The 1153433-nt window shown below is 34.2% G+C and overlaps 1 protein-coding gene, 1 long non-coding RNA gene, 3 other non-coding genes and 4 pseudogenes across 5 annotated transcripts; 5 read left to right on the top strand and 4 right to left on the bottom strand.

The window, feature by feature from the left end:
* Window positions 1-31102: 31102 nt before the first annotated feature.
* TRNAA-UGC (transfer RNA alanine (anticodon UGC)) lies at window positions 31103-31176 on the top strand. Its single transcript has one exon. It is a non-coding gene; the product is annotated as a tRNA-Ala (tRNA).
* A 255843-nt stretch (window positions 31177-287019) lies between these two features.
* Window positions 287020-289371, bottom strand: LOC102530246 (splicing factor U2AF 35 kDa subunit-like; annotated as a pseudogene).
* An 85382-nt stretch (window positions 289372-374753) lies between these two features.
* Window positions 374754-386326, bottom strand: LOC102529981 (DNA excision repair protein ERCC-6-like 2; annotated as a pseudogene).
* A 7533-nt stretch (window positions 386327-393859) lies between these two features.
* Window positions 393860-453651, top strand: LOC140691784 (chromatin target of PRMT1 protein pseudogene; annotated as a pseudogene).
* A 10610-nt stretch (window positions 453652-464261) lies between these two features.
* On the bottom strand, window positions 464262-464334 carry TRNAG-ACC (transfer RNA glycine (anticodon ACC)). The gene has a single exon. It is a non-coding gene; the product is annotated as a tRNA-Gly (tRNA).
* A 45130-nt stretch (window positions 464335-509464) lies between these two features.
* LOC140691951 (uncharacterized) lies at window positions 509465-516979 on the top strand. The gene is made up of 3 exons (XR_012067562.1): window positions 509465-509522; window positions 510185-510247; window positions 516796-516979. It is a non-coding gene; the product is annotated as an uncharacterized lncRNA (long non-coding RNA).
* A 1818-nt stretch (window positions 516980-518797) lies between these two features.
* PCDH11X (protocadherin 11 X-linked) lies at window positions 518798-1064058 on the bottom strand. The gene is made up of 7 exons (XM_031671543.2): window positions 1063478-1064058; window positions 1034349-1036844; window positions 825004-825084; window positions 781185-781214; window positions 686940-687138; window positions 619787-619810; window positions 518798-519408 (listed from the first exon to the last, which is right to left on the bottom strand). Exons 1-7 carry the CDS (start codon window positions 1064015-1064017, stop codon window positions 518798-518800), a joined length of 3981 nt encoding a protein of 1326 aa, XP_031527403.1. The 5' UTR covers window positions 1064018-1064058.
* On the top strand, window positions 795598-795687 carry LOC116277413 (small nucleolar RNA SNORA72). The gene has a single exon (XR_004186879.1). It is a non-coding gene; the product is annotated as a small nucleolar RNA SNORA72 (small nucleolar RNA).
* Window positions 960391-960697, top strand: LOC102527259 (DET1- and DDB1-associated protein 1 pseudogene; annotated as a pseudogene).
* Window positions 1064059-1153433: the final 89375 nt, after the last annotated feature.

Below are 1153433 nucleotides of genomic sequence, written 5' to 3'. Positions count from 1 at the left end.
AGAAGATGCCATTGAAATTTTTATAGGGATTTCATTGAATCTGTAGATCACCTTAGGCAGTATTTTTTATCTCATTTTCTTAATTTCCTTTTTGAATTGTTCATTGTGTATAGAAATGTAACTGGCTTTTACATGTTGATTTTGTATCCTGTAGCTTGTTGAATTTCTTTAGTAGCTTTTTATCATTTTATTGTGGAATCATGGTTTTCTACATATAGAATCATGTGACCTGAAAAAAAGGTAATTTCTTCCTTTCTAATTTGGGTGACCTTATTTCTTTTTCCTGCCCAGTTGCTCTGGCTAGAAGTTCCAGTGTTATACTGAATAGAAATGGCAAAGCAGGCATTCTTGTCTTGTTCCTGATCTCAGGAGAGAAGATTTTAACATTTCACCATTGAGTATTATATTAGCTCTGGATTTTTCTTGCATAACTTTATCATGATAAGGAAGTTTCCTTGTATTCTTAGCTTATTAAGTGTTTTTCCAGAAAGGCTGATGAATTTTGTTAAGTGCATTTTCCACCATCGAGATGATTGTGTAATTTTTCTTCCCTTCATTCTATTAATGTGGTATATTGCGTTGATTGATTTTTATATGTGGAACCATCCTTGCATTTGGGAAATATATCCCACGTGGTCATGATGTATAACCCTTTTAGTATGCTGCTGTATTTGGCTTGCTAATATACTGTTGAGGATATTTACATCAATATTAATAAGAGATATTGTTCTGTACCTTTCTTTTCCTGTAGTGTCTCTCTGGTTTTAGTATCAGGACAATGCTGACCTCATGGAGTGGATTAGGAAGTGTTCTCTTCAAATTTTTTGAAGAGTTTGAGGAAAAATGATGTTAATTCTTCTATAATGTTTAGTAGAGCTCACCAATGAAGCCACCTGGTTCTGGACTTTTCTTCATTGGGAGGTTTTTGAGTACTGATTCTGTCTCCATACTTGTCTATAGTTTTTTCCCTTTTTATGAATCAGTTTTGTAAATTATGTGTTTCAGGAAAGTTTCTATTTCATCTGGACTATCCAATTTGTTGACATATAAATATTCATAATATTCTCTTATAATCCTTTCATTTCTATAAAATCAGTAGTAATGTCTTCACTTTCATTTTAGAGTTTAGTAATTTGAGACTTTTATTTTAGCTTTATTCAGGTATAATTGGTATACAAAAAATTGTATACGTTTAATGTGTACATTTTGTAAGTTTGGGCATATACACACACCCATAATACCATCACTGCAACCAAAATACTAAACATATCCATCATTCCCTAAAACGTCCTTGTATTCTTTGTGGGGTTTTTTTGGGAAGAACACTAACATGAGATCTAATCTCTTAATGTATTTTAAAGTGCACAATGCTGTATAGTTAACCATAGGTTCTAGGTTGTATAGCAGATCTCTGGAACTTACTCATCTTGCATAACAGAAACTTTACACTCATTGTAAAACAGTTACTCATTTCTCCCTTCCTGTAGCCCCTGGCAACCATCATTCTTTTCTCTGCTTCTGTAAGTTTGACAGTTTAGATAACCTCTTATAAGTGGAATCATGCATAACTTGTATTTCTGTGACTGGCTTTTTTTCACTTAGCATAATGTCCTCTAGTATTTCCTTATTTTTAAATGCTGAAAATATGAAAATATTCTATTATGTATATATATATATATATATATGATTCATTTCTCTGTCTATTTATTTGTCAGTGGACATTTAGGTTGTTTCCATATCTTGACTATTGCGTATAGTATTGCAGTGAACATGGTGGTACAGATATCTCTTTGAGATCCTAATTTCAATTCTTTTGGATGTGTACCCAGAAGTGGGATTGATGGATAATATGGGAATTCTATTTTGAATTTTTTAAAGAACCTTCATATTGTTTTCCATAGTGGCTGCATCATTCTACATTCCTGTCAACAGCATATAAGGGTTCCAATTTCTCTACGTCCTAACAGTTACTATCTTTTTTTCCCCCATAATAGGCATCCTAAGAGATGTGAGTTGATACCTCATTGTGGTTTTGACCTACATTTTCACTGATGACTAATAATGTTGAGTCCCCCAAATTTGTCAATTTTGTTGATCTTTTCCAGAAGCCAGTTTTTGGTTTTTTATTTTTCTCTGTTGTTTTCCTCTTCTCTATTCTGTCTTTCTCTGTTCTAATATTTATTATTTCTTTCCATCTGCTAACTTAAGATTTAATTTGCTCTCATTACTCTAGTTCCCTCAGATGTAAAGTTAGATTATTGATTTGAGATCTTCCTACTATTTAAATATGTATTTATAGCTATAAAATTTCCTCTTAACATGCTTTTGGAGCATCTCATAAGTTTGATATGTTGTATTTCATTTTCATTTATCTCAAGGTATTTTCTAATTCCTCTTGTGTTGTCCCTTTTGACCCATTAGTTGTTTAAGAGTGTGTTGTTCAATTTCTACATATTTAAAAAAAATTCCCATTTTCCTTGTTATTGATTTCTAGTTTCATTATATTATGTTCAGAAGGTATACTTTTATGCTTTCAGTCCTTTTAAATTTATTAAGACTAGTTTTATGGCCTAACGCATGGTCTGTTCTGGGGATATTCTACATGGACTTGAGAAAAATATGTATTTTGCAGTTGTTGATTGTTGACTGCAGTTGTTGTTATTTTGTATATGCCTGTTAGGTCCAGTTGATCTGTAGCGTTGAGTTCAAGTCCTCTATCTGCTTACTGATCTTTTGTCTGGTTGTTCTATCCAGAATTGAAAGTGGGGTATTGAAGTCTCCAATCATTATTATGTTGCTGTCTATTTCTCTTTTCATTTCTGTCAGTTTGTTTCATGTTTTGGTGCTCTGGTGTTTGGTACATATGCTGTAATTGTTAGATCTTCTTGGTGAATTAAACCTATATCAATATATAATGTCCTTTGTTTATTGTAACAGTTTTTGGCTTAAACTCTCTTTTTCCTGATATTAATATACCCATTCACCCCTGGTCTCTTTTGGTTATCGTTCACATTAAATATCTTTTTGTCTATGTTTACTTTAATATATTTGTATTTTTAGATCTAAAGTGAATTTCTTGTACATAGCATATAGCTATATCATGTATTTTTATCCATTCTACCAGTTTACCCCCTGTATTATAGCTATTTCCTATTTGTTTTATTTATGTCTTATAGGTTTTTTAATACCTAATTATCTCAATTATGGCCTTTTGTGTTTAGTTGATTCTTTCTATTGCAAAGTTTTAGTTATTTTCTCATTTCCTTTTGTGTATATGTTACAGACATTTTCTTTCTTCTTACAATGAGGATTATCTATAACATACTAATTTGCCCATATACTTACCCTTACTGGATATCTTTATATCTTCATACGGCTTTGAATTTCTATTGAGTGTCACTTCATTTCAACCTTAAGAACTCCCTTTAGCACTTCTTGTAGGGAAGATGTAGTGACAAAGAATACTCTCAGTTTTTATTTTTCTGGGAATATCTCTCTCATGTTTGAAGGACATTTTTGCTGGATGTATAATTCTCATTTAACAGGTTTTTTCCCAATGTTTAAATATATTGCCCTGTTGCTTTCTGGTCTGCAAGGTTTCTGCTGAGAAATCCACTGATAAACTTATTGAGAATTTGTAGTATGTAAATGAGTTGTTTCCCTTGATACTTTCAAGAGTCTTTGTCTTTTAACAGTTTGTAATGTGTCTTGGTATAGATCTCTTCGGATATATCTAATTTGGAGTTCACTGAGGTTTTTGGATTTGTAGATTCATGTCTTTCCTCAAATTTAGGAAGTTTCAACCACTATTTCTTCAAATAATCTTTTCTGTCCTTTCTTTTTCTCTTGTCTCTCTGGAGTTCTTGCTTATATTGATCAGCTTGATGATGTCTCACAAGTCCCTTAGGCTGTCTTCACCTTTCCTTTTTTTCTTTTTTATGTCAGACTTGATGATTTCAACTGGCATATCATTAAGTTCACTGATATTTCTTTTCCATGATTAAATCTGCTGTTGAAACTCTAGTAAATTTTTTATTTCAGTTATTGTACTTTTCAGCTCAAGAATGTCTATTTCATTCCTTTTTATAATTTCTTTCTCTTTGTTGATGTTCTCATTGTTCTTGTATCCTTTTCTTGATTTCCTTTAGTTCTTTGTGTTTTTCTTCAGCTCTTTGAGCATGTTAAGACAGTTGTTTTAAATTCTTAGCCTAGTAAATCTATGTCTAGGCTTTTTCATGAATAATTTCTGTCAGTTTATTTTATTACTTTGAATGAACCATGTTTCTTTTTTTCTTTGTATCCTTTATGATTTCTTGTTGAAAATTGGGTATTTAATTATTATAGTGCAATAACTGTGAAAATTAGATAAATTTCCTTCCCTACGGTTTGCTGTGTTTGTTTTGTTTTGTTGATTGTTGATGGCTGTAGTATGTCTTAAAATTGTTCCAAAACTTTTTTTTGCAAAGGCTATTCCTTGTCATATATATGAAGTCTCCATTTCCTTAGCTCTTATTCAGCTAATGTTTTGACAGATATTTCAAGGAAATATCTTGAATGAAAGGAGCTGAAATTGACAAACAAAAGTTCCAACCCCGTCCCCCCAAAAAAAGAATGAGCAACCTCCTCTCTGTCTTGCTGATTGTGTTTGTGCTGGAGCAGTTCTTTACCATTTAGCTGTATTTGAGCCTAGGAACCAGATGGAAGCTGAAGATCTTCTCAAGCGTTTTCTGAGTATGCATTCTGTTTGGACCATCATTTGGTTTTCAAGGTTTTCCCACATATGTTGCTGCTTTCGAATGTTCTAATTTCCCAGAGTCACACCCCAGATTATATGGACCTTAGATGGTCTGTTGTGTCTTCACTCAGAATCTTATGCCCCAGGCATATGTAGGTATATAGTCTTATTGTAGTTTTTATGAGAAGTGCCTAAGACTTTTCCAGCCTGTGTTCCAAGTTATATGAGACAGAGATGAGTGAGTCAGGCCTTCAGGTATCCCTAGACAGTGTAGAATAAATACACAGTAATTTTCAAATAAGATATGCTATGCTCTTGCTGGTTCAAAATGTGGGCCTAGGAACTGGTTTGCTGCTGCTCAAGACCAGGAACATCTCAGCCACACCATGGAGGGTGAAAATTCCACGAAACTTTCCAACAATTTTGAAGATGGCTTTTTCTTGATTGAATGTTTGCTTAGTTGCCATAAATCTCTGATTGCTTTTTAGAGCTCCTACAAAATTTTTTTTCAGACAGCTTATGGTTGATTTTTTTTGTTATATTTCTGTAGGTGAACAGGAGTTACTTGCTCTGCCATTTTGCTAATCTGTATTTCCCTACAAAGTTTCTTACATGTGTTAATATCCAGTATTGGCTAATGTTTGGTGACAGTTAGGCATTCTGATATACTGTTTGTAAAAATGGAAATTAATATGCTTTCTGGAAGGGAAGTTGGATATATATATTAATTATTTTAAATGCTTATACTCCTTGACTCAGTAAGTATGCTTCTAGGAAATTGAAAGTTGTTGTGATATAATGTTAAATGGAAAATGTGCATATAAAATTGTCTATAGTATATAGTATAATATCAATTCATACATATCTATATATCACTATTTTGATCTATCTGTTATCAATCTGTCTGTCTATGTCTTTACTTTTAGGACCAGGCAAAAAGGTCTGTGGATTGGTTCAAGTTTGAAAACTGGAAAGATTTATGACTTAGATCAGCTTAAGTGGTTTTCATTTTAATTTGATTACTGAAACTGTTAATAATATGTGCAAATGATACAGTAATTAAAGGACAGAAATGGAAGAGTGACTCAGTTGCCTGATGTCTCCCTAGCAACTAATTGAACTGTGTACAAAATTTGGAGATGGAAGAAAAAATGCAGGGGCTGTCTTTCATAAAAATGAGGAGAAAGAAAGATACGTCTGAATATTTAATGGTTTAACTATTTGCAAATAAGGCAAATCATGACTTAGTCCACAGTCACATGTTATCTATTTTCTCTTTCTTATTGCAGCCTTGTGTTTACAGCATGCCTGGCCAATGGCCTATCATAATTACTTCAGAAGCATTAAAAAATTGTGTTAGAAAAAATGTTTTCAATGCTAAATACAGTTTTTTTAACATCATAGTAAGAGGCAAGCCTCTGTCATATAATATTTTAACCAAAGAGTATGAATAGTCTTCTCACTCAGCATTCTACCTAAGTATAGAAAATATATTGATATTCTAACCTAGATAATAGTATAACCTCAGGATAGTGAATGAAAAGGGGTCTTTTTAAGTTGAATTACATCTTTTCTACCTCAAAGGAAAATCAAAGCGTCTGTAATTTCACTTGTTTTGTTCTTCCCTTTAGAAGCATCCCTGGTATGTCATCACATAATAGGAAAATCTCACCAGTAGCATCATGAATAATGGATCTTCTAATGCAGTCATTCTATTTTTCTTTTTTCAAAGTCTGTTGAATGGAAAAATAAATGAAAGAACATGTCTAGAGTATTTTATTTTTCACTTTGCTAAGAATAATTTGGTATTTTAACTCCTGGAAAGAAAAGAGAGATTCTATAGATTCCTGCCAAATTTCTAGACCTTTCTAGTAATAGAGATGAAGATGGTTTTGTGGAGGACTTTTTTTAAAAATTTTTTATTGATTTATAATCATTTTACAATGTTGTGTCAAATTCCACTGCAGAGCACAATTTTTCAGTCATACATGAACATATATATATTCATTGAGACATTTTTTTCTCTGTGAGCTACCATAAAATCTTGTGTATATTTCCCTTTGCTATACAGTATAATCTTGTTTATCTACTCTACAATTTTGAAATCCCATCTATCCCTTCCCATCCTCTGCCCCCTTGGCAACCACAAGTTTGTATTCTATGTCTATGAGTCTATTTCTGTTTTGTATTTATGCTTTGTTTTTATTGGTTTTGTTTTTTGTTTTTTTATTAGATTTCACATATGAGTGATCTCATATGGTATTTTTCTTTCTCTTTCTGGCTTACTTCACTTAGAATGACATTCTCCAGGTGCATCCATGTTGCTGCAAATGGCGTTATGTTGTCAGTTTTTATGGCTGAGTAGTATTCCATGGTATAAATATACCACCTCTTCTTTATCCAGTCATCCGTTGATGGACATTTAGGCTGTTTCCATGTTTTGACTATTGTAAATAGTGCTGCTATGAACATTGGGGTGCAGGTGTCATCCTGAAGTAGGGTTCCTTCTGGATATATGCCCAGGAGTGGGATTCCTGGGTCATATGGTAAGTCTATTCCCAGTCGTTTGAGAAATCTCCATACTGTTTTCCACAGTGGCTACACCAAACTGCATTCCCACCAGCAGTGTAGGAGGGTACCCCTTTCTCCACAGCCTCTCCATCATTTGTCATTTGTGGATTTTTGAATGATAGCCATTCTGACTGGTGTGAGGTGATACCTCATTGTAGTTTTGATTTGCATTTCTCTGATAATTAGTGATATGGAGCATTTTTTCATGTGCCTATTGATCATTTGTATTTCTTCCTTGGAGAATTGCTTGTTTAGGTCTTTTGCCCATTTTTGGATTGGGTTGTTTGGTTGTTTCTTAATGAGTTGTATGAATTGCTTACATATTCTGGAGATCAAGCCTTTCTCGGTTTCATTTGCAAACATTTTCTCCCATTCCATAGGTTGTCTTTTTGTTTTACTTATGGTTTCCTTTGCTGTGCAGAAGCTTGTAAGTTTCATTAGGTCCCATTTGTTTATTCTTGCTTTTATTTCTATTGCTTGAGTAGACTCTTCTAGGAGGACATTTTTAAGATGTATGTCAGATAATGTTTTACCTATATTTTCTTCAAGGAGGTTTATTGTATCTTGTCTTATGTAAGTCTTTGATCCATTTTGAGTTGATTTTTGTGTATGGTGTAAGGGACATAATAAAAGCTATATATGACAAACCTACAGCCAGCATAGTACTCAACGGTGAAAAACTCAAAAGCTTCCCACTAAAATCTAGGACAAGACAAGGATGCCCACTATCACCACTCTTATTCAGCATAGTCTTGGAAGTCCTAGCCACAGCAATCAGGCAAGAGAGAGAAATAAAAGGGATCCAAATTGGAAAAGAAGAGGTAAAAGTGTCACTATATGCCAACGACATGTTACTGTATATATAGAAAACCCTAAAAGGTCCACACAAAAACTGCTAGAGCTGATCGAAGAATTCAGCAAGGTAGCAGGGTACAAGATTAACGTTTAAAAATCGGTCGCATTTCTTTACACTAATGATGAATCAACAGAAAAAGAGAGTAAATAAACAATCCCCTTTAAAAGAGCACCCAAAGTAGTAAAATACCTAGGAATAAATCTAACCAAGGAGGTGAAAGTATTATACACAGAAAACTATAAACCATTGATGAAGGAAATTAAAGAAGACTTTAAAAAATGGAAAGATATCCCATGCTCTTGGATTGGAAGAATCAATATTGTTAAAATGGTCACACTGCCCAAGGCGATCTACAGATTTAATGCAATCCCTATCAAATTACCCAGGACATATTTCACAGAACTAGAACAAATCATAATAAAATTTATATGGAACCATCAAAGACCTAGAATTCCCAAAGCATTACTGAAGAGAAAGAAAGAAGCTGGAGGAATAACTCTCCCAGACGTCAGACAATACTATAGAGCTACAGTCATCAAGACAGAATGGTATTGGTACAAAAACAGACATACAGACCAATGGAACAGAATAGAGAGCCCAGAAATGAACCCACAAACTTTTGGTCAACTCATCTTCGACAAAGGAGGCAAGAATATACAATGGAATAAAGACAGTCTCTTCAGCAAATGGTGTTGGGAAAACTGGACAGCAACATGTAAAGCAATGTGGAGGACTTTTTATTAGAGATGGAGATAATAAAATTATACAGCCTAGTATAACTGTAGTAGATTCCAGTATTGTAAACATTTTGAACCATTTTTGATGAATTGCCTATATAATTAATTAAACTTTGTTCAGGTGAGCATGCTTCAACATACTGAAGTTACATATTTTGTTGTATATAAGTTGAAGACTGAACTTTTATGTAAGAATGAACATTGAAGAGTAAAATTATTTCAACTTAACTCTTCCTATTTGAATCCCACTGAGAACATCAAAAAGAAAATAAAATAGAAAAGAAAACTCATTCTTCAATGACATAAACATGGACAAATCCTAAATTGTCTAAATCATAAGTTTAAGAAAATGAATACAAAATACTGTGAGATTTGGCTGAAAAGGATGGTCACAAAATGATCTTCAAGAACTCAAGAAAGAAGAGGAAGAGGGAACTAAAATATGCTCCTTCAGAACTTAGGCAGTCAACAGATTTCCCTGAAAATAAGTGTCAGTATCCTTAAGAGTTTAGCTAATGATCCTTGATTAGAGTGCCCATATCTATGACTACACCAATCTCCTTAATCCAGCAAATTGAGAGGAGTAATTCTCCTAAGCAAAATATTTAAGGAGGTGCTAAGAGGTAGAAAGCATGATCATAGACCTTCATTGAAACTGCTGACTGCTCCCCTCATTCCCTTCATGCTTTCCAGAGTATTTTTCAGAAAATAGATGACATATAAAACTTCCTTCTTTCAAAGATAACTAATAACCAAGGAGTAATCTCCATATGATTATCTACATATTTCAGTTAAAAGTAAGGAAAAGCAGGTACGCAAAATATAGATACCGACTATAAATTAGAAATGGAAATTTCCCAGAAAACAGGAAATTTTAGGACAAATAAATATCCATAGACTCAAGGAATTTCCTGGAGATATAATTTTGAAACAAGAACAATTTAAAAGAATTCAAAGAAGAGACAAAAGTTGAAAAAAGATAGTAGGACAACAGAAGGAGATGGAAAGTGAGCGAGCATAGCTCAAGGAAAAAAAAATAGAAAGGGATAATTAAACCATTAGAGCAAAGGAAATCACATTAAAAGCTATACTACAATTGTAAATACAATTGAGAACACAATTATGGTAATGAAATTTGGATATGTGAGAGTTGTCAAAGTTAGTTTAGGAAAGAAAAAGATGTTTGTGATTAAAAAGGAAAAAACATTGCTATGAAAGACAAGCGGTAGAGATCCAACATATTCACAGTTGATTTTCCTAAAGGGAGTGCTGAATAAATGAAATAGACAAACCGTTCTAAGGTATTCTAGAATGAAATTATCCTGACTTAGAGATTTCAATCTACAGATCTATGGCTGCATCAGTATATATATGTTTTAAAAAAGGAAATACAAAACCTCAGTGGCATACAAGTGTTCAGTTGCTCATGTACCTGAGTGGTCAGCTAGGCAGTTCTGCTGATATTGGTTAGGTTCACTCATATTTCTGGATTTTGCCTGCTGTTGGTTGATATAGGGTGTCCTTGACTGTGGCAAGTGAAGGACTTGGTTTTGCTCTGTGTCTCTCATCCTACGTGAGGGTTAGATGGCCATGTGCTTTTGGCGATGGCAGAGATGCAAGAGAGAGAAGTTTCCAGAATGCACATTTCAAACCTCTGACTGCATCATGTCAGCTAATATCCCACTGGCCTAGGCAAGTCACATTTGAGACCAAGATCAAGGGTGGGACAGATCAACCTTCCCACATGTAATAACTTCATAGCTACATGGTGAAGGGTTTGCTTACAAGGAGGGGTGAAAAAACAGTGTCATCACTGCATTCTACTATGTACTGTTTTTAAGGAAAATTGATGTATTTCAACGTCAGGACATATCTGAGTGAAGTTATGGAATGTCAGTGATAAAGAAGAAATAATTAAGGCATCCAGAGATGATAATCAAGCCACTTACAAGGGGTTCAGTATATCAGAGAATATGAAGTTCTGAGGTAGTAATTTCCAATAGAAATATAATGCAAGTCATGTAAGTTTTAATTTTCTAATAGCCACATTAAAAAAATAAAAAGTAACAGGTGACATTTATTTTAATAATGTACTTTATTTAAGCCGGTATATCTAAAATATCATTTCAATATGAAATCAATACAAAGATTAATAATGAAATATTTTATACACTAAGTCTGAAATCTGCTGTGTATTTTACACTTATATCACATCTCAGTTGATTTAGTCACATTTCACATGCTCAGTAACCACATATGGTTAGTGGCTACTCTATTGGAAGGCAGAAGACATTCTCAAATATGCAAGAGCTTACAAAATTTAGTGCCCATGGGCTTTAAAAAAAAACAAACCAAAACAGACAGAAAATATACTCTACTTGATGATGAAGTTTATCATGGCTTTTCCATTCCTTGCTTTCCATTCCTTCCTTCCAAGGAATGGAAAACCATGATGAAAGGACAGGTGGCATGCACTGAATCCTTTTCATTTTTTGATAGAATTAGAACAGATCAACCACGGAGATAGTGGTTGCTTGAAATGGCTATACAAATTATACAATCATTTTTATATTATCAAAGTTCATTACTAATGAAACTCAGGAATTGAGGGTACGTACTTTGGGAGAAATGTGGGCTAGTTTTTTATTTCCTAACAGGAAGTTAATAGACACTATGCCTAATAAAAGGCATATGTACCAGGCACTGTTCAAAGTACTTGGTAGGAATGATCTCATGCAATCACCATAATAATGTTAGGAGACAGGTATTACTATTTTTCTAATTTTGAAGATAAGGAAACTGAAACACATATAGGTTGAGTAACTTGCCACCTTGGTAAGTGGTGGAACTAGGTTTCGGACCCAGAAAATTTGATTTTGAGTGTTCATGCTTTTAACCAATTTGCTGTGTTACCTAATGTAGAAGAGTATAGTAAAAAATATATATATATATATCAAAAATGGCTCTTAATAATTTTTAATATTTAAAAAACTTTAGGGAACTCTTTTAACAACTAATACCTCGTTATGATGAAACATTTATCTAAAGTGCAGTAATTCTTTAATTTTTTTCTTTACTCTTCTTCCTGCTAAAAATCAATGAATTAAAATTAAGCTGCCCATAAGTATAAGACCTATTGACCTATCTTTCAAGTGCGAGGGTTTTTCCATCCTTGAAAATGATTATAGTGCACAAAAAAAGTTACTCATAAGTTCCATTAGCTATAAAAGTAATATTGAGTTTATTAAAGTCACAGACTCAAAAAGCCAGTTATTCTTTTAGATTTTCATTTGAGTTTTAAGTATCACTGTATTCATATATATAGCTAATTACAAAAATCAACTTTAAGAGAGCTTTTATAACTTAAATTTGCATAAATATTTTCAGTTATATAGCTTACTTTAATTACTCATATAACTAACTGGAACAGAATAGTCCCAGTAAACCTGAAAGTTTGGTGAGTCTTGAATTTTCTTAGCTAAACCCTACAAATATTTTTCAAGAACTTATTATTGAACAGGTTCTGTTCTTGGCAGTTAGATGGTAGCAGTAGGTGAAACATAAGGAAATCTCTGCCTTCATGGAATTTTCATTCTAAATGTTCCCATTTTGTATATAAGCTTAGAAAGATTTCATTTTAAATTCATAAATTTAAATATATTGTTTAATTGCATATTTTAATTTAAAATGACAAGTTGACACATTTCTCCAATAGAGCAAACCCTCAAACGTATTAACATTTAAAATACCAAAATATAAACAATTTTTAACAACAATTTTAATACTATAGATTTGATTCTCTTAAAAACTTCTGCACTGAATTATAAATCTCAGGATTTTAAATATGCTCAATTACTAAAAAAGAATTTTGTTATCCTAAATGATTTTGGGAGATAATATCACAGATTGTGGTGGTTAGTTTCATGTGTCGACTTGGCTAGGCTATGGTGCCAATTGTTTGGTTAAACACCAATCTAGATACTGCTGTAAAGGTATTTTTTTAGATGTGATTAACATTTAAATCAGTATATTTGAGTATATCATATTACACTCCATAATGTGAGCAGGCCTCATCCAATCAGCTGAAGGCCTGAAGAGCAAAGACTGATGTTCTCTGAAGAATAAGAAATTCTGCCTCAAGACTGCAACATAGGAATCCTGCCTGTATTTCCAGCTTGCTAGCCTGCTCTGAAGATTCTGGACTCAAGACTATAATATTAACTCTTACTTGAATCTCTAGCTTGCCAGCCTATCCCACAGGTTTAGGTCTTTTCAGCCTCCGCAGCCCTATAAGCTAATTCCTTAAAATAAATCATATATGTACTTGAAAGGATGAATATGTTGCATGAATGCACAATTTAGGTGTAATTTTTATTTGCTAGTCAATGAAAATTAGAAAAATAAAAATAGCTAGTCACCATCTTAAGCACTTTACATGCTTTACCTAATTTGATCATCAGTCAAATTACTCCTCCTATAAATTTTAATAAGATTCAGGTTCTTCCATCATCAACATACTGCTCTCTACTTAGCCCAGGACATGATAGATCAATGCAATTATTAGCCACAGACATATGTCAAGATGCCATGAGTATTTTCACATGAACTAAATTGAATGGGATAGAAATCAATAACTGTGTCAAGAAAACCAGACTCAGACCTGAAATACAGCACATTTCAGTGGAAGGTGACAGGTAAGGAGTGACAGAAAAAGAACAACATATTGTGAACAAAGTGCATTCAACCACTAGGAATTGGATCCAGCAGCCAATATATTCAATAGTGAATATAATATGCTTGTACATTCCCCATTGTTACTTATCTTCATGTTCGCTTTAGAATATATGCACAACATTTGCCTCATAGATCACTGTATGTAAGAAGAGGCATCAAATCTGAAATTATAGAATGGAAAAATATTTTTTGCTTTCATTTTTGCTATTATCCTGCCACTTTGGAACCCACTAAAGAATTATTGCATTATCTCAGTGAAAATAACATAGTAATTTATTATGGAAATGTAACTATTAAATGTAACTGATGTGCTATGAGTGTTAACCTAATTACTCAGCTAAACTTGTTGACTAAAAGGCCAACAGATTTTCTGGTGGTATATCTCAAAACAATGCATCAATTGACCTTGTTCATGATATGCTTTTTTCTTAGAAGTCACTTGTATTTGATCTTCTGATGGTGACTATATTTTTCATCCAAGATACTTGTGCATTGCTTACTGAGGCTTTGCAAGCATCTTAGCTGTTCATCCTCTTCTACTGTTAAGAGTACCACCTAACTGGACTTCCTTGGCCATCTAAAGGCACCAAGTATATCCATCTCTATCTTTAATCCCTGTCATCAAAATTAAGTTTGGTTTAGAGGGCAAGGTAGTCTCTATATTTGAACTCCTATAATAAGAGCTGGTAATCAGAATAATTAACACTTGGTTAGGGACTATAGTTGTTTATGGTTGGAAAATATATCTGAGTACTTTACTATAGTCTTAAAGTTGAGAAGAACAATCCTGGACTTAAATTTTTTTTCCCTTAGATACTGTGGTAGGATATCTTTGACATACTAAACAATGTATTTCTAACTCCTAGCTTTGGTACTACCATAGGTATAAAAGCACCAGTATGTAATGATATATGTAATGATGTAACACCAAAACAACCAACATCAAGAACTAGAAAGAAAGGGAAATGATTGAAGAGAAATATGGTTCATTCATATAATGGAATATTATGCAAATATTAAAATACCAAGTTAAATTTATACCAACCAACTTGGAAGACTTTCCACAATGCAGTATTAAGTGAGAAAATGAGATGCAGTGAAGTTTGGATGATTTATTTGCATAAGCCAAAGATTGAAATCCCATATGTATGAATATGCATGTATAGGTTTGTGTATAATTTTATGAAAATGGAGAAGAATATAGAAGAGTATATACCAGGCGATCAGCCTTGATTATCTAGGATTAGGGTGGGATAATAAAGAAAGTTGGAGGAAAGTAGGAGGAGAAAAAGGGGAAAGGATAAAATGAAAACATTATTTACAGGCAGAACTTTGAATACATGGATAAGTATAAGGTGCACAACTCAGCAGTAAAAGAATAAGGAAAGAAGACATCAACTATGTGGAACAAATATAGTGTGAGACACACAAAAGAGGATTTAGAATATTTAGAACTATTCCCTTAAACTCAGTGATTAATAATTATTACCTGTTCTCTAAGCAGAATGAATTGGGGACTGATGTCAAGACTTCTTATGAATGATTTATGCTTAGTTTTGTATATTATAAATTATATAAATTTCTCATTAGAAAAAATAATATGAGAAGAAAAAAATGACTTAGATTCATCCAAATTTGACTAGTTATTTTTCAGATATACTGATACTGTGATAGGAGTGTTAATGTTATTTTTTCATTTTGATGATATTGGATAGCACTAATGATTTTTTCACTTTTAAATATTTATTTTAAACTTTATATACATCAAAATTCACATATTTTATGTACAGTTTTAAGTATATAGATAAATGCATAGTTGTATAATCACCTCCATAATAAACATAAAGAACAGTTCTATCACTTCCCAAAAAAGTCCTCATAATGTTACTTTGTCACACTTTTCCCTCCTATCTCCTGCTCATTGCCACTGATTCATTCTCACAGTTTTGCCTTTTAAAAGAATACTGTGTAAATGGAGTCAAACAGTAGATAGTCTTTTGAGTCTGATTTTTTTCACTTGGTGAAGTGAATTTGAGATTCATCCAAATTGTGACATGTATTAATAATTTGCTGCATTAATAACTGTGATAAAATATAAAGGAATTATTAGTTCAACAAATTGACTTTCCAAGGAAATTCTTTTTTTATATTGAAGTATAATTGATTTGCAATGTTATATTAGTTTCAGGTGTACAATATAGTGATTTGATACTTTTATAGATTATGCTTCATTGAAAATTGTTATAAAATATTGGCTCTATTCCCTATGCTATACATTGCATCCTTGTATCTTATTTATTTTATACCTAGTAGTTTGTACCTCTTAATCTCCTTTCCCTGTTTTGTCTATCCCTCGACCCCTCTCACCACTGGTAACCACTAGTTTGTCCTCTGTATCTATGAGTCTGTTTCTGTTTTGTAATATTTACTGATTCATTTTAATTTTTCAGATTTCACATATAAGTGAAAATATATAGTATTTGTTTTCTCTATCTGACTCATTTCACTAAGCATAGTACCCTCTAGGTATATTCATGTTACAAATGGCAAAAATTCATTCTTTTAATGGCCAAGTAATATTCCATTGCACATATATACCATAGCTTCTTTATTCATACATCTGTTGATGGACATTTTGGTTGTTTCCATATCTTGACTGTTGTGAATAATGCAGCTATAAACATTGGGGCATACCTATCTTTTTGAATTAATGTTTTCATTTTCCTGAGGTACATACTAAGGAGTGGAATTGCTGGATTATATGGTAGTTCCATTTTTAATTTTTGGAGACCCTCCGACTGTTTTCCATAATAGTTGCACCAATTTACAATTCCCACTAACAGTTTACTTGAATTCCCTTTTCTCCATATTCTCACCAATATCGTTTCCTCTCTTTTTGACAATAGCCATTCTGACAAGTGTGAAGTGATAGCTCGTTGTGGATTTGATTAACATTTCCATGATGATTAGTGATGTTGAGCATCTTTTCATATGCCTGTTGGCAATCTGTATGTCTTCTTTGGAAAAATGTCTATTCAGATCTTCTGCCCATTTTTATATTAGATTGTTCTCTTTTTTTGGATATTGAGTTGTATGAGCTTTTTTTTTTAATATGTTGGATATTAACCCTTCATTAGACATATCATTTGAAAATGCCTATTCCTGTTCAGTAGGTTGTGTTTTTATTTTGTTAATAGTTTCCTTCACTGCACAAAAGTTTTTTAAGTTTGATATAGTCCTGCGTGTATATTTTTGCTTTTGTTTCCTTTTCCAGAGAAGATAGAACCTAAAAATACCACTAAGATTTATGTCAAAGAGTGTCTTCTAGAAGCTTATAGTTTTCTTCTGAGAGCTTTATGGTTTCAGATATTGCATTTAGGTCTTTACTGCATTTTGAGTTTATTTTTGTATGTAGTGTAAGAAAATGTTCTAATTTCATTCCTTTCCATGTACCTATCCAGTTTTTCTGGCACCACTTATTTAAAAGACTGTCTTTTTCACATTGTATATTTTTGCCTCCTTTGTTGTAGGTTAATTGGCCATATGTGTGTGGATTTGTTTTTGGACTCTATTCTGTTATATTAATCTATGTGTCTGTTTTTGTGCCAAGACTGTACTGTTTTGATTACTGTAGCTTTGTAGTATACTCTGAAGTTAGGGAGCATGACTCCTCAAGCTCGTTTCTTCTTTCTCAAGATTGTTTTGGCTTGGGGATTTTTTTGTGTTTTCAGACAAATTTTAAAAATATTTGTTCTAATTCTGAGAAAAATGCCCTTGGTATTTTTCTAGGGATTGCATTGAATTTGTAGATTGCCTTATTGATAGTATGGTCATTTTAACAATATTAATTTTTTCAGTCTATGAACACAAGATACCTTCCAATTTATTTGTATTGTCTTCAGTTTCCTTCATCAGTACTTTATAGTTTTCACAATAAAGGGCTTTCACCTCCTTGGATTACTTTATTTCTAGAATTTTATTTTATTTTTTGATGTAATTGTAAATAGGATTGTTTTCTTGCCTTCTCTTTATGACAGTTCATTATTAGTGTATAGAAAGGCAACAGATTTCTGTATATTAATCTTGTACCCTGCTACTGAATCCATTTATTAATTCTAATAGTTTTTTGGTGGAGATTTTAGGGTGTTATATATATAGTATCATATCATCTAGAAATAGTGATAATCTTACTTCTTTCCAATTTGGAAGCCTTTTATTTCTAATTCTTTTCTGATTGTTGTGGCTAGGACTTTTAATACTATGTTAAATAGAAATGATGAAGAGTGAATATCTTTGTCTTGTTCCTGATTTTAGAGGGAAAACCTTCAGCTTTCAACATTGGCTATGATATTAGCTCTGGGCCTGCCATAAATGGCCTTTATTATGTTGAGACATATTCCCTCTATACCCGCTTTGATGAGAGGTTTTTTATCATGAATGGATATTGGATTTTGTCAAATGCTTTTTCTGTGTCCACTGAAGTGATCATATGATTTTTAGCCTTCATTTGTTAATGTGGTATATTACATTGATTGGTTTGAGGCTACTGAACCATGCTTTCATCCCTGTAATAGATCCCACTTGATCATAGTGTATGATCATTTTTATGTATTTTATTGAATTTGGTTTGCTAATATTTTGTTGAGGATTTTTGCATCATTCATCAGAGATATTGGCCTGTAATTTTTTTTTTGGTAATGTCTTAGTCAGGTTTTGGTATTAGGGTAAGGGTGGCTACATAGAATGAGATTGACAGCATTCCCTCTTCTACAATGTTTTAGAATAGTTTGAGAAGAATAATTATTAACTCTCTTTAAATGTTTGGTAGAATTCCCCTTGATGCTGCCAGACCTGGATTTTGTTTGTTGGGAGTTGTTGTTGTTGTTATTGTTGTTGTTGTTATTATTACTGATTCAGTTTCAATAGTAGCATCAGTCTGATCCACTTCTTCTAGGTTGTCCAGTATGTTGTCATATAACTGTTTGTGGTATTCTCTTACGGTTGTTTTTATTTCTGTGAAGTCAGTTGTAATTTCTCCTTTTTCATTTCTTTATTTTGTTAATTTGAGTTCTCTTTCTTTCTTAATCAGCCTGGCTGAAGGATTGTAAATTTTGTTTATCTTTAAAAAAAAACAGCTCTTAGTTTCCTTGATCTTTTCTGTTTTTTTGATCTATATTTTATTTCTGCTATGATCTTTATTTTTTCCTTCATTCTGCTTACTTTGGGCTTTGTTGTTCTTTTTCTAATCAGTTTAGATGGTAGGTTTTTTATTTGAGATTTTTCTTGTTTTCTTGAGGTAGGTTGGTATCACTATAAACTTGCCTCTTAGAATTGCTTTTACTGCATTTCAGATTTTGGAAAGCTATGTTTTTATTTTATTTTGTCTCAATTTTTAAAAAATTTTCTTTGATTTCTTCATTGACCCCTTAGATTTTTTAGTACCATGTTGTTTATTCTCCATGTGCTTGTGTGTTTTTTTTTTTCAATTTTCTTCCTGTAATTGATTTCTAATTTCATACTATTTTGGTCAGAAAAAATGATTCATAATTTGTATCTTCTAAGCTTTGATGAGACTCATTTTGTTGCCTAGTATGTGATCCATACTGGAGAGTATTCCATGTGCACTGGAAAAGAATGTGTATTCTGCTGTTTTGGGATGGAATGTCTTGCAGATATCTATTAATTCCACCTATGTGTCACTTAAGACAAATGTTTCCTGATTGATTTTTATGTCTAGATGATCTGTCCATTCGTGTAAGTCAGGTGCAAAAGTCCTTAACTCTTATTATATTATCTTCAAGTTCTCCTTTTGTGCCTGTTAATATATTGTAGTGAATGTTATATCCTCTTCTTGTTTTGATCCCTTATCATAATAAAATGCCCTTGTTTGTCTTTTGTTACATACTTATTTAAAGTCTCCTTTGTTTGATACAGGTTTTGCTATTCCAGCTTTCTTTTCATTTGTGTTTGCATGAAAAATCTTTTTCCATCCTCTTACTTTCAGTCTGTGTGCATCTTTAATTCTGAAGTGAGTCTCTAAGCAGCATATAGACGGGTCTTGTATTTTTTATCCAGTCAACCACCCTATATCTTTGGATTTGAGCATTTAGTCCATTGACATTTAAAGTGATCATTGAGAGGGATGTACTTATTGCCACTTTAAACTTATTTTTTGGTTGTTCTTGTAGTTATTCTCTGTCCTTTCTTTCTCTGTTTTGCTTTTTCCCTGTGGCTTGATATCTTATTTAGTGATAGGTCTGTGTTCCTTTCTCTCTAGTTTTTGTGTATCTATTGATTTGTGCTTACCAAAGGGTTTATATATGTTGACCTATAGCTATGTCTACTTATTTTAGCCTGGTATTCATTTAAATTCAAACACATTTTAAAAGACATTTTAATTCTCCTCCCCCACATTTTGTGTTTTTGATGTCATATTTTACACCTTCATATTTATCCCTTCACTGTTTATTATAGTTATAGTTGATTTTACAATTTTTGTCTTTTAATCTTCACAATAGCTTATTTGAGTGGTTGATCCTCAACCTTTACTATATGTTTGCATTTACTAGTGGGATTTTTCCTTTCCCATAAATATACTTCTTCTTATAGCCTCTTCTTTTCCACTCAGAGAAGACCCTTTAACATTTATTTTAGGGTAGGTTTAGTATTAATGAAGTCTTTTAGTTTTTGCTTGTCTGAGAAGTTCTTTATCTCTCCTTCAATTCTAAATGATAATCTTGCTAGGCAGAGTATTCTCGGTTGTGGGTTTTTCTTTTTCAGCACTTTGAATATACCATGCCTCTCCCTTCTGGCCTGCAATGTTTCTGCAGCTGATAGCCTTATCAAGGTTCCCTTGTTTTTGACTCTCTGTTTTTCTCTTGCTGCCTGTCAAATTCTCTCTTTAACTTCTGTCATTTTAATTTTGATATGTCTTGTGACTGTGTTTGGGTTCATCCTACTTTGGACTCTCTGTGCTTTCTGTACCTGGATATCTGTTTCCTTCTTCAGGCTTGGGAAATTTTCAGCTATAATTTCTTTAAATATATTTTCAACTCTTTTCTCTCTTTTCCTTCCAGGACCACTATAATGTAAATGTTAGTACACTTGATGTGTGCCAGGAGTCCCTTAAAGTGTTCTCATTTTTTAAAATTTGTTTTTCCCTTTTTTGTTCTGATTGGAAGACTGAACAATGGAAATCATGCATTCTTCTGTATCACCTAGTCTGCTATTGATTCCTTCTAGTGTGTTTTTAAATTTCAGTTATTGTATTCTTTATTTCTGACTAGTTCTTTTTTATATTTCCTAGTTCCTTGTTAAAATTTTCACTGTGTTCGTCTATTCTTTTCCCTAGTTCATTCAGCATTTTACTACTAATACCTTGATCTCTTTATCTGGTAAATTATTTATTTCTGTTTCATTAAATTTTTTTTTCTTATTCTTTTGTTTGAAGTAAATTCCTCTCTCTTCTAAGTTTCTTGTCTCTGTCTCTATGAAGTTAGATAAAAGAGTTACCTGTGTTGGTCTTGAAGGGCTAGACTTGTATGGCAGGTCCCTATGCAGCCTGTGTGCACAGTGGTTTTGGTGGGAGAGATAGACCTGAAGTGAGCACACGTCTTCCCCTGGGGTTGCTGGGAGCTATCACCTTGGTGAGAGGTGAGCAGGAGATGGAGGGGCTGGAGCCATCCCAGATTTAACCTGGGGCTTCTCCTCTACTCAGTGGCTAACATCATCCTGTTGGAGGAGGGGTTGGTTCCCAAGCTGCTAGAACATAAGCCCTGAAGTTTGGATCCAGACTGGCTCTGTTTTCCTCTAAATGTGTGCTCTCCCCTGTCTCAGCACATCACCCTCACCTCAGAGGGGAGCAGTGCTGGAGTAGGAGAGGCTGGTGCGGGCACTCACCATGGGTCAGGGCATGGCCTGTTGTGGTCCCAGCCCTAATCAGAATTTTAGACCACTCTCAAGGCACTGCCTCTGTAAGCACGAGCAATGGCTGCCCCTGCTCTGCTCAGATGCTTTTCTGGGTCTGAGCCACCTATGTTCCTCACAACTCTGCATGCCCCTCAGCTGCAGTAGCCCTCACCCTTTTTTGGAGCTGTGCCAGAGAGCAAGAGGGGCCAGAGCTGGCTCTCAGCTCAGGCTGGAGCACACACCAGGGCAATCGAGGGAAACCAGCCAGGGTCCTGGGCAGTTTCAGTCTGCTTGCTCCACCTTGTTTTGGGAGTATACAGGTGTGTTCATTCCCTTCATGAGCAGAGTCTATATTTCTTACAGCCCCACTGGTTTTCAAACCAGCTAAGGAGATTTGTTCTCCTAGTATTGGATCCTGGGGCTAGGGTACCCAGTATGTGGCTCAAACTGCTTACTCCCCAGGGAGAATCTCCAAACCCATGTAATCCCCTCCTTTTCTGTGTTCCCTCCAAGGGGTGCAAGTCCCAACCTGATTACTTCTCTTCCCTTCCTACTAAACTCCATGTAGATGTTTCTTGCAGCCTTGGTTGTACAGGAGTCTTTCTCCTAGTCTCCAGCTTGTTTTTAGTGATAATTGTTCCACATGTATTTTTGATGTGTTCTTGGTGAGGGAGGTGATTTCCATATTCTCCTACTTCACCATCTTGATTTCTCAAGATTTCAGGTTTTAATCTAAGTGTGATGGTAAGTTCCTGTAAAATTTCAAGTAGAGATCTAATATTATCTGAACCAGCTGTTTAAAGAATAACCTAGCTGGTGTTTGGAGAACCAATTGAAGGGGGAAAAGTGAAAACCAGATGATCAGTCAGGCAACTATTGCAGAAGTCCAGGGGGGAAATCTTGGTAGCTTAAATATGGTGATAGTGATGGAAAAGATTAAAAGTGATACAGTCTTAGATATGTTTTGAAGGTAGAGCCATATGGAATTGAGGATGGACTGGATATGGACTGGAAGAAAAAGAAGTCCAAAGTTTCTGCCCTAAGTAACTGATGAATGGTGGTGTTACATATTGACATAAGAAAGACTGAGAGAGGAGCATTTTGTAGAGTTTGAGTTAGTTCACTTCTGGACAATGAATTGGACCAAAAAAGTGTGCTCCTTCTCAGATTCCCTCAATTGCCTCATTTCTCTCTTCTTATTGGCAACCTTGCTGCATCAGGTTGTTGCTCTTACATGTCTAGATGTAAATGAAATTACCCACCATGTGTGTGGGATCTGTCTTCCTAAATAGGGTGACTAGTTATCATGGTTTGTACATGATTGAGGGGCTTCTAAGTTAGCGGGACTATTAGTGCTAAAACCCAGTCAGTTCCAGGAGAACTGCAATGGTTGGTTACTGTATTCTTGAGTAACTACCAAGGGGCCAGATGATGTGACCCAGAAGTTTGGGAAAGTTAGCTCTTTATCAGATGTAGTTTGACTAACAGGAGATGACACAGATGGAATTGTAGGCTGTATTTTCTAGATATAAATGCTCACATGGTGTTTCATATGTCATAAAGTTATTGTGGGTTAACACAGGTGCATAAAAGGATGCAGAAATAAGATCAGATAGAGGGAGATTTCAAACTGTGAGAAATACTCAACAAAGCTTTGGCTAAGCCTGTGGTTGGAGCATGTAAAGGCCATTAACGTTATCCTAAAGTAGGCCAAAATGGCTTGGCTTTTATATCTCTGTAATCAGTTTTTGATTGTGAGCTGTTCCAGGAATTATGTGCTCTTGGGTGAGATGGCTCTCCGACAGAGCTGACTGCTGGAGTCTGACTCCTGACAGCACTCCCAGAAGCTGGGCAATGAATCCTTTCTGGAAGGCAGTTATGAATAAGCACATGTTCAAGCCCAACACAGAAGGGACTTAGCATATAAATTTCCCCATCTTTATCCCCTTCGTGGACAGCTCTGAGGTATGATTTCTTCCTGCAAACCTTGAGATGTCTGTGTGTTGAGTGAACATGCCTGTTGAGGAATCTAACGTGCATTTCATTTTCCTTTTCCTCCTTGCCCTTACTGACCTGATTTATCCTCCCAAATAATGCCAGGATTTTGATGTTTACCTGAGGCTTTGTTTCAGAGAGGACTTGGACTTAGACATTTGTATTAAATATGAGATGCCCGTTAGACATCTAACTGGAGATATCAAGTAGGTAGCCATAAGGTCAGAGCTGCAATTACACATTTCTGAGTCATAGATGGCATTTAAAACCATGGGAGTGGGTGAAATGACAGAAAAAGAGTGTATAGAGAAGAGAACAACATCAGGCTGAAAGTTAAATTGTCAATAAATAGAAGCTATTCATAATCCAAGTATTATTTCCTTAAACATTAGCATTTGCAAACAAAGGATATATTCCCAGGCACCACTACATTATTGCAGTTTAAATACATTAATTTTGTCATTCATACACTACAGCAGAGATTTAATATTATTTGGAAAAATGGGATAGGCAGAAACATGAAGTGAGGAAAAGGGAACGTTGTCTCTAAAGGATCCGTCTGTTGCAATGTTCTTGAGTCTGAGATCAAGGAACATAAAACTAAATTAGGAAAAATATTCCATCAGTACTTTAATTGCAATATTATGCATCCTATACCCAGGAGGCTTTTTTTTTTTTACTACCTGTATACTGCTTCCTTTGTTGGATAATATTGTCTGAGGTCGCAGAAGACCTCAGAGAACACAGAGTCAAATTCGTGGCCTTGAGTTCCAAAAATAGACTCATAGCACAGGAGAAAAACAATCTTGAAAGCTAAGGCTTTTATTTAATAGGAGCTATCTTTTTGGAATTCAAAGGCTAAACCCTGATGGAAGCTGTTTATAATTCTTATACCATACAATAAATATTTTAAAAATATAGGTAATGAGCCACATGATGCAATCTGGGGAGGGGATTGGAATTGACTGATTTAAAAAGTTAAATGAGAAAAAAATACGATCATTATTGATTTTATTTCAAAGTAATTAAGTTCAAATTTTAGAAATCAAACAGAAGTTGGGGCTTGGGAAATACGTTTAGTTTAGTCACAAGAAAATGATGAAAATTATATTTTTCACAGTCAACACATAAAATTTCATGTTACTTTGTGCCTTCATTGTTTAATTTTCTATTTATGAAAGTCACACAAAGTCATTTTATACATAGCAGAATATTTTTGCTTTGGTAAGGCAAAAATATTTGAATTGGATGATATGTGTCACCTCTACTCCAAATTTCCATGTGCAGTTTGCTTTTGGCACCTGTGAGATGGGGATGATTACCTCCCTCACATGTCTGTAGCTAAATATTTACAAGGGAACAGATGATCCTCCTAGGGAAAAATGAATTAGGACTCCAATTCTTTTCCTTTGAAACTGAGAGTCATTAAAATATATAGGCGAAGGGTGTGAGACCAGAGGGAATAAGATGCGACATGAGAGATAATTCAAAATAAATGAGAAGGGAATCCGGACTTCTGGTCTATGCTTAACGCAAAGGGCTTGGAGGCAGCAGACAGGGGTGACTGAGTCTGGGTGCTCTGTGCAGCTCCTATTGGGTCCTCATTTCTCAGCCACACTGGTTGTGATTATACTTTGTATTACTGATGGATTGAAGTTGATAATATTTCACTTAGATTTTTTAAATTATCCATAGTCATAGTGAAGATTGGTCTTTGGTTTTCTTCCTTTCCCTCTTTCCTTCCTTCCTTTCTTTTCTTCTTTCTTCTGTATTTGTTAGGTTTCAGTATCAGGGTTATGCTACTAAATTCTACATTGCTTTGCATGCTTTGTAACACTTTAAGTAGTATAAAGATAATCTTTTCATTGGCAATGTAATACACCTTACCCTTTAAACATCTAAGTCAGGAAATATTTGCTGGTGATCATTCTTTTTTTCTCCATAACTATCAAACTTCCAGGTTTCTACATATTTGGGGGCCTTTTGGTTTATTTCATTAAAACTTGCTAATATGTTAGCATTATGTTTCACATATCACTCCTCTTTTTGTAGTTGACTTATCCTTTTTCTCAAGTTTTATGATTGTGTTTAATCTTTGCTTTTCTTGATTTCATGTTTTCATTATGTTTTTTAAAGAACAACTTTTTTCTGTTTCCTATTTTAATTCTCTTGTTACTTTATTAACCTCTTCCTTTTACATTCCTGAGGTCTACTTGATGTTCTTCCATTTTCTTAAGCTTTGTGTTCTCTTTAGTTTACACAATCATATTGCATTCCTTAGTGCTCTGTAGAGTGGTAGTTGTTTTATTTTTTTAAATTAGACGACCCATTTCAAAGTTTATTGTGGAGCAGAGACTGAATTTTCATACAGAAGTGCTTATTTGGTGTAGTCCCACCTGGGAAACATTGACAGTGTTCTTCAGTTCCATTCCCTAGTAACAACAGTTTATTCTTTTGACTGCTAGAAAATACTACATCTTGTGATTAATTCCAATTTGTTTTCCCTATATGTTGTCATTTGAGTTGCTCCAGTTTTTTTGGCTATTATTGATATTGTTGCTTTCATATGTCTCATGATATTCATTTGCAAAAATATATTTGTATATGCAATTAATTTAATGCAAAATTATTTTCCAAAGAAAATGTTCTCCCTCCAGGAATATATAAGATAACCAACTGATCCACAATATCTCTAAAACTTAGCATTGTCCTGCTTTTATTTTTATTTTTTTGGCCAATGGTATGAGTATAAGGTGTTTTTCATTGTAGTTTTACTTTGTATTTTCCTGATTACCAGTGAGATTGAAGATCTCTTTCTGTTGGTTATAAATGTTTCCTGTTCTTGAAATACTTTTCTCTCTTTTTTTTTTTTTGCTAATTTTTCTATGAGGGTATTTGTTCTCTTCTGATTTATATGATTTATATGACTTATTTGTATATTTTCAGTTCCTATCCTTTCTTGGTTATGTGTGTTGTAAATACATTTTTCTCCCAGTCTGTGGCTTGTGTTTTCTTTTCTTTCTTTTTTCCTTGTGTGTGTGTGCGGTGTGTGTGTGGCTTGTGTTTTCACTTTCCTAAAAGCATTGCTCCCTGACAGAAATTATTAATTTTAATAGAGTCAACTTTATCATCTCTTAAAAAGCAATGTTTTGTGTCTTAAGAGTTCTTTCTCTACCCCAAGGTCAGGAAGATATTCATCTATATTTCCTATTAAACATTATGCAGTTTTTTTTATATTAAAGATATTTGATCCATTGTCTAAAGTTAATTTTTGAATCATGTGAAGAACAGATTCAATTTCAGTTTTTCCCTATGAATAACCATTTTTCCACCTGCTTTTATTGCATAGTCCTTTGTTTCCTTATTTATCTACTGTGTTATATTTGACTTATATCAAAGTTCTACATGTGTGTGGGCTTGGGGAAATAAAATTTTCTGGATTCCTCAGTTCTTCTGTTAAAAAGTCCTAATGTCCTGAGTCACAAAAATATAAACATAGAAAATATTTGTCTGCATTTCTCCTAGAAACATTTAACTCTTCACATACCATGAGAATGAGATCTGTAGCCATTTTTCTGTTAATTGTTTTGATCCAAAGGGGTAATAAAACATCTCTTATCTCTTCTAGAGAGAGTCAAATAGTTGCAGTCCTGACTAGGTCCGTAGGTTAAGTCTCAAGGATCCAGAAAGACTGGAGCACCATCTCCCTTGGTATTTACATGCCAAAGGGATGAAGCCCAGAACTTGGCAACATCTCTGTGTTATAAAAGCCAGAGTTAACTGGGGTTTATTTAGCCCTTGGAAAGATGCATTTATATTCTAAAAGGTGAGGGTGAGAACCCAGGATACTTTCCATCAAATATCAAATAAGGCAAAGGGGTTTTCCTCCTTTTTTGAGAGGGAAGGGAGTGAGAGGGCAGAGGATGGTCGTCTACCTCCTGTATATAAATGGAGAATATTCATTGTTCACCATCCCTTGTCTGTGGTCCAGGTAACCTGCCATCCTGGTAGAAAGATTCCATAAACTTTCACAATGCCTGTGGATCTAAGTGTGGGTATTGATGCTGCAGTGTTTCTCTGGTTGTTCATCTGGTTGTATCAATAAGGAACTCTATTTATCTGATCTAAGTGCCTCATGTTTCATCATACATATAGAGCCTATATATGAAATATAATTATTAAATATTATATAGTATGTACTATAAATATATATTATATAAAATGTTAATAATTATCTGATATATTAATATAATATATATTTATATGTATATGTATAGTTATTGTGCAAGTGAGATAACATATCAGATCCTTCACAGTTTTTAAAAAAGCAGTAGATCCCTTTCTCAACTCTCTATTCTAGCCATTGGTCAATTTTTCTGTCCTTAATTACTTTAGCTTCATAATAATTCCAGGTAGCTAGTACGACAAATCTGTCTTCTTTAGAAGTATCTTGGCTAATCTTGGAATGTAATTTTCCATAAAATTTTATGACCAGCTTAACCTACATGAAAAACTGTTAAAATCTTGATGGAATCACACTAAGCCTATAGATTCAGGAAAATTGCCACCACTATGATATTGTCTTCTATACTGAACAGGTATATTTCTCCTCCTATTTTAAGTCTTCATTAATACATCAGTATAATTTTATTATTTTCTTTGTAGAGATTTTCAATATCTTTGATTCGATATATATTTAGGGAACTGACAATTTTTGATGCTTTGTAATTAAAAGTGATTCTGGTTGTTTATAGTTTATAAAAATGCATTTGACTTTTGAATATTGATTTCTAGCTACCTAATAAAACCCTTCTATTCATTTTAATGTTTTGTCTGCAGATTCCTTTGGAATTTCTACGTAGATAAGCATTTCATCTGCAAATAATGGCAATTTACCTCCTTTTCAATCCTTGTGACTTTGATTTATTTTTCTTTTCTTATTGTGCTGGCTAGATCTGCATTATAATGTAGAATAAAATTGGTGATATTGGCAATCTTTGTATTGTGTTTGATTCAGTGTTTCTCCATTCTCTCATTTTGATATGTAATACTTTATTATGATTTAGTTTTAGGTATTTTTAAAACTTTTGTTAAGATTTTTCTTTTGACTAATGAATTAGACTTAAATTTTTTCTAATTATATTGAATATTTAAATTTATCTTATTATTATTGGCCTCTACCTTATTTCTGTTAGGGGTCAAAATATTATCTGTATATCATTAGTTCTTTCAAATTTGTATTTCAAATGTGTCTTTATAGACACATCTTAGTTGTAATCCCAGTGAGTCATGCTTTTGTGTAATCAATTCCCCTTGAATGATCATGGATAGTACCTGGGACTTACTTCAAACCAACACTATATGGCCCAAGTGATGGGCTGTTGCTCTCTGATTCATTTATCTTATAAGGCAAAGATGAAGACATTTTTTGAAGATGTAATTTGAGTCCCTAATTACTTGACTTTAAGTTAATCAAAATGGAGAGTATCTTGGGTGGGCCTGACCTAATAAGTTGAGCCCTTTAAAGGAAGATCTAGAGGTTAGAGACTTGAAGCTGCAGAGAATCTCTCTCCTTGCTGGCTTTGAAGATGAAAGCTGTCATGATTTGTACAGCTATTAGGAAATGAATTCTGCCAATTTTCAGGACTTTGGAAGTGACTTCTTCCCAACTTAAGCCACAAGATGAGAATGCAGCCAAGACAACGCCTTGATTTGTTATGAAGCATTGAAAATTAATTCATTTTGTGACCTAGTACATGTTCCACTTTTGAAAATATCCCATATGTGCTTGAGAAGAATATACATTCTCTAATTGTTGGTTGAGAAATTCTTATGTATTCATGAGATCAAATTTATAGTTCTTCACAAGCTTCCTCATTCTCTCTCCAATTCAGCATAGCTTTCTGTGTCTCTAGAATTTTTTCCAGTTTCCCCTGTGTTTCCTATTTTCTAGGATATTCATTTATAAAAGCCATCCATGGTTGAACTTGGTGGATAATGGAGTTTGAGTGACAGATACCTAGCATTGTGTACTAAATTGCCACCTTGTGAACACCAAAATAACCCCTTTTCCACTCAACTGTCAGAATAATCATTTTAAAAAATGTAGATTTTATCAGGTAATGTCTGTTTTAACACATCAGTGGGTTCCCATGGCTCTATTTTCCTCTTCATTCTCTGCACTTCTGAAAATTGCTGGAATTGTTCTTTGAAGTCCTCGATGGTGCCGTACTCCCTCCTGTAACAGGGCTTTTGCACATGTTGTTTCCTCTGTTGGAAATGTTTTCCCCTCCTCTCTTCACCTAGTTAAATCTGATTGATCTTTGAAACTTCAGCTTGAGAATCCTCATGGAATCCGTCTGTTAACTCTTGGACTAGGTCAAATGCTCCTGGTCTCAGAGCACACAGTAGTCCTTTTTCATAGCACTTGCCAAAGTTGCAGTTTTACATTTGAGTATTTAGTAAATGTCTGTCTACTCCTCTATATTACAAGATCCATGAGGCCAAGGATGTTGTTTATCTCTGTACAGAATTTTAGTTCTGTTGCCTGGCACTGTGTCTGTCAGTCATATAGTACTTGCTCAGTTCATGTCAAAATGAGGCAGAATCGTGAAGTAGCAAATACCAGGATTTTGGATTTTTACTTCGAATCCAGCTTAGCCACTTATTGTGAGACCAAAGTACTTAACATCTCTGTGCCTCAGTTTCTGCATCTGTTAAATGGGGATAATAATGGTATCTACCTTAAAGGGTTATTTAAAAAATTAGATAAGTTATTACATGTAAAGCACATGAAATGGTACCTGGCTCATAATAGATGTTGTATTATAGTTCATTATTATTAAGTGAAAAGAAATATACTTTCAGATTTGCAGGCTTATAACTTTATAATCTAAAACATAAATAAGTATATAACTTTTTTATTTGTAATATAGAGTTGATTGACCAAATTATACAAAACTCTGTTGTTCCAGGAGGGTTCTATGTCACTATTATTTTGTCATCCTTTTACCCCTGGCGGATTTACCTGATTGATGATGATGCCAAAGTAGCTCACCTTGGACGCCTCCTTATAAGTTTATAAGTATGTTATCATCATCTGAGTCTCATAACAACCTGGTCAAGGGGGTCTTTTAGTCATCTTCTTTTTTTTTCAGATGGAGAAAATAAGGTTCATAGAGTTTATTTTTTCTTGGAGCAATACAAAAATGAAATTAGTACTTTCAGTATTCATGTTAACTTGTTACAAGGGAAATGTTCTTCACTGTGCTGTGTGGAACACTGAAAAAGGGAGCTTATAAATAAAACTGCAGAAAATATACATGTCAACAAAAGACATTTGACTGGGCAGGTAATATGATAGTTGTTAATTTCTCAAGTCCTTCGATTAATCTGTTCTTTTTATTTTGTCTGGTCATTTACAGGGGCTAAAAGCTGAGTGTACTTCTAAAATTGAATGCAACCCTTCAAGCTGATGTACCTCTGTCTGAAAAATATTTTGTCCATGACTTGTTGTAGTTACAGTCACCGAGTATCTTATTTCACTAAATTCAAAACTCTTGCAGGGGATGGTATGACTCAAGTGGTAGAGTGCATGCTTTGCATGCATGAAGTCCTGGGTTCAATCCCCAGTACCTCCTCTAAGAATAAATAAATAAGTGAACCTAATTACCTCCCCCAACCAAAAGAAAAACTCTTTATGAGATGTTTAAATAAGATAAGCTTGTGCTGGTACATTGTTTGTAAAAATACTTTTCTTATTTGATTAAGATTATTTAAACCTACTTTCTCATTTGCTTTTGTTATCTATTTCCATCTACTCTTTCTAGTATTCTGTTCTCACTTAAGGTTATTCCACGGTGAAGTAGCCAACTGTTTTTAACTGCTGTGTTTCCTTATAATTGCATAATTTATATACACAAAATATGTTTTTCTTGCAAAATGTGAAGCAGTCTGCTCCATTTGGTAATTAGTTGTGTTTCTTTCCTAATCAGCTAGCGATTTTTCACTATCGTCTGTGGTTTCTCCCTAGTGTATGCCAAGAATGAAGAAGGTTAAAACACTATTATCCTCATTAACTTGCTTAGGTCAGGCCCATGGGTGGGAAACTGTTTATTTTTTTCAAACTACCATCTGAGTATTTCATAATTATGATTTCCCAGAAATTCAAGTTAAGTACAAATGGGATAATGGCAGAAACCTGTTCATTACTCTAAATTATAGTAATTTTCTAATCCAATGACCTCTACCACACACTGGCCACCACCTAAAGCGTTTGTCACTGGTTTGCTTTTGGCTTGTTATCTTATTGTTATTATGAATAATTTATTGGTAGAGGACAAAGGGTCATTTACTTTCACAATAATACAAATAAGAGTCATATTGAGCATTACAAGAAGCCAGAGAATAACTGCCCTTTTTTTATTGTTATTACTTTCTACCATTCACCCTTTTGGAAAGATTATTATACTTTTCAATTTCCATCTGCAATGATTGTAGAAGTTTTTTTCTCCCCACCCCCTCCCACCGTGGGATTGCATGATGGCTTATTGCAGTTAGAGGAAGGACTTTCAAAAAATATTTTTCCTCAGTGCTTTCCTCTGTATTGGTTCCCCTCCTACCCTCGCTGACATTCTGTCTCCTCTTTTCCCATTATCAATAATGAATTGCAGGGAAATCATGGTGGATATTGCACACAATCAGCGGAACTTTGGAGTGGACCTTAATGTTGCAAAACACTTTTAGAGTCTGGTAATGAGATGCTATGGAGAAATGAGCAAAGATGGGTAATTTATCTTAATGATGACAGCAAAATAAAAGGTATGAGTCAACGATAAATAGAAAGTATAGAAAGACTGGCAATAAAAGAACAGAGTCTTGGTTTCATAAGCATTAAGAACAGGGGAAAAAAGAAATCCAAGTTCACATACATACTTCTCTACAAAAAGGACCCAGAAGTTAGGAAGCCACTGAAATAGAAGTTGAGACTACATATGAACTTGGACTAAAATAATTGCTTCACTAATTGCGTGGGATGTAGGTGGGGATAGGGAGCAACTAATTTTCACTTGGTCAACATTTATTAAACACTTCTTACATACAAAGCACTGACCTAAATTGTCATAGGGAAACAAATGAAATTAGAGACTTACTATACAATTCTGGGTGAAAAAGGGTTCAAGCATCAATCCCCAGAGTGTAAGAAATGCTAAAGCTTTCCCTATGGGTAATATCAGGAAGTTCAGAAATCCAGTCTATTCTTTTTCAACATTCCATCTATCTCTCTCTTCTCGTCTATTAGCCAGGGCTATCTTAGCGCTTATGAATATATTTTTGTGAGACTGAAGGTGAGAAGAGTTCTTTTTTTATTGGCCCTCTTTGTTATATTATGCTGATTACAATCTAAGGGCTTTGGCTGCTGATGAATCAAGCAAAACAGGAAAACCGAGTGACATCACCTGCTTTCTTAGAGATTCTCCAAAGGGAAATGCTCACTTTTCAGTATTACAATCAATGAAAAGGCTCTCCACCAAACTGCCGAGGGCTCTTTGGAGTAAAGTTATTTTCTTTCACCTGGTCATGTATAAAAGTCTGTCCCAGGGTGATGGGAGTAGGCTAAGCTCTGGTCTCAGCTGCCTCGTAGATATCGGGTAGTAGCAATATAGGATGCTCTGTTCATTCTCAGAATGAGCACGCACAATCTGTTATGAAGAGAGGTGTGGAAGACTGCTAAAGGCATCAACAGTTCAGGGCACTGGGAATAGTTCAGTATGCACCCGCATCTCTAGAGGACAGAGTTCATGTCATAGTCTTTGTAAATAGTACCCCCTGTGTAATCTTATATTGCGACCCTGGCAAAGCTGTTTGTGAAAGTTGGGACTGAGTTATGCAGCAGATTATAGGCTCAGTCTTTTTCACAGGATATTTCCATGGTTTCATGGATTCAGTAATATAGGCTTTTTTGGGGTTGGGGGATGGGTACTTATATGCAAAGCTAGTTTTTTTTTTAATTGAAGTATATAGTTTTTTTACAATGTGTTAATTTTTGGTGTACAGCATAGTGATTCAATCATACATATACATATATATTCCTTTTCATATTCTTTTTCATTATAGGCTATTATAAGATGTTAAATATAGTTTCCTGTGCTATATAGAAGAAATCTGTTTTTTTATCTGTTTTATATATAGTAGTTAGTATCTTCAAATCCTGAACTTCCAATTTATCCTCCCCCTCGCCCCCAGTAACCATAAGTTTGTTTTCTATGTCTGTGAGTCTGTTTCTATTTTGTCAATAAGTTCATTTGTATCTTTTTTTTTTTCTTTTTTAGTTTCCACATATAAGTGATATCATGTGGTATTTGCCTTTCTCTTTCTGGCTTACTTCACTTAGTATGACAGTCTCCAGTTCCATCCATAACATAACATAACATTTTTTCAATAGTTCTTTGTAGGATGGTGATTCCAGTTATTTTCAGCTGAAAAACTTAATGCCTTAATAGGCTAAATTTTGCATCTCTTGGCAATCATCTCCTTCAGTGTAGATGCCTCATGTACCCAGAACTGCTGACCTCCTTTTATTTCTGGAGACCAGCTTCCCACAAGTGGGAAGATAGCCTTTTCCTCAGCAATTCCAAATCTCCTGAAAGTCCCCTCATTTGCTGCTTCTTGGGCAGTGGGATCTACTTATCTCCCACTTACATAAGGAAGACAACACAAATGACTCTTCACAAAACAAACAAAATCTCCTTCAGGGTGGTTTATTGTCTTTGAAGTAGCTAGCAAATTTTCTCACTAAAAAAGTTTTTAAAATATGCATTTTTAGTACTGTTGGGGTGTCCCTCTGGTAGATCCCTTGCTATATAAATAGATACAAACATGACACGGGTGCATGTACGTGTCATAGAAGAAGTAGTATAAGATAGTGTAAGTTGTATGAGAGATACAAAGTGCTGTGACTGCACAGAGGACGGAGAGATGCTCTTTGCCTTAATGAAACCAAAATCTCACTCAGGAAAGACTTTGGAGCTAGGCTTAGTCGGAAATGATCATGTGGATGATATTTCCAGGCAGAAGGAACAGCATGGGTGAGGACATATAAAGAGAGATGCAAAGGCTTTATTTGGGAGATAACAAAGAATCCAGTATTTCTAGAGCATTTGCAAATGAATGAAAATAATTACTAGTTAAGTTTAGAAAAATGTATTGGGGAACACCTTAAAGACATTTCTTATTTTTGATTTAACAAATATTTGTTATGTGCTACTGTGTACCAAATACTGTTCTTGCCCTGGAAATACAGTGGAGACCAAGACAAAAATCCCATCCCTCATGTCATAACTTTCTTATAAGGTAAGACAAGATTGAAAAAAAACTTCGTAAATAAAGTGATTTCAGATAGTGAAGTAAAATGAGAGAGTGTGTTACAGGGACTGGGAGGTGAGGAAGTCAGGATCTACTTTAGAAAGAGGTAAGAACTATTCTCTTGGAGGAAATGACATTTGAACTGACAAGTTTTAACTGTGCGATTTGAACTGCTGAATGATGGCAAGGAGGCGGCCTTGCATAGAGCCAGGACAAGAAACTTTAAGGCAGAAATAACAGCTAGTTCCAAGGCCTGGGATTAGAAATGAGCTTGATGTCCTTCAAAAACCATAAAGGAGCCAATAGAGGTAGAGGGAATTGAGGAGGTATGGGAGTGCTATACCCTCAGGTAGACAGCAGGATATGTTAAGGGGAGTTTGCTTCATTAAATAATGGTGAATACCAATAAAGCCCAGAGAACAAGGCCTGGCACACGGGAATTGCTCAATAAATGTTAGTGATGATGATCGTGGATGTGATGGATGCTTGAGAGTTTAGATCAGGGTGTTGATGGATTTATATTTTAAAGATAACCATTCTGGATGCTGGGTATGTGGAGCGTGGATTTCAGAACAGGGGTAAGTGTGGGTGGCAAAAGTGGAAGCAACAAAACCCATTAGTGGCTATTACAGTGTCTCAGTTGAGAGCTGTGTTGTTTAAGAGTTTGGACATCATCCTGGCTTTAGTAGGGAGCCACCAAAACTTTCTTATAAGGGAAGTGATGTCATCAGACAGTATCTTTATGATTATTAAATGCAGTATTCTTTTTTGTTTTGGCTTTCAAAAACCTGAAGTATAGTCAGTTACAATGTGTCAATTTCTGGTGTACAGCATGTTTCAGTCATACATATACATACATATATTCCTTTTTATATTCTTTTTATTATAGGTGACTACAAGATATTGAACATAGTTCCCTGTGCTATACAGAAGAAATTTGTTTTTTTTATCTATTTTATATGTAGTAGTTAATATTTGTAAGTCTCGAATTTCCAATTTATCCCTTCCCACCTCCTTTTCCCCAGTTACCATAAGTTTGTTTTCTATGTCTCTGAGTCTGTTTTTGTTTTGTAGATGAGTTCATTAGTATCTTCTTTTTTCTTTTTTCTTTTTTTTTAGATTCCACACATGAGTGATATCATATGTTATTTTTCTTTCTCTTTCTGGCTTACTTCACTTACAGTGATGATCTCCAGGTCCATCCATGTTACAAATGCAATATCCTTTAAATCACTTTTTAAATAATAATTTTCCAAAGAAAATTCTGAAGTGGCTCCAGGCTTGCTACTTTGGTTGCCTTTATGAATTCTATATGTACTTTTCTTGGGTTGGACTTAAAGTGCAGTTCATTTAGGTAATGAATTTATTCACTCTTGTAGACCTACCCTATATGCTTGTAGATATTTCATCTAAATTGTACATCAATGTTTTGCTTCATTGGTTATAAACATAGGCTTTCAGGACAATGCTCTGCATAAAAGCAGAGTCATGATAGTCATATATTAAACTTTGTATCCTTGTGGAGAAATCTGGTATAAATAACACGAGATAGCAATAGCCTGCTTATTCTTTGAGACACTTCCTTTAGAAATTTCAACCCACGTTATTATCTTACCATTTTTAATTTTACAAGCTCACATTTGATATACCCACATTAAGAAGCAGATGCTTTAATTGAGAGTAACCTCAGACAACCATCATTCCTTAAGCACGTTCACTTCAAAAATATGGTAGTGGAAGGTTTTTAAAGTAACTATCTTCATGGAAATCATTTAGGGAAGATTTTTATGTAGTCAATTCCTGACTAAATATACATAATTTTATAACATCTTTCCAAGAGTAAATGAATCAGTGAATTAAATTAGTGCATTTATGGGGGATTGGTTAAGAGATTTACGTATGAGATGGTTCTTTAGAGTGTGAAAACTCAGCAACAGTATTGTTACCATAGTAATCATCACTTCCTTTGTAATTGTCTGATCATTTACTATATTTAATACCAACAAGTAGTTAAGACAATATGACGATTTGAAAACTAAACAACATTTAAAAGGAACTTTCAAACCCTCTAGAACACAGACATTAATTTGTGTCATGTTTTTAGCTGATTTGATCTCCAGTTTAGAAAATTCTCCAGATTTTATACAATTGTAGGATTTAAGCACCCTTTATTATCAAGTTTCCACAATGGCCAATAATAAAAACCTATTTTCTGACAAGAAAAAAAAATGCTGTCATTTTATTTTACAACCCAGAAGACAGTTGCTAGGGTCTGATCGAAAGCATGACATATCAACAAGTCACCATCTGGTGTGGTAGTGTAGCTTTGCTCTTCCGTGACCCAACTAGCTGAAAATTGGACTTAAGTCAATCGTTGCCTAGGCTGAGTTCCACAGAGGACCAAAAATATCATCTGCCTTAAAGTGCTAGCTGGTTAAAGAACGCTTGTCACAATGACCTTTAAGCCAGTGTCTTTAGAATACTCTGAAAGGTGTCGAATATCTTTGCTTTCTAGCTGATGGTTGCTTCAGCTTTTGCTAGTCCCCTTGTGAGTAACTGGATTATTCACAGGTGAATTGTCACTAGAGGTGCAATATCAGAGGGCCAGCCAGAGACTGCCAGTGTCATAGAGAACCATCACCTTTATATTTTTTCGAGACAGAACAGTGAGCTTGCTGCCAGTTTTTTTCTTTAACTTTAGTTGATCTACTCCTTCAACAAATTAAAAAAAAAAACTTTCTTCTGGTACGACTGAGTTATGTGCTTGCTTTTCTAACATGTGCTTACTTTTATAATAACACTTGAGCTGCTTATTACAAAGGGAAAAAGTAACTGCCAGGAAGGAAAACGTGGTGTACGTCCGAGTTCACCGTAAGATGATAAACTTTAATGGAGGAAGTATAGCCCGTAGTTTTTGGTGTTAGATTGGGTTCCCATTGTATATCTATCTGCTTAGACTGACAGTTCTGAAAATTAATGATTTTGCTTCAGTCATGATGGATAGATGTCACAGACATACTGGAGTGTGATAGAAAAATATCTTCTTTGGAGACTTGCCATACATTTCCCCTCCCCACCTCCAAAAATTGCATGTGCCTCAGAGACAGATATTTCTATCAATGTGTGGCTGGGATACTGAGGCTCATGAGACAGATTTTAAGACAAAATACTTTGCTCTATTCTTATCTCTTCTCTGCAGATAATGCAAGAGAAGACTGTTTCATGTGCAGAGAATCAGACAAACCTGCTATAAAATCAGAGAGCAGAAATACATTTAGCTTAAAATTCCACTTATCCCTGTCAAGTGTTTTCTTCTACCATTTATCAATTTATTTCTTCTAAACTACCATAGATGCTCCACGTATTGAAACCATTTTTATATAGTACAGTGATGGATTACCAATGGATTCCATTTATAACAGTGACTCATTCAATAAGCATTTGTAAAATCAGGACTTTTAAAAATTTTATTTTAAATCATTGCTCTATTTTTTTCTTAATATTTCTGGAAACAAAATTATACTTCCTTACTTTGAAAGAGAAGCTTAATGCTGTGGGATGCCTATATATTTTTTTGATTATTGCATTTTAATTATCATGAGAGTTTATTATTGTTAGTTTACTTCTCCATGTTTTCTTCCTACATTTCTACTCAATCTTCTCTGCATATTTTGAGAAAAAAATGAAGGCATATGTTTTATCATATAATTCCCATCACCTAAACCCTATGTGTCAGATTAAATTAGTATAAAGCAATAATCACTACTGTCAGGGCTAACAAAGAGCTAAATTAACATAGGACTGGCCTGGTGGCTCCCTTTTCTGAGCTATTATTGCAATTATAGAGGGTAGTGTGGAGTTTGACATTTGCTTGTGCATATTAGTTCTCTCTCTCCACCTAGTTAAATTTGCTTAATTGAGATAATACAATTTATGTAGCGATGGATCATGGGGAACTAGAAACTAAGAGAGAACTAGAAAATGGCACTAATTGCTATTGACTGTCCTGTTTCTCTCCCGTAGCCTGCCTGCCACCCCAGCTCTAGTTTTCCCTCTTTTCTACATCTTCACTTTGCCTTACCTGCTAAAAAGAAATGTCGCTGTCAGCCCTCCAATGCAATTTCATTTTTCTGGATGAGACATAGGCAGGAATTGGATGCTAGAGCTAAGTGTCTGGATTGATCTCTTGCCCTCATATCCCAAAGTGAAAGCTGATAAGGAAAGAGTGCATAGTATATTTTTTCATGATGTTTTGTCTTGTAAACACAACAGTATTCTTGTTTAATCAAGTTATCTTTTATGTGAAGTATTAAGGACAGGATGGATGGATTATAATATGTAGAATCATTATAGAGAACTATGCATTACCAAGACAAAAAATCTTATAAAAGAGGTTACTTGCATTTGCCCATTGTGGATACCTGTGTGTTGAGTTTAAAAGTCAGGAATAATACATTTCTTCAGTTTATCAAAATATGAATACCTTGAGTCATTATTTAACTCTAAACTTTAAGAAGATAAGAGGACTTTAAGTTGAGTAGTAGATATGGTTTTACTACACATATAAATGAACTGTAAAATGTATTTGATGGACTCTGATATTAATCTCTAGTTTGCCTTCATAAGGAAATTGTGATAACTTTTGACCAGTGTGGCCAAGGGAATAGCTTTTGGATAGTTCAGTCTGTTCTCATGTGCCATATCTTGTATCATTTTAGTTTCACATGGTCTAATCTTACTGAGACACTGACTTTGCAATTATTTAATGATTCTTAGTCATTTATGCATGTGCTCAAAGAACAGCCATTAAATACCAAATCTGCAGTCACTGATGTTTATAGAGGGTTTTGCTTCCCTTTAGTTTGCTCAACCCAATGCCATAGGTGTGCTTTCCTACGTTTCCATGGTGAGAACCTACATTCTCTACGGCAACTGTGCTCTATTTCTAAGGTAAAGGATAGCTGTTATTGTTGCCAAATTTAAAACCTTAGTCACTGTGAATATTCGTTTTCCTGCTTAGAGTTTTGATTTTCAGTGGATATTTTACTGTATAGAAAAACAGACTCCAAAGCATTTCTGCAGCTAAACTATTAAAGACCTCTCCTTCTTTTCACCATGGTTTCCCATCAACCCCCTGCCACTGTGAACAGTAGTCACTCAGAATTTGCTCAGAGGAGTGACAGTTTACTTGTTTCATGTTCACTGATACTTGTGGAAATATTAGATCTTGATTCCAGTTTTGTCCTTGAGTCTACACATGTATCATGGAAGTGACCACTGGTGGTACATGCATTTCATGATAAAATGACTTCACATTCAGCTGGGCTGAGATGTACACAGAATATCTGAGAAAATTTAATACATCCTTCACTGCAGGTTCAAGCAATATATTCCAAATATATTCCAAACTACAGAGAGTCTACCAGGGGGCATGTATTTGGAAGTAGCTTCCCTTTTCTCTTACATTTGCTCCTGATCTTCTGTGGCTTCAGTTGAATTCTTTATTGAGGACATTTGGATCATGCCTCCTGTTTGTGTCCCTTCTGTGCCTGTCTTTCCCTTTCAGTTGTAATTCCTCCTCACCCTTCCATTTTGTTGCACTCTTCTCTTCACAGCAAGGTCTACCCTCTTCTCATATTCAGTCTGTGGGAGGGTTTGCTACTACTTTTCTCCATTTCATCTGTTTTTATTGCTGGACAGAGTCCCTCACAATGGTCTGATGCCACTCTGAGGTATCTCAAAATCATTTACTTTTTAAAGATTAACTTCTTACCAGAATACCTCCTGTATTTTATGGTATTAAAATATCTCTTTTCCTAGACTTCATTTATTAAATACTTATTGTTATATTCCAGACGTGGTGTTAAGTAGTTTACAAGTACAGCATCATGAAATTCTCACAGCAGCTTTGTGAAATAGGTAGCTGGAGGTCTTTCTGTCATGAGGAAATGGAGACAATGGCATTAAATAAATTGCCCAAAGTCACACAGCTAGTTAGTGACACACCTGGGCTTTTATCACAGCAATTTGATGTGACAGTCCAGTTTTGTTTTCCATGATCTACAAGCCTTGACATTTACTTCTATTATTAATATAAACTCCAGTATTATCCATATTATTTAGGCTTCTGTTAGGTTCCAGTGAGGGCAGGCGCATTAGGGACAGAGTGAGGGAAGGAATGTGCTCTGCCTCACGCAAGCATCTTGCTATCATTTACTATAAAATTCTTTAGGGGTCAACATCCTTTTTTTAATTTTAATTTTTTATTTTATAATTTTTATTGAAGTACAGTCAGTTACAATGTGTCAATTTCAGCATAACGTACAGCATAATGTCCCAGACATGCATATATATACATAAATTTGTTTTCATATTCTTTTTCATTAAAGGTTATTACAAGATACTGAATATAGTTCCCTGTGAATGAGCCAGCATTCTTTAGTTAATGGGAGTATGCTTCATATTATATTAAAAAAACTATTAAAATATAGAATGATTTAGCAAGTGATTAAGCTAAATATTTTTAACTGGCAAATATTTGAAACAGATTGGAAAAAGTAGCTTTTAGATAAATTTTAACAATAGCAAAGGCAACTTATTTGTACTGGTTGACCCTAGACACTTAATTATACCAATTAACATTATATATAAACTTAAGTCAAAGGACAGTTTAATTTATGGTGGAATTACTAAATGTTCTTTACCACTCCTCAGACATACTCGGCACAATGTCATCTTGAAATAGTACAGTGTTCTCAGATTGTTGCATGAGTATTAGGTTTGATTTCCCAACTAGATTTTTCTCTCTGGGTAACAATTCTTGTTTTACATCATTCTTTTATTGCAGCACAAAATATACTACAGTAATAACAAATTGCAACTTTTCTCTCAAATAGCGTAGTTTAGTTTCCTAGGGCTGACATAACAAAGTGCCACAAACTGGGTGGCTTAAACAACAGAAATGTATTCTCTCAGAGTTCTGGAGGTTAGATTTCCAAAATCAAGGTGTTGGCCGGGCAGGCTTCCTCCAAAGCCTCTTGAGGAGTACCAATCCTTGCCTCTTACAGTTTCTGGCAGCCCTGGGTGTTCCTTGGCTTGTGGCAGTGTAACTCTGATCTTTGTCACTGTCTTCGTGTGACATTCTCCCCTGTGTGTGTGTCTGTGTCTTTCCCCTATTCTTATTAAGACATAAATCACGTTGGGTTAGGACCCATGCTCATGACCACGTCTTAACTTGATTACATTTGCAAAGACTCTATTCCCCAAAGATTCTATTTCCAAATCAGTTCACACTCACAGGTGTCAGGGGTTAGACCTGCAGCATATCTTTTTGAGGGATACAAGTCAGCCAGAAACGTAGTGTTTTGGAAAAGATAAAAATTTTGTTATTCACCTGTCACTTAAATTCTACTCTAGACTGGGTGCAAAACCTACTCTAATTCCATTCCAATTTTCCTCTTATCCTAAACCAGGGGTTCGCAAACTACAGCTCATGGGTCAAATCTTGCCCACCACCTGTTTTTGTAGAGCCCATAAACTAAGAATGAGACCACATAACAAAGTTTACCATCTCTTCCATTTTAAAATGTACAGTACAGTAATAACTGTATGCATATTGTTGTACAACAGATATCTAGAACTTTCTTATCTTGAAAAATTAAACTTAAACCCATTAAACAAAAACTCCCCATTTTCCCCCTCCCTTCCAGCCGCTGGTCACCACATTCTACTTTCTGCGTTATTTATCTTTTGTGACAATCTTATTTCGTTTAGCAGTGTCCTCAAGATTCATCATATGTGTGGCAGGATTTCCTTCTCTTTTAATGCTGAATAATATTTCAGTGTGTTTATATATCATATTTTCTTTCTCCATTTATCCATCGATGAACATTTAGATTGCTTCTATTTCTTGGATATTGTGAATAATACTACAGTGAACATGGGTGTGCAGGTATCTCTTTGAGATTTTGTTTTTAATTCTTTTGGATACATAGTAAGAAGTGAGATTGCTGTATACATGGTAATTCCATTTTTAATTTTTTGAGGAAACCGTCATAATGTATTCCATAGTGGCTGCACTGTTAAAATTCCTACCCATAGTGCACAAGGGTTCCAGTTTCTCCACATACCCTTCAGTATTTATTTCTATTTTTGTGATAGTGGCCATCCTCATGGTGTAAGGTGATATCTCATTGAGGTTTTGATTTGCACTCCCCTGATGATTAGTAATGTTGAGCATCTTTTCATATGCTTGTTGGCCATTTTTATATCTTTGGAGAAATGTGTATTCAAGTCCTCTGCCCATTTTTTAATTGAATTGGTTTTGTTGTTGTTGTTGTTGTTGTTGTTGTTAAGTTGTAGGAGTTTTTATATATTCTGGTTATTAACCTTTTTTCTGATATGTGGCTTACAACTGTCTTCTTCCATTCTGTAGATTTGCTTTTTACTTTTTTAATAGTATTCTTTGCTTTGCAGAAGGTTTTGAGTTTGATGTACAACCACTTATCTAATTTTGCTTTCGCTGCCTCTGCTTTTGATGTCATATCTGACAAATCATTACCAAATTCAGTGTCCTGAGGCTTTCCCCCTGTTTTATTCTAGTCCTATAGTTTTTAGGTCCATAATTCACTGTAAGTTAGTTGTTGTATAGTATGTAAGGTAATGGTTCAGCTTTATTCTTTTGCATGTGAATATCCAGTTTTTCCAGCACAATTTGTTGAAGAGACTGTCCTTTCTCAATGTGTAATCTTGGCACCTTCGTTGAAGATCATTTGGCCATTATACAGGGGTAATCTGGGCTTTTCTGTTCTATTGGTCTACATATCTGTCTTTATGCTAGTATGGCACCACCTTGATCACTGCTTTGTAATATGTTTGAAATTGTGAAATCTGAGGCTTCCAACTTTGTTCTTCTTTTTAAAGATTCTTTTGGCTATTCAGAGTCCCTTGAGATTACATATGAATTTTCAGATTTTTTTCCCTTTATCTCTGTAAGATGCTATTGGTATTTTAATAGAGAATGCATTGAATCTGTAGATTGTTTTTGGTAGTGTGGACAGTTTAGCAATATAAATCTTCTAATCCATACACATGGAATGTCTTTTCATTTATTTGCATCTTCGATTTCTTTTAACAATATTTTGTAAGTTTTCAGTGTACAGATCTTTTGCCTCTTGGTTAAGTTTCTTCCTAACTGTTTATTCTTTTTGATGCTACTATAAATAGGATTGCTTTTTAAATTTCTTTTCAGATTGGTGATTGTTAGTGTATAGAAATGCAACTGAATTTAAAGAGTTGATTTTGTATCTAGCAACTTTGCTCAAGTCATTTATTTGTTTTAACAGTTTTTTTATGTGGAATAATTAGGATTTTGTACATATAAGACTCTGTCATATGTATACAGTGATATTTTACTTCTTTCTTTCCAATTTAGATGCCTTTTATTTCTTTTTCTTGTCTGAGTGCTCTTGTTAAAAGTTCAAGCACTATGTTGAATAGATGTGAGGGTCATCTTTCCCTTGTTTCTGATCTAAAGGAAAACCTTTTAGTCTTTTACAGTTGAAGATGATGTTAGCTATGGGCTTTTCATATATGGCTTTTATCATGTTAAGTTAGTATCCTTCTGTTCCTAGTTTGTAGAAGTTTTGTTGAATTGTTTAGTTTTCAAAGGGTGTTGAATTGTGTCAAATGCTTCTTTGTGTCAGTTGAGATGAACATGTGGTTTTTGGTCTTTATTGTGTTAATGTGGTATATTATATTGATTTTCATATGTTGAACCAACCTTCTTGCATCCCAGTATAAATTCCACTTGGTCATAGTGCAATACTTTTTTCTATGCTGTTGAATTCAGTTTGCTAATATTTTGTTGAGGATATTTGCACCAATATTTATCAAGGATACTGGTCTCTAGTTTTCATTTCTTGTTGTGTCTTTGTCTGGTTTTGGCATCAGGGTATTAACTATCCTCACAGAATGAGTTTAAAAGTTTTGTCTCATCTTGAATGCTTTGGAAGATTTTGAGGAGGATTGGTGTTGGTTCTTCTTTAAATGTTTGGTATAATAATTCAGTGAAATTATCTGGTTCTGGGCTTCTTTTTTGGCAGGTTTTTGATTACTGCTTCAATTTCCTTACTAGTTATGACTCTATTCGGAGTTTTTTTTTTTATTTTTCATGATTCAATTTTTGTGGGTTGTATGTTTCTACGAATTTATCCCTTTCTTTTAGGTTAGTTAATTTGTTGGTGTATTCTTAACATAGTAGTCTCAATCCTTTTTAATTCTGTAATATCCATTGTAATGTCTCCTTCATTTCTAATTTTAGTTATATGAGTTTCCTCTTTTTTCTTTTTAGTCTAGCTAAGAATTTGCAACTTTGTTGATCATAAAAAAAAACCTCTTGGTTTCGGTGATTTTTTTCTATTGTTTTCATGTTCTCCATTTTGTATCTCTGCTATGATCTTTTAAAATTCCTTCCTTCTGCTAACTTTTGGTTTAGACTTTTTCTAGTTCCTTGAAGTGTAAAATTAAGTTGTTTACCTGTGATCTTGTTTAATGTGTTTATCACTGTGTATTTTCCCCTTGGAACTGCTTTTGCTACATACCATACGTTTTGGTGTGTTGTGTTTTCATTTTCATTTTTCTCCAATATTTTCTAAAATACCATATGACTTCTTCTTTGACTCTGGTTGTTGGAGTGAGTTGTTTAATTTCCACATATTGTGGAGTTTCCTGTTTCCTCTCTGCTATTGATTTCTAATTTCATTGTATTGTAGTTGAAGAAGATACTGGTATTATTTCAGTCTCTTTAAATTTGCTAATACTTTCTTTGTGACTCAACTTATGGTTTACCTTGGAGAACATTTGATGTGCACTTGAGAAGAATGCATATTCTGCTGATGTTGGGTGGGGTTTTGTATATGTCTGTTAGGTCCAATTTGCTTGTAGTGTTTCTTAGTTCTTTTATTTCCTTATTTATCTTTAGTCTGGTTGGTCTATTCATGACTGAAAGTTGGGTATTGAAGTCTGCTGCTATTAATGCTTTGCTGCCTACTTCCCTCTTCATTTCTATCAATGTTTGCTTCATATATTTGTGAACTCTAATGTTAGGTACACATACGTTTATAATTGTTATATCTTCCTGCTGAATTTGTCTTTTATCCTTATATAATGTCTTTATTTGTCTCTTGTAATTGCTTTTGTCTTCAAGTCTATTTTGTCTAATATTAAAGTGTGACCACTCCTGCTCTCTTTAGGTTTACATTTTCATAATCTACCCTTTTCCATTCTTTCACTTTTAGTCTATGTGTGTCTTAAATTTAAAGTGAATCTCTTGTACATAGCATATAGTTGGACACTTCTTTTTTTATCAGTTCAACCAGTCACAACATTGGATGAATGTTACACTCTTCTCTGCCTCTCCAGGGAGAAGTCAGAAGTTTGGAGTTTTCTCCCAATCTTAACAATGCTGTGCTGGGGGAGGGGCTCTAGCCAGTGAGTGCCACAAATTTTCCTACGATGTTTTTATTCAGTTAGCTTAATTGTTACCTAAGGTGCAGAAACCTCTTAACTCATCTGGATTTCTCACAAAGGTAATCAGTCCATGTAAGATTGTTAAGTCAATGTCTCCATGGAAGAAGGGTTGAGGGCTTCCTATTCTGCCATTTTGCTAACATTATTCCTTTGGATTTTACGTTTTTAAATGGTTGAATGAATTTAAAAGAAGAATAATATTTTGTGGCATGTGAAACTTATATGAAATTCGAATTTCAGTATCCATAATTAAACTTTTATTAGAACACATCCACACTCATTCATTTACATATTATCTGTGACTGTTTTTGTGCTATATTGGCAGAGCTGAGCAGTTGCACAGAGTAACTGCAACAGGGTTGAGCAATTGTCACAAAGCCTGAAATATTTACTATCTGGCCATTTGCAGAAAATGTTTGCTGACACCTGGTCTAGATTCTTGAAGACCTCCTTTTTCTGATGACCCACATAGGACTAAGAAATGTAAACCCAGGCTGACTTTTAGTAAGCAGTACCTCATAGTGTTCTCTAGCATGGAAATAATAATACTTGGTAACATTTTTGAGCATTTACAGTGGGCTAAATATTTTGTAAGGGCTTTATATATTTTATCACTTAATCCTTACTATAACCGTAAGAAATGTGTATATTATTAGCTCCAATTCAGTGATAAGTAGTCCAAGTTTCATAGAGGTAAATTAACTTATTCAATAATATAAATCTAGGAAGTCAAAGAGACTTCTCAGGTCTTTTGACTCTAAAGTCATTGCACTTTCTACTACTGTGTGGTATTTTAGGACCTGAAATCCCGTCATTCCAACTAAGACTAGAACCAAGGTTGTAGAAAACTGTTCTGAGAAGTGATAATTATAATTGTTCTTTTTTTCCTCTGCCTAGATCCCAAAGGTAGCGAGTTAACTATTATTATGGGTTAAATTTAATCCTCCCAGGAGATATGTTGAAGTCTTAATCTCTGGCACTTTATTTGTTAATGGAGTCGTTACAGATTTAATCAGGTTAAGATGAAGTCATACTCAATTAGGATAGGCTCCAATGCAGTAAGACTGGTGTCCTTATAAGGAGTGAAAACAGAGCACAGGGAGGTGAATGCCATATGAAGACACAGAGGCATCCTGAGAACACAAAAGAACACCATGTGACAACAGAGGCAGAGACTGGATTGATGCAACTGTAAGCCAAAGAACGCCAAGATTGATGGCCACCACCAGAAACTAGGAAGTGGCAAGGAAGAATTCTACTCAGAGTCTCAGAGGATCATGGTCCCACTGACATTTTGATTTTAGACTTCTAGCCTCCAGAAATGTGAAAGAATAAATTTCTGCTTTCAGTCACCCGGTTTTTGGTACTTTGACTTGGCAACCCTAAAAAAATAAAGTAGTTACCTAGAATCTCTTTGTTCTTAAGAAGTTTATGATGCTGTTTTTAGATATACTATTACTGGCTTTTTAATTTTATGTAGTTGTTTCGTTTTCTTGGGTTGTTTTTTCCTTGCATTCAGCTGTTATGCTGTTTAATTAAACTCTTAACCATGCTAAAATTGCTCACACAAGAACATAGGACACACCAGATGAGTGTAGCTCAAATTAATTCTAATATTGAAGCTTGTAAAAGCATGTTTATTCCCTAATACCTTCTAGAAAGTTAATGAAAACAATTAGGTGTAAATTTTTTTTCTTTTAAGTCAATTCCCTGAATTCCATCTATGATTTTTTTCTTTATTGAAAACCAAATGGTTCTGTATTGGCTGTTATTAAACTCTACGTTGAATGCCAGCAAATTGACTAAGATACCACTAAATAACTGGAACCGATTATTTGATGGCAGTTCAGCCCGTGCCATTTTTTGCAGTGTCTTTAGAACCTTAATTTATTTGTGAGGACCTTTAACTGGTTTTTAGGATGCTGCTGCTTCCGGAAGGATGATTTTCCCTCCTCAGGCCCATAATACTCCCAATACAATGAAGAAGAGTGAAGGGGAAGGTGGGATTTTCTATTGATTCAAGAGAAAGGATGCCTTTTGCCTGAAAAGAACCTCTAATGCGACTATTCCTGTCTACTGTTCAGTGTGTTCCTTTTCTAAGCTGCATAAAGATTTTCTCTTGAGGTCTTTTTCTTGATTTCATGTTAAGCAAGTAAATATAATGAAATAAAGGATACATTATATGACTGTATGATTGAGTTTAAAGTTAACCATCAGTGCTACACTTTGTATCAAACCTTAGTGTAGTCATCAAAAAGACCAAATGCTTTGCCTCAAAGGAATACCTCTTTTCAGCAAAGGATCCTAAGAAAAGTGAATATCCACGTGCAAAAGAATGACGTTGGATCCTTATACTTCACCATATATAAAAATTAACTCAAAATGGATCAAAGACTTAAATGTGAGAACTAAAACTATGAAACTATTAGGGGAAAACATAGGGAAAAAGATTCATGACATTGGGTTTGGTAATGATTTCTTGAGTATGTAACCCAAAACACAGGAAACAAAACAAAAATTGATAAATTAGACTTCATCAAAATTAAAAACTTTGTGCATCAAGAAACACTATGAAGAGAGTTTAACTTTAAAAGGCAACCCACAGAATGGGAGAAGATATTTGAAAATTATATATACAATAAGGGATTAATATCCAGAATATGTAAAAACTGCTGTAACTCAGCAACACCAAGAACAAATAACCCAAATAAAAAATGGTCAAAGAACCTGAACAGACATTTCTCTGAACAAAATACACTAGGGACTTGAATAGATATTTATATACCAATGTTCATAGCAGCATTATTCATTATAGCCAAATGCCCACCTACAGATGAATGAATAAACAAAATGTGTTTTATACATGCAGCAAAATATTATTTATATATTCATATAGTTTTATTGAGGTATAATTGACATATAACATCATATTAGTTTCAGGCATACAATGTAATGATTCAGTATTTGTATATATTGCAAAATGATCACCACGATAAATCTAGTTAACATTTATCACCATAATAATAGCCACTGTAATAGTTTTGAGGTGGTAGCTCATTGCGGTTTTCATTTGCACATCCCTGATGATTAGTGATGTTGAGCATATTTCATGTACCTATTGACCATCTATGTAGTCTTTGGAAAAATGTCTATTCAGGTCCTCTGGCCATTTTTTAAATTGGGTTGGTTTTTTTTGCTGTTGAGTTGTGTGAGTTCTTTATATATTTTGAATATTAACCTCTTATCAGATATATCATTTGCAAAAATCTTCTCCCATTTAGTAGGTGGTCTTTTCGTTTTATTGATAGTTTCCTTTGCTGTGCAGAAGCTTTTTGTGTAGTCCTATTTCTTTGTTTTCACTTTTGTTTTTGCTGAGGAGACATGTGCAAAAAAAAAATATTCCCAAGACCAATGTCAAAGACCGGCCGTTGATGTTTTCTTCTACCGCCAGTGTTTTCTTCTAGGTCTTATATGGTTTCAGATCTCCCACTGAAGTCTTTAATCCATTTTAAGTGGGATTTTTTTGTAGATAGTGTGAAAGAGTATTCTAGTTAGCTTCTTTGGCATATAGCTGTCCAGTTTTCCCAGCACCGTTTATTGAAGAGGCTTTGTTATCCCCATTGTATATTCTTCCCACATTTGTCATATATTAATTGACTATTTAAGTGTGGGTTCATTTCTGGGCTCTCCATTCTGTTCTATTGATCTATATGTCTGTTTTTGTACTAGTATCAGCCTGTTTTGATAATATTAGATTTGTAGTATAGTTTCAAATCAGGGAGCATGATATCTCCAACTTTGTTTTTATTTCTAAAGATTGTTTTGGCTATTCGAGGTCTTTATGTTTCCATACAAATTTTAGAATTCTTTGTTATGGTTCTGTGGAAAATGCCATTGGCATTTTGATAGAGATTGCACTGAATCTGGATATTGCCTTGAATAGTATGGTCATTTTAACAATATTAACTCTTTCAATCTATGAACAAGGTATACCTTTCCATTTGTGTCATCTTCCATTTCTTTCAATGCCCTATATTTTTCTGGGTGCAGGTCTTTAGTTCCTAGGTCTTTTTTCTTTCTTTTAAATGCGGTTGCAAATAGGATTGTTTTCTTAGTTTCTCTTTTTGATAATTTGTTATTAGTATAAAGAAACAGAACAGATTTCTGTATATTAATCTTGTATCCTGAAAATGGTTCTCTGAAGTTCAAATGCATCCTAACAATTCTACATATTTACTCCCCTACTCTTGTTTAATGTTTTACACATCATATTTTACATCTCTTTGTTTTGTGTATGTCTTATCTACTGATTGTGGATATAGATGATTTTATCAATCAGTATTTTAACCTTCCAACTAGCTTTCTTACTATTTTTACTGTATATTTGCCTCTACAAATGAGATTTTTTTCTTTCATAATCTTCATACTTCTAGTTGTGGTCTTTTCCACTCAGAGAAGTCCCTTTAACATTTCTAGTAAAGTCAGTTTAGTAGTACTGAACTCTTTTAGCTTTTGCTTGTCTGTAAAACCCGAACTCTCCTTCAAATCTGGATGATAGCCTTACTGGGTAGAGGATTGTTGATTATAGGATTTTTCTTTTAATCACTTTAAATACATTGTGCCACTTCATTCTGGCCTACAACATTTCTGCTGTAAAGTCAGCAGACAGTCTTATGGGAGTTCAGTTATACTTACTTTGTTGTTTTTTCCCTCATTTCTTTTAATATTCTGTATCGTCAATTTTTGCCATTTTAATTACAATGTGTCTTGTCATGGACCTCTTTGGGTTGATCTTGTTGGGACTCTGTGTTCTTCCTGCACGTGGGTGTCTGTTTCTTTTCCCATGTTGGGGATATTTTCAGCTGTCATAGCTTCAAATAACTTTTCTGCCTCTTTCTCTCTCTCTTCTCCTTCTGTGACACCTATAATGCAAATTTTACTATGCTTGCTATCATGTAAAGGTCTCAAAGTGTCCACATGTTTTAAAATTATATTTTCTTTTTTCAGTTCAGCTTGCATGATTTCTACTACTTTGTCTTCCAGTTCACTGATCCATTTCTCTGCATCATCTAATCTACTGTTGATTCCTTCTAGTGTATTTTTTATTTGAGTTACTATATTCTTCAGCTCTTTTGGGTTCTCTTTTTATATTTACAAATTCTTGGTTAAACTTCTCACTGTGCTCATCCATTCTTCTCCTAAGTTTATTGAGCATCCTTATGATCATTACCTCGAGCTTTTTATAAGCTAGATTGCTTATCTCCACTTCCCTTAGTTTTTCTTCTGGCAAAAGACAGCATCTGTATCCTCTAAGGGAGTCCCAGTTACCTTCTGCCTCCCCGGGATGCTTTTCCAAATTCAACAAGTAGGTCTGACCCAGGTTTCTTTCAAATTACTGTCTCTGCACTGGGTCTTGGAGCACATGAGATTTTGCATGTGCCCTTTAAGTTCAGAGTCTCTGTTTCTTACATCCCTATGGCTTTCCCATATCCAAACCCTGCAGGCCTTCAAAGCCAGACATTCTGGGGGCTCTTCTTCCTGGTGCAGGACCCCCCAGGGTGGGGAGCCCAATATGGGGCTGAGTCCCCTTGCTCCTTGGGGAGAACCTCTGCAGTTGTGATTATTCTCCCTTTTGTGCCCCTACCCAGGCATGTGTCTCTATTCTAGTGTCTTTGACCCTCCTGTCCATCTCACTGTGGTTCCTTCTTTATATCTTTAGTTGTGGAAAACATTTTCTGCTAGTCTTTAAGTTGTTCTCATGGGCAGTTGCTTTGTAAATAGTTGTTAATTTTGGTGTACTTATGGAAAGATGTGAGCACAGCGTCTTCCTACTCTGTCATCTTGGTGACTCCTTTAATTTCGTTCTTTTTTATGGCTGAGTAATATATATATATAACCACATCTTCTTTATCCAGCCATCTGTCAGTGGACACTTATGTTGTTTCCATGTCTTGGCTATTGTAAATAATGCTGCAATGAACATTAGGGTTCAAATATTTTTTGAATTACCATTTTCATTTTCTTTGGATAAATACCCAGAAGTAGAATGGCTGTATTGTAAATTAGTTCTATTTTTAATTTTTGATAAACTATAGTAGTTTTCATAGTGGCTGCACTAATTTACATTCCCATCAACAGTGCATGTGGGTTCCTTTTTCTCCACATCACTGCCAGCACTTGTTATTTGTTGTCTTTTTGATAATAGCCATTCTGACATGTGTGAGATGATATCTCACTGTGGTTTTGATTTGCATTTCCCTGATGATTAGTGATATTGATCATCTTTTTGTGTATCTGTTGGCCATATCTGTCTTCTCTGAAAAAATGTTCGGATACCCTGCCTATTTTTGAATAGGCTTGTTTGGGTTTTTTTGCTATTGAGTTGTATATGTTCTTTATATATTTTAGATATTATCAGATACATGATTTGCAAATTTAGTAGGTTAGTAGGTTGCTTTTTATTTTGTTAGTGGTTTACTTCTCTGTGCAAAAGCTTTTTGATTTGATGTAGTCCCACTTGTTTATTTTTACTTTTGTTGCATTTGCTTTTGGTGTCATATCCAAAAAATCACTGCCAAGACTGATGTCAAGGAGCCTAATACCTACGTTTTCTTCTAGGAATTTTGTGGTTTCAGGTCTTACATTCAAGTCTTTGATTCATTTTTGGATTAATTTCTGTGTATGGTGTAAGATAAGGGTCCAGTTTCATTCTTTTATGTGTGGCTGTTCAGTTTTCTAACCACCATTTATTGAAGAGGCTATCCTTTCCCCATTGTATATTTTTGGCTCATTTGTTGTAAATTAATTGACCATATATGCATGGGTTTATTTCTATGCTCTCTATTCTGTTCTACTGATCCATTGTGTCTTTTTTCATGCCACTACCATAATGCTTTTATTACAACAGCTTTGTAATGTAGTTTGAAATCAGGGATGATGATGCCTCTGGCTTTATTTTTCTGTCTCAAGATTGCTTTGGCTATTTGGTGTCTTTTGTGGTTCTATACAAATTTTAGGATTGTTCTCTTTTTGTGGAAAATGACATTATAATTTTGATAGGAATTGCATTGAACCTGTAGGTTGCTTTGGGTAGTAAGGATATTTTAACAATGCTCATTCTTTCAATCCATGAATATGGAATATCTTTCCATTTATTTTTATCTTCTTCAATTTATTGCATTAATGTCTTATAATTTTCATTGTATAGGTCTTTTACCTTTTTGGTTAAACGTATCTGTAGATATTTTTTTCTTTTAGATACAATTGTAAATTAGATTGTTTTCTTAATTTCTCTTTCTGATAGTTCATTATTAGTGTATAGAGATGCAGCAGATTTTTGTTTATTGATTGTTTATCCTGTATTACTGAATCTGTTGATTAGTTTTAAGAAATTTTGGTGGAGTCTTTAGGGTTTCCTAAATGTAATATCATGCCATCTGCATATAGTGACAGTTATATTTCTTCCTTTCCAATTTGAGTGACTTTTCTTTCTTTTTATTGCCTAATTACTCTGGCTAGGATTTCCAATACTATGTTGAAAAAGAAGTGATGAGAGTGGGCATCCTTATTTTTTTCTGATCTCAGAAGAAAAGCTTTCAGCTTTTCATCATAATGGAATATTATTTAAAAAAGAATTTTTAGAAAGGAGCAGAATTCACAAATATAGTACAAAATGGATGAACCTTGCAGTCTTATGGCAAGTAAAATAAGCTAGATACAAAAGGATAAACATGATTTTATTTATATGACTTTCCCAGAATAGTCAGCTTCACAGGGAGGGAGAATACAATGTTAGTTACCAGGGGCTGGAGGGATGGGAGAATCAAGAGTTATTGTTTAATGGGTACAGAGTTTTGGTTTGGGATGGTGAAAAATCTCTGGAGATAGATAGTGGTAATGCTTGCACAACAATATGAATGGACTTAATGACATTGGACTGTACTCTTAAAAATGCTTAAAATTAAAATCTTATGTATATTTTGCCCCTCAAAAAAGAAAGAAAAAAGGAATACCTTCCATTATTCCTTTATTTTTCTGGTCTCTAGTTCATAGAGAAAGAAGCTTTTGAACATGTATTTAGTTTAAAGATTCCATGATTTGACCCTATTTGTAGCTGCTGATTTCAATTAGGAAGTAAACGAAGATGCTAAATTGGCTCAACTATTACATAATTCTTTCACCTGAATATACTTGCATCTAAATTATCTAATTTATCTTGATGTCATTATAATATTGGCCAAAATAGATATTATAGCTCTATTTTATAGATTAACTTCTTCAGTTATTAAATCCTTGCTATGCTTACTATATGCAAAACACTTTGTTTTTGAAGCCACAGACATGGCCCTTGAGCTGCTAAGGTCTAACAAAATCATACCACTAAAGATACAGGAATGACCCAGTGAGGAGGGTGCGCTCAGTGGTAGAGTGCGTGCTTAGCATGCACAAGAGCCTAGGTTCAATCCCCAGTACCTCCATTAATAAATAAATAAACCTAATTACCTCCCCCTCCTAAAATCAAAGATATAAGATGGACCCTAAAGATTGTGTGTTTTAATATTCTCATTTTATAGGCTCAGAGAAGTTAAGCTACTTACCTATGGTCACATAGCTAGTTGCTGGCAATCTGGACAAGAATCTCCTTCTTTCTAACACAAGAACAGTGCTCTTTTGATTTCACCAAGCTTCCAGTCAAATAGGATATGTATACAGACAAGGATGGGTTATAAAATGTCACATGAAAGATTCAAATGGTGGGATAACTTCTCTCCTATAAAAGGATAAAGAGAGAATTAGTCCTGGAAGAGACTATTCTTGAAGGATGGTTAGGACTTATATATATATATATATATATATATATATATATATATATATATATATATATATATATACGATTGAGAGAAAGCATGAAAAGGAACATGAAGCAGAAGGATTAATACGGATAAAAACACGCATAGACTTTAGGAAACATGGTGTGTACACTAGGAATAGGAAGTTTTTCCATTTAGTTCAGTTAAGTGTGTGAAGAGAAGTAGTAGGAGATAGGGCTGAATGGTTTTTTGGGGAGTCAGGTCATGGAGAACCTTGATACTGGATTTGATTAGTTGGACAAATTCAAGGTGGATGACGTGCCTTTTATGGTTGAATGGGGGAAAAATCTAAGTTAACTCAGAATTTGCACAGTAATCTATTAGAACCACATCAAGAATTTAGGCCAACAGGCTCCTAGTAATCTATTTCTTAGTATGCTCCATTGTTTTTAATTTTGGATATTATCATCTAAATTTGTATGTCCTGGCATAATTTTAATGTCTTGCTAGTCTTTTCCCAAACTTGAAAACTAATGATTTCCTGGTGTAGTACAAAGGAGAGTCCACTATTGATGTCTCTAGTGGCAGTTTTAATGCTGACCAGAACTTACATGTTCTGTATTGCTCGTATCAAGATATTTTGCTTTAAATTTCATTAATTGTCTTTGCAAATGAAATGTTTCCCTTGAGTGACATTTTTATGTTAAAATTATACTGTATTTGATTTCAAAAGCAACCTAATTAAGGTAGACATCCTGTAGGAGATTTAAGCCTCACCTCCCGAAGGAATCATGAAACAGTTAGAAAAATAATGAATTGCATCTTATATAATCTTTATTGCTACTTTAAAAATGAGTAATATATTCAGTTTGGGTTGAAATAGCATATCCCTAAGGAGCAATTTGTTTTCACAAATTAGATTGGTTCCTCACATACAAGATTATTAAGCATGAAGGTGGAAGTTATTGGACATTGTATGCCCTATAGGAATAGTTTTTTTTCTCCTTCAGAGCTGAGCTCAATTCACTGATTGAAGGCAAAGATAGTTAATGATGAAAAAAAAGAACAACGTTAACTCTTTTTCTTGATAGCTTCTTGTACTTTTTACCTCCTTTCCCTATTTGTTGGTTGTAGGTCAGGTGAAACTTACAACTTGACCCTCTTTTTTTTAGGGATTCTTAAAATTAGTCGGGTTAGTGGCATAGCTATATGGTTATCTTTAGCAGAAAATCAATTAGAGGAATAGTCACATCTATGACTAATACAGTATGGATAAATTATTCTATTTTTGTTTTGAGATCAAGAAGGCAGAAGTGCCACCTTTAAATCTTTTATTTTTCATCATAAAATAAAGTTTTCAAAATACCAGAGACCTTATCTCCCAAAAGTTTGGACTAACTAAAGTTAATAGAATGTTACTTAGTTGTTAAGAAGTTTGCAATTGTCTAATTGGTTAATTTAAACAAGGTAATTTCAAATGGATCTAATTTTTTTTTTGCCTTTTATCTTTATAATAGCTAAGACAAATAAATAAAATCACAGAATGTTCAAGTAGGAAGTAACATACATACATGGGTAAATAAACTCCTGAAAATTTTCTCGACAGACCCAGGCAACTTCTTTCTCAGAAGTTCCCAGCAAACTTCTTATATTTTACTGGTAGAGCTCTCATATGTTCTTCTTTGGGGCAGTTTCAGTTTATGCCTCATGTTTTGGTATAATTATTAAAAGAATCTACTTTTCTCTCTTAAATGTGTCCTATTTAATTACTTGGATTATTATATAGATAGTATGCTTACCTACTTTTTGCACTGAATTGGGTCATATTCTTATCCCTAAAAATAACTTACCCCTAAAAATAACTGTTGGCAATAAATGATATTATGCTAATTATCTTGGGCCTAATTCATATGATCTGTCCTAGAGGCCAGAGGTGGAGTTATCTTCTTCTAAAGCTTAAGGGCTACATAGGAGAGGTATGGATAGCTGAATAAAAATCAGGATATTTACCAAGAACAGTATTAAATTGATGGGCAGGTGATCACAAAATCTACAATATCTGCCCTTGCTCTCTTTCTAAGCATCCTAATATCTGTTTAATCTTTTATCATTCTAATTCCAAAGCATGACATATTTTCATCTTTCAACATTGTCTCCCTGCTTGAAAGCAATTACTGCAGAAATAAACTCTTTAATTGGTGATAAGTGGAAATATTTGGAAAGTTCAGTTAGAGAAAAATAATCTTGCCTAACTCTAAAGACCAAGATAGAATTTCTAATAAAATGTCTTTTATTCTAAAGAGTAGATATGGTTTCAACCAGATAGGTTTCTAACTGTACCAGAGTATTTATGCTAGAGACCAAACTTAGAATACCACCTCAACCCCCAGTCTAGCAAGCCAGAAATTCACTTCACTGGTTGTTTTCCTTAGAAGTAAAAATTATCTTTTAGCCATGAAATGCATTAGTAATCTTCTGAGAAGGAAGTGTTAAAATTTAAGGAAGCAGATTTCACAAAGGGAGCTTGTAGCCATTATATCTGGAAAACATAACGAACAAAGACTCTTTGTATTTTAAGGGTTATAAAGGAAAAGCTGCCTGATTTCTGGTGTGTATCTACTAGCCTAGAAAAAGGATACTAGTTGCAAGTTCTCAAAGGTTAACAGCCTTAACACATCTAGAAATGGTGCTTCTATGGGTAGTGGTAGTTTTAGAGGGGAATGGTTTGGGTAAGATGAAAGATTAGGTATCTAAACCCTGCAGCCCTGAGAAACCAATGAGAGACATCTTGAGACATTTTTTAGGACAGTGAAAATTGTACCCTTAGAATCATTTTACCTTAAAGGACAACATTGGTTTGTTCTGAGGAGCTGGGGCCAGTGAGACATCCCTTCAATTTAGATCTGCAACCGTGGTCAGTTATGGAAGATCACTGTTGAACAATGATTCTATGTAGTAGCAAAAAGCAAAGGCAGTGGTTTTAACAGAAGCATTAGATATCAGAGCTCTAGCTGTTTAAGTATGGAAGTTAAATAAACCTCCTCATTTAGTCTGTAAACCTTGGAGTTCTTGGCCAATCCAGGGGAAATGAGAGCTCCAGACAAAAGGTGTTTAATCTGTTAATTTACAAATGTGTTCTCAAGCCAGTTTTAATTTAGAGAAATAACCATATCAGCATTCAAAAATTGATGAATGATACATACTAGCTGTGTTAAAAGAAAATGAAACAATTGTAGAATCTCAGAGATGAAAGAATCCTTGAAGGTTATCTCTCTACCCATTCATCTAATGTTCATTTTGCCTTTCCATTATCCTACTGAGTGGATCTTTACTCTGTGCCTAAGGTTAGCTTATCACCTATTTATAGAGCTCTGATTATTAGAGGGGCCTTCCTCAAATGAACCTGAAGTATATTTCTAGGGTAATATCAACTTTTTAGTCTTGATTTTGTCCCTTTCTGTCCTACAGACAAACTCTAATTTCTTTTTGTACAAAATGGCCTTCTAAATATTTGAGGGCAGCTATGATATCTGCTGTGAATATTGTCTTTCTTTCCTTTCCCTTCCTTTCTCACCTTCTCCTGTCCTTTTTTCATATTCAAATTAATATTTTGTTTCTTCAAAATTCCTCCAGTTAAATAATTTTCCTCTCACCATCATTTTAAAAGTTATTATAAAATATTGGCTACAGTTTTTCAAAATGTTTTCCCTTCTCCTTGAAGGAAGCAGGAGGGGATTTTCCCCAATATTTACTGTAGGAACCTGGCCAAACTCCTGGAGATAAATCTCACAATAATGTAAGGAACCCCCCTCATACTGAACCTGGACTGCTTCTTCTTGAAGTTTTTAACTCTCGAAGTTCTCTACATTGAGCCTTAAGCAATTCATCAATTACAGTTCCAGTTTTCCTAACTAGCACTGATTACTGTGGCAGTTTCCCTCTTGAGTCTCCACTGCAGAGGAGATCCAGATGGTGGAGTAGGAGTATGTGGAACTCACCCCCCTACACACACAAACACATCAAAAATATACCTATGAGTGGAACAATTCTCACTGAAAGCTAACTGAAGACTGTAAAAAGACTCCTATACAACTAAGATTGTAAGAAAGATCCACACAGAATTGGGTAGGAAGGGAAGAGAAGCGATCAGGTCAGGACTTGTGTCCCTGGAAGAGGACACTGAAGAGGAGGGCAATTATAGGGGCCATGATCCTCCATGGAGAGTAAGGGGTTTGAGCCATATATTGGGTGCCCCAGCTGTGGGTTCCAACACCAGGAAGAGAGTCCACTTGGCTGGTTGGAGGACCAATGGGACTAACAGGAAGACTGTGGGAAGCCTGGACTCCACTTGTAGGGAGCATGAACACACTTGCTTACTCCTGAAACAGAGTAGAGAGAGCAGATTGAAATGGCTCAGAACACTAGCTGGTTTCCCAGGGCCAGGCTGGCATGTGCCCCAGCCTGAGCCAAGTGCCCACTTCAGCCCCACTTGCTTCATGATGCAGCTCCACACTGGGGTGAGGACTGCCATTGCCAAGGCTGTGAGAGACAAAGGCAGCTCTGACCTATAGCAGCATCCAAGCAGGGTGAGGGCGGTCATTACTGGCGCTTATGCAGACAGTATGGCAGAAGCAGTCCAGTTCTCTGAGTGTGGCCAGAGCCACCACAACATGTACCTAGACTCATGCTGAGCAACTGTACCAGCCCCTCTTACTGTAACACTGCTCCCCTCTGGGGTGAGGGTGCTGCTACTGGGAAGAGGAGAGCATACATTTAATAGTAGCAGAGCTGGCTCAGACTTGACACTTGAGGCTTCCTTTCTAGTAACTTGGAGCCCACCCTTGCCAACAGTAGGCTGGTACTGGCTGGTGAATAGAGGAGAAGCCCTAGCTCATACTTGACTCTGGCCCGAGCCCCTCCTTCTCCAGCTCAACTTCCTAAAAAAGATGATAGCTGCCAGCATACCCTGGGGAAAGACGTGACTCATACCCATGTCAGATCCAACTTTCCCACCAAATCCAGTAGGCACACACAGACTGTATAAGGATACTTCCACACAAGGACACCCCTTCAAGAGAACAATATGTAATTGTTACACTAAATTTCACGAAGACAGTTATAGCAAAACAGGCCCACCACAAGAAACAAGAAAAATATCAAATAACCTAACCTACTATTTAAAGGAATTAGAAAAAAGAACAAAAAACAAAACTCAACATCATAAGAAGAAAGGCAATAATAAAGATCAGAGAGGAAGTAAATAGAGACCAAAAAAAAAAAAAGAAAACAAACTAAACACAGCAGAAAAGATCAATGAACTCAAGAGCCAGTATTTTGAAAGGATAAACAAAATTGGTGAACCTTTAGCCAGGCTTATCAAAAAGAAAAGAGAGAGGACCCAAATAAACAAAATAAGAAATAAAAGAGGAGAAATAACAACTGATATCAGAGATAAGAAAAATCACAAGAGAATACAGTGAATAGTTATATGCCAAAAAATTGGACAACCTACAAGAAATGAGCAAATTTCTAGAAACATAGCAACCTTCCAAGACTGAATCAGAAAGAAAGAGACAATCTGAATAGACTGATCACTGGTATTAAAATTGAATTTGTAATTTAAAAAATATCCCAGCAAGCAGAATTCCAAAACTGAATGTCCTCACAGGCAAATTCTATCAAACATATAAAGAAGAGCTAATACCTGTATGTTCAGACTGTTCCAAAATATTGAAGAGGATGGATCACTCTCAGTTTCATTCTTGAGGCCACAATTACCCTGATAACAAAACCAAACAAAGATGCTACAAGAAAAAAAATTACAGGCCAATATCTCTGATAAATATAGATGCTAAAATTCTCAACAAAATATTAGCAAACCAAATTCAGCAATAAGCAAAAAGGATCGTACACCATAATCAGTTGATATTTATTCCAGAGATGCAAAGATAGTTCAATATTTGCAAATCAATCAGTGTTATATACCACATTAACAGAAGAAAGAATAAAATCACATGATCTGTTCAATAGATGCAGAAAAAATAATTTGATAAATTTCAACATCCATTCATGACAAAAACTCTCATCAAACTGGGTATAGAGGGAATGTATCTCAACTTAATTAAGGCCATTTATCATAAACCCACAGCTAACATACTCAGCAGTGAAAAGCTGAAAGGCTTTCCCCTAAGACCAGGAACAATACGGGGATGCTCAATCTCACCACTTGTACTTAACATAGTATTGGAAGTCCTAGCACAGCTATCAGACAAGAGAAGAAATAAAAGTCATCCAATTTGGAAGGGAAGGATTAAAACTATTGCTATTTGCAGGTGACATGATACAATATATAGAAAACCCTAAAATATCTAGTATCATTAGAACCAATAAATAAATTCAGCAGAGTTGCAGCATTTAAAATTAACATACGGAAATCTGTTACTTACCTATACACTAATAATGAACAAGCAGAAAGAGAAATCAGGAAAACAAAGTCATTTACAATCACATCAAAAAGCATAAAATACCTATGAATAAACTTAAACAAGGAGGTGAAAAACCTGTGTTCTGAAAACTATAAAACATTAATGAAGGAAACTGAAGATGGTATAAAGAAATATAAACACATCTCGTGTTTATGGATTAGAAAAATTGATATTGTTAAAATGTCCATACTACCCAAAATATAGCAATTAGTTTGTAATAAATTGAAATGGAGTATAATCTATAAAAATATTGAATCACTGTGTTGTACACCTGAAACTAGTGTAATATTATAAATCAACTATACTTCCATAAAAACTTTTGGCTATATTCTCTATGGTGTACATCCTTGTATCTTATTTATTTTGTACTTAGTAGTTTGTACCTCTTTTTTACCCTTCCCCTATCTTGCCCTTCCCCTGCCACTCTTCCCACTGGTAACCAACCACTAGTTTTTTCTCTATCAGCCTGTTACTCTTTTGTTATATTCATTCGTTTTATTTTTAGATTCCACATATAAGTGAAAGCATACAGTATTTGTCTTTCTCTGTCTGAGTTACTTCACTAAGCATAATACCCTTCAGATTCACCCATATTGTCGCAGATGGCAAATTTTCATTCTTTTTTATAGCTAAGTAATATTCGATTGTGTATATACCATAGCATCGTTATCCATTCATCTGTTGATGAACACTTGGGTTTCTTCCATATCTTGGCTATTGTAAATTATGCTTCTACTAACATCGGGTTGCATATATCTTTCTGAATCAGTGCTTTTATTTCTTTTTTCAGATACATACCCATAAGTAGAGTTGTTGGATCATATGATAGTTCAATTTTTAGTTTTTTGAGGAACTTCCATACTATTTTTTGTGGTGGCTGTACCAATTTACATTCCCACCAACAGTGTACTAGGGTTCCCTTTTCTCCGCATTCTCACAAGGATTTATTATTTGTTGTCTTTTTGATGATAGCCATTCTGACAGGTGTGAGGTAATATCTTACTGTGGTTTTGATTTGCTTATTTCTAATGATTAGTGATGGTGAAAACTTTTTCATGTGCCTGTTGGCTATACGCATGTCTTTTTGGTATATCTATTCAGATCTTTGCCCATTTTTTAATTGTGTTGTTTGATTTTTTATTGAATTATATGAGCTCTTTATATATTTTGGGTATTAACTCCTTATCAGAAATATCATTTGCAAATATCTTCTTTCATTCAATAGGTTGTCTTTCCATTTTTTGAGGATTTCCTTCACTGTGGAAATTTTAAGTTTAATTAGGTCCCATTTATTTATTTTTGCCTTTGTTTCTTTTTTCTAAAGAAATGATCCAAAAAATATTGCTGAGACTTATGTCAAAGAGTCTATTGCCTATATTTTCTTCTAGCATTTTTAATGGGTTTTGGTCTATATTTAGATTTTTAATCCATTTTGTATTTTTTAATGTAGTATGAGAAAATGTTTTAATTTCATTCTTTTATGTGTAGCTATCCAGTTTTCTCAACACCACTCATTGAAGAGACTGTCTTTTCCCCATTGTATATTTTTTCCTCCTTTGTTTTAGATTAATTGATCATATATATATGGGTTTATTTTTAGACATTCTATCCTGTTCCATTGATCTATGGGTCTGATTTTGTGCCAGTACCAGTGTTTTGATTACTGTAACTTTGTGTATATTCTGAAGTTATGGAGTGTGATACCTCCAGCAATCTTCTTTTTTTCTCAAGATTGTTTTGTCTTTTGGGGGTCTTTTATGGTTCCATACAAATTTTAGGATAATTTCTTCTAGTTCTGTGATAAATGTCATGAGTATTTTGATAAGGATTGCATTAAATTTGTATATTGCTTTGTGTAGTATGGACATTTAAACAATATTATTCCAATCTATGAAAATGGAATGTTTCCACTTTTCTGTATCATCTTCAGTTTCCTTCATTAATCTCTTATTAAATAGGTCTTTCACCTTCTTGTTTAAGTTTATTGCTAGATATTTTATGCTTCTTAATGCATTTATAAATGAGTTTGCTTTCTTGCTTTCTCTTTCTGTTTGTCCATTACTAGTGTATAGGAAAGTAGCAGATTTCTGTATGTTAATCTTGTTTCCTACAGCTTTAGTGATTCATTTATTAGTTTTTAGTGGAGAGTTTAGGGTTTTCTGTATTTTGTAGGGTTTTCTGTTTATTGCAGATAGTGACTTTACTTCTTCCCTTCCAATTTTGATGACTTTTATTTCTTTTTATTGTCTGATTGTTTTTTAAATAAAAATGGTGGGAATGGGCATCCTTGTCCTATTCTTGATTTTAGAGGAAAAGCTTTCAGTTTTTCATCACTGAGTATCATGTTACCTGTGGGTTTGTCATAAATTGCCTTTATTATGTTAAGATATGTTTTATTTATATTTTAAGAGTTTTTATCATGACTAAGTATAAAATTTTGTCAAATGCTTTTTCTGCATCTATTAAAGAGATCATGTGGTTTTATCCTTCATTTTTTCCTCACTTGATCACCTTATTTGAATGTTTTCCTGCTTCCCTATAGTCTACTATTATGTAATACCCAATGGGAACTAAACCTAATTTTCTAGATAGTCTGATGACTCATTGTTTTTTCTTTCTTTCTTTTTATTTATTTTTTTTTAACTTTTATTGAGTAATAGTCATTTTACAATGTTGTGTCAAATTCTAGTGTAGAGCACAATTTTTCAGTTATATATGAACATATATATTTTCAAAATAGTCACTTCTTTTTTGCTATGAGCTACCACAAGATCTTGTTTATATTCCCCTGTGCTATACAGTATAATCTTGTTTATCTATTCTGCATTTTAAAATCACAGTCTGTCCCTTCCCACCCCCAACCCCTGGCAACCACAAGTTTGTATTCTATGTCTATGAGTCTGTTTCTGTTTTATATTTATGTTTTGTTTTGTTTTGTTTTGTTTTGTTTTTAGATTCCTCATATGAGTGATCTCATATGGTATTTTTCTTTCTCTTTCTGGCTGACTTCACTTAGAATGACATTCTCCAGGAACATCCATGTTGCTGCTAATGGTGTTATGTTGTCAGTTTTTATGGCTGAATAGTATTCCATTGTATAAATACACCACTTCTTTACTCAGTCATCTGTTGATGGACATTTAGGCTGTTTCCATGTCTTGGCTATTGTAAATAGTGCTGCTATGAACACTGGGGTGCAGGTGTCATTTTGAAGTAGGGTTCCTTTTGGATATAAGCCCAGGAGTGGGATTCCTGGGTCATAGGATAAGTCTATTCCTAGTCTTTTGAGGAATCTCCATACTGTTTTCCACAGTGGCTTTCATTGCTTCCCTCTCCCACTCTTAATGATTTAAATGTCTTCTTTTACAATTTTGTGTTTGTTCTTTTTGTAATTCATGGCAGTTATCTCCTTTCCAGTTATGAGTTTATCATTTTTGTAGGATCCTGCTTCTTTTCTATTTAGAGTGGACTTGTCAATGGTTCTTTTAGCATGGGTTTAGTGTTGCTAAACTCTTTTAGTTTTTGCTTGTCTGTGAAGTTCTTTATCTCTCCTTCTATTCTAAAGGATAGCCTTGCTGGATAGAGTATCCTAGGCTGCATCTTTTTTTTTTTCATTCAGGACTTTGAATATATCTTGCCACTCCCTTCTGGCCTGTAGTGTTTGTGTAGAGAAATCAGCTGAGAGCCTTATGGGGGTTCCCTTGTAACTGACTCTTTGTTTTTCTCTTGCTACCTTTAGGATCATTTCTTTATCCTTGACTCTGGCCATCTTGATTATGATATGTCTTGGTGTGGGTCTGTTTGGGTTCTTCCTGTTTGGGAACCTCTGAGCCTCCTGTACTTGGATATCTGATTCCTTTAGGTTTGGGAAGTTTTCAGTCATGATTTCTTCCAAGACCTTTTCAATTCCTTTTGTTCTTTCTTCCTCTTCTGGAACCCCTATTATGTGTAGATTGGCACGCTTTTATGTTATCCCATAGGTCCCTTATATTGTTTTCATTGTTTTTTATTTGTTTTTCTCTCAGCTGTTCTGATTGGGTGCTTTCTGTTGTCCTGCCTTCTAGGTCACTTATTCGTTCCTCTGCATGATTTAGCCTGCTTTGTACAGCCTTTAGGTCAGCTCTCATCTCAGCAAATGAGTTTACTAATTCTACTTGGTTCTTCTTTATAGCTTCTATTTCATTTTTGACATATTTTATATCTCTAAACACTATTTCTTTTAGTTCCTTCAGTACTTTGATCACTCCTTTTTTGAAATCTTGATCTAGTAGGCCATCAATGTCTATTTCCTTGATCGTGCTTTCAGGGGATTTCTCTTGATCTTTTAATTGGGAGTGGTTCCTCTGCTTCTTCATCTTGCTCATATCCCTCTGGCACTGTGGCTTAAGGAGTATCAGTTATCTATTTCTCCTGGAGACGGTGTGCTCTTAATGATTTTATTGAGAGGTCTTTGTGTCTTTGCCCTGTTTCGCGAACTCAGCTTGCTGTTTCCAGAGGCCCTCTGTTGGCGCCCTCTTCTGTGCTGCTCCTAGTGTCTGTCAGCTGGCAGATCACGCCCCCTCTCAACACTGGGTCAGGTGCTGGGCTCTTATCTGGTCGGCGGGTGGGTGAATCCCCTTCTCAATGCAGCAGTCAGATGATGCACTTGGGGGAGGCAGGTGGGCGGATTGCGCCCCCTCCCAGCACTGTGGTCAGGTGCTGCATTCCTGCCTGGAAAGCAGGTTGCCGCCTTCCCTTTCCCGTGCCAGTTGCTCTACTGCTCTGTGCAGCTGCCCGCTCTGCCTTGGGTCTGCGTTCCAAAGGCGGGCTTGGGGAAGACTGTGGAACTGCCCCACCTCTGCTCCGTGCCAAATCTCAGCTCCTTGTTTATCTTGGCAGCGGGAGGTCTCTGAGGTGCCAGGGCAGAAAGATCCTATCTGCCTCCAGCTGTAAACAAGTCTCAGTCCTGTCTCGGAGGTTGCAGAGCCCCTGGGTGTGGATTCAGGTCTTGGCCCCACCCCATCCTGGGTGCTTTGCACAGGAGAATATGGCGGTTGTGGCTGAGCCCCTACTCTCTTCTCGCGAGAAGTGCCAGTAATGGCGGCACAGATCTGAGGAGACAAAGGCTATAGCGCCCCTCCCCCCAGGACACACCAGCCATGTTACTTTGCTTTTCGGCGATTTATGTGGGACTGAGGTTGTTCTGTTCCATACCCCCTCCCAGCCATGGCACGCAGCACCCTGCAGTCCCCCGGGGCTGCCTCAGTGCAGCCGCCCCAGTCCTCTGTCTGGCTCCGGCGGCCTGTCCCAGCGCCAGCTGCCGGCTAGCATCTCGAGCCAGGTGTTGCAGGGACCCTTTGTGCCCATTTAACTCAGTTGTCGGTCAAGGGGTGCTCGGGGCAGATCTGAGCCTCGGAGGTTCCCCCTCCGTCCCACTGGCCTCTCTGTTGGAGAGGGGAGACCCAGTGAACGAGCGCCAGTCCTCCTTTGCCGCTCCCTCCCCGTGGGATTGGTCCCGCACTGGTTTGCTTTTCTTTTTTCTTTTTTCCTACCCAATTTTTGGTGTCTTTGTCTTTCAAAGAGGGCGATATTCTATCAGAGTTCGGCAGGTGCTCTGGTTGGCTGAGTGGGTCCATAGATGTGAGTTTTGGTGTATTTGTGGGAGAGGGTGAGCTACAAGCATCCTTCTATTCCTCCATCTTGCTTCTCTCTGATGACTCATTTTAAGTGTATGTTTTACTGTAACAACCAAGAATAAATTAGTTACTTGGCAACCACAACACACTATTGTCTCATGATGGAGATTTCAACTGAATAAAGTTCAAAAAACTTATTTACACATGTTGTCTCTAACGTTTTCTCTCTTCTATGCAAGTGACATTAGGGTTTTTGATGCAGTGCAGGAATTTGTCTGAGGTTCAATTTATTATCTTAGCTCAATAATAAATAACTTTTGTGATCTTGATTTTATCAGCCAGGTTATTTGCTCCCTTTTCTAGCTTCTGTCAGCTGAAAACTTGATAATCATGCCTCCTCAGTCTTTATTCAAGCAATTAGTAAAAGTTTAGGGAAAAAAGTAGTTGTATTTTGACATGCCATATGATACGTCTCTTAACATTTGGTAAACAGCATCTTTTAAAGAAAGTCATTCAACTAGCTACAAATCTATCTATTTTTATTAGCAAGTATCACATATCTTTCCATCCTATACTCAGAAATATCTGAGAGCTTGCCAAGTGTCTCCCTGATATACAGATATACTGTCTACAAAATTTCCTTCATCTATCAATTTAATGACCCTATAAAAAAGGGAAATAAGGTTAAAAGTGATTAAAAGATGAAGTCATTTGAATTATCCTGGATCATTAGGCAAACTTCAAGAAGAACAGCTATAAGTGAAATCAAAGGAAGCAAGTTTTTTTTTTTTTGTCAAAATTGGATAGATATGATTGTAGACTATTAGCAGCTGAAGTCTTTCTTATATAACAGTACAAAGGTGCTACAGCAATTCAAATGGGCCACTTGACCTCTCTGGGTATGCTTTCTCCCCTAATTTCACTAGTAATGCCTTTGGTGATTAACCTTTTTCACTGGTTGCCTTCCATAAACTGAAGGAGTTAAGTGAAGCTACACATTTAAGACAGTTTCCCAAACAACGGTGAATGAATATCATTCTACATAAATAAACATGTTTATTTTCACTGTCTGGTTCCTCTGATATCATACAAAGACAGAAAGCTCATGCAGTTAGAAGAGCTTTAATAAAAATTCATGTTGTAGGGAAAAAAAAAGGATCCATGTGCTTTTCAGTATTTATCTTCTGTTTGTCATCATTCTTGTTAATAACCTCTTCTTGGGCATCAGAACAATGCTTTGGCAATGACCCAGGGTATTCTGTAAAGATGTCATGGTTAATTTAGATAAATATTAGATTTTCCACATCTTCTGGAAGCAGGGGTTATTGTTCAGTATCAATGCTTCCAGCAGTACTAAATATTCTCTCTCTGTGTGTGTTGGCCGGCAGATAACCTGGATAAAATATAACCCATCCAGTTAAGGCTAGCAGGAGAGTGATTGCTTTCCCAAGCCACTTTTTCAAAATGTCTTCTTTTTTCTGTCTTTGACTCTCTCTTTAGGTATTCTCTGTTCATTTCAAACACTATTTGTTGTGGAAAGTAGAAGAAAGTGTCACTTTTTAAATTCAAAGTTCAAAATTTGGATTTTTTTCTTTCATATTTATTTCTCTCCAGATGTCTGCATTCATTTCCTTAGATTTATTTCCCTTGATAATTCTTAAACCTCTCTGTGAGTTCATATGCAATTCCTTATACACATTTCCATTCTGCTGAATATTGATTACTCTTTCATTGTGTTACACTATACCTTTTGATCTGTTTTTCAGTTTCTCATCCCTATATTGTTAGCTATTAATTTTAAATAATGTTTAGTTTTTGTTTTAACTTTTATATCTACAGATATTTGATTCATTAGTTTGAATTACTTGCTTATTACTTCAAGAAATTACAAATTATATTTAATTGTATTGATAAAATAGTGGTGTATGATGTTGCTAAAAAACATCAGGCAATTAGATGCTCCATTGGTGATGGAGAAGATGGAGCATCTAATTGCCTGATTTGTCAGGAAAGGCTTCTCAGAGGAGGAAGCATTTGTGCCAAGACTAGGGAGGATGAATAGGACTTTATAAGTCTAAAAAATGAAGGACATGAGGGCAGAGAAAATGCTATATATAGGAGCATGTAAGCATGAAGCATGATAGTACATATGGGGAAATCTTAATGGTTCAAGATGACTAGTGTATATTAGGAAGGGGAAGTGACTAGTGTATATTAGGAAATGTGGATAGATGAACATACACAATCTAGATCGTGAAAAGCCTTATATTTCAGTGGAGGATGTGGAACACCAAATACATTTTGAGAAAAGAGTAACATGATTAAGGTTGTGTATTGAAAGTATCATTCTACAGATGGTTTGGAGGATATATTGAAGCATGTGAAAACTGTAGGCAAGAAAGGAATTATTGAAATAATTCAAGTGAGAGATGATGAGGGCTTTACCTAAGGCAGCGGCAGTGGAGATAGAAAGAACAGGGTAGGTACAGGAGAAATTCAAAACTTGATGATTGATTGTGTGCCAGGGGACATTGGAGAAAGAAGAATATTGGATCATTCCATAGTTTCTGGCTTAGGTGACAGGATGGATAATGATGTCATTCAGCAGAGTTGGGGATATATATATAAAGGGGGCATAGATGAGGAAGAGATGAAAATTCAGGTTTAGAGATATTTGTTATGAGACAGCATTGGGACAAGCAGGAGGTATTAAGTAGAATTTAAACTTAGGAGAGAAAACTGGGAGTTTTAGATGCAAATATGTGATTTTTTAGCATAAACATGGTAGTTGAAGTAGAAGGATGTATTTGAGATTGCTCAGGCTGAGTGTGTGAGACAAAAAAGCAAAATAACAACAACAATAACAACAAAACGAACAAAAAATGAGGATAGTGCCCTGGAGAATTTCCCAAAGGACACAGTAGAATTATTCTTTATCCTGTGTAATTTCTTGATTATTTAAGTGGATCCCTAATTAACTTATATCTATCATTGCAGCACGATTTCATTAAAATGTTAAAAATAAATGGCTATGTATATTAGTGTTCTGTCAGTTTTGCTCATATTTAAAAACTATTCCTCTTCAGAAAATTATTCTAAATTTATTTATTTATTTTTTTAACATTTTTTATTGATTTATAATCACTTTACAATGTTGTGTCAAATTCCAGTGTTCAGCACAATTTTTCAGTCATTCATGGACATATACACACTCATTGTCACATTTTTTTCTCTGTGATTTATCATAACATTTTGTGTATATTTCCCTGTGCTATACAGTGTAATCTTGTTTATCTATTCTACAATTTTGAAATCCCAGTCTATCCCTTCCCACCCTCTACCCCCCTGGTAACCACAAGTCTGTATTCTCTGTCCATGAGTCTTTAGATTCCACATATGAGCGATCTCATATGGTATTTTTCTTTCTCTTTCTGGCTTACTTCACTTAGAATGACATTCTCTAGGAGCATCCATGTTGCCGCAAATGGCATTATGTTGTCGGTTTTTATTCTAAATTTATTTATTGAATTCTTCTAGTGTTAGCGATTTATTCTTCAGCTTTTTATGATAACCCCTACCTAATACTTAAATTAAAATGGCTCAGGTCTTTATCTCAAAACTAATAGAATACTCAACATTCACCAATATCTAAAGATTCTCATGAGATTTGTTTCTTTTTATCATTTCTTGTCCTCTCTGCTACTGAATTTTCAATACATTTCTTTTTGGCCTCTTACTTCTCTTTCCTTTTCGCTAAGTTTTATGTACCTAAACATAAAGTATTGCCCTTTTCCCCAGTTTCTCCAGAGTCTTTCACATCCATTGTTGTGTATGGACACATTTACTCAAGTTTCAGGAGGATAATGGATAGGGGTTTTTATCACAAAACTACACAGCAGAGAAGTAAATTTACCTGTGGTCTGATTTGGAGAAAATTATCTACTTTCTTTGTGGCTCATTTATCATCAGTAAAATGGAGATGTTACTTTCCTCATAGGATTGAATGAGTTAATATGTGGAAGGTGTTTTGAATAATTCCTGGCAAACACCCAATATAATGTTAGTTATTATTATTACCTTATTCCTTATCTCTGATTCCTACCAGTGCTACCTACAGTCTTCTCCCCATCTACAATTCCAGATCTCTACAAGTTTTTATGAAAAACGACTCCATTCCTTGTTTGTTTTTAAAAAATCCTTAGAGTAACAATAACTTGGCTAAAGTATATATTAGACATAAAAAATTTTTAAAAGATATGTATAAAGTTGTTAGGCACTCCTCCCAGTAGGGAATCTTATAAATGTTTTATAATTTATAAATGGTTTTGTTGTGACAGAAAATAAGTCTAAAGGATAGCTGGTCAAAGAGAAGTCGGTTTTTATCTGAAAACAAAAAATTATCTCTTAAATAACAGAGAATGGGAAAACTAAGAAGAAGAAAATATACTCTTTATTTAAGTAGGTTCATAAAAATATAGTTGCTACTGCTTTTAGCACCTGAGGAAACTTTTATCTCCTCTCTGCATTCTACAATGTCTGACCTGAGTTTCACTTATTAAAAAGGATGCTGCTTGTTTAGGCAAAGTATGAAAGTGGAGGTATCCAGGGATACCTGGCTCCGTGCTGACATTTACTAACGTTTTCTAAAATGTTCACTTTATATGACAGATACGTTTTACTCAAAATGATACACAAATCACATCTCAGAGATTTTTTGTTTGTTTTTTGCTGAAAGAAAGTTTCCAGGGAGAAGAGAAACAGTGTGATAAGAATAGCATTCTTTTTCTTAACCTGTCTCCCTATCATAACCCATTATAATTCAGGTATATTCAACAATAAACTACACTTTTATACTTGGTTTTTGATGACTGAGTAATGTAAACTTCTATTGAACTTCTATTAAGAGAGAAAATGACAGAAGGAAATGCTCAGCTTTGTAGTCAGGCAGATTTGCATTTGAAGTCAAGCTCAACTAGTTGTGTGTTCTTGGGCAAGTTAGTTGATTTTTCTAGGCTTCAGTTTCTCATCTGTGAAGTGGAGATAATAATATTACACAGTACAGAAGTTTTGGCAAGGATTACTGTAATGCATATGAAATACCTAGCATAATTTCTGGCCCATACCAGATGCTGAAAAAGTGCTAGCTGGATTGTAATGAATAATTATTTGTTTGAAAATATTTATTTAGCACCTCCTGTATGCTGAGTACTGAGTTAGCTACTAGGTATAGTGACGAACAAATCAGGCATGGTCCCTACCTTCATAGAAAACCATCATCATTATTACTGCTATTATTATTAACTCCCGCATTCAGATGATCAATTTTCACAGACTAGGAGTAAAAGAACTATAATATTTATAATGAGCATTGCTTATTATTTTTTTATTATAAAGTCAGTACAGTGTGTGAAATGGCTTAGGACTGTTGTTTCAACTATCAATTCTTCTCTTTGATGTTTATGGAAATTTGGAAGCTATAGGAGTTTGGAATGATTCTGTACCAATTTTACGGTATATCCTATAAATGTGTTTATTAAATAACTTTTCACTGATATGTTTCAAAATATAGAATGAAACATTTCAGGATATTTTAACTTAGATATTTTGGATTCTGACAAATTGACACACAGCAATGTTTTGAAGAAAATTATGTACACATATGTGATTAACAATTATTACCTTCCCAAGCAAGAACAACATTAATTTTTTAAATAATTTGATTTTGTTTGAAAATTATTTATGTTTCTCGAAAACCTGTCACTATATACATATACATATATATGTGTGTGTGTGTGTATGTACGTATATAGTAACTGAGCATTTAAAAACATGCTTAAGGACCTCTGAGACATGGAAATTTTTCTAAGTTTGAGATATCAAGTGATATAGTTATTAAGTAAAATAAAATAGCTAAGATTTTTAGTGCCCACTATTTTAAATTACTGTATTAAATGCTTTACATGGATTTAAGTCTTTCATTCAAAGTTCACAGCCAACTATCAAATACTACTTACTATAAATGTCCCAACTTTATAATTGTTTTCTAAACATGTTCTATACCTATAGGGCACTGTTATGGGTATTTATGCTAAGTGATGTCTGATAATCACATGGAAAAAAATGATTTATAAAATAAGTTCTAGATGAGTGGGTAAGATGTAGAAATCACATTCCTGGAGGGTAGAATTGATAAACTCTACATTGTGGGACAGGAATGTGATTTGAGCCTTGAAGGATAGATTTGACTTCTCTTGATAAGGAAAGTGAGGGCAGGCTTTTCAGGTGGAGACATGTCATGAGCAAACCAGTTTGGCTGACATAGTGCAGTGTTTGTATTTTGGAGTTATGGGAGCTTGTCTTTGTTAGACATAAAGACTTGAACCAGAACATAGAAGACCCTGGATACTAGACAAAGAAGTTTAGCTTTAGCCTATAGGATATATTTACTTTTTATTTAAGGATGAGGACAGCATAGTAAAACAAAGTTTGAGGAAATATAATTTCATAGAGGTAAACAGATGGATTGATTCAAAGATCCAACTTAATTGGCTACTACAATAGTTAATCTTAAAGAAATGAAGGCCTAAACTAAGGAGGTGAACATGAAAATGGACAGAAAAGAGAGACAAATCTTATGGTAAGAAGGTAGAGAGCTTCTTCGCTGAGTAAGAGTAGAGAGCAAATCTGAGATGGTACCAACATTTGGTTTCTTAATGATGGAAGGAAATCTTTAACCAAAATAAGAAAGTAAAGTAGATTGATTGAGTGTGGGAGAAAGAAAAGAGTGATGTTTTACACTTGCTGAGTTTGAGGTGACAATCCAGAAATGTCCAATAAATATATGAAACACAAAGATGGAGCTCAGAAAAGAGGATAAGGATGAATGAAATTAATGGCTGAGGAAGGGTTCTCTTAAAGATAACAGAGTATGGGAAGACTCACTAAGAGAAATCACAAGGAAAATCCAGAGTCAAGGTTAAGCCTTTGATTGAATGTCCAGTCTGCCTACTTGAGATAGAAAGCAGTATTAAAAGTGCTTATATACTGAGGATCTAAAATCAAGGAGCCCTTATCTAATTTCTGGCTCTGCCTCTTACCAGCTATGTGAGGAGGAAAGTTACTTAACTTCTCTGTTAGTGGAGAAGTTAATGAAATGGAGACTCCATTTCCTCATCTACAAAATAAAGATCCTGATATGATAATAGAGGTTTGTCGGACTGATCAAATGAAATAATGCATGTAATCGGCATCATGCTTTAAATACAGCAGAAGTTCAGAAACTTGAGTAGGAGGAGTAGTAGTTGTATTCTTAAGATTCAATATCCTTTAAGATTAACTTTAAAAAAGATTTTGTCCCCACTACTTAGCTACAACCGTCCTTGTCAAGGCTATGCCAAATCCAGTGGTCAATTATCAGTCCTCATCTTAGCTTCGTAACTCTATTTAACAGAGTTTATCATTCCCTACTTCTTGAAATACTTTTTTCATTTGGCTTCAGAAATACCTGGGCTCCATCTTACATTAGTAGCTGCTACTTCTCAGTGTCTTTTTTATGGCTCCTTCTCTGCACACCTCTAAATATTAGAGTATCCTAAGACTCAATTCTCAGACCTTGGTCATATGCATTCCCACAGCTTTTAATATCTTTTATATGCTCGACTTCTGAATTTTTATCTCAGGCCAACCTTTCCTTTGAATTACAGACCCATCTGTTCATACATTTATATGACCTTTCCTATCTAGTGAGCAGTTCAAACATAAAATGTCCAAAACCACACGCTTGATTCTCACCCCCCAACCTATTCCTTCCATGGTTTACTCCTTCTCAGTAAATGGCAACCATCTAATTGTTTAAGTTTAAAACTCGGGAATCACTCTTAATTCCTTGCTTTCTCTCACACCCTATACTTAAACCATCAACAAATACCTTCAGCTCCATTTTAGAAGTATATCCCATTTGAGTATTTCTCACCACCTTCACCATTTTTATCCCAGTCCAGGTCACCAGTACTTCTCATCTGGACTACTGCAAGAGTTGCCTAACTGGTTTCCCCTGCTACCTTTCTTGCCTCCTTTAACACGGTTTTCCATTCAACAATCAGAATGATCCTTAGAAAAATTTCAAGTCATGCTACTCAAATTTGCTAATCGCCCCCAGAGTAAAATCCAAACTCCATACTCCAATCACCAAAACTGTCCATGATCTAGCTGTGTACTGTCCATGATCTAGCTGTGTATTTTACCCCGTCTTCTACCGCTCTCCTTTTACCCTGTGCAGGCTGGCCTTCTTATTGTCACTTGAAAGCATCAAGTTCTTTTCCAACCTTAAGAATTTTGTGTTGCTGTTGCCTTTGTCTGAAACATTCGTCACCATCAAAGCTTCCTCATTTCATTCAGATCAGATCTCTGCTTAATTGTCACTTTTTCAGGAAGGTCTTCCTTCAAGATTCCATTTAAAACAGCTCCAGATTTGCTCTCCCCTTATCCTGCCTTGTTTTCCCACATAACATTTGTCACTACTGGATACTATATGTTACATTGTACTTTATTATGTTATATTATATACACTGTGTCTCTTAATTTTATCTCTTTATCTTTACTTTATTTATCTTATTTATGATCTTACTGGTCTTATTATAAGTAATAAGATATATTTATCAGCATCAAAATGTGAGCTCCTTCTTAGTCAAACTATTTTAGTTTATGTTATGAGTCTCAAATTTTTGCTAGAAAATTTTACCACAATTTATTGGAATCAAATATTGAAGCTGGCATGTATTCTGAGTTAATGAGAAGTGATTTTTTTTAAAAATTCTGCTAAAAGAGTCCTAATTCTTCCCTGGTGGTAAAAAATTGTACAAAATAAATGCATCAAAGAATTTAGCATCTGAGCATTTCTAGTTTTTTCTTTTCAAGTGGACTTTTTAATCTTTATTATTTGTTTATTTTTCTTCCAATTTTATTCAAGTGTGACTGACGTAGAGCACTATATAAGTTTAAGGTGCACAGCATTAATGATTTGACTTACATACATCATAAAATGATTGCCACAAGTTTGGGGAACATCCATCCTCTTGTATAGATACAAAGTAAGAGAAAAAGAAAAAAAATTTTTCCTTGTGATGTGAGCTCCTAGGATTTAGTCTCTTAATATTTTTAAATTCCAGTATGGAAACAGAGAACACCTGTTTAGTTCTACACTTTAGACCAATATCTGTTTTATTAATGCAACTGTGACACAAATTCTCCTTTCCCTTTTAGAAATGTTATGGTTTTAAATTACGATTATTTTAATTGTGTAATACATGAATGATTAAAAAACAATTTTCATACGTAACATACAGCAGTGTTAATTATATTAAATCAGGTTGTACATTACATCCCTAGTACTTGTTTATCTTATAACTGGAAATTTGTACCTTTTGACCACCTTCATCCAACTCCTCCTCCTCCCACCCCCCAAATAGGCTCTTTTATTAAAAGATCATCAATATATAATCAAAGAAATGTAGGAAGATGTATACATTAAAAAACCCTAGATTAAGGCTAATCTAACTTTTTTGTTATTTTCTGTTATGAGAGGAAACAATCTTTAGCCCAGTCTCTGTGTCTGAAGAACAGTGTAGCTGCAATTTCCCCATTTTTATTCTTTCTAAAATGGATTCCTTTATCCTAGCTGCTGCTGCTGCTGCTTTTTTTTTCTGAAGCTATTAAAGTCATAGGCTATGGCAATATTTTCTAAGTAAAGCAGACAAATCTGGAAACTGACTGACCACAATATCCTTTGAGTGGAAGATGCATTTTGAAGATATCTGTACGAGGTCTCTGAAATAAAACATTCTGAAGGAGAAACATGTAATTATTAAATGATTTTCCCTGGATCAGCTTCTGCAAGGATTTTCATGATCAACGATCAAATCCTTCCACTTATGACGTTTCTTCCACTATTACTTTTTTGTTTAAAATATAAATGCCTCAAAGAAGACTCACAGTAATAATCGACTTAGATTACCTACCGACAAGTTTCCAAAAGTAAATATTTGAAGGCATAGAGTACTCTTAAAAGGGAGACTACACCACTGAAGAGAGAAGGAAGAGTAAGGAATATGGAGGATAAACTTAGCATCCTTATGTTTTTCTACCTTCTTTTTATTTGTTTCTTTGTTCATTTATTTGTTCCTTCCTTCCTTCCCTCCCTCCTTTCTTCAAGATATTTACTTTTCACTCTACTAGGGCGATAGGAGTACAATGGTAAATAAAGTCCTTGACTTTATGAAACTTACTATTTTGTAAGGGGAGTACAGACATTAAAAAAAGTTAATAATACTAATGAACATATAATTAAAACTGGATGAATATCTTGAAAGAGTGATCTTATCAGAGTCTATAGTGGTTGTTTATCAGTTAGGGTGACATCTAACTGAGAATAAGAGAAATCCATGCATAGTGAATTAAACAAGATAAATGCTCTCTCTCATATAAAAGTCCAAATGAAGACCATCAGGACCGATATGGTGGCTTTGCTCTACAATGTCCTTAGAAACTCAGACTTCTGTCAACTCATTACTCTGTCCTCTCTAGCTAGGGTAATACTCTCATTCTTAGGTTCTAAGATGGTGTCCCTCATACTCAATCTCCAGGTAGCAGGATAAAAGAGGGAAAGAAGAAAGAAACGAATAATATATTTCATGTCACTTGCACTGAGAACTGTTTTATTTCTGTCACTGAAACTAAGAGCTGAGTGATGTAGAAAGAGAACTTAATTTGGGTAAACAGTGAGGAAAGAACATGTCAGACAAAAGGAATAGCAAATACAAAGGTCCTGTGGCAGGATGAAGCTTAGCGAGTAGAAGGGCCTTTGTTTCTGTGTTAGTGCATCTTATAACATATTAGTTTTGAAGCCCAAATTATAAATAACCACATTCATTAAAATCACTCTGTACAAAAAAATCTTGATAAATTGTTCCATTTTTGGAAGCAGTCGGCTTAATTTTTTGAAGGTTGATATACTCCTTTTTTTTTCATATGTAAGATCTTAAATTTTACATGAGATATTTCCTTTGCAACATGATCTTACCATTTCTTATACTGAAAAAAATGAAAACACAGCATTACTATGCATATCTTGAAAATAGTTTTTTCCCTCAAAATCTGGATCAAAAACTTTTTGATTAATGTCAGCAATACTTTGTCATAGAGTTATTTGGAAAATGGTAGTGGTCAGATCAGGCATTATTAAATATAATTTTCCTTTTAATATGGCTCTTTTTGCTATTTGATAGCCTAACTCAAAGTTGAGAATAATTGTTCTGCTTAGTTAATTTGTTAATAGTTATTTCATTACCAGGTAGTCCTTAATGCTGAGACTTTTAATGATGCTAACAAGAAAAGAAAATTTCCAGCATTGTCTCAAGTATGGATGTTTTAGGATACATTCTATTTTTAGTAATTCATTTCCTTTATTACCAACTTTTTAAACTGCATGCTACTTAGCACAGGTCACTATGTTTGTTTTCCCAATTTCAGAACAGTGCCCTGCTTAAGTGGATCACTCTATTAGAAACAATATTAAATGGTTAAGTTCGGGACCCAGATAATGTATCAAATTAATATGGAATATTTTAGAATTTTAGAATTATTGTCTAACTTTCAAGGAAAGTTTATATATATAATATTATTTTTGGAAAGAAATATTTTGGTTTGAAATATTTTTAAAGTAGGGAAAGAGCATGACTGTGGATTAGTCATGAAAGTAAACACCGTAAAGATTTTGAAATGTCTGTGTCTTCCCCAGAATTGTTATTTGTGATGAAGGCCTGATCATAAGTGCAATTTTTATCAAATATATATATTTTTTAATTCCAGGGAAGGTGAAAGAAGTTTATTTAATACACAAGGCATTGATTTATTTTTGTCCTAGTTCACCTTTTAAAAATTATCATGTTAACTCTTACAAGCTTTTTCCTATGACTTTACTATTAAAGACATAAGCAGCCCCATTTTTCTTTATTAAATCTCTTAGAGGGAAAAGAAGAAAGCTAGGCAACAAGGGAATTAGATTAATTATTTTTAACATAATACAAGGTCATATATGTGAAAAGAATATATATTGTTACACCCCTAAGCTTAGAATCAATGGCAATTTGATTTTTTAAGATGTCCATAAGATACAGCTACTGTAATCATCTTGACAAGAATTGATGGGAATAGTCATATAGTTACTGAGCTTAAGCATAGCTAGAGAAAACTGGATGAGAAAGTTCAAAGAAATCTGCCATGTAACAAATATGATGACTGCCAAATTTTCAAAATCTCCAGTTCAGACTTACTGTAAAAATCAGGTGGCACTAGGAAGGTTTAAAAGAATTTAATTATAACATTAACTAGCTCTATGACGTTGGATTAGTGGTTCTCAAACACACTTTTAGAAATAGAACCCAACAAAAATAAACAAATGAAAGTGGTGATGCTTTGGTTGAAGTGAACAGATCTATAGTCCCAGCACTTTTCCTCCTTTTCCTCTGTAGGCTCCCGAGACACCTCTGATGACACTAGGGATGTTTCTGCAATTTGATTCCTGGGTAGCCCTGATGAGAAATAGGGAGATCATATCAATTGCTGGAGAGTGTGTTGTGTCAGCATGAAAATGTAAGAGATAGCATTCTGGTCATTTTGATTTTTTTGTTAAGATTTGTATTCATTAATCTGTTCGTTCGTTCATTCATTACTGAATCATAGAAACTTAGTATTGGGTAATTAAAAAATCTTCCTCACAATCATTCTTCTTTCTACATTATAATGGGAATGGAATGGACAAGTGAGATAAGCTCAGTCACTTGGAATCTCTCTCCCTGAATTTTTTGGATCTTGAATCAAGTCAAACAAGAAAGAAAGGAAATGGAGTTCACTGAACTCAGCAATTGTGCCCTGACAATTGAGGAGTTTATCCCCTTTCCACCGTAATTCCTGTCTTGCTTACAACTCTTTTTTTTTTCAGTTTTCCTATCCACCCTATGAGCTAGCTTACATTTAACAAAATGCCCCTAATGGATATGCATCCTCAGTAGCCACGATTGTGGCTAATATTCAGGGGCCAAGATTTGCATGTCTGAATTCTCAGTGATCTCGGATAGTCTATAAGCATAGTATTTGAGGTATTTACATGTACAGTTTCTTTTAGCTAAATTATCCCAATAAATTTATATTCTGAACACTAGCAAAACTTGTGGTTAGTGGGGCTCTTCCTCTCTATTCTGGAATGGATCCTTGGTTTAGTTAACTAAATGTATCAGTGGAAGAGTCTTTGATTTGGATAGTATGGCATTCAGTCCCACATTGTGGTTATAAGAGCCTCTCTTTCAATAATTACCCCAAGATATATCGTTGTTCTTTTTACAGGCTGCCTACCAACGATCTAGTTATTTTTTAAGTACAAATTTAAGACATTATATTTGATTCTCTTGGAACTCTGAACATCCTTCCTAGTGCTTGCTTTCCACAGTATTCAGAATTCCCTTCCTCAAGGTCATGCTGCTTTGCATATAACCCAAGTCCGTAAGACTTAAAATGGGAGCTTTCAACCACTCCATAGGTAGATAACTTATCACCATTCTCCCAGAAGCATCCCATAGGTTGTTAGAATTAAGTATGATAGTCACCTATAGTCAGAAATCTGTTTTGTCCTGAAACAGGAGATGAACAGTCCATAATGATTAATCTGCAACAGAGCCTTTATTTCTATAAAACTATGGGAAAGAAAAACACAACTAGTAGATAAATCTGAAAATTGGCCTTAGTCTGTTTGATATAGTTACAGGTTGTTAGACAACTCTATCTTTCTTAATATCATGTATCACAGGAATTAGAAGGCACAAGTCTTTTGCAACATAGACCCCTTTCTCTGGTTAAATGAAGTTAAGGAAAATTGTTTCTCTGACTCTCTTGTCTGGATAATTTCTGTAGCTGACTCCTTTTCATAATCAGTTTGGATGGTAAGTTTGGGATACTAACATATTATAAAGACAGAGTAATAAACATTTCGGGATGTTTGCACAAGTAGTAATTGTTGGTTAAAATCAACTTCCACAATTTACTTGAAGTTCAATAATGAAGTAAAGTAAAGGTTATATCATTGAGGCAGTTAAAAATCCTGGGAGTAACATAAGTATTTTATGACAGGGAAAGTGGATGTGAAAATAAAAGATTCATGAAAAATCCAAATTGAAATCTAATAATTGCCTCATTTGTTCAGATAAATGAATAGAACAATAGAATTTCAGATATAGGAGAGATGAAGGAAATTATATACACACAAACATACATACAAATAAGAGGAATTATTATGGAAGAAACATGGTATTTCGTGTGTATCATTGTCTGGTAAAGTGTAGTTAGAGAGGAAACTGTGACTCAAGATAAAAAAGGAAATTTGTTAGGCTGTCAGTATTTCCATTTCTTTTTGATTTGTTGTATCTATCTATTTTTTATTACGAAGATATTGAAGGACTGCCTTCTTCTCATTTATCAAAGAAGAGGAGGATCTTTGTAAGTGAAGAATCCCAAATATTCTTAAAATCACAAATTGGATCATTAAGTAATAGCAGTAGCTCATGCAAACAGGGTTGTGCTGTTATATAATGAATAAATTACACAAATTACAGTTTTTACCTTTCATTGGAGAGATATAATTTCCCTAGTAAAAATTAAGTATCAGTCCTTAAGGTTCTGAAGTTTAAATTGGATCTGAACTGAACCCCTGTGAGCAATTAAACTTTCTATATACTACATGAAATTTATGATCTTTGTGTTGAATACATTTTTTGACCCAGAGTTTCCATTTATTTTCTCAGTTTAAAAGGAATTTTTGAATTAATCAAATCTGTAAAGAATGCACTCTCATTTTTACATGCATTGTATTACTGAAACTTACATCAATGCTTTGTACAGCTGCTCATCTCAGAAACAGGCAGGATATGTAAGCTTCTTGCTCAATATATCATTACTTTCTTTTGACCATTTAGGGTTTGTTGGAAAGCAATTATCATTAGTATGTTTTTGTTTTATCATGTATCACTGAGTCACTGGGAAAGAGAAAATATGCAGATTATCTTTTATGACACTAGTGCTTTCCTTTAGATGTGTAAAAAGACTGAACTCTAAAATCAATTATTGGAAAGGGATAAGAAAAGAAATGTAGAAAACAAAATCCATCAGTATCAGTGAGCAACTCTATCTAGTTGTAGAAACACAACAAACGTGAAAAGGTGCTTGGCCATAATGAGGAAGAATTCTAGGGTAGAGCTACTGAACATCCCTTCAGGTCAGCTGTGCATATTTGCTGAATTCAGGAGCAATATCCCTGTTTCCACAGGTAGTCTGAAAAGAATTCTTACTAAAGGCAGCTTAGTGCTGAAGGGTGAAGTGAATAAGAAAGGATTTTCTTTTCTGTTGGCAAAGAATAATCCCTCACAATCCAAATAAAAATCGATCTAGTGTACCCAATCCAGGGGAAACTAGTCTCTATCCCAGGAACTCTGGTACATTCATGCTTTCCTTATCGATTTCTCCCTGAGCTGTCCTTTGTATCTAGAACACCACTTGGTTCATATGTGATACTTAGATAATGTTATAATTCCTGTCCTTTTTTTTTTTTCTTTTCTACCTGTCTCCCTATCTTCTTTAACTCTCTATTATATCTTCTTTTTATATACTTTATTTTTTGTCTAGTTTCTACTTTAACTTTCCACAATTTTCTCTTTAATTAATTTGAGCATAGTTTTTAATTTATTGAATGGTTAAAGGTACAGACTCTAGAAATGGAATATTTGGATATGAATCCTAGCAACACTACCATTAGCTGTGTGACCTTGGGCAAGTTACTTAATTTCTTTCCTCACTTATAAAATGGAGATAATAATTGCCCAATAAAGTTATGATGGTTGTATGAGTTAATATACATATAACACTGAGAATAGTGCCTGGCACAGAGTAAGCACTATTTGTGTTAATAATAGTAAAAGTAATAGTAGTAGTAGTACTAGTAGTAGTAGTAGTAGTAATAATAATAATAATAATAATAATAACAACAACAACAACTATATTATTTTCATGGTTATGTCCTAGTGTTTTGGTCTTCACTGATTCCTTATAATCTATTTTTAAAATCTCTTAAAAATTCCAACATATGTTATCAGGATTTTAACAAAAAATATTTTTCTTTAACAAAATTTCTATCCTCTCTCTGGACATAAGTTTTCAACTCATTTGGTTAAATGTCAAGGAGGTTGACTCCTGGATAATATGGTAAGAGTATGTTTAGTTTCGTAAGAGACTATCAACCTCTCTTCCAAAATGAATGTATCATTTTGCATTCCCACCTGCAGTGAACAAGAGTTCCTGTTCCCGCACATCCTTCTCACCGTTTGATGTCAGCATTTTGAATTTTAGTCATTCTAATAGATTTGTAGTGACATCTTATTATTGTTTTAATTTGCATTTCCCTAATGAAACATAATGTTCATCTTTTCATATGCTTACTTGTCACATGTATATCTTCTTCAGTGAGTTTCTGTTAAGGTCTTTGGTCCATTTTTCAATCAGGTTGTTCATTTCCTTTTATTTAGTTTTAAGAATTGATTGAAGGTTCTGTTGAGTTCAACTATGTTCTTACAGCTTTTCTGCCAGTTGGATCTTTCCATTTCTGATAGAAAGGTGTTGAAGTCTCCAAATACAGCAGTGGATTAATCTATTTCTCCTTGTAGTTCAATCACTTTTGGATTCGCACATTTTGACTCTCTGTTGTTACCACATACACATTACGAATTTTTATGTCTTCTGGGACAATTGACCTTTTTATCATTATTCAGTGTCTCTCTTTATCCCTGATAATTTCCCTTGCTCTGAGGTTAGCTCTGTCTATAATTAATATACCAACTCCAGCTTTCTTTGGGTTACTGTCAGCATGGTATATCTTTCTCTATCCTTTTACTTTTAATCTATATGTGTATCTTTATATTTGAAGTGAGTTTCTTCTAGATAACATAGTTTTCTCATTTTTTTTTTTGGTCCACTCTAGCAGTCTCTGTCTTTTAACTGGTGTATTTAGGCCATTGACATTTAAAGTGATTCATGATATAGTTGGATTAATATCTATCATATTTATGATTATTTTGTATTCATTGTCCTTATTCTTTGTTCCTATTTTGATCTTCAACTCTTTTTCTGTCTTTTGTAGTTTCAGTTGAACATTTTATATGATTATATTTTTTCTCCTTTCTTAGTATATCAATTATACTTCTTATTTTTGCTTTTTTTAAGTATCCCTAGATTTTGCAATATACATTTAAAAGAAATTCAAGTCCACTTTCAAATGACACTGTATCACTTCACAGAGAGTAAAAATATCTTACAATAACAGTGTTCCTAATTTTTCCCTCCTGTCCCTTTTATCATTGTTATCATTTATTTTACTTATACATGAACTAAAATCAGTTGATATTTTGTTGCTGTTATTATTTTGAAGAAACTGTTGTCTGTTATATTAGTTAATAAGAAAAACAAAAGTTTTTCTTTTACCTTCACTTATTCCTTTTCTAAAGATCTTCCTTTCATTATGAAGATCTGAGTTTCTGACAAACAATTTTCCTCCTCTATGAAGAACTTCTTTTATCATTTCTTGCTAGGCGGGTCTGCTAGCAACAGTTTCTCAGTGTTTGTTTGTCTGAGAAAGTGCTTATTTCTCCTTCACTGTTAAAGGATAATTTCACAGGATACAGAATTCTAAGTTGGTGTTTAATTTCTCTCAACACTTCAAATATTTTACTCTCCTGTCTTCTTGCTTTCATGGATTCATATGAAGAATCAGATGTAATTCTTACTTTTACTGCTCTGTAGGTCAAGTATTTATTTCCTCTGACTTCTTTCAAGATTTTTTTCTTTCCTTGATTTTCTGCAGTTTGAATATGACATACCTAGGCTGAATTGTTTTTGTTTTTGTTTTGACATTTATCCTACTTGCTGTTCTCTGAACTTACTGTATCTGTGCTTTTGTGACTGACATTAATTTGGGGGAAGTTTTCAGTCACTGTTGCTTCAAATATTCCTTTTGTTTCTTCCTCTCATTCTTCTGGTATTCCTGTTACCTGTATGGTACATATTTTATAGTTGTCACACAGTTCTTGGATATTCTGTTCTTTGTTCAGTCTTTTTTCTTTTTGATTTTTAGTGTTGGAAGTTTCTATTGACATATCCTTGAGCTGGTATATTCTTTCCTCTACCTTGACCAGTCTAATTAATAAGCCCATCAAAAGCATTCTCCTTTCTGTTATAGTGTTTTTGATCCTTAGCATTTCTTTTGATTCTTTCTTAGAATTTCTTTTTCTCTCCATATATTGCCCATCTATTCTTGCATGATGTCTACTTTATCTGTAGAACCATTAACATATTAATCCATTGGTTTAAATTGCTCGTCTGATAATTCTAATATTGCCATATCTGACTCTGGTTCTGATGCTTGCTCTCTCTCTCTTCAAACTGTTTTTGCCTTTTAGTATGCTTGGAAACTTTTTGTTGAAAGCCAGACATATTGTGCTGGGTAAAAGACCTACAGCAAATAGACTTTTTAGTAGTATGGTGGTAAGACATGGGGAGAAGAGAAGTATTCTTTAATCCTATGATAGGTCTCAGTCTCATAGTGAGCCTGTGTCCCTAGATGGTGAACGTCACAAGTGCTTCTTGATTCCTCCCCCACCCAGGGAGGGACTAGATGGCTAGAGGGGACTGGAATTGAGTATTTACCTTCCTTCACATGGAAGACTAGAGGGATCTGCATTTGGGTGTTTCCCTTCTCCCAAGTGGCATGATAGAGTGGGGCTAGGTTGAGTATTTCGAGTCCCCCAGGTCATTAGACTATAATAAAACTGCAATGGTTTAGGCTCTGATAAATTAGTTTCTCCTTATTAAGAACAGAATGTCCTGGCATATTTCAAAATAGCTATTTTTCCTCTTCCCTGCAGGAAGAACAAGGAGACTTTTCTCCAGTCTTCACTTTGAGAACCTGGTAGAGCTCCTGGAAGTAAAACTCACAAAAAATGTAAGTACTACCTACCCAAGACTGCCTCCAGCCATAGTTTTTAACTCTTAGAGTTGTCCACACTGAGTCTCCACCAATTTATCAATTATAGTTCAGGTTTTCTACCCCAGTACTGGTTCCTGTGGAGGTTTTTGCTCATGGGTCTCCTTTGTGGTAAGTTGTGATGTTCTGTGTATACCTGTATGTCTCTTTAACTTTGAGGATAGAAATTTGCCCTGTAACCCCAATTCTCTGACAGGTCTAAGAAAGACTATTGATTTTTAGTTTGTTCGGCTTTTTATTTGAGGTTAGGATGGAGTGACAACTTCCAAACTCTTTACGTGCTGGAATGGAAACCCAAAGCAATTTTCTTATTGATTTTTACCATTTTTGTTGTATACAAATCTTTCACTGTGGTTTTTAAGATAATCCTAGGCTTATTTTCTCTTTCTGAACGTGTTTTAATTACTACAATGTGGGGATATATTTCCAAATCTGGTGGAGTCCATTTATTATTTTTCTTCCTTTTGGTATTGCTGTCTTAGCTATCCGTGCTCCTTTATTTTTCCATATATGTTTTAGAATAAAGGCATTTTCCCAAAATTTTGCAGTTTTTAAATTAAACATGTATTGGTTAAGTTTTTAAGAATTAAGATATATAAAATGTTGACATTCCTTCAGTGAACATGGGGTATCTTTTCATTTATTGAAGTCTCTTTTATGTCCATTAATGTTTAAATTTTTTCTTCATAAAGATCATGTTTATTCCCCATTTGTTAATTCCTTGATATTTTGTAGATTTTTTTAAAATATTTTGAATGGTGATGTATTAAATTTTCTACTTAATTTTAATTTTGTTAATGTAGAAGAATGCTATTGATCTCTGAATTTTTAGTTTATATCCAGCAACCCTGCTGACCTCTCTCTCTTGATTTAATATTTCATTTACTATATGTTATATAATAAATACACTACATATTTTCATATAGATTATGTTGGCTTTTTAATCAAATGGCTTTTATGACTACTGAAAAAGAATAATTTTTCTTCACTTCTAATCTTTATACATCTTTCTTTTTATCTTTTCTCATTGTCTTGACCTGGATTTCCACTATATGTTCAACCTATAATTGATGTTGAAATCCATCAGATGAACTTCTGTTGAGCTAGCTGTATGATTTTTACAGTTAAGTTCATTAATGTGGTAAAATATATCAATAAGCTTTCTTCTTGTTGAAGCATTATTTTTTTCCTAAGATAAATCCTAACTCTGATCATGGTTAATCTTTTTCTGTAACTCATTGATGGTTTTAGTTAACTAATACTTTTATTTAGGACTTTCACAAAATGTTTATAAGTAAATCAGACATTTTTAAAATTTTTTGTATTGTCCCTTTCATCAGTAGAAAGACTTCTAAATAATAGAGATTGCCTGAATTTTTTTTTTGATATGTAGTACTTTCTTTATCATTCAGTTCTAATTTTCCTTAAAATTTTCCCTTTTTATTTTATTTTTGGCATTCAAAAATGATATAATTAATGTAAACAACTTGATGAGTTTGGACATAAGTACACACTCATGAAACCATCACCACAATCTATGCCATAATCTTATCCATCACCTTCAGAAATTTCCTCTCACCCTCATTTATTATTAATAGTATTTTTTGTGATAAGAACACTTACTATAAAATCTATCCAAAATTATTGACTTATTCAATTAATCTACAAATTTGCCTGTTTTTAGTCTTTTTGATCTATCAGTTTCTCTAAGAGATGTATTCATATTTTAAACTATGATCATTGGCTATATATATCTACCCAAAGTTCTCTCAGCAGCTGCATGTGTACTCATTATGCTCTGTATATATTCTTAACCACATTCCCTACAGGTATGGAATATCACTTTTTGGCCCTGAATAGTTCTCTAAAATAGATATTTACACTCACTTCCCATATTTCATATTTGTCTTCCTGAATAGTTTGTCTTCTTGCTAGAATAATCTTTCTTAAATTGTCTCCAAAGAGGATATTAATGTTGTAAACATTCTGAGACTGTAGATTTCTGAAAGCATATTTATTTCTCTGCTAACATTTAAGTGATAGTAGAAATGGATAGAAAAGTCTAAATTTAAATTTTCTTTACTTCAGTACCCTTTTGTGTTCTTATACCCAGTGTTACTATTGAGAACACTTAAGAACCTTAGTAAGTGACATCCTTTTTTCTATCCAGGTGCTCCCTTCATTTTGTTTTGATATTCTTAAATTTCATAATTTATGTTATTTATGCAGATTTTTAAAAACCTTTATGTTTGGTCCCTACCAACCCTTCAAGCTGATGACTTTATATCTACTTATAATTTGGGAAAACTCTCAGGCATGACTTTTTTAAAGATTTCTTTGTTCCATTTATCTCTTCTCTTCTTCTAAGGTTAATATACATATGTTGATACTTTTACTCCTATACTTTTAACTCATGTATCTTAAGTGTTCTTTTATGTATATTTTTATCTTCCTTATGCTTCCTAGGAGAGTTCTTAAACCTGATTTTCTGGTTCACTAATTCCTTTTTTGAGAGTATCCTTGGTTAGTCAGCCCATTTTTTCAGTACTGTATTTTAATTTGTGTCTTTCTACTTCATATTTCCTATAAACTCCTTTGTGTTGTTGAGAATTTGTAGTATATTTGTTTAAAATTATTACTGTAATGATCCATTAATTTTACTTACTCTGGCATAGTTTTAGTTTCCTGCATTTCTTTTATAATGTTCTGGCTTCTCAGATATCTTTTAGTGTTTTTTTTCCTGTTAGCTCTTATGTTCTTATGAATATGAGCTGCATTGTCTGCTGATAGTATCTGAGGGATGAAGGAAATCCCAGGCCCTGATTTTGCCCCTTTTTGGCATTTAAGAGTATGTGTATGTACGTGTGTTGAATCTTAAAATATGGGCTCAATACTTTTTCCTTGGGAATACCTACCCCTGAAGAGCAGCATTATAACTTGACTGATAATCAAGCATTGCTTTTGCTAAGAGCTACCTTCCTTGTTTGTTACCATCTAACTTAAAGTGCTCAGAGGCTTAGTTGGTCTGAAATTAGTAGTAGTCACCTTCGTTCTAGCTGGGATCTAGCACTGCTCTGATAATACACAGCCACTTTTCGTTGCTGCTGTGATGGCTCTGCTGTTTTTATCCTCCATATTTGTGACAGGGATAGCAGTGATCCACCCAGGTAAATGTAAAGGAGAGAAAACTATGATGCTTTAGACTGAATTTGGCAGGTTGTCCCCCCAAAATTCATACATTAAATCCTAATGCCAGTTATGATGGTATTAGGAGATGAGGCCTTTGGGATATGATTGGGTCTTGAGGGTAGAGCCTTCATGAATGGTCTTGATGCTCCCAATGAGACTAGTGTTCTTATAAAAGAGACCCTAGAGAGCTCCCTCACCCTCTGCCTAGGGAGGACACAGTGAGAAGACCACATCTATTAACTAAGAAGTGGGCTCTCACCAGAAACTGAATCTGTCACCACCTTGATCATGGACCTCCTAGACTCCAGAACTATGAGAAATTAATGTCTGTTGTTTTTAAGCCACCCAGTCTATGCTGTTCTGCTATAGCAGCCTGAATGGACTAAGACAAACAGGAAGCTTTTTCTGGCTTATCTCCTGCCCATAGTGTCTGGCCCTCTTTGGTGAATGCTGTTTATTTCCCCTCCCACACCAAGTCCCAACCAAATTTTAAATCTCTGGGTGTTTCACATTTTCATATTTGATCCTGGGATCCATCAACTTCTCTCTCACTTTTGTGACATCAACATGGTTTGAATTCAGGGGAATGAATTAGTAGCTACTGTTAGTGCACTGTCTCATCAGAAACAAGACACTTCCAATATATTTTCATTTATTTGTTGAAAGAATATAATTCTTTCAAGGTTTTTTTTGAATTAATTTACAGCTAAAAAGTCACACAATGCAATCCATAGTTTAAAAATAAAAGTATGGATCAGTGGAAAAATAAACAATGAAGCAACAATTCTGCTTTAAGTTATAAGAAGAATATATTAATCATTATATCAATTAAAAAGGCAAATGCTATGAAAATGGATACTCATAAATTGGAATAAGTAAAGGCTTCACTTTATTGTTTACCTTTCACTTTGAAGCAAATGTAGGGATAGACTAAATGGCTTAGTTCAAGTTCAAGTTTTAAACTCATAATACTCAGGGAAGAAGGCAAGGAGCTCTCATCCTCATTTCTTCTTTATGTATCCTTTTCAGAGCCTAGCTTTATTATTACTACAAAATTGTATGCATATGCATTTTAGCTTTTTGCACAACAGAGAAAATTATAGTCATTGCATACTTTGCGTGTCTGAAATTAATTACTTGTATTACTTTGTACTGTCAATGCAAAGCACAATGAGAGATATCATATATAAATAGATGTATATATGTATATACTACTATTTAAAGTATTACAAATTGAAAATAAAATATTTAAAGGGGCTATTTAAAGCTGGGTATCTTTAGATATAGTGAACAAACCAACAAAATTCCTTCAGGTTTTATGTTTTAAATGTATATAGAATCCATACTCCTTTTCTGTTCGTATTTTATTATTGCACTGAAGGTTTTATGGTAAGAAAACTTCATGTTTTGGGGGGAATATAAGCATAATCATGCCTATTTAATTCCACATACCTTGGAAACTGAGTAATAATAAAAAGTCACCCTGGGACCTACAATACTGATTTAAATCAGTCATACTATATCATACTTTAGTTATTGCAACAGTTAAAAGTCTGGATCTAGCAGTAATATAAATTTCTTTTTTTTCCCAGATATTTGTGATAATTTGCTGAAAACTATGCACTTGAGGCTAAAATATAGGAAATAACATTTTATCATGGACATTCTTCACAATTTTCAAAAAGTATACTTTTTAGAATTAGAAAATTGGAAAATTATTCTCTTAAAGTGAGTTAATAATGATAGATTTCATTGATTTATCCATATGGAAGAATTATTATTAACCATATAGTTTAGAATTTGCTTTATTGCTTTGCTTTATTGACTTGTTTCTGATCTTGGTGTAACTGGGTTGAAGATTTATTTGAAGGAAGCAAAGACTATTTTACATGGATATTTTATAAGACTAGAACAGAGAAAGTGTTTTAGGGGGGAATATCCATTATGAATATTACTTTAACAACCACTTTCTTTTAAGATTATATATCCTTGAAACTAGTCAGAAGGTAACAAAAAGACACATACTCTTCCAAATTACGGGACATCCTGTAAAACAGCTGGCTTAGAATCTTCAAAACTGTTGGTCATGGAAGACCAAAAAATAAGGCTCAGGATAACTATACTGGCTATAAACAGTAATAATTAGGTATAATGTGAAATTCTTTTTTGGTTCCTAAATTAAAAATAAAGGTGGTTGTAGAAGATATTATTGGGACCTTTGCGGACATTTGAATACGGCCTCTATATTAGATAAAAATATATACTGAAGCAATGTTAAAATTTTTTAGTATAATCATTGTAGTGTGGTTATGTAGAAAAATATCTTTGTTCTTCAGGGACTCATACTGACATTTTTAGGAGTAAAGTGCCAATTTGTATGCAGCTTGCTTTTGTGTGATTCACCAAAAATATACATAAGTCAAAAAGGAGGAGAGACAGAGAATTAAAGTATCTGTGGCAGCATATAACAATCAGTGTATTTACATAAAGGGTATGTGGATATTAACTGTTCTATTCTTTTAACTTTTATGTCTGCTTGGATGCAGAAAAAGCATTTTATAAAATTCAAGGACCCCACTAAAATCTGGGACAAGACAAGGCTGTCCACTATCACCACCCCTATTCAGCATAGTCTTGGAAGTCCTAGCCACAGCAATCAGGCAAGAGAGAGAAATAAAAGGGATCCAAATTGGAAAAGAAGAGGTAAAAGTGTCACTATATGCAGATGACATGATACTATATATAGAAAATGCTTGGAAATTTTTAAAATAAATTTTAGAAAAAAGTGAAAAGAGCCATAAATTAATGGCTCTTGTTATTAGAATCAGACATATACATGGACAAATAAATGGGATGATTATAGGAGAGTGAAACCAGATTATAATAAATATATGTAACATAAGACTAAAAAAATACTATCAATAGTAGAGATTGATTCAAAACAAGAATATAAGTTGAATTTTAAACCTCTTTATACATCGACAAAATGCAATCAAGCAAAATTGCACTAAAATTAAGTCTTACTAAAAATAAAAGCCTTTACCAGAATAAAATTATAATAAAAAGGGGCATATTACATTTTGCTGTTTATATCATTTAAATGTTTTCTAATTTCTTGAGTAACAACTAAACCCATTGAATTATATCCCAATTTTTCTTAATGAGATTTGGGTATTCTCTTGTCATTTCATTATACTCACTAAATTGATGAGCAAAAATGTCAAGATAAAGACAAAATTATTCATCCCCTCTTTGAGATATTAACTAGAGAAAACTAGATTAGTGAAGCTTATTTAAGTGGTAATAGCAGTGACCTTATACACTAGAACATCTAAACCAATTCACTGTGTTTTTCTGAGAGATCATATCCATCAAAGAAATGGAACGAATACACATTTTTAACGACTGCTTGAGACATTTATTGTTTTATCATATATAATTTAAAAATTGCCAACATCAGTTTTATGATATCTATAAGTTTTAAAAATAATGTAATGTGGGTTTTAATGGAAATTTTTGGCATAATATCTAGTCAAAATATCCTAAGTAAAGATGACCAAAATGAACAAACTAAAATGAAATCAATGATATAAAGATACTTAAAAACTTTATACTGTTGCCATGATGTATGTCAACAAGTGGAAGCCATTAGTCAAGATACAATTATTAGTTTCAAAATCTATTATGACTTATATGACTAAATAAAGGGAATAAAAGGACACTCTCTTAAAATTAAGGAAATTATTTCAAATTATTGGCAGTATGCTTAATGATATACTGAAAGTATTTCAGTTAAAATCTGGAGTAAGAATGACAACCCTGGTATTTAACAATGATCTATAAATAGTATTCAATGCATTTTAGTAAAAATTATAAAATAAAGAGTATGAAATTAGAAAGTGGCAAAATTATCATTACCTCCAAATGACATGATCATGTATCTGTAAATGTTAATGACTTAAGAAGCTAGCTGAAAAACTTTGGAAATAATACAATGGTTTAATAAAGCATTTAGATAAAAATATCAGCAGAACTCCCTAATTTACCAGTGGTAACCAAGTAGAAAGCTTATCAAAGGTGTTTACTTTAATAATAACAACAAAAACATATAGACTACTCTGGAATCTATATATATAAAGATCTAAAACCCTATTAAGGGACACAAATAAAGACCTCAATAAATGGAGAGGCAGATCTTACAGAGAAAGATTAAATATTACAATAATATAAATTTTCCTAAATTAATCTAAAATTTGTAATTATGTCAAACTCATACTAGGATTTAGGAGAAAGAAAACCTGACAAAAGTATTTTCAAATTTATATACAAGAATAATCATGTGAGCCTACTTACTAGAATAGTCACAAAAATATAAGCTCCATGACGACAGGGATGCATATATTTATCCAGTTCCTCTAAGAATTCCTAGCACATAGTAGGTGATCAATAATTTATAGAACCAAGAAAATTGACAATTATTAGAAAGAGTGTAACCAACCAGATGTTAAAACATAGTATAAAGCTACACTACTTAAAATACTGTGATACTAGTGCAGAAATAGACAGACCTTTCAATGAAACTGAATTGAGAGTATTGAGCAAAGGTGACCATCAGATCTCTTATGATCTCCTATGGCAAAGCCAAGGCTATGAAAGGAGCAAAATGGACCTGGAGACGAGAAGGTCATACTTAAGTGGACAAGCCTGAGAATCTTGAATCTTCAGATTTCCCCTAACATCCGGCACCAACATTAGCAGCCTTCTCCCCCTTGTTAGAGATGAGTAGCCTCCCCTAGCTTGAAGACTGCAAAGACCTCATCTTAGCCAGGTATCTTGCAAGATGATGTTTGTCTTCTTTAAGATATAGCCCCTCTTCTCCCCCCTGCCTCCAGGCCAACAACCAGAGTCGGGTTTCAGCATGGCCTGAGCTAAAATTCAATCCCTAGCACAGGAGGGAATAAATTACACACTAAAAGAATTGCAGGACCTGGCAGATTCACCAGAAGAAATAGGAGAAACAAGAATCATGGGGGTATTGGATTGTAGTAGGTGATGGAATATAAATCTCTATAAGGGAAGATGCGTTGCTGTGAGGGCAGTCACATGTGACTCAGGATCCCATGTTCTGGCAGAGGTACCTGGCAGTCTTCATAGAATCCCTTTGGAATGGCTCCTTAAAGCTTGGACAAAGATAATGGTATCGAGTAAATGACATAAAGATGCCAGAAGTCCTTTGAAAAACCATTAGGGAAGAAATTAGAGGCCCAGAGAAGTGGGATTCACTGGTGAGGTGGGTACCTGCATTTTTAAGAAACTCAGTGGTGGTTGTCCTCTATAGGTTAGGGTTGACAGTGGGAGATACTGCCATTGAACTGAGTTCCCTAAGGGGTGCTCTAAAAGAATGATGGGATTATGGAATGTAAGAGGCCAGGTGATAGCATTTAACTTTTTTTTAGTGGAAATACTGGGGATTGAACCCAGGATCTCATGCATGCTAAGCATGCACTCTGCCACTGAGTTATACCCACCCCTGGTAGCATTTGACTCTTAAATGCAAGATGAACAGAATGACTCATCCTATGGATATCAGGCGGACTTTCTCCTTCGTGATTCCAAATGCTGGTCCTAACAGAGTGGACGTGGTAGCAAGAATAAAGATTATGCATAGCTTAAGAACATGGGCTGCCCTCTCTTCAGTTTTCATCTAGCTACTGCTACTGCTGAGTGCCTATTCTACCAGCAGCAGAATTCACTGATAAGCCCTCAATATGGCACCATTTCTTCAAGAGACTAGCCCTCAACTAGAGGGCAGGTTGATTATATTGGAGCCCTTCCACCCTAGATGAAATAATGATTATTTAACTTGACACCTACTCCAGAAACAAATTTGCCTTCCCTCCATCAGCATCACCATCCAAGAGTTTACAGAATGTCTAATCTATCCACACAGCATTCAGCATATTACTGCCTCAGTCCACAAGATCAATTTGATGGCAAAGGAGATGTGACCATGAGCTCATGGGATTCCCTGGATTCACCATATCCCTTATTGCTCAGAAGAAGCTAGCTTGATGTAAAGTTGGGATGGCCTGTTGAAGTTCTGCCACGGTGACTGGCTCAGCTTGAGTCAGGGTGCTGTCTTCCAGGGTACAATATACATATTGAACCGATGGCTGATGTTTGATGCCAGGTCCCCAGGAACCAGGAAGTGGAAACAGGATTATCCATTATCCCCCGACTGACAATGACTTCACCAAAGAAATTTAAAAGTCAATCAATAGATGAAAAAATGCTGAATCTCATAAGGAATCAAGGACTTGCAAATTAAGACTTCAATGAAATCCTCCTTTTTACATGCATTATATTGACAAACATTTTAAAAAGCAGTTAATACTAAGTATTAAAGAAGGAAATATATCAATAGGAACTCCTGCATTACTGGTGGCAAGTGCACTGATACAGTCACTTAATGAAAACATGTTAGTATTATACTATAAACTTGGATAGTCACATACCCTATGGTAGCAATTCCACATTTAGTTAAATACTTCAGGAAAGCTCTTGCCCATGAACAAAAGGAGATATGCACAGAGAGTACTCAGCTGTGTCCATTGAAATTCTAAACTGGAGAAAAAAATCCCTAAAGGTTTATCAAGAAGAGAACTGGCAATTGTAGTATATTTGTATACTGGAATAGTAGACAACATTAAAAATGGACAGATTAAGACTATACTAGGCAACATGTATGTATCTCACAAACATAATATTGAGTGAAAGAAACAAGACACAGTAGAATCTAACTAGTAATATTGCACTTAGAAAATGTTCCTAAAACAGGCAAAGCTAAGCTATATAGTATTGAGGGAAATAAGCATGTAGTCAGGGTAGTGATTACTCTAGAGGAAAGGCTGCGAATTGGGAGGCATTCCTGGGGGTTCTCTGGGGTGCTGGTAATGTTCTGTTCCTTGGCATTGATAGCAGTTTCATTGTATATGCTTTATATATTCCTCTGTATGTAGGATATGGTTCATTAAAACAAGTTTTTAAAAGTTGTTTGGAATAATAGAAGGCCACACAACTAAGCCTTTGATAGGTTAGTTGATGTTGGTAGATTCAGTCAGCAGAAATTCTGTAATTGAGTAATGATTGACAAAATGTTCTTTGTGCAGAATCATTTGTTTCCTCATCTAAAGTTTGAAGTTCTTTAAAATGCTTCCCAAAGAGTTGTCGTGTTTAGAAAATTGCAAAGGAAACTGAGGAGAGAAAAAGAGCTGATATTAGGGAAAATTTTATAAGGCAAGAAGGGAGGTGGGTATGGAGAGGATTTTCAATACATTTTCAGCAAAACTTTGTAACTCAAACTAAATTACCTGTATTCTTAGTGTATGTGACCAATGTAATCTAGTTATAAGGAATGAAAAAATTGTGACATGATAGACAATTCCAAATAAGTTAAAGTGTTATGTTATAGTCAGTACATAAGTTCCTTATTTTTAATATATAGATTAAAGGAAACCATTTTATTAATACTATGTCAATTTCACACCTCTAAATAAATATTTGTTATATTACATTAGAAAGCTGTTTAAAGAATATTAGTTTCAGGGAGGACAAAATTATGAGACTGTGTATTGGATTGGTCCAGCCCTGATAATTTTTTTTCCTGTGTTTATTCATCCCTCCAATATAAGAGAATAAGCTCACCTACATTGACTTAGGTTTAGTTTGATTGCCTGCTTTAATAACTGTATCTTCAAGTATAAAAATACAATTATACTTCAATCTTAAAATGTAAAACTAGCATGTCCAAATAAGGCTTTCTTCCTGAGGCTTCTTATTTAGAATCATAGAATATTATCTTTGGACATAATTTAATTGCATGTTATTAAAAAGAATAGGTGTATATTATAATAACTTCTTTATCATTTTACCTTTGCTTTAAATAATTGATGGGCTTAAGATTTTAGATGAAAAAAACTCTTGACTCTTTACATTCCAAGAGTTCCTCTGCAAATTTAACTGAAAATGCTCGAAGAATTGCACATTGAGAGATGGAGAACCTTCTCTATGCTGATAGTAAATGTACTAGCATGTTAGATATGGGAAATTAACATATTTGATTAAAAATTTTAATGTGGCAATACTATCTGGCATTCTTTTTGCTTTAGCACCTCTCAGTTTTCCAAAGTGCTAGAAAAAACTGTACACATCACTGTTATGGGCTACATTGTATCCCTCAAATTCATATGTTGAAGCCCTAACTCATAGTACAGCAGAAAGTGACTGTATTTGGAGTTAGTACCTTTAAAGAGGTAGTTAAGTTAAAAATAGGACCATATGGGTGGGTCCTAATCCAATATGACAGGTGTACTTATAAAAAAGGAGATTAGGACCCAGCCAACACACAGCGAGGAATGACCCTGTGAGGACACAGCAAGAAGGCAGTTGTCAATTGTAAGGCGAAGAGAGTTGGCCTCAGGATGAAACTAACCCTGCTGACACTTTGATCAAAGAGTTCTAGCCTCCAGAATTGTGAGAAATAAATTTTTATTGTTGAAGCCACCCAGTCTGTGGTATTTTTTTTAATGGCAGCCTGAGCAAACCAATAAAATCACCATATCCTACAACTCCTTTATCCCACAGGAAAAAAGTGAAAAAGCAGTAACTAATATCAAACATTGGTATTACAATAACATATTCATAAGTAGAAAACAGAGGCCCATTGTCTTGATTCTCCACTGAGTTCAGAAAAAAATAATGTAGATAAAACTATCTAAATCTATATCAGCTCCTTTCCATCTGGTACCATGACTGCTTGGATAAGAGGAACTATGAGAATCTCAAACTCAGCAGCATATGTGTGTATGAGGACACAGTAATATTCATGGACAACACATGAAGATTTTCAGATGACACCTACTATTATTGGATTTCCAACCCCTCTAAAATCTGCTTGAGTAATTTCTGGAGATACTTAGGATCATGTCTTGTTTATATCTTGCAGGAAGGCCATTCAAGTTTTTCTGCTCTGTTCTTACTGTCTGCTCTTGCTCTGCTGTTACTGACTTTTTTGAGAATGTTAACACATCTAGGACCATCCATTTTCTGCTAGTTGCCAACTTGAGTACTTAGGGTACTAAAGCTGTACTGTATACAGCTGCAAAGAGGGGATGGGATGGATAGCCCTACTGACAATCCTGTGTTTTAGTTATGTCAGGCCTCAAAGTCCTACATTTCCCAAAGTCTCATAAAATCTTTTTATTTTTATTTATTTTCATTAAAAAAAACTTTTTTAAAATTGAAGTATAGTTGGTTTACAATGTTGTGTTTATGTCTGGTATACAGTGTAGTGATTCATTTATATATATATGTATATATATATTACTTTTCATATTCTTTTTCATTTTAGACTATTACAAGCTATTGAATGTAGTTCCCTGTGCTATACAGTAGGACCTTATTCTTTATCTATTTTATATATAGTACTTAGTATCTGCAAATCCCAAACTCCCAATTTATCCCCTCAACCCTCCTTCCTTCCCTGGTAACCACAAGTTTGTTTTCTATGTCTGTGAGTCTGTTTCTGTTTTGTAAATAAGTTCAGTTGTCTCAATTTTTTAGATTCCACATGTAAGTGATATCATATGATATTTGTCTTTCTCTTTCTGGCTTACTTTACTTAGTATGACACTCTCCAGGTCCATCCATGTTGTTGCAAATAGCATTATTTTATCCTTTATATGGCTGAGTAGTATTCCATTGTAAATCTATACCACATCATCTTTATCCAATCATCTGCTTATGGACATTTAGGCTGCTTCATGCTTGGCTATTGTAAATGGTGCTGCTATGAACACTGGGGTACATGTGTCTTTTCAAATTAGAGTTTCCTCCAGATACATTCATAAAATATTTTTATGAGCACAGCTACTTCATCTTCTAATTCATATTCTTCTGTAGATGGATAAAATGATCCCCTTCATGGTGAGAGAACCAGTACTAGGCAATCACTTATATCTTAAACATCTTTATGGAAAACAATAAAGAGGTCCCTCAAAAAATTAAAAGAGGAATTACCCTAATGACCTAACAATTCCATTTCTGGCTATATAGCCAAAAGAATTCAAAGCAGGATCTTGAAGACATATATGCACACCCATATTCAATTAATATCATTTGCAAAAATCTTCTCCCATTTAGTAGGCGGCCTTTTCATTTTGTTGATAGTTTCCTTTGCTGTGCAAAAGCTTTTTAGTTTGATGTAGTCCCATTTTTTAATTTTTGCTTTTTTTTTCTTTTCCTAGGAGACATATCCAAAAAAAATATTGCTAAACTTATATCAAAGAGCATACTGCTTCTATCTTCTTCTAGGAGTTCTATGGTTTCAGGTCTACACTATTAACTCTTAAACTGTCTTCCCCTATGTAGAATTTCTAGATCAAAGGGCATGCAGATTTCTCTTACATACAAATTAGTTTTCAAAAGTCTTTGCTAAAATATATTCTATGAAACAGTATATGAGTATGCCATTCATTCTTACCAAAAATAGACACTGAAATATATATCTTTTAATTTTGCCCTCAATTTGACAGATGAAAGTAGTATTTCATTGTTACATTAACTTAAAATAATCTGATGATTATTTGTGTAACTCAAAACAGATAGGGTAGGGGGTCCCGAGAGAAAGAGAACCAGGCATGGCTTTCTTGACATAAGAGAAGCCATTTTAGGCCTAAACCTTTTTGTGAGTGAAGCCTGGCCACAATGCTAGCCCTTGAACAGATCTCAGTAATTAATGATCTTAAAGGAAGTAAGGGAATGCAGAAACAAAGGAAAAGCAGTCAGAAAGCAATAGTTCAGTGATAAAACAGAGCCGTACTTCCTCCAAGGGATATACGTAACAATATGGTACATATCTTTGAGTTCTGCAGGAACTAAGGCCCCCTTCAAGTGGAAGATGGAATGATAATATTGACCCTCTTGACTTTGGTTAACTAGAGCTTGGACTCTGTTGACCTTTGCCCCAATTCTATGCTGAATTCCCCGCTGCTCAGGCCCTTTCATGAATATGCATGTATCCATAGCTTAAAACTTCCCCAATTTTGCTGTTCAGGGAGACCCTGCTTTGGAAAAGATCCCTGGTTTTTTCCTTACTTGCTACAAGTAATAAATTCTTCCTTTTCCCAATCTTGTGCTTGATTCTGTCTTTTGGGTTGACACCCACAAAGAGGGGAACCCAGTTTTCAGGTAACATAGGGGAGCATTTTTATGTTTATTGATCATTTTATATAATCTATGAATTTGTAATAAACTAATGAATTGTTTTGCTCTTTCTTATTAATTTATAGGAAGTTTTTATATACTTTTGACATGTCTAATTTTTCTGTTAAATATGCTTTAAATATATTCTCCACATCTTTTCACTGGCCTTTATTTTTTTCGTATAACTTTTTCAGTAATACCCTTTAATTTTGACTGCATTTCTGTATCTAATGAAGATAGATACAGAAATTATGAAAATATTATTTTATGTTGCTTTTAATTCCTTTATTTCTTGGGAGGAGGAAATATAATCTTCCCTCTACTCTTCAAGGTTCTTGGCTGAGATCCCCTGTAATAAAAGACAAATTAACAGGAGAAAAACAAACAGAAATTGAGTAGCATGTGTAAGTCCGGTATACATGGGACCGATCCAGGAAACTTGATTAACTTCCTGAAATGGTGCAAGAAATCACCTGAAATACCATCTTCAGCTAAAGACAAAATATATGTTGGGGATATGGGGGAGCCAGTTATGGGTTGCTGTCAGGAAAAGCACAGTAAACATGGGTAAGGTGGTTGTGCAGATTTATGCCATTAACTGCTCCATTGATAAGAGTTTCTAGAGTTTAGTCATCCTTCTTCTCTTCCTGGTTCAGAAAGGGAGACACCCTTACAAATGGAGATTTCCCTTATAACTATAAATGTATAACTTTCCCTTACTTTTCAGAGTTTCTCCTGTGTCTACATTTTCTTAAAAATAACCACTTTAAAATAATCTGTATGTCAAAGAGGTATATTTTGGGGTAGCATATTCTGCTCCCCTTCATCGTATAGATGGAGATTCAGTTAATTTATAATTAATAGATAGATGTCAATTGTGAGAAAGTACCTGTTTCACCCTTTCCCAAGTAGATATTTTATTATGTTAATCTTATTTATGGCATAGTCATATCTTTCTTTTGATTTGAAATGCTTTTTCATAACCTAAATCTCCATATATAGGAATGTCTATTCCAGATTTACTATTTTATCAAGTCATCCGCAGTTTTTTTCTGCATTAGTACCATGCTCCTTTACTAAAACTTTATATTTTGATAACTGTTAATACAAGTTGTTCTTATGGTTTTTTATAACAATTATATTATTTGTTCTTGTGCATTCTCTTCTCTATTCAAATAAATTATTCCAGAAAAAGCTTATTAAATTCTATTAAAAAACTTTTTATAGGTTAATTTTGGTGAAAATTGACATGTTTATAACATTGAGTTTTCCCATCTGACTGCATAGGGTTTTTTTGCTTTTCCCCTTTGCATTTTAGGTATATTTTATGCCCTTGATAAAGTTTAAAAAGTGTCTTCATAAAGGTGATATACATGCCTTCTTGGGTTTATTGTTAGGCATCTTCATGATTTTCATCACAACTTTAAGTAGATTTTTATTTTCCATTTTATTTTTCAATTGACTATTGCCCTTGTATAGACATGATATAAATTTCTGCATGTTGATCTTAAATTTATATCCTCTTACTACATTTTGTTAGGTGGAATAATTTTTAGATGCATTTCTTAAATTTTAAAGTAGATGATCATATCACATGTAAATAATGACATTGCTACTCTTTCTAATATTTTTAGGTTAAAAAAAAGTTGTCTTATTTGATTCACTTGGACCTAATCTATGAACTTAAGTAGTAAAAGAGATAGTGGCAATTCTTGTCTTACTTTTAACTTCAGTAAAATTGTATCTAGTGATCATTATCAAATTAGATAATCCATACAGTATTTAAAATAGTGCCTAGCACTTAAATATTTAATAAATAATATTAACTAAATCAAGTTTCAAGACTTTTATAATTTCCTATAGGAAACATTCTACTGGAATTTAGCTCTTAATCATTTATTTTATATTATGGAGATTTTGTAATTTTTTTATACAGATTTGGGATTAGACACTTGTTTTATTCATTTTTATTCTTTATTTTTTTCTAATTAAGGAACTTTAAGCTCTGAAATTTCCTCTAGCTCTTACTATAACCCAGTCCTTCAAATTTTAACATGGAGTGTTCTTAATTCCTATAATTTTTAGATAGTGTATAATCTCAATTATGCATTTTCAATCCAAGGGTTATTTCGATTACTGTCTGTCAACTGAAATAAAACTGCACAATGTGCACAAATGTGAGAGATTTGAGTTAAGTTTTATTTGGGGCAAAATGAAGACTAAACCCCAGGAGACAACATTTCACATAGCTTTGAAACTGTTAATCCCATACTCCTAATTTTGTTTGAGACTTTCATATTTACATTTTCCTTTGTGAAATTTTACAATGAAAACTTAATCCTGTATGGAAATAATTTCATGCAAGCATGTAAAGCAATTTTCTTTTTATTACTTTTGTCTGATGTATTATAAATACCTAATGATCCCTTTTATCTGAAGAATCAGATGGTTATTCATACCAGTAGCCTATCTTATTTTTAGAACTGTTTCTCTGTCATTTATCCTATTTTTTACACAGAAGAACACTGGTCAACCATATGTTAAAGCAGACTTTTTTGTCTTTTATCTCTGTTGCCTTTTTCCTAATCACCTTAATTTTTCTTTTTTCTTTCCTCCTGAATCCTAGGTGATCAATTTACGCTTATGTGCTGTGTCCTTGCTTGCTTCCTTTTTCTGTAGTTTTGCTTCTGGGCTGGCTTCCTCAAAATAAATTCAGATTTTATTGTGGCTTTTTTTTTCTCATTAATATTTTTTTTTTGGTCCCTCAGCTAGGACAACTCCATTACCTTAATCCACTTTTAATTTCTTCTTTCATTGTTTTTGTATTAAAATCCATGTTTCTTTACTTTGATAGTTGAAAGCAATTATCTAAATTTGTCTCTATTTCCTCAGACAAATCTCCCAAAGTTTGCTCTTCATCCAAGTTTGCATGCTGTGTACCTTTCCTTCTTTTTTTTTTTTTTTTTTTGCAAAATTGTTATTGATCCTATTTTTTCACTCATCTTTGTTCTAGAGCAGTCCTACCTAGCTTTGGCCCCCAAAGAATCATGATGGTTTCTTTTCGATCTCCTCCCTGCTTATCTACACACCATTTAAATACTTAAACTCGGGAGCTGAGTTGATGGCTTATATTATCTGTTTAGTCATTCAGTTGTCTGGAGTAGTAGGGAATAGCAGCTGACAAGAACTGAGCCTTTTGGAGATATATAATCAGGAAACTCTCTTATTTAGTCTTTCTGGCTTATGGAAACTCTTGCATCACTTTGAGGGATATATATTTTCCCCACTGGAGTTATCCTTCGGTTTGATTTTTAATCCTCCCTTTTAGGCCAACTCTTAAAAAAGTCAAGTTAGATGTATTTACCTTGAATTGTGGGCATTTTGTTTGATTTGGCTACGCATTTGCCACAGAAAAACTTGCCTTTGAGTTGCTGCCATTTATCGTCACCATGAAAAGGTCTCTGATGAAACTATTTTATTTCTCTTCTACCTCTTATCCTCTCTTCTTCATCCCTTCACTTTAGGGATTCTTACCCTATATCAAAGCAAGTCTATAATCCTTTTAGGCATACTTGCCATAAAACATCAGAGAAAGGACAGACGTGGTTGCATTTTCCCTATAGCAGTACCACCATAGCCTTGGAGTGCGATTGCCTTCTGGTTGGAACAAGGACTCTTTGGGGAGACTTCTTCATGGTTCCCGTGATCTACCCAGAATTCCAAAATTTTCTCTAAATGGAATGCTATTAATGTGTGTGTTTTTTCATCAGAATTTCTTCCACTTGCTTTCCACAAAAGGTCTCCTCTGTTTTGGGAATGATGGCTATTTTTGAATTCCCAGATGCTTTTTTTTGTTTAGTTTAAACTGCATTATATTCGGTGAATATTGCTTACAATTTGTTGCTGAGTGGGGAATGATCCCTAATCTCATGATTAACACTGTTCCTTTTATTTGTAACTTATTTTGGTCAGTGTGGTGGCTTAAAAAGATGTCCACAAATTATCTGATACACTTTCCTTCAAAAAGTGGAGCCTAATTTCCCCTCTCCTTGATTGTGAGCTGTATTTTGTGACTCACTTGTAACAAATAGAATGAAGTTGAAGTGTTGGTGTATAACTTCTGAGGCCAGGTAATAAAAGTTAGTGTGCTCCTCCTTTCTCTCTCTCTCTTGAATGACTCACTTTGGGAAAGAGTAGCTGAGATTTTATAAGAACACTTAGTCAGCTTCATGGAGAGATCAACATGGCAAGGAACTGAGGCCTTCTGCCAACAACCAGCAGTAACTTGCTAAGATGTGAGTGAGCCATCTTAGAAGTGGGACCTCCAGTCTTGGTCAAGTCCTCAGTTGAGTGCAGGCTGGTTGGCATCTTGATTACACCCTCAGTAAAGACATTGAGCCATCACTCAATCAGCTAAGCTGTCTCTGAATTCCTTACCCACGAAAATTGTAACTGTAGAGTCAGATGGCTGGTTACCTGCACAAATGCCACCTTTCTCTTACTACTACTCTTACTATTCAGTGTACCACTACTACTACATTTACTATCATAGGCATATGTGTATTTGTGTTTGTGGGTGTGCACATAAGCATGCAGCAAAATGGCAGCAATGATTATTTTTAGGTTGTGGGATTATGAATGTCTTCTTCCTCTTTGCTCTTCTGCATTTTTTCATATTTTCCACAATCATTCATTTATCAAACTAATACATCTTGAGCAGCTATTATATTTTGAATACTGTTCTAGATGCTGGAAATATAGCAATAACATAAACATATCATTTCTGGCCCACATGTACTTCAACATATGACTACCATGCATTCTATTTCATATGATGGTAAATGTTATGGAGAAAAAATATCCAAGAAGGGGAATGGAAAGTGACGGCACTAGAGCAATGACATGGGTATTATAAGTGAGGTGGACGAAGAAGATCTCCTTGAGAAGGTAAGAACTGAAAAGCACCTGAAGGCAACAAGAGAAAGGGCCATGAAGATTTCTTGGGCAAGAAGATTCCAGGCAGAGAGAAAAGCAAATACAAAGTCCTTGAGTTGGATGTATATCTAACATGGTCAGTGAACAGTCAGGAGGCCAGTGTGGCTGGAAGAAATTGAGTCAGGAGGAGGATAGTAGGAGATGAGGTCAGAGAGGTTAATGTGCACAAGATCACACTGTACAATCTGGGTCAGTGAATATTTAGTACTTTTGTCATTAAAAAATACACTATAAAAAAATTTTAATGGTTGAAAAGAAACATCCTAAAACTGTTGAAATAAACATTGCACTGAGAATTATAAATGTATTCATCCAGTAAAGTGAGAGTACCAAAATAATTTTTAAAAAAGACCTTTGTCAAGGTTTATAAGTGTGATATCACAAAGTTGAGGAAATATAAGGAACATTATCAAATTATCTTGGATAAAATTAGTCCATTTTTATTAATATGATTTTTCTCATCTAGTGGCTATTTTAATACAAATTAAATCTAAATTAAAAGCTAAGATTAGGCTCCAGCACTCAGACTGGATATTTCATTACATTACCAATCAACAATATCTCCATCCAAAAAAATCCTATCTCCAACTCTTTCATTAGAAATTCAATTTTCAAAATAAAAGTGATCATTTCCATTTTTAAAAACTCTTGCTGAGCCAAGAGTATATTCCTGATTTCAACTTGAATTAATTTTACCCAGAGAGAGTGGAGACTGAGAGTCAGAAATTAAAAATAAACATTTCTACTGAAGATGTATAAATAAATTCCAAACTGTGAGGATAACACAGATATTATCCTGACAAAGTGTAAAAGCATGTCAGCTGCCTCAGTGACATGACTGTCATTCAGTGTGGGTTCAAACGTGTCCTAAGATTAATGAAACAATACAGAAGCTTTTCTTTCTCCATTCGCTGTCTCTACGTTGGTTTGCAGGGGGAAAGGAAGGAAAGGGGGCAATATAGCAAGAGGCATTTGAGGATTTCTCATAAAAATATACACTCTGCCTTCAGAAATAAACATTGAGGGACACTCTGTAGAGGCCATCAAAAATAATACTTGATAATAACTTTAAATGGAGTATAACCTTTAAAAATTGTGAATCCCTATAGTGTACACTTGTAACATATAATGTTGTACATCAACTACACGTCCATCAAAAATAAATAAATAAAAAGAAAATATAATAATATTTATATTACTGCCTGCTCTGTCCTTAACTCTGCAAAAACAGTAGATTAATAAGAAAATGTCACCTTTGCTTTCCATGATACCCTTTATTTCTGTGTGCAACACAGCTTATTACTGGGGAATAAAATCCCACACCCCGAAAGACAGATACCTCTCCAAATTCATGGCCTCCAGCTTCATCAGCACCCTCAAAGCCTGTTGGCAGTCCTTCTACTCACCCTTTATCAGCTCCCATTCATGTTCCTCTCAGTCAACAATTTTATATCTTCACAACTCTGTGCAAATCCTCTACCCCCTCGCTCTTGGTATTTCAGTTTAGTTCAATTCAGTGTCTGCCCAGTCAGATGTGTGCCAGTCACTGTGTTAGCACTGAGGATACTGAGATGAATGTCACCATTTTACCCTCAGCAGACCTATGGCTTAGTTTGGTAGTTCTCAACCTTTGTTTTTTATCTTCAGAGCCCTTTACACTCTTAGAAATTGTTGAGGAACCCCAGGTGATTTTGTTTATATGGATTAAATCTATTGCTACCTACCACAGGAGAAATGAAAGCTGAGAAACTTTTCAAATGCTAATTTATTAATTGTTTTGAATACCAGTAATGAACTCATTACATAATGACATAATTAATATATTATGGACAATAACCACATTTTCAAAAACAAATAATTAATAAGAAAAGTGGCATTATTTTACATTTTTCAAAATTTCTTTAATATCTGGCTAAATAATGACAGAGCTGGATTGTCATAACTTTTTCTGCATTCAGTCTGTTGCAATATATTATTTATTGAAGTAGATGACGAAATTTGACCTCACAGAGATATGTACATGGGAAAAGGATGACCTTTCAGACCCCCATCAAGGATCTTGGGGGATTCCTACCTGTCCTTGGACTATACTTTAAGACTCTCTGGTTTAGTGGGTGAAAAAGTTACATAAATAATTTCAATTTGTTGTGTGTGGTGCAGTTATAGGTATATGCACAGGGTGTTGTTAGAGCACTTCTGTTCTTCATGAATAAAATATAGGCAACCAAGTGTGAAGTTTTTCAACTTTCAGCCCCAAGCACCTACAAATGTATCCCTACTCATACCCCAAATCATTTTCTTTCTCCAGTTTCAGAAGATAGGTATCTTTAGTATCTTTTCTCCTCTTTAAAACGAATCTTCAGCCTATACTTTCCTTCTTGTTATATACGTGCATTTCTTGTTCCCCTTCAAGTTTTTTTGTTTGTTTGTTTTATTTTTATTTATTTTTGTTTTTGTATGCATTCCTTAAAACAGTTTTGTTGAGGTATAATTTGCATACCATAAAAATTACTAATTTTAATTAAGAGTACAAGTGAATTTAGATTTGTGCAGCTATCATTAAGTTCAGTTTTAGAGCATTTCCACCATCACAAAGAGATGGGAAACCTCTGACTTTTCACTGATATCTGTTATCTAGTGATACTCCAAGCTATGTCTCTATACCTAATGTGCTAGGTATGATCTGTCCTCCTCCTTCTAGGTCCTCCGTTCTTTTCCACTGTGCTCTCCATCCTAAGAGTGTAACTTATGTGAATTAAACCAACAAGTGGGCTTACATGCCCTTTGGCTTTCAGTTAGGTTCAGCCAGTGGAAAGATCCATCAAGAGATTGGATGAAGGAAGGAATGTAGAGTTAGGGTCCCTGATTCCTTATCTGTGAAGTCACCTGTTGTATGTGTCCCTCCACATAAGATCATGGGCATTTGCAAGGTGTTTTGCTTGACCAGACTCTCTCAGCTTCTGAACCATTCCCTACCCTTGTCCCTTCAGACCAAGAGTTGATGACAATTTCATTGCTACTACACTTGATTCCAGCACAATCCCTGGTCATTACCATATGTCTCCCCCATACCTTGTTTTTTCATCCCTCTGTAAATAATTTGTCATTGAATTATCCTAATATTACTGTGACATTGATTTCCTTTTGGGGCACCGATGGATATGCTTGATTCTCCATAACCCCCTCAAGCCAAATACAAGACCAATATTCTAACTGATTTGGGAGCATCTCCATTTCAGGAGGAGAGAGCAGTCGTGTTGGGTTCGAGCTGAGGTTCTTCCTGTACATAAAGTTCTTTATCATTGACAGAAACAATCAGCACTACTCCTGTCCCTTCTGGCTGCTCTTTGGCATGACTTGCTGAAGCTTAAGATGATTTTATTTTCACTATTTTATTCAACCTTACTGCTTCATTTGTAGTTTTATTATTTTCCCACTGGGCTTCTCTTTTGGACATTTTATTTCTGAATATTTTAGAAGGAAATCTCTCTTATGCAAGCACTCAAATCCATAAAAAGGTTAGTTTTTATCCTAGGGTAGACCCTTCTCTCAGCTGGACACTCTCATTTGCCATTCCACCTCCTGAAGTGTTAACACATTTTGACAATTGCTTTTGTTCCAATTTGTTGATAGGAAACAGCATTTCAGTCTGATTGACAGCAAAGAATTGTGCCTTTCATCTCCAACGTGTAAACTAATCTTTCCAATGTGCTTCACGTACATTAAAAAAAAAAACAGAATGAGATTATTGCTGCTAACCAGAGAAGTTTGTGCGTGGGAATATGTTTTCTTTTCAAGTGAACTGTTCCAGCAGGAAGGCATTTGATTAACTGAATGCAGGAGAGAGAGAGAGTTCAACGAATAATGAGGCATCAAAGAGGACCACTTTTGACAGTAGTTAGTGAATAATGCTTAATGAAGGACATAACTGGAAACTGAGAAATCTCAAGTGTATTTAAAAGGCTTAATCCTATATTAGACTATGGTGTTCAAACAGGGTATAAAATCTACAAATAAGATGTGACTTTTAAATTCATCTTTGAACAGAACTAATATAACAGTTAGCTATGTAGTTTGAATAATGCACCACCAGCAACATTGATCAGCGTTGAGGGGAAGGTAGTTTTCATTGAAGCTGCTAGTGTATAGATATTATACTCAATTTTTTTAAATCAACAAATATTGTTGAGTCCCTGACTTTGAGGCACATAAAACCTCATGGATGTATCCACTACATGCCAATTAGGTGGATGGAGGCAGAATCATTTAGTGGAATCATTAGGTGGCATTGGGACTGGTTTTACTTTATGAAAGAATCACACCTTTTGCTGTTGGCTCAAGTCCGCATCCAGAGTGCTGGGGAAATCTCTCTTCTAAAGGTTAACAGTAACAATAATCTTCACCTTACAAGGACTTGGGCTACTTTGAAAAGGATTTCTCAATAAAGCAGAAGAGAGATCAACAGAAAGCTCTTTTTTAGTGCCCCAATCACACTCACCCAAAATTCTGACTGATAATTGCAGCTCTTGGGGTCCATAGTGCTGGAAATAAAAGTATTAGATTAAGGATTACCTTCTCTTCATCAATTTACAATCTGATCATTTATACATACACAGGATCTTACACTGAATCTGGATCTTTTCCTCTCAGAGTGATACCCCATCTGTGGCAGAGAAACTGTTATGTGCTCAAAAAAATCCATTTATTTTTCTTTTCTGGTAGATAAGCTGAATAGCATTTCCTGGGCATTCCAGCAATGAGGTGAAGACAGGTGATTGAGTTCTGGCCAGTGGAATCTGGGCAAAAGAAATATACACGACTTCCGGGCCCAACATCTATAAAACCTCTCTTGAGATCCTTCGTATGGTCTTTCTCTCTTCTTTGTCTGCCAGAAAAGCAGGTGATGTAGTGTCAGGCTTTAAAACCCTGTGGGATTGTCAAGCCACTAGATGGAAGAAACCTGGGCTCCTGATTAAGAGCATAGAGAAAGAGTTCCTACGTCTCGCCAACCCACGTTGAACTGAGGTATGAATGCCAAAACTTTATTGTGCTCATTCGTTGGTGGTTGGGAGTGTCTGTTGCTGCATTTAGTCTACTCTTTGGAGTGCAGCATCTGCCTATACAATAAAGGAGGCCTAGAAGTACTGACAGTTACCCAGTGCCCGGAAACTCACCCCAGCCTGGTGCCTTATTTACATCTTCACTTAGTGTTTGGTCACACCTCCTATAAAAGATTACCTACTATTCTTTCAGGACTAGTCAAGCTTCTTATTACCCTACCCAAATGCATTTTGTCAGTCATTCAACAAGCTATATCGTCTTCAGCTTTCAGTGACAATTATAATTTGCCATCCTCCATTTTCTTCATTTCAGTTGAAGATGTGTTTGCAGCCTGGACACCTGTTTGTAGAATGCTCCTCTGCCCTGCCATCCCTTCACTCTGCCTGTCTAGTGCCTCCTCACCCATTATTACTCAGCTCAGGGGTCAAACCCTCCAAGGAAGACTTCACCTCTCCCCTCCCTTCCATATTACTTGTGTCTGTGTCCTTCCTCTGCACTCACAAGACATCCTGGGCCTACATACTTCTCTCACTGAACATCCTAAAATAGTTTCTTTTAGGCTATGAGCTTTTTGTGGCAAGGATTATAACACCAGAACTCAGAACCATATATGTGCCAAGTAAATGTTTGTTGAATAAATAGAATGACTGAAGCTACTCTGAAAACATCCATTCACTGCCTTCAGTTCTCCCTAGCAATGTTGATAAACATCTCAGGATCTTTGCTATAACCTCAGTATATCTGGAAACTTTATTTATTGGAGCCAACTATTCCAATATTTCCAAAGTTTTATTTAACTGAACTATATTATACTCTACCTATTGTTTTGAAGTTTATGTAAACTCAGACTGCTGTGTGCATCAGGGTTCTTCTTTTATTGGGCACTGTCTAGTAAAGAAGCCATTACCACTGCTCCAAAGCGGCAGTGATATTGGGCTTCCCTTTGTTTTAGCGCTGGAGAGTGAATGGCCCTGACCAAGCGCAGGTCTTAGGTTTGTGGCCCTGCTACCTAACATGGTAGGGAGAAGGAAACGTGTCCACTTCTGCTTCTGTTTGTAATGAGAGAGAGGGGACTTTCATCCATCATTACTGTGTATAATGCAGGATTCCGACTAAGTAGAAATGGGCATTTGGATGCTGGGCAGCATCCCTTACTCCCATGGTAATGAGAAAATATTTGTATCTGTTTTGAATCCTTCCCAAACACTCAGTACAGGACTTCTCCAGGTGGCCTGCCATATTCCAGTGCGTTTATGTGCTCACTGGGCCTCAATCCTTTGGGGCCTGATTTATCATGACACTAGTTAAGTACCATATGTCAACAGAAGGAACTTTAGAAATCATCTCATCAAACTTGATAAGAACTAGGTCTTAAGTCCACGTTCTGTGCAACAGAACACTATTAAATTATACTCTTTTACAGTATTTAAAAGGGAGAGATGTGCCTGGTAAGTAAACAATTGCATAATTTGAAAAACAATTTTGTTCTTCTTGCATATGTTTTCTCAGGTTAAATTGGTAGCATAAAACTTTATTGAACAGTGCATTGTGCTTATTTTCAGAATACATAATTCAAAGTAAAAATGTGACTAAATGCAAGACTATGTATTCAAACCCTTTTCATAAGAACTGAGGTAAAGCAGAGTAGACGTAATTTTATAAAGCTGGTTTATACTACTTATTAATTGCATGGTTTGTTTATATTATCTTTCTTATTTTTCATAGAAAGAATTATATAACAAATAAATTAGAATAATTTTAAATATTATGCCATGCAGTATTGTTCATTATAGTTGAAGGATTTGGTACCATGGTGGATATTACATCATCCTCCCCCTTATCATTATCATCATACCATATGGCTTTTCCAAAGCATTCACTATCATGTTTCTCAAAATTTCTCAGTGAAATCAATAGGGCTGAGCTGACTATTTCCATTTGCTAGATGAGGGGAGTGTGGAAACTTTCAGTGACTTGCCTAGGATCACGAAGTTTATAACAGAGCATATACTAGCACATCAGCCTATTGACTTGAAAGCAATGACCTTTGCATATCAATACAAAGTATATAAGGTGTATATACTGCAAATGGGCAAGACAAAGTAAAACAAAAGTACCTGAAATGTATTGTTGCAAAACTAATACCAGCTTGATTGTTTTAATAGTGAAAAAGACCAAAAGTCGTTTGGACAAAAATTGTTAATTTACAGTTTTCCTGTGTCTTCTTTACTTAGTACTTGAAAAGCCAGGTACATATACAGAAAGTGTCAGTGACTGTGAAATTATGAAATGATCCATAGTTGCCCAGCTCTTTCAAATATTTTAATAAGAACATATTATTAGCTAGCATGAGCATAGAACTTATGTGACAGATACTAATCTTTGCACTCTGTATAAGCTAACGCATTTGATTTGCACTATAATTCTATCAGATAAATACTATTGTTATTCCATTTAAAAATTGAGAAACTGAGACTCAGAGAGTTAACATAATTTTCCCAAAGTCACAGGAGTTACAGAGCCAGTATTCAAACCTGGGCAGTCTGACTCTAGTATCTGCCCTCTTGAAAACTACAATATATTATTATCCACATTTTACAGATAAAGCAGATGAGGCACAGAGGTTAAGTTGCCCAAGGTCAGGAGTCAGTATATTAATTCTAAGAGTCTGGATCTAGAGTCCAGGATCTTACTGTACAGTACTGGAAAAACAGCTGCCTTTAATTCTTTTTTTTTTTTAGCATTTTTTTATTGAGTTACAGTCATTTTACAATGTTGTGTCAAATTCTGGTATAGAGCACAATTTTTCAGTTATACATAAACATACATATATTCATTGTCACATTTTTTTTCGCTGTGAGCTACCACAAAATCTTGTATATATTTCCCTGTGCTATACAGTATAATCTTGTTTTATAATTCTTAAATACACAGAGACTTCTTTATTTCATTGGTTAACAATTAGGGGAAATTTTGCCTCCAGGAGACATTTAGCAATATCTGGAGATATTTTTGGTTGTTACAACATGGCGGTGGGGGACAGGGGTGAAGGTGCAGAGATGGGGGGAGATGCCACTGACATCTAGTAGGGAGAGGCCAGGAATGCTGCTAAACATTGTACAATCTAAAGTGCAGTCAGTCTCCAACAACAAAGAATTATCCAACCCTAAATTTCAGCACTACCAAGGGTGAGAAATTTTGTTTTTACTGCTATTATCTTGTTTGGATATATATACAAGATTAGGCATATTCATAGATACCATTTGGTTTAAAACAGAAAATAATTTTAGAATATTCTAATAACATCAAATGAAGCAGTCGCACAATTTAAAAGTCTAGAATAAGTTTGAAAAACTGTCTCCACAATTTATATTTAAATATTTATTCAATAAATTATATTTAAAAAATTCTAACTTGATGATAGCAATATTCTCCTCTAGGCAAACTTTTAATTATGTGAGGGGGGAGGTGATAAGTTGGAAAATATGTGACTACTTCTCCATGAATTCAAACCCTACAACATAACCATCCTAGAAGATGAGAACTAGATTTGTTTTGTTTTGTTTTCTAGTCACTCATATAATCATGTTCCAGTGCTCTCCATTATATGGAAAAAGTGGTGGAAAGGCAAACCCATCAAGCTAATAATTACTTGAGAATCAATGAGAGGATTAAAGTGAGATTCTCTTTCCTGCACAAATCCAGAGGGTAAATTACTACATGCTCCTGAGCTTAGAAAGCAAAATTTGAGTTGATTTGATTCAGCACCATTTTCAGATAAACTACATTTTAATTATCAAGTTGCTTAGTAGTTGGTCAATATTGCAGGATTAGTAGTTTTTCTGGTATAAGTCACATATACTCAGGAACTCAATAAACATCACTGGGTGATGGCGAAGATGATGACAGTGATGAGGATGATGTCATTGAAGTATCATTAGGAAAATAAATTTGTATATAACCATATTAACTCAAAATGGATCTTGTATTTCCAGCCATGGAAGAAATAAACCCACTTAGACAGCACAGTAGGTGGCTAATTCTCTCTGTACATGGTAGTTAATTTATAACACACATCATAACCTCAGTAATTTGGAACTATAAACATGCAAATGATGCACCAAATGGTTTGCAGGGTATTTTAAACAAAAGAATTTCTTCCTTCAATGCTTCCATAATTAAGACTTTCTTTTTAAAAATATATAGCATTTGGTCAGCAAAGGCCTCAAGGGCTAAACTATTGAATAGTAATATAGCTAGCTCTTCTTTGTTATTATAAAACTATTTACAAAATAACTATAGATAAATAATTGAAGAAGTTAGCAACTGCTAATTAAAATCAGGCTAAATTGCAAAGAATTATAGTTTAATAGATACTGCTTTGTAGGCTTGAGTACACTATTTCAAGAGAAAGAAAATTTTACTGAGGCATTTGATAGCCATAATTTTATTTTCATTGAGTAAACATGAACTTTAAGTATAGGTGCTCTTGGGTTATTTAGTATCAGAGTTCCACGTTATCTTGCAACTATATAATAGAGGGTACTTTATTTTCTCATCTGATCCATTCACGGTAGAAGTTACATTATGATTCTCCATGATGCTGTCATGAGACAATTCAGGGATGAAGAATAAGTGAGTCTTCTTTCCCTGTCTATTTCTTTCCATCTCCCAAGGACTAGCCTTACTACCAACTTTTCTGTACCAAATGATAAGAAATATTTGCAGCTCACTAACTCAAGGACTCTTAAAGTGGTCATAGCAAATAGCTATTATAGAAGGGACTCAGAATGATATATTTCTCAATCATATATATGTCTCTGTGTGTGTGTGTGTGTGTACTTTAAATGCATGAGAATGAACTACTTTCACTTGGACCACATTGAAGGGACAAGGACATGATCATCTCTCCACTTGGAAGAGATACCTAGCCCCCTTCACATAAGTTCAGGAACAAGAACTCACTGATTTCCCTGGTTATTTCTCTTGCTTCATGTTCTTCCCTTGACCTATGGCTCACACACACAAAAAGCCTTTTATGTGCAGAATGTGGGTTTATATCTGTAACAACTCACTTTGCTTGATAGCACAAAAGTACTAAACCTGTTAATGTAAGAAATGTAAGACATGATTTCAAAGGAGGGAGAGAAGAAGGCATAGAGGAGAGAGTAGTGTGTTCAAAACACAAAATGAGGGGAGGATATAGCTCAAGTGGTAGAGTGCATGCTTAGTATACATGAGGTTCTGGGTTCAATCCCCAGTACTTCCTCTAAGAATAAATAGATAAGTAAATCTAATCACCTCCCCCTACCAAAAAAAAAAGGAAACCCCCCCACAAAATTATGAGTCTATGAACAGAAGGAGGAGGTTGTCACTTTTAGGCTAATAATTTTTTTACTACAGACATGGTCTATGAGATTATCGCCAAAGACGTAAAACATATATCTTCTCCTCAATGTCTAATCTTCTTGTTCTCATTCCCTGTCCATTGCAAGAAAGCCAAGATAAGAAAGAATAAGTCCAGTAAACTTTCTTTTCATCCAATTACCGCCTCATAGATTTTCATCCAAACCAACATCCACCATTCGTCCCATGGAAACATGTTTTGTTGGGCAGTAATATTTTCCATACAGTAACAATAGAGAACACAAAATAAGTTGGATAGGGGAGGGAGGGTGTCTAAACTTTTAATACTTTTTTCTGTTTCTGCATCTAGAAATTCCTTACAGTAGCAGGGGAGTGGATGCACATGCCATTCAGAAGTTTATCAAATAAGGTTGAAAGAGTTTATACTCCTTTCCTCATTTAAGAAATATAGTTACACCTGTGCACATGCCAGTACTCTCAACATGCTTTAACTATATTGTAGTATATAAACCAGGGAGCAATTTTGACCATTTGTTCTAAATTTATTTTCCTCCCTTACTGGCAAAAGAAAATGTAACTCTCCTTCTCTCCAAGGCTAAATTTTCTTTCTATGCCTTCTAGGATCTCACCTCTGTTGTTTATCACCTTCTCCTACCTTTAATCTGATGCTCTTTGCTAAATTCTCTTTATTTTTCCACATTGTGCCTGCAACTTCTTTTCCTAACAAAGCAATACAGAACTCTAACTCCAACATAAACTCTCAATTTGACTTAGGGGTTATTTACCTGCAAGGAACAGAAATCTACTAAAAGAAAATTTCAGGTAAAAAGATTTGTTAAAAAATTAGTTGTACTGAAACACTAAAAGAGAGTGCATGTGAACCTTAGAGGAACTGGATACTTGTAAGGAAGCTAGTGTCTCCCACACATGTGCACATGTCCACACATGTGCATACACACACACTAACATACATGTACATAAATGGGGTCATCCTATATGTATTTTCTGTGATTTGGGTTTTTAACCTCAGAGTAGATTATAGAAGATTTTTCAATAAACTGCATACTATAGCTTAAATGTACCATAATTTAGTAAATGATTTCCCCATTGATGAACGTTTCTCTTATTTTTAATTTTTAATCTATTGCAAGTATCACTATAATAATTTGTACTGTATCTTCATGTACAAGTTTCTCAGTGAAATATAATCCCAGAAGTAAAACTGCCTGATCTAAGACACACATAAGAATTTTAATAGATACTGTCAAACTGCTACTTAAAAAGTCTTTATGAACTTATATTCCCAGTAATCTTTGAGAAAACCTATTTCCCAGTATTCTCATCACGGTGAATATTATCAATCTTTTAAAATTTTGCTAATGTAATGAAAGAAAATCAGTAACTCTCTGATGCTTTGTTTTCATTTCTTTGATTTGATTTTATTTTCAATTTTCATTTTAGTGATAACTAGTAATTTAAAATTTATATGTTTATTGGTCCATTTTTATGTTAATAGGTTATTTATTGTTTGTCTATAAGACTTCTGTGTATATATTATATATATATATGTTATCAGTGTCTTTTCCCTTTATTTTTGCTATGTATAATTTACAAATTTTTATGTGGTTGAACTGGTTAATTTATTTCCTCATGGATTCTGGATTTAAGATCATAATCACAGGCCCATTTTTACCCTGAGATTTAAACACACAATGAGTTTCTTCTGATATGATTACGGGGGTTTTTTGCATTTAAATCTTCATTTGGGATTTATTTTGGTGTAAGATGTGAGGCAGATGGTCTAACTTTATTTTTAAGTAGTCAGGTCTCTAAACATTTATTGACTAGTCAACCCCATTTTTTAATTATTTGAAATGTGACTTTTATTGTACCTTGAGCTCTTATACATATACAGGTGTTTGGGGGGATATTTTTTTCTGTTCCACTGATGTATAGTAATTGATACATAGGAACTCTGGCTTCTGCTCAACCATTTCCTCAAATTGTATATAATGGTACTTCAAATATCTCATATTGAACACAATACTCATGATTTTTTTCCTTAAACATGCTCTTCACATAATTCTTGTCACTTTTAATGACATCTTCATACCTCTGTCACCTGGCCAAAAAACTGTTGTCATCTTTGTTAGTTCCTTCTCTCTCTCTTTCCCATGTCTTATCAGCAATTAAATCTTCAGATTTCTATTCTAAAACATCTCTCCAAACTTATGTTATGCTATTTCTATGACCACAGTCATATTTCAAGCCCTCATCTTCTCTCTTTCAGATTATTACAGTATTATTACTCAATATACTCAGTAGCCTCTTAAGTGGTCCTCTAATAAATTTGAATTTCAGAACTGCCTGATAGATTTCTTCCTTCCTTCTTTAATGTACTCAAAATGAAGCTTTGTTAAAGTCAATTGTACAAGTGGCCAATACATTTAGTTTTTAAATGTTAAACATTAAAAATGATTTAAATTATTTAAAATAAAATGAGATAGTACTTTTGTCTGTAAAACTGACAAACAACGAAAAATGTCCAGTGTTTGGAAAGCAATTCAATGAACCAAATTTATGCTGGTGGGTGTAAAATTCATGCAAGCCTTCCAGAAAACACTTCAGTGATGAGTATCTGTAATTCCACTGCTAATACTTTATTCTAAAGGATAAACCTGTTGTGTTCTCCACATGATATGTAAAAGAACATTTGTTGCAGTGTTTTTTGAAAATAAACTGTCCAGCCATAATGAAGTGGTGTAATAAATTATAGTATATCCGTATGATAGAATGTAGCCATTGAAATTACATTGTCAAAGAATATTGAAATAATGTTAAATGAAGAAGACATGAAAGAAACTGTAACATTTTGTTTTTTAAATTTGCAATGCTCAAACACTGGAAGAAAGTATACAAGAAATGCCATTGGATAATGGTTTGGAGGTATTTTTTTTTTCAAAAATTCATCTTTATAATTTTGCTCCAGATTTCAAGTTTTCTAGAAAGAGTATGCAACTACTATTGTAATAAAACCAAACAGCAATACCCATAAAATAAATTTTATTTCATATCAAGAATCACAAAACAGAGTGCAACAAGTCACCAATTTAGAAACGGATTATATTTTAAAAGTCTGTTAGTGGAAACAGACATCAAAAGACACATCACAGAAGAGAAAATAAATTTTTGGAACACATTTATGAAATAATGGTAAAACCTTGTAAACAAATAAATATAAAATAATGTCTTTTCTAACCTATGGAAATAGCAAAACGGGTTGTATGTTTATTTGCTTATTTGTTTTAAACGCTGGCAAAGCTATTGTGAAATTAGTACGTTTCAGGTGACATTATAAATTTGAGCAACACTTCTTGAAAGCAATTTTGCAACATGTATCGAGAGCTATGAAAACTATAATATCCCTTGACTCAGTAATCTCTCTTGTGGGAACCTATCCTAAAGAAATAATAATTAATTTTCAAGAATGTGTTATTTATAAAAATGGAAACAAAAGGAGAAGGAAAAGAAGCAACCTAAGTTTCAAATGAAAGAGGGTTAATTATATTATGCATTATAGATTTAATTGAATATCATGAACATACTATAAATTATAACACTTGTGGAGACTAAGTAGTACATGGGAAAATAGTAATATATCATGATTATGATATATCAATGTCATAAAATATTTAAAATATTTTAAAGTATTATTAAAAGTGATAGGTAAAATACAAAGTTGTGTGTACACTATAATTGCAACCATACAAATACATGAATATGAAAGTGGTAAAAGAGAATTAAAAATAAAAGGTAATATTTTGATATATGTTCTCCAATTTTTTCCATGTACTTTAGCAAATATTGTGTCTACAATTTAAATGAGAGAAACAAATAAATGAATATTTTTCTGAAAGTTAACTGGGTTGTTTGAGATTTAATAAACTTTTCCTTCTAGAAATAAAATAATGAATAGTTAGCATCTCAAGCTGGTCCACAAAAGCCAGACTTGAAAACGGTCTTGGAATTCCTTTTTGAACCAGTGATTACCCAGTTCAATCAACTCTAAGCTTCCAAGATAAAGGACTCATCTTTTACAAAATGTCACGTATTATAGCAGTTCCTATGACCATAGATGTACTAAGCACATTAATAAGTGAGGTAATACTGAAAGAAGAGTTTTGTTTGCATCCAGGTAAAAGAAATTGACCCTCAGTTTTCTAAGAGAACTTTTGTTGGGTTTTGCAGGTAGTGTGACACAAAGCCTCATAATCTGAGTTTCTTCCAAATTATCTAGAAGTTAGGCTATAGAACCCGTCAACAAGGGACTACACCCAAGTTGATCAGGTGTTGAAATACCTTTATCCTTCTGAAGCAGTTACCTCAAGTGATGATTAAACGATTGAGAATAGAGATACTGCTTCTGGAAAAGATAGAGTGATGGGTTGGATTTTCCTTCCTGCCTACAACAATGCCAAAATGCACAAAATATACTGAACAATAGCTTGCAAGACATTGGCCAATAGGTAGTGAAAGACAGTGACCCATGAGAGACTGTAAACAAATGAGGTATGGCCTATTATGATTGTACCTGCCTAATGACGTGAGGAGTTTCCAAGTCCAGTGGACTTGATGAGTTTAGGAGACTGGATTCAGTGATGAGTATGAGGAGACCAAAGTGGCTAGAGTTTACAGGACAAAGTTCTGGAAATGAGATGGGTGTAGAGAGTGAGAACTCCAGGTATCTGCAGAAGCCCCCCTTGAATTTTCAAATCTGTATTAATCAGCACAAGTGTGTGAGGAAGCTACCCAAGCCTGAGGTAATGTATGGTGTTCACATGAGGCTACAAGTTCCATAAATGCCTGTTTCCACCAGCCAGACTGGAAAACCTCAAATTTATCAGGCACTGAGTACTCAAATGTTGTTCCCTCAGTTGTGGAGAATAATTAAGCTTTCCTTTCTAGAAATAAAATAATGAATTTTTATTCTGAGCACTTCTGTTTTCCTACCAAATCTTAAAAGAAAGACCAAAATGAGAAAACTGCTTCTGAGTAGCTAAACTTTATCCTAGAACACAGCTCAAGAATTTTTATAAGACTGCAAAATTATTTAGCACTCAACAAGATGAAATTCACGAATGTCTATTATCCAATAAAAGATTACCAGGCATGCAAAGAAAGAAGATGCAACTTATAATGAGAAAAATAAATCAGTCTTGAAACTGACCCAGATGTTAGAATTAAACAGGGACATTAAAAATGTTATTATATCTGTATTTTGTATGCTCAAAAAGTTAACTGGAGTCATTGGAGATGTGAAAAAGACCCCAATTGAATTCCTAACCATGAAGGATACAATATTTGAGATGAAAACTGAAATGTCTAAGAAGAAAAATATACACTGGAAGGGATAAAAAGCAGATTAGAGACTGGCAAAGAAATTAATGAACTTTAAGACAGAGCAATAGAAATAATTCAAAATGACACAGAGAGAAAAAAATTGCACAGGGCATCAGTGGACTATGGGATAACTTAAAGAGGCCTAATATATGTTTAATTTCATTCTCTGCAGGAGAAGAGAGAGAGTCTGAAAGAGAAAAGTATTTTTTTATTTTTAAAAATATTTTGATTTATTATTGTATTTTTTTTGGTTAGGGGAGTAATTAGGCTTATTTATTTTTAATGGAGGTATTAGGGATTGGACCCCAGACCTCGTGCATGCTAACTAAGCATGTGCTCTACCGCTTGAGCTCTACCCTCCTCGCCGATTGTCCAAAATTTTTAAAAGCTTAATAAAAACTAGAAACCCACTGAGACAAGAAACTCACAGAAACACGACGAACAGGAAATATAAAGAAAAGTAAACCAAGATACATCATAATCAAATTATGCAAAACCACATATCAAGAGAAAATCTTAAAAGCAGCCAGAAAAAAAGAAGAGACTCTATGAGAATACAGTGACATTCTCTGGTCAATCACTTACCAAACCCCAGTCTCAGGGATAGCTGTAATCTAAATAAATTCCTATGTGAGCGAGCCCTTGGGGCTTACTCTCAAATCTGCTAGGTTTTGGGGAACAGTGGAATTGGTGGCAGTGGTGAGGACAATCAGACCTCAGAATTCTATGTATCTGGATAACTGGGTCTCTGGGCTTACATCATATAAAATGTGCAAGTTTTCTTTTACCTGCCGCTACTAATGTTTTCCAAAAGAAATCTGAATTTCAGAGCTAGACACATTGTATTTTCTTTTGAAACCACATAGATACATTTCTACTATTGGAAGGATATGAACGTGAGATGATATGTAACCACTTATTTTGTTAGTTTTCATGACTGTCAACTGCAAATTGTGTAGATACTGAATTTCAAAATACATCAAGATACTGCCTATGTTCGAAAAAATCTAGCAAAAATCTCCCTTAAAGTCTTCTGAATAAATAAACATATACATGGAAAGGATGAAATGTTCATTGACTGTAGATTTCCTGGCATGCCTCTGATGAATTTTAAACTATAGTGAAACAGTAAATAATCAGTGAAGTGGAGTTATTTCTTGTTATTTTCATTTTGATCCTATAATTCCAGAAACTAGCCTGTATTCTAATATGTAATTTCAAAGAAAGTTGTCACTCAGGCTTATTTTCCTACCCCTCCTCCTTGGACATATCTCTGCCATCACTTAGTGGGTCAGGATTTTAAAAGTCACGCTGCTATAACATACCTTGTGGATGGACGAAGGCTATTTTCACTCTTTAGAATGAATCAGTAAAAGGAAGACAACCAAATAGAAATATGAAAGAGCAGTTAATAGAAAACAACAGATGTCTTAAAAACACATGTAAAGATACTCAGCCATACTTCTAATTCAAGAAATACAATGAAAATACAACAAGATAGTAACTTTTACCTTCTAAATAGAAAAAAAAAATGAAATTTGATAATACTCAGTTTTCATGAGTAAGTGGGGAAATAGGCAATTCAATTTTTTTTTTTACTAGGAGTCAAAATCAATGTACTCCTTTTGGAGCACAATTTTATACTATTAATTAAAATACAGAGTGCACAAGACTTTTGACCATCAGTAGGTTTAATAAGGTTATTTAATACGCTTAAATAAATTGTGATACATCTATACAGTGGAAAACTGTTCAGTCACTAAAAGTGAGATGGATCTGTACATGCTGAGTCTGGATATGCTGATAAGGAAAACAAATGGGCAAACACTTATATTTGGAAAGCAAATCTTTATGATTGTTATCATTGGGGAATAAAATGGCAAGAATATACAATGGAATAAAGACAGTCTCTTGAGCAAATGGTGTTGGGAAAACTGGACAGCAGCATGTAAAACAATGAAGCTAGAACACACCCTTACACCATATACAAAAATCAACTCAAAATGGATTAAAGACTTAAACATAAGACAAGATACAATAAACCTCCTAGAGGAAAACATAGGCAAAACATTATCTGACATACATTTCAAAAATTTTCTCCTAGAAGAAATAAAAGCAAGAATAAACAAATGGGACCTAATGAAACTTACAAGCTTCTGCAGAGCAAAGGAAACCAGAAATAAAACAAGAAGGAAACCTACGGAATGGGAGAAAATTTTTGCAAGTGAAACTGACAAAGGCTTGATCTCCAGAATATATAAGCAGCTCATACGACTTAATGAGAAAAAAACAAACAACCCAATCCAAAAATGGGCAGAAGACCTAAACAAGCAATTCTCCAAGGAAGACATACAAATGATCAAAAAGCACATGAAAAAATGCTCAATATCACTAATTATCAGAGAAATGCAAATCAAAACTACAATGAGGTATCACCTCACACCAGTCAGAATGGCCGTCATTCAAAAATCCACAAATGACAAATGCTGGAGAGGCTGTGGAGAAAGGGGAACCCTCCTACACTGCTGGTGGGAATGCAGTTTGGTGCAGCCACTATGGAAAACAGTGTGGAGATTCCTCAAAAGACTAGGAATAGACTTACCATATGACCCAGGAATCCCACTCCTGGGCTTGTATCCAGAAGGAAATCTACTTCAGGATGACACCTGCACTCCAATGTTCATAGCAGCAGTATTTACAATAGCCAAAACATGGAAACAGCCTAAATGTCCATCAACAGGTGACTGGATAAACAAGAGGTGGTATATTTATACAATGGAATACTACTCAGCCATAAAAACCGACAACATAACGCCATTTGCAGCAACATGGATGCTCCTAGAGAATGTCATTCTAAGTGAAGTAAGCCAGAAAGAGAAAGAAAAATACCATATGAGATCGCTCATATGTGGAATCTAAAGACTCATGGACAGAGAATACAGACTTGTGGTTACCAGGGGGTAGAGGGTGGGAAGGGATAGACTGGGATTTCAAAATTGTAGAATAGATAAACAAGATTACACTGTATAGCACAGGGAAATATACACAAAATGTTATGATATATCACAGAGAAAAAAATGTGACAATGAGTGTGTATATGTCCATGAATGACTGAAAAATTGTGCTGAACACTGGAATTTTACACAACATTGTAAAATGATTATAAATCAATAAAAAATGTTAATAAAATGGCAGAGAAGTATGCTTATATTTTCCCACTTCTCTACCATCTTTGAAATCTGCATCATGACCACATACAACTATTATTGTAAAAACAAACATGGTGGAGGGTCAGGAATTATTTTGATGGTGCAAAGATTAGTTTTTCTTTTCATTTTGATGGGAAAAAAAGTGATTTTTACTGTATCGTAGAACAGATATAACCATAATGAACATTTTAAATTTCTTTTATTTGGCCAATTCTATAATTTTTTGTTAAAGTTATAATACTTCCCCTCACAAAATGGAAGATGCTTAAATTTCTCCCTATAATCTAAGTTTCTGCTATGAAACTAGTGACCACCTGTTTCTCTACTCAATAGAAACTCTGGCTTTCTCTCCCCTCACCCCTGCTCTCTTTTCAGTTTTAAATGACTCCCTTCTAACAATTGTGCACACATATGCATTTTTATTGGATTTTAAACTCCACTTGAAAGGCCAGTATTCTCTATCTTTGTGACTCCTGCACCTTGTGATTAGGGAGGGTCACATGTTCTAGAGTTAAGATTTCCTAGGTTTAAATCTGCTACTTACTAGATTGTTGAGGCAAGGAGCTCAGTCTCTTGGAGCTTCTCTGTCTTTGGTTCTTTAAAATAGAGATAACAATAGCATTTATCTTACGAGATTGTTGTAAGGATTAAATAAGATTAATATATGTAAAGTTCTTAGCATGTAACAAGGGCTAAAAGAATGGCAACTACTATTAGTATTCTCACTGATTAATGCATATTAATTAAATAAAATTTATTATCAGATTTTAACTGGCCAATTCATGAAAAGAATTATTTTCTCAAACAGTTGGCAGAAAGAGTTTTACATTTTTGTTTGTATACAGCTGACATCTTTAATCCATGCCTTTAAAAATGGTGCACATAGTAAACTAGAATAAAATTAAATATCATGTATTTGTGCAAAATGCCAAGAAACGTAATGGATCGTTACATCCAACAATTGGATATAGTGTGCTGGTGGGTTAAATTCATTAGCAGAGAACTCTAAATTTTACACTAAGATGATTTTAGAGTGTGAGCATCAAAGTAGGTTCTGGTATAGTATAGGCGGTATGCATTTTCACACGTAATGACAGGTAATTATGTCTTCCTAGAATGTTCTTGTCCCTTTGTGACCTGGCAAAATCTTATTCTTTCTTTCAAACTTAGTTTAAATAATAACTCTTCCCTTGAAATCTTATCCAAATTTCCATGACAGAATTAGTTGTTCTGTTCCTTTCAGTTGCATCTGGTTGTATTAATAATTTTTTTTACTGTAATTAATCTGCTTACATATCTGTTTCTTCCCACTGACTATGAACCTCTCGGAAGAAGGAAAAATGCCTTATTTGTTATTGGTCCCAGATGCCCTATGTCATTAATGTAAGTTGAGATTCCAACACCTTCACCAAAAGATAATGGAAATAATGTTGTCCTCAGAGTAAAGCTAATCAAAGCCACACAACAGGCATGTGACTAGCAATTTGTCAACTTTAACCAATAAATCTGTGAGTAAATAATTAACTAAAGGAACAGAAATGCCCAAAAGTTGATCAAAGAATATCTGGAATTCATAATAATTACTTCCTTGGAGTCTGAGCCAGTTCCACCACTTAACTCACTATACTACTTTGGGCAAGCTTCTTAACCTTTTACAAACTCATCTTGAAGATGGGGATCATGCCAATATTAACCTTTTGATGTTTGGTTTTGGAAGAGTAAATGAGAAAATTATTTGTAAAGTACTTAGCACAGTGTCATATGTTGAATATTTCATAAACGAAGGAACTCTAACCTTTTTGTTCCTCAATGTCCTCATCTGTAAAATGAAGATTTCAATAGTATTTAACTCATGAAAGTGTGACAAATGAATCAAGAATGCAAAATTCTCAATACATTTTCTGGCAAATAACAGTGCTATGTAACTTTTCATTATTATTATGATTATTAATATTATCATCGTTAATAAATAAACAGAAATATCATCAAGTGAATTCTATTAGGAGAAACACAATATGAAGAGAAGAGTCAGCCTAGAAACATGTAGAGGCAAACAAAATGATCATCAAGCATTCTCTATCTTGAAAGGCTGTGTGCTAGACCCCAGACCAGTATTTTGTAAACTGCAGGTGGCAACCCACTTGCAGTCATCATATAAATTGTTTTCTTTTTTTTTCTCAAGAGAAGACAAAATAATGGAGACCTACTCTGAGATAACCCATATGTTGGAATTACCAAATTTGGATTTTTTTTACTTTTTTATTTTAAAGTCTATTTTTTAGAGCACTTCTAGGTTTACATTAAAATTAAGAAGAAGGTACAGAGATTTCCCATGTATCCCCTAGCTTACACACAAGCTTAGCTTCCTCCATTATCAACATCCCTCACCAGAGTGGTACATTTATTTCAGTTGATAAACCTACATTGACACATCATCATCACCCAAAGTCATGGTTTACATTAGAGTTTATTCTTGGTGTTATATGTTCTATGGATTTGGATAAGTGTATGACATGTATCCATCATTGCAGTATCATACAGAGTATTTTCACTGTTTTTCAAATCCTTGTGCCTCACCTATTCATTCCTCCATCCCCATAACCCCTCCAGCATTCTTTTTAATGAAATAGAATGGGATAGGGTAGGATAGGATAGGATAGGACAGAACTGAATCATTCAGAATGTACCATATTTAGGATGACTCTAATGAGTGACTGCGTATGTGTATATACTGGGTCACTACATAACATATGTTTCTTACTGGGAGTTACAATTTTAAAAAGTTTGAAATCTGCTCTTCTGGCTTATAGTGAATTTAAGAAGGTGCTCCCTTGTGAGGAACCTCTGTGAACAACCAGCCAACTTTCCAAAGGTGATTGACAATTCATTGCTGAATCATATGATGTGCTCCTTTCAACCTGAGAGACAAAGGAACTTAAGTAACACATAGTGAGACTAATACATGCTTATCGAATAAATAAATGAATACCCGATATGCTGACTCAGCAGAACAGATCCGGTAGTATGAATAGCAAAGTGAACTGTCTTTGATTAACATTATGACCAGTTTTAAAACCCAAACTAGACCCCAAATTTCCTGGTCTAAAGCAGTACTCTTCCTACTATACCTGGAGCTTTCAAACTTTATCTTCTGAGCACGAGAAGACTCTCAAAATCTGTGAAGGTCTGTCATAGGAAGAGAAAGGACAAAAATGTGGAGCCCTATGCCTTCTAAACGATTTCACAGTCAGAGAGGCTTGTTTATGACTGTATTATATTTTGAGATTTTCAAATCTAAAAAAAAAAAAGCACTATTTTTTTTAAACCACTGCAATAAACCTTGCAGTGTGCTTATACTTGCAGGCCCTAATTGGACAGGACTGATAACTTTAATTAGTATAGCACCTGTCTCACACACTGTTCACCTGCTGGGTTATGCACCTTTGAAACTAAAAGCACCAAACCCTCGTATCATGTGACATTAACTTTTTAATGAATAACAGAAGCATGAAGACATTATCCTCAGGGAGATGAGCTAAAGGAACTTTGACATAATTTATCTTAAAACCAACCTCAGGTGCACATCAAAGACTCAAATTAGTTCTTAAATACAAAGATTTACACTATGAAATAAATATCTAGTAGATTCCTTTTCAATCTGTAGTAGCCTACTCTGCTTGCTTCTTGAACCCCCTTCAGGCTAGTGGAGACTTTTTACTCCTATATCTCTAGCATGATTACATTCTTTCCTTTAAAACTCTCTTCTTATGGCACCCTGTTCTCCCCTGAACACGCATATGTACCCTTGATCGTTTTACATTTCCTCCAGATTTTCCTAATCTCATTATGTCTTTTCTCAGGGGGGCCAGTGACTGAAGGGCCAAATAAAAGTGGACAATCATGATTTTATAGTATTAAGGATAATGTTTCCATTTTGGTGTTCAGCATCCTTTCTGATGCTTCCCTCCATTTTGCTGATCTTTTTGAACTTACACGGCGAGCTTCACTTTTAAAGGACCAACAAATCTACCACAGCAAAGTATCTTCTTCCATTCTAAATTTGCATTGGCTTATCTAGATCCAGTTTTGATAAAACAAATATAAAATTTTCAGCTCATTCTTCTGATCCAAGGATGGAATGACAAAAGCTGTACTCTGTGGACTTTGAAGATGGGAAAAATCACCACTCAACATTAATTGACGATTTTTTAACCATTAAAATGAATGAATGTCATACAATACTTTTGCCAGCTGAGAAGACAGCATCAGATTTAATGTTTGTTAATCAAAATTAACTATATATCCACATATACTTATATGTTACATGTAAGTAACATTCAAGATATACACATGTTAATTTATGAATTAACTATAGTCAAATATATTCAATGAATGTAGTTGAATCCTACTATCTTTCATTTTTATTTAAATTTTTAAAATTTAAGTATAGTTGATTTACAATGTTGTGTTAGTTTCTGGTATATAGCTTAGTGATTCAGTTATATATGTAGAGAGAGACATTCTTTTTCATTATAGGTTATTACAATATATTGAACATAGTTCCCTGTACTATACAGTAGGATCTTGATGTTTATCTATTTTATATATAGTAGTTTATATCTGCTAATCCCAAACTCCTAATTTATCCCCCACCCTTTGGTAACCGTAAGTTTATTATCTATGTCTGAATCTGTTTCTGATTTGTAAATAAGTTCATTTGTAGTTCAATTTTTAGATTCCACATGTAAGTGATATCATATGATATTTGTCTTCATTTGTCTGACTTCACTTAGAATGATGATCTCTAGGTCCATCCATGTTGCTGCAAATAGAAGTATTTCATTCCTTTTTATGACTGAGTAGTGTTTCATTGTGTGTGTGTGTGTTTGTGTGTGTGTGTGTATATATATATATGTATATATATGTATATATATATATATATACATTTTCTTTATCTAGTTATCATTTTATGGACATTTAGGTTGCTTCCATGTCTTGACTATCATAAATAGTGCTGCTATGAACATTGAGGTGCGTGTATCTTTTTTAGAGTTTTCCTATTATCTTTTAAATACTCAGATTTCATAATTCTACATAGCGTTACTTGATATTCTAGACCACAACTCTTAATTGTGCATAGCTGAGGATCTCCAAACATTTTTTACATTCACCTATGTCAGAAAAATGTGTTTTAAACATACCCCTCAATATATAAAATATATTTATACAATGTTGACATATTCTATGGGAAATCATAAGGCATATACAAAAAGAGGACTTAGAGATAAAAAATTATTTCAAGAGTTATGTTTTAGTATTAAAATGTATTGCTGTAATAAGCTATTATTAATAATTGTAAGAATGGGTAAATAGAAGAAAACCCAACAGTATACAGATCACAAGAGACCTACCTTAAATATAAGGTCACAGAAAGATTTAAAGATTACAGCTTTAAAGGAAACAGATACTGTGGGAACACAAATCAACATATAGTCAGTGAAGTAACCCTGAATATAAATGGGCAATGTCCTATTGTCAATCCATTGCAATAGAATGATTATAAATTGTATGCACCTAATAAAATTGCTTCAATATATACAAAGGAATGGAGCTTAAAAAACCCAGCATTCATAGTAGGATATTTTTAACATGCCTTTCTCAGCATCTCAATAACTAATAGAATAGGCTAACAAAAATATCAGTGAGTATATAGAAAATTTAAATGATGTGATTAACAGTTAACCTATTACACACACGGACTACAAATTACTATAACAGAATATGCATTCATTTCAAGTGCACATGGATGTTTTTACAAAATTGAGCGTATCTCTGGGCTGTTAACCATGTATCAACAAATTTCAAAGTATCAAAATCATACAGAACATATTCTCTAAACACAAAAGAACCAAAAAGATGACCAGAAATGATATTAATGTATAAAAATGAAACAACACACCTTTCAGTAAGCTATGGATGGAGGAAAATATGCTAATGGAAATTAGAAAATGCTTTGAAATGACTCAAATGGAAATAGCAGCATCTTAACTTGTGGAGTGCAGCCATAGCCATCCTTGGAGGGAAATTAATAACCTGAACTGCATTTATTAGAAAAGAAGAAATGCTGAATACTTAATGATATGAGCATCTATTCTAAAAAATTTGGGAAACGAAGAACAGATGAGTCCCAATGGAAGTATGAAGGAAGGGAAAATAAGGATAACAACAAAAAATTAAATAGAACACAACTATACAATAGAGAAAGCCAATAAAAATATTGTTTTGAAAAGACCAATAAAATCAATTAACTCTAAGCAAGACCAATCAGTAAAAAAAGAGAGAAGACAAATACATCAAGAATGAAAAAGGAGACATAGCTTATAGGATCTACAGGCATTTAAAAAGTAATGTGAGGATATTATGAACAATCTTATACCAATACACTAAAACATTCAGATGAAATGGCACATTCTCTGCAAAACACTACTTACTGAAACTGAGAAAAGAAGAAAAAATCTGAAGGATAACATATTTATTAAAGAAATAGATTCTATAATAAAAACATTACTATAAGAAAATCAGGGCTGAGGTAGCATCACCAGTGAATCCTCCAACTATTTAAGAAATAATTAAGAACAATTTTACATAAACTCTTGCAGAAAATATAAAAAGGAGAAATTGGCAACTTGATTTAAAAGTCTAGCATAACCTGGATACCAAAACTGGTAAATGACATTACAAGAAACAAAAATACTGGGTCACTTTCTTATAATATAGATGCCAAAAAAGGCAAACCAAAATGTTAGTATAATGAATAGTAATTGTATTAGTTTTCTGCTGCTGTGTAACAAATAATCACAAACCTAATGGCTTAAAACCACAGACTTTATTTCCTATTGGTTTCTTTCTGTTTTGGTGGGCCAGGAGTCCTCTCCAAGATTGCAGTTGCGGTATTGACTATGGCTCAGTTTTCATCTAGAGGCTCCAGTAGGGGTGAATCCACTTCCAAGCTCACTTAGATATTTGGCAGAATTCATATCTGTTTGGTTATAAGATTGAGGGTTTTGGCTCTTGCTGGCTGTCAGCCAGAAGCACTCTCGGCTCTTAGAGGCTACATGGTCCTCTCCGTATTTTCTCTCACAACATGGAAGCTTGCATCTTCAAAGTTGGCAAGGGAGAAAATGAATTGGCTAGCAAGATAGACTCTTACATAACTAATATCATCACAAGAGTGATATCCCATCACCTTTGCCATATTCTGTTGTTTAGCACAAGTCATCAATCCTACCCAAACTCAAGAGGAATTATATAAAGGCATGAACACCAGGAGGTGGAGATCATGGGGCCCACATTAAAGACCATCTGCCATAGTAACAGTATAAATTATAACAATATGTGACTTACTGCAAAGTTGGTTAGTATTTGAAAATAAATCCCAAGGTAATTCATCACAGGAAAAAAAATCCTATAATCACCTCAATATATGCCAAAAATCTTCTGTAAAATTCACCATCCATTCGTGAATTTGAAACAAAACAAACTAAAACAGAAACCTTTTAGCAAGCTAGAATAGACAGGAACTTCTTTAATATTAAAATATATCTATGAAGCAAACAAAAAACCAACTATGACAAGCATGATAATTAATGGTAAAATGTTAAAAAGCCTTTTTCTTGAGATAAGGCAAGAATGCCTGTTACAATTATTTCATTCCACATTTTATTGGTGGTCTATTGCTGCATAAAAAATTACCACAAAACTTAGCTACTTGAAGCAACAAACATTTGTATCTCATTGTTTCTTTGGGTCAAGAATTGGAGAGTATCTTAGTGCGGTGGTTCTGGCTCAGTAGCTCTCATGAGGTTGCCATCAAGCTTTCAGTAGGGGCTGCAATTTTTGAAGCTTCAACTGGAACTAGAGGATCCACTTTTAAACTCATTCACATGGTTGTTGGCAGGCCGCAGGTCCATGCCACGCAGGACTCAGTCTCCTCAGAACATGGCACATGGCTTCCCCCAGAGCAAGTGATCCAGGAGGGAGAGAGAGAGAGGGAGGGAGAGACAGAGAGAGGGAGCTAAAGATGGAGCTGCAGTCTTCTATAAGCTAATCTCAGAAGTGAGATGTCATTGCTTATACTGTATCCATGGGTCACACAGACCAACTTGATACCAAGAGGGGAATATGCAAGGTTGTGAGACCAGGAGAAATGGAATCATTCAGGACCATTCTGCAGGCTGGCTACAGCTAATACTGTTCTGGAGTCCTAGCCAGTGCAATATGGCATGAACAAGAAATAAGTTATAAGTGGGTAGTGGGTATAGCTCTGTGGTAGAGTACATGCTTAGCATGCGCAAGGTGCGGGGTTCAGTCTCCTGTACGTCCATTAAAAAAATAAATAAAGCATACATGTAGTACACCTAAAATTTAAAAAAAAAAAAGAAAGAATGATGGCTCTGATGTATCATTAGTACTCTTAAAAAAAATAAGAACTATTTTATGGCACTAACCTCAGAACAGTGGTTGCCTCTAATAGGGTAGGTTTTCTGCAAAAAGCATGAAAGAACTTTTTGGTAGTGATGGAAATGTTCTATGTTGATTCACGTGTTGGTTAGCCAGGTGTATACATCTGTCAGAATTCATCCATGTGTGCAATAAATGTATTTGTATTTTATCCTTTGTAAATAATATTTCAAGAAAATAAAAAATTTAAGGTATAAAATTGCTTTGTTTGCAAATCATGGTTACTTTCTCCTTTAAAATGGTTAGTTTAAATGTACCTCTTTTCCTAGCTTCTAAACTAATTTGTATACAAAAGTGATTATCTGTTTCTAGGGAATTGATAAACCTTGGGATAAAACCATCTTGACATGGTATGTGCTGGAAAAGGAGATAGTTAACTACTAATTAAAGATCAATATTTCTTGATTTATTCCAGTTCTATGAAATGCCTGTTGAGTTCTTAATGGCAATTTTGGTGATTTAATATAACTCATTATTATCTAATTTTTCAAATTTATAGATACTAGTTTGTTTTAACATTCTCATGAATTAAAGTATCTCTACAGTATAATCATGTTGCCTCTTTTTTGCTGTAATATTTTGAATTTGTGAAATATTTACCTTTCAAGTCTTTTGTAAGATGTATCTTTCCCATTATTTTTTGTTTTATTGATCAGCTCTATTGTTTTCTATTTTTATTACTAATATATGTCCTTAACATTTATTTTTTTCCTTTTATTGTCTTTGAGTTTACTCTCATTTTTTTCCTAGCTTTGAGTTAAAAATTTCTTTTTTTTTTTTTTTAAACCGGAAATCAAACCCAAGCCGTGGCTGAGAAAGCACTGAATCGTAACCACTAGATAACAGGGATATCTCTTTTCATTGAATAACATTTTACTTGTAATAAATTTATTCAGTGCTGAATATTTTTCTCTAAGGAATATTTAACTCCATCCCGCATTGATAAATTGTATTTTAATTGTCATTCAGTTCTAAATATTTAATAATTTCCATTTTGATCTCCTTTTTTTTTTTGTTTTCTTAAATTTTTATTGACTTATAATCATTTTACAATGTTGTGTCAAATTCCAGTGTAGAGCACAATTTTTCAGTTATACATGAACATATATATATTCATTGTCACATTTTTTTTCTCTGTGAACTACCATAAGATCTTGTGTATATTTCCCTGTGCTATACAGTAAAATCTTGTTTATCTATTCTACAATTTTGAAATCCCGTCTATCCCTTCCCACCCTCCGCCCCCTTGGCAACCACAAGTTTGTATTCTATGTCTATGAGTCTATTTCTGTTTTGTATTTATGCTTTGTTTTTGTTGTTTTTATTTTTTGTTTTAGATTCCATATATGAGTGATCTCATATGGTATTTTGATTTCCTTTTTAATGAGCTAATTAGGTATGGGTTTTAAAAATTTTTTAGACTATATTCTTATTTTTTACTTATAATTATTTTTTGTATGGTCAGAGAACTTGTTTTGTGTAAAATTGACATTAAGAAATTGTTAAGAGCATGTCTGTGGCATAATATATAGTCAATTTGTATAAATATTGCATGTGTGATTTTATGGAATGTATGTTCTCTGTTGTATTGTTTCTATTCTTTAGCTATTATAATGTTGCTGTCAATATTCCTGTACTTATATCTTGGTGTACACGTGCAGAAGTTCTGGGATAATAACTAGGAGTGTAATTGCCGAATCCTGAGGCTACCACATGTCCTACTTTACTAGATAATTCTAAAATGCTTAAAAAGGAAATTTAGACTTAACTATTGGTTCACATTCTTGCTAACCTAATTTTTCCTTTGCCTTTTTTTTTGCATATTTAGTGAGAATGAAATGATATTCAATTGTAATTTCATTTTTTATTTTTCAAGATTACGAATAAGGTTGAACATTTCACATTTTGGTCAGTTGTGTCGCCTCTTTTGTGAAATGCCTGTTCATGTCTTTTGTCCAATTTTCTGTTGTTACTTTTCTTCTTTCTATTGATTTGTAGTAACTTTAAAATGTTCTAGATACTGATCTCTTATCAGTTACATGTGTTGTAAATATCTTATCCTAAGTTTGTATGGTATGTTTTCCTCTCTTTTTGATGGAGAGAAGTTTTTAATTTTAATATACACATATTTGTTAGTCTTTCTTTATATTTTGTGCTTTGTTTTGTGTTTATTATTCAGAAATCTCAACTCTTCCCTGAGGTCATAAACATATTCTTCTCTACTGCCTTTCTTTTTATTTAACCTTTATTTTGACATGATTTGAGTTTTACAGAAAAGTTGCCAAAATAGTATCAAAATGTTTTACCCCCATTACATATTCCCCAATATTAACCACTTAATATTTATATTTGCTCTATAATCAATCTGTTCCTCTCTCTGTCTCTGTCTGTCTCTCTCTGTATAATTGTTTTCTGAACTGTTTGAGAGTTGACAATTGACATGTGGCCCCTATACTTCAGTGTTTCCTAAAAACAAGGTTATCCTCTTACATAAACATGGTGCAATTATCAAAACCAGGAACTTTATAATGAGGCTTATCATGGGGGAGGGCAATTTATTCATTTTTTTCCTTCGGAAAGAGTGAAAATTAATTTTAGAATTACTGAGTCAAATCCCAAGAAAAATTTTGCTGGAATCTTTTAGTACCTCACTAAATCTACTGATAAATTTGGGGAGACTTGGCACTTTGAAATATTGAAACTTCCTATCCACTTACTTAGGGTTTCTTAAATGTCTTTCAAAAATACTGTAATTTTCTATGTTGAAAACTCACTTATATTTATTTGTAGGTACTTCATATTTTGGTTTCCATTATAAATTATAGCTTTCTATTTAATTGTACTTTTAATTGATTATTTATGTATTTTTATAGTCAGTTTGCAATGCTGTGTCAATTTCTGGCGTACAGCACAATATAAGTCATACATGAATATACATATATTTGTTTTCATATTCTTTTTCCCCATGAGCTACCACAAGATCTTATATATATTTCGGTGTGCTATACAGTGTAAACTTATTTATCTATTTTATATATACCTGTCAGTATAATTGATTATTTTTGAAATATAGAAATGCAATTGACTGGATTATTGATTATATGCCCTGCAGTCTTTCTTAACTCTCTCATTAATGTATTTACTTATTTATCTACTAACTTGAGTTTTCTATATAACTAAATATATCTTCTATTATTGTTTGAGATATTCTCCTTTAAAATCCATATACATTTAATTTCTTTTACTTCCTTTACTCTTAGGACCATTACCTCCACTATGATGTTGAAAATGTCAGTGATGGCAGGCATCATTTGTTCTTTATTATGAAAGAAATGTTTTTAAAATCTGGCCATTAAATACATATTTGCTATAAGTCAATTACTATAGTGTTTTCAATATTTACCTGTGTCTCAGCACAAATCAGTATTTTATTTTGTTTATTGCCAAATAATATTTCATTGAATGAATATACCATATTGTGTTTACTCATTCATCAATTGATGGACATTTGGGGTTTTTTTCACTTTATGGCTATTATAAATAATGCTGCTATGAACATTCATATACAAATATTTGTGTGGAAGTATGTTCTCAATTCCTTTGGGTATATACTTAGGAGTGGAAATGCTGTTGTTATTAATTCTATGGTTAACATTTTGAGAAATTGCCAGACTTTCCCATAGTAGCTATATCATTTTACATTTTACCAGCAATGTATGAGGGTTATAATTTTTCCACATGCTTGTCAACACTTGTCTTTTTGATGATAGCCATCTAGTGAGTATGAAGGGATAGCTCATTGTGGTTTTGATTTGCATTTCCCTAATGGCTAGTGATACTGAACATCTTTTCATGTGTTTATTGACCATGTGTGTATTTTCCTTGGTGAGATGTCTATTCAAATCATTTGCCCATTCTTTAACTGGATTGACTTTTTAATTTTTGAATTGCAAATGTTCTTTATATATTCTGGACACAGATCCCTTATCTGATATATGATTTGTACATACCTTGTCCCACTCACTGAGTTGTCTTTTCTCTTTCTTGATAATGTTATTTGTGACACAGAAGGTTTTAATTTTGAACAAGTCCAATTTATCTATTTTTCCTTTTGTTTCACCTGTGCTTTGGTGTCATATCTAAGAAACTGTTGTTCAGTCTAAGATGAAGATTTATATCTATGTTTTCTTATAAGAATTTCATAGTTTTAGCTTTTAAGGTTAGGTCTTTGATCAATTTTGAGGTAATTTTTGTATGTGGTATAAAGTAAGTATCCAGCTTCTATCTTTTCATGTGTATATTCAGTTGTCCCAACACCAGTACTTGAAAATCCTGTTCTTTGTCCATTGAATGGTCTTAGCACCCTTGTTGAAAATCAGTTGCCCTTAAATATGAGTTTATTCTGGACTCTTAAATTGTATCCATTGGTCTATATATCTATCCTATGCCAGTACCATACTGTCTTGATTATTGTAGCTTTGTAGTTAGTTTTGAAATGGGGAAGTGGGGGTTCTCCATCTTTGTTTTTCTTTTTCAAGATTGTTTTGATCATTCTGGTTCCCTTGTGTTTCCCTACTAATTGAGGGTCAGCTTCTCAAATTCTGCAAGAAAGCAGCTGAGATTTTGATAGAGATTGCATTGAATATGTACATCATTGCTTGACAATTTTTATTCCTTCTTAATCTCCTTCAATATTTTTAATAGACTTATTTAATTTCCCCTGCCCTCTTAGGCTACTGTTTCAGAACTATGGTTTGTATTCACATCTAAGACTTCTCATCCTGTAGGCATCTAACAGACAGCTTGATCCACTCTGCTTGCTGGTTATTTCTGCTTACACCTTCTACCTTAGGCTAGACTGCATTATTGGCTGAGGCTCCAGCTAACAGTTGAAAACTTCTCATCTCAGTTCATGGGTAGAGACCCCTGCTCAACTCCTCATTGGGGAACTCTTGCTGTTGATATAGGGTGTTACCATGCATGCCATTGCCCTTTTGGAATAAGAATCAAAGCCACCTCTGCCTGATTCTATTCCTAGAGCCTAGTAAGACCCTTGTTCAAGTTGTCATTTACTGCTGATTTCACTGATCCATTCCTGGTTCATGGAGATGGTTTTCTAATTTTGATCATGGAGTAATTTTCCATTACTGAATGATATTTTGTCTGTCATTACTCTGTTGGACGTGATGGAGTGTGAGCTTCCATATAAATTCACAGGTCCATCTTGACTGAATATCTCCTCCATAATATATAGATAAATAAAAACAGATATTTGTATAGTAACCATTATGACTACTTTTGTAAAATTATGCATGCATACTCATAAACACACATGTGAATATGTTATCCAGTTCCAGTCTGTGCTTTCCTTGCCCCCACAGTATTCTTCAAAATGTCTCCAAAATGGTCTTGTAAAAATTATACATTAGATGAATATTACTGGAATTGAATCACCCAAGCTCTCTGTACCATGTCCTTAAACCCTAATACAGGACTCCCAAAGTTTTTTGGTTTTTTTTTTTCCCTAATCAACTTGGATTACAATATCTGGTGTTCCTCTTGAGCACCAGCTCTTCAACTTGGTAATATGTCTTTGATCTAGGCTGGTAAACTGGTTTTGGTGAAGTTTTCACTTTTCAAACTGATCTCCTCTGCAAGCATAATCACCTATTATTTCTCTGTTCATGGTACCTCCGTTCCACATTGCCTGAGTGTCCATTTTATGCTTTGACATTACATTTCCAGCAAATAATTGCAGAGAAACTTCTTAGATTTTCCAGAAATAATTGGAGCTACTACTTATATATTTATTTCTCTCTGATATCAAGGGAGACAGAAGTGTTTGGCTTAATCATTAGACAAGGGGAACACCACATACTTTGTCTTGTTTTCTGGTGCTGTGCATTTTGCCTGTGCTCTGACTTGAAGTCTCTTTTACCTGTAAGGCTTATTTTTCTGATGGCGGTCATTTTAACAAGCACAGTTTTTTGCAGGTATAACCTTTGCTTTCTTATAATCATAATAATTTGGCTTATGATTTAAAGTATTACAATAGTAGCTCATACCATGAGACTTCCTCTTATTTGCCTTTACTGCTCCATTGACACGTTTTACTTTTTTTGCAGTCATTGGCCGCTTCTGCAGTAGCTAAAAAATTTCAGTCTCTGGGAAAAAATAAAATTGACTGCAGACTAATATTGCTATTGAATTACTTCAGTGCACAAAGATCTAGATATACCATTCAATTTAATCAGATATTCACCCAATTACAAAGGAATCAGCATAATCTTTCTTTATTATCAATAGATAATATATTTTACTGGCAAATTTTATTAAAAAAAATCTTACTTCACAAGACCTTCTATCTCATTAGGATCTGAAATTCAGCGGGCATTTTATTATGACTGAAAACTTTTGTAGCCAACTAAGCTAAAATCAATTAAAAGATCAAGCCATAATACTTTATATTGACTTTCTGTTAATTCATTTACCGTATTTTGCATCTGTTACTATAACCAGTGGAGTATTAGTTGAAACACATCAATAATTATACAGTCATACATTATGAATTATAAATTATAATTCCAGGACCTTATGAATTGTACAGTGTAGTCTGACTAAAAATCCATTTTCAAATGTTTTAGTTTAGGCTCTGATATTCTGAGGAGGTCAATATAAAGTTGACTTATGGCTCTGTCAAGACCTTATAAACAGAGTTAAATTGCAGTGTGCCGGCTTGGAAAATTATGGAGCATTTGCAGCACTTAGACTAATGAGAAGATGATATCCAAGTGATGTAACTGTGGACATAGTGCTCTTCTTCTTCTCTTATACTTCATGTTAGTCACCTCTGTTTGCCTCATTTCTATTCATAACTGATCCAGTAACACTTTCTCCAACCTATCACTTTTATCTCTCCCTCCCTCCACTCAAGTTATTACTATTTTTATATATTTTTTCCATCAGGTCAAAGTATATTCCATAGTTCACCTGTTTGCTGATCTGAATTTATAAAATACCTTAATTTCTCATTATCCAAATTCTGATATCTTTTAAAAAATAATTTCTCTACATACAATATACGTCTTGTTACTTCTGCCATCAGTGTCCTTTTTTCTGGACTCAAGATTTAGTTCACTCATCACATTAATTCACACTTCATCTTTACTTTCATTTAAATTATATTGTTTCTCTTACAAAGAAAGGTTTACGTAATTTATTAGCTCTGTTTCTAGTCTTGTAGATTTCCAGTTGAGAGCATGAACTCTAGAACTATTTAGGTTTAAATCATGTGTTTGTTATTTACTGTTTTTGTTCTTGTTGTTGTTTTGTTTTTTTACCTGAGCAAGTTACTCTGTGCTCCTTCAATTTGAAAATGTGGATAAGGAAGGTTGTATTTGTGCCAACATCATAGAGGTGCTATGATTAAATGGGTTTATATTTATACAGCATTTGAAAATACTTAAGTTAAGTATTACATAAGCACCATAACTAGTATTAATAATTCTTTTCTGTTTATTGATCTTTTTCATTTGTTTATAGAAAATGTTGATATAGTATGGATATTAACTTTTATTCTTTGATGTATTTAGTTGCATTTAATGCATTGGCTTTTTGTTTTGTTTTCTCTTTAAATCTTTATTTCTGGTGTTATTCACCAAGCAGAATTTATTTCTTTTTATTTAGTCAAATCTGTCACTTATTTATCTTACGAACTCTAGGTTTTGTGGGGTTTTTATTTTCCTGAAAGATCTCTTTCATTCCAATACTATGAAAATATTCTCTAGTTCTTTAAAACGTTGCATTGTACATTTATATCTTTAATTCAGAAACTGTTTATTTATTTTTTGCATTGTGTGAGTTAGGATTCTAAGTTAATATTTTTTTCCTCTGTGACTGTTCAATTTCCCTAACACTTAAACAGGCCATCCATATATAGTTTCTAGGTTTCTCGGTGCTTCTTGTGTATGGTACTTTCTGTTCCATTCCAACCCATATGCTTTGTCCTATTATGAAAGTAGATTTCCATTCCTAGTTTACTCAATATTTTTACTAGAAGAAAGTCTTGAATTTGATTAAAAGCTTTTTGATCATCAATTGATGTTATAATAATTTGTCTCATTTGATATATTTCTGTCATTTTAAACAATGGTGCTTTGACCACTGTTGCCCCATTTATGGATTTCAAACTAATTCTCTGTAGTTCCGTCTTGGTCAGAGGTGATCCCGTACACTCATATGTGCCAGAAAACCTCAGTTCCCCCTCCTGTGTTTTCCTTTACTCTCACACAACGACCACACTCACAATGCTTCTAACACCTGTTATGAGGGGGGTTCCCCACAGCAAGGAATTCTCTGTGAGATCAGCTGGGTGTCTTGCAATTTAACTAAATTCGGACACTGTTTACCTAGAGATAGTGTCAGGTCTTGCAATTTAAGGGCTCATTCCCACAAGACTGCCCCCACTTCAAATGCCAATAACAAGCAGTAGGTCCCCAGAATCCCCCACAACTTCCACCCAATTTGGCTACAAATCGCAGTTTCCCATTACCTCCTCCCCCTTGGATTCAGTTATTTGCTAGAACAGGTCACAGAACTCAGGGAAACACTTGGGTTTACCAGTTTACTATGTAATAAAGGATATCATAAAGGATACAGATGAACACCCAGATAAAGAGACACAAAGGGTAAGGTCTGGAGAGTTCTGAGCACAGGAACTTTTTTCCCCATCAAGTTGGGGGTGTGTCATCATTCTAGTATGTGGATGTGAGTCTCCAGACCCCATACCATTGGGGTTTTAATGGAGTTCTCATCATATAGGCATGATCAGCCAACTCTATTTCCCACCCGTCTCCCTTCTCTGGAGAATGGGGCATATGGCTGAAAATTCCAAGCTTCTAATGATGGCTTGGTCTTTCTGGCGACCAGCCCCCATCCAGGAACCCACAAAGAGTCCCCTCATTAGAACAAAAGACACCACTATCACCCAGGAAACTCCAAGAGATTTAAGAGCTCAGTGTCAGGAACCAGGATCAAAGACCAATTATTAGAACAGAAGGTGCTTCCAGTGCTCTTATCAATTAGGACATTACAAGGGTTTTAGGAGCTCGGTGACAGGAACAGGGGACAGAGACTGATAAATATTTTTTCTATTACTTCACACCCAAATGTTATCCCTTGCTTACAATATCTGGGACTATTGCCCAGACACCTCTGAGTCAGTGAGGAATCCACACTCAAGGACAATTTAGTCTACAGATTCAAATAGTATTCTTTCCACTCTGCATCCTGAATCATTCCCTAAAACTTCCCAGCACAACTCTACCTTCTCTCTCCCCTTCTCCCAGGCTAGTATTATCTAGTCTAATAGAGCAAACAAGCTAGCTCTGCAAGCTTGCCTGAGAAAAATCTTCATTTGACATTTAGGTGATCTCTTCTCTTTTGATCCTTGTTTCTGCTTCAGTGTAATCCAGGAGATGGAAAGTAGTCCATGATACACTGTTAACAGGAGGGAAAGTCCGAAAAATACACTGAAAACACACAGATTGATACTTTGAGATTTAACACTGTCACAAAATGAATTACAACACTCGGTTTACTAATATTAAATTTCTTTTTAACATGGTGGATTGAACATATGCATTTATATGAGTACCCTTTAAAGCACCATTAAAGTGGCAGCAAAGAAATAAAGCACCATAAACACATGAAATAAAAGAAATAGGCGAGGAGATGATGGAAGTCGTTAGAAATCAACACTTTGGAAAATAGGGGAAAAAATGGAGTTATGACAGATAATCCTGAGGACCAAAGAAAGCTCAAACCTAAACCCGTAGGGGAAAGTCAACAAAAAGCAAGTCATTGGCCCCCCAGAGTTCATAAAAGGCTAAGGAATAGCCTTGTGTGGCTACTGGAGGGCAGGAATGCAAGGCTACTTGGAAGGCATGGTTTCAAGGCAAGATTGAAAACATAAAAATTAGTTGAAAGTCTTAAAAAATAATATCTGGGCCACCACTTTCCTTCTTAACCCTGTGGAGCTAGTTATTCTCCCAGACACACTCATTCTGACAGTGTGCTGGAGGTTTTCTGTCTTTACAGGTTGAGCCACACAAGCTGTGGACTCAATGGACCAGGCAGAGTTCAAGGTGTTAGTGAGATGCTCCACTAAAAGTAGAAGCTGGAAATGGGTTAAGTGAAAGCCTCCACGCTGAACGCTGAGATCCCCCAGCCTTCTTTTCCCATTCAGCTCCGTAACTGCCTATAACCAGGTTTATACCTCAAGCAGGAAAGTGAAGGATCCCAGCCTGGGGAAACTGACCAGTTAAAGAGGAAACATGTACCAATAAAAGACCAGACCCTCTCTGTGAAAGTCCAGGGCTCCTCTTGAACACTTTATGGTGAAGCTAACCAGTTAACAAAATCAATCCTGCCTTAAAAACTTCAAATTATTTATGCGTCCCTATCCTTAAATTTTTATTTTAAAACTGTCAAGCCTATAGAAAAGTTGGAAGAATAATAAAATGAACATCTGGGTTCATGTGTTGTTATCATTTGCCTAATTTGTCTGCCTATCTCTCTGCTTTTGTCTATGTCTCTTTCTTGTCTGAATCTCTCTCTTTATGTGTGTGTGTGTGTGTCTCTATATATGTATGTGTGTGTGTGTGTGTGTGTGTGTGTGTCTTGTTGAATCACTTGAAATTATGTTGCAAATATCATGATATTTCACCCATCTTCTTCTCTTCTTAGAACAAAGAAATTCTCCTGCATGGCCACCCCACCATTATCAAACTGAACAAATTTGCTATTGAGACAATAATACTACCTAATATAATAGTCCAAATTCAAACTTTCCGAGTTGTCCCTGTAATCTTCTTTATGAATGTGCTTTCGTTTGCTAAATCTAGGACACATTCAAACATTATGAATTATATGTAGTTATCAAATCTCTTTAGTCTCCTTTAATGTAGAATCCTTAGCCTCTTTGGTTTGTTGGATTTTTTGGTTTGTTTTGAAGATTCTAGGCCATTGTATTAAGAATGTCTTAGAATCTAGAATTTTATGATTGTTTCCTTGGGTTCAGGTTAAGCATTAGTGGCAAGAATACTACAGAAATTATGTTGTGTATGTACCATGGCATCGTACCAGAAAATGTAAAGTTGTAGTTTACTAGTTACTAGGGATGCTGAGTTTGATCACATGGTATCCTCACATTTCTCCATTGTATAAAAAAATTTTTTCTCTCTGTAAGGCCTTGCATTATTTCTCTGTTCTCTTTCTTTCTGTTATAAATTTGAAATACATTTAGGTTAATCTCTTTCTGGTATTTTAACCAATTTTATAGTTCTTTAGAAAATTATCTTTATCGACTTAGTTTTATTAAACACAAATGCCTTAAAATTTAGGGAAGGCTCCCTTCCTTTGCTATTCCTTCTACTCTTTTCCCACCTGTAGTCCACAGTACACAATCCTCATTAGTTTCTGTTTTATTTTTCATGTGTTTTTTGCTTTGTTTTGTATTTTGTATTTATGGAGAAGTATTCGCAAGGCAAATTCCTAATATAGGCATGGCTGTGTCAAAGGTATATGCAAATGTCAATCTGTTAGACATTGCCAAGTTCTGCTCCTTAGGTTTGTACCGCTTGACACTCCCACCAACAATGTATGAGAGTCTGTATTTAACCACAGCCTCAGTAGCAGAGTGTATCACCATGCTTTTGAAGTATTGTGTCTTTTATTATGAATGAAGTTGAGCAACTTTTTATATGTGCCAGTCCATTTGCATATCTTAATCTTTGAATTGTCTATTTGTCATTTTCCATTTTACTTTTTTTTCTTGACATTAAGATTTGTTTATATATTAGAGATAGGAGCCCTTCATCTATATGTTGCAAATATCTTTTCTTGGTCTATTATCTGTGGCTTGGCTTTTGGTGCTATTTGCCATTTCATATTACTGAAAAACAAATCTCATTTGTTATATCAGCTTTCACTGCCAAAAGAAACACCCCAAAACTTAGTGGCTTAAAATAACAGCCATTTATTGCACTCATAAGTCTGTGAGTGGGTGGTTCTGCAGTCAGCAGGAAGGTTAGCTGGGTACTGGTAGGTCTAGGATGCACTTGCATGTTTGGTAGCCGGTGCTGACTACCAGAGCTAACTGTCAATTGGAACAATGGGGGCGAATATGCCATGTGTCTCACATTATGGTGGGCTAGCCTTGGCTTTTTTACATGGTGATGGTTGCAAGAGTTCCCAAAGCCTCCAAAGTGGGCAAATCCCAGTGCACAAGCTCCTTTAAAACCTTTATTTGCATTGTGCTTACTAAAGTCCCAAGGGAAAAAGACAGTCACATGGCCAAACCTAGATTTAAAGGGAGTGGATTCCACCTTTTGATAGAGGAGTGCCAAAGTCATAACCCAAAGAAGTGTGTAGAGACGGATGAAAGTAGTATGTGGCCATTTTTGTAATCTTTTCCAGTTACCATGTATTCTTATTTTTTTACTGTAGTGTTTCTGCTTGCCAAAAATTTATTAGGGATTTCTGTATTGATATCCATAGATGAGAGTTGTAGTTTTCCTTTTTTTGTGTTACCTATATTGATTTCAGTGTCAATATTATACTTGCTTCATAAAAAGGACTTGGAGGTTGTTCTTTCTCTAAGCTTTCAAAAATGAATGTAGCATTAGTATTATCTAGTCTTTGAAGTTTTGATGGCATTCCCATATGAACTCAACTGAACCTGGTGGACATTTTTTACGGGGGGAGACAAGCAGATTTTTTTTACAACTTTAGTAGCTCTATGGAAACTGAACCGTCTCAAATGTTAAGTTCTACTGGGTTCGGCTTTGGTTAGTTGCATTTTCTTAAGAAAATATCTACTTCACATAGATTTTCAACTTTATTTGTAAAGAGTTATGCCAAAGTCTTTTTGATTTTTAAAATTTCCTATATTTCAATGGTTATCCCCCGTTTCTCATTTTGCATATTTGTGATTTTTCCTTTTTTCTTAAGTTTAGCTATTAGTTTGTATAATTTATTTTTTAACAAAATAGCAGTTTGATTTATGTGTTAGTTTGACTGTTTTCCTGTTTTCCACCCCATTAATTTCTGCTTTTATTTTGATTGTTTCCTTACTGTTCCTTTCTTTTGGTTTACCTTTGCTTTTGCTTTAGCTTTTTGAGTTAATGACTAAAATTCATGGATATTAATTCTTTCATCTTTATTGATATAAACAGTTAAGGCTTTTCTCTTCTTACATTTTAATTTTATCCCACAGATTTTGATATCCTCTAGTCTTTATTGTCAATAGTTTGTTGATATTTTAAATCAAGTTTGTATTTTTCCTTTCACCCAAGAGTTCTTTAATAGGACCTGTAAATTTCCAGTTCAGAGGGCAATATTAAGTTGGTGTTTGTTTGTTTGGATTTTTACTAATTTAGAGTTTTATTGCATTTTGGTTACAGAATATTTTTTCTATTATTGAGGTTTTTCTTTACAAACTAATGTATGGTCAGTTTTTGTGAATGTCCCACATGTGCTTGAGAAGAAGGTGTATTCTCTATTATTGGAGCATAAATGTAGACACTTAGCTATGATATTTACATTATTGATTATGTCACTTGGATCTTCTATATTCTTTGTATTTTTTGTCTACTTAACCTTCTTCAACGAAAGATGGTGATGTGATCACGTTGTATTTTTTATCACAAAATTTCTCACTACCCTGTAATAATAGAATTAAGCATTCACACCATTTTCCTTATAACTATGCAGTACCTGTAGTGTCTTCTCCTGTGAGTGGAGTACATTTCCCTACCACACTGATATCTGGGTTGGCTATGTGCCTTGTTTTGGCCAGTGGGATGTTTATGGATGTGACATCAGCAGTGCCTTTATACATGCTTTTATGTTTTGGCTTGCTCTTTTGTGTTCTCATGCTTTTGATCTGCTCTGAGAAGCATATCCTCTAAGCCGTTATTGTCACTTTATCTTAAGCTCCAAAATGAAAAAAAAATGGAGCAGATCAGAATCCACCCTGTAGCCTATATGGGCTTAGTAGGGATGTTACCTTGCAGTGTTCTACAGTCGCTGTTTTGAAAATGTTAATTTTATCTTTGAATTTATATCTTGAACGTGACATCTGATGAGATCGTGGAGCACACACACGGTCATAGAAAACACTCTAGGTAGCAATGTGCGTATATCAGGGCTCAAGTCCTCAGGCATGACAGGCAGGTTGCATATCAAGAAGTTGGCTTGACCTCTGCTGCAGGCATGACTGAAGCAACCTGAGGGAGCAGCTGGACTAGGATCTAGACCCAGATTAGTGGTGGCAACGGCTGCAGCAGCACCAGTGACCGTTGGAGACCATAGCTATGGGAGAAAGGTGAAACTTTGCAAGGGGATAGCACTGACCTGTGTGGGAGGCTGGTCTGCTTCTCCATTGTAGAGCTGGCTTCTGTGGTGTCTGCACAAATATTAACTCTCTAGTATGAATGCAGGGACAGAAACTCTCAGCTCTCAGGCAGTAAAATTTCTCAGTAAATTATTACAAAATAAAAGCATACACATGGACATTGCCATAAAGCATATCAGATGTACAGCACAGAGAACTATATTCAATAACTTGTAATAACCTATAATGAAAAAGAATATGAAAAAGAATATATATATGTATAACTGAATCACTATGCTGTACACTAGAAACAAACACATTGTAAATCAACTATACCTCAATACAAAAACATATCAGAGAATTATTGGAATTCATCAATGAATGTATAATCCCTGCTTTTGAAAACTGCTGTAACATTGCAAAGCAAATATCCACAGGCTTAGAAATTGAAATGAAATTTAAGGATCATTGCATTAGATGGAAAGTACATTATTTTCATATGAAGCTTAGAATAAACCAATTATTAATGAGGAAGATAATTTTTAAATTATACTTTCCTTATAATTAAATACAGTGATAGAATGTATAAACAGATGGTTTGAATTATATACAAACTGTGAAGCTGCTTTTGATTTTGTGTATGAACTCAAGAAGCTACAGGAAATGTCAGAGGAAACTATAAAATTCCATTGCATGAATTTACATTTAAAATTAAATTCAAGGGGAGGATATAGCTCAGTGGTAGAGTGCATGCTTAGCATGCATGAGGTCCTGGGTTCAATCCCCAGTACCTCCATTAAAATAAACAAATAAATACATAAACCTAATTAGCCCCCAAAAAAAGAAAAATAAATAAAGTTAAATTCATCCTTACATGAAACTGGTTTGTATGTAGAGTTAAGTCTTTTTAGAAAAATAGTTCTGCAGAAATCATAGGCTATAGATACATTAACATTTATATTTTGGAAAAACTGGTCCAAAATCTGTTCTGTATTTACATGTAAAAGAATGAAACTTGATCCCAATCTTACACTACTCACAAAAATTAACTGAAAATGAATTAAAGACATAAATGTAAGACCTGAAACCATGACACTCCTAGTAGAAAACAGCATAAAAGATCACTGACATGGGTCTTGATGATTTTTTGGGAATCACAACTGAAGCACAAGCAAGAAAATAAAAAATAAACAAGTGGGACTACAACCAACTAAATAGCTTCTACACCACAGGAAAAAAAAATCAACAAAGTGAAAAGAGGACCTATGGAATGAGAAAAAAATATAAGGGGTTAATATCCAAAATATATAAAGGGCTCATACCACTCAATAGCAAAAAGCCCCCAAATAATCCAATTAAACAATGGGCCCAAGGCCTGAAGAGACATTTTACCAAAGAAGATATATGAATGGCCAACAGGTACATGAAAAGATACTCAACATCACTAATCGTTTGGTTATGCAAATCAAAACCACGATAAGATATCACCTCTTGCCTATTTGAAAGACCATTATCAAAAAGATAAGAGATAGCAAATGCTGGCAAGGATGTGGAGAAAAGGGAACCCTTGTGCACTGTTGGTGGGATTGTAAATTGGTATAACCACTATGGAAAACAGTATGGAGGTTCCTCAAAAAATTAAATATAGAACTACCTACCATATGATCCAGCAATTCTACTTCTAGGACTATATCCAAACGAAATTAAAACACTCAAAAAATGAAAAAAACTCAGAAAGGTACCTGTGCCCCAGTGTCCTTAGAAGCATTATTTACAATAGACAAGATATGGAAACAATGTAAGTGCCTGTTTATGGATAAATGGATAAAGTTGTGGTATATGTATACCATAGAATATTATTCAGCCATAAAAAAAACTAGGAAATAGGAAATCCTACCATTTGCAACAACATGGATGACCCTGAAGGTATTATGCTAAGTGAAGTAAGTCAGAGAAAGACAAATGCTGTGTGATCTCAGTTATAATGTGGAATCTAATTTAAAATTAAACTCATAGAAAAAAAGATCAGATTTGTGGTTACTAGAGGGGAGGGGGAATTGGAAGAAGGTGGTGAAAAGGTAGAAAATCCCAGTTATAAATAAGTGCTAAAGATACCGTGTACAACACGATGACTATGGTTAAGACTGCTGTATGATAAATAAGAAAGCTAAGAGAGTAGACCCTAAGAGTTCTCATCACAAGAAATTTCTTTTCTTTTCTTTTCTTTTTTATTATATCTATATGAGATAATGGATGTTAACTAAACCTATTGTGGTAATCATTTCACAATATATATAAAATCAAACCATGATGCTATATACCTTAAACTTATACAGTGATGAATGCCAATTATTTCTCAATAAAACTGGAAAAAAGCAAAAATCTATCCTGATGTTTTTGCAGCCTATAAAATATACCCTTAACAGTACCAGTAACAGTTGCATCAGTGGAAATGTCCTTCTCAAAATAAAAAATAAATCAAAATTTATTCACAGAGTTGTATTTGCCAAAAGCAACTGACATTATTGCAAGCTGTATCAATTGAAATATATTTTCTAAAGGTTCATTTTGATGATCAAATAAATAAATTTGCAAAATGGTGAGCCAATTTTATAAGTAGTAGAATATCTTTAAAGGAAAATGCTTTTAAAAGGAAAACTTTATGTTGTAGTACCTTTAATGGCACTTTTTCCCCTGGCTCAAAAGCCAGGGGAAATTTTTTTTTTCATTTTGCAATGGGTTCCACAAATTATGTACCTGGCTCTGTCTAGACCTGTCAAACCAACGTACAGCCTGAGGTACAGTACCTTTAGCCAATGCAGCATGGAAAAAAGTAAAAATCACTGAGAGTTTGAAATTGTTTTATATTATATGCAGCATTGTCTCAGAAATTACTGACTCGATACAGGTGTTTTAAAGGTTTCTGTTGGGCGCATGGCCCCATTTCTCCTGGTGTTGCTTATAGCTTCTACTCTGTGGAGGTGGTTGCTGTGCTTAATGGATTTTGGCTTGAATTATACTTGCTCTGCTATCAGAACCATAATCACTGCTTTCTCATTGCCTAGGATACCTTTGCCATTCTTTTGTTAGCTTTTCTGAATTACTTTGCTAAGTCTGTATCTTATACAGACAGAGTTTCATTTTGTTTTCCTTTGTGGACCAGAGTAAATACGCTTTTAATAGATGAGTTAAGCCAATTTACATTTAGTGATTTGATTGACACAACTGATTTCAACGAACTCATATTATTTCATTGTACATGTATTATCTGTTTACTATGTTTTTTCCCTATGCTGTCTTGTTTCTTTCCTATTTTTCTTTATTTCTTTTATATTTAAAAATTAGCATTTTTTTCTAGAAGTAACCTGTATAAAAAGAATTTTTATAATGCTTTTTGACCTCTTGGCTGGTCAGCTTTAAATTATATCATTTGACTTCCATCTACTACCTAGTAGAAAAACCAGTAAACTTTCAGATTCCTGTTCTCTGTTGTTTATACTTCCATTGTTTCAGTGCATTATTTCTGCTTTGTCAGAACATATATACAGATACTGTTCTTACACACTTACCTGCACTTTCATATCTACAACCTTCACCCATCAGTCTATCTGCTGAAGTTTCCCCAGTCATCTCTTCATTTGATGCATATAGTTGTACGAATTTCCTAGGGCCCCCATAACAAATTACTGCAAGCTGGATAGCGTAAGACATCAGAAGTTTATTCTCCCATGGTTTTGGAGGCTAAAAATCCAAAATCAAGGTTAGGAGGTTTGGTTCCTTGCAGAGTTTCTGGAGAAGAATCTCTTCCATGCATCTCACCTAGCTTCTGATGTTGCCAGCAATTCTTGGCTTAATCTTGGTTTATAGACACATTTCTCCAGTGTCTGCCTCCATTTCACATGGCATGGTTCTCCCCATCTACGTGTCTGTGTCTGTTCTCCTCTTCTAATAAGGACACCAGTCATATTGGATCATGGCCCATCCTAATCAAACATGACCTCATCTTGGTTACATTTGCAATGGCCCTATTTCCAAATAAGGTCACATTCACAGGTACTGGGGTTAGGATTTCAACATATTTTGGTGGAAGATACAATTCAACAACAAGAACCTTTTAGGTTCCTCAGGAAGAGCTAATGAATGTGGTATACTTTGAGTTCTTAAATAATTAAAAGTGTTTTTCTATAGACTTCATACGTGAAACACAGTGTGGTAGGATAAAAATATTTGGCTCATACTTTCTTGGGTTTCTTAAAAATATTGTTCCACTGTTGTCTTGCTTTGTGTATTACTGTATATCAATCTGATGCCAGCACCCTTTTCTTTTGTAAGTGATTTGATGGTTTTGTTTGGAATCTGAATGGATTTTTTTTAACCATTAAATTTTAAAAGGTTACTAGTATACATTTTGGAATTGACCATTCTGGTTTCATTTTCCCTGGTGGGTTGTTTCAATATGTAGATTCAGGTATTCTTTTATTTCTGGAAAGTAGGCACATTACAGTTTTTAAAAATATTAGTTATATTTCATTTTTTTCTTCGGGGAATTCTGTTACATATTTGTTGGCTATTCTTTGCCTGCCTTTGTATCAACCAGTTTCTGATCCTTTCTGCTGATTTATTTATATTGTTTTTGTTTTCTGTAGTTGTTTCCCCTTTCCTTAATTCCTTTTGTGTATATTTCAGCCAAATCTATTCTCTTTGAGCATCTTGTAATTGTCTTCATTTACTCTTTTTTTCTGAAATGATCTTTTTCTTTAACATCTCTCTGAGTTCAGTCGACTCTAGTTTTACATCTTCCCATTTTCTTCTGTTTCTCTTTTGAAGTCTTAAATTTCTGATGTTCAGTGTTCATTTTTTTTATCTGTCTATGATAAAGGATATTTAATTATGATTGGAAGGTTGTGCTACAGTTTTCCTGTATTCTGTGTTCAGTTTTATGGCTAGAATTCTGATCACCTGAAATATTTTGATTCCCATTTCCTGCTCTCTCTCTACACAGTAGCTTTCTATGGATGATGTCTGCTGTATTCAGTTCATTTTGAAATGCGTAATGTTTTCCTGATCCAAAAATAATAGATAATTCAACATGGGTATAGATAAGGAATTTTGGTCAGCTTCTGGATTTAAGAACACTTTGTTCTGCTGTTGGTACAGTGGAGTTTCTCTCATTAATGTCATCGTTGTGTAGAACAGGAGTTGGGACATTATTATTATGTTTTATTTATCATTCTTTTTTCTTTAGAACCTTTAATTTTCACCCTCTTGTTCCACTTCTTTCCTTATGCCACCAAACCTCTCTTATAATTTTATATTTCTGTATCTGTAGTTATATTTTTCTTATACCTGTTAGTTATTATCTGTATTTTATTTCTTTTTGAAAAGGCCCAGTCCCTACTCGAAACTCACTTCCTCTAGTATATATATCCTTTGTGGCCTCTGAAGCAGCTCTTCCATAATCTGCAGACTTTCCAGTATCCTCAGCTATTTTCCAAGATTTTCATCAATTTCCTTGTTTATCTGAAACCTGAATTTGCTCTGGGAGCACTGCATTTCCTACAGCCACATTAAAGGCAGGCTTCTCATTCTCACTCCCCATGTAAATAAAGTCAGTGTCTTCCTAAATCCCCAGTGATCACTGTCATGGGCTGTGGGTGGAGGGTGGTGGTAGCAGATGGTACAGACAAATAGTATAAGCCTCAAATTAGTAGGTATTCTTATAGGAAGATAGAAGAGCAGTGATCTGTTAGTTTTATCAGTGATATGTGTGTCACTGTTTAGTTTCCCCTGGTGTCTTCAACAGACCTCAATCCAAGGGGTAATTTCAGAACTCTCTATATAGGCTTTTCCTAAAGTAATACAGTGGGCTGGCTTAGGGCTTCCCTTGATATTTCATGGACTATGTTACAGGCTAAGATTTTGTGATGATAAGACTTCAGAAATCAGAGTTTAATATAAGTCAGAATTTTATTTTTCTGTCTTAGTCGAGAGGTGAGCTAGAAGTGGTGGTTCTGCCACACTTCAACATCTCTGAGTCCTAAGGAGCTGCTCCAACTGCTGCCATTTCCTAGCTACCAAGAAGGTGAAATGGGCAAGTACCAAGAAGAGGGCAAGTAGTTTCCTTAAAAAAGATGTGACCCAGAAGTCGCACACATCCCTTTTTTCATTGATACCTGGCAGCAAGAGAGACTGGATATGTGATCTCTATGTGGATGGTAATATGCACCGATAAAACTTGGAGACTGTATTATTTAAAAAGAAGAAAGGGACACTGGATATCAGTGGGACAATGAACAGTCTCCCCCACAGGATAGGAAAAGCCCTGTGGTCTGGGACTCTCTTTGTACAGTGTTATATGACTGCAGGTATATGTGTGTGTGGTAAAATCCAATTTCCCTTATTGTTGTTAATTGGCAGAAAATGCAGACGCTAATGATTCCATTTAGCCTGCTCGGCCTCTGCTAGGGCCTTGTCTTCTGGGAGCCTAGACTTGTGTGTGTTTGGTTAGAGCAGTAATTAAGAGTGAAGAAGAGGGAAGATGCTATGGTGACTGAGCTCTGTTATGGAGTTTGCTGCTTGCCTGGCCCTTTTTAAAACGTATCTTTTGTATGGCAGTTCAATCATCTGAGTCTTGGAATCCTTCCTCATGTTATGGGTCTACAGTAAAAATTCTCTATTTTTGTTAGCAAGCAGCTGATAAAAGTAAGTCCTTTAGGTAGCTGCCCTCAGTGTGAGGGAGGAAGACTTTATAAGGTTGGAGCATTGATGCAAACCATTTTTTTGTTACCCTGCTGGTTGCTCTAAGACTTATCCATATAATTATGAGCTTTGGACTTTTGTTTATTTATATTTTTCTTTTAAAGGAAATCATCTTAATTATGTCTCAAGTGGAGGAGCTTGCTTTGCTTTTTGTTGTGGATTTTTCAGTGATGATTGGGTTTTTCCTTAATTTGCTACCTTTTGCTTTACTTACTTTTTATTTGTAAAGTATGTCAAAGTAATGTTTTTTATTTCCTCAAAATGTCCTCAAATTTTCGAGATTTTTGAGAGTATCCTTCTTTGTTTTTCAGTTTTATGGATGTTTTCCCTGATTTGGTTCTTTAAGAGACGGGATGTCTTATCAGTTAGGAATAAGTCTGGCCATGCGTAACAGAAATCCCAAAGAAGAGTGGCTCAACAAGAGGGGAATTTATTTCTTTTTCACATGAACAAAACCCAGAAGTAAAAAATCTGAGATTAACATTGTGGTTCCATGCTCACTGGGGACCTCAGATCCTTCTGTGTCTTTTCTCTAACCTTTTCCATGTATGACTTCTATTTCATGCTTCAAGATGACTGGCTTAGCCCAGCCATCATATCTGAATTCCATCAGCACGAAGGTAGAAGTGGCAAAGAAAGGTACACTCATTGTATTACATTCCACTAGCTAATGTCTTGGCCATTTGGCCACATTGAGTTACAACAGTGATGGAAAATGTACCCAACTCAAAGGTAGAGAGTTTCTATTACCAGAGAAGAAGGGACAATGAATATTGGGAAATGAATATGCCACAAAAGGACAAATACATATTTAGGTTCAATTTACTATCATAACACACAAAAAAAAATTCTTAAAAATAATTGTGTTTATTGTACTCACAGGAAAAATATCCACGTTAGTATACCCTTAGCAATGCTGATTATGACATAATTTGATGTGGACATGATATTCCATCCATGAGTTCCTTTTCAATTTTATTTTTACTTCAAAGAAGGAAAGCATAGGTAACATATAGAAACGTGGTCTGTGAGGGGCTTGGATTGTATTAGCATGTGAAAATCACCTTTATCTAACAGTTTATATCACATGCATATTTTATTACGTGGGGACACTTAGCAAATTCACACATTGCATTAAAAGAGTGAATTTAGCAAAAAGGAAGCAAACAGGTTCTTATTAGAGAAAGCAACGTTATCATTATTACACAGAAAATAGTCCTAAAGTCACCTTTCCCTTCTGGGGGTGGTCTGGATGTGCTGAAAGTTAATAACAAACTGTCCAGGGAGGAGGCTGTGCTAAAGCAACAGTGGTGTACATTCTTTTCAGTGTAAAGCTTAGGGAACAGGAGGCTAAGACATTTTATGCTGATGAACATCGGGTGAGAGATCTTGGCATGAACACTGCAGTTTTCAAATAATAAGCTTTTGAACTAGTGCAGGGCCATTATGGCAGAGCAACAGCCTAGCCCTCTTGTCATCTGTGATAAGGACATCAATATTAGTCATTGTCAACCCTCATTAAGTTCAGATCTTACATTCTTCCATCCCTAAGGGTGTGTTTCATTGATGTTTTTTCTTAGCAAACACCACAAGGACACAGGGACACAAGCTCACATCAAACTGGCATTTACAGCTGGATTTTTTTTCCCCTCTGTTGGGCATTTACTACAAAGGAACAAAAATGGTTTTCAACAATTCTTTCAATGTGATTAAACTTATAATGGATGCTTTGTCTTTCTCAAATAAATGAAATAATGTAAGTAATTTTAACATCCCCATAAATATTATGACTTAAAAATTTATGTTTGGACATTGTTTCTGTATGCATTGTTTATTTTTTAAGTCTTACATATAGAAAGCATGAGTATGTATTTGTATGTTAGAGCTTTTGGGGGTGTTACATTCATTTATTAAATTCAGTTGGGCTTTCATTTTCCACTACCACACATGTATTAATAAACTTTTTATGACTGTATGATCCCTTGCTGAGAATGAAATCAACTTGTGCTTTTAAGCTATATAAAATCCCCACTTCTGTGTGGATAAGATGCCTCATCTACTCATGCCCTGACTATCAATGAGAGATGCCCCAGTGGAATAGCTTCAAAAGCTAAGTCTTGGCCACTACTTCAAGGGACTACCACACAACCACACATCAAGGACCTAGACACATGTACTGCAGGCAGCCCAGCAGGTTACTGAAAAGAATCACACCCAAGGGGAAGTGAGCAAAGGACCAAGGACCTGGGGAGGAAACAAATAAAGTGACTTCCAGACCTTTGCATTTTGAATGCTGCCTTTGATTTAGCTCAACTTCTTACCAATATGCAGACTTCATTCAGCTGTCAGCCGTGAGGCACTTTCCATATCTTTAAAGGAAGTGAAGAGCTTCTGTTCCACTCACGGCTGCTTGCTCAAGTTTTAGACCATGTCCCATTGCAACCATTTCAGTGTTCAGGTTCCAAGGTGAAATAGTCATGAAATTAACTAATGATTAGAAAACTTTAAGTCCCTCTCATCCCAAATGTAGTGGGTGTATCTGGGGAGGAATAAGAAAGAAAAAAGCCTGCTTAAGAGTGAATACCAGTAGTGCCAATACAGAGTGAGTAGAAGGGGAGAATGTAGAACCATGCAGAATAGAACTGAAAACAAACTGTTCAATGAAATCAAATTATTTCTGGTGCTGAATACAGGTATTCCTATTCTTAGACATACACATGTGCTCTGACTGTATATTTACATGGGCTTCATGAATTGCATTGTGATGAGGAGGTTCAGTGTGGTTGTACCTTAGCTTTACCTTCTTTCGGGCACATATCTGCACAAATAATGCATGACAAAATGGAAACTGATCAGAGTTAATTCTGGCTGCTCCTCATTTCATGCAGACTCTCAACTCATTCTCTCCTGCAATAGCCCAGAAGAAAGTGCTTTATATAGAAGGATGGTGCTGCCACTCATTGTTGTCTTCTGTGAAGCTGCTCCCTATTTTATTTCCAAGGGGCCACCTTTTCATAATTCATGGTTCTCTATCTGGATACTAGCATTAAAAAGCTTTATCCTAATTACAGTAAGACAACCAATATGTCTAAGAAAATTCTCTGAGGCACTCAGTTGGTCATACATATTGACTGAACTCCAACTCTATGCCAGGCAGAACACGGGCAGTAGGGCATTTTCTCTTACCACTAAGGAGTAACCAAAATTGTAAGAAGCAACAACTGTGAGGTAGCTTGACTTTCCTGAACTACCAGTCAGATTGAGGCCAATGCCCTCTTCATCCTTCTAACCTTGCTACAAGATCCCAGAGACTTAGCCTGTGTTTTTCCTTCTTTCTGTAGTTACCACTCTGTCCTTTGGGATTCCTCACCCTCAAACTGACAGTAGATGCGTTGTATAATATTCAGCTCCTTTTTTTTTTTGATTGCTACTCTTGAAGAAAAACACACCAGCTCTTTTTATTTCAAGGACTTTAATACTAAGTACCATCAGAATGACAATAGTTAAAATGGAAAATATCAGGAAGAGATTTTAAAAATTAACATATAATTGAAAAGTTCAAATACTTATGGTCTTTGACCTAAGGGCCTGGACAACCTTACAGAGATGGCACCTGGAAATTTCCTTGAATGCTTATTCTCTTTTGTTTTGAACAGAAGAAACTAAGAAAAGACCCTGTTTTCAGGAAGAAGACTCATGATTTGAAATGGACAGAAAAATGGGCACAAATTAGCAACATCAGGCATCTACTTGTTTCATGGGGATAATTTTCACTTCTGGGAAAATACTGACTAAAGAACGATCACTTAAATGGATTTTTTGCTTCAATCTCATATAACAGAGGTTTTCAGTCTTTCTTTTGACAAAGGAACTATTTTACTTTTATTTTTTCCTGAATATATTTTGATGTAACTCAATATATATAATTGATAAAATGAGAACATTTTTGTCTGAAATATAGACGGAGGCCCCAGGTCCCACTCACTTGTCTTTCCCTCACAACCACTCACTCCATAGAATTTGATGGCTTCATGGAACACAGCTGAAAAAACTGCTGCCTTATGGTGTTGTCTCAGAAGTCTTCTTCCTTCAAAATAACATTAGACTTCACTATTTTAAAATACAGTCTTAAAAATAATCTTTTTTTTGTTCATTGTAAAAATTTTAGAAAGTACAGAAAAGCATTTTAAAAATAATGGAGAGAAACAGTCATTATCCTAGCACTCAGCAATATAACCACTATTCACATTTGCTCTCTCTCTGTTTCCAGCTTTTTTTTTAATTGAAGTATAGTTGATTTACAATGTTGTGTTAGCTTCTGGTGTACAGCATAGTGATTCAGTTATACATATGTATATTCTTTTTCATATTCCTTTTCATTATAGGTTATTACAAGATATTGAATATAGTTCCCTGTGCTATCAGCCTTTACTTTTTAATGGTAACTCTTTCTTATCTGTCCTACCTTGGGAATTTATATTATAACCAGGACAAAGCTTAATGCAGTCTAAAGAACATGTGCTTTTGAATCAGATAGTTCTGCCTTCAAATTTTGGTTTCTAGGGTAATGTACTTAAATCCTGTGAGCCTTAATTCTGCACTCCCCACCTTATTATTTAAGTAGATGTATAAAATCTCCATCAAAATGCTGCTGTGAAGATTAAATGGGTAAATATGCAAAGTACCTTGGACCGCCCTGACACAATTATTTATCCATCTCCAGTCTTGTTCTTTTCCTTAAATAAATAAAGCTCTTACATTAAAACAATGGAACATCATATAGTCATGGGGTAGTTGAAAAATTTTTTCAAAAAGAATTTGAGTTGAGAAGCATTCCATTGTATCGTCTGAAATCACATTATGTGGCTCACCCCTGCTAGCTATGCATAAAGATTAACTTGTGCCTCTCAGTGAAAATGACTAAAAGACAACAAGTCAATAGAAGTGTCTATGCTGTTTGTACTCACCAGTGTTTTTACTGTTCATGGGTATGGTTTATACAAAAAGCATAGTGGATAATAGTTCCAATTTTAGCTCTTTCACTTACTAGCTCTGTGACCTTGACAGATCATTTAACTTTCCTAAGCTTTAGTATCCTCTTATAAAATGAAGATAAAATATGATAATATATGCAAAGTATTTGAGATGGTGCCAGGCATATAGAAAGTGCTAAATGAGTATTAGTGATCACTATCAAAATTATTTGAAATTTAATATAAACTCCTATATGGCAAAAGACTGTGTAATGTATGATTAGCACTTAAAGTTGTTCCCTGTTTTCATAAATGCTTTATTTTGTTGGCATTGTTGGTAATAATGATAACATTTCATGACTAAAAAGACATCAAGCAGTAAAAATTAGCCAAAGGAACTACAACTTATATCACAAGGACAACAAAAATCAACTTGGAAACTACAAACTACTTTATCTTGCCCTTGTCCAATAAGAGTCAAGGGCATGCTAAATTGAGAATTGATTAACCAGGTAAGAGAAGAAAATAATCCAAAGAAAAGGACCTTTCCTTAAAGAAAGTGACAAATGGGCTTCCCAAAGTCAAACCTGAGATCTCTTCCACCTAACAATTATTCACTCTTTTTGACTGAGAAATGCTTTTGAGATGAAGTACAAAGTCTCATCATTTTCAGAAAATAAAATGCTACACTGGAAACCTATTAACTCTGGAGTGCAGATCAAGACGTTATTTGAAAATATTCCTTCCACAAACCCCGCAGGGATTTAATCAGTTGCTCCTCTCTCTCTATAGATATGTGAGACGTGGTCAGCAGAAATGCTCTTACTAAGTGGTCCCAAGCTTCTAAAGCTAAGGATAAGGATGAGAATAATACACATACTTTCTAGGGCAGACAGAACTCTGAAACTCTCTGCCTACCTTGACATACTACGCTGAGTTCCCAGGTTTTAGTATATAGAATAATCCTTGAGTTTGTTTCTATCTATACCCTAATGAGAGCAGGGGGCACATTTACTGCAACAATTGTCAACAGGTTTTCTAGTGCATTGGTACAGTTAGAGGTGCTCAACCTCTAGTCTATATATGAATCAACTGAGAAAGCCTGTTAAACGCAGATTCCTGGGCTACATCCCAGAATTTTGTATTTGATTATCTTTTGTGGAACCAGGAGTCAGCACTTGTCACAAGCTCCAGAAGAAATGCAGAGAGTCCATGTATATTCTGAAAAATCGAAAGCAAAAACATTACTTTTTCTTAGTACATGAGGTTGCAAAAGAGTCTGGCTGCCATGGCAGGACAGAAAAATGGAGTGGAGATGAGTTTTAAGGCTACTGACAAGAAACTTGCGCCTGTATATTATGGGGTCAAGGGATAAAAGCATTTACTGAGGAGGCTTCCCTTTCCCAGGATCACAAGAGGAGAAACAGGTGTGTAACCAATCACTAACTTCTAGGGGAGAGCAGTTACATAACAGAGGAGCAGGTAAGGGTGATATTGAGAGCAGAGGGTTGGCATGGACAGGAGAGAGGAGAAGAGCCATGGATACAAGTCTTAAGGAACAAAGCTATGTTTTAAACTCATATATCTCTGACTCCAGTTCCATTGCCCTAACCACTATGCTGGTGGTTCTCAAACTCACAACGTTTTAGGATCATCTAGAAAACTTGTTACAATGAAGATTCTTACTCAGTAGATGTGAAAGGGAGCACAAGGGATCTGATGAAAGTGAACGTTGTATTCAGACCTAGACCCAAAGCTAAGCTGCTGTAATGAAGAACGCTCAACTATGAAAGGTAGAAGTTAATTTTTTCTCTCATAAATAGATGCTGGTCCAAGGGCAGATATGTGTTCTGACCCACAGGCTCACGCAGACACCCACATTCCTTCCATATTGCTGCTCTGTCTTTGTCTACAGGGTTTGAGGCCTTCCTTACCAGCTGCCCAGAGAAAGCAGGGATGAGAGGAAGTTAAGGGGTAAACATTTTCTTTTTAGAAAGTGACATAACCATTGAACATTATCATTTTGGCTTAATAACCCTGATGCAAATGTAGTCACATAGCCACACCAAGCTGCAAGGGAAGCCTAGAAATGTAGTCTCTAGAGGAGGGTGGGTATAGCTCAGTGGTAGAGCACGTGCTTAGCTCAGACAAGGTCCTGGGTTCAATCCTCTGTACCTCCTTTAAAATAAAGAATAAATAAATAAACAGATAAAGCTAATTACTTCCCCCTCCAAAAAAACAAAACAAAACAAAATAGAAATGTAGTCTGTAGATAAACAGTATGTGTGCTACTAAAACTTAAGGGGCTACCTATTACTGAAATGAAGAAGGGGAGAAGAGATATTAGGAGAGCGCTAGCAGTCTCTGCCCATAGTATTCACACTCCGCTTTTTTAAAAGACTGAATGTCTATAGAATACCTTAGACGAAGTTAATCCTGATAGAATGCTGTAACAGATACCAACACAAGGGTGAGTTGTTAGCAGAGGCCCTGAGAAAACCCATAGAAGCAGCTTAATCTCAATTCCAGAATATCTAGATTAATTCTAATAATACCACTGTTTCAGTAAAAACAACGTCCCTGGGACCCTGCACCAAAGAACACAATTCCTTTCCGTAACAGCTTCAAAAACCCACCCCCAGACTTTCTTACCTCATGTGGTCTCATTCCCAAAGCTCAAGGCACTGGAAAAGGGATTAAAATTTTATAGAAATACAAAGAAAAGAGAGATCAGATTCAATTGGAAGTTCAAAAGAAGCTTCCTGAGCGAAGTGACATTTGAGATAGATCTTGAAAGATGGTAGAATTTTGACAAGTTGAGTTGAAGAGGAGAATGTTCCAGTTCCAGTTCAAGAAAACAACATGACAACGTGAGCTGAGCAAGCACAAAAATAAACCAGAGGCATTCTCAGTGAACCTCTAACTCAACTCAAGGATATTTAGGATAACCCCAACAAAAAGTATTGGTGAGGCAAATGGGGAAATTAACTTTAAAATAAAACCCCAGCAAGCTGCAGTGCTTCATCTTCTTTATCTACTTACATATTAATTTAATTTTTTCATGGGTTAGGGATAATATTACAAATTTGACACTAAATTTAGCGTTCCACTGACTTGACACCACTAGGCATACATGCTCTGGCAAATTAAAGAGGGGAAAGGTTAAATACACCAGAGACTCCGCTCTACTAAGCTTCTCTTCTATTATCATTAAATTAGCTCCCTTGTGCTTCTGAATTTGTACAGTGGACAGCAACTCTGATGTCTCTTTCCCAGCTTTTATGCTTTCTAGTCCAAATGGTAACACTTTAATATATTATTTTTGCTGTATGAATATACAATTCATCTTTATTAATATTTCTAGTCACTCAGTAAAGGGGCTGCGTAACAGAAATAGCTGAATTTCATCTGACTGTATTAAGAGCTTGTTTGACAGTAGCTGGGGGCAAAGCTGTAAAGTGTTGCAGAAATTGTCAAATGTCCTTAGTCTTCATTCATATAAGATTCACACACCACCTTTCAAATGTTATTCTCTTTCTTTCTAGTGTATTGATCCTTCCTCCTTTTGATAAAGTACTTTCTCCATATAGCCTTATATTTTTCTTTAAAAGTACTTCAGGAACCATTGTCAGTCACTTACAAGAATAAGAGTAGAAAATACTGGAGAGTCCATGCTAAATTTCCCAGTTGGTGATATCAGAAAAATCCGTACTCACTAATTTGAGATTTCTGAAATAGAAAAATGACATTGACCATCAACTGAAATACACTGTATTTGTTTATGTAACAGAACATTTACTTTGGAGTCACATAAACTGGAGTTCAAAGCCTGTGTCTGTCACCTGCTAAGTACGTGACCCTGGGCAAGTTACATAAACTTAAAGGAAATAATACATATAAAGCAATTTGCACAATACCGGGCACACAGTAAATGCTCAAAAAATAGTGGTTTTTTTCACTATGTATATATTATAAGTGAGAAATAAATGACAATCATTTTATCAGTAAGATGATTTGTAAGTATGTGTCTGTGACTTTATTTTTTTAACACCAACTTTTTAGAAATTCTAAAAGTAGTGAAAGATCTTAATATCCTTTTCAGAATAGTTAATGATGGATTCAGAAATTATTGCCCCAAGGTTGAATCTCATTTGAATCAAACATTTGAAATGATTAAAATTATGTCATTTCTGTTATAGTAGAAATAAAATAAATCATCTGAAGCACTGACTTCTCTTTTTAAAAGCTTCCATATCAAATGTGCCTCCTTGTTTTCTTTTTCAAATGGGCCATTCCATTTTTATTTCTTTGGAGTGAAATTGCTCACTTTGTTTTAGACAGCAGAATATATTACACTACATTGGAATTTCAAGTAATATTAAAGATTTGAGGTAGAACACATTATGCAGAAGTTAGAATAGCTCAGGAAAAATTTTAGAAATGATCGGAGTATCAATTTGTTTGATAGATTTTTTTTAGTTCCAAAATATTTTCATTATAGTATGTAACCTGAATACTCTTTTGATCTGCCTTTGGCAGCTGTAGATACAGAGTAAAATAGTTTTGTTCACATTTTGCCTAATAAAAATCGTGCTCATATTCAATTTACCTTTCTTATCTATATATACATCATTATTTGATTTGTGTGGTAAAATTAATATGCATCCTCATTCAGAACTCCCCCACCCAAAGAGACTACTACTATGAACATTTCTCTATCTTTAATTTTAAAATTATTCTTAAGTCAAATCCATTTGAGAATACAATATGTAGACAACAATATGCTAAATGTTATATGGGAGTGAGAAAGAATAAGGTAGTGTGGTGTAGTAGAAAAGAATTGCCTTTGAAGTCTGACTCTTGGTTTGAATCCTGACTCTTGCCATTTTATATTATTGTGTAACTTTCACCAAGTTAATTAACCTCTCAATTTCTCTGTAATAATACTTATTATTAATAATGGCTACTAAAAGAGAATTTGATCTTAGAAAGTGACATAATGAATGGTAAATGTGGAGTAGATTCTTTACAATTAAGTCTAGGCAATCTCAAAGAAACTGGGACAAGGTAACCTCAAGTTTTGCAACTGTTTCCCACTGGTTCGGAAGCTCAGATGTTCCTAAGGGGCCTGACGGTGCCAGATCAAATATTCTATTATCTGTTGGGCTATTGAATGGGGTTGTCATGGACAAAGCAAATTGCGTAATTCCTCATTTTAACCCACAACATGTTCCCTCAAATAACCAGAATTAATTTTTTTAAATTCTTATTTATTTTTATTTTTGTATGATTTTTCTTCTTTTTTTTTTTTTTTTTGATGGGGGAGGTAATTAGGTTTATTTATTTATTTTAATTTTTTAAAAATAAGAGGTACTGGGGATTGAACCTAGGACTTCATGCATGCTAGGCATGCATTCTACCACTGAGCTATGCCGTCCCCCTAGAATTGTTAAGTGATCCTCAATTGTTTTTCTAATAGAAGTTTTCTGCATCTGCAGTAACATGAGCCCTCAAATAAAGAGATCATGGTCTATCAAAGACATGGCCAATTTGTGTAATATGGCAGAACTGATTAAATATAGAAACTATGTAAATCTCCTATAATTAAAAAATACTTAAAAAAAATTATTGTCTTAGATTAGGTCAAAGAAATTAATTTAGATCCCAGCTATCAGCCCTAAGAAAGAATTAATGTAATTCCTAAAGTAACCGAAATCTATACATGTGTATATCTAGAAAATGTCTAGAAATATATAGAAATACTCTTATGAATGATCGTCTCTGTGCTATATTATTGGGAGTTTAGGGAGCATATGAAAATAAATTTTACTTTAGTATTTTTTTTCTTTTTCTTTCCTTCTTCCTTTTTGTTTTCTATGAGCTTATATTATTCTTATTATTTAAAAAAGTAGTTAATAGAAGTAGCATGTAGAATCAATGGGAAAAGAAGGATGATTCAATGCCTAGTTTGGAGATAATTGACTCTCTATCAGAGAAAATAATTTTAGGTCTCTATATTGCACCAAATAGAGAAAATAAAATTCTACATAGTTTAAAGACCTGAGCATGTAAAACAAAATTCTCAAACTACTTGAAAATAATATGTAAAAAGTATGGTCTCTTGGTAAGGGAGAGTTTAAAAAAAAGGACTCAAAAGGTACAAATTGTAAAGTAGAAGAGTTAAATTTACATAAAACTTGAAAATGTTAGAAAAGCAAAAATGTAACAAAAATATGGCTTAAGATATTTCCACTTCTAGCCATGATGAAGTAATGAGGACCAAACTTACCAGCTCACCATAAACAACTAGAAAACTGGGCTAAATACCTGAAACAATTATTTTCAATTTGGACAAGAAACAGCAAGGGAAAAAAATGACAGCATTATCACTGCCTAGCTTTCTGCTTGGATGTACATTCAAGAACACTGTTCTGGGAGGGAGAACCCAAGCAGAGCCTTGTGGTCATGCTGAGTTGAGGAGACAGGGATCAGAGTTGAGGAGGTTGCAGTGGCTGGACTTTGTGAGTACAGGAGGGAGATATGCAGAGCAGATCACAGGATTTTCATGAGTCTTGCTAAATACTAAGTTGAACATGCGTAGGATGTAATTCCAGGAGACTGAGCAAAGAACAGCTATGTTGCTGAATCTGAACAATTTCCAGAGGTCGTACAGTGATGACGGGAGACATTGAGTTCTAACCATCCAGAGTGTAGAGACCTTGTTAGAAAGCCAGGGCAATAAGTAAATATCCCAGAAGGGCCGTGTCTTAGTAGTAGGGCTAATTTAGATGTAGAATCACCATAGCAAAGTTTAAAATCAGACCTCAAACAGGTCAGACTGTTCTAAAAGTAAATGAACTGCCTGTCAAAACAAAGCTCTACACTCTGAAAATGTAAGGAAAATATAGTACTCCACAGCATAAAACTCCCAGAGTACAGCGTCTAATGAAAAATTTACTACACACGTCTAGAAGCAGAACCCTTTCACAAATGAACAGAAGAAAAAAAAATCAATCAATAGAAAAAGATAGAAAATTAACAATAATGATTGAATCAGCAGAGAATGACTAAAATAACTGCAAGATATATGCTGCAGGATTTAATGGAATATATGAATATAATGAAAAAAGAAATGGGAGATTTAAGAAACAAAAGAATGGAGCCATATTTTGGATAGGTAGCAATTTGTTTATTCAGTCACCTGTTGATGGACATCTGGGAACTTTTTCCCAGTTTTTGGCTATTATGTAGATTTAGTATGAACAATTGTGGATAAGTCTTTATGTGAAAATATGTTGTCATTTCTCTTGGGAAAATTGCTACGAGTAGAATTTCTGAGTCATGTGTAATACGCGTTGAGCTTTATAAGAAAGTGCCAAACTGTTTTTCATTTTGCATTCCTACCAGCAATGCATGAATTGTATAACATAATCAATAAGTTGAAATTATCATTATTTGTAACTTTAGCCATTCTAGTGGATATATAATAATCTTTTTTATTGTTTGAGTTTGCATTGCCTTGATGTTGATCAAATATTTATGTGCTTTTAACCATTTGTAGATTTTCTTTTGTAAAATGTCTATTTAAGTATCTTGCCTGTTTTTAAAATTGAATTTTCCAATTATTGAATTGTCAGCATTGTTAGTATAATCTGTGTATAAGTCCTTTGTCAGATATATGCAGTGCAAATATTTGTTCCAATTCAGTGGCTTGCCTTTTCCTTTCTTTAACTCAAATACTATAATTTTTCAATTTTGAAGAAATTGATTTTATCATATTTTTTCTCTTTTGGTTAATGTTTTCTGTGTTGTATCTAAGAAATCTTTGCCTAAACCATGGTCACAGAGAGTTTTTTTCTTGCTTTTCTCCTAGAGGCTTTATAGTTTAGTGTTCATGTTTAACTATCTGATTTATTTGAAGTTAATTTTTGTGTATACTATTGGATATGGATTGACATTCATTTTTTTCCATATGTGTATCCAGTTGTTTCAGCATCATTTGTTGAAAAGAAAGACCATCCTTTCTTTGTCGAATTATCTTGCCAATATTGCAACATCAATGTGGGTCTATTTTTTTTTTCTTTTGGATCTTTAAAATCAGTTTTTTTGTATGTTTGTTTCTCAGCAGCTTTTTTTTTTTTATTGAAGTACAGTCAGTTTACAATGTTGTATCAATTTCTGGTGTACAGTGTAATGCGTAAGTCATACATGAACATACATATATTCGTTTTCATTTTCTTTTTCATTATAGGTTACTACAAGTTATTGAATATAGTTTTCTGTGCTGTACAAAAGTCTGTTGTTTATCTATTTTATATATAGTAGTTAGTATCTTTAAATCTCAAACTCCCAGTTTATCCCTTGCCACCCACTTCCCCCCTGGTAGGTGTAAGTTTGTTTTCTAGGTCTATGCGTCTCTTTCTTTTTGTAAATAAGTTCATTTGTATCATTTTTTTAAGATTCCACATAAAAGTGATATAATATGTTATTTGTCTTTGTCTGACTTACTTCACCCAGTATGATGATCTCCAGGTCCATCCATGTTGCTGCAAATGGCATTATTTTATTCTTTTTTCTGGCTGAGTGGTATTCCATTGTATATACATAGCTACCACAACTTCTTTATCCAGTCCTCTATTGATAGACATTTAGGTTGCTTCCATGTCCTGGCTATTGTAAACAGTGCTGCTGTAAACATTGGGGTGCATGTATCTTTTCCAATTAGAGCTTTCTCAGGATATATGCCCAAGAGTGGAATTGCTGGATCATAGGGGTCTATTTTTTAATTCTATTCTATTTCATTGATCTATATGTTTGCTCTTACCCCATGACACATTGTGCTTACTGTAGCTTCATAGTAGTTCTTGAAATCAAGTAGTGTAAGTCTTCCAACTTTATTTTTGTTTTTCATGATTGTTTTGGTTGTTCTGGCTCCTTAGTATTTTTAAGTATACATTTGGATGAAGTCATCAATTTCTACAGATCAGCTACTAGAACCATGTTTGATATTGCAATAAATCTGTAGATCAATTTGGGGAGAATTGAGATCTTAACTATATTGAATATTGTGATCCATGAACATAATGTATCTTTCCATTGATTTTTTTAAATTTGTCTCAGCAATGTTGTATAATTTCAGTATGTAAATATCAAACATATTTGGTTAAATTTATGTGTATGCCTTTCATGTCTTTAATGCTGTTATAAATATTTGATGTTTGAATTTCCAATTGTTCATTGAAATTGTACAGAAATACAGTTGATTTTTGTATATTGACTGTGTATACTGCAACCTTGCTAAATTCAATTTTTTTGTAGATTTGTTATTTTTTAACAATCCAATTATATCATCTGTGAATACTTATTCATTTTCAATCACTTTAGTTTTATTTCTTTTTATTTCCTTATAGCACTGGCTGGCACCTTCAGTAGAATATCGAATTTAAATGTCAGAATGAACATTGCCATCTTTTTCCTGACCTTAAGGGGAAGGCATGTGTTGTTTCACCATTAAGTATGATGTTAGCTGTAGGTTTTTCATGGATGTCCTTTATCAGGTTGAGGAACTTCCCTTCTATTGAGCAGTCTTGTTGAATTTTTTCAGATGCTTTTTTGGCATTTAATGAGATGATATATGGTATTTTCTCTTTATTTTGTTAATACAATGAGTTATAGTGACTGTTTTTTTAAAATGCTAAATCAACTTGTATTCCTAGGATAAAATAAACCTCACTCATTCATATTATATTATTACTTTATATTTTTTTCATGTTCATATTTTGTCATGGTTTTTTGTGTCTATAGTCATGAAGATCATTGGTCCGTAATTGTGTTTTTCTTTACAACTTCTAGTTTTGGTCTCTGGGTAATTCTGGAATTGCTTGATGAATTGATTGATTGATCCCTTTATTATTACTAAATGTCCCTCTTTATTCCTGGTGACATTCCTTGTTCTAAGGACAATTTTATTTGCTATTAATACAGCCACTCTAACTCTGTTTGGATTATAATTATCCAGTTGTGTTGGCAACACTTACTGAACAGACTATTCTTTCTCTCATTGAATGGTCTTGGTACCCTTGTCAAAAATCCATTGACCAGGATGTCAGAGAAGATGGCAAAACAGGAAGTACCAAGAATCTGTCTCTTCATCTAGACAACAACTGTACTAACAGAAATTGTCTGAAGTAACTATTTTGGAACTCTGGAGTCTATCTGAGCCTTGCAGCTTTTGGGGGAAAACTTGGCTTGCAGATTGAAGTTCATTTTGATCAATTTCAGCCTTTAATACCCTAGAAACTACCCATCTCTCACTCCTCTAGCCACATGGCCAGCAGCCATGCCCACATTTTGGTATGGCTTGCTTGAGCGAGGGTGGGAAGTAAGAATATCATAGATATAACAGAAACACTTAAAACTTAAGGTCAGATATGAGCATACAAGAACAACTGGATATCCACATATAAAAGAATGAAGTTGGATCCCTTCCTTATACCATATACAAAAATTAGCTTAAAGTGGATCATAGATATAAATATAACAGCTTAAATTATTTAAAGAAAAATCTTAAAAGAAAATATATGTATAAATCTTTGTGACCTTGGGTTAAGCAAAATCTTCTTAGGTATAATACCAAAAGCACAATTGAATTTTATTTGCTGGTTTCAATAAAATGTTTGGTCATCTGGGGGAAAAAAGCACAGTCAACAAAAGAAACAGATGTAAAAAGGATAGATTGGACTTCATCAAAACCAAACACCTTTGTGCTTCAAGGGACACCATCAAAAAAGTGAAAAGACAACCCACAGAATGGGAAAATTTGCATATTATGTATCTGATAAGGGACTTGTATCCAGAATATATAATGAACTCCTGTAACTCAAATATAAAATTACAACCCAATTTAGAAATGAGTGAAGGATTGGAATAGACATTTCTCTAAAGAAGACTTGTAAATGACCAATATGCATGTGAAAAGATGCTCAACAGCGTTAGTCATTAGGGAAATGCAAATCAAAATCACAGTGAGATACCCCTACTGGGACAGCTATTGAGAAGATGAAAAAAAGAAAGAGTGTTGGTGACAGTATGAAGAAACTGGAACCCTCAAGCATTGCTGGTGGGAATGTAGAATGGTACAACCACTGTGGCAAACAATGTGGTGGCTCCTCAGAAGTTAAACATTGAACTATATGTAATAGGATCCAGCAATGGTGCTTCCAAGTATATTTCCAAAATAATTGACAGCAGAGATTAGAACTGATATTTGTGCACCAATATGCATAGCAGCATTATTCACAATAGCCAAAAGTATAAACAACACAAGTGTCCTTCAAAAGATGAATGAATAAAAAAGTGTGGTATATAAATATAATGGGATGTTATTAAGCCATAAGAGAATGAAATTTTGATATATACTTCTACATGGATAGACCTTAACAACAATTTTAACCATATAAAGGTGTACCCCTCAGAGCCATTGCATACATTACTATGCTGTGTGACTATCACCACTAGCTATACCAAACAACTTTCTCATCATCTCAAACATAAACTATACCATTAAACCATTAAAGTCCTCATTTCTCCTCCCTCAACTCCTGATATCCTTTATTCTGCTTTCTGTCTCTATGAATCTGATAAAAAGTATACTTACTTCCTGTGCTTAAGACTTACTTGCTCAAAGACCATTAATATTTGAAGCTAAGGGCAAGTTTATCAGGTTTAAAGATTCCCTAAGCAGTTGTCAATTTCAAAATATCCTCTAGCAGAAGACAATGTAGACATTTACTTTGCTTTCATTTTCAAGCACTTGATGAAAGCTGCTGGCTTTGAAGAAGGATCAGATCAATCTGAGCTGAAGGCTGCAAGGAAAGGAATGAGGTAACACGTCTGGATCATAGATATGTCTCCCAACCCATGTGCTGTCCTTACAGTGTGACTAACGCTGTGTTCCCAACTCTTGAATTTTGGTGGAGACTTATGACTGGTCCAGACAGTAGAGCATGGTGGGAAGTGATTCTAGTAGTCTTCCAAGAAGAGTTCATAAAAATTTATAGCTTCCATCTGGAGCTCGCTCTCTCTCTCTCTGTACTCGCCTTGGAGACCCGTGTGGAGAAGTCAGGCTTGGTATTTCCAACCAACAGCCACAGCTAAGGTTTCAACCCAACAGCCAGCATCTACCACCAGATGTTTAATTGAGAGATCCTTCAGAATATTCCAGTCCCCCAACATCAAGTCAACCCAACTGGATGCCAAGTGGAACACAGATATCTTCCTCATCAATCCCAGTCCAAATTGTAGATTCATGAACAAAACAAATCCTGTCATTGTCCTAAGACATTAAGCTTAAGGGTTAATTTTTATAGAGCCATAGTAATCAGAACAACTCCAGAATTGTATATCTGACTGCCTGCTTGCCAAGTGCAATTTTAATATGGGAAAAGCCAAACTCCTTCTTATCTTTCTCTCACACCTGTTCCCACATCAGTCTTTCTTATCTCAGCAAATGGCTACTCTGTTCTTCCAGTTTCTCAAACTGTAAGCCAGAGTCATCTTTGATTCCTCTCTCCACCTGATTCTCAATATGTCATTGTTGCCTCTACTTTCACACTGTGTCCCAAAGATGACTATCTCCCTCAAATCTACTACTTCCATCTGGTCCAATCCATCAACATTTCTCTTCTGGATTATTTCCATAGCCTCCTAAGTGGTCTTTTTGTTTCATCCCTCAAATGTCTATACAGTAATTTCCATAAAGCTTCCAGGGGGATGCTTTTAGAATATGTCTGATTTTGTCATTTCATTGCTCCCTTGGAATAAATACCAAGGTCTTTAAAACAGGCCCCCAGCTTCCTCTCTATCCTCATGGCCTTACACTCTCCTCCTTGCTCACTCAGGAGCAGTTACATCGGCCTCCTCATTATTCCATGATCACACCAGGTACTTACTTGTCTTTGTTGCTTTTGCTTCCTGGAAACCTTTCATTAGTTATCACATTGCTTAGTTGTTCACTGTTGTCTGCATGAGTATCATCCCTTCAGAGAAGCCTTCCTTGACTGCCTTGTCCTTTTAGCCTGTTTTATTTTCTCTCTGTTACGTACTGATGTCTGACGGTGTCACGCATTATATATTTGTTTAGTCTCTGAACACTCACTAGAAGGTAAGATTCCTAAGGGCAGGGACTTTGTCTATTTTGTTTTCTGATATACCCCAGGACCTAGAACAGTGCTTCATACAGAGTGGTTGCTCAATAAATATTTGTTGAATATAAAGCCAAGGGGCTTCTACAATCTCCTCATGTTGTAGTCTTGGAAAACAAACAGTAGCTCACTTAGGGTCTTTCTTAAAACAAGGAAGAGGATGCTGCTGAATATCTCTGAGAGTCATTAGTTTCACCTTTAATTGAGCAACTGCTGTGTGCTAAGCACTTATGTTCAGATGAAAGATGCACTGAGAAAACACAGTTGATTAAGATGTTTTGAAATCAGGGACTTTAAAAACAAGTACAATGTGATGCAACTGGTCCTATGATAGAAATTGTAAAGGAACACAAACCAGGGAGCACAGAGGAAGGAGTTGTTGATTCTGTCTGGAAAGGGGATTTTTAAGGAAGCTGCATATGGCATCTTGAGAGATAAGCAGTTCACCAGATAAATGGGAGAGGTGGTATCGGGGGTGTAAGTGTGCATTCCAGGGCTGCAGGAGCAACATGAATATAGGAAAGCCCTGGCTGAAACAGTTTGGCATGTTCAAGGCCTGAATACGTCTTATGGATGGAGCTTGTGTAAAATGTAGGGTTATGTGAAAGAGGAGAATGAAGAGATAAGGTAGGCGGGGGACAATTTGTGACAGGCCTTTTTGTGTCATACTTGTTTGTACATTATGGTGTAGTGAATGAAAAGCCTTACAAGGGTTTTAAACATAGCTTTTTTATGTTTTATGATTCTTAGTGACAAAAGATGTGGCTAAAGAAATAGGTCAGCCCATTACCCTGTGTTCTATTCACATAACACAAAGAGTTTCCAGAGACACAAAAATACTGCTCTCAAATCCTACTCTAAGGAAGGAATTAGCCCAGCTGAATACATCAAGTCTAAGCAGGCTATGGTCCTAAGTAACACTGTATTTTTTGTTAAAACAGAATGTACAGTCCTTCTTATGGGCTTAATGTTGTGAAACAACTGCTAAGTGCTTCTATAAAAAAAGAAATGATTAAATGTCAAAAGTATCTATTTTAGAGACTAAATGGCAAGATCGTGTAATTGCTAATTAAATTATGATGGAGTACTACATATTCATTAAAAAGGATGATAATGATGATAACCCAGAGAAATGATTTTATATATAATGTTAATTTTAAAAGTGGAATTGAGAATTGGATTTAACATGGGATTTCAACTAAATAGAACAACAACAAAAAAGCCATTGTGATAGCCAGGCTCCGGAGTGGCTCCCCATGATATTGCCTCTTGGTTTGTAACACTTGTATCATCCTCTCCCACGCTGGATAAGGCTGACTTGTGTAACCAATATGATGTTGCAGAAATGACAGTGGATGAGTTCTAAGGCTCAGTTCATAAAAGATCTTCTAGGTTCTCTTTGGCTTTCTCTGATGATCACTCACTCTGGGAGAAGCCAGCCATCTCATCCAGGCAGATACTCTAGCCCGTCCTATGGAGAGTTGCACATCATGAGGACAATTGAGGCCCCCTGCTGACATCCAGCAAGGACTTTGCCAGCCATAGTCATGAGCCCTTGAATCAGATCCTCCAATCTTAGTCAAGCCTTCAGATGACTACAACCTATGCTGACATTTGGACTGTGTTGGGAGGAAAACTTTTCCTCTGCCAGCGTAGGTCCAAGTGGTAGGGATGGTGTTAGCAGAGCTGTGAATAAATTGATAACAATTAGATTAACAAAACAAAAGTTTATTTCACGTGCATACTAGAGTATGCACTTCTTTACAAGGAGTGGCTCTGCAAACAATCAGAGGTGTTTCTGTATCAGCGTAACAAAAGGGAGGTGGGATTTGGAGCATCAGTGGGAAAGAATGGAAGGTTCTTTTGTGCTTGTTTGCATGGTTTTTTACCCTGGTGCTAAGGCATTCTCCTTTTAGGCTTGAAGCTTCCCTGAACGGGGATTTATGACAGTTTAATTCTCAGAAAGCTCTGCTTTTATCATCAATCAAAGTGATGTTCAGATAAGGCTTTTTCTGGAGCTGTCCATCCAAAAGTTTTCAGTTTATAGCAGTCTTCCTGCCACTCTGGTGGGTTATTGGTCTCTTTCACTGCAACATGATGAGACACCTCGAGTCATTTGTACCCAGTTAAGTCGCTCTAGAAAACTTGATTCACAGAAACTGTGTGAGACAAAATGTTTGCTGCTGCTATTTCGAGCTCTTAAGTTTTGATATTATTTGTTACGTAGCAATTGATATAAGTTGTTGTGTAGCGATTGATAAGTAATTCACCAATGCAATTTATTTCCAAAATTTTCTGTAATGTGATATCAATTTTATAATGAAAAAGCGTAATGAAAGAAAATGAACTATTTGATCTTGGTTGACAAAATATAGTGCTAAGGTCTCCAAAGTGTTGAAGACTTTTTTTAGAAGATTTACAGTTCTGAAATAGAGGTGCAATGAAAAGCTTAAATACTGGACTTCATTAGACCTATCCTTAACAAAAGATTTGCATGAAACAACAGGGAACAATGTAACCTGGAAACCAATACTGTAGGCAGATAAGGTAGGAGGTCCCCAGGGGTAGAAAACCAGGCATACGTAGCTTTCTTTTTTTTTTTTTTCAGATGAACTATTTAATTTTTTAAATTTACATATATGTACTGTCCATTGTTTCTAAGAACAGTTTAGAGCTTTAGCTTTTTAAACTTACAGAGTTATCAAAGGAATAAAGCCAACCACAAAGTAAGAATCAACAGGATGCAGTAATCCAATCATAAAGGACAGCCAAATGAACTACTTATTATTTATAACTTAAATGATTGTGTTCATGAATATGTATAAGCACATACATAGCTTTTGTAACGTAAGAGAAACCATTTTTAGTCCTAAGCCATTTTGTGGTCTAAGCCTGGTCACAATGCTTACTCATACAAAAGAACAAGTCTAAGTAGTTAATAATTTTAAGAGAACAAAAGAATGTAGGAATGAACAGCTATTTCCAGGCCAGAGAAATAATCATATCGGAGACAATAAATCAATGACTAAGACTCCCAGTTCTGACACACATTCTCGAGCTGCTTTACAGGGTCTGAACCCCCTTGAACAATTGGCCACCAGACTAGCTGGAGCCAAAGAATCGATGATGCTGACCTCTGCTGGCCCTAGTGATTTCAATCAACTAGGACCTGGATTCTGCCAACCTTTCCCCCAGTTCTTTGCTAAATTTCACTTTGCATAAGTCCCCTCATGAATATGCATGTTCCCTTAGCTTAAAATTTCCCCAGTGTTGTTGCTGGGGGAGACACTGCTTTGGGAAATATCCCGTGTTCCCCTTACTTGTTACAAGTAATAAATCTTTCCTTCTCCCACTCTCTGACTTGATTGTGTCTTTTGGCTGGACACCCACCAAGAGACGAACCCAGTTTTCAGATAACAATACCTCAGCCAACAGAATAAGATTCACCAAAAAGAGGAATATGTTGAAACACTTGTTACCAAACCAAACTGGGTCTGCTTGCCCGCATGCAGTAAAGCCGGTCTATTGACACCAATTCTGGTGAAGGAAAGAGCAGTGTTTATTGTGGGCACCACACAAGGAGACCAGGGCAGCTAGTGCTTAAAAGGCATGAACTCTCCAAAGGCCTTCAGGGAAAGGTTTTTAAAGACAGGGTGAAGGAGGGGGACTGTGGGGTGTGTGATCAGCTCATGGACATTCGAGCTGATTGGTGGTGGTGAGGTAATCGGGAGTCAACATCATCAACCTTCTGGTTCCAACCTATCTGGGGTCTACGTGTTTGTGGGCAGCATACAATTAATTTCTTCCACCTGGTGTAGTTTCAGTATCTACAAAACAGCTCAAAAGATATGGCTCAGGATATTATCTATAGCCCTTGAGGAGGAACTAAAGGTCCTTGACTTTGTTTAATGGCTAAATTATTATTATTTTGTCCTGCTTGAATGTTGTCCTTTCTTTCTGTATTTTCTCACTTCTCTGATTAAATGTACTCTTTGGACCTCTAGGAAGCCTAGAAGCCTAAAGTTATTCTGCAGACGAGAGACAAGCGGAGGATGTGGCGGTTGGTAGGGGGTGGTTTGTCCCAGGAATGCCCTGTAGGGTCCTGCTTGGTTACACTTTGATGTCAACATTTGTTTAATGTAGAATCAAAAAATATTAATATGAAAATGGAAAGAATAATACCATAAAATGGTTTTACCTGAAATATCAGATCAAAGACTGCAGGAGACTTTTAAAGTATAAAATAATTCTGTTTTTTTCCTCTAAGTTTAGCAAAGAGATTATGCCTAAGCTTCCTCTGACTATAAAAACAATAAAAGAGATTTGATAATATCCTCAAAGAAATCAGTGCTATCTAGAATCAATAAGAAGGCTTTGGTAAACTGTTAAACTGTTGTATAATCATATTCTAAAGCATAAATCACCTCTTTTAGTACCTTGCTTATCTGGGTATGTGTATCTCTGAAAGCAGTCATAACAACCATACAGAAGCAGCCACAGAATGTTAGGGTATTGAAGGTAACTTACGGAATTATATCATTAACAAAGATGGGGGAAGTGGCATAGAAAATCTACGCACTAATTTGAAAAAAAGAAATGAGTTGATTTGCATGGCTTACATTGTCTTGCCCTTTGAAAAAGGAGAGCTTAAACCCTTTGTTGGCATTTTCTTTTCTTCTCTTAAAAACAAGGTATGAAAAAATACAACTTTTTATATTCACCTTGAATCTCCTTAGCTCTTCTTGGCAAATTTGAAGACATGAATTGCATCAGGAGCTTATTGTGGCTCCAGAGGAAAGTTAGAACAAGAAGCATACAAAATTTGAAAAAAAAAAGTTCGACTTTTTTTTTTTCTGGAATCTATTACCATAAACTTAGAAATATTGGACATTTATTGATCATTTGTTCTGTTCCAGATAATGTAATAAGGGCTTCATTTATTGTATTTATTTACCTTTTTAACCCTGGAAGCAATCCTATGAAGTAGGTGGCATTAGTAATCCCATTTTACTGATGATGAAACAGAAAGTTTAGGTATCTTGCCTAAATTGATGCCAGGATTTTAGCTCATTTGTCTTGAGCTTCAAAGCCATGGTTCATAAACACTGTGTAATGTAAGAGGTTAAGCCTTTCTTTAGCTGACACATATTTAAAAGTGCATTGGGACCAACTGCTATGTTAATGACATTTCCAACTTTTCTAGAAGGGAAATCTACTTGAATTTATGATTAATTAATTTACTTATTTTGATAGTGATTATGGTGGCAGATTTAGAAAAACTTCCTTTTCTGTTTTGGGATAAATAGCTTCCCATTTATGTTAATAGGAAACCAAAATTCTGTCCTAGAATGAGGAACTTAACTACTTAAGTGATTAAATACTTAAGTTCCCCATTCTAGTTAGGAGCTTATCTACTGAATATAGTAATGTAAGTAAATCTCTATCTGGCCTGAGTTACCGCTTTAAAAAGGGGGAGTTCTGAATTGTTTACTGAAGGTAGAAAAGAAGTTCCTTTTCTTCTCCAGGTGAGGGTAGGGAGGAAGCTTGAGGATGGGGACTCTAGAAAGAGAAGACAGGGTCAGAGCAGATCCATCCAGTTTCAGTCAGTTATTTAAACTGTTCCTTGCATATGGAAACTGGTGGGGGAGGGCAGACCGAAATAGCCAATTAGGAAGCACCTGTGGTAGGTACTAGCTAATTAACATGAGGTAAAATACGATACCACTTTTTGGTGATTTTTCTCTTCATTGCCATTTTCATTATTTTGTTCCCAAACCTCTATATGAATAATACTCGGAAATATATATACAATTCATATATTATGGTAAGACAAGAAATAATTACACATAGAAAATTTTGTCTGCCCTTTGGCCCCCTCTCTCTGCTCTACTGTGCATTGTGTAGCTGCGTTACGCATTGACCAAACCTCCCCCATTGGCAGAAATACCTGCTCGACCATAAAGAGCAACATTCTCCTATCACCAACAAGACAGCGCCTTAAAAGATGACAATTCTTCTTAATCCTATCAGGGGCCACTATGATGACCTTAGATCTGGATTGTGTAAACTGTCAATAAGACATCATTTAATGTACAGCCTTCTGTCTCAAAAAACTTCAAGAACTGTATTTTGACCTCTAACGGGTGGAATGGTTCTTGAAGCTTTCTGAGATGCTGTTCCCGGGTTCTAATCCTCAATCTGGCTTGAATAAAATTTTCCATTTCTTTCTTAGATCAACTAATTTCTTTGTTGACAATACTTGTACATCATTTACTGTGTGCCAAGCATTGTTTTTAATGCTTACTTGGGATTGGTCCATTTAATCCTCAAAGCAGGCCTATGAGATCAATACTAATATTATCCCTGTTTTACAAGAAGGAAATTAAGGGACAGAGAGTACCCTAAAGTTCCACAGGTCCTAAGTGGCCAGGCTAGGATTAGAACCTAAACAGTCTGGTGTCGGTGCCCATAATTCTTAATCAGAATATTATAGTAATTCTCAGAGGGATTTGTTATCTTCTACAGCTTAGAGTTAGCAAAGATTAAGGACAGTAAGGGAGAGGCATTTGTCCACATTGGAGTGAAGTGGAATTGGAAAAGACGAAGCAATCTGGAAAGGAGAAGCCCAGGGCAGTTGTCTGGTGAAAGAGGTGATAAGTAACAACCAGTGTTACCAGAGACCAGGTTCTTGTCTCATTGCAGAAAGAATTCAGAGAGGACACACGGAGGTTAAGAAAGTAAAATGAGGATTTATTAAGTGATATTATGCTCTCAAGTGGAGAGCAGGCAGTCTCAGGTGAGTAGCTGCTCCAAATTTTTTTGGGAAGCTGGTTATATGGGATGTAAAAATGAAATGGGCAGAATATTTATTGGAGAGGGAAGGGTTTGTGGTCGTATTCCCTGATTTCCATTCCAGCTCCACCTTCCTGAGGGAAGGAGAGATTTTTGTCCTTATTTAGTCTTGATTGGAAGTGTCATGGTGTCAGTGCATGATGGGTGCTTCTAATCTACAAGGCTAATTTTATTGTAATGAAGGCATAATGAGGCTTAAGGTCTCCTGGAAGTTGAATCTTCCACCATCTTGGGCCTAGTTGGTTCTAACCAGTTTATATCCTGTCCTCAATGGCTGTGTCATTCTTTTAATGGCTGTTCCTTGCCACCTTCACTCCTGTCTCACCAGGATGAACTTGCAAAACACGTATTTCCCAGGGATAATCAGAAATGCTAGGGAAGGAGAATGACATAGAAGACAGAACTTCTTACAATCTGGAAAAATAGGGACTCAGATTCATTTAGATATGTACTAAGGGGAATTTCTAGGAGTTTGAGAACTTGGAACTTGGCAGCACTCCAAAAACATAAGTTTAATTTGTCATTTAAAGTTTTCTTACCTCCTGAAGAGAGTGTGGCTGGGCAGTGTCAAGGTTTGCTTCAGTGTGTTGCCAGAGGGTAGATTCTAATTTTGTTGCAGAAAGAATTCAGAGAGGAAACACAGGGGCCAAATAAGCAAAGCAAAAGTTTATTAAGCGACAGTACTCTCTCAAGAGGGAGAGCAGGCAGGCTCAGGTGAGCAGCTGCCCTGAATTGCTTATGGCAGCCTGCTTATATGGGGTGTAAATATGACTGGGTAGAATATTAATTAGGCGAGTGGGACTCAGGAGTTTCTCTTGATCTTATTTCCCTTCTCTACTTCCCCAAGAGACAGGAGAGTTTTGTTCCTTATTTTGGTCTTTTTGGATCTGTCATGGTGTCAGGTGCATGATGGGTACTGCTTTGGTTGCAATGCTGATTCTATTTTAATGAAGACATAATGAGCAAAAGGTTACATTCAGACACTGGAGGTTCCCACCTTCTTTTGCCTCTAGGACCTTTGTCTTCATAAGATGTATGGTTTGCTGTCACATGACCTGTGCCTCTCTTCTCTGTGTATGTCTGGCTAACTGCCTGCTGTAACATGTGCACCTCTATTTTTTTTCAGTAAGTTTTCTGGTTTAAGCCCTCCTCCCCCCCCTCACACACACACACACACACATATTGCACCACCATCCTTCATCACCACCACACAAGCGAAAAAGCACAGCTCTATCTATACATTCCATCTTTAGATACGTTAAAAAATTAAAGCCGGTTATCATTAGGTCTTTCCTGGGAACCATTCATTACATTTCTTGAGTTGTGTAGGGGAGGAAAACTTATTCCTCCCCCTCTTAGGTTCTCTGACTGGGCCTGAAATTTAAACTGACAAAGATTAATAAGAAAAAAGCATATACATTTATTTAATATAAGTTTTGTGTGACACAAGAGCCTTCATAAGAAAATGAAGACCACCCCCAAAAGGGTTAAACCTGAGTATTTTTATGCTAGGTTTGATGAAGAGTGGACAGTTGTGGAGGAATATGATAGGTTAAGGAATATGAGGTAAGTGTAGTAAACTGGGGGAACTTAGCAAGACCATTTTGGATCCTTCTCAGCATTCTTCTGTCTATGGAGATAAGGATGCTCCTTTTCTGCAGGTATACGGAGGGCACCTCTCACATGAGCATTTTATGTGCTGTTTCAGGGGAAAAGGGCAAGCACTGCTCACTTGAAATTAGATCATTTAATCCTCAAGGGAGGTGTACGAGATAGGTAATTTATCAAATTTCTTCAGCTTAACATATTTGATATGCCAAGGTGCCATATTTTGGAGTAGCATGTTCTGAACCTCTTCATTTAACATGTCAGGCCACTGACTTTCTAAGTGTTAATAATAACTAAATTTATTGAGCAGTTTCTACATTGAGATCCTACTGCTGTGTCCCTGTACATCTTGTTTACCATTTCAGTCTTTATCAGCAATGTCTCCAACTTCTATCAATTTGACTTATTAGGATACAGGGTATACGATCTTTTAAAACAGATTTTTTTTTTTTTGAATTATGTTTGTACTATTGTTGAAAAACAAAATTCAACTGAGTAAATTTTAAAGACCTGATTGGTTTTATTCAGCAATTCATGAATCAAACAGTATCCAATCTGGCAGAGAGAAAGAAGCTCTAAGGAGCTGTACGAAATGAAAGATTTTTACAGGGAGCAGGGACAAAGAAGTTACACTAGACAAAAAGACTGGTTGATTATTTCAAGGACACTTTCCTTTAGGGGATGGTGGGGGTCTATCTGGCAGATTACTGCCGGAGTGCTGATTAGGCAATTCCTGATTGATTGGTGTAAGATTCCACTTCTAGGGGAGCTGAGATTGTAATTAAATTGGTTTGATGATGTGGGTCTTAGCATAAATGACTCCATTTGGTGCCTCTTTTCTTGTTTTTAACATTATCTTTTATTCTACCCCAATTCAAATGCATACATTGTTTACTTCTCTACCCGGTGCTCACAGTATCCATTTTGTTGGTCAGACTCCCCTACTCTCCATCTCCTGTAGTTCCTCTATAGGCTAGGGTGAATTCAGATAACTTCTTAAGAGTTGGACCTCTGTGTTGACACTCCTTCTTTTTGTACTACATTCAGATCGTTTATTCAATATGCATCCTTTACTTGCTATGTGATAAATTCCACCTTCTTTCTTTTTGCTTTGTATTTATGATAGTTCCCTATGTTATCATACTTAATGACTTTGCATAGTTTCCCACTCAGTGAAAGAAGTTTCATTTATTTTATTAGATTTTATAATTTATATACAACTGTCTCTTCTTAGGCTTGTCAAGCAAATTAAAAACAAGCAAGTGGACAAAAAATCCACATACATTCCTCTATAAAGAAACTATTTGCAGAAAGAGAACAAAAGTTTTTTTTTTAAGACTTAATTTATTACTTCAGTATTTATTATGTATTACTACATGCAGGCAGTTTGAACCACATGATCCCTAGTTTCATGGAACATATTTTTTAATGTGGGGGTGTCCCAGATCAGAGTCTCATTTATTTATTCACACTTGTAATACATCTAAAACTGTACTACACTGGAGACACAGAGGTGAATAAGATATTTAAAGATCTTATTCTCATGAAATTATACCCTAGTAGGGGGAGACATAATAAATAGGAGGCCAACAAATTAAAAATATTTCACATATTATAAGTGCTATGCAAAGACAAAGCAGAGTAAGCTCTTTTCAAATAAAGAAATGTATGATATAAGCAAACAGTTTTATTGACATTGCAGAAGAGAAAGCACTACATGGGAAATTTTAAAATACCATCTCCTTAAAGAAAGTGCATGCATGATATGTTTACTCATTGTTTGGGCTGGAGAGCTTTTAGGTTGAGCTATGAGAGACCAGGTGAGGCTTTGGATTGGTTGATTTCCTAAGACAAAAGTAGATGCAACAGAGTCAGGTGAAAATGTTATGTAAGTCGCATGACATTCTGTGATTAGATTGTTTAGTGAAAGTGTGGCTGTTCTAATCGCTCATCCCTTTGGCCATCCTGGCCAGACCATAAGGTTAGCCACAAAATTATTCTTAAAACAGTTCTACACCACTCTTGCAATTACTTGATGAGATCACCACCTCAGAAACAATCGTCTGAAATTGGACCAGAGTTTGACCATCATGCTCCTTTTGTCAAATGATGAGTTGTTGGATCACCTGATATGACATTAGTGGCACAGCAGCATATAAGACTCTGGGAGGTACACATCTGCCAATGACAATGCATATAAGGACTAACAGGAAAGTGAGGGTTAAATTATATAGAATGCTCTGAGTAGATGATTCACATGGACAAATCCAGGTAAAGAAAACAAGCTCCCCAATGGTCAGCTCTTTAATTTAGAGACTGGTTGTCATACGTGGCAGTAGTATTTATCTGAATGCAACACTAGACATCATCCTGGCTAATAGGAAACCAAAATTATCCACTTGTCCATTATCTCTTGGACCAAAGGAATTAGACCTGTCTTTTGAGCCTTGAGAGCTGTGAAAGCATCATTTACAACTTCAGCTACAGTTATTGATAATTGTCTGACCATTATAGAAATCACTATTTGAACGGTAGGCATAAAAGTGAAATAGTGAATCTTCTGGGTAATTTTCCATAGAAGCCTTTATTTTTCACGTTACTAGACTCATACCTCACTGAAAAATGGTCCATAGGGTATATCTTGATCTTGAATATATAAAGTCTCTGACAGTTATCCCATATGTATAAGTCAGGTTTATATGTGGTAAACAAGGAAAGAGCTTGGTCCACATAAAATATAGTATTCTTGTGGGATAGAGATTGTATTGGGGGTGTACACATTATTTAACATGGCAGGAGTGCCCCAGTTAACTTCCTGTGCGAAGCTGAATAATTTCTATAAGGCAGGTTGGAACCTTTCTGAGGAAAACAACTGGATTACTATGGAAAAAACAGTGTTAATATTTAATCCTACTCCTGTTGTGTTTCTGGCCCCCATGGACAGTGTTATAATTACTTTTGCAGAAGTATTTTTCTGTTCCATGATCAGAGTCCAATTTTTATATGACTGGATGCTGAAGTTAATAATGTGAGGATATTTCTAATTCCAGAAGTGTCCAGTGGAAGGAACATGACTCTCTGAAGTGTTTATGGGAATACCAATTAGATTGTGTGAGCTCTTTATGGAGTGTAATTTCTATATATAAAAGTGAACATAAGTGAACAGATCAATGCATTTTAAAAAACAGAACACATTCATATAACCAGCACCTAGACATAGAAGCAGAATACACAACAGCATCCCAGAATTCACCCTCCTGTGCTCTTCCAGTCACCATTTCTCCTCAAGGATAACACTACCTTAGATAATTATTATAAAGTGAATAGCCTTATACCCATCACCCAGGTCAAAAAATAGATCTTTGCCACTCACTCCAGAAGCCCTTCTCAGTCATAGTCTTTCCCTCCCACCAAAAGTAACCATTATCCTGACTTGCTAGTAATTCTTTCTTATATTTTTTAATGGTTTTATCACCCAAGGGATGCAGCCCTAGACACTATAGCTTAATCGTCTCCAATTAAAAAACATTTGATATGGCTTTTAAGTCACTTGTAATCAATTACTTCTACATATTTTACTTTCTTACAATTTATTTGTTTAAGAACCTAGGTTTGACTTGCCAGTGTTTCCAGTCTGGGATTTTCTGCCTGTGTAATCGTGATGTAGTTCAGCAAGTTTCTTTGTATTTTCTGCAAATTGGCAGTTGGATTCAGAGGTGTGATCAGAGTCAGATGCAATCCCTGTGGCAAGGCTATTGGTGGTGTTTTGTTGTTTCATCAGGAGGCACATGCCTGTTTTTCACACTTTTTATAAATGTTAGCAGCTTTTGATCTTCAATGCCTAGATCCATTGAGGGTTGCAAAATGGTAACATTCTAATTTCATTGCTTGGTTTGCTTTTACAGTGTGAAATAATTTTATAAGGAAACGCTTCTTCTCATCTAATGTTTGATTATTCAGTGGTACAGTTTCTGTAGGAAAGGCAGGGTAAATGCATGATTTTTTTTCATTTTATTTAGAGTTTTTAGGTAATAAATTTGTGTTCTGTCATTTTTAGAAAGTGAATAATTATTTTTAAACTTCTTATAAAATTATAGATTTAAACATATTTAATGTTTTGATTCTATTTCAATTTTTATCCTTATTGAGACTCAAACTGTATATTGTTTGGCCAGGGATGTCTCTTCAAGTGGGCGCTTGAGTCATTTTGACGTGAACTTCAGAGTCTGTGATAGCTTCCTTGCTCTGTGACATGTCAAGGGGTTCCAGACTTATCTTGTACAATATTCTATGCTCCATACCTTGAATCAACCATTTTTCTAAGATGTTTGGATTGTATTAAATGGTATTTCTGGTATGTGAAATGGTATTTCAACTTCATAGTCTGGGTACTAGGAATGCTCATTGCTGCTAGGTTGGTCATACTTTTTGGACTGATTTAGTTCATGTTAAGGAATCATCTTCTAAGGGTAAAATAAAACCTGCTATAGTATAGTCAGTCTGATAACTTCCTTTTCCTGTTTTTTGTTGTTGTTTGGGGTTTTTTGGTGTGTTTTTCTTTGGTGTTTTTTCGGCCTCCTCAACAAAGAGTCTGGACTGTCTGAAGGATTTTCTAGTAAGTATGCATGAAACACATAAGACATAGATGATTCTTAGGCAGAATCTAGACTATATGTTTTACCGAGGGTGTCAGTAGTCAAAGTGGTATAGTAAAGAATAGTAATATATGAAAGAGGAAATATGAATGTCTTGTAGGATGTAAGCTGGTTTGCCAAGAAAGCATTGCTTTTTGGATTTTTTTTTTTCAGCAAAGAGAGACTGTTAGTTTCAAGGACGAGCCCAAAAGTAAGTCAGCAGAGGCCTCCACAAATTTGTTGGTGGCTGCCATAGTCTTAAGGTAACTAGGGTATCAAGAAAGAAACTATAGTCAGCTATGAGTCCTTGGTGGTTTCTATTTGGTTTAGTTAGAACACCAGGGGCCTGATCAGATCATCCCTGAATAAGATGAAAGTAAGGCAGACCTGGAGCAAGGAGTTGTTGAAGAGCTAACTTTAGTTTGCAGAATTCTGGTTCATGTTTGGGATCCCAATGGAGGACTTGTTCAATGAGAATTTGGTTAAGTTATAAAAAGAAGAGTAATTTTGGAAAAGGTTGGAACCCACTATCTACAGTAGCCAGGAAGACCTAGAGATACCCTGAGCTATCTTTGAATAACTGGCCTAGGAAAGCTTTGAATGGCTTATAGTTGATCACAGGTAAGACACGGACTCCTCTGAAGTAGATAATGCTCCAAATAATGAATCTTTTGCTGAAAAAATTAAATTTTTTCCTCTGGCAACTTCTGTTTTTTATGGACTAAAAGAGTTCAAAAGTACATAGAACTCATTTTAGAGATTTCTTTATTTTTGGAGCTTAGTAAAACATCAGCATATTATATGAGGGGAAAATTACAAAAAAAAAAAAAAGCCTTGTGATCCTTGAGATCCTGATTAAGAACTTGTAAACCTGTAAAATAAGCAAGAATCTCAGTGGATTTCTGTGACATGTGTCCATGTATAATGTTGTTCCTTCCAAGTGAAGGTGAACAAAGATTTACTGTCTACGAATCTGGGGACATTAAAAGGCAGAATACATATCCTCAGCTATAAAATAGATAACCTTAGGTGGGATCATGAGAAGAATAGCATTTGTCGTTAGCACCACTGGAAAGCAGGCTGTGGCCATCCTCTTGATAGTCTTAACACCTTGAACAAATCTGAACTCTTGTTCATTGGGTTTCTTAACAGGCAGGACAGGATGATCACAAGTGCTAGTACAAACTATGAGACTTCATTTCATGTAGTCCATCTACTGTGGGCTAAACATTCTTTTCCTTAGGGTACTTTATGCACATTGAGGTAAAGATATGAATGGGTGAAACTGAACCTTGATGGGCTCAGGATCATCAATTCTGCCAATATAAGTAGAGTTTTTAATCCATACATAATCTGTTTTCCCCAGGAGATCTTCACATTTTTTCTGACTTAAGCACAAGGATACCAAATTAGCTGTAATTGGATCATGACTTGAGAAATCCTTGGGAATTTCAAGTGGCCCACCAAATTAGTTGATTGGTGTGATATCTCAAAAGGGACCTGTTTCTCAAAGGACCAAGGGTAATTGGCTGGAAGATAGAGGGTGGCTGAGATTTTTTTGTGATGGTACCATTTGGTAACATTGACTCTAAGAAAGATGGATGGACATAGTGGTAGGTTTATTGTGTAAAGTGTAGGAACTGTAACTGTAAAAGAACTGTGAACTTAGCTGTCAATAGTTAATGACAAATCTTGCAAGTTTAAGGGAAAATTGGAAGCTTGGTACTATCTTCTCTCTTGCTGGCCCCTCATTTTTATCAGATTTGTCCTTGCCTATTAATTTTTGGCCAACACTGGGAAGTTGTTTAGTATTCATTTTGTTTACAGTAATAGCAAGTGTCCTTATCAGTGGACCCTTTTTTGGGAAGAAAACATGAGGACATGGAGCCATCTTATTGTTTGATTTGTAAAGCTGTTAACTTATTTTGGATTTTTCTCAAAACAAATTTGGTTTTGTTGTAAGAAATTTGTTCTGAAAATTTTCAGAAATTTCCACATGCTATAGGTCTATTAGGTGACCTATTTCCTATTCTAACCTTTGCTCATGACTAAATACCTTATTTTTAGCTTAAGACTTGAAGGGGAACAAAATATACCACCCCAAAACATGTCTTTGACACAAGGTTTATCTTGAGCTGATTATTTTTAAGAAACAGCATACACAGGAGAAGCCAAGAAGGTTTTGAAAACCAAGAAGTTACCCTTTTGTAAGAGACATTTACTGGGGAAATCTCCATTTGTAAGGGCATCTTCCTGTCTGTACCAGGAAGAGGAGATTGACTAAATTTCTATAAACTCTTATCAGTGGAGAAGGCAGTGACTTTGATTTGCATAACAAAACCTTACCTTTGTTTACTGTGCTTTTCCTGGTAATCACCCATAATTGGCCCCCCAGTCCCTCTCCCAACATTTTCTTTTGTCTTTAGTGGAAGATTAATTTAAGGTGATGGCTTTGACCATTTCAAGAATTTACCCAGTTTTCCTGGGTAGCTCCCATTTATATAGGAGATAAACATTTTATTAAAATTCTGTTTACTTTTTCTCCTGTTAATCTTTCTTTTATTACAGAGTGTCTCAGCCAAGAACTTAGAAGGGTAGAGGGAAAATTATTTTTCCTCCCCTATAGACTGTTCTTCTTCATCATCATCATCATCATCATCATCATAACAATAATAATAATACTAATAGTAATAGTAATAACAGTGTGGCATAAGCATCTGCCTCTATATCTACCCTAGAATGTTGTCTGAAGGTATTGAAAAGACATCCATTAAAATCTCCAATGGATTTCTCTTTTATTTGCTTGCAAGACTGGAATATTTCCTACTCTGTCTGTTTTTTTTCCTTTCAATTGAGGTAAAATTTACTTACAGGGAAATGTACAGATCATAAAACATTTTATGACCTTTAACAAATGTATACACTCATGTAACCAACACCCCAATCTAGATATAAATTATTTCCAAAACCACAGAAATTTCCCTTATGCCAGTCAATTCTCATCCCACATTGTTCTGATTTCTGTTGCCACATATTAGTTTTGCCTCTTCTTAAAATTAAAATAAAATGAAATCACATTGTTTGAAAATAAATGAAATCACATAGTTTGCACCCCTTTGTGTCTGGCTTCTTTTACTCAGCATATTTTTGAGATTTATCCACTTTGTTGCTTGAGTCATTAATTCATCTCTTTTATCTGTAAGTAATATTCCATTGTAAGGATAGACCACAATTTGTTTATTCTTTCTTCTGTTGATGAACATTTGGATTGTTTGCACTTTTGAGTTATTATGAATACCACTGCTTTAAACATTCTTATACATGACATTTTTGTATATGTATACTGTCCAGTAAATATTTAGTGGAAATATAAGTACACCTTTCAGAAAGGACTGCCACATATCTTATGTTTTCTCCAGTATCTGTTCTGTTCAGTGAACTTTAGGAATAGCTAAATTCTTTGCAACATCCTTCCAGTTTAATTTCTTGAGCCAAATTTTATTGTCTGAATGTCCTACTAACATATATACTAGCTGTTGAAGGTCAAGGAAGCTGAGGTTTTAGGTTCCCAATATTATTCAAATTCTCCAGTAAATAGCTTTCTTTTTGCTCAGGATTGAAGAAAATCCTTGATGATTGCCGTTAGCTCAGACTGAGGCAAAGGTCTAAAAATCTACCTACCAGAGTTTACCTTTGGGTTTTGGCAATCTTCTTAAAGAAAATTGTGGTTTGAGTACAGAATCAGAGATGGAAGATGATTAGAAATGGGGAAAGTCAGGGGGGAAGGGATGAGAATTTGGAAGAAAGGGAAAAGATTCAGTTGGGAGTGGGGAAGTGTTAAAGGGGAAAGAAATCATATTTGATAAGGCCAGTGGCTAGAAGAGTGTGATTACAATGGAACCAAAAGTCAGATGGTCTTAAGTTTTTCACATTTTCATTAACTGTGGCCAAAGAATCCTTTAATGAAACTGTTTTTCATCAGAATTTCATTTAGAATCCTCTTTATACCAATTTTTAAAAAGTAGACCATTGAATGGAGTAGTATGGCTTGGACTGAGATACTCAAAGTGTGTTGATAATGGTCAGTTGAATGTGTCTCAGGTCCCTTACTGGAAGTTAGCCATCTCTTGCCACAGACCAAACAATGTATATACCATGAAAGATCTAGTGTTTGAAGGTTTTGTCAGAATAAGATCAAGAAAAAAAGAAAGACTTTTTGGCTTTTGGATGGTGACCCAAGGCAGACTTCCTTCACTGAAGGACAATGGCCTGGCAAAATCTTTAACTTGTCCATCTTTAGGACTAGTTTTTGATCATTGATTTATAGGCTTCTGTGGGTTTATCTTTCTATCATTTTTTATAACTTCATAGACTAATAGTGTTCATGACAAGACAAGATAAATTTGAGATTAGATGAAAAACACAATTTCTACAGAATTTTGAGGAGGACAAGTCTGATGAGAACAACAAGAAATTTGATAAGTGACATCTAATTTTTGTTGGATAAAAATAAAGCTCAGTACTCGTGACCTTCAGCAAAATTGTATCTCATAGCCAGCATGGGACTCCTTTATCTGCCTTGAGTTGGGACCTTCATATGGAAGAGATGCAAAAGATTTGAATATATACACACAGTGTTGGTATGGATCAAAGGTTCTAGTCTAAAGCAGGAGTCTTATAGTGGAAACTTGGGTCATAAAAATTATGGAAATTCCCCTTCTCAAAGTAATAATTATGTAATGAAATAAGCAGATTTTTATTGACTTACTTTAGTAAGGGAGAACATCATACCAACAGTTCTAAGATTATCTCTTTATAAAGTGAGCAGTTATTGCTTATGAATTTTCACAGTATTCATTAGTTTTGGCCAGAGAATTTTTAAATAAAGATATTGCATAGAAGTCTTTTGGACATAACACCAGAAGCACAGTGAGTCTTTGGATTGGGTGACTTCATAATGTAAGGTGAAGAACCTAAAAGTGGTGAAGTTCCGGGAGAAGATAGGTCCTGCCCTGGACCTGGACTATGGCACCTGCCTGACTTGATTAGCCCGGGCTATAACCAGGGCATTGCTAAAGACAGTTAGCCTGGGTAGGAGTATCTCATATGTAGCTTGAGCCTTGATGAGCCTGTAAATAGAAAATGGAGTCCCTTGCTTGCTATATAAAGAAGGATCCATGAATACATAAACAAACATGAAACACCCACCTTCAGAAACAAACAAAGCAGACAAAGGTGAGTTTCTGAAAGATGGACAAAGTGGTATGCAAGGCCCAGGACATTTTGCAGTTGTAATTGCATAAATGATGGGAATGGTTATTTGAATTGTCCAGAGTTAGAAATTAAAGAAATCAGGGGAAGCTATGGACTATTTTGGATAGTTGCTTATGGAAGGCCTTTGAGAAAGTGAAATTTGAGCAGAGACCTGAATAACTGTGAAGGAGAGAAACTTTCAAATACCTGTGGTAAGAGTATTCTAGGCATATTAATAACCCAATGAAGATCAATGTGCCTAGAGTATCATGAGCAAGGGAAAGAGTGGTAGCAGATAAGTCAGACAGTTAGAGAGAAGTCGTATCTAGTGGGGTCTTGTGGGCCACAGTAAAGGCTTTCAATTTGACTCTTAGATTAGTGGGGAGGTTTTTAGAAGGTTTTGAGGAGAAGACTGATGTGATCCGCCTTATGTTGTAAACAGATAACTCTGTTGAATCAAGAACAAACATAGGGAATTTGCTAGGAGGTATATCCAGCAGAATGTCAACAGGAAAATAAAGGCACGATCTAAGGGTTTAATTGCAGAAATTACAGGGGTATGGATAAGGTTAGGGAAACCAAAATGAGTTAATGAAGCACCCACTGAACAGAAATAGTAGAAAGACATTACCACTCTGGGCTGGGTATTCTACATTTGTCACTTCAGATCCATCACTGCCCACTCTTCTCCACTCAACTTTGTGTCCTAAGAACCTGATCTATATAAATTGCAGTCAACAGGCTGCTTTGTCATATGGCCTCTGTTTAGGTTTGGCAGATGGGTGACAATCGATAACCTATAACTCATTGTTGTGGAAAGCAGCCATGGCGTGCCCTGCCCTCCTCCACAGGATTGCCCAACTAGTGTCCTGGTCCTAGAACATTCCCCTCTATGGAAGCCAGATGCTGAGCTATCATTTGGCCCCAGATTCTTCTTCCTTATTAGGAGAAACAATTCCCTTATTCTAGGTATTAGTGAACTTCCTTGTATTAGTGTGTCATATGACACCTAGCCAACCCTACCAGTGCATCTGCCCCCTGCAGGAAGGGAACAGGTGTTTGCCTGCTGCACCAGAAGGATGCGTGCAGTCCATTGCCCTGTGTTGGCTATGGGGGGAATCCCACAGGGCATGGGAGACTAGCACATACTATGGACACTCGTCTTGCTGTGTCTCTTCTCCTTTCTATGAGTAAAGTGTTGTTCCAGCTAGCACCGTGTGTATTCAGCCCTCCTTGGCAATTCCAAATATGTAGGAAATGCGGTGGGCTGAGGATGTGGGCCCTGATTTCTGATGGTTAGTATTGTTATGATCTTTGCCATCGTCCTTGGGGTGGGAATTCTCACTTGGAAGTGGTAGCTGGATCATCCTCCTAAACACAAAGGCAGTATTCAATGAATGCACGATCTGTTTGGCAATACATTTTCTCACATGTACAGCTCTGAATCACTCAAGGCAAGATAAATTTTTTAAAATTTTTAAAATTTACTCTTTTCTGGGAGGGGGAGGTAATCAGGTTTATTTACTTATTTATTTTTGGAGGAGGTACTGGGGATTGAACCCAGGACCTTGAGCATCCTAAGCATGTGCTCTAGCCCTTGAGCTATTTTCTCCCCCCTCAAGATAAAAGTTTTTGCATTAATATCAAAAATATCAATAATTAAGAGAATAGAATATTTGTGATTCTGTGTTTGTAATGCATTCTACAAATATTTAAGCGTCTATTACATGCCAGGCTTTGTCCTAGGGATATAGTGGAGAACAAAACAAGGGACTTGCCTTCATGGAGTTGAATTTTCTAATGAGGATGACAGACAATAAACAATAAAGACATTAATATCTAGTAAAAATGTCAGACAATAATGAGTGCTGTGAATAAACGTTAAACAGAGCAAGAGAGTAGAGAGTGACAAAGGTGGGGTTGACTATTTTAGGGTGGTCAGGGATGGCTTTTCTGAAAAGACTACATCTGAACAAATTATAACATTAGGTACAAGTTCAATTAAAATGACCAAAGTAGCCACAGTCATAAATATAGAAATCAGAAACTGTAAAAAAATACAAGCAAAACCTGAAGAATTTGCTGTTAGAAATGCAACTGATCAAAGCTTTTCTTATTACTTCGAAGGAGTTAGAGCAGTGGTTCTCAGTTGGCTGCACATTTGAATCACCTGGGGAGCTTTAAAATTTACTGATGTCTGGGTCTCACCCCTAGAAATTGATTTCATTGGACTGGGGAGCAGCCTGTGAATTAAAGTTTTTAAAAGCTCTGCGGTTGATTATAATGTGCAGCCAAGGCTGAGAACCATTGAATTCTAAAGGATTCAAGAAACTACACCTGAAATTGATATATTTAACTTTAATCACTTCTCCCCATTCCTATCTGCTTTCTGGTGAAGATACTAATCATCAGTAAAGTGAAAAAAAAATGTAGGCAAAGTCTGTAGAAGGATATAAAGATGCTTAGATAATTATCTTGAAAAATTAAGTATTAGCTAACACTGCAAACTTTCTCTTTCTAACAAAGAAGCAATAACGTTGAAGCAGAATCTAACACTGAAGGTTGCTTTACATGTCTGGAATATCCTAAATGATGTCTGCCTCATTTTATTCAGATTCAAAAGATCAAGACAGTCACCTTATTCATCTTACTACTATCATTGTTCTTCATCTTGAGTTTAGCCCAGGGGTTTTAGGGACTTAGTGTTCATTTGGATCTTTGAAAATTTTTGCATCGATTTAAAAATCAAAAAAGTCTATAGTCTAAAAAAAGGTCATTTTTTTCCAAGGAAAATAATGAAGCTGTTCTTATTCACCCAAGATCAAAACTCTACAGTCCAGATGGCTAAAGCATCATTTTAGACAAGTCATCTGCCGCACTTAGAGCATGTGTGGTTTTCGAAATCTGTATTCACATGCATAGAGAAAAGTGACTTGAAGAGAGGCAGCACCTGGTTTAAACTTGCATCATTAGCTCTAACTCTCTGAGTAATCATCTCAATCAGGCATAGGATAGAAACTAAATTAACTCTAATATTCCAGTGGGTGGGAGGAAAAGACAGATAACAGCTGTTTTTTCTATAGTCTTCTTAAACCAATAGATTCATTGAAAGCTTTTTGGTATTTCAGAAACATGTCCAGGGTGTACTACAAAGTAAGGAAATGAAGCAATCTGTTATTAGCATCTCTATTCAACTAAATGTTTGCTGCCAAAAAAGTAACATAAAACTGTATTTTTAAGGTATACCATGAATACATCTTAAAGGCTGTTTTTCAGATAGATCATATGATTATTTTGGATAATAAGAACTCATTTCTACAAATGAGCTTTGAGGTCAAAAGAAGTGAAGTTAAAAATGTGAACATGTAGTCATTCCCAATAGTACCCACTGTGGTCTTGAAAATGTCATGTATGGACTCTCCTTATTTTTAAACCAATTAATAGCCTTTCTTTTTCAACTAGTTAATTTAGAAAAAAAGTCTCTTTTTCTTTTCAAGAATATTTTGAGCTCAGTTAGTAAAATGCTTAAAAGTTCCTTTGCTATTCTGACTGTACGTCTCTCCTGGTGTGCAGACTAGACATGGTGCAGCTGAGCAACTTGATTCTCCAGCTTCTTTCTTCCCATCTCTTTACGTGGTATCTAAGGTTTTTCCAAATTCATTTCCTATAAGACATATCCAAACATTAACTAAAAACTGTAACCATGTTCAAACCAAAATATAATACCTTAGAGATTTTTTTCTTTTACTACTACCTTACACTAACAGCAGCATCTGGAAAAGAACCTACTCATTTCTATTATTTTTATTTTATAGGTGAGGAAACTGACTCAGAAATGTATCTCGTCCCAAGTCCCAAGTGTCCAAAGTGGTGGAAATAATATTCAAACCCAGATCATTCTGACTGTGAAGCCAAGGTTCATGCTCTTTCCACTATACCACATTATCTTTGGATCTATTTTTAATCTCACTGGCAGGGCTGGGCATGCAGTGGGAGGGAAGAGGTGGAGACATAAACACATATCACCTTTGGAATTTTAAAATTGATTCAAATTTTATCCCCCATCAATCCTGTTTTGTCCTCATATATAAGTTAAAGTGTGCTGTAAGAAATATTTGCTTTGAATTCCGGTTTGGACTGTTGCATCTTTAAGATTTTTCTCTCAGTATTTCAACAAAATTGAGGTCTAACTTACTTCAGATACCATTAATGATAGTTCTTTTGTATGTACAGTTATTAGAACAAGAGCTGCAGTATTTGAAGCACACATGCATACACGCACAACTTCCTTCAAATTTGAGTGAAACCAGTAGGATTTTATTAAGAGAAGTAATCATCAGTAAATGAAACTACATTTAGACATTCTTTACTCTGCATTAATGACTGAAACTTTTCTTAGGAAAAAGAATTGTCAATATATTTTCTACGAATTCTAGCAACATAACTGAACATAATTATGTGAATTACTAAAAAAATAGTATTCTTCTTCATATAAATATATGAAAAATGTTGAATTTGTATTAACTAGTAAAATTTTCTAATAATATAAAGGACCAAAGTTTAATATTTCTGTATCAAGTTGCTCCTTTTCAAGTACTTTTTTTGGTATGAATAAGCTAGAGTGAATAAGATTAAACATTGACCTAGATTAATAAAAATCTTTACTTATAAAATATGTTACTGTGTTTTATAAATAAAAATCAAAACACTTCACAATAAAATATTACAGATATTCACACAGCAAGGTTTTAAAGTGTTGCATATGTTGACCTTTCAAACAATTTTATCATAAACAAAGCTGGAACCATATTAACTGGTAGCAGTGGTGACAAGGACACATTCTCATCTGATTCTTTATTTACTATGATCATTTTTTTTCTGTAATTCAATAAAATCACTCTAGGTTTTTAATTTTCCTCTTTCACATTTTCCCAAGTTGCTATGAATTTACTGTCTGTGTAGCTGTAGTAAACCCACACAGTGAATTTTAATTTTTTTATATGAATAGCACATTCACATGTTTCAAAATTCAAAAAAATGAAAAGGGGTATAATGATCATTTTCTGCTTCTGTCCCTAGCTGCCCTCCCTTTTCACATAATACAAATATTATTATTATTTGGTTTATGTCATTCCAGGCATATTTACTTCAAATAAAAGCAAGTTCATGCCTATATATCTTAATCTCACTCCTTATTCTTTTTACACAAACGGTACTATACTAATCACACTCTTCTGTATCTACTTTTTCCACTTAATATATTTTGGAGAGCTTTCTAGATACACATATGAAATACTCCCTCATTCTATTTTATGGATGCACAATGTTCCATTATACAAATATATCCTGTACTTTATTCAACTTCTACTTTTTTAATTTAATTTAATTTTACTTTATTTTATTGAGTTGTAGTCAGTTTACAATGTTGTGTCAATTTCTAGTGTCAAGCACAATTTTTCAATCATACGTGAACATACATATATTCATTATCACATTGTTTTTCACTGTGAGCTATCACAAGATCTTGTATTTCCCTGTGCTATACAGTATAAACTTGTCTTCTATTCTATATATACTTATCAATATCTACAAATTTCGAACTCCCAGTCTGTCCTTTCCCACTCCCCTCCCCCCTGGCAACCACAAGTTTTTATTCTATGTCTATGAGTCTGTTTCTGTTTTATATTTAAGTTCATTTGTCATCATCGTCGTCTTCTTCTTCTTCTTCTTTTAAATTCCACATGTGAGTGATATCATGTGGTATTTTTCTTTCTCTTTCTGGCTTACTTCACTTAGAATGATATTCACTTAGAATGATATCCATGTTTCTGCAAATGGCATTATTTTGTCATTTTTAATAGCTGAATAGTATTCCATTGTATAAATATACTACAACTTCTTTATCCAGTCATTTGTTGACACACATTTAGGCTGTTTCCATGTCTTGGCTGTTGTACATAGTGCTGCTATGAACATTGGGGTGCAGGTATCTTTCTGAAGTAGGGTTCCTTCTGGATACATGCCCAGGAGTGGGATTCCTGGGTCATAGGGTAAGTCTATTCCTAGTCTTTTGAGGAATCTCCATACTGTTTTCCACAATGGCTACATTCTTGATGACTGCAATGTAACTTTTTACATTAGGCATTTCATACATGTGTAACTGTATCTGTAGAATAAATTCCTTGAAGGAAATTGATGGGCATACTGTTAAAAGCAATTGTGACTTGCCAAATTGGTTTCTACAGATGTTGTCTCAACTAATACTCTCTCTAGTAATGTAAGAAAGTCTGTTCCTCACCTTGAATGTAATATGTCTTTGCTAGTCTTATTACTAACTCTTTCAGTTGCTCATCTAAAATTTTGGCATCATCTTTGACAGCTTCTTTTCACTCATACATCACATCAAATTCATCAGGCACTCTTGCTGGCTCTCCCTTCACACTATATAAACAATCTGACCACTTTTTACACCTACACCTTGGTCCAAGGCACCGTTAACTCTCATTTGGATGATTGCAGTTGGCTCATTACTGGCCTCACTATATCAGTCTCCAGCCCCTGTGCACTCCTCTCCTTAGAACATCTGAGGTGATCGTTTCAAAATCTAAGCCTAATCATATAAATTCCTTGCTAAAACCCCTTCACTTGCTTGCAATATCATTCAGAACAATTACCAAAGTCTTTAACATATGCCTCTGTATGATCTGAGTATTTATAAGGAAAAAATCTAGCTATTGTACCTCTTTGGGGCCACCTGATCTTTTATCTCAGTTTATCCTTGACATCTGCTTCTTTCTCCTGTTTCTCTGTGCAGATCTCCCTCCTGCTCTTTAATGCACATGGCCTAAAAATTGATGCCCTTGTTCACTTTTAAGATTCTGCAATTAGCAGTCTACAAATTGATTAGTTTAACTTATAGGGAAAGAATCCTATTGGCTTGCCTATGTTGGGGAAGAGGTGTGGCTTTGGCATAAGCAATCTCTCAGTTAGGAGTATGGGGGCTGCTTCCAAAGGGAGGGACATGGATATGGCAAGTATTCCCCACATGTCCACCACAGCCTGAAACCTGCTAGCAAATAATGATCCCTTCCATCATTCTAACATTTTTCCCGATTAAAACTTTCTCATATCTTTATACAGCTCTCTCAGAAAACCTTTGCATTTTAACACGCCTTTATCTCAAAAGAACAAATGTCACAGAAAAATAAGGCTTTGAAACAATTAGGAAAAAGAGCAATAGCCTTAAGGCTAGAGAAGGTTCATTTAATTTTTTATAACTTCCACTGACCAGATGAATCGATAGCCACTAAAATGACAAAATATGCTGTGTGTCTGGCTTTCACAGAAATGTATAAGAACCTGATGGCTTTTGCAGTGTGGTTTTGGTATGATGTTGCCTAAAGGTAGGGAGAATGAAGGGAGATGATCTTTTCAAGTAATTTTAGATCCCCCTGTTTTAGGTGTAATTTAAAAGATTTATTGTGAAATATTTAAGATATACAAAAAGCATAAAGAATAATTAAATAAACCTCCACTTACTAGCTTAGAAAATAAAATACCACAAATACAGTTGAAAGCCCCTCTGTTCTCCCTTTGCAATTACTTTCCCCTTCAATTCCCTATGCTTGCCCTTATCCTGACATCAGGGTAATCACTGTTCTGAAATTCTTTTTATTATACAATCTTTGGAAAGAAAAGACAATTGTTCATCATTATAGTTTTGTTCTCTCCTGCATCAGTCTATTTTATCAGCATATATTTATCTCCCCCTTCCTTTTAATTATAAAAGCACCTTTTTTTCAAATTAGCTTTATTCACTTCTTACCATTAAAAAAATCTTAAAAAAAAAAACTAAAGATAGGTTTGTTTGGCAAACAAAGATAGGCAGTGCATTTCAATTTAGAAAAATAATTTCATCTATTGGTTATTGTTCCAGCTTGTAGTTTATTGAACTGGCTGAGATTTATCCTTTCTACTTATTGGATGAGATGTGATAACTCTGGAGAGGCAACAAGAAGAGTTGAGAATTGAAATTTTTTATGTCCTGGAGGATAAATGAAATTTGTTATTACAGCACTCCATACAAAATGCCTTTTTTTTTTTCAGCATTGAAGGACTTGGCTCCCATTTGTCTTTACTCTTTTGGTAAAAGCTGTATTTTTTTTTTTTTTGGTTTTGTCTTGTTTTGAGGTATATGCAATCATTTAAGGTTGCGTTGTTTTACATGAATGTCTTTTTGAAATCTTTGATTGCTGGTTTGCAGACTGGTTTAGTTTAGAGAACTTTTTTAGTATTATTCCCTGTATTATGTTTAAAAAAAATCCAAAATCCACTCACTTACTAAACTGTTTCATTCACATTGCCCTTATTTTCTTGGCTTGGGCAAAGAAATCAGATTTCTGTTTTTAAATAGTAACAAAGAGATATAAAAAAATAAAGACAAATATGTGCTTTACAGATATGAAGATTTTTTGTATTATTATTATAGTTATGTCCTGTGAAAGGCTATAACCAAGATATATTGTAGACATTCTAAATTAGGATTTTCACATAAACAAGACCTCATTTACTTTTGCAAGTTTTTTTCAGCTTCCAAGAAAAAAATGTCCCATTTTGCTGCTATTTGGAATGTTTATATTCAACATACAATTTTCATTTTTGATCATATGGATAAACTTTCCCCCTTTAAGCTTGTCAAAGATGAGTTTCCAGTTCAGCACATAAGGAGCTTAGAATTCACCACTCTGATCTAGCAAGTAAAAGGCTGAACAAACTGAAAAATCAACAGTTCTTAGATCTGTCAGAGAAGTGAAGTTACAGGGCAAACTGCTGCCTCCCAAATTGGAGAGCCAAACAGGCAGCTACAGAGAATTACAATTAATTTATAAGAGCAGAAACCCACAAGCACAATCCTCCATCGGAACTATGACCAGAAAAGGAAAATTTGAACTGGAATTGATAAATTGCTGGAGACTCAGTGTGAACAACTTTGAGAATGAAAAGCTCCAGGGGAACCCAGTCATAGATGGAATCTGCACACTTTTGTAAATTTTACCTCTAGGAGCTCCACCAAACCTTCATAGTAAATATTGGAGAAAAATCCCTGTGTGCTTCTGGCAAGGGGAGTAGACAAACAACCACTTTGAAATACACCAGAGCATTCTCTTCTTTGAAAGAAAGCCTGCCCTCAGAAGAAATTATTTTACCACAATCTAATCTGCTGAGGTTTTATCAGAAGCTCACCTAACAAGGGGAAAAGAAATATCCAACTCTAGCTTCCCTAGCCTTTCATGTGGAGAAAGAGAAATACCCAACTTCGGCCCCCTCTAGCTATGCTGTCCCACATAAGAGGGGGAAAAATAAAATGAGGTGCATTGTTGAAGTTTGTAATCCAGGGGTGCAAGCTCAACAAAAGATAGATCTAATCATAGGACTATACAATGTTTCCCCTGTCCACGCACCTTACCACTACATTATTAAAGACATATTTACATCCATTTACACCTTTTACCAAGTACATCATGTCCCCATTTCAAAAAAATTAAAAGACATACAAAAGGCAAAAAACACAGTTTGAAGAGACTAAACAAACCTCAGACCCAGAATCAGATATAGCAGGAATGTTGGAATTATCAGACCAGGAATTAAAAAAACAAAACTATGATCAGTATGTTAAATGCTTTAACGTAAAAAGTAGACAATGTGCAAGAACAGATGAAGAATGTAAACAGAGAGATGGAAATTTTAAGAATCACTGAGAAACATTAGAGATCAAAAACATTGTAACAGAAATGAAGAAGTGTCTTATGGGTTCATGAGTAGACTTGACATGGTTGGGGGAAGAATCTCTGAGCTTGAAAATGTGACAATGGAAACTTACAAATCTGAAAAGCAAAGATAAAAAAAGACGGAAAAAAAAACAATAGAATATTCTGTGAGAACTGTGAGACAACTACAAAATGAGTAATACATGTGTAATTGGAATATAAGAAGAAAGAAAGGAACATAATAAATATTCAAGTGATAATGACTGCAAATTTCTTCAAAATAATGTCAGACACAAGACCACAGCTTCAGAAACTTTAGAGACCACCAAGAAGGATAAATGTAAAAAAATTTAGACGACTGCACCTCAGCATATCATATTAAAACTTCAGAAATTCAAAGATAAAGAAAAATCTTGCAAGAAGCTGGATGGAAAAAACACCTTATTTATAGAGGAGCAAAGATAAGAATTACATCCACCTTTTTACTCAGAAGCCATGCAAACAAGAAGAAAGTGTAGTGAAATATTTAAAGTGCTGAGAGAGGAAAAAACCCCAACAGCTTAGAATCCTGTCTTCTGCAAAATTATCCTTCAAAGTGAAGAAGAAATACTTTCTCAGGGAAACAAACATTGAGGAAATTTGTTGCCAGTGAATATGCCTTGTGGGAAATGTTAAAAGAAGTTCTTCAGAAGGAAGGAAGGAAAATGGTATAGGTCAGGAACTTGAATCTACATAAAGAAATCAAGAACTTTATATAGTATTTCTAAATAAAGAAATGAATAAGTAAAGGTAAAATTTTTAAATGTATTCACATATTACATATATTTATGTAGAAGTAGAATGAATGACAGGAATAACACAAGGGAAAAGAGGGAGTGGTATAGTGTTATTGAAGTGTTATTAAAGTGGACTAATGTTGGATGTAAATGTATGTTAGAAACTCTATGGCAACCACTAAAGAAAGTTTTAGTGTTGGCAATGATTTTTTGAATAAGACACCTAAAACAAAAGCAACAAAGTACAAAATAAACAAGTGGGACTACATCAAACTAAAAAGTATCTGCACAGCAAGAGAAAATCAACAAAGTTAAAAGACAACCTATAGAATAAAAAAATAATATTTGCAAACCATATATCTGATAAGGGGTTCATATCCAAAATATATAAAGAACTTGTATGACTCCATAGCAAAAAAAAGCCCAAATAATTTAATTAAAAAATGAGCATATGACCTGAGTAGACATTTCTTCCAAAGACTACATATGAATGGCCAACAGGTAGATGAAAAGATGCTCAACATCACTAGTAATTAGGGAAATGCCAGTTAAAATCACAATGAAATAACTCCTCACACCTGTTAGAATGGCCATCATGAAAAAAGGCAAGCGATAAATGCTGGCACAGATGTGGAAAAAAGGGAACCCATGTTCACTGTTGGTGGGATTGTAAATTGGTACAGCCACTATGAAAGACAGTATGGAAGATCATTTTAAAAATTAAAAATAGAACTACCATATGATCCAGCAATTCCACTTTCAGAAATATATCCAAAGGAAACAAAAACACTAACTAGAAAAGGTGTCTTCACCCCCATATTCAGAGCAGCATTATTTACAGTAGCCAAGACATGGAAACAACCAAAGTGCCCACTGACAGAAGAATGGATAGAGAAGTTGTGGTATATATATATGGTGTATAAATAAATAAATAAATAAATAAATAAATAAATAAATAAATCAGCCATAAAAAAAACCAAGGAAATGATGCCATTTGCAACAATGTGGAGGGAACCTGAGGGCATTATGCTAAGTCAAGCTGAGAAAGACAAATACTATATGAACTCGTTTATGTGTGGATTCTAAAACAAACATGTGTCTGTTAATCCCCAACCCCTAATTTATCCCTCCCCACCCTTTCCCCTTTGGCAACCATAGTTTGTTTTCTATGTCCATGAGCCTGTTTTTGGTTTGTAAATAGAATTTGTATCAGTTTTTGTTTCTTATATTCCACATATAAGTGATATCATATGATATTTGTCTAAGAGACACACATTACTATCTATGACACAGATAAACAAGGGCCTATTGTATAGCACAGGAAACTATATTCAATTTCTTATAGTAACATATAATGGAAAAGATTCTGAAAAGAAAATATGTATATGTATGTATCTGTTTAACTGAATAACTTTGCTATACACCTAAAACTAACTTTGTAAATCAACTACACTTGAATACAAATTTAAAAAATAAATAAATAAAAAACCACCAAACTCATTGAAAAAGAGATCAGGTTTGTGGTTACCAGAGGTGAGAGCTGGGGAGAGGGAGAACTGGATGAAGGTGGTCAAAAGATATATACTTCCAATTGTAAGATAAAAACATACTAGGAATGTAATATACAACATAATGACTAGCAATGCTGTATAATATATAGGAAAGTTGTTAAGAGAGTAAATCCCTAGAGTTCACATCACAAAGAAAAAGCTTTTTTTTCTTACTTTGCTTCTTCTTCTTATTGTATCTTTATGAAATGCTAACTTAGCATATTGAGGTAGTCATTTCACAATATATTTAAGTCAAACTATTATGCTGTTACACCTTAAACTTATACAGTGATATATGTCAATTATATCTCAGTAAAACTGGAAAAAAGTTTTAAAAAGTAGCATGATTGAAATAGTAAGAAATGAGAGAAGATGGAACCATATAAAATGCTCAGTTAAGACCACAAAAGGCAGAAAAATTGTGGAAGATAAAAATGAAGCAAAAGATAAAGGCAACAAATAGAAAACCGTAAGAAATGTGGTAAATATTAATCCAATTTTAGCACTAATCACCTTAAATATCAATGATTTAAATACACCAATTAAAAGGCAGAGATTGTCAGAGCAGACCAAAAAATAAGGCCTAACTACAAAAAAACTCTTTAAATATAAAGATACATATTGGTTAAAATTAAAGAGATGGAGAAATACATACCATGATAACATTAATGAAAATAATGTGGTATTAGTTACATTAATTTCAGACAGAACAGACTTCTGAGTAAGGACAACTACCAGGGGTAAAGAGGGGCATTGCATAATGACAGAGGGGTCAATACTCCCAAGAAGACATAACAATGTTTAATGTGTATGCACCTAACAACAGAATGTCAAAATACATGAGGCAAAAACTGATAGAACTGCAAGGAGAAATAAATAAATCCATGATCATAGCCGGAAACGTCAACACTCCTCTATCCAAAATGGACAGATCCAGCAAACAGAAAATTAATAAGGACATAGCTGAACTCACCAGCACAATCAACTGGATATAACTGACATCTATAGACCACCTTATCCAACAACAGCAGATTATATATTCTTCTCAAGGTCACATGGAACATTCACTAAGATGGACCATATTCTGGGCCACAAAACAAGCCACACCAAATTTAAAAGAATAGAAATCATACAGTGCATGCTCTCAGATCATAGTGAAGTTAAACTGGAAATTAATAACAGAAAGATAGCTGGAAAATCCCCAAATACTTGGAGATTAAACAACACACTTCTAGATAACACATGGGTCAAAGACAATATCTCAATTTTTGAAATATTTTGAATTTAATGAAAATGAAAATAAAGTCCCAGAAAGTTATTTGGTTCATATTGACAAACTTATGCTAAAGTTTATATGGAGAGGCAAAAGACTCAGAATAGCCAACTCAATACTGAAGGAGAATTACAAAGTCAGAGGACTGACAGTACCTGACTTCAAGACTTCCTGTAAAGCTACATTTATCGAGACAATGTGATGTTGGTGAAAAATAGATAAATATGTTAATGGAATAAAATAGAGAGTTCAGAAATAGATCCACACAAATATAGTCAAATTATTTCTGACAAAGAAACAAAGGCAACACAATGGAGCAAATATAGTATTTTCAACAAATTATGCTAGAACAATTGGACTTCCATATGATACGTATGCCAAAAAAAAAAAAGAATTTAGACACAGTCCTTAACTCTTCACAAAAAGTAACTCAAAATGGTTTACAGACCTACATGTAAAATGCAAAATGCAAAAATATAAAACTCCTAGAAGATATCATAGGAGAAAACCTAGATGACCTTGGGTATGATGATGGCTTTTTAGATATAACACTAAGGATAGATTCATGATATAAATAATTGATAAGCTGGACTTCATTAAAATTAAAAACTTCTGCTCTGTGAAAGACAATGCCAAGAGAATGAGAAGACAAGCCACAGAATAGGGGAAAATTATAGCAAAAGACACATCTGTTAAAGGACTGTTATCCAAAATATAAAAAAGACTGGTAATACTCAATGATAAGAAAATGAACATTCCAATTAAAAAATGGACAAAAGACCTTAACAGACACTTCGCCAAAGGTGGTAACGTATCAGACAAACATGTAAAAAGGTATTCAAACATCATGTGTCATTAGGGAATTGCAAATTTAAACAACAGTGAGATCCCACTATACACCTATTAAAGTGGTTAAAATCTGAAACACTAAAAACACCAATGAAAATTTAAAAAAATGTTAAATGGCAAGACAAAAATTCATATATTTAAAGTGCAGCTTCAAATTACTTACCCAGTGATAGATTACAGGTTTTGGTCCAACTGGCTATTTTTCACTGATTAAAAACATTTTGAACTACACGTAAACCATTTAAACAATTTGTAATGACAAGAAAGGTCAAGACGGAATTTCAATTTCAACCTAAGCTTACTTAGTACTCCAAAAAGAATACTTGTTTCAGAATGAACAGCAAAGCACCTCATCCACTGCTTGGAAACGAAAAATATCACAGATTATATTGCAAACTTTAAATGAACCAGATTTCAGCATGAAAAGACTTGTATAGACATCTTCTCACCTGTGCTTCATTTAATTGTTTTATGTTTGAATTTTCTTTTTTGTTTCCTAGAAACACACTGTTGCTGAGCAAGCCCAAAAACAGTGCTCTGAAGCAAGTATTGGTTATAAGTAATTTTTCAAATCTGCCCAGAGGTTTAAGACATCCTAAAAAGACAGTTAGAAGTGAGATTCTAATTGACCTTTAAAACTTCCAATAACATTTTCCTACAAACTGTTGCAAACTAGGTGCTATTAACACAGCATTTATATAACATGAAGCTCAGAACCATCCCAGACCTCCAGGTCTCCTCATATCTAATAGTGTTAGATGCAGAGATTAAAATGCTCTCAGTGGGAATAAAAGTTTTTATTCAAGTTAAATTTATACATTTCTTGTTTGAAAGAGATATCCAAAAACCTTTCAAGCCCTGAAGGTAACACATACCTCTATAATAAAAGTTATTTTTAAAACACTTCAGTATAAAAAACAGAAAACAAATCCAAAAACAATGAGATCCCACTACACACCTATTAGAATGACTAAAATCCAAAACCCTGACAACACTAGATGTTGGCAAGGACGTGGAGCAACAGGAACTCTCATTCATTTCTGGTGGGAATGCAAAATGATACAGCCGCTTTAGAAGACAGTTTGGCAGATTCTTAACAAAACTAATACTCTTATCATATGATCCAGCAATCATGTTTTTTTGGTATTGACCCACATGAATTGAAAATTGTGTCAACACAAACTGCTTGTGTATATTTATGCAGCTTTATTCATAACTGTAAAAATTTAGAAGCAGTGATGATGTCCTTTGGTAGGTGAGTGGATTAACAAACTATTGCACATCCGGACAATGAAATTATTATTCCTTGCTAAGAGAAATGGGCTATCTAGCCATGAAGAGCCATGGAGGAACCTTAAATGCATTTTACTAATTGAAAGAAGTCAATCTGAAAAGGCCACATCCTGTGCCACTGCAATTATATGACATTCAGGAAAAGGCAAAACTGTGGAGAGATTAAAAATATCAGTGGTTGTCAGGGATTAGAGAGCAGGGAAGGATAAACAGACAGAGCACAGAGCATTTTTAAGGCAATGAAAATACTTTGTATGATAATATAATGATGGGTACATGTCCTTACACATTTCTCAAAACCCATAGGATGTACACCAACAGTGAACCCTATGTAAGCTATGAACTCTGAGTGATAGTAACATATCAATACAGGTTCATTGATTGTAACAAATGCACCACTCTGGTGTGAGATGGTTATAGTGGGGGAGATTGTGCATATGTGGGCACAAGGGAGAAACAGGAACTCTCTGTACTTTCCACTTAATTCTTCTGTGAACCTAAAGCTGCTCTAAAAAAATTTTACTAATTTAAAAAATTGTCAGAGTCAAATGAGCCAGCCTCAATTCCTTGTTTCTAAAACAAGAGGAGATAGAATTATTACATTAACAGAAGATGACATGTTTACAGCAATAAACTTGTTACGTGTGCTGTGATTAAAACTCTGCTTGTCAGCTAGTCTGACCATGATTTATCCACCAACTTTCAGATTCATGATCCATTCTCTAAGATTTGGCCAATCAAAAACTCGGTAATTGAAGCCTAGCCGGTGGGGGATACTTGAATGATAAGTACTTCAGTAATGCGACACCAAAGGAATTTTTATGTCATTTTATTTTTCAGGAAACACTAGTATCTACCAGTCCAAATGGCCACTGTCATTGGAATAAGTGGCATGTGGAGAATCTGCCCCTCTGATTGTTAGCAAGAGATATGATGTAGCAAAATCATCTAATGGTTGGATGTAAGGTGAAGTCAGAAATCAGAAACAAGACAAAAGAATAAGTGGTTTAACCTTACCTCAACCAAAATTATTGCAAACATATAATAAAGATATTGGAGATACACATAAAAACAGTAGCTAGCAAGGAAGTTAGTTTAGACAGAAACATTCCCTTTTGATTTCAGACAGAAATGTTCCCTCACCCCGTGATTTTAGGAAATAGAATAATTTCTCTGGGGTGTCCTGGCTAGGAAAAGGACAATGTATGGATGTAAAAGTATATAGAAACAAAAGGCCGAGATTTATGTGTGTCAATGTGACACTAAGACCTGAAACAACCTGCTTAGATCACTATGTAGAAATGCACTCTGATTACCTTAAAGTATATTGGTGACAGTTCAGTTGCAGAGAATGAAATCAATTTACCCACTTTAGTAGGAAAGGATTTCCTAAACCGCGTGACTTACAGATTTATTGGAAAGGTTGAAGAGCTAGACTCTAGAGTAAGCTTTCAGGAACAATTTCAAGAATCGTATTGCAGAAGTAAACCACCAAGGGGGCTGCTGCCTCTTCTAAGATTGAGAAGCTTCCTGTTAAGCTTTCACTGCCAGCAGCACGGATCTGCTCCCCAGTGAAACTGGTGAAAATTACATATATATATATTAAACAATTTTTTTATCTTGGGAAATGGTCTTAAGGGCAGACAGCAAATGAAGAAACATTATTCAAGGAAACCTACTAAGCACAGTAAGAACAGCAAGTGTCTCTGTCCTTTTAACTGTAACGCACTGCCTCTCAACTCCATAACAAGAGCTCTTCTCAAGACAGATACAACCAAGAACGGCTTGATCTCCCTCTCAGCTACCCGCTGGAGAGCTATGGTACCTTCCCAGGAGGGACAGGACATTAGCATTTCTCCTCCTATTGTCCGGTTACCTGTTGCAGAGACTAAACTCTCGAGTAGTAGCAGCTGAGAAGTGAGGGTTTTCTTCTTCCATCCATCTCCTTTTCATGGGGAAGAAACTCTATAATGAGCACAGTGTGCTAAGAATACTGGGGCCTCAATTGACTTTGCTCACCTCATTCATAAAGTAGAGGTTCTTCACCTGGAGAAGCAAGCTGAGAAGATCAGAGGCTACAGTCAACTGCCTATTCTGAGTACCTGCCTCTAAGAGCAGGAGTGTCCCACCCAAACCATTGTGATCCCAAGGTTACCATGCACAGACCCAAGGTCGCACCTTCTGAAAAGAAACATGAATGGCTTCGCACTAAGGGGAGTGAGGACTTCACTAAAATAATTAAGCCAGTAACTAAACAAATAAATAATCAACTAGCAATAACAAACCCTGGAAGTGGGGAGAGTCTAGTACCCAGAGTTGCCACAATATACTACCTGAAATGTCCCGGTTCCCACAAGAAGTTATGAGACATGCCAAAAACAGGAAAGTCTGACCCAAACATGGAGGGAAATAAGCAAGGATAGAAACTGCCCATCAGAGCATTTGGATTTCAGTTTCACAGAGAGATATTTCAAAGTAGTCATTGTAATATGTTCAGAGAAGTAAAGGAAATCATGCTTAACAAAGTAAAGCAATGCATGATCACAGTGTGTCATCAAATAGAGAATATAAGTAAAGAGACAGAAGTTATTTTTACTTAATTTTTTTTTCTCTTAACTTTGAGGTCTCTGTTCAAATATTACCTTCTTGGCTTGTTTTCACCTGAACACCCAGTACAAAATAACACCGCACTATCTACTCTCTCCTTTATACCTGCTACACAGTGCCTGGAACATGGTCAGCACTCAACATATATTCCTCAAATGTATGAAAGAATTTTTCATTAAAACTGTAGAATACATGACCTCTTGGAGAAAAGGCTGAGTGTGGGACAGGAATTCCTAATCAAGAGAGTTCAAAGGGGATCCTCTAAAGAAGACCAGATTGATACACAAAATATTGAAATTAATTACTTGACCTCAAAACATAATTGTAATGCTTCAACTATGTGAATGAACCAGTTTGGGTGAAAAATAGTCACATCATTTTTGTCTATACTGTGGTCACCTCCACCATATGAATCCAGGGAAACTTACAAGAATTACAAAATTACTTCTGGGAATGTCAGAGGAACCAGAACTGTAGTTCGTATTTGAGCTGTTTCCATGAACCTGATCACTGTGTTTGGGAACCTACTCATCATTGTGGCTACTATCTCTGACTCCCATCTCCACATGCTTCTGTACTTCTTACTCTCCAACTAGTCCTTTGTAGGCATCTGTTTCATCTATACACTATCCCACAGATGCTCCTGAACATCTAAATGCAGAGAAAAGTTCACAACCTATGACCGCTGCGACACCCAGATGTATTTTGTCATACTCTTTGCAGGATTGGATGACTTTCTCTTGACCATGATGGCCTATGATGACTTCATGGCCATCTGCCACCCACTGCACTACATGGTCTTCATGAATCCCCAGCTTTGTGGGATGCTGGTTCTGCATACCTTGTTTTGTTTTTTCTGTTAACTTTATTAACTCACCTCTACCCTTCTACCATAGTTCTGTTTATTGTACATTGCCTAAGTCTGCTTTGACTATACAGAGTACCTATGTTTGACAATATCCTGCCATTAGCAATACTCTTATCCAATTCATAGTTTCCTCATTTATCAGAACCAGCCAGTTCTCTAAGATTGCTTCTACATGAATAAAACAAGAAAATAATAAGCATGTTCTGCCATTGTACCATGCTTTTCAAAGGAAGTTGTGAACATCTTCCCTCTCCATTTTTCTTTCATGCCACAAATCAAAATGGGATAGCTTTCTATCTTACTTAAAAAATTTTCACCTTGTCCAGGAATTGTTTCATCTTCTTAAGCTGAAGCTACTTGTCTCCACCTATAACTTCATAGACCCCTGATCAAGAGCAAATTACCACTGCTTTTGCATAAAATATTTATCTTTTCAAATTTTTGTGATGGGAAGATGATGCTTATATATTTCCTTAGTTAACTGCACAAAATCTTTACTGAGAACTAACGTTTGGGACAAAATTCAGCCCCAAATTTAGCATGTTTTATCAGAAGGTCACAGATAAAAATTCCATGTGTCAATAACTCCAAACCCTGACTTTTTTTTTCTTTTTACCTTTTGACCCCCCTGACCCTACCTTTCACTTCTGGCAACCACCAGTCTGTTATCTATATTTATTCACTTTTTTAAAAAAAAATTTAGGCTCCACATATAAGTGAGATCATACAGTATTTGTCTAACTCTGTCTGATTTATTTCACTTGGCATGATGCCTTCAAGTTCCACCCATGTTGTCCCATTTGGCAAGATGTCCTTATTTTTATGGCTGAATAATATTCCATTGTTTATATATACCAAAATTTCTTTATCCATTTATCCACTGATGGACACTTAGTTTGTTTACATATCTTGACTATTGTAAATAATGTGACAGTGAACATGGGGGTGCATGTATCTTTTTGATTTAATGTCTTCATTTTCTTCAGATAAATGCCCAGAATTGGAATTGCACTATCAGATGGTAGTTCTATTTTTAATTTTTTGAGGGACCTCCATATTGTTTCCTGTAGTGGCTATGCTAACTTAAATTCCCATCAACAGTGCACAAGGATTTCCTTTTCTTCATATTTTTCCCAACTCTTGTTATTTGTTTTCTTTTTGATAATAGTCATTCTAACAGGTGTGAGATGATATTTCACTGTGGCTTTGATTTGCATTTCCCTGATGATTAGTGATCTTGGGCATCTTTTCATATGCCTGTTGGCCATGTGTATGTCTTATTTGGAAAAATGTCTATTCAGATCCTCTGCCCAATTTTTCAATTGGATTGTTTGGATTTTTTATATTAAATTGTATGAGTTCTTTATATATTTTGGGTATTAGCCCCTTATCAGTTATATGATTTTTGAGTATTTTCTCCAGTTTAGTAAGTTCTCTTTTCATTTTGTTGATGGTATCCTTTGCTGTGCAGAAGTTTCTTAGTTTGATGTAGTCCTGCTTGATTATTTTTACTTTTATTGACTTTGCTTTTCATGTCAAATAATCATTGCCAAGACTGATGTCAATGTAAAACAAGGAATGTCACTATTCATCCGATTCTACAAGGATTGAGTCATTAGTCACTGCAGTTGCTGACCTACAATATTCTCAAAAACAAATTCAGGATAAAGGACAGGACAAGGCAATCTGTGCTTTGGGAAAACAAGCAAAACAGGCCCTTAGATAGTAATATTTCAGGAAAAAAAAATATATGAACCCAGAGTCCTTCATCTTCCCACACTTAGAACAGCACTAAAATCATTAACTGAGCTTTCTTTTCCTCGTGACTAGCAAAGCCTTCTACAGAGATATATGCTGGATTACACGTACTCCTTAGCCAAAATCATATATATACTGGTCTCTACTTCTGCCTCTTTGGAGCAGTTTCTAAGAGCTATATGAGAGGCTGTCTCCTGGTCTATAGCCCTCAAATTAGTCCCCAAATAAAACTGAAACTCAGCTCTCACATGGTGGGATTTTCATTTCAGTCAACATCAAAGAGATTACTGCCTATGTTTTCTTCTAAGAGTTTTATGGTTTCAAGTCTTACATGTAAGTCTTTAATCCATTTTCCATTTTGAGTTAATTTTTGTTTGGTGTAGGACAGTGGTTCAGTTTCATTCTTTTGCATGTGGCTGTCCAATTTTCCCATCGCCAATAATTGAAGAGATTGTTAATCTTCCTCAGTTGATCAAGAGAGTTAATACATCTCTACCAGAATCCAAATTGGCTCAATTGTAGAAATTGACACGCTAATCCTGAAATTCCTATGGAGACTGAAGGGACCTGTAATAACCAAAGCTATCCTAAAAATGAAGAATAGAGTTAGAGGACTCATAATTCTCATATTCACAACCTAATGCAAAGCAACAATGATCAGTGTAGTGTAGAAAATAGACACAGATGAACGGAATAGAATTTAGAGTCCAGAGATAAATCCTTACATTGACAGTTAATTGATTTTCAACAAGGGTGCCAAGACAGTCCATTGGGAAAATAATATTCTTTTCAGCAAATGGTACTTCAGCAAAACTGAACAGTCACATGCCAAAAAATGAGGTTGGATCTCCTACCTTACACCATATTGAAAAAAACAAAACCTAAAAATAGGCATTAAAATTATCATATGCAAGTCAGGAATTCTACTACTAGGTATATATCCAATAGAAAATAGGAGCTCAAACAGAAGCTTGTTTACCAATGTTTTTTGCAGCATTATTCACTCAAGCCAAAATGTGGAACAAAGGTAAGTGTCCATCAGCAGATGAATGGAAAAACAAAATGTTGTCTCTATACACAGTGGAATATCATTAAGCCATAGATGTTTGAGTTTATTTACTATATATATATATATATATATATATAAAACCTGGTACCAGTACCACAGTGTCTTGATTACTGTAGCTTTATGATAAGTTTAAATTTTTTTCTTTTTTAATTGAGATATGGCACACATACATAAAATTCAGTTTTAACATGTACTATTCAGTGGTTTTTAGTATACCATAATGTTTAGCAACTATTACCATTACCTAAATCCAGAAGATTTTTAATCACTCCAAAAAGAAACCACAAAACACTAGCAGTCCCTTCTCATTCTCACCTTTCCTCACTCCTGGCAACCAAAACCAACTTTCTGGTTCTATGGATTTACTTATTTTGGGCATTTCATATAAATAACAATCATATAATAGGCAGTTTTCTGTTCCGGTTTTTTTCAAATAGTGTAATCTTTGGAAGTTCATTTTGTACCATGTGTCAGTACTTCATCCCCTATTATGGTTGAATACTATACCATTATATGGATATATTATATTCAGTTTATCCATGATCAGTCCATGTACATTTGGGTTTTTCTGCTTTTTAGCTGTTTTGAATAAGGCTTCTATGACCATTTGTGTACGAAATTTTGCATGAACATTTTTTAAATTTGGGGGAGTTTACCTAGAAGCGGTATTATTGGTTCATTTGATAACACTAAGTTTAAATTTTAGAAGAATTCTTGATTACTTTCACACATGGCCTGTACTATTTTACATTCACACCAGCATATATAATGGTTCCACTTTCTCTAATTCTTGCCAACAGGTTTTGTGGTTTTTCTGATTATAGCCATTTTAGTGTTTGTGAAGTGGCATTTTATTATAGTTTTTATTTGCATTTCCTTCATGACTAATGATATTGAGCCTTATCTTTTGTGCTTATGAGTCATTTGTACATCTTTTTTGATGAAATTTCTATTCAAATATTTGCCAATTTTTAACTTAATTGTTTTTGTTTTGCCTTTCTTGAGTTGTAAGGGTATTTTTAAAATACGTATTCTCAGTACAAGTCCCTTATTCTGTATATGATGATATTCTGTATAAGATGTAGCAGCACAACTTCATTATCATGCACATGAAAATCCAGCTGTCCCAGCACCATTTCTTTGAAAGACTCATCTTTCTCCCTTGAATCATCTTGGTACTCCTGTAGAATAGCAACTGACCATAGTAGTATTGGTTTTCTGGAATCTCAATTTGATATATATGTCTATCCTTATTCCAGTGCACATTATCCTGATTTTTGTAGGTTTGTAATTAGTTTATAAACCAGGAAGTATAAAGTCCTCTAGCTTTGCACTTCTTTTTCAAGATTATTATGCATATCTGGGTCCCATGTGTTTCCATATCAATTTTTAGTATCTGTATATTTCTGTAAAGAAACAAATTAGGATTCTAACTGCACTTGCCTTGAATCTTTAGTTAAGTTTGGGGAGTATTGCCATCTGATCAATATTAAGTGTACTGATCCATGCACATGAGATGTATTTCCATTTATTTAGGTATTTTGGAATTTCTTTAAAAAATTTTGTATTTTTTACTGTAAAACTATCCTACTCCTTTCTTTGAATTTATTCCTGTGTATGTTATTCTTTTTGATGCTTACCAGTGGAATTGCTTTCTTAATTTTATTTTCAGATGATTTATTGCTAGGGTATAGACACAATTGATTTCATATTGATCTTGTATCCTGCAGTGTTGCTGAATTCTTTTATTAGCTCTTACAGTATTTTTTCATATTCCAAGGAATTTTCTGTGTGCAAGATTATATCACCTGAAAATACAGATAGTTTGAATTTTTCCTTTCTAATCTGAATGCTTTTAATTTTGTTTCCTTGCCTTATTGCACTGACTAGAACTTCCAGTACAATGTTAAACAGAAGTGATAAGAGTGAACATCCTCTTGCCTTGTTTTTTAATTTGAGGGAAAGTGTCCTATCTTTCAACATTATATATGATTCCAGATGTAGGTTTTCATAGATCCTCTTTATCAGGTTGAGGAAGTTCCCTTCTTAGTTTGTTGAGTGCTTTTTTAACCACATTACTAACATATGATTGACATGTAAAAAGCTGTTCATATTTAGTGTATACAATGTAATCAGTTTGGAGATAAGTATATTCCCATAAAGCCATCACAACCATCAAAGCCATAGACATACCCCCAAATTTTCTCAAGCTCTTTTTATTATTATTTTTGTGTATGTGATAAGAACATTTAGCATAAGATCTATCCTCAGGAAATTTTAAGTGTACATGCAGTATTGTTGGCTACAGGCACTATGCTATGCTCTATGGCAGATCTCAAGAACTTATTTATCTTGTGCAATTGAAACTTTGTGCCCTTTGATCACCACCTCCCTATTTCCTCCTCCTCTTGGCCCTTGGAAACCACCATTCTACACTCTGATTCTATGAGTTTGACATTTTAGATCTTACATATAAGTGAAACCATGCAATATTTATCTTTCTGTGTCTGGCTTATTTTAACTAGCATAGTGACCTCTAGGTTTATACATGTTATTGCAAGTAGTAGGATTTCCTTCTTTCTAATGGCTGAGTAATATTCCATTGTATAGATATACTGCATTTTCTTTTTCCAGTCATGTGTTGATGGACATTTAGATTGTTCCCATTATTTGGGTATTGTGAATAATGCACCAGTGAACATGGAGTGTAGGCATCTCTTTGAAGTACTGATTTCAATTCCGTTGGATAAATATCTAGAAGTGGGATTGCTGGATCATATGACAGTTCTATTTTTAATTTTTTGAGAAATCTGCATACTGTTTTCTATGGTGGCTGCATCATTTTTCATTCCCACCAATAGTGTATGTGGGCTCCATTTTCTCCATATCCTCACCAACTCTTGTTGTCCCATATATATATATATTATATGTGTGTGTGTGTGTGTATGTATTCAAGCATGTGTGAGGTGATATCTCATTATTGTGATTTTGACTTACATTTTCCTGATGATTAGTAACATTAAACGTTTTTCATATACCTGTGGGTCATTTGTATGTCTCTTTTGGAGAAATATCTATTTAAATTTTTAAACCATTTTTAATCTGGTTATTAGTTGTTTAACCCTTTATCAACTATGTGGTATGTAAATATTTTCTGCTATTCAGTAGGTTGGCTTTTCACTCTGCTGATTGTTTCTTCTGCTGTTCAGAAGGTTTTTAGCTTGATATATTTCCACTTGTTTGTTTTTATTGCCTGTGCTTTTGGTGTCATATCCATGATATCATTGCCAAGATCAATGTCATGAAACTTTCCCCTATGTTTTCTTCAAATAGTTTTACATTTTCAGGTCATACATTTACATCTTTCATCCATTTTGAGTTGATTTTTTTATGGTGTAAGTTAAGGATCCAATAGCTTTCTTTTGCCTGTGAATATCCAGTTTTCCCAGCATCATTTGTTGAAGTCTGTCATTTCCCTATTGTGTATTCTTGGCATCTTTGTCAAAGTTCAGTTGATCATATATGTTTGTATTTATTTCTTGATTCTCAGTTCTGTTCCATTGGTCTAATGTATCTATCTTTATGCCAGTACCATGCTGTTTTTGAGGACTGTAGCTTTGTAATATATTTTGAAATCAAGAGGTGTAATATGTCCAAACTGTGTTCCTTTTCCTCAAGATTGCTTTGGCTATTAATGGTCTTTTGTGTTCCTATATGAATTTTAGATTTTTTTCTATTTCTGTTAAAATGCATTGAAGATTTTTACAAGGATTTTATTGAATCATTGATCACTTTGGGTAGGATGGGCATTTTAACAATATGAAGTCTTGCAATTCATGAACATAGAATGTCTTCCAATGTGTATCTTCTTCAATTTCTTTCATCAATATTTTATAGTTTTCAGTATACAAATCTTTCACCTCCCTAGTTAAGTTTATTCATAAATATTTTATTGTGTTTGGTGCTGTTGTAAATGGGATTGTTTTTATAGTTTTCTTTTCAGATAATTTTTGTCACTATATAGAAACATACCTTGATTTTTTTATATTAATTTTATATCCTACCACTTTTCTGAACTGACTGATTATTTCTAATATTTTTAATGGAGTCTTTATCTAAGATCATATTATCCACAAACAGGGACAGTTTCAATTCTTCCTTTCTTATTTGGATGCCATATATTTCTTTTTCTTGCTTAACACTGTGAGTAGAGCTTCCAGGACTAGGTTGAATAGAAGTGTCAATAGTGGATATCCTTATCTTGTTTCCGGTATTAGAGGAAAAGCCTTCAATTTTCACAAATGAATATGATGTCATCTGTGGATTTGTCATATATGGCCTTTATGATGTTGAGGTAATTTCCTTCTATTGTCAGTTTGTTAAGAAGCTTTATAATGAAAGGATGTTGAATTTATGCAAGGTTGTCTGAGGAATGGTTAGTTCATTAATTCTTCTATATGAGGGGCTGCCAAACTTTTGGGGCAAATCTGGCCCCTGAACTGTTTTTGTATGGCCTAAGAGAAAGGAAAGGTTTTTTACAGTTTTCAAGCGCTATAAAATAAAAATAAAACAAAACAAATAGCAAGGAAGAATATGGGACAGAGACCATATGGCTTTCAATGCTTAAAATATTTACTATCTGCTGGTACTTTACAGAAACAGTTTGCTGATCCCTGTTTGATATGTTTAAGATATATTACTGGATTTAGCCATATTAGAAAATAATGCTTTACAATTGCTGCTGGGGAGTTTAAAACACATTTGTAGCTTATTTCTAGAAAATGTACCAGATAATTTTAGCATGTATCTATATACCAACCTCTTTCCTGAATTTATCTTATTTCTTTCCTATAACCATTTCAACAGTATGTCAATTTCAACATTTATTTATGGCATACTTATGGTTTACTTATTTATGGTATGATAATTCTAGTAAATTTAGCTTGGATCTCATATTCTCTGCCTCTGTAGAGTATACATTAACAGTATTGTAAAATTTCATGACTTATGAAAAGGTATACGTATACTCAAATTAATTGACTCTTTTTGTGGCTTGACAATCTATACAAGATACATTATGTCTGTACCAAATGGAAGTCCAACATGGGGGAAATAAGCAAGGGCTAGTATGTAAGCTTCCTTATGCAGCCCCAAATTCTTGCTCTTCATCAAATACTGAATGTTCTTAACCTGAGTTCCATGGATACATGTGTGTACAGTAATAGATGTTGGGTAATCTGTGACCACCCTGATGTATGCAAAATTTATTGTTATATACGTGTGTATTTTTCTAGGAAAATGTTTCATAACTTATATCAACTTCCCAAAGAAGTCTGAAATTCAGAACTATTGATTTAGAAGTCAGATTAGAATAGAGAGTTGACTATCAAATGCCAAAGATCCTACCTCTCAAGCAGAAATTCAGAGCAAGGGTCTCAGAGTCCTGACAATAAGAAAATCTTTATTTTAGACTTGGAGACAGATTATCAGTGTCTTCAAACTGTGGGGATTTTTTTATCTCCAGATTAGCATGGGAGTATGAAATAATACATTCTTAGGTTATTATTTTTTATTTTCTCCAGTATGAGGTCTTCTACTTGTTACATGTGATAACTTTGTGGTGGTGAAATTTTGAGATATTTCATAAGTTTTGTTCATAAGCTCATCCTCTTGGGATTGATTTTCTTAGTTTCTTTGCTCAGGATTTCCACATCAGTGGATAGTTTCAACCTCAGCCACAAATACTGAAACTAGGGGTATTGATTTTTGCAGATGACTTCTTTAAATTCACGTTCTAGAACAAAAATTTCACTCTCAATCCATTTTGGGGCCAGAAGACAGAATCTTCCTAGTCCACACTTAAGGTAACACATGTGATAGTCCTTTCCAGATTTCTGGATTTATGTAGGGAATCAGTTTCAGCAACCTGATATGCTTAGAAACTGTGGATTTAATTCTCACTCCCAAATGTATGTAAAAAGCCTCTTCCCTTAAGCTGTCATTTCTCAGTTGGAGATGCAACTGCCTTCCTTCTCCAGCATGAGGAAATTTGGAAATGCTTTAGGGCCAAGGCAAGATCCAGACTTTGGAAGATATGAAATTTTATATAATACTGAGGTCCTTTTAGAGAAGAATATAAAATTAATATAACAAAATTAGGTACAGAGCTTTGGAAGGAGCCCATGTAACGAAGAAGCCCTGAAATTTGAGCTTCATTAGCTTCATGGTAAATCTTTTTCCTACTGGGATACTATTACTTGTACAATGACTAGGAGGGGTGTTATTGACATTTAGTGAGAAGAGGTTCAGGAAAATCAAACACCCTGCATATATGAAATAGTTCCTTCCCCCTAAAAATTATACTGTACAAAATATCAATTATCTTAGTGAACCACACAGCTTTATCTCCTTCTATTTCCTTTGACAATGAGTTTCTTGTTAGGGTATGTCACCTGCAGATGGATGGTACTTTCTTGCTTTTAAGCTTACATGTGGATTTTTCAAAACTTTAAAAAGGTCTTTTTGACCCTAAGCTTTTATATGTTTGGACATAGTCTCCACAGTTCACCATCTTGAGTAGGAGTCTAATTTTTCTCCCCGTAAAATAACTGACAAATATCTCCAAAACAACAATAGATATTGAAATTCTGAACTCTGTACAACATGGTTGGACAGTCTTTGGTGCTGACATTTTCTGCTTAATAGTTTTTGCTTTGATGATATCATTCAATTAATATATAGATGTGACAGAGTGTTCTGTCACCCTGGTTTCCACCTTAAAGAGAGGAATATAACATAATGTACTAATAATATAAAAATATAATATAACTATAATGTAATATACAATGATAATAAGTTATAATAATATATAAAATATAATATAATAATAATAAATTGACATAGCATTTACTCTGTGCCATGCATTGTTTTACACACATTAAATCCAGCAATCTTTAATCTTCATAATGATCTCTTGAGGCAGGTGTAATGCGGATGCAGACAAAAAAATGTTGCCTACCATGTCAGTAAACAAAATGTCACCCACCATCAAGCCACCAGCCACTGCAGCTACTGCCCCCAGCAGAGTGTGTGCCCTGAGGGGAATTCAGGATAGCGGGAAAATAGGAAACTGGCCCTAAGGTAATTAAGGTGCATATCTAAGGAATAATTTCAATGAGTCGAGACTCTTGCATCTTCCAATACATAGAAAAGCACTAAAATCATTAACTTGAGATGTCTGGTTTTTTTTTTTTATTTGTAATAATCATTGGATGTTCAACTACATGATTTTTTTTTTCTAAACAAAACCTCCTATATATCCTAGTTCCTCCCTTGCGTCTTTGGAGCAGTTCCTTAGAGCTGTCTGAGAGGCTGTCTCCAGAGATATGGTCCTCAATAAGGTTCACGAATAAAGCAACTCACAACTTTTAGGTTGGGCATTTTGTTTTTAAGTCAACAAGGACATGTTAGCACAGAGAAGTCAAGTAATTTTTCTAAAGTTACATAGCTGGTAGTAACAGAGCTGGTAATCAGAACTAAGTAGTCTGATTTCAGTGTCCATGTTCTTAATCACTATGTTACACTATTTCTCATTTTTATTCATTTAACAATGAGTAGGAAATATAAAGATCATCATCACGGAAATATGCATAGGAAACAGAAAATCCAAAATAGCACTGTGTAGCAAACTTATAATAAAATGATTGTGCGGTTCAATTGACTGAATCCAGTATGATTATTATTGGATCAGAGTGCATTTCTCAGGCACAAAGAAGTAGTCGAACACATCACTACAGAAACCCAGTATTGAGGGATGTGTGAAATGTTACTGCTGAGACTAAGAGAGAATGTAAGAAGCTCCTGTGCATGAGTCCTGGAGAAAGGCCCTGGAAACTCCCTGAGCTCTTCTAGAGGAATCAAACAGCAGCCATTATGAAAAAACACGGAAATACTGTATTCTTACTGTTATTGTGACTGAGACAGGAAGGGGGTAGGGCACAGCCATTCCAGGAATAACACAGCAATTAACACCAGAATGGTGAAAGATTCAACCCCTGGTAGGCCTTGAGGCTCAAGATGGTGGGATATTTGACTTCCAGTAGACTTTGAATTTCATTATAAACCCATTGTAATATATTAACATGGTAAATAACATGCCCACAGGCGCCATGACAGTCCCAAGGCTAGCCACAAAAGGTCAAAGAGTGGGAAATGGCCAAGTTCCTGAGAATCTCACCCCCTTCCCCTGGCTAGTTAGACTGGTCCTTCTACTTATTAGCATATGAAGCTACCAAGCCCATAAAAACTGGCAACATGGTACCTCATGGCCACCCTCCCCCCTCTTCGGAGACGGCCCACACTCTATCTGTGGAATGTGTACCTACTTTTACTCTAATCTGAGCACCCAACCCCCACACCTCATAGCCTTTCTCTTGCCTTTTGATGTATCTCTAAATAAATCTACCTTTACTTAACTGTGGCTCGCTCTTGAATTCTTTCCTGTGCAAAGCCAAGGACCCACACTTGGCAGGGCACGTTCCAGGGGCTCATCCGAAGCCTGGGACACAGCCCTCCTCATGCCCCACACCCATTTTTCCTGCATCATCTCTTTGGTGCCCAACACGCCCCACATCCATTTTTCCTGCATCATGACCACATGATAAGTCTTGGAAAAAGACCATATGTTTTATGGGAGAGGAATTAAAAAGGTAGGAAGTATATGAACTAATATATTAGGCCATGTTTTTGACATGATTATGAAGTTGAGATTTGCATTTGGGCCCAAATGCCAGGAATCGTTTAAAAATAATTACAGTCCTACTTTGATAAAGTGAACAGAGTAGATCCCATTTCAGAAACACAATTTCAGCAGCCCTGGAATGTACAGGGTCATTTTTGGAATGCATATTTTTTTCCCTCTGTGCTTCTAAAATATCTTTATTATAAATACAATCTTTTTAAAACTTAAAAATGGAAAAATATAAAATTTTGTCAGATGTTCCTTTATATAAATCATAAGATATGAACATAATTAGGACACAATTCTCTGAATGCTTTGCTCTGAGATGTGACAAAGAACACTCAAGGCAAAATGCATTTTATAATGTCATTGATCTTCAACTATCTAAAGGTACAAGATATAGACATCAAAACTGATGAACTGCAGAGCTATTCCAAGCAAGGCAACTCTCATTATAACACCATGAAAAACAACTTCATCAAATCTTTCTCCTACATCCTGAAAAATCTTCACAATGACTAGAAATCTGCCGCTTCTCAGGGATTTGAACAAAAGAAGTCTTGAATGATAGCTTCGAGTGCAAACTCCCACTGGAAGCTGGAGAAATTATTGCCTAAGATTAACTCTGCAATTAATTTGGTTAGTTATACACTCATAACACAACCAGGTGAATTGCAGAATGATCCTTTCACTAGAAAATAACCTTAAAAGGAAATCATGAGCCTCCCATGAGAATGTCAATGCAGCATGCACTTAGAGCTCCTGGGCCAGCCCAAGGTGTTTGCTGATAGTGATCAAAGACTAAATTATAGCTTTACTACTCGGTAAATGTGGCTTATCGTCAGTTGAAAGCTGTCATTCAGCGAAGTCTCTCACAGTCACCTCTTAATAAGCATGGGCATTTTTTAAAACTCCAATAAGAACCCACAGCATATTGTGACCTAATCAAGATTGCCACTGGTGAAATATTTCAGCCAGAAATTTTTCCTGGCTGTTAAAGAAAGGAAAAATCAAATAGTATGATAAAGACTGCTTGTAATATAAATTGGTCTTATATGTCTTATCCTATTATCTTAAAACATTGACCTCTATCAGTGTTATTTTTCTGCCTCCATCACCTCCAGTACTTTTCTCTGTCCCCAGTCTAGACCTGCCCTTTGTTCTAATTCCTCAGGGTTCTGTCCTTACATGATTTATCTGATAAAAATAATGTATATTTTAATGTATTTGGTGGATTAATTAATATCGTCCTAAGTAACATGTGTTTCAAAAGAGATCTTCTGGAAATAGTAACTTAGTCACAGAGGACTGGAAAATTTTTATTGAACTCTGGACTGGTCAGAACACAGTTTTCAGCCCCACAAACTAAGAGGAGCCTTAGAAATCTATAAAATACATAAAAGAGGGCAAGGGGGGATAATAAAACTCTAGATTCAATATCTGACTTCACTACAAATTTGTTATGTGAACTTGGGTAATTTACTTCTTTGAGTTTTCTGTCTGTAGAATATTATTAATAATGGTACTTAATCAAGTTGTTGGTAAGGATTGCACAAGAACATTTATTTAGCTATCTCCTGCTACTGTTTCTTGCAAGTAGCAGGTGTTAAATTCTCTTAGTTTCCTTTTCCACATCACTGAAAATGTTCGGGGTAAAATTGAACGGCTATTAAGACTGCAAGTAGACCGAAGGCCATAGGGAGAAATTGGACTTTTTAAATAAATAGGAGAGCCCATTACTAAGAAGAGCTGCTCACAGCTGGCTTAGTTAACAGGGTAGCAATAGCTGGCAAGTCTTTCAGAAGAACTCCACTCTCTAGTACAACTAAGTCTTTGAAGTACTAGACCTGTTTAGTGCTACCCTCACAGATTCTTCAGTTTTTGCAGTGTTGGGTCTCAGCATTCTGACTACTCATTGATTAATTTGTCTGCCACGGTTCACAGCTTTGACCTTTCAAATCACTCCACCAGCTCTCCTAGGTCACTTTGTTCCACCATGACTTCCTGCTTCAGCTGTTGCTCTGCCATTCTTATTCTTTGAAATTTGACTTTTTTCCTGCCAAACTCAACTTAATTTTTGTTGCCCCAGCTCCAATTGTCTTTGGCAACTTGGCCTACTATTGAATTTGTGCATTTATGAAGTATTACTGTCATTGCCCCTTCTCCATTCAAGACCTTGCTCTGAAACCATTAATAAGCTCTTGTCAGGCATTCTGTGGAGTGAGTCCTTGTTAGGGGTCAGATTTCAACAAGATGATTCCTAGAATTGTTGTATACACTTCTCATATTCTATATACATATATTAGTAGGTATTATATACATATATTCCTATGTACTATAGTAGGCGAGTAAGAGGAACACTTGGAGGTAGAGAGAAATTCTTAATGCCTCTCATATCATTCTACATGGGTAATGACTTTCTCTTCCTATAAACATGCACAACACATACTGGGTAGATAGATATTGCTTGCTGCTACTGAATGAAGATAAAAATCTATTGGCCAGGGTAGTGGTTTCTAAAAGATTTTAAGTGAAACAAATTTTTATTCAAGTTAAAAGTTAAGTAAAAAATTAATTTACTAAGCACATATAATTATTCTGTTTTGTTGAAGGGAGAGAGATTGGAAAGCAGGGTAGAATTCAACTCCCAGCCACTTGGCTTCCACTTTACCTTTGTTCCTCAAATCGAATGGCCACTTTCCAGGAACCCTTAGAATGTCGTAGTATTCTGTTTAACTACTGGAAGGTGATAAGTCTGAAAGTTTAGAAGGTAATTTACCTGAAAATAAGGACACACACTAAGCTTCTTTAACACATTTTTTTCCTTCAAAATTGATCTCTGGATAAAACTGTTCTGTAACACAGTGACCACTAACCACATGTATCTATTTAAATATAAACTAACTGAAATCAAATAAAATTTAAAATTCAGTTCCTCAGCCATACCGTCTGCATTTCATTTGCTCAGAACCTATACGTGGCTAGTAGCTACTCTATTGGACAGCACTGTTATATAATATTCCCACCACTGCGGAAAGTTCTGTTGGACAGCATTGCTCTGATCAACACTGTGGTTCTAGAAACAACCCTAAGATTCTCTTGGCTATTACAAGTAAATCATCACATAGATCCTAGGGCAGAGAAAATCAATATTAAATGTGTCACATGGATTAAACATGAAAACAGTTATACAGTTATAGAATCTCTCTGTCTCTCTCTCTCTCAGATATTTGGGGAGAGGGGAAAGAAATAGTCATCAAATAACCACACAAACAAAACTAAAGTAAACTGTGTGAACTGCCATGAAGGAGAAATACATGTTAATTTGAAATCATGTAATAAAGTGGTTTCATCTAGTCAGTAAGGTCAAGGAAGATTTCAATGAGGAACTGATGGTTCAATAGAGTGAGTTGATATGTCAGTGGGGGAGGGATGGTTTGGGAGATTTATAGGCAGAGGGAAAAGCACATGTGAAAGCCTGTGGCAGATAAGAAAAACAGAAAGAAAAAGCAGCATGACTTGAGCAAAAAGAACACGGAAGAATGTGGTGCAAGGAGAGGTAAAGCCTAGACTATGTCGGATCTGCAGGCTGGTATGTTTAGTTTTTTTTGTTTTTTGGGGTTTTGTTTTTTCCTAAGAGAACTAGGAGTCATTACAAGGTTTTCAGCAACTGGGTGACAATAAAATTTGCATTTTGTAACAGTCTTTACAGAGGTAGAGTGGAGAATAGACTGGAGAGGGCAAAGAGTGGGTGCAATTATATACCTGCATCAGGGGACTAAATGCAGTAGTCCAGCAGGGAAAAGATAATATCTTGGAAATATTTTACAGTTGGAGATGGATAAAAGTGGGCCCCTTTGAGATATTTAGAATGTAAAAATCTACAGAATTTGATGGTAGTTTGGAGAGAGAGAATGAGGAAGAGGAAGGATGTCAAGGGTGAGCCCATGTTTTATAATTTTGCCCAATGAAAGGACAGTACATGGAGATAAGAAAAAATATATTTGGATTTCACAAAGATGGATCATAAGTTCATAATGAATTTAGGTGCCTTTGGCACACTTAAGAGGAGATACAGAGTAGGCAGTTTATATCTAATAGTTATTTCTCATCTTGCATAAGTGGACATAAGGCCACTTATAAGATAATAAAAAATAGAGCAAGATGACAAATTCTATGTGTATGACAAAGAAAAAGCTAAACAAAGATAGAAAATAAAATATATTTAGGACTGAGGGTAATATGAAAAATATACGTCATTAGATCCCATACACTTGCTGGGGAAGCCTGATTCATAATGTCTATAAGATAAAAATAAACCAATGACTCAGGAAAACTCACAAATATTCTTGATGTTAAGGATAGGAAGAAATTTGTGCTGAAAATCTTCATGAAGAAGACAATAAATAACTAATGTCTTTAAGAACTTTATCAGAGTAGACACAATACAAGTATATAAAATGGCCTCTTACAGAATTCGTTAATATAGAGCAATGTGTCTTGCAGAATTTATACCAATTTGATGCAATGGTTGATGAAAGTCAAATCTTTCAGTCTAGTGAAACAATTTAAACAATGACAGGGTAATTTGTTCCAAGAATGCAAGATTTGTTCAACATATAAAAATTAATCAAAGCAATATAACATATTAATAGAAAAAAAATAACAATAGATACAGAAAAGGCATTTGAACAATACCAGCCCCCTATTAATTAGGCAAACTCAACAATCTGGGCATAGAAGGGAACTTTCTCACTCTTCATTCTTGCAACTTCTTTTCAAAATTTTGCTGAAGGTGCTAGCCAGGAAAATAAGGCAAGAAAATGAGATAAAAGGCATCCAGACTAGTAAGAGAGAGATAAAACCACCTATATTTACACATGACATGATTTTACATATAGAAAACACTAAAGAATCCACACACAAAAATTAGAACTAATAATAAATGAGTTCAGTGAAGTTGCATGATAGATCACTATACAAAAATCTATTTTATTTCCGTAAAGAAGCAATGTACCATCAGAAGATGAAATTAAGAAACTAATTACATTTACAATATCACCAAAATAATAAATTATTTAGGAATAAGTGTAACCAAAAAAGTACAAGAATTGTAGACAGAAAACTATAAATCATTGCTGAAAGAAATCAAAGACCTAAATAAAGGGGAAGATAGATACTTGGTGTTCGTGGATTGGAAGTTTCAATATTGTAAAAATGGCCGTGCTGGTCTACATATCCAACTGTCTTTTTTTTTTTTTTTTTTTTTTTGCAGAAGTTGACATGCTTTTCTGAAATTTATATGGAACTAGAAACTACTCAAAATATCCAAAATAATCTTTAAGAAAGAATAAAGTTGGAGGATTCACACTTCCCAATTTCAACACTTCATATAAAGCCACAGTAACTAAGACAGTCTGGTACTGGCATAAGGATAGACATATAGATGAATGGAATACAACTGAAAGTACAGAAACAGTCCATACATCTGTGGTAAATTGATTTTTCACAAGGTGCCAAGACAATTCAATAAAAAGGATAGTCTTTTCCAAATCATGGTGCTAAGACAACTGGATTTTCTCAAGAAAAAAATGAATTTGGATGCCTACCTTACACCCTATAAAAAAGTTAACTCAAAGTGTATCAAATACCTAAATGTAAGGGCTAACACTATAAAACTTTCAGAAGAAAGCTAAGGAGTAAATCTTTGTGGCCTTGTATTATGCAATGGTTTCTAAGATATGATGCCTAAAGACTGAGAGAGAAAATGAAAAATAGATAAATTGGACATTATTAAAATTAAAAAAACATTTGTGCTTCACAGGACACTGTCAAGAAAGAGAAAAGACATCCTAGAAAATGGAAATAATATTTGAAATCATTTATCTGGTAAGGGTCTAGTGTCCAGAATATATCTATGATTCTTTCAGCTCAATAATAAAAAGACAACTCAATAAATGGCAAAAGGATTTGAATAGATATTTCTCTAGATATACAAATGGCCCATAAATGCATGCAAATATGACCAACATCATTATCCACTAGGGAAATGCAAAGCAAACCATGATTTAGTATTTCATACCCACTAGGGTAGGTATAATAAAAAAAATGGAAATAATAAGTGTCGAACAAGTGTCGAAAAACAGGTGTGAAGAAAATGGAACCTTCATACATTACTGGTGGGAAAGTAAAATAGTACAAACATTGTGGAAAACAGTTTTTCAGTTTCTTAAATAATCAAACATGAGATTACTACATGGCCCATCAATTCATAAGTGCCCTTTATCTGTCTGTAAAATTTCTTTCTTTCTACATTGTTTCCTATATTATGTTCATATTTTTAATTGAAATGGTTGTGAATTTTGTTCAGTGCTTTTCTGCATATATCAAGATGATCACGTGGTTTTTATCCTTGATCAATTTGATGTAGTATGTTGATTGATTTCAGTTGTGTAACTGTCTTTGTATTCCTGGGATAAATTCCACTTGGTCATTGCATATATTCTATTTTATGGGCTGCTGGATTTGTTTTGCTAGCATTTTCCTCAGGCATTAGGGCAATACTGGCCTCACCGAAAATATTGAAAGCTATTTTCTCTGTCTCTACTTTTCTGGAACAGTTTGGGAAGAATTGGTGTTAATTTTTTTTAATGTTTGATAGAATTCACCAGTGAAGCCATTTGTCCCAGGCTTTTCTTAATGAAACTTTTAAAAATCAATAATTTGATCTTTCTTGCTTGCTATTTCTTGTCCATTCTGTCTTGGCATTTTGTTTGTTTTTAGGACTTTGTCCATTTTATGTTGGCAAACAGTTGTTCATAGTATTCCCATATAACTCTTGTTTAATTTTTATACTGTTGTTATGTTCCCTCTCTCATGCCTGATTTTATTAATTTTATTCACTCTATTTTTCTTGGTCAGTCTAGCTAAAATTTTGTCAGTTTTGTTGATGTTTTCAAAAAACCAACTTTTAATTTCAATGTTTTGTTTTCATTATTTAATTTCTACTCTATTTTTAAAATTTTCTCCCTTCTGCTTGATTTTGGTTTGGTTTACTCTTCTACTTCAGTAAGGCATGAGGCTTGGTTATTGATCTGAGGCCTTTGGTTTTATATTATAGTCACTTATTTAAAAAAAGACTTTACACTATGACCAAGTGGGCTTTATTTTGGGTATACAAGGTTCTCACTGTAATTGATATCAATTGTATCAACCAATATAATCTAAGATATCAGCAGGCTAAAGAAGGAAAATCATACGATCATATCAGTTGATGCAGAAAAAGCATGTTGAAAACTTTCAATAAATAAGGAGAATGGAACAACTTCAACTTAGAACAACTTACAGCTGTATGTATAACTAGCATCATGCTTATAATGATATACTGAATGCTTTCCCCTTGAAGTCAGAAAAAAGAAAGGACACTATGAACTCATCTACAAAACAGAAACAGACTTGCAGACATAGTAAACAATCTTACGGTTACCAGGGAAAGGGGGTGGGAGGGGATAAATTTGGAGGTTTGAAATTTGCAACTGTTAGCCACTATATATAAAAACAGATTAAGAAAACAAGTTTCTTCTGTATAGCACAGGGAACTATATTCAATATCGTGTAATAACTTTTAATGAAAAAGAATATGAAAATGAATATATGTATGTATATGCATGACTGGGACATTGTGCTGTACACCAGAAATTTGACATTGTGACTGTACTTCAAAAAGAAAAAAGAAAAAAAGGAAGTAAAAGTAGGTATACACACACACACACACACACACAAAAGAAAGAAAGAAAAAAGGCAAAGATATCTACCTCATACTCTTATTCAACATAGTACTGGAAGTTCTAGCTACTACAAAAACACAAGAAAAGAGATTGAAAAGAAAGATAAAACTATTGTTAATTGCAAATGAGATGACTGTTTACATAAAAATTCCCAAGGAACCAACAACAAAAATTTGCAAAAAGTCTCCCAGAACTGAGTGAGTTCCTCAAGTTTGCAGGATACAAGATCAACATACAAAAATCAATGGCTTATATGCTAACAATGTGTAAATACTGATACATTAACTTATGTTAAGTAGTTAATACTAACATTGTAAAGATACTTATACACTAAAAATGAACTTGGACAAGTCAAAATTTAAAACATAATACCATTTACAGTCTTTCCCTCAAATTGAAATACTGAAGTATATTCTTAATAAAACATGTAAAGGATCTATATGCTACAAATTATAGAATTCTAAGAAACTCAAATAAGACCTAAATACATGGAAAAACATACTATATTCGTAGATCAGAAGAATCATCATAGTAAAGATATCATTTCTCTTCAAATTGGCCCCAAATTATAGCCATTCCATACATATAAAACTACTTAATTTGTTTTAAGCATTGTATACTATCCCATAGTAGTAGTTAGTATCATTTATTTAGCATTTTTCTTCTTTCCTATTGATCAATATTTTTATTGAAATAAACAATGTTGTTTTGACTCCTTCTTGTATGCAAATGTTTTTACATATGCACCAGTATATCTCTACCAGAAATAACTAGAATTGGAACTTCTTTCCCAGAGAATGTGTGCATTTCAAATTCTGATAGATACTGCCAAATCCTCCATTAAAGCGTGAGTGCTTATTTGTCCACACTATACTGAATTTTAATATTAAAGCTTTTTAATTAAGCTTTGGGCAGGGTGGGGATTAGGTTTGTTTGTTTATTTAAATGGGGATACTGGGGATTGAACCCAGGACCTTGTGCATGCTAAGCATGTGCTCTACCACTGAGCTATACCCTCCCCCTTAAAGCTTTTTAACTCGTTGCTAAATGATGGGTTTGAAATTGTGTTTCATTCTTTTCATTTGCATTCTTTTATTTTTTTTATGGTTGAGCATCTTTCATGTTTACTGGTCATATGTATTTTCTTTTTTCTGAAATGCCTCTTGATGTTTTAAACCTTTTTTTTTCTTTTGCATGTTTTGTCAGAATTCTTTGTGTATTTTGAATACTAATCCGTTATCTCTTATAGATGCTGCAAATTCTTTCTCTCAGTCTGGTAATTTACGTTTTAATTTGAGTATAGGGCATTTTGGCATACAGATTATTTTGTTTTGTTTGTTTTAATTTTCTACAGTTTGTCCTTCATTCTTTTTGATATCATTTGCTTTGTGTTTTTGCTTAATTATACCTTCAATCATAAGATTATAATGATTTTTCCTAAATTTTGTTCTAATAAATTTATAGGCTTTTAAATAAAGTTTAGGTCCTTATTCAATCTGCAATTAATACTTGTGGATTCTGGGAGCTAGGCTCTTGGCAGGGACTGCTAGTTGGGACTACCCAATATCCACTTTTTTTTCCTTCTGAATACACAGAACTCCATTTATATTCCAGAAGAAAATGTGTTGGAGTAAAGAATTATCGTATCCAGTCTCTCTTGCAACCAGGAATCCCGGTGATAAATAAGTGGAAGTTACTGTTTGGGGCTTTCTTTAAAGCTCCTTTAAAGGATGTTGACTTGGCTTGTAAATGCATCTGTTCTCCTTCCTCTACTACTTCCTTCTTCCTGTCTTCAATGCCCATATTTTGGCTGCATCTCCCACGGCCATCTGGGACTCGGAAGCACTCTTGAGGATCACTGCTAGACTGACGGCTTGTAAAGCAGAATGATAGCAGAGTGTGAGTCCTGGAAAACTGTAAAGCCACCATATCAGCCAAGGGCAGCCTATCTGAACTCTTGAGAGAGAATTATTTTATTTAAGCCACTGCTGTTTTATATTTTTGTTTTCTATGAACATGAACAAATTCCATCTGATACAGATTTTGGCATTTGGAAATGGAATGCACCAAGTAACAGAACCTAAATATAGAATTTGGCTCAGTGGAAGAAATATGGAGCTGTATGTTTAAAAAAAAAAAAAAAAAAAAAAAAACCTCAGCTATATCAGGCTTATAAACTGGAAAGCCCTGTAAGCCAGTGACAAAGCATTTGGTTTATCAGTTGCTTGCATTTCCCTGGGAAGTAGACCGTGTGACAACTCAGATTGTAGTATTAGATGGGATAGAAGAAAAATGTGCGGTTTGCATATGCCAGGCTCTTTCTTGCCACTTTTAGCAAAGTCCTTGCCTGATGTAGATGAACTCAGACTAGAGCTCACCACTGTAGCATTTCTGTCAGCTGAGAAACTCTGCTAAAGGAGGAACTCTTGCTGAAGTGTATGCTGTAAGCTGACAGGAGTCTTGTGATTTGAAATTTTGCAGGGTTGAAAAAGCCAATTGTGTTTGTACTACAAACTGAAGGAGCTTGTAATATCCTGTAATGAAAGAGAATCTGAAGAAGAATATATATATATATAAATACACATATAACTGAATCACTATGCTGTACACCAGAAACTAACAAAACATTGTAAATCAACTCTACTTCAGTTAAAAAAGAAAAAAGGTGTCTGCAAAACAGCAGCCTTTGCAGGAGATGAGATTGAGGCACTAAACTTTTTAAGGCACCTTCTCTGGCAGAAAGTAGAAGTGATTCCAACAGCAAATATCAGAATAAGATTTTATTTCTAATGTAAATGGTATCTTTTGTTACAATAAAAATTTTAATTGGTTAATTGCTATTTCCTGTATGTTAACATTGTATCCAGCCAGCCCATTTCTTTCTTTCATTCTTTTTTTTGTTTTCTTGTGATCTTCAATATACTCCTTGGTTACTTACTTATCCAAGATTAATTTAAAGTAACTATTTTTAATTTCTCATGTGTGTGTGAGAGAGAGACAGAGAGAAAGAGAAATGTATTTTGTTGGTCATTCAGATGCTATAGTTTTGTATAACTTTGAGATTTATTGGGTTTTGGTTGGAGAATGTGATCCATAAGATATTTTACTTTCCCGAATTTGCTGAGATATTTTAGTTGCTTTATTCATTCATTTAAAAGAAAGTCTATTTGGATACTGACTTGTGCCAGTTATTGTATAAGATGTTAGGAAAGCAAGGATGAATATTATGTAGTTGCCAGTGCTGTGTCTTCTGCCTCATATAGTCTTGATTTTCACCCCTCCCCTATGTCTGTGTGGGGAACTCCTACTTATTCTTCAAAATTTGTGTAAACTTTAGAGTGCTCTCATTCTTCCAGATGAAAGCCAATAATAATGTTTCAATCTTGGGAGTCTTCATGACACCTTATATATACTTATGCAATATTATATTCTTTTGTTTTCTTTTTTATTAAAGTACAGTTGGTTTACAATATTGTGATAGTTTCTGGTGTACAGCATAGTGATTCAGTTCTACATATATTTTCTTTTTCATTGTAGGTTAATACAAACTATTGACTATAGTTCCCTGTGCTGTACAGTAGAAACTTGTTGCTTATCTAACCTGTATATAGTAGTTTGTATCTGCTGGTCCCAAACTCATAAACCTTTCCACCCTTTCCCCCTGGTAACCATAAGTTTGTTTTCTATGTCTGTGTGTCTGTTTCTATTTTGTAAGTAAGTTCATTTGTGTCATTTTTTTAGATTCCACATATAAGTGATATCGTATGATATTTGTCTTACTCTGTCTGACTTACTTCACTTAGTATGATAATCTCCAGATCCATCCATGTTGCTGCAAATGGCATTATTTCATTCTTTTTTATGGCTGGGTAGTGTTCCATTGTGTAAATGTACCACAGCTTCTTTATCCAGTCATCTGTCGATGGACATTTAGGTTGCTTCCATCTCTTGGCTATTGTATACAGTGCTGCTATGAACTTTGGGGTGCATATATCTTTTCAAATTGGAGTTTTCACTACAGTACTATATTCATTTTTGAATCTTGAGAGTTTAATAAATGCTTGTCGAAAGAGGACAAACTATGATTTCAGATAGATCTGATCACAGTTTTGCAAGAGGAGAAATACATAAACAACCAATTAAAATAAAAATTGTTAAGTCCTAAAACAACGGTAGATATAAAGTGTTCTGGAAATGTAGATGAAAGAGAGATTAAGATTGATTGTTCTTGGGTGGTGAGGACATAGAGCCTCTTTCCAGAGAAGGCAATGTCTAGACTATTAATTCCTAGATGGAGACAGGATATATTCTCTGCCAAGGAAATGGAATGAACAAAAGTAGGGTCATGTTCCAGGTGCTCAGAGGGATAGGATGATGGGGGAAAAAAGGTGAGTTTGACGGATGCTTAAAAGGGAGTCTCAGCCAAGTTTTGAAAGGTCTTGCTAGGGAATTGAGAGTTTATCCTGTAAGCAAAACATAATCATCAAAACTGTTAAAGTCTAGTTATGAAACTAAATAGGCAAAGGAATACTCAAGATTTAAAGTTTACTACATCAGTATACCTGATTTTATAGTGAAACTTTACAAAGTGTAACACTCTTATGTTTTTCTTTCAAAGTGTAGCAGGAGTCTGTTGTTTTTGGCTTAAAGTATTAACGTACTCTTGGGCATAGCAAGTTGAGTTTCAAGCCAGATCGTAGCTTTGGTAATGACAGAAAAGAAGGAGACTTATTAAATTGACGGTTTTCTAAGGACAGTTCAATGTCTTAACAGTATAATTTGAGGAATAGAAAATACCTATGGATTATTACATATCCAGGCAAATACTTCAGGGATTGAGTGGTTTTTATGTTCTCATTTTACTCTAAAATTACAAGCATATCTTGAAGCAGGTCACATGGAAATGTATAGTGACCATACATGGGTTGGTGGTTCAAATCTAACCATCTTTCATCCATCATTAAAGACTCCCATCTCCTGATCCCTCATTTTCCCACCTTTACTCTTTACCCAGTTTCCACATACTTCTAATCTTATAAAGCTCTACAAAAACATAATGCTTAAAGTACCTAGAGAAGTTAAGTCACATAGCAGAGGCAGTCAGTCATGATTAATGATTGCCCAACACAAACTACTCTCCAATCTAGTGTCGCTTGTCACTTTACAACCAATCCAAGAGACTTGAAAATCACTGGCAATAAAGAGCCAGAGGTGACTTAATAAAACAAACTCTGGTAATTTCTTATGAAAAAAGTGTGATATCAATGTTTTTTCTTTTGAATAAGTGGATGTGAAACAATTTATGGAAAACAATGAATCCCAAATTCTTTCCTTGCCTTGAAGACTAATAGGTATGCCTGAGACTAGAAGTACCAGTGTTACTAGGCACTTTAACAACAGAAAAGTCATTTATACAGAACTATTGACATTAGTTTGTGCAAAAGAGCTTAAGTGAGCTCTTCTGCCAGTTTAAATTCTTATCAACTATGTATTTGTGGGATTAGTATTCTTCTGGGTTTTCTTCTCAAAATACAGCCATATATCTAGAAAGAACATGTTGTAATTATACACTTAGGTAATAGAAAATAAGATAATACCACGAATACAGTTTCAAAAGACACAATTAAGTTATACAAACAGTTCCTCTAGGCTTACCCTCCTCCGAATATAATTTGGTACATATCTATTCCTTGCTACTTTCTAAAATCATCTCACGGAATGTGCTATTGTACAGATTTGAATAATTAGGTCACTGGAAGCCCGAAGGAAGGCCAGATATTAAAGACAAGTTTATGTAGTAGAGACGATTGTGTTGCACTCTGGTACATTTAGGGAAAAACAAAGCCCCTCATTTTTCTTTTAATTCAGTAAAACACTTCAGTTTGTGTCACGTGACCACGCTAAAGTGGATTCCAGTGTTGTATGTTCTTTTCCCTAGGGAGCCATCCATAAAATGCATTTTTGGTGCTTCTTTCCTTGTTCCACAGTGTGAGCTAGTGAAGTGCGTTTTTGAAGTCAAAAACATCAGAGGGCAAAGAATAGGTGCTCTGAAACAAATGTGTGTGAGCAAAACAATTTAAAACATTCCTTTTCTGTCATCTGGGCTGACCTCCTGCCAAAGCAGGAAATAGGTGACTTATCCTTAATGCCTTCCTAGCTGAGGATGCCTATTGATATTTCAAAGCTTTCAAAAAAAAAAAAAAATCTTCATGTTCTGGACTTTATCCTAATTTCTCTTCTGTGTTCCATTATCTTTCATAAAAACTCCTTTTCCTATGCTCCATTCTCTTACATTCTGCTATGCAAAAATGAATGGTAGTCTCTGCTGACATGACGCAGAGTGTATAAGGATGCATTGAATTACAAGAACATATGATCCAACCTAAATAATAAGATAACTTTTAATCGTTCATAAGCAGAGGTTCAGAGTTAGGAAGACTTTCAGGGTGTGCTCAGTGTTGCCACCAGGAACCCAGGTTCTAACTCTCGTTTGGCTTTGTTACGTTGTGGATAGCGTTTGTACTGGGGTAGTATTGTGTCAATTTAGCTAAGCTGGAATTATGTTTCCCAGAATTTCCTTCCCTATATAATTCTGGTTAGCAAGACTCCCAAACCATTTTGTGTGAGATTTGGAAGGTGAAAATAAAGTCGCAGCCAAAGTACTTTTATATTCGGAAGATTGATGCAGAGACACCAGGTGCTGTTGCAGTTCACACATGTCTTTGCTTATCCGTAGCCTAATCACTTTGGCAGGGGCAGGAGTGGGTCTTCAGCTGTTTCTCCTCCCCTTGAATCCTCAAGGTTCTATGGCCACTGGGACTGATGAGTTCTCAGCAACTTGATGAAGGGTACCAGCTTCTTTTGCATGATGTGCACATCACTGAAATTGGAAGCTGTTGAGAAATCAACATGAAATCCAGTCCATCTTCATGAGTTTCAGCTTCCCCTTGCTCTCTCTCACTTCACGTTCATCCCCTTCCCAGATGCCTTCCCTACAGATTTCAAGCTCCAGCACCAAATGTAAAATCAACAGATTAAAGAGATTATTTAATAAGCTTCCACAATTGCAAATGTGTCAGGAGTATATATATGCAGATAATGATAGTAGCTCTTCATTGGATTTATATATATATAATCACTTCCTGGAGGTGGTTCTGTTTCTCTGACCAAACCCTGATGAATACAGCTTCACTTTAACTGTAAGATCATTGTAATTATATGTACAAGTGAAACAAGAGTGGATGTTGCACAAGGTTTCCTAAACTGGGAAATATGAGCATCTAAGATACTGATAACCATAAACATTTTTTAAAGTTACAATAAACCTTTAGTTGTTATTGCAAGGGCCTAAAAGATACTGATAGGAAATAAAAATGTTTGAAGTAAACATTGTAGAAGGACTCTATGGTGAAAAAGCGGGTGCAACGGAAGAGAAGCATTCTAGTAGAAGGGTTCACTCATAGGCTCTTGCATCAGATTTCTTGGGTTCAAACTCTGGCTCCAACTCTTCTTTGCTGTGTTACCTTGGACTCATTATTTAACCTCTCTGAGCCTTAGTTTTCTCATTTTTAATACGCAGATGACAGTAGCTCTTCATTGGATTGCTGTGAAGATGAGATAATATGCATGATGCAGAGAAAGCATTCAATAGATGCTAGCTATAAAATTTATAATGATGATAATAACCATAATGACATTTATCCATTATTATGTTAGCTCCAGCAACCTTAAATAGTGAGTGTGAGGAAGGGGAGCATCCCAGTATTAAAAAATATTAAATTTAAGAAAAAAAATAAACCCCACAATTTCACTAGGAAGTGAGCAATAAGAGTATAAATTAACTACTGTGCTTTAAAAAAAAACTCAGTATTTTATTTTAGTCTAGGTCAACACTCTACCTTCTTCCTTAGCAATAATCTTATATAAATCATATATGCCTCAATATAGGCAAAATTGGTATGACATGATATGCACAGAGAAATTCATCTTTTGGAGTCATTTAAAAAATTGACCTTATTGCAATGTCATTTAAAAATTTCTACAGAAAATGTGCATCCTTATTGCCTGTACACAAGATGGACTGTTTCCACAATCCCACCTTGCTGTGCTCCTACTGTCCTCATGGAGCTTACAATCTTGTTGGGGTCTAAAATGTGTGTATAAAGTTACAAAACATTATGAGAGAATATATTATTAGATGCCAACTGAAAAATTAAAATTGCATTTAATCTAAAAATACAAGAGCCCATTGTGAACTTGAGTTGTTAGGGAAGGATATTTAATGAAGATAGAATTGCAGTGGGTCTTCAAGGATAAGTTGCATGCGGCTAGGTTGAGGCGTTATATAAAAGAAAGTTTTGGAAATTGAATGTAAGCGTCAAATAACTGGAAGATCCGTTGTTTAATGTTGAACACAGGGATGACAAAGTTTCATTTTCATGACCTACATTTTCCTGGAATATAAAGCATTTCAAAATAGACACTAGTTTCTTGAATTTTAGAGAGACAAGAAATAGACTCTCTGAATGCTGAAGAAAGGAGCAACAAACTTGATGTTAGCAAATTTGGGCTCAAGACTGGGCTGTGGCTCTTCACTACCAATAGCATTAAGGGAAGTCATTTAGCATTTCCAAGCCACTGTTTGCTCAGCTGTGAAGAAAAGAGCTAACAATAGCTTCTTCACAAGGTGGTTAAGAGGATCATATGAGCAAATATATGTAAACAGCAAGCAGTGTAATTATGCAAACTGCAAAGTTAAATTAATATTGTCTACCTGTATCCCTCCCACAAGCTGTTGTTCCCGAGACAAGCTTCTACACGTAGACTTTTCTGTGCAAGTGACACAAACAAATCAATCCAAGGCATCATTCTGATCAACTGGAAACCCCACCACAAGAAAGGGGCTTTACCCAAACTTAAAACAAGTAAAAATAAACTTGAGCATTTGTTTTCAAAGAGATGATGGGTTTGTGTTAAGCCTTTCCCCCTGCTTTGCTAAGTTGCCCTTGGGATCAATACAACATGCTTGGTGTGGATTAGGAATATGGAATATTTTCATGAAGAGGTTTCCCTGTATAAACCAGCTGGACCTGAAGAGTTCTAAATGCAGCCTTGGTCTTATTAGCACTGTGTCACAACCAGTAGAAGAAAAAGGAAAGTTGGCAGAAAGAATATAGGACAAACATGCTGGATACCTATGGGATGGAAAAAAGATAGCTCTTTATAGACGGGATCTCACTGTAGGAACTTTGAAGCTGGCATCTTCTGTCTGAATTGTAACAAGAGGGAATTAGTAGCTGATACTTTTTTCTGAGCTTCTGAAGATAACAGTCTGTTTCTTATGTATACTTATATTTCAGTCAAGAAAACTGTTCTACCTCTATTGTAAGGAGGAGGGCACCTGGCACATAGAATGAGCCGCTTTTGAGGCTTTGTTTGTTGAATGAATGTACGATTAATCAACGTAACTGGAGGATACTGGATATAAATAAATCAGTTTGGCACTAGGGATGGAGAAAAGTTTGTTGTGTTTTAGAGAGAGGGTATTGGGTTGTTTCCTGAATTAGTCGTCATTTTCTCTTTTAATGTCTTCTTTGAACTGTGGGCTATTTAGTAGTCTGTGGCTTAATACCTAAATACTTAGGGGTCTTCTGTATAAGTTTTTTTATGTATTAGATTGGATAGTTTCTTTTGCCTTATAGTCATATTTCTTCTGTTACATATAATCTGCTATCAAGTTCATCCAGTTCTTTTTTTTCCAGTCAAATATTAAATATTTTAGTCCTGGAAGTTTCATGTTGTACTTTATAGTTTTAATTTCTCTATTGTGATTCCCTATTTGGTTTCATTGTGTTTAAGTTTCCCTTTAAACCCTTGAACAAATTCATAATAGCTATTTTAAAGTCCTCACCTGCTAATTCCATCACCTCTGTCATTTCTGGGTCGCTTTCTTTTGTTTAATTTTCTGTTGTTATAAGTCACATTGTTTTCTGTCCCTTTGCTTGCTTAGCAAGTACTTTTTTTTTTTTGTATGTTGAACATTATGGCTGTTACATAGTTGAGTGTTTGGATTTTATTATCTTCATTAACAGAATGTTAAGTTTGTTTTGGCAGAAAGTTAACTTATTTGCAGGTCAGCTCTATTCTTTTAAGGCTTTTTTTTTTTTCATTAAAAAAAAAAGTTAATGGAAGTTCTGGGGACTGAACCCAGGACCTCGTGCATGCTAAGCATGCGCTCGACCACTGAGCTATCCCCTCCCCCAAGGTTTGTTTTTTAAGCTTTATTAGGGTGAGCCTAAGTTAACCTTTGCTCTAGAACTAGTTAGCTGTATTCATGAAGTGTGGCCTTTTAAGGTCTCTACTGAACAGATCCCAGGGTGTTGAAAAATGTCTCCCCATTCTTAATGGTCAGCAATCACACATTTCCCAGCCTTTTGGAAGGTCTGGTAATCATTCACATCATAGCTCCCCAGTAACTATATATATATATTTTTTCAAATAGTTTCTCTTTCCCCAGTTGGTGTTCTTACTCAGCCTGGAGGATTCTCACTGTTCTCCTTCATATATACAACTTAGTATTTGGCTGAAGTGAAAAAAAAATTGGCCAAAGACTCAACAGGTCTCTTGTGCAGACTTCTTGATCTCTCCTCTCTCTGATTGATGCACTACCCTGGAAATTCCAGTCACTTCAGTAGCCCAGAGTTCCAGTTCCTGTCTCCTCAGATCTCCAAGATAACAGTGCTCTTTTGGGGCTTCCCTTTCCTGCACTAGCATCTAGAGAGTACTTAAAAATAGAAAGCTGGAGAGATCACGGAATTTACCTTGTTTGTTTCCCTCCTTTCAGGGATCACTGTCCTTTGCCACCTGTTGTCCAACATCTGAAAGACAGTTATTTCATATATTTCCTTCTGTTCTGTAGTTTATGGAGGGAGGGAGAATCTTTCAGAACTAGATACTCTATCATAGCCAGAAATGAACGTTTGAATCACTCCTCAAAATAAATGTTTTAAGCTCAGTATTAATGTGAAAATTTAAATCAGCGAGGAAAATATAGATCATACAATAAGTGATGTTGAACCATCTGGAAAAAAGTTAAATAGTGTCCCTACTTCAATAGCCAAGACATGGAAACAGCCTAAATGTCCATCAACAGATGACTGGATAAAGAAGAGGTGGTATATTTATACAATGGAATACTACTCAGCCATAAAAACCGACAACATAATGCCATTTGCAGCAACATGGATGCTCCTGGAGAATGTCATTCTAAGCAAAGTAAGCCAGAAAGAGAAAGAAAAATACCATATGAGATTGCTCATATGTGAAATCTAAAAACAAACAAAAAAAGCATGAATACAGAACAGAAATAGACTCATAGACATAGAATACAGACTTGTGGTTGCCAAGGGGGTAGGGGGTGGGAAGAGATACACTGGGATTTCAAAATTGTAGAATAGATAAACAAGATTATACTGTATAGCACAGGGAAATATATACAAGATCTTATGGTAGCTCACAGAGAAAGGAATGTGACAATGAATATGTATATGTTCATGTATAATTGAAAAATTGTGCTCTACACTGGAATTTGACACAACATTGTAAAATGATTATAAATCAGTAAAAAATGTTAAAAAAAAATTCTTACACCAAACTAAATTCCAAATAGATCAAAGTTGAAATGTAAATAAATGATTTTTTTTTAATTTGCAAAATGGGAGAATTAAAAATACCTCATGTTGGGGAGCACTTTTCTTCTAGAAAATATTTTACTATGGAAAATGTAAATATACACAGAAGTAGAGAGAATAGTATAATGAGCCACTTTGCACCTCTGTCTCAGATTCAACAGTTTGCCACCCATGCGCAATCTCGTATTAGCTGTATCTGGCAACTTCCAGTCCCCTCCATGCCCCCTGCCACACACTGATGGGATTATAGTGAAGCAAATTTAGACACCACATAATTTCATCCATAAATATTTCCGTGTGTATATGTAAGAGTTAAAAATGTAAACTTTGGAACTTACCACACCTGAAAAATTGAGTATTTCTCATTATTATAAAAAATTCTGTCTAATTTAAAGAAATTGGGACCCAAATAATGTCATTTGGTTTACATGTCTCTAGTTTTCCCCTCCCTATTTTTTCTTTTGGAATTTATTTGTTGAAGTGACCAGATAATTTCTGCTAAAGCACTTCCTCCATTCTAGAGTTTATCAATTGCATTCCTATGATGTTACTTAACTGGTGCTTCTGTTCTTTATATTTCCTGCAAACATGTGGTTAATTCTAGAAACAGTCACATTCTGTTTCAAATTTTTGGCAAGAGGTTATAGATGGTGTTGACTTCATCAGAATAAATAAAATGCCCAGCTGTCTTTTGGGAATGTTAAGATTGATTTATAGGTTGAAATGTTGTTTCGATCCACCCAATATGAAGTCCCTTGTCAGCTTCACCCACTGGTTTTTTAACAGTCATTATCATAATTGCCTAGATTTATTTCATTGGAGGCTAAAAACTGGTGATATTCTAATTCTATTATTTCTTCCTTGATTAGCTAGAAAACTTCTATGAAGGAAAATTTCCCTCATCAACCAGAGTTGATAGTACTGCTTATATTGTAGATGGGGACTAAATAGTTGATATTCCCACCTTTGTCAGGTCTCAGAATAAGATTGATTCTCTAGCATCCTCCAGAGGTGATCAATGAGATTGTTACATGATCATGGACTCATGCAGTTTAACATATTTGATGTGCTTCAATTGTTGAAGTCACTTTTCTTTTTGATGCTCAAATTTTACCGTATTTATCCAGGTAGAACCCCTTCAAACTGGATAGGGCACTTGAATCATGTTGACATCACCCCTGTAGTGTTTAACAGTTTCCTTGCTTACTTACAAGGAAATGTTTTAAATTCTTTTTATGTATTTCCTACAGCAGAACTTGGATTAGCCATTTCCCAAGGACCATGCTTCCTTTAAGTGGAAATGGTATTTAGAGACTACAAGTATTGACACTGAGTTGATTAGTGTTTTGGGGTAGTTTGTCAGGGGATAGAGTTAAGAAACGTGCATCATTTAAGAGAAAATATATTATGACATATGTATAGTCATATTGATAACTCTGAATCAAATGTACGATCACAGTTTGTTTTTGTTTTGTTTTGTTTTACTGAGCTTCAGTTCTATTTTTTTATCTCTTTTTTCCCTTAAGCTGAAAACACTGACAACATTAAATAATCACTTATTTGCTTTAAACTTCAAATGCTATGTAATATTTTCAGAATGACAGTCAACCAGTCAACATTATTACTTACTAATACGATTAGTAATATGATTGCTTTAAAAGTTAAGATTTATTTTTAGTTATTTTCTTGTCATTAATACATATCCCACAGTTAAACAGTCAAAATATATTATAAAGTTATTCAGAATATTTCCTTTCAGTGAACTTAAATCAACTCTACACAATTCATTTCATTTTTTTCTTTCAGTTAAAGAAATATCCAGCTTTATTTAGAGCTCATGTTTTTATAAAATTTTGATTGCATTTTGCTGTATAATTATACAAAATATATTCCATTCCCAAATTAAATTTACAGCACAAGATATATTCAGAGAATCCTAGCATCTGTCCTTATCTCCTCTGCCCTATCACTTCCCCTCCTTCTAATGTATGTATTAGTTTTTTTGACTTAGCCTTATATTAAAAATTATTGCTTTTTAATATATGTTTATGAATCCCTACTCTCCTAATAGCACATCATACTCAATTTTCTCTACCCTGCTTTTTCTGCTTTATAATATTTCATAGAAATCACTGCATAACAGTATATAGAGACAACCCCCACTCACTTTTTTTTGAGATGCAATTGACATATAACATTACATTAGTTTCAGGTGTACAACAATGATTTCATATTTGTATATATTGTGAAATAGTCACCACAGTAAGTTTAGTTAACATCCATCACCGTATATAGTTAACAACTTTTTTGTGATGAGAACTTTTTAGATTTATTTTTTTAGCAACTTTCAAATATGCAATACAGTATTAATAAATATAGTTGCCATACTGTACATTACTTTTCCATGACTTATTTAATTTATAACTGGAATTTTGTATCTTTTGATCTCCATAACACATTTCCCCCACCCCCACCTCCACTTCTGGTAACCACCAATCTTTTCTCTGTATCTATGAACTTATTTTGTAATTTTTTTAAGATTCCACATACAAGTGAGATCATACAGTATCTTTTGTCTGTCTGATTTATTTCACCAAGTGTAATGCCCTCAAGTTCCATCCATATTGTCACAAATGGCAATATTTTTCTTTTTTATGTCTCTATAATATTCCATTATGGGGGGTGTGTGTGTGTGTCAACTTCTTCATTCATCCATGGATGCTTAGGTGGTTTCCATGTCTTGGCTATTGTAAATAATGCTCCTGCAATGAAAATGGGAGTACATATGTCTTTTTGAGTTAATATCTTCATTTTCTTTAGATAAGTACCCAAAAGTGAAATTCCTGTATGGTATGGTAATTCTATGTTTAATTTTTTGATGGCTCTCCATACTTTTTCCCATAGTGACTGCACCAATTTACATTCCCATCAACAGTGCAGAAGTATTCCCTTTTCTCCACATCTTTGCCAACACTTGTTATTGCTTGTCTTTTTGATAATGGCCATTCTAACTGGTGTGAGGTGATATCTTACTGTGATTTTGACTTGCATTTTCCTGGTAAGTAAAGATGTTGAGCATCTTTTCATGTACCTATTGGCCATCTGTATGTCTTCTTTGGAAATCTATTCAGATCTTCTGCTCATTTTTAATTGGAATTTTTCCTTATTGAATAATATGAGTTCTTTACATATTTTGAGTATTAACCCATTATTAGATACATGATTTACAAATGTTTCCTCCCACTCAGTAAGTTGCCTTTTTATTTTTTTTTTATTATTTCCTTTGCTGTGCAGAAGCTTTTTAGCTTGATGTAGTCCCAGTTGTTTATTTTTTATTTTGTTGCCTTCGCTTTTTGTGTCAGATCCAAAAAATCATTGCCAAGATCAAGTCAAGTAGCTTACTGCCTATGTTTTCTTCTAAGAGTTTTATGGTTTCCAGTCTTACTTTCAAATGTTAATTCATTTTTAGTTATTTTTTCATGTGTGGTGTAAGATAGTAGTTCAGTTTCATTTTTTTGCATGCAGCTGTCTAGTTTCCCAACACCATTTACTGAAAAGACTGTTCTTTTCCTACTGTATATTGTTGGTTTCCATGTTGTAAATTAATTGTCTATATACATATGGTTATATTTCTGGATTCTCTACTCTGTTTCATTGATTTATGTCTGTTTTTTTCAATACCATACTGTTTTGAGTACTGTAGCTTTAAAACATAGTTTGAAATTAGACAGTGTGATGCCTGCAGGTTTGTTCTTCTTTCTCAAGATTACTTTGGTTATTCAGGGTCTTTTGTGGTTTCATGCAATTTTTAGGATTCCATAACAGTATATAGAGACAATTCTCCTTCATTTTTGCAATGCCATAATAATTCACTATGTGGATAAACTAGTTTATTCAACCAAACTCCTATGAATAAACTTTTGAGTTCTTTATAGTTTTTTATTATTTAAAAATAGCAATATGATGAATAGTCTTGGCATACATCATTTTGGTTTTTTGCAGCAACATCTTTGGAATGCTGGAGTTGAGATTGCTGAGTCAAAGATTAAATGTATGATGGAAGAATCTAAAAATCAAAAAAGAAAGATTGATTACTTCAAGTAAATAAAAATTAAAACAAAAGTTTTATATAGCAAAACCACCATAAAAAACATGAAATATAAACTCAGAAAAGTATGTGGAACTCAAATCACAATCAATGAACAAATATCTATTCCATTAAAAAATATATGAATATGAAAAATCCAGTAGAAAAATGGGCCAAGAAAATGATCACTTTACAAAAAAGGAAATACAAATGACATATAAACCTACGGAAGGATGTGCAACATGACTGATGATGGGAAAATATAATTTAAAAGTTTGATCATATAAATGTAATTAATGCAACCCCATGGACTCCTTGGTCATTCCCCTGTTCATAGCGAGGCTTCCTCATGAGCCCATTGCCTCCCATCCGTCGGTTTGGATACCATTTGTAAGATACTTTGTTCCTTTTTTGAATCATGAGCCCACAGTTTTAAAAGTGGTCCCAAACAAGATCCTCCTAAAACGTTTGTGTTACCTGCGATAAATTGTCTGTAGTTTCCCTTTTTATTGAACCTACTGGGTTTCATTCTAGAACAGGATCTGAGTCTGACTGTAGTTGACCTCTTCCCCATTCACGAATTTAAGGCCTGGATGCCATCACAACTCTGGTTTTGTAAAGGAGAGCCAGATCCTCGCATTGACATTTTGAGCCATTGTAATGCAATCATGTAGCACAAATGGTTCCGTAATTCTCTTGGCGTAACTGGCATTTTCTTCTTTGGGACTGTAGTAAAAAACTCAAGATACCAAAGAGATTTTACCTTAATTCACATTACCCTGATTTTCATTTCTTTTCTGTTTAACCTATGTGGGCTTAATATAGATGGCTGTGTTTATTGGACGTTTTAATTGTCTACTTCTGGAATATTAGCTGCACCATCATTAGGGAACTACTAACTATATTGTACAACCTGTCTCACTAGACAGGTTTGACACCTAGTGCATTGAAATGGTGCCACCAAGTATAAATGGGTTATTAGACAGTTTAAAGCAAACTATAGCCATTCATCCTTCATCTTCCATTCCTACTTTCTAGGGATGACAAGAGTTAGTCATTTGTCTAAGCTTGTATAAGTTTATGTGGAATTTACAAATACATCATTGTTATGGTAAAAAAATAAAAATAAAAGTTTGATCATATTCTGTTAAGGTGTTGGAAAGTAAATAGTCTCATATGTTGTCAGTGAGGACTGAAATTGTTATAGCCTATGTGGACAACAGTTTTGTTTTATCTATCAATGTTAACACTATATATATTCATTGGTATATACACTTTGGTTCAGTCTATGTTCCCTAGAAAACAGAGTCCAAGGCAAGGATAAATTGCTAAAACTTTATTTGGCAGGTCTAATACTAGGACACTGTGAGTTGGGGCACATAAAAGTGAGGCCAGGAAAGATGGAAAGCAGTCCAAGGTGATTAATTCCTATACAGGCCACTACTTTGCAACAGACTATAAAGCAAATTCCCTAACAATTACACCTGATTGGCCACATAGGTCATCTTTTACACAATCTGTACAGAGAAACTTTACCTCTGTAAGTCCATCAGAATGAGGAAGAAAGATGGATTTATTTGCTAGGCTTTTACCAAATTTCTATCTCTCATTAGTAAAAGTCCACCCTTATTAATTTTTCTAGACTCCCAGATTACATCATCTAGCTCCTTCAGAAGCCATTCAGGAAAACAGATCCCATGTCCTGTGGTGTTACATTTCATCTGAATGCAGGCAGAGCAAATAGAACTAGAAACACCAGGCCTTAGGCAATGTATCTGCACAGTCTTTAAAATGAAATAGTTTTCTCTGGTGGGAGCCGAGGCAAAACAAACAGCAAAACTCCAGGAGACACATGAGGCCAAGAGAAATTGAGAATATGAGTACGCCATGTCCAATAGATCCTACCCTTGTGCTATTCAGATCCACTTGCCTTGCCGTTGTATCTGACCCTTATATTACATTTTTAGACCTCCGCTCTGTGTGTCTGTGTGTGTGTGTGAGCACACAGAAAGAAAGAGAGAGAGAGCACGCAATAGTTAGATATTTTTCATTTAGAACATAACTCAGTTGGTGGAGAGATTCCCACCAACCATAAAGCCAATTATGAATTCATCTTGTCACTGTGTGTCAAATATACATGAAATATATATATGAAAATATATATAGATTCTATAAATATGTATACAATTATATATACATATGTAAGTTCCATGTATATAAGAATGTTGATTACTATAGGATTTTATTTGTATTATAGTGGATTATATTAAAATGGATATAATATACCATTATATGTGAAAATACATGTAATTTCACAAAAAACGTTTTAAACTAGTCTTATTTCATTATTTGGCCTTTACTTGTATTTGTTTAGTTTAAGTTACTCCATGTTTACAGCTTTTTTATGATTTTGATTGAAAAATTGATTTTTACCTGATACCTCACATTTCCACCATGGCTTTTTAAAAATTCACCTTTAACTTTATCCATCCTTTCATTTAAAAGTGTATTTACTTCTGCTATAGCATTAGGTTTGAGTTTCCTATTTTGAAAAATTAAACTATAAGAAGTGTTTCTTGTTTGTTTGTTTTTAGTTACTGTCAAGTTCTCTTCCTTTTGGGATAATTGTGTAGCACAGTCAGGTCCTTCCTGAGTTATAAAAATTAAAATAATATATACATTTTATTGTAAACTACACTATAAAGTTCACTGAGAAGCAAACCAGTAACCAATTCAACCTGATAAACTGTCAGTTGTAAATGAGTTTTAAAAAAAAAGACCTCAAGGAATACGCAAAATAAGGGTTATAGTACAACCCTCACAGAGAAACTAATTTAAAATATCATGAAATTGTTTGCTTTTTCATTATCACTTGGCCATTATTCCTTGTAATACGTACTTTGGCCTGTGTGATAGTTGCCTGCCACGTTGTCTGTGCAAGTGATGTGAACTGATTTGACCAGAAGTGTATTTTAATCTTAAGTATTCAGTGAAATGTCTCAAGTTTGGAGAATACATATTTGAGTGTTAACAGAAGCTATCACTGGGAAGTGGGATTATAGGTGAGTTTAGTTTTCTTCATCACATTCTTATGTATTCTCCAGATTTTCTATCAGGTACGTGCATCTCATATGAAATTTTTAGGAAATGCATGCACCAAAATAAATGTTTTATTAAAAAATCTAATGTAATCTGAAGCTTACTTTCTCACTCAGCAGCAGATAACTCAGAAAACTTTGTTATCTGAATGAGGACCTAATTAACTAGGTACCTATTTTGTGCACCCCACCGCTCTCTGACCTGGAATGGATTTCTGCAGTAGTTGAAGCATTTGATGGCGATCTTACATCTACATTGGAAGAATAAATTATCATTTGGTGAAAGGCTCCTATGTGCCAGGCAAGCTGTTACCCAGGTGTGCATGCAAGTTTACCTCCAACTTTGTATCTAAAAGGGGAATTTGCTAGCTAATGTTACCAAATGTCCTATTGAATGAGTGTAAACCATTGATCAGGCAGTCTATTTTTATTTATTTGTGTGATTAGCATCTGCCTTTTAAAACCAGCTTTTAAAAGATGCAAAGACTTATGATAAACTGTACATATTTAAAGTACACAATGTGGCAGTTTGACATATGAATATACCTGTGGAACTATCACCACAATCAACATAGTGAACATATTCATCACCCACAAAAGTTTCCTCAGGCCCCCACAGAATCCTTCCCTCTACCTCTCCCCACCTACATCTATCCCAGGTAGCCACTGGTCTGCTTTCGATCTCTATAGATTAGTTTGCATTTACCAGAATTTTACAGAAGTGTAATCACATACTATGTGTTTTCTTTTGGTCTGGTTTATTTCAATCAGCATAATTGTTTTGAGATTCATCCATATGGTTGTATTTTATTGATCATGATCAGAAAACATATTTTCCATGACTTGAAGCCTTTTGAATTTATTTAGATTTGATCTATGGCTCTTAATATGATGTGTCTTGGTAAATGTTCCATGCTTGTATTTTGTTGTTATTGTATGGAGAATTTGTTAAATGTCAACTATATCAAACTACTTGATTATATTACTGAAGATTATATTACTATCTCCTTTCTGATTTCCTGTCTACTCATTCAATCAATTATTGATTATGACAAAAAGTTATTTAAATCCTTGGCAATAATATATCTATTTCTTCATTTCTATCAGTTTTTACTTCATGTATTTTGAAGCTCTGTTATTATCCACATAAATGTTGAGCTTTGTTATGTCTTCTTACAGAAATGACCTTTTGCCATTTTGTTATGACTGCCTTTGTCCTTGGTAATATTCTTTGGTCTAAAATTTACCTTTTCTGATATTTATATAACTATTCTTGTTTTCTTTTTGACTAGTGTTCATTTATTATATCTTTTTCCATCAATTTCCTTTCAATATAGTTATCTTTTAATATTTAAACTTAGTATTTTGTTGAGGTTTTTATATCTGTGTTTGTTAGTGATATTGGCCTGTAATTTTCTTTTTTTGTGATATCTTTGTCTGGTTTTGGTATCAGGGTGAAGGTGACCTCATAGAATGCATTTGGAAGTGTTCCTTCCTCTGCAATTTTTTGGAATACTTTCAGAAAGATAGATGTTAACTTGTCTCTAAATGGTTGGTATAATTCACCTGTGATGCCATCTGGTCCTGAACTTTTGTTTGTTGGGAGTTTTTAAATTACTGACTTAATTTCAGTACTGGTAATTGGTCTGTTCATATTTTCTATTTCTTCCTGGCTTGGGAGGTTGCACCTTTCTAAGAATGTGTCCATTTCTTCTAGATTGTCCATTTTATTGGCATATAGGTGTTTCTAGTATTCTCTTATGATCTTTTGTATTTCTATGGCATCGATTTTAACTTCTTTTTCATACAGACCAATGTACGTGATGAACATTTATGCAAAATTCTCAACAAAATACAGGTAAATCAAATTCTGCAGTATATTAAAAACACTACACATGATAGCCAAGTGATATTTTTGCCTGGACTGCTAGGATGGTATAGCATACAGAAATTAATCAATGTAATACATCACATTAAGAAAATGAAATTGGAAAAAAATTATCATCTCAAAGGATGCAAAAAATAGCATTTGACAGAGTTCAACACCCTGTAATGATGAAAACACTGAAGAAATTGGGAAAGGAAGGAAACTAGCTCAACATAATTGTAGTCCATATACGAAAACCCTGCAGTTAACATCATACTCAGTAGTGTAAGACTAGAAATTTTTCCTCTAAGATCAGAAACCATACAAAAATGCCTGCATTTACCACATCTATTCAATATAGTATTGCAATTTCTGGCCAAAGCAATTATTCAAGAAAAATAAATAAAAGACATCCAAATTGAAAAGGAAGAAGTAGAATTATTTCTGTTTCCAGATGACATCTTATATGTACTAAACAGTAGAGATTCCATAAAATACTGTTGAATTCAATAATAAATTCAGCAAAGTTTCTGAGTACAAAATCAGTACACAAAAATAAGTTGTGTTTCTATACATTAAAACAATGGACAATATGAAAAGGAAATTAATAAAACAAAATTTACAAAAGCAGCAATAATAATAAAATAGAAATAAATTTAACTAAGGAGGCCAAAGACTTGTACAGTGAAAACTACAAAACACTACTGAAAGAAATTTGAAAATACATAAATATATGGAGAGACATTCCATGTTCACGGGTTGGAAGACTTAATTTTTTAGATATTAGTCCTCTCCAAAGCATTCTATATATGCAGTCCAGTGCAAAGCCTATCAAAATCCTGATTTTTTTTTTTTGGCAGAAATGGAATAAGAATCTATCCAGAAATTCGTAGGGAATCTCAAAGGAGTTAGAAACAAAACTATTAAAACTATCTTGATAAAGAAGGCCAAATTTGCAGGACTCACACTTCCTGATTTCAAAACTTTCTATAAAGCTACGGTAATCAAAACAGTGTTGTAATGGCATAAGTACAGACACATAGACCAATGGAAAGTCCAGAAATAAACCCTCACATATATGGTCAAATGATTTTTGAGAGGATGCCCAAATCATTCAGCAGGGGAAAGAATTGTATTTTCAAGAAATTGTGCTGGGAAAACTGAATATTAACATAAAAAGAATACATTGGACCCTTACCTTGCACCATATGGAAAATGTAACTCAAAATAGATTGAAGACCTAAATGTAAAAGCTTAAAGTATTAAACTCTTGATAAAAATATTGGAGGAATGCTTCATGGCAATCAATTTGGCAAAATTTCTTTGCTATGACCCCAGAAGCTCAAGCAACAGAACAAAAAATGGACTTCATCAAAATTAAAAACTTTTGTACATCAAAGGACAATATCAAGGAAGTGACAAGGTAATCCAGTAATGGTAGAAAATATTTGTAAATAATATATCTGTTAAGGGATTATTAGCCAGAGAATATAAAGACCTTCTACCACTTAACAACAACAAAACAACCTAATTTTAAAATAAGGAATGGATTCAAATAGACATTTCTCCAAAGAAGACACACAAATGCTCAATAAGCACTTGAAAAAATGCTCAGCATCACTTAGTCATTAGGGCAATGCTTATCAGAATGACAATGAGATATCTCTCCACACACATTAGGATGGTTAATATATTAAAAAATAATAAATAACTATTGACAAAGATATGGAGAAATTAGAAAACTTGGCACTGTGGGTGGGAATGTAGAACGATGCAGTAAATTTGGAAAACAGTATGTTGGTTCCTCAAAAACTCAGACAGAATTGCCATATAATCCATAAATTCTGCTTCTTGGTATATATCTCAAAGAACTGACAGCAGAGACTCAAACAAGTATTTGTAAATTGCTGTTCATAGCAGTAATATTCCCGATCTACCACCATTATTCCCAATAGCCAAAAGTGGAAATAGCCAAAATTCCCATCTTCAGATGAATAGATAGTCAATATTTGCTCTGTATATATACACAATGGGATATTTTTCAGAGATAAAAAGGAATGAATTAATGATTCACCCAACAACATGGATAAATCTCAAAAACCTATGGTGAACAAAAGAAGCCAAACACAAAAGGGTACCTTCTGTGAGATTTCATTTATTTGAATTTCAAGAAGAAGAACTAATATTTAGTGGTAGAAATGAAGACAGTGTGGAGTGGGAATTGACTGAGATGGGGCATATGGGAAATTTTGTATACCAATATTCATAGCAGCATTATTCATAATAGTCACATGTGGAAACAACTCGAATGTCCATCTTTGGATGAATGGATAATCAAAACTTGGCATATACATACAATGAAGTATTATTCTGCCTTAAAAAGGAATGAAATTGTGATATACGCTACAATATGAAAGAATATTGAAAGCATGCTAAGTGAAATAATTCATCCATAAAAGGACAAATATTATATGATCCCACTTATATGAGGTACCCAGAAGAGTCAAATTCATAGAGACAGAGAGCAGAATAATGGCTACTAGTGGGAGAGGGAAATGGGGAGTTATTTTTTAATGGGTATGTTGTTTCAGTTTGAGTTGGTGAGAAAGATCTCAAAATGGATAGTGGTAGTCCTTGCACAACAATGTGAATGTACTTAACACTGCTTAACTGTTACACATAAAATGGTTAAAAGGTAAATTATATATCATATATCTTTTACCACATTAGAAAAATTATCAAGCACTTACTATACCCCATATCATATATTGGGCACTGGACCCAAAAAGAGCACAGTCTTTCGGGTAAAATGGAAATATATGCTTCTATTATATTCTCAAATATTCTTTTCATGGTATCTTCTTGACAAGAAATTGATATTAAGAAAGGGATTAAAACAGCATATATCAATTTGATCATTTCCTATTTTTCCTATTCATATATTCTGCCCCAAGGAGAAGTTTTATGATTGACTTGTCATTTGTTTACCATCTGGCTCATAGTTGTGTGTTGCTAAATTGCTTTTTCATAGGAGATATTCTTACACTGCATTATCTATATATATTTCTCTGGGGGAATAGTAGTAGAAGAAAAGTAGAATAAATTTAGGATCAAGCAACAAAAATATTATGTGCCTTTACTGCACACAGACCCAGGATACATGTGCAGGTATATAATATTATATTAAAATAATTCTTTCTGAGGTGTATTTGGGACCAATCAAACTGATGTAAATATGGTATGAAACTAGCATTAAACATTCAAGATAGAGCACTTATAAGCTGACATACTAACACTATCTCAACAATTAAATATTTTAATCAAACATTGCATTTTAACAACTTAAAACAAACAGTACATTAATTAGGACTAAAAATGTTGCCAAATATAGAAAGGATGGGTCTTGGAGAAAGTAATTATATACATAATACATAATTAAGTTGATACATTTTGGTAGTCCTCTAAAGTGTGAACAGATCAAAACCTTAAAGTATGAATTATCTGGTTTGGCCATCCTACAGTGATCAAATTAATCACTATAGTCAGTGTAGACAGACTCAATACCTCCTGCTCCAAGAAGAAAGAACTTAATCTCCAGTTGCTGCCAAATGTTAATAAATCCACCTGAATCCAGCAGATGAAAAGCAGAACGACAGCAGAGATATATTGCCAACCTGTTATATCATCCAAGGAATCGTAGAAGCTTTTCAGGACTTACCTAGGCAGATTTTCAGAACATAAAGTTCTGCCCTCTGATTTGTAACTGCAAGCAGTTTTATAATATTAGGGTAACTTTTTTCCTATAGTCTTATATTTCATGAATTAAATGATGCAGTCTTTCATTTAGCAATTATAAATAAATGATGAATTCGATGAGTGTGAATATGCAGCAGCACATTTTTTATTTTGCAATTCTTAGTGCTGCACATTCATAACTTTTACTTGTGATTTCATAAATATGTATAGCTCCACAGGGATTGAGCTAACAGATGACACTGGGTCCTGGTATATTCATAAACATAAACATGTGACATCACTTCTCCATTGAACATTCAACTTGATTTTTTTATGAGTCGCTGGTTAGAAAGTACTTTGTGATTTATACTCCAAGATTTAAATTATCCTTCAAGTAATAGTATATAAATATTATGATATATGAATGTGTTACAGAAAGTTTTTCCTTGATGAAGTATTTTCCCCAACTTGGTAGTTTTGGAAATTAAAAAAAAAAAATCTCTGGCTCAAATTTCATTCCTAGGTTAAGAAAGTCTTATCTTTAGAAGAGAGTCACTTTGTCATACAATAGGCCTATTTTTTTCCTTAATAAATAAGGGTAAAAAATGCAAGTAAGGCAGAGGTTTTCTAATGGAAATAAAATCTGCCCCATACCCTGACCCTCAGTCTCTTGGCTGCTTGTGTATTTTTTTTAGGTATTCTATGCCTATACAAACATATAGAGTATAGCTCCTTTTATTTTATACAAATTGCTGCATACTGTATACAGTGTTCTACCTCTGGCTTTTAAATTGAACGCAAATTTCTTGAAAGTCATTCCATCAGGAAATATAGGTCTCCTTCATTTCTTTCAATGGCAAATTACAAACCTATTGTATGTGTTTACCATAATTTATTTAACAACTTCTGTACCCCTATTTGCCAATGGTTAGGTGAGTTTGGTGTGTCATATCACAAAGGAGGATATGAAACAAATATAGAGGCATTGGATTTAGTGTCAAACATCTGTGTTCAAATCTTTGATAGACCATCTAATAACTGTGTGACTTTGGGAAGGTCATTTACCATGTAGTTAGAGAGATGAGAAAGTGTTGGACATAATCCCTGCCCTCAAGGACCTCTATAAACAATTCAGGAGAAAAGGTATAGATATATAAAATGGAAAATAATATAATATTGAATAACTAGATAATAAATAAAATATAGTAAATTATCCCTACCCTGTTGATAAAACAATAGAGGTGCTGTGTGTGGTTAAGAAAGATTATCACTGTTACCTAAATTTATTTTTCCTTATGGAGATAAATTTTGAGATGGTACTTAAAATGGACCTCAAGCATGAAGGGCTTTAAATAGACATAGAAGAAGGAAAAGACACTCTGGGAGGGATAATCCATCATTTACTATATTTCATATTATGATAGTTGGGGAATTTTCATTATTAAATGCAGTCTCTCACTTTTTAAAAAAGATTTTCACTTTAAATTTTATTTGCAAGTAGAATATGTTTTCAAACAGTGCTTGACTCAGAAACAGATAGTCTGTTACCAAAATCCTGTCCCTGTTAACCACCACAAATTTCCTTACTTGAGACAGCAACCAGGCAACAATTTTTAAGTCTGACAGGAATATGTTTACAAATTTTCTTTACTGTTACACAAATCACACTGTCTTAAGCATAAATGTCATCATAATGAAAATCTCTTCATAACAAAATATTGAAATAGTCTAAGTAACAGGATACATACATATTGGATTAAAGAAAACAGATGTGATGGATTAATTCTAATGTAGTTGTCTATTAATATTCAACTATTGCTGATACTAGAAATTACATTTTCAGTATTATAGCCTTTTTTTCCAAAAATCACAACCTCTTTCCCTCTTGCAGATTATAGTTGCCTATATAGTGAGTGAGTCAAAAATGAACCTAAGCATGTGCAGATTTGTAGACTTTGTATAGTTATGTTCACAATGGTTTTTGTTTCCTAACATCCTAGGAATTGCATTGTCATCATGCACTTCTGAAGAAGTAAATATGAAGTAGAGCTTTTTCCAACAGTATGAAACACATACCTGAAAAATAAATTTTAGCACAATAAATTTAGAAAATTTGGGCTTAAAGAAAGTTTGAGTAGTTTTTAATTCAACTTTTTATTTTGAGATGATTGTAAGTTATGAGCAGTTGTAAGATATAATATGGAGAGATCCAATGTATGTACCCTTTACCCAGTTTCCCTCAATGATAACATCTTGCAAAACTACAGTAAAATGTCAACCAAAGTATTGACATTAACATGGTCAAGACACAAAATTGTCCATTCACCGAGGCTTCCTCTTATTGACCCTATATAGCCACACCCACTTGCCTCCTTGCTGCCTTCCCCTTTTTTATCTCTGACCCTTGGCAACCACTAATCTGTTCACCATTTCTATAATTTTATCGTGTCAGGAAGGTTATACAAATGAGATCATAGAGCATGTGACCTTGTGGGATTGCCTTTTTAATTTAACTGAGTATAATTCCCTGGAGATTAATCTAAGTTATTGTGTGCATCAATATTTTGTTCCTTTTTATTGCTGAGTAGTGTGCCATCCTATGACTATACCACAATTTGTTAACCATTCACCCATTGAAAGGCAGCTCAATTGTTTTCAAATTGGGGCTACTATGAATAAAACAGTGATAAACGTTCACGTATAAGTTTTTGTGTGAACATAAGAGTCTTCATTTCTCTGGAATAAATGTCCTGGAGGACAATTACTGAGTGATATGGAACTTGCATGTTTAGTTTTTTAAGAAACTAACATATTCTTTGCCAGAGTGACTGTACCATATATATTATTATCAGCCATATATGATTAGTCCAGTTCCTCCTCATCTTCACTAGTATTTAGTGGTGCCATTATTTTTTATTTTAACTTCTCTAATAGATTTATAATGATATTTCATTGTGATTTCAATTTACTTTTTCCTAACAGTTAATGGTGTTGAACATCTTTTCACATGCTGATCTGCAATCTGTATATTCTCTCTGGGAAAATGTATTTTCATGCATTTTGTTAATATTCTAACGCATTGTTTTTCACTGTTGAGTTGTATTACATATTCTAGATACTTGCCTTTTGTTGGGTATATGGATTGCAAATATTTTCTCACAATCTATAGTTTGCCATATCCTCTTCAGGAAACTTGCAAAGCAAAAGTGGGGACAAGTTCATTGTTAACAGAAAGGAATATCATTGATTTTTGTGTGTTGATCTTGAATCCTGCAACCTGATAGAAATTATGTTTTTTTAAATTTCTTGTAGTTTTCTATGTAGACAATTATGTCATCTCCAAAGGGAGACAGTTTATTAGCTCTAATAGGTTTTTTTCCTATATACAAGATCATGTCGTTGTCATATAGAGATAGTTTTTTCTTCCTTTTCAACCTGGGTCTCTTTTATTTCTTTTTCTTTCTTTATTACAGTGGCTGGTACTTCCAGTACTATTTTGAACAAAGGATGTGAGAGTGGACACCTTTGTTTTTTTCCTGATCTTAGAGGAAAAGTGTTAAATATTTCTCCATTATGTCTGATGTTAACTGTGGATGTTTTCTAGATGCTCTTTATCAGATTGAGAAATCTCCCCTTGTAGTCCTAGTTTGCTGAGCATTATGGTTATATTATAAATGGGGATAGGTTTTGTCAAATGATGTTTTTGTGTGTATCAGTTGATGTTATCATATTCTTTTTCTTTTATAGCCTACTGATATGGTAAACTATATAGATGGATTTTCATATGTTGAAATAGCCTCGATTAACTGAAATAAATCCCATTTTGTCATAGTGTATAATTCTTTTTATATATTGTTGAATTCAATTTGGTAAAATTTTGTTGAGGACTTTGAATCTATATTCATAAGAGATATTGATTTTTAGATAGATTTCTTCTTTTTTTTTTTTGGTACTGTCTTTGGTTTTAGTCATATGGTAATACTAGCCTCATAAACTAAGGAAATGTTCCCTCCTTGTCTGTTTTCTAGAAGATATTGTGTACAGTTGGTGTTAATGTTAATTCTTCTTTAAATATTTGGTAGAGTTACACAGTGAAATCATCTGGCCTGGAAATTTCCTTCTGGGGGCCTTTAATTACAAATTTAATTTCTCTAACAGTTATAGGACTATTCAGGTTATCTATCTCATCTCAGTTGAGTTTTGGTAATTTGTGGGTTTTGAGAGATGTATTCATTTCTTCTATGTTCTCTAATTTATGAAATTAAGGTTATTCATAGTATTCTAATATTATCTTTTTAATGGCTGCAGGCTCTGTAGTGATACCCGTATCTCATTCATAATATTTGTGATTTGCAGCTTCTCTTTTTATTTTGTTGTTCTTATTAGAGGTTTATTAAGTCTAATGATTTTATTGAATAATTTATTCAATCATAAAATTGAATGATTTTATTGCATACCTTTAATAATTCATTTCTTCTACTAGATTTCGGTTTATTCTGCTCCTCTTTTTTTTTAGTTTCTTTAGGTCCAAACTTATATTATTCTTTTGAGACCTTTCTTCTTTTCTACTGAAAGCATTTAGCATTATAAATTTTCCTCCCAGCACTGATTTAACTATCACACAAATTTTGATTTGTTGCACTTTCATTGTCATTATGTTCAATCTGTTTTTAATTTCCCTTGAAATTTTCTCTTTGACACATGTATGATTTAAAAATGTGTCCTTAATGTTCAACTTTTCTAGAGATTTTCATCTTGCATGTTTTTGATTTCTGCTTTGATTCCATTATATTTATATAACATACTGTATAATTTCAATTATTTTAAGTTCCATTGAGATTTGTTTTATGGCCAAGGGTATGGTCTTTCCTGGTGAATGTTCTATAGATTCTTGGAAAAAAAATGTGTATTCTGCTCTTGTTGTGTGGAATGTTCTATATATGTCAATTTATTAACTAGTATTTTTACTACAGGATTCCTCAGGGTCATTAATATGCTTGTGGATATTGTACATTTTCTTCTGACAACTTTTTACACCAATTAGATAATGATTACCTCATTTTCTATTATGCTACTCTGTATTATTCATTTTATTTACCAGGTACATGGCTCTCTGTAATTAGAAAATTGTTAAAAGTGAACCTGTGAAAAATTCCAAACTGGATAAAAAAGTACATGGTCGATATTTTAAAATTATTTCCCCTGTTAAACTTTGACATACTTCATTAAGAGGTTGAAGTTTTACCATTTTTGCCCTATTCTTTAAAAAGTCATAGCATCTCAATATCATAAATTTACACATAATGAATTATCTTCTGAAGCAGATAACAATTACCTGAGATAACAATGTAACTATTGAGTTTTATCTCCAAATACATGTCTTACTTTATATTTCCCTTTATTTACAGTTCTCTGCTGAATGCCCCTTTTATTTCTCTCGTGTATTCTGAACAGGGTAACTGTTACTATGAAGCCTTTGCCCATAGCATTCTTTTCACATAGAATTCCTATACTTATCTTCTGGGCCAATCCAAATCACACTCTTTCTTCAAGATCAAGCTAAGATCTCATAACCTCTAGGTTGTGTTTTATCATTTAGCATATACTCACTCTATCCATTAATTTGACTGTGATTTGTACAATATTTGGAATGAAAGTAATATTAACCAAGAACTCTGTTTTCTGCATTTTAGTATATTTCCTCATTTGATGAACTCATCTCCAGTATCTATGTTTTGTCTCACTGACTATATTATAAAATTCTCCAGAAGAACAGTAAATGTTTGTTTTAATGATATCTGCCTCACTTCTCATTTCTCAGTTAATGTTAATGACACCACCATCTACCGTTTCTTCCAAGATACAAAAAAAAAAAAATTCACTTCCCCTTTTACTCACGCTCTCCATATCCAATCAACACAGTCACAATTTATCAATGACTGCAGATAACATATATTTGATTACTACCATTTTCCCAAAACAATCTCTCATCTCTCAGCTTCCGTGACACCACTCTTCTGTTTCTCTTCTTACTTTACTAGTTGTCTTTTCCCAGTCATGTCTGCTGACACCATTTAACCTTCTAGACCTCAGTACAATGCAGTGAAACAAGGTTCGGTTCTCCTACTCTTCTCTTTTCTAGACTTCCTACCTAGTTCAGTGGCTTTAAAACTTTTTACTGTAGCTCATGCTAAAAAGTACATTTTATATCCTGATCAAGCATATACATACACATACTCCTAAAGTATAATTTTCAGTAAACAATACTTCATATAAAGGGCAATGCACTCTATCTTTTCTATCCTATTTTTAAAATTCTATTTTATTTTATTTTTTAAAACACTTGTTATAACTCACTGAATTTTTTCCCAGTGCTGCTACCCATCATGCCCTAGGAGTTAGGTTTTGTGATTTTAAATATACCATAATATACCATCTATATGTCAATGATTCCTGAACTTACAAGTCCTAGTACAACCTATCACTCAGCTCCAGATTTATTTATCTAGTTTCACACTTGATTTTCAACCTGAAATTCTATTGGGATATCTCAAAATTAAAATATCCAAACTATAGTTCTTGATTTCTCTGCTACCTCCACTGACTCATTCATCCTGAATATGCCTCAACTCAAAAAAGAGCATGATTCTTCTACTCACTAGCTCAAATCCAAAATTTAGCGCTATCCTGGATTTTATTATTTTCTTTACAACCCCTTCCCCCAATAAGTTTCTTAAGTAAGTCTTGCCCAAGCTTCCTTCAAGATGTATTATAAAACTATCCACTTCTTCCTATTCCACTATCAAAACCATTTATCAAAATACTACCATCTTTCACATGGACTACTGCAATAAAATTTTAACTAGTCTTCCTACTGACACCAGTGTGCCCCCACAATTCATAGTATCCAAAGAGATCTTTTAAAAATGTATATCAGATTATGTCACTTATCTTTTTAAAATATGTCTCTTTGCATTTAAAGTAAAATTCGATTTGCTTACCAGGTGTGTTAGCTCCAGTTCCCTAGAAAACAGAGCCTGAGACAAAATCTTATTTGTTAACACTTTACTTGGGAGTGCAATCCCAGGGATACACAAGTGAGGGACAAGGGGAATGATATGGGGAGGAAGGAAAAGCAGATATGAGGGTGTCCGTTCCCAAACTGGCCAACGTTTTATAACAAGTGCAACCGATTACTCTGCCAGCAACAGTCTTGCTCAGTCTCCTAAAACACCTTCAGAGAGGTGACATGAACTACTATGTCTCAAAAAAAGTCCATCTTGGGGGAAGAAGGAAGAAGGATTTACTTTCTAATCTTCCAACTTTGCCCAACGGGGCGTGAACGCACTCCACTTTTGGTTTGCATCATCTAAGTTCACTAGAAACCTGCAGGAGAAGCCAAAATCTCCACAGATTAATTCCAGCCAGGGAATAACCAAAACAGTCCTGCTTTACCAGTTAATGTCATGCTTGGTGATGTTTGACCCGCAGCAGTGGAAGCAGTAGCGACTACAGCTTGGCTCTATGACCATGGGAATAATACAAGCCATTGCTAGGGCTGCTCCAATCAGAAAGCAAGATAAATTGACAGATCTGAGATAATCCTTAAACTAAGCCGCTAACACTTGATTTACATAATTTTAAATGATCTGATTTCTGCCTTTTTCTTGACCTTCATCTTTACCACTGTTCCTCTCACACACTATACTTTGGCTTCATTCTTTCTCAAAGTAGCAAAATTTGTAACTGCTTTAGAATATTTTCACTTCCTTTTCCCTCCGTGTAGAATATTTGCCAAGTATTTGCAGGGTTAGCTCTTTCTTATCTCTTATAACTCAGCTCAAATATCACCTCCTCAAAGACCATCCAGGATTCCATAGATAAAAATGGCTTACCAATAACTCCAAAATTTTACCTTGGTTTATTTTCTACAAATCATTTCTCACAATCTTTTTTATTTACGTGTTTCTTTAATTTTGTTCCTTCCTCCCCTAGAACATAATGCCATGCAAATAGTGATATTGTTTTTCCTGTTTACTGCTGCATTCATTGTACTTACCACAGATCTGGCACATTGTTATTATTATTATAAACATCTATATTTCAAAATCGCATTAATGGTGGGTACATGGTGAGACACTTAGAGTCCCTACCAAGACCAAAGCACTCATTGTTTCAACTTCTGGGAATGTTGGCTGCTGATGGCTTATATTAAGTCCCTCCCCAGTAATTGTTCTCTGCTGGAGAAAGATGTCTCACCAAGGTCATTTCCTTCCCTAGAAGTCTCGTGCATCCATCATGGGTCAATGCAGGAGTTAAAAGACCTGGCTCAATTGCCTCATTGCACATTTCTGAGGGGCCATGCCAAGCTCAGCGCTCCTCCTGAGATTGGATGGGGCCTCATCCAGTTGTCCTCCATCACAGTTATCTTTCCCCCTCTACCCAGTCCTGCATCCTTCATTCCGTTCCAAGGTTATTTCCTAGAGCACTTCCCAGAAACCTCGTAAATACGATTCTCCGTCTCAGAGTATGTTCCTAGGATACTTGACATAAGGCAGCTACTTCAGAAATATTTTTTAAATCTAGCCTCTCCATCTCAGCTGCCACTAACCCAGTCTCAGCTTTATCACTTCTCACCTGGATTATTTCAACAGCCTCCCAACTGTTCTTTTGTTATATACACCTTCTTTCCATCAATTTTATAAGTATTAGTCATGAACCTTTAACATAGTGCTTCTTAAACATTATTGGGTCATGGAACACTCTGTACCTATGATAAAGTTTTTGTCTGGTCCTCGCCCCCACCTCATCAAATAAGTATACTTTTGCATCTATATATAAATTGTTGAATATAATTTTCTTGGACTAGGACCTCCTAAAATTCATCTGTGGAACCTAACTTAAGAACTTCTGTTCAAAAGTCTTAAGTAGAGTAACTGAGTAGGCAAAATATGCAGTTATTTAAGCACTCATTTCTAGGAAAAATAGAATAGTAAAATTATTTTGTATCTCTTTAGTTACTCTCTTTTTTTTTTTTTTTTGCTAGTTTTTGTTTAGCCACAGGAGCAACATTGAAAATCATCCAAGGAGAACAACAGGAAGCCATACTAGAAGAAGGAAGAGACCCTCAAAAGGTGGGAAAAAGCAGTGATGGTCTTTGGCTAAAAAACCAGAAGGAAAACTCCTAGAAAAATATTTAATTTTTTATTGAGATATAATTGACATATAACATCATATTATTTGCAGGTGTTCAACATAATGATTTGGTCTATGTATATGTTGCAAAATGATCACCACAAAAAGTCTATGTAACGTCCATCAGCACACATAGTTACAATTCTTTTCCTTATGGTGAGAAATTTTAAGAACTACGCTCTTAGCAATTTCCAAATATACAATACAGTATTATTAACCATAGTCATCATGCTGTATGTTACATCCCCAGCACTTATTTATTTTATAACTGGAAGTTTGTACCTTTTGATCATCTCCATCCATTTCACCCACCCCCTGCCCCAAACCTCCACCTCTGGCAACGAGCAATCTCTTCTCTGTATCTGTGAGTCCAGTTTTCTGTTTTTGTTTCTGTTTCTGTTTTTAAGATTCCACCATAAGTGAAATCATAAGGTATTTGGTATTTGTCTTTCTCTGTCTGATTTATTTCACTTAGCATAATGCCCCCAAGGTCCAACCAAATTGTCACATGGATTTAGTCTTATAAACTCTTCAAAGCTTTTTAAGAGCCTTTTTCTCTCTGAAGGAGATTTGTAGTGCAGTAGTAATCCTAATCTCTTTAAATCAGTAAATGATTTGTCTCCCATCAATTATGAATAATATAAAATCAAGAGAGTTCTCTGAAGGTACCGTTATAAATGGCTAATCAAATTAGTTAAAATCAAGATAGCTACAATAACATAGCAGGTTAGCTTCGCTTACCAGGAATAAGAAAGCAGAACAATTTACTTATTAAAGTTAATACAGTGATATATAGAACACTGAATCTGACTGACTCATAGTCATTAACTCAAAGTCAATGAAAATCTTCTAATTATTGTATAACGATATTAAGGCCCAATTTACTTTTTACTAAGAAGATGAACTCTTTAGGTACCAGATTCCCTACAAAATTTTTCAAGGAAATGGTCTTTTTTTAAATGCTGAGAAATTTTATAAGTAATGTAAGAAATGTTGTCAGTAATCCTAATGATAACTTCATACATTTATTCTGCATTTATTAGGTATTAGGCAGTTCAATACATACTTTAAGTCAGTTAGCCCATTTAATCTTCAAAACTACCCTGAAAAAATAGTTTCATACCCCGTATTACTGATGAAGAAAGACTTAGTGATTATGCAATTAGCCTAAGATCACACAGGTAGTAACCAAAGAGCCAAGAAACAAACTCAAGACTAATGTATCTCTGTCATGTAAAAAGTCCTTTAAAAGGACCTATATCTATACTCACACTCCATTGTATCATAGTATATATTTTTAGGATCCCTATATCAGTTACCCATTGCTGTATAACGAAAGACTTAAAAAGTTAGTGGCTTAAAGTAAAAATCACTTATTTGTTCACAAGTCTATAGGTCAGCAATTTAGACTATGCTTGGTCATGATAGCTCATCTCTGCTCTATGAGGTGTTGGTTGGGCTTACTATTAAGTCTAGGGCCACAGGTGGTACAGCTGGAATGACAGATTTTACTACTCTCTTCCCATGTAGCCTATCATCCAGCAGACTAGCCAGGTCTTGGTCAAATGGTGACAGAATTCCTTGAGGGAGAGAGTGGTAAATTTAAGGCTTCCTGAGGCCTAAGCTTTGGATGTTCCCCATGCCAATTCTGTTTTATTCAATTGATCGAAACAGGTCACAAAGCCAGCCCAGATCCACAGGGTTTAGAACTAGATTCCATCTTTCCGTCTTTTGATGGAAGGAGCTGAAACTGACTTGTGATCATTTGTGATTTATCAAATTCCCTTTAGTAACAATAGGAAAAACCTATTTCTTAATGATTACTTGATTTTTTTAACATTTTTTATTGAGTAATAGTCATTTTACAATGTTGTGTCAAATTCTAGTGTAGAGCACAATTTTTCAGTTATATATGTCACATTTTTTTTCGCTATGAGCTACCACAAGATCTTGTTTATATTTCCCTGTGCTATACGGTATAATCCTGTTTATCTATTCTGCATTTTAAAATCCCAGTCTGTCCCTTCCCACCTCCTGCCCCCTTGGCAACCATAAGTTTGTATTCTATGTCTACGAGTCTGTTTCTGTTTTGTATTTATGTTTTGTTTTGTTTTGTTTTGTTTTTAGATTCCTCATATGAGCGATCTCATATGGTTATTTTTCTTTCTCTTTCTGGCTTACTTCACTTAGAATGACATTCTCCAGGGACATCCATGTTGCTACAAATGGCATTATGTTGTCGGTTTTTGTGGCTGAATAGTATTCCATCGTATAAATATACCACCTCTTCTTTACGCAGTCATCTGTTGATGGACATCTACGCTATTTCCATGTCTTGGCTATTGTAAATAGTGCTGCTATGAACATTGGGGTGCAGGTGTCATTTTGAAGTAGGGTTCCTTCTGGATATATGCCCAGGAGTGGGATTCCTGGGTCATACAGTAAGTCTATTCCTAGTCTTGAGGAATCTCCATACTGTTTTCCACAGTGGCTTTCCTTGCTTCCCTCTCCCACTCTTTATGATTTAGATGTCTTCTTTTACAATTTTGTGTTTATTCCTTTTGTAATTCATGGCAGTTATCTCCTTTCCAGTTATGAGTTTCTCATTTTTGTAGCATCCTGCTTCTTTTCTATTTAGAGTAGACCTGTCAATATTTCTTTTAGCATGGGTTTAGTGTTGCTAAACCCTTTTAGTTTTTGCTTGTCTGTGAAGTTCTTTATCTCTCCTTCTATTCTAAAGGATAGCCTTGCTGGATAGAGTATCCTAGGCTGCATCTTTTTTTCATTCAGTCATTCAGGACTTTGAATATATCTTGCCACTCCCTTCTGGCCTGTAGTGTTTGTGTAGAGAAATCAGCTGAGAGCCTTATGGGGGTTCCCTTGTCACTCACTCTTTGCTTTTCTCTTGCTACCTTTAGGATCATTTCTTTATCCTTGACTCTGGCCATCTTGATTATGATATGTCTTGGTGTGGGTCTATTTGGGTTCTTCCTGTTTGGGATCCTCTGAGCCTCCTGTACTTGGATATCTGATTCCTTTAGGTTTGGGAAGTTTTCAGTCATGATTTCTTCAAATAACTTTTCAATCCCCTTTGTTCTTTCTTCCCCTTCTGGAACCCCTATTTTGCGTAGATTGGCACGCTTTATGTTATCCCATAGGTCCCTTATATTGTTTTAATTGTTTTTTATTTGTTTTTCTCTCAGCTGTTCTGATTGGGTGCTTTCTGTTGTCCTATCTTGTAGGTCACTTATTCATTCCTCTGCATTATGTAGCCTGCTTTGTACAGCCTTTAGGTCAGATCTCATCTCAGCAAATGAGTTTACTAATTCTTCTTGGTTCTTCTTTATAGCTTCTATTTCATTTTTGACATATTTTTTATCTCTAAACACTATTTCTTTTAGTTCCTTCAGTAATTTGATCACTCCTTTTTTGAAATCTTGATCTAGTAGGCCATCAATGTCTATTTCCTTGATAGTGCTTTCAGGGGATTTCTCTTGATCTTTTAATTGGGAGTGGTTCCTCTGCTTCTTCATCTTGCTCATATCTCTCTGGCACTGTGGCTTAAGGAGTATCAGTTATCTAGTTCTCCTGGAGACGTGTGCTCTTAATGATTTTATCGAGAGGTCTTTGTGTCTTCGCCCTGTTTTGCGAACTCAGCTTACTGTTTCCAGAGGCCCTCTGTTGGCTCCCTCTTCTGTGCTGCTCCCAGTGGCTGTTGGCTAGCAGATTGCGCCCCCACCGAACACTGGGTCAGGTGCTGAGCTCTTATCCCGTGGGCGGGCAGGTCACTCCCCCTTCTGATGCCGCAGTCAGATGCTGCACTCCGGGGAGGCAGTTGGGTGGATCACACCCCCTCCCAGCACCATGGTCAGGTGCTGCGTTCCTGCCAGGAAAGTGGGTTGCTGCCCTCCCTTTCCCGGCACTGGTCACTCCGCTGCTCTGTGCAGCTTTGGCGTTCCAAAGGCAGGCTCGGGGAAGACCGCGGAACGGCCCTGCCTCTGCTCCATGCCAAATCTCAGTTCCTTGTTTGTCTTGGCGGTGCAAGTTCTCTGAGGTGCCAGGGCAGAAAGATCCTATCTGCCTCCAGCTGTGAACAAGTCTCAGTCCTGCCTAGGAGGTTTTGGAGCCCCCCCGGTGCAGATTCAGGTCTTGGCCCCACCCCCACCCCTGCGCTTGCACAGGAGAATATGGCGGCTGTGGCTGCGCCCCGCCTCTCTTCTCCCAAGAAGTGCCAGTAAGGCAATGCAGGTCTGAGGAGACAAAGGCTATGGCGCCCCTCCCCCCAGGGCACACCAGGCATGTTGCTTTGCTTTTTTCGCAATTTATAGGGGACCGAGGTTGTTCTGCTCCTTATCCTCTCCCAGCCACGGCGCGCAGCACCCTGCAGTTCCCCGGGGCTGCCTCAGTGCAGCCATCCCTGTCCTCCACCCGGCTCGGGCCACCTGCCCCGGCTCCAGCTGCCAGCTCGCGTCTCGGGCTGGGTGTCATGGGGACCCTTTGTGCCCGTTTAACTCAGTTCTGTCGGTCAAGGGGTGCTTGGGGCAGATCTGAGCCTTGGAGGTTCCCCCTCCGTCCCGCTGGCCTCTCCTTTGGAGAGGGGAGACCCAGTGAACGAGCGCCAGTCCTCCTTTGCCGCTCCCTCCCTGCAGGATCAGTCCCGCACTGTTTTGCTTTTTCTTCTTTCTTTTTTCCTTTTTTTCCTACCAGATTTTTGGCGTCTTTGTCTTTCAAAGAGGGTGATGTTCTGTCAGAGTTCGGCAGGTTCTCTGGTTGGCTGAGTGGGTCCGTAGACGTGAGTTTTGGTATATTTGTGGAAGAGGATGAGCTACAAGTGTCCTTCTACTGTGCCATCTTGCTTCCGCCTTACTTGATATTTAATGTAGCAATCAAAATAAAGATGCTTGAAATGATCAAGATGAAAGATAAAAATATCTAAGAAATGCTACTATTGCTAAATTAATATGATAGACATAAATGTAATTATTTTGTTCAGCAGAAGCAACAGAGGATTCTTTAGAATACACTATCTAGCAGAATATTTTTTTAATTTTAGTGACTTATTTTTGAAGGAACTCAGGAAAATATTTTTTATTACTAGTTTCTAATATTCAAGAAAAAAGTCATAGGATTTTAAATTTATCACTGCTTTCTGAACCATAAATTATTTAAAAACTCTTCATCTTTGGAGTACTCAATTGAATACATTGAGGGAATACATTCAGGGAACAGAAACAAAAAGTTTCAACAACTGATGCAATTTTCTTACCAACACGTAAAAGAAAATCATGCCTTTCTCTAAACACTTTAACCCAAGGAGATTCATTTTTCTTTTTAAATTCTTCAGTAGGTCAAAAAAGAGCATTGGTGTACACATCTATCAAAATTTATCAAATTATACATTTGAAATACATGTAATTTACTGTACCTGAATCATATCATAATGAAGGTGTTTTTTAAAAAAAAGTATTGGAAAGCTTTTGAGATGAAATTCAGATTTTCTATAAGGTGAAAGATTTCTGTGAGAAATAAAAGACTTGTGTATGGTGGGAACCTTTAAAACAAAGAAAGGAGCAGGTGACAAAAAACAGTGTTAAAGGAATGATAATTTATTTTTGTCACAGAATGTATAAAATGGTTAAAATGTTAATGTGGAAATGTTACCAGTCTTTATTTCCCTTTTAGAAATAGTTTTCTACTAAAATAAATGAAAACATTTGGTACCAAGTACTTTAGCAGTTGGCAAGCTAATATTGCTTTGTTTGTTTTCCAATAATTAAGACTAGGCATTCAGATGATTTTTATTAGAATTTGTCTTCCTGGGGTTAAAAAAGAACTTTGCTTATAAAGTCAGATACTGAGCTTTGTTTGCAACCTGAGTATTGACTTCATCTTTTGTGTAACAGAGAGCAGTAGCTTCTACATCACAGGAAAAATACCAAGCATAGGATAATCAAACTGATAAATTGCTGTACTTGTTCTTTATTTATTGACTATCACAGTCTAATCAAGATCCAATTAAAGCCCAAAATAAAAGAAGAGGAAAAATTAACAATAAAGCAGCAAATACACAAAGCTTCTTGTGAGATCTATAGACATTTGCTTGTGGTATCTTGTGCTTAACCATTTGTGAAAAATATATAAGCTACCGTCTCACCCTTTACCTAATGAACAGGTTTTACTTTGTACAATGATTATACCTTAAACTCAATTAATGTGGGTAATTTCTGACTGAACTCTTCCATGCTGACAGTACATGACCTTTCAGGTGGCAAACACTTTGATAATTTACCTTGGTTTTTGTACCCTAGAATAGTTAGTACCAAGGACATAGGAAGGCTTGATGCCAAATTTTTATCTTTTTTAGGGAACATAGTACCCCCCCAAAAAAATCAGACATTTTGCAAACTTGGCCTGGGTAACAATCACTTAATAAGAATAGTAGAATTAATATCCATAGAATACTGGGCCCTGTACTGGGAACTGGGAGCTGGGAGTATATATCATCACATTTTATTTGATCTTCACAATAGTCTGTCATGGAAATTATTATTTCTATTGCCCAAACAAAGCAACTGAGGTTCTGAGAATACAGTAAGTTACGGAGCTAATATTTAACTTAATTCTCTTTCAAGACTTAGGGGTTCTATGTGGCAAATTAGATCAGAGTCTAAGGGATCAGGATTCACATAGGGGCTTTACTCATGGAAAACATCATAAAGCAGGCAATGACTCTATTCATGCCAACCTAAGTCTCAAAAGGAAATGGAGACAAATCTTAGCTCCATATCCCACTGAGTTCTCAGAATTGACCAGCACACCTTCTAATATTTGAATGTGCATTCCTATATATGTGTTTGTGTGTGCATGTGTTGATCTCTTTTGATGGAGGGAAGTACTTCATTAACTATGAGTGAAGCATGCCTAGGGAAAATGAAGTGATTATGATAAGAATCAGATGATATTTCTAAATTTTTAATTCATTTAAGTTAATTAAAGATGTCATATCTTTGTATTACTTGGATTTGATTCTTTAAGGTTAAAGAGAACGAGAGAAAAAAAATATTTCCTGAAGTATCCAGATAATAATGTAGCAAAGGTCTTTTAAAAGTTATAATTAGCTAAATAACCTTCTTTGTCCACTGCTGTTTACACACATTAGAGTAGATTATATTTAAGCATACAATTTCACTTATAAATTATTATTTGTTTATGGCTTTTCTTAGAACACATATAATTCTAAATGCCAACTTTACATATAGAACCTGCTTCAATAGCAGTTACACTTTCATATTTTAAATGTCAGCAGCCCATCTTTGATGAGCAGCTTAACAATTCTAAAATAGCATGTACATTTATAAAAAAAAAAAAAAGGAAAAATCAGCATGCAAACCCATGTCAATATTTTCATTCTACGGCATACAAAGTGGCTATTGTTAAAAATGGTAAATTGAAAAATAGCTAGCCAGTATCCTTTTCAAACCTATAATGTCCTAGTAAATTTAACTAGAATATATTTAAGCTACTGACGACTCACTTATGCCCAAACATGAAAAGAATATTAATGTTAGCACTGGAAAGTTGAATATGAGCATCAGAATGATGTTCTTTTCCTGTAGACATTATATCATATGAACAGATGGTCCGCCTTTTTTTGCAGAAGAGACTTTCTGTTGCCACACAAAATATTCATGGTATAATTGAAAATGGATTGGATTGTGAGTGAGGAGACCTGAGTTGGTGCTTAAGCTTTTTCATCATTCTACATATGTGACCTGAGGTAAGTCAGCTTCAGAAACTGAAGAAATTTGGGAGGTGTGGATAACATCACATTAGAGAATCATTAAATCAATTAAATGGATCATACTGAACACTTTAAAAAAGTAAAAAAGAAGCTAGCAAAGTAGAAAATATTTCAATGCCCCATGGATAATGAGTATACATACTCTATGGAGGTGCTATCTCAGTTATACAGCTGTGTGTGGTTCACTAGAGTGCAGGATCAACCTTTCTCCAAAAATTTTGGTTCAAATGTTGAGTCACCAAGAGGATATGTGAAAAGATTTATTATTCACGTAGGGAGGCTTTCTATGAATAGTAGGGCTGGTACCCAGATGGATCCGAAATAGCTTGAGTGAAGCGGGAGACAAATGGTTTTGTTTTTTGTGTTTTGGGGTGTGGCTGTTGCTGGAGAGGGAGAGTAGGTTCTTCTCTCCTCACAGAAAGAATTCAAAGACCCAGAGGTCAAGAAAGTCAAGTGAGGATTTATTAAGGGATAGATGGTACACTGTCAAGGGGAGAGCAGACAGGCTGGGGTGAGTGGCTGCCCTGAGTTTCTTTGGCAAGTTGGTTACATAGAGTGTACAAATGAATGGGCAGAATATTCATTGAGGAGGGAGAGAAGGGTTTGGGGTCATATTCCCTGATTTTCATCCCAACCTCACCTTCCGTAAGGGAGGAGGGATTTTTGCCCTTATTTAGTCTGGATCAGAATTGTCATAGCGTCGGTGCACGATGGGTACTTCTAATCTGCAAGGCTAATTTTATTGTAATGAGGGCATAATGAGCAAAAGGTTACATCTGGACACTGGAGATTCCTGCCTTCTCCCACCATTCTTTGTCTGCCTCCAGGACATTTGTCACCCCAAAACGTGAGATTTCTTATCAGTCCAGAGGTTCCTGCTTTTCTCTGTCTGCCCAAGGACTCATGTTGTCCACAAGATGTATGTTTTCCTGTCATTTATCCTGTGCCCACCTTTCTCTGCTCACATCTATCTCTCTGCCTGCTCTAACAGGGCTAGAGTGACGGAAGTTTGCACTTCCCTCTGGAACCAAAGGAGAGAATGTGCATACTTTCTTATCAGCCTTCTCATATTTAAGGGAGAAGAAAAAAGGGAGTGATTGGGCTTTAAAGTTCTCATGGTCAAACACCAAAATGGTCAGAATCTTTGTTACATTGGGTATGTATGTGTATACCTGGTCACTTTTTATCAAGAAGTTATATAAAAATATGTATAGAGAGCTTCAATTCTTGTGCAGTCTTCATCATATAATATTCAGGAAAATGAGGCCAATAAAATTTTTAAATATTTGAACTCTGGAAGGGATGTCATGAGAGTAGAGTTCTAGTGCATGTGGTTCCTACCTACTTTTACCCCAGTAAAAGGGAACTTCTGCAAGTAGGAAGAGGCCCTCCTTGCTAATAATTACATGGGTCACACTTGCACAGGACCTATGCTGTGTCTTGGCCATTGCTCATATTAAAATTATTCTTTAGGAACAATTTAGTAGGCATGTGATTCCATCTCAACCATACGTAGCTGAAATGCAGGAATATTGTATCTACAAATATCACAGGAGAGTCGGAAATGCATATATATCAGGTGATAGAGCAAAATTCTCAGCCAGGAATGACACTCCCTTTGGGAAGTGATACTACTGACCCTGATGGACATACTTTTTTCCAGATCTTCCTGATTTGGAGCAGCTCCAATTGTTTGTTATAGTTGCCCCTGCATATGCACTTAGGAGAAATTGCTATGTTGTGGTTTCTTCCTCTTTAATGTCCCTCAAAATAAGTACCTGTGGACACCAAATACTCATAACATTTTGAAGTGCCTCCGTAACATTCACAATAGCATTAATAAGAACAGTATCTCAGACTTTCAGAGTCATTATATAATATGTTTTATTACATAAATTGTGATTTTATTGATAAAAACCATCATGTTCTTTTTTAATTTTTCTATTTAATGAAAGGTATTAAAGAATCTTCTTCCTAATATATACTTAGACCCTAACCATTTGTAACCCAAATATCAACTAAGGTCTCATTGTCCAGTAAGACCAAGTTAGAATGAACTTGAATCCCTATCTATGTCTTAGGGAAGTCCCAAACTATCTCCAAGAGTTCTATGAGTTCCTAGATGATCTAGGTTCTCACAGTTACCATTAGGTCCAGGCTTCTACTCCTGCTGAAACACTTCAGTTTATAAATTATCTCTTAAAGGGCTATTATTATTATTATTATTATTATTATTATTATTATTATTATTAACTAAACTCCATACTTTATTCAGATTTCTTTAGTTTCTTTTTTTTTTTTTTCTTTATGGTCCTTCGTATGTTCCAGAGTCCTATCCGTTATGCCATCTTTATTTAGTTGTCATGGATCCTTAGGTTCCTCTGAGCTGTGACGATTTTTTGGACTTTGTGTTTTGAAGATTACTAATCAAGCATTTTGTAGAATATCCCTCGATATCAGTGCATCTTCTGTTTTGCTGTTAATTAGACTGGGGTTATGGGTTTGAGGAGGTAAAGTATCATTCTCAACACATCATATCAAAAGTACATGCTATCAGAATGACATCACTGATGACACTAACTTTGATCTACTGGCAGAAGTAGATCTTGCCAGGTTTTTCCACTACAAAGTTACTTCTCCCTCCTTCCTTTCCCAATCAGAAAGCCATGCCCACATTTTAAGGATGGGAAGGAGATATGCACCACCTCATTGAGGGAGCAGTATCTGCATACATTATATGGAATTCCACTTTATGGGAAATAAGTCTTTTCTTCCTCATTTATTTATTTATATCAGATATGCTACCTTATTTATTTTATTGCTCAAATCGTTCCAGCTTTGGCCATCAGGATCTCTTTCAGTTGGTTCTTGTGTCCCTTTCATTCTTGTGTCTTTTTATTCTCTAACAGTATCTTTGACAAAGCAGAAGTTTTAATTTTAACAAAGTCCAACTTATCAATTTGTTCTCTTACGTATCATACTTTTGATGTTATATTCAAATACTCATCACTAAAGCCAAGGTCATTCAGATTTTCTCCTATATTTTCACCTTAAAGTTTTATAGTTTTGCATTTTATATTTAGATCTGTGAAAAGGGCATGCTGTGGTGGTATTTCAACACTGCGTAAAACTTTTTAATTAAATATTTGAAAAACCTTATTTTTAAAGTCTTGGCTAGCCAATCACAAGGACTATTGTGTGCATACTTCACTCTGCATATATCACAACCTTGAACCATCTGCCTCGCTCCTCTCTCTTTTTCATGTAGTCAGAGGAAAATAAGAGAAAGCACAAATAATATCAGAAATGAAAAAAAGTATATCACTATAGAATAAACATACATTGAAAAGATCATAAATTGTGGACTTTATACCAATTAATTAGAAAATTAAGCTAAAAATGGGAAATTCCTAGATTGTACAACTTTCCACACTGGATACAAGAAGGAATAGAGAATAAGAATAACCCAATTGAATTGAAGCTATACTTAAAATCTTTCCCATGAAGAAAACTCATAGCCCAAATAGTTCCATTAAATGAAGTATAAAATATCTAAAGAAGAAATAACACCAATCACAAACTAGTCCTGAGAAAAAAAGACCAGAAACACTTCCCAAACCAATCTGCTTTATTAAACTTTGTTGATATCAAAACCCTTTAGGAAATTTACATGATAGGACACCTGAAAGCTAATCTTACTTTTGAGACTAGATGCAAAACTTCACAAATAAGATATATAGCAATGAATATCAGTGTACCAAATAGTACAGCAACCACCTCACATAGCAGAAATTATAGACAATATAAAAAGAAATAAAAGCACACTAATACTAGCAGATTTTAGTGTATTTCTCAAAGTTAAAGACAAATCAGGTTGACAATAATAAGGAAGAATTTAGAAGAATTAGACAGCACTACCAATAAAATAGATTTTATCAATATATATCAAACAGTATGCCCCAGTAATAGCAGATATAGCTTCTTCAATAGTGCACACAGAATATTTGCAAAAATCAACAGTACATTAGGTCAGAAAGAAAGTCTCCATAAATTCCACAAAGGAAAAGCAGTACAAATAATATTCTCTGATCACACTGCAATAATATTAGAAATTTATAACAAAAGTGCCTTTCCAGGGGTATAGCTCAGTGGTAGAGCATTTGACTGCAAAAGTACCTTTCCAGTTGAAAATGCATAAATGTGAAGAATGTAAATAACTTTTGAGTAACATGGGAAACACATTCCAAAACTACCTGTTAAAAGGGACAGTCAGATTGTATTACATGAAATGAGTTATGTATTTTAAAAGGACGCAGAATATTTGAAAGGAAGAAATGGAAAAGAGATACTGAGCAAATATTAACTGAAGGGAAGTTGATGAGTTATATTAATATTGTATTAAATTGAATTGAGACAGAATATTGTATTAGAAAAAATGATGAGAAGAATAATTCACCAGAGTTCAATTTTAATCTTACATGCAGCTGACAAAAAATAGACTAAAAATATGAAGCAAACTACAATATTACAAAGAGAAATTGACAAATCCACAATTATAAAGATTTTAACATATTTCTTTCAGAAATTGATAGGTCAAGCAGATGAAAAATAAGTATGAATTTAAAAGATTTGAACATTATTTTGCATGCTTGATTTAATTGATACATAAAAATCTTTAAACCCACTAATGATGATTCCATCATTGTGGAGGGCCTTTTATTAAATAATCATGACCTCTCTTTACCCCTTTTCTCACTCTTCCCAAGGTGAGATCAATTGACATCTGACTATTGACTTTGTGTAAAGAAGTGGGTAAGCACAGTCTGGACCTTTATTTTATTTGCCTTTTGGAATCCAGCCTGCTCCCAGAGGGCACACATTTTCTGCTCCTCTGCACAGGGTAGGGAGTAGCAGTATTCTATTATTGTTTGATACCAAATGAGTACGCCTCATTCTGAGGTTTAGCATTAGGAAGCTCACTTTGTCCCAGTAATTAGCCATATTCTCCCATATCACCTTAATCAATTAGAGAAGTTAAAATTTATTAACAACCTGGTTTTCTCTTTGTCTTTTAAGGGAAGGATGAATGCTATATATTGAGCCTTCCCAAGACCCCAGTAATAATAATTAGAGAATGCACAATGCTTTCAAACAAATATACATTACTAACATAATTGACCTTGAACAAGATCACAAAGTCTAGAGTTGCTATTATACAAACTTTATCTTCTAATTATAATGGAATTAACTTAGAAACCAAATACAAATGATTTTAAAAACTCCCCTATACATCTGGAAGTAAGACAACACAGATTTCATGTGTCTTATAGGTCATAAAAGAAATCGAAATGCAATTAGAAAAATATGTAGAATAAATGTAAAAATATGCCATTCCTGATGGAATGTAGGTAATGCAACATATAGGAGAGTTTGTAGTTTACATTTTTTACATTATAACAAGAAAGAAAATTTGAAAATTAATGATTTAATTGTCCAACTCAAGAAGTTAGCAATTGGACAATTGAGTAAACCTAAAAAAAAAAATAGAATTAAGAAGATAATATAAGAAAACAAATTAACAAAACAGACAGAAATATAAAGCTATGTGCTGGTGCTTTAGAAAGGCAAAATAGATAAACCCTTGGCAATACTGATTATGAAAAAGATAGAAGTGATATAAATAACAATAATAAATCAAGAGGTGTGTAAATACATATAAATAGGTATTAAAAAAACCCAAGAGAATACTATAAATAACCTTATCAAAGGGTTTTCATAGTTACACAAATGTATAATTTGATTCACACATTTCTAGAGGAATCATATATTTAGAAAGTTAATTTGGCAAGGAATAATTTCCCCCCACTAAATTCGGTTTCCAGATATGAAACTGATTTTCTCAACTTCTCAAATTTGAGTCAAATACTAAATTTCAAAAAGCCTCATTGATTTAAAACATTTTTGAAAATAATGTAACATTGTTCGGTATACCCAAATCAATTGATATTGATAGTATGAATATAAAGCTGTGGGTTCATCACCAGTTGTGGGTTCTGGCCAGCAGAAGTCCCACAGAGATGGAATGAATTACTCAAGACTGTGGAAAAGTCAAGAGAGCCAGAGGGAGTCGGGAGCCAACTCCATGAGCCTCTCAAATCTCCCATATTTACTGAGTACAGTCAAAGGAGGAATGCAGGAATTTAGGGAAGGACAGGGTGGGATCACAATGAGTACAAAGGCTTTGTTTACTGTTGGTGTTTGGCTCAAGGTCAGAAGACCCTTTTGGTGAATCATGTTCACGTTGAGCCTTTCGGCTTATCAGGGCAGAACGTATGAGAATCAGCTGCTTAACAACTTGGATTCAGGCGGCTGTGCCTGTCTTAGGTTGCCTCCCTCAGGGGATCTTACCCGTCATTGGCTAACCAGCCTTCTCACCTCTGAGTCTGCAGCTTTTTATAAGTTGTTTACCATTCCAGCCCAAGGCTGTTTTGGGGATAGAAGACTAACAGCAGGCACGCCCAGCATTTATAGCCAGGGGCCTGGGTCATTGCCAAAACCTCAAGGCAGTTACTAAGCACATCTTCAAGGAGATAAGCGGCTGGGATTGTTACAATTTGTTAACCCAGTCATGGGCTCCCACATAAAGCTGCAAATGGAAGTTATTGAAGTATAGTAGAAAAACTATAAATGATGATATTGTGTTGCCTCAAGTACAAAAATTATGGTGTAAAAGTTTTTTCCGTTGTTATAAATATTTATGTTTATGAGGAGTGGTTTCTGTTGCAAAGTAAAAATAAAATCAAATATTGTTCTGAGATAAATAATTCAATGACTTCCATACTATACATTATGATGCGAAATTTAAAATGTCAGGATTTTAGTTTCAAGTCAAATCAAAATTAATAAATATTCCCACTTTTAAATGTGTATGTCTTTAAATTTTTAATCTTCAGTATCAAGCATTTTTGCATTATGATACATGCTTGTATTTCACATTAGTGTAGAAAGTTTCTGGAACTTGATTAAAAACCAAAATCTATCCAAGTTAGTGTGTTTCTTAGACTTTGTTGTCCTCTTTTCACCTGGAGTTTTAAATCTTGAAAAGCCCCTTTCAATTGAGTTAATAGTCTTCCTGGGCAAATGAGATTTAAAGCAATTAATTGCTAAAATAAAAGAAATATGGCTCTATTTTCACCCTAAGAGTGTAAAAAGAATCCTGTTGATCTGTTTTTCTATGTAAATATTGTATGAAAACAGAACTCCATATTCTTCCAATTCTGGAATAGACAGTAAAAACAAAAAGCAGGAAAAACGTACATTAACATTACCGAACTCAGGTTCATCTGCTCACTGCTCAAAAGCCAATAATTCCATTCTTCTTTTTGTTCTCTTTTCTTATGGTTTGATGACTAGAGAAAGTCCTTTAACATTTGTTGTAAAGCTGGTTTGGCGGTGCTGAAGAAAAACAAGAGTTAAAAAAAAGAGACCTACAAAAGATTGCTTTGGCTGTTCGGGTCTTTTGTGGTTCCTTATAAATTTTGGAATTGTTTGTTCTAATTCTGTGAGGAATGTTGACAGTATTTTGATGGGGATTGCGTTGGATCTGTGGATTGCTTTGGGAAATGTGGCCATTTGGATAGTGTTGATTCTTCCAATCCAAGAGCATAAGAAATCTTTCCATTTCTTTGTGTCATTTCAGTTTTCAGAGTATAGGTTACCTCCTTGGTTAAGTTTATTTCTAGGTATTTTTTTGTTTTTATGTAATGGAAATATCTCTGCCAGTTATAAAATTCTGGTTTTTTGAAGTGAAAAAAAAAAAGTGAATGAAGGGCCACAAATGGCAAAATATCCTTCTTTTTTATGGGTGAGTTGTATTCCATTATATATTTTTATATATATATATATATATAGGAAAATATATATATATATATGGCATCTCCAGTACCTATTCAACTATTGATGTGCACTTAGGATGCTTCCATATCTTTGCAATTTTAAATAATTTGCAATTTTAAATAATGTTACTGTTAATAGCAGGGTGTATGTATCTTTTTGAGTTAATTCTTATTTTGTGGTTGACTTTGATATTCCTTCAATAACTATGTAAGTTTAAAAAGCTAAAGCTCTAAGTGTTCTTAGAAACAATGAACAGTACCTATATGTAAATTAAAAAATATATGTGCAGTTAAAGAAAAATTGATCTATCAAGCCATGAAAGACATAGAAGAAACTTAAAAAACATTACTAAATGAAAGAAGCCAGTCTGAAAAGGCTACAAACTGTAGAATTCCAACTAAATGACATTCTGGAAAAGGCACAGCTACAGAAACAATAAAAAGATCATGTTTTTCAGGGTTTTGGGGAGATGGAGGGAGGGAGCAATGAATAGATGGAACACAAGGGATTTTTAGGGCAATGAAATTATTCTGTATGATACTATAGTGGTGGCTACATGTCATTATGCATTTGTCAAAACCCACAGAATGTACAACATCAAGAGTAAACTCTAATGTAAACTATGGACTTGGTTGATAATAATGTGCCCATTATTCATAGATTGTACCAAATATGCCACACTGATGAGGGATGTTGAGGGTAGGGGAGCATATATGTGTGGATGGGGAGGGCTATGTGAGAACTCTATTTTCTGCTCAATTCTGGTGTGAACCTGAAACTGCCCTAAAAGAATAAAGTTTATTTTAAAAAAAAAAAGCCAATAATTCCAGAAGCAAGTGTCAGTAGAAAGGAAAATTGCTTTAATTAGAAAAGCCGACAATCTCGGGAGAAGGTAAACTCCTGTCCAGAGATGAACTCCGAAGATTCTGCTCAACCATGACAGTTTTTAAAGGAAAAAAATGAAGATAAGAATCTGAGTGCATTGAGGCAGGAGGTTGGGTTCTGCATCAGTCTCCACTGTGTGCAGACTGGCTGACTCTCTTCAGATGTTATCTCGTCCTGTGATCTGCCTGCAGGGTTGCGAAGGGGGCTCGTGGGGGTAGAAAGCTACTCAGTCTTTTAACTACTTAATTCTTCATTCTTACTTCTTTTTATCTAGGAAAAGAATCAACAGTTTAGACAAGGCATAGTGTGCGTTCCGGAGAGCATATAAGTCAGGAGTTAGTTTCAATTGCTTAGTGATCGCATTCCTATAATTAGATTCTTTTAAGGTTGGAGCCGGGGCAGAAAAGGGCAAACAGAAAAGGGACAAAGAGCTGCTTTCATTAAGACCACACAATGTAAATATGAGCAGTGTATTTGTCTTAGGTTGGTTTCCCTAAAGCAGACCCTGAAATGTAAGATTCTCACCTGGGATACTTATAAGGTAGTGAGGGAGGCGGGATAAGGAAAGAAAAGACCTAGGTAAAGACGTCCTTTCAGATGAAGTCTATCCCGTGGGGTGATCTGCAATGCAAATTTCACCTCAGAGTTATGCCACCCTTGCTTGGGGCAAGGGACTGAAGCTTTTGCTGGCCTGTGCCATTAACTAAGGCTCACCTGGGTGGAGGGTAAAACCCAGGCGCTTCTGCTGGAGCTGGCTCCGGTCTTTCAAGGGCAATCTTCCACTTAAGGTTTTAGGTAAGAGTTGTTAGCACAGGCAGCAGATGGTAAAAGAGATTCTCAGGCCATCAACAAAATCTGCTACAAAAACCAACAATAATTCTCTAGAAGGAAAATATATCTTAAAATGTTTAACTTTACAAGAAAAGAGGAAAAAGGGAATTAAAATGATAATGCAGTGTCTCCGCTTTTTACCAATTATATTAGCATACTTTTTAAAATGATAATTTGCATTACTGAGATGTGGCAAAGCGGATGCAGCCATACATTGCTGGCATCATCATAAATTACTAGAAACATTTTGGAACAGTAACTATTGAGAACCTTAAAATTTTGAAACTTTCAACCTAAGAATACCACTTTCAGTATTAGTGACCTTAACGAATAATCTAAAATGGAGAAAAGATAACATGCCTACAGTTGTTCATCTCAGTATTACTTACAGCCATGTAGAATGGAAAGCAATTTAAGTCTGTAGCAACAACAACAAAGTCACTAAACAAATGTTTTGTGCATTTACTCTGTAGACTATTTTTAACCATTGAAAAATGCAGTTGTGTAGATTAGTTTGCAAAATGGAATGGTGCTTATTGGGCAAAGTGAAGTTAAAAAAAGAGAGAGAGAGAGCATATAAAATTACCAGTGCACTCTGTTCTCCAAAATATCAGTGGCTGTGTGTAGGTGAGTTATTTATGAGTGATCTCTTCTTGTTTCTCAAATTCTTTTTTGTGGAATTTTGTTTCAGTTATTCAAGTAAGTGTCTTTAAAAACAAACCAAGGAATTACCTTTTGAAAATGAAACAAGGGTTCTTAGATGTTTACTTCCCTGCACCTTTAGGAGAGAGGTTGAAGAATTGTTCATAAAACCTTCTCAAAATCAGTTGTTTAAGCCAGTTCTTTTGTGAGCACAGTGCTGAGTAATAGTGAGAAACAGGGTCCCTTCCAGAGCCAACCTAGCACTTAGGGAGTTCTCACTCCTCTCAGTATTCCCATTAATCCTTCAGAGTGCTTTCATTCATTTAACCACTGAAAAAACTACAGCTCTACTATATGCAACACATTATGCTCACTGTTAGAAATATGAAGAAAAATAAGAGGGATTTTACCCGTGAGGAACTCATAGATGAGTGGAGGAGGAACAACTAAAATGGGTTGAGTGCCAGAACAGAAATAGGATGAAGTATTACTGGAATGAAGAGAAAAGAGCAACGATACTCAGATATCACGTCTCTGAATATCTGTGATTCTGTTATTCAGTGTCTATCGTTACAAGTTTCCCATGCAGCAATTCTTCAGCGTTAACTCTCGTTGGGCAATTCTGTGAGTGTATGACTCAATAAGTAGGTTTTCTAACCTGAGAATATTCTAATTCTTTCACTTCACAGCGTTTACGTTACGTTGATTCCTTTCTCCAATATTCTGTAACTGCTATAGACGATTCTGGCTCTCTATTTGAGTTTCTTAAAAATATTTGTTCTCTTTCTATTAATATCTCCTAAAGAAACATGAGATGACAGAAGGATTCTGTTAGACTAATAACCAACTGAGAGACTGAGACACAAAAAGGATACCTCTCTGTCAGGGGATTTCATTTATAAGTAATAGGAAACTCAATTCCAAATGACTTTACAAAATAAATGGTAAACATGGGGTTAGAGAAGGTGGGCTGCAGCGTTGGTAAGATCCAGAGATTTGTGATGCCATGAGGACTGCAGCTATGTTTTCCTAGAATTATCTTGGCTCTTCCCTTCTCTTATGTTGGCTTTATTTTCAGGCTGGCTACCCTCAGTGTAGCTGGGTGGCTGACAGCAGCTCCCAGATTTACATGCTTTCTTACTCTCATCAAGGCAGGAAGAAAGGAGCCATGTCTCCTCCAAATTTTGAACAAAAGTCTTGGACATACCTCTGATGCAACTTTCTCAGTCACGTGCCCACACTGAGCAGATAACATTAGCAAAGTAATTGAATATATATATATATATAAATAGTATATATAATTGTATTGTATGTATATATTGTATATATAATATATATATTGACTGTGTGTGTGTGTGTGTGTCCATCCGTTTCTATTGCTGGAACTAGGTGTAGGGTTAATCCCACCTAAATCAAATATCTGTGACAGAATGAAAAGGAATAAAATGCATGTTCAAGTGGTGATCAATCTGCCCCATACAAACTGACATAGTATCTAATACATACCAAGTACTCAACAAATATTTGTTTCACTTTATTTCATTTTCCTTACATATCTAATGCTTTCAACATTAAGGAGGAAAAGAAGACTCATTCATGCATTTTCACTCCAGAGGAAAAAAAAAAAGATCTTCAAAGGGAATGAAATCCTTTATAATTTTGCAATGCTGCACAAGTGCAAAGCATGGGTTAAAATTCTGTGACTTGATTTATACATCTAATGTTCTTCTTGTGCTCTGATGCCAATGCATTTCAAGTGTGGGAGAAAAAGATTCTGAAGACATGTGGAAAAGGGTGGGTGGCATGGTATTTCCCACATGGAACATATTTTTAGTCTCTGCTACCCACCAGTGTCTAGAGTGTTTTTCTGAGTAGGATTTTTCAATTTCCTTTTCAATCTGTGCACTTAACCAATCCTTTTTCTCTTTACTACATCAAGTTGAGGTTTGACATTTGGAAGTTCCTGTGTTAAATAAATATTTTACAATATTATATCATGGTCAATAGAGTCAGGTGCCCCACAACTCTATGTTATATGTAAGAAAGCTTACAAAACCTTATCATTATTCAACATCCATTTCCCTGGACTTTTCTGCTGATTTACTCTGAAAACATAAAGAAAAGAGTAGTCACTAGTTAGATTGTACTTTTGTTTTCTTTATATAATTGCTTAAATGCGTCACTTATGATTTGCTTAAGGGTAAAATCAAATGAAGTAATTTTTTCCACTTTTCCTGATGACCCAAGTCTGCAAACTTCAAGTCTATGCAAATGTAGTACTTGTAACAAATTATTTTAAGCAAGCACCTTCTGAAGAAGATGCAATGAATTTTAGCCTTTAGGAATTCTGAGCTATTAGGAAGTCTGGCATAGCACTAATAAAACACAAACACTTATAGTCAAATCTGATTTCTGATGCTGCTAAATGGGAACTTAAGCTTAACATAAGAGGCAATTTAGCATATAAATGTGTCCCATAAAAGCAAGATGTTGGCAGTTCAAAACAATAAATGTTAACCTTCGGGCAGGCTGTTACTGAGGTGTTAAAGGCCCCTGAAATTTTAATGAACTTGTTTATACTAAGAATTTTCTACACTAAATATCTTGCCTGAATTTATCCACTCCCAATTTCATGCCGTACTACAGGAGACATTCGAGAAGTTACACCTGAAGTAATTGACCTTTTCATTGGATTCTTTCAGCAAAAGTTTTACTTCAACCTTTTCCCTTAACTTTTAATGTTTGCATCTGTCATCTGTTCTGAGAACTCTCTACATACATTCTAGTGGCAGTCTATTCCTCAGGACCAAGAAGAGGAATGAAATATCTTTCTGAACTTGGAGAGTCATTTTCAATGCAAGTACATCACAATGTTTTTAATAATCTAAATAATATGAGTGTTGCTGAAAGATCAGCCCCCAACCCCGATGATCCAAATAACTCAGAGATGAGGTCTTGGAGCTGAGAAGAAACGAGGCAGCTTTGTTACTTTGCTGGGCAAAGGGGACTCACAGCAGGCTAGCGCCTTGAAAACTGTGAACCCCCCTTGGGGATGGGGCAGGGTGATTATATAGCCATAGCTCAAACAGTAAAGCATCGATAACAATCAACAGAATCATTTTCTCATCAGAAGACTTAGAATGGCAAATGGCATCATGATGCCTCCAGGAGACCAATTCTATAGAGGCTAACGGTTGTCCCTCTTTTTATTACTTTATCTTGTAAGTGCCCAAGATGTGGTCTTCTTGGTAATTCAGGCTATTTTGTAAGGTTACAATCCCGTTAACTTCTCCCTGGAGAATGGACTCAGAGACCAAGCATGATTATTGCTTTAGATTACTGGAATAAAGTAGAAACAGTAAAATTAAAAGCTTTATTTTAACAACGGGCCTGCAGCTGTGAGTAGCCACTGGTCAGTCAGGTTAGTTAACCGTTTTAAGAGCAAGCATAAGAATAAGCAATCTGTTAGCCTAAGTGTGGCCATTTTATTAATTCTCCTCCACAAGGATGGCTTTATTTCTTTCTCACTTTTCTAAACAGGTACAGATCATGGTCATATATACCCAAGAGACCTCTGCCAGTTGCTCTAACCCTCAAGAGAAATCAAACTGTCTTGACAGCGGAATTCATTGAAAGGGGAACCCAGTTTAATTTAATTGAATCAGTAGTCCAGAGAAGATTCTTCCATGTGGATAGAAACTCTTAAAAACTCCACAATATCAAGTTTAAAAAGTTCAGACTTTCTGAAGCCATTCATATTGTTGACCAACCATTTCTGGTCAGACTCTTTCTGAGTCTTCATCATCCTATTAGTTCTCATAATAGTCTTTTGGATTTTTTTCTGCATCTTCAGCTGCGTCCTCTTCCATGGTTCCCTACCTCTTCAAGTTAGACGTTCCCCCAATTTTACCCTCATCTCCCTTTGCCTCTCTTTGTTTTTCTTTCTATGTCTATGCTGATTCCATTTATTCCCAGAGAGTTTCAGTTATACCTATGAAGGACCCCAAAATCTCTGTATCAAGTCCTCCTTATCATTTGAGCTTCTGATATAATTTTCAACTTCTGCTGCTTCTTGCTACTTAGATAGGTTATTAATAAACTTAACAATTCCAAAACTTAACATATCATCTTTCTTTTAAAAACAATAGTGTTATATATAAAAAAAAAACCAAAACACAGGCCCCAAATGACATCACCTGAGCTAAAACTCATGATACCAAATCTAGATTTAATACCTGATCTAATTGCAGTCTCAACTTCTCCCAGAAATGTAATCTCAATTGACCAGTCTAGAATTTTCTGTCATGCATCACTAAGGTCATCTGTCACATGGGTCCTCTCCATTCCCCTGAGGAAGAAGAAGAAATCTGCATAATAAAACGCCTGCCTTCCCTTACCTGCCCCCGCCTCCAAAAGATGTCCTAGCCTAAAAATAACCCTTTCTTTTATTTTAATACCTTCATGCCCCACCCTCCTCCTGCCTATGAAATTGTTCCATTTTGTACAACCCCTCAGAACTCCCTTCTAGTTGCTGGATGGGATGCTGCCCCATTCATGAATCATTGAATAAGACAATTAGATCTTCAAACTTACTTAATTGAATTTTGGGGTTTTAACACTAGTAAATAATAATAAAATGTCAGTTGTCATTCTAGGTGCTTTCCATACAATAAGGCATTAAATTCCCAAAACAACCTTTTCAAGTAGGTACTCTTTTTACCATCACTCCCATTTTACTGATAAGGAAACTGAGGCACAGAAAGTTTCATTGACTACCCATTGTCATACAGCTGGTAAATAGTAGAGACAGGATTTGAGCTTGAAAAATCTAGCACTAGGATCGTTGTTCTTAACTACTTCATTTTGCTGTATTGCATAGTTTCCCTTACCATTTTCTTTTGATTTTATCTCCATTCCCCTTACATCAACCCTTGTCATCATTTTTTTCCTTTTTCTTGTCACGCCTCACCTCTTCCCACATCAGATCAGTTGCTAAATTATCAAGTCTTGTATTTCTACCACTTCAGGCTTGTTTTTAATTTTGTGAGAGAGTGGACTCAATTTGTCCTCCTGACTCCAGCCTTTCTCCATTCTAATGCAGGGGTGGGGAGATTAATTTTCCTATAGCACAGCTCTAATGGAGTTTCTAACAAGTTTCTTTCCACTTATAGAAAAACAAAAACAAAATAGACTCTTACTGCTGAAATTCATGGCTCTCCACAATATATAACTCCAACTCACTTTTCTAAGCTTATTTATTGTGTTCCTAATACATGAGATCTGTACCTTAGCCATGTTGGACTGCTCAGTCCTGTCTATGGTAACCTCCTCATCTAATTCTATCCCTAATTTCATAGTTACTCATTTTTTAGTCCTTACACACAGCAAATATAATCTGGCTGTTATTCCCTGCCTTTCCTAATTGCAACTCTGCAACTAGCACTATTGAGCTCCAATATGTAGGCTCAATCTTGCCCATTTTAGGGACCAGAACCAAACAATCCTAATGTTATATGAAGAACGCTGTTTTGTGGTTAAAAAAATAAACAAGCAATAAATAAATAGGAAAAGAAATAGAAGTAGCCATTAACAAATAAAATATTAAATATTGTTTATAATTTAAAAATTAAAATTAAGATAATAGCTAAGGAAATATGAGAGAGTAACCTTCATTAATTTGTGATGGGAATTTTTTTTTTTACTATATCACTATAAATTTTATTCAGAAACCCATCTTTGTTGGTTTTTTGTTGTTGTTTTTAAAAATTCCCATAATGAACTAGTTTGGTCAGTCAACTACACTTTCTAGCAAATATAGGGTAAAAAATGGCTTGGCTCAAAATTGCCCAGATCTTTCATGATCTCTCCACCACCTCCTGTGGCACTCCAGTCCCCAGACCCTGACTTCCATCTATGCTTCTTGCAACAGTGCCGGTATAAATACCACCACAGTTCTCCAGAAATGGGTTTCAAATGCATGAAATTGCAGAAACCTCCTCGTTTACACACTCCCTTTTCATACTGGTGATAGCAGGCTTCTCTGAAGTCTGTCCTATGGGAGAGCTCAGCTTGGATGGGCTGTATGCTAAACCAACAGTTATTCAAATCAATAGCAGCCTTTTCCACATCTTCTTCTGGATGAAACTTGACATACACGTATCCAATTAGGTGATCTCCAAAGTTATCACAGATAGTCTTCTCTTCAACTTAAATATACTTTTCTATTTATGCAAAAACCTCTTCAAAAAAATTCATCATTGTGTACCTGCATTTCGACATTACTCACAGCATAGCACAAACTGTCAGTAGGCAATGAAGAGTATTGAAGTTTAGGACAATAGTCTGCTCAGTTTATTGTGCAACCAAGAGCATCTGTCTCCATGAGGACATGTTCCAATTCTGAAATAAAATGAACAGTTGACTTTGTGTTTCTTGGTGCCGAAAAGGGAGACCAAATAAATTCTCTCCCATTCCCCACCTGCCACTGGCCAACACTGCTGCCCGCGCAGTTTTGACCTGCTATGAAGGGAATTTAAATTGGCACAACCTTTGGGTAAAGCAACTGATCAAAAGCCTACAACAGAAAACAAATAGGAAAAAGAAAACTTTAAATATTCATTACAATAACAATCACTAAGTTAAGTATAGTATATCCATTCTATTGAATTATTTATACTTATATGTATGAGATAGATTTTTAAGATATATTGCCAATTGAACAGGAAAGGTTGCAGAATGTTGAACACCATATTTGTATCAACATATACAGATAAAACATCCAGTACTCTGTATTTCTATGATTACATTTATGGATACATAAATACAGCAAAAAAACACTTATAATATTAAAATTATATTTTAAAATGCTTATATGCTTTGTTGTGGTTGATCATATTCTAGGACAACGTTTTGGATAATCAGAAAATACACAAAGATGTATCTAAATTTATGTGTTAATTATAATGTGGTAACTCTAAGGTCCAATATTAGTGCAATGTTAAATAAATTTTGGTACATACATATGGTGCTTTGAAAATCATATGTAAATGTTTATAACATACTGTTATATAAGTAAAGTAGGTTATAGTTTACATAGTTTACATCTCTGGTGTCAAACACAGGGCCTGACACTGACAAGTGAATGTTGAATGAATACATGTGCCTATATTATAATATTATTTGGAAAAAAAAAGATAGTATGCATGCTCAAAGTTTAGCAGGATGTTGACTGAAAATTCAACAGTGATTACTGATGGGTTATAGGCAGAAGAATATTTTAAATATCACCCCACTCACATATCTCTTTCTCAAACAGCTATTTGCTGTGGTAGAAAGAATAACAGTCCCCCGAATATGTCCATGTCCTAATTCCTGGAACCCATGACTATGCTTTCTTCATGGCAAAAGGACTATACAGACGTGATTAAGGTTAAGGAAATGGAGGGAAGATTATCCCAGATTAACCAGGTGGGCCCTACCTAATCGTATGAGTCTTTAAAAGGAGAAAACCTTTCCCAGCTGTGGTCAAAGAGAGACATGTGACAATGTAACTGTCAAAGATTTGACATTAATGGTTTTAAAGATGGAGGAAGGGGGCCACAAGCCAAGAAATGTGGGTGACCTTTAGAAGCTGGAAGTGAATTCTCTGCTAGAGCCTCCAAAAAGGAATGTAGCTTTGTTGACAGCTTGATTTTAGTTCAGTGAGACCCATGTTAGATTTATGACCCATAAAACTATAATAAATTTGTGTTGTTTTAAGCCAGTAAGTTTGTGGTAATTTGTTATGGCTGCAACAGGAAACAAACACATTTGTTGAATACAAATTCAAAGTATAGACACACAAAAAGAAAAAAAAAATCACCTTTAATCCCACACTCAGATATAAATACCATAACAGTATGATGTATATAACATTTTCCTTCATAAATATAACACATCTCCATAAAAGGCAACTTCATTCTTCCAGTTGCTCAGGTCAAAACTTCTTGGGGTCAGTATTGACTTTTTTTCTTTTCTACGCCACATTCAATTAGTCAGCTTTATATTTGTAACAATCTGACCATTCTCACCATCTCCAAATACTATCTGGTCCAAGCCACCAGGAGCTCTCACTTGGCTTGTATTTTGATAACCTCTAAATCTTCTCCCTGCATCCATACTTTCCCTGCTTGTCTGTTCACCATACAGCAGCCAACATGATCCTTTACAAATATGTATCAATCACCTTCTAAATGTGTCCTCTCTCTTTCAGAATAAAAGCTAAATTCCTCACAGTTGCTTAAAGTCCCTAGAAAGATATGGTCCTCGGCTGCTTCTCTGATCTCATTTCCTGTCACTGTTGCTCTCAGTCACTTCACTCCAGCCATACTACCCTCGATGTTTCCCTCTCCACCCCAAAAACCAATCATGTTAGTAAAAAAAGGACCTTTCCACACTCTGATTCTTTGGCTTAGAATGTTTTCCTAAAGGTGTCTGTATGGCTCAGTTTCATTTCCCTTGGGTTCTGGCTCAAATAGTATCCTATCCCCGTGGCTTTCTAGGACCTCCCTCTATAAAATAACACTATCCTCCTCATATTGTCTATCCCCTTACCTTGCTTTATTTTTCCTCATAATGCTCATCACTTTCTGAAATAAATTATATATATTTCATATCATACATGAAATTGTATATTTATATGCATTTTGTTTTGTTATGTATCTTACAAGCATCTGTATGTCTTTTCTTTTTTTTTCCAGGATATGAAAAACCATAGATAACATACATCTTTTTCTCTTATGTTTTTGAAAGAACGTGTATATAATAGGATCTGTGCCTAACTACTTTTGTAAGTGTACTTCTTTGAGTTTGAGGCTATTATGTGTATTGCCACTGTGAGCACTCTTGTTGGTGTGCCTTGTGTAGGGGTTTTTGTTTGTTTGTTTGTTTGTTTTTGCATTTATCCTTCTTGATGTTCTCTGAGCTTCTTGTATCTATGGTTTTGTGTCTGACATTAATTAGGGGGAAATTCATTACATGTATGTTACATCTTTTGTAGTTGTACCACAGCCCTTAGATATTCTGTTCTGTTTATTTCAGTCTTTGTTTTCTTTGTTGTTCAGTTTTGGAGGATTCTTTTGAAATATTCTCAAGCTCAGCGATTCTTTCCTCAGCCATGTCCAGTCTACTAATACGCCCATCAGAGATATCCTTCATTTCCGTTACAGTGTTTTTAATTGTTAGCATTTCTTTTTTGGTTGTTTCTTAGAATGTTGATCTTTCTGTTTACATTGCCTATCTGTCCTTGCATGTTGTCTACTTTATCTGTTAGAACCCTTACCATCTTAATTATAGTTGTTTTAAATTCCTAGTCTGACGATCCCAATGTCCCTGCTGTGTCTCGTTCTGATGCTTGCTCTGTTTCTTTAAATTGTGTTTTTTGCCTTGTCTGAATCTGTGCCTTGTAATTCTTAATTAATAGCTAGAAATGATGTACTGGGTAAAAGGAACTGCTGTAAATAGGACTTCAGAAATGGTGGTAAGGTCTCGGGGGAGGGGAAGCATTCTGTAGTACTGTGGTTAGGACTCAGTCTTTTAATGAGCCTATGCCTCTGAACTTTGAGCTTCGTGATGTTTCTCAGCCTTTTTCTTTCTCCCTACTTAGGTGAGACAGGATGGGTAGAGTGGGCTAGAGTTGAGTATTTCCCTTCCTGCACATGGAAGGCTAGAGCTGACTGAAGTTGGGTATTTTCCTTTGACCAGGTCAGTTAGGCTGTGATAAAACCCCAGCAGGTTTGGCTCCAGTTAACTTGTTTCTCCGAGGGCAGACTTGTTAAAAAGACAGAGTGCTCTGGCGCATTTCAAAATGATTGCTTTTCCACTTCTCCTACTGGAAGCACAAGGGAATTTCTCTCTAGTATTTACTGTGACAAACTGTTGAAGCTTCTGGAAGTAAATCTCACAAGATTTTGGGCACCCCCTCCTCTGACTGGGTCCCCTGGGATTTTTCACTCTCAGTTATTCACACTGAGCATCTAGCAATTCATCAGTTACAGTACAGGTTTTCCTACCCTACCACTGTTTCCCTTGTTGACTTCTGCTCATGAGCCTCTGCTCTGGTAACCTGTGCCTCCTTGTATTCACTTGTCTGTCTCTCCAGTTTAGGGGGCAGCAGTTTGTCCTGTGTCTTCTCATCTCTTACAGATCCAAGTGGAGTTGTTCATTTTCAGTCTGTTCGGCTTTTTATTTGTTAGCACAGAGTGTCAACTACCAAACTCCTAACATGTAGAATTGGAAACTGAAAGTCATAAAGGTTTTAAGAACTCACTCCAATTGCTTTATATCCCGATATCCTCATCTGTGAGATTTCTTAAATTGCCTTTCAATAACATGAAATATGTCAAGAATTTATGTTTTCACAGAAAGTACATGGGTTAAACAATCTTAAGTCTGTGTTTGCAATAAGTCCTTTTGGATATCTTCACGTATGAATGAAAACTTGATGGAGTATAAAATTCATGGATGATAACTTTCACTCCAAAACTCTATAAACCTTGTTCTATGCATCAAATACCTGTATTATTTTAACATTATCTATTTGTATAATTTTATAACAATACTATACATTTTGATCATAGTGGCTTGATGATACATTTTAATAGCTGCTGAAGTGGGTCTTCGCTTCATTATTTGCATTTTTTATCATTTTATTGGACGTACTCAGGCACATATTATTTTATATAATCTTTGAAATTATTTTAAATCAATTTTAATAATTCCAGCCCCAAACACTTGTATTCTAAATAAAAATGCATTAAATTCATAAATTAATTTTATCAGAATTAATATTTTCATGGTATTTACTTCCATTTTAAAAACATGAAACTGTTTTCTAGTTGTTCTGATATGATTTTATGTTCTTCAATTTGATTTTTTGATAAAGGTTTTATTGAGATATAATTCACAGGCTATACAATGTACCCATTTGAGTGTATTATTTAATGACTTTTAGTATGTTCACAAGAGTTGTGTAACCATCACCATAATCAATTTTAGAATATTTTTATTATCCCCCAAAGAAGCATTATGCACTTTAGCTGTCCTCCTGAAATCGTCCCCATCTACCCAAGCCTCAGGGAACCATTAATACTCTCAGTCTCTATAAATCTGCCTATTCTGAATATTCTGTATAAATAGAATCACATTATATATGACCTTTTGTAGCATGTATCAATATTTCATTTATTTTTATTGCTGAATAATAATTCCATTAAATGGACATGCCACATTTAGATATCCATACATCAGTTGATGGATGTTTAGATTGTTTTCACTTTTTGGCTATTAGGAATATTATGAACATTCATGTACAAGTTTTTATGTGGACATATGTTTTCATCTCTCTTGGATATATAACTAGAAGTAGAAATGCTGGGTCATATGGTAAATCTATGTTTAAAATTTCAAAGAAGTGTCAGATAGTTTTCCAAAGTGCACCATTTTACATTCCACCAGCAATGCATAAGAGTTCCAATTTTTCCACATCCTTGTGAACATTTATCTTTTTATTATAGCAATTCTATTGGTTGAAAAGTAGAATCTCATTGTGGTTTTGATTTGCATTATCTTAAATGATGACTTATGTTGAACATCTTTTCACATACCTATTGCCCATTTGTATATATTCCTTTGAGGAATTTTTTGCTCATTTTAAAATTCCATTATTTTTAATTTTAATATCAAGTTGTAAGAGGTATGATTTTCAAATATCTTCTCCCATATTCTGTCTCATTCTGTGAGTTGTATTTTTTCTTTCTTGATGGACTCATTTGTAGCACAAACATCTGATTTTGATGAAATCAAATCTATTTTTTTTTCTGGACTAGTTCACAGTAGGTGTAGAAGAGTCTCCATTAGTAAAAGAGTGTGAATTGTGTGAATACTTTTCAAACTTCTGCTTGTGTCATATTTAATAATGTTTTATTAGTCAAAGCAATTCACATGATCAAGGTGAAACTGAAAGTGTAGAAAGATAAACTTAGCTTCTTAATGGGAGGAGCTGAAAAATATTGTGGCTTATTTTGGCAACTATCACATTCTTAGTTAAGTGAAACTTCTACTGTGATTTTTCATTCCACAGCTAGCACCCAGAGCTCTGAAACTTGCCTAAGCCCAGTTCACAGTGTGTTTTTGAACACTAAAAATTAGGCTTTTCAATTTAAGAGTCAGCTGTACAATTCTATTGCCTTTGGCTAGTCTCTAACTTGCTTATCCTATTACCTGCTACTAAGAATGCAGAATGCCACCCCAGACCTAACACTTTCCTATCACCATACCTTTTTTAGGAAACCTAACTTACTCTAGCTTGTCTTCTATTTATTTATATACTGTCTTTGCTACTAGATGATAAATGACCTTGAGAGAAAGGATCATATATTACTTCTCTGTCTCTGACAGTCTTGCACAAGACCCTGTCTTTTGTCTTTTCTCTGTATTTGTAGAAACCACTGAACCAGAGCCCAGATTCTCATTGTGTTTTTGTTTCTTTAGCCTTGCCACACTTCCAGGCATAAGATTTGGCTATGTAGGTGTTCCATAAGTCATTTACCACAATTACACTTCAGATTGATCTATGGTAGTTATAGATTTCACATATCTATGGAAACTTAATTGAACAAACTGGTCCAGTAAGAACATCTGATCACTGCATCATTGAATTTTATGCTCTATTGCTCTACACATGTATTTGCAATAATCAGCTTATTGTACTTATTTAGATGAAGGCATGTGAAAAAGCTTTAATGAATAGGTTTCTATTTCCATTTTTCTTACTGGAAATTTGTTCATTATTAGTTGCTAACTATTCTCTCTTTCTCTCTCTCTCTCTTTCTCTCATTGTTATTAGTCCTTTTTAATACACAAATTAACCTATATTTGGCTAGTATGAGCCCCTTCAGGTTGACTTCTGTGAAGTTTTTTTGACATGATCCTAATAGTTTTTGATAGCTTAGTAGCTTTCAGACATAACAAGATGTTCCAAACTCGTTTTGTACATTTCTTAATCCATACTGAAATTAGCTATGTCTCTAATAATCCCTTCTTTTAGTTGAACATGGTATTTATAGACCCCTCTCTTGATGCTAGGAGTGCTCATTGAAGCTAGGTTGGTTGTTGCTCCTTTTTATTCTCTAAGACCTTTATACAATATTAAATAATAGGTCTGAAAAGTGATGAACTTTGTCTTGTGTCTGATTTTAATGAGAATGTTTCCAAAATGGTAGCGTAAAGGATAATGCTTGCTGTATATTTCTAATAAATTATCTTAATCAGGGTAATGAAGTTTCCTTATATACATATTTTGGTAGAGAACCTTTACCAAATTAGATGAAGTCTCTATCTTTATGTTTTGAAAACAAAATTTTAACATGAATATGTCTTGAACTTTAATGAATGCTTATATATATTATTACAATCATATATGTTCTTCTGAAATCACTTTATATGATATACTGGATTAATGTATTTTCTGACCTTAGAAAATCTTTGCTTTTTGGAAATAAACTCTAGTTGGTCATGATAAATATATATTTTAACATGATAGAAAATTATATTCATTTATATCTTGTGTGGAATTTTTATATCTATATTCACAGATGACATTGGTCTATAATTGTCTTTCTTGTACTGGCTTTTTTTCCTTACTAATAAATTAGGGTACATTTTTCTACTCTCTGAAAAAGTTTATATTATGTAAGGATTATCTTTTTTTTTTGTCTGGTAATAATAATCTGGAAATTTTGTGTGTACTCTTTCAATTACTGCTTAAATTCTATTGATTTTCTATTTTATTTTTGGTAAATTTACTAGTTTATTTTTTGAGATATTTGTCTCTTCTACTTCCAAATATTGGATAAATTTGTTCATAGTATTGTCTAATGAATTTTTAATATCTATACTGGCCTTCAGGTTATACTCTCCTTTTGTCCTTAATTTTACTTATTTGTATCTGCATCTTATCTTTCTTAATTATCAGTATTTATTTTTATGTCTTTTCAAAGAACAAGGTTTTGTTTTGTTGATATTCTTTATTTTTAATTAATTATTATTTTTATCTTTATAATTTTCCCTTTCTTTTATATTTAGGTTTAATTTCCATCTTCGTGTCTTTAAGTTGAATGTTTTAATGATGTATTTTCAAAATGTCTTTAAAAAAAATAAATTCATCCATAAATTGCCCTCTAAATAACAATTTAACTGCATCCCCTAGATTTTTTTGTAGTGTTCATTACCACTGAGATCTATATATTGTATAATTTCCCATATAATTTCCTCTTTAACTCATGATTTATTGAGAAGGACATTTTAAAGTTTCTGAGTACTTTTTAACCATCTTCATATTGTGATATTTTATTTACTTGCATTGTGGTCAAAGGACATTATGTGCATTATGTAAGCTTTATGACTCTTTGCACTTCCTTTTGACATCATTCAAGGGCATCGCTTACAAAGTATACTGACAAGACCATTGTTTCAAAACAGACATATTTCAGTTGCCCTTAAATTTTTTTCTTCCTGTACTTGCTTATGGTTGCTTCACATTTGATCACCACGGATTAATTACTTTGTTTTCTTTCCATTATCAGTTCTGTACCCAATATCTATCTTTATGAAACTGTAAAAAAGTAATACATGGGAACCTCAATTAAATAGAATCAGGATATGAGAAGGGGGTATAGCAGTACCCAATAGGAAGAAGAAAGACTCCTCTTCTTTCCTGGCAACAACTCAGCCAATGAAAACCCATAGACTCTTGTCTACTATTGCCCTCCCAATTTCCTTTTCCCCTTTATAAATGTTCTCCTTCCTTTGCCATATGGGGACTTGTACGTGGCTCACCGTGGTTGCTGACCCTGAATTGCAGTTCTTAGCAAATCCTGAAAATTCCATTTTTGCTGGATAAATAACTAGCAGTCTGTTTTAGGCAACAGAACTGAACACGTTTGTTCCAGGGTTAGTGGATAAATATGTATTATAGGTATTCACTATTGATGAGCATGTATTATTACTGTTTGCTCATGGAAGATGCAGAAAAAGCTGTTGAGGAGACTGGGAGTATTAGATGTAGTCTAATTTAGTGTGTACAGGCTTGGGTATTGAAATTAGACAGATCTAGATGAAACCTACAGGCATATCTCAGAGATATTGTGGGTTCAATTCCAAACTACCACAATAAAGGGAATATGGCAATAAAGTGATTCACACAAATTTTTTGGCTTCCTAGTACACATAAAAGTAATGTTTACACTGTAATGTAGTCTACTAAGTGTGCAATAGCATTATGTGTAAAAAGAAGTGTACATCTTAATTTAAAAAATAGTTTGTTGCTAAAAAATGCTAACCATCATCTAAGCCTTCAGCAAACCATAATCTTTTGGCTGGTGGAAGGTCTTGCCTAAATGTCGATGGCTGTTGACTGATCAGGGTGGTGGTTACTGAGGTTGGGGTGGTTGTGGCAATTTTTAAAAATAAAACAACAATGAAGTTTGCTGCATTGATCAATTCTTCCCTTCAGAAATGATTTTTATGTAGCATGCAAATGCTGTTTGATAGATTTTATCCACGAAATCGGAATCAGTCCTGTCAAACCCTGCCACTGCTTTCAACTAGGTTTATGTAATAGTCTAAGTCCTTTGTTGTCATTTCAACAATCTTCATGTCATCTTCTCCACACGTAGATTCCATCTCCAGAAACCCACTTTCTTTGCTCCGTAAGAAGAAACTCATCTGTTAAAGTTTTATAGCAAATATAATAGTTTTTAAAAGTTGGAAACATTGTGAAAATTACTAGAATGTGACACAGAAACATGAATTGAGCAAATGGTATTGGAAAAAATGGTACCAATAGACTTAATCCATCCAGGGTTGCTGCAAAGCTTCAATTTGTAAATATCTTCGAAGCACAGTAAAGTGAAACACAATAAAATGAGGTAAGCCTGTATATCATTTGCTCTTATTAGAGGTATGATGTTGAGCAAATCACTTTAACACACTTATTCTCATAGGAGGGTTAAATAAAAAAATGTATATAAAGTGCTGGGCAAATAGTTAAGGACTCAGTAAGTGTTCACCAAGCTGAAACAAAAACAACCAATGAAAATTTTAGAGTGAACCCAGATTTCACAGCCCTGTTGAGAACGGGATTGGTTATTAATCAGTTGAACTTTACTTTTCATAGCTAAAAATGTATTTGTAAACTATTTATACTTTATAAAATGAAAAATGTAGGTAATGACTACAACAACTCAGACTGGAAAGCAAAATTCCCTTGATTTTATGTGTTTGAATTTTTCTTATCAACTCTGCCAATGTTGAAGTCACATGCTAGCCTTCTTGGGTTGGTTTTGCATTCTTGATCATTCACTCAATAAATAACAATTTATGTATCTACTATGTACCATGATTGTATTGTTTGTGACCAGTAAAATGTTGCATAAGATAGTGCCATTGCTTTCAAAATATGCACGGGTTTAGTAGAGGAAGCAGATATGTAAACAACTAATGATAACAAAAGTTGTGCAAATAACTTGCTATAGAAAGTGCAAGTGACAAATATTAAAAACGTTGTCCTGCGTCATGATAATAATTAGTGTGAAATAGTAAGATTCATAAACTTTATCTTATGTACAATATTAGGAGGATAGAGTAAGACATGGGGAAAATGGTGCCACCTTGATCTCGTATCCACAGTGGGATAGAAGAGACAGTGCTTTGTCTGTGTGATGATGAGCCCTACTTTTCTCTTCTGTAAATTGGGATAATAAAACTGTCATTTCAGTATTTATTTTGAGAACTGATTCTTTCACCCAACAAATATTTATCAAATTCTTCTTCTGCCAGGCAGTGTGGTAGGTGGTGGATTAAATAAGACACTGTAAATAATGCACTTGATGCATGGCAGGCCCTCAATAAAAGATGATGAGATAAATGGGGCTGTGAGTGGCAATAATCAGCTAACTATAATAACAGCTATAACTTATTGAATATTTTCTATGTGATACACATTTTATCACTTTTGAATACTGACAACGACCAATGGAGACAATGAGATGTATTTGAAGTGCTAGTGTAGCACTTTCCTTCATCATTTGGAAATGTTTCCCATAACTCTAATATCAATTTTAATAATATTATTCATTATATTATCATATAAAATCATAGAATAAATAGTGTATTATATTATAACTCTATTCTTACATATTAATATAAAGACATTAATAATATACTCTTTATTTATATTAATACAATATTTATATTATAAATATTAAGATTTCCATTATACAAGTGAGTGAACAGAAAGGTGAACCTTTTTTCCCTAAAGTAATTGGCTAAAAGCACTGGTTTGCTGAAGCTGAACCTAACATTTTTTCTCATGGAATGCACTGCTTTTGATAAAATTTTTAGCCTCTTAACTAAAGACATAAATTCCAGTGGAAAGTTTAGTTTCATTTTTTAGGAGCATAACATTTGGGATAATTGTTAGTGGTTACAAATTCCTATCAATTTTCTGTTAAATTTGCTATTTAAATGGATGATCTAGAGGAAAAGTAACTGGGAAATATAATTCCTATCCAACATTTTCATTGTTTTTAGCCACTATTATCTTGTTTATTGGTTTGTTTGCTTTTCTCCATATTTTTCAAGTACAAAATTTAAAGTAATTTCTAAACAGAATGGAAGCTATTTAACATTGTAGAATGAATTATCTCTTTTTGAAAATCTTTCCCTCAAATATACTGCTACTAATCTTTTCTTTTTGCATGTAGGAAAATCAAAGCCTTTTATACAGCATGTTTAATTTTTTAAAAATACAAATATTAGTCCAAAATATTCACATTTAATTGTGTAAGTTAATTTTAATTAAATTATAATTTCAAGATAAATAAAAGAATATGTAAATGTCAGATATTTGCACAAGCAAAATTAAAGAACTTTCAGGATCTCTGAAGATTTCCCCCATATTATTAAAACACTCTCTGCTAGAAACAAATTATTATCAAAGGTTTTCCGATTTTCTTGTGGTTCCTGAAAAATCCATTGTTATGTGATTATAATATTTAAGGGCTCTAAATTAAATGGTGACACAAGATTAATTTTAAATCCCAATTATTACAAAACAAAAAAGTATCAGCAATCAACTTCCTTCACTAAAATTGAAATGTCATCACAAAATATTCAGAGTTTATTTGATTATGAATAATAAAGTCATTAATTATTTGGAGCATGAGTTGGCTAACATTTTCTGTGAAGAGTCTGATAGTAACTATTTTAGGCTTTGTGGACTTCATGGTCTCTGCCAAGCTACTGCTCACCTCTGCCATTGTAGGGTGAAAGTAACCAGACACAATACATGAACAAGTGGGCATGGATGTGTTCTAGTAAAACTTTATTTATTGATACTGAAATTTGAATTTCGTATAATTTTTATGTGTTCTAAAATACTCTTTTTTTATTTTTTTCAACCACTTCATGTAAAAATTATTGATAGATCAAAGGCTATATACAAACAAAGGAAGGCCAGATTTGGCCTGCAGGCTCTAGTTTTCTGACATCTTATTTGGGTGACTTTCACTCCCCATAGCAGGATACTCTGTATTGAATGGAACGGCAACTGATGGGAATTGATATAAGATCACACAATTAACCATCAATAATTAACCATCAATGATTTCTAAGGATGTCAGCATCTCAAGTTATAATCAAGAATATAGTGGAAATATGTCTAGAGTCCCAAGGCTACCAATATCTCCTTTATCAAGACACAAAAGCCTAATTGTCAACTCCTGTTTTTCTATGGAATGGCAAGGGTAATAGAAACTCCTGTACCATTTATATTTTGAGTACAGCTACAAATTCAAATTTTCTCCTCAAGGTATTTTAAGAATCTGCCAACATACAGAAAAATTAACTGATTAAAATACCCTTTTCCCCCAACTTTCATGAAAATGTTAATAAGTGACATAAGTAATAGATGAACAGTATAGAAGAGAATAAATTACAAGTTTAGAAATATCTGCAAGTAAGTCACTTGATTGAAAAAAAAGCAGAGGGCTAAGTGTGAACATATCTGCATCAAAACAACTGAAAAATAGGAACCTTTATGCAACAGAGATAGAAGGGTCTTTTATGCTATGTACTGATCAAGAAAGTCTAGTTTTGTTTATTATTTCCTTTATTGTGCAGAAGCTTTTAAGTTTAATTAGAAAAACAACCTGTGGAATGGGAGAAAATATTTGCAAACAATAGGACTTGCTAGGGATTAATTTCCAAAATATACAAAGAGCTCATATAGCTCAATATCAACAAAACAAACAACCCAATCAAAAAATGGGCAGAAGATGTAAATAAACATTTCTCCAAAAAAAAGACATACAGATGGCCAACAGGCTCATGAAAAGATGCTCAGCATCGCTAATTATTAGAGAAATGAAAATCAAAACTACAATGAAGTATCACCTCACACCAGTCAGAATGGCTATCATCAGAAAATCTACAAATAATAAATGCTGGAGAGGCTGTGGAGAAAAAGGGACCCTCCTACAGTGCTGGTGGGAATGTAGTTTGGTGAAGCTGTTATGGAAAACAGTATAGAAATTCCTTAAAAAACTAAAAATACATTTACCATATGATCCAGCAATCTTACTCCTGGGCATGTATCTGGAGGAAACTCTAATTTGAAAAGACACATGGACCCAAATGCTTGTAGCAGCACTATTTAGAATAACCAAGACATGGAAACAACATAAATGTACCTTGACAGATGACTGGATAAAGAAGATTTGGGGTGTGTGTGTGTGTGTGTGTGTGTGTGTGTGTGTGTGTGTGTGTGTAATGGAATACTACTCAGCCATAAAAAAGAATGAAATAATGCTATTTGCAGAAACATGGATGCACCTAGAGTTGATCATACTATAAGTGAAGAAAGTCAGACAGAGAAAGACAAATATTATATGATATTGCTTATAAGTGGAATCTAAAAAACATTATACAAATGAACTTATTTACAAAGCAGAAATAAACTCAGACATAGAAATCAAACTTATGGTTCCCAAGAGGGAAAGTGAAGAAGGATAAATTTGGAGTTTGGAATTAACATAAAACAGACTAGTATATATAAAATAGATAAACAACCAGGACATACTGTATAGTACAGGGAACTATATTCAATATCTTATAATAACCTATAATGGAAAAATATCTGAAAAAGACATACATATATGTATAACTTAATCACTTTGCCGTACACCTGAAACTAGCACAACATGGTAAGTCAACTATATTTCAATTTTAAAAAATTTAAGAAGGACTAGTTTTTGTTGCAGTGATAATTCCAAAATCCCATTGACTTAAAGCAACAGAAGTTTACTTCTTGTTCATGCTGCAGGACTACCACAGGTTGGCTGAGAACTGAGGTCCATTTTGTCTTTACTCCAGGATCCAAGCTAAAAGAAAGCTACCATCTAGAATCCTGATGGTCATTGAGATAAAGGTGAGGAGAACATAGAAAAATCATATACTTCGTCTTAAAGCTTCCACTCAGAAATGAAACAGTGTATCTCCTCACATTTCATTGGTTAAAGCTATTCCAGTGGCCATATCTAATTTCATGTGGATGGAGAAGTACAATCTCTTACAACTGGAATGAATGAGGAGAACCTGAAATACATGGTAAAAAACAGTGACTACTATCCTGCCCTTCTGTTCACAAAAGATTCAGCTCATTCCCTTCCTTCACACAGAATATTTTCACCACAACCCCAGGGAGGCCAACACAAAAATCTCATCAAGTGACTGGGTCAACCTCTCTGAATCCCAGATCTCTGAGTTAGGCACAGTTAAGCCCTATATCAGATCCAGACATGACTCTTCCTTATGTGAAGAGAAATTAAAGTATAAAGAAAAATTATCTGTTTCCCACACATACTCAATTTATGACGGTCAAAAAGAGGCAAGATAATACCAGTAAATACCTTCATTTGGAAGGTGGGAAGGGGAAGGATGGGAAAGATACACATGCTGGCTGTTAAAGCTTTCACCTAGACGTTATCAGTTCTGCTCATATTTCATTGGCCAAACCGTCATGCGGCTGTACAAAACTTCAGGAATTGGGGAAAATGCAATTCTAACGTCACCCTGGAAGGACGGGAGTCTGAAATAGGTGGTGTGGAATACTAATGATTACTGTAAATTATTTACAAGGATATCTGAAACCACAATATCAAAGTAAAAAAGGAAGAGTCTCAGTAACTTGTTTTTTTTTCCCTATTTTCTGAAATGCAAACCTCACTTGTCAGACTTTTGATCAGACCACAAGGAGAGATGATAAGTTTACATCATTATGTCAGCCAGTCACAGGTGACTTCTGTGCAGCATTTTTATATCCTACATTAGAAGTAGTATAGACAAAAGAATAGGAATTGTGATAATTACAACAAAGGAAATGTCAAGTTTACAGTGCATCATAAATTTATTTTTCAAGTTTAGAAGAACCTCATATTTTCCTCTCCTTTGCTTTAATGTATTTTGTTTATATTTCTGAATTTTCAAAGTTTATAAAACAACACTACATAAAAATCATTTGAGATCTTTGTTCTGTATGCAGCTTTTAGGCCTTATTCCTTATTAAGGCTGCAGTGGGTCTCAGAAATCTACACTTTTAATAAGCATTCCTGATTATTTTGAAGTAGGTGTTCTATGCAAACCCCATTTATAAATGAATGAAATGGAGTAGCTAGATTAAAAGTAATCCAAGAATTTCTGAATTATTTTGCAGTGAAAATCTATAGTAATAATAAAATTTGTATTTCATATACATAAATAAATAACTTACAGAACATGGCATAGTTCATGGTGAAATAGATAAATCAGTTACAAGTAAAATTAATTACTTACTGGAAAAAATGAATCACGTTTTGAATCTGATATATTAGCTGTTGAATTAAATATATCACCTTCTGTATCAGATACATCATGTAATTGAATAAGTTATATAATCTGCTGAATTAGATGTCCTACTTGAATCTGATACATTGCCTTTTGAACCAGAGACATAACCTTCTAAATTAGACACATAACTTGCTGAATCTAAGATATAATACACTAAATCAAAGTTACCACCCACTAATTCATGAGTATTGAAATAAATCTATTCTCAGGTTGCATATGTCTTTAAAGAACTAGTGCATGTCCTATATCATTCTTATTTTAGATTTTATTTGAGGAAGCCCTTAGAGACTTTCATTTTGTTTTAATGCTTTAAGAGTGTGATCAGTTTTCTTTTACTTGGTGTATTTAGGGCTACCAGTATCCAGAGAAAGAGGAGGTAAATTTCTGCATGAATTATGGAAATACATATTTTTAGCTAAGGAGTCTAAACAAATGCATTATTTAGTGAGTTCCATTTACTGTTGCTCCTCCTGTGCTATGCAAAAACCATATCTAAAGTGTAGAAACTGAGCAGAAACTTACCTGCTAAATGAAGTCTGTGTAAACTAGTGATATTTTGGTGGTCTGTAAAGATCCTCTCGGTAGGGTTGTGGCTGATTTAAAACTCAGACTGAATGAGAATGCTGCTATTATTTGATCAATATATTTAAATATATGGATATGTTTTTCATGTGGTAAAAATCATATTTGAAATAAATATGATTGTAAATTCAGACTTCATGCATTTGGCTAGAATACAACCTATGCCCTGTATCTGTTGGTGTCTGTATATCATGCTTAATGGTCTTCCAGTTATGTAGACGACCTAGGCTTAGCACAAATCTCAATAGAATCCTGTTATTCTTGTGTAATTTTGGTAGTGTAGAAAAATTAATTTAACTTTTTCATTTTTCATTTAAATCAAATGATTTCATTTTCATTTAAATCAAATGATTATAATAAATATTTTCCCAAATATATCACCTGCTATATAATTATTCTGGCATGGTCAATGTTTAATAATTTATTTTTTAAAACATTATTTTAAAGAGGAACCATGAACAACTTTATGATTAAAAACTAATTTTAAAGCAAGTGAAATAATTTCACCTTCGTGTACTCCCTTTTCACTTTTGCTATAAATTATTTTTTCTAGAAAAAATTAAAAACACAAATAAGGCACTTTAAAATTAAATCATGCAAAATCTCATGACTCAGAGATTACCACTGTCATTACTCAGATATTGCCTATGAAAATACATACACTAAAAATATTCCTGAAGTCATTTTAACAGACCTCAGAATCTGAGATTTATTTAAAGCATTAAAACTCTGCATGTTTATATTTAGTAGCTTAGTTACTTCTCATGGCAGTCTTATGAGTTAAGATAGGAAAGTCTGGTATTGTCTCTTCCATTTTACAGATGAAGAAAAAGATAGAGACACATTTTCATGTTGGCATATTGGAAACATCTTAAGTAGGTTGTTTGATCTGTTTAAAAAATATACATGATTAAAGTATAAAAAGTCAAAAATGCATCATTCCTATTTTACAATCAACACGAATACTCTTCTTTCTTCATCAGGTTTTGTGCCTTTAAAAAAATATTCTACTTAGTTTCTCTATAAGTGTGAGAATAATGACTTTCTCCTCATCTTTGCTGAATTAATTCCATAAATCTCCTTAATTTTACCATAACTCTACCTCATTTCTAGAAATTCCCTTCAAGCCTATGGGTTCTCTGAACTCTTATATTCCTTGAGAAATGTATTCCTGGATCTATATCAAGATTAGGGAAGGCCAGAAGCATGAAAGATTAGCATCCAAAGTACTAGTGGAAATATTCATGCACTCTTGTGGGTTGTTTTTTCCAGGAATGACAAGAGAGTAGTACATAATCTACCTAGATTTGAAATAAAGTACAGAAGTGAATCAGTCAAACTTCAGATAAAGGCAACCTTGGATCCATACTGCCAATGCTTTCTCCAGTTAACCTCCCTCTTGGAAGAAACTTGCATGGTTTGATTTAATCAATTACTTTCCTGTCCCATTCTTTATCGCTCAAGGTTAATATTGAAGTTGCACATCAATTAAGTGTTTGAAAAAATCCTTAAATTCCAAAAGACAAAAAACTACAGAATGCTTAAGTATAATGATGGGTCAGCTGGAAAGAATATTCTAGTAAGAGTCAGAAAAACTGGTTCCCAATGTGGAATTTATAACTATACAACCTCAAGGAAGTCACTTCACATTTCCTGCCTTAATTTACTAAATAGAATTAAACATTGAATCCTCCCAAGCATTAGATTGTAGGATATTATGAAGATCAGTTATGTTCCACTATGTAAGGATTCTGAAGTTCTTAGAAGAGAAGGGAGAAAGTACATAAGTACAAGGACTATTTTTAAAAATGACATGGCAGAAATAATAAAACAGTATCACAAAGCTTCAGGTGGAAAGCAGATTTTCATAAATTCTGTTGTTCTGAGTTGTTATAAAATTCCTCATCTTAATTTTTCATGGAAGGAAATATTGATTTAGAGACAGAATAAGCACCTGTGTGACTAGTGCTCAGAGACAAAGGAGGTATATGGTAAAAGACAAGCCCAGAGAAAGAGACCTTGGAAAGGTCTTCGAAGCCATGATAAGGATATTGTTCTTTAGCCTAAGAAGCAATTGAAAGTCATTGAAAGGTTTTAATCAGAAAAATTAAACAATCAGATTTGCATTTTATAAAGCTCACTCTGTGTGCAGTGTGGAAAGTTGGTTTGTGGTGAACAAGAGTAGATACAGTGAAATTAGTTAGGAAACCACTGCAGCAATTTAGGTGAGAGATGATGGGGAATATTGCTGTAAATGACAGAATTTCATTCTTTTTTATGGCTGAGTAATATATGTATATATGTATACATATACACATCTTCTTAATCCAGTTGTCTGTAAATGGGCACTCTGGTTACTTCAATTTCTTGGCTATTATAAATAGTGCTGCTGTGAACAATAGGGTGCTCCTATCTGTTCGAATCAGCGTTTTCATTTCTTTTCAGATATATATCCAGAAGTGGAAGTGCAGGATCATCAGGTAGTTCTATTTTTCATTTTTTGAGGAACATTTATACTGTTTTTCCATAGTGGCTGTACTAACATCCCTACCAACAGTGTACAAGGATTCCCTTTTCTCCATATCCTCTCCAGAATTTATTTGTAGACATTTTGATGACAGCTATTCTGACGGGTGTGAGATATCTCATTGTTTTGAATTGCATTTATCTGATAATTAGCCATGGTGAGCATCTTTTCATGTGCCTGTTAGCCATCTGTAAGTCTTCTTTGGAAAAATGTCTATTCATGTCTTCTGTCCATTTTTGATTGGATTGTTTGTTTGTTTCTTTGTTTTGATATTGAGTTCTATTTGTTGTTTGTATATTTTGAATATTAACCTATTGCTGGTCACAGCATTTGCAAATGTTTTCTAGTTCCCATTTGTTTCTTTTTGTTTTTATTTCTTTTGCCTAAGGAGACTGATCCAAAACAATATTGTGATGACTTAATGGCAAAGTTTTCTGCCTGTGTTCTCTTCAAGGAGTTTTATGGTTTTCATTTTTACATTTAGATGTTAAACCATTTTGAGTTGATTTTTTAATATGGTATGAGGGAATGTCCTAATCCTTTTGTTTTACATGTAGCTGTCCAGTTTCTCCAGCACCAGTTGTTGAAGAGACTACCTTTTTTTCCCATTGTGTATTCTTGCCTCCTTTGTCATAGATTAGTTGACCATAATGTGTGGTTTATTTTGGGCTCTCTATTCTGTTCCATTGAGCTATGTTCCAGTACCATACTGCTTTAATTACTGTAGTTTTGTAGTATACTCTGAAGTCTAAGAGTGTGATACCTCCAGCTTTTTTTTTTTAATCAAGTTTGCTTTGGCAATCCAGGGGCTTTTGTGGTTCCATATGAAATTTAGGATTATTTACTATAGTTCTATGAAAAATGACACGGCTTTTTGATAGTGGTTGCATTAAATCTGTAGATTGCTTTGGGAAGTATAGCCATTTTAACAATATTAATCCTTCCAATCCAAGAGCACTAGATATCTTTCCATTTCTTTGTAACATCCTCAATTTCCTTCATCAGTGTTTTATAGCTTTCATTTACAGACAACTGGATTAAGAAGATGTGTATATGTATACATATATACATATATTACTCAGCCATAAAAAAGAATGAAATTCTGTCATTTACAGCATTTTATAGGTCTTTCACCTCCTTGGTTAAGTTTATTACTAGGTATTTTATTCATTTTGATGAGATTTTTAAAAGAAATTGTTTTTCTACTTTCTCTTTCTGATATTTCATTATTAATGTATAGCTATGCAACAGATCTCTGTATATTAATCTTGTACTCTGAAACCTTACTGAATTCATTTATTAGTTCTAATAGTTTTTGGGTGGAGACGTTGAGGTTCTCTATATAAAATATCAAGTCATCTGCAAATAGTAACAGTTTTACCTCTTCCCTTCCAATTTGGATGCCTTTTATTTCTTTTTCTTATATGATTGTTGTGTCTAGGACTTCCAATACTATATTAAATAAAAGTGATGAGAATGGGCATTCTTGTCTTGTTCCTAAATTTAGAGGAAAGACTTCCAAGTTTTCGTCATTGAGTATGATGTTGGCTAGGGGTTTGTAGGAAATGGCCTTTTTTTATGTTGAGATATCTTCCCCTTATACCAACTTTGATGAGCGTTTTTATCATGAATGGATGTTGAATTTTGTCAAACGCTTTTTCTGTCTATTGAAGTGATCATGTGATTTTTATCCTTTCTTTTGTTAATGTGATGTATCACATTGATTGATTTGTGGATACTGAGTGATCTTTGCATCCCTAGAAAAAAATCTCATTTGATCATGGTATATGATCCTTTTTATGTATTGTTGAATTCAGTTAGCTAATGTTTTGTGGAGGATTTTTGCATGCATATTCATCAAAGTTATTACTCTAATTTTCTTTTTTCGTAGTGTCCTTGTCTGGTTTTGGTATCAGGGTAATTGTGGCCTTGTAGAATAAATTTCAGAGTTTTATCTCCTCTTCAAGTTTTGGAATATTTGAGAAGGACAGGTATTAGTTTTTCTTTATATGTTTGGTAGAGTTTTCCTTTGAAGCCATATGGCCCTTGACTTTTGTTTGCTGGTAGGTTTATTATAATTACTATAATAATAATAATAATAATAATATAATAATATAATATAATAATAATAATAATTATTATTATTATTACATAATAATATTATTATTTTTTTATTAATTAATAATATTATTATTATTATTATTACAAATTCAATTTTATTTCAAGTAGTTGGTCTCCTCAAATTGTTTCCTCTTGGTCTAGTCTTGGCAGGCTGTATGTTTCTAGAAATTTGTCCATTTATTCTAGGTTGTCCAAATTGTTGGCATATAACTGTTCATAGTATTCTCTTATGATTTTTTTTTAATCTCTGTGGTATTTTTTTAATCTCTGTTGTTACTTCTCCTCTTTAATTTCTGATTTTATTTTGGTCCTCTCTTCTTGGTTAGCCTGGCTAAAATTTATCAATTTCGTTTATCTTTTCAAAAAAACAGCTTTTGGTTTCATTGGTCTTTTCTATTGTTTTTTTCAACCTCCATTGTATTTATTTTCTTTCTGATATTTATTATTTCCTTCCTTCTACTGACTTTGGGCTTTGTTTATTCTTCTTTTTCTAATTCTCTTACGTGGTAGTTTAGGCTGTTTAGTTTAATTGAGATTTTTCTTATTTCTTGTGAAGGGCCTGTATCACTATAAACTTCCCTCTTAAAACTGCTTTTGCTGCATCCCATACATTTTGGAAAACTGTTTTCATTTTCATTTGTCTCAAAATATTTTCTGATTTCCTTTTTTATTTCACCATTGGCTCATTGCTTTGTTTTGTTTTTTAGTAACATGCTGTTAGTCTCCATGTGTTTGTGTCTTTCCTGTTTTTCTTTCTGTAGTTGATTTCTAGTTGCATACCACTGTGGTCAAAAAAAATACTTAGTAGACTTGTGGTTGCCAAGGGGGTGTGGGGTGGGAAGAGATACACTGTGATTTCAAAATTGTAGAATAGATAAACAAGATTATACTGTATAGCACTGGTAAATATATACAAGATCTTATGGTAGCTCACAGAGAAAGGAATGTGACAATGAACATATATATATGTTCATGTATAATTGAAAAATTGTGCTCTACACTGGAATTTGACACAATATTGTAAAATGATTATAAATCAATAAAAAATGTTAAAAAAAAGAATGTAAAAAAATGCTTAATATAGTTAGTATCCTTCCCGGAGCATCACTCCAGGGATAATAGGAAGGTCGACCCTAACAGGTGACCTCAAATTGAAGATTTTCAGAACCAATTTTTCAGGCTCCGGAAATAGCCATTGAGAAAATCTCAAAGTAGATTGTTTTTCCCAAGCTCTGGATCAAGAACATCATCTCCACCTATTCTTTTTCCCCTTAAAATCTTTCTCTTCTCTAAGGGAAAAGAAAGCAAAACATTCTTCGACCTTTTAAACAAACTGCACCCCAACTTTTTTTTCCCTTTTATTCTAAGGCTGATGGAAGATTCTTGCCTCAATTTACCCAAGTCTTCCTCTGTTATGGACTCTCTTTCAAACTGTGTCATAGTCCTATTAACCCTTACTATTTTCTCAACAAGTCAAGGACAAATCCAGCACCTCATTGTACCAGTCTTCCAAACCCTGGCCACATTAGTAGAGCTGTCTGATTGCAAGTTATGTCAATATTGTGCTCTGCTTATAAGGCCCTGCCTAAAAGGGAGGAGCTTGTACAATCACTAGTAAAACAAACAAACAAAAAATGCAGTTTTTATGTGAATCAAACAGGAAAAATGGTGTCTAATTTACACCTGTTAAAGTAGATTAATACTCTCCATCAGATAAATGAAGCTCATCAGTTTTATTGGATTACTCTATTCCCAGGATTGGAAGACTGGTTTTAAGAGGATATGGGGAAGTGTACTTAGGTTTCTTTTCTGCACATTCATACTTTTTTCTAATGGATATTCTTCTCTCCCTTTGTGTATCTCTTACCATGCAGCTATTAAACTGAATTTTCTCTTCAAAGCCATCAACATAACTTTTAATATGTAAAAATTCCTGTAAAATTTTTTACAGGGAAAATGGAGGTGATCAGAATATGCCACCCCAAAATATGCTGGATTGGCATAAGATTATTTTGAGCTGAAGACAAGTGAAAAAAGGAAGATACAGGAAAAACTCTCTTCCCACCTCCTATCTGCCTAACAGCAGGCATAAATTTTCTTTATTAAGGTATCTCCCTTTCATAAAAGAACAACTTTGGCACCAGAGGTGGAGATGGCACTGAAATGAGTGACTATAAACAAAATCTTAATAGATAATTCATCTTTCATTAGCTCCCCCATATACTTATCTTCTCACAATTTGCTGCCCATGAAGCCCAAATTACTCTTCCTTTGATCAGTTCTCCACAATTTATCTCCCTTAAAGATGGTGTATAAGTCCACTTCCCATCCCCGCTCCAAGTTTAACTGCTTCATTTGGTCTTCATTTCTTTTTATGATGAAGGCTTCCGTGTATATTAAACAAAATATTAGCATCAAATAAAATTTGTATATATTTTCTTCGATTAATCAGTCTTTTGTCAGTCTAATTTTTAGGCCTCAGGCCAAAAAAATGTAAGTATAGAGGAAAGTTTTTTTCCACTTTTACAGTGGACTAAGCCAAACAATTTTAAAAATGAATGTAGAATATATTCATACTTATACCTGCGCATATAGAGCACATAGAGCAACACATAACAGTTTAGTTCTAAAATAGTCTTAAAACAAATGTAAATTTTTTTCTTGAATATGCATTCCATTTCCAGAGACTCCAATAAAGCTAGATCATGGGTCAACAAACTGTAGTCCAAAGGTCTAATCCAGTTTATCAACCATTTTTGTAATTAAAATTTATTGGAACAGAGCCAAACCCATATTGAACACACCAACACACCATATTCCTTTATGTACTGTCTTTGATGCTTTTCTGTTACAAAAGGAGGGCTGGCAGAGTTGAGTTAGTTGCAGTAAAGCCTCAAATATTTCCTATCTATCTGGCCTTTTGCAGGAAGTTTCCCAATCTCTGTACTAGATCATTAAGATCGCTAAAGAAGAAATCCTATTGATGGGAAAGCTTATATTTTCCTGTAATAATAGTTGTTTGGCCTCTTTCTAGTCACAGGCAGAAAAATAATGTATTCAAACATACAATGGAGTAAAGTAAAAGATAAAATATTAGCATACATCTCCAAAAGTTTCTCATCTGCATTGTGTGTGTGTGTGTGTGTGTGTGTGTGTATATATATATATATATATATATATATATAAAATAAGGCAAATCTGCAAATAAATGTGATCATTCATACATAAAAAATATTTGTATCTAATTAAAAAAAACTTACTTGTGTGAGTTGATAACTAAAAAAGTAACTTAAAGGATATTACAAATTGATGTAAACAGTATCCTTTGTTGCTGTAGTGTCTTTTTAGTCACGAGTTTAGAATGTATATAAGAACTCAATTTTTTGTCAAATTTCATAGCTTTCTCAAGAATCTCCCAAGGAATTCTCTGCACCTTTTGTTGGAAAACTGTGGTTCCATATCAAAGTTTTCTCTAATATCAATTTCTTCCGTTCCTCTTTTCTCATTTTGGCCTTAATTAGATTGCTTGTTTTTAATTATCTCCTCTAAGCCAAACACCAAAATTTACATATTTTCTTTGGTTTTAATAATGCATATTTTGATGCTTTCCCATGCTTGTCTGAAACTTGTTCTGAGGAGCCATGCTTATTTCTTAACACATATTATGTAAAAATTGTGTGAATCAAATTTGCTCCTCAAAATAAACACTACTACTTTTGTTTGCAGGAGTTTTAACCTCCTTATTGAGAATATAAGGCCTAAATCTTAGGGTCCATGTCAACTTTTTTTAGCCTCAGTTCCCACCACTCTCACGTAGAACTTGTTACCAACTCAATGGGTCTTTCTTTCATTTAGGGTGCTTAGCCGATGAACACACCAAGTATTTTCAATTGAAACAGAAGCATGTATCACTTGTAACAGTTAAGGAGACAGGGAGACAGCTATCAAAGCACTGCCTCCCCAAACCGCAAGATCAGGGAAGTTTTAAGCTAAGAGTGCATATGTTGCTGGAGAGTAGGTTTTTGTCTCATTGCAGAAAGAATTCAGAGACGAGACACAGAGGTCAAGAAAGTAAAGTGAGGATTTATTAAGTAATAGTATACTCTTAAGGGGAGAGCAGGCAGACTCAGGTGAGTAGCTGCCCTGAGTTTCTTTGGCAAGCTGGTTACATGGGGTGTAAAAATGAATGGGCAGAATATTCACTGGGGAGGGAGGGATTTGGGGTGGTATTTCCTGATTTTCATCCCAGCTCCACCTTCCCAAAGGGAGGAGGGATTTTTGTCCTTATTTAGTCTGGATTGGAAATGTCATGGAGTTGGTGTGTGATGGGTACTTCTAATCTGCAAGGCTAATTTTATTGTAATGAGGGCATTAATGAGAAAAAGGTTATACTTGGACAGTGTAGATTCCTGCCTTATCCCATGTTTCTTTGTCTGCCTCCAGGGCACTTGTTCATCCCAAAATGTATGATTAAATGTATGATTTCTTATCAGGTAGTTCCTGCTTTTCTCTGTCTGCCTAAGGATTCCTATTGTTCACAAACTGTATGGTTTCCTGCCATATGGCCCTGTCCCCCTTTCTCTGCTCATATTTTGCTCTCTGCCTGCTCTAATATGTGCACATTCATGAAACAGTGAGTGTAATCTTCCATGTAGAGGTGGAGTTCTAGATGCACTTGTGCAGTGCAACAATATGCTCAAACAGACATTGCATGTTCAAAAATGGTGGGAATCCCCACCCTTGGGGCAGAGGTTTTAGCCTTCAAATGAGGCAAAGGTTACTCTTGGTTGAGAAAATCCAGGCACTTACTTGAGTGAAGTCATGAGGGTCAGCAAAAGCCAGCATTGTCATTACTTAGGCTCCAGTTAGTTGGGTGGTTAAGTGCTGGAGGGAGTTTGGATCCTGCAAAACAGCTCAAGATCTTTACCTCTGAAACAGAACTGGGAGTCTTTCTGACTGGTTTATTACCTGTGCTATGGTTTCTTGGCTTGCCTGATAACAGTTGTTTGTTCCTGCATTCTTTGTTCTTTTTAAAATCATTAATCACTGAAACCTAGTCTTTTTCCACATGAAGACCTAGGAGGTCATAGTTCACCTTTCTCCCAGTCATCAGTAAAGAGAACACAAAGGGGTTCTGAAATTCATCCTCCAGTTCTCCACCTAAGCTTGTCTAGTGTGTGTTACAATGTCTCTTATTGCCTGGTATTCTACTTCTGCAAGATATGGCATTCTGTGGTTTAACCCCATCCTTTCATTGTTACTGTCTCACTAACAGCCTTACATTTGAGGCGTTCAAAATTATTTGCAGTTATTACTTTCACCACAACTCTTTCATACTAGTACATTGTTCTTTCTGCCAAGAAAATATTCTCTTTTCCACTTCCCTTCCCCCTTATCAAATTCCTAGTCATCCCTCAAACCAGAATTCTAACCATACATTCTCTCTGAAGCTCCCTTTGACCAGGCCCCCACTACCCACAAATCAGAGTTGGATTGTATCTCTTTGTGATGTTCCCATATTTCATAGCACTAATCAATCCATATTTTAAATGCTAATGATGTCTAATACTTAGTACTAATGCACCGGGCACTACTCTAAATAATTTATACATAGTAATTCATTTATCTTCATAAATCCACAGTGAACCAGATACTTTTTATTATTTCATTTCTTTTTTTTTCTTTTTTTTTTTTTTAGAAAAGGAAACTGCAGCATAGACAATTTAAGTAACTTTTCCAAGATAAGGGAGCTAGTTAGTGGCAGAACTTCAATTGGACCCAAGGAGCCTGCAGTCAGAATCTATGTTTTTAATAACTTTCCTACAGTGCTGTATAATTATCTATCTTCCCCTCCAAAATATAAGGGTAATGGTTTTATCACTTCTATCACCAACACATTATAGATAGTGGTATACAATAAACCATCAATAAATGGTTTTTGAATTAATCAATGAGTGAATGGATATTTGTGAGCTTAAGGACATATCTACCTTGAATCTCCTGATATTATTATAAGAAGAAATTCACATATGCTAAAAAGAAGTTAAATTTGGCATTGCCTTTAGAAGTCATAGACAAGCCTCAGTTGTTTCTGATTTGAACATTACAGAGTCTTTACCGATAATGGTTTTTTAATCTTATGGGAGTGAATCTTAAAATTAAAATTTTTCTTAATGTATCACCAATATATCTTAAATCCAATATAGAAGCAGAAAAATCTCAAGAACTTTGTAAAACCATATAGATTCGTAAGTCATGATACTAAATTTGATCCAATGATTTATTGGATATGACAGCAAAAGCACAGGCAGCAAAAGAAAAAAACAGACAAATTAGACCTGAAAAAAAAAATTGTGCATCCTTTGATCAACAGAGTGGAAAGGCAACCCATACAATGGGAGAAATATTTGCAAATCATATATTTGATGACGGTAATATACAGAGGATATAAAGAATTCCTATAACTCAGCAACAGCAACAGAAAAAGCAAACAAACAACCCAATTCTAAAAGGAGGCAAAGGAGTTGAAAAGACATTTCTCCAAAGAAGACATATAGATAATATTTAAGCCATGAACAGATGCTCAAAATCACAAATAATTAGGAAAGTCAAACTACAAAGAGACTCTATTTTACATTAGAATGACTATGATTAAAAAAACAACAACAGAAAATAGGATTCGTAAGGGTGCAGAAAAATTAGAACCCTCATATACTGTTGGTGGAATGTAAAATGTTGCAGCTACTGTTCCTTATAATACTGAAATTAGAATTACCATATGATCCAGCAAGTCTGCTTTAAGTGTATACTCAAAAGAGTTGAAAGCAGGGACTGTAACAGATATTTGTACACCAATATTCATAGCAGCATTATTCACAATAGCCAAAATGTAGAAACAACCTATTCAACACAGAATATATAAACTAAATGTGGTATATACATACAGTGGAATATTCTTCAGCCTTAAAAAGGAATGAGATTATGATATATGCTACAACATGGATGAATTTTGAACTTTTTGATTTTAAAGCCTAAATTTTGCTAAGTGACATAAGCTAGATGCACAGGACAAATGTATGATTCAGATTATATGGTGCATTTAGAGCATTCGTATTCAGAGACAGAAAATAGAATGGTGATTACCAGGGGCCATGTAGAGGGTAAAAGGAGAAGGTTTGTTTTTTTTTCAAATGGGTACAGAGTTTCAAGTTTGTGAGTGATGAAAATTTCTGGAGATGGAAAGTGATGATGGCTGTCCAACAATGTGTACTTAATGCCACTGGAATGGATATCTGGAAAAGGTTAAAATAGTACATTTTATGTACATTTTAGGATGATTAAAGAAGAGTGAGAGCATAAGAAATGTATAAATGTATCCTTTTGTCCTGTTGAAATTGTCCGGAGATAAAATCTGTAAACTATTGGAATTGACTGATGGATACAAGGGACTTAATAACTATATATTCACTTATTTAATATTTCTTGATTAACATGGTGCCAAAGAAAATATAAAAATTAATATTCAACATACTATACTATACTCATGGCCAATGTTTTATTTCAGGTCATAAACTTGAAGTACTGAAAGCTTATCATGATCCAAGATCAGATTAGATTCTCCAGGATAGCACTTTTTTTTTTCATGTCAGGGAAAATATTCATTTTATTAAATCACCCTGAGAGAGAATGGCTTTAGAATTCACTGATATAAAGGACTATTTTGAATGTCCAGACTTCATATGATCTTAAATTGGTGTCTATTTGGCAATAATTGCCTTTTTTCAATTTTTCTGCAAATATTCTTTAGAAGAGATGGTAATATTTTTTGAGCTTTCCTCTCACCTCTCACCTCCATGGTGTCTATAATCTTGGGAATGTTAAAGTTCTATGCCAGGGCAATAATAATGACCATAGTTTATTTTTCTTCATCATGGCATACATAAAACAGACTTCAAAAATTTATGAATGGGAAGAAACACTTTTATTTCTATTGCAGTTTACAGAGATATGGATGAGTGATTTGTTTAGTTTACAATTAAATATGGAATTTGAAGTTCCAGTTTTAATTTTTTGAATTTCTTTAATTTTTCTTTTTGTTTTTTTGTAGCTCTGATACAATCCACTGGGGCCCAATATACTGAATGTGCACGTAAAGCAATTTAAAAGGATCAAAGTAGTTTCACTCTACCACCAACAGCAGATGAGCAAACAAACAAAATACACATATACCATATATATATATGGTATGCATGCATGTATACATGTATTTCCAAAAAGCTCTTACAGTATACTAGTTGTACCAATTTTTATTTACTTCTATTTTTTTTTTTTTTAATTTGCCCGCTGCTAAAGGCTTGGCCTGAAGCAGTCCCACAGTGGCCAGGGCTCAGGATCCCCCCAGTACTGCTGACAGTTGGGAGGCTCCTCCTCCAGCCAGCGGACCCCTGCACACTGGCTGCCTCAGTCCACATCAGGCAGAGAAACTCTCACTGTTGTCTTCTTTCCCAGCAACAATTTGGAGAAGATTTTGTAGACAGAGGTCCAAAATCACATCACTGCTGACACTCTGTGTGTGTCACTGCTGCTGTCTCCCTGGACGTTCTCCAGACTTTCCCTGGAGGGGGCCCTTGGAGAAGAGCTAGTCAGCCAGAGACCTGGGAGAGCCCCAGAAATGTTTTATTTGCAGGCTCAACAGCTCCTCCAGACTGTGGAAGTGGATGGGGCCCCTGGAATTCCACTCCAGAGGGACCCTGAGCCACTGTGTGAATCATCCAGTGACAAACACAGTGCCCTGTGCTTTTCCTGCAACCATCTCTCCCTACCTCTTACTTCTAATGTTTTAAAAGATTTTTTCCTTTTTCAGTTTTATTAGGTAGAATTATTATAGTTTGACTGCACATATACATTATATTGCATGTAAATACATATATACAATATACTGCACATTTTTTAGTTACAAATATGTAGTGATAATTGTTTCTAAGAACAGATTAGAGCTTTAGCTTTTTTAAACTTACATAGTTATCAAAGGAATAAAGCCAACCGCAAAATAAGAATCAACAGAATTCAGTATCCAATCATAAAGGACAGTCAAATGTACTTACACATATTCAATAAATCAACCATCTAAGTTATAAATAATAAGTAATTCATTTATGTCCTTTTCTATTAGATTCCTCATATAACTGATATCATAAGGCATCTTTCTTTCTCTTACTTCTAATTTTTGAGTGATGGCTTTTCTTCCAAAATTATTATGTACAAGGTGGTCAAAGCCTCAGTACTCTCATACCAAGATAATTTGACTAATTACATTGGAGATGTTAAGTAAACAAGAAAAATTAACTTTCCCACTTGTCCAAAGCAGTAGTAAGCAAACCGATTTGAGTAATGCAATTTATCCAGGAAGCCTAGAGTATAGCATATTCCTTTTCATTTCAGGATCTAAATGCCCAGCAAGTTCAAAATGGAAATATCTGCTTCATTCTTACCAATAACATGAGAAAAATGTTTCAGGGTCTGAATGTCCTACAGTTAAGATATCAGGCTTATAAGTTAATTCATTAACTGATTTTTATGTACATTTCACTGGATGCATGTCTCAGAATTTTCCATGGCTCACATTGGAGTCCTAAGCACATGCTTCCCTGGATTTTCTTGCCTTAAAGGTGCAAATACACAAATTATCCTAGATAAGTAATTATAAAACTACTATTAAGTAATATATGAACTGAAATTTTTGAAAATTAGGCATCTAATGACCCACAAATATTTGAGGTAATATTTTTATTGTAACTTTGACAAAAACTGAAATGAGTTTTTCAGGCAACTATGTTGGTCTGTCCATTTGACAGTAACAATGAAGCAATTTTTAATGGTAGATTATTTACAAGTAAATGTAGATAATCTGTAAAAATTCTCTGGGCAATTTTACATGCAAATTATTACCAGAGAAGGTGGAAACTTTTGCTGAGTCCGACTGAATTGACATATTTGATGGTTTCTAAAGGGTTTTATGATTTCCCAAGTAAGTTGTCAAAATAAATAGGCTGACTGTATTAGCATAATAGAGGTTTCAATTGTAAATTCTGCAACATGTTGCTCGAATTAGCAAACTGTGAGAAAAGAAAGAAGACATGATATTGGAAAGGGATGCATCCTATGACATTTAATAATCATCTTATTGTGAATACCATTATCATCTATAATATCCTTTTGAAGAGGTTTCTTAGATTTCTCTTCATGGTTATCTCCCCTAAACTAATGGGCCCGGTTTTGTTATGAGAGGGGCAGGAGTGGATGTTGTAACCATGAGAGCATGGTAATTTAGACACACAAGAAATACAACAGGTTTCACCATACTCCTGTAGATGAATTATATGAATATAAACTGAAAATCTTCCAAATACTAAACACTCTGTTGATTCAAGTTAAATTATTGTCATGGAAATACATATGTCACACGTGCACATGTGCACACACATACAACACACACACACACACACACACTATCCTTGTTCCTCCAGGGTACATCATACTTTAGACAAGTAGTGGCCTGGCTAGAAGATGGAATTCTACTGAAACCTAGTATGATTCTGGATGCTAAAGTAATTATGTTCCTTGCTTTTTCTGGGCCCTAAGTCATTCACATTTCTCCTCAATTTTTGCTATCATTTTTCATCATTTTATGTAACAGTTGCCTTTGCCACGACTGAAAATATACTGGTGTCCCTCCTGCTGATCGTATTCCACTTCGTCTCTCTTGCCAACATTGTCATTGTGGTTGGATGCCACACAGAGTCTTGCCTCACTATTGCTTTAATGACAGTTCATCACCATTTCTCCTATTACCTATTATACTAACACCACAGAGATTATCCCCATTGTGATTGTCCCCCAAATTGTAATTGTGATTAGAGCTTTTGTGTTCCCTCAAACATGAACATATCCTTTTAGCTTCATAACTACTTCTCTTGAGAGACTTTGAGCAAGAGACCTTGGGATGGGACTTCAGCAAGGGATTCACAAACTGATTTTGGCAAGTAGCCTGTGGACCACACTTTGAGGAACATTTGAATAAAGCTGTGTGTGAAAAGCATCATCTGGCATAAGCTCTCTTCTTTACCGTTTGAGCAAACAGTGACTCAGGATTGGGTACCTAACTCCTGGCTCTTTCCTACGTCCTGGGGAGTTTACTTCCCACCCAAATTACCCACTTTATTATTTGGTAATACTATATGTCTTCTGAATTTATTTAAAAGACTTTGGTATTTGATGTGTCCAATTCAGTCCAACCAGTTCTTAACCCAGTTACCTTTTAAAGATTGGAAGAGATGTTGCAGTGGCTCTGGGGAACCCAGTACCATAAACTCCAGTTCCTCTGCAAAGGTCTTAATGCTGCGTAACAGAACTACATTTGACTTGTGCGCAGTCTGCAGTTTATGAACTTGAAGGACAAAACCAAATCCACATAAACTGTGAAACTCTGTAGTCAAACAAAAGAATTTAGGCAGAGAAAATAGAGGTAACAGGCAATAAGGACCTTACCATTATTTAACTCAGATCACCATTACCATTTGCATTATAGATTATTGTTAAAATATCTCTAATCTATCTTATTTATGACTTCTCCACCAAAGTCGTATTTCTTTTTATTATTGTTCAGTGTTATTTAGATTGATCAGTGTATTTACTTTTTTTGTGGTCAGTGTTCCTTTTCATCTCCCTTCTTCCTTCTGAGTCCAACTTCCCTCTTCCTGAGGTACATTTGTCAGTAGGTCATTAACTGAGTCTGTGAGTAGTAAACTGTCTCACTTTTTGTATTAGCTGATTTGGGGTTTAGGATTAACTTAGGATTCCAAGTTAAACTTATTTTCCCTGAAGGTATTATCTTATTTTTATCTGGACTCTACTGCTGCAGTTGAAGTTTGTTCTCATTTTGGTTTTCCTATGTAGGCAATCTTTTATCTGCTTTTGCTTTTAAGACTTCCCTCTTTAATGTTCTACAGTTTCACTGTGGCATCACATGATGTGATTTTAAAAAATTTTTACTTGCCTAGAAGTTTTATGCTTTTTTTTAACCACAAGATTTATGTCCTTCATCGAATCTTGACAAATTCTCAGCCATTATCTTTATTTAAAAAAAATTTTTTGTGGATATATTTTTTATTGAAGCATAGTCAGTTTACAATGTTGGGTCAGTTTCTGATGTACAGCATAATGCTTCAGTCATACATGAACATACATTATATTTGTTTTCATTATCTTTAAATCTTACTTATTCTCTCTCAAGTTATTATATAAATATTAACTGTTTATTCTATTCTCCTTTAGTAACTGGACTTCTAATTTCTCTGTCCTACATTATGGGTGATTTCTTCGAAGCCATCTTTCAGTGTACGAATTTCTCTTTAACTGTGGCTAATATGCTATCTAAATCACCATTAGTTTTTCCATTTCCACAACTGTCTTGCTTTTTTAAAAGTAATATTTGATTTTAGTCCCTATTTTTGTTTTATTTGTATTTCATTTTACATCTAGTAGAATTCACTTTTTTGGGTCTATAGTTACATGTTTTTAAAAATGCCTAGAGTCATGTAACCACCACACAAAGTATTTAATAGTTCCTTCACTCCAAAATATCTCTTTTACTGCTACTTTGTAATCAAACACTGTCTTCTCCCACCCCTAACCCATGGTAACCACTAACCTGTTCTCCACTTCTCTAGTATTACCTAATCCAGAATATAGTATAGATGAGCTCAAACCATAGGTAACTATAGTTTCCTTCTCTTTGAATAAGGCTTTTGAGATTCATCTATATTGTTTTGTGAATCAGTAGTTCACAATTGTAGTGCATTGAGTTGCTTCTATTTTTTGATGGTTGTGTTATAAAGCTGCTACAGAAATTGTTGTAGCATTTTCTTAAGTGAACATATTTTCATTTCCCTTCTGTAAATACTCTTAAGAGTCAGATTGCTAGGTATTAAGGTAACTGTGTGTTTGCCTTTATAAAAATCTGCCACACTATTTTCTGGAGTGGCTCTATTACTTTGCCTTCTCACCAGAAATATATAAGAGTTATAGCTTTTCTGCATCCTTGTCAACAGTAGGTGTTGTCCGGTCATTTTTCCCCCCCATTCTATTTGGTGTGTTGTGGTACCTCATTGTGGTTTTAAATTGACTTTCCTCAATGAACTACTTTAAAAAAAATCTGTTATTTATTATGTAATATCTGATATATACAAATGAACAAACATAACAAATGTGTTTTATAAAATCCCAATTTAGGACACAAAACATTCTCAATATCATTGCACCTTCTTGTGCTTTTTTCTTCATCTGTCTTTGTATTTTCCTTTCTTCAAAAGAAACTTGCTCTACTGAATTTGGTGCTTACCATTGCCTTCATTTAAAAAAAATTAATAATTTTTCAGTCTTAAAAATATTTTAACATGCTTTTATGTATTATTTGCTTGTGTTTTTCCCAATTATTGTTTTTATTTTTAATTGTGGTAAAAACATGTAACATGAATTTTATCACCTAAATTATTGTTAAGTGCACAATACATTAGTTTTAAATACATTCACGTTGTTGTGCAACCATCACCACCATCCATCTCCCAAACTCTTTATGTGAAACTGAAACTCTGTACCCCTAAACACTAATTCTGTATAATGCCCTCTTCTCAGCTCCTGGCAACTACTTTTCAACTTTCTGTTTCTATAAATTTGACAACTTAGGTACCTCATACAAGTGGAATCATCCAATATTTGTCTTTTTGTGTTTGGCTTATTATATTTGGCCTAGTGTCCTCAAGGTTTGTCTATGTTGCAACATGTGTCAGAATTTCTTTCTTTTTAAGGCTGGATAATGTTCCATCATAATGTATACATGACATTTTCTTCATCCATTTTGGTCGCTTCCATGTTTTGGCTATTGTGAATAATACTGCTCTTTGAGCCACTGCTTTCAATTTTTCTAGGTATATAATCAGAAATGTAATCGCTGAATCACTTAGTTCTACTTACAATTTCTTGAGTAACCTCCATACTGCTTTTCACAGTGACTGCACCATTTAACATTTCTACCAACAGTGCACAAAGGGTTCTAATTTCTTTTCAATAACCCCTGTTATTTTCTGTTTTTCTTTTTTCTTTTTTTTCTTGGCAGTAGCCGTCCTAATGGATGTGAGGTGGGCTCTCATTGTGGTTTTGATTCGCATTTATCTAATGATTACTGATATTGAGCATCTTTTTGTGTGATTATTGCTGATTTGTTTATCTTCTGTGGAGAAACGTCTAATCAAGTTATTTGATCATTTTTAATTGGGTTGTTCGTTTTATTGTTGTTGAGTTGTAGGAGTTCTGAATATACTTTGGATATAAATATCTTATCAGATGTATAATGTGCAAATACTTTTTCTCATTCTGTGGGTTTCCTTTTCACTCTGTTGATGGTGCCCTTTGATGCCTGGAAGGTTTTAATTTTGATATAATCTATTTTTTCTTCTTCTCTTGCCCATGCTTTTGGTGTCATAACCAAAATAAAATCATTGTCAAATCTAGTGTCATGAAGCTTTTCCCCATTTTCTTCTAAAAGATTTATAGTTTTAGGGCTTACATTTAAGTCTGATTCATTTTGAGTTAATTTTTATGTGATGTAAGGTAAGGGTCTAACTTCATTCTTTTGTATATGGCTATCTGGTTTTCCTAGCATCATTTATTGAAAAGACTGCCCTTTTCCCACTGAATGATTTTGATATCTTGTCAAAAATCATTTGAAACTATATGTGAGGGTTTATTTCTGGAATCTCTATTCTATTCCATTGGTTTATGTGTCTATCTTTATGCCCGTATCACGCTAGTTTCATCACTGTAGCTTTGTAGCAAATTTTGAAATCAGGAAGTGTGAGTCCTACAAACTTGTCCTTCTTTATTAAGATTGTTGTGGCTACCTGGGGTCTTTGGAGATTTTCTATGAATTTTATGATGAATTTTTCTATTTCTTAAAAAAATATTATTGGGATTTTCATAGGAATTTTAATGATTTTTCCAGATCACTTTGAGTTGTATTGACATCTTAACAATATTGTCTTCCAATCCATGAATATTGATGTCTTTCCATTTATATGTGTCTACTTAAATACTATTCAGTAATGTTTTGTAGATTTTAGTTTACAAATCTGTCACCTCCTTGGTTAAGTTTATTCCTAAGTGTTTTTTTTTTTTTAATACTAGTGTAAATGTAAATGTAAATGTTTTTCTAATTTCCTTTTGGAGTTTTTCACTTTTAGTTTATAGAAATACAACTGATTTTTGTGTCTTGCTTTTGCATCCCACAAGTTTGATCAACTTATATATCAGTTCTAACAGGTTGGTGACTTTTTGTGGAATCTTTAGGGCTTTCTGTACTTAAGATCATGTAATCTGCAAACAGAGATCATTTTACTTCTTCCTTTCCAGTTCTAATCCCTTTTATTTGTCTTTTCTTTCTAAATTGCCTTCGCTAGGACTTCCAGTACTAAATTGAAGAGAAGTGGTAAAGACAGGCAATTTCTTTTTTGTTGTCGTTGTTCCTGATCTCAGAGGAAAAAATTGAGTCTTTTACCATTCAGTATGGTATTAACTGTGAGTTTTTAATATAAGTCTTTTATTATGTTGAGGTAGGATCCTTCTATTTATAGTTGTTGGGTGTTTTTAGAATGAAAGAGTGTTGAATTTTGTCAAAAGGTATTTCCTGCATCAATTGAGATGATCATGTTTTTTCCCCTTCATTTTGTTAATGTGGTATATTCCACTGATCAACTTTTGTATGTTGAATTATCTTTACATAACCAGAATGGTCATGGTCTATAATCATTTTAACACACTGTTGAATATTTTTTGCTAGTACTTTTTGAATTTTTTGCATCAATATTCATTGAGAATATTGGTCAGTGGTTTCTTTTCTTGAGGTTTCTTTGGCTTTTTTTTATCAGAGCAATGTTGGCCTCATAGAATGAGGTTGGAAATGTACTCTTCTCTTCAATTGTTGGAAGAATTTGAGAAAGATTGGTGTTAATTCATTAAATGTTTGGTAGAATTCATCAATAAAACCATATGGTTCTGGGCTTTTCTTTATTGGGAGGTTTGAATTTTTCTCATTCAATCTCCTCAATAGTTAACAGATCTGTTCAAATTTTCTATTTGTTCATGATTCACTCTTGGTGGGTTGTGTATTTCTAGAAATTTGTCCATTTCTCTAGGTTATCCTATTTGTAATTGTACAGCTGTTCATAGTGCTGAGAATTCTTTTTATTTCTATAAAAGTAGTTGTAATATCCTCTCATGTCTGAGTTTAGTAATTCAATACTTCTCTCTTTTTTGTTAGTATATATTTAGCTATATATTCTTAATATAGCTAAAATTTGTTAATTTTGTTGATCTTTTTGAAGAATCAACTCTGTTTTATTACCTTTTTTTCTATTCTATTTTTCATTTATCTTTGTTTTAATCTTTATCATTTCCTTCCTTCTGTTAGCTTTAGGTTTAATCTTCTTTTTCCAGTTGCTTAAGGTTTAAATTTAGTTTATTCATTTGAGATATTTCTTCTTTTTTAATATAAGCATTCGTAGCTATGAAGTTCCTTCTCAGCACTGCTATTACAGTATCTCATAAGTTTCAATGTTATGTTTTCATTTTCACTTGTCTCAAGGTATTTTCTAATTTCCTTGTGATTTTTTTCTTTGACCAATGGTTATTTACAAGTTCATTACCTAATTTCCACATATTTGTAGATTTTCCAGTTTTTCTTTTAGTATTGATTTCTAATTTCATTCCTTTGTGATCAGAAAGATATTCTACATGATTTCAATCTTTTAAAATTTATTACGACTTGTTTTGTGTACTAACATACTGTCTATCCTAGAGAATGTCCCATATACTCTTGAGAAAAATGTGTATTCTGCTCTTTTGGGGTAGATTGTCCTGTATTTATATGTTAGATTCAATTGATATAGGGTTGTTCAAGCCCTCTGTTTCCTTATTCATATTCTGCTTGGTTCTTCTATTATTGAAAGTAAGGTATTGAAGTCTTCTACTATTATTTTAGTGCTATGTATCTCTTGTTTTAATTCTTTCAATGTTTAGGCTCATATTTTGGTGCTCAGTTGTTTGGTCCATATGTATTTATAAATGATATATCTTCTTAGTGAATTTACCCTTTTATCATTATATAATGTTCTTCACTTAAAGTCTGTTTTATCTGATATTAGTATAACCACTTCTCCTCTTTTGGTTACTACTGACATGAATATCTTTTCCTATACTTCCACTTTCAACTAGAGTTTTATCTGGAGTCTCTTGTGAACAGCATATAGTTAAATCCTGTTTTGTTTTGTTTTTTTTTTTTTTTTTTGGTCTATTCTATCAATCCATATCTTTTGATTGAGGAGTTTAATCCATTATATTTAAAATAATTATTGATAGAGAATAACTTACTAATGCCATTTTGTTAACTGTTTTCTATGTGTCTTACAGTTTTTGCCCCTCATTTTCTTCATTACTGTCTTCCTTTGTGTTGATTTTTTTGCAGTGACACGTTTTGATTCTCTTCTTTTTTTCTTTTGTGTATATTTGTGTAGATATTCTCTTTGTGATTACAGTGGGGACTACATAAAACATTCTAAACTTATAACAATTCAGTAAATTTTAAACTGACATTAACTTCAATTGCTTACAAAATATCTACTCTTTTACAACTTATTCCCTTTTTGTTACTGATTTCACAAAATACATCTTTATATATTGCATTCTTTATATATTGCATAGATTCATAAATATTTTTATGGTCTTGTAATTTAAATTTTGTAAAAGAAATAAAAAGTGGAGTTCTAAACCAAAATTATGACATGTGGGTTTTACTATTTGTCCATATATTTACCTTTTCCAGGTGACTTTATATTTTCATATTGTTTTGAGTTACTATATAGCATCTTCATTTCAACTTTAGCATTTATTTTAGGGCAAGTCTGGTGGTAATAAATCCTTTCTTTTGTTTATCTACCAATGTCTTAATTTCTCCTTCGTTTTTGGAGAACAGTTTTGTCTGATATAGAATTCTTGGATGGCAGTATTTTTATTTCAGCACTTTAAATATACATCTCACTGACTTCTGACTTCCAAAATAACTGCTGAGAAATCTGCTATCTTACTGAGGATCTCTCATATATGACAAGTCACTTTTGTTTTGCTGCTTTCAAGATTCTGTCTTCATCTTCGACTTTAGACTGATTATAAAGTGTCTCAGTGTGGGTCTCTTTGGTTTTTCCTATTTGGAGACTGAGTTTGTATATTCCTGTTTTTCCTCAAACTTGGGAAGCTTTTGGCCAATGTTTCTTCAAATAAGCTCTCTGCCTCTTTGTTTTGCCTTCTTCTGGGACTCCGTTTATATACATATTATTCTGCTTGATGGTTTTCCATAAATCTGTTCATACTGTTCAGTCTTCATTCTTTTTTAAAAATATCTCAGACTCAGTAATTTCAAATGATCTGTCTTCAAGTGTACTAATTCCTTCTGCTGCCTGCTCAAGTCTACTGATGAAATCCTCCAGTGAGTTCTTCAATTCAGTTCTTTAATTTTTTATCTCTAGAACTTATGTATTGTTCTTTCTTTTACGTTGCATATTTTGGTTGATATTCTTATTTTGTTTATGTCTCAGTTTCCTGACTTTGTTTTAGATCTCTGTCCAAGTTCTCTTTTGCCTGTCTGAGCATATCTAAGAAAGTTGTTTTAAAACCTTTGTCGAGTTTAAAGCCCATGTTGCTTATAGTTGGTTTCTGGAGATTTAATTTGTCCCTTGAAATGGCCTCTGATTTTCCGCTTCTGTTTGCTTTCTCATCTTTTATTTAAATTCGGTATTGAGGGGAGGATATAGCTCAGTGATAGAGTGCATTACCTTCACTAAAAACAATAAATAAATAAATGTAATTTCCCCCCTAAAAAAGAAAGTCAAATAAATAAATAAATAAATAAAATAAAAAAATAAAACTGGGCTTTTGAAAAAAATAATCACCTCTCCCGATAGAAGAGCATCTTCACTAATCACCCCTGAATGAAGGTTCAAGATCTCCTATGGTTTTTTTTTTCCTGAGATGCATATTCCCTGTGCCTGTGAATGTGCCCTATTGCCTAATTCCCCATTAATACAGATGCTTTTTAAAGTCATCATTTTGCTAAGAGGCTCATCCCTGTTTTTCTCTGGTTCGCAGATGTTCTATGTAATCTTCCATCTCTAATCTCTTGTCTCCAGGTGCTTACAGGTCTGCAGTCCCTCTGCAGTTCTCATGCATCTGTATGCCAACTACTACTTTCAGTGGCTTCCAACCTAATATTTAAACTATGCCACTGTTCTCATAAATGCTCCATATCAGGTGAAACAGACACCAGTCCTTTGGGCATCTCCAATATAAGGCAGATCTTTGCAGAGAAGCTCCCCTCTTTTTAATCATTCTTGAGGGAGAAAGCAGGAATTGAGGGACTTGCTCCTAATCATGCTACACTATGCCAGGGATGGAGTAGAGGCATGAACAAGTACAAATGCCACAAAATTTCGTTTCATTTTGATTATGGCTTTTTTTTTTTGTTTGCTGGATTGCTTGGTTACTGAAGCTCCTTAATTGATTTCTGGAGTTTCACAAAGCTACTTTAGTCTGTATGTTGTTGACTGCTGTGCTACCACAGGGCAATGAGCATCTGGATCTTCCTAGTCCACCATCTTGCTGATAGCACTTGCTTGTACTTGTTTTTGCATTATTTAATAATGGCATAATAATTGAATTTTTCCTCTGTGTTTTTCTTTTTAAATTAAAATTTCTGTCTCTCAAATTCATCAGTAATTTTGATTGCAGTTATATTTCATTAATTGTTACTATTGGATAATATTCTATAGGGTAAATATATACCAACACCTATATATCCATTATAGTATTACAACACGTATGTTGGTTCTTGTTTTTGCCATTTCAAACATTCCTGCTATCCTGTTATGCATCATGTAGGAAACGTCTCTCAGTGTAACTTGATTTTCTGTGTTACAAATACTTTCTAATATAATTGCTGGGTAAAAAAACAATGTCAATGTTCAACTTTAGAAGATAATGACCAATTACTTTTTCAAAGTAGATTTGCTCATTTAAATTCTTACCAGCAGATTATGAGAGCTTGCATGGATCCACATCTTGGCTAATACTTCTTTATATTTGCCAAATAATGAGTGTAAAATGGTATCATATTGTAATATTAATACAAATTCTTTGGTTAACAATGATGTTTAGCACCTTTTTCTAATGACATTTGCTTCCATGACATTAACTTGGTCATGTTGTTTTATTCTAAGCATATATCATTGATTCTTTTTGCAAAAATAAATATCTCCTTGTTAATATCAGTGAGCTCATCCTGCAAATCAGATGTTCTGTATTAAACTGTTAACTGGGAACCATTCTTTACAATTAGGAATTTTACAATGCATTACAAATCCATCTCAAAACATAAACTGAATACAGTGAAATATCTATTTAAGAGTAAAAATCTGTCATGCTAACATGTAAAATGCTTTATATATCACTTCCTTTTAACCAAATAAGTAATATGATTTTTAGCAACAGTTGCTTTGTTTGTAATAACATGGCCCCACTTATTGCCCAAAACGCTCTCTGGCATTTCACCAACTTCATTTAGAATGCAATTTGACATTTTCACATGTGTGATTCTGTTTAAAATATTGTATTGTAATTGAGGGACATTCATATAAAAATTTTCTTTATATGCTTTGGCCAAAAGTATTATATGGATGCTTATATTTTAGTATTAAAAAACTCTATCTGTTCCATTAGAGAATGTTAACCAGGGAGAAATTCTGCAGAATGTTTATTCAGCATTTGTGAAATCTTTCTTCAGATTCTTACAGGAAGACGATATAATTGTATTTCACTTTTAGTTGATCTCTTTTTTCACTGTGACTGCTTTTAGGGACTGTATCTTTGCACTTTTGTAGTTTCACTGCAATAATTTTAGAAGTGAATTTATTTTTTTTTTCAGTGTACATTTTTTTCTTACTTCTAATGATTTGTTCATTTATTTAACAAGCATTTATTAACATTTATTACATACTTAATTCTTGCCAGGTAGAGTTCTACATGCTGGTGATACAATAATAATCAAAACAGACAAAAACATACTGCTCTTTTGGAGTCTCAATTCTTCATGTGTTTGATCATTTCTGGGAAGTTTTCAATGGTGATATTTTCAAGTATGACCTCTCATCCATTCTCTCAGATCTGCCTTTTTGAGTCTCTGATCAGAAACATTTTAGACCTTCTCATTCTCTTTCACATGTATTATCTTCTCTTTCATATTTTATAGTTCTTTGACTCTCCATATTGCATTTTATGTCTTCAGATCTATTTTAAAATTCACCAATATTCTATTCAGCTGTGCTTAACATACTTTTTAACAGATCTTTTGAGTTTGATATTTTTACTTTAAATTTCTTATTTTCTTATGATTTTATTGAAATAAAATTTACATGCAAAAATACATAGATCTGAATTGTTTGTTTATATAATCTTTGACAATTGAATTCATCTGTGTAATCCCCTCCCAATGTAAATTGTAGAAAATTCCCATGTCTCAGCAAGTTCCTTTATACTCCTTTCTTGTCACTATAGATCCCTGAGAGGCATCACTATAGATTAGTTTTATCTGCTCTTGTACTTTGCATAAATAGAATAATACTGTGTGTATTTGGGAGAGGGTAGTTTGGGAGGAGTGACTGCACTTTGGATGTGGGTGGCACATAAATAATCTGTGACCTGAAGGCAGAATATGGTAATTTAAAATGTCCACAGATACTCTTTCACTTCTTCCATTATGAGATGAAACTAATAAACCTCCACTTCAATATAGCCTGGCTCTGCAACATACTTGGTCAGTACATTACAGCAGAAAAGAAATGGCATATCTTTAGAGGCCAAATGAATAAGGAGCTGTGTTGGCTTTTTTTTTTTTCTTAAGGAATGTATGGCTTTATTTATTTATTTATTTATTTATTTATTTGTTCATTTATTTATTGGTGGAGGGAGGTAACTAGGTTTACTTATTTATTCTTGGAGGAAGTACTGGGGATTGAACCCAGGACCTCATGCATGCTAAACACACACTCACTCTACCACTTGAGTTATACCCTCCCCCTTGTGTTGGTTTTTTGATGTATCAACTTGGCTAAGCTGGACTGCAGTTCCAACAATCCCCATTCTAGTTTGATTTCATTTAGGAAAGACTACAAGGGCTATTCTCTTGTAAGCTTTGAAGAATGGAAGGGAGGACAGTAGCCATTTATTTGCATATACACACCTTTTCCCAGTTATTCCATCCAACATTAGTCTAGGTGTTGCCAAGAAGGAATTTTTCAGATTTGATTCAAACCCTAATCCACTGCCTTTAAAGTAATGAAAAGGGAGACTATTCTGGGTGGAACTGACTTAATCACTTTTAAGATCCTTTAAAGGTGGTCATAGGCCTGCTGTGTGAGGGAGATTCCAGGCACTGAGTCTGCAATTTCTCTCTCTTGCCCTTAGCCCTTCCTTTCTGACTGCCACCTGTGGACAAAAAGCTTCAGCTTATGCCAGTGGACTTTCCTCCTGAGTATGACTTTCTTTTCTTGACCAGATTTTGGACTTGCTTAGTCAGTCTCCACAATTGCATGAGATTCCTCATAACAAATAAATATATGATCTCCTACTGTGAAGGAAAAGCTGGGCTGGGCTAACAAGATAACTCACAAATCTAAGTATTGGAATACTGATCTGAGTTCTGCTAGACTAACTTGTAAATCTAGGTTAATTAGTGTTGGTTTGCTGTTCATGTTTTTTGCTAGCCAGCTGGGTTTTCAAAGATACATATCTGGCTTTGGAATGTTGGTTTGCTGCCTCCCCGCCTCCACTTTTGTGATGATAATGCTGCTAAAGCTGTTCCATGCCTATTGGCCGAGTACTCCAAGCTTGTACTTTACCCTATAAAACCTCATGCTCACGTCTTGGAGGGGCTCAGAGCTTTGGAGCAGAAGCCCCTCTGAGCCCGCCAGCGTAATACATCTGAGTACTCCAACCCTCCGAGTGGTGCTTGTTTCTTAACTGGCCTGTCGTTTCCGTAACACTACCAGTTCTGCTTCTCTGGTTGAATCCTGAGTGATAACAGAATTTAGGCAGCTGCCTGTGAGGACTCAGAAAAAAGGGAAGAACATGTTATTGGAAGGAAAAGGAAAGGAGGGTCATTGTTTTAGAGTAGCAGAGAGTTTAGCAGAATTGTGACTTGCAATTAGATGGAAAGAACTTTTAAGTGATACACTTAGATATTTAGTTAGTGACTGAAAAAAGAGTGTGAGGTATGTTTTATTCAGGGACCTTACTGAGGACTATAACTGGGGAGGGGAGACAGCCTCTCAGATAGCTTTGAAGATACGTAGGAGTTTTTGGGGAAAAAACAAACTACAAATATGTAGTTGAACATGAAAAGATTATAGCTAATCACAAAAAACCAGACATCTTAAATTAATGATTTTAGTGCTTTTCTATGTATGGGAGGATGCAAGAATCTGGGCTCATTGAAATCGTTCCTTTGATATGCATCTTAACTACCTAGGGTCAGAATCCTGTTTTTCTCCATCCTGAATTCCCCTCAGGGTGCACCATTGTGGTCGCTGCAGTGGCTGATGATGGCAGGCAACAGTTTACACAAATGGCAGGAAACATTTTTTTTTGTCCACATAGTTAAGGACATTTCCAAACAAAGCATTGAAGGTAGCTTTTCTTGTTGCTTATAGTAAAATGTAAGAGAAAAAGATAAGTCGAAGAAAGAACTGTTATACCGAAAGGAAGCAGGACTTGATAATTTTGGAAATGCTCAGCCTAAGATGATGGTAAAAGACACAAAATTAAGAAATTCACTGTTAAGAAACTGCTCCAGAGAAAAGGTTGAGGGTGACTCTATAACCCTTTCCTGAAGCCCCAGAAAGATCAAACATCAGAGTATTTAGTGACACAAAAGTCTCTTTAAAGAGATTAAGGATGTGCCTCATAGATCCTTTCAACCATATCAGAAGACCACTTGGAAGTTTAAGGCCATTGTCTCTCATCCATCTCAACAGGAGCCAGAATTAGAGAAGGGATCATCATGAAAAGAGCTATGAGTTTGTCTTTTATAAAATGGAATGAAATACATGGAATTCTCACAAAGTTCTGAAGAAATTAATTTAGCAGAAACATTGCCAGCTTGGAATAAAGGAGATAGAGACAATTAAAAATGAAAAGTATCTCTTGGACCCCAAAAATTCTACTGGCAGAAAGCAGGCTGAACTGTAAATAAATGCTACTTTACATGAAAAGGGAAGGATAATTCAGAAGGCAGGAATAAAAAACCCAGAGGACAAAGCCAAGAGCCACTAAGGATTATCCCTAATCCTTGAACCTGATCAAGGGACCATGGCTGGAGTTTGCCTGCCTGGATTACATAGCTGCTTTGAAGCAGTGACTATTTTCACCTTCCATTTCGCCCTCATTTGAACTGGGATGTCTACTGCTGTCATCCTATGCTTTTCCCACCATTGTATGTTGGATGTTGTATTAGTCAGGATTCTCCAGAGAAAAAACCAAACAGGTAGGATATAGTATATAGTATATCAATATCTGTATGAATATAGGTATGTACTATATACATATAGTATATCACTCTCCATATTATACCTACTATATATGTAGATTATAGATATAGTATATCTGTAGTATATATTTAGTATATAGTATATATATAGTGTAACTATATATAATGTATACATATAGTATATAGTATAACTATATATAGTATATAGTATAACTGTATAGATATATACATATAGTTATGCCATTCAGGCCTTTAGTATATTGAATAGGGCCCCCCCCATGCACTGGGGAGGTAATCAGCTTACTCATTCAAATGATTCAAATATTAATCTTATCCAGAAACATCCACACAGACACATACAGACATAATCTTTAACCAAATTTCTAGACACCTCAAGGCCCAGGCAAGTTAACACATAATATTAACCATCACAGGTGTATTGGGGGAACATAACTTGCCTCTTTATTTTCTCATGTCCACAAGATGGAGAGGAATTTTGACTCAGGAACAAAATGGATTAAATCTATGAGCCTTATTTGCACCTGGTCTAGGTTTAGATGTTGAGATTTTGAACTTTGACTTGACAATGCAATGGTATGAGACTTTTGGAGGTCTTGGAATGAGGTGAATATATTTTCCATGTGAGGGAGACGTAGATTGTTGGGGACCAGGGGGTAGACTTTGGCAAGAATATCCTAAGGTAATCCCCAATGATTCATGCCTTATATTACCCCCTCTCATCATGTGTGGCAAAACTTCCGACTTGCACCTAACCAAGAGAATATGGCAAAGGTGATGGGGCAGTCACTGACTTGATTATGTTATATTATATGAGTCTGTCTTAGCTGAGTGGAAAAAGAGATTCTTTCTCTGGCTTTCAAGTAGAAGAGTAGTTTGGAATAAAGCAACATATTACTGATTTTTAGATAAACATAGATACAGATATAGATTTTTTTTTAAGTTTTCTGAATTTATCCAGATGTTTAATCTTATCCTTCAGTCCTTCCTGCAGATCTGGAATTTTATCTGTTTCCATCTGGTATCTTCAGGCTGAAAAACTTCTTTTAGCATTTCCTATAGGGCACATCTGCTGGAAACAAATTGCTTTATATTTCATCTGTTTCAAAATGTCTTTAAATTCTCTTTCATTAAAAAAAACAAAACAAAACTACTGAAGGAGAAACTCAGGGGTGTTGCAGCTGCCCACAGCCCATTGTCCCAGAGTTCTCTGTAGTTTATTCTGATTTCTGCCTAAAGGCTGTCTAGGCAGCCACCTGCCAAAGACTGTGTATTGTACAAAGTAAGACTGCCTCAGAACCCCATGGAAAAGGACTGTACCAGGATATTTCCTTAGAAATACCTGAAGATACTTCTGTGTAAAAACAACAGAACTGAAGTGATCTCAAAAATTGGGAGCCAGAGCAGCCAAGATGGTGGAGTAGGAGCCTAAGATTACCTCCTTTTACAAACACACTAAAATCACAACTAACTGCAGAACAGCCATCTGTTAAAAAGACTGGACCTACCAGAAAAGATCTTTGAAAACTAAAGACATAAAGAAGGAAACACAATGAAACAGGTGGGAGGAGCAAACTGTCGATATAATTACATCCCATACTGCTAAGTGGGTGACCCATCAAATGAAGAATAATTATACTGCAAAGGTTCTCCAAAATGAGTGAGAGTTCTGAGCCCCACATCAGGCTCCCCAGCCCAGGGGCTTTGGCACAGGGAAGAGCAACCCCCAGAGTATTTTACATGAAGGCCAGTAGGGCTTAATTGTAGGAACTCCACAGGACTGAAGGAAACAGAGACTTCACTCTTAAAGGACACACACAAAATCTCATGCACATCAGGACCAAGGTCAAAAGCAGTAATTTGATAGGAGCCTGGGTGAGACCTATCTGCTAGTCTTGGAGACACTGATGAAAGACATTGGAGATGACACAAACAGATGGAAAGATATACCATGTTCTTGGATTGAAAGAATCAATATTGTTAAAAGGGCCATACTATCCAAGGCAATAGACAGATTCAGTGCAATCCATATCAAATTACCAATGACATTTTTCACAGAACAAAAAAAATTAAACTCTGTATGAAACACAAAAGACTCCAAATACCCAAAACAATTTTGAGAAAGAAGAATGGAGCTGGAGGAATCATGCTCCCTGACTTCAGACTACACAAAAGAGCTACAGCAATCAAAATAGTATGATACTGGCACAAAAACAGACACATAGATCAATGGACTAGGATAGAAATCCCAGAAATAAACCCATACACTTATGGTCAATTAATCTACAACAAAGGAGGAAAGAATATACTATGGAGAAAAGACAATCTCTTCAATAGGTAGTGCTGGGAAAACTGAACAGCTACATGCATAAGAATGACATTAGAGCATTCTCTAACACCATATACAAAAATAAACTCAAAATGGATTAAAGACCTAAGTGTAAGACCAGATACTCCAAAACTCCTGGAGGACAAAATAGGTAGAACACACTGACTTAAATTGCAGCAATATTTTTTTTTTAAAACAGCTCCTAGAGTAATGGAAATAAAAACAAAAATAAACAAATGGGACCTAATTAAACTTAAAAGCTGTTGCACAGCAAAAGGAAATCATAAAACAAAAAGACATCCTATGGAATGGGAGAAAATATTTGCAACTGACACAACCAATAAGGGATTAATTTCCAAAATATACAAGCAACTCACACAGCTCAATATAAAAAAACCAAAAAACCAGAAAACCAACAACTCATCAAAAGATACACAGAAGACCAAACACCAGAAAAAGAAATTAAGGAGACATACAGATGGCCAACAGGGAAATGAAAAGATGCTCAACATTGGTAATTATTAGAGAAATGAAAATCAAAACTTCAATGAGGTATCACCTCACACCATTGAGGGTAGCCATTATTAAAATGTCTACAAATAACAAATTTGGAAAGGGTGTGGGAAAAAAGGAACCCACCTACACTGTTGTTGGGAATGTAAATTGGTGCAGCTGCTATGGAGAACAGTATGGGTGGTTTAGAGATTATCATACTAAGTGAAGTACGTCAGAGAGAGAGAAACATCATATGATATCACTTATATGTTGAATCTAAAAATATATATACAAATGAACTTATTTACAAGGAGAGAGGTTATATCTCAGTGGTAGAGTGCCTGCTTAGCATGCACAAGTACCTCCATAAAACAAACAAACACACAAACAAACAAACAAACCTAATTATTCCCCCCCAAAAAACAAGCAAACAAATAAAAAGTCCAAATGAACTTATTTACAAACCACAAATAGTCTCATAAACAGAAAACAAACTTATGATTACCAAAAGAGAAAGGAAGGCAAGGGATAAATTAGGAGTCTGGGATTAAAAGATACACAGTACTATATATAAAATATATAAGCAACAAGGACCTATTGTAAGGCACAGGGAACTATATTCAATATCTTGTGATAACTTTTAATGGAAAATAAGTTGAAAAAGATTATATATATATATATATATATATAACTGAATCACTCTGCTGTACACCTGAAACTAACATAACACTGCAAATCAGCTTTACTTCATTAGAAAATAAAATAAAAAATGAACTCGAAGTATATTATCATATAATAAAATGCATATATTTAATTTTATAGTTCAGTGATTTTAACATATGCATACAACCATATAATGTATCACCATAAGCAAGGTCTAATACTTTTTAATCAACCAAAAGTTTTCCATATGCCCCTTTACATTTACCTGATGATTAACAGTGTAAACCACTTAGGTAGGCAGAATAATGATATCCCAAAGCTATCCACATCCTAATCCCTGGAACCTATAATATGTTACCTAACATGGCGAAAGGGGCTGTACATGTGTGATTAAAGATTAAGAACCTTTAGATGAGATTATTTTGGATTAACTGGGTGAATCCAATCTAATCACACAAGTCTCTAAAAAGTGGAGGACCTTTCCCAACTGAGGTCAGGGTTAGAGGGAGATGTAACGACAGAAGGATGGTCAAGAAATGTAAGGCTGGTGAATCTGAAGATGGAGAAGGAAGCCATTCATCAAGGAATGTGGGAACAGGGAACTATATTCAATATCTTGTAATAACCTTTAATGAAAAAGAATATGAAAACAAATATATGTATGTATATGCATGACTGGGGCATTGTGCTGTACACCAGAAATTGGCACATTGTAACTGATGGTACTTCAATTAAAAAAAAAAAAAAGGAATGTGGAAGTTTTAAGAGCTGAAAAGAGGGGGAAAAGAGTCTTTCCTAGAGCCTCTATACAGGAGTGCAGCCCTGTGTATATATATTAATTTTAGCGCAGGGATCCACGTTGATTTCTAATCAACAAAACCGTAGGATAATAAACTTCTGTTTATTTCCTTTTTTTTTTTTTGGTATAGCAGCAATAGGAAATTAATGCAAGCATATTTTATTGTGCTTATTTGCCATCCATCTATCTTCTTTGGTCAAGTGTCTGTTCAAATATTTTATCCAAATATTAGTTTGTTTGAATTTTTATAATTGAGTTTTATAATTACTGGACACAAGTCCTTTCTCAGATATAGTGCATTTGTTTCCTATTGCTGAGTAAGTTATCACAAACTTTTACTTAACACAAATTTATTATCTCACAATGTCCACAGGACAAGAATTTCTGAATGGCTTAACTAGGTGTGCTTTTCAAGATAGAATTAAGGCATTGAATGGGACTGTGATTCTCATCAGAGGATCAGTGTTATTTTCCTTCTATGCTCACTTTTGGAAGAATTCATTTCCTTGTGGCTCTATGACAGGTCTCTGTTTTCTTGCTAACTGTCTTCCAAAAACCACTCTTTGTGTCTAGAGACCATCATAGTTCTTTCCCATGTAGCTTCTATAGGCAGCTTAAAACATATATGTTTTCTTTCTTTCAGGCCAGCAGGAGCATGTCTGCTGCTGCTTTTTTACTTCTTTTAAAGATTCACCTACCTTATTAGGTCAGACCCACCCACGATAGCCTCCCTTTTGTTTAACTCAAAATAAACTGATTAGTCACATAACTACCCTCTTTGTTGAGAGGGTTTTTTTTTTTACTTTTTTTTTATTGAGTAATGGTCATTTTGCAATGTTGTGTCAAATTCTAGTGTAGAGCACAATTTTTCAGTTATACATGAACATATATATATTCATTGTCACATTTTTTTTCACTGTAAGATATCACAAGATCTTGTATATATTTCCCTGTGCTATACAGTATAATCTTGTTTATCTATTCTGCATTTTAAAATCCCAATCTGTCCCTTCACACCCCTCACCCCCTTGGCAACTGCAAGTTTGTATTCTATGTCTATGAGTCTGTTTCTGTTTTATATTTCTGGGTTTTTTTGTTTGTTTTGTTTTTAGATTCCTCATATGAGCGATCTCATATGGTATTTTTCTTTCTCTTTCTGGCTTACTTCACTTAGAATGACATTCTCCAGGAACATCCATGTTGCTGCAAATGGCATTATGTTGTCGGTTTTTGTGGCTGAATAGTATTCCATTATATAAATATACCACTTCTTCTTCATCCAGTCATCTGTTGACGGACATCTAGGCTATTTCCATGTCTTGGCTATTGTAAATAGTGCTGCTATGAACGTTGGGCTGCAGGTGTCATTTTGAAGTAGGGTTCCTTCTGGATATATGCCCAGGAGCGGGATTCCTGGGTCATACAGTAAGTATATTCAAGTCTTTTGAGGAATCTCCACACTGTTTTCCACAGTGTCTTTCCTTGCTTCCCTCTCCCACTCTTAATGATTTAGATGTCTTCTTTTACAATTTTGTGTTTATTCTTTTTGTAATTCATGGCAGTTATCTCCTTTCCAGTTATGAGTTTCTCATTTTTGTAGCATCCTGCTTCTTTTCTATTTAGAGTAGACCTGTCAATATTTCTTTTAGCATGGGTTTAGTGTTGCTAAACTCTTTTAGTTTTTGCTTGTCTGTGAAGTTCTTTCTCTCTCCTTCTATTCTAAAGGATAGCCTTGCTGGATAGAGTATCCTAGGCTGCATCTGTTTTTCATTCAGGACTTTGAATATATCTTGCCACTCCCTTCTGGCCTGTAGTGTTTGTGTAGAGAAAGCAGCTGAGAGCCTTATGGGGGTTCCCTTGTCACTCACTCTTTGCTTTTCTCTTGCTACCTTTAGGATAATTTCTTTATCCCTGACTCTGGCCATCTTGATTATGATATGTCTTGGTGTGGGTCTATTTGGGTTCTTCCTGTTTGGGATCCTCTGAGCCTCCTGTACTTGGATATCTGATTCCTTTAGGTTTGGGAAGTTTTCAGTCATGATTTCTTCAAATATCTTTTCAGTCCCCTTTGTTCTTTCTTCCCCTTCTGGAGCCCCTATTATGCGTAGATTAGCACGCTTTATATTATCCCATAGGTCCTTTATATTGTTTTCAATTTGCTTTTCTCTCAGCTGTTCTGATTGGGTGCTTTCTGTTGTCCTGTCTTCAAGGTCACTTTTTCGTTCCTCTGCATTATCTAGCTTGCTTTGTACAGCCTTTAGGTCAGCTCTCATCTCAGCAAATGAGCTTACTAATTCTACTTGGTTCTTCTTTATAGCTTCTATTTCATTTTTGACATATTTTATATCTCTAAACACTATTTCTTTTAGTTCCTTCAGTAATTTGATCACTCCTTTTTTGAAATCTTGATCTAGTAGGCCATCAATGTCTGTTTCCTTGATCGTGCTTTCAGGGGATTTCTCTTGATCTTTTAATTGGGAGTGGTTCCTCTGCTTCTTCACCTTGCTCATATCTCTCTGGTGCTGTGGCTTAAGGAGTATCAGTTATCTAGTTCTCCTGGAGACGGTGTGCTCTTAATGATTTTATCGAGAGGTCTTTGTGTCTTCACCCTGTTTCACGAACTCAGCTTGCTGTTTTAGAGGCCCTCTGTTGGCGCCCTCTTCTGTGCTGCTCCCAGTGGCTGTCGGCTAGCAGATCGCACCCCCTCCCAACACTGGGTCAGGTACTGAGCTCTTATCCAGTGGACGGGCAGGTCACTCCCCCCTGCCAATGCTGCAGTCAGCTGCTGGGATCGGGCAAGTCAGGTGGGCTGATTGTGCCTCTTCCCAGCACCGTGGTCAGGTGCTGCATTCCTGCCAGGTGGGCGGGGAGCCACCCGCCCTCTCCCAGCACCAGTCGCTCCTCTGCTCTGTGCAGCTGCCTGCTCCACCTTGGGTCAATGTCCCAAAGGTGGGCTGAGAGAAGACCGAGGAACGGCCCTGCCCCTGCTCCGGACCAAATCTCAGCTCCTTGTTTGTCTTGGCAGAGCGAGTTCTCTGAGGGACTAGGGTAGAAAGATCCTATCTGCCTTGGGTTGTAAACAAGTCTCAGTCCTGCCGAGGAGGTTGCAGAGCCCCCGGGCTTGGATTCAGGCCTCGGCCCCACCCCCTCCTGGGCGCTGTGCACAGGAGAATATGGCGGTTGTGGCTGAGCCCCGCCTCTCTTCTCATGAGAAGCGCCAGCAATGGCGGCACAGGTCCGAGGAGACAAAGGCTATGGCGCCCCTCCCCCCACACCAGCCGTGTTGCTTTGCCTTTTTCACAATTTATGGGGGACCGAGGTTGTGCTGCTCTGTATCCCTTCCCAGCCACGGTGCGCAGCCCCCCACAGTCCCCCGGGACTGCCTCAGCGCAGCCTCCCTGGTCCTCCGCCCAGCCTGGGCAGCCTGTCCCAGCCCCAGCCGCTGGCTCAGGTCTCAGGCTGGGTGTCGTGGGGACCCTTTGTGCCCGTTTAACTCAGTTCTGGGGCAGATCTGAGCCTCGGAGGCTCTCCCTCCGTCCCGCTGGCCTCTCCTTTGGAGAGGGGAGACCCAGTGAACGAGCGCCAGTCCTCCTTTGCTGCTCCCTCCCTGAGGGATCAGTCCTGCACTGTTTTGCTTTTTCTTCTTTCTTTTTTCCTTTTCTCCTACCAGATTTTTGGTGTCTTTGTCTTTCGAAGAGGGCGATGTTCTGTCGGAGTTTGGCAGGTGCTCTGGTTGGCTGAGTAGGTCCGTAGATGTGAGTTTTGGTGTATTTGTGGGAGAGGGTGAGCTACAAGTGTCCTTCTACTCCGCCATCTTGCTTCTCTCCTGTTGAGAGTTTTTGTCATAAATGGGTGTTGAATTTTGTCAAACACTTTTTCTGTGTCTATTGATATGATCATATGGTTTTTCTTCTTCAATTTTTTAATGTGGTGTATCACATTGATTTGCAGATATTGAACCATCTTTGCATCCCTGGGATTATGGTGTATGATCCTTTTAATGTATTGTGATTTCAGTTTGCTAATATTTTGTTGAGGATTTTTGCATGTAAGTTCATCAGTGATAGTGGCCTGTAATTTCCTTTTTCTGTGATCTTTATCAGGTTTTGATATCAAGGTGATGCTGGCTTCATAGAATGAGATTGGAAGTGTTATTTCCCCTGCAATTTTTTGGAATAGTCTGAGAAGGATAGATATTAACTCTTCCCCAAATGTTTGGTAGAATTCATCTGTGAGGACACCTGGTTTTAGACTTTTGTTTGTTAAGAGTTTTTTAACTGCTGACTCAATTTCCTTACTAGTAATTGGTCTGTTTATAATTTCTGTTTCTCCCTGGTTCAGTCTGGGGAGACAGCACATTTCTAGGAATTTGTTGATTTCTTCTAGGTTGTCTATTTTATTGACACATAGTTGCTCATAGTAGCCTCTTATGATCCTTTGTATTTCTGTGGTGTCAGTTGTAACTTCTCCAGTTTTCATTTCTGATTTTATTGATTTGTGCCCTCTCCCTTTTTTTCTTGATGAGTCTGGCTAAGGGTTTATCAATTTTGTTTATCTTTTCAAAGAAGAAGCTCTTAGCCTCATTGATCTTGTTTATTTTTTTTTTAGTCTCTATTTCATTTATTTCTGTTCTGATCTTTATGATTTCTTTCTTTCTACTAACTTTGAATTTTGTTTGTTCTTTTTCTAGTTCCTTTAGTTGTATCTCATTGAGGTTTTGAGTTGCATTTTCCTAATGATTAGTGATGTTGAACACTTCCTGTACCTTTTGACAATATGTATATCTTCTTTGGGAAAATGTCTATTTAGACCATTTCCCCTTTTTTAATTGACTTTTTGTTTTATTGCTATTGAGTTTTGTGACTGCTTTATATGTTTTGGATACTAGCCCCTTATAGGTATATGACTTGAAATTTTTTTTTCTCCCATTCAGTAGGTTGCATTTTCATTTTGTTGTTGGTTTCCTTTGCTCTACAGAAGGTTTTAATTAAATGTAGTTCCACTTTTTTATTTTTGCTTTTGGTGTCAGGTACAAAAAAATCATTGGTAATACTGATGTCATGAAGCTCATTGCCTTTGTTTTATTCTAAAAGTTTTAAGTTTTAGGTGTAACATTCAAGTCTTAAATCCATTTTGTGTTGATTTTTCTTATAGTGTTAGGCAGTGATTCAACTTTGTTCTTTTGCATGTGGCTGTCCAGTTTTCCCAACACCATTTGTTGAAGATACTGGCCTTTCCTCGTGTATATTGTTGCCTCCCTTGTCATAAATTAATTGACATATTTGCCTGGGTTTATTTCTGGCCTCTCTAGTGTATTCCATTTATCTATCTATTTCTATGTCACCACCATACCATTTTGATTACTATAGATTTGAGATACATCTTGAAACCAGGGAGAAGGATGCCTCCAGTTTTCTTCTTCTTTCTCAGTATTGCTTGGGTTTTCAGGCTGTCTTGTGGTTTCATACAAATTTAAAGATTTTTTTTCTATTTTTGTGAAAAATGCCACTGGAATTTTGATAAGGATTGTACTGTGTCTGCAGATTGCTTTGGGTGGTATGGACATTTAAACAATATTGATTCTTCCAATCCTTGAGTACAAAATATATTTTTATTTATTTATATCTTCTTCAGTATCTTTTAACAATATCATATACTTTTGAGTATACAGATGTTTAATCTCTTTGGTTGAATTTATGCCCAGTTATTTTATTCCTTTTGATGTAATCATAAATGAAATTGTTTTCTTAATTTCCTTTTCTGACAATTTATTATTAGTGTATAGAATCACAACAGATTTGTGTATATTGATTTTTATTCTGCAACTTTACTGAATCCATTTATTAGTTCTAATTGTATTTTTGTTGGACTCTTTAAGGTTTTTTGCATATAGTATCATGTCCTCTGCAAATTGTGACAGTTTTAGTTCTTTCTTTCCAATCTGGATGCATTTTATTCTTTTTTCTTGCCTAATTGCTCTGGCTAATACTTCCAACTTCGTGTTGAATAAAAGTAGTAAAAGTGAACCACTGATAAAGTGGTACTAGTGTAGTGTCTTCTTCCTGATCTTAGAAGAAAAGCTTGAAGCTTTCAACCATTGAGTATGCTAGCTGTGGGCTTTTCATATATGGCATTTATTATATTGAGGTATGTTCCCCCTATAACAACTTTGTTAAGAGTTTTTTTTCTTAAGTGGATGTAATTTTGTCAAATATATTTTCTCCACCTTTTGAAATGGTCATATGATGTTTACCCTTAATTTTGTTAACATAATGTGTCACGTTGATTGATACAATGATATAGAACCATCCTTGTGTCCCTGGAATAAATCCCACTTGATCAAGTTATATGATCCTTTTCATCTGAACCGAAGTCACTTTGTCAATATTTTTTGAGAATTTTTGCATCTACCTTCATCACAGTCATTGGCCTGTATTTTTTTTTCTTGTGTTGTTCTTGTCTGGTTTTGATATCACGGTGATACTGGCCTCATAAATTTAGTTTGGAAGTATTTCCTTCACTTCTATTTTTGGAAGAGTTTGAGAAGTAATGGTATGAATTCTTCTTTGAATGTTCAGTGGAATTCACCAGTGAAGCCATTTGGTCCTGGACATTTGTTTTTTGGGAGGTTTTTGATTATTGATTCAGTCTTCTTACTAGCGATCTGTCTTATTTCTTCATTATTTTGCCTTGGACAGTTGCGTGGTTTCAGGAATTTATCCATTGCTTCTAGGTTATCCATTTTATTGGTGTATAATTGTTAATAGTAGCTTTTTTGATTGTTTATATTTCTGTGGTATCAGTTGTCATATCTCTTCTTTCATTTCTGATTTTATTTATTTGGGTCTTCTCTTTTTTCTTGATAAGTATAGCTTTGTCGGTTTTTTAAATGTTTTCAAAGAACCACCTCTTGGTTTCATTGATCTTTTCTATTGTCTTTTAGTGACTATTTCATGTGTTTCTGTCTGATATTTATTTCCTTCCTTCTACTAACTTTTGGCTTTGTTTACTCTTCTTTTCCTAGTTGCTTGAGGTATAAAATTCTGCTATTTGAGACTTTTCCTGTTTCTTGAGTAGTCATTTATAGCTGTGATCTTCCCACTTAGAACTGCTTTTGCTGGACCATGTAAGTTTTGGTATGTTGTATTTCCATTTCCGTATTTTCAGGTTTATTTTTTCAATTCTCTTTTGATTTCTTTGTTGACCCATTGGTTGTTCAGAAGCATGTTGTTTAATCTCCACATATGTGGGAATTTTCCAGTTTTCTCCTTCTAATTGATTTCTAGTTTCATACCATTGTGGTTGGAAAAGATGCTTGATATATTTTCACAATCTTCTTAGAATTTTAAAGACTTTTTGTGGCCTAACATATGATCTATCCTGAGAATGTTCCATGTGCACTTGAAAACAATGTGTATTCCATTGCTTTTGGATGGAATGTTTTGTATGCATCTGTTAAATCCATCTGGTATAACTTGTTGTTTAAAACCAGTGTTTCCTTATTGGTTTTCTGTCTGGATGATCCATTCATTGATGTAAGTAGGATATTAAAGTCCTCCACTGTTATCATATTGTGTCTATTTCTCCCTTTAGGTTTGTTAATATTTGCTTTACATATGTTGTGTGCATAAATATTTACACATATTATATCCCTTTGTTGTATTGACTCCTTTAGCATTATGTAATGCCTTTCTTTGTCTCTTATTACCATCTTTGTTTTAAAGTCTGTTTTGTCTGATATAAGTAAAGCTACTCTGAATTTCTTTAGATTTCAATTTGCATGTAATTTCTTCTTCCATCCCTTCACTTTCAGTCTGTGTGTGTCCTTACATGTGAAGTGAGTCTCTTGTAGGCAGCACATATATTTTTTTATCCATTCAGCCAGCCACTTGATGTTTTTTGTTTGGTGAATTTAATCCATTTGTATTTTTAGCAATTATGGATACATATGTACTTACTGATGTTTTGTTAATTGTTTTCTGTCTGTTTTGTAGTTCCTCTATTCTTTTCATCTTCTCTTGCTCACTTACTTTGTAGTCTGAAAATTTTCTTTGTTGTTTGCTTTGATTCCATATATATATGACTTTTATTAGATTTAACTTTGAAGTCACTATTTTCCACATGACAATTAACAATTTCTAAAGTGAAAATGCCACGGAAATAGTTTGCTTACAATTTCCACCCCCCCCCAATTTTTTGGCAGTATAAACTGAATGATAAAATGAATGCAGAAAGAGCAATGAACTAGTTGTACTTTAGTTGCAAACGTGCTGAATTTGGTCCAAAGCCTTTTGAGAAATGAAACTTGAGCAATAAATCCAGCAAGTTTAAGATAACTGCGATAATGGATGGGAAATTAGAATGATTCTGCTTACGTATTTTTATGTCTTTTTGAAAGAAAATGCAACTATATTCATATGTATGTGTCAGTAGTTTGGCATGATGAACATACATCCCTGTTGTACAAGAAAATCCATCATTATAAGTACCTCCACTGGCTCAATCTGGTGCATGTACATTTATGGAAAATAAGAATAAACTGGGATTTAAAGGATTCTAAACACCTGATGTAAAATACTCCTTCATTCACACTCTCTCTTGATTTCTGTTTTCTGTTTATTTCCTAGAGCTTTCTTCCACAAGAATCACTGTTATTTCCTCACATAGACTTCTTTTTCAGAGAAAAGGAAATTCATATCAGAATTTGTAGAAACCAATGATTTCTGCCATGGTACTTTCTGCTCATTTCACACTTCTAAGAAAATGGGATCTAGGAAGAATTTAAAGAAAAAGAGACTTATCGCTTGCTATTAGGCATGCCCAACTTTGTATGTCTCCTCTTTCTGGCAATATAACTTCATAACGATTGTATTTCTTTGGAAAGTCTTTAGGACAGTTCTAAGATATTGTGTATTCTATGTACATGGCACAAGTGGTATAAAAAGTTAACTAAAATTTTACTAATGTGGAGTGTTCTGTGAAACTTAATTTCTAGAAATCAAATTATTACAAACGGTTGAGATGTAGTTCTAACACAATGAGGATAGATAGATTGGTTATATTATCCATAAAGAAATATTTCCAAACCATGAAATGATACAATTTATGACTTTATAAAGAAGATTTTTCAATTATTTGGATAATTAGCAATGTGAATAAATATAAACTATTGATAAATAAAATTGTGTTTTCTGGAAATATGTAAATAAACACCCTTGATGAGGCACTGCACTAAAAATATATATAGCATGACGTTTGTTTAAGCTTATGTTAAGGGTGTAAAGTGCTATATAAAATGTATACATATAAATAAATTGAAAAGTGAGAATGATTTTTAGGGATGTGTACAGTTTGGACATAAGGTGTAATGATCTGTTTTTCTGTAGACTTTCTAACATGGAACTAATACTCACTGAGTCTTCTCTTTACAAACCTAGCTCCTGGGATAGAACTGAGGTGTGGGACAGAAACCTTAATCTGAGAGCCAACAATCTATTAGTCTCAAAGACACACTGGAAGAACATACTGTAACTTAACAACAGAAACTATTGCTTTGTCCCAAAAGGGAAGTACTACCCATGTGAGTTATAGGAAATGAGGCTGGACAAGGTTCAGAGAGCAGCCAAATTCATCCTGCCCCTGAATTAGTTAAACAGAGGAGTCTTTCTACACTTCTGTCAGTTAGTCTGATTCATGTTTTCTTCAACCCCCTTTATTCTAGCCATACAAAGTTTAAAAAAGTTAAGGGTAAAGATTTGTACTTGCTCCAATCCAAATGAAAAACTAAACAAATAATTAAATTAAGTGAATAAATAAAAGATTGCTAAAAAACTGACCTGTGATTTCTAGTTTTCACAAAACTTTACCTTTGACCTTTGGTCTCATATTCATATACACAGCTTCATCTCATCCTTATACAGCTTAACCTTTATCAGTGCCTCTTTTACTCTGGCTTCTGGCTGTTTTCTTTGACTGAGATTTATACTTGCTCATTTTTTCCCCTTTTGGGTTGCTTTCCAGTTTCCACCTGACTCCAAGACACTCTAGCTCTAAGGACTGCTATTCTATTAAGTTCTAATTAGTTTTATATTTTAAAAGAAATATAGTGATTGTTTTGTAAGTTTGGAAGGAAGGTTGTATGAACAAGGATCTTAACTTGTTCTGCTTGGCTGCAGGCTATTTTTGGAGTATGCTTTGGAGCTAGGACTTACTTATTCTTTTTTTAATGTATTTTTATTGAAGTAGAGTCAGTTTACAATGTTGTGTCAATTTCTGGTGTACAGCATAAGGCTTCAGTCATATGTACATACATATATTTGTTTTTATATTCCTTTTCACCATAAGTTACTACAAGATATTGAATATAGTTCCCTATACTATTCAGTATAAACTTGTTGTTTATCTATTTTATATTTATTAGTTAGTATCTGCAAATCTCAAACTCCCAGTTTATCCCTTCCCACCCTCTTCCTCCCCTGTTAACCATAAGTTTGTTTTCTATGTCTGTGAGTCTGTTTCTGTTTTGTAGGTAATTTTGTGTGTGGTTTTTTTTTTTTTTTAGATTTCACACATAGGTGATATCATATGGTATTTTTCTTTCTCTATCTAGAGGTTATTGAGTAGCAGCTTTTGATCTGAGCAGTAACCAGCAGGACTACCTCAAGAATTAGTATGCTGATAATAGCATCTGGTTAAAGCATCAGGTAAATATTGGACTAGAAAGTCTTTAAGGTTTCTTACAACCTTGACATTCTTTGATATTCTTTAAAATGAACTGTCCCAAGTCAATATTAGTGTGCATCTGCTATCTGTCTTAATCCTTTCCTTTGTAGGGTGTTAGGCAGGTTGGCCAGAAGGCTAGAGATTAAGTCTAGAAAGGCAAGTTGGCGAGAGGCTTAAGTCCTGAGCAAACAGAAAGCAGGTAGATCTCGGCCAGAGCACGTGTCACAGAAGACAGTGGGGGAACAGAAAGGACCAGGTGCAAAAAACAAGCCTAAAGGGTAGCAACAGAATAAATGTAAATGAGATGTTGGCCCAAAAGTAAATAACCAGAATGGAACTGGATGAAAAGAGGAACAGTTCAGAAAGAATATAATCAGTCTGAGACAACTGGTGCAAATATGTGACTTCTCTTGTTTATATTTATGGGGAGCTTTTGCATGAGTCTCATAAACTTGCCTAAGTGTCTAGGACTACAAAAGACTGTATTCTCCTATTCTTTAATACAGTTTTGTTTTGTTTTTGTAGTAATAGTGCTATAGGGAAAAATCAGTCCATTCTTATAGCAGAGAAAACTGATTGTTTACCAAGATCCATTCTCTTCTTCCTGTGACAAATAAAACTCTTAAGTTTTATCTTGACACAGACCCTCTCAGGTAATGAATGCATTTCCTAGCTTCTTTGTATTTTGGTGTTTTCAAGTGACAAAGGTATGTCATTTCTGAGTCATGCTCTTAAAAAGAAAGGGATTTGCTTCCCTTGCCCTTTACTGTTTCTGCAAGCTGGAGTGAAAGTATAACAGGAAGACTTGAAGGAGTCGCATTAAACCACAAGGTAGAATCCAAAATTTGAGGATGTCAGAACAACAAGATAGAATGATACTGGTTCTCTGTACAAACTCCAGAAGCAGAGCTATCCTACAAAATCCATATTGCCTACCTCCCGACTATTATATGGGAGATAAATTTCTATCTTATTTAAATCATACTATTTTGTAGTCTTTTTTCTTTTTTTCTTCAGCAATTTAGACTCTATGCTAGTACACATAGGATATTTTCTGTTTAAAATATCTCCATGTTGAAAGAAACTTGGAAAGTGTTGTATGAAACAAAGTTGAATTGAATACACACACAAACACACACACATATACACATATAAAAAACTTTCATCATGCTAGTATGCATTGTGATTCTCCAATAGAGGGATAGAATATGCTGTGCCTTTAAAATTTCATGTAAACATGGAACCCTACTTTTAGAGAATTTTAAAATTCGTTCCATTGAGCAAACTAGCAAAATACAGTTCCAAAAATGTGTATAGGAGAACCACTCCATTTGGCAGGCACATTCTGTCTGTCCATCACAGAGATTAAGAGAGAATTTCTGTAGTATGCTAAAGGAAGAGAAAGATAGATATTTATAGAGTAGCTGCAATTCTCTACTAGTTAAATATTCAGTTTATTAGAGGAAGGGAGAATAATATTTATAATACACTGGACACTGGGCAAAAATACGTATATATATACTCCCATATCATTATGCATGTATAATTATATATGCATACACATATATGTACACATATACAGATATAATGTCTTCTCATCCTCATAAAAATTCTTCAAAGTAGGTCTTATTGAGCCATTTTATAGCTGAAAAAACGAATTCTTATTTATTTGTGTAGATATAATTTTATTGAAGTATAGTCAGTTTACACTGTTGTGTCAATTTCTGGTGTACAGCACAATGCTTCAGTCATACATGAACATACATATATTCATGTTCATATTCTTTTTCACCATAAGTTACTACAAGATATGGAATATAGTTCCCTGTGCAATGCAGTATAAACTTGTTTATCTATTTTATATATACATTGGGTAACACCCCTAGTAGAGTGAAAAGGGACAATATTATACACCTTTTCATTAAGATCCTCATAGAAAATTCTTAAATATGTATGACCTGCCTTCCACTGAGTGAATTATATAAAATTGTGAGCTCCTGGAAGCCAGAAATAGATACCCTGTTAAATCAGCACTCTAATAGATAAAAACTGGGACGTGAAGGAATGGAAAATTAGGCAGGACAATTCTGATGGCACACTGCAATAGGAGGTGGAGATAGTGGTAAAGTCTTAGTAAACAAGACCCCAGCCATGGGGTCCTGGAAAATAAGGAAGTACACAGTGAAGGATGGGAGAATATTAGCACTCTAAAAAGACTAAGCTCTTTATTAAAAATTTTGCTTTAAGTCAGTCCAAATAGTTGCCAGTCCCTATGTACAAATAAAATGCCAGTAAACTGTTATTCCCATTTTCATTGTTTTTATACTGGCTTCTTTTAAGAATATTGACCTAGTGAAATAATAGACCATTTGGTGTCTTTAATAAACTGATTTGTTAATTAAGCACATTGATCTATTTCCTGAGTTTATAGGTTTGTGAAAAATTGATTTGTGTGATAAATACGTGGGTCCCGTTGGCAGTTGAATTATTATCTATCTGTATGAAACCTACTGATGTATGATTAGGGAGTATTTCTTGGAGTAAGTATTAGGTAGTGATTATACTTTGTAGATAGTGTCTTGTAGCTTGCCTTATATAGTGGTAAAAGGTGTCTGACTCTTCACATAAACACACACATATATCTACACATGTGTTTCAGTTTAAATTAAGGCATCCATTTAAAAAGAACTCCCTACATTTTTATGCACTAAGAATACAAAATTAAAGTCCAGGCCTTTATTCTCAAAGTATAGCTGGGAAGTAAACATATAAATACATAACTATAGAATGAATGAAACCTGCTATAATAGAAGTATGTCACATGCAGTGTGAAAGAGGGAACAATTGTTCCTCACTGAGAAGGATTTAGGAGAGAAATAATATTTGAACTGGACTTTGAGGATGATTAGCATGTCAACAAAATCTAAAGGTCATTTAGGTGGAGGAAACACTTAATATTGTATGCCTATTTTTGTAAAGCCACAAAGAATCTGATGAATCTTATGACATCGTGAAACTTTGCATTCTTAAACATAAATACTCTTTGATGCCCCCAAATCTTTAGCTCACAATAATGCATGCTGATCTTTTCTTCATAGCATTTTGACTCCTTGTTTAAAATATAAGAACCATATAAAGAAACTGTAGTTTCTGTTTCCTCTGGTTATATTGCCCAGGAGTGGGATTGCTGGATCATATGGTAAGTCTATTTTTAGTTTTTAAAGGATTCTACATACTTTTTTCCATAATGGCTGCACCAAACTACATTCCCATCAACAATGTAAGAGGGTTCCCTTTTCTCTACACTCTCTCTAGCATTTATCATTTGTGGACTTTTTAATGATGGCCATTCTAACTGGTATGAGTTGATATCTCACTGTAGTTTTAACTTATATTTCTCTGATAATTAGCCATATTGAGCATTTTTTCATATGCCTATTGGCCATTTGTATGTCTTCATTGGAGAAATGTTTGTTTAGGTCTTCTGCCCATTTTTGGATTGGGTTGTTTGGTTTTTTGTTATTGAATTGTATGAGCTGTTTGTATATTCTGGAAATTAAGCCCTTGTCAGTCTCATCATTTGCAAGTATTTTCTCCCATTTTGTAGGTTCTCTTTTCATTTTGTTTATAGTTTCCTTTGCTGTGCAAAACCTTGTAAGGTTAATTAGGTCCTATTTGTTTATTTTTGCTTTTATTTCTGTTGCCTGGGTAGACTGCCCCAGCAGAACATTGCCTAAGCTTTATGTCAGAGAATGTTTTGCCTATGTTTTCTTATAGGAAGTTTATAGTGTCTTGTCTTATGTTTAAGTCTTTAAGCCATTTTGAGTTTATTTTTGTGTATAGTGTGAAGGACTGTTCTAACTTCATTGATTTACATGCAGCTGTCCAACTTCCCAACAAAAAAAGTGCACAGTTCCATTCAGCTATGCAAGATAAATCAGTTATAAAGATATAACATACAGCATGATAACTATGGTTAACAATACTACGTTGTATGCTTGAAATTTGCCAAGAAGGTAGGTCTTCAATAGTCTCACCACACACACAAAGAAAGAAAATAGTAACCATGTGAGGTGATGGATACATGTTAATTAGGTTGATTGTAGTGGTCATTTCACAGTATATACATATATCAAAACATCAAGTTGCATGCCTTAAACATATACAATTCCTATTTGTCAATATACCTCAGTAAAGCTAGGGAAAGAGGTCAGGCTGCAGTTAATAGGGGATAGGGGACACAAACATGTAAATCTGTATGTGTGTCAAGTTATCCTTCCCAAAATACTGACACAGATAGGAAATGTTAAAGGATAATGAAGAAGGAAAAATTCTTTATAAGCGAAATTGTTAACAGAAAAGTATTTAGAGGAGGCGGCATTAGATTGAGCCTTGTAAAATGAGTATATATATCTAAGAGATGTCTAAATGAGTGATGAAAGATGAAAAGAAATCTAGGAACAAAAGTAGAAATGTAATGTATCAGTTAACTATTGACACAATAATGGTGTGTAACAAAGCACTTTGAAATCCAGTGATCTAAAACAGCAATCATTTATTTTCACTCATGCATTTGTGGGTCAACTAGAAATTGTCTGCTATCACTTGAGCTTGGCTGGCCTTGGCTATAAGCTGCATCTTCTTTACACCAGCAGGGGGACCAAAATATCGGGGTAATATGTAGAAATACAAGAGGAAAAGCCTAACTTTGCTAGCACATTTCAAGCCTCTGCTCATAAGATGTCTGCTTATGTCACATCTTCTAACATCTCCTAGACAAACCAGGTTTATGGCCAAGTACAAAGTCAACTGGTAGGCAAGCACACACTGAATGTAGTATGAGGAACTGCAGAATTACATGTTAAAGAGTATGGTAGGTAAAGATTAGAACCAGTTATTCAATTTACTACAAGTAATGCACACGCCATTAGGAGGTCTGTGATTTTCAAGGCACTCTGCATGACACAAAAGACTCTTATAGGGAAGTAGCAGAAAACCCATTTTGAATGATAAATTGGAGCCACACAGTGGAAATCAGTGGACAACAGGCTGAGGAATTTGTATTTTATAAGTAATAGAGAACCAGTAAAGATTAATGAGCATTGTAAGGACTTTATGAAAGTGATATTTTATGAAGATTGTCCTGAAAGTGTTATTCAAATATAATTAGAGTGGAGAGAGACTATGGCATTGGAAACCAGGCAGGGATCAGAAGCCCTAATCATCAGAAAGCCAGAGTGGATAGATTGATATCTGAGAAAGTAGATTTCAGGACAATATATATTAAAATAGAGAAAGAGAAATACTTCACAGTAACAAAAGGGTCAATTCATCAGTAAGATATCCTTAATATGTATTTAACATATGTAGTTAACAAATAAGAGTTTCAAACATAAAATATAATTGAAGTAAAGGGAGAAATAGACATAATCCATAATTATATTTGAAGATTCTCGAAGTGGTAGAACAAATAGGTAGAAATCATAAGGATGTAGGAGATTTGAACAGCACTATCAGCCATTGTAAACTAATTTCCATTGACAGAATAATAAACCCAACAAAAGGAAGTACACAATTTTTTTCAAGAGCACATGGAACTTTCATTAAGGTAGGCTATACCATTCACTATAAACAAGCCTCATTTTAGGACATTGCAATCATGCAGACTGTGTTCTCTGACCAAAATGCAACTAAATTAGAAATCACAACAAAAGGTATGTGGAAAATATGAATATTTTGAAATTAAGTAACATACTTTCAAAGAACCCATGTTCCAAAGATGAAATTACAAGAGAAGTTAGCAAATTTTTTGAGTTAAATGATATTGAAAACTACATATCAAAATCTGCAGGATGCATCTGGAGGAAAAATTAGAGGAAAATGTATAGCTCTACATGCTTCATTAGAAACAATATTTAAAAAATAAATGATCTGTAGACTTTTGATTGTGAACAACATTAAGTAAAAGGTACCAGGTTTATCAACTGAAAGGACAAAAACAATAACAAACAAAATCAGCCAAAAATATATGAGCAATGCTTGTTTCCTTCTGCCAGATTGAAAAACCTCCATACACACAGGGAATTAGGTAGGGTCTTGTCTCAGTAGTGGGAAATAACTAGCTCCAGACTAAGCACTGTTCTGGCCCTGTGTATCTGAATACTAATAGAAAATAAGTATAGGAAAATACTCAATACCACTGATCACAGAGGAAGGTAAATTAAATCCATAATGATATTTACAATGCTTAAGATAGAAAAGAATGACAACATTAAATGTTGGCAAATATGTAGAACAACTGGAGCTACCATAGCCTGATGATGGGAGTGTAAAGTGCTTAACTACTCTGGAAAGTCACCTGTCAGTTTCTCCTAAAGTTGGACATAAGGCTACCTTATGACTCATATGTTCTTCTTCTAGGTATTTACCCAAGAAAAATGTATACAAAAAGACTTATACAATAATGTTTATAGCAGCTTTACTCTTAAAGCCTCCAAAAAGAAACTCAAATATCCATCAACAGAGGAAAACATTTGAAAATTGTAACCCCATCCATGCAATGAAATGCTACTTAGCAATGCAAAGGAATAAACTACTGTTACATGCCAAACACAGATGCCTGAGAAACATCAGGCTGAATAAAAAGCTGGACAAAGAAGAGTACATCCTGTATGATTCCATTTATCTAAACTTTTAGAACAGAAAAAAACATATCTCTGGTCAAAAAAAAAAAAAAAATCAAAACAATAGTTTCCTAGGAGTGAGACTGAGGTTGAATGGGAAGGGGCAAAAAGAATCTTTTTGGGTGATAAAAATGTTCAATAACTTGATAGGTTAATTAAGTAATTATAAATCTCATCATACTATCCCTATAAGGTCTCACCTTTTCTCACATATGTAAATTATAACTCAATTATAAAATACTTTAAAAATTATTGATAACACAACATTGTGAACAACTATACTTCAATAAAATTTTTAAAATATTGACAAACTCTCTTTCAGAGAAGTGATATTTAGAAAAATGACAGTGAGTCACAGAAATAAAGTCAAGAGTAAATATAACAAAGTTAGGATGGTCAAGAATGTCAAATACCTTCTTCAACATCAGCATATGCATACTTTAGAATGATGGCTCCACGAGGGCAGATTTTTTTTTAATCAGTTTTGTTCTTTTATTTAACTGTGATACAGGGCTTGACATATAGTCATTGCTCAATAAATATCTGTTGAGTGAATGAATGTCATCGAAATTGAAGCGGATAGGATATGAGGAAAAGTCACTGGATTCCCAAGAGTGGCAACGAATGAATTTTGAAAGAACAATCTAAATAGAATAATGGACTTGAAATAAATCAATTCTTTATGAAATAAATCTTGTATATTGAATCTACATGGAGAGAAAAGATGCATTAACATGGATTTCAAGGAATACTGAGGAAATGTTCCATATTTTACTAAGATGTTAAATTGGTAAAACAAATTCAACTCAAGTGTTGAGTAAGAGGAGAATGATTTTTGTATCCCATATAAAGTTATAGAATGAGTGAAGAAAATGAGATGTTCATACACATAATTACTACAGTAGATTGTGAATGCAGTTTGGACTGCAATTATGGCAGCTGTATACCTATGGTTATGAAATTGGTCCCACTGAAGAGACCTTGTAGAGATCTTTCTGTTTAACGCTAAACTGATTCTGAAACAAGAATGTGTGATACCCAATTAAGGGACAGTCCTAGCTGAAGGAAGAGGTAGTTGTGAGTTATCTTGATATCCATTTTATAACCATAGAGAGAGAAATTTATGTAAACAAAACTATGTATTTGTTAAGATTTTACAATTCCAGCTGGCTACTTATATGTAAAGAAGGAAAAACAGATGAAACATAAATAACAAATGAGGCAGTTCAACTACGTGGTACTTGCAGATCTGAAGAAAAAAGTTTATTGGGAGAGAGAAAGTCAAGATTTTGAGCCAACTGCAGATTTCAATTATGTATGATATCATTGGACAATAGTGAATTGTTACTAAATGTTTCTTTAAGAATGAATGAATCAATCTCTGTACTCTATCACAGGGAGAAAATAAAACAGAATTGGCTGTTGTGAAATAGGAAGAAATGTTCTTGTCACTACTGTTTGGCAAACAGCGTTTCCTATCCAACAAAAAAGTGAGGGCTTTGGGAAGTTATCAGTGGTTTAAACTCTGCAGTATCCAGAAAACTGATCATAAACCATTGGACAACACTCATTTGTCAAAGTCTGAATTACACTAAGCATGGTGAAAGGGCTGGCAGGGTGATAGGGATTGAGCAAGTTGTTTCTCAAGACTTAATTCAGTTTTGTGGGCCTGAATTAACAAATCATGAAAAAGTAAATCTTTACATATTATCAGAAAAAAAGAGAGAGTATTATTAGTCTAGCACACTACAGTTTATTCACAGTTTAAAGTGACATTGATAATATTATTAAGATATAAATATAGTAATTTCCCTTAGGAATAAGAATATAGATATGATCTCCAAATATTTTTTAAGGCAAGAAAAAGAGTTCCCTAGCTGCAGAAGAACTTTTTCTTTGATTTGAAAAATAATTTGCTCATTTGCATTCTGTGAGCCCTAGGCATAATTAGTAAGATAGGTAATCTGTACACACAAAGCTCTCGATATTCCTTTGTTGTATGCTATGGTAACGTTTATTCACACACATTGGAAATCCACTATAAAGGTTATTTCTGATGGGACGGGATGAAACTTGAAATAATTGCTTTCATTTCTTTCACAAATTGCTGGAAAATTCCAGGTTCATCTCACCATTTACTGTTTTAAAGCAACGACAAGAAAAATGGTATGTTCCTGGAGAGAAATATGTCATCAGTGATAAACAACTCCAAAGCCAGTCAAGCAAGTAATGCATTGCAGGTCAAAAACTACACCCCTGACAATACTGCACATACAGGTAATACACCACATGTCAGATTTGAAGGAGAGAATGCTTTTTCTACTACTACATCCTGAACAAATTGTAGTACTTGTGAAGGATTTGCAGAGGTAGAGGAATGCATTTACAAGTGATGTGAAATGTAGCACGACAAAGAAGGAAAGCAATTAGCATTCCAAACTCATGAGAAATATTAGCCAAACAATAAATCATGGTGGAATTGAATTATAAATGATAGTAAATGCTCACCATAACTTAAGATTAGGTCCTATGGGCAGAAAAGACTCCAAATTCAATGTCAATAAAATTGCACTTGATATCGGTTGAAAGGGCAGGGAGAGGAGATTCTTCAGTCTTGATTTAAGCTCGTTCCATTTCTCCTCCATAGACGCAACTATAGATGAATTTATCACAAATATAATAATATACTCCTACTCTCACTGCACTCAACCAATATAGTTGCAAAAGCACTGGGGAGTATATTACCTTCAATGTTTGTTAAGTATTTAAACAAATAGACCTAAGCACTAAATTTAAAATGTGGATATAGAGGTTATCTATAGCTATTCTCTTTCCAAGCAAAAACTCATGGTATTTCACTGAATAGATGGGTGAACAAGATGACTCTATCATTTTCTTTCCATGCAAATGCCAGGATACAGCCGTATGAAATGATTTCACAGGTTTGAGGCATACCAGATGTTTCTGCTAGTCTGTTTTAGCAGAATCACTTTGGAAATCATTAGTCATATTTCTGCATTTTTATAAGCCATACGATTGATATGTTTTATCATCCAGAAGTCTAGAATAAATGGAAAAGATAGTTTCTGCAGAATTTATGCACTTTTCCTCCAAGAAATCCCTAGAACCACCTGCAAGACTGAAAGCAGCTTAGAATTAAGTGTTAAATTATATTTGCCTATTATTGCTTTAAAAAGCAAAATGTAGAAGCAACAGGAAATCAGAACTTTCATAACTAACCCATTTACAGTTTTTACTCTAAATATTAACTATGCTACATAATTAATCTCATCCTAAAAACAGGGCTATGAAATAAATATTATGACTATCCCTAAGTTACAAATGAGGGATCTTAAGCATAGACACATTAAATATCTTCTTCAAGGTCAAAAGCCTAGTTAACAATGAAGCCATGATTAGAAGCCAGGACACCTGGTTCCAGTGTCTGCATTCTTAACCATCATACTGTACTCTTAGAAGTCAAAATACTGTGGAATGACAGGAGACAGCAACAGAGAAATGTCAACAGAGACCGATTCACCACTCCAAGAGCAGTTAACTCCACACGGTGCAAAAGACACTGAGGGTTTCACTGTGTTATCTCATGAACATAATCAGAGGCAACAGTGGTTTGCCTAATAAACAATGCGGTTTATTCCATATAATCCTCACAACCCCACAAAGTGAGTCAAGATCTTGCTAGTAAGTGAAAGAAATGAACTTGAATCTAGGTCCATCTGACATCAGAAGACATTATGGCTTCTAATAGGTAATGTTGGTCAGTGAAATAAATGCTTTTCACTATCCATGGATGGCCACGGGTGTTCAAAAGAAAATGAAATTGTTTACAGTGTTAATGAAGACAGGATATGCATAAATGTAGTTTCTATATTGTGTTTCTTAAAAGCCTTGAAACCTAATTTAACCTAATTTAATTCAACATGTATTTGCTGATGCCTCATATAATTAAGGTACCAGATTAAATTCTTCAGGGGAAACAAAAACAAGACAGCCAGTCTTCATGGAGCTTATAGTTTACCGAAGGAGTTAAGACAACCATGGAAAAAAAGATGCTGTGTAAACGAAAGGCATAGACATTTTCAAAGAAGTACAAAACGTTATGGGGTACAGCTGGATTTAGGATGACAGAATGAAGATATTTCAACATCTTTATTCTCTGATAATCACCCCCAAAGAAGGAAAAAAATGAGAAAATGAAAACACAAGCTCCATATTTGATGAAATCAGGATGTTGCTGTAACATCAAACCCCAGTATAGGAAGATGGAAAGTAGATGAGGGATTGTAATGGACATAGCAATGCTGATAAAAATCCACATACTTGTCTTCTGGGTGGAAAACAAATCCAGAGGTGGAAAGAGAATCAGGGCAGGCTACAGGCTAGGAGCTTTCATTTGCACTTTTGCCTCTGGCTTTCAAATCCTAAAGGTGACTTACAATAGGTACAAAGAAAAGTGATCAAACAAAATACTATAATATAGTATTTGAAGTAATAAATATTTCCTTAGTCATAAAAATGTAAACATGACTGTTATATTAGACTCAATCCACATATTTTGTGACTTTCTTCTGTGACTGGGGAGTAAGAATTGAAAAAAAAAACAACAGAAATTAGCCAAAATGTAGTCTAAAATTGTGTGGCTTAAACACTGTTTAGCTACTGTGCACAATTTCTTTCTTAAAACCATTATTTTTTACTATTTATGTGGAATATATAAATGAACTATAATTGATTTTTATTAACATACTCATTATATGCTTAACTTAATGTACTTTAAATATTTTCGCGTATTATTAAATATCATCCTTATGAACTAAAGGGTAATTTATGTAAAAAAGCTATATATCTCACATGTTACGAGATTTGACAATTGTATACACCTATATAACACCAGCCACAAGAAGTTAGTGGACAGTTCCATGGCCCCAGAAAGTTCCCTCCTATCCCTTTCCATCTCCTTCACCTCATCCCCACCTGAGCAATCATTTTGTAATTTTTTATGACCACAGGTCAGCTATGCCTGTTCTTGTATTTCATGTAAATTGCATCATACAATGTGTACTCTTGAGTTTGGCATCTTTCACTCAGCAACAGGTTTCTAAGACTCACTCATATTGTTGCATGTATCTGTAGTTTCCTTTTTTCCTTCTTATTAGTGAGTAGTATTTTTTTGTATGAATAGCCCCAGTTTGTTCACCCACATCTTTTTTTGGACATATACACACAATTCTTTTCTATGGCTTATTTTATTACCCTTCAAGAGAGGAATTAGCATTATTGTGTTTCCCAGCACCTAATACCTCATGCCTTCTTTCATATTAACCACTATTCTGTTTTCTTTTTCTTTTCCCAGAGTATGAAAATATGACTAATTAGGAAATCTCCAAATTCGTTGCTAAAATTATTAAAATAAAATCTGTGCTATGAATTCAGTTAAATCAACAAATAGCATTTAGCTTCTGCTAGAAATATCTATAAACCCAAATGTTCCATTATAATCTCCTGTATTAAAATATATTTTGCTTTGTTTGGAAACTAGACTAAAAACTATATATGAAAATATGTTTATAAATATTTCTCTTTTAAAAATTTAGTTTAAAATTATCATATGGTGAAATTGACTGTTTTTTCCTTTGATGCACATTTCTATCAATTTTAAGACATATAGAAATTTATGTAACTGCAACCACAATCAGAATACACTTACTTCTATCACTTTCAAAACCTGCCTCATGCTACCCCTTTATAATCCCACTTTTCCTCCACCTCTAACCTATGTAAAGCACTAATCTGCTTTTCATCACTCTAATTTTGTCATTTCAAATATGCCGTATAGGTGGAATCGTACACTTTATAACCTTTGAAAACTGGCTTCTATCATTCAGCGTCATGCCTTTGAGATTCAGCCAAGTTGTTCTGTGTATTATTGGTTTGTTCCTTTGCATTGATGAGTAGTGTCCCATTATATATGTATAACACTGGTTGAAGGACATTTGAGTTGTTAATAAGATGTCATTAGGAAGTTCTTACATATCAATAATTACTTTAAATGTAAATAATTGAATTCTCCAATCAAAAAGCACAGAGGGGCTGAATGGATAAAAACAAACAACAACAACAAAGACCCAATATGCTGCCTACAAAAGAATTACTTAGCTTTAAGGACACACATGGGCTTAAAGTGAGGGATAGGAAAAAGATATTCCATGCAAGTAGAAACCAAAAGGAAGGGAGCTATCCTTCTATGAGACAAAATAGATTTTAATCCAAAAATGGTAACAAGAGACAAGCAAGGTCATAATATAATAATAAAGTTATCAACTCATTAAGAAGATTTAGCAATCAAATATATATACATCTTGCACTGGAGTACTTAAATATATTAAGCAAATACTAACAGATCTGAAGGGAGAAATACACGACAATACAATAATTGTAGAGGACTTCAATACCAACTTTCAGCAGTAGATAAGTCTTCCAGACAGAAAATCAGTGTGGAAACATTGGACTTGAACCATACTTTTAGACAAAATGGACCTAACCACTATATATAGAACATTTCCTCCAGCAGCAGCAGAATATACATTCTTCTTAAGTGCACTGATGGAGGGAATATAAATTGGTGCAGCCAGTGGGGTAAGCAGTATGGGAGTTTTCAAAAAATTAAAAATAGAAATAACATATGATCCAGCAGTCCCACTTCTGGGTCTTTATCCAAAGAAATGAACAACAGGATATCAAAAATATATCTCCACTCCCATGATTATGGCAACATTATTCACAATAACCAAGATATGGAGCCAACTGAAGTGTCCATCAATAGATGAATGGATAAAGAAGATGTAGTATATGTATATATTGGGATATTTTATTATTCAGCCATAAGAAAAAAGGATATCCTGCCATTTGCAAGAACACGGGTAGACATTGAGGGCACTATGCTAAGTCACAGAAAAACAAATACTGTATGATCTCACTTATATGTGGAATCTAAAAAAGCCAAATTCATATAAACAGAGTGTAGAATGGTAATTACCAGGGGCTGGGGGGGTTGGAGAATTGGGGAGTTGCAGATCAAAGGGTACAAACTTTCAGTTAGAAGATGAATAAATTCTAGAGATTTAATGCACATCATTGTGATTATAATTAACAATACTGTAATATGTGCTACTAAGTTGCTAAGAGACTGGATTTTAAATGCTCTCACCATAAAAAAGATGATAATTATCCAACATGATGGAGATATTAACTAATACTTAGTTGCTCATCATATTATAATATATAGATGTATCAAATTGACCCATTGTACACTTAATCTTACACAGTGCTATATATCAATCATATCTTAATTTAAAAAGTGTCCTAATGAGGGTCAGAGTTGCCAAATTTAGCAAATAAAATGCATGATGCTCAATTTGAGAATCAGATAAACAGTGAATAATTCTTTTAGTACAGGATATACATTTACTAATATTGTATGAGATATATTTATTCATTGTTTATAAAATAAGAATTATTCATTGTTTATAAAACTCAAATGTAACTGGGCATCTTGCATTTAATCTGGAAGCCCCTAAGTATTAAGGAATTTTTTGAGCCCTGAATGTCTCCAAAAGATTAATCAATATCAATGACAAGTCTAAAGTAAAGTAAGAACCAGAGAGAAACAGAGCAGAAGAAAGGGTAAAGGATATATTTGAAAAAAATATATAGAAAAGAAAAACTAGAGGCTGAGATAAATAACAGTCCTATATATGGTGGGGAGTACTACAGCATCATTAACTTGGAAGAGGCCCTTATGGGATTCATTCAACAAATGTTGTTAAGCCGCCATAGGATGGCTAGTATTTGTCTATTTCTCAGGTAGACTTCACGAGGCTGAGACACTTGTCATGGAGAATTATTTATAATTTGGAGACTGCGGATACCAAATGAAATAAATAGATACCATATTTGCCTCAGTTACCTATCAAGTAATTATCCTGGTCAGTGTTGAAGATGAAGAAACGGAATAGCTGAGCCATGCCCAAGCTCATATCGTGTTTAGAAAGTCAACTAGAACTAGAGCCGAGGTTTCCTGATTGCCACTTTTTTTAAACCTAGACTTTGACACTTCAGTAGTTTATGGAGAAAAGCAAAACAAAATAAAAACAAAGAGCAGAAGGAGAGAATTTGGTATCTCCAACATGTAGACTAGGTACAACATGATCCTAGAGTTTAATATCTAGTGGCAGGCTATAAATAGCCTGAGAAAAACCACTGAGCCAGGATAATGACTAACTGGTAAGCTTTGCCAAAGTAGAAATCATGCTTCAATTATACTTTTTTATCCCCAGAACTGAGCATGTAACCTTGCACATACTAGGTGTTTATTTAGTACATAGTCACTGAAAAAAAAAACCAAGATATTTCTTATTCATAGCAGATATTAAAGTTCCCATCAACTTAATCAGAAATTCTGCAATATTAACAACTAACTCAATAAAGACCACATAAAAGCTCTGGAAGGTAAATGAAAATTAAAAAAATATATATACATATGTATCAGTTATGAAAGATTCATGGTCTTCAAAGCACGAGGCAGAACTTTGCCAATCAAATAGGACTCCTGATCAATTTTGAATAAATGAGTCATTGTACAAATAAATGTGTTTAAAACATTTTTAAAAGATTTCAAGTCAAAAATAAGGTGTACAGACTTTCGAGTCATCAGCACTTACATTCTCTCTCAACCATCATCTCTTGTTTCATCTGTCAGATACATAAGCTTTTATCCAAAACTGGAGGGATAAAGAATGCTTTGGCTGGAAAGGATGACAGGTCCATTTACAATAATGAACTGCTATTTGAAAATTTAAGTATGTCCTTATTATGTCTGAAGCCAAAGAAAGACCTGGAGGCATTCTGAAACCTCATTTGTCATACTCGGGAGGTAATTCTATTAATGACTTTAAGTCCAAGCTTTATGCAATGTGTTTTAAGGATCACTTGGTCAGACAATTTCCTAAGGACAATAGAGTTAAAAAATGGCTAAGTGCAACTGAAAATGACATTCAGTTAGGATCAACTCTCCTCCACAGTGAATCTGGCAATATCTTTTCCTGGTGGAGTATTTGTTTTGTAAGCACGGGCTGATCAGTGACTATCTCCGAAAAGCTGCCTTGCTTGGTAAGCAATGAATTCTAGCCTACAAGGAAAAAAGGCTAGCAGTAACAATTGGAAGATTTCTGACTTACTGTTTTTGTAATATAGCATTTGGTTTACTTTGGCTTCTAACCCAAAAAGGTTTCATTACGTAAGAAGTATGATAATACTTGGATCATTTCTTGCAGGCTCGTAGCTATGGCAGAAACCTAGAAGAATCTTAAGCAAGAATACAACAGATGTTGCTTTTGCAAAGGCTATAATAATCCCATTTATATGAAAAACATAATTATGGTTCCAAAGATCAAATACTGATTGTTTTACTTCACAGATGTATTATGTATATGGCATTGAAGACACAGTTGCATCTAATTACTAAAATCTCTCCCATATTGCACATAGGAGAAGGAAATACATGTCTTTGGGAATACTCTTTGCTGCTAACGTTATTAATATGGGACAGGCTAGTCAACAAATGACCATCAAGAAATTCCACCCCTTGCAGAGAACTAATTAATAGAATGATGCTTCAATAATGGGCAATGCTGTTTGTTAGAAACAACTGTTCAGTATGGCATTTCTCATGTGGAAGTTAGGACTGTGCTACACTATGGACAAAGGATTCCACCAATTAGGGCTTCTTTACTGCCACACAAGAAAAATGAGGAACAGATTTAGAATGTAGTGTTTAAATGTATGTATCTGAAGACTGCCAGGCTTCAAATCCTTACTACTTACTAGCTACGTAAGTTTGGGCCTCTCATTGTCTCAATTTCTTCATTATAAATAGAAATAATACTAGTATCTATTTCACAGATTCATAGTGAGAAGTAAGTGAGATAATGTATGTGAAGTGCTCAGCACTGTGAGGCTCAATTAATATTAGCTTTATTATTATTAAATGCCAATGTGCCACACACTATGCCAGGCATTCTGCATTTATTTTTTTTTTAACAGAAGTGCTTTGTTAGGAAAATATAATCTATTGTTTTGCCAAATAGGTCCTCGTTTTGCAAGCCAAAAAGATTGACTTTGGATAATAGACACCCCTACAAAAAGGGTAGGAACCAGGATGATTCTAGTGATCAAGATAGCAGGTATTCCATGCTGCTTCTGCTGGGGTGAATCAAATCTGACTATTTTTTTTCATTTTTTTATCACTCTACTCAAGAGAGACTCCAATTAGTTAAGGTTGGATTTTTAACCATAAATTGCCTAAGAAAGGGTTGGACACCCTGATCAACATCCCCATGAAGACTAATCACAATGGGAAATATAATCCTATAAAAGGAAGTTAAGGTGCTATTGTTTGAAGAAGACAAAGGATGGATAGCCACAGACAGAAAGTTTCTAGGAATCTTATTCTAGAGTTTAAAGGAGTTCTTTTGTGTTTTCATTTTTAAGGGGTGGGTAAAGTTGTTGAATAAAGGAAAATGACCCAATAGATGGTGTGGAAGGCCAGGCCAGTCAGTAGTGCTGGTAATGTGTGAGAATCCATTGTGAGAGATTTCCCTTGGAAATTCATTTTCTGAAATACTGATAAATTCCCTTAACATTTCTTCTAGAGGATGAAATATCTCTAGCGAAGATTTTATAAATTTGCCTTTAGATTGCATAGAGATACTTTGTTTAGGCACCTCACAACATCTTAGAGATGATACAAACTAAAATCTTGATAGGACCAATTTTTTTATGGAGATTATCGATGAAGTTTCTTATCCTTTAAAACATTAATTCCCATACTGCTCTCAAATGGAATTTAACTGCTCCTGTAACTAATCATGAACCTAACATAAAAAGCTATCAAACTGCCATCAATTTCCTGAAATACCCTCCAAAATCGCTAGTGGAAGTGATAGTAATAGAAATTGTCCAAATACACAAATACCTAATAATAAATTTCTAAACCTTATCAAAGGTATCTGTCGGTAAATATCAAAATAGTACATGTAAAATTACATATGTGGGGAAGTGGAAAGTAAAATTCCTTTGTGGAAATCATTTCAGTTATTGTTTTGTTTTCTAGCAAGTAAAGATCATCTTGTTAAATATTTGTTTTCAGGTTTAGGCAATTTGCTTGAAATACTGCCCACGCACTTTGAGAGTAGAAAGAGACTAAGCAATTTTACTATGTAAAACTTTCGTAAAATAATCAGAGCTTAGATAGGGACTGGTTTTGAACAGTTTTTTTCCTACTCCTTTTTTTGCTTTTCCGGTGAGATAATTGAAGCAAGTTTTCTTCCTAAGCCATATTCTTTGGCTGTTGAAATACTCTGAAGTATCAAATTTGATTCTTGGTTTTGCTTATTGCTTGGCATTTCATTCCAGCCTTTTAGAATGTGTTGCAGCACCCATTTTAAGTTTATGACACATCTAGTGTAATATGAAGTCTTATGACAAAATTTAGTTCCCTCAAACTCAAAGATGGCTGTAACTGTATCTCTTGCACCTGCTTGGAGAGAAGTGAAAGGTATCTTTATTCAGCTCTGAGGAAGGGAGAAGTTCCTCTAAAGTAAAGTTTCATCTATTTCAACAGTACGTACTCTAAATAGTCATAAAGGAGGAATGATTTTACAGTTATGTAATATAGTATCACTTTAAGCCAGACACAGATGTTTCAAATTAAAGTGGTCCATTTATAGAAGCACAAAACTAAAGAAAGCTTTTAAATGGTAGGGTGACAGACGGCCTACTTATCAATGAGTCTGCTTCAGAAGCCCTAGGTACTCTCCCATTATAAAAGACAAAACCGTTTACAATGTATACACATCATAATATTTCTAGAAATGTGGAGTTCACAACTGCTGGTGCTTAAGATCACTTGCTTCCAGAACCAAAGCCTTGGTTGTGCAATAAACCTATTCCTTGCACTGTATTTCAGCTTTGCACATAATTAGGATTTAAAAACATCAAAATGGCAAAAAATCATCAAGTAGCACCATTACCAATATACTAAAATTATCCAGTAAGGAAAGATTCATTTACACTTGTGTTAAATGTGGAAGTCAGGCAACCTGTATAGGCAATAATATTTATCCAACTGGCCCTGCCAGAAATTTCCACCATTAGTCAATTCTTTGTGTTAAGGCATTATTAATTACCCTTCCTCCATCAGATTGTGTTTATTACCTGAGAGGGAGTAGAATATTCAGCCATAGGTGTAAACTTCAGATTGGTTAAATTTAAAGAAATGAGACACAATTCAGTTTTTTTTTAATTAAGGTGATACTAACATAAAATAAAATTGACTATGTTAAAGTGAATCATTTAGTATCATTTAGTACATTTGCAATAACTACTACCTCTGCCTAATTTCAGACATTTTCATCACCCCAGATTAAGGTTCCATACATGTTAAACAGTTTCCTTCTCCTGCCTTCTCTAGCCTCTGGAACCACCAACTTGTCTTTTATCTCTATGGATTTACCTACTCTGGATATCACATATGAATGGAATTATATATTATGTAACCTTTTGAATCTGGCTTATTTCACTTAGGATCAATATTTTAAAGGTTATGGCGTATAACAGTACTTCTTTCTTTTTAAAGACTGAATATTTTTCAGTTTATGTATAGATCACAATTTCTTTTTCCTTTCAGCCATTTATGGACATTTGAGTTGCTTCAAACTTTGGTCTGTTGTGAATAATGCTATTATGATCATTTGTGTACAAGTGTTCTTTGAGTACCTGTTTTTAATTCTTTTGAGTATATACCTAGGAGTAGAATTGGTGAATCATATGGTAATTCTAGGTTTACTTTTTTGAGGAACCTCCAAACTTTACCACAGCAACTGAACAAATTTACATTATAATCAGCAATGTACAAGGATTGCAATTTGACCACATCATTGCCAACATTAGTTATTTTTCCATTATTACAGCCATCCTGGTGGGAGTGAATTGGTGTTTCACTGCAGTTTTGACTTTGATTTACCTAATCCCTAATGATGTTGAATATCATTTCATGTGCTTATTGACCATTTGCATTTCTTTGGAGAAATATCTATCAAGCCCTTGGATTATAACCAGTCCAAGGTTTTGGATTGTTTGGGTTTTGTATTGCTGAATTATAAAAGTTTGAATTGAATTGTTCAACATTTTGTAATTGAGTTATGAGTTCTTTATATATTCTGAATTCTAGACTCTTAGATAAAAGATCTGCAAATATTTTCCCCCTTCTGTGGATTGTCTTTGACCTTCATGATAATGTCCTTTGATACACAAAGTGGTTTTTTTTTTTTTTTGATGAATTCTAATTTACCTTTTTTCTTTTATTGCTTGTGTCTTTGGTGTCATGTCTAAGAATTCATTGCCAAATCCAAGGTCATGAAGAGCATGAAAACCTTTATTTTCCTCTAAAGGTTTTAGAATTGTAACTCTTATATTTAGGTCTCTGATCAATTTTGAGTTAATTTTTATTTATGGTGAGAGATGCCACTCCAGTTTCATTCTTTTGCATGTGAATATCAAGTTGTGTGAGCACCATTTGTTGAAGAGACTATTCTTTCTCTATTGAATGATCTTGGCATCCTTGTTGAAAATCAGTTTACCAGATATATATGTGATTATTTCTGGGCTCTCAATTCTATTCTGTTGGTCTCTGTGTTTATCTTTATGCCAGTACCACACTGTTTTTGATTACCGTGGCTTTGTAGTAAGTTTTGAAATCAGGAAATGTGAGTTCTCCAACTTTGTTCTTTTTCATGATTTTTTTTTTTTTGGTACTAGAGATTTCTTCTAACTCCATATGAATTGAGGATTGCCTTTTCCATTCCTGCAAAAAGGCTTTTAGAACTTTGATAGGGATTGTATTGAGTCTGTTGATCATTTTGGGTAGTATTGCCATCTAAACAACATTAAATCTTCTAACCCATGAATAGGGGATGTTTTTCCATTTATTTTTGTCTCTTCAGTTTCTTAAAGTAATGTTTTGGGGTTTTCAATGTTCAAGTATTTCACCTCCTTAGTTGAATTTATTTCTAGGTATTTTAATTTTTTGGATGGTATTACAAGCGGAATTATTTTCTTAAATTTTTTTCAGACTTTTCACTACTTGTTGGTATATAAAAGCACAACTAATTTAGCTCTAAAAATTTTTTTTTGGCTCCTATGGGATTTTTCAATATATAGCATCACATTATCTGTGAATCTGTTCAGTTTTGATAGGAGCCTGAAGAGGCAGAACAGAGAAGAAAATGTCCACAAAATAGGTGTGCAGAAGATGTTAGTGTTGTGTAGAATGCCACAATTAGAATAGAAGAAGAGGAACAAGAAGGCAGAATTAAATATTAGACCCCTAAAAAGTGTGCAGAAAAGCAAGGAATAAAAAAAATAGACTAAAGGAATTGGAAAGGTCAGATTTTCATACTTCACAATTTATTCAGTAGCCAGCTTTATTCACAGCAGAAAGGAAAGACCTCGTTTAATCAAAATTATTATTATGAGGATGATGCTTAGAGACATGGTCTTATTGTAACAAAGACATGAACTTCTGGGGGTCAATCAGGTCAAATTCTTAAACTTTGTCTGCATATATATTTTATAGCCTTAATCATACAGATTAATATATTTTATTTTAGTTGCTACTTCCATACAGTCTTTCCAAGCTGCCTCATGGGAAGCCAGTATGAAGTTTGAAGGCACTTACTAAATAAAATTTGTCTGCATTTTGAAGAATTCTATAGTAGATAATATTTTTAAATCTTCCTACCTATTTCAATTCAATTGAGTTTCAACTATTTCCATTTTGATATTTAAGGACAGTAATCCAAGGCTAGAATCCTCAGTTTCATAGGTGCTTTTATTTTTTCAGTCATGTCTGAATAATGATGAGCAGGAAATAATCCAAGCATAGGTCATTCCAATCTACTGCTCAATTTCAACCTCATCATAAAAGAATGTCAGTAGATGAAATAAATTGCCATTTTGATCATTTGATTTTCACCTGTCAAATTGATTAAATTGATTTTCCTTTTTAACTCTATTCTCTAATGTACTTATTTGGCACATCAAGTACCTGCCTGAACTAGAAATCTAGTTTCTTTCTGGACACCTTTCTTTCAGTCTTAACCCACATCTAATCTATCATCAAGTCCAACAATTTCTATTTCCAAAATATATCCCACATGTCTATTTCTCTCCCTCCCTACTGCTACCAGCCTGGGACAGGCTGTCCTCAATTCTTGGCTGGATTTTGAAATAGCCTCAAATTTGGCCTCCCTGCATCCAAACCCCCTTGCCTCCCAATGCCATTTTCGACACAGCAGTTAGAGTAATGTTTCAAAAATGTAAATCAGATAATTCCACTGTCCTGTTTAATCCTCCAATGCCTTTCCCTTCACACCTAGAATTTAACATCTAAACTCCTTACTACAACCTGTAAAAATCTGCATGAGCTGAACCTTCAGACTTTCTCATACCTTCTGCTACTACTTTCTCCCTCACACTAAATGCTCCAGCCCCACTGGTGCTCTTTCTGATTCTCAATATTCCATATTTGTTCCCTTTGGAGAGCTTTTCCCCATCCCAGCCTTTTATTTTTTTTTTTTTCTGTTTGCAATTTTTTCCCACCAGGTAATCACCTTGTTCAAACTATCCATTAAGGTCTCAGCTCTAATGAAACTTCCCAAAGCAGACCTTCTTTGACAACCTAATCTCTATTGGTTTCCTAATCCATCCCTCCCCCATATTATTCTTTTTTGTTCCAGTGCCCTGTTCTTTCCCACAGACATCTTATCACAATATTTATTTATTCATCCCCTACTAGATTGTATGCTCCAGGAAGGCAAAGTCCTATATTTATTAATCACCACCCTATAAGATGTACATAGGCATAGTTTAAAAATTGTCCACTGCATAAATAACTTTTATTTTGTTAATGGGAAGGGAACTGTCATTTTACCTTTATTTCCTCCCATTTAATTTATTACTTCCTTCCATACATTTTATCCTTTCTCTTGAATGTTTAATATCTTTGACTCAACTATTCTTTTTTTAAACATTTTTTATTGAGTTATAGTCATTTTACAATGTTGTCTCAAATTCCAGTGTAGAGCACAATTTTTCAGTTATACATTAACATATATATATTAATTGTCACTTTTTTTCACTGTGAGCTACCACAAGATCTTGTATATATTTCCCTGTGCTATACAGTATAATCTTGTTTATCTATTCTACATATACCTGTCAGTCAAGTTTTGAAATCCCAGTCTGTCCCTTCCCCTCCCCCTCCCCCTTGGCAACCACAAGTTTGTATTCTATGTCTATGAGTCTATTCCTGTTTTGTATTTGTGTTCTTTTTTTTTTTTTTTTTTTTTTTTTAGATTCCACATATGAGTGATCTTATATGGTATTTTTCTTTCTCTTTCTGGCTTACTTCACTTAGAATGACATTCTCCAGGGACATCCAGGTGCTGCAAATGGCGTTATGTTGTCATTTTTATGGCTGAATAGTATTGCATTGTATAAATATACCACCTCTTCTTTATCCAGTCATCTGTTGATAGACACTTAGGCTGTTTCCATGTTTTGGCTATTGTAAATAGTGCTGCTATGAATATTGGGGTGCAGGTGTCATTTTGAAGTAGGGTTCCTTCTGGATATATGCCCAGGAGTGGGATTTCTGGGTCATATGATAAGTCTATTTTTAGTCTTTTGAGGAATCTCCATACTGTTTTCCACAGTGGCTGCACCAAACTGCATTCCCACCAGCAGTGTAGGAGGTCTCCCTTTTCTCCACAGCCTCTCCAGCATCTATCATTTGTGGACTTTTGAATGATGGCCATTCTGCCTGGTATGAGGTGATACCTCATTGTAGTTTTGATTTGCATTTCTCTGATCATTAGTGATATTGAGCATTTTTTCATGTGCCTATTGATCATTTGTATGTCTTCCTTGGAGAATTGCTTGTTTAGATCTTCTGCCCAAACTATTCTTTTTCCCTTTATCACAGGTTCAGGTTACCTTTAACAATGCAAAATTTAAGCCTTACCCCCTCTGTCAAGATATACCTTTATTTCTCAGCCTCTGCTTTGCCTGTTGTTTTCAGCTGGGTACTTCTGATCTGCAAGCTTGATATCAAGGCCTTAGGTCAGCTTCTGGTAATATGAGTAGTAATAGTTATGTGTAAATATATTGCTTCCTTCTCTCTAAGTCTTACTGCCAAACAACCCAGAACCTGGCTCACTGATAGATACCATCAGATTCATGGATTGCCTTGAATTCACAGTTACCCTGTCAATCCCCAAATTAGTTCATTCAATAGAGCTGGGTTTCTGTCTTGGCCTACATTTGTTAATTTTCACAGATAGTATTTTTCTGTCAAATTCTGATTCTAGTACTGGGGTCCTGCCACGTCTTTGGTTCACTGACTAGTCTCTCTGCTGTTTCCACTTACTTGTACCCTGTCTTTGCTAGAACTGGAGACTTAACATATTTGGTCAGTCTAGAGTATAGGGCATGATGATTTTGTCCTTTTCTTTTCATGGAATAATGTCCTGGATAAGGGCGGACCACTCCTTAAATGTCCTACAGTTGTGATACCTCTGAGTGATTTCCTCAGGGCCAATTGTTCTAAAAATTGTTATTGAGACTTCAATGGGTAGCACAGTTAACCTCATCAGCAGCCCATTAATCCCATTCTCATAAAGTCCAGCCTGTCTCTGGCTTCTAATTCACTCCAAGTTCTTTAAAATAGTATGCATTCATTCCCTCTATTTCAGCAACATCAATCCACTACTCAGATTCTTTGTAATCTGATTCCTTTTTCTGTCTCAGTACTGAAACTATTCTCCGGAATGGTCTCTGAATGATAAAACCAATATCTTAGTTCTCATTAAAATTGATTTCCCTGCAGTAGTTGACTAACCAACCCCTTTTTATTGAAATGCTCCTATACTTTATTTGTGACCATACATTACTGTTTTTTTCCTTTCACCTTTTCAGCTAAGCTTTTTGTTGTTTTTCTAATAACTTCTCTTTTCTTCTGCTCCTTAAATATAAGGTGCTGTCTTTGAGTTTATTTCACTTTGTTCCTTAGACAATTAATTTATCTCAGTATCTTAATTACCACATCTATGTGAAGTTTATGTACTTAGTTCAAACCTCTCCAGAACATTGTTCTCATATTTCTCTTTGATAACTGACTATTCACATTTTGATGTTCTGCCAAGACCTCATTCTCAACATGTCAAAAAGTTGAACCCATAATCTAATGCTCCAAACCTCATCTCTGTTGATGGTTACACTCCTTTTTTCAGTTTTGAAACTTCAGAATTATTTTTATGTCTTTCTCCATCACTCCCTACATCCAACTATTAAATGAGTATTATCAGTTTTTCCATTACAATGTTTCTCACACAAGACTCCATATCTAGAGTACATTCCAGAAACCTAGTTCAATCTTTCATAACACATGCATGAACTACACAAATATCTACCTGTTTCCATTGTATCAATAATATTTGCTCTAGGGCAGCCATCTCCAAATAGAAGTAAAATAACCTGAAAGTACTCAAAATGGCCCATCAGATTTCAAGACAGAAAATCAGAGATTTGACTTATATTAATTTGATGCCTTCAAAATCAGAAAGAAGTTGATTTTTACCAATATTTAACATATATATTGACACTGGCCTCCAACTCAATTCCTATTCATATGTTTATTTGACAATGATGGGAGGCATGTTATCTTGAAGAAAGAGAGGATATGCCACAACCTGGAGGAGTTGGTGCCTTCACTCTTCATTTTTCTGCAGCTTTTATTAGATACTGTGGTTTCTTTGTTCCAGTTCATTGGATTTAAATCTTACATTATCTACTTTTAACAAAATAAATAATCAAACAATGGCCAAGAGACCTAAAAGTATTTGGAGGATGAAATTGAAGACTGAAAATTATATTAATATTGCAAAAACAAATGCATAATATGAAGATGCAGCACTGATACCTCTAGGAGAACCACTTCTTCAGTCTCATTACAAGGTAAAAATGACAATAATTAGATTAGGTATAAGAAGCCATTCAAATTTTGCTAACATTAGCAAAAATTTTTAAATGTATATTTATATCCATTACTGTCAATGATAAACCTTTCCCTAGATGTGTATGTGCTTTGAGCTATTGGCTAGTGATAATGTAAAGCATCACAGTTACAAATACAGTATAAAGTAATATTTATATCATTTAAATTTCATCCTTAAATTTTTATTTTTGAGTCTACTTTATAATGAGCATATGTAATACAACAGGAAATATGTATACTTTATAACCAAATAATTACCTGTGTATCAGAAAGTACATAATCAAATAGTTTTTATTGATCAGAGTGAATGACCACAATAAGTAGGGACCACTGTTCTATTATATCTTTCATATCACAAGTTGACTATTCTTCATGAATCAGTACTTAAGTCCTGCCACTTCCATGTTAAAGGTCTCCAAAATTTCCCTACTATTTATTGAATAAAGGATGAACACTTTAGCAAGGCTTCTAGTGTCTGGTTCCAGCTAATGTTCCCTACTCTTTTTTTCAACCATTTTCCATCAATACACACTTTGATGCATGTTAGAAGTCACCAACTATTAAGCCAAATCTACCCCCATAGACTTTGATGATTTGATGCTCACAATATTGAGTTGCAAAGGATTATTTAAAAATTATTTATTTCATTGCCAAAAGTCATATTTGTCACAAACATCTGAATTTTTGTCTTGTTTTAAATATCAAAAGATATGCCAACACTGGGCTTTTACTCCTGAATGGCAATAGGAAGCTGGATCTGAGTAGCAGGTGTTCCTTTTGAACTAACCGTGTTATTCTCCAGGTCGTCAAATTTGCAGCCTCTCCCCTTTGTCTCTGTAAGTCTAAGGCCAAGTGTCAATTGCTGTTTCTCACCATGTTTTTGCTGTGGCAAAACAAATATACACGAAGACTATAATGTGTTTTAAGAGAAATGGAAGGAAGTATATATGTCTATGGAAAAGAAGAATTTCCTCAGACATCTAGGCATTTGAATCTCTTGACACCTATTGCAGATGAACTTAGACAACTCAGCATTACATGAAACATGTTTAGTTTCTTGTGTTTTTACTCATCCTGTTTTCTCTACCCAGGGAACTTTCCTCTTTATCCTTAGTAATTAAAAAAAAAAATCTATGTAACACTTCTGTTTTTTCATTATTGATACTTAGATTCTCCAAGTGGCCATTCAGTACTATAACAACTAAAACTTTGCAAGATATTAGTTGTGAGACATTGAAAGTCTCACAAATGGTATAGAAAGATCCCAAGTCCTCATTACCTTAAAAAAGAAAAGAAAAAAAGGAGATCATCAGCTAGGACAGAAATAATAAAGAACTGTACTCTATTTAGAGCTGGAATCAAAAAAGCAGATGGGAGGGTCACAGATGATTGAGGCAGAGTTGCTATCTGAAAACTGATCCCTAGGCTGTATGGTAAAAAGTAAACTTGAACTTAAGCTCTGAGGTGAGATCCTATAGGGGAAGGTTTATTGATTCTAGTTTAATGGTCTAGATAACCTTAGAAATAGAAGCAGCAAATCGTATTTGCAGGAATGTATCACCATCTCCATTTAGGACCCCAAACAATTGACTGGCAGTAAATTCCTATTCATCAAAGACCATAGCACATAAAAGAAAATAAATCACTATTATAGAAAGTAAGTAGAGGAAAAAAAAAAACTAATAGATTTAGAGCTCTAAGGACTTCAGATATTGGATAACTCTGATGCAGAATATTGAACAGCTATGCATATAATGGTTAAAAAAATAAAAGACACAATCACAAAGTAACTAATCACCTCTAGAATATTGGAAATTGACATACAACTTTGAAACACAAATGGAACATACAAATATGAAAAATATATAATTACTCAAACTTTTAAAAATCATCTGATAGGAGAAACAGCAGAATAGATAATAAAAAAACAGAACTAATGAAGTGGAAGGTGCATCCACAGAAATGACTCAAATAACAGCTCAGAAAAACAAGTATATGGCAGATTTTTTAAATGATGTTAAAATAGAGATTTGAACTTAAATGTCTTGCATACATCTAATAAAAATCAAAAAGGAGAAGGTAGAAATAATTGGAGAGGCAAGATTTAAGGAGATAAGAGCTAAAAATTTTTCCAGAACTGATTAAAAACAAGAATCTATAGATCCAGAAACTGTAGCATATCCAAGTGTCCAGAAAGAAGGATAGAAAATCTATAAAAGAACAATCATTATAACATCTTAACAAAATGCTGAAGCCAAAATATAGTGAAATCGTATCTTCAAAGTTTTAAGACAAAATAACTCAACCTAGATGACCATAGCATGTTAGATTTTTAGTAATTGCTCTAAATGAATTTTTCCTTTCAATAACCATGCTCTTGTATAGTTCTCTCCCATATTAACTCTAGAGTTGGTCTTGTGAACTGCTTTGATCAATAAGACATTATCAAAAAGCTTTTGGGAATTAGCCTCTTGCTTCCGGGAACTCAGTGTCTTTATTATATGAAGTAATCTAGGATAGCTTACTGAAAGATGAAAGCATGGGGAACAGAGATAAATCATTCCAGGTGAGGTCCTCCTAGACCAACTGTGGCGAAGATGTCCACATCCTATTCTATAGAATATGGTAATAAGCTACCTTACAAAGCAAAACTGACTTTGCATACAGATGTGATAAAGTTAAAGGCCTTGAGATGGAGATATTGACCTGGATTATTTGGGTGTGCTGAATGTCATCACAAGGATTCTTAAAAGAGTCAAAGAAAGAGATGTGACAACATAAACAAAAGTAGCATGTGAATCAGGATGTATACGTTTGAGGATAAGGTATTCTAAGTTCTTTAAGTTCTTTGTACTATTCAGAAAATGAGGTTAGGTAAATGTACCTTTTTATATCAAATTGGTTCTGCAGTTCTAAGAATGCTGTAAATATTTACACTAAAAAGGAAGAAAGATCTCAAATCAACAACATAACTTTACATTTTAAGGAAACAGACAAGAAGAATGAAATTAACACAAAGCCAGCAGAGGGAAAAACTAAGAAAGATATAGGCAGAAATAAAATGGATGGTAGAGAAATAAGAGAGAAACAAAGATTTGGTTCATAGAAAATATCAACAAGATTGAGAAAACTTCAGCAAGATTGAGTTAGACAAAAAGAGACAAGGCTCAAATAACTAAAATCAGAAATAGAAATGGGGAAATTACTACCATACCTACAGAAATAAAAAGGATTACAAGAAAGTACTATGAACAACTATGCCAAAAAATTGGATGACCTAAACGAAATGGACAAATTTCTAGGAACACACAACTTACCAAGGCTGAATCATGAAGACATAGGAAATCTGAACAAACCTATAACTAGTAGGGATATTGAATCAGTAATTAAAAAACATTCGTAGAAAGAAAATCCTAGGACCATATGGTTTCACTGGTGAAATCTAACACACGTTTAAAGAAGAATTAACACCATTTCTACTTAAACCCTTCCAGAAAAATGAAGAGGAGGGAATAAGTTCAAACCCATCCCTGATACCAAAGCAAAAGACACAGCAAGAAAAGGACACTGGGACTGGATGGGATTTTGTCCAGGAATGCAAAGGTGGGTCAGTATATAAATCAATCAAAGCAATTCACTACATTAACAGAATAAAGAGAAAAAAACCACATGATCATCTCAATTGATGCAGAAATAGCATTTGACAGAATTCAGCACATTTGCATGACAATAAAACAAGCAACATAGAAGGAAAGTATCTCAACATAATAAAAGCCATATATAAAAAGTCCACAGTTAACATAATACTCAAAGATAAAAGACTAAAATCTTTCCTGTAAGATCAGGAACAAGACAAAGATGCCTGCTTTTGCCACTTCTGTTCAACATGGTACAGACAGTCCTAGTGAGAGCAACTAGGAAAAAATAAATAAATAAAAGGCATCTAAAACGGAAACAAAGAAGTAAAATGATCTCTGTTTGCAGATGATATGATCTTACAAGCAGAAAATCCAAAAGATGCCACAGAAAAACTATTAGAAGTAATAAACAAATTCAGCAAAGTTGCAGGATACAAAATCAACACACAGTAAGTTGCATTTCTACACACTGACAATGAACAATAGAAAAGGAAATTAAGAAAACGATTCAATTCACAGTAGCATCAAAAAGTATTTACTAGCATAAAGACAGAAGTATAAATCAGTGGAATAGAATAGAGAGCCCAGAAATAAAATGTCACTTACAAGGTCAAGTAATTTTCAAAAAGAGAGCCAAGACGATTCAGTGGGGGAAAGGATAGTGTTTGCCACAAATGCATGTCACGTGCAAAGTACGAATTTATACTTGTACATTATCCCATATAGAAAAATTAACTCAAAATGGATCAAAGACTTAAACATAGGAGCTAAATCTATCAAATTCTTAGAAGACAACTATATTAGTTTTCTAGGGCTGCCATAACAAAATATCATAGAGTGAGTGGCTTATATAACAGAAATTAACTTTCTTATAGTTCTGGAGGCCAGAAGTCTAAGACCTAGGTATTGGCAGTTTTGGTTTTCTTTGCAGATGGCTGCCTCTTTGCCTTTTTTTCCACATGGTCATCCCTCTGATTTGTTTTTTTCTCTATATGGACATATCTCTGGTGTCTCTCTGTGTGATAAGTTCTAATACCAATTCTTATAAGGATACCATTCAGATTGGACTGAGGTTAAGGAAATGCAAACCAAAACCACAATGAGAGATCATCTCATACATATTAGAATGGCTACTATAAAAATATTTGAAAAGTTGGAGAGGATGGAGGGAAATTGAAACTCTTGTGTACTGTTGATGGGAATATAAAATGGTACAACTCTTTTGGGAAACAATATACCTGCTATGGACTGACTGTGTCCCCACAAAATATACATGTTAAAATCCTAATCCTCAGTGTAATGGTATCTGGAGATGCAGCATTTGGGAGATAATTAGGTCATGAGAGTAGCGCCCTCCTGGAAGACTCAATGCCCTTATAAAAAGAGAGGGAGAGAGCTCCCTTCCTCTCTCCCTCTCTGCCATACGAGCATAAAACAAAAAGACATCCCTTAGCAAACCAGGAACAGGACCCTTCCAGGAGTCGAATTGGCTGGCACATTAATCTTGGACTTTTCAGCCTTCAGAAACGTGAGCAATAAATATTTGTTGTTTTAGCTACCCAGTCTATGGAATTTTTTAATAGTAGCCCAGGTATGGTAGTTCCTCAAAAAATTTAAGATAGGATTATCATATAATCCATCCAGCAATTCCACTTCTGGGTATATACTCAAAAGCAAAGTCTTAAGGAGATATTTGTTCTGTTGATTTATAATGTTGTGTGAGTTTCTGGTGGACAGCATAGTGATTCAGTTATAAATATATATATTCTTTTTCATTATAGATTATTATTGAATTTGGTTGCCTGTGCTGTACAGTAAGACCTTGCTGTTTATCAATTTTATAAATATTAGTTTGTATCTGCTAATCCCAAACTCCTAATTTATCCGTCCCCCGCTTTCCCCTTTGGTAACTGTAAGTTTGTTTTCTATGTCTGTGAGTCTGTTTCTGTTTTGTAGATGTGTTCATTAGTGTCTTCTTTTTTATTTTTTTTAGATTCCACATATAGGTGATATCATATGGCATGTTTCTTTCTCTTTCTGGCCCACTTCACTTAGAATGATGATCTCCAGGTCCATCCATGTTGGTGGAACAACTCAAGTGTCCACCAATGAATGAATGGGTAAACAAGATATGTCGTATACATTCAATTACAAATTGGATATATGTATGAAAGGAAAAAAGTCTAAATAAATGAAGATATATTCATTATTCATGGACAGGATGACTCAATTTTATTAAGATACCAGTTATTACTACTTCATCTATAAATTCAGTGCAATCCCAATCAAAATCCCAGCTACTTATTTTGTTGATATCCACAAACTGATTCCAAAGTTTATATGTAGACACAAAAGACCTAGAATAGCCAATAGAATATTGAGGACGAACAAAGTCAGAGGTGTGAAACTGCTCAACTTCAGGACTATAAAGCTGTAATAATTAAGGCAGTACAGTATTGGTGAAAGAACAGAACAATAGATCAATGGAACAAAATAGAGAGACCAGAAACAAAGCAACACAAACGTAGTCAACTGACCTTTGACAAAGTTGCAAAGGCAATAAAATGAAGAAAGATTGTCTTTTCAATAAATGGTATTGGAACAACTGGACATGCAAAAAATAAGTATTATTATAAAAAATTTACTTAAAATGGATGATTGGCCTAAGTGCAAAATGCAAAATTATAAAACTCCTAAAGACTAACATAGGAGCAAATTTAGGTGACCTTGATGCCAGTGACTTTTTAAATACAAAACCAATAGCACAATCCATTGGAAGAAATAACTGATAAGTTGGAGTTCATTAAAATTTAAGACTTCTGCTCCATGAAAGACACTGTCAAGAGAATAGGAAGACAAATCAGTCTTGTTTTCACAGTTTCAGTAAGACAGATATTTTAATCCTTTAATAATTTATTGCTTGGCCCCATTCTATGTTTCTAACTTTCATAGATTCCTCATCAGAATTAGTTTGCAGTGTGGAAAATAAAAGTTAATGATAAATCATAATTATTACTATTTAGTGAATCTTAAGTACTTCATTTTACTTTAAGTATAAGATATATCACTAATAATATAAATGTCATTTGAAGATAAATTCATCAGATCTCTAAGCCTGAAAGATATACCATCTATAGTAGTGATTGTACCAGTTAACCAGACCCTGAAGGGCAGATTAGCTAGTCATGTGACACTGAGAACCTATCTGTCACTCAAATATAACAATGTCTTTGGAGCCCATAGTTGATCCCACAGAAATTAGACAGAAAGATTGAGTTAAATCAGAAAATTTTAGAAAATACATACTATGCCTAGAGATTCTGTGATAGCGGTTCTGGAACTGACATGAAAGCCACGATATGTCAGACGTTCCTGAAGTATTTGAATTTACTTTGATAATAGTTATAGTGTGGACAGACATCTTGGTTTTATGATGAATTTGTGAAGTCTAGAGCATTCTATACTGTATGGAAAAGGGAATCTGTGTCTTTATAGGTACTGCAGATAACCTAGTACCAACTTATATCATACAATAATGAATAATCAACTGAGGCAGTAATTCCAAATAGCACATTTTTATGCCTTTCTATATTTCAGTATCATAATGTTCCTCTTGTGTCTTAAAGAAATTGTACTGGCCATAGAAATCTCTATAAAAAAAAAAACTTGTATTTTCGTTTGCCCTCCTACATTTGTTCTAAATGAGAATACACGATTTTAAGTATATGTGAAGACTGGATTTCATTAAAATTAAAAACTGCTCTGTAAAATACAATGTCAAAAGAATTAGAAAGACAAGTCACATATGAGGAGAAAATATTTGTAAAAGACGTATTTTATAAAAGATTTGTATCAAAAGTATACAAACTCTTAAAACTTAACAGTAAGAAAATGAACAACTCAATTAAAAATTGGGCAAAATATCAGAACAGAAAGCTTACCAAAAGAAGACATCCAGGTGACAAATATGATTGTGAAAAGATGCTCTGTATCATGTCCTTATTTTACTTGCAAAATAAAACAGTGAGATACCACTACACACCTATTAAAATGGCCAAAATCCAGAACAATTACACCACCAAATCCTGGTGAGGATGTAGAATTACAGGAACTCTCTTTCATTATTGATGGGAATGCAAAGTGGTACAAACACTTGGCTTAGTGAATTCTTACACAATTCAGCATTCTCTTAACATATGATTCAGCAGTCGTGCTCCTTGGTGTTTACCCAAATGAATTGAAAAGTTATACGCCAACATAAAAACCTGTAAATGAATATTTATAGCATCTTTATTCATAATTGCCAAAACTTACAACCCACCAAGATGTCCTTCAGTGGGTAAATGGATAAACTGCAGTCCATCTAAACAATGAAGTAGTATTCACTGCTATAAAGGGATGAGCTATCCAGACATGCAAAGATATAGGGAAAATTATATGCATACTACTAAGTCAAGAAAGCCAATTTTAAAGGGCTACATACTGTATGATTCTAACTATATAACATTCTGGAAAAGACAAACCTATGGGACAATGAAATTATCAGTGGTTGCCAGGGGTTGAGGGAAGGGATAAATGAACAGGCAGAACAGAGGGAAAATTTAAGGGAGTGAAGCTTATTTTATACAGAATGTATAACACCAAGAGTGAAGCCTAATAAAACTATTAACTTTGGCTGATAATGAAATGTCAATAAAGTTTCATTAATTTTTAAAAATGTACCACTCTGGTATGGTATGTTGATAGTAGGAAAGGCTATGTGTTTTGAGGGGGAAGTGGGTATATGAGTATTCTGTGCACTTTCTTAGTTTTGCTATGAACCTAAAACTTTCCTAAATTGAAGTATAATAGGATGGAGCAAACACAAAATAACTGATGTGCCATTAAGAAATGTGTTGTTTATTCTCCAAATTGTTGACGGTTTTCCAGCTCTGTTTATATTATTGATTTCTAGTTTCATTCCTTTGTGGTATGAGAGTATACATTGTGTGATTTTTATTCTTATAAACTCACAAGGTGTTTTTATGGCCCAAAATGTCATCTATCTTGGTGAATGTTCTATATGAGCTTGAAAAGAATATATATTCTGCCATTGTTGAATGGAGTGTTCTTTAAGTGTCAACTTGATTAAGTTGATTGATAGTTCTGTTCAAGTCAACTATATCCTTACTGATATTCCGTCTGCTTGATATATCAATTATAAAAAAGAGGTGTTGAAGTTCAGTTTATGGTATTTGTGTTTATTTTGTCTCCTCTTTTTCTCCTTTCTCTAGTTATTTTTTAAATTTTTAAATTGAACTATAGTTGATCTACAATATTATATTCATTTCAGGTATATAACATACTTGACAACAACATTTAATATTCTATAGATTATACTCAATTTAAAGTTATTACAAAACAAGGGCTATATTTCCCTGTTTTACAATATGTCCTTGTTGCTGATCTATTTTATACATAGTGATTTGTATCTCTCAATAACATACCCCTATCTTGTCTCTCTCCCCACTAGTAATTGCTAGTTTGTTTTCTGTATCCGTGAGTCTTTTTATGTTTTGTTATGCAAACTTGTTTGTTTTGTTTTTTAGATTCCACATATAAGTGATAACAGTATTTGCCTTTCTCTGTCTAGTTAATTTCACTAATCATAATAGTCTAGGTCAATCTACATTGCTGCAAATGGCAGAATTTCATTCTTTTTTATGGCTGAGTAGTATTCCATTACATATATAATACTTAGGTTGCTTCCATATCTTGGCTAATATAAATAAGTCTGCTGTGAACATTGGAGTGCATGTATCTTTTCAAATTAGTGTTTTTGTTTTCTTAGGACATATACCCAAGAGCAGAATTGTTGGACAACATAGTAGTTCTAATTTTAGTTTTTTCGGGAACCTCCATACTATTTTCCAAAGTGGTTGCACTAGTTTACATTCCCACCAACAGTATACAAAGGTTCTCTTTTCTTCACATCCTTGCCAGTATTTGTTATTTGTGAATTTTTGAAGAAAGCTGTTCTGACGGAGGTGAATTGCTATCTCATTGCGGTTTTGATTTGCATTTCTATAATGATTAGAGATGTTGAGCATGTGCCTGATAGCTCTTCTTTATACGTTTGTTAGGATTCCCCTGTGAAGCCCTCTAGTCCTGGACTTTTATTTGCTGGCTAAAAGTTGGGAATTGTTTTTAAAAATCTTAGAATCCATGAATAAATATTAATAGTAATTAAGAGTTTAAACAAACAAATTCTGCTGCAAGGAAGCTAGAAGTTGTCACCATTTCTTGCAGCTGTCACAGGCAATGCCCAGAAGCCTGGGCCATGGTTGGAGAACATAACCTTACTCTTCACACCCCTTCCTCAGTAATACATCACCAAGAGCAGCACCAACAGGTCAGTTTCCTGGTATACAGCAAATGACCCCTTACCACAAGTGACATTAACAACCTTACAGTCTAGGTCAGCAAGTAAAAACAAGCAGCAGAAAATTCAGGGGAGACATAGAGACCTTGTCCACCTTGAACTCTTTGAGAAGTTCCCTTCTTTAATTTGGAGCTACTGCCTATTCTCGTCCCCCTATTTGGAGCTAACATGTATATTTCTGGCAGATGATCTCCTTAAACATTTGAAGACAAGCTATTATATATGTGATAGCAGCATACATTTTTAAGAGGGCATGGATCCAATACATCAATAAGGAAAGTCTGAATTATATTTGATGTAACTACTTTAGTTGAGAACTTACTGTATGCAGGGTTTATAGTGAGCCAGTAAATGTTGATACAACTACACTGATCGTCTTTAGCCACTGTTTCTTCTGAATGATTGGGCATCTGTTCTGATTAGTTGCTGTCCCTGTCATGCCATATGATATAGCTAGCTAGCTAGCTAGATAGTATATCACCCTTGTATGTATGCAAACTGAGAAAATAATATTTACCTTCATTTTTCCACTGTATTTTGAGTCAGAAAGTGTTTCAAAGCCTGAATCTCTGCTTTTCTGCACAAAATCTAGGAGTCTGGAAAATACCTGATCACATATCCATTTGGTAAGTGTCTCCTGTAGTTTGGAGTTGCTAGCAGCCTGCAGTAGTGTGATGTGGTTAGCTACCTTCTGAAGGACTGCAAGGTAACTGAAACGCAAGGTTTTCACTGTTTCACCATGTGACTTGGTCTTTTTTTTTTAACATTTTTTATTGATTTATAATCATTTTACAGTGTTGTGTCAAATTCCAGTGTAGAGCACAATTTTTAAGTCACACATGAACATATATATATATATATATATATATATAAACACAAATACACACACACACACACACATATATATATATGTGTGTGTGTGTGTGTGTGTGTGTGTGTGGCTTGGTCTTAAAACAAAACTTTCTCCATTTTCAGCCTCTGCTGCAGGTACAAGGCTTAGGAGATTAAAGTATCAGTCACCTCTTCTGTTTCTAATACTGTTTGATAGACAGCTTTCTGAAAATCTGCGAGAACAATACACAATCTGGTCTTCTTTCTTAGGCAACTAACTGATTCTTGATTAGAGTCCTGTTATGCCTGAAAAACCATCCAAACATCTTTTTGCAAACCTTTGCATGGTCTTTTGGCCAGTATCTAGTGCTCTTTTTCTTGCTGTGTGTCTCTGACCGTGTCAGAAAACTGCTTCTTGAAGTGGATCCTACTACGTCAAGTCCTGGCACAGCCCAGTCCATAACACACTACAATTCTTTCATGTTATTCTAAAGAATGGTCCCAGTGAGGGGACCATTTTAAAGCTTTTGTATCTTTTGTTCCTCCAGCCTTTGGATTCTTCATTCTGTGAGCTTCGTCTACAGTAACAGCTGACCGTTCCAAAGTGTCAAGTTCATCCAGACATAAGCCCGGTGTTTCATAAGTTGTTAGAACAATTTCACATTTCCTCTGCTTTACACGAATCAGTTCATTGTCTATTTTATTACCATGTAAAACGGTGACTCTGAAATATCCCCAGGTGTCCAATTCATCGTTCTGGTTGTGGAGGACAAAAAGAGGAGCAACTATTAAGCACATCCTTTTTTTTGCTATAGAAGAAGGGGATTCCTTTTTCGTACTTCACAATAAAAACGTTGGCATTTTATTTTCAGTATCTTCACAAGTTCTCTTTTCATGCAAAACTGCAGCCCCAAATGAAATAACCTGTACTGTTTTTCTAAGTCCCATGTCATCACCAAGAATACGCCCTCTTGTTTGGATGAAATGTCCGTAGAGAAACTGGACTCCTTCCCTCTGGTGGTCTATCAAATACCTATTAATAGTATAAGAAATAGAGTCAAGACAACTAAAAAACAACAACAGATGATGGAAATTTTCTGTCTAGGAAGTAAGGTTTTTCCAAGTCTTCGTCATCGAGTATACAATCCCTGAAGCAATCTTGAACAGATTTTTACTTCCAGAAGTCTTTTACGAGGTACTTTCTTTTCTTGAAAATCTGAATGTAAGACGATACAAACGACTTCCCATTTTCATCCAGAGTGATAGGTTTTATGCTTGCTTCACAAAGTTTTTCATTACCTGGAGTAGGGACAAGACATTTTCTTCCTGGATGCCATGTCTTTGCTGGTGGTTTCCCAGGATAGAAGGATCCATCTGGCCAGAGGGAGGGGCCTGGCAGCTTGGTTGCATTTAATACCCAACGATGTGGGGAAGATGGTAGGGAGGAGGCCAGTGGGAGGATAGCAACCAAGACCACTCCCTGCTGCCTTCCTTATATGGCTCCCCCTGGAGCCTGAGCCCACGTGACTGAGGGAGCAAAGGTGGAGCCTGAGGGGGTCCAGAGAGAAGGGATGGTGGCTTCCAAGACAGCAACAGAGCCATAGGACGCTGTGGAAGCTGGCAAGGCAATGCTCACCCGGTCCTCTCTAGAGCTCTGCCACCAACTGAGGACAACAGGCAGGCAAGTCAGCCCCCTACCCTCCCTTTCAGTGTCTGGCCTCTCTTTCCAGCCCACTGCAACTTCCCAATTCTTAAATGTTTGTTGGAATTCACCAGGGAAGCCATGGCGCCCTGGACTTTTTGTTGGAAAATTGTTAATTACTGATTCAGTTTCCTTACTAGTGATTCATCTGTTCATATTTTGTATTTCTTCTTGATTTAGCCTTGTTAGGTTTCATGTGTCTAGGAATTTATCCATTCCTTTCAGATTGTACAGTTTGTTAGCCTATAATTATTTATAGCAGTCTCTTACAAGCCTTTGTATTTGTGTGGTATCAGTTGTAATGTCTCTTCTTTCATCTATTATTTTATTTATTTGACTTTTTCTCTTTTTTCTTGGTAAGTCTAGCTAATAGTTTGTCTATTTTATTAATGTTTTCAAAAGTAACCCTTAGTTTCACTGATCTTTTCTTTTCTCTGTTTAGGTTCTAATTTATTTCCACTCTGATCTTTATTTCCTTTCTTCTGTTAACTTTGGTCTTAGTTTGTTCTTTTCCTAGTTCCCTAATGTGTAAAATTAAGTTTATTTGACCTCTTGCTTTTTTCTTAATGTAAGCATTTATCACAATGAACTGCCCTCATATAACTGCTCTGGTGGCATCCCATAATTTTTGGCATATTGTGTTTCATTTTCATTTGTCTCAAGATATTTTAAAATTTCTCTTCTGATTTATTTTTGACACATATATTGTTCAAGAGCATGTTGTTTAATATCCACTGCCCTGTCTTCAATTGCACTGATCTTTTCCTCTGCTTGATCTAGTCTATTGTTTAACCTCTCCATTGAATTTTTCAATTCAGTGGTTTCTGTTTGATGCTTTTTAATATTTTCGCTTTGCTGAAATTCTCACCCTTTTCATGCATTATTCTCCTGACCTTGGTTAGCAACTTTATGACCCTTCTCTTGAACTTTCTGTCAGATAAGTCAATTAGTTCAGTTTCATTAAGGTCTGTTGCTGGAATTTTAGCTTGTTCTTTTATTTGGAACATATTCTTCTATTTCTTCATCTTATTTTAACTCTCTGTATTGGTTTCTGTGCATTAGATAAAACAGCCACCTCTCCCAGTCTTGACAGAGTGGTGTCATGTAGGTGATGGACCCCATCATTCAGTCTTCCAAGCTCCTGGTTGCCCCTCAAAACTTTGATTGTTTAAACCACCTTCTTTGTTCTTAGTGGCTCACCCTTTTCATGCATTATTCTCCTGACCTTGGTTAGCAACTTTATGACCCTTCTCTTGAACTTTCTGTCAGATAAGTCAATTAGTTCAGTTTCATTAAGGTCTGTTGCTGGAATTTTAGCTTGTTCTTTTATTTGGAACATATTCTTCTATTTCTTCATCTTATTTTAACTCTCTGTATTGGTTTCTGTGCATTAGATAAAACAGCCACCTCTCCCAGTCTTGACAGAGTGGTGTCATGTAGGTGATGGACCCCATCATTCAGTCTTCCAAGCTCCTGGTTGCCCCTCAAAACTTTGATTGTTTAAACCACCTTCTTTGTTCTTAGTGGCTACCAGTAGTTGAGGGTGTGCCAAGAGCCACTAGTGTTCCAAAGAGGAGGATCACATTCAACACCTAGATACATGCTGATTGAAGCTGGATCCTCAGGTAACAGCTCGGAAAGTATATGGTTTAGCCCCTTCTGGGGAGAAACTAGGAAGTGACCATTTTTGCTTATTCCTTCTATGCTAGACCTGAAAATATAGCCATGGGGGAAGTGCTTCTGCATCCATTAAGAAATGCTTCTTTTTTTTTTTATTTTTTTATTTTCCCTTCCCACCCTCTAGGGACTAGCTGGTAGAGGGTGGGAAGAAACGCTTCTTTTTTTGCTACAATCCTGAGGGACTCAAGAGTCCAAGCTCCATGGGCTTTGGAGCCAGGTGATCCAGGGTTCAGTCCTCCAGGCAGCAGCCACAAAAATTGGAGCACCATGTTTATAAGTTCCTTCCAGGGAGATACTGGCAACTTGGAGTGGGCTACAGGGAGAAGGTGAGAGAGATATCTACCAGCTTTCCCTGTCCCTGGGGAGGAGCAATGCCAGCCTCTAGATGTGTACTAAATTAGAAACCTGACCCTCAGGCAGCAGTTTTTATAGCATGTAGGCAGATCTCTGTCTGGAAGACTGGGGATGGTCATTTTTCCCTGCTCCCTCTGTGCTGCACTCTATGAGGATAATTGATTAATTATCTCATGATAATTAGGACTCATGAATGGAAACCCTGTTGGCTAATAGAGCCAGGCAATCCAGGGATTCAACCCTCAGGCAGCAGTGCAAAAGCAAGGCGTAGGCATGCATACAAGCTCCTTGCAGGAAGATATTGGTGACTTGGAGTGTGCTGCAGGGAGATGACAGAGTGACTGCCAGTTTCTCTGGTCTCTGTGGAGGTTTCCAGCTAGTCCCTAGATGTGTGCTAAATTAGAAACCTGACTGTCAGGCAGCAACTTTCAAAGTGTGCAGGAGGACCCCTTTCAAGGAAAGATTGGGAAAAAGGAATTTCTACTTGCTCCCTCTGCACAGAGCCCTGGGGAGATAACCATGGTGAGTACTTGCCACTCATTAACAGCTACTCCTTTGATTGCTATCGTCTTGTGAGTTTCCTCATTGGCTTTCAGAGCTACGTGTTTTGGGGGCCCATCCTTCAGGTGGGAGTCTTAAAAGTTGGGGCACTACATGTGTGACCCAAACCCTTTGCACCTCAGGGAGAAGCTGGGAGTTGGAGTCCCCTTCCTATTGTATGGCACTGTGCCAGGGGTGGGGTTTATGGAGATAGTGTGCCTCTGCCTTTCCTGGTTTGATGTGGGTATTTTCTCATTTGCCTGGTGTGTAGCAGTCAGTCAGCTTGTGTCAGGATTTCTTTCAGAAGCAATTCTGTGTATAGATGTACATTTACTGTGGCCGTGGGGGGAGGGGAGTTCCAGAGCCGCCTCTGTTGCCATCTTGGTCTACTCTTGTCCTGTAACCTTCTTTGATTTAAACTCCACTTTGTGTAATTTTTGTTTAGCCCCCTCCCCCTACCCATTTTTCTTTTGGTCACTATTTGCATGGAATATTTTTTCCCCATCATTTTACTTTCAGTCTATTTACATCTTTGGATCTAAAGTGAGTCTTTTGTATACAGCATAGAGTTGGTTCATGTTTTGTCATACATTCTGTCAATCTTCATCTTTTGATTGAGAAGTTTAATCCATTTACCTGCAAAGCAATTACCAATGTAATTAGTATTTAATTTTGCTACTTGTTTTGTATGCGCCTTACAGCTTTTTTGTCCCTCATTTTCTGCATTATTGTCTTTTGTTGTTAGTTGATTTTTTTTTTGTAGTGAAACATTTAAATTCCCTTCCCACCTCATTTCTGTGTATTCCGTAGCTATTTTTCTTTTCGGTTGCCATGGGGATAACATTTAACATTTTTAAGTTATAAAACTCGAACTTAATTTTTAGCAGCTTAACTTCAATAACATACGAAACTCTGCTTCTAACTATATAGCTCCATCTCCACGGCCTTTCAATTATTCATGACATAAAATTATGTTTTTATACGTTGTGTGTCCAAAACACAAACTAATAAATCAAGTAGAAAATGAAGAGTGGAGTTACAAATCAAAGTACTGTAACTCTAGCTTTTATAATTTTCTATGTATTTAACTTTACCAGATTTCTTTATTTTTTTCATACATCGTATCTCATGTTATTTCAGCTTGAAAGACTCCCTTTAGCAGTTCTCGTGGCATAGGTCAAGTGGTAATGAACTCCTTCAGTTTTTGTTTAACTGAAATGCCTTCATTTTCCTCTCATTTTTGAAGGACAGTTTTGCCAGATAAAAGACTTTTGGTTGACATTTTTTTCCTTCAATTACTATATGGTGCAGTTCTAAAATTGCCACTTGGTTCTTCTTTATAACTTCTATCTCTTTCCTGAGACTTTCAACTTTTTATTTGTTTTGAGCATATTTGTAATTGCTTGTTGACACATTTTTTGAAGACTGCTTGAAAACGTTTGTCAGAAAATTCCAACATGTCTTTCTTTCGTCTCAGTGTTCACATGTTTTGATTCTTTTTCCATTTTAGTTCAGGGTTTTCTGGTTCTTGTTATATTGTGTGATTTTCAAATGAAGCCTGAATATTTTGAGTATCATCTTACTTTAACTTTCTATTTTAGCTAGGTTTCTCTGCACTGCTCCAATGGAAGAATAGTAGGAGAGACAGCTATTGGAAGTAGACCAGTTTCCTTACCTGGTCTCCATTGATGGCCAAGAGGGGAAGGGTCTCCCTGTTATACCTGGGTAGGGATTGGTATTCTGGCTACCCGTATAGGCTCCACTGATATATTTCTCCCTGTGAAAACCTTGTTACTGCTTCCCAGGTAGTGTCTACCGGCACCAAAGATGAGGAGAGGGCTTTGTTATTTGGGGGACAATGTAAACATTCTGACTCCTCTGGCACCATCCAGTAAGGAGGGGAAGGGGTGCCTTTTTTTCTGCATCTATTGGCATTTCTGAGTTCCAGCTTCTTAAGTAACAAATCTTGAATATAAGAGGTAAAAAGAAATCCAAGAACTGCCCACCATGTCTTTCTTTGGGTTCTAAGATCCCCAACCAGTCTGCCTTCTTCTCTCCATTTTTTAGTTTCCTTATACTTGTTTCATATAATGTCAGTAGTATATTGGTACTTACCAAAAGAACTAAGGAAAAGTATGTCTATTCTGTCTTCCTAGAAGCATTTTTTTAAATCTATTGAGATTTTCATATGTCATTTGGAGTTTTTTTCTATTAATCTGGTGGCCTTTATTGATTTTTTTAAATGTTAAACTATCTGGCATTCCTTGAATAAACCCTATGTGGTTTTATATTAGTATTATTTTAATATATTTTGTATTCAATATTATAATATTTTGTAACAGATATTTGAACCTCCATTCTTAGCAGAGACATACAGTTTTCCTTTTATGAAAATCTTCTTGGTGTGTTCTCTCTCTTTTACTATTTTGTGGAAGAATTATGTGTGAATACTGTAATTTTGTTCTTAAAAATTCAAAATAATTTTAAAGTGTAACCATCTGGACCTGAAATTTCCTGTGTAAGAAAAATTTTAATAATAGAAATAATTACTTTTAGTAAATATGGGGCTTTTGAGATTCTCTATATTTTTATCAGCTTTAGTAAGTTTTATTTTTTTTGCAAATGTTCATAATATCTTATTGAAATTTGTAGGATTTGTGGTTATGTCTCATTTCATTTATTATACTTGTAATTTGTAACTCTTTAGAAAATATTCATGACTTTAAATTTTGTATGTCTTGTTAGTGTTCTTTTGCTGTCTGTTATGTACTGAATGTTTGTGTCCCTCCCCCAGATTCATATGTTGAAGCATAACCCCCAGTGTAGCTGTATTTGGAAATGGGGCTTCTAAGGAAGTAATTAAGATTCAATGAGATCATAAGAGTGGGGCCCTGGTACAGTAGGAGTAGTGCCCTTGTAAGAAGAGGCACCAGAGAGCTTGCTCTCTCTCTCTCTCTCAGGCACAAAGAGGCCATGTGAGCACATTGAGAAGGCAGCTGTCTACAAGTCAGAAAGAGCCCTCACAAGAAATTAAACCCTCTGGACTTTGATCTTGGACTTTCCAGCCTTCAGAACTATGAGAAAATTAATTTCTGTTGTTTAAGCCATGCAATCTGTAATATTTTGTTATGGTAGCCTGAACAGACTAAGACACTCATGAAAATTACTAGTAAGTTAGTAGCTTAAAACAACACAAATTTATTATATCACACTTCTTTAGATCAAAAGTCTGGGTGAACTTTATTGGTTTTTTTACTCCTGATCCCACATGACTAAAATCAAAGATAGAGGATTCTTGTTATGTACTAATAGCAATAAAAAGAACCCACTAATATATAGCTTAGTGTCAAGAGGGTATTATACTTTAAAAAAATACCTTAAAATGTGAGAATAGCTTTGTATTTAGAGCTTTAGCAGAAGCTGGATGATTTTTAAGGAGGATGTTAGAAAATGTCTAAATTCCTTTGAACACACTGTTTGTCAAACTGTTTTCCAAATTGGTACTACCTTTACCCATTCTTATCACAAACATATGAGGACTTTAATTGGCCCTCTATGATTTTCATGAAATATTTGAAATATGGACCTCATTAGTTCCTTCACTTTGGGGCTCTGTCTTAGAAGGGAATGTTTGTCGGTTAGTTTTGATGGTTCATATGGCCTTGCTGCTCCATCACTTAATTGCAGTCTCTTTACACTCATCTCTGAATTTTCTCCGTAGTGAAGTTTCTATACATGCTAAAAAAGTAAAAAAAAAAAAAAAAATTTGTAGACACTAATCACGTATCAATCCTATATAGGGAATTAAGTTCTGTTTCTGATATGTAATGATTGGGCATCAAAGAAAGACCAGAGAAAAGTACAGCAAACTGTATATATCTGAAATAAAGTGTTTTATTATCCATGTGACAATACACATGCAACTTTTATGCTGTTTTTTTAAAAAAGGAAATTCTTTATTACATTTTAATAAAGTACAAAGTCTTATTGTTAAATCACTTGTGTGAACATGAGATGAGATTTTGCAGGGCTATGTCTTTCGGCATAGTACAGTGCATTTGGTTAAACATCTTTAGGAACAATTTTCATGTGATATTGACCTGTTAACAAAATATAAAGTATGTCATATAGGTACTTTAAAGTCACACACAAAAAAGGAAAATAGAGTGTTCAGTAATGTTTCAAACCACTTGCCCTTAAGTTGTTAAAATATGCATAATGAGATCTATAACAGTGAGGTGGAAAGTATGTCTTTTTTCCATTTGGAAAGTTTTATTAAGAAGCTTTAGATGCATATAATATTAATGTTTGTGGTTGTGGAAGCAGTTAAGTATTCTATGATAGAGATTACTTTCCGTAATCAGCTACATACATACCTCAAATAATCAGGAACTACACTTTTGCATCAGATCAGTCAAAATTAGAAGACAATTCTTATTTTATTTGTCTTTGAAATAATAATCGCTATAGGTTATTCCAGACCCATTATTTAAACATAGAAAATATGTGATTACCATTAATGTTACACACCAGAAAATAAATGTTATCAGCCACTTTCAGTTCCTGGAGATAAGGAAAACACTACTGGTTGGATTCATTTCTATTTTCCAAAACTTTCAGTGTGTTTCAAGACTATGTAATTCCAGTAGCAGAGAATAGTCTCGAAAATGGTGATTCTCTTTCAGGTAAATCTATCCTTTTATTGTGTTGAAAAACATCATTTCAAACATTTGGTAAACTCTTAAACTGATAGCTAGTGTTCACTGTATATGTATCATATTTCTCTTCCAAAATTAAGAATACTTGAAAGCAAGAACCATGGTTTTTTTTTTTAAACTTATTTCTTTTATTTAGCACTGGGAAAAACATGAAGCTTATTAGTTTCTTCAAAAAAAAAAAAAAGGATTGGAGTTGCTATAAACTAAAGAAAAAGAAATCACTCTGTATTCATAAAATTTGCCACAGAAGCGTAATCACATGTGTCTTAAAGATGCAATACAATTGTTGAAATAATTTTTAAATTATCTCCATATTATGTAGGTCTGATGGTAATTTAAATCTGTTGAATCTAAAAAGAGATGTCTCTTATATGCCAGTAATAATGGTAAATTAACACTTACTACTCTCAAGCAAAATGCTAAGCATTGCAGGTATATTTCATTTAATCTTCTTAAATACTTATGAGGCAGATATAATTGTTATCCTCATTTTATGAATTTAAAAATTGAGGCAGAGAGGTTATGTAACTTTTATAGATCTTTCAGCCAGTGAGTGGCAGAAATAGACTTCAAATCTAGATGACTCTTTTGGCTTCAAAGTGTACACTTTTAATTTCTGTACTGTACTGCCTTTTCAGTTGTATAATACACTGGATGAAAAGAATTCAAGTCACACAATTGGACTGATTATAAAGAGCTGAGGTCTTACACAATAGCACAATAACCTGATTCCTCAAGTACCAACTGTACTCAATATTTTGTCACACATCTGAACAGAAGAGGCTTATTATATAGTTCTCTATCAAATAGTGACTATAATTTAGGATATTACTAAAATAATACCTGATACTAATTTAATATTTTACTAAAATAATATCATTTTCAATAGAAAAAGGAATGCAGTTTCTTCAAAACTCTATGATCCAGGGATCAATTTTAACCCTAAGAAAACAAAAGTCAATAATATTCTTTGCTAGTTTCAATTGCCTGTGTGCAACTCTGCCACATTCATTCCATTCTTACTTGAGATTCCATCTGTAGATACTTGACATCTGTTTCCCTGTTGCCACAAAGAAAATGTATCCACGTGTTCATATAAACAATTTGAAACAGGGAATAAATTATCACAGTGAGCACAAACTGCAATTGATGCAGTGACATCTGTAAGAATATGTGACACAAAAATTAACTCTCTGATTTCCCAATAGAATTTTGCAATATTATAGCTATCATGTATTTTCAAAGTATTTCACATAGGTTAATTTAAAACATATTCTTGACAAACCACTGCTGATGCTGACGAGTCAGCTGCACAGAAGGTGGGAATCATTTCCAATTTAAGGCATTAAATTATAGTTTTCACAGTAAAATGGGGACTATGTAAATATAAATAAAATACATTGTGCAAAAAGTCTCACCTGAGGCAGTTGCCATGCAAGACAATGCTGATTCTCCTTAGAACCCATCACCGCCACCGCTACTCTTTGCTTCTAGGACTATGACTAGATTAAGTCCCAGCAGATCCATAAAGGTGAGGTACAAAGTGTGACCCATGATGAGATGTACTACACTCCAAAAGAACTACTGGAGTTTTCTAATTTATACAGACAGAAATCCGGGGAACAGATATGAAAATGAATATTAGGGATGTGACATAATGGTGGAAGGAACATATTGTTAGATAAGGCTGAATGTATGAATATGGTTTCACGAGGCAGAGATACTACATTTAACGTTGTAACTTGGGGAGTTACAATGAGCTTTAATAGTTCAGTTGTTTGGCTAAAACATAGACAGAAAGCTGGCACACAGTGAGTTGAAAATGCCACACCTCTCTTAGTTTAATGTAGAGGAAGGGATTTAGAGGCTTAGGGAGATTGGAATGTTAGAGTGGATTTGTTATTTAAAACGTATTCACCTCTCTGGGATGTTTAGAAGACACAGTTCACCCTGTGAAAAATAAATTTGTGTTGGTAGCTCTGGCATCCTTGAAGAGCTTCATGATCATTCTTTGTAGCTCTGTTTCATTGCTTGAGCAACTTCCAGGGAGAATTGTGGTCACCAAATTGGGAAACCTAAATGCAATGGAAGTAGTAGGCTTTGGGGTTGCCAGAGACTAGGTGGAAGCTCTCAACTCCTAAGGTCAAAGTGGGCATGGTTGCCATAATGGACAGCAAAGTCAAAGCAGCAATTAAAATAGTTCTCCTCGTGCAGACAAATGGTGTTGGCTAATTGGTAATGGTATCCTAGAAGTAAAAGAGAAGGAAGCCTGATATATTCTTACTTGATCTGTATAAGCTGAAAAATTCTAGATCAAGTGAACAAAAGTCTAACTTGAATCATAGACAGTCATGAGTCATCAGTTAATTCTTAAACTTGAGCTAGTTTACATGACTGTAACTTCTTGAGTGAAGGGGAGGTCAGTTCCCCTTGAAGAAAGACCAAGGTACACTGCCAATACTGTTACTCTTTCTCCCAGCCTTCCTCAAAATGACCTCCAGCCTTTTACCAGGGTCACTGTGTATGGGGGCAAAAATAATCAGGCCTTTCAGGGACTGCTAGATACTGACTCTGAACTGACACTAATTCCAAGAATTCGGATCTCCATTGTCCACCAGAAGAGTAAGGGCTTATGAAGGTCAGGTGATCAATGCAGTTTTAGCTTAGGTCCATCCCATGGTGGGCCCAGTGGGTTTCTGAACCAATCTTGTGATTAATTCATTTCCAGAATGTATAATTGGAATGGACATACTCATCACTTGGCAGAATCCTCACATTGGTTCCCTGAGCTATGAAGTGAGGGTTATTAAGGTGTGAAAGACCAACTGAAAGTCACTAGAACTGCTTCTACCTAGAAAAATAGTAAACCAAGAGGAAAATTGCAGAGACTAGTGTCACCGTCAAGGACTTGGAGGCTACAGAGTTGGTGATTCCCCCCAAATCCCCCTCACTCACCTTACCTATTTGGCCTGTAGAGAAGACAGGTGGAACTTGGAAAATGACAGTGGATTATCATATGTTTAACCAGATAGTAATTCCAATTGCAGCTGCTATACCAAATGTGGTTTCATTGCTTGAGCAGATTAACACATCCTCTCATACCTGATATGTAGCTGTTGATCTGTCATAGGCTTTTTCTCCATACCTGTTAATAAAGACGAACAGAAGCAGTTTGCTTTCAGCTGGCAAGCCCGGAAATATACCTTTACTGTCCTATTTCAAAGGTATATCAACTCTCTGGCCCTATGCCATTATTTAGTTCATGTGGATCTTAATAAGTGACACAAACACGGAACCAAAATATGGAGATATTGAAATTCTTAATGAAAAATGTTGAGCTTTTCACTCTATTCTTTAAGTCTATCTTTGTATTTCTCAGTTATATAAATTATTTTGGACGGGTTTCTATCACTTATAACCAAGAAAATCCTGTTCAATACAACTTGCACAGCTGAAAATATTACTCTTTATCTTCCTACATAAATGCTATGCTGCCTGAGCATAGGCTTCTTGCCTTACAATCATTTTCTTTCCATTCTTTAGATATTCTCCCACATTATAAACTTACACCTGTACAAATGGGAAATTCAGTGACAGTATGATTCTCTTTCTTTCATAGTTATTTGGCCTTTTCTCTTTATGGGAGATTAGCAGTTTCCTTTCTTCCTGTAGTTTAAAATTTTTACCATCACATGTCTAAGTGTGCTCCTTCTTTAATACTACTTCCTAAGATTGTGCATGGGCTTTTGATATAAACATTCAATTTTTTAATTATTTTGGTTCAAAATTTTCTGACGTTTTCTTTTTCATTACTGTTTCTTTGAGAACAGATTTCCTTCCCTGTTTTCCTCCCTTCCTTCTTTCCTCTCTCCCTCCCTTTCTCCAAAAATCCATATATTATTTTATCCCCTTATTTTGTCATCATCAGTAATGTTAGTTAGAGATGATAAAAATAATATCTCAGCCTTTATTCATTGGAATATAGCAATGATATTAATTTTATTAAACAAGTACATTCCTTGATTGGAAATATGATTCTGTGTTACATTCAAAGGACATCCTAATTTTTAGATACAAGTTTGAACTTGGATACTGTGACTGAGAAATTGTTATATAGTTTCATCTTGCATTTCAGTCTCAGATTACCAAGAGTCATAAATGCCACTTCATGTGTTTCTGAGACAAGAAGGAAGCTTAACATTATGGTATCTAAACATTCATATAACCTTCAAAAATATTCATTTAATGTGAGACGGTTATGCTATTCTTAGAAATAAATTGTAGCATTAATAATAGACATACACCTTAAATGTTGACTGGAGATTAGGGATATAACAGATATTTTATGAAAATTTAAGGGAAATATAACTCCATTGTATACTAATATTTTAAATCTGAAGAAACTATTTTTAATATTTTAAAATATCACATAATTTTCAAATTCACAGATGTTATATATTTATCATATATACATGTGGATACTTTAAATTATCAAGACTATAGGAAATCATTACTATTGAAAATTTCTTTTATTAATTTAAATGCTTTAAGTTACACATTGAAGTTGTTTCACCATGCTACATCTAGACTATATTTCCAAACAATTGAAGAATTTACTGCATATTTTTACAATTCAGTTGTTTGAAATTATATAGTTCTAAGGGAGAATATTATTACTCTACTCTACACCCAGCCCTTTTCTGAGGTTTGCAGTACATATGTCTAACATAAAAAGCTCTATGAAAACAAAGGGGATATACTTGGTGGTAAATATGGGGGAATTGTTTTTTTTAAAAATTTTTAAATTGAAGCATATTCAGTTTACAATGCTGTGTCAATTTCTGGTGTACAGCATGTTTCAGTCATACATATACATTACATATATTCCTTTTCATATTCTTTTTCATTATAGGTTACTACAAGATACTGAATATAATTCCCTGTGCTATACTGTAAGACCTTATTGTTTATCTATTTTATATGTAGTAGTTAGTATCTGCAAATCTCAAACTCCCAATTTATTCCTCCCCACCCTCTTTACCCCCTGGTAACCATAAGGTTGTTTTTCTATGTCTGTGAGTATGTTTCTGTTTTGTAAATAAGTTCACTTGTGTCATTTTTTTAGATTCCACATATTAGTAATATCATATGGTATTTTTCTTTCTCTTTCTGATGTATTTCACTTAAAATGATGATCTCCAGGTCCATCCATATTGCTGCAAATGGCATTATTTTATTCCTTTTTATGGCTGAGTAGTATTCCATTGTATAAATATACAACAGCTTCTCTATCCAGTCATCTGTTGATGAACATTTAAATTGTTTCCATGTCTTGGCTATAGTAAATAGTGCTGCTGTGAACACTGGGGTGAATGTGTCTTTTTGAATTAGAGTTCCCTCTGGATATTTGCCCAGGAGTGGGATTGCTGGATCATATGGTAAGTCTGTTTTTAGTTTTTTAAGGAATCTCCATCCGGTTTTCAATATGGGGAAATTCTGTCATTTGCTAGCAACAAGACAAACTGAATGTAACTCATAGAGAGGTCAAATTATGAATAAGGAGAAGCAACAAATAAAAAGAAACCAAGAAAAAAATATAAGCAGAAAAGGTGCCCAATGTAGAGACTGAGGCAGTTTGTTAACAGGTATAGGAGAAGTAAAGACAAGAGGCATGGAATTGCCACAATGGAGAAGGCTTAATGAATTCATGATGCTAACAACTAATTGTGATAATTTGGACCCCAGAAGACTGGGCACTCTCAGTGTCTAAACTGCATTTCATCTCCAGTTATGTAGTTATGAAATTATTTTTGCAATCCTGTAAAATTGCTGTTTCCTTTATGTCTATATATGACATTTATTATTTATCCCTTGTGGTAATCTGAGTGCCTAATCCTTTTGACTAAAATAAACTAAATATCACAATTCTGTACTTGCTATCTCTCACCATTGTAAATTGCTTACAAATACATATAGTTTGATAATGTTTCCTAGGCAAATTAGAAGAAATCTGACAATCATAAGCAATACACACATGCAACAGTTAAAACATTGTTTCTGTTAGAATAACAAATGAGAATGGTAAAGAAAGATTATGTTGCTTCCTTTTTAAATATTATTTTTCCTTCTAAAAGCCATCAGTGTTGATTTCAGTTTTCCTATTTTGTTTCTACTTCTTAATACATTATTGTAAAAGCTATTTGCTCCATTGCTTCACTGAATATGAGTCCCTTCCCACCTTGGCAAAATATATGAGAGAAAATATGCATTCATGGGACTTCCTTATCATTATTGATTTTAATGTGCCCTTTAATTAAAATTTTGGTAAAATAAACATAATGCCGTTAAAAGGATAACACTTTCTGTATATATATACATATACCTATATAGTCATATGCATACATGTGTTTTAAGTACACATATAAAATCTTGACAAAAATAAGTCTAAATGAACAATACATTTATAGTTTAGGATAAAATGAAACTAAGGAAAGCAATTACTAATAAAGAAACAACATACATTTCTCTAAGTGATTGTTTTCATTTGCAATATATGGTCAATTTGGTATATTAAAAAAGTAAGAGAAAATGTTCTTGTTGCTTTGATAGAATAACTAGTAGTGGACTTACCCTCCTTCCAGAAACAATTAGAAAACTGAGGGGAAAATGAATAAATACTGTTTTCAGACCTTGGTCAATATGCAGCATAACACTGTGATCAGTGAAGGGATATAACAAAGTAAATACTACAATATCCCAGACAGGGAACAGGGAAGATAAGCACAGGGAAGATCAGTGGTCTCCCTAACTTTAGGATATAGGAATTGGAATTTAGGTAGGTTTAGATGGCTGGAACTTATAGGGTAGAATATCAGAAAGGAAGAAATAGCACAGAGGAAGAGCTCCAGAAATTTGCAGAGGAAATTCCTTGAGATTTTTTTTCAGTAAAAAACTGAACATCCATAGGATGCAATTCCGTAAGTCTAGACAAAGATCGATAAGTGAGAATTTCCAACCTGAGTGATTCCCAGAAATCACACCGGGTTGGGAGACATTCAAATTCTGACCAGCCAGCTTATGGAAACATTATACCAGAAGATAATCAGTAGAGGCCTTAGAATGTTCACACCTTAGTAGCAGAGCATAATTAGATCTATAGTAAAAGTTACTCAAGACATACCTTAACAAAGCTTGAAAACAAGCCTCAAGTGGATCAAGCTGATTTGTGAGTTAACTGCCTGTCTATAGAAAAAGAAACATAAATGACTGAGATGATTGAATTAGCCAAAAAGAATGAAAAGCGGCTGTTATAAATATGCTCAAGTGTTTAAGCAAAATAATAAGTTTAATGAGGAGAGAAAAGAAAATGTATAGAAGGAACAAATGGAACTTCTAGAGTTGAAATATATAATATGTAAAGTGAAAAATTCACTGGATGGGATAAACAGCAGATTAGACATTGCAAAACAAAACATTAATGAACTTAAATATATAGCAATAGATACTATACTAAATAAAGTACAGAGAGAAGAAGGAGCCACAGTGACCTGTATGATAATTTCAAGAAGTCCAAAATATACATAATTAGAATACTGAGGGGGAAGACAAACATATTAAAAAAATTATAACTGAAGAATTTCCACTTTCCCTCTATGCTTCACTCAAATGAGAGAAGTTGACATCTGTGTATTGTGATGTTATAAATGTACTTCATAATGATAGAGCAACCACTAAGAAAACTATATGAAACAATATACTCAAAAATCACTATAAATAAATACGTTTAAATAACCACAGGAAGGTAAGAAAACAGAAACAAAAGAATGAGAAACACAGAAAATGAACAGAAAACGAAAAATAAAATGATAGAACTAAGCCCTCACATATCAATAATTGTCATAAATACAAAAGATCTGACTATAATTCAAAACAGAGATTTGTACAGTAGATAAAAATTTTTGAATAAAATGTAACAGTTTGCCATTTACAAGAGACTTACTGCGAATGCATCGACGCAGGTAGGGTGAAATGAAAAGAATGGAGAGAGGTATGCCATGCAAACATTAGAACAAAAAAATCAGTAGTGGCTTTATTCATGCCAGATAAAGTAGACTTCAAAACAAAGATTACTAGGGAAAGTGATAACCATAACAAAGCTGGACTGATTATATTAATATCACACTAAGACAAGTTTAGGAGAAGTAATAGTAGCAGAAATATCTCACTCCATCAGAAGAAGGTGTATTTAATCTCCTTGACCTAGGGACACACACCAGTTACCCTTTGGCCTTCTAACATCCACTCAAAAAGGAAGAGAACCTATATATATTTTCTGATCCAAGAACCAAGACATTTGAGAAAGAAACGGTTTCTTGTGGAATATCAAGTTTTCTTTGAACACCAGGGGCAAAACCTGGAGAACTCAAAGCATAAAGTTTACACCCTAAAACAAAGTACAAAAGAATTTATGGCTAAGTAAAAACAACCACATAAAGAGGAAATAAAAACATTTCTGGTCTGACGAGAGTAGGATGGAGAAAACTCAAAGAACAGAGCAAGAAAATAATCTTGATCTAACAACCGAGAAAAGGGACTCAACTCTGACTTATTCCAGGATTGTAACCCTGGAAATAGATGATAGTAACTCAGAGAGAGGTCTAGGGAGCTAAATGGTGAAGTGACTTGTTCTGCATCCTCATTGAAAATTTGAGGAGAAACAACTTTGTGGAATGTCACTGTAGAGTAGAAATAGGCATAATATTGGTTTCCTTTGGAGTAGAGTATCTGAGTTGCTAGGGAACAAAGTTGGGAAAGAACCTTCACTGTTTATCCTTAGATATACCATAAAATTTGAACTATGTGATACACACTACTATATATATAATAGTTAAACAACAAGGACCTATTCTATAACACAGGGAACTATATTCAATATCTTGTAATAACCTATCATGGAAATCTGAAAAAGTATATATATATATATATATATATATATATATAATATATATGTATATAGTATATGTATGTGTATATATATATATACACACACATACATACAAACACATATATATAACTGAATCACTTTGCTGTATACCTGAAACTAACACAACATTGTAAATTAGCTGTACTTAAAAAATGGTGAGGTAAAAAGATTTGAACTATGTGAATATATTAACCTCTTAAATAATTTTTAATGAGTGTATATATATACACACACATATATAAGACAGGATTGTTATTCTGAAGATAATTGATTTATTGTCTCTTATTTTTGCACTCTGTTAATATTGTAAACCCAGGGAACAGATGGGGCATTAAGATAAGTATACACTTTGTATAAACATAAATGCTTATTATAAATGGTGATACACAATTTGTGTTTCTTTATTAAAAGTTATCAATTGTTAGCCAAGAGAGGAGTAAAGTTAAGAGAATGTGCATGAGAGAAAAGAAGTAAAGCCAATTTGCAATGCATTTTCTTAAAATAGAAGATAGAAAAATAAAACAAATATAGAGGATATAGTTTTGTTTTGTTTTGTTTTGTTCTAATTCTCTGGCTATTGAACATCCCTAAATCCTTCCTATTCAGAGAAAGAGGGTCATGATGGGCAGTGTAAATCTGCCTCCTACTGTGAGAGTTAAAGTTGTTGCATATCCAAGTGTGGGTCCACTGGATACTTCTGACAAGAAATTTGAATATTGAAAGTACTCTTTCACAAAGATCCAAAGAAATTTAAAAATTATTCAGATTGAAGAACTGAGATTTTAGGCATGGCATCAGGAGTGGCCAGATGTGGCAGCTCCAGGGATGTTATCCTAACCAAACTTCAATGAACTTCATTTTGTAGATTCTAATCTTTCTTTGGTTTCTCCCTTTTCATACCTGGTTATCCATCTTCCTGTTGATTTTGTGGCTTACACATTTTCCTTCTAACATGTTCATTTTCTTTGTAAGTTAACCATAGCAAGTTTCAACTAACAAGCCAGGCTTATAAAGTAGATTTGGGGTTGTAGGATATGGGTGATATTTACTTAATAGGTGTAAGTGTTTAGATGACTTGTTATGTTTTTCTTTCTTGTACATTGTGTGATTTAGTGAAAGAGCAACTGCAGTTTTGCCTCTGCCATAAACTTGTTATGTATCTTTGATCAAGTCATTCAGTTCTCTGGTATTCAGTGTCCATATATACAAAATCAAGTGACTAGGAGTGACACCATGAAAAACAGCAGAGTAGGGGGCTCAACAATCAGCTCCTCCAATGAAGCAACCATTAAGCTGGCAAAAGAACTGTCAGATCAACTTTTTTGAAATTCTGGAATCTAATTAAAAACTTACACCAACAGGGAGAGTGCTAAATAAAAGAAGATGCTGTTACATTTCATTAAGAAAGGATAGTGACATTTTTGCTTAATTGCTTACCTTTAGTTCCCCAGCTCAGTGGTAGCTGTGGGGACAGAAGCCCACATTCTTGCTACAGCTTTATGGTGCCACAGGGGAAGGCAACACAGATCTCATGCTCAAAAAATTTGAGGTTCTGGGTTCTAATTGGTCTGGTGTGTCCTAAGGGTCAGCACATAGGTTTGCCTTTGTTTCATATCCCTTGGAACTCTCTCATGGTTGAAGAAAATTTCTGGGTGGCATCTGCTGAAAGTATTTAAAGACATGTAATGGCCTGGGGCAAGGATTGGGAGAGAGAGAACAGTAGACAGACCAAAAAGCGTGGGCTCTGAAGGGTTCCTGCATACATTAGAGCCAGACATATGCTCAGAAAATATCTGAGAGGAGCCTTGGCTTATACCTATGGCTGACAATTGGGTTCTATGTGGGCTGGAAGTAAAGGCTGTGGAAAAGTTGTAGGAGGCCTGGCTAAGCGTTAAAGGAGTGTATGGCTCAAAGCTAATCTGCAAGAAGTGGAATATATATATATATATATATATATATATATATATGTTTGGCTGAAAACATTTAATAAAACATCTGTTATGTTCCTGGTTGACTACTGAAATATGGAATAGTGACCACACATGATAGGGAATACAGACTTTTCAAAAATAATTTGGGAAAGTCACTAAACAAATGGATGACTTCAGCCCTCAACAAGCAGCAACAGCAAACTCTGGAAAGTGGAAGAATCTGATTTCCAGAGTTACCACATTATAATAGTTAAAATTTCTAGTTTTCAACCCAAAATTAAAGGCATTCAAATGAAATATGACTCATTCACCAGAAAAAAAAATATATTAAGGAATACTGTCCCTGAAGAAGCCCAGACATTAGATGAACTAGACAAATTATTTAAATTAACTTCTTTAATGTACTCAAAAACCTAAAGGAAACCAGGGTAAAAGAACTGAAGGAAATGAGAAGAACAATGCCTCATCAAATAGCAATAGAGAATAGTAATTAAGAAAGAGACATTACTTTTAAAAAAATCAAATATAAATTCTGAAGCAGCAAAGTACAATAGCTGAAATAAAAAAAAAATCACTAGAGCACTTCAACGGGAAATTTGAGCAGGCAAAAAAAATAACCAAATTTGAAGATAGGAAAATTGAAATTATTCAGTCTGAGGATGAGAAAGAAAATAGAAAAGAGAATAAAGCAGAATGAATAAAGTCCCAGAGATCTGTGATACTATGAAGCATAACAATTTATTCTTAATAGGAGTCCTAGAATAAGAGGAAGGAAGGAAGTGAGCATAACAAATATGTCAAGACTAAAAAATTATACAAATTTTATAAAATACATAAATCTACATATCCAATAAGTTCAACTAACACTAAGGAGAATAAACTCAAAGAAATTCACACTGAGACACATTTTAAACAAATTGTCAAAAGCCAAAGAGAATCTTGAAACCATTAAGAGAGAACTGAGTATCTATGTACACATTGTATTCTATAAAATTAACAGTTAATTTCTCATCAGAAACCATGGCAGTCAAATAGGGATGAGATGACCTATCTAAAGTACTAAAAGAAAAAAAAAAACTATCAAATAAGAATTCAATATCCAGCAAAACTATCCTTCAAAAATGAATGAGAAATTGAAACATTTCCAGGTTAAGAAGTTGAAGGAGTTCATTGTTAGCAAATCTGCTGTAGAAAAATACTAATGAGTGAATAATATTCCATTGTATATAAATACTACGTTTTCTTTTTCCATTCCTCCATCAATGGACACCTAGGTTGTTTCCATGTCTTAGCTACTGTGAACAATGCTGCAATGAACAAGGAAGTACAGATATCTCTTTGAGACGGTGATTTCATTTCCTTCAAATATATACCCAGAAATAGAATTGCTGGATCATATGGTAGTTTTATTTTTAATTTTGGGGGAAACTCCATACTGTTTTCATTGTGGCTATACCAATTTACATTCCCACCAATAATGCACAACAATTTCCTTTTCTCCACTATTCTCATTTGTCTTTTTGATGACAACCATTATGATAAGTGTGAAGTAATATCTCACTGTGGTTTTGACTTGCACTTTCTTAATAATTAATGCTGTCAAGCACCTTTTTATGTACTTATTGGTCATTTGGATGTCTTTTTTAAAAAAATTTCTTTTCAAGTTGTCTGCCCATTTTTTAATCAGATTGCTTATCTTTTGGTTAATTGAGTTGTGTGTTCCTTGTATATTTTGAATATCAACCTTTTATCAGATAGATGGTTTGTAAATATTTTCTCACATTCCATAGGTTGCCTTTTCATTTTGCTTATTGCTTCTTTTGCTGTGCAATAACTTTTTAGATTGGTATAATCTCATTTGTTTATTTTTGCTTTTTTGCTTGCACCTTTGGTGTCATATCCAAAGAATCATTGCCAAGATCAATCTTGAAGAGCTTATCCCATGTTTTCTTCTAGTAGTTTTATAGTTTGGAGTCTTGTATTTAAGTATTTAGTCCATTTCAAGTTAATTGTTGTGAATAGTGTAAGATTCTTTTGCATGTAAATATCCAGTTTTCCTAGCACAGTTTATTGTTCATCAGTGTCTTGTAATTTTCAGTGTACAGATCTTTCACCTCCTAACCTCCTTGGTTATATGAATTCCTGAATATTTTATTTTACTATTTTTGATGCTGTTGCAAATATGGTATCATTCAGCCATAAAAGGAGGATTATCCTGCCTTTTGCAATAACACGGATGGATCTTGAGGGCATTGTGCTAAAATAAGTCAGACAGAAAAAGACAAATACTGTGTCTTCTCACTTACATGTAGAATCTAAAAAGGCCAAACTCATAGAAATAAGAGACTGGTTGTTGCCAGCAACTGGGGATTGGGCAAAATGGAATGATGTTGGTCAAAGAGTATAAACTTCCAGCCATAAGATGAGTAAGTTCAGGAAACAATATACAGTGTGGTGACTATAACTAAAAATACCATGTTATATACCTGAAAGTTGTCAAAAGAGTATATTTTAAATGTTATCAACATCAAAAAATGGTAATTATGTGATGGGATGGAGATGCTAACTAGCATAATTGTGCTAATCATTTTGTAATATATATACAAGTATCAAATCATCATGTTGTACACCTTAAACTTACATATGTTATATATCAATAATATCACCATGAAGCTGGAAAAAAAACAAAAAAAATGCTATCGGGACTTCTTCAGGTTCAAGTACTAATCACTGTAACTCAGGTATATGAAGAAATAAAGAATACCAATAATGGCAACTACACAGGTAAATACAAAAGCCAGTATTATTTATTTTTGGTTGTAATTCATCTTTTTGTTTCCAACATGATTTAAAAGGCAAATATATAAAACAACAATTGTAAATCTAGGTTAGTTGGCAGTAAATGTATAAAAGATGTATTTGTGACAGTACCAACATAAAGGGAGTATAATAGTTTGCTCAGGCTGCCATAACAAAAAACCATAGACTTTGTGGCTTAAACAACAAAAATTTATTTCCCACAGTTATGGAGGCTAGAAGTCCAAGATGAAGGTCAGACAGAGTTCAGCTTCAAGTGGGAGCTCTCCTTCTTGTTTGCAGATGGCCACCTTCTCACTGCAGTCTTCACGTGACTTTTCTTCTGAGCACAGAAAGAAAAAGAAAGAGGGAAAGAGAAATCTTCCTCTTCTTATATTTTTATAAGGTTGCCAATCCTACTGGATTAGGACCCCACCCTTATGGCCTCATTTAACCTTAACTACCCCTGTAATGGCCTTACCTCCATAGACAGTCAATATTGGGAGGTCAAGACTTCAGCATATAAATTTTGGGATAACACAATTTAGTCCACAACAGATGGGAACTGAGCTGTATAGGACCAAAATTTTTGTATATGATTGAAGCCAAATTGGTATCTATTTGGATCTTAAAAATATTGTGAACTATCTGGCCTGTTAGTTCCTTTACCAAATTATAAGATGTAATAGAATCAAGAGAAAAGTTGATTCGATATACAACATTAACACAAATCATTAGAAACCCTTGGAAAGGCAGAAGGTGGTTTGATACTATGGAAGGGTGATAGATTCAAGGACAATTTTTCAGTTGCATTCTTGCTTCTTCATAACATTGCCCTGAGATGATTCTTGGAACATCAACACTGCAGAGCAATAAAACATTAGCCAATCAAAAGCTAGTCACAGCAGGCTATCAGGATCCCAGCCGGGGTGGGGAGGAAATAACAAATTGAATTGGACCAGTGCTCACCCATAAACTTTATCTTGCTACCCTCTCTCTTCCCTCTACACACATTTAACTTAAGAGATAGCCTATTGTAACTTAACAAGACAGTTTTGTACAAGAGAATTTACCTAGTTTGTAGGTAGTGGAGGTTCTTTGAGAATCAGTCAACAAATGAAGTGGTCCATAGTCAAGCCCAGATAGTAATGCCAAAGGTTTCTCATCCTGACCTGCGTTACCCACAGCCTCCGCCCCCACCCCATCAAACACACTGAAACTCACTAGGAATATCTCTCCTTGGGTAAAGGTAGATGATAATCTGAATCATCTGAAGAATTAAGGTTCTGTAAAAAATTTAAAAGTTGAACAACACACAACCAAGTAACAGAATGAATAGACCGGTCCAAGCAAGAATTTAAAATAGCCACTGTAAATATCCTCAAAGGAATAAGGGATGATAATGGCAACTGTAAGCTGCAATAAGCCTCAATAAGGAACCAAACAGACAAACTGGATATGAAAATATAATAGATAAAAACAGAACTCAATGGATGAGTTGAAGAGCAGAAGAGAGTTAGACAAAAGAAAAATTAGTGAGCTAGATAAGGTTGAAATATATACCCAGGAGGCATCTTGAAATTTTCTAGAGGGAAAAAACAAGAAAAGCTCATACAAAAAAGCCAGATGGACATAAGACTTCTAAAGAGCAACACTGGATGCAAGAAGGCAATGCAGAAAATTTAAAGTCTCAGAAAATCACAACAGTGTAAATCCAATCAGAATTTGTTAAAAATTACGATTAAATTGAGAAGGTGAAATAAAGATACAGATAAGTATCCTGACTATTGTAAATGATGCTGCAATTAACATCAGGGTGCATATAACTTTTTAAGTTTGTGTTTTCATTTTCCCTGGATAAAGACCCAGAAGTGAAATTGCTGGATCATATGGTGGTTCTATTTTTAATTTTTTGAAGGACCTCCATACCATTTTCCACAGGGGCTGCACCAAATTACAAGGATGGCATCATACCCGTATGCGCAGGCTACTACCTGAGCGAGAAGTAGCTTGTTTTCACTTCCTTTGAATCTTGGCTGTCCCTGTGATTGCTTTAATCAATAGAATACAGCAGAAATCATATGCTGAAACTACTGAACCTAGAGTTAAATATATTTGGCAGTTCCCATTTCCTTCCTTGGGAAGAGTTCATCCCTATTAGAAAAAAACTATCAATCATATAAGTGAATGATCTTTGATTTTCAAGCACAGTAGATATCTGCAGCCCCATTCAATACCTGAGGGAGTAGAGGGACCCCCCCAGCTGAACCCAATTAATCCATATAATCATGAAATATCATAAAATGTTGTCTTGAATCATTAGGCCATGGGGTAATATATTACCAAACCATAGATAAGTGAAACAGCTGGAAAGCTGAGGACTTTAATAATCTAAAGTTTCATTCATTCACGTTTCTGGAAGTTCACACCATCTCACAGCTGAGATCTTAGCTGTGGCCATTGTACAGAACTGCTGCAATATGACCTCTCCATGTGGTGACTGGGTTCCAAAAGCAAGTGTCCTGGGAGAAAGAGAAAGAAATGGTGTCAAGGGAAAGTTGTAACTTTTCAGTGACCTGGTCTCAGAAGTCAAATGGCATCGCTCTTGCTATATTCTGTTGGTTGAAGCAGTCACAAGCTCTCTAGGTTCACAGTGCCTCAGAGAAGAAATCCACCACTTTATGGGGAATGGCAAGATTCTACAAATTAATTCAAGACAAAATATTCATGTAGCTATTTTTGTAAAGGAAAATCTACCACAAGAATTTCTTAAAAGGAAATGTGTGGTCACAAAAGTAAAAAACATCATATACTTTTTAAAATTTGCTTCTCTATTTCAAAGAAAAAGCAACTGAAATACTATGCCTTATCATAAGTTGCAGATTAATATTCTGAATATAAGGAGTACAGTACAAATTTACTGAGAAAAGATTCTATACAAAGGAAATATTTTCAGTGACTGGATACAAACTCTACAGAAGCTCATAGAAATATTTTGCTTCAAAAACAAGTAAATTATATTTTCTCTTTTAAAATTATGGTTTCACTTAGAAATAAACTTATAGCATGAATAAAATGAATAATTGCAATTAGCAGAACAATCTCCTGTTGGCTCTTGCTGTATTGCTTTACAATAATTGACTAAAATAAATAAGTAAATGCTATTTTAGAATTATTACAGAATAATAATATTCTTCAGGCTGATATTAGAAAACCTATTTTTAAAAGCTCAACAATGAATTTGATTAGCTTCAAAGTATAATTTTAATAAGTTTCCCAAATACATTCACGTTAATCTCTATTTTCTTAAGAGGTAAAACAGAATCATTTTGTGCTTAGAATCTTATTTTTTTTAAATCCATTGCTTAAGAGAAGACACACTCTAATGTTTTTTGAAAGTGCATTCACTACTCCATATTCTTACCATATTTACTGTTTAATTTTCTCAAGACTCCAGATGGCACTAGCCTGTTTCTTTCTTCTGATGATAGAAAAGATGTCACATTTCTTATGCTATAGCCTGTCCTATGTCAGATCACTTTTAAAGCCATTGGAAGAGCAAAGGCTTTCATGACAGCAATATGTATTAGGTAAGAGCAGAAATAAACTGAAGTTCAGAAAGTTCAGAAGCCTTCTCTGGTTGTGGCTTTGTACCAGATTTATTTCTAGGAAGTATGTTCAGAAGTCATTGACTTTTTGATTGATTTTTCAGCAATTTCTCTATTTTATTAATTCAATGTCTTCAAATTTTCTTACCCCCATAATATTATCATTAGATGAAAATTCTCATCTCTTATTAAAATTTGAGTTATTGTAGCCTTTAAAGAATTATATGAAAATTCAGAGCATTTTCCAGGTATAAACAGTATATATTTTTTGTGGCTCTTATAATTATTTTTAGCTTTTATCTACCTTTACCATAATAAAAGGAATCCAAGGTTTAATTGTTAATTTATTTTCATTTTCACAGACGCCTTGGGGTAGTTTAGAATTGTATACACAGCTTTCTATGCCCCTCCCCCACAAATTATCCACATATGTCAAATCCAAAATGTTAAATATGAACTTGGATTCCAGCCAATCAAATTCTCAGCAAGTCATTCGGTGAATATTGGCAAACTAATAATAAATTTTATATGAAGAAGCAAGAGACCCAGAATATCTAACACAATATTGAAGAAGAACAAAGTCAGAGGACTGGTACTGTACAATTTCAAGACTTGTAAGACCACGGTAATCAAGACAGTGTGGCTTTGATTTAAGAAGAGACAAATAGATCAATGGCATATGATAGAGAGCCCAGAAATAGACCCACATAAATATGGTCAACTTATCCTTGACAAAGGAGCAAAGGCTATACAATGGAGCATTGATAGACTTTTAAAATTTTTGTTCTAGAACAATTGAACATCCACATGCAAAAACATGAATCTAAATACAGACCTCACACCTCTCACAAAAATTAACTCAAGATGGATCACAGACCTAAATTTAGAAAAATAATAAAACTCCCAAAAGATAGCATAAGAAAAACTCTCAATGACCTTCAGTTTGGCAATGACTTTTTAGAAGAAACACTGAAGGCGTGGTCCTTGAAAGAGAATTGGTAATCTGGACTTCATTAAAAACACAAATTTCTGCTCTTCAAATGACACTTTCAAGAGAATAAAAAGACAAGTTACAGATGGAGAAAATACTTGGAAAAGACATAATTTGGGGCAATTGTGAATAAAACTGTTACTCAAAAGGGAAACAGAGAAGAAACCCCGATTCTTGTCTTATCCAAAGATAAGATTTACAGACAGGAGATGGAAAGCGTTGTGTAGCAAAAAGATTTTAAAAGATTTATTTAGGAAAAGAAGAGTATGTTGGAAGGCAGGATGATTCAAGGAAGAATTGTGAAGGTTTTTTTTCTCCCCATTTGCTTATACCCTCATTTAGAGGTGTTCTCTTGATTGATTGACGGCTCTTACAAAAGACATATGTGGTAAAGGACTTGTATCCAAAATATTCAAAGAACACTTAAAATTCAACAATAAGAAAACAAACAGTCTCATTAAGAAATGAGCCAATAGTTCAGTTTTTAATCTTTTGAGGAACTTCCATATTGTTTTCCAGAATGGCTGTACAATTGTTTTTTTTATTGAAGTACAGTCAGTTACAATGTGTCAATTTCTGGTGTACAGCACAATGTCCCAGTCATATACAGCATATACATACATATATTCGTTTTTATATTCTTTTTCATTAAAGGTTATTACAAGGTATTGAACATAGTTCCTTGTGCTATACAGAAGAAACTTTTTAAAAATCTATTTTTATACATAGTGACTAATATTTGCAAATCTCAAACTCTCAGATTTATCCCTTCCCACCCCCTTTCTCCGGTAACCATAAGATTGTTTACTACATCTGAGGATCTGTTTTTGTTTTGTAGATGAGTTCATAATAGCCTTTTTTTCCCTTATTTTTTTTTAAGATTCGTCATATGAGTGATATCATGTAGTATTTTCTCTTTCTGACTTACTTCACTTAGAATGATGATCTCTAGGTCCATACATGTTGCTGCAAATGGTGTTATGTTGTCATTTTCATGGCTGAATAGTATTCCATTATATAAATATATCACAACCTCTTTATCCAGTTATCTGTCAATGGACATTTAGGTTGCTTCCATGTCTTGTCTATTGTATATAGTGCTGCTGTGAACATTGGGGTGCATATATCTTTTTGCATTTGAGTTCCCTCTGGATATATACCCAGAAGTGGGATTGCTAGATCATATGGTAAGTCTATTTTTAGTTTTTTGAGGACTCTCCATACTGTTTTGCATAATGGCTGCACCAAACTAAATTCCCACCAGCAGTGAAGGAGGGTTCCCTTTTCTCCACACCCTCTCCAACATTCAAAATGGCTGTACAATTTGCAGGGTATAGGGGTTCCCTTTTTTCCACATCCTCACCAAAGTTTATAATCTCTTATCTTTTTGATAATAGCCATTCTAACAGGTGTGAGGTGATACCTCATTGATGCTTTGATTTGCATTTCCCTGTTGATTAGTGATGTTGAGCACCTTTTCATATACCTATTGACCATTTGTGTGACTTCTTTGGAGGAATGTCTATTCAGTTTATTTGTCCATTTAAAAAATTGAATTATTTGCTTTTCTGCTATTGACTTGTATGAGCTCTTTAAATATTTTGGGTATTAACCCCTTAATAGATATATGGTTTGTAAATACTTTCTCCTATTCTCTTTGTTGCTTTTTCAATGTATTGATTGTTCTTTCCCTGTGCAGAAGCTCTTTAGTCTAATCAGTTCCACTTGTTTATTTTATTTTAGGTTGCCTGTGCTTTGGTGTCTTATCCAAGCAATCATTGCCAAGACCAATGTCAAAGATCTTTTTCTCTGTTTTCTTCAAGGTTTATAGGTTCAGGCCTTACATTTAAATCTTTGATCCATTTTGAGTTCATTTTTATGAGTGATGTAAGACAGCTGTTTAGTTTCACTCTTTTGCATGTTCAGTTTCCACAAAACCATTTATTGAAGAAACTGACTTTTCCCAATTGTATATTCTTGGCATCTATGTCAAAAAAACCATATATATATGGGCTTATGTCTGGACTTTCTATTCTGTTTCTTTGGTCTATGTGCCTGTTTTTATGCCAGTACCATACTGGTTTGATTACTACTCTCACTATAGTTTTACAATATAGCTTGAAATCAGGTAGTGTGACGTCTCCAGCTTTGTTCTTTCTTAGAATCACTTTGGTTATTCAGGGTCTTTTGTGGTTCCATGCAAATTTTAAGGTTGTTCTATTTCTGTGAAAAAAAAATGCCTTTGGAATCTTGATAGGGAATGCACTGTATCTGTAGAACACTTTGGACTGTGTGGACATTTTCACAGTTTTAATTCTTCCACTTCATTTACATGGAATATCTTTTCATTTTTTTGTGCCTCTCCAACCTCTTTCACCAATATCTTATAGTTTTCAGTGTACAAGCATTTTACATCCTTGGTGAAATTTATTCCCATGTTATTGTTTTCCTATGCGATTCTAAATGGGATCGTTCTCTTTTTCAGATGTTTCATTATTAATGTGTAGAAATGCACCTGATTTCTGTAGGTTGGTTTCTGTAGTTGATTTTGTATCCTGAAAATTTATTAATTTTATTTTTTACTTCTAAGAGTTTTTTTTTTTTTGGTAGAGTCTTTAGAGTTTTCTCTATATAAGTTTATATCATCTGACATCTAATTGGGAGTAGTTCCTCTGCCTTTTTATTTTATTTAAATTCCTCTGCCTACATGAATTTAGGAGAAACATTTTTCCTACTGGGTTCTTGAAGGGCTCTTTTTACATGGGAGCATCCCTGTGTAAGCTGTGCATCCAGTATTTTTGGTGGGAGGGCTGTTTTTGGTATGGATGCTTGTGTCGTCTTTCCTCAGAGTGTGCTGGCTGTTATTCCCTTGATAAGGGATGTGATTGGTGTTGGGGTGATCAGAGCCTGCACTGGATGTTGGGTGGGCTTCCCCTTTGCTCTGTGCTGTCACAGCTGTAATGAAGACAGGGTCTGCTCCCTAGTTTTTGGAGTAGAAGCCCTGAGGGTTGGATTTCATAACGTTCCATTGCCCTTAAGTGTATGGTCTGTCCCCAAGGAGGTGGGCACTGAAGCAAGTGAGGTTCATGTGGTCACAGAAAACCTATGCATTGCCCATACAGGTGCCTTGGTTCTGCCCAGAGGCAGCCCAAGGTTGCATCCCTTTCTCTGTTGTATTTGTCTGAGACCTAGTGCTAGTCTGGTGCTGGTGTCCAGGTGTTTTGGCTGCAGGTATCAAGGTAGTTAATGCTGCCACCTAGAACTGGGCTGCCTCTATTGTAGGGCTCTCACAGGGCCTGTCCACCCCATATCCAGCTCCAAGCTACACTGAGAGGTAGGTAGAACTGGGAGTGCTCCCACCCTGAATGGAACTGCTGTGTGCTCCCCACCAGGGGCTGTGCACCTGGGACATGCCACTCTGTGATGTTGCCCACCACCTGGTGTATGTGCCAACAAAGTTCCCCAGACCATCTCCTACTGTGGAGCACTGATAATGTACTTTGATGTCAGCCCCACCTCTGCTGTGTGTATGCTCACAAAGCCCACTACTGCTAGAGCTGTGCTCTGCCATGAGCATGCTGACAATGGGGCTCCTGTGGTGAACCAACATGTCACCCAGTGCGTGTTAACAAGGATTGCCTGGATCACACTCCAGGCCCTTAGGGCTGTCTCTTGGCAGCTAGACTGAGTTCTCTCCCAGAGTCAGTCTGCTGAAGCCCGAGTTTTAGCACCTAGCGACTGCACATACTAGCATCCCTGTCCCGTATGTGTTTCAGGCTGGGAAGTGTGGCAACATGGCAGCTGTCAGTGCAGGTTGCTCTCTGCCCTGATTGCTAGCAAACCAGTACGTGCACACTCCTCGAGAGAGAGTCCAGGTCCCTCAAGCTCCCTATCTGTCCCAACAGACCCCCTCCCCCCAGCCGGTGAAGGGGGTTCCTAGTGTAAGAGACTTTCCTTTTTCACAGCTTCCCTGCAAGAGCTCTATTCCCATCCCATCCTCCTCCCCTCATTTTTTGCTTTACCCAGTTAATGTAGGGATCTTTCTTGAAGCTTTGGTTGTATAAGAGATCTTCTAGCTTTCAGTTTGTTTTCTGTGAGAATTTTTCCACATGTAGATGTATTTGTGGTGTGTTTTAGGGAGAAGATGAGCTCCATGTCCTTCTATTCTTTTATCTTGAGATCCCTCCCTGCTGCTGATTTTTTAAAATCAATTTTTGTTTTAGAACATTTCAACCATATAGAGAGGTAGAGAGAATCATATAAAAACACCATGTTTTCAATGCCCATCCTATAATTTAACCAATAATGTATATATCTCTAAGATACGCACTTGAAAAATATATTAAACTTTTTATCATATATAAACATTTAATGATAGTATCTGATATCAAATACCAGTGATATAATTTCTCCAATTTTCTCATAAGTATTTTTTATAGTTGGTTTATTCACATCAAGATTCAACAGGATTCACATATGATATTTTGCTGGCATGTTTCTTAAGTATATTTTAATCTATAGATTCTATATATTGAGGATGCCACTGGTTCTCAAAGTGCAGCAACATCAGCATCACCTGTGAACTTAAAGATATAAATTCACAGGACTTACTCCAAACCTATTAAATCAGGAATTCTGAGTAGGAACCCAACAATCTACTGGTGCACCATAAATTTTGAGACCTACTACTACACAAGGTTTTGCAGATTGTATTTTAATGACATCATGTAACATGTCCCCTTCTCTTCTGTATTTCATGTAGACTGTAGTACCCTTGGGTGCATAAGATGCAATGTCTTATCAGATACAACTATTTGGCAATAATATTTCATAAACAATGAGCTGCTTTAACATCACATCAAATCATACCCAAAGGCTCATGTCTTGTATTCTCTTTTGTACTGATGATAAGATCGATTAGTAGATCAGTTGAGTCAGTCTGATCCAGTCCTTATAAAGTTCTCCATCAGCTTTTCACATAATAGTTTCAGCATCCATTTATGTTCATAAACCCAGTCCATTCTTTCAGTAGAGTTTGCCAAATGGTGATATACGAGTTTGGTCATTTCTTCTTTATTTATTAGCTTCAGTATCTAAAGATAAGAAGTTTTCTGCATTAACTGCTTGGTTACCCTTGAGTACATTTGTACAAAAAAAGCAGGATAAATGCCTGACTCTTTCATTTTATCTGTAATTCCAGAATAACTTTTGGCTCCCTAGAAACCTTCAATGTAAACCAGAAAGTTGCTTTTTAAATTAACATAGTTAACTCCTGGATTTTTAATACATTTGTTGTGTTTTTATCCATGGCAGTTATTATTGTTTTTGATGCTCAAACTTTTGCCAGTTGGAAACTTTTCAGTTTGGCTACTGAATCCACTTACGTGATTCTAATAGTATTTTTTATAGTTCCCTTGTTGTCTGACATGATAATGTATTCCAGGCTCGTTTTGTACATTTTGTGTCCCACATCTGTTATTAGCTATTTCTCCAGGAATCTGTGGTTGCTTTAATTGGGAAATAATATTCAGAGATAATAATCTCAGTTTTTAGGCTATTCGTCACATCTAGGTTTGCCTTTGCTTTCAATAGAAATTAAGGAAATAGATACCTTTGAAAAAAATACATCATGAATTCTTAGTGACATTTTCAATTTAAAACTAGGATTTTAATGTTTTTGTATGTCTGCTCCATTATTCTGAAAATACTAGTTTCCAGTGAAATTAACAAAAGTATTTATTTGCTTCATCTTGCACTGTCTACATAAAAGTTTCAGATTAAAAAATTATTAGTAGTAAAAATATGATTAGGAAACAGTTTAGTGTTTCTTTGCACTTTCTTTTGTTCTTAGAATATTTCTATTGAGGATATTTAATCACTATGTTTTAAAGTCATTTGAAATACAGATGACTCTTGAACAACAGGTTTGAGGAGTGGGGTTCCACTTATACATGGATTTTTTTTTCAATAAATATTGTAGTAATACATGATTTGTGACTGATTGTATCTATGGATGTAGAAATGTGGATACAAAGATAAGACTCTAAAGTCATAAGTGGGTGTTCCACTGTGAAGGATGGATAAGGGCCTCTCACCCTTGTGTTGTTCAAGGGTCAACTGAAATTCTTTTCAGTGCATTTATGCCACCAAGAAGATACAAAGTTCAATGATTTGGTATATTTATACATACTCGTTTTTATCATTTTGATTTAATTTTGCTTTATAATATGCAGGACATTTATGTACCACTCAAAGTCAAATTTACAAATGTATATAGTAATCTAGCTTCCATTTCTATACCCTACACCCTGTCCCTGCTTCCTTTTTTAGGTATCTTTTCTGCTAAAATTTTTTTAAAGATTACCTTATTAAATATATATATATATATATATATATAAACAAAAAATTTTTTTAAAGATTACCTTATTAAATATATATATATATAAACAAATATATATATATATATATACACCAATATATATATATATATCTCACTTAGATGTCAATTAGCATACTATATATATTATTATGCACCTACCCTTTTTCACTTAAAAATATACTTCGGAAATCATTCCATATATAGGGATCTTCCTTATTACTTTTTATATCTGCACAGTGTTTAATTGTGTAGCTGGTCAATAATTTTCTCAAACTGTCTCCAATTACTGGATATTTAGATGTTTCCACCTGTTTGTGATTAAAAAACTGTGCTGCAAGGAACAAACATATGTATATATATTTTTGTATTTTTGCTGGTATAACTTTAGGACAGAATCTTAGAGGTGGATTGTGAATTAAAGTAAATAAATATGGGAGGGATATCAAGATGGCAGAGTAGGAGGACACAGAGCTCACTTCCCTCCATGAACACATCAAAAAATATACCTACATGTGGAGCAATTCTCATTGAAAACAAACTGGAGACTGGCAAAAAGAATTATACAACCAATGTTGTAAGTAGGGTCCACATGAAATCATGTAGGAAAAGAAGAGAAGTTATTAGGCTGGGACCTGTGCCCCTGGGAGAGGACACAGAAGAGGAGGGGAGACTACTTGAGCTCATAGAAACTTCCTGGGGAGTGAGCAGTTCAGAACACATCCTGGTTGCCCCAGCCTTGAGGTCTGACCTGGGGAGAATGAGTTCCCTTGCCTGGATCGAAAACCAATGGGACTGACGGTGGGGCTGTAAGAAATCTATACTTCAGTCGTGAAGAGTGCATACATACTTGCTCACTCCCAAAACAAAGCAGAAGAAGCAGAATCAAAATGCCTAGAATCTGGCTGATTTCCTGTGACCTCCCAAGTCCGCTCCCCAGCCTGGGCCAAGTGCCTACTCCATCCCCATTTGCTCCAGCACTGCTCCCTTCTGGGGCAAGAGTACCAGTGCTGGGAGGAGGAAAGCACACACTTAGAGGGAATGGAGCCAGCTGCGACCTGAAACTTGGGGCCTCTGCTCCAGCAGCTTGGGACCCACCCTCAGCCACAATGGGGTGATATTGGCCACTAGGCAGGAAAGAAGCCCCAGGTCACATCTGCCTCTGGTGCTGGCCCCTACATCTTCAGCCTACCTCCTACGAAGATAATAGCTGCCACCACACCATGAGGGGAAGAGAAAACGTGTTCATATCAGATCCAGCTCTCCCACAAAAGCCACTGGGCACATACAGATTTTATAGGGACCTTCCCACACAAGGACTCCCCTTTAATATTGAAGTAGGTAGCCATTTCACTTAATTTCATAGACGCAGAGAAAGTTAAGCAAAATGAGAAGACAGAAGGATTTATTCCAAGGGAACATCTATAGGTGTATGACCTGATTTATCTGCAGAAACTTTGCAGGCCAGAAGGGACATTTTTCCAAAGAAGATATACAGATGGCCAACAGCACATGAACAGATGCTCAACATCACTAATCATCAGAGAAATGTAAATCAAAAGTACAGTGAGATATGACCTCGTGTCTGTCAGAGTGGTTGTCATCAAAATGTCTACAAATAACAAATGTTGGTAAGAAAGTGGAAAAAAGGGAACCATATTACACTGTTGGTGGGAATGTAAATTGGTTCAGCCACTATGGAGAACTGTATGGAGATTCTTCAAAAAACTAAAAATAAAACTTCCACATGATCCAGCAATTCCAGTCTTGTGAATATATCCAAAGAAAAGGAAAACTCTAATTTGAAAACATACATGCACCCCAATTTTCATAGCAGCATTATTTACTGTAGCCAAGATGTGGAAGCAAACTCGTTGTCCACAAACCACACAGATGAACTGATAAAGAAGATGTGGTGTGTATTTGTGTTTGTATGTGGCCAAGGGGTGGGGCTAGTATAAGGGTTCCTGAGTTGGGGCTAGCACTTGTGTGGTTGGAATTTCCCATGGCACTGAAACAGAGAGCACTCGGGCTTCCCAAATGTGGGTAGAGGAGTAGCAGTCAGTGGTGAAGCTTGAAAACTGCCAGTAGTCCAAACAACAAAAATCAAGTCAGATTCTTTGTTAACAATACATATGTGATTTTGCTAGATTTCGACAAATTCTATTCCAAAGTGATTGTACGTTTTTGTAGTCCCAGATTGCCTATTTCTCAATCGCTTTGCCAAGAAGTGTGTTGTCAAGATTTTGAATTGTTCACAGTCTGCTAGGTGTAAAATGATATCTCAGTCTAATTTTAATTTTTATTTATCCTAAATGAGGTTCTCTATATTTTACATGTTTAAGATGTGACCAATCTGTTCTTATTTTTGCCTATTTTCCTATAAAGTTATTGTTCTTTCCTTTTCTCTCTCTCTGTTAAAATACTTTATTTTTATTTTAGAGCAGTATGAGATTCATGGCAAAACTGAGATGAAGGTACAGAGATTTACCATACACTCCCTGCACCCACACATACAAAGCCTCCCCCATTGTCAAAATCCCCTACCAGAGTGGTACCTTTGTTACAATTGATGAACCTACATTGATACATCGTAACTATCCAGTCCATAGATTACGTTAGGAGTCACTTTTGGTGTTATCTTTTCTATAGATATAAATAAATGTATAATGACATGTAAATAAATGTATAATGACATGTATCCATCATTATAGTCTCATACAGAGTATTTTCACTGCCCTAAAAATCCTCTTTACTCCATCTATTCATCCCTCCCTCAACCCCAGCCTTCATTTTTCAGAAGCTCTTTACACATTGATATTAACTCCTTTTCTGTGATATAACTTACAAGTATTTTCCCCTTGTTTGTCAATTTTTTTTTTGACATATGATGTTTTCTTTTTGGTAAAATATTTTCTGTTGTTAAATATCATCGCATTTATTAATATTTTCTCTTAGAACATCTGGATTTTAAGTCATTGTTAAGAAGATATTCATTAGTCTCTGTTAATAGATTAATTCTTTTTACTTTTCTATCTCTGATGTACTTGGAACCCGCTCAGGAATATGGTGTTAGGAATAGATCAATTATTGTTTGTTTGCTGTTGCTGCTCTGGAGTTCCAACACTACTCATTTAAAAAGTCATCTTTCTCCCCAGTGTTTTGAAATGTCATATTTATCATATACGACTGTAAAATCATTAATAAACAGAAACTTCAATTAAATAGAGTCAAGACACAAGAAGGGGGAGCTCTCACACACTGTGACAATAGCAGAGCCCAACAGGAAGAAGAAAGACTCCTCTTCTTTCCTGGGCAGGATTCAGCCAATGAAAAGCCGTGGACTCTTTGTTTACTAGAGTCCTCCCAACTTTCTTGTCCTCTCTATAAAAGCTTTCTTCCTGCCTTGCTGTACAGGATCTGGTTTATGGCTCACTGTAGTTGCAGATTTTGTGTTGCATTTCTCTGCTGAATGCTAACAAATCAGTCTTTACTGGAGAAATTACCTGGCAATCTATTTGTTTTAGGCCAACACAACATTTTCATTTTTAATTTTTTTTTAATTTTCATCACTGACCCATGTATCTATTCATATGCCAATGCCACACTGATTTATTGAAAGGAACATATTTTGTATTTGGTAGGGTTTGCCCTCCTGCCAACATTGCTATTTTTTGCTGAATTCTCCTAGCTATTCTTACTTGTTGGTTTTACCAAATGAACTCTAAACTCTAGGTTCAGAAAAATACCTCATGTTATTTTTATTGGGGCACTTTAATGTAAGTAACTCAGGGAAAATCCATATTTATGATGTTGATACTTCCTATTAAAGACAAGAGGAACCCTACCAATTATTTTTTTTTAGTTATACTACTAAGATATAAGAAATTAGGACTAAAAATATCTTTTCTTTTTTGAGTTTTAAAATGTACCTTGGACCATCTATATTTAGGAAGAATGCTGGGAAGGACATATTCCCCAGCACTCACTTCACATAGAACCAAGAAGAAAATTTCAAATGGAGACTATTACAGACTTTAGGGCCAGCTCTATGAAGAATGATAGACAAAAGAGCAGAAGAGGACCCTAACCAAGGAGTGTTCTCTAACCCCAAGGTAGCACTATCCCATTGCGGAATTTCTATGTATCAATGACTGTTTTATGTGTGTATTTCATTATTTTTCATTCTTTCTCAGTGGAGATATTTATTTTTAATTTTTTAATTTTTTGCTGTCATAATAGAGCTCATATTATTTTATAACACCTTTATTGTGGTATGATTTCTGTATAGTAAACTATACATATTTCAGATGTACAATTTGAGGAATTTTGGTAGATGTATCCACCAATGAAACCACCACCACAATCCAGATTGCTAACATTTCCATCATTCCTCAAGAGGTGTAAATTTAGAATTCCCAAATTATCCATTCCCACCCCTCTTACTCCTGGTAACCATAAATTTGTCTGTGAGTCTCTTTCTGTTTTGTAGATAAGTTCATTTGTGTCCTTATTTTTTTTTTCTTTTGATTCCACATAGAAGTGATATCATATGGTATCTTTCTTTCTCTTCCTGGCTTACTTCACTTAGACTGACAATCTCCAGGTCCATCCATTTTGCTGCAAATAGTATTATTTTATTATTTTTTATGGCTGAGTAGTAGTCCATTGTATGTATATACCACATTTCCATTATCCAGCCATCTTTTGATGGACATATGGGTTGTTTCCATGTCTTGGCTAATGTAAATAGTACTGCTGTGAACACTGCAATGCATGTGTCTTTTCAAATTATATTTTCCTCCAGATATATGCCCAGGAAGGGGATTACTGGATCATATGGTAAGTCTATTTTTAGTTTTTTAAGGAACCTCTATGCTGTTTTCTATAATGGCTGCACCAATTTATATTCCCACCTCCAGTGTAGGAAGGTTCCTTTTTCTCCACACCCTCTGTAGCATTTATTGTTTGTGGACTTTTTGAATGATTGACAGCCATTCTGACTGGTGTGAGGTGATACCCTCATTGTAGTTTTGATTTGCATTTCTCTAATAATTAGCAATGATGAGCATCTTTTCATGTGCTTGTTGGCCATCTGGATGTCTTCTTTGGAGAGATGTCTATTTAGGTCTTCTGCCCATTTTTTTGATTGGGTTGCTTATTTTTTTGATAATTATGATGTATGAGCTGTTTGTATATTTTAGAAATTAGTCCCTTGTCGGTCACATCATTTGCAAGTATTTTCTCCCTTTCCAAAAGTTGTCTTTTCATTTTGTTGATGGTATCCTTAACTGTGCAAGAGCTTTTAAGTTTAATTAGATTCCATTTGTTTATGTTTACTTTTAGTTCCATAACTCTAGGAGCTGGTTCGAAAAAAATATTGCTGTGATTTATGTCAAAGAGTGTTCTGCCTATGTTTTCCTCAATGGAAATATTTATTGCTATTGAACTATACAATAGTGTGCAATAGCATTATGTCTAAAAAAAGAAATGTACATACCTTAATTAAAGATATTTTATTGCTAAAATATGCTAACCATCATGTGAGCCTTCAGCAAGTTATAGTCTTCTTGCAACAGAAACATCAAAGATCACTCATCACAGACCACCATAACAAGTATAATAACAATGAACTATTTGTAGGAATTACCAATATATGACACAGAGACAAGATGCGAGCAAATGCTGTTAGAAAAATGGCACTGATAAACTTACTGAATCCACAGCAATATCTGTGAAGTGCAATAAAAGGAAGCACAATCAAACAAGGTATGTCAGTATTGAATTTTCCTTAGTTTATGGGAACACAGAGAATTAATTTTTACACCTCTTGCAGTTAAGTAGGATTGTTTGTTAGCATGACATGTATATATGTATTTTGACTTAATACACAGGGATTGTACATTTTCTTTTCTGTATCTCTGATTCCCTGACACATTATATAGACACTTAGCAAATATGCATTAAAAGAATGGAAGTTATCATTTCAGAAATTCTAGCAGTATTATCTCATGGCTTCATATATTATTGCATTGTAACTATAATTAAATTTCCAAAGTTTTCTGATTATTAGTTTTTCAGTAACCTCCAATTTTCTGAACACATCCAAATATGCATTAAAGGAAACTATTTTTGTTTTTTCCTGTGTTTTACTTATCCTTCAGAAATTCTATTCTTTCTCTCCAATCTCTTAGTCATGTCTAGGTACTTTAGTGCTGTCTTGTTTAAAATATAAATATAAATATAAATATAAATATAAATATAAATATATATAAATATATATATATATATGCTTTGTAAAAAATTATATATATATAAAAGGGTGCAGTTTTCCAGTTTTCTAGTAAATAAAACCCACCACCTATTTTGCTGAGATTAGTCTAGAAATCAGGTAATGCTCAACAATAATTAGAAAATGGATTAACTGTGCCCTCGTGGATCATCCTAATTCCAATGTAGTGGTATGTTTATTTAACTGACAGTGTCTCCTTCTGGGATGTTTTGAACAAAAATATGTCCAATTTGAGCAAAACAGTTTTCAAACTTGCCAGGAAAAGCAGCTTTTTTGAAGTCCTTTCATATACATTTAAAGTTTCACCAAAAAACAAAAACAAGAAGGAGAAGCCCACACTTGTTCGAACTATCCTTTTAGATGCTCAGAGCACTTGTTATTTCAAAAATATTTTTTGTGCAAATAAGATACAGTATGTTCTGATCTAGACTAGGCACTCAGTAATTTTTACAAAGCATTATAAAAATCTACTTTTGAGTTACCTAGCTTCAGAAATCATCTGAAAAATTTACATCTGAAAAACACATTGAGACAACTGAAGTGGAGTATTACATTATAGCAAAGCTTTTCTACAAGCTTTTATTCTAAGAGCAAGAAAGAAATTGAAGTTGACAACATGATTAAAAAGCTGTATATAGTACTTATGCTAAGGAAATCACACAACAGACTTTCGATTACCTACAGTAATGGGGTCCAGGGAGAGCACACAATTAAACTCCACACATAATCATTTTAACCATGCGTTTCAGCCACCTAAGCTATTAGTAAGTATCCAGTTTTTTATTTTACTACTACCCTGACTAGCCTCCCCAGGATCATTAAAAGAAATAGCCAATGTTGAGGAACAAGAGTGAGTTATCAACAACTCCAAATATTCTAAAACCTGAATTCATTTCTTGTATAATGTAGAATTTATCATCTTAACTGAGAAATATGGTTTATATATAGATCAAAAAAGGTAGAAATTGTTGAAAAGACTTTGCTTGAGGGACAGAGAGGAACCCAAACAGGACTGGCCTGCCTACTAATTGGACAAATAATTGAACATTCTTAAAATTTTTACTCCAGTGGAAGAATGCAAATTCTCTATGAACACACTGTATCTTTGATATTTCTATAGCCTAGAAACATTATTTGAAATTGTCATTGACCTCTGAAGATTCATAAATGAATAAATCATATATGAAACAATCACAAATCATGAATGTAAAGGCTATTTTTTAAATGTTTATATTGTTATGTCTTCTATTACTATCTTGAAAATTAGCTGCTACTTCTTGTACATTGTTTTGTGTTTGTGGAAACTTTAGATTGGTTCTTTTCCTGATATTTAGTTCACCCCCAAAATGATTACTTAATTTTCATCAGTAGCATATATTTACCCTAATTTATTCAAGGTAGTATGTCAAAAGGTAATTTAAAATCTTACCCTTCCTGTCAGAAATGCAAGGAGTGGTGAAGATGATGTAAACTGGAAACCACGTGTTTCACCTTGCCAATGCAGCTGATACTCAGCCCCAGCCAATTATTTCCATTCAAAAACATAAGGCCAGGGTTGTCAGATCTTCCACTGTTTCAAGAGAAGCCACTAACAGCATAATTATAATAGTTACACAGATTAATATTTTCATCATTTTTGTGCTCTTTATGCCTAAGAAACAAAATGGCATAGTATAGGTTTTCTGTGCCTTAGATTTTTAAGCAAATTCTTCATGCAGCCACATAGTTTTCAATCTTGCTTCATGAAGTAGCTGTATATTTTTAGTTGCCCTTTCTTATTGTTTTGGCAATTTTAAATTTATTTGATTAATTTTATTTTAAAAAATTTTAATTAAAGTGTATAAAAAATTTTAATTAAAGTGTAGTCAGTTTACAATGTGTCAATTTTTCCGATATACAGCATAATGTTTCATTCATGTATACATACATATTCCTTTTCATATTCTTTTTCATTATTGGTTACTACAATATATTGAATAAAATTCCCTGTGCGATAAATAAGAGAGTGGGAAGGGGTAAATTAGGAGTTCCAAGATTTGCAGATACAAACTAGTGTATGTAAATTAGATAAGTAACAAGTTTCTACTGTATGCCCTTTCTTATTGTTAATGTCACATGATGACCACAAAGACAACACCTGCTTACTAAAAAGATTTTGTTATACACAATAATGCTGTTTATCTTTCTCTGATATACAATTTCACATTGCTCTGCTACACTGTTTTCTTTTGCATGGTACTCACAAAACTAGAAACATTTAACAAAAAAATGTTTCCAATTAAAACAAAGAGAAATAATTATGTTGATGTGAATCAGAAGATATAAATTCTATTTCTATGAAACCTTCTGAACAAAGCCTTTGATACTAAGTAGGGGAAGTAAGCATAAAATAATTGTGATCTTCCAAAAATATATTGATTCCCTCATAGCTTAGTGAGCACATATGCTGATGGTGACATTTATAGCCACATGAAAAGTAGAATGTGTATGTGTGTGTGTGTGAGTGTGTGTGTGTGTGTGTGAGAGAGAGAGAGAGAGAAGGGGAGAGAACTTTTCTTGAAATTTGCAAAAGGTAAGTCCAAACAGTTTATCTTTTATACATGCATGAATGCACATACTCACACATTGGTATTCATTTTGTCCCTTTTTGTAACAACATGCTACAGAGGTGGCTATCAGCATAAGATTGCAAGATTTAGGAGAAAATATTATAACATAAATTTCTTTGAAGAGTTGCTTTATAAAACTAACTGTATATACTGTATAGTAGGTAGAGATTTTTGAGATAAGTTTCTGTAATTCAAACCTGGAGAAGAACTAAAGATTAAACATAGAGCAAAGATTTCAAGTCTAGGTGATACTAATTCTCTTTCAATTCTTATACTTACACTCCATAAACATACTAGAAAATGGATTTTAACATATTTTAAAAACTCAGCAATATTCAAATTCAATATTAATTTAAAATCATATGGAATAGAAATAATAGCAGTTCCCATGCCCTACACCCACACACGGAGTGGATAATAGAGGCTGATGCAGCAGGTTAACTGGACAGAGGAACAGAAGAAAGTAGAAAAATCTGAAAACCAAATTCCCATGTGTTAGGACCAAAATCATATCTCACATTTTAACCTCATTTTACAAGACTTTGGGCTAAGCAGAACAATTCAACTCATGAATAAATCCAAAACTCTGCTACCATTCTTCATATCTTCAGATAATATCAAACTTCTAAGGCTATAGGAGGTAGCAGAGAGCTAGGCTTGTTGTCCTAGGCTTGGCATTTATGTTATTTGTCAGGGAGAAACCTTGACTCTGCTAATATTTAACTTATTTTTTTAATTGAAGTATAGTCAGTTTTCACTGTTGTGTTAATTTCTGGTGTATAGCATAGTGATTCAATTATACATATTATATATATTCATTTTCATATTCTTTTCCATTATAGGCTATTATAAGATATTGAATATAGTTCCCTATATTATACAGTAGGATCTTGTTGTTTATCTATTTTATATGTAGTAGTTAGTATCTGCAAATCCTGAACTCTCAATTTCTCCCTGCCTTGCCATTCCCCCTGGTAACCATAAGTGTTTTTTTCTATGTCTGTGAGTCTGTTTTTGTTTTGTAAATAAGTTCATTTGTGTTATTTATTAAGATTCCACATATAGCTGATATCATATAGTATTTTTATTTCTCTTTCTGTTTACTTTACTTAGTATGACATTCTTCAGTTCTGTCCATGTTGCTGCAAATGGCATTATTTTATTCTTTTTTATGGCTGAATAGTATTCCATTGTATATCTAGTGTGTGTGTGTAATAGTATTCCATATGTGTGTATTTTATATATATATATGTATACATATGTATATATATATATATATATATATATATATATATATATATATATATATATATCACAACTTCTTTAATCATCTGTCAGTGGAAATTTAGGTTGCTTCCATGTCTTGGCTATTGTAAATAGTGCTGCTATGAACATTGAGGTGCATGTATCTTTTCGAATTGGAGTTTCCTTTAGATATGTGTCCAGGAATGGGGTTGATAGATCATAGGGCAAGTCGATTTGTGGCTTTTAAGGAATCTCCGTACTGTTTTCCATAATGACTACACGAAACTGCATTCCATCCAACAGTGTAGGAGGTTTTCCTTTTCTCCACACCCACTCCAGCATTTATCTATAACTTATTTCTTATACTGTACCCTATTAGATGAGATGGAATTAACTGTAAAACTCTGAGGCAAGAAGAAATTCCCACTCAAGATGAACTCTTTAAAATATTAATACACAAAAGTGAAACTAGCAGCATGAATGATAGCCAACAAACTCAATAATCAGAAGAATTCACTTCTGAGGAAATAGAAATAATAAAACAATCTAAGAATGACTTTAAAATGAATATATTTATTGTCTACCATAAAAAATGGAAGGGTTGATATCCAAAAGAGAACAACAAATCATTAAACAAAAGGAAAAGGCTATGAATTAAAAAAAGATATCTATGATAAACCTTTCAGTTAAAATTATAGTCATTGAAATGTAAAAGACACTGAAATATTTTAACACAATACCAAGAAACAGAATAGTTTGAGATTAATTTTATGACTGAAAGGAGATTCTAATATAGAGAATGGAGGAAATGACATAAAGGCATTATCTAAAGAGATAATAGTCAATTTTTTAAAGAATTGAAGACATGAGTCATAAGCTTAAAAAAATACCAAATTTTGAGCAAAATTATTATTTTCTAAAATATACACTAGGTACATAATAGACTGCAAATCATCATGGACAAAGGCAAAATCTCAAAATCTAACTGCAAGCTATAGCACTTTTCATAATGGCCCACTATATAGTAATGACAATGAATTAACTATAATCACATGCACATTTTAAATTCTTAGAATGGGAAATATTTATTTATTGTTCATGTTGTATGTATATGAAGGTGTGTAAGGGACTTGTACTCAATCCTAGTCACTTGAAAGCTTTCCTCAATATGGGAATTTGGTGGATAAAATATCCCACGTTTCTCACTCCTTGGTTGATAAAACTAAGAGGTGTGTTCCTCATTGTCTCTCAGAGATCCTCAGTGGGATTAAACTGAAGTTGACACAGTAATAACTGGTTTGATAGTGTTAACTTTCTTGGTTTACTTTTCTTCCATCTTACTTTCCCACTTCCCTGCTGCTGTTTACCGAGATCAACTTCCAAAGAAACTATTTGCAGTCAAATCCTTTTCTCACTGTCTGTTTCTATGGAAACCTAATTCAAAGCAGTTCCCCTTCTGGGTGAAAAAATTTACAAGAAAGCACCCCTACAGGAAGACAAATAAGAAAAATCATGCTTCCTTTGGGTTTAAGCAGCTCTTTACCAGATGATTGACTTAGTGGGCAAAGTACAGGCTAGATTTCTGTCCCCTGTTTGCATCATTGGAAGAGAGCCTTTCTTATGAAAATATCTTATGAACTGTACACATTGATTTTGTCTGGTATGCTCTTTCATCAGATAGCTACTTGACTGATACCCTTACTGTTTTCACTTTTCTGCTCCAAAATCACAATTATGAGACCTTCCATGTCAGAATCTTCCAAATCACTAATATAGCAAAACCATGTTAACGATTGCTTATGAATCAGTATCGATCCATACCTTTGTTCATGTTTTCTCTTATGTAGAGTAATATACTTAAAGTTCTGCTCAAATTCTGCCTTCTGGTTTGGGAGCTGGGGTGGGATGAGGTGAGATGGTTCCTTCCATTATCTTCTTAAGTGTTACATCCAGCTGGTGCCAACATATCATGTAGGACTATCTGCTAAACAGGCTCAATTATTTTCTCAGTCAATGAGTTATAGGGACCTTCTCCCGAAGTATTATGATATTTAAGGAGAGACTGGATCTGTTGACTGGATGCTAAAGCCCAAATAGCAGAAGTTACTCACTTTACAACTTATATCATTCCAGACAGCGTTTTCTTTGTGGGCTTCCCTCATAGAAGGCAGCATTACTGATCATTGGATAAATAGATTGAAGTAAATGCAAATGCACAATGTATTGTCTACAAAAAAAAAATCCAACAAAATTGTGTATATTACTGGAAGATGTATAAAGTGCAGCAACTCATCATGCAAGAGGTTAAGATTCACTGCTTTGAACCAATCAGGGGACTGAATTTTGCTGATTTGTTATGTGTTTGCCCAGATAGAGAATTTGCAGATGCTTTAATCCAAGTATATCTGCTTTGATGGAAAAACCTCAAGGCAACCCTATCCAATTAAGAGCTGCAAAACTCTTAATTTCCCTGTGATCTTCCAGTCTTCTCTCTTATTAAACTATTTACTTTTCATGATCCCCTGTGAAAGGCAAGTTGAATATATTTGGATAACTGCACTACTCCTCTAAGGTTGCCATAACAAAATAATGTGAGGCTTAAACGACAGAAATTTATTTTCTCACAATTCTAGAGACTGGAAGTCTAAGACCAAGGTGTTGGCAGAGTCAGTTTTTTCCTGCAGCCTCTCTCCTTGACCATCTCCTCACTGTGTCCTCACATGGCCTTTTCTTTGTGTATGCACATCCCTGTGTCTCTTCTTATAAGAATATCAGTCCTATTTGATTAGGACTCCATCCTTATAATCTCATTTAACCTTAATTGCCTCTTTTTTTCTATTGGGGTATAGTCGATTTAAAATATGATATTAGTTTTAAGTGTATTCAGTATTTTTACAGATTGTACTCCATTAAAAGTTATAACAAGACAATGGCTGCAATCCCCTGTGCTAGTAAATATATCTCAGTTACTTACCTATTTTGTACATAGTAATTTATATCCCTTAATCCCATATCCCTATCTTGCCCCTCCCTCATTTTCTCTCCCCAGTGGTGTCCGCTTGTTTTCTGTATCTATGAGTCCATTTCTGTTTTGCTATATACATTCATTTCTTTTATTTTTTTAGACTGCATATATCAGTGATATCATACAGTATTCTTTGCCTGACTTATTTCACTAAGCATAATATTCTCTAGGTCCATCCACACTGCTGCAAATGGCAGGATTTAATTATTTTTGGGGGCTAAGTAATGTTCCATTATATATATACACCACATCTTCTTTATCCATTTGTCTGTTGATGGACAGACATTTGGGCTCCTTCTACATCTTGCTACTGTGAACGTTGGGATGCATGTATCTTTTGGAATTAGAGTCTTATCTTTTTCTGAATGTATACCCAGGAGTGGAATTGCTGGATCATATGGTAGTTCTATTTTTAGTTTTATAAGTAATCTCTATACTGTTTTCCATAGTAACTGCACCCATTCTCATTCCCACCAATGGTGCATGAGGGTCTTCTTTTTCCACATATTTGTCAACACTTTTTATTTGTAGACTTTTTGATGATAGCTATTGTGACAGGTGTGGAGATGATATCTCATGAGTGTTTTGATATCATCTCTCTAATAATTGGTGATATTCAGCATCTTTTCATGTGTCTGTTGGCTATCTGTATGTCTTCTTTGGAAAAATGTCCATTCATTTCTGCCCATTTTTGTATTGGGTTGTTTGTTTTTTTGGTATTGAGTTGTATGAGCTGTTTATATATATATTAGATATTAAGCCTTTGAAAGTCACATCATTTGCAAATATTTTCTCTCCCTGGGTTATTGTTTCATTTTGTCCATGGTATTCTTTGCTGTGCAAGAGATTTTAGGTTTAATTAGGTCCCTTTTTTTTTTAATCTTTTATGCTTTTGCCCTGGGAGACATATCCAAGTAAATATTGCTAAAATTAATGTCAGTGTTCTGCCTATGTTCTCGTCTAGGAGTTTTATGGTTTCAGATCTTACATTTAGATTTTTGATACATTTTGAGTTTATTTTTATATATAGTTTGAGGACATATTCTAATTTAATATTTTACATGTAGCTGTCCAGTTTTCCCAGCACCACTTATTGAAGAGACTCTCTTTTCTCCATTATATATTCTTGTCTCCTTTGTTGTAGAGTAACTGAACATAGGTGCATGGGTTTATATCTTGGCTCTCTATTCTATTTCATTAATCTGTATGTCTCTTTCTGTGCAGTACCATGCTGTTTTGATTACTGTAGCTTTGTAGTACAGTTGAAGACTGGTAAGGTGATACCTCCAGCTGTGTTCTTGTTTCTCAAGACTGCCTTTGGCAATTTGAGTCTTTTGTGGTTCTATGTGAATTTTAAGATTATTTGTTACAGTTCTTTGAAAAATGTCATGGATATTTTGATATGGATTGCATTAAATTTGTAGATTGCTTTGGGTGGTGTGGTCATTTTAACAATATTTAATTATTCCAATCCAATCCAAGAGCACAGGATATTTTTCTATTTCTTTATATCATCTTTAATTTCCTTTATCAATGTTTTATAGTTTTAAGAGTACATGTCTCCTACCACTTTTGTTAAGCTTGTTCTGAGGTATTTTATTCTACCTGATGTGATTTTAAATGGGATTTTTTTTTTACTCTTTTTTTTAATTGACATACAATCAGTTACAATGTGTCAATTTCTGGTGTACAGCACAATGTCCTAGTCATGCATATACGTACATATATTAATTAATTTCCATATTCTTTTTCATTAAAGGCTATTACAAGATATTGAACATAGTTCCCTGTGCTATACAGAAGAAACTTTTTAATCTATTTTTATATTTATTGGCTAACATCTGCAAATCTCAAACTCCCAAATTTATCCCTTCCCACCCCCTTTCCCTGGTAACTATAAGATTGTTTACTATGTTTGTGAGTCTGTTTCTGTTTTGTAGATGAGTTCATAGTGTCCTTTTTTTTTCTTTTTTCTTTTTTCTTTTAGATTCCACATATAAATGATACCATATTTTTCTTTCTCTTTCTGGCTTAATTCACTCAGAATGTCAATTACTATCTCTTTCTGATTGCTAATTATTAGTGTATAGAAAAGTCACAGATTTCTGTTATATTAATCTTGAATCCTGCAAATTTGCTGAATTAACTTATTAGTTCTAATAGTTTTTGTGTGGAAACTTTAGGGTTTTATATATAAAGTATCATGTCATCTGCAAATAGTGACAGTTTTATTTCTTCCTTTCTAATTTGGATGCCTTTTATTTCTTTTTCTTGTCTGATTGCTGTGACCAGGACTTCCAATATTATGTTAAATAGAAGTGACTCCAGTGGGTATCCTTGTTTTATTCCTGAATTTAGTAGAAATGTTTTCAGCTTTCCACTGTTGAGTATGATGTTAGCTGTGGGTTTGTCAAAAATGGCTTTTATTATGTTGAGATATATTCCCTCTATATCCACTTTGATGAGAGTTTTTATCATGAATGGATGATGAATTTTGTCAGATGCTTTTTCTTCATCTACTGAAATGATCATGTGATTTTATCTTTTTGTTAATGTGATGCTTCACATTAATTTATTTGCAAATATTGAACGATCTTTGCATCCCTGGAATAAATCCAATTTGATCATGATATATGAATTTTTAAATACATTGTTGGATTTGGTTTGCTAATATCATTTCAGGATTTTTCCATCTATATTCATTAATGATACTGGCCTGTAATTTTCTTCTTTTATACTTTCTTTGCCTGGTTTTGGTGTCAGGATAATGGTAGCCTCATAGAATGAATTTGGAAGTGTTTCTTCTCTTCAATTTTTTGGAATACTTTAAAAGGGATATGTACGAGTTCTTAATATGTTTGATAGAATTCCCCTGTGAAGCCATCTGGTCCTAGACTTTTGTTTACTAGGAGTTTGGTTTTTATTACAAATTCAATTCCACTGCTAGTGATTGATCTCTTCAAGTTGTCTGTTTCTTCTTGATGCAGTCTTGGAAGATTGTATGTTTCTAGAAATTTATCCATCTCTTTTAGGTTGTCCAGTTTGTTGGCATATACTGTTTGCAGTATTCTCTTATGATTGTTTGTATCTTTGTGATATAAGTTGTTATTTCTCTTCTTTAATTTCTTATTTTGTTTCTTTTGGTTTTCTTTCTTTTCTTCTTGAATAGAATGGCTAAAGGTTTATCAATTTAATTTATCTTTTCAAAAAATTAGCTCTTTGATTTATTGAAATTTGATTTTTTTACCTCTATTTTAATTACCTCCTTTCTGATCTTTATTATTTCCTTCCTTATGCTGACTTTGGGATTTGTTTTTTCTCCTTTTTCTAATTCCTTTAGGTGGTACCTTCGGTTGTTTGAGATTTTTCTTGTCTCTGGAGGAAGGCCTATGTCACTCTAAACTTCCTTCTTAGAACCACTTTTGATCCATCCTGCAGATTTTGAAGTGTTGTTTTTCCATTTGCTTTTACCTCAAGGTATTTTCTGATTTCCTCTTTGATTTCTTCATTGACCTATTGGTTTTTTGGTAGCATTTTTGCTTAGGCTCCACATGATTTTTATGTTCCCAGTGTTTTTCCTGTAATTGATTTCTAGTTTCATACTGTTATGGTCAGAAAGATGCTTGATATAATTTCTATTCTCTTAAATTTATTGAGACTTGTTTTGTGGATTAGCGACTGATCTATCCTGGAGAATATTCCGTGTGAACCTGAAAACAATGTATTTGGCTGTTTTTGACAGAATGTCCAGTAGATATCTATTAAGTCCAATTGATCTATTGTGTCATTTAAGAGCACTGCTGCCTTAAGTGTAGTGTTGCAGTCCCCTACTATTATTGTATCATTTTCTGTATCTTCTTTTATGTCAGTTAGTAAATGCTTTGTATATGCAGGTGCTCCTGTATTGGGTGCATATATGTTAATGAGTGTAATATCCTCTTCTTGTATTGATCTCTTTTCCAATATATGATGCTCTCATTTGTCTTTTGTTATACTCTTTGTTTTAAAGTCTATCTTATCTGATATGAGTGTTGCTAACCCTGCTTTCTTGTCATTTCTGCTTGCAAGAAATATCTGTTTCCATCCCCTAACTTTCAGTCTGTGTGCATTTAGCTCTGAAGTCAGTCTCTTCTAAGCAGCATATAGAAACGTATTGTTGTTTTATTCAGTCAGCTACTCTATGTCTTTTGATTGGAGAATTTAGTTCATTGACTTTTAAAATAATTACTGATAGGTATGTGCTTATTGTCATTTTATCACTTGATTTCCAGTGGTTTTTGTAGTTCTCCTTTGTTTGTTTATTATTCTTTTTATTTCTTCCCTTTTTGGTTGATGCTTTTCTTTAACAGTCCATTTATGTTCCTTTGCTTTTAGTTTTTGTGTATCTATTGTAAAGTTTTGATTTATAGTTACCATGGGGTTCATTATGTTGACCTATAACTATATCTACTTGTTTTAAGCTGATAGTCATTAATCTCAAACACATTCTAAAACATCTGCATTTTTGACTACCCATCCCCACATTTTTGGTTTTGATGTCTTATTTCATACCTTCATGTTTATCTCTTAAATTTTTATTGTAGTTATAGTTGCTTTTACAATTTTGTGTCTTTTATTCTTTGTACAGGCTTTATTAAGTGGTTGATCCTCAGGCCTTACTATTTATTTGTTTTTCCTAATGGAATTTTTCCCTTTCTTATAAATTCTTACTTCTTTTCTACTTAGAGAATACCTTCAACTTTTCTTTTAGGGTAGGTTTAGTACTGATGAACTCCTAGTTTTTGCATGTCTGAGAAGTTCTTTCCTTTTCCCTCCATTCTAGTTGATAATCTTTCTGGCTAGAGTATCCTGGGCTGTAGGGTGTTTTTTTCACCCCAGCAGTTTGAATATATCATGCCACTCTATTCTGGTCTGCAAAGTTTCAATAAAGAAATCAGCTGAGAGTCTTATGGGAATTCCCTGGTAACTGACTCTGTTTTTTTCTCCCTGCCTTCAGAATTCTCTTTGTCTTCAAACTTGCCGTTTTCATTATATGTCTTGGTGTTGGTCTATTTGGGTTCATCTTGTTTAGGACCCTTTGTGCTTCTTGTACCTAGAAATATGTCCCCTTATTCATGTTTGGGAAGTTTTCAGCCATATTTTCCTCAAATACATTTTTTAGTCCTCTTCTCTGTCTTCTCCTTCTGGGACCCCTATAATGCAAATGTTGGTACACTTAATATTATTACAGAGTTTTTTTTAATTGCTTTCATTTTTCTAAAATTTGTTTCTCTTTTTGTTGTTCTGATTTTTTAATTTCCATTATTCTATCTTCCAGATGACTTAAGCATTCTGCCATATCACTTAATCTTTTATTCATTCCTTCTAGTGTATTTTTTATTCCAGCTATTGAATTCTTCATTTCTGATTGGGTCTTCTTTATATTTTCTAGTTCCTTGCTGAAATGCTAATTGTTTACATTAGTTATTTTTCCTAATTCAGTTAACATTTTTATTACCAATGTTTTGAATTCTTTATCTAGTAAATTGTTTATTTCTGTTTCATTATTTATTTTTTCAGAGGTTTTTCTCTTGCTCTTTCAATTGGTAGTAGTTCTTCTGTCTTTTTATTTTGCCTCTATGAATTTAGGAGAAACAGTTACCTATTGCATTCTTGAAGGTTTGTTCTTATGTGGGAACGCTCCTATACAGACCATATGTGCCTAATGCCTTTGGTGGGATAGCTGGATTTGACTCGGATACCAGTTACATTTTTTCTCAGGGTGTGCTGTCAGCTATCATCTTGGTAGGGTATGAGGCTGGAGATGAAGGGTCTATAGCTGGTTCTGGGTGTGAAGCAGGACTTCCCCTCTGCTCAGCTTCCATCATCACCCTACTGGGGGCAGGGGTCTGATCCCAAGTTTCTGGAGTAGAAGTTTGGGGTTTGGGGCCCTGCTGACTTTGTTCCCCTTAAGTGTGTGTTTTTCCCTCTCCCCACACTGAGACCCTTGCCCTAGAGTAGGGGAGTGCTGAAGCAAAGGGGGGCCTGTACAGGCACTCAGGTCATGTTGGGCACAGACAGAGGTCTAAGCTAACTCTGATGCCCTGCCTGTGTAGGTGCCCACACTTTTTTCCCTCAGTCTGCTCAGATGCAGCCTTAAGTACAAGTCTCCTTTGTCCCTCACAGTCCTTAGCTTCCGTTGTCCCTGCCCTATTGTTGGACCACTCCACAGGGCAGGAAAGGCCACATGGAGTCTCAGTTTGTATCAGGAGGGTGAGCTGTGACAGAGCAGCCACCATCAGAGATTTGGGCTGCTTCTTAGGCATTATTTGATTAAGTGCAAACAATGGCTGCCACCACACCCAGATACTGCCCTGGGATTAGGTTGTCTCTGTGACTCACAGTCAGGCCTTTTCCCTGGTCATGGCTCCCCCAGATCCAGTGTTACAGAGTGACATGAACTGAGCAGGGCCAGAGTGTTTGCTCAGGTTGGGCTGGGGTGTGGCAAAGTGGTTTCGGGAAACCCAGCAGCTCCTAGAGCAACCTCTCTCTGCCCTGCCTCAAGCAAGCATGCAAGCCATCATGCACGTGCTCCTCACTGGCAGAGTCCAGGCTTCCCACCACCCTTCTGTTAGTCCCAGGGGTGCTCCAGTCATCCAAGAGGTCTTGTCTTCCTCTTGTAAGACTCAGGACTGTGGGAGGCTGCAGATCTGTGGCTTAAACCACTCACTCCCCAGGGTGGATGTCAACTGGTATACTCTCGCTTTTCCTCTCAGTCCCTCCTAGGGACACAGGTTCCAACCCTGTCACTTTTCTTCCCTTCCTACCTAATTACATGTGTAATTTTCTTACAGTCTTAATTTTACAGGAGTCCTTCTGCCAGTTTCCAGTTAGTTTTCAGTGACAATTCTTCCACACGTAGATGCTTTTTTTTATGTGTTTATGGGGGGAGGTAAGCTCCACATCATCTTACTCTGCCATCTTGGTCAATTTTCTTTTAATTGCCTCTTTAAAGCATGGTCTCAAAATACAGTCACATTGAGGGTTAAGGTTTAAAACAGATGCCTAGGGATGGGGGCAAAATTTAGTCCATTGCAGTAACTAAACAGCTCTAAACTGTATGTACTCACTTAAGTTTGTGTCAGTTCCTTTTGTTCCGGCATGATGGTTGACATTTTCATGGGCATAACTAGCCTTGATTAATGTTAAATTCAATTTTTAAAATAATTATGAGTTATTTTTACATTAATCATTTAATGCACAAATATAGATACTATTTATTTTGGCTTGAATTGTGTCCTTCCTCCCTAAATTCGTATGTTGAAGCCCCAACACTCGGTACCTCAGAATGTAACTATTTGGAGATAGAGCCTTTAAAGAAGTAATTCAAGTTGAGTAAGGTCATTGGGGTGGGCTTTAGTCCAACATGACTAGTGTCTTTATAAGAAAAAGAAATTAGGACACAGACACGCACAGAGGGAGTATCTTGTTAAGACACATGGAGAAGCAAACCATCTACAAGCAAGGAAGAGAAGCTTCGTAAGTAAACAACCCTGCCAACACCTTGACCTCAGAATTTTGATAGAAAATAAATTTCTGTACTACCCAGTCTGTAATACTGTTTTCACAGCCCTAGCAAAGGAATAAAAGTACTTAGTTTCTATGCATTTTTTTTCTACATTTGACCCAGGCCCCCTTTCCTCTCCTGACCTGATTATTGCCTGCAAATATATCTGCTGTGGGATAGAGATTCACATCTCTGAATCAATCAGAGACTTGATGTCAACTACTCTTTGGGGTGGTTTACCCAGATGACAGCTTTGCAGAAACCCCAACTCAAGTACACCAGACCAGGTGGAAATCCTAGTGAAATTCTGTGCAATTTATCCTTTACATACTCTGTCAATTCACCCCAAATGTCCTAGTAACCCAGTAATGCCTGAGAAATCTCCCAGAAAAGCCTCAATTCCCCTGTCACTTCCCAGATAAACCCTCTCATTTAAAGTCTTGTTTTGCACGATTGACAGTGAAAGAAAATGTGAAATGCATCTTGGGAACTGAGAATCTCAATTTGACAGACTCACTTATGTCTTCGCTATTTCCTTTGACTGGAGTTGTGAATTGCCTCTTCTCTGTGCCTAACTGCCCTTCCTCTTTTTAAAATGAGTGTCTGAAAAAAAAAAAAGAATATCATACAGACAATAATGTTACTAAATCATAAGTGTACAGGTGGGTGGATTGACCATTTAAGTCAATACACATTGAATTACTGCCAGTATCAAAGCCCTCCTTGTGTCGCATACCTATCACTATTCCAATCCTCCTATCTAACACTGTAGGTTAGTCTTACCTGTTTTTGTAATTTTCATCAATTAACTCATAACATATGTATTTTCTTGTCACTGACATTTTTGGATCAGCATTATATTTGTGAAATTCATTCATATTGTTGCATATAGGGACACTTTTTCCTTTTTTTAATTCCCCATAGTATTTCACTGTATGAATTTCCTGCAAAGAAACTTACTCATTGGCTCATTCCACTCTTAATGGCCTTTGGGGTCATGTCTAATTTCTGGATATTATGAAGAATTGTGCTATGGGCATTTTTGCACTTGCCTTCTGCTGAATATATGCACCCATTTCTGTTGGTCATACACTCCTGAATGGAGCTGCTGGTTCAAAGGCTGTGCATATATTCAAGTTTAACAGAGGCTCATGAACAGTTTTACAGTGTAATTTTACCAATGTGGATATCTTCTTTCCAAATAGCTTTGATAATCCTGTTTCCCATTTTCCTGTTAGGTTGTCTGTCTGTTATTAATTTCTAGGAACTTTTGTCCATAACATGTGTTATCAGTTAAATGCATTTCCAATGTCCAGTCATCCTCTGGCTTGCATTTTCTTTCTCTTAATGGTATGTTTTGACCAAAAGAAGTTTTTCATTTTAATGGAGTCCAATTTATCAATCATTTCCTTTGTGGCTAGTGCTGTTTTTCCATTTTATAAACATTTATTTGCCTATCACAACATCATAAAGCTATTCTTCTATGTTACATTCCAAATATTTTCTAGTTTTACATTTCACATTTAGAGGTCAGAAACTCCTGTTAAAGATCACCAGGAACAAACCAATAGCCTAGCCAAATCAGATTTATTGACTCGCCAGAAAGGAAGGGCATTTTAGAAGGCCTGTGGAGTGTCATTTGACAAGATGGAAAAGGGAAGTGTCTTTTAGGGTCTGGCTTACTGCTGACAGATTCTGAAGACAGTCTGAAGTTAGCATGGATCAGTTCCAGAGTGTATGCTCTTTTTGAAGTTAGATTAGAAGCACAGATTAATAAGGATTTGGTCACTGGCAGGAAATGAGAGAAGTATAGCATTTGGGTTATTCTAGTAACAAATAATAGAAAATCTGGCCTGCGGATGTCAATAGTAAGAAAGTAGCAATCACACAAAGAGGTGATCCTTAGGGCATGTTACAGTTATTGCATGACCTTGAAAGAAACAATGTTTCCTTTTAACCACAGCTGACTTTATCATGTCTGTCCTCCCAGCTTGATTAACAACAGAGCTGCCATTTTTTGATACTCATTTGGTTCAACACCATTTGTTGAAGGGAAATTTCTCACCCCACTATTCTGATGTGTTATCCTTGAAGTAAATCAGGTGAATTTATGTGAGTCTGTTTCTGGGCTCTAGATTCTTTATTTTGTTTCACTGGTCTATTCTTACAGAAAAAAGTACCACATCATCCTAATTACTATACCTTTTTAATAAGGCATGTTTTTCTTTCTCAACATTATTTACTATTCTTGACCCTTTTCAAATACATACAAATTTATAATCACCTTATCAACTTCCAAAAGCAACTGGCTGTGGTTTTAATTAGAGTTGCTTTGCATCTATACATTGTTCTAAGGAAAGGCAATATTGGACTAAAACTAGATAGGCTGTATACTGCCAGTAATTGGATCCATAGTAATCAGGTTGAATTGTTGACTCATCATCATTTTGCTATTGTGCTGGATCTGACAGTTGAGTAGAGTCTGTTTATTAGTGGGAATGCCAACTAATATGATGTTGGAATTACCAGTTCAAATTGAAGATGATGATTTTAAATCAAGTGTCATGCAGTACAGAAAACCCATAATAAGACAATAATGTAGAATATGTATAAAGAGTATGAAAATAGAGGACACTAGCAGAAAGATTAAAAAAAAAAAAACCAGGAAACTTAACTCTGAAAAAAGTGGCCATCTGGTTAGTTACTGAATAGGCAAACTAAGTATTTACAGATCACTTTGGATATCGCTGAATCAGAAGAATTAGTGCCAAGCATCCAGCTGAATTGATTGGTAGAAGTTAGAATCTTATCTGGTATCTGGTAGAATTATATGATCTTTCTTTTCAGTTCTCTTCTGATTTTCTGAAATGTTATATCCTACCATTTTTCCTTTAAATTCATTCTTTCTATATTTAACTTTCATTCCTACTCACTTCCATAAGAAATCTCTATCTATCCCTAACTGCTGGTATAATTTTTTATCAGTGTTCTACTGGGAATCCTGAATCACCCATGAGAATTCTCACTAGGACAAAGATAATAAACAACATTCAGAGCTTTGGAATGACCCAAAGTCTCTGCCTTATGTTAATGTTACTTCAGGTCCTGATACCAGTTAATCCTACATGCTTGTCTTGTTCATCTGTCTTCCCTATCACTGGAAATTTTTCATATCAAAAAAGTATTATAGTTTAATGTAATATGATTTATGACAAATAACAAAAATTAAAATCACTCATGACCCTGATTTTTTTCTTTGACTCATGAAGTTTCATGATTTGGTACCGTCCACATCTGCCCATTTTTTCATGTGGCAATATTTCTCAATATCCTCTTAGAATGAATTGTATTTTAGAAAAATTAAACCAGTTAAATTTATTCCCTTCTTTCCTTAAACACTGTCAATTTGCAGCCTTCCACCTCCAAGTCTTTCAGAAAGGAAGTTTCCTTGATCAACATAATCAATTTCTTTGATCAACCATGAATGTCAAAATTGATGTTCTTAAATTATGTAGTAAGATAGGGGTTGTTAAAGATCAGACAACAGGAAAGGATTGTTTAAATAAGTTCGGCTCCCATTTAAGGACTCAAGAGGCAGATGGTTGATTTGCCTATGATGTTTCACATAATAGTCCAAGGTGGAATAAAAGAAGAAAGCCAGCTCCTTCTGGTTCCAGTAAATTCTGGGGGGAAAAGAATCAGGACAAAAGGAGAATTAGGAGATTAGTTACTAGGATTTTTGTTACTCCTACTAAAATAAACAGACAGGCATAGAAGAGTCAGGTGGATGAAAAGATTAGTGCTATTGGCACACCAGAGAGAGACTGCAAACCTCTAGAAGAATCTCCACATGCTCCTAGTATCAACACAGATTTTGACCTATGACATTGAGATGTAAGTATGAGGCAAATAGTTTGATAAGCCTGTGACAAAGTCCCCAATTCCCTGTCGCTTTGAACAACAGGGACCCAGATGTTCTAGTGTGTCTCATCAAGGGTGCTACTTAAGGTTAATGAAACATTTTTGGCACAGCAGAAACCTGGGATTGCAATGAAGAGAGACCATCATGGACTTCAAGAACAAGGGCCAGTGTCCAGGAATATGAGTTCCACAAGTAGGTGCAGCACAGAACCCCTGACAAGGCAAATGAGGCCAGTTTTCTTTCAGCACTTAGAATTCTAAGAAGCAGCACAGATAGGATGTTGAGGATACAGTGAGACCCATGGGTATCCAAAAGGCTTCTTAAGGGTGTTTAGTGCTCTGAATGTTGCATAAACCATGTCCACCATCCTTCCAAACACACCCGGAAGACATCTGAGACAGGATCAAGAGGAGGAAGGTAGAACACTAAAAATTAAAGCAAGTATTTGAATCTTCCAAGCAGAAACTGACTGAATTGCCTGAAGAGACAGTTTTGTTATGTAAGTGGAATGAGATTGCAGGCTTGAACTCAATTTTGAGAGGGCATTAATTTTTATTGTTTCTATTCATTGCTATCCAATAGAACTAGTGACAGGTCTTGCCAGAAAAATCAAGTCAGTTATATATAATAAAGAAGTGACATTGGATTTTCATATCTGAGAGTACTTTTGGAACACTACTAGATAATTAAATATGTCTATAACATTATTTCTTATAGTCACGCAAAATTTAAATATATTGGATAGTGATAATTAAGCCAACACTTTACTTGCTAATCATTTATGCTTTGTCCTTGGAGATATATATATATATACACTATATATATAGTATATATATATATATATATATACTATATATATATATAGTGTACTGTCTTCTAACTGCTCCCAGCTCACAAGATGGAAGCCCATATTCAGAAGAGAAAGAGGGCAACACACAACTCACAACATGAAGCATAGTCAAAAGAATGAGGGAGAACAAGAGAACAGGACCATTTGAATACCTGAATGTAGTCATGCTCAAAATTAAACCTCATAGTCTTCCCCCATTACACATATTGATAAATTTCCTGTTTTACATGAGCTATTTTATGTTGGGTTGTTACCACATACGTTCAAAACAATCCTCAAAAAGATGCTTTCTTTTTAATGTCTAAGATCTCTCAACATAGTGAGGATGCATGTCAAATTTACTAACTCTTGACTTTTACATCTGTTGTAAAGATTGACACCAGGTTTGGTGTCATTTTTATGTACAGATATTTTAAAACCATATATATCATATGACAATCTTCTCTTCTTGATTTCTTCTCTGTTTGGAAAGTCAGAAATGCCTTCCTCAACAGATGCCAAATATGTATACAACTATAGTTGTTTCATTTATTTTGTTATTTTGTTACAACTAATGAAATATTTAATTCTTTTAAAGAAAATTCAAAACATCATACAATTTCATTCACTACTTCAACATATATTTTAAAAATAAGAACTTTAAAAATATAACCACAATCCAGTACCACACCTAAAAATCACTAATAATCCTTTAAAGTGATATAATTCCAAACAATATGAACATTTTTCCTACATGTTCAATAATTTTTATAGTTGGTTTTTCCAACCAGGGTCCAAACAGGGTTCACATATTATATTTGGTCAATATGCCTCTTATCTCATTTATCCTAGAACAGTTCCCTTTCCCTTTCTACTACTTGTTGGGGAAACCAAGTCATTTGTCTTGTTTAATTTCCCATGTTCTGCATTTGCGTGATTGCATCATCTTGTTGTATTTAACATGATTCTTTTTGTTCTGCATTTCCTGTATTCTGATAGGTAGATATAAAACTTGATCAAAATTACATCTGATTCTTTGAAAAGAGGGCTTCATATGAGGTGCTGAGCATTTCTATTACATCATATCATGCAATGTGGCATTATAGGCATATGATATCTAGTTGTTTCACTTTTATAATGTTACATTTGATGAAGTTCAGGTGTTATAGACCTGGTATATCCATTATAAAGTTACTCATCAGCCTTTCACCTTAACATTTTAGTGAATATTGCATATATTCATATGGACTTGTTATTTCAATTTTCATTTTTATGCCAAACTTCTATATTCTTATGCTTTAGTGGTGTCTCTTTAAAATAGTATATAGGCAGATTTTTTCTCTAGTCTGATCATATTTTGAATTTTAAATGGAGCATTAATTCATTTATAACTACTAAAATTACTGACACATTTGAGTTTAAATGAACTATATTATGTTGTGTTTTCTATTTGTGTTATCTATCCTTTTTTTTTACTTTACTTCTTGCCTTGTTTTGTACTAATTTTATTATCATTCCATTTTTTTCTCTAGTAGTTGTAAAATTTTATTTTCTGTTTTTATTTTTTATAGGTAACCTAGAGATTACATACGTCTACCTAGTGAATTAAAACTACCTACCTAGTATAATTAAAACAACAAAAACCTTAGAACACTTCCACTCAATTTAACTGCCTCCCAAGGCATTTGTCATTTTTCTAACTTATTTTAATGCTCTTTTTAAATACCCAAGGATGTTGTTATTGTAGTTGTTTTATGTAGTCAGTGCTTATTTAGAAAAATCCCAGTTTTCATTGCCTATAAAAGTCTTTGTTTCCCCTCACTTTTGAAATATATTCACTTAGTATAGAATTGTGCTTTGGCAGCTGTTTACTTTCAGCATAATGAAGATGTCATTCTACTGTCTTCTGAACACTGCTGTAGTTGAAAAGTCAGATTTCTAGTTAACTGTACTTTTTCATGGCAATCTGACATTTTTCTCTAGTTGCTTTTAAGAATTCTCTTCATTCTTGGTGTTATGAAATTTTATTAGAATATATCTAATGATAATTTCTTTATATTTATAATGCATATGCAACTTACTCAGTATCTTAAAATTTCTAAAAATATCTGAACCCTACTCTCTTCAAATGGTTCTAAGTATATTAAGGTATATTTAAGATATATATGATTATCTATATGATATATATATTCATTACTGAAGTTATTTTCTGAAATATTTATATAGTCATTACTGAGAATGGAAGTCACAAATATTTATTCCAATTTTGACTTTTTGCCTCTTGTACTTTCTCTTAATTTTCTCTTTGTAAACCCAAATTTAAATATCAGACCTTCTCTTTCTATCTTCCATTTTTAGCCTCTTTTTCATATTTTCCATCTCATATCTTTAACTATATTCTCAATAAATTCTTTAAATATATCTTCTGATAATCTTTTTAGTTGTATAAGAACTGCAATTTGCTGTTTAACCCCTCTGCTGGGGATTTATTATTATACTGACTATATAGTTTTACGTTTCTGGAACTTTCATTTTTACCAAGTATGTCGATTGTTTTTTGACAGGTTCTTATTGAGTGATCTTTGTAAGTTCATTCTTGATCTCTTTAAACATTTTGTGCATAACTATTCTATACTTTGTGTCTGACAGTGTATATATTTGCAGTCCATGGGGTTCTACATATGTTGTTTCTTCTTTTTGCTCATTGAAAACCATAACTTGCCTTCTCAGGTGTTTCCTCTTCTTTCAGAGATCATGCTTACTTTTTAATTTTTAATGTGGTAAAATACACATAACATAAAATTTGCCATTTTAACCATTTTAAATTATACTATATACATTCAGTGTTGTGCAACCATCACCACTATCTATTTCCAGAACTTTTTCCATCACACCAAAGAAAAACCCTATGCCCATTAAGCAATAACCCCCTATTTCCTCTCCCAACAACTTATGTTAATCTCTAATATAATTTCTTTCTTGTGAATTTGTTTATTCTAGATATTTAATTTTTTTCCCTTTGTGTCTGGCTTATTTTACTTCATATGTTTTCAAGGTTGGTCCATGTTGTAGCATGTATCAGAATTTCATTCTTTTAATGGCTGGATAATATTCCATTGTATGAATATGTCACATCTTTTCCCATTCATCTGTTGATGGACACTAGGGCTGTTTCCATCTATTGACTACTGTGAATAATGTTGCTATGACCATTTCTGTACAAGTATTTGTTTGAATCCTTTATGGTAATTCTATGTTTAGCTTTTAGGGAACACTCAGTTTTCCACAGAGGCTGTACCATTTTGCATTCCTACTAGCAATATACAAAGATTCCAATATTTCCACATTTTTGCTAATTCCTGTTATTTTAGTTATTTTTAATAGTCATTCTAGTATGTGGGAAGTATATATTGCATTGCACTTTTTCAAAAATTGAGGTATAGTTGATTTACAGTATTATATAATTTTCAGGTATACAACACAGTGATGCACAATTTTTAAATATTATATTCTATTTATAGTTATTATAAAATATTGACTGCATTCCCTGTGCTGTACAGTATATCCTTGTAGCTTATTTATTTTATACATCATAGTTTGTACTTCTTAATCCCTTACCATTATCATTGTCCCTTCCCTCTTCCCTCTCCCCATTGGTAACCACTAGTTTTGTTTTCTGTGTCTGTGAGTCTGTTTCTTTTTTATTATATTCACGTTTGTTTTAATTTTTAGACTTCACATATAAATTATAACATACAGTATTTTTCTTTCTGTGCCTGAGTCATTTCACTAAACCTAATACCCTCCAAGTCCATCCATGTTGTTGCAAATGGCAAAATTTTGTTCTTTTTATGGCTGAGTTGTATTGCATTTTAATATATATACCAAGTCTTCTTTATCCAATCATCTGTTGATGGAGACTTAGATTGCTTCCATGTCTTGATTATTGTAAATAATGCTGCTATGAACATTGAGGTGCATGTATCTCTTTAAAGTTTTCCTTTTCTTCAGATACATACCCAGGAGTGGAATTGCTGAATCATATACTGGTTATATTTTTAGTTTTATGAGGAAAGTCCATACTGTTTTTACACTGGCTACACCAATGTACATTTCTACCAACAATGTACAAGGGTTCCCTTTTCTTCACATCTTTGCCGGCATTTGTTATTTGTGGTCATTTTGAAGATTGCAGTTTTGACAGGTATGAGGCAATATCTCATAGTGGTTTTGATTTACATTTCTCTGATGATTAGCAATGTTGAGCATATTTTCATGTGCCTGTTAGCCATCTATGTCTTTCTAGGAAAATGTTTATTCAGGTCTTCTGCTCATTTTTTAATCGAGTTTTTTTTTCTTTTATATTGAGTTGTATGAATGGTTCATGTATTTTGGATATTAACCCCTTATCAATTATATCATTTGCAAATATTTTCTCCCATTCAGTAGGTTGTCTTTTCATTTTGTCAATGATTTACTTTGATATGCAAAAACTTTTAAGTTTAACTAGGTCATTTGTTTACTTTTGCTTTGTTTCCTTTGCTTTAGTAGACAGATCAAAAAAAATATTGCTATGATTTATGTCAGCAAGTGCTCTGCCTATGTTTTCTTCTAAGGGTATTATGGTTTCTGGTCTTACATTTAGGCTTTTAATCCACTTTGATTATTTTTACACATAGTGTGAGAAAGTGTTCTAATTTCATTCTTTTACATACAGTTTTCCAGTTTTCCCAGCACCACTTATTGAAGAAAGTGTTCTAATTTCATTCTTTTACATACAGTTTTCCAGTTTTCCCAGCACCACTTATTGAAGAAACTTTTCTCCATTATATATTCTTGCCTCCTTTGTAGTAGATTAATTGACCATAAGTGGGTAGATTTCTCTCTGGGCTCTCAATTTTGTTCCATTGATCTATGTATCTGTTTTTGTGCCAGTACCATACTGTTTTGATTACTATAGCTTTGTAGTACAGTCTGAAGTCAGGGAGTGTGATACCTCCAGCTGTGTTCTTCATTCTCAAGATTGTTTTGGCCATTTGGAGTCTTTTGTGTTTCCATACAAATTTTAAAATGATTTGTTCTAGTTTTGTGAAAAATGCTATTGGCAGTTTGATATGGATTGAATTGAATTTGTAGATTGCTTGGATAATATAGTCATTTAAACAATATTAATTTTTCCAATCCATGAACATGGTATATCTTTCCATCTGTTTGTGTCATCTTCAATTTCTTTCATCAGTTTCTTTTAGTTTTCCAAGTACATGTTTTTTTTAACTCCTTAGGTAAGTTTTTTGTAAGTTTTTTTTTTTTTGGTACAATTGTAAATGGGATTGTTTCCTTAATTTCTCTTTCTGATAGTTTGTTGTTAGTGTGTAGAAATGCAACAAATTTCTGTATATTAATTTTGTATCCTGCAAATTTACCAAATTCTTTGATAAACTCCAGTAGTTTTTTGGTAGCGTCTTTAGGATTTTCTATGTATATCATCATGTTATCTGCAAACAGTGACAGTTTTACTTTTTCCTTTCCAGTTTGAATTCCTTTTATTTCTTTTTCTTGTTTGTTGCTGTGGTGCATTACAGTTTTTATTTATATTTCCTAATGACTAATGATGTTAAGTATATTTTTATATGCTTATAGGCCATTTGTATATCTTCTTTGGAAAAATGTCTATTGAAGTCCTTTGCCTATGTTTTAATTGACATATTTTTTGTTGGTTTTGAGTTTAGGGGTTCTTTATATATTCTGGATATTAAATTATTATCAGATACATGATTGCAAATATCCTCCCATTATATGGGTTGTTTTTTCCCCTTTCTTGATAGTATGATTTGATTTACAAATTTCTTAATTTTATTGAATTCCAGTTTATCTATTTCTCTTTTACTGCCTTTGTTCTAAATGTCATATTTAAGAAAACATTGCCAAATGAAAGATTATCACAATTTGCTCCCTCTGTTTTCTTCTAAGAGTTTAGCATTTCAGGTCTTAAATATAGGCCTTTAATCCATTTTGAGTTATTTTTGTATGTGATATAAAGTACTTATTCAATTTTATTCTTTTACATTTGAATATCAATTTTACCAGCACCATTTGTTGAACAGTGTTCTTTCCACATTGAACTGTCTTGTCACTGTGTTGTAATTCAATTAACCGTATCTGTGAGCATTTATTTGTGTTGTAAATCAATTAACCATTATCTGTGAGGATTTATTTTTGGGTTCTCAATTCTATTCCACTGGTCTTTATGTATATCCTTATGCAAGTACTACACTGTCTTCATTACTGCAACTGTGAAGTAACGTAACTTTATATCTCAAGGAACTAGAAAAAGAAGAAGAAACGTAGCCTAAAGTTACCACAAGGAAGGAAATAACAAGGATCAGAATAGAAATAAATGAATTAGAGACCAGAAAAAAATACTAAAAAGACAAAAACTAAGAGCTGATTTTTTTGAAAAGATAAACAAAACTAACCAACCTTTGACCAGACTTAGAAAAAAGAGAGAAGATTCAAATAAATAAAAGCAGAAATAAAAGAGGAGAGAATACAACTGGTACCACAGAATTACAAATCATCATAGGAGACTACTATGAATAATTATACATCAACACATTGGATAAGCTTGAAGAATTGGATAAATTCCTAGACGTAAAGCCAAGTAAAACTGAATCACAGACAATTAGAAAGTCTGAAGAGAACAAAAATGAGTAAGGAGACTGAGTCAGTAATCAAAAACCTCCTAACAAAGAAAAGCCCAGGGCCAAATGGTTTCAAAAGTTAGGTTGATTATTTTAGATCTTTCTTTTTTTAATGTTACACATTTATCACTAGAAGCTTTCCACTTGGACTGCTTTTGCTGCATCCCGTAAGTTTTGGTATGTTGTGTTTCCAATTTTGTTTGTTTCAAGATTTTTTAATTTCCCTTTTGATTTACTTTTTGGCCCATTGGTTGTTCAAGATTGTATTGTTTAATTTCCACACATTTATGGATTTTTCATTTTTCCTCCTGTTATTCATTTCTGGTTTCATACCATTGTGGTTGGAAAAAGATACTTGATATGATTTATGATAATGATTTTCTTAAATTTGCTGTAACTTGTTTTGTGAGCTAACATATATTATCCTGAAGAATGTTCTATGTGTACTTGAGAAGAATGCATATTACGCTAATGTTGGATTGAATGTTCTGTATATCTCTGTTAGGTCATTTGATCTATAGTGTTATTACAGGTCCATTTTTCCTTATTGATTTTCTATGTGGATGATCTAGCCACTGTTGAAAGTGGGTGTTAAAGTTCCCCATGACTGTGGAAGCTGGGCATTAACTCACAAATTTTTGTTTCCCCAGTGGTAGAAATCACAGGGCAAAAAGTTTCTCTTGGCACTGAACTTTGTCAGCTTGAGGAAGGGTGTTAACATGGGAAAGTGAAACTGTTCCTCTTACCCTCTTCAATGTATCCAATCTCAGAATTTTTTTTCTTCAACTGTGTGCTGGAACTTCTCTGCTAGACTCCCAGACTTCCACAAAGCCACTGTCATATGTAGGTAATTGTCAAAGTTGTTGTTCTTTCTTTGGGGGAGGTGGGGTGGAGAAAACAGAAAACTCCTATTCTGTCATTTTGATGATGTCAAACTTTGTAATATATTTTCAAATCAGGAAGTTTGATGCCTCTAGCTTTTTGTTCTTTCTCAGATTACTTTTGCTGTTCAGAGTCTTTTTCAGTTACATACAGATTTTAGGAATTTTTTTATATTTCTTAACAAAATGCCATTGGGATTTTGATGGCGCTAGCATTGATTCTGTAGATCACATTGGCTTAGTATGGACATTTAAACAATATTGAATCTTCCAAACCATGAACATGGGTTATCATTCCAGTTATTTCTGTATTTAATTTCTTTCATCAGTTTTTTGTAGTTTTCACCTTCTTAGTTAAGTTTATTCCCAAGTATTTTGTTATCCTTATATTATCATAAATGGGATGCTTTTCTTAATTTCTTCCTTGGATAGTTCATTGTTAGTATATAGAAATGCAACTAATTATTACACTATTTTTTTATCCTGAAATTTTATGAAATTCATTAATTCGTTCTAAGAGCTTTTTTTGTGGAATCTATAGGATTTTCTACATATAAGATCTTATTACCTTCAAACAGAGATAATTTTACATCTTCCTTTCCAATTTGGATGCTTTTACTTATTTTCTTGCCAAAATTTCTTGCTCTGGCTATGACTTCCAGTACTATTTTGAATAGAGGTCGTGAGACTAGATATCCATGTCTTATTCCTGATCTTAGGGGGAAAGTTTCATTTATTCTCCATTTAATATGATGATAACTGTGGGCTTGTTATATATGTCCTTTATTTGGTTGAGATACAGATCTTCTATACCTAGTTTGTTGAGAGTTTTTATCACATAAGTGTTGAATGTTATCAATTTTTTCCTGTATTCATTGAGATGATCATGTGACTTTTATCCTTTTTCCTGCGAAAGTAGTGTATCACATTAATTGATTTGCATATGCTGAATCAACTTTGCATTCTAGAGATAAATCCCACTTGGTCATGTTATATGATCTTTCTAATGTCCTATTGAAATTGGTTTGCTAATATTTTCTTGTGGATTTTTGCATATATATTCATCAGGGATATTGCTCTGTCATTTTCTTTATCTAGCTTTGGTATCAGGGTAATGCTAGTCTTATAAAATATGTTTCTATGTTCCTCTTCTTCAATTTTTTAAATAGTTTGAGAATGATTGTCACTAATTCTTCTTTCAATGCTTGATAGCATTCACCACTAAAGCTATCTGGTCTTAGGCTTTTCTTTGGATTCAATATCCTTACTTGTTACTTGTCTGTTAAGATTTTTTTATTTTTCATGACTCATTCTTGGTAAGCTATATGCTTTTAAGAATTTACCCATTTTGGTGGTGGCCATTTTGTTTTAGACACTGAGCACAAGTTGGTGGCAGCTAGCCAGTGCCAGAAACAGAAGACTGGCCCAGCAGATGGAGAATAGACCCTCTGTCCAGGCAGCATTAAAACTTAAGCAAAAGAGCTTAAAGCAGCACCTGGGTAAGAGTAACATCCAGGCACATTTAGGCTGACCCATAGGGGCCCTGGCCAGGGGAGCAATCAATGGATGAGGCCTGCCCATAATCCAGAGAGCATTGCTCAGAGGAGGACTACGTGGGGGATGTGCCACAAGAACCCTACTTAGGGGCGGGATGTCGCTCTGAGGTCAAAACCTGCTCCAAGGTGGAAGAGCCATAGCTCCCAGAATGGCTTAAGAAGAGGTGGTGTTCGAGGTTGTCGAGGTCCTGGGAGAGGGGGCCTAGAGCGTGGAGCTGTGGGTCGTGGTGGAATCGGTGGTAGAGGTCGGGGTATGATAGGTCGGGGAAGAGGGGGCTTTAGAGGCCGAGGCTGAGGCCGTGGACGAGGGAGAGGTGCCCTTGCTTACCCTGTACTGACCAAGGAGCAGCTGGACAACCAATTGGTTGCATACATGTCAAAACAAAAGGACACCTGGATGCTAAGTTGGATGCCTATATGGCACAGGCAGATCCTGAAACTAATGACTGAAGCGTGACTTTCCTCCTGTGACAGACTCTTGTTAAAGTCACACATCTGTAAATAACCTTGAGATAACAGATAAGAAGAAGCCTGATTGATGCTGGAAGGACCTATCATAATAGGCGGAGTGACTTGCCACCAGTTTGTGCATTTAGTGTGTTCCTTTTACTTTTTGATACTGTGTTATATGAAACTGTTTTTTCCCTCTGACTTGGGTTTGGTTTGGTTTTGTTGTTGTTTGGGGATTTTTTCCTTCGCCCAGACTTCTCTATCAATATGAATGTGTTAGCCTTATGGCTAGGACACCCTCTTCCCACCTCTGCCTTCCCTCACCTGTCATAGTCTTTGACATTCTAACGTTTCCTCTGTTCATCTCTGTGCCCCCATGAAAAAGTCCCAGAAAGAGCCCATCAATGTTCCTTCTTAAAATCTAGATTTCTGAGATACAGTTCTGTTTTACATCTTTTTTAATAGCTTCTTAAAAGTGTTTAGAAAATCTGGAGCTCAAAAATGCATTCTGCCACGTTGATGTTTTAGTATCATAAATTAGGAACATTGACATAGCTATAGGTCCACCTAACAGGTTACACATGGTAGTAGCTCTGATTTCATTGCAGTTATTACCATGTACATTGACACCACATAACCAGTGTACTAGGTTGAGTATGTGCACTTTCTACCCTGGAATGAAATGTATAAACTTTCCTCTTGGCTTTGCATCATGTCCAAAAGGGCATTTTGGTGTTGGCTTATACCAGCAAAAGAGGGAAAAGCCATTTGGTGTGGCAGATATTTTGGAAGGGACAGGGCTGGGGAAAAGATGGCAGATGCCTGGTGGAAGGGGTCAGAGGATACTCATGCTGAAATGCTATTGTCTTTATGTTTATCTCAAACCAGTTTTGGGCTTCTCCATTCATTGGCTTTGTTTGACCCTCTTCTTACTGGAAGGTTTAATTAAGTTCAATCATATGCTGTCAACTGTTCCACTTTAAGTGGAATTTTTTGTTTCTGGTTCATTGTAACAAGAAATGGTTTTCTCAAAAAAAAAAAAAAAGAATTTACCCATTTCTTCTAGGTTACCCAATTTGTTGGTTTATAATTTTTCACAATAGTATTATAATCCTTGATATTTCTGTGGTATCCATTTCAATGTCTCTTCTTTCATTCCTGATTTTATTCATTTGAGTTTTTTCTCTTTTTTCTCAGTTAGTCTACTTAAAGACTTATCAATTTTGCTTTTCTTTTCTAAATATGAACTTTTGGCTTTATTGACTTCTATCTGTTGTTTTTCTATTCTTTATTTATTTCTGCTCTAATGTTTATTATTTCCTTTTTTTCTGTTACTTTGAGCTTAATTTTTTCTGTTACTTGCTCCTTGAGGAATAAAGTTTGGTTGTTTATTGCAGATTTTTCTTTTTTAATGTAGGCACTTATAACTGTAAACTTTCCTGTTAGTACTGCTTTTACAGCATCCCCAAAGTTTTGCAATGTTTTGTTTTATTTATTTATTTTTGTCTCATATTATTTTCTGATGTCCCTTTGATTTATTCTTTGTTGTTTAGGATTGTGTTGCTTAATTTCCTCATATTTTTGAATTTTCCAATTTTCCTTCTATTGTTAATTTCTAATTTCATTCCGTTTTGTTCATAAAAGGAACTTGATATTCTTCTGTTCTTAATATGCTTGTATAACAAATATTTTTGTTTTCTTCCCTCTTTTAATTTCTTGTTATGTAACTTAAGACATACTGATTGTTGTATCATTGTATTTAAGAATTTTTAACTTTATACTGTTTTTGTTACAAGATAGAATAAGCATCAGTCAAAGGCTGAATTTCACCTTCTCTGTACAGATTTAATGCATTTTGTATTGTACACAGGATAGTTGTATCATGATAGGTGGAATTATGACCTTGTTACTGTCTTTATTTGGAGATTAAGTATGGTTTAAGGAGATGCTTATGGGTGCCAAGTGGACAATAGGTGGACTTGTGACAGTTAATTTGATGTGTCAACTTGACTGGGCCAAGGAGTGCTCAGATTAAATATCACTTGTGGGTGTATCTGTGAGAATCTTTCCACACAAGATTAGCATTTGAATAAGGAACCCAATAAAGTATAATGCCCTTCACAATGTGGATGGGCATCATTTAATCCATGGAGGGCCTGAATAAAACAAAAAGGTGAAGGAAGGAAGAGTTCATTTACTGTTCTTTCTGCCTGCCTGCTTGAGCTGAGACATTGGGGGTTTTTTCTGCCCTTGGATTGGAATTTATACCATCAGCTCCCCTGGTTCTCAGGCATTCAAACTCAGACTGGAACTACACCACTGGCTTTCCTGAATTTCCAACTTGCTGACACCAGATTGTAGTACTTCTCAGTCTTCATAATCATGTGGCCCAATTTCTCATAATAAATACTTCATATATATATATATCCTCTTGGTTCTGTTTCTTTGGGGAACTGTAACACAGGTGCATACACATTAAGGGTTATGTCTTGAAGAATCGACCCCTTACTTATTATTTAATGTCCTTCTTTATCCCTGATAACTATCCTTGATGCAAAATCTTCTCTGTCTGAAATTAATTTAGCTATTCTGCTTTATTTAGATAAGGGTTAGCATAGTGTTTTTTTCTCTATCCATTTACTTTTTAAAAGTATAATCAGTTTACAGTGTCATGTCAATTTCTCATATAAAGCATATAGTTTCAGTCATACATATATTCCTTTTCATATTCTTTTTCATTATAGGTTACTACAAGATATTGAATATAGTTCCCTGTGCTATACAGTATAAACTTGTTGTTTACCTATTTTATATATAATAGTTAGTATCTGCAAATCTAGATCTCCCACATCCATTTACTTTTAATCTATATGTATCTTTATATTTAAACTGGGTTTCTTGTATATACATGCTTACTGTTAATCTGAACATATCCTGTGGTTATAACTTGAGGAAGGTTTTCTGTAAATAGAATTTATGTAGGCTTCTGCCAGCAGCCAGTGGGAGTCCTTTAACCTATGATACCTCAGTCCTCTATAGAGGTTTTGGCTTAAAGTAGCTATCCCGAACCAAGAATTTATAAGCCTGAGTATATAATTTTATTTCCTTAAGCTCTTAAGTGCAGTCAGAAATAGACATCCAACCCACAAACCTTGTATTCCTCATTCCAACAATAACAGTGTATCATAATACCTCTTCATTACAGTCACCAGTGAAAATTTAAGTAACTATTTGCCACTGTTTGCTATGAACTAACAGTGATGCATTCTCCAATAGTAACAAGATTGTCACTACTTTTATACCCAATCAGGTCAGATAACCAATCCCAGATTCCCAATCTTAAAGTTTTATTGCCTGCAGTTACTTCTAGTATCAAATACTTTATGGGTCGGGGCTTGGTTTAGGTAATAGAAGCTATTCCAAATATTTTAAGTAAAATGGACTTAAAATAGTAAATTCAGGATTTATGAAGTTTTGCAAGTGTTGGAGGATGAAGCTCAAGACTAGACCTCCAGTAGTAACACCTAGTACTCCTTAGAACATATATACTAATATTTTTCATCATAATCAGGGAGGTGAGGAATCAAGAGGTGACCCTGTAAGTTATGAACTTCAACATAATATCATTGTAGCCATGATCCAGGGATAAGAAAGGCTGGTCAGGAAGCTATGACTACTACTACTACAAACACTGCATCTGTCCAGACACTGGAGTGTGGAATCTAGACCATGGTAACCACTATCTTTCTCAGCACCCATAATGCTAATGGCTGGACTCAGAAATGTGGAGTCTGGCCACTATTATTTCTGTAATTGCCACTTTCATGAAACTGGAAATTGAGCAATGACATCTCTACAGCCAATTTTTGCCAGCCAGAAAACTGGAAAGCCATTTTAATGGGCTTATGCCTAACTTCTGCCTTCCAAATCTTATGTGAGCACAACTCATTAGCAAAACTTAATTTGACTCTGTCGTTGTTTTATATTGCTGAGTAACAAGTTACTACAAACTTAGCAGTTTAAAACAACATCCATTTTTTAGCTCACAGTTATCTAGTTCAGAAATCTGACATGTCACCACTGGCTTCTCTGCTCAGTATATCACAAGGCCGGAATCAAAGTGTCAACCATGCTGAGTTATGGTTTAAATGGTCTGGGAAAACAGCTGCTGGCAAAATTTATCTCCATGGAGTTGTAGGACTAAGGTTCCCATTTCCTTAAAAGCCATCAGCTAGGGGTCATTCTTTGTTCCTAGAAATCACTCTCTGTTACATTTATACATGGTTCCCTTCATCTTCTAAAGCTAGCAAGAGCAGGCCCATTAAATCCTCCTGCTTGAAAACTCTGACATTTTCTGCCATCAGCTGGAGAAAATTTTCAGATTTGAAAGGACTCACTTGATTGAGTCAAGTCCATCCAGATAACCTCTGTTTATTAACATCAACTGACATGGGACTTTAATTTCATCTGTAACATTCCTTCACAGCCATACCTAGATTAATACTTAATTGGATAACCAGAGTATGGGAATCTTAGTAGAATCTTGTCTATCACAACCACCATAACTCCAATCACAAGAGATTTCTGGATATTTATTCTTTAGCTTTCCAGTTACTATAGTACTAAAAATCATGCTAGAAGGAACTTAAAATTTTGTCTTTTAAACATATCCAGCCCAGGATATTGGGAATAAATACTTTTTTTAAGTAGCATATTTAGGAAACTGCAGAAGTTTATTATGGCTAAACTGTAAGGTTGGTACATGATGAAAGAGGCAAGAAATGAGCTTCTCAGTGTGGGTTGGGAAAATTGTGAAGAACTATGTATGAATATAAGGATTTCTTGCTTATTTCTGTGGTTGATGAGAAGTTATATAGGATAGAGTTTAAATCATAAATATTGAAATGATATTGAAATCAGTAAATACTGGTTTACATCCTGATCTCAACATTAATTAATTTTTTACTTGACATTTCTGAGCATCAATATCTTTATATGTAGATGAGGATAATAATAGTCATCTGTTATCTGAAAAGGATAAAAAAAGACTGTATATGTTAAGTGAATAAGATGTAGACAGCACTTTAAAATGCTAGTTTTTATTGTCATTAAATGTGTTGTACAGTATAGTTAAAATCCCCAAGTTTTAGAAAGAAAATCCCCTCATCAATGTGTAAGATAGTTTAGAATGGAAAAGAGACCAGAGGCAGTGAGACAAGTTAGCAAAGGTCCAGATAATAGATGATAAGAATGTGTAAACTAAGACACTGTTGATCAGAATGAAAAGGAGAACTGAGAATCACTTCAGAAATAGATTTGGTTTATCTGTGTTAATTTATTTAATTCACAGGGGTCATCAGTCAGTCAGTCATAGAACCAACTAGGTCAAAGCCATTCCCCTTCTAGGGGAAGTGACCCCTGGTCATTTCTTGATCATATTCTACTTACATGATGTCCCACTTTATACTTTTCCACAACCAACACTTAGCTATAGGGTATTAGACTATGAATGGTCACTGCATTGTGACAAGCCATTCTCTGAACTTAATCAGAAGCTTATGAGGTAACAACACATGAACAGTTCTGGCCAAATGAGGATAAGGATAAACTAAACAATAATATTCTCTTTTTAATAAATATAAACTAGGAGTCCCAAGATAATGGTGTAGTTAATAGACACATCTGAGGCTAAAAGCATGTGCAGATGGATAAAATGGCAAGGGGGACCATAAAAAAAGTGATTGAACTGAAGTTCACGGATTGGTCAAATTTATAAGCAAGCAGACAATTTGTATAAGATGGAGATTGTTTTATAGGATGTCAATGTTACACACAAATTTTTAAAATTATTATAAATTAAATTTAAAATATTGGAATATGGTGAGTTATGCATCATCAATCTGGTTAATAGCAGGGAAGAGAGAAAATATACTGAATAGAGTTTAAAACAGTCAATGCATAGAAGGAGGAGAAATAAGTAGAAACAAAGAAAACATCAGAAACCAAAAGAGTAGCTGTGTCACATTAATGGTACAACACTAAATTGAAAATCCATGAGCAACTGCTACAGAGGTTCCTGGAAGTCTTGACAATCCATAAAATGGCCTCAGAACTATGTTATAGTTCTCTCTGTGAAATCTGACTACTGTTCTGCTCAGCTTTTAGAATTCCCAGGGAAGCCCTGTCACAAGTTTTTTCATATTTACCCTCATATTATCACCCATGACTTGAACTCTTCCAGGAGAAACTATGTTCCTTCCAACTAGGAAAAACATATATATAGTAAGGAAACTCTTCTCTGTCTGGTCTTTGTGTGATGTTCCATGAATCAGTCTCTCTATTGCTTGAATTCTTAATATCTCCCAGTGGTGGGTTTTCCTCCTGTGTCTACAAACATGCCTCAACTCTCTCTAAACTAAAAATTCATCTACTACTTCCTGTCACCTCTTCAAGGTACTATCTTGTCTATTTTTCTTATTTTCACATTTCCTTCAGTGAAGATTCCATGATGGTTTTCACTTCTTTACCACCCATTCACAGTTTTATTTCTTAAAATCAGTCTCAACACCACCTTTCTAATGAAATTGCTTTACTAGACACTGAAAATGACCTTCTGGTTTCCAAATCCATTCATCTACATCAGTATTCATTTTTCTTGACATTTCTGCAGTATTTGAAGCTGTTGACAACTCCATACTTCTAAGAATTCCTCCTCCTTTGGCTTCTGTAAAAATGTACCCTCCTCATTTCTACCTAACTGGTTTTTCTGTATCCTTTGTCAAGTTCTCTTCTTCCAGTCTGCTAAATAGATACAACCCCAATTTTACTATCTTATTATCCCACTTGCTGGAAAATTTTACTCCGATCCCCCTACAATGCCTGCCCTTATCACTTCTCACCTTGGAGGAATACCTTTCTGTGCTCCACTCTCAGTGTATCAGCATTGTATTAACTTGCTATGGTCACCCCCGTCGTTCAGCTAGGTATGGTTCTCTAATTTTGTTGGCTGCTGCTCTGCCTAGTACAGCAGACATTGATGCAGTGTTGTAGGTCAGACTGTTGTCACTAGTCTGTTCCTACTTTTGTGGATACTGTCATCTTTCTACTCAATCTGCTTGGTGTGACATTTCTCCCTTCTTGTTGCCAAAGGTGAAAGGGTCTGCATGACAGTATGATGGAGTGTAACTCCCTCCCCTTTATTTTCTAATTTGTTAAATTAATCCCAAAGAAGTGTTCTTGTGCATCCGTATCTTAAAGAGTATGTAGTGAAATATCTCTCCATAGGTCTCAGACAATCCAACTGGAGCTGAACCAGATTAAACTTAATAATTAACATTTGTTGAGCACATACTACATCTCAAGAACTTTTCTATATTCAGACTATATTTTAACTTCTTTTACCATTACAACAGATTTATGGGACAATATTATTTTCTCAGTTATGCATTTTAAGATACTGAGGCACAGAGAAGTTAAGATACTTGCCCAAAACCACACAGTTACTAAGTGGAAAGGCAGGGATTCAAACCCACACAGTCTGTCTCTAGGGACTCTACTCTTAACCGCTAGACTCTACCATGTCTCAGAGTCCAGGCTATGGAAATAATCTTTTTCTTACTATGTTCTTCCCTAAATTAACTATGCTTTGTTACTGGGGCCAAGCACGGGATTTTTAAATCTTCCTGCCAGGAGACTTTTGTTGGAAGAGCCCACCAGTTTGCTGGGCATGCCTACCTATGTCTGAATTATTTCCAAGAAAAAAAAAAAAATCTTCACCAAATTTACCTTGTGGAGCCATCACGGTTATTTGCAGATCTTCCTTAAGCACTTTTATCTTTAAGTTGGATCTTGCTACTTTCATATATTCCTTAAGATTCTATTCCTGACCTTCTGGTCATTTGCTTTTTAGAATCCATTCCTCAGAAAATGTATCTGCATCCATAGATTCAACCATCACTTCTATGTAAATGACTCCTACATCTGTATCTTCAGTCCTAGTATCTCTCTAGAACAGAAGACCTGCAGAGCCAACTGCTTCACTGATATTTCCACTTCAGTGGCACTACAAATTCAATATTTTCAGAATTGAACTCCTCATTTTCTTGCTCAAGACAATTTATTTTCCTGACATTTAATTTATTCCAATAGTTCTACTCAGGCTTGAAATCTCTATGTCATTTTTGATTCGTCCCTCTCTTCTATTTCTTATGGCCAACCAGTTGCTGAATTGTATTAATTTTCGTTTCCATGGGATACTTTTTATTCATTCTTTTCTGTTTCCTCTGCCACTGCATTAAGTTCAGGCTTAATTGACTCAATCTTGAGCTTTTATAAGGCCTTCTTAGCTGGTCTTCATCTTTTCAGCCTCCTCAATTCCAAATTACCTTACCCTTCTATCAGAAAAATATTCTTTCGGTGAAGCCTTATATATTTTATTTTCTCACTTTAAAATGTTCATTACTCCTCCTCAGTTAACTATCAGATTAACTAGAAACTATCACTTTGCATCCAATACTCTCATCATTTTGTTTCAAATTACTTTTCCAGGTTTTTATTTGTCTAATCAACTAGACCATCTATAAATGATCACTCTACAGACATACTGGGGTGCTTACTGACTCATCCTTTGCTTCTTCCAACCTTATTTTAATCCATCTTTTTGGAATATCTTCTATTCCCACCCTGGAGTCCATATTTTAAAATTCTGCAATTTTATCTCACCACCTCTTTAATGAAACCTCTTTTAATCCCCCTAATTAGATGTGACCTTTTATTCATTTGTTCCCACACCATTTTGTACCTATTTTACTGTACTCATCACATTCTGATGACTACTCTAGCTAATTTTCACGTATCTCCCTTCCATCTCTACCTTACAGCCCCACTCCCAACTTTATCTGAGCTAGTGTCTAAGCAATTTAAGAGAATGGGCAATCTTTTTTATGTTTATTTTCCCTGTGGTGATTAACAGATTGCTTACATATAGAAAGTACTCAGTAAAAATCATTTAGTTGAATTAAAACTTCAAATAAGTCAGAATTCCTAATGTCTGTGGTGGAGATATAAAACATCTGTTAGTGCACACGGAAGGAGAAGGAAGTCTACTAGTTTCTTGAGTAGGGAAAAGGTGACAACAAATACAGCTATACCAAAGGCTGTCCCCTAAAGATTTTCAGAGGCTCCCCCCAAATATGTTAGAGATCCTCATTGTGTATAAGCCACTGGCTGTGAAATAATGAACAATCAAAAATCTAGAACAATGTATGAAGCCCCTGAGGACAGCAAATGTCTTTATTTTCCTCACTGTTTTATTCTTCATGACTGGTGGGCATAATACATCTCACATATTTATAGAATGAATATATAAAGGAAATAAAAAATTGAATGATGGAAGTGCGTGAATACCATGATGGAGGTGATTTCCTTTGTCAATCTGTTTAAATGTTGTTCTTAGCTTAGAGAAGGGTTAAACTGGGGTAGGGACTCCTGAGTAGAGCGATAGTAAAGAAGGAAGCCATATGTTTAAACAGAGTGGTTATGAAAACTTTAAAATTTAATGATATAGTTGGTGATCACTATTCAAATAAAATCTCTACGTAAATATAAAATGTACTAAAATTTATTACAATTGCATAAATGTACACATTTGCAAATTTTTATTCTACTGATATACAAAAATATACAGAGAGAACAGACCTGCCAGTTTGCAGTCCAGTCCATGATGGACTGAGCTTGGAAATTACCACTCTGTCCTAACAACAAATAAAAAACTGAACAAACTGAAAAATCAACAACTCTACTTAGATCCATAAGAGAAGTAAGTTCACAAGGCAAACCACTTTCCCCCAAATTGGAAAGACAGACAGGTAAATACAGAGAATAACAACTTACCAGACCAGAAACCCATGAACAGACACCTCCATGGGAACCTGTGCTGGGGTAAGAAAACCTGAATGGTCACTGATGAATCACTGGAGGCTCAGTGTGGACAAGTCTGAGAGTCAAAAACTCCTGGGGGACCCAGTCATAGTGGGGTGAGTTTTACCTCTAGGAGCTCACAGGTTCTCACAGTGAATATTTTGGAGAGGAAAAAACAAAAAAACAAAAAAACACCCTTCTGTTTCTGGCAGAAGGAGGAAAGAAAAGGTAGCCATTTTGAAATACATCAGAGCAATCTGTTCTTATTATCAAGGCCTACATTCAGGAAGAGCTAGTTAAATAGGACTCAACTTATGAGGGTTTAATCAACTTACGAGGGTTTTGTCAGAGTCTAACTGACTTGGGAGAAGGGAAACTCCAACTCCTGCTCACTCTGTCCTTTCATGCAAGGGAAGGCAAATATCCAATTCCAGCCCACTCTAACCACTCTAACAATTCTGTCCCACCTGAAGGAGAGAAGACTTGTAAAGATCATAGTCCAGAGGCACAGAATCACTAAAAGACATTTGAAATTAATTTTTTCTCTCCTTTTTCTGCCTTTTTTTGGTTTCATTTATTTATTTTTGTTATGTTATGTTTTGTTTTGTGTGTGTGTGTGTGTGTGTGTTTGTCGGGGGAGGTAATTAGGTTTATTTATTCTTATTTGTTTGTTTGTTTGTTTATTTATGTAATGGAGGTACTGGAGATTGAACCCAAGACCTCATGCATGGTAAGCATGTGCTCTACCACTGAGCTATTACCCCCCTGCCCTGGTATAGTGTTATTTGAAAGTGGACTTGGATTAGTTGTAAATGTATATTGCAAACTTCAGGGCAACCACTATGAAAAGTAAAAATAGTATAACTTATAAGCTAAGAGAAACAGGTTCACTGATGGAGAGGAATTTTGCCTCAGAATGAATCACATCGGTCTCACCCATATCTGGTTTACATGTCATTTAGATGAGACTTTGGACTTTAAATATTGAAGCTGATGCTAGAGAAAAGTTAGATTTTTGGGACTATCAGGATGGAATATATCTATTCTGCATGTGAAAAGGACATAAATTTTGGGAGGCCAGAAGAAGAATGCTATAGGCTAAATGTGTCCTGCCAAAATTCATATGTTGAGACCCAGAGCACCAATGTATGGCTTTAAAAGGTGGAACCTTGAGAGGTAAGTAGGTTTTGATGAGGTCATGAGGGTAGAGTCCTCATGATGGAATTAGTGTCCTTACAAGAAGAGACCAGAGAGTTTGATCTCTGTCTATTCACAGATTGAGAATGCAGCAAGTAAATGGCCATCTGTGAGCCAAGAAGAACACACTCACCAGACACTGAATCAACCAGCACCTTGGTCCTGGACCTCCCTGTTCCCAGAACTTTGAAAAATAATGTTTGTTGTTTTGACAATTCAGTATAAGATATTTTGTTTTAGCAGCCCCAACTGACTAAGACACCTATGTGTAAATCTAACAAAGTATGTGTAAGCTTTAGATGAGGAAAGCTATAAAACTCAGAAGAAATCAAAGAAGAATTAAGTAAATATAGAAATATACCATATCCATGAATAGGAAGATCCAGTATAGTCAAGATGTTAGTTACTCCAAACTTGATCTATAGATTCAATAAAATCCCACTCAAAATTGCAGCAAGTTATTTTGTGGGTATTGACAAACTGTTACTAAGTTTTCAGTAAGAGATAAAAGACTCAGAATAGCCAGCACAAAAAGGACAAGAATGAAATTGAAGGACTGACACTACTTGACTTCAAGACTTACTCTAAAGCTACCCTAGTCAAGAAAGTGTGATATTAGCTTAAGAATAGTCAAAGAGATCAATGGAACAGAAAAGAAAGCCAAGAAATAGACCCACATAAATATAGTCAACTGATCTTTGACAAAGGAGCAAAAGTAATACAATGGAGAAAAGACAGTTTACTTTTTTTTAAACAAATGGTGCTGGAGCAATTGGACATCCACATGCAAAGAAATTAATCTAGACACAGACTTCACAATTTTTAGAAAAATTAACTAATGATGGATCACAGATATAAATGTAAAATGCAAAACTGTAAAACTCCTAGAAGATAACATAGAAGAAAATCTAGATAACCTTGAGTTTAGTGATGACTTTTTAGATACAATATCAAAGGCACAGTCAATGAAAGAAAGCAATGATAAGCTGAACTACATTAAAAATAAAAATTTCCTCTCTGCAAAAGGCACTGTCAAAGAGTGAAAAGACAAGCCACATACTGGGGGAAAATATTTGCAAAAGATATACTACAAAAATGATTGTTATCCAAACTATTCAGACAAATATTAAAACCTAATTTAAAAATGAACAACAAGATGAAAATAGCTCAGCTATAGATAGATACCTATTATAATTGAGATGAGGAAAACACTGGAATGAAAATTGCATTTAGATTGTTTTCAGAATAACTGCATTCTTTCACTATACAGCTTGCTACAATAAAAATCTGATATACCTTCAAAACATTTCTTAGCCCAGGTTTTGTTGTTAATACATGATTCAGAATAGTGAAATTGTGTTTTGGGTTTGTTTTTTTTTTTTGAGAGGCTATTGAGTTAGAGTGAACTATGTTTAAATCCCTGCTTCACCACTGTCTAAGTCATTTGGTAATATTATTTAAACTTTTTAAGCTTTAATTCCCTCACTGTGAATAATAGAGCTTACTTCGTAGAGTTGTTGTGAAGATGAGATAAAATAAGTAAATTTTATTCACACACTTAGTCATAAAGATATACCATCAGTTGCCTTAAATTTCTTGTGGCTCAAACTCCTATAAAACATATTGAAGGAAATATCCTCATTCAGAGGTTTTACCTCTCAAGGAAATCTACGTTTCCTAGATAGTTAAAATACTTGATACTTTCTCAATGACTTTTTTTTTCACAGAATGTTAAAACTTTTGACAGGAAATTAGTTGAAAGCCTATAGCCTCCAACATACCTAGCAACCCATAATTTCCATCTTTACCTTCATGAAGCACATGTTATTCTTAACACTTTCCTTATATTAGAGCAGGCAGATAGCTAGATATGAGCAGAGAAAGAGGGGCATGGGACAAATGGCAGGAAACCATACATCTTGTGAACAACAGCGGTCCTTGGGCAGACAGAAAAGCAGGAACCTCTAGAGTACAAGAAATCACACAGTTTGGGTTGACAAGTGTCCTGGAGGCAGACAAAGAAAAGTAGGAAAAGGGAGAAAGCTCCAGTGTCTGAATGTAACCTTTTGCTCATTATGGCCTCATTACAGTAAAATTAGCCTTGCAGATTAGACGTATCCATCATGCAGTGATGTCATGACACTTCTAATCCAGACTACATAAAAGCAAAAATCCCTCCTCCCCTCAGGAAGGTGGGGCTGGGATGAAAATCAGGGAATATGACCCCAAACCCTTGCCCCCATGAATATTCCCCCCATTCATTTTTACACCCTATGTAACCAACCTGCCAAAGAAACTCAGCAAAGCTACTCATCTGAGTCTGCTCACTCTCCCCTTGAGAGGGTACTATCTATAGCTTAATAAATCCTCAGTTTATTTTATGGGCCTCTGTGTCTCATCTCTGAATTCTTTCTGCAATGAGACAAGAACCTGATCACCAGCAACACTTTGGAACCTAGTTACATACCTTCCAGTAATGCCAAAGATTTTTAAAGACGTAAACAAGTTTATTCTAAAATATATGCAGAAAGGCACAGAACCTAGAAAAACTAAAATAATTTTGGAAAGAAAAGTGAAGTGGGCGGACTCTGTCTCCTAGATTAAGGCCTACTATGTAGTTACAGTGATCAAGACAGTGTAGGATTGGTATGGAGGGATAGACACAAGATTAATGGAACAGAAGCATAACTCAGAAATAGACCCATTCAAATATGCCCAACTGATTTTTGACAAAAATTTTAAAAATTCAATGAGGAAAAATAATCTTTTCTACAACTGGTCATGGAGCAATTACACATCCATATACACACACACACACACAATTTTTTAAAGAATTCAAAATGGATTACAGACTTAAATGTAAAATGTAAACCTATAAAATTTTAGAAAAGTTATGGGAAGATCTTCATAATTTAGAGCTAGGCAAAAAGTTTTTAGACATGATACCAAAAGCATGAGCCATACAAAGATAAGTTGATTAATTGGACTTACTTCATCAAATTTTTTTTAAAAACATATTTTCCTTTGTGAAAGCTCATGTGAAGAGGATAAAAGGACAAGTCATTGGTTTGGGGAAAACGTTTGCAATTAGTGTATCCTACAAAGGACTAGTATCTAGACTAAAGAATTCTTGAAATTAAATGTTTATAAGAACTGTATTAAAAATGACCAAAGACATCAACAGACATTTCACTAAAGAGGACATGTAAATGTGAAAGAAGCACATTAAAATACATTCTGCAATGTTAGCCATCAGGGAAATGCAAGTCAAGAACTACAGTAAGCTATCACTATGCACTTATTAGAATAGCTAAAATAAAAAAGAGTGATGCCACAAAATGCTAGCACATCCAGATCCAGAGAAACTGGAGCTCTCGTGCCTTGCTAATGTGAAATGATAGAGCCACTTTAGGAAAAATTGGCAGTTTCTAATAAAACTAAACATACAATTACCATATGATCCAGAAATTTCATTCTTGGACATTTATCCAAAGAAATGACAACTCATGTTCACAGAAAAGATTGTACATAAATGTCCATGGCAGCTTTATTTGTAAAAGCCAAAAGTTTCAGATGTCCTTCAACTGGTAAATGATCAAACAAAATGTGGTGCATACATAACATGGAACACTTTCTCAGTAATGAAAGTAAACTATTGAAACATACAAGTAAGTACTGAGCAATTTAAGCAAATAAACATACTGATTCAACTTAGTTGAATCTCCTTGGAGTTATGTGGAGTGAAAGAAGTCAGTCCCAGACTATATACCATATGGTTTCACTTATGTACATTTTTGAAATAACAAATTTTAGAAATGGAGGACAAATGGAGGTTTACATGGGTTAAAGACAAGAGGGAGAGGGAAAGAGGTGGGAGCAATCATAGAAGGGCAATATCAGGGATTCTTTTTGATTGAAATGTTCAGTATCTTGACTGTGGTGGTGGATTCACAAACTTCCTGGTGTGATAAAATGTTGTAGAACTAAATACAAACATACACACACACACACACACACACTTCACAAATGAGTACAAGTAACCTCATGAAATCTGAATAAGATCATTGGGTTTTATCAATGCCAATATCCTAGCTGTGACATTGTTGTATAATTTTACAAATATTACTGTTGGGAAAACCAGGTAAAAGATACACAGTAGATTTCTCTATAGTTTCTTAAAACTGCATGTGAATCCATAATTATCTCAATAAAAATTTCTTTTCTATCTTCTTTGAAGAAAATGTCTCAATTTCTAGTTTTAGTGTTAATGGTGGAAGTTTAAAAAAAAGAATTATACAGAAAAAACCACCTAGGGAAATACTAAAAAATTCATCCTGCTGTATGTATGTAGAGCAATTAGCATTGTGTCCTCTTGCAACTCAGAGTGAATGTTCAGCAAATGTTATCTAATAGGCACAATGACCCCACCTCAGTGAGGGAAGAGTTATTCCTGGTAGTCTAATTTGGAGCTCTGAACATATTTTTCCATAGAAACTTTGTTAAACATAATACAATGTTTTGTGCTACAATCTGTTTAGAACAAAACTTAAGGGACCTTAGAAGTTCAGTAAGATTTTATGGGAGTGGTGTAGATATCTATTTGCCATACCAAATATTTCCTAGGAGAAAAATAATTAATTTCCAAACAAATAAAATACAAATGAACTTTACAACATTCTCAAAGATCATAAACTGTTTTTATATTTACAGGGATTTAAAAATATTTTATTTTAATGCAAATATATTTTTCATATCTAAATATATGTATAAATTTTATTTCAAAAATTATTAGTACCACAGTCATTATTTGCCATTGAAAGAAATTAAATACACTGCCAAGAAAAAAATTAAAAAGTTGATCTATCTTTAAAGAATGCACCAATTATTTTTATACATATTTTACAATTTTTGACTGATTTTCTTTCCATATATCTCTATTTTATATTTGTTTTCATTAATTGTGCTCTTTCTCTTTTTTCAGCTTCTTTAAATCAAAACTCTAATGTCTATGAATAAACTGTATAGACCTGAAGAAAGAAATTATTTCATAAAAAGTGATTGAATATTAGGAAAATCTGAAAAAAATAATTGAGATGAATGTGCAGACAGCAAAATAATTAATGGGAATATTATGATGAAAATCAAAGTTAGAGTTAAAATAAGGAATACCTTAAAATTCTGCTTGTGATTATTTCACTTTGGGTGATGCATAAAGGAGAACAAAATCAAGTGTTTTTGATGACTTGCAAGTATTATAACAAAGCTAAATAAACACTATATACTAGTCATTGCTTATATGGCCTAAAGAATATTTTAGTTACTAGTATTAAACTTTCTCTCATTAAGCAACATAAAAGAGTTGAGTCTCCAGCACTTGGGCATCTGCTTCTAATTAGGGCAATTTAAATTTAAATAATTCAATTAAAATTTGGTCCTTGATTCTGATAAAACAGCATTGGGAGTTATGCATCAAAAGAAGCAGGCTCTACTTCTAGTAAAAGAAATGGAGGGAGAGAGGGTAGGCAGCCCAAAAACACTGACAATTTTAAGACCCATATGCTGCTAGTATGCAAGACATCTTGAAACCTAACTGAAACTCTCAGCTTCTCCATTTGGTATGAGAAACTAAAGATGTGGGCCCAGTTGCAGCCAAGATGTGTTCCAAGATGACTTAACATTATAGCAACAGTGGCTAGACACATCAATTCATTGGAACTGAATGGGATAGAATAACTAATGACATTGGATAGATGTGACTGGGTTAAAGGTGGGAGAGTAAGGGGCAGATGATTTTGGCATGATGTTATCTTTCTTTGCCTAAATTATTTAGATTATTTCATTTTTTTTAAGGGTCTGGCATGCATGGTGGTTTTGAAGATCCCATTTAGATGAGTTAGGAATGCCTGTTTACTTCTCCCCTTAATACTTCTAAATAACTGTAAAGCCAACTAGAATAGTTAGTAATCAACATTATATATAATCTCTCTTGGGTCAGGAATGATTCATAAGCACATCTCTGTTTTGATTGAATAGATAATTTGTCTTTGACTGAAATGTAACAAGTTTAGTATATCTACTAAAATAAACATACTAATATAATGTCTAATTTTTTTTAAAAAAAGGAAACACATGTACAGATGGATCAGAGAATTCAAGAGGAATTCGAAATTCAGAGTTTTCCTGATATTGTGCCATTAACATACTTTGGGTAGGATTATTTTTAACACAGCAACTGATTTAAATTTTGACACTGCCGAAAAACACTAGTTAAATGTACTAAACCAAGTTGATTCTTTATATAGTTTTCCTTTTTTTCCCCCAAGGTAGAGCTTGTTTTTGCATGACAAAGAATTATTAACACATTTGCAGATTTTCCCTTTCCATCTCCCTTATTCATACCAAACCCATCCCTCCCCCAGGAAAATTCCTGTGTTTGCCTATACTGTTAAGTTTTGGGACACTTTGTGCAAACAAGATAATGGGTGAAGAAAACACATGAGTGAAGTTCTGAAGTGCTACAATTGTTTATAAAATAATATATTGAAGTACAATTGAGAGGAAGAGGAGTAGATTGAAATTTAAAAGTCTATAATAATTAATTCTTGGGGAAGTTGAGGTGGTAGTGGATATAGAGGAGTTTGGAAAATAACACTGTGAAGAGTTAGACATTGAGATGAGAGGTGAGTAAGTTTAGCACATTTAAGTATGTGTCCTGCACATGCATTACTCTGAAATTATTCAATGATGATTTAAATTGCTTTTTAGGCGTTTATAGTGGTTGACATTGAGTTTCTGTCTAATGTCACATGATACAGTTGACCACAGTGACCCACACAGACTTGGATTATGCATATTTTAGTTTATCTATAATTTTAATGTATTTCTAAGTATGGAAGTCATACCTGTGTATTCTACAAAATGAAAATAATACAGAAATGTAGGAAGTCAAAGTTGAAGGAATTGCATTCTCATACAATTCTGGTAGGAGTGTAAAATGTTAATACTGTATTAGAAAGCCTTTTAACATGATGAAAATGGTTATATAAATTGTACTATACAATACTTAAAATGATTAAATGATAGATTGATAAATCTACAAAATATGATAACTAAACAATGTTGCTGAAAAGTATGCCCTATATGATAACTATGGTGGCAGCCACTGAGATCACCTCTAATGATTCTCACCTCCTGGTTTTTATGTCCTTGTATAATCTTCACCTTATCAGTGCAGGCTGAACCTAGTAATTTGATTCTAATGAATAGAATATGAAAAAATCAATGAGATGTTAGTTCTTAAGAGTAGATGACAAAAAGACTCTGACTTTGGTCTTACTTGCCCTCTCTTGCTCTCTTACTTGGTAGCTCTAATGGAAGTCAGCTGCCATGTTATGAGCTGCCTTATGGAGAAGCCCATGTTTCAAGAAACTTAGGGGGGTGTGATGGCTAATTTTATATGCTAACTTGGGTGAGCTAAGAGATGCCCAGATAGCTGGTAAAGTATTATTTCTGTGTGTGTCTGTGATGGTGTTTCTGAAAGAGATTAGCATTTGAATCAGTAGACTGAGTAAAGAAGATTGCCCTCACCAATGTGGCTAGGTATCATCTAATCCACTGAGGACTTGAATAGAACAAAAAGGTGAAAGATGGGCCAATTTTCTCTCTTTGCTTGAGCTAGTACATTCATCTTCTCCTGCTCTCAGACATCTGCACTCCTGGTTCTCAAGCCTTTGGACTCAGCCTAAGACTTACACTATTGACTTCCCTGCTTCTCAGTCCTTTGTATTTGGACTGAATTATACCATTCACTTGCCTGGTTCTCCAGCTTGCAAAGAGCAGATCATGGGTCTTCTTGGTCCATAATCATGTGAGCCAATTCCTATAATAAATGTCATATTTCTATATCTATGTTGTCTATATATCTATATCTATATCTATATCTGTATCTATATCTATGTCTATTTACCCTATAGGTTCTGTTTCTCTGGAAAACCCTGACTGATACAGGAGACTTCTGGTCAATGACCAGTGAGGAACCGAGGCCATCAGTTCGACAGCTCACAAGGAACAGGATTCTACTAACAACTGTGTGAGTCAACTTGGAGGCGGATTTTCCCTCTGTTGAGCCTTCAAATGACACTGCAGCTATGACCAATGTCTTGACTGCTGGCCAATGAAAAAGCCTTGAGCCAGAGGCACCCAGTGAAGCCACACATAGATCCCTGACCCACAGAAACTGTGAGATAATAAATGTTTGTTCTTTCAAGTCACTAAGTTTTAGGGTAATTTGATATACAGCAATGATAACTAATAAATATCATTTATGTAAAATTTAAAAGCACAGTAAATTACAATTTTATGGACATGTACATATGTTTGACATGTGGGGAAAAAATATGAATGGGGACAATGACAACAACTTTTGGATAATGCTTACTTTCTAAAATAGAGGAGGAGAAAGGTGGTGGGTAGAAGTGGGTCAATGGCAAGGCATAGGTGGGTTTCAACTGTAACTATAACATTTATTTATTAAAAAGTATTTTAGAAGTAAACATATTAAATATAGGTGGAAGATATTGGAGTAATATCTCATTTTTTGTTTTCTTCCCTGTATTTTGGAAATACTTCATATATTAAAATAACAACAGTAAAAATAATGTAAATATTCTAAATATTTTCTTTTAAAAACTTATTATACTGTGCTATTATTTTCTGCAACTTGATTTTGTACCTAAAAATATAAACTGGATATCTTATAATGACATTCTGTCTGATAGTTGCAGAGTGGTCCATTATGTGGAGGGACCAAGATTTAGACATTCAAATATAAAGGCAATTTAATTGCTTCCAATATTAAAAAAAATTTGTCTCTGAATATTATTCACATTTGTGCAAATGCTTATACAGAAAAAAATTGGCCAAATTTTATAATTCAATGGTTTTCTTGAATTTATATTTTAATTAATATTTCTATGATCCTCTGAATATGCTCCATAAATTTATGCTTGTAACTACATTATAAAAGTATGCTTTTGCTGGCATTAAATTTTTTCTATATTTTAAATCTTTGAAAATGTGCAGAGAAGAACATGTTTTAATTTGCATCTGTTTGATTGTAAATTTTAAGTTTCTTTTCCTATGTTTGTGAACAATTTGTAATTCTTCTTTTGTTAATTCTTGTGTTTACTTATTTTAAATGAGGTATTCATCTTTATTGGTTTATAAATTCTCGTATAGTATAGACTTGACTCTTTTGTTTGTCACATATATTGGTCAATGTATTTCCCAGTTTGTTACTTGTTCTCTAAATTTGTTTATAGTGTCTTTTTTCACATAGATTCAAAAAAAAATTCTGCATTCAAACCTGCCTAAATTTCTCTTTTAAATTTTTAATCTTTGAGTCATGTTTATGTACATATTCTCTAATATTTTCCTTTAAGACTTAACCAATTTTTTTATCGTCCCTTTCATTTACATTTAGATCTTTCCACCATCTGGAATCTATTTCTGGAAATATTGATGTGAGCCGAATATCTCACTGTATTCTTTTTCCAAATGGTTTCCAATTATTCTAACATAATTTATTGAATAATTCATCCTTTCTCTCCAATTACCTGAAACATTACCTTTTTATATAAATTCGTATATATATTTTATTCTGTTTCTGGACTCTGTTCAATTGATCAATTTTTCTACATTAGTTCAAAACTCTTGAATCTTAGAGCTTTAAAGTATGTTCTGATATATTTTAATGAAAGTCCTAAACAACTTTTTCTCCAAATTCCTTATCTATTCCCACACTTTCATTAAGCTATTAAGTCAATACATATTTGAATTTCTAACATGTATTAGTCACTGCATTAGGTGTTGGAGATAAAGTAGTGGACAAGCTAGATGTGGACATTTCTATATAATTATATGGTCAACAGTACATTAGACAACTTCTTTTCTGGTGCCTAGTGTAGAGCCTTGTACAGCGTAGACAGTCAAATATACATCAAATAAAGAAGGAACTTCTATTCATAAGGGAGACAAGGCTATTGTTAATTCTTTTATTTTTTCTAAATTTATCATGTTTTATTATCAGCATCACTCCAGATTTATAAACGAATTTGGGTGTTTTCCTTCTCTATCTATGCTATACTGGTTTAAATGACATATTAATTTTTATTACTTGAAAGGTTGGTAGAATTTATACTCAATTTAGTCTAGTCTCACACTTTTGGTTTTGGGAGTGGATCTTTTTGACAATTTTTTAATATTTAGCAGCTTGGGCAGGGTTCAAAACCAGCTCCACTATTTATTAATTCTTTGATCTTGGGAAACATTTCTTTCTTATATTTAAAATACAGAGAATAACAGTATCAAACTTCAGGGTTCTTTTGAGGATTATATATGTAAAAAACACTTAGCAAGTGTTTGAAAAATAATAATTTTCTTTGTGACATATAGATGATCACTATTTGAAAGGTGCCATAAAGATTTGAAGACAATGTAAATTTTCTGTTTAAAAAATACCAAATAGACAGAGAAATAGATGATAGATAGATAGATAGATATAGCTAGATATGCTTTTGCCAGGGTATATTCTGCAAGTGATGTATCTCTTCATATAATTTTTGGCAATTTAAAAAACCCTAAAACACTGAGAAATTATTCCTTTTACGTGGAAGTCTGCACTTGATTGTTAAGTGTGTTTCAAAGGATATGGCTTAGAATTTTTTCAAAGCATTCTCCTTTTTTTTTTTTCTTTCTATGAAGCATCTTATTACGCTCAGCCATTGGACCTGAATTTTCAAGTTGAATTCTCTCTTTTGAGCTGCTAATATACTGATATGGCCAGTGATTTTAATTTTGTATCAATAAGTGATAAACTGGGGCCTGTAGTTTGGTATAGTGGATTTACTGTCATGTTCCCCAGAGTCCCCATAATCACTGATGTTTTCCACCCAAAAGGTTTCACATAGTTACATTTCCTGACTGTTGTCTAATGAGTTTGCTGCTCCTGGTCTAAGTGAATTAGTGTTGTTAGTGGGTGTGAGCTCCTTCCAAATGTATATAAATTTATTATTCACATTCTTCCCTGAAGTTGATGATCAGTGGATGAAATCTCTTCCCTTGTACACTTGGGAATGGATGGAAATGGGCCCACTAGTGCAGGTGGAAGCTTTAAGGGTATTTGCTTTACACAGGTAGTGACAGGACTGCATATTATTCCCTGGAAGCCTGGAGGCTTTTCCACAAGTACATATAAATGGCTGTCGATGGCTAACTAAGCAAGGTAAGAGGGCAGGATGAATCATCTTCCAGGAAGTGTATGTGTGTGCTTTGGGATGAAGTGCTGCTGCATGTCTATTCCAAGAGGAGTAAGAATCAGGAACAGATAGGCCTCCTCTTGCTACGTGGCTGGGAATAAAGTTCCCCACATGACAGGCTTTGGAGAAGTCTCATCATGCATTTTCTATAGCATTCTTATTTAGAAGCCTGAGAGATGGGACCCATTCAAGCTCTTTATGTGACTTCTTCGTGTAACTATTCTCACTCATTCCCAGGATAAAGATGGGTGTACAGAAATATTTCCACATGCTTTGCTGTTGGCTACAGCAGTAGAACTTTTTACAGCAACTGTTTACAATGCAGGGTAAACCCTGAGGCCTACAGATAAGAAACTAAGTGTATTAGGACATTCTGCACAACAAAAGTTCTGTCTATTGAAGTATTAACCTTAAACCAGACAAAACTACAGCAGATTTGAGATTACAGTTATTTTCAGTTATACCCAATTCAAATTCTTAGATGGGACTCCCCATACCAAATACTTTTGCTTTCTGTCCCTTGTTCAGAGAATACCTCAGGCCTGGTGGGTGTTTTCTGAATTTTATATGTAAATAAAGACAGATGGAAAAATACATGTAGATATAGAAATAAACATCTGGGATCAACTCTGTAAGCTTTTGTTACCTAAAAAAAATCAGAAGTAGGTTAAAATGGTTTCAAAAGATTTATTTGCTTAGCATTTGTTATTGTCTACCCTTGAAGATAATAAGAGTAGTGGGTGGTGAACACTTGCTTACCCCTTAAGCTGTAGTGAATAAACTACATTAAAAAAAACTGACAAAGGATCTGTAAATGTAACTCCAGGGTCCTCCAGCCTGTTAGCTCCTGATTCCTCATCCTTCTTCTGTGCTTCAGGACAAATGATGTTGCTGAGAAAGGGCATGGTAACTGCTTGAGATGCTTTTAAAGCAACAGCATATAAACTGTTTCTAACTTCTTTTATTATTGTTACTGAACAAAAGTTCATGTGTCTGACACACAGTGAGGCCAGACAGAACAATGCGTACAAGGCTTCTCCATGTCACTTGGGCTTCCTTACAACCTGGCAGCTGACTTCCTGGAGCTGCTGTCCTCTGAGGAAGCCAGATAGAAGCTCTATTATGTTGTCAAAGATGTGAACCCTTATCAAGAATATGACCTATTCTTGAACTTCATATAACATCACTTACACTGTATGTAACATCACTTCTATCAGTCCAGTAACAAAGTCCCACCCAATTTTAAGAGGACAAAATGTAGGTTCTGACTCTTGATAGGGTTGTTGTGACAATCCAGAAGAGCATGTGGGACTGTAAACATGGTTGCAGTCCTTTAGAAATGCAATCTGCTATAGGAATCCAAAGAAAGTCACATAAGAGAGTAGTTAAGTACAGTTCAGTCTCTGACAGTGACTACAAGTGTGAGCCCACGTAGGTAAACTGTTCCACCTTTCTAAGGCATGGTTTTCTCATCTGCAAAGTGGGGATATTAACTTCTAATTTTTAGGGCTAATGTGAGGATTAAATGAGATAATGCATTTAAAATTCTTGGCAAATTGGAAATGCTTAATAAATATTAGCTACTACTACTATTGTTATTACTCATTATTATTATTATTATTAAATGACATAGAGCCACTCTATCCAATAGCATTTTCTTCATTAATGGAATTGTTCCATATTTTCATTGTCCAATATGGTAGCATTTAACCACATATGGCTATTGAATTCTTTAAAGGTGACTAGTGCAACTTATGAACTGAATTTTTAAATTTTATGAAATTTAAATTTAAAATAGTCACTGTTGGGAGGAAATTTTCAATGGGCCTCTTGAGTTTCTACATCTCTTGTGAGGGAAGTACAGACTGTCTCTTGTTCTGGACTAGCTTTTCAAAGATGTTTGTATAGAGAAGAGCTTTGGAAGACAGAGGTAGTGACTTCCTTCCAAAGAAAAGAGCAGTCGTAATTAAAGCCTACTATAAAAGATGTGAATTCCATAAACTCAAAGTTCACCCACTATAATGCATCCCATTGTGTGTGCAAGTTTCAGGTGACTTTCTTTGTATCACCCTGCAGGGATTGAGGCTCAGGAAACCAGTGCAAAAAGGTGATACTCTAGCTAATTTTATTGCTGTGAATAATAAACTATCCTTTGTCTCTGATCCAAGAGTTTCAGGAAGCTGAATAATATGCTATTGTATGTATATACCACATTTTGTGTATCCATTCATCTGTTGACAGGCATTTAGGTTATTTCCATATCTTGGCTATTGTGAATAATGCTTCAATGAACATGGGAGTGTAGATATCGCTTCAATTCCTGATTTTAATTATTTTGGAAATATACCCAGAAGTGAAGTGTATTCAAGTTCACTGATTCATTTTTCTGCTTGATCAAGTCTGTTGTTGAAACCCTCTAGTGAATTTTTGCAGTTCAGTTATTATATACTTCAGTTCCAGAATTTCTGTTTGGTTCTTTTTTATAGTTTCTCTTTGCTGTTATTCTCATTTTATTCATGTATTCCCTTCCTAATTTTGTTCAGTTATGTGTCTGTATTCTCTTATAACTCACTGAGCTTCTTTAAAATGATTATTTTGAATTCTTTGTCAGATACACAGATCTCCATTTCTTTAGGGTCAATTACTAGACATGTTTACTGTTGTTGTTCCTGTATCATGTCATGTTTTTCTGATTCTTTGTGTTCCTTGTAACTTTGCTTTGATGTGTTTACATTTGAAGAAACAGCCACTTCTTCCAGTCTTTACAGACTGGCTTTAACAAGGAAAGGCCTTCACCAATCAGCCTGGCTAGCAATTCTGGATGCCTCTCAAATGTTTTCTGTGAATGTATCGTCTCTGAACTTGTGCATGTAGATTGTGAATTCAAGTGATTTACTCATTTCCTTCATTTCTTTACCCCCAAGGATCTGTAATCTCTTGCTCCTTCTGTCCCTCTGGTGTCTTGCTGCTATATTGTGGGCTAGGACATTAGAGGCACACTCTACTCCTCCCTCTCCTTCCCTGTGAAGATGCCTTAAGATATGCCCCTCCTCCCAATTTTGCAGAGCAGTGCAGGGAATAGCAAGCCATTTTTCACTTTTACTTCTTTTTAGTTGCCTCCATAAAACTAGGTTGATTCCATCAGGGTCCTGAGTGAGGTGCGACAGAAACCAACCTCTTGGGCAGCCTAGTAGAAGGCCAGGATTTTGGAGGTTTTCTCCATACCTCTCCCCACCTCCAAGGGGAGAAGCTTCAGGTTCTGCAGTTGACTGCAATCTCAGAGAGCAGTGCCAGCCACAGGAGGCTCTCTGCCCCATTTCTTTTATTCTTAACTGCCCCCTGGCGTCTGAACTATTCCAGTTTTACCAGTGCTACATATGATGTAAGACAGAAACCAATTTCTCCAGCAGTGCATGTAAACACCAAGATATTTGAAGCATGTTCCATTTTTCCTTTCCCCTTGTTGGAGAAGTTGCAGGCCAAGGTTACCTCTCCATGCTGAGCTGTGCCGACTTGAGGGAGGGGCTAGCTCAGGTTAAATAAAATTGCTCTTCTTTCTCATTTCAATGTGCCTGTTCTTTGTTTTGTGCTCATCTGGAGTACTGCAACTTCCTAACAGAATTCTAGACCTCTCCTAAAGGTATTGTGATCCAGATATTGTTAAATTAGTGTTTTTGTCACGGAACAAGGGCTGGGACTTCCTATTTCACCATCTTGCTGATATCACTCCCTTGTTGTTTTAATTGATAACTTATATTCTAATTTTCCTCGAAATTCAGTATTTATTCCAAAGGTAAGAATCAGGAACTAAAACCTATTTAGAAGCTCTATATAGGTTGATAGGGTTGAGACAGGAGGGAGAGGGGTGGGGCACAACCGCTTAAGGAATGACACGGCAATTGAGGACAGGACAAACTGGTTAGAACCAAGATGGTGGAAGATTCGACTTGAGCCTCATGGCACACCCACAGGCACCATGACAGTTCCTAGGCTGACCCTAAAAGGTCAGAAAGTGGGCAGGGGCCCGATTCCCGGAAATCCCCGCCCCTTCCCCAAAGTAGTTGGAATAATCCCCCTAGTCATTAGCATATGCAATTACCCAGCCCATAAAACCTAACAACTCTACACCTCATGGTCATTCTCTCTCTTACCTTCTGATACGGCCTGCACTCTGTCTATGGAGTGTGTATCTGCTTTTACTTTAAACTGAACATCCCCACACCTCTCAGTCTCTCACCCTCTCACCTTTCTGAGATGACCTGCATTCTGCCTATGGAATGTGTGTCTCCTAAGCCACTTTCCCTTCTGAGTGAGATGGACCGCTCTCTTGTCTATGGAGTGTGTATCTCTCTAAATAAACTTGCTTTCACTTTACTATGCCTCGCTCTTGAATTCTTTCCTGTGTGAGGCAAGAACCTATCCTCCAGAAATAGGACTTCCTTACTGATGAGCTTAGTGAGAGCTTTTTTTTTGATTGAACTGAGATTTAGACATTATGCTAGTGAATGCCCAAAATGCTAGAACTCAGAAAATTTCACCCTAGGATCGTTTAACTTCTTTTGATTAGAAAACTTTGTTGTATCTAGAAGGTAGCCTTTGGGAGATAGTGCTTCTTTTTTAGGGGAGGGGGAGCAAGTGGGAAGTTAACTCTTCAGTATTCCGTCTTTCAATCACTTTCCTATTTTCAAGCCAATATTTTTTCTAAATCTCTTTTATCTAATAGAAAAGGTATCAGTAGGCACTGCAGAACTCCAAAGAAATTGAGTACTCAGGAAAAGCACACATAATGGTGGTGGAAACTTATTTACCTGACAGAGAAATGGAAGATTATGCCTTCAGGTACTCCAGTAACTTCTTCAGCCATAGACACGAGCCTGAGTACTCCAAGACATTTTCTAATTTTGAAAGGCATTGTAAAATTTTTGTAGGTTTTCAGGATTGGTTGTGAAATGAAGGGTTGTTTACAAATTTGAAAAAAAAAATGAAAAGAGAGACAGAGAATCCTCACATGGAAGGAATAGTGTAAGCATGTCCTGTAAGGTACAGATAGTAGACTTTTCAAAGGATGGTGGAATTCCATAGGCAGAAGTGTTTTATGTAAATGTAGACGAATGAATTGTAATGATAATAGCACTAGCAGGCAATATGACTTGCATTATTCAAATAATTTAATTTAATTTCCACAGTAACAAGCTATTTTACTATAACACAAAAAGCTTATAATCCGGATGTTATTTCTGTCTTCAGTGTAGTGGGAGTCAACTAATTTTGAAACTAAAACAGATTAAGCAATTAACAAATAACAACATAAACTCCATTCAAATGCATTTGACCTATCCATTCCATAGACTGAAGTCCTGGGACCAAAAAAAAAAAAAAAAAAAAAAAAGGCTGGACATTATAAAAGTAGGTCAGCTCTAATCCTAGATCCCTATGGCCTAATGTAGCTCATAAGTGTGACAGACTAACTCAAAGCATTGCTGTTAATATGTAGCATTTTCAGAAGGCCAGTTTTCAAGTAGTCATTGAAAACCATCAAGAAGTAATAAATATCACTTTATATAGAAAGCAACTGCGTTATCATGGCAATCTTGATTGAAGTTTGGCTAAACGTATGGAATGGGATGCTTTGAAATCTGATCTCTTGAAGTGCATCCTAGCACAACAAGCTTTTAGTGTCAAGAAAACTGACTTTCTACTCTGCATGTAATGCAAATTTTCCAATTTGTAAGACATTCTTTTCATTTTAATTCATAAAGAATGCACTGTTAAATGTTTCATGTAAGAATTTGAATGCTACCTTGTAAAACTGTAGGTTAATGTGAAGAGTGATCCCTTTTGTTACATTTTGAATAGAATATTCAAAATATTCAATTTGAGTACAATTTGTGTAATTTTAGGTTCTTTGAATAATTCAGATGCATTCATTTATTCTTGATTAGTGAATCAAGTTCTGAAAAAGAATATATTTTACTTTATGACATGTAGCATTAATAATTTATTACTTCACTCACAAATCTTTCTTTCAGGAAGCAGTAGGAAACATTCAGGGAAAGTAATTCTCAAAATCATGGATGTACTAATGCCAGCATGACATGAAGAGCAGTATTGGTGGATCTGATAAAAGTAGTGTTCTGACAACCACAGACATATAAAAATACCCTTTTTCTATGATTTGGAATGAAATCTTTTCCTTGGGACTATCTAGGTAACTAGATAAAATGTCTTCTAGATTATGGTTTACCCTCATAGGACTCTCATGTACAATTCAGTGTTACTACGCCTTCCTAATAGTGTTCACATGGTTGTACTTCTATAACTGACCAGTGACACTAAGTGAAAAATAGCCAGTTTGGCACTCTTAGACACCTTAGTAAAACAACTACAAGACCTTTAGAATGAACAGATTATATTGAATTCCATCACTAGGATATGGACTTTCAATGAGTTGTGTGCGCTATAAAACCTTCCCAGTGTGTTGCCAAATATTTCTTGAAGTGTAAATTTTATTCTTGTTATAGCTGAAAATATATACTTTATGGCAAAATCTGTCAGAAGAATACTGGGCTGAGAAGTTGTGAGATGCAATACAAGAAGGAAGAGATACAGTAAATCTCTCAAGCTGTTGTCACATAGAAATCTCCTATTCAGCGAAACTAGTGAAATTTGCCTCATGAGTGTATAAGAGGGTAAGGTCAAGTCAGTAAGAAACCTTCATGATTTAACTAAAGTGAATACAAAGGTGAATAGAGTGATGAGTGTTGATGATATTGTAAACCTTCTGAGTGAATGTCATACTGTAGTAATGATTATTTTACAACTACTGTTGATTTGTTTAGTGGTTGTTTTGACATTTTTAATTTCTACAATTCTGTCACCCAAACTTAGAACATTTTAAATGTATTGTGAAGTTCCTGATCAAAACCGAACACGTGTTTTTTTCTTGCTCTCCTGAGCTAATACTGCTTTGAGATTCATGAGTCTCTGGAAAGATGCTACCTATTCTTCAATGAAGATACTGGAAATCCAAGGTTTGGGTAACTGGAAAGGGCCCTGGTCCCAAAAGAGCAGAATATTTTTAATTCATGAGGGCCTCCCTGTACTAATCCATAACAAATCTACAATAGAAATATTTCCCTTAAAAGCCAGTAATAGATTAACGGATTAATTTTTTTTACAATTATGCTTTTTTTCATTATGAGAAGCTTCAAACCTATACAAAGTAAAGAGAATTTTATAATGAAGTCACTCGGTCTCATCACTAAACTTGAAAACTATTCAGTTTTTCAAATTATTCATCAACAGTTCATGTCCTATCTTGTTTAATCTATTCATCCACCAAGTCCCTGCCCCACCCATACCTGAGATTATTTTGAAGCAAATCACATAATGATATTTTTTCATATTTAAGTATATACCTCTGCAAGTTAAGAATTAAAAAAAGAGTAACCATAATGCAATCATCACTCTTAAAATTAGCAATTCCTTAATATCATGAAATAGCCACTGTTATGCACTAATTTTTCTCATAGTCTTAGACATTTTTAAAGGCTTCTTTTTTAAATTCAAAAGTTGGAATCTCTTGAGCTTAATTTAAGGTTTGCATTTAGTACAAAAAAATCGTAATGATTTTCCGTTTGCTTTTATTATTGCTCCTATGCACAGGTGGTTTAAATAACCTATAGGAAATATTTGTCACAGTGCAGAGTGGGAGGGGACAACCAATAAAGCAAAAGAAACAACACCATTTCTCTAATAGTGCAGTGCTTAACATAGAATTGGGAGAAAAAAATAAAAGAAAATCAAACGTGTGATTTCTATAGTGTTTTTTTTTTCTGTTGTTTTATGATAAAGGTACAACAGTGTCTATACCCAAATCAAGAGCTATTTGAATACTATTTGCTGAAGAAAGTAGATTTCCATTTGTTCTTTAATTCACTAACATTATCCTCTACCCAGTTCCCACATACATCAGAATATAAATCCTAGACTTCCTGTGACAGGAGTCTGAAATGAAAACACAAACAGTATTGCGGCCAAACTAACAGCCAAGATATTTTGAACTAGTTCCACTCTGTCCAAGCTAGATTTAATCCTCAACATTTACTCTAGCTACTTATGTTGAATCATTTTGTCCCCTTTTTAAGATAAGAAGATAGGAACTGACACATTTTTTGATTGTATGTGGAGGGGTGTCACTTCACACTATTTCTGTATAGGTACTTCATTCACATTATCATTTTTACTCATATATAAAGGAAATGAGGGCCAGAGCAAATGCCTGTAGCAGAACCAGGAAATAAGCCCAACACTGATTGTAAAGGTTGTATTCTTTATTAATTACAGGCTTACCTCAGATTTGTGGGTTTGTTATCAGATCACTGCAATAAAGCGAATATCACAATAAAGCAAGTCACAATTTTTTATTTGGTTTCCCACTGCATGTAAAAGTTATGTTTATACTCTACTGTAGTCTATTAAGTGTGCAGTGATATTATGTCTTTAAAAAACAATATACATACTTCAATTATTGCTAAAAAATGCTAACAATCATCTGAGCCTTCAGTGAGTCATAATCTTTTTTGAAATAGTAACATCAAATATCACTGATCACAGATCACCATAACAAATATAATAATACTGAAAAAATTTGAAATACCATGAGAGCTACCAAAATGTTACCCAGAGACATGGAGTGAGCAAATGCTCTTGGAAAACTGGCACCAGTAGATTTGCTCAGTGCAGAGTTGTCACAAAGCTTCAATTTGCAAAAAAAAAATTAAAAGAAGCACTATCTGTGATAAAATAGAGATTAAAAAAAAGATAAAATAGACTATTAACCCAGAGAATGTAGGAATGAGGAGTCTATAAAATAGAATAAAATATATAATAAATAGATAAGAGGAAGACTAGTACAGAAAAGGAAAAATACACAATAATGTAATTATCTACAGCAAATAAAAGCACAGTCATATGGACAGAAAAATTTTATAATAAAGACAGAAATAAGGAGAAAGAGGAAACAAGTGTATAGTCTTCCAAACTTCATCCTGTGGGAAACCATGGCTCTTTAGTGCTGCAGAAGTCTTCCGTCTGGTAAGATGGCACCTGTAAATGTAGATGCTGATGGTATAAGATCACAAGGCTGAAGGAAGAGCAGGCTGTCACAGTACAAAATCTCGGCAGAACCCCTGTATTGCACATGTGAAAACACCTGATTGAAAGCTAACATGAGAAATTCACCAGTTTAAAAGAGGTGTAGTAAAGCACCACAACAGGAATCTAATGAATAAAATGTAGGAGACACAGAACTTGGAGAAAGGGAAAAAAAAAGTGAGAAGAAGAAATATGGGTGCTAAAACTAATAGTACAAAAAAAAATGAACTGGTAAAAATATGGAAAGAGTAAAGCTTAGATATGAAAAAAGAGGGTAGAAAAGAAATACACAATAGTGATAGAAACAGAGAAAGGGAAAAATGTCTTATGTATAAAATGTGTTGCAATTACTCTTGTATGTACTGGAGAGATTTTTTAGTGCCAAATGGTAGCATAAACAGCAAATCAAAAAATGATAACAAATTAACTCAATATTTCATCCAAACCAAATATACTATGCTAATTTTTCCCTGTTCCCGTTTAGTACTTGCTCACGTGTGTGTGTGTAATCTTGCTAGCCAGCTACCTAGATGACAGCTATAGATAGATAACAATAGAGATAAAAACATAGGTATAAATATATAGTCAAATAGTGGCTATATTAATGTTTGTTTATTTTGCATATGATGAGCATACATATTTAGCGTATTTTGCTAAAATATCACTAGATAGCCTTTATAATTATTTATTTAATTAAATGTCTTCTACATTTTGTGTCAAGGCTGTTTGCTCTATCTCCTCCTGATCCTTAATTCATTCCAGCTACCACAGCCACTGAGTCTGCTTCCTTTAAAAAAAAAAAAAGATAATCTTTGCAGTTTTTCCTACACTACTACCCACTCCCTTACCTCCAGGCATCTACCTCAACCACACTCTCTAAATAACCAATGGTCACATCCTGGTTTGACTCTCTATATCTTTCTCCATGTTCATATTTATCATAAACAAACATTTATACTCACATGTGCAATTTTTAACAGAATAAGATTGTACTATATTTCTCTGCATCTCTGCTCAGTCAAAAGTATGTTGTGGAAATTAGGCAAAATTAGGTGGTTCGGTGCCAAATCTTTTTGAAAATGGCTGCATCATATTCCATTGTGTGATCAGTATTCACACTGTGTTTTCCACGTTTTGCCAAATATTGTGCAAAGAGGGCTTTAATTTTTCTTATGTAAATGTTTTTCTATTGGATAGATTCCCTGATATAAAACAGCTGAAAAAGAGAAGCTGGAGAGGGACAGATCAAGAAAGGGACAGAAGAGAGGAGAGAAAAATTTTTTTTTTTAATTTTAAAAAAGAGAAGACAGGAGACGAGAGAGAAGAGAGAGAACCAAATATATTAAAAGCAACAGAGAGGTGATAGTATATTTGCACTTATTCTTTATAGTTCCTGCAAGAGTACTTTTCCACAAATTAAAACAATTCACAAACCACTGGCAATGAATGAGGATCATTTTCCACAGACCTTTCCTTGCCAGGAATAGTTTTATGGCCTTTCAAAATTTGGTTAAAATCTGTTGGGTGAAAACAGCAGTTCATTTTTATTTTAATTTGAATTTCCCTATTAAGGATCTGATATTTATCAGTCATTTGGATTTGTTCTTCTGTTAATTATCTACTCATACTCTTTTCTCAATTAAATTTTTGTCTTTTGTTTTCAATTTGAGAAATCTGTACATTTTAGTATCAATTTTATTTGTCACCTGCCTTGCATATTTTTTTTCCTAATACATTATTTATGTTTTGACCTTGTGTAATACATCTGTGACAAAAACTTTTTCATTTTATAACTTTATTGATGAATAATTGACAAATGTATTTGTATATATTTGAAGTATACAATATGATGATTTGATATTCATATATATTGTAGAATGAATACAAGATCAAGATAATTAACACATCAATCACTGCACATAGTTAACATATTTAACTCTTTCTTTGAGAAAAAAAATTTTAATTCCTAAAGAGTCAAGTGTTTCTTTCTTATCTTTTATAGCTTCTGTATTTCCTCTCCTAGAAAACTCTCCCCGGGTCATTGGTCACATATATAATCTATAAGTTTAAAAATGTTACAGGTGCTTTAGTTTTTATATTTACGTATTTAACCTCTCTGGAATTTATTTCTGAGTATGATGTTTTATAGAAGTCCAACTTTGTTTTCTCCCAGATGGATAATGAGTTATGCCCATTATATTTATTGAATAAACGTTTTTTACCATTTGCATAGAACACAGTCTTTTGAATAGATTGCAATATATACTGGGATCTACCTCTGGGCTCTCTTTCAGTCCAGTTAATCTATTTACTCATGCTTTTGCCAATACCATTGTTTTGGTATGTTGGAAAAGCTAAATTCCTTTTTAGTTTTTCTGTTTCTATATTTCTATGTTTTTGGCTACTCTAATCTATTTGATCTTCCATTGAACTTTAAAATTATTTTACCCAATTTCTGCCTTAAACCTGTGTGTCAGATTGTAAATTCAAAAGATGACCAATCCCACAAGCACTTCTTACAATCTTCTTACAATATGACTTTGATTCTCCTTTTGACTGTGTCGATGTGACAATGTGTGACTTCTGAAGCTAGACCATAAAATGTGATGACACTTCTGTTTGTTTTTCTTGGGTTTCTCATTCCTAGAATCTGGTCAGTATAACTCTGAGAAAATCCAAACAGCCATGTAGGGAGATCTGGTTGTGGAGGGACCAAAGGACCAAAATCTCAGGGCCAACAGTCAGTACTAACTTACCAATCATTTGAGTCAACAATTTTAAAGAGGATACTCCAGCACATTCCAATTAACTTCCAACTTTAGATAGGTCAGAGATTGGGTAAGATGATCTTGAATTTCTTATGGAAGAATATGTATCTAGGAATTATCATTAACTTTATTTAAAAAGCTGTATTTATATGTACACAATGAAAGATGGTACATACAGATACTGAGTTTGAAAAACTGAAACCTATTTTTATAACTAAATGATGAAATTTTTGGATAGCATTTGTCATTTAGTGTAGTGGGCATTACTATTGGTCACCAATACCTGGTTCTCTATATCCTGGGACACAAGAATATTCCATCACCCCATCCAGCAAAAATTAGACATGGTTAGGTGAGCAGCTTTGGCCAATGATGTTTTAGCATCCAATGGAGGTATTTAATTGTTGTGCTCAACTCTCCAGCTTTTCTACTTTATGGAAATACCTGTATAACTGGAAAATTAAAGAAACCTGGAATAGTAAAGCAACTCATAACAGAATGCTACCCTGGAGAGTCACTGGGATCCTCAGCACATTTGTGTTTTAAGCTGATGAGACTATACGATAGTTAGTTCACTCAGCATAACCTAGCCTCACCTAACTATTCCAATAACATTACAACTAGAAAATAGTTACTTTTCTCTAGAATATATTCTATTGAATTATAGTTGACTTACAATATTATATTAGTTTCAGGTGTACAATGTGAGTTGATATTTTTATACATTATGAAATAATCACCTCAAGTCTAGTGACTAATTGTCACCATAAAAATTTATTATATTCCCTATGCTGTACATTATATCCCATGACTTATTTTTTTTTTGTAAGTGGAGGTTTGTACTTCTTAATTCTCTTTACCTATTTTGCCCCCTCCCCCTAGCCCAACCCTCTGGCAACCACTAGTACATTCTCTATGAGTATGTTTCTATTTTGTTATGTTTGTTCTTTTGTTTTATAGTTTAGATTCTACATATAAGTTAAAGCAGATAATATTTATTTACCTTTCTCTGTCTGACTTATTTCACTTAACATGATACCCTCTCCATCCATTCATGCTGTCCCAAACGACACACTTTTTTTAATTGAAGTATAGTCAGTTACAATATGTCAATTTCTGGTGTACAGCATGTTTCAGTCATACATATACATTCATATATTTGTTTTCATATTCTTTATACTACAATTTGTTATCCTTTCATCTATTGATAGACACTTAGGTTGCTTGCCTATCTTAGCTATTATAGATAGTGCTGCTGTGAACATTGAAGTGCACATATCTTTTCAAATTAGTATTTTCGTTTTCCTCAGATGAACAGTCAGGAGTGGAACTGCTGGATTGTATGGTAGTTCTAATTTAAATTTTTTGAGGAATCTTGATACTGTTTTCCGTAGTGGCTGTACCAGTTTACATCCCCACCAACAGTTCACTAAGGTTCCCTTTTCTCCAAACCAACAATTGTTATTTCTTGTCTTTGTTTATGAAAAGTGTGAGGTGATATCTCACTGTGGCTTTTATTTACATTTTCCTGATGATTAGTGATGTTGAGCATCTTTTCATGTGTCTGCTGGCCATCTGCATTTCCTCTTTGGAAAAATGTCTATTCAAATTCTCTGCCCATTTTTTAATCAGATTTTTAATATTGAATTGTATGTGTTTTTTTATATATTTTGAATATTAACCCCTTACCAGGCATATCATCTGCAGATATCTTCTCCCATTCAGTAGGTTACCTTTTTGTTTTGTTGATGGTTTCACTCACTGTGCAAAAGCTTTTAAGTTTAATTAGGTCCCATTTGCTTATTTTTACTTTTGTTGCCCTTGCCTGAGGAGACAGGTCTAAAAAATATTACCAAGACTTATGTCAAAGAATGTATTGCCTATGTTTTCTTACAGGAGTTTTATGGTTTCAGGTCTTATATTTAAGACTTTAATCCATTTGAGTTTATTTTTGTATATGGTGTTAGAAAACTGTCTAGTTTCATTCTTTTACATGCACCTGTCATGTGTTTCCAACAGCATTTAGTGAAAAGCCTATATTTTCCCCATTATATATTCTTGCCTCTTTGTCATACATTAGTTGAGCAAACAAATGTGGGTTCATTTCTGGGGTTTCTATTCTATTCCATTGATGTAAGTTTGTGTCAGTTTTTGTGCCAGGACCATGCTGTTTGATTACTGTAGCTTTGTAGTATAGTTAGAACTCAGGGCATATGATACCTCTAGCTTTGTTCTTTCTCAAGATTATTTTGGTTACTTGGAGTCCTTTTTGTTTCCATACAAACTTTATAATTATTTGTTTCACTTCTGTGGAAAAAGCCATGGATATTTTGATAGGAATTGCATTGAATCATTGTAGATTGCTTTGGGTAGTATGAATATTTTAACAATATTAATTCATCCAATCCATGAGCACAGGACATGTTTCCATTAATCTGTGTCATCTTCAGTTTCTTTCATCAATGTCTTATGTTTTCAAAGTACAGATCTTTCACCTCCTTGGTTAAATAAACTTGTTCCTAGGTATTTTATTCTTTTTGATGTAATTATAATGAAATTTTTTTTATTAATTTCTCTTTCTGATAGTTCATTATTAGTGTATACAGATGTGACAAATTTCTGTATATTAATTTTGTACCTTGTAGCTTTACTGAATTCACTTAGTTCTAATAGTTTTTTTGGTCGGATCTTTAGGATTTTCTATATATTGTATTATGCTATCTGCAAATAGTAACAGCGTTACTTCTTTTCCAACTTGAATTTTTTTCTTTTCTGACTACTGTAGCTAGAACTTCCAATCCTATGTTGAATAAAAGTGGCAAAAATGGGCATCCTTGTTCTGTTCCTGATCTTAAAGGGACAGCATTGAGTATGATTTTAGCTGTGGGTTTGTTATATATGGTCTTTATAGGCATATCTAGTTTTATTGTACTTCACAGGTATTACATTTTTTATAAATTGAAGATTTGTGGCATCCCTGTGTTGAGCAAGTCTATTGGTATGATCTTTTCCAACAGCATTATTTTTAAAATAAGGTATGAACAGTGGTTTTTTTTTAAAGATATAATGTTATTGCACACTTAATAGCCTACAGTATGTTGTAAATGTAACTTTTATATGCAATGGGAGACCAAAAAATTGGTGTGAGTTGTTTTATTGCTATACTTGCTTTATTGCAGGGGTCTGGAAAAAAATCCACGATATCTCCACATATGCCTGTATTATGTTGAGGTATTTTCCCTCTGTATCCACTTCATTGAGAGTTTTTGTTATCATAAATGGATGTTGGATTTTGTCAAATGCTTTTTCTGTGTCTTTGAGAAGATCATATGATTTTTACCCTTTATTTTGTTAATGTGGTATGTATCATGTTGATTGATTTGCAGTTATTGAACCATTCTTGTATTCCTGGAATCCTGGAACAAATCCTGCTGATCATGGGATATGATCTGTTTAATATATTATTGAATTCAGGTTGCTAATATTTTGCTGAAGATGTTTGCACCTGTGTTCATCATGGACACTGGCTGGTAATTTTCTTTCTTTTCCTTCCTTCTTTTTTTTTTTTTTCTGTAGTGTCTTAGTCTGGTTTTGTTATCAGAGTAATTAATGCTGGCCTTGTAGAGTGAATTTGGAAGTATTACTTCAATTTTTTCTTAAATGTTTTTCTTAAATGAAGCCATCTGGCCCTGGAGTTTTTTTTTTTTTTTTTTTACTTTTTCAATTTCATTACTTGTAACTAATTCTGTTCACATTTTCTGTTTCTTCCTGATTGGGTCTTGGAAGATTTGTTCTTAGGAATTTATCCATTTTTTCCCTACATTGTTCCATTTGTTGTCATATAAGTGTTTATAGTAATCTCTTATGATCTTTTGTATTAATGTGATGTGGATTGTAACTTCTTCATTTCTGCTTTTATAAATTGCAGCCTTCTCTCTTTTTTTCTTGATCTGTGTGTGTCTCTTTTTTTTTTTTTTCTTGAGCAGTCTGGCTAGAGATGTTTTGATTTTGTTTATCATTTCAAAGAAAAAGCTTTTAGTTTCATTAATCTTTTCTATTGCTTTTTAGTCTCTATGTTATTTATTTCCACTCTGATCCTTATTATTTTCTTCCTTCTGCTAACTTTTGACTCTGTTTAATCATCGTTTTCTAGTTCTTTTAAGGTGAAAAGTTAGGTTGTTTATTTAAGTTTTTTTTTTCTTTTCTTGAGTTAGGCCTGCATCACTGTGAATGGCTCTCTTAGAACTGCTTTTGCTGCTTCCCAGGGATTTTGGAAAGCTGTGCTTCCATTTTCATTTGTCTCAAGGTTCTTTTATCTATTTTTTTTTCATTTCCTCTTTGATTTCTCTTGGACCCATTGGTTGTTGAGTAGCATATCATTTAGTCTCCACATGTTTGTGTTTTTTCCAGTTTTCTTTTGGTAATTAACTTCTAATTCTAAATCATTGTGGCTGGAAAAGATGCTGGTTATGATTTCAATGTTGTTAAATTTATTGAGATGTCTTTGTGGCCTTGCACATGATGTATCCTGGAGAATGTTCCATGTGCACTTGAAAAGAATATGTATTCTGCTGTCTTGGGATGGAATGTATTGTATATATTTGTTAAGTTAATCTGGTTTAATGTGTCATTTAAGGCTAATGTTTCTTTATAGATTTCTGTCTGAATCATCTATCCATTGATATAATTGGGGTATTAAAGTCTCCTACTATAGTATTACTGTCAATTTTTCCCTTTATATCTGTGAATATTTGCTTTATATAATTGAGTGCTCCTATGTTGGGTATATAAATATTTACAAATGTTTTATCCTCTTCTTGGATTGTCCCCTTTATCATTATGTAATGACCTTTTTTTGTCTTTTGTTACAGTAGTGGTTTTAAAGTCTCTTTTGTCTAATATGAGTATTCCTACCACATCTTTCTTTTCATTTCAATTTGCATGGAATATTGTTTTCCATACTTTTACTTCATGTGTCTGTGTGTGTCTTCAGATCTGAAGTGAGTCTCTTGTTGGCAGCATGCAGATAGGTCTTGTGTTTTTATCCATTCAGCCACCTTATGTCTTTTGATTGGAGAATTTAATCCATTTACATTTAAAGTCATTATTGATATGTCTATTCTTACTGCCATTTTGTTAGGTGTTTTTCTAGTTCTTTTTTGTTACTTTCTTCTTCTTTTAGTCTTTTTTCTTGTGTTTTGATGATTTTCTTTAGTGTTATGTTTGGGTTCCTTTCTCATTATTTTTTGTGTATCTATTGTAGGTTTTTTTAATTTGTGGTTACCGTGAGGTTTATATATATTGACCTATATATATATGACATATATATATGACAGTTCATTTTAAGCTGATAGTTACTTAAACTCAAATGCATTGTAAAAGCACAGCATTTTACCCCCCACATGTTTATGTTATTGACATTATTTTACATCTTTTTACTGTGTGTATCCCTTAGCCACTTATTGTAGTTATAGTTGATATTACAACTTTTGTCTTTTAACCTCTATACTAGCTTTTTTTTTTATCATACTAGTTTTTTAAGTGGTTGACCCACTGCCTTTACTATACATTTGTCTTTATTGGGATGATTTTTTTTCTTTCATATATTTTCTTGTTTCTAGTTATGGCTTTTTCTTTTCTACTTAAAGAAGACTCTTTAACATTTCTTGTAATGCCAGTTTAGTGGTGATAAACTCTTTTAGTTTTTGCTTGTTTGGGGAACTTTTATCTCTCCTTCAATTCTGGGTGGTAACTTTGCCAGGTAGAGTATTCTTGGTTGTAGAATTTTTCCTTTCAACACTTTAAATAAATATATCATGCCTTCTGGCCTGCTGAAAAATCAGCTGATAACCTTATGGGGGTTCCCATGCATGTGACTCATTGTTTTTCTCTTGCTGCCTTTAAAATCCTTTCTTTATCTTTAAATTTTGTCTTTTTAATTATAATATGCATTGATGTGAATCTCTTGGGTTTATCTTGTTTGAGTCTCTCAGTGTTTCTTGGTCCTGGATATCTGTTTCTTTTCCCAGGTTAGGGAAGTTTTCAGACATTTTTTCAAACAAGCTTTCTACCCCTTTCTCTCTCTCCTCCTTCTGAGATCTTTATAATGTAAATGTTACTATGCTTGATATTGTCCCAAAGGTCCCTTAAACCATCCTCATTTTTTAAAAATTCTTTTTTCTTTTTGCCATTATGATTGAGCAATTTCCACTATTCTATCTTGCAGGTCACTTATGTGTTCTGTATCATCTAATCTGCTGTTGATTCCCTCTAATATATTTTTCATTTAGCTATTGTATTCTTCAACTCTCATTGGTTCTTTTTATATTTTCTAACTCTTTGTTGAAGTTCTTACTATGTTTCTCCATTCCTCTCTTGAGTTTGTTGAGCATCTTCATGACAGTTGCTTTGAACTCTTTATCAGGTGAATTATCTCCATCTCATTAGGATTTGTTTGTTTGTTTTTTTCCTGGGGTTTTCTCTTATTTTTTCTTTTGGAAAAAAATTTCTCTGTCTCCTCATTTTGTTTGTCTTCTGTGTTTGTTTCTATGAATTAGATGAAATAAGTACCTCTCCTGGTCTTGAAGGCATGGTCTTGTGTAGGAGTGTCCCTTATATAGACTGTGTGTGCCAGCAACTTTGGTAGGCTGGCTGGGGCTAGAGCAGGCATGGGCCAGGGTGATCCTGGGGTATACTGGCCTGGGCTAGGACTACTTTAGTGGAATGGTTGGAGCTATAGTGGGTGCCAGCCAGAGATTTCCTAGGGCACACTGAGGCCACCACCTTGGTGGGATGGCCAGAACTGGAGTGGGCACAGGCTAGATCTTTTTTGGGATGTGTTGGGGCCACCTCCTGGGGCCACAAGCTGGAGCTGGTGCAGGCATGGGCCAGAGGCATGCTGGGGTGGCCTTGGGAAGCCAGCTAGAATGCCAGGTGCTTTCAAACTGCTGCCTTTGCACTAGGACTCAAAGTTTATGTGCAAGCTTTTTAAGAGTGGAGTCTAGGTTTCCTATAGCCCTCTGGAAGTAAGCCTTGTTGATTTTCAAAATTAATTATAGGGGCTTATCTTTCCGGTACTGGTCACAAGGACTGAGCTGCCCAATGTGGGACTTGAACCCCTTGCTCCTTAGGAGGACCTCTGCATTTGTGATATTCCCTTCTGCTTGTGGGTCACCACAGTGAGGATCTGGGTCCTGACTAGATTGCATCTCTGCCCCTCCTACCCATCTCAATGTGTTTTTTTCTTTATATCCTTATTTGTAGAATAGCTGTTCTGCTTGTCTTCAGGTTATTCTCAGAAAGAGTTGTTTTATATGTAGTTTTAGTTTTGGTGTAACTGTGGGAGGAGGTGAGCTCAGGATACTCTTACTCCTCCATCCAGGTCCTACCTGTAGTAGAATTTATTTTCTTTATCACAATTTTGAACAATTAACTCTGAAAAGTAACTGGGTAATAGAACAAAGGCTAAAAGAATTTGTCTCTATGAAGTAGAAATATATTTATATTTCAGACACTTTTAGGCATCAAATCATCTTAAAGTTGATGGCAATTATTCAATAACATAATCTGAAAAATGTCAACATTTTAGACAGAAAAAATACGAAAAATAAAACCATTAAGAAGAAAAGTTGTGAAAAGTCTTATAAAAATGGTATATTCAAACAGGCAAAGAACTTATCAAAATACATTATCTTTTTATTTAACATTTGTTTACCATATGAATTAAATAGTGTTATTTAGCTCAGATGTGACTCATGGAAATTGGATTGTTTCTCAAATATATGTATTTTTAATGAAATGTTTTTATAGTCTAAATTTGGTAAGTTTTCAATAAAGCAAATTTAGTTAAAAACTGTACTAGGCAGGCCAGATGCTCAAATCTGAGTTGCCAAAACTGTCAAACTGTCAAAAATAACACATATTAACAAGGTCAAATAAATTTAACATTAGTTTGACTCAGAAAGTCACACTGAGAACTGTACAATATTCAATGACTATGCCCCGTGCCAAAGGTAACTGAAAAATCTTGAAATGAACCATGAGATTATTTATCATGTAGGTAGAAGTAAGATACCTTTACATTTCTTTCAAATCATTCAAAACTTAACCTTCAGCCTTATTTGTAAACTTTATAATTATCCCCATTCCCATACTCAAAGCTCTAGATCATACAGTTTCAGGTTAGCAGGAGAAAAGTGCTCCTAAACTGTATTTCCACAGAGATTATCCTTCCAGCCCACCACTATATTCACACCAAACTACACAGTGCAGTCATCTCTCTTTTTTTTCAAACTCAGGTTGACATACATTAGCATTTCCAAATATCCAGGTGTGATTCAAGACGATATTTCCATTTAAAAATAACTTTGTTTTTAATGCAGAATTTATATCAGGAAGAATCAATAGTCTCTCTGTCCAGATAACCATCACTAACATAAAATTTTAAAATATATTACACAAATTCTGAGGCATCCAGTTTTTTTTCACAAAATAGCATATTTGAAAACAGGATGCAACTTGCAGTTGATGATGTCTTGTAATTGCCTTTGTCCAGGAAGCAGTCATGGTATATAATTGTCACTACCTGCACATGTTCAAATGTAATCAAACTTTTCATACTGTCATCACTCAAATTGAGTTATGGACATTACTGTATTACAGACATTGGACTTAATTGCTCTTTAAAATATTTGCAAAAAATATCACACTGATTTAGCATTGAAATGAAAAGTTACTGGATATGCAGAAAAGCAGGAAAAACATCAGGGGTCATGAATCTGATACCAGTAAACTAAATAATCTCATTAGTGGAATGACCTTTTTGCAAATTTAATTCCCCTAAGAGCAGACTGCAAGATGAGTATTAGTGTTCAGGATATTTATTAGAGAGTGTTCTTGTGATCAACACTTCTTGAAAGAAAACAAAGAAGCAGAAATGGATGGGAGAAAGTGAGGGCAAGATTTGCATCTTTACAATGCCTTGACTGTACTCTTAAAGAGCTGGGATGCTGGGCTGGTTTGTCCTTCAGAATCATCCAGAGTTGAAATAGAGTGGGCCTTTAGGCACTTGATATCAGTTGCTCCATGAATGGAATGTGCCCTTGGATGTGGCAATTGTCTTTGGCCAAGACAATTCTGAAGAAAGTTGACACCTGTGGGCTGCCTAGTGGCAACACTCTTAGGGGCTGGAAGATTACATCCTTCATTTCTGAAAGATTCAGAAGGCGCATTACAGTATCCACCAGAGGATAGTTTCATTTTTCTTGCAAGACTAAAACCAGGTGCTTTAAGAGACCACAGAAAGAACAATCCAAATATATGAGGCTCTGTTAAGTTTTATTACTGAGATATATGCAAACAGTTTGCCAATAACATGACAAGCAATGCAGTTGAAGGCAAGAGAATTTCCATATACCTGGGAATAGTTGAAAAAAATTCAATGTAATGAGAGGCTGGTATAATCCATTCATATGTAGTACAGGATTATTATTAAAACATTCTGTTAGTCATGATCACCATTAAATTTTGTGTCATAGTCTAGTCAGCAGAATCCTTTTTCTTAAAAGTGTGTAAGAATCAATGGTATCTCATATTTGATAAAATAATGTACATGTATATGCATTGATTTTTAAGACCTAAACATTACAAATAAGATATAAGCTGTAAAGACCCACTTGTCTCTCATGTTCCTGTTAATAAGCCCTCTTTTCAAAGGAACAACTATTACTAGCTTTCAAGAGACTATTTCTTTGTTTCTCTCCAACTGTTTATATGTTGAAAGTTTTCGATGCTACAGCAATGTTAAAGTATAACATAATGAGCACACCTACAATAATCTCTTTCTCTTTCTTTCTATCTATATCTCTACATGCACACGCATGCGCACGCACACATATACACACACTCATTTGACATGGCACATAAATCATTTGAAAATATGTTTCAGATGTCTTGAAACTCCACCAGTGTATACCTCAACATGTATCTCCTAAGACAAGGACACACATACCATTATCATACTTAAAATATTTAGAACTGAAACAATAATCATACCTAAAATACAATCTATGTTGCAATTTCTTCAAAAGTCACAAAAATATTCTATGGAGCTGTCCTGCTTGTTGAAAGGACATTGCAGTGGACCCTTGTTAAAAATGATAAGATAGATTTTATTTGATCTATTGTAGTAGGGGGAGAGACTTAAATACAAAACTGAGCTCAACTCCAAATACAGCCAGGGCAGATGTGGATTTTTAGTCAATGGGCAGGGTGAGGGGTCAGTGAATAAAAACATTACTAAGAGTAGTTTAATTAGATATTAAGGGTGGCGGAAGAGGAATTTGATTAGGTGTTAAGAATGAGGCTGTTCTCACTTAACTGTCTTAGCAGGATTCTTGCTAAGACTGGGATTGACAGAATTCTTTGCCCAAACTGGACATGCCTCCTAGCTGAGAAGAGGGCTGACAGAAACCTGACTAAAGTTTGGTCAAGGAGGGCATCCTTGTCACCTCTCACACACAAATCAGAATCTAATCAAAAAACACGCATTGCACTTGGCTGTCATTGGGCTCTCTTTATCAGGTATGGTTCCTCCAACTTTACTTCTCTTTTATTATACTGATATTTGGAAGAGTCCCGGACAGTTATATTTTAGAATTTCTTATAATCTAGATATAATACTTGTTTCATCATGGTTAAAGTTTGAATTCAACATTTCAGTAAGACTATTATAGAAGCCTTGCTTTCCAGACTACCTAAAAGTTATGGAACAAGAGTTCTCTTTAAACAATATTATGTAGGAATATGAAAGAGAAAGTGCTACTGATTGGGAAAATCTTATTTCCTCTTAAAATAGAAATGGCAGTTCTGGAGAATTAATATATCTTTGGGGGCTTGTATTCCAAATAAAACAAAATTCAGAAAGGCTTCCTAACTCCCTTGTTACATATCAAATTCAAGGGCACTGCAGCCTCCTGAAATATTGTGGCCAAATTGGCAGCATTTCACAGAGTATCTCTCAGTGGAGACATAATGTTAACTGATGTGACTCAGTGATATTTGGTGAAGTTCGATCCTGTTTGGAGGGTCCAAATTGGCTTCAATCACATGTCTGTCACCTTGGAGGCAATGCCTAGAAGGCTGCACTTATCTGGGCTTCTCTCTCTCTGTGTAATCTCAGAACCTGTGCACATCACCTCTACAGTACGGTAGTAACTCTTTGAATATGATGGTTCAGGGCTCCTGGAGCAAGTGTTCTGCAATGCAGGAAGTAGAAGCTGCCAGTTTTTTAAAGATTAGGTCTGGCTGGTTTGGCATTGCTTTTATTATATTCTAATGATCAAAGCAGTAAGGGAGTCCACCCAATTTATGGTCAATGTCATAAACCTCTCCATGGGATCAGTATCAAAGAATGTGTGAGCATATGTAGTCTGCCACATCTCCCTGTACAGATTATACTTTTTCTTTTTTCAAATTACATTCAGATGAAAAATTTAGGAACTCAGGAAACAGATATTGGCCAAAGAGCTATCTCACCCTTAAGAGTTCCTTTCAGATAAACAATATATCTTTGCTCTCTGAAACTAAGAAACAACAGATGTTTAGATATATCTGGTCTCCACTGCTTACTTGTGATTGGAATAGATGACAGAACTGAGGCCTTAGCAGCATTTTGGACTTTGCAATGAATTTCTAGAGTATGATCTTAGTGAATGGAGTATTCTGACTTTTTATTAAAATATTTTTCTTAATTGTATTTTCTTTCAATACCCCTTTCTCATATTTTAACAGGGCTATTTGTTTTATCTCTGCAGTTTTTAAAAGCTTTTTCTATTATTAGGGCTATTAATACTTACTCTGTCATACGCTTTGCAAATATTTATTCTCATCTGTTGTTCATAGTTTGTCATTGTTTATGGCTTCATTTCCAAGTGACGTTTTTTAGGCAATCAAAATATCGATATTTGGCATTACAGATTATGGATTCACTTCCTAGCCTAATCATTTCCCCACATCTTATCTTTATACAAAATATTTTACCAAATTTTCTCCTAGCAATAATATTATATATTATATTTGTCTATTAAGATACTATCAATTTTATGATGCATTGTTACTTTATATACTGCAAAGAAAAAATGATACTGCCAATTCAACAATACAATACTTAAATTATCACTTATAACTTTAAAAAATCCTGTTGAAAAACTTAACACTTATTTAGATAGAGATTTTATACTATACTATTTTTGTGCATGTATATAAAGGGAAACAAAAGGGAAGTAAATTGATTAAAATATTCCTCATATTTCTTTACTCTGAAGATCCAGCTGTTCTGAATTGTTTTTCAAATTCAAAATCATATATTTATGTATTTTGCCACAAACTACTGACTTCTGTGCCTTCCAGAGTACTCTACTATTGTCTGCTGGATTTTCCTAGGAACCTCAAGCACCTATTCGGTAAGTTTTAATGAGTTCTCTTTTTCTACTTTACCAATGGGCGTCAATGGACCCATATTCCTTCATCAAATGATTCTGGTATGGTTTATTGAATTAATCTTCAAGGAAAGCAGCTCTACAGTCATTTTACCACAAATGACGACCAAACTCAGGCATGTGCAAGCAGTGGCAACTATGTCATGACTGCCATCTGTCTACGAGCAATTGTAAAACACCACTGATTGTAAGACACATCCCATTTCAGATGTTAGAATGTGCGAAATAAATACGTACCTTAAGATAGATGAAATATTGTATTTTTATAATTAGATATTTAATCCATTTGGCATGTGTTTTTATACGAGATAAGATTTAGGGATTATGTTACATTTTTACCCTGATAAACAGTATTGAATTTTATTTTATTTTCTATTTTATTTTATTTTATTTATCTTATTTTTTTAATTAAAGCACAGTCAGTTACAATGTGTCAATTTCTGGAGTACAGCACAATGTCCCAGTCATGCATATACATACATATATTCATTTTCATATTCTGTTTCAGTAAAGGTTATTACAAGATACTGAATATAGTTCCCTGTGCTCTACAGAAGAAATTTGGGTTTTTTAAATCTATTTTTATATACAGTGGCTAACATTTGCAAATCTCAAGCTCCCAAATTTACCCCTTCCCACTCCCTTTCCCTAGGTAACCATAAGATTGTTTACTACGTCTGAGAGTCTGTTTCTGTTTTGTAGATGAGTTCATTAGTGTCCTCTTTTTTTCTTTTTTTCAGATTCCACATATGAGTGACATTATATACTATTTTTCTTTCTCTTAATGGCTTATTTCACTTAGAATGATGATCTATAGGCCCATCCATGTTGTTGCAACTGGCATTATTTTATTCTTTTTTATGGCTGAGTAGTATTCCATTGTATAAATATACCATTACTTCTTTATCCAGTCATCCATCAATGGACTTTTAGATTGTTTCCATGTCTTGGCTATTGTGTATGGTCCTGCTATGAACATTGGGGTGCATGTATCTTTCCAAATTAGAATTCCCTCTGGATATATGCCTGGGAGTGGGATTGCTGGATCATATGGTAGGTCTATTTTTAGTTTTTTTGAGGAATCTCCATACTGTTTCCTATGACTGCTGCACCAAACCACATTCCCCCCAGCAGTGTAGGAGGGTTCCCTTTTCTCCACACCCTCTCCAGCATTTATCATTTGTGGACTTTTGAATGATGGCCATTCTAATTTGTGTGAAGTGATACCTCATTGTAGTTTTGATTTGCATTTCTCTGATAATTAGTAATACTGAGCATTTTTTCATGAATTTTAAAAGGTGGTTACATAAAATTCCTTTCTTCCCTCTGAAGATAGGAACCAATTGAGAGATAAATGCAAGATATAGATCAAAATGTCAGATTTATTACCGATACAGATGATAATAGAAGAAAAAAACTGTGGTTCTTTAGTTAAAAGAACTTTCTAATATCGTCTGCTTACAGTGTCCTTCCCTGTGTGTACAGACCAGCACTATCCAATAGAACATTCTGTAATGATGGAACTGTCCTCTATCTGAATGTGGTAGTCACTAGACACATGTAGCTATTGAACACTTGATATGGCTGGTGTGAATAAAGAACTGAAATTTTAATTGAAATTAATTTAACTTTACCTAACTTAAAAATACATAGACACATGTGGCTAATGACTACTGCACAATACAGATCTAGCTTCTTCCATTAGATGCACTCAATTAATAATCATGGACAAATGAATGCCATCTACTACCAAGCAATTTCTTTCTCTCAGGTGAAGAATGAATAAGGGACGAATTGAAACTAAAATTGTTTCTCTACCTGAAGGTCTTTTACATGAAATCTCTATATGGAAACTTGAGGTCATGGAGAAATGAAGATTCTCTTTTTACAACAACTAGGGGTGCTGACATAATGTATGAAAAACAAAAAAACTAGTGGGCCTCAAATATCAGCAGCATCTATATAACCTTGCATAGTAGCTATCTTTTGCTGCCTACCAATGTTTACCACATGCTTCGTGACTTTAAAACAACACACATTTATTATTTCTCAGTTTCTGTGACTTAACTGGGTACTCTGCAAGACTGGAACCAAGGTGTTGGCTAGGACCGAGTTCTCATCCCAAGGTTCAAGTGGGGAAGGATCTGATTCCAAGCTAACACAGTTGCAGGCAGTTTTCAGTTTCTTGTGGGTTATGAGAGTAAGAGCCCTGATTTTTCTCTGGCTATCAATCAGAGGATGCCCTCAGTTCTTTCCCATGTGGCCTTCTCCATGCAGCCACTAAATGCATTGCATCTTGCTTCTGAAAAGTCAGCAAGGGAGAGTGTCTCTTAGCAAGACAGAAATTACAATCTAATGTAACATAATCATATAATCACATATATCCCATCTCTTTTGCCATATTCTATTGATTAGAATCAAGTCACAAGCCCTGCGAGCAATCAAGAAGGAAATTTCACAAAAGAGTGAACAGTAGGTGGTAGGGATCATGGGGTCCACCTTAAAGTCTATCCTTTGTTAGGAATTTGTTAAGAATGCAAATTTTGGGGCCGTATCACAGAACTTCTGAATCAGAAACTCTAGGGTTGAGTCCTAGCAATCTGTGTTTTAAAAAGCCTTTTAGGTGATTTTGATGCATGCTCAAGTTTGAGAATCACTGAAATAACCCATCTCTCCCCCACTGAATTGAAATGCTAACCTTGTCATCCATATTTGAGATGACTAGTTGTCTATCAGTCTGTTCTCCCCTTCTTCTATACTTACATATCCTCTACTTTTCAGCTGGCTACGTGCTGCCTAAAAGAAATATGTCATCTACTGGTTTATCTTGTACTTGGTGTGGCTAAGTCACTAAATTCTGAGTGAGTGGAAGTGGTATGTGTGACTTGTCAGAAAGTACTTAAAAGAAGGAATTTTTGCCCTTATTATTCCCTTTCCTCTTTCTTGCTGAGTGGAATCCAGATTGAATGACTGGAGTTGAAGTCACTATCTTGGTCATAAATGACCTTGAAAATGAAGATCACACAACATTAAACAAGACAGAAAAAGTCAATACCACTAATGCAGTGGCCTTGTGTACCAACGTTAAATTACTTCTTCCAGACAAATGAGAGGAATAAAATTGTCTCTCTTTTTAAGCCACTGATATTTTGGGTATTTTGCTGTTAAATGTAATCCTAACCAACATTATATATGCATTTGAATCTATTTCTGGACCCCCTAATCTTTCCCTTTCAAAGATCTATTTTTCTATTTCTGTCTTAGAGTCATATCATATGGAGTAAATAGTAAATTTTAACATCTGTTGAGGCAAGTCTCTTTCTTTATTACTCTTCTTTTTCAAAAATACTTACTTGAACTTTAAAATAATTTGATGTGGATCCTCAAAATTATAACTCCATTGAGATTATTACTTGATGACTAAAGAAATGTACTCACTTATGAGGTAATGACATTTTGATGGTTTTATGTCTTCTCATCTGAGAACATGGCTTGTGTGTCCATTTACAGGTTTGGTTTTATGTTCTTTGAAATTTTAAAGACTTACTCATATAGATCCTGCTTCACTCCTATCAAATTTATTCCAAGGAATTTGTGGTGATGTCGTTATTATGAATGGGATTTTTTTTTCTACTTTTGACTAAGTAGTCTATAGAAAAGCTATTGACATAAAAAAGCTTTTTTTTTTTTACTTTTTAATTTGATTTTCAAATTGGCTTGCTGTTTTTACTAGTTCATAGAGTAATCTGTGGAATTCCTAGAACATTTTTGAAAATAATTTAATTTTTTAAGATTTATACTGAAAGCTTCATTTCCTTATTGCACTATATAAAATCTCTAAAACCAATGTTGAATAGTAGTGATGATAGCATGAATATGTCTTTTTCTCACAGTAATGGAAATTAGCATTTCATTATTATTTATGATTGTTATTTTTATTGCAAAATGCATTTACCATATTTTGTAATTCCCTTTAATTTCTATTTACCTGCATTTTTTTTTTCAGTTGGATATTTAATTTCAGCATCTATTGATACAATCATATATTTTCCCCTTTGATGTATTGGTAGAGTGAATTCTATTGATAGATTTTCTAAAGAAAAACCAATTTTGCATATATGAAGCAAAATATGCTCTTTCCTCATGGTATATTGGTGTATTGCTCTTATTTTATTGCTCATTTTGGATGACTAAATTCTTTTTAGAATTTTCATTTATGTATAATTTAAATTTGCTTAACATCTTCTCCTTTTATGCTACCTTTAAGATTTAATATTTAAGCAGTAAAATTTTGTTGGTTTCATAAAATGAATTATAGAAATTTTTATTTATTTATGGATAGTGTAGGGGAGCAAAATTTGCCACCCCAGAATGTGTCTTGTTGGCATGAGGATTCATTTAGGCTTATTATTTTTAAGGTGCAAAGCACTCAGGAAGAACTTTTGACCTTCTCCTTAACTGCCTAAAAGAATGTAGATAGAAGACCTGTTCCAGGAAGGGAGCTATCACCCTAGATCACCATAGTATGAACTAGGTGTGTAGGTAGGGAGGAACTTAGCAAAGTCTGTTTGTTAAAATTCCTCTCTGTGTCACATCATCTCTGCATGACCCTGCAAACATTTGTTTACCAAACATTTGCTTTTCTATCTCCATGTGAATTGCCTTCATTTCCTTTGAAGTCCCAAACCACTGCCCCCAACATCCTCTTTTGTCTTTAGTTGAAGATGGTGTTTAAGGTGAGGGTTTCAGCCATTTTGGTGAGTTACTCAGTTTTCCTGGGTCTCGCTCATGTATAAATGTTATTAACCTTTTGATTTTTCTCCTGTTAATCTCTCTTATGTCAAGTTAATTCTTAGACCAGTCAGAGGAACCTAGAGGGATAGAGGAAAATTTCTCCCTAATAATGGAATGAGTTCGAAAAATACAGGAGTTTCATATGTCTTAAAAGTTATATATAGGGGGGAGGGTATAGCTCAAGTGGTAAAGCACATGCTTAGAATGTACAAGGTCCTGGGGTTCAATCCCCATACCTCCTCTAAAAATAAATAAATAAATAAACCTAATTACCTCCCCCGACTTAAAAAAAAAAAAAGGAGCTACTGTTGAAAAAAAAATACGTAGTATAAAAAAAATTTTTAAAGTTTTATTTATATATATATATCTATATATAGTTGAACAGGAAAACATCTAAGTCTGGCCTCTTTTTAAATAGGTTGCTCTTTAACTGCTGCCCTTCTGTCTTTTAAGATTACTTTTATGTCTAGGTATTTTATGATTTCTTTGGTCAATTTGGTAATTTATATTTGCAATGAAATAATTTATTTCCTTCAGATTTTAAAATTGAGGAGTGTTCCACATTAAAAAGATTTAAATAACTTTCATATCCATGATTCTATCTTTTCTCATTTCTTATATGACTTATTTTTACTTCCTCTCTTTATCATCCTTACTAAGTTTAGACAGAGGGTTACCTTTTTTAAGAATTAACTTTCGGTTTTATTTTCTATTTCTTCAGTTTTTAAGATTAAAGTTTAAGGGAATGGATTCCAGAACATCAGTGTGAGGAGCCTACTCCAATAAAACAACCATAACTTGTAAAAGTTATTAAATAATAAAAACAAATAACCATTTAAAGTCTCTGGAAATTGTTCTAAGGGCATAAAATAAACTTTTTTTTTTTCAGGAAAATCTACTAAATCTTGCTAAGAACAGAAAGCATATGTGGCATATGAGCCACAGTCCACTCCCTCTCTCTGACCTCAGCTCAGCATCATAGGAGGTCCACTCATGGTGGGGACAGCCAAGAACACAGTTTCCTCTCCCCCACTGACTTCCAATCTAGTGTACAGTGTCTTCTGGGGATGAGCCAGCTACCAATATGCATTATCCCTCCCAGTTCTGTGTTACAGAAGCTCTATTCCAGGCAAGACTGGTTCTGGGAATCTCTTCCTTCACCCAGCCCTCACTCATGGGTTACAAGCTCTTCTCCTGGTATGGTAGGCTCAGAATATGGGCGCCTATTTGCCTTCACTTTAGATTACTCTAAAGATGGAGGTTCTCTACCAAGGAGGCAAACTGAGAAAACCAGAAGCTACCATCCACCTTGGGCATGAACCAGGGATGTCTGAAGGTAGTGAGCCACCATCATCATCACAAGATCTGGAGCAATGGCAGAAAGAGTTTGCACAATGATAGAGACAAGTTTTAAGAACAGAAAACTCTGAAGCTTACCCTAAGTTATCAGGCTATATTTAAAACAAACTGTGGCGATGTTCAAGCCTAGGAAATCTATTAAGAGTAATGCCAATTTTGGTGGTAAAGCAATTATGAGGACACTGTTGGCTCCATGAGAGCAGCAAGCCAAATTATGGACCAGCTAGAACTTTATTAGAGACAATCAGGGAAAGAGACAGCTACAAATATACCTCTTGGGGTTATAACAGGAGAGAAGGAAGACTGTATGGTGACAGATGCAGGTAGTTGGAAATAGGAATTGTTGGTAGGAGCTTGTGGAAATTCTGAGTTATTCCAATTTTCTCATTAAAATAAGAAGCAATATCGTCAACCAAGGATGAGTGAGTTAATCATCTAGATGAGAAGATAAAATACACTAATGTGCTATGTTTGTTGGTCCTCATTAAGGTCCACTTGTGGTGAAAGAACATTAACTCAAAGTTCTGACATTTAACAGAGTCAAACATTCACATTTTGGTGATATTTTTTCCTCCTCTGACTTCCACAAAACTACTCTTGCTGTTTACTCTGTCTTGACCTCCTTGTCTCTATCATATTGGTGCCTCTTTTTGTCATTCACATCTTATCTCAAATGTCTTCTTTTTCTTTTTTCATTCTTTTTTTGGGGTGAGGGGAGGAAAGGTAATTAGGTTTATTTATTCTTAATGGAGCTACTGGGGATCAAACCCAAGACCTCGTGCATGCTAAACACCAGCTGTACCACTGAGCTACACCCTCCCCCTTCAAATATCTTCTTAAAGAGGCCTTCTAAGTTGTTGAGAATTTGGCTAAACTGCTTCAGAATAGTGCTTACTCAGCATCCATTTTGTGTGGCTAACTAGCCTGCAGGGGCCTTGAATTGACACTAGCCTTACCTATAAGTGCATTCCCTTGACAACAGCATTCAGAGTCACAGCTAAGTGTAAGCTGATATGGCTTGTCCCAGATCCCTGGTGATAAAAGTCTCTCCTGCTTCCCAACTCCTTCCTCTAGTGCACCCCTTAGATAAGACGACTGAGAAACTTACCAAAATCCCGCTTGTTGGTTTGAATTGATCAATTTAGCCTTAGTCCAGGAACCTCAAAAGCGTTCCACTGTGGATCCTAATAAAGGTAAGTGCCCCAGGTCCTGCTGCTCACTCTCTGCCTGTCCCTTGCCCTGTCCTTTCCATGTGGACCATCAAGGCTTGCTCTCTACATCTTACTGGGCCTGTGAGTAATCACCTTCTCTATTTCACTTGTCCTTGTGGGCTTTGTTGAGCTGATGGCTCACCATCTCGCACCCCAGGGCTTTACCTAACCAATGTAAATGTAACAAAAATCACAGCAAAACTGATTTTGTATTTGACTAAACCACATCTAGTCCATCTAGTCTAATTTATTCATGGCAACTCCATTTATTTTAACAGTGAGCATTTCGTTAGGGGCAGGTGACCTCATTTTGGCTGATAAAATAGTCAGCTGGCAAGTTCCTGAGAAAGATTTTTCCCATTCTTGAAATACGATGTCTCCTCTTCTTTCTCTGGATGTCACTGTGTCTAGATGTGACAACAAATTGCAGTCCTCTTCTTACTACTAGACTGAGGGTGAAGCCAACAAACAATAGTAGGTAAACCAAGGGGATTAACAGAGAAGCAAAGTTGGAGCCTGGAGGTACTGTGTCTGAAACTTCTTTGCCTTAGAGTATTGTGTTAAGTCAATGAAATTTCTCATTTTGAAGTTATCTGAGTCAGAATTTTCTATTATATGGAGCTAAAAGCATCTTAATTAATATACATCCTAGATAAAATAGCATCTATCAGATTGCTTTGTTGGATTTTCCTCACTCACCACTGTAAGCTAATCTCTGATAAGTGTATGTGTATTCGTATTTATTGTCAGTTCCCTACAAGTGTATGTGTATTCGTATTTATTGTCAGTTCCCTACATAACATTAGATCATAAGCTCCATAAGAGCAGAAACCGTTTTTCTTCTCATCATTGTATCTTCTGTGCCTGGAACAGTGCTTTCCACATCATCGGCACTCATTAAATACCCACTGAATTATGAATTCTCTCTTTCAAGCCTGTCTTTCTTATTTCTTTCTCTGCCTCACTAGCTCACTGTCTAAATCTTTCTCTGAGTTCTTTCTGTTACTGCTTTATTCCTCACTAATAATGTTGTAGGTACAAAACTTCAGTCATAATATGATGGCCATGATCAGGTTAGGGGTTTAAACTGCCCATAAGCATGGCCTCAAGGCCGATGGGATGAGAGGCCCTCGTGTTCTTCGGGCGACAGCAACCTCAGATCATCTGGTGGTTACAGTTCAAGTGTCTCAGGGCTGAGGCACCCTCTCTAAGGACAGAGCAGGTCTGACTAGTTCTTTCTTTATTTCACTTCCCCATTGAATGGAAAGAGATCATAGCCTAGTGAGGTGAATTATATCTAAGCATCACTCCAGAGGAAAAGTTTTTCACATTTTCCTTCATTACTTAGTTCCTCCTTTCTCCAGCCAAAGTTCATAAATCACCTATTGCCATGATTCCTCACAAAACACTTAATACTAAGCCTATTTTACAATTAAGAAAAAGGAGGGTTAAAAATCACACCCCCCCCATGGTAATCTAGCTTTCAAGTGGAAGAACTGGAATTTGGGTCTAGATTTGTATGATTCTAGAATTTAACCTCTAAACAATGACTGGAGGAAGATAGAATTCTGGCTAAGCCCACCTACACGTCAAAAGAACATACCCCTCTCAGAAACTGAACACTGGATGGAACAGCAGTTCACTGGGCCTGATCTTGTATGACAGATCTTAGTTTAGATAATTTTTAAATTAAAATCTGTTTTACTCAGGGTTCTCCAGAGCAAACAATACCAATAGAAAAAATATGTACATATATATAGAGAGAGAGAGTGACAGAGAGACAGAGACAGAGATAGAGACAGAAAGACAAAGAGGTTGATTTTTAAAGAATTGGCTTACACAGTTGTGGAGGCTGGCAAGTCGAAAATCTGGAGGTATCCTGACAGACTGGAGATCCAGGGAAGAGTTGATGTAGGACAAATCTGAAGGCAGTCTGCCAAGAGAATTCTCTCTTCCTCAAACGGAGGTCAGGAGTTTTTCTCATAAGGCCTTCAACTGTTCGTACGAGGCCCACTCACATTATGGAGGGTAATCTGGTTTACCCAAAATTCTCTTAAAGTTATTCTCATGTAAAAAATACCCAGACAACAACATCTAGACCAGTGTTTGACTAACTATCTGGTACTATGACTTACCCGAGTTAACATATAAAATTAATCATCACAGACTCTCAGGACTCTGCCTTGGTTATCTACCAAGCCTAATGCCTGGGATCGACTTTGCTGTAACATCTAGTGTGACATTTTTTAAACCAGAGGCATAGAGCATAAGATTTTCTAAATAAATAATCCATTTCCTGCATTTCTCCACTTGCTCAGTGACGCATGCAGATAAGCATATTAGGATGATTGGCTACTTCCTCCAATTGATTGGATGGCCAGGTAAGTACTTTGTATCTGTACTGTTTGTGTTTAAAGTTCAACTTCTTTCAATGTCATTCCTGGGTAAGAAACAGACTTGTATGTACCAGAATCTTTCTTGACACCTTACTGGACACTACAAGGTAAACTGAAACTATTCAGGGGGTCGATGGCTGATCCTTTAAAACAAATGCTCCCTTCTAGGCATATAACTGAATTGTAATATGTAGGACGACTTGAAGTACTGGAGATGGGCAGTACATGACTTAGGCTCTTAGTTTCATTGCATTTGATCACATGAATGCTTTCATAGAAAAATATACAGTGACACGCATTATCATCTTTGTGTCTAAAAGGCACTCACATGTGTCATCCAGTAATTGATTTTTTTTTCTCTTCCTATGAATAAAGAATGCAGTGGAAAAAATTTACCTTGGGCTAGTACTGTGTAATTTGCTCCATAAATTTGAACTGTTCTTATAGAAGCATTCTAAATTGAAAGCTGCAACTTTTTCCCTTTAGTTTATGAAAAATCACTTCCCTCTCCCACCTTGAGTGTATTGTTTGGTCATAAATTTTTGTAACTTCCAGATAGATGGTGTCAAAGAGCCAACTGGTTTAGGTGTAAAATTTAAAAAAAAAGACTTAAAAAAAGGGCCAGCAGTTTTCTCTCATTAGATAAATCTTCAATAGCATTTCTCCCTTGACACTATGTAGTGAATATCCCCTAGTAGATAAACTTGAGCTTCAAAGCGCCAATCTATCACCTAATAATCAATTTATCCACACTTCTTCACAACTCAAAAACAAGCAAAGCAATTTAAATCCAGCAAATTTTTGTCCCCCACGGAAATAAGGGATCTTTACCTATATTGTTGTATTTGTTCTCTGTGTATCTGGATGCTCAATGTTTCCTTCTACTTGCCATTATAAAAGGAAAAGCCTCAGTTTTCCACCAGTGAGGGAAAAACCCAGTTCTCCACCTCCCGTGTCTCTCTTTCCTGTGTGTCTTCTTTTCTACTCACACAGAGTACTTCACTTCTACTTACAAAATGTGTGGAGGTTTTTTCCCAGGCCAAGCAGTTGTCTTGACACCAGCTGGGGGTCCTACAGTTCAACCCAATTCCGACACTATCTCTCCTGAGATGGTATCAGATTCCATAGGTTCAGCCTTCCATCCTACAAGACTGCCCACCCGCCCCAACTTTAGACACCAGTAATAAGCACAGGCTGTTACCTGTGCTTCTGACTGACTGGCTACAGGTTGGAGGTTCCCTTGACCTCCTTGTCCGGTCGCATTAATTTGCTAGATCAGCTCACAGAACCTGTGGACACGCTGACTTAGGTTTACAGGTTATTAAAAGATATGATAAAGGATACAGATGAATATCCAGATGAAAGAGACTGTAGGGCAAGATACGTGGGAAGGACCACAGAGATTCCACGCCCTTTTCCAGGCACACCACTTTCCCAGCACCTCCACGTGTTCACCAACCCAGAAGCTCTCCAAACCCAGTCTTTTTTGGTTTCTATGGAGGCTTTATCACATGGGCATGGTTAATTATTAACTCCATTTTCAACCCTTCTCTCTTCTCAAGGGAATGGGGGATGGAGCTGAAAATTCCAAGCTTCTAATCATGGCTTGGTTTCTCTGGTGACAAGCCCCCATCCAGAGGCCCACCAAGTCATCTCATTAGGACAAAAGACACTGCTGTCGCCCAAGAAATTCCAAGAGATTTAAGAATTCTATGTCAGAAGGGTCAAAGACCAAATATTAAAACAAAAATGCTCCTAGTGCTCTTAAGACTTAGGAAATTATAAGGGTTTTAAGAGCTCTGTGTCAGGAACCAAGGGCAAAATACCAATATATATTTTCTATTATCTCACAGATATCCAAGATAATATGTCAACAGGTACTTGGGTATACAAGACTCTAAATACAGAAGTGTGATCCAGGCTAGAGATGAACATTTCAGAGTCATCAGTACGTGGAGCCCACCCAGGAGGCCAGCCAAAGTTGCCTCATTAGAACAAAAGACATTCTTATCTCTCAGGAAATTACAAGGATTTCAGGAGTCTTGTGTCAGGAGCTGGGGTCAGAGAACTAATATAAAAACAAAGATGTTCCTAGTGTTCGTATCATTCAGGAATTTACAAGGGTTTTAGGATCTCTGTGCCAGGAATGAGGGGCAGATGTGAATATATATATTTCTTATTATCTTAGCCAAGATTCCTCAAATATTCATCCTTAGTGGAACATCGCCACAGCACTCACTTCTTATTTAGTAGATGTGGAAAGGGAAACACAGTTACTTATTGTTTTCTACTAAAACATCAGTCAAAATTTCCCTACTAGAAACTGAAAAATTAAAACAAAATGTTGAGGTAATAATCTTTGTGAAACGTGAAAATTTGGGAAAGGGCATACCCTCAATTGTCCCATGGACTTAAAGACCATGGAGGAAATGTGGGGATGTTCTGAGCCTGAGGGCACCAAACACTTGAAAAATTGTGGGTCTCTGATTCAATGGTGAAGAGTGAAACCCAATCAGAAAGTAAGATGATGCAGAACCCTAACTGTGTAGGTTAAATAATGTACTATCAGGTACACCTGCTAAGATGGGATGAAACTAGCATTTTACCTCTGTGGTCTTCAGCCCAAAGACCTGTAACCCCAGCCTAATCAAGAGAAAAATACCAGACAAATCCCAACTGAAGGACAGCTTACAAAATACCACACCAGTATTCCTCAAAACTGTCAAGGTCATCATTAACGAGGAAAGTCTGGGAAATTGTTACAGTCTAGAGGAGCCTGAAGAGATGTGACTACTAAATGTAATTTAGAATTCTGGATGGGATCCTAGGACAGAAAAGGAACATTAGCAAGACTCAGGAAATCTGAATAAACTATGGACTTTAGTTGATAATAATGTATCAGTATTGGCTCATTAATTGTATCAAATATGCCATGTTAATAATAGGATTGGGAGATGCGTATTTGGGAACTGGCTTATCTTTGTGATTTCTCTGTAAATCTAAAATTCTCAAAATATTTATGAAGGCAATGTACTGTGATTAGACACCCGAGTTATGTAAATTGCTGACAGGATTAAGCTTCCATTTATGGTTTATTTTTTTGTCTTTGATCTCTGTCTTCCCCCAATTAACTTTAGAATATTTTGATAAACAAGAAAGGAATTTAGCCTGTGCACAGGTTAAATTTCTGCTGTTTTTATGCAGCTGTAGCTCCTCAGATACTTGAAATGGCTATGGAATTTGGAACCCAAATTACAGAAATTAAACTCGGTACCTACTTGCCTACTTCACAATTGTGTTTTAGGAGTACCAAGTTCAATAATAGTTTTAATCAAACTAAATATTAGCTCACTAATTTTTCTACTTGTTGAAATATTACATATTTTCAACATTCTTTTCTAATAGGGCATTTTTTTTTCCCCAATTCACAGAGTATGCATTCATCATAGTCACTTTTTCAGGTTTTTAGAGATCTTACCAAGGTTATTAGGACAATCTTGATCTGTAACCTGGTGATTCCTAATCTGCATGTTATTTACTGCACTTTATGTTTTTTTTTTCCAAATGGCTGGAATCAGGCTGAGCAATCAAACAGATTAACCTAATACACGTTATATTATATTTCTTCTAAAATTCCAGTCTCCTTTGGCCAGAGATTACTTTTTTGCTTGATTTCAATGTTTGTTTGTAATCCTTCGTCAGCTAATCATTGCTGAGAATGAGTAAATTAATATCACAATTATTGAAAGGTGAGAAAAGAAAGAAGACAAAAAGCCCTAGATTATGTGCTCTATAACTCTTAATCAAACTTCCGGACTAATAAAAATGCCAAATGCAATTGAGTATTTCCTGATCCTGTGTAGGGAGGGTTCCATGACCTGGGATTCTCTCCATTTAGCCAAAGTGAAAGTGAAGCCAGGAGTGAAGTTATTTTGTTCCACAAATATTCTCAACATTTTCCAGAAACTGACTTCACTTGGATCCTCAAGGGTTGTGTAGAGAAATTCTTGGGCAGCTTTTACATTAAATGAGACAACGGGCTTGTTCGAAAATAAATAAATATCTCTTAAGTTTGTCATGGAAGATGCAAAAAAATAGTGTTCTAAAATGCTACAATATTTCTCATCAATTTTGAAAAGTGGGTGAAATGATGTTCATTCCAAAGAATTATATTGAAGGGACTATTGGAGTAAACAGAAAAAGTGATCTAACTCATTGAAATATATCACCAAAAAAGGTGTATTTCAAAAACAATTTAAAATGAAATAAACCTTTGAGTTTTGCATTAACACACACAATAAATACGTATCGTTATTTCTCATAGCTTTATTAATTCCTTTATTAATGAATAAGAAAGCATGCAATACAGAATCTGATATCGAACAATTAATACACGTTTGCCACTGGACTACATACTGCCATCCTGGGCCGTACAATAACCAACCTTCTCACTTCCAAAGCACAGCGAGAGCTGCTTTGGGACACTGTTCACATTCAGATGCTGTATGATGTCACAGAGGAGGAATCTTCTCAAAATACAAACATAAATACATAGTTCATAAAATTCCAAGTATTTTAAGCAGGGATAGCATAAATTTCACACATTTTATTCATAAAATAGCACATACAATCACTAAACAATTGCCTTCATTTTTTTTCATTTGTGCACACACATTTTTCTGAGTGGCCTTTTCATCACTACTTCTACAGATGTTCACTTGCACTGCTTTTAAAAATCATATTTACTGAAAGTACACGGATGGTTAGTGTAAGAAAGCTACTATGAATGAATATTTTAAGGCCTCTGCATAAAATTGCTCTGGTGTGGTAATCGGCATGTTAGCGTAAAAAGGTTGTTGCTCAAATATAGTTCTCTTGCTCTCGTGTTTTCCAGGACAGTTGTGCCAGTTGGAAATAGCCAAAATAGTGTCTAATGATTGCGAGAATAAAATTGTTTATCTAAATATAAGTTGGGTTTGGAACAAATATGAAAGAAGAAAGACAAGAAATGATAACCACAGTGGAAAATATACATCAGAAGAGTGTAAAAACAGAATCGCTTAAACAAATAGACATTTCATAAATGTGGAATAGGAGATATATGCACATTCAACTTTACTATAAACCACAAAAAAACTAATGCTGAAACACACATGTGGGTAAAACTTAATTTTCCCATGACTGACAGTGTGTGAAACATTTTCTTTGCATGTGACATGGTTACATTTTAAGGATTGCAGAATTTGTGATATTTTTAGTCTATTTTTTCTCCGTTTTAATGAAAGTGTGTGACAAATATTAGTTTGAGAAGGCAGAGGCTCTTCATAACTGTCACCAATACACAATAGCACTAATCATTTAACAACCATTTTTTCTAACCAAATTTACACTACCAAAAATAAAATGTTAAGTAATTAAATGAGACTACACAAAATGTACTCTCTAAATTTATTACATTGTTTGTACCATATGTAAGTTTGTTTTTAATACACTGACACAGTATTAGCTAAAACTTGAAGATAAAGTTCAAGGAAAAAATGTGTTTGCACTTAGCGTATAAGATACAGTGTTTGAATACATACTTACAAATGTGGTATATTAACATTATAACTAGTAAATTAATAATCACGTGTAATTGAACATGGCCACAAAATAGAACAACCAGTCTGACTGAATGCATCATTATCACACTTGTCTTTCAATTCAAAGTTTTTATTTCTGACTAAATCAAATCTTAGTTTTTCAAGGGAAATATTTTTGGTTGATTGTAAAATAAGACTGTTTGTAGTTCTGGGACTAAATGTTTTGCACATCATAAAAGCCACCTGTGAGTTTTGTCAGTCTACAGCTCTGTCCATCCATTCAAAGAAAGAATTTGCAATGTGATGAGAAAGCTCTCATCGGATCTGAAACCTTGGAAGTTACAAGTTGCCAAGGCCAGACCTAGTGGAAGCTTAGGAAGAGAATGCACAGGGGAGAATTACTGGGCTCACACCCCTTGCCTCTTTGGCTGCCCTGAGCCTGCTTCCATTCAAAGCCTCTCTGGTACAAACCCAGAAGAGGGTGCCCAGTCATTTAAAATTCTAAACACAATCTAAGTCTGACTATATCATCAGAGTTAGAAAGGGCAATAAAAGCATATTTGTTCATTCCTATAGCTCTAGGAAAGGTATCAAAACTTCACAAATTTTTACAGATGAGGACTTAAGAGCCACCCTTACCACAATAAATCACACTATCAGAAAAAAAAATCCCAAACATTGAACTTTGGTTTCTATTTTGATTTTCATTAACACAGATAGTAACTATTCATACTACTGACATATTATTTAATAGTCTTTCAGTTTTATCTTCTTTTTATTTCTTTTTGAGTGTGTAGATCTTAACTAATAATGTAGAGAAGAAAATGGAAATAATCAAAATGGAAGAAAAAAATTCTCACGTTATCTTTGCAAGTTTTTAAAGAAAAAAAAAGTTCTAAAATCTACTGGAAGCACTGATTTTGTCATTCTGGGTTTCTTTATCTTCCCCAGGTCTAAAATCTTCATCATCAACCACAGCAACAATAATATCAACATGTATACGTTGTCATATTTCAACAAACTTTCCAACATCATCAATCCTTCAGGATTCACATGCACTTGGAATACCACTGTGCTCCAAATCCCTTTGAACATTAACAAACACAAAGGAGAAATAAAAAATCAGTAACACTAATTAATTTGAAATTTCAGTAATTAAACTCTAGTAGTTAAAAGTTAAGAAGTTCTACACACCAAATCAGACATGATTTAAAGAGCTTCACAATGGGAACAATATATTCTCCAAACGCTACGTAACCTGCTGGGCACATGAAGAGAAGCTTTCTCAACATTCAGTGGAAACCTTCAGCAATGAAATTATACATTTACCACAGTTTATAATACAACATTTACACACAGTTTAATCATAAATTACATATCTTCAAGTTACACATTACAAAGTCTACATCTAATTTAATCAAGAAGAAATAGTCACTCCCCACCCCAACACCCCAACTAAAACATCAATTGTGTCTTGGTTTAGTGTAATACTGAAACAAGACATTTTCTCAGTTTTGCTATGGAGGAAAATTAAGTTGATGGTGTTTCTGTAACTTGATAAAATGTGCACATAGAAGATCACGGCCAGTTAAGAGGACAAAAAAAAAAAAGGGAAAATAAAGAACAGACAACAGAAGGAAACTAATGTTCCCTAGGAATACTCAGGTATTCTTTGCTTAGAATAACATATTTTGTTTCATATATGAGATTTCGTTGGGTTTTTTTTTCATGTGTGTGTGTGTGTTATTGGGGTATTTCTTATCCACCCCAAGAGGCAGTCATGAACCTCATTTCTCCCTCTGCACATCTCCTTAAAATTCTATACTGTAACACATTTGATGTAAATTTATAATTGCGTCTTTTGAAAAGTTCCTTCCTGACTTTCATCTTGTTATCAGTGGTTTGCTTCAGTAGGTTGAGCTAGAATGACAAAAATCCCTTAGTCATATTTAGTATGTGGTTTTATCTACAGTTATATTTATTTGAATTAGGTGTTGAATACATCCACCTTTTTGTGGTTTTCTAGGCTGCTATATACAAATTTCAGAACATAAAGACCCAATTAATAGTGGAATATAGGCTTAAGATGACAGATAACATGATTTCTGATGCACTTTACACTAACCTACAAAGGTAAATTTAACAAAAAAAAAAAAAAAAGAAAGAGGCCCTTTTTAGCAAATAATTGCCTAATTTGGGCACAGTTATTGCACTTTAGTGTCTCGAACTCTACTAAAGAGTAGAGAAATAGGTTATAGACATAAATCTGTACAGTTTTTATATATTCTTTACTGAAAATGTATATACAAATTATATCCACAATATATTCTTAAAATAAAGGTAGAAAACATAAAAAAACAGGGACCAAAAATATCAGAGATATTTACACCCCCTACTGTGCATTTTTGTAGAAAAATTAGTAACAGAAAAGTGGAGACAAACAACAAACAAATATCAAACACAAAGACAAACAAAAATGCTAACGTACTTATATCTTCTAATGTTGTCTAAGCAAAAGTTTAGATAGAATAAAAATACTCCTGGAAAAGCAGATATTTGCTAGCTTTCCATTAGCTACATACTGGGTCCACAAAAATGAGAATGGAAAAAAAATCAGTAATATTGCACATGTTGGTAAAAATAAATGAAAAATTACAGTGCATCAGAAGTAATATATACTATATATTCATATCTGTCATGATAAGCCTTTCTGTACAAAGGGGTGTGACTTTTTTTCAATTTCTTTTCTTTTTAAATACACATTCTGAATTAATCAAATTGTGAATTCATTTTTAAGTTTTGACTAAGGGGCTAGCTCTAGACTTGATTCTGGTATCTGTTTCTATTTATACAGCTATTTACAAACCTAACAATTTGAAGTATTCACTGAAATTGGATCTTAAACTGTGATTATATACATCTGGTTGGAAAACGTGAAGGAGCCGGTTTAACTTTATAAGGGATGTTCTTCCATAATGGGGGAATCATCCCTAGAGGGTCTAGCCTGTTGGCCTGGAGTGAAGGTGGTCAAGGGAATGACTTTAATTGAGTCATCACTAGGATGAAGTCTTTCAGACATGGTGTAAAACTGAGATCTTGTACTACCTTGCCCTCCCTGATCAAGAGCAAGCAGTCCATCAGGTCCACCACCTTGCCCCCAACTTTGCTGCAAGCCCATTGGTGGCTGTGCAGGGCCGCGATGGAGGGCGGCGGCCTGTGCCAGGGGAGGGCTGTGGCGAAGAGCAGTAGCCTGTGCTAGAGGTGGGCTGTGGTGGAGAGCAGAGGTCTGTGCTGGTGGAGGGCTGTGGCACAGGGCGATAGCCTGGGTCACAGGAGGGCTGTGGCACAGAGCAACGGTCTGTGTCACCGAAGGATTGCGCCGGCGAAGAGAGGTCTGCGTCAGTGGCGGGCTGTGGCAGAGAGCGGAGGCCTGGGCCTGTGAAGGGCTGGGAGGGGTCAGAGAAGCTGGCATCCAGCAGGCATCAGAGTGGCCCAAGATGAGACATTCTTGAGTGCAGTTGTCAGAGGCCTCTTCCACAGTTGGTTGAACAGTTATTTCTGCAGCTGTTCGGGTGGGAAGCAAAAGATACAATTTATATTGCAAAGGCATCTTTTGATTGGCTACTTAAAATAAATCATGTTGTTACAGGAACATTGAGTAATCTGTCTAAATGCATCAGAGATTTCCAATATTTTCATAACTGGTACTTGACTTGTCAAGAAATAATTTCTCCAGTAACATAAATAATTGGGAGTGGGTGGATGGCATTTCATTTTTATAATTAGGAAACTTTGGCCTAGTCTCTCAAATGCAGATATTTTAAATTGTGTTTGTGACTGTAAATGGAAACTACAGTCATTGATCTGTACACACAAGTCAGTTGAAATATGGCTCCTAACACGAAGAGAGGACATGAGTGAAATGAATGGAAAAACCAGTCACAGACACATGTGATGAACTAACCAATTATAGCTAACCATTTGGATAAGAATCTAATTAATTAATCTGAGCATAAATCTAAGAATAAGTTAGGTTAATTTGGAAACATAGTTTATTGAACTGTAAGATATGCCTTCTCGGTTCAAAAATATAGCTATAATTATCTCAAAGACAATTGATTTCTCTATTCCTCATTTTCTGAAGCATGACAAATCAGAGGTTAGCAGCGTAAGAAATTACAGATCCAAACTACTTAGCTTTAAAGTATAGTACTTTTTAAAGCTCCTTTATGAGGTTTATGTAAAGTTTTCAAATGCCAATAGGTATCAAATATCAGTAAGTACACTCTACAAAGACTGGCGAAGTAAAGATAGAGTAGCTATATCAATAGAAAAGTTGACTTTAGAGCAAGGAATGTTATTAGCTATAATGAATGATATTACATCATGATTTAAAAAAGATCATTTCTCTGAGAAGACATAACAATCTTAAAAGTTAAAAATAGAAATTCATGTCCCTATAAATCCTCAGCAGGATATAGAATCTAGGTATTGCTGATACCCTATCACACTTAAAACCAAAGAATAGGATGTATCCGAAGTGACTCTCATTAAGACTAATTTTCTCCATTAGGTAACTATTTATTTTTCTTCCTGAGAAGTCACTTAAAAAATGTTCCTATGAGATTAACATTTAAAATATTCTATATTTTTGCACATTTATATTTGAGAAATATTTGGGAAGGTAGAGTTTCATGTATTTTGGGTGATATTAAGTCATAAAAGCATGATGGAAATAATATGAACACACACATAACTATACTTTAAAACAAAATTTAATTTCTCTGCCATCAGAAAACCAACTGATCTGGCAGCCTTAAATTTTACAACAAAAGAATACATCACAATTTCAATGTTGAGTTATTTGCCTCATTATGAGGAGAAAATAGATACAGTCATTTTCACTGAAAGATATGATTTATAGACATTCCTTTTTTAACAGCTTTGTTGAGATAAAATTCACATACCATAAAATTCACCCATTTAAGGTGAATAATTCAATAGTTTTTTTTAATATATTCACAGAGTTGTGCAACTATCATAACAATCAATTTTGGGACATCCTTATCACTCCGAAAGAAAGCTGGTACCCATTAGCAGTCACTGGCCAAACTCCACAGTTCTAAGCAACCATTAATCTACCTTTAGCGTCTACAGATTTGCCTATTGTAGACATGTAATAGAAATGGAATCCTTTAAATGGAGTCTTTTGTGACTGGCCTGTTGCCTTTAGCATCATGTTTTTAAGGTTCATCCATGTTGTAGCATGTATCAGTACTCCAATTCTTTTTTTATTGTTCAAGATTATACCATATTTTATTTATCCATTCATCTGTTGATGGACATTTGGGTTGTTTCTCCTTTTTGGCTGTCATGAGTAATGCTGTTATGAACATTTTGTAAAAGTTTTTGTGTAGACACAGTTATTCATTTCTCTTGGGAATGTACCTATGTATGCAGTTGCTGAGTCATATGGCAACACTATGTTTAACTTTTGAGGACTTGCCAAACTGTTCTCCAAATTGGCTGCACAATTTTACATTAGTACCAGAAATACATGAAGATTCCAATTCCTCTAATCACTTCCTGCAAAAATTCAGCTTGGATTCTACAGATTTTGATAGGAATTGTGTTGAATCTGAAGATGAATTTATGAAGTATTATACTTTAACAGTATTAAGTCTTCCAATCTTTGAACATAGGATGTCTTTCCACTCATTTATATCTTTACTGTCTTTAAATAGTTATTTCAGATTTTTCAGAATACAAGCCTTGTGCTTCTTTTGTTGAATTTGCTCCTAAGTATTTTATTCCATTTTATTCCATTGCAAATGGAATTTTTTTTAATTTATTTTTTGGAATGTTTATTGCTAAACTACAGAAATATGCTTGATTTTTATGTATTGCTCTTAAAGCCTGTAACACTGCTGAGCTTGATTATTAGTTTTAATAGGTTTTTAGTGGATTTCTTAAGATTTTCTATGTACAAAATCATATTATCTGTGTATACAGGTAGTTTTGCTTCTTTCTTTGCAATACGAAAATTTTTCTTATGTTTTTCTTGTCTAATTGTTCTGGCTAAAACCTCCAGCATAATGTTTAATAGCAGCGGTGAAAGCAGATATCCTGTATCTTGTTCCTAATCTTAAGGAAAACAGAGTATTTCACCATTAAAGTAGTTTTTCATTTCTCTTGTGATTTCTTCTCTGACCAATTGATTATTTATGTGTGTGGTTTTATTTTCCCGTACTTGTTAATTTTCCAAATTTCTTTCTGTTAATTTATTTCTAATTTCTTTCCATTGTGGTCAGAGAATATACTCTGTATGAATACAATTCTTTCAATTTACTGAGGCTTGCTTTATAGCCTAGCATACATTCTACCCTGTAGAAAGGTGCATATGCTCTTGAGGAGAATATGTATTCTGTTCTCATTGGAAGGAGTGTTAGGTCTACTTGATTTTGACTACTGCTGTCTCTCTTTATCTCTAGTAGCATTTTTATTGTAAAGTTTTTTAAAATTTAAATAAGTCTGATATTAGTGTAGTCACTATATTTATCATGATTTCTCTTTGCACATTTTCTTCAGTGGACTTATGTAGTTGCCCTTAATATTATTGATACCATTTAATTAGCTTAACAGTTTCCCAAATAGATAGTAAAAGTGTAGATTAACTCAGTGCAAATTCAAAATAATATGCATTGCAAATTAGTGGAGTTCAAATTAATTACACTTAAAATAACATTCTCTGGGGGTTTCTGTAACTCATTAATAATATTTAACTTTGAAGGAATGAATATTTTTCCTAGGGAAATATAGTATCCTCACATAGTTCCAAAATAGTCTTCTATAGGGAAAATATGATGTAGTCATATTGTTGACCATTTTATCACATTGAAAAGGCAACTTGAACTAAAGTTATGATTCAAGTGATCGCCAAAATTTCTGCCAATATACACACCAATTGAGTATACCAGGAAAATGGAATATACAGCAGGATAATAAAAATACCTATCTACAAAGAATATATTGCAGAAAAGACTGACCCAATATCTCTCTTTGGAAAGTACTTACAAGAGGACTGTTAACCATCTGCAGTTGTTGAGAAGGAGTGAGGAAAAATGACAGTATATTGAAATATATTTTTAGCACAATGAAATGAAAATCACTGTTTTGTCTCAGACAGAAAATATGCTCTTATGAAGTCAAATAAATTCATTTGGATAATCTTTTCCTTCATTCTAAATGCTTACACTTATTTGACCTTTAAATTGCTTTTGAGAACTATTTATTAACTCATATTTATTTAATTGGCTGATATATGTGTTTCAAGAAATAGAGGAACAAATTCCAGTCTTTCAAAATTCAGATAACAAGTTCATAGATGTGATTAAATGTGCCCTGGTGATGCTCCCTATCATTCTCTAACCTTTATCAATTTGAGGACAAATGCATATTTTATAGACATTTTCCTTAGTGCTATTCCAAAACTAAATTGAATGTTCATTATACAGAAATCTCCAGTCAAACTGTTCCATTTAATGTATTTGTTAATCTCTGATAGCAAATTTCACATGATAGAGGTCTTATACAGATCATTTGATTATAGTTCAAAGCTGAACTGTCATGAAAAAGAATAAGATATTGTTGTAAATTTGCTTTGATCTTTCTTTCTCTTGTTCTTTCAGTAGTTTCCCAACTGCATAACTGAAATGTTTTAGGGGAATATCAGATTGTAATTGATACATTTATTTCAGCGAAAAAGAATTTATTGACCTGAATTGTTCATCATTTGATCTTCCCAAGCTAGTAACTGGGAAATTTATGGCTTGCCTAATGGGTTGACAGTAAAGAGTTTGGTTTAATGTGGTCCAAATGCGTAGCAAAGGTATTTGAAACATTCAGTCCGGATTTTCACTTTTTATTTAGAGTTTTGTGTGACTTAAAGTTTCACCTATATTTTTGAAAATAATCTGTTGCAAATTGATAGCTTCAATCTATTCATGTAAGAGAACTTGCCAGAGTAGCAAAAGGATATGCTAGAGACAAGAATCATAAGAAGAGTGATTCTGTTTTCGTCTGACATCTCTCCAATATCCACCGAGATTTGTTGGAAACCCATTGAGCAAAGTGACCATCACCAAGGAAATAATTTCAGACATAAATGAGTAAGCCAACATCTGGAAATTGGTGGTGCTGGAAAGCTTACTATGAAAATATCATTAGAGTTGGCTACCTTATAGCTACAAATATAGCTATACTTTACGTTAATACATTATTTATTCTATGCCAAGCTTTTAATCAATCCACGGTTTCAAAATTACATTTTAGTTTCAATTTTTAGTCTCCTCAGAGTTTTATTCCTATATAACTTAAAGTCTAAAATAAGTTACCTAGCTTAAAAGAGCAGGTTTTAAGTTAAGCAAATTTTCAATATTAACAATCTAGGATTGCATTTAGAGTAAACTGATAAAAGAAGCTAAAAGAAGCAAAATTCTCACACAATGAAGCAAACTGTCTATAATTACACAGACATTTTTCATATTTCAAAACACTGCACATACATGAACACATGGCTCATGATATCAACCACCATCAAACAACGAGAAGTGACTTTCATTTGCTATAGCATTTCTGATTAATCAACAAGGGTAGTAGTTTGTATATTATCAGGTTTTTGGGACCTCAGCAAAATGATGGTGAAAACAACCTTACACTGGTTCAGTTAATAATACCCAGTAAGAAATGTCTTCCTTTTCCCTTTAAAAGTAGTGTTTGGTGACAATAGCAGCTCAGGTCTGGTATAAGAAGAAAATCCTCTGAATTATCACAGTAATCAAAAATAATCCCATGGATAATATCACTGAATACATTTTGCTTCATATCTATCTGCAATACTTTGAATGATTTAAACTGATTTGTTAATGTGAATCAATATACTTTAATAAAATAAGCTGTGATATCTTTCATTTCCAAATTCTGTGACATAGTCTGTATCATGTGACTGTAAAATATTTTAAACATCCAGATCTATCCAGAACTAAGACAGAATGCATATAAATACCAAACTGTTAGTTACTTTATTCTTTTGTATTTTATCATATTATTGAAATAGTGTACACATACTTGAAGAGGCAATGACATTTTGGTGCAAAACATTATCATGCTAGGAGTGTTGTGATGCAAAGTGTACTCCAAAAAGCATTATTTGTATTTGGCTTTTGAAAACGGAAAGGAAAACATTTTCTTTTTTTCCAGGGGGTTAGAGGATTATGTTTTATTATTCCTTGGAAGTTTGATTTCTAGCCTGAACTTGGTACCTACTGCAGTCCAAAGCAGAACAAGGCCATTGCCTTGGTAGGACTTTGAATTTTTTTTAGTTTAATGAAGAATCTGTCAGACTTATAGATTCTCCTTTTGGAAGGTGGAAAAAGTGCCTTTTGGTCTATGGCCATAGACACTATGAAAAACCCATACAGATTTATTAATGACCAGTATATGTAGCCAGTGCCATTCATCCACTGATTTTTGCCCATTTATGCTAATGAAGTGGGCTTGGTGATAACTATTGCTATTCTATAAAGCAAGAAGCCTGTGTTTATTTAGACTGGGAAAACTGGGACACAGCTGCCTTGTGCAAGAACTCATTTAGCAAAATCTTCACACTTCTGTTTTAACCCTTTTTTGGAATGTATCTTACAAAAAATAGAAATTATTCTCTCCATTTAAAAATTAGCAATGCTACCATTATAAACTTGCCCTATTATAAATTCTGGGAGTTTCTTGCAAGCACGTTAGGTTCTTCAAATAATGAGTTATTTTAGAATATTGAATAATTAATAATAAATGCTGTCCAGTTTATTTATTAGCAAAGGCTATTTTACCTTAAACATGTTAACACATGTTATTTCAGAAACTCATAAGTGACTATTAACATAAAATCATTCATGATATTTTAGTGATTTGGGAGGGGAAATATTTGTTTATAAATTTGGTATTTGTTACTTATTCAAGAACTATATTTTGCAAAAGCAAGAGCTAATGTTAGTGAGTAAAGAGATATATAATCGGTTAATTGATATTTGAAAATGTAATTGACAATTTTTAAAATACGCCATTTCAATATGCCTTTCAACACAATCTACAGTATTGGTATCTTTGACATAAAGAGTAGGAAGTACAAGAAAAAAATATATTCAAAGATACTCAAAAAGTACCATTTCTGCCTATTAAAAAAACCAAACAAATCCTAAGTCTGTCATATGCAATACAATGAAATATTGCTAAAAGATATACATAGAAAGAAAACTCAGATATCTAAATTGCTTTGACATTCTATTTAAATAATTTCATTTTTATAAAATAGATTTTTGTATTGAAAATATACACAACAGAGAAAGTATGTGCTATTACTATCATTGTTGCTCACTATTTGTGATCTGGAGAAGAGAAAGGATTTCTTCTAAGGATGCTCTTTGAATAGGGTAAGAGTAAGGATAAACAGTCGTGACACCGGATATTCCCACTGCTGGGATCACCTCTAGATTAGTCTGGGTTAGAATCTGGAAATGTCAAAATATATAACGAAACAAATGTGAAAACATTTATTCTAAAGTAATTTGAGTAAATTGATTCAAATGTGAGTGAAGTCATGAAAACTTTCTCTGGTGGCAACTCTTACTCCTGTTACGGTGTTTATGAACTATTTTCTGTAAGATAGGTGGGTATGAATTAATCATTTGGGATTAAGTATTACATGTTAATTGAAGGCAATTTTTAATGAATTCTGGTTTACCTCAGCCAAACGTTATGTATCTGAGCATTTATTCAGTGTTTTGTGTTTTAATTAGTCAAACTTCTTATGTTCCTGGTGTCAATATGCTAACTGCCTTTGAGCAAAAGCAAAAGAAATGGTTGCTTTTCCTTTTTGAAGCAGAGGATGCCTGGTACTTGCTTTTTGGTTTGTGCTTATATTGACTTGCATATACTTTAGAGGCAGGTCATTGAAAAAATAATGCTTTATATAATTTTAAACTAGTAATGCAAGTATATTTTAATTGGTCAAGAGATAAAACTAATTGCTTGCTTTTATTAGTGCAGATATCATTACTGTAAACGTCACATGAAGATTTTTCTTTCAAATTGTCTTTTAGAAATGGCAAGTGGTGCTCCAGTTGTATTAGGCATATTATAGATTCAATATGCTATCTGAAGTTTTGTAATGAGGAGGCATTAGAATGTCTGTACAGATGTAAGGTGGACAAGCAATGAATCAAGTTTAGTCTAATGAGCCATAACTTTGATGTTTGCATGGCAGACAACTTGTATTTGAATTACTCTGTACAGTATTTCAAAGGCAAATGTATGTATCATAAAAAACAGAGAAAGAATTATGGATATAGTCTTCATTTAAACAATACTCTTTCTTCACAAGCAAACTAAAGTTTTAATGAATGATATAGATAAATAAACGGTGATAATATAATAGACTAATCATATTTTTTCTTACAAAATGGCTGAAGAATGGGAGGAAACACGAGATTCCTTAAAATGCATTTGATCCAAATGTATGTATGTAATTTATGAATCACTGCCAATTTGCTCCATTTAAGTGGGAGAGAAGGTAAATAAGGTACGAGTTGCATTAACAAAGAAAAGACCGTGTATGTGTGCGTGCGCACACACACGCAAAGATAGGGAGGATGTGATTCCATGTGGCCATGGAAGAGAGAGCACAGCATTCACAGAGGGCTGGAGATGATTGATAGAAATAAGTGAAGAAAAGGAGAGTGATAGATACAGGGAGATTTGAAGTGAGCTAGTGTGAATAGTCCCTTGGACAGTTGATTGTAACCTCAAGTGAAGAAAAGGTCTCCTGAGGCAGTTCTCTATCAATTGAGAGAAAAGGACCTAAAATGATCCCTGATAAATGGACACAGAAATAGATGAAACATGTGCATTGTATATAGGCTGATTGATTACAATAGAATATAAGGTTAACATTTCATGAATTAAGCAGAATACTGCTTTCAATGCATTTTTTTCCTGAATTTGTTTTTCATTACTATTAACATGTATCCTCCTTCCCAAATATAGATTTTATTGTGCATCCATACATACACAACTTCAGTACAATTTGCTACATACCCATCATGAACTTTCTTTTACGAAGAAAAGGAGAAAGGATTAACCTCCTATTCTTATTCTATTGTTAACTCATTAGATTTTCTAGTGATTCAGTTGCAGGTCGGCTGTAAGGATGGACCTGCCTTTACTCACTACAGCAACACACCAGGTCCAGGATATGGCCTTTACTCTTACCACCAGAAGCTAAGGCAAAATTGATATCAGGGAGAAACATATTTGATGAAAACTGTCCTGATAATTAGATAAAGAAAATCTGAAAGATATTAATTATATTTATAATTTAAATCAAATATTTAAAGTGTCTATATTTTCTCTTTATCACTTTTCCAGGCAGATTGAGCAATGACTCAATAATAATCATGCTATTACATCCTGCAGGCACATTACAAGAAAAACATTATAATGTTACTGTAGTTAATACAAATATAACAGTTAACAGAAAGCATTCCAAGATCATATTCTTAGATTCAACCCAAAGGATTTTAAAGAGTGCTTCTTAACTAGGGTTGCCAGATTTGACAAAACTACAAGATGCCCAGGAAAATTTGAATTTCATATAAACTACAACTAATTTGTTAGTGTAAATATGCCTCATGCAATATTTAGGCCTACTTATACTTAAAAAATGCTGTTTATCTGAAATCCAAATTTATCTGGACATCCTGGATTTTATCTGGCAGTCCTATTCTAGATACGAGGCTCTAATTTATCCATGAGTTTTCTGTAAGTGCACAATAACCAGAAACAACAATGGTAATTTATTTTCTTTCAATCATATGTTAAAAAGATAACTGAAAATAACTCCTGTGTGTGCATAGCAGGTAAAGATTTTAAAGGATAAGCTTATGATATATTTTCTTATACACATACTAACATTATAAACCATACACTTTGTGGAGAAGGAGATTTATCATCTTAATATTTAAATCCCAGGTCCTGACACTCTCTTTTTTTTTACTTATTAAATTGGACCAGCCCCATTCCCTATTCTCAGGAAAATTCTTTTCATTTTTTCAGAGAATATATTATATCATTTTGGCAAAGACATATTGAGTAATTAATATTTATTTGGTTCTAATATTTCTGATACTGATGGTGGTTAGACCATATAGAAACATTTTGGTAATTTTGTTGCTTTTCATTTTGTGATCCAATCTACGTTAGCTTATGTTTTAAAAAAGAGATGTTTAAGGAAGTATATTCAGTTATTCTGGTCATCTTAATATGAACTTATAAATTACTATTAATTTATGAATATTACTTTACTAATTCAAAGTTAGTAAGGGGGAAGATTTGAGAGACTTGCTGGAGGCAGTCATGGATTTATACTGAGATCATCACACTTTCTTACTTGGCCCTGCCTGTGACCAAGGACCCACATTTGTAAGAAAGACAAATCAAATTTTAAATTTTTTATCACGTGAAATGCAGGAAGATTTTTGAACTACTGTACAATAAAAATGTGTTTTAAACATAAGTGGTAGTATGTACCCATATTATTTATTTTTACCACAGCAATTATAAGTAAAATTGCATCCAAACAAGTCAGTAAGTATGAAGTATGTCTATATTTTTCTATATATCACTAAAGTGTTTCAATCTCAACCCAAAATATATTTTCCCCAAGGTTTGCATCATCTGTCAATTTCACAGAGCAATCATTATATAATTGAAATATGCAGATTTTGGAATTAGACATTTCATGATATTGTGTGGTTTCATAAGTTGTAAAATGAAACTCACTACTAAAACTACCTAGAATATTTTATCAAATCAATTTATGACATAGTTAATATACTATTATAGTACTCTTTTCTGAAAATATGCTTTATACTTTAATGATTACATATTAAAAAGTTTATTATAGCTCTGTGGTGATGCATACCATTTACTTAGGTAAAAAATATATTTTCAAAATCTAAATTTCTCTGACAATATTACACTTCTAGGAGCAATACAATGAAGGCAGTTTTCAATATTCAACTACTATGTTTATTCCCAGCTAGTCTCGCCACCAATTATTTATAATATCAAAGAGTTAGTGAAATATAATTGAAATCTGTTTTAGGTCCCTTAACTGAGTACATTTTGTATATTATATAATTAAGAAAATTTTATTAGGTTTCATTAGTCATGTTCCAAAGTATACAAACACAACTAATATGAAGCATATAAGCATTTGTAACACCGATGCCTCTTATTCACATCATTCAAAATAATGATGGACTAGATATCCACATACACATTTACATACATGTATATATGTGCCCACAATTAATTTGTATCTTGTAGTTAGTATCTTATTGTCATCGGCTTTTTAAAGTTTGTTTTATATACATTTTAGATGGTAACTGCACATATTATCAAATAAAATAATTACTTCCTTTCATCTGAAAACAAATACACTTTGTTTTTCACAGAAAATTTAGATCGTTCTCACCTAAATTAAATGTAAATCATCAAAATGATAGATTACATTTGTTTACACAAGACTGTGAATATAAACAGGTATAGGTAGGTACGAATGTCCTAAAATGTATGGTAATGCCTTATCCAGTGAGAAAAGGTAAAAGGCAATGGCATATTTTTATTATTAGTTACTTGTACCAGAAAGTATAAACATAAAATGAAACATTCTTTGAAGCAACAATTTTATATTTTAAATGAAGGGAAAATGCCTAGTCAAACTGACAAATAGAACTAATATAAGTATTACAATTTTCATATCAATCTGAGAAAAATTTTTTGAATTATAGTCATCTTCATCCTATTTGATAAAGAAAATTGATTTCAAATGTGTAATAATTTTAAATAGTATAATCCAGATTTCATTGGACCCCTACCAAATCTAACAGTGTAAGAGTGTGTTTCTGAGTAACGTATTTTACTTGGGGATGATATATCCGGTATATCTGAAAAAGCAATTTAGGTGTTCTGTATTAGAAAAGTGGATTGGGGTATACTGTTAGTTGGTTGCACCCTTATGATCAGGCTTTGAAAAGTAAAAATAACTTTTCACAAGATAGTCACCACAATACTTCACAGTTTGCCGGTTATAAGGGATAATATTTTAGCCCTACAGATATAAAATACTGCATACACTAGTTGTCGATAATATACATTGTAATATGACAAAATAAAGAGTAATAACAAATGCATGAGATTAAATGTTTCTGACATTCTAAGATGTATAAGAGAGATTCCACTTATATATGTAATGGCAGAAACTGACCAAAAGTTGCTGTGTGGCTCTTCAGGCAATCTATGAAATTTCCTCCCAGGGAAGTTAACTAGTTTATGTCAATGCACGAGACTTAGAGTCACAGGGGCACAATATATTAAAATGATGTCAAGATTAATAGCTGCACATCAAGTCAGACCAGAAAGACTGATAAAATTTACCTTTGGGGGTTTCTTTGCTTCTTTATCATAGAGATGTTCCTTAACACCCAGAGGGGGCTTATTTCTTAATTTTGTTCTGAAAGTATGTTTGTAGGTATTTGTTGAGGGAGTTGAGTTATGAAGTGAATATGGTAACAATTTCAATTGTCTTTAGGCTAGAAGTACAACATTATCATTCATTTCAGTCAACTCGACACAAGCATAATAGTAGACATCAGTTTCCTGAATAGTAACATATACTTTTAGTAATGAACTTATGATAAAGTATTATTCTATAAAGGCAACTATAGCCTAAGGTAAAAGAAGAAAACGAAGGCTGTAAACAATGTCCACTATTGCACATCACCTTATTTTCAATAAATTATAATATATTTTTTGCTTTATAAAATAGAAATTAAAAGCAAACCCCAATAAGTATTAAAATGTTTTGGTGGTAGCAAGGGTGGAAGTATAGATTTTAAAAGATAAAAAAGAAACAAAATGTAGCCTGTGATACAGGTAGGGTGGTATAGATAAGTTTATTTAAATTAGCTATGAAATCTTCAAATTATGCATTCATTTATTTACATTCTTACATATCCTAATGTATTCGTATAAAATTATGTTTCATGTGCATATGTCCGAATCTGAGCAACTTGAAATATAGATAGATGTATATAATGCTTAATTATTTGTAAATAAAGTAATGTAGCAAGCTAAATAGAACAAACGGATAAAAAAAATCGTAGATCTACCTTTCTTATATTTTAAACATTCTGGAATATTTAAACTATCTAAAGCGCTCAAAGAAATGTACTTTTGCACACGTAGTAAAACCATTACCATATACTTGAAGACATTTTCCCTAATATTTTCCCAGTTTTGAGGTAAATATTCATGTTGGCTGGCTCAACTAAACTTCTGAGAGGTAAGAGCAATAACTATTAAACCAAATACTGGATAATTTATAATAACATTAAAATATAGAAATCTGCCTATCAGGGCATCTAATATTAAAAAACTAGCTGTCAAAAGGATAAACTTTTGTAAATTTATAAGCAGTCACTGAAATAAAGAACTATTTACCTCAGTAGTTAGTAAATCTAATCATTTCATGCCTATGCACTGGATATGAAGGAGGATTAATAAAATGGCTGCACTTAGGCTAACAGATCACTTATTCTTATGTTTGCCCTTAAAACGGTCAACTGACCTGACTGACTGGTTGCTACTCACAGCTCCAGGCCCATTGTTAAAACTAAAGCTATTGATCTTACTGTTTCTACTTTATTCCAGGAATCAAAAGCTATAATCAATCTTGGTCTCTGAGTCGATCTCCAGGGAGAAGGTCATAGACTTTAACCTTACAAAATAGCCTGAATTACCAAGAAGACCACACCTTGGGTGCTTATAAGATAAAGAGATGGAAAGAGATCTAACCACTAGCCTCTATAGAATTGGTTGCCTGGAGGCATCATGACGCCATTCTAAATCTTCTGATGAGAAAATGATTCTGTTGATTGTTATCCATGCTTTATTGTTTGAGCTATGGCTATATAATCACCCTGCCCCATCCCCAACTGTGGCTTCACAGTTTTGAAGGCACTAGCTTGCCCCCTTTGCCTGGCAAAGCAATAAAATTGCCTCTTTTCTTCTAAGCTCCAAGACCTTGTCTTTGGGTTATTTGGCTCCTCAGGGGCAGGGGCGGATCTTTCGGCAACAGATATGGGAGAGAACAGCTAAAACAATGAATTGCAATGGATGATGATATTAAAAGACTTGAAGGACATTTCAATAATTGAAAATTAACTGAAGAGTTTACTACATTAATTTGTGAGAACGAACTAATGATTTTCTCTCTTCTATATATTCTATCCATGAGTTGAGGAAAATACAAGCGGATCTTAAAAGCATAATTTGAATTTCGGTTAAGGATTTTCATATCCCTACTCCATGAAACCCTATATATCTACCTTAATTATCTCAGCATTTGGGTATTATGAGGCTGAGTTAATACATCATGATGAAGGCAATTCACATTTATTGGTCATGATATATTGAATATAAATAGTCATAGTGAAAACCTTCTATATAAAGAGAATGTAACTATTTCTCTCCAAAATAACTTGGAGGCAAAGTAGTCAGATCAGCCACCATTCACTAATTTCACTTAAACTTTCAGTATTGACTTTAAGAAAAAAAGCAGCCTCTCCATTTTGAACATAACAGGTCAGTTAATAGCCTAGAAAATTTACTTCTTAGGGTGTGACAAGAATGCTTTTAGCTCTTAAAAGTGAAGCTTTTTTCCAAAGAAAATAGAAACCTCTTTACCTTCACTCTCCATATTATGATGCAAATAATTTAGAAGTTATTCCTACTCTACAAAGTTGGTATGGAATGCACTGTATTTGCAGTGTGGGAAAGGATTTATGCATTCTAAATATATAATTATATCGGGAAGAGACATTCTAAGTCTTAAATGGGGCACACAAATTACACCTAACAGCATTAAAAACTACCTTACTTTGTATGAACATGCATTAAACTGTAGTTTTTCTTTTAGAATATGGAGTGCTCAATTTTAGCTAAGATAATCTGCATAAAAGAGGACGAATTTGCATTCTTGTGACTATTTATTATTCTTTTCTTAAGCACATATTTACAATCATGGAAAGCCTACCCAATTTTCTTTACATTAGAATCCTAAAAACTATCTTATTCTCTTATTACCTCAATTGCCATTATTTCCAAGAATTTTCAAAATTTAAAGATGAAATGGGAATGTGTGAAATAGATATGGTGCTGTCTATGTAACTGAATTTGTTTAGAGGATTTTGATGAAAATGTCTTGACTTCTTAACAAACATGAATAAAAACTTCAGTTCCTTTTCAACTGGATTGTGGTGTAAATTTGTAACACCATCATATCATAAATGGGGCATGTGGTTCACTATACGTTAAATGAATACCCTTCCAGACCTCAAGGATGACCGTGTCAATTTTTAGTAGACCCTATTGTGAACGAAAAATACTATGAACCATATCAGTAAACAAAGAATGCTGAAACCATCAAGTCATCAGCCCCTGCCGGCCACCCGCCAGTGAAGACAAGCCTGCAGCCCAGCCTCTGCAGCCACTCACAATGGTGCACCCTGAGGGGACTCAGAATAAGAAAGGACAGGATACTGGCCCTAGGTAGCTACGTGCTTGTCAAAGGAATGAATTCAATGAGCCCAAATGTTTGCTTCCTCCCATACATAGAAAAGAGCTAAATTCTTTAACTTCAGATGCCTGGTTTTCTTTAGTTAACAAGTAATCCTTTATTGTTCCAACTACCTGGTCTTTGTTATAAAGCTCATATATATCCTAGCTTAGCTCCTCCCCTACCTCTTCGGAGCAGTTCCTCAGAGCGATCTGAGAGGACTCAGTCCTGGCTCAAGTCCTCCCGCCAAATAAAAAAACTCTCAACTTTTAGGCTGTGCATTTATTTCAGTCAGCACTATGGAGGGAGTGAGACTGAATAATTACTCTTTTTCTGTGTTGTTTTATTTTATTACAGATTGTTCAATAAAGGTCAATTCCCTTTCTTCCAACCCCAATTCCTTATATGGAATGATGGTTTGTTTTCTTTTGTAAAGAACTGAAGATACCTTAGAAATCATGTAGTCTTATTGCAGAGTAGGAAACCAAGGCAAAGCAAAGTTAAGTGAACTGCCAAAAGTCATAGAGCTAGTTAGCAATAGAGACAGACCTAGAAGTCTATTCTCATTACTCCCAACTCATTTTTCTAATTACCCTTAGCTCTTGTGGAGCAAAGAGCACAACATGCAATGAGCTATAATCTCTATATTACAAAGCATTTACATTCACATTTAAAAGGTAGAATGATTTTTAGGATTCACATTAAAATACAATGTTTCAGAAGTGCATCACAGGTTGTGTTCTGATTCTATATGGAAAATAATATGAATTCATTCTCTTCATTCCTAAACCTCCTTTTGACAAGTTGCATTCTCCTTTCCTAATTTACTTTTAACTCGTTGATAAGAGATTACATAATTAAGATACACATAAAATAGTAATACTATTTAAATCGCTGAAAAAAGGAAAGCATTCCTACGTTTTAGACATAAACTCATAAAATTCAGCCAGCCTTGAGGTTGGTAGTCAGAATATAGACCGTCAAGCAGTTTATCATTTCCTTTTCCTCGCTTTAGAACATAAGCCACAACCAGCCAATTATCAGCTGTACTTGATAGTTCACTGCTGCACGGGTCTGTTATACAACAGGTGCTTATTAAGGACTGCTCTTAAGGTGGATGTAGCTCAGTGGTAGAGCGCATGCTTAGCATGCATGAGGTCCTGGGTTCAATCCCCAGTACCTCCATTAAAAAAACAAAAACAAAAACTGCTCTCAGCTCTCATAAAAATCAAAGAATATAGCAAACACCCTTCTGATTTATAATTTGCAATAAGAAGTCTAACAGTGAGAAGAATTAGTTTTTAAGCTTTATTTCTACTGCTGGTACACAGTGACAGTAATCTACTTATCTCCATTAGAATGTTGAGGATGACTTTTAAAATCAAATTTCAAAGACTTATTTACATATTAACTCTAAATTTTATTTATACTGCATAATCAAGACTAATTTGAAGTCTTAATTTAGATTTTTTTTCACATATCAAATACAATTTAACTGAGAACTTTATTTCATTGTTCATTTGCTTGAATCATGGTTTCCAAATATATATTTTTTAAACCGACATATTTACATTGGTCCCATCGCACATTTGCCATTACTCCATTTCTGCTGAGCCTAGTGATAGACACTTAGAACATAGAGTAGATGGTAGTGGTGGATAAGAGTTTAAGCCTTCAATGAATACAGACAATTTCTCAGTAGGGATTCCTATTAAAACCTAGCTTAAACCAAATGAAACTACCAGATCATATATAATGCCATTTTTCTTCTAGAATAATCATTGTTGTGACCCGTCATGACAGTCCTTATATCTAAGGTTTTTCATAAGTCAACAATATTTATAATGCCTAATAGTTAATTAAGAATACAAATTGCTTTCTTTTCATAAGATTTTGAGTTGTAGTCCAAGAGACTCTAGATAATAGTCATTAAATATTTGATGCAGAATAATAACAAGGTTTGTGTATTCTGGCCATAACACTAAACAGAGCAGCCACATATTGCTCCTTATAATATGTAAATAGAAACTGTAAACATCTGATTAAACTCCTTCTGGAAAGACAGTCCTGGGAGTAAATGGGAGCTAATCACACTCATTCTGTGCTTCACACTCTATATGTGCCTGGGAATAAAAGTAAAGATGAGTTCTGGTTTTATAAAACCTTAAAATTAACTCTGCCAGCAATTTGAAAAATTTTAGGTAATTTACATAAGTTCTGAAAATTTGCCAAAGATATTCTTTACTATTCAATGAATACATGCAGATTAAACAAAGATATCTTGTAAGAATTCTGAAATATCTACCTGTTTATCATTTGTTCTCTGCTCTTATGTATTTTCTAATCTACTTTCCCAAGAAAAGGCCATTTATATTCTATGGTTAATTCATTATAGCCTACTGCTTTCATTGAAGTTCACGTTAGCAGAATATATTCATCAAAAACGATCAACTTGAAAAGATAGATGTAGATTCTGACAAGGAATAATTTATCATGGCTATGAACAGAGCTTCCCACCAACTGGACTGTTTGAGAGTTGGAAGATGAAAATATAATGCTGGAGTACTCTGTTTTAGAAATGATTAGAAAATGGAGAAAAATGAAATGAAAATCTGCAGATTTCCCAATATTGAACTTGATTACATTTTAAAAGTCTTCCCCTCCCTGATACCATGAGGTTATAATGCTCAATAAAGTCACTGAATTACTTCTGTATACAGTGAAGAATTGTAGTTTTATAATGCGACCTACAAGGAGTAACTTGACTGACAGTGAGTAATTTAGCTTTTCAGAAACACCATTCTCAGGGGAGTATAGGCTGTTAATCAATAGACTAACACAGTCAAGTGATTCGTGTTACACAATACATTTTTTTCACTCTTCATATACCATTTATAATTGTATTTCATACAATATGAATTAATGTATTTGCAAAATATAGCAACGATAACCTTTAACTAAGTTTTTCTAGTAAGATATACACATAAGAATATACATGTGCATTTCAATTTTTATTGTATGTAGTAAAATTTAAACTACATCATTTAAAAAAACAAGCTATGTAAATTTAAGTTCACTGATACATTTCAGTTTTTGCAAAACTTAAATGCTTACTTTTAGAGTTAAACTAATGGTGGAGCATGTAAAAATAGCATAATATATGGTGATAACACTTCAATGAATGTATGATTTCAAGTGTTAATTTATTCAAAGGGAATATAATTTAAAACATATAAAATATAATGGAGGGCATACAGTGGAATAAAGCCGCTAAAAATAAAATTTTAAAAAATAGTTAAAAGCAGTGGAAGAGGTAATGGTATAATATTAAGTTAAAAAAATGAAGACATCAACTATTTGTGATCCAATTGTTTTAAAACCAAACCAAAAAACCCATCATATTCTAACACTTAAAAAACAATCGAAATAAATCACAGTGTCACACCAACATTTTAACAGTAGTTATGGCCAAGTGCTTTTTATCTTTAAAGGTTTAATGTTTTTTATGTGAATAGTATTTTCTACAAATTTATAAGCATGTATTTATGCATGGACAAAATAAATAAATTTTAAGTATTATATATATATATAAAAATAGAGAGAGGGGCATGTGTGTTTGAGTGTGTTGCATGATACAATACTCAACATACAGTTTGACCGTCAATAAAAGGTTAATAACATTTATTAAGAACCAACTATGTGCCAAATGCATGGTCTGCTATATTTCATGTGATATTTTATTTAACTATTATTGCAACCCTCTAAAGTAGGTAATATTTTTATTGTAATAGATGAGGAAACTGAAAATGAATAGGTTATATAAATGTGTAAGGTCACACAACTAATTAAGTGACTGAAACAGGATTTTTAAATACATTGCCTAAGGCTCAAAATCTTGTGCTCTTTCCATTTTAGCACAGTGCCTCCCCAATGATTATTGAGTGAATTGTATTAGGACTATATGACATTTCATCACTTCTTTCCTTTAAAACTAAGGATCAATAATGAACAAGGAAGAGAGATTTTAACTAGTGAAAATTCCCTGAGCAAAGTTGAGGGAAGGGTTAAAATACTCTATTTTCATTATCTTTTAACATGAGAGAAAGTATATGCAAATCACTGAAAATTAAATGCAATTCTTAAAGTCTTCAATAATCTTATTATATTGTCATTTAAAATGATAATGCTGTAAATTTAACTTTGCTTCAGATTGGGAATATAGATATTGATAATCAGCCAGTAACATATTTAAAAGACATATTATCTATCTTGTAACTGGCCAGGTTTCTTTGAATGTTTTTTACCCTTTCTCACTTTTATTATAAAATATTTTGTATAATTACAGTGCTTTAGGTCGTATGCTCCTTTCAGAATTCATAATACAATGGTGCTGGTCATGATGAAATCTTATTTAAAGATTCTGGGAGTTTAAATATAGCTTTTAAACAGTTTCAGAGAAAATTTGTAATATATCACTCATAGAAAACACAGTTCTTCTTGGAACCAACCTATAGTTTACTCTATTATTTCTCATGGATATTTCTTAGCCCTGGTGAATGTTGATTTCCAAGTCTGGCTTTAGGATATGTTAGAGTAATTCCAACAACCTTCAAAACATCATTGAAATCTACAAAATACACAGCACTTTGAGAAACATAAAGAAATCAATATCACTGGGGTACAAGAATTCAAAAACAGTTGAAAATATTTTTAAATGGTTTTAAAAAGGGACTAGTTAAGGTTAAATGGAAGTTAAATGCTCAATTACATTAAAATATTTACTTTTAAAATATGCAACAGTGAGGTGAAAGTACTTGTTTTAAATTTTTATGTAGTTGAAAAGTAGGCACATTTTGGAGGGAGCAAATAAAGTGTAATCAAGCATTAGTTTTACCATATTCCTCTGGGTAACAATGTATATTTTAAAGTGTAGAAAAATATTAATTCAGGTTGTTCTTCAGTGTCTGTATTTCTAAGTTTGGATTTAATTAATCTAAATATGCTTAAAGAGATGTGTATACATCTGTTTGTTTAAATAACTCAGTATTTGTTTGTAATTGTATTTTCCATTTCTTTCGACATTAATTACAATTTGAGAAGAGGTCAAGTTATCTCATTTTTTAAAATGAAATTTTAATAGAACCAGTTCATTTGTCATGGTTTTATATTAATATTTGGCCTTTGCACAGTCTCAGGTATATTTCACTTCACCGTTTAATGCTTAAATAACATAAAAACATAGTAAATAATTCCATATTCTACTTTCTTCTATCTCCTGGAGTTCAGATAAATGCAGTGAGTGAATATAGCGTGGCAGATTAGTTTGGATTTTGTATAGCTGATTACTTAGTAATATTTAGACCAAAACAACAAGAAAAAGCTTGTTTTTTTGATTGAACATTTTCTGTTCATATCATTTGGATATAGACACTGTGTGCAAGATAACTTTCACTCAGAATAACTTTTTCAGAGATCTCTAGTATATCCAAAATGTAGATCTATTTTTGGTTAATATGAGCTAAACATATATTTGTATTTTTAAAATGGTACATGTAACAAACAGCAATATTCATTAGTCATAAACAATTAGGAACGTAGATTACATAATGCAGTATTTCAATTCTTTTCTCTTAATCCTGCAAATAATCCTTTCCCATAGATTTTCCAAAGCACTCATCGCAGTAAGTATGAGTATAATTTTCAGACATTTTTTGGACATTTTTTTCATGCAAGTCCTCTGAATTATTTGCAAAATATCCAAATGTCTTCACACACATCTCCAAGTGCCTGCTGATTACTCTGAATTAATGACAAGTAAAATAAACTACATACTGAATGGAAAAATCTATCTGGCAAAGATTGTCCAATTTGTATTTTAGTTGCTACCTTAAACATTAAATTATAATGTGTTCACATAACCAATATTTTAATAAAAATTTAATTATATGATTCATAATTTCTTAAAAATTTATCCTTAAAGATGTAGCAGGGATAATTATATTTGACTGTTATTTGACATGGCAAAAAACTAAAAAGTATATGTGACTAACTAATCAAGAACTATTAATCAAGTTGAGATACCACCAACTTCTCCTGAAGCTATCTGTAATTCTTTAACCAGTAAAACAAGTACAAATAAAACACAGGTCTACAGAATGGCAAACATGTTTTGATATGAAGTTAATCATCTCAAATTGGTTCTCATCTTTTCTACATACACTCTAAAATAATACTTTTCTCATGAGTGTCAGTATGCTTTCTGATACTTTAAAAGTGATTTATCATATCTGAGTCCAGTAAAACATGCCAAGTTACTCATGAGTTGAGTGCAATGGTGTATGGCCTTAATTCATTTTCATGCTTCTATATAGTACTTCAGGTACTTAAGTTCTGGTCTAATTTACCCTTTACTAGCCCCTTCCCCATGAACTCTATAGATAGTTTGGAAAATATCTGATATATTCTTTCCTATTATGGTGTTAGTAACAGTATCAACTCTTCTAAGAGCATGTGCATTTTTAAAAGATGATTCATTCATCTCTTCATTCAGCAAATTGATTTATTTTCTACAAAATGTCGGGGGAACAGAACATAGAGCTCATAGGAAAATGGGCGGATAAGAAAAGATATAATGAATGTTTTGATAGAAGCGTGTTCAGAGAAAGGGCAATGCCAAGATTAAAGTGTGATATTTTGAATGATGTATATTCAAATATTGAGTCACCTGGGAAACACATATGTATTTAGGCAAAGGGACTGTCTAGACACCTCTAATGCAATAGCTTATAAATTAAGACTTCTTATCAACAATTATTTTAGCTATGACAAGGACAGAACCTTGCTAAAATTGATTAAAAGCTATGGTAAGGCAAATGCTATGCAAAGAGTGAGCTGCGATTTTGTAAGGGACATTATGACTATGGAAATGCAGTAGTGCTGCTCATCTAAAGTACTAAGTGTTTTAGTTTAAGACCTCAGACTTCTCCAAACCTCAAATACTGCCTAGAATGAATTTTAAAATATTCTATTGAAGTCTCTAATCTGTACAATTCATAGTTTTTGGGTTATATCAAAATCATAGTACTATCATATACAGGAAAATATTAGGCATTTTTCTGCTAAAATTTTAAGTCAGTTGGGAAATAGGTGAATTTAAAAAATAATTTTCTCCCCATCATAAACCTAGTGTTTTTATCTGATTGCCTAAATACCATCATGATAGATCCTATATAAGTATCTGAGACAGATGCTAAAGGTCAAATACTTATTCCACCTTTTAGATTTTATACTTGAGTTAAAGAATCCCTTCCACCCCAAGCAAAGCCCCCATCTTATCAACTTGGCAAATCCTTTCTGCTGATTGGGCCACAATTTTCCTTTCTTTAAAAATGCAAATGTAGGGGGAAGGTATAGCTCAGTGGTAGGGTGCATGCCTAGCATGCAAGAGGTCCCGGGTTCAATCCCCAGTACCTCCATTAAAACAAACAAACCAACCAACCCAATTACCTCTCCCCCTCCTAAAAAAAGTTTAAAAAAAATGCAAATGTAGAACTAAACACTCTGTAAGTTCCTTTCTGATATTAGTATTATTTAACATGGCTTTTCAAAAATTACAAGGCTCCTATCTTGTGTCAGATACTGTGCTAAGCACTTCAGAGACAAAAATAAAATGTCACAGGAACCCTGCTATTAAGACCCTGACATTCTAATGGAGAACTCATGTATGTAAACACATTATTACATTAGAAGGTGCTACTTCAAGAACTGAGGTATTTTTGAGGATTAAGGGAACAAAAGAAGGTCTAATACAGTATGGAAAGTTTGGTGGAAAGTGGAATATTGGCAGCGGGAAGGGCTGGCACACAGGCAGGAAAGTAAGGGTCCTTTGTGGGATCATTCATAGTTTATAGTTGGAGGAGAAAAGGACACACAGGAAAAGACAGGAAGAGATGACTTGGATAGAATGCAGGGGACAGATTATAAGATACATGAAGGTATTTCAGTCATTTCTTGTAGGCATTAAGGAATTGTTGAAAAATTAAGAGCAGAGAAGTGACATTAAATTCAAAAATTAGGAGCAGAGAAGTACTTTTGTTGTAGGAGAATAGGTTCTTGCCTCACACAGGAAAGAATTCAAGAGTGAGGCACAGTAAAGTGAAAGCAAGTTTATTTAGAGAGATACACACTCCATAGAGAGTGCAGTCCATCTCACTCAGCAGGGAAAATGGCTTAGGAGATACACACTCCATAGGCAGAATGTGGGCCATCTCAGAAAGCTCAGAGGGAGAGAGACCAAGAGGTGTGGACATATTTAGTTTAAAGTAAAAGTAGATACACACTCCATAGACAGAGTGCAGGCCGTCTCAAAAGGCAAGAAAGAGAGTGACCATGAGGTGTAGAGTTGTTAGGTTTTATGGGATAATTTCATGTGCTAATAAGTAGGAGGATTATTCCAACTACTTTGGGAAAGAGGCAAGGATTTCCAGGAAACACCCTACCCTCCCGCCTATTTTTTGACCTTTTACGGTCAGCCTGGGAATTGTCATGGCACCTGTGGGTGTGCCACAAGGCTCAAGGTCTACTGGAAGTGGAATCTTCCTCCATCTTGGTTCTGACCAGTTCCTCCTGTCCTTAGTTGCTGAGTACTTCCTTCAGTGGTTGTGCCCTGCCCCCTTTCTTCCCACTTCACTTTAAGATAAAAAATAGCCGGTTTATCTGAAATGGAAGATTATTGAAGGGGTGATAGCTGGATATACATCTTTGAACTATGCAATTGATATAGTCTCTTCTGATTTTAATGGTTTATTTTTTTTTTAAGTAGGCTAAGCCCGGATACTAGAGCACCTTGAGTGCGAGGCTAAATTTGAGTATATATTTATTTATGTAAGTACTGACTTTCAATATTATATTAGTTTGAAGTGTACAACATACTGATTCAAAATTTTTATACAGTACAAAGTATCACCATGGTAGGTCTTGTTGCCACCTGTCACCATGCAAAGTTACTGCAATACTTTTGACTATATTCCTGATGCTGTACATTATAACCCTGTAACTTCTTTATTTTATAAATGGAAGTTTGTACCTCTTAATCTCCCTCACCAGTTTCACTCATCTCCCCCACCCTCCTCCCCTCTGGTAACCACCAGTTTGTTCTCTGTATCTATAAGTCTGTTTCTGTTTTGTTATATTTGTTTGTTTTGCCTTTTACTTTCCACATGTAAGTGAAATAACATGATATTTGCCCTTCCCTGCCTGACTTATTTTCAAGTTGAGTATTTAGATGTAAATAATGCCAGGACTTTAGCTGATTTTAATTTAAGGACAATGGCATAAATAAAATCATATGTCATGAACAATGTTTTCTATTTTTCATAGTATGTAAAAAACATTGAGGAATAGAATGCAAAATGTTACTGGGTTTCCAACAAGTTCATGCTGTATAGCACAGGGAACTATATTTGATATCTTATAGTAACTTATGGTGAAAAAGAACATGAAAAGGAATATATGTATGTTCATGTATCACTGAAGCATTGTGCTGTACACCAGAAATTGACACAACATGGCAAACTGACTATACTTCAATAAAACACATATACAAAAATGTTACTGAGTTTTAACACTTAAAACATAATACTTAAAAAGAATATTATGTTCTGAGACACTCCCAAGTCATCAGACAAACCAGTTCGCTCTCCTCTGCTGTTGGGGGCACATTGGTGGAAAATGCCAAGAAGAATCAGGATAGCTGATTATTAAAATATGTTCTACTTCTAAAATAGATTGTTGTATGATTCCAAGACTCTTTCTTGCTTATCTAACAGTGAAGACCTAGTGCTCATCACACTGGGATAAAATTGACTCTGAATCAAGAAGGAAATCTTTCTAGTAATGATAGACTGAGATATTGAATTTATCAAACTCCTATAATTTACTCTCTGTCACTTCTGCAACCCATCCATAGTTTAAATTCTGAGTAATGTAAAAGGTTGTTGTCGAGGTTTATCTAGAATTCCAGAAATGCATAAATTTCTGTTTGTGCCTCTTCTTTGTAACTAAGACAGAAAAAAATCTAGATATTCAAAAAATGTTTGTTGCATTACAACAGGAAAAATATCAACATTTTATTTAATAGTACATTTAATTCTTTAAAAAATTATATGTAGTACTATTAGTAGTATCCTTGGGTCTCTTTAGTGATATTTCAGTGAGATGATTTTGTTTTATTTATTCAAAAGCATAGATGTTCTTTATTCTCTCCTGCCATCATAAAAAGAATATCAGGGAAAGACTAAATAAATCATTAAAGTTGGGTTCAGATAAATCACAGAAAATAGGTGCTACTCAGTGTGAGAAATACATTTTTTCTTAAGTATTTTATATGGGAACTTAAAGAACCTAAATTCAGATATCATAAATTTGAAAATATTTCCTCAATTTACATAGCTTCTCATTTTATCTATTATTCCAGAACTCATTTGCGTACATTAAGAAACTGGGTTGAAGGTCAATATAAGCCCTGGACAGAGATACTTAATTTCAGATTGAACAGTGTTTCCTTCTGTTGACCCCAAGTCACAATACTGTCTAAATAAGAAGCAAATAAAATGAGATGAAAAACCACTTCAAGTTCAAAATGAAATAAGTAATGTATATGAAAGTCTTTATAAACTATAAATGATTGCTCTAAGATCAGGCAATATAATATATCAAATTAAAATTTAAATTAGGAAAGCAAAGTCAAATTACAAATATGTAATTTCTGAACTGAACATTACTGTGAGACTTGGTGATTACAGCTTAGTATTCCCCATAATGTAATGAAGGCAGAATTTTGGACCTCTATATCTCTGTACTTTGTCACAATATATGAGTTACAAAAATTTTTATTGTATCTAGTTCAATTGTTTTCAGATGTATCTGGTGCATGTTTTAAAATCCTGAGTGGTAAACAAAAAGGCAGCCTACTGAATGGGAGAAGATATTTGCAAATGATATATCTGATAAGGGTTCAATATCTAAAACATACAAACAACCCATACAATTCAATGCCAGAAAAACAATTCTACTAAAAAATTGGCAGAGTGCCTGAATAGACATTTTTTCCAAAGAAGACATACAGATGACCAACAGAGAAATGAAAAGATGCTCAACATCACTAATCATCAGGGAAATGCAAATTAAACCCACAACGAGATACCAACTCATACCTGTCAGAATGGCTATCATCAAAAAGACAACAAATAACAAGCGTCGGCCGGATGTGGAGAAAAGGGGACCCTGCTGCACTTTTGGAAAGAATGCAAATTGATACAGCGTCTCATACAGGAAAACAGTATGGAAGTTCCTCAAAGAATTAAAAATAGAACTACCATATGATTCAGCAATTTCACTCTTGGGTATTTACCCACAGAAAACAAAAACACTAATTCAAAAAGATATATGCACACCAGTGTTAATTGCAGCATTTATTTATAATAGCCAAGATATGGAAGCAACCTAAGTGTCCATCCACAGATGAATGGATAAAGAAGATGTGATTATATATAATGTGTATACATGTGTGTAGTGGAATATTACTCAGCCATAAAAAGCAAAATCTTGCCATCTGAGAAAATATGGACCTATCTAGATGGTATTATGCTAAGTGAAATGAGTCAAACAGAGAAAGACAGAGAAAGATCTTACTTGTATAAGGAGTCTAAAAAACAAAACAAGCAAAACAAAAACCAGCTCATAGATACAGAGAACAAATGGGTAGTTACAAGAGGATAAGGGGGTGGAAGTTGAAATAAGCAAAGAAGATTCAGAGGTACAAACTTCCAATTACAAAATAAATTAGTCATGGGAATAAAATATACAGCATAAGTTATATGGTCAATAATATGGTAACAACTTTGTATGGGGACAGATGGTTACTAGACCTATGGAGTTGATCATTTCATAATATATGCAAATGTGAAGCACTCTGTAATACAGCCAAAACTAATTTAATATTGTACATCAACTATATTTCAATAAATAAATAAAATATTGAGTGGTACAGTTTAAATCTGATTTTAATAAATGCAAATTACACTCTCTTTCCACACATTAAGGATATAGATTAGACATTTCTTAAGATAGACTGACCTTTTGGTTTCTTTTTTGACTGTTGCTGCACTTAATATAATTTTAATAACTGTGGTAATGCTTGCAACATTCTCTAATAATAGGTCAAACAGCACACTGAGAAAATATTTACTTTTTTCCCCTGTGATCTTATGAACAAACATTTCAAATAGAATTTATGTCATTTGGTGTTAGCTCTGTCATCTTTTAAGGGGACTATTTCTGATAGCATTCTGAGAGATAAGGGAAAGATGGCTGAAAGCAAAACTTGACATTGCAGTATTAGTTTTGGTTCACATTTCAGAAGGCACTAGCTTTACGAGAAATTAATTTGGAGATGCTCATCATATTATCACAGGTTTGACAAGATCAGCAAGTGTCATTGTGAACACTGGTGATAAGATGTCAGAGGCTAGATAAAGGAATAAAAAATAAATGAAAGTACAGGAAGGAACTGAGCTCTTTAAGGTTATTTTATAGATAGTGATACATAATTTAAACTTCAGTTGTGCAGGGAGGAGGAATCCAGACCTTTTTTAAACAAAGGCTTTTGTTGTTAATCACACATACTTACATATACTGAAGTCATTGGCACTTGATACAAATAGACTTGAGTTTTAATGTAATTTCTATACTACCAAATGACATTTTAAATGATGCTAAAATTCTTGCAAAGAGTTTACTATCTATACAATGGTGATGAAATCAAATATTTTTTGCAAAATCCAGTGTAATTTTTCTTATTTACAGATGGAATTGAAATAACTATGTAGCAGTGAAAGAATCAGTTTAATACCAAGAAAAAGCTCATTAGAATAAAAATGACCAGCTACCTTTTTTTTTTTTTAATCAAGGTAAGTGTGTATCTTCTAAAAGACTTGACAGGGAAAACAACACTAAATGTCAATGTCAATCCTCATGATAACATAAGGTAAATAACTAGCAGCATTCTGAATGTTAAAGTGAGGAGGGAGGGACAAATGGAGGAAAGGAGGGAGGAAGAGAGAGAGAGAAACAGAGGCTTATATTCACATTTCTTGAGATTACAACCTCATCTTCCTGTAGAAACCCTAAGTGGGAAGCAGAATCTGCATTTAAATAGCATTTTTCCAAATAACAAATACTGCCTTAAGCAAAGTTAAAAAAAAGATCTGTTGTTATTTCACTATATTTTATTTTATAACCAATTCCTTTTATCACTAATCTCTCACCTTGTATGTCATTTTCTAAGTAGTTTATCAAGGAATCTTGACAGTCAGAAACTAACAGAGAAATCAACCATTAAATTTTAATGTTCTCGCCAAATCATCATGATGCTATTCTAATTCACAGACAGAGTTAACACTTCCTAATGGGGATGTATGTCAAATTTCTGATGGGAATAGTGCTTTCTAATAGAACTATCTAGAAGCTAGTTGTTTTTGGCTGGGTTTTCCTAAAGGTGCCATAAATATGCCCACCCTGAGGAGGAAAATTGTCATCCCCTGACCCCAGCAATGAGCGATGTTAGTGTTCCAAGGAAGACAATAAGACACTGTGCTGAGGTGAATTGTGAAGAGGCAGAAAAGAGAGCAGCAGATCAATTTTTGCAATTCGATCAGCATGTCCTTGTAATATACTAATTAAATGCTGATTAGAAATATGGAATCTCTGTGCTCCGGAAGCCATAGATCCAATATTAAGGAAAATAAAACTAAAGGCCACTTCCCTTTATCCCTTTTTCTTTTTTAAAGTGAAAAGCAATATTCTTGTGTAAATGGAGGGTAGTGATGAAATAACTGTGTGGCTTGAAATATTGCAAGGAAATACAAAATTTCATCAGACATCCACATAGTTTTACATAGTTCTTAAATGTGGCGTCTCTTCTCCACTGAACAATGGATTTTTACTGTATAGTAACTTACTTTAGATTGAAATTGCATCTGTGATTTGTAAGAGAGGAAAATGGAGAATTGGCATTATCTTATTTTGGTCCTAATGTAACATAGGCTCACAGTTGTTCCCTAATTATTTCTTATTTACTCTCAAAATAAGAGTTGATAACAAGGAAAAAAAATAAACTAGGAATGATTCATGTAGAATTTTTATTTAAAAAAAGGGTCTCATGCATACATGAAGATGGGAACTTTCTAAGATTTCTTCTTCACATATGTTGATGGAAGACAAAATTATTTGGGCTTTAAAACAATATATTCTTCTCTGATACTGTATAGTTTCTCATGTTAGCATTATTCCAGCCAGATTCTAGTAGACTATTTATCTGTTCAGTCATTTTTCTTTCGTGTTTTATTCCTTGTTCCACAACTAAATAAACATGTGAACTTAGTTAAGTCATATCCTCACTAAGACTCAGTTTTCTCATCTATAAAATAAACACGAAACTCCATGATCCTCAAAGTTCTTTCAGATAAAAAATTCACCTATTTTTCCTTTCCTTTGTCATTTTTTTTCGTGTTTTTTTCGTTTGGTTTTTTTGGGGGGGGATTAGGTTTGTTTAATTATTTATTTTTAATGGAGGTACTAAGGATTGAACCCAGGACCTCATGCATGCTAAGCACGCACTCTACCACTGAACCATACCCTCCCCTCTGTCATTTTTTTGAAAGAGGAGAAAAGACTCTAAAATTGTGTAAGGCTCAGCCCACCACCTAATACCTTAACTGGATATTCAGCATTTCATTATCTGTTACATACTTTTAAAATAAAAGGAGCAGATCCATATCAACTGTCCCTGAAGGCAAGTGATAATAATGCTTCTACTCCCCAGCATATAATTTTGGAGAAAGAGATAACAGGGAAAATGTTACCTTCAAACCAAAGGCCTCAGGTATGACCATAATTTTATCTTCTTAAACTAAAATGTCTGAGATGCGGTCGGATCACACCCCTAAACTCATACTACTGATTTTTCCATCACATTGTGGGCAAGAGCCTTATTTAAATGTATACACATGAGCACATCTCAGTGGATTAATTATCAAGTCAAGAATTTAACTCTTAAAGTCAGTGAGTCTAAAAATTGCAATTTTACAAATCTCCTTATCTGATAGAATAAGTATTTCCTATGTGGTAAGATATCACTCATCTTTGGAACAAATAAACCCTTTAAATTAAAAATTGCTCTGGCAAAAATTGAGTATATGCTAAAGTAAATCCTCATAAACTCCATTGGTGGTTATAATACTCACAAAACTCACACGCTTATCATTATGACTTCTCTCTCCACCCTCTCCCATGAAGTATATCAAAAGGTGTAATGGCCTGTTTAGTCCAGGTCACCCCATGGAAGCATGCTTTGAGACAACAGGATCTCCCCAACTATACTATTAAAAATGCTATCCTATTCACTAATGTTTCTAACTACTTCTAGGAGTCATGGACCATGGGTGCAGGTAGTAGGAAGATCTAGGTGCCAGTATACTCCTCCTGGGTCTTGAGGGATATGAGTCTGGATATATAAAATGCAGTAGTCTGGGCCATCAGGATAGATGCATCATCTAAATTGATTCTAAAATGTTCATTTCTACAAATTCTCCTTACTTTAAAAAACTGCTTCCATTATTAATTCACACCAATACATTTTCTTCATTAAAGATATTTTTAGAACTTGATGTGCAGGAAAGCTTTGATTACATTAAGACTTTAATTAAGATGAGTCTAAGAAAATCTAATTATTTTCACTAAATGTGTCCAACCCTCTGAACAAAAATAAACTCATATGATGGGGTTAAATGTTAAGATGTCTCCAATGATAACTGTTCACATATGACAAGAACAAATAGGGTAAGACAAGATAAAATACAACAAAAGCAAAAACAAACAAACAAAAAAAACCAAAGCAAAGCAAAATCACCTTGTGTTGAATTCTCAGTGTACTTCCTTGGCTAATTAAATCTAACGTAGCTTCAATAGCTTTTCTAGTCCCACTATTCAAAGAAAATAAATCAAGGACAAAGTATTCTACTGTACTCTTTGTTAAACATGGTCAATAATTTTCTTACCTCTTCTCCAAGCCTATATGCTTCCTAAAACCTATTTTGGGAAGAGAATATAGTTATATTTTCTCCAAAGGTAACTTACGCAGCTAGGGAAAAAGCTAACATCCTAAAACAATACATCTATTAAGGCATTTTGCTATTCTACTTAACTAGTTTTTGGGAACATGTGAAATATGTGGAATCATGCCCTAAAAGGAAAATTCAATAGTGAAATTGTACCTGCCTGAAACTCAGGGTTTTATTCTAATTACTTATGGAGGCCATAGTGATGAGATGTTTAACAGCTATCTATGCTGACCCCCTAAACCTACCAGTTTTATCCAAGAGGGAAATGAAATTGTGAGAGGTTGTTGCTTTTAAAATTTTCTCCTTCTTTTCCTTCCCGCTTTCCTTCTTTCAATTATCTATTGAAAGTTGAATCTATGCTATTTACAAGGTTTTTTTTTTTAATCTTGGATATCTATGTTCTTATATATCTTTTACATATTTGGAAAATAACATCGGCTTTTGATGACTTCCTTAGATGATCTGAGTATACAATATCCTGTTCTAAGGTTTATATTATGGCCAAACATTTTTTTTTCAAAATGACTCTGATTCTTATCTCATGAATTCATATGACAGCTTCTAGCCTACTTAGAAAGTTTTAAAAAAATGAATTAGCTAGAGATTCCACTCTACTTTCTGATTAGTAGGGATTATTGAGAAATTAAGGGTTGAAAACAAAGTCTGTTACAATGTATATTCTTGACATATCTATACTTTTGGAATAGGTTGGCAAAAAAATGTTGATTTGAATAACTATTTAATGCTGTGTTGATAACTGTAAAATCATCTTACCAGTATAAAACTCAATTTTATATAGTATTTACCTTCCAGCAGTATTTAAATAATTTACATGTGTCTAGAGGGAATCATGGCATTTTTTAAAAACAAAGTTTTAAAAGTTAAGGGCCATTTTTTAAGTCTTCAAAAAAAATTCTTATTTTTTTATTGAAGTGCAGTCGATACACAATGTTAGTTTCAGATGTACAGCAAAGTGATTTAGTTATACATACACATACATATATATATTTCCAGTTTCTTTTCCATTACAAGGGCCAACATTTTTAAGTTCTATAATTCACATTGTATGATCTAGAACTGCAATGTCCTGATAATCAGGAAACATTAAACTGAGTAATGATGTTAGAATTTTTTTAAAAAAAGAAACAACTCTTTTAAGTACCTGTGGAAAACAGATACTCCCACTAGTTTCTCATATTCTAAATGAAAAAAAAAAAAAAAAGGAAGTGTGTGGCTTTATAATCCAGACTTAAAGAATACTTTTTTTGAAAGATGAAATGACATGCTGAGGAATTTTGATCTCTTATGATGAATAATCCTGTTCAGGATCATTAATAACAGAATTGGTTGAAACACTTCATTTTTCTTCTGTACCATAGAGTATCTAGAAAGATGGCTCTCTTGAGAGTAAAATGATATTTTCTTTATTGCATTTTTAAAGAAGATCCTATATTCTTTTTATTACAACTGCATTGGACTTTGTAGATTTCTGCCACTTGAGGGGCTTTAGGTTTTTCACAGAGAATAGTAGTTACTAGAAAATAAATGACCATCTTTTTTTAATGGTAAAAGAATTATATTTGTTGATATTATTTTGCATATATTCACAGAAAATAACATTGTATTCTTTCATCTCAAAGGAGACTGTTTTGTATCCCTTGTAAAAATTGGTTTCAAATGATTTTCTCACAGATTAATTTTTTAAGAAACGTGTGTTAAGACACAAAGTTTTGGCTCTTATTATGAGCTCTTAAGAAAAAAAACTTACGAAAATGTTATTTTTAATTTTAATTTTATTAAAATTCATGGACATTTTGAAAGGTGCTAATAGTCCTATTAGTTAAACAATGAAATATAGAATCCAGGCACACCTTATTTTATTGTACTTTATTGCCCTTGGCAGATATTGCATTTTTTCCAAATTGCAGGTTTGTGGCAATCCTGCGTAGAGCAAAGGCAAGTCTACTGGCACCATTTTTCTAACAGCATTTGCTCACTTCCTGTCTCTGTGTGACATTTTGTTAATCCTCACAATATTTCAGACTTTTTCATTATTATTATACTTCTTACAGTGATTTGTGATCAGTGGTCTTTGATGTTACTATTGTAATTGTTTTGGGGTGCTGCAAATCATGCTCATACAATACAACACACTTAATCAAAAATATTGGATAAATGTTGTGTGTGTTCTGACTGCTATACCAACCAGCCATTCCCCCATCTGTCTCCCTCTCCTTGAGCCTCCCTATTCCCTGAGACATAGTAATACTGAAATTCAGCAAACTAATAACTCTACAAAAGTCTTCAAGTATTTAAGTGAAAGAAAGAGTCACAGGTCTCTCTCTTTACATCAAAAGCTGAAAATGATTAAGCTTAGTAAGAAAGGCACGTGAAAGCCAAGATATGCCAAAACCTAGTCCTCTTGTGTGAAAAGTTAGCCAATGCAAGAGAAATACAAAGGAAAAGTTTTTAAGGAAAATTAAAAGTGCTACTCTGGCAAACACACTAATGACAAGGAAGCAAAACAGGCTTACTGCTGATATTGAGAAAGTTTTAGTGGTCTGGATAGAAGATCAAATCAATCACAACATTCCTTTAAGCGAATCTAGAGCAAGGCCCTAACTCTTGTAAATTTTATGAAGTCTGAGAGAGGTAAGGAAACTGCAGAAGAAAAGTTTGAAGCGAGCAGAGATTGGTTCATGAGGTTTGAGGAAAGAAGCTGTCTCCATAACACAAAAGTGCAAGGTGAAGCAGCAAGTGCTGATGTAGAAGCTGCAGCAAGTTCTCCAGAAGATCAAGATGAGATCATTAAAGGAGGTGGCTACACTAAATATCAGATTTCAATATAAATGAAACAGCCTCATATGGGAAGAAGATGCCATCTAGGACTTTCATAGCTAAAGAGGAGAAGTCAATAACTGGCTTCAAAGTTTCAAAGGGCAGGCTGACTCTCTTCTTAGAGGATAAAGCAGCTGGTGACTTTAAGTTGAAGCCAACCTTTCTGAAAATCTCAGGAGCTTAAGAATTACACTACACTTACTCTGCCTGTGCTCCATAAATAGCACGGCAAAGCCTAGATGACAGCACATCTGTTTACAATATGTTTTACTGAATATTTTAAGCCCACCGTGGAGATCTAGTTTTCAGAAAAGAAAGATTTCTTTCAAAATGTTACTGCTAATGTACCTGGTCACCCAAGAGTTCTGATGGAGATGGACAGTGAAATTGATATCCTTTTCATGCCTGCTAACACAGCATCCATTCTGCAGCCTGTGGATCCAGGAGTGATTTCAATTTTCAAGTCATTATTTAATAAATGTATTTCTTAAAACTACAGCTTCCATAGATGGTGATTTCTCAGATGGATCTGGGCAAAGTAGATTGAAAAACCTTCTAGAAAGGATGTACCATTCTAGATGCCATTAAAAACATTCATGATTCATGGGAAGATGTCAAAACATCAACATCAACAGGAGTTTGGGAGGAGTTGATTCCAACCCTCATGGATGACTTGGAGGGATTCGAGACTTCAGTGGAGGAAGTAATTGCAGATGTGGTGGAAATAGCAAGAGAACTAGAATTTAAAATGGTACCTGAAGATGTGACTGAATTGCTGCAATCTCATGATAAAACTTTAATGGATGAGATGGTGCTTCTTATGGATGAGCAAAGAAAAGTGGTTTCTGGAGATGGATTCTAATCCTGGTGAAGATGCTGTGAAATGACAAAGGATTTTGAATATTATATTTAGTTGATAAAACAGGGGCAGGGTTTGGGAGGATTGACTCCAATTTTGAAAGAAGTTCTACTGTGTGTAAAATGCAATCAAACAGTATTGCATGCTATAGAGAAATCGTTTGTGAAAGGAAGAGTCAATTGATGTAGCAAACTTCATTGTCATTTTATTTTACAAAAATGCCACGGCCACTTCATCTTTCAGCAACCAGCACACTGATCAGTCAGCAACCATCATCAAAGCAAGACCTTCCACTAGCAAAAAATGATGGTTTGCTGAAGTCTCAGATGATGGTTGGCATTTTTTAGCAATAAAGTATTTTTTAAATTAAGGTATGTGTATTTTTTAGGGATAGTGCTATTGCACACTTAATACACTATGGTATAGTGTAAACATAACTTTTATATGCACTGGAAACCTCCTCAAAATTCATGTGACTCACTTTATTGTGATAGTCACTTTATTGTAGTGGTCCAATTCGAAATAGTTATGAACTATACCTCTATAGTAATACAGAACATGTTTAAAGTCAAAATAAAAGTTTGGGAATTATTTGAATTAAGATTTGTATTTATAGGCAGAACCACAAGCAAATCACAGGGCTTATTTACCTCCTTACGAAAAATTACTTACTGGGATGTCCTAATATTGATGCAGAAATAATATTTAATGAGTTCTTTTCAAAAGGAAGGTATATCTATTCAATGTTAAAACAGCAATTTAAAAAGGACAATTCAATAAAATAAGTTTTGAATCTCAGTTTAATTCATTATTTTAAGCTAAATTTAGTCACATATTCATTTAATCATAATTGTGTAGGGTGAAGATGCACTTCATAAGAATTATACAAAATAAATATAAGCCGACATTTCCTTGAGGGAGAAGTAAGATAAGTTCGTGAGAACTTTTTAAATTAGAAAGCATATGTGTGCATGACTGGGACATTGTGCTGTACACCAGAAATGGACACATTGTAACTGACTGTACTTCAATTTAAAAAATACTAAAAAAATTTTTAAAAATAAAAAATAAAACATATATATATTAAAATAATTTTAAGTATAGCATTTTATAGTCTTCTAATGATGAGAGTGGTAGATTTTTTTTAAAAATTCTGCCCTTTTTTCAAAAGAAATAAAAAACGTAAGGAAACAAAATCTGAGAAATCATGGAAAACTAAAGGACTCATATTGAAAAAATGGCTTTGCATTTGAGTAATAAGCAGCATCATAAAAATGACAGGAAACCCCATTTGTATCACAGATAAGCCATATCCTTTATTACAGGATGCTGGGTAAAAGGCTGATTATGTTTAAATAAAATTTCAATGGTAAATTTATAAAAATTGTGCCATAAATTGTTGTCTAGTATTACTGATATATAATTTCCATAGGGTTATTTATTTTTAACAGACATATCAGGTCCATAAAAGTAATTTAGAAATAAAAATATAAAAATATAAATTAGATTATATCATCTAATCAAATATGAGACAATTAGAAGTTGAAGCAAAGACAGGAATATGATCCTGTATTACTATATAATACCAGTAAGTATCACATTTTAAAGTATGACTTTATATAGAATGGTCTTAGGTTAACAAAAAATATCTTCTCAAGTCTCTCCTATCCTAGAACTGTTTCTGCATAGAATTGACTAAAGCTTTTACCTTCTCAAAGATATCATGTTGGTTGGGTGAATAAGATACATCTCAGAGGTTCATCCTTTAAACTTGATGTTCAGTCATTATCAAGTGTTTTGCTTTATCGGGTGTGATAATGCTGCTCCTGTGGTGAGTTTGTGTTCCCCATAATCTTTTTTATGTTAACATTCCAATCTCCCCAGAAAAGTTTCATCTCTATGGATCTCACTGGTAGTGAAGTTATGGTAGGTGTTCCACATTTTTAAAAATACAGAACAATAGGATATGGTGGCTTAGTAGTTTCAACAAAGGATTTGAGTAGCCTCATCTATTTCACCTCAATAAGAGTACTTAATTTCTTTCGGAAATTATCTGAACAAATAAGAATATTCACATATCACTATGTAATGAAGATTCCTAATAAAATTTGGTGTTAATATTAACAAATTACACTCGTCTCACAATCGATGTGGTACATATGCTGAAACCATGGCGACTATTATAAATCTTTATCTTCACAAAATAGTAAAGAGTCGTATTAGGATTAATCACTGAAAATTTCAATATTTGTAATCATTTGGCTTTGCTATACAGCTTAGTAAGGAGAAGATTAGTGTTTTTATCTGTCCTATAGTCTTTTGACTAAAGACACACAATATCAATTAATAAATTTCTCATCAGGAAATGCCCAGTTGTACTAGCTAAAATACTACTCTTGAAACATTACTGTCCTAAAAATAACTTCTAAGAAGCTTGTACAATCGTTATCATTCTACCATGGAGATTATTACACTATATGTCTTAAGGAGCCTCCAAGAAGTTCAGGAAAGCTTAAGAATATAGTATGAATATCTTTGTTTAAAAATTGGTTGTCAGAGCTCTATAGCCTGAGTCTAATAATTTATTATAATTGCAAAAGTCTTAATAAGAGACATGTAAGTATAATTTTTCCTTTTGCCTACTATAGATTATAAAAGTATTTACACTAGATAGTGAGCTCCAGGTTATAGTAACTAAAGAAGTGTCAAATTTATGTGATGTCATTAATAGGTATGGTTACCTGCTTCAAGTCTTACAAAATCATCACCTTTTCAAGATGCCTACCTAGATAGGCCTATTTAAAACATAACCTGACCTGCCCCTAAAAATTAACTTGGAAACTCCCTACCTCTGTGCTACATTTTTCCATAGCTGGCATTTGTCACCTTCTAACATATTATGAAACTATTTCTTAAGTTGATTGTTTATTGGCTCTCTTTCACCACTAAAATATAAGTTCAAAGAGGGCAGAACATTTTTTTTTCTGTTTTGTCCTCTGATAGAACCCAGCCATCTAACAGGGCCTGGTATAGAGCATGAAATAAATATTTATTAAATACATTTTTATTATACATTTAAAATTACATGATAACATCAGAAGTATTAGGGCTATATTTTAGTATTATCCATCTTTTTTATTTTTCCCTCCTAAAGACATTTTATTAGTATTGTATCTTGACTGTGATATCCTTCTCAAGGTTTGAAAACAAACAGCTCTTTCTGTTCTAATCAGTTTTTAATGTTTAAAGTGAAAAAAGAAAGAAAGCAAACATTTCCTTGCTAAATATATTACTCCTCAATTTATCTTGAGTTCCTTTAAATGTATTCTTAAACCTCACTGCATCCTAATGTGAACATGTTTCCACTTTCTATTTTGTGTCTTACTTGATCCTAATCTGTATCTTTTCTTCCATTTCTACTATTTCTTAATTTCTTCTCCTCAATCTGACTAAACATACCTTGTCTCCACTGTCTACTTTCATATATGCTTAAGTGCAACATAGATTTAGTTGATAAGAGTGACAGTATGGTATTTGTTAGCATATTGTCTTTAGTAAAGATTTTTTTCTTTAAAAAAATGAAGGAAAGTTAGAGCTACTTGTCATATTTGAATAGCAAAGGTGTTATTATGTCTCATTTCTTAAGGAAAAAACAAATGTAACTGAAATTTAGGTTAATTTAATCATCTCTATCTGAAAAGAATTTCCTGTTGCTGTCCTCACTTCTCTTTTATTGACCACTTTAGGAGAATGAACATGATTTTTTATCAATAGCAGTCTTTATGGACAGCAGCTAAATAATGGAGACTTGAAATACAAAAGGACAGACCAGATACTCTCAAGGCACTGCAGGGGCTACCACAATTAAAATGTATTTCTCTTGGTATATCTTTCTTTCATGAGACTCCATACACTAGACCTTATTTTCCCAAGTGTCTACTTTGTCCCTGTACTAGGTTAGCATGATTATTGAGGTGCCTCTATGGTATCATTACTAATACATTACTGCAGCGTGACAGAAAAATCTCATTTATCCTTGGAATACCAATGAAAAATAGGTATTACATTATCCACATTAGTGAAATTAATGAACTCAAAGATCTTTTCATTTCCAGTCCCTCAGGCACACTGTTAGGCCATGATCTTTCATGATTTTCTCTCTGAAAAAGATAATTGACTTTATTTTTTTCACAGTGTAAGACTCTCACTAAACTCAGCAAAGCTCACAGCCAAGAAAGATTACATAAATGGGTCAATTGCTTAATATGAATACTTTTCAAGTCAAGGCCTCTGATATATCAAATATTGTCAAAATAAGATTTTTTCAGTCTTAGTACAAATGTTTACCTGCTTATTACTATATTCATAAAAATCTTCAATTTTTCATAAAATCTGGTTGAGCAAATTCTCAGAGCATGATATATAATGTGTTAATAGCAAATAAGCCGGCTTAAGCAAATAATATGTAGGAACATATTTATGAATCAAACAAGTAAATTCACTAATGTTATACACACAGCATTAAGATCTTCAGAAAATAGCACATTTCTGTCAATGATTTATATCACAGAAAATTATACTCACCTACAGGGGAAATAACTTTCACATCTAAAGTTAAAAAAATTGACAACACTGATATTCTGCTAAAAGATGTAGCTGTGGCATTTTTGCTAATACCTATGGATGCCTTACCCTTTGCTTTTGGTGTACTGGGGATAGAGTTTTCTTTTCAGAGTTAAATTTAAGACATTACATTTAGTCCTAAATCCTTAAAAGAAATCTCAAAGGAGTTGAATTAAGACTGTGTGTGTCTACATATTTTAAAATTGGCACTTTACTCCTACTAAATTGATCTATCTATCTATCTAATTTTGACTGAAGGAAAACTTTCCATTTCTAGTGTTTTTCTCATATATGGGAATGCAACAGATGTGTTTCTCTCAACATAAGAGAAATAGTTTTGGAGAAAATGCATTAACTTGAGAATTTAAAAAAATATATATATACATTCTACATCTACATTTACTACCAATATTGGCACCAGTTGAAATTAGCACCATTTATATTACTTTACATCCATGCAAGGATAAGTTAAAATGCTTTACTTAGAATTCTGTGACCAACATGATGACTACATCAGATGACTCCCTGACTAATATAATTGTTTCTATGGTAATATGATGTCAAGAGAGACCAAAAAAAAAAAAAAAAAAAGAGAGAGAGAGAGATAAAAACAGTTGCCTAAGTGATATCATATTATATATTGGGTTTTTTTTGGCTATTCCTTCTACACCCTTTTAAAGCTCTGCAATCTTACTCTTTAAACACAGAAACATTGTGAAGCATTACTGTGACTTATATACTAAAAGACCACAGAATCTTTGAAAAGAACATGCATGACAAAGTATTAAGAAAGTGCTAAACATGCTGGAAGCATCACTAGCAACCATCTCTGGAATTTCTCCTGCCTAATAGCTATAGATTCTATCTACTACTGGGCAAAGGTTTAATATTCTTTTGAGTTGGCACACTGACAACAACGTGGGGCCTGTCTTGATGGGGAGGGATGCTCTGCCCCCCAGGGTTCTCAAGAAGGTCTGCACTTGCACACATTACAGGTCAAAGGAGAAGTCAGGCTAATTTTTCAAAATAGTCAATATTCAAATGATTTTGAATCTTACCGGAACAACTTCTACTCCTTCCATAGATGAAGACTAATTAGGAGGTCTAATATGTACCTTACATTTTAGGTTCAAAGAATAATAGAGAAAACAAAAATATTCATCATTTCTCTTTGAGGACCACCTGAGTTGAAAGCTAATTTTCAGGTCCAAAAGTTTCTTTTCTTTTTAGAGGAAAACATGGTGGCAGAGTATTTCAAACCACTTGTGTAGATATCCTTAAGTCTATTACACCTATTTTATTTACAAAACCCTGTTTCACAAAAAAGATCAGTCCTCGCTAAAGCATGGTATCTTAAGGAGAAGTTCTTTGACTGTACATTGCTAATAAATCCTTATATAAGGTAAGTTTCAATTATTATTTCTGCCAAATCTAGCTATCAGCAATGATGGACACCATGATTGGTTCAAGTTGTACATACTTCCAGTTTTCCTTTTTCAATCACAAACATAATAGGTCTTACAACCTGTATTTATTTACATTTAATTTTTGAAAGGTTAGTTCTCTTTATTAGCATTCCGTACACCGTACTTGAGAAAAATGCTAGTCTCCACTTATTTGTCTTTGAGTCCGCTAATTCTATTTTCTTTTTCTTCAACCAGTGAAACCCAGAGAAAGGATTATGATCTGTTTTGGCTACTTATATCTAATTATGCATGATTTTAAATTAATTAATCCTCCGCATATTCATTGTCATCCCAATGCTACCCTGGACAAGACCTTACACTAACTATGGCTCATGTAGATGTTCTTTCTTATTACAGTAGAAGGGCTCTAATGCATTACCAAGATCCATGAACAGAAATAAATAACAGAGAAATAAAAATTTGGAAAGTTCTAAGAGTGGTAATGGCACATACATATAGTATACATACATACATCAGTGGACTGTGATTAGCGTTTCTCTGGAAGGTATCTCAGCTGTGATCTGCTGTTAGAACGTTCACAGCCATGGAATACATCTAAATTAATGCTCGAAACCCTGACTAATGCATTTAGTATGAATAACCCAACCAAAAACAAGCAATGGTGTTTTGCTCATTACATCAACACTGATTGCACACTAATCACTGCCTATGCTGTAAACATCAATCCAACTGTGTTCTTTTCTCCTGATTTCCTTTTTAAAAAATTCATTCGTCCTATAAACACATAAAAAGGGCAGCTTTCCACAGTGTAAGTATAATGCTTTAGGAAAAAGTGGTGCATTAAGAAGTTCTACCCTTTAATCCAGCCAGTGATCTAAATCTAACGTGACGCTATTTTTTTAAGGTATGTGGATCTGATTATTGTATCATTCAGTGATTCTCTCTGTAACCTTTATCAATCCTGCACTAATCATTCACTGATCAATAATGGAATAAATGTTAGGGTTTAGGTTGAACGTAATTTTCTAAGTTTCAGTGCTGACGCTCTTTATTTTATTACTGGTGTTACATGTACCTTTGTAGGTAGTGGGTTTAAGGATAAAGACCACTGAATGTTCTCCTTTGTTCTACCCGCAAAGCAAACGTTACCTCTTCTTTTCTCAGAGATTTTAACATAATAATTCAACTTCTTATTAAAACATGAAGAGACATAGTCTTTCCAGAGTTAAATGAAAATGGGTTAAACTGGAATTTCACTAAGAATTCCTTACAACCTAGGACTCATAAAATATATGTGCATTTTGCATGTATGTGTATGTCTGTGTACATGTGTATAATTCTATTGTCTTAAAAGGAAACTTCTTTTTAATTCTGTGAGATGCATTCTGTGACTCCTTCTTCTTGGAAAAATAATCAAATTCCTTCAACCAACTCAAAAGACCTGTTTTTACCACTAGTTGTACAGTTACCAATCTCATTCCTCTTTTGATTAGTATCTCAGGCTAGGAGAGCATTTAGAGGTAGTTCTCACACTCTCCTTTCACTTTCATCCATTCATCTGGGAATGGGGAATGGCTTTAACTCTCAGACGTTATCAGGAAATCTATCAGACTGTGGTCCATTTCATTCACTCATGCATTCTTGCATTCATTCATCATAAATCAATAATTCGTTTTTAAATATGCTTGGCATTACTGACTGAAAGGAGGGAATCTAGTTTTAAAAGTGAAGTACAATTCAGAGATTTGCATTAAAAAATTTACTTGGGTCTTGAAGGAATGCCCTTCTGAAGAAATGCTCAGTTATTTTAGATAACTTCTTTTGGGCCAGATTCTTGAACAGCTGAATACATTTTACATATATATCGTTTTAAAAGTGTTTTCTTTAAGTGTAGGGTCTGATAAATTTTTTAAAGCAAATTAATTTTAGGGCTAAGTTCTCAGCCTATATTAAATATTTCTAGGCTGTCTATCAAAATGTCCAGCATTTTAAAATAGGTTATAAGCTTTCTGAAGACACTGGAGTAATACCATGTGTAACTAAAATAGAAAAAAAAATGTGCCTAGTGATTTCAAATATCCTTCATGAGAAACTGTACTCTTATAATACTTTTAAATGAAGACACTGATTTCATTTTTATATATTACATTAATTTTTAAAATATCTTCATTTATGCATGTGATCTGTCAGGCATTTCTATGATTTATGACAAAAATACTTCAATCTTGAATTCTGTCTAATAAGGCACTATATAAAACTCCCTTTCAAGCTTTACACTCATCAAAGGTATTACATCAGATATTACAATGCTTATTTAGTTAAGTATATGAAAATTTCAATAATAATGTAAATATTTTAAAAGTATGCATCTCAAATTAGCCACAAATGAAAACCAAAAAGTTCAATTTTTAATTTTTACCAATAGAATAAAACACAATTTTTTTTACTTGGAACTAAACATACACATGCATTGGCTATCTTTCTGATTAAAATGTACTCAATTTATATGTTTACCATATGACTTCAGGATTTTCCAGTAAAAAATGTCTTTCTGTCTCTAACCAATTCTGTAGCATAAAAGCTCTACTTTCAGGAAATGCAGAGTTTTATTTTAAAGTGTGATAGTCTACTTTTACGAAATAAAACAAAGTGGACCAAAACAACAACTTCCATGTAAATAAACATGAACTGTTAAATATCGAAAGAGCTCATTAAAACAACAACAACAACAACAAACAAAACCCATTCATTTAAAGTCTCAGCTTCATAAAAAATTAGATTTCTTCTTTCCTCACTTGGCTTCCACAACCTTCAGTATTCCAAAAAAGCTGCTAATGATCATAAAAGTGGGACCATACATCAAATGTTGCAGGTAATAAAAGAAGAAAGGAAGGAAATGCTAAAGTCAGTCTACAAGAACATAAACCTCCTGTGATGAATTAAGAGTGACTTTTATTTCAAGGACAGGTACTCTCTTCAAAGTTCAGATGCTGACCTATTGTATTCTGACACCTGAGAAATATTTAGCTACAGGGAACGGTAGGGAAGCTACAGCCGAAGTACTGAGTTCCATTTCTTAATTTTGTATGCCAATTCTTAGGTCACTTCATAGCACTCTGTGCTTTATCTTCTCATTAAAAAAAAAAATGAGAACAAGAAATTTGGAGATGATCCAATGAATGAATTCTATTCTCTAGCTAAAGTTGCATTATCATTGTAATATTTTTCTTTGAAATGATTATCAATTAAAAGCTAACAGACTGGCTTCAAAAAAGGTTATGGTTAGTATGTTTTTAAGGCGAGGTTGATAGAGAATATATTAACTTTTGAATAATCAGTTGCATACCTGATTGGCCAAAACTTGATAGAATAAAGAGTCCATGTTTTCAAAAAATCCTATTTTTGGTAATTGTATGCAGTACCATTTTTGTGAATAGTTTTAATTATTTTTATCTTTTTCTTGACATCCTGACTGTATAAAGGAAAAAGCAGACAGTGACATAATTTGGAAAGAAAAAGTTAGCAGTTATCAAAAAGAGAATTCAAAATGGATAAAAATGACATGATAAAATTAATCATAATACCACATAGAAACTGAGTTTAAGTTCATTTTTATGGGTTGAAGACGTAATAATTTATGAAGGTTCTACACAGTTTCCATTTAAGGTCTCTTTTCTGGCACTACTAACTGAGTAAGGAAAAGCTTTACAAGATTGTTTCTCATTGTCAGACTGACTTTTTGGGGGTAGGTTGCAGATCAAATACCAAAAAGCATGGAGTTCCTCATAGCAGAAAAACAAGGTCTTAGTCAGAGACATGAGCACAAACCATGTGCTGGACTTTAGACACTGGAAATACACATTCTAAAGATGACATTCTCTTAACTATCTATCCTGTTATTAAGTGAACTTGGGTCAGTTACCACATCTCAGGGGAACGGTAGGGCACAAAATGGCAACATATTGAAACAAGTGTCTGTTACAGGGACAGAATACGAATGTCAGAAAATAAATTTACTCTGTAGTTAGTTACAGAAAAGAAAATGTCAAACTGAGCCTGAAAACTACTGATCCAATGAAAACTAAACCCAAATCTCTTTGTAGGGATACACAAATAGGAATGAAATAACTGATAAGTGGGAATGGATACCCATATTGGAAGATAGTATGTCAGAAATCAGAAAATAGGCCAGATAAATATATTGCCTTCATTTGACCATAGTATGCCTTGACAGGAGCTGCTTCTGGGAAATGAATAGGTAAAGAATACAGATTTTGGATAAGACACCTAGAGCAAAAGTTGGACATCAGATAGGCTTACACCACCTAGATCATTCATCAATCTGGGTCTTTCCCTATTAACGCTACCCGATTTATGGCATGATGTTTTTGCTTCATATTAAAAACACTTTTTCCCAACTCCAGAATAATTTAAAGAGAGAAGGGAAAGAGATCTTCTCAGAAGACAACCTCCTTAAAATAAGTAGAGATAAAGGTAGTTGCTGGGTACTGAGGTGTCATGATATTTACAATTTAACACTGTATAATATGCAATAAATGAAAACAGAATTTGGGTCCGATGTATACTTGCATTTGAAGCCATCTTCCAGAAGTTGTAGAACACCAAACCATTGTTTTCCTTCTGTAGTAACTGTTTACTCACAGGTCTTCTAGCCTCCCTATTAGAGCTTCCTGAAAAATAGCCAGTTTGGTATCTGAAAGTAGCTCACCTTAATTCAAAAACGAAGTTATCAAAAAAGGATAAAGAAACAGGACCCCTTTCATTTGGGAAAAAAGTGCTAAAAGTCAACATTAAACATTATGATGAGTTGTGAGGTCGAGGACATTTTTTAAAGTCAAGACAAACGAAAAAGAGTAAGTGTTAGATTCAGGACGTAAGAAAAGTGATGGTGAGTGAGTAAAATAAAGAACTTTATCATGATGTGAGCTATTAAGTACCAGAAAGGCTAACTGAGTCACTACTACCAAATCTCTTTCCCTGGAAGTCATTAAAAGAGAAGGTTAAGCGTGCATGATGGTACATGCCTGTTCCCTCAGAGGCCATGTGAACTTTACAGGCCTGGTGATCAAAGTAGAGACGGAGGAAGTTGGAGAAGGTCCCTGCCACCGAGTCCCAGGGTGAACTTTGGTGGGCACAAAGTTAAGATCATGATAGCACTAGTTAATGTCACATTTCAATCTTTATGCAATATGTCTTTTTTCTGAGATGTGAGAAATGTCTGATGTTATTCTTATTATTTATGGAAGGAAAATGTAGCTTACAACTATCTAGCACACTATGAGGGAAAGATAATGAGTAGATGAATGGATAAAACATTTGTAGACCCGACTTAATAACATGACATTTTAGAGATAGGCAAACTATAATTCCCTGCATATCTAGAAAGGGATTCAAAAGAGCCTGTGGGCAGAGTAGTAAGCAAAAGAGGTGACTCATCCAAACTAATAAATATCATCATTTTGGCTGAAAAGCAGTGCATCATTGAGGAAAATTGATATGACATTGGATAGCAATGAGCAAATGGATTGCCTATCGCTGTGATGTTATTCTGGGGAAAAAGCCTTTAAAATGATACACCTTTTAAGAGAGATGCATATTTATGCCAGGTCTCCATGAGCTGAGCAATACTGCAGACCAAATCATCCGCAACCAAATTTTATAGTTTTCTAAAACACCCTGAGAAGTTTTACTTTGCTACCTTCAGCAATCTTGCCCCCAAACATGACATTTAATCAGTGATCTGTAAAATGGTGCAGGAGGCTTGACCCATCATTTCCCTTCCTATATATTTAGCTCACTCTCCAGCCCATCTATGGCAGATTTGTCAGAGAGCCTTCCTTCCTGAACGGTAAAATCTTAACTGCGTACAACAACTCTTGAATACATTTTATTCAAGTGGTGTCAAGTTCTGGGAAAAGTACAGTTATTAGGGTCAGATAGACCTGGACTTGATTCTCTGTTTTGGCACTTATGAGTTTTTGATCTTGGGAAAGTTAATTAGCTCTTTCAGATTCCCTTATCCCCTTTTTCTTAAGCCCCAGTGTAATTCCTATTCCTCAGAAAGACAGCTTTGAAAATTAGACATGCTGTATGTAAATTTGCTACACACAGGACCTGGAAAATCAATAAAATAGCATTTATTACAAATAAAACAAATGTTAATGTTGATTCCTTTCTATTTCTTGCCCCCATCCCCAAGATACTTGTTTTTATCAGTACTTTTTCTATATAATGAGTCATTTTTATAAATGGTGCCCAATTATTCTATTTCCTCCCTCATTCATATAATTAGAAACCAACCAAGTGCTCCTTCCACCCAACCCCACAGGGCAAAGAAAACACTTAATACGTGTCTGTAACATTTCTCAACTGTCATAGTACAAATTCAAATCTATGAAGATACAGCTATTGCTATCATTGTCATTTCTGGTCACAAACCCTCAAAAAGCTAAAAAATCATATAGAGAACAATCATTTCCTATTAATATGTAAGTAAAGGAGGCACTTGAAGACAAACAGAGAGTGAAATGGATAAAGAGAAGGTATATTACTGTAAAAATGACATGCTGAAAAAAGAAATATATTATTTAAATATACTAAGACTATTAATTAACTAATGATAAAGAAATAATCTTGATTTATTTTCCTGTCATAAGTCAAAAAAAACAAAGAATATGATGTCATTATGGTAGTTTTGCTTCCCGATGCCAACAATAAATTGAACTAATTACAACTGATAGGTTAATGTGCCTTTTGATAGATGAGTCTACAGTCATTAATGATATTTTTTATCTCTAGCAAAGAAAGAGTAATAATTAATTATACTTAAGCACTCTGGAAGACAGAGAGTGGTACCAGCTTAATCATAAAGTAAAATAAAGACAAAGCACATATTACCTGGTATTAGGGGGAAAGAGAAGGTCATGTTGTGATAGAGATGATAAATCTATTTATATGATAATAGATGGATAAACATGAGTTTGGCTTTAATTATAAATGAGTTAACACCTAGTTTCATTACTTCCTAGCCATATGAGCTTCAATGAATTACCCAGGTTCTCCATACATAGTTTACCTGCCAATACATTGTATGAAGCACTTGAAGAGCTTTATTTTACGTATTCTCGTAAAAAAAAATGAAGTAGTTAACATTATGATCGTCATTTTACAAATGAGGAAATGAGGTCCTGAGTGTCTAAGCACTTGTCCAAGGTTGCACAGTTAGTAAGCAGCAGTAGCATGACTTGAAAGATCAGTACTCATACTGAAGTCTCCCTTGTTTTGTATCTAGCAAAGTCTTCTTTTGCTAACAATGCTCACAGAAGATCTTCAACAGGCCACACGAGGATACAAAGCTGAAGGGTCTGATCATTCTAGCTTTTGTCAAATTGAGGGAATAGGACTTATATAAAAGTAAGTCCAAAAACAATACAAAACATCAGCTCTTTTTCATAGTTATGAAGGATACATTGTGATGTCCTTCTAAGAAGATAATTGGCTCAGTTGAATTGATACAGATTATATTCCCTAGCAATTACTGGACCAAGTCTACAGTGTGTATATATACTACACACACATATAAAAACACACACACACACACACACACACACACACACACACACACAGAGGTGCCACTGTGCTTTACAAAAATATTTTATAATATCAATCTTTGTGTTTATATATGATGATAGAAGTGTTGATAAGGAAAATGGAATAATAGCCATATGATAAAGAGAAAATAAACAAACATGGAAAGAAAGGCATTTCAAATCGAGATGATCTACGACAGCATTTTACTTCTCAATTTGGATGAGTTTACAAATACTCTTTAAGTTAAAACATCCAATTAAACTACAACAAATTTAGTTAAAACAAACAAGTTTAGGACAGACAGGGAAGAAAGTCAAGTTTGTTTTTGAAAAATATTGAAAGTATGTGACCGCTTTCACATAGCAAATTGTTTAAGACAACTTATAGTACAAAAGAAAGGAAACATGGGATTAATCTATCATCTTAGTTCAAATAATTTTCACCAACAGAAGATGGAGGTGAGAGCTCCAGTGAGTGGAAATACTGTCATTGTGCTACAACAACATCTTTTTAAAAAATCATCAGAGAGGTCAAATATTAGAGAGAGCATTTTAATGAATTTAATGTATGAAAAAGATGATTTTTTTTTTACAAAATAGAGAAGGAACTCTATGAAATTAGGCAGCCTTGTTCAAGAAGAAGTTTGCCCAAAGTTTCATGTCTATAAATATTTCATTTTGAAACTTTAATGGTAGTAAGTGGAGTTGGGAAGAGAAAAGGAAAAGAGGAACATGCTTCAGAGAAATGTCTGATTTAAGGGAATATTTTAGAAAATAAATGTAGTTTTTAAAATTTTCATATACTTACAGTAATATATAAGTAATATGTATATACAGATATAATGTAAATTCCATCTGATCTACTTTATTAAAAACACAAAGTCACTTAAAATGAGCAGTTCTTTTTATACAGTAGGCTATTCCTAATGTTATGTTTCAGACTAGTGTTCTGGAATACTGCATTTCCCTTGAAAGTTAGTTCACATTATTAATTTTCTTATCTCAAAGTTTTTTTTTTTCATCAAACAATCCATGCTGGAAATATCACAAAGGCTAAGGAAAGTTTATACCATGACCTGCTTTACAAAAAGATGGTATTGTGATGCAGCCATGCATAACTGTCGATTGTCAATTGTCAGTAACTGATAATTTTCTCAAGAGTCTGAATTGCTCCTCAAAGAGATCTCTGATGATGCTCCAATTCACTTTTGAAATCTGGCAGACACACACACACACACACACACTCAAATACTCAAAACTCTTTAAAAAAGATACAGAATGAAATAAAAGCAAAGAGGAGAAAATTATGGGATAGACAGGGAATAGAAAGGGTTTGCCTCTTTCAAATAGTTGTATCATTTCTCCAATTTGCAGTCAATAGGAAACAGTTAATAGATCATGGGTACTTTAAGACATTATTTAGTTCATTTTCAGCCTGGACGGTACCTCACATAAATCAATCCACACTTAGTTTCTCACTTTTCTACATAACGTCATTCTTTTATTCAGCAAGAGTCACTGTCAGAAAGCAAGCAGTCATGCTTAACGGAGAGCCCATTATCTTACGCTTACATTGCAGACTCAGCCCCTTTTTTCTCCATCTGTCCTGAGGATATCAGATGACAAATATTGGAGAGTTACTATTTTCTGAAATGAACCTTCATATTTAGATGGTTATGTTTGTGCTTTAGGTTGTTGTTGAGTATTTTTGTTTGTTGGTTTTTTTTTTTTTATGTGATTTTGGTTGGTATTACAGGAGGAAATTAAGAAAAGAGTTGGAAAATCTGAGTGTCTGTAGGACAGATACTGGCTATGGCTATTAAAATAAGAGTTTCCTTAGAGGAAGAGAATTTTGACAGAGGGGAGAGGTAGGAAGCAATAGCTGAGAAGTTCTGACTGGTCCATGCAAGGAGAAAGAGGGTGCTAAGGAGACAGAAACTGCTGGGTTGTGTATGACAATTTTCTTGTGATGAAAAAAAGAAGAAGCAGCAGCAAACGAGGCAAAGACAGGAGGTAAATCCTCAGAACTCTCTCTCCTAAAGGGCCAATCAACCAAATCTTAGCAGAAGAGTGAAAGAACACAGGCAGGGAGAAAAACAAAGAAAACCTGTGAGTTTTAATGAGAAAGATAGAAGAATATCTTATCTCATATGTGCTTTTATTATCTCTGTAATAAGAATTTGTTTTACTTACTTATATATGCATAATGGAACATTTCTAATCAATAAACACCATTCTTTATTTACATGAGGACATTTTAAAGCATGCAATGCAAATATATACTTTGGACAAGGAAACATTGATAAAACTTGAAATTCTAAGCTATTTGTCATGAACCTATCTAGAAACCATAGTTCAATTATATGATCCAGTAATATTTTCCCTGTCTCAGGATTTTTTTTTAAACCAACCTTAGCACTGTGTACTGAAAAAGTTGTTTTGTGGTTGTTAAACTATGTGAACTATAAGAAATTCTTCCAAATACTTTTCTCCCTTAGAAGATAAATCCTATTCTCCTCCTGTTTCACCTGTTAACAACAACAAAAAACTCATAAATCAAACTCTAATCAAGCTGAAAATCCCAATTTTATTTCTTTATCTCCCCAGGGAGTTCCAGGACATTTCACAGAATCTTTCATTTTCTAAACTTGTGACATCAACGTTTTTGTTTAGTCCTGTTCTTTTTTCACTTAGAATCACCATCTTCTCCCTGCTTCTTTTCTAAAATCCATATGCTTTTTCAACCTTCGGTGACTGGAAATATTTTGAGCTCAGCAATCAAGTTGGCACAAATGTGATTGTGAGGGATTAATAACCCTTCAATTCAATAGGCAGAATTATGTTCACACAGCTGAGAAGATATTAATCAGTCACTTCTTTAATTTCATTCCAAGGCTGGTGAAATTCACTAGACTTCACTTGGCCAAAGAGAAATTTCTAGGGAAATACAGGCCTATGGGTCTTTCCTCTTTGCTTAAGCAGGATATGAGCTATACACATTCACTGAATGGCGAGCAGTACAACACTGCAAAAATTTTTTTCTTTTTCATTTGATCTGTTGCTTCCCCAGATATATTTGCAAATGAAAGGAATTTTCCAACAGAAAATATCAGACATACGTATCCAAGGTCGTGTTAAGAAATGTGTAATTTTTTTCTTGTTAAGTAAATGTGCAATATTTACTTTGGCCAATGGGTTATTGTTACTATACAGAAAAACTGTCACCTCTTTCAATATGGTGGGGAACACCTTTAGATAAGGAGATTTCAATTTGACCAACTACCCTTTCTTTAAATTCACATTAGGAAATCTGGACACTGAACTGCTGATTTATTAACTTACAGTGTTTGCAAAAATCTTCATTATGAAATAGTAAGAAATAAGGACATAACTAGTAAATAAATGAAGAATATGTTCATCATATATTTTCCCAAAACACTTGTCCTAATGCCTGAATTTTCCATTAATTGATAAGATTGGTTTGATAATGTCATTTGAAGATTCATTTTTTCCTGAGATAAAACTATGCCTGTGGCAAGAATTGAAATCACTTTTGAAGGACAAGAGTGATTTATAAGTATTAATTTTGTTTATCACTTCAAACTGTTAAAATAGATATTCTTAAATAATTATAATGAAAACTGATTTGATAGCACTAAACCTTATCTGATCATATTCAGCCTCATTAATTGCAAAATGCTAGTGGGAATATAAGATGGTGCAGCTGCTTTATAAAGCTGTTGGGCAGTTCCTTAAAATGCGAACCAAAGAGTTACCATATGACCCAGCAATTCCACTCCTAGGCATATACCCAAAATAAATGCAAATATCCACATAGAAACTTATACATGAACGTTTATGGCCACATTATTCATAATAAACAAAAAGCAGAAACAACCCAAATGCCCATCAACTGATGAATGGGTAAACAACAGGTGGTATTTCCATACTACGGGGTACTGTTCAGCCATAAAAATAAAGAATGGACTACTGACACCTGCTACAACATGGATCAACCTTGAACCATTACACTAAGTGAAATAAGCCAGACCACATATTATAGGATTACATTTATATTAAAAGCCACGTATATTAAAAACAGGACAATAGAGATAGAAAGTAGATTTAATGGTTGCCTGGAGTTAAGAGTGGGCATAAAGCTTCTTTTATGGGGTAATGAAAATAGTCTAAAATTGGATTGAATTGTGGTGATGGTTGCACAGCTTTGTAAATTTGCTAAAAATGATTGAATTTTACACTTAAGATGGGTGAATTTTATGGCATGTAAATTTTACTTTGAAGAATTTATAAAAATAAACATTAAACATTAAAAAAATCAGTGTGAGGAACTTTATCAAAATAAGGCTATAAAAGGAAAAAAAGTACTTTTCAAATTGAAAAGTTCAAATGAAGGGAATAAAAATGTCTAGAGTGAATCTTCAGAGGCTTAACCCTCATTTCAGGTCAGAGTGTTTCAGATGGTCAATAGATAAAATAATCATATATTGGAATTTTTTATGGTCACAAAAACCTTATGAAATGTCACATTATGTGGTGTATTCTTGTGTAGCACAAAACATTAAGGGATTCCTCACTATGCTTCAGTTTTTTTTTTATCAATTCCATAAACTTCATCTCTCCCTTTATTTCCAAAGTTTCATTATTTTTGATAGTAACATCTTTAGCCTTTTCACATTAAAAAGGCTGCTAAGTTCCTAATAGGAAAAGCTTCTTTCCATTCTTGGTAAAAAAAGCAATGCGCCCTTGTCTTTTAGAAAGAAGGGGCAAAAGTTCATGTTAGTCAAGTTGTGAAGGGTATGGGTACACATGTACGATAAAAAAAAAATGCATTCACTTTTGAGTCTCTACTTTTCTTTGTATTTTAACAATAGTAAAGCATGGGAATAGACTACTTTATATTTTATAACTCTAAAAGAGATAACTTGTAATAAGCACCATCCTAAGTGCTTTAAACCATTCTGTCTCTATTAATTAATCCTCAGAGCTGAAATATATGGGAGACTTAATATATGCCAGGCACTTTTCTAAACACGTTATATACCTCATCTTTCATTTAATCTGCAAAGCATTTCCATGAGGTAATACGAATATTACCTCCTTTTGACAAATGAGAAGCCCAAGGCACAAATAAGTAACTTGCCCAAGACTACACAGCTAGTAATTGTAGAGCTAAGAGTAAAAAATCACTAGTCTGACTGCAGAACCATGTTCTTAACCACTGCTCAGTTTGCCTCCCAATTTGTATTTAATTTTCAAGCTCACATTTCAAAATAATTCAAAATAGTTTGATTTAATAAACGTACTAAACGATCCCCAGCACATCCTCTAAAAATAAATAAATAAAACTAATTACCTCCGTCAAAAAATAAATACATTAAAATAAATTAAAAAATAGATAAATAAATCACTCTTTTTTCCATTGTGCTCCAGCACTCTGTACACCCACTGTGAGATGATGGCTCGGTTTTATGGCCTGTAGTTACAAAGATACTAACTATGGCTTTAATTAAACATTTTTCTTTCCTTTGTGTATCACCCTTTAAACATTCCTCTAGTAATTTCACCCAAGTTGAATAAAGTAGTTTTCAGGAGAAACTCATCTCTTTTCCATATTTCAAAAATCCAGTCTCCTTAAGACATTTTAGTTGGTTCTCTAAATATGTTTGAACATGAGGGTGAACATTCTGATGAATTCAATATAATTATATTTAACCACCCAGTAGCTCCCAGTACTGTTTTTTGTAGTTGATTTACAATAATTGTGTTAGTTTCAGGTGTGCAGCAAAGTGATTTGATAATACATACATATATGTATATGTCTATATTTTTTCCAATTCTTTTCCATTATAGTTTATTGCAAGATATTGAATACAGTTCCCTGTGGTATAAAGTAAACCCTTTTATTTACCTATTTTATATATGGTAGTGCGCATCTGTTAATCCCCTACTCCCAACTTAACCCTCCCCACCTTCCCCTTTGGTAACCATAAGTTTGTTTTCTGTTGTCTATGAGTCTGTTTCTGTTTTGTAAATAAGTTTATTTGTACTATTTTTTAGATTCCACATATAAGTGAAGTCATATAATATTTGTCTTTCTCTGTCTGACTTACTTCACTTAGTGTGATAATCTCTAGGTCCATTCATGTTGCTGCAAAATGGCATTATTTTATTCTTTTTTATGGCTAAGTAATATTCCATTGTATACACACACACACACACACACACATATATGTATAAAATGTGTGTGTGTGTGTGTGTGTGTGTGTGTATATGCACATAAACACATATCTTCTTTATCCAGTCATCTGTGGATGAGCACTTAGGTTGCTTCCATGTCTTGGCTATTGTAAATAGTGCTGCTATGAACATTGAGGGTGCATGTATCTTTTCAAATTAGAGTTTCCTCTGGATATATGCCCAAGAGTGGGATTGCTGGATCATATGGTAACTCTACTTCTAGTTTTTTAAGGAATCTCCATACTGTTTTCCATAGTTGTTGCAAAATAATTTCCAGTACTAATGTGCTAACTACCATCTACTGATCTTGGAAATGTTGCAGTCATTAAAGGTGGTTGTACTTTCCAGTGATATGTCTATCTTTCCTTCATAAGAGGAAGCACTGATTCAATTCAGTGAACCACAATGAAAAGGTAATATTCTTTTGCTTTCCAAAACACTGGTAAATGGGTAGGTATCTGCATGATTGTGTTGATGCCTCAAAGAGGTAGACTCATATGTTGGTATGCCCTTCACCTAGCAGATGGTATGTGAAATCAGCTTCATGGGTAATGTGACTTCTAAATATTTTGATTTGTAATCCATTTCTTTAACACCAAGTAATATATACTCAGGGAAGAGGTTCCCCACAACAACATTTTATAATGATCCACATTTCAAGGAATATCCTTAAAGAGAAGCACAGACAAGAAATAGGCATGCCATAGGTAAAAGCATTACTGGATTTCTGCTAAGTTTGCCATCAAGAAGCTAAACTTGTCATACTCTTAGGCACTCCCAAATCTTCCGAGAGTGTGGAAGTTCCTTGAAAGCTTTTGAGTCTGCTGTATATACAGTCAAAAAGCAAAGAACACTATGTGGAGTTTTGAGGGAAATAATTTAAATTATTTCTTAGAAAATAGAGGGAAAGTTTATCACCAACAGGATCCTGCCTCTGTTCTCTGTTCTCTGTCACTAAGAAGCTTCAAGGTAGAAATGCACTGAATTAAGAATAGGATTCAGCCTATGTTACAGGCACTGTGCTTAGTGTTTTCACACACATTACTGCATTAAGGTCAATATAATTATCTCCACTTTAGAGTTGAAACATATTAGGTTAAGAACTAATGAATGCGATATTCAAACTCCGATTCGCTCTTCTAAAGCTGCACCCTCCTTTCCACCTTTAACCTTGTCTATTTTAATGTTGCCAATTTGCCCCCTGACTACCAAAGAAAGGGATATTGAATTTAAAGAGTCTCTGTTATCCCTTTTGATTGAAGTAACTGCCAGCAACATACTCTAACTAAGCTCTGAAACTGTCTCTGCCTGGGGTCAGGATCGTTCCTGGGATTCCTAAAATCGCAACGCTGTCACAGGAATGCCTTTCAGACCTGGATTACAGACGGCAGCAATTCTTTGTATGCTCATCTCTCCAGAAAAGAGAGCACAGGAATGTGCATTGCACACATGCAAAGACACAGCATCCAGTGAGAAATTGGACTCACTACAGGCCTGCCTTTGCTTCTCCAAAGTGCATTCGGGGAAACTGGCCTGCAACACAGCCCAGCACGCTCTGCGTTGCTGTCTGCGGTCTGAACATTCAGCAACTTTAAAAAGGTATTGCTAAATGTGCACTTCCTAGAGATAAACACTTAAGATAATTGAAAGGCTGAGAATGGATTTCCATAATTTAAGAATACCTTTCATGCACAGTAATTGAAAAGCAGAGTGAATCTGATGTGTTCAGGGAAGCTGTACTTAAAAATCCAGAGATGAGTTAGGATAATAAGAAGTGAATTTCTTAACAATCTTATAAAACGCACAAGCAGGAGAATTCTATTAAGAGAACTTGCACCTTTCAGAACTGCCCAAGATACAGTCTGTTAATCCAGGGAGGCATTGTTAAGAATATTCAGTCAAATTCACTCCAATCCCTGAATCACTGCAGGGTAACAAGGTTGCTCTGGTGACACAGCTACCTTTTCAAGGCCTCTTCAGGACAATTTAGTGCTTTGAAAATTGGCAGTAATGCGCTAAATGCCCTCGGGTTGCATCTTCATGGTTAAGCAAAGTAGAGATTTGAGGCAATTATTGTATCAGGACCATTCAGACAAAACCATTTCCCCAAATTTATACTGCGGGCTAATTTAAAAGATTCAGAGACTGACATTTGCAAGATTGCTGCCCTTTTATTTAATTCTTTTAACCATGTTGACACAGCTCAAGTGTTTATCTTATACTAAGTTGTTATTCATGAAAAGGGGAAAACCAACTTCATTCGCTATTGTTAGAGCAGGCAAAGAGCTAGATGTGAGCAGAGAGAGGGGGTCATGGGCCAAATGGCAGGAAACCATACAGCTTGTGAACAACGAGGGTCCCTTGCCAGACAGAGAAAAGCAGGAACCTCTGGACTGATACGAAATCACACTTTTTGGGTTGACAAGTAAGTGTTCTGGGGCTGACAAAGAAAGGTGGGAAAAGGCAGGAATCTCCAGCATCCGAATATAACCTTTGGTTCATCATGCTCTCATTACAATAAAATTAGCCTTACAGATTAGAAGTACCCATCATACACCAACACCATGACACTTTTGATCCAGACTAAATAAGGACAAAAATCCCTCCTCTTCTTGGAAGGTGGAGCTGGGATGGAAATCAGGGATTATGACTTCAAACTCCTTCTCACCAAAAGTGATTTTTCTACCCATTCATTTTTACACCCTATGTAATCAGCTTGCCAAAGCAGCACAGGGCAGCTGCTCACCTGAGTCTGCCCACTCTCCCCTTGAGAGTGTACTATCACTTATTTAATCCTTGCTTTGCTTTCTTCACCTGTGTGTCTCATTTCTGAATTCTTTCTGCAAGGAGACAAGAACATACTCTCCGGTAACACTATCACTAAAGGGATGAAATAATGTAATAAAAGGAGAACAACTCTATAGTCAAGATATTGTGCCCTGGCAATGATCCCTATTAATTATTTCAGTGTTGTTCTGAATAAGTTATAAATTCCAATTACATCAAGATTTAGGTTTGTTTTGAAGCAATAAATTATTCAATTGCACTCACCCTCAAGTTCTATAGTGCATGTTTACTTTCACACAAGCATGACAATTACAACACTACAGATTAAAATGTTGGAAGAGAAAACATATTGTCTCATTATTAAATATCCTATAGTTTTTGAAGTAAGATTCTGACTAAATCTCTACTTATCTTAAATTGTGGCATATTTCACTGTGAGTCTCAAAAAAAGGTCAGGAGACACTGTAAGCCTCAAGTGAGAATATGACTTAATAAGAATATTTTCAGGTTGATGTCAAAGATCAATATATATTTTTTTCCTACCAGTGTTTCCATATGTCATCCAAAGAGGCTTTTATGACTTTGATCTCTGTCTAGCCAAACGATTCTTTACCCAGGGCTTAGGCTGGAAACTAACAGTTGTTCAGCATCTCCTACATATACTAGGGTCTAGACTAGAAACCAAGTCAGCTAACTCCCAGCCCAGGCCCATGTTTTCCCCCATCTACTACTGTTGCCTTTCTTGAAATGCAGAAGAAACAAACAAGAAAAATATTACTGAGGCAATATTAGGTGTTACAACGAATGACTAGGAAACTGCCATCAGTAAGTATGTAGACTGCTCTCAAATAATACTTATCTAGAAGAAAAGGAGACTCTGAAGCAGAAACCATTTTGCAGAATCATAATAAGAATATGTCTCAAAAAAGGAAAAGTAAATATTTCTTGTCACTATTAATAGCACTTTCTTTTTATCTGACCTTTTTGTCCTTAAAGAATCCGGATATCCCAAGTTATAATTTATTGGAAGAAACTCTATGTCTAGTGCTACACTGTCAATCATTGTAAGACTTACATGTGGGCAAATCTGATATCCTCATTCTCCCCACCCCTACCCGACCCTCATCTACACAGCACAATTTCCATCCCATCATTTCAGCTAAGAAGCAAATCTGACAATTTATTACAGCCCTCCTGCACCAGATAATGGTCCAATTGATGGTATGTGACAGAGCAGCTTAACTTCAAGAGCTGCTGGCGTTTTCTATAACTGCTGTCACTTTTGCTTTCCTCAGCTTCACCTTAGTAAACGATTTCCTTGCTGCTGTTTTAATTTTGATATGTCTTGTTTCCCTGGGAAATTGCTATGAAAGTGAATAAAAGTAGGTGGCTGTGGAGTTTTTTTCCCCGATATGTACATCAACTTTTGTCTAACATAATCACAGAAGCAGATCAGTGGCTAACACTAGACATGTTTTTTTTTTTTTTCCTAGGCAATATGAATAAATGGGTACTGTCTCATCTTGGCAAAACTCTCCTTTTCAAGTGATATCTAATCTACAGAGGCAGGAGGAAAAAGTTTGAAAAATTTATTGTTTTGATCCTAATATTAAATAAAATCAGATGTTCTTCAGGCAATTTAAAAGTATGTTCTGTTTCATCTTATTTGTATATAAAAAATTATTTTCAGGCACATGTTAAAATTACAGTTGAATTTCTGTTCCCAATGCTATTTTTTAAATTTTGCCACCATTTTAGTTACTTTATTCTTATATTGATTTTTTTATTGAAGTATAGTTGGTTTACAATGTGTTAGTTTCTGGTGTACAACATAGTGATTCAGTTATACATATATATATTCGTTTTCATATTCTTTTCCATTATAGGGTATTACAAGGTATTGAATATAGTTCCCTGTGCTATACAATAGGACCTTGTTGTTTATGTATTTTATATGTAGCAGTTAGTATCTGAAAATCCCAAATTCCCAGTTTATTCCTCCCTACCCGCTTTCCCCCTGGTAACCATAAGTCTGTTTTCTATGTCTGTGAATCTGTTTGTTTTGTAAATAAGTTCATTTGTGTCTTTCTTTTTAGATTCCATACGTGAGTGATATCATAAGGTATTTTTCTTTCTCTTTCCGGCTTACTTCACTTAGAATGACAGTCTTCAAGTTCTTCCATGTTTCTGCAAATCATATTTTATTCTGTATACTGAGTTATTACAACGGATGTTATGTCAGTCTTAGCTTCATATCATTTGTAAAATATTCATAAAATGCCGTGCATCCTGAGAGGACTGGTGTGTGTTGGACGTCCCATGTTTCAATGTTAATATTCTTCCTTCTTTTGAAATGCTTCTTCCCCTTTAGTTTCTTTTGAATCCCCACGCTTTTGGGCTCAGGAGAGCTTGGAGCAGTGCTTCCTACAGTAAAAGGCTGTTGTCGCAACTCTGTCTCTTCACTGCTCCTCCAACACCAGGTAAACATCAATTTGTACATGAAAGTTTTTCTTAGGTGCGAATCAAATATTTAATATCCATGTGTAAGCCCAGATGATTCAGCATAAGTTTGTGCCAGGCCTTTTGATTTTAAATGAATAAAATGTCAGTTCCTAAAGAAATGTGTCTCACTTAAAAATCTGTATTTCCCTTTGTAAAAAAGTGAACTAGAGTCAGCTGTCACCAATCTGGTCCAACAGAGGACAGTAGCGAGATTAATCAATAGGGCATTTATACTTAGTTTTGAAATGCATCTTTGACAAGGCATTTTTTTGCAGTTGAGGGTTTTCTGATTTGGAGCATTCAATTCAAAGTGAAGCACAGACATTATAAAAGTCCAATTCTGAAACTGCTGAAAAGCTGCTCTGGTGTGCACGTCCAGAACTGTCCCCCATCCCAGGCCTCTATGTTGACATTGCCTCTTACAGTTGCAGGATCTGTCTTTAGCTCAGCCCTGATGGAAAACAAATTTTTGCCACTTTTTCACAAGGGAAAACAATCAGAAATATATTCAACCTCTCCATTGTATTTTCCACCTTTGTGGATGAAGATAGGAACTGATGTAAAAAGGAAAAGCAAAGGTAGAAGAAATCACCCACTTTTTATAGATGAAGGTAATTTTTTTTCTCCAAATTAAACACTATATCTTACAAAGAGCTACAAAAGGATCCTAATTCCTGGAATTTAAATGACTTGAAAGATAACTTGTTTGGATAAGCATATAAAACAAGTGGAAGGCAGCCCCTTTAAAACATTTTACAACTTGATTAGATTTTCATTTCGATTTTTAATTTTTATTTTTTAATGAAATTCTAATTTTCATTCTGAGTATCAATTACATGAAAACTGTTTTAAGCTAAAGAAATTTTCATAAATAAATAACCCCTATAAAGATTCAACAGCCACATTAGAAATGCATTACAAAGCAAATACAGTGAGGAACTGGATTCACAAGTGATGAAACTTATATACGTTACTGTGACCAGAACTAGCATTATAAAGGCCAGGGGAAGATTGGAATTACTTGTTGCCCTTTTTAATGGTATTTCTGAAGTGAGTTATTCATAGTGATGGCAGTAACTGTCTAGTGGCTTTCAGAAACTCCAAAGGAGAGGCATTTTCATTCATTTTGTTTTATTTTTTTTTTAAGTACAGAGCTTCTATGTAGGCAAAATTTACCACAAAAATTGTATGAATATAGAATCAGGTATTTGATTGTTTTGTATTTATTTGCATAAACTAAAGAGAAATGAATCTAAATTAATTGGTATCATATGATAATGAGTGAATTTTTCCTCAAAGTAAATAGTAATAGACAGTGAGACAAATTTCACTGAACCTCTAAATTCTGATTAAAAAAAAAAGATTTAGATTTAATGGAAGGAGCTAAGATATCAAAGAAACTAGAATGAAACAATTAGGAGCTATTGAGTAGATTTAGGGAGAATTTTTAGGGCAGTACAACAATATGAGTGTCTGGGGGACTTCTTTTCAGGAAGATTATAAAGAATTACCCCGAAAAAATTTTACACTATTGTTTCAGCACCCCAAGTTATCTTTAGAATATAGTCAAGATATTTTGAATTTTGCTTATAATATCTAATGTATTGCCAATGCGCAATACATATTAAAGAAAGACTCAGTTTTGCAAAGAGGCTACTGCTATTGAAATTAAGGAATTTATCTTCTGGGAATTTTTACAATCACTGCCTCATGTTCGTATTTTTCATTTCATATTTTAAGGTTGCATTTTATGTGTATAAGTGTGATCTTTACTTTTGAGCATTTTATAAAGAAAGGGCTATAAATTACATAAGTATACAATACACTTAAAGTTTGCAACAGTTTCATAATCACTATATTGTTTGTTTGATTTAGCAGTGCATTATAAGGCTGATTATATAACTAATAATCAGGCTTGAGGTTTCATTTTTGTGTCATGGTGTTTATTTTTAACAGACTAGGCAGCAGAATTTTTGAGGAAAAAAACTCTACCATAATAATGTAGCAGATTTGTTTTAAACTATCAAATGTCTGTATATTTAGTGATAATCCACCACATTCTGTTAGTGAACCACAGGTGTTTCTAAAAAGTGGGTAATTTGGCACACCATATGTGATGCCATGCTGTCCCAATAGGATAACATCTTTGCTATAGAAATTTTGCAATTTAGCATTATGCTTTTATTACTTTTGTAGGTGGGCTAATTTTACTCAACTTAAGACAAATGAAACTATCTCTTTTAAAGGGCATGCATTCATAGAAATAACTTTAAAAAGAGAGAAAAGGAAAACTCTCAGGGGATGTTTAATTGTGGACATCTGAGATAATGGTCCAATTGTGGAAGTCCCACTATACTCTATGCAAATGCTTGTTCTATTGTGCAGTTTAAACCAACAAGAAATGTGTCTTTACACATTACCAAACAATGAATTAAGAAAATGAAAAAAAAAAAAATCAACTGGATGTCTGACTTTTCTCCCACAAAACAAATTAATCAGATTTTTTTTGTCATCATGTAGATATAATTCTGGCATAGCAATCTTTACAAAAGCATATCAAATACAATTTTGATAACTTGGAATATTGATATTTTTGGCAAATAATGAGACATTTGTCTAGTCCTATGTATATATCTATATACATATCTGTCTAGTTCCAATACAAAATCATTCTTTATTAAGATAATTAATGATTTGGAACTAAGCAATATTAAAAGTTTCAGTGATAGAACAAATAGTCAGTTAACTTAAATAGTTTCCATTTTTATAATTACTAAGTATATATAAACATTTCAATCAAAAGTTCATACTTTGAAGGATTAATCTTTTGACCATAGAATCCCAGTGGCTAAACCCTAATGAAGAGCTGACACTAATGTTGTATTTTAAAAAATAGTAGTTTAGATTTATCTTATGCTCTGTACTTTAAAGGTTAATTTCAATCCAACAAACACTTATTGATCACCTACTATGTGTAAGGCATTGGGCTATTTGTGAGGAATACAACAATAAATGCAGAATGCTCTTTACCTCCCTGAAGCTTCCAGTCTAGTGGGGGATATACAAAACTTTTTTGAAAAGGTATTTCAGTTGAGTGTGATAAATGTAATAGTAACAAAGACTCTCCTTGACTAAACTTGGGCCAGGCTCCTCTAAGCCCTTTTCTCGCCCTGGCCTCATCCTTTGGGCTTTGTCCTCAGGCTTGCACAGCCAAATTTTAGCAAGAATTCCCCACCTCTAACTAATCACCCTAGCCTGACTTTAGCAAGAATTTTGCTGGGTCATTTTAGCAAGAATTTCCCCTCCCCTTGGTGCCTCTTCTTAGTAATTTGTCAGCTACCAACCCCTGTCCTCAACCTGTTCCTTAGATATAAATCCCCACTTTGCTATGTTCAGAGTTAAGTCCAGTTCTATACTGAGATCTCTTTTCTCCTATTGCAATATTTCTAAATAAAATCTGTTTTTATCAATTCAACAACTGTCCAACTGTGATTTTCTTCCATGAAAGCTCAGAGTGTTACGGAATGCAAAGGTGAGGCTCCCAACTACTTCAGTCAGAAATGTTTCCATAGAGGAAATGATTTCAAAGTTAGAGCTAAAGACTGAGAGTTAACTAGGCAAAGGGATTTCGGAATGGGTGGAAAATATTCTAGGGGAACATATAGCAAAGACATGCAAGTTAGAAAAGAGTATAGTGCCTTCTTGGAATTGTTAGTTGTCTAGAATACCTGCAGTGTAAAATTTTAGGGAACCAAAAGTAAAAGGTAAATGTAGACAGGTAGGCAGTATGCTTACATGTCGGGATCTATTCTCAGGGAGGAGGAATTACTTCAGCTTCTATATTAACATAACTTTGTTCTTACCATATTCCATGAGATCCATTGTCATCTTCGAAGAATATTCTATGCAGACATTTCTAATAGGAGTAGCAAAGTCAAAGAGTACACACCTCTGAAAGAAAAGCTGGCACAACCAATTTCACCTATCTGGTTGCTAGCTGCTATGATTCATACAACTTATTGTTTATTGGTGCTCTGAAATCTAAAAAGTTATTTTTCTCCAACAGTTAATTCCTAGATGATCTAACCGCGAGAGTTGTTTAATCTTGATCATTACATTTTCATTCAGGTTACAAAATTATCATATAATTAACCAACATCCATTCTAAATCTTGTTTAAAAACACTGAAGCTTCAACTAAGGCTCAACTATAGGGATTTTTTCGCATATGTGCCTTTTTGAAGGAATCACCTGTTCTTAAATGGTGGAAGATACATTCATAATTTGCATCTTATACTTTCTAATTTTTAGAGAGTCTCATACAAATTTTTCTATTTTTAATATTAAAACTAATTTAACCTATATTTGGATAATAAATTGCAATTTTATGCATATCAAAAATTATATTGCCTAAGAAATTCATTTCAATCAATGTCTATTTACTAATTATTAGAATAGAAAATGATAGTCAATGCAGAAGATGTTGAGAATTTAAAGCTGATAAAGACATGGTCCTTAAAGACCAGCAGAGGAAAAATACATAAAGCCAAAGAACTACGTAAATATAATAAGAGACCTCCAGTTTCTTCTAAGATAGAGAAACAGGGAGCAGATTTACCATCCTTCCAGAAACAAAAATAACAAAAGCAGAAAGAAACATACAAAATAGGTAAAACAATGGCCTTAAATATATTGGTTATCAGACAGTAAAGGATAATGATCCCTAAGTGACAGGAAACAAATGAGGTAATCTCTGCTTGCCCAGATTACTGCCTTAAATTTTCCAGGCCATAGAGTAAGGAGGAGAAACTAAGGCAGAGCCTGGCAGACTCCATTAGGTGAGAACATTAAGGCTGCTAAAGTTAGCAGGACACAGTATTAGAGATAAGAGAGTTGGAGAGAGAGGGAGAGAACTGTGGAGATCTGCATGTAGCAGGTCACCCACAAGAATTCAGCAGAGTACTGATCAGCACACGCATGTGAGGAATCACCACAGAGTATGACAGTAAATAGTTACCAACATTCCCAGAGGGGTGAAAGACAGTGACTGTCCCAACCAGCCACACTGTAAAAATTCATAATTCCTAGAGCAATGGTAGCTTTCTCAAAAAGTTCTTGCCTCAGTAATGGTTAGCAATTATCTCTGGACTAAAAATTGCTCTCATGCAACCTAACAAATCTGAAAAGCAAGACTCAAAAGGATCAAAATGTTCAAAGAAAATTAACTGTCCTAGAACAAAGGTCAAGAATATTTATTAGGGTACAAAAATATTGAGCATGCAGTAAGTTAAAAAGCACTACGTCTGGCAGCCAATCAAAGATTACCAAGTATGCAAGGAAGCAGAGGGTTCTGATATTCATTAGCATACTGATCAGTGCATACAGTTGAGGAAGCTACAGAAACCAGAGAAAAGAACCATCACGTAATTAGAGATAACTGTCTAGTGCTCACAAAGGACCAAGCGTTGTTCCTAATTTCACCACCCAGATTGAAAAACCTGATAGTTCACAGAATATTGGGTATGATATTAAGAAGAACCTTGCCTTAGTAGTGGAAAATAAATGACTTGACTGAGCACTGCGGCAACCCTGCCTAACATATCTTAAAAAATAAGATCCAAAAGGTTCAAACAGTTTCCAAGTGGCATAACAGCATCCCAGAACGAGGTACAAAAATATCTGTAGGAATACAAAAATATCTAGCACCCAATAAGGTAAAATTCACAATGCCTGGCATCCAACTGAAAAATATTATGCATACAAAAAGGCAGGAAAATATGACCTAAAATGAGGAAAAAGTCAATCTGTTGAATCTAACTCAGATTGACACAGGTGGGAGAATTAGCAAACAAAAAAATTAAAAGTTATTACTGTATTCTTTATGTTCAAAAGTTACTAAGAAATGTAGAGTGTACTAAAAAATGATAAATTGATCTTCTAGAGATGACAATTACAATGTATGTGATGGAAAATATTCTAGATGGAATTAAAGAAAGATTAGACATTAGCAAAGAAAGGATTAGTGAACAAGAAGACATAGCAATAGAAACTATTCACATTGAAACACAGAGAAAAAATTAAATACGAAAATAGCATGAGAAAGTTCTGCCTTCTGGTCCAACATATGAGGAGCTTGAAAGTTGACACTCAGTTGTAACAAGTAGAAAGCTGAACAAACTGAAAAATCAACAACTCTTCTTAGATTTAAGAGAACTGAGGTCATAGGTCAAACCAATGCTCTCAAAATTGGAAGGACAGACAGGTAAATACAGTGAACAGCAACCCATTGGAGCAGAAACCCACAAGCAAAAACCCCCATGGAAATTAGTGTCACCATAGGAAAACCAAAAATGTAATTAAAAAATTGCTGGGGCCCAGTGCAAACAAGTCTGAGAGGTAAAAACTTCAGGGGGGACCCAGTCATTGAGGAGCCTCAATACTTTTTGAGTTTTACCCCCTGGAGCTCTACCAAGTTCTTACAGTGAATAATACAGAAAAATCCCCTGGGGCTTCCGGCAGGGGTGGGGGGTGTAGAGAAGAACCATTTTGAAAGATACCAGAGCATTCTGTTCTTCTCAACAAGATCTACAGTCAAGGGAAACTATTTAACCAGCACTAAACATATTAGAGTTTTATCAGAGCCTAATCAACCTGGGAGAAGGGAAATACCCAACTTTACTGGCTTTAGACTTCTAAATGGAGCAAAGGGAATACCCAACTGCAGCCCACTTTAGCCATCTTGTCCCTTCTAAGAGGAGTAGGGAAGCTGAGATATACTTGTGAAGTTCACAGTCCAGACGCACAGGCTCATTGAAGACTGAAACCGAATCATAGGACTACAGAATACTTCTCCCCCACACTGTACCTTTCTGCCACATTAATAAAGGCCTATTTACAGCAGTTCCTTTTACTCAACATATCCTATCCAGCTATCAAGGAAAAGTTACAAGGCATACTAAGAGGCAAAAAGCACAGTTTGAAGTAACAGAACAAGCATCAGAACCAGACATGGCAGAGATGTTGGAATTATCAGACTAGTAATTTAAAGCAACTATGATTACTATATTAAGGGCTCTAATCGATAAATTAGCACGAAAGAACAGATGGTCAGTGTAAGCAAAGAGATGGAAAGAATGAAAAAACAATGCTAGAGATCAAAAACACTGAAACAGAAATAAAGAACGCCTCTGATGGGCTTAATAGTACACTGGACACAGCTGAGGAAAGAATCTCTGAACTCATCTTAGCTGCTATGACAAGAGTCCATATAGGGTACAGTGAGGTCACAGAGGACAGGGTGTTCAGTTCTACCTGGGGGAGGAGTGATGGAAAGCATTGCAAAAGGAATTGACTCATGAGCTGTGGGTTGAAAGTGTTTTGAAGCGGACATTCCAAAACAAACAAAGAAGCTGAGTGAATGATTAAGTCAACTTTCAGTGATTTGGATTGTTTAAAGCATTGGGAGGGAGGGACAAGTACAGAAACAAACACTGAGGTGCAGATCATGGAAGACTTGTTAGACTAAGCAATTTGCGTTAGTTGGTAAAAGAGATAGCAATCAGAAAAAAAAGTGCTGCATCAATACATAAAGTTTTCATACAAGTGTCCCAGGAACCTCACTACTAAAATGCAGTGTGACGTAATGAAAAAAGCACTAGGATAGAGTATGACAAATCAGAGTTTAAATATCAACCCTTCTATTTAATAATTACATGACCACAGGGGAGTTACTGAACATCTTTGACTCTCAGTTTACATAGTAACAACTTAAATTGCTTAGATATAGTGGACACACCACCAATGCAATGCTATTTTTGTATCTGGCAGAGTCATCAACTGTGGAATGACACTCTGTCGCCTATATACTGTGTAGACGTTGTATGGTTGTACACTGTAAAGTGAGAACCCAGTAAGGTAAATGATTATGCTCAGTTTCCCTGACAATACAGGTGAACCACTCCCAAGTCTGATGCATTTACTGATAACTTCAGTTTAGAGAAAAAAAGCTCCTACTGCTATTCAGGTTCTGAGCATTATTCCAGAAACAGGACATAGCTGTAGATCAATGCATTTTCTTGAATGCATTATGTAAATTCAGAATTGTCAGTGAGAAAGGATGGATTACAGTGGTGCTGGCCTATAATATTCACTGGAGAAAACAAGGCTGAGTTAAAAAAAAAAAATCAAATGTCAGCCTCTCTCTACTGAAATGAAGTGAAAGGTGAACTGTTTATACATATGGCATGACAGCCCCACTAACATATACTTCATTTTTCATAGGATAAACTGACAGTGACATTTAATACTCCTAACAGGGGATAGATGTTCTGATCTGTGAAACTGCTTTGCAGTTCATGCAGAGAAGACAAAAGTGCACTGATATCCTATTGCAAGGCCAGGGCAAAATACATCTCTTGAATCACAAATGACACGAAAAGGACTTAGAATGACTATATTTGCATGATCTTCAGGTTATTTTATGATAACAGGTTCACAACAATTTATACCTTTTTACTATTTCTTGTACAATATTTTGACCCTCATTTTCTTTAAGGAAATGGCTCAACTGTGTGAGTTCAGGGTGTGGCTTTCCAACTCCCTTTAGAGCAGATGGTGGGTAAAATGGCAAAATGGATTTTTAGGTAGGGCTTTGTGTTTGACCCGTCTGTTCATGCTTCTCTCTCTCTCTCTCTCTCTCTCTTTTTTTTTTTTTTTTGCATTGTATTACTTAGCCTCAAGAAGGGAAAGAAAAATAACTTTTTCTGTAAAATATTGGCAAATAGGGTTATAAAAATCAAGGGGACAAACATGCAGGTTTTACTGGTTTAGTCTGCTAGTTGCTGTGTTACGCAGAATCAAAGTACTGAATAAAAATTTCCTATCTTTTTTTGGTGTAAAGATGGATTTTATAATGGAAGTGAACACACTAGTACCTTACTGACTTCTAATGAGACCAAAACAGAGGTGTGAACTGCCCTATTTATTATATTGGCAGGCCAATGTTATCATTTATTTATGACAGTTTTGATGTGCTTACTGAAATAAGACTTAAGAGGTTTTTTTTAATTAACCTTGCAATAAAAATAAAGTATCGCACTGAATGATATTTATTCTCACATAATAAGATCTGTATTTATGATCTTTTAATAATGCAATATACATCCACAGATCCACATCACAAGTGTATTTTATATAGATACTCCGGAAATGTATGTTTGTTTCATTTGATTCTAATTTTAAAAGAGGAAAACATTATAAATCAACTATTATCTTACCTTTAGAGAATAACACCCTATTCAATATCAAATGTGGGCTCTCAAGTGTGTTTTATAAAGAGGTTTGCAAATTTTAGAGCTTTTCCTCAGTTCTAAGCTATCACTTGGTAACATGGTAGATAAGTTAAAGAAATGTACTAGTAGACATTTGGGGAAATAAAAGAGATTATTATAAGAAATAGAGAAAGATTAAGAAATTTTGTTCCTATCCTCTCCGAAAATTTGTCCCCATAATACTTGTCTCCAAAGTTCCACTTATCACCCAGTATCAAGACTTTTGGAATTTTTATATATACAGCTTAACCAATGACATACACATTGATAAATACATCTTCTATGACTCATATATCCAACAGCATGTTATTAACAGTGCCTTAACTAATGACATTCTGCAGGGTCATTTTCCAGCTGAATCTCAATAAGGTTAAGGACCTTACAGAAGGACACACAGGCACATTTTAGTGCCTGATATTTAAATATTTAAATGTTCTGCCTAGCCCAAGAAGCCATGCTGGCTTAGGGGAGAGCAATTCCTGGGACACGATTAATACATGTAAAGGGTATTAAGGTGGATGTATTCAGATGATTTTCAGAGGGCATAGCTATATTCTCAGAAAGTTAAAAGACAGTCATCGCTATTTTCATATGAACAAGCCAGCTCCACTACCGCTATGGTGTGCCAGTGTGTAAAAATGAACTGAAAATCCCAAAACCTGAAGAGTCAGAAGTAGCTTGAGTGATTTCACATCAGAGTCAGTGAGACACACAGCTATGCCTAGTATGTTCATAGCGCTTTCTACTTTGGTAATGAGTCTCTTACCTCCCTTCTGAGTCTCATGACAATCCAGGCAGTAAAGCAGGGTGGGACTTTCCGTCTGACGCCAGAACAAATGAACTATATACAGTGTGTATGCTTTTTCTCAAAATAGATGGCAGAAAAAGAGCTAGGACTAGAATGGAAATCTCCAGGTTCCCAGCCCTGGGCATGCTGAAGTTCCTGAAAAGCTGACGTAGTGACCTTGCCATCCTGATATTAGTGCTAAAAGAAGAAATCAGCTTAAAATATATAGCATATTTTCCATGATCAAAACATATCTGTTTACTTTTGCCTGGAATCCAGAATGGATGTTCAGCAAGAATAAAGATTACGGTTAAATCAAGGCACTGATGATTCAATTCAGTCTTACGTGTTTTCTGTGGGAAAGATGTAAAAGGTGTGACATCTCCATAATAATGTTGGCTTCTAGAGTTTGCATGCACGATCTGAACAAAATCGTTTTGACGGGTAGAATTAGATCTGAAACATTCTTTTCCCCCATTTGTGCACTGACCTAAGGGAAATTTTTGCTACCTAAAAAAGACACAGTAAGAGTTTGGATTCAGCCCACCAATGCATAGAAAATACAGCTTTCTCCAAAGCAATTATGTTTCACTCTGAGAAACTGAGAGAGAGAGCAAAATACTAAGATGTTTACCTGAAGTGGAGAAATATACATTGAAGGTTATTTGAATATTTGGTACCAAGCTATTCTGTAGTGAAGGTAACATCACGATAAAGGTGGCTATGCTTGCAAAAGTGAATTCAAACTACTTGAATTGAAGCAACTTATTTGTATGAACTGCTATTATAAAAATACTGTTCTCTAATGATGTAGATTACCTTAAAGTTTAAGTGGCTTATTATTTTACTGTAGAAATATAAGTAGTCCCTAATCCTTCAATTTGTACCCAGAGGCTCGGAACCAATTAGCAAAAATATTAATAAATACATACAATTTTTAAAAATTAAAAAGTTAATTCATCACAGCTCGCTTTAATTTTTACAAACAGCTAAAATAAAGTAGGTTTGAGGATAAAACTGAAACTTAAAAGAAGCAAAGCTTGTCACCACTAAAGACTGCAATTTTTCCAATTAGTGCATATTTTGCTATACTGAATTCAAAACTGATGAGTTTCCTGACAGTTTGGGTACAGATATTGTCAACACATGCCACACGAATCATGCTATTAATAGAGACTTCATAAATAAAATACATTGGTAAACTAAGTCTCTTGTATTAAGCCACTTGGACTATACAACACAATCTTAGAAATGCAACAGGTGGTGGAATGCACAATATTTTCTTCATTCCATTTGTTGTTTATATTACATCAGGGGGATTCTGGAATTTTCAAAGAGCAATTTATTATGTACCTTACATTCTTTTTGCCCTCTTTCTCCTCCTGTTTCTCTTTTAAACTGTTTTTTAATGAAATTTGAATTAAGATTCTGGCAATAACTTATATGTCATATTTTAAAATAAATTTGAATAGAAAGAAATACTCACTCATACTTTATTCAACTCCCTCTTCTTTTTGAAAGACATGTTTTACTTCATACTAAAAAAGGTCACAAAATAGGTCACAAGGGAAGCCTCACAAGGTCCTCCTGAGGTCTAGGCCTTGTTTTTTGGGGGGATAGTTTTGTAATTAACTGCCGTCATTCAACTGTCAAAATTCCCAGCTTAGAATTCCCTTAGACTCTGCATCCAAAATCACAGTTGTCATTAATTTCTCTCTTCGTTGTCATTTCAGTAAATGCGCCAACGACTGAATGGCTCAATGAAGACTGAATATCTGTCTCTCTCCTTGAACAAGTTCTCCAGGGCAAGCATGGCGGTGAGAGAGGCACATAAGTTCAGTGCCACTGCACAAGCCACTCCTGAACTGTGTATTTAATAGAGAACCATGCTCTCCGGGGTCTCTCTCTCTAACATCTGGCTTAAGTTCAACTGGAGACAAAATTATTATAAATACATAGACAGATTTTTCATGATCTCTGATATGAAATGTAGCACTTTACTTCCATCACTTCAACCTGCATCCATCTTCACACTGTAAGTTTTGTTCATTGTAAATACCTATTTCTAACATAAACCTAACAGCATCATCACTATAAATGCAAGGAGGGAAAATACTCCAGAGTCTATGAGATAAAGATATGTATCTATAGAAAATCTATAGGAAAAAAATCTAAGCTTAGGTAATACAAATTATATTTGATGTTTTATTGCTGTAAAGCACATGGTTAAATGATCTACTCTAAAGATAATCCATGTCCTTATTTCTCTATCAATTTGACTCTGATGCTTTTGTTACTCTTTGAGGACAAGGAGCTCTCCTATCTCTTTTGTACAAATTCTTAGCACCAGAAGTATTGAGAATGTATTGGCTCTCATTTCATCTGCTATTATCTGTTATAAAGAATTCATAAAGTTTATATATCAGTAAAACTTTATCTACTTTCCTACAAGACCTTTCCTACAAGGTCTTGCATTGCTTTGCCATGCTCACAAAATTGTTTTTTTATCTGTCTGCCTTGAAGATCAATTTTATTTGCAAAAGCTATTATTTTATTATTTCTGCAGTTATTATTAGTAGCACTTTAATTATTATTATAGAATAATAGATGTTAAAAATAACATACTAGAATTAATACTTATTGGATTCAAATGAGATCAAGTTGTTTCATATAGCAGTGAGAATATTAGTGATTTGAAGGACAGACACAAAATTTCTGTGACATAAATCCTGTTATTTCAATAAATGAAATGGGCCAGAGTTAGAGAGATTAAGAGGGTGAAGATGAAGATTGTTGAAAAATAATTTTGATAGTAAGAACAGAATCAAGTCAGAAAGAAGGAGGTATATTATTTTGTCCTCAGTTTAGCTCTATGAGGATCTGAAAGAAAAAAAATAAAAAGGAGGAGTGGAAATGCCTATAGAAATTGCCTAAGTAAACTCACAAAGTTTGACTCTGCCCAAGGAGAAAAATAAACATTGTGAGAGAAAGGGTAAGGGACAAATATACTTTGTAGTAAATGAATACACAAGTGGAAATATGTCTGGCTTCTTGGGCGAAGATCTCTAAGAAGCCATTGTTTCTCCCAAGCTTAACGCAGGCATTGCCTGTGGTGGCCATTTTGTCTGTGGCAGCCATTTTGGATCAGAGCTGATGGTGGGTGCCTTTCACTGGGATATAATGCCAGAAACATCATATCCTCATACCTTTATTTTTTCAGACACAGGAATAATCCAGCAAAGTCCAGAAGTGCTGAAAAACCACATTCATATTTGTATTTCTGGTAGTCTAATACCACCACAACTATACTCATAATAAATGCCAATCTATTGTCATGCTAAAAAAAAATCAATCCAGATCTGATGTTTATAGGTTAGAGATCTGAGTCAACAAAGTTAAATCATTAGTTTGGATATGAAACTACACTATAGGACAGGAGATTTAAAAATGTTCACTTGATGTGGGTGTATGCCCACATCCAGGGTCTGGGTGCATCTGGCCATTTGGAATAGGTACAAATTAGCTTGTGAATGAAATCACCCCCACAGAGCTGCAGGTGTCACTTTCTGGAAAGTTGGGCTGGAATAAGTTATTCCAAATCACCATCTTGAAAGTCGGTCAGATCAGCCCTGATTGTTTTTCCTTCCCTTCTTGTCCATGTAAAGATAGAACCTAGGGGAATTCACATATCACAGCTTCTGAAACAAGTGTCCTTTCTGCAGATCAGAATTTATATAGTCTATACCTGCTCTGTACTAATCAGAGTTTTACTATATCTAGATTTAGACTGGTTAGGTCTTTTTTACAGGCCACATTGAAACTATTTTAAATAAAAACTTAGAATTACAAGTAGCTTCCTCAAGCCTGCCTGAGTCTAACAATGCAAGCTTTTGAGCTTTCTAGTAGTCAGCTAGCTCAAAAATATACATTCAACCTTAGTTATTATGCATGAGCCTTGTAGATATTTGTAAGACACCTAGAATAATTGTACTCTGTTAAAGAAATAAATGATTGTTACAGTTGGATAAAAATTCACTGAACAAGTGTTTATTGAAAAGCTTCTATGTGCTAGGTACTGTTATAGGCAGGTGGGAAACAACAGCGAAGAACACAGACTGGAACACTGCCATCACAGAGCATCCATCCTAGTGAACTTACATTCAAGTGCCTTCAGAACAAAATTCCTCTGCCAATATTGAAGACCCTGAACAAAATTTTCCCAAGAATAAAGACCTCCAGTCATTTCTTACAACCTGCAGAGGCTCGATCACCTTAAAAAGAAGCTACTGGTGCTAAGAGGTTAATTGAGGAGATGATTATGCGATATAGTTCTAATAAAACATTAACCAGATTCACCCGTTACTGATATTCAGGCTTTGAGATTAATTGGGAGGTAATTCAATCACATCATTACAGAGTGTTCATTGAAGGATGAAGTATTCTTGTCAGTGGTGCATACACATCATTAGTTTGCCAGTATTAAGAGTCCTAAGAGAAACATATGAGTTCATAGGAGTCAAAAAAGGCCTTCTTATTTCTCCAGAGCAGAAAATCCTTTTCATAACTAATATCTTCACATAGTATATCATATTGAAATTATCTATTTTTGAATCTAAATCTCTCTTAGAATCTGAGATTGCAGTATACTTATTTTTGAACCCCAGAGCCTACCACAATGCCTGACGCAGTATAAGGGCTCTGAATTGCTAACTGAACTATTCCTGAACAACCATCTTACTCTTTTTTAAAATGAAGATTTAAGTACCGTTTCTAAATAGCAACCAATTGAAAATCTTACCTTTTTATGCTGGGGTTTTTTTCCTTCTGTATACAGAAGTAACTTGGCATAATGAAGAACTAAAATACTTAATATTTCACAACTGAATATGAGAAAACCACATTACCACCTTGTGTTAGCTCAAATGCAAATGAAAAGGCATTTGGCAGGGGAGGTATATAGCTCAACTGGCAGAGCTCATGCTTAGCATGCACAAGGTCCTGGGTTCAATCCCCAGTACTTCCATTAAAATAAATAAATAAACCTAATTACCGCCCTCCCCCCCAAAAAAGAAAAAAAATGAAAATAAATTTTAAAAAAGAAAAAAAGGCATTTGGCAGTGATTTCAACAGAAGGTAACTTTGCCCCAAGGAGACACGTGGTAATGTCTAGAGTTTGGCTGTCACAACTCTGGGGTGGGGGAAGGGTTACTACTGTATCACTGGATAGAAAATTGAGGCCAGAGATGTTCCTTAACATCCCATAATGTACAGCACAGCCCCTCAGGACAAAGAATTATCTAGCCCAAAATGTTAATAGTGCCAAGGGTGAGAAACCCTGCATTAGATAAATACAGGCTAAAATTATAGAAAATAAAATTCTAACATAGTTTGTCAATATCTAGGTGACAATAGTAACTAAACATCTGAGTGAATATCATTAGTGAAGAACTGGTAATATATGGTAAAATCTTTAATTATTTTATTTGTGACAGCTATTTTAAATGTTTATGGATGAGATCTAAAAGCAACTGGCTTGCTTGTTTATTGCAAAATGGTGGGGATGGGAGAGGTCAGCACATTGCGGTAGATAGAACTTGGAGATAAAAAATCAATAAGCATCTTTCTCCTCTAAGTGCAGCACTAACTCTGCGAGATCTCGGGGAGGTCACATCGTTTCTGGGCCATGCAGTTTTTGTTGTGCCATTTGCTTCTGATCAGTAAGGCCTCAATAACCTGCTCCTTTCCTCTAAAAACAGTGTTGTTCAACAAAAATCTGAGAGGCACAGATACAAGACACATGTGGAATTTAAAATTGCCTTGTAGCCCCATTTAAAAAAGTAAAAAGCAACAAGCGAAATCCATTTGAATGGTATATGTTATTTAACATGATATATCCAAAATACTATCATTTCAACATGTAATCAAAATTTAAAAACTATTCAGATATTTTACATTATTTTTTAGTACTAAGTTCTTTAAAAATCTCATATTTATTTTATACTGAGAGAACGTATCAATTTGAGCTAGCACATTGCAAGGATTCAGTAGCCACAGGCAGCTAGTGGTTACCATATTGGGCAGTAAAACTCGACTCTTAAATTTGTCCATGGGAGTTTGAAGAGAAAGGAAAAAAATCTAGAAATCATCATGGTGTTATCACTATTAAGAAGTTTTAGTGGTTCCCTCTTACCCCTTTTATGTGACTCTTGTGATAAGGATTATACCTAGAAACAGCCATTTTTTTTCTTTTCATCTTAGGATAATTAGGTAAATAAGTGTAACATAAAATACTCTGGAATTTTTGTTTTAGAATCTGAAGAAAGTTAGGATGGGCATTTCCATATAGAACTATGTGTTTCAAGATATTCTCTAGTAACAGTAGTCAGATATATTAACTAAACAAACAGGATCTGAATCATAACTCTGTAAGGGCAGAAAAAGTGACAACGTTAAGCACTATTTCTGCCATCTCATCATTCTTATACCCTTTCCAAAATGTTTACGAGACTAACCAAATTCGGAAGTTGTATTTTCTGAACTTCATATTAAACAAAAACGCAGAAAGCATATTTCTTGGAATTAAGAAACTATGTATTTGTCATGTCACTGAAGCTTTGCTAAGGAAAGCACTTTATCCACAATCGTACAAAGTTCTGAAGCTTCACAATTCAATACTTCAATTTAAAACTTAACACAGGATTATATGGCAGTTGGAAAACTGCAGTACAGTATCTCTAAGAGGATATACTAAAATCCTTTTCGACAGCACGATGATGTTACCACTGCTTAAAGACACATGCTAAATATGTTGTTTTCATTATGTGCATTTAATTGTGTAAGCAATGATTAAAAAAGCCAAAAATATTTGGTAAGATTATTTGCTCTTATCAATATATTTGTACAAGCAAAATCGTTCCCCAAAGAAAGAAAAAAATGAGTAAGGCAGTGAAAATAAATGAATTGTAAGTTATGATGTAATTGGGTTTGGAGCATATGAATTAAAATTAGCATATTTTCTTCTAAAGAAGAATTTTAATATAGCGATATACAGATATCTATTATATTATTTTTAATTCTTTTTTTGTTTCGGGGGAGAGAGGAGGTAATTAGGCTTATTTATTTTTTTAGAGGAGGACTGGGGATTGAATCCATGACCTTGTACATGCTAAGCATGAGCTCTGCCACCTGAGCTATGCCCTCTGTCCCCTGGTATACAGATATCTGAATTAACTTGGGGTATGTGAGCATCACTTTACTTTTTAATAGCTTTTTGTTGCATGTCCATGATCTTTAGCTTTTAAGGTTCTGTATACATATATTGCAAGGAGCATCTAGTTTATATTGAGCATTTATGACATGACAGGTGTTTTGTAAATATTAATTTTAACATAGTACTGTCCCACATTTTTCTGATGAAGAAATCAAAGGTATTAGTTTCAAACTCTAAAGATTAAGGAGATAAATAACAGTCATAAGTTGCCTGCTTATTATTTAATACATTTATGTAGGATTATTTTCATGAAATCCTTGAAGAGTGGAGAGATTTATAAATAAGATTTAATAAATTTAGATGCTTGCCATGTTAAATATAATGACTTTTGTATCATTTAATCTGTGAATCTTGCCCACCTCTATATCCCAGTTAACAGTTAAAATAGGTAATTTATATTTTCTTATACTCTGAGTATTTGGAGGAATTAATGTCACTTTTACTTAATAATAATAGCAATGAATATACTTCATTTTTCTTGCCGTTAAACTGCGGTAAGTGCATTTAGATAGTTAATACTTGATCTCTATACTCTGTTCTGCATTCTGACAGCACTTTTCAATCTGGTAATCTAGTACAAGGAAAAAGTAGTCCCAGGAGGCAAGCTTTGACCTTATGCTCTGCTACAGAAAAAATTAGCACTGTCTATTCGTCCAACCCAGTTTTAATAAAGCTACCCAAATCCTCTTGGCTGACTCTTTGGCAGGGTGGTATCAATCAAAGTACTCAATTTGGTACTTGCTAATTCAATAGGCAGCCTGAAAAGGCTTTCAGTTCTACATTTAATGGGATATATAAAGCTTTTTACATATTTTCAATTTTTGCTCTGTTGACAGAAAAAAAATGACTTTCGAGAACTACAAGACTTCCATCTCTTACAATAAATGTTTCTTCTAAGTTTAACATTACTGACCATTTCATCAATCTTTCTATTATTATGCAAGTTTATATCTTAGGGGAATATAATATTAACTTTATTATTACAAGTAATAGAAACTTTATTGATTATTAAAAATAATAAATTGACATGTTCTTTCAGGGTTTACAATAGCTACAAATCTTATTACTTTTATAAAGAAAATTTATATTTAAATAGACTACTTGTGTCATCCTGTTACATAATTAACCCCTTTCTTGTTGTTAAAGGCAGAATTATTCTTCACTGTAAATGTGCTGCTTCTGATATGAGAAAAAATATAAGCATGTTTGATAGAATAAGTGAAGATTTCCTGATCTTTTCCTATGTCATTATCATTAAAATCACTAATTTTTCTAGGGTAAATGCATGTTTACATTAGTTATCTTTTTAAATATTCTTAACACTTTTAGTCATATGACTGATGAAAAAGTACTCCAAATATAATAGTCATAATTTTGACTATTATAATAATTCTCAAAAAAAACCTCCAAAAACTTATTTTACTTGATAAATCTTAACTCTAATTTTACAAATAAATATGTATTAACTGGTTTTTAAAAGCTGAAAATTCATATTTTCCTTTGATGGAAATCAGACAGTTTTAATATAATTCAAGGATGCTCATCTAAAATAAGTCTTAAATTATACACATGTTGTTTTTCTATACAATGTCTCTTCTTCATTTTACAGAAATCTTTTTTAAAAATACTCTTCTATGAAAACTTACGGAATTTCTCTCATATATATTATTTTTATATGTATCAACATAACACAAAATTTTGATCTCTATTAATCTTAGAAGTTTGGTTGTCCATAATTGAATTTTATTGGTCAATAAGAAAAGAAAGTGTACAAAAATTGTTCAATGATATTGTAATTAAACCACTCTCTGAACTTGACTGTGATGACTGAGATAAGAGAAAAGCCAACTAAAATTGAGATCCATTATCTTAACTCGTTACTGAGAGTATGATATACTAATATGGTATAATGTAGACAGAGCCTAGGTATGTATGAAGATAAAGTTCACCAATGTAGGTTATCTTCAGAGACCCAGCATTTTTCAACTTAAGAAAAGCTGAGTAGCCCCATGCAGGGCATGGGAAAGAAACAAAACAAAACAAATCAGATATTTGGTAATTGGGTACAGTAGAAACTTGTGTAACAAATGTTTAATACTTTTAAACCAGTTATCCCTAATCCCTTATATTTTATTGGTGCTTTGTGGCTTGCAAATTACCTTTTACAAGTATGAAAACTGGTTCATCATTCATCACTTGAATCGTAATTCAAGTATTTTCTTAAGTTTACACATAGCTATGATCTCTGAAGTCCACTTTAGTGTTCTTTCTACTGAACCATGCTCCTTCCCTAAGTTAAGCAGTGATGCTCAAAAGGGTACAATTACATATGACACTGCTAGGTCACTGCTTCCTCAGTAGTTCACATTCTCTGGCAGAAATGCTATAAAATTAGAAATAACCTCACAGTGAAATAGGCTTTGATTTCTAAGCAGCATGTCAAACGCAAAATGTCACTTACATGTTTAAACCAACTACCTATAAAGGAGCCATTTATCTTATGGAGTGGCTTATGAAAGAATACAATAAAAGATAAGCTTGTTCTTTCTGAGGTTAGGAATTTAAACTTAATTGATGCTTATGTGCGCACATGAGGCCAAGGATGTTGCAAGGAGAAGTTTGAGTTTCCAATCAATTACAAGTTTCCTTGTAATCGTATCTATTGGATTTTTATGAGTAACTGAAGCTAGATAAAGCAATGTAGACCAATTTCATGAAAATATCTAAATCTCTCTAACAGAGAAATTTCTCTAACAGATCTCATATACAAATGGAATGATTTTAATATGGATCATGACATGTACATGGCTGTAACTGAAAAGAAACATTATTAAGGACTGATCATCTACATAATCAGTAAACTTTTAACAAGAGATATTATTTTCCCAATAAGCAAAGAGAAGCTACTGCTTGTTAGGGAGACTTCATTTCACTATAAAAAAATCAAATAAATGACAATAAAGGGATGGAGAAAACTTCACTTTCTTCTAAACACTAAATGAAATGAGCATTATATGGAAAGAAAATCTCTTAAGCTAAAATCTCTGTTTCTCCACCTAAGTCAAATTTCAAAATAAAAATTAAGATTTTTCTAGGGATATTATTTAAAGTTCTTGTTAATGAGGGAAAGCAGAATCAAATGAATCAACGTATGTGTATAAATATGTACTCAATCATATTCTGGTAAAATAGAAGTGGAGTATCTAAATATTTTGTGATGAATTCTTATGTAACATATGCTGTCATAAAATGTAAGTAGCATTTAATGTATAAACAATGCTGAACCTTCTTCTAAATCATCTATATATATAGGTGAGGTTCTCATACTATCGCTAACACATTCATTTCTAAAATCATTAAATGTAAATTTTAATATTTAGGGATAATTTCTTATGACAGAAAAAAAAAAAGAAGTACTTCTAACTGTATCAGTTTCCTACCATATGTCTTCACACCTTCCCTTCCCTCTACCCACCCACCTAGAGATATCAATTGCAGTTCCTGGAAGATACTGGTTTCAGATAATCTCATTATACATCCAAAGAACTGTGGTGCTACTTTAAGCTCAAAACATATTCCGAGTTGACATCCACTCGTGATATGGCGTCACATAGTGTACAGTCATCTAACCCACCCTTCTATCTCTGACTCAGAATTTCCATAGATACTTGGCGTATGAAGGCATACTTGGAGGAAACCATAAAATAGAAGCAGTAAAAATAACTCAGTCTGTTGTTTCTCAAGCTATAGACAATCATAAAATGTCAGTATGAAACGTATTTGTAACATTGTATGTGCATTATTCTATTTACTCAAAGGTAGCTCTTATTCTCTGTGATAGGAAATGGAATCCAGAACTTCTTAATTTAAAAATGATGAAAATTATGTGAAATAATTTCAAAACCATACATCCATTTTGTTCTGTTTCGTTTTAGAAAATGGCATTGCAAATTATTACATTATTTGCATTCTCTCAATCATTTATTGCATCTTTTGGAGAGGGTATAATAGAACGAGAAAGGGATTCATAATAATGTTCACTGGGTTTAAACTGTGAGACTGCTACTTAAAGTCTGGAGGCACAGAGAAATTAAGTGACCTGTCTTAATGACAAACAGTAAGTGGCATTATTTCTCAAATATCACTGCCAATAATCTTCACAAGCCAGAATTGTAGTATTTTTACTACTAATACATGATTGATACAGTGAAAAGTAATAGATGATATTGTATAGTTCTTTGCTAAATGCCTTGTATCTACTTCCTCACATTTTAAAACAATATTATATTCATGGATTCAGAACATGGAATTATGCAAATTATACAGCAAAGTACCTGACGACAGAAGGAGTTTAAAAATGTTAAGTATTGTAGTTCTGTATAGAAAGTTGGACTATGTTACAGAGTCCTAGTTAGACAGTGAAGAAGAGAGCAAAAGGAAATGTATCCAATTCCTGATTTTGAGGATGGTTAGGTCATGGGGTGCATTTCATTTCTCTTAATGTCACTACAGATTAGTGGATGAATATCTCACTGAAAATCACTGTGTCCTCTCTTTTGTAACACCCCAGAGTGCCAGGTAGGATCACTGTTCAGTCCTGATTGTTTTTAGAGCAAGGCTCCCTCTTATTCATGTCTATATTTTCACATCTCTTTCTAACTCACTGCTCATGTCCAATATTGTAAACCTCAAAACTGTACAACTGACCAATAACAAGAGTTGTGATAGAATTCGGGAGATTTTAGAGAGATTTAATCCACTGATACAGTTTTAAATTATGTTACCTCAATGCAATTCAATGGGAGAAAGAATAATCTTTTTAACAAATGCTGCTCTATGTCTACAGGGAAAAGGATGAAAATGGACCCCTACCTAGAACCATGTACAAAATTAACTTTGAGTACCTTATAGACTTAAATATAAGATCTAAGCCTATACATCTCTTAGAAGAAAACACTGCAGCAAATTGTGATCTTGGGTTTGGCAATGGGTTCTTAGATATGCCACCCAAAGTACAAGAAACAACAACGATATTGGATTTCATCAAATTTAAAAAAACCTATCTTTCAGAAAAAGCCTATTAAAAGGATGAGAAAATAAGCTAAATACTGGGAGAAATATTTCCTATAGTGGGGGTGGGGGTGGAGTGGAACAATTGGGGGTGACTGCTAATGGGTATAGGGTTTCTTTCTGGGGTGACAAAAATGTTCTAAAGTTAGACTGTGGTGATGGTTGGACAACTCTATGAGTTACACTAAAACCCATTGAATTGTATACTTTAAATGGGTAAATTTTATGGCATGTAAATTATATTCCAATGAAGCTGCTGAAATCAATGTATGTATGTATGTATGTATGTATGTATGTATTTATGTATGTATCTATCTTCTTTTTTTAATAGAGGTACTGGGGATTGAACCCAGGACCTCATGCAGGCTAAGCATGTACTCTATCACTAAGCTATATCAACCCCCACTCCATATCTTTTTATCAGACTTAGAGACTCACTTCTGAAGACTAGGGTATGAAAAGGGAAAAAGAACAACTTTACAGTGGGGAAACCTGGCATAAAATCACCTCAAGCAAATGTTCAAAGAAAATATTAGCAGTGATATCATGAGAATATTATGTACCGTCAATGTATCATGACAAGAAAGGCATTTCACCCTTTTGTTTTTCTCCCCGAAAACCATAATCGCAGTGTAACCATGAGACAGACATCAGACAAATCCAAATTGAGGGACATTCTAGAAAATGTCTGACCAATACTCTTCAAAAGTGTTAAGTTCATGGGAAATGGTCACAGACTAGAAAAGACATGACAACCAAATGCAATGTGGTATTGTGGATTGGATTGTGGAACCAAGAAAGAACATCACTGGAAAAACTGGTTTAATCTGAATAATGTCTATAGATTAGTTGTGTTTTAGCAGTGTTGATTTCTTAGTTTTGATAAACATACCATAGTGAAGATGTTAACATTAGAGTAACCTGGGTGACAGCTACCGAGGAACTCTCTATCTTTATAGATTTTCTGTAAATAAAAAAAATTCCAAAATAGTAAAAGTTTCACAACAATATATTAGATATGTAACAGATGTAACTATTTCACTTCTAATATACAATTTGATTAAACAGAAACAAATACAAAATGATTATTTTCATGGTAAAATGACAGATAGTAAAATATGACTATTGATATTAAAATAAAATGTATATGTGATTAAAATGTGCTCTTCTTATGTTTTTTCCCCTTCCATGATGAAACATATTCATGTTAAATTAGTGGTATCATTAAAATATAAAATTAAAAAAATATTATCACTTGTGTTAGATCTGGGGATGATGAATTTTAGCAATATGTTGCATGTAGTTTTATGAATAAAGTAAATTGTACAATATACAACACTGAAATACATAATTTATATAAATTAAATGGAAAATCTATAAAACTTAAACAAGACAGGACTTATTCAGAGTGTGTTATTGGCTCCCTTGAGTTTTGAGCCTTCATAAACTAACTATGGATCCAGATATTACAGTCTTAACAAACTACTTTTCTATTTATGTATTCTCATTCCTCCTTCAGTGCACCACTGTTCAAATGCACCATGATCAGTAAAAAGCAATATCTGCATCACATGTGAAATGGCTGAGAAAATTTTTTCCTGTGCCAGGAGCACTCTTTTGGTCAAGTGGCACCACAGCCACATTCTCCACTGCAGGGAGTATGTCTTTGAGGAATAATTTAAATGCCAAACTATTGAGAAAACACCCTTTTTCCAGGAATCCTTCACTACCTCTGACTACAGTCTGGATAAAAGGCAATAAATTGTTTAGCTGTAAGGAATGCCAAACAAGCCATGTGCCACAATGGACAATTCTCTTTGTCTTTATGAAATTATGGTAATCCATGGGTCTGTGTTAATTTATAAATTCATTTAGTCATTTAAAAAATAGAATCTAGATTATCATACTGTCACATAAGAGGCAGAGAATTTAGTTTGAGTTTAGCTGTGTGTCATACGACTTCAGGGAATTTAATAAATACCCTAATTATCATTGAAGGGTAAAAAAAAAATGACAATTAATTTACATGTTCCACGTCTTTCCTCCAAACACCCCATACACTAAGAAGTATCAAAGAATGAGATAAGAAAGGAAATACTGTTTAATGTTTAGTATCAGATTCTTAATTCAGACACAATATAGCGTTTCCAGGGATGTTAAAATGCAAATGTTGCTGACTGATTCTTAAAGAGATATTCCTCTTTATAACTTACAATCAAGTTGAGACTATTTCTAAAGAGTCTACACACAAAAGCTTGAAGACTAAGAAAAACAAGTAAAGTTAGAATGTCCCTTTAATTTTAATAAAACATACGTGAGTATGAGAGAGATAATGTAACCACAGATTTATATGCATACATCTATTAATTTCCATTAAGATTTTGCTTAGATTTTAAAATATGCAAATTAATCTTGCTTCATTAATTAAGTTAACAGAGAAGTTAATTTAGTTAAAGGTAAAGGCCACATTGTATCTAGGTATGAGGAGAGAGGGTTCAAAACATATTTAACAGTTATAAGGTTCTTTGATAAACTCATTAAAAAGTATCTCTCTTATTTTTTAACTTAAGACGTATATGCCTGAAAATATTGACGACGATAAAAGAATAGAATTACACATACAGCTTTATTTTTGAAATTCATAAAAAATTTCATGGATTAATAAAAACAAGTGGCACCTTTTCTATTTATTTATATTTGGAATAAAAATAAAATAAAATGAATTTTGTCTAAAGGCTAAGCAGACTTCCAGTATAATTTGCATCCAGAGAAGTAATAATAATGGGAAAACAATAATACTTTATTATATTAGCATAATATTGAACATCTACAATGTCCAAAGGACAGTGGTAACTGCTTTCTATGCATTAACTCATTAAATCCTCACCACAGTCTATGAGGTAGTTGCATATTGGTATTCATATTTTACAAATGAGGACATTGTGACTTTAAGAGGATAAATGGGTCTTTGCTACGAAGACAGATTAGTGTTTATAATTTGAAATGCTAAAGCAAGGAAATATTTTTACAGCAAGTCAGATTGTAAATTGTGGAATGCATCATTTAAAATCCACCAGGATTTAACATCCTAAATACCTGAATGAACCTGGAATGTCAAAGTCACCCCAATTTCCACAACAGATCTTGACTTTCTTGGATATATTTCAAAGTTAATGAAACTCTGTTTAGACTGTTTAAGCATGGTTACAGCATTAAAAGTTGTTTTTCAAAGAGTAATGTGTGGTGTGGTAGGCAGAATTATGCCCCTTATCCTTAAGATGTCTAAATCCTAATCCTTGGAATCTTGACATACACTACATAATAAGGCAAGGGAGAAGTAAGGTTGTGAGTGGAATTAAGATTGTTAATGAGCTGATCTTAAGGGAATTATCCTAGTGGACCCGAGGATGTCACAAGGGTCCTTAAATGGGTAAAAGTTAGGAAGAAAAGTCAAAATCAGAAAGATGACAAACTCAATCATCTTTTGCTGATTTTAAAAATGGTAAGGGAGGGGGGAGGTATAGCTCAGCGGTAGAGTGCCTACCTAGCATGCACAAGGTCCTGGGTTCAATACCCAGTACCGTACCTCCATTAAAATAAATAAATAAACCTAATTACACCCCCTAAAACAATAAAAATGCTTAAAAAAGAAAGTAATAGAAAAATGGTAAGGGGTCATGAGCCAAGGAATGCTGGTAGCCTTTCGAAACTGGAAAAAGGCAAGAAAATGGATTCTCCTCTAGAAGTTCCAGAAAGCTACACAGTCCCACCAATGCCTTGATTTTATCCAAGTGAGATGCATTTAGGACTTCTACCCTCTGGCACTGTAAAATAATAAACTGATTCTTTTTTAAGACACTAAGATTGTGGTCAATTGTTGCAGCATCTATAAGAAACTAATACAAGTGGAAAGCTGCTCTCATACGCCAATTATTGCTCTAGTAATCTTAGGTGCTATCCAAAATGTTGCTCACAAATGTTCACTAGAAGCCTGTTAATAAATTGACTCTGAAAACAGAGAAGGTATGCAACTCTTGAAAAGATTAATAAAATTTACATTCATCTATCTGTGTCTATATCTGTATATCTATATCATCTATATCCATATATCCAAGTCTATACCCAAATATAATAGCCAAATAAATATTTAGGAATTAATTTGCAGTTATTAAGGCATAATTCCAAAACCATTTCTACCAGTTTTCTACTTGTCTGCTTATTTAAAGCAAACATTAATAGGTTTGACATGCTCTTTTCTTTCAAACACCTGAAGGAAAAATGTTATCTGGTATGAATTATCTGGATTATTTGTGTGACTATTAAATTAAAGTTTAAAAGAAAAACTCTTAAAAATTAAATTAGAAAATGTAACCTAATTTCTCATTACCATTTGAATGGACAGCATTCTTGGAAACTTTAGTCCTATGAAAATTATGAACCACTTAGATGATTAAATTCTTAATAACTGGCCAAATTTAATCAATTTAAAAATACTTAAAATGCCTATCCTTGTAGTATCTTGTATTTCAAGATTTTTATCTTCCTAAAAATCTAAATTTCATTATAGTGTTACTAAATAGTTTCATGCAGAAAATTTCTAAAAGTATCTGAAACTGTATTAAAGATCTATCATTTCCATAATCTTTAAAGCTTGTTTGATTATTAATAGAAGCCTGATAGAGTAGAAGATCTATATTTACAAAGAAAAGCAGCCTTATAAAATTTTCTCTGGTGGACATGAGTCTTTTTTATGTTATTGAAATAGCAGAGGTAAAGAATGTGATTAACTATCCAAATGAAATCAAACTACCCTACATGAATTAGGTATTCTTTATGTCTTAAATATGCAAATTAAAGTTTTATTTTAAAAAATTAAGGATTTCTTTTAAGACATTAAAGTATTGTTAGTTGAAGTAGAAATTAATGATAAATTTTTTGTAATAAAAATTCAATATAAGGTTTATTTTGTAGCAAAAAAAACCCAAAGTGAAACTACTTTGGTTCCAGTTCTGTTGATTTTGTTTGTTTTATACACAATTTTAAGACTAATATACACTGTATGAGAAATGACATCAAGATTTCTCATAATCCCTACCCTGTCATTATTGCATTTTATTTTATTTGTGAGAAACCTACCATAATGAAATGTATGAATTTATCCTTGAATTCACCTTTTATTTAGAAAAATTATTTTCAATGATCATGACACATCTATTAGCTTTGAATATCAGAAGAAAAATCTCTCAATAAACTGACTTCAATCTATAAAATTGACATTAAACATGAATTTTTCTTTCTTAAATATAAGTAATGCCAAAGTTACTTAAAATTGAATTTTTTCTTGTGTAAATAACCTCAAAATGTATACAATTTCAAGGAATATTGGAAAAAATAGAGCAGCTGTTATCGATTTAGCTTTGCCATTTCTGTCAATGATCCTTAACTTATTTTTCTCTGTTGCCTTCTGAAAAAATTTTATATATTCTATAACTTCAGTAAGTTATAGAAGTTCTCTGATGTTAATTTTACACTCATGCTCACATTTTTGATACAATTTGTACTTTTTATTCTATGTTGCTGTAAGGAATCCACATTAATTGGTACCATAAAACATGAATATTTGTTCAACCATAGATCTCAGTTCATTATAAATAATTTTCCTCTGATATGCCATATTGTTATATTCAACCACTACAAATATGAAAATTAATTAATCCAGTAAATAATTATTTATGAGTAGTTAAAGAATCTATATGAAGTCATTAATACATAATTGAGTAATCAGTATTAATTCATTATGTGTCAGACGCTATTCTAGGCATTAGATATATATCAGTGAGTATGCTACAAAGGGTAATCTTAGCTAATAAAATATTAGAATTTATTAAACATAACATAAACATAGTCCAATTGTTTTATCTCCCCATTTCACAATTTAAATTGTGGAAAATTGTTTACAGAGTATTTAGCACCTGATATACCTTCATATATTTTGTTGAAACTTAAATTTTGTATTGTTGTTATACTTCACAAGATACAAGATTTTTAAGTACTGAGATAGATTTATAATTAAATTTTGATGGTAAAAAGAATGGGATTTGAAGGTGGAAGAATCAAAAAACCTAAAAATAGGTCAAATAAGATTGTGAGCAGAACTAAAAAAAGAATGAAGAAAAATGAACAGAGTCTCAGAGACCTGTGTGACACCATCAGATGGATCAATATATTCATAATGGGAATCCAAGTAGTAGAGAAAAAAGGGAAAGGGAAAGAAAGAATATTTGAAGAAGTAATCACCAAAACCACCCCAAAATTGGTAAAATACATTAACATACATATCTGAGAAGTTCAATGAACTCCAATAAACACCTAGACATAACACAGTCAAACTCTTCAAAGACAAAGAGGGAATCTTGAAAGTACCAAGAGAGACATGACTCATTCTGTACAAATAATCCTTAATAAGATTAATAGCTGATTTCCCATCAGAAACCAGAATACCAGAAGGCAGTAGGATGACATATTCAAGGTGCTGAAAGAAAAATACTTCAACCAAGAATTCTTTGTTCTATAAAACTATCCTTCAACAATGAACAAGAAATTAAGGCTTTCCCAGATTTTTTTTAAACATGAGCGAGATTCCATTGCTAGAACCTTACTCTACAAGAAATAATAAAGGGAGGTCTTCAGATTGAAATGAAAGGACACTAGAGAGTACCTCAAATACTGGTAAAATAAATGCATAGTTAAATATAAAAGATAATATAATTTATTTTTCATTTGTAACTTTTTCTCCCCTCTGATTTTAAAAGAGAATTGTATAAAGTGATAACTATAGACCTTTGATTGACATACAATGTATAAAGATATAATTTATATAACAATAACAGCACAATGGAGGGGAGAGAGAATGAAGCTATATAGAAGCAAAGTTTTACATACTATTAAAATTAGGTTTGTATTCATCAGAACTAGAGTGTTATAAGTTACATTGTTCATTGTAATCTTTAGGGTAATCACTAAGAAAATAATTCACAAATATAATAAAAGTAATGATATTTTTAAAAATAGTCACTTAACAAAAAAGAGGATAGCAATGGAGGAAGAAAAAATACATAATACATATAGAAAACAAATAGTAAAATGAACAATGCAAGTCCTAATTTAGTAATTTTCTGTCTATAAGAGAAATACTTTGGATTCAAAAGTCAAATAGGTTGAAAATAAAATGATGGAAAAATAGATATCATACAAACAGTAATAAAAAGAGGGGGGGAGTAATTATACTAACATTAGACAAAAGACACAGTAAAACAAAAAATGTTACTAGAGACAAGGATATTAGGTAAGAAAAAGAGAAAAAAGACATCCATATTGGAAGAGAAGAAGTAAATTATGTCTATTCACAGATAAGATAATGTTGCATACAGAAAATCCAAAGAAATACACATAAATACTATTAGAGTTAACAAACTATTTATCAAGGTTGTGGGTTAAAAGATCAGAATAGAAAAGTCCATTTTTTTATACACTAGCCATGAACAATTTGAAAATGAAATTAAAAAACCTATTCTATTCACATTAAAAAATAAAATACCTAGGAATATATTTAACAAAAGAAGTATAAAACTTGTACACTAAAACTATAAAACATCAAAAAAAATTAAAGAAAATTTAAATAAATGGAAAGATATTTGTGACCATGGATTATAAAACTTTATATTATCAAAATGGCAATACTTCCTAAATGTATCTATATATGCAACATAATTTTTTATTAAAATCTGAGCTGATTCTTTTAAGAAATTGACTTGCTGATTCTAAAGTTCTTATGGAAATTCAAGAGATCCAGATTAGCTAAAACAATCTTGAGAAGGAGGAACAAATTTGGAGGGATGCTTTCTGATTCCAAAACTTACTGCAAAATTACAATAATCAAGACTTTGTGGTACAATTATATACTATAGTTTTTTTTTTTCCCTCAGTTTTGCTCAGTTTTGACAGGAGCACCAAGACAGTTTAATGGAGAAGAAACAGTCTTTTCAACAAATGCTGCTGGAAAAATTAGATTTTACACATATAAAAAAATGAAGTTGGATCCTTACCTCACACCATATACAAACATTAAATCAAAATGAATCAAAGACCTAAATGTAAGAACTAAAACTACAAAATTTTTTGAAGAAAACGTGGGTACAGATCTTTTTTTAGGTGCAGATCTTGAATACTTTGTGATGGACACTGAATTCTTGATATAAAACCTAAAGCATAAACAGCTCAACTAAATATTGATGAATAAGACTTCATCAAAATAAAAACTTTTGTACTTCAAAGGACACTATCAAGAAAATGAAAAGACAACCTATAGAATGAGTGGAATTATTTGCAGAGCATATATCTTATATGTAACTAGCATCCAGAATTTATAAAGAACACTTACAACTCAATAATAACAAAAAAATTAACTCAAAAGAAAAATGAACAAATTATTCAAATAAACTTTTCTTCAAAGAAAATACACAATGGCCAATAAACACATGTAAAGCTTCTGAGCATCATTAATCATTAGGGAAATGTAAATCAATGCCAAAGTGAGATAATACTTCCAACCCACTACTATAGTTATGATTAAAAAGGCAGATATTGACAAATGTTGGTGAGGATTTGGGGAAACTGGAACCCCACACACAGTGCCAATGGGAATGTTAAATGGTGCAGTCAACTTTGGAAAACAGTTTGGCAGTTCCTTAAAATATTAAACATAATGTTACTATATGGCCCAGCAATTCTACCCTTTTAAATATACACTGAAGAAAATTGAAAACATATGTCCACACAAACACTTGTACAACAATGTTCATGGCAGCATTATTCATAATAGCTGAAAGATGGAAACACCCACATTTCTATCAACTGATGAATGGATAAACAAAATATGTGTATCATACAATGATATATTACTCAGCCATACAAAGGAATGAAGTACTGATATATACTATAGTATGGATGTATCTTGAAAACATTACACAATGAAAAGGAAGTCAGACATAATAGGCCACATAGTATAGGATTCTATTTTATGAAATTTCCTATATAGGCAAATCCGTAGAGGTAGAATAGAAGTGAGAGTATTGATTGCCAGAACGGGGATATGGGGATTGGGGTGTGACTGCTAATGGTTATGTGGGGTTTTGTGGGTGATGAAAATGTTCTGGAATTCAATAGTGGTGAAGGTTGCATACATTTATGAATATATTAGAAACAACTGAATTGTATATTCTAAAAGGGTGAATTGTGTATTATGTGAATTGTATCTCAACAAAAACACTAAACCAACATATTATAGTTCTGCTATATTAGCTTTCAAAAAGAAAACATTCATAATAGTTGTATTCAAGGGAAAATTGAAAAGTTGAAGAAACTGCAATGCACACTATAAGTAAATCCCATGACAATGCAATAAATCCTTTAAAATTAAGATGTGTTAATTAATTACTCAAAAAGGTTTTACAATTTCCAGTAGAGAGTCTTTTCAAGAAAGTAATAATTAATTGGGTGATGTTTGTTAAGAGAATTCTAAAAGTAAGCGAATATGCGTGGTATAATGCTGATTTTGAATTTCCATTAGACTGAAAATAAGAATTAATATTATAATATTATCATAGATAAAATGGAAATTCAGATTTCTTGCTTGGAAACTTAAATGAACATATGGAATAAGCAAAATCTTGGTAGCATTTTCCTTTCATAACAATGCTGTTTTTGTGAGCACCAAGTAGTTCTAATAAAATATTAAGTTTAGGGATGTCATAACACTAACCTCAAAAATAAATTAAATTAGGCAGCACAGTTACTGATGATCTGATAACTAAGGAAAGTGAATGCTTTTACACTCGATCAATTAGATTATGAAGTTAAGTATTTCTATTATCTGACTCAATCAATCCTGATAGCTTTAGCATCTTGAAAAACACAGAATATACAAAAGTATGATTTAAAAGATGTTTTATATATACAGTTTTCAGGAAAATTCCAATATCATTTTTTCATGATGAGGCTACTCATATACCGTTTTGATTTTTAAACTGAAATAGAACCTTATAGCAGGCATGCAAGAGTACATTCTCAAAGTGATCCACTGAGGCCGACTTTGGCTTGTAATGCTTGTCTCTGAATATTTTGAGAAAATGTGGAAAATTGTTGATAGTTTTTTTTCTAGAAATCCCACTGAAAATTCATCTCTGTGTCATCCTAAAGCAAAGTTATAGCATATCAAATCTCCCTACATAGAATACCATGGAACATTAATATTAAAAATCTCAATTTCATCTATTTATGAATAAATAACTCCACCTCTACCTCTAGCTAACTTCCATCTGTAACTATACTGTAACCCAGCAGGACCCTGTGGGGTCCTCCCAGGGCAGACACTTCCCCCATATCTTCTGCTGCAGTTCTTCCTTAGGGCACTCACCCTCCCCATTAAGCATCATTTATTCCAGGCCAGAAGTGTCTGGAGATATGATTGGTTAATTCTTGGTACGGAAGACAAACACCAGACCAAGGATCACTGGAGGAGGAGGACATGGTTTGATAATCACAGAAACAGGAGGCTCCATCACTAAGTTTTCTTGATGACAATGCAATTGTGTCAGGGTAGAAAGAATGCAGCCCCAAGATGTTTATCAGAAGCTTTGTTGCTTGGACTCTCACTATAAAACTCCCTGCTATCCCTTCCCAAATTGGTGCTTGCAGTCTTGAGGCATTTGCCAGGCAAAGGGGGCTACAGCAGGCTAAGAAATAAAGCTGTTTTTTCTGCCTCACCCAAAATTCTATCTCCAGATTTCATTTTGGTGTCTAGGCACAGAGGCTGGGATTCTGCAACAATACTACTAATTTTCTCCCCTGTAATCCCTTGCTTATTGGAGAGAGATTAGAGGATAAAGGAAGAGAATTAGTACAGTGCCTGGCATATACCAGGTACTCAACAGATTGTTGAATTAAAGGAAGCAAAGGGAAAGAGAGCTGTCAAGAGGTCTGGGATCAGGAGTGATGGGAGGAAAAGTCAGGAATGTGTAAGGCTTTTAGGAAAGTCTTTGCTCTCAAGGTAAATTAGCATTAAACGAACAATAATAGTGCTATGTCTACAAATATAAGCCAGTTTGATGAAATATTGTTAGAAGAAATCATGCAACCATCTATTTAAAAATAACCCGTTCTTTGACAGTGACAGCCTTCATCTGTTGCTGCTTTGAAATGTGAACAATGAGTAATGTTTTACACCTGCTCATTAAAGGTTGATTATCATTATCATCAAAATCAATATTTAAAAAAGAGAATAGCTATTACTTAATGCCATACATCCTGCCTTCTACAATCAACCTTTCTTTCGAGAGCTATGTCTAAATTAATGTGACAGAATCACTCTAGAATTGAAACTTTTGGGAAAACTAACCAGAAGTAACTAATTTCCAGAGTGCACCTTGAGAACTAATTTCAGTATTTCAATTCAAATTAATATTTTTATTTGTGATGTTTGGAACTAGTTTTGCCACAAATTATGCAGATATTGAGGAGTTAAAATTAAAAATTAAATTGAGGCTTCTTTCTTTGATTTATTTTCACATATTTTCCTCTCAATTGTATGGACCAAGGTTTATAGTCATACTTTTGATCTACTATAGTTTTCTTGGATCTGTATTTTGGAGTTAGGATCATTTGTCAAATACTTTGTCAAATTTCCCAGCACAATTTGTTTAATAATTCATACCTTCATCTCTGGTTTTGATTATTTTTAAATCATATATTAATTTCAGATATGAATTATAGTCTGCTTCAGTACCATTTTACCACATCGGCCTATCAGTTTCTCCACACCTACCATCTTGGTTTTTTGTTAAAGTTTTATGTGTTGACATTGGCTGACAACAATCTTTCCCCTCTTTTTGTTATTTTTCAAAATGTTCTCATTCTTTGCATTTTAAATACATTAACAAAAAGCTTAAGAAGGCCAGAGTCAATATATTTGGAAAATATTTAACGTGAGTTCTCTAAAATCCCCTATTTCTTCCCTCTCATCTTCTAGGATAGTATTACACTTGGAGAACAGCAACAAATGAAGGCAGCAAAGAAAATGCGATTCTGTTAATCTGGTGTAAATTCAAGCTATGTGAAAAATTCAAAAGTCAGTTTCTCCAAAATAAAAACTATTAAAATTTTATAAATTGCACTTGAATTCTGAATAATAAATAAATGCTGCATTCCAAATATTTACCCATAAGCAATGATATAATTAGATTTGATGCAGTCAAGAATATAAAGCATTTATCAATTTACTTGAAAGTTGTCCTATTAAATGAGCATTGCATCTCATCACTTTGTATGGTGTTTTCTGTTTTTATTTTGATGATATTTTGAACCACTAATAAGTGATTATCAAGTGAAGAAATCAATGCTTTAAATCGTCTCTGACACACAGCACTATTTAGAATCATATTCATATCTGGTAAGTCTAGGAAATACACCCCCAAGCATGAGCACCATGAATACCACACATAGACATCTGTTATATAAATCTTTTAGATTTGTTTAAAATATTGCAGGCTCTTATTTAATAGTTTTGGAAATTCACATCCTTACATTCACATTAATATGGTAAATTACATTACTAATCTTTTAAAATTGAAGTCCCACATTTTATATGAACTAGAAGATAGAAACTTTGCAGCCTCTGGCTCCAGTTCCAGTAGTAATACCTATAAAACCCTAGACAATACACGTTCTAAAATCATCCATGCCTGTGTAGCCTCGAGATTAACAAGCACCAATCAGCGTTCTCTACTGAGGGAGCCTCTTGAGAACTACTTAAGAATTTGAAGGAGAGCAAATTGCAGTGAATTGTGCTTCTTAAGAGCCTCAAACATAGGGCACAAAGTCTGCAAGGGAAAGTGTTGACTTTGATCTCTACAGCCCTTTGCTGCTTCACATTCGACATTTTTTCATCCGCCATGGCAGCAAAAATCAACAAGAGTACCTTTCCCAAATGTTTTCTTTTTCCTTTGAACTTTGGCCAGCCAGGGGCAAAATGTTCTCAGAGGAGCAAGCATAAATTCAAGGGCTTCAAGGGCTTTTTGTTTGTTTGTTTTCCTTCAAAGTATAATATCAAACCAATGTATATTAAGGCCTCTTTTTCCACTGCAGCCCTATCCCAAATCCTTAGTCTTTGAGGAGGATCTGAAGCTGTGTTGATATATTAGCCACTAGCCACAGCTATTGAGCACTTGAAATGTGGCCAATACTTTGAACTGAGATGCGCTGTATGTGTAAAATGCAGGCCAGATTTCAAGACTTACTATGAAAAGAAATATAAAATATCTTGTTCATAATTTTTATATTGATTACATGTTGAAATCATGATACCTTGCAGGTATTGGGTTAAATAAAATGTTAATAAAATTAATTTCACTCAGTGGCTTTTTTTTTCTCTTTAAAATGTGGCCCTAGACCATTTAAAATTACACATGTATCTCATTATATTTCCATTTGACAGTGTTGATCAAAATCAATTATAATAAATCACTTGAAATTCAAGACTCCTGGGCTATATTCTCAGACGGACAATTTACCAAATGAGAAAGTTGTCTTTTCAACAATCAATTTTTGTGTGTGTCCTAAGAAAAAACACTCATTTGTAAAGTATATTTCAACCAAAACTTCTGCCTCATAGTAGACTCAGCTTTTGATATGGCATCTGTAAATGAAAGTAAAGAAATGTAATATTTTATTGTTTTGCTGTGTCAGCCAAACAGAATCGGTTTCAAGACAATGTAGGAGAAGAATGATGTGTATTAAAATTATGTTTTGTGAAATGAGGGTTACTACTCTGGTTAGCTGTAGTAGAAATAATGTTTATGACCCATTTAAATGTTCGAACCATGTTTTGCTAACAAGCAACTGACTAATATGCCACTTAGCAATACCTTTTATTATCTCCACATAGATTTTAATAAAGACAATGGCATAAACCCAGAACGTACCTCCCCCTCTCAAAAAAAGGCAACGTAAATAAATAAATATTTTAAAAAACAGAATGTGAAGTTAAAAGAATGTATTTTCTATTCACAAATCACATACTGTTTCAAAGCTATGCCAAGAGTTTTTATCAGAATGATAACACTGCAGTACCTCACCTATTTTCTAACTTTAATAACACTGTGTAGGCCTCAAAAAGACACCAATTTTTCTTCCCTAGTCTACTTTTGTATGATAAATCGTATCATATCTGTTTCTTTTTTCTTCATTATAATAAAAACATTAAAAAGCAATAGAATTTTATCATATGGTATATTTTTTTCTAGTTTTATATGTCAATGTATAATCTACAATATGGTGGAATGAACTAGTTATATATTATCTAAAGAAGGCAATTTTAGATGGTAAAATACACAAATGCTTCATAAAGCGTAATTCCTTCCACAAAAGTTCTATGACATTCTAGAGTCTACTATTAATAATCTAAAACAAAGCTTACAAAACTGTATGTTGATTTAGTCCTTTGGTCTGAGAATTTAGAAAGATACTAAATTAGCATGGAGTGATTAATATTATGGCCTGTACTATACATTTTTCGTTTGGAAACTTACACATGCATTTTCATTAAATTCCTGGCCATGAAAAAAAAAGACATTACTTTTCTTACTAATTGACATATGGAAAACTCTGTATCTATCATGCATAAGGATGAATTATATTTTATGTTCACAAACTCTTATTAACTAAGTAGTCAAATGAAGATAGGTGAGGTGATTCATTTGGCTGAGAGATCATTTTCCCAGTCTCTTCTAGAACCTTCCATCACAAGCTGCTTTCCCCTCACACTCTCATCCCCAAACAGCTTCTCCTGCCTCAAATTCAACATTTCAAGTCTACAGTAAGAAACTCCTAAATTACAGCTCACCATTGAGTACTAACAGTAAGTATGGAAACCTAGCTCAAGAACAGATTCCTAAGAGCTATCTGACAGAAGAGTAAAGGTTTTATAATAAAACACTGCAAAGATATGCCAACAATCACCTTGGATAACTGAGCGTTGCTATGGACAACAAATGACTGGAGGTAGACAAACCAGTTGACATTCTGTTGTTCAAATCCTACACCTCAATGAAAACAGAAAATGTAATTGATATATTAGAGCTGAAGCCCTCACTCTCACATTAAAACATGTCCACAGAAAAGGAAAGTATACTTACAAACAAATTCAATGAAAGATATTCATTTCTAAATGTTTATTAATGTGTATCTTCCTCAGGAAGAGGTACAAAAGAATTTGCTCTAAAAGAATTGACAAGTATATATTTGCAATTTCTTCCTTGGGGACAAGTAAAGCACACCAGGATTAGAAGTAATTCTCTTACTATTAAGGATTTGTATGTATTTATCTAATTTAGTATGAGGGGAACAGCCTACATACTTTTGTATTTAAGAAAAAAACCTCAATGTCATCCTGGTAATCAGTCAGCCTTAAATGGAAAAGTTAACATGAATGAACTAAACTTGGTTTTAGAAATTTATGATTAGAGTAATAGAGGGCATTTTCCTCTTACATACTAACATTTAATTGCATAAAATATGCCTAAGAAATTGTACTATGTGAGTTAAATAATAGCAAGTCTACTCAAATGAGCTGATGATGGAAAGTGGATATACAAAACATGGTATGAAAATTATCATGAAATATAACCACAAAAGGTACTACAGTGTTTCAACTTGGAGTCAGAGTCCAGTTGCATTATGAATATACTAAATAACTATCTTTCAATTAGAGCAAAATTTGAAATATGAGGTTAATTGTGATGATCATTATTCATTGTTGTACTAATGAAGGTTCAAAAATCTAAGTAATAGTAATGTCTTATAAAAGTATAGTGCTTTAAAAATTATCAAATGAATTTCTATCTTATTTAATCTTTCTTTCCCTCAGTTTCTACTTCTGCAAAAAATGGATAAAATAATAAAACTTACACATAGAAGTGTTCTAAGTATTAAAATTAAAACATTTTTAGAGTATTAGAAACAGTGTATAGAACAAAGTTACACGCTCAAATACTGTTTCTGTTTTTTTATTTGTTTGTTATTATTATTCTCATTCTTTTTCTTATATTGTCATGTTTCAGCAGCATGACTTCTCTGTGAGGTGTAGGCATAACTACAATTACTACAAATTTTTAAATAAGGAAAAGAAGAAAATGAAGACTTCGAGTTTAAATGACTTGGCCAAAAGTACACATTTAGTCAGGTGTAGAACTGTCATTAGAATTCCAGATGTCCTGAATCACATTCAAATGCTCTTTCCATTATAGCCCTGAATAGTTATGATCAAAACTCCTTGACTTTGCATCACAACTACAAAAACATCTCCATGACTGTTACACAACTGTAGTTACTGAACAATACCTATCAGTGGACACTTAAAAACTAGTAAGAAGGGGAGAGAAAAAATGAAAAGCACATGCAGTGCAGCCACTTTCACCTGAATAACCCATGTAAACATTGAATACTCAAGACTTTCATGGAAATGAAATATTTAGCTTGAAATTTCACTCGTTAGATGATAGTAAAAAATTTATCATGGCTGGTAGAACTAATTATATAAAATCACAAGAGAACTACTCCAATGCAATATAAAAGGCCAAAGCAACATTTAAAATACCAAAAAATAATAAAGCATGCTGTTAGTATTCATGATATGTCAAAATTAAAGATTAAAGGGGAGGCTCTCAATGTAACAATTTAGATTTTTATGACTGATTTCAGAAAGATTTATTCTTTGAGTGCTCTTTATACTTAGTCACAATATCAGGGGACTATAAATTACATTTTAAAATGAAGTGTATGGAGTGAAATGAATTGTTGTCTTAAAAGCAATGGAAAAATATGATAGATCCATCCCAAAGTATGAAGCAGACAATAAAGAAATAGGTGCATATACATAGAGAGTAAACATATATTTGGAAATTTCAAAACAACCTGCAGCATTTAAAAAATTTATCAGCACAAAAAAATTTTATACATTTTAACTGATTGCTTAAACTCCATATGTATAGAAATTTGTTTTCTATGGATTGTATCTTAGTATAGATTCACATGTAATCTATGTATTTTACTTTGGCAAAGAAAATGCATATTATTTACAAGTTCACAAAGAATATAAACTTGAATATTTTCTTAGGCATGAATGTAGCATATACAGTTTACAGATCAATTTTGGATAAAAAACATACAAAAGTAGCATTATATCTTTATGTGCCTCCTCAGACAATATCCTGAATATGCTTACACTGTCAGAGGAGAAAAATGAATAATTCAATTCACAGGTAATTTGAAAGTAACTACCATAAGTCAAAAAATGACTGTAAGGTCATGTTAACTTTGCTACCTAAAGATTGATTACATATAACTTGGAAAAAGCCTCCAGTTATATAAGATATCTAACTGACTAAATGCTTTTCCTAGATATCAGTTCATTTTAAATATACTAAAAATGTGTTTGAAGCAAACAGTTGAAATTGCAGTGTTTTATGAGAAATGAAAAGGCCAAAACTTCTTAAACCAAACACAAATTCATTTTCAAATGAAACATGCACCATGGCTATGGTTTGTGTTGATTTCTACTGTACCTTTCTTTAGTCCAGGAATGAAAGCTAAAAAGAGAGTTTAACAAAGTTAAATATAATAAACATTTTCCCTTATGCCCAACACATTATATTAATTTCATTCAATAAATGTAAATTGTTAACATATTGCAATATATTTTCAGCTTCATTTTGTAGAGAATGTGATAGCTGAGATAGATAAGCTAGAATACTGGTAGCCCATAAAAATCTTTCTCCAGTAGCATGTTTTTATAAAATCAGACTATGCCTGTTCTATATGCTGGCCTCTTGTGAAGTAATGATTGATCCTTCCCCTGAAGGCAATATATTGTTGAACTCAACATTTTCCAAGAACTCAGTAGATATTCTAGCTTCATTACCTATGATAACAAAGTACAGTTCTCTATTAAAATTTCACTTCTTCTCATGGAACTTCCTACAGGAAATGTAGTATAAGGAAAAACATTGTTTTTGACTTAATAGGTTGCTTTTCCTCCAAATCTGATGTGGAAAAAGTAGTGGGAAAAACCAAACATTAACAAACACTAACATGAGGATGGCCCAATAGAAATATTCTTATCTTGGTTAAGACTTTTTTTTCCTATAATACAGCTATTTTCACAACCATAATTTCATTTATTTCTCACAATTAGAAATGGAGGATTCAAGATCATTATAGTTATTTATCCAGATAAATAAATTCTGGCATTGCATTATTAAGTGACTTCCTTCAGAACACTATGAGATCAAGCTTGACCTAAGACAAATAGCAAAGTCAATTTTTAAACAAAATAATTATATATTTACAAACGTTTGGATATTTGTAAAATTGTAAAGCCAACAATATACATGATTTTATGATATATTTAGTAACATGCACATAAGGATAAAAACTTTAAAGATAAACATTTTGAACTTGTTTAAAAATCAATTTAGAACAAAATCAGAATATTATAAAACCAAAGCACATGAAATGCTTAGAGAGAAGGAATAGGTCAGAGACAGACAGAAAAATGGAGGTGAAAGTAAGTTTCTATGCAATGATATGGATTAATGAGAGAGCATTGCACAACATTTTAAGTGTCATTGACAGATACATGGCACATTTATTTTTCATCATAAGATGTTTCATCTATAACCAATATAATTTAATGGTAATACAAGCTGAAGCATAAAAGGAAAAAAAAAAACAGTGTTTTCAAAAGACAGTTGAGGTAGGATTGATCTTCTAAATTAAATTCCTCAACCCCCTACCATTCAAATAATGATTCTATTTCAATGATAAGTGTCTTTCTCACACACACACAACATACACACACAGATTCACGAAATATTTTAATTTATTGTTAGAATTAATACTCAATTCCTGTAGTACTTAAATGTAGAGTTCTCAATATACTGGAGTGAAAAAGAAAGGCTGCTTTAGGCAGAGAAGTAATAAAGTGCTTGCTTTCATTTTTAAGACTGTAATTTCAGCGTGGTCTAGGCCTTAGTTATTAAAATCCTATCTAACTTGGTAACTGAAAAGGTCAGAAAAAAAATAAATGTGATGGGTCTAGACTTATTTCTAAGGGTAAGGAGGTACAAATAAAAGAAGCAAAACAAGTGACATGACAACAGTGAAAAAGAAAAACACATTTTAAAAACCTATCCCAGGAGACATTTAGTTCCCAAGCTGAGAAATGAAAATGGTTTATAAACCAGTAAAGTCAAATATTGATCAATTTTCCTTAAAATTCAGGACAATAAGCAGATTCTGAATTAATTTTCAAGACCAATTCTGAGGAGACACTGGAATTCATCACATGAAAAATGATCAAAAAGGGAATAATTTTTCCCCTCTAAAGCAATATAAGTACTTCTATGCTAACACAGAAGTTAATAGGTATAATCATTATAATTAGGAAGGTTTTTTTGCATAATATAAAGTCCATCTCCAAATACATCCCTAAATTTTAATTGCTTCTTAATGTTTAAAGTTTTATCATTGATATTTTTGAAGCCTCCACATTATTCAAGAATTTTGCAACATCAAGATAAGCATAGTCCTTACCCTTTGAGATGTGGATCACTATGATTGAAATAAATTGCTTTACTTATTAATCCAACCAAAGTTATTTTCTGAATGACTATGTGTAACTGAAAATGAAATTTTATTAATATATACAATTATATATAATATATATAATATATACAATTAATATATACAATAATATATACAATAGCTAACAAGTTAAATTTGCACTTATCAAGAAAATTATTGTTAGGTTATTAAATATTCTGCAATTAAATGTATTAATTAATAAATTTAAACACAATGAATAGTTTAGATATCATTATTTTTACTTACACAAATGCAATAATAACATAAAAATTTAAGTTTATATAAGTGCTTGCTTTGAAAACTACTTGAGCTTTTATATTCCATTCTAAATTTATGACTCAAATAAACATTTTAATTAGGAAAGTAAAACAATATGAAAAACTGAGATTCTTGCACTACTAACTTTCAATTAAAGTTTACATTTTATAGTAAAAAATGCAGTTTCTACTTAAGTCATATAAAAAGTACAAAACTTTATCACGAGAACAATACCAAAACACGTTGTATTACTCTATACAAATGTATTTTAATATTTTCTACAGAATCCTAACACAAGTGTTTAAATACTCAACAGGCACTAGAAACATCTGGCTGAATGTGAAAAAATTACTGGTAAATAAATAATGCCTGAATAGCTTAAAGATCAACAGGGCTCATCACAAAATTGATAGTGTTGGCTTAATATTTGTTGATCAAGTACAATGCATCAATTTATAATTGCCACTTACTTCAGTAAAGAAGTAATAATTGCACTTGTTTTATCATGTATAATTTTTAAGTCACATAATAAATCTATTTTGATGAAATTTTAAAAAGTCATCATTTGGGGGGTAAATGAGATTTGAAAACATTTTTAAAGACATTCATTTGGAGATAATCAGATATCTCTGCCACTGGAATCAATTGAAGGATAATGTTTTCTGTAAGTATTAAATCAATATTTAAATATTGACTTATTTAATACATCACATGTCTCCTCCTTAACTCAGTATATTATAAGTGTTTATTATGCTTCTTAATATAGAGAAAAATCTGATAAATCAAGATTCAATTCACCTAAAACCTAACACATATTCTAAGCTATTATGAACCAACTTTTGAGAACAGGTTCCTCATTTATTTTCTTATGCCAAGCCACACAGGAGTTTGTACTGAAGGTCACAGATATAGCAGAATCAGCATGAAAAAAAAATGTATTTGAAGATTGTAATGCCCAATTAATAGGCTAATACCTAGTTTCCTTTGAATAATGCTAATTTTAAAGCATTCTACAAGATGTGCCAAAAAGATCCAATTCTCCTTGATATATAATTCAAATCACCCCTGTGCATCTCTCCTGTTGATTGCAAAACTAATAAGCTGTGGCATTATTGTACTTATGTAAATTGCATAGAGTCTGAACCACAAAAATAGTGAAGCTCAAATCAAATTTTCTGTTCAAATTGTGTGAAAGGTTAAGGCTACAAATACAAAAGCTATGAGGTGATTAAGATAATGAGTATCTTATTTACAATGAAGACAATGTTGCAAATATAGAATAAATTTCTCATCTCTGTATATTAAAATTTCCATCCATATCTCTTTGGGTCCTAAGTTTCCATATCCCTTTGGGTCTTGAGTTTCTGAGTTAGTTCACTACTGGATCAAAGAAATATTTATTTCAAAATTGACAACAACTAAAGTCCTAATGTTGGCTTTATTGTAGAGGTAATGAAACCTAGAAATTAAAAGGAAGCATTTTCACTAAATATGCAGTTACCATTTTCTTCATTAAGAGATTTTGGTTGCCCAAATTCATGCTGTGCCACACCAAATGGCTTCTTTTCCTTTTTAGCCTAGAGTAGTACATATTTTTAAATTTCTCAAGTTAACACATTTTCCCTGTTCATTACAAAAGCTTTCTAATCCGTAAACTATTGGCTATATTTTCTGTCTTTTTATTTAGAGGATATCTTTGGGACCACAGCCTAGAGTTGTGTGAATTTTAAAATTCCTGAAATTAACTCATTTGCCCTATTCATTACAAAATCTTTCTAATCCATTAATCTATTGGTTTTCTGCCCTTTTATTTAGGGGATATCTTTGGGACCACTATAACAGATAGTACTTTCAAATGTCATTTTTTTTTTCATGCTGACAGTGCTTAAACACTTCAAAGAATACAGAGGTACAACTTAAACTGTATCTAGAATAAAATAAGTTCACAGACCAAGGACCAGAGCCCTTAGAAGGTCATCTGATTAAACATTCTTAGTATACATATGAGGAAATGAGGTCAGAAGTAATGAAATTAGTTTAAAAGTACAAACTTACGACTAGAAGATAAATAAGTTCTGGAGATCTAAGGCACAGCATACTGGTTATAGTCAAAAATACTATATTGCATACTTCAAAATTGCTAAGAGACTAGGTCAAAAATGTTCTCACATCAAAAAGAAATGATAATTCTATGTGGTGATTGAGGTGTTAGCTAAAGCTACAGTGGTAGTCATATTGCAATATATTACGTATCAAATCAACATGCTGTACACCTTAATCTTATACATCGTTATATGTCAATTATATCTCAATTAAAAAATAAACTAAATTTTAAAATAAAAGGAAATGAAATTACTTATGTAAGATCCACACAACTAATTAGAGGAAGAAGCAGACTTAGAATTCACACTTTCTCTACCAAAGAACTCATACTCTATGAACTACTTTATTGATGGTTTATTGATCATCTCCAAGAGACAGAAATAATATTTATGTCTAAACCTACTTGCCCAAGACAAACATTTATTGTGAAGGGTATCAAAAACTCAGTGCTTTAAGAATATATTTTGGGGAAATTCCAACTTAGGTGAGTACTAAATGTAATTTACCTTTTCAGGTACACACCAGTTGACAAGAACAGAAGAGAAGACTGTACTTTAAGAAAGAAAATCATGATTTGGCAAATCCCCCAATTAAGAGGATAATGCCTATTAAAATAGTAATTTGTAATTCAGCTTGGTTTTGGAATGCAATTCCTCCTTTCCCTTAAAGATTTAAGTCAAAAAGTCCCATCTGAAAAATCTGACCTAAATGTTTTTCAAATGGTTCAGAAGCATATTGAGTGAATCTAGCCAATCACGGTAATTCCTTTTGACAGCAACAATTGAGAAGAAAAATTCTGAGATACACAGGATTGCATACCTTAGAGAAAAAGACTCATTCAAACACATTATTTTGTCATCTGTTTTTCTCCAAATGATTTGGTTTCACTTAATCACATTGTAAAACTGTTTTAAACAGGACAAACGTTAATTTCAAATCCTCTTGGTTTAGTTTTGGTATTTAAGGGAGAAAATGTTTCTTTTAAGGATTGTGCTGACTCCCTTTCCCCTTCCAAAAAAAACCCCCAAACAAAAAAAATCTCAAGAAAACTGAAACATGAAGGACTCTGAACTTTTCATGAAAGCAACAGTGGGAATATAAATGGTTTCACAGTTCACTGAAAGTTCCTATCAAGGTCCTAGTTATGCTACTTTGAGAGGTATCTGAAGCAATTCTGAAAATAATACTAATTTAAATGATCTTGAGAGATTCCAAAAACAAAAGCTTGAGGGCTGGATCCATTATTCTTTCTGTTTGGCCAAGAAAATACTAAGAAATCAATATTTCTGAAATCTGCCTCTAAGCTATCCAAAATGTTTGAAACAATTGTAGCTCTCAAACATTTCACACCTTTTAATACTCAATCTGTTCGTGAGTGACTGAATTCTAAATTAAGACCATTTCAAAATAGGACTTGATGGTGTATCTGGTCTGTGGGTCCACAGAGAAATTGATTTTTCAAGCATGTTCCTTTGCCTGCCTTAATGCAGACAAAATACAAGGTAATAGTGTACAATTTGTACCCTACCAAAGAATTTAAGTTTTTTCATCTCTTCCTTGTGAAAGTTAATATGATTTTCTTTTAATCAGTTTATCCAATTTTAGAAGCTTTGGCTGGCTTGTCAACAACATATATGAGTTGTGCACATAGAAAAATAACTTCCTTCTAAAAAGAACTTACTTTCTGTATTAAAAAACTTTTGAAATCTTTCCTTCACATTTCCACCAACCTGTTTGCTCTATAACAAATTTAAAAGTCTGCTGCAGTATAAAGAAAACAGTAGGCAATTAAAATCTTTGTATAGCTTAAGTGGATATGGTATCAGGAAATGGCTTTTACTAAAACACTTGAAGTTATTATTTTATTATTGGAAATCAGTTTTTTGAATTCCACAGAGCATTTTGTCCTTGTGCATGAATATATGCATTGCTAAAAATATTAGGCTCTGCACACCACTTAAGGTGTAGTTTGGAGAGAAGTTTATATTTATAATGTAGTATATGCACATATATATTTATATTATAAATATATCGTGTATTTCCAATTACACACAGTATGTGTAATATACTATATATATATAGTATATATAGTATATGTGGTAGGTAACCAGAAAAATAAATAGGTCATATAATTACCATTTCAAAAATACCTGCTTTAATTCTATTTTGGGCAGATGTTGAGACATATTTGTACATAGAAGCATAATTTAAAAAAATCCACAAGTAATATGAACTGATTTCAGTGACATTCTTTCACTCTCAGTAAGTGTACAGGTCTCCAAAGCAAATGTCCTATAAATTTCACTTTAAAATTCTCTGCAAAAATAAAGATATGGAGAAAGACAGTGAACATTACTTACTGATAGTATTTTTTTCTCCCAATGCCTCAATTTAGAGCGATGTACCTGGGTGGACTACTTAGAAAATTACAAAGAAATTGGTTATTTTATAATTTTTCTCTTAATATTTACATATCACATATTTAAGTAGATATAAAGACTGAGAGAAAAATACAGTATTAGAAGTGTAATCTGACTTGATGATTCTCTTTATGAGTATGTCTTCATCTTCTCATATGCTATGTTAGCACCTACTGGAGTTGTGATTCCTGCAATCACAGTGAATTAATACCAGTTTAATCATAGTACCATGTTGGTGATTTTAAATATTTGGAGACTTTTTTTTTTGTATTCTTTCTCTCCAATATATATTTTATTGGGACTTTTGTGACAGAGTATAAAAACACAAGCTTTGGCAGAAATTTTCATTCTTGGAACTAACCAGCTATTCTTGTGCTGTATTTTAACATCCAAGAGGAAAGGAGTTAAACTTGAAACAATAGGTCATTTCTAAAAAGATAGCCTCAGGCTCGTTCTATTGTTTCCACAAATTGGAGCATTATATTGAAGAAAAAAAAATGAAAAGGAAATGTATTAGAAGACCTGTATTTCCATTAGGACAGTTAAAAGACTGAAATAAAATTCAAATTCATGTTTGTTTGATATCAAAAGCAGTATGGTCATTTTTTTTTTAGTTTAGATCTAAATTATTTTAAAATCTAGTGTTTAATGGCAATATCCAAGCATAACTGTTATCCATAGAATTATTAATTTTCTATTTCAAGTGTCAGTGGGTAAACCTGACATATGGAAATCTGCCTATAGATTTTACGAATAAACAAGAAGAGACATTTCCACGTGGTGAAACATTGGGTACCTACTGCAGAGAACCAATCTTCTTAGATGATATGTTGATAAATATTTTATGTCAGCAAAGAACAAAGCCTAAAAGACAGTGCCACAAACGTGAAGAGGAAATGAAAAGTAGAAGCAAGCTATTTCAAACTGAATTAAATAAAAGTTTCTATGCACAGGAAGAGAAGGAGGAGTATGAAGGACTTATTTTATCAGTCTGACAGATTAACTGACTGCACAAGACATGCTAAAAGGTTTTCTGAATAAACCCAGTGCTGGCTGCCTCAGAAATCATCTGCACTTCATGATTAGAAGACACAGATTCAAGGTAATGGCTCTTTGGATACTCAAAATATGAATATTATATTTTTGGTATTTGCAAAAGGAACACATATCACTTAGGGATAAAATATTGCCTAAGATCTACTTTGCACATAATAAGGAAGGAAATATAAATCTTTCACACAGCATGAATTTGATTCTGTATTCACTTGAATTCGTAAGTATTAATCTCGCCCTTTACTTAGCTAAGTTTCTTCAAATATAAAATGATCATGTTTCCACTAGCCAGGTTAGGGAATTGATACACAAATTCTGTGAAATATAAGATTAGTATTGTTAAGAATCTGACTGAAATTAGGCCTAAGAGAATCTAAACAATGACCATCTGGAGCATTTATTTAAAATGTATGCCAGCCTTATCTTGTCCACTAATGCTCATTGTGCTCAGATGAAACATGATGACATACAGATGTGTAAGAAGGGATGATTACAATTTTCTAGGCAGGTCTCTTGATCCCCTGATCCCTAAGTAGCAATACTTTTCCTATTCTATTTGTACTGGATCATGCAGAAGAGTAACCAGTGTTCACTCATTTTGTGCAGTTAACTCACTGAAAAAAATTCCAAAAGTGACTCTACTATCTATTTTTTAATAGAATCAAATTCAAGTTCTACACATAGTTTTGTTTGTAAAAACTGAAGGAAAAATTCTGTAATTAAGTTAAATACCCAAACCACAATGTATGTTTTCAACAACTCAACAATCAACTGTTCTAATCTCTTCCCTGTAATTTGACATATTATACCAGGATTTCAAGTGTCAAGAGAGAGAAACATAGTCATATTTTAAATAAGGAATACTACTTGATTTAATAAGATCTAAGAATAGAGTTTTTTTCCTGCTAGAAGAGTTGTTTTTTTTTTTCTTTTCTTCAAGAATATAGGTTATTCTTAAAGGCTAAGTTAAAAGAAGAATTTGATATAGGGTTTTAAACTAAAAATGCATGAATTTCTAATTCTTTTCTTTAAACTTCATTTCCCATAGTTAATTGAATAACATCAAAAGGAACCAAAGCTAGTGCATCATTACGTATTTTCAATATGAAACCATATACGATTATCAGTAAACTTTGAAGACCTATCACAAAACATTTTCATTTTGAAGATGGGCACTTTCAAGAATGGACACACAACATTCCCAGCTTTATTCTTAATTCAAATAATTTAAATAATAAATAATTTAAATTTAAATGTGATACATTAGAAAGAAATAATTCACAATTATATAATCTAAAATAAGGATTTAGGAGTCATAAATGTAGAATGTACTACTGATGCTAAGAAAGAAACGTGATGCCACTAAACCTAAAAATATTAATAAGTAGGGTTGGTGTCTTGACCAAAAAGAAGTCTCAAAGAACAAACCCTTTACATAGGTGAAACTATTTTGAGGCCACGTATAATCAAAACCCAAACATATTCTTGGGTAAAAAAGACAGAATACATGGAAGAACATATAATAATTTATTAATAAATTCTCTCACAATATTTTTGGTTAGTTTTTTAAGGCTAATGTTGTATGCTTAGAAAAAGATTACCCAGAGAGTAACCTAGACTAGTGTCTGGCACTGTTAAGCATTTGATAAATATTTGTTGAGTGAATGAAAGCATGTTGAGTGTTTAAGTGTCAATATGCCACAATCAACCTTTGATGCTCATTCCAGCTCAGTGGAAAATAACAAAACCAAACCTAAGGATGAAAGACAAAGTCTTTAGTGTATGCCCATATCTAAGCCATTTCTTATTCTTTTTAGGCAAATTTTCTAAATGGCCTTTTTTGTCAGATTTTTGTATAACCTATTCCTATTACGATGAACATCCTTCTTCATCACTACTTTGGTTTGCCAAGTTATGAGTTTTCCACCAATAAGAGCTTCTGGAACCTTGTATCCTTCATGATTTTTAATCTTAAAAGAAGAAAGAATATTTTTTTCCTGAGTCATCTTTGTTCAGACAGAATTCCCAAATTCAAAATACCAAATAAAACATCTCTGACATTCATTAAACCAAGAAACATTTATCATGTGTTATGTTTCAGGCCTTCCTATGTATTGAAAATACTCTGGTGGGAAAAAAAAATCACCTGGTACTTACATTCTATTAAAAAATATGTATCTAGTGGAAGACACGCTAAGATACAGGCTTCTACTAAGCATTTTTGAGCAATTTTGTCATTCTGTCTTTGGCGTGCTGACTAAATGGTATAACTTCAGTGAGTCACTTTAAAATGGGCAAATGAGGTGTCATTTTCCTACACGTGATTGATCCAAATTATCTCTATATAAGTACAGGTGCAGTTCATAGAACTTCAGCTCAATGGAACTATCATTGGAATTTTAAACTTTAGAAAATGAGTAAACAGATAATCTATCTATCTATCTACCCAGCAAGTAGGTAAAGTTAGCATTTAAAATGTTAATATTACAAGGGTCAAAAGACTAGAGTCCAAAAAACTTTCACCTGATTTGTAGGTACTTGCAATCACTTTACAAGCCTTAATTAAGAATGTAAATATTTAAAATACTATTTCAAATGAAAGAAATACCTTCTTTGGTTTTCAAAGGATATCTAAATCATAGAGTGTCTCAGCAGAACCAATTATTCAAAAATAGCTTATTAGACAATTGAGAAATGTCTAAAAGATGCTATATGTAGGAACTATATTCAATATCTTGTAATAACATTTAATGAAAAATAATATGAAAATGAATGTATGTATGTATATGCCTGACTGGGACATTGTGTTGTATACTAGGAACTGACATACTGTAACTGAGTATACTTCAATAATAATTAAAAAAAAGATGCTATACATAGTACCATAAAATAGAAAAATAATTTCATTCTGATGACTAAACAGTTGGAGTGGATTCCAGTTTTATGACTTCTGAATTTGATGGCATATTTTGAGTGTCTAAATTTGACTAATGAGTAGAAAGATAACTGACCCAGTTTTCAAATATGTACAATTACATTCCCTACTTGGTAGGTAACCTCTACTGACTTAAAGTACTTTGCAAGGTCAACACATGTTTACACATCAAACAGTTAAGACAAACAAGAGTTCACCTTCTTATATTTTCATAAAGTAATATTAATTAGGGCCAAGTGAAGACTGAATATTCATAACCATAGTACTTGCTATCTCTTCTATATACTGCAATTCTGTGGCATGCAGGATTACAAATGAAATGTTTATTACACAACAAGAAAACTAAGTCATTTCTCTAGTTTCCATTGACTTAGCAATCAAGGAAGTCACTTGGTCTATATCATTAATGTATAATCCAAAATTAATATTTAATACTGCATAAGATGTATCATTACCGGTCACATTTAAGAGAGGAACTTGTGTACCTCAAATACTATTATAAATATTGACATCTCTATAAATATTCAACATAATTATAATTCTACATGGGTCATTCACTAAGTAGGTGAGGGAACTTGAAAAAGAGGGGAAGAGAATAACAAAAACAAGGATATAGAAGTAAAAGAAGAAAGATATATAAATACTCCAAATATTGTACTGCTTCATACTCCATTATATATCTCATAATATATACAATTTTGTTTTGTTTTTAGATCATCTCAGTTTTGCACTATAGTGCTCAGACAGCATTGCTATATTCTGTATCAGGATGGACTCATTTTAGTTTTTACAGTAAGTTTTTATTGTAATTGTTACAGAAGTCAGAAAATGAGTGGTTAAGCCTGCCCAAGCTTACAAATATTTGAACTCAGACAATATGACCCTGATGCCTGTATTCTTTCTTTTGATAAATGCTCTTGTTTTGATAAATGAATCTATGTTTGAGTCAATATGCTCAGAAAATATTCATACTGGATGTAATATATGTATACTTATCTATCATTCTTTTCAATCTGTCTATACATATCCATGTACAGATAATATTAATATACAATAGGATTCAGTTTCATGTGTTCTAAAATTATTTTATCAGTTCTTCAGTTTTCATATCAGTTCTATGAATACCCTCAGATTCATAAATATAATATGATATAATTAGCAGATGAAACTTTAATAATACCCATTTGAATAATTACAGATCGCCTTCTTATTTCCTTTATTTTGAGAATTTTAAAATCATTGAATTTAGCCCAAGAGAAATTTGACATGATTAAAAGGAAAATTTTGCTCTTCATCTGTCTAGTATTTTTTGATCCTCAAAAAAAAAATACTGTTAAATACTCAATCATAAACAAATTAGAATGCCAGAAATTTGTGGCCCTTAATTAAATTGATTACTATTAATCAAGTTTCTTGTCTTTTCTTATCCTGAAGCCTTTTCTATGTTACATTTAGCCTAAAAAAGTTTTGAAAATATGTCTACTTAGTAAACACATTTTCTTCCCCCATGACAAGTAGCTGTGGAGACATGCAAACTGCAGGCAAACTGCTTTAGATATTAGAATGATGAAATGTATTGTCCTGACTTTTCCATCAAAATTTCAGTTTGGATATGTAATTATACAGTGTTCAATTATAGTGAAATCTACCACAATCGATGTCTTATCTTGATATAGCAAATATCTTAATATTATGAAATTAAAAACATGTTTGATATACCTCTACTTAACCAATTCATTGATCAAACAAAGTTCATTATTCTCTCCGTGAATAAAACATATTGACTTGTTGACCTCAGAAAGCTGTATGTCTCCAATTAGGATGCTGCTTTATAGGACAGTCCATTCACTTTTGCTGCCAAAATCAGTTTCATGCTTAGGAAAAGTTAGATATGAGTTCAAAGATATGTTTATATCAGCTGCACTTGCTATTAAATATAATCAGATTAACTAAAATCTTACATTAAGTAATAAAATATGAATTGAATTTTTCAGAAAGACTTATTAAGGGCAAGTTGCACAAAGACTTGTCATAGAACTATGTTTGAGCAATAGGATTGCAGAAGATTCAGGAAAAGTACCGTAAAATTCTAGAAGCATTCCATACCCAGAAAGCTTTTTAAGAATGTTTAAATACAAACTCTGTTTATGGGACCCAAACCTGGAAAACACAGACTATGTATTATGGGTGTGGTTTATGCGATAAGGATGATGCATGACTCTAATCAGTGAACATACATCCAAAGAAAAGGCAGAGGCTTTATGTCAAATAATGAAACATAAAGGTGCACTTTTTGCTTCAATTATTTACGAATCACACATCTGGAAGGTATGTATGCATTTTTTAATAATTTACTCCTTCATCTGGTTGCTTTGATAAACCATCCTACGACTGGTTCTTATGGCATTTGTTAAAAAGATTTCCTGCTAGAATTGAATGGGATTACACAGTTATAAATAAAAACCTTCTAATCAAAAGTTTGTTAACCTTGTGAATAAAATTTAGCTCTGATTTCAGGACTTTGTGGTTTAAGTCTTAGTATGTGTGCATGAATATATATTTATGTGAAGAAAAATTTCCCAGTGATCTGGGTTGGACACAGTTTAATAAACTTTATCTTAGTCATCTCATGAACGCTATAATAAATAAGTTATTTATTCAATGTGAGATGAAACTGTAATTTTTAAAATTACACAATTATACATTTCCAATTTAAAAAAGAATGCAATACACTTCTGCTTGTTACACATACTATGTGCTAAGAACTCTTTTCACATGTATTTTATTTCTTCAACAACTATCTAAAGTAAATACTATTTCATTCCTATTTAATAGATGAGGAAACTGAGGTTCAGATAAGAAGGTAAGGGGTAGAGCTGAGATTTAAAGAAATAAGTTTCTGATTTCTGAGACTTTTGTGGACCTAATCACCATGTGACAATATTCCTCCAGAATGTTCACTACAGAATGCCAGAACACAGGGCAAGATCTTATGTGAGAATGGTTTTTAACCCAAGGGCTATCATTACAATTTTTGTGTAACTTTGTGCAAATAATTTATCCTTCAGCCTCAATTCCACATCTGTGTAATGGGAGGTTTGTGTATATTATTTTAAATGTTCACTTAAATCAAAAGATTTTTTAATACTGTCATATCAGGGACTAAGTTATGATTTAGCAGGTAGACCAGAGACCCATTTTCTCCTTATTCTCTTGGTCGATATCATTTCTTGATCTTTTACTGCCTGCACATGAAAATAGCCCCTTGATGATGGTATGGAGTCAAAAAAATTCAACTTAATAGTTTATTAAAATATGTGATAGGGAAGATTGAAGCTGCTATATTAGAAAGTGTTATATTAGAAGTACTTTCCAAATATCTGCTTTGCCTTGATTCTGTTTAGTTGACTATAATTTTCTGTTCACACTGTATATACATGAATGTCTAAGTACAATACTTGTTCTATTTGCTAAGACTTTTCTCTAGAAGTAAAATCCTACACCCTACTTGTATGTTAATGATTGTAGCCCATCACGAATGCTCAAAACCTTCTGAGTATGGCTATGTTGATCTTTCTGTTCTGAACCAATTTAGTTAGCAGATGAATGTCAAACATTTATTTGTGAAGCTTGGCAAATGCAAGTAACGACTTATGTTTCATTTAAAGAGGAGTTTAGAAGAGTCTTATATGCTACATCACATTTAAGTGGTGCCTATCTGAGGAATGTCAAAGCCCTCTGCAAATGAGCAGATTTACTTATGTGAGTCATTTTAAAATGATATGAAAATCTGTTGCTATATATTTTAAAATGTAATGCTTTTGCCAGCTAATGAACAATAAAATTCAGGCTATAAGTTACCGAAAATGAATTACCTAAGTCAATATTTACACACACTCACATACACACACACACACACACATGTATATATATAAAATGCACAGAATTTTACCTTTCAAAATTCTCAAATTGGAAATGTTTAAGTCCTGCTCCCTAATCCCCAAGAGAGATCAACCAAAAGAATATAAAATAAAATTTATCATATATGATTTCCCCTTTTAAAATATGAAATCTCACAAATTATAAGAGATCACTGGAAGAATGAAAAGCTAACATTTAACATTATTTAATGTTAAAATCGAGACTTGTACTGGAGAATCTAAAGGGAAAAGCATGTTAGCATGTCCTAATAAAAGCAGATGAAATTAAGTTAAAAAAACTAGCTATCACAGCATTGTAATTAAGTATGGTTATCAAGTAGAAACAACTATTTAGCAGGGCTAGGGTATATAGCTCAGGAATAGAGCATGTGCCTAGCATGCACGAGGTCCTGGGTTCAATCCTCAGTACCTCTGTTAATAAATAAATAAAATTTTTAAAAATAAATGACTGTTTAAAAGTAACATTTTACACTCCGTATTCTTATATTATATCCTATAAATTACAACACTTTTTGGCTTATTATTTTTAAAAAAGGCTTTAGTTTTCCAAAGTTTGTGAGTATGGTGTTTTCTTTGGAATCATTTTGCTTTAAATGTCTCTAATGCATAAATAGATGCAGAGACAAGAAGGAGGAGAAGGGAGGAAGAAAAGGAGGAAGAGAGGGAAGGATAAAGAGAGAGAATTGAAATTTTTATGCTGATATATTTTTACACAGCTAAACCTGAACGCTCCAGAAGTTCACAAAAGGTCTGTTTAAAATGCTTCAAGGAATGATTAGTTAAACAGCATATGCCTTTAAATGTAGATAAGAAAATTCTTTTAGTAAGTTTTTATTTTTAAACTCAGGTACTTTTTTCATATGCTTACAAATATATACTATTAACTAGAATGGATTTAGCACTAGGTGATTTGACCCACAGCCACTCAGAAAAGTTGCATTTTTAAAAATCATCATATGGAGGGAGATCGTGTGTCTCTGATTCAGTATGTAGTCTGTCTATACTCTTCCAGATTTAGGTCACACATTGTTGTCCTTTTAAGCTGTGGTATGTTAGTTACTTCAATATAATATACATGGTCACAATCCAAGGTGATCACTAGGACAATACAAGAGCTAAGTTATTTTTATTATTGCAGCCCACTCGGTGGGCTCCTCCAGAGGTGTCATCCTAAAGACACTTCTCTTTCCGTCTTCATTTTTATGACAGATCAGAACCTCAGTTTAATTATGTAAATGCCGTTAATCCACAATAGCACCTAAGAAGCCCAAATGGGGTCTGAGTTATATGTTTATGCACAATCTGATACTCACTGAAAGGCCAGCTTTCTCCTGTGTATTTTGTTAACATAAAAACGCAAAAAAAAATTCCATTAATATCATAAGACGTATGCTCAAGTGCATCAGATTTCCCTCAATGAATGTTTAATGCATAATTCACTTTTTAAAATTAAATACAACAAAATCATCAATTCTCTTAACTAATAACTGTATTGAGTAAAGGCAACCACACACAGGTAGTTTTGTAATAGGGAAGAACAAATCTGACTCCATATTGAATCTGTTTCTTTTACTTTAACCTTTGTATTCTGTTGCTTTTACTACAAGTTAATAACTGAAAGAATGTTCAATATAGCCTGGCATATGCAGAATAGCCCATTCTCAAGGCTCTGACCTTTAAAGGTATAACACCTTTCCATTCACATAGAGATAAACAGTTACAGAACAGAGAACTGCATTTGTCTCATTGGACGTTTATAAGAACACTGTGACCAGACCTACATGGACAGCTGCAAGAACAAAGGATTCCCCCACCAAAAAGTTTCCAGCAACCAACTACACCCCTTCCCCTTTTAATATAAAAGAAGCCCAAATTCTAACTCAGGTAAGATGTTTCTTTGGGACACTAGTCCACCATTTTCTCGGTTTGCTGGCTTTGTGAATAAAGTCACTATTGCTTGCCCCAACACCTTGTCTCTCAATTTATTGTCCTGTCGTGTGGCAAGCAGTATGAGCTTGGACTTGGTAACAGTCTTGTTTTGTTTTGTTTTAATTACAGTGTGTGTCATGGTTTGTAAAATATGGGTGCATACAATTTTTAACACAATGTAAAGAATCTTTCAGGTTATGATTTGACTGAGTTTGTCATTAGAGTAGGATGACGGAAAGGACGATTTGTGGATTAAGTTGCTTGACTGAATAATGAGATGGAATATATGACCTCTAAATTTCCTTATAAGACTGAAATTTTATAGACTTTAAAATACTGCCTTTTGCTTATGTCTGTCTGACTACCTATCAGATTTTGTTCAAACCATGCAGCCTGCCATTTAGGTGGCACCCAGCTTTCTATTCAATCTTATCTTTCATTACTCAGCAGTGGTTTCCTTATTGTTTCTAGTACTCCTAAATCATACTTCCATCCGACCTGTTATCTACACCTGTAATTTTATTACCTTTCTCATCCATCTTTCTGCAAGCTGTACTTTAATCACGGCTTATAACAACGTCCTTTCCCACCTTCCACTTCTTTCAGACTAATTCTAAGTTACAATTGCTTTCTTACAGAAATGTCATATGTGTACAACAATCATATATATTACATACCACCTAAGAAAAATTCTGTACCTATTGCAGGATTTCTGTTTCCATTTAATACTGTAGACCTTCTATGTGAGAAATCTCTTCTGCTTCTTTAAAAGCCTTAAAGGCAATAATAGCACACTGCCAGAGCAAATGATACAATGAACAAAGCCAATGAAATTAATTAATGAGCAGATACTAAGTTTAAAGAAAGAAAGGAAGGCACCCATGGACAATTAGCAAATTAATTATAGTCATATTTATACCTCTGTTATTAAGGTCAATTATGTATTTATTTTAAGTAAGGTGATTTATGCTTCATTATCAGTATTTGACTTTCCAAACTTACACTTACTTCTCAAATATATTGATTTTCTGGATAGAGAATCACTCAAGAGATTCACTACAGAATTTCACTTGTAGAAAAGACATAGAATTTTACCTAAATGATTATGGGATTATCTTTAAGTAGAATTGTAAACAGAATTGTCATTTACTATTTTGCTAACCACCCATTCCTATTGTTGATTTGGAGCCATAACATAAAACATACATACCTACACTATATCTCTTTATTTTTTCAAATGTGATGTATATATTTTAGGCTACTTAGTGGCTCATTAGTAAACAGCACTATGAATTTTTCAAAGTCCATCTTTGAAAATTCTCATCTAAAACTCCCATATTTTCACCCCATGTTGTTTCAGCCATATTGTCTACCTGTATTTATTGGTAACAAGGTCAAATGTTTACTTTTACTCAACACTTATATTTGGGCGTTTGAACTGACTTTGTGCCCAATCTCATATCCACACACTCTGTGAAAGTTAAATACAATTATAGATTCTAAATGGCAATATATTAGCAACCTGAATAAAACCTTTGCCACAACACACACTCAGATTTGATCATTACCCTCTCCTTGATGAGAAAATGTCAGGTGATGAGTTCAAACACAAATTATTTTAGAATGAAAAAGAGAAGATGTAAAGTCTCAAATCTCAGCCATTATAGTCAGATTAAATTACTTATAATAGTATTTTTTATAGATAGACAGTTGAGGCTTAAATGAAAGAAAGTTCACAGTGTTCAGATTTTATTTATTAAAAATACCTACACACAGGTAGTTCATAATCACAGACAATAATAAATGTGAAAAAATACAATTAAAAAAAATCCATGTGTATATACCCATGCTATGTGTGAGCTTCCCTCTGATGAGATACAGTTATTAAGCACCAAAGTGGAAAAATACATTATCACTGCTGAATTCTAAGTTAGTCAACAGTGATACATTGTTGATGTTGTTATAATTAACATAAAATGATGAAATATGAGACTTTTGCTTATTCTAATTCCTTGAATTAAAGCCTATAGAAGCAAGGGGATTGGTTGTGAGATATAACTATATAGAAATACTAGATATTTAATGAGGAAAATTCAGGATCTTACACATATTTCTGGCTTCTGGAATTATTGATTGTTTGGCCAAATTATTTTTTGAACTTATATTAAGTTCATGTTTTGTAAGGGTCTTTTTTCCACTATATTTATTACTCTAATGACAATATATGTCAGCTGTTTCTCTATAAGAGTTTCTATTATTATTTTGTTCACCCGTTTAGAAGTTACTCTTTTTTGTCATTCAGTTTTCTCCATGTAGATTTTACTCAAATTAAAATGGGAGATTTTTTTTTTGTTTGCACTATTTAAAATTACCTAAAACTTAAAATTTCAAATACTTTTACCTGTTTGGACAAAAAAATGCTATTAGTTTTTTTTTTTTTCCAAATTGTTGAAGATCCTTTAATTTTTTTAGCCTTCAAGTTATTTTCACTATAAATTAGGGGTTTTAATGTAAGTCTTACCTGATGGTAATTTTTTTCCTAAATTGGTGCTAGACAACCTGTCAAAAAAGGAGGAAGTTTAAATTTTGGTAGTCAAAAATGTACATCATTACTTAAGGTATCCATTTATTGAATGTTCATAAAAAAGTAGCCTTTTTGCCATTTAAATTTTATTTTCTATGAGTAAAGATATTTAACATGCTCTGCCAAAGACTGACACTTACATTTTGCCTTTTTTCCCCCTTAAGCTATACCAGTGAAAAAAGTAGTGTCATTTAATTATGAAATCTTGCTATGATTTTAGAAAAATATATGTGTAGTTGTTACAAAAGATGGTTCATTCACATTCTTTTTATTCAGCTTCTTTTTGTTGATCCAAATGTTAAGCAGTGTACTGGTAAATTGCAAAAGTCTATTTGTACGTCACAGCATGAATGTATAATTAGAAAAATATATAGGTGACAGATGATACAGAGATAGATACAGAGAGAGATGGATAAATTTAGGCTAAAATACATCTATAAGAACCCTGTGCTTATGCCGTGTGATTTTAGAAAAGGGAAAAATGAAGAAACAGATTCTCCTTGTCTCCAAGATATGAAGCTAATGCCAGGCAGTTAGTTTGCTTTTGGAGTTCTGCTTCCATGAGCCTGCTGTGTGTTCAGAGCCTTTGGGGAGGGGGGGAGACAGATAATTAGGTTTATTTATTTATCTCTTAATGGAGGTACTGGGGATTGAACCCAGGGCCTTGTACATGCACTCATTCTACCACTGAGCTATATCCTCCCCACTCCGTTCAGAGTCTTTTCTCACTGTTTTACCTCTACTCACATCAGTGATGCCATTTGATCACGGCAGGACATGTATCTGACAAGTTGTACCTGTGTTCCTAAATCTCCATATGTCAACAAAAACAATGACAAAACCAATCATATATCATAACTGCACAGCTAAGAAGTTTCAAGCACTATACTATGAGCTTTATATATGTGTGTTATTGGATCTGCATATCTGCCCACTGAAGTAAGCATTATTATATCCATTTTACAGCAAAATCAGCATCCACTTTTGGACTGATTTCAAAACTCATGTTCCCTTCACAATGCTAACTGAGGATCGTTTGAGGAATAAATTATAAAATTCCATAATGGTGATGTTTCGGCAACACAGCATGGACTCCTATCTATAGATGTTCTCAGAACATAACATCTAAGAAAAAAAGAATAAGGTTTATGGGACATCTCTGAGCTGTCTTGCATATCCATATGTTCATGAGACTTTATGTTATTCATGGTTAAAGGTAGATCTTTTCCACAGTGTAAAAGTCAAGGTGGCCGAGAGGATATTGCTCAGCGGTAGAGTGCATGCCTAACAAGCATCAGGTCCTGCGTTCAATTCCCAGTACCTCCATTAAAGATAAATAAACAAATAAACCTAATTATCTCACCCCCCCCATAAAAAAATAATAAAAGAAATTGCAGTTAAAAAAAAAGTCAGCCTCTACAGGATACCTCCAAAATGTAGGTCACCCTTCTGGACCTACAGGAAAGAAGGTTGAATAGTATTTATGTATTATTATCATTACTATAAAAAAAGGCTTATTTATATGCTAACTATTCATTTCCATGCATTTCTGGTTGCTTGGTAAGGCCAATGAAGGAAGGAGATATTAAAGCTTTAAAACACTAAATGGTTCATAAACCTTTTTTTTTTGGATAAGTTTATTGTTGGCTTATATTCCCTAGTAGCACTTACAATGACAATTTCTTAAAAAAAAAAAAAAAAAAAAAAAAAAAAAACAACCATACAAGCCACAAAATCCACCACTACAAAATTCCTCCCCTACCATTTTCTACTGTAGAAATGAAAATAATTCATTTATTGTCTATTCCTTCTTAAGCCAAACTACATTTTGCCATGCCCAAATTCATATTAATAGATTTACAGCATGCTTTGGAGTAATACAATATGCCTTAGTGTATCTTGACTGAAATTGTGTTGAAGATAATTTAATTCAAAATTAAGCCCTAATTAACTTAAAGCTTGAAAATGAAATATATCAATTTTGAAAACTTATGAAAGTTTGCTCACCAGGTTTTCTGGCGGATTTCTCTAAAGATTCCGCACTCTAATGATAAAATTTCATATCCAGGGGTAATAAAACAACTATAATGATGCTGTCAATACAATGAGTAGTTATTTTTAGTAAATAATTGCATTTTAACTTTATCTAACTGGTGTGTTTCTAAATAAATAGATACTAACCCCTCCATTTGAACAAGGAGTGCCCACAGAAATTATAGCCATGTTCTGGCAGAATTTCTTTAGCAACTATTTTTCATGCATATTCCATAAGTATTTATCTATCTCTTACTAGATATCAAGCATTGAACTAACTACCAAAGGATATGCAGAAAATTTTAAAAAGGAAGTATTCGGGGTTATATTGCACTTACTAATCCATGTGATGAAAATTTTCAATTTCTGAAGAAAATTAAAAAAAATTTTTTTGAAATATAGTTGACTTACAATGTTGTGTTAGTTTCTGGTGTACAGTGTAGTGATTCAGTTATACATGTATGAAGAGGTGGTTTTGATGCCACTCATATCTAGGAACATCACATGCTGGAGAATAAACCTTTAAAAAGAAAGACTGTTTTAAATATCCTGTTTAAAGCAGAGCTGGATGTGCAAACTCTAATCTATGAAATCATTTGAACCAGCTAAATAGTATTTCTGTTGAAAGCCACTGATCTAAATATACAGCTGGTTATAGGAAAAACTGGTCATAAAAACTTCAGAAGTACAGTGCCACATTATTTGTCATCAACTAAAAATTCAAAACTTGACAATACAATTTTAAAGTGACTTTGAAACAAATGCTAAGAAAAATGAAAAAAAAAAAAGGAAACAATAACAATCCTGGTACAAAAATTCAAAGGGATCATCAACTTTGATAAATGGTAAATTCATTATTACTATTTGAAAGATGTTCTTATTCATATTTGTTGGGTGGTGTGTTTCTGGGCCATTCAAATGTTAATACAATATTTCTCCAAACCATATTCTAATGTATATTAAAATATGAAAAAATCTAATTAATTACTAGATCAATACAAATTTAATTGAAGAGTTAGAGGTAGTATTTCCTTTATAGTGTTCTTTAAAGGAAACTTTAAAAAAATTATTTAGGATTCTAACCTTATCTAATTTTCAGAGGAGTGAAATACATGACACCTAGATACAAGCTAATTAATTTCCATAAAGGTGATACACAGTGAGATAATTCAGTTTTTAAGCAATATGCAGTTTCCCCAATTGTTTCCAGTAGATGTAACCAGTGTCCAGGTTCTTGTCTCATCCTGGAAAGAATTCAGAAACAAGACTCAGAGGTTAAAAAAGTAAAGTAGGGATTTATTAAGGGATGGATAGTACACTCTCAAGGGGAAAGCGGGCAGGCTTAGGTGAGTGGCTGCCCTGAGTTCCTTTGGCAAGGTGTAAAAATGAATGGGCAGAATATTCATTAGGGAGGGAAAGGTCTGGGGTCTTATTCCTTGATTTTCATCCGAACCTCACGTTCCTGAAGGGAGGAGGGATGTTTGTCCTTATTTACTCTGGATTGGAAGTGTCATGGCGTTGGTGCATGATGGGTACTTCTAATCTGCAAGGCTAATTTTATTGAAATGAGAGCATAATGAGCAAAAGGTTATATTTGGACACAGGAGATTCCTGCCCTTTTCTCATCTTTCTTTTTTTGGCCTCCAGGCTGCTTGTCATCCCAAAATGTGTGACATCAGCCAGAGGTTCCTGCTTTTCTTTCTCTGCCCAGGGACCCCTGGTGCTTACATGATGTATGTTTTCCTGCATTTGGCCTCTGCCCTTCCTTTCTGCCCAGTTTCTGCCATTTGGTCTGCATCCCCCTTTCTCTGCTCATATCTAGCTATCTGTCTGCTCTAACAAAATAACTGGTTTTACTGTGCATTGTAAGTTGGTGATTTTCAGGCAGGAAAGGATACAGGCAAACTGAGAGTTTGTTCTCACACTGCTTGAAGATAATGTGATTAAGGCGGCTGAAAGTTGAATTAATAGACATATCAGACTTGATACATAATAGCTTGATGATAATGTCCCCTATCTTTCCCTCATGCCCTAAACTATGTATCTTTAAGTTCTCTGTGTTTACAAATGCTTTGATGACTTGTAAGTACATTTTCCCCCTTACCTTCTTATAGGTGTCAGTAAGCCTATTAAAAATGGAGATTGAGTTCTCTTGTAAGCTGTAAACTTGACGTAATTCTGCTAAATCCTAAATGTTTTCCTTTTATCACAGTGCTATTTCAACAAAAGTATTATCACCCAGGGGAAAAAATGCCCCTTTAAAGTACAATTATCAAAAGGTCAGATGTCGTTAATGAAAAGTGCCTATGTACAAAAATTTTATAAATGCATTATTTCTATCACACAAAACATCAACAAAACATTTTTCATAAGTGTGGAGACTTAGAGCTATAGGTATTAAAGAAAATATGGGAAAAATCACTCTCCAGTTACATTCTGAGGGAGAGTGTTAGAAATCCTGTACTTTTCATTTTATTTCCAAAAAAAATTATTATATAAGATGGAGTTGCCTTTTTGTTTTACATTGTTATCTTAAAAAAAAGAAAGAATGTGTCCTGCAGGTAAATCTGCATTTTGTAAAGTCAGTAAAAGATGAGGTACAATGGGATTCACTTTAGCTTTTTTAATTCTCAAGCATTAGTTTATCAGGGAAGAAGTTTCAAAGTCAAGGTTTTGAGAATAAAAGATACATTGTCTTAATAGTCAGTGCTATAAAACATATGCTATCATGCATTACAGATGGATGTAGAGTTGTAAACCTGACTTATTTTGTTTCATGTGCTATATATAGTGCTGCCTCTGACTAATGACCATGGATCACATATGACAAACTACAATTACAATACATTGTACTTTCTGAGTATTTCTAACAAATATTTTAAATCAGTCTTCCACAACAGAAACAACACAATTTTGTTCCTCTGTGACTTTTTGATATATTTTTCTAACACATCCTTAATGAATATAGATTTAAGATTGATGGTGGTGGAGGTAGCAAATTCTTTTTAGAGGAGAAATGTTGAAAGTCCAACCCCATAGCCAAGACGTTTACAGCCACGTTTACACCAAGCTACTTGAAATGAGACTGTTCTATCAGCAAGTTACTGCTTTCTCGGACTTAATTAGTGGAAAAACATGGAAATTATTATCACCAAAAAAATGAACACTCTAAAATAAAATGGATAAACTGCTCAATTGACACTGGAAATGAAAATTCTAGTCAAACAACTGTGCCAAACTACTGAATAAACATGTAATCAATTGCCATGGGAAATTAATTCTTAACTGCTATTTTTCACATTTAATATTTTTTCTTCTGAATCTTATTTAGCTTTATCTCCATCCTCAGATAAAAATAGAACACAGAAGTTCACAAATGGAATCAGAACAGAAATATTATGCATATTAGGATGAACCATCACAAAGTGTGAACTTCCACAAGAAGGCCTAATATTTGGCAGAATGCCATTTAGCGGATATTTTTCACAAGGGACAAGATCCTCAAGATGCTCACAGTATAACAAGCTCAAGTCTATTCATTTTAACCCAGAAAGAAGTCATTGATAACTGTTCTCTGAAGATATTAAGGCAGATGGTAAGTCTCATGGTCTCATACGAAGCATGCTTCACGTTTCTATACAGACAGAAGCTGCTAAACCTGAAAGAGCTTTTCTCTCTTTTTTTTTTTTTAGCTTTTAAAATTTTTTAAATTGAAGTTTAGTGGATCTACCATGTTATATTAATTTCTGGTATACAATATAGTGATTCATTTATACATATATGTTCCTTTTCATTGCAGGTCATTACAAGGTATTGAATATAGTCCCCTGTGAAAGGACTTTTCTCTTTTTTCGGTGGGGGTGGCTGGGAAAGGGGGTAGTAATCAGGTTTATTTTTTCAATGGAGGTACTAGGGATTGAACCCAGGACCTTCTGCATGCTAGGCATGTGCTCTACCACTGAGCTACACTCTTCCCTCAAGAACTTTTCTCTTGATTAACAATACCCTGGAAGTTTTGAGAAAACGGATTATGGAGGAAGAAAAGTCACCAGTTCCTTAACTTTTCTTCCACATCAACAAACCTGAGAGTGGTATTATCTGTCAGTGAGGCTCAGCAGGCAGTGATTCTCACAGGGCTATGCACCACTAGGAGGCTCAGAGAATCTGAGTAGTGCCAAGGTGTAATGTGAAAGAGCCCATCACTTATGAGCTGCGTCCCCTAGAGGCGCATCACATCATCACCACCCACTCACCCTCCCTGAAAGTCACCGCTCTCTCTTCCCCCATGAGGCACAGACTACAAGGAACCAGGGCTTGTGGATAAAAGCCTCTAAAACTTGATCTAGTGCAGCTTTTCATTAGCCAGGTGTGGATTATTCTTTTCAAATTGCACTAACTCCCTGACATTACCTTTCAATGGCCTATTTAATTCCTATAGGGTGTGCATGGCAGACACTGTTAGCAGACAATAGGGTTATCTGTGACATTAATCAGGCTGGGGGCTGCCACATGTGCTTTCCAGGGGGAAATGATTCTGTAGGAGGGTCACTCTGCCTTCCTCGGGTTGACAGACTTCTCAAGCTGTTTCTTTTTTATACACCGATTGTCACTTGCAGGAATTCTTTTAATTCCTAGGCCGCCGGGAGTTTCTTTTCAGATGCTGTTGGATTTCTCATTGGTCAAGGGAAGCTTTTTCCTATAGGTGAAAGGGGGAAGCCACTTAGCATTCTGAGCCACTTAGCATTCTGAGTTATCTTCTCCCGAAGGAATGCCAAAGGTTATTTGTGCTAGTTCAAGTCACTTGGCCACTGAGAAGAAACTTATTTGCTATTTTCTGTACAAGCTAACATTTTTAAGTTTTCTTTTAAAATGCAGAACCAAAAAAAAAAAAAAAAAACCCAGCATTGAGGCATCTAGAATGTATCTGATTGGACCCAGGCATTGTCTGGTGCAGGACTTATTCAACTCAGTACCCTCGATAGGATTATGACTGGGCTTTATGCAATGTTATCCCCTCTTGCTTTATTGAAAGCCAGAGTATCTGAGTCCATCTGCTCCAGATTCACCCTACCATATGTGTTATGAAAAGCGCTCCTGCCTCCGAGGAGAGGGTGAAACTATAAATACCCAGGTGCCTTGACAGCTGTGGCACAAGCTGGATTTATTTAGTTCATGTTAATTATATCATCAAAGAAGCTAAAAGGCTAAATTTTCAGATGGCACAACAGTGCCAGCATGATCACGGAAACAAAATAAATAAGTAAAAGTCTGAGAGTTGGCAATACTAAAAGAAAAGAAGGGGCATTTTTCTAAACAGAGATGAATAAAGACTTATAGATGAATAAAGACCACGGTGTGCAAGGCATTCAACCACTTGTTCTATCTGGGTGGGTGGGAGGGACCATATCAGGATGTGCTATAAAAGGAGTTTTCGCCTAGGAATGTCGAAGGCACAGAAGGAAATCAAGAGGGACACCAGAAAAGGGAGACTGTGACAACTGGCACCTTCCTCCATTATTTCCAGACAGTAAAATCGGGGAGGGAAAACCTCACTGGCACCTGGGCAGGCTGGATGAGAACATCACCGAGAGCGGGGAAACAGAAGGGAAAGCAAAGGAACGTGTACAAAGCAATCCACCGCCACATCACTCAGCCTGTTCCGAACACAGATGCACGATTCAATTCATGCTAATAAGGGCCATCAGTTCCCAGAGAAAAATCAAGGCCTTTTTCCTTTTTGAGGCACACACATGTTCTGCAAGAGTTTTATTACCACTCCGAAGGTAGCACCGCGAGAACTGTTGCTGTCTCGTTTGTATACTTGCATGACAAATTATAATGGCATCAGCAAATGCTCATTTGAGGCTCATAAATAAAATTCTCTGTATCACTTTTCTTCTCAAATCCATTCAATAGGACAGTTCAACACTAATCAGAAGCTCAATTTGACTGCAATTGTTAAAAGAATTGGATTTCTTAGGAGGGAATGTGGACACATGCAAAACGTCTTAAAGCAAAGATAGTAACTACTTTAGATTATGTATCTTTTTATGCCTCTGCTTATTTGTGATGTCACTAACTGAATTTTAAGTAGACCAGGTCCGTAATAGTTCACAGGTCCTACTTACAGCTATTCTTTGAAACAATGGCTATTAATATGGTCATGAGTTTTCAGAAAGGTATTTCCCACTTGAAGAGAGTTGCTTACAATAACAAACTTAATAATAGTAATAAAGTAACACTTATGAGTACTTACACTGTGTCGGGTGTACCATTTAAACTAGCAACAGCATTATAAAGTAAACATTATTATCCTTATTTTCTAGATTAACAAACTGAAGATCTGAGGTGTTCAATCATTTGCAAATTTTAAGACTGATAAGTATGAGAAGTGGAATTCAAAAGCATGGTTGTGTTCACTCTTCAACCATGAACTCAGGTATATTGGTCAATAGCCCAGAGAAAAGACAAACCTCAGAACAGGATTCATGAAATAAATTGTAGAGTTACTGTTATTTCTTTCTGTCCCAGGATATATGGGCGATTTTGTCCTCTGAAATAGTAGAGGTTATTTTTTTTCAACTACAAAGAATTTAGAACTTTAGAGCTCTTTACATTATCTCTTCCAGGTGGCTTTAAAAGTGTGTGTGTGTGTGTGTGTGTGTGTGTGTGAAGGTAAAGAATTATATGGAAAAGTATTAGAATAATTCTTCTCTTTCAACCTTCTCCAATTTCATTAACACAAATCTTCCTTTTTAAAGAAGAATAGGCAAAAAACTAAAAGGGAGTAGGGAGAAAAGAAGGGAAAGATGCTAGGGAAAAAGGCAGGTAGTGAAGGGGAGGAGAGAAGAAAGAAGAAAAGACATTTTCCTAATGTCTTTGATTTTCTTCTCTAATTTGACTCTGAAAACTAAAGTGGCGATAGTACTGAAAACCATCAGATTCCAATCTTTGTCAAAATTAGCTGTTACCTTGGGTGAGTCATTATACACACTGTATTTAAATTTCTACATTTATAAGTACATAAACTTGGACCAGATCAAATAAAATTTCAATAATTCCAAATAAAATTATATTATTTTCCTTAGTATTTTCACCTTCAGTTAAAAGATAAAATGCTGTTTCAAAAGAGTATGTTAAAGATCAGCAAAATCCTGTTTTCACCATTTCAACATGTTTTCAACTTCGTGAATATAAGCAAGTGATATTTAATAATTTCCTAAAATATTATGACTTTATGTAACAATATGTAAGCATTGATATTAGGTATGATATTACTAAAATTGAGCCTTTATATTATTCCTTATACTTGATTTTAGCATCTCCAGAAGAGTATAGTTTGATGCAAGTTTTCCCTTATTTTGAAATAGATGTCAGTCCTAAATACATAATCCAAAAATAATGTAGGCCAAATTGTTATTACAATATTCATGAAACTGATGAAAATACATTTCTTAGTCATTTTAGGTTGCACTCTCTCTCTACCTTGCATTGCCCTTTTAAGACAGGACAGTAATGTTTCAAATTGCTTGCAGCAATGCCTGAAGTCTAGAACTATTGAAACGTCCTTCTAGCTCTATAAATATTATTTATGCTCTATTTACCAGGAGTAGAACATTTTGGTCTACTCCATTATACTTTGAAGTTAATAGGTATCTATTGATTATTTAATAGCTTAATCAGAACAATACAAAAATGAATGCAATAGCCAAAAGAAGCAACATATTACTAAAATCACAATGTTTGGTCAAAATACATTCTAGATTCCTGTTCTTTGAAAAAATTTCCCCTGAACTCACACAATTTCTCTGCTTCCCTTTCAGCAAACACTTTACAATAATTGTCTATGCCAGCTGTATCCAATTTCTCTCCTCTCATCTGTCTTGAACCCACTTGATCCAGACTTTCACCTCCAATACTACACCAAAAATTCTCTTATCAAGGTACAGATAACTTTCATGGTGATAAAATCAAATAGTTAATTCTCAGATCTAATTTTACTTGCTCCCAGGACATACAGTCCCCCACTGACACTCAGTTTTCCTCTTCCATCCTCCTTCGTTGCTCTTTCTAAGTCTACTTTGCTTACTGTTCTTCTAATCTCCTCCACCTCTAAAGATTGGAACATGTTCTCAGACCTTTTCCCTTCTCCATCTATACTCATTCCCTAGCTGATGTCATCCAGCTTCATGGCTTTAAATTCTATCTATATGCTCTTAACTCCAAGCCAAGACATCATGCCTAAAATCCAGCCTTGTATATCTAATTACCTACTTAATATCTTTACTTGCATGTAGAAAGACGCATCACAAAGCCAATGTGTCCCTCCCTGCTGGAAGTTTCTTTTTAATCTCTTCTTCCACAGTCTTTATCAGTTCAATTTAAAAAATACAAACTTCTTTTCCCTTAGGTCAAAAAACTGGAGTCACCATTGATTCCTCCATCATTCTTAAATTGCATATCTGATATATTAGTAAATATTGTTGCTTTTTTCTTCAAAATATACCTACAATCTGACAACCATCCTCCATATGTACTGCTACTATCCTGATATAAACCATAATTCACTTGAATTATTGCAATACTTTCCAACTGGTCTCCTTATTTTTCTTCTAGTCCCATTCAGTCTTTTCTCTAAAGAGCAATCAGAGTGATCATCTTAAAACAAACATTAGATCATGCCACTTCTCTGCTCAAGACCCTCCTTTGGGAGTTATCCCAGCCTCACATCTTCATGCTGATGATAACACTGTTCCAGGAGCCACTGCTGAAACCAACTTGCCATTGTTTACACACTTGAAGAACCAGTCAGATCACGGCCTTTTCTCAGAGACACTTGTGCCAACTGGCCAGCATTTCCTTCTCAAAGGTCAAAGTCTCAAGCCCACAGAAACCTCCTCTGTGCTTGCAGACATAAGCACCAACTGGGATGCCCCTCCTCCTCAGAGGGTTCTAGCTTTGTCCAAAATGTAGTAAGCCCAGTATGGTCTACGATTATCATTTATACCTGGAAAATATTTAAAAAGCAGCCACCTGAAGACCTTGAAATATATTTTAAAAGAGGGAAGATTGTGAAGAGGAATCAAAACAAGGAGAAGCAACCTGTTCAGGGATGAGATTCCCCATATATTTTGTTCTTTTGTCTCATGGATTTGCCCATAGAGTACCAACTGAAAAGCTGGACAAAGGGGTGGAGCTGGCAGCTAAATCTCTGGTAGAAACTGTTTTCCTGGCCAGAGGAATCTGAAAAGGGTCAGAGGATATGAGAGAGGACCTATAAACATAAATTTAAATAAAGAGACTCCTTATTTCTGTGTATGAACTCACACAGGTCCTAGGCTCACGTCTGAGCTGCACAAGGTAGAGAGAGACTCAAAGTAAAATAGCAAAGGGTTTTGAGAAATGAACTATGATATCTAGGCATATCTCCCAGATACTGTGGGTTTGGTTCCAGACCACTGCAATAAAGCAAATCACACAAATTTTTTGGTTTCCCAGTTCACATAAAAATTATATTTGCACTATAGTGTAGCTATTAAGTATGCAATAGTAGCATTATGTCTAAAAAAATGTACATACTTAATTTAAAAATATTTTATTGCTAAAAATGCTAACCATCATCTGAGCCTTCAGTGAGCCATAATTTTTGCAATAATAACATCAGAGATCACTGATCACAGATCACCATAACAGATATAATAATGAAAAACTTTGAAGCATTATGAGAATTACCAAAATGTGACACAGAGACACAAAGTGAGCAAATGCTGCTGGATAAATGGTTGCCAATAGACTTGCTTGATGCAGGGTCGCCACAAACATTCAATTTATAAAGAAAAAAACATAATATCTGTGAAACACAATAAAGTAAAGCACAATAAAAAGAAGTACCTCTATAAACTACAACCTAAGCCTCAATTAACCCTTAAGGAATGCATGTACTGGATTAACCAAAACTTCATAGCAAAGCCTTTCAAAATTGAGATTAAAAAAAAAATCAGACCAGAACAACTATCTGCTAAACAAACAAATGAAAAATCAGCATTAGTCAGAGAATTGAAATAGGACTCAGGATCTATCCCATATAAAATTTGACACTGAAAAGACTAAAGAAAATATGACCAATTCTAAAGACTCAGGAAAAGAAAATGAACAAATGCCAATATTGAAATGATTTAGGTATTGGAATTATCAAAAATTTTTAAAGCAGCTAAAACAACTATGTACTAGCTCCATGAGATAAATAGAAAGGTAGAATTTCCATTCCTTTCATAGAAGTAGAAGCTATAAAAAATATCCAAATGAAAATTATAGTACTCAAAATGCAATACCTAAACCAATTCATTTAATGGGGTCAATAACAGAATGGAGATGATAGAAGAGACAATAGACTTGAAGATAAATCAATGGAAATTATCCAATCTGAAGAACTGAGAGAGCAAAAAAATTGTACAAAAGGATGAGGAAAGCCTCAGGGAACAATGAGACAATCTCAAAAGTTCTAAAATATATATCATTGGAGTCTCCGAAGAAGGAAGAGAAAAAGATTAGTGCAGAAAAAATATTTGAAGAAGGTCCAAAAACTTCCACATTTGATGAAAGACATAAAATTACAGATTCAAGAAGCTCAGCATACCCCCAATCACAAAAAAAGGTCAAAGAAAACAATGCCCAGACACATCATAATCAAGCTACTAAAAACAATGGACTAAAAAATACTTTTGAAAACAGCTAGAGAAAAATAGTACATTACAATCAGGGGAACAATGATTCAAATTACCATTGATTTTTGATTAAAAACCATGACAGCCAGATGCCAATGGGGCAGTATATTAAAGGGATGAAGGAAAATAACCACTAATCCAAAATTGTATATACATCAAAAATCTCTTTTAGGATGAAGAATAAACAAAGACATTATCAGATAAAGGGAAACTTAGACACGTCATTGCTGGTAGACCTGCTCTAAAAAAAAAATGCTAAAAATTTTTTGACTAAAAGGAAATGATATAAACTTGAATTTATCAAATTTCTTCCTCAAAGGAATACATTTTTAAATATTATGTATTATTATAAAAAGGCTTATTATTATTATTATAAGTAATAAAAGGCTTGTCTGAAGATCAGTAGAATTTTCAAAAATGAAACAAGAGCAAGAAAAATAGTGAATATATGGGTAAATATAAAATTCTATTTTCTCTTAAGGTTTTGAAAATATGTGTGCTCACTGAAATCAATTTGTATAGATTTAATCTATATGACAACTGTAATGAAAAGGTTGATGGAACAAAGTAAAAGGAACCTCTATGGTTGCAAAGCTTTCACAATTTTATTGAAGTGGTAAATACACGTCTGAGTAAACTATGGAAGGTTAGGTATGCATATTATAAAGCTTAGAGTAAGAACTACGAAATAATACAAAAGATATAGCCAAAAGTCAATAAGTAAATGAAACTGTAATATGATAAAAAAAAATTCAAAGAATCCAAAGAAGGCAAAAAAAGAGGGAGAGAGGAGCACAAAAGAGACAAACAGAAAACAAATAATACAATGGGAGAATAACATACAACTATATCAATAAATACATCAAAATAAATAGCTGTAACACATTTATTAAGAGATTGTCAGGTTGGATTAAAAAAGTCAGCTATATTCTGTCAACAAGAAACCTACTTTAATCGTAAAGATATAGATAAGTTACAAGTTGAAGGATGAGAAAAGATATGCCGTGAAAACAATAATCAAAAAGAAACCGGAATAATGACATTAATATCAGAAAAAAACAGACTTCAGAACAAGGAATATAACAATGGACAAAGAGAAATTATATAATGATAAAAGGATCAATTCATCAAGAAGAGCTGACAATTCTACATGTTCATGTTCCATACAACAGAGCTGTGAAATGCATGAAACAAAAAGGAATAGAACTACAAAGAGAAAATAGACAAAGCACTTCTAAATAAGACATGGGTCAAAAAGGAAGTTGCAAGGGAAATTAGAAATTTTTGCTGTTGAATGAAAATAAAATCACAACATAACCACAATTTGTAAGATGCAAGTAAAGCAGTGGTTAAGAGACGATGACACCTTTAAATACCGCAAATTAGAAAATTAGACAGTTCTCAATTCCATGTTGTAAATTTCCACCTTAAGAGATGAGAAGAGCAAATTATATCCAAAGCCAGCAAAAAGAAGGAAATAACAAAGAAAACACAAATCAATAAAATTGAAAACAAAAATAATAGGAAAAAGAATGAAACCAAAAGCTGGTAATTGGAAAGGTCCAAGGTGAGAAAAGATTAAAAGGAGCAATACACAGGATATAATAAATACTACATGACCTTGTAAAGATACTTTGGCTTCTAGTAAAGGAAATCTATGGCCAAGATGATCAAAGTCCAAGCTACCCTCTGTTTTCACATGGACAATTTGATTTTAATTCATTCTACTTCTGTAGACTTGATGAAAATCACTATAATTGTATAAGCCAAGTGATGGATGAATCATGATCATGGAAATTGTCTCTACTGGTTTATCAAAACTTTACGGTCTAGTATTGTGTAGCAGAGAATTAGAAATAAACTTTGGAAACAACAAATAACATTCAATAGCATGTTTTAAAATATCTTAAAGTATATTTGGTAGGAAAATGAATATTAATGGTGCCTTCCTAATATGGAGCTATCAGAAGCCCAATTTGAGCCCCTAGAAAAATTCAGATTATGTTGAGGTAAATCTACACAATCTACAAGTCTATATATATTCCAAACAGATGACATTTTCGGTCTTAATTTTTCCAGAATAATAAGGTATTATGTACATAACATTTGTAAATGAGTAGTAGATCTGAAACTCTCAAAAATATCTGGAAAATCATTGGAAAAATATGATATGAAATTTAATAAAGAAAGAGATGACAACTGTGAAAGCCTTGGTCACACATGCTTTGGTGATTACATGGTGATCAAACTGTCATGTACATTTCATCAGAGAAATTAAAAAAAATAAAACTATAAACGTATTTACTTTTCTTAGTATATTTTGTTTATTTGTTTGTTTGTTCCTCTCACCATTTCATTGGGTGTCTTTTCAAGAGAAACTTTCCTCTAAAAATGGAATTTAGATATGTCTGTGAATACTCACACTGCAAAATAGCAGAGCCCCTATTAAATGTATCAGGCTCTGTAAAAAGCTGGATGTTTGTACTGATTAGGCTCTGGCTTGTTGCCCCAGGAACTTACGTCCATGAAATGGCATTTGTCTGTCAATTTTCCCCCTAGTAAACAAATTATTAAATGAATTATGACAGTAAGTGAATGAAGAGAAACAACAGTGGGAAAGCAAGTGGAAAGCTATGAACCCCCTGCTAAATAGATCATAAACTTTTGTCCTCTGGTGCCATTTTCTCACTATTCGAAATATGTCATATTGCACTAAAAAAATGAAATTTACATAGCTATCATTTCTGTTAAAGTCCCTTATGCAGACAGCACAAGGTAATTTGATGCCATTCTAGGTGGATAATATGAATAATTTATGAAAAGTCTCATGGGAACTAATCTTGTGTTATTCAAGGTTAAGAATTCCTTTCTCCCTTCCTTCCAGGTTTAGTGGGCTGATTATCTAAAGAAGCTTTTGATCTTAGTGACTACTATAAAAATAGAAACATATATCATTATTTTACAAATTGTTATTAAAACAGCAACAAAAGCCAGATCTGGTAAACATTCTGTCACTTGAATGCAAGTTGTATGCCACAAGAATTATTTCCTTTTCCAACAACACACTGGTTTCTATTATGTTCTGAAAGTGTCAGCAGGAGAGCGAGAGTAAAATGCTTTATAGTGCCCTAAAAGTGCAGAGAGTGCTTGGCAAATTCCTAAAAGTTGCTTTACTTTCCCAATTTTTTTTTTGTAAATGAATAATTCATCATTATCAAAGGATAGGAGAACCTAAAGTTTGTTATCAAAGCCCCAAGATATGGATAACTTATCATTTAGATATCACAGCAAACCTCTAAATAAAGTATTATTCCAAAAAAAAAATCCGGAAATTATATCTGCCTTTGCCTCTGGGGGGAAAAAAATTACATGATACATTTGAAATGCAGATACACTTTTATGATTATCTGACCATTTTTACTTTATGATTATCTGTCATTATGGATAATCAAGAACGTGCTCTGTTTTGAAATTTTTGTCTCCAGAGGCAACAAAAATTAATAGTGGTTATTCCACACTCCTAAACTGGTTAAAACTACTAGTAATATCAAACTTGTTAAATCGGAATAAATAAAAAATAAAAAAAGGTAAAGAAAAACTAGTAGTTAGGGAAGAGATCTAGCTTTGGGTAATAGAAACAGAGTGGAGTCATGGCAAGTAGTTTTGGTATAAGCAAATGTACCTCAGTGGACGGTTAGTTGAATTCTATTCAACGTCATATTAAAAACATGCAAATCCTTATTCAACTAGGTCCAAAGACTATTATTAAAAATAAATAAACTGGACACATCTCCTGTAGTAAACCAGTCTGTTTGTCGGGAGTGGGTTATTCAAAGCTTAGCTTCCTAGTATATGAAATAAGAACAGACTTTTGCATAAGAGAGGAAAGAGACAGAGATAAAGAATAGAAGAAAAAAGAAAGCAAGTGTGTGACCATGGCTATAAGCCAAAGTGATTTGGTTGCTGTTCAATACTAATTAAACACATTAGGCAACGAGTTAAACCTCCGCAGTATTCATAGCGTATAACAGCTTCATAGTCTCCTTAAGCAGTCATTATTGCATTTCAATTTAGTGCGAGCAAGGAGCAGAAATAAAGTTTAACACAAGTTACGTGTATAGATTAGAACTCTGTAAGCACTGAAATTGACTTTTCAAATTCATATTGTGTAGTCTCTATGTGTCTTTCTTGAAAGAAAATTAAAATCACATTCGATTTCAATATTGTAAGTAATAAAAAGATTTGTTTTCAAGCTAGTATAGAAGATGCATAATTCAGTGACACATTGGGGAGCCATGTCAGCTGCAACCAATGCAGAGCACGTATCTTTTGTTCTAATGCTGACTGACTTTATAAAAATCTGGAAGAATCACAGCAATTTGGCAGCCGTGTGCCTGGTAAGTCATTAGCACTATAATGGGAAAAAAAAAAACACACTGAAAAAATTAGTAATACTTTGGAAAGGCCAACTCATACAAATTCAAAAACCAATATTTATTTGCTCTTTAGAATTCAACTAATTCTATTTGTTAAGTTCTACTAGGGGTTTATGAATTGTTACCTTTCTTTCAACAAATCATTAATTTGTCTATAGGTGGCATTTATCCCATGCATAATGCACACTATACCATCACTCAGAAAAGGACTACAACAGCTAAAAAAAAAAATACTCTGACTGTCAGCCACCCACTTCTGTCACTGCTAAAATCAATGAGATGCATTTGTATGAAATGAAGTAATTGTCCATTACACTAAAGCTATAATTATAAGATGATGTTAAAACTAAAAAAAATTAAAAAAAGCCACTAAAGTGGCTTAGATCCTGAAAACACAATAAATTATGTACAACTTTTATTTATATTCAACAAATATTCAGTTACTAGAATAAATAGAGAAGTACCAGTTTTAATGTTCTCAGACAGAAATACATGCTAAACAAAACAAAACAAAATACCCAGAGGAATCAACTTTCTCATTTCCATCTCAGTTAAGCTCAGATCTTCTTTTTAAACATATACCTCTTCCTTTTCTTCTCTCTTTAATTGAATATATAGGAGCTTTATATAGTAAATATTGATAAGTTCTCTTAAGAACACACACACACACACACACATAACAGCCGACCTGTGGCTTTTAATTGGTTAGAAAATATTAGAAATATTTTGAATTCAAGTCACTTGGGAAGCTTCATTATACATACATTCAGTACAGCACAGTAAGAAATAAAAACAAAAATAATGTTTACTTTCCTATAAGCAGATACTAAATTATTCTAATCATACAAAGTGAAAAATAACTATGGATATTTAATCTTCCCTAATAATACAAAGCTTTGGAAGTCATTTTTTCTACGAAGTGAATGGAAGAATGTCACTATTGTAATTGTGGAATTTGGAATTTGTGCCATTTCACCTATAAGTTAAAACACATTCAGCATAAACTGTGCCCTGTAATTCACATTTGCATGATTGCTATTCAGCAAAATACCTAAATAGGTCAAACATACCTCCTATTGTAGCTATAAACATAACAAATTCCTTTTCTTTTCTTAAAATTCCATACAATTCAGTTTTAAAGTCACTAAAAGAGTTTCTATTGAAAATGTTTTCAAATTGTCAACACTGTTATCTTCTTGATTATTTGAATGCAAATAAATACTGACTTGTAGTTTAGAATATTTCAAAAATTTTCCTTTCATACTTATTGAGTCAATAAAATACTATCATTTTTTGTTCTAGAAAATGTACCTAATAGTCAGAAAGAACAACTGAAACATTTGTATTTTCATTAAGGGACTTGTAGTCTAACTCATATTAAGTAGAAATTAGGTTTTGTTAGTCAGTGACATAAAGTTACGTTAGTGTAATAAAATAAAGGCCCATGATCTTTTGGAAATTATTTAAAAAAATAAAATGTTAAGCACACATATGTCCGCCCATATGAGGGAAATCATCTCTTCTAGGAAGTTCAAGTGGTCCTCCTGAAAGTAGAATTGTAACTCAGAGCAGAGCACTCTCCTCTAATAAAGGTACATGTCACCCTCATCTCATTGAGCTGTGAATGGGTAATTATTAGTGAGTTATAGAACTTTCACTCAATACCATCTGCTTCAGAGACGAAACAAAAGCTAAAATAGTGTAGCAAGTTTTGACGAGTACTACATTTCATTCCAAAGCCCCATGCTTGTGAAAAAAACCTTCTTTTCTCTTGAATCTACTATTATTGAACTGTTGAGTTGATACTAAAATATATGACAACAAATTATTCAAAGATAAATGTTGAGAAATATAACTGCCTCTGGAAATCAATTTTTCAATTTGGAGGCCATTGGATTTGAGAATAAAAATTTCACTCTGATTGCTTATGTCATTCTTTGGAAAAGAATTTCATCTGAGACTTGAAGTGGTGCAGCCATGTAACCTGTTGGTTAATAGTGGTTTATTGTCTTGGAAAGCTGTAACCTTTTAGAATTAAAATAAAAAATAATGATTCTCTGAAACAGTGATGTCTTTAATTCTTCTTGCTCAACTTGAAGTGGGAGGAAAGGGGGCAGGGCACAACCACTGAAGGAATGACACAGCCACTGAGGACAGGACAAACTGGCTAGAACCAAGATGGTGGAAGATTCGACTTCCAGTAGACCTTGTGCCTCATGGCACACCCACAGTCACCATGACAGTTCCCAGGCTGACCGTAAAAGGTTAAAAAGTGGGTAGGGAGTGTTTCTTGGAAATCCTCGCCCCTTTCCTGAAGGAGTTGGAATAATCCTCCTATTCATTAGCATTTGAAATTATCGATCCCATAAAACCCAACAACTCCACACCTCATGCTTGCTCTCTCTCTCACCTTCTGAGACAGCCCACCCTCTGTCTGTGGAGTATGTATCTACTTTTATGTTAAACTAAACACTCCCACTCCTTTCACCTTTCTGAGATGGCCCACATTCAGCCTATGGAATGTGCATCTCCTAAGCCATTTTCCCTTCTGAGTGAGACAGACTGTACTCTGACTATGGAGTGTGTATGTCTCTAAATAAACTTGCTTTCACTTTACCATGCCTCGCTCTTGAATTCTTTCTTATGCGAGGCAAGAACCTATTCTCCCACAACAAACTCATAAGCAACTTTGTGCAGATATCAAAAATCCATAAATAAGTATTTGGTCCAGGTTCACTTAATAGTCAATAACAAAGATATTGGAATCAGATGTACCACTGGTTCCATCATGTTCTAATGGTATAACTTGGGCAACCTCTTTAACTTCTGTAAGCTTCAGTTTAATAACTTTCAAATTTTGAGACATTCAAGTTTATCACATGTGTTTGTTTTTGAGAATAAAATCTTAGTGCCTTGAACACAATGAACACACGATAAAAGGCACTGATATTATTATTAATGAGTAGTTAGTAGCAATATTTAAACATTTAGTTTGCTATATTTTCCAAATTTTCCATAGTGATTACCTCTTGATTCGTTCTATCATGGTATATTAAGAGAATATACGTTGAGAGACTGTAAATAACTAAGTCCATCAGACCTACTTTGTGGTAAGACTTTTCTTAGAAAAGTACATGCATCAATGTTTGATTTCTCTCAAAAAAAGACAGCAATAGAATTTGTTGCATTCTTGAGAAAATGATAAATAAATATAAACCCAAAGGTTGCCCAGTTCTTCTTAGTAAAGTCTGGGTTGTTTATGCTGCAGGAAATAATCAAAGATTATTTATTATAACTTTCGTAAATTTCTCTGTGAGACAATAATAAATTAACACGGCGACCCAAATCAGGAAAAATAAAACTAAGTTTCAACAACAAAAAAGAACCAAGCCAAGGGTAAAAAGAATCATCAAATCGAATATATGATTACCCATAATTGGCAATTTATATTGAACATCTTTTAACTAGGTCATCTATAAATAAAAAAGAATGAATAAAAATGATGTTGGTTGGTTAAAGTCTTTGTAGGCACAAAGACTAATTTTTGAAACTTTGAAATTTAGGTAGAGTTTTCTGATCAGTATTCCTAAATCTGCTTTAAGTTTTGTCATGTCATGTCTGTTCTGAACAAAAAAAAAATCATACATTAATTAAGAAAAGTAATTATATTGAATGCATAGTGATAGAGTAATAAAAAAATTCATTTGTAAATCACTCTGGAATTTTTATAAAAGAGAAAACATTGTTCTAAAATTTTTTAATTATTATTGTTTCAAGTGTTACATTACTTTCAGGAATACAAAAATCAAAGAAGAAGATGGAAATAAGTAGGGCAATGAAAAGCAATAATTTATCTAATGTGATTGATGCAAAATTTGATTAAAATGTATTTTCATTGAACTAATTATAATGATATGAGGCAACTTCCAGGTTGTACTTTGATATGTAAAAAGCTTGCAACCTTACAAGAAAAACCTGAACAAGTTGAAAATCAATTATTTTTCTTGGACCTATCAGAGAATTAAGGTTGTGAGGCAAACTGCCAACCCCAAATGGAGAGAGATAGGCAAACCCAAAGTCACAGGCAACCTCTGCATCCCTGGAGCAAAAGTCTCTGGAGTCATAAGCTGGTAAAAACACTTAAATGGTAATTCTGATGAAATGCTAGAGGCAAAGTGTGGACTACCTTGAGAGTAAAAAACTCCTAAAGACCTTCATTTCTGGGAAGGATCTCATGATTTCATTGACTGTACCTCTTTGAAGGCCACCAGGTTCTCATGGTGAAGATCTGGGAAGATCTCCCTATGGTGCTGGCTGGGGAGGGGAAGAGTTATTATTGTGAAATACACCCAGATTCTTCTCTATCACAAAGGCCTACTTTCCAGGGGAGAAGACTTTACCGAAGTCTTATCTCTGCTGGAGGAAGAACATTTCTTCTACTCCAGTCCCCTCTAGCCTTCTTGTCTCACTTAAGATGTTAATGGGAGTAGCTATACCACTTGAGAAACACTTGTGAAGGTCACAGCCTTGAGATACAGACCCTCTAAAAGGCTAAAATTGAAACGTAAGATTACAAAATGCTCCCAGTCTCCTATACCTCATTACCACAACCAACAGTATTGCAAATACACCAGTAACGTAGTATTGGATCACAGCTGAAAGAATTACAAGACAGACTTTCTGAGGAGGAACATTTCTGGAAGCCCAATGTCAAAAGGAGAGACAAAAGCAAGGACAATTGTAGAATCTGAAGCCTTGGGAGCCTACAATTACAGCAAATATTAAACACCATCCAAATCCTAGCCAAATGAGTATAAATCCTTACAAAGGAGGCCTGTTTACCTCAGTTCCTATTACTCGATACACAAAGTCCAACTTGAAACAAAAAGTAACAAGGCATGCCAAAAGCAGGCAAAAACATAGCCTGCAGAGATAAGGAATCATAATCAGACTCAGATATGACACGGATATTAAAAGTATCACTTGGGGAATTTTAAATAACTATGGTTAACTTATTTAGGATTCTACTAGAAAAAAAAAGGGACAATGTGCAGAAGCAAATGGGTACTGAAAACATGGAGATAAAAACTCTGAGAAAAATCAAAAGGAGTTGTTAGAAATCAAAAACACTATCACAGAAATGAAGTACACCTTGATGGGCTGATGAGTTACCTGGATGTGGCTGAGGAAAGAATTGATGAATTTGAAGATTTGTCAGTGGAGACAGCCCAAATGGAAAGAAAAAATAAAGATGCTTGGAGCATCTTGTAGGGCTACAAATTATGGAAATTTGTAGCTCAAAAATGAAAATGATGAGTATGTGTAAAAGGGATGCAAAAGCCAACCTGAACAAGCTCCCAATGTCCAAAGATGGAGTAGTTTGAACAACAAAATATAGTTGTATTAATTTATAACCTAAAGTATAAAATAAATATCCATGATCCATACTGATATAAGTAAGGGACTGAATATAAATAAATAAGGGAGATGAGAGAAATTACTCATATAGAAGAATTCCAAATAATTTATATAAGCTCTCTGCCCTCAAGGAAGTAGAGTGTAGCTACCTAATCCTGAAGTGAGGCTTGTGCAGAGCATGGAAAGAGACAAAGAGGAGAAACTTCACAGTGGATAAACCTGAGGAACGCTACCTCAGCCAAGGATCAGAATCAACATCCTCAGTGATAAGTCATTTGGATAATGTGTAACCTTGATATTATGTGATGACAATGGGACCTCACCTCTGTAGTCTTCCTCCCCAAATCTCATCAACTCATTCCATTCATGAGAAAAATGTCAGAGAAATCTGAATTGTAAGACATTCTACATAATACCTGAGCAATAGTCCTCAAAATGTCCTCAAAAACAAAAAGATGTCTGAAACATTGTTACAGCCAAGAAAAGCCTACGGAGACATGACAACTAAATGCAATGTAGTATTTCTGATTGGGTCTTGGACCTGAAAAGGATGTGAGAAATCTGAAAAGTGTGGACTTTGGTTAATAATAATGAACCTATGTTGATTTATTAATTATAACAAACGGGCTGGACAAATGTCAGATTCATAATAGGGGAAATTGGACACAGGGTATATGGGAATTCTCTGTTCTTTCTTGAAAATAATTCTGTAAATCTAAAACATCTTCAAAATAGAGTTCACTTAAAAACTATCTGACTGCCAATTACTACGTTTGAATTAACATACAAACACAAACATCTCTTACCCTAAGTTCCTTTGTTAGAGTACTGATTATAAACTACTTGAAAATAAAGGCTATTCGTTAATTTTCAAAGTCTGATTTTGCCTAACTTTGCAATCCAGACACTTGTCATTTCTGAATATGTATTCCTCCTAGGAAATTCACACCCACTTATAAAACTGAAATATACTATGTTTATTGGAGGGTAGTCATCTCTGTAATAGAAGATAGCAAATTCTACAAGTAGGATATGTGAACCAAAAAAATATTTTCTGCCATTCCAGTAAACGATGACTGTTGCCTGCCATCATACCATTACCCACTGCAGCCACCATAACGGTGCACCCCAAGGGGATTCAGGATGGAGAAGAACAGGATTCTGGCTCTAGCTGGTTAAGATGCATATCAAAGGAATGATTTCAATAAGCCCAGACTCTTGCATCTTCCTACACATAGAGAACTAAAATCATTAACTTGAGGTGTCAGGTTTTTGTGAAGAGCAGTAATCTTTTGATGCTCCACTACATGTTTGCTTTTGTTTCTGTTTTTAGCAAAAACTCCTATATGCTTGGTTCCTTCCTTACCATTTTGGAACAGTTCCTCAGAGCTCTCTGAGAGGTTGTCTCCCAGGCTATAGTCTTCAGTAAGTTCCCTAACTTAAACATAACTAGCAACTTTCAGGTTGTGCATTTTTTTTTCAGTCAACTGATATATCACATGAATTTAAAAATATGGTTATATTTGAAATAAAAATATAAATATGGTTCTCCATATAAATATAGAAAAAGCAAGTCATAATTTTCAATTATTGGACTAGAGGGGAGATAGACAACAAGCTCTATGAAGCTATGTTGGTTTTTGCTTTGTTTGGTCCAGTTATGAAAATAATGCCAGTCATGTATTAGTTGAAGAATAAATATATGTTAAATGAATGAATGAGTGCTATGGTAAAATAGTGAATCATCAGCATAGTTTTGCAAATAATTAGATTTATATTTAAATAGAGTTACTAATCTGTTGCTCTAGAAGTTTGGAAGCCCAAAATAAAATTATACACTGACCCCATTCTCTTCTACTGCTCCCCTCTCTCTCCTAGATTAACCATCCAGAATAATACAAAATATCAGAGCTGTGTTCTCTATATTATTTAGAGATATATGCCTTTTCTCAAATGGGGCTCTGGGGAATTAGGGGTGTTTTTAAATGGCAGGATTTGTCTTGCTGTTTCTGCTAAATTAGGAGGAAAAAACTGCTAAGATACAGTTTATTATCAACAAAGTAATTATGTCTAATTGATGGCAAGATAAGTCACAGTGTGAACAATCCCCCTGTGACATCTGAGAAATGATTGTAATTATGTCATGTATATATTATTGCTATTTAAAGATTCAATTAGTCAAATGTGAATGATTCAATCTTCAAAGGATTGAAGGACCTGTATTTTCTGGGTATCAACACTATCACATGTCTACTACTGATCTGTATGTTTTTCACCTAGCACTGGCCCAAATATTTCTCCCCACCATTAACCAAAAGCACACAGATGAGGAAGAAACATAATATACAACAAAATGAAATAAATTAAAAGGAAGAAAGGAAAAAAATAAAGGCACATTTATGTTACTCTAGGAGTGATAGCAAATCAACACTTGAACACTCTCTCCTTGCTTTATGTGGGCCGCAATCTGGGCTCTGCTTTACAGAAAACAACACACAAAAAAGAAACAATAGTAGCATGTTTTTGCTTACCCTCAGTTTATCTGATTAATCCTCACTGAAATGGCATGTTTAATTTGCATTTCCTGTTAACTCTGAACTGCCTTGAAAAATTAGTGCAACCTCATAATTCTGCCAATTTATTCAACCTGAAGGGAAATACATGTCTAATTTGTCTTCATTGCACTGAAATACTCAAACTTTCTCTGACAATAATTTCTTGCAATATGTTGGATTTTAAAATCTTCCTGCCTCATATTTTTATTAGTTTTTAAAATTAGTGATACAAAACAACCAGGGATAAAGAAATCACTGAGCTTATTTAAACTGTAATCTGCTGATTTTATCTACTTACACAGCTAATAATGGAATGTAAATAGCTTTTCTTGAATTGTCTGTTTCTTACTGACACCACATATATCTACATTGCTTTTTAGAGTTTGCAGATCCCTCTTTCTTACCCGTAAGGCACCGATTTTTTCTTAATAGAAGACCATATCCTTTGATGTCATCAAGCACCAGCTGACCTTTCTGAGATCTCTCAAGAAAGCAGACCTTACTACTTAAGCAGGTTCTTATTTTCCCTTTGTCCCTTATAACTTTTTGGCATCGTTGATTCTAATTATGACTTTCAAAATTCTAATACATCCTACTATCTTTTATAGTAATAAATATTATGCTTGGGCTTCTGGATATACAGGCTATTAAATCCTTTAAGTCAAATTGGCAAAAGTTAATGATAATCACAAGTCAAATTTGCCTTCATATCTTGAAGAAATCAACTATCTCTCTTCAAAGCTATCTTTTCATCACCCCCTTTCTTATTCATCCTTTCATGCAGATGTAGCATTAAAATTCTCTTACTTGGTACTGCAGGGGCAATTCTGCATGAAGGGTACCATTCAAGTACCAATTTCACCTTGAAAATATGATAAGAATATATCTTTTGTTGCTGTGCAACTAATTCTCAATATTGACAGTATGTTGCCAAGAAAGTCACTCTCTATATATACTAACAAAGTGACTCACTCTATCTCTAGCTAAACACCTGGAGGGGTGCCTACCAGCCAGCCATGGGAGGAGGAGAGATAATCACGCTTGGTCATTCCTAAGTGTGAGTTTCTTCCCTTAATTACATTCCTTCCTACCAATTTTCCCAATAACGATAGGGGGAAAAAAACCCTAAAATGCATAAAGGATGGTTTCTTTTAAAATAAATTATACTGATGCCACTGGAGGGAGGGAAGCCTTTATTCTCACATGGATACATCCTTCTAAAGTCCCCACAAAGTAATTAAAGCTCTTACCACAATCATATTTCTAGGTTTAAATTCTGATATCATCAGTCCTATGTGTAAATATATGTTTATTTTAAAATGTTAAAAGATAGGCTTTTCAAATGCTGGGGAAAGATAAATATTTCACACTTTAGAGCATAAGTCTTGAATAAGCAATTTCTTGGCATTGATTTTCAGTAAATACAAATGTTAAGAGTCCACTAATTGAAACAGAATAAGCACAAGCAAAATGAGGTAGAGTAAAGCAATTAACTAAGAGTAATGTGAATCAAATAAACTTAAGGACCAAATCTTCACTTGAGTTTTAGCCAGTGTTACTATTTAACCCAATTTTTAACTAAGCATCATTTCAACACAATGCATTCAATATAACGCAATTGTGTGGACCACAGCATTTGAAATTTTTTGTATTCCAGAGCGAAGGGAGAAAAAACACTGCATAGCTCTGTCATTTCAAACAAATGGCATTCTCTCACATGACCATCCGTTTGCCATATCTACGCTATTCTTCCATCCATCTACATAATTTGGAAAGCTTATTCACCAACATAGAATTTATTCATAGAATAAAATGGTTATAGCAACAAGGCAAATGGTGCTTTACAATTTGTATACCTCTTGAAGACATTAAGAGCGGCAACAGTTGACCACTGTGATGCACTCTTTAAACACAATGTCAAATCAAGCTCTAGCTTAAATATTGTGCAGTATGCTTATGTCTATATGAGATACCTACTATTTAAAATTGTCCTCTACTGAACTATGACGACATCAGGCGTATCACTGGATGACACATAATTTAGGTTAATTCTAAAAACCCATTTGGTATTGTAAATAGCATCTCTCAAATTGGTCCTGCATGATTAAAATAAGTACAGCCACAATCAAAGAAAGTCATGCCAGCAAAATAAATTCTACCAAAATACTTAAAAGCTTATTTCAAATTAGCAAATGATGTCTTTTTCCCCTAATCCTCAGGAAATATAGAATACACAATATATCAGTGTAATGCTGAAATTTCCCAGATTAAATTTTATCACTCTGAACAGAATTAGCCAGGTATCTTTTTAAAAATATTTTAATGCTAAATGTGCCTTTCTAGAGATAAAATCTATGTAGATTTATATGAAAATATAATCCTGTAAAGAATAATAATAAAAAAGGCATTTCTCATAATTATATGCATTCTAGTAGGCTATGGTAAACACTAACATTTCAGGTGATTCTTCTGCCTTCTGTATGAGTTTAACAATGCAAATTTCTATGCATCCAGTTTTATGTGATTGAGAAATTTGAGAATTTGCTCTTAAAAACCTGCAGTAATTGGTTAAAGTGCAATATGTTGCAAAGTAATAATGATGAAGGGAAATTTTTTACAGTTGAAATGAATATTCTGGTGAACACATGTTAAAATATGCTAAGATGTTCTGTCTCACTCATAAGTATAGAAAATTACACCCAGACATCAATAAGACACATTTTTCATATGTCAGTTGGTCAAAATTAAAACACATTAATATCCAGTGTCTATAAGAGTGTAGGGAAAGAGCAAACTCATACACACTTAGTAGGATTGTAAATTATTTTATCCTTTATGTCAGGTAGCTTAGCAATATCTATCAATATATTTTTTAAAGGATTTATATTAAGAGGAGATGAATAGGAGAGGAAAATTTAATACGTGCGATGTACATACATGAAAATTTTGTTATCAATACTACATAAATGATATGTAAATGAATAAGAAACATATGATCCAAGAGACACATTGGCAGTGTTTATGAACAGATAATCTGCAGAAGGAACAAACGGTAAAAACTTACGAATTTTTGAAAAGGTATTCAACCTTACTAGTAAACAAGGAAGTGGACCTAAAAATAGAGAGTGGATATATTGGTGTTTTATTTATTCTCTATATTTCTTGATAATACAAATATTTCATTAACAAATTGCACATACCCTTTCTTTCAACAATTCCATTTGTTTCCATGACAGATACACTAGAGGTAGAGCATGCAAGAGATGTTCAAGGATATATTTTGCAGCACTGCCTGTTTCAGCAAAAACCTGGACACTGCCTAAATAGTGATCAACAGGTGAACTCAACTATGGTCCATCACTTTATTAGAAAACTGTGCAGCCATTCAAAGTAATATAATAGATCTGTTCTTTTTAATGTGGAAAATTCTGCAAGACATGTTTTAAAGTGAAAAAGCAAGGCACATTACCCTTGCATATAGCATTTCCCATTTGTGTAATATTTTCAACCTCGTTACAGACATATGCATAAATGCTGGTACATGGATTTGGGGGCGGGGAGGAAGCAGAAAAAGCTTTTCACAGAAGTTCTCTGTTCTAAGAGACCATTGTGAGCAGTGAAGAGAGCTGCTGAGGGAGACGCTGACTGTCCATTTCATTCCTTACAGTGGTGTTTAAACGTTTTACTGTGAAGGGAAAGCTGGGCTGGTCTAACAAGATAACTCACAAGTCTAGGAATGTGAAGGAGAGGCTGGGCTGGGCTAACAAGATAACTCACAAATCTAAGTATCGGAACACTGATTTGAGTTCTGCTGGACTAACTTGTAAATCTAAGTTAATGTTGGTTTGCTGTTCATGTTTTTTGCTAGCCAGCTGGATTTTCAAAGATATATATCTGGCTTTGGAATGTTGGTTTGCTGCCTCCCTGCCTCCACTTTTGTGATAATGATGCTGCTAAAGCTGTTCCATGCCTATTGGCCGAATACCCCAAGCTTGTACTTTACCCTATAAAACCTCACCCACACATCTTGGAGGTGCTTAGAGCTTTGGAGCAGAAGCCCCTCTGAGCCCGCCAGCGTAATACATCTGAGCACTCCAACCCTCCGAGTGGTGCTTGTTTCTTGGCTGGCCTGTCGTTTCCGTAACATTACTACATATATTTATCATTTTTATTTTAATGTAGCTGATATACTTGGTATGGAGATTATGGATCATTTTGTTTTCTTCTTTATTCTAAACCCCCAAATAAAGTTCTCTGTAACAGAAAGTAAAGTAGAGCTTTTAAAAAGTAGAAATACAACTAAAGCTCTGTCTCCAAATAAATAAAACAATTGGTTAACTCATTCATCTGGTTAAACAATTATCTTCTAAAAAGAACCAGAGACCATTTATTTACCCAGGGGACTGGTCTGAGAATACAAAACAGTCAATGAAACTCCCTCTAACTCAGTAGACTAAAACCTATGGCCTCACTTGTCCAGGTCAAAGACAACTGAATCTTGAAAGGGATCATAGAATTTGTGAAATCATATGCAAAACATGCAAGTGCACACATCATTCTGAGGAGGGGGTTCAAAGCTTGACTCCGAAGTACCCATTATTAATTTTAACACTTACTGAATTGTTTAAAGTGTGTCAGATATGGTGCTAAATGTTTTCCGTTGCTTACATCATTTGATCCTGAAAATAATCCAATGGGGGAGGCATTATCGTTATATACATTTATACAAAGGGGGAAACTTGATGGAGCATGAGTATGTAACTTCCTCAAAGTCACAACCAAACACCATCCTATAATGCACGTCTTTATTCTTCACAGAAAGTGTTGGGGCAATCACAGGATGTTATTTGCACTCAATAAAAATTCCTCTAACACAACAAATCATTTGTGTCCTTTAAAGCTCTCCAGTTTTGTGTTTGCTTTGACAAAATGGCAGAGGTCAGAGCTGGTTATATTATATGCAACTAAGTCCATTCTCCAATATCTGCCTACCTCACCCATGCACTGGATGGAGTAGGAGAATTAGGTGTTAATTTTAAAGACCAACCTATGGCCTAGCCACTCTCAGTTCTACTTAAACTCTGCTAGAAAAAGTGTTCCAAAGATATGTAAGCAAGAAGAAGGAAAGTTATAATCTATTTGCAGCTCTATTATTTATTTTTTCCCTTAAGAGAAACTTTCTCTTTAGAAAAGAATAAGGTTCCTAGTCTTACACATAAAATTTTAATATAAGTTACAAATGGTATTATATTTTTACTATAGATTAAAATTTGAAGGTATAGTAAAGCTAAAATAGTACATAGATTTTTTGTTAATTAGGTAGGAGAGTAGATACAATTAAAAATTTTATTCTACATTTCCATATGATCCAGCTAAAGACAACTTCTCTATGTAGGTAATTTGAACATAAATGAGGGTAGACTGAAAGCCCATTCATTCATTCATTCATTCATTTCTGAGGCTGGTGAAGTATGTAAGTATTTTAAAATCTGGTTCTATTTTCTTTCATAATTTTTGATTCTTCTAAAGGTAGAAACAGAGTTTTGTTAGATTTTTGATTTAAGTATTAGTAGTAAAAGTAGATTAGATCAACTAGGCAATGTACAGATATGACATAGCATTTATTATTTATTTTTACCAAAAGGAATTATGCTTTTAATATCAAACTGTGAAACTTCAGCGAAGCCTTCTTAGTTGAATGCTGCCAGTATTTCCATTGTGTAGAATTACTTACAATCATCATCTTAAAGATAAGCTAGTGATTCAAATCAAATGAATGACTCAGTCCTATTTACCATTTTTGAAAATTATGGCTCAAACTAGGAAAATTAAATCCTATAATGGAAAGGTGAAAATGGGAGTCACTTTGATTTTTTTTGTTAGATTTTATCTAAGAGACAAAGCTTTGCTTATCATCGAGTCTTCTATTTTCCTGATTGCAATCTCATTTCACTTGCCCTTGATAAGACATGTTTGCAGTGACCTCCAGCTTGTTAAATATTCAGCAGAAAGTTTATGGACTTTCCCATAACCTTGATTAAAAGCCTTTTGGGAAACTAGATGCTGAAACAAGAACTTTATTTGAAAAGCAACTTGAGTGCTCCATGCTGATTTCAGTCTCACTAATAGTACTTATAATCAGCAGTCAGTGGCATAAGATGAGGCCAGAGGTAAAATAAGGAAAAGCAACCTTTCTCTTCTTATGAGTTACTGTAGCAGCAGACTAAATGAGGTATTTACAACTTGATTTAGCAAGCAGAAGAGATTTCTTTTTAAACTCATGGGAGGAATGCATGAAGTGACTTACAAACTCACATCTACAAAATAAATAGCAAGTATATTTCCCCACACGTATCTCTGTGCACACATAGAAACAGGTACTCATTTAGGTATCTGTTTCTATACATGCAACAACACATCATGTTTTGAACCAAAATAAATAGGTTTGTAGATTGTAAAGTTGAGATCTAGATGTAAATGAATAATGCAGACTGACTTGAGCTCATATGAAACTCAGGGAAATTTCTAAGATATGAGGCAGCTTCATTATCTCAAGACAGATAGTAATCCTCTGTCTAAATGTCTAAGTCATCTTTATCTTAAATTGGATAAAAATGGACTTGTTATACTTTATTAGTGATTTGTGGTTTATCATTTTTTCAACGTATTACTTTGTTCTGGAAGCTATTAGCAGTAACTCAAAGGCATTGTAGTAAGATTTCCTGGATTCAAATGCACTATATACCATTAATTATAATCTATAAAAATCTAGTACATTTAGTTTTCAATCTGCTGTTTTATTATTATATATATAAAATAAGTTACTAAAATTATTCACTATCACTATATCTTTACCTTCAATAAATGCTTAGATGGGAAAAGAGAATATAGACGCTCAGAAGGAAAGTTAGTTATTACATAATGTTCAAAAAATAGAAGTCAGTAACGTAGCTTGCTCTTCTTAAGGAATATTTTAGCTATGATTTTTCTTTCTTTTATTTACCCTTCCTTTTGGAAATAAGCTTCCTATCCAAGGTATTTATTTCTTACATTATTTACGAATGATCTTTGTCAAGTAGGTTTTTAATGCAAAAGCTGTCATTAAACACAATTTACAGATAATGATATTTAAGGCATTATTAGTATTTTGTATAAGTCCTATGAAATACCAGTCAGTTATTATCCCTAAAAGTAATATTGACAGCAGAAGTAAGCCACACGCTCAGAGAAAAAGTGACTTTGTTGTTCAATATTATCAGGAAATAATGACAGTCTAGCTATCACTCTGTAATGCAGATTTAAAAACCAGAAGATATTCTGTCGAACTACAATTTTTTCACAGACTTAAAAAACCTACTATCATATGAAAGCCACCATCATTTCTATGGAAAACCTCAGAGAACCTCGGGTTTTAAACATGATAAATGGCCTAACTTGGATAAAAGTCCCTAAGACCTTTAAGTACACAAATTACAAATAATCCATTAAATTAAAGTGATGAAAATGGGAGTGACCTCAGTATTACTGTCTTTGGATGGTAAGCATTAAGGATGTCAGAAATTGTGTTTGAAACTCTATCAAGAATTCACCATATCATCATCATATTAATGACCTGAGAACAAAATACGACTTCTTGGAGCATACCATATGTGTTACATTTCTTAGAAACTGTATTTTAATGGATTTGAAGGTACATTAAAGTGATTTGGCTTCAGGGTTATGTCAGATACGTAATACAAGTCTTTAATATAATATTTCCATGGGCTCTTAAGTACTTTATGAATCATTCCAGAAATAACACAAAAAATACAACATAATTGAAAAAATATATGTGTGTGTATTTGTGTTGTATAAATAGAGCACCTAATTGCTCCCAGTGAGAGACTATGTTCACATAAGGGTTTTCTTTCCTTTCTCTCACCTGTACTATATCCTCTAACAAAAATACAATTATTATACATTATTACCAGGCCTGTGTTGAATGAAGCAAGTATACTTTTACTTGCAATATACTTTTCATAGAATATTAAAAAAAGAAAGCAGTATGTAATTAACTTTGTCTTTAACTACACACATCCTCTCTTTCCACCCGAATGAAATCTAATGAAATAATAATCTTTATTCACCAACCCACAGGTAGGAGGTAAGGTTTATCATTAACCCATAAGAAGTGTAAGCCCTTGGCAGGTCTACAGGGAGAAAAAGCATGTATTTTTCATTTCAACATTTGGCTAGATGATACTTTCTTCAACGAAGGGAAAAAAATGCTGAATGGGGATCTATCTATCTATCTATATATACTTTTGGCAAATGTATGGAATTATAAACACATATAAAAGAAGAAACATGCAATAGAATCTGTTGAAAAATCAATGCTAATTGTTCATCTTGTATTTGCCTAAGAAGCAATTGTGAAATTCGGTGTTATTAAGAAAAGATCGAAGGACAGCTGTGTGGTCAAAATAGCCACCAGAAAAGGCATAAAAGACTTAGACATTTATGATACGACACTGGACAGTGGAAAGGGAGGATGTGTATAGTTAAAGACAAAGTTAATTACACACTGCTTTCTTTTTTAATCATTCTAGAAATAACACAAAAAATACAACATAATTGAAAAGATACATGTCTGTGTGTATCTGTGTTTGTAAATAAAGTAGCACATGAAAAATAATAGGTTTTGGGGGATTATTTAAGTTATCCTTTAACATGTTAAAATAGAAAAATAAATATTTCTCAAGTCATAATGATTCTCCTTAAGTAATATACATTTTTTTTTATTGCAACCACCTTATGTTTTATCAGAATTCTCCAGGAAATTTTCTGTCTCCCTAAACTTATACATGATTGATTCAGTACCTGTGAATCACTGACAATAAATCAACATGTATCACAGAATACTTTAACGATATTTTTTAAAAAAGTCTCGTTGCTGCCTGTGATCATTTAAAATATGTCCTTTATTTTCTCTAATATTTCTTAAAGTTATATTATACGTATTTTTCTACTAGAATTTCCCTTAAGGCTTAAGCTGGGTAAGATATTCTCCTAGATATTTAGCTGGTGAGTTTTTGAGGTATCTAAGGTCTTCACCTTCATTTTGAAGTTATTATATTTTTCAGAATGCACACCATTTTGTTAGCTCAAAAAGAAAATTCAAATTCAATCCTTTGGGATGAATAACGGGTATTAGCGATAGGTATTATTGAACATTAACAAATTAAGGTAATGTAACAGAAAAAAGTAGAGAATATTTAAATTGCCGTTTAAGTGGAATATAATATTATGTATGGGAAAACTGAACCACAAAATTAGAGTTATTCCAAGCCTGTTATTCTACAAATATGTAACATAAACCTAAGGAGAATAACTGACCTCTTCAAGGTCACAAAGAGTTATTGCCAGAATCTAGATATCTCAGGTCCCTTGATCCTTAACCATGTCCTTTCCAAGGAATATACAATACCAAGTAGACTTGTATCTATTAATTTGATAACAAAATTATTCTTTCCTTCAAAAACAGGAAAGAGTAACTCAAAGAGGACACTAGGGATTAATTCATGTATCCATCTAAGGGCCATTTACTTCTCCATACAAATGAGTATTTCTCTTGAAAGCCATTTCTGCATTTGCTTAAAGATGTAGATTCAAGAAAGAGGAGAAAGAATATAAATGAGGCATTATCATTTGATCTACAGTAATTTGTCAAAATTGCAAATCATTGCTTCAAGAACTCTCATGCATGCCTAACACTATCTTCATTAGATAATTACTCGTTATAAATCAGCACAGGCTGAAGTCTGATAGGACATTCAGCATCCCAGATATACAGCAGTTTCTTTACTAATATCAAGATAAAAAAAAATTTAAATTTCATTGATTAAAAACATATATTTGTGCTCATCTATGACTTCTATTTTTTTTTAAAGAAATGGCATTTTGCCATGAAGTTCCTTGCAATAAATCACCTTAAAATATTCCAATAAAATGGTTTGGTCTCATGTAATACAGTCATTGTACAGAGCACCTAAGAAATATAACTTACATCAAAATGCTTTTGTAATAGAGCAAAAACACAGGGCTGCCATGTTTATACAATAAAAACATAATGTTAAATATGGTTTCTCTCTCTGAAAATGGTGGTATGTTTTAAAAATGGCAGGTATTCTTTTTATCTCTTCCTGCTGAGATTAAGTTAGTTTGCTTTATCTTCATCATGTACACTCCTCTCCCTGGGGAGGAATATTTATTTGCACTTGTGCCTACAGCGTATGAGGGTAAGCCTGATTTACAAATTAGCAGTAACGCGTTCTCCATCTACTCTTCTAACATATCAATCCACCCACTTACAAAGAAAAGTATACAGTCTATAAATTTAAACCTGAACATTTTACGTTGACTGTATGATTATTAATATTGCTGCTACTGTTGTTGTTGTTGTTAGGATCCTAAATTATTCATCTCTGGGAAAAAAAGTTCTGCTAATTAATTTGAAACTTCTAAAGCAACTGGAAATAAAGAAAGTAATTACTATACCTTAAACTCCATGAAATTTGAATTCAAGTAAGCCACAATGTTGGATAGAGCTTGACTATCTTTGATGGCTACTGTGAAATAGAAAAAGCCAAATACCATAAGAGATGAAAATACATCTGCCTACAATTTCCCTCAGCATCTATATTCAGGAAGCATCACGTGTACTAAAAACACAGACTTCCCTTCATTTTATGTCCATTAGGCTTGAGGCATGGAGCCTCTTAAAACATACGGGGAGGAGGCGAGTACGGGAAAGATTGCAAAGAAAATGAATGATGATAATAAAACGCAATGCAAGAACAAATAATCAGTCAATAATTCTTCACTCTTTCCAACTAAACTAGGATATATTAGTAAGCAATGAGATAAAGGAAGAAATAAAGCGCACACATAATCAGCAGTTACCCAATTAAAGTTCCGATCATATAATACATCCCCACTGAATTGCTCAGCAAATATGCTTTCTCAAAACTATTAGGACTTTAACAACGGGACGTTCCTTTTTTATGACTCAAGAGGCATACACAAAGAGCAGATTCTTCTGGATACATGCAAAAGGAATCAAATAAAATAGTCCAGTACCTTACATTCAATAGGAAACTTATCTGTGTCTTTGCGTTTACTTTTTGTCACTTTCTCGACTTCCTTTCTTCACCTTCCGCATTCTGATAATAGTTCGTGGAAATCAGAACATCAACACCAGCAATGATCCAGAAGGGCTCTTAAGCGGCTTGTATGTGATGGGAAGCGTAATGACTTCATGTGCATATAGGATGTCTGCTGACTTGATTAGTTGATGGTGCAGCTAGATCTCTACTTCGTTAATGCCCTACCTGTCCTGTTGTTCTGATTTGTTTCCCAGAAATGGAGAGAGCCTGTGTATAGCTACACACCCAGCATAGAAAGAGCACTTATCCTCGCCTAGATGCCACGGTGACATATAAATAGAATGTACTGTTTTTCAAATGAGAATTGTCAAAGAAATAAGATGTGTGCACTTGTGTGTGTCTGTGTGAGTGTGTCCCTGTATGTATGAACAGACAGTAAGAAAAAAAATCTTTTTGTTGAAGAATTAAGTGAGTATACTCTAACACTTCAAAACTATCTAGAGTGCTCTTCTATACTTCAGTACAAGACTTATCCCAAACTGTACACGATATAAATGCCAATACAGTACATTTTGATAAATCTTAATATATAATGTAAACTTCACTGAAGCTTTATCACAGATGAAGTTATTTTAATGCCTTAATTCATCATGGCCAACTGCTGCACTGCTATCCCTCATCTCTATTTTGGTCAATTATTCAACACATTTGTTAGAACTTTGTTAATCAAAGTATGGGTCCCAGACTGGCAGGATCTACATCACCTAGGAGCTTGTTAGAAATGCAAAATCTCAGGTTCCCACACCAGACTACTCTGTCTACATGTTAACGAGATCTCCAGGAGTCGGGTATGCACGTGAAACTTTGGAAAGTACTGCGTGAGAATACGCATTGTCCCAAGAAATAAATCTTGTAAAATGCTATAAGTATACGTATATACTCAGATACATGTACATATACTCAATTAATACAACAATGCTCTGAGACAGCTGTTAATATTAATGCTATTTTTTAAGTGGGGAAAATGGAGGCACCGGGAGCTTAAATGTCTTACCAAATGTCTTATCACTAGTTATTTGCAACACTGAGTGTCTAACCGAGTAGTCTGGCCCCATCCCATTAGAATGCTTCTCTTCAGAACTGATTAATCATACATATTACAACAGAACTAGGCTGACTTTCGTAGATGTGAAACTAAAACAGAAAAAATGGGTGAGGACAAAACATATCTACACTTCATCTTAATGTATTTTTTTTTAATCTCATGAGAGTTAAAATTCTTCAATTTCAGGGAAAAACTCTATCTGGGAGTGGGCAAACAAAGAAAATCAATGTCTTTTAAAATCAAGGTCTCTTAAGGTCTTAGCTTGAATTTGCTCCGATATTTTCTTCTTTTTGCAAAAACAGTACTGCTGAAACAGCTCAGAAAACTGAGTTTAAAAATGTGTGATTAATTTCATCTATTGCAGGGTCTTTTACTCTCTGTCCTGAAAGCAATCTGCTTTTTTTCTATATGGAATGATAATGTATAGACAGATTCACTTCAGACTATTGGACACTATGGAATCTTTCTAGTTGAAAGGTGTTTTTTTGACTTAGCCACAGTTCATATCCTTTGGAACCCTGAGGGGCTATTTCAGAGAGTTACACGGGTATTGAATTGGGTTCAGTGTTTTTAAGATCTTCCCTCATGATATTTGGATTTCAGATATTATATTGTAGAAGCTAAGCTGTTCTGCAAAAAGGTAATGGCTAATTCTTTCAGAAGGAAAGTCTTATTCATTCAATATAATGGCACTTTTAATTGGAACTTCAATATTTGGACTTAATTCTGGTTGAATCCCAAAACTCCAATTTTCTACTTGAATAAAAACAGATATTTGCACGAAGTTTTTGGACATACCCTATTCTCCTGTCCAATTCAATTCGAATCAAAGCTGGGAGGATAGGGGAAAAACATTAGAAAACACTAGTATGGCAATGTTTGCAACAGTTCTAAACTAGTAAAACTAGCTTTTATACAAAATTACTTCTGGGGGAAAAACGCAATTAAAGAGAAACACCTGAATACTGCATCCTTGTAACTAAAGTTTGAATTAAGCAAAGAATCTCTGAATTTCTTGTTAATATTTAACTTAGTCTTAAATAATTTGCTACATCAAAGATTAATTTGCTACATTCTTTAAAAGGACTTAGACGACATGTATGTGCCTCTGTAAAATTGGCTCTCTTTCTGCAAATCAAAGCCAAGGAGTATTTATGCATTATGGGGACACATATTTTGCAGACAGGCAGTGTGTAGTTACATAGAACTATCAATTAGGAAAGAATTATGCAATTCAGTTTTAGATTAATTTACATAAGTAGATCTACATATAAGTATACCTGATTTGAGCCCAATCCTGGAAAATGAGGCCATTAAAACAAAAACTCTAGTGTGTCATTGAGCCCTGCAATACACCACTGACGAGCCAAAGAACAGGAGTAGAATCTTCTAAAAGCCAAGTAAAAATAATCGTTTTTTACATGCTTAGATAATTTTGAGCTGTAAAAACAATGCTATTTGTGAAACCAAAAAGTATTTTTCTCAAAATATTTTTTTTAAATTTCAACATAGCTTTCTCAATTCAGAGAACTGAACTTCCATGTCATCGATTGAGTATAAATAAAAGCTAACAGACTTCCTACATAAGACAAACTTCTTCACTTAAAAGTGTGAGCAGAGTGCTACTTCTTTTTAGCTTCTAATCCTAAAAGTTATCCTGCTTTAATCTCCAGTTCTAATCCTTGCCCATAAGACTATTAAAATGTTTTCTCCAAACATTTTTACTATAATGTGAAACATGCTATTAACTCAGTACACTTGAGTCTATCAAAATCACTTCTCTATTAATTATAACTTCATCATCCTGCTAGAAATGTGAAGTAGGGCTGGACAGGAATTTCAGAATGGAGGAAGAGTTGAGTTTTCAGCAGAATGGATGAGGGATATATTTACATATTCATTCTGCGTTTCACCCCTTTGAGATTCCTTATATGTACTTTTCACCATATTCAGAGGAAATTTACCTTCTACAATTCCTTTTTAATCCCATTTGCTCTGTAAGCAGTACACACACACATACACACATGCACGCACACGTGTGCCTGAACAAGCAATAAAAATTGTATCTATGTTAGATAATCATAGTAAAGATTAGCTAGCTTTCCTGACATAGCAATCATTAACATTCAGCATGTTTGCAATTTTCCCCATAAAACTTTTATTGGTTAGCACTAATAGTAATTTTAGAAATCATCAGTCCATATTGTTCAAATTGCCTTTCAGTTGTAGAAGATGCTAAATGGGAACCTTTTAAAAATTTTAATACAGGGTCTCATCACATATATACAAAATGTTTCCATATGGATATAGTACAGCATTCCCCTTGAGGGATGGTAAATATTTAAATTTTATACTTATCTATTCTCAACAAGTTGCTTCATTTAAATTACAAAAAAGGAGCTGCTTACCAACATTAGTGACTCTTCTAGTTTAGAACATGATAAACATTAAATCTTGGTTTAGGACATTAAGCTATTGCTTAAAAGGTCTAAATCTCAGTTCTCTCATTTGCATAATGAGGGAGTTGGACTAAATGACAGTAAGGTCCCTTAGAGCTCTGATATTCAAAGACTGTATAAATGGCAACATCTGAACATGTACATTTTGGGATTTTAATAGTTATGAAGTTATGACCCTAGAAGGGATATTAGAGCTCTGTATAATCCCCTTATTTTATAGCTAAGGAAAAGAAGACGCAGTGAGGTTAAAAGGCCTGTTGAAGGCCACATAGCTAGTTAATTGCACTGCCTGAATTAGAACCCTGTAATATGCAAAACGATGGCCTGAAAGATGATCTGCTGTGGTCTGCAGTAAAAATATTTCATGAATTGTGATTACAAAATGAAGTATTACAATAAAACTATTAGTCAACATCCAACTTTTTAAAAAGTATGATTTATGTAGATACCATAAAGTAAGATTTAAAATTGTCTGCTTTCTCATTGCTTTTGAGAGCTAAACACGTTACAAGAGAATAAATTTCTGAGGAAAAAAAAAAACTTTTAAAGGTAGATTTTATATATACTACTTAGAAGAACTTTTTAATGTACCCTACAAATTGTTCCAATAAAAGATTAATAAAAGTAAAGTGCCAGACTATCGTGTATTTTATTTTTATTTTAGTGGAATCGGGACAACAATTACTAAGATTATTGATTAAAATGAGGAAAAAAATTGGTTCAGCAAACACTGTGACTTCTAGCCTATTTTCTATTGGGAATCTTCAATATTCAATAAAGATGTAAATTAACAAATTGCATAAATCATGGTAAGACAGATTGTCTATAATTATTCACTATTTAATGATTTCCTTGATAAACTCCCTAGTTGTTGAGTGTTCTGTTGATGCAAGCAGTTATGAGGGTCTCAAGTTTCTGTACAATTTAAAAGTGTCAAGGGGACAACATATATTACTATAATGCTTCTCATTCATTAAAATTTATAAATTATTTTAAAACAAGAAATTGGTGTGTGGCTCACACTACTAAATATTCCAAGTCACCCAAAAGTTACATCTTGCATTCCTGATTATATCATTTTCCAAAGAACTACAAAAAAGAACAAATGGCAAACATTCTTGTCTTAGAGGCAAAGAAAAGTGAGAACTAAGAGTAAGATAAAAGCAGCAGAAGAAAGACAGAAGAAGGTCATAAAAAGAACTGCCTCGTGGCTCATAAATAATAGAAATATAAATGTCAAATGAACTTTATTATCTAGTGTAGGTAGCCTAATAAAAATTTAGATGCAAAGGAAGGCTTATTGTGAAGAGAAGGCCACCTATTCTGTCACTGAAGGTGGTTATTCAAGCTTACTGACATTCCAGACCTTATGGCATTGGTTTTCAATTGGCAGCTTGTGTCAAGCTCTTAGTGCTTGTCATTTTCAAACAGAAAAGACAAGATAAAAGATTGCTTTACTTAGAGTGGCCTGCTTCTGAGTGATAAACCTCTACCTAATGCATATTAGATTTAAGATACTAAAGATACACTCATCTTAGAGGCTGTTACCCAAATGGAATCCTATAAATGTCTTCAAGTTTCCAGCTTTAGAGATACACTTTTCATTTTGATCCATGACTTTTGTGACTTTTTTTTTTTTAGATTATCTTTAGTATAAATCCTTCATTGCCTTCACAAAGCCTAGATACTCCAAATTAGATGTCATTTTTCGATTGGTCACAAAATTGGGGTTGCATTTTCTGTATAGGAAAGTTAGATGCGATAGAATGGTATATTAAGATTTATTTCATCCATTTTCTTATTGTGATATATTTTTTAACTTTCCTAAATTTGAGTAGGAAAAAACTGACTTTTCAAAAGCATGTCAGTTTAAGTGACCAAATTAATACATATTATGGAGCGTAAAATTAATACACATTACAGAGCGTCTGCCACTAGATAACTGTTTATATCTGCCTAAGCTCATTTAGTATACACACTACTATCAAGCGTGCCTTATTCTTTCCCAAGCAATGGTAAACAGCTGAACTCTTGGGTGGAACCAATCTTTCTCATCTATTTATAGACACTATTATTTATATAACATACCAGGGTCTAAAATAAACTGGTAGTCACAGACAGTATTCATGACTGCAATGCTTTTCCTGTGAGAATGAATAAAAGTGATTTTGAATATTCTTGTTAGCTTAAAAAAAGTATTACTCTATCCAAAGGAATCTTTTTTTTTATTATTTCAGTAGAAAGATAAAGCCATAAATTATTGTCTATCGGCAAGGTGATGGAAGTTACCAGGCATTTGTCTGATACCTGCAAAACGCAGGAGCATTGACTTCAGTCCCTTTTACCAAGTGGGACATAACTAATAGAACTGATAGTTGATGATGTCACTCCTTAGAAATAGTCATTGATTTATCTTTCAAAATCTGTGACTTCCGGTTTGTTGAGCTGATTCAAATCATTTATTTATTTCAGTTTCCCCTACCCTGGACTGACACCACTATACAGGCTAGGAATGAACACAGTTTTAGGAAACCATCTATCACATACATAGCCAGCCGAGACAGGATTGGCTTGGGTGGATATTTAACCTTTAAAAGGAGCATAACTTCTCTTTTTGAGGTTGAGAACATTTCCTACTTGGTTTCACATAACAATATTAACGCAATGATGGCATTCACTTTTCTTTTTGTTGTAGTACAGGAATTGATGTGTGGCTTCCCTCAAAAATGCATTTAAAAAGTGCATTTAAAAAAATATTAGAGGGCCAATGAAGTCAAATGTCCTGGGTATTTGACAACAAGCAAAAGTACCTAATGAACATTTACATGGGTAACACTTGTGAAACTGTAGATTTAGGTCATTTTCTGTGACATCCTCTGAAAATGTAAGGGCTATGGTTCCCTTAAATATATAAACCATTATTACTCTTTTTTCTAACAAAAATGAATGGTTGAATTTTTCAGATGAATAATGAACACAGTCTTAGTATATCAAAATTTGCCTGAGAAAATATTTGGGTAGTTTTATTTTGCCTTTAGATATCTGACTCCTAATATTCTCAACTATGAAAGGCTGGGTTTCAATGATCCATTATTAAGCAATTCTTTTAAAGTTCCATACTTTTCAAAAATTTTACCAACTTCTATATCTATAATTAGATATTCAACTATCAAACATTCAACTAATAATTACCACGGTGTTATTCATGTCAACAGTCTCAGCAGAACAAGACAAAATTTGGCATTTCTCTGAGTAGTACTCTAGTCAATCAAATCGGTCTCCCACTTTCTATACCAATTAATTAGATTACTGGTAGAGGATCAATCAAAATGTGTTGCCAGGAAAAGATTAATTACTTCCTTTTTTGAGAATTAATTAGTACTGTGTTAGAGTTCTAAGCAAACCTGATCTAGTGAAAGAAAAATGAATGTCAAAGAGATGTGCTAACCCAAGATACACCTTAGCAGAGAGATTTGTCATTTTTAAATTAATGATGAAACATATTACTCTTTAATTTAAATGTAGAACTTCTTTAGCCCAAAACAATTTTTTAAAAGTTGGTAAAATTTTACATGTGTTCTGTAACTTTAAGTTCAAATTTTAAACACTAGACCAATTGTAATGTAAGTAGAGTAACTTCATGTGCATAATGACCACATTCAATGAAGAGGTTTCAAAAAAGGCAGATGACATAACTTTTGCAGTTGAAAAACACTAAAACACAGACTAAACGAAGCCTTTTACCCCCTTCATTTAAGAGGATTTTCTCTGAAAATGAACTAATTTATATCTGGTAGACTGAAGACTGACTTGAATCTTTTTAGTAAAAAAAATTTTTTTTTTTTTTACCATTTCTCTTCCACAGAAACATGAGTGTTATCTATGATCAGTCAAATTAAAATATGCCAACAGATCATTAGAAATTTAGAGGTAGTTATCCTTTTCACTCCAACTTACCCATAGTGAGAGAGGAGCAATGCATTCTCTATTTAAGGGAAAAAAATTACACACATTCTGACTTCATATGGATGAACTATTCAGAAATCTCTGTAGTTTAACATGGTAGATCTTGGCAAATATTGCCATGTCTTTCAGAACTTAGTCTGAATTATAACATCAGAACAATGTTTTACAAAAGAAAGTTGGGAAGTGTTTTTAACTCTTCTCTTGGTAAATTATATTTACCTCATGCTACTTGTAAACAAATATCTATGAACTTAGGGCCATATGTAATTTAGTGTGTTTAGAGTGGTCCCAAGAGGATCACACTGTCCTCAGATCTCTCCATGAATACTCCAACTTGACATACAAAATTCTTCACAGTGCACAGTCATACTCTCCTGTCTACTAGGGCCACAATCTCGTGTGTCTCCACAAGATTCTTTGAAAATGCGAAGGAGTGACCTGTTACAGTATTCATAATAACCCAGCAGCAACCAATAATGCTGTGTATGGGTTAGATTTCTGTTTATATTTTTTACCTAATTAGCCAGCTTCAAAGAGCAGGGCCCTTCTGTTTGAAATGGTACACATAATTTGATGGGGTTATGATGGGCGGAAAGCTCTGGGACATAAGTTGTTAGCTAAGGAAGAAAAAACTGCATAGAATGGCATTAAGTCATCCTCATGCTAACGGTTCAAGTCAGGAGATTGCAACTGTGAAGTTTAAAAATTCAAAAAGCCTCTAAATGGAATGAGACAGAATATTTTATTAAACTTATCTCCGGAAAGAGAAATAATTGGACTGAGTTTGCTTGTTTCTTCTTTATCTTAGAAAGGAGAGTTAATATTCTTGGCAAAAGACTCAAGAGAATGGATAGCATAATTTCTGCAGCTAATCAGCAGATTTTTATCAACCTGGGAACTATATTTTAAACTAGTATTAATAAATCCCTCTAGCAAATTTTGGGTACGATCTTATCCGTAAAAGTTGTGGTTCTATCTCTTTTTGTGAACTTACAAGGAATTTTCAGAACTACATACTATTTTAGGCAATTCATTAGCAGAAAAGAAAGCAGATTGAGGATGCATTTCAAAATATGAAATGAGAACTGCATAAATTAATTCTATTGCTTAAGGACAGCGTTTATTTCCTCTAAACATTTGCATTCTTATTCGTGGTGCTATTGACTAACATTACACAGTTTATTGGCATCTGCTCCATATCACAAGACCCATTATTATGTATTATTTCAGGGCTACAGAGTTTCTTTTTGAAGAATCAAAAGTACCTTATCATCTATATTAGCCAAAGAAATTATTTTGTGATGGCAAATTTTGCATCAGCTCTTTTTTTTCTTTTTTAAACAAAACACGCATGTATATGTTAACAATCTCACTAGTGTGCCACATTAAGATAATAGAACCTCATTTAAAATAAATAGTGTGCTTACTGCACTTGTATTAAGGTCCTTTATTGTTCAAAATGGACAACATTCTCTTGGAACATGGTTTAGAGGGAAGTTTCTGGTTTAGTGGGAGAGTTGGTAGCTACTAATATTACTTGTAGTAAAAATAAACTTTAAATGTTAACCCACAAATATTGTTAGACTTATACAGAAATTGATATTCATTTTAATAGTTTGTCTTTTGTATAAGTTTCTAAAAATAACAAACAGCAAGCAAGTATCATTTGTATTATCATTATTATTGCCTACTGCCATCCCAATTTAAAAAAAAAGCATAATTAATAACGAACTTCATGAACTTGAAATTTGCCATTGCTTCATCCTGTAGAGTCATTATGAACAAAATATTTTATAGTCAAAATAATAGTGTCAATATGATTAGAGGAGAGAAATGTTTAGTCCTGGTAGAAACAAGCTTTAAAAATAAAGCTTTTGGCAGAAGGGGATAGCTCAGTGGAAGAGTGCATGCTTAGCCTGCATTTGGTCCTGGGTTCAATCCTCAGTACCTCCATTAAATAAATGAAGAGTCTAATTACCCCTAATTCCCCCCTAAAAAAAATAAAGTAAGAAAAAAATGTTTAAAAAATAAAAATAAATAAAGCTCTTGAATATGTCAGCTCATACATGGTTGCTAAACTTACTCTTTTTTTAATTGAAGTATAGCTTACTTACAATACTATATTAGTATGAGGTGTACACTTGCATTCAACTACTAATATAATCAAGTTCTATAAAGAATTCTGCACTTGAATATTTTTAAACAACTGAGATAAAGTTGTATTTAATTTTAAATATTTTATAATAATTTCTAACTCATATCAATTCTCTCCCTATTATATCAATAATTTACCATCTTAGTCTCATTCAGCTGGAAAATTTATTTCAGGGTTAAATTCACACTGTGGATGCTTACTCTGAATTTATTATTTAATCACTGCTATACAATTCTCTAAGAAAAGGGCTTAGTGGCACATGTCACATACAAAAGAATCAATTCTCTCTAGTTTGTAAAAACAGTGCCTATTTCATCTGTAATTAACTAGCGATTAACAAGGCAGTGATAGGCCTACAATTAAAATAATAATTTGTGAAGTGAAAAGAGTAAAGATACATTTGCTTAATGCCTATTTGTTACTTATGACCATATACTTATTCGAGATTGGCTCTGAGTTCTTTACAGTAGCAGATATAGTCACAGTCCTGTATTTCTACCAGAAGTCATTATGTCCTGTCACGCACAGTAAATAAAAGCTAGATTAGTGTTGCATTTTACAAAATGAAAAATTATTTTAAGTATAAAATTGAATATAGAGATAGATGTTTAGGAGTTTCTGAATTTGGTAACTAAAAATTCTCTAAAATGTTTATATTGAAAACACCTTTAACTTTCAGGGTCTACTCTTGTAGAGAGAAAGAGGCTGTTATGCTGTCATTGGTCCTGTAGGTTTAGTGTTAGATTACATTTTCATGTTTAATCAGTACCTTTCCCTTCTTGTTTTGAGTTTCAAAAATAAGGGATTAAACTACAATGATGGGGAAGCCATTTTGTTTTTAAAACTAGATGTTTATTTAAATTATGTATCCATACAATCCATAATGATCAAAAAAGATTTTCAAAATTTCTATTTTATGCAAATTTGGGGGGGGAGGTGGGTAATCAGGTTTATTTATTTATTTATTAGTATTTTTTTTTAATGGAGGGACTGGGGATTGAACCCAGGACCTCATGCATGCTAAGCACACACTCTACCACTGAATTATTTGGTCCCGTTTTTCAGTTTTGTTTTTTTTAAATACCTAAGACTCCTCTCTGTCACATATATGGTGTGCTTTTTTGGACCTACACACCTTTATGTATATAAAACATATCTAGAGCCAATTACAATTCTTCAAATACAAGAATCTAAGATATATATAACCTTATCAAATTTTGTTTTTCCCAAAATTATGAGGAAGCAGGGATGTTCAAGATACATGTTCAACATAATAAATTTAATGAAGTTCTCTATTTAGTATCAACTTCATGATCCTTTTCAAGAATTCAACAGCTTTGGATTGTGCAAAATATAGCCTTTATGCCTTCAGTCTGGAAACCAAATCTGAATGTCTTTCTAAACAGTAACATGGCTTAAGCCATGTGGTTTCAATACATTATTGAAAACCTCAGACCAGTTCCTCTACACTGGAGTCAGGAGCTTTTATTTTCTTAAAAAAGAACTGTCTACGGTTCTTGTCTCTATTAAAAATTAAAAACAAAATCTAGAAAGTAATTTATATGAATTACAAAAATAGTTTGTACACAAATAAAATGAATAAAATAAAATAAAGTGGCTGATTATATACAAATAAATTCCTATATTATATATAGGTAAGTAGAAAATTCTATCCATGCCTAAACAAAATGACTATATTAAATTTCATAATAAATTTCAAAGTAGATGTGATCACACCTTTCAAAAATGTGCTGCTAACATAATTAAATGGCCCAAGGTAGGACGGCTACCATTGTTTGACTTGCAAACACAAGAAGCCCATTTATACTGCAGGACTAGGGAGGTATCACTTACTGGATTCAGGATCAGAGTTGCCATCCCCTTCAGTGCGGTTGTTGGGTGCAGCATGATCGAAGTACTCCTCCTGAGGATAGCCAAGGGGCAGGGCATGGGACGTGCTTGGAAGGCTGCCCATATCATGGTCTCCCAGTCCACCATCACTGCTGCTTTCCTGAGAGCCTTCTGGGAGGTGAAATGTGACACGCCGCTGGGACTGAAAAGAAGACAGAAAATTACAGGGTTTCAGCTATGATCTGAATAATTGCTTAATGCATACAATTTAGAAAATGTATTATTTCAGCTATCTAGTGAAGTCACATTAACATTATCTTGAGTTGTGAACAATTTCAGGCTTTTGTGAACAGTCAGCTCTGTGTTCAAACTCGCTTCACCTGGCAGCAGAATTGCTTTTATTATATTTTTAAACAGGGCACATCCAGTTGCAGAATAAAAGTCAACTTGTTCTCAAGCAAGAGTCTGTCACCTTTCTAGACACTGGAGCACATTGGAAATTCTGATCATCATTTAAACATGGATTTATTTAACTATAATTTGACAAGAATTCATTTTTGAATAATAAGCATGAATAAATATAACACAATTTTATTGCTATCTCTGTAAGATTCTGGCAGGCCGAAACAGTAGATAATAATACAAATTTATTCAATCATGTAGGCTGATAAATTAAAAGTACAAATCATCTTTTCAAAGAATCTTTGGGACAAGCTTTTGAATTGGAACTCATTTAAATTGATTCTGCACTTTAAAAAATAAAAAATAATTACATGGTATGGATAACAATTGATAATTATAAAGGCAAACTATATATAGGTATCATCTTTAATGGTAATTATAGAAGAATACAAAAATATATACATGCCAGCACATAGAGGATTTGGTTCATGGCATCCAGCAGGAGGGTAACTCCACCAGATGTAGCAGTATTTTTATTTGCAGCATTGCTATATGTAGTAGCTAATCTCCAAGGACAGCTTTGACAGTGGACCTCACCTCTTGGTATTCAGACCCTCACGTAGTCCTCTAACCACAGTGAATATGGGTAAGCTCTGTGTAACCAAACCTTGCAGCTTTTGCCTTGTTCCCTTTAAATACTCATTCAGGAAAATCAGCTGACTTGAAAGAAGTCTGACTACTGCGAGACTGCCATATTGTGAGGAAGCTCAAGCTGGCCATGTGGAAAGACTACATAGAACGAAAGTACAGCACCCAGAGAGGCCCAGCTGCTCCAGCCACTCTAGTTCAGGTACCAAATATGTATGTAAAGAATCCATTCTGGACAGTATAGCTTATAGTTTCATTTGAGCCATCCCAGCCATCTCCAGACATCTGAGTCACTGCATTTGAGACACCAGTCATTGTGGAGCACAGATAGCAATGTCTGCTGTGCACTACCTAATCCCTGACCTAAAAAATGTAAAGTACAATTGATTTTTGTTTTTTGTTTCGATGGTTTGCTAGGTAACAATAGACCAACCAAACACTTAACTACTAGTAGTATGAAAGATGCAATTTAGAGAAAATTATTTTAAGAAATTTATACATATCAAAGGTCACATGTAATTAGGTACCAGGAATTTCCATGACAGAATGCATATCCTTTCACAAGTTAAGGTTTGACTGTCAGCCATTTCTTCAGATGGAGATAGGAAAACATTTGAAGATCATTGTCATAGACTGCATGCCTGTGTCCTCTCAGAGTTCACATGTTGAAACCTAATCCCCAACATAATGGCATTTGGAGGTGGGGCCTTTGGGAAGCGATTGGGTTATGAGGGTGGAGCCCTCATTAATGGGATTAGTGTCCTTTTACAAAAGCAGCCTTAGAGCTCTTAGTTATAGATTAGTTCTAAAATTTATTTATAGTTAATGTATTTTCAGTCACTTCAAGTAAAATATAAACATTTTCACTCATAAATCTGTTAAAAAGGCAAGACCTGGAAAAACAGAATTTTGAAATTCCTGAAATATTATATTGTAGACATTTATCTATAATTAGCTGTTGTATATAACTTAAAGCCAAAGTAATACTTAACACATAAATTTAAAAAATCATTGTATATAAAATGAGCCAGTTTAGCATGAGACTAATTGACAGTTGCTTACATCATAATGCATAACTATTAAAAGATATTTTAACTTTCTATTAAGACACAAGTAATGTATTTCAAGTATATGCATGTGTATATAAAGTATTTTTATCACTTAAATTTTTTAAAGTATTAGACCTAGATAATAGAAATAGAATCAATAAATGGGAAAATAATTGCTGCTGACAAAAATAAATGAATCTTGAATTTAAGGATGGAGTCATATACCCTAACAGAACTAAAATTGCCAGTGAATAGAAGGTAAAGTTCTATCAAATGATAGAAGTTGTGGCTTCTAAATATATATATTACTTCCTGATGTAAGAGAAATGGAGTTTTGTGTTCACTTGCTTATCTACACAGAAAAGAAGGTAATTTAAGTAAAAAAGATATCTCATCCTAGGACACCTCTACTAGTAACTTAACTAGAATCTCTTGCAAAGGGATGCCCCAGAGTGAATCTGTAATTGGCCAGGTCATGTACTGACCCCTAGCCCTCTGGACACATAAATTGAATCCCCTTAACGATAAATAAGACGAAATAAATGGGTTGGTGAGGACTCCCTTTAGTGAACAGAACTATATTTTTGTCCCTTCCTAAATGCCCATAATGTACCACTGGCACCAACACTATGTTCCTGAGATGAAGTTATATGTGACATACACCTTTGAGGGTTCATATAGTCATATTAATAAACTCTCTTGTTTATATTAGCTTTAACAAATATCAGAAAGCCTCAAGTGGACACCAAGATATGTTGTTTGGTCATGAATGGCTATCTTTTAAAATAGGCTAAAGTTTAACTGAATAGTGGGGATTTGATTTCTCCCTCAATTCACAGTTTCATTTTATAATATGAAACACTTTTTTTAATCTCTTTCTATAATCCATAGAAGGCATTCAAATATCATTGATTAAATATTTCTATTCTATATGTTATATTACACTAATTCTATTATATAAAGTGTTCTATTTCTTTATTCAGTGAATTCACAAGAGGCTCTTTATTTGCACAAGTGATTAACTAGGTTGTCCACAGTGTTATAAAATCTCCATGAATAGTTCCTTAAGTGAAATTGCTAGAATTTAATTTTGAAGGAATTGTTTTAAAAGGCTTCTGAAAATTTAACTTTTAGTGGGAAAAGAACAGTTAACTACTTTTTCCTAGGGTTACTTTAATGATTCCTCTTAAGCTTGCATTTTGTAATTTGTGACACTTCAGATAGAACTGAACATAAAATAATCATATGAACTTAACAATTTATGAATCCTTTGTAGTAAATTTTGGCAACTGGGTGTAACTCATTTGCCCTTTACTTTTTGATGGATGAATCCTTAATCTCTTAAGGCACTTTCTGCTCAGATTCATAATACAGAGGTATTCAAAATACAGAGGTATTTTTCTGATCTAATGTATTTAGAAATATTAACTATTTCATGAAAATTATTCCTTTAGTGTCTCAAAGAAATAATTTCCTTTTTTCAAGTGTTGATGGTGACTACTATGTGCAGTATAAAAGATTTACAACATTAATGACCATGTCATAATTTGTCTGTCTGCTGCCCTTCTAGGGCAAATTAAAACAATCTATTGACTGCAATGGTGATTTTATGGGACAGAAATAAATCCTGGATTATTCATGAATAAATGTCTGTACTTGAAAGACGAGTTATTTTTCTGCCATAAGAGAAAAACACACAGAGTGCCTCCCCCTATAATCTACATGCCTTATTTTTAGCTCAAATCAATCAAAATTCCAAAATGGATGAACACTCAGAAGTGATACTGATATCACCGAGATGAATCGTTTACAGGCAAACTATCAAATTTCCAAGGTTCTTGTGTCCACTATGCCTCATGAAGGCATAATTCCCAACTAAACATCAGGTGACTATCGTTACATTTCCATCACAAGATGTAAGTGGCATTTTAGAAAGGTTAACCTGGCAGTAGAGAGGTAGGCCAGCCTGGGAATCTCATTATGAAATGCTTGAGTATCATGTTCGAGAGGCCTCATTAGAATTACCTGTCAAACTTTTCAAACTAATCATACAACCTTGCATTCCCTCTGACTCCAATTCTAATATATCCTGACCCAGCCTACCTTAGACTCACTGCTATCACCAGGAGCTCTGATTAGAAAGGGTAATCATATGTAGGGTTATTATTTTTTTAAGGATTACCGTATGCAGGGTTGTTTTTTGATTCATATATAAAACATTCTTGATATCAAACTATTTAGCATATTTTAAGTGTCTGAGTTTCCATATTTGATAATAATAATCAACAGCTTCATTCTAGATGTCAGAGGTTGTCTGCACTGTCCCATGGGTCCTGTCTCTTAGCAAAAGAACTTATAATTACTCAATATTATTGTGAAGGAAAAAGGGAAAATATCTTAGTTAGAAACTTGACTTGAAATTTTCACCAGCATTATGTGGTTGGCACACATATCCCACTTGTAGCTCATACACCCAGAGTAAAACTCCCAGATGTCATATTTTATAGTAGGACTTTACTATTTGACCCTATCTTTGTAGTCATAAAAACTCCTACTTTTCCAATTCAGGTTCACCTGATTGTTTTCTCACTGTTCCATTTCATAAAATTTAAATGGTCTATCTCATTTCTCATTTTCCCTTTCATGTTATGTTCCTGAAGTTTTTACCCTTCAAGACTTATTTTTTTCATACCATAACTTATTACTCACATATGCAGGAATTTCCTTAGGATGCTCTTTTGTCCCAGAATCAGATCTTAACTCTATTTTGACATTGTTTTTTTCTTTCATGGCACTGAAATTTTTTAACTTTATTTAACTTTTGGCAAATGAGTCAGACATCTTCATTGGATGGTTAGAAGACTATGTGGCATTACATGAAGGCATCTTTCCTTGAGTAATGATTTATTTCAGCTCAATCAAAATGGAAACAATCTATTGGTATATATGTTGCCAGAGAATGGGTTCTTGTATCCTGTAGGAAAGAATTCAAGAGAGAGCCATGGTAAAGTGAAAGTAGATTTATTCAGGGAGAGACTCCATAGACAGAGTGTGGGCTGTCTCAGAAGGTAAGAGAGGTGGCCCCAGAGCATGGGGTCATCTAGGAAAGTGAGAGCGGCTCTAAGAGATAGATACACATTCCACAGAGGGTGGATCATCTCTGAATGGAGAGTGGCCACTAGCTGTTAAAGTGGTTAGTTTTTATGGGCTGGGTAATTTCATATGCTAACGAGTAGGAGGATTATTCCAACTACTTTGGGGAAAGGGTGGGGATTTCCAGGAATTGGGCCTCCCATCCACTTTCTGGCCTTTAATGGTCAGCCTGGGAACTGTCATGGTGTCTGTGGGTATGTCATTTAGCATGCTAATGTATTACAGTGAGACTTTAATGAGACTCAAGGTCTAACGGAAATTGACTCTTCTGCCATCTTGGGCCTAGTTGGTTCTAACCAGTTTATGTCCCATTCTCAATTACTGTGCCACTCTTTTAATGTTTGTGCCCTGCTCCCTTCCCTCTTGTCTCAGAGAGGTACTATGAAGCTTCTTCTTTCCAGAATGTTATTGATTGTAAATTGTTAAATTAACAACTGACAGAGTTTTGTGAATTTGTAAATGAAACAGCATTATTATAAATGTTTGAGAAATTACAATTGTGTGACTAGCAATTAAAGTAGGACAAAACTGAAAACTACCATGCTTTGAAACTGGCATGTGTCCAAAAATGACATTAAGTAATATTAAGACCAGATATTAAAATTGAAAGCAGACCATTGCAATGGTCTCTAAGACAAAACTGAAGTATCAATTTTTAAAAAATAGACAAAACACTTTTACATTGTTTTTGGTGCTAACCACATGTAGATTTAGTGACAAATTTAAATATATAAATCATCATAGGCTCTTCATTATCCAGAAGCAGTTATCTGGTAGCCTCAAACTATTCAAAAAAACAGTCATGCCAGGAAGTAAGGAAGAAAAACAAAGGCATGTGAATTGCTAAAATATTTATCACTAAGTTCATGCTCAGAATCCTGTCTACCTTACTCTGCTTTTATATTTAATTTGAACAACTTTGGTTATCTGGTTCTCCAGCTCAAATTGTAATAGAACTTTTGGTAGCTGCTGGAAATGAAAACATTGACAGAAGGAGAAATTTCCACCAATTATTCCTAGATCTGTCTTCTGTAGCTATACAGAATACGTGTGATTCTTCTACATGACAAGCCTTCCAGTGTTTGAAGATAGTTAAGCCTCATGTATTAATATTCCTACTCCAAGCTAAAATCCCCGTCTTAATTTGGTATCTGTAGGGGAACAGGATTTGCCACCCTGAAATATGTCTCTTTGGCATATTAATTATTTGAAATTGGTTATATGCTAATAAACAGCAGACATGAGGAAAACTCTGAAAATCAAGTAGGAATTACCCTTTTATAGGAAACATTTACATTTGTAAGGGAAATCTCCATTTGTTAAGAGTGTCTCCCTTCCTGTACCTGGAAAAGAAGGATGACTAAATCTCCAGAAACTCTTACCAATGGAGAAGTTATTGACAATAATACATAAAAACCTTATTCTTGTTTATTGTGCTTTTCCTGCTCATAACTGACTCTCTCACCCTCAACATCCTTTTTTGTCTTTAGCTGGAGATGATGTTTAAGGTAAGGGTTGTGGTCATTTTGGCAAGTTACTCAGTTCTCCTGAGTCTCTCCCATATATACATGTTATTAAACTTTTTGTGATTTTTCTACTGTTATTCTGCCTCTTGTCAATTTAATTCTTAGACTAGCTAGAAGAATCTAGAAGGTAAAGGAAAATTTCTTCTTCCTCGATTCATCATTTTCAGACAGTTCACTCTTTTCCTATTGTTGGTGATAATACAGGCTTACGAGATTATGGATTTATAGATCACATACGATATAATCATTTGATTTTTCATAATATTAGTCAATATTTAATATTTTCAAGTTGTTAAATCATTGAAAATTTGTTTCCAAGACAGAAGCCACAAGTTTTGTTTTGTTTGTCTCTGGTGTGACTTCTCTATATTTGCAAAATAACTCTTCTATTGCCATAGTGACACAACATATCTGATTAATTGATGCATTTTGAACAAACCAAATGTCATTCAAGCAACAGATGGTTTCTGCCTTGAATTATATAGGTTGGAATCATTATGCAGTATACAGTGAAAGATGAAAGGCCTGGCATTACCATTAATTGCATAAGCACTTGGAACAAAATATTCTCTTGTTTAATGTTAGTGGAAATCACAACCCGAAAGTATGTGATGGTAATCAAACACCAGTTCAAAAATCACAATGAACTAGAAAATTTTTCTAATAAAATCAAAGAGTATGCACATTAGCTAGCATGGTAATAATTTTTTTAGTGTGTTGTACCAGACATTAATGACCTGTTTGTTTTAGACCCTTTCAAGTGTACTTAAGATATGTTTAACTTCATCTTCTTTACCTGGTGCTCATCACAGCACATCAAAAACAACTCCTATTCATGTAAAATGTGTCACATTCTGGAAATTAATATAAGATTAAAAGACCAATATTTCCTTTGAACTCTTGTCATTTGAAAAAATATTTGGAGGACTATAATTCCCATTTATAGTCAAAGAGTAAATTAAAATAGCTGCATCTTCCAGTAACAACTGTCAGTGACAGAAGTCAGCAACAAGCAATGTAGGGGTGAATATAGTTGAGGGCAAAAGGAAAAAGAATTGTAAAGAATTAGTATCTGTAGTACTGAAACAGAGCAGGACCCTGTGGGCCCTCCCTGGTACAAATCCTTTCTGTGTCTTCTGTTTCTTGTTTGCAGGAAATAAGCTTTATTCAGCTTCCTTGACCTTCTCTGAGTTCTAAAGGGCAGATTCAAATAGTCGCTAATCAGGGAAGGGAGGGAATGCAGAAAGAAAGGAGGAGCAATCAAGAAACAATAGTGCAGTGATTAAAGCTGGGTCCATGTTCCTCCTCAAGAAATATACATAGCAGTATCTTTGAGTTTTTCTGCAGACACTGAAACTCCCACCCAGGTGGAGGATGGGAACTTCAGGCTGAGCACAAGGTTCTGGGAGCACTGCCCTGTTACCTTACCCCCAACCAAGCAGAAGAAAGTCACACATCCTTCAGCCCTCACCCCAAATTTTGCCTATAAAAATTTCTTCCTGCAAACCATTGGGGAGTTTGGCTTTTTTCAAGCATCGCCTAGCTGATGTGTTAATAATAATGTAGATTCCTGAGCACCAACCGTCAAATATTCTAATTGAGTAGGTCTAAGGTAGAGTTCAGGTGTTGTGGCATATGATGCACTGACCACAATTTCAGGAAAATAAAGGAAAACAAGGAGTACTGCTTAGGTTTTCCAAATACTTTTAAATAGACAATTTGTTTGACATGTTTACATAAATTAAACTCATTAGAATAATGGGATTCTAATGCCAGGCTTTAAAAGAAAAATTTCAGGAAATTGTCATTTCATAATTTTTATACACTAGACATCTCCTTTTGCCACAATAGTCTATTTAATCCCAACTACTACCTTGACACTTAGGCAGGGACCAATAAATGAAGACAACTCATAGCAAATCTACTGAAGGAAAGCAGAATTCAATACCCCAGAATAAGCTTCTTTGGCACAAGAATTATTTTAGGCTGATTATATTTAAGAAACAGCAGGCACAGGAGAAGCTCTGAAAACTGAGAGGAACTTATTCTTTTGTAAGAGACATTAACATGTATAAGGGAGCTCTCCATTGGTAAGGGTGTCTCCCTCTCTGTACCAGAAACTGAAGGATGACTGAGTCTCTAGAAACTCTAATCAACAGAGGAGGCGGAGACTTAAATCTGCATAACAACCATATCCTTTTACTGTGCTTTGCTTGAAAATCTCTCATAACTGCCACCATCCCCTTCAGCATCTTCCTTTGACTTTAGCTGGAGATGGTACTTAAGATTTCTTGGGCCACCTTGGAAAGTTACTTAGTTTTCCTGAGTATCTTCCAGGTATACAGGAGGTATCCATGTTACTAAACTTATTTTTCTCCTGTTAAACTGTCATTTATGACAAGGGAGTTTCAGTCACGAACCTAGAAGGATAGAGGGAAAATTTTTTCCTCCCACATGTGATGAGAAAAACAGCTTTTGTTTTTCCGAGTTGCTGCCTATGCTTTTTACAGTATGACAATCCTGCTCACACCCAGATTCTGGACATTTGGATAAGAAGCTGGGATCTGGAAATTGTCATTCTAAGTGAAGTAAGCCAGAAAGAGAAAGAAAAATACCATATGAGATCATTCATATGTGGAATCTAAAAAAAAAAAAAAAGACACAAACGAACTTATTTACAAAACAGAAACAGACTCACAGACATAGAGAACAAGCTTATGATAACCAGGCAGTAAAGGGGATGGGCAGGGATAAACTGGGAGTTCGAGATTCACAAATACTAACTACTGTATATAAAATACATAAATGACAAGGCCCTACTGTATGGCACAGGGAACTATATTCAATATCTTCTAGTAACCTATAACGAAAAGATATGAAAATGAATATATGTATGTATATGCATAACTGGGACAGTATGCTGTACACCCAAAATTGACACATTGTAACAGACTACTTCAAATAAGATAGATAGATAGATAGATAGATAGATAGATAGATAGATAGATAGATAGAATTTAGGATTTCCCTTGTAAGTTCCTACTTGGCTTTTCCTGTGGCACCTTTTAAAATAACCACTTCAAGTTAAGCTCAGGAAAAGTTAGTGACCTCCACTCTAAACACCTTATAAGCAATAGGTGTTCACTACTCTGCTCTCTATCTCCTGCTCCTTCATGATCTGGGACAGAGGACTGCCCCTGCCCTGACCCCCGATCTGGGATCTAGAACTAATAAATCTTGTGACTTTAGTTCCTTCGTGTGAGTGTACTGAAATTGTCCTTTCAATCAGAACACTGTCATAGTTTTCACTTCCCTGGAGTGGGAGCTCGGATGCTGAGGGAGCTACTTGCCTATCTTGTGTAGGTGGCTGATGCCTCTTGTTCAACAAGTCATAATCTGCATATTCTTAACTCAATACACCAGTTCCAGCTCCCCAACACACCCCAACACCACAAAATGAAACCTCTTAAATTTGAATCATTACTTTTCTATTGATCAAAAATGACATACAAAAAAAGGATATCTTTTGAAACTTTACAACAGTGGTCATCCCAAGGCATTTGAAACCATCAGTGGTAACATTTCTGGGATTTCTGTTGTCCATAACTTCTCTTTGTATAGGTCATGAATGTATTGTATTGATCAAAGAAATCATGATTGCAAAAAAATTGTAATCTATTGAATAATTAAGTCCTGTAATACTTAAGAATGGTAAGATTATATTAAATATCAAAGATCAACTCTAAAACATAAATATATTCACTCTTATTTAGGAATTTAGATGAATTATCTTTGATTATATTTCCAATTTCACATTTTTAAGCCATGAAATCTACTTAACATAGTTGACATAATTTCATCAGTCCATTTTTCATTCATTTTAATTGGTACCTATTGCTAGAATGAGTTTGCATCCAGGAAATGTTCTTGTTCACTTTTGATGACTGATAAATATGATATAGCTATGACATTACTAACATAGAGGTGATCATGGCATAAAATGATGCAAGTGTGTGTGTATGTGAGGAAGCTTCATAAATACAAATTTATCTCTCTAACTTGATCATGCTAATATAGAGCACTGTTCTGAATAAAAAAAGATAATTCCAATGGTACTATATATATTAAAATATACGTTCAGATTACATATGAATGATAGAATAATAACATGACTTCTATTTAACAAGCACTGATTTTTATTTGGTACAGAGTTTTTATAATACAAAATTCTGCTTTTATTGACACTGAATTCAAGTTCAATGACAGAACTGTTAAAATTAGATGTATGAATTTGATGCCATTGAGGAAAAAATGTTGCTAAAATATATGTCTTTAGAATCTCTATAAGCTCCCCAGTGTTGAGACAACTTCATTTCTAATACTCTGAACTAACTATAATGACTCCAGGTCCAATACTGAACTCAACTAATTTTTCAAATTCAGTAAGTCTTCCAAAAGTTCTTACGTCTGAAGTGCATTCTTCAATTTGTTTTAAGATATATAAACTGAAAAGATTAGATCCTACAAATTACAGTAGGTCATATTTTACAATGTTAAATGAGGAGTGTTATCTTTAGATCTGTAAAGTTTTTATGAGATTTTGAAATCATGTCTTTCAGTGCCTTCCAAGTATGCTCTGACAATTCTTCAGTAAGTAAAAAATGAAGACAATAATTACGGTTATACCTAGAATTTATATAGATTATTTCCTTGTATGTTCAAAAATGTTTTTAGTATTACTCATTTCTCAACATTACTGAGCTTTGAAAAGAATGATTTTGAACATACTTTCAAATCTTTAAGTAAAAGATAAATGACTCATGTAAATGACATATAGGTCAGGAGTTAAGAACAGGTGACACTTTAGGAAATGCCATTAGGTAATAATGTTTAAATTCAGACAGAATGTTAAAGTTAAATATATTTGAGCATTAAGTTATTGTCATAAATAAGAGATTTTTTTTTCTCAAAAATAATACTAAAGAGTATTAGGAGAAACCAAGCGCTATTTCTTTTACTGACAGAAAAACTATGTAGCAGACTGTTAACATTTGCTTCCATTTGACATCAGCCCCTGGAAAATATTCTGCTAATCAAGACTTCACCTTCACTTAGCAACCATGGGCAACCAGGCAACTTAAAATCCTTCACAGTTTCCTGATGGAAATATAGCACAAAAGAATTAATTTAGCTCTATTGTTGAAAGATTAATTTGCTGTATGTTAGTGCTGCTGGATATTTTTGGTTCAATAGTTTCATGGAACGGCAAATCTTCAAATCTGTTCAGTGTCTTTAGGTTAAATTAGGTTAGTTTTCATGTTCCTCTAGATTGTCTATCTATGAACCTATTCAAATTTTGTTGTGGTAATAAAGCAAAATAATTACACCACTTTGAGAAAATAACACAAGTAACTTGATGGTGAAATGGTTAACTCTAAGGTTAGAAGGTGGTCATAAGAAATGAGATACATTCAAGTTAAAGACAACTGTTCACCTCAAATCTGATTTTTAAAATATTTTTAGCTAGGTACTATTTACTGTACTGTTTAAAGTAATAAAAATTTAAAATAAATGTAAATTTAAGCCAATTTTAAAAATATAAACAAGTGGAACTGTCGACTGAAAAAAGATGTCCAACCTAAAAGTTGAGAATTATGTTTTACTTGGTGGACAAAACTGAGGACTTAAGCCCAGAAGATAGCCTCTCAGATCACTCTGAGGGACGGCTCTGAAGAGGTGATGGAGGAGCCAGGATATATAGGAATTTTTGCAACAAAGACCAGGTAGTCAGAACATAAAAAAATTACTGTTAATTAAAGAAAACCAGACATCTCAAGTTAGAGTTTAGTACTTTTCTATCTATGGGAAGATGCAAAAATTTATTGAATTCATTCCTTTGATATGAACCTGAACTATCTAGGGCCAGTATCCTGCTTTTCTCCATCTTGATACCTGCAGGGTACACCACTGGGGGTGACTTGATGACTGCAATATCCTTTGTTTACTGACCTGGCAGGTGATATTTTTACATCCACAGAATGATTCACAAGAAAGTGAGGTAGACTCTAAAAAAGTGCATGTTTACTTTGACATTTAATAATCCCAAACATTTAGGAACTGTTGTTTTTTTCATCTCTCTTAAAAAAAAACTTGTGATGCCATTGATTTATGAAGAAATCACAGCTAAGCTTTCTCACCCTGTATTAATATTAATGTTAACAAAAAAATACTCGAATATTTCATACAAATAATTTCAAGATGATTACTGATGATTCAATTCAATAGCCCTTTTGGAAAAGAGTTGATTCTTATATGCACTTTAAATATGGATAAACAAGATCTGAATCACCGTACACACATAGTGATATGAATTTTCATTTTAAACATCCTATTCAATTAAATTCCAAAGGCATTTGTTAAATGTCAACAATGTACTAGATACTGTGCTAAGTGCAAGGGACAGAAACATGAATAAAATATAGTTCTGATCATCAAAGCATTATAGAAGTCCACATTTCATGGTGAGGTTGCTCAGATAAACTTATACTTGAAAACAACTCATATGCAGAGGATGAGTCATTGAACTTTCTTTTATTCACAAATGAGCTAACAGAAGACTTGCTTTCCAAGAGAATCATTCTTCAGTCAAACAAGTTAAATCAATTATCAAACTAGAAAGGGAGCATAATATGAAGTTTACATACCTAATCGTCATTTCTTAAGGTGGAAAAGGACTTCTCATTGATACTTTAAAGGATTAGGAAAGGTCTTTTTGATTGTTACAATCTTAGAATTAAATATCTGGAGACACAGTGAGCACTCTCTGGGAGACAAGGCATAAACCATCTTTGGATAAAAGAGGAAGATTCAGATAAATGACTTGTGCTATGGAAACTTGAGGCAGTAATCTTGGAGGTAGGGTGAGGAAAATGGACAAAAATCATTGTCCATTGTCCATTGTGACTCATAAATCAATCAATTGATAATAATCTTCAGAAATTTAGAATTTAGTACATGTATTTTAAAACAGTTGATTTATTTGATTTTTAAGATTTATATATTAAAAAGTAGTATATTTATATGATAGTCATAGTATATTTACATAATTAAAAAAAGCATTCATTTCAGTGACCCACTTCAGAAGAGAAAAATTAAGAATATAAAAATGAGGCTTTGAAAATCCAATTGATGGAAGAAATTTTTACATATTGAGGTATGGAGAAGTCATTCTTGTTTATACAAAAATTTAACTTAAACTTTATGCTAATTTAAACTGCCTATATGTGGACTAACATACATTGTACCTCTGCTTTAACTATTAAAAAAAAAGAATGTATTTAAAAATCAAAATGGAATAATTGTGGTTCAGGTATTCAAAATGGAGCTGGGTGGCTACTGTGGATGTGATTTCAGATGCATTTCTGCATCACTGAGAACTTGAATTTTCTGAACTGTATCAGACTGAAGTGCGGCCACCAGCCATCTCTCAAAACAATGCTGGCATCTGCCAGCCGCAACCTTATGGTCTCAAGGTCTCCCCTTGTAACCATACAACCACTTCAGACCCCAACCAATCCTTGCTTAACAAGTACCCTTACTTCTTGCCAGCACCAATTAGAGTTCCTGACAAACAACTTATGTAATCTTGTGGGTTTTGCCTTTGAAAGTCTCCTCCATTTTGCAGTCCGGTGGAATACAATTTAAGTGCTTCTTGAATCTGTGTCTTCCAACCTACAGTCTTCAGTTTGGCTTGAATAAAACTCTTTTCTATTCATATTACAGATTGGTTATTGAAAAGACTACATGAAAGTTTCCCACAAAAGTTATAGTTTCACTTACTTGATTAAATAAAACCATACCTAAAAAGTTCAAAATATCACCCAATCTTACTGTAATGATACACACCTTTGATCTTTAGAATGTTTAATTTTATAATTCACCAGCTACAATCAAGCAAATTATTATTATTATTTTTATTTCCAGGGGAGTCAGGGTACAATATGAGTTCCTGGGGTAAAATGAGCACTGTGAAGAGTTAGAAAAATAGGATGCAATTTCATCTAGATGAATGAAAGCAAATCAATCTGCTTCACCTGACATTTTTGAACACTGTCTTGTTTAAATATTTACATGATTCACTAAAACATTACCCTTTAAAATATAGGCTCACAAATATATACAAATATCAAATCATTATGTTGTACTCTAGTGGGAGAATAGGTTCTTGTCTCACACAGGAAAGATTTCAAGAGCAAGGCATAGTAAAGTGAAAGCAAGTTTATTTAGATAGATACACAGTTCACAGAGAGTGGGGTATATCTCACTCAGGAGGGAAAATGGCTTAAGAGATACACACCCCATAGGCAGAATGTGGGCCATCTCAGAAGGGTGAGAGGGAGAGAAGCTGAGGGGTGTGGGGTGTTTAGTGTAAAGTAAAAGTAGATACACACTCCATAGACCAAGTGCGGGCCATCTCAGAAGGCAAGAGATAGAGTGATTGTGAGGTGCGGAGTTGTTAGATTTTATGGGTTTGGTGATTTCATATGCTAATGGGTAGGAGGATAATTCCAACTACTTTGGGGAAGGCATGATGATTTCTAGGAAATGCCCTCCCTGCTCACTGTTTGACCTTTTATGGTCAGCCTAGGGGCTGTCATGGCGCCTGCGGGTGCACCATGAGGCTCAAGGTCTACTGGAAGTCGAATCTTCCGCCATCTTGGTTCTAACCAGTTTGTCCTGTCCTCAACTGTGTCATTCCTTCAATGGCTGTGCCTTGCCCCCTTTCCTCCCACTTTAGTAAAACTGAAACTAATGTGTTACATACATTTAAAACATATTATATATATATATATATAGAGAGAGAGAGAGAGAGAAAGAGAGAGAGAGTTGTATTTCTAAGATAGTTCTCTTTCTGGCATGATTACTTGATTATCGATAAATGTTAGAAAAAAAATCAAGTGGTTCATGCCACTTAGCCTCATTCAAAAAGGGCTACTTCATAATTTGACAGTGATTTTGAGATTCAAAAGCATCCATTTAGGAGTAATATTCTGATCTTTTCTTACTTTGAAATCTAATGCAGTCTCCAAAACATGTTTTTTTTACCACCGATTATTGATGTGTGAATATATGATTATAAAAAAAAAGTGAAATCCATCTGAGTGATTTATACTAACTTGAATGAGATTATAGAGGAAAATGTGATTGAATTTAGAGGTGGTAAATCAAAACAGCAAGTACTTCAACTAGTCACAAGGATCTGAATTAAGCCTCTCAAAAATAGTAATGAGGAGCAGAATTTGTCACACCAAAATACGTCTCTGTGGCATAAGGATTATTTTAGGCTGATTATTTTTAAGAAACAATAGACACACGAGAAGCTCGGAAAACTGAGTAGTAGTTAACCTTTTGTAAAAGACATTTGCATTTAGAAGGGAGCTCTCCATTTGTAAGGGTATCTCCCTCTTTGTACCAGAAAGAGAACAGTGACTAAGCCTCTAAAAACTCCTCCTGTTAATGAAGGAGGCGGAGACTTAAATCTGCATAACAACCATATTCTCTCTCACTGTGCTTTGCCTGAAAACCTCTCATTTATGGCCCCCAACTCCACAACATTTTATTTTATCTTTAGCTGGAGATAGTACTTAAAGTATTTTCTTGGACCAGTTACTCAGTTTTCCTAGGTCTCTCGCATGTATACAGGAGCTATACATGTTATTAAACTTCTGTTTGTTTTTCTTCTGTTAATCTGTCTTTTACAACAGGGGAGTCTCAGCCAAGAACCTGAAGGATAGAGGGAAAATTCTTCTTTTCTCCCACATAGTAGCATGAACTTTGCATAACTTAAACCAGTATTTCTCAGCACTTGGTCTAATGATGGTGGGGGTAGTCGTGGTGAGTGACAAGGTCAAATTAAATACTCAACTTAGTAGACTCCATCACAGGCCTAATGAATCAGAATCTAGAAATCTGCATTTTTACCTGCACCCTCATGTTTCTTAATGCTCATTAAATTTTGAGTGCCACCAATTTTAAGCACTTAGTTTGGATAAAATAATGAAAACTATATTATTAATTGGACAAATTTTCAGCTAATTGAAGAAAAATAAAAGGGAGAAAATGCCCAGCACTTAAATGTGATTCTAAAAAAATTTTTAATTTACAGCATAATTCAATATTTATTAACTAGATTGATCAAAATTATTATTGAATACTTACATGTCATTTCTACCCCATTGAAAAGGCATAATATAAGTCAGGACACCTAATATGGTCAATACACGCAGAAGAATCAGATGTTCATATAGTTGTATCTAATTTCTTCAAGTATCCACTCTCTTAAGATTGATTCAAATCTTTCATAGTGTATGACACTTCTAAAGTAGTTATGTCTACTGAGAGCGATGACTTCCTGACATAAGGACAAGATGTGCATTAGGGAAACAGAAGAACATATACCTAACATGCTTTTGTTATACTAACAAGAAAAGGAAAGCATGATACCAGCAATGCTCTATGCCATTTTAAGAGTGGTTTCTTAAAAACTCTCTTCTATCCCTACAGACTATTTATTGACTATTTGAATTGACAGATTCATGGAATAAGTATAACCTCAGTAGAGCTGACAGCAGGTAGAATTTTTTTCTTATAAATAAATGTAAGTGGCAAATGCTTCATCAAAGGAAAAAAAAATTTTTTTCAAAACGCACGCACACACACACACATATGCATCTTTAGGATTTAAAATCTACAGTTAAAAAATCAAAGAATTAAAATATTAATTTTCAAAAAGAAAATGACAATAGATAAGTCAAAGTTACATTAGAAATACCAGATGAGTTACATATTTATCTCTGAAATTAATCAACTAATATGCATAGAAATGTATAGTATTTATTTAAAGTTAAAGGTAAATATACATTTACCTTTATGCTTGCATGCAGTCATACATACTAACAATGAAAGCACACATATAAAGTTGAATGCAAGTAAGTAATAAATGAATCTATAGAGCTCTAAGAAGACTACACTAGATTAAAAGTTTGTATTACATAGATTTTCTAGTCTATCTTGTGACATAATAGAAATTAGTGAAAATCCATTATCAATTAACTCTGATTAATACTATGGAAATATGTTTCTTTAAAAACATTATCATATTTAGAATTTAAATTCACTTAAATCTCCTTCACAAATATTCATAACATTCTTAAGTTATTAGAACACCAAAATTAAACCCAAGCAATATTTTTTGGTGTAAACAATTTTTTGGAATATTCTTTATTATCCATGGCCTCAATTATTAGGTTATAATTTGATTTTACCTAATAAATACATATTTTAAAATAGTCCTACAAATGTGATAAAATAATAAATTATAAAATGGGCATATAATCAATCTAATTCTTTATTTCCTCTTTAACCACAATATATCAACTTAATATAAAGAATCTCATATGCTATTTTTAATAACACCATCTGGCTGCTCTAAATTACCACTGCTCTTCCATTATCATAAAATATTGCCTGAAAATGGGAAATCAGTCTGATTTTAGAGAACGTTTTTGTGTGCGTGTGGTGTCGAGACAGAGGGAATCAGGACAATAATGAAAGATGTTCCACAGGAATATGAAAGAGTTGAGTGAGAAAATATTTACAGGATATTTTAAATATAAATTGAAGTAAGTTTGCAACTATCAAGACAATTTTAAGTTAAAATTGCTTCCATGATTTAACTAAATGGAACAGAAATCTCCTGAGTCTCACTGCATTATAAGCCATTTCCTGTGATAACAGTACCATAAAAACAAACAAACAAACAAACAGGCTCTGTTCTCAGTTCTATACATAATCAACATTAGGATCTTCCTGACTTCTTTTGTCATTCTCCATCTTCATTTAAATTACATGGTATGTCCTGGCCTATCAAAGTTAAGTATTATAATTAATTAATTTCAATATAATATCAATGAATGTACATATATGGGACTATAAGGAAATGTAGCTGCAATAATTACAATAAAGAATAAATTGGAAATACTGAGATTTAAGTCTAAATTTCCTAAGAACAACATAATAGAAAGTATTTAAATGAGTTATTACAGGAATGATGTTCTAAAATGGAGAGAATACACATTTATTAATATTTAATACCAATATTTCATCACCACAACTGTAATACTTGGTTGCATATTTATTTACATGCTTTCTCCAACTAAATTGTAAGTTGCTTCTTGGTAAAAACAGCTTACAATGACTAGATCCTAGTGTTAAGTGGTTAGTGACTTTTAGAAATAAATGAATGTCACTGCCTACACAGTGGAAATGAAAACAGTCTAAGAAACACTCAATTTTTATTATATCCTTTTTGTGACCACTAATTAAACCATGCCTTGCCTGTATTTAATCCTAACTAATGCTGATTATACTGGTAATATTCTGTTATCTCAGGAGATTATGTTTATACTCCTGTGGTGTTCTTAATTTCTGTGATAGATGTGTGTGCTATCACCAGGTGTTGAATTTCACCAATTTCACAGTCCCACACCAAGCCTCTTTATCCCTGGAATCTGTCAACTCAGTGGCAGTTATAATGCCATATAATTTCATTTTGCAGAAAGATATTGCAAACGAAATGATAGCCCAAGCTGAATAGTGCCCTGCACAGAGCTTAAGGGTAACTGAAAATTAAGGGTAAGGTACCCATAGTGAAAAACATCTGTTTTAAAGTCTGTCATAGCTAATGGAGACACTGAAGCATCTATGATGGTTTCTGTGTAACTCGCTTACAACTCATTTCACAAAGAAGTACCTTCAGGAACAGACACACACAGTAGACTTACTGTTCCCCAATTCTTTTACTTTAATTTATTTGAATTCTACCAGAAACAGTGTCTCTTAATCTAGCAGTTGTAAAGTAAATGATAATTGGTCTAGATAAAGGTTGTTAACACCTTAATCAATTGATACAGTGTTTTAAATGGAAGTAACTTTTACTCTTCTATCTAACAACTGAGACAGAATCCATTAAGAGATTTGGAGAAATTCATGAGAAGAAGCTGCATAAGAAAAAAAAATCCAACTAAAACTAAAAGTAAAAACCAAAGGAAATCATCTAAGATCTGACTTAGTTTAAAAAAAAAAATCACAGCAATTTTGAGTTATTTTTCTATTATAAATAAGTAATTACAGCTAAGTCCTTTTTATCACTTCATTAATGGTTTACTCATAGTAAATCAAGTAATACTTAACATAGAAGGGGAGAGTCTATCAGTGAATTCACTTATTTGTCCAGTTTTATTGAGAAATAACTGACATATATCAGTGTATAAGTTTAAGCATATACCATGATGGTTTAATTTACATATATTGTGAAATGATTACCATAAAAGGTCCAGCTAACATCCATCTTGTCACATAGCTGACATGAAAAGAAGGGGAAAAAAAATTCTCCTGTGATAAGAACTCTTAGGATCTACTCTCTTAACAACTTTCCCATATATCATTTAGTTAACTATAGTCATCATATTGTATGTTACATGCCTACTACTTATTTATCTTACAACTAGAAGATTGTAACTTTTGACCACTTTTCTCCAATTCTCCCTTCCCTTAACCCCTGCCTCTGGTAACCACAAATCTAATCTCTTTTTCTACTTTAGTGGAGTTTAAAAAATATTTTTATTAGATTTTAGATATAAGTGAAATTATACAGTATTTGTCTTTCTATGAATTGTTTCACTGAGGATAATGCCTTCAAGGTCTATCCATGTTGTAGCAAATGGTAGGATATCTTTTTTATGGCTGAATAATATTCCATTGTATATCACGTCAACAAGAGAAAGGACAAAAGCCACATGATCATCTCAATAGATGCAGAAAAAGCATTTGATAAAATTCAACACCCATTTATGATAAAAACTCTCACCAAAGTGGGTATAGAAGGAACATATCTCAACATCATAAAAGCTATATAAGGCAAACCTACAGCCAGCATAGTACTCAACAGTGAAAAACTCAAAAGCTTCCCACTAATTTTTATTTATTTATTTATTTTTTACCTTGGGCTAAGTTCGTTCTTTTTCCAGTTCCTTACGGTGCAGAGTTAGGTTGTTCACTGGGAATCTTTCTAGCTTTTTTGTAGGAACTTACTGCTGTGAACTGTTAGAGTTGATTTTGCTGTGTCCCACAAGTTCTGGTATGTTGTGTTTCCATTTTTATTTGTCTCCAGAAACTTTTTTATTTCCCCTTTAATTCTTCTTGAACCATTGGTTGTTCAGGAGAGTGTTGTTTAATTTCATTATATTTGTGAATTTTCCAGTTACCCCCCTGTTATTGATTTCTAGGTTTTAGCAAGGGAAACAAGAGAAGTTACATACAAAGGAATTCCCATAAGGCCATTGGTGGATTTCTCAACAGAAACTTTTCAGACCAGGAGAGAATGGGATGACATAGTCAAAATACTGAAACAAAATAATGGTTAACCCAAAATGCTATGCCTGGCAAAGCTATCCTTTAGAAACGAGGTTATAAAGACTTTCTTGAATAAACAAAAGCTGAGGAAGTTCATTACCAACCAAATTCACTTTAGCCTTTCTTTCAAGGCAAGTCTGGTGGTAATTAACTTTTATGTCATTTGAGTTTTACTATAATTTTTTAAAAGCTAACAGTGGAACACCACAAATGATCAGAGAGGAGAGTGCCATATAAAACAAGACAGTTAAAGAAAAAAGAAACAGGGATTTTCCAGAAGCTATGGACTGAGAAAAATCAGTTGATATTAGTAACCAGTGGTTTCCTTTAAGAAAATAAAATGATAAAAGTGTGAGAAATAATCCCAGGCTTCAAGAAGTTAAAGAGTTGATGTCTATTGGTAGCAGTTATGGAATAATATTTTAAATAATTTGGAGGCAAAAGAAAGTGAAGAGTTTGGGTATAAGTCTGAAGGAAAATCAGACTTATACTGTTTGGAATTATTTGTTTGTTTTTTAGAATAACGAAGACCTGATTACACAGAAAGATAAAGGAAGGCCAAATAGAATAATGATTTAAAGATGCAAAATGGGGGAATTGAAAAGAAAGATACATATTTCCCTCAAAGATAGGAACAAAAGACAGTGAAAGGAAAGATTCAATAATATTCTGAAGTGTAGAGAAGGGAAGGTGAGAAAACCCAGGTTAAATTATCGTAATCTTCTTAAGGAGATAGTAACTGAGATCATCTCTGGCAAATTGTAAAACGGCAAAGGGTGGGACTAGGAGTTTGAAAAGACAGAAAAAGTTTGAATCAGCTTTTGAGCGTAATGGGATAAGAAATAATAAGCAGACTAATAAAAATACTGCCCAGGGGCACCAAAACCCTGAGAGCCTGGCTTTGCAGTGGTCCCAGACAGGTCATTTAAAAAAATATATTTTCTAGCAGTTCTTGGAAATCTGTGAACAGAAAAGCAAAATGCTTACTCTTGCATGATTCAACCCATTAGTTTTAATATGAGTGACACTTTAGTGACCTAATGAAGACCTACAGTGCCCAGAATGGTGCCCAAAGCATAGAGACACTAAACAGATTCTGTTGACTGATTAATAATGCAATGTCTTTTTAAATATGCATGATATGGTAGGAGGCAAAAAAAAAAAAAAGCTAGATGAAAGGCTGTTTTGCTGATTTTTCTTTAAAAAAAAAAAAAACTACAAAGTAAAGGGGAGAAATTTAAACTTTAGTTTAGACCAGAAATACTAAAACAGCATTTTCAGTTGAATGATGTCCAACTTTTCTCTCATCTCTATTTTTATATCATATCCCTGTTTTAGAATTGCTTACCTGATTTATGGACACATAATTTAGATAATCTCAATTTCTAGAAAAGACTATTCTATTCATTCACCTCATGTGTAATAAATTCCACAAATTCAAAATATTTTGATTATTAAAAGTTCTAGTCTTTCAAATGTTGTAGATAGAAATGAAATGATGCTATTGCCCTAAAACAATTTGTCAGTGTAAGGGAAAGTGGCATCAGAAAAGCAAGAGATAAAGCTGTATTTCACTTTCACAAAATGATAGAAGAATTGTACAAGCACTTCAAAAAAGAGAAACAATTAGAATCCAGATAGTTTTAAAATGAGGTATATTTTAAGTTTTATTAGACTTCAGATATTTCAAATTTAGATAATTAGTAAAAAAGATTTCCTAAGGAGTGAGAAAATAAGGACCTTAGCAATGCAACTTGATGGAAGAATTTCTTTTTTTATGCCTAGACAAATGTGTTTGCGCTTACAGACAACTCATTTAAAAAGATGCATCTATGTGGGGTGTGTGTGTGTGTACATATATATATATATATGTATATAGTGTGTATATATATATATATATAATATTCCATTGTTTATATATGGAATATATACAGCCATAAAAAAGAATAAAATAATGCCATTACAGCAACATGGATGGACTTCACACTGAGTGAAGTCAGACAAAGACAAATATCATATGATGTCACTTATATGTAGAATCTAAAAAAAATTAAAAATTATACAAATCCTATTTACAAACCAAAACAGACTCACAGACATAGAAAACAAACTATGGTTACCAAAGGGGAAGAGGGGTAGGGATAAATTAGTGGTTGGGGATTAACAGACACACGTTACTATATATAAAATTAACAAGGACCTACTCTATAGCACAGGGAACTATATTCAATTTCTTGTAATAACATATAATGGAAAAGAATCTGAGAAGAAAATATATGTATGTCTGTATATGTATAACTGAATCACTTTGCTGTACATGTGAAACTAACATTGCAAATCAACTACACTTCAATAAAATTTGTTTTAAAAACGTAAAAACAATAAAATAAAAGATAAAAAGATACCTTAAGTATGCGCTGACTGCAAGGCACCAAGGAGGGTCAGAATGACTTTTTTAATGGTGCAATACTGTGTTTTAAGAAACATTTATAAAATTAACTGATGCTTTAGATGATTCTATGATAGAATATCTTATTCATAGTATTACCTATAATAAAATAAGTCTGTTTACATGGTACTATTAGATAATACTTTTGTTTGTTCTAGTAAGATCTAGTTACCATGCACATAACCCAAAATGCAATGATGGAGAGATTTCTTATACTTGCAGCTACCGAATTATATATATGTTATTTCATTTGCTAGCTATGTATATCTTAAATGGTGGAGTCAATCAAATCTATTGTGTCATGAAATGAATCAGATGTTAAGTCAACTGGAAACACTGGTTTGTGATCCACTGAATTTTATCATAGAGACGTGAACTTTGTCTTAAACCAAAGTTTAACTTCAATTAGTTTGCTTTTATTGTACTGTGTAAGAAATTGAATACAACAATCCAAGCTGTTCATTGTGTATCTGTACCAAGGGATACATTTATCCTTAACTGTTGTGAGAAATCTATTTGGATGTTTTAAGCTAATGCAGAACCCTATAGACTTTTAATTACAATTCATTCTCACGGTGCTTTTTCTTTCCTGGTGATCAATAACTTTAAATAATGAGATCCCAAATTTGACTTTTATTAGTGGTGATTACGAATAACCAATCCCTTCTGAACAATCCAAAAGGTAGGGATTAATCCACACATGCAAAATGTATGTCCGTCCTCTTTCATTCTCAAACAAATCAGGTGAAAATATACTTTTTCTAACAAAGGGCAGTTAGTAACAAAGAACACAAATGAGATGAGATGAAAAATAAGCCATTTCTGCCCCTGGCGTGAGGCACCACCACTGAACAAGGTGTGACAATCAATTTCCAGGGAAATTGTACACTTAAGCTACTGCCTTCAGATGACAGCTTTTCATGGGAATCAGATTATAAGGCTGAAGGACTGCAGGTTAGTGAGAATTGATGAAACCATAAATGTCCTTGCTTTATTAAGCTCTACAGCCTGAAGTATAAACTTCCTGTAAGACTAATAATGGGTCCCTTATGAGTAGAATTTGTAATAAATGAGTATAAGAACCTATAGATCTCAGATTCTAGATGCTAAAAGAAAATAAGAGCAACAAACGGAGGTGAAATAAAATGTTATTCTGTTTGCCCAGGATCACACTTCTGTCTCTCTTTGTGAGCATAATAAAGCGTATTTTCTCATGCCTGTGGGTCCCCAGACTGCGGTGTTGGCAACTTTAGAGCTAGGAGAAACACTGAGTTTCTTCAAGTCACAATATAAACCATGAGTGGTTAGGGAAAGACAAAGAAATATCCAAATAACCAAATTCCTTGTGTGAGAACATAGTTTAATGAAGCAAACAACCAGAAGTGTGTAACAGAAATATATATAAATATATATAACTTACTAGAAGTATTATAACTTTTTTTTTCATAAAAGTCTGAAAAGTATAAATCTAGTACCTAAAAGGTTTTGGTAATTGCCAAAAATACAGATTCTACTTAAATGAATGCACACTTTCAACGACTTTGTGTTTGTCAATAACATGAATGTTATAGCTTCTCATCATTTTGTGTGTGACACATAACTGGGCATCAAAATTATTCACTGAATACATGAATGAATGTGTATATTAAGAGGCTCTAGAATCTTCCTCAGTTGCACAACTTTAATTATCACCTCTATCCAATGACTTTGAAATATTTACCTTCAGCCTAGTCAGATGTTCCTTTTGAGATTTAGACCTGTATTTTTTTCCAGCTGCAAACTGGAGATGTCCAACTGCATATAAACATTTCAAAATCAACATATCCAAAATACAATCCATACTGCCCTTGTCCCAGTCTTCTCCTTGTACTTCCTTTTCTGTATCCCTTGTGGTTCCTTGACCTTGGCCTCATAAAGGAGACATCACCAATTCTTGTCCATTCTACACTCTCTACATGCTCCAAATATCCCCCTTCCCTTGCCCTCCAGACCCCTTGCTTTATTCCTCCAGTTACTGTCTGTGACTAAAACTCTATCTGCAGGTAAAAAAAAAATAAAATAATGAAAAATGAAAAAAATACGAATAACATATATCCCTGAAAATTAGCTTTCAACATCTTTAATTCTCTTAAGTATTAAAAAACAGGCAGAAGAGTCTTCTTCTGGGAGATACAAACTACTGGGTGTAAGACAGGCTGAAGGATGTACTGTACAACACGGGAAATACAGAATATTTTGTAATAACTGTAAATGGAAAGTAATTTTTAAAAACTCTATAAAAATAAAAAAGGAAAAATAGAAATTAAAACACCCAGCAGAAGCCTGAAAAACTACAAAATAAAATAAAGAAAAACATGTCTATAATGAGGTGAGTGCAGATAATACAGGGTGACAGAAACGTTGGATTGATTTTTTTTCAAATTGAGTAACTGAGATAAAGAATTACATCCTCAATTATAAGAGTTACTGGCAAAGACAATAATATGACATGAACACACTTTTTAAAGATTCCTCCAGATCTTCAATTTTGATCATCGTATTTGACTGCATTTTTAGAATGAAGCAAAGGAAACACCAAGACTTCTAATTAATGGATTACATTTTCTGTTTTTAGAGAAATGTAACAAAAAATGCTTTTGGTGGTTAATTCAGCAAAGAACTGACTACGTTCCACTGAGAATCAAAGCGAGTTTTTCAAACTTTGCGGCATTCTGAGTCACCTACATTTGGCACTCGGGACTTAACAGCATTTTCACTGTTTCATAGGGGTCACATTCCTCACAAAGAGAAGCATTTCCTGCTGTTTAGAACAATGACCATTTCCATTATGGTCCCTGAATCATCCAGAGTGGACATCTTTATGTAGACCATCTTTGGATAATAGTAATTGCTATAGAAATTACATTCACATTAAGCAGATAATGAAGAAAACTGACATGGCCACAGACCCTACTCTAAAGATCACCGCAGTTCCCCAGTAAGATGCTCTGCGGCACATTCCTTCATAGTCTAGCTATATGTTACTCTATTAGGGTTGAAAGATACCTGGTTTAAGCTATTTCATTGTCTTAGTGATCATGGAAACGATACCAAAATGGTAATACAATAAACAAATGTCATTATCTCCTATAAAAAAGGCATCCTCCACGTCAAACTAATTTTCTACTTTCATTTATGCTATTATAGTTTTGCTGCATTTGTTGTTTACTGTATCGAAAGGTGAGTACATGGATTTTAAATTTTATTATGACAAAGTGATTCAACTCTAAATTTTGTTGTAACTATAGGGGAAATATTTTGAAGAGTGAATCACTTAATAATTGTAAGCTTCAGATAAATAGTTAACTTAATGGAATTTATATGACATATAGCCAGGCAGAGTAGAGCTAAATTTGGTATTTTTTTTTCCTTTTTAAATAATGCAGTATTAGGTAATTATATACCACATTTGTAGAGACATGAAACTGTTTAATGTTGTTAATGGATGCTTTTTATCAAGCAATATAAATTCTAGTTTCTTTGCCGGCAACAAGGCCATTCTGTGAATAAAGTAAATGAATTCCTAGTGCATCAAAGAAGCAGAGAAAAAATGTTACAACTTTTGCTTTGCTCTCCAAATTATCTTCCAGGGTTCCCTCGGCGGAATAAAAGTTGTAGCATTTACCAGGAGCACTGACACAGAAGGAGCATCTGGTGGTCTAATCTAAAGAGACAACAGGAGCTATTCTTTCATTCTATGTATGAATTGCTTGGCTGGCCAGCTGAAATACGAGGCTACAGAAATAGCTACACTTGGGTGTACTTAAGGCAATTTTTAAAGTATCTTTTTGAATTCATAATGATTATATGGAGATTTGTGAAATTGTATACTTGCACAGACTCAGGATCAGGTTGCACATGTCTCTGATAGCAGTGATCAGTTACAAATGTTCAAAAAATACTGCAGTATGAATCTATATTCTCTCCCCGTATCCTTCCTAATGGATCCTTAGGTGGCTTGCTAATGCTTGGGCATGACCAAACTAGAGATCTATGAGCCTGATACAGTACACAGAATATCTGTATTAGATCATATGCTATTTGCCAAAAAAAAAAAGAAAAGAAAAGCCAGGATTCTTAGAAATTTACAGAGAGAGACAATTTAAACTATAGTTACTAAATGAAGAAACCATTCATGATGTCATGTTATAATAATGCATCATAGTAATGAAACTCAAAAGTGTATCTTTCATTTGTAGCCTTCAGAGAGTGGAGAGATTTTTGTTTGTTTATTTCTTTTGCTTTTGCATTATTTTTATTATAGGAGATTCTCCTTCAACAACTTTTTTTTTTTCCTGAAAAGTAATCAGACTAGATTTTACCGGATGCCAAAGGAGATAAAGATTACAAGAACAACAGTGCCTTTTAGAAAGTAAAATCAATAAAAATTACTAATTAATTAGAACTCTAATTACAGACTAGCATAAAGAAAGACAGTTTATGTCAGTAATGCTGCTGCTGTTGACAACATCTTGCTGGATCTCTTTCAGATTGATCTGGAGTGCTAGCTTATAAGCCACATAAAACCATTGTCATTATTTTACTGATTGACCTCACATTTATCAAGCCATTTAAAACTCTACCACACTGAACTCATTTTTTTTTCCACTGAGTACTAATGTTTGATAATCTCAACCTAATCTCAACCATTTTACTTTCTCTTTGACTATATATGTCAATACCAACACTTGTCTTAGTGATAAAAAAAATCATACACTAAATCATTTATTTCTAATCAAATGTGCAAGACATAGTTCATAATAAGGAGAGTTTAACAGAGTAGAAAGAGCTGTAAGTTGCGAGTTGAGAGACCCACATTTCAGTTCCAGTTCTAGTTGATGTGAATCTGGGTAATTAAAACACACTTGGCAGCAGTTTTCTCATCTGCTAAATCAGAGGGTTAGGTCAGTCTATAATTTTTAATATCCTTTTCCTCTCTAAAATTTTACGGCTTTTGTAGAAATAGGTTAACTCTAGGCATGAGCCCCAATTTAATTTAAAATGTAAGGTCAGCAGATGGGAGTATGAAATCACACATCACACCTTCCAAATCGGTGATTTTTATTGAATAAAGTTGAAAATCTTGATGATAATAAAGAAAATTACTCTGCCAAATTTAGGGCAACTGGAAATAACTTTCTCCCCAATTGATGGTGTGATCATCTAGTTGGACTGAATTACTCTCCCCAATTTCCCACTGTTTGAAAATTGAGGTTTCCATAGAAACATTTCACAGCTCTTCTCTACAATCTATGTGATGCTTTATAGACAACATTTAGGTGTGGGACGATGATCTTAAGGAATCATAGCATCCTTTCAGTAAATCAATAGTTGATGTGCCAGTAATTCAGGGTGAATGAACCTCTCCTGCACTCAGCACCACGGAAATTTCACTTCAGTCAGATTTGCCCAGATGAAGGGGGAAATCACAGTGGAGAGTTCTGAAGGCAGTTGAAGAAAAACACATTTCACCTCAGATACTATGACTCATATGATACTTGCAGTAAATGGGCATGCAATGTTTGATTACTGTATTAGAAAATCGGTCCAAGCTCAGTGCACACTATTCAAATGTAAAAGTAATACAATTAGTATTAAACTATAATAGCATTGATAATGCTTATGGTGAAATTGTGTATAGCATAGCTACAGACCTTAGAAAATTACTCTACTTGAATTTTAAAGATAGCTTAAGAAATGGAGAAAAACTTACTATTAAATGCACATCATAGATTTAGGTGAAACAAAACATTTTTTTTAGTATAATTAAATATCCTTAGTTTACATGAAGGTCATCCTTTAGATGAACCCAGTCTGAGTTTATTCTTGGGCAGTTATATTCTGAAGGCAAGGAAATTTGAAATTTTATGTGAACCAACACAAAAGAGCTTTGCAAGAGTAGAATTCAATTGAAAGGATGGTTCAAAGGAAGTGAGTCTTGTAAAAATAGAGGTAATTTTAGTTCTTGAAACAGATGTACCTGATTAAGGATTACTGTCTCTTAGGACTGAAGAACAATGGAACTGTGATCACAGTAAGTAAACATTGTACCAAACAAAGGTTATTCAGAAGTTTGAAATCAACTCACAAGTTCTTTCTTTCCCTCTGAATTGCAAAGTAGTCTATGTAAGTTCAAAAGCTGCCAGCAGTGAAATGGAAAGCCTAGAGGAACATGACAATTTTCTTTGTCTATCAGTGCACAAATATTTCATGACAAAAGAAAAGAATAATGGATGATATGAGTAGAATGGATATGTTTTGAAGTACAATAGCATAAAAATAAATGTAACAACAGAATAAACGGTCAAAGGTCTATAATTTTTACACACCTACCGATAAACTATTCTGCTTCATTTGTATTCAAGTTACACATTTGTTGGTCTACAGGAATTTATATGAAGTATGTTTTTTTTTCCTGAATTTAGGAAAGAGATAGTAAGTGTTTTTAGACATCAATAAAATCATTACATAGACACATAAATTCTATTTGCCAGGAAGGAGAAGGCATGGTTCTGATTATTATGCAATCTACTTTTGAGATGATTCTCAAATTTCTTTACACAATTAACTTAATCATCAATTAAAAACCATTAAAAATTTATTTATATTCATTCAACAAATATTTATTTATCATCTACTGTATGTTAGAAACTGTTGTATGCAGGGAGGACATGAATTAAAAACAAAACAAAACAAAATAAGAATTCCTGATTTGGTAGAACTAATACTCTAGTCAGGGAAGACAAATAATGAATATTTCGATCATTATATAGTCTAAATAATGACAATTTTTGCTTGCAAATTTAAGTTGAAAATTGTGAAAATTATTTAATTCTTAAATATATAAGTACACAATGCCTTTAATCATCTAAATATATGTGTTAATGTCCGTTTCACAAGGATCTAAGCAGAAGGTTATCATGTTTGAGACCCTATGAGCTCTACCAGCTGCAGCCACATGTACTGAGCTGCAATTACACACATTAGTAATCCCCATATATGTAAGATGCTGAGAGTTCTTTTTAGAATTAATGCTTCACTTTAAGAGAGCAACTGGGCAGAAAAATTTGGCTACTGTCAAGAAGCCAATGGCGCTGACTATGATCAGTGTCCCATACTTTATTTGTCCATTATCATTTGGTGAGTTTGATTTACCTGAGTTAAAACATCTCATAGATGACAGTCTTCATCCCTGAACTCTGATTTTTGAAGGTTACTGAAGAGAAGGAAGTTCCTGGGCTTGTGGAGTCAAATAGAGCAGAATTAGAATCCTACTTCTACTACTTAGGAGCTTAGCAGAGCCCTTGATTTAAAATATTTAAAATTTATTTTTGTATTTTGTTTTAGTTTCCTTTTTATTTTGTGAACGAGCCAGGGGCTGGATCACTGGTTCCTGGTAGCTCACAGGTTCACCATTAGAGGTTGTCAGATGTGAAATGACAAAACTCCCTCAATTACTTAAGCAACCTCTTTGCCTGGGCTTGAAGAATCCAGGTGAGAATGTTGTGCAAATGAACAGATAAATGTTCGAGTTTGGTGGGCGAGAGTGGATACTGATACTATAAATTACCCTAACCAGAATGCTCGTGGCTCTAAAGTGAAAATGGGGCTCTGACTGACATCAGCCATTGTTCTCTTGTTAAATTTCTCTCTGGCTCAAGTGTATGTCTTCCTGTTTTATACAATCTCTATGGCCATAACTGGATATAATATTTGTCTTCAAGGATAGCATTAAGCCCCAAAATGATGTCACCTGAAGAAAATAAGAAAAACATAATCTTTGATTTGCAAATCAATTAAAGATGCAAATATTTTCATGGAATCTACTGTGATTATATTACAATATGGATAATGAGCATCAATTATAAAGAGTTCTTCTTGTATATTGCTTAAAGGCAGATTATTAAAAAAAAAAGAAGATATATGAGGTCATAAAGGAGGATGCAGATTTGATTCCATGCCATCTAGTAGTCTACAACCCTCAGCTACAAACAATGGAAAATGCACCGTGGCTCAAACCTGGTATCATAAACTTATATATGTATAAAGCCTTGGCATAAATGGCTTAGAGTGTTACTGAGGGTTAGCTGCTTTCCTTTATGCACAGGTATCCTTAGGAAATCCATTCCTACCCAGAAGCTTCTCAGATTTTAGGCTATGATGTCAAATGCCTTTTATTTTTTTCCAGACTATTTTATTCTTTGCTTTCTAACTGCCAGAGTTTTTGTGGCACCTAAAGACTGGAAAAGCATCTGAAGGGAAAAAGAAATCTTCTTTGTTAACTACTAGTGTCATGTTTAACATCAAATATTTCATTACATCAAACTAGTTGAATGTATAATGACATCTAATTTTCTACAACTTCTTAAATTATTTAATGGGTTACTTGTCGATGAATAAGTTATTTATATGATTATTGATTAATTTGACATTTATCATTAGCAGTACCATGGTTTATGGCTGAGCTTGGACACACACACACACAAATATGGCCACATATGCACACAACTAAAAAATCTATTTTATAAAGCAAGGTTCAGTTGTAATTCGTTATATACTTAAGGATATAAAAGAGAATTTTAAAGGTATCTAAAGATAGAAAAGATTATTTTAGCACTAAAGACAGGTAATATAAGTAGATACTTCAAGTGAATAACTGACAATGATTTACTAAAACTTAGTTCTTTTTACTCTTGATTAACATAAAATTGGTACAAAATCAATTAGAAAGAATCCTATCGTGGTGCCACAGAAAACATTTTCTATGGGAAAAACATGCTATAGGCTTTTTCCTTTAAGGTTTGAATACCTGCAGAAAGATGCCTTTTAAAAGCTGTGAAATAACAGTGAATTAAAGCATTATCTATTCATATAATAACAAAATACCTATGCCTGTCACCATGAGGATGGTCTAAGATAGGTCCCTTGACTAGAATGAATTATTGAACATCAAGTAAATAGAATTTGGGGGAATACGTAATTGTTCTGTAAGAAGTCAAGATACACAAGCATTTATTGTTAAACATTTATTGTAGTCTACTCTATATGCCTTCACTGAAACATACAATTCTCTGCATCACAGGTAAATTTTTAATACAAAGTCTTGCTTTCTCAGAAGACAGTCAGATAAAGCTATTAGTTCTTGGATCTGTGCAGATTTTATTGATATTATGAGAGAAGGAGCTTTGGAAAGTGAAAACAGCTTCTCTTGCACAGAGGATCCATCTAAGTAAGTGACGGAGTATTCTATTACTGCAAAGTTTAAAGGATTATAAGCCTTGGGGTGTAAAATGAGGTAAAGATGCTTTGCTCTAACAAATACTCCTGAATCCCCATCTGAGTTGTTCACTGACATTAAACAGACATTTCTATTTTACAGGACAATATGACTGACTGATAAGAATTCTATGACCTTTCCTTTTCCTCTTTCTTCCCCGCACAACAAAAATGGTCTACTTCAAAATGTCATGGAAGGTATAAGAACTTAATCTTGAATCTGTCATACGAGTTGATAGATTCATTGCCAATATAGCATTGGTAGTTTTTAAATGTACATCTAAGAGTGCCATTAATATCCGTTGCTTCAATTAAATAAAGAAACAGACCCATAACCTGTTATTAGAAATTCAAAACATTTTAAAAATACGGACTTCTATGCATTTTCTCCTTTATATTTTAGGATTATTTTTGAAGTACTAGTTATTCACACATTAGAAGTCAGTCCTTTTATCAGAAAAATAATATAGGTATTAACCCTTTGATACAATTTTGATACATGCTCAGGTGTGACTAATTAGTTATCAATACCACATCTACTGTGTTCACTTATTCTGGAAGATAATGAATAAGTTTATTTTGATGAGTTATAGAGTAACACCAAAGAACAGATGCAGATGTCAGAGATAACTTGTTGAATTTCTAAAATGTGAAAAAGAAGTTAAATAACTATTAAGACTACGAGTTTATTTTACAAAGCAGTTTTATTTTGAGATTTCTTCTGAGATTACTACAGTTCTTGAAATTAGTATGAATTAAAAAACATAAATTAAAAGCATTCTGGATTTAATAAAATCTCTTTGAGGCCTTTGTTAAAACCTCTTCTTTAAAGATGTTTACGGCTTCATCTAATATTCTGATAGTATGTATTGGGAAGCTCTGTATCATATATTTGGGGGTAACGGGAGAAAGGGTATAAAGCATATGCTAAGTGAGTTTTTCTGTGGTTTTCTCATTGCAATCCCTCCAAATTTATTATTTCAAGTTGTAAGAAGTTCTACATGAAAGCACTGCACACCCAGTTTACCTGCATCCAATCCAAAGTGACTTTTGATGATTTGCCTATTTGTAAGTGATAGTAGTCATAGTTAAATTCAGTCATGTTATTAAAAAGCAAGTAGCTAGATATGACTGGAAAATCACATGTCAAATGGATCTGTTTATTTCTATCTGTTTTTGCTCTCTTCCCAATAAAGCTATGCTACTGTATCTTTATATTTCCTATTGTTCAGTTAAGATGTATAAACTCCGTGTCCTTCAAGGAGCTCAAAAACCAAACCAAGTGGTACAGAACTACTAAACATCCAGAGACATATGGAAAAAGCAAAAGAAAGAAAATAGAGAAGGAATGACACACACACACACACACACACACACAAAGGAAAGATGAAGGACAAGCATTGCCACCTTTTGATCGTATAAAAGTAGGAACAATTTGTGGGAGGAATTTGTCCTATACCTGCTTCTTGAAGAGGTAGTAGACAGCATTCTGTTAAGTCCCTGGATTCTCTTCCCTGATTTACACCCATTATTTTATTTTTTCAATTGTCATGTAACATTATTAATGTCAATATATTTTGCTGTTATTACTTCTGCCATTGGCTTTTTCATTTCCTATTCAAAATTGCGTTTATTATATAAACTTCGGTGTTAAGAGAGAATATAAGAGTGGCTTACAATCAAAATGTTCTTGACATATAAATCTGTTTTATTTCCTTATCCAGTGTCATTAGTTTGCTTTGCCTTGGCGATCTATTCATATAAAGGCGATGGAAGTTATTGTGATCAATAGCATTTTTACAATACAATTCTATAGTACACTTGTGGGAAGTGTGACGAATAAGATTTTACTTTTACAAGTGTTTAGCACTATATATAAATGTCTTTTGACATATGAATCGCCCCTCTCCCATAAAGTAGAAGAGAACAGCAGCCTATTATAAGCATATAGATTATGCTTCTTTCTCTGCCTTGTAATAGCCATAGAGTTAATTGGCTTATAAAATAGAATTAACAGTACTTCCTTGCTTATTACTGCCTCATCATTAATTAAACAGTATCTTTAACTTTCTTCTAAAGGCATCAGGAAAGGGCCAAATGGACGTAATCCCCAGATATCAGCATTCATTAGCTTCATATTCCATATATCAGAAATTATTCATTTACTGAGCCTCTATTATGTGCAGAATATTTTGCTAAAACTTGAGGAGCCAAAGAACTTGTTGGTGAGGAGTAACAACAACAACAAAAAAGTCATGTAATCCACCTTCTAAGAATTTACGATCTGCTGTAGAGGTATAATACACAAGGAAAAGTTTTCTCATATAGCTAAATTCTTAAACAATTGTATTCACACCATCCAGACTCAGCGTAAGAGCCAATTTAGTTTATATATAATGTATAACTGAATGTCCGAAAAATAATATTGAATGCTATTGAATTAGGTACTACATTTGATAGCCTTATTTTTCCAATTTTCTTGATTAAAACCATTAAAAAAAACATGTTTAAAAATGCACAGTGGATTTTTTAAACTATAGGCAAGATCCATCGGATAATCCAATACTAATTTGATAACACTAAAATCTTATCTAATGTGATCTTTTTCTCTAAAGACAAGAAGTCTTTTTACATGAATTATATCTAGAGATAGAGTCTTAGATAAGACATTTTGTGTATGTTCCCTCATTTTTATATTCAATACGAGTGATTCTGAAGTAAAATGTAAAGTGTCATTACAGGTTTAAGATTTATTGTTTCCTCTCCCTACCCTTCGGTGTAATCTAACCAATTCTACTAAAGGGGGAGATGAAAATCTCTTTCGAAAGGGAGTCTGAATTTTTAAGTGCTTTTGGTTGATTTCTAAAGTGGCAGAACTATATAGGTCTATGTTATTAGTGTGCAACTGATTTCTACTAAATTCTATTCTACCTAACACTCAAGAAGGCAGACAGAATTTCCAAAATGAATCCAATCTTAGACTTTAGTCTTCCAAACAGCTTTGATGCAAGCCATCTTGAAAACAGACTTTGCCTGAACACTGTCTTCTACACATTTACAATGAGACAGTTATATAAGCTTCAAATAAAGGTGTTTAGCACAAAGCCAACTCTAGCAAATGGGGTCCTCATCATGACTCTGATTAAATAAAACACTCAATTTCATTAGAAATAGTTTTACATTTAACCAGTCTTTTATCTTGGAAAATGTTTCCGATTAGCTACTAAAGAGTATGAAATAGGCATAATACAAAAATCAGACAAGATAAACAGAATAATCTAATTATCTTCAAGTATTTCTATTGTTCACTTTGAATTTCTTATCAAGGTGAACAAATTCAAATGTATACCTTTGATCAGCCCACTAGTAATTATGAGTGGGGAGAAAGCAAACTAAACACTTCAAAACCAGTGTTAATACCTGAGCTTCAGGATATCAACCAACCAATTATTGTAGAGGAATTGGTAGCAAGACAATTAACAATTTGATCTTATTGACTATGGGTTATTTAAAGGCATTTAGCAGGCTTGTGTTTTTTTATATTTTTAAGCTGCTTGAAGATTACTATAGTGAGGACTAACTCCAACAATTATCCAAGGCAGGAAAATAGTATTATGTGTTGGAGTGCTTCCAATATTTGGTAAAGAATTACATTTATATATATGCAATCTCATGAATGTGATTATAGGAAAGAAAATTAACTACAGGTTTTCTACTTAAATGTGCTTGGAGTTGTTTTTATACACTTCTTTATGCCTCCATGTCCAGATTACTCAATTTTTAAAAAAGGAATATTGTGACAGTACTCCACAGTTACAAATTCTGCACTTGGCTTTCTCAACGTGATTTAAGAATAGAGAATGTAGCCTAAATTCTCTAAAACGGTAGAATATAATTTATTATCTTTACCTAATTGAAAAGTGAGAAATTCATATAATAGGTTAACTATGGTAGTTATTTGAATAAGAAGATTCTATGCAAAAAGGCTGTCAAGCTGGTTCATTGTTTTATTTGAAAAAGTGACGTGGGTCTGAGAAAACTGAATCATACCCTCTATGTATGAATATAAGCTTCTGATTCATGAACATTTTTAAAGCAAACTGCATAGGGAAAAATAATTCTAGTTGTTAGATATGGAAATAGAGACCTAGACGGGGGAGGCAATATAATGTAGTAGTTAAGAATGTGTGTTTGGAGTCTAATCAAAGAACTGAGCTAGAGGTTGAGGATTTTTCTGTTTGTAAGCTTTTAATTATATCTACATTCCTTAGTATGGTTCCTAGGATATACTAAACACTATAACTGATTGATATAGATATAGTTATTCATGTTTCCCACAGTAGATCACTACCTTTTATACATTTACCCACATTTAGCAACATCAATAAACCCTTAAGATGATCTCTCTGCAATCAAAACTGGTTATAACAATTAATGTCTAAGAATATACTCTAATTATTCAGACAGATTTACTTGCTTCCTACTCTCTCATATCAATTAATATCTTCATTTCACAATTTATTCACATTGTATTGCATCTTTAAATTTTCTTGTGTCTTGAAAGACTATGAACTTGACTCCAGCTGGAAACTTGTCTTATTCAGCTCTCTGTCTCCAGGGCCAAGAATAATGAGCACATTGAGGACATTCAAGAGTTTGTTGAATGAATGACCTATGGATGCTAGCCTTTTTTTTCCAGTGATGTTAATGAGGACAATGTATCATCTATTTCTAAATTAAAAAAACTAATGTCTGAAACCATAAGAAGTCTGTTAACTTTACAAAGGGAACGGGGACTCACATTTACTTATCAACCATGAGCAAGGCACAGAGCTAGGTTCTTCAGAGAGAACTTGTAGACGTCACCAGTATGCCAGAAGTTAGTGTAAGGCATCTTAGACAGCAAGGTGAGAGCTTCCCAGTTAACAAATGAAAATTTCCTACCTTAAAAGACAAAGTGCAGAAAACACATCACCCTACTCAGAGATGCAGCTTTAGTGTTCCAGCTATTTCCAGTTATTTTTCTGCCTTATAAAAAATATTCTAGATAGTTCTACTGTGAACTGCCAAATATGAATAGTTTAAATAGGATCAAACTCATTATTTGTGCAAAGGCTGAAGGATATCTTCTTCATCTCCATTTATTTTGAGAAACCCACTGTCATATGGAATGAAATGTCAAATATTTTCAGCCCATCAACCTCTCCTGACATAAATATAAAGCTAACAGAGCATTGTAACGAACTGAATCCAAAAGTATGTTCTATGAATTGTTTGGTAGAGTTGAGTAAATGAGATCTTGGCCTTTCTGACTATTAAAACGACTCTGTTGAACAGATTGGCTCAAAATCTTACTAGAAGAGACTCAGATGCAAAGAGATAAGTGTATTACTAAAGTTGCCCATGCATTGTACATCTCATAAATGTAATGAATGTTTGTAAATTTTGAAAGGCTGGAGTAGATTTGAAGTAGAGCAATTGTGTCATGACAGCACACATGGTGAAAGTCAATGAATTCACAGTCTAACCAAAAAAAAAAAAAAAAAAAGAAAACAAAACAAAACCTAACAAAAAAATCTATTGGAAATACATTGTTGACTCAAATGTGACAGTTTTCATGTGTTGTCAGAAATTAGGTATTGACATTTTCAAGTTCGAGATAATGTGAACAATCAATAATTAATTAAAGGTTTTGGATATATTTGGCATGTATATAAAATAAGCTTTTTAATATATTTATTTTCACAGTCATGGAATTCCTAGGGTATTCTTTAGTAAATGTTAACTATTGAAGCATTACAACTGAGTCTTGCAAGTATCTCAAGATTCAATCTGATTATGACCTTGAAGCCACCTTTGATTTAAATAATTTTGTTTGTGCATGCTCTTGACAGATTTAATTGGAAAATAAACCTCCCCGACAGGTGAGAAATGATATAATGATAAATTAAATTATTTTAAAGAATAATTGTCATTATATAATTGTGACCTATTTAGATGACAGTTTCTTTTAACTGTAATGTAATGACCGCAAACAAAATCACCAAGATTACTTCTGTAGTTGTTCTGTGGTATGTGTCACCTATGAGCATTTAAAATACAGCCTGCTAGTTAATTTCCAAATCTTAACACAGCTTTGCTAATTGACCAATACTGGCTTATATGAAGATTCAAGTCTTATTTTTATGCCACCCAATGCACAAAGGTAGGTCAATTAAAACAAAATTTAATGATACAAAATAGTAGGAAAATTAGATATTAACTGTCAAATAATAATCACTAATGTGAATGTTTGATAAACATACTCCTACACCCAGTGTCTATTTATCTACTCACATACATATATAAACACTTATAAGATACTGGCTAGAAATAAATGATCTCATTATAGTGAAGTTTCAGGCTAACCAGCAAAATACATTTAAAGAAACTTTTCTGCACCGTGTTCCTAGTAGATGCTTTCGGTTACTCATTTTAAGTGTGATTTTCACACAGTTTGGAAAACTCAAGAGTGTTGGCCTGCTCCATTAACAGATGGAGTGTTATTGATCCGATACTTGCAGATTAGAGAGGAGCTCATTTTCACTCTTAAGATTTGTTATCATTTGGTTGCTTCTAGTCCAACAATGGATTAGAAAACATGCCTATGCATGCAAAGCCCTTTCAAGATGAATACATTTCGATTTCCTACCAATGCCTTGATTTTCACTTATTTTCAGGCAAGTTTCAGGAATCAAAGCATGGAGTACATTACTTTTAGATTCCTGATTACAGATGCATGTATGATTTAAACATAAGAAGCTACTTACAAGTGAACCAAATAGAAAAGCAATCCTTCTTGTTGGATCAAGATTCACTCGAGGTCTAAAATTATGGACTTTAGTGCTCATCTGGAATTGAAAGTAGTTATTTTTATGCCTTGGGATCTGAAAAAAAATTTTTTTGATTTTACACAGAATCAACGTGGCTACCTGCATCCAATGTTGGGAAAATAATTTATTGTCTTCAAACTGAATAAAAAGAAGGGTTTATAGCATGTCAGGAATAGGCAGTGAATTTTGTTTTTTCTTTAACTGGGATTGATTGACCCTAAGCCCCAAAGCCTGAGAGACAGAACAAAATAGTCTGAAAGCAAATGCTATATTCAGAGCCTGAAATGCAAGCAGAAGCTTCCAGTGCAGTTGAATCTCAAAAGCACAAAGTTAAAATAGATTCCAAGTCCAATTTTCAACATTGATGATAATTTGCAGGTTATTTATAAAGGCAAAAATACTGTTAGGGTTTTTCTGTCACTAAAGATGCTAATAAATGTATCTTGCTTAATTGAGCTTTACTTTCTAGAAATATCAAAGATAATTTCTAAATGCTAAATTGATATCAAAAGATTGAATGGAACAGAAAGCATTTAAACCAAATTAGGCAAGTTGTCAAGTGAAACTAGACAAGCGATCTGTGCTGGTTACAACCTCTATTCAGAACCTGCTCTATGCCCACCTTCCCTCAGGAAAGGTCTCAAAGTGAGTTCTTTCAATATCTTTACCCATGTAGCTATACATCCACTTCAAGTGAATTTCTGAATAGCAAAAAATTATTTCCAAAGTAATCATCCAGAAACTGAATGTGCTATAAAACATTAGTTCTTCAGAGCAAAGGCTGTCTCAAACAGGTAGGAAAGATTCAATCATCCCATAACTCACATACAGACATTGATCGTCAATTGTATGACATAAGCCACAAAACAAGGCAAAAGCAAAGTCTTTTCATACAAAATCTTAGAATTTAAATCTCTTGGGATTCAAATCCATCATATGTAGTAACTCTTTTAATCCTCACAAAATGTTATTCCTCAGGTATTAGTATTATCATTCTTATTTTGCGGATGTGAAATTCAATCACAGAAGTTTTAAATAACTTAAGTTTTGATCACTAATTCATAGTGAAGCTGGGCGTTAAACTTTAGCAGTTTCAAACAAAATCAAAGGCACTAAAAAAATACTCTGTGCTGCCTCTCATTTGTTGGTTCCACAGATTTTCTACCTCCACTGTTCCTTTCTTACCCTGGGATTTAGTATGATAGCATTTCTCATTGGCTAATCCCCTCTGAATGCCTAGACATAAACCCAGGCTGTTAAATTTCACTTGGTCTAACCCAGTTGTTCTCAACATTAACATGCATCAGAATAACCCGGAGTCCAATTAAAATGTCCATTCATGGGGCTCATCCCTGGGGTTTTTGATTGAGTCGGTCTGGGTGGTGCTTGAGAATGTGCATTAAATGCTGCTGTTGGTCCAGATTTTTTTTTTTATCTTATTACTGAGTTTTTATAGTTTTTAAAAATACAATTCTGGATACCAGTCCTTTATGAAATATGAGATTTGCAAATAAATTCTTTCTGTGGCCTGTCTTTTCATTTTCTTAAGAATGTCTCTTAAAAAGTTGAAATTCTTAATTTTGATGAAGTACAGTTAATCTTTTAAATTTTCTTTTGGTGTTGCATCTAAGGAATTATTGTATAACCCAAGGTCAGAAAGGTCTTCTCACATGTTTTCTTCTAGAAAGTTTATGGTTTTAGGTTTTACATTTAGGCTGATGATCCATTTTGAGTTAATTTTTGTTTATTGATATATGGTGTGAGATATAAATTGATACCCATTCTTTCACATGTGGATATTCAAATATACCAGCGCCATGTATTAGCAACACTATAATCTCCCCACTGGTTTTTTTCAGCATTCCCATATGATGTTTGGAATCAGCTTCTCAACTTCAACTGAAAAAAAAAAGCCTCCAGAATTTTGATTGCGATTTGATAGAAACTATAAATCATTTTGGGAAAATTGACATCTTAACAATATTGAGAATTTCAATTCATGATTGATATTTTGGTTATTCTTTGCTAGTATATAGAAATGCAATTGACATTTGTACATTGATTGAACTTGTATCCTACAGCCTTGATAAGGTGACTTGTTCTAGCAATTTCTGTGTAAGATTTTTTGACATCTGTGAAGCAAGTTTTACTTCTTCCTTTCCAACATTATTTCTTTTTCTTACATTAAGCATTGGCTAATAATTTTAGTACATGTAAAATAGAAGTAATGTGAAGGGACATTTTTGCCTTGTTCCTGATTGTAGGGAGAAATCATTCTGTATGATGTTAACTATACGTTTTCATAGATATCCTCTATCACACTGAAAAAACTTCTCTTCTAGTCCTAGCTACTGAGAATTTTTAATAACAAATTAATGCTGGATTTTGTCATATTCTTTTCATGTATCGCTTGAGATGCTCATATGGTTTTCTTTGTTTAGTCTGTTAGTATTGTGAATTATACTGCTTGATTTTGAGTGTTTAAACCAATCTTGCATTCCAGGGATAAACCCCACTTATTCATGACATAGTATCCTTCTATTACATTATTGGATTTGATTTACTAAACTTTTGTTAAGAATTCCTGCACCTATGTGCATGAAGGATATTGGTGTGCAAGTTTTATTGCTAATATCTGTTTCTGGGGTTGATATCAAAGTAATTTCACCCTTGAAGAATGAATTGGGATATGTTCTCTCTTCTTCAATTATCTCACTGTTTGTACAGAATTGGTCTTGTTAGTTCTTAAATATTGAAAAGAATTCCCTAGTGAAGCCATCCAAGCTTGTATTCTTTTTCAGAAGATTCTTTTTAACTACAAATTCAATTTCTTTCATTGATACAGAGCCATTCAGGTTTTGTATTCCTTCCTGAGTGGGCTTTAGCATCTTTTTCCAAATTATTTTTGTATTTCATCAAAGTTGTCAAGTGTATATTTATAAATATTCATACTTCTGTTATACGTTAAATATCTGTAGAATCTGTAGTGATGTCATCTTTCAAAACCCTGATATTAGGAAATTTTTCTTCTCTCTTTTGTCTCAAAAGTCTGGCTAGTGTTTTATTGATTTTATTAATTTTCTCAAAGAATAAGCTTTTAGTTTCATTGATTTTCTCCATTGTTTTTGTGGGGTTTTTTATTTCATTGATTTGTTCTCTGATTTTTATTATCTCTCTTCTTCTTAATTCGTTTTTCTTTTGCTTTTATTTTACTGATTTTTTAGTGTGGAAGTTTATATAGTTAATTTAAGACCATGTTTCTTTTATGATATAAGAATTCTATAGTCTAAATTTCTTTTTAATACTACTCTGGGACTCTAGCTACCTCCCTTTACTCACAATTCTGGAGGAGTCTACTTCTAGAGTCCACCATGCTCTGCCTGGTTTCCCTCTCTCTGTGCTACAGCATAGAAATGTTATCCAGGCAGTAAAGTAACAGCAGAAACCACCTTGTTTGGTTCTATCTCTTAGTATCATTACCCTTGTAACTTTATGTATAATATCTTGAGAACCATTGTTCCATATGTTTGATGGTGGAGGATAAACTCTCTCCCTGTTATTCAATCTTGGCCAGAGGCAGAAATCTCAAATGATTTTATTACTTGTTTTTATTTAAATATAATTATTACTTTAAGTATCTGGATTTCTGAAAAAAAATTAAAAAATAGGGCACTCTTAGTAACACCTTCCATGATTCAGAATCATTTGACCTATATCTCAGAGATTTTGTTATATTTCTGAGGTTGAGAGTATACACATCTTAATTTCTAATATCTTAGTTGTTCAAAATAAGTCTTTCTGTTGGAGAAATGTTCTTCAAGAAGGATTAAAATATATTTTGATGATGTATACTAGTTGATTAGAAATCTCACCACATGTACCAATGTCAAGTGCATACTATATGGGCAATTTGAGATGTCTTCAATAATTAAATTCTGCAAAAGCCAAGATCAGTAGCTGCCAGGACCCAAGTGAAATAATGAAATTAATTATTTCTTTTCACAGTGAAAATTATTAATTCTCACACAATGGATGTTATTTTCTCAAGTAGCAAAAAGTGCATGGAAGCCTTACAGGTAGTGAAAAGGAAGCCTTTTATGTGTTCTTTCCAATCAACCCCCTTAAAGCTTCAGGACATAACTCAATATGCATTCACCTAGACTGCCCAAGTGCAGGTGACAAATGAGAAATTTTGAGGGCAGTTGAGCACTGCAAAACCTCACAATGGATTGACATAAGGTTATTTATTACAGTTGCTTTTGAAACGATATAATTCAAACATTCAAAATGTTCAAGGGCTTCCAAGTTCATTCTTTGAGCTTCTAACTTAAGATTTTCAGGTCTAACGCTAATCCCTCTAGTTCTACACTATAATGATTTCCTTCTGATATGGCCTTTGAATGCATGTAATTATGGGCTGAAGATATATGGGACATATATGCTCTAGTTTTTCAGACCATTAAAACAGATCCCTAAGAAGACTGATGAGGGACTTCATATTGGAATGTTTTATAATTCTTCATTGTATTACATTTGCAAATTGTGGAATGAAGGTTTGATATTCTAATAATTTCCACAAACTTTTTTCTTGTATTTTTCAAGGAGATTCTGACTTTTCAAATACTGATCTAGGTAACAATATCTTCCTTAAACACAGAAAAGATAAATAAGAGTTTAGATGTTTTGGGGTAGTCTTCCTGGGGGAAAAATGGGAAAAGAAAGTAAAAATTCCTAAGTGGCACTCAGTCAATGCTCCTATCAGTTTCTTTTCTATTATATATTGATAAATATTTATCAAGAATAATTGAACATAACATGTTATACAGTAAACATGATGAAGACCACAAAATGCCCATATTACTCATTTTGGCAGATTGTTATTTGCCAAAGATGTCTACAAAAATATCCCCTATCTTACAATTTCCTCTAGAACCTTGCCACTCAACCATCAACCCCCCTGTAGGCAATCTGATTTCCCTGGGGCCACCATACTGCAAGGAAGTCCAAACCATTCCAGAATCTACAATGAAAAAAGTACTGCCCTGCCAGCCTCCAGCTTTTTCAGTCACCTGTTCCAGATTTAGACTTTTTTTTTTTGGTTTTTGTGTCCTGTCTCTCTCCTTTTTCTTTTCTGTTTTCCTTTTTTTTTAAATTGAATTATAGTCAGTTTACAATATTGTGTCAATTTCTGGTGCACAGCATAATGTTTCAGTCATACGTGAACATACAATATATTCCTTTTCATATTCTTTTTCACCGTAAGTTACGACAAGATATTGGCTGTAGTTCCCTGTGCTCTACAGTATAAACTTGCTGTTTATCTGTTTTATATATAGTAGTTAGTATCTGCAAGTCCCAAACTCCCAATTTAGCCCTCTAGGCAACTTTTGACTGCAACCACATGAGAGATTCCAAGCCAGAACCACCCAGTCCAGCCCTTCCTGAATTCCTGACCTATAGATACTGTGAGACATAAAATAATGGTAATAATAATTGATGTTGTTTGAAGCCATTGACTTTAGAATGATTTGTTACATAGAAATAGATAATCAAAGTACTCACTCCTTTGTTTCTTTTAAAACACCGACATGTGTTGCTGTCATCAATTATTAACACTGTGGTATTAATTTCTCTGAGCAGCAGTTGACTATAGAGGGAAGTAATGAGGGAAGGTTAGCTCTGATAAGAAAGTGGAGCTCAGGAAAATTCTGGAGCAATGGCTGAAACTAATATAACATGGCTTTGGGCAACTAGGGTACAACATGAGGACAGGTGCTAGATTAAGGGGTGTACTGGAGACAGAGATAAGCTTCGTCCGCTGAATTGTGGTATTATTAAAGTGTAAGTCAGGGCTGTGCTGACTGTGGCATTTGCCACAGCTGTAAGGCTACCAAGGGCACAGTTACAATCTGCCTTCTCTACAGCACAGGAAGAAATTGGAACAATAAAAGAAAGTGATTTTTTTTCTCATTTGAGTGACAACATCATTTAAAATCAACTTTGCTACTTAAATTGCAATGGTAGATTTTATAAAATTTATTTGTCAAACTACTGTTTTCCTTGATGTTAGAATTATTTAATTAGTGTAATTTTGATTGCACTCCTAGGTACTTGCCTTTGGGTTTTTTTTGTTTTTTTTTCCTAGGTACTGCCTTTTGAAATGTGAAATTTACACATAATTCGATGAGAAAGGTAAGAGTTGAAGGCGACTATCATTTCATGTCTGTTTTCATTTATTTGATTTAAGATCAGACAATGTGTGGTATGAACAAGAGTGAGTCATGACCTCTCAGAATTCTTAGGCATACAACATTGCCAAGTTTGAGTGTATACAAGGCCTTCCTTAGAGACTCTGGCTGCTCAGTTTTTATCCTTCCCAACCAGATACTGTTTTGTACCAAAGAATTGCAGTATGTTAATAATGACATTCAAGGTGATGGTGACAAATTCTATTATTATGCACTACATTGTTACTTTTTCTATATTAGGAACTTAGCAATAAATTGTATGTAAACATTACTCAGGATAATCTATCTTCGTATTTCCTGAAGGCATCACAAGAAAAATAGAAGAATGTCACCGAGTTATTTCAATAACTCTACAGAATGCTGTGAAGCTCTAAAGCTATAAACGAAGGTAAATTTATCTGACCTACGAAGTCAGATTGTTCACTCTATTGACACTGCAGAAAAGGATTGCCAAGTTGATTTATAAGTGCTGTAGACACCACCAAATTAACTCTCTGCCTTCCAGCAACAGGTTGTCAGGTTTACACAGAAGACCATGTGCACTGCGGTAGCCTCATGTGTGACCCGAGTGCTCCAGCTGACAGGGGAGAGCAGGCCTCTGTGACTTTAGCACATCTTGTTAAAACCCTTACTGTACTAGAACTGTCACACTCTTGCTCATCAAAACAAGTATATGAGGGTTTCTCTTATGATTCTACCTTTTATAAGCCAGGATTTTCCCTCTCCATGGTAGTCCCACCCTAAACTACCAGCTTAAAGCAAAAAGACACTGATCACTGTTATCAAGATAATTTTAATAAAGAATTATATGAGCTAGGATTAGATCACAATCTAAAACTACTCTTTGGAATATCGACTGCATTTTATTTTTACCACAATTAACTTTTCTGGATTGGCCATAGGTATGTTACTAAAGCCTAGAAAAATTAAAAAAATATATAACATAATCCCATTTCATTTTTACTATTAAAATTCAGAGAAATTCAGATATTTGTATGAAATGGATTTGACACTTTCAGAAGCAAGGTGAATCTGATAAGAGGGTCTGAGAGTGTGATAATGAGCCTCCTCTCTGCAAAGGCACACATCAGTGTTCCTAGTGAAATATTAGTATCTGAAAGTTGAGGGGATGGGCTATACGCCAAGATACATACAGAACATTCTCCTATACAGGGGCTCACCAGGCCACCAGTGAAGAGACAGGTATGGAAGCCAGGTTTCCAGAACAGATCTGTGGATTTATTGCTTCCTTATTCATCTTATGGTGGGAGGTAAATGACAAATCCTACAGTTACTCCTCTTCCTGGTCATGCAACAATTTGAATACCAGCCTATCTAAATAATACAATAGCAGGGGGAAAAAAATCACAGCCTGATAGCTTTTTCCATTAGCTTTTATAATGTATCATACTTTTAATTGAATCTCTGTAAGAAAGGCCTTATTTTCCCTTTAAAACAAAAGCTGTAGAATTTTCTGTGCACAGAAGAACAGTGATAGCATTAAACAGAAAGAAATAGGCTGCTGCTTCCTACGAAACCTTTATGAAGTATTTGTTTATTATAATGCACTTGCTTGTTAATTGGTTAGTTTCTTGCTTAAGCAAGCAAATAACCTAGAAAGGATAGTGTCATTACTCAGCAACTAAACGAAGTAGCTGTAAACGTATCATCAATTTCAAGTTAATAGTCTTTCCCAGTGGTTCCAATGAAAGGACAATGTGGAACGGAGAGATGGAACACAAGCTATTTGACAGATCTAAAGGACATAACGTCACTACAAGAGAGCTGAAATTTTGTTAAAATAAAATATTGTTAATAAGCACATTCTTCATTATTTCAGCTTTACTATAACTCTTTGATTTCAAGCTATTTTTTCCCTTGTCTCTGTCATTGTTTTGTCCTTAAAATGACAGTAGTCCCCTTGCAATAGGGTTTATTAATGCTGTTAGTATATTGTTATTAATAGCACTGTGGTAGCAATTGAATTAGTACTGTTAGGAAATGACTCTTATAACTAATATTTTGTCAAGAACTATTCTTAGAATTACCTGTTTACATGATGTGTCATACAGTTGGCCCTCTGGATCTATGAGTTCTGCATTCGTGAATTCAACCAACCGTGGATAGAAAATATTTGGAAAAAAAAAATTCCAGAAAGTTCCAAAAAGCAAACTTCAAATTTGCCTTGGGGCAGCAACTATTTCCATAGCATTTACATTGTATTTACAACTATTTACATGATATTTACATTGTATTTACATAGCATTTACATTGTATTAGGTATTATAAGTAATCTAGAGATGATTTAAAGTGTATCAAGGATGTGTGTAGGTTATATGCAAATACTACACCATTTTATATAAGAGACTTGAGCATTTTTGGATTTGGATCTGTGGGGGTCCTGGAACCAATTCCCCATAGATACCTAGGGACCACTGTGCATATTTGTACTTGGATCAGGAGGCCCACGTAAAAGCTCTGTAATACCAAACAGGGAGGCAGGAATGGGAAATTCAGGTGGTTATCAAAGTTATCTAAATATTTCCACAAAACTTTTTGATGGTTAATAGAATCTTTTGGGTTAACTTAGAGATCTGTCCACATAGCAATGAGTCTGGGGTCAAAACTGTGCAAATTAGGCTAGGAAAAAACCCTTATACAAAGATAATGATAGTTTCACTGACTAGGACTTTTCATGGTACAGTGCCTGTGAAGTCTTTAAATGACCATGGATTTCTTGGTCTTTGAGGATGTTAACAGTTTCCTTAACCTCTCACTGATCAGTAAAACTGATGAAATAGTGACAACTACAGAATTATTTGCCTTTACCTTGGATGACATCCTTTTCCATTTGTTCAAGAAGAGCCCATTTTTCTCTAGAGAGATAATGGAAGGCTTACTGACATTTTAGGTAATCAGACCAAATCAGCCCATTTCTATGTCAAGGAGCTTTGAAATAATAAAGATGCTGACCTACTCCTATACCTGAAGAGGATGTCAATCTCAACACCAGTTCAAGAGTGAAAAATATCACACAAGAGAAGCCAAAGGATTTATGCAAATTAACCTCAACTACCCAATCTCTGTATTTCAAAAGACAACTTTGAGTCTGGCTATGCAATCAGAGAAGAAATTTCTCAGCAAAACTGCTTCCTACTGACTATTCCTATTTTCGTCTTTGCGTCTGCATGTGGTTTTTGATTGCTGGATTTCACAGGCAAGAGTTTTCTGGTTGACAACTGTCACAAAGCATGGCAAAATCAAGTTTAGTTACAATATATGGAATTCTCAGGGATGTGGCAAATTCCAAGTCAAAGGATCAAAAGATATCAGTTTTAAAATGCAGATCGGCAATAAAAAACACGAAGACATTTTCATCCAGATGGTATATTCTGATAGAACAATTGTATTCAAGGTGGGTTGTATCCATGGGCACTGTGATGCAAAATAAATTGTCCTAAATTTTTCTTAGACCAGATAAATATAGCATTAGGAAAGTAATTTTACATTACGGATTTAATGAAATAAGTTAAGAAAGGTCAAAAATAAGTTAACAGTAATCTTACATTTTCAGAGAAATTGTACTTCTGTTGCTACTAGAACTACTATTACTACTTCTATCACCACCATTACTAAGAAGAATAACTAACATTTAACAAGAAGTATTGTGTATAGAGAACTCTTATGTCTATTGGTACATTTAATGCTAACAGTAACCAGAGGAGGTAGTGACCAATATCAGTTGGGAAAACTGAGTTTTAGAGAAGCTATATAACTTGCTAAATTTCAAATAGCTAGGAAGTGGGGTCTCCAGGATCTAATCTCAGGTATTTCTAATGCTAAATGTGTGAGCTCTTCTCCTAAACTGTCTTTTACACTAAAGTATTAGAAGAACAAGAAAAGATCTGATACAACTGCTTTTGTATGCAGTCATCACAAAGGAGAAATAATTAAGGTATTTTACAGATCACTGAAAATATTCTCAATAATTATTGTCAATTTATGACCCTGCTTGATATATTGTGAACTGAGAAACAGTATTAGAAAATAAAAGACAGAGGGATTTTTTTTTTTAAGAACTACACTTTAAACAAACAGAAATGTTCATTTTTGTAACCTAGAGTTTGGGACTCTTTAAATAAATTGGTAGAATGATGAAGAACTCTGAGGCAAGAATGTGGAAATATACTTTACAGATTAGAAGAGGATAAATAAGGAACTTTTAAAGACATATCCAATTATTTTTGTCTATGAGTATGTCTTCAATTAAATGTCACTCCTGGGGCAGCGGGTTAGGGGGACAGTTTCACAACATATCATATTTCCACTAACTACAATGTTCAAAACATAACAGTTTTACAGATGATTTTTTTCCTTTTCCATCCTTGACTGCAATTGTTTCTAACTGTATCTGTTTGCCTGTCTTTCAGACATGAACTTTTTAATTCCATTTTTGGCACTGAAGACCTGAATTGAGCTTTTCAATGTAGAAACACACAGTGAACAAATGTCTGTCAGACACTGGTTCTTTAGTGACCACAGGGACTTTATGAAATTAAAATTTCAGAAAGCGAGTTCCTTAGTTTAGCAGAACTAGGAGAAGAGTTTTCAAAATCTGCCAATTCTAAATCCCTTGAAAGTTAAAATACAAAGTAACTTCACTGTTCTCAAAATTCTTTCTGATACCGGTTTCAGACCAGTTTTGACCCTAACAGATTATTTGTAAAGAGTCTCAAATTAAAGAAACTAATACTATTAGGTCAATAACAGAAAAAACAAACCTGACATCACTCCTTTCATAATTTCATAATGGTGTTTTTCAAAATGACACTAAAAATCCCTAATAATGTTTAATTAAATTTCTAAATGGAATGAATTATTGAGTGCATAATCATAGATAATGTCTTTTTCTGAAAAGAAGTTTCACATTCTTTTATGAAGAGAAAAACGTTGCATTATATTTTAAATTGTCTTGCATATAAAGAAGCAGCTAATTTGGGAACGCCTTTTGAAAAATTAGTTTGGCTTAACTGATTAACTAATCAAATGCAGCATTTACTGTTCTATTTAGAGCGATCTCTAGATTTCTCTGCATTGTAAGCAATTTTCTGAGGGGATTATGGAGACTAGTTTCATTCAATGTGTCAGCAGAGATAAAGGATGATATAGAATAAACATATGATTTCTTTGGTTTGTACGCTATTCCTTTAAAATAAAATCAGAGGGCACTGATGGAAGTGAGTTAAAGTCTTTAAAGATATGACCTAGGTGCACAAAGTTCAAATTACAATTTCTATAATGGTGGCTTAGAAGTAATGCAGTTATTCAACAGTAATTCTAAAGGTCATTCCTTAACTAAGAGTGTTTATAGACCTGAGAAATCACTTTCCCAAGCCATATACCATATATATGTATACAGTGTGTGCATTAAGTGTGTATGTGTGTATGTAGAGAGAAAGATAGTGAGTGACAGAGAGATAGAGATTTTGTCTCTATCAACTCTCCCCACTATCTATGTATGTACCCACTAAATTAGCAGGTCAAATCAGACACTTTTATTTAATACTTATTTGGCAAATACAAAGCATTTAACTCTCCTGAAGAGCTTTTAGCACAACTATCCATAACCCCTACCCTCTCCACCATCAATTGATAACGTACCCCATTATAGTAAATTTGAAGATATACTAATACCCTTATTTTTTTCTTTCCTCTATCTGTTCAAATATCTCTACTTTTACCAACCCTGATTTCTTCCCAGTGATACCAAAAAGAAAGGATATTACTCCATTCTTCCTCTCTTTCATAATCCCTCATGTACATGGGTCTATGACCTCAACTGATGCTAAGACAACATTCTAGTCAATTCCAGAGTAAGCCAAATGCTCTGTTATTTATGTCTTGCTATTCCTTTGGTCTATAATACCCTCCCTTCAAGAAAATATCTAATCATTCTTCAAATTCAACTGAAGTACGCATCCTCTGATAATTTTCTCATTCTCCCAGTATTATTTGCCTAGCATTTGGTAATTTTTAGAGAAAATATTTAATATACTGTTTTACAATGTATGCTTTCTTTGTCTTCCTCCCTTACAGCATTGAGTTTGTCTAAAGCAAGAGCTATGATGTACTTGTTTATAATTTTAAGATTCTACCACAGTTCTGGGCACAAAAGTTGCTCAGAAAATGTGATGATTAAGTCATATGGGGTTCAATACTTCCCTTGACATCAGTACGACACTCATAATTTGTTCTATTAGTGAAAGCATCATTTTTGTTGCATTCATTTACCAAGTCCATCTGGGTTGATAAAATAGAAATAAAGTACATCCTTGTTTTGGTTGTTATACTTTCATTAACTGCCTGAATCATTTTCTCAACTCCACATGGTTTCGGTTAAGAAAGTATAGCAACAATAAATGAAAAGCAATGCTCCCAATTTAGAGGATTCTATTATTTCCAACCTGGATGTTATGGTTCAAGGTCACTTCTCCGAGGCCAGTTCTGTGCAACTGAAATTACTCAGGTGATTCCAGTCAATAATTAAGCAAGCAATCTAGTTAGCAAACAGGACAAAACAAAAGACAAATCAGCTATTAAGAAAAGGGAGTTTGACATACCTACACTGGCTGTCTGTAGATTAAATTTTTTCAGAAGATGTCAATCTGGCACTGCACTTCATGCTATATAAGTCTGGCGTGAGTAAGTGGTACATGTTACAGAATATTTTAGTACAGCATTGAGTGTACAGCTATTATCACTGTGCATCCATGTGCATCTCTAAAAGTTCAAAGATTTGAAAGGTGTGTAGGAATTCAACTTGCTCAGGGCTCTCTGGGAGGTATACATATTGATTGCACTCTTCCTGTGCCATGCACGTCCCAGGGGCACGGATGGAGATTCAAAAAATTCATGCTGGTTCTTGAAAGGAAAAGAAATTAAATGGAAACCCAGGTTGTGGCATATTATATATAAGGCGTTCACGTTTAAACATATTGAAATCTGCGCTTGCAGAGGTTTGCATGGAAATACTGATTTACTCTGGGCTCCAAACATTGCACTTTTCATTCTTCATAGGCTGATAAACAGTCTTATGCCCTCTATTTTTTTTTAATCTTATGCCCTATTTATATAATTAAGTATCTCAATGTTTTAGGCATTGTGAAAAAAAAAAAAAACCCAGTGTTCTGTGTCGATGTATTTAATAAGACTGTGCAAAGAACAGTTTGGGGCTAGTATTAGTATCATTTAAATAAAATTACACCAGGGTAATGTGTTTAAGAAAACATTACTTAGCAGATGTTTTAATGTAAGGACCATAAGAAATGATCTTTTCCTTAATGTGAAGGCAGTGTGTATTGATGGAAAGAACATAGCTTTTGCCCAAATAGATGTAGATTTGTTTCCTGCACCTGTCACTAACTGACTGTGTGACCTTGGCTGAGTTATTTCCTCAACCTCTCTAAGGTTCTGTTCCTTCATCGGCAAAGAGGGCTACAAGTACCTACCTTTAAGGAAAGTGTTTTGGAAATGTCCCTGTCACATAGTAGGTACTCAATAAATGTTAGTTCCCATTCTTCTTACCAAAATACCCAAACAAACAAAACCTAAAAAACCTACATTCAGAGATGCTGCCTTTGTCACATTTTTTTACTGTCACTGAACTACCTTGGTTCCCCCTAAGTGAGGACTAGTGAAAAATTCCTGTCCCTGGGAAAACATGGGCAATGATCAGTATATAATAACCCAGCCATTAATGAAGAAACCATCACATGGGGAATAGTAGCATGAGGACATTCAAGCAATCATCATTGACAGCTTTAGATATTTGATGAAAGAAGTCCATGTCATCAAAACACACTGGGGGAAACCTCTGTTGCTGAAAGAGTTAGGCATTTCAGGGCTTAGACGTATCCTCGTTAATTCCTCTCACTGAAAGATACATATTATTATTTTTTTAAAGAACGAGTATGAGTAGAAAAATTATCTAAAATAAAGGCACAATTTCAAACAGTGGGAAATGTTTTTCAAATGCAAAAATAAAGCCACTCGATTGTAAATTTAAACTGTTATGATTTGTGGCTGGTGAAAAATTCTTTCTGATTTCTAAGGTTTTAGCAACTGCTTGTCATTCCTGCAAATTGAAAACTAATTGAGGCAGATACCTGTCTTTTTTTTTCTGTACTGTTCTTATGTAGTAACTTATTTGAAAATAATATTTATGTCAGTTATGCTATTAATTTAGGTAGATGAGTCAAAACATCTTTCCCAGGAGATCTAATCTCTGACTTTAACATATAAGTTAATATAAAAATAGGATTCAATTTCGACAACTGCAGTTTAAAGGAAATTTGCACTGGGAATAAAACTATTTTATTAAATATAAAATATCTATGCTAATTAATGTTTTCATACTATATACAAATTCCTCTTTGAACGTACTTGACAGTGATATTAGATGTCTCCATTTTCCTATTTTGCTCTCCAAGTTATCTAAAGGATAGAAGTACTTAATGCCAAACATTCCACTATATCATGAAAAAGGGTAAATGACTATGTTTTGTGAGAGGCAAATAAAAGAGAAAAATTAGTTTATCATGTAACAGTTTCATAACCAATATCAGAAAGAGTCAGTGCATAGACAGATCTGACCCTTTTATCTTGGAGGACATCAAGGCATGCTTTTGCACAGCGAAGATGTCAAATTTGGTTATGAGAAATAATTTCAAACCCACAGTTTACTTGACAATGTTTAGATTATCTAATCTACTCAGTGCAGATACTTAATTCTCAAATAATGGCCTTTTTGTCATCCTATTTTCTCAATAATAGTAACTATTATTTCTTTTCTTTGTGACGAAGTCTACGAAAACCATCCTGTTCTATGTAAAAACCGTTACTATCATTCTGCTGCTTCTTAATCGTATATTTCATACATCTTATCTCTGTGTCAAGAGGAAACGAGGAAAAAGAATGAGGAAATGAGGAAAAAGAACTATATCTTTTCTTTCTGTTTTAAAAAAGAGTAGTTAGAAGACTTGAAGACTTGAATTCCCATATTAAAATTGTAAAACCGAATGTTAGGGACAAAAAAATGTGTCATGGACACTGTAATCACTTCATTTCTGAAGTGCAGGAAGGCAACACTAGTAGTGATGGGAGATAAGTCCTGTGAGCTGCTGCGAAAATTTGATTTCATTGCCTCTCTGGAGAACGTACTTTCAATTGCCAAATGTAATGGCTCCTTATTTTAACTGAACAGTGTCAATATTTAAGTACTAGGGCTTTGGAAGAAAAAAAAAACCAAATTTTGCTATGTTTTGTTTTAAATGTTTATCTTTTACCATGGTAAAATATACACAACATAAAATTTACCATTTTAACCATTTTTAAGTGGACAACTCATTGGTATTAGGTACATTTGCTTTGTTGTACAACTACCACAACCATCAGTATTCAGAACTTTTTCATCTTTCCAAACACAAACCCCAGACCATTAAACATTCTTTTCCCTCCCCCGCTCCCAGTGCTTGGGAACCACCATTCTCCTTTCCATCTCTATGAATTTAACTACTCTAGGTGCCTCATAAGTGGATTCATACAGTATTTGCCCTCTTGTGAATGGCTTACTTCTTTTTGCATGTCTTCAAGGTTCTGCCGTGTTGTAGCATGTGTCAGAATTCCCTTCCTGTTTAAGGCTGAATAATATTCCACATTCCATAATATGTATATACCAAATTTTGTTTTTCCATTCATCCATTGAGAGATAGTTGGGTTTCTTCCCTCTTTGGGCTCTTGTAAAAACACCACTATAAACATAAACATGGGTGTACAGAAATCTGTTCAAGTCCTGGCTTTTAATTATTTTGGATATATACCTAGAGGTGGAATTCCTGGCTCATGCAGTAGTTCTGTTTTTAATTTTTCTGGTCCTGGGCTTTTCTTTGAAGGTTTTTGATTACTGACTCATTCTCCTTATTAGTTATAAGACTATTAAGATTTTCTACTTCTTCATGATTCAGCTCGGGAGGCTATGCATTTCTAGAAATTTGTCCATTTTATTTCAGTTATCCAATATATTGATGTACAACTGTTAATGGTATTCTCTTATAATCCTGTTTTTTTAAAATCAGTAGTAATGTTCCCTCTTTCACTTCTGATTTTAGTTATTAGAGTCTTCTCTCTTTTTTCTTAGTAAGCTAGCCAAAGGTTTGTCAGTTTTGCTGGTATTTTTGAAAAAAACAACTCAATTTCATAGATATTCCCTATTGTTTTTGTATTTTCTATTTTATTTATCTCTGCTCTAATCTTTATCATTTTCTTCCTTTTGGTTTAGTTTCTTCTCTTTCTTCTTTCTGGAGGTGACTCTTTATCTTTTTTGATGTAAGCGTTTACAGGTATAAATTTACCTCTTTGACTGCTTTCACTGCATCCCCAAAGTTTTGGTACATTGTGCTTTCATCTTCATTTATCTTAAGATACGTTCTAATTTCCTTTGTGATTTCTTCTTTGATTCATTGGTTGTTCAGGAAATTTCTCTATATTGTGGATTTTCCTTGTGCTATTGATTCTAGTTTCATTCTCCTGTGATTGAAAAAGATGCTTTGTATAATTTCAGTCTTTAAAAAATGTTTAAGACTTGCTTTGTGGCCTAATATATCATTTTTCCTGAATAATGTTCTATATGCGCTTGAGAAAAATATATGTTCTGCTGCTGTTGAGTGGAGGGCTCTGCACGTGTCTGTTTGGTCCAATTTTTCTATAGTGTTGTTCAAGTTCTCTGTTTCTATATTGATTTTCTGGTCATTCTGGGTTTGAGTTTTTAAATTTCTTGCTCTTACCAGCTAGTTTTGTAAGGTCTTTTGTTATAGATCTTAACCCAGGAACACAAAGCCTTACCAACAAATATATTCACACCTTGAAAAGGATCAATTTTTCCATGCTCACTTTTGCAGTTTTGAATTATCATCTACTGTTAGTTTTCTACATTTATTTATACAGAGTTTTCTCTTTATTAACATAGTCATTCTAACCAGTATTACTGTACACTGACACAATGCCACACTTGGTTTCTATTCTCTCTTTCTCTATTTCTCTGTCCAGAGAAGCTTCCTTCCAAACCACCATAAACTCTGCTTCTGCATCACTCAAATAGTGCAATGCCTCCTTCCTTAGGAACTGGAATGGAAGCATTCTGAATAATAAATGTGCTTACTGCTTCACATTTAAATAAAAGTGGCGTGCAAAGACAATATTTTACTGTTGTTTCAAACAGGGTTTTGTTATCAGGGTGTAGCATTATATCTCTTCCCAACTGGGAGCACCTTTCACTCTACTGTGTTCCAGATGATCACTGCATACAAAGCTTATGAAATATTGACAAGGAAGCAAAACTTATTTATAAGCACCTTAGAAATAATTTAAAAACAAACTACTACCATAGTCACCTATTTTATACTGGTTCAAAATTTTTCAGAAAAAGAGAATTTCCTTACTCTTTCATGTTGGTTAAGTGTTGTTCTGGATAAGTGCACCTAAAAAGAAAAAATGTAAGCATGGTGACTAGCTTGAATGGATTGTGTCACTCAATTACATTTCACTGTATTAGTAACATGCAAGTAAGGTGTGATAATAAAGTAAAAGAAAATTGATATGTTTAAGAGGGGTTATGGACTGGACTATATCCCCTCAAAGTTCATATATTAAAACTGTAACCCCTAATATGACTGTATTTGGAGATATGGCCTTTAGGGAGACATAAGGTTAAATAAGGACATAAGGGTAGGTTCTTAATTCAGTAGGAATTGTGTCCTTAAAAGAAGAGGAAGAGACATCAGAGATCTCTCTCTCGGTGTGTGCACAGAATAGAGATCATGTGAAGACACAGCAAGAGGGCTGTTGTCTATAAGCCAGGAAGAGAGTTCTTATTAGAAACCAACCCTGAGAAGCACCTTGATCTTGAACTTTTATCCTCCACAACCTTGAGAAAATAAATTCTTATTGTTTAAGCCACCTAGTCCATGGTATTTTTCTATAGCAGCCCTGGCAGCAGGCTTTTGGTTATCTGTATGTGGCACCATTATCAAGACTTTGGGGGTTTATTGAGGATTTTTTTGCTTATCTGATGTAATCTGCTGCTAAGTGCAGCCTTGTTAAAATATACCAAATCAACAAAAAATATTTAGATTCAATTGGCCGAAGATAGGCAGATGTGAGTATAACAGATTGCTTTCAAATATTCCCATTTTCAGTATCATCTCTTGAGAAACATAAAAAAATAATTGCTGCAGAATTATATTCATTTCAACCATGGCTAACTTGAGAGGGCTGAGTGATTATCATTTTGCTAAGTTTATCTCAGTTCAACATCATCCTCTTTTCATCTCAAATTCACTAGAAGAATTGGTCAATGTAGCAGTTTTATTGTATTGCTCTTTGATCAAAGATTATTATGACGTTTAACATTAGAGGAAAGTGGAAGAAGATAGGGCAGACAGAGGTCAGAACATAGCACGGTTGCCCTGTTCCTGACAGTAAGGCGTTTTGTGAGCCAGGGAATATTGCTTAATATTCTAAACCTCCTTTCGATCATCTGAGAAATGAAGGTGAGTGTGTAAACTAGATAATCGCTAAGGATTTCCCCAGTCCTGACAAGTATATTATCCTAAGATTAATGTTCTTCTTATATAATGTGCTCTTTTTATTTTGTTTGAAATGAATTACACCAGTCATAAATGAATACATCTAACATAGATAGGGACATTGTAAGTAGCATGTTTCTCTCATTAGATGGTTCATTTCCAATGTCATAAATACATATCAATTAAAAATAAAATTAATATATCTACTCAGCATTTTGTCAACTTAACACATTCCAGTGAATTTGAGTCCATTTCTGTTTCTGCTTAATACTTTGGATTTAAAGGCTTTCAATGACAGCACGATCATCATTTTTATATATCATATTATTTTATATATCACATTGTCTAAATGAATACAGTAAAAACTTTCAGTTAAAAACAAGTTTTACTTAATTATTTTGGTTAACATTGAGTCGAAGGTAAATTGGGAAACAGAAAGAAAGAATTTTGCAGGTATCTGATTAATATTATCAATTAAACTAGCCGATCAGAATGACCCTGGGTAGATATAACCTAAATGGGACACAGGCATAAAATAGTGTTTTTGTGATTTACCTTTGAATATTCTACCTGTTTGTTTTCTCTAAACATCACTGCTGACAAAATTTCTCATTCCATTGGGAGTTAAGGGCTCTCATACTCCTAACATAAAATATCTCATCTCAGTCATTTAAAACTCATGATGCATTGTAATAAAGATCTGAACTCATTTAAGCCCTGTTTATCTTGTGAGGCATGATTCTAAAACACTAATATAATAGCATTACAAAGGACTGTCTTGGGTTGTAACTGCAAACATTAGTGTTAGGTGTATTCATGGGAAGGAAAAGCAGCTTCTTAGTACAGGATTACTATGCAAAAATAATCTTTAAAAATGAGAATGGAATTTTACTCTTTAAAAGATTTATAATGAAAAATGAAGATGAAAGTATATATGTATAACTGAATCACTATGCTCTACAACAGAGACTAACACAACACTGTAAATCGACTATACTTCAATAAAAAAAATGAAAGATTAATAGATATCACTTCTTAAAGTTCTTCTTCGGAGCCTGAGAAACATTTAAACCCATGTTTACAGGTGCCAAACAAATGCAAATATAGTCATAGTTTGAGACACAAAAGGGGACCTGAACACAAGACATATGGTCCCTAACCACAACATTTGCGAGATAGTGTTTCTTCAAATGAAATGGACATATATATTGTCAAGATTGTTCCTTTTGTTCAGATTTATCCCACATGGGGATTTTCTAGGATACTATATAAATGATTATCTTTGAGGAGGAGATAAAAAGAAAATCCAACTGAATTTTAGAATTCTATGTTATCTTCCTTCTTCCATCCTATCATCTTCCTCCATAACAGCAAAATTTTGGGGCTCGTCTTCTTCCAATCATGTCACTGAAATTGTATTGTGCTAGGGTTTCACCTTCATAATTGTTAACCTTCTTCTATGTGTTCTTCTCGGGTAAATGTCATCTATCCCAATGACTTCAAATAATATATACCCTGTCATGACTTCCATATCTGTATCTCCAATGTCAAAATCTCTCAGAACTCAAGACTTGTATTTTAGCAGCCTTCAGAACATCTTCATCATGATGTCCTACAGTTTTATCAAAGTAATGTCTCCAAAACCATATCCATTACCTTCCGCCTCAAGCTTTTTCCTCCTCCTATATATCCTACTTGTGTTGAAATTAGAACTTAGCCAAAAACTATGATTCCATTATCCAATTTCTACTTGTCCTACATTCAATCTCCATATTCAATAATTTTTCAACTGTCTACCTTTTATAGTTCTTTTGAATTTATTCTCTATCTATTCTTATTATTGGAGTCATGGTTTGGGCACTTAAGAAATTTAACATGTGCATCTGTGCTTAGCTTTACTCCAATACTTCTTCCATACACTGCTAGGATTATTTTGGAAACCCAAATCTTATATTACTCAGGATCTTAGCGGCTACAAGGGTTCTACATTACCTAAAGGAAAATTTTCAATTTTCTTAGGTGACCTTGACATACAAGGCCCTTCACAATCCATGGTAACCTCATACCTTAGGTTCTACCCTATTTAAAACAAAACCATGTTTTAACCTTTGGACTAATTATCTTTTTTTTTTTTATTTTTCATTTGATTCTCTGTTCTCTTTGCCCTTGAGTATTCTTAACAGAATTTAATATTTTCAAAGGAAAAATATGGTAGAAATAAAAAAATTTTAAAGGGAAACATCTATCAGCATTTATTTTAATTAGTTACTTGGTTTATTGGTTATCTATTGATGCAATAATGCTTTCTAACACACTGATTATCATTTTTAATGCTCTCTCGGTTCTATAATTGCTTGCAGTTCAGTGTTTATTTTACAATTTTACTCAGAAATCGTATTTTTACATTTGTCCCTTGTAAAATTTAAGTTATGATTCATGCTGATTTTCTCTATATTTTTGGTTTCAGTCTTAATCATTCATGAAACTACAATGATCTATTCATTCCAATTAAATAACAAATACAATAGCTAGCTTCTTCTTAGGTAGTTACCATTTGGGCTTCCAGAGAAGAGTCTGAAATAGCTGAATGAGAAATAGGATTACTTCAAAACTTCTGTGTCTCCATTAACTTTTACAAATTGAGATTTTTCACTGTACAAAACTCAAGATCATAATACCATCATGCTCACCGAAGACGGCAGGGGTATGTTTCTCTAGAGCCTTGAATTTAATAATTACTACCTATTTTAATGTATCTCCACACTGTAGTTCTCTGATAGGATGCCTGTGTTTTATAACTGAAAACAGAAGGCATTCTTGATGAGAACTAGCAAATAACACTTGAAGAACAATAGCTTATAAAAAATTTCTCTTTGCAGTAACTGTGGTTCCATTTGTCTTTCCCCAAGACCACAGCTCCTAAAATGTGTGAACAAAATTGTAATATCCGTTACTGTAGAGGGTTGGAATGACTGGAGAAGTTGTGTCCTTTACTAATGGCCATAGTCCCTAAAAAGGAGGGTATTATTAAGCAGATGGGAGTAAAAACCATTAACACTGCTAAAGTTGTTACTCGGGCAAAACTTTCTGATATCTTTTAATATATTATTAAAATTGTTGTCTTTTATACATATTTTATTTACAAACCAAAAATAGACTCACAGACATAAAAAACAAACTGGTTACCAAAGAGGAAAGGGTGAGGGAGGGATAAATTAGGAGTTTGGGATTAACAAATACACACTACTACATATAAAATAGATAAACAACAGGGTCCTACTGTATAGCACAAGGAACTATATTCAATCTCCTGTAGTCACACATAATGGAAAAGAATCTGAAAAAAAATATATGTATGTATATGTAAAAAAATAGATGATTGCACTATAAATTATATAATGACTTTCCCCTTAACAATAAAATGTATGTAAAACCTCAAAAAGTTATCTTTTATTTTAGAATCGTTTTAGATTTCCAGAGAAGTTGCAAAGATAGTACGGATAGATCCCCTGTACTCCACGTTTTCCCCTCTTACATTACTATGATACATTTTGCCATAACTAATGAACCAGTATACTATATACCATTATTAACTAATTTATATTTCATTTGAATGTCCTTAGTTTTTAACCTAATGCCTTTTTCTGTCTCGGGGTCTCATCCAGGATTCCACATTGTGTTCGATCATCATGTCTCCTTAGGCTCCTCCTGGCTGCAACAGTATGTCAGACTTTCCTTGTTTTTGATGACCCTGATAATTTTGAGCATTACTGGTCAGTTATTTTGTAGACTGTCCTTTAATTTGGGGAAAACCTAATGTTTTTTGTTACTTCAGATTTCAGAGGAGAAGACACAAAGATGGGTTTCTATGTGCCAACATAGCCTTTGAGAATGTGTTTACAGTTTCAGTTCTAAGTTCAAAAGAAAGCAAGTAAGTGATATAAATCTCAGCTTTCAATTCTAGGCCTAGATATGTCAACATTAACTGATCAGACACAAGTTTTTAAAGCAAATAAAAACTGGAACCTTTTATGTTTTCATTGTATTTAATATGTATTAGACCGCGGTACCAAGTGTCTTCTCATCATTTATTTCTGGCATAAAGATATCTTACGACTAGAAATATAATTAGAACTATATAAGAAAGTGCAAAATGCTGACCAAAATCCCCAACTTCTCAGAATCTGTTTTTATATCCTTGACATCTTAAGAGAAATACATAAATCACAATGAAAATAAACTTAAAGCAGCAGTTCACTCCCCGAATAACTTTCAAGTTATATTCTTTAATCATAGAGGATTCATCACAATATTTTATACTTTGTATACCTATATAAAGTGGGAGCAGGGGCATCAGGGTTTACTCCTTTTCACTCAATAATTAATATTAAATAATCAATAATTAAGTCACAAGATAGATATTTTGGGGCGAGTGTGACAGTTATTTATCAACTTATCGATGAGATGGAATCCTGAAGATGGAAGAAAATGAGTTAATCACTGCATCCCAATTTTCCCATTTCCAAAATAAGCATCCCACCTTCCCTTGTGCATCTAGGGAGGGGAGCAAGAACAGGTCAGTTAGAGGTCTCTGAAATCCTTGGAACAAAATACATATGTAATACACACATACACACTTGAAATAAAACAAAATATTTAAAATTTTGCCCTAACTAGAACAGAAATGGAATCAAGTTTACAAACGTGATTGTATCCATTATAACTCCCAAAAGACTAATTAAATTTTATTCAGTGTTGCATTAAGTTTTACTTTTAGTCACACTGGAATATTTCATTTAAATGAAAAACCGTGTTGTATGCCAGTCACCACATACAGCTTTTCTTAAACTTGGCATCAAAAATGACATTTTGGTGTCACTGGGGTCTGCCTGCTACTTCATTATTCTCATCACTTTATTTTCCATAGAAGAAACTTTCATGTAATGAAATCTTAGCTGGTACAAGCTTATGGTCAATTACAGTTTGGATCATTGTTAACCCACTTAAGAACACTGAGAAGTCCCAAAGATGTTTTGAGAAATTCATGGAATATAACAGATAGTACATATTTTTTTTCTTCCTGTCAGCTCAACTTTTCCTAGGCAAGTAGACATATAATGTTGTCCCTTCTTGAGAATTCTTAGCCATGAGATGTGATAACCATGATACAAGAAACCATCCAGTTGTTCACAAATCCTTAAAGGAAAAGAACATTTTAATTTGATTAGCTCTCGAAAATTGTTTGGTAGTGGCTGTTGCAGACACAGCAAAGGAATGCACCAGCTATAATTATAGTATTGGAGAGTTTAACAAGTAAAGTATCACATTACTCAACGTTTACCAAGCATTTTCTCTTTTCTTTCTTTCAAGGGATACATTTAAAACTCTCTGCACAGATGCACACACGTACAGCAAGATAACTGTTTTGGCAAAAGGTTCTTTGTTTTGCTGAATGGTCCCATTATGGTCTTCTGTCTTCTGGCTGTTGATTCCTGAGACAAATATGATTCTTTCTGGGTTTTATTAAGCTGACTCTTTCTTAATTACTCTTAGTTCAAGTCACTTTGTGTTTCATTAAGGTCAACAAATTGAAGAAGTTGAATAAATAATTCATGTTGTAGCCTTATGACAGCTCTTTCCTTCACTTTTCAGTTGAATACCAATAAATAATAAAGTGGTTTTCTTCTTTGCCTACTGTTCTCAATAGTGACTGTGGGTAGTTATGTATAGGGGGGAAAGTCGATGGTTCTATGGTGCATTGTGCCCACAGTAAAGATTTCACAGCAAGAGGGAGGAAGACATCATCTCCCTTGAACATTTTCTTTTCAACTTTTCTTGTTTTTCTTCTCAGGAAGTTGTAGCTCCAGTAGGTGACAGTTTCATCTGAATGTTGAGAGATGTATTTTTAAAAATCATCCTCTATGCGCCAAACTCAGAAGAGGTCTCCTGAATTTTTTCAACTAAAATAGAACAAGAGGTAATCTGATCTACCGAGTAGTACACAGAAATGACTTCCATGAAAAGACTTGAGTAAGTAGAAATAATAAGAGTGAGAGCATTTAAAGGCCAGTGTGCAAGTAAAGTGCTCCGGGGACATGCAAATCCATTATGGATCTTTCCGTTTTCTAAATTCCCCATTGTTTTCAGTAAAAAAGCTACCTGTTGAGCGGGATGGCATTTACATATTTTCTCTAAAGTGAAAATTTCTTTTTTTCCTGCAGTAGAATTTGAGAATTGTTCACACATTGATCAAGCAAGATCAGCCACTTCATGAGTTCTAAGATGCAAATGACTATCTGTATCCAGAATCCAGAAAGACGAGATTAAACTATATATTTTCTGTATCTAATATGTTATAAATATTGTATGTAAAACCCAGTACTACATATAATGGTCCATCTTTTCTTGGAACACATATAGCCACCTACTAATACTTAACCAAAGAGATATAGTTGATTCTACATTCTATTCTGAGCTGATTTTCCAGAAAGTCTCCAGGGTAGATAGTTAAAGAAAATAAAGTATTCATGTTTTTACTGGCATTCAGGATTTCTAGAATAATAAGAAGTACAAAGCCTGCATCATTTTATTTGTTTTTAAATAGAGAGGCAATGCCCTCCTTCCCTCAGATGTACTTTCTCTTGAACCTGCGGATCAGGGAACTTGATTATATGAATACCTGGTTACAAGGAACTTGACTGGCAGTTCTAAAAACAATTTAGCCTAATAACCCCTAATATAATCAACATTACACTGTAACACTATCTTTTAGAATCTAAATTGGTAACTGTATTTTCAAGTGAACTCACTCTCAAGGATGAGTATTTTATACAAAATTGCAAAAACAGACTCACAATGAAGATTTTCAAATCTATCTGGTAGTAGATACAACACTGTACCTACACATCCCTGATAGAAATACATATCTGACAATCAGAAATATTCAAGAGCGAAAATAGGAGAACTTTCTATTTCTCAGGGAAGAAACAATGTAGCTCTAGAAGTTTATATTACATGTTCACCTAAAAATTCTCCAAATATGCAATTCAATTTGATTTGATTTGACATATTTTTTCTAGAACCACATCATCTTCATATTTCTGAACACTTGATAAAATACCAGTAACATTTATCACTTCCTTTAACCACGGATAAATTGGGGAAGAGGGAATGATGCATTGAGACCTTCATTTGTGGTTTAGCTCTGCTGTTTGTAAATCAGACGAACTGTTATTTTCTGTCTAGTTCCAATCCCTGATGGACATGTCAGAGGATATCCTCTTCTTTACTTTCCTGGTTTCCTCTTTCTATTCAAACTTTTCATAACCCTTCAGTAATTTTCCTTAGAAAAATCAGCCTAAGAGTTAAAATGATAAGGTCAGAGACACTCTCTCTGTTACTTGATGCCTGCTGTCAGATGGTCTTAGTCACTTCTTTGAGCATAATGAGAATAAAAGTTCTGATCAAAATTGCAAATAGTGACCCCCTGCATTCAATATTCAGAACCAGTTTCCCATACAGAAAGCAGTGGTCAAAATCAGTGATATATTGGAGGAGTGTCAGGGAAAAAGCCAACTTGTCAACTAACCACCAATTCCACCTTGACCCTTCCATACCCATAGTGTCCCACTGCAATGACTAACAACAGTTATTGGAGATTCATTCCTTCTCTTAAGCCAGTGCATTTAGAGCAGTCCTTGAATAAAATCTAATTTTATCTGAGTAGGGTGGGTGGTGGGGTGGGGGATTAAACCAAAATAGGAGGCATGGGATCATAAAGAAGAAATCTAAACAGCTAGAAACCTACAAGATGCAAAGCCTACAAGTGAGATAAAGGCCATTATAAAGGGAGGCAACAGAGCAAAACTAAATACAAACCTGGTCTATTTCGAGCTTTTCTTTAAACTGAAGTAGAGTCAGTTACAATGTTACAATGTGTCAATTTCTGGTGTACAGCATCTATGTACATATATGTATGAATACTCATTTTCATACATAGATGCATTTTCATATTTTTTTCATTATAGGTTACTACAAGATATTTATATCACCTTCATGAGAGGAAATGTCACTGAGCTGCCAAGCAATAGATTTTGGTTCTAGTCTTACCTCTAACAGAAACCCGTTGTTACCTTCTCTCTCAAAGCCTTAAAGTTCCTCATCTGTAAAATGATGTAGATGCAGCTAATTATCTTTAAATTATCCACTAGCTTTAAGGTTTCAGAAGAGACACCTCAAAAAACCTCTCTATTACATAATTGGGCTAAATATTCTTCATGGGAGATGAACACTTCTTAACGTGAATAGGCTGTGTCACAATTTCTAATCTGCTTTTGTAACTACAGCTCTGCCTCTGCTGATGTTCAACAAACACAGCGGGGAGATGAATCACATCAGACGTGCAATTGCCTACAATAACATATTGTCCTTTTCTATAACAACTGCCATGAAATACTCAAACAAAAGTTTTTTGTTCTCGTTTCCTTTGTAAGGAACGAAAAATTTAAAGCTATTTTTCATTTCTCATTCTGATATTACTTATGCTTTCACCCTTTGAGCTTTCAAACTTAATTATACTGGTAAACACAGTAAAGGGCTAGAGAATGAAGGTATTGACTTTGAAGAAAAGTCTGAGGTGTGTGAACATGCATTAAGTCCTGAATTTGGGGTTGAGAAGATTACATATTATTTTTTCATATTAAGAATCATAAATTTAGTATTAGGCATCATTTTTCAAAAGTGCTTAAAATCTTCTCCTTAGGGTTAGGTAAATAAGGTTATTCAAAATATTTTGCAATTTGCTGTTTTTCCTAATAAGACATACACATAGTTAATCAGAAATAACCCATTTCTAAATATTTATGACAGGGCTTGAAAGTGTATTGAAAGGTAATCTGATCTCCTACAGCTTTGACTGCAACCAGCAGACCACTCTTGATTATTTCTGCACACCAGGAAGCCAATTAGGATTACCGCAATCACTTCCTCGTGTCTAACTTACTGAAAATTGGTCATCTGTCTCCAGAAGCAGTCAGGGAAATGTACTAGATGTCTACCAAATGTAATCAAAATTTCAGTTTAGAACTAAGAGTGACAACAGAGACAAAAAAGGAGAGTGTATCTATCCAGCTATTGACAAATTGGTAAATTACCAATTAGCAGTAATTTGTGTAGCAAAGACACACATTTTCTGAGCTTTTGAGGGACTTCTATCTATTTGCGAGGCAACAGTTTGCTGTGGCACCTTAAGTCTTAAATTGGACAGTCACACAGTAAAGTTTTAAGGACAGGCACCCAGCAAATAGAGAAGTACTGCAAAACCTGCCTGCAGTAGACTATCCTCTCTCCTACTTGGTGATAATTCCTAAAGTGTCAGTCACATATTTAATATGGATATCTCCAAACAAAATCCTTTGCCAAGAGGTAAATATGCTACCCCTAAAGACTAAAGTAAGAAGACTCCATTTTTCTTATCGTTTTATCATAATTATCAGATTTTCAGGATAGAGAACAAGGACTGAGTTTGGAGTACACACAGGACAATACAGATAAGAAGTTGGGGGCACAAAGAGCCATGCCATGGGCCATGTCTGGCATAAGAAGGGATGATTCTAACTCAGTTGTCTGAACACCCAGAGCAGTTGCATGAAAGCACCAAGAAGATTGAAGGGAGGATGCACTAGAGACAAAAGGCCTACTTTGGTGAAATTTTCCCAGATTGGGCCATAACCCTATTGAAGGTCTAAATAAGATATTATTATAAGTTTATTTTATACACATTTCTTACTTATTCTTGTGTGCAGTGTGACAGTTTATAGCATATAAGTAGCATGTATGATACTTCATGTAGACCTTTGGCAACTTATTCTAAAGTTTTAAACTTGTCCTAAACTTTGATTGAACTTGAAAACACTCCTGATTCTTGCATAGGACATGGTTGCCATGTTTTATCCTGTCATTCCTAGAGGACCCTTCCTTTTCTGTTCTCTTCCTTATTCATTTGTGTCTTGCTCCCTATAAAGAATCCTTCCTCTTCTTCACAATCAATCCAGGATCTACAAGAGAAATTTAGGAAGAAGTTAGTAATGTGACTATTGTCTCTTCTTGAGAGAGGGAAGAAGCGATGGGGAAAGTGAAGAAAGGTTTGATGTTTTTGAAGGGAAATTAGAAAAAGAAGGAAAAGGAAAGCAACTCGGAGAAAGAAGAGAATGAAAGGGAAGAAGGGGCCTCAGATTGCCCGACGCCCATTCCCACCGTATTGAAAAAGTCCTCCAGTTTATTCTGTGTGATCAGCTTACTACCTTTTATCCCAGCTACACTCCAAATCCAAAAATCACAGTAGCTCTACCAAAGAAATTGTGGTTGAAAGAGAGTTGCAGTAGGCAAAATTGTAGGCAAGCAGCATTTACTATGCATTTTCACTGAGAAGTGTTGGTAAATGTCTAATTTTTCAGTTCTAAAGGAAGAGCCGGTAGTACAACTTCATCACGGAAAAGGAGCAGGGTAACCTTAAAGAGTCATATAAAGGACAGAGGTAGAAACTCTCCTTCTCTCCTTACAATTCTAACCTGAGATCCAAGGCAGGGATTGCGTTTTACATAATGGAAAGGATCCTTTTTTCCTGAAAAGAAAAATCTCTTCTTTCACGTGTCATTTCCATTCATTCATTCAACAACCCCATCCCAACCATCCCCCCTTTCTAATCCCTTCCCTGGACTTCAAGTTGGGAATGTGAGAAGAAGGGGGGAAAAAAAAAAGACACTTTCCACTTTGGTGCTTTATATGATTGTAAAATGTCACAATCTTTTCCCATGATGAAGTGTAGCTATGCTCTTTTACTTCAGAACTGAAAAATCGGAGTAGGGAAGAGAGGCATTTGCCAAGACTTCTGGGTGAAAATTACAGTAAATGCTGCTTCCCTATGATTCTTGCCTACACATCTCTCCTAACCACAATTTATGCATTTTACCAGTATAGAGATGACTGGAATTCCTGATTCCCCTCAATTGGTGAAATTCACATGGACCTTGGGGTTACTATGAAAAGGTTTAAATATTTCTGATGATTTTAGTGTCAACTCCTCTACATTGTATTGTAATGCCTTAAAAAATGATCATCGGATGATGAAATATATAACTATCAAGTTTAACCAACCAGAACTCCTTTCTCCCTTGCTCTGATTAAAACCCAGCAACTTGACTGTCCAAAATCCTCACTCCCTAACGTAAGGAGTCAGTCTAAAACAGTAGGGGCAAAAAGCAGACAACCACAGCTGTATCTTTCAATAGCTGAAGGATAGCTCTGTTGAATGCATGACTTCAGATCTTTCTATTTTTCAAACTGTCCTATTCACAGAAGTAAACAGTGCCATGTAACTGCACTGTCGAAGAACTGAATGTGGATGGAGGAAAGGAGGCTAAATTCACCCGAGATCCACAATGCTATTTACTTAGAAAGCTGTATTTTGTTGTCACAAAAGAAATGTTGTTAATATTCTGTAAAGTCTCATCTATACTATTTCCAGCAATTTACATTTTCATAATGCCACACAGCAGACTTAAGTCATGATTTTAAAGTATTTACAAAAGTCAGAAACCATCTCTGATGCTTTTGTCCAAGATAGGATTTTCCACCTCTGTGCATTCAGGTACCAAATCTACTATTTGATTCACTTCCAAAGATGAAAAATAAAAGTGAAGCATATAATTTGAGTAATAGTTTATGGAATTTTTTCAAAAGGAGGAAACACACAACAAAACTAATTACCTTTCATATATTTGAAGCAACACAGAGTAATTAGAGAGTTTGTTTTGCTAGCTTAACATCCCATAACCATTTTTATCCCATATTGGTTGCATGCATGGGCTTTAAAAGGTTGGAATTGGGTGAGAGCAGATGTGTGTTATATTTCACTGAACCTTAAAAGTTACAAATGTGGTGTATCCATCTGTGACTTTTCTCTATATGGTAAGAGGGTGGATCTTCTGTGATTTCAACAAAAAGGAATATTCTACTTTTTTTTATATTACTGTTAATTATTTAAAGCTACCAAACATGCATCTAGGCCACTAGGTATATAACGCTCCACTCTAAATACACACACACACACACAGACTTACTATTCCATAAGCAAAAATGTTTGGAAAGACAATGTTATACCACTATCTTTTAACAGATGAAAATTTCTTTCTCAGTTCATCTCTCATCTACTAATGACATCCTCTATGCAAATTGCATTGAGACTCTGAAAGTACAAATCACATAACTAATAAATACATAGTGGTACATTGTTCTTACTACTGTACAAATGTAACTGCTGCACAACAACTTTGCATACTGAAATAATGTGACTGATAAAATAAGTCCAATGACTTCAGTCATATTTATTTGTTTTCAACATATTTGCACACTTAGTTATGCCACTGGTTAGTCACTGCAAAATAGTAAACTTACTTCAAACATGACGACACAGGACAACTTTCTCAAACACCTGATTTTTTGCTTTTACAAATAACAAATTCAAGGGTCGGGGGTACAGTGCAGTGGTAGAGTGTGTGCTTGACGTGCACAAGGTCCTGGGTTCAATACCCAGTGGCTCCGTTAAGGAGGAAAATACATTGTGGAAAAAAAACTAACAAATCCAATTTCTCCACAAGTCAAGACACTGATATTCTTTCTATAAAATCACAAAATCACTGAAAGTATCTTTACTATGACTTCCCTTGATGGTTCCCAAATGATCGGCTGTGCTATACAGGCTGTGGCATCGGAATGAAGGTTAAAACCTGTGCTTGTGGAGTCAGATATTAGAAGTCTATTCTTCTTTCTTGGTTGTTTCATTGAATAGCTTTGACAATGCATTTTAACCACCCAGTGAATCCGTGGAAGTGGTATACTAATTCTAACCTCTTTCCAATCATGATTGGGGAAATAACCTCAGGTTTGTAAAGCCTGCAAAAATTAGCATATTTTATGTCTGATCATCTCTAATTATATGTATGTGAAAATTGAAGGTAAAGAAAACATGAATGTGCAATTAACACTAATTTGATTCATTAATGATTTTATTAGATATCAAACAAATGAGGACTGTCACATTGATCATAATCAAATTATAACTATCAAAGAAAAATAATCAAAACTGCAGCTATATTTAATGACAATTTTAAATACCATCTCTGTCAGTGCTACTATTACCCTTATGTAAAATAAATGTTTTTAGACTAATATGTTTCAACGTCTTGACTATGACGCAATGCTATTAAAAATACGTTAACAAATATGATTTAGGAAAGTTTAAATAAATGATACCCTTCCCTAGGAAATCTTCATTAGATGAGCAGATAGATAGTTCCATGAAAGCTTTCATATAAAGAATTATGATGTATATGAATTAAAAGAAAAACTTCCTGGCTTCTGTGTATTAAAATAGGATGTTTCACTAGATTGTCCCTCCAATTACCAAGTCTACATGGTATAAAACATAGTTGTATTTTTTAGCTGAATCTAAGCATCTGACCTAGTCATTACAGTTTGGTATTATGCATATGTGAACATCCTCAGAATTTTACTTCCCTTTTTGTTCTAACTAACTCAATCATTCTCAGCTCTTAATTCACTAAAATCTATTAAAATAATATTTACCTTTTCCATTTTAAATACATTTGTTCATATTCATCAGTGTGTAAGTAGTTATTTGTAATAAGTGAAAGCTCAAATAAATTGGGCTATAATTTAAATTGTAAAAATACAGTTATTTGACTTCCTAATGATTCTGAAGCTATGTTTTAGCCCTTGTTATACCAAGTGGGAAAAACACTCTGATTTTCAACAGGAGAAAAATAAGTTTAATAAACATTTCACCTTGGTGTTACATACTGCATTCATTGAGAAGATAGCAAATATGTGATTCCACGTGTGATTTTAGGTACACAGACTGAAATTCAGACAAAAACTTCACTGTGATCATTCATAATATAGATATAATAGTACCAATTTGTACTTTAATATAAAATTTAATCATATGAATAAAAAACCAGTAGTATGCTTTAAAGGAATTTCAGTAAATAGATCTGAGTTATACAGTAGATAAGGAGCAGCTATAAAAATTGAACCAAGTTAAGATTAAGTGGTAACTCTATTTTATAGTTTCAGCACTAAATTCCCTAAAAGACAAAATGCATATAGTTCATTATTAAGACAAATATTTTCAGTATTTTAGTTGATGATTCAAAGTTCTTAAATAAATAGAAATTATAATGAGATCAAATGCAGAGTGATTACCTTTCAATATATTGTATTTTCCTATGATTTTTACTTTTCTACCCTGACAATGAAACTTAAGCAGTGCAAATACCATAGCATGTGCAAGGAAATGACAGCCTTCCTTGATTAATGGTAAAAGTAAATATTTTCTATGTCTGGAATTTATCTCTACAGCCTTAGAAAAATAACTAACTCAAAATTTATAGTGACCTCGGTATCTCCTAGTGACTAAGGAGATCCTTTCATAAGGTAATATAAAAGCCCACTGACTGCTACCCCAGACCTCTCACAACAGAGCTAAAATTCCCAAAAGCAGCTATTAATTTTTGACTTTGCAATCTCCCTGTCAAAAAGGAACGTGCATTTCTAAGAGTAGTAATACCTTAAGTCCAACAGCATAGACTTATTTTAGTAGAATTAGCTAGCTGTTATTGTATAGAGAATAAAGCCTGAAGGAATAAGATATGGGGTAAGAACATGTTGATGGAGGAAAATTTAAAGGAAGAGATGGGGAGAACTGTTGAAGGGCCTGTTGGGCTGCTGTCGCAGGTGGTAAAAGAATTTATCAGAAACAAGGAAAAGTTTAAGAGACAAAAAGTTTATAGGCAACAGAGGGCCACACAGATGACTGGTGTCTGTGTGAACACCAAGGGTAAATGTGCAGGGTCTTTTATTGATGAAGGGCCTGTGAACACAAAGGGATAGGGGAACAGGTTTTTGATTGGCTATAAGTGAGGTAAGGGGCTCCAGTATATGGCAAGATAGCGGAATTGATGTGTCCGATAAAGAGGAAACATGGGCAGAGACGAGTCAGCCTGAGATATTGTGAGGTTAGCCATTTCCCAGGGCTATTAATTGTTAGGGCAAACACACATCAGAAAAGGATGTGCTTTATCTTCCACAGAAGAGTAAATAGATGACTAAGGGCTGGAAGTTTGTGGGTCTCAGGGCCTTGGCAGGCACTAGTTGGCACTGCAAGAAAAATTCTAGAATCCAGGATATTGTCCAAATAGTGTTGGATCATTTGGGACATACAACACAAGTATCCATGCTGCTGGTTAATTGAATGAGGGCATTAAGCGGAGAGACAGAGAATAGGCAGATGGTGGAAACTGAAAGGGAGATACGTTGAGACAGGGAGAACAGAATCAATATCTTCACATCCTATTTCTCACTGATAGTCATTTACAGAAACAAGCTGCTAGTTTGGTATCCTTGGTTTTAAAGTCATATAAACACAGTGCATTGAATCATGCCATCACTATCATGAGAATAATGAGAATAGCTAACCTTTGCATAGTGCTTCTATATACCAGGTACTGTTAAAATTAATTTTAGATACATGAAGTCATTTAATATATACTTTTTTTAATCCTTACAACAACCCAGTGAAGTAAGTATGATTATTATCTTCATGTTCCTAGCTTAAAAAAGACTATTTGATCATGTAAACTAATTTCATGTTCATAGACGTGAGATCACTAGAAGGGAACCAGTATCTGTAGATTGTAACCCCCTTCTTGTTATATTTTCAGATTTTCAGTCATCACTAATTTTTCTAGATCTTTAAAAAGCACTAAAAACTGAATGGAATTCTCTAATAGAGAATCTCCAGATTTGGACACTAGTTCTATCATTTAGGCAAACATACCTTCGACTGAGGACCAATTTGAAAATATAGAAGCCCATTTAATTTAGAATGAGATAAATGGCCTCTTTTAAGGAGTCTATCCACACTATATCCATTTGTTTTTCCTTTATTATTTATGTACTTATTCTTTTACTTTTTGAATTGCATTTAAAGTATTAAGAAGAACAATGCCTAACACTCCACTCTATTTTTCAAAATGTCAGGTGGACTTTTGGCTAATCATCAATACTCCTCAATCAAGGGCTAATTCAGAATCTTCTGTGAATGCTGGAATATTTTTGTGCACCACCAATAAAGAATTTTTCTACACTCATTAATGAAAGCAAAGCAAAAGCCACCTCGGTGTGATAAAGCAGTGTTGAAAAAGTTTTTTCCTAATAAATATTCCATACATATGACTAGAAAAATAGACAATTTTGGTCAATCAATTTACTTCTTTTCAATTTTAATTCTCTACCAAAATTCAAACTTAAAGCGTAAAGAGACATTATTACACACATAGACTGACTTACGACTTTTCTTAAACTAGGCTGCAGTCTATCAGAAAATCCATACCAGTGGGACCAGTGCCACAGATTTTGCTAGCATATGTGTGTAACATTGCATACCGATGTCCTAATAAGAATAATAGTGGAAAAAAAAAACTGGGCCCTGAATAAGTGTCATCTTTCATCACAGTAAAAAAACATCTGTGTCTTGTGTTTTCCTTGCAATATCAGAATAGATTGCATGTATGCAATCTACAGTTATTTGGAGTGAGAAAGCAGAGGGAAAAAAAGCAAAGAAAAGTGCTTTTAGTGTCTATAGGCCTCCAGATACCACAGTTCACTAGCTACTCAAATTGTTTTTCAGGCAGTTTGGCATATCTCATCAAGTCCTTCAGATTAAATTTGAAATGCAGTCTCAGATGTGAAAAGAGAGTATTTTATGCACTAGACCCAGAGTTCCAGTTCGTTTTTACACAAATTTCTGCGAAAAGCCATTGAGAGTTGACACGAGATTATCCCCCAAATAAAATCTCTATATTGCATTAGCATATATTCTGCTCCAACATAAAAATAAACTTTTTTTAAGCAGTAGGAATATTTTTGTGCACAATTTTAGCTTTCTTAAAAGCTTCTGAAAAGAGTGGCCCTACCTCTCAGCAAAAATTGGTCTTAGCCTGTTTCTTGACAGTTATTAACTGTACCTGTCAAGAAGAGGCTTAGTAATATCACTTTCTCCCATTCTTAGAATTATCCTAAGTTGTAGACATTCATGGTGGATTAAGATATTGTTGTTTGATGGCTTTTATTTAGGGAGGTGTAAGAGCATAAACTTTACAGCAGGTATCAGCATAACTTTTTCTTTTTGTGTTAAATTATAATTGTTTTAAAAAGCACAGAGTGATTTACAATGTCTAACAGTTTGCTCCAGTCTTACACATATTCTATTCCATTTATACAGCTTTAATTTTTTTTCTTTTTAAAAATATAATTCAGAAGCACAACCTTAGAGCTAGCAAGAATAAATACGAGCTGTTATAATGATTAGCACTAACCTGACTAACTTTCTTCCAAGTAAAGTAAAAGATAACAAGAATTTTTTTTGGTCACTAAATGTACATAAATATGTTGATTTATGTTAGTAATAATTGGCTATGTTGACTATCAGTAGAACTCCAAATAGAATTCACATACGATATCTTCATTTGAATTTTATTAGGGAAAAGTTAACTACAACAATCCATTTAAAATGGCAAGTTGTCAGTTTGTGCTTGTACAGAGAGTCTGAAAATTTGAATTTACGAAAGGAAACACGGGTAAATTTGTTTTTAGAAACATGGGTAATTTAGTCAACTAATGAAAAAAGGTAACTTGTCTAAAATGAGAAATTTTAAATTCACTGATGAACACTGTTCTCATGTTTATTTAAAAAAGAAAATACACTAAAATAAAAGAAATAAATCTTCCATCATTCCATACACAACTTCCTGTAAAAGGAAAAAAATTAATCTAAAGATTCCAAAATATATACCTCAAATAAAATAATTTATATGAAGCTGTATGGCTTGTGAGAGGTGAGTTAATGGAATCAATATGCTTTGTAACACTGGCGTATTACATGATGATATGTATATGGTCATCTGTGCAAAACTCTTTATCAGATCATGAAAAGTGCCAACCTCTTTGTATTAGAAAAGAAGGTGATTTGTGGGACTAGAAATGGAATCATGTGGGACGCAAATTAGACATTAGACATCTAAACATAGTTGTAATTAGCAAAAATAAAATAAAATAAAATCATATTGAATCACTGAGTCATCAATGTTGGCCATAACATGAAAACTGGACTGAAAGAAAATCTTTAATCTTCATAGGGAAAAGATATTAACCTGAAGTTCAGTGCATTCTGCTTTAATCCAACTGCAACACTGAAGATTCACAGTTAGGGGATGAAAATAACAATAATAAAGGAAGAGCATTTCAGTACAAACTATAAAGAAATCCTTACTGACACTGTTTTTCTTGTTATTAGGAAGAACAGGGGCAAGGAAATTAGTAACTGTCTCCCATACTTCTAAATGCAGCATAATTCGGTTAATTGATTCAGTTTAAAATATCTGCTTTTATATGGTGGTAAGTATTGCCATACATGTTGGCTGAAACAATTCATGCTAACTGGAATTATCATGTAGTGAGCTGAGACTGTGGATCGATAAATTTTACTTTTAGCTCAAGAGATCCAGCTCTAGTGTCATACTGAGTCTTCAAATCCCAGCTTCACTTACTTCCTGGCACATAGCATGTGCTCAATAAATTTGAGCAATGGTAGGTATATATAGAGAGAGATTTTTATAAATTCAGTCTGCTTTTTCTAATATCAAGAGACGATGATCGATTTTATGTGTCTTTTTAAAAGTTATAGAATAGATTCCCAATTTCAGCATTACAGAAGCTAGTAGTAACCATTTTCCAATAAAGAAAAATCTCTTAACAGTCTGCCCATGCCTTATCATTAGAAATAGTGAAACTAATACAAAAATCCATGTATAGCTTTGCACTCAGCCCTCCATATCCGAGGTTCCACATCCTTGGATTCAACCAATCATGGATCGTATGGTACTGTAGTACTTAATTTACTGAAAAAAAAAAATCTGCATGTAAGTGGACCCACACAGTTCAATTAAGTTCAATTAAGAACAAGTGAATTATGGATACTGACCAAATAATGATCCTATATTTTCAACTCATCTGCAATGAGGATTATGTGTTCAAAGGTCAGCTGTAATACTGAACCATGCTCTCTTTCAGTCCCTATTTTTACTAAATTCTATTATTTTAAATTCTGTATCATTTTCAAAAATTGAACCAAAGTATTATTTTTGGAGGACAGTAATGTGTGAAGTTTAAAATCCTCTACATTTTGTAATTGTATCCATTTTTGAATATGAACTCTATCAAATTTAAACTTCAAGAGCTAAAATACATTTTAAATTTAGTAATTCATTAGATATTTTTCAAGCAATCATATGCTAGACAGCTCCAAAGGGATGAAATGACACCGCCACAAACATGGTTTTGGAACTTCTCGTCCTCTTCCACTTCCCTTTACCCTCCTTCTTCTCCTGGTTTTCCTTGTTTTCCTTTTCCTCCCTCCCCTGCTGTTCCCTCTCTTTCTCCCTGTCCTCCTCTTAACCTCTTCCCTTTCTTCTTTCTTCTCAGAGAACTTCTGGTCCAAAAAGTTTAAACGACTAACATCTATATATTTGAACATAAATGTCACGACCTAACAACTAACTCAGTTCTTGCCAGACAGTGGGACTTGCATATATATCTGGTAAATTAATGAATGAATTTGTGTCTCCATAGCATACATCATAATGTGTATTTTGCATAGCAGGCTCGTTCTTATCTGCCGAAAGTTCAGTCTAAACAGAATATGAGACCATTATACAGGATCCATATGGGTTGAATATATAGGATAATTATTAGATCAGTATCTATAATTCACATGTTCTTAATGTGAACTCTTGCTGTTTGAAGGGAAAGCCTTGTGACAAGGGAGTCGGAAAACCCAATTGCCAGAGATTACAATTCTATGCCTTGTAATTCAGGACTTTTAAGATTAACTGATCCTAATTTTTCCCATAAATTGTATGTCACTCAATCACATTGTTATCTGTTCTTGTTTCAATTTGACTATTTACTTTTATCAATCATCTTGCCAGATCCAATTTTGCAACTTCTACCGTCAGCTGCCTAAGTTTGCTTTTATTTTTTTTAACCATCTACTTTTTCCTACAATGTATATATGCAAACACACACAAACTAAAGTTGGATACATTGAAATACAGATGCAACTATCAGAATGCGAGACTTTATGTAAATAACTCTTGATTCAGAAATGGAAAGGAGGTTAAGTTGCTATGGAGATAAGCAGTGGTATGGCCAATAGAAACATTCAGCAAGGCATTGAGAAGCATGCTTTGTTGGTGTGTCATCTTCTAGTCAGTTTAGTCCAACGAGCTCAGTGCCCAATGGCCCTCATCCATCACCACCACTGCCATCATCACCACTGATACTTAAAATTCAGTTAGTTCAAAAACAGATGCTCATGCTTACAATTCTATAGCGGGAACTTACTCTGAACTTTAATATATATTTTGTCAGTTCCTTGGTTTATTTCCTGAAAAAAATTTTTATCCTTCCTATCTCATAGATTTATTTTTGGCAGCAATAGTAGATGAGATTGCAAGTTTTTCCCACATTTCATACTACACCCAATAAATAAAGAGCTACTTTTCACTATGATGTCAAAATAAAAAAAAAATTAGGTTAAATAGCTTTATGTCTCAAAGGATTGCTCAAAGTAACCAATTTATTTTCCCATTTTCTACCTAGTTTTTATTTAGTTCTATAACATTGTATGTTTGCAATCATTTATTTTGAAGCAGAATTTTCTTAGAGTTTAACTATAACTGTGAAAGATACAGAACTGGACAGCAAAGTAGAAGAAAACATTTTTGAGTGAAATGTAACAATGGCTTTTTATTTGGGATCTTAAATCTATCACATCTGCAGTGAATTAGGTTGAAACTTCAGTACTTCGAATGATTAAAAGTGTGAAAAATAAGCTTGACAATATCCATTCATATATTGCCAAATATATGTCAACTAATATATGTACCAAGTAATAGACCGCCAAGTAAAAGTTGTTCTCTGCTATGTTCATCATGGTACACATCAACTTTGAGATTGAAATGATAAGTTAATTATCTTTATTATTATTCACCTGCCTCTTAGAGTTGAAGAAAGGGATAATAAACTAATTAGATATATTTACTGTAGGTTTAACTTATCTTTGTTCATCAAGTCATAGTAAATAAGCTTTATTCCTGATTCTTCAACTAAGAAATATAACTTTGAGAAACTTGCTTAATCCTTTGAGCCTTAGTTTCAAATATGTGAAATAAAATTATTGGATTTTATTCCATCTGAAGATGCCTCCAATTATTAAATTTTAGTATTCTACCAGAAATCAAGATAATTGGAAGTCAACATTCAAGTTTTATATTTTTTCATTAATTTACTGAGAAAAGATGTCAAATTCTTTAATATAATAATTATATTTTCAATTCAGTCAAAACATGCTGTATGTAGAATTATGAAAAGATTATGTATTAATTAACTCAAGAGACTTCTAATTAAGATGAAATAAGTAAAAATGCCTTGTATTTACATGATACCAAATGTGTGGATAAAAAGTGAACTGATCAACTACTGAACAAATTTTTCCACGTAGCCTGGTTATTGACATGTTTCTAAAATTAACATTATAATTACTGGATAATTTTTCCACTTTCTGGAAAAAATATTTTGTAAGATATAAGCATAGCCTTAAGAAAAAAGAATGAAAAGATAAGAATGAGCCATTATAAAAAGTGAAAGGCTAATTAAGAGAATTATCAGAAGCAAAAAGAAGAAATTAAAATGATTGAATAACTGAAAAATTACTTCAATTAATTTAAAGTACGGTTAAATAGGAAATTGTGTAATTAACAGATGCTGGACTTTTTGATTTCCAACCCAGGGAATTCAAAATATATGCTACTCTCATAAATAATAAAAATAGCCAAACTACCTATGAGTATAGATATGGTCATGGACCAACAACCGAGATGAATTATGTACCTAAAACTGCACTGAAAATGTTTTCACTATAAGATGCAAATGGATATTACTTTCAATGATCACAAATGTATCTTTTTCAGTCACTGTTAAATTGTCATTTCAAAATGTCACAATTACTTCAAATCATGTCTGCTTTGAGTTTAGATACTTTCTAGCAGACAAATGTGAAAATCTAGGCTATTATTAGTCTTAAAATGAGTGTGTGTGTGTGTATGAATGTGTGTGTGTGTGTGTGTGTATTTATATATATATATATAAAATCTAAATTCCATTTTACCATGGTAGGTCATCTAAATGGGGAATTAGGTATATGCTTTTAGAAATTATCTTATTTCTGTTTAATTGCTATGGATCATTTCAATGTCTTTCATCGGTACATTGTTTGACATGAAAGAACTTCTAAAAAACAATATATCCTAAACGATAAAAAGCTGGATAGAAATTGAATACATTGAATTCCAACAGGAAATAGTATGTATTAGAGTAACCTGATCTTTCTACTTAGGAAAAAAGACTTCTCAGGAAGAAAACTACACTTGCTTTAACAGGGTAAAACATAACTTAAGACAAATAGTATTGTCTGTAATACCTTAGGATGGTGAATTCCCAGTGGCTAATACTTCCCAACAAATAAATTATTCTATCACACATGAATTTCCTGCCTCTTTACTTGAGGAAATTATGGGTTAATTTGTGTCCTGATGGGTGTTCAGGGAACAAAGTTGTGAGAGTTTTCCAGTGGCCAATATCTGAATTGCTCTTTTGATTAGAGAAAACTTTGAGTCTACTGTTGAGCACTTTCTCAATAGAGTTAAGACCCTGCTTGAAAAGTTGCACAGCCCTTGTCAAGTCACACACCTCCGAAGGAGATAAAGTTGAAGTTGAATAACATTCAGATCCAAATAATATTCCTTCTTTCCAAACTTCTAACCTCTTATGCCACAACTCCCTAAATTTCGATGAGGCCTTAGCATAAGAGCATGTAATATATTTTCCTAACAAAAGGTTTCACGTATTTTAAGCAAAATAAAGTGAAGTAATTCCAAATAATGAGAGTAGCCGGGTGGAATAGAAAGCAATGGTAGGACGCTATGCCCATGACACTATAGATTCCATCCGTTGAGAATATTTTTATAGTGAAAGCATATGATAAAATAAACCAACAAAAAAACATAGACTATAAAAGAAAGTGATATTGTTTGCTTTCCCTTGATAGTGTTGATGAGAAAAATCAGCACTAAATATTAACTTACACATGGTTAGTACTTAGTATAAAGTGCCCCAGTGAGGTTGAATTTCTGCTGTTTTATATTAAAATATCAACAGGGATCCTGGAATAGCAGTAATATTCTCTGCTAGAAAAAGTATTAATAATGGAGTGTTGTAACAGCTCCATACACAATGAATACATCTCTCAAAAATACTGTTATGTGTCATGTAAACAGGTTTTATATATTGAATAGTATGTGCAAGGCAGATAATGATACTTATTCTAAAAGGTTCTCTCTAAGAAATTTCAATAATCCTCTAACACACTGCAAAGAATACATCAAGGATTTGTGGGGAGCTGTTCATATATAAGCAGATTTCTTGATAGAAGCCACTTGAATAATGAGTGCAGAGTGAAAGATCAAGGATTCACAGTTCACACTCTTCATGTAAGAGCAATAAAATCTTGGTTTGGTGCACATTTTGTAAGTAGGTCAAAGTGTACGCACATATATCATAAGTTTACAGAGCTGTATTTCGTGCATGCCTGATGTTACCTCGCCATTCAGTTCTTACATACTTCTCTTGTTACCATTGCCCTTAAGTCACCTCATCATTCATTTGGGCGCCATGTTTAGCCGGCTACCTCCTACTCTGATCATTTTCCTGCAATCGTTCCTGTCTGACAAAGCTCTTGTTTATCCAGCAGCACTACACTATAATCACAGGAAGAATGAAAACGTTATTCGGCTATTATGCGTTTATAGATTTCAAATGAGCATATTTAATACACTATTACCTTGAACCGGGAGAGTGTCAGGAAGCAATACTATTCCAATACTTCATTCAATAAAAACAAAATATGGGAAATTATACATATTGTGGTTGTTATTTGGATCAACATAAATGGGCACGTTACTATCCTTACTCAATACCTGGACTTGAAATTTAGTATACTATGATCAGCATGGAATTTTTAAAATATTACTAAATTGTAAGATTGGGAAAGCAATCTAACTTGGCTCTGTTAAGCAGGGATTGAATAAACATATTAAAAGCACATGCTGCCTTTTGGGAAGGTTTCCTATCATTTACTATCACACATGCCTGTGTGTTCAGCAGGGTTGATTAATCTCATTGACAAATGTGTTACTGGTCATCTCTCATCTTCTCTGTGACTATTGGTCCTATATTGGCATGTGAAGCATATTTCACAACAATAAATTTATGGTGCTATTTTAATAAAATTCATAACAGACCAACCATTCCAATTTTTTTTTCCTCAATGAAACTTAGGATTTTATATCGAAGCTTCGCCACAGAAACAAATAAAATTTACAAGATCTCAATTAAAGGCAGTAAGAACTGAATACTGTAGTTCTCCAAGTTGGCTATGTATTTGAAACATCAAGGAAACTGAAAAAATACCAATGCCTAGGTCCCACCCCAGAGATGCAGATGTAGCTGGCCGGGAGGCAAACTGGGTATTGCAAGTATTCAAAGGTCCCTACGTGATTCTAACAGGGAGCCAGAGTTGAGAAGCAAAAGGACTAATTGAGCACTTGCTATCTACTTGTTTCACACAGCCCGACAAAAGTCAAAAACCTCACCCACTAGGAACTTTCCTTTACAAAGTTTAGCTGCATTGGTTTGTGCCGTGAAGTGTGATTTTTTTCTTTCCCGTTGCAAGTGGCTTCTTTGCTCAGTCTTCTAATGGGATTTCCTGTTTTGCAATAGTCACTGCAATTTTTACGGCTAATCCAAAGCACAATGTTTTAAATCAATTTAACACCCAGACAATGTTGCACAGGCATTACAGAGATGGTATCTTATCATCAATAAAAATGATACATAGCCTGTTCCGGAGTTACACAACAAACAATTCCCAGCAATCACCTTTATTACAGAATATGAAGCAGATCTCAGAGACAGTTCCTTTAATGTTAGAGATTTACAGCACTGCGTTCACAACCGCTCACAGTAGAAAAGACTGAAGGTCAGTATTTGAGATTTGCTCCACTACACATCTTGTTTTCACGAGAAGAAGGGGGATAATCTGTCATGTTCGTAAAGAGATGCACTGTTTGAAGCATTATGCACTTCAAGGAGAAAATCCGACTCTTAAATCAATGTTTAAAGTATATTTGGATAACAATAGCTCTCATTCATAAATAATAAAACAAGCTGTTAAAGGGTATCTGATAAATACTTTAGGCCAAGAGGAGTCAAATATAATGGGAAGGGATAAGCCATTTGAACAGAATAAAAATACAATGGCTTATGTGACTTGAGACCAAAATGTAGGTCCTCAAAATACAAAGGTAAACAAGAAGCCACTATATTTTTGTAAAAGGTTAGTGAATTTATGGAGCCTCTTACTTCTAAATGAGTTAGCTTGACAGAAAATCTAAGTACATGTGAGTGGAATGTATCTTTATTCAAGAAGAATATTCTATAATAGGTTTTTGTAGTAAACTATGCTACTTATATAAGATTGAGTTTTTGGTTTATGTATCTATTTTCCTTTCTATACAATGGGGTCTTTGAGGTCAAAGAAACAATTTCATTCCTTTCAATATTTTCATCACCAAGCACAGTTTCATACCTAGAAACCATTCTATATACGTTTCTTAAATAAATGCCAAATTTTCATTAAATATTTACTAGGTTTCAAGTAGTGTGTTAGGCATACACTAAAGGACCTTATAAGACATCTTGAATTATTAATTCTTTATATCTCAACATAAGACCATAGAAGTTATTACTTTAATGTTTCTAAAGCATGAAAGTTAATCCTAGAAACTTCTTTTAAGCAATAAAGAAATAATTCAAGTAACTGAGGAAGACTAGTGTCAATAAATGGGTCAGGAAATTGACTAACATTGATAATATTTTGGTAAAATAACAGCTGATAATTAATTCTCAGAGGCTTCCCTGTGAGTTAAGTAGGATACCTGCCCACCTTCAAGTTTAAATGCATAACGAGGGGCAAATATATGAGAGGTAAAAGAATACAAGGGGATATGCCAAAGATAATGGATCTAACTTAATGGTCCCAGGATATGAGACTTTAAAATCTCAATTCTTATTTTTAAGAGTCTCACTATCTGACTCAGCAACCCTTGCTAACTCTATTGAAGAAATATGTGTTCAGAAGAAACCTTCTTAACCTTTCAAAATAAATGTTGCTTGATAGGAAGGAGATGACACTAAGTCACCTGTTACTGAGGATGCCACTTATACTGCATTCTTTCCTCTTTTTTTTATTATTGAAGTATAGTCAGTTTACAGTGTTGTGTCAGTTTCTGGTGTACAGCACAATGCTTCAGTCATACATGAACATACATATATTCCTTTTCATATTCTTTTTCATTATAGGTTCCGACAAGATATTGAATATGGTTCCTGGTGCTATATACTGCACCCTTAAGTCCAGATATTTTGTTACAGAAAAAGAAATTATTTGAGTCTGTACTCTCATGCATTGCCAAACTTCAGCTACCTGCATGGGTCCAATCTATTTACACCATTTGTCTAAACATTAGTGAATGTTTGTTCTTGTCCTCAAACTACACTGCCTAAGGGACATAACTCATATAATAAATTGTCTTTACAATAATAAAGGAGTTGAAAGACTCAGTGAAAGTTCTATGTATGTTATTACTATAAAACTTACAAAGTTATGAATATTAGAAAACTATGAAAAACTGGCATCATTGCAAAAGAACACGGTATGACACATGACTATGACATGTATATTCAGTAGAAACTGAAAAAGAATCCATCCCCTACCGGTGGCCAAGAGAGCAATAGATCATGGAGTCACTAAACCTTAGCTCAGCCCTGGAGAAAAACATACGCTTTAATGGAATAAACATGATTTATCCAGTAGTCCAAAAGAGAATGGTCAGCAGATATCTCTATAGCAATGATATTGGCAAACTTTATTAGAAAACATTATCCAATAAATTGCCTCAGAAAGTCTCTCTGGCTAATTACTTTCAGACATCAAAAGATAGGAATTAAGAAGGTTAAAGCAAAATATTTTGTTTTCTCCTAAAATAGGGAAATTTTCCACTTCAAAGGTGTCATTAATTTAGTACTGAGGACATCTCTATCACTGTTTCTGACATGAAAGTCTAAGTTTAGAATAGAATTGTAGTTGTTTCAATTGTTGGGTTGAGATCAGAGATATAAATCCTAATCCGAGCTCTGTAGTTTGGAGGATCAATTTCAATGCATCAGTAGTTGAGTTAGTCATAGTGCCAGACAAGGCCTCTAAATTATGCACTGACTCACATGGCATTGAATGAACAGAAGCAAGGACTTTCAACAGTTACTAGAAAGAAAGGAATGGAAAACTGTCCAATCTGTGCAAATGGAAAGAGTGCATATGCAAAAGGCTGAATTTGTAACTACACCTAACACTAATGTAAAAGCTAAAGACCTGGGAATAGTGTATTTAATACACATAAGAGTGCTATTGAAATAAACTAAAATGCTTTCTGCTTTTCTACTGCTTTGAATAAAATATATTTCAAAACCTTTTAAAACTTTGACTTATTTTACTTAAGATGTCACTGTCTATTGTTTCCCATACATTCAGGATAGGGCAGAGAGTTGAAATGAATATGTATGATTTTATTTCAGAACGTCCTGGATACTATGCCACACACAGAGTGAAAACATCTGTTTCTCAGAGATATAATGGGTGGAATTTGATGCTGCAAGGCAAGACAATGGTAGATATGAAAGCTTAGAACATTTTCATGGGCGATTTAGTTTTCGGTAAAGGATGAGCAAAGGTATGATCATGTAACCACCCCCACCCCACTTTTTTTGGCATCAGAGCTAAGAAAAATAACATTTTTAAAGAAACAAAGAGTTCAAATTGGACAGTTCAGTCACTTGGGACCTTACAGAAAAATACTTGAAAAAATATTCAGAGCATCAGAGTTTTAGAAAGAGGCTACCCCTCAGCATTGATTTTCCCAGGATACTTCTATGTACCCCAAAGAATAGGATTAGAACTGCCTGAATTAGGGCTAAGGAATAGTTCGCCATTCATGGCACATATTTCTTTCTGTTTTACATGAAGTCAGGGGACCTTGAAAAGAAGATTTTAAAATCCCTGTATAATCAAGCGTTTGCTATTACATGAGGAGAATACTCCACATTTTATTCTGCAAAATTAGAAATCAGATTCCTTTGGATTAAGTCACTTCTGTTCAACTCTTCCCAAAATGTGGAAATTAAAAAGAAGGCAAATATAGTATGTGTTTATTACAAGTGAAATATGATAGCATGCTGGTAATGGGGTTCAGGGCAGGCCCCCCAAATACATGCTACTTTGGCACATTGATTATTTCGAATTAAAGTAACTTAAGAAACAGCAAGGGGAAGGACACTCTGACTAAAAACAAGAAACAGATTTCCAATGTGAAAAGTACCCTTCCTGTACAAGGACAGAGAGACCCCCATCACCAGAGACAAGGAATTGAGGGCCAAGAAGGCTGTATAAACAAACCTTATTACCTTATTACATCTTTACTAATTTCACTACCCCCAGCCTAAACGCCTTTGCTGTGTCCAATCTTGACACATTTATTGTTTCTTTGTCGAAAAGGTATAAAAGCTGCCTGCTTTGATCACTTCTTTGAGCATCATATTTTTATGAGCTCCCATGTGTACAAAATTAAATTTGTTTTTCTCCTGTGACTCTGTCTTATGTCAACTGAAACGTGAGACCAGCCAAAGAACCTAGATGGGAAAAAGGAAAAAGTTTTCCTCTCCTACACTAGGAATTGAAAGGATACAGAAGAAATATGTACTTGATTCACATGAACTCACAATCCAGGTGTGAACATTATACTTTTGTGTAGAAATGGATGGACAGGTCACAGAAGGCTTTATGGAAGAAAGGTTTCCAGAGATACTGAGAGAGGAGCAGCATTTAAAATGTCAAATGTAACAGGAAAGTAGTAAGCAGAAAATTGTGGGCAAATGAAAAAAGGGTTATATTGTGACCAGAAGTAAAGATAAGAGATTGTAGGAGGGAATGAGCAATGGGAAAATGAAATTAATAGAGATGATTCTTTCAATTTAGTAGTGAATTACAGCAACAGTTAAAGAGGATATAGTCTACTTAAGGCGGAGGGCTTTTTACATCATATTTATTTTCTTTGACAAATAATATTTATGTATTTTTAAGAAAAATGTAAGTGGCATGTAGAAAGAGACTAAAGAGCTAGATATTTCAATCCCTGAAAGGGAATGAAAGACTAGAAAGGAACTCGGGTTACAAAGATGGTTTCCATCTCAGGTTGGTAGGACCTGAAGTAATCTGCTGATAATTCAGGGTTGGAAATTGTGAAAGGAATTTGAAGATGGTTGAAAAGGTTTGGAACAATCATGAAGGCGCAGGATAGAAAGTTAATGAAAAGAGATACAAAAAGACTTCTGAATAAGGATGAAAAGCCAAGGGTGGCAATGATGAGATGGGGAGGGAAATGTAACCAGGAAGGAATTTCATCAAGTGGGATGTTGGAGGACCTAACGAAGGGAAAGTTCAAGTTAACCAGCTAGGAGAATACAAGGCAGGTATTAAAGTTAGGATCATTAAAAAGGAGGATAATGTTCAAAATCATGGAGCCCTTATAATCACATGAAAATAAGATCCGGAGAAGGCATATATGTACAGGTAAGGGCCACAGAATCAACAAACCCAGCAACAAAAATCAACAACATCAAAAACAAACAGGTAAGACAAAATGGATATTTATGTGTGGTGACAGCTACATTAATGGAAATCCTTACACTTCCATTATGTCAGGTGTGAGCAGAAGTCTTCTATAAGTGTAGAAGAGGAGAAATCCAAAAAAAAATCAAACCAGAGGTGTCCTTCAAATTATCTGCCACTTTTTTGTCCCTAACCAAATTTTCAGTCACGACCCATTGAGTTGAGTAAAGACTCTATCCCAAAGCAAAATAAGAAGCTGTTAAGACACTACCAAAGGACACACAGCGTACTTGCACAATAGTTCTGGAAGATCATATCTATGGAACAAATGAAGGAAAAAGGTAAATAGTTTGCTTGTAGGTGGCAATGGTAAAATAGAGCTCTTAGTGTGATTTAATTTCCTCCTAGTATTACTCATATTCAGTCACATGTTTGAGAAGGAGCGCTCCCAATTGCTGCAGATCTGGCTTCATGCATTTGCTAGATTATCATGCTCCAAAAAGTATGCATGAAAATAATCCTTCACTAAAGCCAAGGTAGGTGGATACATCTCTTTTGAAACATACCCTTAGAAATAGTTTCATTCGGAGATAACCTTTAAAACATATCTCAGTGTGCTAGGCCATATTGAAAGTCCTACATTATACATTTAGGGCAATTTATGAAGAAACTTTCAAACATTTCTGGATTGTTTTGTTCTTTTTTAAACACTTTTTTTTTGTGCTATGATTCCTGTACAGTGAACTACACATATTTCAGATGTACAATTTGATGAATTTTGATAGATGTGTACACCCATGAAACCACCATCACATCCAGAACATTTCTGGATTGTTGAATGGGAAAAGGGAAGAAGTACCTTGGACACACTAGTAAAATGGTTACTTTAATGTATTTCCCTTCAAACATTCTCATCACCTCCCTCTTCTTCGTGTAGCCTTGGAGCAAATGGTTACAGAAATGACAGGGGTCTGGAAGAAGACAGGCCAATGACAGAAAATGGCTTTTATTCGCTTTTTTCCTATAGCGATTCTTTCTGATAACCTCTAGCCTCATCTGAAAGAAGCCACTTTGTAAATTCACCTCAGGCAAATATCAAGAAAGAAGAAATAGACTCCTTTGAGAATCTCAGTCAGTTCTGTTTCTGCCATCTCCAGTTTAGCACTTTGGTGAACAAACTCTCTAACAAGCATGGCCATTTGTGCAAAGCCTGAGGGCAATTTCAACTCGGTTTTAGCCAACGGGGGAGGGATCTTGAAGAAGAATGTCTAAGTGGAAATGTTCAGGTTAGCACCAACTAAGGGAACCAGTTTGTGTTTAAGCCAGGAATGTTTGTTTGCTTTAATATTAACTGGATTCAAAAAATTGGACCCTTCCCTTTTAGTTGAAAATAAACATTGCAATCACTAATTTATTCAATCACAGGTGGCTCTGTGTTGAGAAGTGTTTTTTCCCCTAATTAACTCTTAGCCATTTGATACTGACTGGTTAAAGAATGAATGAACGATGGAGTGTGGCATTGCTCTTACTTTGCTCTTTCAATGCCCCTAGCTCCTCTGTGAAATATAACCTTTTAGAAGGGAGATAGAAAACAGCTGTCTATCTCTGTAACTTAAACCTCTGATTTGGAATCTGAAACTAGTCCTGTTAGGTGAGGCCTCTGAAGTCATTTAAATTTAAATAGATGGGGAAATCAGTGAGAAATTCTAGGTCCTTTGATGTTTTAGAATTTAAACGACAATAAAGCATTCATTTAGATACTTCATTCTTAGGTAAGATAACGTGTCGCCCTAATTTTTTTCCCCACAAATGCAGGATCCTTGTAATTTTTACTCACTCTGAATTAAACTGAATATAACAGTTATATTTTATAATTTATATAAAAAAATGAAATAGGTGAAGTTCAGGAGCTCAAGAGATTGATTCAACTTTTTATGGAAACATTGGCAATAAATTCAAAGTTAATGAATATTCTGACACTTAATATATTTAAGGTTTATAGCTTCTTGGATTTAATATCAAAAATACCCTTCAAACGTATACACGAATGCAATGAACCAAAAATAAAGGGCATCACAGGACAGACCTAATCTCCATGGTATATGTTAACCATATTATATCAGCCTGGGTATAGAATGCATATAGACTAGTGAAAACGACTTGATAAGGGTCTGTAGCATCATCATAGTTGACAGAAACATCTTAAAACATTAAAGATATTCAAGGTAACTCATAAAATACAGTAAGACAATCATTTTGAGATAAAGAAGTATCTATGATTTCAAGTCTTCCCCTTTTCTTTGTCAAAAAAGGTATCCTGGACTTATGGTTACTGCAGGGGAAGGGGTTGTGAAGGGATAAATTGGGATTTTGAGATTAGCAAATACTAACTAGTATATATAAAATAGATAAACAACAAGTTTCTTCTGTATGGCACAGGAAACTATATTCAATATCATGTAGTAACCTATAATGAAAAGAATATGAAAAGGAATATATTCATGTATATGGATGACTGAAACATTATGCTGTAGACGAGAAATTGACACAACACTGTAAACTGACTATACTGCAGTTAAGAAAAAGGTCTCCTGGATAGATCGCCTGGGTTCAAACCATGGTTCTTCTACTTGTAAACTCTATAATCTACATCTATATCTATATCTATACCTACTACATATTTAGTCCTAACAATAATCCTATAAACTCTTTTACAGATGACAAAACCATGGTACAAAGAGCTTAAATGACTCACAAGTAGTGTGTACCCTTGCATCCCTCTTCTTAATTGGAGAACTCTTCTATGACCTTTTGCTTTCTGGGAGGAGTTAACTCTCAAAAAACTTATTGATCCCAGGTCACAGCGATAAGATAGATCAGACAGGCATTTGAAAACTCTCAGAAAAGCAGATTGATGGAAAATTCTCTAATGTTATTATTTGAATTCTCTAAAGCTGTTATTTTAGTTTATCTCTCAAACACAAATGAGAATTCATTTTGACATTCTAGTTGGGCTCTATTTTCAGGTAATTCTCATACTTGATAAAGCCATCCAGGGTTAACAGATTATTTCTGGCATTGTCTAGACCAACCTTTGACAAGTTCTTTTTCAAGGACAAAATCTGGTCCCTCAAAGTAGAATAGGATAATTCATCTTAAAGATTATACTCACATTTAACCTAACATACAGTTATGGTAATATTTTGGTTCCTAATCTGGTCAGTATTAAGGCTTATTGAATTTAATGTCCATAATACCTTCCATCAGAAGTTTAAGGGAATTTCATTTCTTTCAATTTTAAAACATGATGAGGAAACCAAGGTATAAATTTTAGGAAAGAAATGTCAGTGAACAGCTGAAAAATTGTTTATTTTCAGTGGTAGCACAGCTTAACAAAGGAGGTAATTAAAATTTCACAATGTGTGACACAGTTTATTTTTTAATAGTAGCAAACTAATTTTTGTAGAAAGCTAGACTGTTCTTACCTATGTAAGAACTTAAAAGTTTTGCACTGAAAGGGGCAAAAATATACAGTGGGAAAAAGACTACCTCTTCAATAAATAGTGTTGGGAAAACTGGACAGTTACATGCAAAAGAATCAAACTGGACTATTTTCTCACACAAAATAAGCTCAAATGAATTAAAGGCTTAAATATAAGACCTGAAACCATAAAACTCCTAGAAGAAAACAGGCAATACATTACAACATCAATGTTGGCAATATTTTTTTGCCTGTCTCCCCAGGCAAAGGAAACAAAAGTAAAAATAAACAGATGGGACTATATCAAATTCAAAAGCTTATTCAAAACAAAGGGAACCATCAACAGAATGAAAAGGCAATGTACCGAATGGGAGAATATATTTGCAAATGATACATCCAATAAGGGGTTAATATCCAAAATATACAAAGAATTCATACAATTCAAAATTTAAAAAAAAACCCTCAATTAAATGGGCAGAGGAACAAAACAGACTTCTTTTCCAAAGAAGACATACAGATGGCCAACAGACACATGAAAAGTTGCTCAGCATCACTGACCATCAGGGAAATGCAAATCAAAACCACAATGACACACCAACTCATACTGGTCAGAATGGATATCACCAATAGACAACAAGTAACAAGTGCTGGTGAGGATATATCAAAAAGGGACCTCTCACGCACTGTCGGTGGGATTTGTAATTGGTACAGCCACTATGGAAACACTATGGAGTTTCCTCAAAAATATTAAAAATAGAACTGCTATAAGATACAGCAATTTTACTTCTGAGTATTTATCTAAAGAAAACCAAAATACTAATTGAAAAAGATACATACACCCTAATAATGCTCATTGCAGCATTATTTACAATAGCCAAGATACGGAAGCAATGTGTCCATTGATAGGTGACTGGATAAAGAAGATGTGGGGGGTGTGTGTGTGTGTGTGTGTATAAATATTATTCAGCCATTAAAAAAAAAACAAGAAATCTTGCCATTTGTAACAATATGAATGAATCTAGAAAGTATTTCACTAAGTTAAATAAATCAGACAGAGAAAGAAAAATACTGTATGATCTCATATGTGCAATCTAAAAACAGAATGAAACAAAAACAGACTCATAGAAAAGGAGAACAAAGGGGTGGTTGCCAGAGGGGAGGGGAGTCGGTGAAATAGGGGGAGGGGGGTCGGTGAAATAGGGGGAGGGGATTAAAAGATAGAAACCTACCTCCAGTTTTAAAATAAATAAGTCATGCGATGTAACATACAGCATGAAAGATATGGTTAATAATATTGTAATAACTTTATATGGGGACAGATAGTTACCAGACTTATTGTGGTGATCATTTCATAATGTATGTAAATGTCAAATCACTACATAGTTCACCTGAAACTAAATATCGTATGTCAACTGCATTTCAATTAAAAAATCTTTTTTTTCACATTGAAAGGTGACATTCTAAAGCCCAGTTTCCCAGAGGACATCCATTTACTGATGAACCATGTTTAGTTTATAGTCTTTTTCTCTGTGACCTTATCAGACATCATCATGCTTCATAGTCACTAACTTTTGCTGTCATTGTTAAATTGTGAACTGACACCAAAATGGTCCCTTTTATTGCTAGAATTTATCATAAAATAACTGTATTACCAGAACATTCACAAAGTGATGCTGTCAGCAGTATGTTGTTTTGGCACAGTGGGAAAAGAAAGTGTTGGTGAAAAATAAAATAAAATAAGATGTGAAAACTGCTTCCAGGACTGTGTAAGTGATACAAAATGTAGAGACAGCTCAGCTTGAAGCTCTCTTAAGGCAGAACCACAACATATGTCATCTTAAATACTTACAGTTTTAACTCCACTGAGTAGCTACTGTAGCTTCAGAAATTTAAGGAAAAAATAGCACAACATATTTTGAAATCAGTTTTTTTTTTTTTTAAATTTACAATCTTACCTTTCCTGCCTTTTTCCCCTCGGATTTCCGCTGATTTAGGATAAAATGAAGGCAAAGGAAGCAAAGGGAAACAAAACAAAACAAAACAAAACAAAAACAAAAAGAAAAACAAAAACAAAAATCAGCTTCAATTTGTTACTGCAAATACATTGTAGAAAAAAAAAAGTCAATATTCCCAGTGCAATAATACAAAATTTTGTTTTTCAAATGAAACTATTATCAACTGTTGCATTCCTCAGTGGTTTCAGTAAAGAAATATAACAACATTGTAAATCTCATGCAAAAATATCAAGAGCCATATGAAAATCTTCGATGGGCATCAAAAAATTAAGGTATATGGTTAGTTAACATGGGCATTGGCCAAAAAGAGGCCTCCTTCCAATTGGATATTCTCTTATTATATCGTTTATTTTCCATCTATTTTTAAATGAATGAGCCTTTATCTCAAGCATGAACACAATTCTTAAAAAAAAAAGAACTAGGCTGGTTGGAGATGGATGAATTAGGAGTAAACATAAACATCTATATGGCATTGGATACTCCCTCTGCATGTTAACTTTGGTGGTTCTTAGGAGCACCTTAATTCAATTCTGTTCGACTAAATCCTTTTTGAATCCATCCTGGTAAAGTCATTTTGTTCACTTTCATTTAAGGCCTTTTTCCCCTATCCAACCTCAGGAGATGGGTTAAATTAATTCTGAAGACGCCATAGGCATTTGGGCCATTTGTCCCTTGGATTCATTCCCCTTTGTCGAGTATGAATACATCATATGATAAAAGGATCGCATGTCTAACATTTCTAGCTAATGATGCTCCCCAAAGTCCTTTCTCCTCAAATTTTACCTCAGTTCTCTGTCATTGCTACAGTTATGCAAAAGTATCTTTGAGAGCTGTCTGGAATACAAAGAATGACAGAAAATTGGGGTGGAGATAGGGTTGATTTTGAAATAAGGGTAAATATAAAAAGAGAGCTACGATAAATACAGTAAGTGGATGAATGCTGTTGTGCAGTGGTTCCACAGGATTTCAAATAGACTTGTTCATGACAAAAAGTAAGTTGTTTTGGTAAGTGAAGCTGTTTTGATACAAGTGAAGTTGTGTCAGTATGTCATCATCCACATCTCTGCTTAGTTGTAGCTCAGCTGCTCAGGAGCACTGCTGGGGTCTTAGCAATAAGAACATATGAAGAAGCAACAAGGGGGCCTTTAGACTAGAAATACCCAGAGTTTGTGAGAGCCATCTGAGAGTGTTCCGTCTGGGCGGGGTGAATCTTTGCTGATCCAAGTAGCTCTCTGAAGACCTTAGGGTATTAACTCTTGCCTCGGAAGGCGGATCGCTGCTTAGCAGTAATGAAAACTATGTAGTAGCCCTGGGGAAGGAGATCATCTTGCCCCCCAGGACCACTGTCTTCATTTCCTAGCAATGTGCTCGAGCAACAAGGGACTTCCATTTTAGTCTTGGCAGCTAGACATTTGCTCCCCGTTGGCTAAGCTCTCCCTCATACAAAGGTGCACTTCAACTAAATTTGGATTTTCTTTCCTCCCTCCCTTGGCCTAGAACAGTAGTGCAATTAATCTATCATTGGTTTGGAATATGCTATTTCTTTATTGGCTAATTAAAACACTATCTTGTATGCTGTTGGCTTGGGAAATTATTAGAATTCCCACAGTGGACCTATGTTAAATAAAATATTGGCAAAGACAATCTCAATCTCTGAGCAAAATTTGCCTTGAAAAAAACAAATGCTCTAAATTCTGTCCTCCAATGACTTATTCTCAGACCATAAGGGTAGATATTTTTTCCTGTCATTTTAATATAACTTAAGTTTCCAAAATTGATGTTGAGGCAAGTATCTAGACATGGGCACAATTCTATTATCTAAGGAAATCAAAATGTGCCTTTTTTTTCCCCTTCTACTTTGGGTAGTTATTTTTAGCCTAAGATATTCATATTGTCCTTATGTGCTGATGTGCTGATCAAATTCAGCCATCAATGGAAATGTCTTTGTCTGTGAAGGCCTAGCCTGAGGCTAATGCCTTGAGGAATCTCTTTCAAGAATGTGTCCTTGGATTTGAATGTCTTTAAACAATTGGTATTTACATCTCTCTTTACTATGAATGATCATTCTTAAATAACAGGTTAAAAATGTCAACTCTTCAATGGCAATAATATAGATCAAAAAAGCTCCCAAATTTTATCCATATCTAAGAAAATAACATTAAAAAATACCAATCTCTCTTTTGCAGAATCACAATGAATCAGTTTTTATTTTCTCCATTAGAATTTACCTTCAAGAACACAGTAGATTTTAGTTAGAGGTTTTATCACTTATCACTGAACAATCCAAAATCTTCAGTGAGACAAATGAAGCAATGAAATGTTAATTATATCTATTTTGATAAATTAGTGAATTATTAAAAAATAATGACAATATTTAAGGCACATTAACATACTGAGGAAAACACCTCCTTACCACTGCAATGAAAAAAAGACAACTCCAGGATATCTGTTTATTTCCCTAAATTATATATTTTAATTAAGAGCATTGCCTATGCTGTGCTACTTTTGCCCTTGAGATTTTCTATTGAGAAAAGCTTAAAATACATCAAGTAGGAAATATTAAAATGGTAGTCTTTGCATTTATCCACACCACACAGACACAACACAATCTTTCACCGTAAGTGGGTCCCATTGCATGACAACTAGACAAGCATTAGAATTAAAAGAAAGCACACAAAGATATTGGCATGCACGTGAGTAGATTGGCAAATTGATACCAGATTTGATGATAGAAACATTTTTAAAAAAATCAATTCTGGAAGGGGAAAAAACATGCTGAAAAGCAACTTCTATTTTAATGGAGACATCATTTTTATCTCTTTCTTTAAAAAATGGCCCCAAAATGACTAACATTAAATCAACAAAATCATTGCCCAAACTAAATTATATATAGTGAAGGAGGGAGAAAAGTTCACCAGTCTGATATGGCCTCAGAATTTTCTATAATATACTTTAGTCATGTAGTTTCATATATTCTTATTAACCTCCTGGTGTGAATAAATTCTAACTCTTACTACCAATAGATGAACATTTCTCCTATTATACCTAATTTTCTAGATTGATAGAACTGATTGACTGTAACTAATGAGAAAGACGGGCAAGATATAGGATACAAGAGAAGTAACCAAGTTTGTTAATATCAAGGGTATGCTCCAACTAGGAGAGCATCCTAAAATTTTAGTCAGCTCTCTTCTGCATCACACAGTATTAGCAGAGTAGAAAATGGTGGCAGAGAAGTCATCATTGTGAAGACTTATTCAAGTAGACACTGAGGGTATAGCTGTATTGGTAGAGTTGAAAGAAATAAGATCAAATGATTTTGGTATTCCTCAATATCCATGTGCTTTTGTGGTTTACCTTTGTCTGTTTTGGGGTCTGTTCATGCAGAACAAACACGACAAGGACAAAGAGGGAGGCCAATACAAGAAGACATCTATAACCCAAAAGAGTATGGCTTGTGTGCAGACTCTCTGAGAAATCTGAACTCCTTGTTTAACCCATCTCCGGGTTTACCACTTCTCTTTTCCTTCTCTTACTGGTGTAAAGTAAAGCTATCACCTTCATTCCGGCTTCCTTTAGGGTATTGTTGCTGCTTACGGAGCAGTTGTTTTCTTGACCACAACTATCAGGAATTTCTTTTCACTAAGACTAATAATAAAGGGAGCAAGACTAGAGTCAGAAATCAAGGAAGCCACACTCCTACACAGAGGCAACAGAAAGAGGAAGAAATTTATTAGAGGATAAACACATCGGAGCTTATCCTAAGTCACTACCCTGCCTGCTGATTGGGAAAGAAACAGAACAGAATGCGTACAGGAGACAATATACTTGATAAGCACAGATTTTAAAAGCTGATTATAATGATCACTCAGTAAAGCTTCAGCCATCACTAAATTTTTGTCAGCTAGATCAGGTGCAACATCCACTTGAGATATCCAGTAGTCATCAAGATTTAACAAAAAGCACTTAGAATGATACCAGCAGGGTTGTGATGGTATCTTTTCTGAATGGCGTGGTCCAAATGAAAATATTTGTGACTACACATAGCAGATTTGGAATAAATATTTGTCCAATAGATGGACAAAACTGGGATAGAAGGTTTTTTATCCTTGTGTGTGTGCAAACACGTGTGTGTGCACATGTGTGTTTATAACATAAGAAAATAGAAGCCTATGAATTCAGGTTCCTAATACTATACCACGTGGAAAACCCACCACCTCCCCCTAATCTACACTTTAAAAACATCAGAACTTTAATTTTTACTTGTCTTAAATCTCTGTATAACTACCATGGCCTAGTTTATTTTTTTAGTAGGCTAGTACTTGTGATGTGACATGGTATTTCAGAACTCCACTCCGTTATTAACTAAGACTGTTACTGGCTTTAAAAGAAAGATACTTGTTACTTAAAAGCACAAATTTTGGAGCCATATTGCCTGAATTCAACTCTTGTCTCTATCACTTATTACCTATGTGACCCCAGGCATGTTTCTTCTTGTCATTTTGCCTTAGTTTCATCATCTGTACAATAGAGAAATGAGAGTTCCCACTACAGAGTGCTTGTAACAAGGGTGAAATGAGTAAATTAAGGGCATCGAACAGTAGTTGGCACTTTTGCTAATATATATATGTTAGCTATTATTGCTAGTAATTTATTTTAACTTCTTCATTGATATATAACCTACAGGCCATAGAATTCATCCATTTAAAGTGTAAATTCCACGTCTGTTGGTATATTCACAGATATCTGTAACTACCGCTATAATCAATTTTAGAACATTTCATCACCTCAAAAAGAAACCTCACATTTCTCCCAAGCTTTAAATGACCACTAATCTGCTTTGTCTCTTTATATTTCTCTGTTCTGGACTTATGAATGAAATCGTACAGTATGTGGTCTTTTGTGGCTGGCTTCTTTCACTTATGATTTCAGTGTTCAACCGTGCTGTATTATGTTTTTTATGGTGAAATAGTATTTCTTTGAATGGATATACTGCATTTTGTTTAAATATTCATCAGTTGATGGGAATTTGGGCTCTTTACACCTTTTGGAGTATTATGAATAATGCTACAATAAACATCATATACACGTTTTTGCGTGGACCTATGTTTTCATTTCTCTTGGGTGTATACCTAGGAGTGAATGGCTGGGTCATATGATAACTATGTTTAATATTTCAGAAAATGCTAGACTATTTTCCAATGCAATTGCACTATTTTACAGCCCCACCAGTAGTGTACAAGGGTTCCAATTTTTCCACATCCTTGACAACAAGGTAATTTATTTTAACTCATTAACTTTAGAATTAAAGACAGCCTACTTATTTTAATTCAACATTATATATTAAATTTTTTAGAATTCCTACCTAAATATGTTTTAAACTATATTCCAGGGTCCAAAATTAGTTTAATTAGATGAAGAAAATTGTGTAGCATGAACTAATCTACTGTATGAGCTTAATGCACTATTCCATGGTACTAAGATCCCAGGGAACAAAATTGCCAAACTCATCCTTTCAGAGGGTTGAAAAGTTATCTATTTCCTGATATGAATTTATCCATAATTTGTTTTGTTTTGTTTTGGTTTTGGTCTTTTTTGGCAGGGGGTAATTAGTTTTGTTTATTTATTTATTTATTTTGATGGAGGTACTGGGGATTGAACCCAGGATCTCTTGTATGCTAAGCATGTGTTCTACCACTGAGCTATAGCCCACTCTCTACAGATAATTTGATAAACATATTTTAAATAAAGAAATTCCCTCTGCTAAAGTGAATGAAACTTTTAAAAATGGCTGTCAACGTATTATTTGTTACAATCCACCTACCGTATCTCACTATTAAAGTCTGATAGAACAGTTGGAAGAAGCCCTAAGATATCATGGGACAATGACATTGCATTTTCTGAGCATGGGGAAAGGGACTGAGAGTATCGGATTAAGTCCAGTTGCAATGATTTTCCACAGGTCTTAAATCTTGGGATTGGAATATGTAGAGATTATGTAAAGTATAAGAATGAGAGTCAAACTAAGAGGGACAAAAAGCAATGTTTTATTCAAGATTGATACTAGAATTGATCTAACAAAGCTAAACTAGAATAAAATAGTCTCAAAATGACCTAGAAACAGAATATTATGGATGATACCAAATTCCCAGCTTCTTATCAGAAGGCAGGGTTGAGTTAGAACACTGTTGCAATTGTTCTCACATAATCTTTCTGGTTTATTCAAAACCCTACTCTTGCCCTGAAACAGTCTTAGACTATGACAGTAACAAAGCAATGTGACAGACACATCTGCTTTCTTAAAATATTGCATGTCAGGTGAAACAATGTTTCATTTTTAATTGTTTGAATTTTGCATAAAGATACCTTTGTTTGCTGCTAAAGACGTATGCAATTGTCTCCAATATCACTTTAAATTACAGATCATTTTAACGTGTCATTCTTGTGAAATGCAAAACTCAGAGAATGTTGCATTGTGTCTATTAAAGCTTGTAGATGTTTACAAAATGAACATCAAAGTAATAAAGTGATTATGAGAATAAACATCAGAATACAAATGATCTTTCTTATTTACTAGGAGGAAAGCATTTTTTTTTTAAGTGCAGTAGCTACCAGACTGCTTAATTCTGTGAATGCCTGGTTTTTATATTAGATGAAAGAATGACTAACTAGATCTATGATAAGAAATAAAAATGTAAAAGTGACTGATGTGCTTGCCTTTATATCAGACTCTGAGATAGACAAAGGGTATTTAAAAATAGTTTCATTAATTCATTAGCCTCAATCTCAAGTGAAAGTTAAACGCTAATACAGTGATCCTACATAAATACTAGTTAAGTATATAACATTCTGATAGTGACTTGAACCAAAGACATAGTTGCATTCCTTTAATTTATACTTCAGCTTTAGTTTTAATTTAATATAACCTAGTTTATAACAGGTTAAGTTATTATAATTGTCTGATACCCATTGTCATTTCTTGCTTATTTCCTAGGAGGGAAAAATATTCTCTTCTGGGATTACCATATAGTTTCCTGAGTTCTTAGTTGGTTACTGACATATTCTCCCCTGTTTCAAACTCCTCTAGCAATTTCTATGCTGAATTTCCACTTTCAGTACATTCTCTGTAGAATTTTCAACTTTATTTCAAATCATCTAAAAATACCTGAAACTCAAAGCCCTTCTTTTTTCCCCCAGTTGAATTCATTGTTTTTAGGTTTGTGAAGTTTCACTAAGCTTGTCTTGATAACTAACAACTCAAATGAAGCATACAAGCTTCAGTGGATAGCCTAGTGTCCTCCAACAATTCACGTCCCCTCCAAACTCAAAGTTTGATCGGATATGGAAATAGGGTCTTTCTAGATGTTAGGTAGTTAAGGATCTTGAGAAAAAAATTATCCTGGATTTAGAGGTATGCCCTAAAGCCAATGACGGGTGTCATTATAAGATGAGGACACACACAGTCACAAAGGAGACCAAGTGATGGCAGAGGCAGAGACTGGAGTGATGGAGCTACAAGTTAAGGAATGCCAAAAATTGCCCCCCCAAAGCTGGAAGAAGCAAGGCAGGATTTTTCCCTGGGGCTTTCAGAGGGAGCATGGCCCTGAGGATACCTTGATTTCAGAATTCTAACCTGCAAAACTCGAGAGAATCAATTTCTGTTGTTTTCCACAACCAATCTGTTATGGCATTCCCGGTTAAAAATACAATCAGCAAAAGGGATACACTCCCATTTCAGGTAAAGAATGTGCTAGGATATAAAACGGATTGTTCCATTTTATGATTTATCAAACCAAAATGCATTGAAAGAATATTGAACACAAGTCACTATATGCCACACAATATGTAAATCTGAGGCGGACTAGGATGATTCTAGGTAAGCATGTTATAATAGAAAGAGTATTAAGTTTGGAATAACCAGATATAGCTTCAAGTTCCAGCTCACTCACTCATTTGTGAAACATTTAGCAGAAGCTTATTTGGTACTATGTACTAATCTTCTAAGTTACAGAAAAATGAACAGGATAAGGGCCTTGCCCTAAAAGATCTCACAGTTTAGTAGGGAAGCCAGAAGTAGAAATCAATAACTACAATATTACAATTTAAGTGTTCTAATGGGCAGATGAGTAAAATACTATCATACCTCAAGGGAGCAAAGAGCTGTGTGACACTGAGCAAGTCCCTTGAGCACTCTGAATCTGTTTATTAATCTGTAAAATGGAGATAATAATTCATATTGCTCCCACCTTTAGAGATTATTTTGAAGGTCAAATAAAACCCTCTTCCTCCCATCCTTTCTTTCTTCTTTTTCCTTCTCTTCCAATGATTTTGGACAGCTACTATTTTTTAAGAGTCTGTTGAATCAGACTCTCTTTTAGGTATTTAATGTATGTTATCTGAATTAACCCTTAAAATAGTTCATTATGTTAAATACAATCATGCTAATTTTACACGTGTGGATATTGAGGTTCAGAGACTTACACTATGTGCCCCAATTGCATGGACTGTAAATCAGGAAGGAAATGTTCTTTCCACCCAGGCCTGTTGAATGTCTTAGATATAAACACATACAAAATGAATACTATATTACTAGGAGTTAATGTTCTATGTGCCCCAATACCTAGCAATAAATATATTAGATGATGAATGTTTCAAATATGTATGAATAATTCTAAGTAGATAAATATTATATATTCTCTATAGTACTTTATTTCCTAACTAATGACTATCTATGCTGGAGAGAGCACATTCAGATGTGTTTGTACAAAGTAGCTACTAGCATTGACTTCAATGTTAGGCAATTACATTTGTATTTACCTCCTGGAATTTTCTAAGTCAATTTTTCTCAAAAACGTACAATTATACTTAGATTAACTGCTAGAATATTCAGTGTCTTGTATATGCAAGTAACATGGCCAGCTCCATAATCTGGAGTCTTTAGTACTGGCTTATTTTCTAGAATGTAGGCAAACTACTCTATTGTATAAGTGGCCAATCTTCCAATTCAACTATTGTAATTTTCTGCTCAGTTTCCATCTGATTAATTCATATTCACCATATGTAAGGATAGCACCTTCATAGCAGCACTATTTACAATAGCCAAGACATGGAAACAGCCTTAATGTCCATCAACAGATGACTGGATAAAGAAGATGTGGTATATTTATACAATGGAATACTACTCAGCCATAAAAACTGACAACATAATGCCATTTGCAGCAACATGGACGTTCCTGGAGAATGTCATTCTAAGTGAAGTAAGCCAGAAAGAGAAAGAGAAATACCATATGAGATCGCTCATACGTAGAACCCCCCCCCCAAAAAAAAGAACATAAATACAAAACAGAAACAGACTCATAGACATAGAATAGAAACTTGTGGTTGCCAAGGAGGTGGGGGTGGGAAGGGACAGACTGTGAGTTCAAAATTTGTAGATACTGACAGGCATATACAGAATAGATAAACAAGATTATACTGTATAGCACAGGGAAACATATACAAGATCTTGTGATAGCTCACAGCAAAAAAAAAATGTGACAATGAATATATGTATGATTAACTGAAAAATTGTGCTCTACACTGGAATTTGACACAACATTGTAAAATGACTATAACTCAATAAAAAAAATGTTAAAAAAAAATAAAAAAGAGAGAGCACCTTATTTGCAGAGAAAAGACCAAGGATTCACAATCTACCTCCTCTTTTGGGTAAAACGGCTTACCCAGTGTGACAATGCTGGGAAAATACAGCCTAGAATGAATTTTTGTTTCCTATATCATTTTCAACGTATTCATTCATTCACTCATTCTCCAGGCTAGCTACTAAGGACACAGTGATTGCCAAGAACAAAATAATCATCTTTACCCTTACAGAGATTAGAGTGTTCATAAGGGCATGGAGATAAGAACATAGATAATTACAATCCTTGTGGTCTCAAAATAGTTTGGCAGCTTTTTCTTTAGTAACAGAGGTACCTTTGAATAATTTTATTTCCCAGAGAATAATTTCTAATCATTTAGCTATAGCTTTAGCACAGATATAAAGTGAACATTAATTAAAGGTGCAACTTAATATTTACCACAGCTAAACTCTGGTGTCTGTGATGCTGCCAGATTTCTATAATACAGAAATAAAAGCACTCCTCCTGAGTGATCCATGAAGTCTTGAATTATCAAAGACTTACATTAAAACTGCATAAGATAGGGTCTGAGCTTTATTTAAAAAAGTATTTCATTCCCCTAGAGGTTCATCCGCCTCAGGCGTCTTCCCAGTATTTAGCTCTTAAAGTATCTAAAATATTTGAAGCTTGTACATTTTTTATTGCTTTGTGAATCTATCATGTAGATTTTTACTTTTTTTTTCCAATTTACCACATCAACATTGTTCTTTTCAGCTTCCAATTCCACATAAAACAACGAATGGTTCCATCTATCTCTCCAACGGAGCTTATTCTCAGCAGAGCTCTGTATTCAGGACATTTTTATTTTTATTATTGGTTATTTATCGTTAGCATTTTTGGAAGAATGAGAGAGCTGTCATTCTTTGGGAGCTTTAACTCTAGAATTTTATCAGTCAACAAATATTTATTGAGCATATGCTTTGGGACAGTCATGGTACTTAAGATCGTGGGCTCTGGAAGTAGGCTACCTGCCTCAGAACCCAGGTCTACCACTTATTAACTGTTTGACCTTGGGCCAGTTGCTTAATTACTTCATTTGGTGTTTTTGAGTCTGTCTGGAAAACACCAATGATGAAGACAGCAGCTATCTAATAGGGTGTTTATGAAAGTTAATTGAGTTAATGCAGTAAAGTACTTAACATGGTTGTATGGTAAGCTCTCAACCCTCTACTGTCTATTTATCCTTATCATCATTAGCATCATCATTATTTTAACTATGTGCTGTGTGAAACCTTGAGAGCACTCTAACAAACCAGGAAGAATCTACCAAGCCACTGACAAAGTCAGCTAGTTAAGAATACTTAGAGATGATCAATTAATTAATTGCGGATATATACAAAAGTGCCTTGAGTAGTAGTAAAAGACTGTGAGAGGGAAAACTTTTGCTTTGGGATCCCAAGTGAATCATTACCTCATGAAAATGAATTATAGAGAGAACTTTATAATACTGATCTAGTTTGCCTGAAGCATATAAAATAAAAGTCCCACTTAAAAAAAAATCAAACATTTTATTCAGCTAGTGACTATGGTCCAAAACTAAAAAGCTAAGTTTATTAAGGGCTTTAAACATTTATAAATCTCCAGAGCCATAAGACTTAATGCATGGCCCTTCATGTTAAATCAAGTAGCGAAACAGAGGTTTCTATCTTGGGCTCATGGGATCAGAATCCTGGCCCAGATGATGAGCTCTTTATCATATTCATTCTAATTGTGGCTCATCTTGAAATGATTAGATCTATTGTTAGAAAGAGACCTTGTCAGCACTAAGGATGCAGTGATTAATAGAAAATTCAGTATAATTCCTTTTGCTGTATGTCCAAAATCTCAACTGAGCCCTGGAACCACATTATTCAGTGATTAAAGAAACTGGAATTGCCACCCTTTATTCACGTTCATCACCTGACAAGGAATTAATCATCACAAGCAAAGAACAGCAGAAAGCAAACTATTTCATGACTAGTACTACACGAGTAGATAGCAAAACTTTAAAATCGGCTACAGGAATGATGCTTGATACAATAAGCCAGAACAAAAGTAAATCATTAGACATGCTCTCACAAAATCTGGCTTAATTTCAGATGAAGGTCAAATTTATCCTTGGGGGGGCATCAAAAAATTTCTTTCTTCCACTGTTAGGGCAACCTTAGTTATTTTCTTTCATTTCAATAAAGGGTAGAAAGTCAATTTCAGGCAGCCCTGCCTGATAATCTACAAAAGTTTTATCTCAATATTCTGCTGTTCTTAGGTGAGTTACCACTCACTTTTTTGTTCAGCACAAATACATATTTCCAAGTTGTAGCACATCAACATTAAAAGATCAGGACTGTCTCACTGTTTCTCTAAATAAGGTCATAGCTAAAATAAGCAGAATTTAATGGAGGTACATTTCCTAGGAGTGAGAATATATCAAAACAATAGTCAAGTGAAAGGGGAAAGCTCAGCTAGTTGAAAAGTACAGTGGTATGACTGAAGTTCTGGAGAATTCTGACAAACATTTAAAAAAAAGGTTGATGCCAAGGATACTCCAAGAAAAATAAGAGGAGAATGCTTCCCATTTCGTTTATAAGGCTATTATTATCCTGATACCAATACTAGATAAAAACAGTCTAAAAAAAACAAAAACAAAAAACTACTCATGAATCTCTCTTGTGACTATAGAAGCAAAAATCCTATAAACAAAATACTAAGAAATCAAATTCAATAATGTATAAATATAAATACACACCATGACCAAGAGCATTCCAGGTATGCAGGACTTGTTCATCATTGGAGAAACAATGTAATCCACTATATGAACAGGCTAAGCAGGAAAATCATATAGTGCTATCAACTGGTGCAGGAAAAGCATTTGGCAATTATCACACAACAAATAACAATTGTTGGTTAGGATGTGGAGAAAAGGGAACCTTCATGTACTGTTGGTGGGAACATAAACTGGTGCAGCCATTATGGAAAGAAGTATAGAGATTCCTCAAAAAACTAAAAATATAACTACTGTATGACCCAGCAATTCTACTCCTGGGTATTCATCAAAAGAAAATGTAAATACTAATTAGAAAAGTCATGTGCATCCTTATGTTCATTGCAGCATTATTTACAATATACAAGATATGAAAGCTGCTTATGTGCCGTCAATAGATGAATGGATAAAGATGTGATACACACAGACATGCACACACAATGGAGTATTATTAAACCACAGAAACGAATAAAATATTACAATTTGTGACAACATGGATGAAACTAGAGGGTATTATGCTAAGTGAAATAAATCAGAGGAAAATCAACACTGTATCACTTCACTTACACGTGGAATCTAAAAAACAAAACAAATGAACAAACATAACAAAACAGAAACAGAATAATAGATACAGAGAACAAACAGGTGGTTGCCAGAGGGCAGGGTGGTGGGAAGAGGAAAGACATAGGTGAGGGCGATTAAGAGGTACAAATTTCCAGTTGCAAAACAAATGAGTCAAGGATATGAAATGTATAGTGTGGGGAATATAGTTAATAACTATATAATATGTTTGTATGGTGACATATCATAACTAGCCTCATCATGGTGATCATTTTGAAATGTATAGAAGTATCAAATAACTACACTGTATACCAGGAACTAGCATAGTGTTTTGGTCAATTATACTTGAAAAGCAAACTAACAAATCTCATAGAAAGAGGTCAGATTTGTGGTTACCAGAGGTAGGAGTGGAGGGAGGGGGAATTGGATGAAGGCAGTCAAAAGGTACAAACTTCCAGTTATAAGATAAATAAGTACCAGGGATGTAATGTATAACATGATAAATACAGTTAACACTGCTGTATGTTATATACAGAAGATGTTAAGAGAGTAATTCTGAGTTCTCATTACAAGGAAAAGGTGTTTTTTCTTTTTCTATTTCTTTAATTTTGTATCTGTATGTGATGATGGATATTCACTAAACTTGTGATAATCATTTCATGATGTATGTAACTTAAATCATTATGCTGTACACCTTAAACTTAGACAGAGCTATATGTCAATTATACCTCAAAAAACCTGGGAGGAAAAAAAATGAAAAAAATATAATAAAGTCAACTAATTTTACTAGAAAAAAAATGGGCAAAGGATCTGAATAGACACTTTTTCCAAAGAAGATATACAGATGGCCAACAGACATATGAAAAGATACTTAACATCACTAATAAGGAAAATGCAAATCAAAACCACAATGAGTTATCGCCTTACACCTGCCACAAGAAATAACAGGTGTTGGCCAGGACGTGGAGAAAAGGGAACCTTCGTGCACTGTTGGTGGGAATGTAAATTGGTGCAGCCACTATGGAAAATACGGAAGTTCTTCCAAAAATTAAAAATAGATCTACCATATGACTCAGGAATCCCACTACTGGATATCTATCTGAAGAAAATAAAAACTAATTTGAAAAGATAAATGCACCCCTTCACTGCAGCTTTATTACAGTAACCAAGATATGGAAACAAACTAAATGCCCATCAATGCATGAATGGATAAAGAAGATATATTAATTGTATTAACCTTCTATGGTTATAGACTGTAACTAGACTTATTATGGTGATCATCTTGCAATGTATACAAATGTTGAATCACTATGTTGTACACCTGAAACTAATATAATATTACATGTCAATCATACCTCAATAAAAATAATATATAAGAATAGATCATTATATTGAGCCCATGAATGTGTCCTCAGACCTGGTTCTCTCCCTAGGTTTGGTTTTATAAATGCTAGTGATAAACCAAGTCTGATTTATATGATGCATATTATATGGGAAATGTTTGTGACTCTAGGTATCTGATCATCTTGAGAAATGACAGCACAGCTAGTGCAATAACTTTTGAAGAAAATCATTGCTAATTTGATAATTACCAGTTGCCATTAAATGAATTGTAAAATTAAAAAAAATAGATCATGAACTTAAATGTAAGATACAAAATTATAAAACTTATAGAAAAAATATAAAAGAGAATTATCAAGATTTAAGGCTAGGTAAAGTGCTCTTAGACTTGACACCAAAGGCACAATCCCTAAAGGTAAAATTGATTAATTAGGTTTCATAAAAATTAAAAATATTTGCTTTGCAAGACCCTATGAAGGGGATGAAAATACAAGCTACAGTGTGGGAAAATATATTTGCAATTCATGTATCTGACAAAAGAATCATATCTGTAGTATGTAAAGAGCTTTCAAAGTGCAATAGTGGAACAAAAAGCTCAAGCAATCCATTTGGAACATGAACAAAAGATATGAACAGCCATTTCCTTGAAGAGGATATACAGATGGCAAATGAGAGGATGTCCAACATCATTAGTATCTTAGTTTGCTTGGGCTGCAATAAATAAAGACCATAAACTGGGCTGCTTATAAATAAATATTTATTTCTCATAGCTCTGGAGGCTGAGAAGTCCACAATTTGGCTGATTTGATGTCTGGTGAAGGGCTACCTCCTGGTCTATAGAAGGTGACCGCTTGCTGTGTTCTCATGTGGTGAAAGGGCAAGGGAGCTTTCTCTGGCTCTTTTTTTATAAGGACACTAATTCCATTCATGAGGACTCTGGCCTCCTGACCTAATTACCTTCCAAAGGCCTCACCTCCTAATACCATCACCCTGAGGGTTAGGATTTCAGCATATGAATGAGGAGGTGTGTGGCACAAGCATTCACATCATAACAATTAGCCATCAGAGAAATATAAATTTAAACCACAATGAGACCACATTATATATCTATCAGAATGGCTAAAATTTAAAAAAAAATAGTAATAACACCAAACACTGGAGAGATTGCAAAGAAAATGGATTACTCATTCATTGCTGATGAGAATAAAAATGGTATAGACACTGTGGAAAACAACTGGACAGTTTCTTATAAAACTAGACATGTGACCCAGCAATTACACTTTTGGACATTTATCTCAGAGAAATTAAAACTTATATCCACACCAGAACTCAAACACTGATGTTCACTGCTGCTTAATTCATAATAGCTCCATATTAGAAACAGCCCAGATGCCCATCAACAGGTGAATGGTTAGACAAACTATGGTATATCCACACCATGGAATACGACTCAGCAATAAAAATGAATGAACAATTCACCCATGTAACAACTTGGGTGAACATCCAGGAAATTATGCTGAGTGAAAAAAATCAACCCCCAAAATTTACAAACTGACTTCATTTATATACATTCTTTTTTTTTTAACATTTTTTATTGATTTATAATCATTTTACAATGTTGTGTCAAATTCCAGTGTTCAGCACAATTTTTCAGTCATTCATGGACATATACACACTCATTGTCACATTTTTTTCTCTGTGATTTATCATAACATTTTGTGTATATTTCCCTGTGCTATACAGTGTAATCTTGTTTATCTATTCTACAATTTTGAAATCCCAGTCTATCTATATACATTCTTAAAATCACAAAATTATAAAAACTGAGAACAGATTAGTGGTTGCCAGAGATTAAGCATGAGGAGTGCTGTGAGAGGGATGAGTATGCTTATAAAAAGGCAACACGACAAAATGTTTTGGTGGTAAAACTGTTCAATTTCCTGACCATGTCAGTGGAGACATGAACATATGCATGTGATAAGGTTCTACAGAACTACACATACACATACACACAAACACAAATGAGCATATGTAAATCAAAGAAAATCTGAATGAGGCTGGTAGATTGTATCTATGTCAATATCCTGGTTTGAATACTATGTTAGAGTGTTGCAATACGTTACCATTAAGAGAAAACAGATAAAGGATACAGAGGATCTCCCTTTATTATTACTTAATTTAAATCTAGAATTATCTCAAGAAAAATTACAATTTCAAAAGCAAAGCTTACTTCAGTTTAAAAGAGATTAACCAAGGAAAAGCAGGAATTTTAGGAGTCAATAAGTTGCCATGTCTTGGATAAAATATTTTTGCTATAAACATTTTCTCTGGTGTAACAGACTTCTACTTAGAGGCATGACTAATTTTTTTACTAATAACAAATTTTAGTTCTTAGTAACTGATTTTTTTAATTGAAGTATAGTCAGTTACAATGTGTCAATTTCTGGTATACAGTATAATGTTTCAGTCATACACACACATACATATATACCTTTTCATATTCTTTTTCATTAGAGGTTACTACAAGATATTGAATACAGTTCCCTGTGCCATACAGTAGAAACTTGCTGCTTATCTATTTTATATATAGTAAGTAACCGGATTTTGTAAACACTCAGTTGTTTTAAAGAAATGACAAGAGTATATAAAAAGTGGAAAATGAAATAAGATCTAACCCTGAAACTGGAAAGATCTCATCATGGGAAATATTGGGTTTGGGCACCATTGTAGCTCACCTTTCACATGTGCTGTAACTGACAAGATTAGATATATGGAGAAGAATACATTGTTTTTCATAAGTCACTGCACACCATTTTGCTGTTGATGCATTCATTTTATTCTTTCTAATTTTATTTAGCAGTTTGTTAAAGAAAGACTATGATATGTATCACCACCTTTTTTTTTAGAGCTATACTCATTTGTGTTGGCCCTCAGTAATATCACATCCAACGGGTCTTCTTTATTACTTTTTGCAAGGTGACCCTAATTTATAATAACTGTTCAAAATATGATGTGATTTATTTGGACCACTATTCTCATTTATATTTAAATGCATACCATTAAAATCAGTGCAACTTTATCATTACTATTTCAATATCAGCTCCTGTATATCATCACATGAATATATACTAAGTACCAATCTTCTTGGGCAGAGTAACCTGCATTAAAAACATATACACATGCTAGCTTCTTATTCATAATTTCAAAAATTTTGCTGAGATTAATAAAAAAACAAAAACCCCTAGGCCTGCATTAAACTGTGGTTGTCTGACATGTAGACATTTTTAGCCTGGTTCTAGTCTAGTCAAATGGCAAACTTCAAGTGATTGAGACAATTTTAACTGTTTTTTAAAAAAAATAGCAATTCTACAGAAACTTCTACAAACAGACTTGTATAATTTTCCATTAGGAGAATCACTTATTTGACCATTATACCAACATTATAATTGGGAAAACTGACCAAATGATTATTTAAAAATGCAAAAATTTAATTTAAAATGCAAGCTTTATAATCTAAGAGGTAAGGGTGAATTTTATTGTACATCTAATTATACTTCAAAAAACAAAAAATGTTAATGACAGAATACAGGTGGTAGGTTGTACTAGGCAGAATTTGAAGCTGACCTCCAACAAGTCCCACCTTTGACTAAGCCCTTGTACTTTGATCGTAGGTAGACCCTATGAGACATCACACTCATGATTATGTTTTATTATATGACCAGAAGGGAGATTATCCTGGTTGGATCACCTAATCACTTGAGCCCTTTAAAAGCAGAGCATTTTCTCCAGCTGGCCAAAGAAAAGGAAGTCGGAGAGATGCAAGAGCAGGTGTTCTGGAAGAAAACAAGCACTCATGTTGTGAACTGCCTACATTGAACGTCACATATCAAGGAACGGCAGGTGGATTCAGGAGTTGACCCCAGCCAGCAGCTAGCAGGTAAACAAGGACAGTGATCCTACATCTACAAACAAATGAATTTTGACAACAACCAGTCTGCATGTAAGAGGACTCTGAGCCCCAGATGAGAATCACAGCCCTGGCCCATGCCTTAATTTCAGCCGAGTGAGTCCCTGAGTAGAGAATTCAGTCATATTGGGCCAGGACTTCCAACTTATGGAAACTATCACACAAATTTGTGTGTGTGTTTTAAACTAACTTAAGTAATGTGTTAGCCAGCAAGAGAAAGCTAATAAATGGTTATACAAACATTCACTGGAATATTATTTCAACTTTATTGTATATTTGAACATTCTTTTAATTAAATGTTGAGATAAGAAAAAGTCTAAAAGGGTGGGCAATATCAGAGAAGTGGCATGTTAATCTTCACAACAATAAGCTTTGGTCTCAGTGGAAAAATAAAGGGTGCTACTTACTAATCTTAGGCATAATTCATCTGAGCATGTGCCAGAGGGTGCAGATACGGGTAATGGGAGATAATAAATAACTACAGTACATGGTGCATGATGAAGGGGAAATAAAGTGCTCTGAGTTACATTACAATGTTCAAGAAGACAGTTGGGTCAGTTAATGTATGAGCTAAAGGTTGGCACATCAATCTCCCTAGTTGTCTGGGAAGAGAGTAATGTGTATTGTCAGTGATCTAGAGCTTCATGATTCAGTGAAGATCATTTAAAAAGTCTCCGAGACCAAAAAAATATCATTTCAATTGCAGTTCCTCCATATCAGTACTTTGAAGTTAATTTTCATGATTAGGTATATTAAAATTGATTGAAAGTGAAATTTACCATGGATACTGCAAAGCAGATGTGCTTTCCATTTGAAACCAGTTCATTTCTCTGCAGAATGGGTTTTAAATTTGGCATCTGCATAACACTATCCATGTTACTGCTAACTCTATGCCTGGTGGATTCCAGAAACCACAGCCTCTATGTGAATTAAATAAATAAGAAAACGAAATGGCCAAATATCGGTGACTCACAGAATCCTTTTGGATAACAGATTGCATATTAAATGCAAAATGCCAATCTCATATTCTTGCTCCTTGAATCAATATTTAAGCAGTGATCCACTCATTTCATAAACTCTTATTCCAAATTGCAATACATGAGACACATGGAAAATAAATGAATGTGGAATGAATGATGGATGGAAATAAAGGCAGATGATATCTGGTGAGATGAAGTGAAATGACTACAAGTAAGATGGATAAAGCACATATTTCAAAGACTTGCAGAAAGGTAACATATGTAGACCTATGGATAGAAAGGAAATATAAAAAGCAAATTAACTAATTTATTTTTCTAAAATAATGACTAGAATATTTTGTTGTGAGCACATGTGAGTCTCCAGCCACAGACTGGACATACAAGTCTCCATCAATAGTTGTGAAGACTGTAGGTGTGTAGACAATGTGCAGTATTCATACTTTTAAAAACACAGTTCATTGAGCACTTAGTATTTACTAAGCACTGTACTTTATATGTATTTTATATGCATTATTCAGGCAATGGTAAAGAGTTAGGTACAACTATTTTCCCAATCTAGCCTACTTAATTGTATGGATGGACAACAGCAACAAAAATGATAAAAAACAAACAAACAAACAAAAGTGACAGCTAGAATTTATGAGAGCTCACAGAGGATCAGACATTATTACGAGCACTTGTGTTGTTATTAACTGTATCATTGCACTTAATCTGGGCAATAACTCAAAGAGATACTTTTTGTTAACTTCCACTATATAGATGAGGAAAGTGTAGATCAGACATGTTATATAACTCACCCCCAATTCATCACCTTGTAAATGGCAGAAATATATGTATATTTTTATGTGTGTATATACACACACAATGTGTATGTGTCTGAATTGTGTTTATCATCATGCATGAGGCCAGCCTGCCTATTGAATATGATATTGTCTACAAATAACAGTGTTATATAATATGATCATAGGAAATTGGATTTCTATGTAAAATATTCATAGTACACACATACACACATAAAAAGGATTGGCCTTTGTTTTAACCTTATAATCCCCAAGCAAGATAAGAAGTCCAAGTTTTCAAGATCACAAGGAATCACTTAAAAATTTTTTTAGTTTTCAATTTCTGAAAATTGTGAGAGCATCCCGTGATGCTCAGAAACATAAAATTTGGGCTGAGTTTTGTTTTCTTCCAAAGACATGAAAGTTTATCTCATAGAAGGGGCACTTGTTAAAAGGCCTCTGAGCCTTCCATGGATAAAACACTGGAATAAACTCACCTTCATCATGACAGACAAGAACACGGACACAAGTAGGTAGACCATTAAACCACAGATTAATGCCATCAATAGGTAAACTCGTTACTGTTCTGAAGCTGCAAACAATTACCACGGTGTGATTCTGTATTAAGTTGCTGGCTTGTTTTAATCATGCATCAGCATCAATGATTTCATAGATAATGGACTTGTTCCATCACCTGTAATTAAATATGGGCCCAGAAACCAATGGAAACAACAACAAATATGCAACTGAAGACTGAAGAGAGTCAGTGTTTTGGAAAATAAGGCAAAATTAAGGAGGTACTCACTACAGCTGCTTACTGGGTATTGCTAATCTACCACAAGGAATTTATGTCTTCTTTTCAATTTGGATCCATGTACTGACAATTGGATTACAGCAATGATAGAAGGAAACTTAATTATAAATAATAATAACTACTTTTATTAAGGATTTATACCTGTGTCAGGTATTATGCTTTAATTGTACATGCATTATCCTATTAAATTTTCCAGATATACCTCTGCATTAGGAACTGTCACTCTCCCATTTTACAGATGAATTAACTGAAACATACAGAATTTAAGTGATTAAATGGAGAAAGGGGGATAAACTATATGCTCATGATGACAGAGCTAAAAGGAGAAGAGATAGGATTCCAACCGAAACCCATCTGATTCCAAAGTTTGCTATACTGACAACATTAAAGTAATTGATAAAGTTACGGAATTCATTTTCCCTCATCCAAATCTAATTATAAATTTCAGGTAAATTATATTTCACTATTTAACCAATTTTAAAAATCCACTTTTTAAAAGTCAGTTACCTCTTCCTATAGAAAGCCATGTTTACCACTGTATTAGAACAATGAAAAGGAATTTTGCTTTTGATGTAAGTATAAAACATAAATAACCAAGAAAAAGCAAAATAGAGAAGAAAATATTAAATAACATAGATTTGTTTAATATGGAAAGAAAAATAGGGAATAAACTATTGCAATGGTTAAGAAAAATGAAACCCTTCCAGAATATCTCATTACATAGATTTAAAACATGATGAATGATTTAAACATAAATACCACTACTGTTTAAATTATAATTTCATTAAAAATCAACTAAAATGTATGCTTTGCCTGCAAAAGAACTCTAACCTCTAAATTCATAACAATCATCTTCAGTGAATTGAGTCCCAATGTCAAAATAGAACAATATGTTCTTTGAGAAAGTTACCCATTCATGACTGAGAGAAGTGAAAGGAAGCATTGGCACACTGGCTGATCTCTTTACATAAAATTCCGATTTTCTGAAATGAGTTAGAAATGAAATTAGAGTCTCCTTTCACACAGATCGCGACCTAACAGATCATGGCAGGTGCCTTTTTATTTTTGCTCTTTAAGATTTGAAACCCACAGTTTCTAAGTTGGATGTAAAATGGTCATTTTTTTTAGCAAAAGGTTTTACCAGACCCAGTTGTCTTTATCAGAGAGGAAAAAAATTCAAATAAATAGATCCCTTCATTGATAGTGTCCGTGAGTATCAAGCTGTATAAATCGCTATTTCATTTGAATATGGTGGACAATTCCTAATAAGATTATTTAATGGAAGTTTGTTTTCTGTTTATGGGCCTATTAAGCAGTACCAACATATTCACCAGATAAAAGAATTTATCTCAGTTATGATATTTCTGGAATAAATGAAATACTTTTTTAGACCTTCTTGTACAGCAACAGAGTAAGAATGGCCAATATCACCAGCATCATCCTGCCACGGTTCTCTTCTTTGCTAGTTCGATTCTTATTAGCTACTTGGGAAATGATTCTTAGCCTTTAAAAAAAAATTGTGTCTTCTTTATGTTGTATATGTTTTCCCAATCAATATCCCATTCTTCGATCATTCTAGTGGGGTATCACGGCAGTCAGGTGAAATTTTAGAAGCTCAGAAATATGTCAAAGAGTCATGAGAGGAATTGGTTAGGAAGGGAACACAAGGACTACTTTTACAAATTTTTTAAATTGTTATTAAGAAAACTATACAAAATTATTAAGATTTAGTTTTGTGTTATCTATTCATACTTCAACATGCAAATAAGTAGAGATCATTTCCAAAATTACTTTTCATAAAAATACCCACTTTCCCATCTCCGAGTTTCAAATCCCATTCATTAATACTGTTTAGTCAAGACTAAAGGAGGTGGGTCTGGAATTGTTTCTCAGTTCTCAGCTGGCCGTGCATTAACTTAATTAATCCCACGGTACATGAATTCTTTGATCTTCAGATGTTTAAAGTAGTTATAGTATTTAAATTGACTTAACAGAGCAAATGTCTCAGATTTCTTTGTTTAATTTGTGAGAAATACAGTATATTTAATAGAAATTGTTAGCCTTTTAGTATCTAAGAATTAAAAAAAATTATTACAATTACCTGACTCTATGGAAATATCAGTATAAGTTAATGTGGTGGAAGTCGGTTAGGTCATCTAAGCCAATATTCTGGGTTTTTTTCTTTTTTTTTAAGAAGACCAATTCAATCTTGAGTTGACAAGTTTTTCTGAGAAAGACAAAAACCCCATATCCTGCACATAGCTGTACATGAGGGATGGCATCCAATTCTGAGGTGCACTGCAAACTATGGTTTGATCAACAATCATTTGATTTTGAGATGCAGTTCAAGCAAGTGTACAGCTGGATTCCTCTCAACATCATCTCCCATTACATTAGACTTCCAAATTGGTTCATTAGGTAAGTTGACCTCCTTATTCCTTTTTCTCTTCCTTATGGGCAAAGGAATATAAAGACAGCTTTGAATGGTGGAAGGTTGCTCTGCTGGCTTGAGCAAAGCTCTAGAGCTGCAAACCAACACTGCCATTTTCTACAGGAATGAAAATCAAATAACCAAGTCCATTTGCAGATTATTTTGAGACTTCATACCAGCTACAAAAGCAAAATTAGAACTTCTGTATTACAACGGAGAAAATACTTCGGAGTTTATTTGATTTCCATTCAGTTTCCTATTATCATTTACATTATACAATCCTTATCAGAAAAGATTTGTATTAAGATTAAAGGGCATCATTCCTCAAAACCCTTACATAATTGGTTAAGAATTAACATTGTCACTGAAATCATAACCCAGACCTGACAGCTAGAATTCAATGCAACTCAACCATGCAAAGCCTCGGGGGGGTCTCAGGGTTACTTTTGAAAATCCAAGAATACAACCAAGAATCATCTATATAAGCAAGCTACTTGATTCCTGGACTGTAATATAGCTATTAAAAAAGAAAGGAATACATTTTGTGCTTGTATTTTTTCCTTTCTTATTGTATTTATGTGGACTTTCAATTTAAAAAAAATCGTGCTTCTGAAATTTCTTTCCTAATGTATGAAAATACAGTTTGAAGATATATAATTGATCATGCAATTTTGTTCTTTGCAATTAAAACCACACATGAGAGAAGGAATTCTTTCATTATCTTTTAATGCACCAATTCTTAAGAACGATATGGTTTAACCAATGATAAAAATTCTTCCTTCTGAGAATTTGAGCAAAATGCATTCATTCCTCCATGGCCCAGTTACTAAAGTGATAGTTTTCTCCAAATGTAAATGCTCACAATAGGAAAAAAAAAAAAAAAGAGAGAGAGAGAGAGAGAAAGAAAAAGAAAAGTACTTTTGGAGCTAGAATGAGTGCAATAATACTTTATAATTATTCATTCTTTCATTTACAGCAATGTGATGTGTTCTGTGAGCTTTGTTATAAGGTGCTACAGTGTATATCCATTACATATATGTACAAGTCCTTAGAAAAGAGCCTAAAAACAAAAAGTCATGATGAGCTTGCTGAATGCCAATATGAAGATGCATGATAAAACTACCTTCTATGTTAGATTTGATGGTGTCTGGTTTTAACTAGTGCACTGAGTACATGCAGTTATGCCTTAATAACATGTAACTCTGCATAGGATATTGTCCCCTGCACATTTTCTGGGATGGTTGTGAGAGCCCCTTCTTTCTCTACTTGGGCATCTGCTGTCCCAGATCACTCTGTCAAACCTACCTCCATGGTTATCACTTTCTCTGCGTGCTCTGACTAGTCAATCTTCTCTTTGAAGGTAACTTGTCTTTCAGTACAACTACTGACATGCCATAGGCAGGCACAAATAAAGATTGTGCTATTTGATGCTGTAGAGTTTATGCCAATTAAAAGCAAATGATGTATTTGAAAAGAACATCTTTTTCCTAGAAAAGGAGCAAGTGCTTCTCCCAGTTTAGACACTAATTGTAACAATATTATTGAATTACTTGGATTGTCTTGGCTCCCTGATGGCATCCTTGAACATGAGGTCTAGAGATATTGATTATTCTACTGAAGTCAAGCTGTTAAAACCAAGCTAGTATGACCAAAGGGAATTGAAACCACTATGTCTTCATATCATCATAAACTTGGAGTTCCCTTTCACTTAGGAGAACTGCTTTTTTTAATCAGTGAATATTGCAAAAAGAAAGGAGTATGTTATAAAAAAAATGTAATAAAGGTATAACTGAAACACCACTACCCTTGCATCAAAGACCCAAAATCTTTACTAGTTAAGATTCAAACACACTTGAAGTATTTGTTGAGAATGTAACTACTCTATGGATTCAAAAATACCCATAGTTTTAATGTATATTCTTCATTACGTTGGTTTCAAATAAATAAATAAATATACATATAAATTCAAAAATTAAAATAATTTTTTCTTTGAGCTAACACACACACACACACACCCCCACACACACCCCGACTAGTTCCAACAGTGATTTGAATTAGCCTTACACAATAAAGCACAGGATAAAAATAGAGAAAAATTCAGCAAGAATTGAAAAATAAAAATATCAGGAACTGAAAAAGACATACTACCGTTAACTCCTAGGTGGTTTACTTTTATAGTTAAGCGGTGAATTTTGCTCTGACCTTGCATGACAAGTAAAGGCCAATGACATACTGTTCCAGCAATTTATGAGGAGTTGAATATTAAATAAATATTATGTAGAGTGTTGCATAATACTTTCTATATTATTAAATAAATGAGAAAAAACTATGTGTTACTAGGTACTAAGTATGACAATAAGAAAAAGAAACAATCAGTGAGGTCATAGTTTATTACCATAGCACAATACTACCACGTATAAGGAAGCAATCCACAATATGAGTTATTTCCTAAGAGAGTACAATTGAGCGAGGCTTTAGGAGGCATTAGGAGGTGTTTAGGCTGCCCAGAATTGGAAGAAGCAATAGGTAGGAATAGGTAAGGAGTTGGGATGGAGTCAGATTTTACTGCTATATTTAGGGCATGCCTGAATGTCAGGATTAGAAACTTTTCTCCTAGTTGTGAGTCTCTAAAGTACATTACCAACCTTACACTCATTGTATATATCTATATGGCCTGGGAAAAAGAAATGAGTGAGTGCATGCATCTGCCCATGAACACGTGTGATTCCCCCAGGGGCAACAAAAGTGTATTAATTGGCAAGTAGAGTTGTATGCACTAGCTTTTAGAGAGCTAGAAGTAAGACAGATAGTCCACATTTCTAACAACCTTGGAAGGAATATTTAAATATTTTATAGACCCAAGGTATTGGGGTATCTTTCAAAAATTTTGGGAGAAGATGTAATCAACAAAGTTGCAGAATGCGCCATCTAGTGGTTCAGTGTGGTACATGACAAAATAATCTAGGGTTTGGCAATCTTACTTCACAGTTGTGTTATCTCTTTTCTTTGCCTCAGTTGCCATTCACCATTCTATTCCACTCTTTTGAAGAGAAATGAACACAATTAGGATAGCTTTTATAATATCCACTGCTCTAAATCTGTTCTGTCATTGCTCATCTTAAACTTCAGAAACTTTGCATCAGAGAAACCAGATTTGTGCCACAATAATTGCTGTGATAGATATCATGGTCAAAGAATGGGTGAATTTCAAATGTATTCATCTTTCCTCACAAAACTGACACTGCATTTGGAGCACTATATGGAACTTTGACCTCAAGAGTTTTTCAAATCTCCAAGGCTGTGACCTACATTGGAAGTTGCTCTCCATAGTCACATTTGACTGAAATGAGCCTTCTTTGTTCCCTCCAGCCAAAGATATACTCAAGAGATTCATGATGGCCCCATGAGCCATTACACCATAATACAGCACTATGGACTTCCCATGGCCAAGTGTTTTCTTTGGGGAGAAGTGTGTCGTACTAGTCTATGTCTGTCGAACTTAAAATTCACGTCTACTTATTTCTTGTTTTACACACACTTTCACACACCATGTGATCCTTTTTGTACTTGTCAGATTCTCATGCAACTCATTGTTACTGACTAAAGAACAGAAACCATGTACTTAACTGTGCCAGTATATCATTATACCTCTACACAGATGCAAAGGGCAAATATAAACACATTAAAGGCCCTGTAGGCCTAGTACAAACAATAAGCTTCCTAGCACTTGGGTTTCCCTTAAACCAGAAGGGAATTTCCCCAGTTCACCCACTTAGTCTCCTACTGACATTTTTATTGCTGTTATTAGAATTGTTTGAAGTAATGAAAAAAAGAAAGGAATATTTTCATGGATGCCCTTTCTTCTAGATAATCTGTTTTTTTTTCCTTAGATCTTCAGCTACAAAATAGCAAACATTACACACAAGAGTTACAATTTTTTCCCCACTAGCTCACTTTGTTAATTGGTAAACAATGAAAAAGAGCTCATTTCTTTTTTTCCCGTTTTTAAATTGAAGTACAATCAGTTTACAATGCTGTGTCAATTTCTCGTGTACAGCATGTTTCAGTCATTCATATACACACACATATTTCTTTTCAGATTCTTTTTCATTAGACGTTACTATAAGATATTGAATATGGTTCCCCATGCTATACAGTAGAATCTCGTTTATCTATTTTATATATAGTAGTTAGTATCTGCAAATCCCAAATTCCCAATTTATCCGTCCCCCACCCACTTCCCTCCCTCGTAACCATAAGTTTGTTTTCTATGTCTGTGAGTCTGTTTCTGTTCTGTAAATTTCATTTGTGTCTTTTATTTTAGATTCCACATATAAATGACATCATATGGTATTTTTCTTTCTCTTTCTGGCTTATTTCACTTAGAATGACAATCTCCAGGTCCATCCATATTAAAGAGCTTATTTCTAAATCTCTTCGCATACCTCAAAATGGGCACATTATGGGAAACAAACTGAAAAAATAAAATGCTCTTCTCTACTAAGACAGACTTAATAAACAGAATTCGAGTCCTCTTTCTATATCTACTCTGGACAAAGTTACCTATTACATATAGACAAATTGTCTACTAGAAGTGAAGTATTTATTGAAAACTGCCTAAAGCCGCTATCTTTGTTCTCCATAGTCACAGATGTTAGTGAAAAATTGCTGTGATTTTACTGCTTATTCCCTGTGGCCACCTTCTGTACCTCCAGACTGTATTCTATAGCTGTGGCAGATTGAAAATAAGAAGTTCCTGAAACAGTGACTAATGTACTCCATGGCCATTCTGCACAGCCACATCCTCTTGTGGTAAGACTAGCAACAGAGAATCAAATTGGAATGTCCCTGCAGTGTATGGCTTCTCTAGAATATTTGCTGACAGTGGCAGAACATTTGTCAACAGCTCTGGCAAGTTGTACAGCAACTGCTTCCTGTTGTCTCTTCATCACTGAAAAGTAAAGGAACAAGTTCCCTGGACACCCACTCAACTGGTCACTCTAGCAACGCCCATCTTCTCCAAACCAAGCTGCCTTTTTGGCAGAGAAATGTGCTTGCATTCCAACATTAGACAGCATGGACAGAAACTCTTTAGGACAAAATTGAGATATAAAAAACAAAAGTAAGTGGGGGAGGGTATAGCCGAGTGGTAAAGTGCATGCCTAGCATGCATGAGGTCCTGGGTTCAATCTTCAGTACCTCTATTAAAAAAATAGATATATAAGTAAATCTAATTACCTCCCCACCCCCACCCCTCAAAAAGACAGTGAGGGAACAACTTGTGTTCCAGGGGACACTGTGAGTATGCATGTTCAAATGGTCTTAAGGTTATGTTTTTACCTTATCTGCCGCACAAATTCCAAAAATAAAAGAGCTGGTTTTTTTGCACATGGATAGTATCTAAAACAATTTTCCTCGTACTTAAAATAGTTTTCAAATATTTTTAGCATAAATATATTTCAGAATATGACCAGGATTTTTGCTTTCTAAATATTCTGACTTTCAGATTATCCAAAATTTCTGTGATTGCCCTCCAATGACTTTAATTACCCAGTATAATCCACAGGATATTAGTTCAAAGCAATAAAGTCATCAATATTTCTGGGTTTTTAAACTTGAAAATGGTTTTAATACCACTTTTATAAGGTATTATAAACTGTGCATAACTAGGCACTTTTTTTAAGAATTCATTTCTTAGGATGGCTAGAAACTATTTTTCGATAAAGTGAGATTGTAAAACAAAATCATATAATTTCACTCATTGACTAATATCAGGGTCTAGACTGCACAGCAACTGAGGCCATGCTCTAAGAAATAAATAAACCTGCTTACAACTTCCTTTTTTTAATTTCAATTTATCCAGAATAAATACTAAAATCTTATTTTAGCCTCATCAATGGCCTGGAGGGCTAATGACTTAATATAAAATTGGAAAGGCTATGATATAATTAGACCCAGGAAAAACTTATGTCAACCCTGCCACTCCTCTGATACTAGCTAACAATTCATTTCAGGTGCTGTCATGAAAGTTTCAAGTCGAGAGTTTTTCTCCTCTCTAGTCTGTTAATGCATTCTGACATTATTAATGGCTCCCTTATGGAATCACACAGTAAGCTGAAAGCACAGCTCTCTAGGCGTTAGCATTTATATTTCAGAATCACTTAGCAGGGAAGAAAACAAATTTAAACTCCTCTGTGCCAAGCAATCCTACCACTCAGTTATCTTCGGGAATTGTCTGAGAAGAAAAATGAGACATTGGCAAAATGAGGAGAGACCTGATGGCTACTGCGTGTCGTCCTTACGATCCGATTGCTATCCCCACCCGGACAGATACCACTTTTGTTTCCCCTACTGTGACTTTACTCTTGCTGTTGATGATTTCCCCATTTTACAGTTCAACAGACTATTTTCCTTTTTCTTTTTCTTCTATCCCAATCATGCCCATCTCTGAAGATCCAGTTCAAATCTCATCTTTTCTAAGAAGCTTTACTGAATACCATAGCCCACATCAATCCCCAGAGTCTGTAACTCCTGCCCAGTACCTAAAGTCTGCAATCCACAATTTAGTACTTAATTAAAGCAAATGTGTGATTTTTAACATGATTTTTTTCCTCCCCATCCAAGGTATAGGTTTGTTGGAAGAAAGAAGTCGTCTTTGAATATCTATACATCCCTTAGCCTATACAATATACACTTGAAAATCTGATCAATTATTTTGGGTGAGATGTCTATAAGGATTCATGAGGTCTCACAGAGTGAAGGAGTTAATCACCACTTTTTAGTGAAAACAAAACAATAACAACAAAAAGGCCTATTGCTAGTACTTGAAGATAAATAGTACAAGTGGCCCAGATAATGTCCCTTTTTAGATGTAAAAAAAAAAAAGATTCTAGGAATAATAACAGCTACTGTTTGAGCATTGACTATGTCCTATCACTGGCCCAATTGTTTTCCATACATTATGGCATTTCATCCTTCCAACAGCCTTATGCAGCAGGTATGTTATAATCATCTCCATTTTACTGATGAGAAAACCGAGACTTACAGAGATTAATTAGTTTGTCTGTTGTTGCATAGTTAGTAAGAAGGGCATTAAGATTCAAACCTGGGTGTGCCTGTTTGCGAAGCCCACGTTTTTAAGCACTAAGTAGGTTTTACTGCCTCCCCAAAGTGAAACTGAATTCAACAGAGAGGGAGTAAATGCAGAGATCCTGCTTTCAAATTTGAATATAAATCACGTGGGAAGACAGCGCTACCCTGCGTCTCAGTTTTCTCCTGGCAGTTCAAAATCAGTCTCCCAATCTGTCATTTGAGTATGACTTAAATCATTACCTTCTCATTTTGAATTATTTAATAAAGGAGGAAAGAGAAACCTAGGCAAGTCCTCTCTGCTAAATCTTTGTTTCATACTTAAAATAACCTTCAGAGTCACTTGATCTAAGGTTTAGAATGCCCAAGTTTAGCTGAACGGAAGCCCCAAAGGAAAAAGCGAGTTCTCACATTTCTTAGGCATTGTTGAAGATGCCAAATGATTGAATAGCAGTGCCAATTACAGGTGTTTCCAAACGCGGTCTAGATATAAAAGCTTTGAATTCATGTTAGAATTCTTAGATTCTATGTCTACTTCTATTACTTTTATATTGTTGCTTGAAGCTCTGTGCCTCTAGCAGTAAAACGTAAGTTTATTCTTTTTATCTGTTAAATAGCTTGATCTCAAAAAAATATGTATAGATAGGAGAGATCCATTAGAAGTCTACTCTTAGTCCCTCCCATTGGGATGACATAAATTACTCCTTCAGTTACTGCTGTCTTCTGAATACATCATTATTTAGTCTATCACTGAGCCATGTTGGTACATTGCTGGTGGCCTCTTCTTTAAACAGCTCTTCAACCTCAAGATTTTTGAAGTACAGATTGTTTACATTTTCTTTGCACAAATCAAATTGTAGTATCTCTACAGTAACTTTCCTTAAGTCCATTATATATTCACTTAACAAGCTTCTCTTACCCCTTCTCGAGCATGAGACACAGGAGTTTAACACTATGGAAAAGGAGTACCAGAGGGGACAAAACAGGTTTGTTGCCTATTACACACCTATATATTATTATAAGACTAGTACCACGAGATAGTAACAGTATATCAAATAACTAATGAATATTTATTTTCTTATGTATTGTCTGAACCCCCAAATTTAAGCACCCACTTTCTTTGTCTTGCCAGGTTTTAAGTATTTTCTAAGTATCTGTTAGAGAACATGGAATACATCATAAACTTCTTTGAGGTCACTAGTTAATTCAATTAATCAATATGCATTTATTGCTTAACTATTACAGGGTATGGGAAAACAATATGTTAGCTTTTTTAACACAAGTTTCAAAGTTCAACTAACTACTAGACACCAGAAAACAAAAATCTAGATCATCAAGTTTTGGCTGTAGTTTCTTAAGGACATTCTCTTAAATACTGAGAATACCAAACTGGAAAGGTAAATAAACTGATAATTTTTCAGTAGTGGGTATAACATGGTTTTTTCCTGTCTATTTACAGTCAATTTCTATTTCATCTTATTATGGCATAATTTTTACTGTCTTGTTATAACTGCTTACTTACATGTTTCACTTTCAAGGACACAGTCTTTTTTTTTATAAAATGTATACACCTATTTTTCATTGTTTGACAGAGCAGAGTTCATGTTCATTGTTATATGAATACCCTTGTTTCACTGTCTGAATTGTAATGATTAGCAGAATGTTTTTATAGGCTGCTGCTATATCTTAACAGTTTCTACACTATAGCATCTATGAACGTAGAAAAATAAATGTGAAGCACTCATGGTCTGAATCATTAAAACCCCCACACCTCCACGTTAGTTTCTCTCCCCAAGGAATACCAAAATTCAGAAATGCAACAATTTGAATTATAGACTTGAATTTTTAAAGGACCACAGTAATACTATTTAAGTTTAGGTGGTATTTCTTCTTAAAAATACAGTATGCAACCATCAAATTATGTTCAGGAGGATCTAAAACAGACCAAACAATCACAAGGGGATTTCCTTTCAATGAACAAGAGACACAAATTTATTCATTAAAAATTGAAAAAACAAAATAATGTATGCCAGGAAACCCAATGGTGTTAGAATTTTAGGCAAAACCAAGGTGCATTGTCACATTATCCTAGAGAATATATTTCTGAACAGAAAATAAACTTGGGTGAATGCAAATAACTAATTTATTGAAATCTGTATCAAGTTTATAGATCTTGACACATTAAGTAATGCCCGGAAAAAACAAAAAAGCAGAAAGAGGAGTTAAAACTAGCCTATTTCATAGGATTAGTGTGGGGATCAGGTGTTACATTTGGCAATGAAATAAAAGAAGCAGAGGAAAGCTGGGGTCAATCCAAGATGTGAAATTCAAATTCGGAAGTTCTAAGTGCACTCCTTGGAGGGAAGTTGATATTATTTGTGGCTCAGTGTGTATGACAAAAGGACAGTAATATATACAGTCACTTGCAAACTTGCTGAGGCTCAGAATGTATACTTTATCTCTTCATTATTAAAACTAAATGTGCCCTTAAATTATATTTACAGTAAAGATTAAGTGAGGACATTTCCTCATCTACTTCAAAAATTTCTTCTAAGGATGACGTTTTTAAAATACAGACAACTTGAGAGCTCACCTGTTTTGACCTCTTTAACTCTGAATCTTTTTCTGTTCTTCCCTGATAAAAGCTGAGAATCAAAATACTATAAAATACCCAACGGATGTGTGTGTGTATGTTTAATATTCTCCAAAGGTTATTGTGAGTTCTTCTGAATTTGGGATGCAACTAACCTTTCAGTACCTGACCATCAAGAATGATTTTTGACCTTTCATCTGTTTCCCCCATGTACTTGTTCCCCCAAATGGAAGTTCTTAAGGTAATCCAGTTCAACCTAAAATTGATCCAGTTTGATTTTTAATTTCCCCGTTGATATTGAGACAACTCTGTTAATCAGGGCACATTCTCTTCAGGGAGAGAAAAATACGGGAGAAAGAAACTTGTATAAAATGGGAGCTCTTGTGTCCAAATCCACCACTTACCACCTGTGTAAAGTTGTGAAGTAATACCTATTATTACTGCTGATTAAAGGCCTGTTGAATACAAAGCACTGTTTTGTTTTGTTTTGCTGTGTTTTTAACTTAACAAACGTGTCACTGATTCCAATCCCACTCCGCACTGTTCTTTGAATTCCAGCTCCAATGCCACCACCAACCAGAAATCTTTCCTGATTTCCACTCCCAGTCAAATGCTGTCACTTCTGTATCATCATAGTATTGTTACTTATTCAAGCATTTAGCCCCCATTTATTTCTGTTTTATTTTATAACTAGTGGTTGGTACAATTTGTTTTTTTTTTCACTAGGCTGTGAGCTACTAGAAGACAGGGCCTGCATTCTTTTTTTTTTTTTTTCTTTTTCATAGTTTGCCTCAGGACTTAGTACAAACTAAACCCTCAATAAATGCTTTTGGGGGGTAATTATTGTGTTAAGTGACAATAAAGCAAGCAAGAAATAGTACAAACAGCTTCCTCTGGAAAATATTAGAGCAAGCAGAGAGAGCGGGACATATGGCACAAATCATTTATTTACCTTCATTTAGAGCAAACTGCATTTTGTACAGGTGTAAATTATATCGCCTCAGAAGAGCGAACTCTCCAAGAGGTTTCGTATTAGAATATTAAAAGAAAAAATTTGCATTTGGCATATTGTAAAACTCCCTTTCAAACTAACAACAGAGCTTTTGAAAGTTGTCATCATAGAAAAAATATCAACAGAAGCTCAAACTGTTTCTACGCTACATATTAACCACAAGGCCAAATAGTGGAGGTGGTGGGAGGGAGAAGAGGAGGAAGAGATATGGTCTTGGTGGAGAAGACCCACAGAATTCTCAAAGCCCAGCTGATTAGCCAAGGCATAACCATTTTAGGCAGAGCAAAGGTAAAGGATGTTTAGGGAGCATGGTCCGTGATTAAGTATGACTTTAAGGGGTTGAGGGAGTTGAGGTTCATTTAACGATCTTTTTGTAGAAGTGCATGTGTTAAACATCTTTCTCTCACATACATTCTCTACTACCACCTCCTTAGGGTATCAAAGAGAAGACAAGCTATGCCGGTTAAGTGGCCTCAGCGTTGCCTTAAGTGGCATGTGCCGAAATAACCATCATTGCCTCAAAGAAGAGTCAGCACAGATGTGCCACTGACTCGTCATCCTGCCTTAACTCTCTACATGCCTGGATTAGATACTTCTTCAGGTTGTCCTGTGGGAGGTTGTGGGGGTGGTTGCAGGGGTGGAGGGCAGAAATGTTGCTCTTCTTATTCCTTGTATCAGAACACCGAAGACACTCCCGTACAGTAACCAATTTTTTCTACATATGAAGGACACCTTAAACTTCCACAATATGTCAACTCTATCTCAATAAAGCTGAAGAAAAATGGCCAAAGAGGTCCTCACAGTCATCTCTCATGGTACACATATCATGTGTAGAGGCAGGGCAGATCACTAAACCCTCTCTCTGTGTACCTTCAGTATCTATGCCTAGCAAGCAGGGTCCCATTTTTGTAAATACACAAAACATAAAAGTGTTACTGGAGAGTAGAGTCTTGCCTCGGGCAGGAAAGAATTCAAGAGTAAGTCATAATAAAGTGAAAGTAGATTTATGCAGGGAGATACACACTCCACAGACAGAGTGCAGGCTGTCTCAAAAGGTGGGAGGCTGCAGCCTGAGGTGTGGGGGTGGTTAGCTTTATGGGCCGGGTAATTACATATGCTAACAAGTGGGAGGATTATCCAAATATGTTGGGGAAGGGGTAGGGATTTGCAGGAATTGGGCTCCTGCCCACTTTTTGGCCTTTTACAGTCAGCCTGGGAACTGTCTTGGCACCTGTGGGTGTGTCATTTAGCAGCTAATGTATTACAATGAGCCTATAAGGAGGCTGAAGGTCTGCTGGAAGTCAAATCTTCCACCATCTTGTGCCAAGTTGGTTCTAACCAGTGTATGTCCTATCCTCAATGGCTGTGTCATTCTTTTAACAGTTGTGTCCTGCCCCCTTCCCTCCTGTCTCAAAAATAGCTCATATTTTAACAGACACTTCAGAAATAATCCACTCCTCAAATTCTTTTATAGAATATTTTAAGAGATCACTTGATAGTATTGAGCAAATTAGTTATAGTTGATTTTTAAAATGTAGCTTTAATTAGGATGTCAATTATTGAGGCCTCCAAGCAGCAGAGTTCATTGGGTCATGTTTCAGATTTAGCCTCACGTACCAGGAACACGGTTGGAATTCTGAAGAGCAGCAGTGATGATGGATGGAGAGTAAAATATCTCTACTTCATGGGTCTCTTGGTCTATTAAGTCCTACCATTTGACCTCTTGCCAAAGAAGGGCAGAGTTTAATGAATTAGTTATTTTAGAGGCTAAGTAATCTTCCTCTTTAGAGACTTTAAAATAAAAATGGAAACCTCTGTGTGATATGATATAGGTTTAAAGAGAAGGCAGCATGGAGTTTTTGAGACTAAATGGATAAAGAAATTAATAAAACTGCATTAAATCATAAAACACTGATGTGTGGCCTGGAGCTCAATAAGTGAAACAGCATATGCATACAATTAAGTATATATTAATATATGATGTAATTAACACTTATTGAATATTTACTATGTGCCAGACATTGTACTGAGTACTCTATACAGGTTATGTAGATAATCTACATCAATTCCTAATGAAAGAGGTGTATTAGCATTGTCATGACAAATGATGAAAAGCTATTAAATAGTTTGGCAAAGATTACATAACTAGTCAGTGGCAATGATGGTATTTAAACAAATCAGATTTATCTGACTCCAAAGTGCAGACTCTTATCCAGCATGATGTATTGCCTCTTCAAGAAATATGTAGGTGGACACCAGTGCTTAGAAGAGAAGGATGTTGTGCCTGGCACCCACGAACTCACTGTGAATTCAAAATGCTATACTAGGTGTAGAGTCATGAGTTGAAAACCAAAGAACTAAAGAACTAACATTGTAATGGGAGAATAAGACCCAGGCAGAAATACCTGAAATGTAAGCCTGGGAGTGATAAAAGCCTTGAGAAGTACAGACACAGCTATGGGAGCTCAGAGAACAGAGAACCAATAGCCAGTTGGGTGGATTGAAAACTATTCCACACGGTACCTTAAAAGATGAGTACTATGCCAATGGTTAAGCACAGGAGGAGATAAGGGAGAAGAATTCTTTGGAAACGGAGAAATATGTCTGAGTCTCTCTGTTTTGTAAATAAATTCTTTGTATAATTTTTTTAGATTCCACATATAAGTGATAAAGGACACTTGTCTTTCTCTGTCTGACTTTCTTCACTTACGATGATCATCTCTAGGTCCATCCATTTGCTGCAAATGGCATTATTTCACTCTTTTTTATGGCTAAATAGATAAAAATAAGTAGGTAGGGAAGAATAAGAACACTGAAGGGAGAGTAAAGAGTCTAGTTTGATTGGAACGTAAGTATGCATTAATCAATTAGCCAGAAAGAAAAGTATAAAATAAAACCAGAAATAAACTGTGGGCTGAAACATGGAGACGTGTGAATGAAACTAAATATCTTTCAGTAAGTAATGGGAGACATTTGAGGATTTTTAAAGCAGGACCACCGATAAGTAGAGTTGGAATTTAGGATGAGAAAGACGGTAATTGTTGGAGAATGGACCGATAGGAGAAATCTAGAAGAGGGGAGAGAAGAAGGAGTTTGCCAGCAGTTGTCCAGGTGATGTGCTTTTGCAGCCTTATTGAACAGAATATGCAGGTGAAATTTATTTAGAAACTTGCTCTGGTGAATTCTAAGATAACTCAAATCTGACCAAAGATCTTTGAAGAAAACCCTATGAGAGTTTCAATATGAGTACAAAGTCTTCAGTTGCCCTACTCATTTTTCAATAACTTCAGCTAACAAAAAGAGCTCTGTATCATAGAGAAGGGCTGACAACTGCAAACGATCGGGATGCTCTACGATGTATGCTAATAGGAATTATCAGCAGGAAATAGCAGCAGGGGAGAAGGACTATCTACTGCAAAGTCAAAGAAAACAGAAAACCAAACAAAACAAAAAAGGGAAATCTTTCGTGTCAGAAGTAGGCAACCAGCTAAATTGCTCTAGCTTTGCTTCTCTGACATTTGGGCACCCAACGTTATATGGAGCAATTTGACATCAGTGCACGTGAGACACAATGTATTCTAAACAAACAAGGTCTGGAAGGACGGACTTCCTATTCAGATTGTTATCAGCCAAAATCGTGAGGTGAAGTATTTCCACATCACATTAAGGAGCTCCCTGCCGTTATACATTCCTTAAAAAATGTATATATGTATATATAAAGTGTATATGTGTGTGTGCATATATATATAGTGAGGATATCAGTTTACACCACATTTATGTTGGAAATCAACAATTGGTTTAACGATTAGGTCATATACTAGACCTATGGATGAGATTTTGATAAGACTCACACTGATTTTTATTAAATTTTAACTTAGCTCTAGATCACATCAACAAGTGTATCAAAGTAACTTAGAGACCTTATGGATTTGTCACTGTGGATCTGAGCAAACTCAGCAGTGTTTCCCACAAAAGAATTTCTTTACTTTGATTGGCTTATAATGGCTTTAGATTAGCCAACATGAAGTATTTTAAGCCTATAGTTTCACGCTGATCTGAGAAACTGATATACAAACTTGAATCAACTGGAATCTTTTTCCTCTGAGATAGCTCCTATCAAAATGAAGAGGCATGGATATATGATGTCTGGCAACTATCCAGTTTTCCTTTATAGATATTTCTGAAAGTTGTCAGCCCACTGAACCACAGGAGGTGAAAGCAAACTCTTCCTTGGACCTAAAATGATCTGTACCATATCTGGGAGTAATTCAAGACACCCAGTTATCTCACTACCTAAGTGCAGAATCGAATGTGTTAGGGTGGTCATGGGACACCTGAATGTCCATGTTTGCTAATGCCAGTTTCAATCGCCCAGCTCATATGCCTGGAAGTCTTCCCAGCTTCTCATTTTACTTTCCAATTGCTAGATGGGATTGGAGAAAAATAAAAAGGAATTGGATATCTTCATATTGAACATCTAGCATGTGCTCGCTTTAGAATCTATTGTGTTAACTCTCATAGCAATTCTATCAGAATAAAATAAGTATCCTCATATTCTAGGTGTGGAAACAAATTTACATATTTTCTCACTGGCCCCAGGCTTCACATATAGTTAGCGGTAGAGCCATTGGCTAGAGTCATATACAAAGAGAACACAGTAATATGGTTGACTGACCATGAGCATCAGCACTGCTTAAATATCTTTTCTACAGAATCCCTCCCACCAGTTCAGAACCTTTGACTTCTGAAAGTTAGTCCAAATTTATCATGTTTCCCCTTGGGCATTCTAACTTGCTTGCTGATAGATCTCCTTTGAGGATCATACCTTCCCCCTGAACCGTGCCCCCGACTTTAGCCCGGCCTAATTTGATGTTTATTTCTCTCTCGTGTGGCCGTCATTTCATTCCCAACGTGCTTTATTTGTGAGCCCACATGCTAGATAAACCAAGCGACGAGCTTTTAGCACTTTGATTTCAATGTCCTCAAAAGTTTTCATCTGTGATTACTAACACAATTTATTTTGCTTGGGTGCTAGGCATTGCTAGAGAATTCATGTGCGGGCTGACAAGTCCTAATTCAGACTTCACTTAAAGAAAGGATTAGGATGATAAAAAATATATTCATCCTTGATTTCTTCCTTATATGATGAAATCAGAGTCTATATTCTATTCATTTGAATTACTATGGTACGAAATGGTATTTGAAGTCTATGCTTATTTTCCACTTTAAAGCTTAATAAGCAGTTGATATTAACATCAGTGTTGGTCACTTCTTTTCAAAAGTGGTTTTCAGTATTTTGTAGTCCAAGAGCTCCAGAAGAATGGTACCCATCTGTTGCAGTGTACATGCATCCCATAAGCCCTTTATCCGTGATCACGGCACAGATTTGCTATGCTGCTGACATGGGAGTCAGTGGGTTGTCAGATTACACATGGATGCATGTTCACTGAAGAGACATTCTCTATGAATATAATAAGAATGGGAGGCAGCATATGCTTGGGGAAATATCATGGACTTTATTTTTTTATTACTTAGGGGTGAGGTAACGAGGTTTTTAATTAATTAATTAACCAATTATTTATTCTAATGGAGGTACTGGGGATACCACTGAGCTATACCCTCCTCCCATGACCATGGACTTTAGAATCAGAATATTTATGTTTAAATCCCCATAATGCTCCAAACTACTACACTAAACTGTACAACCTTAGGCTCATTATTTAACCTCTCTGACCCCCAGTTTCCTCAACTAAGCAAAGCAGATCTTAATCACTACACTTCAACAAAACTACTGTAGGGACTGAATAAAAGGAAATAATTTAACTGTAGAGTTCCTAGCATGACGCCTTTAGTAGTCACTTAAAAATAAGTTATTGATGATTGAAAGGAAAGTACTTACACCACTAAAGGTCAAGGGAAATGGCTAAATCTTAGGACTCTGGTCAGAGAACAATGTTGAGTATTTTCCATATGTTTGAAAATAAAACCTTAAACTTATGTATAATGTCATATTCCAAGCAGATTGATTTTTTTTTTCTTTAAATTAGGCTTCCTGTTGTGTAAAGACTTACATCTAAAATTGGCTTGGCATTTTAAGGCCTTCCACAAAATAACCCTTAAAGATGAAAACAACCCCCAAAAGTTCCCAGATTAAGCTTTGGAAAAACTATGATCTCAGATGGTTGTATGATACTCACTAGCTTACTTCCCTACACTTTTCCTCTACAACATAAAGGAATCATAACAACAACAAAGAAACACATCCTGAATTTCCAGCCAAAAGGTAAGTGCTTTGGGCTTTGAGGAAAACATGAATTATGAAGTGTGTGGTTCCAAAAAAAAATGTTTTTAAATAAGTGTATATCTTAAAAGCATTATCAAAAATATCATCTGATGTGAAACTAAGGCTGGCAACTAAAGGAAGTTAATGGTATGGGCACCTTGGAAACTGTTCCGTGGTTTCGTGATCCCAATGAATTTTTTTCAAGATATTTTTGCTGCTAATGAAGAAACATTGCAAGTGGCCCCACTGAGTGGACACAAATTGAAATCAATACAAAATGCTGCCTAAGGTGGTCTAACATTTCATGATTCAATTATGCATAGTCTAGGAGGGCAGTTTTCTTGAATTATCTTTTTTTTTTCCCTGCAAGAGAAGCAAAGACACTAGTATTGGTTCTTAATCTAAGCATCGAAACTTTTCTTTGGAGTTGTTTTATTTAAAAACAAAACACAACGAAAAACCCAAACTTGTGTGACTTACTCTGTCACTAGCTGTAGGCCATTTAGAATATGCAAGAATTATAAGAGCTGATTTTACTTTATGAAAACTGATTAGCCAAAGCCCTGTGGATTTCCTAACCATGCTGTGGTAAAATATAAGATTAGTGTAGCAATTCCTTCAATGAATGAATTTACTGTTAACATATTGAATTAGTGATCCTGACAGCCACTCTTCCAAGATTACAAGGTAATTCTTTCAAACTGTGGGAATTCTCGCATTCTATCACTGTTAATTAGCCTTTCTCATCCTGCAGATTTGCATTAAGGATTATCATTGTAGATTTAATATTTCTAGAAATTGCATTTTTTCTGATTATTTTAAAACCTCCTATTCTTTAGTCCGTGTGTCTTATTGTTCTTTTCACTTTAGCATCATAAAGGGGTCATCTTACTTTCTCATTTGCAAATATGTGCAGGTGATCTAGCTGAATGGAAAATTATGTTAGTTTAAAACCAGAAAGAGACTCCTTTCAAAGTATTTCTTGTCCTAGAGACCACCTTCCATTATTGCTATTCATTCTTGGTGGGAAATTATCATATAGTTGTTACAAAGAGGAGCTTTTGAAAAGCTACTATGGATGATTTGTTTTCCAATGTTATTTAAAAATCAAGTGAATTTAAAAAAAAATCTGATTTGGAACTTCAAGACATGCACCCCAGTTATATACATAAATATTCCCTAAAGAGTTTAATAGAAATGCTAAAGGAAATGGACTTACAAGGATATTTCTTGTAAGGAAATGGACACTTCCGTTCTGATTTTCTTTACTCAAAGAATAAGTGGCCTCTCTCATGGTTCACAAGTTACTTTAATTAGTTGAATAGTTGGCTTTTACAGCTAAGAACCATGGTGCTTTATAGGGCACCATTGTAGTATTGCCCATTTAAAAGAAATAAACCCTCCAAGTCACAATCTGTATCACGAATTTTAATTAATAGGCATCTGAATGGTTGAGAGAGGCATTATCAAAGAGTTTAAAAATTTCCAGAGAGGAACAGAAATAATTTAATTTGCCAGTTGCACTTTAGTTTCAATAGTCTCCATTTTCAGACTTCTGCTTTTTAAATCCCGCAAATGAGTATTGTATATCTTGCTAGATATGTTTCACAAGGAACCAGAAAAGCTTATTCATAAAACAAGTATTTTCTTTAAACTCTTCAGAAGCAAGCACAATATCAAAAACAAGGTTGAAAATCCCTATTCATATCATAGTCATAGTAACACTATACTGCTTAGTCCACCACTCTATGACCTATCTTAAATTTCATTTGAAGTGTCAGGCAGTAAGGACCATCAAGGTTGTCAGATACCTAAAAGACATAATAAACAGCCTCAAGCAAAAAGCATCCACTATATAAGAAACAGTCATGTCTCTAACAAGATTTTAAGTTCTTAAACAAACAAAAGAAACAGCAATTGGCAAGAAATTAGTAGAGTTAATTATATTGCACTCCGTTTAGTAGAATACAATTTGGGTAAGTGGCTAGATAAAAAATAATGCTGATAGAGCAATGTCTTCTTCATAGAGGTGGAATGTTACATGACAATGTCTAATGTCATCTGACATCTGTTTATCCTAGTCTTACCTCATGTCACATTAGTAGTTCAAATTTTTGGACCTTAAATTACATATTTTAAAATTGTATACTTTTCCTCAGAACTGCTATTCTGTAGCATGCCTACTTTCTTAATCAAGGATATAGATGTGGGTTATATCACCATGTATTCCACACCCTCACCCGTTTTCTTGAGACTGAATCAGAGATGCAAGATTTGAAAGTCAGTTTGAAATCTGGCAAAACTTCATGAATTCACACTTGAGCAACCTAAAACAATTTGGATAGCTTCTGGGTTGCAATGAACCATTATTTAATTAATCATTTCTTCCCACAGTGCATATATTAACTCTGTAACTCTTCCTAAGGAGCATAAATTAACTTGGTAAAATATTGTAAGCTGTTACTATTATAGACTACATGACTTTCATGAGTTTCCGAAGCACTATGAAATAATAAATAAAAAACAACGTGATAATCTTTTCATTCCATGTGTGAGTTGTTTTTCTAATACTACAGATAAGCATTTATGTATCTACATTTTCTAAATTTATATCCTTTGTAACAAATAAAAGACATTTGAAAATAACTGGGTAGAGGACAATTTGTGGTTATTCATTTGGCACCCAAGGGGTCAGATTCAGGACTTGTACAGTTATTAGCAACAGTAACTTAACCAGCCACAGAAAAACAAATAACATACAAAAGTTTAGATTATTCTCCTCACTTGATTTTTAAATTCCCCTTAGGGCCTCTATGAAGAAAGCAAATTTTTTTTGAGGGGAGGGAAGTAGTTAGGTTGGCTGGTTGGTTGGTTGGTTTAATGGAGGTACTGGGGATTGAACTCAGGACCTCGTTCATGCTAAGCACGCACTCTACCAGAGCTACACCCTCCCCACAAGAAAACAAATTTGATTGAGTTTGTTAGTCACATTTTGAGCTGTCCTGACTGAAATGAGTAAAAGTGGATTCTTTCAAAACACCTTAAAACCTAATTTTTAAAAAATTCAAACTGGGTTGTTTTAGGTAGGTTTTACTAAAATTTGTCTAATTAGCCTAAGAGCAAATTGCCCTATATTATGTTATGCTTTATTTAAGTCATATTATAAAACAGCAGTTCTCAATTTTTTTTATTCCATGACATCACAGCTAGACTTAAACATCAGTGGGATAGACCACCATTTAGAAAACACTTTTTGAGGAATGCTGTACCTGATCCAACAAATAAACCATGACCACTATTATGATCAAACCGCACCAGGAAGAAATACATATTTACTGTCAGATTTTCACACCAGAGTCCAGCACAAAATCACCTAAAGAAACTTCATGGAACATACATTGAGAAATACAACTTAAGAAGATTTGGTATACATTCATAAAAATCAATTAAAGGGAATATAGAGGAAATGGCAAGTGTTTCCCTTCATACCTGTGGTTGGGGATGAGTCCAGATCTCCACAGTAGTTGACTCTTTCATGGGGGTGCGAGATCGTACAACCTCCTTCATTTGCTTTAGAAGGAGACAAAAATAGAAGTATTTTTAAGTGGTTTGTTAGAAGTGAAAAACACAGTATATTGCCCACATGCATCAAACACAGGTAGATAAAATAGCATCTCTTTCTAAACATTACAGTTCAATAACTACAATGTGATAGGTACAATTCTAGGTTCTGGGAATAAATAAGAGCAAAAAAAAAAAAAAAGAAAAGAAATTCCTCTCCTCCCAGAGCTTATATTGCAGTGTTACATTAAAGAGTTCCATTAAACATATGAATGGGATTGTGGAGGTCAGAGAGAGAAAGAAAAATATCATGTGGTATCATTCATATGTGGAATTTCAAAAAAAAAAAAGACACAAATGAACTTATTTACAAAACAGAAACAAACTCACAGACATAGAAAACAAACTTATGGTTACTGAGGGGAAAGGGAGTGAGAACAGATAAATTGGGAGTTCGTGATTTGTAGATACTACAATATATAAAATAGATATATAATAAGTTTCTTCTGTATAATACATGGAACTATATATAATACCTTGTAGTAACCTATAATAAAAAAGAATATGAAAGCAAAATAAAATAAAATATTTAAATGGCTGAAATTGAAGCTTGGAGAGACTTTCAGTCCAATGCTTTTACAACTCAATGCTTCAACAGCTTGCATTTGTGAATTTACAGTGTCTGAAATTAAAATCTACCCTGTGTGTGCCACCACATCCCAAATTTGCTATCATATAAAGATATTTAATAGTTGTTATAAATGCCAAGAAATTTATGAACCAATACACAGGTACTAGCATACCAACCCAGAATAATGATCAAGGTCTTGAAAAGATGATGTCTATATCCATTTCATTTTCTTCAGGACGTACAGTATATTTTCTGTTTTAAAAATACTGAATGGATACAATGCACATTTTCTGTATATGTGATTTTATCTACCCAAGGGAGAAGTTTTGCAAGGACCTAAGAAAACCCAACTCATTGACAGAATTGAGTAGCAGTGACAGAGATCTTATGTCACACTCTCAGGACTTGTCCTACAAGTTAGAGTTATGCAAATATTATTTCATAGGGCTTTGAAGGGGAGCATATAAATATGTCTCTTTGGCATGAGGACTATTTTAGGCTGATTATTTTTAAGAAACAGCAGACACAGGAGAAGTTCTGACAACCAAGAGAAGTTACCTTTTTGAAAGGGATATTTATAAGGGATATCTCCATTTATATGGGTGTCTTCCTCTCTTTACCAGGAAGAGAATGATGACTAAATCTCCAGAAACTTCTATCAGTGGAGAAGGCAACAGATCTCAATCTGCGTAACAACCTTACCCTCGATCGCTGTGCTTTTCCTGCTCACCTCCCATAACTGACTTCCCACCCCCAACATCTTTCCTCTTCAGCTGGAGATGGTATTCAAGACGATGGCTTGGAACATTTCAGAGTTACTCGGTTTTCCTGGGTCTCTCCCACATATACATGTTATTAAATTTTTGTTTGATTTTCTCCTGTTCATCTGTCTCATGTCAATTTAATTCTTAGACCAGCCAGAAGAACTTAGAAGAGTAGAGGAAATTTTCCCCCCCCTGACAACATTCAAATGTCCATTGAATTAAACAGGGATGGTATTTTAGGTGGTTAAATGCTTAAAGTTATGTGGATGTATCTATCTCATCCATTTAAATTTGGCATCGAAACATCTCTATCACATAATATGCATCAATATTCAAATATTAGGACACTTTATTGAATTTTGTTTTGTAAAAAAGTAACAATTTAAAGGTAAAATAGGACTTCCATCCCTAACAACGTTCTTCCCATTATCCCTCTCCCTTCTCCCCAATCCCAGTTATAAGACTAACAACTAGGTAATCATCTAATAAAAAAGCTCCATCTTAAGAACTGCTGAGGATTAACTCTAATGCAAGTGAGAGAAATGGCAATTCTAGGAAGTATTAGTGCTCAAAAAAATGTATGCTTGACTTTTTAAAGAAAACGGAATATGGTTCATCCTTGACACCTGAGAAATAAAATGCAGCTCTCCATTTCTGTTTCCTTACATGCACCACATTCTGAACCAAACTGTATCTTCCCTTTTATGGAATCAAATGTCAAGCTGTCAAGTAAAGAGTAAAGTGCTTTATAATAATCACAGTCTTTACAGATTTAAGCCTTATTTTAATCCAGTTCATATTAAGACAGTGTTCAATAGTGAAAAGTGAGAAGCATGTCTTACCATTGATCTTAAAGAGTTTTGAGAAGTGTCACTGGCATTATTGCTAAAAATAAAAAATGATACTTCTAAGAGAAGGAGGGATAGATATTGGATCTTCTTATCATTCTTGAGTCAGATATTACTAGTTCAGAGTTTAGACATTGGAAGGGAATCCAACGTTGTTTTAAAATGCATTAAATCCTTTAAACACTAATATAATATTTCACCAGTGATGCCCTGTTGGTCTAATGAAATAGTTATATGTGAAAGAAAAAAAATGTTCATTTATATTATTTCACTTTTCAGAATCCAGAAATTTCATGGCTTAAAAAGTTGTCCCTAGTCTGTTTGAAGTGCTTTTATCTATGAATTTGGGAAGAGTCTGGCTAATAAGGAGCATTGATTCAAAGTAAATGCCCCAAACTCTATTAAATCTTCCCCAATTTTTTGTCTGAGGCAAGAAGTAAGGCATTTTGTGGCCAAATTTCCATTCACAGAAATGTGAATTATAGGTCAAAATAGATAGAGTGATATAGCTTTTGTGATAAACGGGAAAATATTTCCAGCATCCAAAGGATTTAGTCTTTCAAAAAAAAAAACAAACAAACAAACAAACAATAGGAGACTGTTACAGGTGACCTAAAAGAGTAAAATCCACTTCTCAAAATGTAACCGCCTTGCAAAAAAAGGCTTACAAAGCAACTTAATTGGATTGAACTTTCTAAATATGGCAAGACCTTCTAACTGTTCTTCCCAAATGCTTTCCTGATTGTCATACAGAATCTGAGCTTTAGGGACTTGATAAATGAACTGCATTTCTTAACCTGACTAATCCCCAAACTACTGGGTCAGGTAAACCCAGACTAATTCTGTGCTAGTTTTAAGGAGAAATGTGGAATGCTTCCTTTATTCTCCCCCTTGGAAATTTTATTGCCACTTAAATCTGATGGTAAGAAAATCATAGAATAATATCATGATATTTCTGACTACAGTCTCAACATTACATTATTGTTTCAAAGTCTAACAGAGAATCCAGAGGCGCTTCAGTGATTCAGCAATTACATTTCTTTCTCAAATGTAGCAGGTTTTCCACTAGAAATATAAATATGGCTCTATTTTCTTGCTAATCACACACACCCCAGGAACCTCAGATTTTGCAGAGATGCGACATTTTAAATTGTCACAATCATCCCTTTATTTTTGCTACCAAAGACTACAAGTGAGTTTAACTGATAGATTATTGCTATTTTATTGCCGTATATTTGACATATTGACAGGTTAGGGGAAGAAAGTCTTCTCAAACCAGCATGTGGGACATCTTTTGGAGAGTCTTCCATAACATCTACCACAGTGATATATGCCTAAAGACATGTAAGTATATGAGTGATGCTTCTAGTGATAACATTTATAAAAACTTTCCCCCATTTTCATTTACTTCCTTAAAATTAATCAAAATCCTTACTATGGAAATAATATCCATCGAAACTATGGCATAATTTACAAATATGAAGTATAATTTGATCCTTATTTTTGCCCACAATATATTTAGTTGAAGGAGTTAATGTTAAAAGCCTTGGCAAAATATCAACGTTTAATTTTTATAATAAATTACAAGGAACATTTTTCAATGGCAGTGAATACCCTGCAGAGATTTCCTGAAATTGGAAAAACTCTTAGTTAATTCCTACTCTCCTTCATGTTTCTTAAGATCCTTCGGCCATGGATTTCTGTCTTACAGTTAGCAAAGTGGTCAGCAATATCTAAGGAGGAAAAGATAGGTGTTTAAAAGAAATTAACGTCTATTCAGCAATATAGTGCAATAGTGGAAAAGGCAGGGCCTTTGAAATCTGCATCTGGCTCTACATCTTACTAGTTTTATGAACTCTGTCAAATTGAAGATGACTCTCAGTTTCATCATCTGTGAAATGAGTACAATAATATGAGCCTCTTAGGATCACTGTATTATACTGAGTAACCATAGTCAAGTGCCTGGCACTTCATAATTGTCCTCTTCACTTGAACCATTATGGATATATTTTCCCTAATCACATGAAGTGGAAGCCATCTAGAGCCATCCATGTGGTTCTCTCCCTCCCTCCCTCTCTCTCCCCACTCTCTCTTTTCACCTGATCATTTTTGAAACTAGAAACTGCAATTACTTACAAAAGGTTTTCTGTATACCTGAAAAATTTAAATTATCAATTGCTACAATAATGCACAGTAATGTGATGCTTGAGGGTGGAGGGAATGGGGAAGTCAGACTTTACATTAATTACTCTTTACTCTTTCCAATTACTGTATAACCTCTAATTGGGAGAAACCTCTTTTCATTATAGATAAGTCCCTCTTAGTCACCTAGAAATAAACTATTTGTGAATTTAGCTGGCATTTCAAAAAAAGTTGGTTTACAGAACTGGAAATTTCCTGAAATCTTTAAATTCTGAGAATCAATGTTAATCATATTTATGAAGGGCTAAAGATAGATAATTCCAAATTGACTATTGAAAAATTTTAAATGAATTGACTAATTAAAATGTTCTAGAATGTGTGTAAATTTGTTTAAGATTCAATAAAATATTTTTGGATCGAAGCAAGAAGCAGAGGGGTTGGATTGAATGAATTTAAAGATAGAGATTAATATTTGGTATTCATTCAAAATTTTCAATTCTCTTTAAAATATTGTTTCCTAAAAGTACTGTATAGATTACATGCCTGAAAAAATATGGCAAATTTAAGCTTTCCTAATAAGTTTTACAGAGTAAAGTGTTCCCACACAAACTCACAAACTAAATTTATACCGTATTTTTTGGAGATGAGGCCAGGCCAGCAAATACACAATTTACTAATGTTTCCTTCCGATGGGGTAATTGGGAAACATTTGTCAGAATTAAAGGGATGTGAAAACCTATGTTTATCAGCACTTTGGCATAGATAGCACATTGTGAATCTGGAATACCTTATATCCTATGGTTAATTCTCCTTGAGTGTTTGGATTTTTTTTTTTTTTTGGTTTGTTTGCTTTGTTTTGTTTTTTACTCCCTAACTGATGTTAAAAGACATGAGTTTCTAAAAGCCAAGCACACATTTGATAATGGTAGATGGAATGGTATAAAAAAGATTTAACAGCAGGTTAATATAAACTAAAATGCATTTAAGATGATATGTTTTTCTAGGATAACTGCTATTATCAAAGCTAAGATGATGAGGTCTTAAGGCAAATTGGGTTGGATTATTATTCCATAGGCATGCCCACTATTTTCCAGACTGGTCTGAGCTCCTCTGAAGTGGTTTGGAATCACAAGAATCTATTGAGACTCCTTCTGGACATAGTTAGACTTAAGGGGAACTGTGAATAGTTTGGGAGGAATATATTCATCTATCCATAAGGAGTCCAAGGGTTCTGCCAAAAGCAAACAGCTATTTTGAAATCGTCTTCAAGGGTAACAAATCACCAGGTGGAAAAATCAACAAGCTTGGAGCACTTAATTAGATCTTTTATCTTCATCATCAACATGTCAAGTGTATGCTATGTGTTTAGGGAAGGGGGAATATTATAGAAGGGGGATGAATTAACACTTAGAAAGCTCAGAGGTTTAACAAAACCTGACATGAGATTTGCCAGATGGTTTGGTACCGGATTGTAAAACTTGAAACTAATCTTCGTTTAAGAGTTTTAATGGTTGTATCTCTCTTCTAAAGCCTCTTGCTCTTCTGCTATGGTGATTCTGCAAAATTATAGATCAGGCTTTAAAGAACCGCTTCTATGAACAGAGTCTCCTTAAATCTCAGCTAAACTGAGCAAGAAGATTACATGTTATTATGATGTAGCACAGCAGGATTTTCCCCCAGCAAACATAATGATGTGAAAAAGGATAAAGCTATCATTCTGTGCAAAGAGGTCATCCATAGACGAACAATGCTTTTCACACAGATTATCCGTCCACGTTGAAACGTTCACATTGCAAAAGCTTTTTCTTAATGTTTCTTTGAAGAGCTCTGATCCTGACAAGCATTCAGATCTAGATAACAAGACCCAGCGATCATGTCTACGAGGTGGCCTGCCCCAGGGCACTTGGGAGAGATGGTATCTGTCACAGGTATTACTGGAAACAAAATAAAGTATACTATTTATTTCTCAGGCAACTTATATTTAGTCCCAGCTTATCAATTTAATTTGGAGAAATCCCTTTCCTCAATTTTACATAACTTAAGTTTACTACACTTTCAAAATACATATTCTTATTAGCACACAGAGCACCAAAACAGTAATCCATAGAATGGTAATTCTCCACATATTTTCATATTTCACTGTTCCAACTGAAAGGCAATTAAGGTATATGCCATAATAATGAGCCTCAGATATTTAGTAGAAGAGTTAGGCCATCATCAGATCATTTAACACCGGAGCATTTGAACTTCCCTACTTTAAATATCAAGGCTTATCAGAAAATGTCAGTAAATTATGCTTAACACCTTTAAAGAATAATTTCTGTTTGCTTATTCCCTAGATTATTTCTTGCTTTTACCTCTCTGAGAATGGCTGGAAATTACTCCTCAAAGAAGACACAGATATTTCACACTAATGGCTGCCAATTATTTTTCAAGGACTAGACCCAAATAAAGACACGCATATGCACACACATGCACATGCACCACTATAAACTTCATTTAGTCCTCATTTTCAACATAATTATTGTCATTCCTGTCACCATAAATTCCTAAGGATGTGTAAGGAGCATCTGGGCTAATCTCTTAAATGGTTTCAAATTCTTTGAAGGTGGTTATGAAAGTATTAAAAACTATTCTAAACTTAATTCAGAAATAACAATTAAACATTTTCAGAGATTTTATAAATTGTTAGAGCAAGGGTAGGGCTGGTGGTAAACCTTTGCTTTAAAATACTTTTTTCCAATAGCAATTGAAAGAGCTCAAAAGAGTGAGATTAATTATTTAACAGCTTAATGTGGGTGATTTTTATATAAACGTTTATTTTTATGTTTCTCTAAGAGGTGTGAGAGTGGAAATAATTCGTGCACTTATTGTACATTTTTCAACCTGTGTCTTTCACTTGGAAACGTTTTCATATATAAATCTCCTTAATGGAGAAAACATATGATAATTTATTACATGTTATAGTAATGTTTAATTTGAAATATAAAAGTATTATTTTGAAATTGGAAAGAAAAATACAGCAGGTTTGGCCAAATTTAGCCTCAAAATACTCAATGTGCATATCTTGTTTGATGTGAGTTTGATGAGTTGTGACACAATTAATCAAAAATTATAATATTCCTATTACTCATAGAAATAAACACAGTAAGGATGAAGCTAAACTCCTAAAGATTTAACTATTCCCTGCAGTGAACAGCATGACACAATAAAAAGAGTTTGTTATTGACATCATTCCCATCTCCAATAAAGGGACTCGGTAAAACTAGATGCCATCATGACGAGGATTTGTTGTATATCAACAGTACTAGTATCTACACCCCCCTCACAATCTATGGGAAAGATGAGTTAACCTTTCTCCAGGATGCACACACAAAGTAATATGTTTATCACTACCATCAGTCTGTAATCTTGTTTGCAGGATGTCTTCCTAATGATCATGTCAGAGGAAAATTAAAAATCTCTCTTTCAGTTACATATTAAAATCTGGACTGGTAATTCCCAAATGTTAAACAGGTCTGCCCTTAACTATAAATGGATTATCATCTGTGATATCATCTGTGTCTACTTTAACTTGCCATCATTCAGACATGGAAATGATGACACCAATTAATTAAACAGAGAATGGAATTATAGACATACAGTTTTATCTTCGATCATTTCCCACGTGAATACAAAATCTATGCAAACACTTGTCAGTGAGCTGGTGGTCACAGCAATTATAAATTAGCTTTCTCTCCCCCAAATCAAATTACATGTTAAAGATTAAAGAATTGTAGACTTTTTGTCCCTTCCTATCAGGACATTAGGTTCAAGTGTAGGGCAGAGAGAGGGAACATTAAGTCCTATTTCATTATGGAAATGATAATTTCCCTAAGGTTTATATCATAAGGCACAAAAAGGCACTTCTTCCCAACCGGGAGAATTTGGTGAAGGTATGTTAAAAATTTAGAAAATCTGTTTTCAACTCCAATCAAGATTCACATGCTAGGTAGAAACAAAATTTTACTAGACATATTCTCCAAAAGAAAGCTGTTTTGTGAGGTTGCATGTCAAAAACTTCTGAGTTTTTCCAAGATGCTTCTTATATTAAATTATTTGGCAACATAAACATGGCCAAATAGGGACCCTCATGGCTATTATGAAAACTTGGCTTTGTAAGTACAAATTCAATATTAAAGAATTAAAAGTCATTCATGTAGATATACTATTTAAGCTATTAATTACAACTAGTTTTCAGCACCAAAAAAACTTACTAATCAACTGCTTTTAAAAAGCATTCATCAGTATTGCTTGCTAAACACACACATCTCCAATTCCTAGGTTGACATCAATAAGCCAGTAATGAACTGACTTAAGGTGATTTCTACTGTTAAAAAGTGAGCTAGACTAAGGTATTGGTAAATCTAATTTCCTTTTGCAAGAGCCTGCAGAATATGCATTATGATTATATTACAGCCCTTCCTATGATAGTGACATTTCTCATTCCTTAAGAGATCCTTCTAGGAATCTCAAGGGATATGCTAAGAAAATATTTTGACCTGAATTAGTCAACAATCTACATCATTCAGCTAAAAACCTGAAAGAAAGGGTTAAAGGAGGAATAGAGAATAACACAAATAAGTAAGAAAGGAAAAATAATAAATATAATTAGAAAGGAAAGAAAGAAGCTAGCTGTCTGAAATATGACTGGAAATAATGTAGGCAAAATAGAAATGTGACCTATACAATTACACCCTTATCCTAATCAATTATGTATTGAATTTAGGACGGTAGTAGGGGGAAGGGGGCAATATTCTAATGTCAACAATGAAAACAAAATAGAGTCCATATCAGCTTCATTTGAGCAAATTTACCTTGAACAAAACAAAGGAATAACAAGCAAATAGGAAAATGAAATTTTAAAATCGGAGTTAATTTACAAAGGATAGAAAAATTAACGCTGGTTATTTTTGCATTAGAGCATTAGGGAAGATTTGCATATTACAACATTATAATACAAAATAACAAGAGACATCACAATTATGTCTCTTTATTAGATTTTCTACACTTAAGAAGCTACATTAAAATCTCAAGTTTATTTCATTGTAGATTTTATAGTAAGTGGTCTTTAAGGACTAGTTAAAATGGGGAAAAAGTAAAAATAAATGATGTATATCTCTGAGGAAGCCAACATCTCATATATCAAGAAACCTTATGATCACTATATTATTATGTTCCCATCAAATGTATTGAGGAAATATTTATTTACTAGACTCATTGGAATTTAATTTTAAAAGAATTGCACACTCATTATGTACATACATGGGAACAAGAATGAGACTGATGAGAAAGAGGAATGTTGAAATCCTTTTGAAGTCAAGGGAAAATGCAATTGTTTGGCAGTGTTGACTGGGCACAGTGATTGCAGAAATAAACTAAACTAATAGCAAAGGTTTTAAGCTGCCTACTTCACCCTAAGCCTAACATGATTCAATATGTCAAAAGAGAGGTTTTCAGACCCTAAGAACCTAGAAATGAGAAAGAGATAGGCAACAGAAACTGACAGGATAGCTCCTCACAGCCTTTTCTCATTGTTTTCCCAATCACTCCATTCATGGTATCTAGTCACAGCAGAGTCAACCTCTGCCACCCAGATTATAGGAATCCCTACTCTCTCCAATGGGTAAATAGGAGTATAAAACCCACCCTTGGAAGGAGGTGAGAATTGTCTCAATTAGATGTTTGACTTTCCTGAGCTTTTCAAGAACTTTGTGTAATCAGTTCTCATACGTAAGTTTCACTCTCCCTAGGCACTTCATCCACGTCCTCACCTTTCACTTCCTATTTTCACTGACTATAAAAATCAATACAGGGGATTTTCAAGTCTGTGATAACACAGGGAAGAGCAAATACCCTCATGTTTATATTCAAGATTAGCCATGGTTTAGAGCAAATAAAAGTCACTTGAAACCTTCATCTCAGACTAGAAACAAACCAGTCACGCTATTCAATAAAGATCTGGTAACATTTGAAATCAAATTTTCAGAAGTATCTACATTTTCTTCTTTTCTGAAACGAAACCCAAACTTACAGACTAGTTTGTAGCATCTATTCTTTCTACAGTATTGGCAGAATTACAAGCAACACACAAAAATTCTTTTATACCTAATTTTTTTATATATTAAGATCCATATACTACCTAGGGAATGATTTTTTTTTAATTGAAGCATAGTCAGTTTACAATGTTGTGTTAATTTCTGGTGTCAAGCATTGTGATTCATTTGTATATATATATATATATTCCTTTTCATATTCTTTTTCATTATAGGACATTACAAGGTATTGAGTATAGTTCCCTGTGCTATACAGTAGGTCCTTGTTATTTACCTATTTTATATATAGTGTTAGTATCTGCTAATCCTGAACTCTTAGTTTATCTCTCCACGGTCCCCTCTTCCCCTCTGCTGACCATAAGTTTGTTTCTATGTCTGTGAGTCTGTTTCTGTTTTGTAAATAAGTTCATTTGTCTCACTTTTTTGATTTCACATACAAGTGATATATGGTATTTTTCTTTCTCTTTCTGACTTACCACACTTAGTATGGCAATCTCTAGGTCCATCCATGTTGTTGCAAATGGCATTATATTATCATTTTACACGGCTGAGTAGTATTCCATTGTGTGTGTGTGTGTGTGTGTATATATATATATATATATATATATATATACACACACACCACAACTTCTTTATCCAATCATCTGTCAATAGACATTTAGGTTGTTTCTATGTCCTGGCTATTGTATATAGTGCTGCTGTGAACATTGAGGAGCATGTATCTCTTTGAATTAGAGTTTCCTCCAGATATATGCCCAGGAGTGGGATTGCTGGATCATATGGCAAGTCTATTTTTAGTGTTTTAAGTAATTTCCATCCTGTTTTCCATAATGCCTGCACCAAACTACATTCCCACCAACCATGGAGGAAGATTCCCTTTTCTCCACACCCTCTCCAGCATTTATCGTTTGTGGACTTTTTAATGATGGTCTTTCTGACTGGTATGAGGTGATACCTAATTGCAGTCTTGAATGGCATTTCTCTGATAATTAGCAATATTGAGCATTTTTTCATGTGCCTATTGGCCAGGGAATGATTTCATTATTTGTTTAGATGTTGAGAGTGTTTCCTATCACTTTAAATTAATTCCATTAAAAAGTCAGCCTTTTGTGGTAGGCAGAATAATGACCCCTCAAACATATCCACAGCCTAAAAACTGAATTTGGCATTTGACTATGTCAACTTGCAGATTATATACATAGGATCTGAAAAGCATTATGAGTACACTGACGTTTATTCTGAGTGAGTGGTAAGAAATTAGAAAATTCTGAACAGAGGAGAGATGATCTGACTTGCATTCTAAAAGGATTTCTCTAGAGTCCATGCAAATAGTTTGGAGGACAATGGGAAATGTAGGGATACCTGTGGGAAAGCTGTTTTAATAATCCAGGAGAGAGATGATGGTGGCTTGGACAAGGATAGTAGCAATGAGGTAGTCAAAATTAGCTAGATTCTGTACATCTTAAAGGTAGAGCTCACAGGAGTGGCTGAAGGATTGGATATGTGGTGTGACAGAAACAGAGGAGTCCAGAGTGATCCCAGAGGTTTTGCAGGAGAAACTGAGATGGCAAAGCCTCAGGAAGAGCAGATTTGGAGGAAGGGAATCAGGAGTTGAGTCTTGGGAATGTGAGATTAGAAATGCCTCTAAGACATCCAGGTGGAGACTCTGGAATTTTAGAGAAGGACCACCTGCGGAGATACATTTGGAAGTCATCAGTAGGTAGATATTATTTAAGCCACGAGACAGTATAAATGCTCACCAAGAAAGCAAGACTAGAGAGAAAAGAGAAGTGCTTTGAGGACTGAGCTCTGGTCACTGCAGTGTGGAGAGGCTGGGAAGATGATTCTGCAACAGACACTGAGAATGAATGGCTTTGGGGTTAGAGTGACAAGAGAGAGTAAGGTCCAGGATGCCAACTGAGGAAAGTAATTCAAGTAGGAGTGACCAACTCAACCAAATACTATAGGTAGGTCAAGTAAGATAAGAATTTTGAACTGATCATTATGTGTAGCCACCTAGAGCTAAGTATTGGTCTTGCTATAGCTACTTCAGCCGAGTGGTAGGGGAGACTCCTGATTGGAGGGGGAATGAGATGTCTGTCAGGCTCTCCGAATTTTAGACTTCTCCAATCATATTATCCCTAACTGCTTTCTGAATAAGTTCAAAATGATACCATCATAGGGGCAAGGAATTCATTTTTAACACTGCCTATTCCATTAAGTAAGCTATGCACAAAAGTAAAAATAACTCTCCTGATGAGAAACTGTGACTTTTTTTTATACCAAAGCTTTTTCAATGAAACAGAACATCTTTTTTCACTATCCTTCTCCATATCATTCTAATTATATGGCTGAACAGTTAAAATGCATTTTTAATACACATGTTCCTATGGTCAGTGGTCATGACTTTTATATTCCTTTTTTGAAATTCAGATGGATTAAAATTTTCAAAGGTTTGTGTTGTTAGAGATGGCATATAAAATAAAGGGAAGGCAAATATGTTTCTGAAAAGAGGGTTACTTGAAGTATTCTGCCTTTTGCAATATTAAGCCTGATGCCTTTATGTCTTTATATCCTTCATAAAAATGACATTCCATAATTATTAATATTCACTTACTAAATTATCCACATTGTCTTATTTATGTACAAAGTGAAATGGAAAATTAAAGAAATAATTCAAACACTTTAAGACAAAAATACCTAGCTTTTACTTCTGTTAGTTGTAAATTTCAGAGACCGTGATCTTTTTTGGCTTGGATTAGTTAAACTGTTTCATTCTTCTACCTTTTTGCATATGTAGGGTAGGTAACATGAGTGTTAATTTTGAGAAATAGCATACATGCAGGGAAAAGCTGATGGAGAAAAATAGAGTTATTATTTGAAAACATTTCATCTGAATCCATGTGTTTAAGTAGTATTAATAATGACAGTGAAAAATGCCCTTGCCCACTTTTCATAAAATGTTTCATTTAATCCCGAAATAGTCTCTGACTTCAATTGGAAACAAAAAACCTTTTCTTTATAACTTATTCTTAATGATCATGAATTTTGTTTGACTTACAGTAAGTGGTAAAACCCATTATTTAAACTATTAAGATGAAAAATTTGCAAACTTGGGAAATATCTGTCTACACAAAGGAATATTCCCCTTCATTCCTGGTAAATCAACACAAATATTAATATACATGAATTACTGAATAAGCCTTAGAACACAGAATCCATGGAATATAGGACGTGGGAAGTGAAAGACTGTACAATTATCTGACGAATTTTAAGTAAGGTAAACAGTCAATTTAGAGATGATGTATTTTCAAATATACATTTCCAAATTACATGAATTCACCATAATATTTTGTCACTTTCAATACCTTTAAAGTATGTAGACATATCATTAGGCCACTGCCTTAACTAACACAGAATAATATCACAAGAATATGAATGCCAAATAAATTCATGTTTTAGTTCTTGAGATACGTCTGCATCTAGACGTGAAACTATAGTTATAGAATATCTGAAGCAGGAAAGAATGGATGCAAATAACGAACATAAATTGAACATCTATAGTCATCCTAGTTTACTGAATAACAATCACTGGTTATTCACTTTGTGTTATTGAAACATACACTGTTGTGTGTTAACAGCTGCAAAATCCAGACATTATTCTTCAACTTCCATTATTTTGAGAGTCACTGGGGACCTTCAGGATTTCAGCAAGAATTTAAGTGCTTTCATTCTACCTGGGATTCCTACCAGTCTCAAAATAGATTTTAAATTATTTCTGTAAAAAAAAAAAAAGTCTTTTGTATTTGTAAATTTTTTATCTTTAAAACAATGGGAAAATAAATCAGTCTGAATTCTTCTTACAACTCATTTATCCATGGCTTATAATCTTTCATTGAGACAAATGGAGACTCCGTGGAAGGACATTCATGGGTAAAAAGTGAGTGGTGGTGGTGGCTGGGGAGAAGTATTGGAGTAAACCAAAACAAAACAAATATTCAGCAGTACTACCAAATATAGAATATTTTGAAAATTGTACCTATGTATATGTATCCACAAATAAAAATTCTTCTGATCATATATAATCCTTACACACCATTTAAAAACATGTACAAAAGACAGGTTCGACTAAATCATTCTAGGTTTTGTTTGAATGTTGCATTGAAATTCAAGAATTCACCTCAAGAATGACTATTACATTTGTGCCTTAAATACATCGAAATGTTTCCAAAACTTATATGGACAAGTCCCAAAGGATAAAAATTTATTTGGCTAAATAATGACAAACTTCATGGCCTCGTCATTCAACAGACTTTTGTTGTTGTAAGTTTTACTGTCTATTAGAAAATAGGCCACCTCCAGGGTGAGAGGGTTTTAGATCATCTGAACTCTGGATTCTAGCCCCCAAGAAGCTTTTGTAATAAAGTCAAAATGTGCTATTGTCTATATGTGGAGTTTTTTAACCTCTGTTCGCTAACAGGCTCATTGCTTATACAAGAACCTCTTCAAAGAAATGTAAACACAGGTCGCAATGTCCCAAATTAAGTTTGGATTAGTAATAGCCAAGGCATGGAAACAACCCAAATATCCATCAACAGAGGACTGGATAAAGAAGCTGTGGTATATTTATATAACGGAATACTACTCAGGGATAAAAAAGAATAAAACAATGCCATTTGCAGCAACATAAATGGATCTGGAGATTGTCATTCTAAGTGAAGTAAGCCAGAAAGAGAAAGAAAAATACCATATGAGATCACTTACATGTGGAATCTAAAATGAAAAGAAAAGAGAAGACAGTAATGAACTTATCTACCAAACAGAAACAGACTCACAGACACAATAAACGAACTTATGGTTACCAGGGGGAGAGGGAGCGGGAAGAGATAAATTGGGATTTGAAGATTTGCAAATATTTACTACATATAAAATAGATTAAAAAAACAAATTGCTTCTGTGTAGCACAGGGAGCTATATTCAATATCTTGCAGTAACCTTTAATGAAAAAAGATATGAAAACGAATATATGCATATGTATGACTGAAACATTATGCTGTATGCCAGAAATTGACACATTGTAACTGACAACACATTGTAATTTCAATTTAAAAAAATCACTTAAATCACTTAGTTTTTCACTGTGTAAAACAACTGCTAGTTACAGTGAGGACTGTGACACCCCCCCCAAAAAAAGTACAGCAAACTATTCTAAGGACTTCTGGTATATTCCCAAGAGAACATTAAAGAACATGACAGAAGCTATTAACCTAGGTAAAAATATTGTAATATCTCCATATATATAATTTTTCTCTTCTTCCACTCACATGTAAAAGCAGTAGACAGCTTGAATTACAGAACTGCATATGGTTTTATGAGCAAGGATATAAAGGTTAACTTTCAAAATTGACAAATGTTCTGCATGTTGAATCTGGATCTCATTCTTGAGACAATATTCCCTACGATATTGCACATTGAATGATTGTATGCATTGGCAGGTGTTGTACGAATTGAAGGAAGTTAAACTTGGAAGATTAAGGGAGCTTTACTTTTCAAGCAACTCAGCACATTGCCTGAAAATATCTACAAGCCTGTGATTTGACTAATCCATTAAATTCCTGTGGCATTTTCAGGGAGGATTTTAAAGCTCTAGTGAAATCCATTACAATGAATAATAAGAATCAAGTCAAAAGTATCTCTAAATCTACTCATTTTTGTCCAGACCCCATCTGAAAAGTCAGTTCTTAGGTACTTCCTAAATTTTTGGAAACCAAGGTGACATTCCAATGCAGAACCATATGTCGACTGCTCTTGTTCATTTTGCTTCATTCCAGTAAACTTGTAATGTAGCAGTATGTTATAGTGAAAAAGAATACAGTAAAAAGTGAAAAGAGTAGAGTGAAAAATCAGGAGTTTGGATTCAGTTTTATTTTGCCACTAACTTTTCTGTGGTTTGAAGACAGTTACTTTGTTAAACAGAAAAACTGCTGCAATGTTTTACTACAGGAGGAAACCAATCTGAATACAGTTACTTCGTTAAACAGAAAAAAAAAAGCAAAAAAAAAAAAAAAGCAATGTTATACTAAAAGAGGAAGCCAAACTGAATAATTTGCCTTTATTTTGGGGTTTTAGCTTATCTCAGAGGTGTGTGACAATCTGCATACTTTTGTATATATGTGTGTGTCCTTTTCGGGGGAGAGCATCTTCTTCAGTTAGCAGTAATTTCTATGTATCATTCATACCTGCTTCAAAAAGTTAGAAATTTTTAACTACAAGTGCCTAACATTACGGACCCACTAGGGCCATTTAATCATCCCAAAGTATGGCTTATTCTTCATGACATTCTTGCAAAATCAGACTTTTTTTCCCCCTGTGTGTTAAACTTTATGTTAGGCCATGGCAGTTTTGCAGGGAATCTGCAGTTGTAGAGTGTCTACCTTTCTTCTCCCTGAATGATTAAATGACCCTTTAAAAGTTCTGTATATTTTAGACGCTTTTATGCTGAAACTAATTTTCTTAGAATTATTCTGTTGTGGTTAACCACATTTAATAGCTGCTGGGAAACTACCATTTTTCATTACTAAAGTACAAGAAGCTATGAAGCTCTAATTTTGCATACTTTGTAGAACAAAAAAATGGTTAAGGCTCTCTCTAGATCTTAACGTCAAGTAATAACATTTATTTTGGATAGTTTAAGGAATTAACTATAGGCATCCAAGTGGCCTGAGAAACACAGGTGAAAGTTGGATGGTATACAAACATACATTTTATCTTAGATTTGGGAGATGTCACAAAAGCTGTCATTCTTAGACAAGTAGGTCTTTCTTTTAAAATCACTTTCTTGGTTTCAGCATGCTGCTGTCTCAAATTTGTGTTTCCAACTGTGACTTAGCTCTTTATCCAGTATTTGATTTTCTGCATTTTCTTTTTTTTTAATCGATCAATTGATTGATACATTTTTAAAGTGGTGATTATGTTTATTTACTTATTTACTAAAGGATAATCAGCTTATAATGTTGCATCAATTTCTGGTGTACAGCATAATTCTCTGCATTTTCTTGATTCTCCATACATGTGTTGTGATACCTGCAACCTAACAAAAACCACACTCATCAATGCTCAGCCATTCCCTGTTTTCCCATAACCATCATGGTCAGTATCATTATCAGGCAGTGGAAACATCTTTGGTCATTTCCATTTCAATAATGTGAGCTCAAACTCAAGAAAGACTCTAGTAAAATCCTCACATTCTCCACATTCTCCTCCAAGCCAAACAGCATTTTCACCCTTCACTCTGTTATCCCTCTTTGTTTATTTAACGCTGGGTTCTAAGAGTTTCTTATTTTCTTGTATTATTAATTTTAATCACTCTTGTTGATAGCCTCTTGTTTTTAGGATTACCTTTGACACTAAAAATAAAAGCAATGGCTCCTTTGCCCCAGTTTCCTTCCAAGATTCTATGGACTACTGCATCTGACCCTGTCCTTAATAGTCATGCTCTGATATTTATTCTCAGTTTATCAAAAACTTCTCTCTTAGGTGAGCAACTGGTTTCCTGATTTCTGTTTCTCGTTCCATTTTTAAATTATTTTTTATGGAGGTAATATTGGTTTATAATGTCATATAAATTTCACATGTACAACATTCTATTTCTATTTCTGTCTACACTACAGAATAACAAGTATATTTAGAAGTCACAGATTTGAAAATCAGACTTTCCAGGAAAAAATGTTTATGCAAATTAAGTAGGAAAGTAGAGTTTCTATATATTCCTTTTTCTACATGTCTACTTCCCTGGTGTATATTGAAGTCATCACTAATGTGTGATGCAATCAGTTCTGGCTGCTTATTTTTAAGAAGGAGCTAAATGGTATTATTTGAGTTGTCAGATTATTTCATTATCGCTTCTAACAAATTCAGAAGTAACAAGAAGAAATTTAAAGCAACAACTGCCTCAAGCAAATAAACAGAATTAATGGCTCTTTTTATATTCTTTATTCTGAAAAGTCACACAGTAGGGGCTATTTCATGAGGTCAGCACTGACCTACCTGCAATAAGTCCTAGACTTTCAGGATATGTCATCTAAAAGCAATCTAATCTCAAAGTCAATACTCTGCATTGCTTAAAGTTTTAGAACTCCCCCAGAAAGAAAGGCTAATGCTTTTCTTGGCGTTTTGTAGGTAAAATTGTTCTTCAATTTCAACCTAACATTAGGAAACATGATGAGATGTCTGGTCATAGAAGATTAAGACAATGGAATGATTTCTTAGAAAGATAAAAAAAAATTTTTTTAACTATGAACAATTTAAATTTTGAGGTACTGAGACAATTTTCTGGATAATTCAAACACAAATGTGTCAGTAATTTGGATATTTTGTGGAAAAAAATCTTAGAAAGGAAGTTGATTACCATAATTATATAGACAATTGCCTCAAATACTTTTGGAATAAACATACAATGTCTAGTGACTGCAATATTTACAAACATGTAAAGAGAAGATTCATTCATGTTAAACATAGAAAAAAGTCTATATTCCTTTAAGAACAATCTCAGTTGTTTTCTAGGCAACTAATTTTCTTTGGAGCTTATCCACTGCCCGGATCAGTGTTCCACACTTAATTAGTTGTAACTATGTGCTGATATGTGTATAGATTAAACATTTTGTTTTGTTTTGTTTTGCTTTGCTTCTCTTCTACTGAATTTTGAGCAATGGGACATATAGTTTCACTAGTAACCTAAAGTCAATTAAATATTTTAACTAAAATCTCAGTGAAGCCAACACATCTTGGTGACTAAAAACTATAAACAAGGACTACAAGGAAACTCCCTCAACCTGATAAAGGATAACTATAAAACAACCACAACTAGCATCATACTTAATGGTGAAAGACTGAATACTTTCTTGCTGAGATCAAGGATATGTGGTCTTGCACTTCAACACTGTACTGGAGATTCTAGCTGGAATTAGGCAAGAAAAAGTAATAAACAGCATCCACATTGGAAAGGAAGAAGTATGGCTACTTCTATTTTAAGATGACAGGGTGTTGTATATAGAAAATCTTAGCTGAATTTCTTTACAGTGGCAATTCCTATCCATAAATGAAATTAAGAAAATAATTCCACTTATAGTAGCATCTAAAAGATAAAATACTTAAGAATAAATCTAGCAAAACGAAAGTACAAAATTTGTACAATGAAAATTCAAAACACTGTTAAAATAAATCAAAGAAACCCTAAACCTATGGAAAGGTACACCATATTCATAGATCAGAACACTTAATATTGTTAAGATGGCAAAACTATTCAAATTGATTTACAGATTCAACATAATCCCTATCATAACTCCAATTGCATTGTTTTAAAGAACTTGACAAGTTGATCCTAAAATTCATACAGAAACACATAGAACTTTGCCAAAACAATTTTGAAAAAGAAAAACATTAGAATACTCACACTCCTCAACTTCAAAACTTAATACAAAGCAAAAATATCAAGGGTATGAAACACTGACAAGGATAGACATATAGATGAATGGAGCATAATTAAGAGTCCACAAATAAACACATTTTCAGTCAATTTCTTTTCTTTGGTACCAAGATAACTCAATGGAGGCAAAACAGTCTTCTCAATAAATGTTGCTAGAAAAACTGGATATTCACATACATTGAACTCCTTTCTCACACCATTCTAAGAATTAACTCAAAGTAGATCACAGACCTAAATTTAAGAGCTAAAACTTTAACCTCTTACTAAAAAATACAGGAGGAAATTTTCATGACTTTGGGTTAGGCAAAACCTTCTTAGCTATGACATTAACAGGACAAGTATCAAAAGAAAAACAAGTAAAACTGGAATTCATCAAAAATTAAAGAAAACTTTTGTGCTTTAAATTATACCACGAATAAAGTGAATCAGGGAAAAATTTGCAAGTCATGTATTTGGTTATGGACTAGTGTCCGGAATATGTAAAGAACTCATAAGTTAGCAAAAAAAATAAGAATATGATTTTTTCAAAGATGATACACAAATGGACAAAAAATGTATGAAAAGATGCTGAGTGCTATTAGCCATCCGGGAAATGCAAATTTAAAATACTATGAGATATCACTTTATACCCACTATAGGATGGTTGTAACCAAAAAGACAAATAATAATGTGCTTTTGAGGATGTGGAGAAATTGGAGCTCTCACATATTGCTGATGGGAATATAAAATGGTACAGGTGCTTTAGAAAATAGTCTTGCTCAAAATGTTAGACACAGTTACCATATCACTGACCCATCAATTCTACTTTTATACACTTGAAAACATATATCCATACAAAAACTTGTACACAAGGGAATGCTCACAGAGCACTACTCGTAACGGTCATAAAGTGGAAATAATTCAGATGATCATCAACCCTTGATTGGATAATTAAAAAGTGGTATATACATACAATGAGATATTATTCAACCATAAAAAAAGGATGAAGTACTGGATACATGCCAAAATGTGGATGAACCTTGGAAACATTATGCTAAGTGAAAGATGTCAGACACAAAGGACCACTTATTATTTGGTTACATTTATATAAAATGTCCAGAATAGACACATCTATAGAGACAGAAAGTACATTAGTGGTGGCTTAGGCATATAGGAATTTGGTGATTGACCTCTAATACTGGGTTTCTTTCTGGATTGATAAAAATGCTTTAAAACTCTTTGTGATGATGGTTGCAAACTCTATGAATATATTAAAAAACATTAAATTGTACACTTTCAATGAGCGAATTTTACAGTATGTAATTTGTATCTCAAAAAAAGCTGTTATAAAAATAATGTTAAAATTTATTCAGCATTCATTCAATGACCAGTTTCTGAACACCTGCTTTGGGGTTCTCAACCTTGAGTGCACATTAGAATCACATGGAGTGCATTTAAAAATCCTAACACCCAGGCAGTCTCCCAAACCAATTCTATCAAAATCACCATGGGTAGGATCAAGGTTATCAGTATTTTTAAAGCTTTGAGCAAATACCACGTACAGCCAAGGTCAGAAAACACACTGTAAATGTAAAGAATTCTTCTAGGCACTGAACTAACTAAAAAGTGACTCTGAACCTTATTTGTTTCTTTGTTTGTAAAATCCTCATAAAAATATTTGTCCTTAGTATTATACATGAGTTTTGTATAAGAAAGGGCTTTTGACCATAAAAAATAACCCCAAGAAATCAGGTTTAAAAGAGAGATGTTAGTGGTGGAATCCAAGTGTTGGGTATATTGGTGTCTACTATTCTTAAATTCTTAAATTCACTGTTAAATTCTTTCCTGTGTGTGTTAACACTTTCATTTCCCCACACCCGGAAGAAAGTTTGAGAACTGATTTTATTACAGAGACTACTACATTTTCTTATGTTTCTTTTTTATTTGAACTGTCCTTTAGTAACCTTAGATTTTTTTATAATAACAGAATTAAAATTCTGTAGATGTATTACTCATATATACTTTAAATATATAATGTTGTTTGGCTAGAAAAGCATAAATTGTAAAATATTCATAAAATTAATATTTTCCCTTAAATTTATCTTTAATATTAGGTAGGAGAAGAAAGTATAATCATTTACACATCTTAGCCTTGAATATTCATTTTGAGGCAATTATAAGTACAACTTTGTTAGGAATTGAGGGTGATATGAAATACATAAAGAAGTATTCTTTTATTTCTATGTCCATATTTTCATATAAATATATCTTTATCCTAAGAAACATGAGGTTAACCATAGAATAATTAGACTGGTTAAGTACTGTTTATGAATTTCTGCAGCCAAAATTAATTGCTGCTACTTCTGGATCTATACTGCCCTCTGTTCATACCCCTGTGTTGTACAAAGAGGCTATTACAGTGAACATTTTTATGTGTAGATACATTTATCTGCCCACTAGATAGTGAGGTTCTCGAAGGTAGGAACTTTGTCTTGTTAGTCATTGTATCACCAGTTCATAAAATTTTTCTGAGTATTTATTTTTGACCAGATACAGTGCTAGGTGGTCAGAATTCAATTAACTTAACGTTTAGCATGATTCCTAGATTATAGTGAGCACGGAAAAAGTGTTTATGGAACTCAGAGAAGGAATAAATAAATTTTAATGTATCAATAACACAAAATAAGGGAGAGAGGTTATACTAAGAAATCATCCAGTCAATTATGCAAGAAATTGGCTAGATTAATTATAAATAATGGATGATACAGTCTCTTTCTAAAGTTACCGGTCCAGGAATATATGGGGGTAGTGGAATTCATATAATAAGAGTTGCCATTTGCTATTTTAATTAAAACCTAAATCCAAGAAGATCACTAGGTCTTTGCATATGAAACTAAAACTGCATTTCAGTCTTCATTTGTTGTGAGCAGGATTGTGGATGAAAACATTCAGAAGAGTAAGGATGCTTCTAAAACTCATCCGTTACTCTTATTTTGTCGTATAAATTTAGAGGAAAAAGCTTGTTTTTCTTTGTTTTGGGGGGTTTTGTTTTTGTTTTTGTTTTTGCTATCTCTGAAAGTATGGAGACCATATTTTCCTTACTCCCTTGAGAGTTATAAAGCTCAGCTGAAGTCTATAATTCTCACAATGCTTCAAGGCACTGAACCAAATTTAGCCCTCCATTTGAAATGAACATAACTGACTTCCCCTAATAGAATGGAGAGTCAGGGGCAAGATTAAAGTAGGGAAGAGAATCCATTCATACTTCCCGAATTCTGCTACTGAATACTCTAGCTACCTTACATCCTTCCAAGTGAATTTAAACATACTTGGTTTTTGTCCCTACAAACAAGTTCCCAGAAATGAAGACTAAGAAGTCCTTTTCCTCCCATTTCTTCAGTCTGAAGAAATTAATCAAGAACATGGTTTTCTAGTCTTCCATCAGCAAGACAATCTTTCAATGGAGTACCATATGATTTAATTATATTTTATAAAACACACACATAACATGTTTTAGGTGACGCACTATTACCAAGATTTGAAAATTTGAGGAAAAATTGTCATACTCTGAAGCTAGATCCAAAGCTGACCTATTAACCAGCAACTAAACTGAACCCAGTAGACCTATGGTTCAACTTCTAGTTTGGTTTTGCCTAATCATATGAACTTAGAAAATTCACTTCATCTCTCTGAATCTAATTTGTTTTTTTCACCTTTTAAATGAGATTATTGGACAGATGATATCTAAAATAACTTTCAAAGGTACAACTCAATGATTTTATGGTAAAAAATGGAAAACTGGTCTTTTTCCCTCAAAACTAGAAAAAATGGGCTCATTCACAAGTTTATTTTCTGCCAAAATGTTTGCATTTATATACTTTAAGGGATTATCATGTACTCTATATTTATTGGCCAAGTAAGGCAATGGTGTTGACCTTTGCATCACAGGCTGGACTAGTCCTCATCCTAGAAAGCTCTAAGTTGTTTTCTTTCTTTAATAATCCCAATCAGAACTAATTGGGTATGTACTTACCTATTTTCTATTACATAAGTAATTTTATTTAAACATACATTCATAAAGTAGATTTTAGTGATATTACACCCTATAAATTTTGCCAACTGCCCCATTTTTAGGACAGAACAAAAACAGATGACCAGCGATTATGATATGAAACCACAAAATACCAAAAGAGGTAGCAAGATCTCCGGGAATTTAACTAGATGGCCAAAGTCACCTCCCATTGAAAAGCAACAAAATATCTATAACCATTTTCTAAGACTTGGCTTAGAAATTAAATATCATTAGATGTTTTCCTATAAAGTAGAAAATAGACACTTAAGAAAAACTTTTACTGAAATGGATTGTTATTACGTTGTTCTTTTCAATTGAAACATGAATAAATATTTCTCTTAATGATTCTATGGCTTGAGAGTCTCTAGGTGGCTTATTTTCTGATCTAGACTAAAACTGTTCACCTGCAGTGTCACTCAATGTCTATTTTTAAAGTTCTTCAGAGAAGATTCCCTGTCAGCAATATAACTTCCAATTTTATAGTTTTTAGAGAAGCCTTTTAATACATACTTTAAGGATTAATATGGCACTTCATATCGAGTGAGGAAAAGGAAACAAAAATTAGCAGGTAAAACTATAGTATACAATTGAGGTTAAGATGTTTCAGCAAAAAGAAATGCAGGTGCAGGTTTAAATGACAGGAAAGTGATCATTTTAATGTTCATAATAAGGAGAGTTGCCAACATGATAATGAATAGAATCATCAATTTACAGCCATTGGTGACATTTCCTCTTGTCATTCAGCAAACTAATTGCCTCTTTTGTCAGACGAATTTCTTATAAGAGAAATGTTACAGGAAATTCTATTTGGGCAAAAAAGTTCTGATATTTAAAAACTTCTGTTTACACAATTTGGGGGGGATATATGGGTAGTGCTCAGATGATTGAGATGGGATTTATTAACAAGAGCTTCATGTGAAATATTATACAAGGTGTAGGATTGTGAAGGCTTTGGAAAATCCACTTGTCAAATAAAGGGTTTATAAAATTAGAAATTATTTTCTAATACTCAAAGGCATAGCCATAACTGCATCTACTCAAAATCATTATGTATCAGAAATACATCAAACTATAAGTAGAATATCATTTCATAAAAATAAGATTATTTTATAAAAATCAGATTGATACAACAATTATGCTAACAGAATAGAAATAAAATGTGTGCATTTTCTGAACATTTAATCTCATAAGTACTAATATATACCAATGATAGCTTTTTTGTCTTTATAAGTATGGAAAATACATTTTATTATTGTATGACGAAATAAAACAATACAGCGGTTAGCTTTGGAACTTTAATAAGAGAAATAGATGTTATACAAAGAAATAATTGGAAACTCAATTGCTATTTAAATATTAATACTACTGTATATTATCTTTACTTATACATTATTTAAGACAGATTTATGTAAATTTACACAATAGACGGAATGTCACTCACAAATCTTACCCAACACAGTAGCTAAAAGAACCAGGAAAATGCCCCTCCATCAGTGTTGAGCATTCAAGCCTTTTTGTAATGCAAATAGTATATCATTATTAGTTTGCCTTTTTTGGCCAAATTCCCCCTGCAAATCCTGTGTATCTAGGAATAGTCGCATAATCCTTTTAGGAATTTCATGAAAATTAGTTCCTGCTGTGGAAGATGCATTATAACAGGAAGTACTAGAAATGCAAAAGTGCAAACAATGTGTTTTCATTAGCTGGATAGCCATCCTTAAGCATTTAAATATAACACAGACACATTACCAAAGCAATTACAGGGCACATAACTACTCAAATCTGAGCATGGACCAGTTCTAAATTGCTTTAAAATCAATAATATATATCACTGGTCATAATTACAGAACATCAGAAGCAATGTAGGGTTGTATATAATTATGGTACATCCATGGCACTTTACAACAAAGCCAATAGCCTCTTGGACAGAATCTCTTTCACTTGTGCTGCCTAATTCTGTTTAAGTGGGACATTACATATGTAATAGAGCAAGAAAAAAAAAAGATAGATTTTATAATGACAAATGCCCTGTACAGAGATCAAAATCCCATAGGCAAGATGACTTGAGAATACATTAAGGGTATTGCAGACGTTGTTTTATTTGAGGGAGTCCATGTTCATTGTCAACAATATCAATCAAGTAGAAAAGCAGACTGTGACCTCAACTGATTTTCATCTTTCAAAATATACATAAGGATTGCTGCTTATCAGAGCATCTTCCAATTACAGATTTTACCTTCAGTCTGCAGTCAGGCTCTCTTTGTTTTTATACATCAGGAACTCTTTGTTAAATCTGTTTATGGTATTTTAAAATTATTGCTTTATTTTTATCCAGTCAATAATCTTAACCTTAAAATACCATCATAAGGATAATTTATTTACCATACATCATACTACAAATGGAGTCCTTGCATCAATGTTCCAAAGAATGCTTTTTTATGTAACTCAAGAATTCTTTGTGGTGAAATAGTATTTGTTTTAAGCAATTGTCTTTGTTTTTAATCTTCATTTTCATTGCTTTTTAACATATATTCCCCTTCCCTCCAAAATTTGTAATCAAGGACACTCATAAATATATCATTCATTCCTGGCATATCTCAGACCATTTCTGATGAGACAATACAAAGCAAAATATAATTATTTATAATTAGTAAGACAAAGGAAGAAAAAATAGTTATCTTAGAGCTTTCATAACATCTTTTTTAGATGGTGGTCTATTCCTCGCTAACCGATTTTCTACTTTGCCCTCATTATATGAGCTAAACTGGATTTTTTCTGACTCGATGACAATTTAAAAAAACAAAACAAAACAGCAATCAGGTTCTCTATTAGTATATCTCAGTAACAGGAAGGCAGTGTCATAAATGTTATTTCTAACTTTCTGCAAGGTGCAGATATCATTGTGGGGTACTTGAAAACTAGCTAATAATACTAATTAAAAAGTATTTCCTCCTAAAATCATTGAGTTAAATTTAGAAAACCTGACTTAATACTAAGTTAAATTTCAGAGGATGATAAAGATAGTGATATAATTGGATTATTAAAGTTTTCTCTTTGGGTCAGGATGATTCATTTCTACTTAGAAAGTACAGTTTGTTTAGATGATAATTTAATTTTTTAAACTGTGAAATGACTAAACCTTTTGATTATTTTGAAAAATAATATAAAAACCAACCTCCTAAATTGCCATCGTTTTGCTCCCACGATTGAGTTCTCCACCAAATCCCTTTGTATTTTCTCTGGATAATTCTTTTTGTATACTGTAGAGCATACAGATATTTTTGTTTGTTATTCTTCTGAGCAACAGGACCCTTTCTAAAAAGGAGTTTTATAACACTAAACTATACAGACTGTTACCCTATAAATTATGAAAACTTTAAAAAATAATAATGCCATGAGTTCATTTTATAGATGCCAGAAATTCATACATGTGATTCTTCCTCATTTTGAAGGATGTTTTCCTCCATTAAACATCTGTAAAATCTTTTGCAGTGGCTCACATGAGAAAGAACTCAGAAAACCCACCCTCCTACACCCACATCTGAAAATACAGCAGACTGTGGGAGATTCTACCTATGTACTGGTCCACAACTAGGCTTTCCAAACTTTATTCATTCATATATTATTACTTCATATATTCCTATATATCATTTAGCTTAAATCCCTTCTAAAGTTTCTGTATTTTTAAATATTTTTAGTAGAAGAGCAAGAATTTGGTTACTACAGTGTTAATTTGATAGGGGCTACAAAATCCACAAGACACTAAGTTCTTTTCACAATGTGTACTTGCTTTTGTCCTCAAAATCTCAATTACTCAGTGCAAAACAATGAAGGCAAATAGAGTGTAGTTCACTAAATATAAAAATCTATTCTAGAGAAAATGTTAACATGCATTACTATTTGGGCAGTCTTAAAATCCAAGTTAATGATCACAAAGATAAATAAAGTGAATAGAGTCAACTATAAAATACATTTCATGTGAAGTGTAACTATGTTAGGACTTAAAACATAAGCTATTAAAAGTATTCTTGATAGTCCCTAACCCAGAACAGAAAGGCATTGCTGAACTGGTTTAGAACATTTAAGTAATTCTTATCTATGCTATAAGTAACAAGTCTGATGATTAACATTGTTCAAATATTTGTTTATTTTATAGAAATGAACACAACAAAAATTCTAAAAGAAAACTGATATGATGAAAATAAAAAGCTAGTAAGAGTAAATATCTTTAAGTGCTAGTTGAGCTTCTGAAGAATAGATGCTGATTCTGAGACCGATAGCAAAAAAAAAGTGAATATTTAGGTCTATCAATAATGATTTATTCCTTTTTAATGTAAATATAAGTTTTTAACAGAAATGAGCTACTGCCACAAACTACTTCATTTTAAATGGTAATCTAATGTGCTTTAAAATCGTTTTGTTACAATAATTGACCATGTATTGTAACAACTTTTACACTCTGTCATTTTTCTTTGACACTCATTTTTTCTCATTTTATTTCTCTCTTTACCAAGTCTTTTTTCTGTTTCGTTTTGTTTTCAAGCTTTTTTTTGGAGGGGGAGATAATTAGGTTCATTTATTTATTTTAATCTTTTTTTAAAGAGAAGTACTGAGGACTGAACCCAGGACCTCGGGCGTGCTAAGCATGCGCTCTACCACTAAGCCATACCCTCCTCCCTCCACTCTGTCATTTTATTTAATTAATAGACCAATGATTCTAGCTTTTGCCATTAAATGTTTCTACGTCCTCTACTTTCACTCTTGCCTAATAAGTAGTGGCAAATGATGGAAAAAATATAGACTATTCATAAGTTGTTGACAGTGTAATTAAACCACTGTCTACCATGACCAGTAGAAGAAGACAAACCATTTGACAAGTTTAAGGTGAGGGAGGATAGGGTCTTTATTTTAGTAATAGGAAATTGATTTAACTCAGACATTCATAAAAGCCACAGTCCTACACACCAGAAAGATGCTATACTGTATGGTTCCCAGTGCTTAGGGTCATTGGGTAGATGACCCTCCCTGAGTTTTATGTTTGGAAAATATGCTCTAATGGTCTTCTAAATAATTAGACTTGTGCATTAATATAGAACATACTGCAACCACTTGATTTTGTATTGCAGAGACAGATTTTTAGAAGTGGTAACGCATTAGTAAAATAAAGCATCTGTCTTATTTAATGTAAAGCGTAGTCAAATATCTCTCATCAGTGTCATTTTAAACCCATCCAAAAAGTTAAATTTAAGTACCATTGCTATCTTCTGACTTCTTATGCAACGGAGATGTTAGGACATTTATTTCATGGGTGTGAATTTATCCTTTGTATATGATTTTAAAACAGTCAAGTCCACATACATACAAAAACATAATGAGTATATCAATGGTAAATAAATCAAATTGAATTATGTGAGTTAATCATCTACAGAAATGGAAAAACAACTCTAATTTGCTAGAAATACGAGAACAGAGTGTAAGTTGCATTCCTTCGCTCAGGAAATATTTACTGAGCACCTATTATTGGCCATGTACTGTACTTGGTGCTGACAATAGAGTAGTTATCCACTCTCATGGTGATTTTAGTGGGGGAAAGGATGAAATGCATACATTAAAAATTAGTATATTACACAGTAATATTAGATGGTGATAGTGCTATGTATAATACCCAGGAAAGATTATGAGGAGTGCTGTGGATGTGAGGGGGGTTGCAATTTTAAACAAGATGAGCGGGGAAGGCCTCATTGAAAGAATAACATTTAAGCGAAGATTTGAAGGGGTGAGAAACTGCATTATAGAAGTACCTTGTGAGTTAGAGTTCTCGGCGAGAGCATCCATTACTGCAAAGGCCCTCAGGTAGAGTCACATCTAGCAGCTGCCACAAACAAGGAGGCTGGAGTGGCTGGAGGTATGGGAGGAGGGCAAGGAAGGGAGGAGTAGAAGATGAAGCCAGAGAGGTAACTGGGGAGGATGCAGATTGCGGAAAGCTCTGTGCCACTTTGAGGCTATTTTAAGTACTTTGTTCTTTATTCTGTGTGAGCTGAGAAACCCTAAGGGTGTTCTTAACATAGGAGTGATTTTATCTCAATTAAATTTTAGCACAGTCACTCTGGCTGCTGTGTTAAGAACTGACATGTACAGCCGGGGCTGGAAGCTGAGACCAGTTAGGAAGCTACCAAAGTGATCCCGGTGACAGTCAATAGAAGCTTGGACCAGAGTGGTAGTGATAGAGGTGATACAACGTGAGAAGTTTCTAGGTATATTTTGAAAAATATCACTTATATGTGGAATCTTAAAAAAAAAAAGACAAATGGACTTATTTACGAAACAGAAACAGACTCAGACGTAGAAAACAAATGTATGGTCACCAGTGGGGGAAGGGGTTGGGAAGGGATAAACTGGGAGTTCAAGATTTGCAGATCCTAACTAACATATATAAAATAGGTAAACAACAAGTTTATACTGTATAGCACAGGGAACCATATTCATTATCTTGCAGTAACTTAAGGTGAAGAAGAATATGAGAACAAATATATGTATGTTCCTATATGACTGAAATATTGTGCTGTACACCAGAACCTGACACAACATTGTAAACTAACTATACTTCAATAAAAAAAAAATGGGAGTTAAAAAAAAAAAAAAAGACCCAATGGGATCTGAGATGGAGGAATGTAGGTATGAAAGAAAGAGGATGACTTCAAGGTTTTTGACTTGAGCACCTGGAAGGATGGTGTTGACATTTGCTGATCTAAAGATTACTGAAAGACCACGTTTGATTGTAAAACACTAACTTGGAGCAGTTTTAGAATTATTTCACCTCAATTTACCCTGGAGTTAAGCCTTCTTGACCTGGTAGACTCTTGGTCCTCCCTTGCCGTATTTTCTTATGAGAAAGTAACAGATAAAGAGAATATATGATTAACCATTCAACAAGTATACTCTTGAAAGTGAAAGGGATTGTTAATATATTATACCAAAACAACAGGCATACACCACACTGTCCCAGAAAAATTAATAAAAGTAGATTAAGACAGAGATTAACTACTTGGAATTTAACTTTCATTTGTCAAGGACCAAAGGGAATTGTTCTTCATGACAGAAAAGAGATTTTATATAGGAATACCTTAAATAACTTTTCCTGAAGTATCTTAAATCATTTAAACTATTTTAGTACCATTACATAACAGAGCTGATCAATAATGGAATGAAAGTTGAGAAAACTGGTGGTCAAGTTTCCTACTTCCCAGTCAACAGACAGGTAGAAGGATTTCCATTTACAAATACATGGCTCGTCACAGCAGATTTCATTCATTAAAGTTGAATAACAAATTTCTGGTACAGCTCTTACAGACTTATTTCCAACCTAAATATTTTGAGGCTTCATTTATAGTTAGGCTGCTCATTTACATCCTACTTTTAAAAAATTTCCACAACCATTAATTTTTGGTGTTTTTCTCACAATATAACTACCTTTTCTGTTGTTGGTTGCTATGGTGCTTTTATCCTCCTTTGTTATTGCTTTCATCAAAAGGAATAAAGAAGTCTATAATAAAACAGCTTTATAGACAAGAGCACTTTGTTCTTACCATTACTTCTGCTATATCTGTTGATTCTTATAAAATTACTGTTGGTATTAGAACTATATAGTCCTTACAAAAACCCCAGATTTATTTAGTGACAGAATTCTCATAGTCCCTGCAATGTTCAATATCCCACTTTATGTCTGTCCCCTTGTGAGCCTCCCATTTATAGTGAGTGGGGGAAATCTTTTAAATAAAAACAGTATAAAAATTTAAATATAAATTAACAAATAGACAGCATGAAAAAATGACCTCATTCTATAGCTAGAATAATTGCCTCCAAAAGAAGGGTCTGGGATTTCGATATACCCCCAGGTTGTACTTAGAATTTGTTCTTACATTATCTAAATTGTCAATTCCATAAAGAATAAACCACAAAAAAAATCACTGAAACACAATGATTATTTTCAAGCTGCACACAAAGTCCAAAGAGGCTCTGTTTTATAGAATTATCTTCCTTGTATATACATTGTATAAGATAGCATCACAGTTGGGGGGGTGGAGTATAGCTCAAGAGGTAGAGCGCATGCTTGGCATGCCCAGGGGCCTGCGTTCAATCCCCAGTACCTCCTCTAAAAATAAATAATAAACCTAATTACCCCCCCACCCAAAAAAAAAAAAAGATAGCATCACAGTCTAAGATAGGAATGGCATTTTATTCTAACTGGATTTGGTTCATGAAAGTGAAAGTGAAGATTCCACTTAAAGAAAGTATACAGATGCATCTTCCTGCATGTCAAATATCAGACTTTGTGACATAGATTTTAACGTGTGCCCCAAGTACGTCTTCTGGGAGAACACCGTATCCTCAAAAGAATCTCACTGTGTCTCATCAGTAGTAGCAGTAATACTACTATTATCAAAAGGGATTCAATGAATCTTTACATTTTTTTAGACTTTTGTTAATGAAACTTGAAGAAAGCTCTGCTATTCTGAAGTGGGCTTCATAAGATTATCCTACCAGTATTTCGTGGATGTGTACACACATCCATATAAACATATAAACCACTCATCTTTTTTAAATAAGCAAAGGTTCTTGAAATAAAAGTTTAAAGTGCAGTTCCAAAGCACCTTGTCTTTATGTCTTTCTTTCCACCATTCGAACATTTTAGTGTTCCAAGTAGTCATGAAGTATTCTTGAAGTGTAACTGAAACTAAACAAGCAAATATTAATCTGCTCCAGTATATATAAACTTTTGGGAAAGAGTTTCCTACTTTGAACTACAATTGAAAAATACATAAAGTTAAAGTATTTTTTACTGGACTATTTGGCTAATATTAAAAACAAACGAAAAAAAGTAGGATGATATCTTAATCAGTTTCTGGTATAATATGATTTTGTTTCCTGAATTCAGTACTGGATGGAACTATTCAAATATAAAAATGTGAACATCAGTGTTTGTAAAGGCATTTCTGTACTTCACTGAGGTCCTCTTAACCATAAGCACGCATTCTTTCCTGTTTTAAGTACATCCTGCTTCATTGGCAGGTCTATGCAATCCACATCTGTTAGTATGACACGATGTCCATCTAAAAGCTGTAATGTCAGTGTCAAAAGATGCAGGTATAAAACAAACAGGTTAGGTTTTAAAGCCCATCTACCAAAATATATTCTGTTTTCATCATCTATGTGCTTTTGTTACTTCTTCTTATAATGCCTTTGTAGTATCTTATCCTTTGCTGTTATGAGATTTGCCTCCTGAAATTTTAGATCTAGAATGTTAAAAGTATATAGTAAGGTGTAGTCATATGTTACACTGTCACACGTTTTCAGGGAAATAGTTCACCATACTTTTTATGCTCATAGCACATCTCAATTCAGAGCAGCGTCATTTCAAATGCCCCATAGCCACCTGTGGCTAGAGGATTCAGTACTGCCCAGATTTCAAAGGTTTTAGGAACTCTTCCTAAAGATCCTGAAATATACTAGAGCCTAGAATCTACTAGAAAAGATCGCACAACTATATTGTTCTACCATTAACTTCTAAAAACTGGTACTTGCTTGTCTTTATTTAAAATCTGATTCATTGAGTACTGTAAAAAAAAAAAATTAAACATTTCAGTTACTGTGCCTGAAAATAAGGGTAGAAAATGAGTCATTGTCTTTCATCACATGGCTGACACTTCTCCAGGTGTTCTGCTCCAAAGTTGTCAACTTGCCTTTGGCAATCTTGGCCATTTCCCTCTTGATACATAGATGTGTAGCAAATTAATCACTGATTTATTACTGAAAGAAGTTAAACTGCCATCCAGTTCTCAGCTGGATATTAGAAAGACCTGAGAGGACTTTGCCAATTGATTAAACAATAGCAAGATTTACAAGTCACTCCTTTTTCTTTACCCCTCCCCTTCAATTATTTGTCATGGCACTCTCAAGCTTGGCTGGCCCAAGGCCCAATCAAGAGCAGCATCTTCCTTTCAGATAAACATTAAAGTGGAATCTGAAAAGAAATCCCCTGGGAATGAAATTTGAAAAGGTTTCCAGAAAAATCTGAAGACATAATATAAAGTTACATGGGAAATATTGCAATTAGAGATTATGATTAAATAAGGGGATGAAATCTGTCAGGTAGTATTGTCACTTAAAAAGGTAATTACGTTAGACCTAAAGTAGTTCCACAGTGCCATTCACAATTTTGTTTCTGCTGATGGTTTAGAAGATTTATCATCCCAAACTACACCTTCTGCCTTCTCAAAATAAAATAATAATAAGGTCTCAAATAATAGCTATCTCTTTCCCACTTAAGAGAAATCAAAATGTGCCCCCATATCATGTATCCTTACATCTATTAGTGGCATTCTACGAGTATATATGTGACTAAAGTTATACTTTAACCTCCAAATTATCCACACCTCAAATTCTATGTGGCATTTATGGTATGGCAATAAGTCTTCTACAACTTTGAGTGTATTTAGGTATTGAACTAAGAATTACCGTGGTAATTCTGCAATGTGGCCTTGCTCACAGATAACCTAAAAGTCCACCCCAAAAGGCTTAACGTCATTTTGCAAGAAAAAAAGAAACATGCATTTTGAGGCAGTAAAGACCTTAATTAATGGGGAAAAAGCCCGTATTCTCTATTGTTCCTTTTTGTGAGACATTTTGACTTCTAGCTATAGCAAAAGCTGCACATACATAAGGGCTCTACATTGCCCCCGACATCCCCTAAAAGCAAGCAGTTGTACGCGGCAGCATTTTCTAGTTTAATAGACTCCCAGGGTGAAAGAAAAGATTGTTGTACCTGACTGGAATGTCTTTAGGGATTCTCGGTTGTCAAAATTAAATTTCAAAATAATAGTTCAGTTTTTATTGGCCTATTCTTCGTCATAGGCAGGGAGAAAAGAGGAGTATACTAAAACACCCTCTAAATGAGATGTTTATGAAAAAATATTACTCATGGCAGTTCTATAGAATGTTCCCTAGGTCTTATGATTTTGATGATTAAAAAAAAAAAATTCAGCGGTTGTCTGTTATGTGCAAAGCACATTTGCAAGGCACTAGACCAGAGGCAATGCAACAATTTAATGCTTTTGCATTCTCCAAATGGATATATTATACATTTTTTTTTAAAAACGAAAACTTTGGAACAGCTTGACATTTTTATTTGAAAAATAGTTTCTAAGCATGTGGAACTGAACCATCCATCGTTCAAGAGATTAGAAAACTGCTGAAAAAACATTATTAAGTCGTCATGAAGTATATCCAAAAGTTCAATGGGGTGGGGGAATTCCAGAGCCATGCAAAATTAAATCTGACTTTCAACTCTCTATTTCCCAAGGAAATGAATGAATTTTTATAATGATAGCTTAAGTGAATAAGACCAGTTCATCCATCGGTTTATTTATAAATTTCAAGTACCTGCCTGTGTCAGGCGCTGACAGTAAGGTTTTGGTACTGTTACGACCAATAATACTGAATAGGAGTTTCAATCTGCCACTTCTAATTAAAATGCACACTTTAAAAAACATAGCCACAATTATATATTTTTAAATAAAATAATTTGGCTATTTTCTCTCCTTTTTTTGGGGGGGGGTAAGGGTAAGTAATTCGGTTTATTTACTTATTTAATTTTTAATGGAGGTACTGGGATTGAACCCAGAACCTGGTGCATGCTAGGCATGCACTCTACCACTGAGCTATATCCCCCCAATTTGGCTGTTTTCTACATGAGCAGTTTATAAACCAAAGACGTCTTATTTGGTACAAAAGCCTTTTGCTAAAACAATTTTACGTCTCTGGGAAACATCCTCTTTACTTGCAATATCAGATGCTTTCTATGAAGCGTAAATTCTGTTCTATAGTTTCCTGTTCACCATAAAAAGCAAAATAAATAATATAAAAATAAAACAAATAACAGCTGTAGATATTTGGGTTGATAAATATTCATCAAGTGACTACAGCAACACTTCTCTGAAAGTCCCAATCTTTTTAATCTGTTCGAGGGCTGTCCTCACATTTTTCTGATTCCCTTTGTTTATATTTAATGAATATAAAATTGGAGCCATTGTATATGCATTTGAATTAAATACAAGCAGTTATTTACTTTACACAATCATCTCACTGTCTATGGGTTAGGTTCATTTGAAAGCCAAGCTTTTTGCCCAAACTGACACTATGGTGATTATGCAATGGTTTTTAATAGATAAAGCAATCGAAATAGATGGATCAATAGTGCTTAGCAGAATAAATGTTGGGTAGAATGGAAGCACTGTTTGGCAGTTCCCCAAAGATGTTTATATATAATCCAATGACACCATGCCATTTAGATTTTGTCTATGCAACAAGCAATTCTGTGGCTCTAGTTCAAAGGTTAGAAATTGAAATCAATTGGCCAAAGTCATCGGTAGACAATTATCAATGCTTAAATTTCTAGCACATGTCAATGTTATTGTTCCATTCCTCTCCACTGATCTCATGAAGAATAAAGAAAAATTCAAAGCTAAAGAATATATTCCTGTGAAAGCCTAGGAATCATGACTTTAGGATGGGTGGCTAGACAGGATTGCAGAACAGGAGGGGAGGAAATCTGAAGTGAGGCGTTGGGTGATACTGTCTGAAAATATCAAAATGCAAAACTGCCAAATAACCAAAAGAGAGCCGCCAAGGATAACGAACTTTGTGATGGGATTTTGAAACACCATATATTTATTATGTCTAGACCTAACAGAGCTGAAAGGAGCTTTGTAAGGTGCATATTCTTTCACTTTTTTCTTTTCTTTCCTTCCCTTTCATTAATTGGACTTATTTGAGCATTTTGACTTACTCTGTTACTCCATCCATGACTGACTGAAATAACCACAACTTCTGTGGACTTCAGGGTCCTGGAGCTTAAAAAGCAAAACACTGATGTATGAGTTCTGTGCTATCACATCCAAATGAGACTCAGATTGTGTTCTGAAAAAAAATATGTTTCCACAGTAGATTCAAATTCCACTGGCTTCTGGCAGAGAATGAAAATTCTAGGAAATTGTTTTCCCTTTCCTACTATAGAAAAGACAAAATTTTGGCAATTGAAATGGCCTCTCTGGAGTTTGCTCTGTGAATCCATTGGTATGATTTAGGACAGTGGAGCCAGAACAGAAATTTACTAACTTAATAGAAATATTCAGGGCACCCAATTGTTTTTATTGTCAGTATGTAATTTGCATGTTGAGGTCAGTATGCAATCCCCTCATATAGCAACCCCTTTTCTTGATTTTAAAATTTCTATGGTGACCATGACAGAATTTGCTCCCAAGGTCAGAATAATAATTTTTTAAAACAATCTCATAATATTGGAAGACTTTTTTTGGATGAGTGTTTCAAAAATATTAATGACTGCTCATGGAAAAAAAGCAGAGACCAACATATATTAATGCAATCCCTATACACCGTACAACATAATCAAGAGTAATCTTAAACTAAACCATAAAATTAATATATAATGCATATTTGAAATAATTTAAAACAATGCTATGTCGTATTTATCAAAGTTTTGGGACTTCTGAAAGAGGAATGAAGAAAAAAACAGGAATTAGGAAAGGAAGGGTTGAGAAGGTAAAGTTGCATGGAATTTTAAATGCATATGTGTGTGTGTATGAAAAATTATTTAGGGTAAACTTTTGAGATAAAGATTGGAACCATCCTATATAAGGCTGTCAAGATTAAAAAATTACAAGACAGTAAATAAGGATGTCAGATGATCCAGCAATTCACTGCAAAAAAAATACAAGGATTTATTTGTATTTGTCAAATGGATTAAGAATTTTGAAGGTGTAGTGTGCGGACATGCCTCTGTGTGTGTATGTGTGTGTGTATGAGTATGCACATGTGTGCATGTGCAGATAACGAAATTCATTAAGGGATTATGCACAAATACTTCAGTTAAGCGCTAAAACTATGAAATACTTTGGTTGCCAAATTGTGCTTTCATTATTTCAGTCATTAGAGTCATTCATTAGAATAGTCACATTTAATCCCTATCTCTGCACTTGACCTACAAAGAACTGAGCCATTGGATTATTGGAAGCACCTTGTATACATGGCCACTGGAGGACAGGGGTGTTTTATAGTTATATGATGAATTTAAGACAGTCTTTAAAATGTATTCAGCTAACCTTAGACAATTAGTTTTTAATGTAAAATTATATAAATTAGGTACTTCTATCTTGTCTGATAAAACGCACCCAAACAAGGCTACATATAGAATAATATTTAGCAATAATGCAGAACTTTATGGAGTGAATAGTCACATTTAAAATTTACATATAGTATTAGGACAGATGGAATATTCAACTTACAGGCAACTAGAAACTTATTCTTAAATATAGAGCTATTATTTCAAATTAACTTGGTTGGGTTCCCTTAGAATACCTCTCTCTGCTGTAACTTGGCATCCCAGACTACCATGTATGTAACGAATGCATTGTAGAAATAACTGCAATCAAAGTTATTTTTTTTAAATGCTGATTTGTTTAACTAAAGCACTTGGATTTATTATAAATATAAAAATGGTAGTGCAGTTGATGTGAGGAAAAAATTGGTATTTGAAAGCCAACTTTGGGTTTAAATGTTTTTTGTTGTTGTTGTTGAATCAAGCATCTTACAAACTGCATGGAATTCAAAATGGGAAAGGAGAAGTCCCATTTTTCATGTAGCCGAAAGTTTCACTTTTTAAAATTAAAGCCCTGTTTTTGCCTGGCTTAAATTAAGATGTGATAATCTCTTAACAGCATTCCCTTGTTCTGCTTTTATGTTTTTTAATAAACTAAGTAATTTATCATGTTCCACTTTACACTTGCTGATCCAGCAGTCTGTCAAGACGTGGTCCCCTACTAACATGGCATACTAATTTGCAATGTTAACACTTTCGTAAATGACATAAACAATGAAAAATAGAACCTCGAAATGAAAAAAAAAATCCATGCAACATTCAATACTACCGATTACCAATAAAATCCTGCATGCCATTCATATCAAATTTCAATTAATTCAATTCACTTGGGTGAGAAGACTATTAAGAAAAATGGACTAAGTTAAAACAAGTCAGTGTAGTTTTCTACTCTCCACCTGTTTCCCCTCCTTTAATAATAACTATACGAATTCTATAGAGGGTGGCATTTTATGCAGACACAAATGGAACAAAATGATGTCAAATGAATCACAAAGTAACAATGAATGAAAATGTATATTACCCACATGGGCCATTCATATAACTTTACCATTCCTATAACTTTGTTTACATACTCATCAACCTTTTCTCTGTAACTTTAAAACCAAAATATATATTCATTAGCATATCTTCATTTCATATACATTTTCTCAGGTAACTCTTAGACTGTATGCAAAGACAGATGAATCACAAGCTTCATACAGACTAACACTAAATAAATGTTTTGGGGGTAACCAGACTTTGCAGCACATAGCTGATTGTTTTTATAAACTTTGTTCAGAAGAGGGCTGAGGGAAGTATAAATTCACAGGAAAAATAATTTGGGGAAAAGGGGGCCATTTGTTCTGTAAATTTACATGTAAATTTGTTTTTTCTCAAGACTTTTGATTTTTCACGAGTGTTTTTAACACAAGAAAAAAAGTATAAAAGGACCTTCACTTAAAGATTAGGAAAAAATGATATACAACACAGTCATTTTTATTTTTATGTACTGCTTTATTTCATTTACCGTTCTTGGGTAAGGTCTCCTAGAAATAACTTTACTTAAAGGTAACCATCCTCTATAAAATACTGTATCACAAAAAAATGTAAAAAAAAATTTTAAATATGTGTTTGAACAGATATCAAATTTAAAACCTACTTAGATATTGAAAATTATACTGACAAAACATCTTTTGGAATAATCATTGAACTCACAAATGTCTCCTCCTGTTTACTATATTCATACGCATGATCAATATATAAATGCATATATATACACACACACATAAATGTGCACACATAGTTTTTTCCATATATACATAATTTACATTGTGCATTTCAAAATTCCATTTTTGAAGATATATTTTAAAATGTTGAAAATAGTATGCATTTTTCATACTAAGTTATTTTTTCTGAATATATATTAATCCTGATCATTAGTTCCTTTCACATTTTCTGAGGTCAAAAAAAATATTAAAGGAGTAAAAGGGCATGGATAGTAGGTAGTTTTAATTCTTTCTTGAAAGTGATTCTAAATGGAACATAACCTTTAAAAACTGTGAATCACTATACTGTATACTTGTAACATATAATATTGTACATCAACTAATAAATACATAAATAAATAAAGTTTAAAAAAGTGATTCTATAAACACAGTAGGTTGAAACAAATATGAAAAAATGGGAATAATATAAATTGTCCCCTTTTTGTTGATAGATCATAGACTTTAAATAGCATTTTAATAATGAAGGTGTATATCACATTCCGTGCTAAATCGTGCCACATGAACACTAGTGTGTATATTGTGCTTAATTATTAAGTGTTACCATTATTAATAAATCTGTGAAATGGCTTCTATAGCCACAGTGCAGAGATTAACTCTCTTTCTGATAAACGTTTCGTATTCTTGTCTTATGGATAGATAGTTCATAGAGAACTACAGGGTTTATTTGAGTAAGGTCCATGTCCCTGCAACTGTCATTCTGATTAAAACTCTTCTTAAGTAAAACCTACTTTCCTTTCAAAATGTACCAAATATTATCTGTATGCCGGTGTAGAGAATCTTAATGTTAGGACCTTAAAAGTGGTAAAAAAAAAAAAAAAAACTAAGCTGAATTTTCATGAAAAATCAAAATGTTCATTTGTTACATCCACATTACCAAAGAGGAGAGGTGGAAATAATCTCTATGTAAATGCATTTTCAAGGACATCCGCCCTGCTACTGCTATTAACAATTAGCCACAACATTTGCATCCAGATTGAACATTCTCCTCTGGCCAATAAAATTCAAATGTGCTGTGCATGTGTGAAAAGCCTAGGAAGATTGTTGGTGAAAAAAATGAAGTTGATGGTAGTCTTCACCCTATCATTTCTTGTTACACACTATCTTAAATGTGTTAGAAAATTGGAATCTTGGTATAATTATTTTGTATATAAATGCTGTTCAATACATTAGGCATATGATTAGAGAAACTATACTAACTACTATAGATAATATAGATAAAGAGTAGGTTTCTACTGTATAGCACAGGGAACTATATTCAATATCTTGTAGTAACATATAATGACAAAGCATCTGAAAATGAATATATGTATGTATATGTAGGACTGAAACATTATGCTGTACACCAGAAATTGACACAACATTGTAAACTGACTATACTTCAATAAAAATAAAGTTAAAAATAGGTTAATAGTAAACTAAACATTTGGATCTTAGTATAATACTAAAAATGGTTGCCCATTACATATAATTGTATTGAGTGTTCCTTTAATTTCAGGGTTCTGATACATTAGACACTTCTTTAAGCCAAGACTAACAATTACAATGTGCTTCTGTACTCTAGGCTATCTCAATATTCAGGGAGTATCCTATATATCATATTTGATACTATATTTCCAGTGTCCATATTAAAGGCTATTTCCCCCCAAGTGCCTATGCTGCAACCATTTATGGAAATGAAAATAGATTCTGATGCTACTCTTAAACTGAGGCCATGCCAGTCTTTATAACCTGACATGCCGCTAAAAAGCCTTCACAAAACATTATGCTAAGTGAAAGAAGCTAGTAACAAAAGACAATGTATTGTATGATTCCATTTACATGAAATGTTCACAATAGGCAAATCTAGAGAGACAGACAGGATTAGTAGTGGTCTGCAGTTGGGTGGAGGGATGGGACGGGTGATTGCTTCTTTTTAGAGTGACGAACATACTCTAAAATTAATTGTGATGATGGTTGCACAGCTCTGTGAGTACAATCAAGAACACTGTACTGTACACTAAATGGGTAAATTGTATGCTATGTGATTTACTTCTCAATAAATCTGTTACCAAAAATAAGGACTTCACATACTCAAGCATATAGGGCAACATCTTATGAGATGCCTGCATGCTTCATTGCCTGCTGGAAGAAGGACAACATAATTTACAACCATTAAAGTCACTTCAAGTTGATCTTTGCTACTGTAGACATTCTTCAACTTGAATTGCAGGCTCTCCAAGGTGACTTTTTTAAGGGACAAAATAGAATGTTTCCTTTCTTTGACAGTTTAACAAAAATCAACTCATTATTTTATAACTACACTTCATATATACACACACTGATACCAATATTGGTACACAGGTGTGTGTATATGCACAGGTGTCTATCTATATATTTGCATATGGTATAAGAAAAATGACCAGTAGAGGGAAAATGAAGACTATTAGGAAGTTTGTTTTTCTGTTATGAAGATAAACATTTTTAGGAAAAAGAAACTAGAAGCCACTTACCCTACTAACCCCACCCAATTTATTAATACAGCAGGTAGCAGATAAAGGGATCCTATTTAAAAAGGAAATAAGCTGGTATCATTCTTCTGCTCAAAAACCATCCAAGGGTTTCTCATCTCATCCTGACTAAAAGTCTTTAAAGTGGCCTGCAAGTCTCTACAACAGGGTCAGTTGGCAAACAGTTTCTGTAAAAAGACAGAAAGTAAATACTTCAGACTTTGCAGGGCGCTAAGGTGCATGTTACAGCTGCTCACTTCTGCCCTTGTGGGACGAAAGCAGCCACAAGTGGCACATAAAACAATGGACATGATTGTGTGCCAATAAAACTTTATTTATGAAACTGAAATTTGAATTTCATAGGATTTTTACATGTGACGTAATATGATTTTTCTTGGGATTCTTTGTTCTAACCATTTAAAAATGTGAAAGCCATTCTTAGCTCTTGGGCTGTCCAAAAACAGGCAGAGTGTGCTGACTCCCGCTGTCTCTCTTGCCCCATCCCCTATTCCTCTCCTCGCTAGGTCTGCTCCAGAGATGCTCATCTTCCTGCCATCTGCATAAGGCAATAGACAGCGAGTGCCTTCGCAGTTGCGTTCCTTCTGCGAGGAATCAGCTTACCCCGGATAGTCACATGGTTTACTCCTGCATCTCTTTCAAATCTTTGCTCAGATATCACCTACATTATCCACACCAAGATGCTTGACTTTTATTTCTTCATTTTGCTAATGAACAGTGCTTAAGAGCTAATGTGGAGCTAATGAGCATTCCAATGTCTTAATTTGAACATATAAGAAGACTTCTTTGAAATGTGCTTGTAATTTGTAAATGAAAACCAATTATTGACTGAATAATTGCAAGTGAGCAACCTATCACCTGCTCCCAAATATTTTTGTTGAGAGCTAATGACATTTTTTGCTCATGTCATCTTCAAATTACAGCGTGTGTGTTCTGGGCTCTATTAGTTCTTTCTCATTATCAAAGATTGAAAGCCCAGATTTTCTTCACCAACATTATAATTTTCATGTCAATTACTGTACTCAGCAGGCAGATGCTCCAATTGACTTCATGTATTCCACTACACACACACACACACACACACACACACACATACCCGCCACACACAAACACACACATATGCACATCATAATCACAGAACTAAAGCCTGAGTCCTGAGTTAAGGGGTAGGTACAACTTGTTTTGTACTAGTGTACTGTTCTCTCCAAGAGACATAATTTCCTTGGGCAGTGTTTCAAAATAACATTTATATTGAAAGATAAACCCTGCTCTTGGACAAGCACTTGAGGGACATATTCTACCACTCTTCTTGGAATAATAAAGCAGAATATTAATGAAAGGTAGTGACTTACCTGCAAAAAAAGAATATTAAGCCTTTCACACAGGACCTTTTACTGCACAAAATCATCATGGCCCATATAGTAAAAAGCACTGTTATTATACTTGAAGAAATTGTTCATTCTTGGATAGGATATTCATTGAATGGAAATAATGCACTTAATTAAGCTATCATTGTGACAAATTGGATGTGATGAGACAATGAATGATGCTAATTTCCCTTTTAGTTAAGCTACATTGAAGAAAGGAACAGATACAGGACAATAAACTCCGGAGCTAAGACCAATAACAAAATTACATTACAAAATACATTGAATATGCTGTTTTATGAGTTCATAGTAAAATGAGGAACCAAAATCCAAGCAGATGACCATTTTTTAATACAATGGAAATACTCTCAAGTATCTTATTTTTATTTCCTAGTATTTGTTACTTTGTAATATCTAAAACATCCCTTCTTCTGAGAAAATATTTGTTTCCATTTGAGGGGCAGTTTTTCTGAAACATATTATCATAACATTCAGTTCTATTACGAACAAAGTATGATCCATTTCCAGGATGTGTATTCTGTTTCCCTCTGAAACAGTCTGTTCCTCTGTATGCACAGACCACATGTATTGTCCTTATAACCTAAGGTGTGTGGTTTCTAATAAAAATAAATTTATCAAAGTAAACAACAAGAAACTTCACAGCTTCCTATAATGCCAGCTATCTGTGAAAAGTTTCAAAATAAATTTCTTAAAGTATCTGAATTTTATTCAGATTAGTGTGAACAAAACTTTTGGGCTCAATAGTAGCAAAATATAAATAATCACTCACCATTTGTAGAGAAAGTTGTAACTAGTCAGCATAATGGCATCAGACAACATTGTAAGCTAATTACCGTGATTTTTAAAGAACTACATCAAGTAGATTTTATACATTAACTTCATACATAAATCAGTGGACAGTGCCATTAATTGAGGAATTATTTTACATGAAACTGAAATAAAGCAAAGTGCTTTCCCTTTTAAGAAGCCCTCAAAAAGCCAGAATCAGGAACACTGAATTTATGTTGTTTTGTTTCTAAACAGGCACTTGCTTGATGACATTTTTAAATGTTAAGAAATGTCAAATTTTTAAATTATTAATTGAAAAAGATATGAATTCTTAATCCAAAAGGAGTTTGTTTTTCCTATTAATTCTTTAGATTAGAGCAAACTGTGAATAAAGTTGGAAATTAAAGAAATAAAAATAATTCCGTGTCACAGTAGGTTACTTTCTCACCGTACTGAAGAGGAAGTCTCTAACTCTTGCTGTGTCTCCTGTAAATAAATCCTCCTTAACCTTTATTTATTTTTTGTCTCTTGATTTAACATTCAAATCCATAAAAAATTTAGCCTGACCTTAAGACTTTGAAAGGTAAAATGAACACTGTACATATTTTTAAACTCAATAAATATTAATCACAACTTAACATAATAGAATAAAACTATTCACTTTTTAAATGATGTGATAGAAGACACTATAAAATCATCTTGTCCAGACCACGACTTAGTAAGATCAACTCAAGTATATATTGTAATTCACACATGTTTTGTTTTCAATATTATGAGGACATTCTGCTAAGTAGTAAGGGATTTTGTAGTCATAACTGAAACTTTCTGCACAAAGTTTGTAAAAGCATAGAAAATATTCTAACTTGATGTTTGAACACTGTAACTGTTTTAGCTCTAAAAATCCAAAAATGACCTCAATTTCTCCAGCTCAGAAACTACTCCTAGGTTGATAAATGCAACAAATGATACTTTTGAAGCAATAATTTATTTCCCCAAATCTTCATGGAAACAATACAATCATTCATTTGTTCAATAAATCTGTAGGAATACCTATCACATACCAGGTATTCTGCTGATTCCCAGAGATTTACAGAGTAAACCAAGTAGATATTCTCATAGTCTAATGGACATTTTTTTTTTAAGCAACGAAGTCTATTCATTCACATTAGGGTAGGAGAATGCATTCCAACATACACTTTAAATAAGCAGATGTACGTGTTTCTTCTATACATTTCCACAGGTAATTATATTCTACAAGCAGCAGCAGAGCATCTCTGTGCTAAATGAGTTAACATCATTTTTCCAGGTCATTCTAGGTACTGTACCACAAAGAGAGTATTAACTACATCAAACAGTAATGATGTCATATAGGTTTCACCAACATAAAAATACATATTTTGATCACAAAGAACCAGAGTACTAATTATCATTAACGTGATACAGATATAAAAGCTAAGTCTCGCACGGAAAATGTAAATGTCTAATTTATTCTTTAGTAATATTAAAACTGATTCAATAATAAAAGTTTCTTAAAGGATATAAACTAATTTGTTTACTGACCTAGTAGGAAGACACTATAATGGGATTCTGACGAGATGGTTGTTCAAAGGAGTTTTTTTTAAGAAATAGGAACACAGGAGTCAATATGTGAAATGGTTTGCAATAATACTACAAAGAAGAATCTTGCCAATATGTACAACATTTTTACTTCATGAATAGATTACCAATCCTCAAAATTTTGTTCTGATTTTCCTAGTATTATATAAATGTATCTATTACATATATTATATACATTCTTATACAGAGATGTATATAATATTAAGAAAACCAGATCTTAAAGTTGAAAATATATATAGATATGCATGAGCTATATTACTCATAAAAGTTACATTCTAACAGGATAAAACTATATTAAGGAATATTGTTAAGGAATTAATTACAAGTATATACTATTTATGGTATTGATACCTATAAAAGAACTAGATAAAAAGAAGAATTCATTATTTTTATTAGGTTCCTTATTTTCTGGCAGCATCAATTCCAGTAATGACAACTATAACAGCCATAATGTACTGTATTTGGGCTCTTGGGTGTGTATGTTTGGAATATTCTACTCTTCTTATACTGATTGTATCACCTGTAAAGATATGTCCTTTTAATAGCAAATCATTTTGTTAGAAGATGTGAAATGAATTTTGACAGATAATCTGCCTTCTGTTCAACTATTTGTTTAATGGGTGAAAAATATTTTCTAAGGAATCAGGAATTATCTTAAAAAGCCAATACTGAGTGATTTCAGGTAAAGATCCTATTTTTAGTTATCTCTGTCCTTTCCTCTCCAAGACACATACAATTCCTGGAACATTATTCCTTCACCAAGGATGTTACTGACTGACTGAAACCCCAGAATGAATTCAGAGATGTCAGATCAATTCCTTCTTTTCTCTTTTGGTAAATATTACTTAGCTCATACCGCCACCAGAATAATGTTTTCCATTTCTATAGCAGTTTAAAATGGCTTCCACACTCGTCATAATTAACTGTAACAACTTACTTGGGAGACCCATTGGTGCAGGAGTTTGAAGACTAGAGATTTTAAGAAGCTACTTACAAATCTTCCCACACCACATAGAGAAGGAGCCTAAATCAAATCAAAATACTCCCTACTGTGACCAAATTATTCTTTTGGCTATTTAATGTTTTCTAATAACCAGATCCCCTGTTCTGAGTCCAATCTGATTCAATAATCACAATAACAGTAACATAAAACTAAGAGCTCTGCATGGACAATATTTTACGTTTGGATTGAGGTATACAACTCAAAGGGGAAAAGAAAGAGAGGAAGGTAACGATGTGGTTCCTTCTGCTGTAACATTTAAATTATTTATTTAAACCCGGCCTTATTTCAAAAAGCACTGAAGACTAATATTTCAATTCTCAAAATAAAATTACAGCCTAACCATAACCAAATGCAATCAAGGTAATCAATCGAATCCAACAGTGGAGGAAATAAAACAAATGAGTCCAGAAATAGGGAAGTTCAAAAATTTTGCAATTCAAGTAAGTCACTCAGCATCAACTTCTATAGTAAGGGGAAAGGAGAACACCATTAAATTACATGGAATATTATAAATACTTATTAATATTTATAATGATTTAATAACAATGCATTTTAATAATAAATATACTTAGTGGCTTGGCAATGAATACACTGGATAAAATATGCTTCCTAGAAGCAGTAATTAATGAGGCCCACATATCTCATTTTATCACATCATCCTGAAAAAATTTTCATCCATCACATGGAATCAGTTTTCAAACAATTATGAATATTTCTGTATCAGATATACCCATTTATGAAAGGTTAAATGAAAAATAAAAGACTTATCTTGGATTAGAACAGAATCAAATGATTTATTTAATCAAAATCTTGCTACTTGGCAACAGAATTAAGCTTTTTTTGTTGAAATACTGACATCATTAGCAGTGAAACATATCTTTTTACATAGTTCAAGCAAAATCAAAAAGTCTGTATTCCTCCTAAGCATCAGTTTTAAGATATTATTCTTTAAATTACTTTCTCTCACACTCTAAACCTTTTCCCTTTAAAATCTGACTTAATACATACACACATACACACATACACACATACAGATCATTCTGGTGAAAATGCTATTCTCAATCAAAGGAGGGAAAATTTATATTTTCAATGTTTAATTTTATAAATCTGTGATTTTCGTAACATATTTAATGAAATGTAAGGTTTCAAAAAAACAGCAAAAGAATAAAAATGCAGATGTGCTTAGAAAACAGCTAGTCCTTTTTGTAGTTCTGAAGTAAACCTTTTCTTTTAATCATTTTATGGAGGTATGATTGCCATATATGCTATTCCTCTTTTACTTTTTTTTTTTTTTGGAGGTACTGGGGATTGAACCCAGGACCTCAGGCAGATTAAGCACACACTCTTACCACTGAGCATACTCCCAGCCTTTAAATTGTTAAGAATTAGTTCGGTGACTCCTTGAACTGATGCAGAAAGGTCAGATTATAACTAAGCTTATATATATTTGAAAAAAAATGCACAAATATCCTATAACTATTAGTTCATTATAACACCCTTGGTAAAGAGCAGGCATGTATCATTAGGTTAGGAATAGTTCTGTTCATTTCAAAAAACTTCATTTAAAATGCTTGCAAGAACCACTGTTGTCTACTGATACATACTCTGCCTATAAAGCACTGAGACAGAATTCAGTAAGTCATCAAAATCAGTCCCCTTACTTGTAGTTACAGCTGTGTAACAACGTAAAACAGGATCCTTCGTTTGAATACAGAACAGTATGCCTCTGGCAATGTCACTTTCTAAGACTTTTCTAGGAATGTAAAACACATACAATCAACGTGAATAACTTTCTTTGATGCAAAGGCCATTGTAATTTCACTAACTCTACTGTTTTGACTGAAAGGGCGCAATATTGCTTATGTTGAAGTTATATTTATAAGCAATATCCTATTAATATATTTTTATATATGATCAGAACCATTCATAGTGGATATGCAACTAAATGTTGCCTGCCTCTATCGCATTGCTCTTTTCAAATAATTCATTATTAAATTTCATTTTTTATTCATTCCTTCAGAATTCATGATTAAACCGTATGTGTATAACATTCAAATATATTCATCCACTCATGCAATAAATATTTACTGAGCTCATACTATATGCCAGATAGTATGGCACTGGAGGCAATTATGAACAAGACAGACACATTCCCTTACCCACACTGAGCACCCCATCTAGCAGGTAAGACAGGCACCAAACAGTAAAACCAACGGGTGAATGAATCAAAGGTCACAACCTAAGGCCCAGGGTCAGATATGGGCAGCAGACATGTTTTGTTTCATCTATACATTGTTCCAAAACTATTCTTTTATCAAATTAAAAATGTGGAACATTTCCATAAACATTTAGAGTCTACTTTTTCTTGAAGACCTTAGAATATTTCCAACATTATACATCTACTTCCAAATGGCCTGGTACCAAACAGCCATTGCCCAATTTAGACCCAGAATGTCATACCCAATGAGCCAGAGTCCTTGACAGACCTCATACAGCTTTACAGCAGACCCCTTTTACCCATGTATTTTACTTGACTGGCTCCTATTGCACTTGAGTTTGTCATCCCTGAAGTACATCTTAATTACAATGTGTGACACACACAATAGAGAAAAAAAGAATGCGGTATTAAGAGCAGATCTACTTAATAGGTAGGAGAGCTCTGGATGGCTTCTCTGAGGATGCTGAAATCTGAAGTATGAGAAGAATGGAGGAGGCAATAGTGTCTTAGGGAGAAAGCTTGTAAAGGGCAAAGCCACTGAGGCAGGACAGAGCTTGCGTTACTTCTGAAAAATGAAAAAGGGAAGCCAGTGTGCCTGGAATATATACTGAGCAAGGAGTAAAGGGGAAGGAAATGAAGTTAATGACATAGACAAGAGTCAGTCAAATCATATAGGGTGTTGTAGACGGCAGTGAAGATTTGTTGCTTTTTCTAAATGCATTGGAAAGTCATGATCTGATGTAGGTTTTTCAACATCACTCAAGCTATTCTGAAAGGAATGTAATTGTGAAGAGATGTGAGAAGTTTAGTTGGGGAGACTGTTTAGGAGGCTAGTACAATAGTGTGTGGTGGGTGGAATGGCCGGGTTTAATACGGAAACAGTGCAGATGGGAAGAAGTTGATGAGTGAAACAGAGTTTTGAGATGGAATCAATAGAGTTTGGTGACGGACTGAATGGAGGCTGGGTAGGGGAATAGAACAACTGAGCTGATGCTAGTATTATTTATTGAGAAAAGGATGATGAAGAAGGAACTAGGTTTGGTACAGCAGAAAGGCAGCTGAAATGTAAGCTACCTGTGACTTATGCCAGTGTGGATTTAAAGTAGGCAGTTTAGACATACATGTTTAGAGATAAAGGAGAGTCATCAGCATATAGATGGTAATTCATGCCCTAGGAAATGATAACACCAAGAGAGGCATTGCAGACGAAAAGTAGATAGTGGTCTAGCACTGAGATCTGAGGAACTACAATATTTACAGGTTGGGTAGATGCTGTGACTATGATACATTGTATGGAGCCTGCCCACAAAGAGCTTACAGTCTAATTGTATATATATACACATAAAATCACTATATTATGATAAACTGAGGAACAGCAACAACATACTGTGGTAGATAAGAGAGAAGGGTAGGAATATTCATCGAGGTGGGAAAAGTCAAAAAAGAATAGTGAAAGTCAATGTGGCATTAAAGAAAACAGTTATGCAAGTCAACATGCAGAGGTAACAATTAGGGACAAAGGGAAGGGATATCAGGTGAGAATAAACTTTTCCCAAAACAGAGATGCAGGACAAATTTGTTCACATTGCAGGAACCACAGGTCACCCAACTGGTTAAAGCATAGGATGAATGAAGGGTGATACTTTGAGGTTATCATTTTCCAAAATGTAAGCAGTAAGCATTCAAGAGTATCACTTGGCCTACCTTATCACTACACCACCATTTAATGTGACATTGGTTGATTTGTTTTACTTCTTTTCTTTGTTGAGGAATTTCTAGCCAGGTTCACAAATACAATAAGCATGTTAAGTAAAGAAGAAACACAGAAGATGATGAACTAGAGACTTCTTACCATAAAAACCATTTTGAAACTAATTATAAGCAGACCAAGAAAATAACCAATTAAAAGTTCAATACTTTCAAAACTTGTTTCCGAAATGGTGCTATAATGCTCACTTCAGGCGTAGGAATAATATTGTGATTAAAATTCTAATTGGACTTGGTTTTTCAAGAGGTGACCACTTCTTTCATATTCATTTGTCCTTTGAAGATTGATGTCATAGATTGCCTTTCTACATCCATTTCAAATTATTCATTTGTCTATCAATTTGACATTGTTTTTTTTTTTTAATTTGTTTTCTTGTGGCAGGGGAGAGATGGTGGATTATAAAGATATATTCTAATGTAATTTTCGTCCTTTACATTAAAAATTAAAAACATATCTATGCTAATTAAATTGAGAAAAAATATTATTTCCTTCTAATCATATAATGCCCACCCAAAAGTTACTGTTCAGTTTTCTTCAATTTCTAAATATCTAAAGACAAAAATAAGTGAAAAATAAAATACATTTTTAAGGAAAAAATGTTATCTTTCTTTGAATAAGGGAATTATGTTTTGCCCTAACTATTTAATTGTTCCTTAAGAACTCCAAGAGATAAAGGAAGCATTGTGTAACAGATTACACACAGATTAGGAAAAATGTGCATTGAGAGCACAAGCACCCAGGTAACTTGACATCATGTTTCTGAAGACCTAAATTACTTAACTGAGTGTCAGAATCAATTTTTTTAAATGTAGAAGATATATCTGAAAATAAATACCATGTTATTAAAATTATAACACATAACAACTAATTGTCATAAAAATTAGTAAATAAGTTTGCTTATTGGCCAATGCTACATGTTTCTACTATGGTCAGAAGATCATACGTATGGTCAGAAAATTTAATAATTGACTAGAACAAAAAAAATACATGAATGTGTACTAGACCTGTGAAATACTTTTTTTTCTTTAATAAAGGCTGCATGATTCAAAGGTGTCATAATCCAGTGTGCACACACGACAAATAATGAATGCTTTTGGCGAATCCTATGTTATTAATTGCCTTCAGCTAAAACATTTATGCCTGAGAGGACAAAACTATATTCAAATAACTTTTATTCTCACCTATTGTCGTCATATTATAATTGTCACTTTGTGAAAGACAAGCCTTTCTCTGCAACAAGACATTAGCTTCCAAATCCGTATGGTCTACCTTCACTCAGAGGTCTTAAAGGCATCACTCTACTGCAATATCACTAAACACATAAGGCTTAAGATCAAAAAGTATAAAATATGAATTTGGTAATTTGCATCTAACATTACTTCATTTGAAAAGAAATTCTACCTAATCTTAATCGCCATTTTAACTATACTTATTTTTCCACTTATCCAAACATCTAAGTTAGAAAATGTTGCCATTCTACAAGTGATTATCTTTAGCTCATAGCACGTATCATGGATGGCATAGGGATCAGTTTGTCATATTAGAAAAATATCTATTTATTCATTTACAAAACAGAAACAGACTCACAGACATAGAAAACAAACTAATGGTTACCAGGGCGGAAAGAGGGTGGGAAGGGATAAACTGGGAGTTCCGGATTTGCAGATACACTACTATATATAAAATAGATAAACAATAAGTTTCTACTATATAGCACAGGGAACTATATACAATATCTTGTAGTAACCTATAATAAAAAAGAAAATGAAAACGAATATATGTATGTATATGTAGGACTGAAACATTACGTTGTACACCAGAAATTGACACAGCATTGTAAACTGACTATGGTTCAATCAAAAAAGAAAAATATTAACATACTCTTCCTGCCCCTTTTCATCTTAATCCATTCTGACAGTGTGTTTTGAAGCAGTTTTATGATATATCATCTTGAAGCACCTGACAAGACCACAAAAGTATTTCTTCTCTCAAACAGTAATAAGACAAAAATACTATTGTGTAAAAGCCTCTAGTTTGATTTTGCAAAAAAAAAAACTGAAAATGTGTCTTCCCTCATAGATCAACAAAGAAATGTATAAAATATTAAAAAAGCATAAATATATCTTAGGTAGTTGACATACATTTAAGGGCACATACAATTTGCCCAGCAATGTGCCACCCATTCAACCTGGCTTGAATGCGTATATTCTGTAAAGAAGTTTATTTGGAAAGAATAGAGATAATAGAAATAATAAGAAAAACAATGGACTCTACCACAAATGAGTTAACTTCATTTTAGGAAGTTGTTGAATTGCTCTGGGCCTTCCTCAATTCCATCTCCATTTGTCTAATTTCCTATCTATTCTAATAAAGTACCTTCGGTTAATGTGGAATATCTCTACCCAATCCTGTACTCCAAAAAATTATGCCACCATAGGTAATCTTCTGCTGATAAGGTCTGGTTCTACCATGTCACTTTGATTTTTTTTTTAAATAATTTATCAGATTTTCTCAACACTGTATTACAACCAAACCAAAAAATATGCATGCCTAGTTTGCAGCCAAAATTTTGCATGGATTTTGGAATGTGACAAATTTGAAAGAAAATGTTTATAGAATTATTCATTTTAAAACGTGTGTTTAATTCATATTCTAAAGCCCACGTGGAGCAGTGCTGTAAGCTGGACAGGCAAGACTTCCCAGAAATGAAGGCGATAGCAGCTAAGATGTTGATATCATCGTTTTCTGGTTTTGAGGTCTTTAAGGATGTTTAGAAATGAATGAATAAATGTGTCTATTCCACCCACTTCCCTTCTTGTGGGCTTGGAGTTTTTAGACTGAAGAGATCTTACGCTGCTAGTAAAGCAGAAAGCCATATTTAATTCCAACCCTTAGAGTCTCGTTTAGTTATATGTTAGCAGGATAGCTTTTTTTTCCTTCTGATATCTTGGGTTGCTCCCTTTAAATGAAAGATTTTTATCAAACATTAGGAGAATGTACATTATTATGGCCAGAGAACTAAAACTGCATTGTTTCTAAAGGGCATATGGCTTCATAAAGCTGTTGGTGGTAGATCTGTGCTGTAGGTTGGGGATCTATAGCAAAAGTATTCCGTGGCTCAAGAAATAAGGTAGGTGCCAAGTACCTGCATATAAATGGGACATTTGGGGCTGTTAAGAGACGACTGTTTTAAAACAGCAGCGTGCATGACCATAAATCCATCTGACATTTATATAGCCCAGCTCTAATCTCAATGTTCCCTGCATGTGGAACAGCAAGAGCCATAAATGTTATTACACATTGCTCATTAATATGCAAAGGTGAACCTGTATACTCAGTGCATATTGCCTCGGCTTGTTAATGAGCATTTCATGGACTGTGTAACTGCTGAACTACATTTTGATAGACACATTGAGCTGTTTCTTCAGGCCTTCTGTTTCAGCATGCTTGTTCTCACTTTGATGTATAAATTAGAGGCACTACGTTGAAGGGACCCAGGGGTTACTAGAGATGTTGAATCTTTCCTGTGAAATTGAATATAGCTCTAGTAAAATGCACTTCGGAGGCATTTTTTTTTCCTTCCTCTATTTAATGCATGGAAGAATTTCCACTGTCACAGAAATCAACTCCTACATTTAAAATTACTTTTATTTGCTTTATTTAACAAAAAGTTAATGTATCACCTTTCCCCTGCATTACATGAAGGAATAAGATACCAGATTTTGAAGAACAACTTCCACTTGTATATACATATCCTTTTGTATTTGTTCTTCTGGAGAGTATTTGTGTAAATGTGACATTACTTCTTTGAGGATTTTTCCTACCTCTTGCAAGTCTAAAGACATAGAAGGATCGAACTAGAGGAATCTTAGAAATCGGCAAGTTCCAAATCTTCATTTTAAAGGAGACAAGTTCAGGTGATTCCTACCCAGAATTTCCAACATTCAGGATAGTCTTATATATACTATATAAACTGCCCCTCTAACATTGATATTTTTAATTATAAAACACATTTGCAGAAAGAAGAAAAGAGCCAGAGTGATTTTCTAAGATTTTACTTTTCCTATAGCTTTCTGTATCTGTGTGCAACTGCATTAATACTAATGTATTAATATTGGATTTGGCCTCCATTGCTAATAAAGTTGAAATGGGTCAATCAGGTAACCCAAAAAGATTATAGGAAAGGCTGCTTATTGATTCTCACTTCAGTTCAATAACTTAATCTTGTCGTCATGAGTCAATTTGAAAAATAAAAGCTGTTTTTCAATTAAGTTAAATGTTACAGGCTACAATAAAACCATATCCTCAAGATAATATTTGAATACAAGACCTAGGTCTTAATGGGTTAATCCCAGTTTTAGGCAAGAAAAATTAAAAATATACTTCAAATACCCTATTCTAAGTGTTAAAAAGTAAAGTGTTGAAGAGCTAATTAAAACACATCTGCAATTCTTATAAAACATACTGCTGCAGAATAATACATTTAAAATTTTAAGTTACAAGGAACTATCACTCAGAGAAACAATCTTAGACTATAGGCTCTGAGAGCAATAACATCACATGAGAGCGATTTTGTAAAAACTTCTCCTTGTTAAACACATATTTTTCATTGTTTTCATACTGCTTGAAACTTTAAGAACAATAAAAGTAGAACTTTATTACTCTTGCAAGACTTTTGATCCATGAACAGTTCACTTCTTTTTCCTTCATTCAACACATATTAGTTGTCAAAGTCAGGAAATTTTAATCTAGTGTATATAGATAACTGCAGTATAAAGCAGTGATATATATTAAATAGATAAACAAGTTCATACTGTATAGCACAGGGAACTATAATCAACAACTTGTAGTCACCTATGGTGAAAAATATGAAAACGAATATATGTATGTTCAGGTATGACTGAAGGATTGTGCTGTACACCAGAAATTGACATGATGTAAACTGACTATATTTCAATAAAAAAATATATATGTACACACACAATGAATAGAGAGGTCACTTCCAGCTATTATAATTCAGAAGACTTCATGGGAGAAGCTTAACTTAAATAAAACCTTGAAAGGGCAGGTGACGTTTTGAGAGCAGATATCGATGGGGTAGTAGCAAATGAGGGCTTTCAAGGTGGAACTTACAAATATACTTAAAGACAGAGAGCAAGAAAACCCCATAGTGCGTTCAGACAAAGTCTTAAGAAATAAGTTTGGATGAGACAGTGTTTGCATGGAGGAAGAAACAAAAAATTTAATGAGAACCTTGAATAACCATGATCTTCGTCCTTTAGGCAAGGGATTTTCAAAAACTTGAAAAGTTGAAACTTTGTAAAGGATCTCCCCACCTTTTTAATGGAAACTTAGCAGAACCAAAGCCACAATATAGAAAATAGATAAAAATGCAGCTATTGTGGTTGATGTAGGCAGTAGTACCTCCTCCCCTGTACTGCCCACATACTCACTGACCTTCCTCAAACATTTAGGATGTGGAGATAGTTTTAAAATGTCTGTTTAAGCTAGAGAGTGTCATTATAGGTTCTTATGCAGGAAAACTGAGCAATAAAAAAGGTGTTTTAAAGAGAAACAATCTATCGCCTGTATTAATGCCTTGCATCAAAAATACAAAATATAAATCATTTTCTTTAAAGCTAAGTAACTTACAATGAAACAATTTGAGTAACCCATCAAAGAAATCTCCGAATGATCAACTTAAACAATAAGTTATTAGCAGTCAGATGTCCTGACCCCTCCCCTCAAAAAGGAGAAAAATGGCTGAACAAATTAATAGCAGATTTTCTTAACTCAAGATTAGAAGTTTAGTAATAGTGAATTAAATCCCCAAATGAAGCATCATGGTAGAATAAAACAGAACAGTAAATAATTTTTTTAAATAACATAAGCAAAAAACATGAGATAACAATGACATATGAAAACACAGTAAATCTAGCTGAAAAAAGAACGTGCTTCTTTAAATTATCCACACAAGCAACAGTAGGTAGCAATTATATGATCAAAATCATTAATATCTTAATTCATTTGCATTTTGCATTGGGAGAAAAATACCAAACATCTCTTTAACTTTTTAGGAAATTACTTTAAAATTTTAAAATAGTATGACACTATAATAACTATAAAGTATTATTTCTTACCACAATGTCATCGTACCCCCAGATACTCCCTGTTCGTCAAGCCTACTCCAACCTTACAAGCCTAGCATGATATATTGTCTTCTGGTCCAACAGAATGCATCTAGCCTGTCCTGATCATGTGCAGTTTACATCTTCTATATATCTTTCCTACTAAATTATAAGCTCCCAAGAGCAAGGATTATAGCATGTATCTTTTTTTTTTTTTCCCCATTTCCCACAATGATTGGTTGAGTGATAATCAGTGCAGTTTAGGGAAATGAGCATGAGTGAGGGATGCAACAAAGACGTTAGCCCCAGTTCTGTCACTAAGTATATGATTTGGAAAAACTACTTTATCTTTCAAGATTTCAATTCTGCCTTTCATTTTTTTTTTTAAGGTTTTTGTTTTGTTTTTGGAGGGGAGGTGGTTAGGTTTATTTATTTTTAATGGAGGCACTGGGGATTGAACCCAGGACCTCGTGCACTTTACCACTGAGCTATGCCCTCCCCCCCGTTTTTCCTATACCATTGGACTACATATTCTAGGGCTCTTTCAGCTCAAGGATTCTATGACTAAAGAAAACTGGTAAATATCTGATCTTTGTTTTCTTTCTTATGCATTTTCCTTCTTACATGCTACCTTAAAATTAAAGAAGTATGTAACGTATTGATTATTGTTTGGGGAAATTTACTTTCATCATGCGACATGACATTCTTGGTTGAGACAAGTGGGTAGAGCCTATTTTGAACTCAGCTTCCAGTAGAGGGACAACTACATTTTCATGAAAATTCCTTTCTTATCAATAGCTAGAAGCATTAAGGTAAGATATGAAATTTTTAGGTAGATGCACTTTTTATTATTGTTGCTCTGAGTACTCAGGTGTCTTGGGAAAAGGCATGCTAACTTTCTAAGTAGTTGAAAAAGGGAGAAACAATTTTAAATTTATTCTTAAGTGATTCAAATCCAACTCAGAATGTTTAAGGTTAATACAGAGCTAACTTTCATATCTCCCAAACCTACAGAGAGAATGCTAGTAATGAAATATCACTGATGCAGATTACACTAAATCAGACTCATAATAATCTTTCTTTCGCCAAGAAGCCTAGGGATATAGACGCTCTCTTCAGGTGAAAATACTTGCTGTTTGCGGAGCTACCAGAATACCCCAGATGCTGACTACACTTACAGATTAACCCACCTCAAGAAAGGTTAACTGCATGCCTTGGTCCCACTAAGAAAACAAAGGAGAAGCTGACAGGGATATTTAGAGCTGTCAAAAATATGATGTCTTCTGAAATTCAAAATTTTCTCTTTGAGTTTTTAGATATCTAGTCGATCCTGGCATTCATACTGTGAATTCTTAATCTAGGATTTTATTTTTCTCTTTCTCTGAAAGATCCTAAGATTTTTTATTCCAACTGAATTACTGAAACTACATGAAAAAATTCTCTTCATTTTCAATTAGCTGGAATTTCCAATTAGTTTTATCCACAGGCTTTTAAATATAAGTTTAAAATTAAAACCCTTTAAAACATAAGATTGATTAATATATAGGGACTAATTAATCTGTTAAAAATAGCCATTTGAATTATGAAGTAACTTTTAGAAAAGATCAAGTGCTAAGAACTGCAGCTCCATTGGCCAATAGCTGAATTATATAGTGTCTTCTTCAAAAAATGGACCTTCAAAGAATAACTTCATCATATTATAAAACTCATAACGGTAATAAAACATTTTATATAGCATTATTCAATGCTTAGAAATACACATTTTAGATTAATCTTAGATAATTCTAACCATAAGTACCTTTTCATTTTCATTCTATGTCCCTACTTCTTATGGTTTACTCAAAAACTAAAAGAATAACATATTTCATAGCAAGGTTAACACTTAGTTCAAAGGATAGAGGTTATGTTTACAGATGCATTATTGGAATTCTATTTAAAAATTTCCTCCCATAGTCTGCTATAAAAAAACAGTTTTTGTGGTAAAGGTCAAAATGGGAAGCTGAACACTTGGCATTATATTCATTCTGTAATGGCGAAACATCAATCTATATTGATAGATCGAGAGAAAGTTTTGATCATACTGAAGTATGGAAGGTGAAATTCAATGCAGCAGAAAACTAACCTCAGAATGATAAGTGTCTTGTATTTTTCTAAGCCTCTGCTAAACATTTGTTTTAGTTCCTTTCTTAATATTCAAAATTGATGCCTGCTGATTTAAAATACGATGCCTTCCCAAGACAGTCAGACTTGGAAATACTAAATTCCCTTTATTTCTTTTCTGATCACAATTTTAAATTCTCCTGAGTGAATCACAAGTCTAACTTTGCTGCATACACCTGCCAGTCTATTGCCATTTGCAGCACCTTAATAAAAAAAAAAAAAAGAGGAATAAACTAGAGAACTCAATTGTCATATATTTCCTTTGATACTGATGTAGACATGGTGAGAAAAAGCTATGTTTTGAACCTGGTGTATTTTCAGGGACAGACCTTAGACTGTATGATGCTTACAAAGTAAGCGACATCCAGGACTTTGACAAGCCCAGTAAGTAATTTTTATTCACTGGGCTTGTCAAAGGACTTTGCTTCCTAATAATCAGAGTTATATTTCCTCTTCATCCGTTCATACGGCTTACACACAAAGACATTTTGCAAACTATCAAATAACACTGCTAAACTAATGTGACTAGTGATTTTTTAAGCGTATTATAATGGTTACTAGCTCAAGGAAGTTACACTTTTAAAATCTGGTAATATGATATTCTATCTAAATATTATACTTCAGTTATTCCACCCTTAATAGAGCTTTGCCTTTACATCAGTTTGGCTACCATCTTCTCCCTTCTCATAAAAATGCTATCCCATTAAGACTGCCCTTGCTTCCTTTTTTGGGGGGAGCAAAGAGTTTGTTATGAACAAGTAAAATAAAGTTAAAATTGTGGTTTGTTAACACAAAATGGCAATCTTTTTTTAAAAATGCTCGTAAATTTTGTAGTTCCCACTCAAATCACTGGAGAGGGTTTGGAGTTGTTCCACAGAAAGAGCTGGGAAAGAAAGAAAAGAAAGTGACAAGTTAAGCTCAGCAGATGCAAGGTTAGCCCAGCTAGCTCGTGGGCTAGGGAGCTGAGAGCAAGTGTTGCTGTTAGAGGAGGCAGATAGCTAGATATGAGCAGAGAAAGGGGGACGCAGGCCAAATGGCAGGAATTGGGAGAAAGGAGGGGCACAGGCCAAATGCAGGAAACCCTACATCATGTAAGCACCAGGGGTCCCTGGGCAGAGAAAGAAAAGCTGGAACCTCTGGGCTGATAAGTGGCCACACCTTTGGGGGAGATAAGCAGCCCTGAGGCCAACAAAGAAAGATGGGATGAGGCCAGAATCTCCAATGTCTGAATGTAACCTTTGGCTCATTATGCCCTCGTTTCAATAAAATTAGCCTTGCAGATTAGAAGTACCCATCATGCACCGACACCATGACAGTTATGATCCAGACTAAAAAAGGACAAAAATCCCTCCTCCCTTTGGGAAGGTGAGGTTGGAATGAAAATCAGGGAATGTGACCCCAGACACTTCCCTCCCTAATGAATATTCCGCTCATTCATTTTTACACTCTATTTGTATGTAACCAACTTGCCAGTGAAACTCAGGACAGCTGCTCACCTGAGCCTGCCCACTCTCTCCCCTTGAGTGTACCATCCATCCCTTAATAAATCCTCACTTTACTTTTTTTAACCACTGCATCTTGTCTCTGAATTCTTTCTGGGACAAGAATCTGGAAACCGGTTACATCTACCAGCAACACTGCTACACACTGCAAGGTTTTTGCACTAATTCTCTGCTTCACATTTGTACTTTGGATTTGGTCTAGGCCTACATCCAACAGCAGTTGAGTTCAAATAGCTACCTTTTCTTTTAACCTTGTGAATTAGTTGGCCTCAGTAATTTACTGGCCTTTGGCTAAAATGAAGGGGAAATTATTTCCTCCCTTTTTAAAGCTGTTAGATTTCATGAGTTAACAGTGCTTTAAAGATGAAAAGTGCTTAATATTACTACTATATATATATATATATATATATATATATATATATAGATGAAACGAAATGAATAAAGAAATCTATAAAAAAAAAAAAATACAGCAGCTGTGACATTACTGCCTAACAGACATGTTACATTTCCAAGCTGCTCATTGAGATTTAAGCAATGGATCCCATTAACATCAAAGGGTGTCACACAGCTAAATCCTAGCCAACAGCTTAGAAAATGTAAGTGATCTCTTGTTAACTATAGAGTTAATTCAGTATTTGAATTTTTTTCAAGAGATAAATCACTAAATAAAGGCTCTTTTTATTTTCTCCAATTTGAACATTTTTATGATAATATATTAATCAGCAGGTATTTGACATATTCCCAGTCCTTTACTATGGCATCATACACTCAGTATGAGAAATCATTTTTCATTAAATCTTAATGCAAATAAAGTATTTGGATTAGCATCTATTTGAGGAAAATACACTGTGTGCCAGTACCAATTTTGCTCAACTTCCTCATATTTCTTACATTTACATAACTTAGTTTGCTAAGACTGTAAGGACATGTACAATAGCAACAATGAAAAAGATAAAGTACTGTTACCTAAGGCAAGTTCGTGTGCCTGCTGCGCTCTGAAGCCAAACTGAAACGATGGAGTCTGGAGCACAGAAAGGTTTTTCACAGGGCGGAGCAAGTAGGTCAGAATGGCTTCTGCCCAAGAAAGCCTCAAACTCCCTGAGGGGTTTTAAAGGCCAGGTGAGGGGAGGTGGGAGGGATCACAGGGTACTCGATCAGCTCCTGCACAATCCTCTGGTTGGTTGACCGTGAGGGAACAGGGCGGTCAACCCTATCAGCCCCTAGGCGCCAGAAGGTCTGGGGGCCAGGTGCTCTCCATCATCAAGTAGTTAATTTCTTCCCTTTGGTGGTGGTTTTTACCATCTGAAAAACTCAGGAAATACACATGAGATACTATCATCTGGCTACTTCAGAGAGGAGCTGCAGCAGAGGAGATGGGGGAGGGGTCTGACCCTGGAAGGCCCCACAGGGTCCTGCTTGGTTACAGTACTTAGGAACAACATAACTACAATTGTACAACGGTCATTAGAAAAATCTGCAAAATACTTCAGGAAACAAACCAACTAGAACAAAAGAAAAGAGAAGCTGTCATCTTGGATAGGAAGGCTCAACATCATAAAGCTGATGCTTTTCCTGAAATTGATATTAAGTTTGGTGTGTAAACTGAATAAATGCGCAGCCTGAAAGTTGAGAGTTATGTTTTATTTGGCGGGAGGACTCGAGCCGGGATGACAGCCTCTCACATCTCTCTGAGGGACTGCTCCGAAGAGGTAGGGGCGGAGCTAGGATATATATGAGCTTTACAACAAAGACTAGGTAGTCAGAACATTAAAAGATTACTTGTTATCTAAAGAAAACCAGGCATCTCAAGTTAAAGAATTTAACGCTTTTCTATTTACGGGAGGAAGCAAACATTTGGGCTCATTGAATTCATTCCTTTGACAAGCACCTAGCCATCTAGGGCCAGTATCCTGTCCTTTCTTATTCTGAGTCCCCTCAGAGTGCACCATTGTGAGTGGCTGCAGAGGCCGGGCTGCAGGCTTGTCTTTGCTGGGGGTTGGGGGCAGCGGCTGATGACTTGATGGCTTCAGAATTCTTTGTTTACTGATATGGTTCGCAGTATTTTTCTTCACAGGTGCAATTCCCAAAACAAGAGTAACATTTTTCTAGATACATTGATTTTAAAGTTCATTTGACCCAACAGTCACTTCTGGGACTGTGTATGAACAATATCTGTGCAATGTTACTGATTACAGCCAGTGTTTACCACTTCAAGATCGTACATAAATCTTGGTATCCATCTATAGGGGACTTTTTATAACTAGGATACACCCTAGGAATATTTGCTTATGTCTACATAAAGAAATTCTGGAAGCATATATAAGAAAAATGAAAGTGATTGCCTATAGAGGCAAGGACAAGTGGGATAGATGGGGACTGGCATGTAAGTAAGGTTTCTAGATGTGTACCTTATTACATGGTTTTGATTTTTGAACCATTCAAATACATTTCTTATTCAAAGTCCAAAAAACTTAATTCAAAAAATCAAACGCCTGAGAAAAAGGGAAAGGGTGAAGAATATACTTTCACTTAAAGGCTGTAAATGATAGGCCTGCCAATATAGTGGAAATTTTTTAAAAACATATTTGAATTAATGGTAATTTGAGAGGGAGGCTTTAGCTCAGTGGTAGAGTGTGTGTTCAGCATGCCTGAGGTCCTGGGTTCAATCCCCAGTAACTCCACTAAAAATAATAAGTAAATAAATAAACCTAATTTCCTCCCCCTCCAAAAAAATAAAGATAAATAACGATAATTTGAATTCATCTACTGAGCTCAGCCAGCATTTATCTTTGACTACTTCTAACTTGGAGCTGATTTTCAGAGAAATTATAGAGAAGATCTCTTCTTTCCAATGTAAACATCATACCATAGTGCACACTGCAGTTGGTTTTGATGACTATCAAAGGCAGAACAAAACTCTGGACAAGTTTTTTAGCATGTAATATAAACAGATCTTCACTGAGTGACAGCAGGAGACGTAGCAATGGATTAAGTTTTGTATAAAAGTGTGGCACTGGCCCCTGTTCTTAAGGTGCTAATAGTCTAAATTTACTCAAAACGCATATTGCCTGCCTTCTATGGGACAAAAACTGTCCCTTTTTCTTTTCCTATAGTTATTCCAGGCAAGAGATGTAACAGAATTCAGCACTGGGAGAATAAAGGACTTCTTAGCAACCACAGTTTCACGGAGGTTAAGGTTACTCCATTTGGGGGAATTTTATTCAAAAGATTAAAATGATTAATGTAGCTCAGCATATGACCTGCAATTGAAGACACCTGGCTCACAGCTTGCTATAAGTTTGATACATGAGGTTCTTCGGCATTTACTGCCATGAAGTTTGAAGGGAGCATACTGAAAAGAAGACACAGCAATAAACTTTTGGCAATAATTTCTCTCTCACAGTTTCTGCCAAGCTGGAAAGAAATGTCATTTATATTTCTTAATTGGATTCGTTTCCAAACAAATACAGACTTTCTGTAAAAGTTTCTAAACATCTGTACACATGGAATGAATAACAACACCAAGCACTTATTGGGCCAAGTTGTGAATGAACAATTCAAACAGAAAAATGACAAAGGAATCTAAGAGCAAAAAAGTGATTAAGTTATGAGAGCGGTTTTTCGAGATATTTCGGTAAAATAGATACGAATTACAAGGTAATTGTTTCCTTGATGTGGCCTATATGGCTTGGCATTATGCTTTTAGGAACACACACATCCATATGTATACGCAGTGCTTAAATAAAAGAGGGCATTTAGAGCTTCCTTGGATGAGCACAGACAGCTCAGTTGATTTCTGGCAATCCCAACATTTCCAGAATTGTGCCTGCGCTTTAACCATGGATAAGATTCTAGCTAGTGGCCCAAGGGAAGAAAAATTCAATAAGCAAATTCTAATATGATGTTTCAGTTTAGCCTTTTAGTATTTTTTTTAATCTTACTATTATTTTTTATTGAAGTATAGTCAGTTACAATGTGTCAGTTTCTGGTGTACAGCATCATGTTTCAGTCACATATTTACATACATGTATTCCTTTTCATATTTAGCCTTTTGGTTTAAATGGCCAACTAAATGTGTATTTAAATAAGAGTTTATCACATATTTAATAAAAGCAAAATAGAAACGAAGATGCATGATATTGCCATCACTTATCTTCTGAGTTCGATGTGTCCTACCTGAGAAACCCATTTACTAAGGACTTAATTATCATTAGACTTGAATCTAAATCCACCTAAATCTGTTCCTGTGCTCAAGTTCCAATCGCATAACTTCATAACATAAAATGTACTTTTTTCACTATTTTGATTAGTGTAAGTCTGAAGAAGCTGGTACAAGTGGAAAAAAGTAAACTCTTAGAATCAATGAGACATCATCTACTACATTCCTTTTTTCTTAAACATCTGTGCCTTAGGATTGACTTAATTGTATATTTATAAAATATATATAAATATAATATAAAATACATACGAATAAATATATATTCACATATGATTATATATTTGAATATTTATTATATATTATATAGAGTGAGCACAAATAATGATTCATGTCTTGAAATTCTGTGCAGTTCTGCTTAACTTATTTTGAGCTATCTAATCATAATCTATAGCTTTGTATATTAACTGAGTGCTATTTCTGTTAAATAATAAAATATTCACATGAGTATACACTATCATGAGAGATGTAAAGACTTAGTGAGGAAGAAAACGGAAAAACAAAATTTGTTGGTGTCAGGGGAGCTGTGTAGTGAAATGTATTTCCTTCCTTCTTCCCTGAGGACTTTTTAAATTTTGTTTTCTAATCTGAGAAGAGAAAATACATAAAATTAAAGACAGACTGAAGTAACATTAGCAATATTTTTATACCTCCTTACTTAATTAAAATGTTATCACAAGATGGACATCTCTGTCTAATAGTGATTGACTTGTGCATGGCAGATCTACTAAATTCAGTTCCCATGTTAATTTCAACTTCGCTCAGATTTTCATCCAACCCCCCCCTACACACACACACACACAAACAGACACCAGTCTGGGCCCTCTAAACTATGTGTAAGCTTAGCTGCTTCTTTGGTCCTCTCACATAATCTCTGTGAGAGCAAGTACATGTAATGTCTTAAAAGTGCCTTATATATTATCTCAGAACAGTGAGAGGAGCTTTCATATATATATATGAAAATTCAGAATGGATCTCCACTTCTTCTGTCCACACATCAGGTGATGTTCCCTTGATTATTTTAAATTTGAATATGTTTGGTATTTGTAGATACTAACTACTATATATAAAATAGATAAACAACAAGGTCCTACTGAATAACACAAGGAACTATATTCAATACCTTTTAATAGTCTATAATGAAAAAGAATATGAAATGGAATATCTATGTATAAATGAATCACTATATTGTACACCAAAAATTAACACAACATTGTAAATCGACTATACTTCATTAAAAAAAAAAAAGAGATTGCTCTTGCTAGTGACTTCTATTATACGATATATTAAACAACTTTTCTATTCTACCTTATTGTTCTTTTAAAATATATATAAGGAAAATTCCTTCTTCTTGATGCCCACTGTGATAACTTCTGTTGGTGACTAATTCTATTATTTGAAAGTTTATAGCTTTTATTGCATCATTGCTTTCAAGAACTTGCCAAAAATGTGAAATATCTTAATTTTTCTCTGACAAAAAGACACATAACGTTTGGCCTAAAAGTGTTCAATGATCCTCCTGTCCAGGAAATTGAACAGTAACAAGCAATTCTGCATCAACGCTTTTGCCATTCGAAGAACATTTCAAAGATTTTCCAGGAAAAGGGAAGATTTCCCAATGTAAAGATCTCTGGCTAGTCAATATCCATAAGCAATTTCACACTGTGTACAGATTTAATTATTAAAAAGCACAAAGTCACTGCCATTGAAGTGTAGGGCATAAGGTTTAAACTGCACATCTTTTTATATTATGGCTCATTTAATTTCCAAACTCATGAGAAACTGCCAAGTAATCACTTGATTAGGATTTCTTATCGTTTTAAACTTTGAATTAGACTTGTGTTAGACTACAGAGATCACTACATGAAAAAGAGGTTACTTCTAGATAAGAATCCCCCCCAAAATTACAGTGTGGGGGTGAAATGTATATTTCCTCCCTTGGGATGTGCCACACTAATCCTAGAATGAAATACTTTTATTTTATTAAATACACATTAAAAGGTGTAACTTTTTTAGGGGTATATACTTCTAAATAACAACCTAGAATATTCTGAAGTAAATAGCTATTGGAGAACAAAAGCGTATTTCATATTGGGAATAGAATTCTGAAGACATATAGTACAATCTTTCATAAAAGTAACCAGAGAACAAAAAAAAAAAAAAAACCAGGCAGAGAGGCAAAGATATAAAATACAGAACAAGCCTGAAAAACAGTGGGCAATGGGAGAGCAAATGTATTAGCTTTTATCCAAACACTAATGGCAACCTAGGTATTTCTGCAGTGAAGATGCCACCGAGGGGTGGGGGGTCAGGGGGAGCAGAATGGGGATTGAAAGGATATCAAGTGAGTGACTTTCAAGTACAGAGATTTCGGATTTGACCTTGAATCATTAGAATGAAATCCCCCACAGAATTCAGTTGTTATTCAATGTTCATTAAGTGATACTGAAAATGTCACTATATATACTGTAATGAAAAGGCTCTGCTGTTGGATAAAACATCTTTAATGTATTTTAGTATTGATAATAATGTGTGTGTGTGTGTCACTATAAGCAATCAAATCTACGGAGTATTTTAATATTTTAATCTCTAAATTTTATAAATTCCTATGATACTAATTTCAAAACACTCTCCGAGCACATTTTAAAAGCATTAAAATATTTCTGTCTAAAGCCAGGAAGTATTCATGATGGCACAGCATATTGTCTGGGTGAATTCTGTTGGCAAAATGAACCTGTTCTAAATGCTGAATTACGAGAGGCTAGGAGAATTGGAAAGACTGATCATCCAATTGGCAGGTAGCCTAGTAATGGAGATGATAGAGCAGTTGGAAGTTAGAACAGGCATCTCGAATTGTCCTCCTTAAAGTGAAGGAGAAATAAGACATATTTCCACACCCTGATCTTTTGTATATTCCTTTAAGAAGAAAGAAAAAAGGGGGCTAGTACTCAAATGTAGCAAGATATCCTCAAAGTTAGATTTAAGCATTTAAATTGAGTAACACATGCATACCACAGGATATCAAAGGATTTTTTATCAAGGGGTAATGGGTCAAAATCAAACTATTATTTTAAGTATCTCCTAGAAATAGATCCAATAATGATTGTTAAACTTCTCTCTATTTTATGTATAGATTTCAGATATTTTTCAAAGGAAAGGTTGATGGTATTGTCCATTTTTTCAGTTTATTTAAGCCAGTATGTGTAGGATGCTAGCCAAACAACTATGGTGAATATTTTTGAATAGCAAAATGTAGATAAGTGGAAATGAATAAAGCTTTATGATTAAAAAATTCATATATAATTTACATTTAATCAAAACAGGTAGGTTTAGGACAAAAATAAAGTCATGACTTTAAGCAACTGTGTATTACATTATTTATACCAAGTCATAACCGAACTAAATGAGGAATGTGGACATTTTAATATACTGGACCAAAACGAGTTTTTAAAAATTTTAGAGTTAATCTCTTGCATATCACCATATATTTGTCCTGCAAATGCTGGTACACTGGAACACCAAGTCACTTTCTCTGATAAATCTGAGCAAGTCCTATGCCTCCTTTTTGCTTTACTAGAAACAACATTCTTGGTGGCAATCTGCAACTGATTTTCTAAGGCGACTGCTTTTCACTGATAGATTCCTTAAGAACTTACAGCTGAAGGGCCGGATACACATGAAGGAGTCTCTAGAGGAACAGTGATTAGGTATGAAATCATATGAGATATTTGTGCCTATTCACTTCTCATTGAGGGAAATTTTGTCCCAAGAATAAGGGTAGTTTCACCGAGGGAATTCTTACTACTGCTGCGGAACTCACTTGACGGGATCTTAAATGATCTATTCAAATATGGCCCAACCGACATCGACATAGTAATAGTCAATAAATTAGTAATAAACTTCTTCTGCAATTCAAACTTTGCATAGCATTATCTCATAGTGAATAATGCTTTCTTCTTGCTAAAATGGTTACCTGGTTTAAAATGTACAAATCATGCTGAAAGAGAAAAACAGTGAAATGATACCTATTCATTAAAGCACATTCTCAAATAGATTCTTCTTCACACTGTTCAACATGTGAAGATGAAAACCTATCCCCTTAGCACACAATAGTCCCCCTTCTCCATATCCATGGAGATCACTACTCCATTTGTATACATTAGAGAAAGACTGATGTCTTCAATGCATTACCTTGTCAGCTCCTGAAGGGTATAAGTTACATTTCCTTGTCAGCTGACATATCGGGCAATTATATAACCACATCAACTTACCTAGATTTGAGAATAACTGTGTATAGAGCTGAAAAATGCAAAGATAGACATATCTGACAACAGAGAAGACAAGAAGTCTGAGAACAAATCTATACTGGCAGTCTAATCTGGGAGTTTAAATGGAATATGCAAACAATTGTAAGGATGTACTTCATAGCCTTCTGCTATTATCCTTGGATTCATAACTCTGCAGTCTTCTAAATTGACTTCCTGTTTTAAGAACTAGAAATCCCTGAACCACTTGATCGACTATAGAAAAGAGAAGAAAGAAAAAGCAAAAACCTCACTAAAGCATTACTACTTACGTTAATATGATAGCAACTCAATTTATTCAAGTGCTGATCAATGCTAAACAATCAGAGAGGTTCATGAATTATGTATTTCAAAAAAAAACCCTGGTGCTTTTTAGTGGAATGTCACAAGGTTAACCAACTGGTAGACATGGGTTCCCTTGGGCACAATTTCAGATGCAGTGCTTACTACTCCAGTCAATGGAAGAACAATAGCAAAATAGAGCTTTGTTTGAAAAACATAATGAACTGCTCTCACAAACCTCAACCTTCAAAAATCATTATACATGAGAGTTTGATACTGCAGACAATTACCGGACCTCCATTTGTCTGGCAATATCATCTCTTGTTGTTTTGTCTATTCCTTAACCATGTCTCAGTAATTATTGATAGCACAATTGTCATAGATTGCCCTGTTAATACAAATGCATTAGCAATTAAAATAATTTGTTATGTATTTCCTATTTCAAGGGTCTCTAGTCTAACTCAAGTCTGTCTCCATTTCTCGGTATTGCTTACTTCTGAAAAACCTGAAGCCCTAGCCTCCACTTTCTTATGTCTGACTCATTCATGTAACAGTTTCCCCACTTTTCATTTTTATTTGGATTCATGTCAGTATCCCTTTACCCTACCATTTTAAAATCCATGGCAATTATGTTTGAAGCTAAAGTTGGAATATAGATAGCAAAACTGGCATTTTCTAGGTGTTTGTAAAAGCTGTCAACTGTTGGGGTTAGAAACTTAAATAATCCATTAACTCTAACACTATTTGGAACCCATTTTTGCAAGGAGTTCCTCTCCTGCTGCCCTTAGTATTGAAAATATTGCCATTATTCAGAACTCTTGTAAAATTTGTGTTGTCGTTAGCTTATCATGCCCTCTATAAAATGGTGGCAATGTATCTAAACTGTATCTGAAAGCATTCAATTCTCTGTATAGCTCTTTATACATTCAATGGTAAATCCTGACATTTCTAACATCTAAGACTCTTAGCAATGCCACACAATCAGAGTCTATTCTTTCAAAATGCGGTTCAAAATAGAGACTATGGAAAAAAGTGAATGAAATAGCTATGTGACTTCACTAACATTATAATGGAGATGCTGATCTTGAAGAAAAATGGGAGCAAATCGCAAAAGACTTATTGCAATAACAGTAAAATGCTGAATCAGGCTCTGAGCAGACTGTCAGTTCATTTAATCAAACCGCAAATCACCTGCTGCCATATGTTTATGCTACATCTCTTTCTAAGCAAGCAGGAAAATGCTTAAGAAACAACTTACTTAGGGTAGGCATGGCCCCATTCCTCCCAAAGGAATGTAGAATGTGGGCTTTTATTTTATTTTAGATGTCCCCTATAAACTAAGTTCAAAAGACCATGAAACATTAAAAACATGAAAAGACATTAACGCCGTATAATTGTATATGACCATATGATGCAAAAATGATTTAACATCTACCCAGATTAGGCTGCTCAGAAATCAAACGAATATATAGATTAGGAGCTTGGGATGAATAGATACACACTATATATAAAATAGATAAACAACTGTATAGCACAGGGAACTATATTCAATTTCTTGTAATGAGCTATAATGGAAACAAAACTGAAAATATCTATATGCATGTATGTATATGTATAACTAAATTGCCTTGCTGTACACCTGAAGCTAACACTGTAAATCAACTACACTTCAACAAAAAAATAAGATTTTTTTTGAAATAAATTAATTTTTTTAATGCAAGCTTCAAGAAAGAGGAAAAAACTTATTTATTTAGGAAGATTACATGTTCTTCAGTTTAATGAATGGACACCATAATTCTCTCTGTACTAATGCACTTACTGTCTCCTATATTATGTGTATAGTTATAGCAGAGTTTATAATTGCCTTGCAAATGTTTCATATTCAAGGTGTGGAATTAGAAAACCAGTATGTTTATGCTTCTTATGACATATCTGTAAATATCTGAAAGAATCGTTACACACTGCCTAATAACAAGAAATTGTCTTCAGACATTCAGGTGAGATGTTTCCTCATTCCAAGCGTTATTTCATTCACCATTCTTCCCTTTAGTAAAACAACCTGTCTTAGGTTTTGTCTTCTTTTGTTTCGATAATTTCTTCTTTTCTGGTATCTGACCATTACAAAAGTGAAAATACTAGGAGACTAATATATGAAAGTGTTACCTTTAAAATGGTGGTATTTTGTGAGATACTACAAAGATCTCCAAAGTTGATGGATATGCCAAAAAAATAAATAGTCCTTAAGGAGGCAGAGGGAAAGAAATCCCAATTGTGATAGAATTGGGGAAATAAAATAATATAAAAAGTTATTGGAGTATTTTCCACTCAGTTCACAGAAAGAAACACACTTTGCACTAGGGAAATCCAGTCAGTTTCTGTCTCTCTACTTTGGCATTCTGATTTGAATCTATATGATATTTCCCAGGTGTATGTTAGCTCCTCCAATCACACAGTAGCTAATAAATTGAAAGTGTCTTTGAGCTTTAGAGCATCATTTTGGGGAACTGTAATAAGCAAAAGTAATTTCTCTTCTTATAGCCCATTTCCTACTTATTTAAAATGAGAATTGTCAGATAATTCAAGGACTAACTAAATGAGCAGACGTGCATACGAGTTCCTAATGATTTCCCAGGACGAGATCAAAGTATTGAAAAATGGAGAATTCCTTAAAGGAAGAATATCTAATACTTACTCTAAAATAATTACATAATTGTTACCATTGTTTTTTAAAATGTATTAACAAAAAAGAATAAACTGCTGCAACTATTAAGACAACTGAAAATAATATTCAAAAGAAAAAATGTGTTGCACAAAATTATATAGCCTAATTTACTACATCCATTTAATCTCTTTAAATGTAGTTTTTTGTTCAAGTTTTTGTTCTCTTTCAATACATTTTTTTACCTATAATATATATTCAGAAAAAATGCACAAATCACAAGTGACCAATTAATTTTTGTGAAGTACATGCACCTTTGTAATCACCACTGAGATAAAAAAAGAACATTTCCTATACCCCTAAAGTCTCCTTTGTGTCTCTTCCTAATCAAAGGTAACTGCTGCTGTTCTGACTTCCAAAATCTTAGATTAGTTTTGCCTGTTTCTGAAGTTTAACAAATGGAATTATATATATATATATATACACACACACACACACACACACTCTTTTATGCATGGCTTATTCCTCTCAATTAGTATGTGAGATTCATCCATGTTGTTACTGGTAACAATACTTCTTTCTTGTTGCTGTATACTATTTTTTAAATTCATTTTACTATTTTTGTATCGAAGTATAGTTGATTTACAATGTTTCAGGTGTACCAATGGAGTTTTTATAATGATATATATATATATCTATTTCCTTATTTATTTTTACAGAATATAGCTGAGATAACTTCAGATTTCCATGAAATGTTGTCAAACTGGAAATCTCACACTCAAAATTATTGAAGCTTTAAGAGAACCCAGGCGATCAAGACCTTACTGATGAAGTTAAACTGCTTATTAGGCAAGTAAGAAATTTCAGACTAACTAATTAACATCAGCATTCTTTAACTCCCATTAATCATCCAGCATAATCATTATTCGCCATTGCAAGTACATAGTTGGAGGGCAAAAGGACAGGAGATGCTATAAAATGAGTACCATTTTGAGCTGGCTCAGTCAGAATCCCAACATTAAATGATGAAAGAGACATGCAGCAAACATTTGGAAGTAATTATCATGATTTGATTAGATACGAATCACAGGCAAATGTCCATCACAAAATAATTAATATATTAAAATAAAAGTGTGCAGTTGTCTCTCATAATTCAGAAATACTTAAAAAAAGGAAAAACTTGGACTTTCGAGTGCAGGAAAATATGAAACACAAAGGAGCAAAATGAGTATGTCCTCTATAAAACCTATGTTGTACAGTTTTGAGCTTCAGATGATTCCATATCATCAATAGACAAGCTTTTCATACACATCATTTCCAATTAGGCAGTTATCACAATTTCTGTGGCCTATAGAATAATCCCCTTTAGAAGATTGTGAAGAGAGGTAGACGTGTTAGGTAGTTAGATAGAAATGAGCACCCGGCAAGGGGAGAGGGAGGGGCAGGGAGCAACCCAGAAGACAGCAGTACACCTGCGCTCAGGATAAGGAGCTTCAAAGAGTTTTACTTTCTCTAAATGAAGGAAAGAAGGCTTTCTTCCAATAATGAAGCTGGTTAGAATCAAATGCTGCAGCTGCACAGTATAGAGATGGGCCTGGCTTAATATGACCCAATGTTCATTATAATGTAATTAGCATTGCAGTTTGGGCCCCCTCCTGTAGGTTTTTCTGTGTGCATCATGGGTAAAAACATGTGTAAAAGAGATGGGCGTGCCTGAGCACTCAAGGGATGTCCGTCAATCAATCACGAGAACACCCCTAAGACAAGATATAAGACAGGAGAAACAAAGCAGTGCCACCACTTTCCTCTCTTGGGTTGGCCCACCTTCAATTCTTGAAGGTATACTATACTAACTTTTGCTCTATAAATAAAATTTTCTGTTTGTATCATGCTTTCAGTCTCCCATTTATTTTTTTCGTGTAAGACAAAGAACTGAGGGCTTTTTACCCTCCTCGAGGTAAGAGAATCTCTAATTAACTTGTACGTTTCTGGATCCTTAAAAGCATATTTAATGTTAATAGGCATGTGATTAATAACAGCAATTTCATATTAATATTTAATCTTAAAATCCATATATGGTACATGCCTTTGATATTAGATTTTTAATCAGCTGTAACATGATAATTAGTATCAAGTAACCTTCAAACAAAATCTTCCTGACTACTTTTGGTATAGAAGATCCACAAAATGTATGACAAGCTTCATATGTAGTTTCTAGTAGCCACAGTAAAGCAAGCAAGAAGAAACAGATGAAATTAATATATTTAACCCACTATGTCTGAAATAATCTCATTTCAATATGCAATCAATATAAAATTACCAATGAGCTTTCCTTACATTCTTTTATCCATAGTAAGTGATTAAAATCTGGTAAATAGCTTACACTTATAACACAGCTCAATTAAGACTGGGTGTATTTCAAGTACTCAGCCACATGTGACTACTAGCTACCAGACTGGGCAGCACAGGTGGAGAAAATCTCCTGCAATGGTATTTCACTTTTGATAGAGACAAGTGAATTAAGCCTGTGAAGTCCCAGCTCTGTGATATTTTTGTTTTCTTTTCTTGCATAGGTGCTATTTGCAAAGAAAAAAAAAATGTTCTGACCATAACTTAACATTCTTTCTTTAGTTTTCAAAGTCTCAATATGCCAGATGGTAGAATTTCTTTGGACTGTTTTTTTTCTTTTGCTTCTACAATATGAGAGTGGGGGTTGTAAAAGATTTAACATAGCTGAGCACATACTGTTAAGAAATGGCAGGGTTCCAGGGTAAAAGAACACAGGCAGCCATGGCATGTGGGTGGCATTTTTTTTTTTTTTTGCAACCAAGTTAAGAAGAGAATTTAGCGAATGAATTGTTATACCACAAGAGGAATCAGACTGGGGGTAGGGTAGTTTTAAATTGAATCTGCAGGACCTAGTGAAAGGTTAATTTTAACTCCAAAAAATTAGAGCTACATGTAACAAATAATGTTTTCCCATATCCATAAAGAAACCTATGGCCAAATACATCCAAATGAGTACTTGACTCAGACAGTGTTAAAGAAAGTAAGCTAAGCTCATTTATAATCAGAACTACAGCTTCAAGCAATTATATAACTATAGCCACCAATGTGCCATTGTGTAATGACTCTTTTAAAAACCCTCTTAAGTCATAATGAGTTCCAACTCTGGTAGTCCAACCAAGTGCCTGTGATCCTCTAGAGGTGCAATTACTGCGTGCTAGCTTACACCCCGCCCCCATTTTCTTATTACTATAATCAAATCTCTTTTAATTTTACATGTATAAATTATTAAAGTCAAAACTTTGATCTCTTGTTAATATTAGACAATCTCAATGAAGCAAGATGTTCCAAGGTTAATGCAATCATATTCACTGAACTCTTCCAAGTTCTCCAGAAAACTAGACTATTTTGATTAAAAAGGGGTAACCACAAAAATGTTCCAGTAAATTACATAGATCAAGTAAGCTACTCAAATGGTTCTACCAAATGCTTCTTTCCTCTGCAGGATGCCTTTTGTAAATTAGCGGTTCCCGCATATTTAGATTCTCAAAATCAAGTAGAACAAAATTTAATTTGTGCTTGAGAAGGAGGGCTTGTGAGTTGAAAAGGAATGTAAAGACTAACGCAACTCAAAATAATGGAAAAGACAAATTTTTAGAGTCCTTTGACCTTTGATAATGCAGATATAAGAAACAGTGCTGTTTAAGGGAAATATATACTTAAAACTTGTACATTCCCTACTTTGTAGTTTACATAACTATGTATTGGAAAATTCTTCTCATATTTAAAATAGACAAAGTGCTATAAATTTTCTTCTGGAGTCTAAAACAATGCAGAGAAAGTGTTATTTAGATTAATTTTCGAAGTCACATATTCCTTGAAGTTGCAATTTTGTGAGTTTGCTCCAATTTATTTCTTGGGTTTATTCTGCACGTTCTTATATGGGCACACAGCTTGAGTTAGGTGCAGCTTTCAAAATTGGAATATACCTCTCTTAACCAATAGTGAGTCAAGATACCATTACAGTAAGGTTTTCATGAGACAGTGTCAACACTTAGTAAAATCTAAAAATAATATATAGTAAACTAAAGAATTTCATACTTCACATAAATTTCCGGTAGCTTCTGCCAGTTCTGACATAGTTACATCCAACCAGGTATTTCCTGGATAAATATATTATACCTGACAAGATACCCATGTCTAATATTATAGTATTAGTATTAACTGTGATCATTCATGGTGTTAGTACGATCTAGGCCTGCAACTGTAACTATAGACCTGTCATCTAAGCACTGCTATGGTCTTGAACCATTTTATTTTATTTTTTAATTTAATTTTTTTATTTTTTCAATTGAAGTATAGTCAGTTACAATGTTGTGTCAATTTCTGCTGTACAGCATAATGTTTCAGTCATACATATACATACATATATTCTTTTTCATATTCTTTTTATGTTAGGTTACTACAAGATATTCAATACAGTTCCCTGTGCTATACAGTAGAAAATTGTTGTTTTTGAACCATTTTGAATCTGTATTCCTCTAAAATTATTTAGTAATATAAAGTGTTATCATATAACAGCATTTCAAGACCAAATATTTTTAATTGCTACCATTGTCTATTATTTTCTCTCATTGCTTCTTATAATTATTAGTTTATAATTTCTACTAAAATTAAATATCTGAGAAAGTATAATCTTTTACCAACACAGAAGAAATAGTTGTGTCCGTTTAACTTTTCAAGTAGAGCCAAGTGAATGTAATAATTTTCTTGAGAATGTTTAAAGCCTTGGTAACAGCCAATGTCAACAAAATCAAAGGACCTGCATTTTAGAGTGAGAAACTCTCTGGATAAACATCTAATCAACCACCTCGCTCAAAAAATGTGGAAATGAGGTTAGTAGAGCTGGGAAGTACATTTTCCAAACTAACATCATTAGAAGCTATCGCTGTACTAGGCAACAAGTGTTCCAATTCTCAAATCAAGACAGCATACTGGTTGTTTATTCTGAAATTAGCAAATCTTGATGGTTCATATAATTACCTTACTTAAACATAATAGTTGTACATGATTAATTTTTGTAGTACATATACTGACTTAAAACAAACAACTTAACTATCAAGAGTTGTTTTTCCAACATGGCTTCCTAGTGCATGGAAATACGCACAGAAAATTAACAGCAAGTGTCTTCATTTACATATAACACTAGTTCTCCCAAAGATGAATGCAAACTCTAATATCTAATATCCTTCATTCCTTTACTTATTTGATCATCTCTAGTTCTTCACATTTCAAACTTTACATATTCACAGTTATATAATTCAAATACATTATAAAATTCCACATCTTCTTTAAATTCTGCAATAATTATGTTATTAATATGTTCTCAGTTCTTTAAGATAGTGATGAAAAAATTGGAAAGCCCAGAAAAGCTGCTAGTTAACAAAATGTATTTTCTTTCACTTATTTTCAACCTGAGATTAATAGCACATGCCATCACCTGGTAATGTCTCTGTAATTATTGACAAATAATAAAATTTTGTATACTCTTCTGAAGCATTTCATATTTAATCTGAAATAACGCTTCAGATTTTTATAGGCTCTTAGTCATGCACAAGCTTTCATATGCAGTGAAATTATTCCAGTTCAAGTCATCTGCCTACTTGCTTTAAGTATCAGTGATTGACATTTCCATACTTCTTAAGAAAGCAATACCCCTAAGCACACTCATCATCTTTGTAGTATGACTTACAAAATGCTTAACTTAATACAACTATCCTAGCCTATCACATATTCGGAGAAGTACTCCATATTATCCCTGTGACAATAAGAGCAAAGCTTATCACACCATTAACTTCATTTCCATGACATTCAGACAAATGATGTTAGATGTTAACATGTACTTCAGCAACTTACATAGTTATGTCAAAGAAATACAGAAGCCTCCTGGAAATTGCTAGTTTAATCTACTGAAGAAATAATTCCTCAAAGGTTAGGCATGTATGTATACAAAGATACGCCTCGTATGGAAGCATGCTTACCTATAAACTGAATGAAGTGTTCGCTAAGAGTTTGAAACCACCCCCCTCCAAGTCTTACTTCCTCTCTGTATCCCAGCTCCTCAAGTGAGAGCAGATTGGTATCAGACAGACCTGAGTTTCAGTCCTGGCTGTGTCACATAACAGATCCGTGACCCTGGGAAAGTTGTTAAATCCTTCTACCTCTCAGTTTCTCCATCAGTGTAACAAAGATAGTAAATAATCCCTACTCCAGAGGATCATAACAAAGATAAAATTCAATGGTGTAAGGCACTCAGCCTGTCAGATATACTTTTACTTTTTTTCTAATCAAGCCATTCCTTGTAGTATTCATAAGACGACTTGTTTTCATCTATTGTGCCATTATTTGAGCAGCTGTTACAGATTAAATAGACATCGTATAATAGTCATCCCTTAAGACAAAGTCTGGATCTTAGCTCTTCTAGGAAGCCAAGTGTGTGTGTGTGTCTTATTGGTTCAGCTAAAGATGTACCTTATTATGTTATTCTCTAATTTCCAGTGCCTCACATATTAGCGCTTAATTATATATTAGATCATACTAATGATGATGTCTGTGTGCATTTTATCTTCCCAATTAGACTGTAAGTTATTAGTGAAATTGGAGTGAGTCATAGATCTCTCTTGTAGCCCGCAATGATTAGCCACATAGTAAGTACTTAATTGATCAACACTAGATGAATTATGTATTTGGTACCAGTTCCCCATCTCTATCTCACTCCTCGTGTATCATTGTCATAGGATCCTTCACAATGGAAAACGAATTTTGAGAGGAAGCCATGCACAGGTGTACATGAGACACAGGTGTTTCATTCTGCCTACATATTTTTGGTCAAAGTCAATCTCTCTCTCTGTCTCTGTCTCTGTCTTTAAATTTCCTGATAAGGTATTCAAGCAGGAGTGCATCTAGGTTTTCTGGACCCTGGAAATTATGTGAGAGACACTTTCTAGGATCTTAGTATTATTATCTTAATAACATTATTTTTGCAAATGTGTGGAAGCATATGACCCATATGATACACTGATAGGAGAGCAACACCCCCTCCCCGAGCCGGGACTTGAAATGAGTGGTGTGCTTTTATTGGTATCAAGGTAAATCATCTTTTGTGTCCAATGGTTGCTCCTGGTAAAGTTCCCAACTTGTATTATAATTTCCAGTCATTTGTACTACATGGTAACAAATAATATTGAAGGGGAAACTTTTCAGCTAAAAGATTGTTCCCACTTGACTCCGTTTTAGTCCCACTTTAATTTTATCATTTGGACAAAAACAACATCAACGACAGCAAAAAAAACCCAAAAAAACAAAGCTCAAACTTTTTACTTGAAGACATCTGTATTTGTTTCCTATCGCTATTGTAAAAAACTTCCTACATACTTAGTCGCTTAAAACAACACAAATTTATTATCTTACAGTTCTGGGGGTCAGAAATCTGAAATGGATCTCATGGGCAGAAAATCAAGATGTCAGCAGGGCTACATTCCTTTCCGGAAACTCTAGGGGAGAGTCTGTTTCCTTGCCCTTTTCCAGCTTCTAGAGGCCACCCACATTCCCGGAATCACGGTTCCCTAGCAATTTCACAGCTGGCAGTGTTGGGCTGAGTTTTTGTCGCGCTGCCATCTCTGATTCTCCCTCTTTTGCCTCCTTCTACTTTTAAGGATCCTTGTGATTACACCGGGTGCACCATGATAATCCAGCATAACCTTCCTATTTTAAAGTCAGCTGAAGATCAAGTTTAACTACATCTGCCACCTTTGATATAATCCTCCTTTGCCATATAGCCTAACATAGTCACTGTTACCAGAGATTAGAATGTAGACATCCCTGAGGGGGCCATTATTCTGCCTATCCTGACATGTTTGGGGAAATCATTGAACAATAATTAGTATCCATTCATGTAAATTGGTCATAAAATAATTCATATGAATTACAGTTTCAGTGATTCATTCCTTCATTTGACAAATACAGTGATCTCTATTTGCAGTAGTTCTATAAAGTCACTGTGAGCAATGGAGTAGCCAATACTGAATCATTATTTCTAGGGGAAGTATGTGTATGTATTTTTATTTATTTATTTTTATGGTATTTATTTTTTAAATTATTATTTTATTTATTTTTTTTTTATTTTGGGGGGTTCATTAGGCTTATTTATATTTTATTTTTTTATTTTTTAAGGGGAGGTAATTAGGCTTATTTATTTATTTATTTATTTATTTATTTATTTATTTATTTATTAATGGAGGTACTGGGGATTGCACCCAGGACCTTGTGCATGCTAAGCAGGCACTCTACCACTGAGCTACACCCTCCCCTCCATATATATACTTTATATATATATATTCTTAAAAGCCTAAAATACAATTCTTCCTTGTAGATTCTATTTATTTTACAAAAAGAAAATGACGTTCATACATGTTAACTGACTTGCCTGAGGACACCCCATTAACAGGTACCATAGTGGAGCCTCTTTCACAGCCTCTTTCACCAACCGCACTGCCCCATACTGTCCCCATCTTCCGGTCATTTCTTAAAGCTGAAACAAGGCAGAATGGCTCCTGGAGAATCTCAGCTAGGAATGGGCACACCAGCCACTCAAACTTTTCACCACTCTCCACAAGTCTACAAATGACTGTGAAAAATGCCACAAGTAGTGATTTAGTGGGTACAAATAAATTGTAGTGAGAAAGCATATTTGCAAACACAAACTTTGCAAATAATGAGGATCAGCTCTATTTTTTAAGCACCTACTATGTACCAAGCACTGTTCTAAGTTCTAGAAAGAAAGGCAGATTCCTTGGTCTCATGACACAGGGAGTAAATCTGACAATAAGAAAGGGGATAGATAGATAGACAGAAAACCATGGAAGTTCTATATAGGTTATGTGTGTGTGTGTGTGTGTGTGTGTGTACAAGATCATGAAAGAGATACAGTTGGACCAAGATCTCCAGAAACGTAAATATGTAATAAAACACTAAATGACAATGCCAATGAAACAGCCATGTAATCTCATTTTCCCTAACCTTGAACAATTTCATTTTCTCTTGCTATTCCTGGCAAGTAGGCTTAGCGGAAAAAAAAAAAATGAGTAAGGCTTAACTCAACTCTGAAGAATTAGCATAGTCAGCTGCTCAGCTGAGCAAAAGTTTTAATGTAAAGTACTGTTAATCGCGAGAGTGGTACCATGCTATACAGACCGTGTTGCTGTTCCTTTTTATAACTGCCCTCATTCTGCCAGAAATCCTAAGAATCACTCATTAGCAGCCTTAAAACAACTTGAAGCTGGTACCCCCTGCAAATATTACAAGCAGATCTCAAGAAAACTCACCTAAATCAACACTTGTAAACACATATCTAATGTTGAATTTCAAAAAGTAAAGCAAACGGTGCCTAAAATGAGTGTATTGTCTGTACAAGTGAAAAAGGAGGAAGAGAAAGGAAGGATTTAAACTTTCTGTACCATCGGTATTCAATTGCATTAGATAAAACATTTTATAAATATTTTGCTATGTGAGCAGATCTTTGCAATGCTTAAACTGAAATATTGTAAGGATGCCAAATCTTCCAGCATCTTCATTTTAAAAGGAAAAAAAAAAAGACCCTGAAGTTCAATTTTCAGTAAATAGACAAATTTATTCATAACTGACTGTAATTATTACAAAAATTAAAATAAAAGTGAAAGCTTAGCAATACATATATTTCTGCTCAAGTGGAAGAAGAGAATATTAATTTTTTTAAGCATGCAGGAAAGAGCCAAAATAAGCTTTAATAATCTATTGAGTCCACAGGGCAAAACTACTCAACTTTGTTTCCAGGAACAAGAATAGTGCTAATGCGAACAGTAATAATAATAATATTTATAAGGCACTCATTTTCCCTACTGAGGCACTCAAAATATGACAGTTTAAAAATGATCATAAATCAGAATTTAACCTTTTTATTACTATAATAAAAATCACGAAAATGTTCGATTAAATTCTTGGAGGTCTAAAGTCTTAGAAATAAAACTATTCCTGAATTTGCCAAATTGGAAGTATTTAGCTCTAAGCTTTAGCTTAAATTCTCTCAAGAAAGCAGCACAGATATACCCCTATGTGTTTTTTACCTTTTAGTTTATGAACTATATGCTAAGGTGGGATTTATATGATTAGTTTGTTTCTACTTAACAGCTTTTCCTTCCTTCCTTCCTTCTTCCTTATCTCTTTCTCACTCTTTTTGTTTTTGAAACATTTACTATAGGCAACCAACAAGAATAGGGACTGCAATGGGAGCAATGACAAATACCTTCTTCCAAATGATATCCTCAGTATTATAAAGTGCTATATTGGTGGAGCTAGAAGGAAATAAATTTCATGAAGTTCACTGTCCTGATTTTACAGTTAAGGACATTGAAGTCCACAAAGGGGAAACAATTTCACAAACACTACATGGTGATTCAACAATAAAATTAAATCTAGAATCAATATCTCCTTCCTTTTACTCAGGTGGTCCTTCTACTGCATTGCGCCATCTTCTATTCATGCAACAGGGATGCACGGGTTGCTTACTATGGGCCAAGAATCATGAAAGCTATGGGAAAAAAATGCATGGATTTTCTACAAAGTTTCTATGATTATGGGGCTGGCTCACCTCTGTGTACTCAACGTTTCCAGATTAAGGTTTAAACCGAAAGTAATTAGAATTTACTTTGAGACACGTGGAACAACTGCTGATGACTTAAGGTATGTACAAACTTACCAAAGAAAGTTGCAGGCTAGAATAATTGTTTTCGGGCCATCATACCAGCCGTATGTAAGTAGTTATATATGTCAGAAAAAGACTCCTGTCATAATACTTACCATCAATAAAAAGATGAGAACATTTGATGGCTGTGCAGAGTTCTGAAAAGCTGTCTGGGATAGTATATAAACTCTACAAGGGTCAGTAACCTTTTTGTCTTGCTCACGGATATTGTACCCAGCACAATTCTTGGCTCATGGTAGGTGCTACAGAGTTTTGTTGTTTGAATGATGTATGTAAAAAGGTATACTAGCAAGAAAAATGAAAGACAGTGAGTCTATTTCATTGAACATCAGTGTTTTAGAACTCACAGGGATTTTATGAAATTATTTCTAATATTTCAAGTGATAAAAGAGCTTTCTTGATCAATTAAGTCTATTCCTCCTAAGATTTTCAGCCCATACTTCTAACACACTAGATCTAACTTTGTATCTAGATCATTTGAATGCACAGAGAAAGGTTTTTGTGTATTTTTAGTGCCAGAAAATAAAAACTGAGGATCTAGAAATTTTGAGTAAACCCAGCTGGGCAGATGTCAATTTTATCGTATTTATGTATTCAGCTCAGAATATTGTGTTAGCTGGCAGGAAACAAAAAAGCCAAATGCCAATAAAAATAAATGACTCAAATTGGGTTTTACTGAAATAATGTAATTTGAAGATTTTACATATTTCATGAGGGAAACTTCAGTCCCACAAAAGCTATGGGGCTTCAGTTATTTTTCCCTTTTGGTGTAATTCTGCCTTTATGACACTGATCCTTTTCCAACTCTTTTAATATGACTGTTCCACAATGTGAGCATCAAAGTCGGATCTCAGTAAAATCCAGCAGAGGAACCAGTTAATTGATCACAGACCTTACTGGAAACATTCCCGAACAAACTATAGCTGGGTCCTCTGCTTCCCTTTCTAGGTGATAAACACTGGCTTCTCACTACATTGCATTAGAAATGACTTCTAAGTTGGGCTCATCTTCATTCGATGATGACAATTACTAACAGTTGCTGTGGTCTCTCATTGGTTTTCTCTCCGAGACAGGCAAAATGTTACAAAACGAATTCAAGGAAAATGATGCATAACCTTTTTAGAGACCATAAACCTGCTGTCATTGCAACAATGTTGGGGCTAGAGGCTGACATATTTCCTTACACAGACTCCTTTTCTCTTCATGTTTTACCGGTGAGGCTCTCTAACCTCTCCTATACCCATTCAGATAATTAGTTGTCATTATAAGGATGGCGCCACATGTCTTCCAACTGGATTAATTTCACTGAAGTCTTACTATTCCTTCATCTCCATATAAAGAATGGGATGCCAACAAGAAGTCACTTACACCTTCCCATCACCTCTGATTATAAATAAAGTATCCACTATGTCTTTGTACACTAGTGTCTAATACAGTGGAAAGAGTGTTACAGTCTAAAGTGGATATATCTGAAATCTAGATTTGTTTTTCCTAAATGCAGGAATTAGGGAAATTGATCATACTCAAGTTCGTAAAGTGAGAAAGTGATTTACCCATTTGTAAAATGAGAAAGTGATAGTTACTCTTATTGAATTTTTGTGAGGATTAAATCAGATTTTTTAAATGTGGTTGAAATTTGTTCAGTTCTTACAAGTTCATTTCATGGTTCTGGATGATTTTTTTTTTTTTTGAAGAAGCAGCAGAATGACCTTGGAAGAGAAACTTGATTTAAGTCCGAGAAAACGAAAATACCCTTGAAAAATGTGAAGTTTGCTCAAAGAATTAAAAAAAAAAATCTTCTAAAGTAGTACATAGTCTGAGTCACTTTCTGAAAGGCTGACTGTTGCTTTGCTTCGAGGCAGTTTTTTTTTCACACTGTGGCACTCATGTGCCACCAAAGGGAATATGATTAGTTTATTCAAATGGAAATCCCATACCAGGAATTTGCTCAGGATAGGCCTCACCTCAATCAATGCTTTCCATAGCTGAGTCCGAGAATCTGCAGTGAAAGGGTCTGAGGTACCTGTTTCCAATGCAATTCCCTGAACATGACCTCTGACCTACCAAATCTACATGGTATCAAGGTTCTCAGGTGATTTTGCTGAACTCTAAAAGTCAGAGACCCACTGACCTCCAGAAATAAAATGGCTAGTTATTGTATCATTTCAATGCAGGCTTCTATGAGATTTAGGTAAAAACTAGAAAAAAGTATTTCAAAGATTTTTGAATCTGGAGTCCAGCATTGCACGAAGGACAAAATAGCCCTACCATGTAGTTACTTCCAAGAATGCAAGTATTCCCATGCGTATATTGTGCAACTTTGTTTTGCTTCATTCCTTATATCAATTTTAACCTGAGACGTATGTCCTTTAAAGGCATAGATACAGAGACAGAATTGGGAAAGGCTGCTAACCTGGGGAAATTGAGTGGCTGTGATGTCACACCACACAATTGCTTTTAACTCCAGGGTAAGTAGAATTAAAAGTAATGAAATGATACTAGGAAAGAAAACTTAAGAAAGGAGGAAAGAAAAGGAATTTTTCTAAATACAGAAAATAAAACAATGATTTTAGTGGGAATTAATACTCTTCCAAATTAATAGATAATTCGTTATTTGTGAAATTAAATATTGGGTAGGAAAAATTCTCAAAAGTACATGATATGGAAAAAAATATTGCGTATTTTGAAATAGAATGGGTGATCTATTGAATTGTTTCTATCCCTGAATTTATGTTTCCATAACTACATTTTCACACAAAGGGATGTTTTCCAATAAACTAAACTGAGTGGCCAATAGGTGAAAAAAAATAGAACAATTTTGTCCAAATAACATAAAGACCTACAGGTAGTGGAGAATGAGGATAGAAACACATCAAGAAAGGTAATTCTGTTATAAAATACATCAATACATTTGAAGTTTTTAAAACTAGATCAGTGCGTACAAGAGGAAACACGAAGGTTTATTTTCCCTTTTCAGTTTCAGGCATAAATAAGTTCATTTAAATTTCCTAAAAATAGCAAACCTTTACTGGCACAAGCTTTACTTTATATCTGAAGCTAAATTATAATTGTCATTTAATTTGGTCTCACTTTAAGTTTATTTTGTTGGACACAGAATAATTGCCAACATTTCTGTTCTCTTCCAGCGTCCAATGTCATAGTTTGCTTTTAAAAGATCTTTCATTACAAGAGTATTACAATCAATTGCTAACAAGAGGAGGAGTTTAATACCAAGTAGCACCGTGGCAAAAGGAATCAAAGAGATAGATGTTTCTTGCTGTACAGCCAGCAATCACCTGAATCAAAATTATACTTTTACCATGCTCCCAAATAATTCTTATTCCGATTTTTATAGACCATGCATTGAGAAACATATCTAATGGAAATAAAGCAGCTTTCAGTGAGCAGATGAAAATGACATCATAAGAAAATAAAAGAAATGAACCCAGTGAGCATCAAATTGTATTCCATTATACACACACGAAGCGCTTGGAAGTAGCACCTTAACACTGTCCCATATATGTTTATAGCTTTTGCCTCAGCTGGATTGATCTACATTATTCTCACCTGCCACAATCCCAAAATGGGTACAGATGCCCAATATATTAATCATCCAACTGTTTCCTTATACAAAACAAACTGCTCCCATTTTTCCTGAAACATCTGGATTAACTGTCTCAACATCAATGAGTCTACCCTACCACATCCAGGCTCCTACTGCACCTAAAAGCTGACCCTCCAGAAAACAACATTCAGATCCTTACTGATCTCACAATCTGTCCTGCATTTATTAACACAGACAAGTCTATTCCCTTCCATCACCTCCAGGTTCCTCTATAATTCCTCTGTAATTACTCAGAAAATAAAAGGTGGGTAAAGTGGATGAAACATAGTAATGTAGCCTATTTTATTATTACTCATTTTATCAGTTGGCTTTCTAGGTTCCACTTATTGTATTAGATGTGGAATGATTAATGTCTGCCTCATTTTCAGTATTGGTTTAAAGTAAAAGAAGCATACTATGTGCTTTTCTTTATGAAGTGCATTGCTACTTTCCCTGATCTCAGTGGGCAAGTCTATCTGATTCAATTTTACCACTCCTGCATGGCCTAAATTTTATTTCTGAAAAATTCCTGATGATTTAACTTATATCAATGGCCATATTTGGAAAAGTCAAAGCATATTTGGGACCTGAAAATGTATCATAACTGGACTTTGCAAATTTTATAAACCACTATCCTTAGGCATGTCTGACTATGTGTAAGACAATTCTTCATGTCACTCTAACAAACATCTCTAGGTGTCAATCTTCCTGGACACTGTAACTTATATTTTAAACTCTATGCATAAGAAATTGATTTTAAAGGAAATTTGGATTCTGTTTGCTAGTATTTTGTTGAATCCAATACAAAGCAAACAAAAAGAAAACCTGCTGAATGGGAGAAAGTATTTGCAAAAGATGAGACTGACAGGGGCTTAATTTCCAGAATATATAAGCAACTCATACAACTTAATAAGAAAAAAACAAACAACCCAATCCAAAAGTTGGCAGAAGTCCTAAACAAGCAATTCTCCAAAGAAGACATACAAATGGCCAATAGGCACATGAAAAAAATGCTCAGTATTGCTAATTATAAGAGAAATGCAAATCAAAACTATAATGAGGTATCACCTCACGCCAGTCAGAATGGCCATCATTCAAAAGTCCACAAAAGATAAATGCTGGAGAGGGTGTGAAGAAAAGGGAACCTTCCTACACTGTTGGCAGGAATGTAGTTTGGTGCAGCCATTGTGGAAAACAGTATGGAGATTTCTCAAAAGACTAAAAATAAACTTACCATATGATCCAGCAATCCAACTCCTGGTTATATATCCAGAGGGAACCTTAATTCAAAAAGACACCTGCACCCCAATGTTCATAGCAGCACTATTTACAATAGCCAAGACAGGGAAACAACCTAAATGTCCATTGACAGATGACTGGATAAAGAAACTGTGGTATATTTATACAATGGAATACCATTCATCCATAAAAAAATAACAAAATAAGGCCATTTGCAGCAACATGGATGCTCCTGGAGAATGTCACTGTAAGTGAAGTAAGCCAGAAAGAGAAAGAAAAATACCATATGATATCACTTATACGTGGAATGTAAGAAAAAAAGAGAGAGACAAACGAACTTATTTACAAAACAGAAACAAACTCACAGACATAGAACACAAACTTATGAAAAAAAAAAAAAAAAGGAAACAAACTAATGGTTACCAGGGGTGGAAGCAGGTGGGAAGGGCAAAATTGGGAGTTTGAGATTTGCAGATACTAACTGATATATATAGAATAGATAAATGACAGTTCATACTGTATAACACAGGCAACTATATTCAGTATCTTTTAGTAGCTTATGGTGAAAAAGAATATGAAAATGAATATATGTATGTTCTTATATAACTGAAGTATTATGCTGTACACCAGAAATTGACACAACATTGTAAACTGACTCTACTTTAATAAAAATATTAAAAAGGAAGTATGGAGATTTAGACATGTATAATTTTAATGTGCCTTTAGGGGTTCAATGACTGAACAGATAAATGGTGGCTAAAGTAAGCATTGCTTGTGTAATGTTTAGAAAAGAAAACAAGTTTGATTCACAGCAGTAACAGGTTTGTAATAGCATCAGTACTCATTAGCATTAGAAAAACAATTTCTCTTGCATGGGAGAATGACTGATACAGATAATCACAGGGATGATATTAGATGAAATTGAGTCCAATATACTCTTCTAAGAACAGTGAGCTTACATTATTTTTTACTGTTTATATTTTTTAAGTAAATATCAGATAGGTACCTCTAAATGAGGAGGTGTAGGGAACAACAGTTTTTAGAATGTTCAAGTTTTGTTTGATAATCATATTAACACAGATATGCAGATATACTACATTCTCATACACAACTGAATTTAATGCTAAGAACCAACTCCTGAAGGAGGCAGAATAGGTTCTTACTTTAACCCTTAAAGCAGAAGTCCAGGGAGGTGAGGGGAACGGTTCGTGGATAAGGCAAATGATGGAGCCAAAGCTGGAATGATGGTCCTTGAGAGGCATCAGTGCAGACTTCCTATTTCCAGACAACATAATACATCTTGGGTTGCTCTTTTCTTCTAAATATTTTCCAAATTAACTGACAATATCATCTGATAATTAATACTAAATATTTCAGCAGCATTTTACATTTCCTATCACATCAAGATTATTTCTTCTTTCTGATATTAAAACAAAAATGAAGAAACTCAAGCTCAGAAAGGTCAAATCATTGTTGGACCTCAGGGAGACCCAAGTCTTCTGACTTGGTCTACTAGTCTTCCTAAAATATTACAGCAGTAGTGATCTAAGGAATGGAGGGGTAGAAACTCTTTCATCTAAATTTTTTTCTAAACCCACTAGAGTGACAAAAGAAAGACCACTGGGGCTTGTGCTAATGACCAGATCAATGATTCTCAACTGTGGTTATGTATTAGAATGACCAAGGGACCAACAGCATCTTTCAAGGCACCCAAGAAACCCCAATGTGCAGTTGAAGTTGAGGATCACTGTTGGAGGTGCAAAGACAGAGGTATGAAAACAAGTCCTAAGTATAAACTCTCTTGCCTCTTCCATGCTGTTTTAATATATTAGTTAGTAAAATATTTTTCCTAACTAACAGAAGAACAAACTTGAGGCCACAAAACTTTAGGAGGGCTAAAGATCATCTAGTCCATTGAGTCTCAACTTTGGCTACACATTTCAATCACCTGAAGAGCTTTTAAAAAATATCAATGCCTAGGCCCAACCCAGAGCCATAAATCAGAATATTTGACTATAGGGCCTGGGTGCTAGTATTTTCTAAAAGCTACCCTGGTGATTCTAATGTGCAGCCAGGATTGAGAAATACTCAACCAGTTCCTCAATAAGTTGCGATTAAAAACTTAAAGCTATTTGTTCTAGGAAGGCAAAGTTGAAGTAGCTGGGTTGAAGAATTACCTTTATACTTAAAATAATAATCTGCTTCTAAATATAGAAGATGATTTAGTGCTTCACGATATTTTAACTTTAAAGATTGCCAATATCTTCTAATACTTTCATTGAATACAAAAAATAGGAATTTTTAAAGACAGACTGTATTTTACAAGAGCAGACATACATAGCATATCTACTGTCAGTCGTGATATCCTCAATGTATTTATTGAAAGAGAAAGAGAGAGTGAATCTATTCCACAGACCTCAACAATGTGTAAGATTTAGTCTTTCTTCGTCAGGTCAAATTTTATCCTTTTGAGAAATTTCATACTGAGTAATTCTCCCTCACATCTTCCATGATAGCTTCTATATTTGATAACTTTGCTCATATCAACATTCAAATGAATATGTGGTATAGTTCCTGAAAATCCATAGCATATCAAAATTTTTCTTTGAATGCATAGCATACTCATAACTTTTCCATTTTAGTAGTTCGGCGTAACAACTGACAGAGCTATAAAAATAACTTTTTTTCCTTTAGTACCTCAAAGTGCCACTGGGCTATTTACAGTGGATATGTTAATTTGACAGAGCTTCAGAAAAAAGCAAGTCATTGAAGGGTCACTCAGTTTGGAAATTTGGATAGACTTGTATTTTACATGAAATCCTCAGTCTTTGTTATACACTAGAGGTACTAGATTTCCACACACTGTCTGAAAAATAAAATTTAAAATGTCATACATCCTCAGCTATAAGGGTTTCACATTACATTGAACCTCCAGAGTAATTTCCTTTTATAAACATTACTGTGGAGTTCAATTTGGAACTAATAAATTCTTCAATTATCATGCAATCACAAATCTATAATCATTGTGTCATTCCATTTGTATAAAATTCTAGAATTTTCTATAGTGACAGAAAACTGATTAGTAGTTGCCTGGGACAGGGATAGGGGAAGAGTGACTACCAAGTGTTAGGGAACTACACACTTGGTCTGATGGAAAATATTCTATAACTTGATTGTGGTGGTGGTTACATAAATGTGCACAGTTGTCAGAAGACATTGAGCTATACAGTCAAAATTGGTGCATTTTATGACATGTACATTATATTGAAATAAAGTTACATTTTTCAAAGGACAAAAATATAGAGCACATGGTAATAGGCCCTTCAAAAGGTTTATAACTAGAATGACCGTACAATTTTATGGTAATTTGAAACTTAGAGCTACTATCCCACTCCATATGGAACTCCTTTTATCTTATGACACATAGAACAGAATAAAGCCATAATCTTTAGTTTAAATCATTTTTTTCAGTATTTCAAAATTGAGAGTTAATCAGGGTATGGATGAAATTGTCTCAAAGTGCCAAGCAATTAGCTAATCCAGGTTTTTAGAGGCAAACTTTTTCTCATGGATGCAATTTTATTGCTTGCAACAATCTGTACCTCTGAATAAAGCAGAAAAGCCTAACTGGATCAAGGAAAATGCTTAGATATTCAATTAGTTGTACATATCGCATTGCATATGCAAGCAGAGCAGATGCACTTAGCTGAGGCCAGAAAACACATAACGTTTTTCCAACGGTGAGTAAACTGACATGAAATACCTGTGAAATAGTTAAGCAGAAGTTTTAAGTAGTAGCTATCCCCATGCTTGCAGAGTTATCATAAAATTATCACACTGAAGAGGTCTAAATTACAGGATTTTAATTCTAAGATCAGAAGTCTGGCTTTGTTCCCCATCATAAAAATCAACGTGTCACATGCAGGTATGATACAGATAAATTTTTTCTCAAATGTGACATTTATATAACTTTTAAATGTTGAAAATAGATAAGGACTCAAGGTAGCAAACTTACTGGCTAGAATTTCCTTAGTTTAGGATTCATTTGATGGATACCTTGTTCTCACTATTGAAACACCATATCTACACACATACTGTAAGGATATATGGGCCTAAAACTGTTCTAATTTTCCAATCGTTCCTTACCTTGATTAGGTGAAAATGAGATTCTGAATACTCAGAAGCAGTGTGGTGTACTAAAAATACCACTGGACCTAAATTAGCACTCTACAAAAGTAAAATACCTTCTTGAGTTTCAGTATTCTCATTTTTAAATGGAGAATAAGAATCCTTGTCTTAGCTAATTCACAAAAGTTTTGAGGATCAAATAATACGGATACATGGGAAAAGTCCTGTATAAGCATGAAGTAGTATCACTATTATGCTTAAGTTTTCTGCCACACAATATTTATTGTCAAGAAGTATGTATCAGATTTCTACTGTTTATATATTATTTGGAACTTTACCTTAGCCATTTTGCTTACAAAACTAATGCATTCACGTCATACAGCCAAATGTTTATCTGACACTAGGAATCAGCTCCATTTTACAAGCTTCAGTTTAACATAGATCCCAAACTGAATTTAACCCTTTGTTTTTTATTTTTTAGAAACACTTAGTAGCATATGTTTTTCCTTACTCTTACAAGAGCTTGACTCTGTTAACAATGATGAAAACCATTCAGACAAGAAAGAAATATATGTACCTTGAACTGTGATGTCAAATTCAATTATCTACCAAAATTTCTGGAGATTATAAATCATCAGGAAAAATACAGCACTGAAATAAAGATCAATATTTTGAATCTGAATATTTTTTAGGTTTTTCTGTTGTTTTACTGTAAATCTCAATTCTGATCAGAATTCATAAGCATAAACACATGTCTTAGTATACTTAAATCTGAAATATACCAATATCAATGACTAAGCATAGTATCTTTTACTTGGTCCAAAATATTTTGAAACATATGTCTTTCAAGCACAAGAAAATTTGGCTGTGCTCACTGTGGAAGTACTGTGACTTGTACATGTTTATACGCTATTTAGGCACACTATTTGAAAATTAAACACATACACACAACTGATCTTACTCATAGCATTTGCAACTTCTAATGGCCCACCTAGGTAGGTTTACAAAATATATCCCAGAAATAGTTTATAAAAACATGTCATGTCTCACCACCAACCCTTTCCCTTTTAGGCATTAGTATTCACTGATAAAAGCAGAAAAGTAAATGTCTTATCTAACTTGAAAACATCCAGCCATGTGACCATCTCCATTAGCTACCGGACTCCAGAGGACTGAGTTACAATAAGGAGGCCAGAGAGAAGTGGAGAGAGATCACTGGGAAGTTATGTCTCAAGACTTGAGCATCCAAGACAATACTGAAGTCAGAAGAGCAGTATAGATATGTGACTGTGAAATCATCTACTATCATTATGATTAAAATAAAATTTCAACTGCAATGGCATAATAGCTGGTCTCAGAATTGAATCCACAACATAATGAGCAAAATGTCTAGTCTCCAAAGAGTGTCAGTACTCATTAAATCTATAAAGAGAAGTTAGAAATCATATCCCTAATATATGTAAATGACATAATTTAAAAAAAAGAAGCTATCCTATGTAAGTTCAAGTTGAACACATGACAAAGACTGTAAATGCAGAATTGAAAAATCAATTTTCAAAGATTGCAGTTCATTGGCATTTTGGTAAGTGAGCTAAGCACCATTAATGTTCCTTATTTTATTTATTTTATTTGTGTTTTTGAAGGGTTGGGTCCCAGTTCGACAATAAAATGAAAGCTTTGTATAAGTGAAAAGACATCTTGCAATATCTGAGTGATATTAAGATAACAGTTTCCAATCGTCAAGGTAAATTGAGTTTTGGTATCAGCTGGCCAATACTAAAGACTGTCAGATCCACTATAGTATTTCAGATATATTACATGGTATCCTTAACCACATTATGTAGAAAACTCCTGTGGTAGGATCTGGTACCATTTAGTGGCCATACAGACCAACTATCAATTATAGGTCCCACTTGGTTGGGACCAAAAGGAGATGTATTATAAAGAGCAGATATTGACCCTCCAATCTGATTCAAAACAGAGAATTTGTAGACTATCTCTATGATTATGGATGCCATTGCGCCCCCTATAATTGCTCACAGAAAGCAAGTTATTTATTCTTTATTTTAATGTTGCTAATTTCTTAAATAAAATCATTTTTACATGATAGAATACCATGCTTCCCTGCTCACTTCAGTGCCCGTTGTGTTGTTTGGAAAACCTACCTGATGGCATTCAAGTGTAATTTAGACCTAAAGACATTGCTAGATATCTTTATCCAGAATGAAGTATAAGGTCATAAATGTAGTATGACAATATAAATGCATATGAAAACAAAAATGAATTGTGTTATCCCCCCAAACATTAAAAAAAACCTTTTCCATATAAACAAAGAAACTTCAATTCCTGTGTATAGGTTATTTCTTTGTATGTAAAAATCAAAAAACTTCAAGCAGTTTAATTTTGAGAATAGGAATACAAATTTTAAAACTTCACTCTAGATACCTGAACATTAATTTAAGTAATTGCAAACATGGTTCTTATGTGAAGCCTAAAACACACATGATAGAAACATATTCAGCAAAAATAACGAAGGCATTTGCTGACATTTCAAATAACCCACAAAAGATTCAGGGTCTCTTTCATTGCAGTACACCCTTATAGGCAACTTTCCACAGTGCTGATTTTGTTTCAATATTGACTTTCTGTTGAAAAATAAAATTCTAAATTGGCTGTCAATGGATGGTTCTCAAATTGGTCTTTTTCTAACAGAAACATAGTAATGAAAAGGTCCTGTTAAAATATGTAACAAGTGGCAGTATAAATCAAAGTAAAATAAAAGAACCTAGTTAGAATTTTATTCAGGCATATTTATCAGGATATCTCATGCCAGTGTATCACTGTAGATTTATTTGCTCTTCATAATCACTTTCCTTCAGGAACAGTTCAAGTGATGATTACTTAAAAATTCCACTTCACCTTTTCTGAAACAGGTAGTGCAAGGCTTTTGGGATACCAGGTAAGTGCTCTTGTTACCCACACAATGGATATTTCATATTCGTTGAAAGGCAAAATCCCTCTGTCTAAAGTATACTTTATATACACACTTTGGTAATTTCTCTTGAGCAACCCTTTTCCTTGAAAGACTTTGTTTCGTTTTAAAAGACTGAATCAAAAGTCACACTGAACTTACTTTTTAATCCCTTAAACTGGGGGAGGAACATTGACTCCATTAAACTTGGCATAATGTAGAAATTTCTTACTGAGGAGGCTCTGAATGATGAAGTAGAAGTTTTCATAGGAAATATCTCATTGGCCTCCCATAAAACCCTGTGAGTTGGGTGTATGTCATCCCCATAAGCCACTTGAATAGATAAAATGACTTTTAAAAGGTTACACACTCAGGAAATGACAAGGACACTGTTCTTGCCCATTCCTTGTAAATTGCATTGCTTTACCTCTAGGTCCAAAAGACATAAAGAGATAAAGCTAAGCTGAATTTACAACTTGTAAATGATTTAGGAACTAATGAGGCATTTATATAAGCTCTTGACACACTTCAAATTATCCTCATAGCAGTGGTGAGTTTTGAAAGGTTAGACATTTTCAATTAAATGGTTGTCTTCGAAGTGGAATCAAGAGTACACAAGCATGGACCTAGGTTCTACTAAGTATGAGTTCTGTGACCTTGGCCAAGTTTCTTATTGTTTCTGAGCTTTCATTTTCTCATTTGGAAAACGGCGATAACAGTACCAACCTCAACTCACTAGTCTGTAAATTTAAATAACGTGGTGAGGGCAGATGAAAACGCTTGGCATGAACCTTAAAAGATAGTGAGAATAATGATAGTCTCATTTCAATGTTAGTTTTGCCTTCTGCTTCTTATCTGAAAAATAATTGCCATAAAAATGCTAGTTAACCAAATCTCTTAGGGTTTTAGTGATTTTCAGAGCATCCCCTAGTCGTATCATATTAGGAAATTTTTAATAATTACACAGGTATAGGTCACTAATTATAAATTACCATTATGAAGAATACAAAATATTATAAATCTGCTGTAAAGTCAATTTTATAGCTATTTTTAAAAATAATAGGAAGACACCTGGAGTTTACTATTGTACCATTGCCTGTTGAGTTAACGTAGTTTGTGGCTTCGAACCTCATGATACACTTAAAGCAAGTATTCGTGTGCCAATAAAACATAAATTGTCTTCTGTTAATGCAATAAGCACACTCAGGAGATTTGAGAAACACCTGAAATGTAATAAAGTTATCTCTAATAACTTCCTAAATTCCGGTTACAACTCAAATATGTAAATACATGAGTGGTATTGTAATTAATGTTAGCACACATGAAATAAGAACTTCTGTGAATAAAAATGCATTTACCATTCAATGAACGTATATTCATAAACTATTCACAGATTTTTTTCCCACAGTGTTAAAATATTACTGCATCAAATTCCTGCAATGAAAATACAATCCATTTACTTTTTAATTTACTTTTTCACTTTAATTCAAACAAGAAAGTCCAAAGTAAGTAATAAAATTTCCTTACTTCATAAAGCTTTGATAGTGTGTACCCTAGAGAGCCTAAGTAGAGAGAGAACTAAGAATTCCTTGGGAAATGATAACAATTTTTAGAGAATCAAAATTATAAATACAATGAAGCTCAAATATATCACAAGTAGACAGAATATAATCTGCAAATTGATGATGTTAACATAATGTTTGCTTGGGTTTAGGAAAAAATAAATTAAGTAAAATACAGACAAATCTGTATCAGGTTCATTGGACTTTTGAGAAATGTGTGTGTCTGAGAGTTTAGTTTCTACTCTATTTAAGTAGCCTTAGTATAAACCCAGAATAAATTGAGAGAGAGAGAGAATGAATTATAACTGGGCTATAGACATGATATTGTTTTTTCACAGTTTTTTCCTCAGAATTTAGTGATACCCTCACCATGATTTTTATTCCTCTGTGATTTATAATATATTAAAGAGAGCAAATCAATCAATGCAGACTTGAAAATCAGCACACATTTATCTATCCTTTCTGAAACAAATCATTTCAATGACTAGTATCACCCATTCCAAAAAACTCACATACAAAGATAAATGAATAAATGGTCCCTTGTAAGGATATTCCTCATTTTTCCTGCAATAATGAACAGTTTTGAAAAATACTGTGCCTACCAGTTTCTTTAATCACATCAAATCTAAATTCCAAAAGCATGAGTCAATTCACACTATGGAAACAAACAGATTTACTAAGGCAGGAGAAATGAGGGGTGGAACATTCATTCCAACTCCTCCATGCTACTTAAGGGGATAAGATGATGTGAGGAACAAATTGGGAAGGAAAATGAAAACAGGATTTTACCACTTTGTTACTCCTCAGTATGTAGGTGGCAGATTTCACTAGCGCTGGATGGAGATATTTCTGCTTCTTGGTACGATTTGTGATTTTCAATTGAAATCTGGACACTTTAAGTATTATGAGAGCTTGAATTGAAAATGTTCAGAATAGAGTTTACAGTTTTAAAATGTTTGCATGAGTATTTTAACAGATTTATTGAGATAAGAAAAAGGCCATAAAGTTCGCTTTTTAAAATGTATAATTCATCTGCTTTTTGTATGTTCAGATTTGTGCAATTATCAGCACTAGCAAACATGCTCTTTTGATTATTCACTAGAATGCTTAGAGTTATTTACCCAGGCTCTCTCTAATTTCTTAGCAAATTTTAATATCTTTTAGTTTTAGTAACTCTTACCCTAACAGCCATTCGATGCTTTAGGGATTTATTGAGACCAACTAATTTTGCACAGTCTTAAGAATGAAATCCCATACACCCTCACATCTTCCTATATGGCTAGAGAAAGGAATGCAGATTTGCGTATTTTGCATTGCATTGTTACTGGTAAAGTAAAAATAAGAATGTCATCTACACACATACATGTGTCTCTACAATTAATATTTTGTTTCTAACCATAAATATTAAATACCTAATTAATACATAGGTGCATTTCCAGCAGCTTGGAATTGAGAGCATATTGTGCTTGAAATCATTTCTGGGCATTTCTCTTAACACAGTCATAAACATTTTCTCTTCTTAAGCACCAATGCCTTTTAACATGAAATGTTTAACAACAATTTTAACTATCCAAATTTTAGTAGTGAAGAGGGGCAATGACAATTGTAAACCAACACTGAGGATGTAGAAAAGAGAGAGACATTAAGACAGAAAGATTTGTCAGATGCTGATAAAGGAAAAGGGAAGAAATGAAAAAAGTATCTTACTGGTATAGTGTTTGGAACTGAGTGGGTAGTAATGTTTCCAAACTATATTCCATATTTTGCATCTAGTTGTCTAGCCTTCCATCCACCCGTTTATCCCTCCATTCATCCATCCTTTAACCAATGATTTGGTTCTGTCAAATTGTAGAGTGCTAATTTTCATGATATAGACATTTGTATGAATAAACTCTCGAACATTGATTGTATCAAAAATTGTATGTATGTATGTATGTATTTATGATTGTATAAAAAAAAGAATGTCATCTAATGGTGTTGATACAAACAGAGAAAAGGGGGATGTCATGTTATGGAGTTCTTTCAACAAATACTTCTTGCAATAGCATGTGAACCATCAAACTTGGTCCAACATGGAATTTGAGCCAGAAATGGCAAGGGAATTATAATTAACTTCTAACATGCAATGGAACATTTATTTTCCTTCAAAATATTTGTTATTTGCTTACCATATCTAATAGGTACTCTCCTAAGTACTGGATGTATAAAGATACATACGCCATAAGCCTTACACCTAAAGGGTTTACAACCTACTTTCCTGGTACTTAGGTTAACTACCCTTTATGGTAAATAAAGTAGTATTATTAATAACTCCATTTAAAAGGCTGAGGAAACTGAGGCACAGAATGATACATTGACTTATCCCAGATCACACACCTAGAAAGCATCAAAGAACAAGAATTCAAACCCAGAGTCCATACTTTTCAAAAACAAACTGTAGATACAGTGTTTTCTATAGTGAATACTTAATAAATGCACAAAGCATACGAACATAATTCCAGTAGACTGAATTTTATGCTGGGAAATCATTCTACCTTCTTTCAAATTTATGCCAATAAAATGATAAGCAGTACAAGAGAAAAGAAAACTTAATTCATATCAGTATTCTGTTGTATGCTATGAAAATATTTTTCTTGAGGTATGAATTTGGGCTTTCCGAGGAAGGAAAGACAATTTTATTTCTTATAGCTATAACACTTAAGGTTGTATAAGTAACTGGAAAAGAGAAAATGAGTCAATGTGTGTTTCCAGGTCATCAAAACTTTGGCATGTATGTATCAATAAGATCTGTATTTTAATGCCAATTTTTGGTTAAATTTGGAAATTAAATCCTACCAATAGTCATTGGTGCTAGGATAAACTTGACATGATAAATAAAATATTTTTCAATTGTGCTAAAATTAGTAATTTTGTACAATAAATTATGGAAAATATTACAACAGATATGGAAAGAAACAATCATTTGAGTAAATATGAAATGTTTGTGATCTATTTATTTTTAATAAAAACATATTTCTCTACAGATATTGGCCTTTTCCAACTATGAATGGAGCTTGAATCCTTTAAAGGCTCACTTCACTATTGCTTTAACAGAAATTTGAATTACTGTAAATCCCCTTAAATTTCACAGAAGATCCTTTAAAACTGCATTCAGTGTGAAATTATGATGGTTAATGCCATAAAATGAATTTATTTTCTAATAGATATTTTCACGTTGCACTTTCAAGTAAAAAAAGTATTATTTTTAACCAAAAATTTCAGACCTTTTGCCACATTTAGCTTCTTTGTGCAAAAAGCCACGCAAAAAGAAGGTATATTCTTTTTTTAGTACCTAATATAACTAAGCTTTGAATTGTTTGGTAATTAGTACCTGGCTTATAAATATTGAGTGCCTTGAATTTATTCATCAAAACTGGATAGCTTGTTCTCTCACTCCCAAGAAAGAGCTTTTTTGTTTCATTCAAGTTGTATCATATAAAATAGAAGTCCTGTAGTCTCAAAATTGTAAGGAATGAGTATTTGAGAGAAAGAATCCTTTGAACATGGCCAAAGTGAGAAAATAGCTATTGGGGAAGAGAGAAAAATATTTTTGTCCTGAAAATAAAAGTTGCATATCACTTTGTAAGCAATAATTATCTTTTGAAACGATGTGTTCTCAGATGTGCATATGACTCCTCCAAACCTCAGTAAGTTAGACTATCAGTCGTTTCTCCTGAACCGTGAAAGTCCTACATTTGAAGACTTTCATGGCACAGTATATAACTAGGCAAGAATCAACATCTGATATTGATAGGGATGATATTACTTTAGCCTGACCTGAAAAAAAGTAGTCAACAAATATTCTGTTTCCTCCCATGTATCTGAATGCAATGAATCCATTCATCTTGCACTTAAGGTTCATCTACAAAAGGAGTGTGTAGCCCACTGTAGCTTCTGTGGATATATCCACTTTGATTTTGACAATTCATTGAGCTGGATAATGCTTGCTTTTTTCGGGCCTGTTAAAACCTTCTTTTCTAACTGCTTCAAAATATATTGTGTGAATGTTCCTAAATTAGACTTCCAAAAATCTGTCTCTGTATTCTTCCTACCACAATGGATTTCAAATTTCTGTCTGAAAGATGAGAAGATGGGGAAAGCTATTTATTCTGACTTCATAGAAACAACAACAACAAAAGAGAAAATATTATTCCCCTTTCTCTACCTGACCTGGAAGTGTAAGACATGAATATACTCTGTTTAGGTTACACTACGTCCCATATCAGCTTTTAATACACAGCACAATCACATCATACCCCAGACCAAGTGAAAATATAACTAAACAAAGAGCCAAAGTTAAACTACGTAAAGCACAGAATCATCTTAAATGTACTGATTAACAAAAAAGCTGGAGGCTGTATCAACCCAGAGGCCCAGTAGTGACTCAGTCTATTTGTAAAGAACGTGATCAATCAAGACACAAAGACAATGGCCGAGGTGGAATCCCAGATTTTCCAGGTGACACACATGGACTATAGAGATCAAGGAATATAAGAAAACAGGAGAACACTGAAATGCAAAGGAAATTATCTCCAAATATAAATTGTACAGTATTTTTATAACTATAATCACTTTAGTCTGTTTTCTAGAGCTTTATATTTCATATTATAACATAGGATAATGTCATGCAAAAGAGACAACGTGTCCAAAAAAAACATTAAAATGTAAGATACCATTATAAAGATAATCTTATTACTCTTACAAGCAGTCAGAATAACTTTAGTAGCTGTGGTTACAGATACAGGGAAGCATATTAAGGGCAGATATGTCATTCATACTCCTGCCAAAATAAACTTCCTGAAGTAAAGTTCTGACTCTCCAACCCCCAAATTATAAACGTCAACAGAGCTCCTTTACGTAACATCCAAGACCTAAAGCTAGCATTTCTAATTTTCTTCCAGCAACTCTATTTCATACATTTGACCCAACAAAACTAATCTACGTACATCAGTGCACACCAGAAATGTCCTGTGTTTGTGCCTTTAATGGTTCTGTTATTAGTTTTAAAACACCTTTCCCCTGATGACCCACATCTCTAAACTTGATCTGTCAACAACCTGCTCAAGTGCCACCTGCCCTAGAAATCCTTCTCTTACCTGAATAGATCTTTCCTTCCTCTGGTCTCCCATGGCTGACTCTCTGTCTCCTTTCTGGAATCAATCAGTTTCTCCCTCCATTTATAATTATTGGCTTATATGTCTTATCTCCCCTGATTTGACTATGAGTTTCCTAAGGGCAGGCACCAGGTGTAACTCATATTTATATTCTCCAGCGCTTCAGACACTGTGAACTCGTTGAAATAAGTATCTGCGCCTAATTCATTGTTAGAGCATGAGGATCAAGAAAACAGGCAGTGTTGTCATTTTTGAAAAAGCACTATCAGCTTTTAGCAAGATTTCATTTAAAGCTTATCTTCCTTGGTCATTGCTAAATATGAACTTAGGGATCATGTAGTTTTCTCCCTAGGAATCCCTTCTGTAATTCAGTGAGAGAAATAACGGGTAGGAGAGGACTGAGAACACATGCCATATAGATGTGGTTACAGATCATACACACTATTTGATGCAAATAAAGGAGTCCCGAAATAACTCATTTTCCTACCTGATGCTTTGACTTTCAGCTCCATTGTACTTATATTAATCAGAAAACATTGTAATGATAACTCTTAATTAAGTCACAAGACATTTCTCTTAATAAAAAGAATTCACCACTTTGGTCTTGACCATAGGTTTCTAAGAAACACCCTAAAGGTTTAAGATTTGACACCACGAGAGAACAGATGCAAACATGGCTGTGGGCAGGTGGATAACCTATATGCAGAGAGCAACAACAACAACAAATACAACAAAAACCCGTGTAATCAAAATTATAAGGTGGGTAAACGCAAACTCAAAGTCAGATGCCAGAATTCTACGTATTTTTGATTGCTACATATTTATGCTTTAAAAGCCTATGTCTACTTACCAATATAATAAAGCCATGGAAAATACTGGCCTTCTATTCCCTACATCATTAGTTATGTATTAAGAAATCTGAGTCCCTTTGTGAACTTTTTTTTTTTTTACTATATATGCCCATTAAATATACAGATATATGGTCTCATTATTTATCTGGAAAGGGAGGTGTTGGCAAGATTATAAAGCATATAGAATTACATTTCTTCCTGGAAAATAAATCAAAACAAAAACAAATCCTCTAAACAACAGTAAAATATATTCATCTCAATTCAGCCTTCAGCTCCTGTCAGTGAAAACTTTCATAGACAACATACTCATCAGAATTACTCTGTCACAATTCTACAGAGATTTGGCTAATTCTTTTCAAGTCCATTTCATTAGTTGGAAAAAATAAATATTTTAAAAAGTCAAATCCTGATTTAATAAGTGGGGGATTTGAATAAATTACATCCTTCCCATGTTCAATGAACTTTAAATGCATTCCACTACAATCCATTGCCAGGCAACTAGGCTCTATCCTGAGGAATTTCAACAACATACTTATATTAAATTGACAAGTTGAACAAATACTTTACTGGGTATTTCAGCCTTGCAAGATTTTAAGTAAGTGGGATTTTCATCATTAACTCTATCAATCATCTATAAATACAAGATTATACATACCTAATACATTGATGCTGCTATTTTAAACCTCAAGAAAGTTATTTCTGTGATAGTATGTTTGTCAGTGAAGCCCAAACCATTGAAAGGCAAATTAAAATTTTATATTAGGATTTGTATATGATTGAACTTCTGTGGGGATTATACGTCATTTTGACTGATAAATTGACAACCTGCTATTTTTGTGAAGCTTTTTTTTTCATACAGAGAACATTTGCTTATAAATTATAGCAGCTGAGGGATTTTCATTCTGCATATATTAATTTTCTTTTCCTAGCTCCAGGTTTTAGGTCTATCACTCTGGACCAATGGTCCATGAAAGCTTGAGAGGAAAAGATCATTTAGTACTCTGATGAAGGACTAAGAGAATATCAGTATATCTATTTGGGAAAAAAATGTTCCTTCCTAAACACAAGCTTTGAAATATTTTAGAAATTATGGACCTTATGGGATAACAACTCTGACAATCTGCTAGAGATTTTTTAGGCCCTCAGCTGTGCATAGATTCAATGATTTATACCCCAGTCCTCTATATTTTACCCAACCATTACATACTTGCACTGGCAGGGAAACAAATAGAGCAATAGCCACTAATTGCAGAAATTGCAATGCAACTTCACTGAACAAAAAGCCAGTAGGAGTAAAATGTGTTAAAGAAATGATTTGTCTATTTAAGCACTGTTGTTCTTATGTGCTGATATACCAGAGATGATATTTAATTTCTGAAAAATAATATACTCCCTTACTTTTTAACTATATATGTATTAATATACAAGTATTAGCCCTTTCAAAAAGAAAGCTAGACCATCTTTCTTCAATAATGATATAAAATATCTAATATGTAAAAAATGCATACTTATATGTAGGTTATGCACAATGATATAATAAATTGAAAATCCCTGAAATGTGCTATTAGAAAAATGAGCAAAAACTGTACAGCTTCCTGAACCATAGTCTTTCTTCAGATATATCTGCATGTAAAAACAGCTACTCAATAGCAGAATATGTTTCATTGATAGAAAATCAGTGTATGCCTGTTACTGTAGAAGCCTATGGTAGGTGTTCATTAGAAGAAAATAATAAATGATAGTATTTGTCAAAAGCTTTGTACTCAGAAATGATAACTCTTATAAATTATGTGTTTTAATCTGAGTTGTATGTTATTTTCTATGCAGAAATCTTCAGAAAGGTATATTTAATACAGATTAATTTTCCACTAACATACATGTATTTAATAAAAGTAGATATGTTTAGTGGATAATTCTGATCATTCAGCAAAGAATGTGACAGCACCCTACTCCATAGTATATTTTAATTTAATAATTTAATATTAATAATTTAATATTTAATGAATAATGTAATATTTTAAGTTATTATAGGCTATTTATAGATAGTGTTTCTTAATTTTGAACATTAAAGTTTAATGGATAACATAGGAAATGTTCATCATCATGTTATCACATAATATTTTAATTTAAAATAAATTATTATTAATTCAGGTAAACTATTTGCTTTAGAATTACATCATATTTATTAAAGTTGATATTTTTTTAATCATTGTGGGATCAAGATCAAATGAGCGAAGAGTTTTTTTTTAATTATAATACTGGTTATTTGCATATTACCCATTCCCCCTTTTACACCTGCAAAATACATACATGATATATTAAAATCAATTGAAGTCCAAGGAATAGAGCCTGAAATCATTTACTCATTTGCTGTCTAACTACCAAAACATTTCACCTTACATTGCCATTTTGTAATGTGAAAACTTAGGAAGAAGCAGAAATCCTGCACTGTTTAAAACCCTGTCTGTATATATAAACAAATTATGTTATGGTTTGCATTGGATTCTTATAAGACAAAATATCAAGACAGAAAGAGAAAAATGATCTTATCATAAAACAGTACCAGTAAAGTGGTTGTATAAGAAAATAACTTAAGTTTTCTATTTTGCAGGCTACTATATGAATAGGTCTACTTTTCAAAGTGTCATTTTTTGAAATGACCAAGAACATAAGCAGTAACTCCAAAAACATTCAAAATACTGAACCATAGCTTTGCCTTAATGGCAAAATTCTGAAACTATTGAAAAAGGAACTGTTCCATCATTTTCAAAATGCATTAGTCTTTGGTGAAATCTTTGCCCCACCAGAAAACACTGTAAAAACATAAAATAATTACAATTTAGAAATGCTATAGGGTTAAAATCTGCTTATTGTACCTCTTAGTGTCTTGTTGGCATGATTTTTCAGTGTTAATCAGGACCCCAGTGTGAAATGGAAAAAAAATCAGGTAAGATTTTTCTTTATGTAATAGGTGATAAAATAAGGTGTTACCAGGAAAAACGATAACAAATTAAATGTTCATTAAGGAATATTTTTGAAAAACGCAATATTTCTCTTGATTTGCAGAAACATTTAATGCTACCTAAAGGCAGTAACAGTTTTGAAATGTACTCCTTCTCCCCTACTTCTTTTCAAAGCAGATTCCTGAAATAGCATATGCTACAATAAGTCTAAAGAATAACTCGTCTAAAGTCAGATTGAATTGGTAACCTAAAGGACATAGATACAGTAATCCCTGAAATATGGTGGATTTGGGAAAATTATGACAAAAGAAGCTGAGTGATATTGGCAGTCCCCCAATCTCATATCCATTATAAATGCCTGATCTCCTCCAATTTCTGATGATGTCACATATTTTAGATTTTAACTACAGAGAGGGAGAAATTTCAGCCTCACTTGACTGCCCGAAGTGAAGTGGAGATGGGTAGTCAGACAGCAAACTGAGGTGGAAAGGCAGTTGAAAGTAATGGGGGGAAGATCTGAGCATATAAAATAATGTTTATTATGGTCATTTAATTACCTGTGGGAGGGGATGATAAAAGGCACATTGGACTTTGAATATAATCTTTAAGCACTTTATAATCAGGACACTTGCACTGTGAGCACTCTCTGAAGGCACAGTCACTGAAGTCTCCTTTAATCAGTAGTCTTTCCTGTCCTGTCCTATGGCAGATGCCCATTTCACCAACAAACTAAGCCAGATTCTCCTAATGCATGAGTTACTCCTGGGGAGTGTAATCATTTCTGGAAGCTACATTAACTCTTTCAGGCACTGAAGCAATCATTTTCAATGGTACCCTCTGGCCAATCAAGAAGACAAGAAAATGTCAAAACCAACAGTGTGTGTAGGATGCTCACAATGCCTCATTGAGCCCCCTATTCCAACCTGCCATAATTTGTAGTTTAAGCAAAAAAATCTCCAAAGGAAAGAAAAGGCGGATTCTTGTTGCTCTTCCTGGGTTTTGAGCCTCCTTTGTACCAGTGTTTATACCTATTGAGTCCTATGCAAACTATTCAGAGGACAACAAAGTAGACAGTGATTCGTGGGTATTTCAGCTTCACGGAGTTAAAAAGAAAAAAAAAAGGAAATGTGAAAAAGAAGTCATACATGATAATTCGTAGAGAAGACCAGAGTCTAGTTTGAATGAGGGAGAAAGTAGTAGGAGGTGAAGCAAAATAGAAGTGACTCACACTGCTAACTTGAAGGAAGATTTGGTAGAGTTGGCTTCCTTTTCAAGATTCTCTCTCCAGAGGCTCTTTTGAGAATAGAGTATGGGGAAGAAAACAAATGGGAAAGAAAGGAGATGATTGTAGAGATTATTTTAATAATTTAGGTGGGAGATACCTGTTGCTCAGGCCGGGGTACAAATAGTGAAGGTGGTGAGAAAAGGTTGTCTCAGCAATTCTAGGTCTGACTTCAAGTCACAAGTGGGAAGCTTCAAAACAAAGATCAAAATTCCAAGTTGGCCCTAATCCTTGCTGGCCCTCTCTTCCAGAATATGAGAGATGTAATGGAACCCATAGAGAAGCTTTGGAGAAGTTTCTGCCAGTTTTCAGAGCCTTCCCTCACTGTGATCTTTAAATAAATGTTAACATTTACTTTTGTTTCTCTTAATTAGTTAATAAGCTTTTGATGGCACTAACTGTGCAGGGAGCTTTACACTAGACGCTGTGAGATAATTAAATAATAATATTTAGAAAAGTCTGTAGTTAGACTGGAGGGGGAAAGCTGGATGACAGGAAAGCTGGTAGAAGAAATATTAAGGAATTTAATGAGCGAGAGACAGCACAGTCAGGACTCATCTATGACAAACTGTAAGAGGGAAAGTGAAATTAAACGGTGAGGGCCTATAATTTTAAGCAAAAAACTGCTAACTATTAAAAATGCATTGTTCGGATGGTAAGAAAATTATACAGTAGATTTTCTTGCAATTCAGTGTCACTGAAATGGTCACATACACCTTGATGACAATAACTCAGATCTCATCGCTTGGCTGAAACACTGCATGTTAAGCCAGTTCCCTCTGGAATATTATAGTTTGGTTTATATAAGTGAGTGTCAGATACTTAACTATATTTTTGCAGCTATATTATAGGATTATATGGATTTTATAATGCCTGTTTCATGCATGGACTAACCACTAAGCATAATTAATAAATCTAATATTCATGGATGAAGGAAAAGAGGAGTGATATGGTATCACTTTCATGCTTCTCTTGCTGCACCATATACAAGATCTAATAAACCTAATTTACGACTCACATTTCTGTCTTTCTTGGCGATAATACACACAGTCCCTAGGGCTGTTTAACTTGTTCTGCATATTTCTTATCCTTCAACTAAGAAGCAATCAGTGAAAATGACTTTGGCCCCCTATGCTCTATATCATTTGGCTTCTGTACAGCTAGGAGGTGGAAATTTAGCTACTGTGAGGGCATTTAGATACCAATTAGGAGTTTTCTTATACAGATCAACAAGCCCCTTGGTGACTGTATTCCAATGAACTAAGAAAGTTAAATTTTATTAGATCATACCATGATGTTGCTATGGCAATGACACGATCATGGGGACACATATGTGCATAAACATAATATGCAAATAACACATATTATATATATGCTCACACTTATATGTGTACTCTGTGTGTGTGAATATATGTGTGTATCATGTGGATATACTCACACACAGTGATTTTAGGACAAGAAAGAAATTAAGAGCCTATTCCACAAGTTTATACTGTATAGCACAGGGAACTATATTCAATAACTTGTAGTAACTTATAGTGAAAAAGAACATGAAAATGAATATATGTATGTTCATGTATGACTGAAGCATCGTGCTGTACACCAGAAACTGACACAACATTGTAAACTGACTGTACTTCAATAAATATATATATATATATATATTTATATAAAGAGCCTATTCCTCAACAAAAGACTAAACATAGTTACAAGAATGGCAATATATGACCCTGATGTTGTGTAAAATAAATACCATCACAGCCACATTTCTATGAAATAAAGGGCAGAGGTTGCTCAAACAGGCTAAATTCCAAGCGGAAACAACTTTCCCCTCTGAGCCTAGAAGTGTTCCTTGGTGGCTTCAGGGAACAGGACCACCAGGTAATAATCACATTCGTCTCGAAGCCGATACAACTTCTCCCCTTCACATGAAGGATGAAGAAGAAACCAAGCAATAGGGTGGAATCGCAAGCTGTCTTTTCCTCTTTCAGCCCATGCTGTCTACCCTATGTAATGTCTGATGTAAGAACCAAAGTATTTGGAAACATACGCTCACAGTGGTTTAATGCCTAAAATTAGGAAAGTAGGCATTGGAAAAGTAGTCTTCCTCCATGTCCCAAGGGAAAGCCACAAAGATACTATTTTGCTTCATTCATATCACTTGTTAAACTCATACAATCTTATCTCAAGCCTGGATAATGAGGATTCCTTGAGTCCAGAGGGGAAACATATCCCCTCTGTTACCCTCACGTTCTTTTTTCCTAAGTGGATAATTTATAGCCAAAGTCAACATTTTTTTTCCCCTAAAGGGATAGATAGCAAATAATTTAAGATTTGTGGACCATATGGTTTCTGTTGCAACCACTCAGCTCTGCCATTGTATTGTGGAAGCAGCCACAGACAACATAAAAACGAATGTGGCTGTATTCCAATAAAACTTTACTTACAGACACTGCAATTTGAATTTCATACAACTGCCACACACCACGAAACTTTATTCTTCTTCTGATTTTTTTCCCACTTTTTTTAAAAAGTAAAAACAATTCTTCACTCACAGGCAGGCTGGATGTAGCTCAGGAATCATAGTTGGCCAATCCCAGATTTACAGTTAAGAGGTCCTTTCTCGCACATGTGAGATTGTGAATAAAAGCAGAGTGGAATTGGAAGACAGGAAATGAGGTATTTCATTTCTAATGGGACGGAAAATAAAATTTCCCCCATGTGTGCGTGCTTCTGCACAAACAACACAGATACTGAATGAGGCATGGCTATACATTGATACAACTAGTTGTTAACAAACTTACCAGAATGTACATCTCTGAGTAAGTGCCATTTCCGAGTAATTATCTTGAGAAGCTATATTCATTACTCAGAAGGAGGCGTTTATTGCTTGTACCACTTTGGGAATATTTCATTTGAGATTGTATTTCTAGATGACTGCTATGAAGGCAATAGCATTTTGGACTCTGGACATACTAGTAAATTTGTTTAAACACTGGTAACATTACCTTTATAATAATGTCTTACTTGGTGATGCACAACATTAATTATAATTTCATTTGTAATTCCATCAAGGTATTAACACTGATGTATTCATTCTTCTAACTAACTTCTTAAATTATTATTATTATTTAAAAATCAAAATAAATCTACACAGTTTTATTGATACATATTTATTTAATAAATACTTGAAAAACAAACTTTAATATAATTTGAGGTTGAGACTCAACTAATGCATAATGTTTTCAGATCATCTTTCTCCAGTCATTTATGTGGTAAACCCCTTTCAACACTTCTCATCAGCTCTAGCAGCAAATAGTAATGAGACAGAAAGATGAAAAAGAATATGAAAAGGAATATATGTATGTATCTGTATGACTGAAGCATTGTGCTGTACACCAGAAATTAACACAACATTGGGAAACTGACCATACTTCAATAAAAAAAAATGAGACAAATAGATGCCAAATAGCTACAGTTGCCTCAGCCTAACCATTTGACTGCTTTTCTAAAAGAAATTATTTTTTTAGTTCTTTTATATTTTGTTGGGGGAGGTAATTAGTTTTATTTATTTATTTACTGGAGGTACTGGGGATTGAACCCAGGACCTCATGCATGCTAAGCACGTGCTCTACCACTTGAGCTATACCCTCCCCCCATTTGGCTACATTTTATGGCTGTATTGGTATCCATACAATTCATAATCTGGTAAAATGTAAATACCAACTATTTTGCATTAAGTATAAATATCTATTTTCTATTAAAGAGATGCCATATAATGTTTTCATTAAGTCTAGACAATTTTTCCTGATGGAACTGTGGACCTATCCCAGGTTTACCTTTTTAAGCCCACAACTGATTTTAAGCAGGAATTTTAGAAAGCAAGGCATATACTAATTTAACTACTTGTCTTAACACTGATTGTACTTGGCTCTGTTTAAGTCTTGGTATAAATTTATATTTTTCAAGAAGACCAAATTTGCAGAAAGTGATTTTTAAATCCTTCACTCAAATTATTTAAAAACATTTTGTACAAATTCAGTTTTCTACATTTTATTTTCAAGAGAAAAACAACTTGTTATAGAAGCCAAGAGAATATGGTTTCTAAAGCAGTACAGATGTGCAGAACAATTTTACATATGGGATAACTTCTCTTTGCCCATTTAAGGAAGTATCATATATTCACAGCTGGAATTTCTTTAGTGAAAGGTCTTCTAGGGTATAACCAGCTGCCATTTTACTGTCTCCCAAAGACAAGGCACTCAGCAGCACATCAAAACATTACTATACTAAACAAAAATAACACATGGTCTTTATGAACACACAGCTGTTCGATGTATTCACCGCCAATTCATTATTTTCACATACAGCAAAGAATCAAGTTGTGTCTGAAGTTTGGGGAGTAAAAAGGATATAGGCTAGATTTACCTATTAGGTTGTAAAGGCCATGTATGTCAAGATTGCCTTTTTTAAGCTATCATGAAAAACAAGAATTCCCTCTTAGGTATTAGAAGAGTCACTAAGGTGACTTTAAAATATATCAGAATTACTGCATGGGGTAAATATTTGACCAAGACTCCGTAGGCCTAGATTCTAAGGCTGGCTTTACAGCTAACAAGATTTTGGACTTTGGACAAGTCACTGTTGTTCTCTGAGTTTCAGTGGCTTCATCTCTAAGGCTATGATTTTCCCTAAATGATTTTTAGAATCCCTTCTAGTGCTAATTCTAAAAACTAAGTAGTATTGTTTTTCCTGTTTTATTAATAAATTTTTCTCTATCTACCATCTATCTATCAAATTTCCTCCATCATTATCTCTCTCTCTCTATCACCTACCTATCTTTGTAATTTAACTTATACATTAAACAGTTATGCTAGTGGGAATGAAAATGGGGAATGATATCATCTAAAACTTTTTTCAGAAAATATTTTTTGGTATGTAGAGTTTATACTTTCTTCAGGTTCTAAAATCCTTTAAGACCATAAACTTCCCCTTCTACTATATATTTCATGTATTAGATTTGCCTCTTAAAAGGAGGTTGATTGAGCAAGCTAAGTAAGAATACATTTGTTTTCAGAAACATTTGTCTTCACCAGATTGAAGCACATGTTATGTTAAGTTAGTTAAGTGATATACTGTGAAACTAGGATCCTGGATAAAAATAGTAACTGTTGGCTTTTCACTAACGTGTGACTTCCTCAGTATTCATCTAAAAAAGAGATCAGATCTGTATATGTCAACCTTGTAGGGTTATTTTACCAAATATTTGAACACAAATAAAACCAAACCTTTCAGTACCTGTGGAAAAATGTGTGGTTCATGAATTAATGAGGTAATGACAGAACAATTTGGGATTGTAAAGTGGTATCGGTATACCAATCATTGTGATGAATTTACAACATATCTGGGGAGGGGACCATCATGTTATTGGCTATGTATGTAGGCACAGAATAAGTAAAAAGTGAAATAGGAGATATGATCACTTAAGATACTTCAGTGATCACCAGATGACATGTTTTGACAAATCTCTGTCAATTGGTTTCAATGTTCAAAATATGAAGGCCAATTTACATTTGGGTATTAAAGCAACTTATATGTTTTCTGTTTTAAGTGAAAGTCGATAATTTGCAAGAATATTTTTTTTTGCCCAATTCCTTTTAAGTAGCTATTTATTTTGATGGAAGAAAATGTTATTTTTCATCACTTTAAAAACACGTTCCTATCATAGTATTCTTTTGTGAGAAATTCCAAGATACTAGTATATTTAAAATATTGAAATACTTAGATATTGCTTGTAATTAGACCACCATTTCATTTTGTTTTACATCCTTCATAAAAGATCAATGGGAAAAGTTTCTGATAATTTTGTAACATAATCCCATCACAAAATACAGTTTTTTTAAAGTAGATATTGAAAAAATTAGTCCAAATACTATTAAATATTATTAAAATTTTGGTAAAATTACAGCTTTCAAAAATTGTTTTTCTATAAGAAATTTCCATAATATTACTAGTGAGAGAGAAATAAATATTTTCAATCTAAAATGTGCAATTAATTACATGCAGAAAATGATCTAACTTTTGTGGAAAACTTTAAGTTTGTAGTAAATGATTAACAATAACTACATCAGAATTATTCACATGAAGATAGAAGCAAAATGAATAGAATAAATTGAGGCAAAAATAAATCAATATTAAGAATCTTCCATTTTATTCTTGGCATTGATGATGGCATTGCCTCTTATATCACAGACAAGAAGCCACATACATTTTTATTATTTCAAGATTTCCTTAACAGTGGTCTTATTCTATGCCATTTTGTGGCTTATTAGTATATTTAAGCTTTAGGATAGAATACCTCGTTAAAAACATTGAAGTTCAAAGACATAAAATTATGCTCTTAATAATTTTAGAACTGGGCCACAAAATAGTCTGCATAATTTTTGCAAGTAACAATTGTATTTTACTATTTCCATTATTCTTACCTGGAAGCTAGGAAAATAGAGCTAGAATATTTCTTTTGAAGGGAAATCCAATCATAACCATGTCCAATCTTAATAATGGGAGTAAATTTAGAATTGTTACTATAGTTAGTAAAAAGGAAATAGAACATTTACTCCTTATCCATAAACACAGTTATATTTAGTGTATTCACATTTGGCTAAAATTATGACTTGTGGAAAATAAATTATTGGTGGGATTAGCTTGCCTGTTTTGTTTTGGGTTTGTTTGTTCTGTTTTTTGTATCAGTGCCTAAGCATCAGAGATATACCGATAAAATAGACTAGTCAGAGTTTTGTTCATGTTCACCTATTACCTAAAGAGGACACATTGGTGTTGATTTATTTGTAAATATACTTTACTTTTGATCAGTACAACAGCCTGTGTTATTCATGTAATAGTGTGTACTCAGTCCACTAAGTACAAAAGTATACTTATATACAAAATGTACAAAAAGGAAAATGAACATATTAATTATGAATAAGACTCTAAATATAACTTTAAATATAATAGAACTGAACAAATAAAATACCTTTTTATTTCATTGCATGCAGTAATACCTCAGTTAACTAAAACACATTTTTTGTATGTGGATTTGCCGAGATGCCAGGGGACTGGGTTCTAGTTAACTGAGGCATTCACATTAATTAAGGAGTAGAACTTCAGAGTACCCTATGTATGCTCCAGCCCTTATCAGACAGAATCATTATTTTCTTACCTGGGGAAGGAAGAACCTATTTGCCTGTCAACTGCCTCATGTTTTTCAGTCATAAGCTTAGGATTTGCTCTCTAGCTGGAAGAACCAGAACCAATGTTAGACTTCAAAAAAAAAAAAAAATTAAATCTCTATTTCAATGCTGTCACTTTAAAGCTGCTTACTTTGAAGTAGCAAGCAAGGCTGCTACGCCTATAGAGCCTTAATCCAAGAACACGCAGCTTAGGTAGGGATTCAAAAAAAAAAAAGAAATAATAAGAGAGAAAGATAGGCCCTATTTGATTATTTGAATCAATACTAGCAATGAAATCTCAATGATCAAAAATGGGTCACATGTCTACCCATTTGATTCCATGAATACCTCCTAATCTCTCTGTCTTCAGGTAGAACTAGTGCTAGCTTTATATTCCTCAAGTGAAATGTTTGAAGCTGTGGTCTTTTATGAAGCTCTGTTCTCTCTACGCTTCTAAACTATGTGAATTTTGGACTAAATATTTGTTTTTCTTCTAATTTTACACTTTGTGTGTAGCACTTATATATATATATATTTATTGAAGTACAGTCAGTTACAATGTGTCAATTTCTGGTGTACAGCACAATGTCCCAGTTATACAAATACATACATATATTTGTGTATGTAATATTTTTAATAGCAAAGTTGTATATTTCTATGTGGCCTCTTTCTAAGCCGATTGCTAAGTTTCATGAGAAACACAGTTGTTTCCCCCAAAAAAGATAATTAATAGTTTAAGCAAATATCAATACACAGAATTGAATGTTTTGGTATTTGATATTCTATTAGGAGGATATCACATCTTAAAGAATTGCATTGCGTGAAATGGTGGAAACCATTAAATGAAAAACTAATTAATCAAAATACCATAGTCACTAGCATGCCAGTTAACTGAAGTGTTACTGCATTATTCTTTTACTGAAATGTGCTATCCATCAGGCAACGGATTTACTGATACATATTAAATGCTCAGTACTGTATTAGGCATGGAGATAAAACAAAAAAAATCAAACATTCAAACCCTGATCCTCAAGATACTTATAATTTAGTTGGAAAGGAAACAATTATGTTAAATGAGAATACAAATATAAATAAATAAATAAGTGCACACACGCGCACACACACACACACACACACTCAAAATGTTATGATACATACCATAAAGAAATGATTAGTCTGAATGGATGAAAACTAGAGTTAAGATACAGTAGAACTGTGTGAGATTTTTACAGTATAAACATATATTGCTATAGCAATACAGAAATAATAATAGAGATGATAGAACAAAATAATTATAAAATCATTTAAATCATACATATTCTGTAATTGAAGTAAGATTGAAATGCAGTATGTCAGTGGCCTCTGCTCCTTATGAGTGTCCATTCTAATGCATGACAGTATACACAGTAAGTATACAGTATACATATTATATACTTTTATTTTGGTGAAATAGACATAACATCAAGTTACCATTATAAAGTACATATGTCAGTGATATCCACTACATTTGCAATGTTGTGCAGCCATCACCACTACCTAGTTTCAGAACTTTCTCCTCATCCCAAGTGGAAACCCTGTATCTATTAAGCCATCATTCCTCATTCCTTCATCCTCCAAGCCACCGGCAACCACTAATCTGCTTTTTTCTTTATGGATTTCACTATACAGAATGTTTCATATAAATAGAATCATATAATACATAGGCTTTTCTGACTGGTTCCTTTCACATGGCATAATGTTTTCAAGGTACATCCATATCGTAGCACGTATAAGTACTTCATTTCTGTTTTATGACTGAGTAAAATTCCATTGTATGGACAAGCCACTTTTTGCTTATCCATCCATCAGTTGATGGACTTTTGGATTGTTTCCAACTTCTGGCTATTGTTAATAGCATATGTGATATATTAATCAATGTATTGGGTCTATATAATAAACACAACAATCACACTCACAAACATATGTATATACATACACACAAACATTCTATTTTTTCTGTTTATATTGGTTGTTAGTCTTTGTTTAGGCAATCCTGATAAATAAAAAGGTAATGGGAAAAGCTAGTTGTTTTATGTGGAATATTCTGGAAACAGTAGACATGGGTTTAAAATGGACTGTCTTAACGCATATTAAGGCAGAGTTTCTGCTTACAATCTAAGCATTAAAATTAGACAAGACAGTCTTCTACATCAAGAGGTACCTAAGGTATAAACATAGATTTCATAGTCCTTTATGCAAAAGCTTTTTCCCTCTAGTAGACATTTGTTAAAATTATAACATTTGGAAAGTTCAGCTGTTTGTAATTTTACTTTACCTCACATAAACGTATCATATACTCTGAGGCTTTCAACAGCCTTAGTTCATATTTCTTCTATGTTTAATAAGGGTTAATATCTTTGAGACAAGTCTCCAATAGCAAAATAATAGTTACATTTTTTTCTTTTTTTTTACTTTTTAAAAAATATGTTTTTGGGGGGAGGTAATTATGTCTATATATATACTTTTTTTTTAATGGAGGTACTGGAGATTAAACACAGGACCTTGTGCATGCTAAGCATGTACTCTACCACTGAGCTAAACCCTTCCCGCTTAAATTTAAACATATCCTAAATCAAAAATTCTAAAATAAAGAATAGAAGAGGTAGTTATAGACATAGAAGGCTGTGTTCATATTCTGCTAGCTTCAATAATAAAAACTAAAGTAAAAAACATCATACAATAATTGGCAAAACATTATAGGGGATCAGTATACACTGATCCCGCACAGTAACAGAAAAATGTATTCTTGATATTAATAATAAGTGTAAATGAAGTCAGACTAATTACCAGAAAGCAGAAGGGATGAAGACCCTAACAGGCCTATTTCTTTATATTTCCCTGAAAGAAGCCTTGTTAAAGCAGTTTTGTCAATCTTCCTGCAGATTTTCAGGTCCTGAGGAAAATTAGGTTTTTCTAATTCCATCAACGTTACATTTATCATTTCACAGGAACACAACTTTAATGTACTGGCATCCCCCCCGCCCTGCACATACACTTCCTTTTCTCAAAGAAGAGGAGAGAAAAGCCAAGATTGTAATCTGAATTTTAGCAGACTTCATAGCATAAAGTTTTTAAAAATACGTATATTATTCATTTAACCTGCAGCTTCCCATCTATAAAAAGATAATTCAAAACAGTGGTAGCCATAGCAACTTTTCTCTAATCTTTGAAATAAATCACAGTCTTTATAGGTGGGGAAAAAGTTAATAGAAGATACACTGTTTCAATTTCTGTTTGAGTGCTAAAAGCACTAGGCAATATTTGTTCAAAATTACTTTTCATAAAATATAAACCATTCTACTGTTAACATATCACATTGTGAAACTAATTAGCAAGACCATAGTCTTGGCAAACTTGTTAATCCGAAAAGACTATAAACTTCAATAAATTTCACCTTGGTGTACTCAGTATGTTCATCTTTGCAAACAGATCTAAGCTGGTTTGCAAAATGTTTACTTATTCCTGCAAATGAACACTGGTACAACTTTTACATGACCAATGTCACCTCTGATTTAGTGATTTCTATTGCTTCTTGATAACAAAGGCTCCATCACTATTTTTCACTTTAATATTTTCAGGGCTAAGCCTTATATCTAGCATATGATATATTCATTAAATGTTTGAGGCATGCATAAATTAATTAATGAAAAACATAAGTTATTGCTCCGGAGTTCTAACCCAAACTACATCTCTATTTGTACCAGTAAAGGAGCAGTCTCTATAAAATTAAAAGCATGGAGTTTAATGTTGGCCAGACCTGAGATGAGTCCTTGCTCGACCATTTATTAGCTAACTGTGCTGTTGTTTAAATCACTCAATCTGTTACCTAACCTAATAATATAGAGATAATAATAATACTTGCTCCATAAAGTTAGTGTGAAACCAAAACAAGATAATATTTCTCAACCTCTGAGCACAGAGTAAGTTTAATAGACGATGATGCTGAGAAGGTGATGGTGGTGGCAGTTATTGAAACTTCCAGAATCCCCATAGAAAAACAGAACAACTAGATTGCAAAACAAAACAAGCAAACAAACAAACAAAACCAGGGACAATATTTATAACTGAACTAAGTGACAAGGTATTCTCATGATTCTCAAAATAAAAGGGGTTGAGGAAAAATCACCAACTATTACAAAACCAGCATGTTATCAAGGTCTGTGTACGAAGAAGCAGAAGAAGCAATAGGGCAGCCGATGGGCCTGAAAACAGGAGAACCCCAAAATAGCAGAGAAGTATTCACTGGAAAGCACAGCGAACAACTGGAGTTGATAAGGGTTTAGCCTTAGTGAGTGGGTGTGAGATGCCAGCATTTGTGACTGCAGAGACAAGGCCCTACACTGCGTCAAAACTTCTGAGAGTGGAATCAAGATTGAGCAGGATAGGGACAATAGTGACAAAGGAAAGAGAAGGTCCAGATAAACTTGGGAAGGGAAAGAATACTATGATATCTCTGAAAGGAAGCCATCATTTTTTTTAACACAACAACAGAAAAAGGAGCTCTGTGAAGTTATAGCTATTTGTAAAGGTAGGCTACCCTATCTACTCCATCTAACAGTTCAAGAAATCTAATAATTCTACATAAGAATGAACAATCAAATATTACTGAGGTAAACCTCATACAAAGTTATTATGACAAAAGAAAATAAGGCACAGAATAGCATTCCTACAGTTCACAAAAAATGGATTAAATCTATAGCTTACAATTTAAAAATGAGCTAAAAGACATGAAGAAAATCATATGACATGAAAAAACAATATAAAGCAGACATAAATTGTAAAAAAAAAGATAAGGTGACAGAATTCAGGAAAAAATTAGAAATAGAAGAATTCATTTCAAAAATGTTCCTTCAAAATTAGAGAAACAGGAAAATAAATATGAGATAATTAAATGTCAAATGGAGGAAAAACAAAGAATTTTAAAAACAGATGATAACGGCTTCATAGAAAGGGTCAGTTATTGAAAGCAGGTAAAGAAGATCTAACAGGCAAGTAATAGGACTCATTGAGGAAGAAAATCAGACCAAAGGAACAGAACAAATTGAAACTGAACAAAAAAATTGAAGCTACATATTTTCAAAGAACACGCCATGACACCTCATGCCTGAAAATGTCAGCCCAGAATGACCAACACCATTATGTTTTCTTTAAAAATTACTAGAATTAGCAGAGAAGAGAAAAAAAATCTCTAAACACCTAAGAGAGTGACTTGTTAGGGAATGAAATGTACTATCATAAGAGCTTTCAGTAGTAACTATGCCAGAAGGAAATGGAGGATATAGTGATTTTAAATACAGTATAACTGACTTACAACTATTAAAAAACATAAACCATGTTTATCCATATGAAAGAACTCAGGAATATTGTTTCAAACATGAGTGAGCCAAGATTCCACTGGAGGATAAGCTTCAAACAACCAAAATGACCAGAGAGACTTAAAAAATAGACACTAGTACTAAGCAATAAACATGTAATATGAAGACTAAATTAGGACTAAAAAAGAATGTAGCAAGTATATTTATGTACTATATCTATATTGATATAGTACAACAATTTTTAAAGGAGTGCACAATGAGGGAGCAGAGCCAAAAATATTTTTAACTTTTTTCAGTGGTGATAGTAGTCATGTTAGTGTGTATGTCATTTTTCTGAAACCATTTTAGGTGTAATATATAGGATGAGCAAATGATAATCACAGACTTCTGATTTTTTCATACCTTATGTCCTTGAGAACCAGGATTATGGCTCTGAAAGAAAGAAGGTACAAATATAATACAGCAGATATTATATTAAAAATCTTGTAGTCCCAAATTTGAAGGATCAGTGTACATCTATGAAGTGTTTTATCTTTATATATATATATATACACACACACACATATATATCTGGGTATATATGTATACACACACATTTCATATCTCTGTCCGCTGGAAAGGCCTAATGAATGACCCGACCATTAGCAATGAAGATCCTTAGCACCTAGATTATGGTTTCAAAATATTACTCACTAAAATAAAAGAGGCCCTCTTACACTAATGACAGATTCAAGATCTAAGGCAGGAGATATACAAGGTGGTCCTTGAACATTTTCTCTTACCAGATTGCAAATAGCTGTCAAGATTATTAGGATCTTGTCAAAAGGACTCTGGAGCCAAACTGAAGAGGTGCTCACTGGCCCAAATTTGGACAATTTGAGCATCAATAAGGATAAGTATTATAATGAAATGAAACACATCAAATATGTTTAAATCTATAAATTCATAATGATATGAAAATAATCCACCTGGTCCCTCTTTGGGGATGACAGAATCAATTCAATATCTTAGAAACTGGTAAGTAGAGCTAAAGAATCGTGCATTTATCTTGCTTTTCTTATATGAATTGTACCACTAGGCAATCAAATAATACAGAAGGGGAAACAATTCTTTTATAAAAAGTGTCGCTGGAAATAAATGAAAAGCAATAGTGGAATTAAATATCATGTTGCAACCACAGTGTATTAATGGACTTGGGCACTGCACATTTGTTATATCACACAAAAAAGATATAATCAAAAGATAAAGTAGATATTATTTTCCATATTGTTTCTGCTAACTACAGCTAAAAACACTGAACACTGTGTATAAAATAAACATAAGGAGAGTGTGAAAGTTGGAAAGAGGGCAGATGAGTGGCCAGGGACCTCAGAACCCCAAAGAAGACATGGTGGTGAGGCCCCTGGATTTTCTTTTTGCCTCATGTATCCAGACTGTGTGCTGGAGAAGTCAGTATCCTGGAAACACCAAGAGACACAGACGAAAAAAAAAAAAAGTCCCATCGAAAGCCTGCTTCTAGTAACCAAAAGTCCTGGAAACGGACATTCTAGCAAGAAAGAAAACATTAGACAACAACCTCTTGACTTGAGCTGTCAAGAAAGACAGAAAAATGTGGCTCCATTCCTATTATTAGTGGAGACCCTAGTTTTCCCCCTTTGCCAGGTTGTAACAAGGGGCTTTATCTACTCTCCCCGCCATCCCACCCCTCTACCACCCCCTTGTTATTTTCCCAGAGAGATTTCAGAGAAGACTGCACGAGGGCAGTAATGAGTCACTCCTACCCCTCCCAGCCAGTGTGGCATCAGTGGAGGATTAGCGGAGAGCCAGAACTCCCACCTCACCGTAGCAGTAACAAGGAATCACCCCCACCCCTCGGGTGTCCACAGAGGCAGAGCGGGGAACCTCGATTTATTCCCTCCACACCCAGAAGTAACAAGATGCTCCTCTCCCTCCTCACTGGAGTAGGGAGGACCAGTAGAGAGAAGACCAGGTCTCAGCACTGCACAACAGGAAGGAGGCCAGCCTCCCTCAGTGTTAGTGAAGACCACTTAGAGAGTAGCAGTTAGACAACTCTGCCTCTCCCAACGAGGATGGTATCAGCAGAGACCTAGTGGGGGAAAGGGACTCCTCACCTCACCCAGTAGTAACCCTTGCGCACACTGAGGGTCAGCGGAGGCTGAGTAGGGGACTGGGTGGTGTCAGATGAGGCTTGCTAAAACAGAAATTTTACATAAAATCCAGAGTCTCATAATATAATACTTAAAGTGTCCAAATTTCAATTGAAAAATCACTCATCGTATCAAGAAACAGAAATATCTGCACTTGAGTGAGAAAAAAACAATTGACAGATACCATTATCAGAATGACAGAGTCGTTAGAATTATCTGAAAAGAATTTCCGAACAGCCATCATAAAAAACCTTCAACAAGCAATATCGAACACACTTGGAACAGAGAAAAAAAATACAAGTCTCTAGGAAAAAAAAAAAAAGAAGATACGAAAAAAAAAGCCAATGGAAACCCTAGAACTGAAAAATAAAATAATTGAAATAAAAAACTCTATGGATAGGTTCAACATCAGAATGAAAGGGATAGAGGAATGAGTCGGATAACTTGATAACAGATACATCAAATTTATCCAATTTGAACAAGAGAGAGAAAACAGACTGAAAAAGAAAAAAAAAAAAGAGCAGAGACTTAGCGGCCTGGAGGATTACAATAATATATCTAACATTCATATCAGAGTTCTGCATGGAGAGAAGAGGGCAGGCCTGAAAAGGTATCTAAAGAAATAATAGTGTGAAAAATTTCCAGATTTATCAAAAAATAGAATTTTACAGATTCAAGAAGCTGAGTAAACACATTTCAGTTCATTTTCTTCAGAACTTCTCAGAACCTTGGGTATACTAATATGCATTATGAAATCAGAATTTCACAAATGGATTACATATGCAACCATTTGTTCATAACTCTAGATAGGGGTCACTCCATCACCTCCCACCTGGGATCAATTTACAGTCTGCATTGATTTATTTTCTTTTTCTTTAAGAAATGTTGGGAAATCGATGATAGTAGCTTTTCTTATTTGAGAAGGATAAGCAACATTGGAATCAAAAGGGATGCACTTTCTTGGGAACTCCTAGCATCACAGAAGGCAGCTCCCCTCAGAAAGATGTGTGAGAAACAGCACTGTCTAATGAAACCAGGTCTAATCTGGTCCTCTGTGTTTTGAAAAGCTGCCTAACTGCTAGTAGTAGATTTTTGGATAGTGAAGGTGATAATGAATCTGGGTCCCTGAGGTCATAGATGAAAAAACCAAGCTTGACTGAGAGTTTCTTAAACCAGCTAATCCCTTGGAAAATGGATATATATTTGAATCAATAAGTGAATCCTTGGAAGCCCAAGAAGGAATAGGCTTGGAAAGCTGAGCTCACTTGCACGGAGTAGTATGATTATTATTTTTGGAAGAAACATAAGAGCTGGTATTGAGATCTGGTCCCACACTATGCCATCTTAGCACTGGATTGTGTCCTCTGTGACCAGACTGTGTGGGACTAGTGTATTAGACAGCATTAGACAGCAACCAGCAGCAATGGCTGGAATGGACTGATCAAATTTGACTGCTTGGATTTAGAATCCAAACAGATCCCCATTTGAACTGCATAGGGAACCAGAGTATTATTGGTCAATTTGAGGTGAGGACAGGGGAGAGCCTCAAGAAAATACAAAGAGAAGTGACCTTATCTCCATATGGTATTTGTGGGGACAGTTTACACTGCTCATACTCAGGAATATTTCCTACTCTTTCTTTCAAGTTCTTCTGATGTACAAATACAGCTTCTGTCCTTTGGTAAATATTAATTGAAAGCCTACTGTGTATGGTTCAGGCAAAGTGCAGTATGTCAGAAGTGCTGGTATTATTCGTGATATTTTTCATGTATTTCATAGACATTTATTGACTAACAGGAAAAGGTCACAGAAATTAATGTCATAATCACTGCCCCTAAGGAGTTCAAAATATACACAGACAGATATAAATACAAATGTATGAATCACAGTACAGTTTGATAAGTACTACAAAAGGTATGGAAAAATTACTGTGGAAACATAAAAAAGCCAGTGTTTTTCACTGCCTATGGGACTAACCATAAAAAGGGTTTGCATGTAAGATTGTGGAAAGGACCCCTGACAGATCGACATAAACCTTTAAAGTATATTTCTGTATTCTAAAAAAATATAACATTATGAAATCAGGTAGTGTCCTTTCTCGGGTATATTTTATAGAAATTACCTCATAAGTGAATATAAAAGATGTTTTCTTACCACTAAAGATACTATTTAGGGACCTCAGTAAAGATACATTCCCAAGATGATTATAATTTTAAAATAAAGTTCAGGGAGCCCCAAACTACCTAAAGGTCCTATTTCTCTCCCTTTTAAACTATTCTTTGTCAAGGGCTCGAAACATCCTATTAAAACTGAGCTTTGAGAAGCAGCCATAATTTATTACTGTTGATCCTGATTAATACATCAAATTTACCTCCTCTCTTACTGATTCTTGCATATGTTGTTGTATGTTACAGTCAAAATTAAAATCTGCTCAAAATATTATTTACTTCTTGAATTGTGTGGAATTTTAATGCTTCATTCTACTGCTTCAAAAGAGAATGTATCGAGGTTTCTATAACCCAAGCTGTTGACAAATTAAGCTTCCTAATGAAATCCTCTTATACCTTTAGGACTTAAACTCAACTTAAAGTGGTTTAAAAGACAATGGCAAATGGCTTAATTTTCAAAAGAAGTTAGTGGAGTAGGGGAGGGTATAGCTTGAGTGGTAGAGCGCATGTTCAGCATGCATGAGGTCCGGGGTTCAATCCCCAGTACTTCCTCTAAAATAAATAAATAAACCTAATCCCCTCTCCCAAAGGAACTAGTAGAAAGGTAAGTTACACTAAGCATTTTACCAAAACAAATGTTATCTAACCCTGTAGATACATTTCACATCTTTATTCTCTGTTATTTGACATAGAGATACCAGGAGGGACATGGAGGGTCTATATCAGATGAATTCCCTCAAAAAATGATAATAGAGCCGCCAAGATAAAATGAATATGATTTAAAATTTTAGATTTGTTATAAGTACTTTCTATTTTGCAGATTTAAAGTAATTGCAAAATCTTCAAGCAGTTCATTTAATCAAACACTGCCTAATCTCTGATCACTTGAACACATAATCAGCTTCACACTTTTGCCCACTTGAGAATTATTGATTCTTCCTATTAAAACAAATACAGATCCAGGTGATACATATTATAATTATCACAGCTAATGTGATTACTTCATGTAAATTGATTACCATAATTAGGATATAGTTATCTGTATGAGAGAGAAGTAAATTGTCCGCAGGGTTTTTGGAGAAAAGAAAGATGAAGACAATCTATCCCTCAGCAACCAAATTAAGGGGAAAATATATTAAGTTAATATCATATGTCACTATTACATATATTTTAATATATATTAACTAACCATTTTTAAATAGCAAGGTTTTGAATGACTTTAGTATGAGAAGAGGGAAGGGCTAGATTGTAGGAAAACGAGAGGAAGAGAAAAACAGCAGCAGCAGAGAGAGAAATGGAATAAATAGAAAAAGAAGGAAAATAAGAGGGAAAAAGGAAGACTGAAGGAGGAGAGAAAAGGGAAGAGAAAATAAATACACATTTCCACACAAAATATTGATCTAATGTTGTAATAATGATGCTACTCTTGAATTATTGCTCTTGAAAAGAAGTGTGCTAAGTGGAATTCTACTCCCAAGATTTCTTTTTCTCTGTTTTAAGATTTAAAAATTTTAAAACAATGGCTTTGATATCTTCACAGCTCATAAATTAAACAACAACAACAAAATCACCATCACACCACGAGAGACACAAAGATGAAGACGACTTGGTCTCTCTCCAAAGGAAATTATCTTTTCCATTATGAGAGTTTTATTATAGACCATAGTGTGTTTCAAAAATGTTTCAATTCTTGAACCTCAATGAAATGCAAGCTGCTTAATTCTTACATCACTTATTAAATTAATGAAATGTCACACAAAGGAAAAAACAAAACAAATTGTTGATTGAGTAGTATATTTTATTTCAGTACGTAACGTCTGGTTCTGAATAAAGAATGATTTACTAGGTTAAGTCATAAAATTGGCCTTTACCACAAACTCTATGCTCTTTTGAAATGCAAATAAAAGGTATTTTATAGTAATATTTAATTTGTTTCATATAGTTTGTGTCTCTTTTTTTTTCTAGTGGATCTCTTAGTATTTTGTTCCTTAAAATGAAAACAATTTTTACTATGATATTCTTAATATTTAGTAAAAGATAATTATGGATAAAGTTTTTTCTTTTTTGTCATACAATATAAAATAGTCATAATGAATTGTATGAAATTTTATCATAATTTTCATGCATTTTATTAATAAAATACATTTTTATTAAAAAGAGCTTTAAAATGTAATCTTTTAAGTACATAATTGCTATATTTAGTCACTAATCTAGATAGACAATAAATAGAAGACACTCATCAAGTCTAATAACGTCTAACTCAATTTAATATTATTTGATTAAGAACCAATATGTCTGGTACATTATAGGTGCTCAACAAATAATTGTTGAATATTCAACTCATTTTTCTTGTATGACCTGGTTTTGATTTTAAGTCTGGCGCTATAATAGATTTCATTTAAGTTTTTTATCATATTATTGACTGAATCAAATTGATTACATTGCCATTTCATTTGCTTAGGCAAACTTTTAGCTAGCTGAGAGCAAAAGTTTAATTACACACACTGTGTATGGCACTCAAATGATGGCACTCAAAAATGTTCATGCCCTAATCACAGAATCGATGACTATGTTACCTCACATGGGAAAAGAACTCTGCAGATGTCACTAAATTCCTTGAGATAGGAAGAATATTCTGGATAATGAAAGTGGACCCAATTTTACCACATGAGTTCTTTTTTTTTTTTTTTTCATTGAAGTATAGTTAGTTACAATGTATCAATTTCTGGTGTACAGCACAATGTCCCAGTCATGCATATATATACATATATTCATTTTCATATTCTTTTGCATTAAAGGTTATTACAAGATATTGAATATAGTTCCCTGTGCTACACAGAAGAAATTTGGGGTTTTTTAAATCTATTTTTGTATAGATTTTGTATAGTACCACATAGATTCTTAAAAGAGGTAAACCTTCCTGGATGCAATCAAAGGATGATATTAGGAGAAGAAAAGTGAAAGAGATGCAAAGTTGCTGTTCTGAAGATGGAGGAAGGGGCCACGAGTCAAGGAATTTGGGCAGCCTCTAAAATCCACTGAAAGCAAGGTAACGGATTCTCTCCCAGAGCCTCCATAAAGGAACACGGCCCTACTGTCATGATTTTACCCCACTGAGATCTGTGTTGGGCTTCTACTCTTCAGAGACATAAGATGAATAAATATATTTGCATTGCCTTAATCCACTAAATTTGTGATAATTTGTTATAGCAGTAGTCGAAAACTAATACATATGGCATATGATTCAGTTCTTGCATATTGACGTTGACATAGTATCAATGACATACATAAAGAATGTGTTATAAAATGGTTGATTCATACATAGTTTAACTTAGAGTTGGTACATTTGTGATTCAATTAATTTAAGTCTATATTGACTTTATTTTCCTGAAGGAATTTGAATTTTTTAATTTCTTTTTTGGTGGACCTAATTTAAAATGGTCCCTCCAAAAATTGGCAGTTGGAGCTGCCAGCATATTTAGATGAGTTGGTCTACTTCTTCCTCACGTCATCCCATAAAATCTACTTTCAAGAAAAGACTGAGGTTCACTGTGCTGAAATAACTTATTTGAGCTAATCACTGAAAGAAATAGATTCCCGAGAAATGAAGCCAGATAAGAAAGTGGGAGAAGAGGCATCTGCCGTCCTCGCTGTGGTGGGATATATCCCTGTGGGAGGCTGAAAAACATCTGTGCTTCATGAAACCGCTTCGTGAAAGAATTATGCTTCTCCACCAGACATTTCGAGCTCTTAAAAAAGATGCATTTAAAAAAGACAATTTTCCATACTAGCATTTAACTTAGCATTTAGCTCATTTTTATTCTGAATTAATTTAAATGTTCCTATAAAATAGATTTCAAGTTAGACATGATTTTTTTCTAGTTTTATGAAGAGTACCCTTTCCTTCTGAAACGGTAACTATGTGAACTTAGAAAACAAGAACAATGTAGTTAAAAGTTAAGTCCAGATCTAAGGAAAACAAAACTCTCAGAGAAATCCCCAAGTTTCTGTTGGAATATGGCAAGTCTTTGAAGAAAGCATTCACTACAAGGAAAATGTAGATTTTGAGTATGTTTTTCTCTGTAAATCACAAATGAAACTTTTGTGTATGTAAACCCAGTAGACTTCCATTTCTGGTGATATGGCAGAATAAATAACCTGAAAGCTCTGTTACAGAACTCAGAATTGTAGGATAAAATGTAACAACACAAGAAAAGGAAAGCAATCCTCAGGAAACAAAAGAAGAAAGAGGAGGAGAAGAAGGAGGAAGAGGAGGGGGAGGGGAGAAATTGACGAAGAGGCTGCCCTGGTGATTATGCTGGGGGAGGAGGGATTCACAGGTCCTACAAACCAAAGGGTTTGTGATTCCATTGCAAGGTCTAGCCTTAGGTTCATATGAGGTGGGGATTGTAAAGGAGATCTCTGAATAAAGCCAAGACCTTTAAGGGCCTATAAATAGGTTATTTATTTTTTTAATTACCCATCAAAGCAGTGAGATTCCAAGAATCTATGGTTATCTTAGTTTGGCCTCTGGGTGGGAAACAAGTCCCTCTTGAGAATTTATAAACACAAACCTGTATTTTAACAAGTTGTGGTCTAAATGTATACAACTCATATGGTCTAGGGATGCCCCCAAAAAAGTTAAATAGTGGTCCCCAATTAGTAATACTCCTGGGGTGCCTGGCAATAATAAACTCAAAACGTGTCTGGAAGGAGGCATGTTCAATCCAGGCAGAACAGAATTCCTACAGATAAATCACCTTTAAAGATTACTTCCAAGTTCAAAATTTACCATAGAAAAGAGTCAATGGCCACCCAAATAGCCCTGTTGTTACCCCCAGGAACTTTTGAGAATTAGTAGATAGATGAAAAGAAGTACTTTTAAATCAATTAAAGAAATAATAAAAGAATTTTTAAAACATAAGCAAAGAATAAAACATCAGAAAACATATTTTAAAAGAAATTAAGCTACCAAAAAGAAATACACAGCAATTAAAATAAAAATCTAGCACAATATTTATTCAAAAATTGAAAATCTCTAGAGTGATATGATTCTAATGAGTAAAAAACTATTAAAACATTTTTAATAAGGTAATACAGTAAAAATTAGGACAGTCATGCCACATGGAGTTCACCTTATTTTAGATTTCCCCTTGATTTTAAAATAATACTGTAACAATCACTGATTTATAGATATCTAAATGTATATTTGTAGTTTCCCCCAAAAAAGGAAAGAAAACTAATTTTCCATATGAAGTATGCAGCAATAAATTAGGATGATTTTCAATGTTCAGCTCAAAGACTTCAAATGAAACTTTAAATGTTAATGGTACAATAAGAACATAGTTTGCATACTTATATGATAAATATTTTCTATAGTTTAAAGGAATTTTTATGCAATTTTTGTGATACTTTTTTGTCTACAGTTTCTAACAGTGTGTATCTTTCACACGCATATGTATTCTTCATTTTATTAAATTGACTTTATTGGTGGTGGTTAAGTGGCAGATCAACAATGAGAAACTATAATTTAGGATCTGAATTTTGTTTCTAATTAATTCATCTTCTGTGTGACAACAGCAGGCAGTGGGTAACTTATCAAATAGCCACTCATGCTTTTTACTGGATCTTGCGTCATTGTATACTGCCAGACCACTTAAGAAACCACGCCTACAAATCCCTGTTGAATATCTGATTTTTGCAAGGACAAGTCAAGTTTCTGTTGAATTAAAAAAAAAAAAAGTATTTTCTGAGATAGTGATCAGTTTGATGGAACTGATTCCCCTTCATTTTTCCCTTATTCAATTCCTCATTCAGTGATTGAATGGGGAGGGAGATATAATAAAACAAAAACAAAAACAAAAACAAACAAACAAAAAAACAACCTGCCTGTTATATAGCACTGTAGAGTCCACTATTAAACATTTATTAACTGTAAGATTTTTGCTGTACTGTGAGCTTCTTGGAGACATGGAATAAATCTTGCCTACTATTTATACTCAGAGCCTCACATAAAGTTTCAAAAATAGTAGACACTCAATGGTATTTACAGAATTAATAAATTAACTAATTTCAACTGTTCCTCCTTATTTCCTTCTTTTTTAATATAAAATAATTAAAAATGCAGTTTCATCATCTTACACATACCCTTCATCAAGGCGGCACAAAATACCCTAAAATCCCCACTCTTTCTAATTATCACTCATTAAAACTCCTTTCCTAACATATCCATCAAATGATATTAAAATGCTAGAAGAAACCTTGAATACTAGTGAGAAATCATTCAAATGGGGTGTGATTGGTCAAGGACATCCCTGCTATTTGGGTCAGCTTGACTCTTTGAAAGAAATGCTACACGTTATTGGTGGAGATGTGTGTGCAGGGCAGTTCAGAAAGCAAGAATGGCTTAACCCAGGGTCCTAGACCTATTTTCAAAAGATAAATACATCCGGTTCAGGTTAGAGCCATCAGTTTTTTAAATGTTAAGATTTCCACTCCACTTCTTGCTTTCATTCAATTTGATTTTGTCCTAAACTTAGGGTAAACAGCCACAGCTGTCTTTAATTCTTAGAAATTAGAGACCAAGCATATTCTTGCTAATTTTAAACCAGGGCAATTCAGGATAAGATATACCATTTGGTAAACTCTACAGTGCCTCCTCAGTTTCTGACGTACTCCTCTAACCATTGACTACTGAGAACTTCAGATCTTATTCTGATGAGTCAGAATTTGGAAAATTACATTAATCCATGGCTTTTTTAAAAATGTTTGCCTTCAGATAGAACATTTGACAATTAGATTGGCTGCTATTTGTCTGTTTTGCTTTCCAGTAATTAGCATTTTTTATACTTCATGGGCTGTGATGATAAGGTATTTTCAAAATTTTGTATTTCAATTACTTGCAAGAACAAGTATGACTGTAGTTCCACACGATCTCCAATCACTTTATAGAGAAATACAAGTATCTTTTCTGTGTAGTAAATAAAATTGCACTAGTTTTGGGGAAAAAAACGTCAAATGAAGGGGAACAGCGTAGAGTAAGTAAAGATCCCCAACATGGCGATAAAGAGACTGGGATTCTAGTCCCAGCCCTGCTGTTAACTAGTTGTGTTTTTTTTTGTGTGTCTTTGCGCAAGTCATTTAGATTCCTTGAGTTTCTGTTTTCTTATCTATAAAATTACATGCTCTATTTTCACAATAAAAACAACGTAATAAGAATGTTGTTGCTATGAGGGAGAGATGGAAATACATTAAGAAGACAACATAAAAAGGAACATCCTGTCATTCATTATTCTTTCTTGTCTTGCACCGACACTTTAGCAAAAGTATTAAGATGTCTTTAACAGTTTTAAGCAACACAAATTATTACACATTGAGTTGGACCCTAGAAGACTAACTTTGCCATATTCATATTCCATGTCTTGCCAAATAGCAGAATTGCTGTTTTAAAATTTGTGTAATCTCACTCTCAAGAACAAATGTACTGATTTTTACAATGGTTATTTATTTACAACTGAAACCCTACTCATGTTTGTTACAGCATATAAATAAGCTATCATTAGTACACTAGGTTTCCAACCTCAATTTTATCTAAATGCTGTTAAGATAGTTTCACAATAATGCATTCGGATATACGGAAAATTCAATATCTTTGATTTGTTGTTAAATTTTAAGCTGACAAAACTGCCCTTTATGGAAGGCTTATATTGTATAATAAATGCAGACATGAAGTACTAAATTACACATACCATAAGCCTCAAATCATCAGCGATATCTCTAGAATTATACCCTGCCCTAAGATATTGGAAGAAATCCTAGAAATTGAGAAAAATGATGGCAGCTGCTGTCACTGATGCTGGAGCCAAACCAAACTGCAATGTCTACACGTAATCAATCACAGCTCCCTGGGCCCTGCCTTTATCTCCATCTCAAAAATCAGAGGCCACGGGTGTAAGATGAATAAGCACAATGTCATGAGGAAGCCTGAGCGGTGATCAGAGGAAGAGATTGAGATTCAGACAGACAAGCAGTGGGAGAGCGGCCGCGCACGGCATATAAGTCGGGGTAAATAGGGAGGCCACTATTTCACCTCTTCAACAATCATCCCTCGTGCTCCTATTACGTGCCAGGCACTGGTGGGTGCTGGTGGTACAAAAAAATGAATTAGACCCAACCCTGCTTATCAGGGAGCTCCCTGTATAACAGGTGAAGCAGAGATGCATAAATATTGTCACCTTTCCTGTGGATGGCTGTGACAATAAAGCTAGGTGCAAAATGTGCTTGGTAGCCCAGAAAAAGACTGAACTGCCAAGGAGACTCAGGAAACTCTTCCCAAGGGAATTGTCACTTGATTCGATGCTTAATAGAAGAATAGGAATTTTCCAGTTGGAGGAGGGAGTCAAAGGGCATATAGGTCGGGGAAAGAACAAGTAAAAGAAAGGGACATGAAAAAGCACTCAGGCTAAAGGAACTAGGTTTAGTGTGCTCAGCCAAAGCTCTGGGTGTAGTTGTAGAGGCAGGAGGTTAAGAAAAAATAGAAGTGAATTGACTAGAAAAGCAGACTGGAGCCATATGATGAAACTTCTCATCTGCCACGTTGAAGAGTCTGAATCTTAACCTGCACTCAACAGGGAAGTCCACAGGATTTATAAAAAAAGGTCTTTTTTAGAATGGGACATTGGGGGAAAGTGTGGAGGGGTAATTTGATAGGGAGGACTGCAGGAATGAAGGAGGAAATACTAATTAGGAGGCTGGGTCACAATCGTCTAGACAAAGAAGACAAATCCAAATGCTTTCAAAGGCTGGCAAGTAAAGTAAATGTGAAGGTGGACCCCACCCTCTTACCCCGGACATTAAATTCAAGTAAACAAACTACCCTGGCCAAGCATCACTCAGGATACGATTTGGTTCAGGAATGCCGATTTTTAAAATCACAGGTAGGAGAAAGGATGATAACATTTTGAATTATGCAGTGGAAGAATGAAGAATGAAAAAGGGACAATGAAAAGAACATGAAAACAAATACATGTATGTTCATGTATGACTGACACATTATGCTGTGCACCAGAAATTGACACAACATTGTAAACTGACTGTACTTCATTTAAAAATATATATATACAAAAAAAAAAGAAAGAAAAAGGGCTGGTTAATTCCAAATCTATTTGAATGGCAAATAGAGCTGTTCCAGCTATTTCTGAATAGTTAAGAAATCAGAATATATACTGAAATGGCCACAATGTGTGCTCACTGACTCCATCCAGTAACAGCGAAGGAGAAAGTAAGAGAGAAAACCCTGCCTCTTATGCACTGCCAGTGGGGGAAAAAAAAAATTCTGCATAGATACTTACAAGTAGAAGTCAATGTGATTTTTTTAAAAAACACGTTGAAACTATAGTTTGGTCCTAGCAATACAGAAAATTGCCTAGCCTTAGTCAGAGGTTGTTTTATTTTTTAAGGTGGACAGTGCATCTGGGCAAAAAAATACAACAAACAAACAAAAACTATACTACAGCAGTGACAGAAGTCAAAATGATTGCATTATTAAAAGTTATTTTCAATTGCAATTCTGCTGTTACTTTATACAATTAATCCTCTTACTCCCTTAATCTATATCTAAATAGATGTGCTAGCAACAAGCACAGTGTGGCAGGAAGGATTGCAGACGTGGAGTCTACTTCGACTTGGAGTGAGGGAAACATAAATGAGGAAATACAGAGACTTAATTCTAAGGGCTGAATAATTTCTGGACAAAAGGGGAATTCTAATGGATAGTAAGAATAATGAACTGAATACAGGTAGTTATCTCAAAACCAAAGTGGAATGTTAAAATGATTTTCCCCACTTAAGCTAACCGATCATAAATTATTACTGAGGTAATATGGATAAATATTATCTTAAAAACTATTATATGTGATTTAAAAAAAGCACCATATGCAATTCCGATACATTTAAGCATGCAATTTAAGTGCATTTCCTGCTTTCGAAAATGACTGCAATTTACATGTATCACTTACATAAACATAGTACGTTTTATATATGTCAGGTGATTAATGAATAGGTTAACTGAACAGTGGTTAGACAGCATAATAGAATGGCAAACTTTGTGTCAGAAGACTGATATTTTGAAAAAACAAAGTCAAGAGCTGAGTGAGAATTTGGAGTCTTGATCATATCACAGTTGGCCATTTGCTGTGCAACCTTCAGCAAGGCCCAATCTCTGTGTTCAGATCTCTCTTTTGTGACCAGAGAGAAAGGAAGGCCAAACTGCAAACTAAGGGTTCCTTCTAACAGTCTATCAATGGATGCCCTTGTGAAAACAGAGAAAGAATGTCTGGCTCTGAAGAGGAAATAAATTTGGATGCAAAATTCAATTATCCCAAGCTAAAAATCAAGGTTTTTTACATCTATAAGACTGGAAATAACTCCGCCTTCAAAACTATATCTGATTATTTTCTGTGTCAGAGCAAAAATGCACTTAATGTCCAGGACTCACAAATTCAGAAGCCTCCAAGAGCCAAGTCAAAATCATAAATATGTGAAATCTCCCAAATGCAAGATAATATGGGATGATACGGTCCATGATCAAGAAGAGAATACATATCTTCCAATACTTCTCACATTCAAATTCTTTTTCTAAACATTGCCTTTCAAAGCCCACGTTTGGCTAGATTTGAGCAGTGTGTCATAAGATTGTGACTTCTGAACCCTAAGTCATCTGTTACTAACGGTCTTAAGGTATCTTTTTTCACTTGGGTAGCTATATTGCTTGTCACAAGTTAGTAAACTATCTTATCAATGCTCAATTTATTCCTCATTTTATCTGATGCTATCAGCAGCATTTAACCCATTGGATCACTCACTCCCTCCTCTTTGATAGCTTTAGTCACCTGGCTCCCTGGACACCACATGTTCAGGTTTTCCTCTTACCTTTGGAGCCACCTGTCACTCTCCTTGACTGGTTCTTCCTCTTCTCTTAGATCTCCAAAAGTTGGAGCACTCTAAGGTTTCTTCCCCTCTGTGTCTAAACATTCACTCCTTTGGTGATATCCAGTCTCACGTCTTTAAATAACAATATACTGTCAATGACCAAATTTATATTTCCAGCCCAGACCTTTCTCTCAAACTCCAGATTCCTATATCCAACTGATCACTTAACATCTACATATAGATGTATAATAGACATTTCAAACTTCAGATGTCTCAGTGTGGGCTGTGCCGTGGCTGGGAAGTTACTGTGCTGCTGCGGTGGCGGTGGCGGTGGCAGCGGTTGAGGCCGTGGCCGAGGCGGCGACGCAGGAAATCAAAGATGGCAGATTTTTTGAAAGGGCTGCCTATCTACAACAAAAGCAATTTTTGTCGATTTCACGCCGACTCTGTGTGCAAAGCCTCGAACCGACTTCCCTCAGTTTACCTGCCCACTCGGGAGTACCCGACCGAACAGAAAAAAACATTCTTTTGCGCTAGCTACATCAACAATGGGACAAAAAGAATGCTGCCAAGAAGGGAGACCAGAAGCAAGTGGACCTCGAGGGCGAGAGCTCGCCCCCTGCCCCGCCCGCCCCCCCAGCAAGGTCGCCCGGACAGACAGCCCAGACGTGCACAAGGACACTTAAGGCTCTCGCTTCGCCACCTGCGCCTCCTGTTCTGTCTGCTCCTCGCCCTCCCGTCTTGTGTAAGCGCCGCCACCCACTCCAGCCGCCGGCCCACCCATGCCCCACCGCTCACACCACTTCCAACCTCATAGGAGCCCGTTGATTTACTCTCCTTGAGTTTTTATTTATGCTGTAAAATATACCAAGCCATGGTTAAAGGGGACAGCAGACCCAGTAGTAGTGTGATGTTGGTAGATACTTTTTAAAAAAACAGCATTGTTACTCACCTCTCCGCCTCCAGTCCCCCTCCTCTTGCCCCCCAGTTCTCCTCTGGAAAACTGGAGTGAGTCTGCGAGGGTCTAGAGCAGGGGCCCTGCTGTGGCTTGGCGTTGTGGTGGGGGGGCCTCCTCCCAGCTCCCACTTGCCGATCTGGGCCTTAAAGACTTTGCCTTGTCTCGAGTTCCACCAGGACCTATTCTGTTCCCAGATCTTGCTCTGAGCATGCTTAAGGGGGAGAAGTCAGCCCTTCTGGCTCTTTCTCTTAAGTCATTTTATCATGTTCTAGTGCGTGCTCCGTGTCCACCCCAGTAAAAGGATCTTTCCTACTCGGGGAAAAACAAAAACAAAAACAAACTTAAGATGTCTCATACTTAAATCCTGATCTCTTTCCACAAAAGTGCCCCACTGGTATTCTTTCCAATTTCAGTTCCTAGTCACTCAATTATTTCAGTTACTGAAACCAAAAATCTTGGTGTAATTGTAATGTCTCTCTTTTTCTCACATCTTACATCTTAGTCTATCAGGGCGTCATCCTAATTTTACTTTCAAATAAATATGGACTCTGACTTCTTTTCACCACCTTCACTGTCTCCATCCTGTCTAAACGGCTCTCTTCTCTCCTGGGGATTACTGCCATAGGTCTCTACTTGGACCATTACCCCCATAGACTCTCAACGCAACAGCCAGAATGAGCCTTTTACAATCCGAGGAAAGTTATTTCACTCCTCTGGATAAAAGCCAGGCCATGGCTCCCGGTTTTACTTCAGGTTAAGCCATTGTACTCACAGTGGCTTCTTCCAAACCCCTTCAAGATTTCTCCCCTGCCGCTATCAACATCCCCGCCCCACTATGTTCTCTCCTAACATTTCCCCTCAGTTCAACTTGCTTTAGCGACAGTGACCTCCTTATAGTTCCTTGAACATACTTGTCATGTGTTCATGTAAGGATCTAATTCTTTCCCCCCGGGGGTGGAAAGTTCTTCCTTAAATATTTACTTAACAAACTCCCTCAGCACATTTAATATTTGCTCAAGTATCACCTTCTCCATGAGTCAAAACCTGAGCATCTGCAAAATCACCACCACCTCAAGTTCTGGCGCCTCTCACCCCATTTACACTGCTCCAAAAAGGTTATCATTTCCTCATAGTCTCTACAATTTGGTAATCTGATGAGCATTTAAGATTTTCTCTCCCTTGCTAGACTGAAAGTGCCATAACAGATATCCAGTGTTGTTCATCTCAAGCACCTAGAAGAATGTCTGGACCACTGGTACTCAATAAATATTTGTTGTGGTTTACTAAGTTATCAGAAAAGATAATTTATCAGGATATTTAAATTCCATTTTTAGAGTCATGGTTTTATTATTCACAACAACTATCAGTAAGAGAGGAAGTAGAAGTAAAGGATGCGTTAAGTGCTTACTATGTGTCAGTCATTGTGCTGAGATATTTGCATATATATTATTCCATTTGATCCTCATGACGATCAAGTCAGAGTGGTATAATGGGCCCTGTTTTCCAACAACAGAACCAAAGTCATATAACTTGTAAGTAGCATAGTCAAGCTTTGCACCCATTGTTACTTCACACAAGATCTATGATGTTCAAAGAGAACTTGTATGTCATATACTCTTAAAGATAATTAATGTACAAATATCAAATAAATCATGAAAAATTAAGGATAACTGGCCATGAGATTGATGTACAATTAATCAAGATCCATTACTTACATTTCAATGTTTCTCTTAAAGAAATGTTGGTCGTATTCTAGAAAAAAATCCTTTTTTTTTAGATTTGTAAAAACTCTTCTCACATTATAAAATTGAGAACAATAAATTAATAGGAATGGGAAATATCCTTAATATAGAAGCTTCACAAAATACCTGTTCATTTTATTTTTCAAGTAGAGCTTACATGGAGCTAACAGTTTGTGCTAATATACAATAATACACGAAAAATTATACTAGAAACAGTAGAACAAGTTTTCCTCCAGTTTCACTTAAACTTTCACTGCTTGAAATTGAACAGATCAGCCACTTGAAGAAATATCAAGGGCTCGTCTGATAGCTTCTGTTTACTGTCAGAATTCTGCCAACTAGTTTCCAGAACAGGCAAAATTGTGTCACTTAAGAGGCTAACGTATTAAGTCTACAAGACAAATTGTTCACTAAAGGTGCAGTAACTATTTTCAAGAAGAAACAGCTGTGTTATCATTAGAAGGTAAGCTCTCATGATCATGTGGCCACTTATAACAGAAATTCAGCCACCTTAACAGCGGTGTACAATTTGTCTTCCAGACTGAATCCATTGTCTACGTAACTGACAAAACTCGCTGGTTTAGAGCTTATTCACATGCTGAAAACTGAGTAACATGTTTATACAGACACAAATGACTATAAAACCCCCTTCAACAACAGAAGTCAATGTCCTTTCCAACCTTGCTACAACATCAAGATATACTGAATAAGCTTAATTGAATTGTTTTGTTTTACCAAAGTATGCAAAGTAGTTCAGTTTCTTTTATTTTTTTGTAATAATCGTGACCTCAGGCTTTCATGAATGAATTTGCTGCTCCTTTTGAAGAAAAAGATCAAGAAAAATTCCCCAAGTGCAAAACCAAAAAGAAAAGGAAGATTTCTTTGCTTACTTGAACTATATATCTTGTCTTACTGTTGCTTTAATGTTTCCTTAAATAATGAAAATTAGTACGAAAGGGGTAGTTTCACTTTTTTCTCCCTTCCCCGATCTTCTAAGGAAACAAATTTATGAAAATTGCAGTGCTTTTTAAAATTATAATAATACAAAGTAGCACTTGCATGGCACTCCAGTTTAGAATGCCTTATATTTTCACCTGCATTTGGACTTCACAGTCCATTCAAAATTTGAAAGTAACTGACGGTCATTGGAAGCTTATGGGGTCAAACACTGTTAGGTACATTCCCCAAATCACCTCATTTTACTATGAAGTAGATATCATTATATCCCAATTTTTATTCTTTAATTTTTTTATTTAAATGAATTCTTACATTTTTCTTGGTTTCCTTTTTTTATTTTTTAATTTGTTTTAGGTGGAAGGTAATTAGGTTTATTTATTGAATGGAGGTACTGGAGATTGAACCCAGGACCTTGTGCATGCTAGACATATGCTCTACCACTGAGCTACACCCTCCCCACCTTCATATTCCAATTTTTAGTTGCAGAAACTGAGTCACAGAAAATCAAATAAATCATACAGGACCATATGATAATAAGAGAAAGAAGTAGAATTCATACCTACATAGGTCTATCCTACTTTTAAAATGTATTCTCAATTGCACTTATAAATTAGGCACCTTCTGTCATTTTGTTCATCTATGATCCAAAGGATTTTGGTGGAGTTTTTTTTTTTGGCATCATGTTTTATGACATTTGATGCTTTAATCTCTATTGTATTTAATTCCTCTCTGATCTTAATTATTTCCTTCCTTCTGCTGCTTTTTGGGGCTTTTTGTTCTTCTTTTTCTAATTGATTCAGGTGGTGGGTTAACTTGTTTATTTGAGATTGTTCTTCTTTTTTGAGGAAGGCCTGTATCGCTATAAACTTCCCTCTTAGCACTGCCTTTGCTGTGTCCCATAGGTTTTGAGTGGTTGTGCTTTCATTATCATTTGTCTCAAGGTATTTTTTAATTTCAGCTTTGATTTCCTCATTGATCCATTGTTTTTTCAATAACATATTGTTTAATCTCCATGCTTTTCTTTTTTTCTCCTTTGTTTCTCTGTTGTTGATTTCCAGTTTCATGGCATTGTGGTCAGTAAAGATGCTTGAGATAATTTCTATCTTCTTAAATTTGTTGAGGTTTCTTTTGTGTCCAAGTACATGATCGATCCTGGAAAATGTTCCATGTGCACTTGAAAAGAATGTATATTCTATTTTTTGGGGGTGTAATGCTCTGAAAATATCCACCAAATCCAGTTTTTCTATTGTAGTATTTAATTTCTCTGTTGCCTTGTTTATTTTCTGTCTGGAAGATCTGTCTAGTGATGTTAATGCAGTGTTAAAATCTCCCACTATGATTGTATTCCCATCAATATCCCCCTTTATCTCTGTTAGTAATTCTTGTATGTACTTAGGTGCTCCTGACATTTGATGCTTTAAAAAGCAGAATACTAATCAGAACTGCCTTTATTGAGTGTCTGTTGGGTACTGTACTATGAAATTTAAACCTATTGCTAATTTTCACTAAAACCATACAAGAAAGGTATTATTATACTTATTTTAGGAATGAGAAACTGAGGCTCAGTGAGCTTAAATAAATTATCCCAGGTCCCATGGCAAGAACTGGCAGAAGCAGGATTCCAGGCTACTGTCTTTCCACCAGACGATACTGCCAAGCAGGATGACCCTCACTACCTGGAGGTTCAGTAAATTCTAAGCAATGTGTCTTGAACTTTCTAACGTGATGCTATGTTTTACAACAATCACAACTATTTTCTATCTAACAAGACATTATTTCCCAAGAGATTGCACATAAAATGAGCAAAGTCTTATTTGGATACTAATTTTATAGTGCAAATTGGTACAAGGAAAGCTGCTTTGACATGTGGATATATTTGTAAATGTTGCCTTTGGGCTTGCAAAGTATTTTTCTCTGGAGTCAACCAAATGCAAATATAATTAAGCTACCCTTTCTAAGGTGACCACTTTTTAACCAACTATCTTTTATATCAACTGCATTCCTTTGGGTAATAATGGAATATCTGGCATTATGCAATTACGCTGTATAGTATTTTAATTAAAAGATGTATCACTGAATACTTAAACATTCTGTGTCTGCCAGAACCTACAATCATTATGCAAATGGAAGGGAGCAGGAAAAGAAAATACACATCTTTTCTGTTTATATTTCAATTAGATTGTGAAAGTTCACTGCTGAAACTGATGATTTCACATTTTCGAACAGATATAAAAAGTTCAGGCATGCCCTTTTCTTAGTTCTAAGCTACATCAAATTCTACCAACATTAACTAAAGTTTAATAATTTCATGTGTAATTATATATATATAATTACATATGTATAATCAAACCTGCAAAGTACAACTGAACAAGGTCACCCACTTTTAGATTTATAACAATATGTTGTCAGAAATCACAGTGTTTTATTGTAATATTTCAGTGTGACATGGTGAACTAGATCGTTTCAAATTGATGTTCTTCTGGATTTGAAAATAACATTTCTTATTTGAGGGGTGAGTAATTACATTTATTTATTTAGTTAGCTATTTTAATGGCGATATTTGGGATTGAGCCCAGGACCTTGTGCATGCTAAGCATGTACTTTATCACTGAGCTATACCCTCCTCTCCTAAAATCATGCTTCTTAAAAGATACACATACACATTTGTCAGGTCATCGGGGTATTTGATAATAACATGGAATGGTAAATGGTTAAGCATGGCTGAAGCATATTATGTAAAAGTCCTATAAAGCCTCAGAACAATTAAGCTAAGACTTCATAAGAAGAGATGTACAATAAAAATAAATACTTTTGCTGTTTAAAGCGCTCTGGTCTCAAATCAGGCACATGAGATTGGTGGTGTACACAAACTGTATGTGAGACCTTATACAGCACTCTTTACTTGCTTTGGGCTCAGTTGCTTTAACTGTTAAATGGGATAACAAAGTAAAAAGAAAAAACAGAGGTGGTAGTATTTTTAGAGGGGAAAATACTAGATACAAATCTAAGGCATTTCTATTGTTATTTCATTGTTTATACTGAAGATAGATTGAATATAAATATTTAACCGAATGAACCTGTTGGAAAAATATTAACATGGCACAGAAGGGACTTATTATAAAGAAAAGCGGACTCCTTATCCAAAATCCATTCTCCAGCAATCACCACTGCTAACAATTTCTTCCCTTATCAGATTTTAAGAAATACATGCTAAGGCTTTCTATGAGAGTGACGAGTTCAGTTTTTAAATCATCTCAGATTTGAAGACTTGCTTTTCCAACCCAATGCGTAACTCTGAATTCTGATTTACTTTGTAGTTCAGATGGCGGGTGCGGGGTGGGGCAAAAAGCAAGTCAGAAGTAGTCAGAAGACTTCGTTCAAGTCCTGGCTTTGTACCTCATCAGCTGGGTTGCTGGGTAAAAAGTGAAAACTCGGAGTATAAATTGCTTATCAGTAAAATCAGAATAAGAATATTTTCTCTCAAAGTTGCTCTTGAAATAAGAATATAAACAGACTTTTTAAACTATAAGTGAAATATTAAGTTATTATTAATATGCTTTCTCAAAAGGTTAAATATTGATCTGTGTAGACAGGGACACTGGAATAAAGTACTCCCAAATTCAGCATGCCTGCTCATGTCATACTGTTAAGGGTTTCAGCCTCTGTTCTACTTTGTCAACTCTCTGGGAATGTTGGGCGCTGACTATGAAATAAGGCAACATTTCTGCTTAACTTCTTTTCCCACAGCATTCTCACCCATGAAGTCTGTTCACACCCTTCCAATAAGCGCACACAGGTAACTGCAAGAAACAAAGGAAGAGAAAGGAAAGAAACTGACACAAAAACAGTTCCCTCCAACATCTCACCCTTAAGTTCAATTTCCCTTCATCGAACAAACTGTCAAAAGCAATAGGAAAAATATATGGGATATAATCTTCAGGTGAGAAACACATCTTCTCTCTACTCTAGGAAATAATCTTCTCAATACGCTCATTTGCCTCTGAAAGCATCAAATATTCATTGCAGGCAACTCACAAAATGTAGCCTTCTGAAACTTAGAGAGAACCAGAAGTACCATTCTATAAACTTCCCTTCTCTTTTAAGTCAATGTGTTTGACTTCAGAAAGTGTAACTAACGGTTGCTTAAAGAACTTTCTTAATTGAAGCAGGACTTTTTTTTAACAGATATAAGGAAACAAAGAGTGGAAAATCAGTTCTTTCTAAACTGAAATAAAAGAAATCAGGTTCCATGAATTTTGGAACTGACTCTGCGTTCTCTGTCAAGTCCCTTAATTGTTTGGTCCCTTTCTTACTCAACTATAAATTAGGTTTAACTCACAAGTGTGTCTAGAAAGCACTGCATTTAATGCCTGCTGTCAACCAAGCCAAGGCTGGCAATTGCACGTTTGATATACATGGCCTCCAATTCTGATTTTGGCTATGAATGCAGAGGGTAAGACGGATGTCAAAAACTGAGCCTGCAAGAGCCCATTAGGATGCTTAACATGTAAGAATGATGGGGGGAGCGGGAGAACAAGAAAGGAATGATAAATTGTGTTTGGGTGAATGAACTCCATATCTACCCTCGTGTGAACCCCCTCAATGTAACTTACTCACTCTCACAAATAGAATAAAATAAAGATCAATCTTCCTGGCCACTACAATTTTACCTATCATTCCATATTCTTCTTTCCCATTCACTGTCCTTCATTTTAGATTACCTTCCACTCTCATTATAACGCATTAAAACAGAGGATTCTCACAACTTTGCATCCTTGTTCACTCCCTCTATTTGTGATACCTTTAAGTGCATCCTCTGATTGTTAAAGAGCAGAATGCAGTTTAAACTACCAAAAACAAAAGTGAATAGAATATGTCCCTTTTTCATGTATCTTTAAAACGTTGAGACTGCTTCAAATTCAGGATGTGTCATCATTATGTAAAAACATCTGCAGGAAAGATAGAAACTCAATGACCCACAAATGATAGCTAGATGTGGCACCATTTGAACTAAATGTAAGTGATTTCTTTCAGCTCAGGCTTTATCTATTCCTCCCGTTTTCCAGAGCTGTCTACTGTTGCTGGAGATCCTAAGGGTCTAAGCTTGTACCCTCTTCATTACAGATCATCTCACATTGCATGTTGCTGGGCCACAGAAGCACAAATACAATATGGCGTATGAACTGGCACAATCTGTCAGTTCTCTAAACAAAGCACATGTAAGTCCTTCTGATGGAGGAAAATTCCGGAAGAGAAAACCACACTTCAGCAAGAGCATTTTCAAGTACAAAGAAGATGTAAAAACATTTAAATGCAATGAGTATAGGGGGAGGGTATAGCTCAGCGGTAGAGTGGGGCATGCTTAGCATGCATGAGGTCCTGGGTTCAATCCCCAGTACCTCCATTAAAAAGAGTAATAGTAAAATAAAATAAATTTAAAAAAGAAAGTAAATTCAGTGAGTATAAAGCTCTATAGTATAACCATCATGATTCTCTTTTAAGTGGCCTTCGTGCAGCCATAGTAACTAAGTTTTCAAATAAAAATGCTACTGTTCACTAATATAACATGGTCTCATCATATTAACACTTGGCATGTATTTTTTTCTAGCTAAAAATCTGGATGAAGCCTTTCAACATAAATGAGAGCCTTAGGCAAGACTCGATGACTTCATAGTCAACCTACCAGTAAAAAAGTAAATATTGTGAAAATTTTACATTTTTAACAAAAATTAAGTTGAACTTCTCTGAATCTTTTTGGGGAAAAAAGACGCAAGAGTTATGAATTTGTTATTATTGCCATGGAAGCTATCGATCAAATGCTAATAAAAAAGGCGTTTTCTGTCTAGTTGAAACAGCGCCACTTTGTACTGAGGTCCATCTTATTAGCATTACCATCTAAAATTTTTCATTATTAATATCAGCACATATGTCAAGATTGAGAGCTACACTCATTTCCTAACACTGTCATCTTTTCTATAATGCTGCCATTTGTGTATATAATAAATATTAATCTTATATTCTTATAGATGTCAGCATGACTTATGTAATCAAAGCTACACAATAGAACTCCAGAAGAAAAAGCCTGACTTCCAGACCTTACTCCCAAATAACAGTGATATGGCAAACTGACCTGATCTGGTGCCCAGTCTCATTATAGACTACTAAGAAATATACCAAGATCTGGATACATTGATCTTAGGACTTGTAGAAAAATAAAACCTATTGGTAAGATATTACAATTCATGGAGGAACAAGCTCTATATTTCAAAACAAGAAGGCAAGTTGTATTGGTGGCTAGACCTCTAATGAGAAATTAATGGTGGATGCTGAATTTCTGATTTTTTTCCATCTGTGCCAACTTTCTCTGAAATTAAGAGGGCAGACGTATATAGCACAGGTGTCCTGGTAATTATTTAGTTACCAGATGTGGCAATTAATTTTACTTTAGTTAAAATATCCAATCTGATACATCTTCATGGTCCCTCTGCATCTCTTCAGTTTAGATTGTGATTAGACCCTCTACTGGTTGATATGTCCCAAAGCAAATGATTTTCTCCTTCCAATATAGTTACACAAACAATGCATCAAAAGAGCTGTTGTTTGTTTGTTTCTTTCTTTCTTTCTTTTTCTTCCTTTCTTTCTCTTTCTCTCTTTCTCTTTCTTCATTATTTCATTCATTGGCAGTTTTATAATTTTTCAAAACTGAAAAATGGTAACTTCTTTTTAGCCAAAATGAGGTCATTAAATTGACTCAAGAACGGGGATAAATAGAAAAATATTATTTGTTGCTGAATTTAGTCAAGAAAAGGTCATGAAGTGCTTTTGTTCAATCTACCTCAGACGTTATGTCCCAAAATAGAACTCAATTGTTATTACATTTTATTATAAGAGATTACTGATTAATAACTCATTCATTGTCAAATCAACTCTAATTTGCAAAAAAAATTATCTAATTCATCTGTTATAGTTATTCTAAAAAGTGAAAATAACTGTCATTCTAAAGTATTTTCAGTGTGTATATTCTTTGGTATTAGATAGATACTCCAGAAAATTTGCTACAAAATGAATTTCCACAAAGCCTATTTTCCAACAGAAAGTTGTGGCAGAGAAGCTCAGATTGTTGTTGGGTTATTTAAGGGAGTTTTGCTTTTGGCATCCCGCTCTGATGACTAACTGCACTTGCAGGATGCACTTGCAAGAGGTGTGGAAGAACAAGGTATCAAGAGTTACACTCATGATACTGACACAGTGGCAGCCAAACCAATGAGCAGGTCAAGGCGCTACGACTTTCACTGCAACTTCAGCAGAAAAGGGCTGCTCAAAGAGTAACGGGAAGCCTTCCTTTCCACCAGTGCTGATGGAGAATCCCTCATCTATAATCATGAAAACAGAAGAAGTTCCCAAAACCTTCCCTGAGAATCATCAGAAAATGTAATTTTCTCCATGGCTTTATTACTTCAATGTGAGACAAAGTCATGCATATTGACTTACTGTTTATTATGTGATTGTTGGACTGGGACAATTATGAAAGAACAAATATGAAGATGTCAGAAGTCACATCAATTTCACTGAAAACTTTCTCTTGCTAAAAATGAATTTCAGGCAATTGGGATATCTAATGCACCAAGGAGAACATTCAATGCTAATAACATTTAGTTTAAATGAAAATTTACTTCACAGAATGTCAAAATTTAGTAATTTGATCTGATTCTACTTTGTGTGCCCAAAATGTCTGCCCTGTTCTTCTTAATATTGATGATAATGCAAATAACTTCTAGATCTGTTACAAATACTTCAATATTAGGATTATGACTTTAAAAATCACATAGAAGAATAGAAAGACTATTCTCCAAGCCTGCGGAAAATGAAGTCCACACAAATTCCATTACTACGAATACAGCTGCCGTCCTGCTGCTTTAAATCGTTTCAAATAGTATATTCACACACAGTGTTCCCTACCAAACAGCTGTACTCGTCCTGACTCTCAAATGGCTTTCACTCCAGTGGCCGAGGTTGTTTTATAGTCTAGGTACACTCACATTTAACACAGTGCCCCGAGAGTAAAATCATAAACCATGGTTGGGTAGTTACCATTTCTACAAGAAAAATGAAGATACGTTATTTACCGATACTTAGGATGTAGTCATAAATGCCTTCAGCTGAAAAGCTACAAAAATGTCTAGATCTCCTTTTGCAAAAATAATAAGGTTGCTCACAGCAATTGTATCTTCCTTATATCTCTCTATACATGGGAGTGATTTCACAAGGCTCCTTTAATGTACAATATCCCATTTTTCAAGATGTGAAACCAATCCTGATTTTTTTTTAAAAGCAAACTGTATAGGCTGGGTAAAATGTATTCCTATTCCAAACACTATTCTAAATGATGAGAATAAAGAAGGAACAAAGTAGACAATAATTACATGGAGCTTATACCCTCATAGAGAGAGTGAAATAATCCACATCATGACTATGTTTTTTAAAATATTTTGTGTTTTGAAGTATTTGGAAATGTTGAAATATATTTTGGTCTATTAGAAATTAATGTCCTAGTATAAATCGCCAAATCATGCACTTCTCTCTGATGGGTCATTTTTGACCCCTTACTCTAGTCAAACTGGTCTCTTTAGTGGCCAATTTACAATCCACACCCCTTCTTCTCAAATACACCTAGACGTCTCCTCATCACTCACTTACTCGTACTGACCTTTTTGTCCTTTTTCTCTCTGCCTTTAAAAATCTTAACCAGCTTTTTGTTGTTGTTGTTGTTGTTGTTGTTGAAGTATAGTCAATTTACAATGTTGTGTCAATTTCTGGTGTACAACATAATGTTTCAGTCATACATGTGCATACATATATTCCTTTTCATATTCTTTTTCATTATAGGTAGCTGCAAGATATTGGATATAGTTTCCTGTGCTATATGGTAGAAACTTGTTATTAATTTAATATGTAGCAGTTAGTATCTGTAAATACTAGCTAACCAGCTTTTTAAGCAACTGTGATATATATAGTTTAAATTCTATCTCATCTCTAAAACCCTTCCCATCACTTCAGCCTTTATTTCTTTCTCCTTTGAACTTTTATAGTACCAGTTAAGTGCATAATTATTGTCCTTCTCTGATGAAATTCTCAAAGATTAAACCATTAAAATATATCTGGAATGGATTTTAAAGATTTTCTAATCTAATCTCATTTTACCTGAGAGAAAGCTGGATCCTAGAGACTCAGTGATTTACTCACAGTCACCAAGGTTACAAATGCAGAACTGGGTCTGAAGCCTCAGCACTTGATTCCCAGTAAAGGATTTTTCCACCCCACCAAATTGCATACACGAGTTTATTTTGATTTTTTTTCCTGGTCACTAATCTATATTTTACAGTAATAAGATGCAATCAAGCTCTAAGTGCTTTAGTCTATGATAGTATCGCTTAGGTTAACTCATTTATTTAGAAAGCACAGTACTTTTTTTTTTGTCTTTTGATCAGTTTGGGTACAATATTTTAATCAAATATAAAATTGTAGTGACAAGAGAAAGTTAGAATGGGTAATTTCAGCCTGATGTTCACAAGTCCACCTAGTCGCCTAGTCGTAAAAAATTGTTTTTCTCCTTCAACAGAACACAATTTTTTTCATGAAAAAGAAAGCCCACGTCCCATCTGGAATGGGAGAACTAAGAATCCTTCTTTCTCCATTAGCTGATATTGACTAAACTCATCTATGTAAGAATCTTCCTTGAGGTAGTCAGTCCTCAACAATCATACACTGCCCCCTCCAAGCACTGTAAACTTCAAGTGACAGACCCACCACATTATTGCCAAATTCACGTTGCCCATGTGATGGGGAAAACCTTCAACTATTATATAAACTCAGTCTTCTTCTTTGCTTTGCTTGATGATTTTATTGTGTCAACTTTTTACTACATTTCTCTTTTTATATATTGGTTTAAGCTTCCCTTGATACGAAAATTAAGGATGTCATTTAAAACTAATTTTATTCTGATAACAATCAAAAAATCGTAAAGCATAGCACTGGAAGCTAAGCATCCAAGAATAGTAAGACTGTTTACGTGTGAATGAAATATACAAACAGAGCCTTAGGTCTGCTTCTAGGATATTCTAAAATGATGGTTGCCATATTGCAAAATTCAGAACATTTCTGGGGTTTCAGGAACCTAGGTTAAGAAGGTGACATGGGTTAAGTGGGATGACTCGACAGAATGCCTTGAAGGCATTTCTATCCTAGTGGTTTGGTCTGATTCTAGAAATCAAAACAGCATTGCGCTTTGATTCTCAGAAATTTGGGTCGTCTGGAGAATACCAGCAGGATGCCCAAGTTACTACATGTGTATACCTAGAGACACTATGATTTAAGGTAGCCATAGCCCACACGCTAATCAGGAAATTGGAAATTACAAGATACACTAATTTTGGTATATTTCCCATGCCAATGCCTGAGGCAAAATCACTCTCTATGCTACTAGAAGAGTGGAAGAGGAAGGAATTGTTACCACAGAGTCCTGCCCTGTAGACTGTTTGAGGATAATCTTTATAGGCATTTCCTCCTCCTTAAGATTTCTTTTCTTTTAAACCTCACACTGCAAAATTATACTTAAATCTCTAAAAAAATTATCTTTGAAATCTTTACCTGAAAAAATGTATCTATTTCTAGCTGCAAGACTATCAGTTGCATCTAAAATGACCACAGCGAATGTAGGCGTTTCAAACATGTCTCCCTCTAACTACGAAGTGGATCAAAAAATGACAGAATTTTTGTAAAGGATACTTATGCAAAACATATCATGCAAGTGTACATATGTTCCCTGAGTGTGAATAGAGAAAAAAGGATGAATTTTGTCCTCCTTATTCTTAGATTGCTTCTTACCTGCAGTTTCTTACATCTTATTTACATCAAGGTTTTCACCTGGGTGAAGTCGACACAACCATTTCTGGGACCCCAGTATCAAGGGGTTTTATATTGCTACATCTCTCCCCCCACAACACAGACACAACCTTCCGCTAGTTTGCAAGCACAAGTGCACAGATACGCATGAAATTTTCAGTGTCAAAATTTTTGGAGTGGGTCTCAGGATCCCAGCATGAGTTTTTGTGGTAACCACACCCCCTGGTTGACCACTACCCAAAATCAGCTTTGAACATACAGGCACCTGGGGTTTATCTTCTATAGATAACAGTTGCATTAGGTGTCTCAGAATTAAACTGCATGCTCGCCACCTCAATAATTAAAGCATGCATTCAGGTAGGAAAATATACATGCAGAGTAAGTAAAATGAAGTTGTATTGAGGTCCACTTTAAGACATTCTAACTGACCTGCTTTATTAAACACCTAGAAGTATAGTTTATTGAACTATCTCTATAAATATGGATGAAATTTGCATAACCATAGTGGGTAAACGCCAAAGAAGAAAAAAATTAGACTTGGTCAGATAGAGAAAAGAATGAAATTTAGAATTAATGAAATGCAAATTACTGCTAAATTTTAAAAATGTACATTGCTTCAAACTGTGCTTCATTTAAAGGGAAAGAAATGAAAAACTTTTCCTAATTGAATATTTTAAATACAGAAAAATAGAACAAGGAAACAGGTTTAAATCCAACTCCAAATTCCAAACATCAAGCATGGGTGACAGAAACACAGTTTCCTGATAATTTTGATGGTCATTTACAATACTCGCAGTCAAATACAATACAGCTTTTTCTTAACCTTGTGTGAGATTCCAACATTTTTCAATTCAAAAATGATGCGCTACTAACAATTTCACATTACTGAGATCGCTTCTTCAGCATCAATACATGAATTGTATAATGTTTATAAAGTATAAATTATAATGTCTCTGACAATAGAAGCATGAAGAAAAGCAAAACAACATCCAGTTGAAGCAAAGTAATGTTGGTAAGCACTTCGAAAATGCCTCCTAGATAATTGATTCTGGGCCTGTAATGTAATGTAATCTACGTGAGCTTCCTTTTTTGTCAAATGGGGATAACCATAATCCCTATAGCAGGAGGAGAATCATAGGGACTGTGAGGATTGTAATCCACATAAACTACCCAAACACCCTAGTGTACTAAATAATATAGCCCAGAGTGTTCAATTTCAACAGGGAGATGATTGTGTGTGCATGTGCACGTGCGCGTGCCTGTGCCTGCATATAATCTCTCTCATCCATTGTATCTGTTGTGTGCCTCTGCTAAAAATATTATCTAGGTACAGCACCTACAATACTAAAAGTTGTTTAGCTACTGCCAGAATAATTGGTTCATATGAAAAGTAGTTCATACTAAATGTCTAAACTGAAATCTAGTGACACAACTAGGAACAGAGCTGAGAGGTAGAGTATAGAAAATTCAAGGTGGGTTAGGAAACATGCAGCAATTTCAAAATGGCTGAAGATTCAGTTAATCCTACAATTACCTAAACATAGGAGACAAATTTCAGTTTTTGGAAAGGTTAATGCAATTCCTTCTCTGTAACAAAATTGTAAATTTGCCATGATTTTGAGCTTATAATATTTATCAAATATGATGTTTTGAACAGACATTTTCAGAACATCAGAAAATACATTTTTCACCCTTAAACATTTCAGAGATTTATTATACTGTACTCGTCTTCTGATTTAAAAACATGTTCAAGATAATAAAGAGTATGACATTCTTTCAAGGTTAATACAAGGACATCATGTATCTCGTCAGCTTGTTCATCATATACATCAGAACTGGTCTTTGTTATTTTCAGGGATTAAAGAAGCCCTGGAAAACTAAGAATTTCACTTAGGGTTATGTTTGACTTTAATTGTAAAAGCCAGAGGAATTATTTGTATTTCCTTCTCTCCACCATAAAATCTTAGTCTTTCAGTTTTGACTGCTAGCACGTGGCAGCAAAACGAATTGACATGGCATTCTAGTATTGTCACAATATTTACTTGCATATTTTAGGTATGGGGTTTAAAGATTTACTCCTGAAAGATTATGAAGTAGAAATAAAATTAGTCACTTCACACAGACTTACATTTTATCACCTGAATGGTATTTTCCCTTAATGTAAACTTCTGAGATTAATTTTCCATAGGAATAGTATATTTTTTAAGAATCTCATCATTTCCAATGGATATGAAAACAGGGACATCATTCTGATATTTAAAAAAATATATATATATATGTATATAAGTTCTATGAAGACAGAGAAAAATAAATGAGACAGCTGCAGTTAATACACAGACTTTCAGAGAATAGGGATTTCAAGTATGACTTATAGTACTATGTGTCAGGTGATGGTTTTGACCTAATTATTGGTGTGATTACTTAATGGATTGTTGTATTTGATTTGTGTTTTGAAAACTATTCATTGTAATAGTATTAAATGTCTTTTTAAGAGTTCTACAAAAGGATTATTTTCTGTCAACTAATGATAACATTATGCTAAATAATAAACACTCTAGTTTTATATTACATGGATTGATTAAATGTGTAAGTCCATTTCCAAAGTAAACCATACATAATTCTTTCACTATTACTGAGGGATTTTGAGGGATCAACTAAAATAAACACTTTCAATTTGCATTCTGTAAGAATATTTCCTTTCCAACCTATTTTCCATAGATAGAGCCAGTGTATAAATATCCAAGAAAAATGAGGAAGTATCAAAGGATTATTTGATGTTACATAATGATGCACTACACGATTCATTTGAAAAATTACTTCCTTCATGTATTTTGTTTCTTAATATTTAAAAAAGTATTAAAGTATTGATTTTTTTGGTGAATATCTCTACTGTCTGAGCAAAATACAAGCATTTTAACAATTTTTGAGTTGATTCAGGCCACTAGTTTTCACAACGGTTTCAATGTAGTTACGTTTTCCTATTAGAATTTCAAACTAAACTAATTGTTTTTGTGAGTACATCTTACCAATTAAATTCAGTCACTTTACTCATTTCATTCATTAGTATCAATTTCCTCTTTTGTTTGTGGAAGAGATAACCCTAATTTTATCATGATGTGATCAAGGAAGTTCTAATTGTGTATTAAAGGGGCAAAGCTGTTGTAGGACTGTTACTAAGCACTGAGCAAGAACAGCAAAAACAACAACAATCCAGGAAGAGATTACCATTTTGGACCATGCAGTTCTAAAAGGAGACAAGCAGTTAAGCAAGCTAAGGGGAAATCACAGACGGTTCTCACCACATATGTCAGATATGTTAATGGTTATATCAAAAACTGGAAATAAGCCTTTAGGCCTGTTGTTGTTTATTTTTCAGTATGTAAGAAATGTATAGTATCTTGGTTAACATAATTGATGTGTTCTCTCCTAAAGATGCCAATAATGTTTTTCTGTTCTCAAATGTCAGTTGTGAAGTACTGATAGATTAAAAATTACATTGTTGGCTTCTTAATATACTAGTTTCAAATAAACATTTAAACAACTCTTTATGTATGCATCAAATGTGATTTTGACCCCAAAAAAGAGAAATCTAAACCTTTGAGCAATAGTTTTAGATCATGCAAAAAAAGTATAAACAAAAAAATGCCATAATACAGAAAAAATATATTAAAAGCATCTAATTTGGGGAAATAAACAACATATCTTTGTAAAAGTTTAAGTTTTCTGTTGTCTAACTCAAATATAATTTGATAGTGGGATTTTAATGAGCTGATTTAAATCTAATTTCTAAAATATGTAATTGTAACAGCTTTATTGAGATATAATTGATGTACAAGAAATTGCACATAAAGTGCACAGTTTGGTAAGATTTGAAATATGTATACATCCTTGAAAGCAAGAACACAAAGTAATGAACATTTCCATCACCCTAAAAGACCCCTGTTACTCCCCACTCTGCAGGTAACCATTGTTTTCTGCTTTTGGTCATTATAGATCAGTTTGCATTTTCTACACATTTATGGAAATGAAACAAATGAAACCAAATAGTATGTATTCTTTTTTATCTATATTCTTTCACTCAGCATAATTGGGATTCAACACGTTGTACATTTATCATTAACTCATTCTTTTTTATTGCCTAGTAGTATTCTATTGTATGGATATATCAGTGTGTGTTTGTTTACCCATTCACTTGTAGATGGACATTTTTGAGTTGTTTACCATTTTTGATTAGTACAAATAAAGCTGCTATGAATATTACTATACAAATTTTTGTATAGACATAAAGTTTCATTTCTTTGGAGTAAATAAGAATGGAATAGTTATATCATATAGTAGGTGTATATTTAACATTTTAAGAAACCTCAAAACTGTTTACCAAATTGGTGGTACCATTTGCATTTCAACTAGCAGTGTTTCAGTTCCTGCACACCCTCACCAACCCTTGGTCAATGACTGGTCAGAATGGTCAGTTTTTAACATTTCAGCCATTTAAATTAGTTTGGAACTACAGTTTTAATTTTCATTTCCCTAATGACTAATGATACTGAGTGTCTGCTCATGTCCTTCTTTGCCATCTGTATAATATCTTTGTTGAACTGTCTGTTTAAATATTTTGCCTATATATATATATTTTTTTTACAGGTTTCTTTTTTCTTTCTTTTTTTAATTGAAATATAGTTGATTTACAGTGTTGTGCTAGGTTGGTTATATTTTAATTGAGCTGATGATATTCTTATTTTTAAGTTTTGAGAATTCACCTATAAATTCTAAGTCTACATCCTTTATCAGATATAAGCTTTGCAAATTTTTTTCTTAATTGATGGCTTGCCTTTTCATTCACTTAAAAGCATCTTTTGAAGAGACTTTAAAATCTGATGAAGTTGAATTTATCAATTTGTTCTTTTACTTTTGATGTCATATTTAATAACTGCCTAATCCATAGTCACAAATATTTTCTCCTATTTTTTTCCTAGAACATTTATATTATTAGGTTTAACATTTAAGTGTATGATCTATGTTGAACTACTTTTTGTATATGGTGCAAGTTATGGATTGGCATTTGTGTTTTGTGCCTTGATAGTCAATTTTTTCAGCACAATTTACTGAAAATGCTAATCTTATTCTTTTTTTTTAAATTGAAGTGTAGTCACTTTTCAACGTGTCAATTTCTGGTATACAGAAGAATGTTTCAGTCATTCATATACATATGTATATTTGTTTTCATACTCTTTTTCATTATAGGTTACTACAAGATACTGAATATAGTTTTCTGTGCTATACAGAAGAAACTTGTGTATCTATTTTATATACAGTAGTTAGTATCTGCAAATCTTGAACTCCCAATTTATCCCTTCTTACCTCCTTCTCCCTGATAACCATAAGTTTGTTTCCTATGACTGTGAGTCTGTTTTTGTTTTATGAATAAGTTCATTTGTGTCTTTATCCTTACTCTTTTAAATGACCTTCGCATCTTTGTCAAAATTCAGTTTTCCATAAACATGTAGGTTTATTTCTGGAGTCTCTTTTCATTTCCCTGATGTATCTGTTTATCCTCCTTCTGATACTACATGCATTTCTTTACTGTAACTTTCCAGTAAGTCCTGAAATCAGAATTGTTAGCTGTCTAAATTTGTTTCTCTTTTTCAAAGTTTTTTAGGCTATTCTAGGTCCTCTTCATTTCCACAACAGTTTTAGAATCAGCTTGTCAATTAAAATAAAAAATTCTTCTGGGATTTTGAAAGGGGTTGTGTTAATCTATAGATCAATCTGGGGAAGAATTAATAGCTTAACAATAACCTTTTGATCCATAAAAAAAGAATATCTCTATTTATTAAATCTTCTTTAGTTTCTGTCAGTAATGTTTTGTGCATTTCAGTATATCTGTCTTTCACAACCTCAGTCAATTTTATCCTAATTTAATATTTTCATGCTATAGTAAATGATATTTTTATTTTAAATTTCAATTTTTGATTATCTCTGCAAGGGTAAAGAAATACAATTGATTTTTGTATATTGATCATGTATTCTGCAAACTTACTGAATTCAGGTTCATACAGGTTTTATGCAGATTCTATTGGATTTTCTACATAGAGAATCATGTTGTCTGTGGACAGTCTTATTCCTTCATTTCCAATCTGAACATCTTTTATTTCTTTTTCTTGCCCAAATGCACTGGCTAGAAACTCTAGAAACATGTTTAAATACATGCTAAAAGTGGGTATCCTTGCCTTGCTTTTGATATTCAGGGGAAAGCATTCCATTTTTCACCATTATTGCCATGTTAGCTGTAAAATTTTTCATAAATGCTCTACTTTAGGTTGTAGAAGTTCCTTTCTATTCCTACCTTGCTGAGAATTTTTTAAAGGATCAGATGACAGATTTTTTCAACTGTCTTTTCAGCAACCATTATGATGATCAGGTGTCTTTTTTTTTCTTTTTCAGTTTTTTTAAATTGTAAAATATATTGATTAATTTTTGAAAGTTAAACCATTCCTCCATTCTAGGATAAACCCCACTTGCTCATGATGTATATTATGTTGGGTTCGATTTGATATAATTATGCTTAGAATTACGTCATCTATATTTATTGAGAAGCCTGGTCTTTCATTTTCTTCTGTTGCTTTTGTTTGATTTTGGTATCAGGATGATCCGGGCTTGATATAATGAAATGGGAGATAGTCTTTCCATTTTAATTTTCTCAAATTTTTCTTTGTGAAATCAGTATTATGTTTTCCTAAAACACTTGGTAGAATTCACAAGTGTGAAGCCATCTGCTCTTGTTCCTGTGTGTGAAGTTTTTCAACCATAAATTCTTCATGGTTAACATATATATTCAATTCTACCTCTTTTGCTGTTGTCTTTGTATGTATTTTTTAAATTATTATTTTAGTGGTTGCTTTAGAAGTAAATCTATATATCCTTATCTCAGGTTATCTTCACTGATATTATACTAATTCACATATAATATAAAAATTTACAATAATGTACTTCCATCTTTCCTTTCCCAGCCTATAGTTATTATCGAAATACATTTAACTTTTTACTTGTATGTGCTATAAACTCTACAGTATACTGTCATTTGTTTTGTATAGTCAAGTTACTGTAAAAGTGAGTTAAATAATAAGAAAATACCTTACATACTTGCCCTGTAATCATCATTTCTAGTGTTCCACATTCCTTTATGTACATCCACACTTTTGTCTCATGCTTTTTCATTCTGCTTGAAGGGCTTAGTTTAACATTTCTTATAATGCAAGTCTGCTGGTGATGAATTCTTTCAGCTTTTGCATTCAAGAATATCTTTATTTTGCCCTCAGTTTTAAAAGACATTTCGCTGCCTATAAAATTTTATGCTGATATTTGTTTTTCTTTTAGCACTTTAAAGCTGTTCCTCTACCATCTTCTCATTTGCATTGTTTCAGACAAAAAGTCTGCTGTCATCTTTGCTGCTCTCTACATAATGTGTCTCATTTGTCTGGTTACTTTCAGATTTTCTTTATCACTGATTTTGAGAAATTTGATTATGATGAGTTTGCTGTAGTTTCTTCCATGTTTCTTGTGTTTGAGGTTCATTAACCTTCCTGACTTGGTGAGCTAATAATTATTTAAAAATTTGGGAAATTTTGCTATTATTAATTCAAATATATTTTCTGCCTGTACCACACCTCCTCTCCTTCTTAGCCTCCAGTTCCTCATAGATAAAGCTGCCCAAAGTTGTCCCTCAGCTCACTTATTCTTTAATCACTTTTAATTCATTTTTCTGTATTTCATTTTGGACAGTTTGTATTACGGTTTCTTCATATTAACTAATCTTTTCTTCCATGTCTAATCAGGTGTTAATCCCACCCTATGCATTTTTCCATCTCATACGTTGTAGCTTTCATCTCTAGAAGTTTGATTTGAGTCTTTCTAATATCTTCCATGTCTAAACTTGACATTTTGAACATATAGAATACAATTGTAGCTTTTAAAAATGTCATTTTATGCCAATTCCCACATTTGACACGTTTGTGTCAGCTTTGGGTCAGTTTCTATTGACTGATTATTCTCCTCATTACAGATTATGTTTCCCCGCTTTTGTATATGCCTGGTAATCTTTCTTTGGATGTCATTCATTTTGCATTTTATTTTGTGGCTTTTGGATATTTTTCTATTCGTATAAATATCATTGAGCTTTTAGCTGGGATGAATTTAAGTTACCTGGAAATAGTTTGATTCTTTCAAGTCTTCCTTTTGCTATTTGTTAGATAGGTCCAAAGTAATGCTTTATCTATGGCTAATTAGTCCTCACTGCTAAGCAGGACCTTTCTGAGTATTTCACTCAGTGCCCCAGAAGTATGAGTTTTTCCAGTCTGGCTGATGGGAACAAGTACTATTCCCAGCTTAGTGTAAACAACTGGCACCATTCTATAATACTAGCAGATGGTTGTTCACTGACCTCAGACAGTTTCCCCACACATACACTGATGAGAAAACTGATGAATACCTGAGGGAGACCCTCTGCTTATTCCCAGGGTTTCCTTTCTGTGTATCTCTCTTCTCTTCAGTCCTGTGTCCTGGAAAATCTAGCCATCTTGGTCTCTTTGGAGTCTCATCTCTGTCTCCTCAACTCAGGGAATTTCCAGGCTCCACCTGGATTACCTCTTCCTGTGTTGTTCCCTGGAAACTCCCTCAAGATTGTAAACTGTGGTAACCTTAGAGTTTACCTCGTTTGTTTCCTGTCTCTAAGGGATCACTGTCCTTCATTGCCTAAGGTTCACAGGTTTAGATATGTTGTTTAATATATTTTGTCTCTCATTCTCCCTATCTCTCTCCACCCCTTTGGGCTGTTTCCGATGGTAAGGTAGATCTGATCCCTTTTATTCCATCTTGGGCTGAGGCAGAAGTTTTTAAGTAGTTTAAAAACCACAGATGTGCTTCTCAGGATGTACCCTGTGAAAACATGTAGATTCCAAATTAAAAATTTCAGCCTACTTTGACTCCTTCAAACTTAGGCTATTGAAAGGAATTTATAGCATTTTGATTCAGGACAATATTTATTTATGTATATTACCATTCTTTTGAAAATCTGACATGAAGATGTATACATAATAGAAGCTTATGCGTTGAAAGAATTGACACAGTTTCATTATGTCATGTTTTAGTGCTAGTTTTCTCAATATGGGAAAGAATTGCATAACATCAAATGGGTAATTTAAAATTAATGGTGACTTTATTAGCCCAACTAGACAAATAGACATACATAACGAATTTAATCCAATTGCATGAGATATAAAGGTCTTACTTGCATAAGGAAATTGAGCTTAATTTTTAAAAATTGATGAGGAAAAATGGCTGGAAGCATACCATATGTTGAAATTACACTATAAATGAAGGAAAATCAATGTACAGACACTAAAGGCAAAGAGTGATACTGTAATGTTTTAAACTAATGAGACCAACTAATAAATGTAACTACTTCTCTACACATATAGTGAAAGCTGTGCATGTCAGAATCATAGAGATAAGAGAATTATTGAAAGTAACACATGATTAACAAATATATTTTCTAATATGATTTTTTTAGATTCACAAAAATGTGGATAAAATAAATTAGTAAAACTGACAGCAGCAATTTCACAAGCAGCCAATATACAGACCTCCTAAATGTTGCATTCATTTGAACTAAATGATATTTCACTTTTTCATGACACATAAATTTTGGACGTTTAACACTAACTCCTATGTATGATGCGCTGAACCATTATTCTGAGTTTACTCACTATGCATGTTCATTTTACAAATTGCATAAGATTACTAGACAGATAGTATTTAAGAGGAAAGCAAAGAATTTCATATACTAGGTAAGAAAATTAAAAAAAAATTCTATTATGCTTCTGAAAATATAACAACACAGTATTGGTGCATATTATTATTTAAAAGGACAAATGGCCATATGTACTGAGTTATAGACATACAGAAAATGATCATTCTATTGTTTTTCTACTTAGTATGTATATGAATGGTTGAATGAAAAAAGTCAGCAAGTTTAAACCTATTCTCACTTACAAAATCTGTAGACAGTGTTAGAAAGATGGATTCATATTAGGTGGCAATTATATAATCAGCTGTATAGCATTCCAATCTAGACTCTTTAAAGCTATTATAATTTAACAAATTATTCATTTGCTAGTTGTGACTTTGAATTAAACTACTGAAGTCATTACCTAAATAATTTCAATAACATATAACATATTTAAACTTGTTGACATAATAGAGTTGATTCTAACAAAGTGAGAAAATAGTAAGCATCTTTATTGAATATCAAGAAACCCCCAAAATATTAAGCCCATAGAATTATCATTTTCTTAATAATACTTCAATACAGGTAAACAATGAACTTTACTCATGCAAGGTTTGATGCTATGACAATACAAAAATCTGGCCTACGCTTGATTAAACATCAATCCATCATAAATCATTCCTTTCAGTATTCTCGAAGACTGAAACCAAACAACTTAAAATGTTATCTTCAAGTTAACGGCAACTAGCAAAAATCACAGGCAAAGAAGCATTTCCAAAGTTACCCAAACTATAGTTTATAAGGGGCAGGCTATATATTTCAAAGAGGAGTTGTATGTTTCAAAAAGAGGAACAAGTCAGGAATGAAAATACAACTAATTGGCAAGGCACTTGAGATAATCATGAGGTCAAATATGCTTCTATCTGTGTATGCATCAGCTAAATGTGAAGAAGGCTAACATTTCTCAGGCAAATCTAATTTTCATCTCAGAGGATTGCCAATTACTGTTTAACTCCAATGCTTTCCAATTTTGTAGACACTGTTGATTAAAGAGTACTGAGGAGAAATATTACCCCAGTAGACCCTGTTCTACTGAAACAACACATCCCCCTCTTGGATCTTATATAACTTGATTGAAAACTATAAGGCACCTGGATAGAACAAAGAAACTGATGTTTCCCCACCAGGGGAACAGCAACAAGAGTGTGACAGGGTTTGGTAAGTATTTTCAGTACTAGGTCACTATGGAGATTTGATTCTGTATCATTAAAATAACTGAAGCTCACTGAGAATACAAAATAGCATATAAATTTAGGAATGAATGTGGCTTAGGGGAAATAATTTATCTTTAGAATAAGTGACAATACAGTGGGGGACATTTCAGTGTAAATAGTACACTGAATTATCAGAAACTATTTTAGCTATCTATGAAAATGGAAATTTTTCTTTGATCACTTTTATTTCATGATGTCCCTTTCACTTATCCCTTTAGAAACATTCCTTCACTCAATAACTCTTAAAGCTTTTTGTTCTAGATCTCCCGTAAAGGCCACTTTTTATATCTAGAGCCATGATACATTGAAAATATGTTCTAATATTCTTTCTCACATGCATAGTTTACCTTCTTACCCAGTGACTTTTTCAAAACTTGAATTTCCTCCACTTGATAAATAATTGGGATAACACATCTTGCTGAGATATTTTCTACTTGAATTAGCATACATTACAAAAATACTCGTTTCCCTTTCAAATTTCTGGTCTTCATTAAGCCATGTCTGTTGAATTTCATTGCTTTGTTACTTTTTAGGTTGTGTCTTATAAAATGAACTGTTCTCCTAACAGCCCAGGCACCCTCTCTGTTTATTGTTCCAGCTTTAAGATGATTTATTTCAGACACAGTGTTATTTCAGTTTAAATTTACTAAGAGATCTATGGTGAGATTCCTTGTCTAAGACTCGTAGGTGGGAAATGGCAAAACTCAAGCTCCCTTTAATTCAATAAAGAACAACCACAACAAAAGTACTTCATTGAGGAAAAAACAATGAAGATGGTCTCAGTTGGATTTGAGACATGTCAGACACACGAACACCAACAATTTGATGGATAGAGCAAAGTTACTAGAATTTTGTGTCAAAGATTAATTGAACTAGCCTACTCCAAAGTGAAATTTTAAAGTCATTGCTTGACTTAAAGTCTAATGGAAACTCTTTCCATATAGTTCTTAAGAACTGGATGAGGTCTCCTTAGCTTATTTTAGAGTATCCCAGAGAGACAGAAGACACCCTATAACTAATGTCTCTAAACCCTAGTACAGTCAGAAATCATCTAGCTAATGGGGAAGTGTTGTGCCAAAAATTTCCATTTTTAGCAAGAAGCAAAAGGTGACCCATAAGTCTCAGGGGGAAAAAAAGCCATACTCTCAAAAAGAGCAAATTACCTTTTTAAATAGTTAAGACTAGAGGCATAACAACAATTGACAGACATCTTTAATTGTGAGTATTATTCTAATTCAATCCTGAAGGAACTGAGTTTTCCCATGGTGCTGGCGAAAGCTCAATGCCACTAATCAATGATTCTTATCACTTGGGCAGTGCAATGCTTCTAAGAGAACATTCCCATGGTTAGGGACAGTTAACAAAGGGAACAGCAAAGAGAAAGACCAGGACAAAGCCCATCTTAAAAGGAAATAAAGATTTAAATAGCTGAGGTGAAATATTTAGCTATCTTTTCAGAAAAGAATAATGTGTCTGGGTGTCTGGGATGTTAGTTCTATTGTTGTCCTAATTAACAGACTTAGAATGTTTTCTTGGGATGGAGACATATCCTTAACCACAACTTTGCTATCACCTTTCTCTAAAGCACACTTAACAAAAGGGCCATTAAGAATGTTTCTATTCAGAAACCTGATTTTTTTTTTTCTGATTTGTGTTTATTGTTCACATTGAGGTTATTATTACTTTCTCACTAGAAACTTTTTGAAGGAAATTGAACACTGATTTCAAGCAATTTGCTTCGGCATGTCTGACACCTAAAATATTCACTTATTCACACCAACTATCCCATTCAGCAATTCTTACTCACTGACAAATATAGAAATAATTGCTTACTACCTAAGCAGTTCATAAATATGCATTGATTGTTATCAACAAACTAGGAAACTAGGGTATATTTTAATAAAAAAATGCATCTAAATATATCAAGATTCCTAGCTCACATTAATGCTGCCTTTCCTATGTAAGCTGGATTCTTCTTTTCTTAGTAAGAGAGTTTGTTTTAAAATACATCAAGGGTGGAAATATCTTCAAATTTTTGCCCAGAGAACTGTGCTAAATAATGTTGGAAGGTTGAAATAATGTATTGTAGGTATTTGAATTGCCTATGTTGTACTGAAAATACACTAACATGAAATGATACTATACGTAAAAATTTTTAGTAAGGGTGGTTCACTCTTTTTTTAAGAAGACCTGGCCAATGAATAGTCCATTCTCTCTTCCAGGGAGATAGTTTTCCCTGCTTGTGTCTGAATTTTCTGAATACAGCTTGGTCTGTTAATTACTTCAGTCTTTCAATTGGCTCTAATCAGGAATTAAGAAGTAGCAACTGCTTGGCAAGGCATAGGTCTGCTTTTACCGGTTGGAGGGGATTTTCAAAACAGGTAAATCAAAATAGGTAAAACCCACTTGATTATCCTAAAATAATCATAATCAAAACAGTGATATTCAGGAAGTCAAGAAGTGAAATAAGGTTTTTCATGATAAAATTTTTCATGCCCTCTGCAGAAAATGCATTGTTTCAATATGGGTCGTTAAAGGAGGATTTTCCATCCAAAGGTAAAGGAATCAGGATGAACAGCAGGTGTTTAATTCCAGAAGCCCTACACTTCTGGAAGACTTTGGCAAAGAAAGGTGGGGGAGCATGGGTGCAGCAGTCTGTACTTCCTATTTGATATGCTACTTATAATCCAATCATTCATTTCCTAGAATGACTGCAAGATGTTTTATATTATTAAGTAGATATTGTTTAATAATGGATGTGTTTCAGTACAGAGTAACTCTAGAAATTATCTTTCTATCTTTCATTTCTTGATCTCCTCCACAAACTTCTCCACACCTTCTCCCACCCTTTTTCCTCTTTCTTCGCTGGCTATAGATTCTCTCTGCCTCACTCCATCTCTCCCAGATTTTTTCTTCCCCCTGTCACTTTCTTTTTAATTACTTCTCTACCTTCCCTTGCCCTCTTCCCATCTTTCTCCATTTCATCTCTACTGTTCTCCATCCCTATTTTTCACTTCCTTTCTTTCTCTAACCTCTCTCCCTCCGTCTCCCCTCCTACCCACTCTCCTTTTCACTCTATCTTCCTTCTCCCCCTCTCTTCCTTCTCCCCATCTCTCTGACCAAAAATCACAACACTGCATGCCACTTTTTGTATTTTCTTTTTTATACACACCCACATAATCATGAACAATGTTTCAAATCCACAATTTTTGTTTGGCTCAGCTTTGGTCAAGAATAGACCATAAAACAACAAAAATGGTGTAGTTTTCAATTGAATGGAGAGGAGGCCGGAGCCAAGATAGCAGAGTAGAGAGACTCATAGCTTGCCCTCTCCCACAAATACACCAAGAATTACATCTACAAACTCACTGAATCGCACAGAACACCTAGTGAACTCTGGCAGAGTGTCTCTGATTTCAACTGAATAGAGAATTTTTAACTTCCTAAAATATGACTTTTCTGAGGGATTCAACTGCTTTCATCAAACAAGGAAAAATATTCTTTTAGACATCTCTTGCTGAACACAACCCTTGGTGAAAGACTGAATAATGCACATCTAAAATGCTTTTTTTCTTTTTTTAATTGAAGTATAATGTTACAATGTGTCAGTTACAGTGTGTCAATTTCTGGTGTACAACATAATGTTTCAGTCATACATATACATACATATATTCCTTTTCACATTCTTTTTCATTATAAGTTACTACCAGATATTGAATATAGTTCCCTGTGCTATATAGTAGAATATAATGCTTTGTTTCTTTACAGCTAGAAGTGTTTAAATAAATCATAAAGTTAAAAAAAACACAGCTAAAGTAGCCTTAGAATTACTACAGTACAACCTAAGATGAACTTCAACGGGATCCTCTGTAGGTGGTCATGTAGCATTTGCTTTTTAAATTCCAGTATTGGGACTCTCACTACCTCATTAGATAGCTCATTCCATTTTATTAGAAAATTCTGCCTTCTAATGAAATAAAATCTGCCTGTGTAAACTCTGCTCATAGGTATAGGTTACTACTAATTACGCCTAGTACGTTACCAGACTGTTTTCAACATAATTAATTCTGCCTTTCATATTTTTTCTGGCAGCCCAACATGCACATACTTTTTACTCTTATTATATAAAAGTTAATTGAAAAAACTGAAAAAGTTTCAAAAGGGTCTTCTTTCATGCCAATTTATGTTGACAGTTAATTTAAGACTAACGATGTCTCACACACACACACACACACACACACACAGAGTTTTGTGGGAAAATGAAAGAGAAGTGAAAACGTTACCTATTTGAACCCCAAAGAAAGTTCCCTTTCCTGAACACTGTTTCTAAATATTTCTTCTAGAATTACTTGGGTTTTTTATACGCTATATATTTAGAGATCTAAGTCTACTTAAGACTAACCATAGTGTGGCCATAAAGAACTTCCCTATCTGCACATAAATGTTTTGCTTAGATTTCATGTCTGAGCACCATAACCACAATGAAATTTACACTATAATGACCGACTCTGGGAAGACACTAGGCCGGCTTCAGAGCTTACCCACCATGACTTGTGGTGCCAGCATCAAGGACCAAATTAGGCATCAAACCTAGTTCCAAGTCAAAATAAATAGTAGTCACTGTGTTGGGAATTTTATGAAAAACTAAGCCCTAAATGGGCTAAAGTTCCTGGCAAGGGCCCCAGCTCTGTTGCATCTAAGGGCTACTGACCCCACCTCTCATTTTCGGCGACCATAAGTTGGACCCCAAAGTTTCCTCTTCTTCTGATCAAGGGACAAAAATAATATCTCTGTAAAGAAGATCTCTTTTTTGATCCCTACTCTTTTACCCAAATATCTTTCCTTGTTATTTTAAAGAATTACATGACTATATATTTTCCCATAGATCCTTAGGGGACATGATTTTCTTTTCTTTTATTCTTTTACTACTCTCTCTCTCTCTCTCTCTTTCACACACACACACACACACACACACACCCAGAGCGACTTACCACTACTATCAGACATACTTCTAAATTTGGTCTTTGTTTTATATTTAAAGTGAATTTCTACCTATCTCTGCTAAGTTTTCCTATCACTTTAATGTACTGAATATTCTACATTTCAGAGTTATCTATAGACATGGGCTGATCTAACACCTTTAAAAGAGTGTTTTGGCCTAAAGAAACTCCTCTTATTTGGGTCTATTTTCTTTTATTGTCTTTCTAATTCCTGGATTTATTCTGCGAGATCATTTATATGAGTTAATATTAATCAGTTTTCCTACTACTTTAAGGATTTCAACTTGCTTTCTGTCATTTCTAACATCCTCTTTTTAAAAAGATCATCCCACTCTTCTCCATGAAGATTATTTGTGATCCTGCCCAGTATCTGAAGAGCACATAAACACCGATATAGCATGAATTTGCATAACACTGATAGAAGTAAAGCAGTTTTAAAAATGAACCAACTTTCTGGGAATCAAACTCTACTAAATCTTTACCACATATCTTTCCTATAGATTCTTGGAACTTATTTGAACAACTGAAGTTATTAAACATGCTAATTCCTATTTCACTTCCTTTTCCCTTTCTCTGCTGTAAAGTTAATTTCATTAAATGCCCCAGACTTCTATTTTCAATAGCATGTCTGAATCTTTCATAAGTGTACTGGTAAGAATGCTATTTGCTTTGTTGACCAATATAGCCACAGTCATCAATAGTTCGTTAAAGCTGGATTTCTCCAGCCAGACTGCCTGAACTTGAATTCTAGCTCCTTTACTTCCTAGGCTGGTGATCACCGGCACTTTTACTTTCTGGGCTTTAGGTTTTCTTACCTAGAAAAAAGCTTATAAAGGAATGTATTTCCTAAGACTCTTGTGTTACACACATTCAAGTGCTTATGTTAGCACTTGGTGCATAGTAAGAACCCCCAAACCTTGTTATTCCTCTTTTTAGACTATATATGTACATGGACATCAGATGGACTATAAATGTAATATGTTAGCAAAAGCTAAATATAAACCAAAGAATTCACACCACGTATCAAAATGATTAAAGTGATTTTATGAAATATGTGAAAATCGGGTCATTTCATTTTTCAGGAAAAAATAGCTAAATAGAGTTAATTGATTTTTTCAGAATTTGAATTTATTACTCCACCTTATAATTCAAATTTACTAAAATGTATAGAAAATAGGCTGTACATTACTATCTAGGGTAGGCACCATTTAATCAGATTCAGTTTATGGTTTTTAAGGTCCTTAAGTCATAAAAGCATTTAAAAAATGCCCTAAGGCATCCATATATAAGGAGTAGCTAAACAAGAACAATTATTTACATTTATACAGTAGACCAAAAGATTTGATTCATTTGCCCTTATTTAACTTTTGTTCATTGCTTATGCAATTCATTTGTTCTCCTTAATCTACCCATGGCATTTGATTATTCTATAATATCCTGGAGCAGTGAACTCTGTAAGTTGAAATATGCTATTTAATGTCAATTTCAAGGTTATTATATCAGATCACAATACTTGAAAAGAAATCAACATTCTTTTGTGTCATTTTCAGAGCGTGTATCATTCATTATGAACTTTTACCCATGACATTAACATTCTCAGCTGGGATATACCAGCCATACGTTTCCCGCTAGAAAGACATTTACTTACACAGCAAACCACTAATTGTTGAATTGCAATTTGAGTGTGTCTGAAAGTGTATTGCCTGGGCAAACTCCTGTTAAATTTAAAGTTCAGTAAATGTGATAAAATCCTATTTCCTCCCTCTCAGACTAATATTTGCATTTGATTTACACTACAATTTTTTTCTTGATTTATAGTAATCATTTGTACATCTCATTATGTCTGATAAAATTAATCATAACCCTTTTAGCACCTTCTTTATTCAAAGCAACCACTCCTTATATAATATATATGAATAAATGATGCTCCTAAGCATGATATAAGGCTATGTTTTCACTATGGGTACCTGCAAAGAATACAGACCACAAGAGCCAAGTTTGATTAGGTTGTTCATTTGACAAAACCCCAAGATAGTTCAGTCTTTTTTGTATGCATAGTGAGAGAAGTGTTACTCAGTGCAGCAGTGAAGAACATATTCACAGCCTGCTATATCAGTGGTGAGTACAGATAAGGGAAATCATGAAAATAAACCTTGAAACTTAATTTCCAGTCTAGGTGTCTATTTGTCTCAACTTCTTAATTTTTAACTGAAAAAATAGGTGCAGGGAAATATACGTTCTTTCATTTATTTAGACTATGAATTAGACTAAGTCTACTTTTTAACAGTGGATGGATTATTAATACTCTCCTAGTAACTCTGGGGCCTTAATACAATCCCTCCTCCTTCACACCCTTGTGAATTATGAAGTGTAGTCATGTCTAAGCTGATACCTAATTAAGTAGCAGATCAGAACCTGGAAACAGATTCTGTAGGTGTTATACTGCCTCTCTTCAGTATTCTCAGTATGATTTTTCCCCTCATGTTCCCTACCTGCCATCCACCATCTACATTGGGGAGAATTCTCAGAAAGGCTGACAGATATCAAAGATACGCTGCATGAACTTAGACAAGTCACTTAACTTCTCTGGTTTCCTGAGATTCCTCATCAATAAAATGAAGGACTATGACAAGAAAGCCCTTCCAGTTTTGTGAGGCTAAAATCTCTACCATTTACATTATTTACCATAGTTATAGAACTTGACTGATTTTACAACTACTAACTATATTATAGAACAAAGGCTCATTTAAAAATGAAAATTTATATGCACATGTGTAATACCAAATATGGACCAAAATAAAAGCCACTTCTATGTGATAGAAAACACAGAATCATAAATGGCTGAGATATTATCTGTTATCACCTTGAAAATAAAAGGGGATCGAATATTTCTAAGGAGAGAGATGCTCTGGGGGCAGGTCTATAAATGAGAAATTCATCCACAGACCGATCATCCCTGGAGGCTCTGAGGAGAATTTTATAAGTAACTTTTTGAGTGACAGTTTGACTCTGTCTGGCAATCCATATGGCCAAAAGCATTTGTAGATCTAGAATTTTTCAAGTCTCTGCTTTCTGGAAACACACAGATTATGAAATTACAGACTAATTAGTGTAACTGGCTATATAGGTCTCAATTGAGGTTTACCTAAAATTAGAGCTCTGCTAATGAGCAGGTAAAAGAGAATCTACATGATTCCAAGATTTCCTGACAGAATTTTTCAAATTATGAACACAGTAACAGTAGAATTATAGTTAGTGGAAGAAAAAAAAAATTAAGATGAAAGCAAGCTAAATTCGGGAATTTTTTTTCCGACAAATATATTTTTCTCATCACTCTGTTACGTTCATACAAAAATATAAATAATAAATGCAGCCTAAAATGTCTCAAGAAAGTGTCACAGAGCAAATTATAACAACAACAACAAAAGATCAAAGACCTTTAATTTTTTTGTAGGATGCCAGATATCTCTGTTCCTCTTATCCCTAGCAACTTGGTAGGCAATTCAGGATTTTTTTTTTTTTTAACATACTCACTTTCCTTTTAAATGGAAAGAAGTCTACTGACTGAGAAAAATTCCTTTTACAACTTCATCGCCTTTTCAATTGTTTGCTGAATGCAAAATACAAGTTTGAATTATTTAGCATAGAAGGGACTTATTGAGGGCTCTAGAGAAAATGCCTCTGGTACAATATAGTGCGTCCCTATTTTATCCACCATTGCACAGAACATCTATAAACGGCCCCAGTGCTTGCACAGTGCTATAGGGCTCATTCCCATTATCCCTGAGCTGTGGTTACTTCAAATGCTCTGCTAATCGTTCTGTGCTGTAACATGCTCTGGAGGAAAATCTAAATGTTCCCACAAAGTCAAAGAGGAGTCCTGCTAATGAAATTAAGCAAAGGGAATAAAATGTGTTTTTGTCAATGTAGGCCCCTTAAGCTAAACTTCAGAAGATAATTCACATGGATTATTCAGTAGAAAAGCTTTTAATTAGTGTTACTTTACACTTACTCTGTAAAGGGCAAAAATAATCAAAACAGTCCATCAGGCTTGTTTAAGGTGTAACTAAGCAAGTTTTCAATAAACTGAGTCCCCATCAGTTCTCTACTTGAAAAGTACCTGAAAGTTAATTTAAGATCAAGTCACAAGGAGTGGCTAATCAAGTTATTTCAGAGGAAACATACTTTGCTCCTTTAATATTTATAATAAGAGTTTTTTTTTTATCAGTCTTGTATTTTTTTTTAATTGAAGTACAGTCAGTTACAATATGTCAATTTCTGGTGCACAGCACAATGTCCCAGTCATGCATATACATTCATATATTCGTTTTCATATTCTTTTTCATTAAAGGTTATTACAAGATATTGAGTACAGTTCCCTGTGCTATACAGAGGAAATTTGCTTTTTTAATCTATTTTTATATATAGTGGCCAACATTTGCAAATCTCAAATTCTCAAATTTATTCCTTCCCACCCCCTTTCCCCGGAAACGGTAAGATTGCTTACTATGTCTGAGAGTCTGTTTCTGTTTTGTAGATGGGTTCATTAGTGTCCTTATGATAAGAGTTATTTTTATCAAACCCAAACTTCATTCTTTTTCTTTCTCATGTGTATTTCTTTCTCTTCCTGATAAGATTCTCTTTTGCTCAATACCTCACTGTTTAGTCCTGGTCTTGGAGTATAAAGTGCCTTGAAGACAACAATTTCCAAAAGCTTCGGTGAGGACACAACAGAAAAAAAATATGCAAATACTCTGCCTGTGCCTTAGTATTGATTTCCAACCCGCCCGAAGTGTTAATGTAATTGCTTTAATGGACAATTGTCTACAGCTTGTAAACTTGAATCAACCCACATCACTCTTTTACTGCAGTGCCCCAAACATTATTGATTCAAATATGGTCTCTAAAAACGAAGATAATCCTTTTTTGAGACTTCAAATTTAATTTAAAGACTGTGTGTAAGTGACACTAGGTCAGTGCTGCCCTCAGCTGAATGCCAACTGACCTTGACAGCTCTGACATTTTAAACAGGCAGTTGGTAGTGATTGACTCGCTAGAGAACAGCTCATTATTCATAGGGCTCCCTCTTACTGAACCGATTTGATTCTGACCTGAGTAGTTCCCATCTGCACCTGAGCAGGGTAGAATTACAGACCTTTACTGAATTGAAAAGTAATCTGTTCCTTTGTATTCTCTAATTTTATGGCTTTCATTTTTTTCAATCTCCCTGAAGGGTTTTATCCTCGCCTGCGGGGAAGGATTGCTGGTACACCCACTTCTCTTAAGTCTATATTGTCCTGAATTCTATCCAGTGGATTAGAATTTTTCTTAATATTTGAAAAGGGAGAGAGAACCAGAATACCAGTGGTTGTTTGAGGAGGTCATTTATCACGAGGCCATGCGAAATTTAAAAAGAATATCCCATACCTGAATCCATAAAACTCAGGTTGACTTTCCAGGAGGTTTAATAAAGCCCAAATTCCCTAAAGTAATTGAGAACTTCCTTTGATTAAAAGTGGAAAATCTGCCATCAGTTCAAAATGTGAAAAAGAAAAGTTTTTGCAGGAAATATCCCCATGGCAATATTCCCTGAACGCATTTCAGACCCAGTAGAATGCCTCTTGATCATCTTGATCCACACCAAGCTCATAGTTATCTACCATTATAAGGTATCTTCTTCCTCTTACCCTCCAATGTTTAGGTGTCAATCTTACATTCTTGGAAGATTAACATATGTCTTTTGTGTTGGGAAAATTCTGCTTAAAAATAAGCATTTGAAATGAAATTTCAATTACTAATATGCATCAGTCTGCTTGTGCTATCACCCAGTAAAAGCAAAATACTTTCATATTTATATATGATCTCTCTGCAAGATCGAAACACTACAGTGAGATGTTATGTCAAATATTTTTTAAAAAAAACACTTTTCTTTCTAAGAATGGAAACAATCTAGGAGATTGAAAGCCTTGATAAATTCACAGTGCTAGCAGTTATAGTGTCAGAACTAAACTCAATCTTAATAGGCTTTATGTTCAATGTCTTTTTTTGTATACAGCCCTCCAACATAAGGGCAAGTATGGCACCATGCACACTGCGATTTTAAGCAATAGTAATCATTGTAAGAATAACAACTATGACCCTTAACTCTCCACTCTAACCCCTCAGGCACAGGCACACGCGCATGCGCGCACACACATACACACACAGCATTATAAGGAGACTTAAAGTTGACTATTTATGAAGTTGTAATTTCCTTGGGAAGGCCAAAAAGTTGACTAAAATGTGATAATAATATGTCAAACTGAAAGCAATCAGGTAAGAAGGTAAGTGACAAGTAAATAGTAAGAAAGAAATCTCAGCAGAGAGGTGATTACCTCTGATTAAGCACAGCTATGAATGAATCAACAAATTCAGCTTCAGGTATGTCTGAGAATTAATTAATCAAATATCTCAAGGCATACACTCTCTCTCTTCAAATCACCTAACTCCAGATATTTAAGTTAACTCTCCTTTTATCGGAAGGCCAGTTCTCTAGGGCAAGGCTCTATGCTCAACTATAGTCCATAGGAACAACCATTGTATTTGATTCTTTAAGTTACTTTATTTGCTAGTAGATCAAAGAATAATGAAAAAAATCTAAGAATAAAAGTAGGATAGCAAGGCAAACAATTTTGTACTCAATATCATACTAACAAAAAGGAACTTACAGTTAAGATTTTATTTTGCTAGAGTTTTCTGGATGAGGACCTCAGTTCTCTATGTGGTTTACAATGGGAAACTAGCAAAAGTTTGTATGTTTGTTGACACATAGACGTTAACATCAAGATTTCTAGAAAACATAATAGGTTTATACATAGGATATTCTCTTACTAATTACATATTTATTAATATGATTCTAAATGAATGTTTTATAGAATTACAATTTAATGTATATATAAAAATACACATTCCTTATAAAAGAATTTCTCATAAGTTTAAGTTGAATAATTTAGTCTCGTCATTGTGTAATGTACCAAGATTTTATGAATATAGAATTTCTATTTTAAACATATTGCCATGAATTATTTTATCATAAAGTTTAAACAGTTTACACATCTCAATATTTTTCAGTTCAAATTAGTTATTGTAATCCTAGAATCAAAATCTAAAACCTGTAACTTCTGTAGGACAAAATTCTGATAAATAATCGTAATTATCTCTAGATGAATATACTCTACAGCTTGCATCTATTACAGTTGGTTGTATGTTGCAGAAGATAAGGTAAACTTGAGAAATGAGTTGTGAATTTCAGTTTAGAGACAGATAGTGGAAGATCTTAAATACACGGTGAGGAAGTTTGAACCCTCCTTATTAAGTGGTGAGAAGTTTGGAGTAGAAGGTGACATTATCAAAACATGACTACAGGAGGATAATTCTTATATCAATTGGTTCAACAGGCTACAGAGTACATTAACTTGGAGGCAGGGAAATGATTTAGGAGATCATTTTAATACTTAAGATGAAAGGTAGTGAAAGTATATGTTTTACTTCAATTACCAAAAAAAAGTTACCAAAAAATAAGAAAATAAGTGCCTGAATTAAGATAGCAGTACTACTAATAGAAATAGGTGAGCTATTTCAGTTAGAATCAAGAGAACTTGGACCTAGGTAGATCCAAAGTGATGAAGAAGGATGTTTAACATCAGTAGTTTTACTACTTTTTGTATTACTTCAAAGATCTCAGAAACCCATCGTTTATGATTAAATGTCTATAAATGAAGTCAAATTGACTAAACAAACACACAAACACATCTTAACAAAAGTTATGCATATGTAGGCATCCCAAATTAGCTTTCCATCTTAATACAAATGAATATGTCTTGGCTGTATGACCGTTGTGCTTTCGGTCTCCTACACGTTAATAGTTCATATAATTTTTAAGGCTTGAATTAAGAACTATAAGATCTTTTCTTACATTTAATTCAAAGATGCTCTTTAATTCAATGTTAATTTTAGAAATTCATATTGTCACTTACTTTACTCAAAAGCAACTTCAATAATAATTGAAAGATAAACAAATTTCAGGAAACCAAGGTTAAAAGAAATCTCATTGGCCTGATTGTGTGTATTTAATGGTTTTATAGGAATTCATCAAGTCTACTATCAATGGGGAAGAAGCTGTCTTTAGAGAACATAGACAATGGATGGCTGCAGTTTTTGAGTTCAGAGAATTACTTGCATAAGTTTATTTACTTACACCATGATTGGAGAGAAATATTAGAATATGTTTGATACTTGACCAGTTGAAAATAAACCTCCTTAAAAATACATATTCACATTGGAATGCCTCAACTCTAATTGTTTATCCTCAAGTATGTTTATCTTTACTTAATATTTCATTAAAATGTTGAATTTTGTTATTTGATCATAATTCTAGTTTATTTCAGTTGAATTTACAGAGTTTTCACCAAATTTGTTCTATCAATGTCTTTTAGATTCAATGTGTGAAATTCTAACCTGTGGTATAGTGCTGGAGTTATACTCGTAACAGTTGTGGCCTCTAAATATGCTTGCTGTCTCCTTTTGCTATCAAAATCAACTGGACAACTTCACAAAATAACTAGATTCCGTAGCTGAAATTAAAAGCTATCAGAATGTCTTAAAAGTTGTTATATGTAGGATGAAAAAGTCACTAAACTAATGGATTTTGCAACTTATGATTGTTTGTCAGATCACCAAATCATCTAAGGGGGACCACTATATAATATATATCTTTGCATTCCAAACACCCAATATTGTACCAGGTATAAAACAGATCCTCAAAACATACCTTAGTTGTTTTTGAATGAATCATAATAATCCAAGTAATTTTCAATCCAACAAAATGTATATCATCAGACAGTAAATTTGCTCCATTATTTCTAGGGGATATATGTATCTTCAGAATGTTACCAAACAATCAATATAGATATGGAAATTGTAAAGTGCCATAAATATCTTATGGTTATTTTGAGAATGTTGACTTTAATCACTGACAATTTCTAAATGATTTGATTGGAAGATTTAAAAGTCTGGTTACATGCTAAGTGAAATAAATCCAAAAATGTATTGCATTTTCCAAATCATTTTGCACATTAACTAATTAGTCATGGTGAGAGATGGTTCACAAAACAGGAACAGATACAACTACCTAAAACTTCATGATTTGGAAGCCACTCTATGTTAAGTATAGCCAGTTCTTTAAAATCACTGCTTTAGAATATTTCATTTCATTATTTTAATAGTGGTTTCTCCATTTCTATTTTCTTGGTAGGTTAACAAGTGTTATAAATACAGTGGTTAAATTTATAAAAGTCTAATGTATGTAAAATCAGTTTCTGATAATATAACCCACTAATTGAAAATGATGTGAAGATTAGCAAAAAACACTAAAGATGAGTGTTTCAGTGGAAAAGAAATGCATTAATATAATAGATTTTTCTAATAGAAATGTTGTATAGCATTCCAGTTTCATAAATTGAAATAACTATTACAAAATTCATGATAAAATCTGTTCCTCTAATGAAGTTTTATGTAATTTTTACTAAATGATGTTACCAGAAAAATTCATCTTTCATGTAATCAAGTATACAAATTATCCCCAAACATATTGCAATACACATGATTCTATGCTTTGCCTGGGTAATACTCCATAACATATGCAAATTATTTTTATGCTCCTGTAATATAATAAAAATATAGACACTTGGAGTCATCAGGAAGTTTAGCATTCCACAGACAAAGCATCATTTATTCAACCTATTAGATGATATATGCCAAGTATATAGAAACATGTAAGACAAAATCAGGAGACTCCATAGATTAGTGTAACCAACACCCTGCTTAATGCAAATGGGATGCTTCCTCTCTCCTTGCTTGAATATTTATTTTACAGACTATTGTTTGCTTTTGAATAGGTAGCCTTACCATTTCAGTAGGGGTGAAATTTCTGTTAATTAATAATGGAGGAGAATACATACTGTTCCCACCAGTTGCAGAATTATCTGTTGGACTAAATCTCTCATTAATATAACTAGAGAACACATAATGATATATTTTGTTTATTCTTTCTTCACCTGAGATAGAAATAAAATGGAAAGCCTCTGAAAAATTGATGGTACATATAATGCATGATCCAGAGTCCACTTTACTTCCAAATTTGAGTTTGGTTACAATAAGAATATTTAGAACTAAGTCATTTTCATTCAACTCCTTTGTGATAGGGAGAAGACTAAAATGCCGCTCTCTCAAGATATACATGGTAGTCTCTGGGACTGTGAATTTGATGAGATGTCTGTGATGGTGGTTTTTTTTGTTTGTTTGTTTGGTAGGGGGAGGGTAATTAGGTTTACTTATGAATTTTTTTTTTTATTTAACAGAGGTATTGGGAATCGAACCCATGACCTCATGCATGCAAGCATGCACAGTTCCACTGAGCTATACCCTCCGCTCCCCCCCCATGACTGTGTTAAATTAAGTGGCAAAAGGAATTTTGCGGATGCAATTAAGGTTACTAATCAATTGGCTTAGAGTTCAACAAAAAGGAGATTATCTGGGTGGGCCTGATCTGATTACATAAGCCCTTTAAAAGCAGATAATTTTCTCTAGCTGGTAGCAGAAGATGTCTGAGAGATTCAAAACATAGAGGGATTCAACACCAACATCTGGGAGACACTTCCTTTGCAGAGATGGAGGGGACCCTGGACTAAGAATCTAAGAGTGGCTTCTAGAAACTGAGTGATCCCCGAAAGACAGTCAGCAAGAAAATGGGACCTCAGTACAGGAATTAAATTTTTCCACGACCTGAATGAACTTGGAAACAAATTCTTCCCCAGAAACTCCACATAAAAGCCAGCCTGGCCAACGCCTTGAATTTGACTTCATGAGACCCTAGGCCAACAACCCAGTCAAACCTGTCTGAACTTCCAACCTACACAACCGTGAGATAATGAGTAGTTTTAAGCTGCTAAGTTAGTGATAATTTATTACACAACCACAAAGACTAATGCAGCCTTCATTCTTTATAGATAAGAAAACAGTCCCAGCAAGATCTACAAATATAAAATGATGTGCTTACTCTTTATTTTTCATATCCTACCCAATACACTTGCTTTGTGTTCCTCTATTGGCAACTGTCTGTGAGTCCCACAGAACAGAGATATCTAATTATTTTTAAACAGCTAAATATCCATAAAACTCAAAATGCTGACAAGAAAATAATACATGAATTACTGAGTTATCAAATGTATTAATGTGGGAATTATTGTTACACATCTCCATACTCTAATTAATTGAAGCCACTTTCCTTTTAGCCTTGGCAGTAATAAACTGATTAGACTCTGTATTTTAATAGGTCCAGAATCTTTGGGTCCATAATAGCTTTTATACATATATATTCAATTAATTATTTAAAAACCACTTCTAGAGATAAGCTTAATTACTCTGATTTAGCTAGTTTCATTATTTCATATTGAATGAACATGCAGAAGTCCCCATGTGTTTGCAAATTTCATAAAAAAATATAAAATCAACTATTTTTGTATAGACCTAAGTGAGCTTTTAAAATATATCATATCAAGTTAATGGGGTTTCAGTAGTCCTCTTAAGGAAGAGAAATTGCTGATGTGACTTTGGAAATCTGTCACTTGCTTGCTTGAGTTAGCAACTGTTTTTTCTAAATAATTTGTCAGGCGTAAGGAAAATATCAAACTATGGCTATATTAGAATCTTACAGCCAAATAAAGTGGAACAATTAAGCCTTCAGGATGTATCCAAATACCAGTTTACTTGACATTGTGTTTGTGTGTGTGTGTTTGTACATGTATCTTTATGCATGCTTCTTGGCATTATCATTGGGAAAATAAAAGTGAATTAAGCAATATGAATCTAGAATGTGGGTTAATGTCTTGGGAAAAAAATCAGTGAACTATGTTGCAGTCGATTTATGTGACTAGTCTGTCATGAATCCTGTTTCACAGCCTCTGTTCTCCGTAATGCCCCTTCCACTTTATGGATAGATTTTACAGATGAGTTTAATTAAGCTGCCTTTGCTCATATAAAAGATATTTTTCTTCTTTTCAGTTATAAGTCCTCTTCTTCCTCCATAATTATAACACAATGATCACAGTATTATAATGCTTAAGACTATAAGAAGAATGCACCTAGAATTATTCATCAGCAGAACTGGAGTCTGACTTCTGACCTATCTTGCTTTTGATGCTATAGTCCAACACAAATTGTTTTATTTTATTCAGATTGTTCAGGCTCTCAGTTTATCTTTACGATCTTGAATTTCTACTTTCAGGGACCATGACACAGTGTGGTTTGATTTGGGGGGAAAATAAATCATCCTTTTTGAGAAAATGCTTTTTCCTGTTATGTGCATCTGTATTTTGGTGCTTGGTACACATGAACATACAGGTACGCTTTATGCTGAGTGTGCTGATTATGTTAGCTGAGGATCTTTATAAGGCTGATTTTGTTGAGTCAAGTATGAGTACTTGATCTGGTAAGATTAAAATTATTTTGAAGTAAAGCAATAAATAGAATTAATACTCTAAATGCGGCTGAGAAGCTCGCTCTGCTCTACCCGGCTCCGCTGCTGTTTCCAGGGCCTGAGGCTCACCCTTTCCGAAATGGCTGAGCAGTGGACAAAGCCGTGCAGTACTACACTCTGTAAGAGATTCAGAAGCACAACCACAGGAGCACCTGGCTGATCCTGCACGCCAAGGTGTATGATTTGACCAAATTTTTGGAGGAGCATCCCGGTGGGGAAGAAGTCTTAAGGGAACAAGCTGGAGGTGATGCTGCTGAAAACTTTGAGGATGTTGGGCACTCTCCGGATGCTAGAGAATTGTCCAAAACATTCATCATTGGGGAGCTGCATCCGGATAACAGATCAAAGATAACCAAGCCTCTGGAAACTCTTATTACCGCAGTTGGTTCTAATTCCAGCTGGTGGACCAATTGGGTGATCCCAGGCATCTTGGCACTGGTTGTAGCCCTGATGTATCACTTCTACACATCGGAACACTAAACACGTTCTCAGAAGCCGATGAAGGCAAAGATTGCTTTGGCCCCAGGAGAAAGAAGCCACTGTTAACTGCTTTGACAGAGCCCTTCACCTGAAAATAATCTGAATACACCTGTTCTCCTTTTTGCCTACATTAGACACAAAACAAACCAAAAAGAACTGTTCTCTTTCTACTTCCAAAGTTTTAGAGTGTGCCTTTTTATTCATCAGTTTTATTCTGATGTTCCATCACTATGTCATTTGCTTATTGTGGGCACAATCACTTAAAACATACCACCTGTCGGTTTGGTATAAAACTGTCTCTAACATGTAGAATCGGATTGTTGGGCAGTCATTGAATGTGGTAATCATTCAGGCCCAAGTTGTCTGTGTGATGTGAGGAGGGGCATCCTTGAATCTCTCCTTTTGTTGCTTCATCTCATTGAATAATCAGGTATCGCATATTTCCAAAGTAGTTTTTTTTTTCAAGGAAATTAAGAAAGGCCCAGAAATAATAGCTTAAAGATTTCTAATAATTGTTCTACCTGAGCAATTGGATAGATGATAAAAAGAAAAAGTGGCCGGTAGGACCTAGAAAAGAGACTCCATCTCTTTTTTGACTAAAAAATACCAACAACGTAAAGAAAAAGCCTGTGAACTATGAGAGAAAATTACCACTGTCCCTTCTCTCAGCTTAAAAATGTTATTCCAAAGAGCTTCTCAGTTACACAGGTTCTGTGGTTTTACAGAGTCCTTCAGCGGTGAAAACTCTTTATGTACTCCTGTAAGGAAACACTGATTCTCTAATTTGTAAAAACACATTTGAAAGAGATCGTGGGACATTTGGAATCTGATTTTTGGAGAAATTGGGGAAATCTGGTGTGGCTCCCATGGACCGATTCAGTCATCCTACCTCGGTTTATTATTCTCTTCCCCATGCCTTCTTTCTCTAAAGGTGGAAACTTGGGAGGTGAATTTATAGCCTCGAAGTACTTCATAGTTAGCGATGATTCTGCAAGTTTCCGTTGGTGTGCTAGCCAACTGACGACCATGGAGTTCTTCAGAAATAACTAAAACACATTGGAGAGGAATTTTTTAAAAGCCTAGATTTTTATAATCAATAGCACATATCAGCCTCTGCCTTTTTTGTCATTGAAAGTTAGGGTGAACGTAGGAGGGTGGTGGGGCAGGGTGGCCATATCATGTGGGAAAATGCCTTGCAGAGGAATCCTTTGTTTCAGATTTTAATAAACGTGCACCTGAAACAAAACAAACAAACAAACAAAAAATACTCTAACTGCGAGAATGCCAGCTTCAATGTTCCAGGGTTGGGACTGTAGTGAGACAAGGGGGGTTCCCTATCAGGGTACTTGCACGACCTTGACAGTGAATGTCTCCAAATTTCACGCCCTGGTGCTTCATTCACCTCAACTTGGTCCTGGCTATGTGATGTACATTAAATGATTTTTATATTATTTAATTTTATGTCACTTCTTCTGTTCAGACTCTATATTCAATGACAATTGCAGGTGTAAAAAACTGCAATGGATGTATGTATGCATTTTCAATATTTGAGAAAAAAGGACCCAAATGTGTCATCTCTTACAAAGAATATTTGAAGGTACCAATAAATATGCTCACCAAATACTTTCTTTAAAATGATGTAACATTTATTTTTGATATAAATTACAGGGTAATAGATTTATCCCTGGGCATGGAAGAAAGATTTGGCCTCATATAATTATTGACAAGGCCATGTATATGTAGTAACAATAAAGAAAGGATCTAACACTTATCAGATTGGATCAGTTTTATATTCTCTCCTGCATTTTGTGATTTTACTTCCAAATAAATACCCTTCAAAGTTATAAACTTATAAAAAGCTGTGTTTGAAATTCAGATAATGAACTTTGATTAATTTAGAATTTCTGAAACAAAAACAATAACTTCAAAACCTTCTAAAACATGCTAGCTTGCATTCTGTTTTTAGATTTCCTAAAATAAGTTGCAAATTAGTGGTGCAATATGAGGTCAATATTGAACAATTTTGATGGGATTTTATGAATTTTCTCTCATAAGGATGTACAGTGTTAAAAAAAAAAAAAGCTAGCCAAACTGCTTTATACATCATTAACTGAACCAAGTAATTATGATTTAGGGAATAAAGTAAGAGTGACATTTTAAATAAAGGTCAGATACTCTCACAGAAAACAAAATGTGCATTTGACATTGCTGAACTTTGCAAACTAGACAATGCTACTGGTAAATGTGATCTGATATGAAAATCCTTCCAATCTTTTCTTCTTAGATGTTTTTCTCTTCTTGCAGATCATCATGTAATGTTCTTTGTGAGGTCTGCAAATGTCGATATTAGGATGTAACTTATTTAAAGAGGTCAATTGTTTATCTAAAAGCTCACAGAAATGGTCTTTATTTTTGTCTTGATGAATATTTTTAAGAAGAATTAAGAATGTGCTTAAATCCGTGGATGAATGTTTCTAGACAAGGCAACTGGAGCTTTCCTATAGTAACATTTCATTGTGTATGCAAATCACCACGTTTAAATAGCAACGTGTTTTGGCTGCACCTATAAAAGGAATGTGTATCATAGTTCAACATTAGTGTCAACTTTTTCCAACTCCTAATTTCATCTCTTCCCAACTTAGGCAGTCTTTACTGGGAACTAATAAGGCTCATCCAGGGAAACATAAGTGATATTTTTATTGCTTCACATAAAGTGAAACTTTATCATGGTGATATCTATAGACAAGCCAGAGATAGAGAGGCTGACTTGCTCATCACAGTCCTTCTTTCAGATTAGTTGAAACATTTGTCTCATTGAAAGATGCTGTTAAAAAAAAAACAAAACACTGTATATCCCTCGGATCATATCTTAATGAAATTGGCTTAAATGGCTGGGTACTACTGGGCAATGACTCTCTGCAAGTCGAAAACAGGAGATGTTATAAAGCAGACGTTACTAAAGAGTGAAATTATCTTAAAACTGGCTATCTGATCATGTAATGTGCTATCTTAACAGACAAATTAGGAAATGGATGTGACATGCCAGTTTCCAAGATCTCTCTTGAAGTTTTCAACTATTTATTAGGCGATACCTGGTAAGATTCTGAATCTAGTGAGGCATCAAAAAGATTGCTAAATTTGATTTTTTTTAGCCTGAATTACTCTCCTTTGAAGTTAGCAAGCCATAATGAACGCCTGCACCTTCTTTCACTATATCAGTGAGACTTTTTTTTAAACCAGCAAAACACTGCAAGACTTTTAAAGGTATTCTTTCAACATGTGAGATGTCATATATATTTTTAATGCATTTTCCTTTGGGTGCATTGAGTTTCTCATGACTGTGAATGTTCAGAAGGTGGGACATATTAGCAACATAGGAGTTACCAAATGTGACAGAAGCAGAGGACCAAAAAGACAGTTGGATATTTTTACAGACTAATTGTGGATGGCAACATTTAATTGTTCAAAATAGTTTTATCTTTTTCTTTAAATTTGTCATTTTAAACTTATTTTTTCTAAAAATATACTTCTGCTAATTGGGAGCAATCAAATCTCCACTCAGCTTTAACTTGGATACAAATCGTGGAGCAAACCATTTGGAAGAGCTTGTGTTGAATAGGCTGTGTAAAACTGCCTCTTCTCAAAGGAATGACTCTAAAATGTGCTATTTTCTACTTTATCTTGAAAGTTTTGTACAGTTTTAGAATTATATAATTATGTGTTATTGAAGAACTAGTAAGAAATAACTAAAGTGAATAAAGTTTTCCTTTATCTTGGCAATATATTATATTTGATTTTTAAAAATATAAACTGAAAAACATCAGTACTAGTTAAGACCATGGCAGCTTGAACACCTGCATTTGTTTATTACAATAAATTTAGGTCAAGGTCTGTGTGTGTGTGTTGAGGGTGGTGTGTACCTGTATGTGTATGTGGGTACCAATGGCCACTCTTTGGAGAAGAAATAGAAATAGAGAAATTCAGAAGCCACTCAACAAATAAAAAATAAGTAGTAGATTGACCTGACCTATATCTAAAGATCAGTTATTTCCAAGACAGCAAAATCGGTTTAATACTTGCTCACATTTTAAATTTATACTAGTGAAAACAGTTTTGTACTACACATGATTTTTATACTTCCACTTGCTATTTTATTTTGTTTTATCTTATTGTAAAAGTACATTTCACACTATACATAGTCTGCATGTCACTGAGTTGGCAGAGCCCCCTAAAGTTTATTTCTTGGCAATGTTCAGTGTGTCCATTAGCACCTTAATGGTGAAAATGCTTTTCTAGCAAAATTACTCTTGATTTTCCTCAAGGAGACTTATCCATCTTAGGAAAAAAGGCTAAAAAAAGAGCAAAGATAATATTTGTTCCAAAAGTAGTTCTGTGTTTGATTTTTAAATAGAGATTTCATGAACATTTTGTTTGTCACTTAGAATGAACCTAACCAATGTCATGATTCTTCATTGATTTAAGGAGTTATTACTACATTAATTAGCAAGCACACAACAACAAAAACATTTCCTAAGTGCCTATGTGATGAAAACTTAGCTAGTTACTGGGGATACAAAATGAATATGGAATGTCTGCCATTGAAAATCTCAGTCTAATGAATAAGCTTATTAATGAGCAATGTTTCAAATATGTGGATGAAGATACATTTAATGGAGGTATGTTTGTGTTTGGTAATTATCATCTCTGCACATCCAAATCACCTGTTAAGCTAATAAAAAATAAAGACAGCCAGGCTTCAATTCAGACCTACTCTATCAGAATCTCACTGGAGAGATTCTGACCTATATATGCAATTTTAATGCACAGCCAGTGTTGTGAATCACTGGTCTGGACAGTGATCAAATAAAAGATCACTTTTATTAAAATGGTTAATATAATAGGTCAATGATGATTCAGCTTGTTTGTCCAATTCTAATAATAGGAGAGTGTGAAGTCCTCTTTAAGTAAAAACAAATTGAGAAAATGCTGAAGAATCTTCAATGTACAATTGCTTATTAGACAGTTTAACTTTCCATGCTCAATGGAGACAACAAAGATTTCAATATGCTGAATTTTATTAAAATAAAAGTTAAAGTTATCTCTACACATTTGTGATCAGTTAATGTCAGTTTCTAGAGCCATTTGTAAGCCAAAAATGTCTTCTCTATTAAAATATTATATATGTATCATTATACTTTTTCTAGTCTTTAAATATGGCCCAATATTTTAAAGATATTACATGTACATTGAAAACCACACCCAGAATTATACGTTTTCTAAGTGGATTCTCTGAAACATTAGTTTTGAGGTATAAAAATTACAAGTGGCTAGTTACATGTATAAAGATTAAGAACTAATGGGTTGACATGCTCTTTGATTAATATTGTTAAAATGGCCATAACTATCCAAAGCAATCTACAGATTTAATGTGATCCCTGTCAAATTACCCATGATATTTCTCACAAAACCAGAACAAATAATCCTAAAATTTGTATGGAATCACAAAAGACCCCAGAATTGCCAAAGCATTACTAAAGAAAAAGAATGAAGCTAGAGGCGTAACCCTCCCAGACTTCAGACAAAACTACTAAGGTACAGTAATCAAAACAGCATGGTACTGGTACAAAAACAGACATGGATCAATGAAACAGAATAGAGAACCCAGAAATAACCCCACAGACCTATGGTCAATTAAGTTTCAACAAAGGGGCAAGAATATACAATGGCGAAAGGACAGTTTCCTCAGCAAATGGTGTTGAGAAAGCTGGACAGCTGCATGTAAATCAATGAAATTAAAACACTTCCTCACACCATATACAAAAATAAACTCAAAATGGTTTAAAGACCTAAATATAAGATGTGACACCATATAACTCCTAGAAGCAAACATAGGCACAACATTCTCTGACATAAATTGTAGCAATACTTTCTTAGATCATTTTCCCAAGGCAAAAGAAATGAAAGCAAAAATAAACAAATGGGACCTAACCAGTCTTAAAAGCTTTTGTATAGCAAAAGAAACCATCAACAAAATGAAAAGACAACCTACTGAATGGGAGAAGCTATTTACAGGTGATATGACTGATAAAGGGTTAATATCCAAAATATGTAAACAACTCATACAACTCAATATCAAAAAAAAGAAAAGAAAACGATTAAAAAAAGGGGCAGAAGAACTGAAAAGACATTTTTCCTAAAAGGAAACGCACATGGCCAACAGGTACATGAAAAGATGCTCAACATCACTAATCATCACGGAAATGCAAATCAAAACCACAGTGAGACATCACCTCACACCTGTCAGAATGACTATCATCAAAAAGAATATAAACAACAAATATTGGCAAGGATGTGGAGAAAAGGAAACCCTCATACACTGTTGGTGGAAATGTAAATTGGTGCAGCCACTGTGGGAAACAGTATGAAGGTTTCTCAAAAAACTAAAAATAGAGCTATCATATGACCCAACAATTCCACTTCTGGGTATATATCCCCCCCAAATAAAAACACTAATTTAAAAAGATACATGCACCTCAGTGTTCAGAGCAGTATTATTTATCATTGCCAAGGTATAGAAGCTACCTAACTATCCATCAACAGATGAATGGATAAAGAAGATTGTATATATATATATATATATATATATATATATATATATATATATATATATATATATATGAGTGTGGTGTGTCTGTGTGTATATATATATAAATTACACATATATAATACATATATACTACACACACACACACATATATATAAACACATATACATGGACAATGGAATGGAATACTACTCAGACATAAAAAAAGAATGAAATTTTGCCATTTGCAGCAATGTGCATGGACTTGGAGGGCAAGTGAAATAAATCAGACAGAGAAAGACAAATACTGTATGATATCACTTATATATGGAATCTAAAAAATAGAACAAACTGGTGAATAAAACAATAAAGAAACAGACTCACAGATAAAGAGAACAAACTAAAGGTTACCAGTGAGGAGAGGGAAGGGTGGAGGGACAAGATAGGGGTAGGGGGAAAAAAGAAGTTATAATGAGATTATATGAAATCATTTGTGTGAAACTTTTGAAAATTGTAAAGCACTACAGAATTTAAAGAAATTTTCATTCAATAAAAAAAAATCAACTACACTTCAATAAAAAAGAAAATTCAAAAACTATATATAAACCCATCTCATGGAGGTCAAAGGATCTGAGGCTGGTGTTCATACTGAGAACAGACTGACATATCAAAGAAGCGAGTGGTCCTCTCATTTGGAGACCAAGGCTTCCAGGAGTTTGCTTTTCCCTTTAGTGACAAGTGGAACTCCCTGGAAGGATGTTTACAGGCTTGGAAGAATGGGTCTGAGGTAGGAACAGATTCAAAACAATAAAGCCTTTGTCAATGATAAGCTCTGGCCTTTCCATTCCATGCCAACTTGGGAACCCACTTGGGACACAGGCACATGGATGGGTCTAAAAGAATAGCAATTTGTCCTGGATCTGTGAGTTTGGTTCTTATACCCTCCCTAACTGTGTTCAGGCCCATCATTTTACAATACAATTTTTCAGCAAGAGATTTACCATGTACCTACTAAGCTGTGAGAGGGGTGATGTGAATGTATAGATAACTTGGGAGAGCTAAGAGTCATAACTCAGTGACTGAAGGAAACTTGCATAACATATAGTAAATATATTTATATATTTTTTTATTTCTCTCTTCTGCCTCACATATCACTGTAAACCTAGAGAAAAAAATTGAAACATCCAACAATATTAGATAACAATATATTACAGAACTTCTATATAATGCAATATCATACAGTTATCAAAAATTTTGTTTTTGAAGAATATTTAATAAAATAGGAAAATAATAATCCCTATTTTGTAAAACTAAAAAAATCACTAGCATATACACAGAAAAGACTATTGGAAAATATATTGTCATCAATTGGTGGGTTTGCAGGTAATGTATTTTTCTTTATCTTATTTACATATTCATCTGTATTTCTCAAACATTCTACAATTATTACATGCTATTTTATAGTCAGAAAAGGGTCGATTACCAATAAGTACAAGTTATTTAGGAGAAACATAATGTTTAAACTGAATGGTAGTGGAAAAACTCTTTGCTTATTAATAGATCAAATCAATCATGAGTGAATTGTTTCCACTAAACTATATAGTAAAGAAATACAACTAAGTAGTTGTATTGCTTAACACTTGAATATATTTTTATCATATGTAAAACTATGCCAAATATCTGTTTATTGATGAGATAACAGCTTTCATACATGCCATATTCATCTCAAAATATTTAATCCCTGCACTCATCTTCTCACCCTTTTTTCCCCACGGATAAAAGAAACTAGAGTGTCTCCATCTTTACATGGAAAATGTATACACATTTTTTTTCCATCTCAACTCCCAGTTCTTTACAGAACTTGCACTTTTAATTACCTTAATTCAAACTCCAATTAGTCATCTCCAACTAACTGCCTTAAATTTTAGAATCATGTTCAAAATGTTATTCAGTCCCCATCTCATTTGTCAAGCCCGATTTTCAGTTCCTCTCTCTACTATACTAGTTCTGGCACTTATCTCTTATTTTGATCTCAACACAACAGTCTGCTAGCTGATTTCCCTACTTTAAACTTGGTTTCTAGTGGGATGGTATAGCTCAGTGGTAGAGCATGTGCCTAGCATACATAAGGTCCTGGGTTCAATCCCTAGTACCTCCATTAAAAACAAGTAAGTAAACCTAATTACCTATTCCCCAAAACAGAAAAAAAAAGAAATAAGCTTGGCTTCTATCTTCCTTAATTCCTTGATTTGTTGTCTCAAAATATTTTTCATCATAATATTTTTCTGCTCAAAGACTATATATGTATTATATCCCAGGAATGTGCTTATGCTAGAAATACAAGAATTATTCTCCCAAAGTCTCACGGATAGAAAAAGATTTCATGTGATCATGGTAAGAAGGAAGTTGGTCAGGGAAAGCTTCATAGAGAAACCTGAGCTGAGTCATAAAGGATTCATGGAAGTTAATCATGTTAATAGAATGACAAAGAGCAGGTGTCCACTAGGAAAAACAGGAATGCATTTGTAGAGACTACAAACAGCATGTTGTGTAATAGAAAACTGAAAGCAACTTGATTTTCTTGTAAACTATGACCCTGGGAGGGATGGGTGAAACCGAAGTCTGAAAAGTAAGCATATACATTTTGGAATTGTTTGTTCTAGTTCTGTGAAAAATGTTATAAGTACTTTGACAGGGGTTGCACTGGATCTGTAGATTGCTTTGGGTAGCATGCCATTTTGATAATGTTGATTCTTCCAACCCAAGGGCACAAGATATTTTTCCATTTCTTTGTATCATCTTCAATTTCCTTCATCAATGTTTTACAGTTTTCAGAGTATAGGTAACCTCCTTGGTTAAGGTTATATCTAGGTATTTTGTTGTTTTTGATGCAATGGAAATGTTTATGCCAGTTATAAAATTCTGGTTTTTGAAATGGGAAAAAAAAAGTGAATGAAGGGCTGCAAATGGCAAAATATCCGTCTTTCTTATGGGTGAGTTGTATTCCATTACATATATATGCTGCATCCTCTTTATTCATCTATTGATGTGCACTTACGATTCTTCCGTATCTTGGCAAGTATAAATAATGTTGCTGTTAATAGCAGAGTGTATGTATCTTTTTGAATTAATTCTTACTTTGTGGTTGGCTTTATTCCTTTGATAACTATGTAAGTTAAAAAAACTAAAGCTCTAAAAGTTCTTAGCAACAATGAATAGTACATACATGTAAATTTTAAAAATATGTGCAACATATTGTGTATATTTATTTACATGCAATACATTGTATATGTGCAGTCAAATTGTAACAATTCTACCTAATAAAACTGAAAAATGAAAAAAAAAAAGAAAAGCAGAGACGACATTGTGGAGAGCTTTGCATGCTATGCTAAAAAACTACGGTGTTTATCCCCAAAATTAGGAGGCGCCAATGAAGGATTTTAAATACAGGACTGAAATGATAAAATTTGCAATTGAAATAGAACATCCATTGGTTGTGTAGCGATTGGTTTGAATGGAACAAGGCTAGATATAAGATGAATGCCATTCAACAGGCTATTGCATTTGTCTATGTGAAAGATGAAGGGGACGTCAAATCGGACAATGGAGTAGAGACAGGAAGCAATATATGCTACCATTGTGTGTAAGAGTGTGGAATCCGAAAGTAAAATTTTTGGATTTAAATAGCAGCTCTACTGGTTATTACCTGTGTGACATGTGGCAAAGCACTTGACTTTCCTAAGCCCCATTTTTTCCCATAGGTGAAAAAGGAAGAACAGTATCTGTGGCACGAGGATAAAATGAGATGCTCCTGGCATATGCCTAGCCTGTAGTATATTTTCAAAATATATTCCCATTGTCTTCATTATTAATATTTTAAATGTAAAATCAGAAAAAAATGTTGAATTATTGGAATGGGGATGGGGCAAGAGAGAAGGAAGCATAGGATATTGCCTGAGTTTTTAACTTCAGTGATTTAAGTGAACGGTGACTCCATCAGTTGATCACAGGCAATGAACCAGGTTTGGGAAAAGGAAGTTGGAGGGAATTGATCTCATTTGGAGAATGTTGAGTTTAAGGATCCATGGACCACTGATGGTAAGATGTCCAAAGGGAAGTTTTATATATCTGTCACAATTTCAGGGCGAGGTCAGAGCTATATACAGATATTAGGACTCATCAGGGTATGAGTCATAAATAAAAACAACAGGGAGAGTATAAGGTGATGTGAACAATAGGTGAAGGATATAATTCTAAGAAAAACTAACACTTATACCATGGACAAATGACAAAGTACTCACACACACACACACAAACAGAATTGTCAGAAAGCAGAAGAAAAATCAGAAAAGAATTTCATCATGGAAGCCAAGAAAACAGAACTCCCAAAGGAGTGAATGAATGAGAAGTGTCACATGAAGGCAAAAGCTACCCAAATGAAAAATGTCTTCTGAGTTTAGCAAATAGGAGGCTACTGCTAACCAGATGAGTAATGTGAGTAGTGAGCAGATATGGGAAGAGACTGCATCACAATGTTTGGAGGAGTGAGTGGGAATTGAGGAAGTACAGAGAGTAAATTTCGTTTTCCCATTTGAGAAAGATATACAAGATACAGTGTTACAAAAGTAAATATCAAAACCCCTTTAGTCTGGCAATTATTGCCTTCTCAAAATTGTCCATAATATAGTCCTAACCTATCCTTCTAAACTTATCTCAAAGGTAACTGAAACCCTGTTTTAATATAATACAACATGTGCTTTAGCTCATTTAATTGCTACCAACTGGGACATTTCCTTCTTTTCCATTTTCCCATCCTACTTTAAAATTTGAATTATGTTCATTCTCCTCCATGAATCTCTCTCATTCTACTCTAGCTCAAAGTGGTTTCTTTCTTCAAACTCAAAATGACAAAAATTCCTATACTGCCTTGTATTTTAGGTATTTATTTTCATAGGTGTACAATTTATGGGTGTAGATAATGTGTTTTCAATTTCAGTCTTTGTGTAACTCAGTTTTTAAAAGGAGAAGGTAACAGAATCATTTATGGAGTCACAGTATTGTCAGAATTCCCTTTTTAAATAATATACAAGTTTCAAAAATATAAGCTTATGATTAGAAAAAATGAGAAATTTATCAAAATGCAAAAAGGGGTTAATTTTGAATAGCAGGACTATAGAGCAATTCCTATTTCCATCACTGTATTTTTTCTTTATTTTCTAAATTTTCTATCATAAAATTTTATAAGCAGAAAAATTGGTATAGTAGAAATAAAATAAAATGTGCTTCTGAGCTGAAAAATCTATAAACTATTCATTTAAGATTTTATGGATGTGTAATTTGGTTTGTTAAACCAATATAAACAGCTTAGCATTCCAGGTGTGATGAAAATGAAAGACTTTAATTAAAAATTATTTAAGAGTCTAGACACTCTATGATATAATTTAAAGTTTCAAACAATTTTTTAGGCAATTTGGTTTCCATAGTGTATGAATTCTAATTATGTTGAACCTAGACTCTATTAAACTTTTTGTCTTAATATTTTATCTCTGGATACCTATTTTAATTAGAGCTATCCTTTGTTAGATAGCCATTCATGTATGTGGCAATAATAGAGTAAAATGGCTAATAATAAAACCACATATTAAGTCAGATTCTTATCATTATACTATAAACTTGCCCCTCTAAAGTCATTTATTTATAGTTCAGAAAGTAAAGCCCTACTCATATCTCCCTAAGCCTAAGGAAAAAGAACGTGAAAAAGATAATTAACTATATATTTAATGCCATGCATAAAAACCTGAATTTTCTGCGTTTGTAAACTACCTCTGAACAGAGGCATTTTGGGTCTTATGCCAGAGGCAGAATGGTGGACAGGGAATGACTTGAAATTGAGATTTAGGCTAACCTTGGCAAAATTCCAGACAGGCCACTTACCAGTTGCCTGAGTTTGAGCAAATCATTGAAACTCTGAGACTCAGTCTCTCAATTTAGTTTGCAACCTGAGGATGACCTGTTTACTGGGTAGTTGGGTGAGTTAGTTGAGACAATAGATGAAGGATATTAGGGCTTCTTAAATGCCCGTTATGTGCTGGTCACATTTCATATGTCATCTCATTTAATTCTCAACAACCACCCTATGAATCTGACATTATTTTATCCATTTCTATGGATGAAGATCCCGAGATTCAGAAACATTACAAAATTTTATGCAAGACCCAACGGCTTAAGACCACAAGGTCGGGGTTAGAACCCATGTCTGATTTGGAAGATCATCCCCTTTCTGCTACTCCAGTGTGCCTATCAGAGTAGGTACACAGGCACAGTTTTCTCTCTCTCTCTTTTTTTTTTGAGAAGACTCACTCTAACTCTATCATTTCTTAAATGGCTCTGACTTGCCACTGAAAGCTGTCTCTGCTTCCTTAAATGCCATACAAAACCCATGGTTTTAAGGAATTGGATTCCATGTGCTTATACACTTTTCTAAGAAATACTTTATACAATTTAGTTCAAGAATTAGAAAGTGCATTTCAGAAACACATGAGTCTCCCAGTCTCCCCATACAATCACAAGTTGGTCATTTGGGGCATTTGTATGAAATATTAAGAATAAATTTGTAATCAAGAACCTATCATTTTCAGTGTCTTGTGAGGGAAGACAGCTGATTGTAGGCCAGTTTTAAAGGCCTAGTTAGTTATATAATATTGATAACAATGATCTTTTATGTAGATCTCTCAATTTTTCAAATGCTTTTTGAAAAATCATCTCATTGGAGTTTCTTAAAAGCCCATCCTCCTCATTTTGCATATGAAGCAACTGAGTCTCAGAGAGGATAAGTGATCTTCCAAGGTCACAGCAGATTTATTATGTAGGAAAGCTTAAATCTAAACCATAATCTGATTCCTACAACAGTTTTGTTTTTGTTAGTTTCAGTTTTTGACAATTTTGCTACCATTCAATACCGCTTTGTGCAGTTAAAATTCAGGGCACAAAGTTATCACAGACACATAGGCTGTGTATGTAGTGGTAAGAATCCTGAACTGGAAGTCAGGAGATTAACACTCAACAGCCGATTCTTTTAAAGTTTAACTGTATGACCTTGGGCCAATCACGCTCACATTCCAAATCTTATCTTCTTCATCTAATGTTTCATAATTCTAACACTAAGGCTTGTCAACAGTTTTCCCAATCATTAGAATGCAAAACTTTATTTCCTCCGGCTACATTTAAAAATTCATTTGCCAATCACTGAAAGGATTTTAAAGTTAACATTTTTGCCTAGACCAATACTCCACTCCTGAAAAGAACACATGATAGGGTTCAAGAGGCAAGATTGCTGTGCGGGTCACCTTTAGTTAAGCAGTGAACAAAAATAGGGTTGTCAAGATTCTTGATTTGAGATAGCTGTGATGTAGGGGAAAGAGCACTTAAATTGGTTAAATTGGGCTTGGGCAAATTTTGGAAGCCCTCTGAGATCCAGTTTTTTTGTTTTTGATCTCTAAAATGGGTATGATATCAATAATATCTAGCTTGTTATATTGTTCAGAAGATTAGATGAGTTCATCAATGTGGAACAGGATTGACATTTATTGAATGTCTACTTTACACCAGACACTGTGCTATGCACATTTTTATGCATAATCTCATTGAATCTTCACTTCCATTCCTGTTAATTGGACATCTTGATATCATAGATGAAGATCCTGAGGTTCAAAAAGGTTAAAAGCACACAGTTAATACCTACAAAGCCAGATTTGGAAACCAAGTCTCTCTGACTTAAAGCCCAAGCACCTCCCACGACATCTTGCTGCCCAGCACTACTCTGGGCCCCTAGCAGGCACTGCCAGAATTTTCCTTGAACTATCCTTTCCTTCTTTTTCTCCAATCTTTATTTTCAGAACCTGATGTAGCACAGGCATCATGATATATGTTCTCTAAGTGCTCTTAAGGAGTCAATGCAGCTTTCTAAATAAGTGTTGCATATTTTCCAGTTGAAAAAAGAGTATTGTATAATATCATTTAGTTTATATTGGACACTATTAAAAATCAATATTCCTATAGCTACATATGAATTGGTTAAACTAGGAAGTGCAATTCAGAAACAAAATATTTTTCCAGTTTCTCCTGTGTAATCCAAAGTTAATGATTCTAAATGACTAAAGGAAAAATTCATATTGTACTTTAATTAGTAATTTTCAATACTTTTTATAGCAATTTGGAGGTCCATAGTTGATATATATTTCTGGTTATCCCCAGTATACCACATCATGCTAATTAGACCTTCATAACTACTCCTGGATGTTCTTTTTTTATTATAAATTGCCATAGAAATTAATTTACATTTGGTGACACATATATACCCTTCTCTTTCAAACTCATCTTGTGCCTTACCAAACTGCAGGACATTAAAATCATGTTTTAAATATTGGAAAGGCAGAATGGAAAAGGAACTTTCCACAGATAGTTCAGTTTCATTGAACACTTTTTGAATATCCAGTATTTTTAAAGTTTGTTCAGGGTCTGGTATATCAAGAGTGGAAGCAGAGAGAAATTAAGCCCCCTAGCTTCCAGAATGAACATGGTGCTTGCCAAACTTATTGAAAATCTAGTAACAAGAATCATCCAGAAGATCATCTGTCTGATTTGAAATACAGGAGAATGACTCCAGGAGGGGGCAAAAGAGAGTTGGGGGGAAAAAAAAATCTACACCATTCTACCAGATGTTGATTTGCATAGCGGAGGAGCAATTTAATAAGAAGGTGTTAAAAGTGAAGATCTCTGAACTTCAAACCAAGAGCTGTGAGAGCTGCAGCTCTGCCAGACATGTGATGAAGCAGAGAGGAAGGAGAATTTGAGAGTTAATTAGATTAAACCACTGATCATCTCTCTGCCACTTACTTTGAGATGAAGAACTATCACATGTGAGGTGCCCAGCACACTGCCTAATATAAAATAGGTGCTCGATAAAGGTCAGTTCTCTCTCTGGGCCTTGGTTCCACCATCTGTCAAATAATAGAGGCAGACTAGGATACCACATGATCCCTAATGTTCATTATATCTCTAAAATAGAAGCAGACCACAGATGAAACAATACACTTCATGAAGGTTATAGGGAGCGCTGCAGATCTGAGAATTAGATGGGTCAGCACAATATAACCAGAAGAGTAAAAATTATTTTCAAATTCAAGTGAAGTATATATTCAAGTTCAAAACAAAAATGTCACCATCAGAAGAAAATCTTAGTCTTCTTGGTTTTTCTTTTTCAATTAGGACTTAAATTTAAGTTCTATTATTTCTATTTTAATATATATAATCTCCTATTATTATTATATAGATCTAGATTTGTATGGAAATGGAACCTATATGGAGGTCTTTCTGGACTATCAGATTCCTTTAGGCAAAGGGAAATCTCAAGGGGAATATAAATGACTATTTGATGTTTCTGCCTAAGAAGAGAGAAAGAGAAAAACCTTAGGGGATGAACATATGAAACTTTAGGAATGATCATTTGTGCAAGGACCAATAGTAGGCATTAGCAGGGAGAGGCAAATTAATAAAGATACAAGTTGATGAAACTGAAGAAATGTAAGAGAGAAAGCCATGATTTTAACCCTTTGGCCCCTACCACCTCTTTCTCTTTCCCTGTTAGGCTGTAAGCTATTTCAGCACCAGCACCCCCTTCCCTGTGTCTCAATCTCTGTTTCACAAGACTCAATGATCTTGTTGCTTTCGTTATGCAAAATATACCTCTTTCAATGTGAAAAAATGTAATTTCAGAATAGCAGGTTATGTGGGTAGATAAACTTGACTCTTCACACAGTGCATATTTACACTGTAAGGAGTGCCACTAGTGATCACTGCTCAGGAAATAAGAGAATTCATGTGAATTGACTATAGCAGATCAGAGAGTGATATTACTAAGAAAGAGTTATAAAAATATATTATAAGGACAGGATGGTCAAAGACTTGTTTTCCAGGGTAGAAAGGACCACTTAGTCCAGAAAGTGTCTAAGTAACTGAGGCTTGTTCTCCTATTGGACTGAGAGACATTAGATAAGAGACAAGACACTTCTCCCTATTGGAACATGAGGCCACAAAAGTTGCCCAGAGAATAAGAACGACTGACCCACAGCCTGTTTTCTTTATGAGTTAAGAGGACAAGCCTCTCCCAGTGGGTCCAATTCTTCCCAAGCCCATATGAGTCAACTTGGGGTTCTAATACATTCCACAGGCCAGACCAATCTGAAGAAGAAAGGAAATGCTGACAACTCTATTTTCAGACTTTTCTCGTAGGTTTTCACATGAGAGGGCTAGGGAATTTTTCTCCACGAAAAGAATAATGTCCCATGAAAATTGAAATTTCACAGGCAAGCACAAAGACAGTTGTGGTAGGAATAGAGTTAAGGCAGATTTGGAGTATAGCTATGGTAATTTTTGAGTGAGATTTAGATAGGATCATTCCCAAGAAATAAATCAGAGTAAAAAAAAAAAAACTTTGGATGTATCAGATTAAAAATCTTAATTGGGGATGTGTTTTGTAAATGATAATCTTCCCATGGCCATGATAGAAACACTTCGAAAATATAGGAAAAAATACAAAAAGGAGGGGAAAGTTTGTTCCCTAGAGATGTGTCAGCGTGCTACTCTTGCAAGGTTTTCATGTTATTGAGTCTGTAGCCTTGTCTTTATATCCAATCTTCTACTTTATTATCCCTTTATAATGACTTTATATTCCCAGGGAATATGTACTGAAGACAACAGCCACTGACGAAAACATCCACTGACTTTATAAGAATTTTAGTAATTGCTTTTATTTTATCTGGGATGGTTGGAAAACTCTAAATAATTATAAGTGAGCTAAAGAAACATTATTTCCCTACTCATGATGGTGTTCATTCCCTTGACCCAAAGAGGTGACATAAGTAATGAATTTTTATAAACCATCTTCAGATAGTATGGAAATGTTTTCTAGAAATGCTGGCATTCTAACATCCTGATATAAGACTGTCTAGCAAAAATATGAAAGAGAAGCTAACCAACACAAAACCCCAATCTCCAAGGATGTTTCTTGCCTGCAACTTAGATTTTTTTCTGTCATAATAAGGACAAAAGAAAAAAAAGGGCTAATTTAAGAACTTATGCTATTTATTTTCATCTATTTCTAGGAAGCAGGTGGTATATTTGCTTTCAGTATGCATGCCAAGAAGCGCATTCCTTAAAGATATTCCTTAAAGATGTGTGTATGTGTATAATAAACCCTCAGTTCTGAGTAGAGATCTGTGGTTTCTGAATTTTCAGGGTAACTCTATCATGTTATAATTTGGATGTTTTCTGCATTTGATATCCCATGGCTTTCTCCAGCTGTCCTGTTTTCACAAAGTTGATAACTTTGACTTTCGGTATTGGGGGAGAAGAATAAAATGATTTCTATATGGGATGACCACTTCATCTCAGTAATTCAGTGACAGTTTTTGTATATTTTAACCAGAGTTCTCAATATCTGTTTGTTATCATTCACTATGGAAAAAAGTTCCTCTATTGAGGACAAGAACACATTTTGGGAGCCATATTTTTAAGAAATGCCACATTGAGATACTTCTTTTGCTAAAATACCTAAAACCAGGATGTGTTTCTCTGGTATATGGACTATATAGTAAGATCAATAAATGGGCTAAATTCTTCTGTTGATACTTTTTATTTTAAGTGCAACTCATGGATGGGAAGTGTAACAAGAATCAAAATACCTGAGGTAAAATAAACATTTTAAAATCTTTCCAAGGTTCATGAGGAAAAACGATGAACAGCAATTTGCTAGAACTAGTTTCTGGAAACTAACGTTTGAAAGGTTATATGACCTAGTCATTTATTGAGGCTTTTAATTTTACAAGAATTATGTAAGGTTAATGTTAAGAAAAAGGAAAAATACTGAAGAAAATGATACTATTGGTGCTTCTTTTATTTTTCAGGTAACATTCTTTCATTTTTATCATAATCTCTCTGCTATTAAAAGTATGTTTTCTTGTCTCATCTCCACAATGGGACTTCTACTTCACTGATCATGGCTTAGTTACTTTTGCTGTCCTCACAACTGTGTCTTAACCAAACGAAGTGCTCAATACAATTCTGGTAAATTGTTCAGATTTACGGAACCATCAAAGTGTATAACATAGTTAAGGAACAAAGAGCAGCAGGTGTGACAAACATGTGGGGTGAACGGAGTAGCAGGAGAGAAGGATGAACAAGCAGACCTGGTTAAAATTGTAAAACAGTTGAAAAATACAGTAATCAAGGTTTTATTCTATACCCAGTGGGGAAAGACTTGAAAGCTTTTCTGTCATAGGCGTCACTTGATCAGATCCGTGTTTTAGAAAAAAAGTATTCTGGGTACAGGCTAGAAAAGAAATTGGGCAAATGAAGGTAGGATGAGGGACAACCTATTAGTAGTGGAACAGGTAACTAATGATGAAGACTGATTGAGGAAGTGGCAAAGGGAAAAATGTCAGAGGTACACTAGAGGCCAGATCAACAGTATTTGGTTGCTACTAGGATGTGACACAAGAAAACGCTAATCTTTAAGATGCTTCCTGAAATGGGTTAAGTTTATACTTGCTCAGTTCAGATTTCTTGAAATCTGGAATGAGTATCTAATACCTACTTGTAAGGTACTTTATTAGTAATATTTTCTCTCTCTCTCTCTCTCTCTCTCTCTCACACACACACACAGAAACAAACACACAGAGACAAACACACACACAACACTCCTAATTATTATGATAAAACCTGAGGCTTTTGCATTTTGTCACTTGTATGTGCTCTTACTTTTTCTTTTTCTCTTTTTTTTTTCCTTAAAAAAAAAAAAAAACCTTGTGTATGCAGGGATTTTCTGCACTGGAAAAAATGAAAGTTTTTTTCCTTTTTAACATACTTTCCATTAAACTTCTTGGGTAAGGGGCTTTTTACGCTAATAGCAACCAGGGGAGAACCTTGATTGTCTATCCCTACTCCTTTATACCCCATCCCTCACCATAACCACCATCATTCTCTACATTGCTTTGCTCATAGTAGGAGTTTGAGAAATACTGAATTAATCTCATTTGAACTCATGGTAAATTCCATTATCTAGTATGTTCTATGAAAAACAGTAGTTAACAAGTGGTGCCATATTACCAATATTCAAAGAATTCAAGTACAATAAAATGCACAAAACTAAAACTTTAGTAAATATGAGTCAATTCTATCCACTTCAGTGCTTAGGGTTAGTTGAAAAAGACCAGTTATCTCCCAATGTTAGTGACCAGGAATGCCAACATATAAAGTTCTGGTTAAGATAACACAGATAATGAATTATACCATGAAACTGTAGGATGTTATGTGCTAAAAATTATTTTAGGATCCTTGATGATGTTAATGAAATGGGTAGCCTCTACTGACAACAAGCGCTTCAAAAAATATCAGAAGATATGTTATTGCAATGCAGAAACAACTTTATTTATAGGTATTTCACTTAATACAGATTACACACACTTTATGCACTGAAAATACATCAAATCCGACCAGTGTTAGTATCTACATGTATTCCAGCTGAAAGATGCTGTATAATATTCACTCTAGTATATTCACACACAAACCTGTTTATTCTTTTTTAAAATTACAGCTACAAATAACAAAGCAAAAACAAAATGTTAAGAGTGACTGTGAATGTTCTTATATTTTACATCCTCACGATTTTCATGCTACTTTACACAGCTTTTCTTCTGTGGCAGTTCTTATTACTAGCTCCACTCAAAAGCAGAAATGGTAGTAAACTGTACATATTAGCCAACCTAAAAACTGAGCCTATCCTTACAAATATTTCCACGATTTTTGTCAATCCACAGTCCACCCTGGGTTGTTTATAAAAATGCATGTGTATATATACACACACAGATAAGCATGTATGCATGTCTATGATTATGATAAATCCATATCTTAGCATTTTGTTGTAAATATAAACCCACAAAGTCCAGACTTATGAAATGGAAAATCTGACATTGTACAGAGCACTACAGAGAACTACTTATCTCTTTTTTAGTTTCAGAGATATTAAAACTAAGTAAGGTATTAATGCAAAATAAAGAGGATTATTTTGATGGATTCTTTTGTATGTGCTGTAGTTATTCTAACTGAGCAGAAGTTGACCATTACTGAAGGCAAATTTATCTCAGTTTTTTTTTTAATGTGCAAAAGAAGTAGAATCTACATTGGTATATAGACAGGAAAAAGAGTTTAATTTTTAATGTATAATTGAATGTTACTGGATCTGCGATCCTTCAGAAAAGAGGGCAACTTTACGAAGAGAAGTACTGCTGTTACATTAGAGGCAAAATAATTTGACTGAAAGCACAAAGCATATGAGCAGATATGAGAATGCACTGAATATGACAGGAGTTTTATTAAATAAAAGGTGTTGTATACGATGATATAAGGGATAAAAGGATGATTAAAGTTTGGAAGGGAGACAATGAGTTTAAAAGAACAACATTATAAATGCAGATGTATAATCTTTGAGCAAATTTTTAGCTTGATGTTTATATTACTTTTTTCTGCTAAAATTTGACAAACATAAATATACACACATATATGCAAACATATGTGTCTATACATACCCTAATCCATTTTAATCCCACAATACTAGAATTACATAAGTATCAAAGTAAAATGAATTTTCCTCTAGACACACAATTAGGTCTCTTCATTTTAAGAGTTTGGTATCTTATCTTTCCAGTCTCACCACCTAAAAAGACTTAATGGTATCTACCTCATCATTTCTATAATTTGTGTGCATTTTGAAATAAATATGTGTATAGTTTTACAAACAACTGAAATTTATATACATAAAGGCGAATTGTAGCACCGTGTAGAATTTTGTTAAATAATTATCAGCTACTCTAGATTCAGATAATAACTTTATACAGTACGTCAAACTCCTTTTCCTATCTAAAATGAAACAATTATAATGCCATTCTGTAGTACTTGATATAGACTGCATCTTTATAAAGTCAATCGATTTTGTCAAGTAGACAAAATATCCCCGTATTCAGTGAAAAATTGTATTTTGCCTCCAGATGTTTTGGCATCATGTCGACAAAGCCATGATGCCTATCTGGAAAAGAGCTCAGCACCTTCTCTTGAATAACTTTATTTGTGTGAAAAAAATACAATTATTCAATCTGAACATCATAAATAACGTATACAATTTTCTGCCAAAAAAGCACCCAATCCAGAGTTTGGAATGAGTGATCAAATAAATAAAATTAATAATGATATATAATCTCTCATAGATTTCCAAAGTCTATGCAATTCCATTTTTGTGTTTTTCTCCCATCTTGAATATGAGACTAAGTCTGTGTTTACATACCAAAAGAGCTGGTCGAATTTGTGTGTGTGTGTGTGTGTGTTGATTACTTTGAGGTTGTGACACTGAACAACTATTTGAGCTGTATATTTGAATTACTGGAAACATTTTTGTGTTAAGGTGATTATGTTTATGACCAATTCTTTTTAGTTATAAAGCCTCAATGAAAAGGTGATCTGCAATGATTTTGAAATTGAGGTTAAAACTGATATGCAGTAAGACAAGTAAATACATTTTAAAGCTTATCTTATGGATATCTGAAAATAATGTTTTTTTTAATCAGTGTTACACATTCATTTACTTCTAACTACCAGCAAATAGTAAAAGTGGTATTATTTAAACATTCTCGAGATATCTAATGAAAGCATTATTTTATTATCTAATGGTTTTTACCAAGTATTAAGACAAAAAAAAGAAAATGCTTTTAAGATACATTTCAAAAACATAACATTTTATGAAATAAATCCATGAATAATTAATAAACATAAGGCTGGAGAAAAAGGGAGACCAGTGCAAATATTTCTAGAATATTCATTGAAATACTTCATTTTCATTATTATATCAGTTTGACTAGCTGAAACCTAATGGTATGTGATTCTTTTCCCCTCACAAAGAAAGACTTACTCCTAGTTGGATGGTACCTATATATGTATGGATAATTAAGCATAATTTATCACTTCAAAAGGGACAGTTAAAACAATTTAGAATACCTAGAATATGAAAAAGGATAGAGTTGGTTATGAGACTTCTTGGAAATACTTAGATAACTTGGTTGTTCATTCTAAGGGAATTTTTGGCAGATATTTAGATGGCGTTCTTTTTAATAGAAAAAGCTTTTCCACCAAGACTAGAAATTTTCACTGAGGGGAGGTTAGTCTCCTGCTGGAGATATATAGTATGCTTCTGGATTATACTATCTAACTAATCAGGTAAACTTATTACATAAGTTTGTCTAATCATACATCTATAAAAATAAACAATATGAGTAAAAAATAAGTCAATTTACCACTATGTATAAAAAATCCTGCATGTATAATTTATAATTTAAAAAGAATAGAATACTTCTGTAATTTTAAAGTGCACCACTTCCAAAAGTTAAACAGAATTACTAAGAAAATTATAAAGAAAATGTTACTGGTATAGTTTGAAATAAAAATAGTTTTAAAATTCTTCATCTAAAATCTACTTACTATTTCCTAAATTTTTCTACAATGAATGTGTAGAGTATGTGCAATAAAAATAAAAGCCTATGACTACTCTACAATTTTAACAGTCTATTCCTAATTCTAAACACCACATAAAACTGTGGATGTTCTGTGTATGAACACCCATAATGCATGAAAAAACAAATTGCACAATAGTTCTTTTTCAAAATACTAATTATATACAACACATACAGTTTTATATTATCACAGCACCTTCAAATAGGCTAGAAACCTAAATCTAAACAATATTTAAAATAGACAAAAAGTAAGCTTCACAAAGTCTAAGGAAAAAATGTCTATTACACAAGAGCACCTAGAGAAAGCATTTACAGAATGTGGCTTAAGTGCAAATAAGATTAGTCAAGATTTACTTGGCCTGTAGCACTTGGGCTGTTGAGATAGGCATCATATCACACCGAGATAGACACACAATTACAAAATCTAATTAAACAGTGATGAGTGTGGGCGACAAATTGTAAAATGAAGCAGTGATATTTTGCATCGAAATAAAAATGATTAAATATTATACAAAATAATGGTTGACTGAAGCTAAATTCAACTTTTAAAAATTATTCTGAAGTATATGTGTTCTCATTGGTAAATGGACAGGGTAGTCAGCAGAGAAAACAGAAGATGCACACACAAAATTTTAATTAATGGGTAGAATTAAAATTGTTTTATGAATTTTTCAATTTAAATCATTGAAAATAAAAATGATTTAAGAAATGTAATGGTTTGATTATCCTACTTCTAGAAATAAACTTTTATATTTAAAGTAAAATGTGGGAATGTATTTCATTAATTTTTTTTCAATTTATGCACTGTGGATTTTAATCAAAAGGAAGTAATACTCCTTTAAGCGTTTGCAAGGGTGAAATTATACAGCACGTTGTAGTTCATCAATGAGATAGTTTCTAGAAGTTTCTTTGATGACTAGTCTTAAGATTTGCTTTTCTTCTGTTTTTCTCTATGCACTGACTAGAATAAGAGAGATTATCAAGTGCACTACATTGAGACTATTCCAGGAGTCCATTGATGCTAACACAAGGGATGGGAAGATATTTGACACCTTGTAAGCCAAACATGTAATAATAACAATAATTAAATTAAAAGTGTCATCAAATCAACTGATAAGAAAGAACCAAGTAGGAAAATATTTATTTTTGTTCTCTCTGGTTTTTGTGGAAAACTAATTTCAGTGCCATCCATATTATTCTCAAATGGTAATATTATTTCTTCAAGCATAAGCAAAGGACAGATCAAGGTAGATAATAATTAAAACCAGAATCCATTTTCATATATAGCCCAATTTTAAATACAGTTAAATCTCAATCACTGTTGCTTTATACAGGTAAATATTTTAGCCTTAAATCAATTTAGAAGTTCCTTTCTCAAAGAAGTTGTATTCTGAGAGATGGAGTTACTTGCAGCCTTAAAAATAAAGTTTCCATTTTCACCTTCTGCAAAGATGACATCCATAAAACTGCTGAGGAATTTTTTTTTTTTTAGAGATTCTGGATAACTGTTTCAAGACATTTTCATCTTCATATATACAAAGGAGTGATTAGAAGTTTTCCTATTAAAGTCATCAAGGAAAGGGTCACTGATGCAGAAGAAAAATGACGTATTCTGTAGCTCACACAATGTGCAGGAAAGGAGAGACTAGGGTGGTCATGACACAAGCATTTAAAATGCACTTCTGTAATAATCACATGTACAAATGATCATGAAGCCACCACAGTTTATTACGGTACATGTGAAGTATTGATTCATTTTTCTTGGACATCATCATTTTACTCACAAATTAAACTGAGACTATGGATCTTGGAAACTGCTACTCTTAGTACGTTTTGGTACCTGCAGGGCACTGACTCTAGGAGTATAATAAGTTGGCTCAGTTTTGACATTCCTTAAAATGATTTTAATTAAACTGAAATATCAGGAAACAATGGGGGAGAAATTATGAAGTTATTCTATATGAATAACTTTCATAAAGGTAAATTTTAATTTTAAGTATTTTTCTACAATAGTTGTTTATAAGTATGTAATACAATATTGTAACTTACATGACAGCTATATTCACAGTCATTATAATTAAATATAACGTCTTAAAAGCCAGATAAGAAGTATGTTCAGGGAACTTGACATTATTGGAGGTATCAGAGATTCTATATTGAGTAAATGGGAATACTAAATTTTAACAGAAACCTTTTAAAAATATTACCTGCATATTAAATATCCAAAAATTAAATAAATTTGAAAGGCTAAATAAAGCATAAACCTCTTCTAAATACCTTTACATCAAAGAACACTTCAAACAACACACTAATTTAATGTAAATACATAATAGACAAAACCCTATTCACATTTTGCAAGGTAAAGTGATACACAATGAAGTATTTGAATAAGAATCCAAGAAACATACGTTATGTCATGATTGTAAGGGTCCTTTATACTCCCTTTGTGTCCCAGGAAAGCATGTTTTTAAAAAAATGCTGTTAGTACTGTTAGTTAAGTCACAAGCAGCTTAAAGAATACAGTGTAAAATTAAGACATATCATTCCTTCCTCAATAAATTTAATGTACACCCAATTTGAGGCATTTAGTCATTTGTGAAGGAAATTAATTAGTCAACATATTGTGAAGAATGAGTTAATTTAAAGGGCAAATTACTCAAAGCAATGAAATATATTCAGCAATTTAATGCCAGAGAAATAAATTACATAGCTCTATTTAGCCATGACTCTAGTATCTTATATTTTCCAAGGTAGTTTCAAAATTAAGATAAAATCTTTCAAACTATCCTATTTAAATCCTGTCTCTACTCCCATATGACTAGAATTATGTTTCATTATACCAGAAAAATCAGTACTTTTCCCCCCAAAATATCAGGGAGTATAAAGAACTTCACATTCTCCTTTTGATAGATAAAAATAGAAAAAAAACTTCTTTTTTAGTATTTATAGAAAAAGGAAACATGATTACAACAAAAATAATTTTTTAATGATTAAAGGAGTGGAACAACATGATTACAATCAACATAAAAACACATTAAAATTATTTTATATCTAGCTTTTAAGCACTGATGAATAATTATAATTATTTTCTCCATAATGCTATATTAGTGAATATTTTCCTCAAAATGAACTAAAGTGGTTTTTCTCTTGGTTGTTTTTAATATTAAAGAAAATCTCTTGCCCTGGATACCTTTCAGAGGGTAGCTTGGATAGCTCAGCTTCACTTCCAAACTCCCGGAGATGATGTTTAAATTCTTCAGCAATCAGACAGGGCAAGTAATTCCATGACTGATATATTAACCATCAGTTTGTACAACAAGACACATTACATCACATCACACTTGTTAACATTTAGAGCAAGCAAATGGAGAAACAGCATAATAAAACTCTTAATACACTGCACTGTTTCTTCCACAACTTTTAAATTTTGGTTGCAAGATTACAGCTAAAGTAAGCATGAGGTTCAGTGGGACTTGATTTTTAAGGTGTTTTTTTTTTTGTTGTTGTTTTGCTTGCCTTTATAGTGGGAAATCCAGATTACAAGACTAATAATCTTGGCCAAATTTTGAAATCGCAAATCATTGGAATTTTTGGAAGGGGAATGGAATTATGTTGTTCCTAGAAAGTTATATCTCACTGTAGATTTCAATAGTTGATGTCCTGGAATCAGTCTAGGACAAGAAAAATAACATGTTATCAAAATCAGATGGTTGTGTTCTAGGAGTCTTAGTTGCCAAGCATGCTACATGGCTAAAATTCACATCACTAAAATACAGATGAACAAAATCAAAGTTATGGAATTTAACAGCAGTGAATACCAATCCTATTCCAAGATAACTCTGACTCTGCTTACCATTTTGAATCCAGGTATAATACCTACAGCATTGGCTACATACATGAATTATAACTCTCCAAACCTTCAACCATTCTTTTTACCTCATTTCTGAAACTGCAAGACTATTTCAGCTCCAATCATAGGAATTTGTTAGGAAAAAGAATTTTTTGAAATGAAGTATGTCAAATACATGGTTAAGACAGTGACTTGTACATAGAAGGCCCTTTTAAAATAATAAGTTCACTTTTATTCATCTATTTTTCAACTGCATAGTCTTCACAATTATTTTAAGGGGAGAGCTGTGTTAAGCAAGACTTCATTTTGGCACTGTATCTCTTTTATATGACCATTATCAAAATTGATTCTAAAAAGATTATACTTATTGTTTTTCTAAAGTCACACCAACCAAACGCTATCTCCTTGCCCTGAGAGACATTAATAGAAAGTAGACTGTAAGATAATCTTTTAAATTTCATGTTTTTAATTTTGGCTACAATATATACAAAAATGCCTTCCAGAATACTTATAAAAATTTGTATCAAAGAGGAGCATCAGATTCCCCAGGAATAAATGGTTTTATGCAATAGATACATTTCTATCTAGTGAACGTTCCGTATTTTTTCAAAACACGAGTCAGAAAGACATCTATAGAAAATATTTGATTCCCTTTTAAAACATGAAATTTTGGATAGGTTCCCTTATATCTTACAGCCTACCTGAACCATTTCATTTCTTCACTTTCATATTTCCATTCAGATGAGTAATGGATTCAATGTAAATATCACCCTAAACCCTCCTTTTGAAAATATATTTCTCACTTTGTTTAAAATCAGTTGACTATAATTCTGCCTTCTGTTAACAGTAATATTTTGTTCCACCATCAGAATCTCCTTAAGGAACAAAGAATTTTTATTTTATTGGCTGAAACTTTCCGCCATTTTGTCTGATGTTCCTTTAAAAGTTAGAAGACACTTACTGTATTTGAATTTGTATAGATACAGGAGTTCTTTTTCAGTGCTCACTTATCTTGTTAGCATTCTGCAACATCAGTGAATATAAGATGTCTCTCCTGGCATTAATCAGAAGTTGAAGCATATATAAAAAGGGTGAAGAACATTGCAAATGTAGCACAAAATATATGGATTTGAATTATTTTTAGTATCACATTAGTCTGCCTAAGTTCATCAAGTCATGTGAATTAATCTGAAACATCTGTGAACCAATGACAAAATGTACAATTTACCTTTTTTCAAGATGTGAAAAAACAGAATAGATAAGTCATCTGAGAACTCAATGTTTCTAAGATAGTCCTTTTAGCTAATAAAAACCCAACAATGACTGAGAAATTATCAGCATTTACTCTTCTTATTTTGCCTGTCTAGTGAAGTTACTCATCCTGTGCTTGGAAAAAGATTTCTTAGCTAAATAAAATAACATAAACTGCCCTAATGAAAAAGTAACTAATTTTATTGACTTTTAGGGATTATAAAATATTAAAAAATGAAAGAGGTATTTGGAAAACACTTCAATTTTTTCCTTCACCTATGCCTTGCTTACTGTATGTAAAACATCTCAATGCCTTCAAAAACATTTGAAATCGGAATTTGTTCTTTTAACTAACTTCAATTATTAAAAATGATGATCTGCAAAACTAATTCAAAAGTCTCACCCTTTGTCTATATTTTTAAGTGAGTCACCAATTTATCTTGGGGAAAGTGCTATTAGTATACACAACACACCTACAGTGCGATTCATAAAGGCTACTTTTCTGTTGAGAAATGTTTCCAAAAAACAGATAGTAGCAATAAGAATTAGAAAATGAGTGTGGTCCTTTTAATAGTTAAATAAAACCAAAAACACACCATGATGAGATGTTAGGCATCTATTATGTTTGCCAGTCATCGAAGATCCACCTAGGTCGGAAAAAATGGGGCTCATTCGAACTACAGAAATAACCAATGCCCTGTAAACTCATTCAGACAATAACATAAACTCTCCAAAAGACAGTCGGGTTCTATTCCACCATTTGCAATAGCATAATTATGAACCCACTGTAATAAGAGTGAACCCACAACTGATTTAGTATCTTACCTTCACTGTGTGATTAAGAGAGAAAGATTAATGTTATTATATAGTTTATGCAAATCCTTGCGTGACCTGGATTCTTAAAACCATTTCCTCAATTATGGTAAATTATGTTCATTGTTATTTCGAATCCTGATAGACTTCTTAAATATCTCGAACTTTGGTGAGAGGAAACCTTTTCTGACTTTCACATTACTGCCATTTTATTTAGCCTGAATAGGTTTTCAAAAGCCTTTATTCACTGAGACTGAGATGAAGACCTTCTTAAGAGTAATAAAGTCAACATGTGGCATGACTTCAAGAGAACAAAATGTAGATAAATTCCATCAGTTGGCTTTATTAAGGAATAATCATACTTAAATCATTTAATTTAGTTATGAATTTCTAGATACATATTCTTCATTTCTCCATGGAATACAGATAAAAAGGACTGTATAAACTCTTGTTATCATAAATTTTTAAATTTATGTATACATACATTTTAAACTGTATGTAATTTTTTATTTTTTTTTATTTTAATGTTTTCACTATAATTTAAAAAAAATTTGTATACAGATTTCTTGGGTCTTAATGTGCTCATATTTCCCTTCAGGCCCAGTAGGGAAAGCAAACATCTCATTTCCAAGAGTCATTATCATTTTTTAAAAAGACTTCTTGGGGGTAGGTAATTAGGTTTATTTATTTATTTGTTTATTTTAGATTGAGGTACTGGGGATTGAACCCAGGACCTCACGCATGCTAGGCACATACTCTACCACAGAGCTATACTTTCCTTCTCCAAGAGCCATTATCTTTTAAGATTGTCTCCTGAAGGGCTCTCAATACCTTGCATGAATATGCAAATGCCTAAATGGATATCTAAACTAGAGATCTCCTGTCTCTTTCATTCTCTGGCTTGAAGATGAGACTGAGTAGCGTGACTTCATTTTCCTAATCCCATTCTTGCTGCATTATATCAAGACAGATTTTGCGGACCAGAATAATGGTGAGTTCTTCACCTGAAAATGGCACTCTTCTTTTCATTGTTGGGGCTTGGGAGCATGGTGGGTAGGGAGGATATTTTGATGCTATCTGATTATCTTGGGCAGACACAGATTTTCCCAAGTGGAACTGGGATTCTCAACACCATTAAGTACTAAAACCTGCTTATCAGATTCCAAAAGGCTTTACTGTGATGTATCTAGCCCCGACTGCTCTGATCCTTATGCACACAATAGTATTGAGGACAGTGCCATGACCCTTTATTTTGGAGATTTTCCAGTATATTCTCTAGCAAGAAGTATCATACTGCCATCTACAGATAACACTGCCCCTTTTGTAACCATCATTCTGCACCCAATTTTCCTACAGTCAGGAGTCATTTTGCTCTGATTTTTCACCAAATTTAAAATGAATCCATACATCTCTTTGGATACTTCTGCAGAATATGATCGTTTTTCTCCCTTGCTGGGTCAGTAGATTCGGTAAAGACCTACTTCAACTGAAAATAATTTTAAAAAAATAGAAGAAAATAAAGTTAGAAAAGTTAATTAGAAACTTGGATTACCTACCGGTCTGGTGTGGACAGACACAGGGGTCTTGAAAGTTGTCACTGGATAGCTGCACTCAGAAACGCTGTAGGGATCAGAGCTGCTGGAGGAACACTTGGAGATGGAATCACAGGCCACGAAGGTGTTATCAAGAGGCAGTTCCTGGATGATGTGGTGCTTTGAATTCAGGGGCGTTTCTGGCTGGATCTGGAAGGCAGGCTGTGGGGAGGCAGATTTGTAGTGCCGGGCCAGATCAGGGCTGTCAGGCTTGAAAGTAGTAGGTGTAGTGCCCCAGTTGTACTTGCCCATGGTTTGCTCTTCCAGCTCAATGGGAAGGTCTAGTGTGACGCTGTTTCCATCATTGTCAGCATCATCTGCCTTGGATTCTTCAATAGTGACAAAGTTAAGCAGCAAGTTCTTAGGGGCAGGCTTCTTCTTCTTCTTCTTCTTTTTCTTCATCATTATCATCTGCCTGTTCTCTGGGTTTGGAGTAACCCATTCTGAATTCTGCTTGTTTTTCTGAGCAGCCTTAAGGTGTGGTGATTGGCGGCATCTTACTACAGCAGTGATGAAAATCACAAGGATGACAGTTATGGTGCCAGCAACAATGGCAACCACGATCTTGACATAGTCACTGGATGGTGAGGATGCATCAGCTGGCTCAATATTTTGGGTCACTGGTGTTTCAATGTTTCTGCGCACCAATTCATAAATCAGTGTAGCATTGGTCACTGACTCATTCACAAATAGATTGACATTTATGACATTGAAGAGAGAATCAGGTTGTCCTAAGTCCTTAGCTTTGACTATCAGTCTGTGTAAACCAAAGTCCGCAACAACACATTTCTCCTTCAGTGTAATGTTGCCTGTTGTTTGGTCAATCATAAACAGACCTTTTGTGTTTCCTCCTACAATGCTGTAACGGAGCTCTGCGTTCATACCAGTGTCGTTGTCAACAGCAACTACCGTGAAGACCACTGTGCCTGGATTAGTGGATGGTAGAACCAACTCAAAGGAGTAGTTGGAAGAAGGGACAACAAAAACTGGTTTGTTGTCGTTGACATCAACCACATTTATGGTGACCTTGGCAGTGGAAGAACGTGATACCCTACCACCGTCCTCAGCCTTTACATAGAAAGTGTAAGATTCTTGTTTTTCTCTATCGAATGAAATATTCGGTCGGATGACACCAGTCTGTGGGTCAATGGTGAAGTCATCATTTGCATCTAAAATAGAGAGAGTGACTGCCGAATTTTCTCCATAATCAGGATCAGTTACAGTGATTAGTCCTACTGTGCCATGTCTTGGAAGGTTTTCTGGGACATAGAAGTTGTACTCATTGTGAGTGAAAATTGGACTGTTGTCATTCTGATCAAGAACCGTCACTAAGACGGTGGCATTGGTTATTAGAGGTGGCATCCCGTTATCTTTGGCCAGAACTGTGAATGAATATTTTTCCTGTTTTTCTCTATCCAGTTTCTTCACTGCAGTCAGAATGCCTGTACGACGATCCAGGTTGAATTCAGGTGGAGCATCAATGCCTAGCAGGTAATTTACCTCAGCATTACGCCCACTATCTGCATCCGTTGCACTTATTTTTGTCAACTCGGTGCCAGGAGAGTTATTCTCAGGAACAGAAAGACTTATGAAAGGATGAGTGAAAACTGGAGCATTGTCGTTTTCATCTTTCACTTTGATAAGGAGCATGGATGATTGATTCAAAGGAGGTTTGCCAGCATCCGCGGCCAGTAATTTAATGGCGTATTCTCTTGTGGACTCGTAGTCAAGATATGCAGCAGTCTCTAGGAGAAACTGATTACTGAACACTGGCCTTAATCTGAAAGGGACTTCATGATCTGTGAAGCACGACACCCTACCATTATGGTCAGCATCTTTATCTGTCACAGTTATGAGAGCAATTTTGGTATTGAGTGGAGCATTTTCTGAAAGAACCACAGTGCCATTGATTGGATTGATGATGTATCTTATGTCAATTGATGGGACATTATCATTGATATCTGTCACATTTACTAGCACCATTGCTCTTGCTGGCATCAATCCACCATCACTTGCCAAAACCAGTAACCTGTGGTTGGGTGATTCCTCCCTATCCAGTGGTTCTTTGATTGTAATAAGTCCGGTAGTGGAGTTGAGGTGAAATAGCCTCTTGGCGATGTTGGAGACTAGATTGCTGAAATAGAAGTGAATCTTGGCATTTTCACCTATGTCAGCATCTGTGGCATGGAGCTGTGTCACTGAGGTACCTACGGGAGCATTTTCTGGTATACTGACTTCGATCTCGTTTTCCTTGAAGACCGGCCGGTTGTCATTTGTATCAGCAACACTTACTTGCAAAATAGCCGTACTGGATCTTTGAGGGAAGCCACCATCTTCCACCTTTACTTTCATTACGTATGTATCTTTCTCTTCCCTATCTAACTCCTTTTGAACTATCAGTTGTGGCATCTTCTCTCCTTCTGGTGTTTCAATGACATCGAGCCCAAAAATACTTTGACCCTGCAAAACACAAAATGAAACATTTTACCTCATGTTAGTATTTAATCAGACCAGTTTTCAACTTCTTGAAGCCACATGACATAGGGTCATCTCAGAAATAAGTCTTAACTTTGTCAATAACTAATATAACTAATATTGTGACCACAAACAAGTTGTTGAACAACTCTAGACATTTGTGAAATTCGAGCTGTGCTAGAAGATGTTTGGAGGGCTTCTCAGGTCATAGTGTTTTATGGTGATAAATGTAACTCATTTATGTGAACTATTAAAGATTTCAAAGGAAGAAGCACATAGAATTTTAAAAAGAACTGTCAGTAAGTTTCATATGGTGAACAAAGCTATTACTGAATTCACCACTGTTACTCCAAATGAATTAAAATATTTTTCTGTAGATTTCAGTCGTCTAGGTCACCTTCTCACCACCAGTAGTAACAATCAAGTATAAAATATTATCCAAGACAAAAGCACATATATCACATCTAATAAATACAGCTAAAATCTTTGGCAGAGAGAAAATATGTGCTCTGCGAAGAATAATACCTTGTGTGAAATACACAGAATTTCCTTTTTCCCCTATAGAAACAGCTGTTAATAATTAAATTTTCTTGGAGATTAACAGCACAATGTTATTTAACTTTTAATTTTTTCATGAGCAGGCACAATGGACTGAAACTCACATGCCAAAATGTCAAATTAGAAAATATAGCTTGGAACAGTACCTGTATTTTCTTCATGTCCATAAAGTCAGGCTATGAGAATGTTTAAAATCAGTCTCCTCTGGTTCTGGCTTCCCTCAAAACCCTCAAGGAAGTGGTTCAATTAATGTAAAATTGTAAAATACTTAATGTGCTTGGGCACTCTTAAGTGCCGCTGCTTGTCAGCACATAGAGGGTCTCATACTCTTCTTTAAAAATTTTAACACTTTTATTGTGGCATGGCTCCTGAACAGTAAACTATACATATTTCAGATGTACAATTTGATGACTTTTGATGGATGTATACACCAATGATACCACCACCACAATCAAGATAGCAACAGATCCATCACTTCCCAAGAGATGCAAATTTCAAATTCCCAATTTATCTCTTCCCACCCTGTTTACCCCTGGTAACCATAAGTTTGTTCTCTATGTCTGTGAGTCTGTTTCTGTTTTGTAGATAAGTTCATTTGTGTCTTTTTTTTTTTTTAGATTTCACATATAAGCAATATCGCATGGTATTGTTCTTTCTCTTTCTGGCTTACTTCACTTAGAATGACAATCTCCAGGTCTATCAATGTTGCTGCAAGTGGCATTATTTTATTCTTTTTTTATGCCTGAGGGTCTCATACTCTTAAGTCTTTAAAACAAATACCTTAATTTTGATAAGGTCCCATTTATCAAATGAAAATAAAAACTTGCAAAAGTCCCTTTTCTGAACTGCAATAAAATGAGCCCTACACAGATAAACAGTGATCTTGCTAACTGATTGAGGGATATTGTTGACTGGCTCTCAGGGACACTCCTAGTCAGTGTCAGTTGTAGCACTTTGACAGAAACGAATGACATAAAAAAATACTGGAGGCTGTGAAGAAAAGATCAGGATATCTTAAGATTCTAGTACGTCGGTGATTATGAATCCTTACGTATACATACACACATGCACACACACAGATAACCACACATTAAAATTTTTAATTCTTCAGCATATATATATATATATTTTTTTCTCTTTTAATTGAAGTATAGTCAGTTATAAAGCATCAATTTCTGGTGTACAGCATGTTTCAGTCATACATACACATACATATATTCCTTTTCAAATTCTTTCTCATTATAGGTTACTACAAGATATTGAATATAGTTCCCTGTGCTATACAGAAGAAATTTGTTGTTTATTTATTTTACATATAGTAGTGCATATCTGCAAATAACAGAAGTTGCTGACATGTGGTGAGGATCCAATATTGAGCTCTCATCTATGTGCTCTGTCTTGAAAGGACAGAGTAACATCTGAGGGGTTTTTCCATAGTTTTGTCATACCAATGTCTAAAACAAGATCCTACAACTTAGAAGCTAATAAATGGTATCAGGATTTCAGGAACCACTAAAATATATGGTGACATTATATGGTCATAGTATCTTTTTTAATTTACCAAAGTGTTACAGTTTACGTGTAATCTTGTATGATACTCAAGTACAGCTACCTTTCCTCGTAAATTGCTTGAAGATATTTCTGGAAATTTTTGGATTCTTTTGTGGTTAGATTCACTTATACTTTTATTCAAATCCAGATGCATAATATATCTTGATGGGGGAGTTAAATGTTTATTATGAAATTTCAGGTGGCATTTCAGAAATACTAATTAAAATCGTCAGTTTGTGTCAATGTAATTTTTAAACATTTTCATATGAAGTAACCAATGTGCATCAATCTTGTTTTTAATTCGCAAAACTAAAATGAGCATTCTATTAATATTTTATTCATATAAACCAATAAAAAATCTACCTTTTCTTTGCCAAGGGAAATATTTTTTAAGTCATATCTATTTACAAGTGTGAAAATTAGCAAAATGAAATCTATTCTTCAACTCTGTATTTTAAGAAAAAACAGCATTTTACAACAATAATATTAAATACATAAATACAGTACTTACTATTATAATTTGATCTAAGTAAACTTAGTGATTAATGCTAATTTTATCTTGTAATGATTTTTCAAAAGGCTTTGAGGAAGGTTCAGATCTAGAACGCCTCATTTATGGATAGAAAACATAGTTTTTAAATTGCACTTCACAAAAATCTATGGCACTTAATACAATTTTGTTAATTCTCGGCACGCCAATATTCAGTGGCTAATACAGTTACAGCATTCTTCTAGGCACTGGGAATATGGTGGTGAGTAAACATATTTTACTAATGTAATGGAAATTAAACTTTAGCTAAGATGAGAGAAAGTCAGTAACAATCTAAGTATCTACTGTTGTTGATACTAATAGATTTATGTTAATTGAGAATAATTACATTTTAATAAGCACTATAAAGTTGGGTTATAAAATATTACCAGAAGTTATACATGTGGGAACTAACATATATAGTATAGTATAAAAAGAACAAGTAAATAACTTAAGTTTTTGACTTTCAGAGTCAATTATCAAGTTTATGACTATAATACATCTGAGGAAAATAATATGCTGGCTTTAATTTTACAGTTTTATGTCTATGTATTTTGTGTTTGTATATTTAAAATGTAGTCCTATGTGTTTGCTAGAATTTTGAATTGACCTTTGCTTTCCCAAGCAAATGAAAGCAAATTTACACTGATTGAAAAATCCAAGAACAGTATGGTTACTGTCTTTTAATTATTTTATGTGAAGTGCCAGTAATGTTAAAAGATTTTTCAAGTTTTCAAGTGATAATGCGATATACACACCAAGAAAGGATAATGTCCATATTGTTCTTCTGCCTTCTATGACTGCTCTGTCCAATCTGATAGTGATTAGTCAGAAGTATTTCATTTATATTTTAATTAATTAAAATTAGATAAAATCTAAAAATTGGTACCTCAGTCTCATTAGCCACATATAAGTTCTTATAGCTACATGTGGGTAGTGGCCACCACATTGAAGAGCGCAGATATAGAACTTGCTCATTATTACATAAAGTTCTATTGGAGTACTGTTCTAAGATGTCATATTTTCTTTAATAAAAATCTATGTTCAGTCAGGTGATTGTGTGCCTACCACCCACTCAAATATTTAGATCTCTACAAATGACTTGCTGCATTCCATATTTAAATTGCTTATTGCCCAAGAAATTTGAAGAGGAGCTGCCCACACGTAAGTCATAAATACTTTTGAACAAAGTTTTGGCCAGATATCTAAGTTTGGTGCCAAAGTGTGGTACCAACATGACCTTACAATCATTATTGATGACTATTCCAAGGCTGTTCCTCTAGCTTTTCTCCTTCAGGAATAAAGAATGACTAACACATGGATCCAACATTAGTTCTACCCCGTGTCAGTTACCGCAACTGACACTCAAAGCCACATGAGCAATAAAAATACCTGAAGCCATTTGCCATAGGTTAGACAATGACATGAGAACAATGGGAAAGGTGAAAAGGGGAAATAAAGATGTATGGCTCCTTAACTCAGCACCTCACTAACTTTAGCATAGATATGTCCTATATACAAAAAAGAAAGCTAGAAGTTGGGGATAACTGACGTGTAGTATCCTGAATTCTACGTCTTCTTAAAACTTCCCCTTGTTTACAAGGACAAACAACCAGAGAAAATCCTTGACTGTTTCTCCCAAATGGTCATCCTCTGGTGAGAGCCCTAGCTATCACTCATATGTGTGTATCTCTTGATAATTTACTTGAGCTTGGATTACATTAATGAATGTGAGTGTAGGATAAAATGGCACCAAGCTTCGTTTACATGTACAATCTCTAAGGACACAGCACCCAGCATATATGAACTCACGAAATAAGCATTTGTTAGATGAATGAATGCATGAATTAAAAGGCTAATTTCTATTTTAAAAGACAAAAAGAGAATGGGCAGAGTTTTGTTGTTCTTTTCTTTTAATTCTCAGTCTGTGTGGGCATAGGCATACACTGTAATGGTTGACTTAGTTTGTTTTTTTTCTTTTACTTCAAGTAAATTGTCCAGAAAACAATTTCAGAATTATTTTACAAAACAACTACTGTTTTCTGTTGGGGATATAATAAACTACCATATCAATCTCTGGTAAAAATTTATAACCTAGTTGTAAACCTTTATTTTCAAAAGAAATAATGACAAGTACTTAGTGTGGTAAGTGTACTACTCATACAACACAAAACCCTACATCTGTCAACACACATATGTACAAATAGACAAAAAAAAAAAAAACCCAGAGAAGAAAACAACATATTATATGAAATGGATGCAAAACATTATATGTTGATTTTTGGTTCTAATATCTTAAACTAGTTTGATCTCAAATACACAAAACTGCCTATTCCAGTTCAGGTTAAGAAAAAATTATGGACTTTCTAATAACCTCATGTAATTCAAAACACTTAATCTCATTTGTGATATTTCATCCTAAATTCAAAAATAATCTTTGAATTTGCAAATCCAGGACAATAATCACAAAATAAGCAAGATGTTATTAAGCTCATCTGAGACATGAATGAATTCTTTGTAGGGATTTGTAAAATCAAGGAAGAGAAAGTTGGTATTGGCTATGAAATTCCTAAGAGAAGTATTTTTCTTTTGAAAAAAAATGAATATGGAAAATTCCTTGCCAAATTAAAAGCTATTTTTTGCCTATTGTTCTGGGAAAGAATTAACTGAACCATTGTACTAAACTTTAACACTTTTGACATATGCATGTGCAAGACACCACTTCATTGCCTATTGGAAGGTAATAAATAACACAGCACTTCCAGAGCTATAAATCTAGTACAGTTGCCCAGAAAATGCATACAGTGCCAGTAAGTACTAAAAATAGTTCCAAAGAGATTGGATTCTAAAACTGATTAAATAAAAGCTGTTTACTCTGTAGATCGAGGAATACTGAGGGAAAGACTAAAAATTTATTTCTGAGCTTTACCACTGCTTGAATTACCAAGAACCAGCCAGATTTTTGAAATTTTTTTTTTCATTTTTTTCTTACTGATACATCTTTGAGCCAGAGAAATGCAAGGACATAGTTTCAAATGGATAAAATTACAGAGATATGGCTGTCTTAGAAAATAGTAGGGAAATAAATTTAACGTTCTCAATACAAATATAATGGGTACTTTAATAAATTAATTTAATTCCTTTGAAAAGTTTATTGGTTTGTTTATAGGCTGCCTACAATTATTGGAGAAAATAGTAATTGTTTCTGAAATATTCAAAATGGTGATGTCATTTAGATTCTATGCACTATTTCCAGAACACTGCTTTCAGCATTCATTTGTAGCAATGTCAAGGGAAATACAATAAAAAAATGGATTATATGCATAATGACTTGATCTGTTAGTCACATATTTGACAATAACCTTGAAGTCATCAAGTCCCTACTTACTTTAAAGTTATATTATGAGAAGGAGAGTCATGTATTTAAGAAAGTACCAACTCTCTTTGGAAGAAATGAACTTACATTAAAATACTAATAGCAGTGGTGTTAATTTTGGCAAAGCCATGCACAAGGTTTAAGATATCACATGTTTATTTTTCCTCTTTGGTATTTAGCAAAGACTATTTAGTAGAAGAACAATGATATTTGTAGCATATGATTCTCCTTTTTTTAATGTTAGTTCCTTCCTTCCACTGACTTTTTTTTTTCCTGATGAAACAATCAGATTTCAACACTAGGAATGGTGTATTTGTTTTACCTCTCTGTCAAAAAAGTAGGTACTCAGGAAGGTCATTGGAAATGATAGAGTCTTGATAGTAAGTTCTGTCTTAAAGGATACTCCTCCTTTGCTTCCATATTTTTGATGCTATATGATAAATATTATCTATTTTTTGTGGCCATGTGTCATTGTCACTATTCTGTGTCCTCTAACTGGGAGAATAATCAAACTACTTGATTATATTGTTTGAGATAAGGATTCAGCTTGAAACATCTTAAGATGTTCACTTAAACTCATGTTATGACCTGGAACAAAGGTTATTTAATTGAAGATGTCAGGGTGGTTCTATCCATGAGAACAGATGGATGTTGAAACAAATCCATTCATCAGGTTTCCATTTTTTCAGTCTATTCTTCACTTAGTTTGGAAGAGCCAGATTTTGACTTTCAGAAAAAAGGGGAAAATCTAAAACCAATGACTAGATAGGAGATATATAAATGAAACTAAAGACATAATCTGATTCATTATAGTAACATCCTAGGAGGAAACCAATCATTTTTACCAGTATGTATAATTCAGCATTCTCTTTCTTACTTGTTCATTTTCTACTGTCTCTCTTTCTACTTTCTGCAGTTTCTAACACTTGCAAAGACTAAGCATGCCTTGTAACATAAAAAATAAAAAAATAAAAATCTCTTTAATACTAGGCAAATGTTTAAAATACAAATTGGACGTGATCCCAGAGATTTTAGTGTTTTACATTTTATTTGAAAATATTTTCTTTTAAGGAATATATTTTCAAGCATGTGATTTTAATCACTAACTGCTTTTAATTGAAAAGACATGCAAAACAAATGAAATGTCACTCCTAATTGTTGTTAATCAGCTCTTTTTAGCAGCTGCTTCTCCTGTGCTCAAGTTAGATGAGCCAGTTTTCATAAGAAAGCGTGAATACAGTGCATTGACTCACTGAATGTGCCACTCACGCTAGAAGGGACATCAGACATCACCTAGCCTTCCTTCTTTCCTTTTACAAAAAGCACAGTGAGACTCAGTGAGGCTAGGTGACATGCTTGTGATCACACAGCTAGTTTATTGCAGAGCTGTGTTTGAAAGTCACGTCTCTTGACTTTGAGTTCAATAATTTTAACTAAGGTTATCTCTCAAAAGGGAGGCCTTACTGATGCTGGCAAGAACTCTTGTACTATGGAGAGCCCTTGGGCATGAGAGAATCATCAGGTAATCATTATCCAAAAAGAGCAAAAACAAAACAAAAAACTGTGTTTCTTGATCCCCATTGAGCCATAGGCAAAAAGGTTTCTTCCCTGCTCCGTTCAAATCTACTCTACTACTCTAAGGAGTAATATTTATTGAAAAAAGAAAGCAAAGAAATACCATCTAAAGTACAAAGAGCCATTATTTCTATACATAAAGATGGGTCAAATTCTCAAAATGGAATTTATCATCACTCTTTTTAAATAATTGATATAAAGTATTTTATATTTCCCAGAAGACTTTCTTAAATTTTTCTTTTAAAAAAGTATATATAGAAGAAAATCCAAGTGCATTTTATGTGGCTGCATACTTCACCTGAAGCTATTGTTTAAAAAAAAGTAAGGTAACCATCTACTGGTTAATTTTAATTAAAATTCATGATCAGGTCAAACCATATAAAACAATAAGTCATCAAAAAATTGAAAAAATGATCTTTCATTAATAGACACTCTTGCAAACTTGATTGCTTATTAATATCAGGAACATAAAATTCAAGATGCTTCTAGACCAGTGTGTCAGGGAAAACTTCAGGTAAAGACAGTCAGTAGATAAGGTAAGTCCAGGGGTTGAGAGGAGATACTGTTACAAAATCTAAGGTATCATGAAGACATTTTATCTTTTAAGTCTCAGAGCTTCTTGAGCAGTCATAACCCTGATTGGTTCTATCCTCTGAATTGTGAAAAGTTCTCAACCAATTTCCGTTGAAGTTATTCCTCAAAGCCCAGAAATCTCCTTTTTTCCAAAAGAAGATTTCAGTTTCTATATTATATGGGAAGGCCATTTCTTCTGTGTCAGGGGGTCCAACTATTGATTAACTGGATATCCCAATAAAGATGGTGGCAAATTAGTCAATGACAAATTTGTCCATGGATTACATTCTCTAAGAAATGGGTAATCATTGCAAGAATAGTGCAAATCCTTTGCTTTTGGGGGCAAATGGAGTTTCAAATGGGCAATGATTAATCAGAGATGGCTCATTCTAATCAAAGCCATATTGAATAATTGGAAATTATTAATGCTAATGGTACCATAGGTGAACAGCCAAATCCTGTGGATGATATATACATATATATGTATGTAACAAATATATTTCATTTGTTAATGAATGTACCGGATATCTCAGTGATCTGGTTTTTGAGAGGTAGGATGTAGCACAACAGAGTCAGATATTCATGGAGATGGGGTAGGGTTTGTTGGAGGATGGCACAGGAGAGGCAGCAAACATGGGTCTTTTTTTCCCCTGCACATTTCAAACAGACCAAAAGAATATTTTTTTCCCTAATGAAGGTGAAGGATTGGAAATCTCAGACATGGCTTTCTACAGACTAGACTTTAACTCAAATGCATACTCTTTTTTGTTGGAGGTAAGAGTGGGCAAGAAGTGGTGGCATGGGATAGTTCTAATATGCATCTGGGATAAGAGATATTAAAGAGACAAAAAAAAGCAGGGCAGACAATATTAGGCCATGCCCAGAGAGGAGTATGTTGTCCACTGAATCAGAGAAAGCTCCAGGTGAGGCTATTATATAGTCTAAGTTATTTTCATAATCCAAGGTCTACCCAGTTGGTACTGACTCCATGGGATATATCTTGAGGCATTAAAAAGACCTTACCTCTGACCCATGCTTTCCTGTGTAACTGAAGGGGAAGAGGAACTCATTCCCATTTCCCTAAGTGTTTTTCTGATTCTATTTTAGAAAGAAGTATTATGTCCTCTGAAATATTTCTGATTCTTTATTATTGTCCATACTTTGAGCAAGATGGAGACATGAAGCCCAAACCTCTCTGATGTCAAGCAATACATGAGTACCATTTTTTATCATCAAATAAGTGATCATCACTAGAAAACTCATTATTTTCACCATCAACAGTATCATCATCATCATTGCCATTATCCTCATCATATTCATCATGGTTATGATTATTGTAGTAATTTTCATCCTCTGAAGGATACTCTTCTATATCACTGGCACTACCAGTTCCACAGGGCAACGTAGGTATTTTTTACATAAACAAAAGGAACCAACAAAGTCAAGATAAATTTTAATATCTATTCACTTTGAAAGCTAAAATACATAAACTATTGCTATCTAAGTTATTTATCAGCATAGTATATGACAAAAATATTTTTGCCACTACCTTCTAATAAAAGAAAAATTGTGTCATCTTAAAGCAGCTCTTCAACAGGAAAAAAGTCACCAGTGTTCTATAAGCATTACTGTGTTTATACATTTAACAGTCTTAATCTACTCAAACTTACTACAAGTATTTAATATCAGCAAACATTATGCCTGGCACTGATGCCAGGAGTGATTTAGATTGCTCCTGGGATCAGTTTGAATTAGGAGAGACAATGATATTTTCAGAGTACTAGTAATTTTTTTCCTCAAGTGCATTGAATCACACTCTTTAATCAGAGCATCAATAGACTATAATATCTAACCCTTACCCAGAGAATAGTAATGTTTATAAAAGTTCTCCATAATTAATTAAAGCGATGCCTTGAAAGTGTGAACCAGTATTTGTATGCCGTGACATCTAGTAACTATGTCAATCAATCAAACAACTGAAACTTCTGGTCTTACTAAGTTAGTCAGTTCTTTACAGACCCAGTCAATGACAAGCTGAATCAAACTGGTCCCAGTTTCGCACATGAAAGGATAGACATTTTCAACGATGAATAGCATTTTAGATAAAATTATTATAGGCATAGGGTCAAAATATATTTTCAGGCCCAACAATACTGAAAGAAAAAAATTATAAAATTTAAGAGATAAGAACAATTGGCCATACATAAGCTCATTAATAAAGACATTGGCTTAATAAATGCTTCTTTTAACAAGGCAGCCATATTAGTGTTATCAAACAACAATGCAAACTGTGTTCCATCCATATACTGTATCTTCAATTAGTTCTTAATTTGTCCAATACTAGAAGGTGTTAATTTTATCCTTTCTTAAACTTAAGAATAACAAACAGTTTTTGCAAAGTTTAGTATTTTAACATTACTAATTATTCTTATACCACCATGAAATCCAAATAGAAAAATAATGATTTTAGTAATGAAAAGAATAAACCTTTCTTTACTAGCTGAGCTCCAACAATTTATAACATTTTACAAACAAAAATACTCATACATATTAATATTATCCTCCTAATTTTTATTCTAAGATCAGAAATTAAGTTGGCAAAGGACACAGATAATTAACATAAATATTCAACTTATAAAGTGGATTCATTGCATAAGTTAAGATTCTGTTAGTGTTAATAATAAATGTTTTTTCTTGATATACAATGAAACAAAATAAATATTGAAATACCCTTGCATAATTAATGTTTCTCCCACCTGAAACTAGAAGAAAACCACCACTCAAGCTGCTCTGCTTTATCATTTAGCATGGTGTTCCCCTTCAGTTCCACAGAGAAGAAACACTAAAAATTAATTATGACATTTTGCAAACTATAAAAAGCACGATTACTTCATAAAATCTCTATCAAAGGATTAGGGTGTGCTAATGTTTTTCTACTTACAATCCCTAAGGTTTAAGAAACTGTTCAAATTGCATTTATTGTTTAAACACTTGTTAAGTTATTTTCTCCTCTGGAAGTGCTCATCATTTGAAGGTTTGGAGAAGTGTTCAAAACACCCTGACTTGTCCTTGTGTTACCCAAAAAAGAAACAGAAAAATTAAGAGCCGGATTCTTGTCTTACCGGAAAGATAAGATTTACAGATGGGAGACAGAAAGGGTTGTGTAGGAAAAATATTTTAAAAGATTTATTTAGGAAAAGAAGAGTAAGCCTCCAAGAGTGGGAGGCTGATTCAAGGAGGAATTGTGGTGTTCTTTGTCTCCTCTTCTTTCTCTTATACCCTCGCTTAGATGTGCTCTTTTGATTGATTGACGGCTCTTGTCCCTTTGCGCATGTCCTTACCCCTGGTGTACACAGAAAAACCCAAAGGGGTAGCCTAAACCGCAATGTTAATTATACGATGAACACTGGGTCCTGTCTGGTTAAGTCCTTTCTGCTACCACACAGTTGAGGCTGTCAGGTTCTAAGTGGTTTCTTGCTGGCACTCATTTAGAAGTAAAGTCCCTTTATGCTGGAAGTGGGCGGAATGGCATCTTCCAGACCGTCCTCCCTCTCCTCTACCAATCTGCCTGGTGCCCTCACTTATCTAACTACGTAACATTTGGAGTTACTAAAAAGGACAAAGCCTGCTCGTACCACACTAGGAAGGGTTGGCTAAAGCAGTAGTTATCTGCTGAGGCAACCCTGCCCCTCCCCCACACAGGGACTATTTAGCAAACTAAGAAAATATTTTTGGTTGTCACATCTAGGCAGGGGGTTGCTACTGGGACGTAGTGGTCAGAGGCCAGGTATAGTGAGAAACTTCCTACAATGCGCAGGACAGCCCCAGTCCTGTCCTACCTCATCCCACCATAAAGAACTGTCCAGCTCCAATGTCAAGAGTGCCAAGGTTGAGAAACCCTGGGCCAACAGGATTGAGAATGACAATCTTAAAAGGAAAGGATTACATTATATCTAAATAAAAAGCTTTACTCTGAAATCAGTATGACTACAATTATACTTGTAGTGTCTGGCAAATAAATTCATCAAAAAAGAATCAGAAATATAAATGGAAATTAACTAATCACACTTGTACATTAAAATCATTTGTACAAACATCACTTTTCTATGCCAGTAAGCTGACTAGAAACATATTTTTGTACAGACTATCTTATCTTGTGGTTAATTAAACTTTTAATAATCTTGAAATCACCAATAAGTAATACCTAATTTTATGAAAATATAAGTGGTTTAAATGTTTCTAGGAGGAGAAGCTTTTAACTTTGCTCATTTTTATGCTAGGCCATAATAGCAGGAAACTAATTTCTATTTGTCACCAATGGAAGTTCCAGGATTTACACAACAACTTGAAATTATAGGTAGTAAAATCAATACATGCTTAAAATACAATATTTCAATTTAAGTGAATCCAACTAGTGTCTAATGATCAGACCATCTGACTATAGAACTGGGAAGGTCCTGATTTCCTCAGTTGATCTTTGGTTGTCAACTAAAATTTCAAAGTCAAGTGTTGAGTCAGTTTCCAAGACATGTTCTTATTCAATCAGAGTTAAAGCTATAGATGACAAAGAAAAACTTAACACATGGGAAACATTATTTATACATAGAAGACATTATTCTATTGATCTGATATGAAAAAAATCCAACTATTTTCCACTTATGTTATCTTAAATCTAGTGTTAGTTATTATTTTTTTAAATAAAAATGGTGAGTATACTTGACCTGTGACAATATCATAGGAAAAACCACAGTGGTTTAAATAACCAGGTTTTTATAGATATTTTCACAATACTATAATGTCATTCTCTTAGTGATTTACTGATATACTTTCAGTAGACATAAGTTTACGACAAAATATAAGAAATTTTCCATGTCTCACGACATCTCTTAATTTGCATCATATTGAGTCATAATGGATAATCCAGGGGACAGTGCAGGAAAAAACAAGAGCATGCCAGCAGAATTATCACTACCTTCAGTCTACCAGAAAGCTGTTCTAGTTCATCCTTTACCTATTGAAACAATGCCTTTTCCTTATTCTACTGAAAGAGCTGTCATAAATGTCAAAAGATATGACAATTCTTGACAATTAAGGATTAGAAAATAAATGCTTCAAAGGATAAAGTTAGTAGAAAGGAATTTTTAGTTTAACACTCTTTTGAACTGGGACATTTTGGGGGTTTTAATCTCCTTTTTAAAGACCTACATTAATTAAAGTTTACCAAGTAAGGTCATAAATAAGCAAAGGTCTTTTCAGCTCTTGTGCCTCTACAAGTCTCAGTTTAAAAGGGTGGGATGAATGGGACAAAGAGAGGTACAGGCTTAAATGTAACAGGAAAATATTGTATGTTCTATTTGGAAAGTCACATGTCTTGATAAGATTTTTTTTGATTAAAATGTTCTTAAAATCGAGTACCAAACTATAATGTTCACAAATACATTCTGTAGTATTAATAAGTTACTATGATTAAAGTATGATAATTGAAGAGTGTAGTAAAAATAAGAAAATAATTTATCTTGACTAAAAATTAATGTAAATGTCTTATATGTCAAAGCCAGTATAATATTATATTTCCCCTCTGGAAATCAAAGCAGAAGTTAAAATTGTAGGTATCCAGAGCCTCTGTATGTTATCACAGCCTCAGTAAGCCAATAGTTAGAAGAAAAATGGCTTAAGGAAACATATACAACTACCAAAAAGGTCTTCAAAGTGAATGTAGCTACATCAGAATAAATTGTTACAAAAGGAACCTCTTCATCAATGATGCCCAATGCATTGAGGTGTGTGATACCTACAAAGTCCAATTTGAAATTCCCTCTAAAAATCCCTACTATTGTAAATAAATACACCAATTTGCTTTGACCTATCTTCTTAGAAGATGCTGCTCCTTGTAAAATACTCTATATGTAATGAAAACCAAGAACAAGGATGCTACAACAGTGATCTGAACTAAAGAAGGGAGTTTACTAATAACAGGAAAAAACACCTAATAAAGATTAAATGTATCCCAATTCCATGAATAATTCTGGAATTAAAGAATGCTTTCTGAAACAAAAATGCCTTCTGAGAGTCTACTTTTTTAACTGAAGTATAGTTGATTTAAAATATTGCATTAGTTTCAGGTGTACAATCTGAGAGTCTTGATATACATTCGCTGAAATAGAAATTTTCTAGGTAGTATTTCTTAAGTATTTGAAGAAAAATCATTGCAACAGGAAAAGATGATTTACTCAAATTTGAATATTAACTATGGAATAACAAAGTATTGACTACAGTTTAGAATGAATGGTTTATACAGAATTATACTCTAGTTTCATGAACATAATATCATGCACAAGAAGTTTGAATGTTAAGGCGGTACTCAGGTGATAGACTTTGAAGTTATGTTTTGATTATCAAACTAATTTAATGTAATCACAATTTCTCAAAAATCTGACAACACTGGGATATATATTTTTGAAATATAGTAAAATCCTATCAATGACAGTAGACTGGTAAACATTTAGTAAATACTGGTTTTAATTTCTGAAAAAGACATTTTTCTCTGATCAAAATCGTTTGTGATTTGGTAAACTGCCAAGCAGTGGAAGAAATATACTTAATAAATACAAAATCAAAGAATCTAATAATAAACAACTTGCATTTTAAAACTGCATGACTCTAAAATCAAATGTATACTATTAAACTATTGGATTATTAAACTAACTGAACTCTTTACCTCACTTTGTATTTAACTTAATTTTTATTATCACCAGAATTATTTACATTTGTAGCAATTGCTATTAACTGTATTAACTAGGTATTTGAATGTAATTTAATTATTTTTATTAGGAAGTAAGCTAAAATATTCAAGCTATCTCTAAGAAACGCAAGTTTCAAAGTAAACACACTTGGAATGTGTTTACCAATTTATTGAATTACATCACTTTTTATGAATAATGTCATATAAAAGATCGGTGATGATGATGATCATGCTCAATTGACTTTTAAAATAGAATTCTCCATCATATCTGGTTCCATGAGTTAATTCACATAGAATATTTCTGGGGTGAGGGGAAGAATTTAAATTTATCTTTAGTAAAATAATTAGCTTGACTAGAATAGGATCTGGGCACCTAAATTACCATCAGAATATATATCATGCATATATGAACATTTATATTTATATGTATTTATAAATATATTTAATCCATATTAAATTTATATTTATTATATATGTATATATATACCTTCTGATGGTGACTTAAGTGAGACCCCCTTTCACTTTCATAATTTTCCTTATTTGGGGGATAAATTATATAGTTCTTCTCATTTTATACAACAAAAATAGGTAAACAGAAAACCAGATGAGCATAAAGTAGAGGTAAAAAATATACCCAAAGATGTATGTAAGGCACCCAAAGATAATTCCTTTTTGAATCTACAAATGGAATGTGAACTGTACAGGTCAAACCGTTTGTCCACTCTCTGTGAAAATCATTTGAGAAAACAATATTTAAAGTAACTACAAACTTTGCCTAAACAATAATCAAAATAAGCAGCTATCTTTTAAAGAAACTAATGATACTTGAAACTAGGACAGCAAATCCAGTTATTTGTGTGAAAGCACAGAGTTATGCAGTCAGTTTTTTTTGTGGGGAAAAACAATGAAAAAAATCTTTCAACATCACACTAACACAAAAGCTGCTGTCAGTAAAAAGAATTATCAATAATTCATTGTGGCAATGCACTGCAAATATCGGTGAATCAACTATCACTAACTCATTGGCACAATCACAAGTTAAAGAAAGCTTAACAGCCACAGCAGATGAAACAATTGTCAATAAACTGTGTAGCAAAGTATAAAAGTACTCTGGAATAATTCTTGAGGCTACGTAAGACAATAAGTTTATGTTTACTTACAGCCATATCTAATTAATACACTATACCTTAAAGTGAGGGGAAAAAAGAACTCAAAAATTATTGCTTCACCAAATTCCACAGTTGTCTGGTAAAAGCAGGAGGTTACTTGGTAAAATGCTATTCTTACATTAATCAATACCCAAATAAAGCCAGCCACTAACTTGTGAGGTATGTAGAACATTATCTCAGACAGGAGTCAATTTTTTGCCTCAAACCTTCAATAGTCTAGATTACAGAAGACCAAACATAGTTAAAATGAGATCACTATTTACAAAACATCAAACAAAACAAATGGGGAAAATTTTTTAATTACTTTACTTAAATTTGCCATGTAATTATATTTGTATAGACAAATATAATTCAAGAAGTCATGTCTAATAAATAAATAACCAAAAAATCAGACTTCTAAGAGTTAAAAGGATTAAAACTTCAGTTCTATTAATTAGCTATTCTGCGTGATTAATAAATAAGCTGGGTTTCTATGTGAGACCTCTAGCTTTATAAAAGTACTTTCATTATACCATTTAGGTATTTGATCTTGAGTATCATTTGAAGGACTAAAGCAAAACTCCAGGCACCTAAATATGCCTGAAAACTCAAGATGGGTTTTCTGGAGAAGATGGATTTCGGAGAAATGTCTAGAATCCTAAAAGCTACAGATGGATAAACTAGTTCAGCCTATATAGAAACCAGCCAACAGTGTTTCAATGAAGTGCTATATATACTTTTCCCAATGAGGAAATTTTCACTTTTCTAGTCCCATGAGTATATCTATTTAAAGGGGCTTTCCCATACCATGACAATGGTCTCCAAGGGCTTGCAAATGAAAGGACGGTCATCGCTACTTCTTCAACTTAGAGTGTTCTAGACTAGGTTGAATGCTAGGATAATGATGTATTTTAGGGGGATATAAGGTGTTGAAGGAGATGTTTTGGCTCCGTAGCTGATCCTTTTAGGAATCACTTCCCTCACAGTAAAATTAAAAGGTTTAAATGCCTCCTGAAAACTGTTAAATCTTTAAGTCCTCAGAGAAAAAGCAGTGTGATACCACTAAGTAAAGTCAAGAATATAAAAAGCAACATCAGAACTTACAATCTTTCTGTGTATTCAACAAACATAAGTAGCCTTCATTTTATATTTATTTATTTATTGAAGATAGTTGAATATCTGAGTTAATTGAATACTCATTAATTTGTAACTAAACATGATTATATTTCCAGCCCTTTGACAGCTATATGCGCTCTCATATTCATCCATACAATCATTCAGTGACTTAAATAAAGCACTATTCAACTAAAAGTAACCTATAGAGTTTTACAGTTTTTAATTTATTTATAATCCATTAAATTCGGTTTCTTATTTATGCATACCTGAGTTGTTTAGAGCATCACTTTGTTCTTCTGTTAGCTATTTACTTCATTATTTTCCTTTTTGACAGCAAAGCTTTCCTTGTCCCCAGCCAAGCTACTTTTAAGTAGATGCTTCTAAGCAAACTCTTGTCCTCAGAGACTATAATGACCCGTTCATAAACCAGGAAAACATACTAGTTTCCGTGAAAGGAAAGTTCTAGCAAATCTCCTGCTTGGAAAAATGATATTTAAAACCCATTTAATTTAGAATGACAAAAAATTCAAATTTAGCATTACATCTCTCTCCTAGGGAATCCACTGCAAAAAAAAAAATAATAATAATAATTGTGACTGACTTACAAGGAAAGAAAGAAGAAAGTGGAAAAGCCTTAACTGTGAGAAAAGACAAGATAAGAAATCTTATTTTTTAAAATGGCATATGAATGAGATGTAAATAAAGCAATTCCAGATGGTAGAAGCTGTGTATGAGAAAGTATTCACATTAGCAGTATCAAGAGTCATATGGAGGGCCAGGAGGAGGCAAAGACAAATGAAGAGAAGGAAGCATTTGATTCAAGAGGCAAGCTAAAGAAGGTAAATGGTATTTTGTTTGTTTTAAATTGAACTAGGGCCAGAAATAAACATGGAGTCAGTGGCATTGACTGAGAAAGAGAATCATGTTGTCATATTTTTCTCTGCATACATATATAAAATATGTATGAAAAGTTTAGGTGGTAAAATAAGCTTTTTAAAGAGAATAAAGGATAATTGTAAAAAAAATTGGGAAGACTATACAGTTAAACTGTAGTGCAGAACCAGTAACTATTCTTTCTAGAACACTTTTCTTCAAGGCCTTCAGCAAATTTTGTATCTTTTTCTTATTTCGTTCATTTTTTATAATATCCCTGCCTGTTAGATAAGGATGGTTTTCATTTTCTCCATTATATGGGAGAGGAATTGAAGGCATAGATAACAAGTTTGAGAATTAAGGTTATAGAAAGGCTCATGTAATTACCACCATTAGCATAGGAAACAGCATGTTCATCAAAAAGATTTTATTTCCAATTTCAAAACTGTTTTGCAGATAAACATCGGCAGAAAGTATCACTGCAATAATTGCAGATCTAGTAAAAAATAAAATATCATAAATTAATGAAAGTCTTGGGTGAAAATCTACTAAAAGTAGATTTAGAAATTTTTACTTTTCTGAAGATATGAAGACTTAAAAACAATTCCATGTTCTTAGTGGCAGAATGACCAATTCAAGATAAAATGTTCTTTTCATATAATAAATACGTTTTCCTCCTTACTATCATTAGTATAAAAATATACTCCCTGCAATGCCTCTTATTAAGCTCCTTGGGGACAGTGACTATTTTTCAAACATATTTTTATCCTTCAAGACATTGTACACTGGGCACTCATTAAATATATGTTAAATTTAGGTGACTGGAATTAGACTAAGGTATTAGTTACTGTTACAACTAAGAAAATATTTAGTAGATCAGTGCTCCATTCTTTAGAATTTTACTTCCTTTTATTGAAGAAGCTTAAAATAATGGACTTCTATATTCAAAATAAGCAAAAGGATGAGAAATGTTCATGAGAACACTCTCCATAAAATAAAATTCCTGATTAAATGAGATCTCAAGGACAAATGTAAATTAGGTTAGATAACCCCAAACTTCATTTTATAATATTCGACTTTTAAATTCTTTGTTTTGTTTAATGAAACAAAGTTTAAAATTACTTTTTTCAAAAGGTCATTTATATGTATTTCCTCTTATATAACTTTGCCCTACTTTTCTTAGTTTACCTGCAAGTTTACAGATGTCAACATGCAGCAATTAACATATCATACCATTAAATATTCTTTCAATGCATTAAAAAAATAGGTTTTTTAATGAAGGTTCATCTAGAATTACATCTTACATTTCATAGCAAATGAAAAATACATGGACAAGCATAGTTTTATTGTTTTAGTTGCTAAAAGATAGAGATTTCTGTGTGCATGCGCATGGATATTCTATTCCGATGCACTGAGCTCTTTAGTAATGACTATTTAACATTTTATGGATAAAACCTGTTATCACATATTTGTAGAATAATATTGGTGGAGCTATATTAACTTCTGCAAGCAAAAGACCGATGTATAAAGAACATTTCAAAAACAGTTATTTAAGCTCTGTGTTTTACAATTAAATTGAACCTAATACTTTCCTTCCTCTGTTATCTTCTACCTGCATTCAGAAAGTAAAAGACACCTCAACAAATACATACTAAGATTTAATTTGTGGTCAAAGCAATTTAGTTGATGTATTATGCTACTCAATTATTCACACTTTTTTACTGATTTTAATGAAGATGACTATAAGCTGATAATTGCAAAGGGAGAATATTAATTTCTTTGGTATTTGATTTTGAAGTGAGAACTACTTTTCTCATATATTTTATATTTTTTGCTGAAGAATAATTCTTCAAAAACTCACCCAAATTTACATAAAAACATAAAGCTTGATGAAAGCATAAAGCTATATGAATTATTTTATTGATCAAATTAAATCAAAGTCAGGAATTTTCCCCCAAAATGAACCTTATTGCTTTTATCATCACCTCTGAGCAAGAAGTTACCACCTCTGGTACAAAAACTTTACCAATCCATCAATATTTTTTTGGTCTAAGAGTGAATGAAAGATCATACTTTAGTTCACTGAGAGTGTTGTTATATAGTCGGTATAAAGCAGTGTAGACAAAAAGAATGATTTATGCTGAACTAACTACCCACATTGGGACATTTATTATCTTAGATTATTAGCATCGATCAGAATTATGGGAACCAAGTAGATCTGTATAACCAAACCTCATGTTTTCATTAAGGAGTTCTATACCAAATAATTTTGTCTTTTGTAAACATATATTTATTTAGAGTTTAGTCATTCCTTTTGGCATGCACAAGATTAAGTAAGCATCAAATTGTTTTTTTACCTAGATACAGTGAACAATAGAATAAAGATCAATAAACCTGTGCCCAATAATAATCAACATAAAATTTTGCAGTATTTCTCAGTTGCTATAATCAGGTCAAAGGGCAGAATGTGAGTAAATTAATCAAACTTGGGGACATATTTGCTCCTCAGAGTCTCGATTTACAAATTTTAGAATTGAGCTATATAAAGTGTCCTACATGCATGTGTTTTATGGAAACTCCTAATAACATATGTGTCTAATGAAAGGCATTAGTGGACTATGAATATTAACCAGGACTCTGATAATAGCAATGAAGTCAAAAGTTACTTAATCCTATTAGTGTCACACTCTCATTTTAATAAGACCTGACAGCATTAATAAAGGTCCATTTATGAAGAGAATGAGTTTTATGTTGTCACTTTTCCCCACTGGAGGTGCACTCTGATAATAACCCCCAGCTCTCTGGGACCTAACAGTCATTAGCATTTGATTGTCATCTCTTTTGCTTTTTAACACAGATCAAAAATGTTAAGCTGCACATCACAGTATTCAGAGAATATAAAATCAAGTTATCTTAAACCTTAAATTCTAAAGGAAACTTCAGGTTATAGTTGAAAAATGAGGAAATCACTATATTCAAACTCTTCTGAGACTTTTTAGAGGCAACGATGCTTTCAAAAGCAGTTAAACACACTGTTTGTTATAGCATATTTTGGTGGGGGGATTAGGTTTATTAATTTTAATGGCAGTACTGGGGATCGAGCCTGGAATCTCATGCATGCTAAGCATGCACTCTACCACTGAGCTATACCCTCCTCCATGTTATAGCATATTATGCCTGCAATGGCTTTAATGAATCTTTATTCACTTCTGATACTACACATTACTTTGAACTATGGCTACATATGTTAAAGAAATATTAATTCCTTCAGAATCATAAAGTCTGCTTGCTCTTTGTCTCCACAATATATTATTCAATGTCTCATTCTTGGAAATTGTATTCAAGATTACCAAATCTAATGGTAGATGAAGTTTTCACAATTTAAATCTTCTAATCCCAGATTTCAAAGTAAATCTAAGTCTAATCTTGGTTGTGTAAATCCAAGCTCTTGATCAACAAGGGAGATGTTTAGTTCTCATCTAGTTTTAAAAGTAAAACCAAATTTATCTTGCTTTAAATAAAATAGAAACAAGGGCCCAAATCTTGATTATGTGAAAATACTCTGTCCAAGATTAAAATTTTGTACCGAGCTTGATGGGAGAGATGAAGATGCTTTATGGGATAGGCAAAAATGTGTCAGGGCTTTGAGTGGGATCACCAGTCTGAGAAAAACTTGATCTTCATGCTCCGTCGGCACAGTCAACCTTTGAAACATTGTCATGCCTGCCTCAAGGGAACCAATCAACACGCTGTCACTGGGCTATTATAGAAATATTACTGCTGATATATGTAAAGGAAGATGAAAATCTGAAGCAGAAAATGAAGACACATGTAATATCATTACACAAAATAATTTCCTCTGAGTTCCAACCATGGGAAGAAGTAGGACCCTGTGGTTTATGTCCATATCCTGAGTCAGACTGGGTGCTTGAAGTATATCTCTATTTGTGAAACTCCTGGCCTCTCTGACAACGAGACTTAGAAAAGGAAAAAAAAGCTTTATAAATAACAGGCTATCAGAATAATAAAGTGAAAGTTAAAGAGACATTGTAATATCCTACTCGTGGACAACAACTCTGTCAAATACTCCAAGGGTTCAATGGGGTATAGATATAGATATAGATATAGACAGAAGGTACATAGATGCAGATAAATATATATATATATATATATATATATATATATAGTGTACACTAAGATAAGTGTATAGATAGTGTATACTATATACTATATAGAATATATATTTTTAAAATATATTATTTAATAACATTTAATACAATAATATATTTATGATATATAATATATTAAAATGGCATATATAAACACATACACATCATGTGTGTATATGCAGGTGTGTGTGTGTGTATATATATATATATATATATATATATATTATACATCTTTAGCACAGGTAGTGCACATTAAGGGAAATTATATCCAAATATCATGGGGAATTCTCATTATAGTATGTCTTCACTTGAAACAGGGAAAATGGAAGATTTCACTTCTGGATAATTTTTTAAGTGGCAATTCACATTGAAAACCTTTATAGATGATTTTTTTTTAGAGTAACTTAACCTCTCAAAAAGTTGAAAATTAACCTTGCCAAGGTCACACAGGTAAGTTTTATTTTAACAGAATTTTCTTTGTACTAAGCATAATTATGTCATTAGTTCATTCCTCACTTTCTTGTTTTTCTTCTTTCTTTTTCTTTTTTTTCCCCTCTTCTTCCTTCTTGTTAAATTATGCACTTGCTGTGATCCCCACCCTCAAGGTTATTTAACTGTCTTTCTGTCTGTCAGTCAAATTTAAGAGTCAGAAGACCTTTTTCTGGTTACCAATTCTATTATTTACTAGTCATATGATCATAAGCAAAATAAATTATTACTGTGAAATGCATTTTGCAAATATTTAAAATGTGGAATAATAGTGGTTATTATTACTGGTTATGCCAAAGCACACCTAATACCATAAAATGCATAAATTAAAATAAATATTAAAGTTTTGAAGATCAATATTGTATGTTTTGTCTTATGGTACTTTTTATTATATACATATTGATACATTTATCTAATGCCTCTATTTTCAGTTAATTATCTTAAATTAATTAATATAGAATTGTCGATAGCAAGACACTTTCACGTTCAAATTGATTTAATTTTCTCTAGAATTTTTTTATCTCCCCCTCTCTCCCTTTGTTATCTGAAGTTTTCATATAAATTTTATATTTCCTTACTTAAGATAAACTGTGATTTTGCTACTCTTGTCTATTCAACAACAACGGAACAAGCTATTATTAATTAAATTCTCATCCTATTCTGCAGTATAGATGGTATCTTAAAATAAATTATTATGGTTGGTCTATGTACTTTCAAATTGTAACAGTTATTAAAGTTTATGAATGAATCATAACATGTTTCTTTTCTTTCTTTTTATTTAACCTCCCTATCCCCCCCAGCATACATACCACCTTCATGGTAGGACCTTCTTGTAAGTCAAAGTGCGCTCATTAACCTATGTCACAGCCCTCTGCAAGCCCGGGGCTATGTTCCGTGTTCCGTAGGCATTATTTTTAACAAGTAGTCAAGACAGTATTTGCCCATGGGGTCATACAAATGCCCAAGTACTTTAGATACATCATATAGTTCACTTCTGGCTTATTACACATTCTAAAACAGAATGAAATTTTAGAGCGTGTCTATTTCTAAGACTCATCTAAGAACCTCTCTAGTCAGCCTGTCTTTCTGTCACTTGCTGACAACCTTTCAAAGAAATTCAAATGAAAACAGACTTAACAAACCTAAATTATGCTAGTAGGTTTATTTGTTTTATTTGAATTTGTTAAGCAGCTTTCAAGACAAATCAGAAATTTCTTGAAAGTTTGTTAAGCTGCCCTGAGGGATACATGACAAAATTATTCTTTTAGTAAAACACTGCATTTCAAAATAACACAATTGTCAAGACAGTTGAGTGGAGAGATCCTATTACTAATTCCTAATTTAAATTTGGTAAGGTCCCGTTTTCATTTTAATCTGTCAAGTTTTATTTTCTTAATAAACTGTTTTTCTTTGTTTACACTGCGCTGTCCAATATGGCAGCCACCTACCATATGTGGCTATTAGATTTAAGGTTAAGTAAAATTAAAAATTCAGTTCTTTGGTAAAACTAATCACATTTCAAGTACTCCATAGCCACATGTGGCCAGTAGCTACCATATTGGACACCACAGATTATAGAACTTCCATCATAACTGCCAAAAGTTCTATTGGACAGTGTTACTTTAGAAATAGTATCCATTCTGCTACACAACTTACTATTTAAAGTGATAAGCCTCACATTTCTAATAAGTCAAATGTTTCAAAGTATCTCCAAAAATCTTCTATGCAGGTGTATCTTCCCTCTACTTAGTACTTATTCTTCCCAATTCTACCCCTGTGACATTTATATCATCTTCCTCACATTATGATTGAAGAAACCAAGGGTCAGAAAGATTAAGCTGGAGGTAGCTTGTCTAGTCAGTGGTAAGCACAAAATTGTGATGTATTTCTTTCTGACTCCTGTATATTTTTCCATTTCATCAGATAAGGAGACACCATTGCAGGGACCTTACCTAAAAATGCTCATTTATAAATCACCCATCCTTTTTCTGTGTTTTACTTATTTTTTTTTTCCCCAAGAGAAGAAACTATCTATTTTATGAAAAGAAGCTATGAACATACTTCCAATGAGCATCTATATGGAATGACCTCAAAAATGAAAGACAACCCAGACCCTAATTCACTAGGCATTACAAAGTACAGCTTGACTGAAAAAATGACACATAAATCCATTTTCCATTTATAGCAACAAGAACAACAACAAAAGGAGTAGGTATAAGAGGAAAACACTTAAAATATGCCCTAACTTCCTTGACCGTGTAAAGTAAAAATCTCTGTACCTCCCTTTATAACTCAAGCTAAAGTAGAAAAGTGTTCTGTGGACTAACAGTCTTTTGGAGTAAAAATCTCTTGTTCTGAGCTCACATTGAGTATCTTTTCATAAGAAATTATACAGCAGCACAATTATAACGAAATACTAATTGCAATAAGAAAAGATGGCGGCTGCAGAATTTAACTCAGCCTTAATATATATTCTAATGTCTCTCTTTATACCAAAGGGAAGTAACCCATTAGCTACTTATACTCACATACAAATTTGTATTTCAGTTGAAATCACTCAAAAGATCTGCAGAGTTTGATTCCTGAATGTATTTATAAACAAACAGATCTTCACAACATATCAGTATCATCTGAGAAGTTTTCCAGTATTACACATCCTCCAGGCTAAAACCCCCAGATGATATACATCAAAATATATTATTTATGTGTTCTTTGAATACTTGTTTAACACTGGTCATTATGATAGTCATAATCTGGTAGTGAATAGTCAGAAAATGTTCATAAAACTTTGAAAATCCCTCGACTACATCTATATTATATCTGCACACGTGATCTTTTCCACATTTGCCAAAATAATTCAAGCACATTGTACTATTTCACATGCCCAAATCTGAGTTTTCCACATAACAGATTGGTAATTAAAAAAGAATCACCCATTCACTTGATAAATGCAGTCCCTCTGAACATATTTCAAAGAATATCAAATATTCTATCTATTCTTCCCTTTGCATTCCCCACCCCAAGACCCAAATCAAACCAAAACAGGTTATTCAAGTTAAGCGAAAAACTTTGGCTAAAAAACTTACTTACCCTTTACAGCAAATGTTCTGTGTTTTCAAAGAAATGGAACAAAATGAAAATATTTAACACTAACAACACCCAGCTAAAATTTAACCTAATTTTGTGACTCAAGAGATGCTTAAAGATCTTACCTTCATTTGAAATCAGCATGAAAAATATTTTTCATGTTATTCTATACATGTGTAGAAATGCTAGTAAGAAAAATGTCCAATTCACCCCTCAAATAAATTTATTTGGCATCTTTCAAATGGCAAGATAGAGCTTTCTGTCCAAAATAATCTCTGAGAAAAATGGATAGGTTTGTGGATTGATTCTTAATGGTTAGATTTGCTTCTTTAGACCAAGTTTGAAGCAGAGTCATGCCCAGACAGATTAAAAGCAAGATATTGGGTAAGTTATTGATTTGTAAGCAGCAGGGCTGAGCTCCTGGTCTGACCCCTATAGTAGATTGTTAATGGCAACGCAAACAACTGCTTGAAAACGAATATACATAAAGTGAAGATTCATAAACTCCCTGCAAATGGAAAAAACTGCAATGATAAATTTTCTACACTATGCTTTGCTTCAACTTTGAAAAACTGTGGTGGGGGTTGGGTAGAGCTCAAATGGTAGAGCACATGCTTAGAATGCATGAGGTCCTGGGTTCAATCCCCAGTACCTCTTCTAAATAAGTAAATAAGTAAACCTAATTACCCCCCCAAATTAAAAAAAAATAATAAAAGAAAAACTGGTGATGGCTTACTCAAAATCAGAAGTACACTGAGATCCTTTTTTGTTTTTGTTTTTTTTCATTCCTTAAAAAATGAGCTCTCTTCAACAAAGTATTTTTAAAACGCACCTTAATTAGTTGGTAGTTCTGAACTCCGTTTGTTCCTGTGTCTGGATCAATGGCCGCTGGGAGAGCATATCTAGAGTTTATAGCCGAGTTCTCTGGGATTGATATGTTGATAACCGTAGCTGGAAATAATGGTGCATTATCGTTTATGTCTTCTATCAGAAACCGTATCTTAACCAGTCTAAATATTTCATCCGGCAGAACGGCAACCTCCACCTCATAAAAGCAACGCGAGTCCACCAAGATACCAGCACATAATTTCTCTCGATCGATGCGAGCTCCAGTAGTGAAGATCTCACCGGTACCCTCTTCAATTCGAATCAGTGGCACATCCCCGGTCTTGTACACTAGTTTGAACTGCATTGGAGTGGTTAAGGACTTGTCTGGAATTAGCGACAAGTTGAGGTCTTTCAGCAAGTCGCCTATCAGGACGTTTTCTGGCATTTCTTCCCGGATGGTGTAGTTCTTCTCCTGGGCGCCAGACTGAAATACGACGCATGCTAACAGGACCGCAAATATATACGTCCCGGACAACAAGTCCATACCAGGCACAATGGTAATAGTTTTTCGTGTCAGTCCACGGAATACTGTCAAAGAGAAAAGAAAAGAAGAAAGAGAACAGGAAGAGAAAGAAGAAGGACTTATTAAAGCCAAGCATTAAACGGATGTTAACTAAAGACTCAGTTTTAAATTAAAATCATTAAACGAAAGAATTAGCACAATCGACACTGTTAAATACACTAATGACAGATTTGCTTGGAATCTAATATGCATTTTTACATTAAGATGAAAGGTAAATTAAACAAGACACCTACTGTAATTAAAAGACCCAGAGTGTTTCTGAAAGTGTTCACCACCGATTAAATATATAAAGGAAAATATTATAACAAGATAGCTAAAAGTAATAAAAATGATTTAAAACGTTATATTCAGTAGTTAAGGAAAAAGAAACAGACATTTGTTACTAATCACAAAAATGTAATCATTTACTCTTTGTTATAATACTGCTTTCAAGTGCAATTCTTCTATGAACAATGTATGTTTTATACTATATTCTGTGTGTTAAGCTCTGGACATCAGAATATTTATCAATCTAGATTCAGGACGTTGGGATTAAGAAGAGAAGTCCTTTCAGAGAGGAGAAGGTTTGATGTGACAAATGCCTAAACATGGGAAGAACAATCACGCGAAAAGGGGATTAAAGTTGTTTTTCTTTGGATGAGAGGAACAAGAATAAAAATAAAATTACACAGGGAGGGGAGGCAACTTCCAGATCAACATTAACAACTGCCCATTAAAGCATTCTGGGGGAAAAAAATGGCTTTCAGGAGAGAGTAAATTCCATATCCTTGGAGGTCCTAATCCAGAAGATGGATCACCAGTTTAGTTCTACATATTTATGATTTATTAGATGACATCTAAACAGTCCATGAAAGAACTGGACTAAAAGACTTCCCAACTCTGAGAATTTATGTTTACAGACGGCATGAAGTAGCCCATGTGAAAAATGGGTTTTCACAACTACAAACTGGCTTAAGACTTACCCAACTACAAGAAACAGCTTGACTAGGGTTTAAAAATAAGAAAGGCATTTAAAAAGACTTTATATCAAGTTAAAACAGAGAGTCAAAAAAAGAAACAATCTTTCTGGCTGCTTTTCCGGCCCTTGCTTATCATTTTTCATTCACTGAAATCTGCCATTTTATTTCAGTTCTCTAGTTCTTCCGAAAAAATTTAGGGAATTTTTATTTCTTTATAATTTGCCAATTTTTATCTGCAATTTCCTTTATTAATTTTGAATTCCTAGTCTCAATTTGATTTGCTGGATACAGTCTCAAATTGATGTATTAAATATATTTTAATATCTAGTATCATGAAACATTTTAATGTGCTTCTGTATGTTATTTATAGGTAATATACTATATTAACACTAAGTGAAATGTGCATTGCAGTGCACTAAACCCTATCAGACATTATATTTTTATAATAGGGATTAATGCAGCTATTGATGCATTCAGAAGTTTTAAAGGAGCAGTTGACAGATGTTCATTTAAAAATCCATTACAGAAAACTATTAATGCACACAGGTATCTAATTAAGGAATTTCTCAATTTTTATTGGTAATTGATAATCAGTTTAAAATTAACAAAAATTTTATTAATAGTTCTAAAAACAGGAGGACTCATGAAATGATAGAAATAATTTGCTATGGATATTATGACCCAATTATGCCAGACCACATATTATATTACATAATTTTAGGAAATATGCATATTGACAGGCCTAAAGACACAAAAGTGGGAAAAGAAGCCATCCTATTTGCAATTAGTAATGGAATAAATGCATTTGTTGCAACAATTCATAGTTTCGGTCATTAAAAACCAAGAAATAAGCCAAATCATCTTGAAACATTTCCTTTTGTAAGTTCTTATCATGGAATTTAAAAGTTATATATATGGATCCAACCACTTCCTATGTTCAGCAGATAGTGTTATTTATAAAAAATGTAAAGTATAACAGTAATGCTAATGCTGAAGACATTTTCTATCCTAGTAAACAACACAAAAAGACTATTGCCTGCGATATTTTTAGCATCATTTTCTCAATGATGAGCATTGGGATTACATAATATAGAAACCTTTTCATGATTCATTCTCTTGTGAATTATTGGCCTTATACTCCTCCGTGAATGTGAGAATAAAAACACCCCATTTATACTTACTTGAGTTGATATGCATACATATACATGTGTCCTATTGTGAATCTAGGACATCTAAAAAATTGAGTGTCTATGTGTGTGATTTTATAAATACCATGCAAACATAAGCAAAACTAAAAATGGGACAGTGACAATTAGAATTAAAACAATCAGTCTATTCTTATCTTACCCTTAGGTATTACACATTATTACAACTGGCAGAAGAATGCCACAGACCATTTTTAAAAACACTGCATGCATGTTGCAATATCTGTACATGAGGAAGGATTAAGAAAGTGACCCAATTCTAAGCAGTCTCCCTCTCCCAATCCATTCTAAATAGGTTCTACTCTACCTTTAATAATATTGTCAACCAAACATTTTAAAATATGCTTCATCAGTTGAAATTCTTTTAGAGGTTTTAAAAATCAGGAAAGAACAATGGGGGGAGAAAAGACAATGCAATTTCTAAAACTTAGGCAAATATACATATTGCAAACCTAGTAGGACTATTTATTGTCTCGTTAGTAATTCATTTCAAGAAGGTTTAGTCACGTATTCAACAAATACTTATTAAGCAATTTGTATATGCCAGGCACTATTGTAGGCACTGGGAATAAATCAGAGAACAAACAGGCAAAACTCCCTGCCCTCACAGAGTTTGTATTTGATAGTATAAATATTCCAGAATGGCTTTAATTCAGTGTTCAAATATAACAAAGTTAACTCTATGGGGTTAAACACGCATGATACAATAACCTCCATCTCCAGATTTTGAGTCTAACCCTTACATTTATCGCTTGAAAATGCATTGTTATCTCTAACATTTAAAAAGGTTTCCTTTAAAACGCTGTGTTTAATTCTCTGAATGACTGTGAATGAAAAATGTTGCCTGTTGCATCAGTAAACAAAGGCTGTTACAGCCATCAAGCCACTAGCGCTGCCTCCAGTGGTGCGCCCTGAGGGGACTCAGGATGGGAAAGAACAGGATACTGGTCCTAGGACGCTAAGGTGCATGCATATCAAAGGAATGATTTCAATGAGCCCAGACTTTTGCATCTTTCTATACACAAAAGCGCTAAATTCCTTAACTTCAGATACCTGGTTTTCTTTAATTAACAGTAATCTTTTCGTGTTCCGACTACCGGGTCTTTGTTGCAAAAACTCCTCTATATCATGGCTTTTCCTTTTCCTCTTCGGAGTAGTCCCTCAGAGCTATTCTTAGAGGCTGCCTCCTGGGCTTGAAGTCTTCAGAAAGTCCGCCAAATAAAATATAATTTTCAACTTTTAGGTTGTGCATTTTTTTCAGTCAACATGACCGATACAGAAATTTAGCTACTAAATATGGATATAAAGAGTCACTGCTTAGTTTTATGGAAACATGATGAATTTAACTCAGATATTCAGGGAAAGTATTCCTACACACATAACTTTACTTGGCTCTAGTTTTCTCTCTCATGAATAAACGATAAGATAACCTTAAATTTCTTTTACCATCTCACGCCTACTATAGTCTGTGGTTAGTTTGGAAATTGATAGGGGAGATACAATGAAAGCAGATACAGAGGATTACAATTTTCTACAAGCTTCAATGGTGCCAGTGTTTGTTTAAGTGATGCTTTTACAGGCAATGCACAGCGATTGGGTAGGCAACAGTCGCAGTTAAAGGGACAGCATCATGACAACCAGAGAAAGCAAAAGCAGAAATAAAATAAGCAACCCTGAAATTTTAAGTTATGAAAAGCAAACATGCATGTTCATTTGATAGTCTCTGAGCAGTTTAGTTCTCAAAAGGTAAGTAGGTAGGGGAGCTAAGTCTCTACTTTATGCAGTTCTAGAGATTTCAGACCATAAAAATGATCTTCAAATGGTTTGTCAGAATTTCAATGCATCATTTCCCTGACATATTTGTTGCATTGTCCTTTATTATAGTGCTGTGTGTTTAATTTCTAACATACTTAAAGTAGTTCCATATGAACGAGTGACTTACATGCTACAGTAACAAAATGTTAAAAATAGTACAAATGTAGGTATTACATGAAAATAAGAAATATCTTTGTTTTCCATGATCCTAACTCCACTTGGCTGTCGTCATTCTAATTACTATATGTCCCATGAAGTCAAAAATACACAATTAAGTAACCATAATGTATTATATAGTCACTTCTGTGTTCTTGTACTCATGCACAGTCAAAAGTTCTTTCACAGACTGGGAAAACAATCAGGTAGTTTTTTGGGTTGACAGGAAGGAATCTAGGACATTGCAAGAAAAGTAACCACTTCTGGAGAAAGACAAACTGGAACAACTGATAAACTCAGTACTTTCAAAGGGTTTGACCACAACAAGTAGAGTGGCATACTTGAATTGGCTGTCCTGTTTGACATGACTATTTCCTATACATTCTGAAACTTGAAAGGTCAAAATGAAAGACTTAATAGGGTACTTTAATTCTATAAAACTGATATTTTTATTAAATTTTATTCCACAAAAGACTCATTCACATTTGGGTCTAGTCTTCTCCAAGAAGTGGATTCCATTAGTATTTGCTACCTTCTCAAAAATGTTTGTTTTATTGATTCAGTCTAGCACTCCACAGTAGTTAGTGCAGTGTTCTCTACCAGGGTGTCAAATCTGTTAATAATCAATGCTTAAATATCACTTGTAAGACAATTTATGAAGATTGCTCTTCTATGTTAGTTTTTCTGGATTTTTGATATATGAATTAGGGAGCATTTGAAAAATGGCTTTAAAGACTAATCAAGCAAGAGATGTATTCTATATGGCAAAAATATAATGTCTGTCCATCATCATACATCCTTTTATCACCTTGGGGTAGATTTAATCATGATTATTTCAGTATCTACTAATTATTTTAGTATATTTGGTCCATAAGTAACATATCATCAAAATAAATAATTCTTAGATTCACTAAGGATAAAAGGATAATCTCCATTAGGTGTAGCAATTTACTTGCTCTAAGTAATTTCAAATCAGTTATTTAATTTAACCTATATAATAACTATGTGGTATATATGAATATCTGTAGGCATTAATTTATATAGTAAATATTTATACCAAATAAGCAGATAATTTCACACTCTATAAATCCTCTAGATGATCATGTTTTAAGATCACATTTTAAGTAAGTAAATAAATGGGAAAAATTTCTGACTTCACTGGGAATTTGTTGAATACCCTATTTCGATTTTTAGATATGTAAGAGAAGCAATTACTTTTATTACTTCCTGTTCCCATGAATTAATAAGACAGTGTGGGTCTAACCAGAAAAAAATAAGTAGAGACTTAGGATATTTTTTATTTGTGTCAGCTGCTAATTTATCAAACTCATGATGCAATAAAACCAACAGTTAAAAGCAAATGAGATATACCACCAGAATCTTGGAAACGGTGTTGAAAACAAGATCTCAGTTGATAGTCTGAAAAATGAATCAAGATAAGGTATTAGTTATCAGAAAGTGAATAGTATCTATCAACTTATTGTTCCAAGGAACAGGGAGATGACGTCCATCCTTAATAGCTGCATTCATTCACCCAGGGAGGCAAAGAAGCTTTTCCTCGTAAGATGACTTTGGGGTGACATAAATCCTCAATCAGTGGCTACACATCATACACCACCAAGCAAATTGACATAGGAACTTTTTAAAAACCAATCTTGCTACTTGGTTAATCAACTGCCTAATAACATGTTCCTCAGCCTAAAGGTTCAGCAAAAATCCCTTCTAATTCTTATTCTTTTACACATATTTTAATATTACTTCTGTGATTTTCATTTTGTGTCTTCTCAAAACCAAAAGAAGCTGGATGACAAGTTAAAAATGACAACATCGATGAATCAGTGGATAGAAAAACATTTGAACCATAAATGAGACATACACAGGCCACATTTTGATACATTTAATTTAGGGCAGAACAATAATAAGACAGAATTCTGGCTTTAAAAGCTGAATTAGTATTTATGAATTAAATTAAGCACTACTTCTTGTCAGTTCTTAATTTGTACAATAAATTCATATTCTGGGATCAGCCTGATTTTCATGAAGGAATTGTGTCTATAACAAATACAGTTCAAATGCATTTACAAACAGCTCACACAAAGACAAATTATATACACTAATATTTCTATTTTTCCTTTCTCTTTCTTCAAAGTTAACACATAAGAAAATGTTTTGTTCATTTAACAATATCCCTCAAGCCTGTAGTGAGTTATTACTTTAACTTTGTCTTACCTCATTTTAATTCCAAATATAAATATAATATTAATCATTCAAACTTCAACTTGGGCATTCAAAAACACCTGCTAAATTTGAGAAATCCTAAATTTAGAGGTCTGCTAGTTCTAGTTTCAATATTATTAGTACACCTGAAAGTGTACAAAATGGTTAATTATAAACTAGATGTTTTTATGTGTAAAAACTTACACATGAAGGATTTAGCTCTTTAAAAATAGAAATTTAGGTATAAACTTCATCTTTATGAATTTCAATTTAAAATATTTTACATTGAATTGTATAGATCCATAATATTTTACAGTATAATCCTCTATTCAGATTGCAAATTAATTACTTGAAATATATAACAAAATTTATTAATAGGCCTTTATATTTAGTTTAACAGTGTATGGGCACTGTGTCAAACACGTAAGTGTTTAAGAAATGTTTATTGGTTCTTTAGGTTTCTGATTTTTTTGTTTGTTTGTTTGTTCTGAACTCTATTTTTCAAGATCATATTACTACTAGGACTGGCAAAGATTCCAAAACACAATAGGAATGATATACAACAACTTGATATGTTCATTATATTGTGCATTGTTTTATTAAAAAACCTACATTTTTCTGATAAGAGTGTATTTTAAGCACAATCTTCTCCTGCAGGTATTTTCATTACAAATTACACTAAGTTGTTCGTAGGCAAGCAGTTTCCCCAACTATAAGTAAAAAAACTACTTAAATTAATTAACAAATCCTATACCTTTTCAAAGTATTTGTAAATTCTTATTATTTAAAACTGTTGTTGTTTTTTTTTTAAATCGTGTTTCCAACTTTGGAGTACCACAAATCCCCCTTCGGTTCATTAAAGAATTAAAAGTGATTTCCTTTGTCATTAGCCTTCACTCACCATACTCCATGCTTTCCCACCATAAGTGAAGAGAGAGTCTTTCCTCCACATAGTAACAGACTAGCATATTGGAAGAAGTTTTTTATGCTACCTTTTTATAAATCAAGCAGTGCATTGACTGCAAACTGACTTTAAGTAACTGTCAAATGGGAAATCAAGGATATACAAGTTCCATTTTTACAGAGTTGGATACAGTTTTGTTCTCTGGACTAGCAAATGCCAGCCAAATCCTAATTGTGGAATATTCATGAGAGATTTCATTTTTATGCTGAAAATAATCATCTTCATGTTCCACTGTGGAGTATGTCCTTTTGTATACATGTGTGCCTGGGCACAGACAGTTAACTTCAATGAAAGCTGCCAAGTGAAATGCTATTACATTAAACAACAGTTGAAATTGAAGTGTGTGGTCAGAGTTACTCTCATATTAAGGCAGTCTCTTTCACCGTGTCCCACACTAATGCATAAGGAGACAAATAGTTATTTTTACTCAGGCGTTTGCAGTCATTATTATTTTTTGAATTTAACTCTTGCGCTGCTTATGAAAAACATGACTTGAACTTTGCTTATTTATGAAGGTTTGTAAAAAAAAAACCTTAATGTTATCGTCTGAAAAATAGATTTCACATTGGTTTTGAAAAAGTTTGCCGAAGAAAGAAAATAAGGACATCATTCTTCCTATTAGGCACCGGAGGCTCAAATCATTGGTGTTACTTTAACCCCTAAAATATTTTTGGTTTTTAGAATTACAAGTTACATTGTGAAGATTTCAACTTGAAATAATGAAAAATGGCCATTGTATTATTTTAGATAAATCACTATTTCTGTATAGATAATAAACGTATAATATTGTCCTCACATTTTCTTATTAGCCTAAGAAATATTCGAAATACTGAAAAGCTTTTTTTCCTGTGCAAAGGTATTCACCTCCTTAATGGAGATCATAGAATGAGCTATCACAACCAGAACTATTTCACACTTGCTCTAACTGGCACTCACTCTAGGAAATCGTGATCACATGCTGCATTAATTCTTCCTATAAACTGACAACCTTGGAAAATGAAGGCCAGTGCTATTCAGGATAAAATTGCTTTGTATCAGGACTTGATATAATAGATGGCACAAGAACAAAAATTTAAAAGCAAAGGTGATTGTGCCCTAAAAAAAAAAAAAAAAGAGGTCTTTTCCACCCGATAGTCATATTTAGACTATAAGCGCCCAGAGCTCTGCAGATCAGTATAATTGCCCTGGCCATATGTAACTACAAAATTAAATTAAACTAAATTAAAAATTCGATTGTTTAGCTGCACTAGGTACATTTCAGATGTTCAATAGACAAACGTGGCTAAGGGCTGCAGGACTAGACACTGCAGGTTATAGAACATTCCTATCATGACAGAAAGTTCTATTGGACAGTGCTGGTCTAGAGCAAGAGAAAAGTATTCTTGAGCTATGCATGCATCTAAGAAAGTGAAATAATGACTGGGGTACCTGATTCACAGGCAGGGGACAAAAAAAGGATACAACAAAATGATGCAGTAAAATTTATTATTGACTCATTTAGGAATGAATACTATTTTATGATATTAAATCTTGAAACTATTAAGTAGTGAATAATTTTAAGAGATTAGTAACTTGTTACTTCAAGGAGAAACAATCAAATTTCCCCTAATTTTAAATTAGAAATCAAATGGCTTGAAATTTTCTGAGAGAAAAAATGTGCAATTTTATAGTGATAAATAAATAGTATCTTAGAATTATTTTCATAAAACATTATATGATCCCCATAAAACCTATGAGAAATACTACATAAATAAATGTACTGTATCTGAGACACCAAAATTATAAAGAGGTAGTATACCAATGCAACTACCCACTTGATAGTTTTTAGCACATTGTGTAGGGTCAATGGAAGTGTGGGGTACTCACCGTATTCTCCTGATTTACCTCCATCATAATGCTTATACGGATAATATGAAGAATACAATGCATGATAGAAATCACTAATTCTTCAAGAACTTCACACAGGAAACTGAAGGATACAGTGTAAATATACTAATAGATAACTATATAAGTTTGTCTTGCTTTATAATATCAGAAATGCATGCATACTATAAATAAGTACCTATAAGGTAGAACCATTCAATGCAAGCCACTGTTTTTTAACATATCTAACTATCATTTTACTTTCAATCCTTGTCTATCATCCCCAAGTCCACATTGCTCTCTTCCTTCTCTTAACATACAGATCACTGATAAACATTGGCTCCGACAATTTATAAATTTCCTCATATTTCAATTCTGGTGCAGACTTAATGCTTGACTTCTAAGTTCTCCACAGTGCCGGATACCATCTTAATAAGTGCTGCTGATTTTTAGTTTTTAATGTGTTAAATACAGAGATAATATTTAATACACAAAAGGCTCTGAGAGTCTAAAAAGTTAGACAAAGTGGTTTAAACCACTAGTAAAAGCCATTACTCCTCGAAATAGAAATGGAATCCTTCCGTTTCTCTGTGTAATATCTAGCCTTGTTCCTTGTCCATTTTTTCCTTAAAATTTCTATTTCTTATGAGTCTGCTATTCCCAATTTTAACGTTATTATCTTTAAATTCTATTTGGAAAAAATGGACAAATAGAGGCAATCTGTGGAGGAAGATCTAACATTCTAATTTCATTCAAGTTTTTATATACTACAAAGCTTCAGAATTCATTACATCACTATACATAAAACAGTAAATTAACATGAACATTTTTTGTACATTAGGTATTGTTTTTTATATTTTCCATATACACTAAATAATGTTGCTGTAATTGGTTTTCATTTACTTATCCTTATTTCCTTCTCATATGTCAATAAGTTAACTGTCAATGTCAAAATATGCTCTCTTTAAAAGGGTATGATTTTACCCAATACTGCTTTCAAACTAGCAATTGAGTCCACAGACTAAAACAAGCTAGAAAAAGAAAAAAAATAGGACTTTTATTTCTGTATTGTGTGCCATATTCATGAGAAAAATGTTAAACCAATTTTCCCTAGATAGTCATTATCAAATGTATGAAAAAGTAATTCTTTGATAGCTGATTCTTTTATGCTTACAAAAAAAAGCCATTTTATAGAGGCATTGTTTAAATATACTTTGGGTTTGATCTCCTGGTTTTAAAAATAAATGAAAATTAGTCTATAAACAGAATGAACCAGAAGACTCTATCTAGATCCATTCTTGCAACTGTCTTAATGCCCAATACTGATAACTTCAGACAAATTATTCATTCAGGGATTCACATACCTTGTCACAAGACCATTTATTTAGAGTTATTGTTAAATATATTTTACATGGAAATTGAGACAAGCATTCATTTCCCTACTTAAAAATCAAAATCATAAAAATTATGATACTTGCTTAAAAATCAAAGTCATAAAATATTATTATATCCAAATATAAACTCCCCTGACACAATGAAATTAAAAAAAAAAAATTTTATTTAAGATTTTGTAGCATGAGCTATGGAAATGGATCGCCTGGTTTTTAAATCCATGATCCACCACTTACTGGCTGTGTAATTTTGAGCAAATTTTTAAAAATTCTGTCTCATTAAAAAATAGAGATAATGATACCATCTACCTCACTGTGTTACTGTGAAGACTAAATTAATTAACATATGTAAAGCACTTAGAACAGTTCCTGGAACCACACAAGTGTTGGCATGTGTATGTAATTGTTGTTGTTGTTAGTATTAAACTAAAGAAAAGAAGATAAACAAAAGTGTTTGTATATCCTGAACTCACAAAGGCAAATAAATAAGTCTAATCCTGTGGAAGAAAAATTGAATTCTAGTATTAACTTTGCCTGTAAGTAGGTATGACTTTGGACAAGTCATTTAATCTTTGTGCCTCATTTTCTTCATTACGGTGAGTAGAGTTGGGGTTCGTCTCTAAGATTTTTCCTTGTTCTAGCATTTTATGATTGAAATAAACTTTCCTCGTAAATCTCTAGTCATTTGCATAATGGATCTCAGCTATGTGCAATGCTACAGCTGTAAAAATTTTACATCACAATTCCATATGTAAATCCAAAATATCTTATTGTCATCTACTGCATATTTCATATAATTTTAATTGATTTTAAACTATGTTTACAAGGTTTAAAGACTGTATGCCTTGTTTTCAGTAGGTAGTGATTTTATGGTTGTTTCTAGCGTGGCAATAAATAATTTTTCATATAATTTAGAATGGAAATTTTATTTAAAAGGAGTATTTTAATGATTATTTTTCATTTGCAAAGTTTTTTTGGTAATAAATTTTCCCCTTGAAATTTTATATCTCTTGACAACATTTTCAAGAAGGATATATTCCAATGACATTTATCTTTAGATTTTATTATGATTAGTTTTCAAATGCTAAAATTGACCAATTTATCTCTTTAATGAAATAGGAAATATATATTGACTCTTTGGATGATTTTAATTGACATTTGAGTTTTTAAAGAATAAATATAAGTTAGAGAAAGTGGGGGTTTATTTTAATTGGATAATTGTAATACATTTTGAATCCCTATAATCCAGCACTGTGTTGAAAATATTGAAGCAAACACATCTCACAAAATTAAATGATTTTTCTCAAATAGTATTTCCAACTAAAATATGTCATCATGATCTTGTATTGAATATGATAAAAATTCCACTTCTGTAAAGTTGAGCACTTTAAAATTAAAAAGATAATTAAAACCTGTTATAGCTGACAACTACAACATTGCACCTTCAAAATTTTCCACTAATTACAGCTGCTAATTTTCAAGAGGAGCTGTTAAAGTGAGTCAGATTTGACATAAGGACAGCTTCTCCACCTCTTTTTTTTTTTTTTGATTCAAAAGAAAAGTTTTTTTTTTAAAACAAAACATTTCCAAATATATTATCTATCCAAACAGCACTTTTTCTATTGGACTACTTTTACTTTTTTTGATGTTGAAGTAAATATTAATTATTTTGCAAAACATTATATACAACAACCAAAACAAAACAACAACAAAAACTAAAAACAAAAAACAACACGTGTTACCTATTAAAACCAAAAGACTCCAAACTCTGAGGCTTAGCATTCGAAGGTCCTTAATTAGTTGCTTCCAACATATGTCTTTCTCATTAATTGATAATCCATGACCTCCCCTCTTCAGCGAAGCCAATACCTACTTTCTAGCCATAACGTTTTCCGTCTATCTGGTCATTCAAGGTCATCATCTGCTCCAGGGCATTTCACAACTCATTTTCTCCAAGAAACATTCACAGATTAATGCCACAAGGAGAATATCTGAATAAGAGTAAGGGTAATGTTAAACGTAAGTGCTTAAGGGATTTGTAGTTAAAATATGGCAACTATGGAGAAGGCAGTCAACAAAGTCATGGACAAATCAGTTTTGTTTTCTTAACTTTAATTTGGAAGAAAAAAAATATCATTCAACGTTCCTATGTGTCATGTGCTTTTGAATAGCACATTCCCTTACTCATCTATTCTTTCTCCATTACCCCATCATTAAGGCACACAGAATATTGGTTTGAACTGAATGTCTTGTTGAATGCAATATTTTTTACCTTGGTTTAATTTGGCTTTGCTATCTTAATGGTAAACTGCCACTAAGAAAGTGGGGACTGTGCCTACTAATTTTTTTTTTGAGGGGTAATTCCTCTCTACTATCTCAAGTCCTTTGAAAGCAAACCTGGTACAAATCTCAGGTCTTTAAAATATTGTGTGCATGTTAAGAGACAGTAAAGGGTAGGACTGAATCAGCCTGTCAATGATTCAAGTTTGTAGACTCAAAGATGTTTTTAAATGTAGCAAAATATGATGAGTTATGTTCTGTCTACCTATAAGGGGCTTGAACAATTCAGGAAGGACTATGAGGCACCAGGGAAACTAGGAGGAGCCGAGGACGTGGAAGAGGACATGGAGGAAACTTGAAAAGGATGGGGGTAGTCAGGAGTGACAAGGAATGGCTTTGAGTATTGAGACGGACTAGGAGAATAAGTATTGATAGAGTGTAGGCAGGACTAGGATGGATGAAAATTAAATGGGGCAAGTTGAAGTTGGGGAACTGAAAGAGTGGGTAGAGACTTGGAAGAATCACAGAAACTCAAAAGCAGAGTGAGGAATTTGGCGCAACTATAATGGAACTGAGAATGACTTCCAGGAATGGGAGACTTGAAGGACTGAAAAGAACAGGGAATGTCAAGGGAGATCTGATGGATCTGGGAGGTCTTGGGCACCATCAAGAGTGGAAATTGACACAACACTATAAACTGACTATATTTCAATAAAAATACATAAATACAGAGCAAAAAAAAAAAAAGTGGATTTGAGTACCTGAAGGGAATAGTGGGAAGAGACAGAGGAGTAATAGAGATAAGGGATGACAACAATGAAAATAATAATGTAAAAAGTAAAAGATTGTTTAAATTTTTTCTTCCCTAAGTAAAGATTAAAGTACCTGAGGAATTTCTATATTCCCTGGTGGATAAAGTGCTGTTTAGCAGCAAATCATTCAGGACTCTGAAAGGTAGGCACGAAACATTCTAGGAATTCAAAATGGGACAAAGGTTCTGCTACTCTTATTTGTCTGCTAAGGGAAGCTTAAGTAAAAATGTCATATCCACTAATTGGGCTTTCTCTTTTGGACTTTTGTAACAGTTCTATTAACCTAGCACATAGAATTGGGAACCTGCAGTAGGATTAGGAAGCAGTAGAATGCATACATTCACGGTACTATATATGTGGACTAGATGTGATCCTTGCCCCATTGGCTAGTAGTATTTGTTCCCTGAAGCTGAGGAACAAATCATTCCTTGAATATTAATCACCTATCATGTCACTAAGACTTTATAATTACCTACATACTAATTTCAATTTTCTTCGTTATGAAACTGATCTTGACTAGAATGCTTCTTGATATCAATTCATACTATCTTAGAACGGGACTCCTAATTCTTTAAGGAGGAGAGCAAAACATCTCACCCAAGCTTGTCAGCTTCTTCACAAGACTATGAAGTTCAGAGCATCTGAGGCAAGACCTCTCTGGCATGTGATCTATGGAATCCTTATTACCCACAAAAAGGTTTCCCTGTGGTAGGTCAAACACTTTGAGTTGGATTTCAAGAAACCAAAAAAATCAAAATTCAACAACTAGACTACACATGACAGTGGTCCTTCATTATGTGACAGGCTCCTCCAGTGTGCTGTAATGGCTACAAATCAAGAAAAGGTTAATGATTTTTGTACAATTTTAAATTTTGGAAGAGGGGAAGCAAGACTTAAATTTGTGTTTTCAAGATAATCTTATGGATCTTTCTTAGATTAAAAACCAAAAAGTCCACAATACTTTTGGAGGTAGGGTATGCTGGAAAGGTATTTCCAGGCTTTGGAACAGAAGAAGCTTTTGAAAATTTGAAAAGCCAGTCTACACTACTACATTCTTGATTCCAATTAAGTCAGATCTGTTAAAGCATTTAAGGCATATTTGTGTAGAAATTATGGCAACTTACTACCTACTTATAAGTTTTATACTGGTGTTTCAAAAATTTGTAGATTAAATGAAAATGTGGTTAGAATGATACTGATATAAATGGTCTTCAGGGGATAACTGTTCATTGCAAATGGCTGTAATTTCTATGTTTAAATATGGAAAATGGGAATCCTATGTCTTATTACTTTATACTTCTTGATATCAATTCATACTATCTTAGAACAGTTTATTATTATGACTTTCCTAGAATTCCAGAGACATGTGTTTCTCACACTCACTTCTCCATCAAAACTTTCTAGAGCAGTGCTATGCCACAGAGATTTCTGTGATAGAAATATTCTCTATCTGCATGGTCTAAAATGGTAGCCACAGGTAGCTATTAAACACTTGAAATGTGGCTAGTGCAACTGAGAAAATGAAGTAAGTTTATTTAATTTTAATTATTTTTTATTTAAATAGCTACATGTGCAAATAACTACCATATTGAACAGCACAGTACAGAGATACTTCATATTCTGTTTTTCTTTTATTGAAGTACAGTCAGTTACAATGTGTCAATTTCTGGTATACAACACAATGTCCCAGTCATGCATATTCATACATATTTGTTTTCATATTCATTTTCATTAAAGGTTGCCACAAGATATTGAATATAGTTCTTTGTGCTATACAGAAGAAATTTGTTTTTTAAATCTATTTTTTTATATAGTGGCCAACATCTGCAAATCTCAAACACCCAAATTTATCTCTTTCCATCCTCTTTCCCCTGGTAATCATAAGATTGTTTACTATGTCTGAGAGTCTGTTTCTGTTTTGTAGATGAGTTCATTAGTGTCCTCTTTTTTTTCTTTTTTTAGATTCCACATATGAGTGATATTGTATGGTATTTTTCTTTCTCTTTCTGGCTTACTTCACTTAGGATGATGATTCCTAGTTCCATCCATGTTGCTGCAAATGGCATTATATTATTCTTTTTTATGGCCGAGTAGTATTCCATTGTATAAATCTATCACAACCTCTTTATCCAGTCATGGACATTTAGGTTGCTTCCATGTCTTGGCTATTGTATATAGTGCTGCTATGAACATTGGGGTGCATGTGTCTTTTTGACATATTCTGTATTTAATTTAAGGTATGCAGGGATTTACTTATAGAAAATATGTTTTGTTAGAATACTCCCTCCTCTTCAACCCACCCATCAATCCATCTATTCATCCATCCATCCAGTTGACCTTTAATTCTGAACCACCCTAAGTATGTAAAGAACTATGTTAAGTGTATATAATAGAGGAGCTTTATAATAGATTACATTTATATGGTGGAGGAGACTTGTACAAGGTAAATAATACTGTACATTGAATAGGCTAACTGACAGACAAATGAGCAAATGTTATGGGAGTACTAAAGAACACTTGTAGATAATTGGGTTACAATGAAGCTCATACAGGAGGTAGTTCTTTAAATGTTTCTGGTAGATGGCTACAAGGTATAGGAAGGATTATAAGGGAAAGAGATTGCAAGACAGGAAAGTCTGAAGTTTAAAATGGAACGTGAGAATAAGAAAGAGGAAATACCCCAAGTTTTTTTAAGTCTGAGTGACTGAAAAAGTTAGTGCCAAGAACAGGTAAGGTTCAAATCAGGAGACTGAACATGGTTTGTAGGAAAATGTTGAGGCTAAATAAAAGAATGTATTTTAATTTAAAAATTTTAAAAGTTATTTGCTATAAAAGTTCATTTAAATTGAATGAAAATTTTAGTCATCAAACTAACTTTATATGTTAATTGCAATTGTACTAATGATAAATAATATCAACGTAGGGGTCAGATATGCTTAAAGAGACCACTAGTAAAGTGAGATAGTCAATCGTCTATCTAAACTTCTATCTTGGACTTTAAAGACCAAAGATTGGATAATTACAGTAACAACAGCCAAACACAAACATGTGCATTTTCCCTTAATTTCTATATAGAATTCCTGTTGAGCAGTGTCAGATAACCTAAGATATATAAATTTTTTTTTCATTCCCTAGAAGAGTGCCTTAAATTCTTTAGGAAGTATTGCATTCTGTATTAATCTAAAAGCAAAGATCAAAATACTTTGGGGAAGTAGATATCTTTATTATGTGATGCAGGCAGCTAATCAAATGTCATAAATACAGAACTAAACCAACAGATTTACAGATTTCCAGGTCTATCACATGTTCTTTTTGAAGATAAATTTATAAACATGTATTAAATTTGAATAAAAGTTAACATTTATCTGCAGAGATCATTGTTATTTTTGTTTTGCCCCTCTGAATTAATGTTCCCTGTTTCAACCAGAAAATAATTTTTGCTTCCTTTGCAAACTGAGAATTGAATATTTCTGTAGTTTGAAGAAATACAATTTTAAAGAATCAAGTACTGAATATCAGTACTTAATTAATTTGGATGTATGCTGAAGTGTGGGAGATAATCAGGGTTTTATCTTTGCCTTTCATAAAGACTGGGCCTGCAACAGGCAAAAGTTATTTTCATAGTTGAATTTTCACCTCTTGAATCCTAGAGCTAACAGATATGAGTGTTTTCTTTTGAGGAAATTATGATTTCCAGGAATTTGATTAACATGAGTGCCCATTTTTTCCATTAATAAGAAACTTGAAAGTTGAGAAGTTGTAGCCCTTTACATTTAATATTTTATGACCCATTCAGGTGCACTTTATGACTCAGGGGCTATGCCTATGTAGGTAATTTTCTTCCTACTAGAATGATATATGAGGATCAAGAGGTTGTGAATATACAGTTTGCTGACACATGGATTCTTAACTCCTGAAATTTCTGCCCTCTAATAAAAAATATCCCTATTAGCTTGTCCACCCAATGGTATGTTGGTGGGTGAATTAAAATACTACTTTTCTGATTTCTCTCTGCCTCTCTCTGTCTCTGTCTCTGTCTCTCTCACAAACACACACACACACACACTTCACACACTTTCTTTCTCACACTCACCATTTTTACTATTAATTAAGAGCATAAATGGCAAATGTCTAAGACTGAATCATATTTATCTTTTCAAATTACTTTTAGCTCTTGGTAACGCAACATGTCAATGTGTCTAATTTTCACCAGTTCGGATAATGAAATTTCATGACTTGTTTCGTGAGGCTCTGAGAAATTACTAAAGAATGCTTGGAGTAAAACAAACAACAAATCTTTAAGAGAACTGTCATTCATAAGTATTTTCTAGGTGTAAGAAAAAAGTTATTCTAATGGATTTTAAGTATGAGAGATGGTCAAGCAAACAACCACATGGCCAAAAGAGGCTGAAAAGTCTGACTTAATATTTTGCTAATATAGTGGAAAATCAGATAAAGATGACTGGGGAGAGAGGAAACTAACTTATCAGCTAAAGGAAACATGCTGTGCTCTCTGTCAACAGTCTTCATTAGACAACCATCTTCATTGGTTGATTCAACCTTATGAATTAATTTATCAATTCCAGTCACTGTCTGCCTTAGATATTGATTCTCCTTGTTCACCTTTACATCAATAAGGTTTACTAAGAAGTTTCTGTTAAAAGTTAAACTATTTGAATTTTGCTGAATTAGGAGTATTTATCTCACTGCCTCTCCCTTATCATTAGACAGCTAGGTCTATAAAACCACATCTTTCATGTTTTTAACAGTGGAAAACCTTCTTTATTCATATTTCACAGAAGCTAAGAGTAAAACATTGTTTGCTCTGCTCTTCTGCACATGTTCAGATGTGACTGCATGAACCCAACTGGTAAGGAAAAACAAAAAGGATATAGACAATAGCCCCTGTCAATATCAAGAAAGTTTACAAATTTTGTTGTTGTATTTTTCCTGCACTCAGTTAAGTGTGGTCAAGTACCAAATTCCACAATGCCTTTTATCCTTCCACCACTTTAAGTCTAAGCCTAAACTCAAATTTTACCTTGAAATTTAGTTCTTCAGTGAGATTAAAATTCCCATCACCTAGGTGCCTTACTAGTTGAAAAGTAATAAGAAAAGAAATTCCCACAGGTGAGGTAACTGAAATTTACACTCCTTGTGACTTATCATGAGAACAGTTTCTTTTGTAGTTTCAGATTTCTGTGGGCTACAATTTTTTAAACAGGTGTACTGTGGGATTATGACAAATCTCCACCTAGAGAATTTAAGATATCTAAGAGAATTATCACAATCGTGAAAGGTGAGAAACATCAAATGCCCATTCTCTCCTTTTAAAACAGAACAACTTTTTCTAGTGGAAATCAAACCCTTTTAAGTGGCTGTGCTTTAGCAAACACAAGACATTCTTTCAGCTTCATTCTTTTTATTCTTCTGGCAAATTTTTTTTTTTTGGCATACCTGAAGACAAGGGGGAAAGTGTAAATATTTCTTCCCAATTTAGAAAAATCAGTATATTTTTAGAATATTCATCATAAATAGATCAAAACATTCAACCATATGTCATTATAAATGCAATCAATTTAAATCAAGTTTGAATAGCAAAACCTTTCTTCCCTCCCTCACTTATATAGTCCTGCTGATCTCCCCACTTTATTGTACTTTAAATTATTCACATAAAATGTACTAAATTATTCAAAGAAAAAGTCCTAGACACTTCACTTATCCAGTGTCACTTTCATATTACCAAACTTCGTTTTCCTTTTATTTGGATGGGGGTAAGCAGTCTGTTTATTTTGTCCTGATCACTTATTTTAGTGTGAAACTGCTCTAAATATAATACATGTAACTAATGAAAATTATTGTAGTAAATATAATGATTCTATTCTAACATTAGAGCTTTAGAATATTTGGGATTCCTTTTTGAGATAAGTTACTACAAATACTGATTTAAAATATACATGCATACTTACATGTATGTATATGTGTATATATTTAATATGTATGTATGAAATATACAATATCTAACTCAAAAGAGTCAAGTGTTTAGTTTAAAGAATATCAGAAGACTATGATGAAACTACATTTTAGAGAGAAAGAGAATTTGGGGCCTCAAAATTCATCTTCTGTGTGTATTTATTTGGGGAGAAGGGGGGACTAAAATTCTGCAAATACCTAGTACATTTAGATATGTTGTCATAAGTATTTTAAAAATAGAACAAATAAGTAGAAACAGAATCAGTGGAGAAAGAAACTTATCTGATTATTATCTTTTATAGCCACAAAAAGTCTTCCTTAGGATAGAGTTTGATATAGTCATCATTCTTAAATATATTGCAAAGGGAAACTTCAACTTCTAGGAATAATGACAGTAAGTGATTCTATCATTATTTTTGTCACTTCTATGTTCATAAATTGAAATTGAGTATTTTTTCTTAGCTATTTATATGTAGGTTCTCTTTACTAGTTTTCAAAACTCTCTGACTTTATCATGTTAAAAATTAAAGAAAAATGATATTGTTGGATCAATTTCTAGGACTGAGTTAAGTTCCCCAGGAAAATTAGTCTTTATGAGTAGGACCAAGAGATGTCTTTAACTAAATGTCTTTCATCATGACATTTTATAGTATGCTTATTATTATTATTATTATTATTATTATTATTATTATTATTATATGACTTTTTAAAACTTGCATGCTTAGCTAGGTTATTTCAGTATCTGGTGGTTCAAAACTAAAACAGTTGTAAATGTTCAACTTAAAAAGATATAATTATACTTTAAACTATATCCCCTTTCATCATACAAGGTGATCAGTTTAGAAATAAAATACCATTTCAGGCCTAAAATAAAGGAAACCCATGATCACATACATGTTGACTGAGTAGTCATTTAAGCATGATGAAGTAACATTTATTTTAAAACAGAATTTTCTTAGATAAGCCAATAAATACACCACTAAAGGTTTATAGACAATAAATTTAAAATAAATTTAAATGTTAATAAATTAATAATATTTTTAAACAGTCTTAAATTTTGTTCTTACTTCCTCCCAGGTTAAGTAAAAGCAGCCAGAACCACTTTAAATATAACCCTGCTATTTCATGTTTTGTGGCATTCTTGTAGATAAATAATATTCAGAATCACCACAAAAATCCAAACTAAAATGGCAACTTTAATGACATAATCCTTTAAAAAATAATTTTGATGAAATTTTCTAAAGAATTGGATTAATTTTACTAAGAGTGTGAAAAGACTTGCATTTGGTAAAAAAAAGAGAACATATCACATTGCCTTAACCGTCAAGAAGAGTATTTTTGTTTGTACTGACTTCTGTTGCCAACACGGTCACCAATTCAAGAAGTCTAAATTTTCCACTATTTAGCAAATAGTAGGCTTTACTGGTAATCAAACTATCAATAAATGATTTTTTTAAATCTAGGAAATTGAATAGTCCTCCACTCAAGCTATTTGAACTCCTCCTTCCAAGATTATTTACATACTGGTATATTGTTGCAAGTCATAATCTTATTAAAATAGATTATAAAGGAAATAAAGATCCATATTTCTGCAAATTATTATGATGTCAAATGTCTTGATACATTCAGCAATTAGATTCATCTTAATATAACTTCTAACGTACATTATCAGTTATTAATGGTAGTTACCATCTGAGTTCTTAGTCCATGGCAAGCACAGTGCTAAGTACATTTAATACAATAGTCCTATAATATATGTACTGTTATCGTCACTTCTATTTACATATCAGGACACGAGGTGCTAAGAGCTTAAGTAACTTGCCCAAGGTCTCAGAGCTATTATGGTATGCAGAATTTGAAAGCAGATTTGTTTGACTTCAAAGATTAGGCTCTACTTAACTACTAAACAAACATTACACATGACAAAATATGTTTATGTGTTCACTTATGATAAAACAAACAAAACCTAAAAATGTCTTACAATTAGAATCTAAATCAAGATTATCAAGGGGTTCACCCAGTAAAGGCTTGATCTGTATGAAAATGTAACTTTAGGAAAAATGGGAAAGGTACTTGATGACAAATGGTTTGTTAATTTAACTTTTTCTTAGGAATCAAATTTTCTCAATTTTCTGATAATAAGATAAACAAATTTGTAGAGGTCTCATTCCATGTATTTCTATAATCTGTATTAAAGTACAAACACTATAAATCTTTTGTAAAAAGAACTAAATACCATCTTTTGATCCAAATGCTTATCTTCTTATTAGAAAATTGTCTGCTCATTCAATAAGTAATAGAATTGGAAAATAGATTTGCGTCATGCTACATCTCATTGAAATTGATGTTGCAAAATTGGGTAATTTGCACTAAGGACATTAAATGGAACTAAGTTTCATTTTCGAGAACTCATGTGAAAATTAGATCAGAAGTCCCAACTTTACAAATCTCACTTTCTCCAGAAATATGCATTATTCATAAAGATTTCTCCAACACTAATTTTTACTTGAGCCTTATGTAATGATCTTGACAAATTCGCATATGTGAGGAGTATATACAGGAAATATCTCTAGTGATACCATTAGAATTTTGGAGTCAACAGTAAAGCTGTGATTTCTCCCTTTCAAGAAATCTTCTGGACTGTGGCCTTTGATTATTAGGTTGAACCATATGAAATTGCTGATATTCAACCAATTTTAACCTGAAAAATAGCAATTTCATATGGTCCAACTACATATATTCTACCTAAGTATTTAGTCAGACTTTCCACTAATGTTCAATTCTCTACATCAACTACTATATCAATAAGAAAAGATTAATCCCAAATATCTGGGGAATATGCAAACTGTGTGTGCAGGAAAAACTTATTTCATGCAGATGGACATTAATAAATAAGTGGAAATTATTAAAATGTGTGGGCTTATTAATAATGTAACTTTGATGTGGAGTGAGCAGCAGGATGCCTAAATAAATAAAGAGAAATGATGACTTTGAGTTGATAGAGGCACGGCAGACAATATAAAAGTTGTGGTGGTGAGAAGCAGGCAAGGAAAAGGATCAAAAAAGATGAGTTTTTGTCAACAGAATTAATTCAATGTAAACTAAATGCAGTATACTCCACCAGCATAGGTAACTGTAATTAAAGGACTACAAAGGCAATACAAAGACAAGCTGGAAGGAAATAAAGAAAATCACCTACATTTAACTTGATAGATTTCCTCTGAAGTGGAACACAGAATGTCAATAGCAACTTGGGTAGACATATTGGGTACTCCATCTCTTCTAATATATGCATTCAGGGATAACATTTGCATGTGTATGATTGTCCTTTAATCATATACAAAGCTATAAAAGACAGGATGAGTACCTGTCCCAATTGAATGGACCAATTTTCCGAACTCCCTCAGTTAAGTATTTTCTCCAGTAACCACTTCTTAAAGAAAGCACGTTGTTAATGTATCAATGCCTTTTCAAATCAGTCAAGATTTCATTGTTTAATTTAAATTAAGTTCTTTAACAGTTTTTGGCATCTTTAACAAAATTTGGCAGATTCTTGCATCTACTAAGCACCTTTCACTTATTTGCCTTCTAAACGTGACCATTAGTCGTTAGTCATATGTGTTACATATAAGTAACAAATGCCGTTTTTATAGAGTCTGGGAGCCTGATATTTAAAAAGGTTTTGATCCATCTATTCACACTATTTGTAAAATATTTTTGCAAAACAAATAATTGATATTTAATGTAATATATTATGTTGATAGCACATAGTTTAGTTTTATCTAATGTCAAAATATTTCTTGTTTCAAAATATGTATTTTTTTCTCTATGAATGTACTTTGTAGATAAAGTTTTAAAGTATTTATGTCATTCCAAATGAAAGTAAAATGTGACTTTCACTAACGAAAGGGAAGTTTACTTCATTCTGGAAAGTCATGCTCAACTATTTCCTTCCCTTTGAAAATAATCAAGGGTAAATCTACCATTTCTATGCAAATGATTTTCAATCAGTTTATGTTGAAGAAATTTCTGTTATTCAGATACAATATGCAGCTCATCTTACCTTCTGTTAATTTAGAAATGAAATAGCCCTCATTGCAGCTCAACAGCCTCTTTTAATATCCACTAACAAAGATACGAATGATTCTCTTTAAAACCCTGTTATTTGTTTTAAATTCTTCTGAGCTGAATCAGTAAGTCCTACTTATTAAAAATCACTTTATTTTAAGCCTAGATGGGATAATAAACTTTAAAAAAAACATTTCTGTTTTCTTAAAAAGAATGAAAACCTTTAAAAATTAAACTAGACATTCCTAAAAGTTAAATAAAAGCTATCACCTACCTGAAATTGAATGATCAACTGAATGTACAATGATAGGATTAGTTTGGCTTTGGTTTCGCCTTTTATCAAGAGTTAGTGGATAGCAGCAGAAAGAGACTGAGTTTTTAAAAGAAAGCTATTGCTGGGGGAGGGTATAGGTCAGTGGTAGAGTGCATGCCTAGCATGCAGAAGATCCTGGGTTCAATCCCCAGAACCTCCGTTAAAATAAATCAATAAATAAACCTAATTAACTACCCCCTGGGAAAAAAAAAGAAAAATTACATAAAAACTAAAAAAAAAAAAAAAAAAAAAAGCTACTGCTGCCTTATATCCTAGATGGAAAACAAATGAGTATATAAACATGTTACACACACAGAATCAGTTTCATTACAGGAAAATTATCCATCTCCTATCACGTTTGTTCAAAATGCTAGTCAAAATTATCTGTATGTTTATATGTTTGTTTTTATCTGGCAAGATTTACATATATAAATCAAAGCCTTATTCTCCTAGGCATACGATCCTTTATTGTGCATTTCCAAGACTACTGAGAGCCAGCAAGGGACCAAATTCACAGCATGGGGCAAAGATTTGCTTTAAAGAACCCAAGAACATATTACTAACTGTAAATTTTTTCTTTATTTTTAGAAAAAGGAACACTCTAAAATCAAAATAATAAAAAGAATTTTCAAACATTATTCTTTTTGGCATAGAGGCACATGTGTAGAAGAACAGAAACAGAAGAGTGACTTGTAGCAAAATATTTAATCTTTCAACAATTCACTTTATAAAGAAAGAAGGTGCAAATTCATTGAAAAAAGGAAAAACATAGTAGAAGGAAAGGATAAGGGGATAGAAAGTGATGAGTATGCAAAGTGTTGGGCTAAAACCCTAATAAGGTATCAGGTCAGTCTCCCTACTGTGTAAACTTTGCAACTTTCTCTGACTAGGATTGTGGTTGTGCCTGTTACTAAGGGGTCTAAGTGCTGCTAGTGTGGAGGCAATAAAAGGTATTAGAATTGGTTATGTAGGTGAAAATTTAAAACATCTAGTTTGTTTTTCCATGACTAGTATATATAATAATTTCAAATTTTTATTTAGTAACATGTATCTAATAATTATATTGCCATTTGTCTAAGCAAGAATATATGGGCATATGTATCCACAAATACTAATGTCTCATATATGAATAATATACATGTATAATAATTCTACAAAGGCAATAATGTTAAGGAAAAAAATACAACTTAATTATACACTGTCTCATCTGGTTTTATAAGGTTATGTGTAACATCTAATTTTAAAAACCTATTTATGACATATCAGTGTTCAGTGTGGTCATTTATGAATATAAATATGTAATATTTAAAATGTTTAAAACCTCATATCTTTCAGTTCTATTCTTCTGACTAGTACAATTTTTTCATGTCTTATGACTTCTTTGCACAGTCTCTTAGAATAATTTTTCAACAGACATTATTTTTATTTCACAACCAGGAAACTATTTGGGTAGTTATGCAGAAATTCATAGTAAATCAAGTCAATGGCCAGAAGTCTATCTTCTCCTGTGAATTTTTAAAAACCATATTAAGTTCATTTACATCATTTATTACACTATATCAAAAAATTAAGTGCTTGACTCATAACAGATAGTCTCTGAAAGTCTTTTCCACATGCACTCTTTCTTTTTTTCCTTTGGGGTTTAGGATTTTTTTTAATTGAAGTACAGTCAGTTACAATGCATCCATTTTTGGTGGGTTTAGGATTTTAACATATGAACTTTAGGGTACACAAACATTCAACATGCACTCTTGTAAGCCTAACACAATGCCTCAGTAGAAATGGAGTCACTTAACAGAACTACATACATTTGTGATTTATCATTTAACTGAAAGCTAATAGAAACTTCAGTTACGGATATGCCTTTTAAAAATCAGTCAGACGTACAACAATATGTGTCTAGGAGAACATGGATTTAGTTCAAATCTCTACCTTTGTGGAATATTCTTCTAAAATTTCTATTTTAAATTTCCATGGATCCAAGATACTCTTTCAAAAGAAAATAGTTCAGGAAAATATTACAAAATATGGAGTAAATCAGAAATATGCTAATCAAGGTCTCAGGAGAAGACTAGGGTTTGATTAGGTATTAACTGGTGACATAGAAAATATGCTAAATTGGTCCTAAATATTTATTTTTAAAATATTTTGAATATAAACATAATTGTGACTTTTATACAATTTCAGGTACATATATATTTGAAGAAGAAATAATCTATGTCTGAGTGAAACACCTACCAAACAAGAACTGAATTCTTACAGCACCACTGCTATCTGGAAGACAACCTAAGTTCTTCAAAATGGGTTCTTTTGTGTGAACATTAGAATCCTCAAAGAACAATGTGGCATTGAAGATTAGTAAGAGAAATATAATTTTTAAGCTTTATTAAAGAGAAATGTACATTTGTCTATATCTAATTTGAAGGCCATCATGTATCATAAATTTTAAAAGGGGATGTGGGGGTGGGGTGTGTCTGTGTATGTGTCCTTGTGATTTAGAAAAGTGATTCTATTTTTTTCAAGATTTTAAAAGTATCACTATAATTTAAAAATGCATAATGTTTGCCTACTAGAATGCGAGTCTACTTAAGCAAAATTCCACCATGTAAACTTTCCTGTTTGTACTTATCAAGCAGAGGCCTCTGTGTTCATATATGTTCTGTATTTGCACTACATTTGCATCATTATTGCATGAAATAATGTTAAATATTTTTTTAAAATTCAAGACAAGATATTTTAACTTTTGACTGACCTTTGATTAATATCCTTGACTCACTGTTTTCCATCCTGGCTGAGAAGCCTTAAGGATATGATTAAAGAATAAGGAATTGCTGTACTGTGTTTGTCTGAGGTAGAAATACAGACTGAGTTATTTGGACAATAAGATTAATGTCCACATAAAAATAAAACTAGCAGTTAATTTGAAAAAAAAAATCAGTTAAAATAATTGATTGACTCAACTAGATGTGATACTATGCAGATTAATTGTAAGTTCAATTCTTCCTTTGGGGTTCAAGAGAATGTTAGTGATTTAGTTGTTTAATGCTGTGATTCATTTTATTCTTCTAGTATTTATCCTAGCATTATGTATCAGGATTTCTGAACAGAGACTAGAATCGAAGGCTATTTATTATTTTAACTTGGGATCGTCCAAGCAAACCCATTAAAAATCAGAATTGCTACATGCGTCTAGATCAAACTGGTCAAATTTCTAATACAAATGAAATAAAAATGCAACAGTCTTTGATGGGAAAGATCAGAAGCCATCTATAATTTTAATTTGCTTAAACTGATTATGTAATCTACAACAAAAAATGGAATTATCAAAGGATAAAGTCTAAGTTTTGAATTAGACTACTAAAGCATGTGTTCATATCTTCCAGGCTGTAAATGAATTGTTAATGACAGGGGATTTTATAGATTGAATATTCCTCATACCATTAAGATGTCCAGAAGGGGAAAAAAAAAAAACTCCTTAGTATCTAGTTTAACTGATGAAGTTTTTTTGTCTCCTCAAGGCATGGTGTTCTACTGCTCTAATGCTGAGAAATAATAAAGCTGAGAAATGGATATATAATTTGAAACATGTCTAAAGAAAAATAAAAATAAAATCTGTGTACATAGTCATTATTAATATGGTTAAAGGATATTTCAAAAAATGTAGACAAAACAAACTTCTATTTATCATTGTGGTTAAAAATCTGAGCTGTGAAGTAAAAAATATGTAAGTTTGGTTCCTGACATAATCATTTACTATCTGGGTAACTTTGGGCAAGTCTCAATTTCCATATTTATAACATGGAGATAGTTAGAATGCCTCCTACCTCACAGGGTACAGACATAGATATCCAAGATAAAGGTAACAAAAGAACAAAGGAGGCTTCTGATTATTTTGGATCAACTTAAATTATTTTGGACTAACATTGGATCATCAAATGTGCAAAAAATAATTGTGAGTAAATATGCATTTATATTGTAACTATCATTTTCAGTTCAATGACTCTGGACTTTTCAGTTATTGTGAACTTGTTAGTTTTAAGAATCAGCTTATCAAGTAAGCCTTTTCTAGAAGAGCTAAGAAAATTTTTGTACCCTTTTAGTCATTTAACAGTTCCCAACTTTACCTGTTTGTCTTCAGTAGCTTCTGAAAGGAGATTCTTCTATGGTGACTTTTTCACCTCAAAGCTAATCAAAATTTACCTCTATAATAATAGTTCCAAAATAGTCATGCTATTAAAGAAAAAAAAAACTACAATTAGAAATTTTCTCAGGAAATCAAATTAAGTGAAAGATATCTAAATTATTTCTTAAAACAATTTAAGAATTTATGCTATGCAGAGGGAATAAATGGCTCTGGTAAAAAAAAAAAGGGGGGGGGAACTATAGACCAATAACTATGGAAGATAAAATGCTGTCATCGGTTCATAATAAAGACTCTAAATTTTGAAAGAAAAAAGATATAATCTTGGTTACATAAAATACATTTTCCTTCCAACAAGTACAACTAGGGCAAAATATGACTGAGGTTTCTGGCTTTTAGACTATTTCTTTACATTTACCCAAAAGTCTTCAATTTATGTTTTGAAAAACAGCATGACCTTTGAAGGTGTGTTTGCTAAGCAAAAGTTTACAACTCCATTCCATTAATCTATTAAAAGCCTAATGTGTTAGACATTTTTAGCAGGAGGGCAAACACTTTTAAAATAAACAGGGAAATATTTAATTTTCTGTAAATAAGCAAAACATAAGTTTAATAAATTGGATCATTCATAACATTTATGGAACATTAAAACTTTAATGTATTTGGGGGTCCTAAGTAACAGGGACATGCTATTAAAATTAAGATGACTATAAAACTGTTTTTATAGTGTTTCTTCAAAACAAAATTCTTGGAGTCAAGACAGATCTATGTTGCAATACAGCAGAGTCTTATAGTGAAATTTCAGTCAAGTTTAAATTGCAGCATAAAAACTTCACGTAGAAGGTGTATCTAATATTCAACACGGTAAATTATTTAAAATATGTAAAACTGCCTTATAAAATGTAGGTTTTATTCATAAAATTTGTCAACGAGTTAACATCTTTAATTTGTTCAAAAAGAGTCACCATTTTTGGTACTTAATACACTTTTGCTTGGTATTTACTATCCAACTCTATAATCAAAATTAGTTGTAGCACTTTGGAACATTTCAGGTTATATGATCATTAAACATCTAATTTTGTGTTATTTCTGTAAGCTCTTTCACAATGGTAAAAGGTGTGATGGTATGATACAATAAAAAGCAGGGTGGCCAGAGAGGCCTAAATTCTATTCCAGACTGTCACTAACTAGCTTTTGTGACCTCTGGGGGCAAATCACTTCAAAAGAAATGTAACCTTCTAGAAAACAACAAATCTTAAGTAGGTGTAATTAATTGTACTTAAGTAGTATTTTTGTTTTATTAAGTTACTTCAGAAAAAGTGCAAGTTATGCAACAAAGACTAAAAATCCCAAAGGATGACTTTCCTAAGCAAAAATAAATTCCAAACAAAACCAAAAACACTGAATAAACCAGAGATTCAAGGATATTACATGATGTCTAGGAACACATGTTTCACTGAAATATCCCTACTTTCTCTATCTGGAGGCAATAATAATGAGAACAGAAGGAAAATCCTAACAGCAAACAAAATTAGTGTATTTTCATCAAAACATTGCTAGTTATGAGTTACCTCAGCATACTGCTAGTCCTGTCAAGCTTAAGAATCTCAAAACCTTTGCATTTTTGTCTGCAGAGAAATGTGAGCCCTAACCTAGAGTCCATATCTAAGAAATATCTCCTTTTCTCTTCTTTCTTTATTAAAAATTTTAAATCACTGCATAATTCCCAGGATAAGTTATCTACAACCAATGACCCAATCTATTTAGCATAGTGAAAAGCTCATGAAATTTGTAGTTACTCCTAACTTGGTGGCCTCAGGTAAGCCATTTAGCTAATTCTGGACAGGGATGATTCTTCATTTGAAAAAAAAAAAAAATGAAAGGACAAGGGGGATAGAAATGTCTGTACCACCTAACTCACAGGGTTGTTTGGAGTGTTTGATGATTATATGTGACATCTTTTGTCAGGTACAAATTCACAAACAAATATTGATCTTATGTAGAGGAAATGCAGTTTACAATAAGGATAGTGTTTACCTTTTATATTCTGTTGCACTTTGGCTGAATATGTGTCATCGTTTATACTTTTAGGTCTACTAATTATCTCATGAGATTCATTAAAGAAACTAAACAGGGTTTGCTTCTCTGACAACAACAGATATTTTTGTAGTACCTTCTAATAATCGAGTTCTTCCAAGGGAAAACGAAGTGTGATGTCCCAGTGGGTAAAACTGTTCACCTCCACGTGGTTAACTACTATTATAAAAATCTATCGTACAGAAATGCTTAAATGTAGTTCAAATAAAATGAGAAATCTGAAATCTCCCCGAAGTTCCATGCTGCAAGGACTTAGGCAGAGAAGCACACCTTGGTTTATGATTTAACATTCTACGCCTAAGTCAACCCATAGCAGTAATAGATTTTCCTTTTTTTCTTCCAAATATGCTCCCTCCAGACCTATGCTCACAAATATTTTTATGTTCACAGAGAAAGAGAACTCTCAGGAACTTGGCTCTTGTGTCTGAGCCTATTTTAAATTGAAACCAAATCCTCATTTTTTTTTTTCTAAAAAGGCTTATCAGATTTATCCATCTTACTACTCTTCTCTTGTTCAATTTGATCATATCCTTATTTCTCAGTCCACTAGAATTATTGTGTCATTGCATATTTATGTTATATGTTTTAAATTACTAAGGCCATTGATATTTTCTTAGTTGTACGTAATAAGATTTAATGAAAGCTCACCAAAACTTTCTAATACAAAATCAAAACACCTAAAAGATCAAATATAATCAGTACATTGTTAATTTTTCCTTTGATATATAGCTTTAATCATATTTGAACCTAAAATCTGAGTACACACATTGGCTGATGGATGAATATTGTTCCGGAAATCATAAGAATAAAGATCTGGTGCTGTCTTTGACACTTAATAGATACGTGTCCTTAAGGGAAAAAAAAAAAAATTGTCTGCATGACTTTCCTCTTATGTCAAAATGGTCTAGTACCTGTTTCACAGGACGGTTGTGAGATTCAGATGAGATAAAATTTGTAAAACCCTGAAGTGCAAAGAAAATAATTTTTAAATGATAATGTAATCATTCACATAGTTAAAAACCTGGTGGTAGTGCCTTTCATACTTACTGAGAGGTGCTATTTGAGGTAATTTCTTTAGATTTAAAGCAAAGACTCATGATAAATCTACTTCGTTTTTATTAGTTTTTTTTTTTCAAAAACTCAATTGTTTCCGTTACAAGCAAAGCACGTTCTTAAGTGATTTTGTTGCTATCATTGCTGAACGATATAAAGATATAAAGTGTAATGACATTTTCAATGGAAATATTGAACATGTCCTCAAAGTGTCTTCTATTTCTTTGAATCATGATACTTCCTTGAGTTGTCAATTTCCATCCTGAACCTAACCTTAATTTAGAATTCTATTTTTTTTCCTGGTTAATATAACCAACCCATTTCCTTAGTAATACTATAACTAACTTTTGCAATCCTATTATATTATTAGCAATTATAAGTATTTCAATAGTTAAGGTACATTACATGGCATTGTGTACTGCCCGATTGTATTCAACCTTCACTGACATCTATTTTAAATCTTTACTAAAATTATATGACTTATGATTAAAATTCTGTCCAGTTAAACAATATTTTCCTCTAACTAAAAACATCTCATTCTATTAAGATGTATCCATATTGCCTCTAAAACAGGGAAAAAAGAATTGACTTAAAGTTATACAGCTGGATTTGATTACTTTAATTGACAACATTTTGTTTAATATTTTTGGCTTTTCTAATATTTGGTAGATTAGTCCAAGAAATTATCTCATGTTTTTTCTTCCAGTTGTTATGATCCTGAAAGAGTCTGGTTTTTATATCATATTCAGTTTTATATAATTTTTGAGCTTTAATGCCACTATAAATTAACTCAGTTTTTTTCCCATTCTGTCTTAAGTCCTGACCAGCATATTTTCATAGAAGTGATATTTCTACTTTCTATAGAGTGAGTTTCCATCACTTAGCCTTTGAAAATAGAATCTGAAGAGGTCTGTTTGTTTTCATCTTTTTTGTCTTTTTTTTTAAATTTCTTTTCCTTTTTGTGTAGTTTTGAGTTTCCCCCTAAAAAAGATATATGATACTTTGCCTGCTATACATGCTTCCTCAGCCACATGGAAAAAAATCTATGCTTAACATTATTAAATAATGTTGAGAATAATGAAATCCAAGGCAATTTTGGCAGACACCCAAGTTCATTTAGCACTTACAAAAAACATTTTAATCCAATCGGCCCTTTAGTTCACTGGGATCCTCAAGTTGCCACCAAACAAGCTATGCTGTTGCTATTAAAGTATCAGAGCTTAGAAAAGGCTGATACAGTTTCATTGGGAAGGTGGGAGTTGCTGAATCCTAATGCCACAATTAAGACAGGAATCCCAGCTTTGAGGTGACAACTTTTTCCGTTGTTTCCCTAACCCTGCCAGAACCACAACTGTGCCTTTTAACAAACACAGTTTAAACACTTATAACCTGACTTATCTCAATAGCTGCTTTCAGTGTTGTTTGTTTTAATTTGACACTGGTTCCATATCAAGTTGTACTGCACAGACAGAAATGGAACTATGAAGATTTCCTAAAGGGATTATGAATGAAAAGTTCACTTAGATTAAATGGCTATTCTGCTATAGTCTATGATAAAAATCTACGTGTGAAGAGAGTAGTTAGCATGGTGTCTAATTTACCATTTGTTCCTGCTTTGAGGAGGGTTTTAGCAAATGTAAAATAACTTCTACCAAATCTCTTTTGTTGTTCTTGTTGCCCTGCAAAATGCTGGACACTAAAAAGAAAATAAAAATACTCTCTTTAAGTTAGGTATATGAAAATTTAATTGGTAACTTTATTCTGATATCTGAGTAATTAACTGACATGTTCATTTTCAATATTTGACAAATGAATACCTTCAAGGAGCTCTACTATATTGAACTGCTCAGAATTTTTGGATCTCTTTGAAAAAGTTTTAAAAATATTGGTGAGCTATTGACACTGTGTGATCAATGGCTTTCTTTTTGAAATGGTATAAATGTATGTATATAGTGATTATAAAGTAGATTTGACTATAAAATGAGCAAGCAACTATTTTTTATTATGAACTACAGTTTCACCTGATCTAGTCACATCAAAGATTAAAATAAATTTTAATATCCAAATGCAATAATTGTATATTAATTTTTTAAAATGCCATCCTTTACAAAACAGCTACATTGAATCTTTTTTTAAAAAAAATCTTTTACCTTTTGCTTACTTCACCTTTTTCATGCCTGTTTACCAGACTGAGAATTAACCTCTTGCTGCTCAGTGTGGTTTGACCAGCAGCAGCCTCTACATTCCAGGGAACTTGTTTGAAATGCAGAATTTCAGGCCCCAGCTAGAATCTACTGAATCAGAATCTACATTTTAACAAGGTTCCCTTGAATGAATGGTATGTGCATTAAAGTTTGAGAAGCAGAGGAATAGAATATAACTTCCTAGAAATTGGGATTTAAAATAACAAGTCATCAGCAGTGATGGTGATTGATTAGAAATCGTGTTTTGGCTCTATTTCTTTCTAAAGTGCTTAGATTCTGTTAGAGCTATCCTGCTATATATATATTTTTAGCATTGGCATTTATATATGTGTAATTGTTTACACTTTATTCAATTCAGAAGCCATGTGAATTCAAACTCCCTTCCTTAAATAATCCTGCTTTGCACTCATTCACTTTATAAAATGGTCAGCTTATCTTCTATTTATTGTATCTCATGGATGTTAAAACTGAGTTCATGGGCTAAGACAAGTTGCAGGACATGGGACACTGTAAGAAATGTGGAGCCTGACTGAAGGCTAAAATATCAGTATTAAACTGAGCAATCTTTTTCCTGGTGTAAATAGAAAAATAGTAGAAATCCTGCCTGAGAACCACAGAGCAAGTGCCCATGTGAAAGTTTTATCTTGTGTGTGTGTGTGTGTGTGTGTGTATTACACATTCCTAAGTCTCTCTTTTAAAAAATTCAGTATATTCACATGTTTTTTGTAGACGTTTGATCCTAGTAAAACTAGCAAATAAGTATCAAGTAACAGTTAAGGATTCCAAATATACAATATGAGAAGTGAGAAGCCAGCCTAGGTAGTTTCCAAAAAGCTGCATATTCCACCTCAAACTGAAAACCAGGCCCTAGCAACTAACACTGTGGCAGTGCTCTTCTCTACTTGATTTCCTTTTTTCCCCTTCCTTTCCCTCTGTCACAAAGTAAAAGGCTTTGCTTTCTCCTATTCTGCCTGCCTACCTTTGCCTGACCTAACACACACACACACCCCTACCCCGACATGAGCAATAAGATTATGCAACAAACAGACCAAACTTCAGGAAATTTACTTAAAATCTTTCCGAAATTATATTTAAGCCTTTACGAAAATGTACATTTAAGTACTTAGGTAAATATGCAATTATAAAAATGAAACCATCCTCCAGGGTATGTAATATCTTGCTATCTTAAGTAAATGGGCTTTTCAAATCATTTTTAAAGAGTTAAAATATTCATATACTTTAAGGTATTGACAGTTTAGTCTATTCACTCGGTTTTCATGTCAAGACTACATTTTACATGTTTTATAATGTAATATGCAAAACCGAGGTGCTGTTATTTATCTAAATTCAAAACAAAGTGTGGAAAATATAGTATTTTGTATATCTGGGTCAGATTGGGAAATTGTCCAGCTTAAGAAAGCCAAAGAAATAAACAAGTCCTGTATATATTTAACTTTCTGATAAGGGACAAAACTATTACTGCATTTGAGCAAAGTAGGGAACAGGCAAGGTTGTAGAGTCAACTAATTAACGTTATCACCCAATACCTTACATGAGCTCCTGTTGCACTCATTTCACATCTCCAAGCCTTAGTTTTCTTATCTGTAAAATTAAGGGGTCGGGTGAAATGATTTTTCTGTTCCCTTCCATTTCTAGACTATAAGAAACCTGTACTACACTTAGTATACCATAATGTACCACCTGGACTCAATACGTGTTGAGTCTTTATGCGACTATTTATTACTTTGTTGTTGTTGCTTATTGTTTTTGCCCAATTGGAATGTAAGCTTCACAAAGCAGATACTGCCTTAAATTTCTTTAAAGGCCACATTGCTCAACCCAGTCCAGCCACCACATTTAAAGTATTGCAATGCTGGACAAGCAATAGGTTTTCAGATATTGATGGTTAATGGATCGATGCGTTGAAACTAGAAATACCTGCAGAGCCAAGGGACAAGGAAAGAAAATGTGCTACAGCTTTCTGCAAAACATCATATAACTTTTTTTTCATTGGAAAGGACCTTGAAATAATTTTAAATTTCTTCCCTTTTACTTTTGGGAAAACTGTATTCCAGGGAGATGAAGTTATTTGCCCAAGATCTCTCTCTGGATACTAAAATATAAATCATAATATATCTTGTGTTCACACAATTTCAACAAACCTGCTCTCACTTCCCGTACCAAAAACCCCAGGAAAAAGAAATTTATAATCCTGAGGACAACAGAAAATTATCTGCATATTGGGAGCTTACTGTCCTTTGGTTGATATGATGCAAACCTACATGCAGTTGATTCCCAAAGACATTTTGCTTCAAAGATGGCATGTCAGAAGAAAATCGCTGTTTAAAAGCCATTGTCAAATATTCTCTAAAATAAATCGTACATAAACACATAGCTGTCCTAAAAGAAAAATGAATTAGGCAGTAACACTAAATGTTTGCCACAGTAAGTAAACTTAAACTTTATGGAGTCTCATCATGATGGGTAATAATTTGAATTATTCCTATAAATAAAATAGAGGAAGTACATGAGCATCTATGAGCATATACTGTTAAATTTCAATAGTCCCACTATCTTATACATAATTTTTACAGGGTTAGTGTACAAGACACCAGATAGGAGGGGATTATGACACCAGTAGACAGTTAATTGGCAGACTTATTTAAATGTGCTTGGATACACTTGTCAATGAAATTTTTTTTAATCCAAGGAGCATTTTTTTGGCTTTTGTCTTATTTTTTCATTCAGAACTTTGAGAAAGTATACTCAAAGAAATGAGAGGCAAGGCAGGGCGTGGGGAAAAGCCCTGGATTGGAAATCAAAAATCCTATGTAGGTTTCTCCTCGTACTAACTGGAAAGCCTCAGAGACCTGATTTCACCTGTCTGACCTTCAGTTTCTCCATTGACAAAATAGGTATAACCATGCTTTCTTTTTCTACTCAAAGTTTTTTGAGAGACTAAAATAATCTATTTACTTTCAAAATTATATAAAATACAGGATACTGTACAAATGAAAGGCATTAAACTAAGAGAATGACTTAAAGCAAAAGGGTGGCAGAAAACTCAATGTTTTGTTTTCATTTCATATGATGACAGTAAATGAATTGTAAAATCAGTAAAATCTCGATTTGTATCCTAATCACTTAAAGATTTTAAAAGAAATGAATTTTCATATAGTTTAATTAAAATCCACTAGTAAATTAGTTTTATTATTGTCATGCTAAAGGATATGTTAGATTAATAAAAATAGTTTTTATTGAAGAGAGAAAAATCCTCTCCCAGGATTTATTCTCTTCCTTCGTTTGTCTTTCCTTTTTTTTGTTTTCCTAAATCTACATATTCAAGATGAGCAGATTAGGTGGGAAAAATCAGTCTTTCAGATCTGGGCTGAAAATGACAACTATAGCCATTGTCACTGTTAGCTTCAAAATTTATTACACTGATTTGGTGCTTAATACATTCATGACAATTAAAAGGACAGTTTAAATCCTTGATCAGTTGAGGATTTTCAGAGTATGAAAGATAAAAGAAGCATTTATGATTTCTGCCAAGTCACTCTTCTAATTCAAAAACCATAATTGAAAAAGACTCTTTATCCAATTTATTTTTACTGTTTGATAATGAGAATGCAGTCTTTCCACAGATGTAACCAAATCTCAAAAGACACTTTTCACCCTAAAATAGCTTTCTCCATGTGATAAACCTGTGCTTTGCAATTAATGCTGCACAGGGCATAAATCTTGAGGGACCATGGCATATAGGTCCCTTGATGTTTTCTCATGACAACAGATGACCACATTTTGGGGATGATGCCTTCGTAATGAACTTCCATTGAAAAATAACACCATTTCAAATATGATTAGAATAACTTAAACACTGCAAGTCAGCCTGGAATATCAAGGCATCTTACCTAGTTTTCTTCATTCTGGATACCAAATGATCAATAAAGTCTTCAGATAATAGAACTCTGCTCAGACAATGACATGTAATTTGGAATGTTATGAAGTCAATCCAATTAAGTGTACTTAAACATTTTTCCCAAAGGTAAAATTTACATGTTATTGATGAAACAATGTATCATCTATTTTTATGGCATACTCTTTCTTCCCTCCCCGGTTCCCAATGATGTTGGGCCAACCTCAATGCATGTGAAGATATGGACAACCTGAGAATTGCCCATTTTCCACACATACAAAAAAATAACTTCCTAAGAATGCAGTAAAAAACAAGGGTTCCTGTCTGAAGACTGACATGGTAACTGTGTATGTTTGTATAAACATTATGAACATACTTTGATAAAGGCCTTAAAATCCTCCGCGCGTGTGTGTGTGTGTGTGTGTGTGTGTGTGTGCGTGCGTGAGTGTGTGTGTTTCTGTTTGTGGGGAGATCTGTCTGAGGAAGACGCCCTCTCAAAGTATTTAAATTTCAGTCACTATGACAATCCCACAAAGCAAAAAGGAGAGGGGACTAAAAATAAGAAACTTTCACTGAAAACATAAAAAGAATGACCCACGGGAAAAGGACACTCCAGAAAGGATGAGATGCAGAGAAACATTTCCAGGCGTGTGTGGTGAGAAACTCAGAAAAGTTGGAAATACTCCCCAAAGTACAATACTTAAATTCCTCATTGTAACCAAAGGGAAACAGACATTTGCAGGCATAATAAAAAATATAACAAATCTCAGGAATTCCACTATAAATCTTGTTTGAAATAAAATAGCAAAAGACACACACAGACAGCAAGAAATCTCAGTGAGGAAAACTGGACAGATCTGTAAGTTTGAAGTAGAGGTTCCTCAGTTCCTTTTTTTTTTTTTTTCCAAGCTTCTTTGAGGTCACTGAAGGGGAAGAGAGTCCACGTGGTTAGTGGGAAGGAAGACCTAAAATATGGATGAGGAAAGAAATTACGTAGGTAGGTGATGCAAGAAAGAAGACTGACAAGAGAAGGAAATGGAATAGAGACAGAGGTGTTTGCTAGTGCCTGAGGGGAGGAAAAAGCCAAGATTAAGGGACTCTTAATTGTTGGCAGGGAAAAAGCTGAAGTGGGTAAGGGTGGGAGAGACCATTTAGGGCACCGAGATTATGTAGTGGGGCTGGGGCTGTGTGGAAAACGGAAGGCAGTGGGGATAGGTGTGCTTGCAAGTGGCCAAAGGAGTTTACCGTGACGGTGGGAGAAAATGGGGACTTTGGAAGGCTGGGTGGGGAAGGTGAGATGAACATGGAGATATAACTGTATAGATGATTATGACTAAAGAGGAATTTGCTTTCCCCAAATAGCAACCTTTTCTTTCTTATCTACTGATCTACCTTAGACACTCTTCATTCATTTGTCCTCTTTTCCTGGATGTTACAGTATCTTCTTAACTTACTTGCTTCCACTCTCTATTCCAATCCATGAGTTGATTCAAATATAATTTAAAGACAACAACAAAAATGTTTTTATTGTATGCCACCTACTGCCCAATTTTCTCACCGTTTTGTCGTGTTGTTTTTAACACAGCTGCTTGAAACATCTTCAAAGGTGGCCTATGCCTACAAAATACACACATACCTCCTAACCACACAGTGGGTGGGATGTCAAGCCCTCCACACCTCCCCTTACTTAGTCTGTATTAGGCTCTTCTAGGTCTACTTCCTGGCTAGCCACTGCCTAAGAATGCCTATTTTTCAAAGCCAGAGAGACACTTTCTTTATGAATCTTTCCTCAACCTCTTAGCAAAAATTAATTCCTCCCTCCATTATGTTCAATTAAAGCATTAATCACATTGGATCATAAATTTCTAAGCCTCCAAACTCCAAGAGGTCCAAACTACCTTTCCACATTCTCTTTTGTATTCCTGGAGCCTAGCACATTGTCTGGCACGGTAGGTGACTAATTCATGTTTGCAGATTCTTTGCTGAATAAATAGATGACACCTCCTTTCACACATGTGAAGCAAGATTATTGGAGAAAATTAGATTTCAAATTTCCACCCCCTTCCCACTAATAGAAAACGTGTCAGCCATACATATGTCGTCAGCTTAACTTAAAGCCAGTGGTTTATATAAAGTCTCCTTGTCGGTGTGTCTCCCTTCCCTTCCCTCAAAACCTTTTAAATCCTGGCTAAAGGCTGTTGTGGACTGCTCACATAGGAAAAAGGGATAATTTTCTGCTTTCTAAATCCCGTACCAGATTTCTTCCGGCCACCAGCAGTCTGGAAGCTCTCTATCAGGAATTTCTATCTTGCAAAGAACATAAAGTTTTGAATACCAAGAGAAGAAATAATGTGAAAACTGTAATTCCTACTGCCAGGGCTCCCAGCTGCCAAAACCTACCATTGCTTGGGCATCCATCAGAATCGCATTCGGGTGATAAAAAAAAAAAAGGCTCCTTTCAACCCTTAGCAAATGACTAAAGTCTAGAAAATGAATATGTTTATATGTTTGTTCTGAGTTTTCTTCCCATTCTTGTATTTCAAATGCATAGCAACTTTAAGTTTGCTGCCTTTGCTGATACATCATGTAAGGGAAGACTTCCATCCAAGGAAAGGAAACAAAAACGGAAAAATTCTTCGCTCCTGCTCCCCTTCCCCCAAATCTCCCACCTGCCTACACACCAAACTACAGTCAGTAGGGAAGCAGTTTGCTGCGATCCCCTCTGAATGCAATTTCTTTGGGAAGGAAACAACTCAGTTCCCAGGCCTAGCTGACTCTACGCACCCTGGATTCGTCCCCTCCCTCTTGCTCTGTGCAATCTTCTCCGAATGCGCCCTGCGGTCCCTCTCCTAGGGCTAAAGAATTGTCCGCAATCAGGGGAAACGGATTAGCTTCCAATTCGGGAAAGCAGGGGGCTGCTCCTTCAAACGAGAGGAGCAAACTCAGAAGGGAAGCCGCAGCGGGCTTCCGTCTTGTAAAATCCTATTCTTGAATCGTCCCAATTTGGCGCGCAGGTCTCTAGAAGTGACTGCGCAGCCTTATAATAAAGAGGACGGTGGCCGCTCCCCTGCGGCAGCAGCTCTTAGTCTTCTCGCAACTTCCCGTTTCCAGTCCCTTCTTTCGGTTATAGGGACTCTCCTTCCTCACCGTCGCCTCCGATCGCCCCCCGCCCCATTTTATTGAGAAGACGACCCTCTTCGCCTTCTAGGCAGCTCTGCTCTGCTGAAGGCAAAGAGCCACGGGATTTTAAGGATGCCGGTCTTCATATCTCCCTTCCTCATCACTCGGGGAGGAGAGAAAACAGCGGAAATTTAACACCGGTAACTGTTACGATTTCACCTGAAGAACTTGCCCTCTAGAATGCCGCTAAAGAAGTAAATTCATAGTGAATAGTGAAGGTGCAAGGTGAAAATGGGAGGGGATGGCGGTGAGGGGGGCAGGGAAAAGGAGGAAAGAGTGCGGGAAGACTCTCCTCGTGTATTGGATTCCCGGGTTCCAAACCGGTCACGGCCGGGACCCGCAGTCGCCGCCCCCGCCGCGGGCGCCTCCGCGCGCCTCTGGGGAGCGACTGAGCGGGAAGGAGGGGCCGAGAGCGAGAGCGCGGGAAGGAGGCCGCCAGGAAGCGACGGCGGCTGCGCACGGGGAGCGCGCGGGGCAGGGCCGCCCGCGCTCCCGGCCGAGACCAGCCGCCCGGCCGCCTCTCTGCCCGCCGAGCCGCTCCGGGGCTGACATCATTGCCGGAAGGAGGGGCTGCCCGGGCAGGGGCGACTGGAGAACAAGGTTCTAGGGCCTCGCTGGCGGAGGCGCTCCCTCGCCGCTTGGCAAGCGCAGCGCGGTGGCAGCGGCGGCTCGATTCGGCCCGCGTGAGCTGCGCGCGGCAATTCTTAATTTAGCGGAGGGAGAGAGGTATCTTTAAACCTTAGCGCGTCCATCTCTTGGTTCATTCGTCAAAACCGCCCGCACACCGTCCGCGCTTCTTCGGATGAACCAGACAAAGGCAAGAAAGGGGGAAACATGTACAAATACTATTACTTCGACTTGCTTTAAAATGCCCCCACCCCCACCCCACGTGAAAGGACAGCCCCGAGGCTGATTTCCCGCCGTGTTTGTTTCAAACAAGATTGAGAGTGAAATTCCATTAAGTCTTCAAGTTCAGAAGGTGCTCGCAAGTACTCTTTTTTTCTTTTTACTTTTTTGAGTCACACCTGTTTTTAACCTTTTATGGGAGGGACAAGAGTCGCTTTAGTCATAAAGCACCGCTACCTTCCCCAATGTTTTTGTTCAGTGTTCAGAATTCTTCTCCGCACGCTCCTCAGGTTGTTTCCTGGTTGCAGCGCTAAGAATACGCAAGCAGCCTCTCTTAACACCATCGCCCCCTCCTCATATTTCCTGCCCCTTTACCCGCCTATCCCAATTTTTAAACAGTTTCTGCCACACACTTCCCTGAGCATAGAAACGGTTCCCATGCTCTGTTTAAATCCCACCTGGACATGTTTCCACACACGGACTTGCTCTTATTTTGTTCCTATTTCATTTTATTTATTCTTTGGTCCCAGCCCCTCCTCTCTTCGGTGTTTGCTTTGTGGGTGTGTGCCGCAGTGGCGCAAGTTTCAATCCCCAGCCCCGCCAGGAGCCCACATTTTGGAAGGGCACCCGGCTCGGAGATTCGACGGCCCGCCCGCAGCCACGCGCGCGCGCACGCACACGCACTCCACACGCGCACCCAGCGCCCTGCACCCCAAACCGCAGAGGCGGCCAAAGCAGGGAAGCGCGGAATAATTCATCCTGAAAGCCAAGAGGCCGTTTTCAGTGGAGCTCTGGAAGTCTTCCCTTGGGTGAGGGAAGGAAGAGGTTCGTGCTATACACTCTTGAAAGCTGACATCCCCCCCCCTTTTTTTTTTGCAAGGGGAGGATATCAGTTTGCGGGTAATCGCTCCTGTGCAAGTCGTGTCTCCAACCGAGGGCAGACTGCCGCTCAGCTCATCTAAGTCTCTAAAGAAAAGGACCCATTTAAGGCGACGCGCTTTTTAAAAGTCACCTTTTCCAATGACGCTCTTAAGAGGGATTCGTTTTCGCGAAAGGGGGCTGTTTTCTAGCTACGCGCTTAAAAAAAGACTAATTCTTTTGTGGACAGATAACTATTTTCCGGTTCTATCTTAGTAAACGTCATTCATTTATGGGATAGGTGGGGGCTTGGGGCTAAGGGATTAAAAGTCAGTTCTTTAGAGAAAGAGGAACCCTTGTATGTTGAGCTACGCTCTTAGAAAAAGTCATTTTTTAAAAATTGAGAAAATGTTGCCGCTTTTCGGCTACGCGATTATGAGAAGTTCTTTTTTTAAAAAAGCTAGACAGAATCTTCCACACCTACCATCTCCACATCCAGCAGGTGCTGGCTGAGCACAGCCCCAGAAGTAGGGCGGGAAGGAAGGGCGGGGAGGCGAGCGGAGGGCGAAACGGCGCGGGGGACCCTGTGCGCTCCGTGGTGCGCTGCGCTCTCCTCTCTGCGCCAAGGGTCGGATCCCCAAGGCTGAGAGCAAGCCTGGCAGGGATCCAAACCACGAGCCCCCGGAGACAGGAGAGCAGCGGAGCAGACCCCGGCGCGTGGTCGGAGGCGGGCTCTGGGCTCCAGGCACTGCCCCTCAGGTCGGACCGCTCCACCAGGCTCACCGGGCTGTGATCTTTGCTTAGCACCTGCCCCAATCTTAGAGTTTCTCTCAGCTTTGCGGAAAGCTGGCTGTTTCCGTAAAAGTGAAAGACCTTTTTGCACGGCCAGTGTCGGAGAAATTCATGCGCGGACACTTTTCTGACAGAAGTGAGAGTTTTCGCAAAGTAACCAAGCCAAGCCGACTGGTGGCTGTGCCAAAAAGATATTCGAGCTGCGCTCACCTCCGGGATTTGCTCTCTCTTATCTCCCAGGAGGAGATGGGGGGAAGGGGGGAAGGGAGGACACAGGAAGCGTCTCTAAAACCACTCGGTGGTCACAGTCGAGACCCCAAAAGCAGGCAGCCGGAAGCCTCCGCGCAGTAAGTGCGGGGGGACTCGCGTCTCACACGCCGCACTCAGTTCTGGTACCCGGACCGGATACTTACCCTGTTGTCGAAGCCAGTAGAGAAGAATGAGGTGGGAAGTGAAAAAGAGAAAAGGCTTCCGCCGACTCCACGGAGACTGCGATTGCTGTAGCGGGGCTCTACCGCTACAGCTCGCAGTCCGCGGAGCAGTTGGAGTCGCGCAGGCTTCCTTTGAGGCTGTTGGGGCAGCCCGGGTTGCCTGGGCTGCCTGTGTCGCCTATGTCGCCGCGGCCACTGCCACTCTGCGCACTCTGTTTAGCTGGCTTTCTGCTTTGCCGCGCGGGCCGCTGCGTGCAGCTCAGGCTCACGGCTCCTCCCGCCCTGACAGTTCGCCGACTGCAAGGAGCCAGTGCCGAGCCAGCCCTTTTCAATGGCGAGGGGGAGGGACTAGATTGAGGGGGAGAAGGGGGAAGGAAGGGGGGTGAGCGAGTGGAGGGCGGGGGCGGGGGGAGAGAAGTGAACCAGTGCCCGGGCCGCCTGCTGGGAGGGGATGGCGCAGCACCAACTGCCGGGTACCCCCCTCTGGTCCCCACTCTCGGCACCCCACATCCCCCACCGCTCCGGGGGCGGCCCCTCCCAGCTGACGGGGAACCGGGGAAGAAGGGCGGGGGCGAGATGGAGGTAAGCTTAGGAAGTTACTGTTAGCCGCCCCAAGAAGGCGGCAGGAAGCGTGCTGGCGGCACACTCGCGTGCGGGACCCGCTGCTGGGAAAAACGCGCCGCTTTCGGGCTTCCCGCTTTGCGGAGCAGAAACGAGGGCAGGCACCGCTCTCCGCTCGGTCCTCCGCTCGCTGTTCTCTTACGCTTCCCTTTAAGTTGAACTCATTCACATTATCTTACAGAAGTTTTATTTTTCTTGTTCTATGTGCTTTTCTCGCTATCCCGCTGACCGCTCTGACTCCGGCTTGAGAACCAGCATCCAGCAGCACCATTTTCTCATACAAAGGATACTTAAGGCAGAGTAGTGGAAGTAGGGGCAGGAGTCGGGCAAAGCCGCAGTTGGAGCCGAGAGACCGTGTCTGCAATGTATCATACTCAGCTGTGAGCTGGGTCTGGTGCCTCGATTGCCTTTAGATTGATCGTCTGAGGGCGGCGGAGAGGGGGTTGAGGGGGGAGATCTAGCATTTGGCTACCCCCAGAGAGTAAGTACGAGTGAGCAAAAGCAGGTCGGTGGCTTTGGGCTGCTTCTGTGGGGTCCAGCCGGTTGGCTGCCGGGGACCGGGCAGCAACGCGGGCGTGGACAGCGCGTTTCCGAGGTAGGGAAGGATGCAGGAGAGGGAGGAACCCAGCCGCAAGACTGGTGTTTGCCAGCTCGCTCCAGCTGCCTATTCGGCGACGCCCGGGCGGACATCGGGGTGCCAGGTCTTACAAGACCACTAAAGCGACTAGGGGTAATGTGGCTGTTTTTTTGGCTCTGATGCGTCGTGGGTATCTAGAAGCGTGGCTAATTCTCTCGTCCCTGTTACTAGAGTAAAAGCAAATAGCAGTAACAACCAAATCCTTCCCTGTTGGTCTACTCTGATTCTTGCTCCAAGGAGCAAGTCCTTAAATTTACCCAGAGGCCGGAGAATGAACCAGGTGATTGAATTCTTTAAATTCCTCTCCAGAAAGGTATATAGTTTTAGGGGAAAAAATCCATTTTCTACTCTTAGCCAATAGAAAAACTTATCTTTCTAGTGCTCTGCTTTGTTTTTGGAAGGAGGAGGCTCTCTTTCCTGAAATAAAAGGAGGAAAAGTAGATAATGTTTTCGGGCGCCAAGAGCGCAGTATTCATTTTTATTTTTGTCTCCTGAATAGAAGGGGGAATGCATCTGCATAGGGATAGAACATCAAGAAGGAAAAATCTTGCCAGATATCGTGAGTTGATTTTATCCACCAATCTCTTCATGGAAAGTTATTGTTATTTTTTTTTTTTATGGAAGGACAAATCTTTCTGACTTTTTTCCCTAGTATATCCCTCTCCATCTTCATAATTGCCTTCTTTCCAATTCCTGATATTTTTAAAGGTTAAACTCTGGTTCAAATAATTCTCACATCATTTTTTTTCCTTCTGCATTTTTAACACCTAAAGCCACTACAGGGAGCGACATTGGAATCACAGTTCAGTGCAGTTTGCATGAAAGAGGACACAAGGAAGTGTTTACTATTACATTTTACTCCTCCTGAAACTCTGCCTCCATTATTCACGGTATCCCAGCACATGCATTGTCCCCTTCTGGGGAGCTAGGACAGGTCTTGGAGTTGAAATCAGAAGCTGTCAAATGATTACAGCTCTGAGTCTTGGGGTTTGCGCTACTGGATGAGACTCAGTCATAGGTGATGGCAGGAACTCAATGAAAATAAAGTAAGTGATTGATCCAGGGGAGTGTGGCAAATCCATGCCATGGAGGGATTCTTAGATCACTAATGATCATTCATAACATCCGCATTAGACACCAATTAATTGTATGTTAAGATTTCCATCTAAATCCAAGGCAGGGGGAGAAAACTATTTGGTGACTATTCTGAAGTATTTAAAGTTATCATCGTGCCAGACTCATGAGGTTAATATTATTATTCACATTTTACAGTTCCTGAAATGGAAGCTCACAGCCAGGTAATTTGCACAAGACCATGTTGCTGAAGAGTAGCAGACTCTGGATTTTCATTCAGAGTGTGTAACTCCTAAATTCAGCTACATGGTTGCTTTAGAGTGAATCTGGATTCTTCTGTAATACAAAGTACAACATTTAGTTTTAAGTGTATAGTCCAATAGAAAACGATCTCTCTATAGTAGAAACATTACTTACAGACAAAAGGATTATTTGTAGAACTAAGTAACCCAGAAAATCATCTGAAAAATTCAATTTGTTGATAAAACTGACAGAAATCCACATCTGAAAATAATGAAAAAAAATTTTTTCCCAGTTTCTCTTCTCCTGTGTTCTGTCTGATGGTGGCACCAATGAGCAGTGGAATAACCAAAGGCCAGGACACCTAGCAAAAGCTGTCTGCGTGGTCCTCTAACTAAAATGACTGATGAGGACTCACTGTGCTTACTTACAGAGAGATCTCCTTGACTGAATGCCTTTTATGCACCATTTGCATTATATACATTGTCTGATTAATCCTCAAAACCATTCTATAAGTTATGTATCATTAGCTTCATATTTTTTTTTAACAAGTGAGGAAACTCACAGAGACTCACAGAGGCTAGGTAAAATGTGCCAGGTTATATAGCTATAAAGTATAGAGTTGGGAAGTTCAAACCCATGTCATTTCCAGTCCACTCTGCTGACCCTCAGCATATGGTCCTCAGATTGTGTGATTACACATTTTCAGAATTTGCATTACATCCAAAAATTTATAATTAACCAAAGGAAACTTTAAGAATTTGTTTTCTGGAGGCGATGCCATGAATGAACAGTTACATTTATTGCACGTTGTTTGTTCAGTGTTCCAATTTGAAACTTGAGCCAGGGTTCTACTAAGATCAAAAAAAGGGAAATTTTGGTAATATGTACCATATAAACATGGGACCATTTCCCATCTCTGAGGATTAAACTTTAGAGCCATTATATAATTATAGAATGGCCCATACAAGATAATTAAAATACTTCAATGAGTCAGGATGTTTCTCAGGCCAGTGAGAACTGATTAAAACTGAGGAATAATGTGTTAATCTGAAGAAGGGTTGGTCAGCTGTGGCGATCTAGTAAAAGAAGACTCAAAAAGATAAGCATTGCTAACTCTTATCCATGGTCGATTTCCTCTCACTTGATATGAGATTGATGAAGCTAAACAAATACTCTGAGATTTCAGTTGCCATCGCACTGAAACACCCCTTATCAAGCAGTCTGCCATCTGATTGTGATTTGCCTTTCCATGTACTCTGTGGGGAGAGAGAATGCACGGGTCTTACAGATGAATGAGAATGAATACTTTGCATCATGCTCCAGTTATTTGCATCAGATTCCATTCATCCTTGTGTTGTCCTCAACTGCTTGCACCTACATTGCACATAAATGTTACAATCAATAAGTCATCATTATTATTGAAAAAGTAGGTGGATGTATGGACACAAAGCTGTCAGAATGGATAAATTACATTCTCCATGGTATTTTTCATATTTAATGTTAACCACCACCACCAATTGCAGTTAATAGGAGGCAGTGAAGCCCAGTGATTAAGAAAAGAGCTTTGGTTTCAAACCAAATTTGGAATTCTGGCTCTGGTATTTTCTAGCTGTGTGGCTGTGGGCAAATTAATCTCTAGACTTGTACTGTATAATAAGATAGCTACTAGCCACATGTGGCGGTTGAGCACTTGAAACTCAGCTGATCCAAACTGAGATGCACTGGAAGTATAAAATACACATCCTATGTTGAAGACTTAGCATGTGCACATATGTGCATGTATACAAAATATATAATTAATATTTTTATATAAATTGCATGATAAAATAATATTTTGACTAATTGGTTAAATACAATATTATTAAAATAATTTTACCTGTTTATGTTAAATATTTTAATGGGCTACTAGAAAATTTAAAATGACATACGTGGCTCGAATTATGCTTTTGTTGAACAGAGCTATCCTAGAAAGCTTCAGTTTCTTCATCTAAAAATGGGGATAATTTATTCAGCTCAAATTGTTGAAGTGATATTTAAATAAGGTAATGCACTTCAAATGCTTAGCACAGTGCCTGACATTTAGTTGAACAGTAGTCACTCTCTAAAAGTTAGAAGATAATGATAGGCAAAATTAAAAAACAAAACAAAACAAAACAAAACCCATAAACCCAAATGGGTTAGGAATTGCTCAAAGAGAAAGCTTTAGTTACGAATTAATTTACTTTATCTCACGTGAAATCATCCTACTTCTCTCTCTCTAAAAACAAGGGCAAACATACATGTGTGGTGGGGAGCAGGAAGGACAGTACTTTCGACATACAAAGATAATAATGTGTATGCAAGTGTTTTGAAGAGTTAAAAGTACTTTCTTAATTCCAAGCATTTCTACTATCATAATTCTTACAGGCACTTTTACATTTAACCGGTAAATATTTCCAGTGTTGAGGCATTCAAGTCACAGGTAAAGATAAGGCTGAGATTGGTGTAGGTACACATAAGGCAAACGAATTTCTGCAGAAGATACAGAAACTGGAGAAAGCCCGGTAGTTGTAGAGCACTATGTTTTCAGTAGCTGGGCAGCAGGAATACTGTATCTAGCTGATGACAAAATGCATTGCTCAACTGGAGACACTAGAGGGTGCTATTAGTGAGAGTTTAGAAGGAGGAATAAATCTTGCAGCCCCCCCTCCCCCTCTGCATTGCTATAGATTATAAGAATTTGAAAAGGGCATACCTGTGAAATGAAACTAACACTTCTCCATTCCCTCCTGGACATGACTTTCAAGGGTTTTCTTTTTTTTTTTTTTTTGTCCTAATACTGGCCTTACAACATTACCCGAATAATAAAATATTAGAAGTTTGTTATAGAACTTGGGCAAATAATTGGGAAAAGTTTGAAATGGTTCCCTGCTCTGAGAAAAACACTTTACCAAAGCCCAAGGAGGGGAGTACGCGAAATAAAAATACACGAGAAAGGACTTTGAACGAAGGAAAGACTTCAACAACTTCTGTAATTAAGTAGGGGTGGGACAATTGTTTAGTAATCGTGCCATATATGATTTATTTTTTTTCTCTCTAGGCTTGAACAGCTACATGCTTGCAGTGGACAGAAACTGCAGCTGAATTTCTTTCACAGGAGCCTGGGAATTACAGCCATATCTGTACTGCTGAACTTCGCTGAAGCACTGAGCTCTGATTAATGCAATTAAATGAATAGAAGGTACGTGGTGTTGTCGTCAAGGTTGCTGTTTCCTACTAAAGAATGCACTTCTACTGTACTCTCATTTTTTTTTTTTTCACAGATGAGTAGTTGCAAACTGTACCGGATGAGGCTTTTCATCTGTGTGTTATTTGCCTATATTGTGATGGAAGCACACAAGCAGGGAAAATTATTGTGTCTTTTAAAGCATAGAAGGCTGAAAATGCTATTAACAGTTTCCAGTCTTCTTATTTCCTTAGGACAGGCTCTAGCTTGAGGTATCCAGATGTTGCCTGGTGAGGTGAAAGATTCAAAGAGATTTTGATTGCTGAGGAAAGCAAAATTCCTTTTTGTTGTTTAACACTCAGATTGAATTTTTTTTTTCATCCTGCCAGAACTCCTATGTGGTCCTGTCTTCAGGAAGTCAGCATCAGCTACTGCTCTAAATTTAGAAAATACACACACCTATGAAAGCCATCACATAATGTTTCCAAAGCAATATATATTGGGATTGACAAAAGTAAACATTTTTAAAGAATCCTGGACGAATCCCACACCACTCTGCACCTTCTTTCCTTTTTAAGCCTCTTTATTTCTATGATAAGATATGACTATGAAGTGAGTAGATTTAACTTTTGTACGGTTTGGGAAATCAGTTATGTTTTCTGATGTATGGTAACAAATATACTGTGCATTTCAGTGAAACACGTAGGAAAACTGCTTTACTTTTTTTTTTAATTAGCAACCATGGCTCTGGGTTAGTCAACATAGTGTTTAATGAATGGATGGCTACTTTGAGCCATTTTTCATTGATTAGGGTACTGGCAATGTCGCATTTTAAGTGATTAGACATGCGATTAGATAATCAACGTAGGGTTTCTGTTTTCTTTTAAGATCAAACAGTTTTATTTCATCATGACTGAAACTTAGCTGAATGTTAGTTTCTATCTTTGGGTAAAATATAAAAGCCAAGAATTCTTCTTAGTTGCCAAAACGCAGCTGGTCTCCACTATTCCTTTTAGATTTCCTGTCACATAAGGTGAAGAATGGTGATTCATTTTACTTTTATGCAAAAATAAAAAAAAGATGTCTTTGAATTTTTCAATTAATTTTTTCTTTCTTGACTAACTTCTAAATAAAGTGAAACTGTAGACGCAGTCTGGCACAGTATTGATCCTGTTTGGTTATCTTCTTTTGACAGGCTAGATAGTGAGGGAAAAGTGTTTGGAACATAGAAGGGTTCTCCTTTTAAGGAAAAAATGTACACAAAATTGGCAATGAAAATTAAATATTGTTCCTGGATTCCTTCCACTGTGAATGTTGTTATTATTAGTCTCCATCTTTTCTAGATCTGTTGCTGGAACTCAAAGCACTAAAAGCGCTTCCTTCTCCTTCAGAATGAACCTAATCCTGTCATACCAAATAACTCTTCAAAAATTTCCATCTTGTCAACTGATGAGTTTTCAAATTTGATGTCTTTTCAGACCCAGTAGTTAGAGTCCTTGTGGTGAAGCCAGCAAATCTGAGTTTTACTCCAAGTCCAGTCCTAGTGCTCTGGTTTGTACGATCAGCCATCTACCTCAGTTATCTGAGTGGCACTTTAGTACCCACTGCCAGTATCAGTGTGCGGTCTGTGATGCTTAGTTGGAGCATTGGCATCCTGCCTAGTTTCTACCAGTCCATTTCCTTGGTGCCCTAGGCTCATTACCAATGAAATATTACCTGCTTGGCTGAGGGTTGTGATCCTGACAGGACAACTTTCTTAGAACTGTCCTATAAGTACCAAAATAACTTATGACTCTAGCCTCACATTTTATGTTTTACATTCTTGGACCATTTATTCTATGGAAGATGCTGAAGTGGGTAGGCTGTGTTGGAAAGCCGTTTGCAATTCATCATAATAAGTAATGTTATGTTACTCAAAGATGTTTATTATTCTTGAACAGTGCAACTGAATTACTTAACACCCACACTTCCAGTCCCATCAATTATAAATTATTCTCCAAAAATACCATGGGGATGTAACAATCATAGAAAAATTACTAATAAAAATACCAGAAAATGTGAAATTATCTTTGTCATAAATATGTTAAATGACAGATGTTTCCAAATGTCATATGAATTATAAAAAGTTTCCCTTTTCTATAAGGATCACTTGGGGTGGGGAGCCTGAATGGATTTCTGAGAAGGCGATAAAGTTTTGAAAACACATTTGCAAGATAAGATGTGTGGTAACTTTGAAGTATATATCAATCAGTGACACAGACAATGAAATGTGTGTATCTAAATCTAGTCAAGGACCTCAGGAATTACATACTTAGATTGAAAGTATTAGACTATATTTGTCAGCTATTGTTATAAACTTACATTTTCGTGGAGAATTAAATACTACTATAGTTTGTACTAAATTAATTTTTGTTTTTAACTCGGCGTCATTCTACTCTCTTCTTCTTCAAAGGTCTTTCTGGGTTAACATGCATAAAAAGTTTATAAGTTAAAATTTTCTCTGAAGTGTAGCACCTGTTTCTTACACTTCACTTATACAACTATGGCATGAGATGCAGTCTTGACTGGCAAAATTGTCAGATAAGCAATACTTTTATTGTCACAGTAGATTTGTTCTACCAAGAAGCTATAAATTATAGTTCAATAAACTCTTAACAAAATTAGCTTAGAGTTTATTCAAATAATAAAAAAATGAAAAGAAATATAAAAACTAGAAGATAGTCTTTTGTCTCCAAAGCATGAGTGTCTCAAGGAGGAGGAAGAGAAGGAGTTGCTGAGGGGGTGGTTGTAGGGGGTTGGTTGGGGGTTGCTTGGGGGAAGGAGGGTGACGGAGGGGGGGCGGGGGGAGGAGTATGAAGAATAGGCAACCTCATGGTCCTGAGGGAGGGAAGGCTGTATAGGTCCTTTTTCCTTTTAAAATTACTTTAAAAAATTTCTCCTCCAACTTCACTATGATTATCACTTTTGAAACTTACTTTATGCAGCTTCTCTTTCAACTTTGCAACAAGTACTCTGGCAGGGTAAAATGCTCATATGGAGACTGGTGTGTGGGACAAGTGGAAGTGATAGTGAAAAAGGAACTGAAATCACCATTCTCTTCACAAGGACTTTTATACTACAGATTCTGGAAAGAAATGCAGGGAGTTAGCAGTTAGCAGTAGTGGAGGGACGCAGATCGGTGTTCAAAGCCTGCCCCCAAACTCCTAACTTTTTTACTTCGCGCTCCCCAGGCCTGAGTTCCAGCAGTGTAGTCAGCACTAGAAACACAAGTCCAAGGGAAAAGGACAGTCAGTGATGGAGTGTGGCTGTGTCTGAGGCCCTTTAAAGGGTAGCAAAGGAACAAGTTTAGAGATGGGGGAGGTGGGGTGCTGCTCAAAGGAGAAACAGGTTGATTTAGAATAGGGCCTCATTGTCTTTGATATGCAAATATGTATGGTGACTCTCCAACACATATGAAGAGTTTATTCAACCAGGGAACCCTTTTGAAACAGTACAAAAAATGCTTCTAGGCAGTTTTAAAAGCACCTCTTTGGGCTCTTCAAACCGGTGATCAGGTTAATCCTTCTGCATTTGGCTAATTTCATGCTATTAACATTCATGTTACCCTAGATCTTTGCTGCCCAAAGCAGACCAGACCCCATTTCAAAAGCAGGGGATAAGAAGAGGAATTTATGGATATGGAGATGAAAAGGAATAAATTGAAAAAATCTGTGCATTGTTGCACAATAATGAGAGATTCCACTGAAACTATTTCTGACCTATTACATTTTTGTCCGGAAGTTGTCTAGAACACTATTTTAATTTAACAGTGCTCTTAAAATTTGTTTTGGCTATTTTTTTTTTTTTGCAGCATGGCATACGGGAACAGAAACATCTATGGTGTATTTTACCTAAGAGTCTAGAAAGCTTGGATTCATTTTGTGATTCTATCTAGCTGAAGAACATTTGATAAGTTACTTAAACTCTCTGAATTCCAATTTCAGTAACTGTATTGAGAAATATAATTACCTCAAGAATTGTTATGAGGAATAAATGAGATAATGAACATAAACACAGCTAATGGAGTACCTGACACAGATAGTTTAATGTAGTTGAATGCCCCAGTAGATTTAGATTTCATTAGATACCTAAGGCAGTCATTGAGGTAAAAGAAAATGGGAGGTGAGGATATCTCTATTATTCACCACCTCATTTATTAGTTCATTTATTCATTCATACACAAATATTTAATGAAGAACTGTATATTCAGGGCACATTTTTAGGTAAATTAATTCCTTAAATAGCCTTCCCACTTCACGTGTATTTTATAGATGTAGATGGTGAATTATATAATGCTGAGTACAACCCCATTAATTGAGAGAGGCAGGGAGAAAGGATTGGTAACCTCAATTTATTTGCAGAAAATAAATAACTGCTTCTACCCCACCTCCCACCATATGACTTACATCTTCCCTGAGGAACCATTTGCCCTTAAATACATTTTAAAATTAAAATTAGTGCTTTGGAGTATGTATATATATGTGTGTGTTCATACATATATATGTATAGATAGATAAACAGAGGTAGATAGATAGATAGATATTTTGAAACTTCAGGCTGTCACCAGTTTAGACTATTTGAACAGCCACACAGTGATCCAGTGACATATAAACAGAGACAGATTTACAATGAAGCGAATGCAGTTTTTTCTTAAAGCTTCTCACACTCACATAGACCTCTTCTGAGGCCCAATGTTGGAAAATCATTGTCATATGAAGAGATCATCAAATGATAATACAGCAAAAATGTTGGTAAAAGTATTCTAAAGCTATATCAAGCAGTTTATTATTACGCATATGCCATTGTGATTTTTGTGAGGTCATCTTCTATAAATTTGTCATTTGCTGTAATCTGCTTTTTCTCTATAAATTAATCTTTTGTTTATACCAAATTTTGTATTAGTAATTTTGTAGCCTTTTGTTAAAGAGACCCTGTGTATAAGCTCCAGACTCCACAATACCACAATTCACCTGCTATGTTTCCATGTCAAAAGACTTCCCTTTTACTCTTCTGGAGGAAATAAAAAACACCATTAAAATAGAATTTAAGTTATAGGCTTGGATTTTTACTGAGTGGATTAATTTAAACCTCCAAAATAACTTCAATTTTTGATCCTGAAAAAATGTTAATCATCTCTATAGCCTTCTGGAATATGATTCTTAGCCACATCAGAAACTAAAGGGCAAATAAAAACGAAATCTCCATACCCTTATGGAAGAGATTTCAGTCCTTTAATTAAAGCACAAAAAGCATGCAATCTGTACAATATGGAGCTCTGTAAACTAGGAGGGGCCTTTATCATCTTAGAAATAATAGAATTTGTTCAAGTTTTGGACTTTTGGTCATAGGGCATTTTTCTTCTCAGATAATCATCTGTCATGTTTAAAGGATATATGAAATTCCAGAGAAATCAAATGAAATGGAATTTTGTATTGAACATAAAATGGAAAACTATCAAATCAATCTTTCCTTCGAGTTCTATGATGACAATCCTCTCTTGGACTAGATTTTTTTCTGCTTTGAACTACTAAGTATATTATATTTCACACAAAAGGAGCTTTAGTCAAACTTCAAAACTTTTCTGCAGAACAGTTGTCATTTTTGTTATTTTTAAATGACAAGGAATAGGAAGCAATGCAATGATTTTATCCACTCCAATTGAAATTCTGTGCTATTATTTACAATCTACTCTGAAGAGAAAAATGGAATCATAATTTATAGACTAAATTAGAGTGAATGGGATTCTTTTCTGAAAATACAGAGTGATTTGATTTTAGCATATGATAATAGCCCATGAATCTCTTAATTGTTTTTGTGTTTGTTGTAATACTACACATAGTATTTTTTCAATTAAAAAAATGGTTGATCTAGGAGGTTTATTGTATCTTGTCTTATGTTTAAGTCTTTAATCCATTTTGAGTTGATTTTTGTATATGGTGTAAGGGAGTGTTCTAGCTTCATTGTTTTACATGCTGCTGTCCAGTTTTCCCAACACCATTTGCTGAAGAGACTGTCTTTATTCCATTGTATATTCTTGCCTCCTTTGTCGAAGATGAGTTGACCGAAAGTTTGTGGGTTCATTTCTGGGCTCTCTATTCTGTTCCATTGGGCTATATGTCTGTTTTGGTACCAATAAAGCATAAATACAGGACAGAAATAGACTCATGGACAGAGAATACAGACTTGTGGTTACCAGGGGGGCAGAGGGTGGGAAGGGATAGACTGGGATTACAAAATTGTAGAATAGATAAACAAGATTACACTGTATAGCACAGGGAAATATACACAAAATGTTATGATAAATCACAGAGAAAAAAATGTGACAATGAGTGTGTATATGTCCATGAATGACTGAAAAATTGTGCTGAACACTGGAATTTGACACAACATTGTAAAATGATTATAAATGAATAAAAAATGTTAAAAAAATGGTTGATACTTGTTTAAGAGAAAGAGCAGCTTGAAATTTGTTAGTTAAAAAGTAGTATTTACAGTTAAAATGTGTAAATCTTGAGTTTTCCCCCTTGGGAAAGTTCCTTTAAGTTACGTTATATATTTAGAGATATGGCTGAAGATCTGCTAGTTAATAATGATGAATAAGCGTGATGCCCACAAATGCATAAGATCCTGCTTGCTCCTTTTTCAGAAAGACATAGCATCAGTGATGGATTTCCTTTTTGATCAAAAAACTAGACATTCATTAGAGGGTTGGTAAATGGCAAAGGGCCTAGTGTGGGTGGAAACAAAATATTTTTTTCTGTACAAAATTAACTGCCCTATATGTGACTCAAATCCATGGCCTTGGACTCATTAGCACAATGCTCTAACTAATTAAACTAATGAATTTCAAAATAATGACAAATCCTAAGTTTGAAAGAATATGATTCTTCCTTAACTTGGTTTGTTAAAACAGATGCAGAATATTAAGCAAGGATGCCAAAAATGTGCTAGCATTTTCTGAAATCACAATGACAATAGCAAGAAAGAATTGTCTTTCTCTCTTTCCTCCTGGTCCTTGTTTATACATGCAGAGAATGTCATAAATTAGCGTTAAGTAGTCCGCTGGCCAAGTGTTGATAATACTAAGAAATGTGAAAGATAGTAGAGGAAAACTCTAAAGATACAAATCAGAAACGCTGGATATTGCTAAAATACTGTGTGTGCGTATTCACACCAAAAAATTGGAAACCTGAGACATCTAATAAGTTTTCTATTCTGAAATATTTGGTGCTGAATCAGAGGTCTTGCACCACCAAATCTAATTTTGGAGGATCAACACAGCTAAATTGGGCAATTAATTTTTTGGTTCATTGATCATTTCAGTGATTTTAATACCCAATGCAAGAGGACTGGGGACTGAGCTATCAGTTTGCTTATTAAGCTACCTTACAGATTCCTTCAGACAACCCCATAACACTTGCAAAATACCTATTAGCTCAGTGATACATTTACTGAGAATGGTGTTTTCTAAAGCGTGTTCCTTGGATTTGTAATTAATACTAGCTTTAAAGGCTCTGAGCTGTATTGCAGCAAAGAAATAGGTTCAACAGTTTCTAACCCAGAATTTCCCCAAATTAATTGCCTGTGAAGTCTTTTTTTTTTTTCTTTTTATTATTGTGCTGTTGAACCCATTTTGAGATATGGTGACATAAGCTAATTATATTCTTACTGAGAAAATATATGAAAGAATAGATGAAAATTACTTGTGTATTGAAGAAATATCATAAGGGAGAAACTGAGACCCAATTATGTGTAGAATTGCTTCATGTCTCTGAGTTTTACACCTTTATATTTTAATGTATAAAACTACGTAATGTAATGTTTTAAATGATTAAAATCAAATTAATAGATTTAAGTTGCAATTCTGTAAGTTCTAGGCATTTGGGCTAGAGTGTCTTTTTTACATGTCAAAACATTCATGAGTACAAGAAAAGCAGTATTAATTACTTGGTCAAAGTACAGTTTCTGCTAAATTGCATTCTGCCTAATTAAAATTCCCCTTATAGAATCCATTGCATGTAAACTTTCACTTCCTGCCTCAAACCTCTATGTATTATCCTGGCTTACGTTATTTTGTTGCTGAGTAGCACCCCTGAGATGACTGATACACTGGTTTGAAAACTGACTTCAGATGAGAGTCGCAGTATAAGTGAAATTCATTTTACTTTATCATAATTTCTTTGTTAATTTTCTTTTGTCTATGTTTTGTTAAGAGATTTTTTTAACAGACGTGAAAGAGAATGCGAAAGTCCTACAACATATGTAATTCAGCAGATGAATTCCATGATCACTCATAGACCAATTTTACTTTATAAATTATTGGTATACTAGGTGACTATGGTGTGACATATTAATTTTGGCTGTCAACAGTCAACCATGGACACTTAAGCCACATTTTAAAAACACTGTTTGTTTTGGTTAAGGTGAAAAATATGTTCAACATAGGCAATATTCAAAGTAAAACACTTATTTTTAGTATTTTTATTAAACTCTCCACAGGAAGTAGTATAATTAATAGATCAATGACATTTGCATGTTCATTCTGTTTACCAGAGCAGTTTTTGAAAAATAATGAAGGAATTTATAGTACCAACTTTGTCATTTCTATTTGTATTCCTGTTTAAACCCATCAGACACGCTCTTTTCTAAAATTATCCTGACTCAGATATACATATTGGCTTTCAATTAGTTTTAAAATTATGTTTCTAATTGGACAGCAGAATAGTCCCTTATAGCTGTAAATGGTTGCTCCTATGGTAAACTTTATCATAAGTTTGGGACAAATACAAGTCTTCTTTCAAGTGAAATTCTGGAGTCGTGAGGTGGATGTGCTGGGTGCACAGGAGATGCATTTTCATTCATTGCATCCCTCATTGGAATAGTGCCACTACCTATTTTCAACTCACTGATAACCAACTATTCTTGATACCATTTTTAGAAGAGCACAATCATGCCATCTAATTCCATGGTCACGAACTTAGTTTTTAATCACTTGGAAAGAAATAAATATTGTGTTCTGAAATGTATCAGTATAATGGAATCTGGGTCTTCCTATGTGTCTAATAACCTCTGTAGGGTATTGATTTTTCTTGGTGAGTGTTTATTATCATGGAATTCATCAGTACTGCAATACAAATCTCACCATCACTTTTGGAGCTGGTAATAACTAGTCCTTTGTGTGATGAGAACACTAGAAGTCGTTGTTTTATAATGATGTTTTAAATGAAAAATTAATCTGCTTTAATCTCTAACCAATCAAAGTAGAAAAAGTAAATACATTTTATGATAACCAACGTCGTTTCATAACTGGGGAGGTACTGTAGTCTTTTAAGGTGCGGAAATTAAAGGACAAATAACACCAATGAAAAATGGTGGTTATAACTGTTGGATTTACTTCCTATTCTGTTCTTAGATAATACAGATTTTTCTATATGCAAAACAGTGAATAGATCTTTTCAGCTGTCATAATTTTAAGCATAAATTTGAAACTGGAAGGCATATTAAAGATCATCTGCTCCAGATGTTGTCACATTTATTCCTCAGAGTCCTAGGGCTTCAGGGAGGTGCCTTAGAACTAAGCTTTGGGTGCACTGAGAAGGAAGCTTGTTGGGAAAGACCTTGAGTCATCCTTAGTTAGAACTGCTCTGCTTCCTTTTTTTTTCTGATGTCTGTGTGGCATTCCACTTAATATTTTGTATGAAGTCAGAGTTCTGCTGCTAAAAAACGAAAAGTAACTTGAAAAAAATCAGTGATCTAGGCCATCACCCTCATTTTACAGTTGAGAAAACTGAGGCCCAGTGGATTTATATGACTTATTTATGAGCATACCCATTTACTGAGTGGCAGAATAAATTGTTCATCAAAGTAACTTGCCAGGGTATATTTATTATTCCTTGTATTTATATATGATTTTGAACTTTTCAAAGCAGCTTCGTGTCTGTTATTTGATTTGATCCTCAAAAAAGAAGACTATTAAGTGGTTAGAGAAAGCCTTAGTTCAATTTTAGAGATGAGGAGATGAGGTTGAAAGAGAGAAAACCACCAGGGTGACACCACATTATTGGCAGAGACAAGATGAAAATGAAGTTCTCTTGACTCTCAGGGGCTTGCCCTAGATCATAGTTTATGCTAATAACAGCTTGTCTAGAAAGTGGCGAATTACACAGATGTGGCATACACCCTTACAAAATGCTTATCAGAAGTCCATGAGGCTGTCACTCTAGACTCTTGGAACTCACTGGGATCTTAAAAACATCTAGAACCACTTTGCCATTTTACTGATGAAGAAACTGAAACTCAGGCTAAATAAAAAGGCTTGAATTAAGATCTACATATCCTAAAGGCAAGTCAGCGTTTTCTCCTAACAATCACATTGCACCTTAATTTATAAACATATGCTAACTAGTGAAAATACACATTCTTGCCAGAGTTCCAACACCGTGGCTTTTAATAATCTAGCTCCTCTCTCTTTCAACGCCAAAAGACCTTGCTGCAGTAGATTTACAAATCCTCTAAAATGGGTGTGATGAGCCCTTTTATGATTTGCCAGTACCCTAAGGAATAAAGGAATGTTAATGTGTGAAGAGGGGTTATGGTCATCTAATATTTGCATAGAAATAGTAGTCTTCTTAGTCAATTACAATGAGAGCTTGTAAGTGAATAAGTTCATATCCACTTTTCTATCCAGTAGAGAGATCCGCTGGCTCCATGTTTTCTAAATGAGGTGTCAATCCACCAGAAAGTTAACTCTTTTGAAATGTAAATCAAGTTCCTTTTAGTTCCCAGACAATTCAGACTCCAGGACTGTGCTAATTTAAACAATTGTTTTTCTAAATCTCTACTAGATCTATTAAAAATATATTTTTTTCATAGCAACTTTTCTGTATGCACTCGGTTTCCACTATTATGTCACCTCAGATGCCTTCTTAATGGGCACGTCATTCACAAATACACTTGCAAAAGGAAACGTATTTTAGTGTATCTTGGGTAATAGCCTTAGCAGCAATTATATACTTGTCAACTGACCATAGTCTATATTGGAATTGAGCAACTACATTTTTGCCAGTGAAAAATAAACAAGGAAAATATAAGCTGCTCTCCTGGGTTTATGGCTTTTCATTTAGTGGAAATTAAAATGAGAAATTATTGAACAAGATCCATTTGAATGAGGCAGTTCCTTGGGGAAAACCATGCCTCCAGTGGTAGAAATAAATTAGGCATAGAGATGTATTCCAGACCCACAATTCTGTGTAAATTATTATCAAGCATACGTTAAAATGTTCAAATACAGGAAAACAAAGATTAGAGTTTAGGAGAAGGTGAGAAGGAGATGTGTTATGTAGATAGGATCTCTTCAGTAAATAAGGTTGGGCAGGAAAGGGTCTAAGAAGAGAAAGAGACAAAGGGTAATGGAAGCACCCTTGACCCCTAGAAGCTATAGTTTGGGATTGCTGTGTATGGTTGTGCAGTTCACAGCACAAGGGATTTACAAGTAGGGCAAGTGGGGACTTAAATCAAAGCTGAACATTCTAGACATTTTCTTCTAGAGAGAGGACTACTATGGCAGCCAGAATTTTAAAGATCCCTCCATTTCTGGACCTCTCCCAGGATTTTCTTGCCCTGCTTAGCCAATAAAATACTTAGCAAGATTCTATCATGAAAGGATTTTGCAGATGCAATTAATGTCCCAAGTCAATTGACCATAAAATACAGGTATTATCTAGGTGGCCTAGCCTAATCATGTGACTCCTTTAAAAGCAGCGAGTTTTCTCCTGCTGGTCACAGAAAGGAAAGTGACAGATCCAAAGAACATGAGGAATTCAACATTGCCTTTGCTGACTTTTGAATACGGAGGGGTTCACGTGAGAGGGAAAGTGAATAGCCATTAGGAGCTGAGAGCAGAGCCCCCAGGCAACAGCCAGGAAGGGAGCAGTGACCTCAGTTGTACAACCAAAAGGAACTGGATTCTGCCAACCACCAGAATGAGCTTGGAAGCAGAGTCTTCCCCAAAATCTACACTAAAAGAACACAGATCTGCCAACACTTTGATTTCAGCTTTGTGACACCCTGAGCAGAGAACCCAGTTGAGTCCTCCTGGATTTCTGACCCATAGAACTCTGAGATAAAAATGGGTGTTGTTTTAAGTCTCTCAGTTTGTGGCAATTTGTTACGTTAGCAATAGAAAAGCAATACAAATGCCTTCAAAAAATCATATGAAGATGCTCTAATGGCAGCTCTCTCTAAGCTTTAAGCCCAAGTTCTTCAGAAAAGAAAGCACAAGAAAGTCTTAGGGGTGACCAATCACATGTTTTTCTTTTGATTCTTATTCCAAATACCATTGCTTTCAGGGGCAGTTGTGACAACTGTCAGTGCAACTACTGACCTGAAAAACGCAATCAAAGGTAGAGGGTTGTTTGTTCTCATGCTTGTTTTCCCTTTCAATTTCACTTCCCTTTTCACCTTTAATCTCTTCCACAGAACATCATTAAGCATGACTTTGTGGCAAACCCGTTAATGAGGCTAATTCTTTCATAAACAGATTTTGAGGTAAGACTTTTAATTGTGAATATCATTAAGTGCTTCTTAGGACTAGCTTCCTGTTTATTGGAAAGAGGTGATGATTCATTAGGGCTTTGGGTGAGCAGTGCAGTGTGCTTAGAGTGACCAGAGGGTGTAAGATTTGATGCCTAACCTTGTAAACTAAAAGTCCAAGTCTTGTAATTTAATAACCCCTCTGAAATACGGGAGAGCAGAACTCTTGTGACTCATCACACAGATGCTTCAAGAAAAAGAAATAGAAATATGGCTGGGTGGATACTGCTGAAATATTTTCTGTTATAACAAAAATGCAACTTTGACACCCTACTGTGGACTTAAACAACTATAAAGTAACTTAAACTTTGTATTTTGTTTCCTTTTTGTGCATTCATAGGCTAGGCTTTCTAGTTTTCCTGAAGTGACACAGTAGTTCAGTATGTAATAATAAAATTGGGGAAGAATTTCATTTAACCCTATTAATTATAAAGTTAACTAAAAGTTCCAGTTAACGCTTAGCATCATTTTGGATGCAAAAACAAAAATCAAGCCAAAACAAAACAAAAAGCAGTAGCATTACATGAACTCTTACAAATGGAATGTCTTTGCTTCTCTAGTGTACTTTTTTGTATTTGTATTTCGTCAGATTTAGAGATTGCAAATTTCCTAAGAAAATGCCACTGCAATATGAACTCCTGAAATATGAACTCCTGTGGCCAGGAACATGTTTAACTTATGAACAGTTTATTTGTTTGTTGTTATAAAGGAGAATAGACTACAGATCTAGCAGTAGCCTGCTGACTTTTATAATTTAATGCACCCTAAAGGAAAAATAATAATTTTGTCACCTAAGGCTATAATCGCTAATGAAATGGATGCAAATGCAAGTGTCATATACACTATGACTAGATGAAGATAAATTTTATTATAAACAAAGTGTTATTACAGCAAGGCAATAGTCCTGTTATGTAATGACGACTAGTCATTATATCTAAATTAAAATAGATCCTAAAATAGGAGTGACAATACATAAAATACTGCACGCAAGCTGGGTGGACTCAGACAGGGTCTAAAATAACACATCCATATACTCGGACATGTAAAGTGCTTGCCTGAAACTTTTACCATTCATGAATTCCTATTTAAATATCAAGCCTTATTCCTGAAATTCAGTGACTGACTTGTTCTCTGAATCAGTCTCATTTATCTACTTTGTGTATATCTCCATTTCATCTAAACTACTGTTTAGAAATGGAAAATGTAGCAACATTTAGGAGAAGATACTTTATCTCTTTAATAAGAGCTCTCTAGAGAAATGTAATATTGGATTATGTTTGGTTTGGCCTATAAATATTGATTATTAATATGGCATGGTGAAGAAAACGATAATAATTCCTCTTTGTCTCTATGAACAGAAAAGGAAAAATTCTGAAGCTGTATTCTTTAATGTTTAGATATACCACTACGGGGCAGTCATAACAGCTAAAATGCTAAACTACTTTAAACTAACTATTTGTGATTTTCAAACAAAGCTGCATGTGCCTGAATTCAAAGAAAATGTACATATAATCATTTTTTTGAGATCTTGAAAATTTTGTAGCTCTTTTTGCTAGTGGATTTTTAGGGATTTGGTTTGTTTATTACCCTTTATTTTTTGCTTATTCTTACCATTTCCTCTTTGTAACATTACACTTGAGTTACAACCAAATTGAAATACCAAAGTAATTATTTGTCATTATTTTTTAAAACTGAAATGCTCATCCAGAAAATGTCAGATAGTGAGTGGCACCCAATCTGCATTTCCTAAGTGCTGCATTTACTTTCTTCTGCATCAGTTAAGAGATAAGCAGAGATGTCAATAAAGATGCTACAATTATTCTTATGAAATTTATTAGAAATTTGGGCTAAAGAGAATTTGTAACATTCTGTGTCACCACAGTGTTTGTGTTAGTATTTATGTTAAAGAATTATTCCCAAGTGTAGGACTGACAGGATTTTTAGGATGAATGCTTACTTCGAACAGATTTTTCAGTACAGTGACAATGTCAGCCCTAGAGATAAGCAGGTAACTCTGCAGACAGGTGGACAATAAAGTTGGAAAATCCAAAAGCAGGCAATAGTAAGGGAAATCTAATAGCTAATATGGAGACCAGCCATAGGATATTAGGGAGCAAGACTTTTTCTTAGGAAGACAATTATCAAGAGTAACGTAAGCTCTAACCATTGAGTTACTGGAGTATTCAAGACTACAGGAAAAAATACAGAGTCATTTATTAAAATTATAATAGAAGATCTTCAATTTTCAGAATAAAGCAAAACTCACTTGTCAGGACATAAAGTCAGCGTTGGATCCCTCCTAGCTAAAGATGAGATTGATTTAATAACTAGGGCACAGCAAAGCCAGCAGATAGAGGGCAAATAGCTAAATCTGAGAAGGGAAAAGGACCTAAGTTTTAGGGTCAAAGAGTCTAGACAAGGATTTCTTGACCTTGACACTATTGACATTTTGGATTAGAAAATTCCTTGCTGTGGGGGGCTCTCTTGGGCAGAGTAAGATATTTAGCATGGTTCCTGACATTACTCCAGTAGCTGCCAGTAGCACTCCCCGCCTCCCAGTTGTGACAGCCAAGAATATCTCCAGAAGTTGCAAAATGTCCCCTGAGAAGCAAAACTGCCCCAGGTTGAAAATCACTTGAGTATAGGAAGGGCTCAGTCTGCTGTGGAAAAAAAGCCTAACCAATCAGTGAAGAGTTTGAAATGGAGAGCAGGAGGCTGTTTCTGAAAATGGACTTTAAAATGGTCTAGTATGTGCCCTTGAATGGATATTAACACAAATATCAGTGACCACAATAATTCATTATTATCTTACCACAATGTATTTGTTTGTTATGTAAGATATTATTTTTTACAAAGTCAAGGGTAGAGGTACAGTCACAAATTAACTTGATATTTAAGATGTTAAATCAACTTCAGTCTGTAAACACACAAGTGATAATATAACGTAAAGTTGGCTAATAGTTATTGTGCATATTGTAAGGCAAGTTACTATAGGAGAAAAATGTATAGTATCTTATAGTTGTCCACAAGAAACGTACATTTTCATAGGGTCAAGGCATGATCCTGTACATTTTAAATGTTAATATGAGATTTGCAAGGTAAAACAATTGATTAATTACAAAATCAATGGCAATACAAATTATAAATTCAGAGGAGTTAGGGTTGCAAAAGGATGGATTTTGGAAGGTTTTGGAGCCAAATGGCAAAGATTTATTGAAGAATGTTGAGTATAAGATTTTATGAAACTACTCTTCAGGAGATTAGTTTAATAACAATTGGTGTAATGAATGAGGAGTGGAGTGGGAGAGGGTGCAGAAAGAATGCCTTGCTAGAAGGTTAGTGTAGTAATCTAATAGTGGGAAGAGAAGAATCTGCGCTACTAGAGTAGCAATGGACATTAAAAGGAGGTAACTGATGAAAGATTTGATAGGACTTGGGCCAGGGAGGATAGAAAGTGTAGAAGTTGACCGAGACTTTAATTTAAGATATCTAGTTAATGATGATGACTTTAATAGAAATGGAAAACTCAGGGATAGAGAGCTGGATTTCGGGGAAGGGCTGACATCTGTATTCAATTAGTTAAGAGAAAAAAAAAAAACGGCATTTAGGATTGTGTCCAGCAAAAAAATTGTATCTATTAGTTTGAAGCTTGGAAAAGTCTCCAGAAGAGCTGGAGATGTAGATTTGGAAATTATTTGTATGTTTTCTGTGTGTCAGGCACTGTTCAGAGTGCTGTATATGTATTAACTGATTAAAATCTTTTAATAACCCTGTAAGGTAGATAAGTCATTGTCTCTATTTTGCATATGAGGAAACTGAGGCACAGAGATGTTCAGTTATTTGTTCAAGTTCATATAGCAAGATGAGCTCTGTGAGGAGAAATGTGAAAAGAAGGAAGAGTAGAACTGGTGAAAATATATTGCTATCAAGTGGATTTTTTTTTCAGATTTTTTTTTAATTGAAGTCTAGTTGATTAACAAAGTTGTGTTAATTTCTGGTGTACAGCATAGTGATTTAGTTATACATATACATATATTCTTTTTCATATTCTTTTTCATTATAGGCTATTACAAGGTATTGAATATAGTTCCCTGTGCTCTACAGTAAGACCTTGCTGTTTATCTATCTTATATATAATAATTATTATCTACAAATTCTGAACTTTCAATTTATCCCTCCCCCCCTTCTCCTCTGGGTAACCATAAGTTTGTTTTCTATTAGACTGGATGTTTTTATACCCACCAAATTCATATATTGAAATCCACCCCCCCTCTACCATGTGATGGTATTAATAGGTCAAACTTCTGAGAGGTGATTAGGCCCCTAGGGCAGAACTTTCATGAATGGGATTAGTGCCCTTGTAAAAGAGACCCCAGAGAGCTACCCAGTCCATGGTATTTGTTATAGCAGCCTAAATGAACTAAGACACCTTTTAATATAACTTCAGAGGTTGAAGGAAGAAGGTGAGCCTGGAGAATAGTTAATGAAGAACTGATGCAAATGATAGGAGATACGCCACGGTAGTGTAGCATCATGTAAGCTGAGAGGCTGTCAAGAAGGAGTTGGACAGTAATGTGATGCATCAGCAAGGCCAAGAAGGATTGGATTTTTTTCAAAAACCAGGTGGATAACACAAAGTGGTCAACTTTTAATATTTTCTTGAACTTTTCCCTCTTTTAGATTGGTCAGCTATTTAGTTTGAATTAGTGAAGTGTTAATAGTAATAGTGAATCAACAGTAGTAATTAACTCAGCCATTCAATTATGTATCATGGTTGGTGAGTAAGCTAGGGAGAGGTAAGAAAAGTTAAATATAGATACAGATATAAATTAAAGTATAAATTCCTAAGCCACTATCTTGAAATATTAATATCATTTTGACTAGCACAAATAGATGGAAAAGAAAGACAGGAATGGGGCAGTTAAGGTATTTTTAGATGCTCAAGTAGTATATAGCTTTTTAAGATTCCAAATTTGACATATTTTCAAGCGAACAATGATGCTTGCTTTTGCTTAGCAATTTTTATCCTTCAGAGCCTTTTCACATCCATTATCTAAAATTAACAGGAGCAAAGCCCTGACCCCAAGATGTTTCTTTTATGGTAAAATAGCTACGTTACAAACTGAAGACATTATTTTCATTTAGAAGAACTAGATTCTGTGCTTGCCTTCCAGTAATTGAAAAAATATATACCGTGCTTATCTATCCCCAACTTTGGAGTAGATGAATAAATAGAAGAAGTGAGGAAGCTAGAAATGGCTTCTTAAGTGTGAATGGGAATGGGGGTTTCTGGAATGTATCATGGAATAAACCAGATTCTCCTAGAGCCCAAACTTTCCCTTGGCTATGCCAGTTTGCACTAAAATAGTAATTAACTAATTTGAATACAGAAGGCCTGAAGGAGTGATGCAGAGTTCAAAGATAGTTTGGTTTAGGGGAATAGTTTATTCACTGTGAAAGAGGAAAGTATATTTGAATCACTCTTCAAAAAAAAAAAAAAGAAGAAGAAGGAAGGAAGGAAGGACGGATGGAAGGAAGGAAGGAAGGAAGGAAGGGACTTCCTGACATGTTTGTCTAAGATTACTTCCATTAGGTAACATGTTTATGGCACGTGATTAACTATATCCTGGAGGTATATTTTTAACAAGTGTTGCTCAAGCTGCAGTGTGTGTACAAATCATCTGGATTGGGGATCTGGGTAAAAATGCAGATTGTGATTCTGAGGGTCTAAGGTGAAGCCTGAAATTCTGTTTCTAACAATGTACCAGGTGATGCACTTGCTGTTGATCCATAGACCACATTTGGATTAATAATGACTTAAATTCACTCAAATTCAATTTCTTCTCCATGAAATGAAGATTTTAGGTTATATAAATCTACAGTCTCCTTTAACCATAACTGTTTGTTATTCTGCTTGATCTTGAGTTAATACCTTTTCTGTTATTTTTGTTTTCAGTTGGTTTGGGGCAAGAAAGTATTCTTTTCAAAACCTTACTAGTTTTTTTCTTTGTTCTCTCCTTAATTAAATACTATGATGGCAGAAATAAAGAATCTTTTCACCTCTCTAGCCAAACAGAGGGAAACCTAGAAGAAAGTGCTTTTTTGAATAAAGCATTCAGCTCTTTGCTGTATGAAAGTTGGCAAAAGAGCAAGTTTGGATAGTTGGCTTTCCAAGGCTACTTGGTATCAATCCGAGTAATAACTTCCCACATGGTTTAGACAGGATGAAAGTAGAATTTGGAAGCTGGTAGCTTTCTAAACTTGATTATCAGAGGAGATAAATCAGAGTCTTTACTGTAGATTCACAAGTCTACGTCAGATTATACACTCCTATTCAAATCCAGCTCTGGACATGTCAGACCAAATACTGATGTGTTTTTCAATACCCACCATTGTGAATTTTCTATGCAATTGCCCCCACTCACTGATACAGATAACAGGAAATTAATTGTGCATGAGCAATGTCCACTCAATTTATTTTACACAAAGCCTTTTACCTGTCAGTTCTCACTGGCTGTTTTGGAGCATGTTGTCATGCCTCAGTTGGAAGTGATGCTCATTTTCTAAAGGAAAGTTTTCCTTTTGATTCTTAAGAATACTGTAGAGGTGCAGTTTTTCCCTTAACTTGTTTAAGAGGCTAGACACTCTCAAATGTATTTTGCTACTCATTATGATTTTTAGTGAGGAAGCAGGTAATCCATATACAGGTGTGATCTGTGTAATTTAGTCATCCTAAACAATAGTGCTTTTCATTCGCTGTAGCTTTAGTTGCTGTAAACCAAATCCTGTTTTTAGAGGTGTATTCACAGCTCCTGTCAACATCAGCGGGTGTTGTATGTGTGTTGATAAAGGATAGGTCTGGCTAAATTGTATTTCTCTTCTCCATATCTGAACTCTGATGGGTGGCTCTGGGTCACTCTGTATGTGAAATTTCCAAAATATCTTTATAATAATTCTAATTAAAAATCCTCGCTATCTCCCCCCAAAGGCTAAATTTCATTTGCTTTTAGAAGATTTCTGCTTATTAATTTATCCTTTGATTTTTCAAATGTATAGACTGCCATAGTAACTCTGTAGGAAATATCATATATAGCTTAAAAAATATAGAAATCTATCTGCCTTCTAGGACATTCAGTCCTTGAAATAATTTTCTGTGTGTATGTGTATGTGTGTGAGAAACGAGGTAGAAGGAAATAGATTCACAAGTATCTGGGGACATTATGACAGTAAAGAATTAGAGAAATTATATACTTTATAGCATTTTATTTTTCCCATAATCATTTTTCCCTTACCAGTTGAGGCAGGAAAGAATGTTAAAAAGAAAGGTGGCAGTAGCGCAGGAAAGAGAGCATCACAGAGGAGAGTGAAAGGCAAGGACAGGAATTAAGGGTCTTGCCCAAAGGGCCCAGAGTACATTGTCAGTCATGCCTAGTTTGTGGGATTCCTTGCTCTGAGTTTCTCCCCGTGGAAATCGTACATTGACAGGAGAGCGATTTCATGAAATAAATCTCCTCCCTTCTGTTAGCTGGCTTATCCGTTGTAAAAATAGTGCATTGTATTACTATTCAGTAGTTCTGAACTCCTGCTACCACGTCCTTCCAAATCATGGCTTGAGAAATCTTAGAGTAACAAGCGGGGTTTGTCTGCTTAGGGTAAAAACATCAGTGCCATCTTCCTGCTGTGGCCAAGTGGCCGCAGGCTATTTCATCAGCACCTTTAGCACACTCACATTTTCGTATTACGAAGTCTGAATTACCTGACAAGAACCCCCCCCCCCTTTTTTTTGCCCAGTGATTTCCTTGTTGTTGTTGATCTTGTTCATCTGTGTTCTCCCTGATTGCACTGGCTTACCTAACCAGACAGCTGGAATATATTAGAGAGCTGGCTGCTCACAGCAACAAAACTGTTCCTTTCGAAAAATTTCCAGGAATGACTGGAAGATCTTAAGGCCCCTTTCAGTTAAAAAAGACTGCAGTTCCACATTGGTATGGTCTGTCTTTTATTTGAATTTATTTTCCTTCATCAAGAAGAGTGCTTTCTGGAAGCAGCTTATTAATTTTTTTTTTTCTGTGAATGCACTGGGTGACTACTGAGACCGTGGAAAATAAAAAAAAATAGTGTGAAGAAATTATATTAATTAAAAGATTTTTCTGAATATATTTTTGGAACTGCTTAGGTCTGTTAACACAGAACTCCTATTTGTGGTTCCCACCCCCCCGAACCCATGCTAGAAGGTAAGTTACCTAATAGCATTATCAGGAAATTTTTTTATAAGGCTGTGTCCTTGCTGGTTAAAAGACCTTTAACTAAGAAGAGAGAGATGTTTTATATTTCAGGGAAATACTATAAGTCAATGTTAATGGAATTTTTTTCTTGTTAAAAATAAAACATGTAACTGTGATATCTTTTTTAGTTTTATATTTTACCATGGTAATATTTGAGTGCATTCACTTAGGTCTTGCTCGAGCTAAAAATAAATGCTTAGTAAATCTGATGCTTCCTGAGTTTCTGGCATGACTGACTTCTTTGTACTTACCAACATTCATTAAACCGTATTTCCCCATAAGAAGTGCTAAACATGGATTCTTTTGTCCCTTTATTTTTTTTCCTATTGTCTCCTTCACTCAGGAGGTAGGTAAGCTGCTCTTTACTTGTTTTGTCATTCTGTTGAAATGTGATATTTACTCTTATTTTACACAGTACTTTACGCAGAAGAGGAAAAGAACAAATCTTATAGGATGACCTCCTGGAGAGGTTTATTCTGACCTCATCAGCTCTTCATCCAAGGTCTATGAAAACAGCTTACCAGATGTGTGGCTTATAACTGTTTGGATAGCTCTTTCTGCCAGCAGATGCTTTATGAGTCTTAGCTCACACTCTGTATAGACCATGATTTTTGGTGCCAGATAGCCTTCATGCATCCCTGTCACTGGCGCCAGCGATTCTTTGTACCTGGGCTCTGTAGGGTAATAACTCATTCCTGACTGACAGTTGAGGCATAGCATATCAACTTTCAAAAACCTCCTCCTAATAACTGTCATATATTATTCAATTAGCATTGCTTCATAATTAATACTCTGTGACCACTCTATCTACTGTTATCATGATAGTAATTTCCTGCTCACACATGACATCATCTAGATATTTTCAAATGAGTTTCTATCCACTGTTATGCTTTTTAGAAACAGGTGTCATCTTACTACTCAAATCTGTGATAAAGGGTAAATAATGCTCATGCTTTAATCTTGTATGTCTAACCAACAGAGGAAAAGGAGGCACCATTTATAAATTTTGTCAGGCTGGCTGGAAGAAGTATTGTAAAATAATCACACTGCCTTTTGTGAGTGGTTAGTGGCTCTACAAAATCAGGTGTTCAGAATTATAAAGAGCTCATATATACCCTTGTCCACCATGCTAATTTCACGGATGCAAAAACTGGGGCCCAGGTGAGTTCTGTCCTCTAGTTAATGTTGGGTTGGGAATGGAAGCCAGCACTCTTGAGTCTTAATCAAGAATCTTTTGGCATGAAGCTAACTTTTCATGATCACATCTTGCAGAGGTATACTGACCCTGTGTGGGTCATTGCGCACGCTGCATCTGCAAGATAAAACACACTGAAACTCTCAGTCTGGTGATTAAAAGGCTGCTTGGAAGTTGTTATTTTGTATGCTGTGGTGTGTTTAAATTAGGCACAGTTTCATACACAACCAGATTTATAATGTAAAATAAAACTAGTAAATAATATTGCTAATGTTACAATTTTAAATTATTGGGCCCCAGAGCAGAAAGAGGACACCTTACGCATATAAGTGCTTTGAATACAGTTGCTTCACAAGTGTGAATTGATAGCATTGCCTTTTATTAGCTAAACAATAAATAGTTCCCTGGGGGAAAGAGATCTTGTCCTTTTATGTCCTTCCCCAAAATCTTAGCAACACAGGGAGCGCTAGTGCTAATTAGCCTATATCATTCATTTGTTGACATTAAATGGATCGATATATGTATATGAGTAGAACATTGTTGGTGTGTCATAATTCTATGTTAATGTTTGCTGTATGTTTTTCAAATAATGACTGAGAACTTGGACTCTAGAGTGAGATTGTATGGATGCAAACTCTGGTTCTACCATTTACTTCTTGTGTTATTTTGTCTTCAGTTTACGCTCTTTGCCTCAGTTTTCTGATCTTTAAAATGGGAACATCGATAGTACATACCATAGGTTATTTGTAAGGATATGAGTTAATATATGCAAAATATTTAGAAGTGCCTGGCACATAGAAAGTGCTTTATAAGTGTTAGACATAGCCATTATTTTATGCTGAGTATCTTAATGTTACTCATTTATTAACATATTCATTCCACTAAAATATCATTTGCACCCCTACTATGTTTGACTCATGATGAGGATACTGTCTATTGTGGGAAGCACGCAAATAAATAAGCACTCTGCAATGTCATTAATGATATATTGTGTGGAGTGCCGTGTGTTCAGGGAGTACATTTTAAAACCACTTTCCCTGTGTGGGTATGTATATGGGTGGAAAGGTGACTGAAAGGTGGGGTTGGTAGGCACAGTGGATGAGAGATGATAACCGCTCAAAGAAGACTTCCTGGATGAAATTTCATTTAGACTGAAAGAAAAAGCAGAATAAGAGTTAGGATGGGGTGAGAGGAGGGATGGAAGAAAGAGAAAATTCATGAGAAGAGAGTCTAGAGAAAGCATAGGGGTAGAATCAGATGACAGCAGTAACCCCAAAGCCATTGACAGTACGTTGAGGGGAGAGATTGGAGAGTCAGTTAACTTTTTAAAAAAGGGGGAGTGATGATAGAATTTGTGTTTTGAAAATGTTACCTTGACTGCAGGGTGAAAAATAGAATTAACCTGGGTAAGGCTGGAGATGGGGAGACCACTTAAAATCCGTTGCAGCAGTGAAGGTGAGGGATGATGATAGCCTATATGAGGGAAGAAGGAATAAGATTGAATGGAAGCAGATTTCAGACATATTTAATAGATCGAATCAACGGATTTAGATAAGAGATTGAATGTAGGGACTGGGAAGAGTTAGATATGACTCTCAGAGTATTGGCTTGCACAATTAGAAGGTGGTGGTACCGTCCACGGAAATAAGGAAGGCACAAAAAGGAACACATTTTGGGGGAACAGAAGTCATCATTTTAGGTTTAGATATCCTCTGAGATATCTAAGTGGAGATGTGAGGTAAGCAGTTGGATATGTGGGTCTGGAGTTTACAGGAGAGATTAGGGCTGGAGATTTGGGAGTCGTTTGTGCAGAGATGGCAAGCGAAGTCATGGGGAAAAAATGAGATGACCCTGAGAGAATGTGTAAGCCTACAAGGGAAAATGGCTTATGATAGAGCAAAGGATTCTAAAACTTTTTGTCCCATTAACCTCTTCAGGAGTCTGGCGAAGCCTAAAGGACCCCTTTTCAGAATTATGTTTCCTAATTATATAATTGTATTTGATACATATATATACCCATATTATAATGCATAATTATATATTTAGTATATCTAATATAATTTAGTATATAATAATATAATTACAGAAAATTATATTGAAATAGTTATCAAAATATTTTCAAACATATTTGTTATAAATAAATGTATGTCCTTTTTAATAACACATAAAATAACAAGACCTAGGGGGCCTGATAATCACCTTAATGTCAAAGTAATGAGAACTGCAAATAATATTTTGGGATATTTTTAATAACTGTAATGCAGTATAAAATTATCTGATTTCTTCTGGTGACAAAGTTATAGGTATTATTCTTAATGTTTTGATTTTTTGAAGATAATACTAACTTTCCTTTAAATTCTAAGAGGTTAGTGAATATAAGGATGTAATTCTCCCCCATCCAAATCGCTGGAATACAATCCTTGGGCTCTTGAGAGTCTCTGGACTCCAGACTAACAGTGAATTAGAGCCCTGGTAAACAGTGATACTTATAGGATGTGTGGAGTAGGACGAGCTCAAAAAGGAGGCCAATTTGGAAGTTTGAGATTTGCAAATGTTAGCCACTAAATATAAAAATAGGTTAAAAAAACAAACAAGTTTCTTCTGTATAGCCCAGGGAACTATATTCAATATCTTATAATAACTTTTAATGTGAAAGAATATGAAAATGAATATATGTATGTATGTGCATGACTGAGACATTGTGCTGTACATGAGAAATTGACAGATTGTAATTGACACATTGTAGTATACTATACTTCAATTAAAAAAAAAAAGGCCAAAGTAGAGACGGGAGAGAAGTCAGAAAAAAAACAAAATGTAATGTTGTAGTGGAAAGCAAGGAAAGAGAGTCTTTCTGGAAGACGTAATGATTACCAGTGTCGAATGCCACAGAGAGGTCAAGAAAGTAAGAACTGGGAAGTGTTCTTTAGATTTAGCAGAAAAGAAGTCAGTGTTAGACCCTGACAAGATTTCAGTGGTAGTAGCAGGTGTGCTGTCAGTGGTAGTGATGGTGGTTAGCTAAATTTCAGTAGGTTAAAGAGTGATTGGTAGGTGGTGAAAGGCAGATGGCAAACAAAATTGTCTTTTTGGAAAGGTGATGATATAAAGGACATATTCAGATGGAAACGTGCGGTCCAAAGAAAGATTTTTTTTTTAATTTTTAAGATAGCAGTTGATCATACATAAATGCTTACAGGAAGGAGTCTCTAATGTTAAAATGGGTATAAATATATTCAGTAGTGTTTTAAGGAGGAGCAGAGGAGGAGACGGACTAGGAGAATTACTGAAAAATGCTTTGAACTCTCCCAAGGAAGATGCTATCCAGAACAAAGAACCTATTTAAAGACTGAGAAATCTGTGGTAGTGTGGCACTTCCTAGGTCAGTGGTATGCCTCCTCTAGCCTTTTTCCTGTGCTTTTCTGTTCTGTCTTCTCCTCTGTCTTATTCTCTCTTGCTCAAGATACATTCCTTGAGGGTAAACTTAAACCTCAAGAATACTGTTTTCTTATGTATCTTGATGTGACCTCCCTAAGTTTTAGTCTTTGATTACACCAGAACAGTCTGAGAGTGCAATGCCTTACCCTGGGATTCACCTTTTTATAACCTCCTCCTCTGCAGTTTTCTTCAATTTAAAGGTTTTTTTTTCTCTATACCACTGAAATTTTTTTCTGTGTTATATGAAAGTCCAGGTTAAAACAAACAAGGAGTGTAGAAAACTTTGCTTCCTTAATTGTTCTGCAGGTATCCATATTACTAAGAATATAGTGGTATTTAGACATTTTTTAGACAAATCACGTTTCTCCACACCCAGCCTAACACACATTCTGTGAAGTACATCTCACACTATGTTAAAAACACACTGCAATTTTCACACACTGTTTAGGAATATTGTACCCTTTATCTTCTTACCTTATAAATCATCTATATGTTTGCCCTTGACATATACACTTCACAAAACATTTGTGAGCAAATGTAACTCCCATGGATGCAAATCAAAGTTATACAGATGTAGATTTCATTGTCCCGGATCAAAAGTGTGGGCTCTGGATTCAGACTGCCTACCTTTGAATGCTGCCTCCAGCACTAACTAGCTGTGTGACCTTGGACAAGTTATTTAACAACTCAGTTTTCACATCCGTAAATAAGGATAATAGTGGTACCTGTTTCTTAGTGTTGCTGAGAAGATAATGAGTCAGTAGATATAAATGTAAAATTATGTCTGGTGTATAGTAAACACTTGATAAATGTTTGCTATAATAGACCAAGAAATCCTTCATCATTTTATTGAACATGAATCTCCTATGTGTAAACCACTTGCTAACTGGGTTTTGTGGACTGAACGGTGGCCCTCAAAAAGATAGATCCAGGGGGGAGGGTATAGTTCAGTGGTAGAGTGTGTGCTTAGCACCCATGAAGTCCTAGGTTCAATCCCCAGTACCTCCATTTAAACAAACAAACAAACAAACAAACAAACCTAATGACCTCCTCCCTCAAAAAAAAAAGAATTAAAAAAATATGGGTCCATTTCTTGATGCTGGGAACCTGTGAATATTATCTTACATGGTAAGAGTGAATATTACCTTACATGGCAAAAGATATGATTAAGTTAAGGATTTTGAGAGAAGATTATCCTGGATTATCCCAGTGGGTCCTAAATCCAATGACAAATATTCTTTTTAGAATGAAGCAAAGGCTCATTAAACACACAAAAGAGGACGAGGCAATCTGACTAGGGAGGTAGTGACAGGATTAATGAGATCATAAGGAAAGGAAAGCCTGGAGCCCCCAGAAGCTGAAAATGACAAGGAACAGATTCCCCTTTAGAGCCTTCTAAGGAAGCATAGCCCTTGATGACACGTTGATTTCAGACTTCTGGCCTCCATAACTGAGAAAAAATAAGTAAACTACCAAGTTCGAGGTAATTTGTTCCGGCAGTCCTAGGAACTTACCACACTGGAGCAAGTTGTTTAGTTTACTTGTGTTTGCTTGACTAGCTTTTTTTTTTTTAACCTGTTATTCAGCGTTCTGTTCGATTTTTTTTTATCCTCTCAATGGACTGTCTATAGCATTTTTGATTGGTAGACAGAAGCAGCTCCAGTATTAATTTTTCAACACACAAAGGAAAAAGTTTAGATCTCATTCTTATCATCATCAACATTATTATATTTTAGTTAACAAACGGCTACCATTTGTTTGGAAGGTGCACATCATGCCAGTTCACACTTTATTCCTTAACATAATTGCTTTTCTTTTTTTTTCTTCCTCACTTAGCTTTTTGGTGTATATTGATTCAATTACTCACCATCCCATCTGTTTTCTCTCTGTGTTACTCCTCCACCCTAGAATCCTTTCCTAAGGAGATCAACCACCATATTGTTTCAATCTATTTTAATGTCTTGAATTTCACATACTATTTTCACATAAATGCTAATTTGATCCATATATTAACTCTGAAGTAGTCATATCAGAATTACCATTGATGTTTGTAGATGAGGAAACTGAGGCTTGGAAGGGCAAAAGTTGCAAAGCTAAGCTTTAAACCAGTTTCATTGTTTCTTCTATTACACTAAACTTTCTGCTCTAGACCTGTGCTCTTCCAATATCTCTGGGCACGTAAATCATCAGGGGACCTTGTTAAAATACACATTATTATTCTGTACATCTGGGCTAGGACCTGAAATTCTGTGTTTCTGTTAACTTCCCAGTTGACACCTACGCTACTGTTTTGTGGAACACACTTTGGGTGGCAAGGAGGATTTAGTTGATAGATTTATAATAAAAACTAGAAACCAAAACTGTAAAATTATCAAGTCTATGGCTTTAAACTTTGTATGTCTAGTTCATAGCCACACATTTGCAAAGCAAAAGAAAAGTACAGATATTTGGATGTCAAAAATCCAAGTATAAATGTTTTTACAAGTGCTCCAGACTTTCCCCTTGTAATGTTTTTCAGTTATTTGTGAAAGATGCCTCATAAAAAGGAGACATTTATCATGTGTTTGTTTATACGGAGCATATTATTCATATACAAAACTCTGATTATACATACTATGAATAAAAACAGATGTGGCATTTAAACCCTCACAGAACAGATCAATGATGCTGTATTTTCTTAACTTGGAAGGTTAGCTGTTCATCGAGCCCATTTTCCATTTATGAAGCATTGTGTTAGTATTGCATTAGTTTACATATTGTTTTAATATGACTTGGAGCAATAGGGTGTATAATTGTTTGAATGTTTCTTTCCACTGACTGCACAGCATTGCTTCTTCCTGCACCTGAGAAAGTGTTTTCTTCTACCTGACACTTTACGAGCAAATTTCCAGTCATTTGGCAACAAATGCATACAATTTAGAATACATCTCATTCATATAATTAGGATTTAAAATGAAGCAGATTGCCAAATAGTATTAGGACAGCAGACACACAGGGACAATTGTCTTCTCATTATTCTGCATTCTATTATGCATTCATCTTGTCTTTATCCTCTCTTTTTTTTCTCTCTCTCTCCCTCTACTTCCCCTTCATCTGTCTCTCAATCTCACTTTCTCTCTCTCGGTCTTACTAAAATCATAGAAGTAAATTAAACCAATGAATCAGGTTTTCCTCTCACCAAGATTGTAATGCTAGCAGAATCAAGAAAAGGACTAAAGGCAAATGACCTTTTCTTTGTTTTCCCTGGAATTTCAATTATTAATGTGTAATAGGAAAGGATCTTGAAATTTAAACTTCATGTAGGGACTTACAGTACCCTGCAGAAAAAAAGTCAAATACTTCTGAGCAACAATAATACATTCACTTGAGAAATGGTGGACATTATTTTTCACATTTAGAAAAAGATGTTCCTTCAAAACCTAGATGACTAGGACATCACTCAGCTATGATTAAAGGTTATATCCTTGAGTCTTTGTACAAGGGTATTTTCTTCTTCAACTCATTGTCACTAGGGAAACAGCAGTTCCTAAACTCTAGTAAGCTTAAAAGTTGAGTGTCAATGAATACATCATATATTTAACCTGACATTTTCATTCCTACCCCCCTTTTAAAAATATTCCATTTTTTTCCATTAGTATCTATCTTTGCTATTTTTTCCCTCAGGAGGACAAAACCTTATATGGTGAGATGCTCCATTTGTAAATATTTACCTCCTGGTGTAGTGACATGGACAGGGCATATGGAAAAAATATTGGGAAAAAGACTTCCATGTGTTCCATGTATTATAAAAAGAACTCTCTTTTTGTATTAAGAATTCGTAATAAAAATACTCAGTCTCTTGAACTAATTTGTTTCAACCTAACCGCTGCTTTGTACACCTACCCCAGAGTGTTTTGAAAGATGGAAAATAAGATTCCTTACTGTTCTTGATATAGATTTGTCTTCCCTCCCGGAAAGATCTCAGTCAGATGGGAAGGGGAGATAGGCTTTTAAAATGTCCCAGATTCAAACATGAACAGTAGGATCCATCTGGTATCAGGGAAAAAAAGAATGATTCTGAAATAGATGTTGCTGCACCAACTCTGACATGCAAACACTTATTTCTTTCTAAATATAAATGATTGAGGGGAAAGTGTTAACAATTCCTCATGTTATTTACTTATCTTAAAATGCATATATTTGTAAATTAGTAATCGCTCCTATTCTTAGTCATTCATTATATTTACATCACTAATAAACTTTGTATAATATTTTAATAGATAATCATTTGACAGGGGAACTTATTATAGGAATGGAAGATTTTTAAAAGGGCAAATTTTCGGTTAGCATTAAGCAAAAATCAATTTCTTGCTGTTATTAATTTCAAACAATGCTCAAAAGTGTGCCTGCACATGGCAGAATAATAAGTTCATTTTGATCTTAGTTAATTAGGGAGCAGATATGACGGAGATTAATCCTGATCTCTGCCACTGGCTTCCTTTGTGACCATGGCCACACATTTCCTGTCTTCTTTTTATAGTTGTGATAACAATAAGCCTAATTTTCCTCAGAAGGATTTGATATAAAAGCACAGAATACTTCTTCCTTTTAACATTTGCTGAATCTTCCTGGAGGGAATAAAGGACTCCAAGTCATCAAGTCTGCACTGAACGAAATGCAGGTGCCTTTAAATCTTGGGTGCATCAGTTCAAGGCTCCCGTTGACCATGAAAGATTTATCTTCAATATAAAAACACACTGATAGAAGAGGAGGAGAGCATAGTCCGGTAAGATAGAAACTGAAGGTGTTATTTTGAAAGAAAATGGCTCTAAGGGACTCAGAAAAGACAATTAGACTGTACTTCTTGAAAGCCAGGAGCAATGTCTTGTTTAACTTTGCATTCATAAGCTCTAACATCGTGCCTGGCACATAGCCATCTTTTAATAAATTTTTGTTACACTGGCTTGAGAACAAAAACTAAACTTTTTGAACTTGTGGGAGAAGTCTTTTGCTTTGAGGAAAATGTTTCAGGAGACAATTTTCATACTGAATTAGCTGGAGGTTGGCATAGCAGACGTTTAACCATTGCACTTGGAAATTAGGCCTTTTTGTAAAATGAAGCAATGTGTTGCTAAATTTGTCTCATCCAATTTCCTTCCTTAATTGAGTACATGGCATTGATTGCTGTCAGCTCCTTCATCCTTTGAATAGTGTTAAACAAACTGTACGAGGCTACCAACTGGGACTCTATAGCAAAGAGAAAACTTAGGCATTTACTAGAACTTTCCAAATAAATAATACCTTTGAAATTGTAAGCAATTTGAAGCCCCTATCAGTGAACATACAATGTTGAGGTCTGATACCACTCCACAAATTACAAGCAGGTCCTCCCTCAGATGGAGCAGAGTTTAGAAAGTTGCTGATACAGGAGCTTTACCTAGGCTTGAGGAGAGCAGTGAAAGAAATAGGGACTAGTTGAGAACAAGTAAAGAGTAGTCACTTGTGAAAGACACAGCCACCCCTATGGAAGGGGAAATGATGGAAGAGCTAGGGTGTCATTCCAGTCACTGTGTTTGTGTTTGGGACATTTCCTTGAAGTCCTAGTGAGGTGATATTCCAGAATAGAAGACATTGTCTCTTTTTATGTGATACCACAAAATCTACATTATTGTGGACTCTTGAGTTCTGTGATTGACCAATATATCTAGGTGTGTAAAGTTGCAAACAGGTGGAAAATCTTTTAAGGTAGAACACTCTGTGATGAAAAAGGCTTTTCTTAAAAAATGTTAATCATTGCCTTTTCTGGGAAATATTTTCAAGCTTTCTTGCAGTTACCTTGCATTAGTTAGGAAATGCTAGATTATGCTGTGGTGAAAAACAAATCTTGATCTCAGTCGCTTCAGACAAAGTTTATTCTCTACTCAGACCTGTCCTCTTAAGGGTGCAGGCAACTCCACAAAGTAGTTTGTCCCCCATGTGTTGACTTGGCATTCCAGATTGCTTATGGCAACTCTATGTCAAGAAATGGTTCTACAGTTTCTGTAACAGGGAAGGAGCAGAGTAGAAAGGAAAGCACCAACACGTTTTATTTGCCAAAGCATGTCATGTAGTCAAATTTCTGGCTATGTTTTTTTTTTTGAGTGGATGCCCATTCCATTGTTTCGTGATTCTTTTCTAGATTGTTAATGGTCAGTGCCACGATGTAACAACAGCTGAATTAAAGTACACTAACACAGCCTAACATAGCAAATCAGAGAAAAATACTGTACTTCATACAATGTCCATTCTCAATATCATCTTCCTCTAAGCTCAATATATCCATATACTTTGTCTTGGAAGTGCTTATTGCCTGTTACTTTCCACATTGTTCTGCATTTTAGTCTTGTTTCAAGACCTTAAACTCCCCTTGTGACTTTTTCATCAAACTATCATTACATTTCTCTTTTAAGATAAAATCTCACATTTATTTTGTAGTTATTCACTTATTAGGAATTTAATGTATTTTTTTTGTAACCAGTGCTACTGTTTTATTAGGATTTTTTTCAAAATGTGTTTGCTTTCCACGATTAATACAGGGTTTGAGTAGACTGCTCCAACCTATTTCCCTCCATAGCATCTTTTCTTTTTGGTGAGTGATTTTGCAGATTGTGGAAGTTCACTTAATAATACACATGTTGTTTATAGCGGAAACGTTAGCTTTGCAGTCAGTGTTGTACCAGTACTAGGGAAGGAAATATAGCCAGAATGAGGATGTAGAAGGAGCTTTGCTCTAGCAACAATTCCATCTCAGTTTGAGGCACACATGCTAGGTCACTATATAAATCAGAGAGTCCCTGGAGACTTTGAGTAGCACTTAGAGTCACCCAGAACTTTGTTTAATAATCAATCATTTCAAAATGTTCTTTACACTCATTTCATTGTTTCACTGTGTTACTCTGTACGGCAATGATTCACCAGTTGCAAAATACCAGGTAATGAATACTTTCATTTATCGCCAGTTGCAAAATATCAGGCAGTGAATACTTCTATTTAAATTTTTTCTTCTTTTGGGGGAGGAGGTAATTAGATTTATCTACTTATTTGTTACTTTTGGTGGAGATGCTGAGGATCGAACCCACAACCTGGTGCATGCTAGGCATGCATTCTACCACAGAGCTATCCCCTCCCCTCTCATTTTAATGTAACATCCTTTAGTCATATTAAGGCCAGAGTGCTTTTAGATGGAGAATTTTGCACCTTTTGTGAGGCTGCCCAGTAGAGAGATTCCTCCTGTTTTTACATTGAGGATTACTCCAATGAGAAATAACCACTTGAAAAATTAATGCAGGCTCTTTGTGTCATCTTTATCTTGGATCCAATCATTATACACACGATTTCACCAGTTATAAGGTTAGAGAATCTACCTTTCAGTTAAAAAAGTTTTATTTAAATGTGAGGATATTATACCAATCAGATGCTAATAATATAATAATAGTTAAATTCAAATAACTTCCACAAAGAACTTTAAAAATTTAACTCCTTACTTAAAATAAAATTAACTTGATTATAAGAAAATGAGAATAAAGTAAGTAACTGACAATTAGTGATCATTTGTTTGTAATCTTTGTAGGAAATAGTATTAATAATATTCTCTTTCCCATTAGTAAAATAAGTGCTACTCAAAGTCATTGGGAGTTCTGGGAGGATTATTTCTTTTTTTTTTTTAATTGAAGTACAGTCAGTTATAATGTGTCAGTTTCTAGTATACAGCACAATGTCCTAGTCATGCATACACATACATATGTTTGTTTTCATTTTTTTTTTCACTAAAGGTGAGGCTATTACTTTCTATGCTGAGGCTCTTGGAAACCCCATCACATCTAGGATGGGACCATGTTCATGGTGGGCAGGACACACTTGTTGTTGTTTTTTTTTTTTCCTTTGGAGTGAAAATGAGAGGATGATTAAATAGGAAATATTTTCTATTAAAATTGCTTTTGATTATACAAAGGCTTAAAATTAAAAGCATGGGCTATGCTTAAATATCGTATTCCATCTCTCTGTCTCTAATTGCTTTTTGGTAAAGGAAATGGTGAGTGCACTGAATGAGGGTGCATTCAGAACTGTTACACTGAGGAGATTTCTTGTCACCCGCATGCCTGTAAGTCAGATATACTGCAGCTGTGCAATGTGAAACCTTCGCCAAGAGATTTATTCCACCTGTGCTTTTTCAGGATTCTGTGGCTGAGGCAAAGGAAGGGATATCAAAAAGGGTTTGAAAGTGATTTATTGTAAAACATACTCCTTGACTACTAAACTAGATAGTAGCACTAGGGAAACTGCCACAATTTTATGAGATGAACATAAAATAAGAGGTGAACAAGCTTTGGAGTTCTCAAAGGTCCCCTCATCAGTTACCACCTTCATCCAGAAGAAAGGAGCTCTTATTCCTCCAAAGCGGGTGTACCCAGTGTTTTTCTATGCCAGACACATAAAAGACATTTTGTTGTTAGAATATTAGAGCCTTAGTGGAAAATTCTTTGCAAAGTACTCTGACTTTAAAGAAAGGTTTGAGAAAATTGTGTACATGAAGAACTGCTCATTTGTAGTTTTTTGCTTTACAGGGTAACTCAGTTCTTATTAGAAATGACCAATTAGTCGGTGTTTTTGATGGAAGATGCTGTCAAAAATAACAGCAACATTTGGATATTTAATAGATTCTGTAGAAATATACACTTACTGTTTAGTATACCACATTGCAATACTTCTCCTTTGGTAGCCATCATACAGTAAATCAAATTGCTTTTCAAAAAAATACTCAGGCATAAGAAGCAGGAATTCTGAACCTTATTTGTAAATTGAAGAATAATATTTATTTCCTCAGAGTTTTGCTGAGAAACCAAATAAAATAGCATATATTTACGGGCTTTGTGAATTGTAAAATATTTTACAGATATTAATCCTAATTCCAATGTCAAGTACAACAAGCATTATTATTCTTTTAAATTCTGGTAAGTGTTCTTTATTCCAGTGTGAGAGAAGAATATCTTTTTTTTCACCCACCAATTGTGTGAATTTTCTGGTGAAATCAGGTGTCTATGTCATTTGATCACTGATAGAGAAAAAAAGAAAAAAATACCATATCTATTTTGTGAAAGGGAAAAGGGAATAAAATTGGAGCTAATCTCAGCCATCTAAGACATTTTTCAAGAGATGGCTTCATTTTTATCTATACGTAGAATTCTATTTACATTTTTATGTATTTCTGAACAAATATAAGGGATCAGGGGAAAAAATTGTTCTCTGGCTGACTTTAGTCTTTCTATTTGCCTTTCTGGATCATTCCTCCCTAGGGGAAAATTTCAAAGAAATTTACAGTCACTCTGATCATATTCATCCTCTGGGTAATGTGCAAGAGGTCTCAAGATATAAACAAGAAAAATAGCACTGAGCAATTTTTAGATTAATATATCTTTCAACTGTATAACATTGTCTTAATTAACCATGATTTGAACTTATCTGTTGAATTATTTCAGTGAATAAAGGATAAAATAATTATAACTTCTAAAGCATGTGTGTAAGTGTTTGAACATTTGAACTGCTGTTTTATAACTTTAACAATTTATATTTCTTTGGCATGAATTGTGCCATTCTGAATTCAATCATTGTTTGAAAGAAGCTAGTTTTCTAATAATATGTGTCTGTGTGTGTTTATCACCAAGCACCAACAAATTTTCACATGTACTCCATTAAATATCTGGACATGTATTATAATATATACAACATGATTTTAAGTTACTTATTCATAGATTTGAAAAAAAATGTTGGTTTTCATTTTATTTATAGAATTGAGGTTTCAATTCTTTTTTTCTCTCTCTTATCCTAAATTAATTTAATTCTTATTATGACTTATAATGACCAAAATTACAGCTCCTGGAATGTGCTATCCATCCTTATGAGTCTATTCATCTCTGTGTTAGTAAAGCATATACACAGTTTGAATACAGAAAAAAATGCTTTTCAGTTGTTTAAGAAAGAAAAAGTTGAAATAATCATTGTCTTGGATTGGGATAAAAGACCAGATTCTATAGTCCTTCTTTATTTCAATCTTGGCTAAAGCTGTGATGCTGATCAAAAGCTTTCACAAAGATGGACTCCCTCTACCTTGGAAGCAACATCATAGAGAAGTGCTGTGATCACCAAGATCAGTGAGTGTGCGTTCATTATCCTACATAATCCTACATTTCCTGCTTGGGATAGCTCAACTTGGGGTGGAGGAGGAGGAGGGGGAGAAGGAGGAGGAGGAGGAGGCCCCTGAACTGACAACCCAATCTGGAGCTGGAGGTCAGAAAGTCTGTTAGTGCAGGTCCCAGGAATTTTACTGCAGCTGGACCAGGAGTGTTATGAAGATTAGGGGCCAAACTAAGCAACATTGTACATTCTCCATATATTTGTTGAACAAGTGTCAAATATTTGCAAATTCCTCTAATACATGCTTTTACTTCTCATGTCCTACATCAGATCACAGACATTCATGTTAATGTATGTCTATAAAAATACAGGTGTCCAAATGTAAAAATATTTTTAGCTTTATCTGAATTCTGTGATTGTAGTAGACAATCAGGAATACAGACTTTCAGGGGACAAGGGGTCTGTGGTAAGCTGTGCAGTAGAATGTTGTGTTTGAATTCTGTCGAAAGAAGAGATCGTTTCAGCACTTCACATCAGTGTGGAAAGCACTGCTGTGGGAGCCATGTAAAAGCTGTGCAGGAAAACCAAAACAGGAAAAAAGCCAACTGACAATAGTCATGTCTGGGTTTGTTAGCTATACTAAAGTAGAAATTAAAGATATATTTTATCTAGGATATGTAAAACAATTTGATTTTATTACCATTATCTCTCTGACCCCTGTCCAGTGTAAAATGCAAAAAATAAGTTTACATCCCGTTACTGAAATCAGATCTTCTAAAGATATTTTAAATATATTATTGAGTTCTGAACATGGCATCTTTTATGACATTTTGTATTGGCCATAACAATGGAGGAGGCTCATATTTCTGTGGCTGTTACTCATTATGCAATGTATTTCTATTTTTCTCACCTGTGAATTAGATCTTAAGATATTTTCTGCTTGTGGTAAAGTTGAAGTACGGTAATATATATAAATTTCATAACCGATGCCTGGTGCTCACTAATTGTAGCTGTGGTCATCGTCATCATTTTCATCATCTTTTTTAAATGTCAAAGAATATATATATTTTTTTCATTGAACTACAGTCAGTTACAATGTCAATTTCTGGTGTACAGCATAATATATACACACATATTCATTTTCATATTCTTTTTCATTAAAAGTTATTGCAAGATATTGAATATAGTTCCCTGTGCCATACAAAAGAAATTTGTTTTTTTAATCTATTTTTATATATAGTGGTTAACATTAGAAAATCTCAAATTCCCAAATTTATCCCTTTCCACCCCTTTCCCCCAGTAACCATAAGGTTGTTTACTATGTTTGCAAGTCTGTTTCTGTTTTGTAGGTAAGTTCATTAGTGTTCTCTTTTTTTTTTTTTAGAGTCCACATGTGAGTGATATCATATGGTATTTTTCTTTCTCTTTCTAGCTTACTTCACTTAGAATTATGATCTCCAGGTCCATCCATGTTGCTGCAAATGGCATTATTTTATTCTTTTTTAATCACTGAGTAGTATTACATTATATATGTGACTATATATATTTACATATATATGTAAATCTAGCATCCTCTGAGTCCCTTGACATACCTTTCTTTAAACCTTTTCCTTCTCTGTTTCTAGCTCTCCAATAGAAGTTGCCAAATTTAGGGTAGTTTAGACACAGCGAACCCCAGTATATAGTATGGGGATACTAGAGTAAGTAAGATTCTTTGTCTTTGTTATTTTCTAGAGTAATTCACAGTCAATGATGACTTAAGTCCTGTTCCTTGGCCTTAAGTAGCAGCATAGATAAAATAGTTTACATCATTTTTTCCCCTCCTTGAGCAAATTGCCTCACATATACTTATCTTTAAACTTTTTCTTTCTTTCTTTTTGAGAACAGGGGCTGAGTTTATTTGTTTATTTTTGCTGTTTATTTATTTATTTTTATTTTTTGATTTACAATGTTATATTAGTTTCTGATGTACAGAATAGATAAACAACGAGGTCCTACTGGCACAGGGAACTGTATTCAATGGCTTTGTAACCTGTAATGAAAACAATAAAAAATATGTGTGTGTATGTGTGTGTATATATGTATATGTGTGTGTGTGTGTATATATATCTGAATCACTATGCTGTACACCAGAAACTAATAAACTTTTCTTGAAGCTTATTCTGATGCTTTTTGTCAATTCAAAGAGCCGTGTTGTAGCTTCTCATGGTTTAACACACTGATATAAACTGGCATTTTTTTTCTTTTTCCATTTGATTTTGCACCATTTAAATTACCCGAGCATTAGGGAATAAAGCCATATAATAAAGCACTCTGTTATGCAGGCTTTCTGAAGATTGTCCTAAAATAACTTAAGGAGTATCTTCAAGTGGTCAGAATATAAGGCCACACTGGTGCTCTCCTTTGAGGGATGCTGTAACTCCACCCCTATCCTCATCTACTCTCTGTTATGCTTAAAAATGGCTCCAACTTTCAACTTTCTGTACAGTGAATGTGTTAAGCAAATTTTAGAATGCTTTAGGTCCTAATGACTCTCCCGGGTTCAAGAGAACTTTATTAATCATTGAAGACCCAGATTAAATTTCATTTTTCTCTGGGAATGCCTTCTTGATTCCTCGAGGCAATGCAAATTCACCTCTTTCTCCCTCTGCTCCCTGCCCGCACTTAAGTTGAAGCATCGTGTTAATGTACTTGCCCTCTTGATAGTTAACACGGTGCCTAGAAGAAAAACGCTCGATACATATGTGTGAACAAATTTTTAAAAATGAATGAGCCAAATGCTTAAGGGAAAGATCTGATCTTCAGCCTAAAATGCCTCAGCAGGGAATTCTTAGTAAGATCTGTGTGTGAGTCGGTTCATTAAGAGTGGGCGGTTGTGAGGAGTGAAGGGAGCGGAGAGATTTTTCTCATCCAGATGAGAGAGGAGTTCTCTGTTGGAGAGAAGTGTGAAAAGGACAGGTAGATAATTCTTACAGTTTTACTTACAGACCGCCTTAAGTAAACACATCTTCCTACACACTCTTTCCACACTCTCTTCCAACACCTTCTTTTCATACTCTTGTCTTTACCTAAGAAATTACCTACCTTATACAGGATCAAACATAAACTGGGAATGGCTATTGATGTGAACAAGGTATAGAAACATAGAGACGAATATATTAAGAAACCAAAGAAAAAGGAGTAACAAAATTTAAAGCTGCAATATTCTAATTTGTAAATATCCATTTAGAAGGATTCATTTCTTTGATAAAGAAGCTATGTTTTAATTTTTCATAAAGTATAACATGAAATATTAAAAATTTTGAGTACAAATGTTACATGAACAAAATAAAAACCGTCATAGGATTTCTCTTGGATGAATGTCTGTCACTCAGATACATGGTTTTCTGCTTATCTGCCCATAGTGGGGAGTTTGATGGAAGGTTCTTTTTTCTTTTTTTCTTTTTCTTTTTTTTTTAAGCAGTTTGTCAGAAGAACAGAGGTGTTTAGGTGGATTAATATCTTTCTGAGTGACAAATGCCTATGACTTTATTACTGTGTGCCCACTACTGTTTTGTTTATAGAGCAATGTTTTATATGAGATCTTCATTCAATTTTATCGTGTTTCCTTTATTAGAAATAAAATAAATAGAACTTTTTTTCCATTTAGGGAATATCTTAAGGAATGGCATTCAGTGATCGAGCTAAAACTTTATAATAAAGCAAAACTGATAAAGATACAGATAGATGTAATGTTGAATATTACATATGGAAATAAAGAAAAACACTTTTAGGATTGTGAGTGGGAAACATTGAAGCATAATTAACATAAATTTTAATATTTCAGAGGAAATGTCAATTCTTGACGCTAGATTCCTCATAGGTGTTTTGAGCATTTTGGCAATGTTGCCCTGAGATATACCAACGTTAACTGTACTCATCTAACTGAATTTCTGGTCCCATAAGTGTTTTCAAAACAATTGTCAATCACCAGTGGCATTTTCTCAAAATTAACAGGTGGAAGGTAGCGTATAATTAGTAGAGAGCGTGTGGTTTTCTCCCTAGCTGCACCTTCAGAACATTTTCCATGCTTCCCGCATCCATCTACCTCATCCCACAGGAGCAAACAGTCCATTTTGTTCTCTCTTCATTCAGACCATATGAGCCACTCCTATGAATGAATGGCCACCTATGATGTGAAAACTTCTGACATGCCCCTTAGTTTCTTAATATCTCCCCGGTGCTCCCTGCCAGTGTTCGTGACAAGCTCCTTTATTATCATTTTAACTTTTATTAGCCGTAGTATTTTTGTATGGACAGTGAGAGTAATAAGACTTCTTCTTAGGTTCAAGGGAGATTATCCATCTGAAATGCTTAGAAAAATCTTAAA

The sequence above is a fragment of the Vicugna pacos genome, chromosome X (genome assembly GCF_048564905.1).
Source record: "Vicugna pacos chromosome X, VicPac4, whole genome shotgun sequence".
In the NCBI taxonomy this organism is placed as follows: Eukaryota; Metazoa; Chordata; class Mammalia; order Artiodactyla; family Camelidae; genus Vicugna; species Vicugna pacos.
This window is presented reverse-complemented; position numbering and strand designations above follow the sequence as displayed.

What these genes read in the sequence shown, in the direction of transcription:
- PCDH11X (XM_031671543.2), bottom strand. Translation starts at nt 1,064,017, where the DNA reads ATGGACTTGTTGTCCGGGACGTATATATTTGCGGTCCTGTTAGCATGC. An exon ending in AGGGGAAAAAGGCAGGAAAG is followed by an intron (nt 687,139 to 781,184) that starts GTAAGATTGTAA and finishes TCTTCTTTTCAG; the next exon opens with TCCCAGCGGCGTGTCACATT. An exon ending in CATTCCTGGACTAAAGAAAG is followed by an intron (nt 519,409 to 619,786) that starts GTACAGTAGAAA and finishes CCACCCGAACAG; the next exon opens with CTGCAGAAATAACTGTTCAA.